Source organism: Heterodontus francisci, chromosome 30 (genome assembly GCF_036365525.1).
Source record: "Heterodontus francisci isolate sHetFra1 chromosome 30, sHetFra1.hap1, whole genome shotgun sequence".
Lineage (NCBI taxonomy): Eukaryota > Metazoa > Chordata > Chondrichthyes > Heterodontiformes > Heterodontidae > Heterodontus > Heterodontus francisci.
This window is the reverse complement of record NC_090400.1, coordinates 63116959-64212212: the sequence shown is the minus strand read 5'-3', so window position 1 is coordinate 64212212 and position 1095254 is coordinate 63116959. Positions and strand designations below refer to the sequence as shown.

Sequence of the window (1095254 nt, the reverse complement as noted above, 5' to 3'; positions counted from 1 at the left end):
TCTCCCCCTCCCTCTACCCCATGAAGCCAGGGCAATGCCCTGGAGCAGCCATGACTGGCTTCTGACCGTTTACCCACCTCTCTTCAGCTGATCTGTTTCTGAAGGCATGGGTAACCCATGTGCCCCTTTAAAAAATGTCAACATCCAATCATGACAAGTTCTTAACAAGCTTTTAACGACCGTTAATTGGCCTCAATTGGGAGGAGAGCTGCATTCCTGTCATGCCCTCCCTTCCTCCCACTCTGTGAACATTGCCAGCAACAACGTACTGCAACTGACTCTTCGTCCGGCACTGCTATTTTCGGGGCCCCCCACATCAATTCTTGCCTTTGGGGGGGCCCTGAAAAGTCAGCCCCATGTTTCAGCTTGTGTTGCATAGAGGATGTATGTGGAGTTTGAAAGAGGTAGAAGTATTTCATATTTAACAACATACCTCAGTGTGACTTTTCACCTTCTGAAATAAAGATTATGTGGTTAAGATAGGAAGAGATAATGGAGAGATGTAGTCACTACCAGTTGCATAATTCTGGCTGCATCTCACTTTGATGTCAGAGCTGATTTGAATAATCTCTGAGCACTAACCTTGAGTAACCTGGCCAGTAAGTTTTTTTCTATATTCTGGCTAGATTATAATTCTCTATGGAGACTGATAGAGTCACCGAATCGTACAACATGCAGGAGGCCATTCAGCCCATCATGCCTGTGCCAGATCTTTGAAACAATTATCAAATTAGTGCCACTTACCTCCTGCTGTTTCTCAAGTAGTCCTGCAAGTCCTAAGACGTAGTTAGGTTCAGTTTATTAAAGTTCAGGTGATGAGCTTGCAAATGGGAAATAAGCTTGAGATGCAGAGCCTGATTGCTCCACATATCACACTTCATTCTTCAGGACACAAGTTTTGGATTTGCCAGCCCTGAACCGGAGCGGTGTTGCTGCTGATCATCCTCTGTTACTGGGTGCACACACAGTGTGAAGTAACTATGGTGGGGCAGCATGCGGGCAAGAAAGGTCAGTCAGTTATTCCAAGGCCAGAGCTGGGCAGAGTGACACTGACCGTTTCCCCCACCCACAGATCTGAGCTGGGCATGATGACACACCATTCCCACCAGGTCTGAGCTGGGCAGTATGACACTGACCATTCCCCCCAGGTCCGGGCTGGGCAGGAAGACACTGACCATTCCCGTCAGGACCGAGCTGGGCAGAGAGACACTGACCATTCCCCCCAGGTCCGAGCTGGGCAGGAAGACACTAACCATTCCCATCAGGACCGAGCTGGGCAGAGAGACACTGACCGTTCCCCTCAGGTCCGAGCTGGGCAGGATAACACTGACCATTCCCCGAGGTCCGAGCTGGGCAGCAAGACACTAACTATTCCCATCAGGACCGAGCTGGGCAGAGAGACACTGACCGTTCCTCTCAGGTCCGAGCTGGGCAGAGTGACACTGACCATTCCCCCCATGTCCGAGCTGGGCAGGAAGACACTAACCATTCCCATTAGGACAGAGTTGGGCAGAGTGACACTGACTGTTCCCCTCAGGTCTGAGCTGGGCAAAGTGACACTGACCATTCCCCCCATGTCCGAGCTGGGCAGGAAGACACTAACCATTCCCATTAGGACAGAGTTGGGCAGAGTGACACTGACTGTTCCCCTCAGGTCTGAGCTGGGCAAAGTGACACTGACCATTCCCCCCATGTCCGAGCTGGGCAGGAAGACACTAACCATTCCCATTAGGACAGAGTTGGGCAGAGTGACACTGACTGTTCCACTCAGGTCTGAGCTGGGCAAAGTGACACTGACCGTTCCCCTCAGGTCCGAGGTGGGCAGAGTGACACTGACCATTCCTCCCAGTTCCGAGCTGGGCAGAGATGACACTGACCATTCCCCTCAGGTCCGAGGTGGGAGGAGTGACATTGACCATTCCCCTCAGGTCTGAGCTGGGCAGGAAGACACTGACCATTCCCGTCAGGACTGAGCAGGGCAGAGTGACACTGACCGTTCCCCTCAGCTCCGAGCTGCGCAGGATAACACTGACCATTCCCCCCAGGTCCGAGCTGGGCAGGAAGACACGAACCATTCCCATCAGGACCGAGCTGGACAGAGAGAAACTGACCGTTCCCCTCAGGTCCGAGCTGGGCAGGATAACACTGACCATTCCCATCAGGACCGAGCTGGGCAGAGAGACACTGACCATTCCTCCCAGGTCCGAGCTGCGCAGGATAACACTGACCATTCCCCCCAGGTCTGAGCTGGGCAGGAAGACACTAACCATTCCCATCAGGACCGAGCTGGGCAGAGAGACACTGACCATTCCCCCCAGGTCCGAGCTGGGCAGGAAGACACTAACCATTCCCATCAGGACCGAGCTGGGCAGAGAGACACTGACAGTTCCCCTCAGGTCCGAGCTGGGCAGGATAACACTGACCATTCCCCCTAGGTCCGAGCTGGGCAGCAAGACACTAACCATTCCCATCAGGACCGAGCTGGGCAGAGAGACACTGACCGTTCCCCTCAGGTCTGAGCTGGGCAGAGTGACACTAACCGTTCCCCTCAGGTCTGAGCTGGGCAAAGTGACACTGACCGTTCCCCTCATCTCCGAGCTGGGCAGAGTGACACTGACCATTCCCCCCATGTCCGAGCTGGGCAGGAAGACACCAACCATTCCCATTAGGACAGAGTTGGGCAGAGTGACACTGACTGTTCCCCTCAGGTCTGAGCTGGGCAGAGTGACACTGACTGTTCCCCTCAGGTCTGAGCTGGGCAAAGTGACACTGACCGTTCCCCTCAGGTCCGAGCTGGGCAGAGTGACATTGACCATTCCCCTCAGGTCTGAGCTGGGCAGAGTGACACTGACCATTCCCTTCACGTCCGAGCTGGGCAGAGTGACACTGAGCATTCCCCTCAGGTCTGAGCTGGGCAGAGTGACACTGACCATTCCCTTCAGGTCCGAGCTGGGCAGAGTGACACTGACTGTTCCCCTCAGGTCCGAGGCGGGCAGAGTGACACCGACGATTCCCTTCAGGTCCGAGCTGGGCAGAGTGACACTGAGCATTCCCCTCAGGTCTAAGCTGGGCAGAGTGACACTGACCATTCCCTTCAGGTCCGAGCTGGGCAGAGTGACACTGACTGTTCCCCTCAGGTCTGAGCTGGGCAGAGTGACACTGACCATTCCCTTCAGGTCTGAGCTGGGCAGAGTGACACTGACTGTTCCCCTCAGGTCCGAGGCTGGCAGAGTGACACTGACGATTCCCCTCAGGTCCGAGCTGGGCTGAGCGACACTGACCGTTCCACTCCAGTCCGAGTTGGGCAGAGTGTCACTGACCATTCCCCTCCGGTCCGAGCTGGGCAGGGTAACACTGACCATTTTCTTTTATTCGTACGTGGGATGTGGGCTTCGCTGGCCAGGCCAGCAGTTATTGCCCACACCTTAATTGCCCTTGGGAAGATGGTGGTGAGCTGCCTTCTTGAAACACTATTGACTTTGTAGTGGTTTGATACAACTGAGTGGCTTGGTAGGCCATTTCTGAGGGCATTTAAGAGTCAGCCACATTGCTATGGGTCTGGAGTCGCATGTAGGCCAGACCAGGTAAGGACAGCAGATTTCCTTCCCTAAATGGACATTAGTGAACCCTCAGGTCTGGGCTCGGCAAGGTGACACTGACCATTCCCGTCAGGTCCGAGCTGGGCAGGAAGACACTGACCATTCCCGTCAGGTCCGAGCTGGGCAGGGTGACACTGACCATTCCCCCCAGGTCCGAGCTGGGCAGGAAGACACTGACCATTCCCGTCAGGACTGAGCAGGGCACAGTGACACTGACCGTTCCCCTCAGGTCCGAGCTGGGCAGGATAACACTGACCATTCCCTCAGGACCGAGCTGGGCAGGGAGACACTGACCGTTCCCCTCAGGTCTGAGCTGGGCAGAGTGGCACTGACCGTTCCCCTCAGGACCAAGCTGGGCAGAGTGACACTGACCATTCCCCCAAGGTCCGAGCTGGGCTGGGTGACACTGACCATTTCACCCAGGTCCGAGCTGGGCAGGAAGACACTTACCGTTCACCTCAGGTCCGAGCTGGGCAGAGTGACACTGACCATTCCCCCCAGGTCTGAGCTGGGCAGTATGACACTGACCATTACCCCCAGGTCCGAGCTGGAATGGGTGACACTGACCATTCCCCCCAGGTCCGAGCTGGAATGGGTGACACTGACCATTCCCCCCAGGTCCGAGCTGGGCAGGAAGACACTAACCATTCCCATCAGCACCGAGCCGGGCCGAGAGGCACTGACCGTTCCCGTCAGGTCCGAGCTGGGCAGGAAGACACTGACCATTCCCGTCAGGACTGAGCTGGGCAGAGTGACACTGAGCATTCCCCTCAGGTCCGAGCTGGGCTGAGCGACACTGACCATTCCCCTCAGGTCCGAGCTGGGCAGAGTGACACTGACCATTCCCCTCAGGGCCGAGCTGGGCTGAGTTACACTGACCATTCCCTTCCGGTCCGAGCTGGGCAGAGTAACACTGACCATTTTTTTTTAATCGTTTGTGGGATGTGGGCTTCGCTGGCCAGGCCAGCAGTTATTGCCCACACCTTAATTGCCCTTGAGAAGATGGTGGTGAGCTGCCTTCTTGAAACGCTATTGACTTTGTAGTGGTTTGATCCAACTGAGTTTCTTGGTAGGCCATTTCTGAGGGCATTTAAGAGGCAGCCACATTGCTATGGGTCTGGAGTCGCATGTAGGCCAGACCAGGTAAGGACAGCAGATTTCCTTCCCTAAAAGGACATTAGTGAACCCTCACGTCTGGGCTGGGCAAGGTGACAATGACCATTCCCGTCAGGTCCGAGCTGGACAGGGTGACACTGACCATTCCCGTCAGGTCCGAGCTGGACAGGGTGACACTGACCATTCCCGTCAGGTCCGAGCTGGACAGGGTGACACTGACCATTCCCGTCAGGTCCGAGCTGGACAGGGTGACACTGACCATTCCCGTCAGGTCCGAGCTGGGCAGGAAGACACTGACCATTCCCGTCAGGACTGAGCAGCTCAGAGTGACACTGACCGTTCACCTCAGGTCCAAGCTGGGCAGAGTGACACTGACCATTCCCCCAAGGTCCGAGCTGGGCTGGGTGACACTGACCATTTCACCCAGGTCCGAGCTGGGCAGGAAGACACTGACCGTTCCCCTCAGGTCTGAGCTGGGCAGAGTGACACTGACCATTCCCATCGGGACCGAGCTGGGCAGAGTGACACTGACCATTCCCCCCAGGTCTGAGCTGGTCAGGAAGACACTAACCATTCTCATCAGGACCGAGCTGGGCAGAGTGTCACTGACCGTTCCAATCCAGTCCGAGCGGTGCAGAGTAACACTGACCATTTTTTTTTATTCGTTCGTGGGATGTGGGCTTCGCTGGCCAGGCCAGCATTTATTGCCCACACCTTAATTGCCCTTGAGAAGATGGTGGTGAGCTGCCTTCTTGAAACGCTGTTGACTTTGTAGTGGTTTGATACAACTGAGTGGCTTGGTAGGCCATTTCTGAGGGCATTTAAGAGTCAGCCACATTGCTATGGGTCTGGAGTCGCATGTAGGCCAGACCAGGTAAGGACAGCAGATTTCCTTCCCTGAAAGGACATGAGTGAACCCTCAGGTCCGGGCTGGGCAGGGTGACACTGACCATTCCCGTCACGTCCGAGCTGGGCAGGAAGACACTGACCATTCCCCCCAGGTCCGAGCTGGGCAGGAAGACACTAACCATTCCCATCAGGACCGAGCTGGGCAGAGAGACACTGACCGTTCCCCTCAGGTCTGAGCTGGGCAGATGACACTGACCGTTCCCCTCAGGTCCGAGCAGGGCAAAGTGACACTGACCGTTCACCTCAGGTCCAAGCTGGGCAGAGTGACACTGACCATTCCCCCCAGGTCTGAGCTGGGCAGTATGACACTGACCATTCCCCCCAGGTCCGAGCTGGAATGGGTGACACTGACCATTCCCCCCAGGTCCGAGCTGGAATGGGTGACACTGAGCATTCCCTCAGGTCCGAGCTGGGCAGAGTGACACTGAGCATTCCCTCAGGTCCGAGCTGGGCAGAGTGACACTGAGCATTCCCTCAGGTCCGAGCTGGGCTGAGCGACACTGACCATTCCCCTCCGGTCCGAGCTGGGCAGAGTAACACTGACCATTTTTTTTTATTCGTTCGTGGGATGTGGGCTTCGCTGGCCAGGCCAGCATTTATTGCCCACACCTTAATTGCCCTTGAGAAGATGGTGGTGAGCTCCCTTCTTGAAACGCTATTGACTTTGTAGTGGTTTGATCCAACTGAGTGACTTGGTAGGCCATTTCTGAGGGCATTTAAGAGTCAGCCACATTGCTATGGGTCTGGAGTCGCATGTAGGCCAGACCAGGTAAGGACAGCAGATTTCCTTCCCTGAAAGGACATGAGTGAACCCTCAGGTCTGGGCTGGGCAGGGTGACACTGACCATTCCCGTCAGGTCCGAGCTGGACAGGGTGACACTGACCATTCCCGTCAGATCCGAGCTGGACAGGGTGACACTGACCATTCCCGTCAGGTCCGAGCTGGGCAAGAAGACACTGACCGTTCCCCTCAGGTCTGAGCTGGGCAGAGTGACACTGACCGTTCCCCTCAGGTCTGAGCTGGGCAAAGTGACACTGACCGTTCACCTCAGGTCCAAGCTGGGCAGAGTGACACTGACCATTCCCCCCAGGTCTGAGCTGGGCAGTATGACACTGACCATTACCCCCAGGTCCGAGCTGGAATGGGTGACACTGACCATTCCCCCCAGGTCCGAGCTGGAATGGGCGACACTGACCATTCCCCCCAGGTCCGATTTGGGCTGGGTGACACTGACCATTCCCCCCAGGTCCGAGCTGGGCAGGAAGACACTAACCATTCCCATCAGGTCCAAGCTGGGCAGAGTGACACTGACCATTCCCCCCAGGTCTGAGCTGGGCAGTATGACACAGACCATTCCCTTCAGGTCCGAGCTGGGCAGGGTGACTCTGACCATTCCCGTCAGGTCCGAGCTGGGCAGGAAGACACTGACCATTCCCATCAGGACCGAGCTGTGAAGAGAGACACTGACCGTTTCCCTCAGGTCTGAGCTGGGCAGAGTGACACTCACTGTTCCCCTCAGGTCCAAGTTGGGCAGAGTGACACTGACCATTTCCCCCGGGTCCGAGCTGGGCAGAGTGACACTGACCATTCCCCTCAGGTCCGAGCTGGGCAGAGTGACACTGACAATTCCCCTCAGGTCTGAGCTGGGCAGAGCGACACTGACCATTCCCATCAGGACCGAGCTGGGCCGACTGACACTGACCATTCCCCCCAGGTCTGAGCTGGTCAGGAAGACACTAACCATTCTCATCAGGTCCGAGCTGGGCTGTGTGACACTGACCATTCCCCTCAGGTCCGAGCTGGGCAGAGTGACACTGACCATTCCCCTCAAGTCCGAGGTGGGCAGAGTGACACTGTCCATTACCGTCCGGTCCGAGGTGGGAAGGGTGACACTGACCATTCCCCTCAGGTTCGAGATGGGAAGAGTGACACTGACCATTCCCCTCAGGTCCGAGGTGGGCAGAGTGACACTGACCATTCCCCTCAAGACCGAGGTGGGAAGAGTGACACTGACCATTCCCCTCAGGTTCAAGGTGGGAAGAGTGACACTGACCATTCCCCTCAGGTCCGAGCTGGGCAGAGTGACACTGACCATTCCCCTCAAGTCCTAGCTGGGCAGAGTGACACTGACCATTACCCTCAGGTCCGAGGTGGGCAGGTGACACTGACCATTCCCCTCAGGTCTGAGCTGGGCAGAGTGACACTGACCATTCCCCTCAGGTCTGAGCTGGTCAGGAAGACACTGACCATTCCCCTCAAGTCTGAGCTGGGCAGGAAGACACTGAACATTCCCCTCAGGTCCGAGCTGGGCTGAGTGACACTGACCATTCCCCTCAGGTCTGAGCTGGTCAGGAAGACACTAACCATTCCCATCAGGAGCGAGCTGGGCAGAGTGACACTGACTGTTCCCCTCAGGTCCAAGCTGGGCTGGGTGACACTGACCATTTCCCCCAGGTCCGAGCTGGGCAGGAAGACACTGACCGTTCCCCTCTGGTCTGAGCTGGGCAAAGTGACACTGACCGTTCCCCTCTGGTCTGAGCTGGGCAAAGTGACACTGACTGTTCACCTCAGGTCCAAGCTGGGCAGAGTGACACTGACCATTCCCCCCAGGTCTGAGCTGGGCAGGAGGTCACTAACCATTCCCATCAGGACCGAGCTGGGCAGAGAGACACTGACCATTCCCCTCAGGTCTGAGCTGGGCAAAGTGACACTGACTGTTCCCCTCAGGTCTGAGCTGGGCAAAGTGACACTGACCATTCCTGTCAGGTCTGAGCTGGGCAGAGTGACACTGACCATTCCCCTCAGGTCTGAGCTGGGCAGAGTGACACTGACCGTTCCCCTCAGGTCCGAGCTGGGCAGAGTGACACTGACCATTCCTCCCAGTTCCGAGCTGGACAGAGATGACACTGACCATTCCCCTCAGGTCTGAGTTGGGCAGAGTGTCACTGACCGTTCCACTCCAGTCCGAGTTGGGCAGAGTGTCACTGACCATTCCCCTCAGGTCCGAGCTGGGCAGAGTAACACTGACCATTTTTTTTTATTCGTTCGTGGGATGTGGGCTTCGCTGGCCAGGCCAGCATTTATTGCCCACACCTTAATTGCCCTTGAGAAGATGGTGGTGAGCTCCCTTCTTGAAACGCTATTGACTTTGTAGTGGTTTGATACAACTGAGTGACTTGGTAGGCCATTTCTGAGAGCATTTAAGAGTCAGCCACATTGCTATGGGTCTGGAGTCGCATGTAGGCCAGACCAGGTAAGGACAGCAGATTTCCTTCCCTTAAAGGACATGAGTGAACCCTCAGGTCTGGGCTGGGCAGGGTGACACTGACCATTCCCGTCAGGTCCGAGCTGGACAGGAAGACACTGACCATTCCCATCAGATCCGAGTTGGGCAGGGTGACACTGACCATTCCCGTCAGGTCCGAGCTGGGCAGGAAGACACTGACCATTCCCCCCAGGTCCGACCTGGGCAGGAAGACACTAACCATTCCCATCAGGTCTGAGCTGGGCAGAGTGACACTGACCGTTCCCCTCAGGTCTGAGCTGGGCAAACTGACACTGACCGTTCACCTCAGGTCCAAGCTGAGCAGAGTGACACTGACCATTCCCCCCAGGTCTGAGCTGGGCAGTATGACACTGACCATTCCCCCCAGGTCCGAGCTGGAATGGGTGACACTGACCATTCCCCCCAGGTCCGAGCTGGAATGGGTGACACTGACCATTCCCCCCAGGTCCGATTTGGGCTTTGTGACACTAACCATTCCCATCAGGACCGTGCCGGGCCGAGAGGCACTGACCGTTCCCCTCAGGTCTGAGCTGGGCAGAGTGACACTGACCGTTCCCCTCAGGTCTGAGCTGAGCAACGTGACGCTGACCGTTCACCTCAGGTCTGAGCTGGGCAAAGTGACACTGACCGTTCACCTCAGGTCCAAGCTGGGCAGAGTGACACTGACCATTCCCCCCAGGTCTGAGCTGGGCAGTATGACACAGACCATTCCCGTCAGGTCCGAGCTGGGCAGGGTGACACTGACCATTCCCGTCAGGTCCGAGCTGGGCAGGAAGACACTGACCATTCCCGTCAGGGCTGAGCAGGGCAGAGTGACACTGACCGTTCCCCTCAGGTCTGAGCTGGGCAGAGTGACAGTCACTGTTCCCCTCAGGTCCAAGTTGGGCAGAGTGACACTGACCATTTCCCCCGGGTCCGAGCTGGGCAGAGTGACACTGACCATTCCCCTCAGGTCCGAGCTGGGCAGAGTGACACTGACCATTCCCCTCAAGTCCGAGGTGGGCAGAGTGACACTGACCATTACCCTCAGGTCCGAGGTGGGCAGAGTGACACTGACCATTCCCCCCAGGTCTGAGCTGGTCAGGAAGACACTAACCATTCTCATCAGGTCCGAGCTGGGCTGTGTGACACTGACCATTCCCCTCAGGTCCGAGCTGGGCAGAGTGACACTGACCATTCCCCTCAAGTCCGAGGTGGGCAGAGTGACACTGTCCATTACCCTCCGGTCTGAGCTGGGCAGAGTGACACTGACGATTCCCATCAGGACCGAGCTGGGCAGAGTGACACTGACCATTCCCCCCAGGTCTGAGCTGGTCAGGAAGACACTAACCATTCTCATCAGGTCCGAGCTGGGCTGAGTGACACTGACCATTCCCCTCCGGTCCGAGCTGGGCTGAGCGACACTGAGCATTCCCCCCCCGGTCCGAGCTGGGCAGAGTAACACTGACCATTTTTTTTTATTCGTTCGTGGGATGTGGGCTTCGCTGGCCAGGCCAGCAGTTATTGCCCACACCTTAATTGCCCTTGAGAAGATGGTGGTGAGCTCCCTTCTTGAAACGCTATTGACTTTGTAGTGGTTTGATACTACTGAGTGACTTGGTAGGCCATTTCTGAGGGCATTTAAGAGTCAGCCACATTGCTATGGGTCTGGAGTCGCATGTAGGCCAGACCAGGTAAGGACAGCAGATTCCCTTCCCTTAAAGGACATGAGTGAACCCTCAGGTCTGGGCTGGGCAGGGTGACACTGACCATTCCCGTCAGGTGTGAGGTGGACAGGAAGACACTGACCATTCCCGTCAGGTCCGAGTTGGGCAGGGTGACACTGACCATTCCCGTCAGGTCCGAGCTGGGCAGGAAGACACTGACTTCCCGTCAGGACTGAGCAGGGAAGAGTGACACAGACCATTCCCCTCAGGTCCGAACTGGGCAGGATAACACTGACCATTCCCCCCAGGTCCGAGCTGGGCAGGAAGACACTAACCATTCCCATCAGGACCGAGCTGGGCAGAGAGACACTGACCGTTCCCCTCAGGTCTGAGCTGGGCAGAGTGACACTGACCGTTCCCCTCAGGTCTGAGCTGGGCAAAGTGACACTGACCGTTCACCTCAGGTCCAAGCTGGGCACAGTGACACTGACCATTCCCCCCAGGTCTGAGCTGGGCAGTATGACACTGACCATTCCCCCCAGGTCCGAGCAGGAATGGGTGACACTGACCATTCCCCCCATGTCCGAGCTGGGCTGGGTGACACTGACCATTCCCCCCAGGTCCGAGCTGGGCAGGAAGACACTAACCATTCCCATCAGGACCGAGCTGGGCCGAGAGGCACTGACCGTTCCCCTCAGGTTTGAGCTGGGCAACGTGACACTGACCATTCCCCCCAGGTCTGAGCTGGGCAGTATGACACTGACCATTCCCGCCAGGTCTGAGCTGGGCATTATGACTGACCATTCCCGTCAGGTCCGAGCTGGGCAGGGTGACACTGACCATTCCCGTCAGGTCCGAGCTGGGCAGGAAGACACTGACCATTCCCGTCAGGACTGAGCAGGGCAGGAAGACACTGACCATTCCCGTCAAGACTGAGCAGGGCAGAGTGACACTGACTGTTCCCCTCAGGTCCGAGCTGGGCAGAGTGACACTGACCATTCCCCTCAAGTCCGAGGTGGGCAGAGTGACACTGACCATTACCCTCAGGTCCGAGGTGTGAAGAGTGACACTGACCAATCCCCTCAGGTTCGAGGTGGGAAGAGTGACACTGACCATTCCCCTCAGGTCCGAGCTGGGCAGAGTGACACTGACCATTCCCCTCAACTCCGAGGTGGGCAGAGTGACACTGACCATTACCCTCAGGTCCGAGGTTGGCAGAGTGACACTGACCATTCCCCTCAGGTCTGAGCTGGGCAGAGTGACACTGACCATTCCCATCAGGACCAAGCTGGGCAGAGTGACACTGACTATTCTCCCCAGGTCTGAGTTGATCAGGGAGACACTAACCTTTCTCATCAGGTGCGAGCTGGGCTGAGTGACACTGACCATTCCCCTCAGGTCTGAGCTGGGCAGAGTGACACTGACCATTCGCCCCAGGTCTGAGCTGGTCAGAAAGACACTAACCATTCTCATCAGGTCCGAGCTGGGCTGAGTGACACTGACCATTCCCCTCAGGTCCGAGGTGGGCAGAGTGACACTGACCATTCCCCTCAGGTCTGAGCTGGGCAGAGTGACACTGACCATCCCCCTCAGGTCTGAGCTGGGCAGAGTGACACTGACCAGTCCCATCAGGACCGCGCTAGGCAGAGTGACACAGACCATTCCCCCCAGGTCTGAGCTGGTCAGGAAGACACTGACCATTCCCCTCAGGTCTGAGCTGGGCAGGAAGACACTGACCATTCCCCTCAGGAGCGAGCTGGGCAGAGTGACACTGACCGTTCCCCTCAGGTCTGAGCTGGGCAGAGTGACACTGACTGTTCCCCTCAGGTCCGAGCTGGGCAGAGTGACACTGACCATTCCCCCCAGGTCCGAGCTGGGCAGAGTGACACTGACCATTCCCCTCAGGTTCGAGGTGGGACGAGTGACACTGACCATTCCCCTCAGGTTCGAGGTGGGAAGAGTGACACTGACCATTCCCCTCAAGTCCGAGGTGGGCAGAGTGACACTGGCCATTCCCCTCAGGTCCGAGCTGGGCAGGGTGACACTGACCATTCCCCATTTCTGATGCCTGAGTTGGGCAGGGTGATACTGACTATTCTCCTCAGGTCTGAGCTGGGCAGAGAGATACTGACTATTCCCCATTTCTGATGTCCGAGCTGGGCAGGTGACACTGACCATTCCCCATATCTGATGTCCGAGCTGGGCAGGTGACACTGACCATTCCCCATTTCCGATGTCTGAGTTGGGCAGAGCTGACCATTCCCCATTTCTGATGTCCGAGTTGGGCAGGTGACACTGACCATTCCCCATTTCTGATGTCCGAGTTGGGCAGGGTGATACTGACCGTTCCCCTCAGGTCTGAGCTGGGCAGACAGTTACTGACTATTCCCCATTTCTGATGTCCGAGCTGGGCAGGTGACACTGACCATTCCCCATTTCTGATGTCAGAGTTGGGCAGGTGACACTGACCATTCCCCATTTCTGATGTCCGAGTTGGGCAGGTGACACTGACCATTCCCCATTTCTGATGTCCGAGTTGGGCAGGGTGATACTGACCGTTCCCCTCAGGTCTGAGCTGGGCAGGTGACACTGACCATTCCCCATTTCTGATGTCCGAGCTGGGCAGGTGACACTGACCATTCCCCATTTCTGATGTCCGAGCTGGGCAGGTGACACTGAACATTCCCGTCAGGACTGAACAGGGCAGAGAGACACTGACCGTTCCCCTCAGGTCTGAGCTGGGCAGAGTGACACTGACCGTTCCCCTCAGGTCTGAGCTGGGCAAAGTGACACTGACCGTTCACCTCAGGTCCAATCTGGGCAGAGTGACACTGACCATTCCCCCCAGGTCTGAGCTGGGCAGTATGACACTGACCATTCCCCCCAGGTCCGAGCTGGAATGGGTGACACTGACCATTCCCCCAGGTGAGCTGGGCTGGGTGACACTGACCATTCCCCCCAGGTCCGAGCTGGGCAGGAAGACACTAACCATTCCCATCAGGACCGAGTGGGGCCGAGAGGCACTGACCGTTCCCCTCAGGTCTGAGCTGGGCAGAGTGACACTGACCATTCCCCCCAGGTCCGAGCTGGAATGGGTGACACTGACCATTCCCCCCATGTCCGAGCTGGGCCGAGTGACACTGACCATTCCCCCCAGGTCCGAGCTGGGCAGGAAGACGCTAACCATTCCCATCAGGACCGAGCTGGGCCGAGAGGCACTGACCGTTCCCCTCAGGTCTGAGCTGGGCAACGTGACACTGACCATTCCCCCCAGGTCTGAGCTGGGCAGTATGACACTGACCATTCCCGTCAGGTCCGAGCTGGGCAGGAAGACACTGACCATTCCCGTCAGGACTGAGCAGGGCAGAGTGACACAGACTGTTCCCCTCAGGTCCAAGCTGGGCAGAGTGACACTGACCATTACCCTCAGGTCCGAGGTGGGAAGAGTGACACTGACCAATCCCCTCAGGTTCGAGGTGGGAAGAGTGACACTGACCATTCCCCTCAGGTCCGAGCTGGGCAGAGTGACACTGACCATTCCCCTCAACTCCGAGGTGGGCAGAGTGACACTGACCATTACCCTCAGGTCCGAGGTGGGCAGAGTGACACTGACCATTCCCCTCAGGTCTGAGCTGGGCAGAGTGACACTGACCATTCCCATCAGGACCAAGCTGGGCAGAGTGACACTGACCATTCCCCCCAGGTCTGAGTTGGTCAGGGAGACACTAACCTTTCTCATCAGGTCCGAGCTGGGCTGAGTGACACTGACCATTCCCCTCAGGTCCGAGCTGGGCAGAGTGACACTGACCATTCCCCCCAGGTCTGAGCTGGTCAGGAAGACACTAACCATTCTCATCAGGTCCGAGCCTGGCTCAGTGACACTGACCATTCCCCTCAGGTCCGAGGTGGGCAGAGTGACACTGACCATTCCCCTCAGGTCTGAGCTGGGCAGAGTGATACTGACCATTCCCCTCAGGTCTGAGCTGGGCAGAGTGACACTGACCATTCCCCTCAGGTCTGAGCTGGGCAGAGTGACACTGACCATTCCCCCCAGGTCTGAGCTGGTCAGGAAGACACTGACCATTCCCCTCAGGTCTGAGCTGGGCAGGAAGACACTGACCATTCCCCTCAGGTCCGAGCTGGGCTGAGTGACACTGACCATTCCCCTCAGGTCTGAGCTGGTCAGGAAGACACTAACCATTGCCATCAGGAGCGAGCTGGGCAGAGTGACACTGACCGTTCCCCTCAGGTCTGAGCTGGGCAGAGTGACACTGACTGTTCCCCTCAGGTCCAAGCTGGGCAGAGTGACACTGACCATTCCCCCCAGGTCCGAGCTGGGCAGAGTGACACTGACCATTCCCCTCAGGTCGAGGTGGGAAGAGTGACACTGACCATTCCCCTCAGGTTCGAGGTGGGAAGAGTGACACTGACCATTCCCCTCAGGTTCGAGGTGGGAAGAGTGACACTGACCATTCCCCTCAAGTCCGAGGTGGGCAGAGTGACACTGGCCATTCCCCTCAGGTCCGAGCTGGGCAGGGTGACACTGACCATTCCCCATTTCTGATGTCTGAGTTGGGCAGGGTGATACTGACTATTCTCCTCAGGTCTGAGCTGGGCAGAGAGATACTGACTATTCCCCATTTCTGATGTCCGAGCTGGGCAGGTGACACTGACCATTCCCCATTTCTGATGTCCGAGCTGGGCAGGTGACACTGACCATTCCCCATTTCCGATGTCTGAGTTGGGCAGAGCTGACCATTCCCCATTTCTGATGTCCGAGTTGGGCAGGTGACACTGACCATTCCCCATTTCTGATGTCCGAGTTGGGCAGGGTGATACTGACCGTTCCCCTCAGGTCTGAGCTGGGCAGAGAGATACTGACTATTCCCCATTTCTGATGTCCGAGCTGGGCAGGTGACACTGACCATTCCCCATTTCTGATGTCCGAGTTGGGCAGGTGACACTGACCATTCCCTATTTCTGATGTCCGAGTTGGGCAGGGTGATACTGACTGTTCCCCTCAGGTCTGAGCTGGGCAGATGACACTGACCATTCCCCATTTCTGATGTCCGAGCTGGGCAGGTGACTGACCATTCCCCATTTCTGATGTCCGAGCTGGGCAGGTGACACTGACCATTCCCGTCAGGACTGAGCAGGGCAGAGAGACACTGACCGTTACCCTCAGGTCTGAGCTGGGCAGAGTGACACTGACCGTTCCCCTCAGGTCTGAGCTGGGCAAAGTGACACTGACCGTTCACCTCAGGTCCAATCTGGGCAGAGTGACACTGACCATTCCCCCCAGGTCTGAGCTGGGCAGTATGACACTGACCAGTCCCCCCAGGTCTGAGCTGGAATGGGTGACACTGACCATTCCCCCCAGGTCCGAGCTGGGCTGGGTGACACTGACCATTCCCCCCAGGTCCGAGCTGGGCAGGAAGACACTGACCATTCTCATCAGGTCCGAGCCTGGCTCAGTGACACTGACCATTCCCCTCAGGTCCGAGGTGGGCAGAGTGACACTGACCATTCCCCTCAGGTCTGAGCTGGGCAGGAAGACACTGACCATTCCCCTCAGGTCCGAGCTGGGCTGAGTGACACTGACCATTCCCCTCAGGTCTGAGCTGGTCAGGAAGACACTAACCATTGCCATCAGGAGCGAGCTGGGCAGAGTGACACTGACCGTTCCCCTCAGGTCTGAGCTGGGCAGAGTGACACTGACTGTTCCCCTCAGGTCCAAGCTGGGCAGAGTGACACTGACCATTCCCCCCAGGTCCGAGCTGGGCAGAGTGACACTGACCATTCCCCTCAGGTTCGAGGTGGGAAGAGTGACACTGACCATTCCCCTCAGGTTCGAGGTGGGCAGAGTGACACTGACCATTCCCCTCAAGTCCGAGGTGGGCAGAGTGACACTGGCCATTCCCCTCAGGTCCGAGCTGGGCAGGGTGACACTGACCATTCCCCATTTCTGAAGTTCGAGTTGGGCTGGGTGATACTGACTATTCTCCTCAGGTCTGAGCTGGGCAGAGAGATACTGACTATTCCCCATTTCTGATGTCCGAGCTGGGCAGGTGACACTGACCATTCCCCATTTCTGATGTCCGAGCTGGGCAGGTGACACTGACCATTCCCCATTTCCGATGTCTGAGTTGGGCAGAGCTGACCATTCCCCATTTCTGATGTCCGAGTTGGGCAGGTGACACTGACCATTCCCCATTTCTGATGTCCGAGTTGGGCAGGGTGATACTGACCGTTCCCCTCAGGTCTGAGCTGGGCAGAGAGATACTGACTATTCCCCATTTCTGATGTCCGAGCTGGGCAGGTGACACTGACCATTCCCCATTTCTGATGTCAGAGCTGGGCAGGTGACACTGACCATTCCCCATTTCTGATGTCAGAGCTGGGCAGGTGACACTGACCATTCCCCATTTCTGATGTCCGAGTTGGGCAGGGTGATACTGACCGTTCCCCTCAGGTCTGAGCTGGGCAGGTGACACTGACAATTCCCCATTTCTGATGTCCGAGCTGGGCAGGTGACACTGACCATTCCCCATTTCTGATGTCCGAGCTGGGAAGGTGACACTGACCATTCCCGTCAGGATTGAGCAGGGCAGAGAGACACTGACCGTTCCCCTCAGGTCTGAGCTGGGCAGAGTGACACTGACCGTTCACCTCAGGTCCAATCTGGGCAGAGTGACACTGACCATTCCCCCCAGGTCTGAGCTGGGCAGTTTGACACTGACCATTCCCCCCAGGTCCGAGCTGGAATGGGTGACACTCACCATTCCCATCAGGACCGAGCCGGGCCGAGAGGCACTGACCGTTCCCCTCAGGTCTGAGCTGGGCAACGTGACACTGACCGTTCACCTCAGGTCTGAGCTGGGCAAAGTGACACTGACCATTCACCTCAGGTCCAAGCTGGGCAGAGTGACACTGACCATTCCCCCCAGGTCTGAGCTGGGCAGTATGACACTGACCATTCCCGTCAGGTCCGAGCTGGGCGGGGTGACACTGACCACTCCCGTCAGGTCCGAGCTAGGCAGGAAGACACTGACCATTCCCGTCAGGACTGAGCAGGGCAGAGTGACACAGACTGTTCCCCTCAGGTCCAAGCTGGGCAGAGTGACACTGACCATTACCCTCAGGTCCGAGGTGGGAAGAGTGACACTGACCAATCCCCTCAGGTTCAAGGTGGGAAGAGTGACACTGACCATTCCCCTCAGGTCCGAGCTGGGCAGAGTGACACTGACCATTCCCCTCAGGTCCGAGGTGGGCAGAGTGACACTGACCATTCCCCTCAGGTCTGAGCTGGGCAGAGTGACACTGACCATTCCCATCAGGACCAAGCTGGGCAGAGTGACACTGACCATTCCCCCCAGGTCTGAGTTGGTCAGGGAGACACTAACCTTTCTCATCAGGTCCGAGCTGGGCTGAGTGACACTGACCATTCCCCTCAGCTCCGAGCTGGGCAGTGACACTGACCATCCCCCCCAGGTCTGAGCTGGTCAGTAAGACACTGACCATTCTCATCAGGTCCGAGCCTGGCTCGGTGACACTGACCATTCCCCTCAGGTCCGAGGTGGGCAGAGTGACACTGACCATTCCCCTCAGGTCTGAGCTGGGCAGGAAGACACTGACCATTCCCCTCAGGTCTGAGCTGGGCTGAGTGATACTGACCATTCCCCTCAGGTCTGAGCTGGTCAGGAAGACACTAACCATTGCCATCAGGAGCGAGCTGGGCAGAGTGACACTGACCGTTCCCCTCAGGTCTGAGCTGGGCAGAGTGACACTGACTGTTCCCCTCAGGTCCAAGCTGGGCAGAGTGACACTGACCATTCCCCCCCAGGTCCGAGCTGGGCAGAGTGACACTGACCATTCCCCTCAGGTTCGAGGTGGGAAGAGTGACACTGACCATTCCCCTCAGGTTCGAGGTGGGCAGAGTGACACTGACCATTCCCCTCAAGTCCGAGGTGGGCAGAGTGACACTGGCCATTCCCCTCAGGTCCGAGCTGGGCAGGGTGACACTGACCATTCCCCATTTCTGAAGTCCGAGTTGGGCAGGGTGATACTGACTATTCTCCTCAGGTCAGAGCTGGGCAGGTGACACTGACCATTCCCCATTTCCGATGTCTGAGTTGGGCAGAGCGATACTGACCATTCCCCATTTCTGATGTCCGAGTTGGGCAGGTGACACTGACCATTCCCCATTTCTGATGTCCGAGTTGGGCAGGTGACACTGACCATTCCCCATTTCTGATGTCAGAGCTGGGCAGGTGACACTGACCATTCCCCATTTCTGATGTCCGAGTTGGGCAGGGTGATACTGACCGTTCCCCTCAGGTCTGAGCTGGGCAGAGAGATACTGACTATTCCCCATTTCTGATGTCCGAGCTGGGCAGGTGACACTGACCATTCCCCATTTCTGATGTCCGAGCTGGGCAGGTGACACTGACCATTCCCCATTTCTGATTTCCGAGCTGGGTAGGTGACACTGACCATTCCCCATTTCTGATGTCCGTGTTGGGCAGGTGACACTGAACATTCCCCATTTCTGATGTCCGAGTTGGGCAGGGTGATACTGACCATTCCCCTCAGGTCTGAGCTGGGCAGAGAGATACTGACTATTCCCCATTTCTGATGTCCAAGCTGGGCAGGTGACACTGACCTATCCCCATTTCTGATGTCCGAGCTGGGCAGGTGACACTGACCATTCCCCATTTCTGATGTCAGAGCTGGGCAGGTGACACTGACCATTCCCCATTTCTGATGTCCGAGCTGGGCAGGTGACACTGACCATTCCCCATTTCTGATGTCCGAGTTGGGCAGGGTGATACTGACCGTTCCCCTCAGGTCTGAGCTGGGCATAGAGATACTGACTATTCTCCTCAGATCTGAGCTGGGCAGAGAGATACTGACCATTCCCCATTTCTGATGTCTGAGCTGGGCAAAGTGACACTGACCATTCCTCCCAGGTCCGAGCTGGGCAGAGTCACACTGACCATTCCCCATTTCTGATGTCCAAGTTGGACAGGTGACACTGACCATTCCCCATTTCTGATGTCCGAGCTGGGCAGGGTGTCACTGACCATTCCCCATTTCCGATGTCCAAGCTGGGCAGAGTGACACTGACCATTCCCCATTTCTGATGTCTGAGCTTGGCAGAGTCACACTGACCATTCCCCATCTCTGATGTCCGGGCTGGGCAGAATGACACTTAACCATTCCCCATTTCTGATGTCCGAGCTGGGCAGGAAGACACTGACCATTCCCCCCAGGTCCGAGCTGGGCAGAGTGACTCTGACCATTCCCCATTTCTGATGTCCGAGCTGGGCAGGTGACACTGACTATTTCCCATTTCCGATGTCCGAGCTGGGCAGGAAGTCACTGACCATTCCCATCAGGACCGAGCTGGGCAGAGTGACACTGACCGTTTTTCCCAGGTCCAAGCTGGGCCGGGTGACACTGACCGTTCTCCTCAGGTCTGAGCTGGGCCAGGTGACACTGACCGTTCTTCCCAGGTCCGAGCTGGGCAGAGTGACACTGACCATTCCCCTCAGGTTCGAGGTGGAAAGAGTGACACTGACCATTCCCCTCAGGTCCGAGCTGGGCAGAGTGACACTGACCATTCCCCTCAGGTTCGAGGTGGAAAGAGTGACACTGACCATTCCCCTCAGGTCCGAGCTGGGCAGAGTGACACTGACCATTCCCCTCAAGTCCGAGGTGGGCAGAGTGACACTGACCATTCCCCTCAGGTCCGAGGTGGGCAGAGTGACACTGACCATTCCCATCAGGACCGAGCTGGGCAGAGTGACACTCACCATTCCCCCCAGGTCTGAGCTGGCCAGAGTGACACTGACCATTCCCATCGGGACCGTGCTGGGCAGAGAGACACTGACCATTCCCCCGAGGTCTGAGCTGGTCAGGAAGACACTAACCATTCTCATCAGGTCCGAGCTAGGCTGAGTGACACTGACCATTCCCCTCAGGTCCGAGCTGGGCAGAGTGACACTGACCATTCCCCTCAAGTCCGAGGTGGGCAGAGTGACACTGACCATTCCCCTCAGGTCCGAGCTGGGCAGAGTGACACTGACCATTCCCCTCAGGTCTGAGCTGGGCAGAGTGACACTGACCATTCCCCTCAGGTCCGAGGTGGGCAGAGTGACACTGACCATTCCCCTCAGGTCCGAGGTGGGCAGAGTGACACTGACCATTCCCGTCAGGACCGAGCTGGGCAGAGTGACACTCACCATTCCCCCCAGGTCTGAGCTGGTCAGAGTGACACTGACCATTCCCATCGGGACCGTGCTGGGCAGTGTGACACTGACCATTCCCCCCAGGTCTGAGCCGGTCAGGAAGACACTAACCATTCTCATCAGGTCCGAGCTAGGCTGAGTGACACTGACCATTCCCCTCAGGTCCGAGCTGGGCAGAGTGACACTGACCATTCCCCATCTCTGATATCCGGGCTGGGCAGGGTGTCATTGACCATTCCCCATTTCCGATGTCCGAGCTGGGCAGGGTGACACTGACCATTCCCCCCAGGTCTGAGCTGGTCAGAGTGACACTGACCATTCCCCTCAGGTCTCAGCTGGGCTGAGTGACACTGACCATTCCCCTCAGGTCTGAGCTGGGCAGAGTGTCACTGACCGTTCCACTCCAGTCCGAGCTGGGCAGAGTGACACTGACCATTCCCCTCAGGTCCGAGCTGGGCTGAGTGACACTGACCATTCCCCTCAGGTCCGAGCAGGGCAGAGTGACACTGACCATTCCCCACAGGACCGAGCTGGGCAGAGTGACACTGACCGTTTTTCCCAGTTCCAAGCTGGGCCGGGTGACACTGACCGTTCCCCTCAGGTCCAAGCAGGGCTGGGTGACAGTGACCATTTCCCTGAGGTCTGAGCTGGGCAGAGAGATACTGACCATTCTCCATTTCTGATGTCCGAGCTGAGCAGACTCGGAGGGTGGAGTTCCGGTTGCGGTGAGTATACAGAGTAAGTTACCTCGGGTAGAAAAAAAACTGAAGTGACGTCACAGGAAAGCTGTGACCTGATTGGCTGGTAGGGAATCTGTACCGAATTTGAAAATAAAACTGATAAAAATTGATTAAAACACTAATTAACTAATTAATAAGTAGAGTAACTAAACCAGAGGGAGGGGATTACTGTATTTAGACAGCATTTAGTATTTATTGTCGAAATATAGCACGAGGGACCACATAGTGAAGTGTATCATACTTTAGTAAGGATTTAATAAGTATTTATTTATTTTATATCAATAATCTAATTAGTGCTAGAAATGTCAGTTAGAGGGGTGAAGTGCTTCACCTGTGAGATGTGGGAAGTCCGTGATGCTTCCAGCGTTCCGGGCGACTACATCTGCAGGAAGTGTACCCAGTTGCAGCTCCTCACAGACCGCATGGATCGGTTGGAGCGGCAACTGGATGCACTTAGGAGCACGCAGGTGGCGGAAAGCGTCACAGACAGGAGTTTTAGAGAAGTGGTTATACCCAAGGTGCAGGCAGATAGATGGGTGACCGCGAGAAGGGGCAGGCAGTCAGTGCAGGAATCCCCTGTGGCTATCCCCCTCTCTAACTAGTATACAGTTTTGGATACTGTTGGGGGGGATGGCCTATCGGGAAAACAGCAGCAGCCAGAGCAGTGGCACCACGGTTGGCACTGTTGTTTAGCAGGGAGGGACAAAGCGCAGAAGAGCAATAGTTACAGGGGACTCTATAGTCAGGGGCACAGATAGGCGCTTCTGTGGACGTGTAAGAGACTCCAGGAAGGTATGTTGCCTCCCTGGTGCCAGGGTCAAGGATGTCTCTGAACGGACAGAGGGCATTCTGAAGGGGGAGGGTGAACAGCCAGAGGTTGTGGTACACATTGGTACTAACGACATAGGCAGGAAGAGTGATGAGGTCCTGCAGCGGGAGTTTAGGGAGTTAGGGAGTAAGTTTAAAAAACCAGGACCTCTAGGGTTGTAATCTCTGGATTACTCCCTGTGCCACGTGCCAGTGAGGCTGGAAATAGGAAGATAGTGCAGCTAAACACGTGGCTGAGCAGCTGGTGTAGAAGGGAGGGTTTCAGATATCTGGACCATTGGGTTCTCTTCAGGGACAGATGGGACCTGTACAAGAAGGACGGGTTGCATCTAAACTGGAAGGGCACTAATATCCTGACCTCAAGGTTTGCTAGCGTCACTCGGGAGGGTTTAAACTAGTATGGCAGGGGGGTGGGAACCAGAGCAGTAGGACAGCTAGTGAAGTAAATGAGGAGGACAGAGTAAATAAGGCCAGTAGGACTAAGAGGAAGAGCAGGCAGGGAGATGTTGCTGAGCACAGCGGGACTGGTGGTCTGAAGTGCATTTGTTTCAATGCGAGAAGTATAACAGGTAAGGCAGATGAACTTAGAGCTTGGATTAGTACTTGGAAATATGATGTTGTTGCTATTACAGAGACTTGGTTGAGGGAAGGGCAGGATTGGCAGCTAAATGTTCCAGGCTTTAGACGCTTCAGGCGGGATAGTGGGGGATGTAAAAGGGGTGGGGGAGTTGCATTACTGGTTAAGGAGAATATCACAGCTGTACTGCGGGAGGACACCTCAGAGGGGTCATGCAGCGAGGCAATATGGGTGGAGCTCAGGAATAGGAAGGGTGCAGTCACGATGTTGGGGGTTTACTACAGGCCTCCCAACAGCCAGCGGGAGGTAGAGGAGCAGATATGTAGACAGATTTTGGAAAGATGTAAAGGTAACAGGGTTGTAGTGGTGGGTGATTTTAACTTCCTGAATATTGACTGGGACTCACTTAGTGCTAGGGGCTTGGATGGGGCAGAATTTGTGAGGAGCATCCTGGAGGGCTTCTTGAAACAGTATGCAGATAGTCCAACTAGGGATGGGGCCATTCTGGACCTGGTATTGGGGAATGAGCCCGGCCAGGTGGTCAAAGTTTCAGTGGGGGAGCATTTCGGGAACAGTGACCATAATTCCATAAGTTTTAAGGTACTTGTGGATAAGGATAAGAATAGTCCTCGGGTGAAGGTGCTAAATTGGGGAAAGGCTAATTATAACAATATTAGGCAGGAACTGAAGAATTTAGATTGGGGGTGGCTGTTTGAGGGTAAATCAACATCTGACATGGGGGAGTCTTTCAAACGTCAGCTGATTAGAATCCAGGACCAGCATGTTCCTGTCAGGAAGAACGACAAGTTTGGCAAGTTTCGGGAAGCTTGGATAACACGGGATATTGTGAGCCTAGTCAAAAAGAAAAAGGAAGCATTTGTAAGGGCTGGAAGGCTAGGAACAGATGAAGCACTTGAGGAATATAAAGACAGTAGGAAGGAACTTAAGCTAGGAGTTAGGAGGGCTAAAAGGGGTCATGAAAGGTCATTGGCAAACAGGATTAAGGAAAATCCCAAGGCTTTTTATACATATATAAAGAGCAAGAGGGTAACCAGGGAAAGGGTTGGCCCACTCAAGGACAGAGATGGGAATCTATGCGTGAAGCCAGAGGAAATGGGTGAGGTGCGAAATGAGTACTTTAGAACATAAAACAGTACAGCACAGTACAGGCCCTTCGGCCCACGATGTTGTGCCGAACCTTTAACCTACTCTAAGATCAAACTAACTACCTACCTATTCTACTATCATCCATGTACCTATCCAAGAGTCGCTTAAATGCCCCTGATGTATCTGCTTCTACTACCACCGCTGGCAGCGCATTCCACGCACCCACCACTCTCTGTGTGAAGAACCTACCTCTTACATCTCCCCGAAACCTTCCTCCAATCACCTTAAAATTATGCCCCCTGGTGATAGCCCTTTCCACCCTGGGAAAAAGTCTCTGACTATCCACTCTATCTATGCCTCTCATCATCTTGTACCCCTCTATCAAGTCACCTCTCATCCTTCTTCGCTCCAATGAGAAAAGCCCTAGCTCCCTCAATCTTTCTTCGTAGGACATGCCCTCCAGTCCAGGCAGCATCCTGGTAAATCTCCTCTCCACCCTCTCTAAAGCTTCCACATCCTTCCTATAATGAGGTGACCAGAACTGAACACAATATTCCAAGTGTGGTCGAACCAGGGCCTTATAGAGCTGCAGCATAACCTCGCGGCTCTTAAACTCAATCCCCCTGTTAATGAAAGCCAACACACCATACGCCTTCTTAACAACCCTATCAACTTGGGTGGCAACTTTGAGCGATCTATGGACATGGACCCCAAGATCCCTCTGTTCCTCCACACTACCAAGAATCCTGTCTTTAAGCCTGTTTTCCGCATTCAAATTCGACCTTCCAAAATGAATCACTTCACACTTTTCCAGGTTGAACTCCATCTGCCACTTCTCAGCCCAGCTCTGCATCCTGTCAATGTCCCGTTGCAACCTACAACAGCCTTCCACTCCATCCACAACTCCAGCAACCTTCGTGTCATCGGCAAACGTGTTAACCCAGCCTTCCACTTCCTCATCCAAGTCATTTATAAAAATCACAAAGAGCAGAGGTCCCAGAACAGATCCTTGTGGAACACCACTGGTCACCGAGCTCCATGCTGAATACTTTCCATCTCCTACCACCCTCTGACTTCTATGGGCCAACCAATTTTGTATCCAGACAGCCAACTTTCCCTGAATCCCATGCCTCCTTACTTTCTGAATGAGCCTACCATGGGGAACCTTATCAAACGCCTTGCTAAAATCCATATACACCACATCCACTGCTCTTCCTTCATCAATGTGTTTTGTCACATCTTCAAAGAATTCAATAAGGCTTGCATGATGAGCCTAGGGAAGGGAGTGCAGATAGTCTCAGTCATCTCATTCTCAAAAAGGAGGAGGTGTTGGGTGTCTTGCAAAGCATTAAGGTAGATAAGTCCCCAGGGCCTGATGGGATCTACCCTGGAATACTGGGGGAGGCAAGGGAAGAAATTGCTGGGGCCTTGACAGAAATCTTTGCATCCTCATTGGCTACAGGTGAGGTCCCAGAGGACTGGAGAACAGCCAATTTTGTTCCTTTGTTTAAGAAGGGTGGTAAGGATAATCCAGGAAATTATAGGCCGGTGAGCCTTAGGTCAGTGATAGGGAAACTATTGGAGAGGATTCTTCGGGACAGGATTTACTCCCATTTGGAAACAAACGAACTTATTAGCGAGAGACAGCATGGTTTTATGACGGGAAGGTCGTGTCTTACCAATTTGATTGAGTTTTTTGAGGAAGTGACGAAGATGATTGATGAGGGAAGGGCGGTGGATGTTGTCTATATGTACTTTCGTAAAGCCTTTGACAAGGTCCCGCATGGCAGACTGGTGCAAAAGGTGAAGTCACACAGGATCAGAGGTGAGCTGGCAAGATGGATACAGAACTGGCTCAGTCACAGAAGACAGAGGGTAACAGTGGATGGGTGTTTTTCTGAATGGAGGGATGTGACTAGTGGTGTTCCGCAGGGATCAGTGCTGGGACCTTTGCTGTCTATAGTATATATAAATGATTTGGAGGAAAATGTAGCTGGTCTGATTAGTAAGTTTGCAGACGACACAAAGGTTGGTGGAGTTGCGGATAATGATGAGGATTGTCAGAGGATACAGCAGGATATAGATCGGTTGGAGACTTGGGCGGAGAAATGGCAGATGGAGTTTAATCCGGACAAATGTGAGGTAATGCATTTTGGAAGGTCTAATGCAGGTGGGAGGTATACAGTCAATGGCAGAACCCTTAGGAGTATTGACAGGCAGAGAGATCTGGGCGTACAGGTCCACAGGTCACTGAAAGTGGCAACGCAAGTGGATAAGGTAGTCAAGAAGGCATATGGCATGCTTGCCTTCATCGGTCGGGGCATAGAGTATAAAAATTGGCAAGTCATGTTGCAGCTGTACAGAACCTTAGTTAGGCCACACTTAGAATATTGCGTGCAATTCTGGTCGCCACACTACCAGAAGGACGTGGAGGCTTTGGAGAGGGTGCAGAGGAGGTTTACCAGGATGTTGCCTGGTCTGGAGGGCATTAGCTATGAGGAGAGGTTGGAAAAACTCGGATTGTTTTCACTGGAACGACGGAGTTGGAGGGGCGACATGATAGAGGTTTACAAAGTTATGAGCGGCATGGACAGAGTGGATAGTCAGAAGCTTTTTCCCAGGGTGGAAGAGTCAGTTACTCGGGGACATAGGTTTAAGATGCGAGGGGCAAAGTTTAGAGGGGATGTGCGAGGCAAGTTTTTTACACAGAGGGTGGTGAGTGCCTGGAACTTGCTGCCAGGGGAGGTGGTGGAAACAGATACGATAGCGACGTTTAAGAGACATCTTGACAAATGTATGAAAAAAAAAGAGGGATATGGGCCCCGGAAGTGCAGAAGGTGTCCGAGCTGGGCAAAGTGACACTGACCATTCCCCATTTCCGATGTCCGAGCTGGACAGCTGACACTGACCATTCCCCGTTTCTGATGTCCGAGCTGGGTAGAATGACACTGACCGTTTCCCCAGCTCCTCCTGCATTTCTTTGCTGCCAGTTTGAATCCAAGTGCAGTGCTGCCACCATGCCGCACATGTGATGCTGCTTCTCAGCTCCTGTAAAATAAGCACCATGGACATTCCTGCTCTTACCCTCGATCATTAGGCAGAAGGTTGGTTATTTTTTGTATCACTGAGGAAATGACACTCTGAATCCCAGTTATTGTATGTTGCGTTTGTTACATGAGCCATTTCCCAGCCAGGAAAAGAGATTCGACTTGATGGAAGTTAAAAAGTTACTGGTCCTGCCTGTGCCAAAAACAATCAGGACACCTCTGGAATTCCCACTACTGAGTCAGGGGTCAATAAGTTGCAATTGCTCCCAGGCTCTGCACTTCTGCAAATAATGAAGCAGATTTCATCCTCCATCGCTTAAGGATTGTTAGCTGTGCTTTATTTATTGTGACTAATTTACATGTTCCACTTAAATAGATGGTACAAACTAGTTTTTTGGGTTGTTGCAATGATAATCCTGTGCTAATGTAAACTGAAGACATGGACACAATGTGGGGATTTGCCCGAGCAGACAAGTGAAATATTCAAGGAGTTGCATTCATCATGATGGGTTTATTAATGACTGCAGCCAGGATGGAGCACCATGAGCTGGTGCATTTCACAATATTCACCAAGTGAGTGTGAATTGCAGACTGGCACAGTCCAAGGTCCAGGACTACTTGCTGAGGGACGCACTAAAGCTTGGGGCAGGCGCTGCAAAGACTCAATGGGGAAAGACCATTGTGTAAGGTCCTCCCGCCATAGTGAACCGAGGGGCTGGAACCATGGGAAACTTCTTGGGCTGTATCACCAAAATGTGGTTTTGCTGTGTAATGCAAATGTACATTGCATGTTAAATGGAATAGAAAGGTTGTGAGGCAACTTATGTTATGTATTGAAGAAAACTGATTTCTTTTGCACTTTCTGGAATGTCAATTGTAACTGTTTTGAACTGCAATAAACTCAACAGCACTTAAAGAATATCAGAAACAGCTGAGCAGTCACATTGATCCCGAAACCTCCGGGTCACGAGAACCTTATTCTGCTCAGAACCTTGGCCCTAAACACTGTTCAGCAAAATGGAAATTCTTACTTGAGAGAGGACCCTTACCAAGGCAGAAAATCCTTCACTTTGGGGGGAGCAGTTTATGCAAAGTCTCCTTTGTGCCACTGGTGATAGGCTGGTGGCATGTTTAATCCTTCATTCTGCTCTTGCAGGTGTTGACATTTGATGAAGATGGAGTGAGTGGACATGCCAACCATATTGCTGTTTACTACGCCATCAGGTAAACACTGAGTCATTCATCTTCTCAACAGTTCCCCTAACCCAGCCAGGACCCACAAATATTCAGCTCATAAATATCCTCGAGTACCTGTAACCTTTGGAGATAGATAGTGTCAACTGACCATTGGTGACACTGACAGTATTGTGAATTTGAATTCGGAAAAGAGGGATTTCAATTTTTTAAAATATTTGTTTCATGGGATGTGGACGACGCTGGCCAGGCCAGCATTTATTGCCCACCCCTAATTGCCCTTGAGAAGGTGGTGGTGAGCTGCCTTCTTGAAACGCTGCAGTCCTTGGGATGTAGGTACACCCACAGTGCTGTTAGGAAGGGAGTTCCAGGATTTTGACCCAGCCACAGTGAATGAATGGCTATATAGTTCCAAGTCAGGATGGTGTGTGGCTTGGAGGGGAACTTGCAGGTGGTGGTGTTCCCATGAATCTGCTGTCCTTGTCCTTCTAGAAGGTCGAGGTGGTGGGTTTGGAAGATGTTGTTGAAGGAGCTTTGGTGAGTTGCTGCAGTGCATCTTGCAGATGGTACAGACTGCTGCCACTGTGCATCAGTGGTGAAGGGAGTGAATGTTGAAGGTGGTGAATGGGGCACCAGTCAAGTGGGATGCTTTGTCCTGGATGATGTCAAGCTTCTTTAGTGTTGGAACTGTACCCATCCAGGCAAGTAGAGAGTATTCCATAACACTTGTGCCTTGTAGATGGTGAATGGGCATTAGGGAGTCAGGAGGTGAGTTACTCGCCACAGAATACCCAGCCTCTGACCTGCACTTGTAGCCACAATACTTATGTGGCTGATCCAGTTCAGTTTCTGGTCAGTGGTAACACCCAGGATGTTGATAATGGGGGATTCAGCGATGGTAATTCCATTGAACATCAAGGGGAGATATTTGGATTCTCTCTTGTTTGACATAGTCATAGCCCCTGGCATTTGTGTGGCGCAAATGTTACTTGCCACTTATCAGCCCAAGCCTGGATGTTGCCCAGGTCTTGCCGCATCTGGATGCGGGTTGCTTCAGTATCTGAGGAGTCGCGAATGGTGCTGAACATTGTGCAATCATCAGTGGGCATCCCTGCTTCTGACCTTATGATGGAGGGAAGGTTATTATAGAGTCATAGAGTTATACAGCACAGAAACAGGCCCTTTGGCCTATCATGTCTGTGCTGGCCATCAAGCACCTAACTATTCTAGTCCCATTTTCCAGCACTTGGCCCATAGCCTTGTATGCTATGGTTTTTCAAGTGCTCATCTAAATACTTCCTAAATGTTGTGTGGGTTACTGCCTCTACCACCACTTCAGGCAGTGTGTTCCAGATTCCAACTACCCTCTGGGTGATAAAAGTTTTCCTCAAATCCCCTCTAAACCTCCTGCCCCTTACCTTAAATCTATGCCCCCTGGTTATTGACCCCTCCGCTAAGGGAAAAAGCCTCTTCCTATCTAACCGGGCGGCACAGTGGTTAGCACTGCAGCCTCACAGCTCCAGCGACCTGGGTTCAATTCTGGGTACTGCCTGTGTGTGGAGTTTGCAAGTTCTCCCTGTGTCTGCGTGGGTTTCCTCCGGGTGCTCCGGTTTCCTCCCACATGCCAAAATACTTGCAGGTTGATAGGTAAATTGGCCATTATAAATTACCCCTAGTATAGGTAGGTGGTAGGGAAATATATAGGGACAGGTGGGGATGTGGTAGGAATATGGAATTAGTGTAGGATTAGTATAAATGGGTGGTTGATGGTCAGCACAGACTTGGTGGGCCGAAGGGCCTGTTGCAGTGCTGTATCTCTAACTAACTAACCTATCCATGCCCCTCATAATTTTGTGCACCTCACTCATGTCCCCCCTCATCCTTCTCTGTTCTAAGGAAAACAACCCTAGCCTTTTCAGTCTCTCTTCATAGCTGAAATGCTCCAGCCAGGCAACATCCTGGTGTATCTCCTCTGCAACCTCTCCAGTGCAATCACATCCTTCCTATAGTGTGGTGCCCAGAACTGTACACAGTACTTGAAGATGGTGAAAAGGCATTATTAATGAAGCAGCTGAAGATGGTTGGGCCTAGGACAATTCTGGCCAGCGATTCCAAAAAAATATTAACAGGAAATGATATCAATTCAGAAAGAAACAGCAACGATAGTTGTGTAGCCACTCAGTTCTTGTATGTTTGTAGCACAATGAGACCAACAGTGTCAGTTTGTCAGACTTGGGCAAAGTCTGACTGACCAATCCTTCGATGGTCTGCTAGACTGTCCAATCTTCATTTCAAATGACAGCAGTTCCTTAATGGCTTAGCTAGACGGGGGGCTACAAATCAATTAGGATTCCTGCTCCTGATCACTATCCAGTGACACTTACTGACAAGTATAGGGTTTGCTCTGCAGGCACTAGGCACCATCCAATATCTCAGCCAAATAGCCATTCTCCATGTAAAAACCATGATTGTAGAGTCATTGCAGCACAGAAGGAGGCAATTTGGCCCATTGTCCATGCCAGCTCTCTGTAGGGCAATCTAGTCACTCCTGTTCACCCGCTCTATCCCCATTGCCCTGCAGGTTTATTTCCCTAAAGTGCCTATACAATTTCCTTTTGAAGTCATTACTCGTCTCCACTTCCACCACTTTGTAGACAGTGAGTTCCAGATCATTACTGCATAAAAATGTTCTTCCTCAATCCCCCTTCCTTCTCTTGCCCAAGACCTTGTGTGTCCTCTGGTCCTTGTACTAGCAGCTAATGGGAACAGCTTTTCTTTGTCTACCTTATCTAAACCTGTCATAATCTTGTACACCTCTTTCAAATCTCCCCACAATCTCCTTTGCTCCAAGGGGAACAACCCCAGTTTCTCCAACTTAACCGTGTGGCTAAAATCCTTCATCCCTGGAACCATTCTGGCAAATCTCCTCTGCACCTTCTCAAGGGCTATCACATCCTTCCTAAAGTGTGGTGACCAGAACTGGACACAATACTCTAATTGAGGTCGAACCAGAGCTTGATAAAGGTTCAGCATAACTTACCAGCTTTTGTACTCAATACCACTATTTATGAAATCCAAGATCCCATATGCTTTGCTAACCACTCTGCCAATAGCTGGAAAGTTGGGGGCGAGCCCGCCACCGCCAGCCCTGGAAGACACAACCACGTTTTGCGTGGCAGGTATTTAATTTCCTGCAGTCAAGGCTCTGCCCCCCCTGAGGCAGGATGCCCCGCCTTCAAGAGCTGCCAGCCAATCAGAGGGCCTGCAGCGCCATGGGGGGACCAGGGAATGTTCCAGTGGGGTGGCCTAAGGCCACCACCCATTCCCCCCCCCCCCCCCACCATCTGCAAGGAGGCAGCTTCCCCAGGTAGCAAGGTGCCGATCTGCACCATGGTAAAATACCAGTGACGATGGGAAGAGGCCTCTAAGTGGTCATTTAAGAATCTCAATTGGCCTTCGGGTGGGCAAGATGCCTGCCACCTCCTGCTGCTGGTAAGATACCAGCTCGGGCAGGTAGGCAACGGGCATGCACCCCATGCCATCCTAACTGATTTTACACCCCTCCCACCACCGCCTCCTAGACCACTCCTGCTGGGGGGAGAATGTAAAATTCCAGCCAATTTGTCCTGCCAATTTCAAAGATCTGTGCACATGAACCCGCAGGTTGCTCTGTTCCTGTACACTCTTTAGAACTGTGCCACTTAGTCTGTATTGCCTCTCCCTATCCCTTCTGCCAAAATGAATAATCTCACACTTTTCATCTGCCACTTGTCTGCCTATTCTACTAGTCTACCTATGTCTATTCCTAGCGTGTACCTGAAACATCTCCTCCTTAAAGAACACCCATTGTTCTGTTGCAGTTTTTCCTGTCAATCTTTGGTTCCATCTTATCCTGGCTAGATCTCCTCTCATCCCATTGAAGTTAGCCCTCTTGCAATTTAGAAGTACTGCTTTAGACTTTTCCTTGCTCATCTGCAATACTAGTCCAAACCTTTTGATACAATGATCACTCTTACTTAAGTATTGCCCCACAGACACTTGGTCCACGTCGTTCCCTAGCACCAGATCCAGCAATGCCTCCTTCCAAGTTGGACCAAGAATATACTGGTCAAGGAAGTTTTCCTGAACACATTCCAGAAATTCCTCCCCCTCTTTACCCTTTACTCTAACATTATCCTAATCGATATTTGGGTAATTAAAATCCCCCAATATCACCGCTCTGTAGCTCTTTCACATCTCTTATTTCTCTACAGATTTGCTCCTCTATCTCTTTCACTATTTGGAGGCCGATAGAATACCCCCCAGTAGCATGATCATACCCTTTTTGCTTCTCAACTCTAACCAAATTGACTCTGACTTTGCCCCTCAAAGGCATCCTCCCTTTCCCAACACTACAATGCCTTCCCTAATCAGTACTGCCATCCCACCTCCCTTTTTTCTTTCCCTGTCCTTTCTGAACATTTTGTATCCTTGAATAATAAGTGCCCAGTCTTCACCATTTTTAAGCCACATTTCCAATATTGCTGTGACACTATTGTAGTTATTGGAGGTTAATCACCTCAGTCCCAGGACACCACTGCAGGAGTTCCTCAGGGTAGTGTCCTAGGCCCAATCATCTTCATTTGATTCATCAATATCCTTCTCTCCATCATAAGGTCAGAAGTGGAATGTTTGCTGATGATTACATAATGTTCAGCACCATTCGCAACTCCTCAGATACTGAAGCAGCCCATGCCCATATGCAGCAAGACCTGGACAACGTCCGGGCTTGGACTGATAAGTGGCAAGTAACATTCATGCCATACAAGTGCCAGGCAATGACCATCTCAAACAAGAAAGAAACTAACCATCTTCCCTTGACATTCAGTGCGATTACCAACACCAAATGTCCTACTATCAACATCTTGGGGGTAACCATTGACCAGAAACTGAACTGGAGCAGCCACATAAATACTGTGGCTATAAGAGCAGGTCAGAGGCTGGGAATTCTGCAGTGAGTGACTCATCTCCTAACTCCCCAAAGTTTGTCCTCCGTCTACTAGGCACAAGTCAGGAGTGTGATGGAGTACTCTCCACTTGCCTGGATAGATGCAGCTCCAACAATACTCAAGAAGCTCGACAACATCCAGGACAAAGCAGCCCGCTTGATTGGCACCCCATCCACCACCTTCAACATTCACTCCTTCCACCACTGACACACAGTGGCAGCAGTGTGTACCATCTACAAGATGCATTGCAGCAACTCACCAAGGCTCCTTCGACAGCAACTTCCAAACCCATGGCCTTTATCACCTAGAAGGACAAAGGCAGCAGCTGCATGGGAACACCACCACCTGCAAGTTCCCCTCCAAGCCACACACCATCCTGACTTGGAACACACCATGCAGGACATATGACAGTTACAGAAATGCCTGCTTTTCCCCCCCTAACCGTGGAATCTTCTATAACAACTGCATTGCTACTCTTTGCTGTTCCCTCTTTTGCAGTCCTTTGCCCATTAGTGCCATGGTTTGGACTGCACTCCTTCAAGGTGTCATAATTCCCAGCAACTTCCAAATCCAGCATTTCTTGTTTTTGTTCCAAAACTAAGTACCATTTTGAGAGTGACACACACCCTGAAGACTCCTGCACCTCCTGCCTCTTCCTGCTCTTCCATATGGCCACCCATCTACTATACTGAACACTCACTGCCATTGGGGTGACCACCTCCTGGAACGAACAATCCAGGAAACTCTCATTATCCCCGACGCTCTGCAGTGACTCCAGATGCCCCTCAAGCTCAGAAATCCTGAGCTCAATCTTAAGCAATTGGAGACACCCGGCATACATGATTCCCCAAGACACGTGAAGTGTCTTGAAGTTCCCACATGGCGCAGGAATTGCAAGCAACATGTCTCAGCTGCCCATCCATGGTCAAAGAATAAAAATCTCCATTGCCTCTTTTAGAATCTAGTTAGTGCCTTGTATAACTATTAATTTTAATTAATGCCTGTAGACCTGACCTGTGCTAATACTCTTGATATTAATTCCCTTATGACATAAGCTAAGAAATAGGAGCAGAAGTAGACCATATGGCTCCTCAAGCCTGCTGCGCCATTCAATACGATCATGGCTGATCCTTGACCTCAACTCCACTTTCCCACCCACTCCCCATATCCCTTGATTCCCTGAGGGATCAAAATCTGTCTATTTCAGCCTTAAATATATTCAAAAATGGGGCATCCGCAACCTCTGGCATAGAAAATTCCAAAGATTCACAAGCCTATGAGTGAAGAAATTTCTCCTTATTTCAGTCCTATATGACCAGCCCCTAATCCTGAGACTGTGTCCCTGTGTTGTAGATTCACCAGCCAGGGGGAACAACCTCTCAGTGTCTACCCTGTCAAGCCCTTTCAGAATCTTGTATGTTTCAATGAAATCACCTCTCATTCTTCTAAACTCCAGAGATATACTTTCCCCAATTGAAATTTTATTTATTAGTTTAACTAGTTAAGTTATAAATTTAATACAGTACTTCATAGTTTCCCAGTCCTAGTTTAAACCGCTGCCCCAGTTATAAAAAAAAACTAATTTTCACCAACTAATCACCTATCTGCTGCACTGAGTGTGAAGAATGGAGTTTGGTAAGTGAGTGAATTTTAAGGGTTAATCTGTCAAGATTGGTTTTTGTTTTGTTTACATCTAGCAGTAAATTGAAATTCCTGTTTCAATTAAGAGGGAAGTTAGGTTTCTTGCATATACTAACACTCAGAGTAGCTGTAGCAACTGGTTTCTGAGCTCAAGCAGAGCTCCAGCAGACCTGCACAGCATTGTTTTCAGAGTATAAATTCAGCGGACTCTCAGTGCTCCTTGTCTGCATTGAGTGCTGCTGGAGGGCACAGAGTGTGAAGAAGGGAGTTTGGTAATTGAGGGAGTTCGGTAAGGAGGGGAACTATAAATTAAGAAGAAAATAAATTTGAGTGCACAGAGTTTGGTGCGTAAGGGAGGGGCTCCTTTCTTTCTTCTACCTTTTTTCAGCCTCCAGTAGGTACTGGGGAAGAAGTTGATTGAGTAACTGGTAAGTTATTTTACATCTCATTGTAATAAAAAGTTTTGAAAGTTACATTATGTCAGGTCAGCTCGGCCAAGTGGAATGTACGTCCTGCGGTATGTGGGAAGTCATGGACGCACCATGTGTCCTCGACGAGCACGTCTGCAGGAAGTGTCACCGGCCGCAGAAGCTTGAGCTCTGGGTTTCGGAACCTGAGCGGCGGCTGGAGTCACTGTTGTGCATCCACAAGGTAGAGGACTACATGGATAGCACGTTTAGGGAGGTGGTCACACCATAGGTTAGGAGCATGCAGGCAGGGAGGGAATGGGTGACCAGGCAAGCAGTTCAGGAGTCCCCTGCTAATTGGTTTTCCATTTTGGATATTGGTGAGAGTGATGGTTCCTCAGGGGAGTGCAGCCAGAGCAAAGTCCGTGGCACCACAGGTGGCTCGGCTGCGCAGGAGGGGAGGAAGACGAGTGGAAGAGCAATAGTGATAGGGGATTCGATAGTCAGGGTATCAGACAGGCATTTCTGTGGCGGTAAACATGACTCCAGGATGGTGTGTTGCCTCCCTGGTGCCAGGGTCAAGGATATCACGGAGCGGCTGCAGGACATCCTTCTGGGGGAGGGTCAACAGCCAGAGGTCGTGGTCCACATTGCTACCAATGACATAGGTAGGAAGAGGGATGAGGTCCTGAAAGCAGATTTTAGGGAGTTAGGAAGGAAATTAAAAAGCAGGACCTCCAAAGCAGTAATCTCAGGATTACTCCCAGTGCCATGTGCTAGTGAACATAGGAATAGGAGGATTGATTGATTGAACACGTGGCTGGAGAATTGGTGTAAGAGGGAGGGCATCAGATTTCTGAGGCATTGGGACCGGTTCTGGGGCAGGTAGGACCTGTACAAGATGGACGGGCTACGCCTTAACAGGGCCGGAACTAACATCCTCGCACGGAGATTTGCTAGTGCTATTGGGGAGGGTTTAAACTAGCTTGTCAGGGCAATGGGAACCTGATTGGTAGCTCAAATTGGAAGGAAGTAAAGCTGGTAATGATGTAAAAAATTAGCAAGTGCCATTAGAATGCAGGCGAATCAAAGGCGAGCATCAACTAGGCTTAGAATGCATAATGTCAAGAAGACAATGTTAAGGTCACTCAACCTGAATGCATGCAGCATTCGCAACAAGGTAGATGACTTAAAGGCTCAAATAGAGGTAAATGGATATGATTTAATTGCCACAATGAAAACGTGACTACAGGGTGACCAAGACTGGGAACTGAATATTCAAGGATATTCGACATTTAGGAAGGACAAGCAAAAAGGAAAAGGAGGTGGTATTGCATTGATAATAAGGGATGGGATCAGTACATTAGTAAGGGAGGATCTCAGATCAGAAATACAAAATGTGGAATCTGTTTGGGTGGAACTAAAACAGCAAGGGGCAGCAAACATTGGTAGGAGTTGTTTATAGGCCAGCAAACAGTAGTGGCGGTGTGGGGCACGGTATTAATCAGGTGATTAGAGAAGCATGTAGCATGGGTGATTTCAAACTGCATATAGACTGAATAAACCTAATGAGCACGAATGCTGTGGAGGACGAGTTTCTGGAGTGTGTTAGGGATGGTTTTCTAGAGCAGCATGTTGAGGAACTGACTAGAGAACAGTCTATTTTAGATCTAGTATTATGTAATGAGAAAGAGCTAATTAATAATCTTGTTGTAAAAGAACCTTTAGGGATAAGTGACCATAATATGATAGAATTTTACATTATGTTTGAAAGTGAGGTATTTCAATGTGAAGCCAGGGTGTTAAATTTGAACAAAGGAAATTATGAAGGTATGAGGGGCAAATTGGCTGAGGTGGATTGGGAAAATACAATAAAAGGTAAGACAGTACATAGGCAATGGATAGACTTTAGAGAAATATTACATAGTTTACAGCAACTATACATTCCTTCAAGGCACAAAAACCCCATAAGTAAAGGCAGTCAACCGTGGATCACAAAGGAAGTTAAGGATTGTATAAGATTCAAAGAAAAGACCTATAAAGTTGCCAGAAACCTAAGGATTGGGAGGATTTCAGAATACAGCAAAGGAGGACGAAGAAACTGATCATGAAAGGGAGAATAGAATATGAATGTAAGCTAGCAAAAAATATAGAAACGGACTGTAAAAGCTTCTATAGGATGTAAAAAGGAAATGTTTGACTAAGACAACTGTGGGTCCATTACAGGCAGGGTCAGGAGAATTTATAATGGGGAATAGAGAAATGGCAGAGAAGCTAAATGATTACTCTGTGTCTGTCTTCACTGAGGAAGATACAAGAAATCTCCTAGAATTAGAGATCCAAGGGATTAGGGAGAATGAGGAATTGAAGGAAATTAGTATTAGTAAGAAGGTTGTAGTGGAGTTTTTTGAGGATGTTACACGCAGAATTGATAAAAGGGGAGTCGGTGGATGTGGTATACTTGGACTTTGAGAAGGGTTTTGATAACGTCCCCCACCGGATGTTGGTTAGCAAAATTAAAGCACATGGGATAGGAGGTAATATACTGGCATGGATTAAGGATTGGTTAACAGGCAGAGAGTAGAAATAAATGTGTGGAGTTTGCAAGTTCTCCCTGTGTCTGCGTGGGTTTTCGCCGGGTACTCCGGTTTCCTCCCACCACCAAAAGACTTGCAGGTTGATAGGTAAATTGGCCATTATAAATTGCCCCTAGTATAGGTAGGTGGTAGGGGAATATAGGGACAGGTGGGGATGTGGTAGGAATATGGGATTAGTGTAGGATTAGTATAAATGGGTGGTTGATGGTCGGCACAGACTCGGGGGGCCAAAGGGCATGTTTCAGTGCTGTATCTCTAAATAAATTAATTAATTAATTAAATTAAATAAAAATGGGTCATTCTTGCGTTGGCAGGCTGTGACGAGTGGGGTACCGTAGGGATCAGTATGTGGGCCCCAGCTGTTCACAATATATATCAATGATTTGGATGTGGGGACCAAATGTAGTATTTCCAAGTTCGCAGATGACATGAAACTAGGTGGGAATGTATGTTGTGAGGAAGCAATGGGGTGCAGGTCTCTGGCACAGAGTCTGTCCCTGTTGCTCAGAAGGGAAAAGGGAAGAGGAGCAGAGCATTAGTCATTGGGGACTCCATAGTTAGGGGAACAGATAGGAGGTTCTGTGGGAACGAGAGAGACTCACGGTTGGTGTGTTGCCTCCCAGGTGCCAGGGTACGTGATGTCTCCGATCGTGTTTTTGGGATCCTTAAGGGGGAGGGGGAGCACCCCCAAGTCGTGGTCCACATAGGCACCAACGACATAGGTAGGAAGAGAGATGGGGATTTAAGGCAGAAATTCAGGGAGCTAGGGTGGAAGCTTAGAGCGAGAACAACCAGAGTTGTTATCTCTGGGTTGTTGCCTGTGCCACGTGCTAGCGAAGAGAGGAATAGGGAGAGAGAGGAGTTGAACACGTGGCTGCAGGGATGGTGTAGGAGGGAGGGTTTTGGTTTCCTGGATAATTGGGGCTCTTTCTGGGGTAGGTGGGACCTCTACAAACAGGATGGTCTTCACCTGAACCAGAGGGGTACCAATATCCTGGGGGGGAGATTTGTTAGTGCTCTTCGGGGGGGTTTAAACTAAATCAGCAGGGGAATGGGAACCTAAATTGCAGTGCCAGTGTACAGGCTGTTGAGAGTAGTGAGGTAGGGGATAAGGTTACAGGGACGCAAGAGGGCACTGGCAAGCAAGAACTTGGTTTAAAGTGTGTCTACTTCAACACCAGGAGCATCCGGAATAAGGTGGGTGAGCTTGCAGCATGGGTTGGTACCTGGGATCCTGATGTTGTGGCCATTTCGGAGACATGGGTAGAGCAGGGGCAGGAATGGATGTTGCAGGTTCCGGGATTTAGATGTTTCAGAAAGAACAGAGAAGAGGGTAAAAGAGGGGGGGGGGTGTGGCATTGTTAATCAAGGAAAGTATTACAGCGGCAGAAAGGACGTTTGAGGACTCGTCTACTGAGGTAGTATGGGCCGAGGTTAGAAACAGGAGAGGAGAGGTCACCCTGTTGGGAGTTTTCTATAGACCTCCGAATAGTTCCAGAGATGTAGAGGAAAGGATAGCGAAGATGATTCTCGACAGGAGCGAGAGTAACAGGGTAGTGGTTATGGGGGACTTTAACTTTCCAAATATTGACTGGAAATACTATAGTTCGAGTACTTTAGATGGGTCTGTTTTTGTCCAGTGTGTGCAGGAGGGTTTTCTGACACAGTATGTGGACAGGCCAACCAGGGGCGATGCCACATTGGATTTGGTACTGGGTAATGAACCCGGCCAGGTGTTCGATTTAGATGTAGGTGAGCACTTTGGCGATAGTGATCACAATTCGGTTACGTTTACCTTAGCGATGGGCAGGGACAGGTATATACCGCAGGGCAAGAATTATAGCTGGGGGAAAGGAAATTATGACGCGATTAGGCAAGATTTAGGATGTGTAGGATGGGGAAGGAAACTGCAGGGGATGGGCACAAACGAAATGTGGAGCTTATTCAAGGAGCAGCTAATGCGTGTCCTTGATAAGTATGTACCTGTCAGGCAGGGAGGAAGTTGTCGAGCAAGGGAGCCGTGGTTTACTCAAGAAGTTGAAGCGCTTGTCAAGAGGAAGAGGGCGGCTTATGTTAGGATGAGACGTGAAGGCTCAGTTAGGGCGCTTGAGAGTTACAAGCTAGCCAGGAAGGATCTAAAGGGAGGGCTAAGAAGAGCAAGGAGAGGACACGAGAAGTCATTGGCGGATAGGATCAAAGAAAACCCTAAGGCTTTCTATAGGTATATCAGGAATAAACGAATGATAAGAGTTAGAACAGGGCCAATCAAGGATAGTAGTGGGAAGTTGTGTGCGGAATCAGAGGAGATAGGGGAAGCGTTAAATGAATATTTTTCGTCAGTATTTACAGTAGAGAAAGAAAATGTTGCCGAGGAGAATACTGAGATTCAGGCTACTAGGCTAGATGGGATTGAGATTCACAAGGAGGAGGTGTTAGCAATTTTGGAAAGAGTGAAAATAGATAAGTCCCCTGGGCCAGATGGGATTTATCCTAGGATTCTCTGGGAAGCCAGGGAGGAGATTGCAGAGCCGTTGTTGTTGATCTTCAAGTCGTCATTGTCGACAGGAGTAGTGCCGGAGGACTGGAGGATAGCAAATGTTGTCCCCTTGTTCAAGAAGGGGAGTAGAGACAGCCCTGGTAATTATAGACCTGTGAGCCTTACTTCGGTTGTGGGTAAAATGTTGGAAAAGGTTATAAGAGACAGGATTTATAATCATCTTGAAAAGAATAAGTTCATTTGCGATAGTCAGCACAGTTTTGTGAAAGGTAGGTCGTGCCTCACAAACCTTATTGAGTTTTTCGAGAAGGTGACCAAACAGGTGGATGAGGGTAAAGCCGTGGATGTGGTGTATATGGATTTCAGTAAGGCGTTTGATAAGGTTCCCCACGGTAGGCTATTGCAGAAAATACGCAAGTATGGGGTTGAAGGTGATTTAGAGCTTTGGATCAGAAATTGGCTAGCTGAAAGAAGACAGAGGGTGGTGGTTGATGGCAAATGTTCATCCTGGAGTTTAATTACTAGTGGTGTACCGCAAGGTTCTGTTTTGGGGCCACTGCTGTTTGTCATTTTTATAAACGACCTGGATGAGGGTGTAGAAGGGTGGGTTAGTAAATTTGCGGATGACACGAAGGTCGGTGGAGTTGTGGATAGTGTCGAAGGGTGTTGTAGGGTACAGAGGGACATAGATAGGCTGCAGAGCTGGGCTGAGAGATGGCAAATGGAGTTTAATGCGGAGAAGTGTGAGGTGATTCACTTTGGAAGGAGTAACAGCAATGCAGAGTACTGGGCTAATGGGAAGATTCTTGGTAGTGTAGATGAGCAGAGAGATCTTGGTATCCAGGTACATAAATCCCTGAAAGTTGCTACCCAGGTTAATAGGGCTGTTAAGAAGGCATATGGTGTGTTAGCCTTTATTAGTAGGGGGATCGAGTTTCAGAGCCACGGGGTCATGATGCAGCTGTACAAAACTCTGGTGAGGCCGCACCTGGAGTATTGCGTGCAGTTCTGGTCACCGCATTATAGGAAGGATGTCGAAGCTTTGGAAAGGGTGCAGAGGAGATTTACTAGGATGTTGCCTGGTATGGAAGGAAGGTCTTACGAGGAAAGGCTGAGGGACTTGGGGTTGTTTTCGTTAGAGAGAAGGAGGAGGAGAGGTGACTTAATAGAGACATACAAGATAATCAGAGGGTTAGATAGGGTGGATAGTGAGAGTCTTTTTCCTCGGATGAGGATGGCAAACACGAGGGGACATAGCTTTAAGTTGAGGGGTGAAAGATATAGGACAGATGTCAGAGGTAGTTTCTTTACGCAGAGAGTAGTAGGGGCGTCGAACGCCCTGCCTGCAACAGTAGTAGACTCGCCAACTTTAAGGGCATTTAAGTGGTCATTGGATAGACATATGGATGAAATTGGAATAGTGTAGGTCAGATGATCGGCGCAACATCGAGGGCCGAAGGGCCTGTACTGCGCTGTAATATTCTAATTCTAATTCTAAAAAGATGCAAAGCACTTCAAGGGGATTTGGACAGACGTAGTGAGTGGGCAAGAATGTGGCAGATGGAATAAATCTCCAGGTCCGGACGATTTGTGTCCCAGGATGCTGTGGGCGGCGAGGGTAGAGATTGCAGGGGCTCTGACCCTAATTTTTAATTCCTCTCTGGCCACGGGGGAGGTGCCAGAGGACTGGAGAACAGCTAATGTGGTCCCACTATTTAAGAAAGGTTGTAGAGATAAGCCAGGGAACTACAGACCAGTAAGTCTCACGTCAGTGGTAGGGAAACTATTGGAGAAAATTCTGAAAGAGAGAATCCATCTCCACTTGGAGAGGCAAAATTTGATTAGGGATAGTCAGCATGGCTTTGTCAGAGGGAGGTCATGCCTAACAAATTTGATTGAATTTTTTGAGCATGTGACCAGGTGTGTAGATGAGGGTTTATGTAGTTGATGTAGTTTACATGGATTTCAGCAAAGCCTTTGACAAGGTCCCACATGGGAGACTTATCAAGAAAGCAAATGCACATGGGATCGAAGGTAACTTGATAAGGTGGATTCCACATTGGCTTAGCTGTAGGAGACAGAGAGTGATGACAGACGGCTGTTTTAGTGACTGGAAGCCAGTGTCCAGTGGCGTACCACAGGGATCTGTGCTGGGTCCCCTATTTGTCATTTATATAAACGACATAGATGACTATGTGGGGGGTAGGATCAGTAAGTTTGCGGATGACACAAAGATTGGCTAAGTGGTTAACAGTGAGGTGGAGTGTCTTAGGTTACAGGAAGATATAGACGGGATGGTCAAATGGGCAGAAAAGTGGCAGATGGAATTTAACGCTGAAAGGAGTAATGTGACACGGAAGTATTCAATGAATGGCCTGACACTGGGAAGTTCCGAGGAACAAAGGGACCTTGGCGTGTTTGTCCATAGATCTCTGAAAGCAGAAGGGCAGGTTAATAGGGTGGTGAAAAAGGCAGATGGGACACTTGCCTTTATCAATCGAGGCATAGATTACAAAAGCAGGGAGGTCATGTTGGAGTTGTACAGAAATTTGGTAAGGCAACAGCTGGAGTACTGTGTGCAGTTCTGGTCGCCACATTATAGGAAGGATGTGATTGCATTGGAGGGGGTGCAGAGGCGGTTCACCAGGATGTTGCCTGGGATGGAACATTTAAGCTATGAAGAGAGGTTGGATCGGCTTGGGTTGTTTTTGCTGGAGCAGAGAAGACTGAGGGGTGACCTGATCGAGGTGTACAAGATTATGAGGGGCATGGACAGGGTGGATAGGGAGCAGGTGTTCCCCTTAGTTGAAGAGTCAGTTACGAGGGGTCACAAGTTTAAGGTGAGGGGCGGGGGATTTGAGGAAGAACATTTTTACCCAGAGGGTGGTGACGGTCTGAAATGCCCTGCCTGGGAGGGTGGTAGAGGCGGGTTGCCTCACATCCTTTAAAAAGTACCTGGATGAGCACTTGGCACATCATAACATTCAAGGCTCTGGGCCAAGTGCTGGCAAATGGGATTAGGTAGACAGGTCAGGTGTCTTTAATGCATCGGTGCAGACTCGATGGGCCGAAGGGCCTCTTCTGCACTATTATTCTGTGATTCTGTGGAAAAATGTGAGGTTTTCCACTTTGGTAGGAGGAACAGATGTACGGAGTATTTCTTAACTGGTAGGAGATTAGAGAGTGTAGATGTACAAAGGGACCTGGGTGTCCTTGCAAATAAATCACTGAAAGCTAACATGCAGGTGCAGCAAGCAATTAAGAAGTCTAATGGTGTGTTAGTCTTTATTGCAAGAGGATTTGAGTACAGGAGTAGTGAAGTCTTGCTTCAATTGTATAGAACCTTGGTTAGACTGTTCTTGGAGTACTGTGTGCAGTTTTGGTCCCCTTACCTTGGGAAGGATATTATTGCCATAGAAGGAGTGCAATGTAGGTTCACCAGACTTGTTCCCGGGATGGCGGGACTGTCCTATGAGGAGAGATTGGGGAAACTGGGTCAGTATTCTCTAGTTTCAAACAATGAGAGGTGATCTCATTGAAACCTACAAAATACTTAAAGGGATGGACAGGGTAGATGCAGCTAAGATGTTTCCCCTACCATTTTGTGCCGGTGGTCGATGGGATGCCGATCAAGCGGGTTGCTTTGTCTTGGATGTTGTCAAGCTTCTTAAAGATCATAAGATCATAAGAAATAGGAGCAGGAGTAGACCATTCACCCCCTTGAGCCTGCTTCGCCATTCAATAAGATCATGGCTGATCTGATTGTGGCCTTAAGTCTGCTTTCCTGCCTGCCCCATAACCCTTGACTCACTTGTAGATCAAAAATCTGTCTAACACAGTCTTAAATATATTCAATGACCCAGCTTTCACTGCTCTCTGGGGAAAAAGAGTCCTCTGAGAGAAAAAATTCCTCTTCATCTCCATCTTAAATGGGAGACCTTTTATTTTTAAACTGTGCTGTCTAGTTCTGTATTCCCACCATGTGGAGAAACATCCTCTCAGCATCCACCCTGTCAAGCCCCCTCAGAATCTTATGTTTCAATAAGATCACCTCTCATTCTTCTAAACTCCAAACCTGCTCAACCTTTCCTCCTAAGACAACCCCTTTATCCCAGGAATCACCTGGTGAACCTCCTCTGAACTGCTTCCAATGCAAGTATATCCCTCCTTAAGTAAGGAGACCAAAACTGTACGCAGTACTCTAGGTGCAGTCTCACCAATGCCCTTTACAGTTGTAGCAAGACTTCCCTACTTTTATACTCCATCCCCCTTGCAATAAAGGCCAACATTCCATTTGCCTTCCTAATTACTTTCTGTACCTGCATACTAACTTTTTGTAATTTGTGTACAAGGACAGCCAGATCGCTCTGTACCACAGGATTCTGCAGTCTCTCTCCATTTAACTAATATTCTGCTTTTCTATTCTTCCCACCAAAGTGGACAATCTCACATTTTCGTACATTATACACCATCTGCCCCTTATTTTTGTCCACTCACTTAACCTATCTATGTCCCTTTGCAGACTCTTTGAGTCCTCCTCACAACTTGCTTTCCTACCTATCTTTGTATCACCAGCAAATGTAGCTACAATACACATGGTCCCTTCATTCAAGTCATTAATATAGATTGTAAATAGTTGAGGCCCCAGCATTGATCCCTGTGGCACTCCACTAGTTACAGTTTGCCAACTTGAAATGCCCCATTTATCCTGATTCTCTGTTTCTTGTTAGTTAGCTAATCCTCTATCCATGCTAATATATTACCTCCAACACCTTGAACTGTTGTCTTGTGTAGTAATCTTTTATGTGGCACCTTATTGAATGCCTTTTGGAAATCCAAATACACTACATCTACTGGTTCCCCTTTGTCCACCCTGCTGTTACATCCTCAAAGAACTCTAATAAATTTGTCAAACATGATTTCCCTTTTATAAAACCATGTTGACTCTGCCTGATTGTTTTATGATTTTCTAAATGTCCTGCTACTACTTTCTTAATAATGGATTCTAGCATTTTCCCAATGACAGATGTTAGACTAACGGGCCTATAGTTTCCTGCTTTGTCTCCCTCCTTTCTTGAAGAGAGGTGCTGCATTTCCAGTTTACTGATCCACTGGGACCTTTCCAGAATCTAGGGAATTTTGGAAGATTACAACCAATGCATCCACTATCTGCAGCCACTTCTTTTAAGACCCTAGAATGCAGGCCATCAGGTCCAGGGGACCTGTCAGCCTTTAGTTCCATTAGTTTTCCTAGTACTTTTTCCTTAATGGTAGTGATTAGGAACATACAGGCAAGTGGAGGTTATTCTATCACACTCCTGACTTGTGCCTTGTAGATAGTGGACAGGCTTTGGGGAGTCAGGAAGTGAGTTACTCACCACAGAATTCCCAGCCTCTGACCTGCTGTTGTAGCCACAGTATTTATATGGCTGGTCCGGTGAAGTTTCTGGTTCACAGTAACCCCCAGGATATTGATGGTGCGGAATTCAGCAATGGTAATGCCATTGAATGTCAAGGGGAGATGGTTAGATTCTTTCTTGTTGGAGATGGTCATTGCCTGGTACTTGCCACTTATCAGCCCAAGCCTGAATGTTGTCCAGGTCTTGCTACATGTGGGCACAGACTGCTTTAGTATCTGAGCTCTCACAAATGGTACCTGAACACTGTGTAATCATCAGCGGGCATCCCGACTTCTGACTTTATGATGATGGAGCTGAGATAATTGGCCTACAACAACCACAACCATCTTTATTATGCTAGGTATGACTCCAACCAACGGAGAGCTTTCCCACTTGTTTCCATCGACTTCAATCTTGCTAGTGCTGCTTGATGCCACACTTGATCAAATGCTACCATGATGTCAAGGGCAGTTAATCTCACTTCACCTCTAGAATTCAGCTCTTGTTTTTCCAAGTTTGGACCATGGCGGTAATGAGGTCTGGAGCTGAGTGGCCTTGGCAGAACCCAAACTGAGCATTGGTGAGCAGGTTGTTGCTGAGTGTCACTTGATAGCATTGTCGTCGACTCCTTCTATCACTTTGCTGATGATTGAGCGTAGACTGATGGGTTGGTAATTGGCTGGTTTGCATTTGTCCTGCTGTTTGTGGGCAGGACATAACTGGGCAATTTTCCACATTGTCGGGTAGATGCCAGTGTTGTAGCTGTAATCGAACAGCTTGGCTAAGGGCGCAACTAATTCTGGAGCACAAGTTTTCAGTGCTACAGCCGGGATGTTGTTAGGGCCCATTGCCTTTGTTATATCCAGTGTCTTCAGCCATTTCTTCATATCATGTGGAGTGAATCGAATTGTCTGAAGACTGGCATCTATGATGGTAGGGACCTCGGAGGAGGCTGAGATGGATGATCCACTCAGCATTTATGTTGAAGATGGTTGCAAATGCTTCAGCCTTGTCTTTTTCATTGACATGCTGGGCTGCCCCAGCTTGAGGATGGAGCTGTTTTTGGAGCCTCCTCCTCCAGTTAGTTGTTTAGTTGTCCACCACTGTTCACAATAGGATGTGGCAGTCATGTGTTGGTTGTGGGATCGCTTAGCTCTGTCTATAGCATTCATTTTCCATTTTTTTAGCATGCCTGTGGTCCTGATTTGTAGTTTCACCAGGTCATAGAGTCTTTTACGGTACAGGAGGCCGCCATTTGGCCCATCGCGTCCATGCTGGCCCTCCATGGAGCAATCCTCATTGGCGCCTCATTTTTAGATATGCCTGCTGCTGCTGCTCCTGGCATGCTGTCCTACACTGCCATTGAACCAGGGCTTGGTGGTAATGGTAGAGTGATGGATATGCCATGCCATGAAGTTACAGATTGTGGTTGAGTATAATTCTTTTGCTGTTGATGGCTCACAGCACTTCATGGATGCCCAGTTTTGAGCTGCTGGATCTGTTCTGAATCTATCCCATTTAGACACAATGGTTGTGCCATAGGACACAATGGAGGGTGTCCTCACTGTGAAGATGGGCCTTTGTCTCCAGAGGAATTGTGCGGTGATCACTCCTACCAGTACTGTCATGGGCAGATACAATTGCGATAGGTGGATTAGTGAGGATGAAATCAAATAGGTTTTTGCCATTTTCTGTGCCTCAGTCGATGCCGGGTGATCTGTCCAGTTTTATTCTTCTTCAACTTTTCTGTAACTATTTGATACAACTGCGTGGCTTGCTAGGCCATTTCAGAGGGCAGTTAAGAGTCAACCACATTGCTGTGGGTCACATGTAGGCCAGACCAGGTAAGGACGGCAGATTTCCTCCCCTGAAGGTTATTAGTGAACCAGATGGGTTTTTACAACAATCCAATAGTTTCATGATCATTATTAATGAGACTAACATTTTATTCCAGAATCATTACCGCCGTGGGATGTGAACTCATGAGCATTAGTCCGGGCCTCTGGATTACTAGCTCAGTAATGTTACCACTATGCTACCTTTACATGTTTTCTTTACATTTCCCATTCAGCCATAGGGCCTGGTTGTCACAGCTCCCTGAACCTTTAACCATGTGATATTTCTGTCAACAAATCTGTGGCAGTGTCTCTGCCAGAAAATCGTTATCAGATCGAGAATGTTCTGAATTGCTCACCCTATACATGCAAATTGTGGTTTCTGTCTTTGTGCACTGCAGCAAACATGAATTTTGATACATAGATCAAAGGTCACATGGTCCTTCATTTTACAGTCTTTAAGTTGACTCGGAGAGTTTTGTGTTTAGGAACAAATTATTTTGCAGGCCATAAATGTCAGTGATTTGTGTGTGATGATTATATTCAAGACTTTTTAAAAATTCGTTATTGGGATGCGCTGCCTGAAAGGGCGGTGGAAGCAGATTCAACAGTAACTTTCAAAAGGGAATTGGATAAATACTTGAAGGGGAAAAATTACGCTGTTGGGAAGAACAGGGGAAGTGGAACTAATTGGCTAGCTGAACCAAAGGACCGGCACAGTCACAATGGGCTGAACGGCCTCTTGTGCTGTAAGATTCTGTGGTTGCATCCAGTCCTTCAGCCCTCTTGCACTGTTGATGAGACACACACAGTCTGTGTTCTGTGTTCTATTATTACTGATGAAAGGTCATCAACCTGAAATGTTAACTCTGTTTCTCTCTCTAGAGATGCTGCCTGACCTGCTAAAGATTTCCAGCATTTTCTTTTTCTCTTGCCAATTATTTCAGATTGGCCTAACAGGCAATCTATTTATCCTCTAAAGATTTTGTATGCACTTGAAAACTGGAGTTACACTCCCTCAAAATCTCTTACTTTCAAAAGGAAATAACCCAATTTCTTTATTGTGAATTATCGCATGCTACAGGAGAAACAGAAAAGAGTAAAGGCTAGTTAATTGCCCACTTTTAGTTGTGACTAATCCTTAAGTGCAAAACAACAACAAATTGTATTTATATAGCGGCTTTAACATAGTAAAATGTCCCAAGGCGCTTCATGGGAGCATTATCAAACAAAATTTGATATCGAACCACATAAAGAGATACATGTGCAGATGACCAAAAGTTTGGTCAAAGAGTTAGGTTTTAAGGAGCGTCTTAAAGCAGGAGAGAGAGGTAGAGAAATGGAGGAGTTTAGGGCCCAGGTAGCTGAAGGCAGAGCTGCCACTGATGGATCGATTAAAATAGGGGTTGTGCAAGAGGTCAGTACAGATATCTTTAGAGGGTTGTAGGGCTGCAGGAGGTTACAAAGATAGGGAGGGGCAAGTCCATGGAGGCATTTGAAAACAAGGATGATGATTTTAAAATCAAGGCATTACTCAACCAGGAGCCAATGTAGGTCAGCAAGCAACAGGGGGATGATGGGTGAACGGGACATGTTGAGAATTAGGATACAGGGAGCAGAGTTTTGGATGAGCATAAGTTTATGGAGGGTGGAAGATGGGAGACTGGCCAGGAGAGCATTGGAATAGTCAAGTCCAGATGTAGAGGGCATAAATGAGGGTTTCAGGAACATCTGAACTGAGACGGGATGGAGTCGGGCATTATTATGGAGGTGGAATTAGGTGACCTTGGTGAGGGGAGATAGGAGAGAAATTAGAGAAAGATGCGATTTCAGGGATAGGACGGGGGGAACTTTAGAGGAAGTTTGACCTGGTGGGTTAGGGGAAGGAAGGGAAGCGGTAGAGGTAGATGATAGGATGGTCTTGATCTTAGTGACAAAGAAGTCCATGAGCTCCTTGCACATTTTGGAAGTGAGGGTGGTGAAGGCAGGAGGGAGAGGAGTTTAAGAAGATCGTTTACAGTAGAGAAAAGAAGCCGGAGGGCTTATCTTTGCATTCTAGGATGTTGGAATAGTGAACAGTTTTGGCAGAGGAAAGCAAGACCCAACAATGCGTCATGTGGTCCAGCCAGATCTGGCGATGAATGCTGGCCAGTTGTCCGCCATATACATTGAAGTATGCGTCTCTTGGACTTAAAGGAACAGTAATGAGGGCTGTACCGGGGCAATGGCTAGGTTGAGAGAGTAATGGTTTTAATGGGGACTATGGCATCAAAGGCGGAAGTGAGGGTGCAGTTGAACAGATCAGTAGCTGCAGAAATATTGGGGTGAATGGAGGGCCAAAGGATGGACAGTTTGGATTTTGAAAGTGCGGTTGTAATGAGTTGGGCGAGAGTTTAATCCAAGGGCAGACACAAGGAAGTACAGTTGAGATGGGGAAAGGGAATGTGGTGATACAACAATGTGATCAAAGATGACCTTATCTGTGATTGACAAGATCACAGATGGCATGGTCAAGGGTTGTCTGTGAATATGGGTAAGGGCATTTACATGGAGGGAGACGTAAAGGGAGGATAGGAGGGCAGTGGTCTCCAAGAGAGAGTATGATGAGTTTGAGGGTTGAGAGGTTTGCAATTACATCATAACAATTGACAGCAAAATTGCATGAACATAGGAATATGAGGAGGCTATTCAGCCTCTCGAGTCTGTTCCGCCTTTCAATCAAATCATGGCTGATCTGTACCTCAAGCCCATTTACCCGCCTTTTGCTCCATATTCCTTGATACTCTTATCCAACAGTCTTGAAAGTTTCAATTGAGCCCTGCATTCACAAGTTTTTGGGGAGCAAGTTCCAGATTTCCACTGCTCTTTCTGTCAGGCAAGTGTTGCTGTATCTAAAAGCGTATGGGGAACGGGACTAAATGGACACCTGTTTAAGAGCTAGCACAGGTGTGATGGATTGAATGGTCTCCTCCTGAACTGTAAAATTTTGATTTCAATGTCTCTGTTGTATGTTCACAGGAAGCTTTACTCAGAGAAGAAATTGCCCAACGGTGAGAGAAATATTTGTCTTGTACATCCATTGAAGTGGGACTTTAATGAAACACTGGCAGTCAACCTTATTCAGTCTGTCTCCTAATTATTGTACAGTTGCCATTGCCTCAGTGAGTAATCGGTGACCTACAATCTTCCCGAGAGCTCACTGCCAAATTATTTTTACTTCATTTTTAAAATGTTTGTGCAACATTAGAATATTCCCAGGCCAAAGCAGTAATTCCTGAGAGGGCAACCTCTGAAGCGATGGCAGGAATGTGGCCATTTATTCTGATACTAGCTACAAAACTCATACTATATCGGCACTGCTGGATTCTAGGTCAGTATGGTCACTCATAAATATAAACCGCAGGCGATTAGACTGGAGCAGTTCATTTGTGTATCGATTTGCTCCCTGCCCAAAAGGTTTCAAGTTTCAATATTTTACTGATTGTTGCATTGTTATCAGGCAATCAATCCTGTGGTCCTAACCCTAGACCCTGAACTATGCTGCTCCTAAACGCCATTCATAGGAACATAGGATCAGGAGTAGGCCATTCAGCCCATCACGCCTGCTCCGCCATTCAATATGATCATGGCTGATCATCCACTTCAATGCCTTTCCCACACTATCCCCATATCCCTTTATGTCACTGGTATTTAGAAATCTGTCAATCTCTGCTTTAAACATACTCAATGACTGAGCTTCCACACCCTCTGAGGTAGAGAATTCCAAAGATTCACAACCCTCTTAAGTAAAGAAATTTCTCCTCATCTCTGTCCTAAATGGCTTCCCCCTTATTTTGAAATTGTGACCCCTGGTTCTAGACTCCCCAACCAGGGGAAACATCTTAGCTGCATCTACTCTGTCTATCTCTTTAAGTATTTTGTAGGTTTCAATGACATCATCTCTCATTCTTCGAAACTCTACAGAATACAGGCCCAGTTTCCCCAATCTCTCTTCATAGGACAGTCCCGCAATCCCGGGAACAAGTCTGGTGAACCTTCGTCGCACTCCCTCTATGGCAATAATATCCTTCCAAAGGTAAGGGGACCAAAACTGCACACAGTACTCCAGGTGCAGGCTAACCAAGGTTCTACCTGCTATGCTTTTGGAGTTTTAAACTAAAGCTGAAGTCAGATGAGAATTGTCCTGGAAAGTTTTTGTTGTTAGGCTTTTCCAGTCTAATTTGTTGCTGATAACTACATAACCCATAATACCATATCAATCAGAATGAAACAAGGCTCTCTACCATACTGCCTTAGATATATCCAAAACTTTTGAATGTGATTTATTTACAGAGTTGTACTTTTGGTGGGAAGGAGCTTTTTTGCCTGCTTCCCCGAAGGCTCAGACTGGTTCAATATCGCACTGGAACTCAGGTGTGCTCCAAAACTGAGCAACATGGTGGGCATCAGCAGGGACTGAACAATGTGCAGACAGCTGTCCTAACTGGAAATGGAGCCCAGTATGTGGAAACTGTCACCATGGAGACAAGGGCCACAAATGTGAAGAGCAATCCCTCCGCCCAGCTGTACTCACCATTCATTTGAATTGTTTCTGCTCCTTTCCAGGGTGCCAAGCTCTTGTACTCCAATCCACCAACATTCTCCGGAGGTATATCTCCATCCTGGACCTGCCACTCAGTTGGCTGAGGCCCCACCACGTGATGTATATATTACACAGTTGGGAATATCAACAGGCCAAGGTAAATGCAAGCAACAACGTGCACCATTTTATGACCAGGTTCCTGATGGGTTTTGCCTGATTGCACCTTTCCAAAAAATAAACAAGTCCTAAATATTAGGTACCAGGTACAGGAACTGGGTTCAAACAATACCTGAACTCTGACAGCAGAACTGAATCTCTAACTGCCAGCGCTATTGACATACCAAGTGTCTGTCTCTCTCTCTTTCGAATTGCACCCCCACACGCAGTGGGAATTTCTATGAATGCTGGGTGTGCATGAACCCACAGGAAGCCTGAGAGATTCATATTCCCAGTTTTGCACTGATTAGGTTATAACCCCACAAAGGTTTTCTGGAGCCATTAAAAATGATGTGGTCTACACACAAACCGAATAGCAGAGTTTGGAAAAACAGTGTTACTTTACACACCACTGGTTTAAATCCAGTGTAGCCGATTAGACAGAAGTCCGTGGCAGTAAATTAGACTTGGCCTGGGAGTGTTTGATGAGATATTGCAGCCTGTAGAGGGAGCTTTATTCTGTATCTAACCGCACTTTTTTTTTTGAAGGAAGCCTTTATACTCCAGACCTCTTTTATATATTACTTGTCGAGGGGGCCCCTTTATATACATTTCAACCTCGCACACTCCATATATACATGGAACACGGACTCGTCCAGGCCGCAGAAATTACAGACGGCCTGGGAGTCCGTGAACCTGCTTAAAAGTCTATTGCACGAGACTGCCCCATGTAGCACCCTCCACCCCAGGTCCCCGATGTAAAGGGGGAGGACTCCCGCGCAGAGAGACCTCCACCGGGGTTTCCCCTCGCCGCCAGATGGCAACACGGACCGCCAGGGCGTGTCCGGCCGGCTGACGAGGGCGAGGAAGTGGAGAGTGTGCAGGAGCAGCCCATACAGGAAACCCCTCTGCACCGTGTGGGATGGCATGGGGGCATTTCTGAGAGGCAGCTCAGGTTGTGCGGGACCGGCTCCTGAGGAGAGTTTCGGGGCCTGGGACCCTGGGAGCGGGAGTCAGCTCGGCCAGAAATGTTCTGCATTCCCAAGCCATCTTGTCACCCGCAGTGAGGAGTGTCCCGGAGGCTTTGGCTACTTCTCTGCTCGTCGGTCCGTCCCCGGAGCCGGCCGCCCGGACAGGCGAGGCGCTCTCCTCCGTCGGTGGGGTAGCGCCCTGACTGGAGGTGACCATTTTCCAGACTCTGAATAGATCCCGGTAAAAGACAGGCAACTCCCTCAGAGAGGCGCGGCTAACGTTCTCCGCCGGGAGCTGCGTGTCGCCTTGAAGGCAGTGCCCCGGCGGATAAAATGCGTTGCCAGCACACACCATCTGGGAGGATGCTCGACGTACAGGTATCTCTGCAGGGTCTGAAGGTGGAGAGTCATAGCCTGGGTGCGGACGCACACCAGCGACTGGCCGACCTCTTCAATCGGGAGACTCAGGACCGCAACAGAGACCCAGTGTTTCCTCTTGCCCCAGAAAAAATCAACGAGCTTCTTCTGGATCATTGTGGCAAATGCAGGGGGTGGGGCCAAAGTGACCAACCAGTACCACAGCATCGAGGCACCAGCGCTCAGCTCCTGTAGGAAAGCACTCGGAGCAGTCCTGTCCAGCGCCCCAGCCGAATGGTGACTTTCGCCTCCAGCTCCTGCCAGTTTGCCGGCCAAGCTTCCTCAGCGGAGCTAAGGTGAACTCCCAGATAGGTGTCAACTCCTCTGGTAGGGAGTCCACCCGCCACTGACCCACCAGGAGTCTGGAACATTTCTCCTAATTGATCCTCGTGGAGGACGCGGCAGAAAAGGTCTGCTGGTAGTCGCGCATCCTCCGCAAGTCAACAGGATCTGTGACATTGAAACATAGGAAATAGCAGCAGGAGTAGGCCATTCAGCCCTTCGAGCCTGCTCTGTCATTCATTATAATCATGGCTGATCATCCAACTCAGTAGTCTGTTCCGGCTTTCGCCCCATACCCTTTGATCCCTTTACACCCAAGAGCTATATTTAACTCCTTGAAAACATACAATGTTTTGGCCTCAACTGCTTTCTGTGGTAGTGAATTCCACAGGCTCACCACTCTCTGGGTGAAGAAATTTCTCCTCATCTCAGTCTTGAAAGGTTCACCCCGTGTCCTTAGACTATGACCGCGAGGAGCACGTCATCAGCGTAAGCCAAGAGGATGACCCACATGGCTGGCCCGCGCAGAGCCAAACCTGTCAACCTCCTGCGAAGCAGGCACAGCAACGGCTCCACGCAGATGGTATACAATTGGCCGGACAGGGGACATCCCTGACGCACTCCTCTCCCAAAGCAAAGGGGCGCTGTCAAGGACCCGTTAACTTTGACCAGACTGTCTGTGACGGCGTATAAAAGTCGGACCCGGGCCACAAAATGTGGTCCGAGTCTGAAAGCACGCAGAGTCCCAAAAAGGTATTCGTGATCCACGCTGTCGAACGCCTTCTCCTGATCAAGGGAAAGGCGACTGACTGACCAGTCCTCTGGGAAAGATGGATCAGGTCCCGGACCAGGTAGATGTTGTCCTGGATGGACCGGCCCAGGCCTGTGCAGGACTGGTCAGGTTGGATCTTGTGGGCTAGCACGGAGCCCAGGCAGGTAGACATAGCCCGGGCAAAGATCTTGTAATCCGTGCTGAGGAAGGAGACTGGACGCCAGTTTTTAAGCAGGCAGAGATGGCCCCTCTTCGGCAGCAGGACGATGACTGCCCTGCGCCACGAGAGGTGCATCTCCCCGGTCGCCAGACTTTCCCCCAGGACCCGCGCGTAATCATCCCTCAGGACGTCCCAGAAAGCCCTGAGTAACTCCATGGTCAGCCCATCCTGCCCCGGGGATTAGCCCTCGAGCTGGTGGAGGGCGCCGGTCAACTCCACCAATGTGAGCGGAGCCTCCAATCTGTCGACGCACTCCCGGCTGACCTTCGGCAGGTCCTCCTACCAAACTCTGCGCACGTCCTCGCTGGACGGATCCGGAGAGAACGTCGCACTGTACTAAGTACGGACCAGGAGGCCCATTCCCTCTTGATCCATGATGGAGGATCCGTCGTCGGCCAGCAGCTCGATGAGCTGCTTACGGACCCCCCGCCATTTTTCCAGCGAGTAGAAGAAGGGTGAGGCACGGTTCAAATCTTCCAGGATCTGGATCCGCGACCTCACGTACGTGCCTCGGGACCCTATGAGCTGCAGGACCCTCATCACGCCCTTCTCTTTGTACACCTGCCACAGGGCCATGTCCGCGACGGCATGACCAAGGCAGGACTCCAAGTCGAGCACCTCTCTTTCTAGGCGCCAATCTCGGCTTCCCGTCTCTTGGTCGACCCCTTCGTGTACTCCTGACAGAAGACATGGATGTGAGTCTTGCCCACATCCCACCATAGCCTCAAGGAGGGGAAGCCCCCCTGCTTCCTTCTCCAGTCGGCCCAGAATCGACGGAACGAGTCCCAGAATTGCTCGTCTTCCAGCAGCCGGTTATTAAAGTGCCGGTACGCGGACCCCACCCGCGTGCGGAGCGGAGTGAACTCCGCCCACACCAGGTGATGGTCCGAGCACGGCACCAGCCGCATGGAAGCCGCTGAGAGGCGGGAGACGTACGCCTGTGAAAAGTAGAGGCGGTCGATTTGGGACCCTCCTGCGCCAGACCTCCACGTGAAGGCGCTGGAGTCGGGATGGAGATTCCGCCAGACGTCCACCAAGTTGAGGGAGCTGATCAGTTACCTCAACTTCTCCAACGACGCTTGGCCACGCTGGGGACCGGAGCGATCCCCCATCTCGATGGTACAGTTAAAATCCCCACTGAGGATGATGCACTCGCCACTATCGATGGAGCTCAAGAGAACGGACACTTCTTCAAAGAAGCGCGCTTGCAACGCACCGTGCTTGGGCGCGTACACGTTCACAAAGTGGAGCGGCACGCTCCAGGAAAATGGCCCGTCACGGAGCTCCTTGACCTCCAAGATCTCTGGCTGAAATGTCGGGGTTAACAAGATAGCCACCCCACTGGAAATAGGGGTGAGGTGACTCAGGTAGACCCCACCCTGCCACTACAGGAGCCAGGTGGCTTTGTCTCCCGGAACGGTGGGTTTCCTGCAGAAAGCTCACCGCATATCTCCCTTCCTTGAGGACTGAGAGATTGTGAAATCTGCAGCGAGACCCCCTGCTGCCGTTGATGTTGAGGCTGGCTATTGTTATCTTCGTGTTAAACAACTAACTGGAGGAGGTGGCTCCTCCACAAATATCCCCATCCTCAATGATGGGGGAGCCCAGCACATCAGTGCGAAAGATAAGGCTGAAGCATTTGCAACAATCTTCAGCCAGAAGTGCCGAGTTGATGATCCATCTCGGCCTCCTCCTGAAGTCCCCAGCATCACAGATGCCAGACTTCAGCCAATTCGATTCACTCCATGCGATATCAAGAAACGACTGAAGGCACTGGATACTGCAAAGGCTATGGGTCCTGACAATATTCCGGCCATAGTACTGAAGACCTGTGCTCCAGAACTTGCCGCGCCCCTAGCCAAGCTATTCCAGTACAGCTACAACACTGGCATCTACCCTGCAATGTGGAAAATTGCCCAGGTATGTCCTGTACACAAAAAGCAGGCCAAGTGGCAAATGTTCATCCTGGAGTTTAGTTACTAGTGGTGTACCGCAAGGATCTGTTTTGGGGCCACTGCTGTTTGTCATTTTTATAAATGACCTGGAAGAGGGTGTAGAAGGGTGGGTTAGTAAATTTGCGGATGACACGAAGGTCGGTGGAGTTGTGGATAGTGCCGAAGGATGTTGTAGGGTACAGAGGGACATAGATAGGCTGCAGAGCTGGGCTGAGAGATGGCAAATGGAGTTTAATGCGGAAAAGTGTGAGGTGATTCACTTTGGAAGGAGTAACAGGAATGCAGAGTCCTGGACTAATGGGAAGATTCTTGGTAGTGTAGATGAACAGAGAGATCTTGGTGTCCAGGTACATAAATCCCTGAAAGTTGCTACCCAGGTTAATAGGGCTGTTAAGAAGGCATATGGTGTGTTAGCTTTTATTAGTAGGGGAATCGAGTTTTGGAGCCACGAGGTCATGCTGCAGCTGTACAAAACTCTGGTGAGACCGCACCTGGAGTATTGCGTGCAGTTCTGGTCACCGCATTATAGGAAGGATGTGGAAGCTTTGGAAAGGGTGCAGAGGAGATTTACTAGGATGTTGCCTGGTATGGAGGGAAGGTCTTACGAGGAAAGGCTGAGGGACTTGAGGTTGTTTTCGTTGGAGAGAAGGAGGAGGAGAGGTGACTTAATAGAGACATATAAGATAATCAGAGGGTTAGATAGGGTGGATAGTGTGAGAGTCTTTTTCCTCGGATGGTGATGGCAAACACGAGGGGACATAGCTTTAAGTTGAGGGGTGATAGATTTAGGACAGATGTCAGAGGTAGTTTCTTTACTCGGAGAGTAGTAGGGGCGTGGAACGCCCTGCCTGCAACAGTAGTAGACTCGCCAACTTTAAGGGCATTTAAGTGGTCATTGGATAGACATATGGATGAAAATGGAATAGTGTAGGTCAGATGGTTTCACAGGTCGGCGCAACATCGAGGGCCGAAGGGCCTGTACTGCGCTGTAATGTTCTAATTCTAATTCTAAAAAAAAAGTCCAACCCGGCCAATTACCGCCCCATCAGCCTACTCTTAATCATCAGTGAAGTGATGGAAGATATCATCGACAGTGCTATCAAGCGGCACTTGCTTAGCAATAACCTGCTCAGTGACGCTCAGTTTGGGTTCCGTCAGGGCCACTCAGCTCCTGACCTCATGACAGCCTTGGTTCAAACATGGACAAAAGAGCTGACCTCAAGAGGTGAGGTGAGAGTGACTGCCCTTGACATCAAGGCAACATTTGACCGAGTATGGCATCAAGGAGCCCTAGCAAAACTGAGGTCAATGGGAATCAGGGACTCCGCTAGCTGAAGCCATACCTCGCGCAAAGGAAGATGGTTGTGATAGTTGGAGGTCAATCATCTGAGCTCCAGGACATCACTGCAGGAGTTCCTCAGGGTAGTGTCCTAGGTCCAACCATCTTCAGCTGCTTCATCAATGACCTTCCTTCAATCATAAGGTCAGAAGTGGGGATGTTCGCTGATGATTGCACAATGTTCAGCACCATTCTTGACTCCTCAGATACTGAAGCAGTCCGTGTAGAAATGCAGCAAGACCTGAACAATATCCAGGCTTGGGCTGATAAGTGGCAAGTAACATTCATGCCACACAAGTTCCAGGCAATGACCATCGCCAACAAGAGAGAATCTAACCATCTCCCCATGACATTCAACAGCATTACCATCGCTGAATCCCCCAATATCAACATTCTAGGGGCTACCATTGACCAGAAACTGAACTGGAGTAGCCATATAAAATCCGTGGCTACAAGAGCAGGTCAGAGGCTAGGAATCCTGCGGCGAGTAACTCACCTCCTGCCTCCCCAAAGCCTGTCCACCATCTACAAGGCACAAGTCAGGAGTGTGATGGAATACTCTCCACTTGCCTGATGGGTGCAGCTCCAACAACACTCAAGATGCTCGACACCATTCAGGACAAAGCAGCCCAATTGATTGGCACCCCATCTACAAACATTCACCCCCTCCACCACCGACGCACAGTGGCAGCAGTGTGTACCATCTACAAGATGCACTGCAGCAATGCACCAAGACTCCTTAGACAGCACCTTCCAAACCCGCAACCTCTACCACCTAGAAGGACAAGGGCAGCAAATGCATGGGAACATCATCACCTCCAATTTCCCCTCCAAGTCACACACCATCCTGACCTGGACCGATATCGTCGTTCCTTCACTGTCACTGGGTCAAAATCCTGGAACTCCCTTCCTAACAGCACTGTGGGTGTACCGACCCCAAAAATAGACTTCTGCGGTTCAAGAAGGCAGCTCACCACCACCTTCTCAAGGGCAATTAGGGATGGGCAATAAATGCTGGCCTGGCCATCGACGTCCACATCCCATGAATGAATAAAATAAAAGGTACTCAAAAACCGTCACCAACACCTCACTGTGAGGAGGGAGCAGAAGTGCACCTGGCCTTCCACTCCCCCAACAACCCATTGAGGAAGGCGTTAAACTTGTGCCTGTCAACCCGTTTCACGTCCCTGTCCTTCCCCGCTTTCTTGAGGGCGGCACGGACGGACTGGATGATCAGCGCCAGATTCAACCAACGGCTGTGGGCCAGCTGAAGTTTATTGCGACAACCCCTGCATGCCGCGAGGAAATCCCGGAGTTCCGCTGTGGGGATGAGAGGAGACTCGGTGGGAGGCATGAGGGACTCCACCACCTCACTGGCGATGGAATAAAGATCGTCCTCCGTGCCTCACACCGAGTCCCCATCCTCCTCCGGATCGTCACCACCAGTGGCCGACACACCCACCACACCCTGTGGGGCGGACGTCCCGGCCGTGCCAGCTGGTCCCGCCTCCGTCACGATCCCACCCTCAGGATCGATGGCGCAGGAGTCCTCTCTGAGTTCTAAAATGGAACTGGAGCCTGTGGGCACCAGCGGTTCAGGACCCCCCTCCACCTCCATCCCCAGGCCAATGAGCTGTCCAGGGGAGATGGAAGTGCCCAACTCTGGAAATCCAGCTGGAGCTGGGACCAGAGGCTGAGAGAGGAGGCCATCTCCTGCCCCGCCAGCGCCCACAGACCCAGCAGACGGGGCATCAGTTTCAACTAGGACCAGATCAGGTTTGTCCTGGTCAAGAGTGGATTTTGGCTGGGAGGGCCGACCCTTTGGGGGTCTCGCCCTCCCTTACACTCAGGGCATCCGACCCAGTGGCAGAAAGGCAGGCGTCCCCAGGCTCCTCCACCACAAGCATGGCTCCACTTGCTCCTTCAGGAGAGGCTGCATGTACAGGGGCCTCCCCTTCCCCTCCATTCTGAGAGCTAGGGAGCTCCTGCCCAGGCTTTGCAGCTTTGATGGTGGTGGTGGCAGGGGGAACCTGGGAACCCGAACCAGGAGACAGCTCTCCCCCAACAGATGGGCCCTGCACCTCAGGGCCCTTTGTTACCGCTGTGGAGGAGTGCCTTCTCCTCTTTTTCCCACTAAGGCACAGAGGATCAGAGGCCTCTGCCTCCACACCCACCTTTTTTTTTAGTTACCCAAGCCTGAGCCTAGCCCTGGGGCAGCTGCGTTCCCTGGAGCGGACCTTAGGCTGAGCTCAGGCTCGGGTTGTGCCATGGTATCCAGCGGACGTGCCTCTCGGTTTTTATTTTTCCTCCGTGCCTTCCTTCCACTCGGACAGGCACTCCCCTCCCTGCCTGAGACCATGAAAACCACAGCCTCCGGAACCAACTGATCGATGCCTGTGGGATGTGTGGGAGGAGGTGCAGTAGCGCCATCCTGTGCCGCCAAGGTGGAGTTGGCGGCCGGGAGGTTGGGGCAGTTTTTACGAACACGCCCCACCCCCTTGCAGACATAGCACCGCGCCCCATCCAAGGTCCAGAAGATGCGGTAGGCTGTCGCCTGGAATTCCACGCTGAAGTGGCCCTCCAAGACCTCCTCCCACGCCAGCTGCATGGCAGCGGAAGGAGTAGACATGTCGGAGGCTGTGCTCCCAAAGACCAAGCGGGACCGGGGTGATCCCCGACCTCACCTCCCCCAGTTGTTGCAGGTGGGGTGGGGGGGGGGAGGAGCTTATCAGGAATGAAGGGCGGGGCGTTTGACAACATTATCCACTGCGCAGTGGCCCCCAAAGGGTCCACTGGCAGGAAAGTCCCACTCACTGTGAGCCCCGTACTTAGGGCGAGGGACACCGCCCACTCGGTCTTCAGGAAGAACACAGCCTTCCCGTACATCTTTGAGGCAGCCACAGTGGCCGAGGGGCCGACAGCCTCGGCCATTGCCTTAACACAAGCCTCAATAGTCATGGTAGGGTGGGTGTAACGCTTCACCCCATGCTTTGATGTTAAGATTTTAAATGGTGACAGGGCCACAGGAGTGGCTGCTGCAGCTGCTGCAGCATAGGAGGGCCCCGCCACCGGAGAGGACTGAGAAGCCATGGGGTAGAAAAGTTTTACGCGCTGTGTGTTGAGAGCAAAGAAGTAAATACAATAATAAATCGAAAATGCAAATATTTAAGGGATTATAGCAAAGGGGAAGAGGCTGTGGGAGAGGAAGGCCAGAAGGAATCAGTCTTTGTTGGTATTTACAAAAAAGAAATCTTTGAGCTAGTCTTCCAATTGGGAATGTGGGGTGATGTCTTCACCTGGGTCAGCTGTAAGCTGCCCAGGCACACGCCTCTTTCGATCTTGAGATAAAAAGTCTCTTCACCTGGGCAGCTCCAGCTGTCCCAGGCTCGGTAGTTGGGGTGGGAAGGGAGCTCCCTATCCAAAGGTGTTAAACACGGGAGTTCCCTATTGAACAATGCAGCCCCACCCAAGGTCTTCAGGTCTCTTCTTCCCCAACTCCCAACAATCAATGAAAAAGACTTCAATGTGAAACAAACTCACAGAAGAGCTTCCAGTTCTTTACCTTCCTTTGTTGTGAATGTGGAAAAACCTTTGTTTCAATCTCAGTCTCTCCCTCTTGCAGCAGTCACACAGCTTCCAGCCTCTGCACACAGCAACAGTCAACTGAACCTTGTTAACCACTCAGCACCTCCAATTAGGCAACAGCCAACCCCGTGCTGTACCTGTCCTGGGAGTGTTTGATGTGACAGTGTAGCGAGAGCTTTACTCTGTTTCTAACCCCGTGCTGTACCTGAGAAGCGTTGGGAGCACCATCAATACAAGGACAAGGCTCACACACTATGATAGTGCTGGTTAGGGAATCCCAGCAGTGGTTGATGCTGACGTTGTGGCTATTCTGATTGCTGTGATCTCCTCTCAGTGTAGATTAATAGTTGTTTTTTTCTTTTTGCAGAAAGCCATGTACTGTCACCAGAGCCAGCTGCTATGGTTCCGTCACCTCTACCTCTACATTTCCCGTTACATGTTTATAAACACTTTCCATTTAATGTCACAGTGAACATGTGATGACAATTCCGTTTCTGTTGTGTACCATCAGGCTCCTGGAGATCAGTTTTATAGGATGCTGCTGCCTGGAAATCTTATTCAAGACTGGTTTAATGTATTAACAAACCTTTCATAGAATTACATTGAAATGTGATGGCAACTAAAATCATGGCAAGAGTTTCAGCTGTTGGGGTCCTACGATTATGTTCTCACTTTTTTTGGATAATTGATCTGATTTCTTTGTAGCTGAATAATTATCTGTCCTGTGGTGAACTGAATGGAAACTAAATTCAGCTAATAGCGGCCAGATGCTGCTAAAGACTTTTAATATGGGAGGTTTGATTCGGAGCCCTGATGGAACTAAATAAACTACATGGATTATATTGATTGATAGGCATCAATTTGTTTTTGAGATATGTCTTCTCAACTTTTTTAACATGACTAATCTGCTCCCTAAGTCTGGATAGGGTGAGTTACCTCTACCTGTAATTTACACAGCCATGACCCGTGGGGATGTGAAGGACTGATGCTGCCTGGAGTAGGTGGCAAAGCAACTTGCAATGTATGTGCAGCAACAAGCGACTTACACTGTACGGCCACCTATTGGTAGAGCACCAATAATCACTGTCTTTAATATGGTGCAAACACATGGGGGCAATTTTAACCTAGGCCACCCAGATTGGGTTAGGTTACCGTTATCCCTTTGGTGCCTGTAGTTTCATTGGATTTTTAAACATTTTAAAGATTTATGTGTAACACATCAAGTAATGCCACAAGGAAAAATCTTAACTATCGTGGCTTTGTGGAGCGTTGACTGATTTAATAATAACCTCAATTAAAATTGATCCTTTCATCATCATAGATTCAGGAAAATAGAAAAATATACTGGAACAAAACTAGGGCCAAGGTGCTTGGAAATGAAACTGCCAATGCCATCTCCCTGACTGATGTGCGCACCCTTTCATCAGTACAATGTGGCAGCCAAATGATCCACCCAGACATTATATGGGGCAGCTTCTTTCCTCGTACAATTTCATAGTAAGACCCATTAACTTCCTGGGGTCATGCATTCACACTTTCCATCAACAGAAAATCGGCTTTACCTCTATGAATTCATCAGTAATGGACCATCCTTGTTCTAATGCTGTTTCACCCAAAAGTAGAACCATGTGAATGAGATATGTCCTTTGTACATCAGCAGCAACACTCCTCCAGTTTACCAGGGATAACTAAAAAGCAGCACAACGACTCAGCTTTTCATATTTATTTAATTTTGGCAATTGTTACATGTCCAAGTTTGCAACATTTTAAAGTAGTTCGACTCTGTGTTTGTTAGACTGCTTGGCTTTTGTTATCCACTTTGGGAAGATGTATGTGTGCATAACCCCCTGTATCTGTGATTGTTTTTAATCTTGTTTTAATCTTGATAGCTGTAGTGACCTCACCAAATCTTCTGGGCTTCTGTCATCTTATCAGTAAGTTTGGAAGCCAAGCCCAGCAGGAGGATAGGAACATGAGTAACTGGAGTTTTATGATCAGGGTGAAGCTTGAACATTCACACCATTCAGTTCTCATTAATGAGGCTTATGTTAAGTAGCTTAAATTATTACTTAGACAAATTCCGTATGGTCTTGTGCTCCTTCATGCTCTTCTCCCAGTCCTTGCCATTGAACTGTTCCACTGTGACACTGTTCACAGTACCTTCATCCAGGCAATGAGCCATCACGCCTACAGATGGAAATTACAGCTGATTCAGCAACTGAAGTAACCAATAAATGTGAACAAGAAATGGCTGTCAGTTCAGGAGAGAGCTACATTACAAATGGCATCAACTATTAAAAAAGAGGCAAGAGGAATGCAAAAGATGCACTGTGGGTCATGCCAGGAATTGTTGCATAAATGCAGCACCAGTACCTGAGAACCAGCATAAACCTGGGCTCAAGCAAGAGTGAGACTTGATTCAAGGGATTTAGTGACAAGTCTTAACACCACCAGTGATGAAAATCTGAGAGTTTCAAAAGAAATCCATCAATGTCAATCTACAAGGTGTGACACATCAAGTTTCCACAAATACAAAGAAAGGCTTGAAAATGGGGCTTTTATCAGTAGAACATTGCAAGTTACGACCAATATAATAGAACTGTTTAAAATCTTGAAAAGATGGGGCAAGGTGGGTAGAAGCAGACTGTTTCTAATTTTTGAGAGTCTAGATCAAAGGGCTGTAGATTGAAGCTTTAGAGCGGAGGGCAGGAGAAACTTCGTCTCACAATTTTAAGGCTGTGGAATTCACTTCCACAGTTAGTGGTCAAAGTAGAAACTGTCAGCTTTAAAGGTTAGATTAGAGAGGTGGATGAAGGGAAAAAGGTACAGGGTGGGTAAACATGACTAGGACTATTTGCTCGTGTGGAAGGTAAATACTGACAAAGACTGGTTGGGCCAAATGGCCTGTTTCCATGTTGTCACTTTTATGTAGCAATGATAACCTCATGCACCTACAGGAATTCTTAATGGAAAAGTGCTATTCTATACATGGAATTTAATTGGAGTTTCAAAAGTATCTGATAACATTTTGTATGCAAGATTTTATTTATCAGTTCCTGTGGAATTGACACCCATGTACATAATATATTTTCCCTACCATATCCATCAGGGTTGGAGCGAGGGGTGTAGAAACTTTGTACTCCACATGTTTTGCAGAAGATATGCTTTGCTACCTTTGTGTTGAATGTGTAAACAGTTAAATTCTCAGCGCCCTGCAAAAAAAAAATCACCCTAAGTGTGGGTGAGACCTGACAAGGAACGACTGAATCTTAATCATTCTGTTTCACTTCTGTTATAAATTCTGGTTAAGGTTGAGGAAGCAAGGATCAGACAGGGCTCTAGAGGGTTACAAGGTAGCCAGGAAGGAACTGAAGAATGCACTTAGGAGAGCTAGAAGGGGGCATGAAAAAGTCTTGGCGGGTAGGATTAAGGAAAATCCCAAGGCGTTCTACACTTATGTGAGGAACAAGAGGATGGCCAGAGTGAGGGTAGGGCCGATCAGGGATAGTGGAGGGAACTTGTGCCTGGAGTCGGAGGAGCTAGGGGAGGTCCTAAATGAATACTTTGCTTCAGTATTCACTAGTGAGAGGAACCTGGTCGTTTGTGAGGACAGCGTGGAACAGGCTGATATGCTCAAACAGGTTGAGGTTAAGAGGGAGGATGTGCTGGAAATTTTGAATGATATGAGGACAGATAAGTCCCCAGGGCCAGACGGGATATACCCAAGGATATTATGGGAAGCAAGGGAAGAGATTGCTGCGCCTTTGGCGATGATCTTTGCGTCTTCACTGTCCACTGGAGTAGTACCAGATGATTGGAGGGTGGAAAATGTTGTTCCCTTGTTCAAGAAAGGGAATAGGGATAACCCTAGGAATTATAGACCAGTCAGTCTTACGTCGGTAGTGGGCAAATTATTGGAGAGGATTCTGAGAGACAGGATTTATGATTATTTGGAAAAGCATGGTTTGATTAGAGACAGTCAGCATGGCTTTGTGAGGGGCAGGTCATGCCTCACAAGCCTTATTGAATTCTTTGAAGATGTGACAAAACACATTGATGAAGGAAGAGCAGTGGATGTGGTGTATATGGATTTTAGCAAGGCGTTTGATAAGGTTCCCCATGGTAGGCTCATTCAGAAAGTAAGGAGGCATGGGATACAGGGAAAGTTGGCTGTCTGGATACAAAATTGGCTGGCCCATAGAAGACAGAGGGTGGTAGTAGATGGAAAGTATTCAGCATGGAGCTCGGTGACCAGTGGTGTTCCACAAGGATCTGTTCTGGGACCTCTGCTCTTTGTGATTTTTATAAATGACTTGGATGAGGAAGTGGAAGGCTAGGTTAGCAAGTTTGCCGATGACACGAAGGTTGCTGGAGTTGTGGACAGTGTGGAAGGCTGTTGTAGGTTGCAACGGGACATTGACAGGATGCAGAGCTGGGCTGAGAAGTGGCAGATGGAGTTCAACCTGGAAAAGTGTGAAGTGATTCATTTTGGAAGGTCGAATTTGAATGCAGAATACAGGCTTAAAGACAGGATTCTTGGCAGTGTGGAGGAACAGAGGGATCTTGGGGTCCATGTCCATAGATCGCTCAAAGTTGCCACCCAAGTTGATAGGGTTGTTAAGAAGGCGTATGGTGTGTTGGCTTTCATTAACAGGGGGATTGAGTTTAAGAGCCGCGAGGTTATGCTGCAGCTCTATAAGGCCCTGGTTCGACCACACTTGGAATATTGTGTTCAGTTCTGGTCGCCTCATTATAGGAAGGATGTGGAAGCTTTAGAGAGGGTGCAGAGGAGATTTACCAGGATGCTGCCTGGACTGGAGGTCATGTCCTACGAAGAAAGATTGAGGGAGCTAGGGCTTTTCTCATTGGAGCGAAGAATGATGAGAGGTGACTTGATAGAGGGGTACAAGATGATGAGAGGCATAGACAGAGTGGATGGCCAGAGACTTTTTCCCAGGGTGGAAAGGGCTATCACCAGGGGGTATAATTTTAAGGTGATTGGAGGAAGGTTTCGGGGAGATGTCAGAGGTAGGTTCTTTACACAGAGAGTGGTGGGTGCATGGAATGCGCTGCCAGCGGTGGTAGTAGAAGCAGATACATTAGGGGCATTTAAGCGACTCTTGGATAGGTACATGGATGATAGTAGAATGAAGGGTAGGTAGTTAGTTTGATCTTAGAGTAGGTTAAAGGTTCAGCACAACATCATGGGCCGAAGGGCCTGTACTGTGCTGTACTGTTCTATGTTCTATGAAACTGCAGGCAAGTGGAACACAATTAAGCCAACTGTCTGAGATACTTTGTCAGATACATAAACAAGCAATTCACACAATTCCATAGATCACAGAAGCCATGTAATAATGTTCAGTGTCTGACACTGAGACCAGCATGTGCCAATATCAATCATTACATTTCTGTTTTAAAATGTTCACAAATCCCTTAGTTTTTGATAAAACAGGGAGCAGCTGAACTATGTAGATCATAAGGTCCCACATTCACACCCTAGTCTTTGCTGAATCAGGTGAGCTCAGCCTGGGAAGTGATGATGGTTTGACAACTGGTCTCAGCACCCCTAAAATAGGGTGAAGAAATTCAGCCAGGGTTGCTGCTGTTTGGCTTCAATCCAACAGGATTAGACATCAAAAAGTAAACAACTAGGTGTGAAGAGCTTTGGGACACCCTGATAAGGTGTTATACACTTTCAGGGTCTTTTCCTAAGATCGACCCAGTTACCTCTTATGAGAAGTCTGCTTATGTGGACACTGGGCGAAGACAGGGGCAGGCAGATACAGCTGATTGATTATCCCTGCAGTTCCCTACCCTGCTGATGGTCCTTGCCAGGCTTTTGTGAATAATGGCCTGGTCAGCAATTTACCAGAGACCAGTACCCAGATATAGATGAGGAAAGACAGGAGGAGGCTCAAGTGGAGCATAAACGCTGACATGGACTGACTGGGCCGAGTGGCCTGTTTCTGTGCCATCCTGTGCAATCTACCATTTACAAGACTCAAGTTTAGAGTGTGATGGAATACTCACCAGTCATCTGGATGGTCCAGCCCAGTAGCACTAGAGAAGCTGATCACCATTGAGGACAAAGCAGCCCACTTAATCAGATTCCTTACCCCTGGAATCCATATGCAATGACTGCACCATGCCTGTAGTGTGTACAATTTATAGGAAGCACTTGGGAACACAATCCTGAACTGTACATATAAAGTTGTTCCTTCACCACTGAGAGTAATGGTTCACCTTCAGGGCAATTAGCAATGGGCAATAATTGTAGCTTTGCCAGCATCAGCCACAACCTGACAGCAAATAAGGGGGGGAAACTGAATTGGAAGTGAAAAGATCTGCTCTGAATCAAGGCCATATGATTCAGCCTCAACGAGATCCTCAGAGTCTGATTTATTAATTCATAGGTAACACTAGAATCTCATAGAATGGGTACAGCACAAAGTGAGATGATTTGGTCTGTCATTTCCGTGCCATTTCTCTGGGAGCAACTCACCTAGTCCCATGCCGCACCCCCATCTTTTTCCCATCGCCCTGCAAATTTTTTCCCTTCAGATAATTATGCAATTCTCTTTTGAAGGCCTAGATTGAATCTGCCTCCACCACACACACTCAAGCAGAGCATTCCGGAATCCAACCACTTGCTGTGAAAAACAGTTTTTTTTCATCACTGTTGCTTCTTTTGCCTTAAATCGGTGTCCTCTGGGTCTCAACCTGTCTGCCAATGGGAACAATTTCTCCCTATCTGCTCTGTCCAGACCCCTCATGTTCTTGAACACCTCTATCAAATCTCCTCTTAATCTTCTCGAAGGAGGACAGCCCCGGCTTCTCTAATTTAGCCACGTACCTGAAGTTCCTTATCTTTGGAACCATACTCGTGAATCTTTTCTGCACCTTCTCTAATGGCTTAGCATCCTTCCCAAAGTGTGGTGCCCAGATACTCCAATTGAGGCTGAACCAGTGTTTTATACAGGTTTATCATAACTTCCTTGCTTTTGTACTGTCTGCTCCTTTTTATAAAGCCAGGATTCCATATGCTTTATTCCTCACTTTTCTCAACTTGCCCTGCCACCCTCAATGATTTCGTGCACTTATACACTCAGGTGCCTCTGCTCCACCACCCCCTTCAGAATTGTACCCTTTATCTTATATTGCCTCTCCTCGTTCTTCCTACCAAAATAAATCACTTCACACTTCTCTGCATTAAATTTCATCTGCCACTTGACTGCCCATTCAACCAGCCTATGTCCTCTTTAAGTTTATCACTATGCTCCTCACAGTTCACAATACTTCTAAGTTTTGTGTCAGCTGTAAATTTAGAAATTTTGCCCTGTGCACCCAAGAATAGGTCACTAATATCGATCTAGAAAAGCAAGAGTCCTAACATTGACCCCATGGGGAACCCCACTATATAGCTTCCTCCAGTCCAAAAAATAACCGTTCACCACTACTCTCTGCTTCCTGTCAGTCAACCAATTTTATATCCATGCTGCCACTGTCCTTTTTTTACCATGGGCTCTAACTTTGCTGACAAGCCAGTTATGTGACACTTTATCAAATGCCTTTTGGAAGTCCTTAATTAATCCACATTTGTCCAAGTGATAGTTAATTTTGTCCCAAATTATTGTTTCTAAAACCTTTCCCACCGCTGAGGTTAGACTGACTGGCCTGTAGTTGGACTTATCCTTACATCCTTTTTTGAACAGGGTGTAACATTTGCAATTCTCCAGTCCTCTGACACCACCCATATATCTATATCTATATATACTACTTCCCTCAGTATCATTGGAAGCATCTCGTCCGATCCTGATGAATTATCAACTTTAAGTACAGCCGGCCTTTCTAATACTTCCTTTATATCAATTTTTGGCCCATCTAGTGTCACAACCACCTCCATTTTCACCATGACTTGGGCAGCATCTTCTTGCTTGTAAAGACAGATGCAAAGTACTCATTTAGTACCTCAGCCATGCCTCCTGGCTCCATGCGTAAATTCCCTTTTAGGTCCCTAATCAGCCCCACTCCTCCTTTTACCATCTTTTTACTATTTATGTGCCTATAGAAGACTCTCCCCTGCAGGACTGGTGTGAGACTAGAGTCTTTCACACTGAGGGATGAAGGACCTGAAACAATCATCTATCTTCCAATACCAACTGCTTTTGTCACAACTGTGGACACAGTGTTTGTACACAAAAACACATCTCGCAGCACAGCAGTAGCCCTGCACACCTTAGCACGTGTCTGTGCATGCAAGTTAAATGCTCAGAACCAGAGATTGGCTAATGCAGCAGGAAGGTGGTGATTTGTTGATATTCGCAAACAATTCATGGATGATCAGCCATGATCATAATGAATGGCGGAGCAGGCTCAAACGGCCGAATGGCCTACTCCTGCTCCTATTTTCTATGTTTCTATGTAACAATGTTCTTGAGGATAGACGGGAGTTACAGTTACAGCTTGTTGCACACAAGACCTACCTTGAAGAGTTGGAACTGGGAGGCTGGAACGATGAACGCTTTAATTTGTTTCTTTGTACAGATACTGCAGCTGAGACAGAAGAGCAATTGATCAGAATCATAGAATCTTGTGCATGAGCTAGCTATTCTTTTTTTGCGAATTATCTTAATCTATGTCCTCTGGATACCGACCCTTCTGCCACTGTTGTTATTTACTCTGGCCTAACCAGTATTTTATAAAGGGTACGACATAGGTTCCTTTTTTTTTTTTATTTCCAAAATATACTTTATTCATAAAAATCTGTAAAAATTACATTGCCAAACAGTTTCCAAACAGCACGAAAAAATACAAACATTGCAAAAGAGATCAGTTTCTTTCAATAATGTCATGAGTTTCTTCCCAACCCTTCCGTTTCACAATTGTCATGTCAATTACAGTTTTACATTTACAGCAATTGAGAATATTAACGATACAGTTCGAGGGGCTTCCCATGGTTCCAGCCCCTCAGTCCAGCTTGGTGGGGGAACCTTACACTGTGGTCTTTCCCCATTGAGCCTTTGCTGAGGCTGCCCCAAGCTTTAGTGCGTCCCTCAGCACGTAGTCCTGGACCTTGGAATGTGCCAGTCTGCAACATTCGGTGGTGGACAACTCTTTGCGCTGGAAGACCAGCAAGTTTCGGGCAGACCAAAGGGCGTCTTTCACCGAATTGATAGTCCTCCAGCAGCAGTTGATGTTTGTCTCGGTGTGCGTCCCTGGGAACAGCCCGTAGAGCACAGACTCCTGTGTTACAGAGCTGCTTGGGATGAACCTTGACAAAAACCACTGCATCTCTTTCCACACCTGCTTTGCAAAGGCACATTCCAGGAGGAGGTGGGCGACCGTCTCTTCCCCACCACAGCCAACGCGGGGGCACTGTGCGGAGGGGGCGAGACTTCGGGTGTGCATGAAGGACCTGACGGGGAGGGCCCTTCTCACCACCAGCCAAGCTACGTCTTGGTGCTTGTTTGAAAGTTCTGGTGATGAGGCATTCCGCCAAATGACTTTGACGGTCTGCTCGGGGAACCATCCGACAGGATCCACCGTTTCCTTTTCCCGTAGGGCCTTGAGGACATTCCGTGCAGACCACTGCCTGATGGACCGGTGGTCAAAGGTGTTTTTCCGCAGAAACTGCTCCACGAAGGATAGGTGGTACGGCGCCGCCCAACTGCATGGTGCGTTCCGCGGCAATGTGACCAGGCCCATCCTTCGCAACACCGGGGACAGATAGAACCTCAGCACGTAGTGACACTTGGAGTTTGCGTACTGGGGATCTACACATAGCTTGATGCAGCCGCACACGAAGGTGGTCATCAGGATGAGGGCCACGTTGGGTACATTTTTCCCGCCCATGTCCAGAGATTTGAACATCGTGTCCCTCCGGACCCGGTCCATTTTAGATCCCCAGACGAAGCGGAAAATGGCTCGGGTGACTGCCACGGCGCAGGAGTGGGGTATGGGCCAGACCTGCGCCACGTAGAGCAACAACGTGAGCGCCTCGCACCTGATGACCAGGTTCTTACCCACAATGGAGAGAGATCGCTGCCCCCACATGCCCAACTTTTGTCGTACCTTGGCTACTCGCTCCTCCCATGTTTTGGTGCACGCCCCGGCACTTCCGAACCATATCCCCAGCACCTTCAGGTAATCTGACCTGACGGTGAAGGGGACAAAGGATCGGTCAGCCCAGTTCCCAAAGAACATGGCCTCGCTCTTGCCGTGGTTAACTTTGGCTCCCGAGGCCAGTTCGAACTGGTCGCAGATGCTCATCAGTCTGCGCACGGACAGCGGATCCGAGCAGAAGACGGCGACGTCATCCATGTACAGGGAGGTTTTGACCTGAGTGCCTCCGCTGCCTGGGATTGTCACCCCTCTTATGCTCGCATCCTTCCTAATAGACTCAGCAAAGGGTTCAATACAGCAAACAAACAAGACCGGGGAAAGAGGACAGCCCTGTCTGACTCCAGATTTGATCGGGAAACTTTCAGATTCCCACCCGTTGATTGACACTGCGCTACTGATGTTTGTGTAGAGCAGTTGGATCCAATTGCAGATTCCCTCCCCAAACCCCATTTTGGAAAGCACGTCCATCATGTAGGTGTGCGATAGGTTCCTTGATTTTGTACTCTATGCCTCTATATAGCCAAGTATTGTGTATTGCTGGGGGGAAGGGGGTGATAGCTTGGTGACAGCACATCACAGTATTGCTTGGTGCAAAAGCTGTTTAATCTGCCCAGTATCAAATCTGATTCAGTTGGTAGCACTATTGCTTCTGTTTCAGATTGTGGGTATAACCGCCATTCTACATAATCTGGGCCAATACTCCTGTGTAGTGTCAAGGGAATGCAAATGCCCCTGCACTTCAGAGTAATTCACAGCACCTGAAGTGCTCTGAATGACGAGTGAGAGATAGATAAGCTAGACACAAAGACAAGTCTGGCACAACACAATAGGCATGATTCTGTGTGTCTTTCACAAACTGGCTGAACAGTGTGATACTGCCCCCTGCAGGACTGAATTCCAGAACAAACAGTAATGTGTTTTGGGTGGATGACAATTCACTCCATCTAATTACCCTTCTCTTCAGATTCCTTACCATCATTCTGTAAATAGGAGCCATATCTCCTCTTTTCCAAACATATTCACCCAATCCTTTTTTAAACCTAGTTTCTATTCTCCCGTCCCCACTCCAGCTAGTTATCTGTTCTACAATTCCATCACCTTCATATTAAAAATTGTTGCCTATGCTCCCTACTTTGTTTGGACACTCTGCAGCACTGCTACACATCAGCTGCAGCACCTACAGGATACACTGCAGCAAACAAATTCTCGGAATTCTGATAAAGCAGCATCAGCAGTGCCAACAGGAGAAGGAACCCGAGGATGAGTAAACAGTTAAGTAATTTGCTTAACAAAAGTTTTCTACCTCATTTTAATTCAGGCTATCAACAAGCAAATAAATAATTAAGAAAAGAGATGGCAAGACAGGCTATGTGTCAGGACTGTAGGATGTACTGTAGATATACACAATTATGAGGGGCATTGATAGGATAGATAGGAAGAAACTTTTTCCCTTAGCGGAGGTGTCAATAACCAGGGGGCATAGATTTAAGGTAAGGTGCAGGAGGTTTAGAAGGGATTTGAGGGAAAAAAAATCACCCAGAGGGTGGTTGGAATCTGGAACGCACATCCTGAAGGGGTGGTAGAGGCAGTAAACCTCACAACATTTAAGAAGTATTTAGATGAGCACTTGAAATGCCACAGCATACAAGGCCAAGTGCTGGAAAATGGGATTAGAATAGATAGGTGCTTGATTGCCAGCACAGACACGATGGGCTAGAAGGGCCTGTTTCTGTGCTGTGTAACGCTATATAACTCTATGACTGACCGATGTGGGAATTAGTGGACAGCGGGACTGTCCTGGACTCCCACATCTGCAGGAAATGTCCCTGCCTTCAGTCACTCCAGCTCAGTCATTGAGCTGGTGTGCGGGTGAGAGACACTCCGAAACATAAGGGAGGGGGATAATTTCTGGATAGTTTAGTTTAGAGATACAGCACTGAAACAGGCCCTTCGGCCCACCGAGTCGGTGCCGACCATCAACCACCCATTTATACTACACTAATCCCATATTCCTACCACATCCTCACCTGTCCCTATATTCCCCTACCACCTACCTATACTCGGGGCAATTTATAATGGCCAATTTACCTATCAACCTGCAAGTCTTTGGCATGTGGGAGGAAACCCACGCAGACAGAGGGAGAACTTGCAAACTCCACACAGGCAGTACCCAGAATTAAACCCGGGTCACTGGAGCTGTGAGGCTGCGGTGCTAACCACTGCGCCACTGTGCCGCCCTTAGTTTAAGAACACAATCACACCCCAGAGGAAAGCACTGGTTCAGGAAAAGGAGGATGTGATTGTCAGGGAGCTGGGTAGCAGGAGCTTAGGAAAGGTTGAGAAATAGGTCACATTATTCCTGTCCAACATAGAATCATAGAATGGTTACAGCATAGAAGGAGGCCATTCAGCTGTCGTGTCCATGACGACTCTCTGCAAGAGCAACCCACCTCACAGAATCACAGAATTGTTACAGTGCAGGAGGAGGCCATTCGGCCCATCGTATCTGCACTGACTCTTTGAAAGAGAAATTCACTCAGTTCCATTCCCCCACCTTCTCCCCATAACTCTGCACATTATTCCTTTTCATATAACTGTCTAATTCCCTTTTGAATGCTTCAATTGAACCTGCCTCCACCACATTCTCAGGCAGCACATTCCAGACCTTAACCACTCGCTGTGTGAAAAAGTTTTTTCGTTTCTCTTACCAAATACTTCAAATCTGTGCCGTCTCGTTCTCAATCCTTTCACGAGTGGGAACAGTTTCTCTCTATCTACTCTGTCCAGACCCCTCATGATTTTGAATACCTAGTCCCACTCCCCTGACTTTTCCCACAGCCCTGCAATTTTTTTTTCTTCAGATAATTATCCAATTCTCTTTTGAAGGCCTCGATTGAAACTGCCTCCACCAGACTCTCAGGCAGTGCATTCCGGATCCTAATCACACACTATGTAAAAAAAAAGTTCATGTTGCTGTTGCTTCTTTTGCCAATTACTTTATATCGGTGCCCTCTGGTTCTCGATCCTTCTGCTGATGGGAACAGTTTCTCCCTATCTACTCTGTGCAGAATCCTCATGATTTTGAACAATTCTATCAAATCTCCTCTTCGCTTCTCCAAGGAAAACAGCTCCAGCTTCTCCAACCTATCCAGGTAACTGAAGTTCTTCATCCCTGGTACCATTCGTGTGAATCTTTCCTACACCCTCTATAATGCCTTCACATCCTTCAAGTGTGATGCCGAGAACCGGACACAATACTCCAGTTGAAGCTGTAGCAGTGTTTTATACAGGTTTATCATAACTGAATGTCTGGCAGACAGTGACATTTCAGTCGCTGAGGCTGCAATTGCCATGTACTAGTACTGCACCACCTAGTGGTTGCATACAGCATATGAACACAAGATGAGAAAAGCTCACGGGTCGACATAGTCTATCCTCCTGCAGCTGTCACTGATGTGTTTTTCATCCTGAGATTTTGCCTTGAGCTCCTTCCCCCTACAATCTCCTTTGGTAACTGATTACAAATTCCAAACACCCTCTCAGTGAAGTAATGCTTCCTGTTATCTGATACTAAATCCAATAGCCCTGACTGATGCTCCATAAATACCATGGCTGCATTTGCTGACAACTCTACCACTAGGTGGCGCTGCTGTGATGCAGCATGTGCCACTAAAACGTCACAGTCTACGAGTTTAGGCAGCTGCCAGGACTAAAGATGGCACTGCTCAAATAATCACACGGAGGCAACCTAACAAACACATGGCAGCACACAATGGTCGGAGTGAGACAGCGAGCAAGCGGGCCGGGGAGGGGGGGTTGGAGCGGAGCGGCCGGGGTGTGGGCGAGCGAACAGGCCGAGGGGGGTGGTGGACTGGAGCGGCCGGGGAGCGAGCAGTGGGGGTGGGGGAGGAGGAGCGGAGCGGCCAGAGAGAGAGCAGCGAGGGGGCGGGGGGGGCGGGAGAGAGGTGCGGAGTGGCCGAAGAGAGCGGCTCTCAATGGCCTCTCGCTTCCGGCCCCCTCCATCCAGCCGTTCCCTCCAGCTGCAGATCCCCCATCCAGCTGCTTTCTCCCCTACTTCACAACTGTCCCGAAGATGCACACGTCACGCGATGACGTCATCGGCGCATGCGCTAACCAGCCAGCCGGAACGCAGTGCAGAAAGCAGGAGCCCTTCTGCACATGTGCGCACCGCGGCGCAGCCTGATAACATCAGTGGGGGGCCAGCGTTGTCAGAAATCACTTTGAAATACCATGCCTGTAGCCATAATTTATTACACCAATACCAACTGTGCCTGTACATATACTAATAACACCTGCACTTATTGCACCGCCCACACCAAATGCACCTGCACCTACCGCACCGGTATTTAATACACCTATTCCTACTGCACCTGTACATTATACCACATCGCACCTACTTCTGCTCCTGCTTGCTGCTTCTACATTTCGTAATTTCTGCTCTTCCTGTAGTGAACATAGAGTCATAGAGTTATACAGCACAGAAACAGGCCCTTTGGCCCACGCACCTATCTATTCTAATCCCATTTTCCAGCACATGGCCCGTTGCCTTGTAAGCTATGGCGTTTCAAGTGCTCATCTAAATACTTCTTAAATGTTATGAGGGTTCCTGCCTGGCAGTGTGTTCCAGATTCCAATCACCCTCTGGGTGAATCTCCTGCCCCTTACGTTAAATCTATGCCCCCTGGTTATTGTCACCTCCACTAAGGGGAAAATGTTTCTTCCTATCTACCCGATCTATGCCCCTCATAATTTTGTACACCTCAATCAGGTCCCCACTCAGCCTTCTCTGCTCTAAGGAAAACAACCCGAGCCTATCCAGTCTCTCTTCATAGCTGAAATGCTCCAGCCCAAGCAACATCCTGGTGAATCTCCTTTGCACCCTCTCCAGTGCAATCACATCCTTCCAAGAGTGTGGCACATTGCATGTGTTCTTCCGACTGCTGGGTTTGGTGCTCTGGCTGTGTTTACTAAATTTGTTAACACATCCACTGCACCAAACTAAATTTATTTCACACCTACTTTCAGTGAAGAACATGCAAATCTGCAGAGGCCCTCACTTCAAAGCGGACAGCCCCACAATGACATCCTCCTGTATGTTTCACAAGAACTTGATGTTCACTGCAAATACAGAAACAGAACATTACATTCTTTGATTATATCCTCACTAACAACACCAAGACCATCGATCACACTGTTTCGGAGCATAATACCTGAAATGTGGTTTGACTGTTAAGTTTGTTCATGCATCTCACGCTCAGAGGATCATGGTAGAGTCTGGGATATATTACTGGTACAGTGAGTAGAGTGAGGTATATCAGTGTGTTACAGTGAGGGGTGTGGGTCTGCACTGAGGGGTGCTGGAGGGCACAGTGTGAAGAAGGGAGTTTGGTAAGTGAGTGAATTTTAAGGGTTAATCCCTCTGAAGTCCAGTTTTTGTTCTGTTTACATATAACAATTAATTAAAATTACTGTTTATTTTAAGAGGAAAGTTAGGCTTCTTACAGTTTTAAACAGATATACAAGCTCTCTGAGAGTAGCTGTAGCTAGTTAATTAGGTAGCCAGCTTAAACTGGTTTCTGAGCTCTAGCAGAGCTGACACAGCAGTTTACAGGGAGCATAAATTCAGGGGACTTGCAGTGCTGCTTGTCTGCATTGAGTGCTGCTGGAGGGCACAGAGTGTGAAGAAGGGAGTTTGGTAAGTAAGGGAGTTCAGTAAGGAGGGGAACTATAAATTAAGAGAGAAAATAAATTTGTCTGGACTGAGAGCTACTTTGAGTGCACAGAGTGTAAAGTGGGAGTTTGGTGCGTGACGGAGTTCAGTGAGGGAGATGCTCCTTTCTTTTTCTACCTTTTTCCATTTGATGAGTAACTGGTAAGTTATTCTACTCCTAATTGTAATAAATAGTTTTTAAAGTTACGATATTGCAAGTCAGCTTGGTCAAGTGGAATGCACATCCTGTAGCATATGGGAAGTCATGGATGCACCAAGTGTGCTAGACAGACACATCTTCAGGAAGTGTCACCAGCTGCAGAAGCTTGAGCTCCGGGTTTCGGAACTCGGGCGGCTGCTGGAGTCACTGTTGTGCATCCGTGAGGCACCAGACTGCGTGGATAGCACGTTTATGGAGGTGGTCACACCGCAGGTTAGGAGCATGAAAGCAGAGAGGGAATGGGTGACCGCCAGGCAGTCTAAGAGAACCAAGCAGGTAGTGCTGGAGTCCCCTGAGTCTATCTTGCTTGTTAATCGGTTTTCCATTTTGTGGTGAGGGCAATGGTTCCTCAGGGGAGTGCAGCCACAGCAAAGTCCATGGTACACAGATACACAGGAGGGGAAGAAGAAGAGTGGAAGAGCAATAGTGATAGGGATTCGATAGTCAGGGGATCAGACAGGCGTTTCTGCGCCAGTAAATGTGACTCCAGGATGGTATGTTGCCTCCCTGGTCCCAAGGATGTCACGGAACGGCTACAGGACATCCTTCTGGGGGAGGGTGAGCAGCCAGAGATCGGGGTCCACATTGGTACCAATGACATTGGTAGGAAGAGAGATGTCCTGAAAGTAGATTTTAGGGAATTAGGAAGGAAATTAAAAAGCAGGACCTCAAGAGCAATAATCTCAGGATTACTCCCAGTGCCATGTGCGAGTGAGCATAGGAATAGAAGGATTGATCGATTGAACACGTGGCTGGAGAATTGGTGCAGGAGGGAGGGCATCAAATTTCTGAGGCATTGGGACCGGTTCTGGGGCAGGTGGGACCTGTACAAGATGGACGGGCTACACCTTAACAGGACCGGAACTAATTTCCTCGAAGGGAGAATTGCTAGTGCTGTTGGGGAGGGTTTAAATTAGTTTATCAAGGGGATGGGAACCTGAGGGGTGGCTCAAATTGGAAGGAAGTAAAGCTGGTAACAGGAGGTAGAAAATTAACAAGTAACATTAGAAGGCAGGTGAAACAAAGGCAAGCAACAATTAGTTTTAGAACACAGAATAATGTATAGAAGGCAAGGTTCAGGTCACTCTATCTGAATGCACGCAGCATTCATAACAAGGTAGATGATTTAAAGGCACAAATAGAGGTAAATGGGTATGATTTAATTGCCATTAAGAAACGTGGCTACAGTGTGATCAAGACTGGGAACTGAATATTCAAGGATATTCGATATTTAGGAAGGACAAGCAAAAAGGAAAAGGAGATGGTGTTGCACTGATAATAAGGGATGGCATCAGAACATTAATAAGGCAGGATCTCAGATCAGAAGAACAAGGTGTGGAATCTGTTTGGGTGCACTAAGAAACAGCAAGGGGCAACAAACATTGGTAAGAGTTGTTTATAGGCCAGCAAACAGTAGTGGTGGTGTGGAGAAACATGTAGCATGGGTAATACAGCAGTTATGGGTGACTTCTATCTGCACATAGACTGGGTAAACTGAATGAGCACTAATGCTATAGAGGATGAGTTTCTGGAGTGTGTTCGGGATGGTTTTCTAGAGCAGTATGTTGAAGAAACGACTAGAGAACAGGCTATTTTAGATCTAGTATTATGTAATGAGAAAGGGCTAATTAATAATCTTGTTGTAAAAGAACCTTTAGGGATGAGTGACCATAATATGATAGAATTTTACATTATGTTTGAAAGTGAGGTAGTTCAATCTGAAGCCAGGGTGTTAAATTTGAACAAAAGAAATTATGAAGGTAGGAGGGGCAAATTGGCTGAGGTGGATTGGGAAAATGCATTAAAAGATATGACAGTACATAGACAATAGATAGTCTTTAAATAATTATTACATAGTTTACAGCAACTGTACATTACTTCAAGGCACAAAAACCCCAAAAGTAAAGGCAGTCAACCGTGGATAACAAAGGAAGTTAAGGATTGTACAAGATTAAAAGAAATGGCCGATAAAGTTGCCAGAAATAGTAGTAAACCTGAGGATTGGGAGAATTTTAGAATACAGCAAAGGAGGAGGAAGAAACTGATAAAGAAAGGGAGAACAGAATATGAATGTAAGCTAGCAAAAAATATAAAAACAGATTGTAAAAGCTTCTATAGGTAGGTAAAAAGGAAACGTTTGGCTAAAACAAATGTGGGTCCATTACAGGCAGGGTCAGGAGAATTTATAATGGGGAATAGAGAAATGGCAGAGAAGCAAAATGATTACTTTGTCTTCACTGAGGAAGATACAAGAAATCTCCCAGAATTAGAGATCCAAGAGACAAGGGAGAATGAGGAATTGAAGGAAATTATTAGTAAGAAGGTTGCATTGGAGAAATTAATGGGGCTGAAGGTTGATAAGTCCCCATGACCTGATATTCTACATCCCAGTGTGTTGAAAGAGGTAGCTATGGAGATAGTGGATGCATTGGTGATCATCTTCCAAAATTCTATAGATTCTGGAACGGTTCCTTTAAGTTGGAAGGTAGCAAATGCCATCCCACTATTTAAGAAGGGAGGGAGAGAGAAAACAAGGAACTAAAGACCTGTTAGCCTTACATCGGTAGTAGACAAAATGTTAGAATCTATTCTAAAGGATGTGATAAATGTACACTTGAATAATATCTGATTGGGCTTAGTCAACATGGATTTATGAATGGGATATCATGTTTGACGAAGTTGTTGGAGTTTTTTTGAGGATGTTACTAACAGAAGTGATAAAGGGGAGTTGGTGGATGTAGTATACTTGGATTTTCAGAAGGCTTTTGATAAAGTCCCCCACAGGAGGTTGGTTAGCAAAATTAAAGCACATGGGATAGGAGGTAATATAGTGGCATGGATTCAGGATTGGTTAACAGGCAGAAAGCAGAGAGTCAGAATAAACGGGTCATTCTCGCGCTGGCAGGCTGTGATGATCGGTACTTGGTCCCCAGCTGTTCACAATATATCAATGATTTGGATGTGGGGACCAAATGTAATATTTCCAAGTTTGCAGATGTCACAAAACTAGGTGGGAATGTGTGTTATGAGGAAGATGCAAAGTGGCTTCAAGGGGATTTGGACATACTTAGTGAGTGGAATATAATGTGGTAAAATGTGAGGTTATCCACTTTGGTAGAAGGAATAGATGTGCAGAGTATTTCTTAAATGGTAAGAGGTTAGAAAGTGTAGATGTACAAAGGGACCTGGGTGCCCTTGTCAATAAGTCACTGAAAGCTAACATGCAGGTGCAGCAAGCAATTAGGAAGACTAATGGTATGTTAGCCTTTATCACAAGACGATTTGAGTCCAAGAGTAATGAAGTCTTGCTTTAATCGTATAGAATCTTGGTTAGCCTGCACCTGGAGTACTGTGTGCAGTTTTGGTCCCCTTACCTTAGGAAGGATATTATTGCCATAGAGGGAGTGCGACTAAGGTTCACCAGACTTGTTCCCGGGATGGCGGGACTGTCCTATGAAGAGAGATTGGGGAAACTGGGCCTGTATTCTGTAGAGTTTTGAAGATTGAGAGGTGATCTCATTGAAACCTACAAAATACTTAAAGGGATGGACAGGGTAGATGCAGGTAAGATGTTTCCCCTGGTTGGGGAGTCTAGAACCAGGGGTCACAATTTCAAAATAAGGGGGAAGCCATTTAGGACAAAGATGAGAAGAAATTTCTTTACTCAGGATTGTGAATCTTTGGAATTCTCGATCCCAGAGGGCTGTGGAAGCTCAGTCATTGAGTATGTTTAAAGTAGAGATTGACAGATTTCTAAATACCATGACATAACAAGATATGGGGATAGTCTGAGATGTTCGTATTGAATGGCGGAGCAGGCTCAATGGGCTGAATGGCCTCCTCCTGTTCCGATATTCCTATCTATCAGAGTGTTACAGTGACAGGTGTGGGAAAAATCAGAGTGTTACAATGAGGTGTGTGGGGGAGAAACATAGGGTTACATTGAGGGGTGTGGGTGATATCAGAAAATTAAAGTGAATGTGTGGGGTATATCAGAGTGTTACAGGGAGGGGTGTGGGTATATCAGTGTTAAGAGGAGGGGTGTGCGATATATCAGAGTGTTACAGTGAGGGGTGTGGGATTATAACAGAGTGTTACAGTGAGGGATGTGGGGTATATCAGAATGTTACAGTGAGGGGTGTGGGGTATATCAGAGTGTGACAGTGAGGGGTGTGGGGTATATCAGTGTTACAGTGAGGGATGTGGGGTACATCAGTGTGTTACAGTGAGGGGTGTGGGAGATATCAGAGTGTTACAGTGACAGTTATGGATATATCAGAGTGTTACAGTGAGTGGTGTGGGGTATATCAGAGTGTTGCAGTGAGGGGTGTGGGGTATATCAGAGTGTTACAGTGAGGGATGTGGGGTATATCAGTGTTACGAGGAGGGGTGTGGGATATATCAGAGTGTTACAGTGAGGGGTGTGCGGTGGATCAGAGTGTTACAGTGAGGGGTGTGGGATATATCAGAGTGTTACAGTGAGGGGTGTGGGGTATATCAGAGTGTGACAGTGAGGGGTGTGGGGTATATCAGAGTGTTACACTGAGGGGTGTGGGGTAGATCAGAGTGTTACAGTGAGTGGTGTGGGGTAGATCAGAGTGTTACAGTGACGGGGGTGGGGTATATCAGAGTGTTCCAGTGAGGGGTGTGGTATATATCAGAGTGTTACAGTGAGTGGTGTGGAGTATATCAGAGTGTTGCAGTGAGGGGTGTGGGGTATATCAGAGTGTTACAGTGAGGGATGTGGGGTATATCAGTGTTACGCTGAGGGGTGCGGGATATATCAGTGTTACGCTGAGTGGTGCGGGATATATCAGTGTTACGCTGAGGGGTGCGGGATATATCAGTGTTACGGTGAGGGGTGCGGGATATATCAGTGTTCCGGTGAGGGGTGCGGGATATATCAGTGTCACGGTGAGGGGTGCGGGATATATCAGTGTTACGGTGAGGGGTGCGGTATATAATCAGTGTCACGGTGAGGGGTGCGGGATATATCTGTTACGCTGAGGGGTGTGGGATATATCAGTGTTATGCTGAGGGGTGCGGGATATATCAGTGTTACGGTGAGGGGTGCGGGATATATCTGTTACGCTGAGGGGTGCGGGATATATCAGTGTTATGCTGAGGGGTGCGGGATATATCAGTGTTACGGTGAGCGGTGCGGGATATATCAGTGTTATGCTGAGGGGTGCGGGATATATCAGTGTTACGGTGAGGGGTGCGGGATATATCAGTGTGATGCTGAGGGGTGCGGGATATATCAGTGTTACGCTGAGGGGTGCGGGATATATCAGTGTTACGGTGAGGGGTGCGGGATATATCAGAGTTACGCTGAGGGGTGCGGGATATATCAGTGTTACGGTGAGGGGGTGCGGGATATATCAGTGTTCGGCTGAGGGATGCGGGATATATCAGTGTTACGGTGAGGGGTGCGGGATATATCAGTGTTAGGCTGAGTGGTGCGGGATATATCAGTGTTCCGCTGAGGGGTGCGGGATATATCAGTGTTACGCTGAGGGGTGCGGGATATATCTGTGTTACGCTGAGGGGTGCGGGATATATCAGTGTTACGGTGAGGGGTGCGGGATATATCAGTGTTACGCTGAGGGGTGCGGGATATATCAGTGTTATGCTGAGGGGTGCGGGATATAATCAGTGTTACGCTGAGGGGTGCGGGATATATCAGTGTTACGCTGAGGGGTGCGGGATATATCAGTGTTACGCTGAGGGGTGCGGGATATATCAGTGTTACGCTGAGTGGTGCGGGATATATCAGTGTTACGCTGAGGGGTGCGGGATATATCAGTGTTACGGTGAGGGGTGCCGGATATATCAGTGTCACGGTGAGGGGTGCGGGATATATCAGTGTTACGGTGAGGGGTGCGGGATATATCAGTGTTATGCTGAGGGGTGCGGGATATATCAGTGTTACGGTGAGGGGTGCGGGATATATCTGTTACGCTGAGGGGTGCGGGATATATCAGTGTTATGCTGAGGGGTGCGGGATATATCAGTGTTACGGTGAGCGGTGCGGGATATATCAGTGTTATGCTGAGGGGTGCGGGATATATCAGTGTTACGGTGAGGGGTGCGGGATATATCAGTGTTATGCTGAGGGGTGCGGGATATATCAGTGTTACGCTGAGGGGTGCGGGATATATCAGTGTTACGGTGAGGGGTGCGGGATATATCAGTGTTATGCTGAGGGGTGCGGGATATATCAGTGTTATGCTGAGGGGTGCGGGATATATCAGTGTTACGCTGAGGGGTGCGGGATATATCAGAGTGTTACAGTGAGGGGTGCGGGATATATTAGAGTGTTACGGTGAGGGGTGTGGGGTATATCAGGGTGTTACAGTGAGGGGTGTGGGGGATATCAGAGTGTGACAGTGAGGGGTGTGGTGTATTTCAGAGTGTTACAGTGAATGGTGTGGGGTATATCATAGTGTTACAGTGAGGGTGTGGCATAAAGCAGAGTGTTAGTGTGAGGCGTGCGGGGTATATCAGACTGTTACAGTGAGGGGTTCGGGATATATCAGTGTTACGCTGAGGCGTGCGGGGTATATCAGTGTTACGGTGAGGGGAGCGGGATATATCAGTGTTACGGTGAGGGGTGCGGGATATATCAGAGTTACTCTGAGGGGTGCGGGATATATCAGTTAAGGTGAGGGGTTCGGGGTATATCAGTGTTACGCTGAGGGGTGCGGGATATATCAGTGTTACGGTGAGGGGTTCGGGGTATATCAGTGTTACGCTGAGGCGTGCGGGGTATATCAGTGTTACGGTGAGGGGAGCGGGATATATCAGTGTTACGGTGAGGGGTGCGGGATATATCAGAGTTACGCTGAGGGGTGCGGGATATATCAGTTACGGTGAGGGGTGCGGGATATATCAGTGTTACGCTGAGGGGTGCGGGATATAATCAGTGTTACGGTGAGGGGTGCGGGATATATCAGTGTTACGCTGAGGGGTGCGGGAGAGATCAGTGTTACGCTGAGGGGTGCGGGATATATCAGTGTTACGCTGAGGGGTGCGGGATATATCAGTGTTATGCTGAGGGGTGCGGGATATATCAGTGTTACGGTGAGGGGTGCGGGATATATCAGTGTTACGCTGAGGGGTGCGGGATATATCAGTGTTACGCTGAGGGGTGCGGGATATATCAGTGTTACGCTGAGGGGTGCGGGATATATCAGTGTTACGCTGAGGGGTGCGGGATATATCTGTGTTACGCTGAGGGGTGCGGGATATATCAGTGTTACGGTGAGGGGTGCGGGATATATCAGTGTTACGCTGAGGGGTGCGGGATATATCAGTGTTACGCTGAGGGGTGCGGGATATATCAGTGTTACGCTGAGGGGTGCGGGATATATCAGTGTTACGCTGAGGGGTGCGGGATATATCAGTGTTACGCTGAGGGGTGCGGGATATATCAGTGTTACGCTGAGGGGTGCGGGATATATCAGTGTTACGGTGAGGGGTGCGGGATATATCAGTGTCACGGTGAGGGGTGCGGGATATATCTGTTACGCTGAGGGGTGCGGGATATATCAGTGTTATGCTGAGGGGTGCGGGATATATCAGTGTTACGGTGAGGGGTGCGGGATATATCTGTTACGCTGAGGGGTGCGGGATATATCAGTGTTATGCTGAGGGGTGCGGGATATATCAGTGTTACGGTGAGCGGTGCGGGATATATCAGTGTTATGCTGAGGGGTGCGGGATATATCAGTGTTACGGTGAGGGGTGCGGGATATATCAGTGTTATGCTGAGGGGTGCGGGATATATCAGTGTTACGCTGAGGGGTGCGGGATATATCAGTGTTACGGTGAAGGGTGCGGGATATATCTGTTACGCTGAGGGGTGCGGGATATATCAGTGTTATGCTGAGGGGTGCGGGATATATCAGTGTTCTGCTGAGGGGTGCGGGATATATCAGTGTTACGGTGAGGGGTGCGGGATATATCTGTTACGCTGAGGGGTGCGGGATATATCAGTGTTATGCTGAGGGGTGCGGGATATATCAGTGTTATGCTGAGGGGTGCGGGATATATCAGTGTTATGCTGAGGGGTGCGGGATATATCAGTGTTACGGTGAGGGGTGCGGGATATATCAGTGTTATGCTGAGGGGTGCGGGATATATCAGTGTTCTGCTGAGGGGTGCGGGATATATCAGTGTTATGCTGAGGGGTGCGGGATATATCAGTGTTACGCTGAGGGGTGCGGGATATATCAGTGTTACGCTGAGGGGTGCGGGATATATCAGTGTTACGCTGAGTGGTGCGGGATATATCAGTGTTACGCTGAGGGGTGCGGGATATATCAGTGTTACGGTGAGGGGTGCGGGATATATCTGTTACGCTGAGGGGTGCGGGATATATCAGTGTTATGCTGAGGGGTGCGGGATATATCAGTGTTATGCTGAGGGGTGCGGGATATATCAGTGTTATGCTGAGGGGTGCGGGATATATCAGTGTAATGGTGAGGGGTGCGGGATATATCAGTGTTATGCTGAGGGGTGCGGGATATATCAGTGTTATGCTGAGGGGTGCGGGATATACAGTGTTATGCTGAGGGGTGCGGGATATATCAGTGTTATGCTGAGGGGTGCAGGATATATCAGTGTTACGGTGAGGGGTGCGGGATATATCAGTGTTATGCTGAGGGGTGCGGGATATATCAGTGTTATGCTGAGGGGTGCGGGATATATCAGTGTTACGCTGAGGGGTGCGGGATATATCAGTGTTATGCTGAGGGGTGCGGGATATATCAGTGTTATGCTGAGGGGTGCGGGATATATCAGTGTTACGGTGAGGGGTGCGGGATATATCAGTGTTATGCTGAGGGGTGCGGGATATATCAGTGTTACGGTGAGGGGTGCGGGATATATCAGTGTTATGCTGAGGGGTGCGGGATATATCAGTGTTACGGTGAGGGGTGCGGGATATATCAGTTATGCTGAGGGGTGCGGGATATATCAGTGTTATGCTGAGGGGTGCGGGATATATCAGTGTTACGGTGAGGGGTGCGGGATATATCAGTGTTATGCTGAGGGGTGCGGGATATATCAGTGTTATGCTGAGGGGTGCGGGATATATCAGTGTTATGCTGAGGGGTGCGGGATATATCAGTGTTACGGTGAGGGGTGCGGGATATATCAGTGTTATGCTGAGGGGTGCGGGATATATCAGTGTTATGCTGAGGGGTGCGGGATATATCAGTGTTATGCTGAGGGGTGCGGGATATATCAGTGTTACGGTGAGGGGTGCGGGATATATCAGTGTTATGCTGAGGGGTGCGGGATATATCAGTGTTACGGTGAGGGGTGCGGGATATATCAGTGTTATGCTGAGGGGTGCGGGATATATCAGTGTTATGCTGAGGGGTGCGGGATATATCAGTGTTATGCTGAGGGGTGCGGGATAGTTCCCCTCCCCATCGTTGACGCTCTTTCCCTCCGGCACGGCTGCTCCTGTGTTCTCTGTCCCGGGCAGTTACCGGGGTTCCGGGCCACGAACCTTTCCCAGGCCCGGCGTTCGCCGCCGAAATCTGCCCCGGAAATATCCGCGGTTGCGGCGATTGGGGAGGGACAGGCGCCGCTCTTACTCATCTTGGAAGTGCGACCCCCGCTCGGTTAATTACCGCACAGATTCCCCAGCCCGGAACATCGTCCCTCACACAATCACTAGCCACACAATCCATCCACTCCGATTGCTGAAGTTAAGAGTTAGCACAGACCTGAAGGGCTGAATGGTCGCTTCTTGGGCTTTCAACTCCATCCTGGCTGAGATCAAATAACTGCACACACCAAATAGGAAAGACCGGCTTGAACTTCGACAGCGCTGTTCTCAACCTCAGGTCGTCTCAATGAAATTATTTTGCAGTGTGTCAGTGTAATGGAACCAAAGGTCACACATTCCTGGTGTGTATCGAATGTAGTCAATTCCCAGTGAACAACGTTCAGCAGGGCATAGAGCTTGGTGAAATGGGCACATGCCTGGTGGCATGAATCTAACAGAGAAGTGTGAAGTGAGTTTGGTTGGAAAAAAGAGAAGCATTATAAATGACATGGTACAAATTTAAAGAGGATGCACGAAGAGAGATCTGAGGTTGTGTGTACAGAACTCTGTCGGTGGCAGGACAAACCGATAAGCCGATTAATAAAGCTTTGGGGTTATTACTTACCTGGCAGGGGACAGACCTTAATGCAACAGGATGCTATTGTGTTTCTTTGGGTTTTGGTTTATTTTCGTGGGGTTGGAGGGTGGTTTCAGCACCAATATCAGCTCGTCACCCTGTTGGTGTTGGAGTTCCCCTATGGGTTATTGTTTTCAGGCTCGTTTGAGCCTTGGTGCTTGTCCAGGGAAGACGTTAAGCAAATGACTGCAAACAATAACAGAGCTCCATCCTTTAGGATGGCTGTAAAAAACAGCGAAGGAGGTGCACCCATGGACTGGGCCTTTTTCCTTGCGTGAGTCCTTTTCAAACTCTGTAGATTTGAAGCTGTTGACATTTTTGCTAGCAGGACTTGCCCAGTGGTGGCTGCTTTGACATCAGAGAGTTATACAGCACATAAACAGGCCCTTCGTGTCCATGTCAGCCATCAAGCATCTATCTATTCTAATCCCATTTTCCAGCACTTGGCCCGTAGCCTTGTATGCTATGGCGTTTCAAGTGCTCATCAAAATACTTCTTAAATGTTGTGAGAGTACCTGCCTCTACCACCCCTTCAGGCAGTGTGTTCCAGATTCCAACCACCCTCTGGGTGAAAAATATTTTTCTCAAATCCCCTCCAAACCTCCTGCCCCTTTACCTTAAATCTATGCCCCTTGGTTGTTGACACCTCCTCTAAGGGAAAAGGTATCTTCCTATCTAACCTATTTGTGCCCCTCATAATTTTGTATCCCTCAATCAGGTCCCCCTCAGCCTTCTCTGCTCTAAGGAAAACAACCCTAAACCTATCCTCATTCTCTCTTCAGAGCTGAAATGCTCCAGACCAGGCAACATCCTGGTGAATCTCCTCTGCACCCTCTTCAATGCAATCACATCCTTCCTATAGTGTGGCGACCAGAACGATACACAGTACTCCAGCTGTGGCCTAACTAGAGTTTTATACAGCTCCATCATAACCTCCCTGCTCTTATATGCTATGCCCCGGTTAATAAAGGCAAGTATCCCATATGCCTTCCTAACCACCTTATCTACCTGTGCTGCTGCCTTTAGTGATCTATGGACAAGTACACCAAGGTCACTCTGACCCTCTGTACTTCCTATGGTCCTGCCATCCATTGTATATTCCCTTCTGATGAAGGGTCACTGACCTGAAACATTAATTCTGCTTCTCTCTCCACAGGTGCTGCCAGACCTGCTGAGTATTTACAGTATTTCTTGTTTTTATTTCAGATTTCCCAGCATCTGCAATATTTGCTTTTATTACATTGTATATTCCCTTGCCTTGTTCGTCCTCCCAAAATGCAACACCTGACATTTCTCAGGATTAAATTCCATCTGCCACTGCTCTACCCATCTATATCGTCCTGTAATCTAAGGCTTTTTTCCTCTCTATTTACACCACCAATTTTCATGTCATCTCCAAACTTACTGATCATACCTCCTATATTCATGCCTAAATCATTAATTTTAGATTAGATTAGAGATACAGCACTGAAACAGGCCCTTCGGCCCACCGAGTCTGTGCCGAACATCAACCACCCATTTATACTAATCCTACACTAATCCCATATTCCTACCAAACATCCCCACCTGTTCCTATATTTCCCTACCACCTACCTATACTAGTGACAATTTATAATGGCCAATTTATCTATCAACCTGCAAGCACCCGGAGAAAACCCAGGCAGACACACTACACTGTACACTACAAACAGCAAGAGTCCGAGTGTATCAGGCCTGTGTCCTCAGTACCTTGCTCTATGGCAGCGAGGCCTGGACAACGTATGCCAGCCAAGAGCGACGTCTCAATTCATTCCATCTTCGCTGCCTCCGGAGAATACTTGGCATCAGGTAGCAGGACCGTATCTCCAACACAGAAGTCCTCGAGGCGGCCAACATCCCCAGCTTGTACACACTACTGAGTCAGCGGCGCTTGAGATGGCTTGGCCATGTGAGCCGCATGGAAGATGGCAGGATCCCCAAAGATACATTGTACAGCGAGCTCGCCACTGGTATCAGACCCACCGGCCGTCCACGTCACCGCTTTAAAGACGTCTGCAAACGCGACATGAAATCCTGTGACATTGATCACAAGTTGTGGGAGTCAGTTGCCAGCATTCGCCAGAGCTGGCGGGCAGCCATAAAGACGGGGCTAAAATGTAGCGAGTCGAAGAGACTTAGTAGTTGGCAGGAAAAAAGACAGAGGCGCAAGGGGAGAGCCAACTGTGCAACAGCCCCGACAAACAAATTTCTCTGCAGCACCTGTGGAAGAGCCGGTCACTCTAGAATTGGCCTTTATAGCCACTCCAGGCGCTGCTTCACAAACCACTGACCACCTCCAGGCGCGTATCCATTGTCTCTCGAGATAAGGAGGCCCAAAAGAAAGAAAGAAAGAACACTACAAACAGCAAGAGTCCCAGCACCAGTCCCTGCAGTCGCAGGCTTCCAATCGCAAAAATAACCCTCGACCATCACCCTCTGCCTCCTGCCACTAAGCCAATTTTGGATCCAATTTGCCAAATTGCCCTGGATCCCATGGGCTCTTACCTTCTTAACCAATCTCCCATGTGGGACCATATCAAAAGCCTTACTGAAGTCCATGTCGACTCCATCAATTGCTTTACCCTCATCTACACATCTAGTCACCTCCTCGAAAAATTCAATCAAATTTCTTAGACACAATCTCCCCCGACAAAGCCATGCTGACTATCCCTGCTAAATCACTAAAATAAAAGCAAAATACTGCAGATGCTGGAAATCTGAAATAAAAACAAGAAATGCTGGAAATACTCAGCAGGTCTGGCAGCATCTGTGGAGAGAGAAGCAGAGTTAATATTTCACGTCAGTGACCCTTCTTCAGAACTGGCAAATATTAGAAATGTCAAAGGTTATAAGCAAGTAAAGCAGGGGTGTGGCAAGAGATAACAAAGGAGTAAAGGGCAGCACAGTGGTTAGCACCGCAGCTTCACAGCTCCAGCGACCTGGGTTCAGTTCTGGGTACTGCCTGTGCGGAGTTTGCAAGTTCTCCCTGTGACTGCGTGGGTTTTCGCCGGGTGCTCCGGTTTCCTCCCATAGCCAAAGACTTGCAGGTTGATAGGTAAATTGGCCATTGTAAATTGCCCCTAGTGTAGTTAGGTGGTAGGAGAATTAAGGGAAGGTGGGGATGCGGTAGGGAATTTAGGATCAATGTAGGATTAGTATAAATGGGTGTTTGTTGGTCAGCACAGACTCAGTGGGCCAAAGGGTCTGTTTCAGTGCTGTATCTCTGAAAAAAAGTGTAGATAGGTCAAGGTCACAGAATAGCTGACCAGAAGGTCATGGAGCAAAGGCAAACAATATTGAACAGCAGCAAGTACAAACATGAAAAAAGTGGGTAAGCAAATTAAGATGAAATAAAATAAACACACAAAAAAATAGAAAAAATAACCAAAAATAAAAGTAAAATGGGGGGTCTGTCATGGTCTGAAATTATTGAACTCAATGTTCAGTCCAGCAGGCTTTAGTGTGCCTAATCGGTAAATGAGATGCTGTTCCTTGAGCTTGTGTTGATGTTCACTGGAACACTGCAGCAATCCCACTTCTGTGACCAGGAGTCTTCCCCCCCCGACCAGCAGACCCATTCACCCGCCTCAGTATTCCCCCTCTACCTGGACCCCTCCCCTGGCCTCTTACCCGCTCTTGATCTTTTAATTGAAAAGTGTCGGCGAGACATTGGTCATCTCAATTTCTCTGCCTCCCCCCCTCACTCATTCTAACCTGTCCCCCTCTGAACTTGAGGCACGCCCGTTCTCTCAGGTCTAACCCCGACATGGTCATCAAACCTGCAGACAAGGGTAGTGCTGTTGTTGTATGGAGTACCGACCTCTACTTTGCAGAGGCTCAGCGCCAACTCACAGACACTTCTTCCTACTTCCCCCTGGACCAGGATCCCACCACTGAACATCAAGCTACTGTCCACAGAACTGTCACTGACCTCATCTCTGGAGATCTTCCCTTCCAACCTCATAGTCCTCAACCTCAGACAGCCCGCTTCTACCTCCTTCCCAAAATCCACAAACAGGACTGTCCCAGCAGACCCATTGTGTCAGTCTGCTCCTGCCCCCTGAACTTATTTCTTCCTATCTTGACTCTATCTTTTCTTTGCTGGTCCAGTCTCTTCCCACCTACATCCGTGACTCTTCTGACACCCTACGTCATTTTGACAATTTCCAGTTTCCTGGCCCTAATCACCTTCTCTTCACTATGGACGGCCAATCGCTCTACACCTCCATCCCCCACCAGGACGGTTTGAGGGCTCTATGCTTCTTCCTTGAACAGAGGCCCAACTAGTCCCCATCCACCACCACCCTCCTCCGCTTGGCTGAACTTGTTCTCACATTGAACAACTTCCCCTTCAAATCTACTCACTTCCTTCAAGTAAAAGGTGTTGCTATGGGTACCCGCATAGGTCCTCGTCATGCCTGTCTTTTTTGTGGGATATATCGAACATTCCTCGTTCCAGTCCTACTCAGGCCCCCTCCCCCAACTCTTTTTCTGGTACATTGATGACTGTATCGGTGCCGTTTCCTGCTTCTAATTTCCACCCTTCTCTCACCTTTACATGGTCCATCACCGACACTTCCCTTCCCTTCCTCGACTTCTCTGTCTCCATCTCTGGGGATAGGCTGTCTACCATTATAAGCCCACCGACTCCCACAGCTACCTCGACTACACTTCTTCACACACTGCCTCCTGTAAGGACTCCATTCCATTCTCCAGTTTCTCTGTCTCTGACGATGCTACCTTCCATGACAGCGCTTCTGATATGTCTTCCTTTTCCCTCAACCGAGGATTCCCCCCCCACTGTGGTTGACAGGGCTCTCAACCGGATCCAGCCTATTTCCCATACCTCTACCCTCACCCCTTCCCCTCCCTACCAGAACCGTGACAGGGTTCCCCTTATCCTCACTTTCCACCCTATCAGCCTTCATATCCAAGGGATCATCCTCCGCCATTTCCGCCACCTCCAGTGTAATGCCACTAACAAACGTATCTTCCCCTCCCTTCCCGTCAGCATTCCGAAGGGATCATTCCCTCCGTGACACCCTGGTCCACTCCTCCATTACTGCCACCACCTCGTCCCCTTCCCATGGCACCTTCCCCTGCAATCGCAGGAGGTGTAATACCTGCCCTTTTACCTCCTCTCTCCTCACTATCCCAGGCCCCAAACACTCCTTTCAGGTGAAGCAGCAATTTACTTGTACTTCTTTCAATGTAGTATACTGTATTCGCTGCTCACAATGTGGTCTCCTCTACACTGGGGAGACCAAACGCAGATTGGGTGACCGCTTTGCGGAACACCTCCACTCAGTCCGCAAGCAGGACCCCGAGCTTCCGGTTGCTTGCCATTTCAACACTCGCCCCTGCTCACATCTCGATCCTGGGATTGCTGCAGTGTTCCAATGAACATCAACGAAAGCTCGAGGAACAGCATCTCATTTACTGATTAGGCACACTACAGCCTGCCGGACTGAACATTGAGTTCAATAATTTCAGAGCATGACGGGCCCCCCATTTTACTTTCATTTTTAGTTATTTTTACATTTTTTTTTTGTATGTTTATTTTATTTCATCTTAGTTTGTTCAGGTTGCTTACCTACTGTTTTTTTTTCATGTTTGTACTTGCTGCTGTTCAATTTTCAGTGTGTTAACACCCTATCTGTACTAATGCTTTGCCTTTCAGCACACCATTAACATATTGTTTGCCTTTGCTCCATGACCTTCTGGTCATCTATTCTGTGACCTTGTTCTAGCTACATCTTCTCCTTTGTTATCTCTTGCCCCACCCCCGCTTTACTTGCTTATAACCTTTGACGTTTCTAATATTTGCCAGTTCTGGAGAAGGGTCACTGACCTGAAACGTTAACTCTGCTTCTCTCTCCACAGATGCTGCCAGACCTGCTGAGTGTTTCCAGCATTTCTTGTTTTTATCCCTGATTAATCCCTGCTTCTCCAAGTGGAGATAAATCTTGTCCCTCAGAATTTTTTCCAATAGCTTCCCTACCACTGATGTTAGAGATTGGTTTATCTTTGCAACCCTTCTTGAATAATGGTACCACATTCGCTGTCCTCTCGTTCTCTGGAACCTCTCCTGTGACCAGAGATGATTTGAAAATTTGTGTCAGAGCCCCTGCAATCTCCTCCCTTGCCTCACATAGCAGCCTGGGATACATCTCATCTGGCCTGGGGATTTATCCACTTTTAAGCCTGCCAAAACTGCTAATACCGCCTCCCTTTCAATGCTAATTTGTTCAAGTATATCATAATCTCCCTCTCTGATCTCTACACTTAGATCGTCCTTTTCCATAGTGAACACAGATGAAAAGTAATCATTTAAAACCTCACCTATATCCTCCGGCTCCACACACAGATTGCCACTTTGGTCCCTAATGGGCCCTACTCTTTCTCTGGTATTCTCTTAAACGTGACGTTTAAGAACATGGCAGGACGCATGAAATTCCTGAAGATGTTTAAGGAGAGAGGAAACCAGGCAGCACTGTCGATCCTCACAGCAGAGCTGCTGTTTACGCTGCCATTGCAATGGAACCAGATGGTGAACGTCCATCTCTGCAACTCCCATATTCCTATTGTGGATTTGCTCACTTTCCTTGCCAGCTATAATCGAGGCTGGGAGAGCAACAAGGTCAATGACACTTTTGGGATTTGGACCAGGAAACGGCTCGTCAAGGTGACCTCGAAGGTGGACGCCAATGGAGCTATCCTCCACCTTCCATCCAGCTTCAGTATTGGGGGAAGTCAGGGCCTCTTGGCCTACGCAGGGCAGCTGAGAGTTTGTCGTATCTGTGGCAAATCTAATCACGTGCTGGCCACAGTGCTGTGCAAGAACTGCAAGTAGTAAGGCCACCAGACAAAGGACTGCAAGTCGAGTAAGTGCCAGTGCCATAACCTGTGAGGTGGGGCAGGCCACCTCTACAAGACCTGCCAAAACGCTGCCTCAGTTACACACAAGCGGCAAGAATCGAGGAGGTAACGCCGAACGTGGCTGTTGCTGCAAAAGAGACCAGCAACCCCACCCCGCCAAGCCTCCCAGTGGGAAAACATCTGACAGGGAAGGAGAACAAAGAAGACGGAGTCGCAGCAAGCGACCAAATACCAGCCCTGTACCCTGAGCCTCCTCCTCAGCAGATGGAATCAATGGAAGAAGAGCCAACAGAGGGACAACAGGTGAGTGGCAAGTGATTAAGAGAAAAACCCAAAAGAAGAAGGACCAAAAATGGGAGCAGGCCACCACCCAAACCAGTGACAAGAGGAGGCCCATGTCTGAAACAGACTATAGCAGGTGCTCCTCATTGGATGCGGAAGGGCAGGAAAGACATCACCAACAAAATCTGCAGAATGCAAAGGAGCTTGAAGAGAAGGCTCCCTAGCTCCGAAACACTGGCTGTAGTGAAGGGCCCAGCACACCCAGCTCTGAGAAGCCGGGAGCAGCAATGTCCTCATTGAGGAACAGAGGGGAAAGACAGCACCAGTAGAAGACAGTCCAAACCTCCCTGCTTACAAGAAGCCCCCTCCCCCGATGTCACCCCAGCGGAACAAACACCCCCCCCTCCCCCGTGAATGACCAAGACAGTTTTCTGAGCCCAACAACAATGCCGCAATTTGCAAACACTATGGGTATGCAGGAACAGACACCTGGACTGGTAAGCAACACACTATTTTAATGGGTTTAAAGATTGGCTCCAATAACATGTGTCGTGTTAAGTCCAATTTATGATATGTTTTGACCTTGGGGTACTTTGCCAAGGTCAAAGCCGACTGCTGTTTCTGCAGGAGTGTGGCATACCACACCTCAGCACCTACAGGCAATAGTCGCAATGGTGGTCCCACGGCCCATCAATCTGGTCATAGAGTCATACAGCACTGAAACAGGCCCTTCGGCCCACCGAGTCTGTGCCGACCATCAACCACCCATTTATACTAATCCTACATTAATCCCATATTTCCTACCACATCCCCACCTTCCCTCAATTCTCCTACCTACACTAGGGGCTATTTACAATGGCTAATTTACCTATCAACCTGCAAGTCTTTGGCTGTGGGAGGAAACCGGAGCACCCGGCGGAAACCCACACGGTCACAGGGAGAACTTGCAAACTGCGCACAGGCAGTACCCAGAACACGGGGTCGCTGGAGCTGTGAGGCTGCGGTGCTAACCACTATGCCACCATGCTGCCCCAGCGGGAAATGATTCCTATTCCTCTGTCCTGGGTATTCTGCTGCATGGGGGCAACTTCACCATCTCCAAAGTTAAGGAGGTGGTGGGTGGTCACCTACTCGTAATGTACAAAAATGCTCTACTCCGGTTAATCAACGTGTACGCCCCGGTTCAAAACAGTGAGTGGCTGCCTGTCCTCTAGCAACTACCGCTGCTGCTGGTGATGTCCAGGCTGGTCATTCTAGGCGGTGACTTTAACTGCATCATGGATGCGGCTAGATGATCCAGCAGGGCTGACAGCCAAATGGACGCCACGTCCAGACTCCTGTGGAAACTGTACAAGATGCCAAGCTGCACAACACCTTCATCAACTCCGCAGATGAAGCACTGCATAGATACACCCAGTTGAGACCAGATTCCAGAATTGACATCCTGTTTGTGTCCTGAGCGTTCATGGTCAGATCCACTGATGTCAAGCCAGTGTTCTTATCTGACCACTGCCTCCTACTGGCTAATTATCACTTACAGGACGACCAGAAGGGTTGGCAGGGGGACATGGAAGCTGAAAGTGAAACTGTTGACCCCAGAGAACAGTGAGGAATTCAAAAGGGATTACAAAGGTTGGAGAACCATGAAACCCTTCTTTGAGACCCAACACACTGGTGGGAAGCAATCAAGGCGAACATCAAGGAATTTGTAATCCTCATACATGTTCAGCAGGCAAGTGAGAGACAGAGGAAACATTCTGACTCCAGAAAAGCATGCAGAATCTGCTCCTGCTGCAGTTGATGAGGGTCGAGGTCAAGCAGGATCTCCGAGAGGTGAAGAGCCAGCAGGCCTCGCTCTTTGCCGCGGAGGCCTCCAAGATCATCTTCCGATCCAGAGACCGCTCTGTGGAGCGAGATGAGACATGCTTGCGCTTCTTTTTCCAAAAGGTACACAAAGAGAGTTCTGTGATCAGTAGCCTGAAGGAAGAGGACGGCTCAGTAACATCATCGTAGTCTGGCGTTCTACGGATCAGCAAATCCTTTTATGCCGGGCTGTACAACATGATGGACACAGATAGAGGATTGAAAGGCCATGCTATCATGGAGGCCTTAGATGACAGTATGCGGGAGAGTCAGGACAAACTACTAACTCAGGATGAGCTGCCAAAGGCCATCAGGTCCTTTGAGATGAGTAAGACTCCCAGAAGTGACAGCTTACCGGCCGAGTTGTATTCGACTCTGTAGGACTGGACCGGTCCAGACCTGCTGTAAGTGTGTGAGAGTATGCTTCTAGCAGGCAGTATGTCAGAATCCATGGGGAAAGGCACCATCACCCTCATCTACAAGCAGAAAGGGGAGAAGGGAGAAATTGGTGGCCAATTCACTGCTTAACATAGACTACAAAATTCTGTCCAAGGTCATCACCAATCGGGTCAAGTCTGATTTGGAGTTGGTGAGTTACCCCGATCAGACTTGCACTGTACCCAGCAGGAAGATCTCTGATAGCTTTGCGCTACACAGGGATACAATTGCCCATGTACGGGATAGGAGTGTGGACACCTGCCTCATCAGCTTGGAGCAGGAGAAGGCCTTTGACAGAATATCGCACACCTACATGATGGACGTAATGTCCAAAATGGTGAGTCACAGAGTCAGTTACGGCATTATCATATTGCTGTTTATGAGAGTTTGCTGTGCACATACTGACTGCCATGTTTCCTGCATTACAGCAGTGACTACACTCCAAAAAGTACTTCATTGGCTGTAAAGAGCTTTGAGACATCCAGTGGTTGTGAAAGGCACTATATAAATGCAATTTTTTTTTATATTAAAGCACTTGTTAGGCCTGAGCTGGAGTATGGTGTTCAATTCTGGACACTACACTTTAAGAAGGATGTCGAGGTCTTGGAGAGAGAGAGAGAGAACTGAAAGGTCATCAACCTGAAATGTTAACTCCGTTTCTCTCTCCATTGATGCTGCCAGACCTGCTGAGTATTTCCAGCACTTTTTTGTTTTTATTTCAGATTTCCAGCATCTGCAGCATTTTGCTTTTATGCTTGATCTGAACCCTCACTATCTCTTCCTTGAATGCCTCCCACTGATCAGGTACTGATTTACCTTCAAGTATCTGTTTCTAGTCCACTTTAGCTAAATCACATTTCAGCTTAGCAAAATTAGCTTTTCCCCAATTGAGAACTTTTATTCCAAGTCTATCTTTCTCCTTTTCCACAACTACTCTAAAGCTAACTGAATTATGATCCCTTCCACCAAAGTGCTCCCAATTGCTACCTCTTTCACCTGCTCAGCTTCGTTCCTATGTTCCTAAAATTCCCTAAAACTAAGTCCAGAATCACCCACTTGTCTTGTTGGGATTGCTACATACTGGCTAAAAAAGTTCTCCTGAATGCATTTTAAGAATTCTGCTCCCTCTGTGCCAGTCACACTAATTCTAACCCAGTTAATATTAAAGTAGTTGAAATCCCCCATTACTGCTCTATTGTTTTTGCACTTCTCAGAGACTTGCCTACATATTTGCTCTATCTCCCTCTGACTGTTTGGGGGTCTATAGTATGCTTCCAGTAGTATGATTACCCATTTTTTGTTCTTCAGTTCAACCCATAAGGTCTCATTTTGATGATCCTTCTACCATATCATCCCTCCTCACAGCTGTAATTGTTTCTTGAATCAATTCTTCAATCAACCCCTGCTCCCATTTTATCCTCCTATCTATATAACAGTTAACTTTCAAAAGGGAATTGGATAAATACTTGGCGAAAAATTTGCAGGGCAATGGGGAAAGAGAAGGAGAATGGGATTAATTGGATAGCTCTTACAAAGAGCCAGCCAGTCACAATGGGTTGAATGGCCTCCTTCTGTGCTGTATGATTCTGTGGTATGTCTCAGTAGCACACTATGTGAGCATATACTCTCCAACTATCAGAAAGTAACTTATTTTCATGTAACGATCAGACGTCTTCTTTGGAACAGAGAAGGCTGAGGGGGAAGTTAATTGAGGTGTACAAAAGGGCCTATTTCTGTTCGCAGGGAGGTCAATACCCAGAGGGCATAGATTTTAAGTAATTGATAGAAGGATTAGAGGGGAGTTGGAGTAATTTTTTTCCCCTGAGGGTGATGAGGATCTGGAACTTACTGCCTGAAAGGGTGGTAGAGCCAGAACTCTTCAATGCATTTAAAAAAAACACTTGCATGTGCACTTGAGGTGTCATAACTGACAGCTATAAGAACGTAAGAAATAGGAGCAGGAGTAGGCCATTCAGCCCCTCAAGCCTGCCCCACCATTCAATAAGATCGTGGCTGATCTGCCCCAGACCTCAACTCCTCTTTCGTGCCAGCTCCTCATAGCCCTCAACTCCCCGATATTTCAAAAATCTACCTCCTCTTTAAATACTTTCAGTGATCTAGCCTGCACAACTCTCTGGGATAGAGAATTCCAGACATTCACTATCCTCTGAGAGAAGAAATTCCTTCGCATCTCAGTTTTAAATGAGTGACCCTTATTCTGTAACTATATCCCCTAGTTCGAGATTCCCCCACTAGTGGAAACATCTTCTCAACATCTACCCTGTCAAGCCCCCTCAGAATCTTGCACGTTTCAATAAGATCACTCCTCATTCTTCTAAACTCTAATGAATAAAGGCCTAACCTGTTTAGCCGTTTATGATAAGTCAACCCCTTCATCCCAGGAATCAGCCTAGTGTTCTTTTGAACTGCCTCCAATGCTAGTATATCCTTTCTTAAATACAGGGACCAAAACTGTGCACAGTACTCCGGTGCGGCCTTACCAACACCCTGTACAGTTTAACAAGACTTCCCTATTTTTAAACTCCAGCCCCCTAGCAATAAAGGCCAAAATTCCATTTGCCTTCTTAATTATTTGCTGCACTTGCATGCTAACTTTTTGTGTTTCATGCACAAGAACACCCAGATCCCTCTAATTGCACTTTTTTGGAGTCTCTCGCCATTTAAATAATAGTCTGCCTTTTGATTCTTCCTGATGATGTCTGCCACTGCTCATCCACTGACCTTCCCCTTAGTCTATTTTCCCAGCCCATTTTAGACAACTCTTTCTTCATACCTCCGTAATTGCCCTTGTTTAGGTTGAGGACACTGGTTTGAGACCCGAGTTGCTCGCCCTCAAACTGAATTTGAAATTCTACCATGTTGTGATCGCTGCCCCCTAGAGGATCCTTAACTATGATATTTCTTATTAATCCTACCTCATTACACATTACTAGATCTAAAATAGCCTGTTCCCGGGTAGGTTCTGCAATGTATTGCTCGAAGTAACAATCCCTGATGCACGCTAAGAGCTGGACCAAGAGCTGGAAGGTGGGATTAGGCCATCATGGACACAATGGGCTGAATGGCCTCTATCTGTGCTGTAAATCTTTCTATGTTTTTATGTTAAGCTGTGTTAGTATATAAATAGCCTTGATCACGCTCATATCTATATACAGATGTCACAGTCAGGATAAGTCTGATCTATTTGGGTTATGAATGACTAATGGGAAGTCACTAAAAAAAATCCTAAAAAGTAGTTTTGCTGACCACAATATAGGACATCATGTACCAGAAGAACGTATGAGCCTGTGAGAGATTCGTGTACGCTGCATCTTATTCTGTGAACAGTACCAGTCTATGACAGGAATCAATACTGAATTCCGAAATCTCTACCAAGGAGTGATGAAATGGGCACACAAGAGTAAATCAGTGGGAATAAATCAAGTAAACATTGAATTAAGAAGGGAAATCTTGTTTTCAGATACAGAAAACTTGATGGGAGGTGTGAAACACAACACTGATCTGATGTAATAGTTAGAATGTGTTGATCAGAATACTTCAACTCACAGGGAATCATGTCACAAGATCACTGTTTTTCTGGCTTTCATGAAGGCAAACAGAATCTTTATCAGAATCTTTATTCTAAGACCATTTTGTAGCCTCTAAGCCAGCATCAAGTACCAAAAATACATTCAATGCTGACTGTCAGACACTGGGATTTTAACCATTTTGGGAAGATCTCAGAGTGATTTATATTGAAATGTTGCTGTTGTTTCGACCGACTGCTCCTGTCAAGGCCCCCAATCAAAATATACGATTCTGATTGTGGTGGGACCAACGCTCTGTTAATTCAATCCCGTTGTTCCACAGATCGGCTAACATATCATTTAAAAACTTTCCAAATTAAAGAAAGACCCAACCGAATTGTACCATCTATTAACCCCCAAATGAGGCTAACCAAACCAGGTGTCTGTAAATCAACAAATTAACTCTTTAATTAGAAGAAATAAATTCTTAAACACTATGAACATTTAAAAATAGAAAAATTAGAGTCTTGCAAATTTACAGTCCAATGTCGTTCGAAGTCCAGCGAATTTCAACAATTAACGACTTGCAAACGCTTTCAACAGAATCAATCTGACTTTAGAGTTTTTGAGGGATAAAAGATTGTCACAGTCTAACTTCCCTTTCTTCAATTTAAATTACCAGAGATCTCTGTCTTGGCTTGACTTTTTAGAATTTCAAGAGATAATAATTAAACAGACAAAAATCCTATTTCCTTCAGTTTAAATGGTTGAGAGCTCTTTTTCAGTGCTGACACCACAGCTGTCTGTGTCTTCAAACTGTCTTACTAACTGCCAGTTCAAACTGAATTGTAACAAATGTATCACATCAGGTTCACTCCCAGGGGCTGTTTCCACCGTATCAAGAATGCACCCTTTGAATCGCAGTCTCCAAATGGCTGTTTCTAAGGCAATGAAAATGCACCTTCCTATAACTCCCAAGGCTTGCCGGCTCTTAAAGCAATACTGATCCCTTGCAAGCCTTAAAGGCAAACTGCATATTCTGAAAAAAAAGTACAGGATCATGACACCTCCGCAGAATTCTGCCCCCAGCAGAATGAAACGCCATTCCTGAAATGCGTTTCATTACAATGGGTAAAAAAAAATACAAATTGAAAAAAATGCTAACTTTTTTTCCCACGCATTTACAGATATACACATTTCTAAAAAAAATGTTTAGACTATAGCAACAAATTCCACCAGAACATTTCAGCTTTAAATTTTCAAAAGGTTGTTCCAATTAACCCATTTTAAAATTTCCAAGCATAGTCTTCCAATTGTTTCATGTTTTCCTTCCAAGTGTTCCTATTGTCCATCACCTCAGCCAGGTGAACTGCACAGCGAGGAGCACTGACCACTACTGGGTTCGCTATTCTCTGAGAAGTTTCTCGAGTACCCCTTAACCTATGTGGCATCACTTGACACTGGAAAACCCTGTCCGGTGTAACAGAAACTGATTTTTTTCTTACCCTGGGATGTCAAAGGAATTTGACAGTATCCGTCCAACACATCTGTTTCTTTAAGACACATTGTGCTGCCCACTCTGTTCATACAGTCTTTTAAATGAGAATTTGGGTAGGAGTCTGCCTTCTTTACCACAGTGACATTTTTAAGAGTCTATGCAAGTTTGAGCCGATCCACCAGGTTTAGTCATCAAAACCATCTGCGAATTCCAGCTGTCCTGACTAGGCTCAGCTAAGCTGCCCTTCAGCATGCATTGTACCTCTGCTTCCACTTGGGCCTGTCTGTCTGGGCCTAAGTGACAAGGATGTCGTTTTAAAGGAATGGTTCCCCCTATACCCACATCATGTGTGGATAAAGTTGTACATCCTGGCTTATTCTTACAAATATCTTGAAACATTGTGAAAACCCTGGTTAGGACTTCACGCTTTTTGCCTCTAAGTGTAAAAGCCTATTGTTTAATATTCCTAGCCATTCTGCATTCACTGATTGGATAGTTGGAGGTTCAATCTGAGAATTTCCTAGGCCTAATTCTGCCTCATCCTCACTATCCTTTTCCTTCTCCACAGTCCCGATTACCTGACATTCCTGTACTGTCTTATCCTCCTCCCTGTGGTAATATGGTTTGAACAAATTAATGTGACACAACTGGTTCTTCATCCAGCGATCAGGGTGTCAATCAAGTAATCTACCTTAACCACTCTTTTGATCACTCTTTATGGGCCACTGAACCGTGCTTTCACTGGTTCTCCCTGTGATGGTAACAACACTAATACCTCATCCCCTGGTTTTATGGTAGGTTGTGGTTTTCCCACCGTTTGACAGGTGTGGTATGCCTAACAAAATTGTCTCACATCCTTTGTAAGACCTGGCCAGTAATAATGTTTACTTATGTGTAATTTGGTCTTCCGAATTCCCCTATGTCCTGCAAAAGGAATGTCATGTGCTAACCTTAATAATCCTTGGCGATATTTTGTTGGTACCACTATCTGTTCAACAACTGTCCAGTCTTCGTTTGCAGGTCTATGAGGTGGTCTCCATTTCCTCCTCAAAATCCTGTTTGCCATATAATAGCCTTCCGGAACTCCTTTCACCTCAGCTTCTGACAGAGCTGTCTGTGCTATTTGGTAGATCTCTGGATCAGCTTGCTGTGCTGCAATGATAGACGATCTGTTAAACATCTCATTTGGATTATCTAAATCCCCAAGTAAGGTTTCAGATGCCTGATTATCTATCTGTGGTGCCCCTTTTACCTCCGACAATGGATTCTGTTTAGCCATTGCTCTGGTAACTACACACGCAGGAAATATTCTCGGAACTTGCTCCTGTAATAGCTCTGTTTCATTAATTTTACATGGTTCCTCTGTAACCATATGAGGAACTGATATTTTTGATCCAGCCAAATCGTTTCCTAGGAGTAGATCAATTCCCTTTACTGGTAAACTGTGGACAACGCCTACAGTTACTACCCCAGTTATTAAGTCATTCTCTAGGCGTACTTTATACAAAGGTACGGGTATACACACCCCACCAATTCCATTCACTGAAACTTTAGCGTTCAAGGCACTCTCTGGTGGAAACCTCACCTCTTTCCCCAGCAAGAGTGTTTGGGTTGCTCCTGTGTCCCTGAGTATAATGATAGGTTTTCCTGCCTCACTTACAGGATACGGAGTTACTCTCCCCTTTGACAAAAAATCATTACAACTCTAAGGTATTTTATTCTTAACCTCTACACTCCTCTTAGTTTTAGTTTATGATTTCACATTCACAGCTGTTGTTAAAGCTATAGCCTGGACTTCTATACTCTCAGTCAGAGTCTTTTCCTCTGCACTAACTTTGCGTACCCCTACAAGTCCTATGGGTTTACCTCGCAATTTCCAGCACTCTGAACGAAGATGACCTATTTTGTTGCATTGATAACACGTTGGCTTGCAAATCTCATTTCTACCCTCAGCACCTTCCTTTCTGACCTGAGGAGGCGATCCTGGGGCATTCCCAGCTGTTCCTTCTTGTCCCTGGCTACTTGTCTTCCTTTCACTCTCCCACTTTCTATTTTTATTTAACTTTTTACTTTTTTATTCACAAGCTAAAAATCATCAGCAATCTCTGCTACTTGCCTAGCTTTCAAAACTTTCAGGTTATCTATATGAGTTCTCACTACTGAAGGAATGGAGTTCCTAAACTCTTCTAAGAGAATTAATTCTCGAAGGTTCTCATACATAGTTTCTATCTTTAATGCCCATATCCAACGGTCAAAATTCATTTGCTTCACCCTCTTAAATTCTAAATATGTCTGCCCAGTCAATCTCTGTAAGTTCCTAAACTTCTGACGGTAAGCTTCAGGGACTAACTCATACACAGCGAGAATAGCCTTTTTTGCCATCTCATAATCTGCAGAAGCCTCTTCGGAAAGCATGGCATAAACTTCATGAGCTCTGCCCACCAGCCTGCACTGCATGAGCAATGTCCTGCTTTCTTTCGGCCATTTCATCTGTTTGGCTATTTTTTTTTAAAGAAATGAAAAATGCCTCTACGTCCCTTTCCTCAAACTTAGGAAGAGCCTGTATAAATTTAAACAACTTCTCGCTGGGTCCTGATCTAAGTTCAGATTCTTCCTGACCCGAATTTTCCATTGATTTAAGACTACCCCTTTGTCTTACTTCCATCTCTTTTAGCCTAAATTCCCTCTCTTCTCTTTCATTGTCTCTCCGAAATGCTCTCTCTTTCTCCCTTTCCTCCAATTCAAGTTTTCTTAATTCTTTTTCTGCCTCAAGTTTTTTTGCTTCTTTTTCCTGCTGAAGCTCCAGTTTTTTCATTTCTAACTGAATCCTAGCCAATTCCACTGCATTACTTTCGGACCTACTACCCTCTTGTCTTTCGTATTCGCTTTCTTGTTCCTTGTATTGCCCTTCATCTGTATTACCATCATCATCTTCTTCCACCAATTCCATCTGTTCGGCTATTATGTCAATTATCTCTGCTTTTTTGGCACCTGATTTCAATTCCAATCCCAATTTCACTGCCAATTCTTTTAATTTGTTCTTAGTTAAAGTTATCAAGTCACTCAGGGAAACATTCTGCTTTCCCAAAATCTGCTACAACCACTAATGCCATAACAATGGTATAGATTGTACCTTATTATACAAGAGACCTGGTTCTTTTAATTTCTTTGTAATTGGTGTCAGATTTAGATCCCAACAATCAAGTTTCCAATTGATAAGATCCCAGACTCTACAGCAATTAATCTGACGCCAAACGCAAGACCCCAATTTAAATATGTTATCCCAGAGATGAGTAATTACTATGATTCCAAATGTGAGCCCCCCAGATTTGTCTGATTCTGATCCCAGACCCGAGCCACCGAATTAAATATGATTCAATTGCGAGCGAGCCCCTAATTAAGATATGATTCAAATCCAGAAACCCAATTAGTATGTGATTCAAATCTTGAGTGAGCCCCCAATTAATATGTTATTCAAATCCCAGGATGAGCCCCCAATAAATATACGATCAACCGCTCCTGTCAAAGCCCCCAATCAAAATATACGATTCTGATTGTGGTGGAACCAACGCACTGTTAATTCAATCCCGTTGTTCCACAGATCGGCTAACATATCATTTAAAAACTTTCCAAATTAAAGAAAGACCCAACTGAATTGTACCATCTATTAACCCCCGAATGAGGCTAACCAAAGCAGGTGTCTTTAAATCAACAAATTAACTCTTTAATTAGAAGAACTAAATTCTTAAACACTATGAACATTTAAAAATAGAAAAATTAGAGTCTTGCAAATTTACAGTCCAATGTTGTTCGAAGTCCTCGCAGAATGTTGTTCGAAGTCCAGCGAATTTCAACAATTAATGACTTGCAAACACTTTCAACAGAATCAATCTGACTTTAGAGTTTTTGAGGGATAAAAGATTGTCACAGTCTAACTTCCCTTTCTTCAATTTAAATTACCAGAGATCTGTGTCTTGGCTTGACTTTTTAGAATTTCAATAGATAATAATTAAACAGACAAAAATCCTATTTCCTTCAGTTTAAATGGTTGAGAGCTCTTTTTCAGTGCTGACACCACAGCTGTCTGTGTCTTCAAACTGTCTTACTAACTGCCAGTTCAAACTGAATTGTAACAAATGTATCACATCAGGTTCACTCCCAGTGGCTGTGTCCATGGTATCAAGAATGCACCCTTTGAATCGCAGTCTCCAAATGGCTGTTTCTAAGGCAACAAAAATGCACCTTTCTATAACTCCTAAGGCTTGCTGGCTCTTAAAGCAATACTGATCCCTTGCAAGCTTAAAGGCAAACTGCATATTCTGAAAAAAAAGTACAGGATCATGACACTGTTCTGTAAAGTGAGTTCACAAAGATTTAAATTCCAATTGCAGTTAAACCAGGCCAGGAAGGCTGATGCGAGGAAGGCTGCCCATCTTCAGTTCAGAGAATTGGAAGTCACCCAAGCTCATTGATAGGGGTATCAAACGCATATCTGGCCTGCGGACTCTGCCTTTAGATACAAGAGTGTAGAGGAAGCTACAGATACAAGGGTTTGAGTTAGCCAAAGACATGGGGGTGTAGAGCTATTTAAAGACTATCTATATGTGGGTTGTATGTCCAGGAACTTTTACGTTCTTACAGAACTGACAGTGCGTGCTTCAAGAATTGTTCCTGTAACAGGACTGACAGTACGAGCAGTTACTTTACTGTAGTGTTTAATATTAACCTTGCTCATTCTCTGGGGAAAGATTTCAGACACGGATTACACTAACCTTCTAATATGTTTCACTAAGAATGCAAAATGTCATTGTCTCAGCCCTGACTCACTATCAAGTAAGCAAAACTGGAGTTAATGGGAATCAGGGGGAAAATGCTCCACTGGTTGGAGTCATATCAAGTACAAAGGAAGATGACTGTGGTTGTTGAAGGCCAATCATCTCAGTCCCAGGGCATCACTCCAGGAATTCCACAGGGGTGTCCTAGCCCCAACCATCTTAGCTATTTCATCAATGACCTTCCCTCCATCATAAGGTCAGAAGGGGAATGTTCACGGATGATTGAAATGTTCAGTATCATTTGCAATCCTCAGATAATGAAGCAGTCCATGCCTGCATGCCACAAGACCTGGACAACATTCAGGCTTGGGCTGATAAGTGGCAAGTAACATTCGCGCCATGAGCATGCTGTCATGCTTGCGCATGTGCCAGATGATGGTGAGTGTTTTGACCCATTGCCAGTTACAAACAGAGTTAAGCAGGGTGTGTGCTAGCACCAGCATTTTGCAGCATGTTTTTCTCCACCATGCTCTTCGATGCCTTCCATGAGGTGATTCTGGCATTGAAATCAGATATCACATGGACGAGATGCTTAATTTGAGATGACTCTAGGCAAAATCCAAGGTCTCCAAGGACATACTCCACGATTTCCCGTTAGCCAATGACTGTGCACTAGTTGCCGGTTCAGAGCTGGACATGTTTTCCAATGCATGCAACATCGGCCTTACGAACAGCACATAGAACACTGAAGCCTGCTCCAGGAAAGCCCAAGGTTTCAGTCCATGACTAGAACCTGTCAGGAGCAGATAAGTTCATATCTCAGCAGCACACTCTCTCGAGCTGTCTATGTCGATGATGAGACACATGCAAGAATTGCCAAAGCAAACGTTGCCTTTGGCAGACTTCAAACATTAGTCTGGGAATGAAAAGTACGTCTGCCTACCAAACTGAAAGTCTATAGCGCAGTACTCCTACCCACTCTACTGTACTCATGCGAGACTTGGACTGTGTACCAACGTCATGCCAAGATGTTCAACCACTTTCAACTGAACTGCCTTTGGAAGCTTCTGAAGATCAGATGGCAGGACAAAATACCAGACACTGAGGTGCTCATCACACCATACTGTGACAGTCGAACTGAGTTGAGCTGGTCATATCACCAGAATGCCTGACACTCGTTTACCAAAGCCAATCTTTACACAGAGGGTGTGTGTGAATCCTTGGAATTCTCTACCCCAGAGGGCTGTGGAAATTCAATCATTGAACATGTTCAAGACAGAAATTGATAGATTTCTGGATACAAATGACATCAAGGAATATGGGGATAGTGGGGAAAATGGTGTAGAGGTAGATGGCAGAGCAGGCTCAACAGGCTGACTGGCCTACTCCTGCTCCTATTTCCTATGTTCCCATCTTCGATGGAGAGCTTGAGTCTGGGATGTGCTCTCATGGCAGTCAAAGGAAGCACTACAAAGACACCCTGAAGGTTTTGCTTCGGAGTTTTGATATCGACCCCAAGTCCTGGGAAAAGCTCTCACAGGATCGCTGCACCTGGTGCAACCAAATAAAAAAGGGTGTGGCCTCCTTCAAAAGCAAGCGCATATCAGAGGCAGAGAGAAAACACAAGGAGAGGAAATCCCCAGCCAGCAGCTTGTCCAAAACTCAATTGTCTGCAGTATTCTGGCCCTATTTGCAGCAGAACCGACCGGGCACAGACTGGCCTTAGCAGTCACCTATGTACCTACCGGAACTCGGACTGGGAGTAATCCATAGATTGCTACCTTCGAGATCCTACTTTTGTGAAAGAAAAATTTAGAACTGATATCCATAAGTTCTTAACATGAAGAACAATTAACACATGGAATAGAGGGTAGAGTAGTGAATAAATCCCTCCACTGCCTCTGTGCTGCTTGGCTGCTTTGTCCGATATCTAGACTTGGATGAGTGGCAGTTTACCTCTGATTAGACATTGAGAAGACCAATTTTAGTTTCTATTGAAGATAATGGAGCAAATCATGGGAGAGGTGTATAACGACTGCAGATCAGATATCATCTGACTTATTCTATTGTAAGTTAGAATTACTCCCAGTGAGTCTTAGAATGGTGCAAAAATAGATGCAAACAAAATATCATAAGATCTAATATACAGGTAATGCAAAAATCTAAAGTACAACCCATATAATCAGGAGCTGCATGCAACATTTAATTTCAGTAGCAAATCTCATTCCTAATAAGGATTCCTACAAAGTATATTGACACTTTAACTTTGATATTTTCTTTCTTTCTCCATTTTCTCATTACCAAAGGCATGCCAGAAGTGTAAAAAGGGCGTCAAAATGCTACAGGGGTTCTTGGGAGAATCCAGAACTAGAGGACGTAATCTTAAAATTAGAGCCAGACTATTAAGGACTGAAATCAGGAAGCATTTTCACACAAAGGGTAGTGGAAATCTGGAATGCTCTGCATCAAAAGGCTGTGGATGCAGAGGAGATTTGATAGAGATGTACAAGATTATGACAGGTTTAGATAAGGTAGACAAAGAAAAGCTGTTCCCATTAGCTGATCGCACAAGGATTATGGGACACAGATTTAAAGTTTTGGGTAAGAGATGCAGGGGGGATGTGAGGAAGAATGTTTTTCGCAGTGAGTGGTAATAACCTGGAACACTCTGCCTACGAGGATGGTGGAAGAGGAGACAATGATTTTAAAAGGATATTGGTTGGCACTTGAGGGAAATAAACTTGCAGGGCTATGAGGATAGAGCGGGGGACTGGGACTGACTGGATTACTCTACAGAGAACCGGCATGGCCTAGATGGGTCAAATGGACTCCTCCTGTGCCTTAATGATTCTATGGCAATTGGAATTTTGAGGACCAAGCTTGACAAGATATTTGCCAGGTCAGGGCATCAAATGATATGGATCAAAGGCAGGTAAATGGAGTTGAAGTACAGATCAACCATTGTATGGCGGAGCAGGCCCGAGGGGCTGAATGATCTCTTTTTCCCAATATCCTGTTAATACTACATGCATTAATTTTTGCAATGTCTCATGCTGTACCTTCTCAGATTCAACACATCTACGTGTGGTATAAAATCTATACGTAGGAGTGGAAATGCCTATGTACACATTCCTATGGTAATTATTTACCTGCAATAAGAGCACAGGTTGCCTTAATTATCCCTGTCATTCTACAGGTTTTTACACTGCACAACAAGATTAGTATTTGAGCTTATGTGCCATCTGAAGTTGCGCAGTTTCTGTACAGGTTTGTAATGCTGCATGGCTCAGAGAATTGAAATGAAGAGGATGCTGACTCAACCCTACCAATGTCATCGTTATCCCACCACAGGACCTCTGACTTTACCTCTGCGCTCCTTCTTATCTCCTATCTGTTTACTGTCAGGTTTTTATGTATCCTAATTTTTACATAACCAGGCCTTGAGCAGACTCTAAGTCCATTCATGTGCCGCTCCAGACCCAAGCCCAAGGAGGGAATTTTATGGACCCTGCAAGAGCAGCTTTCATGGTGGGTGGGGTAACTTAATTAGGCGTGAGCTGATATTTTGCATTAGCGACGGCAGTTTCTTTTAGTCAGCAGCATGTTTGCGTTGGGTCGGGGCTTACCCTGTCCTGTGGCGGGTTCCAGCTCATTCAAGATTGACATTTAATACTTGTCTTATTGCAATAGTTGCAAAGCTGCAAAGACATGGGTCTCATACATCTAATATTTCTGCTACCTCGGCAAGAAGAGCAGAGGATGCGATTCAGGAGGGCTCTTGTCACTCAGCCGCTGCTGCCACAACATCAGCAGCAGGCAGCACAAGATGGGGAGGCTGCTCAGAATGATGCCATCCAGGTAAGGCATTATAGAAGACAGGTGCTGGCGCATCAGCACATCCTCAGGACAAGGACAAACTGCCTCATTTGTAAGCATCAAAGTATGCCAGCCATAGGGCATCCATACTCACTATCCTTCTCACCTTGGCAAGTTAAGATGATAAACGAGAATGTGTCAAAGATTAAAACAATTAAATGTATTCATCCATAATCACATTTCGAGATAATATATTTTATGCACCTGTGCCACCTTTGTGCTCATAATTCTTTTAGTTTGCGTCTTTGTGCTACCCCGACATTAACAGCTGGAGGTGGAGGCAGTCTGCTTGTAGCACCGCCCTGTTGCCCTGGATGACCATGGCAGGCATCCTCTGGAAGTATGGAGCCTTCAGGGCTCCATCCTACTGGAGGTCTCCAGCACTGGTGCTTGAACATCCCCTTGGGCTCACCTGCTGAAGGTAGAGATTCGATGTCGGTGGGGAAGATGAGACGTTCCTTACCCTGGAAATGTCTTGAAAGGAAGGCCCCAGGGCACCTGGCATGCACTCCTCCACCATCTGGCTGCACGACGGCACTTATCTGTTGTTAAATTCTGTTGTGGAAGGATTATGCCGGAGTCTGTCTTTACTCAGTTTCACAAATATTGTACAGAGTTAAAGGAATACAAACATGTAGCTTCTCACTCAAAACCCTCCACCAGTCTCAGTAAGAGTCTCCATATAAGTGCTCAAGCAAAACCCCAGTTAACATCCTCCACCTGCATATAATTAAACAATTAATACACAATTAGAACCTGTCTCCATGAGGGGAAGGAGTATCCAGAAGAGGTCCAAGTTCCTTGTCCCTGTCTCACTTAAACACTGCAGCATAGAGCTAATGCCTATAGCAATGAAGTGCAGGTCAGAGCGCATTTGGTTCGAGTGCTCAACAAGACTCACCATGGAATTCACCAAACTCTCCACTGAGGAATGCTGATATGGCATGCGCAAAGCCATGCATGACCTCAGGCATCTCCAACGTATTTTCACCATGAGATCTCTGCACTTCCAGCAGACATCTTGTAACCTCAAACAGAGGAACATCATCACCGTGGGGCTAAGTAGGCGCCTGGTCCCAGCTGTCCTCTGAATGTCCTTCAGAGGACTCCTTCTGCTGCTGGGATGTGTCTGTGTCATGCCCACCAGATTGTGACCCTGACTCAATTGCAAACCCTCCGCAGACTGTGTGGATGTACCTGCGCTGGTGGAAGAGGAGGCAGGTGACGATACATCCTCTGGGGAATTGGCAGCTTCTTCCCCAGAGGCGGGTCCTGCAGTGAAAAATAAACAGAAGCATATTACGCATCATCACACCTTCACACTATCCTCCTCCTGTGTGCACAAACAGATGCAGCATTACAGTTGACACTTTATCCTTACGCCTTGACAATCATGTCTTGCCATCTGCTACAGCTCCTGCTCCCTCTTCGCCAGCTATTTGAGCTGCCACCTCCTCCGCTGGGGTCAGAATTCTAATGTCAGGGACTGTACCCCCTGTTCTGCTTGGCTCACATTGATTGTGGGTCTGCTTGTCCTGCCGGAGACATAGCAGATTTAATGACATGTCAAATGATGTCGATCAAGTCTACATGCACTGACATCACTCATTCTGACCTATCAGTTGAAGGGAGCATCCAAACGCAAGCAGATGCCAGACTTACACATTCTCCACCATAGTTGCTATATGGCACTAAGGCTGAACATGCATTCGAACAAAAGGCATGGCTGCCCACTGCCAGATATGAAGTTTAACGGAGCCCAGGGGATCAACATTTGAACAGACTCAGCCACATCACCTACCCTCGCTGATCTGAGCAAGTCATTGACCCTTTTCCGACACTGAACCCAGGTTCTTCTGGTGATCCCACATTCGATACCTCCTCCGCCACCTCCGTCCAGGCCGTCTTGATCAAGCGGGAGGGTCTTTTGACTCCATCTTCAGGAAAGAGGATCTCCCGCCTTTCCCTGATGGCCTGGAGGAGATCCTGCAGGGAAGCATCACCGAACCGTGGGGCTGACGTTACGGTGGTGGGGGTGGTGGTGGTGATCGAGCGATGAGTAAAAGAAAACTGGAATTTGGTGTTGGTGTGGGAGAGAAAAAAATAAAGGATGAGGTAGAATGATAAATAAAAATGATTCAAGTATATTACTCTTAAATCTGTGTAAAGGAAAAGAGAGCATGCAGTCTGGTCAGGATCCATGCTTGCGATGCGGAATGTTTTATAGCCCTGCTGCTAATGGTGCTTTGTAGAGTGATGGCGGGATCCACTAATGGAAAGCCGATCCCGCCGCATGATCCCACTTGTCTCCCGTTCCCACCGCTAGAACAGAAATTGGGCAGCACAGTGGCGCAGTGGTTAGCACCGCAGCCTCACAGCTCCAGAGACCCGGGTTCAGTTCTGGGTACTGCCTGTGCGGAGTTTGCAAGTTCTCCCTGTGACCGTGTGGCCGGGTGCTCCGGTTTCCTCCCACAGCCAAAGACTTGCAGGTTGATAGGTAAATTGGCCATTATAAATTGTCCCTAGTGTAGGTAAGTGGTAGGAGAATTGAGGGAAGGTGGGGATGTGGTAGGGAATATGGGAATAATGTAGGATTAGTATAAATGGGTGTTTGTTGGTCGGCACAGACTCGGTGGGCCGAAGGGCCTGTTTCAGTGCTGTATCTCTAAAAAAATAATAAATAAATATGTGATTGTGTGGGAACTGGCAAAAACGGCAGATGCGGAAGTGCTACCACCTTCTGGTTCCATCGGTGGAAACACCACGAGATCCATAAAATACCAGCCTGATGCTCTATTTCCCCTTCTGTTCTTTTTCACTTTTCTCTTTACCCCTCCTAGATCTCACCTCCCAACCACCACCCCCACCCCCCCCCAACCCCTTCTATCATATGCCTCAGGTACCAAGAACATAAGAAATAGGAGCAGGAGAAGACCATCTGGTCCGTCGAGCCTGCTCAGTCATTCAATACGATCATGGCTGATCTTTGGCTTCAACTCCACTTTCCCACCCACTCCCCATATCCCTCGAGTCCCTGAGAGCCCATCTCAGCCTGAAATATATTCAACGATGCAGCATCCACAACTCTCTGGGATAGAGAATGCCAAAGATTCACGACCCTCTGAGTGAAGAAATTCCTCCTCTTCTCAGTCCCAAATGAGCAGCCACTTATCCTGAGACTGTGCCCACTTGTTCTAGATTCCCCAGTCAGGGGAAACAATCTCTCAATCTCTACGCTGTGAAGCTCCTTCAAAATCGTCAATGTTTCAATAACATCACCTCTCATTCTTCTAAACTCCACAGAATATAGATCCATTTTACTCAGCCTCTTTTGATAGGACAAGCCTCCCATCCCAGGGACCAATTTAGCGAACCTTCGCTATACTGCCTCCAAAGCAACTATATCTTTCCTTAAATATGGACACCAAAACTGCGCACAGTACTCCAGGTGTAGTCTCACCAAAACCCTGTACAATTTTTTTATTCGTTCCTGTAATGTGGGCATCACTGGCTAGGACAGCATTTATTACCCATCCTTAATTGCCCTTGAGAAGGTGGTGGTGAGCCAACTTCTTGAACTACTGCAGTCCTTGTGGGGTAGGTACACTCACAGTGCTGTTAGGAAGGGAGTTCCAGAATTTTGACCGAGCGACAGTGAAGGAACAGCGATATAGTTCCAAGTCAGGATGGTGCGTGGCTTGGAGGGGACCTTGCAGGTGGTGGTGGTGTTCCCATGCATCTGCTTCCCTCGTCCTTCTATATGGTAGATGTCGAGGGTTTGGAAGGTGCTGTCTAAGGAACCTTGGTGCATTGCTGCAGTGCATCTTGCAGATGGTACACACTGCTGCTACTGTGCGTCGGTGGTGGAGGGAGTGAATGTTTGTGGATGGGGTGCCAATCAAGCAGGCTGCTTTGTCTTGGATGGTGTCAAGCTTCGTGAGTGTTGTTGGAGCTGCACCCATCCAGGCAAGTGGGGAGCATTCCATCACACTCCTGACTTGTGCCTTGTAGATGGTGGACAGGCTTTGTGGAGTCAGAAGGTGAGTTACTCGCTGTAGGATTCCTAGCCTCTGACCTGCTCTTGTAGCCACGGTATTTTTATGGCTGGTCTAGTGAAGTTTCTGATCAATGGTAACCCCCAGGATGTTTATTGTGGAGGATTCAGCGATCATAATGCCATTGAATGTCAAGGGGAGATGTTTAGATTCTCTCTGTCGCAAGACCTTTTTATTCTTGTACTCCTATCCCCTTAGGGCTAAAGGGATCAAGGGATACTGGGAGAAAGCGGGAACAGAGTACTGAGTTTGGATGATCAGCCATGATAGTATTGAATGGCGGTGCAGGCTTGAAGGGCCGAATGGCCTAATCCAGCTCCTATCTTTCTATGTTACAAAAAACACAAACATGCCATTTGCCTTCCTAATTGCTTGCTGTCCTTACATGCTAACTTTGAGGGCTGTGGCGGCTCAGTCATTGAGTATATTCAAGACAGAGATCGATAGATTTCTAGATATTAAAGATATCAAGGGTTATGAAGATAGTGTGGGACCATGGCTTTGAGGTAGAAGATTAGCCATGATTTAGTTGAATGGCAGAGCAGACTCAAGGGGCCGAATAACCTACTCCTGCTCCAACTTCCTATGTTCCTAAATTAACCTTTTGTGTGGCACCTTATTGAATGCCTTTTGGAAATCCAAGTATACTACATCTACTAGTTCCCCTTTATCTACCCTACTAGTTATATCCTCAATTCAATTCCACTTTCCCGCTCGCTCACCATATTCCTTGATTCCGAGACCCAAAAATCTGCCAATCCCAGCTTTAAATATATTTACTGTCAGGCAGTTTATGGTAACTAGCTATCTTAATAAGGTTACAGTTTTAAAGTTCTAAGTCTGACTGTTAATCTAAATTACAGCTCGAGAAATTCTTACCAGAGGTCCCACTTGCACCAAATTCCCGACTTAGCACTCAGTCCTCAAAGCATTGTGTTCCAAATTACTCTGCCCTGCCAAATGTCTACCTTCACCCTTCAGTACTCCTTGACCTTCCTGCTCTCTTGCTGTCATCCCAAGCTTGACTCCCTCTTAGATAAGCCTACAGGTTCCCTCTGTGCCTCTTTCGGTTATTTGCTCCTTAAAACCTACCTCTTTGACCAAGTTTTTGGCCATCTGACCTAATATCTCATTATCTGGCTTTGTGTCATATTTTGTTTTATAATGCTCTTATGAAGCACCTTTGGACATTTTATTACTTTAAAGTCACTATATAAATACAAGTTGTTGTTGTGATATCAGAGGTGATGTTCTAATAGAATTTTAATCTGATCACTGACCTATAATGCTTGACCGGCACTGTAGAAATCATTCTGTTTTCTACAAGCAGTTGTTTTCTGCTGGGTTATGCTTTATCATCTCACTCAGAATAATTTCTGCAAAATTTTTCATAGCTTTTTCTCATATTCAAAATAAAGAGTTTAAACAAAATAAAAATAAAATTGATATATTTCACCATAGCATTATTAAATCATCGATTGGTCTGTTGTGTTTTAACACCTTCTTTAAAGTTTCCACTTAAAAGCCTCAGCTTCTCCCAAAAGCTTAGCAATTTTTTTTTGCTGAGAGCTGTGATTCTATGAGTTTAACGCGGATTGTTCAAACATGCCTTATACCTAATCTTCCAGAATATCAGGTGGTCAGATGGATGGATGAAATGTTTTTGTTTAGCATCTCGGAGCTTCTGATTTGCAGTTCTTCAAAATTACTAGAAAATCCAGTAGACAAATGTCAAAAGCTTCATTTAGGTAATTACTCTTACTCAGTACATTTTTTTGAAAAAGAGAGGCTGCAAGTGAGAGATAAAATGAGGGTGATTGCACACCTGTTGTAATTTCTGTTTTGTGTTACATAAAATGTTGTGGTTCTATTCTAGTTCACTCATTTCTGCTGCAACAACTCACTCATTTGAACTCAGCAGCTGTCATTGCCAGGTTAATGGGGGTGGTCAGTTTGGCTAAAAACTGATACTGGAGTCAGGCTGAGGGAAGCAAAAACAGGAGACTTCAGGGAAAAAACGTTCTTCGGGCTAACAAACAGAATATATATGTTGCATCCTGTTGGGGAGATGGTGGCATAGTTGTAATGTCACTGGACTAGTAATCCAGAGACCCAGGCTAATACTCTGGGTACAAGGGTTCAAATCCTACCACGGCAGCTGGTAGAATTTAAAATGAAAATCTGGAATTGAAAGATAGTCTCAATAATAGTGACCATGAAACTACCTTTGAATGTCAGAAAAGCCCATCTGGTTCACTAATGTCCTTTAGGGAAGGAAATCTGCTGAATCAGTATTCCTCCATGATGAACACCACTTGGAAGAAGCACAGAGGGTGACAAGGGCACAGAATATATTCTGGGTGGGGGACTTCAATGTCCATTAACAAGAGTGGCTCGGTAGCACCACTGCTGACCAATCTGGCCGAGTACTGAAGGACATATCTGCCAGACTGGACCTGCGGCAGGTGATAAGTGAACCAACAAGAGGGAAAAACTACTAGTCCCAGTCTATACCAATCTACCTATTGCAGATGCATCTGTCCGTGACAGTATTGGCAGGAGTGACCACCGCATAATCCTTGTGAAAATGAAGTCCTGTCTTCACACTGAGGATACCCTCCATCGTGTTGTGTGGCATTACCACCGGGCTAAATGAAATAGATTCAGAACAGATCTGGCAGCTCAAAACTGGGCATCCATGAGGCGCTGTGGGCCATCAGCAGCAGCAAAATTGTATTCAAACACAATCTGTAACCTCATGCCTGGCATATCCTTCACTCTACCATTACCACCAAGCCAGGGGATCAACCCTGGCTCAACGGGGAGTGCAGGAGAGCATGCCAGGAGCAGCACCACGCATACCTAAAAACAAGGTGTCAACATGGTGAAGCTACAACACAGGACTACTTGCATGCCAAACAGTGGAAGCAGCATGCGATAGACAGAGCTAAGTAATCCCATAACCAACGGATGAGATCAAGGCTCTGCAGTCCTGCCACATCCAGTCGTGAATGGTGGTGGACAATTAACAGGAGGAGGAGGCTCCACAAATATCCCCTTCCTCAATGATAGTGCAGCCCAGCACATCAGCGCAAAAGAAAAGATTGAAGCATTCACAACCACCTTCAGTCAGATGTGACAAGCAGATTATCCATCTTGGCCTTCTCCTAAGGTCCCCAGCATCACAGATGCCAGTCTTCAGCTAACTGATTCACTCCACATAATATCAAGAAACGGCAAAGACACTGGATACTGCAAAGGCTATGGGTCCCGAGAACATTCCAGCTGTAGTACTGAAGACTTGTGCTGCAGGACTAGCCGTGCCCCTAGCCAAGCTGTTCCAGTACAGCTGCAACACTGGCATCTACCCGGCAATGTGGAAAATTGCCCAAGTCTGTCCAGTCCACAAAAAGGACAAATCCAAACCGGTCAATTACCGCCCAATCAGTCTACTCTCGGTCATCAGTAAAGTGATGGAAGGTGTCGTCGACAGTGCTATCTAGCATCACTTAAACAGCAATAATCTGTTCACCAATGCTCAGTTTGGGTTCTGCTAGGGCCACTCAGCTCCTGAGTGCATTATGGCCTTGGTATAAACCTGGACAAAAGAGCTGAACTCAAGAGGTGAGGTGAGAGTGATTGCCCTGGATATCAAGACAGCATCTGACCGAGTATGGCATCAAGGAGCCCTAGCCAAACTGAAGTCAATGGGATCAAGGGGAAAACTCTCCACTGGTTGGAGTTTAACCTAGCACAAAGGAAGATGGTTGTGGTTGTTGGAGGCCAATCATTTCAGCCCCAGGATATTGTTGCAGGAGTTCCTCGGGGTAGTGTCTGAGGCCCAACCATCTTCAGCTGCTTCATCAATGACCTTCCCTCCATCATAAGGTCAGAAGTGGGGATGCTTGCTCGTGATTGTACTATGTTCAGTACCATTTGCAACTCCTCAGTTACTGAAGTGGTCCGTTTCCATATGTAGCAAGACCTGGACAACATTCAGGCTTGAACTTATAAGTGGCAAGTAACATTTGTGCCACACAGGTGGTGGGCAATGACCATCTCCAATAAGAGAGAATCTAACCACCTCCCCTTGATATTCAATGGCATTACTATCGCTGAATCCCCCACTATCAACATCCTGGTGGTTACCATTGACCTGAAATTGAACTGGAACAGCCACATAAATACTATGGCTACTAGAGCAGGTCAGAGTCTGGCAATTCTGCGGCTATTAACCCACCTTCGGACTCCTCAAAGCCTAACCACCATCTGCAAGGCACAAGTCAGGTATGTGATGGAATACTCTCCACTTGCCTGGGTGAGTGTGGCTTCAACAACACTCAGGATCTCAACACCATCCAGGGCAAAGCAGCCTACGATCGGTACCCCATCCACCACCTTAAACATTCACTCCCTCCACCACCGACACACAGTGATAGCAGTGTGCATCATATATAGGATGCACTGCAGCAACTCACCACACCTCCTTCGACAGCACCTTCCAAACCTGTGACCTCTTCCACCTAGAAGAACAAGACAGCAGACACATGGGAACACCACCGCCTGCAAGTTCCCATCCAAGTCACACACCATCCTGACTTGGAAATATATTGTCATTCCTTCACTGTCACTGGATCAAAATCCTAGAACTCACTCCCTAACAGCACTGTGGATGTACCCACACCAGATGGACTGCAGCAGTTTAAGAAGGCAGCTCACCACCAACTTCTCAAGGGCAATTAGGGATGGGCAACAAATGCTGGCCTAGCCAGCAACGTCCACTTCCCATAAACAAATTTTAAAAAAAGTTGTGATCTGGAATGCACTGCCTGAAAGGGTGATAGAAGCAGATTCAATAGTATACTTTCAAAAGGAAATAGGACATATGCTTGAAAAGGAAAGCATTGCAGGGATATGGGGAAAGAGCAGAGAAGTTGGACAATTTGGATAGCTTTCAAAGAGCTAGCACAGAGATGGTGGGCCAAATGGCCTCACACTACATGAATCTAAGATGACTCACTGAGACGGTGAAATGTAACATGTTAATTACTTTGTACTATTATGCAAGGATAAGAGATATTCATTGAAATAAATGAATCTAATAAATTGCTCTGTATGTTTTGCTCTGTTCGCTCATCTGCTATGAAATAAACTAGCTAAATGATTCATATCAAGTCGCATTAATACTGTTCACAAAGTGCTCACTCAATCTGTCTTCTGAGGTTGAGGTAGTATACATGCGACAGACACGAACATCTTGCCCAAATCATGAGGGGAAGCTATTGTAAGAACTCTGGGTTACACTATCATAACTTTCATTAAAAGTAAGATGCTCAGACCATTTATTGACAGCCACTGAACCCAAGATTGCATCTGCAACAGACCAAAGTTTGTAACCCTGGGACCATTTCCACTGGAGCAGCGAAGGCTAAAAGATAGTTTAAATTGAAAGAGTTTTGATCGTGAACAGGTAAAGACTATTTCCTTGTAGGGGTTAAAAGCATTATATTATGAGAACAGGTGCACAAACTAGGCTGTATTCCTCAAATATAGATTAAGGACTGATCTAATTGAGGTGTTTAAGATGAGTAAAGGTGTTGATAGTGTGGACAGATACTATTTTCTCTGGTTAGGGGAGTCCAGAACAAGGGAGCATAACCTTAAAATTAGAACTAGGCTATTCAGGGGTGTTGTTAGAAAGCACTTCACACAAAAGATAGTGGAAATTTCTCTCCCAAAAAATTATTGAGGCTGCGAGTCAATTGAAAATTTCAAAACTGAGTGGTAGTTTTTTTTAGGGAAGACTTTTAAGGATGATGGAACCAAGGCAGGTCAATGAAGTTAAAATAAAGATCAGCCATGATCTAACTGAACTGGGGGAACAGATTCGAGGGGCTGAATGGCCTGCTCCTCTTCCTATTGGTGCCACCTATCCAAACAACTCACCCAGAATCACAGAATCGTTGCAGTGCAGAAGGTGGCCATTCAGTCTGCACTCGCCCTCTGAAAGAGCAACTCCCTCAGTTCCATTCCCCTGCCTTCTCCCTGTATCCCTGCACATTCTTCCTTTTCATATAACTGTCTAATTCCCTTTTGAATGCTTCAATTGAACCTGCCTCCACCACATTCTCAGGCAGTGCATTTCAGTCCTTAACCACTCGCTGCGTGAACAAGTTTTTCCTCATGTTGCTTTTGCTTCTCTTACCAAATACTTTAAATTTGTGCACTCACATTCTCGATCCTTGCACAAGTGGGAACAGTTTCTCTATCTACTCTGCCCAGACCCCTCATGATTTTGAATACCTCGATCAAATCACCTCTCAGCCTTCTCTTCTCCAAGGAAAACAGTCCTAACTTCTCCAATCTATCTTTGTAACTGAAATTCCTCATCCCTGGAACCATTCTTTTCTGTACTCTCTCCAATGCCCTCACGTCTTTCCTCAAGTGCGGTGCTCAGAATTGGACACAATATTCCAGCTGAGGCCGAACTAGTGTCTTATACAAGTTCAACATAACTTCTTTGCTCTTGTACTCTATGCCCCTATTAATAAAGCCCAGGATACTGAATGCTTTATTAACCACTCTCTCAACCTGTCCTGCCACCTTCAATGACTTGTGCACATATACACCCAGGTCCCTCTGCTCCTGCACCCCCTTTAGAATTGTACCCTTTATCCTATATTGTCTCTCCATGTTCTTCTTACCAAAATGAATCACTTCACATTTCTCGACATTGAACTTCATCTGCCACCTGTCTGCCCATTCCACCAACTTGTCTATGTCCTTTTGAAGTTCTACACCCTCCTCCTCACAGCTCACAATGCTTCCAAGTTTTGTATCATCTGCAAACTTTGCAACTGTGCCCTGTACACCAAGGTCTGGGTCATTAATATATATCAGGAAAAGCAAGGGTTCCACCTCACCCATCTGAAAGGAAAAGAAACAAAGAGGAGCAGGCACAGAAACAGAAACAAAAAGAGAACAAGACAGGCAGTCTTTAACTTACTGTGTACAAAGTTATGGGAGCTCCACCAATCACTGAGCACAAAAGTCGATTGTAGACTGAAACAACAATCAGGGACTCTGTAGTGGTTTGGGGAGGGGCTGAGGGACAGGGAATGGCTGGAACTTTCACCTCAAAAAGAGGTTTACTCAAAACATTATACTAATGACTTTTTTGGACAACAAAAGTGTTAACTATTGTAAGCAGCCCTTACAGATTAAATACTGCAGACGCAGCAGCTGCGTAGATACAACTCGAGAGGTTGGCCAGAACTGCTGGCAGCAATTCTCAGCTTCCTCACTCCACAAACAACCAGAGGATTGCAGTAAAATAATTTCAGTAACTTCCTGACAGAATTTTTTAGGATCAGAATGTTACCAAACAAGTCAGTGACAGACGGTAACCTTCAATCTGGGTGTGTCATTCAATCGAGCTCTTGCCATGGAGGTGGTGGACGAATTTCATAATGTTGTTGAGTGTTGTGGGGACAGGAGGATTTACATATTATACCTGCATTTGCTCCCACCAGAGGGAGAGACAACAACTTTACCACACAGTGTTCAGTGATTGGTGTTTGTGAAAGAGGATGGTGAGAGATTCCACTGGGTCACTTATGTGTGACACATCTACCAGCAGGCATTTCTCTCAAAACAAGGTCAATTTTCCAGCCATCAATCATTCATGTCTTTAATGGAGGGAAACATTTGTGCAAATTACCACTTACGGCAAGACTGGTTCTTCAGAGGAATACTGTGACACCCACTATTCTCCCAGGGGTCAGTGTTAAGACTCCTGCTTTTCTTGATCTTTATTCGTGACCTAGACTTGGGTGTACAGGGCACAAATTCAAAATTTGCAGATGACACAAAACATGCAAGTATTGTGAACTGTGAGGAAGATAGTGGTAGACTTCAAGAGGACATTGACAGGCTGGTGGAATGGGTGGACACATGGCAAATGAAATTTAATGCAGAGAAGTGTAAAGTGATACATTTTGGTAGGAAGAACAAGGAGAGGCAATACAAAATACAGGAGAGAATTCTAAAGGGGGTGCAGGAGCAGAGAGATCTGGGAGTACATGTGCACAAATCATGATGGTGGCGGGGCAGGTTGAGAAAATATTTAATAAGGCATCCAAAATCTTGGGCTTTATAAAGGCATAGAACACAAAAGAAGGAAGCTCTGATAAACGTTTATAAAATACTGGTTTGACCTCAAATGGAATACTGTGTCCATTTCTGGGCACCGCACTTGAGGAAGGGTGAAAAGGCATTGGTGAGGGTGCAGAAAAGATTTACGAGAATGGTTCTGGGGATGAGAAACTTCAGTTATGAGGATAGATTGGCAAAGCTGGGGCGATTCTCTTTCAAGATGAAAAGGTTGAGAAGAGATTTGATAGAGGTATTCAAAACCATGAGAGGTCTGTATAGAGTAGATAGAGAGAAACTGTTCCTGTTGTTGGGTCGAAAACCAGAGGACACTGATTTAAGGTGATTGGCAAATGAAGCAACGGAAACATGAGGAAAAGCTTTTTTACGCAGCAAGTGGTTTGGATCTGGAATGTACTGCCTGACAGGGTGGTGGAGGCAGATTCAATCATGGCTTTCAAAAGGGAATTGGATAATTATCTAAAGATAAAAAATTTGCAGTGACATGGGGAAAAAGCAGGGGAATGAGACTAACTGAGTTGCTCTTGCAGAGAGCTGGCACAGACATGTCGAGCCAAATGACTTCCTTCTGTGCTGTAACCATTCTATTCACAAGGTACAATTAGTCATGGTGATTATCACCAGAATGAGCAGAAATGAGTCTCATATCCTTATATTAACCAAACTGTACAGACTGATCGCATGCAAGTGCAAGAACCCATCCAAAAAAAGACCTCAAAGACTGAGGTTCTGTGGATAGAAAGAGGCAGAACAAAATTAAAAATTAAACAAGAGGCACATCAAAATGAAATCTATGAGAAATATCCAAAGCACAGAAGGGAGCGAAGAGGGAGATTAGGGAGGCTCAGAGGGAAACAGCAAGGCTTTTAAAGCACATTTTTTTCATTCATCCGTGGGATGTGAATGTTGCTGGCAAGGCCAGCATTTATTGCCCATCCATAATTGCCCTCGAGAAGGTGGTGGTGAGCTACCTTTTTGAACCACTGCAGTCCATGTGTGGTTTTGGTACATCCACAGTGCTGTTACGGAGGGATGCAAGGACATAAAAAGGATAGTTAAAGAAGCTTTGGGACCATTTTTACTTAAGCGACGTGCCACATTGAGATTTTTGACCTGGAGGGATTTTGGATAATATGTTAAAATGTTACTATTAAGCTGAATTCTGTGCATTAAGTGTTAAATCCTCAGAACACAACAGCTTTGGTGAGGCAGATTAGCTTCCGATGAACTGACTGGAGAAATGGTGCTTGCTGCATATCATGGGCAGGATTTTGCATTTTGTGTTGGCTCAAAATGGAGCCGCCCCTCAGCACTTTTAAAATATTCAAAATAAAATATGGCCACAGCTGCTGGACCACCATTGTGTAGGAGGAACCCCTTCACAGGGTGGCCTGTGGCCACAGCTAAAATCAGGAAGGTAGGTGACCTCAAAGTGAGCCTGGAGTGCTGGCTCTCCAATCTGCCATTGGGATGCGGCCGCCAGGCAGCTGCTATGCTCCCGATTCCATGGCTGCCGGCAGGCTGTCTGGAAAATTCCAGTCTGCCTCTGATCATTGGCATTAATTGGCCTCTTCATACCTTAGTGAGCTACCCACCACTTGTGGGCAGGTAGCCGTTCCACCCCCAATCTGGCCTCCAGGAAAATAGCCCAGGGACAGGCGAAATTATGCATCCGCCCACCTGGTTCCACTATATTGGGGTCAAAATCCTGCATCACACCATCTTGAGACAACAGAGTTTCATGAAGATATTCCAGTAGAAACATATGTTGGAATTAGTTCATTTTTGGGAGTCCAGTGGGGAGTATCTGCCAGGTAATCTTGTGTTGAGAAGTATTGTAGCCAGTATTGTTGGCAACTCAGCTTGCTAGTTGCTTGAACATGTGCAGTTGAGGAGTGTCAGATGTTAAACTAGTGTCTTCCTGTTCAGCTCAGAAAGGAGACAGTGTAGAGAAATCTGGAGAAAAGCGGCACAGATACAATGGGCAAAATGACCTCCTTCTGATTCTATGAAATTGCTGATTAGGCACAAATTGGCAAACTATTTCAGTGTGGTAAATAAATGTGGGGCTAACTGAGAATCCATATGTGACTGATTACTTTCGGATTATTCATGAGTAATAGATACCGTCAATATAAGATGGTCACTAAAAAATCCAATCAGGAATTCAGGAGAAACTTCTTTACCCAGAGAGTGGTGAGAATGTGGTACTCACTACCACAGGGAGTGGTTGAGGTGAATAGTATCGATACATTTAAGGGGAAGCTGGATAAACACAAGTGGGAGAAAGGAATAGAAGGATATACTGATGGAGTAAGATGAAGTAGGGTGGGAGGAGGCTCATGTGGAGTATAAACACCCACATGGACATGTTGGGCCAAATGGCCTGTTTCTGTGCTGAACATTGTAATAATCTATGAATAATAAAACACTCTGAAAGTGAAAGCTCCCTGCTTAAATTTAGTGCTGACTAGTTTTTAGAGGAATTACTACGCAGAAAAATATATTTAACCTGCTAATAGGTAGAGCGTATTTTGCTCTTTGAGCAAAAATTAATTGTAAAACACTTCTGTTTACTCAATTCCTGTAAAATAAATCATCAATTAACAATTTCCTCGCCTCATTTGTTATTCATTAATGAATCTGATTTTCCCGGCGGAGAAGCAGGAGAAGGTAGCGACTCTTCGGTGGGTAAGTGAAGGCAACAGGAGCTGTGTTTTAAAAGTTGTTTTAAAAGTTGTACTTACTGTTTTCCTTGTGTTCAAGTTACTTTTGGCGCGGGAGGAACCGGAAGCTGGACGGCAGCAAGGACTCCTGGGTAGGTATTTTCTTTAAAGGTGCGGAGCAGAGTTAACCCGAGACACTACACATGTAGTGTCTCCCACCCATCCTCTTCCTCTAACCTAATAATAAGACCCTTTTTACCCTCCTCCTCTAGCCAAAAAGGACTGAACAGGTAAGCTATTTCACTGTTTTTGTTAATATCTATATTTGTACTTAATTAAGGGGTAATTGAGTAAAAGAAATGGCAGCCAGGGGAGTGCAGTGCTCCTCCTGCAGTATGTTCGAGGTGAGGGGAACCTCCGGTGACCCTGCCGACTTCACCTGCTGGAAGTGCATCCGTCTCCAGCTCCTATCAGACCGTGTTAGGGAACTGGAGCTGGAGCTGGATGAACTGAGGATCATTCGGGAAGCTGAGGGGGTGATAGATAGAAGCTACAGGGATGTCGTTACTCCACAAAACAAAGGCAGCTGGGTAACAGTTAGAGGTGGGAAGAGGTCAGTGCAGGGATCTCCTGTGGTCGTTCCCCTCAGCAACAAGTATACAGTTTTAGATACTGTTGGGGGGGACGGCCTATCGGGGGCAGGCTGCAGTGAACGGGCCTCTGGCACGGGGTCCTGCACTGTGGCTCAGAAGGGAAGGAGGGAGAATGGGAGAGCACTAGTCATCGGGGACTCGATGGTGAGGAGTACCGACAGGCGGTTCTGTGGGCGCAAGCGAGACGCACGGATGGTTTGTTGCCTACCTGGTGCCAGGGTCCGTGATGTTTGTGATCGCGTCTTCAGGATCCTTAAAGGGGAGGGGGAGCAGCCAGAGGTCGTGGTGCACATTGGCACCAACGACGTAGGAAGGAAGGGTGGCACAGATGTTAGAAGTGAGTTTAGGGAGTTAGGCTGGAAGCTGAAAGCTCGGACGGACAGAGTTGTTATCTCTGGTTTGTTGCCGGCGCCACGTGATAGTGAGGCTAGGAATAGGGAGAGAGCACAGCTGAACACGTGGCTGCAGGAATGGTGTAGGAGAGAGGGCTTCCAGTTCTTGGATAATTGGACTGCATTCTGGGGAAGATGGGACCTGTTCAAACAGGACGGGCTGCATCTGAACCAGAGGGGCACCAATATCCTGGGAGGGAGGTTTGCTAGTACTGTTCGGGAGGGTTTAAACTAGTTTGGGAGGGGGATGGGAACCGGACTTGTAGTCCAGGGACCAGTGGGTCCACTCAGAAAGACAAAGAGTGTAGTGAGGTATTGGGGAAGGTAGCACTGTCGCAGAGGACAGATGGGCACGGAGAAGGGTTAAAGTGCGTATACTTCAACGCAAGAAGCATCAGGGATAAGGTGAGTGAATTGAAGGCGTGGATGGGCACTTGGGACTACGATGTTGTGGCCATCACTGAAACGTGGATAGGTGAGGGGGAGGAATGGTTCTTGGAGGTACCTGGTTATAGATGTTTTCATAAGATTAGGAATGGTGGTAAAAGAGGTGGGGGGGTGGCATTGTTAGTTAGAAATAGTGTAACAACTGCTGAAAGAATTTTCGAGGAGGATCTGCCGACTGAGGCACTGTGGGTTGAGGTCAGGAACAGGAAAGGAGCAGTCACCTTGATGGGAGTTTTCTATCGGCCCCCCAATAGCAGCAGGGAGGTGGAAGAGCAGATTGGGAAACAGATTTTGGAAAGGAGCAGAAGTCACAGGGTAGTAATTATGGGGGATTTCAACTTCCCAAATATTGATTGGCAACTCTTTAGATCGAATAGTTTGGATGGGGTAGTGTTTGTGCAGTATGTCCAGGAAGCTTTTCTGACTCAGTATGTAGACTGCCCGACCAGAGGGGAGGCAATATTGGATTTGGTACTAGGTAATGAACCAGGGCAAGTGATAGAGCTGTTGGTGGGCGAGCACTTTGGAGATAGTGATCACAATTCTGTAGCATTCACTGTGGTAATGGAGAGGGATAGGTATGTGCAACAGGGCAAGGTTTACAATTGGGGGAAGGGTAGATATGATGCTGTCAGGCAGGAACTGAGGAGCATAAGTTGGGAGCATATGCTGGCAGGGAAGGGCACGGTCGAAATGTGGAACTTTTTCAAGGAGCAGATAGTAGGGGCCATTGATAAGCATGTCCCTGTCAGACAGGGAAGGGATGGTCATGTGAGGGAACCGTGGTTGACAAGAGAGGTTGAGAGTCTTGTTAGGAAGAAGAAGGATGCGTATATAAGGTTGAGGAAAAAGGGCACAGGCATAGCTCTGGAGGGATACAAGATGGCCAGGAAGGATCTGAAGAAAGGGATTAGGAGAGCTAAGAGAGGGCATGAAAAATGCTTGGCGGGTAGGATAAAAGAAAACCCCAAGGCCTTTTACGCGTATGTCAGAAATATGAGGATGACTAGGGGGACCGTAGGTCCGGTCAAGGACAATAGCGGGAGACTGTGTGTTGAGCCGGAAGAGATAAGTGAGGTTTTGAATGAGTACTTCTCTTCGGTATTTACGAATGAGAAGGGGTGTATTACTGAAGAGGACGGTGTGAAACAGACTGGTAAGCTCGAGGAAGTGCTCGTTAGGAGGGAAGATGTGTTGGGGTTTTTGAATAACTTGAAGATAGACAAGTCTCCCGGGCCTGAAGGGGTATATCCAAGGATGTTATGGGAAGCAAGGGATGAAATTGCAGAGCCGCTGGCAATGATCTTTTCATCTTCTCTGTTGACGGGGGTGGTACCAGGTGATTGGAGGGTGGCAAATGTTGTGCCCCTGTTCAAGAAAGGGAATAGGAACAACCCTGGGAATTACAGGCCAGTTAGTCTTACTTCGGTGGTAGGCAAGTTGATGGAAAAGGTGCTGAGGGATAGGATTTCTGAGCATCTGGAAAGACACTGCTTGATTCGGGACAGTCAGCACGGTTTTGTGAGGGGTAGGTCTTGCCTCACAAGCCTGATTGAATTCTTTGAGCAGGTGACCAAGCAAGTGGATGAGGGTAAACCAGTGGATGTGGTGTACATGGATTTTAGTAAGGCATTTGATAAGGTCCCCCATGGTAGACTTATGGAGAAAGTCAGGAGGCATGGGATAGTGGGGAATGTGGCCAGTTGGATTAAGAATTGGCTAACTGATAGAAGGCAGAGAGTGGTCTTAGATGGTAAATACTCAGCCTGGAGCCCAGTTACCAGTGGCGTGCCACAGGGATCAGTTCTGGGTCCTCTCCTGTTTGTGATTTTTATTAACGACTTGGATGAGGAAGTCGAAGGGTGGGTCAGTAAATTTGCAGATGATACAAAGGTTGGTGGAGTTGTGGATACCGAGGAGGGCTATTGTCGTCTGCAAAGGGACTTGGATAGGTTGCAGTGCTGGGCTGAAAAGTGGCAGATGGAGTTTAACCCTGAAAAGTGTGAGGTCGTCCATTTTGGAAGGACAAACACGAATGCAAAATACTGGGTTAACGGTAGGGTTCTTGGGCATGTGGAGGAGCAGAGAGACCTTGGGGTCTATGTGCATAGATCGTTGAAAGTTGCAACTCAAGTGGATAGGGCTGTGAAGAAGGCATATGGGGTGTTAGCGTTCATTAGCAGAGGGATTGAATTTAAGAGCCGTGAGGTGATGATGCAGCTGTACAGGACCTTGGTAAGGCCTCATTTGGAGTACTGTGTGCAGTTCTGGTCGCCTCATTTTAGGAAGGATGTGGAAGCCTTGGAGAGGGTGCAGAGGAGATTTACCAGGATGTTGCCTGGAATGGAGAATAAGTCTTACGAGGAAAGGCTGAACATTCTAGGCCTCTTCTCATTAGAACGGAGAAGGATGAGGGGTGACATGATAGAGGTTTATAAGATGATCAGGGGAATAGATAGGGTAGACAGTCAGAAACTTTTTCCCCGGGTGGAGCAAAGCGTTACAAGGGGTCATAAATTTAAAGTGAAGGGTGGGAGATATAAGGGGGATGTCAGGGGAAGGTTCTTTACCCAGAGAGTGGTCGGGGCATGGAATGCCTTGCCAGGGGAAGTTGTTGAGTCAGAAACTTTAGGGACTTTCAAACGGCTTTTAGATAGGTATATGGATAAAGGAGAATGATGGGGTATAGATTAAATTGTCCTTGACAGAGGACAAAGGATCGGCACAACATCGTGGGCCGAAGGGCCTGTTCTGTGCTGTATTTTTCTATGTTCTATGTTCTAATCTTCCAGAAGAGAGAAGGTATGAATATGGGGCGCAATGCATATTATAATTTTTTTTTCATTCATTCAGGGGATGTGGCTGTTGCTGGCTGGTCATTGGTTAAGAGCAGTTAACAGCCAACCACATTGCTGTGGGTCTGGAGACACACATAGGCCAGACCAAGTGAGGATGGCAGATTTCCTTCCCTAAAGGATATCAGTGAATCAGATGGGTTTTTAACGACAATCTGGTATTTTCATGGTCACCATTACTGATACTAGCCTTATTATATTCCAGATTTATTTACTCAACTGAATTTAAATGCCCCAGCTGCCAGGGTGGGATTTGAATTCACGTCTCTGGATCACTAGTCCAGGTCTCTGGATTACTATACTAATCCAGTAAACATAACCACTATACTAGGGTAATCCACATCCATTTATATAATGTTAGATTTAATTTTTATGATCCGGGGTCATGCAAGTGTATGATTAGATATGGGCAGTCAGGTAAACCCCTAATCATAAACATCTTGGGATCTGCTTACGGGAGTGGCCAATGACACTGAATCTGAGAGAATCTCTTATTTCTGACATGAAGAATTGGTGGAGATTTTCAATATTTTTAGAGGAAAATGGACATAAAGAACATTTGAGGTTTCAACACCATTTAAAATGGAATTGGATAGATATTTGAAAAGGAACATAAAAGCATATGGAAAAGGACAGGAAATTGAATTAGAGCAGGTAGCTCCATGTGAAAAGCGAGCATCCCAGTTGATGGGCTGACTGGCATCCTGTGCTCAAATTTCCATGACTCAATTGGAGCTACACTTCAACACTGATTTTATAAATTTTATCAACTTAGAAAAATACAAAAGACAACAGCATCTCATGGCACTCAGAAAATATGGTTAATTACTGAGGGAGGAGATATCACATGACATGCTTTCAACAAAAGTGAAGCATTTTGGCATAAAAAGGGTCATAGAGTCATTACAGCTCAAAAGGAGGCCTTTCAGACCATCGAATCTATGCCTGCTCTCTGTAGTGCAATCCAATCAGTCCCATTCCCCCGTTCTATCCCTGTAACCTTGCAGGTTTACTTCCCTCACCCTTATAGGCAAGTTTTGTCTGTTCCATTATTTATAATTTTTTGCACTGGTCGCTGTGCATAGAATATTAGGTTACTGATAGCTATTTTAGCAAGCTGTAACCGTACACTTTGTACTTGTACAGATATGGTAAATTAATGGTTTAGGCACTGGACTGGCAACCAAGAGGTTGCGAGTTTACATTCTACCATGCAAGGTGTGAACTGAATTCAATAGATCTCATCACTTATGGGCTGGTGCCAAAAAAGAAAGTGACTAGAAGCATAACTCAGGAGGAACTGACCACGACATGTCCAGTCCCACACTGCGTGCCCTCCAGCATGGCCGAAAAAGTCAGTTATAAAACAACCACTAAACCAGAAGTCCCATCCTCCTCACCATTCAATGTACCCAAGGATTGGCAATAAAAACATGGTCTTGCCAGCCTCACCCAAATCCCACAAACTATTGATTTTAATTTACAGTCTGGGATGCAAAAAGGATAATTTTAGATGCATTCTGCCACTTTTTACACTTAGCTGTTGTACTTGATCAGTTTGGTCAGGTACACACAGCTGAAAGATGTATGTAAATAGCAGATGCAGTCGTGTTGGCAAAACATCAAAAGTAACTACCAACCTGAATGTATATTGCAACTCACTGTGGTAGTCATTATCATATAAGCAGTGAGGGTTCATGCCTCAGGGACCAATTTTATATTGAGTGAAAAGAAACATTTTTATCGTTTTGACATAGATAACACTTAGCTAATTATTGTAAATACCTTGATTTCACTGAATATTTGCACTTGCATGTCTTATCACTTTATAGCCTGTAACATGGTGGGACAGTAAATATTCTTCTGCTGAGGAATCCACATGGCAGTATTGAATATATTCCAAATAGCTGAAGTCCAGCAGCAACAGGGTTCTGTTTGTTGAATCTTGTTACATCTACCCTTATATTGGACATATAAAAGAATATTCTGACAAAAGAAACAAAATGTTTGTTTAAGGGGCTGGTATTGACATGGGTTGCAAGGACAGTTGGCATAACTCCCAAAAACTTAGCATCTATCAGTGCAATCTGAAAACAAGTTGCTTGTTCACAATGACAAGGCATTCAAGGCACTGCATGAGTTGCCGTTCTTCCTGTTGATTCATAACTACCTTAAACTTTAACCCACAAAACTGACTCCAAAACTAGTAGGAGGCCCTGAGGGTTTCTCAGTCAGTAGCTGTCCAATATTCATTTGTTGAACAGCAGTCAGTAGCACGGTTTACACTACATATTTTACGCAATCTAAAGCACGGTTTACACTATGTATTTTACACAATCTGAATGTACTCCAAATCACAGCAAACATTGCTTCAAATTGTCCTCTAATTTGCACTCTGGACTAGCATCCATGATTTGGTTCCTTGTCCCAGCTGTCTTGAGATCCACAAGAAAACTGCATCTGTGAGCTTGCCACAGATTTAAGAGAGCCAGATTTAGAAATATGAGTGCTGAGTGTTAGCCCTTTGAATGCAAATCCCTTAAATTAGGGCCATTGTAAAAGCAGCCTATGTTGTGATATATTACTGGCATTCACTCTGTTGTAAGATCAGTTTGCCTTTGAACTAAGGTCAGTTTTTAACTAGCCAGGAGAGTGAAAATTCAGCATATCGCAATCCTTGCTCAATAGCAACATGGCTTAAAAGCCCAAGGTCTATAGTAATGTAAACATGATGCATATTAATGACATAATTTCAAAGTTTGCAGATGGCAGAAATGCAGTGAAGTGAGGAGGATAGTTTGGAGATTTGACAGAAGCTCAAATTGTTCTCACAGCAGAGAAGGTCAAGAGAAGAGAAAAAAAAACACAAAATGCTGGAAACACTCAGAAGATCAGGCAGTATCTGTGCAGAAACAAAAGTAAATGATTGAGGTTGATGACCTTACATTGGTGTTCAAAGTTATGAGGGGTTTTGGTAGAATAAATAAGGAGAGACTGTTTAATGTGGCAGGAGGGTCACAACCACCACACCTAGATAATTGGCAAAAGAACCAGCAGTAAGATGAAATTTTTTTTAATGCGAGTTGTGATGATTCAGAATGCACTGTTTATAAAGACGATGGAAGCAAATTCAATAGTAACATTCAAAAAGGATCCCTACTTCTATATTCCATTCCCCTTGCAATAAACAAGTGCCTTTCTAATCACCTGCTGTATCTGATGATGGTCTGGCAGCTTCCTTTGGTCAAAGTTCCATCTAACTATGAAACAAAACATTTCTCAAATATACAAAGCTTCAATAACAAGGGCAGTATCACCATACATTCCAGAACGGAGACAACACGTTTCGATTCCAGTTTTTCTGGTTGCTGCACAACATGAGAAGTGACTGTGTTGTGCCTCATATCTGTGTTCAGACACAAACACCTCAATGTATTATGTATTTCTGGCAGATTATCAATGCAATCATAATAGATTATCCATGGCAACCATACCACATCCCAAACAATTTAAGGGAGTGTCCTTGGCGTTTTGTTTATGTCTTGATTGGAATGTCAGTGAGATTAAATCAGAATCTAGACTGATACCAACTTTTAAAATCCCTTTAAATCAAAAAGATCTAGTTTCTAGAAATTAACATTTATATAAACAAGATGACATCTCCCAGTTATCAATGGGAAGTATTTTATAGGATGCTTATAGATAGGCAATTTCTAGAAACTGATTTCTCCTGCTTAAACAGAAATGGGCATTCTTAACATTTGTTGAAGCAAACACCAGGACCTTAACAAAATGATGTTAGCTTCCAACCATGTACATGAGCCTGTGTGTGCAGTTCCCTCGTAGATCCACTTTAGTGAAATAACCAAATACTTCTGTCTCCCATGTCTCTCTCTATCCCTCGCCCTTTTCTCCTGTCTTTCTGCAGTGCGACCTCTCTGTTCACCACACGCCACACCCGCCAGGTTTGTGGCTCTCTCTCTGAACCCCACTCTCCCCGCGTTTCTCTGGCTCTCTGTCCCACAACCCTCGTCCCTCGTGTTTTTGTGGCTCTGTCTCCCACCGAGCCTCCCCCCATGTTTGTGGCGCTCTCTCTGTCTCCCGTCTCTCACACCGTGTTTCAGTGGCTCTCTTCTGACCCCCAACGCCAGCCACACCCCCCACCGTGTTACCTTGGCTCTCTGTCTCCCACCACCTCCCCACCCTCTATTTCTGTAGCTCTTTCTGTTCCCCCACCCCCCACGTTTTTGTGGCTGTCTGTCCTCCTCCCACATTTCTGTGGCTCTTTGTCTCCCCCCACCCTATATTTCTCTGGCTCTCTCTCTCGGTCTATCCCCCTCCCACCCACCCCAGTGTTTCTGTGGCTCGCTCTCTGCCTGTCCCCCACCCACACCCAAGTTTCTGTGGCTCTGTCTACACTCACCACCGTGTTTCTGTGGAGCTCCGTTCTCATGTGTGCATTTCTCTTGCTCCCTCTCCCCCATTCTGTCTGTACCGCTCTGTTTTCCTGAGTGTGCTTCTCACTGTTCCCATGTCTGTGGGTCTTTGTCAGTATATTATGCATCTTTTACATCTCTCTTCAGCCTTGTGTATCCATTGTTTTCTGTGCCCTTGTGGCTCTCACTGTGTCTCTATGACACCTGCACCATAAAAAGATCTCCCTCCCCCGCCCTACTCTTTCTCCAGTTTCTCCCATCTCACCAAGCTCATCTTGTCAAGAAGACCCACTTCCTACTTCCTGAACCCATTCCCAAGAAATAGCTGACCACCCACCTTCTCTCTCCAATCTTCATGCTAGCTGTCATATAAGTGGGCGGCGCAGTGGTTAGCACCGCAGCCTCACAGCTCCAGGGACCCGCGTTCTATTCTGGGTACTGCCTGTGCGGAGTTTGCAAGTTCTCCCTGTGACTGCGTGGGTTTCCGCCGGCTGCTCCGGTTTCCTCCCACAGCCAAAGACTTGCAGGTTGATAGGTAAATTGGTCATGGTAAATTGCCCCTAGTGTAGGTAGGTGGTAGGGAATATGGGATTACTGTAGGGTTAGTATAAATGGGTGGTTGTTAGTCGGCATAGACTCAGTGGGCCGAAGGGCCTGTTTCAGTGCTGTATCTCTAAATAAAAAATTTTTTTTAAATGGTTCCCTCTCAGCCATGGCTCAGTTGGTAGCATTCCACCACGAAGTCAGAGGTTATGGGTTCAAGTCCCACTCCAGGAATTGAGTGCACAAATCTAGGTTGACACTCCAGTGCAGTACTGACGGAGTGCTGCACTGTCAGGGATGGTGTCTTTTGGCCAAGACGTTAACTAGGTCCCCGTCTACCCTCTCAGGTGGAGGTAAGAAGATCCCATGGCAATAATTCGAAGAAGAGCAGGAGAGTTCCCAGTGACCTGGCCAATTTCTATCCCTCAATCAACACTAAAACTGATTATTTGCACATTATCTTATTGCAGTTTGTGGGATTTTGCTGTGTGCAAATTGGCTGCTGCAATTCCTATGTTACAACAGTGGCTACACTTCAAAAGTACTTAGTTAGCTGTAAACCACTTTGGGACATCTGGTGGTCGTGAAAAGTGCTCTATAAGTGCAAGTCTTTCTTTTTCTCAAGTACTGTCCCCTTCCCTTTAAAATCTACCATCATCAACCCCTTTTGAAAGAACACATCTGCAACACCTTACAAACAACCACCCTATCACCAACCTCTCGAGTCACTGAATGTGTTGCTCCCAAATCAGTCCCCATGTTTCCAGCAACACCACATTGCCATGTTTGAATCTCAGGCCTCCAACCCAGCGAATGTTTTCAGTTATATAATAAAAGAAAAATACTGCAGATGCTGGAAATCTGAAATAAAAACAAAAAATGCTGGAAATACTCAGCAGATCTGGCCACATCTGTGGAGAGAGAGAACCAGAGTTAACATTTCAGGTCACTGACCTTTCATCAGAACTGGCAAAGGTTAGAAAGGTAATAGGTTTTAAGCAAATAAAGTGGGAGTGGAGCAAAAGATAACAAAAGGGAAGGTGTTGATAGGACAGAGGGTCACAGAGAATAACTGACAGGAAGGTCATGGAGCAAAGGCAAAGGGGTGTTAATGGTGTGCTGAAAGACAATGTGTTAGTGCAGAGAGGGTGTTAAATGACAGAATAATGAACAGCCCTGGCCAAAAGCACTAACATGAAAAAAAAATGGGCAGGTACATGGTTAAAAAAATGATGAAACTAACTAAAATAAAATAAGAAAAAAGAAAAGTAAAAATAAAAAAGTGGGGGGGGGTGGCAGTCATGCTCTGAAATTATTGAACTCAATGTTCAGGCTGTAGTGCGCCTAATCGGTAAATGAGATGCTGTTCCTCGGTCTTGCGCTCATGTTCACTGGAACACTGCAGCAATCCCAGGACGGAGATGTGGGCATGAGAGCAGGGGGGTGTGTTGAAATGGCAAGCGACAGGAAGCTCGGGGTCATGCTTTCGGACTGAGCGGAGGCGTTCCGCAAAGCAGTCACCCAATCTGCGTTTGGTCTCCCCAATGTAGTGAAGACCACATTGTGAACAATATACCAAATTGAAAGTAGTACAAGTAAATCGCTGCTTCACCTGAAAGGAATGTTTAAGGCCTTGGATAGTGAGGAGAGAGGAGGTAAAAGGGCAGGTATTACACCCCCTGCGATTGCATGGGAAGGTGCAGAGATGTCAGGGGTAATGGAGGAGTGGACCAGGGTGTCACGGAGGGAACGATCCCTTCGGCATGCTGACAGGGGAGGGAAAGGGAAGATGTGTTTGGTAGTGGCATCACGCTGGGCGTGGCGGAAATGGAGGAGGATGATCCTTTGGATGTGGAGGTCAGACACAGTTGAGGGCCCTGTCAACCACAGTGGGGGAGGGGGGGGGAATCCTGGGTTGAGGAAAAAGGAAGACGCATCAGAAGCACTGTCGTGGAAGGTAGCATCATCAGAGCAGATGTGTCGGAGACAGAGAATCTGGGAGAATGGAATGGAGTCCTTATAGGAGGCAGGGTGTGAAGAAGTGTACTCAAGGTAGCTGTGGGAGTCGGTGGGCTTATAATGAATATTAGTAGACAGCCTATCCCTAGAGATGGAGACAGAGTCCCTAGAGATGGAGACAGAGAAGTCGAGGAAGAGAAGGGAAGTGTCGGGATGGACCATGTAAAGGTGAGAGAAGGGTGGAAATTGAAAGCAAAGTTGATAACGTTTTCCAGTTCGGGGCGGGAGCAGGAAATGGCACATCAATGTAGTTTAGTTTAGTTTTTAGTGATACAGCACTGAAACAGGCCCTTCGGCCCACCGAGTCTGTACTGGAAAAAGAGTTGGGGGAGGGGGCCTGAGTAGGACTGGAATAAGGAATGTTCGACATATCCCACAAAGAGACAGGCATAACTAGGACCCATGCGGGTACCTATAGCAACACTTTTTTAAAAATTTTATTTTAGAGATACAGCACTGAAACAGGCCCTTCGGCCCACTGTGTCTGTGCCGACCAACAACCACCCACTTATACTAACCCTACAGTAATCCCATATTCCCTACCACCTACCTACACTAGGGGCAATTTACAACGGCCAATTTACCTATCACCTCAAGTCTTTGGCTGTGGGAGGAAACCGGAGCACCCGGCGAAAACCCACGCAGTCACAGGGCGAACATGCAAACTCCACACAGGCAGTACCCAGAATCGAACCCAGGTCCCTGGAGCTGTGAGGCTGCGGTAGTAAACACTGCGCCGCCCTAATATTACAGATTACACACATTGTGGGGAATTTTATGCAGCCGACAGGGGTCTCAGCTGCTGGTTGCAGAGCTGGAGAGGGATGGCATCAAGAGCCAATCAGGCACAGAGGCCACCGGTGAGCCTTTCCTGAGATCAAGACCCTGGGAACGGAAAGTCCACCCACCAAGAGCTGCCAGCCAATTAGAGGCCAGCAGCTCTTTTGTTCAGCAGCGCCACGGGAGAGGCATTGGCTGCTTTGCTTGAAGGAAGTGAGTGGAGTTGAAGGAGAAGCTGTTCAATGTGAAAACTAGTTCAGCCAGGCGGAGGAAGGTGGTGGTGGATGTGTCTGGTTGGATCTCGGTTCAAGGAAAAAGTGGAGAGCCCTCAAACCATTCTGATGGGGGATGGAGATGTAGAGGCATTGGACGTCCAAATTGAAGAGGTGGCGGTTAGGGACAGGAAACTAGAAATTGTCAAAATGATGTAGGGCGTCAGAAGAGTCACGGATGTAGGTGGGAAGAGACCGGACCAGGGGAGAAAAGACAGAGTCAAGATAGGAAGAAATAAGCTCAGTGGGGCAGGAACAGGCTGAAACAATGGGTCTCTCAGGACAGTCCTTTTTGGAGATTTTAGGAAGGAGGTAGAAGTGGGCTGTCTGGGGTTGCGGGATTATGAGGTTGGAAACTGTAGAGCGAAGATCTCTGGAGGAGATGAGGTCAGTGACAGTCCTGTGGACAGTACCTTGATGTTCGGTGGTGGGGTCACGGTCCAGGAGGAGGGAGGAAGTAACTGAGAGTTGGCGCTCAGCTGCTGCAAGGTAGAGATGGGTACACCAGACAACAGCACCACCCATATCTGCAGGTTTGATCACAATGTCAGGGTTATACCTGAGAGAATGGAATGCAGCAAGTTCAGAAGGAGACAGGTTAGAGTGAGCAGGGGAGCAAAGAAATTGAGATGGCTGATGTCTCGCGACAGTTTTCAATGAAAAGATGAAGAGCGGGTAATAGGCCAGAGGGAGGGGTCCAGGTGGAGGGAGAATGCTGGAGGTGGGTAAATGGGTCTGCTGGTTGGCGGGGGGTGGGCGCGGAGAGAGGGGGGGGGGTGTGCGGAGAGAGGGAGGGGGGGGTGCGGAGAGAGGGAGGGGGGGGTGCGGAGAGAGGGGGGGGGTGTGCGGAGAGAGGGGGGGGGTGTGCGGAGAGGGGGGGGGGTGTGCGGAGAGAGGGGGGGGGTGTGCGGAGAGAGGGGGGGGGTGTGCGGAGAGAGGGGGGGGGGTGTGCGGAGAGAGGGGGGGGGTGTGCGGAGAGAGGGGGGGGGTGTGCGGAGAGAGGGGGGGGGTGTGCGGAGAGAGGGGGGGGGTGTGCGGAGAGAGGGGGGGGGGTGTGCGGAGAGAGGGGGGGGGGTGTGCGGAGAGAGGGGGGGGGTGTGCGGAGAGAGGGGGGGGTGTGCGGAGAGAGAGGGGGGGTGTGCGGAGAGAGAGGGGGGGTGTGCGGAGAGAGGGGGGGGGTGTGCGGAGAGAGGGGGGGGGTGTGCGGAGAGAGGGGGGGGGTGTGCGGAGAGAGGGGGGGGGTGTGCGGAGAGAGGGGGGGGGTGTGCGGAGAGAGGGGGGGGGTGTGCGGAGAGAGGGGGGGGGTGTGCGGAGAGAGGGGGGGGTGTGCGGAGAGAGGGGGGGGTGTGCGGAGAGAGGGGGGGGTGTGCGGAGAGAGGGGGGGGTGTGCGGAGAGAGGGGGGGGTGTGCGGAGAGAGGGGGGGGTGTGCGGAGAGAGGGGGGGGGGTGCGGAGAGAGAGGGGGGGGGGTGCGGAGAGAGAGGGGGGGGGTGCGGAGAGAGAGGGGGGGGTGCGGAGAGAGGGGGGGGTGTGCGGAGAGAGAGGGGGGGTGTGCGGAGAGAGAGGGGGGTGTGCGGAGAGAGAGGGGGGGTGTGCGGAGAGAGAGGAGGGGTGTGCGGAGAGAGAGGGGGGGTGTGCGGAGAGAGAGGGGGGGTGTGCGGAGAGAGAGGGGGGGTGTGCGGAGAGAGAGGGGGGGTGTGCGGAGAGAGAGGGGGGGTGTGCGGAGAGAGAGGGGGGGTGTGCGGAGAGATAGGGGGGGTGTGCGGAGAGAGAGGGGGGGTGTGCGGAGAGAGAGGGGGGGTGTGCGGAGAGAGAGGGGGGGTGTGCGGAGAGAGAGGGGGGGTGTGCGGAGAGAGAGGGGGGGGTGTGCGGAGAGAGAGGGGGGGGTGTGCGGAGAGAGAGGGGGGGTGTGCGGAGAGAGAGGGGGGGTGTGCGGAGAGAGAGGGGGGGTGTGCGGAGAGAGAGGGGGGGTGTGCGGAGAGAGAGGGGGGGTGTGCGGAGAGAGAGGGGGGGTGTGCGGAGAGAGAGGGGGGGTGTGCGGAGAGAGAGGGGGGGTGTGCGGAGAGAGAGGGGGGGTGTGCGGAGAGAGAGGGGGGGTGTGCGGAGAGAGAGGGGGGGTGTGCGGAGAGAGAGGGGGGGTGTGCGGAGAGAGAGGGGGGGTGTGCGGAGAGAGAGAGGGGGGGTGTGCGGAGAGAGAGAGAGGGGGGGTGTGCGGAGAGAGAGAGGGGGGGTGTGCGGAGAGAGAGAGGGGGGGTGTGCGGAGAGAGAGAGGGGGGGTGTGCGGAGAGAGAGAGGGGGGGTGTGCGGAGAGAGAGAGGGGGGGTGTGCGGAGAGAGAGGGGGGGTGTGCGGAGAGAGAGGGGGGGTGTGCGGAGAGAGAGGGGGGGTGTGCGGAGAGAGAGGGGGGGTGTGCGGAGAGAGAGGGGGGGTGTGCGGAGAGAGAGGGGGGGTGTGCGGAGAGAGAGGGGGGGTGTGCGGAGAGAGAGGGGGGGTGTGCGGAGAGAGAGGGGGGGTGTGCGGAGAGAGAGGGGGGGTGTGCGGAGAGAGAGGGGGGGTGTGCGGAGAGAGAGGGGGGGTGTGCGGAGAGAGAGGGGGGGTGTGCGGAGAGAGAGGGGGGGTGTGCGGAGAGAGAGGGGGGGTGTGCGGAGAGAGAGGGGGGGTGTGCGGAGAGAGAGGGGGGGTGTGCGGAGAGAGAGGGGGGGTGTGCGGAAATAGAGGGGGGGTGTGCGGAGAGAGAGGGGGGGTGTGCGGAGAGAGAGGGGGGGTGTGCGGAGAGAGAGGGGGGGTGTGCGGAGAGAGAGGGGGGGTGTGCGGAGAGAGAGGGGGGGTGTGCGGAGAGAGAGGGGGGGTGTGCGGAGAGAGAGGGGGGGTGTGCGGAGAGAGAGGGGGGGTGTGCGGAGAGAGGGGGGGTGTGCGGAGAGAGAGGGGGGGTGTGCGGAGAGAGAGGGGGGGTGTGCGGAGAGAGAGGGGGGGTGTGCGGAGAGAGAGGGGGGGTGTGCGGAGAGAGAGGGGGGGTGTGCGGAGAGAGAGGGGGGGTGTGCGGAGAGAGAGGGGGGGTGTGCGGAGAGAGAGGGGGGGTGTGCGGAGAGAGAGGGGGGGTGTGCGGAGAGAGAGGGGGGGTGTGCGGAGAGAGAGGGGGGGTGTGCGGAGAGAGAGGGGGGGTGTGCGGAGAGAGAGGGGGGGTGTGCGGAGAGAGAGGGGGGGTGTGCGGAGAGAGAGGGGGGGTGTGCGGAGAGAGAGGGGGGGTGTGCGGAGAGAGAGGGGGGGTGTGCGGAGAGAGAGGGGGGGTGTGCGGAGAGAGAGGGGGGGTGTGCGGAGAGAGAGAGGGGGGGTGTGCGGAGAGAGAGAGGGGGGGTGTGCGGAGAGAGAGGGGGGGTGTGCAGAGAGTGCAGAGAGGGGGACGGCGCAGAAAGAGAGGAGGGGGGCACAGGCGCAGAGAGAGTGACCAGAAAGTGAGTCAATAAATTAGTCATCTCCTTTATAGCTTCTGCACAAAAATGTATATTTGTTGTTTTAATTAATATTAAGATAAATTTTAACGCCTTTACCTTTCCAAAATGGTCTCAACGTCCCCCATATAAGATAAAAATTGTAATGTGTTTCCCCGCCCATGCGAAAAGGTTGGACAAGCCTGCTCTGGAGTTTCTAAGAATGAGAAGTGATCTCATTGAAACCTGCAAAATACTTAAAGGAATATACAGGGTCGGTGCAGTTAAGATCCTAGAGTCTGGAACAGAGGGACACAATTTCAAAATAAAGGGGAAGCCACTTCAGACTCAGATGAGGAGAAATTTCTTTACTCAGAGTTGTGAATCTTTGGAATTCTCTACCCCAGAGGGCTGTAGAGGCTCAGTCACTGAATATGTTTAAATAAGAGTCAGGTTTCTTAATATCAATAACATGAACGGATATGGGGATAGTGTGGATGATCAGCCATGATCGTATTGAATGGTGGAGCAGGTTCGATAGGCTGAATGGCCTACTCCTGCTGTTATGTTCCTAACCTCCATAAAGCTCTGGTTAGACCTCAACTGGAGTACAGCAACCAGTTCTGGTCACCACACTTCAGAAGGATGTGAGGGTGCTTGAGAGGGTGCAGAGATTACCAGAATGGTTCCAGGGATGGCAGATTTTAGTTACAAGGTTAGGCCGGAAAAGCTGGGTTTGTTCTCCTTAGAACAAGGGGAGATTTAATAGAAGTGTACAAGATTATGACAGGCTTAGATAAGTTTGACAAGGAAAAGTTGTTCCCCTTAGTAAATGGTACAAGGACTAGGAGACACAAATTGAAAACTCTGGGCAAAAGATGCAGGGAAAATATGAGGAAGCATTTTTTTAAAAAAAAACACAGTGGGCAGTAATGACCTGTTACTCACTGCCCATAAGGGTGGTGGAGGCAGAGACGATCAATGACTTCAAGACGTTATTGGATGGCCACATGACAGAAATAAACTTGCAGGGCTCCAGGGTTGAACTGGCAAGTCGGACTGACTACATAGCTCTGTAGAAAGCCAGCCTGGATTCAATGTTCTTTGTGCCAAATGGGCTCCTTCTGTGCCATAAATGTCTATGACTCCAGTCCTGAAACTGCTATTTCTACCAATCCAACAAATACATAATTCCATGAATTACCCCCCTCCCCACAGTGCCTCAACTGCTAAAATAGTAATTCATACAATCAATCAGAGTAATGGCACAGAAGACAGCCACATCCCCACTTAACTGAGCATAAATCCTTCATATAATCAGAAAACAGACTTATTCAAGGAGTGAAATTTAAATAAAAGCAAAATACTGCGGATGCTGGAAATCTGAAACAAAAACAAGAAATGCTGGATTCACTCAGCAGGTCTGGCAGCATCTGTGGAAAGAGAAGCAGAGTTAACGTTTCGGGTCAGTGACCCTTCTTCGGAACTGACAAATATTAGAAAAGTCACAGATTATAAACAAGTGAGGTGGGGGTGGGGCATTTAAATACCTTCTTCAAATTCTGATCTGCTATTTGACACCTGCCTCTAGCTTAAAAACTGACATAATATTAGGTTCACAGTGATCAAGTCTGATGTAGATTATGGGCCTTCAGGGTCACCCTGAATGTAAGATTCAAAACATCTTTTGTTAATGTCATTTCCCCTCCTCAAACCAGCACTAAGACTCGGAGTTTCATTTCCCCTCCCTAACCTGGGAACCGAAACCAACTACACCAACACAGACTGTACCATAAAAACAAAGCCTCCATTCTCTCTCCCCCTTCGCTAAAAGCCATGAACCGTGTCGTTCCCTTCCCCCCCCCCGGCTCACTCATCACCCCCCCTCCCCCACTGCTGACTCATTGCCTCAGGTGCCGGCTCACGCGGTGATCATGCGCTGCGGCGATGACGCAAGGAGGACGCGGCGCTTACTGATTGGCCAAAAACAGTTTTGATTGACAGCAATTATGCCGTATGACTAACCGTCAGCCAATCACAAAATTAGTAAACAGGAACATATCCAATCACTGATCAGGTGGGCGGGCACTTTACGGGAGGTCGCCTCACCGACCGCTAAGCATTTGCAAATCAATGCGCGTCTGAAGGTTCGTGATAAATATCGTATAATTTTGAAAGCTCAGTCTTGTATATAATCAAATATCTCAGTCCAATATACCACAACATCGGTGCGGTAGAGCTAAAATTCTCTACGCAAGAAAAAATAATACTATTTTTAGTGCGGAAGGAACAAACTGGGAGTGGATAACAGGGAGTGGTTTGCTCGCCTATAAAAAGCAGCGCGAGCGGCGGTTGTGTTATACCGATTGCGCTGGATTGGAGGTGGAGAGTTGTTGTGTAGGTCAGCCGGCAGTTAATACCCGAATTACAGGTACTGGGCCTTATCCGCGGCATCTCGACGATTTGCCTTTTATTATGGGCTGGCAGACGTCCTGTTACTCATATCTTAATAACTGCGAAGCTTCTAGTAATCGTGGGCTGGAAAACGAGTGCTTGTTATACAATAGGCTTTTGTTTAATTTAAATTCTTTGGCTGCTCATTAGGAAATGGTTAATGGCTAAAGTTACGTTTTCTTTCAGATCAGAATGCAGATCTTTGTGAAGACCCTGACTGGTAAGACCATTACCCTTGAAGTTGAGCCAAGTGACACAATAGAGAATGTCAAGGCCAAGATTCAGGACAAGGAAGGTATTCCTCCTGACCAGCAGCGTCTGATCTTTGCTGGGAAGCAGCTGGAAGATGGGCGAACCCTGTCTGACTACAACATCCAGAAAGAATCGACCTTGCACTTGGTCTTGCGCCTGCGTGGTGGGATGCAGATCTTTGTGAAGACCCTGACTGGTAAGACCATTACCCTTGAAGTTGAGCCAAGTGACACAATAGAGAATGTCAAGGCCAAGATTCAGGACAAGGAAGGTATTCCTCCTGACCAGCAGCGTCTGATCTTTGCTGGGAAGCAGCTGGAAGATGGGCGAACCCTGTCTGACTACAACATTCAGAAAGAATCGACCTTGCACTTGGTCTTGCGACTGCGTGGTGGGATGCAGATCTTTGTGAAGACCCTGACTGGTAAGACCATTACCCTTGAAGTTGAGCCAAGTGACACAATAGAGAATGTCAAGGCCAAGATTCAGGACAAGGAAGGTATTCCTCCTGACCAGCAGCGTCTGATCTTTGCTGGGAAGCAGCTGGAAGATGGGCGAACCCTGTCTGACTACAACATCCAGAAAGAATCGACCTTGCACTTGGTCTTGCGCCTGCGTGGTGGGATGCAGATCTTTGTGAAGACCCTGACTGGTAAGACCATTACCCTTGAAGTTGAGCCAAGTGACACAATAGAGAATGTCAAGGCCAAGATTCAGGACAAGGAAGGTATTCCTCCTGACCAGCAGCGTCTGATCTTTGCTGGGAAGCAGCTGGAAGATGGGCGAACCCTGTCTGACTACAACATTCAGAAAGAATCGACCTTGCACTTGGTCTTGCGACTGCGTGGTGGGATGCAGATCTTTGTGAAGACCCTGACTGGTAAGACCATTACCCTTGAAGTTGAGCCAAGTGACACAATAGAGAATGTCAAGGCCAAGATTCAGGACAAGGAAGGTATTCCTCCTGACCAGCAGCGTCTGATCTTTGCTGGGAAGCAGCTGGAAGATGGGCGAACCCTGTCTGACTACAACATCCAGAAAGAATCGACCTTGCACTTGGTCTTGCGCCTGCGTGGTGGGATGCAGATCTTTGTGAAGACCCTGACTGGTAAGACCATTACCCTTGAAGTTGAGCCAAGTGACACAATAGAGAATGTCAAGGCCAAGATTCAGGACAAGGAAGGTATTCCTCCTGACCAGCAGCGTCTGATCTTTGCTGGGAAGCAGCTGGAAGAAGGGCGAACCCTGTCTGACTACAACATTCAGAAAGAATCGACCTTGCACTTGGTCTTGCGCCTGCGTGGTGGGATGCAGATCTTTGTGAAGACCCTGACTGGTAAGACGATTACCCTTGAAGTTGAGCCAAGTGACACAATAGAGAATGTCAAGGCCAAGATTCAGGACAAGGAAGGTATTCCTCCTGACCAGCAGCGTCTGATCTTTGCTGGGAAGCAGCTGGAAGAAGGGCGAACCCTGTCTGACTACAACATTCAGAAAGAATCGACCTTGCACTTGGTCTTGCGCCTGCGTGGTGGGATGCAGATCTTTGTGAAGACCCTGACTGGTAAGACCATTACCCTTGAAGTTGAGCCAAGTGACACAATAGAGAATGTCAAGGCCAAGATTCAGGACAAGGAAGGTATTCCTCCTGACCAGCAGCGTCTGATCTTTGCTGGGAAGCAGCTGGAAGAAGGGCGAACCCTGTCTGACTACAACATCCAGAAAGAATCGACCTTGCACTTGGTCTTGCGACTGCGTGGTGGGCTATAAAAGTTGATTCTAAGCATTGATTTGCACTTTGTTATGGCAGTGTAATTTTATAATTCACTGATGTATGCATCTTGCTTTTGTAATGAATAAACTGGACTTAATACCTGAAGCATTGTAGATAATAAAGATTTTTGGCAAATAACCCATTTGTCCTGGCACATTCTGTAACATTTAAATAATTACCAGTTTTGCAATTTAAGACCTGAACAGTTAGTGTTGTAAGTAATTAAATGAAAATTACCCTTTTATTGGTATTCTAGTTACAAAGCAGCCTTGCTGTAAAGTGGAATCTGCAGCAGGCTGGTGGAGAATAACAACAATTTAGAATGGTGAGGGAAAGAAATGCAGAACTGCACTGGAGTCTGTTTCCTTGACCATTCAGCTCATGGTAGTATTTTCCAATGAAATGAACATTGTTTGATTATTGTTTTATCAAAAAACAATAATGTGGCTAAAGGGGAACCTGTGCATATGTACTTGGATTTCCTGAAGGCAGTTGGCAAGGTGCCACATCAAAGCTTACTAAGCAAGATAAGAGCATGTGGTGTAGTGGGTAATATATTAGCCAACCAATCCTTTATCCATGCTAACGAAGCAGAGAATTGTTTTTTTTTGTGGGGGGTTGGCAAATGAATTACTGGAGTACCATAGGGATCAGTGGTGGGGGCCTCAACTATTTACACATCAATGACTTGAATGGTTGCTAAATTTGCTGATGATACAAAAATATGTAGGAAAGTGAGTTGTGGAAAGGCCATGGGGCTACAAAAGGACATAGCTGGGTTGTGAGTGGGCAGAGATCTGGCAAATGGAGTATAATGTGGGAAAATGTGAAATCCATTTTGCCAGGATGAATAAACAGAAGCATATTACCTAAATGGAGATCGATTGCAGAACTCCAGTCCATTTACTGAATCTGCTTCCACTCGTGTTTCAGGGTGTGTATTCCAAATCACAACTTTTATTTGCTGACAACACAGCCACTAGGTTACATAGTACGTGTGCAAGTGCAGCCTCATCCACCCAAATGTCACTGTCAGTGATGTCTTGAGCTGCCAGTAATAAAGACGGTGCTACTCAATTTGTCATTAAAGTAAATGTAGCCTTAGCTCCAAATCTCCACTGTGGCTGCAATCACTGCTTCAATCCCACCCCAACAGTACCTGAACTAGTACAGAACCAAATAATCTCATTGAAAGGCATCTTTCAATTCGTTCTTTGGTGCTTATTCTTAACATTGGTTTTGGAAAAAAAATGTTTATTCATTCATAGGATGCAGGCATTGCTGGCTTTTCTTTTGGGCCTCCTTATCTCGAGAGACAATGGATACGCGCCTGGAGGTGGTCAGTGGTTTGTGAAGCAGTGCCTGGAGTGGCTGGCTAGGCCAGCATTTATTGCCTATCCCTAATTGTCCTTGAGAAGGTGGTGGTGAGCTGCTTTTTTGAACTGCTGTGGTCCATGTGGGGTAGATACACCTACAGTGGTAGGGGCTAGATACAACTGAGTGGCTTGCTAGGCCATTGCAGAGGGCATATAAGAGTCAACCACATTGCTGTGGGTCTGGAGTCACATGTAGGCCAGACCAGGTAAGGACAGCAGATTTCCTTCCCTAAAGGACATTAGTGAATCAGATTGGTTTTTACAACAATCAACAATGGTTTCACGGCCATCATTAGACTAGCTTTTTAATTCCAGACTTATTAATTGAATTCAAATTCCACCTTCTGCTGTAATGGGATTTGAACTCATGTCCCCAGAGCAATACCCTGTGTCTCTGGGTTACCACTACGGCACCGCCTCTCCATAAATGGATTTGTGTGGATTGTAGATACATTCTCTTGCACAATTGCAGCAGTGCAAATGGATTCTGGGCTACAATTCAGATAGAAGTTGAACATAACGTTGGTGAGGCCGCATTTGGAGTACTGTGTGCAGTTCTGGTCGCCGCACTACAGGAAAGATGTGATTAAGCTAGAGAGGGTGCAGAAAAGATTCACAAGGATGTTGCCTGGTTTGGAGGGCTTTAGTTAAAAAGAGAGATTGGATAGGCTGGGTCTGTTTTCTATGGAGTAAAGGAAGCTGAGAGGGAACATGATAGAGGTATATAAAATTATGAGAGACATAGATAATGTAGATAGCCAGAGTCTGTTTCCCATGGTAGGGGTGACTAAAACTAGAGAGCATAAATTTAAGGTGAGAGGGAGGAGGTCTAAAGGGAATCAAAGGGGTAAATTTTTCACAAAGAGTAATGGGTATCTGGAATGAGCTGCCTGCGGAGGTGGGGGAGGCAGGAACAGTAGTGACATTTAAGAGGCATCTGGAAAGGTACTTGAATGAGCAAGGCATAGAGGGATATGGAATTAATGCAGGCAGGTGGGATTAGTATAGATAGGCATTATGGTTGGCATAGACGCGGTGGGCCGAACGGCCTGTTTCGATGCTGTATGACTGAGAAGCCATTGCACTTCTTTTCGCCATTCCCTCTTGCGTGTTTGCTCATAGCTTCTTCACCCCCCCCAGCCATTCGCTTAGCACTTAGGTGCTGCATTCTCTCAGCTGCTCGCTTCCACCCTCGCTGCTTCCCCACCTTGGCCACTCGCTCTCTGATTCTCTCTTTCCATGCCCCCCACCCCCCAATGGCTGGTCACTCCAGGCTTCGCCACTTCCCACTCTTGGCCACTGGCTCCCGCGTTGCCCCATCATCCCCTCTGCTGCTTCGGCGGCATGTTTGTTGCCCCCCCTCGCACCGCTGCTTTGGGCGACGTGGCGGGGACTGATCGGGCGAAGCAACGAGGACAGATGCAAGTGCTGATGGGGGAAGCAGCAAGACCTGCAAAAAGCGACCGTGGGGGGAAGCGGCGAGGGTGGGAGCGAGTGGCCGAGGGGGAAGTGGCGAGGCACGCAATGAGCGTCTGGGTGGAGTTGCGAATGGCTCATGGAAGGTGGCGATGAGTGACCAGCCGAGGGGGGGGGAAAGCGACGAGAGCAATTGGCTGAGGGAAGGCAGCGGGGAGCAAGTGGCCCATTGTAGCATGCAATGACGTTTTAGAGCACATGAGCGAATTAGTCCTGGCAAGCCAGGTGCTGATGTTGGCTGCACGTGCACAGCATCACACTGGCAGGAAGAAATCGAACATGATTGCGGTGCTTGGCTGTGTTGTCAGGAGTCACTTTGTTTAAAAAAAATTCTCAACTCTAGCTGTTCTGCCAATTAGCTTAAAGCTTGCGTCCTCTGGGTCCTGACCTTTATCCCAGTTGAAATAGTTTCTTCTGTAAACTGTTAATGATTTTGAACACCTCCATCAAATCTCTTGGCCTTCTCTGCTCTAAGGAGAACAATTCCAGCTTCTCCACATAACTGAACTTCCTCAGCCCTGGTACCATTCAAAGGATCATAGGAAATAGGAGCAGGTGTAGGCCATTTTGCCCATTGAGCCTGCTCATCCAATCAGAAAGATCATGACTGATCACCTACTTCTGCGCCATTTTTCCCCACCATCCCATATCCTTTAATGTCATTAGTATCCAGAAATCTATTGATTTCTGTCTTGAACATGCTCAATGATTGAGCTTCCACAGCCCTCTGAAGTAGAGAATTCCACAGATTCTCCATCCTCTGAGTAAAATTCCTCCCCATCTCAGTTTTAGTTGGCCTGCCCCTTATTCTGAGAATTTTGTTTTAGACTCACCAGCCAGAAGAAACATTCTATTCACATCTACCCTGTCACGCTCTGTAAGAATTTTGTAAGTTTCAATGAGATCACCTTTCATTCTTTGTAACTCTAGAGAATACAGGCTCAGTTTCTACAATCTCTTCTCATAAGACAATACCGCCACCCCTGTTGCACTCCCTCTATGGCAAGTATATCCTTCCTTAGATAAGAAGACCAAAACTGTGCACAATACTCCAGGGTACTTCATGGATAGATGATTGCTTCCTGTCTGTTAACCAATGAGTGGGCATAAATGGGCATTTTCAAGTTGGCAGGCAGTAAATGGTGGAGTGCTGCAAAGATCTGGGGCCTCAGCTATTTACAATCTATATTGACTTAGATGAAGAGACAGAGTAATGCATCAAAGTTTGCTGGTTCAAGGGTAGGTAGAAAGGTTAGCTGTAAGGAGGACACAGAGAGGCTGCAAAGACACATGGACAGGTTAAGTGAGTGGGCAACAAGATGGCAGATGGAGTAAAATGTAGGGAAGTGTAAAGTTATGCACTTCAGTCACATGAATAGAAAAGCAGAATATTTTTTAAAAGGAGTTCAACTTGTAAGTGTCAATGTTCAAAGAGTCTTGGGTGTACTTGTTTTTTTTTATTCATTCATGGGATGTGGGCATCGCTGGCCAGGCCAGCATTTATTGCCCATCCCTAATTGCCCTTGAGAAGGTTGCAAGTTACAAGTTAACATGCAGGTACAACAAGCAATTAGGAAGGCAAATAGCATGTTGGCTTTTATTGCAAGAGGATTGGAGGACAGGAATAAGGAAGTCGTGCTACAATTGTACAGTGTTTTGATGAGACCACATTTGGAATACCATGTGCTGTTTTGGTCTCCACATTTAAGAAACAATATGCTTGCATTGGAGGCAGTGCAGCAAAAGTTCACTTGATTGGTCCCTGGGATGAGGGGGTTGTCCTATGATGAGAGACTCAGTAAATTGGGCCTGTATTCTCTTGAGTTTAGAAGAATGAGAGGTGATCTCATTGAAACATAGAAGATTCAAAAGGAGTTGTATAGGGTAAACACTGACACATTATTTCCACTGGCTGGGGAATCTAAAACATGGGGGCACAGTCTCAGGACAAGAGGCTGATTATTTAGGACTGAGATGAGGAGAAATTACTTGGAGCAAGGGGTTGTGAATCTTTGGAATACTCTACCCCAGAGGGTTGTGGATGAATACTTTTAAGGCTGGGATAGACAGATTTTTAGTCTCTCAGGGAATCAAGGGGTATGGCGAGCGGGCAGGAAAGTGGAGTTGAATCCTAAGGTCAGCCATGATTGTTTTGAATGACGGAGCAGGCTCGATGGACCATATGGTCTACTTCTGCTCCTATTTCTTGTTTTCTTGTAGATGCGGTCTCGCCAAGGCTTTATACAACTGCAGCAAGACATCTTTACTCCTGCAGTCAAATCCCCTTGCAATGAAGGCAAAAGCACCATTTGCTTTCTGCACCTGCATACTAGCTTTTAGCGACTCATGAACAAGGACACCCAGGTCCATTTGGACATCAACACTTCCCAACCTTCTGAAAATCCAAATACACCACATCCACTGGTTCTCCATTATCTATGCTCAAGCAACATCCTCAAAAAAATTGCAACAGGTTTGTCAAACATGATTTCCCTTTCATAAATCCATGTGCAATCATATTATTTTCCAAGTGTCCAGTTATCTCTTTATAATAGATTCGAACATTTTCCCTACTACTGAGGTCAAACTAAGTGGTCTATAGTTCTCCGTTTTCTCTCTCACTCCCTTCTTAAATAGTGGGGTCACATTTATTACTTTCCAGTCTACAGGAACCCTTCCAGAATATGTAGAATTTTGAAAGATAACCACGAATGCATCCACTATCCCTATAGCCACCTCCTTCTCTGGGATGTAGCTGATCTGGTCGAGGGATTTATCAACTCTCAATCCAATTAATTTTTCAACTACTACCTCTTTATTGATGATTTCTTTCAGTTCCTCATTTTTACAAGTCCCTTGTTTCCCTAGTATTTCTTTGAGATTTTTTATGTCTTCCTCCGTGAAGACAGATGCAAAGTAATTGTTTAGTCTCTTCGCCATTTCCTCATTCTCCACCACAAACTCTCCTGTCTTCACCTGCAGTGGATCCACATTCGCCCTTGCTAAGTTTTTCCTTTTCACATACCTAAAGAAGCTTTTACAGTCCGCCTTTATGTTTCTAGCTAGTTTGCTTTCATAATCTCTTTTCCCTTTGTTTATCAGTTTCTTGGTCCTCCTTTGTTGGATTCTAAATTGCTCCCAATCCTCGGGCTCACCACTTTTTCTGGTGACCTTATAAGCCACTTCCTTTAACCTAATGCAATCTTTAACTTCTTTTGTTAGCCACGGTTGGTTCACCTTTCTTGTTGGGCTTTTGTGTCTTAGAGGAATGCATATTTGTTGTAAACTGTGTACTACTATAAATATTTAAGCACTAGCCACTGCCTGTCTACCATCAAATCCTTTAGTGTATTTTCTCAATCCACCATAGCCAACTTGCCCCACATACCTTCATAGTTTTCTTTGTACAGATTTAAGACCCTAGTTTCAGAATGAACTTTATCTCTTTCAAAATTAATGTCAATTCTATCATATTGTGGTCACTATTTCCTAATGGCTCATTTACTGCAAGGTTATTAAATAGCTCTTTCTCATTACATAATATTAAATCTAAAATAGCCTGATCTCTAGTTGGTTCTTCAACATACTGCTCCAGAAACCCATCCCTTATTGTTATGACTGAGGTGGGAGGAGTGCACTGTTTATTCTAGTTCCACTTCTCCACAGGTTACAATGTAGATTTAAATTTTTTACCCTGTTACCAATACGATCAATCATGGACTCTATTATATCCCAGAATAAAATATATCAACCAGTTTTCTTTAACAAACAACAAAATTATCAGTTTTTAAAATAAAACAAGACATAACCAGTAATGAATCAAAGCATTAACACACAGATTGAAATATGAAAGTTCCCTTTTAACTTAGCCCCTCACACACAAACTGGCTAACTGAACAATAAAGAGATTTTCTCTGTCGGGCTCTGTTACAAAAAGAAAAATGAATACTTTGGTTAAATACTTGCTAAAGAAAAAAGACAAGATGTGGAAAGATGTCAGATGTCCCCTTTTTTGTCTGGCATCTGGGTATATGGTGACGGGTCACTGGGATCCTTTTCTGGAACAGTTCTTTTCAGGTGACATTGAAGATCAGTTTGGGAGGCCTTTCAGGAGGAATGCAGCATCAATTTCTCTATTGCTTACACTCGCTTCTAAGAGCTTCTCAAAGAGATGGAAAAGCTGGCAGGCTTTTCACAGAGATGGAACAGGCTGAGTTGGTTGTCCTGAGGGTTGTCCTTGGTAGGTTGATTTTTTAACTCCTCTTCAAAACACTGTGCATACCCCAACTGACTGTCCAAAGTGAAACCAAAACAATATGTCAAGAGTCAAGCCTCCTGACCCCCCATAAATCTTAACCTGTAACTTCTCTGTAAATATCTTTCCTTGGTCAAAAAGCCCCTGATGGGTACTTGTCTGAAGACAGGTGACTTCCAGTAAGGACTGTTGACAAACCAAGTCCAAAACACCTTCCGATGACCTCGTTTTCTAAAATAACACACAAGTACAGCATCTATGGAATCCTTTTTTCAGTTTTAAAACACAAGTCCTCAAAAGTTAACAAAAAATGGAAGTACTTTCTTAACAGTACACACTCCACGAATTCATCCTGCACAGCAGTAGTGCTGATTAGGTTTACCCAATCTATATGTATATTGAAGTCGCCCATTATTACTGTATTGCCCATGCTACCTGCAGCTCTAATTTCCTGATTTATACCATACCCAACATAACCACTACAGCTTGATGGCCGAGAAAAGGCTCCCACCAAAGTTTGCTGCTGTCACCTATTTCTACAAAATCTCTTGTATGGCGCCATGAATTGAACAGAGCACTCTAGCTGAGGCCTAATTTGTGTTTTGTAAAGGTCATAGATATAGAGTCATTACAGCACAGAAGGAGGTCATGTGGCTCATCAAGTGCATGCCAGCTCCATCCCCATAGCCCTGAAAGTTTATCTCCCTGAAGCCCCCATCAAATTTCCTTTTGAAATTATTCATCATCTCTGCTTCCGTAACCCTTGAAGACAGCAAGTTCCATTCGCTGGGTAAAAAAGTTGTTCCTCACATCCCCCCTGCATCTCTTGCAGATTTTTCTATCTACATATAGATTGGATGAATAAGATTGGCAAAGGTAGCCTGAACATGAGTTCATATATTATAGTTGGAACAATTTCTCAGAGCAGTGCGTTCTAGAGCCAGCCATCGAGAAGGCCATTCTAGACCTGGTAATGTGCAATGAAACAGGATTAATTAATGACCTCATGATAAAAGAGCCTCTAGGCAACAGTGATCATAACATGATAGAATTTCACATTCAGTATGAGGGTGAGAAATGCAGGTCTAAGACTAGTGTTTTTAACTTAAATAAAGGGAATTACAAGGGCATGAAGACAGAGTTGGCCAAAGTGAACTGGAAAATTAGATTAACAGATAGGATAGTAGAGAAGCAGTGGCAGACATTTAAGGAGATATTTCATATCAGCCAAGATATATTCCAGTGAGAAAGAAAGCCTCTAGGAGAAGGATACGCCATCTGTGGCTAACTAAGGAAGTTAAAGATAGTATTAAATTGAAAGAAAAAGCGTACAATTCTGTGAAGATTCATGGTAGATCAGAAGATTGGGCAGATTTCAAAAAACAGCAAGAATGACTAAAAAAAGATGTGAGAGAAAACTAGCTCAAAATATAAGAACAGTAAGAGTTTCTACAAGTATTTAAAAAGGAAAAGAGTAAGTCAAGTGAGTGTTGGACCTCTAGAGAGTGAGTGTGGGGAATTAATAATGGTTAACAAGGAAATGGCAGAAAAATTGAACAGGTATTTTGTGCCAGTCTTCACTGTAGAAGACACAAAAAAAATCCCAAAGATACTTGAAAAACAAGATAAAAGGGAGGGAAGAACTTAAAACAATCACAATCACCAAGGCAAAGGATCTGGGAAAACTATTAGAGCAAAAGGTTGGCAAGTCCTCGGGACTTGATGGCCTGCATCCTAGGGTCTTAAAAAAAGAGGCTCGATGCTGGCTAGGTCCCAGTGCATTGGAAAATAGTTAAGTAACACCTCTATTCAAGAAAGGAGGGAGACAGAAAGCAGAAAACTAGGCCTGTTAGTCTAATATCTGTCACAGGGAAAATGCTAGAATCCATTATTAAGAAGGTTATAGCAGGACATTTAGAAAATCGTAATGCGATCAGGTAAAATCAACATGGTTTTGTGAATGGGAAATCGTGTTTGACTAATTTTAGAGTTCTTTGAGGAAGTACAAGCAACGTGGATAAAGGGGAACCAGTAGATGTGATGTACATGCATTTCCAAAAGGCATTCGATAAGGTGCCACATGAAAGGTTATTGCAGAAATAAAAACTCATGGTGTAGGAGGTAACATATTAGCATGGATAGAGGATTGGTTAGCTAATAGGAACCAAAGAGTAGGGATAAATGGGTCATTTTCGGGTTGGCAAGATGTGACCAGTAGAGTGCCATAGGGATCAGCGCTGGGCCTTAACTATTTATAATCTACACAAATGACTTAGATGAAGGGACCAAATGCATGGTTTCTAAATTTGCAGATGACACAAAAATAGTTAGGAAGATAAGTTGTCAAGAGGACATAAAGAGTCTACAAAGGGATATAAATAGGTTACGTGAATGGGCAAAAAATTGGCATCTGGAGTATAATGTGGGAAAATGTGAACCTGTCCACTTTGGCAGGAAGAATAGAAAGCAGGAGAGAGACTGCAGAACTCTGTGGTTCAGATGGATCTGGGTGTATAACAGTGAGAAGAGAACTCGTGGTCTTTCTCTCACCTGGCAGGGGAAGAAGCCATGATCAGTGGCCTTTAATCCTGTTACAGGTAGGTTTTGAGTAAAATGGTGGTAACCAATTCTAGAGCTTAAGGCCAGGGAGTTCGGGTGGTAGTAAAGGAAAAGGAAGGAGGTGCACTAGTTGACTGTACCTTCCTCATTAAGAAAATCCTTCTTGATTGCTGTGGATTCCAAGCTGCGGACATCTTCTGCCTGCAGGACTTCCCCAGCAGTGAATATTTTGACTTGACTTTCAAGAATGTGGCGGGAAGCATCAGGTTCCTGAAGGTGTTCATGGAGAAGGGAAACCAGGCGCCGCTGTCCATCCTCACAGTGGAGCCACTCCACGCTGCCGTCGCAACGGGTGGTGACAATTCACCTCTATAACCCCCATGTTCCTGTTGTGGATGTACTCACCTCCCTCGCCAGGTACGTCGAGGGGGCTGGCAGCAGCACTGATGTCAAGGACCCATTTGGGATTTGGACCAGCAAGCGCCAGGTCAAGGTGACCTTGAAGGTCGATGCCAATGGAGCCATCATCCATCCTCCCTCCAGTTTCGCTATCGGGCGGAGTCGAGGCTTCTTGGTCTATGCGGGGCAGCCCAGAGTTTGACGCACCTGTGGCAAATCTGATCATGTGGCAGCCAACTGCAGCACAGTCGTCTGCAAGAACTGCAAGAGGAAGGCCATCAGACCAAGGACTGTAAGCAGAGTAGGTGCTGCAACCTGTGCAGTGAGGCAGGCCACCTCTACAAAACCTGCCCCAAACGCTGCCTCAGTTATGTTCAGGCCACAAGGTCCAAGGAAAGGCTGATTGAAGAACGGTGAATGCGTCTGGTGCTGGGAAGGAGACAAGCAACCCTCTCCGCAGCGAGGAAAGTCTACCTGAGAAGGAGAAGAAAGGGGAGGCAGCTGCAACCAGCGACCCAACACCTACCCCGTGCCTGGAAACCCCTCCTGTACAGACAGAATCAATGGAGGAGTAGGCAGCAGATGGACAAACTGGTCAGTGGCAAGTGGTAAAAAGGAAAACCACAAAGAAAAAACCTCCAAAAAAGGAACAGGCCACCACCCAAACCAGTGGCAAGAGGAGGCTACCGTCTGAGACAGACTACGGCAGCTCCTCCTCACTGGATGAGGAAGGGTTGGAATGATGGCACCTGCAAAAGAAGAGACAGAACTCAAAGGAGCCGGAAGATAAAGCCCCCAGCTCCAGGTCACTGGAAGCTGTGATGGGCCCAGCGTGCCCCAAACCCAAAGCGCCGAACCTAGCGACATGCCCAGTGCTTCCCAGCTCCGGGACACCGAGAGTAAAGAAGCGTCGGGCGCACTCCAGCTCCGGGAAGCCGGGAGCAGTGATGTCTTTGAGGAGGAATAGAGGGAAAAGACACCAACAGCAGAAGACAGCCCAAACCTTGCTGCCTACAAGAACCCCCCCCCCACCCCGAGGTCACCCCAGCGGAACAAACCCCCCCCCCATGAGAAACTAGGAGGGGTTTCTGAGCCCAACGAACGTGAAACAGCTTGCATACACTATGGGTATGCAGGAACATACCAAAGGACTGGGACTAGCAAGGACAACTGGTGTGGGAAGCAACACTAACTTAAAAATGGGTATAAAGATTGCTTCGATTAAAGTGCGTAGCATTAAATCCACTACGCGATGTGTTTCAACTTAGGACTACCTCACCAAGGTCAAAGCCGATCCGCTGCTTCTGCAGGAGTGTGGAATACCACACCTCAGCACCTACAGGCAATGGTTGCGATGGTGGTCCCACAGGCCATCGATCTGGTCAGGGGGTAATGATTCCCGTTTCTCCGGCCTGGGTATTCTGCTGCGGGGAGGTAACTTCATCATCTCTGAAGTTAAGAAGGTGGTGGCGGTCGCCTCCTCGTAGCAGATGTAATGTACAACAATGCTCCACTCCGGTTGATCAACGATCAGCTCCCACTGCTGCTGGTGACGACCAGGCCGGTCATTCTAGACAGTGACTTCAACTGCATCATCGATGCAGCTGGATGATCCAGCAGTGACGACAGCAAACTGGACGCTACATCCAGATTCCTAATGGAAACAGTTAAAAGATGCCAAGCTCCACGACATCTTCAGCAAACCTGCAGACGGAGCGCAGCATAGATACAACCTGGTCAAGACCGGATGGGTCTGCCTGTTCCAGAATTGATTTCCTGTTTGTATCCTATGCTGTCACGGTCAGATCCACCGATGTCAAGCCGGTGTTCTTCTCTGACCATTGCCTCTTACTGGTCAACTGTCACTTGCAGGATGGCCAGCGGGTTGACAGGAGGATATGGAAGCTCAATGCTACACTGCTAACCCCAGAGAACGTTGAGGAACTCAAAAGGGATTACAAAGGTTGGAGAACCGTGAAGCCCCTCTTTGAGTCTCCAGTTCACTGGTAGGAGGCAATCAAGGAGAACATCAAGAGGTTCTTTATCTTCAAAGGTGTTCAGAGGGCGAGAGAGAGACAGAGGAAAATGTCCTGACTCCAGAAAAGAATGCAAAATCTGCCCCGGCTGCAGTTGATGGGTGTCGAGGTCAAGGAGGATCTCCAAGAGGTGAAGAGCCAGCAGGCATCATTCTTTGCCACGGAGGCCTCCAAGATCATCTTCCAGTCCAGAGTCCGCTCCATTGAGCAGGATGAGACATGCTTGCGTTACTTCTTCCAAAAGGTACACAGAGAGAGCTCTGTGATCAGCAGCCTGAAGGAAGAGGATGGCTCAGTTACGTCTACGCAGTCCGACATACTAAGGATCAGCAAATTCTTTTATGCTAGGCTGTAGGACGTGAAGCCCATGGACAGCACAGCTTCTCAGTCCTTCCTGTCATCTATTATGGAGGTTTTAGATGACAGCATGAGGGAGAGAGTAGACAAACCGCTAACTCTGGACGAGCTGACAAACGCCGTCAGGTCCTTTGAGACGAGTAAAACTCCTGGAAGCAACAGCTTACCTGTTGAGTTGTATTCGGCTCTGTGGGCTGGGTCGGCCCAGACCTGCTAGAAGTATACAAGAATATGCTTTTGGCTGGCAACATGTTAGAATCCATGAGGAAAGGCATCATCACCCTCATCTACAAGCGGAAGGGGGAGAGGGCAGAAATCAGAAATTGGTGGCTCATCTCACTGCTTAATGTTGACTACAAGATTCTGTCCAAAGTCATCGCCGGTCGGGTCAAGTCTGCTCTGGAGTTGGTGATTCACCCTGACCAGACCTGCACTGTACCCGCTGGAAGATCTCTGATAGTCTTGCGCTACTCAGGGATACAATCGCCTATGTACGGGACAGGAGGGTGGACACGCCTCATCAGTTTGGACCAGGAGAAGGCTTTTGACAGGATATCGCACATGATGGACGTGCTCTCCAAAATGGGGTTTGGGGAGGGAATCTGCAATTGGATCAAACTGCTCTACACAAATATCAGTAGCACAGTCTCAATCAGTGGGTGGGAATCAGAAAGTTGCCTGATCCAATCTGGAGTCAGACAGGGCTGTCCTCTCTCCCCTGTCTTGTTTGTTTGCTGTATCAAACCCTTTGCTGAGTCCATTAGGAAGGATGCAGGCATAAGAGGGGTGACAATTCCAGGCAGTGGAGGCACTCAGGTCAAAGACTCCCTGTACATGGACGACGTCGCCGTCTTCTGCTCGGATCCGCTGTCCGTTTGCAGACTGATGAGCATCTGTGACCAGTTCGAACTGGCCTCAGGAGCCAAAGTCAACAACAGCAAGAGTGAGGCCATGTTCTTTGTGAACTGGGCCGACCGATCCTGTGTCCCCTTCACCGTCAGGTCAGACTACCTGAGAATATGGTTTGGAAGGGCTGGGGCGTGCGTCAAAACCTGGAAGGAGTGAGTAGTTATGGTACTGAGCATGTGGGAGCAGCGATCTCTCTCCATTGTGGGTAAAAGCCTGGTCATCAGGTGCGAGGCGCTCACGTTGTTGCTGTATGTGGCGTAAGTCTGGCCCATACCCCACTCCTGTGCCATGGCGGTCACCCAAGCCATTTTCCGCTTTATCTGGAGATCTGGGCGGCACAGTGGCGCAGTGGTTAGCACTGCAGCCTCACAGCTCCAGGGACCCGGGTTCGATTCTGGGTACTGCCTGTGTGGAGTTTGCAAGTTCTCCCTGTGTCTGCGTGGGTTTTCTCCGGGTCCTCCGGTCTCCTCCCACAAGCCAAAAGACTTGCAGGTTGATAGGTAAATTGGCCATTATAAATTGTCACTAGTATAGGTAGGTGGTAGGAAAATATAGGGACAGGTGGGGATGTTTGGTAGGAATATGAGATTAGTGTAGGATTAGTATAAATGGGTGGTTGATGTTCGGCACAGACTCGGTGGGCCGAAGGGCCTGTTTCAGTGCTGTATCTCTAATCTAATCTAATCTAATCTAAAATGGTCCGGAGGTACACGATGTTCAAACCTCTAGATAAGGGTGGGAAAATGTACCCAACGTCGCCCTCATCCTGATGACCACTTTCGTGTGCGGCTGCATCAAGCTGTGCGTAGAGCCCCAGTATGCAAACACCAAGTGTCACTACGTGCTGAGGTTCTATCTGTCCCTGGTGTTGTGAAGGATGGGTCTGGTCACATTGTGATGGAACAATCCATCCAGTTGGACCGTGCTGTACCACCTATCCTTCGTGGGAAAGTTTCTGCGGGAATACACCTTTGACCGCCAATCCATCAGGCAGTGGTCTGCACGGAATGTCCTCAAGGCCCTACAGGAAAAGGAGATGGTGGATCCTGTCGGATGGTTCCCCGAGCAGACTGCCAAAGTCATTTGGCAGAATACCTCATCACCAGAACTTTCAAACAAGCACCAAGACATAGCATGGCTGGTGGTGAGAAAGGTCCTCCTCGTCAGATCCTTCCTGCACGCCCGGAGTCTCGCTCCCTCCACATGCTGCCCTCGAGGTGGCTGCGGTGGGGAAGAGACAGTTGCCCACCTCTTTCTGGAATGTTCCTTTGCAAAGACAGTTGCCCACCTCTTTCTGGAATGTTCCTTTGCAAAGCAGGTGTGGAAAGAGATGCAGTGGTTTTTGTTGAGGTTCATCCCAAGCAGCTCTGTAACACAGGAGGCTGTGCTCTACGGGCTGTTCCCAGAGACGCACACTGAGATAAACATCAACTGCTGCTGGAGGACCATCTATTCGGTGAAAGACGCTCTTTGGTCTGCCCGAACCTTGCTGGTCTTCCAGCGAAAAGTGTTGTCCACGACCGAGTGTTGCAGACTGGCACATTCCAAGGTCCAGGACTAAGTGCTGAGGGATGCACTAAAGCTTGGGGCAGCCACTGCAAACGCTCAATGGGGAAAGACCACTGTGTAAGGTCCTCCCACCAAAATGAACTGAAGGGCTGGACCCATGGGAAACCCCTCGGGCTGTATACACCAAATATGGGTTTGCTGTAAAATGTGCATCGCATGTAAAATGGAATGGAAGGGTTGTGAGGCAGCTCATTCCTGTATCGAAGAAAACTAAATTCCTTTGCACTTTTTGGAATGTCAACTTTTGCTGTTTTGAACTGTTTTGTAATGCATGCTTACAGATTTTTATGAATAAAGTATATTTTTGGGGAAAAAAAAGATGGATCTGGGTATCCTGGAATCAGAAAACGTTAGTATGCAGATACAGCAAGTGATTAGGAAGGCAAATGGAATGTTGTCATTTATTGCAAGGGGAATAGAATATAAAAGTAGGGAAGTTTTGCTACAGCTGTACAGGGCCTTGGTGAGACCACATCTGGAGTACAGTGTACAGTTTTGGTCTTCTTACTTAAAAGATAAAATTGCATTAGAAGCAGTTCAGAGAAGGTTCACTTGACTGATTCCTGGGATTGAAGGGGTAATGTTATGAGGAAAGGTTGAACAGGTTGGGCTTATACCCATTGGAGTTTAGAAGAATGAGAAGTGATTTTATTGAAATATATAAGATCCTGAAGGGACTTGACAGGGTTGATGCTGGAAGGATGTTTCCACCTATGGTGAGACTAGAATTAGGGGACACAGTTTAAAAATAAGAGGACTCCCATTTATGACAGAGATGAAGAGAACTTCTTTCTCTCAGAAGATTGTCAGCCTGTGGAATTTGCTTCCTCAGAGAGCAGTACAGGCTGGGTCATTGAATATATTCAAGGCTGAGTTAGATAGATTCTTAGTGGACAAGGGAGTCAAGTGTTATGGGGCAGACAGGAAAGTGGAGTTGAGGCCATATTCAGATTAGCTATGATCTTATTAAATGGTGGAGCAGGCTTGAAGGGCTAATTGGCCTACTCCTGTTCCTACTTTGTATTTTGTCCAAAACCTTAAATCTGTGTCTCCTAATCCTTGTACCATCAACTGAGGGGAACAGCTTTTCTTTGACTACATTATCTAAACCTGTCATAATCTTGTGCACCTCTATAAAATCTTCTCTCAATTTCCTTTGCTCCAAGGGGAACAACCCCAGCTTGCCCAACTTAACCCTGTAGATAAAATCCCTCATCCCTGGAAAATCTGGTAAATCTCTGCACCCTCACATCCTTCCTAAATTGTGGTGACCAGAACTGGCTGCAATATTCTAGTTGTGACCTAACCAGAGCTTTATGCAGGTTCAGCATAACCTCCCTGCTTTTGTACTCAATACTCCTACTTCTGAAGCCCAAGATCACATATGTTTTGCTAATTACTCTCTCAATATGTCCTGCCACCTTAAAGATCTAAGCACGTGAACCCCCAGTCCCTCTGTCCCTGTACAAACTTTATAACTGTGCCATTTAGCCTATATTGTGTCTCCCTATCTCTTCTGCCAATATGCATCAGCTCACACCTCTCTATTAAATTCCATCTGCCACTTGTCTGCCTATTCTGCTAGCCTGTTTATGCCCTGTTGCAGTCGATTGGTATCATCCTCACTTTGCCACACCTCATTTAAATCAAAAGCAAACTACTGTGGATGTTGGAAATCTGAAATAAAAACAGAAAATGCTGGAAATATTCAGCAGGTCTGGCAGTATCTGTGGGGAGAGAAACAGAGTTAATGCGCAGGGTTTTCCCTCTGGACTTCTGTTCAAATCAGGCTCAAGGCGGGGACAGAATCCTGCATTGTATGGGAAACAGTCACTCAATGTGATTTTCCCCAAAGCAGCCAATTCATGGCCAGAGGGCACACCTCCAAGTTTGGTATCATCAGCAAATTTTGAAATTTTACTTTGTATTCCAATATCCAAATCATTTACATGTATCAAAAAAGCAGTGGTCCTCGCACTTAACCTTGGGGAGCACCACTGTCTACCATCCTCCAGTCTGAAAAACAACCATTTACCATTCTGTCATACAGACATAGGAACATATGAATTAGCAGCAGGAGTAGGTGACTCAGCTCCTCAAGCCTGCTCCGTCATTCAACAAAATCATGACTGATCTCATTGTAACCCTGACTCCACATTCCCGCCTACCCCCGATAACCTTTCACCCCCTTCTTATCAAGAATCTATCTACCTCTGTCTTAAAAATATTCAAAAACTCTGCTTCCCTGTCTTTTGAGGGAGAGAGTTCCAAAGTCTCTCAATCCTCTGAGAGAAAAAATTTCTCATCATCTGTCTTAAATGGGTGACCCCTTATTTTTAAACAATGACCCCTAGTTCTAGATTCTCCCACAAGAGGAAACATACTTTCCACATCCACCCTGTCAAGACCCCTCAGGATCTTATATGTTTCATTAAAGATGCCTCTTACTCTTCTAAACTCCAGCGGATACAAGCCTAGCCTGTCCAACCTTTCCGCATTCCAGGTATCAGTTTAGTAAACCTTCTCGGAACTGCTTTCAACACATTTAAATCCTTCCGTAAATAAGGAGACCAATACCGTACACATTACTCGAGATGTGGTCTCATCAATGTCCTGTATAACTGAGCATAACCTCCCTACTCGTTCAATTCCCCTTTCAATAAACAATAACATTCTATTAGCTTTCCTAATTATGTGCTGTACCTGCATACTAAACTTTTGCAATTCATGCACTAGGACACCCAGATCCCTCTGCATCTCAGAGCTCTGCAATCTCTCAACGTTTAGATAATATGCTTCTTTTTTATTCTTCCTGTGAAAATGGACAATTTTAATTTTTCGCACGTTAATCTATTTGCCTGATCTTTGCGCACTCACGTAACTTATCTATATCTCTTTGTAGCCTCCTTATGTCCTCTTCACAACTTACTTTCCTACCTATCTTTGTGTCATCAGCAAATTTAGCAATCATACCTTTGGTCCCTTCATCCAAGTCATTTATATAAATTATAAAAAGTTTAGGCTCCAGCACTGATCCCTGTGGCACACCACTCATTACATCTTGCCAACCAGAAAATGACCCATTTATGCCTACTCTCTGTTTCCTGTTAGCTAGCCAATTTTCTATCAATGCCAATATGTTACCCCCTACACCATGAGCTTTTATTTTCTGCAATAACCTTTGATATAACACCATATCAAATGCCTTCTGGAAATCTAAATAGAGTACATCCATCGGTTCCCCTTTATCCACAGCACGTTACTTCTTCAAAGAACTCTAATAAATTGGTTAAACATGATTTCCCTTTCACAAAACAATGTTGACTCTGCCTGATTACCTTGAATTTTTCTAAGTGTCCTGCTATAATGTCTTTAATAATAGCTTCTAACATTTTCCCTATGGCAGATGTTAAGCTAATTGGTCTGTAGTTTCCTGCTTTCTGTCTCCCTCCCTTTTTGAATAAAGGAGTTACATTGGCTATTTTCCAATCTAATGGAACCTACCCCGAATCTAGGGAATTTTGGAAAATTAAAACCATTTCTTTTAAGACCCCAGAATGAAGTCCATCAGGACACGGGGACTGTGAACCCACAGCTCCAAAACTTTGCTCAGTACCACTTCCCTGATGATTGTAATTTTCTTGAGTTCCTCCCTCCTTTCCATTTCCTGATTTACAGCTATTTCTGGGATGTTACTTGTATCCTCTATAGTGAAGATTGATGCAAAATACCTGTTCAATGCATCTGCCATCTTCTTATTTTCCCTTAATTCCCCAGACTCACTTTCTATAGGACCAATGCTCCCTTTGTTAACTCTTTTCTTTTTAAAATATCTATAGAAACACTTACTGTTTTTATATTTCTAGCTAGCTTTCTCTCGTACTCTAACCTTTCCCTCCTTTTTAATCATTCTTTGCCGCTTTTTATATTCTGTCCAATCATCTGACCTGCCACCCATCTTTGCGCACTTATATGCTTTTTCTTTAAGTTTGATACTATCTTTAACATTTTTAGTTAACCATGGATGGTGGGTCCTCCCTTTAGAATGTATCTATTCTGTGTATTCTGAAATATCCCCTTAAATGTCTGCCACTGCATCTCTAGTGACCTCTCCCTTTGCTAGTTCACTTTTGCTAGCTCTGCTTTCATGTCCTCAGAATTGCCCTTATTTAAGTTTAAAATACTAGTCTTGGACCCACTCTTCTCTCCCTCAAACTGAATGTAAAATTCAATCATATTATGATTGCTGCTGCCTCGGGGCACCTTCACTATGAAGTCATTAATTAATCCTATCTTATTTGCACAATACCAGGTCTCGTATAGCCTGCTCTCTGGTTGGCTCCAGAATGTGCTGTTCTAAGAAACTATCCCAAAACATTCTCTGAACTCATCCAGGCTACTTTTACCCATTTGATTTTGCCAGTCTATATGTAGATTAAAATCCCCCATGATTATCATCATACCTTTCTGAAAAGCTCCCATTATTTCTTCTTTTATAACATGTCCTACCATGTGGTTGCTGGTAGGGGGCCTGTACACTACTCCCATAAGTGACTTCTTGCCTTCATCATATCTCACCTCGACCCAAGCTGCTTCTACATCCTGGTTTCCTGAACTTAAGTCATCCCTCTTTATTGTGCTAATACCATCATTAATTAACCGAACCACCCCTCCACCTTTTCGTAGCTTCCTGTCATAGAGTCATAGAATTATACAGCACAGAAACAGGCCCTTCGTGCCTTCCTAAATATTCAGGTCCCAATCAATCTATGTCATCCTGCAGCCATGTCTTTGTAATGGCTATCAGATCGTACTTATTTATTTCTATTTGCACTATCAGTTCATCTGTTTTGTTTTGAATGCTACATGCACTCAGATACAGAGCCTTTAGTTTTGTCCTTTTTTATTTTTGTAACCTCAAGCCTTAACTGCTGATTTACTCTTAAATTTTTACTTTGTCCCTTCCTGTCACTGTCTGTTTATTTCTCTTGCCTTGTCTCTACTCTTTGATTTATCACATCTTCCCAAATTTGATCCCTTGCCCCCATTATTTAGTTTAAAACCCTTTCAACTTCCCTAGTTATGTGGCTCGCTAGAATACTGGTCCTAGCACAGTTCAGGTGAAGACCGTCCCAATGGTACAGCCCCCATTTTCCCTGGTGCCAGTGCTCGACAAACCTGAATCCACTTCTACTACACCAGTCTTTGAGCCACGCATTCATTTCTCTAATCTTATTTGACCTATGCCAATTTGTATGTGGCTCAGTCATTGTGGTCCATGTATGTACCAATGACATAAATAGGACAAAGAAAGAGGTTCTGTTTCTTAATTTGATGCCTAGCTTCTCATACTGACCATGCAGAACCTCTTTCGTTGTCCCGCTTATGTCATTGGTACATACATGGATCATGATGACTGGATCCTCCCCCTCCCACTTTAATTTCCTCTCCAGCCCTGAGCAGATCTCCCCAACCCTGGCACCGGGCAGGCTACAAAGCCTTCTGGACTCACGCTCTTTGCTGCAGAGAACAGTGTCCATCCCCCTCACTATACTGTCCCCTACTACCACTACTTTCTTTTTTACTCCCCCTGCTTGAAATTCTTCCTGTACCATGGTGCCATGGCCAGTCTGCTCATTCACCCAGAAGACCTCTCTTTCATCCACACAGGCTGCAAGCACATCAGACCTGTTTGACAATTGCAAAGGCAGAGTCTCCTCCACTACTGTCATCTCGGTCCCTTTACCTGCCTCACTCACGATCACACCCTCCTGTCCCTCACCGCTGGCCAAAAAAAAAGTCCCTATTCTAAGGGGTGTGACTGTCTTCTGGTACAAAGTGTCAGGGTATCTCTCCCCTCCCTATGTTGCGCTGTGTTTGCAATTTAGCTTCCAGATCAATAAACCTGATCCGGCATTCCTCTAGCTGCTTACACTTTCTGCAGACGTGTTTATCCTGGATTGCATTGGCATCCAGGAGATCCCACATTGCACAGCTACAACACAACACCTGTCCTGCCATTGTTACTTATGTTATTTAGTTAATTTACTTTAATTTCTTAATTAACTTAGAATAATTCCTATGTATTCTACAATTTAAACTAATTTTTATCCAGGCTGACAGTGACCCTCCTATTCCATGTGCCTCAATTTTGTTAATCAGCCTTTTATGAAGTACTTTGTCAAATTATTTCTTAAAATCTGTGTAGACAACATCCATTGTTTCCCCTTCCGCAACCTTCTCTGTTACATCATCAAAAAATCAATTAGTCAAGTATGATCTGCCTTTTACAAATCACTGCAGGCTCTCCTTAATTAACTCAAGCCTCTCCAAGTGCCTGTTGATTTTTTCCCCTTGATTATTGTTTCTAACACCTTACCCACCACTGATGTTAAAGCATTGCTCTCTTGCTTTTGTACTCTATTCCTCAATTAATAAAGGATCCCATAATAGCCTTCTCAACTTGTCTCTGTTCCTGCACCCCCTTTAGATTAAACCATTTAGTTTATATTGCTTCTCCTCATTCTTCCTACCAAAATGTATCACTTCACACTTCTTTGTAAAACTTCATCTACTATGTGTCTGTCCATTTCATTAGTCTATGTCCTCCTGAAGTCTGTTACTATCCTCATTGTTTATTACATTCCTGAGTTTGTGTCCTCCACAAACTTTGAACTTATGCCCTGTATATCCAGGTCCAGCCCATTAATAGATATCAAAAACAGCAGTGGTCCTAATGCTGATCCCTGGGAAACACTACTGAATGCAACTGTTCATCTCTGCTTTCTGTCCCTTTGCCTATTTCATACCGACCTTGCCGCTGTCCCTATAATCCCATGGGCTTTAATTTTGTTTACAAGTCTATTATGTGGTACTTAGTAAAATCCCTTTTGAAAGTCCATTATGCATCAACCATACTACCCTCATCCACCTTCTCTATTACTTCATCAAAGAATTCAATAGAACCATAGAAAAATTACGGCACAGAAGGAGGCCATTCAGCCCATCGTGTCTGCACCAGCCAAAACATCTAGCCACCCAATCTAATCCCACCTTCCAGCACCTGGTCGATAGCCTTGCAGATTACAGCACTTCAGGTCAGGTCAATCAAGTCAGTCAAGCACCATTTGTCTTTAACAAATCTGTGCTGACTTTCAGTTATTAGCTCATAATTTTTTAAATGACATAATTTTTTCCCAGATTATTTTCTCGAAAAATCTCTTCACTAGTGAGGTTAGGCTGACTGGTCAATAATTGCTTTGTAAAATGTACATTTTTTTTTGTGTTTACTTAATTTCATCTTAGTTTGTTCAGTTTGCTTACCCACTTTTTTCATGTTTGTACTTGCGGCTGTTCAATTTTCAGTCCATTAACACCCTATCTGTACTAATGCTTTGTCTTTCAACACACCATTAACATATTGTTTGCCTTTGCTCCATGACTTTCTGGTCAGCTATTCTGTGACCTGGTCCTATCTACACTTTCTCCTTTGTTATCTCTTGCCCCACCCCCGCTTTACTTGCTTATAACCTTTGACATTTCTAATATTTGCCAGTTCTGAAGGGTCACTGACCTGAAATGTTAACACTGCTTCTCTCTCCACAGATGTTGCCAGACCTGATGAGTATTTCCAGCATTTCTTGTTTTTATTTCAATGATTGTCAGGTTTACCCCTCTTCTTTTTAAATAGGGTGTAACATTTGTAATCCTCGTCCTTTAGCAACACCCCCACATCTCAGGAGGATTAGAAGATTGTAGCCAGAGCTAATAACAAAATGGCAGATGTGTTAAATGAGGACCATGTGTCCATTTTCACAGTGGAGAAGGAGTACAAAATACCAAAAGTACAAGGCAGCCTCAATCGAAGCTAAGGGGAGGAACTCAGTGGATTTAAAGAAAAATTGTAATGGAGAAAATGCAGAGCTGTGGGGAAAGAGCAGGGGAGTGAGACTAATAACTCTTTCAAAGAGCTGGCACAGGTATGATGAACTGAATGGCCTCCTTCTGCATTGTATTATTTCAGAATCATGGGACTGATTAATTAGTGCTTGGTTATATTAATTAAACACAGTGAGAATAAAAGATGCAAGTTTTAAATTGCACAGCACATACTCCACGATTGAAAATTTGGGTAATTGAACTTTTTAAATAATTTACTCCTGCAAATAGACAAATAGTTCAAACAAAAGATCAAGCAGGTGCCTAAAGTTTAAATTACATTCTTTATTTATTCAAGGCAGGATTAAATGCATTTTGCAGAAGAAAAGCAGGTATTTGAAGTTTCAGTGATAAAGTAGACAGGTTTGTAGCTTTTTCTGCATGTAATCTTTTATTATTTCACTCACTGACATCCAACCAGTTCTTTTGCTGGGCAGGATTGATCTCATCTGGATCATTTTTATTCACCTAGAATAGATTTGATTATCAGGAATTTCCACAAGATCGCTTATAAATGCAGCAGGAAATTGGCCAAAACCCCACAAACAACACGACTAGATATTTAGGCCGTTTCTTTTTTCATGCTAAAGTTAAAAGAGACCAGTAACCCCTGCAGATATTCCACTCTGATATTTCTTAATTCAAATAATTTCACGTAATGATCAAGGTTCTTGTTTTACTAATTTCCCCACTTGGACATCACATGTTTGCTTAGGTGAGGTAAAGACCTGCTCAGGTCAGGGAAAACCCCCCCTGACAGAACCACATCGGACCCAAGCCCGACCCGGCTCGAGTCCCTCCATTTTCTCCCGCGCCCGACCCGACCTGAGCATGACCCCGACCCGACCACCAGAATGGTCCCTTTACCAACCTTGAGACTCCGAATCTGCAGGAAGCTGCAGCATGAACGTGATGACGTCATAGAGACGCTCACTCGCTCAGTGCGCAGACTCAGAGTTTCCCTCCTTGACGTCCCAGACTCCTAGCTCAGGTAGGTTTTTTACTTTTAACACTTACCAGCAGAGCAAAATGCAATTCTTACTTTTGTGTCCGAACCGGTCCCGAAAGCCCGACCCGGACCCAGCCTGACCCGAACCTAAAAGCCCGACCCGGAAGAGCCACCCGACCCAACCCGAACCCGACACATGTCGCAGGTCCCGTCGGGTTCGGGTCGGGTAGCAGGACTTTAAGGTGAGGCACACAAGCAATATGCAAACAACATCTTCATGGCTCGGACCTACAATCACCCTTCTTCGTTGTTGCTGGGTGATTATCCTGGAACAAGAACAGGAGTAGGTCACTCAGTCCTTCAAGCTTGTTCTACCAATCAGTTAGGTCATGGCTGACCTGAACTTCAACATCATTTACACAGCCATTCCTTCATATCCCTTGCCTTGGCAGGTGCGGTAATTTTGAACCGGCAAATTACAATTAGCTATTTCAGAATGCACACACTGCAACCCACTATCTGAGTGGAATGTTTTAGAGAGCGCCAGTGTCTGATGAAAACACTCTTTTTTTGTGAGAGATGGGCTCTGTATCGTGCTTCCATCCCTCTTTGAATTGCATCAGTTAGTTTTCTGTACATTTCAGGTCTTCTTAGTTCAGGGATTCTACTCAGTTCATTGCTATCCAGGTAACGTCCAAATATCTGAAGCTGTCCATGGGAGAAAAATGAACAAATTCCATTGATTCCTGAAAGATGTGACAACATTTAAACACAATATTCACCACATACATATGTACACAGATTGTATGTCATAATTATCACCACTCATCCCTAGCTTGGATTCACACATCATCTATCTTATTACCTATTTCTGCCATGTTTACCTACATATCAAATGGGGCATGGTAATCTGCAAGAAAGATACAGACAGATTTGAGGAGTGACCAAATATGCAGCAAATGCTATTCAAGATAATTCAAAGTGAAATAGTACCTGTTGAAAAAAAGTAGGTGAGAATACATCCTAAGGCACACAGCATAACCATAGATCGCAATGTGAATGGAGTGCATTGTAAACAGTAGGGGAAGTTGAGAATTTGTGAGAATGACATTTTGGTGAGAGTGGGAAGGAGATGCTTTTTTCCTCTTAACACTTGTAGTGGTTTGTACTTAAAACTAGGAACCGATAACACTTTCAAAAATTAATAATTTAAACTAGTTTTTTTGTTTGTTTCATGGATTGTGGGCGTTGCTTGCAAGGCTAGCATTTGTTGCCCATCCCTAATCGCCTTTGAGAAGGTGGTAGTGAGCTGCCTTCTTGAACCGCTGCAGTGCATCTGGTGCGGGGAGAGAGATCCAGGATATTGATCCAGCGACAGTGAAGGAACAGTGATATATTTCCAAGTCAGAATGGTGTGTGGCTTGGAGGGGAACTTGCAGATGGTAATTTCAACTAGTTAAATTAATTAGATAAAAAAAAAACAAGTGATTTAATTACATGAAACTTTAACTATATAAATCAAGATTACATAGAGATAAATGCAGCAAGACCTGGACAATATCCAGGCTTGGGCTGATAACTGGCAAGTAACATTCACGCCATACAAGTGCCAGGCAATGACCATCTCCAACAAGAGAGAATCTAACCATCTCCCCTTGACATTCAATGGCATTACGATCATTGAATTCCCCACTATCAACATCCTAGGGGCTACCATTGACCAGAAACTGAACTGGAGTAGCCATATAAATACTGTGGCTACAAGAGCAGGTCAGAGTCAGGGAGTTCTGTGCCGAGTAACTCACCTCCTGACTCCCCAAAGCCTGTCCACCATCTACAAGGCATGAGTCAGGAATGTGATGGAATATTCTTCACTTGCCTGGATGGGTACAGCTCTAACAACACTCAAGAAGCTCGACACCATCCAGGACACAGCAGCATACTTGATTGGCACCCAATTCACAAACATTCACTCTCTCCACCACCGATGCACAGTGGCAGCAGTGTGTACCATCTACAAGATGCACTGCAGCAAAACACCAAGGCTCCTTAGCCAGCACCTTCTAAACCCACGACCTCTACCACCTAGAAGGACAAGGGCAGCAGATGCTGCCACCACTTGCAAGTTCCCCTGCAAGTCACACACCATCCTGACTTTTTATTTTATTCATACCTGGGATGTGGCCGTCGAATTTATTGCCCATCCCTAATTGCCCTTGAGAAGGTGGTGGTGAGCTGCCTTCTTGAACCACTGCAGTTCATGTGTGGGAGGTATACCTATAGTGCTGTTAGGAAGGGAGTTCCAGGATTTTGACCCAACAATAGTGAAGGAATGACGATATAGTTCCATCAGGACTCCCTGATTAAGGTCAATTAAGGGGGTTGAGGAGCTCATTAAGAGCTTGTTAATGGGGGTGTTACAATTTCCACAGGGGTGTAAGGGTTGCACATACTGTATGCGGCAGATCAGGTGAAGGGAGGCAGGTACACAGTCATTGCCACCCCAGGGAATGACCTCAGTTCCATAAAATGGTGAACGGCACAGAGGAGGACACTGCCCTTGGCAGTGGGTGGTGGGCAGAGTAGAAGGTGGTCACCCTCCTGGCATCACAGGGGTAATGCTACCAATGCCAATTGGGCAGCCACCTGACTACAAGGAAGGCTGCAGCTGGCAATGGGGGCATGACTCTCAGATTTTGGGCCCAGTGGCGATGAGGAGCAACATCATCTAGAGGAATGGTGCAGCCCCGGGCATCAGAACGGCAGGGGAGAGGGACGAGGGAGCAGGAAGGACATGGAAGCCATACCCTCAGCATAGGATCTACCTGGAGAACACAGAGAATCAGTGTCACGCAGACTGCAACTCTTCAGGCAGTTGGTCACAGACATCTGTGACCTTGTTGCTGAAGACATCACACTTCGCAGCACTGGTTGCCATGCCCTTCCAGTAGTTGTTAAAGTCACTGTGGCCTTGAATTTCTTCACTTCTGGCTCCTTCCAAGAATCAGCTGTGGACCTTGGTGGTATCTTACAAATGGCAGCACACCATTGAATCTCGCTGGTCAAGAATGCCCTATATGCCAGGGTTGGACAGTACATTCAGTTCACGACAGACACAGCCTTGTAGGCACAGAGGGCAGTGGGTTTTGCCGCCATTGCTGGATTCCCCTAGGTGCAGGGCATCATCGATTGCACCCATGTGGCCATCAAGGCACCCAATGACCACCCAGTGAGAGTTATCAACAGGAAGGGATTCCACTTCCTCAATGTTCAGCTGGTCTGTGGCACAACAAAACCTTCCTCCATTTGTGTGCTCACTTTCCTGGCAGCTGCCATGACTCCTTCATCCTCTGCCAGTCCAGGCTACTGCAGCTCTTCATTCCTCTCCCCAAAGCTGTGGATGGATCCTAGGGAACAAAGGATATCTCTTGAAGAGATGGCTACTCATCCCTCTACGAGAGCTCCAGACACAGTCACAGAAGCGCTAGAACCAAAGCCACTTGCTCACTAGGACAACCACTGAGCAGGCCATCGGGCTTCTCAAGATGTGTTTCCAGTGCCTGCACCGGTTGGGTGGCGTTCTGCAATGCCCTCCTGCAAGGGTCTTGCTCTTTGTGGTGGTCTGCTGCTTCCTCCATAACATAGCCCTCCAGAGAGGTGTGGACCTCGAGGATGGTGAGGCCCTGGAAGGAGATAGCTCATTGGAGGAAGAGGAGGAGCAGGAGGTGGGATAGGAGGAGGAAGAGGAGCTTGAGGCGGAGGACACAGAATACTGAAGTGCTCTGGCTGCACAGGGAGGTGGCCACGCATGGCACTAAGGTCACAGAATCAGAATCACTGAATAATACAGTGCAGATGAGGCCCTTCGGCCCATCGAGTCTGCACCAATGCATTAAAGACACCTGACCTGTCTACCTAATCCCATTTGCCAGCACTTGGCCCATAGCCTTGATTGTTATGACGTGCCAAGTGCTCATCCAGGTACTTTTTAAAGGATGTGAGGCAACCCGCCTCTACCACCCTCCCAGGCAGTGCATTCCAGACTGTCACCACCCTCTGGGTAAAAAAGTTCTTCCTCAAATCCCCCTTAAAACTCCTGCCCCTCACCTTAAACTTGTGTCTCCTAGTAACTGACCCTTCAACTAAGGGGAACAGCTGCTCCCTATCCACCCTGTCCATGCCCCTCATAATCTTGTACACCTTGATCAGGTCACCCCTCAGTCTTCTCTGCTCCAGCGAAAGCAACCCAAGCCTATCCAACCTCTCTTCATAGCTTAAATGTTCCATCCCAGGCACCATCCTGGTGAATCGTCTCTGCACCCCCTCCAATGCAATCACATCCTTCCTATAATGTGGCGACCAGAATTGCACACAGTACTCCAGCTGTGGCCTTGCCAAAGTTCTATACAACTCCAACATGACCTCCCTGCTTTTGTAATCTATGCCTTGATTGATAAAGGCAAGTGTCCCATATGCCTTTTCAACCACCCTATTAACCTGCCCTTCTGCCTTCAGAGATCTATGGACAAACAAGCCAAGGTCCCTTTGTTCCTTGGAACTTCCTAGTGTCAGGCCATTCATTGAATGTCACATTACTCCTTCCGAAGTGCATCACTCTCACACTTTTCAGGGTTAAATTCCATCTGCCAATTTTCTGCCCATTTGACCATCCCGTCTATATCTTCCTGTAACCCAAGACACTCAACCTCACTGTTAACCACTCGGTCAATCTTTGTATCATCCGCGAACTTACTGATCCTACCCCCCACATAGTCATCTATGTCGTTTATATAAATGGCAAACAATAGGGGACCCAGCACAGATCCCTGTGGTATGCCACTGGACACTGGCTTCCAGTCACTAAAACAACTGTCTGTCATCACTCTCTGTCTCCTACAGCTAAGCCAACTTTGAGTCCACCTTATCAAGTTACCCTGTTTCCCATGTGCATTTGCTTTCTTGATAAGTCTCCCATGTGGGACCTTGTCAAAGGCTTTGCTGAAATCCATGTAAACTACATCAACTGCACTACCCTCATCTACACACCTGGTCACATGCTCAAAAAATTCAATCAAATTTGTTAGGCATGACCTCCCTCTGACAAAGCTATGCTGACTATTCCTAATCAAATTTTGCCTCTCCAAGTGGAGATAGATTCTCTCCTTCAGAATTTTCTCCAATAGTTTCCCTACCACTGACGTGAGACTCACAGGTCTATAGTTCCCTGGCTTATCTCTACAACCTTTCTTAAATAGGTCTTGTCAGTTGCTCTGAATCTCAGGGATCATTTGATTCAGGAACATTTCAACTGACTACTCTGACCCAGGCTGAAAGGCATGGTATGGAACTCACTCTGAGGTGCCTGTGTAATACATCTATTGAAGATGCAGTCTGGAACATCTAAACTCCTACCACCAATGAAGGAAGCATCTGGCCAGAAGCTTTGTCATCACCGTTGAGGAACACTTGATCTCTTTTGCAACCTCATACCTCGTATCTTGACCCGCCATCAATAAACGGAGTCTCACATGTGCGCCTTCAAATGTTATTATATACATAATACTGAGAAAGGAAAACAGGGCACAGTTACAACAACAAGACACCCCAGTGACCCACTCAGTACTCCATGTGATGCAGTGGCCTCCATGCTCTGCCACGTCTATGTGGTGCTCCCCCTGTGACCTCGGAGGAGTTGTAGGCAGCCTGTTCACTTCTCTTGTGGCTGAGGTGCATGTGGTGGTCGGCCTCGTGGTGGAGGTGTCCATGGGGGCGTCTCCAGTGGCTGCTGGACCTGTACCATTACTGGGACAGTCTCCGTCACTTGACCCTGCTGCACAGATTCTCCCACTGTCAGAGGAACCAAGGAAGTCAAGGACAATGAAGACGCCCCGTGAAGAGTGGCATCCTCAGCCTTGGCAGGCAATGGATGGCTGGAGGGAAGCTCCAGCTGTGGAGCAAATGGCATCCCCTCCAAACATATCTGTGCTACCAGAGCCACTGACTGGTCCAGGCTACAGTGTGGCATGCATCCTGTGGATGTCAGTGCGCAGATCCTGCATGCACTCTAAGTGCTGCTGAATATGGCTGTCCTTGAGGTTAGCCACTCTTTCCATGCAGGAGATCATGTGTTCATAGTCCTGAGCTATGGTGGCGCACATGAGTTGATGGACTCCTCCATTCTCTGCCCATGACCCTACAGTACTTCAGGGATCTCTGACACCTGAGAGCACATCTGCATCTGTGCCCATTTGAGCAGGGCTGTGACTGTACTTCCTCCTCCAAGGGGAACTGCCCACAGCTGCCTCAGCCTCTGGTACCTCTTCTTGCACACTAGTGCCATGCTCCTCACTCAGTGCCACCCTATCTAAACATGTGCAAGGACCCACCGAGATGAGAGTATCTGCATTGGTGGACAGTGTGCTTAACGGTGGTTCTTCAGTTCCTTGATAGTCATCTTGGGCTGCTGAAGGAGAGGGAGAAAGTTTCATGGGGTGGAACTCTGCACCTGTGGGAGACATAAGAGATCATGAGAGCTAGCCTTGGAGAGCAGAAGTCTCTGTTGTGCTGAGGCTTCCCAATGCAACTCGGTGTTCAGCATGCTGTCCGACAGGGTGGAGTGCAATGCACCCACTTAATGAGCACATTGCCCTCTGTAATCACCATCTCCACCATGACTGCCCATTTTGCCAGGGCCGACTTCCTACTGGTCCACAATCTGGACCATTTCCATTGCCAGCTCCTCCATTGCCATGATGATCTGCAGGTAGGGTACTCCTTCACCTGTAAAGACCCTCTTTTGAGCATTACGTGCCCATTTCTCCTGCAAGGACAAAAAAGACGGTGATAAGGCACTGCTGCCAATGGCACCTGCTCCAATTCATTGGAGGGTGCATGTTTCAGTGCTGGTAGGTCCTCAGTAGCAAAGAAGCTTAGAGCCATTCTGAGGGATCAGTAAGTACCCTGGGCACACACCCTTCCATGGTCAGGGGCAGCAGACACCCTGAGGCTCCTCAGCTGATGTGTTTGCTGGAGGGTGAATACCCAGAGATCTGTCCTGAGGGTTGGGGGTAGCACTCACCTTGCCAGCACTGACAGTGGAAATGATTTCTACCCAGGCCTGTTTGGTCTGTGCGAGTGGCCTCCTCCTGCCACCCTCTGAGAAAAGGACCTCCCTCCTCTTCCTCATGCCTCCAGCATGACCTCCAGATCAGCGTCCAAAAAATGAGGGGCTTCCCTGCCCTGGGTTCCAAGCATCCAGTTCTCCTGAGACATTATTGAAATGAGAAATCCAGCCCAAAGTTCAGTGTGATTCCTCACTGGGCATTTTCACCACGCAAACAGCAGCCACTACTGGCTGCCGTGGTGAGTTTAACTTGGGCCCGCACTTGAGTTAGCCTGCCTCTTTTCCTGCCCCCACAGCCACCAATTGTCCACCAAACCTATCTCCATATTAATTAAGGGTCACCCCCCATGAAACATGGAACCCGAGGGCAGGTTTGAGACCCGGAAATGGTCCTGATTTTGGTTTCCTTCCCCTGATGCAAAAATCCAGACCAACATTTCAGATCGATGATCCCTCATCAGAAAGGTTGTTGACCTGAAGCGTTGGGCTCAATTTTCAGTCCCCACCGGGGGCAGGAGCGGACACAGGCGGGCACTAAAAATAGTGCCACAGGCTGGCGTGCTGGTTCTCGGCTCCATCCTGCCCCCAAGCCATTTTTCCGGAGGCTGGTGGGGGGGCGGCAGGGCTACCTGCCCCCACGTGGCGGGTAGCTGATTAGGCTCATTAAGAGCCACATAAGGCCAATTTCTTTTTCTGATCTGTGAGCTGTGGAAAAGATCTGGAAAAATCTAGATCTAGATCTTCTTTGAAGCTTGGCTTCAAATTTCTGGACTTACCTCAAGAAGATGCTTTTGCTCTGGGCGACACTGGTTGTAACATAAGACCCAACTTTGTCTCTGAATTGCTGCTCTGTTGTGATATTTCAAGTAACTTTGATTAGTGGACTGCCCTTTCCCTACCACTGCTGTGACTGAGAGACTTCAGTCTCCTGCTGAGCCTGTGACTGGCCACTGGTTATACTGTTTTTTCTGCTTCAGCCTGTTCCTGATCAGAAAATTACTTGCCTGCGCTGAGTTCATTCCTAAGCGACAGTCATCTCAGATTGACCACTTGAGGGTGGAGTAACAGCAGGGTTCGGAGGATGGAGTTGTCAATTTGGAGGTGGGAAACAGCGACCTGCAGCTGCTCCCTTTGCACACCTGGAGGACAAGATCACACCTATTCTTGTGCCTATCTGGGCCCTGTTGGTCGGTGCCTTCAACATTAACACCAACATCCAGGAGGCCTACTGGCGGCAGACCAGGGTGCCAGCACTCCAGGCATGCCTGACTGCAAAAGCCATTTTTTAATTTAAACTTTAAAAAATGTTGTCGAGAGGGGCCTCCATTTTACAGCTTCCTCTCCCTCGCTAATCTTCCATCGTTGTACCATGCTGCTTTCAAAATGGCAGGCCTCTGATTGGCCCTCCAGCTTCAAGAGCCACCGGCCATCCTTTAATTGGATGGCGAGCCTGCCCTCTGGTCATTAATTGGCTGCTTTGGGGAAAATCACATTGAGTGATTGTTCCCAGACAATGCAGGATTCTGTCCCCCATTTGAGCCTGATTTGAGCAGAAGCCCACAGGGAAAACCCGGCCCATTAACTCTGTTTCTCTCCCCACAGATGCTGCCAGACTTGCTGAATATTTCCAGCATTTTCTGTTTTTATTTCAGATTTCCAGCATTCAGTTTGCTTTTGACTTAGATGAGGTGTGGCAAACAGTGAGGATGATACCAATCGACTACAACAGGACATTGATAGGATAGCAGAATTAGCAGACAAGTGGCAGATGGAATTTAATACAGAGAAGTATGAGGAGACATGTTTTGGCAGAAGGGATAGGGAGAGGCAAGATAGACTTCATGGCACAATTCCAAAGAGTGTGCAGGGAGAGAGTAGTCAGCAAAGCATATGGAATCTTGGGCTTTGTAAATAGAGGTATTGAGTACAAAAGCAGGGAAGTTATACTGAACCTGCATAAAGCTCTAGTTAAACCACAACTAGAGTATTGCATCCAGTTCTGAGAGAGTATAAATTCAGCGGACTCTCAGTGCTGCTTGATGACACAGAGTGTGAAGAAGGGATAAAAACAAGAAATGCTGGAAATACTCAGCAGGTCTGGCAGCATCTGTGGAGAGAGAAGCAGAGTTAACGTTTCAGGTCAGTGACCCTTCATCAGAGCTGGCAAAGGCTAGAAATGTAATACGTTTTAGGCAAATAAAGTGGGGGTGGGGCAAGAGATCACCAAAGAGAAGGCATTGATAGGGACATGGTCACAGAGAATAACTGACCAGAAGGTCATGGAGCAAAGACAAATGGTATGTTATTGGTGTGTTGAAAGACAAAGCGTTAGTGTAGAGATGGTATTAATTGACAGAAAAATAGAACAGCCTGGCCCAAAGTACAAACGTGGCACATGGTAAAAAAATGAATGATGAAACATTCCATTTGCCACTTGTCTTGTGGGTCGATGGTCGCGCAGTGGCAATGTCAGTAATCAGTAATCCAGTGTGAAGAAGGGAGTTTGGTAAGTGAGGGAGTTCAGTAGGAGGGGAACTATAAATTAAGAGAGAAAAAAAATTAATTAAATTAACACAATAAGGATGGCAGGACATGTTATGTGTTGCAGCTGCAGTTTGTGGGCGCTCCCAGGTGCCATGGCAATCCATGGCAACCACGTCTGCAGCTTGAGAAGCTTTGGCTCAGAGTCATTGAGCTGGAAGCTGAGCTGCAGACACTGTGCTGCATCAGGGATGGGGAAAGTTACCTGGATACTTTGTTCCAGAAGGAAGTCACACCCCTTAGGATAGCATCATCTGTTATGGTCAGTGGTCAGGGACAGCAGGGTGTGACTGCAAGTCAGGCAGGTAAGGGGATCGAGAAGATGGGAGTGGAGGAGCCTCAGTCCTTGCAATTGAGCAACAAGTTCAAGTTTCTTGCAGCTTGCATGGACAAGAGTGACGGCTGTAGTGTGGTTGAACAGACTGACTATAGTACCATGGTCGAGGAAGCCATTCACACGGGAGGAGCAAAGAGGAAAGTAGTGGTAGTAGGGGACAGTATAGTGAGGGGGATTCACACTGTTCTCTGCAGCAAAGAGAGATAGTCCAAAGGCTGTGTTGCTTGCCCGTTGCGAGGGTTTGGAACATCTGCTCAGGGCTGGAGAGGGGCTCACAGTGGGAGGGGGAGGATCCAGTCGTCATGGTCCATGCAGGTACCAATGAAATAGGCAGAATAAAGAAAGAGCTTCTGCATAGTCAGTATGAGGAGCTAGGCACCAAATTAAGAAGCAGAACCTCAAAGGTAATAATCTCTGGATTATTACCTGAGCCACATGCAAATTGGAGTAGGGCAAATAAGATTAGAGAAATGAATGCGTGGCTCAAAGACTGGTGTGGTCGAAGTGGGTTCCAGTTTGTGGGGCACTATTACCAGTACTGGGGAAAGTGGGGGCTGTACTGTTGGGACAGTTCACACCTGAACCGTGCTGGGACCAGTGTTCTAATGAGGTGCATAACTAGGGAAGTAGAGAGAGTTTCAATCTAAATAGTCGGGGTAAGGGATCAAATTTGGGAAGATGTGGTAAATCAAAGAGTAGAGACAAGACAAGAGAGAAAAGTATTAGTATGGGAAACGATAAACAGACAGTGACAGGAAGAGACAGTGATTACAAATATAAGAGTAAATCAGCAGACAAGGCTGGAGGTTACAAAAATAAAAAAGGACAAAACTAAAGGCTCTGTTTCTGAATGCATGTAGCATTCGAAACAAAACAGATGATAGAGCAAATAGAAATAAATAAGTACGATTTGATAGACATTACAGAGCATGGCTGCAGGATGACAAGAGATGTGGAACAGCTAGTCAAGAGGAAGAAGGAAGCTTACTTAAGGTTGAGGAAGCAAGGATCAGACAGGGCTCTAGAGGGTTACAAGGTAGCCAGGAAGGAACTGAAGAATGGACTTAGGAGAGCTAGAAGGGGACATGAAAAAGTCTTGGCGGGTAGGATTAAGGAAAATCCCAAGGCGTTCTACACTTACGTGAGGAACAAGAGGATGGCCAGAGTGAGGGTAGGGCCGATCAGGGATAGTGGAGGAAACTTGTGCCTGGAGTCGGAGAAGGTAGGGGAGGTCCTAAATGAATACTTTGCTTCAGTATTCACTAGTGAGAGGGGCCTGGTCGCCGGTGAGGACAGCGTGAAACAGGCTGATATGCTCGAACAGGTTGCTGTTAAGAGGGAGGATGTGCTGGAAATTTTGAAAGACATGAGGACAGATAAGTCCCCGGGGCCAGACGGGATATACCCAAAGATATTACGGGAAGTGAGGGAAGAGATTGCCGCGCCTTTGGCGATGATCTTTGTGTCCTCACTGTTCACTGGAGTAGTACCAGATGATTGGAGGGTGGAAAATATTATTCCCTTGTTCAAGAAAGGGAATAGGGATAACCCTGGGAATTATAGACCAGTCAGTCTTACGTCGGTAGTGGGCAAATTATTGGCGAGGATTCTGAGAGACAGGATTTATGATTATTTGGAAAAGCATAGTTTGATTAGAGATAGTCAGCATGGCTTTGTGAGGGGCAGGTCATGCCTCATAAGCCTTATTGAATTCTTTGAAGATGTGACAAAACACATTGATGAAGGAAGAGCAGTGGATGTGGTGTATATGGATTTTAGCAAGGCGTTTGATAAGGTTCCCCATGGTAGGCTCATTCAGAAAGTAAGGAGGCATGGGATACAGGGAAAGTTGGCTGTCTGGATACAGAATTGGCTGGCCCAGAGAAGACAGAGGGTGGTAGTAGATGGAAAGTATTCAGCATGGAGCTCGGTGACCAGTGGTGTTCCACAAGAATCTGTTCTGGGACCTCTGCTCTTTGTAATTTTTATAAATGACTTGGATGAGGAAGTGGAAGGCTGGGTTAGCAAGTTTGCCGATGACACGAAGGTTGCTGGAGTTGTGGACAGTGTGGAAGGCTGTTGTAGGTTGCAACGGGACATTGACAGGATGCAGAGCTAAGCTGAGAAGTGGCAGATGGCGTTCAACCTGGAAAAGTGTGAAGTGATTCATTTTGGAAGGTCGAATTTGAATGCAGAATACTGGCTTAAAGACAGGATTCTTGGCAGTGTGGAGGAACAGAGGGATCTTGGTGTCCACGTCCATAGATCCCTCAAAGTTGCCAGCCAAGTTGATAGAGTTGTTAAGAAGGCGTATGGTCTGTTGGCTTTCATTAACAGGGGGATTGAGTTTAAGAGCCGCGAGGTTATGCTGCAGCTCTATAAAGCCCTGGTTAGACCACACTTGGAATATTGTGTTCAGTTCTGGTCGCCTTATTATAGGAAGGATGTGGAAGCTTTAGAGAGGGTGCAGAGGAGATTTACCAGTATGCTGCCTGGACTGGAGGGCATGTCTTACGAAGAAAGGTTGAGGGAGCTAGGGCTTTTCTCATTGGAGCTAAGAAGGATGAGAGGTGACTTGATAGAGGGGTACAAGATGATGAGAGGCATAGATAGAGTGGATAGTCAGAGACTTTTTCCCAGGGCAGAAAGGGCTATCACCAGGGGGCATAAATTTAAGGTGATTGGAGGAAGGTTTCGGGGAGATGTCAGAGGTAGGTTCTTTCCACAGAGAGTGGTGGGTGCGTGGAATGCACTGCCAGCGGTGGTAGTAGAAGCAGATACATTAGGGACATTTAAGCGACTCTTGGATAGGTACATGGATGATAGTAGTATGAAGGGTATGTAGGTAGTTTGATCCTAGAGTAGGTTAAAGGTTCGGCACAACATCGTGGGCCGAAGGGCCTGTACTGTGCTGTACTGTTCTATGACATAGATTGGGACCTGAATATTGAAGGGTACATGACATTTAGGAAGGACAGGAAGCTTGGAAAAGGTGGAGAGGTGGCTCTGTTAAATAATGATGGTATTAGCACAATAGAGAGGACTGACCTAAGCTTAGGAAACCAGGATGTGGAGGCACTTTGGGTCGAGATAAGAAATTAAAAAGGCAAGAAGTCACTTGTGGGAGTGGTGTACAGGCCCCGTAACAGTAACCAGACAATAGGACTGGGTATAAAAGAAGAAATAATGAGTGTTTGTCAGAAAGGTACAGCAACGATCATGGGGGATTTTAATCTACATACAGATTGGAAAAATCATCTGGGCAAAGGTAGCCCAGATGAGAAGTTCATAGAATGTTTTCGGAATAGTTTCTTAGAACAGCACATTCTGGAGTCAATCAGAGAGCAGGCAAACTGGACCTGGTATTGTGCAAACGAGATAGGATTGATTAATGACTTCATAGTGAAGGTGCCCTGAGGCAGCAGCAATCATAATATGATTGAATTTTACATTCAGTCTGAGGGAAAGAAGAGTGGGTCTAAGACTAGTATTTTAAACTTAAATAAGGGCAATTCGAAGGACATGAAAGCAGAGCTAGCAAAAGTGAACTGGCAAAGTAGGCTAAGGGATAGGACAATAGAGATGCAGTGGCAGATATTTAAGGGGATATTTCAGAATACACAGAATAGATACATTCCAACGAGAAAGAAAAATTCCAAGGGGAGGACGCACCAACCGTGGTTGACTAAAAATGTTAAAGATAGTATCAAACTTAAAGCATATAATTGCTCAAAGATTTTTTTTTTTAGAGAAGTGGTTACACCCAAGGTGCAGGCAGATAGATGGGTGACCGCTAGAAGGGGCAGGCAGTCAGTGCAGGAATCCCCTGTGGCTATCTCCCTCTCTAACAAGTATACCGTTTTGGATACTGTTGGGGGGGGATGGCCTATCAGAGGAAACCAGCAGCAGCCAGAGCAGTGGCACCACAGCTGGCACTGTTGTTCAGCAGGGAGGGACAAAGCGCAGAAGAGCAATAGTTATAAGGGACTATGTAGTCAGGGGCACAGATAGGCGCTTCTGTGGACGTGAAAGAGACTCCAGGAAGGTATGTTGCCTCCCTGGTGCCAGGGTTAAGGATGTCTCTGAACGGACAGAGGGCATTCTGAAGGCGGAGGGTGAACAGTCAGAGGTTGTGGGACACATCTGTACCAATGACATAGGCAGGAAGAGTGATGAGGTCCTGCAGGGGGAGTTTAGGGAGTTAGGTAGTAAGTTAAAAAACAGGACCTCTCGGGTTGTAATCTCTGGATTACTCCCTGTGCCACGTGCCAGTGAGACTAGAAATAGGAAGATAGTGCAGCTAAACACGTGGTTGAGCAGCTGGTGTAGAAGGGAGGGTTTCAGATATCTGGACCATTGGGCTCTCTTCAGGGACAGATGGGACCTGTACAAGGAGGACGGGTTGCATCTAAACTGGAAGGGCACTAATATCCTGGCTGCAAGGTTTGCTAGCATCACTTGGGAGAGTTTAAACTAGTGTGGCAGGGGGGTGGGAACCAGAGCAGTAGGACAGCTAGTGAAGTAAATGAGGAGGACATAGTAAATAAGGCCAGTAGGACTAAGAGGAAGAGCAGGCAGGGAGATGTTGCTGAGCACAGCGAGACTGGTGGTCTGAAGTGCATTTGTTTCAATGCGAGAGGTATAACAGGTAAGGCAGATGAACTTAGAGCTTGGATTAGTACTTGGAAATATGATGTTGTTGCTATTACAGAGACTTGGTTGAGGGAAGGGCAGGATTGGCAGCTAAATGTTCCAGGCTTTAGAAGCTTCAGGCGGGATAGAGGGGGATGTAAAAGAGGTGGGAGAGTTGCATTACTGGTTAAGGAGAATATCACAGCTGTACTGCGGGAGGACACTTCAGAGGGGTCATGCAGCGAGGCAATATGGGTGGAGCTCAGGAATAGGAAGGGTGCAGTCACGATGTTGGGGGTTTACTACAGGCCTCCCAACAGCCAGCGGGAGGTAGAGGAGCAGATATGTAGACAGATTTTGGAAAGATGTAAAGGTAACGGTTGTAGTGGTGGGTGATTTTAACTTCCCCAATATTGACTGGGACTCATTTAGTGCTAGGGGCTTGGATGGGGCAGAATATGTGAGGAGCATCCAGGAGGGCTTCTTGAAACAGTATGTAGATAGTCCAACTAGGGATGGGGCCGTACTGGACCTGGTATTGGGGAATGAGCCCGGCCAGGTGGTCGATGTTTCAGTGGGGGAGCATTTCGGGAGCAGTGACCATAATTCCATAAGTTTTAAGGTACTTGTGGATAAGGATAAGAGTAGTCCTCGGGTGAAGGTGCTAAATTGGGGGAAGGCTAATTATAACAATATTAGGCAGGAACTGAAGAATTTAGATTGGGGGCGGCTGTTTGAGGGTAAATCAACATCTGACATGTGGGAGTCTTTCAAACGTCAGCTGATTAGAATCCAGGACCAGCATGTTCCTGTGAGGAAGAAAGACAAGTTTGGCAAGTTTCGGGAAGCTTGGATAACACGGGATATTGTGAGCCCAGTCAAAAAGATAAAGGAAGCATTTGTAAGGGCTGGAAGGCTAGGAACAGATGAAGCACTTGAGGAATATAAAGACAGTAGGGAGGAACTTAAACAAGGAGTTAGGAGGGCTAAAATGGGTCATGAAAAGTCATTGGCAAACAGGATTAAGGAAAATCCCAAGGCTTTTTATACGTATATAAAGAGCAAGAGGGTAACCAGGGAAAGGGTTGGCCCACTCAAGGACAGAGATGGGAATCTATGCGTGGAGCCAGAGGAAATGGGTGAGGTGCTAAATGAGTACTTTGCATCAGTATTCACCAAGGAGAAGGACTTGGTGGATGATGAGCCTAGGGAAGGGAGTGCAGATAGTCTCAGTCATCTCATTATCAAAAAGGAGGAGGTGTTGGGTGTCTTGCAAAGCATTAAGGTAGATAAGTCCCCAGGGCCTGATGGGATCTACCCTAGAATACTGAGGGAGGCAAGGGAGGAAATTGCTGGGGCCTTGACAGAAATCGTTGCATCCTCATTGGCTACAGGTGAGGTCCCAGAGGACTGGAGAATAGCCAATGTTGTTCCTTTGTTTAAGAAGGGTGGTAAGGATAATCCAGGAAATTATAGGCCGGTGAGCCTTACGTCAGTGGTAGGGAAACTATTAGAGAGGATTATTCGGGACAGGATTTACTCCCATTTGGAAACAAACGAACTTATTAGCGAGAGACAACATGGTTTTGTGAAGGGGAGGTCGTGTCTCACTAATTTGATTGAGTTTTTTGAGGAAGTGACGAAGCTGATTGATGAGGGAAGGGCGGTGGACGTTGTCTATATGGACTTTAGTAAAGCCTTTGACAAGGTCCCGCATGGCAGACTGGTGCAAAAGGTGAAGTCACATGGGATCAGAGGTGAGCTGGCAAGATGGATACAGAACTGGCTCAGTCATAGAAGACAGAGGGCATCAGTGGATGGGTGTTTTTCTGAATGGAGAGATGTGACTAGTGGTGTTCCGCAGGGATCAGTGCTGGGACCTTTGCTCTTTGTAGTATATATAAATGATTTGGAGGAAAATGTAGCTGGTCTGATTAGTAAGTTTGCGGACGACACAAAGGTTGGTGGAGTTGCGGATAATGATGAGGATTGTCAGAGGATACAGCAGGATATAGATCGGTTGGAGACTTGGGCGGAGAAATGGCAGATGGAGTTTAATCCGGACAAATGTGAGGTAATGCATTTTGGAAGGTCTAATGCAGGTGGGAGGTATCCAGTAAATGGCAGAACCCTTAGGAGTATTGACAGGCAGAGAGATCTGGGTGTACAGGTCCGCAGGTCACTGAAAGTGGCAACGCAGGTGGATAAGGTAGTCAAGAAGGCATTTGGCATGCTTGCCTTCATCGGTCGGGGCATAGAGTATAAAAATTGGCAAGTCATGTTGCAGCTGTACAGAACCTTAGTTAGGCCACACTTAGAATATTGCGTGCAATTCTGGTCACCACACTACCAGAAGGATGTGGAGGCTTTGGAGAGGGTACAGAGGAGGTTTACCAGGATGTTGCCTGGTCTGGAGGGCATTAGCTGTGAGAAGAGATTGGAAAAACCCGGATTGTTTTCACTGGAACGACGGAGGTGGAGGGGCAACATGATAGATGTTTACAAAGTTATGAGTGGCATGGACAGAGTGGATAGTCAGAAGCTTTTTCCCAGGGTGGAAGAGTCAGTTACTAGGGGACATAGGTTTAAGGTGAGAGGGGCAAAGTTTAGAGGGGATGTGCGAGGCAAGTTTTTTACACAGAGGGTGGTGAGTGCCTGGAACTTGCTGCCAGGGGAGGTGGTGGAAGCAGATACGATAGTGACGTTTAAGAGACATCTTGACAAATATATGAATCGGAAGGGAATAGAGGGATATGGGCCCCGGAAGTACAGAAGGTGTTAGTTTAGGCAGGCATCAAGATCGGCGCAGGCTTGGAGGGCCGAATGGCCTGTTCCTGAGCTGTACTGTTGTTTGTTCTTTGATGGGTGGCAGGACAGAAGATTGGACAGAATATAAAAAGCAGCAAAGAACGACTAAACGATTAATAAGGAAGGAAAAATTAGAGTATGAGAAAAGGCTGGTTCGAAATATAAAAACAGATAGTAAGTGTTTCTATAGATATTTAAAAAACAAACGAGTTAACAAAGTGAGCATTGGTCCTATAGAAAGTGAGTCTGGGGAATTAATAAGGAAAAATAAGGAGATGGCAGATGAATTGAACTGGTATTTTGCATCGGCCTTCACCATAGGGGACACAAGTAACATCCCAGAAATAGTTGTAAATCAGGAAATGGAAGGGAGGGAGGAACTCAAGCAAATTACAATCATCAGGGAAGTAGTACTGAGCAAATTGTTGGAGCTGTGGGCTGACAAGTAGCCCGTGTAATGATGGACTTCATCCTCGGGTCTTAAAATAAATGGTTTTAATTTTCCAAAATTCCCCAGATTTGGGGTAGGATCCATTAGATTGGAAAATAGCCAATGTAACTCCTTTATTCAAAAAGGGAGGGAGACAGAAAGTAGGGAACTACAGGCCAGTTAGCCTAACATTGGTTATAGGGAAAATGTTAGAAGCTGGTATTAAAGATGTTATAGCAGGACACTTAGAAAAATTCAAGGTAATCAGGCAGAGTTTGCATGGTTTTGTGAAAGGGAAATCATGTTTAAGCAATTCATTGGAGTTCTTTGAAGAAGTAATATGTGCTGTGGATAAAGGCGACAGGTTTAGATAGAGGATTTGGATCGGCGTAGGCTTGGAGGGCCGAAGGGCCTGTTCCTGTGCTGTAATTTTCTTTGTTCTTTGTTCTTTGGGATCAGGTGGATGTACTGTATTTAGATTTCCAGAAGGCATTTGATAAGGTGCCACATCAAAGATTATTGTGGAAAATAAAAGCTCATGGTGTAGGGGGTAACATATTGGCATGGATAGACGATTGGCTAGCTAACAGGAAACAGAGAGTAGGCATAAATGGGTCATTTTCTGGTTGGCAAGATGTAATCTTTTACAATTTATATGAATGACTTGGATGAAGGGACCAAAGGTATGGTTGCTAAATTTGCTGATGACACAAAAATAGGTAGAAAATTAAGTTGTGAAGAGGACATAAGGAGGCTACAAAGGGATATAGATAAGCTAAGTAAGTGGGCAAATGGAGTATAATGTGGGAAAATGTGAAATTGTCCATTTTGACAGGAAGACCAAAAAAGCAAATTATCTAAATGTTGAGAGATTGCAGAGCTCTGAGATGCAGAGGGATCTGGGTGTCCCAGTGCATGAATCGCAAAAGGTTAGTATGCAAGTACAGCACATAATTAACAAAGCTAATAGAATGTTATCTTTATTGAAAGGGTAATTGAAAAAGTAGGGAGGTTATGCTCAGTTATACATGGCTTTGGTGAGACCACATCTGGAGTACTGTGTACAGTACTGGTCTCATTATTTAAGGAAGGGTGTAAATGCATTGGAAGCAGTTCAGAGAAGGTTTACTAGACTAATATCTGGAATGGGCGGGTTGTCTTATGAGGAAAGGTTGGACAAGCTAGGCTTGTAGCCACTGGAGTTTAGAAGAGTAAGAGGCGACTTGATTGAAACATATAAGATTCTGAGGGGTCTTGACAGGGTGGATGTGGAAAGTATGTTTCCTCTTGTGGGAGAATCTAGAACTAGGGGTCACTGTTTAAAAATAAGGGGTTGCCCAATTAGGACAGAGATGAGGAGAATTTTTTTTCTCTCAGAGCGTTATGAGTCTTTGGAACTCTCTTCCTCAAAAGGCGGTGGAAGCAGTGTCTTTGATAAGGCAGAGGTAGAGAGATTCTTGATAATCAAGGGGGTGGAAGGTTACTGTGGGTAGGCGGGAATGCAGAGTTGCAGTTACAGTCAGATTAGCCATGATCTTATCGAATGGTGGAGCAGGCTCGAGGGGGCCGAGTGGCCTACTCCTACTCCGTTGTATGTTTGTATGTTCTGGTCACCACAATTTACGATGTATGTAAAATTCCTATAGATGGTGCAGAGGGTATTTACCAGAATGGATCAAGGAATAAGGGATTTTATCTACAAGATTAGGATGGAGAGGCTGGGGTTGTTTTCCTTGGAGCAAAGAACATTGAGGGAGACTTGATGGAGGGGTACAAGGTTATGGCAGGTTTGGTTAATGTAGACAAAGAAAAGCTGTTCCCATTAGCTGATGGTACAAGGATTAGGGGACACAGATTTAAGGTTTGGGATAAGAGATGCAGGGGGAATATGAGGAAGAACTAATTTTATCAGTGAGTGAAAAATGACTTGAAACTCGCTACCTATGAGGGCGGTGGATGCATAGATTATGAATTATTTCAAAAGGAAATTGGATGGATACTTGAAGGAAATAAATTTCCAGGGCTATGAGGATAGAGCAGCATGGATTTGATGGGCCAAATGGCCTCCTTCTGTGCAATATTGATTCTATGACTATATGGGGGTACCAAGAGTAATGTATCTAAGTTGCTGGATCTGGTTCTGGGGAATGAGGTGGGTCAAGTGAATCAAGTGTCAGTAGGGGATTATTTAGGTGACAGCGACCACGGCATTACTAGGTTTCGGTTAGCGATAGAAAAGGACAGCAAGCAATCCAGAGTAAAGATAATTATTTGGGGGAGTGCCAACTTCAATGGAGTGAGAACGGATATGACCCAAGAAAATTGGAATTAAAGATTGGCAGGCAAAACTGTAACTGAACAATGGGCTGCCTTCAAAGAGGAGATTGTTCGTGTAGAGTCAAGGTACATTCCCACGAGGGGGAAAGGTAGAGCAAACAGATCCACAGCTCCCTGGAAAGCGAAATAGATAGGGAGTAAGATGAAGCAGGCTGAATATCAAAGGTTCAGAGGAAAAGTGAAAAAACAAAGACGCAAAGAGAGAGCGTGAGAAGAGACTCGCGGCTAACATAAAAGGGAATGCAAAAGTCTTCTATAGTCATACATAGGCAATTAAAGGCCCAAATAGAGGTAAATGGGTATGATCTAATTGCCAAAACAGAAACGTGACTACAGGGTGATCAAGACGGGGAACTGAATATACAAGGATATTCGATATTTAGGAAGGACAGGCAAAAAGGAAAAGGAGGTGTTGTTGCGCTGATAATAAGGGATGGGATCAGTACATTAGTAAGGGAGGATCTCAGATCGGAAGAACAAAATGTAGAATCTGTTTGGGTGCCGCTAAGAAACAGCTAGGGGCAGCAAACATTGGTAGGAGTTGTTTATAGGCCACCAAACAGTAGTGGTAGTGTGAGGCATGGTATTAATCAAGAGATTAGAGAAGCATGTGGCATGGGTAACACAGAAATCATGGGTGAATTCAATCTGCATATAGACTGGGTAAACGTAATGAGCACTAAAGCTGTGGAGTTTCTGGAGTGTGTTAGGGATGGTATTCTAGAGCAGTATGTTGAGGAACTAACTAGATAACAGGCTATTTTAGATATAGTTTTATGTAATGAGAAAGGGCTAATTAATAATCTTGTTGCAAAAGAACCTTTAGGGATAAGTGACCATAATATGATAGAATTTTACATTATGTTTGAAAGTGAGGTATTTCAATCTGAAGCTAGGGTGTTAAATTTGAACAAAGGAAATTATGAAGGTATGAAGGGCAAATTGGCTGAGGTGGATTAGGAAAATACATTAAAAGGTAAGACAGTACATAGGCAATGGATAGACTTTAAAGAAATATTACATAGCTTACAGCAACTATACATTCTTTCAAGGCACAAAAACCCCAAAAGTAAAGGCAGTCAACCGTGGATAACAAAGGAAGTTAAGGATTGTATAAGCTTCAAAGAAAAGGCCTATCAAGTTGCCAGAAATTGTCGTAAACCTGAGGATTGGGAGGATTTTAGAATCCAGCAAAGGAGGGCGAAGAAACTGATAAAGAAAGCGAGAACAGAATATGAATGTAAGCTAGCAAAAATATAAAAACAGAATATAAAAAAGCTTCCACAGGTACGTAAAAAGGAAACATTTGGCTAAGATAAATATGGGTCTATTACAGGCAGAGTCAGGAGAATTTATAATGGGGAGTACAGAAATGGCAGAGAAGCTAAATGATTACTTTGTGTCTGTCTTCACTGAGGGAGATACAAGAAATCTCCCAGAATTAGAAATCCAAGGGATTAGGGGAATGAGGAATTGAAGGAAATCAGTATTAGTAAGACGGTTGTATTGCAGAAATTAATGGGACTGAAGGTTGATAAGTCCCCAAGACCTGATATTCTACATCCAAGAATGTTGAAAGAGGTAGCTATGGAGATAGTGGATGCACTGGTGACCATCTTCCAAAATTCTATAGATTCTGGAGCGGTTCCTGCAGATTGGAAGGTTGCAAATGTCACCCCACTTTTTAAGAAGGGAGGGAGAGAGAAAACAGGAAATTACAGACCTGTGGAAGTGACGAAGTTGATTGATGAAGGAAGGGCTGTAGATGTCATATACATGGACTTCAGTAAGGCGTTTGATAAGGTTCCCCATGGTAGGCTGATGGAGAAAGTGAAGTCGCATGGGGTCCAGGGTGTACTAGCTAGATGGATAAAGAACTGGCTGGGCAACAGGAGACAGAGAGTAGCAGTGGAAGGGAGTTTCTCAAAATGGAGACGTGTGACCAGTGGTGTTCCACAGGGATCCGTGCTGGGACCACTGTTGTTTGTGATATACATAAATGATTTGGAGGAAAGTATAGGTGGTCTGATTAGTAAGTTTGCAGACGACACTAAGATTGGTGGAGTAGCAGATAGTGAAGGGGACTGTCAGAAAATACAGCAGGATATAGATAGATTGGAGAGTTGGGCAGAGAAATGGCAGATGGAGTTCAATCAGGGCAAATGCGAGGTGATGCATTTTGGAAGATCCAATTCAAGAGTGAACTATTCAGTAAATGGAAAAGTTCTGGGGAAAATTGATGTACAGAGAGATTTGGGTGTTCAGGTCCATTGTTCCCTGAAGGTGGCAACGCAGGTCAATAGAGTGGTCAAGAAGGCATACGGCATGCTTTCCTTCATCGGACGGGGTATTGAGTACAAGAGTTGGCAGGTATAGGACTTTGGTTCGGCCACATTTGGAATACTGCGTGAAGTTCTGGTCGCCACATTACCAAAAGGATGTGGATGCTTTGGAGAGGGTGCAGAGGAGGTTCACCAGGATGTTGCCTGGTATGGAGGGCGCTAGCTATGAAGAGAGATTGAGTAGATTAGGATTATTTTCATTAGAAAGACGAAGGTTGAGGGGGGACCTGATTGAGGTGTATAAAATCATGAGAGGTTTAGACAGGGTGGATAGCAAGAAGCTTTTTCCCAGAGTGGGGGATTCAATTACTAGGGGTCACGAGTTCAAAGTGAGAGGGGAAAAATTTAGGGGGGATGTGCGTGGAAAGTTCTTTACGCAGAGGGTGGTGGATGCCTGGAACGCGTTGCCAGCGGAGGTGGTAGATGCGAACACGACAGCGTCTTTTAAGATGTATCTAGACAGATACATGAATGGGCAGGAAGTAAAGAGATACAGACCCTTAGAAAATAGGCGACAGATTTAGATTTAGGATCTGGATCGGCGCAGGCTTGGAGGGCCGAAGGGCCTGTTCCTGTGCTGTAATTTTCTTTGTTCTTTGTTCTATTAGCCTTACATCAGTCATTGGGAAAATGCTAAAATCTATTCTAAAGGATGTGATAAATGGACATTTGGATAATAATGATCTGATTGGACTTAGTCAACATGGATTTATGAATGGGAAATCATGTTTTGCGAACCTGTTGGAGTTTTTTTGAGGATGTTACGAACAGAATTAATAAAGGGAAGTCAAAGGACATGTTATACTTGGATTTTCAGAAGGCTTTTGATAAAGTCCCCCACAGGAGGTTGGTCAGGGGAGGTGGTGGAAGCAGGTACGATAGTGACGTTTAAGAGGCAGCTTGACAAATACATGAATAGGATGGGAATAGAGGGATACGGTCCCCGGAACTGCAGAAGATTTTAGTTTAGGCAGGCATCAAGATCGGCGCAGGCTTGGAGGGCTGAATGGCCTGTTCCTGTGCTGTACTGTTCTTTGTTCTTTGTAAAGCACATGGGTTAGAAGGTAATGTACTGGCATGGATTATTATTTTTTTATTCATTCAGGGATGTGGGCGTCGCTGGCCAGGCCAGCATTTATTGCCCATCCCTAACTGCCCTTGAGAAGATGGTGGTGAGCTGCCTTCTTGAACCGCTGCAGACAATTTGGGATAGGTACACCCACAGTGCTGTTAGGAAGGGAGTTCCAGGATTTTGACCCAGCGCCAGTGAAGGAACGGCGATATAGTTCCAAGTCAGGATGGTGTGTGACTTGGAGGGGAACCTGCTGGTGGTGGTGTTCCCATGCATTTGCTGCCCTCGTCCTTCGAATTGGTAGAAGGCGCGAGTTTGGAAGGTGCTGTGTAAGGAGCCTTGGTGCATTGCTGCAGTGCATCTTGTATATGGTACAGACTGATGCCACTGTGCGTCGGTAGTGGAGGGAGTGAATGTTTGTAGATGGGGTGCCAATCAAGCGGGCTGCTTTGTCCTGGATGGTGTTGAGCTTCTTGAGTGTTGTTGGAGCTGCACCCATCCAGGCAAGTGGAGAGTATTCCATCACACTCCTGACTTGTGCCTTGTAGATGGTGGATAGGCTTTGGGGAGTCAGGAGGTGAGTTACTCGCCTCAGAATTCTCAGCCTCTGACCTGCTCTTGTAGCCACGGTATTTATATGGCTATTCCAGTTCAGTTTCTGGTCAATGGTGGCCCCTAGGATGTTGATAGTGGGGGATTCAGCGATGGTAATGCTGTTGAATGTCAAGGGGAGATGGTTAGATTCTCTCTTGTTGGAGATGGTCATTGCCTGGCACTTGTGTGGCGCGAATGTTACTTGCCACTTATCAGCCCAAGCCTGGATATTGTCCAGGTCTTGCTGCATTTCTACATGGACTGCTTCAATATCTGAGGAGTCACGAATGGTGCTGAACATTGTGCAATCATCAGCGAACATCCCCACTTCTGACCTTATGATTGAAGGTAGGTCATCGATGAAGCAGCTGAAGATGGTTGGGCCTAGGACACTACCCTGAGGAACTCCTGCAGTGATGTCCTGGAGCTCAGATGATTGACCTCCAACAACCACAACCATCTTCCTTTGCGCTAGGTCTGACCCCAGCCAGCGGAGGGTTTCCCCGCTGATTCCCATTGACCTCAGTTTTGCTGGGGCTCCTTGATGCCATACTCGGTCAAATGCTGCCTGGATGTCAAGGGCAGCCACTCTCACCTCACCTCTTGAGTTCAGCTCTTTTGTCCATGTTTGAACCAAGGCTGTAATGAGGTCAGGAGCTGAGTGGCCCTGGCGGAACCCAAACTGAACGTCACTGAGCAGGTTATTGCTAAGCAAGTGCCTCTTGAAGGCACTGTCGATAACACCTTCCATCACTTTACTGATGATTGAGAGTAGGCTGATGGGGCGGTAATTGGCCGGGTTGGACTTGTCCTGCTTTTTGTGTGCAGGACATCCCTGTGCAATTTTCCACATTGCAGGGTAGATGCCAGTGTTGTAGCTGTACTGGAATAGCTTGGCTAGGGGCGCGGCAAGTTCTGGAGCACAGGTCTTCAGTGCTATTGCCGGAATATTGTCAGGGCCCATAGCTTTTGCAGTATCCAGTGCCTTCAGTCGTTTCTTGATATCACGCGGAGTGAATCGAATTGGCTGAAGACTGGCATCTGTGATGCTGGGGACTTCAGGAGGAGGCCGAGATGGATCATCAACTCGGCACTTCTGGCTGAAGATTGTTGTAAATGCTTCAGCCTTATCTTTCGCACTGATGTGCTGGGCTCCCCCATCATGGAAGATGGGGATATTTGTGGAGCCATCTCCTTTAGTTAGTTGTTTAATTGTCCACCACCATTCACGGCTGGATGTGGCAGGACTGCAGAGCTTAGATCTGATCCGTTGGTGATGGGACCGCTTAGCTCTGTCTATCGCATGCTGCTTACGCAGTTTGGCACGCAGATAGTCCTGTGTTGTAGCTTCACCACGTTGACACCTCATTTTGAGGTATGCCTGGTGCTGCTCCTGGCATGCCCTCCTGCACTCTTCATTGAACCAGGGTTGGTCTCCTGGCTTGATGGTAATGGTAGAGTGGGGGATATGCCAGGCCATGAGGTTACAGATTGTGGTTGAGTACAATTCTGCTGCTGCTGATGGCCCACAGCGCCTCATGGATGCCCAGTTTTGCATTGCTAGATTTGTTTGAAATCTATCCCATTTAGCACGGTGGTAGTGCCACACAACACAATGGACGGTATCCTCAATGTGAAGGCGGGACTTCGTCTCCACAAGGACTGTGCGGTGGTCACTCCTACCAATACAGTCATGGACAGAAGCATCCGCGGCATGCAGATTGGTGAGGACGAGATCAAGTATGTTTTTCCCTCTTGCTCGTTCCCTCACCATCTGCCGCAGACCCAGTCTAGCAGCTATGTCCTTTAGGACTCGGCCAGCTCAGTCAGTAGTGATGCTACCGAGCCACTCTTGGTGATGAACATTGAAGTCCCCCACCCAGAGTACATTTTGTGCCCTTGCCACCCTCAGTGCTTCCTCCAAGTGGTGTTCAACATGGAGGAATACTGAGTCATCAGCTGAGGGAGGGTGGTTGGTGGTAATCAGTAGGAGGTTACCTTGCCCATGTTTGACCTGATGCCATGAGACTTCATGGGGTCTGGAGTCAATGTTGAAGACTCCCAGGGCAACTCCCTCCCTACTGTATACCACTTTGCCACCACCTCTGGCGGGTCTGTCCTGCCGGTGGGACAGGCCATACCCGGGGATGGTGATGGCAGTGTCTGGGACATTGTCTGTAAGGTATGATTCCGTGAGTATGACTTTGTCAGGCTGTTGCTTGACTAGTCTGTGGGACAACTCTCCCGACTTTGGCACAAGCCCCCAGATGTTAGTAAGGAGGACTTTGCAGGGTCGGCAGGGCTGGGTTTGCCGTTGTTGTTTCCGGTGCCTAGGTCAATGCCGGGTGGTCTGTCCGGTTTCATTCCTTTTTATTGACTTCGTAGCGGTTAGGTACAACTGAGTGGCTTGCTAGGCCATTTCAGAGGGCATGTAAGAGTCAACCACATTGCTGCGGGTCTGGAGTCACATGTAGGCCAGACCAGGTAAGGACAGCAGATTTCCTTCCCTAAAGGACGTTAGTGAACCAGACGGGTTTTTACAACAATTGACAATGATTTCATGGCCATCATTAGACTAGCTTTTAATTCCAGATTTATTAATTAAATTCAAATTCCACCTTCTGCTGTGGTGGGATTCGAACCCATGTCCCCAGAGAAATACCCTGGGTCTCTGGGTTACTAGTCCAGTGATAATACCACTACGCCACTGCCTACCCTCGATTAAAGATTGGTTAAGAGGCAGAAAGCAGAGAGTAGGAATAAATGGGTCATTCTCATGTTGGCAGGCTCTGACTAGTGGGATACAACAAGGATCAGTGCTTGGGTCTCAGCTGTTCACAATATATATCAATAATTCGGATGTGGGGACCAAATGTAGGATTTCCAAGTTCGCGGATGACACAAAACGAGGTGGGAATGTGTGTTGTGAAGAAGATGCAAAGCCGTTTCAAGGGGATTTGGACAGACTTAGTGAGTGGGCAAGAACATGGCAGATGGAATATAATGTGGAAAATTGTGAGGTTATGCACTTTGGTGGGAGGAATAGGTGTGCAGAGTATTTCTTAAATGGGAAGAGATTAGAAAGTTAAAATGTATGAGGGACCTGGGTGCCCTTGTCAATAAGTGACTAAAAGCTAACATGCAGGTGCAGCAAGCAATTAGGAAGGCTAATGGTATGTTAGCCTTTATCGCAAGAGGATTTGAGTACAGGAGTAGTGGAGTTTTGCTTCAATTGTATTGAACCTTGATTAGACCGCACCTGGAGTACTGTGTGCAGTTTTGGTCCCCTTTCCTTAGGAAGGATATCATTGCCACAGAGGGAGTGCAATGAAGGTTCACCAGACTTGTTCCTGGCAAGACTGCACTATGAAGAGAGATTGGGAAAACTGGGCCTGTATTCTCCAGAGTTTTGAAGAATGAGAGGTGATCTCATAATACAAAATACTTAAAGGGATGGACAGGGTAGATGCAGGTAAGATGTTTCCCCTGGTTGGGGAGTCTAGAACCAGTGGGCATAATTTCAAAACAAGGGGGAAGTCACTTAGGACAGAGATGAGGAGAAATTTCTTTACTCAGAGGGTTGTGAATCTTTGAAATTCTCTACCCTAGACAGCTGTGGCAGCTCAGTCATTGAGTATGTTTAAAGCAGAGATTGACAGATTTCTAAATACAAATGACATAAAGGGATATGAGGATAGTGTGGGGAAAAGGCTTTGAAGTGGATGATCAGCCGTGATCGTATTGAATGGCGGGGCAGGCGCGATGGGCTGAATGGCCTACTCCTGATCCTATGTTCCTAAATAGTAAAAGGGTAGTAAAAGGAAGAGTGGAGCCAATTAGGGACCTAAATGGGGATTTACACATGGAGGTGGGGGGCATGGCTGTGGTAAATGTACTTTGCATCTATCTTTCCCAAGGAAGAAGATGCTGTTCAAGTCATGGTGAAGGAGGAGGTAGTTGAGAGACTGGACCGGTTAAAAATTGATAAAGAGGAAATGTTAGATAGGCTGACTGTACTTAAATTTGATAAGTCACCAGGACCAGATGAGATGTATCCATAGATACTGATGAAAATAAGGGTGGAAATTGCGGAGGCATTGGCCATAATCTTCCAATCCTCCTTAGATACAGGGGTGGTGCCAGAAGATCATAAGATCATAAGAACTAGGAGCAGGAGTAGGCCGTCCGGCCCCTCGAGCCTGCTCCGCCATTCAATAAGATCATGGCTGATCTTTTCGTGGACTCAGATCCACTTACCCGCGCTCTCACCGTATCCCTTAATTCCTTTATTGTTCAAAAAGATATCTACCTTAGCTTTAAAAACGTTTACTGAAGAAGCATCAACTACTTCACTGGGCAAGGAATTCCATAGATTAACAACCCTCTGGGTGAAGAAGTTCCTTCTTAATTCAGTCCTAAATCTGCTCCCTCTAATCTTGAGGCTATGCCCTCTTGTCCTAGCTTCACCTGCCAGTGGAAACATCCTCTCGACTTGTATCTTATCTATTCCCTTCATAATTTTATTTGTTTCTAGAAGATCCCCCCTCATTCTTCTGAATTTCAATGAATATAATCCTAATCTACTCAGTCTCTCCTCATAAGCCAACCCCCTCAACTCCGGAATCAACTTAGTGAACCTCCTCTGCACCCTCTCCAGTGCCAGTACATCCTTTCTCAAGTAAGGAGACCAAAACTGCACACAGTACTCCAGGTGCGGCCTCACCAGTACCTTATACAGCTGCAACATAACCGCTCTGTTTTTAAACTCAATCCCTTTAGCAATGAAGGACAAAATTCCATTTGCCTTCCTAATTACTTGCTGTACCTGCAGACCAACTTCTGCGATTCATGCACAAGGACACCCAGGTCCCTCTGCATAGCACCATTCAAGTAATAATCCTTTTGACTGTTACTCGTACCGAAATGAATGACTTCACATTTATTAACGTTGTATTCCATCTGCCAGACCTTTGCCCACTCACTCAATGTATCTATGTTCCTCTGCAAAGTTTCACAGTCATCTGCACACTTTGCTCTGCCACTCATCTTAGTGTCATCTGCAAACTTTGACACCCTACACGTGGTCCCCAACTCCAAATCATCTATATAAATTGTAAATAATTGCGGTCCCAACACCGATCCCTGAGGCACACCACTAGTGACTGATTGCCAACCAGAATAGCACTCATTTATCCCCACTCTCTGCTTCCTGTTAGTCAACCAATCCTCTATCCATGCTAATACTTTACCCCTCACGCCATGCATCCTTATCTTATGCAGCAGCCTCTTGTGCGGTACCTTGTCGAAGGCCTTTTGGAAATCTAGGTACACCACATCCACTGGGTCCCCATTGTCCACCTTGCTCGTAATGTCATCATAGAATTCCAAAAGATTTGTCAAGCATGACCTGCCCTTCATGAACCCATGCTGCGTCTGCCCAACGGGACAATTTCTATCGAGATGCCCTGCTATTTCTTCCTTGATAATAGACTCAAGCATCTTCCCCACTACAGAGGTTAAGCTAACCGGTCTATAATTCCCCATCTTTTGTCTACCTCCCTTTTTAAACAGTGGCGTCACATCTGCTGTTTTCCAATCTGCTGGGACTACCCCAGAATTCAGCGAATTTTGAAAATTACCGCCAGTGCACCTGCTATTTCTCCCGCCATCTCTTTTAGTACCCTGGGATGCATTCCATCAGGGCCAGGAGACTTATCAATCCTTAGCTCCATTAGCTTGCCCAACACTACCTCTTCCGTAATAATTATTGTTTCCAGGTCCTCACCTACGTTCGTCTCTTTGTCAATTACTGGCATGTTATTAATGTCCTCCACTGTGAAGACCGATACAAAATACCTGTTCAATGCCTCGGCCATTTCATCATATCCCATAACTAAATTCCCCTTCTCATCCTCTAAAGGACCAACGTTTACTTTAGCCACTCTTTTTCGTTTTATATATTTATAGAAACTTTTGCTATCTGTCTTTATATTCTGTGCTAGTTTTTTCTCATGTTCTATCTTACTTTTCTTTATAGCCCTTTTTGTGGCTTTCTGTTGACCTTTAAAGTTTTCCCAATCTTCCAGTTTCATGCTGTTTTTGGCCACTTTGTATGCCTTCTCTTTCAATTTGATAGCCTCCCTTATTTCCTTAGACACCCATGGCAGATTACCCCTTTTCTTCCAGTCCTTCCTTTTCACTGGAATATACTTTGGCTGAGCACTTTGAAAAATTGCTTTGAAAGTCCTCCACTGCTCGTCAACTGTCCCACCATAAAATCTTTGTTTCCAGTCTACTTTAGCCAAGTCCTCCCTCATTCTATTGTAGTCCCCCTTGTTCAAGCGCAGGACCCTGGTATTGGATTTTATCTCCACACTCTCCATCTGTATTCTAAATTCAACCATACTGTGATCACTCCTTCCAAAAGGATCCCTAACTATGAGGTCATTAATTATTCCTGTCTCATTACACAGGACTAGATCTAGGATAGCTTGCTCCCTCGTCGGTTCCATCACATACTGTTCAAGAAAACTATCACGGATACACTCAATGAACTCCTCCTCAAGGCTACCCTGACTGAGCTGGTTCAACCAATCTACATGTAGATTAAAATCCCCCATGATAATTGCCGTACCATTTTTACAGGCATTAGTTATTTCTTTGTTTATTGCCCGCCCCAATGTGATGTTATTATTTGGTGGCCTATAGACTACGCCTATCAATGATTTTTTCTTCTTAGAGTTTCTAATTTCCACCCAAATGGATTCAACCTCATTCTCCATAGAACCTATATCATCTCTCAGCACTGCCCTGATGTCGTCCTTGAATATCAGAGCTACACCACCTCCCTTACCTTCCTGTCTGTCCTTCCGAATAGTCTGGTACCCCTGGATATTTAACTCCCAGTCGTGACCAACCTGTAACCATGTCTCCGTAATGGCTACCAAATCATATTCATTCGCGATGATTTGTGCCGTTAACTCATCAACCTTGTTACGAATGCTACGAGCATTCAGGTAAAGTGCCTTTATGCTAGCTTTCTTACCCTCATGATTTCCAACATCTCTAATAATAACTCCTGAGTTATCCTTCCTTTCTGCTTCTTTCATAGTCTGCCTTGAACTTAAACCCTCCTGCACACATGTTAACCTGCTGCTTACCTTTTTATTTACCATCATACTCCCTGTCGTTTTCCCTTTCCCTTCCCCCCGACTCACTAGTTTAAAGTCCTAGAGACCACCCTATTTATCCGTTTCGCTAGAACACTAGTTCCAGATCGGTTCAGGTGGAGAACGTCCCATCGGTACAGATCCCCCCGGTTCCAAATCTGATGCCAATCCCCCATGAAATGGAACCCCTCTTTCCCACACTACTCCCTGAGCCACGTGTTTACTTCCCTAATATTCTTATCCCTAAGCCAATTTGCACGTGGCTCGGGCAGTAATCTGGAGATTATGACCCTCGAGGACCTGTTCCTTAATTTCGTTCCTAGTGCTTTATAATCCCCAAACAGGTCCTCCATCCTAGCCTTGCCTATGTGGTTAGTCCCAACGTGGACCACAACAACTGGATCCTCCCCCTCCCGCTCCAATATCCTTTCAAGCCGGTCAGAGATGTCCTGCACCCTGGCACCGGGCAGACAACACACCATGCGGAACTCCCGATCCGGCTTGCAAAGGATACTATCTATCCCCCTAATTATAGAATCCCCTATAACTACCACTTGTCTTTTTGCTCCCCCCTCTTGAATGGTCTTCTGCACCATGGTGCCATGGTCAGTTGGCTCATCCTCCCCGCAGCCCTTTTCCTCATCCACACAGGGAGCAAGTATCTCGTACCTGTTGGATAAGGTCAAAGGCTGAGGCTCCTCCACTCCTGAACTCAGGATCCCCCTACCTGCCTCACTTGCAATCACACCCTGTTATCCCTGATCACTAACTGAATTCGAATTACTTAATCTACCAGGTGTGACTGCCTCCTGAAACAAAACGTCCAGGTAACTCTCCCCCTCCCGGATGTGCCGCAGTGTTTGAAGCTCAGATTCCAGATCATCAACTCTGAGCCGGAATTCTTCCAGCAACCAACACTTGCTGCAGATGTGGTCCCTGCCGTTCACAATAAGGTCAGCCAGCTCCCACATCATACAGCGACAGCACATCACCTGCCCAGCCATCTCTACTTAGTTAATTACTTTATTACTTTATATACATTTATGAGTTAAATACTTTCTGATACTTCTCTGCTATGGTCTTTATCAAATAACCAATTAATAGATAAATCAAAAAAAGTAAAAAAAGAAAGTAAATTTTTAACCAATCACACGATACAGAAGAAATAAAAAAGCTTACCTTATCAACACACCAGAGTCCTTTTTTTTGGTTAGAGGAGGAAGGCGGGTGGGAGACACTACACGTGTAGTGTCTCGGGTTCAGCCACTGCCCAAATATATAGGTTTTTACTTACCCAGCAGTCCCCTGGTCCGCCGAAACAAAAGGTAATTTACTTTAAGCTGAAACTGACCTTCCCAGCTGATAACTCGCTCGCACTATCTCTGCTTCCGAAAAAGCTGCTGCAAGACTGGATAATTGCAAATGTTACACCCTTGGTCAAAAAAAGGTGCAAGGGTAAGCCCAACAATGATAATTTATACAGTAAATGGCAGAACCCTGAGGAGTATTGACAGGCAGAGAGATCTGGGCGTACAGGTCCACAGGTCACTGAAAGTGGCAACGCAGGTGGATAAGGTCGTCAAGAAGGCATTCGGCATGCTTGCCTTCATCGGTCGGGGCATAGAGTATAAAAATTGGCAAGTCATGTTGCAGCTGTACAGAATCTTAGTTAGGCCACACTTAGAATATTGCGTGCAATTCTGGTCGCCACACTACCAGAAGGACGTGGAGGCTTTGGAGAGGGTACAGAGGATGTTGCCTGGTCTGGAGGGCATTACCTATGAGGAGAGGTTGGAAAAAGAACAAAGAACAAAGAAAATTACAGTACAGGAACAGGCCCTTCGGCCCTCCAAGCCTGCGCCGATCCAGATCCTCTATCTAAACATGTCGCCTATTTTCTAAGGGTCTGTATCTCTTTGCTTCCTGCCCATTCATGTATCTGTCTAGATACATCTTAAAAGACGCTATCGTGCCCGCGTCTACCACCTCCGTTGGCAACGCGTTCCAGGCACCCACCACCCTCTGCGTAAAGAACTTTCCACGCATATACCCCCTAAACTTTTCCCCTCTCACTTTGAACTCGTGACCCCTAGTAATTGAATCCCCCACTCTGGGAAAAAGCTTCTTGCTATCCACCCTGTCTATACCTCTCATGATTTTGTACACCTCAATCAGGTCCCCCCTCAACCTCTGTCTTTCTAATGAAAATAATCCTAATCTACTCAACCTCTCTTCATAGCTAGCGCCCTCCATACCAGGCAACATCCTGGTGAACCTCCTCTGCACCCTCTCCAAAGCATCCACATCCTTTTGGGAATGTGGCGACCAGAACTGCACGCAGTATTCCAAATGTGGCCGAACCAAAGTCTTATACAACTGTAACATGACCTGCCAACCCTTGTACTCAATACCCCGTCCGATGAAGGAAAGCATGCCGTATGCCTTCTTGACCACTCTATTGACCTGCGTTGCCACCTTCAGGGAACAATGGACCTGAACACCCAAATCTCTCTGTACATCAATTTTCCCCAGGACTTTTCCATTTACTGTATAATTCACTCTTGAATTGGATCTTCCAAAATGCATCACCTCGCATTTGCCCTGATTGAACTCCATCTGCCATTTTTCTGCCCAACTCTCCAATCTATTTATATTCTGCTGTATTCTCTGACAGTCCCCTTCACTATCTGCTACTCCACCAATCTTAGTGTCGTCTGCAAACTTGCTAATCAGGCCACCTATACTTTCCTCCAAATCATTTATGTATATCACAAACAACAGTGGTCCCAGCACGGATCCCTGTGGAACACCACTGGTCACACGTCTCCATTTTGAGAAAATCCCTTCCACTGCTACTCTCTGTCTCCTGTTGCCCAGCCAGTTCTTTATCCATCTAGCTAGTACACCCTGGACCCCATGCGACTTCACTTTCTCCATCAGCCTACCATGGGGAACCTTATCAAACGCCTTACTGAAGTCCATGTATATGACATCTACAGCCCTTCCCTCATCAATCAACTTTGTCACTTCCTCAAAGAATTCTATTAAGTTGGTAAGACATGACCTTCCCTGCACAAAACCATGTTGCCTATCACTGATAAGCCCATTTTCTTCCAAATGGGAATAGATCCTATCCCTCAGTATCTTCTCCAGCAGCTTCCCTACCACTGACGTCAGGCTCACCGGTCTATAATTACCTGGATTTTCCCTGCTACCCTTCTTAAACAAGGGGATAACATTAGCAATTCTCCAGTCCTCCGGGACCTCACCCGTGTTTAAGGATGCTGCAAAGATATCTGTTAAGGCCCCAGCTATTTCCTCTCTCGCTTCCCTCAGAAACCTGGGATAGATCCCATCCGGACCTGGGGACTTGTCCACCTTAATGCCTTTTAGAATACCCAACACTTCCTCCCTCCTTATGCCGACATTGGTTCCAGTCCGGCCCAGGTGTAGACCGTCCAATTTGTAATAGTCCCACCTCCCCCAGAACCGGTCCCAATGTCCCAAAAATCTGAACCCCTCCCTCCTGCACCATCTCTCAAGCCACACATTCATCCTGACTATTCTTTCATTTCTACTCTGACTATCACGTGGCACTGGTAGCAATCCTGAGATTACTACCTCTGAGGTCCTACTTTTTAACTTGGCTCCTAACTCCCTAAATTCTGCTTGTGGGACCTCATCCCGTTTTTTACCTATATCATTGGTGCCTATGTGCACAACGACAACTGGCTGTTCACCCTCCCCTTTCAGAATGTTCTGCAGCCGATCTGAGACATCCCTGACCCGTGCACCTGGGAGGCAACATACCATTCGGGAGTCTCGTTTTCGACCACAGAACCGCCTATCTACTCCCCTTACAATCGAATCCCCGATAACTATAGCCCTTCCACTCTTTTTCCCGCCCTTCCGAACAGCAGAGCCAGCCACGATGCCATGAACCTGGCTACTGCTGCCTTCCCCTGGTGAGCCATCTCCCTCAACAGTATCCAAAACGGTATACCTGTTTTGGAGGGAGATGACCGCAGGGGACACCTGCGCTGCCTTCCTGCTCTTTCTCTGCCTTTTGGTCACCCATTCCCTTTCACCCTCAGCAATCCTAATCTGCGGTGTGACCAATTCGCTAAACGTGCTATCCACGACCTCCTCAGCATCGTGGATGCTCCAAAGTGAGTCCATCCGCAGCTCCAGAGCCGTCATGCGGTCTAACAAGAGCTGCAGCTGGACAGACTTCCAGCACGTGAAGGAGTCAGGGACATCAGCCGTGTCCCTGAGCTCCCACATTGAGCAAGAGGAGCATAACACGGGTCTGAGATCTCCTGCCATTTTCAATCTTAAGCTTAAGTTAGTCTTAACTTAGATAAACGAAAAAGGAACGAAAAGTTTTCACCAATCACAGGAAAAAAAATAGAAAAAGCCTTACCTTATCTGCACACCACCGAGTCCTTTTTTTTTGGTTAGAGGAGGAGGGCGGGTGGGAGACACTACAGGTGTAGTGTCTCGGGTTCAGCCGCTGCCCAAATATATAGGACTTACTTACCCAGCTGCCACCTCGCTCTCCCTGTCGCCGCTGCAAAAAGAAACCGCCAAAACAACAAGGTAAGTTTATATAAGTTGTAAACTCACTTACCCAGCTGCCACCTCGCTCTCCCTGTCGCCGCTGCAAAAACTCGGATTGTTTTCACTGGAACGACGGAGGTGGAGGGGCAACATGATAGAGGTTTACAAAGTTATGAGCGGCATGGACAGAGTGGATAGTCAGAAGCTTTTTCCCAGGGTGCAAGAGTCAGTTACTAGGGGACATAGGTTTAAGGTGCGAGGGGCAAAGTTTAGAGGGGATGTGCGAGGCAAGTTTTTTTACACAGAGGGTGGTGAGTGCCTGGAACTTGCTGCCAGGGGAGGTGGTGGAAGCAGATACGAAGTGCGACGTTTAAGAGACATCTTGACAAATATATGAATAGGAAGGGAATAGAGGGATATGGGCCCCGGAGGTGTTTGTTTCGGCAGGCATCAAGATCGGCGCAGGCTTGGAGGGCCGAATGGCCTGTTCCTGTGCTGTACTGTTCTTTGTTCTACAATTACCACTGATCACCTCCACGCGCTTACCCATTGTCTCTCGAGACAAGGAGGCCAAAGAAGAAGGAGAAAAAAAGACAATTACCATCAAGTCAGGACACCAACCCCTGGTTCAATGAAGATTGCAGGAGGGCATGCCAGGAGCATGTTCCTGTGCTGTACTGTTCTAAAAAAAAAGCCAGTCAGTTTAACCTCAGTGATGGGAAAGTTTTAGGAAACAATAATTCAGGACAAATTTAATAGTCACTTGTGGATTAGTTAAGGAAAGCCAGCACGGATTTGTGAAGGGTAAATCGTGTTCAACTAACTTTCTTGAGTTTTTTGATGAGATAACAGGGAGGGTTGATGAGAGTAATGTGGTTGATGTGGTGTACAGGGACTTCCAAAAGGTATTTGATAAAGTGCCACATAACAGGCTTGTCAGTGAAGTTAGAGCCCATGGAATAAAAGGGACAGTGGCAGCATGGATACAAAATTGGCTGAGTGACAGGAAACAGAGTATTTGTGAATGGTTGTTTTTCAGAATGGAGGAAGGTATATAGCAGTCCAAATGGCCTCCTTCTGTGCTGTAACTATTCTATGATTCTACTTGGGTTCTCTAGGGGTCAATGTTAGGACCCATGTTCCCATTGACAGAAGGATCAAGAACCAGAGGACACCAATTTAAGGTGATTGGCAAAAGAAGCAATGGCAACATGAGGAAAACCTTTTTTACGCAGCGAGTGGATAGAATCTAGAATGCATTGCCTGAGAGTGTGGTGGAGGCCTTTATAAGAGAGTTGGAAAATTATCTGAACAGAAAAAATTTGCAGGGCTACAGGGAAAAGGAGGAGGGGTGGGACTAGGTGAGTTGCTCTTGCTGAGACACAATGGGCCATTCTATGATTCAATGATCCTATTTTTTGCATAGTATCAGATTTAACATAAAGTAATTGGAAGAAATAATACTAATTACCACTGTTAAACACATCCTTAGCTGGAGCAGTGCAAGACCACACAAAACAATTTCAAACAGGATTTACACTGGCAACACCACCATCTGCTGGCACAAACTCAGTGCTACAGGAACAATGGTGGGAATAATTTCCATGCCATTTGCAGTAGTATTGGCAAATCCCAAATGGTGGATCACAAGATTTCTCCCTCAAATTCCATCTGCAATCCACCTGCTGTGTCCCGAGTGACCATTTAGATAAATTATAATCAGGCCCGTTTGCACTGCTGCTCCACACTTGCTGCTTTCACAATTACACAACACTTTTAGCCTGAGGTGCAGCTTGCAGCATCAGGTTAGACAGCTGGAAATAAGGAGTGTGTGAGCTTGGAGAGTCAGCTCAGCAATAGCTTTTTGCAGTGATTGTTTTTTACCTTTCTGCCCACACACACCTGGACTCTTATCACTGGTCCTGGCAGCGTGAGACCACTGGGATAGTTTTACTTTCCTGATCCCCAATGAGGGCTTTTCTGGAGCAGATATGGCATTCTCTCTATGCATACCTTTGTGTGCCATTTTCATGGAGAAGGGGGAAAAGCAGCACTGATGGAGCAAAGAAGAGTCTGGTATATGAATGTTTGAATGGAGAGATGGTGCTGGAGATGGTGATTTAGATTCCTGGGACTTTGGAACCAGTCTCGGGGAGATGGGACCTGTACAAGCCAGACTGGTTGTACCTGAACAGAGCCGGGACCAATGTCCTTGCGGGGCGATTTGCTAGTGCTATTGGGGAGGGTTAAAACTAATTTGCTCGGGGTGTGGGAACCACGAGGTAATATTAGAGAGGAAAACCAGGTGCAAAATGAATTGGGAGAGACGGATAGCACTAGAGTAGCAACTGGTAAGGTATTAGGGAGGGTCAGAGTAAGAGGGAATGCAATAAGGTCTATATTAGATTTACTGTGCATGCATGTGAATGCGCAGAGTGTGGTAACTAAGGTTGGTGAGCTGCAGGTGCAGATAGCCATTTGTAAATATGATGTTGTGGCGATTACGGAGATCTTTTTTGGCCAGTATGTAGCAAGTCCAACAAGACAGGGTGCAGTTTTAAACTTAATGTTAGGAAATGAAGATGGGCAGGTGGAAGGAGTGGCAGTGGGAGAGCATTTTGGTGGTAGTGATCATAATTCAGTCAATTTTAACATAACTATGGAAAAGGACAAGGACAGGAGTTACAGTCCTGAATTGGGGCAAGGCCAATTTTACTAAGCTGAGGAGTGATTTAGCTAAAGTGGACTGGAAACAGCTACTTGAAGGTAAATCAGCATCAGAGCAGTGGGAGGCATTCAAAGGGGAGATTCAAGGGGTTCAGAGTAAACATGTTCCCACAAAGAAAAAGGGTGGCACTGCTAAATCTAGAGCCCCATGAATGTCAAGGAGCTTACAGGGTAAGAAAAGGAAAGCTTATGTCCAACATCAAGAGCTCAATACTACAGAAAGCTGAGAGGAGTATAGAAAGTGGAGAGGTGAAATCAAAAAGGAAATTAGGAAAGCAAAGAGAGGGCATGAAAGAATATTGGCAAGCAAAATCAAGATGAACCCAAACATGTTTTATCAATACATTAAGAACAAGAGGATAACGAAGGAAAGAGTAGGACCCATAAAAGACGAAAAAGGCAACCTATGTGTAGGGGCGGAAGATGTTGGTGCACTGCTAACGTTGCACCCTGTTTAAAAAGGGAACGATGGATAAACCAAATAATTACAGGCCAGTCAGTCTAACCTCAGTTGTGGGCAAATTATTGGAATCAATTCTGAGAGGCAGGATAAACTGTTTACTTAGAAAGGCACGGATTAATCAAGGATAGTCAGCATGGATTTGTTCAGGGAAGATCTTGACAGGTGTTTTTGGGACTGGAGAGCTGTTACCAGTGGCGTTCCGCAGGGCTCAGTACTGGGCCCCCTGCTTTTTGTGGTATATATTAACGATTTGGACGTAAATGTAGGGGACTTGATCAAGAAGTTTGCAGACAACACAAAGACTGGCCATGTGGTAGATAGCGAGGAGGATAGCTGTAGATGGGCAGAAAAGTGGCAAATGGAATTCAACCTGGAGAAGTGTGAGGTGATGCATTTGGGGAGGTCAAACAAAGCAAAGGAATACACGATTAATGGGAAAATACTGAGAAGTGCAGAGGAAGTGAGGGACCTTGGAGTGAATGACCACAGATCCCTGAAGGTAGTGGGACTAGCCAATAAGGTGGTTAAGAAGGCATATGGAATCCTTTCCTTTATTAGCTGAGGTATAGAAAATAAAAGAGCAGGGAGGTTATGCTGGAATTGTATAAATCATCGGTTAATACGCAACTTGAGGACTGTGTGCAGTTCTGGTCACCTCATTACAGAAAGGATGTAATTGTACTAGAGAGGGTACAGAGGAGGTTTACGAGGATGTTGCCAGGACTGGAAAAATGCAGTAATGAGGAAAGATTGGCTCAGCTGGGGTTGTTCTCCTTGGAACAGAGAAGGCTGAGGGGAGATCTGATTGAAATGTACAAAATTATGAGGGGCCTGGATAGAGTGGAGGTGAAGGTTCTATTCACCTTAGCAGAGAGGTCAGTGACTAGGGGCATAGATTTAAAATGATTGGTAGAAAGATTAGAGGGGAGATGAGGAAAAAGGTTTCGCCCAGAGGGTGGTGGGGGTCTGGAACTCATTACCTGAAAAGATAGTTGAGGCAAAAACCCTCAACTCATTCAAAAGGAGCCTGGATATGCACTTCAAGTCCCATAATCTGCAGGGCTACGGACCAAATGCTGTAAAGTGGGATTAGACTGGGTGGATTGTTTCTTGGTCAGCACAGACATGATGGGCCAAGTGGCCTCTTTCTGTGCCGTAAAAGCTCTATGATTCTAAGACCTGGCTCAAAAAGACTACAGGACTAAATATTCCTGGATACAAGGTGTTCAGGAAAGATAGGGAAGGAAAGAAAGTAGGAGGTTTAGGAGAGTGCTGGAGAGGAGAGGATCTCCTCAAGGGGTCAAGGACAGAATATATTTGGTTAGAGCTAAGAAACAACTGAGGTACCATTACATTCTATCAGCCACTATCTAGTAGGAAAGAAATAAAGGAACAAATTTGCAAGGAAATTACAGAGAGGTGCAAGAATTACAGAGTAGTTACAATGGGGGACTTTAATTAACCAAATAATAGACTGAGATAATAATAGTGTAAAGGGCAGAGAAAGGGATGAGTTTCTAGATTGTGTTCAGGAGAATTTTCTACATCAGTATGTTTCCAGTATGATGAGGAAGAAGGCATTGCTGGATCTGGTTCTGGGAAATGAGTTGGGTCAAATGGATCAAGTGTCAGTAAGGGAACATTTAGGGGACAATGATCATAGTATCATAAGGTTTGGGTTGGCTACGGAAAAGGACAGGGAGCCATCCAGACTAAAAATAATTAACTTAAATGGAGTGAGAATAGATCTGGTCCAGATAAATTGGAATCAAAGATTGGCAGGCAAAACTGTAACAGACCAATGGGCTGCCTTTAAAGAGGAGATTGTTTGGGTACAGTCAAGGTACATTCCCACAAGGGGAAAAGCTACGGTAAACAATTCCAAAGCTCCCTGGATAACAAAAGAGATAGAGAGTATGATGAAGCAGAAAAAGGAGTGTATGACAGATATCAGGTGCAGAATACAATTGAGAACCAGGCTGAATACAGAAGGTTCAGAGGGGAAGTGAAAAAACAAATAAGAGAAGCAAAGAGAGATTATGAGAAGAGACTGGCAGCCAACATAAAAGTAAATCGAAAAGTCTTTTTATAGGCATATTGTTATGACCGAGGCGGGAGGAATGCACTTTTATTCTAGTCCTACTTCTCCACAGGTCACAACATAGAGTCATAGAGTTATACAGCACAGAAACAGGCCCTTCGGTCCATCATGTCCATGCCGGCCATCAAGCACCTATCTATTCTAATCCCATTTTCCAGCACTTGGCCCGAGCCTTGTCTGCTATGGCGTTTCAAGTGCTCATCTAAATACGTCTTAAATGTTGTGAGGGTGACTGCATCTAAGACCCCTTCAGGCAGTGTGTTCCAAATTCCAATCATCCTCTGGGAGACAAGAGTTTTCCTCAAATCCCCTCTAAACCTCCTGCTCCTTACCTTAAATCTATGCCCCCTGGTTATTGACACCTGCGGTAAGGGAAAAAGTCTCTTCCAATTTACCCTATCTATGCCCCTCATAATTTTGTATACATCAATCAGGTCACCCCTCAGCCTTCTCTGCTCTAAGGAACACAACCCTAGCCTATCCTGTCTCTCATCATAGCTGAAATGCTCCATCCTTCCTATAGTGTGGCGACCAGAACTGTACACAGTGCTCCAGCTGTGGCCTTACTAGCATTTTATACAGCTCCATCATAACCTCCCTGCTCTTATATTCTATGCCTCGGCTAATAAAGGCAAGTATCCCATATGCCTTCCTAACCACCTTATCTACCTGTGCTGCTGCCTTCAGTGATCTATGGACAAGTACACCAAGGTCCCTCTGACCCTCTGTACTTCCTAGGGTCATACCACCCATTGTATATTCCCTTGCCTTGTTTGTCCTTCCAAAATGCATCACCTCACACTTCTCAGGATTAAATTACATTTGCCTCTGCTCTGCCCATTTTACCATATATTTAAATGTTTCCACTTGCCGATACGGTCAATCATAGACTCTATTTTTATCCCAGAATAAAACACACCAACCAGGTTTTTTTTAATAAACAACAAAATTATCAGTTCATTAAAAAACAAGTCTTAACCAGTAATGAAGTCAAGCACACACACACACATTTATATATATATATACACACATACACCAGTTAACCGGAAAAATAAAAGGGAATTTTGCTTTAGAGCTCTGTTACAAAAAACCCCAGAAAAAAAACACTTAGGCTGAAAACTTGCTCAGTCTTGAAGAAAAAAAAATTATGGAAAGATGTCTTTTGTTTTGGTTAGGCGCCCAAATGCGTATCATGGCTATCACTGGGATCTTCCCAGAACAGTTCTTTTCAGGCAATGCTGAAGATCAGTTTTGGTAGGCCTTTCCAGAAATGCAGCTACAGAGGCTTCAGATAGGCCTTACAGCAGAAATGCGGCAACAGAGGTTTCAGTTCCCACAGATTCGATATGCAGGGATTCTTCAAATACAGGAGGGGAGAGGAGACTGACACACTGGATATGCACGGTTTCTTTCCAAGAGAGAGAGTGATGAGCTGGGGTTTTCTTGACAGGCAAAAACCAACTGTCTTTTTTTTACAATTCAAAGTGAAACCAAAAACCATTCCAGAAGTCAAGTCTCCTGACCTCTGTAAATCTTGACCTGTCACTTCTATGTAAACATCTCCCCAAGTCAAAACAACAAGCTACCTGCTGGTATTTTATCTGAAAACAGGTGCCTTCCAGTAAGGGCTTTTTTACAAGCCAAGTTCAGGAACCTTCTGGTGACTTCCTAAAAAAAACACAAAGTTCAAGCTTCCAGATGAATCAATGTCCATAATTCAACTATAAGTCCTTAAAGCATATTTTACAAAATATAGAAGCACTCTGGTAACAATTGGGTGCTGGATGGCTGGCATAGGCACGATGGGCCGAAGGGCCTGTTTCTGTGCTATATAACTCTATGACTCTAATATAAATAGTAAAAATGTGATAAAAGGAGGAGTGGGGCTGATTAGGATATCAGATAGACTAGCTGTACATAAAGTTGATAAGTCAAAATAATCAGATGAGATGCATCCAAGGATACTGAGGGAAGTAAGGGTGGAATTTGTGGAGGCATGGCCATAGTCTTCCAATCCTCCAGAGTTACAGGGGTGGTACCAGAGGACTGGAGAATTGCAAATTTTACACCTTTGTTCAAAAAAGGGTGTAAAGATAAGCCCAGCAACTACAGGCCAATCAGTTTAACCTTGATGGTGAGAAAGGTTTCAGAAATGATACTTTGGGACAAAATTAATAATCACTTGGACAAAGTTGGATTAATTAATTAAGGAAAGCCACAAGTTGTGTTTAACTATCTTGCTTGAAGTAGGAGAGAGGGTTGATGAGGGTGATGTGGTTGATGTGATGTACATGAATTTCCAAAAAATATTTGATAAAGTGCCACATAACAGGTTAGAGCTCCTGGAATAAAAGGAACAGTAGCAGCATGGATACGAAATTGGCTGAGTGACAGGAAACAGATTAGCGGCAAGTGGTTGTTTATCGGACTGGAGGAAGGTATATAGTCTAGGGACAGGCACTGACATGTCACACCACGGACATCTGACAAAACTATTGATATGGGGGCAATTAATCTGTATATAAAGTGAACAGCCAATCTAATGCCATCAAACCGCAGTCCTATTTAAAACATATTTCTTGGTATAAAGTAGCTCAGCAATGGAGAGCAGCACAACCGTATTAGCTAGCTAGCAAGAAAAATAGGATGCAATGCCAAAGCGAATTACTTTTGTTGGCAGAATAGAGCTAGGTACACCATGTCACTAGGTGGTAGATGGACCTTATCGGAAAACCTCTGAGGATTCATCCAATAAACCATAAAGCTCAAAGAGAGAATTGTTATTGTGGTTATTGAGGTGGGGAAGTAGAAAAATCAACAATAGGAAGACGGACTATTTCTCACTTTATCAAACACCAGGAGGGAAATAGAAAGCAATGAAGGTGAACAAGGTAAAAGAGACAAACGAAAATCCAGTCGGAGGGAAGAGCAGAACTTCTTCAAGGTAGGCATTCCTGGAAGAGAAATGGCAGTGAATTAAACACTAAAATAAAAGCAAAATACTGTGGATGCTGGAAATCTGAAATAAAAACAAGAAATGCTGGAAATACTCAGCAGGTCTGGCAGCATCTGTGGAAAGAGAAGCAGAGTTAATGTTTCGGATCAGTGACCCTTCTTCGGAACTGACAAATATTAGAAATGTCAAAGGTTATAAGCAAGTGAGGCGGGGGTGTGGCAAGAGATAACAAAGGAGAAGGTGTAGATTGGACAAGGCCACATAGCTGACCAGAAGGTCATGGAGCAAAGACAAACAATATGTTAATGGTGTGTTGAAAGACAAAGCATTAGTACAGATAGGGTGTTAATGCACTGAGGATTGAACAGCAGGAAGTACAAACACGAAAAAAAAACAGTGGGTAAGCAAACGGAACAAACTAAGATGAAATGAAATAAACATACAAAAAAAATTGTAAAAAATATAAAAAAGAAAAAATAACTGAAAATAAAAGTAAAATGGGGGGCCCGTCATGCTCTGAAATTATTGAACTGAATGTTCAGTCTGACAGGCTGTAGTATGCCTAATCGGTAAATGAGATGCTGTTCCTCGAGCTTGCGTTGATGTTCACTGGAACACTGCAGCAAGCCCAGGATAGAGATGTGAGCATGAGAGCAGGGGGGAGTGTTGAAATGGCAAGCAACCATTTCATCTTAGTTTGTTCAGTTTACTTACCCACTGTTTTTTTTTCATATTTGTACTTGCTGCTGTTCAATCTTCAGTCTGTTAACACCCTATCTGTACTAATGCTTTGTCTTTTAACACACCATTAACATACTGTTTGCCTTTGCTCCATGACCTTTTGGTCAGCTATGTGGCCTTGTCCAATCTACACCTTCTCCTTTGTTATCTCTTGCCCCACCCCCGCCTCACTTGCTTATAACCTTTGACATTTCTAATATTTGTCAGCTCCGAAGAAGGGTCACTGACCCAAAACGTTAACTCTGCTTCTCTTTCCACAGATGCTGCCAGACCTGCTGAGTATTTCCAGCATTTCTTGTTTTTATTGCACTTTTAACATAATGTAATTATATGATACAACTTTCAAGTGACATTGGCCACTCAGGTTTTCTGCCCTCAAAATGGATAGTAAAGTGTGCACATTGCAGTTACTGATCTTTGACATACTTGTAAAACTTGTCCTTTAATCCAATTTGCAGCAAAAAAATCAGTTAATGACTGTTTCTAACATGGTAATTGAAACATAATAAATTTTTACTATGTCTTCCCCGACAGATTTTAAAACTGCAAATGCAGCATCAGTTTTGTTAAGAAATCGTAGACAGTTCATCATAGATTAAGGTTTATTAAAGCTACCCATTACATTGTATTTACTAACTATTATTTATGGGTCACCAGCATCCTGTTTCACCAATATCACTCAGCCCCAATACACCTTGCTCTTGTATTCATGAGGAACATACAGTGTTGATTTTTGGAGATTCCTTGGATCTTCTTGACTGCTTACCCCTTAATACAACTTCTGGAACACTGTGATTCCAAATGGATAGCAGCAGAATTGTGATATTGATATAGAAATAAAAGTCCAGTAATTTTGATCATGATACTGAATTTGTGTCTCAGGTGATAGTAATGCGTGCCAGAGCGTAGCAATCCAAACATTCCCTGAGTGATTTTTGCCATTTTAAAATGAGTTTACGTAACACAAGCCTTTAAACTCATGTTTTAAAAGAACCTAGCTACTAAGTTATTTTAAAACACAAGGTTAACGGCTTGGAGCAGGGGTGTCCAACCTTTTAGCGTGGGGGGCCACATTACAATTTTTGTCTAACATAGGGGGCTGGTGAGATAAAGGAACTAAAAATTTAACTTACTATTAATCAAAACACAGCAAGTGTGCATTTGAGAAGACTAATTTATTGACTTACTTTCTCGTCACTATGTTGGACACTGATTTAGTAAGATACATGGCCTTTTTCTGCTTGCACAAGTAGTCAATGTTTGCCCGCACACTTGTGTAGCTATGTGGAGTATTCTGGCTAGATGTCCATCTGTCAGCAGTGATCTTGTTTGCTTTCTCTCTCTCTCTGTCTCTCTCTCTCTCTCCCCCTCCCTCTGTGTGTTGTCCCCCCCTCTGTGCCGTCCCCTCTTGTGTCATCCCCGCCCTCTCAGTCCTCCTTTCTCTCTCAGTCCCACCTTTCTCTCTCTGTTCCCTCTCTCTCCCTCTGTTCCCCCCAATCTCTCTCTCTCTCAGCACCCGCCTCCCCCACTCTATCTCTCCCCTTCCCGCTTTCTCTCTGACCATTGCTGAAAGCAGGAACAGTGCTTTTGAACTCTGGACAGCTTCGTGGTATTCCAGAGGACTTTAAAAAAAAATTGGAACCTGCTGGAAAAGCCTGAATCTGTCCAAAGTTCAGAAAGCACTGTTCTGCTTCAGCACCTGTCAGCTGTGAAACTGAAACTTGCGATTTTTTAAAAAGCCGGTCTGAAGAAGCCAATGGGAAATTTCTCATCCTTGAAATTACCAGTCAAAATTGTTTACCACGGACGCTGATGTCCATGTACGTTGCCGACCCCTAATATAGTGGGGTTCCTCAGGGGTTGGTGTTAGGACACCTGCTTTTCTTGATACATGTTAGTGAGCTAGACTTGCATGCACAGGCCACAATTTCAAAATTTTCAGATGACACAAAACTTGGTAGTATTGTGAACTGTGAGGAGGATAGTGATAAACTTCAAGAGGACAGAGACAGGCTGGTGGAATGGGTGGACAAGTGGCAGATGAAATTTAATGCAGAGATTCATTTTGGTCAGAAAAATGAGGAGAGGCAATATAAAATAAAGGGTACAATTTTAAACCAAGTGCAGGAGCAGAGGTGCCTGGGGGTACATGTGCACAAATTGTCGAAGTTGACAAGGCAGCTGGAGAAGGCGGTTAATAAGACATCCGGGAACCTTGGCTTTATAAGTAGAGGCATTGAGTACAAAAGCAGGAAGTTATGATAAACCTGTATAAAAAACTGGTTTGGCCTCAACTGGAATATCGTGTCCAGTCTGCGCACCACACTTTAGAAAGGATGTGAAGGCCTTAGAGAGGGTGCAGGAAAGATTTATGAGAATGTTTCCAGGGATGAGGAACTTCAATTATGTAGAAAGATTGGAGAACCGGGGGATGTTTTCCTTATGGAAGACAAGATTAAGAGGAGATTTGAAAAAAAATCAAAATCGTGAGGGATCTGGACAGAGTAGATAGAGAGAACCTCTTTCCATTGATGGAAGGATCAAGAATCAGAGGACACCAATTTAAGGTGATTGGAAAAAGAAACAACAGTGACATGAGGAAAAGGTTTTTAAACGCAGTGACTGGCTAGGATCTGGAATGCACTGCCTGAGACTGTGGTGGAGGCAGATTCAATCGAGACCTTTAAAAGAGAATTGGATAATTATCTGAAGAGAAAAAAATTTGTAAGGCTACGGGGAAAAGGTGGGGTAGTGGGACTAAGTGAGTTGCTCTTGCAGAGAGCTGGCATGGACACAACGGGTCAAATGGCCGCCTTCTTTTCTGTAGCCAATCCATGAGTCTATAAACTTGATTTCTATTCCTTTAAGTTTAGAAGTGGTGATTTAATTGAGATATTTAAGGGTATTTATTATGTAACCGATGCTTATGATTTAATTTTTAAGCCTTCTGGTATCATCCTGGTGAATCTGCATTGCACCCCTTCTAAGACCAATATATTGAGAGTCATTAACAAAGCATATGGGATCTTTTATTTATTTTATTTAGAGATACAGCACTGAAACAGGCCCTTCGGCCCACCGAGTCTGTACTGACCATCAACCACCCATCATACTAATCCTACATTAATCCCATATTCCTACCACATCCCCACCTTCCCTCAATTCCCCTACCACCTACCTATACTAGGGGCAATTTATAATGGCCAATTTACCTATCAACGTGCAAGTCTTTGGCTGTGGGAGGAAACCAGAGCACCCGGCAAAAACCCATGCAGTCACAGGGAGAACTTGCAAACTCCGCATAGGCAGTACCCAGAATTGAACCCAGGTCACTGGAGCTGTGAGGCTGCGGTGTTAACCACTACACCACTGTCCCACCCATATCTTGGGCTTCATAAATAGAAGGATTGAGTACAAAAGCAGGGAAGTTGTGCTGAACCTTTATAAATCTCTGGTTAGGCCACAACTGGAGTATTTCGTCCAGTTCTGGTCACCACACTTTAGGAAGGATATGAGGGTCCTTGAGGGGGTGCAGAGGAGATTTAGCACAATGGTTCCAAGGATGAGGGATTTTAGCTATAAGGTTAGGTTGGAGAAGCTCGGGTTGTTCTCCTTGGAGCAAAGGTGATCGAGGGGAGATTCGATAGAGGTGTACAAGATTATGACAGGTTTTGATAAGGTAAACAAAGAAAAACTGTTCCCATTTGCTGATGCTACAAGGACTTGGGGACACAAATTGAAGGTTTTGGGCAAGAGATGCAGTGGGGATGTGAGGAAGAACTTTTTTATGCAGCAAGTAATAATGACATTGAACTTGCTGCCTATAAGGATGGTGGAAGTGGAGACGATGAATGATTTCAAAAGGAAATTGGATGGGCTCTTCAAGGAAATAAACCTGCAGGGCTACAGGGATAGAGTGGGGAATGGGACTGATTGGATTGCTCTACAGAGATTGGCTTCTTCCTTGAACAGAGGCCAAACCAGTCTCCATCCTCCACCACGCTCCTCCACCTGGCTGAACTTGTTCTCAGATTGAACAGCCTCTCCTTCAACTCCATTCACTTCCTCCAAATAAAAGATGTTGCGATAGGTACCCCCATGGGTCTTTCAGATATGACTGCTTTTTTGTGGAAATTGTGGATTCCTTCATCCAGTCCTACTGGTTCAATGAAGAATGCAGGAGGGCATGCCAGGAGCAGCACCAGGCATACCTAAAAATGAGGTGTCAACCTGGTGAAGCTACAACACAGGACTGTATGCATGCCAAACAGTGTAAGCAGCATGCGATAGACAGAGCTAAGCGATCCCATAACCAACGGATCAGATCTAAGCTGTGTAGTCTTCCACATCCAGCCGTGAATGGTGGTGGACAATTAAACAACTAATTGGAGGAGGTGGCTCCACAAATATCCCCATCCTCCATGATGGGGGAGCCCAGCACATCAGTGCGAAAGATAAGGCTGAAGCATTTGCAACAATCTTCAGCCAGAAGTGCCGAGTTGATGATCCATCTCGGCCTCCTCCTGAAGTCCTCAGCATCACAGATGCCAGACTTCAGCCAATTCGATTCACTCCACGTGATATCAAGAAACGACTGAAGGCACTGGATACTGCAAAGGCTATGGGCCCTGACAATATTCCGGCAATAGTACTGAAGACCTGTGCTCCAGAACTTGCCGCGCCCCTAGCCAAGCTGTTCCAGTACAGCTACAACACTGGCATCTACTCTGCAATGTGGAAAATTGCCCAGGTATGTCCTGTACACAAAAGGCAGGATAAGTACAACCTGGCCAATTATTGCCCCATCAGCCTACTCTCAATCATCAGTAAAGTGATGGAAGGTGTCATCAACAGTGCCATCAAGCAGCACTTGCTTAGCAATAACCTGCTCAGTGACGTTCAGTTTGGGTTCCGCCAGGGCCATTCAGCTCCTGATCGCATTACAGCCTTGGTTCAAACATGGACAAAAGAGCTGAACTCAAGAGGTGAGGTGAGAATGACTGGCCTTGACATCAAGGCAGCATTTGACCGAGTGTCACATCAAGGAGCCCCAGCAAAACTGAGGTCAATGGGAATCAGGGGGAAAAACTTCCGCTGGCTGGAGTCATACTGAGCACAAATGAAGATGGTTGTATTTGTTGGAGGTCAATCATCTGAGCTCCAGGACATCACTGCAGGAGTTCCTCAGGGTAGTGTCCTAGGCCCAACCATCTTCAGCTGCTTCATCAATGACCTTCCTTCAATCATAAAGTCAGAAGTGGGGACGTTCGCTGATGATTGCACAATGCTCAGCACCATTCGTGACTCCTCAGATACTGAAGCAGTCCATGTAGAAATGCAGCAAGACCTGGACAATATCCAGGCTCGGGCTGATAAGTGGCAAGTAACATTCGCGCCACACAAGTGCCAGGCAATGACCATCTTCAACAAGAGAGAATCTAAGCATCTCCCCTTGACTTGAGGAAGGAAGGGAATGGGTGACCACCAGGCAGTCCAGGAGAATCAGGCAGGTAGTTCAGGAGTCCCGCTTGCAAATCGGTATTCCATTTTGGCGGCTGATGAGGCTGGTTCCTCCAGAGAGTGCGGACAGAGCCAAGCTTCTGGTACCGCAAGCAGCCTGGCTGGACAGGAAGGGGAAAAAGAGAAAGAGCAATAGTAATAGGGGATTCTATAGTCAGGGGAACAGATTGGCGCTACTGTGGCCGTCAATGTGGCTCCAGGATGGTGTGTTGCCTCCCTGGTGCCAGGGTCCGGGATGTCACTGAACGGCTGCAGGGCATCCTGAAGGGGGAGGGTAACAAGGCAGAGGTCATGGTACATGTTGGTACCAATGACATAGGTAGAAAGAGGGATGAGGTCTTGCAGCAAGAATTCAGGGAGTTAGGCAGTAGACTAAAAATCAGGACCTCTCGGGTTGTAATCTCTGGATTACTCCCAGTGCCACGTGCTAGCGAGTATAGAAATAGGAGAATAGCACGGATGAATGCGTGGCTTAAGAGTTAGTGCAGGAGGGAGGGTTTTAGATTCCTGGACCACTGGGACCATTTCTGGGGAAGGTGGGACCTGTACAAGCGGGACGGTCTACATCTGAACCAGAGGGGGACTAACATCCTTGCTGGCGGGTTTGCTAGTGCTGTTGGGAGGAGTTTAAACTAATTTGGCAGGGGGAGGGGATGCAGACTCCAGCAGAATAGGGACACAGTTAAACACAGGAAAGTGAACAAGTCAGAGGGAATACAGCGGAAGTAAGTTTCAAGGGAGTATGACCAGGATGGAAGGCCTCTACTTTAATGCCAGGAGTATTGCAGGTAAAACGGATGAGCTAAGGGCAATGATTGACATGTGGAATTGTGATTATAGTAGCCATGACGGAGACGTGGTTGAGGGAGGGGCAGGATTGGCAGCTCAATATCCCGGGATATAGAATCTTCAGGCAAGACAGAGGAGGGGGTAAAAGAGGAGGGGGCATTGCAATATTAGTTAAGGAGTCAGTTACTGCAGTAAGGAGAGATGATATCTTGGAGGGGGCATCAAATGAAGCTTTATGGGTAGAGTTTAGGAATAAAAAAGGGACAGCCACATTGCTCGGTGTTTATTATAGACCCCCAGATAGACAGCGGGAAATTGAGGAGCAAATATGTGCGTTATTTGCAGAGGTGTGTAAAAATAATAGGGTAATTATATTAGGTGATTTCAACTTTTCCAACATTAACTGGGATAGTCATCGTGTTAAGGGCTTAGATGCAGTGGAGTTCTTAAAATGTATACAGGAGAACTTTTTAGCTCAATATGTAGCAGATCCAACAAGGGAGGGTGCAGTGCTGGACCTAATTCTGGGGAATGAAGCCGGACAGGTGGTTGATGTGTTGGTGGAGGAGCATTTTGGTGATAGCGACCACAATATGGTACAATTTAAGCTTGTTATGGAGAAAGAAATAGACAAGTTGCAAAAAAAGGTTTTGGATTGGGGGAGAGGGAATTTTAGTAAAATAAGGCAGGATCTGGCCAAGGTAGACTGGAAAGAGTTACTTGTCGCGAAATCTACAGAAGAGCAGTGGGGGGCATTCAAAAAGGAAATGGGGAGGGTACAGGCCCAACATGTTCCCTCCAGGGTAATAGGTAGGAGCAACAAGCCCAGAGAACCATGGATAACCAGAAACATTCAGGGTACGATAAGAAGGAATAGAGAGGCTTTTATCAAATACAAGGAGAGCAAATCAATGGAAGCATTAGTGGAGTACAGAAAGTGTAGGATGGAGCTTAAGAAAGCAATTAGGAGAGCAAAGAGGGGATATGAGAAAGCTCTGGCTGGTTAAAGTAGGGAAAATCCCAAGATCTTCTATAAGTATATCAATGGGAAGAGGATAACCAGGGAAATAGTAGGACCCATTAGGGACCAAGGGGGAAATTTGTGGGAGGAGCCAGAGGACATTGGTAGGACATGTGAATACTTCACATCTGTCTTCACACAAGAGAATGAGGATGTAGATATGGAAATTAGAGAGAGAGAGACTGTGAGGTTCTTGAGCAAATTGTCACAGGGAGTGACAAGGTATTGGAGGTTTTGGAAGGCTTAAAAGTGGACAAATCTCCAGGTCCGGACGATTTGTGTCCCAGGATGCTATGGGAGGCGAGGGTGGAGATTGCAGGGGCTCTGACCCAAATTTTTAATTCCTCTCTGGCTACGGGGGAGGTGCCAGAGGACTGGAGAAAAGCTAATATGGTCCTACTATTTAAGAAAGGTTGTGAAGATAAGCCAGGGAACTACAGGCCATTGAGTCTCACGTCAGTGGTACGGAAACTATTGGAGAAAATTCTGAAGGAGAGAATCTATCACCACTTGGAGAGGCAAAATTTGATTAGGAATAGTTAGTATGGCTTTGTCAGAGGAAGGTCATGCCTGACAAATTTGATTGAATTTTTTGAGCATGTGACCAGGTGTGTAGATGAGGGTAGTGCAGTTGATGTAGTTTACATGGATTTCAGCAAAGCCTTTGACAAGGTCCCACATGGGAGACAGATCAAGAAAGCAAATGCACATGGGATACAAGGTAACTTGATAAGGTGGATTCAAAATTGGCTTAGCTGTCGGAGACAGAGAGTGATGACAGATGACTGTTTTAGTGACCCGAAGCCAGTGTCCAGTGGCGTACCACAGGGATCTGTGCTGGGTTCCCTATTGTTTGCCATTTATATAAACGACATAGATGACTATGTGGGGGGTAGGATCAGTAAGTTCGCGGATGACATAAAGATTGGCCGAGTAGTTAACAGTGAGGTGGAGTGTCTTAGGTTACAGGAAGATATAGACGGGATGGTCAAATGGGCAGAAAAGTGGCAGATGGAATTTAACGCTGAAAAGTGTGAGGTGATACACTTTGGAAGGAGTAATGTGACATGGAGGTATTCAATGAATGGCCCCACACTGGGAAGCTCCGAGGAACAAAGGGACCTTGGCGTGTTTGTCCATTGATCTCTGAAGGCAGGAGGGCAGGTTAATAGGGTGGTGCAAAAGGCATAGATTACAAAAGCAGGGAGGTCATGTTGGAGTTGTACAGAACTTTGGTAAGGCTACAGCTGGAGTACTGTGTGCAATTCTGGTCGCCACATAAGAGGAAGGATGTGATTGCATTGGAGGGAGGTGCAGAGACGATTCACCAGGATGTTTTTTTTTAGAACATTACAGCGCAGTACAGGCCCTTCGGCCCTCGATGTTGCGCCGACCTGTGAAACCATCTGACCTACTCTATTCCATTTTCATCCATATGTCTATCCAATGACCACTTAAATGCCCTTAAAGTTGGCGAGTTTACTACTGTTGCAGGCAGGGCGTTCCACGCCCCTACTACTCTCTGAGTAAAGAAACTACCTCTAACATCTATCCTATATCTATCACCCCTCAACTTAAAACTATGTCCCCTCGTGTTTGCCATCACCATCCGAGGAAAAAGACTCTCACTATTCACCCTATCTAACCCTCTGATTATCTTATATGTCTCTATTAAGTCACCTCTCCTCCTCCTTCTCTCCAACGAAAACAACCTCAAGTCCCTCAGCCTTTCCTCGTAAGACCTTCCCTCCATACCAGGCAACATCCTAGTAAATCACCTCTGCACCCTTTCCATAGCTTCCACATCCTTCCTATAATGCGGTGACCAGAACTGCACGTAATACTCCAGGTGCAGTCTCACCAGAGTTTTGTACAGCTGCAGCATGACCTCGTGGCTCCGAAACTCGATCCCCCTACTCATAAAAGCTAACACACCATATGCCTTCTTAACAGCCCTATTAACCTGGGTAGCAACCTTCAGGGATTTATGCACCTGGACACCAAGATCTCTCTGTTCATCTACACTACCAAGAATCTTCCCATTAGCCCAGTACTCTGCATTCCTGTTACTCCTTCCAAAGTGAATCACCTCGCACTTTTCCGCATTAAACTCCATTTGCCATCTCTCAGCCCAGCTCTGCAGCCTATCTATGTCCCTCTGTACCCTACAACATCCTTCGGCACTATCCACAACTCCACCGACCTTAGTGTCATCCGCAAATTTACTAACCCACCCTTCTACACCCTCTTCCAGGTCATTTATAAAAATGACAAACAGCAGTGGCCCCAAAACAGATCCTTGCGGTACACCACTAGTAACTAAACTCCAGGATGAACATTTGCCATCAACCACCACCCTCTGTCTTCTTTCAGCTAGCCAATTTCTGATCCAAAGCTCTAAATCACCTTCAACCCCATACTTCCGTATTTTCTGCAATAGCCTACCATGGGGAACCTTATCAAACGCCTTACTGAAATCCATATACACCACATCCACTGCTTTACCCTCATCCACCTGTTTGGTCACCTTCTCGAAAAACTCAATAAGGTTTGTGAGGCACGACCTACCCGTCACAAAACCGTGCTGACTATCGCTAATGAACTTATTCTTTTCAAGATGATTATAAATCCTGTCTCTTGTAACCTTTTCCAACATTTTACCCACAACCGAAGTAAGGCTCACAGGTCTATAATTACCAGGGCTGTCTCTACTCCCCTTCTTGAACAAGGGGACAACATTTGCTATCCTCCAGTCTTCCGGCACTATTCCTGTCGACAATGATGACATAAAGATCAAGGACAAAGGCTCTGCAATCTCCTCCCTAGCTTCCCAGAGAATCCTAGGATAAATCCCATCTGGCCCAGGGGAGTTATCTATTTTCACACTTTCCAAAATTGATAACACCTCCTCCTTGTGAACCTCAATCCCATCTAGCCTAGTAGCCTGAATCTCAGTATTCTCCTCGACAACATTTTCTTTACTGTAAATACTGACGAAAAATATTCATTTAACACTTCCCCTACCTCCTCTGATTCCACACACAACTTCCCACTACTATCCTTGATTGGCCCTAACCTATCTCTAGTCATTCTTTTATTCCTGATATCCTATAGAAAGCCTTAGGGTTTTCCCTGATCCTATCCGCCAATGACTTCTCGTGTCCTCTCCTTGCTCTTCTTAGCTCTCCCTTTAGATCCTTCCTGGCTAGCTTGTAACTCTCAGGCGCCCTAACTGAGCCTTCAAGTCTCATCCTAACATAAGCCTTCTTCTTCCTCTTGACAAGCGCTTCAACTTCTGTTGCCTGGGATGGAACATTTAAGCTATGAAGAGAGGTTGGATAGGCTTGGGTTGTTTTCACTGGAGCAGAGAAGACTGAGGGGTGACCTGATCGAGGTGTACAAGATTATGAGGGGCATAGACAGGGTGGATAGGGAGCAACCCTTAGTTGAAGGATCAATTACGAGGGGTCACACGTTTAAGGCAAGGGGCGGCAGGTTTAAGGGGGATTTGAGGAAGAACTTTTTTACCCAGAGGGTGGTGATGGTGTGGAATGCCCTGCCTGCGAGGGTGGTAGAGGCAGGTTGCCTCACATCCTTTAAAATGTACCTGGATGAGCACTTGGCATGTCAAAACATTCAAGGCTATGGGCCAAGGGCTGGCAAATGGGATGAGGTAGACAGGTCAGGTGTTTCAATGCATCGGTGCAGACTCGATGGGCTGAAGGGCTTCTTCTGCACTGTATTATTCTGTGATTCAATGGCATTACCATCGCTGAATCCCCCACTATCAACATCCGAGGGGCTACTATTGACCAGAATCTGAACTGGAGTAGCCATATAAATACTGTGGCTGCAAGAGCAGGTCAGAGGCTAGGAATCCTGAGGCGAGTAACTCGCCTCTTGACTCCCCAAAGCCTGTCCACCATCTACAAGGCACAAGTCAGGAGTGTGATGGAATACTCTCCACTTGCCTGGATTGGTGCAGCTCCAACAACACTCAAGAAGCTCGACACCATCCAGGACAAAGCAGCCCGCTTGATTGGCACCCCATCTACAAACATTCACTTCCTACACCACCGACGCACAGTGGCAGCAGTGTGTACCATATACAAGATGCACTGCAGCAATGCACCAAGGCTCCTTCGACAGCACCTTCCAAACCCACGACCTCTGCCAACTAGAAGGACGAGGGCAGCAAATGCATGGGAACACCACCAGCTGCAAGTTTCCTCCAAGTCACACACCATCCTGACTTGCAACTATATCGCCGTTCCTTTACTGTCACTGGGTCAAAATCCGGAACTCCCTTCCTAACAGCACTGTGGGTGTACCTACCCCAAATGGACTGCAGCAGTTCAAGAAAGCAGCTCACCACCACCTTCTCAAGGGCAATTAGGGATGGGCAATAAATGCTGGCCTGGCCAGCGACGCCCAAATCCCATGAATGAATAAAAAAATACTCAGACCCCCTCCCTCACCTCTTTTTCTGGTACAGTGATGACTGCATCAATGCTGCTTCCTGCTCTCATCCTGAACTGAAAAATATCACCAAATTTGCTTCCAATTTCCACCCTTCTCTCACCTTCACATGGTCCATCTCCAATTCTTCCCTTCCCTTCTTCGAATTCTCTGTCTCCATTTCTGGAGATAGGCTTTCAACTAATATTCACTTTAAGCCTGATGACTCACAATGCTACCTCAACTACACATCCTCACATCCTGTAAGCACTCCATTCTATTCTCCCAGTTTCTCCTTCTCTGTCGCATCTGTTCTGATGATGGAACCGTTCATAGCAGCGCTTCTGCTCTGTTTTCCTTTTTCCTCAACTGTGGAATCCCCCCACCATGGTTGACAGGGCCCTTGAGTGTGTCTGTTCCATTTCCTGTCTGCTGTCACCTTATCCCCTCCCTGCCAGAACCACAATGGGGTTCATCTTGTCCTCACCTACCACCCCACCAGCCACCATATTCAACAGATCATCGTCCACCATTTCCGCCATCTCCGCGTGACGTCACCACCAAACATATCTTCCCCTCCCCTCCCTGTTCAGCATTTTGAAGGGATCGTTCCCTCCGTGACACTGTGATCCACTCCACAACCATCTCCAACACTCCCTCCCCTTCCCACGTCACCTTTCCATGCAATCGAAGAAGATGCAACACCTGCTCTTTAACCTCTTCTCTCCTCACTGTGCAAGGTCCCAAACACTCCTTCCAAGTGAAGCAGCGATTCATGTGTTTTTCTTTCAATTTAGTATACTGTATTTGCTGCTTAGAATGCGGTTGGTTCTATATTGGGAAGAGCAAACACAGACTGGGTGACCGCTTGTGAAATACCTCCGTTCAATCCGCAAGCATGACCCTGAGCTGCCGGTCGCCTGTCATTTTAATTCTCCACCTTGCTCTAACGCTGACATCTTTGTCCTCAGCCTACTGCAGTGTTCCAATGAAGCCAAACGCAAGCTCAAGGAACAGCACCTCATCTTTCAATTAGGCACTTTACAGCCTTTTGGAGTCAATGAGTTCAACAATTTCAGACCATAATCTCAGCCCCCATTTTGTTTCCTTTTGTTTGCATGTCTTGGTTTATCTCTTGTTTTTGCTTTCATACAGCAGTCAACTGCTCTAAGCACATCTTTTGTTTCTTTATTTCTTTTCTTGCCCCATTACCACTATATTTGGCCCTGCATGACTCACTCTTCGGTCATTTAATCTCTGTCTTCCACCCTATCACAGACCTTCCCTTTTGTTCTTTTCACACCATCCCCGTGCTCAAAACCTATTACATTTCTAAATTTTTCCAGTTCTGATGGTCATCAACCAGAATTTTTTAAAATTCATTTATGGGATGTGGGTGTAGCTGGCCAGGACAGCATTTATTGCCGATCCCTAATTGACCTCGAGAAGGTGGTGGTGTGCCACCTTCTTGAACCGCTGCAGTCCATGTGGGGTAGGTACACCGACAGTGCTGTTCTGAAGGGAGTTCCAGGATTTTGATCCAGCGACAGTGAAGGAACAGCGATATAGTTCAAAGGCAGGATGGTCATAGCTTGGAGGGGAACTTGCAAATGGTGGTGTTCCCATGCAACTGCTGCCCCGTCCTTCTAGGTGGTAGAGGTCGTGGGTTTAGAAGGTGCAGTCTAAGGAGCCTTGTTGCATTGCTGCAGTGCATCTTGCAGATGGTACACACTGCTGCCACGGTGCATCGGTGGTGGAGGGTGTGCCAATCAAGTGGGCTGCTTTGTCCTGGATGGTGTCAAGCTTCTTGAGTGTTGGAGCTGCACCCATCCAGGCAAGTGGAGAGTATTCCATCACACTCCTGATTTGTGTCTTGTAGATGGTGGACAGGCTTTGGGGAGTCAGGAGGTGAGTAACTCGCCGTAGGATTCCTAGCCTCTGACCTGCTCTTGTAGCCATGGTATTTATATGGCTACTCCAATTCAGTTTCTGGTCAACGGTAACCCCCAGGATGTTAATAGTGGGGGATTCAGCGATGGTAATGCCATTGAATGTCAAGAGGAGATGATTAGATTCTCTCTTGTTTGAGATAGTCATTGCCTGGCACTTGTGTAGCACGAATGTTACTTGCCACTTATCAGCCCGAGCCTGGATATTGTCCAGGTCTTATCGCATTTCAACACGGACTGCTTCAGTATCTGAGGAATAAAAACAAAAAGCGCTGGAAATACTCAGCAGGTCTGGCAGCATCTGTGGCGAGAGAAGCAGAGTTACCGTTACTCTGCTTCTCTCTCCAGAGTTGCTGCCAGACCCGCTGAGCATTTCCAGGACTTTTTGTTTTTATTTCAGATTTCCAGCACCTGCAGTATTTTGCTTTTATTTCAGTATCTGAAGAGTCGTGAATGGTGCAGAACATTGTGCAATCATCAGCGAAAATCCCCACTTCTGACCTTATTATTGAAGGAAGGTCATTGATGAAACAGCTGAAGATGGTTGGGCTGAGGACACTATCCTGAGGAACTCCTGCAGTGATGTCCTGGAGCTAAGATAATTGATCTCCAACAACCACAACCATCTTCCTTTGCGCTAGGTATGACACCAACAAGCGGAAAGTTTTCCCCCTATTCCCATTGACTCCAGTTTTGCTTGGGCTCCTTGATGCCCTACTCAGTCAAATCCTGCCTTAATGTCATTGGCAGTCACTCTCACCTCACCTCACCTCCTGAGTTCAGCTCTTTTGTCCATATTTGAACCAAGGCTTGAAAGAGGTCAGGAGTTGAGTGGCCCTGGTGGAACCCAAACTGAGCATCACTGAAATAAAAACAAGAAATGCTCGAAGTACTCAGCAGGTCTGGCAGCATCTGTGGAGAGAGTAGCAGAGTTAACATTTCAGGTCAGTGACCCTTCATCAGAACTGGCAAATATTAGATATATAAGTCTTAAGCAAGTAAAGCGGGGATTGGGCAAGAGATAACCAAAGAGGTGTAGATAGGACATGGTCACAGAGAATAACTCACCAGAAGGTCATGAAGCAAAGGCAAATGGTATGTTAATGGCTTGTTGAAAGACAAAGCGTTAGTGCAGAAAGGTGTTAATTGACAGAAAAATGAACAGCCTGGCCCCAAGCACAAACATGAAAAAAACAGTGGCTAGGCACAGTAGAAACAAACTAAACAAACTAAAATAAAATAAACAAATAAAAAAGGAAAAATAACTAAAAATAAAAATAAAAAGGGGGGCCCTAAAATGCTCTGAAATTATTGAACTCAATGTTCAGTCTGGCAAGCTGTAGCGTGCCTGTACCTCGAGCTTGCATTGATGTTCACTGGAACACTGCAGCAACCCCAGGACAGAGATGTGGGTATGAGAGCAGGGGTGTGTGTTGAAATGGCCAGCAACCGGAAGCTCAGGGTCATGCTTTCGGACTGAGCGAAGGTGTTCCGCAAAGCGGTCACCCAATCTGCGTTTGATCTCCCCAGTGTAGAGGAGACCATATTGTGAGCAGCGAATACAGTATACTAAATTGAAAGAAGAACTCGTAAATCACTTCTTCACCTGAAAGGAGTGTTTGGGGCCTTGGATAGTGAGGGGAGGAGGTAAATGGGCAGGTATTACACCTCCTGCAATGCAGGGGAAGGTGCCGTGGGAAGGGGACAAGGTGGGTGGGGGTAATGGAGGAGTGGACCAGGGTGTCACGGAGGGAACAATCACTTCGGAATGCTGACAGGGGAGCGGAGGGGAAGATGTGTTTGGTAGTGACATCATGCTGGACGTGGCGGAAATGACGGAGGATGATCCTTTGGATGTGGAGGCTGGTGGGGTGGAAAGTGAGGACCAGGGGATCCCTGTCGCGGTTCTGGGGGGGAAGGGAAGGGGTGAGGGTAGAGGTGCGGGAAATGGGCCAGACACGGTTGAGAGCCCTGTCAACCACAGTGGGGGGTGGGGGGGTGGAATCATTGGTTGAGGAAAAAGGAAGACATATCAGAAGCACTGTCGTGGAAGGTAGCATCATCAGAGCAGATGCGTCGGAGACGGAGAAACTGGGAGAATGGAATGGAGTCCTTACAGGAGGCAGGGTGTGAAGAAGTGTACTCGAGGTAGCTGTGGGAGTCGGTAGGCTTATAATGAATATTAGTAGACAGCCTATCCCCAGGGATGAAGACAGAGAAAATGAGGAAGGGAAGGGAAGTGATGGAGATGGACCATGTAAAGGTGAGAGAAGGGTGGAAATTATAAGCAAAGTTGATAAAGTTTTCTAGTTCTGGGCGGGAGCAGGAAATGGCACCGATACAGCATCACTGAGCAGGTTATTGCTAAGCAAGTGCCGCTTGATAGCACTGTCGACGACATCTTCCATTACTGTTGATTGAGAGTAGACTGATGGGGAAGTAATTGGGTTGGATTTGTCCGATTTTGTGTGTACAGGACATGCCTGGGCAATTTTCCACATTGCTGGGTAGATGCCAGTGTTGTAGCTGTATTGGAACATCTTGGCTAGGGGCACGGCAAGTTCTGGAGCACAGGTCATCAGTACGATTGCCGGAATGTTGTCAAGGCCATAGCCTTAATAGTATCCAGTGCCTTCAGTCATTTCTTGATATCACATGGAGTGAATCGAATTGGCTGAAGACTGGCATCTATGATGCTGGAGTCTTCAGGAGGAGGCTGAGATGCTTCAGCCTTATCTTTTGCACTGATGTGCTGGGCTTCCCCATTATTGAGAATGGGGATATTTGTGGAGCCACCTCCTCCTGTTAGTTGTTTAATTGTCCATCACCATTCACGACTGGATGTGGCAGGACTGCAGAGCTTAGATCTGCTCCGTTGGTTGTGGGATCGTTTAGCTCTCTCTATTGCATGTTGCTTACACTGATTAGATTAGATTAGATTAGAGATACAGCACTGAAACAGGCCCTTCGGCCCACCGAGTCTGTGCCGAACATCAACCACCCATTTATACTAATCCTACACTAATCCCATATTCCTACCAAACATCCCCACCTGTCCCTATATTTCCCTACCACCTACCTATACTAGTGACAACTTATAATGGCCAATTTACCTATCAACCTGCAAGTCTTTTGGCTTGTGGGAGGAAACCGGAGCACCCGGAGGAAACCCACGCAGACACAGGGAGAACTTGCAAACTCCACACAGGCAGTACCCGGAATCGAACCCGGGTCCCTGGAGCTGTGAGGCTGCGGTGCTAACCACTGCGCCACTGTGCCACCCATTGTTTGGCATTCAGGTAGTCCTGGGTTGTAGCTTCACCAGGTTGACACCTCATTTTGAGGTATGCCTGGTGCTGCTCCTAGCATGCCCTCCTGCACTCTTCATTGAGTTCTGTTTCTCTTTCAACAGATGCTGACAGACCTGCTGAGTATTTCCAGCATTTTCTGTCTTTATTGTGGAGTAGATTGTTGTCTACAGCATGGGAGTGAGTGCGGCAATATGACCAGGGCAGCGTAAATCAGCAGGGGGTAATCTGATAGAGGTGTGGAGTAATCTGGTGAGGGTGAGGTAATCTGGCAGTGGTGTCGGGCAAACTCGCGCGCCTGATAAGCTGCCCTCTATAGAACCCATCTGATTTTCATTTTGAAGATGAAAAGCTACTCTGTGGACCCGGATCACTGTTGTGACAGAGTGAGTGAATGAGATTTTTTTTAGGTATAAGGAGTTATTATCTCCTCTATAGCTCTGAAGCAGGTGATTAACCACACAACCCTGGACGTCAAGGGATATAGAGGATTGGATCAGGAAAAAAAAGGAGGTTTATGGCAGATTTGGAGGGCTGAAAACAGCAGAGGCACTAGAGGAGTATAGAAAGTGTAGAGGGGGTACTAAAAAAAGTAATTAGGAGAGTGAAGAGGGGATATGAAAAAACACTGGTGGGCAAGATAAAGGATAAAGTTTTATAAGTATATTAAGGGCAAAAAGATAACTAGGGAAAGAGTGGGGCCCATTAGGGACCAAAGTGGCAATCTGTGTGTGGAACCGGAGGACATAGATGAGGTTTTAAATGATTACTTTGCATCTGTGTTCAATATGGAGAAGGATGATGTAGTTGTAGAGATCAGGGAGGGGATTGTAATATACTTGAACATATTAGCATTGAAAGGGAGGAAGTATTAGCAGTTTTAGCAGGCTGAAAAGTGGATAAATCCCCAGGCCCAGATAAGATGTACCCCAGGCTGTTATGTGAGGCAAGGGAGGAGATTGTAAGAGCTCTGACACAAATGTTCAAATCCTCTCTGGCCACAGGAGAGGTACGAGAGGACTGGAGGACTGCGAATGTGGTGCCATTATTCAAAAAGGGTAGCAGGGATAAACCATGCAATTATAGGCTGGTGAGTCTAACATCAGTGGTTGGGAAAATATTGGAAAAAATTCTGAGGGGCAGGATTAATCTCCACTTGGAGAGGCAGGGATTAATCAGGGATAGTCAGCATGGCTTTGTCAGGGGGAGATCGTGTCTAACTAACTTGATTGAATTTTTCGAGGAGGTGACTAGGTGTGTAGATGGGGGTAAAGCAGTTGATGTAGTCTACATGGACTGCAGTAAGGCTTTTGATAAGGTACTGCATGGAAGATTGGTTAAGAAGGTAAGAGCCCATGGGATCCAGGGCAATTTGGCAAAGTGGATCCAAAATTGGCTTCGTGGCGGGAGGCAGAGGGTGATGGTCGAGGGTTGTTTCTGCGAGTGGAAGCCTGTGACCAGTGGTGTACCGCAGGGATCGGTGCTGGGACTCTTGATGTTTGCAGTGTCTTCTTCTTCTTTAGCCTCCTTGTCTCGAGAGACAATGGGTAAGCGCCTGGAGGTGGTCAGTGGTTTGTGGAGCAGCACCTGGAGTGACTATAAAGGCCAATATTAGAGTGACAGACTCTTTCACAGGTGCTGCAGAAGAAATTGTTTGTTGGGGCTGTTACACAGTTGGCTCTCCCCTTGCGCTTCTGTCTTTTTTCCTGCCAACTGCTAAGTCTCTTCGACTCGCCACACTTTAGCCCCGCCTTTATGGCTGCCTGCCAGCTCTGGCGATCGCTGGCAACTGAGTCCCACGACTTGTGATCAATGTCACAGGACTTCATGTCGCGTTTGCAGACGTCTTTAAAGCGGAGACATGGACGGCCGGTGGGTCTGATACCAGTGGCGAGCTCGCTGTACAATGTGTCTTCGAGGATCCTGCCATCTTCCATGCGGCTCACATGGCCAAGCCATCTCAAGCGTCGCTGACTCAGTAGTGTGGATAAGCTGGGGATGTTGGCCGCCTCGAGGACTTCTGTGTTGGAGATACGGTCCTGCCACCTGATGCCAAGGATTCTCCGGAGGCAGCGAAGATGGAATGAATTGAGACGTCGCTCTTGGCTGACATACGTTGTCCAGGCCTCGCTGCCATAGAGCAAGGTACTGAGGACACAGGCTTGATACACTCGGACTTTTGTATTCCGTGTCAGTGCGCCATTTTCCCACACTCTCTTGGCCAGTCTGGACATAGCAGTGGAAGCCTTTCCCATGCGCTTGTTGATTTCTGCATCTAGAGACAGGTTACTGATGATAGTTGAGCCTAGATAGGTGAACTCTTGAACCACTTCTAGAGCGTGGTCGCCGATATTGATGGATGGAGCATTTCTGACGTCCAGTCCCATGATGTTCATTTTCTTGAGGCTGATGGTTAGGCCAAATTCGTTGCAGACAGCCGCAAACCTGTCGATGAGACTCTGAAGACACTCTTCAGTGTGAGATGTTAAAGCAGCATTGTCAGCAAAGAGGAGTTCCCTGATGAGGACTTTCCGTACTTTGGTCTTCGCTCTTAGACGGGCAAGGTTGAACAACCTGCCCCCTGATCTTGTGTGGAGGAAAATTCCTTCTTCTGTAGACTTGAACATATGTGAGAGCAGCAGGGAGAAGAAAATCCCAAACAGTGTGGGTGTGAGAACAATGTCCTGTTTCACGCCACTCAGGATAGGAACGGGGTCTGATGAGGTGCCGCTATGCTGAATTGTGCCTTTCCTATTGTTATGGAATGAGGTGATGATACTTAGTAGCTTTGGTGGACATCCGCTCTTTTCTAGTAGTCTTAAGAGACCACGTCTGCTGACGAGGTCAAAGGCTTTGGTGAGATCAATGAAAGCAACGTAGAGGGGCATCTGTTGTTCGCAGCATTTCTCCTGTATCTGACGAAGGGAGAACAGCATGTCAATGGTCGATCTCTCTGCATGAATGCCACACTGTGCCTCAGGGTATACGCGCTCGGCCAGCTTCTGGAGCATGTTTAAAGCGACTCGAGCAAAGACTTTCCCCACTATGCCGAGCAGGGAGATTCCACGGTAGTTGCAGTCACCGCGGTCACCTTTGTTTTTATAGAGGGTGATGATATTGGCATTGCGCATGTCCTGAGGTACTGCTCCCTCGTCCCAGCGCAGGCAAAGCAGCACATGGAGTGCTGAGAGTATAGCAGGCTTGGCACTCTTGATTATTTCAGGGGTAATGCCGTCCTTCCCAGGGGCTTTTCCGCTGGCTAGAGAATCATTGGCATCACTGAGTTCCGATTTTGTTGGCTGTACGTCCAGCTCATCCATGACTGGTAGAGGCTGGGCTGCATTGAGGGCGGTCTCAGTGACAACATTCTCCCTGGAGTACAGTTCTAGGTAGTGCTCAACCCAGCAGTCCATTTGCTTGCGTTGGTCAGTGATTGTGTCCCCTGATTTAGATTTGAGGGGGGCGATCTTCTTGATGGTTGGCCCAAGAGCTCTCTTAATGCCATCATACATTCCTCTGATGTTTCTGGTGTCTGAGGCCAGCTGAATATTACAGCATAGGTGTTGGCAGCAGTCATTTGCGCAGCGCCTGGCTGTTCTTTGTGCAGTGCTTCTGGCTGCTTTAAGTGCTACGGATGTTAACTCGCTGTGGGCTTTCTTGTAGTTCAACAGTGCAATGCGCTTAGCGGCTATGACAGGTTCCAGCTCTTCAAAATGAGATTGAAACCAGTCTGCATTTCTCTTCACACATTTGCCATAGGTGGTCATTGCTGTTTGTAGTGTACATTAATGATTTAGACGTGAATATAGGAGGCATGATAAGTAAGTTCGCAGAAGACACAAAAATTGATGGTGTTGTAAATAGTGAGGAGGAAAGCCTTAGATTACAGGACGATATAGATGGGCTAGTAAGATGGGCAGAGCTGTGGCAAATGGAATTTAATCCTGAGAAGTGTGAGGTGATGCATTTGGGAGGACTAACAAGGCAAGGGAATATACAATGGATGGTAGGACCCTAGGAAGCACAGAAGGTCAGAGGGACCTTGGTGTACTTGTCCATAGATCACTAAAGGCAGCAGCACAGGTAGATAAGGTGGTTAGGAAGGCATATGGGATACTTGCCTTTATCAGTTGAGGCATCGAATATAAGAGCAGGGAGGTTATGATGGAGCTGTATAAAACACTAGTTAGGCCACAGCTAGAGTACTGTGTACAGTTCTGGTCACCACACTATAAGAAGGATGTGATTGCACTGGAGAGGGTGCAGAGGAGATTCACCAGGATGTTGCCTGGGCTGGAGCATTTCAGCTATGAAGAGAGACTGAAAAGGCTAGGGTTGCTTTCCTTAGAGCAGAGAATTCTGAGGGGGGAGCTGATTGAGGTATACAAAATTATGAGGTGCATTGATAGGTTAGATAGGAAGAAACTTTTTCCCTTAGTGGAGGGGTCAATAACCAGGGGGTATAGATTTAAGGTAAGGGGCAGGAGGTTTAGAGGGGATTTGAGGAAACATTTTTTCATCCAGAGGGGGTTGGAATCTGGAACGCACTGCCTGAAGAGGTGGTAGAGGCAGGAACCCTCACAACATTTAAGAAGTATTTAGATGAGCACTTGAAACGCCATAGCATACAAGGCTACGGGTCAAGTGCTGGAAAATGGGATAAGAATAGTTAGGTGCTTGATGGCTAGCACAGACACGATGGGCCAAAGGGCCTGTTTCTGTGCTGTATAACTCTATGACTCTAACAGATTGGAGTACTACCTCTGCATTTTTGATGTCCTGTTCGTAACTGTGAAGCTGTTCCTATGTTATCCTGTTCGCCAAATTCTGCTCTCCAATGCCTCGTCCATTCACAACTACAGAAAACATTGAAAATTATATTAGTCCTGCATTATATGAATAAAAAGCTTGCCAAAGTTCCAGGCTTGGAATGTGTCAAAAAGAAACTAAGCACTCTCATCCCACTCAAGACTAGAATATATACGGTGTTACAAGAGTAGATTAGATTAGATTAGAGATACAGCACTGAAACAGGCCCTTCGGCCCACCGAGTCTGTGCCGAACATCAACCACCCATTTATACTAATCCTATATTAATCCCATATTCCTACCAAACATCCCCACCTGTCCCTATATTTCCCTACCACCTACCTATACTAGTGACAATTTATAATGGCCAATTTACCTATCAACCTGCAAGTCTTTTGGCTTGTGGGAGGAAACCGGAGCACCCGGAGAAAACCCACGCAGACACAGGGAGAACTTGCAAACTCCACACAGGCAGTACCCAGAATCGAACCCGGGTCCCTGGAGCTGTGAGGCTGCAGTGCTAACCACTGCGCCACTGTGCCGCCCTACTTCTATTTTTTTTGTAAAGTATGTTTTAAGGACTTATAATGGAGTTATGGATATTGATTCATCTGGAATCTTAACGAGATGCTGAACTTTGTGTTTTTTTAAGAAGAAGTCTCCAGAAGGTTCTTGGATTTGGCTTGTAAACAAGTCTTACTCGAAGGCACCTATCTGTGGATAATCAACCAGCAGGGGTTGTTTTTGACTTGGGGAGATGTTTGTAAAGAAGTGACAGGTCAAGATTTATAGTGGTCAAGAGGCTTGACTTCTGGACTGTTTTAGTTTCATTTTGAACTGTTACAACAGACAATTGGTTTTTGCCTGCCAAAGAAGAAGAATCAGCTCTCGCTCTCTCTCGAAAAGAAATCCTGCATAAAGAGTGTCAGTTTCCTATTTCAAACAATATTTGAAGAAACCCTGCATATCAAATGTGTGGCAATGGAAATCCTTACTGCCACAGTTCTGCTGTAAGACCTATCGAAAGCCTCTGTAGCTGCATTTCTTGGAACACCTACCCAAACTGATCTTCAACATCGCCTGGAAAGAACTGTTCTCGGAAGATCCCAGTGACAGCCGTCTATATGCATTTGGGACGCCAAGCCAAAATCAAGGACAAGTATTCCACCTAAGTGTTTTTTTACCTTTGTAACAGCAGTATCAACAAAAATCCCTTTTATTTTTCCAGTTAGCCAGATGTGTGTGTGTGTGTGGAACTAAGATAAATAAGGGGCTTTACTATTTCAATTTGTGTGTGTATGTTTTACTGTATTATTGATTAAGATTTGTCTATAATAAACTGATAATTTCGCTGTTTATTGTGTTGGGGTGTTTTATTCTGAGAAAAATAGAGTATTGCTGAAAATAGAGACATTTTGTCAAAGCTTTTCATCTTGCACTCATCAGGACAACTCACAAGAATACCAATGTAAGGGAAACAACAAATTTATACTGTATGCGAAGACAGTGAAGATTGGTTGGCAAATGGACTCTCAATTACACTGACAACCAATTTAAGATGGTCAGTCGGGCTCGCAGTGTGGTGCATTTGCTACTGGAAGTGGCATATATTTATACACAGGGCTCTGTTCTTGGCAGACAGAAAGAACATGTACACACACTGCACCTCTTTCAGCTAAACAAAATAAGTGACAGCCATTCGCTGGTTCATTCCTCAGGGCAATGTCTTGACCAATCAGAGTCAAGCTGCCTGGTTTAAATATCAAACAGTTAACTGTCAGTCATTATAAACTGGTGCATTCTCCAATGCCTCTACCAATCAGAGTTCACTTGCTAACTAATCAGCATTCTCTTTTCATACAGTATAAAGCAGAACCCTTAGGAGTATTGACAGGCAGAGAGATCTGGGCGTACAGGTCCACAGGTCACTGAAATTGGCAACGCAGGTGGATAAGGTAGTCAAGAAGGCATACGGCATGCTTGCCTTCATCGGTCTGGGTATAGAGTATAAAAATTGGCAAGTCATGTTGAAGCTGTACAGAACCTTAGTTAGGCCACACTTAGAATATTGCGTGCAATTCTGGTCGCCACACTACCAGAAGGACGTGGAGGCTTTGGAGAGGGTACAGAAGAGGTTTACCAGGGTGTTGCCTGGTCTGGAGGGCATTAGCTATGAGGAGAGGTTGGATAAACTCAGATTGTTTTCACTGGAATGACGGAGGTGGAGGGGCAACATGATAGAGGTTTACAAAGTTATGAGTGGCATGGACAGAGTGGATAGTCAGAAGCTTTTTCCCAGGGTGCAAGAGTCAGTTACTAGGGGACATAGGTTTAAGGTGAGAGGGGCAAAGATTAGAGGGGATGTGCGAGGCAAGTTCTTTACACAGAGGGTGGTGAGTGCCTGGAACTTGCTACCGGGGGAGGTGGTGGAAGCAGGTACAATAGCGACATTTAAGAGGCATCTTGACAAATACATGAATAGGATGGGAATAGAGGGATACGGTCCCCGGAACTGCATAAGGTTTTAGTTTAGACAGGCATCAAGATCGACGCAGGCTTAGAGGGCCGAATGGCCTGTTCCTGTGCTGTACTGTTCTTTGAGTGCAAGACGAAAAGCTGTTACAAAAATATCTCTATTTTTAAAAATAGAGTATATGATTGACCGAATCGCTAAGTGGAAATATTTAAATATATGTTGTGACCTGGTGGAGAAGCGAGACTAGAATAAACAGTGCACTCCTCCCACCTCGGTTGTAACAAGGGATAGAGTTTCCGCTTTGGGTGCAATTGGGAAATTATGCCCAAAATGCTCCTGAAATTGAGCTGGTTAGGCTACAGTTTAAGTTTTTGATAAAATTCATCTGCACAATCACAAACATAAAATCTTCAATGTACCAGCTCTCTCGGGCAGCACCATAGAATGTAATTGTTTTCCCTTCCTTAAACGTTATCCTTTGATATACTTAAGAGTGGAAACCTGATGCAGAAAAGATATACAAGAATGGTTCCAGGGATGAAAGACTTCAGTTATGAGGATAGATTGGTGAAGCTGGGGCTGTTCTCTTTAGTGAAGAGAAGGTTGAGACGAGATTTGATAGAGGTGTTCAAAATCATGAAAGAAGTTGCAGAGGGGTGGTCAGATGGTACACAGAAGCTGGAATTTTGGGTAGAGATGGAAGTTGAAGGTCCAGTTTAAAGAGATGTGGCTGGGAAGCAGATGGCAGGGGTGAGGAGTGTTTGGGGGGTGAGGAGTGTTTGGGGGTGAGGAGTGTTTGGGGGGGGATGAGGCATGTTTGGGGGTGAGGAGTGTTGGGAGAGTGGATTGTTTGGGGGGGTTCGGGATCTTTGATTGGCATGATGCAGTGCTGGCAGTACTGGGGTGATAATGTGGGGGTGTCAGAAAGTGGTGAGTATGGGGGGCAGTCATGGAGGAGTGACTGAGGGGATGGTGACAGGGCAGACACAAGACTATGGAATGATCAGGTGCAATATGGAGACCTGAGGGGCAGGCTGTTGCATCTGACTAATGGTGAATAACAAACACCACAGGAGATCAACTACTACAATAAATAATACGCTCACGTGAATTAGCTGCATGCATCAGGTTCTGTAAGAGGTCAAGGGTCACACTTTCTGCTTTCCTTGTATTAAGGTGGTCATTCACAGGTAAGCTGCCTGGTGTGCTCATTGAATCTGGTGGAAAGAATATTTTGTTAATATCTGGGCATGTGAACAGCTCACTTCATTAAAATCTACTCTGATTTAGTACTGGATGAAAGTTTCCCCTGCGTTCAGTTTTGGGTGCACACCTCAGGAAGGATGTATTGGCCATGGAGGGGTGCAGTGCAGATTCACCAAAAAAAACTGGTCTTAAAGGATTAATTATGAGGAAAAATTACATAAACTTGGCTCGTATTCCAGTGTATTTAGAAGGTTGAGGGGTAATCTAAAGATGTCTTTAAGATATTAAAAGGATTTGATTGGGTACATAGAGCAAAACTATTTCCTCTGGTTGGAAAATTCAGAAAAAGGGGGCACATTCTTAAATTTAGAGTTAGGTCGTTCAGGGGTGAAATCAAGAAGCACTTCTTCACACAAGGGTAGTAGAAATCTTGAACTCTCTCCCTCCAAAGGCTATGGTTGCTAGGGCCCAATTGAAATTTCTAAAACTCAGATTCACAGATTTTTGTCAGATAAGGGTATTAAGAGATATGAAGTATTAAGAGATATGGAGTAAAGTGGGTAAATGGAGTTGAGGTGCAGATCAGCCATAACCTAATTGAATGGTGGAACAGCTCGAGGGGCTGAATGGCCTCCTGTTCCTATGTTTCCTTCCCCTACTGTACTCTTTTACGTTAACTGTAACGTCATTGCTCATTCCTGAGGCTGAAGTACAGGATTACTGCTGGACATATTACAACCATGACAGGTCTGTATTTTGGAATACGGCTGCCATCTGCACTCCTCAATTCTGGCCTCTTATGATTTCCGATTTCTGTCACTCCACAGTCGGTGTGCGTGCCTTCAGCTACGTAGGCCTTCAGCTCTGGAACTCCCCCACTAAACCGCTCTGCCTCTCTTTCCTCCTTAACTCTTTAAAATCTACCTCCCGGGTCAGTTTTCTGTAGTGGTGGACTTGAAAGGGAACAGGCTTGGAGACCTTAGACTTGCAGGGCTACAGGGATCGAGCTGGTGAGTGGGACTGACATCATAACTCTGTGGAGAGCCGGTATGGACTTGATGGTCTGAATGGACTCCTTCTGTGCAGTAAATGACTCTATGATCAAGCTTTTGGTCACCTGTCCCAATATCTCCTTATGTGACTCAGTGTTAATTTTTGTTTGATAATGGTCTTGTGAAGTGCCTTGGGAGATTTTATTACTTAAAAGGTGCTATATAATTGCAATGAGAACAGAAAGTACCGGAAATACTCAGCAGGTCTGGCAGCATCTATGCATAGAGAAACAAAGTTAATTTTTCAGGTCTGTGACCCTTGGAAGACTCAGGACTATGTGAGTAAGCAGCATGCAATAGACAGAGCTAAGCGTTCCCACAACCAATGGATCAGGTCTAAGCTCTGCAGTCCTGCCACATCCAGTTGTGAATGGTGGTGGACAATTAAACAACTAACAGGAGGAGGTGGCTCCATAAATATCCCCATCTTCAATGATGGGGGAGCCCAGCACATCAGTGCAAAATATAAGGCAGAAGCATTTGCAACAATTTTCAGCCAAAAGTGCTGAGTGGATGATCAATCTCGGCTTTTTCCGAAAGTCCCCAGCATCACAGATGCCAGTCTTCAGCCTATTCAATTCACTCCGCGTGATATCAACAAATGACTGAAGGCACTGGATACTGCAAAGGCTATGGGCCCTGACAACATTCCGGCAATAGTACTGAAGACCTGTGCTCCAGAACTGCTGCACCCCTAGCCAAGCTATTCCAGTACAGCTACAACACCGGCATTTACCCAGCAATGTGGAAAATTGCCCAGTTAAGTCCTGTACACAAAAAGCAGAACAAGTCCAACCCAGCCAATTACCCCCACTCATCAGTCCACTCTCAATCATCAGTAAAGTGATAGCACTGTCAATGACACCTTCTATCAAGTGGCATTTGCTTAGCAGTAACCTGCTCAGTGACACTCAGTTTGGGTTCTGCCAGGACCACTCAGCTCCTGACCTCACTACAGCCTTGGTTCAAACATGGACAAAAGAGCTGAACTCCAGAGGTGAGGTGAGAGTGACTGCCCTTGACATCAAGGCAGCATTTGACAGCGGGTATGGCATCAAGGAGCCCTAGCAAAACTGGAGTCAATGGGAATCAGGGGGAAAACTCTCCGCTGGTTGGAGTCATACCTAGCACAAAGGAAGATGGTTGTATTTGTTGGAGGTCAATCAGCTCAGCTCCAGGACATCACTGCAGAACTCCTCAGGGTAGTGTCCTTGGCCCAACCATCTTCAGCTGCTTCATCAATGACCTTCCGTCAATCATGAGGTCAGAAGTGGGGATGTTTGCTGATGATTGCACAATGTTAAGCACCATTCGCGACTCCTCAGATACTGAAGCCTTCCATGTAGAAATGTAGAATAATATCCAGGCTTGGGCTGATAAGTGGCAAGTAACATTTGCATCACACAAGTGCCAGGCAATGACCTTCTCCAGCAAGAGAGAATATAACCATCTCCCCTTGACATTCAATAGCACTACAATCGCTGAATCCCCCACTATCAACATCCTGGGGGTTACCATTGACCAGATACTGAACTGGAGTAGCCATATAAATACCGTGGCTACAGCAGCAGGTCAGAGGCTAGGAATTCTGCGTTAAGTAACTCACCTCCTGACTCTCCAAAGCCTGTCCAACATCTACAAGGCACAAGATGGAATACTCTCCACTTGCTTGGATGGGTGCAGCTCCAACAACACTCAAGAAGCTTGACACCATCCAGGATAAAGCAGCCCACTTGATTGGCACCCCATCTACAAACATTCAGTCCCTCCACAACTGATGCATAGTTGCAGCTGTGTGTACCATCTACAAGATGCACTGTAGCAACGCACCAAGGCTCCTTAGACAGCACCTTCCAGACCCACAACCTCTACCACCTAGAAGGACAAGGCAGATGCACGGGAACACCACCACCTGCAAGTTCCCCTCCAAACCACACACCATCCTGACTTGGAACTTTATTGCCGTTGCTTCTCTGTCACTGGGTCAAAATCCTAGAACTCCCTTCCTAACAGCACTGTGGGTGTACCTACCCCACATGGGTGTTCAAGAAGGCATCTCACCACTACCTTCTCATGGGCAATTAGTGATGGGCAATAAATGCTGGCCTGGCCAGTGCCTCCCACATCCCCATCATCGAATTTTAAAAAATGGGTCCAGTTGCTGGGAATACTGCAGCTGTTGCAGGTCTGTATCTAGTCTTGGTCTGTATTTTATTGGTATGTAACAAAGGGTTTTAGGGTAAAAGATTTCTGGAACTATTTGTTGATCTCTTAGTGAAGTACAGTGTATGTGGGAAGTAGCTGCTTGGAATGTTGCATACATTACCTTTTGGAGGCATAGCCTGTCCAGGCAAAGGAAATCCACTGCTACTACCAGATACTAACGATGTTGGGGGTGCTGTAAAGCTGCAAGAAAATGAAAATTGAATGAATCAGAATGCCGGATTAAAAACTTCACATAAATATGAAAAGGACTGTGCCTGATGACAATTATAGCGCAGTGTACCAACAGTTTTCTGCAACAAGTTTCAGGTCTGTCAGCTACTTGTCCTCAGTACAGATACTCAGCAAACAAGATACTTGTGGCAGAAAGACCATAATTAGAGAAACAAATATTTAGAAGGACATGGGCTTATCAGATAATCAATGCAGACTTGTGAGATCTAAGTCAACTTTCGCTAAACTGTTTGAAGTTTTTGAGAGAAGAAAGATTTGAGATGAGAATGCATAAATGTAATTTATATGGACCTCCAGAAATCGTTTGAAAAATTGCTACACAAGAAATTGAGGCCATGAAAGGGCAAGTGGTAGTGTGGACAGAGAAATGTTGGAAATGCAGAGAGTTGTGATAAATGCTTCCCAGACTGTAGGCCTCAGGCTTCGCATTCCCTCATTGCCTCATGCCTTGGACCCAGAAAAGTTTTCAGTTAGTAGTTTCTACTTTACTAATTAAAAATTAATAGTGAGGCCTTTTCAGTGTGAGACAGTGAGGTACAGACTTTGATTTTATTTAGAATTTGAAAACAAAAATATTTTATTGTGCAGTTATTCTAGATACTTAATTATCCAGCTGCATCAAGTAAGAGTAAACATCAAAAGGGATAATGAATTATGTTTCAAAGCAAAAATATTTCACATGAAAATTATCATCAAGTGCTACCAATGTACTGCCTAACACCAGGTGATTCTCTCTCTTCTTACTGGTTCAGCTAAATGCTAAGTGCCTACTTCTAACCTGCTTAACACCCGTATAGGAAAGATACTGGAATCTATACTAACAGAAGTGACAGAAGAGCATCTAGATACAGAAAATATAATAAAAAATAGCATGGATTCCATAGAATTCTTTGAAGAGGTAACAGAACAAGTAGACAAGAGTAATATAGTAGCTGTCATATACCTGGATTTTCAAAAGGCCATGGTAAGTTCATGACAAAGGTAGGGCATGTGGAGTCAGAGGACAAATAGCTAAATAAATAGCAAATTGATTAAAAGAATACGATTCAGACAGTAAGGGTAAAGACTAATTATTCAGAGTGCAGGAAGGAAGAAAGTGGTATTCCACAAGGATCAGTGCTGGGACGACTATTATTCAGAATTTACATTAATGATTTGCACTTAGGACATAATACAACAAGACAATTAGAAAACTTGCAGACTGGACAGTTGAGTGACAAATGAACTTTTACGTAGATAAATGTAAAGTGATGCACTTTGGCAGGAGAAAAAGAAACATCACCTAGGAAGTTGATGACTGAATGAGGTAGAAGAGCAAAGGGATCTTGGGATACAGTTGAACACATCATTAAAAACAGCACTGCAGGATAGCAAAGCAATTAAAAAAGCTAGCAAAGCACTGGGATTTGTTTCTAGCGTATAGAATTTTAAAATAGTGAAGTTATGTTAAACTTGTATAGGACCCTGGTCAGGCCATACTATAAAAAGGACATAGAAGCATTGGAGAAAGTGCAAAAAAGACTGATAAGCACGTTGGCAGAACTGAGAGATTACAGCTATTGGGAAAGATTGAACAGGTGGGGCTTTTTACTTTAGAAAAGAGAAGACTTAGAGAAGTCCTGATAGTGGTCATAGAGTCATACAGCACTGAAACAGGTCCTTTGGCCCACCGAGTCGGTGCCGAACATCAACCACCCATTTATACTAATCCTACATTAATCCCAGCTTCCCTACCACATCCCCATCTTCCCTCAATTCTCCTACCAGCTACCTACACTAGGGGCAATTTACAATGGCAAATTTACCTATCAACCTGCAAGTCTTTGGCTGTGGGAGGAAACCGGAGCACCCGGCAGAAACCCACGCAGTCACAGGGAGAACTTGCAAACTCTGCGCAGGCAGTACCCAGAACCGAACCCGGGTCGCTGGAGCTGTGAGGCTGCACCGCTAACCACTGCGCCGCCCCAAAATTAAAATTATGGTCCTTAAAATTATGAATGTATGAAGTGGAGAGAATGTTTCCACTTGTAGGAAAATTCAAAACATAGGGTAAGGAATATAAGAAGGTTACCAATAAATCCAAAAGGGAAATAAAGAGAAATTTCTTTACTCAGAGAATGGTTAGAATGTTTTTTTAATTCGTACATGGGACGTGGGCTTCACCGGGTCGGCCAGCATTTATTGCCCATCCCTAAGAAGGGTGGTGGCGAGCTGCCTTCTTGAACTGCTGCAGTCCTTGGGTGTAGCTACACCAATCGTGCTGTTAGGAAGGGAGTTCCAGTATTTGGACCCAGTGACAGTGAAGGAAGTCAGGATGGTGTGTGGCTTGGAGGTGATCTTGCAGGTGGTGGTGTTCCCATGCATTTGCTGCCCTGTCCTTCAAGGTGGTAGAGGTCGCTGGTTTGGAAGGTGCTGTTGAAGAAGCTTTGGTGAGTTGTTGCAGTGCATCTTGTAGATGGTGATGAAAGGAGTGAATATTGAAGGTGGTGGATAGGCTGCCAATTAAGCGGGCTGCTTTGTCCTGGATGGTGTCTAGCTTCTTGAGTGTTGTTGGTGTTGCACCCATCTAGGTAAGTGGAGAGTATTCCATCACACGACTTGACTTGACTTGTGCCTTGTGGACAGTAGACAGGCTTTGGGGAGTCAGGACGTGAGTTATTCACTGCAGAATTCCCAGCCTCTGACCTGCTCTTGTAGCCACAGTAGTTATGTGGCTGGTCCCATTCAGTTTCTGGTCAATGGTAACCCCCAAAATGTTAACAGTGGGGGATTCAGCGATGGTAATGCCATTGAACATCAAGGGGAGATAGTTAGATTCTCGCTTGCTTGAGTTGGTCAGATTCTCTCTTGTTTGAGATGGTCATTGCCGAGCACGTAAGTGAAAGTAACATTCATGCCACACATCAGCACAAGCCTGGATGTTGTCCAGGTCTTGCTAAATCTGGACATGGGCTGCTTCAGGATATGAAGAGTTACGAATGGTACTGAACATTGTGCAATCATCAGGGAGCATCCCACTTCTGACCTTATGATGGAGGGAAGGTCATTGATGAAGCAACTGAAAATGGTTGGGCCGAGGACACTACACTGAGGAACTCCTGCAGTGATGTCCTAGGACTGAGATGATTGACCTCCAACAACCACAACCACCTTCTTTTGTGCTAGGTATGACTCCAACCAGTGGAGTGTCTTCTCCCCGATTCCCATTGACTCTAGTGTTGCGAGGGCTCCTTGATGCCATTTTCGGTCAACTGCTGCCTTGATGTCAAGGGCAGTCACTCTCACCTCACCTCTTGAGTTCAGTTCTTTTGTCCATGTTTGAACCAAGGCTGTATTGAGGTCAGGAGGTGAGTGGCCCTGGCAAAACCCAAACTGAGCATCGGTGAACCGGTTATTGCTGTTTAAGTGGCGCTTGATAGCACTGTCGACGACCCCTTCCATCACTTTGTTGATGATTGAGAGTAGACTGATAGGGCGGTAATTGGCCAGTATGGATTTGTCCTGCTTTTCATGGACATGACATACCTGGGCAATTTTCCACATTGCTGGGTAGATGCCAATATTGTAGGTTAGAATGTGGAACTCGCTACCATTGGAAGCAGTTGAGGTAACTGGATTAGATGCTTTCAAAAGGAAACTAGACGAGTGCATGAGAGAAAAGGAAATAGAAAGATAGGCCAAAAGGCTGAGATGAGGCAGATGGAATAGGAGGAGATGCGTGCAGAGTATAAACACCAGTAGACTAGTTGGGCCAAATGGCCTGTCTCTGTGCTGTATAAATTTGAGGATATTTATTGCCATGTCCAAATTGACTGTCGTGTTTCCTTCATTATAACAGTGACTACACTTCAAAAAAAGACTTGATTGCCTGTAAAGCGCTTTGGGACATCCTGAAGTCGTGAAAGATGCTACATAAATGCAGTCTTTTTAAAGGAACATATAATAATCAAGGCCACTGACTTATAGCTTTCACACAAAGTTCAATCTTAAAAATCTCAAATATCTCAGAATACCATGTAACATCAACATAATTTATTCAGTCACAGTAGATCAGTAGTCCTGATAACTATACATTATTTTTATATGGCACAACATCTCTATTATTATAACCTTTGACTCCCTTTAAGCGATTCTATGGAACAGTCACCAGATAAGGTATTAAAAATGGTATGTCGAGCACATGCAGACATCACACTTCAGGTATCGCACTTTGTTATAGATGCAAAACAATCTTAAAATGCCAGGTGCCTTTGACCGGTAGCCGAAAACTGACAAGTATAATTCAATCTTCAAAGTTATCTGATCAAACAACAATTAAACCCTAACTGATCTGACCATGTTTATTTGACAATAATTAGGTTTCATAGCTTTAGAGCTATATAATTTGACCAGTGGAATAATACACTGTGATGGTATAACAGCATGTTTTATAATATACTGTCAACACATATCTCTATATTACAGTAATAGATATTGGATTATATTCTGTAAAACTTTCTAAGTTGATCCACATACCTTCTCTGAGAGTAAGCATCAATGGAATGCTAAAAAGCAAAATGAAAAACATTGCCTTTAGTGTTGGTGTGTTGTTAGTAGCTGGTGTGAATAAAAAATACTAATAAAAATAGTCTATATTAGAGGAAACAGAACAGACTGCTACCCAAATGTAAATCAGCACATACAGAGGTCACTTAGTACTTCACAGACAGTAAAGAAAGACAAAAGCAAAATGCTGCAGATGCTGGAAATCTGAAACAAAAACAGAAAGTGCCGGAAATACTCAGCAGGTCTGGTAGCATTGGTGGAAGAGAGAAACAAAGTTAACGTTTCAGGTCTGTGCCCTTTCATCAGAATTGAGAAGTTAGAAACGTAATAAGTTTTGAGCAAGTGAAAGGGGGGACAGTGGGAAGAACAACAAAGGGGTAGGTCCGTGATAGGGTGGAGGGCCAGTTCTGGTCACCACACTTCAGGAAGGATTTTTTAAAAACTTGTTCGTGGGATATGGGTGTTGCTGGGTAGGCCAGCATTTATTGCCCATCCCTAATTACCCTTGAGAAGGTGGTGGTGAGCTGCCATCTTGAACTGCTGCAGTCCTTGGATGTAGGTACACCAACAGTGCTGTTTGGAAGGGATTTCCAGCATTTTGACCCAGCGACAGAGAAGGAACAGCAATATAGTTCCGAGTCAGGATGCTGTGTGGCTTGGAGGGGAACTTGCTGGAACTTGAAGGATATAAGGGTCCTTGAGATGGTGCAGAAGAGCTTTACCAGAATGGTTCCAGGGATGGAGGATTTTAATTACAAGGTTAGGATGGAAAAGCTGAGTTTGTTCTCCTTAGAACAAAGGAGATTGAGGGGAGATTTAGTAGAACTATACAAGATTATGACAGGCTTAGATAAGTTAGACAAAACTCCAGTCGATTTGTTAAGCATGATTTCCCTTTCGTAAACCCATTATAATTTCTCCCGTTTCGGACTGTAAGAGACCTACATTTGTCTTCACTAATTTTTTTCTCTTCACATATTTATAGAAGCTTTTACAGTCATTTTTTATGCTCCCCGCAAGTTTACTCTCATACTCTATTTCCCCCTGCTTAATCATCCTCTTTGTCCTCCTTTGCTGAATTCTAAACTGCTCCCAATCCTCAGAATTGCTGCTTTTCTGGCAATTTTATGTGCCTGCTCTTTGGATCTAATACTATCCCTAATTTCTTTTGTAAGCCACGGTTGAGCCACCTTTCCAGTTTTATTTTTGCGCCAGACAGGAATGAATAATTGTTGTAACTCATGCACAAGTTAGATTAGATTTTTAGATTAGATTAGAGATACAGCACTGAAATAGGCCCTTCGGCCCACCGAGTCGGTGCCGACCATCAACCACCCATTTATACTAATCCTACACGAATCCCACATTCCTACCAAACATCCCCACCTGCCCCTGTATTTCCCTACCACCTACCTATTCTAGTGACAATTTATAATGGCCAATTTACCTACCAACCTGCAAGTCTTTTGGCTTGTGGGAGGAAACCGGAGCACCCGGAGAAAACCCACGCAGACACAGGGAGAACTTGCAAACTCCACACAGGCAGTACCCGGAATTGAACCCGGGTCCCTGGAGCTGTGAGGCTGCGGTGCTAACCACTGCGCCACTGTGCCGCCCTAAAGTTCTTTAAATATTATCCATTGTCAATCCACCGTCAATCCTTTTAGTAAAGTTCCCCCATCTACCATTGCCAACTCGCGCCTCTTACCTTCGTAGTTTCCTTTATTTAGATTCAGGTCCATAGTTTCAGATTCAACTACTTCACTTTCCAGCTTAATGAAGAATTCTATCATGTTATGGTCGCTCCTTCCCAAGCGGCCCCGCACAAGAAGATTGTTAATTAATCCTTTCTCATTGCACAATACCCAGTCTAGGATAACCTGTTCTCTAGTTGGTTCCTCAATGTATTGGTCTAAAAAATCATCACGTGCACACTCCAGGAAATCCTCCTCCACAGTATTATTGCTAATTTGGTTTGATCAATCTATATGTAGATTAAAGTCACCCATAATTACAGTTGTACCCTTATTGCATGCGTCTCTAATTTGCTGGTTAATGCTATCCCTTACATCTCCACTACCGTTTGGGGGCCTATAGACATCCCCCGCCAACTTTTTCTGCCCCTTGGTGTTTCTTAGCTCTACCCATACAGATTCCACATCATGATTTTCTGAGCCAATTTCCTTCCTCACTATTGCATTGATTTCCTCCTTTACCAACAACACTACCCCACCTCCTTTCCCTTTTTGCCTGTCCTTCCTAAATAGTGAATGCCCCTGGATGTTCAGTTCCCATCCTTGGTCACCCTGTAGCCATGTCTCCATAATCGCAACTATATCATAACTGAATTAGAATTTCAAAGAGAAAGAGAAGGAAGGGAATTCAAAGTTAAAAAGCTGGAACTAAGACAACTGTTTTTTAAAAATTCATTCATGGGATGTGGGCGTCGCTGGCTAGGTCAGCAATTATTGCCCATCCCTAATTGCCCTTGAGAAGGTGGTGGTGAGCTGCCTTCTTGAACCGCTGCAGTCCATGTAAGGTCGGTATACCCATAGTGCTGTTAGGATGGGAGTTCCAGGATTTTGACCCAGCGACAGTGAAGGAATGGGGATATAGTTCCAAGTCAGGATGGTGTGTGACTTGGAGGGGAACTTGCAGGTGGTGGTGTTCCCATGCATTTGCTGCCCTTGTCCTTCTAGTTGGTAGAGGTCGCAGGTTTAGAAGGTGCTGTCTAAGGAGCCTGGGTGCGTTGCTGCAGTGCATCTTGTAGATGGTACACACTGCTGCCACTGTGCGTCGGTGGTGGAGGAAGTGAATGTTTGTGAATGGGGCGCCAATCAAGCAGGCTGCTTTGTCCTGGATGGTGTCGAGCTTCTTGAGTGTTGTTGGAGCTGCACCCATCCAGGCAAGTGGAGAATATTTCATCACACTCCTGACTTGTGCCTTGTAGATGATGGACAGGCTTTGGGAAAGTCAGGATGTGAGTTACTCGCTGCAGGATTCCTAGCCTCTGACCTGCTCCTGTAGCCACGGTATTTATATGGCTACTCCAGTTCAGTTTCTGGTCAATGTTAACCCCTAGGATGTAGATAGTGGGGGAATTCAGTGATTGTAATACCATTTAATGTCAAGGGGAAATGGTTAGATTCTCTCTTGCTGGAGATGGTCATTGCCTGGTACTTGTGTGGCGCGAATGTTACTTGCCACTTATCAGCCCAAGCCTGGATATTGTCCAGGTCTTGCTGAATTTCTACATGGACAGCTTCAGTATCTGAAGAGTTGCAAATGGTGCTGAACATTGTGCAATCATCAGCGAACATCCCCACTTCTGACCTTATGATTGAAGGAAGGTCATTGATGAAGCAGCTGAAGATGGTTGGGCCGAGGACACTACCTTGAGGAACTCCTGCAGTGATGTCCTGGAGCTCAGATGATTGACTTCCAACAACCACAACCATCCGAAGAAGGGTCACTGACCCGAAACGTTAACTCTGCTTCTCTTTCCACAGATGCTGCCAGACCTGCTGAGTGATTCCAGCATTTCTTGTTTTTGAACCACAACCATCTTCCTTTGCGCTAGGTATGACACCAACCAGCAGAAATCTAGACACTGCTTATGCAAAGCACATTGATGGGCAGAGCTCATGAGGTTTATGCTATGCTTTCTGAGGAGGCTTCTGCAGATCATGAGATGGAAAAACCAGCTACTCTCACTGTGTTTGAGTTAGTCCCTGAAGATAACCGACAGAAATTTCGGAACCTCCGAAGATTGTCTGGGCAGACATATTTGAGAGGGGAAAGCAAATTAGTTTTGATCATTGGATATAAGCACTGAAGATGGAGGCCACGTATGAGAACCTTAGGGAACGAATTCTCTTGGAAGAATTTAAAAATTCACTCTCTCCGTTAGTAAGAACCCATATAGAGAACCAGAAGGTTTCAACTGCCAGACCGGTAGCAGAAATTGCTGATGATTATGAGCTTGTTTATAAGCCCAAACCTTTTGTCCATCATCCCCACAAACCCGAGAAGGATAGAAGGTGGGAGGGTGAACGGAAGGCAAGTAGCCGGAGACAAGGGACAGCTGGGAACACCCTGGGCTCTCCTCCTCAGACCAGAAAGGAAGACGCTGAGGGTGGAGGTGAAGTCCGCAAGCCTAAGTGTTATCATTGTCACATGGTGGGACAACTTCATGCAGAATGCTGGAAGTTGTGGGGTAAACCCATGGGATTTATTGGGGTACACATAGTCAATGTAAGAACATAGGAACATAGCAGCAGGAGTAGGCCATTCAGTCCATCGAGCCTGCCCCGCCATTCAATATGATAATGGCTGATCATCCATTTCAATGTCTTTTTCCCATACTATCCTTATATCCCCTTATGTCATTTGTATTTAGAAATCTGTCAATCTCTGCTTTAAACATACTCAATTACTGAGTTTCCACAGCCTTCTGGGGTAGAGAATTCCAAAGATTCACAACCCTCTGAGTAAAGAAATGTCTCCTCAGAAAGGGACCCTGATCAGGCTGTAGCTCTGACTGCAGCTGTAAGGCTAAGTACAAAAACCACCATGAGTGCAGGGGTTGTGAATAAGATACTTGAGAGTTGTAGGGAATTCGTATTGAAAGGAAAAGAACAAATATGTGGGCAAATTTCTGAGTGCAAAAACAATAGGGCAATAATAGTTGGGGATTTCAACTACCCCAATATCAACTGGGAAACAAACAGTGTGAAGGGCACAAAATTCTTGAACTGCATTCAAGAGAACTTTTTTAGCCAGCACATAACAAGCCCAATGAGGAGTAGCACAATTCTAGATTTAGTCTTTGGAAATGAACCTGGGCAAGTGGATGATGTAGCAGTGGGTGGCCATTTTGGAAATAGTGACCATAATACAGTTTGTTTTAGCATAATCATGGAAAAGGACAAAGACAGCACAGGAGTAAAGTTCTAAATTGGGGGAAGGCAAATTTTACGAAGCTGAGAGGTGATCTGGTGAAAATGTGCTGGATACAGCTGCTTGAAGGAAAATCAGTGGCAAAACCAATGGGAGGCATTCAAAAGCGAGGTTCCAGGGCACAGTGTAGACATGTCCCCACAAAGCAAAAGGGTGGTACTGCCAAATCTAGAGCCCCCTGGTTATCTAGAAGCATAAAGGGTAAGATAAAGCAGAAAAAGAAAGCTTATGATGCTCACAAAAAACTTCATACTTTAGAAAGCCTAGAGGAGTAAGAAAGTGCAGGGGTGAAGTGAAAAAGGAAAGTAGAAAAGCAAAGAGAGGACATGAACAATTATCGGCAGGTAATATCAAAGAAAAGCCAAAGAAATTTTATCAGTACATTAAGAGCAAGAGGAGAACTAAGGAAAGGGTAGGGCCTATCAGAGATGTACAAGGGAACTTAAGCGTGGATGCAGAATATGTGGGCACGGTTCTTAATGAATTTTTTGTCTCTGTCTTCACAAAGGAGAGGTATGATGCAGATATTGTAGTAAAAGAGGAGTGTGAAATATTAGATATGATCAGCGTAATGAGGTGACGTACCAGAGGATTGGAGGTCTGCGAACGTTGTACCATTGTTTAAAAAAGGTGCGAGGGACAGGCCAAATAATTACAGAACGATCAGTCTGACCTCAGTGGTGGGCACATTATTAGAATCAATTACGACAGATAGGATATACTGCGACTTAGAAAGGCATGGATTAATCAGGGATAGTCAGCATGGATTTGTTAAGGGAAGGTTGTGTCTTACTAATTTAATTGAATTTTTTGAGGAAGTAACAAGGAGGATTGATGAGGGTAGTGCAGTGGATGTGGACTACATGGATTTTCATAAGGCATTTGACAAGGTCCCACATGGCAGACTGGTCAGAAAAATAAAAGCCCATGGAATACAGGGGAATGTGGCAAGGTGGATCCAAACTGGCTCAGTGACAGGAAACAAAGGGTAATGGTAGACGGATGTTTTTGTGAATGGAAGGCAGTTTCCAATAGCGTTCCACAGGGCTCAGTGTTGGGTCCCTTGCTGTTTGTGGTATATATTAATGATTTGGACTTAAATGTGGGAGGCACGATTGGGAAATTTGCAGATGACACAAAAATTGGCAGTGTAGTTGATAGTGAAGAGGATAGCTGTAGACTCCAGAATGATATCAATGGTTTGGTTGAGTGGGCGGAAAAGTGGCAAATGGAATTCAATCCAGAGAAGTGTGAGGTAATGCTTTTGGGAGAGTAAACAAAGCAAAGGAATACATAATAAATGGGAGGATATTGAGAGGGGCAGAAGTGAGACACCTTGGAGTACATGTTCACAGGCCCCTGAAGATGACAGGACAGGTAGATGAAGTGGTGAAGAAGGCATATGGAATGCTTTCCTTTATTGGCCGAAGTATAGAATACAAAAGCAGGGATGTAATGCTGGAACTGTATATAATGATGGTTAGGCCACAGCTAGAGTATTGCGTACGGTTCTGGTCACCACATTACAGGAAGAACATAATTGGTCTGGAAGGAGTACAGAGGAGATTTACAAGAATGTTGCCAGGGCTTGAAAGCTGCAGCTAGGAGGAAAGATTGGATAGGCTAAGGTTGTTTTCCTTAGAACAGAGGAGGCTGAGGGGTGACTTAATTGAGGTGTACAAAATTATGAGGGGCCGAGATAGAGTAGACAGGAAGGACTTGTTTCCCCAGCAGAGAGGTCTATTACCAGGGGGCACAGATTTAAGGTGATTTGTGGAAGGATTAGAGGGGACATGAGGAAAAGCCTTTTCGCCCAGAGGGTGATGAGTGTCTGGAATTCACTGCCCAGATCAGCAGTGGAGGAAGAAACACTCAACTCATTTAAAAAGGTACCTGGACCTGCACCTGAAATGCTGTAACCTGCAAGGCTACAGACTAGGTGTTGGAGGGTGGGATTAGATTGGGTGGCTAGTTTTTTCAGCCAGCACAGACACGATGGGCTGAATGGCCTCTTTCTGTGCTGTAACTTTTCTATGGTCCTACTGTTTTAATTCCTTATCTCTCAAGAGAGGCAGGTAGCCTATAGTTATACTTAGGGATACAGGATCCACACAAACTCCTTTGCTGGGGAAAGGCATAACATTTCCACCAGAGAGCACACTGAATGCCAAGGTTTTAGTGAATGGTATTGGCGGGGAGTATTTTCCCGTACTTTGAATCGGGTGCACCTAGATTATAACCTAATGTCTGGAATGGTAACTATAGGAGTTGTCCATAGTTTGCTAGTAGATAGAGTGGATCTACACATGGGGAATGATTTGGCCGCAACGAAGGTGGTAACTTCTCCACTAGTCATGGAAAAACCAAGTCAAATTAAGGAGACAGAACAGTTGCAGGAAAAGGTTTCAGGAATTTTTCCTTCATGTGTAGTAACCCGAGCAATGGCTAAACAAGTTCCTTTGTCGGAGGTAAAATTGGCACCACTGTCAGAGAGTTGAATATCTGAAACTGTAGTGGTGATGTTGGGAATGGCATTAAACAGGAAATTAGAGACGCATGCGATAAAGGAACATCTGTAATTATGGGTGACATTAATCTGCATATATATTGGGCAAATCAAATTAGTCACAATACCATAGAGGAGGAATTCTTGGGAGTGTATATGGGATGGTTTTATGGACCAATACGTTGAGGAACCAAACAGAGAACAGGCCATCTTAGACTGGATATTGTGTAATGAGAGAGGAATAATTGACAATCTAGTGGTGCGAAACCCCTTGGGGATGAGCAACCATAATATGGTAGAATTCTTCGTCAAGATGAAGAGTGACGTTGTTGATTCTGAGACTAGGGTCCTGAATCTTAGTAAAGGAAACTACCAAGGTATGAGGTGCGAGTTGGCTATGACGGATTGGGAAACGTTACTTAAAGGGATAACGGTGGATAGGCAATGGCAAACATTTAAACAGCGCATGGATGAACTGCAACAATTGTTTATCCCTGTCTGGCGCAAAAGTAAAACAGGAAAGGTAGCCAAACCATGGCTTACAAGGGAAATTAGAGATAGCATTAGATCCAAGGAAGAGGCATATAAATTTGCCAGGAAAAACAACAGACCTGAGGATTGGGAGCAGTTTAGAATTCAGCAAAGGAGGACCAAGGGATTGATTAAGAAGGGGAAAATAGATTTAGATTTTAGATTTAGAGATACAGCACTGAAACAGGCCCTTCGGCCCACCGAGTCTGTGCCGACCATTAACCACCCATTTATACTATTCCTACACTAATCCCATATTCCTACCACATCCTCACCTGTCCCTATATTCCCCTACCACCTACCTATACTAGGGGCAATTTATAATGGCCAATTTACCTATCAACCTGCAAGTCTTTTGGATGTGGGAGGAAACCGGAGCACCCGGAGGAAATCCACGCAAACACAGGGAGAACTTGCAAACTCCACACAGGCAGCACCTAGAATTAAACCCGGGTCGCTGGAGCTGTGAGGCTGCGGTGCTAACCACTGCGCCACAGTGCCGCCCTAGAGTACAAGAGCAAGCTTGCGGGTAACATAAAAACTGACTGTAAAGGTTTCTATAGGTATGTGAAGAGAAAAAGATTGGTGAAGACAAATGTAGGTCCCTTACAGTCAGGAACAGGGGAATTTATTATGGAGAATAAAGAAATGGCTGACCAACTAAATGCATACTTTGGTTCCGTCTTCACAAAGGAGGACACAAATATCATACCAGAAATATTGGGGAACACAGGGCTTAGTGAAAAGAGGAACTGAAGGAAATCAGTATGAGTAGAGAAATGGTGTTGGGGAAATTGATGGGCCGATAAATCTCCAGGGCCTGATAATCTACATCCCAGAGTATTTAAGGAAGTGGCCCTAGAAATAGTGGATGCATTGGTGGTCATCTTCCAAGATTCAATAGTTTAGTTTGGAGATACAGCACTGAAACAGGCCCTTTGGCCCACCGAGTCTGTGCCGACCATCAACCACCCATTTATACTAATCGTACACCAATCCCATATTCCTACCACATCCCCACCTGTCCCTATATTACCCTACCACCTACCTATACTAGGGGCAATTTATAATGGCCAAATTACCTACCAAGCTGCAAGTCTTTTGGCTTGTGGGAGGAAACCAGAGCACCCGGAGAAAACCCACGCAGACACAGAGAGAACTTGCAAACTCCACACAGGCAGGACCCAGAATTGAACCCGGGTCGCTGGAGCTGTGAGGCTGCGGTGCTAACCACTGCGCCACTGTGCCGCCCTATAAACTTTGGAACAGTTCCTACAGATTGGAGGGTGTAAACCCACTATTTAAAAAGGGAGGTAGAGAGAATGTAGGGAATTATAGACCAGTCAGCCTGACGTCGGTAGTGGGGAAAATTCTAGAGTCCATTATCAAAGATTTTATGGCAGAGCACTTAGAGAACAGTGGTAGAATTGGGCAGTGTCAGCATGGATTTACGAAAGGGAAATCATGCTTGACAAATCTGCTAGAATTCTTCGAGGATGTAACTGGTATAGTTGAGAGGGGGAGCCAGTGGATGTGATGTATTTGGACTTTCAGAAGGCTTTCGACAAAGTCCCACATAAGAGATTAGCGTGTAAAATTAAAGCGTATGGATAGAAAATTGGTTGGCAGACAGGAAACAAAGAGTAGGGATAAATGTATCTTTTTCTGAATGGCAGGCAGTGACAAGTGGGGTACTGCAGGGATCGGTGCTAGGACCCCAGCTATTCACAATATATATTAATGATTTAGATGAGGGAACAAAATGTAATATCTCCAAATTTGCAGATGACACAAAACTGGGTGGGAGGGTGAGTTGTGAGGAGGATGCAGAGAGGCTTCAGGGTGATTTGGACAAGTTGAGTGAGTGGGCAAATGCATGGCAGATGCAGTATAATGTGGATAAATGTGAGGTTATCCACTTTGGTAGCAAAAACAGAAAGGCAGATTATTATCTGAACGACTATAAACTGAGAGAGGGGAATGTGCAGCGAGACCTGGGTGTTCTCGTACACCAGCCGCTGAAGGTAAGCATGCAGGTGCAACAGGCGGTAAAAAAGGCAAATGGTATGTTGGCTTTCATAGCGAGAGGATTGGAGTACAGGAGCAGGGATGTCTTGCTGCAATTATACAGGGCCTTGGTGAGGCCACACCTGGAATATTGTGTGCAGTTTTGGTCTCCTTATCTGAGGAAGGATGTTCTTGCTATAGAGGGAGCGCAGCGAAGGTTTACCAGACTGATTCCTGGGATGGTGGGACTGACGTATGAGGAGAGATTGAGTCGGTTGGGATTATATTTGCTGGGGTTCAGAAGAGTGAGGGGGGGGGGATCTCATAGAAACCTATAAAATTCTAACAGGACTTGACAAGGTAGATGCAGGAGGGATGTTCCCGATGGTGGGGGAGACCAGAACCAGGGGTCATAGTCTAAGGATACGGGGTAAACTTTTCAGGACTGAGATGAAGAGAAATTTCTCCGCCCAGAGAGTGGTGAGCCTGTGGAATTCGCTACCACAGAAAGCAGTTGAGGCCAAAACATTGTATGTTTTCAAGAAGGAGTTAGATATAGCTCTTGGGTCTAAAGGGATCAAAGGGTATGGGGCGAAAGCAGGAACAGGTTACTGAGTTGGATGATCAGCCATGATCATAATGAATGGTGGAGCAGGCCTACTCCTGCTCCTATTTTCTATGTTTCTTACCACCCACAGACAGATACAAGGAGCTTTAGAAAGATACCATCAGACCCTCAAAATGATGATCAGGGCATACTGTCATGAATATCCCCATGATTGGGATAAAGGGTTAGAATTTCTTCTGTTTGCCGCTAAGGATTCACGTAATGAATCTACCAGTTTTAGTCCTTTGGAATTAGTTTATGGACATGGGGTAAGAGGACCTCGAAAACTATTTAAAGAAAGGTTTTTAGAACAGAGGGACAAATTACCTGTGCTACATTATGTATCTGTGTTCCAGGAATGGCTCATTATAGCTTGCAAAGTGGCTTAGGAACACCTTAAAGCTTCGCAAACAACCACGAAGAAATGGGCAGACATAGGAACACAGGAACTGGTGTCGGCCATTCAGCCCATCAAGCCTGCTCCACCATTCAATACGATCATGGCTGATCATCCACTTCAACACCTTTTCCCCACACTATCCCCATATCCCTTTATGTCATTGGTATTTAGAAATCTGTCAGTCTCAGCTTTAAACATACTCAATGACTGAGCTTCCACAGCCCTCTGGGGTAGAGAATTCCAAAGATTCATAACCTCTGAGTAAAGAAATTTCTCTTCATCTCAGTTCTAAGTGGCTTCCCCCTTATTTTGAAATTGTGTCTCCTGGTTCTAGATGCCCCAACCTGCATCTACCCTGTCTATCCCTTTAAGTATTTTGTAGGTTTCAATGAGATCACCTCTAATTCTTCGAAACTCTAGGGACTACAGGCCCAGTTTCCCCAATCTCTCTTTATAGGACAGTCCCACCATCCCGGGAACAAGTCTGGTGAACCTTTGTTGCACTCCCTCGATGGCAATAATATCCTTCCTAATGTAAGGGGGCCAAACCTGCACACAGTACTCCAGGTGCAGTCTAACCAAGGTTCTGTACAATTAAAGCAAGACTTCACTATTCCTGTGTTCAAATCCTCTTGCAATAAAGGCTAACATACCATTAGCCTTCCTAATTGCTTGCTGCACCTGCGTGTTAGCTTTCAGTGACATATGACAAAGACACCCAGGTCCCTATGTACATCTACACTTTCTAATCTCTTACCACTTAATAAATACTCTCTTCCTCCTACCAAAATGGATAACCTCACACTTTTCTACATTATATTCCATCTGCCACGTTCTTTCCCATTCACTTAGGCTGTCCAAATCCCCTTGAAGCAGCTTTGCATCTTCCTCACAACACACATTCCCACCTAGCTTTGTGCCATCTGCAAACTTGGAAATATTACATTTGGTCCCCACATCCAAATCATTGATATGTATTGTGAACCGCTGGGGCCCCAAGTACTGACCCTTGCGGTACCCCACTCGTCACAGCCTGCCAATGCAAGAATGATCCGTTTATTCCTGCTCTCTGTTTCCTGCCTGTTAACCAATCCTTAATCCATGCCGGTATCTTACCTCCTATCCCATCAAAAGCCTTCTGAAAATCCAAGTATACCACATCCATCAACTCCCCTTTATCAATTCTGTTAGTAACATCCTCAAAAGACTCCAACAGGTTCGTCAAACATGATTTCCCATTCATAAATCCACGCTGACTAGGCCCAAAGATCATTACAGATTATGATCCAAGTGTCCATTTATCACATCCTTTAGAATAGATTCTAGCAATTTACTGATGTAAGGCTGACAGGTCTGTAGTTCCCTGTTTTCTCTCTCCTCCCTTCTTAAATAATTATTTATTTTTTATTTAGAGATACAGCACTGAAACAGGCCCTTCGGCCCACCGAGTCTGTGCCGACCATCAACCACCCATTTATACTAATCCTACACTAATCCCATATTCCTACCACATCCCCACCTGTCCCTATATTTCCCTACCACCTACCTATACTGGGGGCAATTTATAATGGCCAATAATAGGGTGACATTTTCTACCCAATCTGCAGGAACCATTCCAGAATCTATAGAATTTTGGAAGGGTCATCAACAATGCCTCCACTATCTTCATAGCTTTTTCAACACTCTGGTTCATTCCTCAGGGCAATGCCTTGACCAGAGTTAAGCTATCTGGTTTAAATTGAAAAGGTGGCTTGGCAGTTAACTGTCAGTCACCGTAAACTGGTACATTCTCCATGGTAATGCCTCTACCAATCAGAGTTCACTTGCCAACCAATCAGCACTCTCTTCTCATGCAGTATAAGTTGTTGTTTTCCCTTACATTGGTTATTCTTGCGATTGTCCTGATGAGTGCAAGACAAAAAGCTTTGACAACATGTCTCTATTTTCAGCAATACTCTGAGATATAGAATATCAGATCACGGGGACTTTTCAACCTTCAGCCCATTAATTTCTCCAATACAACCTTCTTACTTATACTAATTTCCTTCAGTCATAGAGAGAGATACATCACTGAAACAGGCCCTTCGGCCCACCGAGTCTGTGCCAACCAACAACCACCCATTTATACTAACCCTACATTAATCCCATATTCCCTACCGCATCCCCACCATTCTCTGACCACCTACCTACACTAGGGTCAATTTATAATGGTCAATTTACCCATCAACCTGCAAGTCTTTGGCTGTGGGAGGAAACCGGAGCACCTGGTGGAAACCCACGCGGTCACAGGGAGACCTTGCAAACTCCACACAGGCAGTACCCAGAAGCGATCCTGGGTCGCTGGAGCTGTGAGGCTGCGGTGCTAACCACTGCGCCACCCCACCACCCCAATTCCCTATTCTTTCTCATCCCTTGGATCTCTAACTCTGGGAGATTTCTTGCATCTTCTTCAGTGAAGACAGACACAAAACAATCATTTAGCTTCGTTGCCATTTCTCTATTCACCATTATAAACTCTGCTGACTCTGCCTGTAATGGACCCACATTTGTCTTAGCTAAGCGTTTCCTTTTGATGTAGCTACAGAAGCTTGTACAGTCCCTTTTTATGTTTTTTTGCTAGTTTACAATCATATTCTATTCTTCCTTTCTTAATCAGTTTCTTGGTCCTCCTTTGCTGTATTCTAAAATCCTCCCAGTCCTCAAGTTTACTAATATTTCTGCCAACTTTATAGGCCTTTTCTTTTAATCTTACAGTCCTTAACTTCCTTTGTTAGCCACGGTTGACTGCCTTTTCTTTTGGGGTTTCTGTGCCTTGAAGGAAAGTATAGTTTCTGTAAACTATGTAATAAATCTTTGAAGACTATCCACTGCCTATGTATTGTCATACCTTTTCATGTATTTTCCCAATCCACCTCAGCCAATACTTTTATAATTTCCTTTGTTCAAATTTAACACCCTGGCTTCAGATTGAACTACCTCACTTTCTATCGTATTATGGTCACTCATCCCTAAAGGTTCTTTTACAACAAGATTATTAATTAGCCCTTTCTCATTACATAATACTAGATCTAAAATAGCCTGTTCTCTAGTCAGTTCCTCAACATACTGATCTAGAAACCCATCCCTAACACACTTCAGAAACTCATTCTCCACAGCATTAGTGCTCATTAGGTTTACCCAGCCTATATGCAGATTGAAGTCACCCATGATTACGATATTACCCATGCTACATGCTTCTTTAATCTCCTGATTAAAGCCATGCCCCACACTACCACTACTGTTTGGTGGCCTATAAACAACTCCTACAAGAATGCCAAGCCTTGAACATTTAAACCAGGGGATGAAGTGTTACTATTACTGTCTTTACAGGGTGAGCCATTGGAAGCACAGTTCAGTGGTCCATAGAAAGTGGTCTGTAGAATTTGTAAAGTAAATGATTTAATTGACACCCCAGATCACTGGAAAAAGAATTGGCAGTGTCATATCAATATGCTGAAACAATATCATCGCTGGGAGGATAAGCAAGCACAAGGATGTCAGGTAGCAGGGATGGTGAAGGATGAAAAGGATAGTGAATATAAGGCAGAAGGAGGCTTCGACAATTCTAAAATTGAACCGCCTACTATCCAGTTAACGAATACTGAATTGTTGGAGTGATTGGACAGTATGCTTTCATATTTAGATGCAGAACAATGAGAAGACCTAACAAAGCTGCTCACAGCATTTAAAAGAGTCTGTAGGGATAAGACAGAATGTACAATCTTAGCCTCACATGATGTAGGTGTATAGGAAAGGATTCCCCTAAAACAGTATCCTTATCACTTAAGTCCAGAGAAACAGGCCCAGTAAAAGCAGAAATCCAATATATGTTGGAAAAACACCTAATTGAACCCATTCAAAGTGGCTGGAGCTCACCAGTGGTATTAGTGTCTAAACCTGATGGTTCAATGAGACTTTGCATAGATTACAGAAAGGTTAATGCAGTAACAAAGACAGATTCCTACCCAATACCTCACTTGGATGACTGTATTGACAGAGTGGGCAGTGCCACGTTTCTTACAAAAAGCGATTTGTTAAAGGGATACTGGCACATTCCTTTCACACCTCAAGCTAAAGAAATATCGGCTTTGTCACACAGTCTTTTCCTGTGCTGAGTGATGCCATTTAGGCTAGGAGATGCTCCAGTCACTTTTCAGAGACTAGTGAACCAGGCGGTAGCCAGTGTTGTTTATCTTGATGATGTGCTGGTCTATAGTGACACTTGGAAGGAACACTTAGAACAACTGGGGGGCTCAGTTTGGAAGGTTGCAGTTGGCTGACTTGATAAACTTTAATAAAATTTAAAACCAGAATGCCAAACTCCAATGGAGTTTACTATTACAACCTTATCACTTAAAGATTATCCACATTGCGGGCAAAAATAATGTAATTGCAGATGCTTTATCTAGAAGGTAACTTTGCTTTGAGTTATCTAAGTACAAAGATGGTACAATGCAGAACTGTATTAGCTACAGGAAAAGAGTGAATGAGTATGAATGTGAAAGTGTGTTTTAAAATTTTTCATCTGCTATTTTTTCCACACTTTTGTAATAAAACGCATTTAAAAATGGTGTTTGATTCCTCCAAAGGTGGAGGTGTTACAAAAGTACCTCTGTGTTTTGATAATATATTTTTTGAGGATTCATTTTTGAAAGATTGAAGAAATGTTAAACTTTGGAGTTTTCAAAGGCCACTTGACTTTGGAAAAACAGTCACTGGAAATGTTTTAAAATGGGGCACTGTGAGGACTTGTGAGGAAAACAAGCCTTTCTGGGAAACCACCTGACTTCCAGCTCAATAAACAACAGAGAACTTTGGACACCTGGAGAAGTTGTTTATGAAGAAGTGACAGGTCACGATTGACAGAGGTCAAAAGGTTGACCTCCTGTTGTCAGATTCACTTTTGAACTGTTTTGAGTTGGGGTTGAACTGCATAAAAAGGGAGAGAATTTCGAAGGAAGGAAGAGAACTTCCAAGGAGAGAATTCCCACGGAAGGAGAGAAGACCACAACCCCGCTCAGCTTTCCAGCACCTCTTGAAAAGACCCTGAGAAGTTTACTGTGTCAACTCATCTCCACTCCTGTCTTTGAAAAGCCGGTGGCACCAAAGCATCAGTCCTCGGAGCATGTGACGGTGGGTGCGGGCTGCAATGTGTGGCTTTAAACTCTGCAACTAAGAAAGGAGGTATCCCATGCCCTTCTTCCCTAAAAGGGGTCACTCTGCGCCTGCTAACATTTGATGGGGTTTGAAGGGGGCTGACCCTGCAATCGGCTGTTTGGGGGATGGGGGACAAGAGCACTCCATGACTCCTTTGTGCGGGGTAGGGGCCAAAAATGGTAGTAGGTTGAAGGTCATTTTGCCGATGGTCCCATCCACACAATGTCAGTAACATGACTGTGCTCATGCTGCCCCGCTTTTATGCAAAGCTAAGATGGGCAATGTCATGCCATGCCATATAGGTGATGACGGTACGCAGCTGATGCACCAATTTACGTCACTCTCTGCCCTGATAGGTGCCATTGACCTATTGAATGAACCGAGTTCACCTGCAGTGTATAGATGGGGCTGGTCTACCCTGTCTTTCTTGATCCAAGTGCTGTGAGGAGCCATATCTGCCGGAGGCGGAACCAAGAGGCAGGCACAACAAGCAGCAGCAGCCACTAAGGCGCATTCGACGCCTGAGAAGACAGCGAGTCTACAGGTCCCGCATAACATACCTGCAGATGTCGGTGCGCCAGTGTCAGAGGCGACTGTGGATGCCCAGAGAGGCGGTGATGCATCTCTGTGCACTGCTGTATGATGAACAGCAACCGATGGGGTTTGTTGGAACCCTATGCCTGTGTTCCTCAAAGTCACCGCGGCTCTTAACTTCTATGCCTCCGCATCATTCCAGGGAGCCACCGGCAACCTGTGTGACATTTCAGTCAGCAGTGCACCGCTGCATCAGAGAGGTCACCGGTGCCTTGTACAGGAGGGCAGGTGACTATGTGTGGTTCAGGACAGACCCCGAGAGTCAGAGCCAGAGAACCCTCGGATTTTGGGCCATTGAGGGATTCCCACAGGTGCAAGGGGTCATCGACTGCATGCATATGGCCATCAAGGCTCCAGTCGGACAACCAGCCGCATTCCTGAATAGAAAGGGCTTCTACTCACTCAACGCGCAGCTAGTCTGTGACCAGAGGAAACGATTCATGCAACTGAAGAGTGCAGGAGGGCATGCCAGGAGCAGCACCAGGCATACCTCAAAATGAGGTGTCAACTTGGTGAAGCTACAACACAGGACTATCTGCGTGCAAAACTGCGTAAGCTGCATGCGACAGACAGAGCTAAGCGATCCCATAACCAACGGATCAGATCTAAGCTCTGCAGTCCTGCCACATCCAGCCTTGAATGGTGGTGGACAATTAAACAACTAACTGGAGGAGGTGGCTCCACAAATATCCTCATCCTCCATGATGGGTGAGCCCAGCACATCAGTGCGAAAGATAAGGCTGAAGCATTTGCAACAATCTTCAGCCAGAAGTGCCGAGTTGATGATCCATCTCGGCCTCCTCCTGAAGTCCCCAGCATCACAGATGCCAGACTTCAGCCAATTCGATTCACTCCGCGTGATATCAAGAAACGACTGAAGGCACTGGATACTGCAAAAGCTATGGACCCTGACAATATTCCGGCAATAGTACTGAAGACCTGTGCTCCAGAACTTGCCGCGCCACTAGCCAAGCTGTTCCAGTACAGCTACAACACTGGCATCTACTCTGCAATGTGGAAAATTGCCCAGGTATGTCCTGTACACAAAAAGCAGGACAAGTCCAACCCGGCCAATTACCGCCCCATCAGCCTACTCTCAATCATCAGTAAAGTGATGGAAGATGTCATCAACAGTGCCATCAAGCGGCACTTGCTTAGCAATAACCTGCTCAGTGACGCTCAGTTTGGGTTCCACCAGGGCCACTCAGCTCCTGACCTCATCGCAGCCTTGGTTCAAACATGGACAAAAGAGCTGAACTCAAGAGGTGAGGTGAGAGTGACTGCCCTTGACATCTAGGCAGCATTTGACTGAGTATGGCATCAAGGAGCCCTAGCAAAACTGAGGTCAATGGGAATCAGGGGGAAAACCCTCCGCTGGCTGGAGCCATACTGAGCGCAAAGGAAGATGGTTGTGGTTGTTGGAGGTCAATCATCTGAGCTCCAGGATATCACTGCAGGAGTTTCTCAGGGTAGTGTCCTAGGCCTAACCATCTTCAGCTGCTTCATCAATGGCCTTCCTTCAATCATAAGGTCAGAAGTGGGGATGTTCGCTGATGATTGCACAATGCTCAGCACCATTCGTGACTCCTCAGATACTGAAGCAGTCCGTGTAGAAATTCAGCAAGACCTGGACAATATCCAGGCTTGCGCTGATAAGTGGCAAGTAACATTCGCGCCACACAAGTGCCAGGCAATGACCATCTCCAACAAGAGAGAATCTAACCATCTCCCCTTGACATTCAATGGCATTACCATCGCTGAATCCCCCACTATCAACATCCTAGGGGCTACCATTGACCAGAAACCGAACTGGAGTAGCCATATAAATACTGTGGCTACAAGAACAGGTCAGAGGCTCGGAATCTGAGGCGAGTAACTCACCTCCTGACTCCCCAAAGCCTGTCCACCATCTACAAGGCACAAGTCAGGAGTGTGATGGAATACTCTCCACTTGCCTGGATGGGTGCAGCTCCAACAACACTCAAGAAGCTCGACACCATCCAGGACAAAGCAGCCCGCTTGATTGGCACACTATCTACAAACATTCACTCCCTCCACCACCGACGTGCAGTGGCAGCAGTGTGTACCATATACAAGATGCACTGCAGCAATGCACCAAGGCTCCTTAGACAGCACCTTCCAAACCCGCGACCTCTACCAACTAGAAGGACAAAGGCAGCAAATACATGGGAACACCACCACCTGCAAGTTCCCCTCCAAGTCACACACCATCCTGACTTGGAACTGTATCGCCGTTCCTTCACTGTCACTGGGTCAAAATCCTGGAACTCCCTTCCGAACAGCACTGTGGGTATACCTACCCCAAATGGACTGCAGCGGTTCAAGAAGGCAGCTCACCACCACCTTCTCAAGGGCAATTAGGGATGGGCAATAAATGCTGGCCTGGCCAGTGACGCCCACATCCCATGAATGAATAAAAAAAAACTGTGTACCCGCTTTCCAAGCAGCTGCCATGACTCATTTATCCTGCGCCAGTTCCCGGTGCCAATGCCCTTCACTGCACTGGCTCAGATTCAGGGGTGTATTCTTGGGGACAAGGGCTACCCTTTGCAGACATGACTCCTGACGCTGGTGAGAAACCCCACCAACGATGCACAGGAGAGATACAACACCTGCCATACCTCGACACAAGCTGCCATCGAGCAGGCCATTGGCAAGCTGAAGATGCGCTTCCGCAGCCTGAATAGATCGGGTGGAGCCCGACAGTACTCACCAGAAAGGGTTGCGTGCATCGTTGCTGTATGCTGTGCTCTGCACAACTTTGCAATACAGAGGGGGGACGCCTTGTAGGATGACGAGAGATGGGAGCAGGAGACATCCTCAGATGATGAGGACACAGAGGAGGTGCAGCAGCATAGGCGCATGTGAGGGCGAAGATCATCGAGGCATCGCAGACAGAGCGAGCAGAGCAAGGGATGCTCGGCAATGCCTTCCACTATCCCCGAGGTGCAGAATATGCTCCCCATGTCACACATCATTTCATCTGGTAGGCAGTTTTCTGCATCTGTGACATCTGTGTCTCCACCATTACTCGCAGCAGATGACTGCGCCATTGCCCATGTGACTGCATCCGTGCAGTGCCACATCATGCATATTGGCATGTGATTATGTTTTTCCATACATTGGCATTTGTCTCAGGTCAATGATGTAATGAGAGGAGACATAGTCTGCACATGCTGGCATGCTTCATTCACACAGTAACAGGGAGACACCTGTTAGAAAATCACATTTATTGAGAAGGAATTAATACATATGGGTTATCACGGGTGACACGTATATGTGTCATGGTGTCATTTTTAACTGTTTGTGAGTGCTCCTTCGCAATGCAACCTCTGTGCTAGCATCTTGACTGGAGGCAGGCTGCTGATCAGGATGCCCTTTGGCTTTGGATGACTTGGGCAGTTGTCCTCTGGGTGCATGAGGTCTGGAGGGCTCTCCTCAGATGTTGTGGCTGCTGGAGCTGGACTCACCGGCGGAGAGGCTGAGGAGCCGATGTCCACATTGGAATCATCCTGAGGGGAGACCCCAGATATGGACCGCTGACTTGCCTCCTCCCTCTCAAGGCTCGTAGGAACCTCACTGCTCTCCTGAGAAGGACTCGGAGCAGAGACACTCTCCAGGCCCCTGGTCCCTCTCTCGCCGAGCCACTGCTGCATCCAACTCATGGCCGAGGCAAGGGTTTGCAGGTCAGTACGCATCTGTGGAATGTGGCTCACAATGAGGGTCACCATCCTCTCCATGAAGGAAGCTATGCGCTCATTTGCCTGGGACATGGCAGCTGTCATGGCCAGGATGGACTCCCCCATCATCCGCTCATGGCTGTGCAAGGCCTGTGGCATCACCGCCAGTTGTTGCCTTACCTCTCCCTGCAACTCCAGCATGTCTGTGCTGTCGACACCAGAGGGTCATCATCAACCTGGGGCTTAGCATGGGCCTGGCCACCTACAGTCCTCCGACTGTCAGAGGCCTTGGCTGTCTCAGCCTCAGCCAGCTGTCTGGGCACGCGTGTGGTCTCTCACCAGCTTGTGACCCAGACTCTAAAGCCGAGCGGATTGTTACTGAGCTGAGTGTCTCTGCGCTGGTGGAAGGTGTGGGAGTGTCATGGGATGCTGTGTCCTCTGAGATTGTCTCCTCCCCAGAGGTGCTGGCAGTCTCCGCGGCCTCTGATGCCACCTCGGAGTGTCGCCCTGCAAGATACAATGTGAAGAGCACAGTTTTAGATTCATTGCTGTACGTATCACAAATATGACAGCATTGTGTCCACAAATGAAATGTTTTGAATAATCATTGTGTTTGTCAAAGAGATGTATGTTCACCCGCAACCCAAGTTCCATGTCTGAAATGGAACGTCCTCACTGATCGCCACGCAGCTTGAGGGCCTGCTCCTCAGCCTGGGATAGTGGTTGGATGTCCGGCACCTCTCCGCCAGTCCTGGAGGACTCCCTCACATTGTGCACTCTCTTTGCCCGGAAGAGCAAGGATGCAGATGTATAACATTGCCATACAACAACATGACACTTTTCACAACAGGGGCGCTACAACTAAAGGTGGGGAACAATCAGTGTGTCATATGGACTCAGCCTGTCATGTAGGTTCCATGCTTTGGGGTGCAAATGAGGGTGGGTTCTTTCCCACATGCAGCCATCCATGTGGCAACAATCCTCCCCACCCGACCTCCCTGTCTGACATGGCAATGGCACCCATGTGCCACTCTGTGTGGGCAAACCCAGGTCAGATGGGGGCCGCTAAAAATAGTGCCACTTACTTTTGCCGTGCGCATGAGATTGTTCATCCTCTTGCTGCACTGGACCCAGTCTCGGTGGGTGACCCCACAGCAGCTTTCTCTTCTGCAATCTCCATCCAGGCTTGCTTGGTCCGGCCGGAGGGCTCCTTCTTACCATGGCTGGGGAAAAGGACCTCCCGCCTTGCCCGTGCAGCCTGGAGGAAAGTGAGCAAGGAGGCATCGCTGAACCGTGCGGCCACACTTCCTCGCTCCTCTGCCATCTCCTGTGCCTTGCTGGGGTCTTCGTTTCCACATGCGGATTAACAGCTCCTGTGCTGGCTTGTCAGCTCCAGCACCAAGGGTTTTAAATGGATTCTGACTGACTGCAGGGCTGGCTGCCATTTAAATATGGCACCAGCACCTGCTGACTCATCAGCTGACGCCGTATATGGCGTCAGCCAGCCTGCCCCCTCCATGTCATTGGGGTGGCGGCCTGACCCAGGCATGCTGATGAGCCACCGTGCTTAGGATCATGATGGCTCCGCGACGTGCAGCCCGATTTCGGAGTTGGGCCTATAGAATCCAGCCAAACATATCTCATCTGCTGTTTCTTCAAGAATGAGCAAATAGACAGCCCAAATTTTTTTTGTAATAGAACTCTAAAAACAAAAGTTCCTTTATATTTCTGGTTAACCAGTGTTATGGGTGTGAGAGTGTGAGGGGCTAAGGGAACTTTAATATTTCAATCTGTGTGTTTATGCCTTACTTCATGACATGTTAAGACTTGTTCTATAATAAACTGATACTTTTGTTTTTATTATAAGAAACCTGGTTGGTGTGTTTTATTCTGGGATAAAAATAGAGTCTATGATTGACTGCATCAGTAAGTGGGAAAAAATTTAAATATATGTTGTGACCTGTGGAGAAGTGAAACTAGAATAAACAGTGCACTCCTCCACCTTGGTCATAGCATACTCCATAGGGCTGGATTTTATTCTGGCAGTGGGGGACCCGGCAATGGGCCAGAAAGCGGTGATGGGGTGGGGGCTGGGGACCCTGCCTCGGCCATTTGTCAGAACCCTGGCCACATTCAATGGCGGACAGTTAATTGCCTGCCCGCTATTTGGGCTGCTGTCTCCTTGAAGGACGGCCACCTGTCTCCAACAGCTGCAGCCAATCATCAGTCTGGTAGTTCCTCAGTGCCAGCAGCACCACCAGGAGGGGTGGTCACTGCTGAAACTGCAGATGGCGATGATGGATGCCGACCACCATACAAGGGTGGTTGGGTTGGGGCTCACTTTGGCCAATCGGGCGGGCAGACCGTGACGATTGTGTGGGGTTGGTGAGGGCAAGGGGGTTGCATATGAGGCCAGCCATTGCCACCGAGGAGGCCTTCTGTGGGCCCCAGAGTGGCCGGGTAGGTGGGCCCCCCCAACCCGTGCCCGCCTGGAGTTTCATCTTGTGGTGTTCCACTTGGCGGCGGCCCCTCTGATGTTGGCTAAATGACAGCAGAGGCAGGAGGCGGCCCTTAATGGGCTACTTAAGTGGCACAATTGGCCTCCCAGCAGATTTCCTGTCTGCCATGCTACAAACAAAATGGCATGGGGGCAGGGCAACGTTGGGTACCTCGTTCAATGCCATTTTATCTACCCCCCACATCTCCCAGCCCGTCACCACAGGCCCCATAAAATGTTGCCCTATATCTGTAGGACTTGAGGGCAATTTTATGCTATGAATAGAAATTGAAGGCCATTTGTCTGAAAGCTGTATTGCTTCCCAGTTTCTCATTACCTTCCTTTGTTGCATCATCTGCCTCATTTCAACCTGTAACTGGCTGATCTGTTCCTCTGCCTTCCTTTGCATATCATAGCGAAGGTCCCGCTCCTGTATGAATATAAAGAAGATCAGAACCTGTTTGTAAATTTAATCCACTCATAGAACTAGCAAACACCAAACATCAGCTTGGGTATTTTTCTTATGATATCACACCATTAGTTTAGTAGTGTGTATATTGGTTGGATTAGTTGGACCTCAGTTTTTTACAATCCAGATCAATGATTTACAATCTATATCAATGTATTCTACTTTGCTGGTGATACAAAGCTAAGTGGGAAAGTAAGCTGTGAGGAACTGAGGAACATAGGAAGGAACATAAGAACATAGTAGGCCATTTATCCCCTTGATTCTGTTGAAGCATTCAATGAGATCATGGCTGATCTGTGAACTAACGTCAAATCCCTGCTTTGGCCCAATAGCCCTTTGGTTAACAAAAATATATCAAACTCAGATTTAAAATTAACAATTGACCTTGCATCAATTGTCATTTGAGGAACAGAGGTCTAAACCTCTGCCACGCCTTGAGTGTAAAAGTGTTTTGTTACGACCAGGTGAGCAATGTGTCTAGGGGTCTGTTACTATCTTTACCTGGTCTTATGGTAACAGGGTTTAATTTTAAACACACTGTTTTGTCCAAAGTCATAGCCAGTCGAGTCAAGTCTGCTCTGGAGTTGGTGATTCACCCCGATCAGACCTGTACTGTACCCGGCAGGAAGATCTCTGATAGTCTCGCGCTACTCAGGGATACGATCGCCTACGTACGGGACAGGAGGGTGGACACCTGCCTCATCAGCCTGGACCAGGAGAAGGCTTTTGACAGGATATCGCACACCTACATGATGGACGTGCTTTCCAAAATGGGGTTTGGGGAGGGAATCTGCAATTGGATCCAACTGCTCTACACAAACATCAGTAGCGCAGTCTCAATCAACGGGTGGGAATCGGAAAGTTTCCCGATCAAATCTGGAGTCAGACAGGGCTGCCCTCTGTCCCCGGTCTTGTTTGTTTGCTGTATTGAACCCTTTGCTGAGTCTATTAGGAAGGATGCGAGCATAAGAGGGGTGACAATCCCAGGCAGCGGAGGCACTCAGGTCAAAACCTCCCTGTACATGGATGACGTCGCCGTTTTCTGCTCGGATCCGCTGTCCGTGCGCAGACTGATGAGCATCTGCGACCAGTTCGAACTGGCCTCGGGAGCCAAAGTTAACCACGGCAAGAGCGAGGCCATGTTCTTTGGCAACTGGGCTGACCGATCCTTTGTCCCCTTCACCGTCAGGTCAGATTACCTGAAGGTGCTGGGGATATGGTTCGGAAGGGCCGGGGCGTGCACCAAAACATGGGAGGAGCGAGTAGCCAAGGTACGACAAAAGTTGGGCATGTGGGGGCAGCGATCTCTCTCCATTGTGGGTAAGAACCTGGTCATCAGGTGCGAGGCGCTCACGTTGTTGCTCTACGTGGCGCAGGTCTGGCCCATACCCCACTCCTGCGCCGTGGCAGTCACCCGAGCCATTTTCCGCTTCGTCTGGGGATCTAAAATGGACCGGGTCCGGAGGGACACGATGTTCAAATCTCTGGACAAGGGCGGGAAAAATGTACCCAACGCGGCCCTCATCCTGATGACCACCTTCGTGTGCGGCTGCATCAAGCTGTGTGTAGACCCCCAGTACGCAAACTCCAAGTGTCACTACGTGCTGAGGTTCTATCTGTCCCAGGTGTTGCGAAGGATGGGCCTGGTCACATTGCCGCGGAACGCTCCATGCAGTTGGACCGTGCCGTACCACCTATCCTTCGTGGAGCAGTTTCTGCGGGAAAACACCTTTGACCACCGGTCCATCAGGCAGTGGTCTGCACGGAATGTCCTCAAGGCCTTACGGGAAAAGGAAACGGTGGATCCTGTCGGATGGTTCCCCGAGCAGACCGTCAAAGTCATTTGGCGGAATGCCTCATCACCAGAACTTTCAAACAAGCACCAAGACGTAGCTTGGCTGGTGGTGAGAAGGGCCCTCCCCGTCAGATCCTTCATGCACACCCGAAGTCTCGCCCCCTCCGCACAGTGCCCCCGCGTTGGCTGTGGTGGGGAAGAGACGGCCGCCCACCTCCTCCTGGAATGTGCCTTTGCAAAGCAGGTGTGGAAAGAGATGCAGTGGTTTTTGTCAAGGTTCATCCCAAGCAGCTCTGTAACACAGGAGTCTGTGCTCTACGGGCTGTTCCCAGGGACGCACACCGAGACAAACATCAACTGCTGCTGGAGGACTATCAATTCGGTGAAAGACGCCCTTTGGTCTGCCCGAAACTTGCTGGTCTTCCAGCGCAAAGAGTTGTCCACCACCGAATGTTGCAGACTGGCACATTCCAAGGTCCAGGACTACGTGCTGAGGGACGCACTAAAGCTTGGGGCAGCCGCAGCAAAGGCTCAATGGGGAAAGACCACTGTGTAAGGTTCCCCCACCAAGCTGGACTGAGGGGCTGGATCCATGGGAAACCCCTCGAACTGTATCGTTAATATTCTCAATTGCTGTAAATGTAAAACTGTAATTGACATGACAATTGTGAAACGGAAGGGTTGGGAAGAAACTCATGACAGTATTGAAGGAAACTGATCTCCTTTGCAATGTTTGTATTTTTTGGTGCTGTTTGGAAACTGTTTGGCAATGTAATTTTTACAGATTTTTATGAATAAAGTATATTTTGGAAATAAAAAAAAAAATTTTTTTAAACACACTGTGTTTTGAGCTCCATTTTTTGTATATCCTTGTTCACAGTTTCCACATGATATCAAGAAATGGCTGAATACACAGGATACACTGGAACAGTGTTTCTCCTTGGGATGTGAGAGTCGCTGGCAAGGCCAGCGTTTATTGACCATCCTCGATTGCCCTTGGGCAGGAGGTGGTGAGCTGCTGTTATAGAAATAATAGAATCATAAAAAGTTGAAGACACAGAAAGAGGCCACTTGGCCTATTGTGTCTGTGCCAGCTGAAGACGATCCACCTATTCTAATCCCACCTCCCAGCATTTGGTCCGTAGCCCTGCAGATTATGGGATTTGAGGTGCATATCCAGACTCCTTTTGACTGAGTTAAGGGTTTCTGCCTCAACTACCCTTTCAGGCAGTGAGTTACAGACCCCCACCACCCTCTGGGTGAAAAAGTTTTTCCTCATCTCCCCTCTAATTTTTCTACCAATAACTTTAGCTCCATGCCCCCTCGTCACTGACCTCTCTGCTCAGGTGAATAGACCCTTCACCTTCATTCTATCCAGGCCCCTCAAAATTTTGTACATTTCAATCAGATCTCCCCTCAGCCTTCTCTGTTCCAAGGAGAACAACCCCAGCCTATCCAATCTTTCCTCATAGCTGCATTTTTCCAGTCCTGGCAACATCCTCGTAAATCTCCTCTGTATGCTCTCTAGTGCAATTACATCCTTTCTTTAATGAGGTGACCAGAACTGCACACAGTACTCAGGTTGTGGCCTAACCAATGAGTTATGCAGTTCGAGCATAACCTCCCTGCTCTTATATTCTATACCTCGGCTAATAAAGGAAAGGATTTCATATGTCTTCTTAACCATCTTATTGACCTGTCCTGCTACCTTAAGGGATCCGTGGACACTCACTCCAAGGTCCTTCACTTCCTTTACATTTTCCCATTATTTGTGTAATCCCTTTGCCTTGTTTGACCTCCCCAAATGCATCACCTCACACTTCTCCAGGCTGGATTCCATTTGCCACTTTTCCGTCCATCTGACCAGACCATCAATATCTTCCTGCAGCCTACAGCTATCCTCCTCGCTATCTACCACACGGTCAATCTTTGTGTTGTCTGCAGACTTCTTGATCATGCCCCCTACATTTACGTCCAAATTGTTAATATATACCACAAAAAGCAGGAGACCCAGTACTGAGCCCTGCGGAACGCCACTGGAAACAGCCTCCAGTTGCTAAAACACTCGTCAACAATTACCCTTTGTTTCCTGCCACTGAGACAATTTTATATCCACCTTGCTGCATTTCCCTGGATCCCATGAGATTTTATTTTTTTAACCAGTCTGCCATGTGGGACCTTGTCAAAAGCTTTGCTAAAATCCACGTAGACCACATCAACTGCACTACCCTCATCTATCTTCCCTGTTACTTCTTCAAAAAATTCAATCAAGTTGGTCAAACAAGATCTTTCCTTAACAAATCCATGCTGACTATACTTGATTAACCTGTGCCTTTCTAAGTGACAGTTTATCCTGTCTCCCAGAATAGATGCCAATAATTTTCCCACTACTCAGGTTAGACCGACTGGCTAGTAATTATTCGGGCAATCCGTCGCTCCCTTTTTAAACAGAGGTACAACATTAGCAATAAAAACAAGAAATGCTGGAAATACTCAGCAGGTCTGGCAGCATCTGTGGAGAGAGAAGCAGAGTTAACGTTTCAGGTCAGTGACACTTCTACTCTCTCACTCTTAATGTATTGATAAAACATCTTTGGGTTCATCTTGATTTTGCTTGCCAATATTCTTTTATGCCCTCTCTTTGCTTTCCTAATTTCCTTTTTGATTTCACCTCTGCACTTTCTATACTCCTCCCGGCTTTCTGTAGTATTGAGCTCTTGGTGTTGGACATAAGCTTTCCTTTGCTGCCTTATCTTACCCTGTAAGCTCCTTGACACCCATGGGGCTCTAGATTTGGCCATCTCACCCTTTTTCTTTGTGGCAGCATGTTTACTCTGAACCCCTTGAATCTCCCCTTTGAATGCCTCCCACTGCTCTGACACTGATTTACCTTCAAATAGCTGTTTCCAGTCCACTTTCACTAAATCACTCCTCAGTTTAGTAAAATTGGCCTTGCCCCAATTGAGAACTCTAACTCCTGTTCTATCTCTGTCCTTTTCCATAATTATGTTAAAACTGACTGAATTATGATCATTACCACCAAAATGCTCTCCCACTGCCACTCCTTTCACCTGCCCATCTTCATTTCCTAAAAGTCAGTCTAAAACTGCGCCCTGTCTTGTTGGACTTGCTACATAATGGGCAAAAAAGTTCTCCTGAATGCACCTCAAGAATTCTGCTCCCTCAATTCCTTTCACACTAAAACTATCCCAGTTAATATTGGAGTAGTTAAAATCCCCTACTGTTACTGCCCTATGTTCTTGCATTTCTCAGAGGTTTGCCTACAAATCTGCTCTTCTATCTCCTTCTGACTGTTTGGGGGTCTATAGTACACTCCCAGCAATGTGATTGCCCCTTTTTTGTTCCTTAGCTCAATCCATATAGCCTTTTTGATGAACCTTCCAACATATCCTCACAGCTGTAATAGTTTCCTTGACCAAAATTGCCACACCCCCTCTTTCTTATCCCCCTCCCTATCACTGCCATTCCTGTCCCTCCTTAAGAAGCCATGTTTCTGTAATAGCTATGATATCATACTGCCGCATGTCTATCTGTGCCCTCAGCTCATCTGCTTTATTTGTTATACTCCTTGCATTGAAATAGATACCCTTGAGCACTGCCAAACTCTTTTTAAAATATTCTAACCTTTGTTTCCTCTGTCTTTCAGACTCATCCATTAATTTTTGCCTTCCATTTTCATTTCTGATTTTGTCCCAACTGAGTCTACCCTCAGGTCCCCATCCCCCTGCCAAACTAGTTTAAACCTTCCCCAACAGCACAAGCAAAATGTCCTGTAAGGAACTCAGTCCCGGATCTGTTCAAATGCAACCCGTTCGGCCTGTACGGGTCCCATCTTCCCCAGAGCCGTCCCAATTCCCAGGAATCTAAAGCCCTCTCTCCTGCGCCATCTTTCCAGTCATGCATTTATCTGTCTTATCCTTCTATTTCTATACACACTTGCGCGTGGCACTGGGAGTAATCCGGAGATGACTACTTTTGAGGTCCTGCTTGCTAATTTCTTACCTAGCTCCCTAAATTCTGACTGCAGGACCACATCCCTTTTTCTACCTATGTCGTTGGTTCCGATGTGGACCACGACTGCTGGCTGTTCACCCTCCCGCTTCAGGATGCTCTGCAGCTGCTCAGTGACATCCTTGACCCACACCAGCGAGGCAACACACCATCCTGGATTCATGTCTGCGGCCACAGAAATGCCCATCTTTTCCCCTGACTATTGAATCACCTATCACTATGGCTCTTCCAGTCTTCCCTGTACCCACCTGTGCAGCTGAGCCACTTGTGGTGCCAAGGACTTGGCTCTGGCTGCACTCCCCAGGTGAAGCATCATTGTCCGCAGTATTCAGAACTGAATACCTGTTGGAGAGTGAGATGCACTCAGGGGTCTCCTGCACTACCTGCCTGATTCTTTTTGACCGCCTGGTGGTCACCCATTCCCTCTCTCCCTGCATACCCTTAAGCTGTGGGGTGACCACATCTATAAACGTGCTATCCATGTAGTTCTCATCCTCATGAATGCACTGCAGTGTCGCCAGCTGCCACTCAAGTTTCAAAACTTGGAGCTCAAGCTGCCGCAATTGACAATGCTTCCTGCACAAATGGATCTCTAGGATACGGGAAGCATCCTGGAGCTCCCACATAGCACAGGAGGTGTACTCTCGAGGTTGAAGCGCCCCTGCCATTCCTTTATTTATTATTTGACCCTTTGCTACTGCTAAAAAAAAACCTTACCAATACTACAACACCTTAGAATTATTCATAAAACCTTACTAGTACTGATAAATCTTACTAAAAATCAATACAGTTCACTAGTTAAAATAAACCTTACTCAAAAAAAAATACTCACCAGCTACTCAATTGTTCCTTATTATTAATATTTAATTTATACTCTTTTTTAGTCTCAGTTGGTGAGATGCTATAACCCAGCTATTTACACATGCACCCTAACAGTAGTGTACTCACCCAGCTATTTACTGATACTCCCTATCAGCAGTTACTCAGCAACCAATCACCTTACAGCTTTCCTGTGATGTCACTGTTCACTTTGTTTTGAAACTCTGGCGCGCCTGGACTCCTGTCTACTCCGCTCTCGCTGTATCCCGCTCTCTGAGTGAACGTTTGCTCTCTCTCTCCCCCGTTATAGAATTTAAAAGCAGGGATGTAATGCTGGAACTGTATAAAACGCTGGTTGGACCACAGTTGGTGTATTGCGTACAGTTCTGGTCACATTACAGAAAGGACATAATTGCTCTGGAGAGATTACAGAGGAGATTTATAAGAATTTTGTCAGGGCTTGAAAGTTGCAGCTATGAAGAAAAATTGGATAGGCTAGCATTGTTTTCGTTAGAACAGGAGGCTGAGGGGTGACTTAATTGAGGTGTACAAAATTATGAGGGGCCTAGATAGAGTAGACAGGAAGGACCTGTTTCCCCTAGCGGAGAGGTAAATTACCAGGGGACACAGATTTAAGGTGATTGGTAGAAGGATTAGAGGGGACACGAGGAAAAACCTTTTCACCCAGAGGGTGGTGGGTGTCTGGAATTCACTGCCAGGAATGGTGGTGGAGGCAGAAACCCTCAATTCAGGTGAAGTGCTGTAACCGGCAAGGCAATGGACCAGGTGCTGGAAGGTGAGATTAGATTGGGCGGCTTGTCTCTATTTTTTTTCTTCTCAGCCGGCACGGATACGAAGAGCTGAATGGCTTCCTTCTATGTCATAATTTTTCTATGGTTCTATGGTCTCTTTATGCTCTGCTCCGTTCTCACTGTTTCCCGCTCTCAGTGAACTCTCGCTCTCTCCCAGGCTCTTTACGTGCCGCTCCGCTCTCGCTGTTTCCCACTCTCTGAGTGAACTGTTAGGAAGGGAGTTCCAGAATTTTGACCAAGCGACAGTGAAGGAGCTGCAATATATTTCCAAGTCAGGATGGTGCATGATTTACAGGGGAACTTGCAGGCGATGGTGTTCCCATGCATCTGCTGCTCTTGTTCTTCTAGGTGGTAGAGGTCACAGGTTTGGAAGGTGCTGCTGAAGGAGCCATAGTAAGTTGCTGCAGTGCATTTTGTAGATGTTACATATGACTGCCATTGTGTGCCAGTGGTGGAGGTAATGAATATTTAAGGTGGCGGCGGATGCGGGGAGTGGGGGGGCGGCCAATCAAGCAGGCTACTTAGTCCTGGATGGTGTCAAGCTTATTGTGTGGTGTATAAGCTGCACTCATTCAGGCAAGGGGAAAGTATTTAATCTTACTCCTGACTTGTGCCTTGTGGATGGTGGACAGGTTTTGGGGAGTCGGGAGGTGAGATACTTGCTGCAGAATTCCCTGCCTCTGACCTGCCCTTGTAGCCACAGTATTTATATGGCTAGTCCAGTTCAGTTTCTGGTTAATGGTAACCCTCAGGATGTTGATCGGCCCGCCAACATCCCAGCTGTAGTGCTGTAAACTTCTGGCCAAGCTGTTCCAGTACAGCTACAATAGTTGCATCTGACCAACAAAGTGGAAAATTGCCCAGGTATGTTCTGTCCTCAAAAATCAGGACAAATTCCAATTTGGCCAACTACCGCCCCATCAATCTACTCTCAAACATCAGAAAAGCGATGGAAGGTGTCGTTGACTGCTATCAAACAACACTTACCAATAACCTGATGACTGATGCTCAGTTTAAGTTCTGCCAGGATCATTTGGATCCAGACCTCATTACAGTCTTGTTCTAGACATGGACAAAAGAGCTGGATTCCAGAGATGAGGTGAGCTGAGCGTCCCTGCCCTTGACATCAAGGCACCATTTGACTGAGTAGAGCATCAAGGAGCCATTGTACAATTCAAGTCCATGGGAATCAGGGGGAAAGCTCTCCATTGGCTGGAGTCATACCTAGCACAAAGGAATTAGGCTGTGGTTGTTTGGATGCTAATCATCTCAGCCCAGGAGTTCCTCAGGTCAGTGACCTAGGCCCAATCACTTTTGGCTGCTTCATCAATGACCTTCCCTCCATAAGGTCAGAATTGGCTGTTCCATTTGGTTCAGTTCCATTCACAACTCCTCAGATAATGTACCCGCTCACAGTTAAGACCTGAATAACATTCAGGCTTGGGCTGATAAGCGGATAGTAACATTCATGTCACAGAAGTGCCAAGCAAGGACCATCTATCTCCGACAGAGAACCTGACCAACTCCCCTTGACATTCAATGGGACTACCATTGCTGAATCCGCCACCATCAACATCCGTGGGGTTACCATTGAACATAAACTTAACTGGACCAGTTCGATACTGTGGCTTCAAAAGGAATTCAGAGGCAGGGTATTTTGCAGTGAGCAACTCAACTTCTGACTCCCTAAAGCCTTTCCACCATCTAAAAGGCACAAGTCAGGAGTGTGATGGAGTATCTCCACTTTCCTGGGTGAATGCAGTACCAACAACACTCAAGAAGCTCAACAGCATCCAGGACAAAGCAGCCTACTTGATCGGCACCCCATCCACCACTTTAAACATTCATTCCCTTCGCCACACGGTGGCAGGAATGTGTACCATCTAAGATGCAGTACAGCAACTTGCAAAAGCTTCTTCTACAACACCTTCCAAAACCACGACTTCCACTGCTTAGAAGAACAAGGGCAGCAAGTGCATGGAAACACTACCACTTGCAAGTTCCCCTCTGAGTCACACACCATCCTGATATGAAAATATATCGCTGTTCATTCACTGTCACTGGATCAAAATTCTGGAACTCCTTACCTAACAGCAATGTGGGTGTACCTACATCACATGACTGCAGTGGTTTAAGAAGATGGCTCACCACCACCTTCTCAAGAATAATTAGGGATGGGCAATAAATGTTGGCCTTGCCAGTGACACCCACATCCCAGTAACAAACAAAAAATACAGTTCGAGCATGATCTCCCTGCACCTATATCCTAGGCCTCCACTAATAAAGGAAATATCCGATATGCCTTCAAAACCACCTCATCTACATGTCCTGCTATCTTCAGGGATGTAAACATGCATTCAAAGATCCCTCTGTTCCTCTACACTTCTCAGTATCTTACCATTTATTGTGCATTCCCTTGCCTCTTTGCACATGTAATTCATTCAATCTGTTTCTTATACTCAGTGTGTTTGTACAAAGAATGCTTGTTTGTGGCCACCGTAACCTGTCCCTCTGTTTTAATGTTTCACTGACACATTTCTGATTTTTCTCTCCTGGAGAATGTAAACCAGCTACAAAGGGGAAAAGACTGGTTAAATGCTTGGGCAATAAGGGGCAGATGGAGTATAATGTGAGAAAGTGTAAAACTTTGGTAAGATAATGGAAAAGCAGAAAATTATTTAAAAGGTGAGAGACTAGTAAATGTTAGTATTCAGAGGAATTTGGGCATGAATCACAGAAAATTAACATGCAGGCACAATAAGCCATTGGGAAGGAAAATGATATGTTAGCCTGTAGCATACAACCATACAAATTAGGAGCAGAAGTAGGCCATTCGGCCCGTCAAGCCTGCTCCGACATTCAATAAGATCATGACTGATTTGCTTCTGTCTCGAATTCCACACTCCCATCTACACCTGATAATCTTTGATTCCCTTGCCTAACAAGAATCCATCTACGCCCGCCTTAAAAATATTCAATGATCCTGCCTCCATCACCTTCTGAGACAGAGAATTCCAAAGTCGCACAACCCTCTGAGAGAAAAAATTTCTCCTTGTCTCTGACCCAGTCTGACCAACCTTTTTTCATAAGACAACCCGCTCATTTCAGGTATCAATCTAGTAAACCTCCTCTGAATTGCTTCTAACGTATTCATATCCTTTCTTAAATAAGGAGACCAAAACTGCACACAGTATTCGAGATGTGGTCTCACCAATGCCCTGTATAACTGAAGCATAACATCCTTACTTTTATTTTCAATTCCACTCGTAATAAAGGATAGCATTTATTAGCCTTCTTTATTACTTGCTGTACCTGCATACTAACTTTTTGTGACTCATGCACTAGAATACCTAGGTCCATCTGCACCTCAGAATTCTGCAGTCATTCCCTGTGTAAGAAATACTCTGATTTTTTATTCTTCCTGCCAAAGTGAACAACTTCACATTTTTCCACATTGCACTCCATCTGCCAGATTTTTGCCCACTCGTTCAACCTGTCTATATCGGTCCACAACCTCCTTATGTCCTCTTCACAACATATTTTCCTACCTATCTTTGTGTCATCTGTAAATTCAGCTACCACGCGATCGCTCCCCTCATCTAAGTCAATGATATAAATTGTAAAAGGTTGAGGCCCCAGCACAGACCCCTGCGGGATTCCACTTGTCACATCCTGCTAATCAGAAAAGTACTGTATTGCAAGAGGGTTGGAGTAAAGAGTAAAGAAGTCTTGCTACAATTATATAGAGTGGATGTATTTTAATGGGCCACCTGGGATACTTGCCATTTTTTCTGGTTTCCAAATAACTCTTACATTGCTGTTAATACTGTTGCGACCAGGTGAGAAAGAGGTCGAGGGTTCCCTTTTAGACTTCACCTGGTCTTGCAGTAACCGGGTTATATTTTTTAAACACACTGTGTTTTTAGCTCCCCCTTAGTGAATCCTTGTTCACCGTTTTCCAATTATAAGGCAAAGAAACCAGCACAAACAGGCTTTCTTAAGTTTAAAGAAGAAAGGTGAAATTTTATTAAACTTAAACTATAATCTGGTCAATGCCTACGGATAAACAATGGTCCCATGCTAGCATGCATACGTGATGCACACATGCAGATAGGGACAGAAAATAGCAGCAGAAAAAATAAAGTGGAAAGGTGTAAGGCAATATCTGAAGAGTTGTTGTTATGGTTAAAGAGTCACAGAGTTATACAGCAAATAAAAAGGCCCTTCGGCCCATCGTATCTGTGCCAGCCATTAAGCACCTAACTATTCTAGTCCCATTTTCCAGCACTTGGCTCGTAGCCTTGTATTCTATGGCATTTCAAGTGCTCATCTAAATACTTCTTAAATGTTGTGAGGGTTCCTGCCTCTACCACCACTTCAGGCAGTGCGTTCCAGATTCCAACTACCCTCTGGGTGAAATTTTTTTCTCAAATCCCCTCTAAACCTCCTGCCCCTTACCTTAAATCTATGCCCCCGGTTATTGACCCCTCCGCTAAGGGAAAAAGTCCCTTCCTATCTGACCTATCAATGCCCCTCATAATTTTGTATACCTCAATCATGTCCCCCCTCATCCTTCTCTGTTCTGAGGAAAACAACCCGAGCCTTTTCAGTCTCTCTTCATAGCTGAAATGTTCCAGCCCAGGCAACATCCTGGTGAATCTCCTCTGCACCCTCTCCAGTGCAGTCCCATCCTTCCTATAGTGTGGTGACCAGAACTGTACACAGTACTCCAGCTGTGGCTTAACTAAAGTTTAATACAGCTCCATCATAACCTCCCTGCTCTTATATTCTATGCCTCGGCTAATAAAGGCAAGTATCCCATATGCCTTCCTAACCACCTTATCTACCTGTGCTGCTGCCTTCAGGGATCTATGGACAAGTACACCAAGGTCCCTCTGACCTTCTGTACTTCCGAGGGTCCTACTATCCATTGTATATTCCCTTGCCTTGTTAGTCCTCCTAAAATGCATCACCTCACACTTCTCAGGATTAAATTCCATTTGCCACAGCTCCACCCATCTTACCAGCCCAACTATATCGTCCTGTAATCTAAGGCTTTCCTCCTCACTATTTACAACACCACGTGTCATCTGCGAACTTACCTATCATATCTCCTATATTCATGTCTAAATCATTAATGTACACTACAAACAGCAAGGGTCCCAGCACCGATCCCTGTGGTACACCACTGGTCACAGGCTTCCAATCGCAGAAACAACCCTCGACCATTACCCTCTGTTTCCTGCCACCAAGCCAATTTTGGATCCAATTTGCCAAATTGCCCTGGATCCCATGGGCTCTTACCTTCTTAACCAATCTCCCATGCGGGACCTTATCAAAAGCCTTACTGAAGTCCATGTTGACTACATCAACTGCCTTACTCTCATCTACACATCTAGTCACCTCCTCAAAAAGTTCAATCAAGTTAGACACGATCTCCCCCTGACAAAGCCATGCTGACTATCCCTGATTATTCCCTGCCTCTCCAAGTGGAGATTAATCCTGTCCCTCAGAATGTTTTCCAATAGTTTCCCAACCACTGATGTTAGACTCACCAGCCTGTAATTACCTGGTCTATCCCTGCTACCCTTCTTGAATAATGGTACCACATTCGCTGTCCTCCAGTCCTCTGGCACCTCTCCTGTGGCCAGAGAGGATCTGAAAATTTGTGTCAGAGTCCCTGCTATCACCTCCCTTGCCTCACATAACAGCCTGGGATACATCTCATCTGGGCCCGGGGATTTATCCACTTTTAAGCCCACTAAAGCATCTAATACTTCCTCCCTTTCAATGTTAATATGTTCAAGTATATCGCAATCCCCCTCCCTGATCTCCACACCTACATCGTCGTTCTCCACAGTGAAAACAGATGAAAAGTAATCATTTAAAACCTCACCTATGTCCTCCGGTTCCACACACAGATTGCCACTTTGGTCCCTAATGGGCCCTACTCTTTCCCTGGTTATCCTCTTGCCCTTAATATACTTATAAAACTTAGGATTTTCCTTTATATTGACCGCCAATGTTTTTTCATGTCCCCTCTTCGCTCTCCTAATTACTTTTTTAAGTACCCCACTACACTTTCTATACTCCTCTAATGCCTCCGCTGTTTTCAGTGCTCTGAATCTGCTATAAGCCTTTTTTTTCCTGATCCAATACTCTATATCCCTTGATGTCCAGGGTTCCCTGGACTTGATGGTCCTACCCTTGACCTTAATGGGAACTTGTTGGCCCTGAACTCTCACTATTTCCTTTTTGAATGACTCCCACTGGTCTGATGTAGTCTTTCCTACAAGTAGCTGCTCCCAGTCCACTTTGGCCAGATCCTGTTTTATCAAATTGAAATCGGCCTTCCCCCAATTCAGTACCTTTATTTCTGGCCCGTCTTTGTGCTTTTCCATAACTACCTTAAATCTTAGAGTTATGGTCACTATCCCCGAAATGCACCCCCACTGATACTTCTACCACTTGTCCAGCTTCATTCCCTAGGATTAGGTCCAGTACTGCTTCTACGAGCTCACTGTAGAATCCTTGATAGTAGGTAGATCTTGCTTTTTGTTGGGGCCCAGTATTCTTCTTAAACCTTGTTCGCTGTAGGAGACTTTTCTCTCTTGGGGTTCATGTGTCTTCAGTGGGTTTTGGAGTTCCATGAGAAAGAGGTGGGAGCAGGCAGACAGGAGAGGAGGTCTGCGTCAGTCCAGGAGCATTCTGCTTTCTGCAGACTCTCAGTTCAAAACTGTAGAATTCAGAAAAAAAACCCAGACTGCCAAGCAGGTTAGTCATGTGACTAACTGGTTTGACCACGGCTGTTTGTGGATTGTATTGGAGCAGGGGATAGCTCCTTTGTTCCAAGCAGTTCATATGCAAAATGTCTTCCCAGCCAGGGGCCTGGCAACCCCTTGTCACAGTCCTTCTCTTCTTCCCAGCAACAATTTGAAATTTAATGTCCATGTGGTGAAATTAATGTGCCTCATTCTTGGCAGGTGGGGGCCTGTATGACAATATAATAACTGAAGCAGAACAGGAAGATGCAACCCCCGCATTCATAAAACCACATGTGTAATGCAAACCATTGGCAATAATGACATCTGAGTAATGAGAGGAAACGTAAATCTGCAAGAGAATACTTACATGAAATAAACTATCCACAGCAATGGTACATTCCAAGAGTTTCTACAACTGATCTTAATTTGTTAAAGTACCTGCTGAAGCTTTTCTTTAAATGAAAACTTCTGTTCCAAATTAATTCTCTTGGTTTCCGCCAGCAGTCTTTGAAGGTGCTCTTCTTCCCTCCTACAGTACAACACAGTTTGATTGGTTTTTTTTTAGGCCTCGCTACTAAGAATTTCCAGTTTTATCTTTCAGGCTTTTGTTACATATATTAAAAAAGTCACCACTGACGCAGTCTTAGCTAAAGGTGAAGATTTCAGGAAAGATAACATTTCAGGCTGGCATCGGATAAAACACACACAAGAATTCCCATAATTACTGCTGCCTTTCATTGGATCACATTAGTCATTTAGTAGTGCAGAATTTGAGAACTGCTGCAAATGGAGACATGTTGTCGAAGCTTTTCGTCGTGCACTCATCAGGACAATACACAAGAATAACTAATGTAAGGGAAAACAACAACTTACACTTCATGAGAAGAGAGTGCTGATTGGTTGGCAAGTGAACTCTGATTGGTAGTGGCGTTGCTATGGAGAATGCAGCAGTTTACGGTGACTGACAGTTAACTGCCAAGCTTTGTTTGAAATTTAAACCAAGCAACTTGACTCTGATTGGTCAAGGCATTGCCCTGAGGAATGAACCAGCAAATGGCTGTCACTTATTTTGTTCAGCTGAAACAGGCACAATGTGTGCACATGTTCTTTCTGTCTGCAAAGAACAGGGACCTGCGTATTAATAGATGTAGCTTCCAGTACGCACAAATGCGCCACGCTGTGAGCCCTACTGACAATCTTAAATTGGTTGTCAGCGTAATTCTTAGCACACTGAGGATTATTTAGCAAATGATGTCCAAAAATCGCGGAATCACATCTAATGTTGGTCACTGTGTTTTGAGTTTTGCAAGCACGAAAACCACACTGTGCCTCAGGGTAGACACCCGGCCAGCTTCTGGAGCCTGTTTAGAGCGACTCGAGCAAAGACTTTCCCCACGATGCTGATCAGGGAGATTCCACGGTAGTTGTTGCAGTCACCGCGGTCACCTTTGTTTTTATCGAGGGTGATGATATTTGCATCGCGCATGTCCTGAGGTACTGCTCCCTCATTCCAGCACAGGCATAGCAGTTCATGTAGTGCTGAGAGTATAGCAGGCTTGGCACTCTTGATTATTTCAGGGGTAATGCTGTCCTTCCCAGGGGCTTTTCCGCTGGCTAGAGAATCAATGGCATCACTGAGTTCCGATTTTGTTGGCTATATGTCCAGCTCATCCATGACTGGTCGAGGCTGGGCTGCATTGAGGGCGGTCTCCGTGACAACATTCTCCCTGGAGTACAGTTCTAGGTAGTGCTCAACCCAGCAGTCCATTTGTTTGCGTTGGTCAGAGATTATGTCCCCTGATTTAGATTTGAGGCGGGCGATCTTCTTGATGGCTGGCCCAAAAGCTCTCTTAATGCCATCATACATTCCTCTGATGTTTCCGGAGTCTGAGGCCAGCTGAATATGACTGCATAGGTGTTGCCAGTAGTCATTTGTGCAGTGCCTGGCTGTTCTTTGTGCAGTGCTTCTGGCTGCTTTAAGTGCTACGGATGTTAACTCGCAGGGGGCTTTCTTGTAGTTCAACAGTGCAATGCGCTTAGCGGCTATGACAGGTTCCAGCTCTTCAATATGAGATTGAAACCAGTCTGCATTTCTCTTCGCATGTTTGCCGCAGGTGGTCAAGCACGGGCTGGTTAAGTACAACCTGTATCTTGCCTGTTGTGAACAGTGGAAGGGACATGTTGTCTGATATGATTCCTCAGTCTTTGGGACGTACGGCCTATATACCTAGCATCATACTGGCATTGAAATTCATATATTACATTACTCATTTGTGTGATAGGCGTGGGATCGGAATTCCTCTCCCACAACTGGACTTTAAAACTGAACTTTGTGGAGTATGGGGAAGGCACCCCAACCCCCACGGACAATAGTACTGTGAATGAGAGCCAAAACTCAACACAAAGCACGCAGAGGCAGGCTGCATTCCAATGGGTCAATTTCAAACATTCCAACATCACAACAGAACTTGAGGAATATAAAGACAGTAGGAAGGAACTTAAGCAAGGAGGTAGGAGGATTAAAAGGAGTCATGAAAAGTCATTGGCAAACAGGATTAAGGAAAATCCCAAGGCTTTTTATACATATATAAAGAGCAGGAGGGTAACCAGGGAAAGGGTTGGCCCACTCAAGGACAGAGATGGGAATCTATGTGTGGAGCCAGAGGAAATGGGCGAGGTGCGAAATGAGTACTTTGCATCAGTATTCACCAAAGATAAGGATTTGGTGGATGATGAGCCTAGGGAAGGGAGTGTAGATAGTCTCAGTCATCTCATTATCAAAAAGGAGGAGGTGTTGGGTGTCTTGCAAAGCATTAAGTTTAGTTTAGTTTAGAGATACAGCACTGAAACAGGCCCTTCAGCCCACCGAGTCTGTGCCGACCATCAACCACCCATTTATACTAATCCTACACTAATTCCATATTCCTACCACATCCCTACCTGTCCCTATATTCCCCTACCACCTACCTATACTAGGGGCAATTTCTAATGGCCAATTTACCTATCAACCTGCAAGTCTTTGGCATGTGGGAGGAAACCGGAGCACCCGGAGGAAACGCACGCAGACACAGGGAGAACTTGCAAACTCCATACAGGCAGTACCCGGAATTGAACCCGGGTCACTGGAGCTGTGAGGCTGCGGTGCTAACCACTGCGCCACAGGTCGATAAGTCCCCAGGGCCTGATGGGATCTACCCTAGATTACTGAGGGAGGCAAGGGAAAAAATTGCTGGGGCCTTGACAGAAATCTTTGCATCCTCATTGGCTACAGGTGAGGTCCCAGAGGACTGGAGAATAGCCAATGTTGTGCCTTTGTTTAAGAAGGGTGGCAAGGATAATCCAGGAAATTATAGGCTGGTGAGCCTTACGTCAGTGGTAGGGAAACTATTAGAGAGGATTATTCGGGACAGGATTTACTCCCATTTGGAAACAAACGAACTTATTAGCGAGAGACAGCATGGTTTTGTGAAGGGGAGGTCGTGTCTCACTAATTTTATTGTGTTTTTGAAGGAAGTGACGAAGATGATTGATGAAGGAAGGGCAGTGGATGTTATCCATATGGACTTTAGTAAAGCCTTTGACAAGGTCCTGCATGGCAGACTGGTGCAAAAGGTGAAGTCACACGGGATCAGAGGTGAGCTGGCAAGATGGATAGAGAACTGGCTCGGTCATAGAAGACAGAGGGTATCAGTGGATGGGTGTTTTTCTGAATGGAGGAATGTGACTAGTGGTGTTCCGCAGGGATCAGTGCTGGGACCGTTGCTGTTTGTAGTATATATAAATGATTTGGAGGAAAATGTAGCTGGTCTGATTAGTAAGTTTGCGGACGACACAAAGGTTGATGGAGTTGCGGATAATGATGAGGATGGTCAGAGGATACAGCAGGATATAGATCGGTTGGAGACTTGGGCGGAGAAATGGCAGATGGAGTTTAATCCAGACAAATGTGAGGTAATGTATTTTGGAAGGTCTAATGCAGGTGGGAGGTATACAGTAAATGGCAGAACCCTTAGGAGTATTGACAGGCAGAGATATCTGGGCGTACAGGTCACTGAAAGTGGCAACGCAGGTGGATAAGGTAGTCAAGAAGGCATACGGCATGCTTGCCTTCATCGGTCGGGGCATAGAGTATAAAAATTGGCAAGTCATGTTGCAGCTGTACAGAACCTTAGTTAGGCCACACTTAGAATATTGCGTGCAATTCTGGTCGCCACACTACCAGAAGGACGTGGAGGCTTTGGAGAGGGTACAGAGGAGGTTTACCAGGATGTTGCCTGGTCTGGAGGGCAGTAGCTATGAGGAGAGGTTGTAAAAACTCGGATTGTTTTCACTGGAACGACGGAGGTGGAGGGGCGACATGATAGAGGTTTACAAAGTTATGAGCGGCATGGACAGAGTGGATAGTCAGAAGCTTTTTCCCAGGGTGGAAGAGTCAGTTACTAGGGGACATAGGTTTAAGGTGAGAGGGGCAAAGTTTAGAGGGGATGTGCGAGGCAAGTTTTTTACACAGAGGGTGGTGAGTGCCTGGAACCTGCTGCCAGGGGAGGTGGTGGAAGCAGATACGATAGCGACGTTTAAGAGGCATCTTGACAAATACATGAACAGGAAGGGAATAGAGGGATATGGACCCCGGAAGTGCAGAAGGTGTTAGTTTAGGCAGGCATCAAGATCGGCGCAGGCTTGGAGGGCCGAATGGCCTGTTCCTGTGCTGTACTGTTCCTTGTTCTTTGATACTGTTAAAGGACTGGAATTTGGGACATTATCATAACAGTGACACAGCATAACTGCCATCATGTAACCCAATTAAGTAACTGCGGAGGCCATTGTTACAACTAACCGGCCTCAGACCACAGCATTCACTCCTGTCAAGACAGGAGAGAAATCTTTTTCATGTATATCAGCTCTGAAGCTTTGAATACCTCACCTTGGTGGAGTTCAATGTTCTCGGTCATGGAAATTACCTCAGCACTATGTGGATCTGTCTGGGCCCCCAGGTAAGTAACAGACGAAAGAGATTAAAAGGTGTTAAGCACTGACTATCCAGCAGGATGACTTCAGAAGATGTATTTATGATATTTCGATAAGGATCATCATAAAAAGGACAAGATCGAAAGGTTTGGGACTGCATTCAAGAAGGAGGGTCAGGAAAGGTCAACCTGGCTTGTGGACCTACAAATTCTCAATGGAAGGACCAACTGCGTGGAGGATTGTAAGTTATCAGCCACATCCAAGGGGTTTTTGGGGCTGAGAGTTTAAAACAATTTTAATTGTAACAACCAAATCCTGGAAGGGTTTGGGTTTTGAATTGAGTGCGTTTGGGGCAGGAACGTGGGGTTTTGCCTGAGGTTTGTCGATAAAGGTTTATCTTATAAGTCATGGTGACTTGTGTGTTTGGGTGGAAACCGAGGTTAAATCGTGGAGGGATTTAAATTGGACTAATCAATCAATGTGTGGTGTCCTGTAAATTAGTTTAGAGGTCTTTGTATCAGGGTGTTAGGAGGGTTTTAATAAATAAGTTTGTGGTTCAGCCCAACCTTGTGTCTGTGCAATTTGTCCTTTATAAAATCCTAAAGTCGAGAACCATCAGTAAGGGGGGAAATGGGAGCGGGAACCTCTTACATAGACAGGACGTCTCTTTGGCTTGACGGCAGCACTGTGTTAGTGGCAAACACCACACATGTTGCTACTGCATAGTAGCAGCGTGAAACAGTTACCTGTTGCTCAAGTATTTGGGATACATTACCCTTCCAGGGTAATTTGAGGTCGACTGGACATTTTCAGGGCCGAAAATGACGGCCTTAGGCCCATTTTGAATGGGCTTAAGGCCGTCAATCTTGGCCCTGAAAAATGCCCAGTCTACCTCAAAATTATCCTGGAAGGGTAATGTGTCTCAAATATTTGAGCAAGTGGTGTTCGCCACTAACAGGATGCTGCCGTCAAGCCAAAGAGACATCCTGCCTATCACACAAATGAGTAACGTGATACATGAATTTCAATGCCAGTTGATGCCAGATATATAGGCCGTACGTCCCAAAGACTGGCGGATCGTATCAAACAACACGTCCCTTATGCTGATCGCAACAGGCAAGGTACAGACCGTACCCAACCAGTCCATGCTTGCAAAACTCAAAACACACTATCCAACATTAGATGTGATTCCGCGATTGGACAACATTTGCTAAATAATCCACAGTGTACTAAGAATTATGCTGACAACCAATTTATGATTGTCAGTCGGGCTCGCAGTGTGGCGCATTTGCGCGTACTGGAAGCTACATATATTAATACACAGGGCCCTGTTCTTTGCAGACAGAAAATACATGTACACACATTGTGCCTGTTTCAGCTGAACAAAATAAGTGACAGCCATTCGCTGGTTCATTCCTCAGGGCAATGCCTTGACCAATCAGGGTCAAGCTGCCTGGTTTAAATTTCAAACAAAGCTTGGCAGTTAACTGTCAGTCACCGTAAACTGGTGCATTCTCCATGGCAACGCCACTAACAATCAGAGTTCACTTGCCAACCAATCAGCACTCTCCTCTCATGCAGTATAACCTGTTGTTTTCCCTTACATCAGTTATTCTGCATATTGTCCTGATAAGTGCAAGACGAAAAGCTTCGACAAAATGTCTCTATTTTTAGCAAATGGATCACATTACTTATTACTGTTCTCCACGATCTTTAAACTAACTGTTGTCCTCCACAGATCCTTGAACTAACTGCTGTCCATGGATCCTTAGACTAACTTTTGCCTTTATGAGTGAAGCAGGAGACATAGTGCACACCCTGGTCTTCATTTTACCTTCGCTCTTCATCCTCCCTTAGTCGCAATAGCCTTTCCTCTTGCTTGACTATCTCCATGTCGTGCATGTGTTTAGCCTCTCGTTCCTCCCTATAAAATACACAGGTAGTTTAATGAAAATACACTGGCATTCTGTGCTTCATTAGATTTTGATTTAAAACTGTGTTGTAACTGGAACTGACAGATTTCACAAGATCATAATGCTGGTCTAAGGAAATATACAAATATGAAGAAAGACTCAAAAATGGGCTTTACTCATTAGAATAACACAGATATGATATAAATGTTTAAAATTATGGAAGGATGGGACAAGGCAGCTACAAGCAGACTGTTTCCAATTATTGAGGGTCCAGAACGAATGGCCAAAAAGACAAGATTAAGCCTTTGACATTCAGCTCTATAGCACCCATATTTTCAGCATTACAGGTGCAGTTTTGGATGCAAAATGGCGTCCGTGCCATGCGCATGCACACACTTCCAGTGCAGGGCGCACCAGACGTTATTTTGGTGAGTAATAGAGTAATTTACGGCACAGAAGGAGGCCATTTGGCTCATTGAGTGCATGCCGGTTCTCCACAAAGCTATGCTGTCAGTCCCACTCCTCAGCTTGTTCCCCGCAGCTGTTCAAGCCTATTTCTCTCAGGTGGACATCCAACTTCCTCTTGAAGTCAGTGACTGAGGGTGTTAGTGCAAGGGTTAGTGGCTGGAAGCATGCAGAATAGGCAGACTGTGACATCAGTTAGTATTATTCTATTCTGGAAAGCTAGTTGGTGAAAGATGATGCTGGTGCCAATCTTTACTCAGTCTTACATTTATTTACAGAGTGAAATATTACAAGCATACACCGCCTAACTTAATCACACCACAGTTTCTGTAATTGTCTCCTTTATATGTGCTCAACTGAAACCCCAATTAATGCTCTCTACCTGCATATAAATAAACACAATTGATACACAATTAACAGATTCCCTTCTTTCTCTTTAAAGAAAACTTAAGAGTTAATATGCACAAACATAATTTCAAAACAATTCAAAAAAACGTCCATATTTTATACAAAGCACTATATTGACACCCCTCCTCTAAAACAATCAAACAGTTGATGACTTGGATCCACCCATTTAATTTTAGAGATTTCCTTTCTCTCCAGCATTTGTTTCATGCCAGCAAGTTCAATCAGTAACCTTTTCTCACTCACACTTTTTGTAGAGTGTACATTACCTGATAAAGTACAATTATCTACATAACATTCAATGGGTATATATCTTCAGTATGTCTCTTATATAGAATCTTGCTTAAAATATTTGATAAATAGAATCTCATATCCACTGCCTCCACAAGAGCCAGTGTTTCAGCAGTTGAAGTACTTTTAACAAAACTTTTTATTTTCTTAGCTTCCCAAGCTAAAGGCCAACATTTCCCATTTTCACCCATCAGAAATATTAAGAAACAAGCTGCAATCGGATAGGAAGATTAGCATGTGAAGCATCACTAAAATGACGAGTTTCATTTTATATAATAAAACCAAAAAATTGCTGGGAATACTCAGCAGATCTTACAGCATGTGTGGAGAGAGAAGTAAAGTTAACATTTCAGGTCAGTGACCTTTCATCAGAACATTCATTTACTTTGGGTCACCTAAGGATGGGAACTTAAGTATGTATTTCTCCAGATTTAATTTTTTCAATGTTTTATTTTCCCCTAAAATATTCTCAACTTGAAGATGTTTCATCATAGTATTTAACTTCAACACATCAAAACTAGCATCTGGTCTAGTCTGAGCGCACAACCAGTTCAACTGACCAACCAAGCTTCACAATTATTCTGTCTCTTCTTTAGATATAACATCATCTTTCTATGATGATTAAGCACGATTAACTGGGATGGGAGTCATACTTTCTAAATGCAATTGTTGATTTAAAGTTATTTAGACCTACTATGCTTGATATCTAAACCAGTATATTTAAAAGCCCCAGAAGCCTTCTCAAAGTTGGGTGCGAAACATGGGTAATGGTCAGTCCACCTTTCCGAAGATTCACAGGTACCAACAACTCTCAGAACACCATTTGGGAGGTATTGCTTTCTACAGTTACCATTCGGTCTGTTGATGAGACAAGACATGTTTTAACTGCATATGGATTTCATTACTGAGAATGATCCTGACTTTGTTTGCATTTCGGATGATATAGTGGTCATGGGACGTACCAAGGAAGAGCATGACAAGAATCTTGATATCCTAATCGAGACAGCTAGGAGAGAAAATCTTGTGTTTAATAGAAAATATTGTGCTATCAATGTGAGCCATATTAATTTTTTTTGGTTCAATCTATACTGACACTGGAATATGACTAGATCCCAGTAAAGTTGAGGATGTACAATCAATGCCTACTCCTCAAGATAAGGAAGATTTACAGAGGTGTTTGGGTCTGTTTTATGTTTTAGCACTATATATCAAATTTCTCTGAGAAAGCATCATCACTGCGTGAACTTCTCGAGAAAGATTCGCCATTCTTGTGGCACAAAGATCATCAGCACGCATTTGATTCATTAAAACAATCACTTTCTGCTGAAGCATGTTTACAATATTACGACGCAAGGAAAGAAACTACAGTTGAAGCAGATGCTTCACAAAAGGGTCTCAAACGATGTCTGTTACGGGAAGGTAGATCAATTGCGTTTGGTTCTAAAAGTTTGTCACCCACTCAGGCGAACTATGCAAACATAGAATGAAAAACATTAGCATGAGTATTCGGTATCACCAGGTTCCATATGTACCTATTTGGGAAACACTTTTTTGTTGAGACTGATCACAAGCCATTGGCAATGATTTGGCAAAAACCACTCACCAATGCGCCACTTCAACTCCGAGGGCTACTAATTAAAGTGTAGGGGTATGATTGTGAGGTCCAATATAAACCTGGAAACCTCATAGTTGCATCTGACACATTGAGCAGACTACCCAACCCCAAGAAGTCAGAAGATGTACCTCTAGATGTCCAAGTGGACGAAGTAGATGTGGAACTAGTGTATGTGTACAACATTGACACAGTGCGATTTGGATAGAAAAAACGCTAGGAGCTCCAAGAAGAAACTTCCAGAGATCCTGTCCAATGGGCATTATGGCAGCTCATCATCAGTTGATGGACAGATACAATGCAAGAAGTTCCCACAGATCTCAGAACCTTTTGGCCAGATTGTGACATCATGTCATTTTCAAAGGCAGACAAGTATTGATACCAAAAACGCTTCATCAAGATATCCTTACACAATTACATCAAGGTCACATGGACAGTGAAAGATCAAGACGACTTGCACTTGAGACAGTTTATTTGCCAGGGATCAATAATGAGAGAATGAGCAGTGAGGATGTGCGATGCATGTCAAAAGCATCAACTGAACCTGCCCAAAGAGCCACTTCATCCTCATGATGTTCCATCACATCCATAGTCAAGAATAACTGCTGACTTATTTACTGTCAAAAGTGACCATTTCTTACTTATTACTGACTACTTCGCCAAATTTTCTATCAATCGCCAACTGAGGGATACATCAAAAGCATCGGTAGTAAACACAATGAGTGCAATTTTCAGTGTTTTTAGTTCTCTGGAGGAGATATTGTCAGATAATGGTCCATAATACACCGGTAAGCCATTTCAAGACAGGTGTGCAAAGTGGGCTATAAATTACATTATGTCATCACCACACTATCCAAGGTCAAAAGGACTAGTAGAAAGGATGGTACGGACGGTAAAGTCACTAATTTTGAAATGTAAGGAGACCAATCAAGACATCTAAATAGCAATGTTGCACCGAAGAGAAACACCACTAGATAGAGGATTACCATCCCCAGCAGCGATCATGTTTGGAAGGCAAGTCAGGACAACTCTTCCTCGTCATTATTAGATCAGATCGCCATCAGTCCAAGAAAAATTATTGGCAAGCCAAGAAAAAATGAAAATCACACATGACAAACATGCACATTACCTCCTCAGCAGATCGGTCAAAAGGTCAGACTGATCCACCTGCAAGAGAAGACATGGTTCCCTGCAGAAGTGTCATAGATCTGTAATGAGCCACGGTCATATGAGGCAACCACCCCAAATGGAGCGACGTTGAGAAGGAATAGATGTTAGCTGAGAGAGTTATCCAACAACACCATACCTAACACTCCTATAGAGTCAAGAACATGTTCACATTCAAGTTCTGAGAACGGAGTTAAGGAAGATGACATGTACAACACTCAAGTACAAGATAATTGTCAGTCTAAACCTATGAGTCAAGGGAAAAAAATTGACAAATCTAGATCTCAGCAAAGTTTAACTATTATCAGATCTGGTCGAGTCAGCAGACCACCTGTACATTTCCGAGATACTTGAATAATTAATGTGAGAGCCCACACATGTGTATGGTCGTATGTGTAAATACTGTTCACTATTATCCTATTTTATTATGTACATCGCTTATAACCTATGCAAATTTCCATTTAAGGAAAGGGGGATGTTGTGATACTGCTTTAACTTAGTTAACATACTACTAACATTTAAATAGTTTAGTACATAGCATCACAGGAAGTGATGCAAGCTAACTAGTTGGAGCAGTGTTAGTCAGCGGGTAGCACGTGTATTGAAGAGCTCTCCTGTAATAACAAAAATCCTGGAACTTACTCTCGCTGACCAACACCTTCTCAAGGGCAATTAGGGATGGTCAACAAATGCTGGCCCCCATAACCCATGAAATTAATAAAAAAACTTTATTGGCAGCCACCAAAACTTCACGGTTATGAGGACTTCTGCTTCTAGTTCTGTTCCGAGACTGCTCTGTAGTCTTCATTTCATTGTGTAATCTATTCAAACTATGGCCCCTACTTGCATTTTGATGTGCGTCGGGGCTACTACTGTGAGATGTCCCTCTAACTACTGGAGGCTCTTTCTCCAGAACGTGATCGTTTTTCTGACACAAGAGCCACTTCCTGACCCACTATCAGAACTTGCACTGCGCTTTCGTACTCTCCACTTTTTTTCCCCATTCTGCTAGTCCATTAACGTCACTTCTTGGACATCATCCTGAACATTAAATTAATATTTAAACTAGCCAGTAGAATTTCATGCAAGTCCCACAATTGCTGCATCCCTCCATTCCCCCACTCTGGGCAACTGGCATCCTGATCACTCACATTACAGCTATCCAGCCCTTGTCATACCATATTCTGTTCGTCAGGACCTTCATCCCAAAATACATGAGCATTTGAAGTACAAGATGCCTCATTTCCCTCTATCAGCTGCTCAGTTTGAGACTTAGCAAGGAATGAAGCTTAACAGTTTGATAACTACTGTCTTACCATCATGATCTATTACGTTACCAGGGCCTTTCCATTCCCTATGACTTTTTTTATAATATACCGAATCTCCTGAGTTAAATTCTGTCTCGGATGGTCGTTTATGACGCCTCAGAGCTCTGCGAATTTTCTTAGAGATCTCATCCTTGATGAAAGCCCACCTCCATGCACGTAAAGAATTCAAATGTGCAGAAAAATTGAACTAATTGTAGTACCTTCGAGAGCAGAAGTACTATCGCACAGCACAGAAGGCAATTTAGGAGTTCACCTATAGACCAATAGCTAGGGACTATATCCCCCAACTATCTGAAGCGAATTCTTTGCATCAGCCGCCCATGCCAGGCATTTGTCAACTTGCAGTCTGGTTGATCAGCTAAGATTTTATGCAGCATTTCATCGATCGCTGTGATTCATTTCACATAGTCCATTGTTGAAAGGACTTTCAGTTGTGGTATTCGTAATCACAATGTTCATGTTTTCACACATATCCCTGAACTCATCATTGGCAAATTCCCCTCCATTGTCAGTCAGAACTTAGCTGGTGCCCCAAATCAATCCCTATCCATTTCTCCATGATTTTGTCTATAATCATCCTTTTGTCCTTACTATGAGTTATTGTAGAAAGAATAAATCTGGTTGTCAGGTTTATAAAATGTCTTCTTCTTCTTCTTTGGCCTCCTTATCTCGAGAGACAATGGATAAGCGCCTGGAGGTGGTCAGTGGTTTGTGAAGCAGCGCCTGGAGTGGCTATAAAGGCCAATTCTAGAGTGACAGGTTCTTCCACAGGTGCTGCAGAGAAATTTGTTTGTCGGGGCTGTTACACAGTTGGCTCTCCCCTTGCGCCTCTGTCTTTTTTCCTGCCAACTACTAAGTCTCTTCGACTCGCCACACTTTAGCCCCGTCTTTACGGCTGCCCGCCAGCTCTGGCGAACACTGGCAACTGACTCCCACGACTTGTGATCAATGTCACAGGATTTCATGTCGCGTTTGCGGATGTCTTTAAAGCAGAGACATGGACAGCCGGTGGGTCTGATACCAGTGGCGAGCTCGCTGTACAATGTGTCTTTGGGGATCCTGTCATCTTCCATGCGGCTCACATAGCCAAGCCATCTCAAGTGCCGCTGACTCAGTAGTGTGTACAAGCTGGGGATGTTGGCCGCCTCGAGGACTTCTGTGTTGGAGATACGGTCCTGCCACCTGATGCCAAGTATTCTCCGGAGGCAGCGAAGATGGAATGAATTGAGACGTCGCTCTTGGCTGACATATGTTGTCCAGGCCTCGCTGCCGTAGAGCAAGGTACTGAGGACACAGGCTTGATACACTCGGACTTTTGTGTTCCGTGTCAGTGCGCCATTTTCCCACACTCTCTTGGCCAGTCTGGACATAGCAGTGGAAGCCTTTCCCATGCGCTTGTTGATTTCTGCATCTAGAGACAGGTTACTGGTGATAGTTGAGCCTAGGTAGGTGAATTCTTGAACCACTTCCAGAGCGTGGTCGCCAATATTGATGGATGGAGCATTTCTGACGTCCTGCCCCATGATGTTCGTTTTCGTGAGGCTGATGGTTAGGCCAAATTCATTGCAGGCAGACGCAAACCTGTCGATGAGACTCTGCAGGCACTCTTCAGTGTGAGATGTTAAAGCAGCATCGTCAGCAAAGAGGAGTTCTCTGATGAGGACTTTCCGTACTTTGGACTTCGCTCTTAGACGGGCAAGGTTGAACAACCTGCCCCCTGATCTTGTGTGGAGGAAAATTCCTTCTTCAGAGGACTTGAACGCATGTGAAAGCAGCAGGGAGAAGAAAATCCCATATTTCTTGTAAATTTAATCCAAGAACTCTAATAGAAGATCCAAACTTTCATCAGTATCCAACTGATGGGAATTCAGCTTTATTTCTGATTTTACTTCTTGTAGGAAGCACAATGCCAAGGCCATATCTGTTTCCTCTTTGGTAGGGACATAGCCTACATCCACATATGCATTTCATTCTTTCACTGGTCATATGGTTCAGACTCCAAGAACATTGGAGGGTAATCATACCCCAACAAATTACACTTGCTTTTTGTCATTTCTCACAATGTAGTCTTCTTTCTGAAAAATGTTTCTTTTAGCTTTGAACCTTCATCTTTAGGCAACCATTCTCTGCTACCATGTTCTATTCCAAAAAGCCAGTTCATGAGGAATGATACTGGAGCCAATCTTTACTCAGTCTTACAGTTATTTACAGTGTGAAACATTACAAGCATACACCTCCTAATTTAACCACACTACATTTTCAGCAAGTGTCTCCTTTCGATGTGCTCAAACGAAACCCCAATTAATGCCCTCCACCTGCAAATAATTGAACACAATTGATATATAATTAACATGCGTATTACGATGATTTGATGCCAGCTAACACCCTCTCATCAACACGCACAGCTAAACATGCGTTCAGCAGCAGGATGCACCCTCTACTAGGGCTATTTAACAACTACTTTTAGGTTAATTGTCACTGTTGAGTTTGTGGAAGTGCTGTGAGCTTTGTACTGCTACTTAAGGTTGAAGAAGTCTACAGCAAGTGGTGTTGCACGTAGCGAAGACCTATGTTCTGACTTTAAGGGGTCTAGTCAGACAATTTGCTCCCAGTAATGGATGCTAAAGTTACCATCCTCCCTTGGCCTGCAGCATGACATGGAGGTGGAGCAGAGGCAGCACAGAGGAGGACAAACTGCTCGAAGAAGGAGGAGGAGGGCTCTCAGTCGGAGGCCACAGCCATCCAGTGTCTTCAGGGAGAAATTCTTGTTTCTCAACCTCAATGAAGAGCAGTGTGTGCAATGTCACCATTTTACGAAGGAGGTGCTCACTGAAATCTGTCACCAACAGCCTCCAAGCAGGGCGAGGCCGTTGTTGCCAGTGCCTGTAAAGGAACCATGGCCATGATCTTTGTTGCATCGTGATCTTTTCAGGTTGGAGCAAGCAACGTCTCTAACATATCGCAATTCATACAAACATATGAATTAGGAGCAGAAGTAGGCCATTCGGCCCCTAAAGCCTGCTCTGCCATTCAATAAGATCATGGCTGATCAGTTTGTGTTTCGAATTCCACACTCCCATCTACCCCGATAACCCCTGATTCCTTGCCTAACAAGAATCTTTCTATCTCTGCCTTAAAAATATTCATTGACCCCACCTCCATCACCTTCTGAGGCAGAGAGTTCCAAAGTCGTACAATCCTCAGAGAAAAAATGTCTCCTCATCTCTGTCCTAAAAGGGCGACCACTAATTTTAAAACAGTGCCCCCCACTTGATTCGCAAGATCCTTCTAAGATAGCATCAATGATGTTGTTCGAGGGCCTTGATATGGCGTCTAGAAGTTGTCCAAGCTTCACAACTGTACCGAAGCATGGTGAGAACCACTGCCCAATAGACTTTGAGTTTAACGCAGGTCTGATATCACAATACTCAAAAACTCAAGTACGTAATTTACCATTGGCTGAGCTAGCACATTGGATTCAGTAGCTTTTCATCAATGTGAGCTTTTTGGGATAGATAGCTTCCAAGATATGGGAAGTAAGGGACATTTTCCAACACTTCACCATGAATCTCAATTGAAGGTGTTGGATTTAATACACTTGGTGTAGGTTGAGAGAGGATCTAGGTGTTCAGGGCAAGTCCCATGCTCTCGTAGGCTTCGGTAAATACGTCAACTATCTGTTCTTGTTCTTTTTCACAATGAGCACTAACCTGTGCTCAAGTTAGCGCTTTATCATCAGTATTTGAGCCATCATGCCAAAGCAGGGGGTGGCTACTGGATGACAAAGGCTATCCACTGACTACCTGGCTCATAACTCTGGTGTGCAACCCAAGTAAACATGGACAGCATGCATATAACAAGAACCATGCTGCCACATGAAGTGTCATGGAGCAGACAATTGGGGCGTTTACGCAATGCTTCTGTTGCCTTGACTGCTCTGCAGGAGCCCAGCATTACACTCCAGAACATGCATCACAATTCGTCATGTTCTGTTGCATTCCAAACAATTGCGCCACCATGAGGGCATAGTCCTTGCCACCAGCTATACAGGGAGGAGGTGGTGTAGTGGTATTGTCACTGGAATAATAACTCAGAGACCCAGGGTATTGCTCTGGGGATACTGTTTCTAATCCTAGCACGACAGAAGGTGGAATTTGAATTCAATTACTAAATCTGGAATTAAAAGCTAGTTTAATGATGGCCATGAAACCATTGTCAATTGTCGTAAAAACCCATCTGGTTCATATGTCCTTTAGGGAAGGAAATCTGCTGTCCTTACCTAGCCTACATGTGACACCAGACCCACAGCAATGTGGTTGACTCTTAAATGCCCTCTGAGATGGCCTAGCAAGCCACTCAGTTGTATCAAACCGCTACGAAGTCAATAAGGAAGGAAACCAATGGACCACCTGGCATCGAAATAGGCACCGGAAATGACAATGGCAAACCCAGCCCTGTCGACCCTGCAAAGTCCTCCATACAAACATGTGGGGACTTTGTGCCAAAGTTGGGAAAGCCGTCCCACAGACTAGTCAAGCAGCAGCCTGACATAGTCATACTCACTGAATCATATCTTACAAACAATATCCCAGACACCGCCATTACCATCTTTGGGTATGCCCTGTCCCACCGGAAGGACAAACCCAGCAGAGGTGGCGGTACAGTGGTATACAGTCCGGAGGGAGTTGCCCTGGGAGTACTCAACATCAACTCTGGACTCCATTATGCCTCATGGCATCAGGTCAAACATGGGCAAGAAAACCTCCTGCTGATTAACACCTACCGCCCTCCCTCAGCTGATGAATCAATACTCCTCCATGTTGAACACCACTTGGAGGAAGCACTGAGGGTGGCAAAGGCGCAGAATGTACTCTGGGTGGGGAACTTCAATATCCATCACCAAGACTGGCTCATTAACACCATTACTGACCGAGCCCTGCAGGACATAGCTGCTAGACTGGGTCTGCGGCAGCTGGTGAGGGAACCAACACAAGGGAAAAGCATACTTGACCTCGTCCTCACCAATTTGCCTGTCACAGATACATCTGTCCATGACAGTATTGGTAGCAGTAACCACTGCACAGTCCTTGTGGAGACAAAGTCCCATCTTCACATTGAGGATACTCTCCATTACGTTGTGTGGCACTACCACCATGCGAAATGGGATAGACTTTGAACAAATCTGGGCATCCATGAGGCACTGTGGGCCATCAACAGCAGAATTGTACTCAACCACAATCTGGCCCGGCATATCCTCACTCTACCATTACCATCAAGCCGGGGATCAACTCTGGTTCAATGAACAACGTAGGAGGGCATGCTAGGAGTGACACCAGGCATACCTCAAAATGTGGTGTCAACCTGGTGAAGCTACAACCCAAGACTACTTGCGTGCAAAACAGCGTAAGCAGCATGCAATAGACAGAGCTAAGCGATCCCACAACCAACGGATCAGATCTAAGCTCTGCAGTCCTGCCATATCCAGTCGTGAATGGTGGCGGACAATTAAACAACTAACAGGAGGAGATGGCTCCACAAATATCCCCATCCCCCATGATAGGGGAGCCCAACAATCTTCAGCCAGAAGTGCCGAGTGGATGATCCATCTTGGCCTCCTCCTGAAGTCCCCAGCATCACAGATGCCAGTCTTCAGCCAATCTGATTCACTCCACGTTATATCAAGAAATGACTGAAGGCACTAGATGCTGCAAAGGCGATGGGCCCTGACAACATTCCGACAATAGTACTGAAGACCTGTGCTCCAGAACTTGCCCCGCCCCTAGCCATGCTGTTCCAGTACAGCTACATCACTGTCAACTACCTGGCAATGTGGAAAATTGCCCAGATATGTCCTGTACACAAAAAGCAGGACAAATCCAACCCAGTCAATTAGCACCCTATCAGTCTACTCAGGATCATCAAAAAAGTGAGGGAAGATGTCCTAGGCAATGCTATCAAGCGGCACTTGATTAGCAATAACCTGTTTAGTGATGCTCAGTTTGGGTTCCTCCAGGGCCACTCAGCTCCTGACCTCATTACAGCCTTGGCTCAAACATGGACAAAAGAGCTGAACTCAAGAGGTGAGGTGAGAGTGATTGCCCTTGACATCAAGGCAGCATTTGACTGAGTATGGCATCAAGGAGCCCTATCAAAAATGGACACAATGGGAATCAAGGGGAAAACACTCTGCTGTCATACCTAGCGCAAAGGAAGATGGTTGTGATTGTTGGAGGTCAATTATCTCAGCTCCAGGACATCACTGCAAGGGTTCCTCAGGGTAACAGGATATAGATCAACTGGGAAAGTGGGCAAGGGATTGGCAAATGGAATTTAATGCAGACATGTGTAAAGTGATGCATTTTGGGAAGTTAAACCAGGGCAGGACGTATACAGTGAATGGCAGGGCCCTGGGGAGTGTTGTTGAGCAGAGACACCTTGGGGTGCAAGTACATAGTTCCCTGAAAGTGGCAGCACAGGTAGACAGGGTGGTGAAGGCGGCGTATGGCATGCTTGCCTTCACTGGCTGAGGCATTGAGTACAAGAGTTGGGACGTCATGGTAGTTGTACATGACGTTGGTTAGGCCGCGTTTGGAGTACTGTGTGCAGTTCTGGTCGCCGCACTACAGGAAAGATGTGATTAAGCTAGAAAGGGTGCAGAAAAGATTCACAAGGATGTTGCCTGGTTTGGAGGGCTTGAGTTATAAAGAGAGATTGGATAGGCTGGGTCTGTTTTCCCTGGAGCGAAGGAGGCTGCGAGGGGACATGATAGAGGTATATAAAATTATGAGAGGAATAGATAGGGTAGATAGCCAGAGTCTGTTCCCCATGGTAGGGGTGACTAAAACTAGAGGGCATAGATTTAAGGTGAGAGGGAGGAGGTTTAAAGGGGATCAAAGGCGTAAATCTTTCACACAAAGAATAGTGGGTATCTGGAATGAGCTGCCTGAGGAGGTGGTGGAGGCAGGAACAGTAGTGACATTTAAGAGGCATCTAGACAGGTACTTGAATGAGCAAGGAATAGAGGGATATGGAATTAATGCAGGCAGATGGGATTAGTATAGATAGGCATTATGGTTGGCATGGACGCGGTGGGCCGAAGGGCCTGTTTCTATGCTGTACGACTCTATGACTCTAGTGTCCTGGACCCATCCATCTTCAGCTGCTTCATCAATGACCTTCCTTCAATCATAAGGTCAGAAGTGGGGATGTTCACTGATGATTGCACAATGTTCAGCACGATTTGCGACTCCTCAGATGGTGAAGCAGCCCGTGTCCATATGCAGAAAGACCTGGACAACATCAAGGCTTAGGCTGACAAGTGGCAAGTAACGTTCATGCCAGGCAATGACCATCTCAAACAAGACAGAATCTAACCATCCCCCTTTGATGTTCAATAGCATTACCATCACAGAATCCCCCATTGTCAACCTCCTGGGGGGGGGGGGGGGCGGTCACCATTGACCAGAAACTGAACTGGACCAGCCACATAAATTCTGTGGCTACAAGAGCAGGTCAGAGGCTGGGAATCCTGTGGCGAGTAACTCACCTCCTGTCTCCCTAATGCCTGTCCACCATCTACAAGGCACAAGACAGGGTTGTGATGGAATACTCTCAACTTGCCTGGATGGTGCAGTTCCAACACTCATGAAGCTCAACACCATCCAGGACAATGCAGCTCGCCTGATTGACAGCCCATCCACCACCTTCAACATTCACTCCCTCCACCACCACTGACGCCCAGTAGCAGCAGTATGTACCATATACAAGATGCAAGCAGCATCGCACCGTGGCTGCTACTACAGCACCTTCCAAACCCGCAACCTCTACCACCTAGAAGGATTTGGGCAGCAGATGAATGGGAACACCATCTGCAAGTTCCCGTCCAAGCCATACACCATCCTGACTTGGAACTATATTGCCATTCCTTCACTATTGCTGGGTCAAAATCCTGGAACTCTCTTCCTAACAGCACTGTTGGTGTACCTACATCCCAACGACTGCAGCGGTTCAAGGCAGCTCACCACCACCTTCTCAAGGGACAAGTTGAGTGAGTGGACTAATGCATGGCAGATGCAGTATAATGTGGATAAATGTGAGAGTATCCACTTCGGTAGCAAAAACAGGAAGGCAGATTATTATCTGAACGGCTATAAACTGAGAGAGGGGAAAATGCAACAAGACCTGGGTGTTCTTGTACACCAGTCGCTGAAGGTAAGCAAGCAGGTGCAACAGGCGGTAAAAAAGGCAAATGGTATGTTGGCCTTCATAGTGAGAGGATTCGAGTACAGGAGCAGGGATGTCTTGCTGCAATTATACAGGGCCTTGGTGAGGCCACACTTGGAATATTGCGTGCAGTTTTGGTCTCCTTATCTGAGGAAGGATGTTCTTGCTATAGAGGGAGTGCAGCGAAGGTTTACCAGACTGATTCCTGGGATGGTGGGACTGACGTATGAGGAGAGATTGAGTTAGTTAGGATTATATTTGCTGGAGTTCAGAAGAGTGAGGGGGGATCTCATAGAAACCTAAAAATTCTAACAGGAGTTTACAGGGTAGATGCAGGAAGGATGTTCCCGATGGTGGGGGAAGTCCAGAACCAGGGGTCATAGTCTAAGGATACTGGGTAAACCTTTCAGGACTGAGATGAGGAGAAATTTCTTCACGTAGAGAGTGGTGAGCCTGTGGAATTTGCTACCACAGAAAGCAGTTGAGGACAAAACATTGTATGTTTTCAAGAAGGAGTTAGATATAGCTCTTGGGTCTAAAGGGATCAAAGGGTATGGGGCGAAAGCGGGAACATGTTACTGAGTTGGATAATCAGCCATGATTATCAGCCATGTTTCTATGAGTCTTTGGAATTCTCTTCCTCAAAAGGTGGTGGAAGCAGAGTCTTTGAATATTTTTAAGGCAGAGGTAAATAGATTCTTGATAAGCAAGGGGGTGGAAGGTTATTGGGGGTAGGTGGAAATGCGGAGTAATCAGTTCTGCCGTGAACTTATTGAATGACGGAGCAGGCTCGAAGGGCCAAATGGCCTACTCCTGCTCCTAATTTGTATGTTGGTATGGACAGGCAATAGCAAGGGCACTGAAGGAATGGAATTGGTGGGAGGATAAATGCTGTTGTCCTGAGAGAGGACAGCAGGTTCATGCTCCATGGAGCCACTGCCAGTTCCCCGGTGTGGCACCTCAGCAATCCTGGTACTCTGCTGGAGCACAGATAGCTGAACTGCTATGCAATCCTGCAAGCCCCTTTGAGCGCTGCTATCCGCGGCCATGATGGCTACTGTCTGAGTCTGCATGGCACAAAGCTAGGCTTGCATGGTAACAAACTGAGATTTCATGACTTCAGTCTGAGCTTCCATGCAGCACTCAGACGTTGGGTGGCTACTGCTTGTGCTGCAATGGAAGCAGAGACATTGGCCATCAGACATTATATCACGGCTGGGTCCACAAGTTGTCACCAGTTCTACGCTGGAAGGAATGGGCTCCAAGCTCTGTGCGAAACCCTGTGCGAAGTTGGTGCTGGACTCCTCCATGCTCCTTGGCAGTGGCAGAGGCTTCCTGGCAGGCTCGCCAATGTACAAAGCATTTCATTGTGCATGCCTATCAGCCTTTTACTGTACTCCTCCCCATCACAGTCCTCATCTGGTTCCTCTGCATCAGAACTCATCTGCGACCTCGCCTTCTGGAAAGCAGGCACCTGCACTACCCTTTCCCTCTTGGCTGCATGTCACTTGTGCCTGACTCATCACATGTAGATCTGGCTTCCATGCCATCCTTTAAAGTACTTGCGGTGCCAGTGCCTGATTTTGTATTTGTGAGTTTCAGCGCGACTGATGGTATTTCTTCATCATCAATCTCTTCTTTCTTTTGCACTTCATGATCCTGCACCACTGCCTGGCCAGGTGGTAGTTCTTGGGTATCTGAATGGAAGACACAGCGTAGGCTTGCAGTGTGTGAAGTTGCAGAAAGCAAGAGGTGCATGGTTACACCATCTGCAGCTTGGAAATCAGAAGAAATTGTATAATGAGAGGGAAGTGGGATGTAAGAAGGAGGATTAGACGGGAATATACTGTCATCTTTGATCCTTTCAGCCTCGCTGCTGGCCACAGCCTCATTCATGACTGCGCCAAGGATGGTGACCACCATCTGCTTCATCAGGTGAGGACATGCAGCTACACCTATCCTCCAATGGTTAGATGATACAGCCTTTGGTTGTGTGCCACCTTGTGCTAGAAGAGAGATGGAAGTGTGTGACCGAGGGTGCTGCAATGTGTTGGGTGGCGTGATTGTCATAGTTGAATAGCTCGCTGTAGCGTGTGCAAGGTATGAGATGTGGGTGTGAGGCTTGCGACACTGTTAAGTATGTGAGTGTGAGGTGAAGCTATGAATATGAGGTACGATTGTGATTGATGAGATTGTTGGTAGGTGAGTGTTGGGCTGTGGTGCATTGAGCACTGTGTGTGTGGTTAGGGGTGCAATTGATGGAGTGTGACATTTGAAGATGCATTTGCTTGTGTGAAGTCATTGAATTTCTTCCCACACTGCATCCGGCTCCTTGGGGCTACATACCTGGCAATGACTGCATGGCTACCTGCTCCCATTGCCTTCTCAGAGTTTTAACTAGCCCCTCGTAGATAGAGGACCTCTCTACTCTGTGCACCTCCTGCACCAAGGCCTCCAGTGCTGCTTTGGAGAACCATGGATCCCGCTCTCTGCCATATTGTGCAATTCCTACGTCTTTTCCAGGTATAAGTCATTTCTGCAATGAATTCCAGCACATGTTCCAGCCAAAATGTAACTCCTCCCTCCTTTAAGAGATGCAGGCTTGTCTCTTCCTTTATTCATTCAAGGGATGTAAGCATCGCCGCAAGGCCAGCAATTATTGCCCATCCCTACTTGCCCTTGATAAGTAGTTTTAAACAGTGCAGGCTAGCTTGAACTTATAATAGCTTCTCACAATTTGGCAACCCCTACTCATACGTGTAGTTACTCAACAGCATGCATATCATCAGCTGCATGCTGCAATTCATGTAAATGAGCAGCCAGCATGCAATTTTTGAGCTGCCTGCATTGGAACAAATGGGCACGGATTAATCGTGCATTGTGAACATAGTGCCCAATTCTGGGCCTTATCCAATTTTTCCACCTAAATGTAAGAGATTTAGAACAGAGGGCAGGGGAAACCACTTTACACAGAGAGTTGAGGGGCTGTGAAATTCACTTTCATGGTTAATGGTATACAGTTGGACGAAGGAAAATGGAAACAGGCAGGTAAACTGTGATTAAGACTATTTGCTTACATGGAAGGTAAGCACTGACATGGACTTTCTTCTTTGGCCTCCTTATCTCGAGAGACAATGGATACGCGCCTGGAGGTGGTCAGTGGTTTGTGAAGCAGCGCCTGGAGTGGCTATAAAGGCCAATTCTAGAGTGACAGGCTCTTCCACAGGTGCTGCAGAGAAATTTGTTTGTCGGGGCTGTTGCACAGTTGGCTCTCCCCTTGCGCCTCTGTCTTTTTTCCTGCCAACTACTAAGTCTCTTCGACTCGCCACATTTTAGCCCCGTCTTTATGGCTGCCCGCCAGCTCTGGCGAACGCTGGCAACTGACTCCCACGACTTGTGATCAATGTCACAGGATTTCATGTCGCGTTTGCAGACGTCTTTAAAGCGGAGACATGGACGGCCGGTGGGTCTGATACCAGTGGCGAGCTCGCTGTACAATGTGTCTTTGGGGATCCTGTCATCTTCCATGCGGCTCACATGGCCAAGCCATCTCAAGTGCCGCTGACTCAGTAGCGTGTACAAGCTGGGGATGTTGGCCGCCTCGAGGACTTCTGCGTTGGAGATACGGTCCTGCCACCTGATGCCAAGTATTCTCCGGAGGCAGCGAAGATGGAATGAATTGAGACGTCGCTCTTGGCTGACATACGTTGTCCAGGCCTCGCTGCCATAGAGCAAGTTACTGAGGACACAGGCTTGATACACTCGGACTTTTGTATTCCGTGTCAGTGCGCCATTTTCCCACACTCTCTTGGCCAGTCTGGACATAGCAGTGGAAGCCTTTCCCATGCGCTTGTTGATTTCTGCATCGAGAGACAGGTTACTGGTGATAGTTGAGCCTAGGTAGATAAACTCTTGAACCACTTCCAGAGTGTGGTCGCCAATATTGATGGATGGAGCATTTCTGACGTCCTGCCCCATGATGTTTGTTTTCATTGCAGGCAGCCGCAAACCTGTCGATGAGACTCTGCAGGCACTCTTCAGTGTGAGATGTTAAAGCAGCATCGTCAGCAAAGAGCAGTTCTCTGATGAGGACTTTCCGTACTTTGGACTTCGCTCTTAGACGGGCAAGGTTGAACAACCTGCCCCCTGATCTTGTGTGGAGGAAAATTCCTTCTTCCGAGGACTTGAACACATGTGAAAGCAGCAGGGAGAAGAAAATCCCAAAAAGAGTGGGTGCGAGAACACAGCCCTGTTTCACGCCACTCAGGATAGGAAAGGGCTCTGATGAGAAGCCACCATGTTGAATTGTGCCTTTCATGTTGTCATGGAATGAGGTGATGATACTTAGTAGCTTTGGTGGGCATCCAATCTTTTCTAGTAGTCTGAAGAGGCCACGTCTGCTGACGAGGTCAAAGGCTTTGGTGAGATCAATGAAAGCAATGTAGAGGGGCATCTGTTGTTCACGGCATTTCTCCTGTATCTGACGAAGGGAGAACAGCAGGTCAACGGTCGATCTCTCTGCACGAAAGCCACACTGGTTGGGTCAAATGGCCTGTTTCCATGTTGTAATCTCAGTGTACTTCTATGAATAATGGATACCTGAACAAAATACCACAAGACAACTGGCACCATGGAACTGTACCTCTGAATTACCATCCTTAAGAAAGGATGGGAATAGACAAAGGAGGAAGAAGAAAGAAAAACAGCAGCTGTGGTCTAGTGTGCTGCCTAGCTGGCACTGAATGAAGTCAGTGCCCTCCTTCAACTCGCTATATTATCTAGGAAAAGCACTGATACAATTGAAAATAATCTAAGATAATCATCATCCATACAGTACAAGGAGAAACTCAATGTTAAGTTATGCAAATTAATAGACTTTTAAGGTGGATCTCTATTTTACCATGCAGGTGCAGTTTCCTTTTGGTCTTCTGGTATGTGCATACACTGTTTCAGTATTGTTACCTGGCCTGTCGCCTCTCTTTTGGAAGGGTTCGTTTAGCAATTTGTTCTCTGAAGAGGTGAGACCATGGCTGTGGAAATCGTACTGAAAAAAAAACAAAGTTCAGTGTGCAAGACTTCCTGGACAAATTCAGGGCAGGTGTAAAATGTAGTCAGTATCTCTATTGGCCCCAAAACTGCCAATGTGCCTGCTTTATAATTCTATGCAGTTCCTTAATCTGATTATGGATAGCAAGTGCATTATTCTTTGAACTACCCACAGCAGCTGAAAAGTCTTGCTTCCAGTGACTTGAAGTATGTTTAAAAATAATGTATTTTTTCAAAGCTTTCTGTGGGATTAACAGCAACAACTCATTTATATAGCACCTTTGATGTAATAAAACACCCCATGGCGCTTCACAGGGCATTATAAAACAAGATATGACACTGAGCCACAAAAGGAGATTTTAGGTCAGATGACCAAAGCTTGGTCAAATAGGTAGGTTTGAAGGAGTGTCATAAAGGAAGGAAAAAAGGGTAGAGAAGCAGAGAGGTTTAGGGAGGGAATTATAGAGTTTAAGGCCTAGGTGGTTGGTGGCAGAGCCACGTACGTTGAGGTGATTAAAATCGGGGATACTTAAATGACCAGAATGAGATGAGTGCAGATATCATTGGATAGACATATGGATGAAAATGGAATAGTTTAGGTCAGATGGTTTCACAGGTCGGCGCAACATCGAGGGCCGAAGGGCCTGTACTGCGCTGTAATGTTCTATCTCAGAGGGTTGTGGGACTGGAGGAGATTACAGAGATAGGGAGGGTGAGGCCATGGAGAGATTGAAAACAAAGGTGAGAATTTATAAAATGAGGCTTTGCTTGATGGGGTGCCAATGTAGGTCAACGAGCACAAGGGCGATGAGTAAACGGACTTGCTGTGAATAAGGACAAGGGCAACAGAGATTTGGATGACGTCAGGTTGACAGAGGATAGAATATTAGAGGTGGGCCTGGATTGCTTGGAATAGTCAATTCTAGAGGAACAAATGCATTGATGAGGGTTTCTGCAGCTGATGAAATGAGACGGGGCGGATTCAGTTGATGTTACAAAGGTAGAAATAGGTGTGTGGATAATGGTATGTGGATATGTGGTTGGAAGCTCACTCGGGGTCAAATATGACACCAAGGTAGCGAACAGTCTGGCTCAGCCTCAGACAGTTGCCAGGGAAAGGGATTAAGTTAGTAGCTAGGGAATGGAGTTTGTAGCAGTGACCGAAGACAATGGCTTCGGTCTTCCCAATGATTAGTCGGAGAAAAGTTTTGCTCATCCAGTACTGGATGTCAGACAAGCAGTGTGATAATTTAGCACAGTGGAGGAGTCAAGAGAGGTGGTGGTACGGTAGAAAGGGTGGTGTCAGCGTGCAAGTGAAAACTAACACTGTTTTCGGATAATATTGCCAAGTGGCAGCATGTAGATGAGAAATAGGAGGGAGCCAAGGATATGTCCTTAGAGCACACCAGAGGTGATGGTGTAGGAGCAGGAAGAGAAGCAATTGCAAATGATTCTCCGGCAACGATTAGATAGATAAGAACGGAACCAGGTGAGTGCAGTCCCACCAAGCTAGGCAACAGTGGAGAGGCATTGGAGGAGGTTAGTGTGGTCAACAGTGTCAAATGCTGCACTCAGGTCAAGAAGGATGAGAAGGGATGGTTTACCTTTGTCACATTTACATAGGATGTCATTTGTGGCATTCATGGCAAAACAAACAAACCACTATGCTGATTGGTGATACCTGACGAACAAAACTAGACAAAGTCCATGAAAACTGACCTCGAGTTGGATCCAGTACTGTAAATACTTCACTGTCCTGCTTGTTTAATTTCTTGTAGAGGCTTGTGTAGAAATGTTGTTTGATCACTTTCTGAAACTGCTGAGTTGTCAGTGCAGGAGCTTGGGATCTTAGCATCATATCCACCTCACCTGGCTGGGAGAGAAATTGGTTATGATCCAAGGTAATTTGTTCCATTCAAGTGAGTAATACTTTGTATTCTCAATCAATTTTAACATATAACGGGTCGATTTTAATTAACCTTCACCGTTGGGGCCTTCCTCATGGGGGCAGCCCAGGCACCTGCCTGTTTCAAGCAGAAGCAATGTTGTAATCTGCGAATCAGGATCCTTTGGCGTACAAAGACACCTGATGCAATCTTAAGGAACCAATCAGAGAAGCTAGTGCTGTGCCCACTTTGTCCATTGGTACCAGCCATGATATACTTGAATGGCAGAACAGGCTCAGAGGAGCAGGAGTAGGCCATTTAGCCCATCAAGCCTGCTCCATCATTCAATACAATCATGGCTCATCATCCACTTCAATGCCTTTTTCCCCACACTATCCCCAGATCCCTTTATGTCATTGGTATTTAGAAATCTGTCAACTGCTTTAAACATACTCAATGATGGAGCTTCCACAGCCCTCTGTGGTAGAGAATTCCAAAGATTCACAACCCTCTGAGTAAAGAAATTTCTCCTCATCTCGGTCCTAAGTGGCTTCTCTCTTATTGTGAAATTGTGTCCCCTGGTTCTAGACTCAACCAGGGAAAATATCTTACCTGCATCTATCCTGTCTATCTCTTTCAGCTACCCTGTCTATCTCTTTAAGTATTTTGTAGGTTTCAATTCGATCACCTCTCATTCTTTGAAACTCTACAGAATACAGGCCCAGTTTCCCCAATCTCTCTTCATAGGACAGTCCCGCAATCCCGGGAACAAGTCTGGCAATAATATCCTTCCTAAGGTAAGGGGACCAAAACTGCACACAGTACTCCAGGTGCGGTCTAACCAAGGTTCTATGCAATTGAAACAAGATTTCACTACTCCTGTACTCAAATCCTCTTACGATAAAGGCTAACATACCATTAACCTTCTAAATTGCTTGCTGCACCTGCATGTTAGCTTTCAGTGACTTATTGATGAGGACACCCAGGTCCCTTTGTACATCTACACTTTCTTATCTCTTACCATTTAAGAAATACTCTGCACATCTATTCCTCCTACCAAAGTGGATAACCTTACATTTTTCCACATTATATTCCATCTGCCATCTTCTTGCCCATTCACTTCGCCTCTCCAAATCCCCTTGAAGCCCATTTGCATCTTCCTCACAACACACATTCCCACCTAGTTTTCTGTCATCTGCGCACTTGGAAATATTATATTTTGTCCCCACATCCAAATAATTGATATATATTGTGAACAGCTGGGGCCCCAAGTACTGATCCTTGTGTTACCCCAATAGTCACAGCTTGCCAATGCGAGAATGACCAGTTTGTTCCTATTCTGTTTTCTGCCCGTTAACCAATCCTTAATCCATGCCAGTATATTACCTCCAATCCCATGTACTTTAATTTTGCTAACCAACCTCTTTTGGGGGACTTTATCAAAAGCTTCTGAAAATCCAAGTATACTACATCCACCAACTTCCCTTTATGAATTCAAGTTAGTACCATCTTCAAAAAACTCCAACAGGTTCGTCAAACATGATTTCCCATTCCCAACGAGAAAGGATGCACTGCTAGACCTGGTTCTTGGGAATGAGGTGGACCAAGTGGATCAAGTATAAGTAGGACAGCATTTAGGGGATAGTGATCATTGTATCATAAGGTTTAGGCTGACTAGGGAAAAGGACAAAGAGAAATCCAGGGTAAGAATAATTAACTGGGGGAAGGCCAACTTCAATGGGGTAAGTATGGAGCTGGGGCAAATAAATTGGAGTCAAAAGCTGGCAGGAAAATCGACAGATGAACAATGGACTAACTTCAAAGAAGAGATAGTTCGGGCACAGTTGAAGTATGTTCCTTCGAAGGGGAAAAGTAGGGCAAACAAATCCAGAGCTCCCTGGATGACAAAAGAGATAGAGATTAAGATAAAGAAGAAAAAGTGTGCTTATGACAGATGCCAGATGGAAAATACTATTGAGAACCAGGCTGAATATAGAAGGTCCAGAGGGGAAGTGAAAAAGCAAATAAGGGAAGCAAAGAGAGAGCATGAAAAGAGCCTTGCAGCTAGCATTAAAGGAAATCCCAAAGTTTTCTAATGGCATATAAATAATAAAAGGGTGGTAAAAGGAGGAGTGGGACCGATTAGGGACCAGAAAGGGGATTTACACACGGAGGCAGAGGGCATAGCTGAGGTATTAAATGAATATTTTGCATCTGTCTTTACCAAGGAAGATGATGCAACCCAGGCAATGTTGGAAGAGGAGGTATGTCAGACACTAGAGGGGTTTAAAATTGATAAAGAGGAAGTATTAGATAGGCTGTCTGTACCTAAAGTGGACCAGATGAGATGCATCCAAGGATACTGAGGGAAGTGAGGGTGGAAATCGCAGAAGCACTGGTCATAATTTTTCAGTCTTCCTTAGACTCGGGCGTGGTGCCAGAGGACTGGAGAATTGCAAACACTACACCCTTGTTCAAAAAAGGGTGTAAAGATAAGCCCAGCAACTACAGGCCAGTCAGTTTAATTTCGGTGAAGGGAAAACTTCTAGAAAAAATAATTCAGGACAAAATCAATAGTCACATGAACAAATGCGAGTTAATGAAGGAAAGCCAGCATTTAAGGGACAATCATGTTTAACTAACTTGCTGGAGTTTTCTGAGGAGGTAACAGAGAGGGTTGATGAGAGCAATGCTGTCAATGTGGTGTACATGGACTTTCAAATGGCATAAGGGGATTAGATTAGAGATACAGCACTGAAACAGGCCCTTCGGCCCACCGAGTCTGTGCCGACCATCAGCCACCCATTTATACTAATCCCATATTCCTATCAAACATCCCCACCTGTCCCTATATTTCCCTACCACCTACCTATACTAGTGACAATTTATAATGGCCAATTTACCTACCAACCTGCAAGTCTTTTGGCTTGTGGGAGGAAACCGGAGCACCCGGAGAAAACCCACGCAGACACAGGGAGAACTTGCAAACTCCACACAGGCAGTACCCAGAATCGAACCCGGGTCCCTGGAGCTGTGAGGCTGTAGTGCTAACCACTGCGCCACTGCGGTAGCGAAGTGGTATTGTCACTGGACTAGTAACCCAGAGATCCAGGGTATTGCTCTCGGGATATGGGTTCAAATCCACCATAACAGAAGATAAAATTTGAATTCAATTAATAAATCTGGAATTAAAAGCTAGTCTAATGATGGCCATGAAATGATTGCTGTAAAAACCCATCTGGTTCACTATTGTCGGTTAGGGAAGAAATTCTGCTGTCCTTACCTGGTTTGGCCTACATGTGACTCCAGACCCACAGCAATGTGGTTGACTCTGAAATGCTCTCTGAAATGGCCGAGCTAGCCACTCAGTTGTATCTAACTGCTACGACGTTAATAAAAAGAATGAAACCAGATGGACCACCCGGCATTGACCTAGGCACTGGAAACAACAACAGCAAACCCAGCCCTGTCGACCCTGCTAAGTCCTCCATACTAACATGTGGAGGCTTGTGCCAAAGTTGGGAAAGCTGTCCCACAGACTAGTCAAGCAATAGCCTGACATAGTCATACTGACAGAATCTTACATTACAGACAATGTCCCAGACACCACCATCACCATCCCCAGGTATGTCCTGTCCCACCGGCAGGACAGACCCAGCAGAGGTGGTGGCACAGTGGCATACAGTCCGGAGGGAGTTGCCCTGGGAGTCCTCAACATCGACTCTGGGCCCCATGAAATCTCATGGCATCAGGTCAAACATGGGCAAGGAAATCTCCTGCAAATTACCACCTACTGCCCTCCCTCAGCTGATGAATCAGTACTCCTCCATGTTGGAGGAAGCACTGAGGGTGGCAAGGGCGCAGAATGTACTCTGGATGGGGGACTTCAATGTCCATCATCAAGAGTGGCTCGGTAGCACCACAACTGACTGAGCTGGCTGAGTCCTAAAGAACATAGCTGCTAGACTGGGTATGTGGCAGGTAGTGAGGGAAAAATATACTTGACCTTGCCCTCACCAATCTGCCTGCTGCAGATGCATCTGCCCATGACAGTATTGGTAGGAGTGACCACTGCACAGCAGAGACGAAGTCCTGCCTTCACATTGAAGATACCCTCCATCGTGTTGTGTGGCAGTAGCACTGTGCTAAATGGGATAGATTAAGAACAGATCGAGCAAAGCAAATCTGGGCATCCATGAGGTGTTGTGGGCCAACTTCAGAAGCAGAATTGTATTCAACCACAATCTGTAACCTCATGGCCTGGCATATTCCCCATTCTACTGTTACCACCAAGCCAGGAGACCAACCCTGGTTCAATGAAGAGTGCAGAAAAGCATGCGAGGAGCAGCACTAGGCCATGCATACCTCAAAAGGAGGTGTCAACCTGGTGAAGCTACAACACAGGACTTTTTTTTAATTCATTCATGGGATGTGGGCGTCACTGGCTATGCCAGCATTTATTGCCCATCCCTAATTGCCCTTGAGAAGGTGGTGGTGAGCTGCCTTCTTGAACCGCTGCAGTCCATGTGAGGTAGGTACACCCACAGTGCTGTTAGGGAGGGAGTTCAGGATTTTGTCCCAGCAAGTGAAGGAATGGCGATATAGTTCCAAGTCAGGATGGTGTGTGACTTGGAGGAGAACTTGCAGGTGGTGATGTTCCCATGCATCTGCTGCTCTTGTCCTTCGAGGTGGTAGAGGTCACGGGTTTGGAAAGTGCTGTCGAAGGAGCCTTGGTGCATTGCTGCAGTGCATCTATAGATGGTACACACTGCTGCTACTGTGCGTCGGTGGTGGAGGGAGTGAACGTTAGTGGATGGTGTGCCAATCAAGCGGGCTGCTTTGTTCTGGATGGTGTCAAGCTTCTTGAGTGTTGTTGGAGCTGCACCCATCCAGGTTAATGGAGAGTATTCCATCACAGTCCTGATTTGTGCCTTGTAGATGGTGGACAGGCTTTGGGGAGTCAGGAGGTGTTACTCGTCGCAGGATTCCTAGTCTCTGGCCTGCTCTTGTAGCCACGGTATTTATATGACTACTCCAGTTCAGTTTCTGGTCAATGGTAACCCCTACGATGTTGATAGTTGGGGATTTAGCGATGGTAATGCCATTGAATGTCAAGGGGAGATGGTTAGATTCTCTCTTGTTGGAGATGGTCATTGCCTGGCACTTGTGTGGCGCGAATGTAACTTGCCACTTATCAGCCCAAGCCTGCATATTGTCCAGGTTTTGCTGCATTTGTACACGGACTACTTCAGTATCTGAGGAGTCACGAATGGTGCTGAGCATTGTGCAATCATCAGCGAACATCCCCACTTCTGACTTTATGATTGAAGGAAGGTCATTGATGAAGCAGCTGAAGATGGTTGGGCCGAGGACACTACTCTGAGGAACACCTGCAGTGATGTCCTGGAGCTGAGATGATTGACCTCCAACAACAAAAACCATCTTCCTTTGCGTCAGGTCAGACTCCAACCAGCGGAGAGTTTCCCCCCGATTCCCATTGACTCCAGTTTTGCTCGGGCTCCTTGATGCCATCCTTGGTCAAATGCTGCCTTGACGTCAAGGGCAGTCACTCTCACCTCACCTCTTGAGTTCAGCTCTTTTGTCCATGTTTGAACCAAGGCTGTAATGAGGTCAGGAGCTGAGTGATCCTGGCGCAAGCCAAACTGAGTGTCACTAAGCAGGTTATTGCTAAGCAAGTGCTGCTTGATGGCACTGTTGATGACACCTTCCATCACTTTACTGATGATTGAGAGTAGACTAATGGGGCGGTAATTGGTCAGGTGGGACTTGTCCTGCTTTTTGTGTACAGGACATACCTGGACAATTTTCCACATTGCTGGGTAGATGCCAGTGTTGTAGCTGTACAGGAACAGCTTGGCTAGGGGCGCGGCAGGTTCTGGAGCACAGTACTATTGCTGGAAGATTGTCAGGGCCCATAGCCTTTGCAGTATCCAATGCCTGCAGTCGTTTCTTGATATCATATGGGGTAAATCGAATTGGCTGAAGTCTGGCATCTATGATGCTGGGGACTTCAGGAGGAGGCCGCGATGGATCATCAACTCGGCACTTCTGATGTCCTTTAGGGAAGGAAATCTGCTGTCCTTACCTGGTCTGGCCTACATGTGACTCCAGACCCACAGCAATGTTGTTAACTCTTACATGCCCTCTGAAATGACCTAGCAAGCCACTCTGTTGTACCTAACCACTACGAAGTCAATAAAAAGGAATGAAACCGGACGGACCACCCGGCATCGACCTTGGCACCGGAAACGACAACGGCAAACCCAGCCCTGTCGACCCTGCAAAGTCCTCCTTACTAACATCTGGGGGCTTGTGCCAAAGTTGGGAGAGCTGTCCCACAGACTAGTCAAGCAACAGCCTGACAAAGTCATACTCACGGAATCATACCTTCCAATGTCCCAGACACTGCCATCACCATCCCCGGGTATGTCCTGTCCCACCGGCAGGACAGACCTACCAGAGGTGGTGGCACAGTGGTATACAGTAGGGAGGGACTTGCCCTGGGAGTCCTCAACATCGATTCTGGACCCCATGATGTCTCATGGCATCAGGTCAAACATGGGCATGGTAACCTCCTACTGATTACCACCTACTGCCCTCCCTCAGCTGATGACTCAGTATTCCTCCATGTTGAACACCACTTGGAGGAAGCACTGAGGGTGGCAAGGGCACAAAATGTACTCTGGGTGGGGGACTTCAATGTCCATCACCAAGAGTGGCTCGGGAGCACCACTACTGACCGAGCTGGCCGAGTCCTAAAGGACATAGCTGCTAGACTGGGTCTGCGGCAGGTGTTGGGGAAACCAACACAAGGGAAAACATACTTGACCTCATCCTCACCAATCTGCCTGCCGCAGATGCTTCTGTCCATGACAGTATTGCGCACAGTCCTTGTGGAGACGAAGTCCCGCCTTCACATTGAGGATACCGTCCATCGTGTTGTGTGGCACTATCACCGTGCTAAATGGGATAGATTTCGAACAGATCTAGCAATGCAAATCTGGGCATCCATGAGGCACTGTGGGCCATCAGCAGCAGGAGAATTGTACTCAACCACAATCTGTAACCTCATGGCCCGGCATATCCCCCACTCTCGCATTACCAGCAAGCCAGGAGTCCAACCCTGGTTCAATGAAGAGTGCAGGAGGACATGCCAGGAGCAGCACCAGGCATACCTCAAAATGAGGTGTCAACCTGGTGAAGCTACAAACCAGGACTACTTGCATGCCAAACTGCGTAAGCAGCATGCGATAGACAGAGCTTAGCAACCACATAACCAACGGATCAGATATAAGCTCTGCAGTCCTGCCACATCCAGCCGTGAATGGTGGTGGACAATTGAACAACTAACTGGAGGAGGTGGGTCCACAACTAACCCCATCCTCAATGATGGGGCAGCCCAGCACATCAGTGCGAAAGATAAGGCTGAAGCATTTTCAACAATCTTCAGCCAGAAGTGCAGGGTTGATGATCCATCTCGGCCTCCTCCAGAAGTCCCCCACATCACAGATGCTGGACTTCAGCTAATTCGATTCACTCCGTGTGATATCAAGAAATGACTGAAGGCACTAGATACTGCGAAGGCTATGGGCTCTGACATATTCTGAAGACCTGCGCCCCAGAACTTGCCGGGCCCCTAGCCGAGCTGTTCCAGTACAGCTACAACACTGGCATGTACCCTGCAATGTGGAAAATTGCCCAGATATGTCCTGTGCACAAAAAGCAGGACAAGTCCAACCTGACCAATTCCTGCCCCATTAATCTACTCTCAATCATCAGTAAGGTAATGGAAAGTGTCATCGACAGTGCTATCAAGCGGCACTTGCTTAGCAATAACCTGCTCACTGATGCTCAGTTTGGGTTCCTCCAGGGCCACTCAGTTCCTGACCTCATTACAGCCTTGGATCAAACATGGACAAAAGAGCTGAACTCAAAAGGTGAGGTGAAAGTGACTGCCCTTGACGTCAAGGCAGAATTTGACTGAGTATGGCATCAAGGAGCCCTAGCAAAAATGGACACAATGGGAATCAGACGGAAAACACTCCGCTGGTTGGAATCATACCTAGCGCAAAGGAAGATGGTTGTGGTTGTTGGAGGTCAATCATCTCAGCTCCAGAAAATCACTGCAGGAGTTCCTCAGCGTAGTCTCCTAGGCCCAACCATCTTCAGCTGCTTCATCAATGACCTTCTTTCAATCATAAGGTCAGAAGTGGGGATGTTTGCTGATGATTGCACAATGTTCAGCACCATTCGCGACTCCTCAGATACTGAAGCAGTCCGTGTAGAAATGCAGCAAGACCTGGACAATATCCAGGCTTGGGCTGAGAAGTGGCAAATAACATTCGTGCCACACAAGTGCCAGGCAATGACCATCTCCAGCAAGAGTGAATCTAACCATCTCCCCTTGACATTCAACGGCATTACCATCGCGGAATCCCTCACTATCAACATCCTAGGGGTTACCATTGACCAGAAACTGAACTGGAGTAGCCATATAAATACTGCGGCTACAAGAGCAGGTCAGAGGCAAGGAATCCTGCGACGAGTAACTCACCTCCTGACTCCCCAAAGCCTGTCCACCATCTACAAGGCACAAGTCAGGAGTATGATGGGTGCAGCTCCAACAACACTCAAGAAGCTCGACACCATCTAGGACAAAGCAGCCCACTTGATTGGCACCCCATCCACAAACATTCACTCCCTCCACCACCGACGCACAGTGGCAACAGTGTGTACCATCTACAAGATGCGCTGCAGCAACGGACCAAGGCTCCTCAGACAGCACCTTCCAAACCCGCGAACTCTCCCAACTAGGACAAGAGCAGCAAACGCATGGGAAGACCACCACCTGCAAGTTCCCCTCCAAGTCACACACCATCCTGACTTGGAACTATATTGCTGTTCCTTCACTGTCGCTGGGTCTGAATCCTGGAACTCCCTTCCTAACAGCACTGCGGATGTACCTACCTCACATGGACTGTGGCGGTTCAGGAAGGCAGCTCACCACCACCTTCTCAAGGGCAATTAGGGATGGGCAATAAATGCTGGCCTAGCCAGTGACGCCCACTTCCCATGAATGAATTTAAAAAAAAAAAATTGATACAGTGGCACACAACGGACTTGTGAGAAAACCTGTAGCTTATGGAACAAACGGGACAGTAGCAACATGGATACGAAATCAGCTGAGTGATAGGAAACAAAGAGTTGTGGTTAATGGATGTTTCTCAGGCTGGAGGAAGGTTTGTAGTGGAGTTCCCCAGGGATCATTGTTGGGACCCTTGCTTTTCCTGATATATATTAATGACCTAGACCTTGGTGTACAGGGCACAATTTCAAAGTTTTCAGATGATACGAAACTTGGAAGCATTGTGAACTTCAAAACTTCAAAAGGACACAGACAAGTTGGTGGAATGGATGGACAAGTGGCAGATGGAGTTCAATGCAGAAAAATGTGAAGTGATTCATTTTGGTAGGAAGTACATGGAGAGACAATATAGAATAACGTGTACAATTCTAAAAGAGGTGTAGGAGCAATACATCCAGTATCTCCATAGCTACCTCTTTCAACACTCTTCCAATACAACCTTCTTACGAACAATAATTTCCTTCAATTCCTCATTCTCCCATGTCCCTTGGATCTCTAATTCTGGGAGCTTTCTTATATCTTCCTTAGTGAAGACAGACACAAAATAATCGTTTAGCTTCTCTGCCATTTCTCTATTCTCCACTATAAATTCTCCTGACTCTACCTGTAATGGATCCACATTTGTCTCAGCCAAACGTTTCCTTTTTACATATCTATAGAAGCTTTTATAGTCTATTTTTATGTTTTTTACTAGTTTATATTCATATTCTATTCTCCCTTTATGAGTTTCTTGGTCCTCCTTTGCTGTCTTCTAAAATCCTCCCAATCCTCAGGTTTACGACGATTTCTGGCAACTTTATAGGCCTTTTCTTTGAATCTTATACAATCCTTAACTTCCTTTGTTAGCCACAATTAACTGACTTTTCTTTTTGGGTTTATGTGCTTTGAAGGAATGTATAGTTGCTGTAAACTATGTAATAATTCTTTAAAGACTATCCATTGCCTATGTACTGTCATACCTTTTAATGTATTTTCCCAATCCACCTTAGCTAATTTGCCCCTCCTACCTTCATACCTTCCTTTGTTCAAACTTCACACCTTGGCTTCAGATTGAACTACCTCACTTTCAAACATAATGCAAAATTCTATCATATTATGGTCACTCATCCCTAAATGTTCTTCATATTATTAATTCACCTTTCCTCAATACATAATACTGGATCAAAAAAGCCTGTTCTCTAGTGGGTTCCTCAACATACTGCTCTTGAAAACCATTCCTAACATACTCCAGAAACTCGGCCTCCACAGCATTAGTGCTCATTAGGTTTACCCAGTGTAAATGCAGATTGAAGTCACCCATGATTACTGTGTTACCCATGCTTCATGCTTCTCTTCTTTGACCTCCTTGTCTCGAGAGACAATGGGTAAGTGCCTGGAGGTGGTCAGTGGTTTGTGAAGCAGCGCCTGGAGTGGATATAAAGGCCAATTCTAGAGTGACAGACTCTTCCACAGGTGCTGCAGATAAAATTGGTTATCGGGGCTGTTACACAGTTGGCTCTCCCCTTGCGCTTCTGTCTTTTTTCCTGCCAACTGCTAAGTCTCTTCGACTCGCCACACTTTAGCCCCGCCTTTATGGCTGCCCGCCAGCTCTGGCGATCACTGGCAACTGACTCCCACGACTTGTGATCAATGTCACAGGACTTCATGTCGCGTTTGCAGACGTCTTTAAAATGGAGACATGGACGGCCGTTGGGTCTGATACCAGTGACGAGCTCGCTGTACAATGTATCCTTGTGGATCCTGCCATCTTCCATGCGGCTCACATGGCCAAGCCATCTCAAGTGCCGCTGGCTCAGTAGGGTGTATATGCTGGGGCTGTTGGCCACCTCAAGGACTTCTAGGTAAGTGAACTCTTGAACTACTTCCAGAGTGTGGTTGCCAATATTGATGGATGGAGCATTTCTGACGTCCTGTCCCATGATGTTCGTTTCCTTGAGGCTGATGGTTAGGCCAAATTCGTTGCAGGCAGCCGCAATCCTGTCGATGAGTCTCTGCAGACACTCTTCAGTGTGAGATGTTAATGCAGCATCGTCAGCAAAGAGGAGTTCCCTGATGAGGACTTTCCGTACTTTGGTCTTCTCTCTTAGACGGGCAAGGTTGAACAACCTGCCACCTGATCTTGTGTGGAGGAAAATTCCTTCTTCTGAAGACTTGAACGCATGTGAGAGCAGCAGGGAGAAGATCCCAAACAGTGCAGGTGCGAGAACACAGTCCTGTTTCACACCACTCAGGAGAGGAAAGGGGTCTGATGAGGCGCCGCTGTGCTGAATTGCGCCTTTCATATAGTCATGGAATGAGGTGATGATACTTAGCAGCTTTGGTGGACATACGATCTTTGCTAGTAGTCTGAAGAGACCACATCTGTGACGAGGTCAAAGGCTTTGGTGAGATCAATGAAAGCAACGTAGAGGGGCATCTGTTATTCGCGGCATTTCTCCTGTATCTGACGAAGGAAGAACAGCATGTCAATGGTCGATCTCTCTGCACGAATGCCACATTGTGCCTCAGGGTAGACGCGCTCGGCCAGCGTCTGGAGCCTGTTTAAAGCGACTCGAGAAAAGACTTTCCCCTCTATGCTGAGCAGGGAGATTCTACGGTAGTTGTTGCAGTCACCGCGGTCACCTTTGTTTTTATAGAGGGTGATGATATTGGCATCGCGCATGTCCTGAGGTACTGCTCCCTTGTCCCAGCACAGGCAAAGCAGTTCATCCAGTGCTGAGAGTATAGCAGGCTTGGCACTCTTGATTATTTCAGGGGTAATGCCGTCCTTCCCAGGGGCTTTTCCGCTGTCTAGAGAATCAATGGCATCACTGAGTTCCGATTTTATTGGCTGTCCGTCAAGCTCATCCATGACTGGCAGAGACTGGGCTGCATTGAGGGCGGTCTCAGTGACAACATTTTCCCTGGAGTACAGTTCTGGGTAGTGCTCCAAGCAGTGGTCCATTTGCTTCCATTGGTCAGTGATTGTGTGCCCTGATTTAGGTTTGAGGGGGGTGCGATCTTCCTGATGGTTGGCCCAAAAGCTCTCAATGCCATCATACATTCCTCTGATGTTTCCAGTGTCGGAGGCCAGCTGAATATGACTGCATCGGTGTTGCCAGTAGTCATTAGCGCAGTGCCTGGCTGTTCTTTGTGCAGCGCTTCTGGCTGCTTTAAGTGCTACGGATGTTAACTCGCTGGGGGCTTTCTTGTAGTTCAGCAGTGCAATGAGCTTAGCGGCTCTGACAGGTTCCAGCTCTTCAAAGTGAGATTGAAACCAGTCTGCATTCTGCTTCACACGTTTACCAAAGGTGGTCATTGCTGAGTCATAGATGGCGTCTCTGATGTAGGCCCACTTGGTCTCTGCATCCCATGTAGGAGTGTTTTGAAGGGCTTTTTCAAGTGAATTTAGAAACTTATGTAACAGGTGTGGATAAGAAATTCTGCTAGTGTTGATGCGCGGGCGGCCCTTCTGCTTGGAGTGTTGCAGCTTCTTTGGTTTGAGTCTAACCTTGCTGCACACCAGGAAATGGTCGGTATCGCAGTCCACACTGTGGAAGCTGCATGTGATTTGAACGCTGTTTAAAGAGGCTCACCTTGTGACGATGAGATCCAGCTGGTGCCAACGACGTGATCTTGGGTGCCTCCAAGAAACCTGGTGACAGGGTTTAGTGTGAAAGAATGAGTTGGTGATGCAGAGGTTATGATAGGTACACAACTCAAGTAGTCTCTGACCATTCTCATTCATCCTACCAATGCCATCGCGCCCAGGACAGGAGGGCCATGAGTCATGGTCGGCCCCAACCCTGGCATTAAAGTCCCCCAGCAGGAACAGATGTTCGGTATTGGGGATGCTACGAATGATATTATGGAGTTCCTCGTAGAACTGGTCTTTAGCTTCAGGTGGGGAGCAGAGTGTTGGAGCATAGATGCTGAATAGGTGTACTGGATCAGAGGCAGTGAGCAGTCGGATGGACAGTATGCATTCCGAGCCATTTGAAGGTGGCTCTATCATGCTGAGCAAAGAGTTTCTGATGGCGAAGCCCACTCCATGCTGTCTTGGTTCTTCAGGATCCCTACCCTGCCAGAAGAAGGTGTAGTCTTGCTCTCTTAGAGATCCGCTCGCAGGGAGGCATGCGTCCTGAAGTGCTGCAATGTCCACATTGAATCTACTGAGCTTGTTGTTGATGATGGCGGTCTTCCGAGAATCGTTGATTTGTGTAAGGTCTTCCGCCAGGCCAGGGCACATAGTTCTGACGTTCCAGCTTGCAAAACGAAGGGCTGGTACTTTCTTTCCTTTTTTGGTCGTGCTGTTTGGTGCAGTGTTGCAGTCCACTTTTCGGGTAATGACCCTGAGCTCCAAGCACCCATTGAAGCAGGTGGACTGTGGCGGGACAGAACCTTACTGACCGGGGGCTGCCCGGTTTGAGGTGGGCGGTAGCTGTCCAGTGAGATGCGATGACCTCTCCCACTGACGAAGGCAACCCGTAGCGCCCAATCTCTACGCCAACTGAGCTGGAATTATAACCCATAACTGCTGCCTTCCGTGTTGATTTGGTCGTTGTGAGGCGACTATGGAGTGACCCCTCCATGGCGCATGCATGGAGGTTGTGAGTTGCCCAATCGTCAAAACCCCCCTCTCGGCTTTCCTGGTGGGGTCCAAAAAAGTGCAGAGCATGACGTTTGGCACCGGTATGACTGCAGGAACTGCCGTAAATATGCCAAAGGTGACACATGACCGCCTTCGGGGTTCTGTTCCGGATTTTCTGTTAGGGGTTTACTCCCTTAGCCTTGGTCTCTCCCGAGGCGCCCACAAGGCAGTGGGGTTGTTAGGGCCCTGACTCGGGGATACAGTCATAGAGTCATAGTCATAGAGAGATACAGCACTGAAACAGGCCCTTCGGCACACCGAGTGTGTGCTGACCAACAACCACCCATTTATACTAATCCTACATTAATCCAATATTCCTTACCACATCCCCACCATTCTCCTCCCACCTACCTACACTAGGGGCAATTTACAATGGCCAATTTACTTATCAACCTGCAAGTCTTTGGCTGTGGGAGGAAACCGGAGCACCCGGCGGAAACCCACGTGGTCACAGGGAGAACTTGCAAACTCCGCACAGGCAGTACCCAGAACCAAACCCGGATCGCAGGAGATGTGAGGCTGCGGTGCTAACCGCTACGCCACTGTGCCGCCCTTTTTTTTTTGAAAGGATACTCTTGAATTTTATTATATTTCCACAGGGCAGATTGCACAAACAGATTTACACCAGGCTCAGATTACAAGGCTCTTGAATTATGGTACAAATTAAACAATTTTAAGGGAATCAAAATTTTGTCCTCATTTACTCAATTTCCAGACAGAGCCCTGACAATCACAAACTAGAGACAACTAGAAAATTAAAATCACAATTTAGTATCATTAATTCAACATAGGGAATTGTACATTTTGGAGATTATACATTTATAGAAAAAAATTACGTTACAGGTCGTGATGGGCAACACGTCGCCATATCACATTAAGATGGATAGGTGGATGCCGGTGGGAGGAGGTGGGGGGGAAAGGGGTGCGGGGGGGAGTGGGTGCGGGGGGGGAGGGTTGCGGTGGGAAGGGGTGGAGGGAAGGGGGTGCGAGGCGGAGCTGGGAAGGGGGCTGCAGGGGGGTAGGGGAAGGGGGTGCGAGGGGAAGATGGTGCGAGGGGTGAGCTGGGAGGGGGGCACGAGGGGGGAGGGGGGGGAGGGCTGGAGGAAGGGGGTGCAGGTAATAAAACATTTTATCAGCTCCCGCCATTGTCCTCTAGTGATCTGAATGCTGGTGGGGTACCTTCATTAATTGGTTAGTAGTAAAGCACTTAAGAAAGGACCTCATCAGGGTAATCGGGCTCTCGGTGAACCTGTTTGCTTCCATCTGCATCGTCTTCGTCAACAAGTGGATCGCGACCCTGGCGAGCAGGCCAGCCCACAGCCTGCACGGCCTCCTCGATATCAGCGTCCCTCCAGCTATCCCTATTTGCCCTTTTAGATCCGCATCTGCTTTGCAGTGTGAAAAGGATACGAGGCGTCCCTTCCGTTCGACAGACCTCCTGATTAATCTCCTGATTAATACCATGCCCCACACTACCACTATTGTTCGGTGTCCTATAAACAACTCCCACCAATGCTTCAGTTCCGAAGAAGGGTCACTGAACCGAAACATTAACTCTGCTTCTCTTTCCACAGATGCTGCCAGACCTGCTGAGTATTTCCAGCATTTCTTGTTTTTATATCAGATTTCCAGCATCCGCAGTATTTTGCTTTTATTATCCCACCAATGCTTGCTGCTCCTTCCTGTTTCTTAGCTCCACCCAAACAGATTCCACATTTCGTTCTTCTGATCGGAGATCCTCCCTTACTAATGTAAAAGCAAAATACTGCAGGTGCTGGAAATCTGAAATAAAAATAAGAAACGTTAACTCTACTTCTCTCTCCACAGATGCTGCGAGACCTGCTGAGTATTTCCTGCATGTGTTTTTATTCCCTTACTAATGGACTGATCCAATCCCTTATTATCAGCGCAATACCACCTCCTTTTCCTTTTTGCCTGTTATTCCTAAATGTCCAAAATCCTTGAATATTCAGTTCCCAGTCTTGGTCACCCAAAAGCCACATTTCCATTATGGCAATTAGATCATAGCCATTTACTTCTATCTGTGCCTTTAAATCATCTACCTTGTTGTGAATGCTGTGTGCATTCAGGAGGAGTGCCCTTAACCTTGTCTTCTTGACATTATTTTGCAAAACATTATTCTGCAAAGCTGAAGTCAATGGTAATCAGGGGGAAAACTCTCCGCTGGTTGGAGTCATGCCTAGTGCAAAGGAAGATGGTTGTGGTTGTTAGAGGTCAATCAACTCAGCTCCAGGACATCACTGCAGGAGCTCCTCAGGGTAGTGTCGTAGGCCCAACCATCTTCAGCTGCTTTATCAATGACCTTTCTTCAATCAAAGTCAGAAGTGGGGATGTTCGCTGATGATTGCACAATGTTCAACACCATTTGCGACTCCTCAGATACTGAAGCAATCCGTGTAAAAATGCAGCAAGTCCTGGACAACATCCAGGCTTAGGCTGATAAGTGGCAAGTAACATTCGCGCCACACAAGTGCCAGGCAATGTATATCTCCAGCAAGAGAGAAAAGAACCATTTCCCCTTGACATTCAATGGCAATACCATCACTGAATCCACCACTAGCAACATCCTAGGGGCTACCATTGACCAGAAACTGAACCGGAGTAGCCATATAAATACCATGGCTACAAGAGCAGGTCAGAGGCTTGTATTCCTGTGGCGAATAACTCACCTCCTGACTCCCCAAAGCCTGTCCACCATCTACAAGGCACATGTCAGGAGAGTGATGGGTGCAGCTCCAACAACACTCAAGAAGTTCATACCATCCAAGACAAAGCAGCTGCTTGATTGTCACCCATTCACTAACATTCACTTCCTCCATCACGGACGCACAGTGGCAGCAGTCTGTACCATCTACAAGATACACTGCAGCAACTCACCAAGGCTCCTTCAACAGCACCTTTCAAACCCGCGACTTCTACCAGCTAAAAGGACAAGGGCAGCAAATGCATGGAACACCACCACCTGCAAGTTCCCCTCCAAGTCATACACCATCCTGACTTGGAACTATATCGCTGTTCCTTCATTGCCGCTGGATCAAAATCCTGGAACTCCCTTCCTAACAGCGCTGTGGGTATACCTACCCCATATGGACTGCAACGGTTCAAGAAGGCAGCTCACTACCACCTTCTCAAGGGCAATTAGGGATGGGCAATAAATGCTGGCCTAGCCAGGGACGCCCACATCCCATGAATGAATAAAAAAAAAAATTCTAAACCTAGCTGATGCTTGCCTTTGTTTCGCCTGCCTTCTAATGTCGCTTGCTACTTTTCTGCCTTCTGTTATCAGCTTTACTTCCTTCCAATTTGAGCTACCCACTCAGGTTCCCAGCCCCCTGACAAGCTAGTTTAAACCCTCCCCAACAGCACTAGCAAATTTCCCTGCGAGGATATTAGTTCCGGTCCTGTTAAGGTGCAGCCCGTCCATCTGTTACAGGTCCCACCTGCCCCAATGCCTCAGAAATTTGATGCCATCCGTCCTGCACCAATTCTCCAGCCACATGTTCAATTGATCAATCCTCCTATTCCTGTGCTCACCAGCATGTGGCACTGGGAGTACTCCTAAGATTACTGCTCTTAAGGTCCTGCTTTTTAATTTCTTTCTTAACTTCCTAAAATCTGCTTTCAGGACCTTATCCCGCTTCCTCCCTATGTCATTGGTACCAATGTGGACCACGACCTCTGGCTGTTCACACTCCCCCAGAAGGATGTCCTGTAGCCGCTCCGTGACATTCTTGACCCTGGCACCAGGAAGCCAATAGACCATCCTGGAGTTACATTCACTGCCGCAGAAACGCCTGTCTGATCCCCTGACTATCGAATTCTGTATCACTATTGCTCTTCCACTCTTCTTCCTTCCCTCCTATGCAGCTGAGCCACTTGTGGTGCCACGAATTTTGCTCTGGCTGCACTCCCCTGAGGAACCATCGCCCTCACCAGTATCCAAAATGGGAAACCAAGATAGATTCACAGGATTCCTGCACTGCCTGCCTGGTTCTCTTCGACTGCCTGGCGATCACCCATTCCCTCTCTGCCTTCATGTTTCTAACCTGTGGTGCGAACACCTCCCTAAACGTGCTATCCACGTAATCCTCCACCTCAGGGATGCACAGTAGTGGCTCCAGCTGCTGCTCGATTTCTGAAACCCTGAGCTCAAGCTTCTTCAGCTGGTGACACTTCCTGCAGATGTGTCTGGGACACGTGGTGTGTCCATGATTTCCCACATACCGCACAATATACATTTCACTTGGCCGAGCTGCCCTGCCATAACGTAACTTTAAAAGCTTTTTATTACAATTAGAATAAGTAGAATAACTTACCAGTTACTCACCAATCAGCTCCTTCCCCTGCACCGAAGAAAGAGGCACCTACTGGAGGCTGAAAAAAGGTCGAAAAAAAAAGCTGCACCTCCCTCACCGAACTCCCTCAACTCACCAAACTCCCACTTTACACTCTGTGCACTCGAAGAAGCATTCAATGCAGATGAAGCGGCACTGAGGAAGCCCTGCTTTTATACTTTCTGAAAAACAACTGATTCAAGCTTCTGAAAACCAGTTTAAGTCAGCTTCTGCGTAACTAGCTGCAGCTGCTCCCAGAGAGTTTGTATATCTCTGTTGTTAGGCTGGAATAAAACTTAACTTCTCTTTATTTAAGGAGTCATTTTAGTTAACTGCTAGATTGAAGGAAAAACTAGACTCTAGATAGAAATTAACCCTTAAAACCCCTTATCACCAGATTTCCCAGACTCAGCAGCTCTCAGTCAAGGGGGGCTCGAGGGGCTGCATGGCCTACTTCTGTGTTCCCATGCTCCAAGCATTGAGTGGTCTAACTAGGGGTCCTTAACTGGCCTACTGCAGGTGCTCCTGCTGCCTCACAAAAAACCTGACGCTCCCAATTGCAAGAGTATAGGTCCGATGGTGCTCAGTGGGGGGTGCAAACATATTGTGGTGGTGGGGGAGGGGGGTTCGTTTACAGTACTGCTCTTCCTGGACCATAAGCAGCGCAGTAAAGGCTCTCATCTTACGAATTCAGCCTTTTCTGCCTCCTTTTTTTGTATTCTTTCATTGGGCGTGGACGTCACTGGCAAGGCCAGCATTTGTTGCCCATCCCTAATTGCCCTTGACAACTGAGTGGCTTGCTTGGCCATTTCAGAGGGCAGTTAAGAGTCAACCACATTGGTTGTTGCTGTAATGTTTCCCAAGGACTGGAAACCAGGTCAAAATGAGTTAAAATAGAATGACTGTTAAAATAAAGGCAGGAAGCTTCATTGTTACAGAAAAGCAGAATATTATTTATATGGAGAGAGACTGCAGAATGTTGTGGAACAGAGGGAGCTGGGTGTCCTTGTACACGAATCACAAAAAGTTAACATGCTGGTACAGCAAGTAATTAGGAAGGCAAATGGAAAGTTGGCATTTATTGCAAGGGAGATTAAGTACAAAAGTCTTGCTACAACTGTACAGGACATTGGTGAGAGAGCACCTAGAGTACTGTGCACAGTTTTGGTGTCCTTACTTAAGCAGGGATAGACTTGCATTGGAAACAGTTCAGAGAAGGTTCACTCGGCTGATTCCTGGGATAAAGGAGTTGTCTTATGAAGAAAGGTTGAGCAGGTTTGGGCTCATTGGAGTTTAGAAGAATGAGAGGTGATCTTATTGAAACATAAGATTCTGAGGGAGCTTGACAGGGTAGATGCTGAGAGGATGTTTCTCCTCATGGGGGAATCTAGAACTAGGCAGTTTCAAAATAAGGGATCTCCTTTTAAAGACAGAGATGAGGAGGAATTTCTTCTTTCAGAGAGTCGTTAATCTTTGGAATTCTCTTCCCCAGAGAGCAGTGGAGGCTGGGTCATTGAATATATTCAAGGTTAGACAGATTTTTAATCTACAAGGGAGTCAGGGTTATGGGGCAGGCAGGAAAGTGGAGTTAAGGCCACAACCAGATCAGCCTTGATCTTATTGAATGACAGAGCAGACTCGCGGGGCCGAATGGCTTCCTCCTGCTGCTAATTCTTTTGTTCTTATGTAACTGCTTATCATGAACAGATTGCTTGCCCGCCCCTCAGTCCAATCTGCATTAAAACCGGAAGTGGGTGGCTTTGAGGTATGTTAGGATCTTGTTTCAGATTTTTTGCATTTTAACCTCCACCATAATCCCAACCCGCCCTTTTTTGAAAATTAAGATTTAGCCCAGTGTCTCTGAGTTAGGGAATAGATAAAAACACTTGCTATTCCTACCCCTGATCAATAATCTGAACGTACGGTCTGGATCTTGTTCTCCCCCAGGCGTCAGGTTCCGTGGCGGTGGGGGGGTTGCGGTGTGAGAGCCTGAAGATGGCTCCTGATGAGGCCCAACACTCCACTTTTTTCCATTCCCTAACTCAGTGGGTTGTGTCAGAGGTTAAAATACAAAAAATCTGAAATATGAACCCAATGTGTCGCAAATCCACCCATTTCCGGTTTTAACGAAGGTTAGATGAGGAGCGGACAAGCAATCTGCTCGCGCTAAGCAGTTACATAAGAACAAAAGAATTAAGAGCAGGAGTAGGCCACTTGGCCGGCGGCGGCGAGGTTCCGTGGCGGCCCCCCGAAGCTGGGCGATGGAGCCTCAATTAAAATATTCAACAAAATGAATACATTTAAATAGATCTATCTGCGATCTTGAGAGCCCGCCGCAATCTTTGGCACGGTGGCCAGCACTCCTGCGCCTTCAATTCCCTGTCTGGAGAAATGCGGCGTCACACTGGTGGGGAGAGGGGAGGAGGTACAATTTTCAGTGCGGGGGGTGAGGGGTAACAGGGTCAAATAAACGTAATGGGTGGTGAGGATGCTGGGAAGAGTTGAATTTTAAACTTTGTGCAGTTTTGCGGGGAGAAAGGTCAGATGTATAACGTAAGTATTTTGGGGGGCAAAGGGTAAATAGTTAATGTAATTGTTATTTTTTTTTAACAGTGATACAGCACTGAAACAGGCCCTTCGGCCCACCGAGTCTGTGCCGACCAACAACCACCCATTTATACTAATCCGACAGCAATCCCATATTCCCTACCACGTCCCCACCATTCTCCAACCACCTACCTACACTAGGGGCAATTTACAATGGCCAATTTACCTATCAACCTACAAGTCTTTGGCTATGGGAGGAAAGTGGAGCACGCGGCAGAAACCCACGTGGTCACAGGGAGAACTTGCAAACTCCACACAGGTAGTACCCAGAATCGAACCCGGGTCGCTGGAGCTGTGAGGCTGCAGTGCGAACCACTGTGCCGCCCAGTTAGAAAGGGGCGTTATAAATTTATTTATTTAATTTTGGTGGGGTTACTTCTTTCAAAATTTATATGTACCAGCAGGGCTGGCTGCCCTTTAAAAAGGGCGCCAGCACCTCCAAACAGGCATCTTACGCCATTGCCAGCAACGGACAGCCCACCCCCTCCATGTGATTGGTGGGGGTGGGGGGGGGGGAATGGGCTGCCCCAGCTATTTAAGTGAGTCGCCGCGCCAAATAGGCGGCTCTTTGGCGTGCAGCCCGCACAGGCGGGCCGCCATTATTTGAGCCTGCTGCCAAGATCATAGAATCGTAGAATGGTTACAGCACACAAGGAGACCATAAGACCCATTATATTCATGCCAGTTCTCTGTAAGAACGACTTAGCTAGTCCCACTCCCCGGCCTTTACCTTGAAGCCCTGCAAATCTTTTCTTTTCAGATAACTATCCAATTCCTTTTTGAAACCACAATTGGTGGAGGCAGATTCACACTCTCAGGCAGTGCACTCCAGATCCTCACCACTTGCTGACTAAAAAAGAATTTCTTCATGCTGCGCCTCTGGTTCTTTTGCCAATCCCTTTAAATAAGTGTTCTCATTCCCAGAACCATTCTCGTAAATCTTTTCTGCACCCTCTCCAATGTCTTCACATCCTTCCTAAAGTGTGGTACCCGGGATTGGACACAATCTTGACAAATATATGAATAGGAAGGGAATAGAGGGATATGGGCCCCGGAAGTGCAGAAGGTGTTAGTTTCGGCAGGCATCAAGATTGGCGCAGGCTTGGAGGGCCGAATGGCCTGTTCCTGTGCTGTACTGTTCTTTGTTCTTTTGCAGTTGAGGCCAAACCAGCATTTTATAAACGTTCACCATAACTTCCAGGCTTTTGTACTCTATGCCTCTATTTATAAAAGTACAGAATCCCGCATGCCTTATTAACTGCTTTCTCAACCTGCCTTGCCACCTTCAATGCTTTGTCCACATATACACCCTTTAGACATGTATCCTTTGTACTAGATTGCCTCTCCTTGTTATTTCTATCACATTTCCCTGCATTAAATTTCATCTGCCACGTGTCACCCATTCCACTAGTCTGTTTCTGTCCTCTTGAAGTCTATCACCATCCACCTCACAGTTCACCATACTTACAAGTTTTGTGACATCTGCAAATTTTGAAATTGTGCGAGCAAGTTTAGGTCATTAATATAGATCAGGAAAAACAGTGGTCCTAATACTGACCCTTGGTGAACCCCACCATATACCGTCCTCAAGCCAGAAAAGCAATCGTTGACCACTATTCTCTGTTTCCTATCACTCAGCCAACTTTGTATCTATGCTGTCACTGTCCCTTTTATTCTGTAGGCTACAGCTTTGCCGACAAGCCTGTTATGTGGCACTTTATTAAATGCCTTTTGGAAGTCCATGTACACCACAAATCAAACGAAGACAGGATCAGGCTAGCCTGCGGTATTCACTAACTCGGCTCACACATGAGGAATAGTCACTTAGGTAAGGTACCAAAAGGTGACTCAGAACCATCAGCATCTTTAGGAGAAGAGGAAGAAAATTGCTAAGAAACAATAATCAACAAAATAAAATTTATAGTGACTGCAGTAAACATCCCTGGAAGGCTGATCCAGACCTGAGGAAGTAAAGAGCAGGGCTTGAGGCCCTTACCCACCTTGGACCGGAGCAGCGGCAGTCGGCAGTGGACTTGGGAGGAGGCAGATCTGGACCTGAGGAAATAAAGAGCAGGGCTCGAGGCCCTTACCGACCTTGGAGTGGAGCAGCAGCAGTGGGCGGTGGCTCGCTCACTGTTTCGGCGCATGCTGAGTTTAAAAAGAGGGAAAAAAACTACAAGTGACATCACGGGAAATCTGTAAGCTGGTTGGTTGTTAAGTAACAGCTGTTATTACCTGTAAATAGTTTAAAAATCAGGGGGAAAAGTTCTTTTTTTAAACCCTCAAATAGCTACCTTGTAAGTGATAAGGCTAGTACTACTAAGGTTTTGTTTTAATTAGTGTAATTTATTCATAATTACTAATTAGAATAGTGCTGTTTGAACACAGTGAGGCTGTGAGTTGTATGTGAGGGATTTTACTGACTGGAGGAAGCAGGGTGCAGGGAAGCAACTGATTGGTAAGTAGGTTCAGGTGAGTTTTTCTACTTTCTCTACTATTTACACGACTGCAGTCCATTAGCTTCAAAAGTAAAGGTAAGGACTTTAGATTGTACTGGGTAGTGTTTGGAGCAGAACAAGGCCCCTCGTGTAATTAGTATTTTTAATGATAGGGAGTAACTAAGTAATCTAAAGGTAAGTCATGGCAGGAGAGCTCACACCCATGATATGCTCCTCCTGTGCTATGTGGGAAATCAGGGATGCATCCAGTGTCCTTGATGACCATGTGTAACCATCTGCAGCTACGGGCTACCCGCATTACGGAGCTGGAGCTGTGGGTGGATTCACTGTGGAGCATCCGCAATGATGAGATCATCGTGGATAGCACGTTTAGCGAGGTGGTCATACTGCAGGCAAATGCTGCAAAGGCAGAAAGGGAATGGGTGACCACCAGGCAGAGTAGAGGAAGGCATGTAGCGCAGGAGTCCACTGTGACCATCCCCCTCTCTAATAGATATATCGCTTTGGATATTGTTGGGGGAGATGGCTCAGGGGAAAGCAGCAAGAGCCAAGTTCAGGACACCACGTGTGGCTCTGCTGCACAGGAGGGAAGTAAGAAGAGAGGCAGGGCTATAGTGATAGGGATTCAAATGTAAGCGGAACAGACAGGCGTTTCTGCAGCCGCAAAAGAGACGCCAGGATGGTCTATTGCCTCCCTGGTGCTAGGGTCAAGGATGTTTCTGAGCGGCTACAGAGGAGAGGGAAACAAGGATAGAAATGAAAGACAGAAAGGTATAAAGCAAAAGTGGAAGGCAGAGAAAATAAGGGCGAGAAACAAATGGGGCCACAGTGCAAAATAAAGCTAAGCTGACTAACAATGTTAAAAAGACAAGTCTAAAGGCATTGTGTTTTAATACGTGGAGAATTTGCAATAAGGTAGATGAATTAACAACGCAAATAGATATAAACGGTTATGATATAGTTGTGTTTACGAAGACATGGCTGCAGGGTGACCAAGGATGGAAACTGAACATCCAGGGGCATTCAATATTTAGGAAGCACAGGCAAAAAGGGAAAGGAGGTGGGGTAGCATTGTTAGTAAAGGAGGAAATCAATGCAACAGTGACGAAGGATATTGGCTTGGAAAATCATGATGTGGAATCTGTATAGGTACAGCTAAGAAACACCAAGGGGCAGAAAATGTTGGCAGGGGTTGTCTATAGGTCCCCAAACAGTACTGGAGATGTAAGGGATGGCATTAAACGCGAAATTAGAGACGCATGCAATAAGGGTACAACTGTAATCATGGGTGAATTTAATCTACATATAGATTGGTCAAACCAAATTAGCAATCATAGTGTGGAGGAGGATTTCCTGGAGTGTGTACGTGATGGTTTTTTAGATCAATACGTTAAGGAACCAACGAGAGAACAGGCTCTCCGAGAATGGGTATTGTGCAATGAGAAAGGATTAATTAACAATCCTGTTGTGCGGGGTCGCTTGAGGAGGAGCGACTATAGATGATAGAATTCTTCATTAAGATGAAGAGTGTAGTTGAATCCGAAACTAGGGTCCTGAATCTAAATAAAAGAAACTACGAAGGTATGAGGTACGAGTTGGCTATGGTAGATTGGGGAACTTTACGAAAATGGTTGACGGTGGCTAGGCAATGGATAATATTTAAAGAACGTGTGCATAAATTACAACACAATTATTCATTCCCGTCTGGCGAAAAAATAAAACCGGAAAGGTGGCTCAACCGTGGCTTACAAAAGAAATTCGGGATAGTATTAGATCCAAAGAGGAGGCATATAAAATTGCCAGAAAAAGCAGCAAGTCTGAGGATTGGGAGCAGTTTAGAATTCAGCAAAGGAGGACAAAGAGGTTGATTAAGCAGGGGAAAATAGAGTACGAGAGTAAACTTGCAGGGAACATAAAAACTGACTGTAAAAGCTTTTAAAAATATATGAAGAGAAGATGATTAGTGAAGACAAATGTAGATCCCTTACCATCAGAAACAGGGGAAATTATAATGGGGAACAAAGAAATGGCAGAATAATGAAACACATACTTTGGTTCTGTCTTCACAGAGGAGGACACAAATAACCTCCCAGAAATGTTCAGGAACCAAGTGTCGAATGAGAGGGAGGAACTGAAGGAAATCAGTATAAGTAAAAAAATAGAGCTAAGGAAATTAATGGGGTTAAAGGCTCACAAATCCCCAGGGCCTGATAATCTACATCCCAGAGTACTAAAGGAAGTGGCCCTTGAAATAGTGGATGCATTGGTGGTCATCTTCCAAAATTTTATAGACTCTGGAGCAGTTCCTACAGATTGTAGGGTGACAAAAGTAACCCCACTATTTAAAAAAGGGAGAGAAAAAAACAGGGAATTACAGACCAGTTAGCCTTACATCAGTAGGGCATTGGTCGGCGCAACATTGAGGGCCGAAGGGCCTGCACTGCGCTGCAATGTTCTAATAGGGAAAATGCTAGAGTCCATTAGAAAGGATGTCAAAGTCCTCCTTACTAACATCTGGGGGCTTGTGACAAAGTTGGGTGAGCTGTCCCACAGACGAGTCAAGCAACAGCTTGACATAGTCATACGCACGGAATCACACCTTACAGACAATGTCCCAGACACCACCGTCACCAACCCCCGGTATGTCCTGTCCCACCGGCAGGACAGACCCACCAGAGGTGGCGGGACAGTGGTATACAGTAGGGAGGGAGTTGCCCTGGGAGTCCTCAACATTGACTCCAGACCCCATGAAGTCCATGGCATCAGGTCAAACATGGGCAAGTAAACCTCCTGCTGATTACCACCTACTGTCCTCCCTCAGCTGATGAGTCAGTACTCTTCCATGTTGAACACCACTTGGAGGAAGCATTGAGGGTGGCAAGGGCACAGAATGTACTCTGGGTGGGGGACTTCAATGTCCATCACCAAGAGTAGCTCGGTAGCACCACTCCTGACCGAGCTGGCAGAGTCCTCAAGGACACAGCTGCCAGACTGTGTCTGCGTCAGGTGGTGAGGGAAACAACAAGAGGGAAAAATATACTTGACCTCGTACTCACCAAAGATGCAACTGTCCATGACAGCATTGGTAAGAGTGACCACCGCACAGTCCTTGTGGAGACGAAGTCCCGCCTTCACATTGAGGATACCGTCCATCGTGTTGCATGGCACATCACCGTGTTAAATGGGATAGATTTTGAACAGATCGAGCAAAGCAAAACAGGACATCCATGAGGCGATGTGGGCCATCAGCAGCAGCAGAATTGTACTCAACCACAATCTGTAACCTCATGGCCCGGCATATCCCCCATTCTGGACCTGGTATTGGGGAATGAGCCCGGCCAGGTGGTCGAAGTTTCAGTGGGGGAGCATTTCGGGAACAGTGACCATAATTCCATAAGTTTTAAGGTACTTGTGGATAAGGATAAGAGTAGTCCTTGGGTGAAGGTGCTAAATTGGGGGAAGGCTAATTATAACAATATTAGGCAGGAACTGAAGAATTTAGATTGGGGGTGGCTGTTTGAGGGTAAATCAACATCTGACATGTGGGAGTCTTTCAAACGTCAGTTGATTAGAATCCAGGACCAGCATGTTCCTGTGAGGAAGACAGACAAGTTTGGCAAGTTTCGGGAAGCTTGGATAACACGGGATATTGTGAGCCTAGTCAAAAAGAAAAAGGAAGCACTTGTAACGGCTGGAAGGCTAGGAACAGATGAAGCACTTGAGGAATATAAAGACAGTAGGAAAGAACTTAAACAAGGAATTAGGAGGGCTAAAAGGGGTCATGAAAAGTCATTGGCAAACAGGATTAAGGAAAATCCCAAGGCTTTTTATACATATACAAAGAGCAAGAGGGTAACCAGGGAAAGGGTTGGCCTACTCAAGGACAGAGATGGGAATCTATGTGTGGAGCCAGAGGAAATGGGCGAGGTGCTAAATGAGTACTTTGCATCAGTATTCACCAAAGAGAAGGACTTTGTGGATAATGAGCCTCGGGAAGGGAGTGCAGATAGTCTCAGTCATCTCATTATCAAAAAGGAGGAGGTGTTGGGTGTCTTGCAAAGCATTAAGGTAGATAAGTCCCCAGGGGCTGATGGGATCTACCGTAGAATACTGAGGGAGGCAAGGGCAGAAATTGCTGGGGCCTTGACAGAAATCTTTGCATCCTCATTGGCTACAGGTGAGGTCCCAGAGGACTGGAGAATAGCCAATATTGTGCCTCTGTTTAAGAAGGGTGGCAAGGAAAATCCAGGAAATTATAGGCCGGTGAGCCTTACATCAGTGGTAGGGAAACTATTAGAGAGGATTATTCGGGACGGGATTTACTCCCATTTGGAAACAAACGAACTTATTAGCGAGAGACAGCATGGTTTTGTGAAGGGACGGTCATGTCTTACTAATTTGATTGAGTTTTTTGAGGAAGTGATGAAGATGATTGATGAAGGAAGGGCAGTGGATGTTATCTATATGGACGTTAGTAAAGCCTTTGACAAGGTCCCGCATGGCAGACTGGTACAAAAGGTGAAGTCACACAGGATCAGAGGTGAGCTGGCAAGATGGATACAGAACTGGCTCAGTCATAGAAGACAGAGGGTAGCAGTGGAAGGGTGCTTTTCTGAATGGAGGGATGTGACTAGTAGTGTTCCGCAGGGATCAGTGCTGGGACCTTTGCTGTTTGTAGTATATGTAAATGATTTGGAGGAAAATGTAGCTGGTCTGATTAGTAAGTTTGCGGACGACACAAAGGTTGGTGGAGTTGCGGATAATGATGAAGATTGTCAGAGGATACAGCAGGATATACATCGGTTGGAGACTTGTGCGGAGAAATGGCAGATGGAGTTTAATCTGGACAAATGTGAGGTAATGCATTTTGGAAGGTCGAATGCAGGTGGGAGGTATACAATAAATGGCAGAACCCTTAGGAGTATTGACAGGCAGAGAGATCTGGGCGTACAGGTCCACAGGTCACTGAAAGTGGCAACGCAGGTGGATAAGGTAGTCAAGAAGGCATTTGGCATGCTTGCCTTCATCGGTCGGGGCATAGAGTATAAAAATTGGCAAGTCATGTTGCAGTTGTACAGAACCTTAGTTAGGCCACACTTAGAATATTGCGTGCAATTCTGGTCGCCACACTACCAGAAGGACGTGGAGGCTTTGGAGAGGGTACAGAGGAGGTTTACCAGGGTGTTGCCTGCTCTGGAGGGCATTAGCTATGAGGAGAGGTTGGATAAACCCGGATTGTTTTCACTGGAACGACGGAGGTGGAGGGGTGACATAATAGAGGTTTACAAAGTTATGAGCGGCATGGACAGAGTGAATAGTCAGAAGCTTTTTCCCAGGGTGGAAGAGTCAATTACTAGGGGACATAGGTTTAAGGTGCGAGGGGCAAAGTTTAGAGGTGATGTGCGAGGCAAGTTTTTTACACAGAGGGTGGTGAGTGCCTGGAATGTGCTGCCAGGGGAGGTGGTGGAAGCAGATACGATAGCGACGTTCAAGAGACATCTTGACAAATATATGAATAGGAAGGGAATAGAGGGATATGGGCCGTGGAAGTGCAGAAGTTGTAAGTTTAGGCAGGCATCAAGATCGGCGCAGGCTTGGAGGGCCGAATGACCTGTTCCTGTGCTGTACTGTTCTTTGTTCCACAATTACCACTGATCACCTCCACGCGCTTACCCATTGTCTCTCGAGACAAGGAGGCCAAAGAAGAAGGAGAAAAAAAGACAATTACCATCAAGTCAGGACACCAACCCCTGGTTCAATGAAGATTGCAGGAGGGCATGCCAGGAGCAGCACCAGGCATACCTAAAAATGAGGTGTCAACTTGGTGAAGCTACAACACAGGACTACTTGTGTGCCAAACTGCGTCAGCAGCATGCAATAGACAGAGCTAAGCGATCCCATAACCAACGGATCAGATCTAAGCTCTGCAGTCCTGCCACATCCAGCCGTGAATGGTGGTGGACAATTAAACAACTAACTGGAGGAGGCCAGTTAGAAGACTCGGAGGGCGGAGTTCCGGACCGGTAAGTATAAAAAACCTACCTCGGGGATTCGCGGCCTACATTCATGGAGAAGACTTGGAGGGCGGAGTTCCAGACCTGGATGTATAAAAAACGTACCTCGGGGATTCGCGGCCTACATTCACGGAGAAGACTCGGAGGGCGGAGTTCCAGACCTGTAAGTATAAAAACCTTACCTCTGGTAAAATAAAAACTGAAAAGTGACGTCACAGGAAAGCTGTGACCTCATTGGAGGGAATTTGTACAGAATTTGAAAATAAAACATTGATAAAAATTGATTAAAACCCTAATTAACTAATTAATAAGTAGAGTAACAAACCAGAGGGAGGAGATTACTGTATTTAGTCAGCATTTAATATTTATAGTAGGAAGCTAGCACTAGGGACCATATCGTTAATTATAACAATTTAGTAAGGATTTAATAAGTATTTATTTTTATTTATTAAATAGTGCTAGAAATGTCAGTTAGAGGGGTGAAGTGCTTCACCTATGAGATGTGGGAGGTCCGTGACGCTTCCAGCATTCCAGAACACTACATCTGCAGGAAGTGTACCCAGTTGCAGCTCCTCACAGACCGCATGGATCGGTTGGAGCAGCAACAGGATGCACTTAGGAGCATGCAGGTGGCAGGAAGTGTCATACATAAGGAGTTTTAGAGAAGTGGTTACACCCAAGGTGCAGGCAGACAGATGGGTGACCACTCGAAGTGGCAGGCAGTCAGTGCAGGAATCCCCTGTGGCTATCCCCCTCTCTAACAAGTATACCGTTTTGCATACTGTTGGGGGGGATGGCCTATCAGGGGAAAACAGCAGCAGCCAGAGCAGTAGCACCACGGCTGGCACTGTTGCAGGGAGGGACAAAGCGCAGAAGAGAAATAATTATAGGGGACTCTATAGTCAGGGGCACAGATAGGCGCTTCTGTGGACGTGAAAGAGACTCCAGGATGGTATGTTGCCTCCCTGGTGCCAGGGTCAAGGATGTCTCTGAACGGACAGGGGGCATTCTGAAGGGGGAGGGTGAACAGCCAGAGGTTGTGGTACACATCGGCACCAACGACATAGGCAGGAAGAGTGACGAGGTCCTGCAGGGGGAGTTTAGGGTGTTAGGTAGTAAGTTAAAAGACAGGACCTCCAGGGTTGTAATCTTGGGATTACTCCCTGTGCCACGTGCCAGTGAGGCTAGAAATAGGAAGATAGTGCAGCTAAACACGTGGCTGAACAGCTGGTGTAGGAGGGAGGGTTTCAGATATCTGGACCATTGGGATCTCTTCAGGGACAGATGGGACCTGTACAAGAAGGACGGGTTGCATCTAAACTGGAGGGGCACAAATATCCTGGCTGCGAGGTTTGTTCGCGTCACTCGGGAGGGTTTAAACTAGTGTGGCAGGGGGGTGGGAACCAGAGCAGTAGGACAGCAAGTGAAATAAATGAGGGGGAACTCGTAAATAAGGCCAGTAAGACTAAGAGGAAGAGCAGGCAGGGAGATGTTGCGGAGCACAGCGGGACTGGTGGTCTGAAGTGCATTTGTTTCAATGCGAGAAGTATAACAGGTAAGGCAGATGAACTTGGAGCTTGGATTAGTACTTGGAACTATGATGTTGTTGCTATTACAGAGACTTGGTTGAGGGAAGGACAGTATTGGCAGCTAAATGTTCCAGGATTTAGAAGCTTCAGGCGGGATAGAGGGGGATGTAAAAGGGGTGGGGGAGTTGCATTACTGGTTAAGGAGAATATCACAGCTGTACTGCAGGAGGACACCTCGGAGGGGTCATGCAGCGAGGCAATATGGGTGGAGCTCAGGAACAGGAAGGGTGCAGTCACAATGTTGGGGGTTTTCTTTAGGCCTCCCAACAGCCAGCGGGAGGTAGAAGAGCAGATATGTGGACAGATTTTGGAAAGATGGAAAGGTAACAGGGTTGTCGTGGTGGGTGATTTTAACTTCTCCAATATTGACTGGGACTCACTGAGTACTCGGGGCTTCGATGGGGCAGAATTTGTAAGGTGCATCCAGGAGGTATTCTTGAAACAATACGAAGATAGTCCACCTGGGGATGGGGTCGTACTGGACCTGGTATTGGGGAATGAGCCCGGCCAGGTGGTCGAAGTTTCATTAGGGGATAATTTCGGGAACAGTGATCATAATTCCATAAGTTTTAAGGTACTTGTGGATAAGGATAAGAGTAGTCCTCGGGTGAAGGTGCTAAATTGGGGGAAGGCTAATTATAACAATATTCGGCAGGAGCTGAAGAATTTAGATTGGGGGCGGCTGTTTGAGGGTAAATCAACATCTGACATGTGGGAGTCTTTCAAACGTCAGTTGATTAGAATCCAGGACCAGCATGTTCCTGTGAGGAAGAAGGATAAGTTTGGGAAGTTTCTGGAACCTTAGATAACGTGGGATATTGTGAGCCTCGTCAAAAAGAAAAAGGAAGCATTCGTAAGGGCTGGAAGGCAAGGAACAGACAAATCCCTTGAGGAATATAAAGAAAGTAGGAAGGAACTTAAGCATGGACTCACGAGGGCTAAAAGGGGTAATGAGAAGTCATTGGCAAACAGGATTAAGGAAAATCCCAAGGCTTTTTATACGTGTATAAAGGGATAGAGTTGGCCCACTCAAGGACAGAGAAGGGAATCTATGTGTGGAGCCAGAGGAAATGGGCGAGGTACTAAATGAGTACTTTGCATCAGTATTCACCCAGGTGAAGGACTTGGTGGATGATGAGCCTAAGGAAGGGAGTGCAGATAGTCTCAGTCATCTCATTATCAAAAAGGAGGTGGTGTTGGGTGTCTTGCAAAGCATTAAGGTAGATAAGTCCCCAGGGCCTGATGGGATCTACCCCAGAATACTGAGGGAGGCAAGGGAAGAAATTGTTGGGGCCTTGACAGAAATCTTTTCATCCTCATTGGCTACAGGTGAGGTCCAGAGGACAGGAGAATAGCCAATGTTGTTCCTTTTTTAAGAAGGGTAGCAAGGACAATCCAGGAAATTATAGGCCGGTGAGCCTTATGTCAGTGGTAGGGAAATTATTAGAGAGGATTCTTCGGGACAGGATTTACTCCCATTTGGAAACAAATGGACTTATTAGCGAGAGGCAGCATGTCTTTGTGAAGGGGAGGTCGTGTCTCACTAATTTGATTCAGTTTTTTGAGGAAGTGACGAAGATGATTGATGAAGGAAGGGCAGTGGATGTTATCTATATGGACTTTAGTAAAGCCTTTGACAAGGTCCCTCATGGCAGACTGGTACAAAAGGTGAAGTCACACGGGATCACAGGGGAGCTGGCAAGATGGATACAGAACTGGCTCAGTCATAGAAGACAGAGGGTAGCAGTGGAAGGGTGCTTTTCTGAATGGAGGGATGTGACAAGTGGTGTTTCGCAGGGATCAGTGCTGGGACCTTTGCTGTTTGTAGTATATATAAATGATTTGGAAGAAAATGTAGCTGGTCTGATTAGTAAGTTTGCGGATGACACAAAGGTTGGTGGAGTTGCGGACAGTGATGAGGATTGTCAGAGGATACAGCAGGATATAGATCGGTTGGAGACTTGGGCGGAGAAATGGCAGATGGAGTTTAATCCGGACAAATGTGAGGTAATGCATTTTGGAAGGTCTAATGCAGGTGGGAAGTATCCAGTAAATGGCAGAACCATTTGACAGGCAGAGAGATCTGGGCGTACAGGTCGACAGGTCACTGAAAGTGGCAACGCAGGTGGATAAGGTAGTCAAGAAGGCATACGGCATGCTTGCCTTCATCGGTCGGGGCATAGAGTATAAAAATTGGCAAGTCATGCTGCAGCTTTACAGAACTTTAGTTAGGCCACACTTAGAATATTGCGTGCAATTCTGGTCACCACACTACCAGAAGGACGTGGAGGCTTTGGAGAGGGTACAGAAGAGGTTTACCAGGATGTTGCCTGGTCTGGAGGGCATTAGCTATGAGGAGAGGTTGGATAAACTTGGATTGTTTTCATTGGAACGACGGAGGTGGAGGGGCGATATGATGGAGGTTTACAAAGTAAAAGCGGCATGGACAGAGTGGATAGTCAGAAGCTTTTTCCCAGGGTGGAAGAGTCAGTTACCAGGGGACATAAGTTTAAAGTTAGAGGGGCAAAGTTCAGAGGGAATGTGCGAGGCAAGTTCTTTACACAGAGGGCGGTGAGTGCCTGGAACTTGTTGCCGGGGGAGGTGGTGGAAGCAGGTACCATAGCGACGTTTAAGAGGCATCTTGACAAATACATGAATAGGATGGGAATAGAGGGATACGTACCCCTGAAGTGCAGAAGGTTTTAGTTTAGGCAGGCATCAAGATCGGCGCAGGCTTGGAGGGGCAAATGGCCTGTTCCTGTGCTTTACTGTTCTTTGTTCTTGGTGGCTCCACAAATATCCCCATCCTCAATGATGAGGGAGCCCAGCACATCAGTGCGAAAGATAAGGCAGAAACATTTGCAACAATCTTCATTTTATTTTTATTAATTCATGGGATGCAGGCGTCACTGGCCAGGCCAGCATTTATTGCCCATCCCGAATTGCCCTCAAGGTGGTAGTGAGCTGCCTTCTTGAACCGCTGCAGTCCATGTGGGGTAGATACACCCACAGTGCTGTTCGGAAGGGAGTTCCAGGATTTTGACCCGGCGACAGTGAAGGAACGGAGATATAGTTCCAAGTCAGAATGGTGTGTGACTTGGAGGGGAACTTGCAGGTGGTGGTGTTCCCATGCATTTGCTGCCCTTGTCCTTCTAGTTGGTAAAGGTCGCGGGTTTGCAAGGTGCTGTCTAAGGAGCCTTGGTGCATTGCTGCAGTGCATCGTGTAAATGGTACACACTGCTGCCACTGCGCGTCGGTGGTGGAGGGAGTGAATGTTTGTAGATGGGGTGCCAATCAAGCGAGCTGCTTTGTCCTGGCTGGTGTCGAGCTTCTTGAGTATTGTTGAAGCTGTTCCCATCCAGGCAAGTGGAGAGTATTCCATCACACTCCTGACTTGTGCCTTGTAGATGGTGGACAGGCTTTGGGGAGTCAGGTGATGAGTTACTCGCCTCAGAATTCCTAGCCTCTGACCTGCTCTTGTAGGCACGGTATTTATATGGCTACTCCAGTTCAGCTTCTGGTCAATGGTAGCCCCTAAGATGTTGATAGTGGGGGATTCAGCGATGGTAATGCCATTGAATGTCAAGGGGAGATGGTTAGATTCTCTCTTGTTGGAGATGGTCATTGCCTGGCACTTGTGTGGCGCGAATGTAACTTGCCACTTATCAGCCCAGGCCTGGATATTGTCCAGGTCTTGCTGCATTTCTAAACGGACTACTTCAGTATCTGAGGAGTCGCGAATGGTGCTGAACATTATGCAATCATCAGCGAACATCCCCACTTCTGACCTTATGATTGAAGGAAGGTCGTTGATGAAGCAGCTGAAGATGGCTGGGCTGAGGACACTACCCTGAGGAACACCTGCAGTGGTGTCCTGGAGCTCAGATGATTGACCTCTAACAACCAAAACCATCTTCCTTTGCACTAGGTATGACTCTAGCCAGCAGAGGGTTTTCCCGATGCTTCCCATTGACTCCAGTTTTGCGAGGTCTCCTTGATGCCATACTCGGTCAAATGCTGCCTTGATGTCAAGGGCAGTCACTCTCACCTCACCTCTTGAGTTCAGCTCTTTTGTCCATGTTTGAACCAAGGCTGTAATGAGGTTAGGAGCTGAGTGGCCCTGGCGGAACCCAAACTGAGCGTCACTGAGCAGGTTATTGCTAAGCAAGTGCCGCTCGATGGCACTGTTGATGACACCTTCCATCACTTTACTGATGATTGAGAGTAGGCTGATGGGGCGGTAATTGGCCGGGTTGGACTTGTCCTGCTTTTTATGTACAGGACATTCCTGGGCAATTTTCCACATTGCCGGGTAGATGCCAGTGTTGTAGCTGTACTGGAACAGCTTGGCTCGTGGCGTGGCAAGTTCTGGAGCACAGGTCTTCAGTACTATTGCCAGAATATTGTCAAGGCCCACAGCTTTTGCAGTATCCAGTGCCTTCAGTCATTTCTTGATATCACGCGGAGTGAATCGAATTGGCTGAAGTCTGGCATCTGTGATGCTGGGGACTTCAGGAGGAGGCCGAGATGGATCATCAAGTCGCCACTTCTGACTGAATATTGTTGCAAATGCTTCAGCCTTATCTTTCGCACTGATGTGCTGGGCTCCCCCATCATTGAGGATGGGGATATTTGTGAAGCTACCTCCTCCAGTTAGTTGTTTAATTGTCCACCACCATTCACGGCTGGATGTGGCAGGACTGCAGAGCTTAGATCTGATCCGTTGGTTATGGGATTGCAAAGCTCTGTCTATCGCATGTTGCTTACGCAGTTTGGCATGCAAGTAGTCCTGGGTTGTAGCTTCACCAGGTTGACACCTCATTTTGAGGTCTGCCTGCTGCTGCTCCTGGCATGTCCTCCTGCACTCTTCATTGAACTAGGGTTGGTCTCCTGGCTTGATGGTAATGGTAGAGTGGGGGATATGCCGGGCCATGAGGTTACAGATTGTGGTTGAGTACAATTCTGCTGCTGCTGATGGTCCACAGCGCCTCATGGATGCCCAGTTTTGCATTGCGAGATCTGTTCGAAATCTATCCCATTTAGCATGATGATAGTGCCACACAACATGATGGACGGTATCCTTAATGTGAAGGCAGGACTTCGTCTCCACAAGGACTGTGCGGTGGTCACTCCTACCAACACTGTCATGGACAGAAGCATCTGCGGCAGGCAGATTGGTGAGGACGAGATCAAGTATGTTTTTCCCTCCTGTTGGTTCCCCCAACACCTGCCACAGACCCAGTCTAGCAGCTATGTCCTTTAGGACTCGGCCAGCTCGGTCAGTAGTGGTGCTCCCGAGCCACTCTTGGTGATGAACATTGAAGTCCCCCACCCAGAGTACATTTTGTGCCCTTGCCACCCTCAGTGCTTCCTCCAAGTGGTGTTCAACATGGAGGAATGCTGAGTCATCAGCTGAGGGAGGGTGGTAGGTGGTAATCAGTAGGAGGTCACCTTGCCCATGTTTGATCTGATGCCATGAGACTTCATGGGGTCCGGAGTCGATGTTGAGGACTCCCAGGGCAACTCCCTCCCCACTGTATACCACTGTGCCACCACCTCTGGTGGGTCTGTCCTGCCGGTGGGACAGGACATACCCGGGGATGGTGAAGGCAGTGTCTGGGACATTGTCTGTAAGGTATGATTTCGTGAGTATGACTATGTCAGGCTGTTGCTTGACTAGTCTGTGGGACAGCTCTCCCAACTTTGGCACAAGCCCCCAGATGTTAGTAAGGAGGACTTTGCAGGGTCGACAGGGCTGGGTTTGCCGTTGTCGTTTCCGGTGCCTAGGTCGATGCCGGGTGGTCCGTCCGGTTTCATTCCTTTTTATTGACTTCGTCGTGGTTAGGTACAACTGAGTGGTTTGCTAGGCCATTTCAGAGGGCATGTAAGAGTTAACCACATTGCTGTGGGTCTGGAGTCACATGTAGGCCAGACCAGGTAAGGACAGCAGATTTCCTTCCCGAAAGGACATCAGAAGTGGCGACTTGATGATCCATCGCGGCCTCATCCTGAAGTCCCCAGCATCACAGATGCCAGACTTCAGCCAATTCTTTTTACTCCGCGTGATAGAACAAAGAACAAAGAAAATTACAGAACAGGAACAGGCCCTTCGGCCCTCCAAGCCTGCGCCGATCCAGATCTTCTATCTAAACATGTCGCCTATTTTCTAAGGGTCTGTATCTCTTTGCTTCCTGCCCATTCATGTATCTGTCTAGATATATCTTAAAAGACGCTATCGTGCCCGCGTCTACCACCTCCGCTGGCAACGCGTTCCAGGCATCCACCCCCCTCTGCGTAAAGAACTTTCCACGCATATCCCCCCTAAACTTTTCCCCTCTCAATTTGAACTCGTGACCCCTAGTAATTGAATCCCCCACTCTGGGAAAAAGCTTCTTGCTATCCACACTGTCTAAACCTCTCATGATTTTGTACACCTCAATCAGGTCCCCCCTCAACCTCTGTATTTCTAATGAAAATAATCCTAATCTACTCAACCTCTCTTCATAGCTAGCGCCCTCCATACCAGGCAACATCCTGGTGAACCTCCTCTGCACCCGCTCCAAAGCATCTACATCCTTTTGGTAATGTGGCGACCAGAACTGCACGCAGTATTCCAAATGTGGCCGAACCAAAGTCTTATACAACTGTAACATGACTTGCCAACCCTTGTACTCAACATCCCGTCCGATGAAGGAAAGCATGCCGTATGCCTTCTTGACCACTCTATTGACCTGCGTTGCCACCTTCAGGGAACAATGGACCTGAACACCCAAATCCCTCTGTCCATCAATTTTCCCCAGGACTTTTCCATTTACTGTATAGTTCACTCTTGAATTGGATCTTCCAAAATGCATCACCTCGCATTTGCCCTGATTGAACTCCATCTGCCATTTCTCTGCCCAACTCTCCAATCTATCTATATTCTGCTGTATTCTCTGACAGTTCCCTTCACTATCTGCTACTCCACCAATCTTAGTGTCGTCTGCAAACTTGCTAATCAGACCACCTATACTTTCCTCCAAATCATTTATGTATATCACAAACAACAGTGGTCCCAGCACGGATCCCTGTGATATTAAGAAACGACTGAAGGCACTGGATACTGCAAAGGCTATGGGCTCTGACAATATTCCGGCAATAGTACTGAAGACCTGTGCTCCAGAACTTGCCGCGCCCCTAGCCAAGCTGTTCCAGTACAGCTACAACACTGGCATCTACCCGGCAATGTGGAAAATTGTCCAGGTATGTCCTATACACAGAAAGCAGGACAAGTCCAACCCGGCCAATTACCGCCCCATTAGTCTACTCTCAATCATCAGTAAAGTGATGGAAGGTGTCATCAACAGTGCCATCAAGCAGCACTTGCTTAGCAATAACCTGCTCAGTGACACTCAATTTGGGTTCCGTCAGGGCCACTCAGCTCCTGACCTCATTACAGCCTTGGTTCAAACATGGACAAAAGAGCTGAACTCAAGACGTGAGGTGAGAGTGACTGCCCTTGACATCAAGGCAGCATTTGACCGAGAGTGGCATCAAGGAGCCCGAGCAAAACTGGAGTCAATGGAAATCGGGGGAAAACTCTTCGCTGGTTGGAGTCAGACCTGACGCAAAGGAAGATGGTTTTGGTTGTTGGAGGTCAATCATCTCAGCTCGAGGACATCACTGCAGGAGTTCCTCAGCGTAGTGTCCTCGGCCCAGCCATCTTCAGCTCCTTCATCAATGACCTTCCTTCAATCATAAGGTCAGAAGTGGGGATGTTCGCTGATTATTGCACAACGTTCAGCACCATTCATGACCCCTCAGATACTGAAGCAGTCCGTTTAGAAATGCAGCAAGACCTGGACAATATGCAGGCTTGGGCTGATAAGTGGCAAGTTACATTCGCGCCACTCAAATGCCAGACAATGACCATCTCCAACAAGAGAGAATCTCCCCATCTCCCCTTGACATTCAATGGCATTACCATCACTGAATCCCCCACTATCAACATCCTAGGGGCTACCATTGACCAGAAACTGAACTGGAGTAGCCATATAAATACCATGGCTACAAGAGCAGGTCAGAGGCTAGGAATCCTGCGGCGAATCATCTCCTGACTCCCCAAAGCCTGTCCACCATCTCCAAGGCAGAAGTCAGGAGTGTGATGGAATACTCTCCACTTGCCTGGATAGGTGCAGCTCCAACAACACTTAAGAAGCTCGACACAATCCAGGACAAAGCAGCCCGCTTGATTGGCACCCCATCCTCAAACATTCACTCCCTCCACCACTGACGCAGTGGCAGCAGTGTGTACCATCTACAAGATCCACTGCAGGAACGCACCAAGGCTCCTTAGACAGCCCCTTCCAAACCCGCGACCTTTCCCAACTAGAAGGGCAGCAAATGCATGGGAACACCACCACCTGAAAGTTCCCCTCCAAGTCACACACCATCCTGACTTGGAACTACATCGCCATTCCTTCACTGTCGCTGGGTCAAAATCCTGGAATTCCCTTCCTAACAGCACTGTGGGTGTACCTACCCCAAATGGACTACAGTGGTTCAAGAAGGCAGCTCACCACCACCTTCTCAAGGGAAATTAGGGATGGGCAATAAATGCTGGCCCAGCCAGCGATGCCCACATTCCATGAATGGATAATAAAAAAAAATGTTAATACAGACCACCTGGAAAGCATAAACAGGATTAGACAAAGTCTGCGTGGGTTTACAGAAGGGAAATCATGCTTAACAAATCTACTGGAGTTTTTTGAGGATTTAACTAGTAGAATAGATCAGGGAGAACCAGTGGATGTGGTGCATTTGGATTTTCAGAAAGCTTTTGATAAGGTCCTACATAAGAGGTTAGTGTGCAAAATTAAAGCACATGGGATTGGGGGTAATATACTGGCGTGGATTGAGAATTGGTTGACAGAGAGGAAACAGAGAGTAGGAATAAACGGGTCTTATTCCAGGTGGCAGGCAGTGACTAGTGGGGTACTGTCAGGATCAGTGCTTGGGCCCCAGCTGTACACAATATATATTAATGACTTGGGTGAGGGAACTAAATGTAACATTTCCAAGTTTGCAGATGACACAAAGCTGGGGAGGAAAGTGAGCTGTGAGGAGGATGCAAAGAGGCTCCAATGTGATTTGGACAAGTTGGTTGAGTGGGCAAATGCATGGCAGATGCAGTATAACATGGATAAATGTGAGGTTTTCCACTTTGGTTGTAAAAACAGAAAGGCAGATTATCTGAATGCTGATACATTGGGAAAGGGGGAGGTGCAAAGAGACCTGGGTGTCCTTGTACACCAGTTGCTGAAAGCAAGCATTCAGGTGCAGCAAGCAGTTAGAAAGGCTAATGGTATGTTGGCCTTCATTGCAAGAGGATTTGAGTATAGGAGCAAGGATGTCTTACTGCAGTTATACAGGGCCTTGATGAGACCACATCTGGAGTATTGTGTGCAGTTTTGTTCTCCTTATCTGAGGAAGGATGTTCTTGCCATGGAGGAAGTGCAAAGAAGGTTTACTAGGCTGATTCCTGGGATGGCAGGATTGACGTATGAGGAGAGATTGGGTCGATTGGGCCTATATTCACTAGAGTTTAGAAGAATGAGAGGGGATCTCATACAAACCTATAAAATTCTAACAGGACTAGACAGGCTAGATGCAGGGAGGATGTTCCCAATGACTGGGGAGTCCAGAACCAGGGGTCACAGTCTCAGGATACGGGGTATGCCATTTAGAACGGAGATGAGGAGAAATGTCTTCACTCAGAGGGTGGTGAACCTGTGGAATTCTCTACTGCAGAAGGCAGTGGAGGCCGTCATTAAATATATTCAAGAAGGAGATAGATATATTTCTTAATGCCAAAGGGATCAAGGGATATGGGGAAAAAACGGGAACAGGGAACTGAATCAGATGATCAGCCATGATCTTTTTTGAATGGCAGAGCAGGCCCGAATGGCCTACTCCTGCTCCTATTTTCTATGTTTCATTGTAAACAGCATAGATGGCAGTTCATATATTTCTCCAGGGTTTCTGCTAATCCTCCTCCAAAACTACAGTAGGAGATCGGGAGTGACCCGCAGCAAGTTTAGCCCAAGCTGTTTATGAGACCGATATACTGCCCACTGTGTTAAGGTGACATTTTGCAACCAATGTAATTTAGACAGTAAAGTTCCAAAGATCACTGTGTAGCAACTGGGCAGAAAAAGAGTAACTCTTACATACCGTTTTACAAATTTGTAGGTGTTCTCGTAGCAAATGAATAAAAGCCAGGCAGAACGCTGGTATACAGTTGTAAGAAGGTTGACCCAGGCCGATGATGTACTGATCCCAGATGTACAACACAGTTTCCATGCTCAGGTGTCCTGTCAACACAACAGGGTCTCTCAAGTCCTTGATCTGTGAATATTTTATTCCTAAATTGGCTAAATAAGGGTCAGTTTGTGATTGATGAACATGATCAAGGCAAAACACAAAATTAGGGACTGTTTCTACTGGGCGAATATAGCTTGGTAATTGGTGATTAAAAAATTAATTTATTTTTAAACAAATATTTGGTGAACTTGTGCTTTAAGATAATGACAGTGCTTGGGGTGAAACAATTTTCAATGTGGGAATCCAGTATCACTCCCATAAATATAGTAAGGATCAGAAGTAAAATTCCTGTTACACTGCTACAACATGCCACAAAAATATTTGAGTGCCCTCAACTATATTTTCTTTTCACACAGCAGCCATTCTTGAGGTCTGAGTACGATAGATAATGATAATTTTTTGTTGGAGACTTGAGGCCAATAACTTGCTGCGTAAAAAAAAATTCTCCCCAGTTTCCCTATGTTTTTGTAAATTGTTTTAAATATGTCTTCTTTGGTTACCAACCTTCCTGCCAGCGGAAACAGTTTCTGCCCTTCTACTCTATACTGATAGAGGTGTTAATAATTTTGAACACTTCGATTCAATCTTCCCTGAAACTTCTCTGCTCTAAGGGTAACAATCCCAGCTTCTCTTGTCTCTCCACAAACTGAAATCACTCATCCCTGGTAATATTCTAACTCACCTCTGCACCCTCTCTAAGGCCTTGACATCTGTCCCAATGTGTGTTACCCATAAGTAGACACAATACGCCAGCTGAGGCCTAATCAGTTCAGCATAACTTGCTTGATTTTATACTTATGGCCGTGAAATTGGCCTCTGTAATGCCACTGATGCTGGCACTATGGAAGCCCCGAAGGCCTACAATGGTGCTGGCTGCACTTCAGGCACGGCCCACATGGCGCCTCTTGCTGGGAAGGATACTAGCGTAGGCATGCAATACATGCACCAAAAGCATCAGAAGAGGTGCTATCATGACAGCCAATCTGACTGATCTGATGCCCGCTCAAGAAACCGCATGTGCCCTGAATGCCTGTGCTAATAGCTCACAGCTGAACATGCGTTCAGCAGCACAACTGATGCCACACCAGCGTTATTTAAAGTGCGAGCCACCAACTTGCAGATGAATGCTTTTTACTTACATACTGTGGATTGTGTTTGAAGATGTTTTGGAGAGCTGCTGCATACATTCAGGGAGGCATCAGTATTTGGTGACTCAACTCTGCATGAGGTATGGAGGCTATCTTGTAGTGCCTCATGGGATGTGAGTGTCGCTGCAAGGCCAGCATTTGTTGCCCATCCCTAATTGCCCTTGAGAAGGTGTGGTGAGCCACCTTCTTGAAGTGCAGTAGTCCATCTGGTGTACACCCACAGAGCTGTTAGGAAGAAAGTTCCAGGTTTTTGACCAAGCAACAGTGAAGGAATGGCGATATAGGTCCAAGTCAGGATGGTGTGGGGCTTGGAGGGGAACTTGCAGGTGGTGGTGTTCCCATGCATCTGCTGCCCTTGTCCTTCTAGGTGGTAAAGTTTGCAGGTTTGGAAGGTGCTGTTGAAGGTGCCTTGGTGAGTTGCTGCAGTGCATCTTGTATATGGTACACACTGCTGCCATGATGCGTCGTGGAGGGAGTGAATGTTTAAAGTGGTGGATGGGGTGCCGATCAAGTGGACGGTGTTGCACTTCTTGAGTGTTATTGGAGCTGCACTTATGCAGGCAAGTGGAGAGTATTCCACTGCACTCCTGACTTGCGTCTTGTAAGTGGTAGATAGGCTTTGACGAATCAGGAGGTGAGTTACTTGCCGCAGAATTCCCAGCCTTTGACCTGCTGTTATAGCCACAGTATTTATATGCTGGTCCAGTTAAGTTTCTGGTCAATGGTGTTACGATCAGGTGAGGAGGGATTGAAAGGCACCCCTTTTGTCTCTCTCCTTGTTTGACCAGAACTGGGTTTATTCTTTTTTAAACAGTGGATGTGCTTACCAATTCAGTGAGTGTTTAACCCTTTATGTGCTATGATCATGAAGGAAGCAATCGGACAGGTTTTCTTGAGTTTAAACAAGGAAGAGGTTAGTTTATTGTACTTAAAATCAAAACCCAATCTAAGTGAACATAAACTATGCTCCAACTTTCTCACACACACAAATACATACATAAGAATCACACACACATAGTTTAGAGAGTGATGAAGAATAGTTTGGTTGGATCAGAGTCCAGAACAAATATAAATAATATACAGTCTGTTGGGTCTGATAATTTAGTTGCCTTCCGGCTACATTTGTGGTTCTGAAGTCTCTGGCTGGTAGAAATGCACTTGCAGGTGGTCTACCTGGTTCAGGGTTTTCTTGAAGACAGTGATGTAGATGGCTTTCTCTCCGGGGTCTCTGTCTGTAGCGATGAAAGATTTGGATGTAAAGCAGTCTTTTGAAACTTGGTTTTGAATCTTGCAATGTTACCTGGGGGGTCGGGGGGAGGGGGGAGAGAGAGAGAGAGAGAGAGAGATGCAGCCCCACCTGGGTCCTGCATTAGTTAGCTCTCAAAGCTTGTCTGCTGTGTGTAACAAAATCTCTTTAATGAGGTCCAAAGTCTAAGAATCTCAAATCTCTCTCAGGTCATATTGTTTCAATGTTGACGCCCCTGGAGGTAAGTCTCCACTGATGAATGCTCCAAGATGGCTTTGAATGTCTTGCTAATGAGGGTGATACGAGATAATTTACTCAACTGTTCAAGCCATTGTCCCGTATGGGAACTTTTTTAGATATGCGGCTCCACCTTGATGCATTAGCATGTGTGGCAGGTCATGAAAAACCCTATATGCCAAATGGGAAATATTAATTTCATTGGTTGGAACCTTACATTAGACTTTTAAAGGAAAATCCTACAAGTAACTATTAAAAAACTGGCAGCCAAGATGGCCACTGCAATTTCCATTTGAAAGACCAGGAGACTAATCTGGAAATGAAAAGTCTAACCGACCTCAGCTAGAACAATGGCTTGCTCTCAGTGACTGAATTACCTAGAATGGTTTTTTAACACGGTTGTCAAGGCCATCTGCACCCATTGACCTTGAAAGAGCCAACCCCCTCCAAGTGTGACTGGATCTCCTGAGGCATGTAGCAACTTGAATCTCAGAGAAGATTCCAGAAAAAAACCTAGTTAAAAACAATTAATTGAAATTCCTGTTTCAGTTAAGAGGTAAGTTAGGTTAATAAAAGCAAAATACTGCGGATGCTGGAAATCTGAAACAAAAACAAGAAATGCTGGATTCACTCAGCAGGTCTGGCAGCATCTGTGGAAAGAGAAGCAGAGTTAACGTTTCGGGTCAGTGACCCTTCTTCGGAACCGGTAATTCAGTCACTGAGAGCAACTTTCGGTTCCGAAGAAGGGTCACTGACCCGAAACGTTAACTCTGCTTCTCTTTCCACAGATGCTGCCAGACCTGCTGAGTGAATCCAGCATTTCTTGTTTTTGTTTCAGGTAAGTTAGGTTTCTTGCCGTTTTAAACAGACGTATATTAACACTCTGAGAATAGCTGTAATTAGTTAATTAGGCAGCTAGCTTAAACTGGTTTCCGAGCTTTAGCAGAGCTCCAGCAGAGCTGACACAGCATTGTTTTCAGAGTATAAATGTAGGGGACTTTCAGTGCTGCCTGTCTGCACAGAGTGCTGCTGAAGGGCACAGAGTATTAAGGTAGTTTGGTAATTGAGGGAGTTCGGAAAGGTGAAGAACATAAATTAAGAAGAAAATAAATTTGAGTGCACAGAGTGTGAAGTGGGAGTTTGGTGTGTGAGGGAGGAGCTCATTTCTTTCTTTCTTTTACCTTTTTTCAGCCTCAAGTAGCTGCCTCTCTCTTCTGTACAGGGGAAGAAGTTGATTGGTGAGTAACTGTTAATTTATTTTACTTCTAATTGTAATTAAAAGTTTTTAAAGTTATGTTATGGCAGGCCAAGTGGAATATACATCCTGCAGTATGTGGGAAGTCGTGGATACACCACATATCCTTGACGAACACATCTGCACGAAGTGTCACAGGCTGCAGAAGCTTGAGCTCCGGGTTTTGGACCTCGAGCAGCGGCTAGAGTCACTGTTGTGCATCCGCGAGGCAGAGGACTACGTGGATAGCACATTTAGAGAGGTGGTCACACCGCAGGTTAGAAGCATGCAGGTAGAGAGGGAATGGGAGACTGCGTGGCGGTCACCCATTCCCAAGAGAACCAGGCAGGCAGTGCAGGAGTCCCCTGAGTCTATCTTGCTTGTTAATCGGTTTTCCATTTTGGATTCCAGTGAGAGCGATGATTCCTCAGGGGAAGTGCAGCCACAGCAAAGTCCGTGGCACCATGGGTGGCTCAGCTGCACAGGAGGGGAGGAAGGGAGGGGAGGAAGAAGAGTGGAAGAGCAACAGTGATAGGGGATTCGATAGTCAGGGCATCAGTTAGGTGTTTCTGTGGCAGTAAATGTGACTCCAGGATGGTGTGTTACCTCTCTGTTGCCAGGGTCAAGCAAGTGACGGAGCGGCCTTCTGGGGGAGGGTGAATAGCCAGAGGTCGTGGTCCACATTGGTACCAATGACATAGGTAGAAAGAGGGATGAGGTCCTTAAAGCAGATTTTACAGAGTTAGGAAGGAAATTAATAAGCAGGACCTCCAAAGCAGTAATCTCAGAATTACTCCCAGTGCCATGTGCGAGTCAGCATAGGAATAGGAGGATTGATTGATTGAACACATGGCTGGAGAATTGGTGTAGGAGGGAGGGCATCAGATTTCTGAGGCATTGGGACCAGTTCTGGGTTAGGTGGGACCTGTACAAGATGGATGGGCTACACCTTAACAGGACCGGAACTAAAATCCTCACAGGGAGAATTGCTAGTGCTGTTGGGGCGGGTTTAGACGAACTTGTCAGGGGAATGGGAACCTTAGGGATAGCTCACACTGGAAGGAAGTAAAACTGGTAACAGGAGGTAGAAAAGTAGGAAGTGACATTAGAAGGCAGGTGAAACAAAGGCGAGCATCAACAAGGCTTAGAATGCAGAATGTCAAGAAGTCAAGATTAAGGGCACTCTACTTGAATGCACGCAGCATTCACAACAAGGTAGATGATATAAAGGCCCAAATAGAGGTAAATGGGTTTGATCCAATTGCCATTACGGAAACGTGGCTACAGAGTGACCAAGACTGCGAACTGAATATTCAAGGATTTTGAACGTTTAGGAAGGACAGGCAAAAAGGAAAAGGAGGTGGTATTGCGCTGATAGTAAGAGATGGGATCAATACATTCGTAAAGGGGGATCTCAGATCGGAAAAACAAAATGTGGAATCTGTTTGGGTGGAGCTAAGAAACAGCAAGGGGCAGCAAACATTGGTAGGAGTTGTTTATAGGCCACCAAACAGTAGTGGTGGTGTGGGGCATGGCATTCATGAGGAAATTAGAGAAGCATGTGGCATGGGTAATACAGTAATCATGGGTCACTTCAATCTGCATAGAGACCCGGTTAACCTAATGAGCAGTAATGCTGTGGAGGATGGGTTTCTGGAGCGTGTTAGGGATGGCTTTCTAGAGCAGTATGTTCAGGAACTGACTAGAGAACAGGCTATTTTAGATGTAGTATTATGTAGTGAGAAAGGGCTAATTAATAATCTCGTTGTAAAGGAACCTTTAGGGATGAGTGACCATAATATGATAGAATTTTACATCATGTTCGAAAGTGAGGTAGTTCAATCTGAAGCCAGGGTGTTAAATTTGAACAAAGGAAAATATGAAGGTATGAGGGACAAATTGGCTGAGGTGGATTAGGAAAATACATTAAAAGGTATGACAGTACATAGGCAATAGAACATAGAACAGTACAGCACAGTACAGGCCCTTCGGCCCACGATGTTGTGCCGAACCTTTAACCTACTCTAAGATCAAACTAACGACCTACCCTTCATTCTACTATCATCCATGTACCTATCCAAGAGTCGCTTAAATGCCCCTAACGTATCTGCTTCTACTTCCACCGCTGGCAGCGCATTCCACGCACCCACCACTCTCTGTGTAAAGAACCTACCTGACATCTCCCCGAAACCTTCCTCCAATCACCTTAAAATTGTGCCCCCTGGTGATAGCCCTTTCCGCCCTGGGAAAACGTCTCAGGCTATACACTCTATCTATGCCTCTCATCATCTTGTACCCCTCTATCAAGTCACCTCTCATCCTTCTTCGCTCCAATGAGAAAAGCCCTAGCTCCCTCAATCTTTCTTCGTAGGACATGCCCTCCAGTCCAGGCAGCATCCTGGTAAATCTCCTCTGCACCCTCTCTAAAGCTTCCACATCCTTCCTATAATGAGGCGACCAGAACTGAACACAATATTCCAAGTGTGGTCGAACCAGGGCCTTATAGAGCTGCAGCATAACCTCGCGGCTCTTAAACTCAATCCCCCTGTTAATGAAAGCCAACACACCATACGCCTTCTTAACAACCCTATCAACTTGGGTGGCAACTTTGAGCGATCTATGGACATGGACCCCAAGATCCCTCTGTTCCTCCACACTACCAAGAATCCTGTCTTTAAGCCTGTATTCCGCATTCAAATTCGACCTTCCAAAATGAATCACTTCACACTTTTCCAGATTGAACTCCATCTGCCACTTCTCAGACCAGCTCTGCATCCTGTCAATGTCCCGTTGCAACCGACAACAGCCTTCCACACTATCCACAACTCCAGCAACCTTCGTGTCATCGGCAAACTTGCCAACCCAGCCTTCCACTTCCTCATCCAAGTCATTTATAAAAATCACAAAGAGCAGAGGTCCCAGAACAGATCCTTGTGGAACACCACTGGTCACCGAGCTCCATGCTGAATACTTTCCATCTACTACCACCCTCTGACTTCTATGGGCTAGCCAATTTTGTATCCAGACAGCCAACTTTCCCTGAATCCCATGCCTCCTTACTTTCTGAATGAGCCTACCATGGGGAACCTTATCAAACGCCTTGCTAAAATTCATACACACCACATCCACTGCTCTTCCTTCATTAATGTGTTTTGTCACATCTTCAAAGAATTCAATAAGGGTTGTGAGGCATGACCTGCCCCTCACAAAGCCATGCTGACTGTTTCTAATCAAACCATGCTTTTCCAAATAATCATAAATCCTGTCTCTCAGAATCCTCTCCAATAATTTGTTCACTACCGACGTAAGACTGACTGGTCTATAATTCCCAGGGTTATCCCTATTCCCTTTCTTGAACAAGGGAACACACTTTTCCAGATTGAACTCCATCTGCCACTTCTCAGGCCAGCTCTGCATCCTGTCAATGTCCTGTTGCAACCGACAACAGCCTTCCACACTATCCACAACTTCAGCAACCTTCGTGTCATCGGCAAACTTGCCAACCCAGCCTTCCACTTCCTCATCCAAGTCATTTATAAAAATCACAAAGAGCAGAGGTCCCAGAACAGATCCTTGTGGAACACCACTGGTCACCGAGCTCCATGCTGAATACTTTCCATCTACTACCACCCTCTGACTTCTATGGGCTAGCCAATTTTGTATCCAGACAGCCAACTTTCCCTGAATCCCATGCCTCCTTACTTTCTGAATGAGCCTACCATGGGGAACCTTATCAAACGCCTTGCTAAAATTCATACACACCACATCCACTGCTCTTCCTTCATTAATGTGTTTTGTCACATCTTCAAAGAATTCAATAAGGGTTGTGAGGCATGACCTGCCCCTCACAAAGCCATGCTGACTGTTTCTAATCAAACCATGCTTTTCCAAATAATCATAAATCCTGTCTCTCAGAATCCTCTCCAATAATTTGTTCACTACCGACGTAAGACTGACTGGTCTATAATTCCCAGGGTTATCCCTATTCCCTTTCTTGAACAAGGGAACAACATTTGCCACCCTCCAATCATCTGGTAGTACTCCAGTGGACAGTGAAGATGCAAAGATCATCGCCAAAGGCGCAGCAATCTCTTCCCTCGCTTCCCGTAATATCCTTGGGTATATCCCGTCTGGCCCCGGGGACTTATCTGTCCTCATATCATTCAAAATTTCCAGCACATCCTCCCTCTTAACCTCAATCTGCTCAAGCATATCAGCCTGTTCCACGCTGTCCTCACAAACGACCAGGTCCCTCTCACTAGTGAATACTGAAGCAAAGTATTCATTTAGGACCTCCCCTACCTCCTCCGACTCCAGGCACAAGTTCCCTCCACTAGCCCTGATCGGCCCTACCCTCACTCTGGCCATCCTCTTGTTCCTCACATAAGTGTAGAACGCCTTGGGATTTTCCTTAATCGTACCCGCCAAGACTTTTTCATGTCCCCTTTTTCATGTCCCCTTCTATGGACAGTCTGTAATGGATAGTCTGTAAAGAAATATTACATAGTTTACAACATCTATACATTCCTTCAAGGCACAAAAACTCCAAAAGTAAAGGCAGTCAACCATGGATAACAAAGGAAGTTAAGGATTGTATAAAATTCAAAGAAAAGGCCTATAAAGTTGCCACAAATAGTAGTAAACCTGGGGATTGGGAGGATTTTAGAATACAGCAAAGGAGAACTAAGAAACTGATAAATAAAGGGAGAATAGAATATGAATGTAAGCTAGCAAAAAATATAAAAATGGACTGTAAGAGCTTCTATAGGTACGTAAAAAGGAAACGTTTGGCTAAGATAAATATGGGTCCATTACAGACAGAGTCAGGAGAATTTATAATGGGGATTAGAGAAATTGCAGAGATGCTAAATGATTACTTTGTGTCTGTCTTCACTGAGGAAGATACAAGAAATCTCCCAGAATTAGAGAACCAAGGGATTAGGGGGAATGACGAATTGAAGCAAATTAGTATAGTATGAAGGTTATATTGGAGAAATTAATGGGTCTGAAGGTTGATAAGTCTCCAGGACCTGATATTCTACATCCAACAGTGTTGAAAGAGGTAGCTATGGAGATAATGGATGCACTGGTGATCATCTTCCAAAATTCTATAGATTCTTGAGCGGTTCCTGCAGATCGGAAGGTCGCAAATGTCACCCCATTATTTAAGAAGGGATGGAAAGAGAAAATAGGGAATTACAGACCAGTTAGCCTTACATCAGTTGTTGGCAAAATGCTATAATCTATTCTAAAGGATGTGATAAATGGAAACTTGGAGAATAATGATCTGATTCGGCATAGTCAACATGGATTTATGAATGGGAAATCATGTTTGACGAACCTGTTGGAGTTTTTTGAGGATGTTACTAACAGAATTGATAAAGGGGAGTTGGTTGACGTGGTATATTTGGATTTTCAGAAGGCCTTTGATAAAGTCCCCCACAGGAAGTTGGTTAGCAAAATTAAAGCACATGGGATAGGATGTAATATACTGGCATGGATTGAGGATTGTGAACAGGCAGAAAGCAGAGAGTAGGAATAAACAGGTCATTCTCATGTTAGCAGTGGAGTACCACAGGGATCAGTACTTGGGCCCCAGCTGTTCACAATATATATCAATGATTTGGATGTGGGGATCAAATGTAGTATTTCCAAGTTTGCAGATGACACAAAACGAGGTGGGAATGTGTGTTGTGAGGAAGATGTAAAGCGGCATCAAGGGGATTTGGACAGACTTGGTGAGTGGGCAAGAATATGGCAGATGGAATATAATGTGAACAAATGTGAGGTTATCCACTTTGGTAGGAGGAACAGATGTGCAGAGTATTTCTTAAATGGTAAGAGATTAGAAAGTGTAGACGTACAAAGGGACCTGGGTATTCTTGTCAATAAGTCACTGAAAGCTAACATGCAGGTGCAGCAAGCAATTCGGAAGGCTAATGGCATGTTTGCATTTTCGCAACAGGATTTGAGTATAGGAGTAGTGAAATCTTGCTTCAATTGTACAGAACCTTGGTTAGACTGCACTTGGAGTGCGGTGTGCAGTTTTGGTCCCCTTACCTTAGGAAGGATATTATTGCCATAGAGGGAGTGCAACGAAGATTCACCAGAAATAAAAACAAGAAATGCTGGAAATACTCAGCAGGTCTGGCAGCATCTGTGGAGAGAGAAGCAGAGTTAACGTTTCAGGTCAGTGACCCTTCTTCAGAACTGGCAAATACTAGAAATGTGAAAGGTTATAAGCAAATAAAGCGGGGGTGGGGCAAGAGATAACAAAGGAGAAGGTGTAGATAGGACAAGGTCACAGAATAGCTGACCAGAAGGTCGTGGAGCAAAGGCAAACAATATGTTAATGAAGATTCATCAGATTTTTTCCCAGGATGGCGGGACTGTCCTATGGAGAGAGATTGGGGAAACTGGGCCTGTATTCTCTAGAGCTTCGAAGAATGAGAGGTGATCTCATTGAAACCTTCAAAATACTTAAAGGGATAGACAGGGTAGTTGCAGCTAAGATGTTTCCCCTGGTTTGGGAGTCTAGAACCAGGGGACACAATTTCAAAATAAGGGGGAAGCCACTGAGGACCAAGATGAGGAGCAATTTCTTTACTCAGAGGGTTGTGAATCTTTGGAATTCTCTACCCCAGAGGGCTGTGGAAGCTCAGTCACTGAGTATATTTAAAGCAGAGATTGACAGATTTCTAAACATAAATGACGTAAGGGGATATGTGGATAGTGTGGGAAAAAGGCATTCAAGTGGATGATCAGCCATGATCGTATTGAATGGCGGGGCAGGCTCGATGGGCTGAATGGTCTACTTCTGTTCCTATGTTCCCTAAAGGGGTTTGATAGAGCCATGTGACTGCCTGTGCAATCTGAAGAAAATATAAGCTTTGTCACACAGACAGCAGAGGCAGTAACTGAAGAGCCCGCAACGAAGCAGGCTCTCTCTCTCCAGAAAATATCAAGAGAAGATCCGGCTGCGACTGGGAACCCCCCCCCCCCCACCTCCCACCCCCCCTCCCCAAGCTTACAGACTGCTACAGCCAGCAACCAGAGGATGAGAATCAACTACTACCCTTCTGCTTTCAGGAGCCCTGAGAAAAGCAAGCTACCCACCATGCACGTGGCCCAGTGAAGACTTCAAGACTACAATTTCAGCGGAGGACTATTGTACTCACATATTGTATTTAAATTCCATTCATTCCGGACTTTAATCCAACCACTAAATCTGTTTCGCTCTGTAATCTGTTTGTGTGTGTGTATGACTCTCGTGTGATTGTATGTGTGAATGTGTTGCATTTTTTAGTATTTTAAACTGGGCTAGTGTGTTAAGTGGAATAAACTTAACTCTTTCTTGTTTAAACTCAAGTAAACCTGTCTGATTGGTTCTTTTGCAATCATATTAGAGGAACAGGAGCAAATGCTCACTGAGGTGGTAAGCTCAACAACTGCATTAAAAAAAGATAAACCCTGTTGCGGTCAAACAAGAGAAGCGGCAAAAGGGGAGTCTGAGACCCCCTCCTCACCTGGCCATAACAAGTATTTCAGTACAAATTGTGGTGGCCATATTGGCTGCCACTTTTTAAAAAGTTGCATGTAGGATTCCGGCTTTCCTTTTTAAAAGTTTAATTTAGGTTTCGAATCGATGAATAAAAATCCTCATTAAGCACAGCATGCTTTCCTGACAATAGTAATGCCCTGGATGTTGATGGTGGGGGATTCAGTGCTTGTAATGCCGTTGAATGTCAAGGTGATATTGTTCGATCCTCTCTTGTTGGAGATGGTCATTACCTGGCACTTGTGCGGTGCGCATGTTACTTGCCACTTATCAGCCCAAGCCTGGATATTGTCCAAGTCATGCTACACGTGGACGGATCATGACGGGTAAAGTAGCTGAAGATCGTCGGGTCTATGGTACTACCTTGAGGAACTCCTGCAGCAACATCTTGAGCTTAGATGTTCGGCCTCCAACAACTGCAACTAGCTTTCTTTGTGTTAGGTATGGACTCCAACCAGTGCAGAGTTTTCCGTCTGATTCCACTCGACTTCAAATTTTGCTAGGGTTCCTTGATGCCACACTCGATCAAATGCTGCCTTGATGTCAAAGGCAGTAACTCTAACCTTACCTCTTGAATTCAACTCTTTTGTCCATGTTTGGACCAAAGCTGTATTGAAGTGTGGAGATGAGCGGCCCTGGCGGAACTCAAACTGAGCATTGGTGAACAGGTCATTGCTATGTAAGTGCCACTTGATAGCACTGTCAACGACACATTCCATCACTTTGCTGATGATAGACAGTATACTGATGGGGCAGAAATTAGGATTGGATTTGTCCTGCTTTTAGTGGGCCGGACATACCTGGGGTAGATGCCAGTGCTGTAGCTGTTCTGGAACAGCTTGGCCAATGGTGTGGCTAGTTCTGGAGCACAAGACATGATGCTTCATGTACATAGATCTTTGAAGGTAGCAGGACATATTGAGAGAGTTATTCGCAAAGTATATGAGATCTTGGGCTTCATAAATAGAAGTATTGAGTACAAAAGCAGGAAAGTTATGCTGAACCTTTATAAAGCTCTGTTTAGGCCACAACTAGAGTACTGAGTCCAGCTCTGGTCTACAGCCAGGATGCTGTCAGGGCCCATAGCCTTTCCTGTATCCAGTGCCTTCAGCCATTTCTTGATATCGCATGGAGTAAATCGATGGATCATCCACTCAGCACTTCTGGCTGAAAATCATTGAAGATGTGGATGTTTGAGGAGCCTATTCCTCTGTTTAGTTGTTTAATTGTCCATCACCATTCTGTCCATTGCATGCTGCTTCTGCTGATAAGCATGCATGTAGTCTTGTGTTGTAGCATCACCAGGTTGGCAACTCATGTTTAGGTATGCCTGGTACTGATCTTGGCTTCTCTGCTTCCACCATCCTCGTAGGCAGTGAGTTCCAGGTCATTACTACTTGCTGTGTAAAAAAAGTTCTTCCTCACAATCCCCCTGCATTGCAGCCAAAATCCCTCAACCCTGGAACCATACTAGTAAATCTCCACTGTACCCTCTCGAGGACCCTCACATTCTTCCTAAAGTGTGGTGACCAGAGCTGAACTCAATACTCTAGTTGTGGCCTAAACAGAGCTTTATAAAGGTTCAGCATAACTTTCCTGCTTTTGTACTCAACATTTCTATTCATGAAGTCCAAGATCCCATACGCTTTGCGAATAACTCTCTCAATATGTCCTGCCACTTTCAAAGATCTATGTACATGAAGCACGAAGTTCATCTGTCCCTACACACTCTGTAGAACTGTGCCATTAAGTCTATATTGCCTCTCCCTTTCCCTTCTCTGTATAAAATTCCGTCTGCCACTTGTCTGCCCATTGTGCTAGCCTATCTATGTCCTATTGCAGTCGATTGGTACCATCCTCACTGTTTGCCACACCTCCAAGTTTGGCACCATTGGCAAATGTTGAAATTTTACCCTGTATTCCAATATCCAAGTCATTTATATATATCAAATAAGCATTGGGCCTAGCACGGAGCCTTGGGGGACACCACTGTTTACCATCCTCCAGTCTGAAAAACAACCATTTATCATGACTCACTGTTTTCTGTCCTTAAGCCAATTTTTTATCCAAGCTGACATGACTCTCCTATTCCATGAACCTTAATTTTGTTAACCAGCCTTTTATGTGGTTCTTTGTCAAATGCTTCCCTAAAATCCATATAGACAACATCCATTGCATTTCCTTCATCAAATTTCTCTGTTACTTCAGTCATGCCCAATAAAGGCATGTCCTATTCATAACTTTAAACATGGACTGTATTCAGCATAGAATCTTCTGGAGCTGAATTTTCTTTTTAAATGAACCACAATGGACATTAAAATACTGCAATAAGATGGCTGCCGAGGGTCAGGTGACTTTTGAAATTTCGGATCAGACTCAGAAGTATCTCAAAGCATCCGGAAAGATCCTAATTGAATGACCATTGTTGGAGTGTCTCCCTTGGACGGATATACCAAGGCAAAACCATTTGTGAAATCCAAACCTCCGATTGTGTGTGGTCTGATCCAAAATTCAATATCTATGACTCCTAGATTTGATGGCCGGAATTTTACGGTGGGCGCCACTGGCCAAAAAGTCAGGGGTGAGCCCGCCTCCGCCAGGCCTGGGGAGCCATGCCAGGATTTTATGCTCCCCATGCCCTTAATTGGCTTTAGGCGGGATTTCCGCCCCTTTGAGGCTGGAAGTGCTGCCTAATGGAGCTGCTGGCCATTCACTCGGCCGGCAGCTCTCAGTCCCAGCAGCGCCACTGGGAGCGGTGGTCACTGCTGGGATTGTACCCAGCCACAGCAGGATTGTGGCTGGCCCAGATAAAGGCAAGCCTCTGGGGCCTTGGCACGAACAATCAACTGGGCCCTGGCAAGGCAAGGGGGTTCATCTGGGAATTTGGGGGGAGTGGAGAGTGTTGTGTAGTGGGGGCAGTTGGGTTGCTGAAGAAGCCCTTCATGGGGCACAGGGTGCCCGATCAGGAGGGCTCCCTACCTCCCCAGCCCGCAAAGAGGCCGTCAGATTTTATTTGGCAGCCTCCAGGAAGGCCAGAGCTGCCTGCCTGCCACTGTTAAAATACCAGCATTGGCAGGAGGAGGCCCTTAAGTGGCAGTTAATTGGCCACTTAAGGGCATTGGCCTGGGGTGGGCGGGCCATTCTCACTGCCTCTGCCCTGCGTAAAATTGCAACAGGGGCGGGAAGGCATCGAAACGGCACTCCCCACCTCCCACTCCCCATCTTCCACTTACCTTCCAGGAGTGGAGAGCAGTCCAGGCACGCCGGAGTTTTGAAAAAAAAAGAAAAAAGTCAAGTGACATCACAGGAAAGCTGCAAGGTGATTGGTTGTTGAGTAACTGCTGTTAGAGAATAACTCCAAATAGCTGGGTAAGTAACTAAAAGTAAAGAGAAAGGTCGACAGTTTTTTTCTTATATAGTAGGTAGTTTATTTTTAGTGAATCAAAGTCCCAAGCGTAAATAATCTAACTTTTGGGTAATTTAAGGGGATAAATTAAGGGTAGGTCATGGCAGGGCAACTCGGCAGTGTGAAATGATCCTCCTGTGCAATGTGGGAAGTCAGGGACCACTTCCAGTGTCCAGGGCGAACACGTGTGCAGGAAGTGTCTCCAGCTGCAGCTACTCGTAATTCGCTTTTTGGATCTGGAGCAGCGGCTGGAGACACTGTGGGGCATCCACGATGCTGAGATCATCGTGAATAGCATGTATAGGGAGGTAGTCACACCGTAGGTAAAGACTGCTCAGGCAGAAAGGGAATGGGTGACCGCCAGGCAGAGTAGAAGAACTAGGCAGGTCGTGCAGGAGTTCCATGGGTCCATCTCCCTATCTAACAGATTTTCCACTTTGGATACTGTTGGGGGAGATAGCTTCTCAGGGGAATGCAGCAACAGCCAAGTCTGTGGCACCATGGATGGCTCAGCTGCTTAGGAGGGGAGGAAAAGGAGTGGGAGAGCTATAGTGACAGGGGATTCTATTGTAAGGGGTACAGATCGGCATTTCTGTGGCCACAAACGTGACTCCAGGATAGTATGTTGCCTCCCTGGTGCTAGGGTCAAAGGTGTCATGGAGCGGCTGCAGGACATTCTGAAGGAGGAAGGTGAACAGTCAGAGGTAGTGGTTCACATTGGTACCAATGACATAGGTAGAAAGAGGGATGAGGTCCTGCAACAAGAATTTAGGGAGCTAGGTAGCAGATTAAAAAGCAGGACCTCAAAGGTTGTAATCTCAGGATTACTTCCGGTGCCACTTGCTAATGAGTATAGGAATAGGAGGATAGAGCAGATGAATGCGTGGCTGAGATGGTGCAGGAGGGAGGGCTCTAGTTTCTTGGATCATTGGGTCTGTTTCTGGCAAAGGTGGGACCTGTACAAGTTGGACGGGTTGCACCTGAACCAGAACGGGACCAACATCCTTGCTGGGAGCTTAGCTAATGCTGTTGCGAAGGGTTTAAACTAATTTGGCAGGCGGATGGGATACAGAGTGGAGGTACAGTAGGGGGTGATGCACAGTCAAATACAGAAGAGAAACTGAGTCAGTCTGGAAGGCAGAGCAAATATAGACCTGTTAAAGCACAAGTGAATAATGCGAGGCTGGATTGCATCTATTTTAAAGCAAGGAGTCTTACTAGTAAGGCAGATGAATTCAGGGCGCTGGTTAACACATGGAAATCTGATATTATTGCTATCACAGAGACATGGTTGAAGGAGGGGCAGGACTGGCAGCTCAATATTCCAGGATATAGAATCTTCAGGCGTGACAAGGGAGGGGTAAAACAGGAGGTGGCATTGCACTGTTAATCAAGGAGTCAATTACTGCAGTAAGGAGGGATGATATCTTAGAAGGTTCCTCAAATGAGGCCATATGGGTAGAACTTAAAAACAAAAAGGGGACAATCACTTGGCTGGGAGTGTACTACAGGCCTCCAAACAGTCAGGGAGAGATACAGGAGCAGATATGTAGGCAAATCACAGATAAGTGTAAAAATAATAGGGTAATAATATCCAAGTACAGTATTCAAGATGGCTCCTGGGCGATAAGCTCCCCAGGAAGCTCCCCTGCTGTGGAACTCTATCCATGGCCATCTGCTCCCTTTCTTAGTGCTTTCTCCCCCAATCTACCCTCTTAAACTGTTTAAATTCCCCTGGCTCTTCATTCAGTACATTTTAGCCCTAACGACAAGTTAACAGCTAGTTTAATGTTACCTGGGCCCACTGCCCTCCCCCAGCCATACCTGCTCTTTGTTTTCCTCATTGAGCACTAAATGGAATTGAATGAAATCCGGATGAAATTGCAAAGTACAGCTGGTGATACTCTGATCTTCTATCCTGCTGTCTAAACTGTCCAGAGTGTCCGCGGCCACGCCGTGCGGTAAGTCCATTATAGAGAAGAAGGAGCAGCGGAACCCTAGGGTAATAAGACTATTACAGAGGGGAAGCCTTGAGAAAAGGTGCCCGAAACACGTAAAAAGCCACGAACGGCTCCTCGGCCACAACTTCAAAGCGCCCGCAGGAGATGGCTCGTAGCGCATCTGCAGCGCAATGTCGGCGAATTCCTGTTGGTACCGGCGCCCGCTCATCTCCTGGAGGACGCGGATGAGCTTTCCCGGCGTCGATGGTGGGAACTGATGAAATGGTTTATTACCTGCACCCCCTCCCCCCCCCTTCCCCTTCCCAGCTCCACTCTCCCAGCTCACCGCCCCCCGCACCCCCCTCCCCTCCACCCCCCCTACCCCCTTACAGCCCCCTTCCCAGCTCCCCCTCGCACCCCCTTCCCTCCACACCGCACCCCCTCCTCCCACCGGCATCCTCCTACCCTTGTGTAGGGGCCCTAACAACCCCACTGCCTTGTGGGCATGTCGGAAGAGACCAAGGCTAAGGGAGTAAACCTTAACAGAAAATCTGGAGCGGAACCCCGTAGGCGGTCATGTGTCATCTTTGGCATGTTTCCGGCAGTTCCTGCAGCCATACCGGTGCCAAATGTCGTGCTCTGCACTCCTTTGGACCCCACCAGAAAGTCCGAGAGGGGGGTTTTGACGCTTGGGCGACTCTCAACCTCCATATATTCGCCCAGGCATGCGCCATGGAGAGGTCACTCCATAGTCGCCTCACAGCGACCGAAACAACACGGAAGGCAGCAGTTACGGGTTATAAGTCCAGCTCAATTGGCGTAGAGATTGGGCGCCACGGGTTGCCTTTGTCAGTGGGAGAGGTCATCGCACCTCACTGGACAGCTACCGCCCGCCTCAAACCGGGCAGCCCCCGGTCAGTAAAGTTCTGTCCCACCACAGTCCACCTGCTTCAATGGGTGCTTGGAGCTCAGGGTCATTGCCTGAAAAGTGGACTGCAACACCGCACCAAACAGCACGAAAAAAAGAAAGAAGGTACCAGCCCTTCGTTTTGCAAGCTGGAACGTCAGAACTATATGTCCTGGCCTGTCGGAAGACCTTACACAAATCAACGATTCTCGGAAGACCGCCATCACTAACAACGAGTTCAGTAGACTCAATGTAGACATTGCAGCACTTCAGGAGCCACACCTCCCTGCGAGTGGATCTCTAACAGAGCAAGACTACACCTTCTTCTGGCAGGGTAGGGATCCTGAAGAACAAAGACAGCATGGAGTGGGCTTCGCCATCAGAAACTCTTTGCTCAGCATGATAGAGCCACCTTCAAATGGCTCGGAATGCATACTGTCCATCCGACTGCTCACTGCCTCTGATCCAGTACACCTATTCAGCATCTATGCACCAACACTCTGCTCCCCACATGAAGCTAAAGACCAGTTCTACGAGGAACTCCATAATATCATTAGTAGCATGCCCAACACCGAACACCTGTTCCTGCTGGGGGACTTTAATGCTAAGGTTGGGGCAGACCATGACTCATGTCCCTCCTGCCTTGGGTGCAATGGCGTTGGAAGGATGAATGAGAATTGTCAAAGACTGCTTGAGGTATGTACCTATCATAACCTCTTAATCACCAACTCGTTCTTTCACACTAAACCCTGTCACCAGGTTTCATGGAGGCACCCAAGATTGCGTCGTTGGCACCAGCTGGACCTCATCATCACAAGGTGAGCCTCCTTAAACAGTGTTCAAATCACACGCAGCTTCCACAGTGCAGACTGCGACACCGACCTCTCACTGGTGTGCAGCAAGGTTAGACTCAAACCAAAGAATCTGCATCAGTCCAAGCAGAAGGGCCACCCGCGCATCAACACGAGCAGAATTTCTCATCCACAGCTGTTACAAAAATTTCTAAATTCACTTGTAAAAGCCCTTCAAAACACTCCCACAGGGGATGCTGAGACCAAGTGGGCCCACATCAGAGATGCCATCTATGAGTCAGCTTTGACCACCTATGGCAAACGTGCAAAGAGGAATGCAAACTGGTTTCAATCTCATTTTGAAGAGCTGGAACCTGTCATAGCTGCTAAGCGCATTGCACTGCTGAACTACAAGAAATCCCCCAGCGAGTTAACATCCGTAGCACTTAAAGCAGCCAGAAGCACTGCACAAAGAACAGGAAGGCGCTGTTCAAATGACTACTGGCAACACCTATGCAGTCATATTCAGCTGGTCTCAGAAACCGGAAACATCAGAGGAATGTATGATGGCATTAAGAGTGCTTTTGGGCCAACCATCAAGAAGATTGCCCCCCTCAAATCTAAATCAGGGCACACAATCACTGACCAACGCAAGCAAATGGACTGCTGGGTAGAGCACTACCTAGAACTGTACTCCAGGGAAAATGATGTCACTGAGACCACCCTCAATGCAACCCAGTCTCTGCCAGTCATGGATGAGTTGGACGTACAGCCAACAAAATCGGAACTCAGTGATGCCATTGATTCTCTAGCTAGCGGAAAAGCCCCTGGGAAGGACGGCATTACCCCTGAAATAATCAAGAGTGCCAAGCCTGCTATACTCTCAGCAATCCATGAACTGCTTTGCCTGTGCTGGGACAAGGGAGCAGTACCTCAGGACATGCGCGATGCCAATATCATCACCCTCTATAAAAACAAAGGTGACCGCGGTGACTGCAACAACTACCGTAGAATCTCCCTGCTCAGCATAGAGGGGAAAGTCTTTTCTCGAGTCGCTTTAAACAGGCTCCAGACGCTGGCCGAGCGCGTCTACCCTGAGGCACAATGTGGCATTCGTGCAGAGAGATCGACCATTGACATGCTGTTCTTCCTTCGTCAGATACAGGAGAAATGCCGCGAATAACAGATGCCCCTCTACATTGCTTTCATTGATTTCACCAAAGCCTTTGACCTAGTCAGCAGACGTGGCCTCTACAGACTACTAGAAAAGATCGGATGTCCACCAAAGCTACTAAGTATCATCACCTCATTCCATGACAATATGAAAGGCACAATTCAGCATAGCGGCACCTCATCAGACCCCTTTCCTATCCTAAGTGGTGTAAATCAGGACTGTGTTCTCGCACCCACACTGTTTGGGATTTTCTTCTCCCTGCTGCTCTCACATGCGTTCAAGTCTTCAGAAGAAGGAATTTTCCTCCACACAATATCAGGGGGCAGGTTGTTCAACCTTGCCCGTCTTAAGAGCGAAGACCAAAGTACGGTAAGTCCTCATCATTGCTGACGATGCTGCTTTAACATCCCACACTGAAGAGTGTCTGCAGAGTCTCATCGACAAGTTTGCGGCTGCCTGCAACAAATTTGGCCCAACCATCAGCCTCAAGAAAACGAACGTCATAGGACAGGACGTCAGAAATGCTCCATCCATCAATATTGGCGACCACGCTCTGGAAGTGGTTCAAGAGTTCACCTACCTAGGCTCAACTATCACCAGTAACCTGTCTCTTGATGCACAAATCAACAAGCGCATGGGAAAGGCTTCCACTGCTATGTCCAGACTGGCCAAGAGAGTGTGGGAAAATGGCACACTGACACAGAGCACAAAAGTCCGAGTGTATCAAGCCTGTGTCCGCAGTACCTTGCTCGTTGGCAGCGAGGCCTGGACAACGTATGTCAGCCAAGAGCGACGTCTCAATTCATTCCATCTTCGCTGCCTCCGGAGAATCCTTGGCATCAGGTGGCAGGACCGTATCTCCAACGCAGAAGTCCTCAAGGCGGTCAACATCCCCAGCTTATACACACTACTGAGTCAGCGGCGCTTGAGATGGCTTGGCCACGTGAGCCACATGGGAGATGGCAGGATTCCCAAAGACACATTGTTCAGCGAGCTCGCCACTGGTATCAGACCCACCGGCCGTCCATGTCTCCGCTTTCAAGACGTCTGCAAACGCGACATGAAGACCTGTGACATTGATCACAAGTCGTGGGAGTCAGTTGCCAGGGAACGCCAGAGCTGGCGGGCAGCCATAAAGGCGGGGCTAAAGTGTGGCGAGTCGAAGAGACTTAGCAGTTGGCAGGAAAAAAGTCAGAAGCGCAAGGGGAGAGCCAACTGTGTAACTGCCCCGACAAACAATTTTATCTGCAACGCCTGTGGAAGAGTCTGTCACTCTAGAATTGGCCTTTATAGCCACTCAAGGCGCTGCTCCACAAACCACTGACCACTTCCAGGTGCTTACCCATTGTCTCTCGAGACAAGGTGGCCAAAGAGAATAGGAAGGGATTTCAACTTCCCCAATATCAATTGGGATAGTCTTAGTGCAAAGGGCTTAAAGGGGGCAGAATTCTTAAAATGCATACAGGAGAGCTTTTAAGGCCAGCACGATGAAAGTCCTACAAGAGAAGGGGCAGTACTGGACCTAATTCCAGGGAATGAAGCCCGACAAGTGGTAGAACTGTCAGTGGGGCAGCATTTCGGGAATAGTGACCATAACTCTAAGATTTAAGGTAGTTATGGAAAAGGACAAAGATGGACCAGAAATAAAAATACTGAATTGGGGAAAGGCAGATTTCAATATGATAAAACAGGATCTGGCCAAAACTGACTGGGAGCAGCTACTTGTAGGAAAGTCTACATCAGACCAATGGGAGTCATTCAAAGAGGAAATAGTGAGAGTTCAGAGCCAACATGTTCCCATTAAGGTGAAGGGTAGGACCAACAACTCCAGGGAACCCTGGATGTAATGGGATATAGAGGATTGGATAAGGAAAAAAAGGAGGCTTATGGCAGATTGAGAGAGCTGAAAACAGCAGAGACACTAGGAGTATAGAACGTGTAGTGGGGTACTTAAAAAAGTAATTAGGAGAGTGAAGAGGGGATATGAAAAAACACTGGCAGGCAAGATAAAGGAAATCCTAAGGCATTTTATAAGTATATTAAGGGCAAGAGGATAACCAGGGAAAGAGTAGGGCCCATTAGGGATCAAAGTGGCAATCTGTGTGTGGAGCTGGAGGACATAGGTGAGGTTTTAAATGATTACTTTTCATCTGTGTTCACTATGGAGGAGGACGATGTAGGTGCAGAGATCAGGGAGGGGAATTGTGATATACTTGAACATATTAACATTGAAAGGGAGGAAGTATTAGCTGTTTTAGCGGGCTTAAAAGTGGATAAATCCCCAGGCCCAGATGAGATGTATTCCAGGCTGTTACGTGAGGCAAGGGTGGAGATAGCAGGGGCTCTGACACAAATTTTCAAATCCTCTCTGGCCACCGGTGATGTACCAGAGGACTGGAGGACAGCGAATGTGGTGCCATTATTCAAGAAGGGTAACAGGGATAAACCAAGTAATTACAGCCTGTTAAGTCTAACATCAGTGGTTGGGAAACTATTGGAAAAATTTCTGAGGGACAGGATTAATCTCCACTTGGACAGGCGGGGATTAATCAAGGATTGGTTAAAAACTTGGGAATTTAGAATAGTGGGAATGGAGGTTAAGGCAGTTGAATGTTCCTCCTGCAGAATGTGGGAGGTAAGGGTCGCCAAGGGTGTCCCTGCTGACTGCATCTGCGGGAAGAGCACCCAGCTCCAGCTCCTCGAGGACCGCGTTAGGGAACTGGAGCTGGAGCTGGAGGAACTTCGGATCATTCGGGAGGCGGAGGGGATTATTGAGAGGAGTTATCGGGAGGCAGTCACACCTCAGGTAAAGGAAGAAGGTAGATGGGTTACCGTCAGGGGAAGGAGAGGGAACCAGCAGGCAGTGCAGGGATCCCCTGTGGCCGTTTCCCTCAACAACAGGTATACCGTTTTGGATACTGTTGGGGGAGACGACTTACCGGGGTAGGCAATGGGATACAGGTCTCTGGCGCAGAGTCTGTCCCTGTTGCTCAGAAGGGAAGGGGCAAGAGGAGCAGAGCATTAGTCATTGGGGACTCCATAGTTAGGGGAACAGATAGGAGGTTTTGTGGGAACGAGAGAGACTCACGGTTGGTGTGTTGCCTCCCAGGTGCCAGGGTACGTGATGTCTCGGATCGTGTTTTTGGGATCCTCAAGGGGGAGGGGGAGCAGCCCCAAGTTGTGGTACACATAGGCACCAACGACATAGGTAGGAAGACAGATGGGGATTTAAGGCAGAAATTCAGGGAGCTAGGGTGGAAGCTTAGAGCGAGAACAAACAGAGTTGTTATCTCTGGGTTGTTGCCCGTGCCACGTGCTAGCGAAGTGAGGAATAGGGAGAGAGAGGAGTTGAACACGTGGCTGCAGGGATGGTGTAGGAGGGAGGGTTTTGGTTTCCTGGATAACTGGGGCTCTTTCTGGGGTAGGTGGGACCTCTACAAACAGGATGGTCTTCACCTGAACCAGAGGGGTACCAATATCCTGGGGGGGAGATTTGCTAGTGCTCTTCGGGGGGGTTTAAACTAATTCAGCAGGGGGATGGGAACCTAAATTGTAGTTCCAGTGTGCAGGATGTTGAGAGTAGTGAGGTCAGGGATAAGGTTATAAGGACACAAGAGGGCACTGGCAAGCAAGAGCTTGGTTTAAAATGTGTCCACTTCAACGCCAGGAGCATCCGGAATAAGGTGGGTGAGCTTGCAGCATGGGTTGGTACCTGGGATCTCGATGTTGTGGCCATTTCAGAGACATGGGTAGAGCAGGGATAGGAATGGATGTTGCGGGTTCCGGGATTTAGATGTTTCACTAAGAACAGAGAAGATGGGAAAAGAGGGGGGGGGTGTGGCATTGTTAATCAAGGAAAGTATTACAGCGGCAGAAAGGACGTTTGAGGACTCGTCTACTGAGGTAGTCTGGGCCGAGGTTAGAAACAGAAGAGGAGAGGTCACCCTCTTGGGCGTTTTCTATAGACCTCCAAATAATTCCAGAGATGTAGAGGAAAGGATAGCAAAGATGATTCTTGACAGGAGCGAGAGTAACAGGGTAGTGGTTATGGGGGACTTTAACTTTCCAAATATTGACTGGAAATACTATAGTTCGAGTACTTTAGATGGGTCTGTTTTTGTCCAGTGTGTGCAGGAGGGTTTTCTGACACAGTATGTAGACAGGCCAACCAGGGGCGATGCCACATTGGATTTGGTACTGGGTAATGAACCCGGCCAGGTGTTAGATTTAGAAGTTGGTGAGCACTTTGGTGATAGTGATCACAATTCGGTTAGGTTTACCTTGGCGATGGGCAGGGACAGGCATATACAGCAGGGCAAGAATTATAGCTGGGGGAAAGGAAATTATGATGCGATTAGGCAAGATTTAGGATGCGTAGGATGGGGAAGGAAACTGCAGGGGATGGGCACAATCGAAATGTGGAGCTTATTCAAGGAGCAGCTACTGCGTGTCCTTGATAAGTATGTACCTGTCAGGCAGGTTTACTAAAGAAGTTGAAGAGCTTGTCAAGAGGAAGAAGAAGGCTTATGTTAGGATGAGACGTGAAGGCTCAGTTAGGGCGCTTGAGAGTTACAAGCTAGCCAGGAAGGATCTAAAGGGAGAGATAAGAAGAGCAAGGAGAGGACACGAGAAGTCATTGGCGGATAGGATCAGGGAAAACCCTAAGGCTTTCTATAGGTATATCAGGAATAAAAGAATGACTAGAGATAGGTTAGGGCCAATCAAGGATAGTAGTGGGAAGTTGTGTGTGGAATCGGAGGAGATAGGGGAAGTGTTAAATGAATATTTTTCGTCAGTATTTACAGTGGAGAAAGAAAATGTTGTCGAGGAGAATACTGAGATACAGACTACTAGGCTAGATGGGATTGAGGTTCACAAGGAGGAGGTGTTAGCAATTTTGGAAAGTGTGAAAATAGATAAGTCCCCTGGGCCAGATGGGATTTATCCTAGGATTCTCTGGGAAGCCAGGGAGGAGATTGCAGAGCCTTTGTCCTTGATTTTTATGTCGTCATTGTCGACAGGAATAGTGCCGGAAGACTGGAGGATAGCAAATGTTGTCCCCTTGTTCAAGAAGGGGAGTAGAGACAGCCCTGGTTATTATAGACCTGTGAGCCTTACTTCGGTTGTGGGTAAAATGTTGGAAAAGGTTATAAGAGATAGGATTTATAATCATCTTGAAAAGAATAAGTTCATTAGAGATAGTCAGCACGGTTTTGTGAAGGGTAGGTCGTGCCTCACAAACCTTATTGAGTTTTTTGACAAGGTGACCAAACAGGTGGATGAGGGTAAAGCCGTGGATGTGGTCTATATGGATTTCAGTAAGGCGTTTGATAAAGTTCCCCACGGTAGTCTATTGCAGAAAATACAGAAGTATGGGATTGAAGGTGAATTAGTGCTCTGGATCAGAAATTGGCTAGCTGAAAGAAGACAGAGAGTGGTGGTTGATGGTAAATGTTCATCCTGGAGTATAGTTTCTGGTGGTGTACCGCAAGGATCTGTTTTGGGGCCACTGCTGTTTGTCATTTTTATAAATGACCTGGATGACGGTGTAGAAGGGTGGGTTAGTAAATTTGCAGATGACACGAAGGTCGGTGGAGTTGTGGATAGTGCCGAAGGATGTTGTAGGTTACAGAGGGACATAGATAGGCTGCAGAGCTGGGCTGAGAGATGGCAAATGGAGTTTAATGCGGAAAAGTGTGAGGTGATTCACTTCGGAAGGAGTAACAGGATTGCAGAATACTGGGCTAATGGGAAGATTCTTGGTAGTGTCGATGAGCAGAGAGATCTTGGTGTCCAGGTACATAAATCCCTGAAAGTTGCCACCCAGGTTAATAGAGCTGTTAAGAAGGCATATGGTGTGTTAGCATTTATTGGTAGGGGGATCGAGTTTAGGAGCCACGAGGTCATGCTGCAGCTGGACAGAACTCTGGTGCGGCCGCACCTGGAGTATTGCGTGCAGTTCTGGTCACCGCATTATAGGAAAGATGTGGAAGCTTTGGAAAAGGTGCAGAGGAGATTTACTAGGATGTTGCCTGGTATGGAGGGAAGGTCTTACGAGGAAAGGCTGAGGGACTTGAGGTTGTTTTCGTTAGAGAGAAGGAGGAGAAGAGGTGACTTAATAGAGACATATAAGATAATCAGAGGGTTGGACAGGGTGGATAGTGAGAGCCTTTTTCCTCGGATGGTGATGGCAAACACGAGGGGACATAGCTTTAAGTTGAGGGGTGATAGATATAGGACAGATGTCAGAGGTAGTTTCTTTACTCAGAGAGTAGTAGGGGCGTGGAACGCCCTGCCTGCAACAGTAGTAGACTCGCCAACTTTAAGGGCATTTAAGTGGTCATTGGATAGACATATGGATGAAAATGGAATAGTGTAGGTCAGATGGTTTCACAGGTCGGCGCAACATCGAGGGCTGAAGGGCCTGTACTGCGCTGTAATGTTCTATGTTCTATGATAGTCAGCATGGCGTTGTCAGGGGGAGATCGTGTCCAACTAACTTGATTGAATTTTTTGACGCAGTGACTAGACGTGTAGATGAGGGTAAAGCAGTTGATGCAGTCTACATGGACTGCAGTCAGGCTTTTGATAAGGTCCCGCACGGGAGATTGGTTAAGAAGGTAAGAGCCCATGGGATCCAGGGCAATTTGGCAAATTGGATCCAAAATTGGCGTAGTGGCAGGAGGCAGAGGGTGATGGTTGAGGGTTGTTTTTGCGAGTGGAAGCCTGTGACCAGTGGTGTACCACAGAGATCGGTGCTGGGACCCTTGCTGTTTGTGGTGTACATTAATGATTTAGACGTGAATATAGGAGGTTTGATAAGTAAGTTCGCAGATGACACGCAAATTGGTGGTGTCGTAAATAGTGTGGAGGAAAGCCTTAGATTACAGGACAATGTAGATGGGCTGGTAAGATGGCCGGAGCAGTGGCAAATGGAATTTAATCCTGAGAAGTGTGAGGTGATGCATTTTGGGAGGGCTAACAAGGCTACAATGGATGGTAGGACCCTAGAAAGTACAGAGGGTCAGAGGGTCCTTGGTGTACTTGTCCATTATTCACTGAAGGCAGCAACACAGGTAGAAAAGGTGATTAGGAAAGCATATGGGACACTTGCCTTTATTAACCGAGGCATAGAATATAAGAGCAGGGAGGTTATGATGGAGCTGTATAAAACGCTAGTTAGGCCACAGCTGGAGTACTGTGTACAGTTCTGGGCACCACATTATGGGAAGGATGTGATTGCACTGGAGAGGGTGCAGAGGAGATTCACCAGGATGTTGCCTGGGCAGGAGCATTTTAGCTATGAAGAGAGACTGGAAAGGCGAGGGTTGTTTTCCTTAGAGCAGAGAAGGCTGAGGGGAGATATGATTGAGGTATACAAAATTATGAGGGGCATTGATAGGTTAGATAGGAAGAGACTTTTTCCCTTAGTGGAGGGGTCAACCAGGGGGCATACCTTTAAGGTAAGGGGCAGGAGGTTTAGAGGGGATTGAGAAAAAATTTTGCACCCAGAGAGTGGTTGGACTCTGGAACGCACTGCCTGAAAGGGTGGTAGAGGCAGGAACCCTCACAAAATTTAAGAAGTACTTAGATGAGCACTTGAAACGCCATAGCATGCAAGGCTATGGGCCAAGTGCTGGAAAATGGGATTAGGATAGTTAGGTGCTTAATGGCTGGCACAGACACGATGGGTCAAAGGGCCTGTTTCTGTGCTGTGTAACTCTATGGCTCTATGACCCTCAATGTTACGCCCCCCGCCCCCACGCACCCCCCCCTCCGCTACCAACAGGGGGCATTAAAATTCCGGCCACTGTCTCCGAGCTCTAAACTTAAAGAGAGCTGTAATAAAATGGTTAATTCATAAGTAGGTGCGAATGGCCACCATCCATACCCACTGTGTAGCAATGGCTTCGACTTCCAAATCATTCTTGGTGGACAATAGAAATATTGATAAGGTAGCCACCTCACCGAAACTCATCACAAATAATGAATCAGATTATTCCAAGCACTAGGGCGAAACTAGTCAGTCTTCAAACAACAGCTGGAGAGACAGCAATAAAGGTAGAATGCCTATGACTTCAAGGTAATCAGGCAGAGTCAACATGGTTTTGTGAAAGGGAAATCATGTTTAACCAATTTATTGGAGTTCTTTGAAGAAGTAACATGTGCTTTGGATAAAGGGGAACCAGTGTATGTACTGTACTTAGATTTCCAGAATGCATCTGAAAAGGTGCCACATCAAAGGTTATTGCAGAAAATAAAAGCTCATGGTGTTGGGGTAACATTTTGGCATGGACAGAAGATTGGCTAGCTAAAAGGAAACAAATAGTAAGCATAAATGGGTCATTTTCTGGTTGGCAAGATGTAACGAGTGGTGCACTGCAGGGATCAGTGCTGGGGCCTCAACTTTTTACAATTTATATAAATGACTTGGATAAAGGGACCGAAGGTATGATTGCTAAATTTCATGATAACACAAAGATAGGTAGGAAAGTAAGTTGTGAAGAGGACATAAGGAAGCTACAAAGGAATATAGATAGGTTAAATGAGTGGGCAAAGATCTGGCAAATGGAGTAAATTGTGAGAAAATGTGAAATGTTCATTTTGGCAGGAAGAATAAAAAAGAAGCATATTATCTAAATGGTGAGAGATTGCAGAGCTCTGAGATGCAGAGGGATCTGGGTGTACTAGTGCATGAATTGCAAAAAGTTAGTATACAGGTAAAGCAAGTAATTCAGAAAGTTAATATAATGTTATTGTTTATTGTGAGGGGAATTGAAATCAAAAGTAGGGAGGTTATGCTCCAGTTATACAGGGCATTGGTGAGACCACATCTGGGTACTGTTTACAGTATTGATCTCCTTATTTAAGGAAGGATGTAAATGCATTGGAAGCAGTTCAGAGAGGGCATACTAGACTAATACTTGGAATGGGTGGGTTGTCTTATGAGGAAAGGTTGGACAAGCTCAGCTTGTATCTGCTGGAGTTCAGAACAGTAAGAGGCGACTTGTTTGAAACATATAAGATTGTGTGGGGTAATAAAAGCAAAATACTGCAGATGCTGGAAATCTGAAATAAAAACAAGAAATGCTGGAAACACTCAGCAGGTCTGGCAGCATCTGTGGAGAGAAAGCAGAGCCAACGTTTCAGGTCAGTGACCCTTCATCAGAACTCAGATTCTGCAGGGTCTTGACAGGATAATGTGGAAAGGATGTTTCTTTCCTCTTGTGGGAAAATGTAGAACTAGGGGTCACTGTTTAAAAATAAGAGGCTGCCCATTTGAGACAGAGATGAGGAAAACTGTTTTCTCTGAGGGTCGTGAGTCTTTGGAACTCTATTCAAAACGCGGTGGAAGCAGAGTCTTTGAGTATTTTTAAGGCAGAGGTAGATAGATTCTTGATAAGCAAGGGGGTGAAAGGTTAGCGGGCTGCTGACATTCAGTGGAGGGACTGCAGATGGCCTTGCAGGACACCCTCGAGCAGCTCTCAAGCACTGAGACCTTCAGTCATGGTGGCAGCAGTCTAGGACTGCATGGCAGCAAGCATGGATCTCACAACCTCTGTCTGAGCTTCCACTGCAGCACTGGGATGTTGGGTAACTTTTGCTTGCGCTATCATGGAACTGGCCACCACTTCCACAGTGGAAAGGATGGGCTCCAAGCTCTGCACGATGCCCTTTCCACCTTGCAGCCAGACTCCTTTATGTTGCTTGACAATGACAGAAAGCTGACTGGCAGGCTTGCCAATATACCAAGCATCTTGGTGCATCGTCAATAGCGTTCTCCTGTAAGCGGTGCTGTTGAAATCCTCATCCAAGTCCCTGCAGCAGAACTCATCTGAAAACTCGCCCTCTGGTGAGCTGGCACAAGAGCGACCCTTTTCCCCCTCCTGGCTGCAGCTCACTCATGTCCAGTGACTCACCATGTGCTTATCCCGACACTATACTAACCTCTAAGGTAAGTGCAATGTCAGTATCTGAGCTGGTGACTGTAAACATCAGATCAAGTGACAATATTTCCTCATCACTGGTGTGAGATTGTTCTCTTTCTTCCTCCTGGGTATGCTGTGGCTAGTGAGGTGACATTCTTGGTTATCTGATGTTAAATTCCAGAAAGCTTGTTGAGGAAGGATGATGCTGGAGCCTATCTTTACAGGGTAAAGATTACAAACATGTACCTCTTCACTCAAAACCTCCACCAGACTCAGTAAGTGTCTCCTTATAAGTGCTCAAGTAAGACCCCAATTAACACCCTCCACCCGCATATAATTAAACAATTGATACACAATTAACACCTGAAACCATAAAATCAGACGAGGAAGGTTGGAATGAGGGTTGGGGCATTGGGGTGGAAGGTGAGACGTCCATGGTCACACCATATGCAGCTTGCACATCATGCCAGATAGCAGGATGAGGGTGAGGAGGGAGTTGAGAAGGGCTATAAAGCAGTAGCACACTGAATTATGAATAGTCTCAGCTAAACCGGATGCTACAGGCTCTGTTGCAGATGGCCACATGATGCAGAGCACCATATCCTCCATCGGGCTCAGTGGATGAAGGAGTGCCTGCTCCCTCCCATTATCTGCTGCTCCCTCCTGTTTTGGGCCACCTTGTCCTGCAAGAGAGGGGGAAGAATACCAGTGACTGTGTTGCACTATGTTTCGGTAATGTGCCTGCCAATGCTGTATAGCTGGAGGTATGTGGAGGGAGTGAGACGTGGTTGTGAGGCTGGGCTCTTTGGAAGGTGTGTGAGGGAGAGATGGCATATATGAATGTTAGGCTTGAGTCCTGAGCACCAGGGACTGCTGCTGGGTGAGTGATGGAGTTGTGGTGCATTGAGCAGTGTGAGAGGTTCGTACAAAGAACAAAGAACAAAGAACAGTACAGCACAGCGTAGTGTGGTGGGTAGGAGATATCATATTCAGATGCATTCACTGACCTTGGCCAGCCACGTGAGGCATTAAACTTCTTTCTGCACTGCTGCCAGCTCCTCGGAGCCAGATTCTGGGAATTGATCTCCCTGGCTATCCTTTGGAGCATGTTACTTTAGGGTACCCAGCCACCCACCCCCAAGCCACCACAGAAGAATGGTTTCTCTCCTCCTATCCACCTCCATGAATAAGGCCTCCAGCACCAAATCCATGAGCCACTGTGAATGGTAGCATAGTTACTGACGGTAGCATTGTTACTGAACTAGTAACCCAGAGGCTCAAACTAATGCTCCGGAGACGAGAGTTCAAATCCCACCATGGTAGTTGGGGAAATTTAAATACAATTAATTGATAAATCAGGAATTAAAAAGCTAGTTTCAGTAATGATCATGAAACTAGCAGATTGCTGGAAAAACCTATCCGGTTCAGTTAATGCCCTTTACGGAAGGAAATCTGCTGTCTACGTGTGACTCCAGAGCCACAGCAAAGTGGTTGATTCTGAACTGGCCTGGAAGACACTCAGTTGTATCAAACTGCTACAGAAAAGTCAAACAAGAATAAAGCCAGATGGACCAGTGGGCATCAACCTCGGCACCAAAAGACAAAGTCACGCACTGAACAGTCAAGCCTGCAAAGTCCTCCTCACCAACATCTGAGGACTTGTGCCAAAATTGGGACAGCTCTTCCACATACTAGTTGAGCAACAGCCTGCCATAATAATACACACTGAATCATACCTTATAGCTGATGTCCCAGACTTATCCATCACCACCCCTGTCCCACTGCAGGACAGACCCATCTGTGGTAGCACAGTGGTAGATACAGTATACAGCCAACAAAATTGGAACTCAGTAATGCCACTGATTCTCTAGCCTGTGGAAAAGCCCCTGGAAAGGACGACATTACCCCGGAAATAATCAAGAGTGCCAAGTTTGCTATATTCTCAGCACTACATGAACTGCTTTGCCTGTGCTGGGATGAGGGAGCAGGACCACAGGACATGTGCGATGCCAATATCATCACCCTCTATAAGAACAAAAGTGACTGCAACAACTACCGTGGAATCTCCCTGCTCAGCATAGTGGGGAAAGCCTTCGCTCGAACTGTTTTAAACAGACTCCAGAAGCTGGCTGAGTGTGTCTACCCTGAGGCACAGTGCAGCTTTTGAGCAGAGAGATCCACCATTGACATGCTGTTCTCCCTTTGCCAGCTACAGGAGAAATGCCGCGAACAACGGATGTCCCTCTACATTGCCTTCATCGATCTCACCAAAGCCTTTGATCTCGTCAGCAGACGTAGTCTTTTGAGACAAAGATTGGACGTCCACCAAAGCTACTAAGTATCATCACCTCATTCCATGACAATATGAAAGGCACAATTCAGCATTGCGGGACCTCATCAGACCCCTTTCCTATCCTGAGTGGCGTAAAACAGGGCTGTGTTCTCGCACCCACACTGTTTGGGATTTTCTTCTCCCTGCTGCTCTCACATGCGTTCAAGTCTTCAGAAGAAGTAATTTTCCTCCACACAAGATCAGGGGGCAGGTTGTTCAACCTTGCCCGTCTAAGAGCGAAGACCAAAGTACGGAAAGTCCTCATCAGGGAACTCCTCTTTGCTGACGATGCTGCTTTAACATCTCACACTGAAGAGTGCCTGCAGAGTCTCATCGACAGGTTTGCGGCTGCCTGCAACATATTTGGCCTAACCATCAGCCTCAAGAAAACGAACATCATGGGACAGGACGTCAGAAATGCTACATCCATCAATAGTGGCGACCACGCTCTGGAAGTGGTTCAAGAGTTCACCTACCTAGCTCAACTATCACCAGTAACCTGTCTCTCGATGCAGAAATCAACAAGCGCATGGGAAAGGCGTCTGCTGCTATGTCCAGACTGGCCAAGAGAGAGTGTGGGAAAATGGTGCACTGACACGGAACACAAAAGTCCGAGTGTTTCAAGCCTGTGTCCTCAGTATCTTGCTCTACAGCAGCGAGGCCTGGACAATGTATGTCAGCCAAGAGCGATGTCTCAACTCATTCCATCTTCGCTGTCTCCGGAGAATCCTTGGCATCAGGTGGCAGGACCGTATCTCCAACGCAGAAGTCCTCAAGGCCGCCAACATCCCCAGCATATATACCCTACTGAGCCAGCGGCACTTGAGATGGCTTGGCCATGTGAGCCGCATGGAAGATAGCAGGATCCCCAAGGACACATTGTACAGCAAGCTCGTCACTGGTATCAGACCCACCGGCCGCCCATGTCTCCGCTTTAAAGATGTCTGCAAACGTGACATAAAGTCCTGCGACATTGACCACAAGTCGTGGGAGTCAGTTGCCAGCGATCATCAGAACTGGCGGACAGTCATAAAGGCGGGGCTAAAGAGAGGCGAGTGGAAGAGACTTAGCAGTTGACAGGAATACAGACAGAATTGTAAGGAGAGAACCAACTGTGTAACAACCCCGACAACCAATTTTATCTGCAGCGCCTGTGGAAGAGTCTGTCACTCTAGAATTGGCCTATATAGCCACTCCAGGCCTGCTCCACAAACCATTGACCACCTCTAGGCACTTACCCATTGTCTCTCGAGACAAGGAGGCCAAAGAGATCAAAGAGAGTTGGGAGGGAGTGGCCCTGGGAGTGCTGAACATTGAAGTTTCATGGCATCAGGTCAAACATATGCAAGGAAACCTATTGCTGATTACCACCCACCGCCCGCACCCCCTCCCCCCCTCGACTGATGAATCAGTAAGTTGGAAGAAGCACCAAGGGTAGCAAGGGCACAGAATGTACTCTGGGTGGGGATTTCAATACCCATCACCATGAATAGCTTAGTAGCACCACGATTGACTAAGCTGGCCAAGTCCTGAAGGACATATCTGCCAGACTGGGCCTGCAGCAGATGGTGAGCGAACATTATTAGAGATGTTGGAAATCATGAGGGTAAGAAAGCTAGCATAAAGGCACTTTACCTGAATGCTCGTAGCATTCGTAATAAGGTTGATGAGTTAACGGCACAAATCATCGCGAATGAATATGATTTGGTAGCCATTACGGAGACATGGTTACAGGTTGGTCACGACTGGGAGTTAAATATCCAGGGGTACCAGACTATTCGGAAGGACAGACAGGAAGGTAAGGGAGGTGGTGTAGCTCTGATACTCAAGGACGACATCAGGGCGGTGCTGAGAGATGATATAGGTTCTATGGAGAATGAGGTTGAATCCATTTGGGTGGAAATTAGAAACTCTAAGAAGAAAAAGTAATTGATAGGCGTAGTCTATAGGCCACCAAATAATAACATCACATTGGGGCGGGCAATAAACAAAGAAATAACTAATGCCTGTAAAAATGGTACGGCAATTATCATGGGGGATTTTAATCTACATGTAGATTGGTCGAACCAGCTCAGTCAGGGTAGCCTTGAGGAGGAGTTCGTTGAGTATCCGTGATAGTTTTCTTGAACAGTATGTAAGGGAACTGACGAGGGAACGAGCTATCCTAGATCTAGTCCTGTGTAATGAGACAGGAATAATTAATGACCTCATAGTTAGGGATCCTCTTGGAAGGAGTGATCACAGTATGGTTGAATTTAGAATACAGATGGAGAGTGTGAAGATAAAATCCAATACCAGGGTCCTGCGCTTGAACAAGGGGGACTACAATAGAATGAGGGAGGACTTGGCTAGAGTAGACTGGAAACAAAGATTTTATGGTGGGATAGTTGACGAGCAGTGGAGGACTTTCAAAGCAATTTTTCAAAGTGCTCAGCCAAAGTATATTCCAGTGAAAAGGAAGGACTGGAAGAAAAGGGGTAATCTGCCATGGGTGTCTAAGGAAATAAGGGAGACTATCAAATTGAAAGAGAAGGCATACAAAGTGGCCAAAAACAGCATGAAACTAGAAGATTGGGAAAACTTTAAAGGTCAACAGAGAGCCACAAAAAGGGCTATAAAGAAAAGTAAGATAGAACATGAGAAAAAACTAGCACAGAATATAAAGACAGATAGCAAAAGTTTCTATAAATATATAAAACGAAAAAGAGTGGCTAAAGTAAACGTTGGTCCTTTAGAGGATGAGAAGGGGAATTTAGTAATGGGATATGATGAAATGGCCGAGGCATTGAACAGGTATTTTGTATCGGTCTTCATAGTGGAGGACATTAATAACATGCCAGTAATTGACAAAGAGACGAACGTAGGTGAGGACCTGGAAACAATCATTATTACGGAAGAGGTAGTGTTGGGCAAGCTAATGGAGCTAAGGATTGATAAGTCTCCTGGCCCTGATGGAATGCATCCCAGGGTACTAAAAGAGATGGCGGGAGAAATAGCAGGTGCACTGGCGATAATTTTCCAAAATTCACTGGACTCTGGGGTAGTCACAGCAGATTGGAAAACAGCAGATGTGATGCCACTGTTTAAAAAGGGAGGTAGATAAAGGATGGGGAATTATAGACCGGTTAGCTTAACCTCTGCAGTGGAGAAGATGCTTGAGTCTATTATCAAGGAAGAAATAGCAGGGCATCTCGATAGAAATTGTCCTGTTGGGCAGACGCAGCATGGGTTCATGAAGGGCAGGTCATGCTTGACAAATCTTTTGGAATTCTATGATGACATTACGAGCAAGATGGACAATGGGGACCCAGTGGATGTGGTGTACCTAGATTTCCAAAAAGCCTTCGACAAGGTGCCGCACAAGAGGCTGCTGTATAAAATAAGGATGCATGGCGTTAGGGGTAAAGTATTAGCATGGATAGAGGATTGGTTGACTGACAGGAAGCAGAGAGTGGGGATAAATGAGTGCTATTCTGGTTGGCAATCAGTCACTAGTGGTGTGCCTCAGGGATCGGTGTTGGGTCCGCAATTATTTACAATTTATATGGATGATTTGGAGTTGGGGACCACTTGTAGGGTGTCAAAGTTTGCAGATGACACTAAGATGAGTGGCAGAGCAAAGTGTGCAGATGACTGTGAAACTTTGCAGAGGAACATAGATACATTGAGTGAGTGGGCAAAGGACTGGCAGATGGAATACAATGTTAATAAATGTGAAGTCATTCATTTTGGTAGGAGTAACAGTAAAAAGGATTATTACTTGAATGGTAAAAAGTTGCAGCATGCTGCTATGCAGAGGGACCTGGGTGTCCTTGTGCATGAATCGCAGAAGGTTGGTCTGCAGGTGCAGCAAGTAATTAGGAAGGCAAATGGAATTTTGTCCTTCATTGCTAAAGGGATTGGGTTTAAAAGCAGAGAGGTTATGTTGCAGCTGTATAAGGTACTGGTGAGGCCGCACCTGGAGTACTGTGTGCAGTTTTGGTCTCCTTACTTGAGAAAGGATGTACTGGCACTGGAGAGGGTGCAGAGGAGGTTCACTAGGTTGATTCCGGAGTTGAGGGGGTTGGCTTATGAGGAGAGACTGAGTAGATTGGGATTATATTCATTGGAATTCAGAAGAATGAGGGGGGATCTTATAGAAACATAAAATCATGAAGGGAATAGATAAGATACAAGTGGAGAGTATGTTTCCACTGGCAGGTGAAGCTAGGACAAGAGGGCATAGCCTCAAGATTAGAGGGAGCAGATTTAGGACTGAATTAAGAAGGAACTTCTTCACCCAGAGGGTTGTTAATCTATGGAATTCCTTGCCCAGTGAAGTAGTTGACGCTTCTTCAGTAAACATTTTTAAAGCTAAGGTAGATATCTTTTTGAATAATAAAGGAATTAAGGGATACGGTGAGAACGCGGGTAAGTGGATCTGAGTCCACGAAAAGATCAGCCATGATCTTATTGAATGGCGGAGCAGGCTCGAGGGGCCGGACGGCCTACTCCTGCTCCTACTTCTTATGATCTTATGAGAACCAACAAGAGGGAAAAACATACCTGACCTCGTCCTCACCAATCTACCTGTTGCAGATGCATTTGTCCATGACAGTATTGGTAGGAGTGACTACTGCACAGTCCTTGTGGAGGCGAAGTCCCATCTCCACACTGAAGACACCCTCCATTGTGTTGTATGGCACTACCACCATGCCATCGATTCAGAATAGATCTCGAAGCTCAAAATTGGGCATTCATGAGGTGCTGTGGGCCATCAGCAGCAGCAGCAGAATTGTATTCCATCACAATCTGTAACCTCATGGCCCAGCATATCCTTCACTTCATCACTACTATCAAGCCCAGGGACCAACACTGGTTCAATGAGAAATGTAGGAGAGCATGCCAGGAGCAGCACCGGGCACACCTAAAAATGAGGTGTCAGCCTGGTGAAGCTACAACACTGGACTACTTGCATGCCAAACAGTGAAAGCAGCATGCTATAGACAGCGCTAAGCACTCCCACAACCAATGGATCACATCAAAGTTCTGCAGTCCTGCCACATGCAGTCATGAATGCTCATGAACAATTAAACAACTAACCGGAGGAGGAGGCTCCACAAACATTCCCATCCTCAATGATGGGGAAGCCCAGCACATTAGTGCAAAAGACAAGGCTGAAGCATTCACAACCATCTTCAGCCAGAGGTGCTGAGTGGATGATCCATTTCGGCCTCCTCTTGAGGTCCCCAGCATCGCAGATGCCAGTCTTCAGACAATTCAATTCACTCCATGTGATACCAAGAAACAACTGAAAGCACTGGATCCCAGCTGCAGTACTAAAGACTTGTGCTCCAGAACTAGCTGTGCCTGTAGCCAAGCTGTTCCAGTACAGCTGCACCACTGGCTTCTATGAGACAATGTGGAAAATTATACGAAAAATTCAATCCAGGCAATTATCGCCCCATCAGTTCACTCTCAATCATCAGCAAAATGATGGAAGGTATCATCGACAGTCAGATCAAGCAGTACTTCCTCAGCAATAACAAAGCTCAGTTTGGGTTCTGCAGGGCATCAACTCCTGACCTCATTACAGGCTTAGTCCAAACAGGGACAAAAGAGTTGAATTCCAGAGGTGAGGTGAGTGACTACCCTTGACAGCAAGGCAGCATCTGAATGTGTCATCAAGGAGTTTTAGTAAAATTGAAGTCAATGGGAATCAGAGGGAAAGCTCTCCACTGGTCATACCTAGCACAAAGGAAGATGGTTGTGGTTGTTGGAGGCCAATCATCTCAGCTCCTGGACATCGCTGCAGGAGTTCCTCAGGGTAGTGTCCTAGGCCCAACCATCTTCAGCTATTTCATCAATGACATTCCCTCCATCATTAGGTTAGAAGTGGGGATGTCCACTGGTGATTGCACAGAGTTCCATACTATTTGCAACTCCTCAGATACTGAAGCAGTCTATTTCCGCATGCAGCAAAACCTGGACAACATTCAGGCTTGGGCCAATAAGTAGCAAGTAACAATCACGCCACACAAGTACCAGGCAATAACCATCTCCAACAAGAGAGAATCTAACCATTCCCCTTGACTTTCAACAGCATCACCATCGCTGAATCCCCAACATCAAAATCCAGGTGGTGGTTACCATTAACCAGAAACTTAACTGGACCAGCCATATAAATACTGTAGCTACAAGAGTAGGTCAGAGGCTGGGAATTCTGCAACGGGTAACTCACCTTTTGACTCCCTAAAGCCTGTCCACAATCTACAAAGCACAAGGAAATAGGCTTGCAGGACTGCAGGGAATGAGCGGGAGAGTGGGACTGACAGAGTAGCTCTGTGGAAAGCCTGTATTCTATCCAGCACCAAGTTCCACTAACCCATCACCCCTATCCTTGCTGATCAACACTATCTCCTGATCTCCAACACCCCAATTTAAAAATTTCATACTTGTGTTTAAATCTCTTTGTAGCCTTACCCTTCCCTATCTGCATAACCTCCCCCAGCCCTACAATCTCCCCTAAACTGTTCAGTACTTGTACATCCAACCTCGTTTTACCCCACCATTGGCAGCTGTGTCCACACTCTGGAATACCCAGCTTAAACTGGTCTATCTCTCCAATTAAAGACAGAAAGTGCTGTAAATACTCAGCATCTGTGGAGAGAGAAACAGAATTAACATTTCAAGTCAATGACCTGATGTTCTGATGAAAGGTCATCGCCCTGAAACATTGGCTGGGATTTTGTCTTAGCAACGGGGGTTCTGACCACCGGCAACAGTGCTGGTTAGAGGCCGGCAGCCCTTTTACTGAGCAGCACCACCGCGGAGGCAGTGGCTACTGCCAGTAGAGCACTCAACCGAGGCCTTGGAACCAGGCCACAGGTCTCAACGGGAGGGGTTGTGGGGGAGGGGGTATAGAGGGGCCAGCAGCAAGGGCAGGGTCCCTCAGCGGCATCCCCGCCCTTACAGATGCCGGGTCCCTTGTTCAGGCACTGTGCCTTTTAATGAGGAAAACCTCCCCACCCCCAACCTGAGCCAGCAGGCAAACAGCACGGGTTTGCTTGGTGTCCTCCCCATGTGGCGACAGGCGCGCCTACCACTGGGCTAAATGCATCAGTGGCAGGATAAGGCCCTTAACTGGGCATTAATTACCCACTTAAGAGCCTTAATTGGCGGCAGGGTGGGAAGGCTGTTCACAGGCCTTCCCACCCCAGATTTAAGTTAGGGTGGAGATGGGAAGGTGGCGAGGTCCCCCTGCCACCATTCCACTCGATTATATGCTCTCCCCGACTCCAAACTGATGCAGGGGAGAGCATAAAATTCCCCCTGTTAACTCTGCTTCTCTCTCTACAAATGCTGCCAGAAATGCTGAGTATTTCCAGCACTTTCTGTTTTTATTTCAGATTTCCAGCATCCACAGTATTTTGTTTTTATTTCCATCTCTCCAATTACCTTTCTTCCTTTAACATCCTCTTTGACCAACTATTTGTCACTCCTAATGGCAGAGTCACTTTTTGCCTGATTACCCCTCTGTGAAGCACCTTGGGGTGCTTTCCTACTCAAATTAACTGAACGTTCCTGGACTCTATGTAGGTCAAAGTGCATGTTGGACAAGTGCTGAATTTCGGTTGCCAGATTTAGAGACTCCTCTCTGGCCCATAGTTGGGGGACAGGAGATAGCAGGTAGCAAACGTCAGTCGAACTCAAGTATTTTCAAGCATGAAATACTCAGCAGGTCTGCCAGCATGTGTGAAGAGAGAAACAGGGTTAGCTGTTGCATTTCATCAACGGTTACATCTCTAAATACTCACAGTTCTGATGAAGGATCATTGACCTGAACCATTAACTCTGTTTCCCTCTTCACAGATGCTGCCAGACCTGTTGGGTATTGCCAGCATTCTTTGTTTCGATTTCATATTCCAAGCATCTGCAATATTTTGCTCTTATGTTTCAAAGCATGGCTGCATGCTCTGATAGATCCAGTTTCCCTGTTATTTATTTTGGTTACTGAATGAGCAACAGTTGAAGTAAAGCAAGTTTGAAGAAAAAAGAAACACTTACTGTAAAAAATGACTGTAAAATACTCGAGATGAACAATGGTTCATAAATTGTGCCAAATCTATTTCATGTTCCAACTTGTTAGATAGTGTGGGACAGCTGCATATCAGACACGCTGCAATGCAGCTATAAATGGCATGGCTTAGAGACACAAAGTCCTGAAAGAAGGGCCAGAATTTAATTTAATCCAAAAATGTGAATGGAATTACTGTAGACAAATGGTGCTGTCATGGGGAAATTTTCAGAAGGAAGAACAAGGAGTACATCTGAAATGGGAGGGAATGGCATATTAGCTTTCACTTCTTTTTGTTAATTTTAATTAAGTGCTGCAGAGATAGAGGAAGTGGGAGTGTGAAACAGCTGAATTAATAAGGTTAATATTACATGGCTGCCACAGATTTGCATTGCTCAGTTGAGCAATGTCTTTTACAGCACAGTGCTACTCTGCTTCCATATATGGGCAAGCTGGAAGACACTCATGATTTCACCTCCAACCACTGTTTGTGTGGAACACACAACCAGAGAAAATCACATTCAGGACAAGAACAACTCAATTTTTCACTTTTTACGCTCTTGCCAATTCTCTTCAACTTTCACCCGCTCCTGAGAGTTCTGAATCCTTGTTGGGATATGATTCATAGATACCAGGTACCCATTTGTACTTACACAATCTCCAGAGTGACCCTTGACAGAGAGGTTCTGTAGGCTATTCGATTGAGGGACATTGCAGATGAGCCTATCTTGTCGTGACCCAATCCATACATCTTTTTACCTGGGAGCTAGTGAGCAGCAGTGGGAACATAAACTGTTTTTCCCTCTCTGGTTCTGAGGTTAACTGTAGAGCTCCCTAATGGTGTTCTGAATGAGATCAATTAACTCAGCACAGATCAAACCTATCATCTTCCTGCTCTGTGTAGCTCAATAGCTTCATGAATAAATTAATTGAGAAAATAGGGGTAGCTCCATGTGCCTCACTATATTCTCAGTTCAAGCATGAATCAATGGCTAGCAACCAGGAATGAGAATATACCCGGGTTTTCACTTCCCTACCACATGGTCCTTAAGCCTATTACACATTCCATCTTTGTCCTGGAGATCAGCCATCTCAGTGCACACAAGTGATTAAAGCACAAATGTTGCTTGTCTGTACTGTTGAATATCACTATCAGCAGTATATGCATCCAATGGGCAGTCAGAGGAAGCAGAACTGTTGCCTACTGCAAGTGCGTTCACTCAAAATGTAAAACATTAAAACTAATGAGACATCACTCAGCCCCCTAGGCTTACCTACAAAGAGAGTACTGATCACTGGATTGAGAATACTTTGCAGTCCTCTCAGTAAGTCTTCCCGGCATTGGTTACCTAAACAGAGACACAAAACAGTCAGAATTACTGAAAACGTGTTCGGTCTCTTTCCCCCTTAATTTGCCCCTCTCCTCTTTGCTAAAGGTCCTGATTCTTGCTGAAATAAAAACAGAAAGTGCTGGAAATACTCAGCAGGTCAGGCAGCATCGGTGGAGAAAGAAGCAGGGTTAAGATTTCAGGTCTGTGACCTTTCATCAGAACTGGCAAAAGTGAGAAAAGAATCAAGTTTTAAGTAATTGAAGGTTGGGGTGAGGGATTTGATGGGGAAGAGTACAAAATGGAAGGTCTGTGATAGGGCAGAGGGCAGGAGACATTAATGTGTCTTATCTGACACATTAATAAAAAAACTTTTTCTCTTCCTTCCAGCAAAAATTTATCCCGGTCAAAAAAAAGGACTCGATGAGAAGGATGAACCACCCGTGGTTGACAAAGGCGGTCAAGGAGAGTATCCAATCAAAAACTCAGGCATACAAAGTGGCAAAAACTAGTGGTAGGCCAGAGGATTGGGAATTTTTTAGGAACCAGCAGCGGATCATTAAAAAGCTAACAAAGAGGGAGAAAATTGATCATGAAAGTAAATTGGCAAGAAATATAAAAACAAACTGCAAGAGCTTCTACGCGTATATAAAAAGAGAGTAGCTAAAGTGAGCATGGGAGCCTTGGAGGAAGCAACTGGAGAACTGATAACGGGGAACAGGGAAATGGCATATAATTTAAACCAATATTTTTCATCGGTCTTCATGGTGGAGGACAAAATAAACATCCCACAGATATCAGATAAGCAAGGAGCGAATGGGAGGAAAGATCTTATAACAGTCTTTATCAGGAGGGACAAAGTATATTCGAGAAGGGAGGGAGACAAAAAGACAAATACTATAGGCCAGTCAGCTTAACATCGGTTGTTGGGAAAATGTGAGACTCCACTATTAAGGAAGAAATAGCAGGATATTTAGAAAAGCTTAACACATTTAAACATAGTTAACATGGTTTTGTGAAAGGGAAATCACGTTTGACAAATTTGCCAGAGTTCTTTGAGAATATAACAAGCTGAGTTAATAAAGGGGAACCGGTAGATGTAATGTATTTAGATTTCCAGAAGGCATTCGATAAGGTGCCACCAAAAAGATTATTGCACAAGATAGGAGCTCATGGTATTGGGGTAATGTATTAGCATAGATTGAGGATTGGTTAACTCACAGTAGACAAAGAGTCGGGATGAATGGGTCTTTTTCAGGTTGGAAAGCTGTAACTAGTGGGGTGCCACAAGGATCAGTCCTAGGGCCTCAATTATTTACAATCTAGATTAATGACTTGCAGGAGGGGGCAGAGTGTAATATGTCCAAATTTGCTGACAATACAAAAACAGATGGGAGGGCATATTGTGATGAGGACATAAGGAATCTACAAGGGGATACAGATAGGTTGAGTGGGTGGGCAAAAAAATGGCAGATGGAGTTTAATGTAGGAAAGTGTGAGGTCATATATTTTAGTAGGAAGAATCAAAAGGCAGACTATTATTTAAATGGAGAGAGACTTTAAAAAAGTTCAGCACAGAGGGATCTGGATGTTCTTGTGCATGAAACACAAAAAGTTAGCATGCAGGTGCAGCAAGTAATTAAGAAGTCAAATGGAATTTTGGCCTTTATTGCTAGGGGGTTGGAGTTTAAAAATAGGGAAGTCTTGTTACAACTGTACAGGGTTTTGGTAAGGCCGAACCTGGAGTACTGTGAACAGTTTTGGTCCCCGTATTGAAGAAAGGATATCTTCTTCTTCTTTGGACTCCTTGACACGAGAGACAATGGGTAAGCGCCTGGAGGTGGTCAGTGGTTTGTGAAGCAATGCCTGGAGTGGCTATAAAAGCCAATTCTAGAGTGGCAGACTCTTCCACAGGTGCTGCAGATAAAATTGGTTGACAGGGCTGTTACACAGTTGGCTCTCTCCTTGCGCTTCTGACTTTTTTCCTGCCAACTGCTAAGTCTCTTCGACTCGCCACGCTTTAGCCCCGCCTTTATGGTTGCCCGCCAGCTCTGGCGATCGCTGGCAACTGACTCCCACGACTTATGATCAATGTCACAGGACTTCATGTCGCGTTTGCAGACGTCTTTAAAGCGGAGACAAGGATGGCCGATGGGTCTGATAGCAGTGACAAGCTCGCTGTACAATGTGTCCTTGGGGATCCTGCCATCTTCCATGCGGCTCACATGGCCAAGCCATCTCAGGCGCCGCTGGCTTAGTAGCGTGTATATGCTGGGGATGTTGGCCGCCTCGAGGACTTCAGTATTGGAGATACGGTCCTGCCACCTGATGCCATGTATTCTCCGGAGGCAGCGCTGATGGAATGAATTGAGACGTCGCTCTTGGCTGACGTACGTTGTCCAGACCTCGCTGCCGTAGAGCAAGGTACTGAGGACACAGGCTTGATACACTCGGACTTTTGTGTTCCGTGTCAGTGCGCCATTTTCCCACACTCTCTTGGCCAGTCTGGAGATAGCAGTGGAAGCCTTTCCCATGCATCGAGAGACAGGTTACTGGTGATAGTTGAGCCTAGATAGGTGAACTCTTGAACCACTTCCAGAGTGTGGTCGCCGCTATTTATGGATGGGGCATTTGTGACGTCTTGTCCCATGATGTTCGTTTTCTTGAGGCTGATGGTTAGGCCAAATTCAGTGCAGGCAGCCGCAAACCTGTCGATGAGACTCTGCAGACACTCTTCAGTGTGAGATGTTAAAGCAGCATCATCAGCAAAGAGGAGTTCCCTGATGAGGACTTTCCGTACTTTGGTCTTCGCTCTTAGACGGGCAAGGTTGAACAACCTGCCACCTGATCTTGTGTACAGGAAAATTACTTCTTCTAAAGACTTGAACGCATGTGAGAGCAGCAGGGAGAAGAAAATCCCAAAAAAGTGTGGGTGCGAGAACACAGCCCTGTTTCACGCCACTCAGGATAGGAAAGAGGTCTGATGAGGTGCCGCCATGTTGAATTGTGCCTTTCATATTGCCATGGAATGAGGTGATGATACTTAGTAGCTTTGGTGGACATCCAATCTTTTCTAGTAGTCTGAAGAGACCACGTCTGCTGACGAGGTCAAAGGCTTTGGTGAGATCAATGAAAGCAATGTAGAGGGGCATCTGTTGTTCGCGGCATTTCTCCTGTATCTGACGAAGGGAGAACAGCATGTCAACAGTCGATCTCTCTGCTCGAAAGCCACACTGTGCCTCAGGGTATACATGCTCATCCAGCTTCTGGAGCCTGTTTAAAGCGACTCCAGTGAAGACTTTACCCACAATGCTGAGCAGGGCGATTCCACGTTAGTTGTTGCAGTTACCGCGGTCACCCTTGTTTTTATAGAGGGTGATGATATTGGCATCGCACATGTCCTGTGGTACTGCTCCCTCGTCCCAGCACAGGCAAAGCAGTTCATACAGTGCTGAAAGTATAGCAGGCTTGGCACTCTTGATTTCAGGGGTAATGCCGTCCTTCCCAGGGGCTTTTCCGCTGGCTACAGAATCAATGGCATCACTGAGTTCTGATTTTGTTGGCTGTCCGTCCAGCTCATCCATGACTGGCAGAGGCTGGGCTGCATTGAGGGCGGTCTCAGTAACAACATTTTCCCTGGAGTACAGTTCTCGGTAGTGCTCCAAGCAGCGGTCCATTTGCTTGCGTTGGTCAGTGATTGTGTCCCGATTTAGATTTGAGGAGGTCGATCTTCTTGATGGTTGGCCCAAAAGCTCTCTTAATGCCATCATACATTCCTCTGATATTTCTGGTGTCAGAGAACAAAGAACAGTACAGCACAGGAACAGGCAATTCGGCCCTCCAAGCCTGCGCTGATCTTGATGCCTGCCTAAACTAAAACCTTCTGCACTTCCGGGGACCGTATCCCTCTATTCCCATCCTATTCATGTATTTGTCAAGATGCCTCTTAAACGTCATTATCGTACCTGCTTCCACCGTCTCCCCCGGCAGCAAGTTCCAGGCACTCACCACCCTATGTGTAAAGAACTTGCCTCGCACATCCCCTCTAAACTTTGCCCCTCTCACCTTAAACCTATGTCCCCGAGTAACTGACTCTTCCACCTTGGGAAAAAGCTTCTGACTATCCACTCTGTCCATGCCGCTCATAACTTTGTAAACCTCTATCATGTCACCCCTCCACCTCCGTCGTTCCAGTGAAAACAATCCGAGTTTATCCAACCTCTCCTCATAGCTAATGCCCTCCAGACCAGGCAACATCCTGGTAACCCTCTTCTGTACCCTCTCCAAAGCCTGCATGTCCTTCTGGTAGTGTGGCGACCAGAATTGCACGCAATATTCTAAGTGTGGCCTAACTAAAGTTCTGTACAGCTGCAGCATGACTTGCCAATTTTTATACTCTATGCCCCGACCGATGAAGGCAAGCATGCCGTATGCCTTCTTGACTACCTTATCCACCTGCGTTGCCACTTTCAGTGACCTGTGGACCTGTCCGCCCAGATCTCTCTGCCTGTCAATACTCCGAAGGGTTCTGCCATTTACTGTATACTTCCCACCTGCATTAGATCTTCCAAAATGCATTACCTCACATTTGTCCGGATTAAACTCCATCTGCCATTTCCCCGCCCAAGTTTCCAACTGATCTATATCCTGCTGTATCCTCTGACAGTCCTCATCACTATCCGCAACTCCACCATCCTTTGTGTCGTCCGCAAACTTACTAATCAGGCCAGCTGAATATGACTGCAGAGGTGTTGCCAGTAGTCATTTGAGCAGCGCCTGGCTGTTCTTTGTGCAGTGCTTCTGGCTGCTTTAAGTGCTACGGATGTTAACTCGCTGGGGGCTTTCTTGTAGTTCAGCAGTGCAATGCACTTAGCGGCTATGACAGGTTCCAGCTCTTCAATGTGAGATTCAAACCAGTCTGCATTCCGCTTCACACGTTTGCCACAGGTGGTCATTGCTGAGTCAAAGATGGTGTCTCTGATGTGGGCCCACTTGGTCTCTGCATCCTCTGTGCGAGTCTTTTGAAGGGCTTTTTCGAGTGAATTTAGAAACTTACGTAACAGCTGTGGATGAGAAATTTTGCTCGTGTTGATGCGCGGGCAGCCCTTCTGCTTGGAGTGATGCAGCTTCTTTGGTTTGAGGCTAACATTGCTGCACACCAGGGAGTGGTCGGTGTCGCAGTCCGCACTGTGGAAGCTGCGTGTGATTTGAACGCTGTTTAGAGAGGCTCGCCTTGTGACAATGAGGTCCAGCTGGTGCTAACGGCGTGATCTTGGGTGCCTCCAAGAAACCTGGTGACAGGGTTTAGTGTGAAAGAATGAGTTGGTGATGCAGAGGTTATGATAGGTACATAACTCAAGCAGTCTCTGACCATTCTCATTCATCCTACCAGTGCCATAGCGCCCAAGGCAGGAGGGCCATGAGTCATGGTCGGCCCCAACCCTGGCATTAAAGTCCCCCAGCAGGAACAGGTGTTCGGTGTTGGGGATGCTACTAATGATATTATGGAGTTCCTCGTAGAACTGGTCTTTAGCTTCAGGTGGGGAGCAGAGTGTTGGAGCATAGTAGGTGTACTGGGCCAGAGGCGGTGAGCAGTCGGATGGACAGTATGCGTTCCGAGCCATTTGAGGGTGGCTCTATCATGCTGAGCAAAGAGTTTCTGATGGCGAAGCCCACTCCATGCTGTCTTGGTTCTTCAGGATCCTTACCCTGCCAGAAGAAGGTGTAGCCTTGCTCTGTTAGAGATCCACTCGCAGGGAGGTGAGTCTCCTGAAGTGCTGCAATGTCCACATTGAGTCTACTGAGCTTGTTGTTAATGATGGCGGTCTTCCGAGAATCGTTGATTTGTGTAAGGTCTTCCGACAGGCCAGGACACATAGTTCTGACGTTCCAGCTTGCAAAACGAAGGGCTGGTACCTTCTTTCCTTTTTTGGTCGTGCTGTTTGGTGCAGTGTTGCAGTCCACTTTTCGGGCAATGACCCTGAGCTCCAAGCACCCATTGAAGCAGGTGGACTGTGGCGGGACAGAACCTTACTGATCGGGGGCTGCCCGTTTTGAGGCGGGCGGTAGCTGTCCAGTGAGATGCGATGACCTCTCCCACCGACAAAGGCAACCCGTGGCGCCCAATCTCTACGCCAATTGAGCTGGACTTATAACCTGTAACTACTGCCCTCCATGTTGATGTGGCCGCTGTGAGGCGACTATGGAGTGACCTCTCCATGGCGCATGCCTGGGCGGATGTATGGAGGTTGTGAGTTGCACAATCGTCAAAACCCCCCTCTCAGCCTTCCTGGTGGGGTCCAAAGGAGTGCAGAGCATGACGTTTGGCACCGGTATGGCTGCAGGAACTGCCGGAAACATGCCAAAGGTGACACATGACCCCATTCGGGGTTCTGCTCCAGATTTTCTGTTAGGGTTTACTCCCTGAGCCTTGGTCTCTCCCGAGACGCCCACAAGTCATTGGGGTTGTTAGGGCCCCTACACAGGGGTAGGTGGATGCCGGTGGAAGGAGGTGGGGGGAAGGGGGTGCGGGGGTGAGGGGGCGCGAGGAGGATCCCCCGGAATTTCGAACTAGGGGACATAGTTACAGAATAAGGTGGCACTCATTTAAAACTGAGAGGCGAAGGAACTTCTTCTCTCAGAGGGTAGTGAATGTCTGGAACTCTCTACCCCAGAGAGTTGTGGAGGCTAGATCACTGAAAGTATTTGAAGAGGAGGTAGATCGATTTTTGAAATATCGGGGAGTTGAGGGCTATGAGGAGCTGGCACGAAAGAGGAGTTGAGGTCTGGGGCAGATCAGCCAGGAACTTATTGAATGGCGGGGCAGGCTTGAGCGGCTGAATGGCCTACTCCTGCTCCTAATTCTCATGGTTTTATGTTTCAGGTATTAAGGAACGCAAGCTCCAGCAGCTCATGCGTTCCCACGCCCCTCCAGATCCTTGTTCCCATTCACTTCTCTCTGACCCCATCCCTTCTCCAAATAGAAACATAGAATAAAAATAGGAGCAGGAGTAGGCCATTCAGCCCTTCGAGCCTGCTCCACCATTCAATACGATCACAACTGATCATCCAAACTCAGTACTTTGTTCCCGCTTTCCCCCAAACCCTGATCCCTTTAGCCCCAAGAACTATATCTAACTCTTTCTTGAACATATTTAATGGTTTGGCCTCAATTGCTTTCTGTGGTAGAGAATTCCACAGGTTCACCACTCTCTGGGTGAAGAAATCCCTACTCATCTCTGTCCTAAATGGCTTACCCCTTATCCTTAGACTGTGACCCCTGGTCCAGGACTCCCCCAACATCGGGAACATCCTTCCTGCATCTAGTCTGTCCAGTCCTGTTAGAATTTTGTAGGTTTCTATGAGATCCCCTCTCATTCAAGTCCAACCCGGCCAATTACCACCCCATCAGCCTACTCTCAATCATCGGTAAATTGATGGAAGGTATCATCAACAGTGCCATCAAGCGGCACTTGCTGAGCAATAACCTGCTCAGTGACGCTCAGTTTGGGTTCTGCCGGGGCCACTCAGCTCCTGACCTCATTACCGCCTTGGTTCAAACATGGACAAAATTGCTGAACTCAAGAGGTGAGGTGAGAGTGACTGCCCTTGACATCAAGGCAGCATTTGACCGAGTATGGCATCAAGGAGCCCGAGCAAAACTGAGGTCAATGGGAATCAGGGGGAAACCCTCTGCTGGTTGGAGTCATACCTAGCGCAAAGGAAGATGGTTGTGGTTGTTGGAGGTCAGTCATCTGAGCTCCAGGACATCACTGCAGGAGTTCCTCAGGGTAGTGTCCTCGGCCCAACCATCTTCAGCTGCTTCATTAATGACCTTCCTTCAAGCATAAGGTCAGAAGTGGGAATGTTCGCTGATTATTGCACAACGTTCAGCACCATTCATGACCCCTCAGATACTGAAGCAGTCCGTATACAATTGCAGCAAGACCTGGACAATATCCAGGCTTGGGCTGATAAGTGGCAAGTAACATTCGCGCCACACAAGTGCCAGGCAATGACCATCTCCAACAAGAGAGAATCTAACCATCTCCCCATGACATTCAATGGCATTGCCATCACTGAATCCCCACTATCAACGCCCTGGGGGCTGCCATTGACCAGAAACTGAACTGGAGTAACCATATAAATACTGTGGCTACAAGAGCAGGTCAGAGGCTAGGAATCCTGCGGCGAGTAACTCATCTCCTGACTCCCCAAAGCCTGTCCACCATCTACAAGGCACAAGTCAGGAGTGTGATGGAATACTCTCCACTTACCTGGATGGGTGCAGCTCCAACAACACTCAAGACACCATCCAGGACAAAGCAGCTCGCTTGATTGGCACCCCATCTACAAACATTCACTCCCTCCAACACCGACGCACAGTGGCAGCACTGTGTACCATCTACAAGATGCACTGCAGCAACCCACCAAGGCTCCTTAGACAGCACCTTCCAAACCCGCAACCTCTATCAACTAGAAGGACAAGGGCAGCAAATGCATGGGAACACTACCCCCTGCAAGTTCCCCTCCAAGTCACACACCATTCTGACTTGGAACTATATCGCCGTTCCTTCACTGTCGCTGGGTCAAAATCCTGGAACTCCCTTCCTAACAGCACTGTGGGTGTACCTACCCCACATGGTCTGCAGCGGTTCAAGAAGGCAGCTCACCACCACCTTCTCAAGAGCAATTAGGGATGGGCAATAAATGCTGGCCTGGGCCAGTGACGCCCACATCCAATGAATGAATAAAAAAAAAATTCTTCTAAACTCTCGCGAAAACAAGCCTAATCGACCCAATCTCTCTTCATACGTCAGTCCTGCCATCCCAGGAATCTGTCCGGTGAACCTTCGCTGCACTCTCTCCATAGCAAGAACATCGTTCCTCAGATAAGGAAGCCAAAACTGCGAACAATACTTCAGATGTGGTCTCACCAAGGCCTTGTATAATTGCAGCAAGACGGCACAGTGGCGCAGTGGTTAGCACCGCAGCCTCACAGCTCCAGGGACCCGGGTTCGATTCCTGGTACTGCCTGTGTGGAGTTTGCAAGTTCTCCCTGTGTCTGCGTGGGTTTTCTCCGGGTGCTCCGGTTTCCTCCCACAAGCCAAAAGACTTGCAGGTTGATAGGTAAATTGGCCATTATAAATTGTCACTAGTATAGATAGGTGGTAGGGAAATATAGGAACAGGTGGGGATGTTTGGTAGGAATATGGGATTAGTGTAGGATTAGTATAAATGGGTGGTTGATGTTCGGCACAGACTCGGTGGGCCGAAGGGCCTGTTTCAGTGCTGTATCTCTAATCCCTGCTGCTGTACTCGAATCCTCTCGCTATACCATACCATTTGCCTTCTTAACTATCTGTTACACCAGCATGCTTACTTTCAGCAACTGGTGCACAAGGGCACCCAGGTCCTGCTGCACCTCCCGCTTTCCCAAACTATCGCCGTTCAAATAATAATCTGCCTTTCTGTTTTTGCCACCAAAGTGGATAACCTCACATTGAGACACATTATACTGCATCTGCCATGTATTTGCCCACTCACTCAACCTGTCCAAATCACATTGGAGCTTCTATGCATCCTCCTCACAGCTCCCACTTCCACCCAGTTTTGTGTTGTCTGCAAACTTGGATCTATTACATTTAGTTCCCTCATCTATATCATTAATATATATTGTGAATAGCTGGGATCCTAGCACTGATCCCAGCGGTACCCCTCTAGTCACTGCCTGCCACTCAGAAAAAGACCCATTTATTCCTACTCTTTGTTTCCTGTCTGCCAACCAGTTCTCTATCCATGTCAGTACCTTACCCCCAATCTCATGTGCTTTAATTTTGCATGCTAATCTCTTATGTGGGACCTTATCGAAAGCCTTCTGAAAGTCCAAATACACCACATCCAGTGGTTCTCCCTTATCTAGTCTACTAGTTACATCCTCAAAAAATTCCAGTAGATTAGTCAAGCATGATTTCCCTTTCGTAAATCCATGTTGACTTTGTCCGATCCTGTCATTGTTTTCCTGGTGCTTTGCTATTACACCTTTTATAATGGACTCTAGCATTTTCCCCACTACTGATGTTAGGCTAACCGGTCTATAATTTCCTGTTTTCTCTCTACCTCCTTTTTTAAATAGTGGGGTTACATTAGCTACCCTCCAATCCATTGGAACTGTTCCATAGTCTATGGAGTTTTGAAAAATGACCAGCAATGCATCTACTATTGCTAGGGCCACTTCCTTAAGTACACTGGGATGTAGATTATCAGATCCTGGGGTTTTATCGACCTTCAATCCCATCAATTTCCCTGACACCATTTCCCTACTAATACTGATTTCATACAGTTCCTCCTTCTCACCAGACCCTATGTTCCCCAACATTTCTGGAAGGTAATTTGTGTCCTCCTTTGTGAAGACAGAACCAAAGTATTTAATTGGTCTGCCATTTCTTTGTTCCCCATTATAAATTGCCCCATTTCTGACTGGAAAGGACCCACATTTGGCTTCACTAATCTTTTTCTCTTCACATATCTCAAGAAGCTTTTAGAGTCAGTTTTTATGTTCTCTGCAAGCTTACTCTCATACTCTATTTTCCCGTACTTAATCAATCCCTTTGTCCTCCTTTGCTGAATTGTAAACTGCTCCCAATCCTCAGGTTTGCTGCTTGTTCTGGCCATTTTATATTTCTCCTCCTTGAATCTAATACTATCCCTAATTTCTTTTGCAAGCCATGGCTGAACCACCCTTCCTGTTTTATTTTTGCGCCAGACAGGAATGAACAATTGTAATTCATCCATGTGCTCTTTAAATGTTAGCCATTGCCTATCCACTATCAACCTTTTAAGTAACATTCCCCAATCTATCATAGTCAACTCGCGCCTCATACCTTCATAGTTTCCTTTATTTAGATTAGTTTCTATGGCTCAGAATCAACTCTCTCACTCTCCATCTTAATGAAGAATTCGATCATGTTATGGTCGCTCTTCCCCAAGGGACCCCGCACAGAATTGTTAACTAATCCTTTCTCATTACACAATACCCAGTCTAGGATGGTCTGTTCTCTAGTTGGTTCCTCAACGTATTGGTCCAAAATACCATCACGTACGCACTCCAGGAATTCCTCCTTTACAGTATTATTGCTAATTTGGTTTGCCCAGTCTATATGTAGATTAAACTCACCCATAATTACAGTTGCACCCTTATTGCATGCGTCTCTAATTTCCTCTTTAATGCCATCCTCTAGATCACCACTGCTGTTTGGGGGTCTATATACAACCCCCACCAACATTTTCTGCCCCTTGGTGTTGCTTTGCTCCACCCATATAGATTCCACATCAGGATTCTCTGTGCTAATATCCTTCCTCACTATTGTATTGATTTCATCCTTTACTAACAACGCTACCCCACCTCCTTTCCCTTTTTGCCTGTCCATCCTAAATATTGAATACCACTGGATGTTCGGTTCCCATCCTTGGTCACCCTGCAGCCGTGTCTCCGTAATCGCAACTATATCGTATCCATTTGCATCTATTTGCGTGGTTAATTCACCTACCTTATTGCGAATACTCCATGCATTGAGACACAATGCCTTTAGGCTTGTCTTTTTACATTTAGTCATCTTACCATTATTTCGCACTATGGCCCTATTTGTTTCTTGCCTTTGATTTCTATGCCTTCCACTTTTGCCTTTTTGTTTCTTGTCTTTCATTTCAATCCTTGTTTCCTCCTCCTCAGTCTCACCGCTCAGGTTCCCATCCCCCTGTCATTCTAGTTTAAATCCTCCCCAACAGCACTAGCAAATGCCCCTGCGAGGACATCTGTTCTGGTCCTGCCTGCGTGTAACCTGTCCCACTTGTACAGGTCCCACCTTCCCCAGAACCAGTCCCAATGTCCCAGGAATCTAAATCCCTCCCTCCTGCACCATTTTTCCAGCCACACATTCATCTGGTCTATTCTCCTGTTCCTGTACTCATTAACACACGGCAGGGGAAGTAATCCTGAGATTACTACCTTTGAAGTCCTGCTTTTTAATTTAGCTCCTAACTCCTTAAATTTATCTTGCAGGACCTCATCCCTTTTTCTACCGACGTCGTTGGTACCGACATGTACCACGACCACTGGCTGTTCACCCTCCCCCTTCAGAATGTCCAGCAGCCGCTCTGAGACATCCTTGACCCTAGCACCAGGGAGGCAACATACCATCCTGGAGTCTTGCTTGCGGCCACAGAAACACCTGTCTGTTCCCCTTACAATTGAATTTATCACTATGGCTCTCCCAGTCTTTTCACCCCTGCTGTGCAGCAGAGCCATCTGTGGTGCCACGAACTTGCCTGTTGCTGCTTTCCCCTGGGAGGTCATCCCCCCCAACAGTATTCAAAGTGATATATCTGTTTGAGAGGGAGATGGCCACAGGGGACTCCTGCACTACCTGCCTTCGCCTACTACTCTGCCTGGTGGTCACCCATCCCTTTTCTGCCTGTGCAGCCATTAGCTGCTGAGTGACCACCTCGCTAACCATGCTATCCACAACATCTTCAGCATCGCGGATGCTCCACAGTGAATCCACCCACAGCTAACCCTTGCCGTGTATTCACAATACCCTCTGACCTTCCCATCTCTGACGCTGAATGATCTGTACTTAACATAGGACTCAGTTTTATCTCCATGCGCCCCTACCTCAATGAACTCCGTGCTCAGCATGACGTTGAGCTCCTCTTCCATCGCCTTTGCCTCCGGACTCACTTCTTTGACCAGGAGTCCTCTCCCACCACCCCCGATCAGTGGACCCTTTCACTCACCTCCAGAATTCTCCCTCTACCTGGACCCCTCCCTTTGGCCCGTTACCCACTCTTTATCTTTTCATTGAGAACCGTCAGCGTGACATCGACCATCTCAATTTCTCTGCTCCCCTCGCTCACTCTAACCTGTCTCCCTCCATTCTCACAGGTCTAACCCCGACATTGTGATCAAACCTGCTGACAAGGTGGTGCTGTTGTTGTCTGGTGTACCGACCTCTACCTTGCAGAGGCTGAACGCCAACTCTCAGACACTTCTTCCTACCTCCACCTGGACCATGGACCCACCACCGAACATCAAGCCACTGTCTCAAGGACTGTCACTGACCTTAACACCTCTGGAGATCTTCCCTCTACTGCTTCCAACCTCATAGTCCCGCAAAGCCGGACAACCCGTTTCTACTTCCTTCCCAAAATTCACAAACAGGACTGTCTTGGTAGACCTTTTGTTTCAGCCTGTTCCTGCCCCACTGAACTTATTTTTTCCCATCTTGACTCTATCTTTTCTCCCCTGCTCCAGCCACCTCCCACCTACATCCGTGACTCTTCTGACACCCTATGTCATTTTGATAATTTCCAGTTTCCTGGCCCTAACCGCCTCCTCTTCACTAAAGACATAGAAACTCTCTACACTGCCAACCCCACCAGGACGGTCTGAGGGCTCGAAGCTTCTTCCCTGAACAAAGGTCCAACCAGTCCCCATCCACCACCACCCTCCTCCTCCACCTTCCTGAACTTGCTCTCACATTGAACAACTTCTCCTTCAACTCCACTCACTTCCTTCAAATAAGGATGTTGCTATGGGTGCGCGCATGGGTCCTAGTTATGTCTGTCTTTTTATGGGATATGTCAAACATTCCTTGTTCCAGTCCTACTCAGACCCCTTCCCCCAACTCTTTTTCCGGTACATTGATGACTGTATCGATGCCGTTTCTTGCTCTCACCCCAACTGGAAAACTTCATCAAATTTACTTCCAATTTCCACCCTTCTCTCACCTCACATGGTTCACCTCCGACACTTCCTTTCTCTTCCTCGACTTCTCTGTTTCCACTTCTGGGGATAGGCTGTCTACTAATAGTCATTAAAAACCCACCAACTCTCATGGCTACCCTGACTACATTTCCTCACACCCTGTTTCCTCTAAGGACTCCATTCCATTCTCCCAGTTTCTCTGTCTCCGATGCATCTGGTCTAATGATGCAACCTTCCACAACAGCGCTTCGGACATGTCTTCCTTTTTCCTCAACCGAGGATTTCCCCCCACTGTGGTTGACAGAGCCCTCAACTGTGTCCAACTATTTCCTGCACTTCACCCCTTCCCCTCCCTCTCAGAACCGCGCAGGGTTCCCCTTGTCCTCATTTTCCACCCCACCAGCCTCTACATCCAAAGGATCATCCTCTGCCATTTCCGCCACATCCAGCATGATGCCAGCACCAAACACATCTTCCCTTCCCCTGTCAGCATTCCGAAGGGATTGTTCCCTCCACGACACCCTGGTCCACTCCTCCATCACTCCTGACACCTCATCCCCTTCCCACGCAATCACAGGAGGTGTAATACCTGTCCTTTTACCTCCTCTCTTCTCACCATCCAAGACCGCAAACGTTCCTTCCAGGTGAGGAAGTGATTTACTTGTACTCCCTTCAATTTAGTATATTGCATTCGCTGCTCACAATGCAGTTGCCTCTACACTGGGGAGACCAAACGCAGATTGGGTGACTACTTTGCAGAACACCTCCGTTCAGTCCGAAAGCATGACCACGAGCTTCTGGTTGCTTGCCATTTCAACCCCCCTGCTCTCATGCCCACATTTCCGTTCTTGGCCTGCTCCAGTGAACTTCAATGCAAGCTCGAGGAGCAGCACCTGATCTTTCAATTAGGCACTCTACAGCCTTGCAGACTCAACCTTGGATTCAACAATTTCAGAGCATGCCTAGCTTTTTAAAATTTTTTTATTAGTTTATTTTTAATCATGTGCCTGTTTTCATGTGGACAGAACTGCTCATTATTCTGCCATTAACACTCTCTCTGGACTAATACTTTGTCTTTCACCACAAGCATCAACACACTCATTGCCTTTGTCCCATGATAGCTTTGTTATTTAATCTCTCCTGCCCTCTGCCCTATCACGCATGTCCCTTTTGTTCTCTTCCCCACCAAACTGCGCCCCCCCACCACCACCTTCACTTGCTTAAAACCTGATTCTTTTCTAACCTTTGCCAGTTCTGATGAAAGGTCACAGACCTGAAACTCTGTTAACGGTGCTTCTCTCTCCACAGATGCTGCTTGACTTGCTGAATATTGCCAGCACTTTCTGTCTTTATGAGATTTTAAGCATCTGCAGTATTTTGCTTTTATTTTACTGATTCTTGCTGAAGTAGTTAAATGGGTGGCACTTGCTCTTTATGGTAGCTTACCCAAATGTGTGACCATAGACAGTGCCAGGAGATATTCAACATATATGTGCTTGTTCTTTTCATGATTATGAGTCAGTCATCTGCCTGTTAGCTTGGTCTGGCCTTGTGTGCTTCCAGGAAACTCAGTCCTATTGAGTTATGGAATCAATTGGTATCATCACAGTCCTCTAACTCAGTGATTCTAAGATTTGGGGTACAAGGCCTGTACAGTGTAGGTGTGGCAGGAAACAGTAAACAGCACTGACACATTGGCTGGGGAAAAGAAAGAAACCAATACAGTCATAGAGTTAATAGGTAAAGATATCATGGAGAGAGAGAGATCAATAGGAATATAGGTGCATGCTCTATGCCAAGTACATTCTGGGGCAGTTGTCAAACCAGCTTGAAGTGTGGAACAGGGAGTGAGAATCCTGAAATGAGGATGTGGAAGCTGTGCTTAACTAAAGTGTCCTTCCATTTGGGAAGTCAATGTTACAGCTGGTGTTATTGTGGTTCCTAATCAGGGGATTTAGGATCCAGGTCTCTGCTACTGCTGCAAGTGGGACGATCGACATCTGAACCAGAGGGGGACGAACATCCTTGGTGGCAAGTTTGCTAGTGCTGTTGGGAGGAGTTTAAACTAATTTGGCAGGGGGAGGGGACGCAGACTCCTAGCAGAATAGGGACACAGCTAAACACAGGAAAGCAAACAAGTCAGAGGGAATACAGCGGAAGTAAGTTTCAAGGGAGTAAGACCAGGATGGAGGGCCTCTACTTTAATGCCAGGAGTATTACAGGTAAAACGGATGAGTTAAGGGCAAGGATTGACAAGTGGAATTGTGATATAGTAGCCATCACGGAGACATGGTTGAGGGAGGGGCAGGATTGGCAGCTCAATATCCTGGGATATAGAATCTTCAGGCGAGACAGAGGAGGGGGTAAAAGAGGAGGGGGCATTTCAATATTAGTTAAGGAGTCAGTTACTGCAGTAAGGAGAGATGATATCTTGGAGGGGGCATCAAATGAAGCTTTATGGGTAGAGTTTAGGAATAAAAAAGGGACAGCCACATTGCTAGGTGTTTATTATAGACCCCCAGATAGACAGCGGGAAATTGAGGAGCAAATATGTGTGCAATTCACAGAAGTGTGTAAAAAAAATAACAGGGTAATTAGATTAGGTGATTTCAACTTTCCCAACATTAATTGGGATAGTCATCGTGTTAAGGGCTTAGATGGAGTGGAGTTCTTAAAATGCATACAGGAGAACTTTTTAGCTCAATATGTAGAGGATCCAACAAGGGAGGATGCAATGCTGGACCTAATTCTGGGGAATGAAACCAGACAGGTGGTTGATGTGTTGGCGGGGGAACATTTTGGTGATAGCGACCACAATATGTGTGGGAGCAATTTTGCTGAGTTTTGCTTCTATACCTATCATTTTGTAGACAGATTAATATAATCCTAGTGAGAACGTGTACACATATTCTCTCTTATATGAGTTGAAAGTATAGCCACACATTGATACAAAATGGAGTTTTAGCCCAAGGCACTGTGGGACAGGGCTCACAGCTGGAGCCTGGTACAGCATAACACAGATAACGAGAGAGAGCCCCTCTTATCAGTGAATCTGCAGACTGCCCGGCACCTTCAGGAATGCAGGCCCATTTAAGGTGATAATTGGGAGACTTCAGGACAATGGATGGGACCTGAGCTCATCAACTGATGATCAGGGCCGGCATAAGCTGATTCAGGTTGCCCCATGATGACTAATCAGTGATTTAATTGGTACTTTCTTTTTTTTTCTTTTGGGCCTCCTTATCTCGAGAGACAATGGATACGCGCCTGGAGGTGGTCAGTGGTTTGTGAAGCAGCGCCTGGAGTGGCTATAAAGGCCAATTCTGGAGTGACAGGCTCTTCCACAGGTGCTGCAGAGAAATTTGTTTGTTGGGGCTGTTGCACAGTTGGCTCTCCCCTTGCGCCTCTGTCTTTTTTCCTGCCAACTACTAAGTCTCTTCGACTCGCCACAATTTAGCCCTGTCTTTATGGCTGCCCGCCAGCTCTGGCGAATGCTGGCAACTGACTCCCACGACTTGTGATCAATGTCACACGATTTCATGTCGCGTTTGCAGACGTCTTTATAACGGAGACATGGACGGCCGGTGGGTCTGATACCAGTGGCGAGCTCGCTGTACAATGTGTCTTTGGGGATCCTGCCATCTTCCATGCGGCTCACATGGCCAAGCCATCTCAAGCGCCGCTGACTCAGTAGTGTGTATAAGCTGGGGATGTTGGCCGCTTCAAGGACTTCTGTGTTGGAGATATAGTCCTGCCACCTGATGCCAAGTATTCTCCGAAGGCAGCGAAGATGGAATGAATTGAGACGTCGCTCTTGGCTGGCATACGTTGTCCAGGCCTCGCTGCCGTAGAGCAAGGTACTGAGGACACAGGCCTGATACACTCGGACTTTTGTGTTCCGTGTCAGTGCGCCATTTTCCCACACTCTCTTGGCCAGTCTGAACATAGCAGTGGAAGCCTTACCCATGCGCTTGTTGATTTCTGCATCTAGAGACAGGTTACTGGTGATAGTTGAGCCTAGGTAGGTGAACTCTTGAACCACTTCCAGAGCGTGGTCGCCAATATTGATGGATGGAGCATTTCTGACATCCTGCCCCATGATGTTCGTTTTCTTGAGGCTGATGGTTAGGCCAAATTCATTGCAGGCAGACGCAAACCTGTCGATGAGACTCTGCAGGCATTCTTCAGTGTGAGATGTTAAAGCAGCATCGTCAGCAAAGAGGAGTTCTCTGATGAGGACTTTCCGTACTTTGGACTTCGCTCTTAGACGGGCAAGGTTGAACAACCTGCCCCCTGATCTTGTGTGGAGGAAAATTCCTTCTTCAGAGGATTTGAACGCATGTGAAAGCAGCAGGGAGAAGAAAATCCCAAAAAGTGTGGGTGCGAGAACACAGCCCTGTTTCACACCACTCAGGATAGGAAAGGGCTCTGATGAGGAGCCACCATGTTGAATTGTGCCTTTCATATTGTCATGGAATGAGGTGATGATACTTAGTAGCTTTGGTGGACATCCGATCTTTTCTAGTAGTCTGAAGAGACCACGTCTGCTGACGAGGTCAAAGGCTTTGGTGAGATCAATGAAAGCAATGTAGAGGGGCATCTGTTGTTCACGGCATTTCTCCTGTATCTGACGAAGGGAGAACAGCATGTCAATAGTCGATCTCTCTGCACGAAAGCCACACTGTGCCTCAGGGTAGACGCGCTCGGCCAGCTTCTGGAGCCTGTTCAGAGCGACTCGAGCAAAGACTTTCCCCACTATGCTGAGCAGGGAGATTCCACGGTAGTTGCTGCAGTCACCGCGGTCACCTTTGTTTTTATAGAGGGTGATGATGTTGGCATCGCGCATGTCCTGGGGTACTGCTCCCTCGTCCCAGCACAGGCATAGCAGTTCATGTAGTGCTGAGAGTATAGCAGGCTTGGCACTCTTGATTATTTCAGGGGTAATGCTGTCCTTCCCAGGGGCTTTTCCGCTGGCTAGGGAATCAATGGCATCACTGAGTTCCGATTTGGTTGGCTGTATGTCCAGCTCATCCATGACTGGTAGAGGCTGGGCTGCATTGAGGGCAGTCTCAGTGACAGCATTCTCCCTGGAGTACAGTTCTAGGTAGTGCTCAACCCAGCGGTCCATCTGTTTGCGTTGGTCAGTGATTATGTCCCCCGATTTAGATTTGAGGGGGGTGATCTTCTTGATGGTTGGCCCAAGAGCTCTCTTCATGCCATCATACATTCCTCTGATGTTTCCGGTGTCTGAGGCCAGCTGAATATGACTGCATAGGTGTTGCCAGTAGTCGTTTGCGCAACGCCTAGCTGTTCTTTGTGCAGTACTTCTGGCTGCTTTAAGTGCTGCGGATGTTAAATCGCTGGGGGCTTTCTTGTAGTTCAAAAGTGCAATGCGCTTAGCGGCTATGACAGGTTCCAGCTCTTCATTATGAGATTGAAACCAGTCTGCATTTCTCTTCGCACTTTTGCCGTAGGTGGTCAAAGCTGACTCATAGATGGCGTCTCTGATGTGGGCCCACTTGGTCTCAGCATCCCCTGTGGGAGTGTTTTGAAGGGCTGTTACAAGTGAATTTAGAAATTTTTGTAACAGCTGTGGGTGAGAAATTCTGCTCGTGTTGATGCGCGGGTGGCCCTTCTGCTTGGAATGATGCAACTTCTTTGGTCTGAGTCTAACCTTGCTGCACACCAGGGAGTGGTCGGTGTCGCAGTCCGCACTGTGGAAGCTGCGTGTGATTTGAACACTGTTTAAGGCGGCTCGCCTTGTGACAATGAGGTCTAGCTGGTGCCAACGACGTGATCTTGGGTGCCTCCATGAAACCTGGTGACAGGGTTTAGTGTGAAAGAACGAGTTGGTGATGCAGAGGTTATGATAGGTACACAACTCAAGCAGTCTCTGCCCGTTCTCATTCATCCTTCCAACGCCATAGCGCCCAAGGCAGGAGGGCCATGAGTCATGGTCGGCCCCAACCCTGGCATTAAAGTCCCCCAGCAGGAATAGGTGTTCGGTGTTGGGGATGCTGCTAATGATGTTATGGAGTTGTTCATAGAACTGGTCTTTAGCTTCAGGTGCGGAACAGAGTGTTGGAGCATAGATGCTGAGTAGGTGTACTGGACCAGAGGTGGTGAGCAGTCGGATGGACAGTATGCGTTCCGAGCCATTTGAGGGAGGCTCTATCATGCTGAGCAAGGAGTTTCTGATGGCGAAGCCCACTCCATGCTGTCTTGGTTCTTCAGGATCCCTGCCCTGCCAGAAGAAGGTGTAGTCTTGCTCTGCTAGAGAGCCACTCGCGGGGAGGCGAGTCTCCTGAAGTGCTGCAATGTCCGCATTGAGTCTACTGAGCTCGTTGTTAATGATGGCGGTCTTCCGAGAATCGTTGATTTGTGTAAGGTCTTCCGACAGGCCAGGACACATAGTTCTGACGTTCCAGCTTGCAAAGCGAAGGGCTGGTACCTTCTTTCCTTTTTTCATGTTGTTTGGTGCGGTGTATCAGTCCACCTTTCGGGCAATGACCCTGAGCTCCAAGCACCCATTGAAGCAGGCAGACTGTGGCGGGACAGAACCTTATTGACCGGGGGCTGCCCGGTTTGAGGCGGGCGGTAGCTGTCCAGTGAGGTGCAATGACCTCTCCCACCGACAAAGGCAACCCGTGGCGCCCAGTTTCTACTAATTGGTACTATGTGTAATGTATGTAATCAATAACTATTCTGATTGGATTGTGTCCAGCCGGGATGGGCTGAGTAACTGTATATCCGTTGTGGATTTCCTTTGCTCTGGAGAGCAACACTGGACCGCTTTTAGGTAAGGTGTGCTCTCCATGATATCATGCATAAAGTCTGTCTATTCTCAAAGTCTGAGTCCGGAGAATTTGTTGAATCATTGGGTTAACTGGATTTTCTCCAACAATATGGTACAATTTAAGCTTGTTATGGAGAAAGAAATAGACAAGTTGCAAAAAAAGTTTTGGATTGGGGGAGAGCGAATTTTAGTAAAATGAGGCAGGATCTGGCCAAGGTAGACTGGAAAGAATTAATTGTCAGGAAATCTACAGAAGAGCAGTGGGGGGCATTCAAAAAGGAAATGGGGAGGGTACAGGCCCAACATGTTCCCTCTCGGGTAATAGGTAGGAGCAACAAGCCCAGAGAACCATGGATGACCAGAAACATTCAGGGTACGATGAAAATGAAAAGAGAGGCTTTTAGCAAATACAAAGAGAGCGAATCAATGGAAGCATTAGTGGAGGACAGAAAGTGCAAGATGGAACTTAAGAAAGCAATTAGGAGAGCAAAGAGGGGATATGAGAAAGCTCTGGCTGGTAAAAGTAGGGAAAATCCCAAGATATTCTCCACGTATATCAATGGGAAGAGGATAACCAGGGAAAGAGTAGGACCCATTAGGGACCAAGGGGGAAATCTGTGGGTGGAGCCAGAGGACATTGGTAGGATGTTGAACGAATACATCTGTCTTCACCCAGGAAAATGAGGATGTAGATATGGGACTCCGAGAAAGAGACTGTGAGGTTCTTGAGCAAATTGTCATAGGGAGTGACAAGGTATTGGAGGTTTTGGCAGGCTTAAAAGTGGACAAATCTCCAGGTCCGGACGATTTGTGTCCCAGGATGCTGTGGGCAGTGAGGGTGGAGATTGCAGGGACTCTGACCCAAATTTTTAATTCCTCTCTGGGCACGGGGGAAGTGCCAGAGGACTGGAGAACAGCTAATGTGGTCCCACTATTTAAGAAAGGTTGTAAAGATAAGCCAGGGAACTACAGACCAGTGAGTCTCACGTCAGTGGTTGGGAAACTATTGGAGAAAATTCTGAAGGAGAGAATCTATCACCACTTGGAGAGGCAAAATTTGATTAGGAATAGTCAGCATAGCTTTGTCAGAGGGAGGTCATGCCTAACAAATTTGATTGAATTTTTTGAGCATGTGACCAGGTGTGTAGATGAGGGTAGTGCAGTTGATGTAGTTTACATGGATTTCAGCAAAGCCTTTGACAAGGTCCCACATGGGAGACTTATCAAGAAAGCAAATGCACATGGGACACAGGGTAACTTGAAAAGGTGGATTCAAAATTGGCTCAGCTGTAGGAGACAGAGAGTGATGACAGACGGCTGTTTTAGTGACTGGAAGCCAGTGTCCAGTGACGTACCACAGGGATCTGTGCTGGGTCCCCTATTGTTTGTCATTTATATAAATGACATAGATGACTATGTGGGGTAGGATCAGTAAGTTCGTGGATGACACAAAGATTGGCTGAGTGGTTAACAGTGAGGTGGAGTGTCTTGGGTTACAGGAAGATATAGACGGGATGGTCAAATGGGCAGAAAAGTGGCAGATGGAATTTAACCCTGAAAAATGTGAGGTGATACACTTTGGAAGGAGTAATATGACACAGAAGTATTCAATGAATAGCCTGACACCGGGAAGTTCCGAGGAACAAAGGGACCTTGGCGTGTTTTTCCATAGATCTCTGAAGGTAGAAGGGCAGGTTAATAGGGTGGTGAAAAAGGCATATGGGACACTTGCCTTTATCAATCGAGGCATAGATTCCAAAAGCAGGGAGGTCATGTTGGAGTTGTATAGAACTTTGGTAAGGCCACAGCTGGAGTACTGTGTGCAATTCTGGTCGCCACATTATAGGAAGGATGTGATTGCACTGGAGGGGGTGCAGAGGTGATGCACTAGGATGTTGCCTGGGATGGAACATTTAAGCTAAGTAGAGAGGTTGGATAGGCTTGGGTTGTTTTCACTGGAGCAGAGAAGACTGAGGGGTGACCTGATCAAGGTGTACAAGATTATGAGGGGCATGGACAGGGTGGATAGGGAGCAGCTGTTCCCCTTAGTTGAAGGGTCAGTTACGAGGGGACACAAGTTTAAGGTGAGGGGCAGGAGGTTTAAGGGGGATTTGAGGAAGAACTTTTTTACCCAGAGGGTGGTGACAGTCTGGAATGCAGTGCCTGGGAGGGTGGTAGAGGCGGGTCGCCTCACATACTTTAAAAAGTACCTGGATGAGCACTTGGCACATCATAACATTCAAGGCTATGGGCCAAGTGCTGGTAAATGGGATTAGGTAGACAGGTCAGGTGTCTTTAATGCATCGGTACAGACTCGATAGGCCGAAGGGCCTCTTCTGCACTGTATTATTCTGTGATTCTGTGACCCTACTTAGGCAGACTGCAGTCCATGTCTGTGTTAACTTGGGAGTGTTTTGGCTGAGTAGATCTGCCTTAACAACCTTGGCAGAGAAAATCATCCAGGCTTCGTACTCCTGATCACACTCCTGTTACCCCTGCTGTAAACTGGGCATATGTGGACATCAGTTAATGACAATATGAGGCCCAGTTATAATGCTCTTTTCAGTCAAATAGTCTGCTGATATGTACTGTATAAACTTACAGATAAGGAATTGTAATCAGAAGCAGCACCTATGGAATATAACCCACAGCTTCAGGAGAGGAAAGAAGAAAAGTGGAAAGAAACCGGGTGCTCCGGTTTCCTCCCATATGCCAAAGACTTGCAGGTTGATAGGTAAATTGACCATTAGCAATTGTCCCTCGTATAGGTAGGTGGTAGGGAAATGTGGGGATGTGGTAGGAAAATGGAATTAGTGTAGGATTAGTATAAATGGGTGGTTGATGGTCGGTACAGACTCGGTGGGCCGAAGGGCCTGTTTCAGTGCTGTATCTCTAAACATAAACATAAACAACATAAACATAAACCAAACATAAACAGTGCCACAAAAGAGGTTATTATGCAAAATTAGGGCTCATTGGATTGGGATGATATATTAGCATGGATTGAGAAATGGTTAACTGACAGAAAACAGCAAGAATAAATGGGTTATTTTCAGGTTGGCAGGCTGCAACTGGTGGGGTACTGCAAGGATCAGACTTTGGACCTCAGCTATTTCCAATCTATGTCGATGACTTTGAGGGAATCGAGTATAATGTATCCAAGTTTGCTGACTGTACAGAGTTAAATGAAAAAGTAAGTTGAGGAAAATGCAAAGAGGCTGCAGAGGAAGATGGACAAGTTAAATGACTGGGCAAGAACATGGCAAATGGAACATAACATGGAGAAATGTGAAGTTATCCACTTTGGTAGGAAAAACAGAAGTAGCATTTTTTAAATGGTGAGAAACTGGGAAACGTTGCTATTCAAAGGGATCTTGATATTCTTGTACACGATTTTCAAAGCTAATGTGCAGATGCAGCTGGCAATTAGAAACGCAAATAGTATGTTCGCCTTTATTACAAAGGGATGGGTGTATAAGAGTAAAGAAGTATTGCTGCAATTATATAGGGCATTGGTGAGACTATATCTGGGGTACTGTGTACAGTTTTGGTCTCCTTTACCGAAGGAAGGATATATTTGCCTTTGAGGGATTGCAACCAAGGTTCACTAAACTGATTCTTGAGATGAGGGGATTGTCCTATGAGGAGAGATTGATTAGACTATATTCTCTGGAGTTTACAAAAATGAGGGGCGATCTCCATTGAGACATATAAAATTCTTTGAGGGCTTGAATGGGCAGATGCTGGGTGGATTTTTCCCGCATGCAAGTTCTCCCTGTGACTGCGTGGGTTTTTGCTGGGTGCTCCGGTTTCCTCCCACAGCCAAAGACTTGCAGGTTGATAGGTAAATTGGCCATTATAAATTACCCCTAGTATTGGTAGGTGGTAGGGGAGTTGAGGGAAGGTGGGGATGTGGTAGGAATATGGGATTAATGTAGGATTAGTATAAATGGGTGGTTGATGGTCGGCACAGACTCGGTGGGCCGAAGGGCCTGTTTCAGTGCTGTATCTAAATAAATAAAATAAAAAATAAAAATATCCATGTAGATGTGTTGCATAAATCATGCGTGTTTGTTAATACCTGCTTGCTGAGCATAGATGTTTTGGATTATATCTGATACTTCTTTATCCTTTTCATCAAGTAGATCTGCCACTTCTTCAAAACAATCTTCTACTGAACTGCTGGAGACCTGTGGAATATAGCAGAAGATTATACCAGGCAGCTCATGCACCTGTTTAGGGTCTGTCAGCCATGACTATAAATAAGATGTACATCAGGTTCTAATGCTTGTCAAACACAGCATGCATTAGATTCTGGCAGCACATCAAATATAGGGACGTACTGTGCATCATATCCTGGCAAAGTGTTCAGTAGAAGCTGACTAATTGACCCAGTAATGATTATATCACAAACCTCAGGACATCAAAATATGAAGAAGTGTAGCTGAATCTATCTCTCGCTAACAGTTTGCATGCTTGCAAGATCTGCTGAGTGCAGGGACATTGCTGGCCTATCTGTCCCCTTCAGTGGAATGTGTTTCAGTGTCTGATATGCAGTCCATATTTACAATATAAATAGATGGAACTGGGGCTTTAAGTAAATCACGTTTTTGAACTTGTGAAGAAATTCATAAAGCATGAGACTGGAATCCCCCACTGAGAATCTGAAGAAGTCTTTGTGGAAGAGTACAATTACTACAAATATACCTGATTAAAATCTGACAACACCTAGTTGCCGCCAATACTTTTAGGCTTTCCAGATTTTCTGAGCCTTTCAGAACCTGATTCTTGCACTTCATTTGCCCATCAAGACATTGTTGAGTACATACTTCGGCTAATTTGGCCGGTGTACTCAAGCGACCACAAAGACAACTGTTATGGAAATGGAAAAAAATGATTATTTTCAAGTAAGAGTGCAGCATGTTGTAAGTACAGGATGTAAAGTTAGAAGAAAGTTCATTTTCAAGACTGACAGTCTTCAATCAATGAGCACAAACACATAAGCAGCTCCTTCAAATAAGAAACATGTTCCATGCCTATTTAATACCTCACATAGGTATCTGAAAAATCACGCTGTTTTGAATAGCTGTGGAAGTAGCAATGAAATTCACTGAATTAACACTGAAGCCTGTCCCTTATCGAACAGCAAATCCCCAATTTTCTGTAAACTCAAAATACAGAGATTTTACACAAACATCTTACACACCACTCCCCTGAATAAACAAAGTCAGAAATAATTTTGCATTTTCTGTTTCTGCTGTCTGGAAAGTTCAGACAAGTATTTCCACCACTTCCTTCTTCACTTCCTGTTTGCTCAGTGAGAAAAATTTACTTTGCAATAATATAATGGCAAGTGTCAGACATGTTAGACAGTTGATACTGCAAATTAACATCTGAAGATAAATTCATGGAGAACAAGGTTAACCACCAAGGAGAAACTAGCAAGGGTTGAAAGGTGCCTTTGTGTTGCCTATTTGCATCCCTTTACTTTAACTTTTCAAACAGGCGCTAGTAGTGTTCAGCAGTGCTGAATAGAGTATAAATAGGGGACCAGCTCCGAGTGTTAAATGGAACTGATTCCTTAACATTTGTGGTTTATAATATCAGCTTCCCGAATACCAAGACATATGATGGCAGTTTCTTGTCAGCATAATTGCTATATTAAAGTAGTACTTAGAGAGGATTAAGCCTCTGCATTCCTTTCATAAAGCATGAGACTGGAAATCCCCCCCCGAGAATCTGAAGAAGTATTTGTGGCAGAGTACAATTACTACAAATATACCTGATTAAAATCTGATAACACCTAGTTGCCAACAATACTTTCAGGCTTTTCAGATTTTCTGAGTCTTTCAGAACCTGATTCTTAATTTTATCCATTTATTATTTACTTTCGGTTGTAGTTGATATAAACAATTGTTTATCAAATCTGCTCAAAGTGTCGTTCAACTTTTCTACCTAAAGCTGGTCCATGGCTTCCATCTACTCATGATTGTAATATGTCAGTCCAGCTCAAAATACTTGAGAGATACTCTAGCAAATATGTCTTCATCCTAGCTTAGGGAAACTTTGCAATCCAGTTCTGTGATACCCAATTCAAATGCGATTAGAGTAAAGATTTGAACCCTGGTCAGGGATGCTCAGCTGAGTGCCAGCCACACACCGCCCCCCCCAAAAGATGCACCAATTAAGCTTTGCTTCGGGATGACTTTCATGGCTGAGACACATCTTCCAGCATCAGTCACCTGGGTTTGAACAGAACTCTGGGATCAGCCATTGGATTGCTGCTGACCATTGTCAGCACGGTCACCAATGCACTTATCCTGTTTGGTTCAGACCGTCATCCGGACCAGTGTCTCTACAGGTTAACCTTTAAGGCAGGCTGCAACCTTGGGGTTTACTGGCATTGAGCCACCAGTTCCAATATACCTCCAAGAGGCAGAAAACAGAGGGCAATGCTTTGACTGACATTATTTATGTCAATCTATAAAAATAAATTAATTGTATATCCATTTTTATAATGTTGTATTGTGCACCTTGTGTGTTTATCTCAACTCCCTAGCTTCACTGAACTTTAGTTGCTTGATATGATATGCTAACCACAGGAAACCAGTTTAGGTGACATCTGATCAGTAGATGCGTTACATGGCAGCCATTAAATGTAAACACCAGCTAACAGCAGAAAGGTCAGGTGGTTGAAACATGAATCAATCCACATATAATCCCAGTTGATGCTGGTTTTCTCCTCAAAAAATATCTACCCTTAGCACTGTATCACCCTACTGTCAGACTGTACTCGGCTCGCTATGATGTAATTCACTCTAGGGACAACTGTAACTAACACATGGAAGAAGCGGTGGCAGTTCAGTTAAAATTGCATCATCCCAATTACCACCCCATTACTGCTTAATTTGCAGCTGCATAAACTTGGTTCATATTCCCTTGAGTTTAGAGGGTTAAGAGGTGATGTAATTGAGGTATTTAAGCTCATAAAAGGATTCATACAAACACACAAATTAGGTACAGAAGTAGACCATTCGGGCCCTCGAGCCTGCTCCGTCATTTGATAAGATCATGGCTGATCGGAATGGGGCCTCAACTCCACTTTCCTGTCTTCCCCCTCTAAAACTTGACTCCCTTGTATATTAAGAATCTATCTAACTCAGCCTTGAATATATTCAATGACCCAGCCTCTACTGCTCTCTGAGGAAGCAAAATCCAGACTAACGACCCTCTGAGTTCTAGTCTTGCCCATAAGTGGAAACATCCTTCCAGCATCCACCTTCTCAAGTCCCCTCAGGATCTTATATGTTTCAATAAGATCACCTCTCATTCTTCTAAATTCCAATGGGTATACGTCCAACCTGTTCAACCTTTCCTTATACAGTAGTCCCATACGATTCAGTCGAATAAATAAAGAAAAACTATTTTCTCTAGTGGGGAAATCTAGAACAAGGAGGAATGATCTTATGATTAAAGCTAGGCCCTTCAGGAGTGCAACTAGGAAGCACTTATTCACATAAATGGTAGTGGAATCTGGAACTCTCTTCCTTAAAGGTTGTGGATGCTCGGAGGGTCAACTGCAATTTTTAATACTGACATCAATATATCTTTGTTAGTTATGAGTATCAATGGACTTGGATCAAGTGGAATTGAGGTACAGATCAGCAATGATCTATAAAATGGCATTGTGGAGAAGCTCTTGCTATGATTGTATAGGTCAGAGTAGAATTGAGGGTAGACCAAACAAATGGAAAGCGAGGAGAGATGTTGGAGGAAGATGTTTTGGTTAATCATGTCAAAGGCTGCAGAAAGGTTGATGAGGGATAGTGCACTATGGGGATCTTATTTGTAGCTTTGATTAGGGCTGTTTCAGTTCTGTGGCAGGGGTGGAAACCTGATTATGGGAGAAATGTGCAAGGATTTGGGCGACAAATGTACATTCAAGGACCATGGAAAGGAAAGGGAGGTTGGAGATGGGCAGGATTTTGCAAGGGCAGAGGGTTTGATCATTGCTTTTGTTTGAGGAGGGTGTGATGATAACTGTTTTGAAAAGGAGGGCAACAGCATCTCAGGGGAGAGAAACCAGTTATCATTATCAGGCAGAATAGGGGCCAGGCAGGAAGTTGGGTGATCAACAGTTTGGTGTGGATGAACTCAAGGAAGCAGCAGCAGTGGGGTGGGGGTGGGGGGGGGGGGTGGTCTTATGGACAAGATGGACTTGTAAAGGCAAAGAGGGGAAATGGGGGAGAAACTAGAGAAAGATACAGAGTTAGAGCAAAAGGGGGTACTGGGAGGAAATTTGCTGTGATGGGCAAAAAGGAAATGGGCAAGCAGCTGAGTCAGCTGAACATCCAATCTTAGTGTCAAAGAAGTTCCTTGGACTTGTTGGAGGTGAGAGTGGACAGGATGGGAGAAAGCTATTGAAGGAAAGGGTAATGGGTTAGCAGATGGGGGTTATCTTTGTTTTCCAGGATGATCCTGGTTCAATGGGTGGTGTTGCCAGGGGTGAGTGAGGCCTGACAGTACTCGCTGTGATCCAGACCAAGCTCTGACCTACTCTAATGTCTCCTTCTTTGTCTGATAAAGCTCCTGTGAAGAACCTTGGGATGTTTTACTATATTAAAGGCACTATATAAATGCAAGTTGTTGTTGTACAGATTAGCCATGATCCAACTGAATAGAGGAACAGGCTCGAGGGACTGAATAGTTGAATCCTGTTCCTATGATCCTGTAAAAGGATGGCATTGTAGAAATTTCATGGCTGGCACTAAATCTTGGTTACAACATTATGAAGAACCTTGGATTTGAGTACAGAGTCAATGTTACAGAAAGATATGATTGCAGGAAGTGTGAAATAAGCACTTAAATCACTGTAGTACTGTGGTACCAAAAAAGGCTGCAATACAAGAGAGTGCTCTTATCCAAAAACTGGCATTACCTTGATCCTATTTTTTCTTATTAAATCACTGAACTCATGGTGACATCATGATCTTCTTAACCAAAGGTATCATTAATTGGTTTTACTTACTTTCAGCATGAAAGATAATCCTTTCCTTCAACATACCCGATTAGCCTGGAGCCTTGTATACCATGGCCACCACTCCATGAATGTTAAATATTCTTCAACCAATATGGTGTTAAGCAAACTGAGTGTTGTGCTCTGAGTGGCTGTTGTTATGGAGACCTGCACCAGTGGAACCAGCAGGAGATAGTTTGTGTCTGAAAGACAGTTGTTGGAGGGCTGAATCTTCTGGTAGTACGACAGGACATTGCTCATTGCCTTGGCTGCATCTGTAAGCACATATATGAGTTTGTAACAAATATGTGGGGATTTACAGGCAGCGACCAACCAAGAAGAAACTATGAGATGAGGGTGAATGACTGGCATACACCTAGCGTACTTCAAAAACGGAGCTGATGCAATTACAGAGGGCCTTTAACATAGCAAAATGTCAAAATGCACTTCACAGCAGTGTAATCAAACAAAATTTGGCAACGAGCCACATAAATAGAGTTCAAGTGATCAAAACCTTGGTCAAAGAGGTAGCCTTTAAGGATGAGAGAGATGTGGAGAAGTTTAGGGAGGGAATTTTAAAGCTTAGAGTCGAGGCAGTGGAGGCATGGGCATCAATGGTAGGGCGAACAAAATCAGGGATGCAGCAAAGTCCAGAATTGGAGGAGTGCAGACATCTCATAGAAACATAGAAAATAGGAGCAGGAGTAGGCCTTTCGGCCCTTCGAGCCTGCTCCGCCATTCATTATGATCATGGCTGATCATCCAACTCAATAACCTGTTCCCGCTTTCACCCCACATCCTTCAATCCCTTTTGCCCCAAGAGCTATATCTAACTCCTTCTTGAAAACCTACAATGTTTTGGCCTCAACTGCTTTCTGTGGTAGCGAATTCCACAGGCTCACCACTCTCTGGGTGAAGTAACATCTCCTCATCTGAGTCCTGAAAGGTTTACCCCGTATCCTTAGACTATGACTCCTGGTTCTGGACTCCCCCACCGTTGGGAACATCCTTCCTGCATCTACCCTGTCAAGTCCTGTTAGCATTTTATAGGTTTCTATGAGATCCCCCCTCACTCTTCTGAATTCCAGTGAATATAATCCTAACCAACTTAATCTCTCCTCAAACGTCAGTCCTGCCATCCCAGGAATTAGTCTGGTAAACCTTCGCCGCACTCGCTCCATAGCAAGAACATCCTTCCTCAGATAAGGAGACCAAACCTGCACACAATATTCCAGGTGTGGCCTCACCAAGGCCCTGTATAATTGTAGCAAGACATCCCTGCTCCTGTACTCGAATCCTCTCGCTATGAAGGCCAACATACCATTTGCCTTTTTCACCACCTGTTGCACCTGCATGCTTACCTTCAGCGACTGGTGTACGAGAACACCCAGGTCTCATTGCATATTCCCCTCTCTCGGTTTATAGCCGTTCAGATAATAATCTGCCTTCCAGTTTTTGCTACCAAAGTGGATAACCTCACATTTATCCACATTATACTGCATCTGCCATGCATTAGCCTACTCACTCAACTTATCCAAATCACCCTGAAGCCTCTATGCGTCCAACTCACCTTCCCATCCAGTTTTGTGTCATCTGCAAATTTGGAGATATTACATTTAGTTTCCTCATCTAAATCATTAATATATATATTGTGAATAGCTGCGGTCCTAGCACTGATCCCTGCGGTACCCCACTAGTCACTGCCTGCCATTCAGAAAAAAGACCCGTCATTCCTACTCTTTGTTTCCTGTCTGCCAACCAATTTTCTATTCATCTCAATACACTACCCCCGATCCCATGCGCTTTAATTTTACATGCTAATCTCTTATGTGGGACTTTGTCGAAAGCCTTCCGAAAGTCCAAATAAACCACATCCACTAGATGTCCCTCATCAACTCTACTAGTTATATCCTCGAAGAATTCTAGTAGATTTGTCAAGCATGATTTCCCTTTCGTAAATCCATGTTGACTTTGTCGGATTCAACCACCGTTCTCCAAGTGCTCTGCTATAAAATCTTTGATAATGGACTCTAGAACTTTCCTCACTACCGACGTCAGGTTGACTGGTCTATAATTCCCAACTTTCTTGCGACCTCCCTTTTTAAATAGTGGGGTTACATTAGCTATCCTCCAATCTGTAGGAACTGTTCTCGAGTCGATAGAATCTTGGAAGATGACCACCAATGCATCCACTATTTCTAGGGCCACTTCCTTAAGTACTCTAGGATATAGATTATCAGGCCCTGGGGATTTATCGGCCTTCAATCCCATCAATTTCCCCAACACCATTTCTCTATTTATACTGATTTCCTTCAGTTCCTCTCTCTCACTAAACCCTGTGTTCCCCAACATTTCTGGTATGATATTTGTGTCCTCCTTTGTGAAGACAGAACCAAAGTATGCATTTAGTTGGTCAGCCATTTCTTTGCTCCCCATAATTTCCCTGTTTCTGACTGTAAGGGACCTACATTTGTCTTCACCAATCTTTTTCTCTTCACATACCTACAGAAACCTTTACAGTCAGTTTTTATGTTCCCCGCAAGCTTACTCTCGTACTCTATTTTCCCCTTCTTAATCAATCCCTTGGTTCTCCTTTGCTGAATTCTAAACTGCTCCCAATCCTCAGGTCTGTTTTTTTTTCTGGCAAATTTGTATGCCTCTTCCTTGGATCTAATGCTATCTCTAATTTCCCTTGTAAGCCATGGTTTGGCTACCTTTCCCGTTTTACTTTTGCGCCAGACAGAAATAAACAATTGTTGCAGTACATCCATGCACTCTTTGAATGTTTGCAATTGCCTTTCCACCGTCATCCCTTGAAGTAACGTTTCCCAATCCATCACAGCCAACTCGCACCTCATACCTTCGTAGATTCCTTTATTAAGATTCAAGACACTAGTCCCAGAATCAACTACGTCACTCTCCATCTTGATGAAGAATTCTATCATATTATGGTCGCTCGTCCCCAAGGGGTCTCGCACAACTAGATTGTCAATTATTTCTCTCTCATTACACAATACCCAATCTAGGATGGCCTGTTCTCTAAAATAAAAGCAAAATACTGTGGATGCTGGAAATCTGAAACAAAAACAAGAAATGCTGGAATCACTCAGCAGGTCTGGCAGCATCTGTGGAAAGAGAAGCAGAGTTAACGTTTCGGGTCAGTGACCCTTCTTCGGAGTTCCTTCTTCGGAACTCCGAAGAAGGGTCACTGACCCGAAACGTTAACTCTGCTTCTCTTTCCACAGATGCTGCCAGACCTGCTGAGTGATTCCAGCATTTCTTGTTTTTGTTGGCCTGTTCTCTAGTTGGTTCCTCAACGTATTGGTCCAGAAAACCATCCCATATACACTCCATGAATTCCTCCTCTACGGTATTGTGACTAATTTGATTTGCTTAATCTATATGCAGATTAAAGTCACCCATAATTACAAATGTTCCTTTATCACATGCGTCTCTAATTTCCTGTTTAATGCCATTCCCAACATCACCACGACAGTTTGGGGGGCTATATACAATCCCCACTAACGTTTTTTGCCCCTTCGTGTTTCTCAGCTCTACCCATACAGATTCCACATCGTCAGAGCTAATATCTTTCCTCACTATGGCATTAATTTCCTCTTTAACCAGCAATGCAACTCCACCCCCTTTTACTTTTTGTCTGCCCTTCCAAAATACTGAATACCCCTGGATGTTCATTCCCCATCCCTGGTCACCCTGCAGCCATGTCTCCGTAATCCCGACTATATTATACCCGTTTACATCTATTCACGCAATTAATTCATCCAATTTATTGTGAATGCTCCGCGCATTAAGGGACAAAGCCTTAAGGCTTGTCTTTTTAACATTACTTGTCCCCTTCCCACTATTTTTCACTGTGGCCCTGTTTGATTCTGGCCCTTGATTTCTCTGCCTATCACTTTTCTTATTCCCCTAACTGTCTTTTGTTCTTGTCCTTGAACCCCACTCCTCTGACGCCTTGCAAAGGTTCCCATCCCCCTGCCATTTTAGTTTAAACCCTCCCCAACTACTCTTGCAAATACAGTCCTGGTCAAAGAGAACAAAGAACAGTACAGCACAGGAACAGGCCATTCGGCTCTCCAAGCCTGCGCCGATCTTGATGCCTGCCTAAACTAAAACCTTCTGCACTTCCGGGGACCGTATCCCTCTATTCCCATCCTATTCATGTATTTGTCAAGATGCCTCCTAAACGTCATTATCGTACCTGCTTCCACCACCTCCCCCGGCAGCAAGTTCCAGGCACTCACCACCCTCTGTGTAAAGAACTTGCCTCGCTAAACTCTAAACTTTGCCCCTCTCACCTTAAACCTATGTCCCCTAGTAACTGACTCTTCCACCCTGGAAAAAAGCTTCTGACTATCCACTCTGTCCATGCCGCTCATAACTTTGTAAACCTCTATCATGTCACCCCTCCACCTCCGTCGTTCCAGTGAAAACAATCCGAGTTTATCCAACCTCTCCTCATAGATAATGCCCTCCAGACCAGGCAACATCCTGGTAAACCTCTTCTGTACCCTCTCCAAAGCCTCCATGTCCTTCTGGTAGTGTGGCGACCAGAATTGCACGCAATATTCTAAGTGTGGCCTAACTAAAGTTCTGTACAACTGCAGCATGACTTGCCAATTGTTATACTCTATGCCCCGACCGATGAAGGCAAGCATGCGGTATGCCTTCTTGTCTACCTTATCCACCTGCGTTGCCACTTTCAGTGACCTGTGGACCTATACGCCCAGATCTCTCTGCCTGTCAATACTCCTAAGGGTTCTGCCATTTACTGTATACTTCCCACCTGCATTAGACCTTCCAAAATGCATTACCTCACATTTGTCCGGATTAAACTCCATCTGCCATTTCTCCGCCCAAGTCTCCAACCGATCTATATCGTGCCGTATCCTCTGACAATCCTCATCACTATCCGCAACTCCACCAACCTTTGTGTCGTCCGCAAACTTACTAATCAAACCAGCTACATTTTCCTCCAAATCATTTATATATACTACAAACAGCAAAGGTCCCAGCACTGATCCCTGCGGAACACTACTCGTCACATCCCTCCATTCAGAAAAGCACCCTTCCACTGCTACCCTCTGTCTTCTATGACTGAGCCAGTTCTGTATTCATCTTGCCAGTTCACCTCTGATCCCGTGTGACTTCACCTTTTGTACCAGTCTGCCATGAGGGACCTTGTCAAAGGCTTTATTGAAGTCCATATAGATAACATCCACTGCCCTTCCTTCAGCAATCATCTTTGTCACTTCCTCAAAGAAGTCAATCAAATTAGTGAGACACGACCTCCCCTTCACAAAACCATGCTGCCTCTCGCTGATAGGTTTGTTTGTTTCCAAATGGGAGTAAATCCTGTCCCGAAGAATCCTCTCTAATAATTTCCCAGCACTGACGCAAGGGTCACCGGCCTATAATTTCCTGGATTATCCTTGCTACCCTTCTTAAACAAAGGAACAACATTGGCTATTCTCCAGTCCTCTGGGACCTCACCTGTAGCCAATGAGGATGCAAAAATTTCTGTCAAGACCCCAGCAATTTCTTCCCTTGCCTCCCTTAGTATTCTGGGGTAGATCCCAGCAGTCCCTGGGGACTTATCGACGTTAATGCTTTGCAAGACACCCAACACCTCCTCCTTTTTGATAATGAGATGACTGAGACTATCTGCACACCCTTCCCGAGGCTCATCATCCACCAAGTCCTTCTCTTTGGTGAATATTGATGCAAAGTACTCATTTAGTACTTCGCCCATTTCCTCTGGCTCCACACATAGATTCCCTTCTCTGTCCTAGAGTGGGCCAACCCTTTCCCTAGTTACCCTCTTGCTCTTTTTATACGTCTAAAAAGCCTTGGGTTTATCCTTAATCCTGTTTGCCAATGACTTTTCATGACCCCTTTTAGCCCTCCTGACTCCTTGCTTAAGTTCCTTTCTACTGTCTTTATATTCCTCAAGGGATTCGTCTGTTCCTAGCCTTCCAGCCCTTACGAATGCTTCCTTTTTCTTTTTGACTAGGCTCACAATATCCCGTGTTATCCAAGGTTCCCGAAACTTATCCAAACTTATCCTTCTTCCTCACAGGAACATGCTGGTCCTGGATTCTAATCAACTGACATTTGAAAGACTCCCACATGTCAGATGTTGATTTACCCTCAAACAGCCACCCCCAATCTAAATTCTTCTGTTCCTGCCTAATATTGTTATAATTAGCCTTCCCCTAATTTAGCACCTTCACCTGAGGACTAATCTTATCCTTATCCACAAGTACCTTAAAACCTATGGAATTATGGTCGACCACCTGGCCGGGCTCATTCCCCAATACCAGGTCCAGTATGGCCCCATCCCTAGTTGGACTACCTATATATTGTTTCAAGAAGCCCTCCTGGATGCTCCTTACAAATTCTGCCCCATCTAAGCCCCTAGCACGAAGTGAGTCCCAGTCAATATCGGGGAAGTTAAAATCACCCACCACGACAACTCTGTTACCTTTACATCTTTCCAAAATCTGTCTACATATCTGCTCCTCTACCTCCCGCTGGCTGTTGGGAGGCCTGTAGTAAACCCCCAACATCGTGACTGCACCCTTCCTATTCCTGAGCTCCACCCATATTGCCTCACTGCACGACCCCTCCAAGGTGTCCTCCCGCAGTACAGCTGTGATATTCTCCTTAACAAGTAATGCAACTCCCCCACCCCTTTTACATCCCCCTCTATCCCGCCTGAAGCTTCTAAATCCTGGAACATTTAGCTGCCAATCCTGTCCTTCCCTCAACCAAGTCTCTGTAATAGCAACAACATCATAGTTCCAAGTACTAATCCAAGCTCTAAGTTCATCTGCCTTACCTGTTATACTTCTCGCATTGAAACAAATGCACTTCAGACCACCAGTCCCGCTGTGCTCCGCAACATCTCCCTGCCTGCTCTTCCTCTTAGTCTTACTGGCCTTATTTACTAGATCCCCCTCATTTATTTCACTTGCTGTCCTACTGCTCTGGTTGCCACCCCCCTGCCACACTAGTTTAAACCCTCCCGAGTGATGCTCGCAAACCTCGCAGCCAGGATATTTGTGCCCCTCCAGTTTAGATGCAACCCGTCCTTCTTGTACAGGTCCCATCTGTCCCTGAAGAGATCCCAATAGTCCAGATATCTGAAACCCTCCCTTCTACACCAGCTGTTCAGCCACGTGTTTAGCTGCACTATCTTCCTATTTCTAGCCTCACGTGGCACAGGGAGTAATCCCGAAATTACAACCCTAGAGGGCCTGTCTTTTAACCTTCTACCTAACTCCCTAAACTCCCCCTGCAGGACCTCGTCACTCTTCCTGCCTATGTCATTGGTACCGATGTGTACCACAACGTCTGGCTGTTCACCCTCCCCCTTCAGAATGCCCCCTGTCCGTTCAGAGACATCCTTGACCCTGGCACCAGGGAGGCAACATACCATCCTGGAGTCTCTTTCACGACTACAGAAGCGCCTATCTGTGCCCCTGACTATAGAGTCCCCTATAACTATTGCTCTTCTGCGCTTTGTCCCTCCCTGCTGAACAACAGTGCCAGCCATGGTGCCATTGCTCTGGCTGCTGCTGTTTTCCCCTGATAGGCCACCCCCCTCAACAGTATCCAAAACGGTATCCTTGTTAGAGAGGGGGATAGCCACAGGGGATTCCTGCACTGACTGCCTGCCCCTTCTAGCGGTCACCCATCTATCTGCCTGCACCTTGGGTGTAACCACTTCTCTAAAACTCCTGTCTATGATGCTCTCTGCCACCTGCATGCTCCTCAGTGCATCCAGTTGCCGCTCCAACCGATCCATGCGGTCTGTGAGGAGCTGCAACTGGGTATACTTCAAGCAGATGTAGTCGTGCGGAACGCTGGAAGCGTCACGGACCTCCCACATCTCACAGGTGAAGCACTTCACCCCTCTAACTGACATTTCTAGCACTAATTAATAAATTAATTTCAGATAAATAAATACTTATTAAATCCTTACTAAATTGTTCTAACTATATGGTCCCTCGTGCCAGATTCCTACTATAAATATTAAATGCTAACTAAATACAGTAATCTCCTCCCTCTGGTTTAGTTACTCTACTTATTAATTAGTTAATTTGGGTTTTAATCAATTTTTATCAATGTTTTATTTTCAAATTCAGTAAAAAAAATTCCCTACCAGCCAATCAGGTCACAGCTTTCCTGTGACGTCATTTTCAGTTTTTTTTTACCAGAGGTAAGTTTTTTTATACTTACCGGTCCGGAACTCTGCCCTCCGGGTCTTCTCCCAGTCAGCTGTGCTCTTTGGAAGCTCTGGGCTCCCCTCACTCTGAGGACAGGTAGGAAATGAAAGGAGCTCCTCGCTCCCTCCTTACCGAACTTCCTCACTTACCAAACCCACTATGGCACTCTAGTGCAAACAAAGTCAGCACTCCAGTGCAAACCTGGGTCCTGCCCAGGTTTAACCCGTCCAGTTTGTACTGGTCCCACCTCCCCCAGAACCGGTCCCAAAGTCCCAGGAATCTAAAACCCTCCCCTTCACACCATCTCTTCAGCCATGTATTCATCCAATATATCCTGCTATTTCTACTCTGACTAGCACGTGGCACTGGTAGTAATCCTGAGATCACTACCTTTGAGGTCCTACTTTTACTTCCTAACTCCCTATATTCTGCTTTTCGGACCTCATCCTTTTTTTCAACTATGTCGTTTGTACCAATGTGTACCATGACCACTGGCTGTTCACCCTCCCCCTTCAAAGTGTCCTGTACCAGGTCTAAGACACTTGACCCTAGCACCAGGGAGGCAATATACCATCCTGGAGTCTTGTTTGCGGCCACAGAAATGCCTATCTATTCTCCTTCCAATTGAATCGCCTATAACTACTGATTTCCCATACTTTTTACTCCTCCCCTGTGCAGCAGAGCCAACCGTGGTGCAACGAATTGTGCTGTGGCTGCTTTTCCCTGAGAGGCCATTCCCCCCAACAGTATCCAAAGAAATATATCTGTTTTGCAGGGGAATAGCCACAGGAGATTCCTGCACTGCCTGCCTAGTCCTCTTGCTCTGCCTGGTGGTCACCCATTCCCTTCCTGCCTGTGGAGTCTGAGCCTGCAGTGTGACCACCTCTCTAGTCTCTATACGTGCTATCCACGATACGCTCCAGCTCGTGGATGCTCCACAGTGTCCCCAACCGCCGCTCCAGCTCTGAAACCCGGGCTTCCAGGAGCTGCAGCTGGAGACACTTCCTGCACACATGCTGGTGCCGGGCACTGGAATTGTTCTCGGCTTCCCACATAGAGCACGAGGAGCACACCACGGCTTTGAGCTCTCCTGCCATGACTTAGCCCTTTAAATTAAACCTTTTGGAAGATGCTTAGTATCAAATAATATCAATTACTCTCAGGCCCTTCTTCCCTGGTCCTCATTACTACAGAACTCCCTAAAAAACACTACTTACTATATATGAAAATAAACTGTAGATCTTTCTTACCTTCGTTACTAAGCCAGCTATTTAGAGCTATTCCCTAACAGCAGCTACTCACCAACCAATCACCTTGCAGCTTTCCTGTGATATCACTGTTGACTTTTTTTCAAAACTCGGCGCACCTGGACTGCTCTCACACAGGACCGCTCCGCTCCCTGTGCTGGTCCCACTCAGTATTACTCCTTCCAATTGCTGCTCTTTTAACCTGATTGTAGGAGATTAGAGATAGGTAGAGATACAAACATTTGAACCTATGAATTAGGAGCAGGGGTAGGCCACTCGGCCCCTCAAGCCTGCTCCACCATTCAATAGGTTCATGGCTGAACTGATTACTCCACATTTCCATCTACCCCCAATAACCTTTCACCCCCTTGCTGATCAAGAAACTATCTACCTCTGCCTTAAAAATATTCAAAGAGTCTGCCTCCACCGCCTTTTGAGGAAGAGAATTACAAGGACTCGCCACCCTCATTGAAAAGATTTCTCCTCATCTCTGTCTTAAATAGGTGACCCCTTATTTTTAAACAGGGAACCCTAGTCCTAGATTCTCCCACATGGGGAAACATCCTTTCCACATAGTTATAGAGTTATACAGCACAGAAACAGGCCCTTCAGCCCAACGCGCCTGCGCCGACCATCAAGCAACTGTCCAAAACAAATCCCACTTCCCCGCACTTGGCCCTTGGCCTTGTATGCTATGGCGTTTCAAGTGCTCATCTAAATACTTCTTAAATGTCGTGACTGTTCCTGCCTCTCCCACCCTTTCAGGCAGTGTGTTCCAGATTCCAACCACCCTCTGGGTGAAAAAAAATGTCCTCAACTCCCCTCTAAACCTCCTGCCCCTTACCTTAAATCTATGCCCCCTAGTTATTGACCTCTCCACTAAGGGAAAAAGTTTCTTCCTATCTATCCCACTCATAATTTTGTATACCTCAATCAGGTCCCCCCTCAGCCTTCTCTGCTCCAAGGAAAACAACCCCAGCCTATCCAGTCTCTCTTCATAACTGAAATGCTTCAGCCCAGGCAACATCCTGGTGAATCTCCTCTGCACCCTCTCCAGTGCAATCACATCCTTCCTATAGTGTGACCAGAATTGTACACAGTACTCCAGCTGCGGCCTAATCAGCGTTTTATACATCTCCATCATAACCTCCCTGCTCTTATATTCTATGCCTCGGCTAATAAAGGCAAGTATCCCATATGCCTTCCTAACCACCTTATCTACCTGTGCTGCTGCCTTCAGTGATCAATGGACAAGCACCCCAAGGTCTCTCTGACCCTCTGTACTCCCTAGGTCCTACCATCCATTGTATATTCTCTTGCCTCGTTAGTCCTCCCAAAGTGCATCACTTCTCAGGATTAAACTCCATTTGCCACAGCTCTGCCCATCTTACCAGCCCACCTATATCGTCCTGTAATCTAGGGCCTTCCTCCTCACTATTTACGACACCACCAATTTTCCTGTCATCTGCGAACTTACTGATCATACCTCCCATATTCATGTCTAAATCATTAATGTACATGACAAACAGTAAGGGTCCCAGCACCGATCCCTGCGGTATCCCACTGGTCACAGGCCTCCATTCGCAAAAACAACCCTCTACCATCACCATCTGCCTCCTGCCACTAAGCCAATTTTGAATCCAATTTGCCAAATTACCCTGGATCCCATGGGCTCTTACTTTGATTTTTGATTTATTGATTTAGAGATACAGCACTGAAACAGGCCCTTCGGCCCACCGAGTCTGTGCCGACCATCAACCACCCATTTATACTAATCCTACACTAATTCCATATTCCTACCACATCCCCACCTGTCCCTATATTCCCCTACCACCTACCTATACTAGGGGCAATTTATAATGGCCAATTTACCTATCAACCTGCAAGTCTTTGGCATGTGGGAGGAAACCGGAGCACCCGGAGGAAACCCACGCAGACACAGGGAGAACTTGCAAACTCCACACAGGCAGTACCCAGAATTGAACCCGGGTAACTGGAGCTGTGAGGCTGCGGTGCTAACCACTGCGCCACTGTGCCGCCCAATCTCCCATGCGGGACCTTATCAAAAGCCTTACTGAAGTCCATGTAGACTACATCAACTGCTTTCCCCTCATCTACACATCCAGTCACCTCCTTGAAAAATTCAATCAAGTCAATTAGACACGATCTCCCCCTGACAAAGCCATGCTGACTATCCCTGATCAATCCCTGCCTCTCCAAATGGAGATTAATCCTGTCCCTCAGACATTTTTCCAATAATTTCCCTACCACTGACGTTAGACTCAGAGGCGTATAATTACCTGATATTTCCCCGCTACCCTTCTTGAGTAATGGTACCACATTCGCTGTCCTCTAGAAAGTTTCCTGTGGCCAGAGAGGATCTGAAAATTTGCGTCAGAGCCCCCGCTATCTCCTCCCTTGCCTCACATAGCAGCCTGGGACACATCTCATTTGGGCCTGGGGATTTATCCACCTTTAAGCCCGCTAAAACAGCTAATACTTCCTCCTTTTAAATGCTAATTTGATCGTATATCACAATCCCCCTCCCTGATCACTATACCTACATTGTCCCTCTCCATAGTGAACACAGATGAAAAGTAATTGTTCAAAACCTCACCTATGACCTCTGGCTCCACACAGATTGCCTTAGATCCCTAATGGGCCCCACTTTTTCCCTGGTTATCCTCTTGCCCCTAACATAGTTATAAAACGCCTTGGGATTTTCCTTTATCTTGTCTGCCAGTGATTTTTCATGCCCCCTCTTCGCTCTCCTAATTACTTTTTTTAAGTACTCCCCTACACTTTTTATACTCCTCTCGGGCCTGAGCTGTTTTCAGCACTCTGAATCTGCCATACGCCTCCTTTTTTTCCTGATCCAATCCTCTATATCCCTTGACATCCAGGGTTCCCTGGATTATTGGTCCTACTCTTCACCTTTCTGGGAACATGCTGGACCTGAACCCTCGCAATTTCCTTTCTAAATTACTCCCACTGGTCTGATGCAGACTTTCCTAGAAGAAGCTGTTCCCAGTTCACTTTGGCCAGATCCTGTTTTATCATATTGAAATCTGCCTTCCCCCAATTCAGTACCCTTATTTCCGGTCCCTCTATGTCCTTTTCCATAACCTTAAATCTTAGAGTTATGGTCACCACCCCCGAAATGCTCCCCCACTGACACTTCTACCACTTGTCCAGCTTCATTCACTAGGATTAAGCCCAGTACAGCTCCTCCTCTTGTAGGACTTTCTACATACTGGCTCAAAAAGCTTTCCTGAATGCACTTGAAGAATTCCACCCCCTTTAAGCTTTTTGCACTAAGACTATCCCCTCCAATATAGGGGAAGTTGAAATCCCCTACAATTATTACCCTATTATTTTTGCACCTCTGAGATTTGTCTGCATATCTGCTCCTCTATCATTGCCTGACTGTTTGGGGGCCTGTAGTACAATCCCAGCCAAGTGATAGCTCCCTTTTTGTTTTTCAGTTCTACCCATATGGCCTCATTAGTGGAACCTTCTAAGACATCATCCCTCCTTACTGCAGTAATTGACTCTTTAATCAACAGTGCAATGTCACCTCCTCTTTTACTCCCTCCCCTATCACATCTGAAGATTCTATACCCGGGGATATTAAGCTGCCAGTCCTGCCCTTCCCTCAACCATGTCTCAGTGATAGCAATAATATCATATTCCCATGTATTAATCGACACCCTCAATTCATCTGCCTTACTAGTAAAACGCCTTGCATTAAAATAGATACAATCCAGCCTTGCATTATTTGCTTGAGCCTTAACAGGTCTACATTTACTCTGCCCTCCAGACTGACTTAGCTTCTCATTTATATTTGATTGGACAACACCCCCTACTGTGCTTCCACTCTGTATCCCATCCCCCTGACAAATTAGTTTAACCACGCTCCCCAACCCCCCCCCCCCCCACCCACCCCAACAGCACTAGCAAACCTCCCAGCGAGGATGCTGGTCCCGTCGGAGTTCAGGTGCAACCCGTCCATCTTATACAGATCCCACCTTCGCCAGAAACAGGCCCAGTGATCCAGGAAACTAAAGTCCTCCCTCCTGCACCATCTCCTCAACCATGCATTCATCTGCTCTAACCTCCTATTATTATAATACTCACTAGCCCGTGGCACCGGAAGAAACCCAGAGATTACAACCCTTGAGGTCCTACTTTTTAATCTGCTACCTAGCTCCCTAAATTCTTTTTGCAGGACCTCATCCCTCTATCTACCTATGTCATTGGTACCAACGTGCACCACGACCTCCAGCTGTGCACCCTCACCCTCCAGAATACTTTGTAGCCGCTCGGTGGCATCCAAGACCCTTGCACCAGGGAGGCAGCATACCATCCTGGAATCACGTCTGCGACCACAGAAACGCCTATCTGTTCCTCTAACCATAGAATCCCCTACCACTATTGCCCTCTTGTCCCTTTTTCTCCATCCCAGCACAGCTGAGTCAGCCATGACATTCCGGTCATGACTCTCGGTGCATTCTCCAGAGGAACCCTCTCTCTCATCGGTACTCAGAACCGAATATCGGTTAGAAAGTGGGATGTCCTCTCGGGACTCCTGCACTACCTGCCCTGACTTCTTTGTCCATTTAGCAGCCACCCAGTCACCCCCAGACTGTGCTTGCCTAGTCACCAGCTTGACTACCTCCGGAAACGTGCCATCCACGTATTCCTCCACTTCGCAGATGCGCCACAGTGACTCCAGCCGCCCCTCGGTGGCCAAAACCCGAAGCTCAAGCTTCTGCAACCGGAGACACTTTCTGCAGACATGTTTGCCAAAGTCACATGGCACGTTCACGACTTCCCACATGGCACAGGAGGTACATTGCGCTTGGCCAAGCTGCCCTGCCATTACTTACTTTTACAATGAAAAAAAAACGTGCTAGTGTAATAACTTACCAGCTATTTTGAATCAACTTTTATCCCCTGTACCTTTGAGGCTGAGAAAGAAAAAGACCAAAGAACACCTTCCACTGCCCCCAGCCAACGAAAATACCCACACTTAACTTACAGCCTCACTCCATGCAAACAGCACTAGTATAGCCAGTAAATACTATAAATTTACAGGTAGCTATCCTAGGGCTTTAATTTAAAAGGAACCTTTTTTTAAAAACTCCAATCACTCAGTTATCCCCAGGCAATAACAGCTGCCGCCCACCGACCAATCAGTGCACAGAATTTCAGTGATGTCACTTCGTTTTTTTTAACACTAAATCCAAACTGAACACGCGCAGAAACAGTCAGAGAGGCTGCTGCTGTCCCGGACGTCAGGTTAGTGAAGGGCCTCGAGCCCCGCTCTTTCTTTAACAGGTCTGCTCAGGTCCTGACTACTTCCAGGTCCACACCCCTCCCTGTCAAAACCCCTCAGGATCTTATATGGATCAATCAAGTTGCCTCTTACTCTTCTACATTCCAGCGATACAAGCCTAGCCTGTCCAATCCTTCCTCGTAAGACAGCCCACCCATTCCAGATATTAGTCGAGGAAACCTTCTCTGTACTGCCGCCAACACATTTATAACCTTCCTTAAATAAGGAGACCAGTACTGTACACAGTACACCAGATGTGGTCTCACCAATGCCCTGTCTAGCTGAAGCATAACCTCCCTACTTTTGTATTCAATTCCCCTCGCGATAAACAATAACATTCTATTAACTTTCCTAATTACGTGCTGTACCTGTATACTAACCTTTTGCAATTCATGCACTAGGACACCCAGATCCCTCTGCATCCCAATGCTCTGCAATCTTTCACCATTTAGATAATATGCTTCTATTTTATTCTTCCTGCCAAAGTGGACAATTTCACACTTTCCCACATTATACTCCATTTGCCAGGTCTTTGCCCACTCATTTAACCTATCTATATCCCTTTGTAGCCCCCTTATGTCCTCTTCACAAGTTACTTTCCAACCTATCTTTGTGTCATCAGCAAATTTAGCAACCATACATTCGGTCCCTTCATCTAAGTCATTTATATAAATTGTAAAAAGTTGAGGCCCCAGCACAGATCCCTGAGGCAACCAAAAAATGACCCATTTATGCCTACTCTGTTTCCTGTTAGCCAGCCAAACTTCTATCCATGCCAATATATTACCCCCGACACCATGAGCCTTTATTTTTTGCAATAACCTTTGATGCGGCACCTTATCAAATGTCTTCTGAAAATCTAAGTACACTGCATCCACCGGTTCTCCTTTATCCACAGCACATGTAAAAGAACTCCAATAAATTGGTTAAACATGATTTCCCATTCACAAAACCATGTTGACCCTGCCTGATTACCATGAATTTTTCTAAATGCCCTGTTACAACGTCTTTAATAATAGTTTCTAACATTTTCCCGAAGACAGATGTTAAGCTAACTGGCCTGAAGTTTCCTGCTTTCTGTCTCACTCCTTTTTTGAATAAAGGAGTTACATTCCCTATTTTCCAATTTTTTTTATTCATTCATGGGATGCAGGCATCACTAGCTAGGCCGGCATTTATTGCCCATCCCTAATTGCCCTGGAGAAGGTGGTGGTGAGCTGCCTTCTTGAACCGCTGCAGTCCATGTGAGGTAGGTACATACACAGTGCTGTTCGGAAGGGAGTTCCAGGATTCTGACCCAGCGACAGTGAAGGAACGGCGATACAGTTCCAAGTCAGGATGGTGTGTGACGTGGAGGGGAACTTGCAGGTAGTGGTGTTCCCATGTATTTGCTACCCTTGTCCTTCTAGTTGGTAGAGGTTGCGGGTTTGGAAGGTGCTGTTTAAGGAGGCTTGGTGCGTCGCTGCAGTGCATCTTGCAGATGGTACACACTGCTGCCACTGTGCATCAGTGGTGGAGGAGGTTAATGTTTGTGGATGGGGTGCCAATCAAGCGGGCTGCTTTGTCCTGGATGGTGTCGAGATTCTTGTGTGTTGTTGGAGCTGCACCCATCCAGGCAAGTGGAGAGTATTCCATCACACTCCTGACTTGTGCCTTGTAGATGGTGGACAGGCTTTGGGGAGTCAGGAGTGAGTTACTCACCACAGGATTCCTAGCCTCTGACCTGCTCTTGTAGGCACGGTATTTGTACGGCTATTCCAGTTCAGTTTCTGGTCAACGGTAACCCCATAGTTAGTGGGGGATTCAGCGATGGTAATGCCATTCAATGTCAAGGGGAGATGGTGAGATTCTCTCTTGTTGGAGATCGTCATTGCCTGGCACTTGTGTGGCGCGAATGTTACTTGCCACTTATCAGCCCAAGCCTTGATATTTTCCAGGTCTTGCTGCATTTCCACACAGACTGCTTCAGTATCTGAGGAGTTGCGAATGATGCTGAACATTGTGCAATCATCAGCGAACATCCCCACTTCTGACCTTATGATTGAAGGAAGGTCATTGATGAAGCAGCTATAGATGGTTGGGCCTAGGACACTACCCTGAGGAACTCCTGCAGTGATGTCCTGGAACTGAGATGATTGACCTCCAACAACCACAACTATCTTCCTTTGCGCTGGGTCAAATGCTGCCCTGATGTCAAGGGCAGTCACTCTCACCTCACCTCTTTCATCCATGTTGTGCTGTAATGAGGTCTGGAGCTGAATGGTCCCGGCAAAACCCAAACTGAGCATCAGTGAGCAGGTTATTGCTAAGCAAGTGCCCCTTGATAGCACTATTGGCAACACCTTCCTACATTGAGAGTAGTCTGATGGGGCGGTAATTGGCTGGGTTGGACTTGTCCTTCTTTTTGTGTACAGGACGTACCTGGGCAATTTTCCACATTGCCGGTTAGATGCCAGTTTTGTAGCTGTACTGAAACAGCTTGGCGAGGGACATGTCAAGGTCTGGAACACAGGTCCTTTTCCAAAGCCAACCTTCAACTTATAATACTATGATCACTGTTCCCTAAATGTTCCCCGACTGACACTCTGTCCAGACCCCTCCTGGTCTTCAGTACAATTGCTGGAATATTGTCAGGGCCCACAGTATCCAGTGCCTTCAGTTATTTTGTGATATCACGTGGAGTGAATCGAATTGGCTGAAGACTGGCATCTGTGATGCTGGGGAGTTAGAACATAGAACAGTACAGCACAGTACAGGCCCTTCGGCCCACGATGTTGTACCGACCCTTTAACCTACTCTAAGATCAAACTAACTACCTACCCTTCATTCTATTATCATCCATGTACCTATCCAAGAGTCGCTTAAATGCCCCTAACGTATCTGCTTCTACTACCACCGCTGGCAGCGCATTCCACGCACCCACCACTCTCTGTGATCTCCCCGAAACCTTCCTCCAATCACCTTAAAATTGTGCCCCCTGGTGATGGCCCTTTCCGCCCTGGGAAAAAGTCTCTGACTATCCACTCTATCTATGCCTCTCATCATCTTGTACCCCTTTATCAAGTCACCTCTCATCCTTCTTCGCTCCAATGAGAAAAGCCCTAGCTCCCTCAACCTTTCTTCGTAAGAAGACTGCCCTCCAGTCCAGGCAGCATCCTGGTAAATCTCCTCTGCACCCTCTCTAAAGCTTCCACATCCTTCCTATAATGAGGCGACCAGAACTGAACACAATATTCCAAGTGTGGTCTAACCAGGGCCTTATAGAGCTGCAGCATAACCTCGCGGCTCTTCAACTCAATCCCCCTGTTAATGAAAGCCAACACACCATACGCCTTCTTAACAACCCTATCAACTTGGGTGGCACCTTTGAGCGATCTATGGACATGGACCCCAAGATCCCTCTGTTCCTCTACACTACCAAGAATCCTGTCTTTAAGCCTGTATTCCGCATTCAAATTCGACCTTCCAAAATGAATCACTTCACACTTTTCCAGGTTGAACTCCATCTGCCACTTCTCAGCCCAGCTCTGCATCCTGTCAATGTCCCGTTGCAACCTACAACAGCCTTCCACACTATCCACAACTCCAGCAACCTTTGTGTCATCGGCAAACTTGCTAACCTAGCCTTCCACTTCCTCATCCAAGTCATTTATAAAAATCACAAAGAGCAGAGGTCCCAGAACAGATCCTTGTGGAACACCACTGGTCACCGAGCTCCATGCTGAATACTTTCCATCTACTACCACCCTCTGACTTCTATGGGCTCGCCAATTTTGTATCCAGACAGCCAACTTTCCCTGAATCCCATGCCTCCTTACTTTCTGAATGAGCCTACCATGGGGAACCTTATCAAACGCCTTGCTAAAATCCATATTCCCCACATCCACTGCTCTTCCTTCATCAATGTGTTTTGTCACATCTTCAAAGAATTCAATAAGGCTTGTTCAGGAGGATTCCGAGATGGATCATCCACTCAGCACTTCTGAATGAAGATTGTTACAAATGCTTCAGCCTTATCTTTTGCACTGATGTGCTGGCCTCCCCCATCATTGAGGATGGGGATATTAGTGGAGCCACCTCCTCCTGTTGTTTAATTGTCCACCTCCATTCACAATTGGATGTGGCAGGACTGCAGAGCTTAGCCGGTGGTTATAGGATCGCTTAGCTCTGTCTATCATATGCTGCTTATGCTGTTTGGCATGCAAGTAGTCCTGGGTTGTAGCTTCACCAGGTTGACACCTCATCTTGAGGTATGCCTGGTGCTGCTCCTGGCATGCCCTTCTGCACTCTTCATTGAACCAGGGTTGGTCACCCGGCTTGATGGTAATGGCAGAGTGGGGGTATGCCGGGCCATGAGGTTACAGATTGTGGTTGAGTACGATTCTGCTGCTGCTGATGGCCCACAGCGCTTCATGGATGCCCAGTTTTGCATTGCTGGATCTATTCGAAATCTATCCCATTTAGCACGGTGGTAGTGCCACACAACCTGATGGAGGGTATCCTCAATATGAAGACGGGACTTTGTCTCCACAAGGACTGTGCAGTGGTCACTCCTACCAATACTGTCATGGACAGATGCATCTGCGGCTGGCAGATTGGTGAGGACGAGGTCAAGTATATTTTTCCCTCTTGTTGGTTCTCTCACAACCTGCCACAGACCCAGTCTAGCAACTATGTCCTTTAGGCTCTTACCTTCCGGGAGCGGAGCAGAGAGGACCTGTGGGGAGAATGCCGAGAGCGGAGCCTATAAATCCAACCCGAGGATCGAGGCCCAGTCTCTTACCTTCTGGGAGTGGAGCGGAGAGGAGCTCTTCCAGCGCACCGGAGTTTTGAAAAAAAAGCAAACATTGATGTCAGAGGAGAGTTGCAAGGTGATTGGTTGGTGAGTAGCAGCTGTTAGTGCATTTAAATATCTTTAAAAAAAAGGGGAAAGTTTTTTTTGTTGAAAAAAAAACCTCTGGTGATAAGGTGAGTACTGCTAAAGTGTTTTTGTTTAAGGACTTTAGATTGGAGTGGGTAGAACAAGGCCCCTAGTGTAATGAGTATTTTTTAATTCAGGGAGTAACTAATTAACCTAAGGGTAAGTCATGACAGGAGAGCTCAGCCCTGTGATATGCTCCTCCTGTGTGCAGGAAGTGTATCCATCTGCAGCTACTGGCTACAAGCATTAAGGAGCTGGAGCTGCAGGTGGATTCACTGTGGAGCATCTGCGATGCTAAGGACATCGTGCATAGCACGTTTAGTGAGGCGGTCACACTGCAGGTAATGGCTGCACAGGCAGAAAAGGGAAGGGTGACCACCAGACGGAGTAGTAGACGCAGGCAGGTAGGGCAGGAATCCCCTGTGGCCATCCCCCTCTCAAACAGATTTACCGCTTTGGATACAGTTGGGGGGGAGATGACCTCCCAGGGGAAAGCAGCAACAGCCAAGTTTGTGGCACCATGGAGGGCTCTGCTGCACAGCAGGGAAGGAAAAGGGGTGGAACAGCTGTCGTAATAGGGGATTCTATCGTAAGGGGTGCAAACAGATGTTTCTGTGGCCGCAAACGAGACTCCAGGATGGTATGTTACCTCCCTGGTGCTAGGGTCAAGGATGTCTCGGAGCCGCTGCAGGACATTCTGAAAGGGGACGGTGAGCAGCCAGAGGTCGTGGTCCTTATTGGTACTAATGACATAGGCAGGAAGAGAGATGAGGTCCTGCAAAGGGAATATAGGGAGTTAGGCAGAAGGTTAAAAAGCAGGACCTCTAGGGTTGTAATCTCAGGATTACTCCCTGTGCCACGTGCTAGTGAGGGTAGGAACAGGACAATAAGGCAAATGAATGCATGGCTGAAGAGCTGGTGTCGGCGGGAGGGCTTCAGCTACCTGGATCATTGGGATCTCTTCTGGTGCAGAGGCGACCTGTACAAGAAGGACGGGTTGCATCTGAACTGGAAGGGGACCAATATCCTTGCGGGGAGGTTTGCTAGCACTACTCGGGAGGGTTTAAACTAGTCTTGCAGGGGGGCTGGGACCCAAAGTAGTAGTCTCTCCGATGAGATAGTTGAGGCAAATGTAGAGGTTAAAGCAAGCAAGTCCAATAGGCAGGCCGGGCAGGGGCAGGACAGGAAGCGTGGAAGGTCTGGTAGGCTAAACTGCATTTACTTTAATGCAAGAAGCCTTACAGGTAAGGCAGATGAACTCAGAGCATGGATTGGTACATGGGATTGTGACGCGGCACAGTGGCGCAGTGGTTAGCACCGCAGCCTCACAGCTCCAGGGACCCGGGTTCGATTCTGGGTACTGCCTGTGTGGAGTTTGCAAGTTCTCCCTGTGTCTGCGTGGGTTTTCTCCGGGTGCTCCGGTTTCCTCCCACAAGCCAAAAGACTTGCAGGTTGGTAGGTAAATTGGCCATTATAAATTGTCACTAGTATAGGTAGGTGGTAGGGAAATATAGGGACAGGTGGGGATGTTTGGTAGGAATATGGGATTAGTGTAGGATTAGTATAAATGGGTGGTTGATGGTCGGCACAGACTCGGTGGGCCGAAGGGCCTGTTTCAGTGCTGTATCTCTAATCTAATCTAATTACAGAAACGTGGTTGAGGGATGGCCAGGACTGGCAGCTCAATGTTCCGGGGTACCGATCCTTCCGGCGTGACAGAGGTGGAGGTAAGAGAGGAGAGGGAGTTGCACTATTGATTAGGGAGGATATCACGGCAGTACTTAGAGAGGATATCCCGGGGGGAACGTCCAGCGAGGCCATATGGGTAGAACTTAGAAATAAGAAAGGGGTGATCACGTTGATGGGATTATACTATCGGCCGCCTAATAGTCAGAGGGAATTGGAGGAACATATATGTAGGGAAATCACAGATAGGTGTAGGAATTATAGGGTTGTAATAGCAGGTGATTTTAACTTCCCTAATATTGACTTATTGCTAAGGAAACAGATGGGGAAGAATTTGTTAAGTGTGTCCAGGATAGTTTTCTGAAGCAGTATGTGGATGGCCCTACTAGAGAAGGGGCTACACTCAACCTTCTCTTAGGAAATGAGGATGGGCAGGTGGGTGTCAGTGGGGGAGCACTTTGGGACCAGTGACCATAACTCTATTAGCTTCAAGATAGTTATGGAAAAGGACAGGACTGGTCCTCAGGTTGAAGTCCTAAATTGGGGGAAGGCTAATTTCGATGGTATCAGACAGGAACTCTCAAAAGTTGAATGGGAGAGGCTGTTTACAGGTAAAGGAACATCTGGGAAGTGGGAGGCTTTTAAAAGTGAGATAGGAATAACTTTCCTTTCAGTGCAGCAGCTTTTTCGGGAGCAGCGTGTGAGCGAGTGAGCAGCTGGGAAAGTCCGTTTGAAAGTAAATTTAATTTCCTTTTGTTTTTCGGCGGAGGCCAGGGGGCTGCTGGGTAAGTAAAACACTATATATTTGGGCGGTTTAAAATAACTTTCCTTTCAGTGCAGCAGCTTTTTCGGGAGCAGCGTGTGAGCGAGTGAGCAGCTGGGAAAGTCCGTTTGAAAGTAAATTTAATTTCCTTTTGTTTTTCGGCGGAGGCCAGGGGGCTGCTGGGTAAGTAAAAACACTATATATTTGGGCGGTTTAAAATAACTTTCCTTTCAGTGCAGCAGCTTTTTCGGGAGCAGCGTGTGAGCGAGTGAGCAGCTGGGAAAGTCCGTTTGAAAGTAAATTTAATTTCCTTTTGTTTTTCGGCGGAGGCCAGGGGGCTGCTGGGTAAGTAAAAACACTATATATTTGGGCGGTTTAAAATAACTTTCCTTTCAGTGCAGCAGCTTTTTCGGGAGCAGCGTGTGAGCGAGTGAGCAGCTGGGTAAGTAAAACACTATATATTTGGGCGGTTTAAAATAACTTTCCTTTCAGTGCAGCAGCTTTTTCGGGAGCAGCGTGTGAGCGAGTGAGCAGCTGGGAAAGTCCGTTTGAAAGTAAATTTAATTTCCTTTTGTTTTTCGGCGGAGGCCAGGGGGCTGCTGGGTAAGTAAAAACACTATATATTTGGGCGGTTTAAAATAACTTTCCTTTCAGTGCAGCAGCTTTTTCGGGAGCAGCGTGTGAGCGAGTGAGCAGCTGGGAAAGTCCGTTTGAAAGTAAATTTAATTTCCTTTTGTTTTTCGGCGGAGGCCAGGGGGCTGCTGGGTAAGTAAAACACTATATATTTGGGCGGTTTAAAATAACTTTCCTTTCAGTGCAGCAGCTTTTTCGGGAGCAGCGTGTGAGCGAGTGAGCAGCTGGGAAAGTCCGTTTGAAAGTAAATTTAATTTCCTTTTGTTTTTCGGCGGAGGCCAGGGGGCTGCTGGGTAAGTAAAAACACTATATATTTGGGCGGTTTAAAATAACTTTCCTTTCAGTGCAGCAGCTTTTTCGGGAGCAGCGTGTGAGCGAGTGAGCAGCTGGGAAAGTCCGTTTGAAAGTAAATTTAATTTCCTTTTGTTTTTCGGCGGAGGCCAGGGGGCTGCTGGGTAAGTAAAAACACTATATATTTGGGCGGTTTAAAATAACTTTCCTTTCAGTGCAGCAGCTTTTTCGGGAGCAGCGTGTGAGCGAGTGAGCAGCTGGGAAAGTCCGTTTGAAAGTAAATTTAATTTCCTTTTGTTTTTCGGCGGAGGCCAGGGGGCTGCTGGGTAAGTAAAAACACTATATATTTGGGCGGTTTAAAATAACTTTCCTTTCAGTGCAGCAGCTTTTTCGGGAGCAGCGTGTGAGCGAGTGAGCAGCTGGGAAAGTCCGTTTGAAAGTAAATTTAATTTCCTTTTGTTTTTCGGCGGAGGCCAGGGGGCTGCTGGGTAAGTAAAAACACTATATATTTGGGCGGTTTAAAATAACTTTCCTTTCAGTGCAGCAGCTTTTTCGGGAGCAGCGTGTGAGCGAGTGAGCAGCTGGGAAAGTCCGTTTGAAAGTAAATTTAATTTCCTTTTGTTTTTCGGCGGAGGCCAGGGGGCTGCTGGGTAAGTAAAAACACTATATATTTGGGCGGTTTAAAATAACTTTCCTTTCAGTGCAGCAGCTTTTTCGGGAGCAGCGTGTGAGCGAGTGAGCAGCTGGGAAAGTCCGTTTGAAAGTAAATTTAATTTCCTTTTGTTTTTCGGCGGAGGCCAGGGGGCTGCTGGGTAAGTAAAAACACTATATATTTGGGCGGTTTAAAATAACTTTCCTTTCAGTGCAGCAACTTTTTCGGGAGCAGCGTGTGAGCGAGTGAGCAGCTGGGAAAGTCCGTTGAAAGTAAATTTAATTTCCTTTTGTTTTTCGGCGGAGGCCAGGGGGCTGCTGGGTAAGTAAAACACTATATATTTGGGCGGTTTAAAATAACTTTCCTTTCAGTGCAGCAGCTTTTTCGGGAGCAGCGTGTGAGCGAGTGAGCAGCTGGGAAAGTCCGTTTGAAAGTAAATTTAATTTCCTTTTGTTTTTCGGCGGAGGCCAGGGGGCTGCTGGGTAAGTAAAAACACTATATATTTGGGCGGTTTAAAATAACTTTCCTTTCAGTGCAGCAGCTTTTTCGGGAGCAGCGTGTGAGCGAGTGAGCAGCTGGGAAAGTCCGTTTGAAAGTAAATTTAATTTCCTTTTGTTTTTCGGCGGAGGCCAGGGGGCTGCTGGGTAAGTAAAAACACTATATATTTGGGCGGTTTAAAATAACTTTCCTTTCAGTGCAGCAGCTTTTTCGGGAGCAGCGTGTGAGCGAGTGAGCAGCTGGGAAAGTCCGTTTGAAAGTAAATTTAATTTCCTTTTGTTTTTCGGCGGAGGCCAGGGGGCTGCTGGGTAAGTAAAAACACTATATATTTGGGCGGTTTCTGAACCCGAGACACCACACTTGTAGTGTCTCCCACCCGCCCTCCTCCTCTAACCAAAAAAAAGGACTCGGTGGGGTGTTTATAAGGTAAGGCTTTTTCGATTTCTCTGGTTTTATTGTGATTGGTAAAAACTTTTCGTTCCTTTTTCATTTAACTAAGTTTAAACTTAAGATTAAAAATGGCAGGAGATCTCAGACCCGTATCATGCTCCTCTTGCTCAATGTGGGAGCTCAGGGACATGGCTGATGACCCTGACTCCTTCACGTGCAGGAAGTGTGTCCAGCTGCAGCTCTTGTTAGACCGCATGACGGCTCTCGAGCTGCGGATGGACTCACTTCGGAGCATGCGCGATGCTGAGGAGGTCGTGGATAGCACGTTTAGTGAATTGGTCACACCGCAGATTAGGATTGCTGAGGGAGAAAGGGAATGGGTGACCAAAAGGCAGAGAAAGAGCAGGAAGGCAGCGCAGGAGTCCCCTGCGGTCATCTCCCTCCAAAACAAGTATACCGTTTTGGATACTGTTGAGGGAGATGGCTCACCAGGGGAAGGCAGCAGTAGCCAGGTCCATGGCACCGTGGCTGGCTCTGCTGTTCCGAAGGGCGGGAAAAAGAGTGGAAGGGCTATAGTCGTAGGGGATTCGATTGTAAGGGGAGTAGATAGGCGGTTCTGTGGTCGAAAACGAGGCTCCCGAATGGTATGTTGCCTCCCAGGTGCACGGGTCAGGGACGTCTCAGATCGGCTGCAGAACATTCTAAAGGGGGAGGGTGAACAGCCAGTTGTCATTGTGCACATAGGCACTAATGATATAGGTAAAAAACGGGATGAGGTCCTACATGCAGAGTTTAGGGAGTTAGGAGCCAAGTTAAAAAGTAGGATCTCAAAGGTAGTAATCTCAGGATTACTACCAGTGCCACGTGATAGTCAGAGTAAAAATGAAAGAATAGTCAGGATGAATGCGTGGCTTGAGAGATGGTGCAGGAAGGAGGGGTTCAGATTTTTGGGACATTGGGACTGGTTCTGGGGGAGGTGGGACTATTACAAATTGGACGGTCTACACCTGGGCCGGACTGGAACCAATGTCCTTGGAGGTGCTTTTGCTAACGCTGTTGGGGAGGGTTTAAACTAATGTGGCAGGGGGATGGGAACCAATTGAGGTCAGTTGACAGTAAGGAGGTAGTAACAAAAGCCTGTAAGGAACTAGATAATGAAGTCAGTGTGACTAAGGGGAAGAGCAGGCAAGGAGCAGATGATGAATATAAAGGGACTGGTGGTCTGAGGTGCATTTGTTTTAATGCAAGAAGTGTAGTAGGTAAGGCAGATGAACCTAGGGCTTGGATTAGTACCTGGGAGTATGATGTTATTGCTATTACTGAGACTTGGTTGAGGGAAGGGCATGATTGGCAACTAAATATCCCAGGATATCGATGCTTCAGGCGGGATAGAGAGGGAGGTAAAAGGGGTGGAGGAGTTGCATTACTGGTCAAAGAGGATATCACAGCTGTGCTGAAGGAGGGCACTATGGAGGACTCGAGCAGTGAGGCAATATGGACAGAACTCAGAAATAGGAAGGGTGCGGTAACAATGTTGGGGCTGCACTACAGGCCTCCCAACAGCGAGCGTGAGATAGAGGTACAAATATGTAAACAGATTATGGAAAGATGTAGGAGCAACAGGGTGGTGGTGATAGGAGATTTTAATTTTCCCAACATTGACTGGGATTCGCTTAGTGTTAGAGGTCCAGATGGAGCAGAATTTGTAAGGAGCATCCAGGAGGGTTTTCTAGAGCAGTATGTAAATAGTCCAACTCGGGAAGGGGCCATACTGGACCTGGTGTTGGGGAATGAGCCCGGCCAGGTTGTTGAAGTTTCAGTAGGGGACTACTTTGGGAATAGTGATCACAATTCCGTAAGCTTTAAAATACTCATGGACAAAGACGAGAGTGGTCCAAAAGGGAGAGTGCTAAATTGGGGGAAGGCCAACTACACCAAAATTCGGCAGGAGCTGGGAAATGTAGATTGGGAGCAGCTGTTTGAAGGTAAATCCACATGTGATATGTGGGAGGCTTTTAAAGAGAGGTTGATTAGCGTGCAGGAGAGACATGTTCCTGTGAAAATGAGGGATAGAAATGGCAAGATTAGGGAACCATGGATGACAGGTGAAATTGTGAGACTAGCTAAGAGGAAAAAGGAAGCATACATAAGGTCTAGGCGGCTGATGAAAGACGAAGCTTTGAAAGAATATCGGGAATGTAGGACCAATCTGAAACGAGGAATTAAGAGGGCTAAAAGGGGTCATGAAATATCTTTAGCAAACAGGGTTAAGGAAAATCCCAAAGCCTTTTATTCATATATAAGGAGAAAGAGGGTAACTAGAGAAAGGATTGGCCCACTAAAGGACAAAGGAGGAATGTTATGCTTGGACTCAGAGAAAATGGGTGAGATTCTAAACGAGTACTTTGCATCGGTATTCACCGAGGAGAGGGACATGACGGATGTTGAGGTTAGGAACAGATGTTTGATTACTCTAGGTCAAGTCGGCATAAGGAGGGAGGAAGTGTTGGGTATTCTAAAGGGCATTAAGGTGGACAAGTCCCCAGGTCCGGATGGGATCTATCCCAGGTTTCTGAGGGAAGCGAGAGAGGAAATAGCTGGGGCCTTAACAGATATCTTTGCAGCATCCTTAAACACGGGTGAGGTCCCGGAGGACTGGAGAATTGCTAATGTTGTCCCCTTGTTTAAGAAGGGTAGCAGGGATAATCCAGGTAATTATAGACCGGTGAGCCTGACGTCAGTGGTAGGGAAGCTGCTGGAGAAGATACTGAGGGATAGGATCTATTCCCATTTGGAAGAAAATGGGCTCATCAGTGATAGGCAACATGGTTTTGTGCAGGGAAGGTCATGTCTTACCAACTTAATAGAATTCTTTGAGGAAGTGACAAAGTTGATTGATGAGGGAAGGGCTGTCGATGTCATATACATGGACTTCAGTAAGGCGTTTGATAAGGTTCCCCATGGCAGGCTGATGGAGAAAGTGAAGGCGCTTGGGGTCCAAGGTGTACTAGCTAGATGGATAAAGAACTGGCTGGGCAACAGGAGACAGAGACTAGCAGTAGAAGGGAGTTTCTCAAAATGGAGACGTGTGACCAGTGGTGTTCCACAGGGATCCGTGCTGGGACCACTGTTGTTTGTGATATACATTAATGATTTGGAGGAAAGTATAGGTGGACTGATTAGCAAATTTGCAGACGACACTAAGATTGGTGGAGTAGCAGATAGTGAAGGGGACTGTCAGAGAATACAGCAGAATATAGATAGATTGGAGAGTTGGGCAGAGAAATGGCAGATGGAGTTCAATCAGGGCAAATGCGAGGTGATGCATTTTGGAAGATCCAATTCAAGAGTGAACTATACAGTAAATGGAAAAGTCCTGGGGAAAATTGATGTCCAGAGAGATTTGGGTGTTCAGGTCCACTGTTCCCTGAAGGTGGCAACGCAGGTAAATAGAGTGGTCAAGAAGGCATACGGCATGCTTTCCTTCATCGGACGGGGCATTGAGTACAAGAGTTGGCAGGTCATGTTACAGTTGTATAGGACTTTGGTTCGGCCACATTTGGAATACTGCGTACAGTTCTGGTCGCCACATTATCAAAAGGATGTGGATGCTTTGGAGAGGGTGCAGAGGAGGTTCACCAGGATGTTGCCTGGTATGGAGGGCGCTAGCTATGAAGAGAGGTTGAGCAGATTAGGATTATTTTCATTAGAAAGACGGAGGTTGAGGGGGGACCTGATTGAGGTGTACAAAATCATGAGAGGTATAGACAGGGTGGATAGCAAGAGGCTTTTTCCCAGAGTGGGGGTTTCAATTACTAGAGGACACGAGTTCAAAGTGAAAGGGGAAAAGTTTAGGGGGGATATGCGTGGAAAGTTCTTTACGCAGAGGGTGGTGGGCACCTGGAACGCATTGCCAGCGGAGGTGGTAGATGTGGGCACGATGGAGTCTTTTAAGATGTATCTAGACAGATACATGAATGGGCAGGAAGAAAAGAGATACAGAACCTTAGAAAATAGGCGACATGTTTAGAGAGAGGATCTGGATCGGCGCAGGCTTGGATGGCCGAAGGGCCTGTTCCTGTGCTGTAATTTTCTTTGTTCTTTGTTCTTTGTTTGTTCTTTTGTTCTAGGAAGAGTTCAGGGCCAGCATTTTCCTGTCAGATTGGAGGGCAAGGCTGGCAAGTTTAGGAAACCTTGGTTGACGAGGGATATTGAGGGTCTGGTCAGGACAAAGAAGGAGGCACATGTCAGGTATTGGCGGCTCAGATCAAGCGAGTCCCTCGAGGAGTATAGGGGATGTAGGACTACACTTAAGAAAGAAATTAGGAGGGTGAAAAGGGGCCATGAGACTTCCCTGGCAGATAAGATAAAGGAGAATCCTAAAAGATTCCATCGGTATATTAAGAGTAAAAGGGTAGCTAGGGAGAGAGTAAGTCCCTTTAAAGATCAGTGTGGTAATCTATGTTTTTTTTAGTTTTAGTGATACAGCACTGAAACAGGCCCTTCGGCCCACCGAGTCTGTGCTGACCATCAACCACCCATTTATACTTAATCCTACACTAATCCCATATTCCTACCACATCCCCACCTGTCCCTATATTTCCCTTCCACCTACCTATACTAGTGGCAATTTATAATGGCCAATTTACCTACCAACCTGCAAGTCTTTTGGCTTGTGGGAGGAAACCGGAGCACCCGGAGGAAACCCACGCAGACACAGGGAGAACTTGCAAACTCCACACAGGCAGTACCCAGAATTGAACCCGGGTCGCTGGAGCTTTGAGGCTGCGGTGCTAACCACTGCGTCACCGTGCCGCCCACGGGAGACACGGGGAAATGGGCAAGGTCTTAAATGAATACTTCTCGTCTGTAAGTACCGTGGAGGTGGTTATGGAAGCTAGTGAGTTCAAGGGAGGGAACAGAAATATCCTGGAGCTCATCAACATTACAAAGGAGGATGTTGGAGGTTTTGAAGTGCATTAAGGTGGATTAATCCCCAGGGCCTGACCAGTTGTATCCTAGGATGCTATGGGAAGCAAGGGAGGAGATTGCTGGGGCCCTGGCAGAGATTTTTGTATCATCGTTAGCCACGGGTGAGGTATCGGAAGACTGGAGGATAGCTAATGTTGTGCCTTTATTTAAGAAGGGCAGCAGGGATAAGCCAGGGAACTACAGGCCGGTGAGCCTTACATCAGTGCTGGGAAGGTTATTGTAAGGGATTCTGAGAGACAGGATTTATATGCATTTGGAAAGGCAAGGTCTGATTAGGGATAGTCAGCATGGCTTTGTGCATGGGAAATCATGTCTCACGAATTTAATTTGAGTTTTTCGAGGAGGTGACCAAGAGGATTGACGAGGGCAGGGCAAAGGACGTTGTCTACATGGACTTTAGCAAGGCCTTTGACAAGGTCCCGCATGGTAGGCTGGTCCAGAAGATTCGAACACATGGGATCCAGGGTGAGCTAGCCAATTGGATACAAAATTGGGTTGGTGATAAGAGGCAGAGGGTGGTAGTGGAGGGTTGTTTTTCAGATTGGAGGCCGGTGACCAGTGGTGTGCTGCAGGGATCGGTGCAAGGCCCTCTGTTGTTTGTCATATATATTAATGACTTGGATGTGAATATAGGGGGCATGATTAGTAAGTTTGCAGATGACACCAAAATTGGTGGTATAGTGGACAGTGAAGAAGGTTGTCGAAGGTTACAACAGGATATTGATCAAATGGGAAAGTGGGCAAGGGATTGGCAAATGGAATTTAACGCAGACAAGTGCGAAGTGATGCATTTTGGGAAGTTAAACCAGGGCAGGACATAGACAGTGAATGACAGGGACCTGGGGAATGTTGTTGAGCAGAGAGCCCTTGGGGTGCAAGTACATAGTTCCCTGAAAGTGGCAAAAAAGGTTGACAGGGTGGTGAAGAAGGCGTATGGCATGCTTACCTTCATCGGCCGAGGCATTGAGTACAAGAGTTGGGACGTCATGTTACAGTTGTACATAACGTTGGTTAGGCTGCATTTGGAGTACTGTGTGCAGTTCTGGTCGTCGCACTACAGGAAAGATGTGATTAAGCTAGAGAGGGTGCAGAAAAGATTCACAAGGATGTTGCCTGGTTTGGAGGGCTTGAGTTATAAAGAGAAATTGGATAGGCTTTTTTAAAAATTCATTCATGGAATGTGGGCGTCGCTGGCCGGGCCAGCATTTATTGCCCATCCCCAATTGCCCTTGAGAAGGTGGTGGTGAGCTGCCTTCTTGAACCGCTGCAGTCCATTTGGGGTAGGTGTACCCACAGGAAGGGAGTTCCAGGATTTTGACCCAGCGACAGTGAAGGAACGGCAATATAGTTCAAGTCAGGATGGTGTGTGACTTGGAGGGGAACTTGCAGGTGGTGGTGTTCCCATGCATTTGCTGCCCTTGTCCTTCTAGTTGGTAGAGGTCGCGGGTTTGGAAGGTGCTGTTTGAGGAGCCTTGGTGCATTGCTGCAGTGCATCTTGTAGATGGTACACCTGCTGCTACTGTGTCGGTGGTGGAGGGAGTGAATGTTTGTGAATGGGGTGCCAATCAAGCGGGCTGCTTTGTCCTGGATGGTGTCGAGCTTCTTGAGTGTTGTTGGAGCTGCACCCAACCAGGCAAGTGGAGAGTATTCCATCACACTCCTGACTTGTGCCTTGTCGATGGTGGACAGGCTTTGGGGAGTCAGGAGGTGAGTTACTCGCCTCAGGATTCCTAGCCTCTGACCTGCTCTTGTAGCCACGGTATTTATATGGCTACTCCAAAGAACAATACAGCACAGGAACAAGCTATTCGGCCCTCCAAGCCTGCGCTGATCTTGATGCCTGTCTAAACTAAAACCTTCTGCACTTCCGGGGACTGTATCCCTCTATTCCCATTCTATTCATGTAGTTGTCAAGATGCCTCTTAAACGTCGCTATCGTACCTGCTTCCACCACCTCCCCCGGCAGCAAGTTCCAGGCACTCACCACTCTCTGTGTAAAGAACTTGCCTCGCTCATCCCCTCTAAACTTTGCCCCTCGCACCTTAAACCTATGTCCCCTAGTAACTGACTCTTCCACCCTGGGAAAAAGCTTCTGACTATCCACTCTGTCCATGCCGGTCAGAACCAGAATGTCATGGAGCAAAGACAAACAATATGTTAATGATGTGCTGAAAGACAAAGCATTAGTACAGATAGGTATTAATGTACTGAAAATTGAACAGCAGCAAGTGCAAACATGAAAAAAAACAGTGGGTAAGCAAACTGAACAAACTACGATGAAATAAAATAAACATACAAAAAAAAATGTAAAAAAGAAAAAATAACTAAAAATGAAAGTAAAATGGCGGGGGGGGGCCCGTCCTGCTCTGAAATTATTGAACTCAATGTTCAGTCCTGCAGGCTGTAATGTGCCTAATTGGTAAATGAGATGCTGTTCCTCAAGCTTGCGTTGATGTTCACTGGAACACTGCAGCAATCCCAGGATAGAGATGTGAGCATGAGAGCAGGGGGGAGTGTTGAAATGGCAAGCAACCAGAAGCTCAGGGTCCTGCTTGCAGACTGAGCGGAGGTGTTTCGCAAAGCGGTCACCCAGTCTGCGTTTGGTCTCCCCAATGTAGAGACGACCACATTGTGAGCAGCGAATACAGTATACTACATTGAAAGAAGTACAAGTAAATCGCTGCTTCACCTGAAAGGAGTGTTTGGGACCTGGGATAGTGAGGAGAGAGGAGGTAAATCGGCAGGTATTACACCTCCTACGATTGCAGGGGAAGGTGCCATGGGAAGGGGACGAGGTGGTGGGGGTAATGGAGGAGTGGACCAGGGTGTCACGGAGGGAATTATCCCTTCGGAATGCTGACAGGGAAGGGAGGGGAAGATACTTTTGGTAGTGGCATCACGCTGGAGGTGGCGGAAATGGCGGAGGATGACTCTTTGGACATGGAGGCTGATGGGGTGGAAAGTGAGGACAAGGGGAACCCTCACAGTTCTGGGAGGGAGGGGAAGGGGTGAGGGGAGAGGTATGGGAAATGGGCCGGACACGGTTGAGGGCTCTGTCAACAACAGTGGGGGGGAATCCTCGGTTGAGGAAAAAGACATATCAGAAGCGCTATAATGGAAGGTAGCATCATCAGAGCAGATGCGTCGGAGATGGAGAAACTGGTAGGATGGAGTGTAGTCCTTACAGGAGGCAGGGTGTGAAGAAGTGTAGTCGATGTAGCTGTGGGAGTCAGTGGGCTTCCAATGGATATTAGTAGACAACCTATCCCCAGAGATGGAGACAGAAATGTCGAGGAAGGGAAGTCGAGAAGTTTGCACTGGAGTGCTGCCTTGGGTTGCATCACGGTGCTACAGTGGAAGTTTGTTAACTGAGGAAGTTCAGTAAGGAGGGAGCGAGGAGCTCCTTTCATTTCCTACCTGTCCTCAGAGTGAGGGGAGCCCAGAGCTTCCAAAGAGCACAGCTGACTGGGAGAAGACTCGGATGGCGGAGTTCCGGACCGGTAAGTATAAACAACTTACCTCTGGTAAAAAAGCTGAAAGTGACGTCACAGGAAAGCTGTGACCTGATTGGCTGGTAGGGAATTTTTTTTTTACTGAATTTGAAAATAAAACATTGATAAAACTTGATTAAAACCCTAATTAACTAATTAATAAGTAGAGTAACTAAACCAGAGGGAGGAGATTACTGTATTTAGTTAGCATTTAATATTTACACTAGGGACCATATAGTTAATTATAACAATTTAATAAGGATTTAATAAGTATTTATTTATTTTAAATTAATTTATTAATTAGTGCTAGAAATGTCAGTTAGAGGGGTGAAGTGCTTCACCTCTGAGATGTGGGAGGTCCGTGACGCTTCCAGCGTTCCGCACGACTACATCTGCAGGAGATGTACCCAGTTGCAGCTCCTCACAGACCGCATGAATCGGTTGGAGTGGCAACTAGATGCACTTAGGAGCATGCAGGTGGCAGAACGCGTCACAGACAGGAGTTTTAGAGAAGTGGTTACACCCAAGGTGCAGGCAGATAGATGGGTGACCGCTAGAAGGGGCAGGCAGTCAGTGCAGGAATCCCCTGTGGCTATCCCCCTCTCTAACAAGTATACCGTTTTGGATACTGTTGTGGGGGGGGGGGGGCCTATCAGGTGAAAACAGCAGCAGCCAGATCAGTGGCACCAGGGATGGCACTGTTGTTCAGCAGGGAGGGACAAAGCGCAGAAGAGCAATAGTTATAGGGGACTCTATAGTCAGGAGCACAGATAGGCGCTTCTGTGGACGTGAAAGAGACTCCAGGAAGGTATGTTGCCTCCCTGCTGCCAGGGTCAAGGATGTCTCTGAACGGACAGAGGGCATTCTGAAGGGGGAGGGTGAACAGCCAGAGGTTGTGGTACACATTGGTACCAATGACATAGGCAGGAAGAGTGACGATGTCCTGCGGGGGGTGGGGGGGGGTTTCGGGAGTTAGGTAGAAAGTTAAAAGACAAGACCTCCAGGGTTGTAATCTCGGGATTACTCCCTGTGGCACATGCCAGTGAGGCTAGAAATAGGAAGATAGTGCAGCTAAACACGTGGCTGAACAGCTGGTGTAGAAGGGAGGGTTTCAGATAGCTGTGAGATAGGACTATTGGGATCTCTTCAGGGACAGATGGGACCCGTACAAGAACAAGAACAAAGAACAGTACAGCACAGGAACAGGCCATTCGGCCCTCCAAGCCTGCGCGATCTTGATGCCTGCCTAAACTAACACCTTCTGCACTTCCGGGGCCCATATCCCTCTATTCCCCTCCTATTCATATATTTGTCAAGATGTCTCTTTAACATCGCTATCGTATCTGCTTCCACCACCTCCCCTGGCAGCAAGTTCCAGGCACTCACCACCCATACTGTTCTTTGGAACTGTCAGAGATGGACCATGTAAAGGTGAGAGAAGGGTGGAGATTGGAAGCAAAGTTGATAAAGTTTTCCAGTTCGGGGCGGGAGCAGGAAACGGCACTGTCGCATCTGCTCTCATGGTGCTACCTTCCATGACAGTGCTACTGATAGGTCTTCCTTTTTCCTCAACCGAGGATTGCCCCCCTCTGTTGTTGACAGAGCCCTCAACCGTGTCCGGCCCATTTCCCGCACCTCTACCCTCACCCTTCCACTCCCTCCCAGAACCATGACTGTGTTCCCTTTGTCCTCACTTTCCACACCATCAGCCTCCATATCCAAAGGATCATCCTCCGCTATTTCTGCCACCTCCAGCGTGATGCCACTACCAAACGCATCTTCCCCTCCAGTCACCATTCTGAAGGGATCGTTCCCTCCATGACACCCTGGTCCACTCCTCCATTACCCCCACCACCTTTCCCCTTCCCATGGCACCTTCCCCTGCAATCGCAGGAGGTGTAATAGCTGCCCATTTACCTCCTCCAGGCCCCAAACACTCCTTTCAGGTGAAGCAGCGATTTACTTGTACTTCTTTCAATGTAGTAGACTGTATTCGCTGCTCACAATGTGGTCTCCTCTACACTGGGGAGACCAAACGCAGACTGGGTGATCGCTTTGAGAAACACCTCCGCTCAGTCCGCAAGCAGGACCCCGAGCTTCCGGTTGCTTGCCATTTCAACACTCGCCCCTGCTCACATCTCTATCCTGGGATTGCTGCAGTGTTCCAGTGAACATCAACGCAAGCTCGAGGAACAGCATCTCATTTACCGATTAGGCACACTACAGCCTGCCGGAATGAACATTGAGTTCAATAATTTCAGAGCATGACAGCCCCCCCATTTTACTTTCATTTTTAGTTATTTTTACTTTTTTTTTGTGTTTATTTTATTTCACCTTAGTTTGTTCAGTTTGCTTATCCACTATTTTTTTTCATGTTTGTACTTGCTGCTGTTCAATTTTCAGTCTGTTAACACCCTATCTGTACTAATAGAACATAGAACATTACAGCGCAGTACAGGCCCTTCAGCCCTCGATGTTGCGTCGACCTGTGAAACCATCTGACCTACACTATTCCATTTTCATCTATATGTCTATCCAATGACCACTTAAATGCCCTTAAAGTTGGCGAGTCTACTACTGCTGCAGGCAGGGCGTTCCACGCCCCTCTGTGTAAAGAAACTACCTCTGACATCTGTCCTATATCTATCACCCCTCAACTTAAAGCTATGTCCCCTCGTGTTTGCCATCACCATCCAAGGAAAAAGGCTCTCACTATCCACCCTGTCCAACCCTCTGATTATCTTATATGTCTCTATTAAGTCACCTCTTCTCCTCCTTCTCTCGAATGAAAACAACCTCAAGTCTCTCAGCCTTTCCTTGTAAGACCTTCCCTCCATACCAGGCAACATCCTAGTAAATCTCCTCTGCACCCTTTCCAAAGCTTCCACATCTTTCCTATAATGCGGTGACCAGAACTGCACGCAATACTCCAGGTGCGGCCGCACCAGAGTTCTGTACAGCTGCAGCATGACCTCGTGGCTCCTAAACTCGATCCCCCTACTAATAAAAGCTAACACACCATATGCCTTCTTAACAGCTCTATTAACCTGGGTGGCAACTTTCAGGGATTTATGTACCTGGACACCAAGATCTCTCTGCTCATCTACACTACCAAGAATCTTCCCATTAGCCCAGTATTCTGCAATCCTGTTACTCCTTCCGAAGTGAATCACCTCACACTTTTCCGCATTAAACTCCATTTGCCATCTCTCAGCCCAGCTCTGCAGCCTATCTATGTCCCTCTGTAACCTACAACATCCTTCGGCACTATCCACAACTCCACCGACCTTCGTGTCATCTGCAAATTTACTAACCCACCCTTCTACACCCTCATCCAGGTCATTTATAAAAATGACAAACAGCAGTGGCCCCAAAACAGATCCTTGCGGTACACCACTAGTAACTAAACTCCAGGATGAACATTTACCATCAACCACCACCCTCTGTCTTCTTTCAGCTAGCCAATTTCTGATCCAAAGCTCTAAATCACCCTCAACCCCATACTTCCGTATTTTCTGCAATAGTCTACCGTGGGGAACTTTATCAAACGCTTTACTGAAATCCATATAGACCACATCCACTGCTTTACCCTCATCCACCTGTTTGGTCACCTTGTCAAAAAACTCAATAAGGTTTGTGAGGCACGACCTACCCTTCACAAAACCGTGCTGACTATCTCTAATGAACTTATTCTTTTCAAGATGATTATAAGTCCTATCTCTTATAACCTTTTCCAACATTTTACCTACAACCGAAGTAAGGCTCACAGGTCTATAATTACCAGGGCTGTCTCTACTCCCCTTCTTGAACAAGGGGACAACATTTGCTATCCTCCAGTCTTCCGGCACTATTCCTGTCGACAATGACGACATAAAAATCAAGGACAAAGGCTCTGCAATCTCCTCCCTGGCTTCCCAGAGAATCCTAGGATAAATCCCATCTGGCCCAGGGGACTTATCTATTTTCACACTTTCCAAAATTGCTAACACCTCCTCCTTGTGAACTTCAATCCCATCTAGCCTAGTAGTCTGTATCTCAGTATTCTCCTCGACAACATTTTCTTTTTCCACTGTAAATACTGACTTTCAACACACCATTAACATATTGTTTGTCTTTGCTCCATGACCTTCTGGTCAGCTATTCTGTAGCCTTGTCGAATTTGCACCTTCTGCTTTGTTATCTCTTGCTTCACCCCCGCTTTACTTGCTTATAACCTTTGACATTTCTAATATTTGCCAGTTCCAAAGAAGGGTCACTGACCCGAAATGTTAACTCTGCTTCTCTCTCCACAGATGCTGCCAGACCTGCTGAGTATTTCCAGCATTTCTTGTTTTTATTTATGGTTAGATTCTCTCTTGTTGGAGATGGTCATTGCCTGGCACTTGTGTGGCATGAATGTTACTTGCCACTTCTCAGCCCAAGCCTGGATATTGTCCAGGTCTTGCTGCATTTCTACATGGACTGCTTCAGTATCTGAGGAGTCACGAATGGTGCTGAACATTGTGCAATCATCAGCGAACATCCCCACTTCTGACCTTATGACAGAAGGAAGGTTATGGATGAAGCAGCTGAAGATGGTTGGGCCTAGGACACTACCCTGAGAAACTCCTGCAGTGATGTCCTGGAGCTCAGATGATTGACCTCCAACAACCACAACCATCTTCCTTTGCGCTAGGTATGACTCCAGCCAGTGGACGGTTTCCCCCCCGATTCCCATTGACCTCAGTTTTGCTAGGGCTCCTTGATGCCATACCCAGTCAAATGCTGCCTAAATGTCAAGGGCAGTCACTCTCACCTCACCTCTCGAGTTCAGCTCTGTTTTCCCTGGAGCGAAGGAGGCTGAGAGGGGACGTGATAGAGGTATATAAAATTATGAGAGGCATAGATAGGGTAGATAGCCAGAGTCTGTCTCCCATGGTAGGGCTGTCTAAAACTAGAGGGCATAGATTTAAGGTGAGAGGGAGGAGGTTTAAAGGGGATCAAAGGGGTAAATTTTTCACACAAAGAATAATGGGTATCTGGAATGAGCTGCCTGAGGAGGTGGTGGAGGCAGGAACAGTAGCAACATTTAAGAGGCATCTGGACAGGTACTTGAATGAGCAAGGCATAGAGGGATATGGAATTAATGCAGGATTAGTATAGATAGGCATTATGGTCGTCATGGACGCGGTGGGGTGAAGGGCCTGTTTCTATGCTGTACGACTCTGACTTTATCAATGGGTCAGTAGTGGTGCTACCAAGCCACTCTTGGTGATGAACATTGAAGTCCCCCATCCAGAGTACATTCTGCGCTCTTGCCACCCTCAGTACTTCCTCCAAGTGCTGTTCAACATGGAGGAGTATTGATACATCAGCTGAGGGGGGTGCGGTAGGTGGTAATCAGCAGGAAGCTTTCTTGCCCATGTTTGACCTGATGTCATGATACTTCATGACGTTTGGAGTCGATGTTGAGGACTCCCAGGGCAACTCCCTCGCAACTGTGTTGCCACCTCTGCTGGGTCTGTCCTGCCGGTGGGACAGGACATACCCGGGGATGGTGATGGCGGTGTCTGGGACATTGTCTGTCAGGTATGATTCGGTGAGTATGACTATGTCAAGCTATTGCTTGACTAGTCTGTGGGACAGCTCTCTCAACTTTTGCACAAGCCCACAGATGTTAATAAGGTGGACTTTGCCGGGTCGATCGGGCTGCGTTTGCCATTGTCGTTTCCTGTGCCTCGGTTCAAGCTTGGTGGTCTGTCCAGTTTCATTCCTTATTGACTTCGTAGTGGTTAGATACAACTGAGTAGCTTGCTAGGCCATTTCAGAGGGCATGCAAGAGTCAACCACATTGGAACTATTTTCACTGGAACAGGGAAGGCTCAAAGATCTAATCCAGAAATATGAACCCTTTTGATAGAATGAACAGGGAAAGACTATTTCCTCTGTTTGGGGGATAAGTGACTGAGAGGGGAAATGGTAGGAGAAATATACTTTGCTTGTTGTTGCAGTATGGAATGCTTTGCTACAGGGAACAGTTGACGCAGAGACTATTGCCACTTATAAGGGAATATTGGGAAAACATTTGAAGCAGGGCTTATACAGAGTTATGGGGATAAAGTGGAGCACTGGGATTAGTTTTGTGCTAGCAAAGAAATGGCACAGACATGTTGAGCCACATGGCCTTTTTCCTTGGGCAGTCCATTCCATACATTCACTACCTCCTGCATAAAAATAATTAAATGTGAACTGTCTTTTCACCACCCTTCCCATGCTTCTAAATTTGCCACTATAGGAAGATGCAAAAAAATTACGTCATGATGAAGGACAACTGGTGCAAGTCTTAAGTCTGGCAGCCTGCCTGCCTTTTGACAGTTGCTTAAGAATACAGGTGTTTGGGGGAGGGTGGGGGCTCATTTCACACAGAGAATACAGTGCAACATGGTGTGGATAGGTTATTTGAAGTCATATGGCTGGCTGAAACTCAGCCACAGAATGTAAAATCAATTGTTACGACCAGATGAGAAATGTGTCTAGAGGTCTTTTGCTATCTTTACCTGGTCTTAGTGTAACAGGGTTTAAACTTTAAACACACTGTTTTGAGCTCCGCTTTGTGCGTATTCTTGTTCACAGTTTTCCAATTATAAGACAAAGAAACCAATTCGCACAGGCTTTCTCAGGTTTAAAGAAGATGAAATTTATTAAACCTTGAACTTCAACTCTAATCCAGTTAACGCCTACGCATATGCAACACGCCCACGTGAGCATGCACACGCGATACACACATGCAAATAGGGACAGAAAAGAGAAGAAAAGATAGGTAGAACAGTTTGAGGCAATATCTTGTTGCTGTTTCTCGAGCTCACTGTAGTCTTTGATTGAAGATATGGTCTTGTTTCATTGGGGTCCAGTATTCTTTGTACACCTTGTTCACGTAGGATATTTTTTTCTCTGAGTTTGTGTGTCTTCACAAGATTTAGTTCCATGGGGAAGAGATGGAGGCAGGCAAACAGGAGAGGAGGTGATTCTTGCTTCAGTTCCAGGAGAGATCTTCACTCCATAAGAACACGGCTTTGTCTCAGTTCAAAATCCTTTGTTGGGAGTTCAAATTCTAAAAAAAACTCCCAGGTTGTCCAGCAGGTGACTAGCTCCTTATATGGAACAGTCTCTCCTGTGAGGTTTGTGGATTGCACCTTCGCTGTCTCAGTAATGCTAACTCCCCCCCATCTTAAATGTCTGGTAATCAAAAAAGTCAATTGTTGGTTGAATAAGTCAGGGCATGGCCCTTTGTCCCTTGTTCCAACACTGTCGGTTACCATCGAAATGTCTTTCCGGTCAGGGGCTTGCAATTTTAAATTTTAATGTTCATGTGGTGAAATCATGTGTGCCTCAATCTTGGCAGGTGGGGGGTTTGCCTGACACAACCATAACAAGGGATTAAAATTACTCTTACAAACTTACTGTTCTACACTCAGCAACACCTGGGACATTGTGGAGACATGCCCATCAGAAGGTATGTGAAGGGAAGTACAAGGCAACTCATACAGTTGTAGCTCTGTGCGAGCACTGAGTCCTGCATAAAAGACTGCACCCTTAACTGGAAAGCAGTGAGCCACTGATGCAGGTACATGAGAAGGAAGGAATGGAATCTTGTGAATCAGAGGACAAGAAAAATAAAGTAGTGGTTAATGGATTTTTAAAAAAAAATTCATTCATGGGATTTGGGCGTCGCTGGCTAAGCCAGCATTTATTGCCCATCCCTAATTGCCCTTGAGAAGGTAGGGGTGAGCTGCCTTGAACCGCTGCAGTCCATGTGAGGTAGGTACATCCACAGTGCTGTTAGGAAGGGAGTTCCAGGATTTTGACCCAGCGACAGTGAAGGAACGGCAATATAGTTCCAAGTCAGGATGGTGTGCGACTTGGAGGGGAACTTGCAGGTGGTGGTGTTCCCATGCATCTGCTGCTCTTGTCCTTCGAGTTGGTAGAGGTCGCGGGTTTGGAAGGTGCTGTCTAAGGAGCCTTGGTGCGTTGCTACACTGCATTTTGTATATGGTACACACTGCTGCCACTGTGCGTCGGAGGGAGTGAATGTTTGTGCATGGTGTACCAATCAAGCGGGCTGCTTTGTTCTGGATGGTGTCGAGCTTCTTGAGTGTTGTTGGAGCTGCACCCATCCGGGCAAGTGGACAGTATTCCATCACACTCCTGACTTGTGCCTTGTAGATGGTGGACAGGCTTTGGGGAGTCAGGAGGTGAGTTACTCGCCTCAGGATTCCTAGCCTCTGACCTGCTCTTGTAGCCACGGTATTTATATGGCTACTCCAGTTCAGTTTCTGGTCAATGGCAGCCCCTAAGATGTTGATAGTGGGGCATTCAGCGATGGTAATGCCATTGAACGTCAAGGGGAGATGGTTAGATTCTCTCTTGTTGGAGATGGTCATTGCCTGGCACTTGTGTGGCGCAAATGTTACTTGCCACTTATCAGCCCAAGCCTCGACATTGTCCAGGTCTTGCTGCATTTCTACACGGACTGCTTCAGTATTTGACGAGTCGCGAATGGTGAACATTGTGCAATCATCAGCGAACATCCCCACTTCTGACCTTATGATAGAAGGAAGGTCATTGATGAAGCAGCTGAAGATGGTTGGGCCTCGGACACTACCCTGAGGAACTCCTGCAATGATGTCCTGGAGCTCAGATGATTGACCTCCAACAACCACAGCCATCTTCCTTTGTGCTAGGTATCACTCCAACCAGCAGAGAGTTTTCCCCCTGATTCCCATTGACTCCAGTTTTGCTAGGGCTCCTTGATGCCATACCCGGTCAAATGCTGCCTAAATGTCAAGAAAAGTCACTCTCACCTGTTTTTCAGACTCAGGAAGGTTTGAAGTGAAGGTAGGTGAGACAAGGCAGGTAGTGCAGGAGACCCCGGAGGGCATCATACTTTTTAACCAGTTGTGTACCGATGAGGGAGAGGGTTCCTCTGGAGAATGCAGCGAGAGTCATGACCAAAGCACCATGGGTAGCTCAACTGTGCAGGAAGGGAGGAGAAAAGACAGGAGAACAATAGTGGTAGGAGATTCTACAGTTAGGGGAACAGACAGGCATTTCTGTGGTCGCAGACGTATTTCTAGGATGGTATGTCGCCTCCTTGGTTCAAGGGTCATGGATATTACCGAATGACTACAGAGCATTCTGGAGGGCGAGGGTGCACAGCCAGAGGTCGTGGTCCACATTGGTACCAACAAAAAATGGTAGGAAAAGGGTGGAGGTCCCACAGGCTGAATTTAGGGAGTTAGGAAAGGGATTAGTAAGCAGGAGCTCAAAGGTAGCCATCTCCGGATTACTCCCAAGGTCACGTGCTAGTGAGTATAGAAATAGGAGAATACACCAGATGAATGCGTGGCTTGAGAGATGGTGCAGGAGGGAGGGCTGCAAATTTCTGGGGCAATGGGACCGGTTCTGGGGAAGGTGGGACCTGTGGAAGCCGGACGGTCTGCACCTGAACAGGATCAGGACGGATATCCTTGCAGAAAAGTTTGCTCGTGAATCAGAGGACAAGAAAAAGAAAGTCGTGGTTAATGGAGGTTTTTCAGACTTAGGAAGGTTTGAAGTGGAGGTAGGTAGGACAAGGCAGGTAGTGCAGGAGACCCCGGAGGGCATCACACTTTCAAATCAGTATTCAGTTCAGTGTACCGATGGGAGAGAGGGTTCCTCTGGAGAGTGCAGCAAGAGTCATGACCAGAGCACCATGGGTAGCTCAGCTGTGTAGGGAGGGCGATGAGCTGAGAGCACAGGTAGACAGATGGCAGCATGATGTCATTGCTATAATGAAAACTTGGCTTAAAGAGGGGCAAAAATGGCAGCTCAACATCCCTGGATATAGAGTTTTAAACTAGATTGGCAGGGGGATGGGAACCTGAGGGCAGTTTCCGATAGGGCAAATTCAGGGCAGGGAGCATGAGGCAGAAAAGTAGCGAGTGACTATAAAACAGAAGCAAAGGTTAAAAAGTGTGCAGCACAGAAACTTGGCAGTGTTGAAAGGTATTTATTTAAATGCAAGGAGTATAGCAAATAAAGTCGATGAGCTAAGGGCACAGATAGACACATGATAGCATGATGTCATTGCTATAATGAAAACTTGGCTTAAAGAGGGGCCAAAACAGCAGCTCAACATCCCGGCATCTCGAGTTTTCTGGCACGATAGAGGACATACAAATTAGGAGCAGAGGGGGATAAAAAAAAAGAGTGTGTGTGGCATTATTGGTTAAAGAATCAATTACAGCTGTGAGGAGGGATGATATGCTAAATGAATCATCAAATGAGGCCATATGGGTTGAGCTCAAATAAAAAAAGGGGCAGCCACACTATGAGGAGTGTATTATAGAAACCAAATAGTGAGAGGGAAGAACAAATATGTAGGCAAATTTCTGAGTGCAAAAACAGGAATGTAGGAGCAGGAGTAGGCCATTCAGCCCATCGTGCCTGCTCCGCCATTCAATTCGATCACGGCTGATTATCCACTTCAACGCCTTTTTCCCACACTATCCCCATATCCCTTTATGTCATTTGCATTTAGAAATCAGTCAATCCCTACTTTAAACATACTCAATGACTGAGCTTCCACAGCCCTCTGGGGTAGAGAATTCCAAAGTTTCACAACACTTTGAGTAAAGAAATTTCTCCTCATCTCTGTCCTAAGTGGCTTCCCCCGTATCTTGAAATTGTGTACCCTGGTTCGAGACTTCCCAACCAGGAAAAACATCTTACCTGCATCTACCCTGTCTATCCCTTTAAGTATTTTGTAGATTTCAATTAAATCACCTCTCATTCTTCGAAACTCTAGAGAATACAGACCCAGTTTCCCTAATCTCTCTTCATCCCCATCGGGAACATCCTTCCTGCATCTACCCTGTCAAGTCCTGTTAGAATTTTATAGGTTTCTATGAGATTCCCCTCTCACTCTGCTGAACTCCAGCGAATATAATCCTAACCGACTCAATCTCTCCTCATATGTCAGTCCCACCATCCCAGGAATCAGTCTGGTAGACCTTCGCTGCACTCCCTCTATAGCAAGAACATCCTTCCTCAGATAAGGAGACCAAAACTGCACACAATATTCCAGGTGTGGCCTCACCAAGGCCCTGTATAATTGCAGTAAGCCATCCCTGCTCCTGTACTCTAATCCTCTCACTATGAAGGCCAATTTACCATTTGCCTTTTTTACTGCCTGTTGGACCTGCATGCTTACCTTCAGTGACTGGTGTACAAGAACACCCAGGCCTCTTTGCATATTCCCCTCTTTCAGTTTATAGCTGTTCAATTAATAATCTGCCTTCCAGTTTTTGCTACCAAAGTGGATAACCTCACATTTATCCACATTATACCGCATCTGCCATGCATTTGTCCACTCACTCAACTTGTCCAAATCACCCTGAAGCCCCTCTGCATCCTCCTCACAACTCACCCTCCAACCCAATTTTGTGTCATCTGCAAATTTGGAGATATTACGTTTAGTTTCCTCATCTAAATCATTAATATATATTGTGAATAGCTGGGGTCCTAGCACCGATCCCTGCGGTACCCCAAGAGTCACTGCCTGTCATTCGGAAAAAGACCCATTTATTTGGAAAACGAACACTGTACTTTCAGATGATGTCGCCGAAGGGCAGCATGTGGATGAGAAATAGGAGGGTCGCACGGATAGATCCTTGGGCGACACCAGAGATGACGGTGTGGGAGCAAGAAGGGAAGCCATTGCAAATGATGGTGGTGTTGTGATGTCACTGAACTAGTAATCCAGAGACCTAGGCTAATTCTGTGGACACAGGTCCAAATCTCAATGCCAGCTGGTGGAATTTAAATTCAATTAATTAATATACATTTCTGAAAATTAAAGCTAGCCTCAGTAATGATGCCATGAAACTATCAATTGTTGTAAAAACCCATCTGGTTCACTTATGCCCTTTAGGGAAGGAAATCTGCTGTTCTTATGTGGTCTGACCTACATGTGACTCCAGACCCATAGCAATCTGGTTGACTCTTAACAGTGCTCTGACATGGCCGAGCAAGCCACTCAGTTTTCAAGGGAAATTAGGGATGACCAACAAATGTTGGCCTTGCCAGCGATGCCCACATCCCATGAAAGAATAAAAAAAAGAATTAAACCATGAGAGGAGTTCCACCCAGCTAGATGACAATGCAGAGGCATTGGAGCAAGATGCTGCGGTCAAATGCTGCAAACAGGTTGAGAAGGACGAGGAGGGAAAGTTTACCTTTGTCACTGTCACACAGGGTGTCATTTGTGACTTTGATAAGTGCTGTTTTGGTACTGGGGCAAGGTCGGAAACCTGATTTTGGGGGGGGGTGCGATTAAAACGGAGTTCTGGGAAAGACAGGCACAGACTTGGGAGGTGACAACACGTTCAAGGACTTTGGAAAGGGAGGCTTGAGATGGGACAATAGTTTGCAAGGACGGTGGGGGGGGGGGGGTCAAAGGTTGGATTTTTGAGGAGAGAGGTGATGGCAGCACATTTAAAGGTGTGAGGGACAACACCTGAACAGAACTGTTAACAATACTGGCTAACATGGAAACCAGGAGGGGAAGTCAGATGGAAGCAGTTTAGTGGAAATAGAGTCAAAAGCGAAGGAGGTGGATCTCAAAAAAAAAAACTGGGTCAACGAAAAAAACTTTGACAAATGACATAACAGAATCATAATTCTGCCATAGTCAATTTTGTATTTTTTTTCCATAGTAAAATGAATCTTCTCTCAACTCTACTAGGGCTACTGTTTCAAATGGCCTTTCTGCCATTCTGCCTTTGTCATGTTTCATATTTGAGGAACTGCATACTTGGGGGTTTATTGTGTGGGTCTTATTTCGCAGGAAATAAAAATAATAGGAACACAGAATTACATTTAATTAATATACTCATCCAGGGTCACTAAAATGGACTCAGTATCACTGAATAATATAGCTTTGTGTGGTGCAGAATCTGGTCTTAGCACTTTTCTTAGTGTCAGCATACACTGCAAAACTAAAATCTCTGCCACATAGTAGTTCTAAGGCTGTAGTTCTATTGAAAACATGCAAAACTAAGCAGGCTCATCTCTGGTAAGTGGGGAAGTGGCCTTTATGCAGTATTTAATTTAGCTGTATCAGCATTTGAGGTTAATGAGGTGAATGACATTAACAGACTGAAACCCACCATTTCTGTTTTAGATTCTGTTTACACAATTCACTTCTCTCCGTAATTGCCATAATTGGAGATATTTTAAATGGAACAGAGTTTATCCTCTGGAGCTCTGGTTAACAGTAAAATATTATATACAATCTTCAAGAAAATAATTAAACTATGTTGACAGAATGTGAAAATGACTGAGTTGGAGCCCTTTAGCACGCGTATTGTTTTGTCTTTTTTAAATAGCAAGAGTAAGCCCTGCTCCTTTCAGCAGACCCAACAGTAACTTTTCAATGCTTACACTTAACCAAGACTGAAGAAAACCACAAAAAGAAATAAATAGAAATAAATGCATGAGATCCTTTAACCATTGCAAAGTTCTGTTACCGTTTTCAATCCCACGGTGAAATCAAAACTGTTAAACCCAAACCTGTGCAGGATGCCTACACACAATAACTAGCAAATCTGCAGTATGCTGAACATAGCCTCATATCCTCAAAGCAAGAAAGTCACACAAAAGAAATACATGCTACCAATAATGTACATGCAATTAAAAATGAACAAAGCCTCCAATATTGGTTATAATAATGACCATAGAGTTTCTAAAGGAGTTTTTCACTGATCATCTTCATACTAGTTTAGAGTCTGGTGCTCCTATTTGAATAATCCTGTTCTACCAATTGCTGTTTGGTTACACAGTAGTCACAAATATACATAAAGCTGAATAAACTATCTGTAACTTCTGTTGTACAATTGCATAAGTCACGAGAAATACATGTGCTTTCATGCAGATTGAAAAGTAGGTTCTGAATCCCTGAGAACATTATAACCTTCAGCCCAGATGCATAGGTTACCTCAGACTCAGAACCTATCACTGCTCTGTTTTAGGTGCTGCAGTGAGGTTAACATATAGTCACAAATGTTAACATGTTGATTAAAATTTATTGGTGGATTATTGGTACACCTTCTTTGTCAATTAGAACCTAGCACATTCCCTCATCAAAAAATCAATGCTGCAATAGAACTTGTGTGACTGGGAAGGCAAGAATTTACCTTTTCCCTTCTAATGGTTTGCCAGTAAGTTGCCCTAAATCAGAATACAGGAAGATTTCCTTCTTACACAAGGTGTAGCAGAATTGTGCACTTGCTCTTCATCAACATATGTATAATTTGCTACATCCAAAGCAGAGGGAAAGCCTTTACCCCTGTAGTCAGTTAAGGGTTTTATTTTTGTACTAAAATCTTAGAATTCTTTGGTGTTTTAAAAAAACTGGGAAAAAAAAGGATTTTCAGTGGACATGGGCACCTAAAAATAGCTAAAATTTCTGGATGTTGACTTTGTATACAAGAATAGGAAAAGCAAGCAGTTTCAAGGAAGCCAGACAGGGGTTTTGAACTCCTCAGAGCAACACTTTGAACGACAGGGGAGACTCTATGCCTGGTCATGTGATCGGCTCAGGAAAGTTTACTTTCACTTTGGACTCTTAAAAACCACTGAGTTGGACAAAGAGCAGGCATTTAAATCTTATAGCTGATCTGCCTGTAGGTTAGAGAAAAAAAGACCTCTCTCCATAAAGGAAACTTGCAACCCTGTATTTAAAAGATGGCAGATTCCTTTTGCCTCCTGTCTGAGCAATTCCTGTATCCAGTGTGGTTCCTGTTGCCTCCTGTGTTTTGGGAAATCCAGACAGCAGAGCCTCCCAGTCCTTCCTGTCATCCATCACAGAGGTCTTAGATGACATCATGAGGGAGAGACTGGACAAGCCGTTAACCCTAACGAGCTGACAAAGGCAGTCAAGTTCTTCGAGACGAATAAAACTCCACAAGCGATGGCTTACCGGTTGAGTTGTATTCGGCTCTGTGGGACTGGGTCAGCCCAGACCTGCTGGAAGTATACGAGTGTATGCTCCTGGTCGGCAGCATGTCAGGATCCATGAGCAAAGGCATCATCACCCTCATCTACAAGCGCAACGGGGAGAGGGCAGCCCATCTCACTGCTTAATGTTGACTACAAGATTCTGTCCAAAGTCATAGCCAGATGAGTCAAGTCTGCTCTGGATTTGGTGATTCACCCTGACCAGACCTGCACTGTACCAGTCAGGAAGATCTCCGATAGTCTTGCGCTACTCAGGGATACGATCACCTATGTATGGGACATAAGGGTGGACACCTGCCTCATCAGCCTGGACCAGGGAAAGGCTTTTGACAGGATATTGCACACCTACATGATGGACGTGCTTTCCAAAATGGGAGGGAATCTGCAATTGGATCAAACTGCTCGACACAAACATCAGTAGCACAGTTTCAATCAATGGGTGGGAATCAGAAAGTTTCCTGATCCAATCTGGAGTCAGACAGGGCTGTCCTCTCTCCCCTGTCTTGTTTGTTTGCTGTTTTGAACCCTTTGCTGAGTCTATTAGGAAGGATGCGAGCATAAGAGAGGTGACAAACCCAGGCAGTGGAGGCACTCAGGTTAAAATCTCCCTGTACATGGATGATGTCGCCGTCTTGGATCTGCTGTCCGTTCGCAGACTGCCGAGCATCGGCGACCAGTTCGAACTGGCCTCAGGAGCCAAAGTTAAACACAGCAAGAGCGAGGCCATGTTCTTTGGGAACTGGGCTGATCGATCCTTTGTCCCCTTTACCGTCAGGTCAGACTACCTGAAGGTGTTGGGCGTATGGTTCAGAAGAGCTGGTGCGTGCACCAAAACCTGGAAGGATCAAGTAGCCAGGGTACACCATAAGTTGAGCATGTGGGAGCAGCGATCTCTCTCCATTGTGGGCAAGAACCTGGTCATCAGATGCGAGGCGCTCACGTTGTTGCTATGCGTGGCACAGGTCTGGCCCATACCCCACTCCTGCGCTGTGGCGGTCACCCGAGCCATTTTCCGCTTCATATGGGGATCCAAAATGGACCGGGTCCGGAGGGACACTACGTTCAAACCTCTTGATAAGGGCAGGAAAAATGTACAAAACACCACCCTCATCCTGATGACCACCTTCGTGTGCAGCTGCATTAAGCTGTGCGTAGATCCCCAGGACGCAAACTCCTAGTGTCACTACGTACTGAGGTTCTTTCTGTCCCCAGTGTTGCGAAGGATGGGCCTGGTCACATTAGCACCTATTCTTCGTGGAAAAGTTTCTGCGGAAAAACACCTTTGACCACCAATCCAACAGGCAGTGGTCTGCATGGAATGTCCTCAAGGCCCTACGGGAAAAGGAGATGGTGGATCCGGTCGGATGGTTCCCCGAGCAGACTGCTAAAGTCATTTGGCGGAATGCCTCACCAGAACTTTCAAACAAGCACCAAGATGTAGCTTGGCTGGTGGTGAGAAGAGCCCTCCCCGTCAGATCCTTCCTGCACGCTCTGAGTCTCACCCCCTCCGCACAATGCCCTCGAGGTGCCCCCACCAAGGTGAACTGAGGGGCTGGTTCCATGGAAAACCCCTTGGGCTGTATCCAGAAAATATTTGTTTGCTGCAAAAAGTACATGGCAGGTAAAATGAAATGGAAGGGTGGTGAGGCAACTCACTCCTGGTATTGAAGGAAACTGATCTCCTTTGCACTTTTGTATTGTTGACTTGGTGCTGTTTTTGAATTGTTTTGTAATGTATCTTTTACAGTTTTTTTACGAATAAAGTATATTTTGGAAATAAAAAAAAATCCTGGAATCTGGTGGGGAAGAGACGGTTGCCCACCTCTTTCTGGAATGTGTCTTTGCAAAGCAGGTGTGGAAAGAGATGCAGTGGTTTTTGTCGAGGTTCATCCCAAGCAGCTCTGTAACACAGGAGTCTGTGCTCTACGGGCTGTTCCCAGGGACGCACACCGAGACAAACATCAACTGCTGCTGGAGGACTATCAATTCGGTGAAAGACACACTTTGGTCTGCCCGAAACTTGCTGGTCTTCCAGCGCAAAGAGTTACCCACGACCAAATGTTGTGGACTGGCACATTCCAAGGTCCAGGACTACATGCTGAGGGACGCGCTAAAGCTTGGGGCAGCTGCAGCAAAGGCTCAATGGGGAAAGACCACTGTGTAAGGTACCCCCACCAAGGTGTACTGGTTCCATGGAAAACCCCTCGGGCTGTATCCAGAAAATATTTGTTTGCTGCAAAATTTACATGGCAGGTAAAATGAAATGGAAAGGTTGTGAGGCAACTCACTCCTGTATTGAAGGAAACTGATCTCCTTTGCACTCTTTGTATTGTTGACTAGGTGCTGTTTTTGAACTGTTTTGTAATGTATCTTTTACAGTTTTTTAAACGAATCTGAAGAAAGCGTCTACTTCTAAACTGATGCTGTGAGTCCTAAGCAGACCTGTTGTTAAATCCCTGAAGGACCTATGTGACGCCTGCTGTAGTTGAATTGCCTTGAACATCTACCAATCACAGACTGTTCATCAACCTCGCCTGGACAGACATCAAGTGGCATCTGACTATTTGACTCTGGGACACCTCACCCAATCGAAGAATTTCCTACAAGAACGTGACAAACAGCTGTAAACCAAAATCCTTTTTCCCTGGTTAACCTTTTTTTAAAAATGTAAGTGTTTGTGCATGAGAGCTAGGGAAATAAGGGAACTTTTCATATATATAGATTTATCTCATTGGTGGTTAAGACTTAATTTTTTTTCTAATAAATAGTTAATGCTGTTTAAAGAAACCTAGTTGGTGTGCTTTATTCTGGAGGACAAATAGAGTATTTAATTAGCTATTCTTCGGTAGGTGGGAAAATTTATTGATATGCTGTGACCTGTGGAGAAGTGGGACTGAATTAACAGTGTATTTCTCCTGCCTTGATCATAACAGAGTGTATAGAAACTATTTTCTATATACTAATTTCTATTAACTAAATAAAAAAAAAAATTTCACTGTCTAGGGCTGCAAGTAAACAATTTCTAGAAAGTAAATTCAGCATTTTGGAATAAAAGTAAAGTGTTGAGATGTGTAGCTGTAGGTGCCAATGGAGGTGATGTTGCCACACTTGGAGTGCTCCATATTACAGGAAAGCTGTAGAATTTTCCAGAGGAAGTTACAAAGCTGATATGTGAACCTAAAGAGCTGAATTATGAGGAAAGACTATGAAGGAATTAATTTAGCCTGGGAATTTACTCTCTGGAGGAAGAGGAAGGAACTGACAGAGATTTAGGATATTTACAAGTATGGAGAATTTGAACACAGCAAAGTTCTTTTTTCTTTCAGGAGGGACATGAGTCTGTGGAACTCTCTTCCCCAGACAATGGTGGAGGCAGGGTCATTGAATGTTTTTAAGGCAGAGGTACACAGTTTCTTGACAAACAAGAGAGTCAAAGGGCATCAGGGGTAAGCAGGAAAGTGGAGTTGAGTCCACAAACAGATCAGCCATGATCTTATAGAATGGTGGAGCAGGCTCAAGGGGCCAAATGGCCTAACTCCTGCTCCTAGTTCATATGTTCTTCTGTCACACACAGGATTTGAAGACGAAAGGACACAATTTAAAAGGTGTGAAAAGACAATAGTAACTTAGGTTACATTTTTCAGTAAATGGTAGAATTGTGGAACCAATTATCAGCAGGATTTATGAGCAGAAAACCAAGGCAGATATTAAAAAAAAGAAATGGATGAATTCCTATTATGAAAAGGGATACAGAACTGTTAGTTCCAGAGTAACAGTAAGGAGATTGATGAGAGGTTCAGAAGTATATGCCAGATGGGCCAAAGGTATTTTGCTGCCCACAATGCGACTATGTATTTCTTACTTTATTTCCACTTTCTACTAGAACAAGTGGCTAAAAAGTTAAAAGGTTTAGGGGTAATTCTGTGGGGTGTTACTCGGTGCAGAACCTTCCTAGCATTGAACATGGATCTAATAATCAGTGCTAGATCTTGGTTTATCTCTGCTTACTATTTGGCCAATGATATTCTATAACCGTAAGTATCTTGTGATCAGCAAGGTTCGCACTGGGAGGGAGCCTCACAAAATTATCCACTTAAGACAGATCTTAAATATTTGGCAGCCAATATTAAAATGAGCAATCCTAAGATAGTCTGTTCATTTATTTTTTAAAAACAAGATAAAAATAAAGGGAAAAGGACAAGGGGCAATCCAGAATAAAAATAATTAATTGGGGGCAGGCCGACTTCAATGGGGTGAAAACGGATCGGGTCCAGGTAAATTGGAATCAAAGATTGACAAGCAAAACTGCAACGGAACAATGGGCTGTCTTTCAAGAGGAAATATTTTGGGTACAGTCAAGGTATATTCCCACGAGGGTGAAAGGTAAGGTAAACAAATACAGCGCTCCCTGGATGACAAAAGAGATAAAGAGTAAGATGAAGCAAAAAAAGAATGCATTAGACAGATGTCATGTGGATAGTACAATTGAGGACCAGGTGGAATATAGAAAGTTCAGAGGGGAAGTGAAAAAACAAATAGAGAAGCAAAGAGAGAGTATGAGAAGAGTCTAGCAGCTTACATAAAAAGGAATCCAAATGTCTTCTACAGGCATATAAATAATGAAAGGGTGGTAAACGGAGGAGTGGGCTGATTAGGGACCTAAAAGGGGATTTATGTATCGAGGCAGAGGGCATGGATGAAACGGAATTTTTCGAGGAGGTGACTAGATGTGTAGATGAGGGTAAAGCAGTTGATGTAGTCTAGATGGACTTCAATAAGGCTTTTGATAAGGTCCCGCAAGGGAGATTGGTGAAGAAGGTAAGAGCCCGTGGGATCCAGGGCAATTTGGCAAATTGGATCCAAAATTGGCTTAGTGGCAGGAGGCAGAGGGGGTTGGTCGAGGGTTGTTTTTGCGAGTGGAAGCCTGTGACCAGTGGTGTACCACAGGGATCGGTGCTGGGACCCTTGCTGTTTGTAGTGTACATTAATGATTTAGGAGGTATGATCAATAAGTTTGCACGTGACCGGAAAATTGGTGGTGTCGTAAATAGTGAGGAGGAAAGCCTTAGATTGCAGGATGATATAGATGGGCTGGTAAGATGGGCAGAGCAGTGGCAGATGGAAATTAATCCTGAGAAGTGTGAGGTGATGCATTTTGGGAGGACTAATAAGGCAAGGGAATATACAATGAATAGTAGGACCCGAGGAAGTACAGAGGGTCAGAGGGACCTTGGTGTACTTGTACATTGATCACTGAAGGCAGCAGCACAGGTAGTGGTTAGGAAGGCATATAGGATACTTATATTCTATGCCTCGGCTAATGAAGGCAAGAGCAGGGAGGTTATGATGGAGCTGTATAAAACGCTAGTTAGGCCACAGCTGGAGTACTGTGTACAGTTCTGGTCGCCACACTATAGGAAGGATGTGATTGCACTGGACAGGGTGCAGAGGAGATTCACCAGGATGTTGCTTGGGCTGAAGCATTTCAACTATGAAGAGAGACTGGATAGGCTGGGGTTGTTTTCCTTAGAGCAAAGAAGGCTGAGGGGGGGACCTGATTGAGGTATACAAAATTATGAGGGGCATTGATAGGAAGACAATTTTTCCCTTAGTAGAGGGGTCAATAACCAGGGGGCATAGTTTTAAGGTAAGGGGCAGGAGGTTTGGAGGGGATTTAAGAAAAAACATTTTCACCCAGAGAGTGGTTGGAATCTGCAACACACTGCCTGAAGGGGTGGTAGAGGCAGGAACCCTCACAAAATTTAAGAAGTATTTAGATGAGCACTTGAAACGCCATAGCATACAAGACTATGGGCCAAGTGCTGGAAAATGGGATTAGAATAAATATGTGCTTGATGGCCAGCATGAGAACGGAGCAGGAGTATAAAGAGACGGGGAGAGAGAGAGTTCGCTCAGCGAGCGGGAAACAGCGAGAGCAGAGCCGGAGTATAAAGAGACCGGCAGAGAGAGCGAGAGTTCACTCAGAGCGCCAGAGGTTTGAAAAATAGTCAACAACGACATCACAGGAAAGCTGCAGAGGTGATTGGCAGAGTAACTGCTGTTAGGGAATAACCCTAAATAGCTGGGTTCGTAACTAAAGTAAAGAGAAAGGTCTACAGTTCTTTTTTAATATAGTAGGTAGTTTTTGTTTGGGGGGGGGGCGGGGGGCGTGGAATCAAGGTTCCTGGTGTAAATAAACTAATTCTTGGGTAATTTAAAGGAGTAAAAACAGAGTGAAAAAAAAACAAAGAGTGACATCACAGGAAAGCCGTAAGTTCATTGGTTGGTAAGTAACTACTAATTTGAATTACCTATTCTAAATTGATTTCAGATTAAAAGGTGAATAGGAGAAATATTTTCATGATTAAAAACTAAAGACCAGTCGGAAATTTAAAAAACAAATTAAAATCTAATTAAATAAAATAGAGATGCAGGGCCAGGCGATGTGTTGTACCTGCATGATGTGGACGCTGGTGGACCAATTACTTTGCCTCAGTATTTACAGTAGAAAAGGAGGATAACTTGCCAGAAGTCCCGAAAAAATTAATAGCCGATAGGGGGCAGGGACTTCATACAATTAACGCAAGTAAAACATCAGTAACAAGGAAATTAATGGAACTAAAGAGTGAGAAATCCCCAGGACCTGACGGTTTCCATCTGAGGGTGTTAAAGGAAGTAGGGGAGCACATTGTAGATGCCCCAACTATAGTCTTTCGGAGTTCCCGAGATTCAGGAGTGCTCCCGCTGGATTGGAAAGTTGCACATGTCACTCCACTTTTTAAGAAGGGTGAAAGGGGGAACCAAGGAAATCACAGACCAGTTAGCCTGACATCTGTGGTGGGCAAGTTGCTAGAGTCTATAATCAAGGATAGGGTGACCGAACACCTCGAAAAATTTCAGTTAATCAGGATCAGCCAGCATGGATTCATGATGGGAAGGTCATGGTCTATGGATGTCATTTATATGTGGTAAATGGAATTTAATCCTGAGTAGTGTGAGGTGATGCATTTTGGGAGGACTAACAAGGCAAGGGAATATACAATGGATGGTAGGACCAAAGGAAGTACAGAGGGTCAGAGGGACCTTGGTGCACTTGTCGATAGATCACTGAAGGCAGCACCACAGGTAGATAAGGTGGTTAGGAAGGCATATGGGATACTTGCATTTATTAGCCGAGGCATAGAATATAACAGCAGGGAGATTATGATGGAACTGTACAAAATGCTAGTTAAGCCACAGCTGGAGTGCTGTGTACAGTTCTGGTCGTCACACTATAGGAAGGATGTGACTGCACTGGAGAGGGTACAGAGGCGATTCACCAGGATGTTGCCTGGGCTGGAGCATTTCAGCTATGTAACATAGAAACATAGAAAAAAGGAGCAGGAGTAGGCCATTTGGCCCTTCGAGGCTGCTCCACCATTTATTATGATCATGGCTGATCATCCAACTCAGTAACCTGTTCCCGCTTTCACCCCATATCCTTTGATCCCTTTAAACCCAAGAGCTATATCTAACTCCTTCTTGAAAACATACAATGTTTTGGCCTCAACTGCTTTCTGTGGTAGCGAATTCTACAGGTTCACCACTCTCTGGGTGAAGAAATTTCTCCTCATCTCAGTCCTGAATGGTTTACCCCGTAATGTTAGACTATGACCTCTGGTTCTGGACACCCCCACCATTGGGAACATCCTTCCTGCATCGACCCTGTCAAGTCCTGTTAGAATTTTATAGGTTTCTATGAGATTCCCCCCTCACTCTTCTCACCTGCATGCTTACTGTCAGCTACTGGTGTACGAGAACACCAAGGTCTCATTGCATATTCCCCTCTCTCAGTTTATAGTCGTTCAGATAATAATCTGCCTTTCTGTTTTTGCTACCAAAGTGGATAACCTCACATTTATCCACATTATACTGCATCTGCCATGCATTTGCCCACTCACTCAACTTGTCCAAATCACCCTGAAGCCTCTCTGCATCCTCCTCACAACTCACCCTCCCACCCAGTTTTGTGTCATCTGCAAATTTGGATATATTACATTTTGTTCCCTCATCTAAATCATTAATATGTATTGTGAATAACTGGGGTCCCAGCACTGATCCCTGTGGTACCCCACTAGTCACTGCCTGCCATTCGGAAAAAGACCCATTTATCCCTACTCCCTGTTTCCTGTCTGCCAACCAATTTTCTATCCGTCACAATATACTACCCCCAATCCCATGTGCTTTAATTTTACATGCTAATCTCTTATGTGGGACTTAGTCGAAAGCTTTCTTTAAGTCCAAATAAACCACATCCACTTGCTCCCCCTCATCAACTCTACGAGTTACATCCTCAAAGAATTCTAGTAGATTTGTCAAACATGATTTCCCTTTCGTAAATCCATGCTGACTCTGTCCAATTCTACCACTGTTCTCCAAATGCTCTGCCATAAAATCTTTGATAATGGACTCTAGAACTTTCCCCACTACCGACGTCAGGCTGACTGGTCTATAATTTCCCACTTTCTCTCTACCTCCCTTTTTAAATAGTGGGATTACATTAGCTACCCTCCAATCTGTAGGAACTGTTCCAGATTCTATAGAATCTTGGAAGATGACCACCAATGCATCCATTATTTCGAGGGCCACTTCCTTAAGTACTCTCGGATGCAGACCATCAGGCCCTGGGGATTTATCGGCCTTCAATTCCATCAATTTCCCCAACACCATTTCTGTACTCATACTGATTTCCTTCAGTTCCTCTCTCTCACTAAACCCTGTGTTCCCCAACATTTCTGGTATGATATTTGTGTCCTCCTTTGTGAAGACAGAACCAAAGTATGCATTTAGTTGGTCAGCCATTTCTTTGTTCACCATAATAAATTCCCCTGTTTCTGACTGTAAGGGACCTACATTTGCCTTCACATACCTAGAGAAGCGTTTACAGTCAGTTTTTATGTTCCCCGCAAGCTTACTCTCATACCCTATTTTCCCCCACTTAATCAATCCCTTCGTCCTCCTTTGCTGAATTCTAAACTGCTCCCAATCCTCAGGTCTGTTTCTTTTTCTGGCGAATTGATATGCCTCTTCCTTGGATCTCATGCTATCTCTAATTTCCCTGTAAGCCATGGTTTGGCTAGCTTTCCCGTTTTACTTTTGCACCAGACAAGAAAAAACAATTGTTGCAGTTCATCCATGAGCTCTTTAAATGTTTGCCAATGCCTTTCCACCGTCATCCCTTTAAGTAACGTTTCCCAATCCATCATCGCCAACTCGCGCCTCATACCTTTGTAGTTTCTCGTACTAAGATTCAGGACCCTAGTTTCAATCAACTAAATCACTCTCCATCTTGATGAAGAATTCTATCATATTATGGTCGTTCATCCCCAGGGGTCTCGCCCACTAGATTGTCAATTATTCCTCTCTCATTACACAATACCCAGTCCAGGATGGCCTGTTCTCTAGTGGGTTCCTCAACGTATTGGTCCAAAAAACCATCCCGTATACACTCCAAGAATTCCTTCTCTATGGTATTGTGACTAATTCGATTTGCCCAATCTATATGCAGATCAAACTCACCCATAATTACAGACGTTCCTTTATTGCATGCGTCTCTAATTTCTTGTTTAATGCCATTCCCAACACCACTACTACAGTTTGGGGGTCTATATACAACCCCCACTAACGTTTTTTGCCCCCAAGTGTTTCTCAGTTCTACCCATACAGATTCCACATCGTCAGAGCTAATATCTTTCCTCACTATTGCGTTAATTTCCTCTTTAACCAGCAATGCAACTCCACCGCCTTTTGCTTTTTTTTCTGTCCTTCCGAAATACTGAATACCCCTGGATGTTCATTTCCCATCCCTGGTCACCTTGCAGCCATGTCTCCGTAATCCCGACTATATCATACCCGTTTACATCTATTTGCACGATTAATTCATCCACTTTATTGTGAATGCTCCGCGCATTAAGGCACAAAGCCCGGATCGGCTAGGGTTAATTTCTTTACAGCAGAAATGGCTGTGGGGGGACCTGATTGAGGTATACAAAATTATGAGGGGCATAGATAGGAAGAAACTTTTCCCTTAGTGGAGGGGTCAATAACCAGGGGGCATAGATTTAAGGTAAGGGGAAGGAAGTTTAGAGGGGATTTGAGGAAAAACTTTGTCACCCAGAGGGTGGTTGGAATCTGGTACACACTGCCTGAAGGGGTGATAGAGGCAGGAACCCTCACAACATTTAAGAAGCATTTAGATGAGCACTTGAAACGCCATAAGGCTACAGGCCAAGTGCTGGAAAATGGGATTTTAATAGACAGGCTTGATGGCCAGCACGGACACGGTGGGCCGAAGGGCCTGTTTCTGTGCTGTATAACTCTATAAACCTAAGAAAGCCTGTTTGTATCTGCTTTATAATCGGAAAGCGGAGAACAAGGATTCACCAAGGGGGAAGCTAAAAACAGTGTGTTTAAAAATAAAACCCTGTTACAGTAAGACCAGGTGAAAGCTAGACCTCTTTCTCACTTGGTCATAACACTACAAATATGGCTGCCTTCAATCTCAGAGTTACTTACATTTTGACTCACTGAGAGTTTTGAAGGTTGGCTCTGAAGACAGCAGAGATTCACATTTCAGAGAGATCTCCATGTTATTGCTGGACTGGGCAGGGCTTCCTGAGAGGCTGGAAAGATACTCCATTCGTACTACAGGGATGGACAAAAGACAATGTTAAGCATAATGAAAGCAAAGCTGCTCAAATATGCAAATTTTATCCAAGATTATGACTGAATCTGACCACGTACAAAGCCTTCACTATCAGCACCCACACAATACAATCACATGTCCTGAGAACCTTCCATCAGGATTGTACGTGGGCATGTCTTAAAGCCTGGAAATTTGGGAAAGAAATTAACAAAAGAATAGTAACATTATCTGATGGGTTGTCTACTGTATGAGCTTTCTATCTTCATCAACCATTGGTTCATCCTATATGTAAAGTTTAAATTAATGTTCCCTTTAATTTGCACATATCTCAAGCAAAGGTTTATCCATAAAGGGATATCAATGCTAAGAACAACCTTTACCAAACCTCCAACTTCACGAAATTTAAACAGGTGAAATCAGCATGTAAGAAATATAAGAACTGAGTTTCCTAGCTTTGGGGGGCTTGTGTGCAGCTGGATACAGCTCATGGGCCACAAGTTAGATCTCTAAACTACCTCATTATTTTAACTGAATTTATCCTTCACCTACTTTAAAAATAGGCCCTCACCAACTGCAGAATATCACCAGGACAGTGGCACTCCAGCAGATTTACCAACTACAATGATGTCGTCTTCCCCAATCTTACACTACATAAAAACCCTATACACAGTCTTCTGGTATTTTCAATAGAGGCACCCTGCCAGCTCTAAGCACTGAGACTCTCTCACTTGTTTGACATTGGGTTAAAGTCTCTGTCCAGACCTGCTACCCACATGTTAGCTTTATAGTCTGTCTCCCTCCCAGTTCTCTCCCTGTGTGTGCACTTTTGCCTCCTCTCCCACCAGATTTTCTTGCTTCCCCCAAGCAGCTTCTATCTCCTTCAACACCTTAGTTTATCCCTCTCTTTCTCCTCTGAACAGGTTTCCTTTCTCTTCCCCTTACCCAAGTTTTTCTCTCTTCTGCTCAACAGCCTCTGAAATGGCCTAGTAAGCCACTCAGTTATATTCAAGGCGGTGGCTCACCACCACTTTCTCAAGGGCAATTATGGGCGGGCAATAAATGCTGGCATTGCCAGCAACACTCACATGGGGAATGAATAAAATAGGGACTGGATTTTATTCTCATCCTTGTTTTCAAATCCCTCCATGGTCTTGCCCCTCCCTAACTCTGTGATCTCCCTCAGCCCCACAACCCTCCAAGATATCTGCGTTCCTCAAATTCTGGCCTCTTGTGCATCCCTGATTTTAATTGCTTCACCATTGGTAGCCATGCCTTCAGTTGCCTAGGCCCCAAGCTCTGGAATACCCTCCCTACACCTCTCCGCCTCCCCAACTCCTCTTTGACCAAGCTTTTGGTCATCTGACCTAATATCTCCTTTTGTAGCTTGGTATCATACTTTGTTTTATAATGCTCCTGTAAAGCGCCTTGGTACGTTTTATTATATTAAAGATGCCATATACATATAAGTTTTGTTATTGTAGGTGGTAGGGGCACGGCTGCCGGGGCCAATGGTGTGGGGAGTGTGAGGGGGAGGAGGGGACAACCCTGCTTTGGTGGGCAGTGAGACCCGAGGCTGCCACCAGGTTTACCGCCTTTATTAAGGATGGTGGCCTGTCCCCTCAAGAGCTGTGGTCACTGCTGTGACTGCACCTGGAGGATGAGTGCACATCGATGGCCGTGTGCCCTCAAAATCATTTAAGTGGGGTCTGGAGCACCGGGGCCAGTCAGACAGGCCCTGGTGAGGGTGGGGTGGGGAACTTGCGGAGGGAAGGCAGCACCATTGCCGCTGGGGAGCTGCTCCATGGGCCAAAAGAATGCCCAAAAAGGAGATCCCCGACACCTTCCTGCTCCATTTTACCAACCTTCCCACCTCCCAGCCCATCCCCAAAGGGCTAGGAAAAATTCAGTCCTAGGTTTCTTTTTCTTGTTCCGAGGATTTTTTTTTTTTGTTTTAAAACTTAGGATTCTGTGTTTTTAAAAAACTGAAAAAGGATTTCAGTGGACATTGAGACACCTGCAAATAGTTGAACTTTCTGGACGTTTTGAAAGAAAATTCAACAAAAGCTGAACTGGTAAACAAGGACTGGAATGCAGGCAATTTCAAGGAAACCAGCAGGGGGGTTAACTTCAGAACTACCCTTTGAGTGACGAGAGAATTTATGACTGGGGATGTGACTTGTTTATAGAAGGTTTTGGTTTCAGTTTGGAACTTTAAAAAGCCAGTGAGTTTGGACAAAAAGCAGGCATTTGAAATTTGATTTTGACCTGCCTGGAGATCAGAAGAAGACCCAAAAAAGTATTGCATCTCTGTTAAGGACTCCTACATCTCTCGAGAAAAAACCCTGTATTTCAAATGTGGCAGATTCCTATTGCCTCCTGTCTCTAAAGAATCCCTGCATCAAGTGTGGTTCCTGTTGCCTCCTGGGTTTAAGAAATCCTGCATATTGGAAGAAACATTTGACTGCTATACTGTTGCTATCAGACCTAAGAAGATCCTTGTTGCTGCACACCTCATGGAGGACCTTCTGTGAAGCCTTCTACTGATGAAGTTCTTTGAACGCTTGCCCATCACAGACTGTTCATCAAACTTGCCTGGAATGACTTCGGCTTTGGGACACCTCACCAAACCGAAGGCAATGGATAGTCTTTAAAGAAATATTACATAGTTTACAGCAAGTATACATTCCTTTTCGGCACAAAACCCCCCAAAGTAAAGCCAGTCAACCATGGATAACAAAGGAAGTGAAGGATTGTATAAGATTAAAAGAAATGCCGGAAATAATAGTAAACCTGAGGATTGGGAGGATTTTAGAATACAGCAAAGGAGTACGAAGAAACTGATAAATAAAGGGATAAGAGCATATGAACATAAGAACATAGAACAGTACAGCACAGTACAGGCCCTTCGTCCCACGATGTTGTGCCGAACCTTTAACCTACTCTAGGATCAAACTACCTACATACCCTTCATACTACTATCATCCATGTACCTATCCAAGAGTCGCTTAAATGTCCCTAATGTATCTGCTTCTACTACCACCGCTGGCAGTGCATTCCACGCACCCACCACTCTGTGTAAAGAACCTACCTCTGACATCTCCCCGAAACCTTCCCCCAATCACCTTAAAATTGTGCCCCCTAGTGATAGCCCTTTCCGCCCTGGGAAAAAGTCTCTGGCTATCCACTATCTATGCCTCTCATCATCTTGTACCCCTCTATCAAGTCACCTCTCATCCTTCTTCGCTCCAATGAGAAAAGCCCTAGCTCCCTCAACCTTTCTTCGTAAGACATGCCCTCCAGTCCAGGCAGCATCCTGGTAAATCTCCTCTGCACCCTCTCTAAAGCTTCCACATCCTTCCTATAATGAGGCGACCAGAACTGAACACAATATTCCAAGTGTGGTCTAACCAGGGCTTTATAGAGCTGCAGCATAACCTCACGGCTCTTAAACTCAATCCCCCTGTTAATGAAAGCCAACACACCATACGCTTTCTTAACAACCCTATCAACTTGGATGGCAACTTTGAGCAATCTATGGACATGGACCCCAAGATCCCTCTGTTCCTCCACACTACCAAGAATCCTGTCTTTAAGCCTGTATTCTGCATTCAAATTTGACCTTCCAAAATGAATCACTTCACACTTTTCCAGTTTGAACTCCATTTGCCACTTCTCAGCCCAGCTCTGCATCCTGTTAATGTCCCGTTGCAAACTACAACAGCCTTCCACACTATCCACAACTCCAGCAACCTTCGTGTCATCGGCAAACTTGCTAACCCAGCCTTCCACTTCCTCATCCAAGTCATTGATAAAAATCACAAAGAGCAGAGGTCCCAGAACAGATCCCTGCGGAACACCACTGGTCACCGAGCTCCAGGCTGAATACTTTCCATCTACTACCACCCTCTGTCTTCTATGGGCCAGCCAATTCTGTATCCAGACAGCCAACGTTCCCTGAATCCCATGCCTCCTTACTTTCTGAATGAGCCTACCACCTTATCAAATGCCATGCTAAAATCCATATACACCACATCTACTGCTCTTCCTTCATCAATGTGTTTTGTCACATCCTCAAAGAATTCAATAAGGCTTGTGAGGCATGACCTGCCCCTCACAAAGCCATGCTGACTGTCTCTAATCAAACTATGCTTTTCCAAATAATCATAAATCCTGTCTCTCAGAATCCTCTCCAATAATTTGCCCACTACCGACGTAAGACTGACTGGTCTATGATTCCCAGGGTTATCCCTATTCCCTTTCTTGAACAAGGGAATAACATTTGCCACCCTCCAATCATCTGGTACTACTCCAGTGGACAGTGAGGACGCAAAGAGCATCGCCAAAGGCGAGGGAAGAGATTGCCGCGCTTCACGTAATATCCTTGGGTATATCCCGTCTGGCCCCGGGGACTTATCTGTCCTCATGTCTTTCAAAATTTCCAGCACATCCTCCCTCTTAACATCAACCTGTTCGAGCATATCAGCCTGTTTCACGCTGTCCTCACAAACGACCAGGTCCCTCTCACTAGTGAATACTGAAGCAAAGTATTCATTAAGGACCTCCCCTACCTCCTCCGACTCCAGGCACAAGTTCCCTCCACTATCCCTGATCGGCCCTACCCTCACTCTGGCCATCCTCTTGTTCCTCACATAAGTGTAGAACGCCTTGGGATTTTCCTTAATCCTACCCGCCAAGACTTTTTCATGTCCCCTTCTAGCTCTAAGTCCATTCTTCAGTTCCTTCCTGGCTACCTTGTAAACCTCTAAAGCCCTGTCTGATCCTTGCTTCCTCAACCTGAAGTAAGCTTCCTTCTTCCTCTTGACAAGCTGTTCCACATCTCTTGTTATCCAAGGTTCCTTCACCCTACCATCCCTTCCTTGCCTCATCGGGACAAACCTATCCAGCAGTAGCAGCAAGTGCTCCCTAAACAACCGCCACATTCCTGTCGTGCATTTCCCTGAGAACATCTGTTCCCATTTATGCTCCCCAGTTCCTGCCTAATAGCATTGTAATTTCCCCTCCCCCAATTAAATATTTTCCCATCCCGTCTGCTCCTGTCCCTCTCTATGACTAGAGTAAAGGTCAGGGAGTTGTGATCACTATCACCGAAATGCTCTCCCACCGAGAGATCTGCCACCTGACCTGGTTCGTTGCCAAGCACCAAATCCAACATAGCCTCCCCTCTAGTCGGCCTATCTACATATTGAGTCCAGAAACCTTCCTGGACACACCTGACAAAAACTGCTCCATCCAAACTATTTGCACTGAGGAGGGTCCAATCAATATTAGGAAAGTTGAAGTCACCCATGACAACCACCCTGTTACTTCTGCACCTTCCCAAAATCTGCCTCCCAATCTGTTCCTCTGTGTCTCTGTTGCTATTGGGGGGTCCATAGAAAACTCCCAATAAAGGTGACTGTTCCTTTCCTGTTTCTGACCCACCCATAATGACTCAGTGGACAAACCCTCCTCGACGACCTCCCTTTCTGCAGCTGTGATACTATCCCTGACTAGCAATGCCACTCCCCCACCTCTTTTACCTCCCTCCCTATTCCTTTTGAAACATCTAAACCCCGGAACATCCAACATCCATTCCTGCCCGTGATATCCAAGTCTCCGTAATGGCCACAACATCGTAGCTCCAAGTACTGATTCATGCTCTAAGTTCATCACCCTTATTCCTGACACTTCTTGCGTTAAAATAGACACACTTCAACCCATCATACTGGCTGCAACTTTGCCCTGTCAACTGTCTAACCTTCCTCACAGACTCTCTGCACTCTGTATCTGCCTGTTCAACAGCTACCCCATCCACTGATCCGTAGCTCCGGTTCCCATCCCCCTGCCAAACTAGTTTAAACCCTCCCGAAGAGCGCTAGCAAACCTCCCGCCCAGGATATTGGTGCCCCTCCAGTTCAGATGCAACCCGTCCTTCTTGTACAGGTCCCACCTTCCCCAGAAGGTATCCCAATGATCCACATATCTGAAGCCCTCCCTCCTACACCAGCTCTGTAGCCACGTGTTCAGCTGCACTCGCTCTCTGTTTCTAGCCTCACTAGCACGTGGCACCCGGTATCAATCCTGAGATTACTATCCTGCTTGTCCTGCCTTTTAGCTTCCAACCTAACTCCCTATATTCGCTTTTCAGGTCCTCATCCCTTTTCCGAGCTATGTCATTGGTACCGATGTGTACCACGACTTCTGGCTGCTCCCCCTCCCCGTTAAGAATCCTGTGGACTCGATCAGAGACATCCCTGACCCTGGCACCCGGGAGGCAACATACCATCCAGGAGTCTCATTCGCGACCACAGAATCTCCTGTCTGTTCCTCTAACAATTGAATCTCCTATCACTATTGCTCTCCTATTCTCCCCCCTTCCCTTCTGAGCCAGAGCCAGGCTCAGTGCCAGAGACCTGGCCGCTGTGGCTTTCACCTGGTAGGTCCCCCCGCCCAACCGTATCCAAAACGGTATACTTATTGAGGGGATCCCTGCACTGTGCGCCTATTCCCTTTAACATAGGTGTCACTACTTCCCTATAACTGCTCTCTATCACCCCCTCAGCCGCCTGAATGATCCGAAGCTCGCAAAAAATATAAAAACAGACTGTAAAAGCTTCTATAGGTACGTAAAAAGGAAATGTTTGGCTAAGACAAATATGGGTCCATTACAGGCAGAGTCAGGAGAATTTGTAATGGGGAATAGAGAACTGACGGAGAAGCTAAATGATTACTTTGTGTCTGTCTTCACTGAGGAAGATACAAGAAATCTCCCAGAATTAGAGATCCAAGGGATTAGGGAGAATGAGGAATTGAAGGAAATCAGTCTTAGTAAGAAGGTTGTATTGGAGAAATTAATGGGGTTGAAGGTTGATAAGTCCCCATGACTTGATTTCCATATCCTAGAGTGTTGAAAGAGGCAGCTATGGAGATAGTGGATGCATTGGTGATCATCTTCCAAAATTCTGCAGTTTGGAAGGTCACAAATGTCACCCCACTATTTAAGAAGGAAGGGAGAGAGAAAACCAGGGAATTACAGACCTGTTAGCCTTACATCAGTCATTGGGAAAATGCTAGAATCTATTCTAAAGGATGTGATAAATGGATACTTGGATAATAATGATCTGATTGGGCATAGTCAACATGGATTTATGAATGGAAAATCATGTTTGACGAACCTGTTGGAGTTTTTTTGAGGATGTTACTAACAGAATTGATAAAGGGGCATCGGTGGATGTGGTATGCTTGGATTTTTAAAAGGCCTTTGATAAAGTCCCCCACAGGAGGTTGGTTAGCACAATTAAAGCACATAGGATAGGAGGCCACTCCAGGCGCTGCTTCACAAACCACTGACCACCTCCAGGCGCGTATCCATTGTCTCTCGAGATAAGGAGGCCCAAAAGAAAGATAGGAGGTAATATAGTGGCATGGATTAAGGATTGGTTAGCATGCAGAAAACAGAGAGTAGGAATAAATGGGTCATTCTCATGTTGGCATGCTGTGACTAGTAGGGTACCGCAGGGATCAGTGCTTGGGCCCTAGCTGTTCACAATATATCAATGATTTGGATGTGGGGACCAAATGTAGTATTTCCAAGTTTGTGGTTGACACAAAACTAGGTGGGAATGTGTGTTGTGAGGAAGATGCAAAGCGGCTTCAAGGAGATTTGGACAGACTTAGTGAGTGGGCAAGAACGTGGCAGATAGAATATAAATGTAGAAAAATGTGAGGTTATCCACTTTGGTAGGAGGAACAGATGTGCAGAGTATTTCTTAAATGGTAAGAGATTAGAAAGTGTAGATATACAAAGGGACTCGGGTGTCCTCATCAATAAATCACTGAAAGCTAACATGCAGGCACAGCAAGCAATTAAGAAGGTTAATGGTATGTTAGCCTTTATCATCAGAGGATTTGAGTACAGGAGTAGTGAAGTCTTGCTTCAATTGTATAGAACCTTGGTTAGACTGCACCTGGAGTACTGTGCGCAGTTTTGGTCCCCTTACCTTAGGAAGGATATTGCCATATGGAGAGTGCAATGAAGCTTCACCAGACTTGTTCCCAGGATGGCGGGACTGTCCTATGGAGAGAGATTGGGGAAACCAGGCCTGTATTCTCGAGAGTTTCGAAGAATGAGAGGTGATCTCATTGAAATCTCCAAAATACTTAAAGGGATAGACAGGGTAGATGAAAGAGATAGACAGGGTAGATGCAGGTAAAATGTTTCCTCTGGTTGAAGAGTCTAAAACCAGGGGACACAAGTTCAAAATAAGGGGGAAGCCACTTAGGACAGAGATGAGGAGAAATTTCTTTACTCAGAGGGTGGTGAATCTTTGGAATTCTGTACCCCAAAGGCTGTGGAAGCTCCGTCATTGAGTATGTTTAAAGTAGAGATTGACAGATATCTAAATACAAATGACATAAGGGGATATGAGGATAGTGTGGTAAAAAGACACTGAAGTGGATGATCAGCCATGATTGTATTGAATGGCAGAGCAGGCTTGATGGGCTGAATGGCCTACTCCTGCTCCTATATTCCTTCCACATCATGACAGACTAAGTTTTTTTATTATTCCTTTTATTCCTATGAAACAGCTGTAAACCAAAATCCCTTTTGCCCCGGTTAACTGGCTTTTTTTGCATCTATGTGCATGTGCATGAGGGGTAGGGAAAATAAGGAGTTTTATTATCTCAGTTCATATCTACATTTACTTCATTATTTTATAATAGACAGTTAATTTTCCAGTTCACGGCAGGAGCAGGCACCAATATAGTCATCAATGTATCAGAAACAAAGTTAATGTTTGTTGTTGATTAACGAAACCTGGTTGGTGTGCTTTACGTTGGATCAAATGTCTCTCCCGTCAAGTTGATCCCTGTGCCAGCTTCGGCTCACTTGGTAGCACTCATGCCCTTAAATTATAAAAGATTCTGGGTTCAAATTCTACTCTAGGACTTAAGTGCAAAAATAAAGGGCAATACTCCAATGTAGTCCTGAGAGAATGGGGCACAGTTGGAGGTGTTGTCTTTCGATGAGATGTTATCCCAAGGCCCCATCTGCCCTCTTGTGTGGATGTAAGATAGCCTGGGGCATTATTTCAAAGAAAACCAGGGGAGTTATCTCTGGTACCCTGGCCAATGTTTATCCCTCAATCAACATCACAAAAAACAGATTACCTAGTCATTATCACATTGCTGTTTGTGGGAGCTTGCTGTGTGCAAACTGGCTCCTGCATTTCCTATATTACTACAGACTAAAGTACTTAGTTGGCTGTAAAGTGCTTTGAGATGTCCAGTAGTCATGAAAAGTGTTATATAAATGCAAGCTTTACTTTCTTTCAATTGTTACTCACTCAATAGTATTTCTCCCCGCTCTCTCCTCCCTCAGCAGTGTCTCTTTCCTTCAGTAGTTTCTCTCTGTTCATCTTCAGCAATTTTATTTTCTTGCCCAAACTTTTCTATCTCTTGTTCAATCAGTTTCTCCATCTTTCTTCTCAACAGTTTATCTGCTTCTGCCCTCGAGTTTTTTTTCTCTCTTCCCTATGTTTATCATTCTGTTATTCCCAACATATCTTTTTCTCTTCATAGTTTCTCTGTCCTAACAAAACTCTCTCTTACAAAGGTAAAATACTGAAGATGCTGGAAATCTGGAATATAAACTGAAAATGCTGGAATACTGTATATTACTTTTACCTAGCCCTTAAATCTCTTTCTTTCTCTCTCTCTCTCCTTCAAGTCTCGCTCTCACTTTTCCTTTCCCCCAACAGTCTCCCTCTCCCCCTCAGTTATCTGTCTCTCCTCAGTCTTTTTCCTCAGTTTTGGCCTATTTTTCCCTTCCGTCTCCTTCTCTCTCCCCTCATAAATCGCACAAATGTCTACCTCTCTCTCTCCCCTCATAAATCGCACAAATGTCTATCTCTGTCTCCCCTCATAAATCGCACAAATGTCTATCTCTCTCTCTCTCTCTCCCCTTATAAATCGCACAAATGTCTATCTCTCTATCTCTCTCTCTCCCCCCTCATAAATCGCACAAATGTCTATCTCTCTCTCCCCTCATAAATTGCACAAATGTCTATCTCTCTCTCTCTCTCTCCCCTCATAAATCGCACAAATGTCTATCTATCTCTCTCTCTCTCCCCTCATAAATCGCACAAATGTCTATCTCTCTCTCTCTCTCTCTCCCCTTATAAATCGCACAAATGTCTATCTCTCTATCTCTCTCTCTCCCCCCTCATAAATCGCACAAATGTCTATCTCTCTCTCCCCTCATAAATTGCACAAATGTCTATCTCTCTCTCTCCCCTCATAAATCGCACAAATGTCTATCTCTCTCTCTCTCTCTCCCCTCATAAATCGCACAAATGTCTCTCTCTCTCTCCCCTCATAAATCGCACAAATGTCTATCTCTCTCTCTCTCTCTCCCCTCATAAATCGCACAAATGTCTCTCTCTCTCTCCCCTCATAAATCGCACAAATGTCTATCTCTCTCTCTCCCCTCATAAATCGCACAAATGTCTCTCTCTCTCTCTCCCCCCTCATAAATCGCACAAATGTCTCTCTCTCTCTCTCTCCCCTCATAAATCGCACAAATGTCTCTCTGTCTCTCCCCTCATAAATCGCACAAATGTCTCTCTCTCTCTCTCTCCCCTCATAAATCGCACAAATGTCTCTCTCTCTCTCCCCTCATAAATCGCACATCTCTCTCTCTCTCTCTCCCCCCTCATAAATCGCACATCTCTCTCTCTCTCCCCTCATAAATCGCACATCTCTCTCTCTCTCTCCCCTCATAAATCGCACATCTCTCTCTCCCTCCCCTCATAAATCGCACATCTCTCTCTCTCTCCCCTCATAAATTGCACAAATGTCTATCTCTCTCTCTCTCTCTCTCTCCCCTCATAAATCGCACAAATGTCTATCTCTCTCTCTCTCTCTCCCCTCATAAATCGCACAAATGTCTCTCATTCTCTCTCTCCCCTCATAAATCGCACATCTCTCTCTCTCCCCTCATAAATCGCACATCTCTCTCTCTCTCCCCTCATAAATCGCACATCCCCCTCTCTCTCTCCCCTCATAAATCGCACATCTCTCTCTCTCTCTCTCTCCCCTCATAAATCGCACATCTCTCTCTCTCTCTCTCTCTCCCCTCTTAAATCGCACATCTCTCTCTCTCTCCCCTCATAAATCGCACATCTCTCTCTCCCCTCATAAATCGCACATCTCTCTCTCTCTCCTCATAAATCGCACATCTCTCTCTCTCTCCTCATAAATCACACATCTCTCTCTCTCTCTCCTCATAAATCGCACATCTCTCTCTCTCTCCCCCCACATAAATCGCACATCTCTCTCCCTCTGTCCCCTCATAAATCGCACATCTCTCTCTCCCCTCATAAATCGCACATCTCTCTCTCCCCTCATAAATCCTCTCCCTCTCTCTCTCCCCTCATAAATCCTCTCCCTCTCCCTCTCTCTCCTGCACCTACATCTCTCCTCTCCCACCTGCACAGTACATTTCTCTTCTCGAAATTATCTCTACCTTCTCTCAATATTCTCTTTTCCCCCTCAACAATCTGTTGCTCTCTTCTCAACCGTTATCAAAAGGAAACATGACTCCGTTTTCATAAATGGCAAGACTGGATAATGTAGGTGTAAGTACACTTTTTAATTGTTTTACAATTGATTTACAGGTACATTTTCCTTAGAAACTAACAATACTTTAATAAAGCAATTCTCCTTTAACTTTACACAGAGGTGATATAGTATAGGACATAATTCTTTGACTGCTTTCTCAAATACACAAGAATACAAGAAATAGGAGCAGGAGTAGACCATATAGCCCATTGAACCTGTTCCGCCATTCAATATGATCATGGCTGATCTAAGGCTTCAACTCCACTTTCCCGCCCGCTTGCCATATTCCTTGATTCCCTGGGAGGCCAAAAATCTGTCTCTCCCAGCCTTAAATGCATTCAATGATGGAGCATCTCCATACCCTCTGGGATAAAGAATTCCAAAGATTCACAACCCTTTGAATGAAGTAATTTCTCCTCATCTCAGTCCTAAATGACCGACCTCATCTTGAGATTGTGCCCTCACGTTTTAGATTCCTCGACCAGCGGAAACCATCTCTCAGTGTCTACCCTATCCAGCCCCTTCAAAATCTTTAATGTTTCAATGAGATCGCCTCTCATTCTTCTAAACTCCAGAGAGTTTACTCAGCCTCTCATCATAGGACAACCCGCTCATCCCAGGGACCAGTCTAGCCAACTTTTGCTGTAGCGCCGCAAATGCAAGTATATCCTTTCGTAAATGTGGAGACCAACCACAGTTCTCCAGATGTGTGAGGGGGGGGGGGGGGGGGGGGTGGGGGTTGTGCGGGGAAGGTCTCACCAAAACCTTGTACAATTGGAGCAAGACTTCTTCATTCCTGTACTCCAATCCCCTTGCAATAAAGGCCAACATGTCATTTGGGTTCCTAATTGCTTGCTATACCTGCATGTTAACTTTCTGCGTTCCTGTACAAGCACACCCAAATCTCTTCGAACATCAACACTTAAAAGTTTCACACCTTTTAAAAAAAATTCTGCTTTCCTATTCTTATGACCAAAGTGAATAACTTCACATTTCCCTACATTATACTCACTTAATGTGTCTATATCTCTTTGCAGCCCGAGTCCTCCCCACAGCTTACCTTTCCACCTACCTTTGTATCATCAGCAAACTTAGATACATTATTCTCTGCCTCTTCATCTAAGGCATTAATATAGATTGTAAATAGCTGAGGCCCCAGCACTGATCCATGCGGCACTCCCCTATGCACTGCCTGCCAACTTGAAAGTGGTCTGTTTATGCCCACTCTTTGCTTCCTGTGCGTTAACCAATCCTCTATCCATGCTATTACCCCCAACTCCATGATCGCTTATCTTGCCTATTAATCTTTTGTGTGGCACCTTATCCGAATACTGGAGTCTGAGAGGCAGAGTATAATAATAAATGGAATATGGACAACCACAGTGGTGGTGTTCAGTGTGGCTGCCATATTGGGGAGGAGGGGAAGGAGTGGGATAGGGGGTGATTAGTGTTTGTTGTTTTAAGAGCTGGTTATGTCAAGTAATGTCTTTCAATTGACTTGGATGCTGGCTGCTGCACATCATTTAGGGTTTAATGTCTGTAACTATAGATATGGTGTGGTTGTCTTTTGTTAATAGGTTAGAGATATATTTCATTTCTTGAAGAACTCATTCACTTGATATATGAATTTGTTTGTATGTAATTGTTTTCTATAGTACTTAAAAGAATGCAAACAGTTTAGTTAGTTTGGTCTTTGAGCACAGAAGTCAAAGATGTAAGTAGAAAATTAACATGCTTCAACCAAGAAATATTTCACACAATATTATACATTTTAGAATCATAGGAGGGTACAGGACAGGTGACCTCTTTCAGAGCTATCCAATTAATCCCACTCCCCTGCTCTTTCCCCATAGTCCTGTAAATTTCATCCCTTCACATATCTATCCAGTTCTCTTTTGAATATTGCTATTGAATCTGCTTCCACTACCTTTTCAGGCAATTCATACCATATCACAACTCACTGTGTAAAAAGAAAATTCCTCATGTTGCTTCTGGTGCATTTCCCAATTACCTTAAATCGGTGTCCTCTGGCTACCAACCTTTCTACCACTAGAAACAATTTCTCCTTATTTACTCTATCAAATGATTCATGATGTTGAACAGGTCTATAAAACCTCCTCTTAACCCCTGATCTGAAGAGAATAACCTGAGCTTCTCCAGTCTCTCCACAAAACTGCAGTTTCTCATCTTTGGGACAATTCTAGTAAATCTCATCTGCACCATCTACAATGCCCTGACATCCTCCTTAAAGCATGGTGCCCAGAATTTGAACACAATACTCCAGCTGAGTCCGAACCACTGATTTATAAAGGTTTAGCATAACTTGCTTCTGTACTCTATTCCTCTTTTAATAAAGCTAAGGATTCCATATGCTTTTCTAACAGCTTTCTCCAATTGTCCTGACACCTATGTGTAAAGTTCCAGTTAATGTATCTGATAACAGCTTCAAAAAAACAGATGGGGTAAATATCCAGATGGAAATGGTAGTGAAGAATGTAAGATATTACAAAATACTTTATGAGACATGATTTTTCCAGAAATACTAGGAAATGGAAATATTTCACCAAAGAAAACAACTGGTTGACACTTTAGGATATAAGATTAAATTTATTCTGGAATTTCACTCAATTTACCTTTGGCAGGGGTATCCAGAGGGAAACACTTCAGTATCGTTCAAACTCAGGATATGGGAGTTGCTGGCATTGCCAGCATTTATTGCCCATCCCTCATTGCTCTGATGGATTGTCTTCTTGAACTGCTGCAATTCCTATAGTAAAGGTCCTTGTAGGTGGCAGATATCACAGGTTTGGGAGGTGCTGTTGAAGAAGCCTTACTGAATTGCTGCAATGCATCCTGTAGATCATATACACAGCAGCCATGATGCCCAGTGGCTGCTTAAACTGGTGGAGTAGGTACCAATCAAGCAGCCTGTTTTATCCCAGATGGTGTTGAGCTTCTTGATTGTTATTGCAGTTGCAGCCATCCAGGCAAGTGGAAAGTATTTCATCACACTCTTGACATGAGATGTAGAGGAAAGGATAGCGAAGATGATTCTCGACAGGGGCGAGAGTAACAGGGTAGTTGTTATGGGGGACTTTAACTTTTCAAATATCGACTGGAAATACTATAGTTCGAGTACTTTAGATGGGTCAGTTTTTGTCCAGTGTGTGCAGGAGGGTTTTCTGACACAGTATGTAGACAGGCCAACCAGGGGCGATGCCACATTTGATTTGGTACTGGGTAATGAACCCAGCCAGGTGTTAGATTTAGATGTAGGTGAGCACTTTGGTGATAGTGATCATAATTCAGTTAGGTTTACCTTAGCGATGGGCAGGGACAGGTATATACCGCAGGGCAAGAATTATAGCTGGGGGAAAGGAAATTATGATGCGATTAGGCAAGATTTAGGATGCGTAGGATGGGGAAGGAAACTGCAGGGGATGGGAACAATCAAAATGTGGAGCTTATTCAAGGAGCAGCTACTGCGTGTCCTTGATAAGTATGTACCTGTGAGGCAGGGAGGAAGTTGTCAAGAGAGGGAGCCGTGGTTTACTAAAGAAGTTGAAGCGCTTGTCAAGAGGAAGAAGAAGGCTTATGTTAGGATGAGACGTGAAGGCTCAGTTAGGGCGCTTGAGAGTTACAAGCTAGCCAGGAAGGATCTAAAGGGAGAGCTAAGAAGAGCAAGGAGAGGACACAAGAAGTCATTGGCGGATAGGATCAGGGAAAACCCTAAGGCTTTCTATAGGTATATCAGGAATAAAAGAATGACTAGTGTTAGATTAGGGCCAATCAAGGATAGTAGTGGGAAGTTGTGTGTGGAATCAGAGGAGATAGGGGAAGTGTTAAATGAATATTTTGCGTCAGTATTTACAGTAGAGAAAGAAAATGTTGTCGAGGAGAATACTGAGATTCTGGCTACTAGGCTAGATGGGATTGAGGTTCACAAGGAGGAGGTATCAATTTTGGAAAGTGTGAAAATAGATAAGTCCCCTGGGCCAGATGGGATTTACCCTAGGATTCTCTGGGAAGCTAGGGAGGAGATTGCAGAGCCTTTGTCCTGGATCTTTATGTCGTCATTGTCGACAGGAATAGTGCCGGAAGACTGGAGGATAGCAAATGTTGTCCCCTTGTTCAAGAAGGGGAGTAGAGACAGCCCTGGTAATTATAGACCTGTGAGCCTTACTTCGGTTGTGGGTAAAATGTTGGAAAAGGTTATAAGAGACAGGATTTATAATCATCTTGAAAAGAATAAGTTCATTAGCGATAGTCAGCACAGTTTTGTGACGGGTAGGTCGTGCCTCACAAACCTTATTGAGTTTTTCGAGAAGGTGACCAAACAGGTGGATGAGGGTAAAGCAGTGGATGTGGTGTATATGGATTTCAGTAAGGCGTTTGATAAGGTTCCCCACGGTAGGCTATTGCAGAAAATACGGAAGTATGGGGTTGAGGGTGATTTCGAGCTTTGGATCAGAAATTGGCTAGCTGAAAGAAGACAGAGGGTGGTGGTTGATGGCAAATGTTCATCCTGGAGTTTAGTTACTAGTGGTGTACCGCAAGGATCTGTTTTGGGGCCACTGCTGTTTGTCATTTTTATAAATGACCTGGAAGAGGGTGTAGAAGGGTGGGTTAGTAAATTTGCGGATGACACTAAGGTCGGTGGAGTTGTGGATAGTGCCGAAGGATGTTGTAGGGTACAGAGGGACATAGATAGGCTGCAGATCTGGGCTGAGAGATGGCAAATGGAGTTTAATGCGGATAAGTGCGAGGTGATTCACTTTGGAAGGAGTAACAGGAATGCAGAGTACTGGGCTAATGGGAAGATTCTTGGTAGTGTGGATGAACAGAGAGATCTTGGTGTCCAGGTGCATAAATCCCTGAAGGTTGCTACCCAGGTTAATAGGGCTGTTAAGAAGGCATATGGTGTGTTAGCTTTTATTAGTAGGGGGATCAAGTTTTGGAGCCACGAGGTCATGCTGCAGCTGTACAAAACTCTGGTGAGACCGCACCTGGAGTATTGCATGCAGTTCTGGTCACCGCATTATAGGAAGGATGTGGAAGCTATGGAAAGGGTGCAGAGGAGATTTACTAGGATGTTGCCTGGTATGGAGGGAAGGTCTTACGAGGAAAGGCTGAGGGACTTGAGGTTGTTTTCGTTGGAGAGAAGGAGGAGGAGAGGTGACTTAATAGAGACATATAAGATAATCAGAGGGTTAGATAGGGTGGATAGTGAGAGTCTTTTTCCTCGGATGGTGATGGCAAACACGAGGGGACATAGCTTTAAGTTGAGGGGTGATAGATATAGGACAGATGTCAGAGGTAGTTTCTTTACTCAGAGAGTAGTAGGGGCGTGGAACGCCCTGCCTGCAGCAGTAGTAGACTCGCCAACTTTAAGGGCATTTAAGTGGTCATTGGATAGACATATGGATGAAAATGGAATAGCGTAGGTCAGATGGTTTCACAGGTCGGCGCAACATCGAGGGCCGAAGGGCCTGTACTGCGCTGTAATGTTCTAATGTGCTTTGTAAAAATGGAAAGGCTTTGGGGAGTTGGGAGGTGAGCCACTCACTGCAGAATATCCAGCCTCTGACCTGTTCTGGTAGACACAGCATTTATGTGGCTGAGCCATCTGAGTTTCTGGTCAATGATAATGACCTGGCTATTGATAGAAAGGAATTCAGTGATGGTTGTTCAGGTCTGAAGTTTTGTTATTTGACAATAAATACCTGGTAGTTCAAGATAATAGGGTGAACAGGTGTTGGGTGTTAATTAGTTAAGTGTATTCAAGTGTGTATATATAAAGAAGAGCCAGCCAGCACTGCCTAGCGGTGTTGTTTGGAGAGTCGAAGTAAGTTCTGTGGTAAGCAATCTCCACCAAAGCATCCTAGTCTCAGTGTCTTCTACACAAACAGACTTGGATTTTTCTCTAACAATAGTAATGTCACTGAAAGTCAAGGGGAGCTGCTTAGGCTTTCTCCTGTAACTGGTTATTGCCTGGCACTTACATGCTGCAAATGTTACTGCCACTTATCAGTTCAAATCTGAATGTTGTTCAGATCTTGCTGCATATGGGCAAGGACTGCTTCATTATCTGAGGAATTGCAAATGGAGCTGAACATTGTGAAATCATAAGTGAACATCCCCACTTCTGACCCTATGATGGAGGAAGGTCATTGATGAAATAGGTAGTTGGCCTTAGAAAGTTGCCAAGAGCAACTCCTGCATTGATGCCCTGAGAATGGGATGATTGATCTCCAACAACCACAACCATCTTCCTTTGTGCTAAGTTTGACTCCAGCCACTGGATTGGTGCAGGCTTGGAGGGCTGAAGGGCCTGTTCCTGTGCTGTAATTTTCTTTGTTCTTTATTCCCTGATCCCAATTACCTTCAGTTTTACTAGGGCTCCTTGGTACACACTTGGTCGAATGCTGCCTTGATGTTAAGTGGAGTCACTCCTACCTCAGTAGGAGAGTTTAAGTAGCCCATAGAAGGAGTGTGCTTGATAGGCATATTCTCTTTCCTTGCTTTCTTCTGTTGTAAGAACTGTGATATGTATCATAGATACTTTGTTAAAACATACCAACACCATAAATATTTACCATTGTCATATGAATGCCCTGAAGTCTTCAGCTGATAATCTCACTGAACTTCTATAATTAATAAGCTACTGCAAATCATTCTTTTAAATAGGACTACCTTCCCTCCACTGTTACCTTTTGTGTTGGACAGATAAAGACTCCAGGTGAACTTTCTCAAGTCTGGTGGAAAAGTGTGGTTGAACAAAAGGTGCAATTTGGATTTCATATCTGGCCACTTTTGTAATAGAGTCACCTAAAAAGGAAAAACAAACCCTTTCAGGTGAAAGAAATAGTTATCAAAAATTAAACCTATTAGCGTTTGCAAATGAAGCTACTGTTCTCGTCCCAGCAGCTATAATATGATCTCTTTGTGTCTAGTTTGAAAACAGCTCCCATGAATTCATAACCCCCAGCACCTCGCCCCTTCCCATAGCACCATCCCATGCAATCACACGAGATGTAGTATCTGCCCTTTTACATCCTCTCTCCTCATCATCCTTTCAGGTGAAGCAGTGATTTACTTGTACTTCTTTCAAGTTAGTATACTGTATTCGCTGCTCACAATGCGGTCAGCTCAACATTAGGGAGACCAAACGCAGATTGGGTGACCTCTTTGTGGAACACCTGAAGTGATTTATGACTTTAACTTCATATAGGGACTAAACCAAATCAAGCGTACATCCCTATGAGTCTTCCTTAATTAAGTTCAAACTAGACAGATTCCTACAGACACTTAAATAAAAGCAAAATACTGCGGATGCTGGAAATCTGAAATAAAAACAAGAAATGCTGGAATCACTCAGCAGGTCTGGCAGCATCTGTGGAAAGAGAAGCAGAGTTAACGTTTCGGGTCAGTGACCCTTCTTCGGAACTGACAAATATAAGAAAAGTCACAGATTATAAGCAAGTGAGGTGGGGGTGGGGTAAGAGATAACAAAGGAGAAGGTGTAGATTGGACCAGGCCACATAGCTGACCAAAAGGTCACGGAGCAAAGGCAAACAATATGTTAATAGTGTGTTGAAAGACAAAGCATTAGTACAGATTAGGTGTAAATACACTGAATATTGAACAGCAGCAAGTGCAAACCTGAAAAAAACAGTGGGTAAGCAAACTGAACAAACTAAGATGAAATTAAATAAATGCAAAAAAAGATTGTAAAAAATTTAAAAAAGAATGTAGAAAAAAGGAAGAAAAAATAACTAAAAATGAAAGTAAAATGGGGGGGCTGTTATGCTCTGAAATTATTGAACTCAATGTTCAGTCCGGCAGGCTGTAGTGTGCCTAATCGGTAGATGAGATGCTGTTCCTCGAGCTTGCGTTGATGTTCACTGGAACACTGCAGCAATCCCAGGACAGAGATGTGAGCATGAGAGCAGGGGGGAGTGTTGAAATGGCAAGCAACCGGAAGCTCAGGGTCCTGCTTGCGGACTGAGCGGAGATGTTCTGCAAAGCGGTCACCCAGTCTGCGCTTGGTCTCCCCAATGTAGAGGAGACCACACTGTGAGCAGCGAATACAGTATACTACATTGAAAGAAGTACAAGTAAATCGCTGCTTCACCTGAAAGGAGTGTTTGGGGCCTGGGATAGTGAGGAGAGAGGAGGTAAATGGGCAGGTATTACACCTCCTGCGATTGCAGGGGAAGGTGCCCTGGGACGGGGACGAGGTGGTGGGGGTAATGGAGGAGTGGACCAGGGTGTCGCGGAGGGAACGATCTCTTTGGCATGCTGACAGGGGAAGGGAGGGGAAGATGCGACTGGTAGTGGCATCACGCTGGAGGTGGCGAAAATGGCGGAGGATGATCCTTTGGATATGGAGGCTGGTGGGATGAAAAGTGAGGACAAGGGGAACCCTGTCACGGTTCTGGGAGGGAGGGGAAGGGGTGAGGGTAGAGGTGCGGGGAATGGGTCGGACACGGTTGAGGGCCCTGTCAACCACAGTGGGGGGAAATCCTCGGTTGAGGAAAAAGGAGGTCATATCAGAAGCACCGTCATGGAAGGTAGCATCATCAGAGCAGATGCGTCGGAGACGGAGAAACTGGGAGAATGGAATGGAGTCCTTACAGGAGGTAGGGTGTGAAGAAGTGTAGTCGAAGTAGCTGTGGGAGTCGGTGGGCTTATAATGGATATTGGTAGACAACCTATCCCCAGAGATGGAGACAGAGAAGTCGAGGAAGGGAAGGGAAGTGTCAGAGATGGACCATGTAAAGGTGAGAGAAGGGTGGAAATTGGAAGCAAAGTTGATAAAGTTTTCTAGTTCGGGGCGGGAGCAGGAAACGGCACCGATACAGCATTTATTTAATTTCATCTTAGTTAGTTCAGTTTGCTTACCCACTGTGTTTTTCAGGTTTGCACTTGCTGCTATTCAATATACAGTGTATTTACACCTAATCTGTACTAATGCTTTGTCTTTCAACACACCAATAACATATTGTTTGCCTTTGCTCCGTGACCTTTTGGTCAGCTATGTGGCCTGGTCCAATCTACACCTTCTCCTTTGTTATCTCTTGCCCCACCCCCACCTCACTTGCTTATAATCTGTGACTTTTCTTATATTTGTCAGTTCTGAAGAAGGGTCACTGACCCGAAACGTTAACTCTGCTTCTCTTTCCACAGATGCTGCCAGACCTGCTGAGTGATTCCAGCATTTCTTGTTTTTACTCCTACAGACACTTGTTTGGGACCAAAGAACTGAACTAGTCTTCCCTCAAAGAAAGAAAACTAACAGAGAATATTACTATCTTTCGGATAGCCTATTTAAAAAATAATTATAGCTAAGTCATAAATGTTCCAGATATTATAAGGGTCTGGGAAACTCTCTTCAATAAGTATCTCCCCACTTAAGGAAACACAGAGAGGGGGTTCTTGTAGTTGTATCCAGAACGCTACATGAGACGATTTATTAACTTTTATATATTAAAGAATTGAACATGCAATACACTCTAAGTAGCTAAGTATACTACAATATCAAAAATTACTAAAAGACGTAAAACATATCTTATTTCTAAAATATGATCAAAAACTTCAACCTTGATAATGTTGCAGCAAAATATCTTAGAATATCCATCAAAATTCAAAGTAAACTGTTACCTTAAAATTCCCCGAGTAAGCCTCCTGCTTAACAAGACAAAACATTCTCGGTTAAGAGCAGAATTCTCTTGTCATGCAGTCAGCCGTTCTTACCATAGATTGAGAAGCATTGATGAGGAATTCAATACTTCTGTTTTTTTGATTCAAAACTCTCATGTTGATGCTGTTTCTAATCTATCATCTCATCTCTTGAATGTAGGTGTTACCTTTCTGTGTGGGTTTTTCCTGCTTTTGTAATCCATATACTACCATTCCCACTTAATTTATTTGCTGAGAATTCCCTTCTCCTGAAGTTGTGAGCTTTTATCTGGTCAAAATGTTTGTAATTGGGTTTACTTGGCATCTGTTCTTGTAAGTACCATTCGATTTTGTGATTTATCATCTGTAATTGTCCTTTTATTTTATTTATTTAGAGATACAGCACTGAAACAGGCCCTTCGGCCCACTGAGTCTGTGCCGACCAACAACCACTCATCGATACTAACCCCACAGTAATCCCATATGCCCTACCACCTACGTACACTAGGGGCAATTTATAACAGCCAATTTACCTATCACCTGCAAGTCTTTGGCGGTGGGAGGAAACCGGAGCACCCGGAGAAAACCCACGTGGACACAGGGAGAACTTGCAAACTCCACACAGACAGTAACCAGAATTGAACCCGGGTCCCTGGAGCTGTGAGGCTGCGGTGCTAACCACTGCGCCACTGTGCCTTGTACCATCCTCTTAAATCAGTTTGTCTATATCACTAACACTATCAACTAATTAAGTTTACAGTTATCAGTATGGACCTCGTCTCGCATGTCTTGGTGTGTTTCATCTTCTAATTCCATTGTAACAGAGACCTTGGAACGGATTTTTTAACTTAAAAGGTGTTTCTGGTTCACATTCTATTGCAACAGGGATGTTTATGGATTTTTAACTCTGCCCTTAAAAGGGAATTTCAGTGAGTCTTGAAAACTGACCATTTATTCAATCTTTAATTCTACAGTGTGGCTTTCGAGCAGAGAGATCAACCATTGACATGCTGTTCTCCCTTGATCAGATACAGGAGAAATGCCGCGAACAACAGATGCCCCTCTACATTGCTTTCATTGATCTCACCAAAGCCTTTGACCTCGTCAGCAGACGTGGTCTCTTCAGACTACTAGAAAAGATTGGATGCCCACCAAAGCTACTAAGTATCATCACCTCATTCCATGACAATATGAAAGTCACAATTCAACATAGCGGCACCTCATCAGACCGCTTTCCTATCCTGAGTGGCGTGAAACAGGGCTGTGTTCTCGCACCCACACTTTTTTGGGATTTTCTTCTCCCTGCTGCTCTCACATGCGTTCAAGTCTTCAGAAGAAGGAATTTTCCTCCACACAAAATCAGGGGGCAGGTTGTTCAACCTTGCCCGTCTAAGAGCGAAGTCCAAAGTACGGGAAGTCCTCATCAGGGAACTCCTCTTTGCTGATGATGCTGCTTTAACATCTCACACTGAAGAGTGTCTGCAGAGTCTCATCGAAAGGTTTGCGGCTGCCTGCAACGAATTTGGCCGAACCATCAGCCTCAAGAAAACGAACATCATGGGACAAGACGTCAGAAACGCTCCATCCATCAATATTGGCGACCACGCTCTGGAAATGGTTCAAGAGTTCACCTACCTAGGCTCAACTATCACCAGTAACCTGTCCCTAGATGCGGAAATCAACAAGCGCATGGAAAAGGCTTCCACTGCTATGTCCAGACTGGCCAAGAGAGTGTGGGAAAATGGCACACTGGCACGGAACACAAAAGTCTGAGTGTATCAAGCCTGTGTCCTCAGTACCTTGCTCTATGGCAGCGAGGCCTGGACAACGTATGTCAGCCAAGAGCAACGTCTCAATTCATTCCATCTTCGCTGCCTCCGGAGAATACTTGGCATCAGGTGGCAGGACCGTATCTCCAACACAGAAGTCCTCGAGACAGCCAACATCCCCAGCTTATACACACTACTGAGTCAGCGGCGCTTGAGATGGCTTGGCCATGTGAGCTGCATGGAAGATGGCAGGGTCCCCAAAGACACATTGTACAGCGAACTCGCCACTGGTATCAGACCCACCGGCCGTCCATGTCTCCGCTTTAAAGATGTCTGCAAACGCGACATGAAGTCCTGTGACATTGATCACAAGTCGTGGGAGTCAGTTGCCAGCGTTCGTCAGAGCTGCGGGGCAGCCATAAAGGCGGGGCTAAAGTGTGGCGAGTCGAAGAGACTTAGCAGTTGGCAGGAAAAAAGACAGAAGCGCAAGGGGAGAGCCAACTGTGTAACAGCCCCGACAAGCAAATTTTTCTGCAGCACCTGTGGAAGAGCCTGTCACTCTAGAATTGGCCTTTAAAGCCACTCCAGGCGCTGCTCCACACACCACTGTCCACCTCCAGGTGCTTAGCCATTGTCTCTCGAGATAAGGAGGCCAAAGAAGAAGAAGAAGAATTCTAAAAGATATAATGTATTAATTATATCTAAATTCTTCCTAATTAAGCCTATTATACCTATGTTTCATCACACACCTCCGCTCAGTCCGAAAGCATGACCCCGAGCTTCCGGTTGCTTGCCTTTTCAACACAGCCCCCTGCTCTCATGCCACATTTCTGTCTTTGGCCTGCTGCAGTGCTCCAGTGACCATCAAACGCAAGCTTGAGGAACAGCACCTCATTTTCCGATTCGGCACTCTACAGCCTTTCAGACTGAACATTGAGTTCAAAAATTTCAGAGCATGACTGGCCCTTTTTCATTATTAGTTTATTTTGTTTTATCATTTTTTTACCATGTGCTGCCTTAAACTGGGTTTTTCATGTTTATCCTTTTGGCTAGGGCTGTTCATTATTCTGTCATTAACACTCTCTCTGTCCTAATGCTTTGTCTTTCATCACACCATTAGCACTCTCTCTTTGCCTTTAACCCGTGACCTCCTTGTCAGTTAATCTCTCCGGCCCTCTGTCCTATCACACACCTTCCCTTTTGTTTTCTTTCTCCCCACCCTCGCTTTACTTGCTTAAAATTTATTACATTTCTAACCTTTGCCAGTTCTGATGAAAGGTCAGACTTGAAACATTAATTCTGTTTCTCTCTTCAAAGATGCTGCCAGACCTGCTGAGTTTTTCTAGTACTTTCTGTTTTTATTTTAGTCCCATTTCCCCACTCTATTCCCATAATCCTGCAAGTTTATCTTCCCCAAATGCCTATCCAATTTCTTTTTGAAATCGTTCATCGTCTCCGCTTCAACCACCCTCAAAGGCAGTGAGTTCTACTGTGAAGATTGACACAAAATATCTGTTTAACATCTCTGCCATTTCCTTATCTTGCATTAGAATTTTTCCTGTCTCTGCCTCTCAGGGATCCACATTTACTTTTGCTAATCTCTTCCTTTTCAAATACTTGTAGAAGTTCTTACAATATATTTTTAAATTCTCTCCATCACTTTCTTGGTCATCCTTTGCTGATTTTTAAAACCCTCACAATCCTCAGGCTAACAACATTCCTCTCATTAAATTTGCTTGCGAGCCATAGCTGTACCACTTTACCAGTGGAGCTGTATTCCTCCAGGAAATGTAAATTTGTTGTGAATGATTGCTTTAAATGTTTGCCATTGCTTATCTACTGTCATAGAGTCGCACAGCGCAGAAACAGGCCCTTTGGCCCACAACGTCCATGCCGACCATATTGCCTATCTATACTAATCCCACCTTCCTGCATTAATTCCATATCCCTCTATGCCTTAAATAAAAACAAAATACTGCGGATGCTGGAAATCTGAAACAAAAACAAGAAATGCCGGATTCACTCAGCAGGTCTGGCAGCATCTGTGGAAAGAGAAGCAGAGTTAACGTTTCGGGTCAGTGACCCTTCTTCGGAACTGACAAATATTAGAAAAGTCACAGATTATAAACAAGTGAGGTGGGGGTTGGGCAAGAGATAACAAAGGAGAAGGTGCAGATTGGACCAGGCCACATAGCTGACCAAAAGGGCACGGAGCAAAGGCAAACAATATGTTAATGGTGTGTTGAAAGACAAAGCATTAGTACAGATTAGGTGTGAATATACTGAATATTGAACATCAGCAAGTGCAAACCTGAAGAAGAACAACCTGAAAAAAACAGTGGGTAAGCAAACTGAACAAACTAAGATGAAATGAAATAAATGCAAAAAAAGATTGTAAAAAATGTAAAAAGGAATGCAAAAAAAAGGAAGAAAAAATAACTAAAAATGACTAAAAATGAAAGTAAAGTGGGGGGCTGTCATGCTCTGAAATTATTGAACTCAATGTTCAGTCCGGCAGGCTGTAGTGTGCCTAATCGGTAGATGAGATGCTGTTCCTCGAGCTTGCGTTGATGTTCACTGGAACACTGCAGCAATCCCAGGACAGAGATGTGAGAATGAGAGCAGGGGGGAGTGTTGAAATGGCAAGCAACCGGAAGCTCAGGGTCCTGCTTGCGGACTGAGCGGAGATGTTCCGCAAAGCGGTCACCCAGTCTGCGCTTGGTCTCCCCAATGGCGAGGAGACCACACTGTGAGCAGCGAATACAGTATACTACATTGAAAGAAGTACAAGTAAATCGCTGCTTCACCTGAAAGGAGTGTTTGGGGCCTGGGATAGTGAGGAGAGAGGAGGTAAATGGGCAGGTATTACACCTCCTGCGATTGCAAGGGAAGGTGCCCATTACCCCCACCACCTCGTCCCCTTCCTCACCTGACTGTCATATCTGTTAATCTAATTTCTCAATTTACCTCAGCCAATGCTCCCACATACCTCTATAATTGACTTTTGTTTAAATTTAAGATGCAAGTTTCGGGCTTAACCACATCACTCTCAAATGACATTTTGGCATATTGTGATCACTCTTTCCTGGAGGAACATTTACGATAAGATTACTAATTAATCCTGTCTTATTACACCATACTCGATCTAAAATTAGCTGTTCTCAAGTTGGATCCTTGACTATTGCTGTCGAAAATAGTCTCAAATGAATTCTGTGAACTTGACCTCACACTACTTTTGCCAATTTGGTATGCCCAGTCTATGTGAAGATTACAGTCCTCCATGATTATTGTTATGTCAATGCTGGGCTAACAACATTAGAGAAAATCAATTAGTATATACAAACCAGAGGGGGAGAAAAAAATTTATTCGAAAGCTGAGTGGGATGAAGAAAAACAGGCAGGCAACATAAGGGAAAACAGTCAAGGGACCTCTAATCACATTAAAATATAAGAATACTTAAATAAAGGATAGAGTCCATTAAAGATGTAAAAGGTGAACAAAAGAATGACATAAACAACTAAAAAAGTGCTTGGCCTCAGTTTTTACAGAATGGAAGTGGGAAAGAAAGAACACAATAAGAAGTAGATCAATTCAAGAGAGGAGAAGTGAACGAACCAGAAAACTACTGAGCAGTCAGCTTAATGTCAATAACAGGTGAATGCAGGCAGACTTTGTGGTGGAGTGGATGTGGGGTGAACTTGTGCAGGCCATAATACCAGATAAAATTAATACTCATTGAAAAAGACATGGATTCATTAAGGACAGCCAGCATAGAGTTATAAAAGACAAGTTATGTCTGACAAATTAAGTGTTTTTTTTTAAGGGAATAAGAATACATCGATAAAAGAAATGAAGTGGATGTTCTGTATATGGATTTTCAAAAGTTGTTTGATAAATTGCAGGCTTGTTGATAATATTAAAGCATTTGGTAATAAAAAGGAGTATAATAGCGTGAATGGGAAACTGGCAAAGGGGAAGGGAACAAACAGTAGTGGTTAATGAATGTTTTTCAGACTGCGGAGATGTAATAAGTGATGATTACCCCTCAGGCCAATGTTAAGACCAATACATATAAATGATCTGATCTTGGCTTTCGGGGGCTCAATATCAAGTGACTGCTTGTGTGAACAAATGAGGTAAGGAAATGATCAGGTTTGGATGTGCGAGTTCCATGGAGAAACAAGCTGCTAACAGTCACCAACCTCACATGAGAAGATAGGTCGAGTTATGAGAGAAGGGAAAAGATCGGAAAATTAAAATTTTCATTCATCTCCATATGTAAGGTTACAGCACTGCATACCAAGATGTAACAGACACTCAGACATTTTATTTCAAGTTACTTGTAACAAATCTTTAAATGTGCTAATAATTTTTTCTGAACTAACGCAAAGAGGAAAATATTGGGGTTAATGTCATTAATTGAATGGGCAAATTGAGCCTGGTAATGAATAGATAACTTCAGTTAATATTTACAAAGTTCAGTGTAGCACTAGGAATGTTCTTACATGAAACTGTTAATAGCTGGGTGCTTGCATGGTGCACATCACCAAGATTGTTAAAGGAAACAAACTCACCACTCCATCTTTGATGTGACTCAGAACTGTCTCACTCTTAGTTTGCAGTGTTTTGCCAGAGAGGTGGTTGCCAATCTGTTCCTCCAAGGAAGAGTTTATCTGACTCATAAGTGCTCTGTGGGTGTTTCCTGTAGAGGGTAATGAAAACATTAGCTATGAATAATCATGTTTAACTCACAAGTTATTTCTTGAGTAAAATAAACTTCGTGCAAAACCCAAATAGATCAGTACTGTGCGACTTTCATTAGGGTAATGACAATGCTTGGAGTAAAATTGGCGCCTGCCTTTGATCTACATCCTTTTCCTTTCAGGGCGGTGCTCAGTTATGAAGGCACCCTCTTTTTCCCCTCCTCACTGGATTCCCTCAGCCTCCATCGATGGATCCCTGCCTTGGACATGCAGCTCTAATACATGACTGATAGACAACATGCCCTTAGACCACTACTAATGCTGCTGATGACTGACTGCCTGTTGTATGGATGTAACTTTTTCTCTTCCCTTCCTCACCTTGCCTGGAGTATGAGATCAAAGGCTTCAGACCTTATCTGATGGGGCGAGGGCAGCAAGTGGTTGGGAACAATGACTCTCTTGCCTCTCCTATTCATAATCCTAGATATCAAATATTGTTTAGAATTAGCAGCCCTGATAAAGTAGGAAGTGTAACCATAGTGAATAAAAACAAGAAAACAAGAAATAGGAGCAGGAGTAGACCAAATGGCCCATTGAGCCTGTTCCGCCATTCAATACCATCATGGCTGATCTTAGACTTCAACTCCACTTTCCCGCCCACTTGCCATATCCCTTGATTCCTTGACAGACTAAAAATCTGCTTATCCCAGCCTTAGATGTATTCAACGATGGAGCATCCACAACCCTCGGGGGTATGCTAGCATGTTACAAACGCCGCATCAGATTAATCTGTTTTCACTTTTATTTTAATTACAATTCTTGTTATTTTCACCTGTTACAATCAGGTGAGGAGGGACCGAAGGGCTCCCCTCTTTTCCCTCTCCTGTTGACCACAACAGGTTTATTTCTTTTTGAAAGGATCTACTTGCCAATTCAGTGAGTGTTTAACTGTTTACGTGCTGCGATCATAAAAAGAACCAATTGGACAGGTTTTCTTGAGTTTAACAAAGAAAGAGGTTAGCTTTATTGTAGTTAAACCAATCTAAGTAAAATAATAAAATACACTCTGAATATCACACACATAAATAGGTTAGAGTGGGGAAGGATAGATTGGTCAAATTAGAGTCCAGAGAAATAAAAGGGTTATACAGTCTGTGGAGGTTGGTGACTTAGTTGGCTTCAGGCTGAATTTGGTGTTTGTGCAACTTTCCTTTGGTGGTCCTGAGGCTTTCAATTTGAAGAAATGGATAGCTGATTTGGCTGTTCTCTTGGAGACAGCAGTGCAGTAGAATTCCTTCAAGGACTCTCCATCTGCAGCAGGGACATCCCTGGATGGTCACGATCAGCAAACAGGGTTTGAAGCTTGCAAGGTGGATTGGAGGCAGTGGAAGGAAGAAGGGACCCCATTCAGGTCATCTCTCATCAGTGTCAAGCTGCTTTGTCTCCTTACTGCAGAGAAAACACCAGCTTAAGCACACAAAGGGTGGGCCTTTCACATGACCGTCACCCAGTGATTTATGCATGGTCGTTACTACTAGTGTATTCCCTGTTGCAACTTAAATAGTCCATGTCTAGGAATCCCTTCTCACAGTTAGAGTCCCATTGTTCAAAGTGATTTGGTTTGAGTGATTTGTCTCTACCAGTTGAATACCTTGACGGATTGCTAATGGAACAGGATAGGTGGTTCATTCAGATTACCCAGGTCATTGTCCTTGATGGGTCTGTGCAGACATGCTGTCTCCATCTCAATGCTTTAGAATGTGGAAAGTACAGTGATGCACTGCCAGCATCGAGTCACCTTTTATCTGTTTTAAAAAAAAATTCAATTCAGGTTTCCAACTGGTGGATTAAAAATCGTCATTCGAAATAAAGCACGTTTCCACACCTTGCGAAATGAAATGCGATGACAGGTGCATTTCATTATAAGGTTGTAAGTAAAAAAAAACTATACACACATATTCATCCTGAAACACTCACTTATCAATCTTACACGACCATAGTTATGCGCTGGTTAAGTTTTCATCTGGGATGATTCTGTGTTGAGTTAATCTTTGGATAAAGCATCAGATATCACATTGTTTTTCCCTGCAATGTTGGTAATCTTTAGGTGGTAAGGTAGCAAAATAAGGCTCCATCGAAATAGCTTTGCATTCTGGGTTTTGAATTTCTCCACAAATGTCAAGGGATTGTGGTCGGTATAAGCTACAGTCTCTCTGAGCTGGATTTTACGGTGGGTGGGGCAGGAGCTGTCCAGCAGCAGAAAAGTCGGTGGCGATCTCGCCTCTGCTGGGCCTGGGGATCAAGACTGGATTTTACGGTCCCCAGGCCCTTAGTTGGTCTTGGCCACTTCATTGAGGCAGGAAGTCCTGCCTAATGGAGTTGCCGGCCAATTAACGGGCGGCAGCTCTTAGGCCCAGCAGCGCCACTGGGAGCAGTGACCACTGCTGGGACTGCAACCCAGCTTCAGGATGAAGATGATGGACAGCACCGGAAAAGAGGTAAGTTTTTGGGGCCTCGCCCAGGGGCAACGATCGGGACCTGGCGAGGCAAGGGGGGAGTTGGTTGGACATTGGGGGCAATTAGGGCTTCGGGGGTGGACCTCTTTGGGGCACAGCAGACCCGATCAGGAGGGCCCAGCCCCAGAAGGCCGCCTAGTTTTATCAGGTGACCTTTCTGAGCCCTCAGCCACTGTAAAATACCCCGTGGCGGCGGGCAGAGGCCCTTAAGTGGCTGTTAATTGGCCACTTAAGGGCCTTGATTGGCCCGGGGCGGGTGGGCTGTTTTTCATCACTGCTGCCTGTGTAAATTGGCAGCAGAGGCGGGAGCGGGTCGTGAAGGGCCCCTCCAGCCTCCCACTCCATTTTATGCATCTCCCACCAGCCCGCTCTTTTGTGGGGGGAGTAAAATTCTGGCCTCTATATCCATTTCGGATATGTACTTAAAAGTGCTTGACACTTTAAATGGTTTGTTCAAGTGTGGAACTGCCAGCACCTGTTTGTTGATTAAGATGGCTTTCAGCCCTTCGAAAGCTGTTTGGCACCTCCCTGACCACATTACCTTTGCTCTTTTCTGTAACAAGTCTGTCCGTGGGGCAACTAGAGTGCTGAGTTTTGGAATGACCTTGCAGTAGAATCCACACATCCCCAAAAATCGCATTATTTCCTGTTTAGTGGGGACAGGAAAATCCATCAGCGCCTGTACCTTCGCTGCTCTTGGCAGCACCCGCCCTTGACCAACAACATGCCTTATATAGGTTACTTAAGCTTTAATGAACGCGCTCTTTGCGAGATTTACCACTAGGTCAGCCGACTGTAACCTTTGGAAAAGGGCTTCTAAACCGGTCTGGGTGGTCCTCTCAGGTGTCACTGGATACTAACAGATCATCCTGGTACACTACACAGTTGGGTAGGCCAGCCAATACATGGTTCCTACGCCTTTGGAAGGTGGCTGGGGCATTTCTTAATCCGAATAGCATCACCCAGCACTGGAATAAGCCATCTGGGGTGACAAAAGCCAAGATCTCTTTAGCTCAGGGAGTTAAGGGAACCTGCCAGTATCCTTTTAATAAGTCTATTTTTGTTATGTAGGTGGAGTTTCCTACTCTATTGATACAGTCTTCCAGGTGATAAATCGGGTAGGAATCAGTTCTGGTCACAGCATTAACCTTTCTGTAATCAATGCAGAGCCTTGTTGAGCCATCGGGTTTGGGCATGAGCACAACTAGGGAACTCCAGCTGCTCAGACTGGGCTCAATCAGGTTATGCTCCAGCATGTATTGAATTTCCTCCTGAACCTGGGACAGTTTCCCAGGACCTAGGCAATAGGGATTTTGCTTTATGGGAGGAGTCTCTCCTACATCCACATTGTGTAGAGCTAGGGTTGTGCACCTTGGTTTGTCCCTGTAGATCTCTTTAAACGCTATGAGCAGCCTTGTTAGGTTTCCTCTGTTCTGCGTTTAAATAGGACAGTATAATCTCCCTAACATTTTGGTGTTTGCTAACCGGATGGTAGGGGGTTTGATTTGGGAATCCTCCAGGCCTCCTTATAACTTGTCCTCAATGTCCTTTCACCCTCCTCTTTCCTGACTGCCTCTGAGGTGCATTCACGAGGACGAGAGATATGTGGACAGCACGTTTCAGGAGGTGGTCACCCCGCAGCTTAAGACAGCGTAGGCAGAGAGGGACTGGGTGGCTGACAGACAGACAAAAAGGACAAGGCAGGTAGTGCAGGAATCCCCAGAGGGAATCCCACTTTCTAATTGGCATTCAGTTCTGAGTACCGATGAGATAGGGGGTTCCTCTGGAGAGTGCAGCGAGAGTCATGACCAGAGCACCATGGGTGGCTCAGCTGTGCAGGGAGGGAGAAAAAAAGACAGGAGAGCAATAGTGATAGGGGATTCTACAGTTAGGGGAACAAACAGATGTTTCTGTGGTGGCAGACGTGATTCCAGGATGGTATGTTGCCTCCCTGGTGCACTGGAGTGCTGACTTGGGGCTGCATTAGAGTGCTAAAGTGGGCGTTTTGTGCCTGAGGGAGTTCGGTAAGGAGGGAGCGAGGAGCTCCTTTCATTTCCTACCTGTCCTTAAAGAGCGTGAGGGGAGCCGAGAGTTTCCAAAGAGCACAAAATAAAAGCAAAATACTGCGGATGCTGGAAATCTGAAACAAATACAAGAAATGCTGGATTCACTCAGCAGGTCTGGCAGCATCTGTGGAAAGAGAAGCAGAGTTAAAGTTTCGGGTCCGAAACGTTAACTCTGCTTCTCTTTCCACAGATGCTGCCAGACCTGCTGAGTGAATCCAGCATTTCTTGTTTTTGTTCCAAAGAGCACAGTTGACTGGTGAGTAAGTCCTGGTGGGTATTTTTCAAACTGGATTGAATTGTAAGTCATTGTTTTAGCAAGACTTAGTTGATTTATTTTTTTATTATAATAGTCTTCTGAAGTTTTAAATTTAAAGGGTTTAGTCATGGCAGGAGAGCTTAAAGCCATGGTTTGCTCCTCTTGCTACATGTGGGAATCTGGGAACATTTCTAGTCCCCGGAATCAGCATGTGTGCAGGAAGTGTGTCCAGCTGCAGCTCCTGGAAGCTCGGGTTTCAGAGCTGGAATGGCGGCTGGAAACACTGTGGAGCATCCGCGAGTCTGAGAGCATCGCGGATAGCACATTTAGAGAGGTGGTCACACCGCAGCTGAAGGGACTTGAGGAAGGAAGGGAATGGGTGACCACCAGGCAATCCAAGAGAAACAGGCAGGTAGTTCAGGAGTCCCCTGGGGTCCAGCTTGCAAATCGGTATTCCATTTTGAAGGCTGATGAGGCTGGTTCCTCCAGCGAGTGCGGACAGAGCCAAGCTTCTGGCACCACAGCAGCCTGTCTGCACAGGAAGGGGGAAAGAGAGGAAGAGCAATAGTAATAGGGGATTCTATAGTCAGGGGAACAGATAGGCGCGACTGTGGCCGTCAACGTGACTCCAGGATGGTGTGTTGCCTCCCTGGTGCCAGGGTCCGGGATGTCAAAGAACGGCTGCAGGGCATCCTGAAGAGGGAGGGTGATAAGGCAGAGGTCATGGTACATGTTGGTACCAATGACAGGTAGAAAGAGGGATGAGGTCTTGCCACAAGAATTCAGGGAGTTAGGCAGTAGACTAAAAACCAGGACCTCTCGGGTTGTAATCTCTGGATTACTCCCAGTGCCACGTGCTCGCGAGTATAGAAATAGGAGAATAGCACAGATGAATGCGTGGCTTAAGAGTTGGTGCAGGAGGGAGGGTTTTAGATTCCTGGACCACTGGGACCGTTTCTAGGAAGGTGGGACCTGTACAACTGGGACGGTCTATATCTGAACCAGACAGGGACTAACATCCTTGCTGGTGGGTTTGCTAGTGTTGTTGGGAGGAGTTTAAACTAATTTGGCAGGGGGACGGGACGCAGACTCCTAGCAGAATAGGAACACAGCTAAACACAGGAAAGCAAACAAGTCAGAGGGAATACAGCGGAAGTAAGTTTCAAGGGAGTAAGGCTAGGATGGATGGCCTCTACTTTAATGCCAGGATTATTGCAGGTAAAACGGATGAGTTAAGGGCAAGGATTGACACGTGGAATTGTGATATAGTAGCCATCACGGAGACATGGTTGAGGGAGGGGCAGGATTGGCAGCTCAATATCCTGGGATATAGAATCTTCAGGCGAGACAGAGGAGGGGGTAAAAGAGGAGGGGGCATTGCAATATTAGTTAAGGAGTCAGTTACTGCAGCAAAGAGAGATGATAGCTTGGAGGGGGCATCAAATGAAGCTTTATGAGTAGAGTGTAGGAATAAAAAAGGGACAGCCACATTGCTAGGTGTTTATTATAGACCCCCAGATAGCCAGCGGGAAATTGAGGAGCAAATATGTGCGCAATTCACAGAGGTGTGTAAAAAAAATAACAGGGTAATTATATTAGGTGATTTCAACTTTCCCAACATTATTTATTTATTTAGAGATACAGCACTGAAACAGGCCCTTTGAATCTGTGCCGACCATCAACCACCCATTTATACTAATCCTACACTAATCCCATATTCCTACCACATCCCCACCTGTCCCTGTATTCCCCTACCACCTACCTACACGAGGAGCAATTTACAATGGCCAATTTATCTATCAACCTACAAGTTTTTGGCTTTGGGAGGAAACCGGAGCAGCCGGCGAAAACTCACACGGTCACAGGGAGAACTTGCAAACTCCGCACAGGCAGTATCCAGAATTGAACCCAGGTCGCTGGAGCTGTGAGGCTGTGGTGCTAACCACTGTGCCGCCTGTGGGATAGTCATCGTGTTAAAGGCTTAGATGGAGTGGAGTTCTTAAAATGTATACAGGAGAACTGTTTAGCTCAATATGTAGAGGATCCAACAAGGGAGGGTGCAGTGCTGGACCTAATTCGGAGGAATGAAGCCGGTGGTTGATGTGTTGGTGGGGGTGCATTTTGGTGATAGCAACCACAACATGGTACAATTTAAGCTTGTTATGGAGAAAGAAATAGACAAGTTGCAAAAAAAGGTTTTGGATTGGGGGAGAGCGAATTTTACTAAAATAAGGCAGGATCTGGCCAAGGTAGACTGGAAAGAGTTACTTGTCGGGAAATCTACACATGAGCAGTGGGGAGCATTCAAAAAGGAAATGGGGAGGGTATAGGCCCAACATGTTCCCTCTAGGGTAATAGGTAGGAGCAACAAGCCCAGAGAACCATGGATGATCAGAAACATTCAGGGTACGATGAGAAGGAAAAGAGAGGCTTTTAGCAAATACAAGGGGAGCAAATCAATGAAAGCATTAGTGGAGTACAGAAAGTGTAGGATGGAGCTTAAGAAAGCAATTAGGAGAGCAAAGAGGGGATATGAGAAAGCTCTGGCTGGTAAAAGTAGGGAAAATCCCAAGATATTCTATAAGTATGTCAATGGGAAGAGGATGACCAGGGAAAGAGTAGGACCCATGATGGACCAAGGGGGAAGCCAGAGGACATTTGTAGGGTGTTGAACGAAGACTTCACATCTGCCTCCACCCAAGAGAATGAGGATGTAGATACGGAACTCAGAGAGAGAGATTGTGAGGTTCTTGAGCAAATTGTCATAGGGAGTGACAAGGTATTGGAGGTTTTGGCAGGCTTAAAAGTGGACAAATCTCCAGGTCCGGACGATTTGTGTCGCAGGATGCTGTGGGAGGCGAGGGTGGAGATTGCAGGGACACTGACCCTAATTTTTAATTCCTCTCTGGCCACGGGGGCGGTGCCAGTGGACTGGAGAACAGCTAATGTGGTCCCACTATTTAAGAAAGGTTGCAGAGATAAGCCAGGGAACTACAGACCAGTGAGTCTCACGTCAGTGGTAGGGAAACTATTGGTGAAAGTTTTGAAGGAGAGAATCTATCTCCACTTGGAGAGGCAAAATTTGATTAGGAATAGTCAGCATGGCTTTGTCAGATGGAGGTCATGCCTAACAAATTTGATTGCATTTTTTGAGCATGTGACCAGGTGTGTAGATGAGGGTAGTGCAGTTGATGTCGTTTACATGGATTTCAGCAAAGCCTTTGACAAGGTCCCACATGGGAGACTTATCAAGAAAACAAATGCACATGGGATACAGGGTAACTTGATAAGGTGGATTCAAAATTGGCTTAGCTGTAGGAGACAGAGAGCGATGATAAATGGCTGTTTTAGTGACTGGAAGCCAGTGTGCAGTGGCGTACCACAGGGATCTGTGCTGGGTCCCCTATTGTTTGTCATTTATATAAATGACATAGATGACTATGTGGGGGGGTAGGATCAGTAAGTTCGCGGATGACACAAACATTGACCGAGTGGTTAACAGTGAGGTTGAGTTTCTTGGGTTACAGGAAGATATAGATGGGATGGTCAAGCGGCAGATGGAATTTAACCCTGAAAAGTGTGAGGTGATACACTTTGGAAGGAGTAATGTGACACGGAAGTATTCAAAGAATAGCCTTACAGTGGGAAGTTCCGAGCAACAAAGGGACCTTGGCGTGTTTGTCCATAGATCTCTGAAGGCAGAAGGGCAGGTTAATACGGTGGTGAAAAAGGCATATGAGACACTTGCCTTTATCAATCGAGGCATAGATTACAAAAGCAGGGAGGTGCCGAGGCGATTCACCAGGACAGACAATGGGTAAGCACCTGGAAGTGGTTAGTGGTTTGTGAAGCAGCGCCTGGAGTGGCTATAAAGGCCAATTCTCGAGTGACAGACTCTTCCACAGGTGCTGCAGATAAAATTCGTTGTCGGGGCTGTTACACAGTTGGCTCTCCCCTTGCGCTTTTGTCTTTTTTCCTGCCAACTGCTAAGTCTCTTCGACTCACCACACTTCATCCCCGCCTTTATGGCTGCCCGCCAGCTCTGGTGATCACTGGCAACTGACTCCCACGACTTGTGATCAATGTCACAGGACTTCATGTCGCGTTTGCAGACGTCTTTAAAGCGGAGACATGGACGGCCGGTGGGTCTGATACCAGTGACGAGCTCGCTGTACAATGTGTCTTTGGGGATCCTGCCATCTTCCATGCGGCTCACATGGCCAAGCCATCTCAAGCGCCGCTGGCTCAGTAGGGTGCATATGCTGGGGATGTTGGCCGCCTTGAGGACTTCTGTGTTGGAGATACGGTCCTGCCACCTGATGCCAAGGATTCTCTGGAAGCAGCGAAGATGGAATGAATTGAGATGTCGCTCTTGGCTGACATACGTTATCCAGGCCTCGCTGCCGTAGAGCAAGGTACTGAGGACACAGGCTTGATACACTCGGACTTTTGTGTTCTGTGTCAGTGCGCCATTTTCCCACACTCTCTTGGCCAGTCTGGACATAGCAGTGGAAGCCTTTCCCATGCGCTTGTTGATTTCTGCATCGAGAGACAGGTTACTGGTGATTATTGAGCCTAGGTAGGCGAACTCTTGAACCAGAATCACAGAATAATACAGTGCAGAAGAGGCCCTTCGGCCCATCGAGTCTGCACCGATGCATGAAAGCACCTGACCTGTCTACCTCATTCCATTTGCCAGCACTTGGCCCAAAGCCATCCAGGTACTTTTTAAAGGATGTGAGGCAACCTGCCTCTACCACCCTCGCAGGCAGGGCATTCCAGACCGTCAACACCCTCTGGGTAAAAAAGTTCTTCCTCAAATCCCCCTTCAACCTCCCACCCCTCACCTTAAACTTGTGACCCTTCGTAACTGACCCTTCAACTAAGGGGAACAGCTGCTCCCCATCCACCCTGTCCATGCCCCTCATAATCTTTTCCACTGGATCTGGTCACCCCTCAGTCTTCTCTGCTCCAGCAAAAACAACCCAAGCCTATCCAACCTCTCTTCAGAGCTTAAATATTCCATCCCAGGCAACATGCTGGTGAATCGCCTCTGCACCCACTCCAGTGCAATCACATCCTTCCTATAATGTGGCAACCAGAATTGCACACAGTACTCCAGCTGTGGCCTTACCAAAATTCTGTACAACTCCAACATGACCTCCCTGCTTTTGTAATCTATGCCTCGATTGATAAAGGCAAGTGTCCCGTATGCCTTTTCCACCACCCTATTAACCTGCCCTTCTGCCTTCAGAGATCTATGGAAAAACACGCCAAGTTCTCTTTGTTCCTTGGAACTTCCCAGTGTCAGGCCATTCATTGAATACTTCCGTGTCACATTACTCCTTCCAAAGTGTATCACCTCACACTTTTCAGGGTTAAATTCCATCTGCCACTTTTCTGCCCATTTGACCATCCCGTCTATATCTTCCTGTAACCTAAGACACTCCACCTCACTGTTAACCACTCGGCCAATCTTTGTGTCATCCGCGAACTTACTGATCCTACCCCCCACATAGTCATCTATGTCGTTTATATAAATGACAAACAATAGGGGACCCTGCACAGATCCCTGTGGTACGCCACTGGACACTGGCTTCTAGTCACTAAAACAGCCGTCTGTCATCACTCTCTGTCTCCTACAGCTGAGCCAATTTTGAATCCACCTTATCAAGTTACCTTGTATCCCATGTGCATTTGCTTTCTTGATAAGTCTCCCATGTGGGACCTTGTCAAAGGCTTTGCTGAAATCCATGTAAACGACATCAACTGCACTACCCTCATCTACACACCTGGTCACATGCTGAAAAAATTCAATCAAATTTGTTAGGCATGACCTCCATCTGACAAAGCCATGCTGACTATTCCTAATCAAAATTTGCCTCTCCAAGTGGAGATAGATTCTCTCCTTCAGAATTTTCTCCAATAGTTTCCCTACCACTGATGTGATACTCACTGGTCTGTAGTTCCCTGGCTTATCTCTGCAACCTTTCTTCAATAGTGGGATCACATTAGCTGTTCTCCAGTCCTCTGGCACCTCCCCCGTGGCCAGAGAGGAATTAAAAATTAGGGTCAGAGCCCCTGCAATCTCCACCCTCGCCTCGCACAGCATCCTGCGACACAAATCGTCCGGACCTGGAGATTTGTCCACTTTTAAGCCTGCCAAAACCTCCAATACCTTGTCACTCCCTATGACAATTTGCTCATGAACCTCACAATCTCTCTCTCTAATTTCCATATCTACATCCTCATTCTCTTGTGTGAAGACAGATGTGAAGTATTCACATGTCCTATCAATGTCCTCTGGCTCCACACACAAATTTCCCCCTTGGTCCCTAATGGGTCCTACTCTTTCCCTGGTTATCCTCTTCCCATTGATATACTTATAGAATATCTTGGGATTTTCCCTACTTTTACCAACCAGAGCTTTCTCATATCCCCTCTTTGCTCTCCTAATTGCTTTCTTAAGCTCCATCCTACACTTTCTGTACTCCACAAATGCTTCCGTTGATTTGCTCTCCTTGTATTTGCTAAAAGCCTCTCTTTTCGTTGTCATCATACCCTGAATGTTTCTGGTCATCCATGGTTCTCTGGGCTTGTTGCTCCTACCTATTACCCTAGAGGGAACATGTTGGGCCTGTACCCTCCCCATTTCCTTTTTGAATGCCCCCCACTGCTCTTCTGTAGATTTCCAGACAAGTAACTCTTTCCAGTCTACCTTGGCCAGATCCTGCTTATTTTATTAAAATTCGCTCTCTCCCAATCCAAAACCTTTTTTTGCAACTTGTCTATTTCTTTCTCCGTAACAAGCTTAAATTGTACCATGTTGTGGTTGCTATCACCAAAATGCTCCCCCACCAACACATCAACCACCTGTCCGGCTTCATTCCCCAGAATTAGGTCCAGCACTGCACCCTCCCTTGTTGGATCCTCTACATATTGAGCTAAAAAGTTCTCCTGTATACTTTCAGAGCGTGGTCGCTGATATTGACGGATGGAGCATTTCTGACGTCCTGTCCCATGATGTTCATTTTCTTGAGGCTTATGGTTAGGCCAGATTCCTTGCAGGCAGCCGCAATCCTGTCGATGAGTGTCTGCAGACACTCTTCAGTGTGAGATGTTCATGCAGCATCGTCAGCAAAGAGGAGTTCCCTGATGAGGACTTTCCGTACTTTGGTCTTCGCTCTTAGACGGGCAAGGTTGAACATCCTGCCACCTGATTTTGTGTGGAGGAAAATTCCTTCTTCTGAAGACTTGAACGCATGTGAGAGCAGAAGGGAGAAGAAAATCCCAAAAAGTGTAGGTGTGAGAACACAGCCCTGTTTCACGCCACTCAGGATGGGAAAGGGGTCTGATGAGGCGCCGCTATGCTGAATTGTGCCTTTCATGTTGTCATTGAATGAGGTGATGATACTTAGTAGCTTTGGTGGACATCCAATCTTTTCTAGTAGTCTGAAGAGACCACGTCTGCTGACGAGGTCAAAGGCTTTGGTGAGATCAATGAAAGCAACGTAGAGGGGCATCTGTTGTTCACGGTATTTCTCCTGTAGCTGACGAAGGGAGAACAGCATGCCAATGGTGGATCTCCCTGCTTGAAAGCCACACTGTGCCTCAGGGTAGACACGCTCAGCCAGCTTCTGGAGCCTGTTTAAAGCGACTCGAGCGAAGACTTTCCCCACTATGCTGAGCAGGTACAATAAACATAATAAAAGAGGCAGTACTAGAAGGTCTGACATCTTTGAAAGTGGATAAATCATCAGGGCCGGATGGATTGTATCCCAGCCTGTTAAAGGAAGCCAGGGAGCAAATAACAGTCGCTCTGAGGATCATTTTCAAATCCTCACTAGATGCAGGCGAGGTACCAGAGGATTGGAGGTCTGCAAACATTGTACCATGGTTTAACAATGGTCCGAGGGAGAGGCCAAATAATTATAGGTCGGTTAGTCTGATTATTAGTATCAATTCTGAGACATAGGATAAATTGTCACTTCGAAAGGCATGGATTAATCAGGGATAGTCAGCATGGATTTGTTCAGGGAAGGTCGTGCCTTACTCAATTGTTGAGGAAGTAACAAGGAGGATCGATGAGGGTAGTGCAGTGGATGTTGTCTATGTGGATTTTAGTAAGGCATTTGACAAGGTCCTACACGGCAGACTGGTCAGAAAAGTAAAAGTCCATGGTATACAGGTGAATGTAGCAAATTGGATCCAAAATTGGCTCAGTGACAGAGGAAACAAAGGATAATCGTCGACAGATGTGTTTGCAAATGGAAAGCAGTTTCCAGTGGCGTTCCACAGGGCTCAGTGTTGGGTCCTTGCTGTTTGTGGTATATATTAATGGTTTGGACTTAAATGTGGGAGGCATGATTGGGAAATTTGCAGAAGACACAAAAATTGGCCATGTAGTTGATAGTGAAGAGGACAGCTGTAGATTCCAGAATGATATCAATGGTTTGGTTGAGTGGGCGGAAAAGTGGCAAAAGGAATTGAATCTGGAGAAGTGTGAGGGAATGCATTTGGTGAGGGCAAACAAAGCAAGGGAATACACAATAAACGGGAGGATATTGAGAGGGTTGGAGGAAGTGAGAGACCTTGGAGTGCATGTGCACAGGTCCCTGAAGGTGGCAGGACAGGTAGATAAAGTGGTGAAGAAGGCATATGGAATGCTTCCCTTATTGTCCAAGGTATAGAATGGAAAAGCAGGGATGTAATGCTGGAACTGTATAAAATGCTGGTTTGGCCCCAGCTGGAGTACTGCGTACAGTTCTGGTCACCGCATTACAGGAAGAACTAATTGCTCTGGAGGGAGTACAGAGGAGATTTACAAGAATGTTGCCAGGGCTTGAAAATTGCAGCTATGAGGGAAGATTGGATTGGCTAGGGGGAGACTTAATAGAGGTGTACAAAATTATGAGGGGCCTAGATAGAGTAGACAAGAAGAACCTGTTTCCCCTAGTGAAGAGGTCAATTACCAGGGGGCACAGATTTAAGGTGATTGGTAGAAGGATTAGAGGGACATGAGGAAAAACAATTTCAGGGTGGTGGGTGTCTGGAATTTGCTGCCTGGAACAGTAGTGGAGGCAGAAACTGTCAACTCATTTAACAAAGAACAAAAGAACAAAGATAATTACAGCACAGGAACAGGCCCTTCGGCCCTCCAAGCCTGCGCCGATCCAGATCCTCTCTCTAAACATGTCGCCTATTTTAAAAGGCACCTGGACCTGCATCTGAAGTGCTGTAACCTGCAAGACTACGGACCAGGTGTTGGAAGGTGGGATTAGAATGGGCAGCTAGTTTTTTCAGCCGTCGCAGACATGATGGGCTGAATGGCCTCTTTCTGTGTCGTAACTTTTCTATGGTTCTATGGTTGGTAGTAGCACTAACACGGAGGGCTGAATTTTATCAGCTTGCCGCCGTTCTCGGCGGCGAGCTTGAAAAAGTGCGCGGTGCACGCACGCACAAGACGTGCACCGTGGAGCCACCGTGATATTACGCGTGGCAGTTCATTAGCATGGTGTGGACGGAAGGCGTAATGACGTGTAGGGTGCGGGTGCACCATCCCTGGCAACAGCGTCCACTGCCACTGCACAGGCGCAGCGTCATTTTTAAAGATCTTCAAGCCCTTACCGTAATTTTAATTTTTAAAGGTCCCACTGCAATAAACATGGAAATTCAATTTTAATTAGACTTTGAAACTCCACTCCCACCCCTTCACTGAGAGAACAATCCATAAAATGACCTGTGCCCCCCAAAATACACTTTTTGCCATGCTGAACTTTCACGCCCCAACTTCAGCTCCTTTGACCCTCAACCCCTTCTCACCATTCCCACGACCAATTGGAGCAGTTTTCACCCCTCCCCCCCACCCGCCGACCTGAAAATTCCACTCCTCCCCCCTCCCTACCAGTGTCATGCCTCAGATCCCCGAATGGAAATCCTGACACTGGCTGGAATATCGGCGTGGGATGGCCGTTGGGTCAAGGTAAGTTAATTTGCATTTATTTAAATTGATTTCAATATGTAAATGAAGGCCTTGCCACTGAGAAGCAGGGGGGCCACACCAAGGCCTCACTGGCGGTAAAAGGTGGCAGGGCCTTCCCCGCGTCGGGGCTCATGGCAGGCCTCTCCCAGAAAGATTTTCCATGTTTCCCCACCACGATCCCCGACATTGGAAGGCTGGTAAAATTAAGCCCATAGGCCGGAATTCTACCGTTGTCGACGGCTCAAAGTCCGATGAGGTGGAAGCGGGTGAAGAACTCACTCCCACTCCACGCCTCGCTGCCGCTGGTACCACGCGCAGGGCAGCCAATTAGCGGCCCCATGGTGTATTTCTGAATGAAAAGGGCGTGCACGGGCAGAAGGCTGAGTGGCGGTGGGGGCTGGGCGAGAGCCAGAAGAGTTTGCTAAAAGCCATTTAAAAAGGCTCTGAGAGGCTTACCTGAAGCAAGAAGGACGTTGAGAGGAGACACTGCACATCTGCGAGGGAAAAACAAGGGACTGAGGTTGAAAGGACTGTAGAAGGACTGAAAGTGCCACCAAGACAACCCTTTGAGAAAAATCAGAACCCCACCAGAACCTAATTGCAGGAATGGAAGGGAGAGGTAGCCGCATGTAATGGCTGTAAACAAAAATCCCTTTTATTTTTTCTCGGTTAACTGGTGTGTATGTATGTGAGGGCTAGGATAAATACGGGGCTTTAATATTGCAATTTGTATGTTTTACTTGATTCATAGTTAAGAATAACCAATGCAGTCATATTCAGCTGGCCTCAGACAGCGGAAACATCAGAGGAATGTATGATGGCATTAAGAGAGCTCGGGCCAACCATCAAGAAGATCTCCCCCCTCAAATCTAAATCAGGGGACATAATCATTGACCAACGCAAACAAATGGACCGCTGGGTTGAGCACTACCTAGAACTGTACTCCACGGAGAATGTTGTCACTGAGACCGCCCTCAATGCAGCCCAACCTCTACCAGTCATGGATGAGCTGGACATACAGCCAACAAAATCAGAACTCAGTGATGCCATTGATTCTCTAGTCAGCGGAAAAGCCCCTGGGAAGGACAGCATTACCCCTGAAATAATCAAGAGTGCCAAGCCTGCTATACTCTCAGCACTACATGAACTGCTATGCCTGTGCCGGGACGAGGGAGCAGTACCTCAGGACATGCGCGATGCCAATATCATCACCCTCTATAAAAACAAAGGTGACCACGGTGACTGCAACGACTACCGTGGAATCTCCCTGCTCAGCATAGTGGGGAAAGTCTTCGCTCGAGTCGCTCTAAACAGGCTCCAGAAGCTGGCCGAGCGCGTCTACCCTGAGGCACAGTGTGGCTTTCGTGCAGACAGATCGACTGTTGACATGCTGTTCTCCCTTCGTCAGATACAGGAGAAATGCCGCGAACAACAGATGCCCCTCTACATTGCTTTCATTGATCTCACCAAAGCCTTTGACCTCGTCAGCAGACGTGGTCTCTTCAGACTACTAGAAAAGATTGGATGTCCACCAAAGCTACTAAGTATCATCACCTCATTCCATGGCAATATGAAAGGCACAATTCAACATGGCGGCACCTCATCAGACCTCTTTCCTATCCTGAGTGGCGTGAAACAGGGCTGTGTTCTCGCACCCACACTTTTTGGGATTTTCTTCTCCCTGCTGCTTTCACATGCGTTCAAGTTTTCTGAAGAAGGAATTTTCCTCCACACAAGATCAGGGGGCAGGTTATTCAACCTTGCCCATCTAAGAGCGAAGTCCAAAGTATGGAAAGTCCTCATCAGGGAACTCCTCTTTGTTGACGATGCTGCTTTAACATCTCACACTGAAGAGTGCCTGCAGAGTCTCATCGACAGGTTTGCGGCTGCCTGCAATGAATTTGGCCTAACCATCAGCCTCAAAAAAACGAACATCATGGGGCAGGATGTCAGAAATGCTCCATTCATCAATATTGGCGACCACGCTCTGGAAGTGGTTCAAGAGTTCACCTACCTAGGCTCAACTATCACCAGTAACCTGTCTCTAGATGCAGAAATCAACAAGCGCATGGGAAAGGCTTCCACTGCTATGTCCAGACTGGCCAAGAGAGTGTGGGAAAATGGCGCACTGACATGGAACACAAAAGTCCGAGTCTATCAAGCCTGTGTCCTCAGTACCTTGCTCTATGGCAGCGAGGCCTGGACAACGTATGTCAGCCAACAGCGACGTCTCAATTCATTCCATCTTCGCTGTCTCAATTCATTCCATCCTCGCTGCCTCCGGAGAATACTTGGCATCAGGTGGCAGGACCGTATCTCCAACACAGAAGTCCTCGAAGCGGCCAACATCCCCAGCTTATACACACTACTGAGTCAGCGGCACTTGAGATGGCTTGGCCATGTGAGCCGCATGGAAGATGGCAGGATCCCCAAAGACACATTGTACAGCGAGCTCGCCACTGGTATCAGACCCACCGGCCGTCCATGTCTCCGCTTTAAAGACGTCTGCAAACGCGACATGAAGGCCTGTGACATTGATCACAAGTCGTGGGAGTCAGTTGCCAGCGATCGCCAGAGCTGGCGGGCAGCCATAAAGGCGGGGCTAAAGTGCGGCGAGTCGAAGAGACTTAGCAGTTGGCAGGAAAAAAGACAAAAGCGAAAGGGGAGAGCCAACTGTGTAACAGCCCCGACAAACAAATTTTTCTGCAGCACCTGTGGAAGTGCCTGTCATTCTAGAATTGGCCTTTATAGCCACTCCAGGCGCTGCTCCACACACCACTGACCACCTCCAGGCACTTTCCCATTGTCTCTCGAGATAAGGAGGCCAAAGAAGATGTTTTACTTGATTCTTGGTTAAGAATAAACCTGGTTGGTGTGTTTATTATCGGGAAAATAGAGTACATGATTGTATCGGTAAGTGGGAAATTTAAATATATGTTGTGACCTGTGAAGAAGTGGGACTAGAATAAACAGTGCACACCTCCCGCCTCGGTTGTAACAATCAGGAGAACCTTAAGAGCTCAATACTCGGTACTGAGCTAGGGTTAGTTCCCTCACTCGTGGTGCCTTCACTGGGTACTTTGGGTCTTCCCCTATTTGGTTTGAGCTGCCTTAACTCTTTCCTGCCTCTCCTTCTGGAAAGCTCTTTCTTTCCCTCTTTCCTGGAATGCCCTCTCTCTTTTCCCATTCCTGTCTCTCCCTTTCCTGGAATTCTTTCTCCTTCCGTTCCTATCTTCCCCTTTTTTCTCAGAATTCTAGCTCTCGTCTCCACTGCTCCAGCTGTATCTTGGCTAATCCTAGTCTGTCTGTTTCAGAGTCTATGTCTGTCTCCTGATATACAATTTCAATTTCAAAATGGTTTTAGGATTTTGAGTTTCCTAGCTTTTCACTGATATTTATCTCTAGGTATATTCCTTAACTCTTGAACGGATAGGGCCTTTAAACAGTCCCAAGTTATTTCACTCTGTTCTAGGAAGGTATTGGCCTCAAATGTGGACATTTTAGTGTTCTAGCACTGAAAACCACAAGAAAACTTGTATTGCAGTTTTTAAATTATGGCTAGGGATCAAAGTGGTTTCCCGTTTCCAATTTCTCATTAGTCTGTGGGTTCAATCCCAGACGAGCCCCCAAGGGGCTCCCGAGGGGTTGAAGGGCTCCCCTATTTTCCCTTTCCTTGTTTGACCTCAACAGGTTTATTTCTTTTTGAAGAGGATATACTTGCCAATTCAGTGGGTGTTTAACTGTTTATGCGCTGTGATCATAAAACAATCAATCAGACGGGCTTTCTTGAGTTTAACAAAGAAAGAGGTTAGCTTTATTGTACTTAAACCAATCTAAGTAAAATAATAAAATACGGTCTGACTTTCCCACACACACACACTCGAAGTTCACATACACACACACACAGAAATAGTTTACAGAGTGGGGAAGGATAGACTGGTCAAATTAGAGTCTAGAGAAATATAAGGGGTACACAGTCTGTGGAGGCTGGTGACTCGGCTGGCTTCAGGCTGAATTTGGTGGTCGTGAGACTTTCCTTTGGTGGTCCTGAGGCTTCCGATTTGAAGATATGGATGGCTGATTTGGCTATTCTCCTGGAGACAGTGGGCTGATTTCCTTCAAGGAGTCTCTGTCTGCAGCAGGGGCGTCCCTGTGTGGTCAAGGTCAGCAAACAGGGTTCAAAGCTTGCTAGGTGGGTTGGATGGAGAGGAAGGAAGGAGTGCCCCCACTCAGGCTTTCTCTCGTCAGTGTCAAGCTTCTTTATCTCCTTACTGCAGAGAAAACACCAGCTTAAGCACACAAAGGGTGGGCCTGTCACACGACCGTCACCCTGTGATTCAAGCATGGTCATTACTACTAGTGTATTCCCTCTTGCAACTTAAGTAATCCATGCCCAGGAATTCCCTTCTCACAGAAGGGTCCCATTGTTCAAGTGATTAGGTTTGAGTGGTTCGTCTTTACCAGTTGAATAACTTGTCACCTTGCTAATGGTGGTTCACTCAGATTCCCCAGGTCATTGTCCTTGATGGATCTGTGCAGACATGCTATCTCCAGCTCAATGAATTAGAATGTGGAAAGTACAGTCATGCAAATTGCATTGATCAACTTTAGCTGCCAGCATCGAGTCACCTTTTATTTCTTTTAAAAAAAAATTCAATTCAAGTTGTCAGTCAGTGGATTAAAAATCATCATTCGACGTAAAGCATGTTTTCCTAACACCATTTTCTCCTAACAGTTGGGCAGCAACCTCTTACCGAGTATCACACGGTACTATTACCAGCAGTTAACAAGGTGCAAAATTACAGAAGTGACTCAAGCACCTACTTCTCCTCTACTTAGTGCCTGTCTGACACTTTGGCTGTGACAAGAACTTACCATGGGCGGAATCAGGACTATCTTTTCTAGTTTGAAGGTACACCAGCACAGAATGCCTTTTTACTCAGATTTTCAGAATTTTATTCAAAGGCTACTGTCCCAAACACAGACTTCAAATGAAAAGAAAACGTTGTGCTTCCCAGACATCTTGGAAAAACTGATGGTCGTTTAGAGTGGAGCTGTTTTACTGAACAACTGTGAGTTATAGATCTTCTGTTTAGCATCAGTGAACATCCACTAATATTGTTGTAGATGTTATAGCTTTGAGTTCAACTCCAGGCAGGAGTTGGGTGAGTGGGGGCCAAGGCAGGAGGAAAATGTCCTGCCCTAATTGGGAAGCCCAGGCATCATCTAAATTTTTTTAATGATTCATTCGTGGGATGTGGGCGTCGCTGGCTAGGCCAGCATTTATTGCCCATCCCTAATTGCCCTTGAACTGAGTGGCTTGTTAGGCCATTTCAGTGGGTATTTAACAGTTCACCACATTGCTGTAGGTCTGGAGTCACATGTAGATCAGACCAGGTCAGGACGGCAGATTTCCTTCCTTAAAAGGGAATCCTATACAGCTCATCCTCCCATCAACTGTGGGTGTACTCGCACCAAATTTTTTTTTAATTCGTTTATGGGGATGTGGGTGTTGCTAGGCAGGCCAGCATTTATTGCCCACTTCTAACTGCCCATGAGAAGGTGGTGGTGAGATGCTTTCTTGAACCACTGCAGTCCATGTGGGGTAGGTACACCCATAATGCTGTTAGGAAGGGAGTTCCAGGATTTTGACCCAGCAACAGTGAAGAAACGGCAATATAGTTCCAAGTCAGGATGGTGTGCAACTTGGAGGGGAACTTGCAGGTGGTGGCGTTCCCATGCATCTGTTGCTCTTGTCCTTCTAGTTGGTAGCGGTCGCGGGTTTGGAAGGTGCTGTCTAAGGAGCCTTGTTGCATTGCTGCAGTGCATCTTGTATATGGTACACACTGCTGCCACTGTGCATTGGTGGTGGAGGGAGTAAATGTTTGTGGATCGATTGCCAGTCAAGCGGGCTGCTTTGTCCTGGATGGTGTCGAGCTTCTTGAGTGTTGTTGGAGCTGCACCCATCCAGACAAGCGGACAGTATTCCATCACACTGCTGACTTGTGCCTTGTAGATGGTGGACAGGCTTTGGGGAGTCAGGAGGTGAGTTACTCACCGCAGGAGTCGAACATATGAATTAGGAGCAGAAGTAGGCCATTCGGCTCCTCTAGCCTGTACCGCCATTCAATAGGATCATGGCTCATCTGTTTGTGTCTCGAATTGCACACTGCCATCTACCCTTTGATTTCCTTGCCAACAAGAATCTATGTACCTCCGCCTTAAAAATATTCAATGACCCCGCCTCCACCACCTTCTGAGGCAGAGTTCCAAAGTCGCACAACCCTCTGAGAGAAAAAATTTCTCCTCAGCTCTGTCCTAAAAGGATGACCCCTAATTTTAAAACAGTGCCCCCTAATTCTTGACTCCCCAGAAGAGGGAACATCCTTTCCACATCCACCTTGTCAAGACGGTTCAGGATCTTATATACTTCAATCAAGTCTCCCCTCACTCTTCTCCACTCCAGTGTAAACAAGCCCAGTCTGTCTAACTTTTCCTCATAAGACAACCTGCTCATTCCAGGTATCAATCTAGCAAATCTCCTCCAACGCATTCACATCCTTCCTTAATAAGGCAACCAAAACTGCACATGGTATTCGAGATGTGGTCTCACCAATGCCCTGTATAACTGAAGCATAATATCCTTACTTTTATTTTCAAATCCTCTTATAACAAAGGATAGCATTCCATTAGCCTTCTTTATTACTTGCTATACCTGTATACTAACGTTCTGTGACTCATGCACAAGAATACCTAGATCCCTCTTCACCTCAGAGTTCTGCAGACGTTCTCCGTTTAAGTAATACTCTGCTTTTTTATTCTTCCTACCAAAGTGAATAACTTCACATTTTCCCACATTATACTCCATTTGCCAGATTTTTGCCCACTCACTCAACCTATATCGGTCTGCAACCTCCCTATGTACTCTTCGCAACATACATTCCTACCTATCTTTATGTCATCTGCAAATTTAGCTACAAGGCTATCGCTCCCCTCATCTAAGTTGTATAAACTGTAAAAAGTTGAGGCCCCAGCACACCCCTGCAGGAATCCACTCGTCGCATCCTGCCAATCAGAAAAGGACCCATTTATGCATACTCTCTGCTTTCTGCCAGCCAGCTAATCTTCCATCCATGCTAATATGTTACCCATTACACCATGAGCTGCTACTTTGCGCAATAACCTTTTATGTGTCACCTTGTCAAATGCCTTCTGGAAATCCATGGAGAGTATGTCAACGGGATCCCCTTTATCCATGGCACATGTTACTCCTTCAAAGAACTCCAATAAATTGAATAAACATGATCTCCGTTTCACAAAGCCATGCTGACTATTCCCGATTACCTTGAGAGTTTCTAAGTGCCCAGCTATAGCCTCCTTAATGATCGATCCTAACACCTTCCCCACGACAGACGTCAAGCTAACTGGCCAACATTTACCAGTTTTCTGCCTCCCCACTTGAATACAGGGGTTATATTTGTTATTTTCCAGTCTGATGGAACCTTTCCAGAATCTAGCGAATTTTGAAAAATTAACACTCTTTTTCTTTTTTGGCCTCCTTGTCTCGGGAGACAATGGGTAAGCGTCTGGAGGTGGTCAGTGGTTTGTGAAGCAGCGCCTGGAGTGGCTATAAAGGCCAATTCTAGAGTGACAGACTCTTCCACAGGTGCTGCAGATAAATTGGTTGTTGGGGGTGTTACACAGTTGGCTCTCTCCTTGCGCTTCTGTCTTTTTTCCTGCCAACTGCTAAGTCTCTTCGACTCGCCATGCTTTAGCCCCGCCTTTATGGTTGCCCGCCAGCTCTGGCGATCACTGGCAACTGACTCCCACGACTTGTGATCAATGTCACAGGACTTCATGTCGCGTTTGCAGACGTCTTTAAAGCGGAGACATGGACGGCCGGTGGGTCTGGTACCAGTGACGAGCTCGCTGTACAATGTGTCCTTGGGGATCCTGCCATCTTCCATGCGGCTCACATGGCCAAGCCATCTCAGGCGCCGCTGGCTTAGGAGGGTGTATCTGCTGGGGATGTTGGCCGCCTCGTGGACTTCTGTGTTGGAGATACGGTCCTGCCACCTGATGCCAAGGATTCTCCGGAGGCAGCGAAAATGGAATGAATTGAGACGTCGCTCTTGGCTGACGTACGTTGTCCAGGCCTCGCTGCCGTAGAGCAAGGTACTGAGGACACAGGCTTGATACACTTGGACTTTTGTGTTCTGTGTCAGTGCGCCATTTTCCAACACTCTCTTGGTCAGTCTGGACATAGCAGAGGAAGCCTTTCCCATGCACTTGTTTAATTCTGCATCGAGAGACAGGTTATTGGTGATAGTTGAACCTAGGTAGGTGAACTCCTAACCACTTCCAGAGTGTGGTTGCCGATATTGATGGATGGGGCATTTCTGACGTCCTGTCCCATGATGTTTGTTTTCTTGAGGCTGATGGTTAGGTCAGATTCATTACAGGCAACCGCAATCCTGTCGATGAGTCTCTGCAGACACTCTTCAGTGCGAGCTGCTAAAGCAGCATCGTCAGCAAAGAGGAGTTCCCTGATGAGGACTTTCCGTACTTTGGTCTTCGCTCTTAGACGGGCAAGGTTGAACAACCTGCCCCTTGATCTTGTATGGAGGAAAATTCCTTCTTCTGAAGACTTGAAAGCATGTGAGAGCAGCAGGGAGAAGAAGATCCCGAACAATGTAGGTACGAGAACACAGCCCTGTTTCACGCCACTCAGGATTGGAAAGGGGTCTGATAAGGCGCCGCTATGCTGAATTGTGCCTTTCATATTGTCATGCAATGAGGTGATGATACTTAGTAGCTTTGGTGGGCATCCAATCTTTTCTAGTAGTCTGAAGAGACCACGTCTGCTGACGAGGTCAAAGGCCTTGGTGAGATCAATGAAAGCAACGTAGAGGGGCATCTGTTGTTCGCGGCATTTCTCCTGTAGCTGGCGATGGGAGAACAGCATGTCAATGGTGGATCTCTTTGCTCGAAAGCCACACTATGCCTCAGGATAGACACGCTCAGCCAGCTTCTGGAGCCTGTTTAAAGCGACACGAGCGAAGACTTTCCCCACTATGCTGAGCAGGGAGATTCCATGGTAGTTGTTGCAGTCACCGCGGTCACCCTTGTTCTTATAGAGGGTGATGATATTGGCATCGTGCATGTCCTGTGGTACTGCACCCTCGTCCCAGCACAGGCAAAGCAGTTCGTGCAGTGCTGAAAGTATAGCAGGCTTGGCACTCTTGATGATTTCAGGGGTAATGCCGTCCTTCCCAGGGGCTTTTCCGCTGGCTACAGAATCAATGGCATCACTGAGTTCCGATTTTGTTGGCTGTACATCCAGCTCATCCATGACTGGCAGAGACTGGGCTGCATTGTGGGCGGTCTCAGTGACAACATTCTCCCTGGAGTACAGTTCTAGGTAGTGTTCCACCCAGCGGTCCATTTGCTTGCGTTGGTCAGTGATTGTGTCCCCTGATTTAGATTTGAGGGGGGCAATCTTCTTGATGGTTGGCCCAAAAGCTCTCTTAATGTCATCATACATTCCTCTGATATTTCCTGTGTCATAGGCCAGCTGAATATGACTGCATAGGTGTTGCCAGTAGTCATTTGCGCAGCGCCTGGCTGTTCTTTGTGCAGCGCTTCTGGCAGCTTTAAGTGCTACGGATGTTAACACGCTGGGGGCTTTCTTGTAGTTCAGCAGTGCAATGTGCTTAGCGGCTATGACAGGTTCCAGCTCTTCAATGTGAGATTGAAACCAGTCTGCATTCTGCTTTGCACGATTGCCATAAGTGGTCATTGCTGAGTCATAGATGGCGTCTCTGATGTGGGCCCACTTGATCCCTGCATCCCCTGTGGGAGTGTTTTGGAGGGCTTTTTCAAGTGAATTTAGAAAATTACACAACAGCTGTGGATGAGAAATTCTGCTAGTGTTGATGCGCGGGCGGCCCTTCTGCTTGGAGTGATGCAGCTTCTTTGGTTTGAGGCGTAGCTTGCTGCACACCAGGGAGTGGTCGGTGTCGCAGTCCGCACTGTGGAAGCTGCGTGTGATTTGAACGCTGTTTAAAGAGGCTTGTGACGATGAGGTCCAGCTGGTGCCAACGACGTGATCTTAGGTGCCTCCAAGAAACCTGGTGACTGGGTTTAGTGTGAAAGAATGAGTTGGTGATGCAGAGGTTATGATAGGTACACAACTCAAGCAGTCTCTGTACATTCTCATTCATCCTTCCAATGCCATAGCGCCCAAGGCAGGAGGGCCATGAGTCATGGTCGGCCCCAACCCTGGCATTAAAGTCCCCCAGCAGGAATAGGTGTTCAGTGTTGGGGATGCTGCTAATGATATTATGGAGTTCCTCGTAGAACTGGTCTTTATCTTCAGGTGGGGAGCAGAGTGTTGGAGCATAGATGCTGAGTAAGTGTACTACACCAGAGGCGGTGAACTGTCGGATGGACAGTATGCGTTCCGAGCCATTTGAGGGTGGCTCTATCATGCTGAGCAAAGAGTTTCTGATGGTGAAGCCCACTCCGTGCTGTCTTGGTTCTTCAGGATCCTTACCCTGCCAGAAGAAGGTGTAGACTTGCTCTCTTAGAGATCCGCTCGCAGGGAGGCGTGTCTCCTGAAGTGCTGCAATGTCCACATTGAGTCTACTGAGCTCGTTGTTGATGATGGCGGTCTTCCGAGAATCGTTGATTTGTGTAAGGTCTTCCGACAGGCCAGGACACATAGTTCTGACGTTCCAGCTTGCAAAACGAGGGGCTGGTACCTTCTTTCCTTTTTTGGTCGTGCTGTTTGGTGCGGTGTTACAGTCCACTTGTCGGGCAATGACCCTGAGCTCCAAGCACCCATTGAAGCAGGTGGACTGTGGCGGGACAGAACCTTACTGACCGGGGGCTGCCCGGTTTGAGGCAGGCGGTAGTTATCCAGTGAGATGCGATGACCTCTCCCACCGACAAAGGCAACCCGTATGGAGGTTGTGAGTTGCCCAAGTGTCAAAACCCCCCTCTCGGCCTTCCTGGTGGGGTCCAAAGGAGTGCAGAGCATGACGTTTGGCACCAGTATGACTGCAGGAACTGCCGGAAACATGCCAAAGGTGACACATGACCGCCTTTAGGGTTCCGCTCCGGATTTTCTGTTCGGGATAACTCCCTTCGCCTTGGTCTCTCCCGAGACGCCCACAAGGCAGTGGAGTATTAACACTAAAATTAACACTAATGCATGTACTACCTCATTAGTCACCTCTTTTAAGACCCAAGGACGAAGCCCGCAGCTCCATCAGTTTGGTCAGTACCGCTTCTCTGGTGATTTAATTTCACCAAGTTCCTCTCTTCCTTCAACTTCCTGATTTACAGCTCTTACTGGAATGCTTTTTGTATCTTCTCCAGTGAAGACAGAAGCAAAATATTTGTTCATTTCATCTGCCATTTCCTTATTATCTACTATTAACTCCCCATTCTCACCCTCTAGAGGACCAACACTCACTTTACTTGCTCTTTTCCTTTTTAAATACCTGTAGAATCTCTTGCTACCCGTTTTTACATTTCTAGCTAGCTTCCTCTCATACTCTAACTTCTTTTCCCGATTAACCTTTTAGTCATTCTCTGCCGTTCTTTATATTCTGACCAATCATCGGACCTGCCACTCATCTTTGCGCAATTATATGCTTTTTCCTTAAGTCTGATGCTTTCCTTAACTTCTTCAGTTAACCATGGATAATGGGTCCTCCTCTTAGAATTATTCTTTATAGTAAGAATATACTTATCCTGTGTAGTCTGAAATATCCCCTTGAATGTCTGCCACTGCTTCTCGATTGATCTATCTCCTAGCCTAGTAACCCAGTTCACTTCAGCTAGCTCAGCTTTCATGCCCACATCGTTGCCCTTATTTAAGTTTAAAATACTAGTCTCAGACTCACTCTTCTTTCAAACTCAATCAAAATTCAATCATATTGTGGCCGCTGCTACCTAGACGTGCCTTTACTCTGAGGTCATTAATTAATCCTGTCACATTACACAATTCTGAGCCTTTGGCCTGCCCTTGTAGTCATCTTATTTATATGACTACTCCAGTTCAGTTTCTGGTCAATGGTAACCCCCAGGATGTTGATAGTGCAGGATTCAGCAATCGTAATGCCATTGAATGCTAAGCAGAGACAGTTAGATTCTATTTTGTTGGAGATGGTCATTGCCTGGCACTTGTGTGGCATGAATGTTACTTGCCACTTACCAGCCCAAGCCTGGATATTGTCCAGATCTTGCTGCATTTCTACACGGACTGCTTCAGTATCTGAGGAGTCTCGAATGGTGCTGAACATTGCACATTCATCAGTGAACATCCTCACTTCTGAACTTATGCTTGAAGGAAGGTCATTGATGAAGCAGCTGGAGATGGTTGGGCCTAGGTCACTACCCTGAGGAACTCCTGCAGTGATGTCCTGGAGCTCAGATGATTGACCTCCAACAACCACAACCATCCTCCTTTGCGCTAGGTACGATTCCAACCAGTGGAGAGTTTTCCCTGATTCCCATTGACTCCAGTTTTGCTAGGGCTCCTTGATGCCATACTTGGTCAAATGCTGCCTTGATGTCAAGGGCAATCACTCTCACCTCATCTCTTGAGTTCAGCTCTTTTGTCCATGTTTGAACCAAGGCTGTAATGAGGTCAGGAGCTGAATGGCCCTGACGGAGCCCAAACTGAGTGTCACTGAGCAGATTACTGCAAAGCAAGTGCTGCTTGATAGCACTGTCGACGACATCTTCCATCACTTTACTGATGATCGAGTGCAGACTGATGGGGCGGTAATTGGCCGGGTTGGACTTGTCTTGTTTTTTGTGTACAGGACATACCTGGGCAATTTTCCACATTGCCGGGTAGATGCCAATGTTGCAGCGCTACTGGAACAGCTTGGCTAAGGGCACAGCAAGCTTTGGAGCACAGGTCTTCAGTACTATTGCTGGAATTTTGTCAGGACCCATAGCCTTTGCAGTATCCAGTGTCTTCACTCATTTCTTGACATCATGTGGAGTGAATCAAATTGGCTGAAGACTGGCATCTGTGATGCTGGGAACTTCAGGAGGAGGCTGAGATGAATCATCCACTAGGCACTTCCGGCTGAAGATTATTGCAAATGCTTCAGCCTTATCTTTTGCACTGATGTGCTGGACTCCCCCATCATTGAGGATAGGGATATTTGTGGAGCCACCTCCTCCTGTTAGTTGTTTAATGTCCACCACCATTCACGACCAATGGGAGTCATTCAAAAAGGAAATAGAGAGAGTTCAGGGCCAACATGTTCCCGTAAAGGTGAAGGGTAGGACCAACAAATCCAGGGAACCCTGGATGTCAAGGAATATAGAGGATTGTATAAGGAGAAAAAAGGAGGCTGATGGCAGATTCAGAGGGCTGAAAACAGCGGAGGTCCGAGAGGAGTATAGAAAGTGTTGGGGGGAGGGTACTTAAAAAAGTAATTAGGAGAGCGAAGAGGGGGCATGAAAAAACACTGGCGGGCGAGATAAAGGAAAATCCCAAGGCATTTTATAAGTATAAGGGCAAGAGGATAACCAGGGAAAGAGCAGGGCCCATTAGGGACCAATGTGGCAATCTGTGTGTGGAGCCGGAAGACATAGGTAAGGTTTTAAATTATTACTTTCCATCTGTGTTCACTATGGAGAAGGACAATGTAGATGTAGAGATCAGGGAGAGGAATTGTGATATACTCGAACAAATTAGCATCGAATGGGAGGAGGTCTAAGCAGTTCTCGTGGGCTTAAAAATGGATAAATCCCCAGGCCCAGATGAGATGTATCCCAGGCTGTTGTGTGAGGCAAGGGAGGAGATTGCAGTGGCTCTGACACAAATTTTCAAATCCTCTCTGGCCACAGGAAAGGTACCAGAGGACTGGAGGACAGCGACTGTGGCACCATTATTCAAGAAGGGTAGCAGGGATAAACCAGGTAATTATAGGCCGGTGAGTCTAACATCAGTGGTTGGGAAACTACTGGAAAAAATTCTGAGGGACAGGATTACTCTCCACTTGGAGAGGCAGGGATTAATCAAGGATATTCAGCATGGCTTTGTCAGGGGGAGATCATGTCTAACAAACTTGACTGCATTTTTCAAGGAGGTGACTAGATGTGTAGATGAGGGTAAAGCAGGTGATGTAGTCTACATGGATTTCAGTAAGGCTTTTGATAAGGACTCGCATGGGAGATTGATTAAGAAGGTAAGAGCCCATGGGATCCAGGGCAATTTGGCAAATTGGATCCAAAATTGGCTTAGTGGCAGGAGGCAGAGGGTGATGGTCGAGGGTTGTTTTTGCGATTGGAAGCCCGTGACCAGTGGTGTACCGCAGGGATGATGCTGGGACCCTTGCTGTTTGTAGTGTACATTAATGACTTAGACATGAATATAGGAGGTATGGTCAGTAAGTCTGCAGATGACACAAAAACTGGTGGTGTTGGGTAAATAGTGAGGAGGAAAGCCTTAGATTACAGGACGATACAGATGGGCTGGTATGATTAGAGGCCTGCTCCCCAACCTGAACCCGACAAGACCCGACAACATGTGTCAAGTTTGGGTTGGGCCCATTTTCCGGGGCCGGCTTTCGGGCTCGGGTCAGGTCGGGCCAGACCAGGTAAGGAACAGCAGATTTCCTTCCCTAAAGGATATTAGTGAACCAGATGAGTTTTTATGACAATTGACAATGGCCATCATTAGACTTGCTTTTTTAATTCCAGATTTATTAATTCCAGATTTATTAATTGACTTCATGTTCCACCATCTGCCATGGTGGCATTCGAACCTATGTACCCAGAGCAATAGCCTGGGTGTCTGGGTTACTAGTCCAGTGACAATACCACTACGCCACTGCCTCCCCATAATCGCCAGATGGACTGCGGTGGTTCAAGAAGGCAGCTCACCACATTTTCAAGGGAAATTAGAGATGGGCAACAAATGATACCTTGCCACATCCCTGAAACAAATAAAAATAAAATCCTGGCCCTCCCTCTGTCAGAGGTAATGCATCATGCCACAGGGGTCAAAAAAGACAAGGTGTATGAAACCCATGCCATGTGATCAATAAGCCTCTGGAGCACTGCCCTTGCAGGGACGAACCTGCGCTGGCAGCTTTCCCTTTGCTACTTCTCTCAGCCGATTCACTAATGGCCCTCAATGCCCACCGTAACTGATAGCTGACCCTCTCACCCAGCAGTATGGGCACCCGGTACTGCCATGCAAAATCTAAGCCCCCCCTTGCAGACCACCTGAGACCTTGCCCTCACCCCCAGAAAAACACCCGATAACCAGCCCTGCTTTGCAGACCACCCGAGACCCAGCATTCCTTTGCAGAAACATCTGGGACAGAGCCCTGCCTTGCAGACAACCCGAGACCGAGCCCCCCTTGCAGACCACCCAATCCCAATCCCACCCCAGTACTGCCACCCGAGACCAAGCCCACCCATGTAGCGTGTACAACGCTGCAGTATGACAATTGCCTCCGCTTCCCCCTCTTCCCCTATGCAGTGCTGGTCATGGCTGCCTACCCGTTGTGGCACTGAGGCCTCACCTCGGTGCTGCCAGCTTTCAATGACTGAGGTTCCGAAGGTATGTGAGGGCTGCCCATCGTCCACTTAATTCCAAGCCCTCAATTGCTTTCAATTACATGCAAATGTACTAAAAGTAATTGTCGTACAATTTAAATTGCAGTCCCATTGCGTTGGGGCTGCCTTGGTGCTTTCCCGCCGCTGACTAAATCTGGAACTGAATTCATGACGTTGGATTGCCGGGTGGATTCACCCGATGCTATTCTCCATCCCCCACCCCCAACGCCTCCATTCCCATTCCAAATGGCCTCATTAAATTCAGCCCTATAGCTTGTACAGCACACATGTCCTGTCACCTTGGTTTGTGATTCACCGAATCCAGAATCTTACCTCCAACAATCGTTTTGGCAGCTCGCTCGACAAAGAGTGCTTTTTCGGATGCAGAAAGATCAATGAAGAGATCAACATGGCTTTCTGCCAACTGCAGGAGTATCACATCAAATAGCTCTCTGCTAAACTCTTGCCAATCCTAAATGAGAAACAGTGCACAGGTCATTCTCAGCAATAATCATTAAAGAGTGATTTCTCTTTGAAGCTGGACACGGTTGAAGGCCCTGTCCACCATATTGGGGCGGGAATCCTCAATTGAGGAAAAAGGAAGACATGTCAGAGGCACTGTTGTGGAAGGTTGCATCATCAGAGCAGATGCGCGGAGATGGAGAAACTGGGAGAATGGAATGGAGTCCTTACAAGAGGCAGGGTATGAAGAAGTGCAGTCAAGGTAGCTGTGGGAGTCGGTGGGCTTATAATGAATATTAATGGGGTTTACCTAACTTGGCAGGGGTATAGGAACCAGGAGGTAATATTCGAGAGGAAAACCAAGGTGTACAGAGAATTGGGAGAGACAGATAGCACTACGGCAGCAAATAGTAAGGTATTAGGAATGTATTGTGGTCTAAATTAGATTTACTGTGCATGTCCGTGACAGCGCAGAGTGTGGCTGCAGGCGCAGATAGTCAAGTGGAAATACGATATGGCAATAACGGAGACATGGCTCAAAAAACAGCAGGATAAAAGCAAAATACCGCAGATGCTGGAAATCTGAAACAAAACAAAAAGTGCTGGAAATACTCAGCAGGTCTGGCAGTATCTGTGGAGAGAGAAGCAAAGTTAACGTTTCAGGTCTGTGACCTTTCATCAATTATTTTTACTCTGGTTTATCCCTTGTCTTTTTCCAAAGCCAACCTAAAACTTATGATACTATGATCACTGTTCCCTAAATGACACTTGATTCACTTGACCCACCTCATTCCCCAGAACCAGTTCCAGCAAGGCTTTCTTCTGATTCCATTCTGATGCAAGATTACAGACCTGAAACGTTAACTTTGCTTCTCTCTCCACAGATGCTGCCTGACCAGCTGAGTATTTCCAGCACTTTTTGTTTTGTTTCAAAAACCAGCAGCACTGGGGAGTAAATATTTCTGGATACAAGGTATTCAGGTAAGATAGGGAAGGAAGAAAGGAAGAGCGGTAGCAGTATTGATTAAGAACATTACAGTGCTGGAGAGAGAGGATGTCTTAGAGGGGTCAAGGACAAAATCTATTTGGTTAGAAATAAGAAATGATAGAGGTAATTACTGAGTGTATTCTATCGGCCATCAACTAGTGGGAAAGATATACAGGAACAAATGTGCAAGGAAATTATAGAGAGGTGCAAGAATTATAGAGTAGTTATAATGGAGGACTTTAATTATCTTAATATAGACTGGGTTAGTAATAATGTAAAAGGCAGAGAGGGGCAAGAGTTTCTACAGTGTGTTCACGAAAATTTTCTACATCAGTATGCCTCCAGTCCAAAAAGAAAGGAAGCCTTGATGGAACTGGTTCTGGGGAATGAGGTGGGTCAAGTGAATCAAGTGTCAGTAGGGGAACAATTAGGGAATAGTGATCATAGTATCATAAATTTTAGGTTGGCTTTGGAAAAGGACAAGGGGCAATCCAGAATAAAAATAATTAATTGCGGGCAGGCCGACTTCAATGGGGTGAAAAGGGATCTGGTCCAGGTAAATTGAAATCAAAGATTGGCAGGCAAAACTATAACAGAGCAATGGGCTATCTTTATTTTTTATTTATTTAGAGATACAGCACTGAAACAGGACCTTCGGCCCACCAAGTCTGTGCCGACCAACAACCACCCATTTATACTAATCCTACATTAATCCCATATTCCCTACTACATCCCCACCATTCTCCTACCACCTTCCTACACGAGGGGCAATTTACAATGGCCAATCAAGCTGCAAGTCTTTGGCTGTGGGAAGAAACCGGAGCACCCAGCGGAAACCCATACGGTCACAGGGAGAACTTGCAAACTCCGCACAGGCAGTACCCAGAACAGAACCTGGGTCGCTGGAGCTGTGAGGCTGCGGTGCTAACCACTGCGCCACTGTGCCACCCTTTTAAAGAGGAAATATCCTGGGGTACAGTCAAGGTATATTCCCACGATGGGGAGAGGTAGGGTAAACAAATCCAGAGCTCCCTGGATGACAAAGGAGATAAAGAGTAAGATGAAGCAGAAAAAGAATGCATTAGACAGATGTCATGTAGATAATACAATTGAGGACCAGGTGGAATACAGAAAGTTCAGAGGGGAAGTGAAAAAACAAATAGTGAAGCAAAGAGAGAGTATGAGAAGAGTCTAGCAGCTTACATAAAAGGGAATCCAAAAGTCTTCTATAGGCATATAAATAATAAAAGGGTGGTAAAAGGAGGAGTGGGGCTGATTAGGGACCTAAAATGAGATTTACACATGGAGGCAGAGGGCATGGCTGAGATTGAAATTTTCGAGGAGGTGACTAGATGTGTTGATAAATGTAAAGCAGTTGATGTAGTCTACATGGACTGCAGTCAGGCTTTTGATAAGGTCCCACATGGGAGAGTGGTTAAGAAGGTAAGAGCGCATGGGATCCAGGGCAATTTGGCAAATTAGATTCAAAATTGGCTTAGTGGCAGGAGGCTGAGGGTGATGGTCGAGGGTTGTTTTTGCGATTGGAAGCCTCAGACCAGTGGTGTACTGCAGGGATTGGTGCTGGGACCCTTGCTGTTTGTAGTGTACATTAATGATCTTGACGTGAATATAGGAGGTATGATCAGTAAATTCGCAGATGACACGAAAATTGGTGGTGTCGTAAATAGTGAAGAGGAAAGCCTCAGATTACAGGACGGTATAGATGGGCTGGTAAGATGGACAGAGCAGTGGCAAATAGAATTTAATTCTGAGAAGTGTGAGGTGATGCATTTTGGGAGGACTAACAAGGCAAAGGAATATACAATAGTTGGTAGGACCCTAGGAAGTACAGAGGGTCAGAGGGACCGTGGTGTACTTGCCCATAGATCACTGAAGGCAGCAGCACAGGTAGATAAGGTGGTTCGGAAGGCATATGGGAAACTTGCCTTTATTAGCCGAAGCATAGAATATAAGAGCAGGGAGGTTATGATGGAGCTGCATAAAATGCTAGCTAGGCCACAGCTGGAGTACTGTGTACAGTTCTGGTCGCCACACTATAGGAAGGATGTGATTGCACTGGAGAGGGTACAGTGGAGATTCACCAGGATGTTGCCTGGGCTGGAGTATTTCAGCTCTGAAGAGAGACTGGATAGGCTAGGGTTGTTTTCCTTAGAGCAGAGAAGGCTGAGGAGGAACCTGATTGAGGTGTACAAAATTATGAGGGGCATAGATAGGGTAGATCGGAAGAAACTTTTTCCCTTAGTGGAGGGGTCAATAACGAGGGGGCATAGATTTAAGGTAAGGGGCAGGAGGTTTAGAGGGGATTTCAGGAAAAATATTTTCACCCTGAGGGTGGTTGGAATCTGGAACACACTGCCTGAAGGGGTGGCAGAGGCAGGAACACTCACAACATTTAAGAAGTATTTAGATGGGCACTTGAAACGCCATAGCATACAAGGCTATGGGCCAAGGGCTGGAAAATGGGATTAGAATAGATAGGCGCTTGATGGATGCCATGGACATGGTGGGCCGAAAGGCCTGTTTCTGTGCTGTATAATTCTACGACTCTATCAGTACTTTGCATCTGCCTTTATCAAGGAAGAAGATGCTGCCCAAGTCATGGTGATAGAGGAGGTAAAGGCCTGCTACCCAACCCGAACCCGACGACATGTGTTGGGTTGGGTTCGGATCGGGTCGCACTTCCGGGTCCGGCATTTGGGCTTGGGTCGGGTCGGGCCAGATCGGATATGCTCTATCACCACCTCAGGTAAGTGATTCTAATGCTAATTTACTTTTTGGACTTTAAAGGTGGTTTTGTTACAGTTATTTTAAGCTTGTGCAGATAAGGAACAAAGTGAAAAATGGAAGGTAGGTTAACTGATGGTCAGGTTGGGCGCAGGAAAAATGGAAGGACTTGGGCCGGGTAGGATGGGGTTCTGTTGGGCTCAGGTTGGGTCTCATTTGCAGAGGAAGGTAAATAGTGGGGTTCCCCAGGCGTTAGTGTTAGGATCCCTGCTTTTCTTGATATATAATAATGTCCTAGATTTGCGTGTACAGGGCAAAATTTCAAAATTTGCAGATGACATAACTTGGAAGTATTGTGAACTGTGAGGAGGATAGTGATAGACTTCAAGAGGACATAGATAGGTTGGTGGAATGGGTGGACTGGTAGGAAGTAGGAGGAGAGGCAATATAAAATAAAGGGAACAATTTTAAAGGGGGTGATGGAACAAAGGGACCTGGGGGTAAACGTGCACCAATCAATGAAGGTCACAGGACAGGTTAAGAAAGCAGTCAATAAAGCATACGGAATCCTGATTTTATAAATAGGGGCAAAGAGTACAAAAGCAAGGTAATTATGATAAACCTGTACTAAAAACTGGTTTAGCTTCAATTTGAGGATTTTGTCCAGTTCTGGGCTCCACACTTCAGGAAGGATGTGAAGGCATTAGAGAGGGTTCAGAAAAGACTTACGAAAATAGTTTCAGGGATGAGGAACATCAATTACATGGGTAGATTGGAGAAATTGCAGCTGTTCTCTTGGCGAAGAGAAGAATAAGAGCAGATTTGATAGAGGTGTTCAAAACAATCAGGGGATTGGATATAGTAGATAGCGAAAAACTGCTCCTGTTGGTGGAAGGATCAAGAACTAGAGGCCAGTGATTTAAGGTGATTGGTAAAAACAGCAACAATGACATAAGGAAAAGATTTTTTACACACCGTATGATTAGATCTGGAATGCTGTTGAGGCACATTCAATAGAGGCTTTCAAAAGAGAATTCGATAATTATATGAAGAGAAAAAAATTGCAGGGCTTCGGGGAAAAGGAGGGGGAATGGGACTAGGTGAATTATTCGTACAGAGAGCCGGCACTACACGAAGAGCCGGATGGCCTCCTTCTGTGCTGTAACCGTTCTCTGGTTCTACGGTTCTGCCTCGCAACCTCACTGACACCCAGTATCCTCTCATTCTCCCATTGACAACCAGTACCTTCTCACTGTCTCATTGATACCAGATTCCTGCCTCACGATTTCACCGAGATCCGATTCCCCCTCACTAGCTCATTGACACCAGATTCCCCCTCAAACTCTCTCAATAAAACGAGATTCCCTCACTTTCTCATTGACACCAGATTCCCCCTCACTCTCACTGACACCTGATTCCCTCTCACTCTCTGACAGATGACCGATTCCCCCTCACTCTCTCACTGACACCCAATTCCCTCTCACTTTCTCACTGACACCCGATTCCCCAACACTCTCCCACTGACACCCGATTCCCCCTCACTCTCTCACTGACAGCCGATACCCCACAGTGTCTCAATGACACCGGATTCCCCCACACTCTCTCAAACACCAGATTTCCGCCCACTCTCTCACTGACACAAGGTTCCCCCTCACTCTCACACTGACACCCGATTCCCCCTCCGTCTCCAACTGACACCCGATTCCCCTTCACTCTCTCACTGACACCCGATTTCCCCTCACTCTCCCACTGACACCCGATTTCCCCTCACTCTCTCACTGACACCCGATTTCCCCTCACTCTCTCACTGACACCCGATTCCCCTTCACTCTCTCACTGACACCCGATTTCCCCTCACTCTCTTACTGACACCCGATTTCCTCTCACTCTCTCACTGACACCCGATTTCCCCTCACTCTCTCACTGACACCCGATTTCCCCTCACTCTCTCACTGACACAGATTTCCCCTCACTCTCTCACTGACACCCAATTTCCCCTCACTCTCTCACTGACACCCAATTTCCCCTCACTCTCTCACTGACACCCGATTTCCCCTTCACTCTCTCACTGACACCGATTTCCTCTCTCTCTCTCACTGACACCCGATTTACTCTCACTCTCTCACTGACGCACGGTTCCCCCTCACTCTCTCACAGACACCCAATTCCCCCTCAGTCTCCCACTGACACCCGATTTCCCCTCAGTCTCTCACTGACGCCCGATTCCCCCTCACTCTCTCACTGACTCCCGAATTCCCCTCACTCTCTCACTGACACCCGACTTCCCCCCACTCTCTCACTGACACCCGATTCCCTCTCACTCTCTGACAAATGACCGATTCCCCCTCACTCTCTCACTGACACCCAATTCCCTCTCACTTTCTCACTGACACCCGATTCCCCAACACTCTCCCACTGACACCCGATTCCCCCTCACTCTCTCACTGACACCCGATTCCCCTTCACTCTCTCACTGACACCCGATTTCCCCTCACTCTCCCACTGACACCCGATTCCCCCTCACTCTCTCACTGACTCCCGATTTCCCCTCACTCTCTCACTGACACCCAATTTCCCCTCACTCTCTCACTGACTCCCGATTTCCCCTTCACTCTCTCACTGACACCGATTTCCTCTCACTCTCTCACTGACACCCGATTTACTCTCACTCTCTCACTGAAACACGGTTCCCCCTCACTCTCTCACAGACACCCAATTCCCCCTCAGTCACTGACACCCGATTCCCCCTCACTCTCACACTGACACCCGATTCCCCCTCACTCTCTCACTGACACTTGATTCCCTCTCACTGACACCCGATTCCCCCTCAGTCTCTAACTGACACCCGATTCCCCATCACTCTCTCACTGACACCCGATTCCCCTTCACTCTCTCACTGACACCGATTTCCCCTCACTCTCCCACTGACACCCGATTTCCCCTCAGTCTCTCACTGACGCCCGATTCCCCCTCACTCTCTCACTGACTCCCGATTTCCCCTCACTCTCTCACTGACACCCAATTTCCCCTCACTCTCTCACTGACACCCGATTACCTCTTCACTCTCTCACTGACACCGATTTCCTCTCACTCTCTCACTGACACCCGATTTACTCTCAGACTCACATTGACACCCGATTCCCCCTCAGTCTCTCAATGACACAGATTCCCCCTCACTCTCTCACTGACACCCGATTTCCCCTCACTCTCTCACTGACACCCGATTTCCTCTCACTCTCTCACTGACACCCGATTTCCCCTCACTCTCTCACTGACACCCGATTACCTCTTCACTCTCTCACTGACACCGATTTCCTCACTCTCTCACTGACACCCGATTTACTCTCAGACTCACATTGACACCCGATTTCCCCTCACTCTCTCACTGACACCCGATTTCCTCTCACTCTCTCACTGACACCCGATTTCCTCTCACTCTCTCACTGACACCCGATTTACCCTCAGTCTCTCACTGACACCCGATTCCCCCTCACTCTCTCACTGACACACAATTTCCCCTCTCTCACTGACACCCGATTTCCCCTCACTCTCTCACTGACACCCGATTTCACACCCGATTTACTCTCAGACTCACATTGACACCCGATTTCCCCTCACTCTCTCACTGACACCCGATTTCCTCTCACTCTCTCACTGACACCCGATTTCCTCTCACTCTCTCACTGACACCCGATTTACCCTCAGTCTCTCACTGACACCCGATTCCCCCTCACTCTCTCACTGACACACAATTTCCCCTCTCTCACTGACACCCGATTTCCCCTCACTCTCTCACTGACACCCGATTTCCTCTCACTCTCTCACTGACACCCGATTTCCCCTTCAATCTCTCACTGACACCCTATTCCCCCTCACTCTCTCACTGACACCCGATGCCCCTTCACTCTCTCACTGACACCCGACCCCCTCACTCTCCCACTGACACCCGATTTCCCCTCACTCTCTCACTGACACCCGATTTCCCCTCACTCTCTCACTGACACCCGATTCCCCCTCACTCTCGCACTGACACCCGATGCCCCTTCACTCTCTCACTGAAACCCGACTTCCCCCCACTCTCTCACTGACACCCGATTCCCTCTCTCTCTGACAGATGACCGATTCCCCCTCACTCTCTCACTGACACCCAATTCCCTCTCACTTTCTCACTGACACCCGATTCCCCAACACTCTCCCACTGACACCCGATTCCCCCTCACTCTCTCACTGACACCCGATTCCCCTTCACTCTCTCACTGACACCCGATTTCCCCTCACTCTCCCACTGACACCCGATTTCCCCTCAGTCTCTCACTGACGCCCGATTCCTCCTCACTCTCTCACTGACTCCCGATTTCCCCTCACTCTCTCACTGACACCCGATTTCCCCTCACTCTCTCACTGACACCCGATTTCCCCTCACTCTCTCACTGACACCCAATTTCCCCTCACTCTCTCACTGACACCCAATTTCCCCCTCACTCTCTCACTGACTCCCGATTTCCCCTCACTCTCTCACTGACACCCAATTTCCCCTCACTCTCTCACTGACACCCAATTTCCCCTTCACTCTCTCATTGACACCCGATTTACTCTCACTCTCTCACTGAAACACGGTTCCCCCTCACTCTCTCACAGACACCCTATTCCCCCTCAGTCTCTCACTGACACCCGATTCCCCCTCACTCTCACACTGACACTTGATTCCCTCTCACTGACACCCGATTCCCCCTCAGTCTCTAAATGACACCCGATTCCCCCTCACTCTCTCACTGACACCCGATTTCCCCCTCACTCTCCCACTGACACCCGATTTCCCCTCACTCTCTCACTGACATCCGATTTCCCCTCACTCTCTCACTGACACCCGATTTCCCCTCACTCTCTCACTGACACCCGATTACCCCTCACTCTCTCACTGACACCGATTTCCCCTCACTCTCTCACTGACACCGATTTCCCCTCACTCTCTGACTGACACCCGATTCCCACACACTCTCTCACTGACACCCGATTCCCCCTCACTCTCTCACTGACACAGATTTCCTCTCACTCTCTCACTGACACACAATTTCCCCTCTCTCACTGACACCGATTTCCCCTCACTCTCTCACTGACACCCGATTTCCCCTCACTCTCTCACAACCCGATTACCCCTCACTCTCTCACTGACACAGATTTCCCCTCACTCTCTCACTGACACCGATTTCCCCTCACTCTCTCACTGACACCCGATTCCCCCTCACTCTCTCACTGACACCCGATTCCCCCTCACTCTCTCACTGACACCCGATTTCCCCTCACTCTCTCACTGACACAGATTTCCTCTCACTCTCTCACTGACACACAATTTCCCCTCTCTCACTGACACCCGATTCCCCCTTAGTCTCTCACTGACACCCGATTCCCCCTCACTCTCTCACTGACACCCGATTCCCCCTTAGTCTCTCACTGACACCCGATTCCCCCTCACTCTCTCACTGACACCCGATTCCCCCTCACTCTCTCACTGACACCCGATTTCCCCTCACTCTCTCACTGACACCCGATTCCCCCTCACTCTCTCACTGACACCCGATTCCCCCTCACTCTCTCACTGACACCCGATTTCCTCTCACTCTCTCACTGACACCCGATTTCCCCTCACTCTCTCACTGACACCCGATTCCCCCTCTCTCTCACTGACACCCGATTCCCCCTCACTCTCTCACTGACACCCGATTTCCTCTCACTCTCTCACTGACACCCGATTTCCCCTCACTCTCTCACTGACACCCGATTTCCTCTCACTCTCTCACTGACACCCGATTTCCCCTCACTCTCTCACTGACACCCGATTCCCCCTCACTCTCTCACTGACACCCGATTTCCTCTCACTCTCTCACTGACACCCGATTTCCCCTCACTCTCTCACTGACACCCGATTTCCTCTCACTCTCTCACTGACACCCGATTTCCCCTCACTCTCTCACTGACACCCGATTTCCTCTCACTCTCTCACTGACACCCGATTTCCCCTCACTCTCTCACTGACACCCGATTTCCCCTCACTCTCTCACTGACACAGATTTCCTCTCACTCTCTCACTGACACACAATTTCCCCTCTCTCACTGACACCGATTTCCCCTCACTCTCTCACTGACACCCGATTTCCCCTCACTCTCTCACAACCCGATTACCCCTCACTCTCTCACTGACACAGATTTCCCCTCACTCTCTCACTGACACCGATTTCCCCTCACTCTCGCACTGACACCCGATTCCCCCTCACTCTCTCACTGACACCCGATTCCCCCTCACTCTCTCACTGACACCCGATTTCCCCTCACTCTCTCACTGACACAGATTTCCTCTCACTCTCTCACTGACACACAATTTCCCCTCTCTCACTGACACCCGATTCCCCCTTAGTCTCTCACTGACACCCGATTCCCCCTCACTCTCTCACTGACACCCGATTCCCCCTTAGTCTCTCACTGACACCCGATTCCCCCTCACTCTCTCACTGACACCCGATTCCCCCTCACTCTCTCACTGACACCCGATTTCCCCTCACTCTCTCACTGACACAGATATCCTCTCACTCTCACTGACACACAATTTCCCCTCTCTCACTGACACCGATTTCCCCTCACTCTCTCACTGACACCCGATTTCCCCTCACTCTCTCACAACCCGATTACCCCTCACTCTCTCGCTGTCACAGATTTCCCCTCACTCTCTCACTGACACCGATTTCCCCTCACTCTCTCACTGACACCCGATTCCCCCTCACTCTCTCACTGACACCCGATTTCCCCTCACTCTCTCACTGACACAGATTTCCTCTCACTCTCTCACTGACACACAATTTCCCCTCTCTCACTGACACCCGATTTCCCCTCACTCTCTCACTGACACCCGATTTCCTCTCACTCTCTCACTGACACCCGATTTCCTCTCACTCTCTCACTGACACCCGATTTACCCTCAGTCTCTCACTGACACCCGATTCCCCCTCACTCTCTCACTGACACACAATTTCCCCTCTCTCACTGACACCCGATTTCCCCTCACTCTCTCACTGACACCCGATTTCCTCTCACTCTCTCATTGACACCCGAGTTCCCCTTCAATCTCTCACTGACACCCTATTCCCCCTCACTCTCTCACTGACACCCGATGCCCCTTCACTCTCTCACTGACACCCGACCCCCTCACTCTCCCACTGACACCCGATTTCCCCTCACTCTCTCACTGACACCCGATTTCCCCTCACTCTCTCACTGACACCCGATTCCCCCTCACTCTCGCACTGACACCCGATGCCCCTTCACTCTCTCACTGAAACCCGACTTCCCCCCACTCTCTCACTGACACCCGATTCCCTCTCTCTCTGACAGATGACCGATTCCCCCTCACTCTCTCACTGACACCCAATTCCCTCTCACTTTCTCACTGACACCCGATTCCCCAACACTCTCCCACTGACACCCGATTCCCCCTCACTCTCTCACTGACACCCGATTCCCCTTCACTCGCTCACTGACACCCGATTTCCCCTCACTCTCCCACTGACACCCGATTTCCCCTCAGTCTCTCACTGACGCCCGATTCCTCCTCACTCTCTCACTGACTCCCGATTTCCCCTCACTCTCTCACTGACACCCGATTTCCCCTCACTCTCTCACTGACACCCGATTTCCCCTCACTCTCTCACTGACACCCAATTTCCCCTCACTCTCTCACTGACACCCAATTTCCCCTCACTCTCTCACTGACACCCAATTTCCCCCTCACTCTCTCACTGACTCCCGATTTCCCCTCACTCTCTCACTGACACCCAATTTCCCCTCACTCTCTCACTGACACCCAATTTCCCCTTCACTCTCTCACTGACACCCGATTTACTCTCACTCTCTCACTGAAACACGGTTCCCCCTCACTCTCTCACAGACACCCTATTCCCCCTCAGTCTCTCACTGACACCCGATTCCCCCTCACTCTCACACTGACACTTGATTCCCTCTCACTGACACCCGATTCCCCCTCAGTCTCTAAATGACACCCGATTCCCCCTCACTCTCTCACTGACACCCGATTTCCCCCTCACTCTCCCACTGACACCCGATTTCCCCTCACTCTCTCACTGACATCCGATTTCCCCTCACTCTCTCACTGACACCCGATTTCCCCTCACTCTCTCACTGACACCCGATTACCCCTCACTCTCTCACTGACACCGATTTCCCCTCACTCTCTCACTGACACCGATTTCCCCTCACTCTCTGACTGACACCCGATTCCCACACACTCTCTCACTGACACCCGATTCCCCCTCACTCTCTCACTGACACAGATTTCCTCTCACTCTCTCACTGACACACAATTTCCCCTCTCTCACTGACACCGATTTCCCCTCACTCTCTCACTGACACCCGATTTCCCCTCACTCTCTCACAACCCGATTACCCCTCACTCTCTCACTGACACAGATTTCCCCTCACTCTCTCACTGACACCGATTTCCCCTCACTCTCTCACTGACACCCGATTCCCCCTCACTCTCTCACTGACACCCGATTCCCCCTCACTCTCTCACTGACACCCGATTTCCCCTCACTCTCTCACTGACACAGATTTCCTCTCACTCTCTCACTGACACACAATTTCCCCTCTCTCACTGACACCCGATTCCCCCTTAGTCTCTCACTGACACCCGATTCCCCCTCACTCTCTCACTGACACCCGATTCCCCCTTAGTCTCTCACTGACACCCGATTCCCCCTCACTCTCTCACTGACACCCGATTCCCCCTCACTCTCTCACTGACACCCGATTTCCCCTCACTCTCTCACTGACACCCGATTCCCCCTCACTCTCTCACTGACACCCAATTTCCCCTCACTCTCTCACTGACACCCGATTCCCCCTCACTCTCTCACTGACACCCGATTCCCCCTCACTCTCTCACTGACACCCGATTCCCCCTCACTCTCTCACTGACACCCGATTTCCTCTCACTCTCTCACTGACACCCGATTCCCCCTCACTCTCTCACTGACACCCGATTCCCCCTCTCTCTCACTGACACCCGATTCCCCCTCACTCTCTCACTGACACCCGATTTCCTCTCACTCTCTCACTGACACCCGATTTCCCCTCACTCTCTCACTGACACCCGATTTCCTCTCACTCTCTCACTGACACCCGATTTCCCCTCACTCTCTCACTGACACCCGATTCCCCCTCACTCTCTCACTGACACCCGATTTCCTCTCACTCTCTCACTGACACCCGATTTCCCCTCACTCTCTCACTGACACCCGATTTCCTCTCACTCTCTCACTGACACCCGATTTCCCCTCACTCTCTCACTGACACCCGATTTCCTCTCACTCTCTCACTGACACCCGATTTCCCCTCACTCTCTCACTGACACCCGATTTCCCCTCACTCTCTCACTGACACAGATTTCCTCTCACTCTCTCACTGACACACAATTTCCCCTCTCTCACTGACACCGATTTCCCCTCACTCTCTCACTGACACCCGATTTCCCCTCACTCTCTCACAACCCGATTACCCCTCACTCTCTCACTGACACAGATTTCCCCTCACTCTCTCACTGACACCGATTTCCCCTCACTCTCGCACTGACACCCGATTCCCCCTCACTCTCTCACTGACACCCGATTCCCCCTCACTCTCTCACTGACACCCGATTTCCCCTCACTCTCTCACTGACACAGATTTCCTCTCACTCTCTCACTGACACACAATTTCCCCTCTCTCACTGACACCCGATTCCCCCTTAGTCTCTCACTGACACCCGATTCCCCCTCACTCTCTCACTGACACCCGATTTCCTCTCACTCTCTCACTGACACCCGATTCCCCCTCACTCTCTCACTGACACCCGATTCCCCCTCACTCTCTCACTGACACCCGATTTCCCCTCACTCTCTCACTGACACAGATATCCTCTCACTCTCACTGACACACAATTTCCCCTCTCTCACTGACACCGATTTCCCCTCACTCTCTCGCTGACACCCGATTTCCCCTCACTCTCTCACAACCCGATTACCCCTCACTCTCTCACTGACACAGATTTCCCCTCACTCTCTCACTGACACCGATTTCCCCTCACTCTCTCACTGACACCCGATTCCCCCTCACTCTCTCACTGACACCCGATTTCCCCTCACTCTCTCACTGACACAGATTTCCTCTCACTCTCTCACTGACACACAATTTCCCCTCTCTCACTGACACCCGATTTCCCCTCACTCTCTCACTGACACCCGATTCCCCCTCACTCTCTCACTGACACCCAATTTCCCCTCACTCTCTCACTGACACCCGATTCACCCTCACTCTCTCACTGACACCCGATTCCCCCTCACTCTCTCACTGACAACCGATTCCCCCTCACTCTCTCACTGACACCCGATTTCCTCTCACTCTCTCACTGACACCCGATTTCCCCTCACTCTCTCACTGACACCCGATTCCCCCTCACTCTCTCACTGACACCCGATTCCCCCTCACTCTCTCACTGACACCCGATTTCCTCTCACTCTCTCACTGACACCCGATTTCCTCTCACTCTCTCACTGACACCCGATTTCCCCTCTCTCACTGACACCCGATTCCCCCTCACTCTCTCACTGACACCCGATTTCCCCTCACTCTCTCACTGACACCCGATTCCCCCTCACTCTCTCACTGACACCCGATTTCCACTCACTCTCTCACTGACACCCGATTTCCCCTCACTCTCTCACTGACACCCGATTCCCCCTCACTCTCTCACTGACACCCGATTCCCCCTCACTCTCTCACTGACACCCGATTTCCTCTCACTCTCTCACTGACACCCGATTTCCTCTCACTCTCTCACTGACACCCGATTTCCCCTCTCTCACTGACACCCGATTTCCTCTCACTCTCTCACTGACACCCGATTTCCCCTCTCTCACTGACACCCGATTCCCCCTCACTCTCTCACTGACACCCGATTTCCCCTCACTCTCTCACTGACACCCGATTCCCCTTCACTCTCTCACTGACACCCGATTTCCCCTCACTGTCTCACTGACACCCGATTTCCTCTCACTCTCTCACTGACACCCGATTCCCCCTCACTCTCTCACTGACACCCGATTTCCCCTCACTCTCTCACTGACACCCGATTTCCCCTCACTCTCTCACTGACCCGATTTCCCCTCACTCTCTCACTGACACCCGATTTCCCCCTCACTCTCTCACTGACACCCGATTCCCCCTCACTCTCTCACTGACACCCGATTCCCCCTCACTCTCTCACTGACACCCGATTCCCCCTCACTCTCTCACTGACACCCGATTCCCCCTCACTCTCTCACTGACACCCGATTCCCCCTCACTCTCTCACTGACACCCGATTTCCCCTCACTCTCTCACTGACACCCGATTTCCCCTCACTCTCTCACTGACACCCGATTCCCCCTCACTCTCTCACTGACACCCGATTTCCCCTCACTCTCTCACTGACACCCGATTGCCCCTCACTCTCTCACTGACCCGATTTCCCCTCACTCTCTCACTGACACCCGATTTCCCCCTCACTCTCTCACTGACACCCGATTCCCCCTCACTCTCTCACTGACACCCAATTTCCCCTCACTCTCTCACTGACACCCGATTCCCCCTCACTCTCTCACTGACACCCGATTCCCCCTCACTCTCTCACTGACACCCGATTCCCCCTCACTCTCTCACTGACACCCGATTTCCTCTCACTCTCTCACTGACACCCGATTTCCCCTCACTCTCTCACTGACACCCGATTCCCCCTCTCTCTCACTGACACCCGATTCCCCCTCACTCTCTCACTGACACCCGATTTCCTCTCACTCTCTCACTGACACCCGATTTCCCCTCACTCTCTCACTGACACCCGATTTCCTCTCACTCTCTCACTGACACCCGATTTCCCCTCACTCTCTCACTGACACCCGATTCCCCCTCACTCTCTCACTGACACCCGATTCCCCCTCACTCTCTCACTGACACCCGATTTCCTCTCACTCTCTCACTGACACCCGATTTCCTCTCACTCTCTCACTGACACCCGATTTCCCCTCTCTCACTGACACCCGATTCCCCCTCACTCTCTCACTGACACCCGATTTCCCCTCACTCTCTCACTGACACCCGATTCCCCCTCACTCTCTCACTGACACCCGATTTCCCCTCACTCTCTCACTGACACAGATATCCTCTCACTCTCACTGACACACAATTTCCCCTCTCTCACTGACACCGATTTCCCCTCACTCTCTCACTGACACCCGATTTCCCCTCACTCTCTCACAACCCGATTACCCCTCACTCTCTCGCTGTCACAGATTTCCCCTCACTCTCTCACTGACACCGATTTCCCCTCACTCTCTCACTGACACCCGATTCCCCCTCACTCTCTCACTGACACCCGATTTCCCCTCACTCTCTCACTGACACAGATTTCCTCTCACTCTCTCACTGACACACAATTTCCCCTCTCTCACTGACACCCGATTTCCCCTCACTCTCTCACTGACACCCGATTTCCTCTCACTCTCTCACTGACACCCGATTTACCCTCAGTCTCTCACTGACACCCGATTCCCCCTCACTCTCTCACTGACACACAATTTCCCCTCTCTCACTGACACCCGATTTCCCCTCACTCTCTCACTGACACCCGATTTCCTCTCACTCTCTCATTGACACCCGAGTTCCCCTTCAATCTCTCACTGACACCCTATTCCCCCTCACTCTCTCACTGACACCCGATGCCCCTTCACTCTCTCACTGACACCCGACCCCCTCACTCTCCCACTGACACCCGATTTCCCCTCACTCTCTCACTGACACCCGATTTCCCCTCACTCTCTCACTGACACCCGATTCCCCCTCACTCTCGCACTGACACCCGATGCCCCTTCACTCTCTCACTGAAACCCGACTTCCCCCCACTCTCTCACTGACACCCGATTCCCTCTCTCTCTGACAGATGACCGATTCCCCCTCACTCTCTCACTGACACCCAATTCCCTCTCACTTTCTCACTGACACCCGATTCCCCAACACTCTCCCACTGACACCCGATTCCCCCTCACTCTCTCACTGACACCCGATTCCCCTTCACTCGCTCACTGACACCCGATTTCCCCTCACTCTCCCACTGACACCCGATTTCCCCTCAGTCTCTCACTGACGCCCGATTCCTCCTCACTCTCTCACTGACTCCCGATTTCCCCTCACTCTCTCACTGACACCCGATTTCCCCTCACTCTCTCACTGACACCCGATTTCCCCTCACTCTCTCACTGACACCCAATTTCCCCTCACTCTCTCACTGACACCCAATTTCCCCTCACTCTCTCACTGACACCCAATTTCCCCCTCACTCTCTCACTGACTCCCGATTTCCCCTCACTCTCTCACTGACACCCAATTTCCCCTCACTCTCTCACTGACACCCAATTTCCCCTTCACTCTCTCACTGACACCCGATTTACTCTCACTCTCTCACTGAAACACGGTTCCCCCTCACTCTCTCACAGACACCCTATTCCCCCTCAGTCTCTCACTGACACCCGATTCCCCCTCACTCTCACACTGACACTTGATTCCCTCTCACTGACACCCGATTCCCCCTCAGTCTCTAAATGACACCCGATTCCCCCTCACTCTCTCACTGACACCCGATTTCCCCCTCACTCTCCCACTGACACCCGATTTCCCCTCACTCTCTCACTGACATCCGATTTCCCCTCACTCTCTCACTGACACCCGATTTCCCCTCACTCTCTCACTGACACCCGATTACCCCTCACTCTCTCACTGACACCGATTTCCCCTCACTCTCTCACTGACACCGATTTCCCCTCACTCTCTGACTGACACCCGATTCCCACACACTCTCTCACTGACACCCGATTCCCCCTCACTCTCTCACTGACACAGATTTCCTCTCACTCTCTCACTGACACACAATTTCCCCTCTCTCACTGACACCGATTTCCCCTCACTCTCTCACTGACACCCGATTTCCCCTCACTCTCTCACAACCCGATTACCCCTCACTCTCTCACTGACACAGATTTCCCCTCACTCTCTCACTGACACCGATTTCCCCTCACTCTCTCACTGACACCCGATTCCCCCTCACTCTCTCACTGACACCCGATTCCCCCTCACTCTCTCACTGACACCCGATTTCCCCTCACTCTCTCACTGACACAGATTTCCTCTCACTCTCTCACTGACACACAATTTCCCCTCTCTCACTGACACCCGATTCCCCCTTAGTCTCTCACTGACACCCGATTCCCCCTCACTCTCTCACTGACACCCGATTCCCCCTTAGTCTCTCACTGACACCCGATTCCCCCTCACTCTCTCACTGACACCCGATTCCCCCTCACTCTCTCACTGACACCCGATTTCCCCTCACTCTCTCACTGACACCCGATTCCCCCTCACTCTCTCACTGACACCCAATTTCCCCTCACTCTCTCACTGACACCCGATTCCCCCTCACTCTCTCACTGACACCCGATTCCCCCTCACTCTCTCACTGACACCCGATTCCCCCTCACTCTCTCACTGACACCCGATTTCCTCTCACTCTCTCACTGACACCCGATTTCCCCTCACTCTCTCACTGACACCCGATTCCCCCTCTCTCTCACTGACACCCGATTCCCCCTCACTCTCTCACTGACACCCGATTTCCTCTCACTCTCTCACTGACACCCGATTTCCCCTCACTCTCTCACTGACACCCGATTTCCTCTCACTCTCTCACTGACACCCGATTTCCCCTCACTCTCTCACTGACACCCGATTCCCCCTCACTCTCTCACTGACACCCGATTTCCTCTCACTCTCTCACTGACACCCGATTTCCCCTCACTCTCTCACTGACACCCGATTTCCTCTCACTCTCTCACTGACACCCGATTTCCCCTCACTCTCTCACTGACACCCGATTTCCTCTCACTCTCTCACTGACACCCGATTTCCCCTCACTCTCTCACTGACACCCGATTTCCCCTCACTCTCTCACTGACACAGATTTCCTCTCACTCTCTCACTGACACACAATTTCCCCTCTCTCACTGACACCGATTTCCCCTCACTCTCTCACTGACACCCGATTTCCCCTCACTCTCTCACAACCCGATTACCCCTCACTCTCTCACTGACACAGATTTCCCCTCACTCTCTCACTGACACCGATTTCCCCTCACTCTCGCACTGACACCCGATTCCCCCTCACTCTCTCACTGACACCCGATTCCCCCTCACTCTCTCACTGACACCCGATTTCCCCTCACTCTCTCACTGACACAGATTTCCTCTCACTCTCTCACTGACACACAATTTCCCCTCTCTCACTGACACCCGATTCCCCCTTAGTCTCTCACTGACACCCGATTCCCCCTCACTCTCTCACTGACACCCGATTCCCCCTTAGTCTCTCACTGACACCCGATTCCCCCTCACTCTCTCATTGACACCCGATTCCCCCTCACTCTCTCACTGACACCCGATTTCCCCTCACTCTCTCACTGACACAGATATCCTCTCACTCTCACTGACACACAATTTCCCCTCTCTCACTGACACCGATTTCCCCTCACTCTCTCGCTGACACCCGATTTCCCCTCACTCTCTCACAACCCGATTACCCCTCACTCTCTCACTGACACAGATTTCCCCTCACTCTCTCACTGACACCGATTTCCCCTCACTCTCTCACTGACACCCGATTCCCCCTCACTCTCTCACTGACACCCGATTTCCCCTCACTCTCTCACTGACACAGATTTCCTCTCACTCTCTCACTGACACACAATTTCCCCTCTCTCACTGACACCCGATTTCCCCTCACTCTCTCACTGACACCCGATTCCCCCTCACTCTCTCACTGACACCCAATTTCCCCTCACTCTCTCACTGACACCCGATTCACCCTCACTCTCTCACTGACACCCGATTCCCCCTCACTCTCTCACTGACAACCGATTCCCCCTCACTCTCTCACTGACACCCGATTTCCTCTCACTCTCTCACTGACACCCGATTTCCCCTCACTCTCTCACTGACACCCGATTCCCCCTCACTCTCTCACTGACATCCGATTCCCCCTCACTCTCTCACTGACACCCGATTTCCTCTCACTCTCTCACTGACACCCGATTTCCTCTCACTCTCTCACTGACACCCGATTTCCCCTCTCTCACTGACACCCGATTCCCCCTCACTCTCTCACTGACACCCGATTTCCCCTCACTCTCTCACTGACACCCGATTCCCCCTCACTCTCTCACTGACACCCGATTTCCACTCACTCTCTCACTGACACCCGATTTCCCCTCACTCTCTCACTGACACCCGATTCCCCCTCACTCTCTCACTGACACCCGATTCCCCCTCACTCTCTCACTGACACCCGATTTCCTCTCACTCTCTCACTGACACCCGATTTCCTCTCACTCTCTCACTGACACCCGATTTCCCCTCTCTCACTGACACCCGATTTCCTCTCACTCTCTCACTGACACCCGATTTCCCCTCTCTCACTGACACCCGATTCCCCCTCACTCTCTCACTGACACCCGATTTCCCCTCACTCTCTCACTGACACCCGATTCCCCTTCACTCTCTCACTGACACCCGATTTCCCCTCACTGTCTCACTGACACCCGATTTCCTCTCACTCTCTCACTGACACCCGATTCCCCCTCACTCTCTCACTGACACCCGATTTCCCCTCACTCTCTCACTGACACCCGATTTCCCCTCACTCTCTCACTGACACGATTTCCCCTCACTCTCTCACTGACACCCGATTTCCCCCTCACTCTCTCACTGACACCCGATTCCCCCTCACTCTCTCACTGACACCCGATTCCCCCTCACTCTCTCACTGACACCCGATTCCCCCTCACTCTCTCACTGACACCCGATTCCCCCTCACTCTCTCACTGACACCCGATTCCCCCTCACTCTCTCACTGACACCCGATTTCCCCTCACTCTCTCACTGACACCCGATTTCCCCTCACTCTCTCACTGACACCCGATTCCCCCTCACTCTCTCACTGACACCCGATTTCCCCTCACTCTCTCACTGACACCCGATTGCCCCTCACTCTCTCACTGACCCGATTTCCCCTCACTCTCTCACTGACACCCGATTTCCCCCTCACTCTCTCACTGACACCCGATTCCCCCTCACTCTCTCACTGACACCCAATTTCCCCTCACTCTCTCACTGACACCCGATTCCCCCTCACTCTCTCACTGACACCCGATTCCCCCTCACTCTCTCACTGACACCCGATTCCCCCTCACTCTCTCACTGACACCCGATTTCCTCTCACTCTCTCACTGACACCCGATTTCCCCTCACTCTCTCACTGACACCCGATTCCCCCTCTCTCTCACTGACACCCGATTCCCCCTCACTCTCTCACTGACACCCGATTTCCTCTCACTCTCTCACTGACACCCGATTTCCCCTCACTCTCTCACTGACACCCGATTTCCTCTCACTCTCTCACTGACACCCGATTTCCCCTCACTCTCTCACTGACACCCGATTCCCCCTCACTCTCTCACTGACACCCGATTTCCTCTCACTCTCTCACTGACACCCGATTTCCCCTCACTCTCTCACTGACACCCGATTTCCTCTCACTCTCTCACTGACACCCGATTTCCCCTCACTCTCTCACTGACACCTGATTTCCTCTCACTCTCTCACTGACACCCGATTTCCCCTCACTCTCTCACTGACACCCGATTTCCCCTCACTCTCTCACTGACACAGATTTCCTCTCACTCTCTCACTGACACACAATTTCCCCTCTCTCACTGACACCGATTTCCCCTCACTCTCTCACTGACACCCGATTTCCCCTCACTCTCTCACAACCCGATTACCCCTCACTCTCTCACTGACACAGATTTCCCCTCACTCTCTCACTGACACCGATTTCCCCTCACTCTCGCACTGACACCCGATTCCCCCTCACTCTCTCACTGACACCCGATTCCCCCTCACTCTCTCACTGACACCCGATTTCCCCTCACTCTCTCACTGACACAGATTTCCTCTCACTCTCTCACTGACACACAATTTCCGCTCTCTCACTGACACCCGATTCCCCCTTAGTCTCTCACTGACACCCGATTCCCCCTCACTCTCTCACTGACACCCGATTCCCCCTTAGTCTCTCACTGACACCCGATTCCCCCTCACTCTCTCACTGACACCCGATTCCCCCTCACTCTCTCACTGACACCCGATTTCCCCTCACTCTCTCACTGACACAGATATCCTCTCACTCTCACTGACACACAATTTCCCCTCTCTCACTGACACCGATTTCCCCTCACTCTCTCACTGACACCCGATTTCCCCTCACTCTCTCACAACCCGATTACCCCTCACTCTCTCACTGACACAGATTTCCCCTCACTCTCTCACTGACACCGATTTCCCCTCACTCTCTCACTGACACCCGATTCCCCCTCACTCTCTCACTGACACCCGATTTCCCCTCACTCTCTCACTGACACAGATTTCCTCTCACTCTCTCACTGACACACAATTTCCCCTCTCTCACTGACACCCGATTTCCCCTCACTCTCTCACTGACACCCGATTCCCCCTCACTCTCTCACTGACACCCAATTTCCCCTCACTCTCTCACTGACACCCGATTCACCCTCACTCTCTCACTGACACCCGATTCCCCCTCACTCTCTCACTGACAACCGATTCCCCCTCACTCTCTCACTGACACCCGATTTCCTCTCACTCTCTCACTGACACCCGATTTCCCCTCACTCTCTCACTGACACCCGATTCCCCCTCACTCTCTCACTGACACCCGATTCCCCCTCACTCTCTCACTGACACCCGATTTCCTCTCACTCTCTCACTGACACCCGATTTCCTCTCACTCTCTCACTGACACCCGATTTCCCCTCTCTCACTGACACCCGATTCCCCCTCACTCTCTCACTGACACCCGATTTCCCCTCACTCTCTCACTGACACCCGATTCCCCCTCACTCTCTCACTGACACCCGATTTCCTCTCACTCTCTCACTGACACCCGATTTCCCCTCACTCTCTCACTGACACCCGATTCCCCCTCACTCTCTCACTGACACCCGATTCCCCCTCACTCTCTCACTGACACCCGATTTCCTCTCACTCTCTCACTGACACCCGATTTCCTCTCACTCTCTCACTGACACCCGATTTCCCCTCTCTCACTGACACCCGATTTCCTCTCACTCTCTCACTGACACCCGATTTCCCCTCTCTCACTGACACCCGATTCCCCCTCACTCTCTCACTGACACCCGATTTCCCCTCACTCTCTCACTGACACCCGATTCCCCTTCACTCTCTCACTGACACCCGATTTCCCCTCACTCTCTCACTGACACCCGATTTCCTCTCACTCTCTCACTGACACCCGATTCCCCCTCACTCTCTCACTGACACCCGATTTCCCCTCTCTCTCACTGACACCCGATTTCCCCTCACTCTCTCACTGACCCGATTTCCCCTCACTCTCTCACTGACACCCGATTTCCCCCTCACTCTCTCACTGACACCCGATTCCCCCTCACTCTCTCACTGACACCCGATTCCCCCTCACTCTCTCACTGACACCCGATTCCCCCTCACTCTCTCACTGACACCCGATTCCCCCTCACTCTCTCACTGACACCCGATTTCCCCTCACTCTCTCACTGACACCCGATTCCCCCTCACTCTCTCACTGACACCCGATTCCCCCTCACTCTCTCACTGACACCCGATTTCCCCTCACTCTCTCACTGACACCCGATTTCCCCTCACTCTCTCACTGACACCCGATTCCCCCTCACTCTCTCACTGACACCCGATTTCCCCTCACTCTCTCACTGACACCCGATTGCCCCTCACTCTCTCACTGACACCCGATTGCCCCTCACTCTCTCACTGACACCCGATTTCCCCTCACTCTCTCACTGACACCCGATTTCCCCTCACTCTCTCACTGACACCCGATTTCCCCTCACTCTCTCACTGACACCCGATTCCCCCTCACTCTCTCACTGACACCCGATTTCCCCTCACTCTCTCACTGACACCCGATTGCCCCTCACTCTCTCACTGACACCCGATTTCCCCCTCACTCTCTCACTGACACCCGATTTCCCCTCAATCTCTCACTGACACCCGATTTCCCCTCACTCTCTCACTGACACCCGATTTCCCCTCACTCTCTCACTGACACCCGATTTCCCCTCACTCTCTCACTGACACCCGATTCCCCCTCACTCTCTCACTGACACCCGATTTCCCCTCACTCTCTCACTGACACCCGATTGCCCCTCACTCTCTCACTGACACCCGATTTCCCCCTCACTCTCTCACTGACACCCGATTTCCCCTCAATCTCTCACTGACACCCGATTTCCCCTCACTCTCTCACTGACACCCGATTTCCCCTCACTCTCTCACTGACACCCGATTTCCCCTCAATCTCTCACTGACACCCGATTTCCCCTCACTCTCTCACTGACACCCGATTTCCCCTCACTCTCTCACTGACACCCGATTGCCCCTCACTCTCTCACTGACACCCGATTTCCCCTCACTCTCTCACTGACACCCGATTTCCCCTCACTCTCTCACTGACACCCGATTTCCCCTCACTCTCTCACTGACACCCGATTCCCCCTCACTCTCTCACTGACACCCGATTTCCCCTCACTCTCTCACTGACACCCGATTGCCCCTCACTCTCTCACTGACACCCGATTTCCCCCTCACTCTCTCACTGACACAGATTTCCCCTCACTCTCTCACTGACACCCGATTTCCCCTCACTCTCTCACTGACACCCGATTCCCCCTCACTCTCTCACTGACACCCGATTCCCCCTCACTCTCTCACTGACACCCGATTTCCCTCCTCCCCCACCCCCCGCTCCCCTCGCCGTTACCTGATTGAGCTTGAGTTGTTCTCGCGCTGCCGCCAACCACACGCGCGCCATCGCCACCCCGACGGAGAAATGTTTACCATGAGGTCCGCTCGGTGTTGGGATCGTCACTATGGCGACCGTTCGACGTTGGGATGGTTCCATGGTGATTACCCCCCCCCCCCCCCCCCCCTCCCCGGTATATTTGGCGGTTGCGGCCTCGCGCAGACGCTGTGGATGCGATGTATGTAAGTGTGTTCCTGAGGTGAGACAATTAACACCAACAATAATATAAAGATTTAGGGTTTTATTTATGTAATTAAACTGAGTTTTAACTATTACCTTACTGCCGCCTTCTTGCAGCAAGTAAAGAACACCAAGGCACTTCTGTTATAAAAGCAAAATATTGCAGCTGCTGGAAATCTGAAATGAAAACGGAAAGTGCTGGGAATACTCAGCAGATGAGGCAGTATCTGTGGAGGGAGGAACAGAGTTAATGTTTCTGGTCTGTGACCTTTCACCAGAACCAGGCATCCCTAAAAATGAGGTGTCAGCCTGGTGAAGCTGCAACACAGGACTGCTTGCATGCCAAACAGCAGAAGCAGCATGGAAAGGCTATGGCGAATCAAATTCACAACCAATGGATCAGATCTAAGTTCAGCAGTCCTGCCACATTCAATTGTGACTGCTGGTGGACAATTAAACAACTAACAGGAGGAGGTGGCTCCACAAGTATTCCCATCCTCAACGATTGGGGGAGCAATCAGTGCAAAAGATAAGGCAGAAGCATTTGCAACAATTGCCAGAAGTGCCGAGTTGATAATCTATCTCGGCCTCCTCCTAAGGTCCCCAGCACCACAGATGCCAGTCTTTAGCCAATTCAATTCACTCCAAGTGATAGCAAGAAGCGGCTGAAGGCACTGGATAATGCAGAGGCTGTGGGCCCTGACAGCATTCCGGCAATAGTACTGAAGACTTGTGCTCCGGAACTAGCCACGTATTTCGCCAAGCTGTTCCAGTACAGCTACAGCACTGGCATCTCCCCGGCAATGTGGAAAATTGCACAGGTATGTCCTGTCTATAAAAAATAGGACAAGTTCAACCCAGTCAATTACTGTCCCATCACTCTACTCTTGACCATCAGCAAAGTGATGGAAGGGGTCGTCGACAGTACTGTGAAGTGGCCCTTGCTCAGCAATAACTTGCACAAAGAGGCTCAGTTTGGGTTCCACCAGGGCCACTCAGCCCTTGACCTCATTACAGCCTTGGTCCAAATATGGACAAAAGAACTGAACTCCAAAGATTAGGTGAGAGTGACTGCACCTGACATCAAGGCAGCATTTGACTGAGTATGGGATCAAGGCACCCTAGCAAAACTGGAGTCAATGGCAATCAGGGAGTAAACTCTCTTCTGGTTGGAGTCATACCTAGCACAAAGGAAGATGGTTGTGGTTGCTGGAGGACAGTCGCTGACCTGAAATGTTAACTCTGCTTCTCTCTCCCTAGATGCTGTCAGACTTGCTGAGTATTTCCAGCATTTCTTGTTTTTATTTAAGCTAAATGATTACTTTGAGTTGTCTTCACTGAGGAAGATGCAAGAAATCTCCCAGAATTCGAGATCCCAGGGCTGAGGGAGAATGAGGAATTGTAGGAAATTAGTCTTAGTAAGAAGGTTTATTGGATAAATTAATGGGGCTGAAGGTTGATAAGTCCCCAGGACCTGATATTCCACATCCCAGAGTTTTGAAAGTGGTAGCTATCGAGATAGTGGATGCATTGGTGATCATCTTCCAAAATCTATAGAATTCTGGAACGGTTCCTGCAGATTGGAAGGTAGCTAATGTCGCCCCATTATTTAAGAAGGGAGGGAGAGAGAAAACGGGGAACTACAGACCTGTTAGCCTTGCATCAGTAGTAGGGAAAATGTTAGAATCTATTCTAAAGGATGTGATAAATGGACACTTGGATAATATTGATCTAATTGGGCATAGACAACATGGATTTATGAATAGGAAATCATGTTTGACGAACCTGTTGGAGTCTTTTGAGGATGTTAGCAACAGAATTGATAAAGGGGAGGCGGTGGATGTAGTATACTTGAATTTTAAGAAGGCTTTTGATAAAGTCCCCCAAAGGAGGTTGGTTAGCAAAATTAAAGCACTGGGGATAGGAGGTAATATAGTGGCATGGATTAAGGATTGGTTAACAGGCAGAAAGTAGGAATAAACGGGTCATTCTCGTGTTGGCAGGCTGTGACTCGTGGGGTACCGCAAAGATCAGTGCTTGGGCCCCAGCTGTTCACAATATATATCAATGATTTGGATGTGGGGACCAAATGTAATATTTCCAAGTTTGCAGATGACACAAAACTAGGTGGGAATGTGTGTTGTGAGGAAGATGCAAAGTGGTTTCAGGGGATTTGGACATACTTAGTGAGTGGGCAAGAACATGACCGATAGAATACAATGTAGAACAATGTGAGGTTATCCATTTTGGTAGGAGGAACAGATGTGCAGAGTATATATGAAATGGTAAGAGATTAGAAAGTGTAGATGTACAAAGGCACCTGGATGTCCTCATCAATAAGTCACTGAAAGCTAACATGCAAGTGCAACAAGCAATTAGGAAGGCTAATGGTATGTTAGCCTTTATCACAACAGGATTTGAGTACAGGAGTAGTGAAGTCTTGCTTCAATTATTTGGAACTTTGGCAAGACTGCATCTGGAGTACTATGTGCAGTTTTGGTCCCCTTACCTTAGGAAGGATATTATTGCCATGGAGGGAGTGCAATGAAGGTTCACCAGACTTGTTCTTGGGATGGCGGGTCTGTCCTATGAAGAGAGATTGGGGAAACTGGGTCAGTATTCTCTTCTGTTGCAGACTACTTTAGTAATGGAGGTTACGTGACTAACACCACATCCTTTAACATCAGCCTGATGCTATTGTGGTTTTCAAATAGTCCAACCTACATGGTGAAAAAATAGTGTGGGGAAAAAGGTATTGAAGTGGATGATCAGCCATGATCATATTGAATGGTGGGGCAGGCTCAATGGGCTGAATGGCCTACTACTGCTCCTATGTTCCTAACCTTCAATCACCATCTATCAATCTCCATCCAACAATCTCCATCCATCAATCCCCATGCACCAATCCTTTACCAGTGCAGTGGCCATGACCTTCTGAAGAGCACTAGGGATTGCCTTGCCAGTGACACCCACATGCTGCAATGAATATACAAGCAATCTGAACAGTTTGATGGTTTACTATCTCTTGTGAAGAAAAATGTATTGCCAACCATTTAGTTTGGTTCCTGTAGAAATAAAAGTAAAAGATGAAAATTTTAAAAAGTCAGATATAAAACAAAATACAAGAAATTTACAACAAATGCAGTTGTTTGAAAAGAGAAAAGACAGGTTCATGTTTTAAGTAGAGATCTTCTTTTCCCTGATGGGATGGGCCTGCTGTGATTTCCCACCATTTTCTTTTTTAGTTTTAAATGCCACAGTTACTAACTCATTTTTGCACATAAATAATAGGGAACGTTAAGCATTGGCATCTGTTTTCTAATAAGGGCTGAGAGGCTTTAAATTTAGCTGAGTTTTCCAGTTTGATTTTGCTCAGAACAGTACTTCATGCTGCAAACTGTCTTTCCTGTTACTTGATAATCGTGAGGCTCCATCTGTTGCAGACTACTTTAGTAATGGAGGTTACGTGACTAACACCACATCCTTTAACATCAGCCTGATGCTATTGTGGTTTTCAAATAGTCCAACCTACATGGTGAAAAAATATGTAAAACTATTGTTGGGGTAGAGTATTTACTCATCTGTAGTCTTGCCACCCACACTTGCATGTTTAACTTGAATTTGCACTCTCAGTTGCGATTGCTGCAGGGAATTACTATAGTCTGTCACTGTCACAAGCTTAATTGATACTAAAATGAAGAAAATGATTGCATCTCTATTTCTCTTGCTGTTGGGTAAGTACATTTACATTTCTTTGTAAAGGTGAACATTTAATTTAACCTGATGTTTGGTACCTTACAGATGACTGAGTGCTTCTGGAGGGCGCAGAGTGTTAAGGAAGTTTGGTAATTGAGAGAGTTCGGTAAGGAGGGGAACATAATTTAAGAAGGAAAAAAATTGAGTGCACAGAGTGTAAAGTTGGAGTTTTGTGCGTGAGGGAGGGGCTTCTTTCTTTCTTGCTTCCTTGCTTTCTTCCTTGTTTCTTTCTACCTTTGTATTCTCTAGAGTTTCGAAACCTACATTGAAACCTACAAAATACTTAAAGGGATAGACAGGGTAGATGCAGCTAAGATGTTTCCCCGGTTGGAGAGTCTAGAACCAGAGGACACAATTTCAAAATAAGGGGGAAGCCACTTAGAGCCGAGATGAGGAGAAATTTCTTTACTTAGAGGGTTGTGAATCTTTGAAATTCTCTACCCCAGAGGGCTGTTGAAGCTCAGTCATTGAGTATGTTTAAAGCAGTGATTGACAAATATCTAAATATCAATGACATAAAGGGATATGGGGATAGTGTGGGAAAAAGGCATTGAAGTGGATGATGAGCCATGATCATATTGAATGGTGGGGCAGGCTCAATGGGCTGAATGGCCTACTCCTGCTCCTATGTTCCTATGTTGCATTTTATGGCAGTTTACTGTAGTAACATTGATGCTGAACCAAACACACTGCTGCAGCAAGCCATTGTTATCGATGTGAGTTATTTATAAATGTGTATAAAAGCATAGCTTTATTTTTATCTTGATTTAAAAAAATAAATTAACAGACTACCTTAGGATTGCTCATTTTAATATTGGCTGCCAAATATTTAAGATCTGCCTTAAGTGGATACTTTTGTGAGGCTCCCTCCCAGTGCGAACCTTGCTGATCACAAGATACTTACGGTTATAGAATATCATTGGCCAAATAGTAAGCTCGGGAGCAGGGATAAACCAAGATCTAGCCCTGATTATTAGATCCATGTTCAATGCTAGGAAGGTTCTCCTCAGGACATGCGCGATGCCAAAATCATCATCCTCTATAAAAACAAAGGTGACCGAGGTGACTGCAACAACTACCGTGGAATCTCCCTGCTCAGCATAGTGGGGAAAGTATTTGCTCGAGTCGCTCTGAACAGGCTCCAGAAGCTGGCCGAGCGCGTCTACCCTGAGGCACAGTGTGGCTTTCGTGCAGAGAGATCGACTGTTGACATGCTGTTCTCCTTTCGTCAGATACAGGAGAAATGCCGTGAACAAGAGATGCCCCTCCACATTGCTTTCATTGATCTCACCAAAGCCTTTGACCTCGTCAGCAGACGTGGTCTCTTCAGACTACTAGAAAAGATTGGATGCCCACCAAAGCTACTAAGTATCATCACCTCATTCCATGACAATATGAAAGGCACAATTCAACATGGTGGCTCCTCATCAGACCCCTTTCCTATCCTGAGTGGCGTGAAACAGGGTTGTGTTCTCGCACCCACACTTTTTGGGATTTTCTTCTCCCTACTGCTTTCACATGCGTTCAAGTCCTCGGAAGAAGGAATTTTCCTCCACACAAGATCAGGGGGCAGGTTGTTCAACCTTGCCCATCTAAGAGCGAAGTCCAAAGTATGGAAAGTCCTCATCAGGGAACTTCTCTTTGCTGACGATGCTGCTTTAACATCTCACACTGAAGAGTGCCTGCAGAGTCTCATCGACAGGTTTGCGGCTACCTGCAATGAATTTGGCCTAACCATCAGCCTCAAGAAAACGAACATCATGGGGCAGGACGTCAGAAATGCTCCATCCATCAATATTGGCGACCACGCTCTGGAAGTGGTTCAAGAGTTCACCTACCTAGGCTCAACTATCACCAGTAACCTGTCTCTAGATGCAGAAATCAACAAGCGCATGGGAAAGGCTTCCACTGCTATGTCGAGACTGGCCAAGACAGTGTGGGAAAATGGCGCACTGACACGGAACACAAAAGTCCGAGTGTATCAAGCCTGTGTCCTCAGTACCTTGCTCTATGGCAGCGAGGCCTGGACAACGTATGTCAGCCAGGAGCGACGTCTCAATTCATTCCATCTTCACTGCCTCCGGAGAATACTTGGCATCAGGTGGCAGGACCATATCTCCAACACAGAAGTCCTCGAGGCGGCCAACATCCCCAGCTTATACACACTACTGAGTCAGCGGCGCTTGAGATGGCTTGGCCATGTGAGCCGCATGGAAGATGGCAGGATCTCCAAAGACACATTGTACAGCGAGCTCGCCACTGGTATCAGACCCATCGGCCGTCCATGACTCCGCTTTAAAGACGTCTGCAAACGCGACATGAAATCCTGTGACATTGATCACAAGTCGTGGGAGTCACATGCCAGTGTTCCCCAGAGTTGGCGGACAGCCATAAAGGCGGGGCTAAAGTGTGGCGAGACGAAGAGACTTAGCAGTTGGCAGGAAAAAAGACAGAAGCGCAAGGGAAGAGCCAACTGTGTAACAGCCCCGACAATCAAATTTTTCTGCAGCACCTGTGGAAGAGCCTGTCACTCTAGAATTGGCCTTTATAGCCGCTCCAGGCGCTGCTCCACACACCACTGACCACCTCCAGGCGCTTACCCATTGTCTCTCGAGATAAGGAGGCCAAAGAAGAAAGCCCTGATTATTAGATCCATGTTCAATGCTAGGAAGGTTCTGAACCGAGTAACGCCCCACAGAATTACCCCTAAACCTTTTAACTTTTTAGCCACTTGTTCTAGGAGAAAGTGGAAATAAAGTAAGAAATACATAGTCGCATTTTGGGCAGCAAAATACCTTTGGCCCATCTAGCATATACTTCTCAACCTCTCATGAATCTCCTCACTGTTACTCTGGAACTAACAGTTCTGTATCCCTTTTCATAATAGGAATTCGTCCATTCCTTTTTTTAATGTCTGCCTTGGTTTTCTGCTCCATAAATCCTGCTGATAATTGGTTCCACAATTCGCTTACTGAAAAATGTAACCTAAGTTACTATTGTCTTTTCACAACTTTAAACTGTGCCCTTTCGTTCTCAAATCCTGTGTGTGACAGAAGAACATATGAACTAGGAGCAGGAGTTAGGCCATTTGGCCCCTTGAGCCTGCTCCACCATTCTATAAGATCGTGGCTGATCTGTTTGTGGACTCAACTCCACTTTCCTGCTTACCCCCGATGCCCTTTGACTTTCTTGTTTGTCAAGAAACTGTGTACCTCTGCCTTAAAAACATTCAATGACCCTGCCTCCATCGCTGTCTGGGGAAGAGAGTTCCACAGACTCATGACCCTCCTGAAAGAAAAAAGAACTTTGCTGTGTTCAAATTCTCCATACTTGTAAATATCCTAAATCTCTGTCAGTTCCTTCCTCTTCCTCCAGAGAGTAAATTCCCAGGCTAGATTAGTTCCTTAAAATAAAAGCAAAATACTGCAGTTGCTGGAAATCTGAAATAAAAACAAGAAAAGCTGGAAATACTCAGCAGGTCTGGCAGCATTTGTGCAGAGTGAAGCAGAGGTAATGTTTCAGGTCAGAGACCCTTCAGAACTGACAAATATTAGAAATGTAAAAGAACCTTTTACATTTCTAATATTTGTCAGTTCTGAAGAAGGGTCTCTGACCTGAAACATTAACTCTGCTTCCCTCTGCATAGATTAGTTCCTTCATAGTCTTTCCTCATAATTCAGCTGTTTAGGTTCACAAATCAGCTTTGTAACTTCCTCTGGAAAATTCTACAGCTTTCCTGTAATATGGAGCACTCCAAGTGTGGCAACATCGCCTCCATTGGCACCTACAACTACACATCTCAACATTTTACTTTTATTCCAAAATGTTGAATTTACTTTCTAGCAATTGTTTACTTGCAGTCCTATACAGTAAAAATACTTTCTATATACTCTGTTACGACCAAGGCAGGAGAAATGCACGGTTAATTCAGTCCCACCTCTCCACAGGTCACAGCATATCAATACATTTTCCCACTTACCGAAGAATAGCCAATTAGATACTCTATTTGTCCCCCCAGAATAAAGCACACCAACTAGGTTTCTTTAAACAACAACAACATTAACTATTTATTAGAAAAAAAGTCTTAACCACCAATGAGATAAATCTATATATATGAAAAGCTCCTTATTTCCCTAGCTCTCATGCACACATACATACATTCAAAAAAAATGGTTAACTGGGGAAGAAGGATTTTGGTTTAAAGCTGTTTCATAGGAATAAAAGAAATAAAAAAAAAATTCAGTTTGTCACGTTCTAGTAGGAAATTCTTCGGTTGGGTGAGGTGTCCCAGAGTCAAATAGTCGGATGCCACTTGATATCTCTCCAGGCGAGGTTAATGAACAGTCTGTGATGGGTAGACATTCAAGGCAATTCGACGACAGCAGCTGTCACATAGGTCTTCCAGTAGGGGTGTAGCAACAGGTTTGCTTAGGACTCACAGCATCAGTTTAGCAGTAGAAGCTTTCTTCAGATTCCAGGATTTCCCAAAACGCAGGAGGCAACAGGAACCACACTGGATGCAGGAATTCCTCAGAGACACGAGGCAAAAGGAATCTACCACCTTTTAAATACAGGGTTGCAAGTTTCCTTTACAGAGAGAGGTCTTTTTTTCTCTAACCTCCAGGCAGGTCAGCTATAAGATTCAAATGCCTGCTCTTTGTCCAACTCAGTGGTTTTTAAGAGTCCAAAGTGAAAGTAAACTTTCCTGAGCTGATTACATGACCAGTCATAGCGTCTCCCCTGTCGTTCAAAGTGTTGCTCTGAGGAGTTCAAAACCCCTGTCTGGCTTCCTTGAAACTGCTTACTTTTCCTATTCTTGTATACAAAGTCAACATCCAGAAATTTTAGCTATTTTTAGGTGCCCATGTCCACTGAAAATCCTTTTTTCAGTTTATTTACAATACCACAGAATTCGAAAATTTTAGTACAAAAATAAAACCCTTGTAACAACTGACTACGGGGGTAAAGGCTTTCCTTCTGCTTTGGATGTAGCAAATTATACATATGTTGATGAAGAGCAAGTGCACAATTTTGCTACACCTTGTGTAAGAAGGAAATCTTCCTGTATTCTGATTTAGGGCAACTTACTGGCAAACCATTAGAAGGGAAAAGGTAAATTCTTGCCTTCCCAGTCACACAAGTTCTATTGCAGCATTGATTTTTTGATGAGGGAATGTGCTAGGTTCTAATTGACAAAGAAGGTGTACCAATAATCCACCAATAATTTTTAATCAACATGTTAACATTTGTGACTATATGTTAACCTCACTGCAGCACCTAAAACAGAGCAGTGATAGGTTCTGAGTCTGAGGTAACCTATGCATCTGGGCTGAAGGTTATAATGTTCTTGTAAGAATCGGTTCAGACCTGTATCGGTAAAGAAGTCTCGACACCATTTAAAATCAATTACTTTATTTGCGCACTAGCCGGCGGACTTAGTCTGGTACAGCGGTACTGACTCCAACAGAGTCTGTCGGGTCCACCAGAGTAACTGCCCTCGTGTTACAGATACTATCGTTTATACATTTAGGATTCATGCTATACCTCCTTGTTCAACCAATCAGTGCGATACAACTCAGCTTCGTGCTATATCTCTTTGTTAAACCATTTATTGAGGTTAACAGCACATTTAGCAGTACATTCTGTTCGTTTTACATACTAATTACTGAGGTTAACAGCCCATCGTGTTCTTAATATCATTGCACAATCTACCTATGTCTAGTCTATTCGAAAGTCTATTTCCAGTAAGGCCTGCAGCCTGCCGGCGTGACTACACAAATACAGATGCTGAATTCTGCTGATCTATTTCCTTGTCCTACAAAAACAAGCTTTTATTCCTAACTTGGCTAAATTTCCCAACAAGCATAGTGCCATGCCTTTCTGCTCACTTCCACATTCTCAGGGATTCAGAACCTACTTTTCAATCTGCATGAAAGCACACGTATTTCTCGTGACTTATGCAATTGTACAACAGAAGGTACAGATAGTTTATTCAGCTTTATGTATATTTGTGACTACTGTGTAACCAAACAGCAATTGGTAGAACAGGATTATTCAAATAGGAGCACCAGACTCTAAACTAGTATGAAGATGATCAGTGAAAAACTCCTTTAGAAACTCTATGGTCATTATTATAACCAATATTGGAGGCTTTGTTCATTTTTAATTGCATGTACATTATTGGTAGCATGTATTTCTTTTGTGTGACTTTCTTGCTTTGAGGATATGAGGCTATGTTCAGCATACTGCAGATTTGCTAGTTATTGTGTGTAGGCATCCTGCACAGGTTTGGGTTTAACAGTTTTGATTTCACCGTGGGATTGAAAACGGTAACAGAACTTTGCAATGGTTAAAGGATCTCATGCATTTATTTCTATTTATTTCTTTTTGTGGTTTTCTTCAGTCTTGGTTAAGTGTAAGCATTGAAAAGTTACTGTTGGGTCTGCTGAAAGGAGCAGGGCTTACTCTTGCTATTTAAAAAAGACAAAACAATACACGTGCTAAAGGGCTCCAATTCAGTCATTTTCACATTCTTTAGTTTAGTTTAGAGATACAGCACTGAAACAGGCCCTTCGGCCCACCGAGTCTGTGCCGACCATCAACCACCCACTTATACTAATCCTACACTAATCCCATATTCCTACCACATCCCCACCTGTCCCTATATTTTCCCTACCACCTACCTATACTAGGGGCAATTTCTAATGGCCAATTTACCTATCAACCTGCAAGTCTTTTGGCATGTGGGAGGAAACCGGAGCACCCGGAGGAAACCCACGCAGACACAGGGAGAACTTGCAAACTCCACACAGGCAGGACCCGGAATTGAACCCAGGTCGCCGGAGCTGTGAGGCTGCGGTGCTAACCACTGCGCCACTGTGCCGCCCCACATATTCTGTCAACATAGTTTAATTATTTTCTTGAAGATTGTATATAATATTTTACTGTTAACCAGAGCTCCAGAGGATAAACTCTGTTCCATTTAAAATATCTCCAATTATGGCAATTACGGAGAGAAGTGAATTGTGTAAACAGAATCTAAAACAGAAATGGTGGGTTTCAGTCTGTTAATGTCATTCACCTCATTAACCTCAAATGCTGATACAACTAAATTAAATACTGCATAAAGGCCACTTCCCCACTTACCAGAGATGAGCCTGCTTAGTTTTGCATGTTTTCAATAGAACTACAGCCTTAGAACTACTATGTGGCAGAGATTTTAGTTTTGCAGTGTATGCTGACACTAAGAAAAGTGCTAAGACCAGATTCTGCACCACACAAAGCTATATTATTCAGTGATACTGAGTCCATTTTAGTGACCCTGGATGAGTATATTAATTAAATGTAATTCTGTGTTCCTATTATTTTTATTTCCTGCGAAATAAGACCCACACAATAAACCCCCAAGTATGCAGTTCCTCAAATATGAAACATGACAAAGGCAGAATGGCAGAAAGGCCATTTGAAACAGTAGCCCTAGTAGAGTTGAGAGAAGATTCATTTTACTATGGAAAAAAAATACAAAATTGACTATGGCAGAATTATGATTCTGTTATGTCATTTGTCAAAGTTTTTTTCGTTGACCCAGTTTTTTTTTGAGATCCACCTCCTTCGCTCTTGACTCTATTTCCACTAAACTGCTTCCATCTGACTTCCCCTCCTGGTTTCCATGTTAGCCCCCAAGTATGCAGTTCCTCAAATATGAAACATGACAGAACGGCAGAAAGGCCATTTGAAACAGTAGCCCTAGTAGAGTTGAGAGAAGGTTCATTTTACTATAAAAAAAAATACAAAATTTTATTTATTTTTAATCTAGAGATACAGCACTGAAACAGGCCCTTCGGCCCACCGGGTCTGTGCCGACCAACAACCACCCATTGTACTAACCCTACATTAATCCCATATTCTCTACCACATCCCCACCATTCTCCTGCTACTTACCTACACTAGGGGCAATTTACAATGGCCAATTTACCTATCAACCTGCAAGTCTTTTGGAGGTGGGAGGAAACCGGAGCACCCGGAGGAAACCCACGCAGACAAAGGGAGAACTTGCAAACTCCACACAGGCAGTACCCAGAACTGAACCCGGGTCGCTGGAGCTGTGAGGCTGCGGTGCTAACCACTGCGCCACTGTGCCGCCCATTGACTATGGCAGAATTATGATTCTGTTATGTCATTTGTCAAAGTTTTTCTTTTCTTGACCCAGTTTTTTTTGAGACCCACCTCCTTCGCCCTTGACTCTATTTCCACTAAACTGCTGCTCGTCTGACTTCCCCTTCTGGTTTCCATGGTAGCCAATATTGTGAACAGATCTCTTCAGGTGTTATCCCTCTCCCCTTTAAATGTGCTGCCATCACCTCTCTCTTCAAAAATCCAACCTTGGACCACCCCCACCCCCCTCCACCCCACCGTCCTTGCAAACTACTGTCCCATCTCCAACCTCCCTTTCCTTTCCAAAGTCCTTGAACATGTTGTCGCCTCCCAAGTCTGTGCCTGTCTTTCCCAGAACTCCCTGTTGGAATCCCCCCAATCAGCTCTGGAATTCCCTCCCTTCACCTCTCTGCCTCCCTCCCTCATTTTCCTTCTTCAAGACACTCCTCAAAACCTATCACTTTGACCAAATCATTGGTCATCTGACCTCATATCTCCTTATGTGACTTAGTGTCATATTTTGTTTTAAAATGCTCCTGTGAAGTGCCTTGGGACGTTTTGTTACATTAGAGGTGCTATATAAATATAAGTTGTTGTTGACTGAAATGAAAGAACAAAGTGTCATGACTGGAAGTTGGTGAATTGAAACAAAAATAGAAAATGCTGGAAATACTCAGCAGGTCAGGCAGCATCTGTGGAGAGAAAAACAGTTAACATTTCAGGTCAGTTGCCTTTCATCGGAAGGTAAGCCCCCTTCTGGCTGTTAATTGACCAATCTGGGAAAATCACTGCCAGGTGACTTTCGCACACAGTGCGGGGTCCTGTCTCCCATTTGATCCAGATGTTGGGGTCCTGACCGAAAAACCCAAAATCCTGCCCAAAGAGTCAGTCATACTGATGTGGGACAGCCAGTTTACTTCCCTAAAGGACATTAGTGAACTAGTTAGGTCTTTGCTTCAAACTGATTACTTTGTGGTTACTTTTACTGATTACTAGTATTTTATTTCCAGACTTTTTAAAAACTGAATTTAAAATTCTCATTGCTATAATAGGATTTGAATTTTGTTCTCTGGATTATTAGCCTAGGCCTATCTAGTATTATCATTCCAGTAACATAACCACAACACTACCATTATCTTTGCCATGTGATCCAGGTAAGTGTTGTGTAAGCTGCTGAGGTAAACGAACATCAAATTCTGCTATAAAAGCAAAATATGGAGAATTCTGGAAATCTGAAATAAAAACAAAGAATTCTGGAAACACTCTGCAATTCAATTAACATCTGTGGAGAGAGGAACTGTTAACGGAAAAGTTAACTGTCTCTGCATGATCTGCTGAGTATTTCCAGCATTCCCTGTTTTCTTTCAAATTCTGGTAATTTTATTTTATTTCATTTTATTTAGAGAAACTGGATTATAATCATTTGATAGTACAGAACTTGAGTACTGCTGAAAATAGAGACATTTTGTTGAAGCTTTTCATCTTGCACTCATCAGGACAATTTGCAAGAATACCAATGTAAGGGAAGCAACAAATTTATACTGTATGAAAAGAGAGTGTTGATTGGTTGGCAAGTGAACTCTGATTGGTAGAGGCGTTGCCATGGAGAAATCACCAGTTTATGGTGACAGACAGTTAACTGCCAAAACCTACAAAATACTTAGAGATAGACAGGGTGGATGCAGGTAAGATGTTTTCCCTGGTTGGGGAGTCTAGAACCAGGGGACGCAATTTCAAAACAAGGAGGAAGTCACTTAGGACCGAGATGAGGAGAAATTTCTTTATTCAAAGTGTTGTGAATCTTTGGAATTCTCTACCCCCGCGGGCTGTGGAAGCTCAGTCATTGAGTATGTTTAGAGATTGACAGATTTCTAATTATCAATGACATAAAGGGATATGGGGATAGTGTGGGAAAAAGTCATTGAAGTGGATGATCAGCCATGATTGTATTGAATGGTGGAACAGGCTCGATGGGCTGAATGGTCTACTCCTGCTCCTATGTTCCTGTTGTTTTTGCACTCGGAAATATTTGTTCTTCTTTTTCCCTCACTATTTAGTGGTCTATAGTACATTCCTAGGAGTGTGGCTGCCCCATTTTTATTTCAGAGCTCAACCCATATGGCCTCATTTGATGATTCATTTAGCATATCATCTTTCCTCACAGCTGTAATTGATTCTTTAACCGATATTGCCACATGCACTCTTTTTCTATCCCCCTCTGCTCCTAATTTGTATACCCTCTATCCTGCCTGAAAACTCTATATCCAGGGATGTTGAGCTGCCATTTTTGCCCCTCTTTAAGCCAAGTGCGGCACAGTGGCGCAGTGGTTAGCACCGCAGCCTCACAGCTCCAGCGACCCGGGTTCAGTTCTGGGTACTGCCTGTGCGGAGTTTGCGAGTTCTCCCTGTGTGTGCGTGGGTTTCCGCCGGGTGCTCCAGTTTCCTCCCACCTCCAAAGACTTGCAGGTTGATAGGTAAATTGGCCATTGTAAATTGCCCCTAGTGTAGGTAGGTGGTAGGAGAATGGTGGGGATGTGGTAGAGAATGTGAGGTTAGTGTAGGATTAGTATTAATGGGTGGTTGTTGGTTGGCACAGACTCGGTGGGCCGAAGGGCCTGTTTCAGTGCTGTATCTTTAAAAAAAAAGTTTCCATTATAGCAATGACATCATGCTGCCGTATGTCTATCTGCCCTCAGCTCATTGTGTTTATTTGTTGAAGTCCTTGCATTTAAATAAATACCTTTCAACACTGCCAAATGTCTGTGCTGCTCACTTTTTAAGTTTTGCTTCTGTTTTACAGTCACTCGCTAATTTTCTGCCTCCTGTTCCCTGCCTGAATTTGTCCTAATGGAAACTGCCCTCAGGTCCCATCCCCCTGCCAATGTATTTTAAACCATCCTCAGCAGCACTAGCAAACCGTCCTGCAAGGATATCCGTCCTGGTCCTGTTCAGGTGTAGACTGTCCGGCTTCTACAGGTCACACCTTCCCTAAAACCGGTCCCAATGCCCCAGAAATCTGCAGCCCTCCATCCTGCACCATCTCTCAAGCCACGCATTCATCTGGTATATTCTCCTATTTCTATACTCACTAGCACGTGGCCTTGGGGGCAATCCGGAGATTACTACCTTTGAGCTCCTGTTTACTAATCCCTTTCCTAACTCCCTAAACTCAGCCTGTAGGACCTCAACCCTTTTTCTGCCTTTTTTTGTTGGTACCAATGTGGACCACGACCTCTGGCTTTGAGCCTCGCCCTCCAGAATGCTCTGTAGTCGCTCGGTGATATCCATGACCCTTGCACCAGTGAGGCAATATACCATCCTGGAATTACGTCTGCGACCACAGAAACACCTGTCTCTTCCCCTAACTGTAGAATCCCCTGCCACTATTGCTCTCCTGTCTTTTCTCCTCTCTCCCTGCACAGCTGAGTCACCTGCGGTGCTCTGGTCATGACTCTCGCTGCACTCTCTAGAGGAACCCTCTCTCCCATCGGTACACAGAACTGAATACCGGTTAGAAAGTGCGATGCCCTCTGGGGTCTCCTGCGATACCTGCCTTGTCCTACCTACCTCCAGTTAAAACCTTCCTGAGTCTGAAAAACATCCATTAACCAACACTGTCTTTTTCTTGTCCTCTGATTCACAAGATTCCATTCCTTCCTTCTCGTGTACCTGCATCAGTGGTTCTTTGCTGGAACCACTAGTGCTCACTGCTTTCCAGTTAAGGGTGCAGTCTTTTATGCAGGACTCGGTGCTAGCACAGAGCTGCAACTGGATGAGTTGCCTTGTACTTCCCTTCCCATACCTTCTGATGGGCATGTCTCCACAATGTCCCAGGTGTTGCTGAGTGTAGAACAATAAGTTTGTAAGAGTAATTTTAATCCCTTGTTATGATTGTGTCAGGCAAACCAACCACCTGCCAAGATTGAGGCACACATAATTTCACCACATGAACATTAAAATTTAAAATTACAAGCCCCTGATCGGAGAGACATTTCAATGGTAACCGCCAGTGTTGGAACAAGGGACAAAGGGCCATGCCCTGACTCATTCAACCAACATTGGACTTTTGATTACCAGACGCTTAAGATGGGGGGAGCTAGCTTTCCAGAGACTGCGAAGGTACAATCCACAAACCTCGCAGGAGAGACTGTTCCATATAAGGAACTAGTCACATGACTAACCTGCTGGACAACCTGGGAGTTTTTTTTAGAATTTGAACTCCCAACAAAGGATTTTGAACTGAGACAAAGCCGTGTTCTTATGGAGTGAAGATCTCTCCTGGAACTGAAGCAAGAATTACCTCCTCTCCTATCTGCCTGCCTCCATCTCTTCCCCATGGAACTGAATCTTGTGAAGACACGGAAACTCAGAGAGAGAAAAATCTCCTACGTGAACAAGGTTTATGGAGAATACTGGACCCCAATGAAACACAAGACCATATCTTCAATCAAGGACTACAGCGAGCTCAAGAAACAGTAACAAGATATTGTCTCAAACTGTTCAACTTATCTTTTCTTCTGCTCTTTTCTGTCCCTATTTGCATGTGTGTATCGCGTGGGCGTGTCATATATCCGTAGACATTAACCGGATTAGAGTTTAAGTTGAAGAGTTAATAAATTTCATCTTCTTTAAACTTGAGAAAGCCTGTGTGAATTGCCTTCTTTGTCTTATAATTGGAAAACTGTGAACAAGGATTCGCACAAAGCGGAGCTCAAAACACAGTGTGTTTAAAATTAAACCCTGTTACACTAAGACCAGGTAAAGATAGCAAAAGACCTCTAGACACATTTCTCATCTGGTCGTAACAATCAATTTTGCGTTCTGTGGCTGAGTTTCAGCCAGCCATATGACTTCAAACAACCTACCCACACCATGTTGCACTGTATTCTCTGTGTGAAATGAGACCCCCAAACACCTGCATTCTTAAGCAACTGTCAAAAGGCAGGCAGGCTGCCAGACTTAAGACTTGCACCAGTTGTCCTTCATAATGTAATTCTTTTGCATCTTCCTATAGTGGCAAATTTAGAAGCATGGGAAGGGTGGTGAAAAGACAGTTCACATTTAATTATTTTATGCAGGAGCTAGTGAATGTATGGAATGGACTGCCCAAGAAAGGTGGTCATGTGACTCAAAATGTCTGTGCCATTTCTTTGCTAGCACAAAACTAATCCCAGTGCCCCACTTTATCCCCATAACTCTGTATAAGCCCTGCTTCAAATGTTTTCCCAATATTCCCTTATAAGTGACAATAGTCTCTGCCTCAACCATTCCCCTGTAGCAAAGCATTCCATACTGCAACAACAAACAAAGTAAATTTCTCCGACCACTTCCCCTCTCAGTCACTTATCCCCCAAACAGAGGAAATAGTCTTTCCCTGTTCATTCTATCAAAAGGGTTCATATTTCTGCATTAGATCTTTTAGCCTTCTCTGTTCCAGTGAAAATAGTTCCAATGTGGTTGACTCTTTCATGCCCTCTGAAATGGCCTCGCAAGCCACTCAGTTGTATCTAACCACTACGAAGTCAATAAGGAATGAAACTGGACGGACCACCTGGCTTGAACCTAGGCACAGGAAATGACAACGGCAAACCCAGCCCTGTCGACACTGCAGAGTCCTCCTTGTTAACATCTGTGGGCTTGTGCCAAAGTTGTGAGAGCTGTCCCACAGACTAGTCAAGCAGCAGCCTGACATAGTCATACTCACCGAATCATAAGAACAAAGAACAAAGAAAATTACAGCACAGGAACAGGCCCTTCGGCCCTCCAAGCCTGCGCCGATCCAGATCCTCTATCTAAACATGTCGCCTATTTTCTAAGGGTCTGTATCTCTTTGCTTCCTGCCCATTCATGTATCTGTCCAGATACATCTTAAAAGACGCTATCGTGCCCGCGTCTACCACCTCCGCTGGCAACGCATTCCAGGCACCCACCACCCTCTGCGTAAAGAACTTTCCACGCATATCCCCCCTAAACTTTTCCCCTCTCACTTTGAACTCGTGACACCTAGTAATTGAATCCCCCACTCTGGGAAAAAGCTTCTTGCTATCCAACCTGTCTATACCTCTCATGATTTTGTACACCTCAATCAGGTCCCCCCTCAACCTCCGTCTTTCTAATGAAAATAATCCTAATCTACTCAACCTCTCTTCATAGCTAACGCCCTCCATACCAGGCAACATCCTGGTGAACCTCCTCTGCACCCTCTCCAAAAGCGTCCACATCCTTTTGGTAATGTGGCGACCAGAACTGCACGCAGTATTCCAAATGTGGCCGAACCAAAGTCCTATACAACTGTAACATGACCTGCCAACTCTTGTACTCAATACCCCGTCCGATGAAGGAAAGCATGCCGTATGCCTTCTTGACCACTCGATTGACCTGCGTTGCCACCTTCAGGGAACAATGGACCTGAACACCCAAATCTCTCTGTACATCAATTTTCCCCAGGACTTTTCCATTTACTGTATAGTTCACTCTTGAATTGGATCTTCCAAAATGCATCACCTCGCATTTGCCCTGATTGAACTCCATCTGCCATTTCTCTGCCCAACTCTCCAATCTATTTACATTCTGCTGTATTCTCTGACAGTCCCCTTCACTATCTGCTACTCCACCAATCTCAGTGTTGTCTGCAAACTTGCTAATCAGACTACCTATACTTTCCTCCAAATCATTTATGTATATCACAAACAACAGTGGTCCCAGCACGGATCCCTGTGGAACACCACTGGTCACACGTCTCCATTTTGAGAAACTCCCTTCCACTGCTACTCTCTGTCTCCTGTTGCCCAGTCAGTTCTTTATCCATCTAGCTAGTACACCCTGGACCCCATGCGACTTCACTTTCTCCATCAGCCTACCATGGGGAACCTTATCAAACGCCTTACTGAAGTCCATGTATATGACATCTACAGCCCTTCCCTCATCAATCAACTTTGTCACTTCCTCAAAGAATTCTATTAAGTTGGTAAGACATGACCTTCCCTGCACAAAACCATGTTGCCTATCACTGATAAGCCCATTTTCTTCCAAATGGGAATAGATCCTATCCCTCAGTATCTTCTCCAGCAGCTTCCCTACCACTGACATCAGGCTCACCAGTCTATAATTACCTGGATTTTCCCTGCTACCCTTCTTAAACAAGGGGACAACATTAGCAATTCTCCAGTCCTCTGGGACCTCACCCGTGTTTAAGGATGCTGCAAAGATATCTGTTAAGGCCCCAGCTATTTCCTCTCTCGCTTCCCTCAGTAACCTGGGATAGATCCCATCCGGACCTGGGGACTTGTCCACCTTAATGCCTTTTAGAATACCCAACACTTCCTCCCTCCTTATGCCGACTTGACCTAGAGTAATCAAACATCTGTCCCTAACCTCAACATCCGTCATGTCCCTTTCCTCGGTGAATACCGATGCAAAATACTCGTTTAGAATCTCACCCATTTTCTCTGACTCCACGCATAACTTTCCTCCTTTGTCCTTGAGTGGGCCAATCCTTTCTCTAGGTACCCTCTTGCTCCTTATATATGAATAAAAGGCTTTGGGATTTTCCTTAACCCTGTTTGCTGAAGATATTTCATGACCCCTTTTAGCCCTCTTAATTCCTCGTTTCAGATTGGTCCTACATTCCCGATATTCTTTCAAAGCTTCGTCTTTCTTCAGCCTCCTAGACCTTATGTATGCTTCCTTTTTCCTCTTAGCTAGTCTCACAATTTCACCTGTCATCCATGGTTCCCTAATCTTGCCATTTCTATCCCTCATTTTCACAGGAACATGTCTCTCCTGCACGCTAATCAACCTCTCTTTAAAAGCCTCCCACATATCAAATGTGGATTTACCTTCAAACAGCTGCTCCCAATCTACATTCCCCAGCTCCTGCCGAATTTTGATATAGTTGGCCTTCCCCCAATTTAGCACTCTTCCTTTGGGACCACTCTCGTCTTTGTCCATGAGTATTCTAAAACTTACGGAATTGTGATCACTATTCCCAAAGTAGTCCCCTACTGAAACTTCAACCACCTGGCCGGGCTCATTCCCCAACACCAGGTCCAGTATGGCCCCTTCCCGAGTTGGACTATTTACATACTGCTCTAGAAAACCCTCTTGGATGCTCCTTACAAATTCTGCTCCATCTGGACCTCCAACACTAAGTGAATCCCAGTCAATGTTGGGAAAATTAAAATCTCTTATCACCACTACCCTGTTGCTCCTACATCTTTCCATAATCTGTTTACTTATTTGTACCTCTATCTCACGCTCGCTGTTGGGAGGCCTGTAGTACAGCCCCAACATTGTTACCGCTCCCTTCCTATTTCTGAGTTCTGCCCATATTGCCTCACTGCTCGAGTCCTCCATAGTGCCCTCCTTCAGCACAGCTGTGATATCCTCTTTGACCATTACTGCAACTCCTCCACCCCTTTTACCTCCCTCTCTATCCCGCCGGAAGCATCGATATCCTGGGATATTTAGTTGCCAATCATGCCCTTCCCTCAACCAAGTCTCAGTAATAGCAATAACATACCTTACAGACAATGTCCCAGACACCGCCTTCACCATCCCCAGGTATGTCCTGTCCCACCAGCAAATGTGGCGGCACAGTGGTATGCAGTCCGGAGGGAGTTGCCCTGGGAATCCTCAACATCGACTCCAGACCCTATGAAGTCTCATGGCATCAGGTCAAACATGGGCAAGGAAACTTCTTGCTGATTACCACTTACCGCTGCCCCTCAGCTGATGAATCAGTACTCCTCCATGTTGAATAGCATTTGTAGGAAACACTGAGGGTGGCAAGAGTGCAGAATGTACTCCGGGTGGGGGACTTCAATGTTCATCACCAAGACTGGCTCGGTAACACCACTACTGACCCAGCTGGCCAAGTCTTAAAAGACATAGTTGCTGGACTGGGTCTGCGGCACGTGGTGGGGGAACCAACAAGAGGGAAAAATATACTTGACCTCGTCTTCACCAATCTGCCTGCCGCAGATGCCTCTGTCCATGACAGTATTGGTCGGAGTGACCACCGCACAATCCTTGTGGAGACAAAATCCCATCTTCACATTGAAGATACCCTCCATCATGTTGTGTGGCACTACCATCGTGCTAGTTGGGATAGATTTCGAACAGATCTAGCAGTGCAAAACTGGGCATCCATGAAGCGCTGTGGTCCATCAGCAGCAGCAGAATTGTATTCAACCATAATCTGTAACCTAATGGCCCGGCATACCCCCACTCTACCATTACCATCAAGCCGGGGGACCAACCCTGGTTCAATGAAGAGTGCAGAAGGGCATGCTAGGAGCAGCACCAGGCATTACTCAAGATGAGGTGTCAATCTGGTGAAGCTACAATCCAGGACTACGTGTGTGCCAAACAGAATAAGCAGCATGCGATAGACAGAGCTAAGCGATCCCACAACCAACAGATCAGATCTAAGCTCTGCAGTTCTGCCACATCCAGTTGTGAATGATGGTGGACATTGAATCAACTAACAGGAGGAGGTGGCTCCACTAATATCCCCATCCTCAATGATGGGGGAGCCCAGCACATCAGTGCAAAAGATAAGGCTGAAGCATTTGCAACAATCTTCAGCCAGAAGTGTCGAGTGGATGATCCATCTCGGAATCCTCCTGAAGTCCCCAGCATCACAGATGCCAGTCTTCAGCCAATTCAATTCACTCCACGTGATAGCAAGAAATGACTGAAGGCACTGGATACTACAAAGGCTGTGGGCCCTGACAACATTCCAGCAATAGTACTGAAGACCACGAGGGGTCTGGACAGAGTGTCAGTAGGGGAACATTTAGCGAACAGTGATCATTGCATCATAAATTTTAGGTTGGCTTTGGAAAAGGACCTGTGCTCCAGAACTTGACGTGCCCCTAGCCAAGCTGTTTCAGTACAGCTACAAAACTGGCATCTAACCGGCAATGTGGAAAATTGCCCAGGTATGTTCAGTACACAAAAAGCAGGACAAGTCCAACCCGACCAATTACCGCCCCATCAGACTACTCTCAATGTAGGAAGGTGTCGTCAGTAGTGCTATCAAGGGGCACTTGCACAGCAATAACCTGCTCATTGATGCTCAGTTTGGGTTTTGCCAGGGCCATTCAGCTTCAGACTTCATTACAGCACAACATGGGCAAAAGAGCTGAACTCAAGAGGTGAGGAGAGAATGACTGCCCTTGACATCAGGGCAGCATTTGACCGAGCGCAAAGGAAGATGTTTGTGGTTGTTGGAGGTCAATCATCTGAGCTCCAGGACATCACTGCAGGAGTTCCTCAGAGTAGTGTTCTAGGCCCAACCATCTTCAGCTGCTTCATCAGTGAACTTCCCTCCATCATAAGGTTGGCATTGGGGATGTTCGCTGATGATTACACAATGCTCAGCACCATTTGAGACCCCTCAGATACTGAAGCAGTCCGTGCAGAAATGCAGCAAGACCTGGATAATATCCAGGCATGGGCTGATAAGTGGCAAGTAATATTCGCGCCACACAAGTGCCAGGCAATGACCATCTACAACAAGAGAGAATCTAACCATCTCCCCTTGACATTCAACGGCATTACCATCACTGAATTCCCCCACTATCAACATCCTAGGGGGTTACCATTGACCAGAAACTGAACTGGAGTAGCCATATAAATACCGTGGCTACAAGAGCAGGTCAGAGACCAGGAATCCTGCAGCGGGTAACATGCCTCCTGACTCCCCAAAGCCTGTCCACTATCTACAAGGCACAAGTCAGGAGTGTGATGGAATACTGTCCACTTGCCTGGATGGATGCAGCTCCAACAACACACAAGAAGCTCGACACCATCCAGGACAAAGCAGCCCGCTTGATTGGCACCCCATCCACAAGCATTCACTCCCTCCACCACCGACGCACTGGCAATACTCCAGTACAGGGAAAGGGTTGTCGCTGACCTCATCTTCTCCGGAGATTTTCCCTCTACAGCTTGCAACCTCATAGTCCCGCAACAGCCCACTTCTACCTCCTTCCCAAAATCCACAAACAGGACTGTCCTGGGAAACCAATCGTTTCAGCCTGTTCATGCCCCACTGAACATATTTCTTCCCATCTTGACTCTATCTTTTCTCTCCGATCCAGTCTCTTCCCACCCTACATCATTTCAACAATTTCCAGTTTCCTGGCCATAACCGCCTCTTCTTCACTATGGACATCCAATCTCTCTACACCTCCATCCGCCACCAGGATGGTCTTAGGGCTCTCCACTTCTTCCTTGAACAGAGGCCCAACCAGCCCCCAACCGCCACCACCCTCTTCCACCTGGCTGAACTCGTTCTCACATTGAACAACTTCTCCTTCAACTCCACTCACTTCCTTCAAATAAAAGGTGTTGCTATGGGTACCCGCATGGGTCCTAGTTATGCCTGTCCTTTTGTGGGATATGTCGAACACTCCTTGTTCCAGTCCTACTCAGGGCCCCTCCCCCAACTCCTTTTCCAGTACATCGATGACTGTATCGGTGCTGCTTCCTGTTCTCGCCCCGAACTAGAAAACCTCCATCAACTTTGCTTCCAATTTCCACCCTTCTCTCACCTTTACATGGTCCATCTCCGACACTTCCCTTTTCTTCCTCGACTTCTCTGTCTCCATCTCTGGGGATAGGCTGTCTACGAATATTTATTATAAGCCCACCGACTCCCACAGCTACCTTGACGACACTTCTTCACACCCTGCTTCTTATAAGGACCCAATTCCATTCTCCCAGGTTTCTCCATCTCCAACGCATCTGTTCTGATGATGCAACCCTCCACAACAGCACTTTTGATATGTCTTCCTTTTCCCTCAACTAAGGAATCCCCCCATCCCCGGCTCCCCGCGACAGTGGTTGACAGGGCCCTCAACCGTGTCCGACCCATTTCCCGCGCTTCTGCCCTCATCCCTTCCCCTCTCTCCCAAAACCACGACAGGGTTCCCCTTGTTCTCACTTTCCACCCCACCAGCCTCCACCTCCAATGGATCATCCTCCGCCATTTCCGTCACCTCCAAAATGATGCCACCACCAAAGGCATCATCCCCTCCCGTCCCCTGTCAGTATTCCGAAGGGATTGTTCCCTCTGTGACACCCTGGTCCACTCCTCCATCACCCCGACATCTCATCCCTTTCCCACAGCACCTTTCCATGCACTCGCAGGAGGTGAAATACGTGCCCTTTTACCTCCTCTCTCCTCACCATCCAAGGCCCCAAACACTCCTTCCAGGTGAAGCAGCGATTTACTTGTACATCTTTCAATTTAGTATACTGTATTCACTGCTCTACATTGGGGAGAACAAACGCAGATTGGGTGACCGCTTTGCAGAACACCTCCCTTCAGTCCGCATGACCCCAAACTTCTGGTTGCTTGCCATTTCAATTCACCACCCTGCTCCCATGCCCACATTTCTGTCCTAGGCCTGGGTAGGATGGGAAGTTGTGTTTTGAGTTTCCTTCCCATTAACTGTTCTAATGGTGTTAATCCGCGTTAATTATTGTTATTAAAACAAATCAAAAAATTTGCTATATTTATTTTGAGTAATAAAGTCAGTCAATGATTCAGTTACTTTATTCTTTACTTCAGCATAAAAAAGCAAATTGCAAGCAGAATATTATTCTCAGAGTATAGTAAATGAGAGCATGCATTTGCTCACAGGGGTAGAAATCATGCTTCACCTTTCCAAAGCCCTGGTCAGACCACACCTGGAGTACTGTGAGCAGTTCTGGGCATCACACCTTAGGAAGGATATTTTGGCCTTAGAGAGAGTGCACCAGAGATTTACCAGAGTGCTATCTGGATGCCAAGGGTTAAATTAAGAGGAGAATTTACACAAACTAGGGTTGTATTCCTTGAAATTTAGAAGATTAAGGAGTGATATGAACAAAATTTTCAAATATTAAGGGGAACAGGTAAGTGTAGATTGAGAAGACTATTTCCAATTGTGGGGAGTATAGGTCTGGGGGCATAATCTACAAATTGGGGCCAGACCTTTCAGGAGTGAAATTAGGAAACATTTCCACACGCAAAAAGGGTGATAGCAGTTTGGAACTCTGTTCCACAAGTGGCAATTGATGCTAGATCAATTGTTAATTTTAAATTTGAGATTGATAGATTTTTGTTAACCAAAGTCATTTAGGGATTTGGAGCAAAGGAAGGGATATGGAGGAAGTCACAGAACAGCCATGACCTCATTAAATGACAGAACAGGCTCAAGGGGCTAAATAGCCTACTCTTGTTTCCATGTTCCTATGGTCGCTGTACTGCCGGAACAAAGGAAAATGCTTATACACTTTTTAAAATGTTTTCTCTTTTTTCTCCCCTGATTGGTTCTTCAACTGTATGTTGCCTGATATGGTAATCGCTAGGCTAATTCCACGTATCTTGTCTATTCAGCATATATCAGCGGCCTTTCTACTGTTGCTACAGTTAGGAACATTTTGTTGGCAGGACTTTTAAGTTTCAGCACCAAGGCCTTGCCTCATTCATGAACGTGCTGACTGTTGCTACACTAATTGTAACTCACACCCTTTCTGTCTCTCTGTGCTGAATTTTCAGAGCTGCCTCCTCCCAACCCTGCTGCCCGCCCCCCCCAAAGGAGGGAACGGAGGTGGGGTGGGGGGGGGGGGGCGGGTCCCGAAAATACTGCGCCAGCTGGCGTGTCAGTTGCAGGATGCCATTCCTGGTGCTGGCAATGTTTACTGGGGCAGGAAGAAGAGCGAGACAGGATTCCCGCTGTCCTCCCATTTGAGGCTAATTAAAGCTGTTTAAAAGCTGGTTAAGAGCTTCCCAAGATTGGACGTTGACATTTTTAAAGGGGCACATGGGCTAACCACGCCTTCGGAAACAGATCAGCTGAAGGGAGGCAGGTAAAGAGTGTAGAGCCGGGAATGGCTGCTCAGGACATCACCCCTGCCCCATAAGAGGAACAACAGGGCAAAAGGGGACTTGATACTTGGTAAGAGGATGCCCTTGACGCTGCGCAGGTGGCAGGGAGAATGGGCATTTAGTCCTCGGGCATTGAATGGGGTTGGCAGCCCTTGACCTCGTAGGGCCAGACGAGCAGGGGGCATGGCTGCCAAGGTCAATTGGGCAGCCGGAAGGAAGGCTCCAGCTGATAATGAGGGTACAACTCTCAGATTTTGGGCCCCAAGGCGTTGAGGGACAACAGGCTGTGCAGGAAGGGCAGAACCCCAGGCATTTGGAGGTCACAGGAGAGAAAAGAGAGGCAGGAAGGCAACGGAGGCCAAACCCTTAATACAGGATCTACTGCCGAAGATGGAGCTACCTGGAGATGACCGAGAACCAGTGCTGCAGGACACGATGGCTCTCCAGGCTGATGGTCACAGACATCTGCGTCCTCATCACCGAAGACCTTGCACCTCACAGCTCTGGTTGCCATGCCCTACCAGTGGCTGTCAAAGTCACTGTGGCCTTGAATTTCTTCGCTTCTGGCTCCTTCCGAGGATCAGCTGAGGACCCTAGTAGATCCTCAAAAACGGCTTCACAGTATTCCACTGGTCATTGATGCCCTTTTTGCCAGAGCCTGACAGCACATTCATTTAACGACAGACATGGCCTCGCAGGGAAAGAAGGCATTGGTTTTGCCTCCATCGTTAGATTCACCTAGGTATGGGACATTATCGATTGCACCATGTGGCCATCAAGGCACCCAACGACCAACCAGTGAGATTCATCAACAGGAAGGGCTTCCACCGCCTCAACATCCAACTGGCCTGTGATCGCAACAAGAACTTCCTCTGATGAGAGGTCATTGACCTGAAACGTTAACTCTGTTTCTCTCTCCACAGATGCTGCCAGACCTGCTGAGTATTTCCAGCACTTCCTGTTTTTATTTCAGATTTCCAGCATCCACAATATTTTGCTTTTATTTACGAGCTTCCTCCATGTGTGTGCTCACTATTCTGGCAGCTGCCATGACTCCTTCATCCTCTGCCAGTCCAGGCTGCCTCAAATCTTCACTTCAAAGTGTGTGAATGGATCCTAAGGGATATCCCTTGAAGAGATGGCTACTGACCCCTCTGCGGGAGCCCCAGACAGAGGCACAGAGGCGATACAAGCAATGCCACCTAGAACAACGATTGAGCAGGCCATTGGGCTTCTGAAAATGCGATTTCGGTGCCTGAATTGGTCGGGTTGTGCGCTCCAATACCCTTCTGCAATGGTCTCGCTCATTCTGGTAGTCTGCTGTGCTCTCCATACATGGCTCTCCAGACACGTGTGGATCTTGAGGATAGTGACGCCTTGGAAGGACAGCTCATCGGGGCAGGATCAGGACCAGGAGGTGAGAGAGGAGGAGGAGGAAGAGGAGGCGGAGAGAGATGACGCTGCATGATGAGGTGGCCTCCTCCTGCTACACTCCAGGAAGAGGACCTCCCTCACGACCTCCAGCATTAGATCCTGGTCGGCATCATTGAAACGAGGGGCTGCCTTGCCCCGGGTGCCAGGCCTCCGGCTCCCCTGTGACATCTTGCTTCCCTCTGGTGCAGTGGACGGTTTTGGTACAAACTGCAGATTTCTCCCTCAGGACCACCAGCAGCCTCAGTGATGGCTGTCATGGAAATTATGAGTCTCACTCGTCATATGATTTGCCTCCATTTACATCCCTGCTGGCATTAAGTGAACAGGGAACCCGGCTCCATACCAATTAAGGGCTTCCTCAAGCAAAAATCTTATCTTTAATCAGTTTTCCACCGGAGGCAGGTTTCTGACCCAAAAACAAACACAGCTCCTGTTTCCCACCACTGTGGTGAAAATTCATCTCTCTCTCTCTCTCTCTCTGTCTCTCGTATCAAAAAGCATGGAACAAAAACACCTAGGTTTGAACCCCTGCTAGTCCACCCACAGACCTTGGTTTTAAAAGTCCTGTTCGTCCATCACCCCTGTGCTCACTGACCTCAATTGGCTCCTGGCCCGGTGAAGCCTTGATTGTAAAATTTTTATCCTTGTTTTCAAATCCCTCCATGGCCATGACCCACCCCCCCCACCCCGCCTCCCACCGCCCCACCGCCCAGCTCTGTAACCTCCTCCAGCCCTACAACCAAAGAACAAAGAACAGTACAGCACAGGAACAGGCCATTCGGCCCTCCAAGCCTCCGCCGATCTTGATGCCTGCCTAAACTACCACCTTCTGCACTTCCAGGGCCCATATCCCTCTATTCATATATTTGTCAAGATGTCTCTTAAACGTCGCTATCGTATCTGCTTCCACCTCCTCCCCTGGCAGCAAGTTCCAGGCACTCACCACCCTCTGTGTAAAAAACTTGCCTCGCACATCCCCTCTAAACTTTGCCCCTCGCACCTTAAACCTATGTCCCCTAGTAACTGACCCTTCCACCCTGGGAAAAAGCTTCTGACTATCCACTCTGTCCATGCCGCTCATAACTTTGTAAACTTCTATCATGTCGCCCCTCCACCTCCGTCGTTCCACTGAAAACAATCCGAGTTATTCCAACCTCTCCTCATAGCTAATGCCCTCCAGACCAGGCAACATCCTGGTAAACCTCCTCTGTACCCTCTCCAAAGCCTCCACGTCCTTCTGGTAGTGTGGCGACCAGAATTGCACGCAATATTCGAAGTGTGGCCTAACTAAGGTTCTGTACAGCTGCAACATGACTTGCCAATTTTTATACTCTATGCCCCGACCGATGAAGGCAAGCATGCCGTATGCCTTCTTGACTACCTTATCCACCTGCGTTGCCACTTTCAGTGACCTGTGGATCTATTTTTTTTTTTTAGAATTAGAATATTACAGCGCAGTACAGGCCCTTCGGCCCTCGATGTTGCGCCGATCATCTGACCTACACTATTCCATTTACATCCATATGTCTATCCAATGACCACTTAAATGCCCTTAACGTTGGCGAGTCTACTACTGTTGCAGGCAGGGCGTTCCACGCCCCTACTACTCTCTGCGTAAAGAAACTACCTCTGACATCTGTCCTATATCTTTCACCCCTCAACTTAAAGCTATGTCCCCTCGTGTTTGCCATCCTCATCCGAGGAAAAAGACTCTCACTATCCACCCTATCTAACCCTCTGATTATCTTGTATGTCTCTATTAAGTCACCTCTCCTCCTCCTTCTCTCTAACGAAAACAACCCCAAGTCCCTCAGCCTTTCCTCGTAAGACCTTCCTTCCATACCAGGCAACATCCTAGTAAATCTCCTCTGCACCCTTTCCAAAGCTTCGACATCCTTCCTATAATGCGGTGACCAGAACTGCACGCAATACTCCAGGTGCGGCCTCACCAGAGTTTTGTACAGCTGCATCATGACCCCGTGGCTCTGAAACTCGATCCCCCTACTAATAAAGGCTAACACACCATATGCCTTCTTAACAGCCCTATTAACCTGGGTAGCAACTTTCAGGGATTTATGTACCTGGATACCAAGATCTCTCTGCTCATCTACACTACCAAGAATCTTCCCATTAGCCCAGTACTCTGCATTGCTGTTACTCCTTCCAAAGTGAATCACCTCACACTTCTCCGCATTAAACTCCATTTGCCATCTCTCAGCCCAGCTCTGCAGCCTATCTATGTCCCTCTGTACCCTACAACACCCTTCGACACTATCCACAACTCCACCGACCTTCGTGTCATCCGCAAATTTACTAACCCACCCTTCTACACCCTCATCCAGGTCGTTTATAAAAATGACAAACAGCAGTGGCCCCAAAACAGAACCTTGCGGTACACCACTAGTAACTAAACTCCAGGATGAACATTTGCCATCAACCACCACCCTCTGTCTTCTTTCAGCTAGCCAATTTCTGATCCAAAGCTCTAAATCACCTTCAACCCCATACTTGCGTATTTTCTGCAATAGCCTACCGTGGGGAACCTTATCAAACGCCTTACTGAAATCCATATACACCACATCCACGGCTTTACCCTCATCCACCTGTTTGGTCACCTTCTCGAAAAACTCAATAAGGTTTGTGAGGCACGACCTACCTTTCACAAAACCGTGCTGACTATTGCAAATGAACTTATTCTTTTCAAGATGATTATAAATCCTGTCTCTTATAACCTTTTCCAACATTTTACCCACAATCGAAGTAAGGCTCACAGGTCTATAATTACCAGGGCTGTCTCTACTCCCCTTCTTGAACAAGGGGACAACATTTGCTATCCTCCAGTCCTCCGGCACTACTCCTGTCGACAATGACGACTTAAAGATCAACAACAACGGCTCTGCAATCTCCTCCCTGGCTTCCCAGAGAATCCTAGGATAAATCCCATCTGGCCCAGGGGACTTATCTATTTTTACTCTTTCCAAAATTGCTAACACCTCCTCCTTGTGAATCTCAATCCCATCTAGCCTAGTAGGCTGTATCTCAGTAATCTCCTCGGCAACATTTTCTTTCTCTACTGTAAATACTGACGAAAAATATTCATTTAACGCTTCCCCTTTCTCCTCTGATTCCGCACACAACTTTCCACTACTATCCTTGATTGGCCCTGTTCTAACTCTTATCATTCGTTTATTCCTGATATACCTATAGAAAGCCTTAGGGTTTTCTTTGATCCTATCCGCCAATGACTTCTCGTGTCCTCTCCTTGCTCTTCTTAGCCCTCCCTTTAGATCCTTCCTGGCTAGCTTGTAACTCTCAAACGCCCTAACTGAGCCTTCACGTCTCATCCTAACATAAGCCGCCCTCTTCCTCTTGACAAGCGCTTCAACTTCTTGAGTAAACCACGGCTCCCTTGCTCGACAACTTCCTCCCTGCCTGACAGGTACATACTTATCAAGGACACGCATTAGCTGCTCCTTGAATAAGCTCCACATTTCGTTTGTGCCCATCCCCTGCAGTTTCCTTCCCCATCCGACACATCCTAAATCTTGCCTAATCGCGTCATAATTTCCTTTCCCCCAGCTATAATTCTTGCCCTGCGGTATATACCTGTCCCTGCCCATCGCTAAGGTAAACCTAACCGAATTGTGATCACTATCGCCAAAGTGCTCACCTACATCTAAATCGAACACCTGGCCGGGTTCATTACCCAGTACCAAATCCAATGTGGCATCGCCCCTGGTTGGCCTGTCCACATACTGTGTCAGAAAACCCTCCTGCACACACTGGACAAAAACAGACCCATCTAAAGTACTCGAACTATAGTATTTCCAGTCAATATTTGGAAAGTTAAAGTCCCCCATAACCACTACCCTGTTACTCTCGCTCCTGTCGAGAATCATCTTCGCTATCCTTTCCTCTACATCTCTGGAACTATTCGGAGGTCTATAGAAAACTCCCAACAGGGTGACCTCTCCTCTCCTGTTTCTAACCTCGGCCCATACTACCTCAGTAGACGAGTCCTCAAACGTCCTTTCTGCCGCTGTAATACTTTCCTTGATTAACAATGCCACACCCCCCCCTCTTTTACCCTCTTCTCTGTTCTTTCTGAAACATCTAAATCCCGGAACCTGCAACATCCATTCCTGCCCCTGCTCTACCCATGTCTCCGAAATGGCCACAACATCAGGATCCCAGGTACCAACCCATGCTGCAAGCTCACCCACCTTATTCCGGATGCTCCTGGCGTTGAAGTAGACACACTTTAAACCAAGTTCTTGCTTGCCAGTGCCCTCTTGCGTCCCTGTAACCTTATCCCCTACCTCACTACTCTCAACAGCCTGTACACTGGCACTGCAATTTAGGTTCCCATTCCCCTGCTGATTTAGTTTAAACCCCCCCGAAGAGCACTAACAAATCTCCCCCCCAGGATATTGGTACCCCTCTGGTTCAGGTGAAGACCATCCTGTTTGTAGAGGTCCCACCTACCCCAGAAAGAGCCCCAATTATCCAGGAAACCAAAACCCTCCCTCCTACACCATCCCTGCAGCCACGTGTTCAACTCCTCTCTCTCCCTATTCCTCTCTTCGCTAGCACGTGGCACAGGCAACAACCCAGAGATAACAACTCTGGTTGTTCTCGCTCTAAGCTTCCACCCTAGCTCCCTGAATTTCTGCCTTAAATCCCCATCTCTCTTCCTACCTATGTCGTTGGTGCCTATGTGGACCACGACTTGGGGGTGCTCCCCCTCCCCCTTAAGGATCCCAAAAACACGATCTATACGCCCAGATCTCTCTGCCTGTCAATACTCCTAAGGGTTCTGCCATTTACTGTATACCTCCCACCTGCATTAGACCTTCCAAAATGCATTACCTCACATTTGTCCGGATTAAACTCCATCTGCCATTTCTCCGCCCAAGTCTCCAACCGATCTATATCGTGCTGTATCCTCTGACAATCCTCATCATTATCCGCAACTCCACCAACCTTTGTGTTGTCCGCAAACTTACTCATCAAACCAGCTACATTTTCCTCCAAATCACTTATATATACTACAAACAGCAAAGGTCCCAGCACTGATCCCTGCGGAACACCACTAGTCACATTCCTCCATTCAGAAAAGCACCCTTCCACTGCTACCGTCTGTCTTCTGTGACTGAGCCAGTTCTGTATCCATCTTGCCAGCTCATCTCTGATCCCGTGTGACTTCACCTTTTGCACCAGTTTGCCATGCGGGACCTTGTCAAAGGATTTACTAAAGTCTCAGATCTCTGCACTTCTTCAATTCTGGTCTCTTGCACATCCTTGATTTTAATTGCCCTGCCATTGGTTGCTGTGCCTTCAGTTGCCTGGCCCCTAAGTTCTGGGATTTCCTCCCTAAACCTCTCCATCTCCCTACCTCGCTTTCCTCCTTTAAGATGTTCCTTAAAACCTACCACTTTCACCAAGCTTTTGGCCATCTGTCCTGGTATCTCCTTATGTGGCTCGGTGGCAAACTTTGTAACACTCCTGTGAATCGCTTTGGGACATTTTACTCCGTTAAAGGTGCTCTATAAATACAAGTTGTTATTTATCTCCGTACAGACTCCAAAGCATGTAATTTTTAAAAATAGGGATGATCTCCTGGGTTAATTACATATTGTGGGCTGAGTTTTGCATTGCAATGCTAGCCTGTATGCTAGCTACAGATCTGAGCATTTTGGAGCATTTTAAAATTGCTTCATCACATTGTCTGAACATAGCCTGTTCCTGTGTAATTCTAATTCTATGTAACATGCATGGTAAATATACAAAGAATGGAACAAAGGGGAACCGAGAATGGCAGTCATAGAAGCTTCCTTTACTGCTTGTCACGCAACTTATGTTGATTAGAATTTTGGCCAAAGGGAGTTAAAGAGCAGTTTTGTGAGCTTATTGTTCATGCTCATAACATGTATACCAGTGAGATAATTACAGTTCAACTACTATGGCCGTGCTGAAGCCAAGAACAGACTAGAAATAGCGTCGCTGGCTAGCCTGCCAGTTCGCTGGCTTCATCCTGCGCCTGGGCCATTTTCCTGGAGACAGGATGGCGGGTGTGGTGGGGCAGCAGGGCTACCCGCCCGCAAGTGAGGGTAGCCAATTAATCCAATTAAATGCCTATTATGGCCTGTTAACAGAGGCTAACTGGGATTTTCCAGTCAGCCTTCAGATTCCCAGAGGCAGTGGGGCAGTTTAACTGCCTGGAGGCGGCCTCCCAGCGGTAGACCAGGGGGTCAACGCTCCAGGCAGGCTTAAAGGCCTTCCCTGCCTGGGTGTGGCAGCAGCTGCAGGCTGCCCTGAAGAGGGGCTCCCCCCCACAGTGGTGGCCTGGCTGCCAGGGCCACTTTTTTAGGTTTAAGAAATTTGGAGAGAGGGCACCTCCATTTTGAAGTACACCGCCCCTTATTTACCTGCAACGGTATCCTGCTGCTGCTTTCAAGATGGAAAGCCTCCGTTTGGCCTTCCAGTTTTGAGAGCCAGCCCGCCATCCTTAATTAAGCGGCGAGCCCACCCTGTGACCATTAATTGGCTGCTCCTGGGAAAATCACATTGAATGACTCTTTCCCTCACCGTGTAGGCTTCTGACCCTTATTTGAGCCTAATAATGGCAGGGTTCAGAAGCCCACAGAGAATGTTTGTGTCTAATAAGTTCTGTTAATGGATGTTGAATACCTAGTGGTTGAAGGTAATAGGGCGAACAGGTGTTGGGTGTTGATTAATTAATTGTACTCCTGTGTATATAAAGATCCAGCCAACAGTAGGTGGGTGTTGTTAGAAGTGGAGTAGTAAGCTCTGTGGCAAGCAGTAAACAGTCTCTACCAAAGCATCCTAGTCTCAGTGTCTCCTTCACACACGGGCTTGGAGGTTTCTCTAACATTGGTAGCAGAGGATGGTTGCCTGAAAGTGAAGATTGGAGACTAAGATTTGTTTTCAGACAGGGCATTAAAATTGGAGTTTTTTGGAAAGGCTGTAATTGGAGATTTTTTTTTTTGAAGAAAGATGACTGAAACCAGGTGTAAGGTGTCGGGATTTGACTTTCCACTGCTGTTTTGTGAAGCTGAGCCTTACGATCAATGGAAGAATGAAGTTGACCTATGGACATGGGTTACGTCTTTACCAAAAAGGAAGCAAGGAATAGCCCTTGCACTTTCACTTGCTGCCAGAAGCAAGATTAGGGTCAAAGTGTTCTCCGAGCTAGAGGCTCATCATTTGGACAATGAGGAAGGTTTGGAAAATCTCATAAAATTTATATGAAAAATGACATTGAGTGCCGATGAGGCATGGTTGGCCTTTGATAAATTTAGAAAAATGGATGGTTCTTCCATAGAAGAATATATAATGGAGTTTAACTGACTGAATGCCATGCTGCAGTGATTCTACTTGAAAATTCCTAGATCAGTATTTGCCTGCAAATTTTTTTTAAATTTGTTTGAGAGATGTGGGTGTTGCTGGCTAGACTAGTATTTATTGCCCTTGAACTGAGTTCAAGGCTTGCTAGGCTATTTCAGAGGGCATTTTAAGAGTCAACTGCATTGTTGTGGGTTGGGAGTCATATATGTAAGCCAGACCAGAGAAGGATGGCAATTTCCTTCTCTGAAGGACATTAGTGAACCAGATGGGTTTTTACAACAATCAACAGTGGTTTCATGGTCATTATTAGATGAGCTTTTTTAATTCCAGATTTATTAATTGAATTCAAATTTCACCATCTGCAGAGAGAATCTATCTCCACTTGAAGAGGCAAAATTTGATTAGGAATAGTCAGCGTAGCTTTGTCAGAGGGAGGTCATGCCTAACAAATTTGATTGAATTTTTTCAGCATATGACCAGGTGTGTAGACGAGGGTAGTGCAGTTGATGTTTACATGGATTTCAGCAAAACCTTTGACAAGGTCCCACGTGGGAGACTTATCAAGAAAGCAAATGCACATGGGATACAGGGTAACTTGATAAGGTGGATTCAAAATTGGCTTAGCTGTTGGAGACAGAGTGATGACAGACGGCTGTTTTAGTGACTGGAAGCCAGTGTCCAGTGACGTACCACAGGGATCTGTGCTGGGTCCCCTATTGTTTGTCACTTATATAAATGACATAGATGTCATACGGCATGCTTTCCTTCATCGGACGGGGTATTGAGTACAAGAGTTGGCAGGTCATGTTACAGTTGTATAGGACTTTGTTTCGGCCACATTTGGAATACTGCGTGCAGTTCTGGTCGCCACTTTACCAAAAGGATGTGGATGCTTTGGAGAGGGTGCAGAGGAGGTTCACCAGGATGTTGCCTGGTATGGAGGGTGCTAGCTATGAAGAGAGGTTGAGCAGATTAGGATTATTTTCATTAGAAAGACGGAGGTTGAGGGGGGACCTGATTGAGGTATACAAAATCATGAGAGGTATAGACAGGGTGGATAGCAAGAGGCTTTTTCCCAGAGTGGGGGATTCAATTACTAGAGGACATGAGTTCAAAGTGAAAGGGGAAAAGTTTAGGGGGGATATGCGTGGAAAGTTCTTTACGCAGAGGGTGGTGGGTGCCTGGAACGCGTTGCCAGCGGAGGTGGTAGATGCGGGCACGATGGCGTCTTTTAAGATGTATCTAGACAGATACATGAATGGGCAGTAAGAAAAGAGATACAGACCCTTAGAAAATAGGCGACATGTTTAGATAGAGGATCTGGATCGGCGCAGGCTTGGAGGGCCGAAGGGCCTGTTCCTGTGCTGTAATTTTCTTTGTTCTTTGTTCTTTGCATGACTATGTGGGGGGTAGGATCAGTAAGTTCATGGATGACACAAGGATTGGCTGAGTGGTTAACAGTGAGTTGGAGTGTCTTCGGTTACAGGAAGATATAGACGGGATGGTCAAATGCGCAGAAAAGTGGCAGGTGGAATTTAACCCTGAAAAGTGTGAGGTGATATACTTTGGAAGGAGTAATGTGACACGCAAGTATTCAATGAATGGCCTGACACTGGGAAGTTCTGAGGAACAAAGGGACCTTGGCGTGTTTTTCCATAGATCTCTGAAGGCAGAAGGGCAGGTTAATAGGGTGGTGACACTTGCCTTCATCAATCGTGGCATAGATTACAAAAGCAGGGAGGTCATGTTGGAGTTGTATAGAACTTTGGTAAGGCCACAGCTGGAGTACTGTGCAGTTCTGGTTGCCACATTATAGGAAGGATGTGATTGCATTGGAGGGGGTGCAGAGGCAATTCACCAGGATGTTGCCTGAGATGGAACATTTAAGCTATGAAGAGAAGTTGGATAAGCTTGGGTTCTTTTCGCTGGAGCAGAGAAGACTGAAGGGCGACCTGATTGAGGGGCATGGACAGGGTGGATAGGGAGCAGCTGTTCCCCTTAGTTGAAGGGTCAGTTACGAGGGGACACAAGTTTAAGGTGAGGGGCAGGAGGTTTAAGGGGGATTTGAGGAAGAACCTTTTTACCCAGAGGGTGGTGACAGTCTGGAATGCACTGCCTGGGAGGGTGGTAGAGGCGGGTTGCTTCACATCCTTTAAAAAGTACCTGGATGAGCACTTGGCACGTCATAACATTCAAGGCTGTGGGCCAAGTGCTGGCAAATGGGATTAGGTAGACAGGTCAGGTGTCTTTAATGCATTGGTGCAGACTCGATGGGCCGAAGGGCCTCTTCTGCACTGTATTCTGTGATTCTGTGAACCCATGTCCCCAGGGCATTAGCCTGGGCTCTGGATTGCTAGTCCAGTGACATTACCACTACACCACTGCCATCCCCAAATTGTTGGATTGTGCTCGAATATTGAACATGGATAAGCTCTTGGTATTAACAGGAGTTAGATTAAAAGAAAGCGATACACTTTTTAATCAGATGCCTGATGCCCTGAAAATTTTTTTGGGAAAACATTCCTTTCTGGCTGCTTTCATGGTGCAAATGGGCTTTTCAGTGGTGACACCGAAGGTGGAGGATGCAATGCTAGCAGCATTTTGAGGCCGTTCAAATATGGGACCCAAATATCAGTACAAAAGAAGAATCACAAATAAAATGAATGAGGATAGAGACCTTTTTGGCAGCTATAACCGCCAGCAGGAATTGGGCAATTTTGGCAGAAGAGTGAATCCCAGGAATAACCAAGGGGTGGTCAGCAGGTGTGACTCAGTGCCTTTATGCATTGCATTGTCCAGAACTGGCGGGCAGTCATAAAGGCGGGGCTAAAGTGTGGCGAGTCGAAAAGACTTAGCAGTTGGCAGGAAAAAAGACAAAAGCGCAAGGGGAGAGCCAACTGTGTAACAGCCCTGGCAAACAAATTTTTCTGCAGCACCTGTGGAAGAGCCTGTCACTCTAGAATTGGCCTTTATAGCCACTCCAGGCGCTGCTCCACACACCACTGACCACCTCCAGGCGCTTAGTTATCTTAGAGATACAGCACTGAAACAGGCCCTTCGGCCCACCGAGTCTGTGCCGACCATCAACCACCCATTCACACTAATCCTACACTAATTCCGTATTCCTACCACATCCCCACCTGTCCCTATATTTCCCTACCACCTACCTAAACTAGGGGCAATTTATAATAGCCAATTTACCTAACAACCTGCAAGTCTGGCATGTGGGAGGAAACCGGAGCACCCGGAGGAAACCCACGCAGACACAGGGAGAACTTGCAAACTCCACATAGGCAGTACCCAGAATTGAACCCGGGTCGCTGGAGCTGTGAGACTGCGGTGCTAACCACTGTGCCGCCCTTGCGCTTACCCATTGTCTCTCGAGATAAGGAGGCCAAAGAGAATGTCCAAAAAGAAATAACAGCGTTTTTAAGATGACATGATGTGGAAGGTTCGGAAGGCGAGGATGACGCGACTGATCAGTCAGAAGGAATTGTACTGGTCACGAGAAGCTTCAGTCTGGTAATGAGTGGCCTAGTTGCAGATTCGTTCAATTGTGTAGTGGACAGTGGGTGTACGTCCACAGTATGTAAAGTGGACTGTTAAGGTGTTATACATGGATTCTTTAAGTAAGGAAGACTGAAGTAAGGTCAAAGAATATGACAGTTCTACATGTTTCAGGTTTGGGAACATGTTGAAATCCCTAAAAAAAAAAAAAGGAAATTCCATGTAAAGTAGCATAGGTAAACCATTTTATTAGTACGGATGTCTTATCCACTGAAATACCTTTGCTGTTAAGTAAACCGTCTTTGAAAAAAGACTCGGATGAAATTGGAAATGGAACATGATAAGGCTTTGGGAAATCTGGAGCTTTGTAGTTTACACAGTCGGGGCATTATTGTATTCCTTTAGCAAGACCTAACATCTCTAAGCAGTATGTTAGAGGTATTAATGGCATCCGGGGGCAGGGATTTAAAGGGAAAAGGCAAATTATTTCAAAACTACATCAACAGTTTGCACATCCATCTTGTCATAGGTTGAAGATTCTGTTAAAAGATGCAGGGGCAATAGATGATTAAACTTATCGAGGATATCAGTGAAAAATGTGATATCTTCAAAAAAAAAACAGGAGGATGCCATTGTGACCTGTAGTGAATCCCCCATTAGCAAGGGGCTTTAATGAAACCGTAGCGATGGTCTTGAAGGTATGGGATAAAGATAAAAACATTTTTCTTCTACACTTTATTGACATAGCGACTAGATTCAGTCTGTCAACGGTAATTTATAGTAAAACAAAAAAATAATAGCGGAAAAGATAATGGAAAGGTGGATAGGAACAGGACTGGGAATACCAGTTAGGTTTCTAACTGCAGTTAGAGGGGAATTTGCCAATGATGAGTTCAGGAGTGTGTGAAAATATGAATATTGTAGCAATGTACACGGCAGCAGAAAGTCCTTTTTTAATAATGGATTTCTGAGAGAAATCACACCGTGATTGACGAAATGCTCTGAAATTTTAGCTGACCAGCCAAATTGTAAATTGAAGACTGCTCTGGCAGTACATGCGAAAAACACGCTTCAAATGGTTGGGGGCTTCAGCCCCTTTCAATTATTTTATGGCAGGAATCCGAAAATACCTTCGGTAATGTGAGATTATCCCCCGGCTTTAGAGGGGACTACAATTAGTTCAATTTTTGCGGAACATTTGAATGCCGTGCATGCAAGGAGAAGAGCATTGATTAAGGCGAAGGTTTCAGAAAAAATCAGGATAGCTTTGAGGTATCTGATCATTCACCATTTCCTTTATTATCTATTATTTACTCCCCAATCTCTCTCTGGAGGACCAATACTCACTTTACTTACTCTTTTTAAAATATCTGTGGAAACTTGCTATCCGTTTTTACATTTCTCGCTAGTTTCCTCTCGTACTCTAATTTCTTTCTACTGATTAACCTTTTAGTCATTCCCTGCTGTTCTTTATATTCTGACCAATCATCTGACCTGCCACTCATCTTTGCGCAATTATGTTTTTTCCTTAAATTTGATGCTTTCTTTAACTTTTTTAGTGAACCATGGATGGTGGGTCCTCCTCTTAGAATTTTTGTTTATAGTAGGAATATACTTATCCTGAGTATTTTGAAAAATCCCCTATATGTCTACCACTGCTTCTCTATTGATCTATGTCCTAGCTTAGTAACCCAGTTCACTTCAGCTACAAGGGGCTAGTGAATAGAGGGAAGCCACCATTATAGGAAAGGCCACGGGGAAATACAAACAGGGACAGGATGTCAGACCTGTGGATTGGCAGAAGGAAGTAAAAATGTGCAAGGCCAGAAAATGTAAGTTCAGACAGTGGGCCTGACAATGATCATAGTCCAAGGAAAAGGTCATAAACTCTGAAGAGGATCGTGTAGAACTTCAAAAGGACATAGACAAGCTGGCGGAATGGGCACTGCTAGACCTGATTCTTGGGAATGAGGTGGGCCAAGTGGATCACATATCAATAGGAGAGCATTTAGGGGACAGTGATCATTGTACCATAAGGTTTAGGTTGACTATGGAAAAGGACAAAGAGCAATCCAGCGTAAGAATAATTAACTGGGGGAAAGTCAACTTCAATGGGGTAAGAATGGAGCTGGGGCGAATAAATTGGAGTCAAAAGCTGACAGGAGAACCTGCAGATGAACAATGGGCTACCTTCAAAGAAGAGATAGTTCGGGCACAGTCAAGGTATGTTCCCTCGAAGGGGAAAAGTAGGACAAACAAATTCAGAGCTCCTTGGATGACAAAAGAGGTAGAGATTAAGATAAAGAAGAAAGAGTATACTTATGACAGATGCCAGGTAGAAAATACTATTGAGAACCAGGCTGAATATCGAAGGTCCAGAGGGGAAGTGAAAAAGCAAATAAGAGAATCGGAGCATGAAAAGAGACTGGCATCTTGCGTTAAAGGAAATCCCAAAGTTTTCTATGGGCATATAAATAGTAAATGAATGGTAAAAGGAGGAGTGGTTGATGAGGGTAATGGTGTTGATGTTGTGTACATGGACCTTCAAAAGGCATTTGATACAATGCCACACAACAGACTTGTGCGCAAACCTGTAGCTCATGGAACAAAAGGGATGGTAGCAACATTGATATGAAATTGGCTGAGTGAAAGGAAACCGTAGGGGTTAATGAATGTTTTTCAGGCTGGAGGAAGGTTTGTAGTGGAGGTCCCCAGGGATCAGTGTTGAGACCCTTGCTTTTCCTGACATATTAATGACCTAGATCTTGGTGTACAGGGCACAATTTCAAAATTTGCAGATGATACGAAGCTTGGAAGCATTGTGAACTGTGAGGAGGATAGTATAGAACTTCAAAAGGACATGGGCAAGTTGGTAGAATGGGCAGACAGGTGGCAGATGAAGTTCAATGCAGAGAAATGTGAAGTGATTCATTTTGGAAGGAACAACATGGAGAGCCAATATCGAATAAAGGGCACAATTCTAAAGTGGATGCAGGAGCAGAGGGACCTAGGTGTATATGTGCATAAATCATTGAAGGTGGCAGGACAGGTTGAGAGCGGTTAACAACGCATACAGTATCCTGGGCTTTATTAATAGGTCATAGAATACAAGAGCAAAGAAGTTATGTTGAACTTGTATAAGACACTAGTTTGGCCTCAGCTGAAGTACTCCATAAATTTGCCCAGGCATGCGCCATGGAGAGGTCACTCCAAAATCACTGACCACCTCCAGGCGCGTATCCATTGTCTCTCGAGATAAGGAGGCCCAAAAGAAAAGAAGAACTTTAGCAAAGATGTGAGGGCATTGGAGAATGGTTCCAGGGAAGAGGAACTTTAGTTATGAAGATAGATTTGAGAAGTTAGGACTGTTTTCCTTGGAGAAGAGAAAGCTGAGAGGTGATTTGATAGAGGTATTCAAAATCATGAGGGGTCTGGACAAAGTAGATAGGGAGAAACTGTTCCCACTCATGAAAGGACCAAGAACAAGAGTACACAGAGTTAAAGTATTTGGTAAGAGAAGCAAAAGTGACATGAGAACTTGTTGACGCAGTGAATGGTTAAGGTCTAGAATGTGCTGTTTGAGAACATGGTGGAGGCAGGTTCAATTGAAGCATTCAAAAGGGAATTAGTTATATGAAATGGAAGAATGTGCAGGGTTACGGGGAGAAGGCAGGGGAATGGAACTGAGGGAATGCTCCTTCAGAGGCACTGCGGACACAATCAGCTGAATGGCCTCCTTCTGCACTGTAACGACTCAGTGAAACTTGAGAGGAAGTCTGGTCATAGGAGGGACAGGTCAAGTAGTAGCAGTCCAGAAAGGGATAAGAAATCCAGTAAGGGGTGTAGTTTAGCAAGAGCCAGGACCAAAGAGCTGTTGTGGAGTGCTACAAGAAGTAGGAGCCCTTATGATAGAGAAGCTTGAGGGGGTGCTAACAAATTAATGGCAAGTTGGCAAAAAAGTTTGACAGTTGGAGAGAGTTTGGCCTATACGCGGAGGTGCCCGATAGAGGACAACCAGCATTGTCCCATATTTGGATATGTACAGAGAAAGTACTTCCCACTGGTATGTTTAAAGCTAAGGCCAGACTTGTAGCTCAGGGATTTGAGGAATGACTAGGCGACCAAGAAGTTAGAGTAGACTCTCCAACAGCAGGAAAAGCAAGTTTGAGGATTTTTCTAGCCCTTTTAACGACACGCTGATGGGAATGTAAGTCCATTGACATCAAAGCAGCATTTTTGCAAGGGGAGAAATTTCAAAGGGAAGTATTTTTAAAGCCACCAAAAGAAGCTGGAGATATAGAAGGGAAATTATGGAAGCTAAACAAGTGTGTTTATGGGCAAAACGATGCATCCAGGTTTTGGTATTTTTCAGTGAGGTCTGTCCGAAGCAAAGCTGGATGTATTCAGCTAAAAGCGGATCCGGCAATGTTTTATTGGTACAATGAAGAAAAACTAGCAGGCATCTTCTTGATGCATGTAGACAATTTTCTGTGGGGAGGATCTGAGGCATTTGAGAAATTTGTGGTAGATAAAGTTTTACAGGAATTTAAAATTGAACAAGAACAAAGAACAGTACAGCACAGGAACAGGCCATTTGGCACTCCAAGCCTGCGCCGATCTTGATGCCTGCCTAAACTACCACCTTCTGCACTTCCGGGGCCCATATCCCTCTATTCCCATCTTATTCATGTATTTGTCAAGATGCCTCTTAAACGTCACTATCGTACCTGCTTCCACCACCTCCCCCGGCAGCAGGTTCCAGGCACTCACCGCCCTCTGTGTAAAGAACTTGCCTCGCACATCCCCTCTAAACTTTGCCCCTCGCACCTTAAACCTATGTCCTCTAGTAACTGACTCTTCCACCCTGGGAAAAAGCTTCTGACTATCCACTCTGTCCATGCCGCTCATAACTTTGTAAACCTCTATCATGTCGCCCCTCCACCTCTGTCATTCCAGTGAAAACAATCCGAGTTTATCCAACCTCTCCTCATAGCTAATACCCTCCAGACCGGGCAACATCCTGGTAAACCTCTTCTGTACCCTCTCCAAAGCCTCCACATCCTTCTGGTAGTGTGGCGACCAGAATTGCACACAATATTCTAAGTGTGGCCTAACTAAAGTTCTGTACAGCTGCAGCAGACCTGCCAATCTTTATCCACGAGTACCTTAAAACTTACGGAATTATGGTCACCGTTCTGGAAATGCTCCCCTACTGAGACTTCGACCACTTGGCCAGACTCATTCCCCAATACCAGGTCCAGTACGGCCCCTTCCCTAGTGGACTATCTATTTATTGTTTCAAGAAGCCCTCCTGGATGCTCCTTACAAATTCTGCCCCATCCAAGCCCCTAGTACTAAGTGAGTCCCAGTCAATATAGGGGAAGTTAAAATCACCCACCACTACAACCCTGTTACCTTTACATCTTTCCAAAATCTGTCCACAGATCTGCTCCTCTACCTCCTGCTGGCTGTTGGGAGGCCTGTAGTAAACCCCCAACATCGTGACTGCACCCTTCCAATTCCTGAGCTCCACCCATATTGCCTCGCTGCATGACCCCTCCGAGGTGTCCTCCCGCAGTACAGCTGTGATATTCTCCTTAACCAGTAATGCAACTCCCCCACCCCTTTTACATCCCCCTCTATCCCGCCTGAAGCTTCTAAAGCCTGGAACATTTAGCTGCCAATCCTGCCCTTCCCTCAACCAAGTCTCTGTAATAGCAACAACATCATATTTCCAAGTACTAATCCAAGCTCTAAGTTCATCTGCCTTACCTGTTATACTTCTAGCATTGAAACAAATGCACTTCAGACCGCCAGTCCTGCTGTGCTCAGCAACATCTCCCTGCCTGCTCTTCCTCTTAGGCTCACTGGCCTTATTTACTAGTTTCCCCCTCAGTTATTTCACCTGCTCACCTACTGCTCTGGTTCCCACCCCCCCTGCCACACTAGTTTAAACCCTCCTGAGTGACGCTAGCAAACCTCACAGCCAGGATGTTTGTGCCCCTCCAGTTTAGATGCAACCCGTCCTTCTTGTACAGGTCTCACCTGTCCCTGAAGAGATCCCAGTGATCCAGATATCTGAAACCCTCCCTTCTACACCAGCTGTTCAGCCACTTGTTTAGCTACACTATCTTCCTATTTCTAGCCTCACTGGCACAGGGAGTAATCCTGAGATTACAACCCTAGAGGTCCTGTCTTTTAACTTTCTACCTTACTCCCTAAACTCCCCCTGCAGGACCTTGTCACTCTTCCTGCCTATGTCGTTAGTACCAATGTGTACCACAACGTCTGGCTGTTCACCCTCCCCCTTCAGAATGCCCCCTGTCCGTTCAGAGACATCCTTGACCCTGGCACCAGGGAAGCAACATACCATCCTGGAGTCTCTTTCACGTCCACAGAAGCGCCTATCTGTGCCCCTGACTGTAGAGTCCCCTATAACTGTTGCTCTTCTGCACTTTGCCCCTCCCTGCTGAACAACAGAGCCAGCCGTGGTCCCACTGCTCTGGCTGCTGCTGTTGTTTTCCCCTGATCGGCCATCTCCCCCCCCCCCCCCCCCCCCCCCCCCCAACAGTATCTAAAACAGTATACTTGTTAGAGGGGAAAGCCACAGAAGATTCCTGCACTGACTGCCTGCCCCTTTCAGCGGTCACCCATCTATCTGCTTGCACCTTGGGTGTCGCCACGTCTCTAAAACTCCTGTCTGTGACGCGCTGTGCCACCTGCATGCTCCTAAGTGCATCAAATTGCTGCTCCAACCGATCCATGCGGTCTGTGAGGAGCTGCAACTGGGTACTTGCTGCAGATGTAGTCATCAGGAATGCTGGAAGCGTCACGGACCTCCCACATCTCTCAGATGAAGCACTTTACCCCTCTAACTGACATTACTAGCACTAATTAATAAATTAATTTAAAATAAATACTTAAATACTTTATAAATCCTTACTAAATTAAGTTACAATTAACTATATGGTCCCTCGTGCTAGATTTCTGCTATAAATATTAAATGCTAAATACAGTAATCTCCTCCCGGTTTAGTTACTCCTCTACTTATTAATTAATTAGTTAATTAGGGTTTTAGTCAATTTTAATCAATGTTTTATTTTCAAATTCAGTGCAGATTCCCTACCAGCCAATCAGGTCACAGCCTTTCAGTGACGTCACTTTCAGTTTTTTTTTTCCACCCGAGGTAACTTACTGGTCCGGAACACCACCCTCCGAGTCTTCTCCCTGGAGGTGGGCTTCTGGAACTTTTAAATTTAAAGGGTTGAATATTAGGCAGACTAAGTTGGGCGTAACCATAAATCAACAATCCTACCTAGAGAACGTTACTAGGATCCCAATAAATCAAGCCAGATCGTCTCAAAAGGAAGACTCTGCAACCAAGCAGACCAGTTAAGGAGCTTAATCAGGCAATTAAACTGGTTGGACGCACAAACTAGGCCTGATGCTTGCTATGATGTATTAGAATTGAGCACCATGCTGAAACATGCTACCGTTGAAGTGCTGAAAGCAATAAGACATTGAAGGAATTGCGCTCAGACAAATGTACACTCAGGTTTCCAGCATTGGGTCACCCAGAAGCAATTAAATTAGTTGTTTTTTGTGACGCCTCACACACTAATCTTCCCGATGGTTATTCGAGTGCAGCAGGGTTCATTATATTTTTGGTGAGAAGAAATGATAGATGAAAGGGAGGAGGTATTAACAATTTTAGTGGGCTTAAAAGTGGATAAATCCCCAGGCCCAGATGAGATGTATCCCAGGCTGTTATGTGAACCAAGAGAGTAGATTGCAGGGACTCTGACACACATTTTCAAATCCTCTCTGGCCACAGGAGCGGTGCCAGAGGACTGGAGGACAGCGAATGTGGTACTATTATTCAAGAAGGGTACTAGGGATAAACCAGGTAATTACAGGCCAGTGAGTCTAAAATCAGTGGTAGGGAAACTATTGGAAAAAATTCTGAGGGACAGGATTAATCTCCACTTGGAGAGGCAGGGATTAATCAGGGATAGTCAGCATGGCTTTGTCAGGGGAGATCGTGTCTAACAAATTTGATTGAATTTTTCGAGGAGGTGACTAGATGTGTAGATGAGGGTAAAGCAGTTGATGTAGTCTACGTGGACTTAGTAATGCTTTTGATAAGGTCCCGCATGGGAGATTGGTCAAGAAAGTCAGAGCCCATGGGATCCAGGGCAATTTTCAAATTGGATCCAAGATTGGCTTAGTGGCAGGAGGCAGAGGGTGATGGTTGAGGGTTGTTTTTGCAATTGGAAGCCTGTGACCAGTGGTGTACCGCAGGGATCGGTGCTGGCACCCTTTCTGTTTGCAGTGAACATTAATGATTTCGATGTGAATATAGGAGGTATAGTCAGTAAGTTTGCAGATGACACGAAAATTGGTAAATAGCGAGGAAAGCCTTAGATTACAGGACCAGATAGATGGGCTGGTACGATGGGCAGAGCAGTGGCAAATGGAATTTAATCCTGAGAAGTGTGAGGTGATGCATTTTGGGAGGACTAACAAGGCAAGGGAATATACAATGGATAGTAGGACCCTAGGAAGTACAGAGGGTCTGAGTGACCTTGGTGTACTTGTCCATGGATCACTGAAGGCAGCAGCACAGGTAGATAAGGTGGTTAGGAAGGCATATGGGATACTTGCCTTTATTAGCTGAGACATAGAATATAAGAGCAGGGAGGTTATAATGGAGCTGTGTAAAGCACTAGGCCACAGCTGGAGTACTGTGTACAGTTCTGGCTGCCACACTATAGGAAGGATGTGATTGCATTGGACAGGGTGCAGAGGAGATTCACCAGGGTGTTGCCTGGGCTGGAGCATTTCAACTCTGAAGAGAGACTGGATAGGCTAGGGTTATTTTCCTTAGAGCAGAGAAGGCTGAGGGGGTACCTGATTGAGGTACACAAAATTGAGGGGCAAGATAGGGTAGCTAGGAAGAAATATTTTCCCTTAGCGGAGGGGTCAATAACCAGGGGGCATACCTTTAAGGTAAGGGGCAGGAGGTTTAGTGGGGATTTGAGGAAAAAAATTTTCACCCAGAGGGTGGTTAGACTCTGGAACACACTGCCTGAAGGGGTGGTAGAGGCAGGAACCCTCAACATTTAAGAAGTATTTAGATGAGCACTTGAAATGCCATAGCATTCAAGGCTACGGGCCAAGTGCTGAAAAATGGGATTAGGATAGATCGGCTTGATGGCCAGTGCGGACATGGTGGGCCGAAGGGCCTGTTTCGGTGCTGTATAGCTCTATGACTCTATGACCTTATCGAATGCCTTCTGGAAATCCAAATATACTACATCTACCGATTCCCCTTTATCAACGCTGCTTGTTATATCCTCAGAGAGCTCTCGCAAATTTTTCAAACATGATTTCCCTTTCACAAAACTATGTTGACTGTTTGATTGCATTAAGCTTTTCTAAATGTCCTGCTATTTCTTCCTTAATGATGGACTCTAGCACTTTCTCAATGACCAATGTTAGGCTGACTGGCTTACAGTTTCCTGCTTTTTGTCTCCCTCCCTTCTTGAACAAGGGCGTCACATTAGCGTTTTCCAATGTGCTGGGACCCTCCCAGAATCCAGTGTGTTCTGGACTATTTCGACCAATGCCTCCACTATCTGTGCAGCCACTTCCTTTAAAACCCTTGGATGCAGGCCATCAGGTCCTGGCGACTTGTCTGCCTTTAGTCCCATTAGTTTGTCAAATACTCTGTCCTTCATGATAGAGATTGTTACAAGCTCTTTCCTCCAATTAGCTTTATTTATTTTTATTTATTTAGAGATACAGCACTGAAACAGGCCCTTCGGCCCACCAAGTCTGTGCCGACCATCAACCACCCATTTATTCTAATCCTACACTAATCCCCTATTCCTACCATATCCCCACCTGTCCCTATATTTCCCTACCACCTACCTATACTAGTGGCAATTTATAATGGCCAATTTACCTACCAACCTGCAAGTCTTTTGGCTGTGGGAGGAAACCGGAGCACCCGGAGAAAACCCACGCAGACACAGGGAGAACTTGCAAACTCCACACAGGTCTTTTTTAATGCCAACAGAAAAAAAAAATTGAAACATTCAACTGCACAATGATGGAAATGTTAGATATGGGTTACTGGCCACAAAGCAGTTTTGTTTAAACCTATATGAAAAGGCAAAGGCGGCAAATTTAGCAATCTGAAAATGTGAATGACTCATAGCAACTCATCACCGACAGAATCGAAATGAAGAAGCTAGAGATCGGTTGCCTTGTCAAAAACTTAATGCAGTTTGTGAGCTGATGGCTCAATACACAAAATCACCCAAGGTGGGAAAGGACAGGGTTTGAAATTGTACTCCATGGTCAGGTTTCCTGTTGGGACTCACTGCCTATGCAGGAGGGGTGAGGTTCTGAGGACAGTCAGGGCAGATACAACAATTTCCTGGCAACTAAGAAGGGGTGAAGTTTGGAAGGAACAGGTGGGGGAAGTACCAACTAATTCTGCACTACAGCTGGTAACAGCACTCAATGCAGAATGGGTTTAATCTGCTCAGGCAGAGCTACAATTTTATTGACAGCACCAGCACAAAAACAAAACCAAATGATCTGTTTTATGAGCATTCTACTCTAACTTTTAATCACTGATCTCAGTGAGGAACTGTAGTTGCAGAACTCTGCTACACTGCAAATGCAAAGCAAGGGGCAAAGGATCTCAACCATTTCCTTTCCACCAGGGGCTGCAACACAGGAAGTAGAAGTAAACACTTCCTGTTTTATAAAAAGTCGAGGGGAAGCTGATTTAAAAAGAGAGAGCGAAGTTATGAAACACCATTCTGATGGGAACTGGAAAAACCTGATAGATGAGTTTAAATATTCTCTAAATTCATGATTTTTTGAATGAGCCAAGACTGGACACAATACCTGGAATGGGCGGGTTGTCTTATGAAGAAAAGTTGGACAGGCTAGGCTTGTACCCGCTGGAGTTTATAAGAGTAAGAGGTGACTTGATTGAAACATTTAAGATCCTGAGGGGTCTTGACAGGATGGATATGGAAAGGATGTTTCCGCTTGTGGGAGAATCTACAACTAGGAGTCACTGTTTAAAAATAAAAGATCACCCATTTAAGACAGAGATGAGGAGAAATTTTTTCTGTCACAAGGTCGAGTGTCTTTGGAACACTCTTCCTCAAAAGGCAGTGGAAGCAGAGTCTTTAAAAATTTTTAAGGCAGAAGGAGATAGATTCTTGATAACCAAGGGGTGACAGGTTATCCGAGGTAGGCGGGAATGTGGAGTTGAGATTACAATCTGATCAGCCATGATCTTGTTGAATTGCAGACCCGCTCCACAGGCTGAGTGGCCTACTGCTGCTCCTAATTCATATGTTCATATCCATGTACTGTCCCACACAGACTTCTCACTGAAACACACCTCAGTGGGGCATAAAATGACAATCACAATCACCATATTCCTCACATAATGCTGTGATGGAGAAACATACACTGAGCACCCACTGACAAGACTCAAACTCCTGTACCCAATGAAACAACATACAAAGCAACTATCCTCAGCTTCAAAAAACTGCTCAACATGTTCTCAGTTTCAACTGCCCCAATGTCCTCTTCTGAAGGTGCCAATTCTTGGTTGCACCAGTTGCCTTCAATTACACAGTCAAATGGCGAGTGTTGACAGGCTACTGCATCTTGGAGGGAAGCCTTTTTTTTAAACCCAACATTCACACAGACAATGGGACACCCAGATTCTGATATCTGTAGGATGTTTATAGTGTCCTCCACCGTGAAGACTGATGTAAAACATTGGTTTAAATTATCTGCCATTTCCCTGTTACCCATTATCAATTCTCCAGTGGCATCCTCCAAGGATTCCACGCTCACTTTAGCTACACTCTCTTTTTATCTACCTGTAGAAGCTCCTGCTGTTTGTTTTTATATTTCTTGCCAATTTACTTTCATAATCAACTTTCTCTCTCTTTATTAGCTTTTTAGCCATCCGCTGCTGGTTCCTAAAAAAAAAAAAAAATCCCATTCTTCTGGCCTTCCGCTAGTTTTCGCCGCTTTGTATGCCTTAGTTTTTGGTTTTTGTTCATCCTTCTCTTCGAATGGGGTACATTTCATCCAGCCCTGGTGATTTATCCACTTTCAAGAATGCTGATTCCATTAATACTTCCCCTCCCCCCCCCCCCACTGTGTTTATCACATCCAATACTTCACACCCCTCTTCCTTGAGACAATATCTGTATTGTCCCCCTCTTTTTGTGAAGATAGATGCAAAGTATTCATTAAGAACCATGCCAACATCTTCCGCCCCTACACATATATTACCTTTTTGGTCTTTTATGGACTTTACTCTTTCCTTAGTTATTCTCTTACTCCTCATGTTTTGATAAAACATCTTTGGGTTCACCTTGATTTTGGTCACCCATATTCTTTCATGCCCTCTCTTCGCTTTCCTAATTTCCTTTTTTGATTTCACCCCTCCACTTTCTAGACTCCCCTCGGCTTTCAATTATTAAACAACGTCACAAGAACATGGAGACTTCTACCACAGTCAAAATGGAGTAGCAGTCATGTGACCCCTCCTATACTGGAAATCAACAAATCTGTCTGCAAAGACGAAACTCATTAACCTCATCTGAAATAGCTGTGGGGAGAATCCCTTTGAAATTGAAAGGAGCATTATTGCATATTGATGACCCCTATTGATATGAATGAACTAACAAAGGGTTCTAGAGACAGACTGACTCACAGCCAAAATGAATAGGTGTGAAGTTGCACCGTGTTAACAGAAGTGTCCTCATTCAGATGTCAATCGCTAGCCATGGTTTCCACATCCTGGTCCATTGTGTGGTCACACCAGGGGAGAGGGCCATGTGTCTCCAAACAGAAACTCTAATGTGATGGATAGTTACCTTTTAAAATGTAGCCCTTTGGAGAGAGAGCGAGCGAGAGAGAGGAAATCAAGCCAAAACCTCAAAGCCAGCCCAGCCAGAGGCTGTGCAAGAGATCCGGCCAAGCAAGGAGAACCCTGCTGAACAATTACTGGAACAGCCATTACAGCAGAGAGATCACAAAGTGACTTTGTTACTCTCCATCTGTGAAGGTAGCAAAATCCACACTGGCCAGCTTTGTGCTGAGTTGTAACAACTAGAACACAACATCTCAACAAGTTCAAGACTATAAACACCCAAGCCTGGATCTTTAAAATGATTTTCCTCCTCAAAAGATTCAAAAGGTTGACTGCCAAAAACACTTACCTCACTTTGGACTTTAACCTGCATCCTACCCTTTCTTTTCGTGTGTGTGGGTGAGGTTGCGACCATTTCGGGAATTGTTTAAAAATGAATAATTGTTTTTGTTACCTACGAGAAAACCCAGCAGTTTTCCATTTATTGGACTTGAAAAGGGGGAGGTGGTGGCGTAGTGGTATTGTCACTGAACTAGTAGCCCAGAGCGACAGGGTATTGCTCTGGGGTGTTGGGTTTGAATCCCACCACAGCAAAAGGTGGAATTTGAAATCAGTTAATAAATCTGAAATTTAAAGCTAGTCTAATGATGGCCATGAAACCATTGTCGATTGTTGTAAAAAAAACCATCTGGTTCACTAATGTCCTTTAGGGAAGGAAATCTGCTGTCCTTACTTGGTCTGGCCGACATGTGACTCCAGGCCCACAACAATGTGGTTGACTCTTACATGCCCTCTGAAATGGCCTAGCAAGCCACTCAGTTGTATCTAACCACTACGCAGTCAATAAAAAAGAATGAAACCAGATGGACCACCCGGCACCCACCTAGGCACCAGAAATGATAACGGCAAACCCAGCACTGTCGACTTTGCAAAGTCCTCCTTACAAACATCTGGGGACTTGTGCCAAAGTTGGGAGAGCTGTCCCACAGACTAGTCAAGCAACAGCCTGACATAGTCAAACTGACAGAATCATACCTGACAGACAATGTCCCAGACAGTCCCATTACCATCCTCAGGTGTGTCCTGTCCCACCGGCAGGACAGATCCAGCAGAGGTGGTGGCACAGTGGTATATAGTCCGGAGGGAGTTGCCCTCGGAGTCCTCAACTTTGACTCCAGACCCCATGAAGTCTCATGGCATCAGGTCAAACATGGGCAAGGAAACCTCCTGCTGATTACCACCTACTGCCCTCCCTCAGTTAATGAGTCAGTACTGCATGTTGATCACCACTTGGAGGAAGCACTGAGGGTGGCAAGGGCACAAAATGTACTCTGGGTGGGAGACTTCAATGTGTATCACCAAGAGTGGCTCGGTAGTACCACTACTAACCGAGCTGGCCGAGTTCTAAAGGACTTGCTGCTAGACTGGGTATGCGACAGGTGGTGAGGGAACCAACAAGAGGGAAAAACATACTTGACCTCATCCAGGATACCTTCCATCGTGTCGTGTGGCACAACCACCGTGCTAAATCGGATGGATTTCAAACCGATCTAGCAATGCAAAACTGAGTATAAATGAGGTGCTGTGGGCCAGCAGCAGCAGCAGAATTATACTCAACCACAGTCTGTAACCTCATGGCCCGGCATATCCCCCACTCTACCATTACCATCAAGCCAGGAGACCAGCACTGGTTCAATGAAGAGTGCAGGAGGGCATGCCAGGAACAGCACCAGGCATACCTTAAAATGAGGTGTCAACCTGGTGAAGCTACAACCCAGGACTACTTGCGTGCCAAGCTGCGTAAGCAGCATGCGATAGACAGAGCTAAACAATCCCATAGCTAATGGATTAGACTCTGCAGTTTAACCAACTAACTGGAAGAGGTGGCTCTACAAATATCACCATCCTGAATGATGGGGGAGCCCAGCACATCAGTGCAAAAGATAAGGCAGAAGCACTTGCAACAATCTTCAGCCAGAAGTGCCGAGTTGATGATCCATCTTGGCCTCTTACTGAAGTCCCCGGCATCACGGATGACAGACTTCAGCCAATTTGATTCACTCCACGTGACATCAAAAAAAGACTGAAGGCACTGGATACTGCAAAGGCTGTGGGCCCTGACAATATTCCTGCAATAGTACTGAAGACCTGTGCTCCAGAACCTGCTGCGCCCCTAGCCAGGCTGTTCCAGTACAGCTACAACACTGGCATCTATCCAGCAATGTGGAAAATTGCCCAGGTATGTCCTGTACACAAAAAGCAGGACAAGTCTAACCCGGCCAATTACCGCCCCATCAGGCTTCTCTCAATCATCAGTAAAGTGATGGAAGGTGTCATTGACCGTGCCATAAAGCAGCAATTGCTTAACGATAATCTGCTCAGTGATGTTCAGTATGGGTTCCGCCAGGGCTACTCGGCTCCTGACCTCATTACAGCCTTGGTTCAAACATGGACAAAAGAGCTGAACTCAAGAGGTGAGGTGAGAGTGACTGCCTTTGACATCAAGGCAGCATTTAACCATGTATGGCATCAAGGAGCCCTAGCAAAACTGGAATCGGGGAAAACTCTTCGCTGGTTGGAATCATACCTCGTGCAAAGGAGCATGATTGTGGTTATTGGAGGTCAATCGTCTCCGCTTCAGGACATCACTGCAGGAGTACCTCAGGGTAGTGTCCTGGGCCCAACCATCTTCAGCTGCTTCATCAATGACCTTCCTTCAATCATAAGGTCAGAAGTGGGGATGTTTGCTGATGATTGCACAATGTTCCGCACCATTCGCAACTCCTCAAATACTGAAGCAGTCTGTGCAGAAATGCAGCAAGACCTGGACAATATCCAGGCTTGGGCTGATAAGTGGCAAGTAACATTCGCGCCACACAAGTGCCAGGCAATGACCATCTTCAACAAGAGAGTATCTAACCATCCCCCCCTTGGCATTCAATGGTATTACCATCATTGAATCCCCCACTATCAACATCCTAGGGGCTGCCATTGACCAGAAGCTGAACTGGAGTAGTCATATAAATACTGTGGCTACAAGAGCAGATCAGAGGCTAGGAATCCTGTGGCAAGTAACTCGCCTCCTGACTCCCCAAAGCCTGTCCATCATCTACAAGGCACAAGTCAGGGGTGTGATGGAATACTGTCCGCTTGCCTGGATGGGTGCAGCTCCAACAATACTCGAGACATCGTCCAGGACAAAGCACCCCGCTTGATGGGCACCCCATCCACAAACATTCACTCCCTCCACCACCGACGCACAGTGTCAGCAATGTGTACCATCTACAAGATGCACTGCAGCAATGCACCAAGGCTCCTTAGACAGCATCTTCCAAACCCACGACCTCTACCAACCCGAAGGACAAGGGCAGCAGATGCATGGGAACACCACCACCTGCAAGTCACACACCATCCTGACTTGGAACTATATTGCCGTTCCTTCACTGTCGCTGGGTCAAAATCCTGGAACTCCCTTCCTAACAGCACTGTGGGTGTACCTACCTCACATGGATTGCAGCGGTTCAAGAAGGCAGCTCACCACCACCTTCTCAAGGGCAATTCGGGATGGGCAATAAATGCTGGCCTAGCCAACTAAGTTCACATCCCATGAATGAATTGAAAAAAAAAACACTTGGACAAACGCACCATTTTAACCAAACAAGATTGTGGTCAGTTGGAACCACCCACACCCCTTTCCACTTCGCTGTAGCAAGTTAAAGGTTTGTAATCTGTCTTTTTCCTTGTTATCACATATCTTAATCCTGACATTTCCTTGATGTTCACAACTTTGGTTATGCAATTTCTCTGAAACATACAATGGCCTAAATCTTGATATTTCTCAGTTAAACATATTTTTAAACACTTAATTCAGCAGTGGCATTTATTGTCCAATCGAAACAGACTGATCTCCACTAATGCTTGTCCATGCCTGAACTGTGAGGCAGATAGTGTAGTGTAGAACTTCAGAAGGATATTGGCAGGTGGGTGGAATGGGCGGACACGTGGCAGATGGAATTTAATACAGAGAAGTATGAAGTGATTCATTTTGGTAGGAAGAATGTGGAAAGACAATATAAAATAAAGGGTACAATTCTAAAGTGGGTGCAGCAGTAGAGGAACCTGGGTGTATATGTGCATAAATCATTGAAGGTGGCAGGTTGAGAGCGTGGTGAATAAAATATATAGCATCCTCGGCTTTATTAATAGGGGCATAGAGTACAAAAGCAAGGAAGTTAGTTTAAACCTGTATAACACACTGGTTCGGCCTCAACTGGAGTATTGCGTCCAGTTCTGGATGCCACACCTTAGAAAAGATGTGAAGACATTAGTGAGAGTGTAGAGAAGATTCACGAGAATGGTTCCAGGGATGAGGAATTTCAGTTATGTATATAGATTGGAGAAGTTGGGACTGTTTTCTTTGAAGAGAAGGTTGAGAGGAGATTTGATAGAGGTATTCAAAATCGTGAAGGGTCTGGTCAGAGTAGCTGGGGAAAAACTGTTCCCATTGGTAGAAGGATCGAGAACAAGAGGGCACAAATTTAAGGTAATTATCAAAAAAAGTGATGGCAACATGAGGAAAAAGCTTTTCATACAGCAAGTGGTTAGGATCTGGAAGCATTCCCTGAGAATGTTGTGGAGGCATTTTCAATCGAGGCATTCAAGAGGGAATTGGATTGTTATCTGAAAAGGAAGAATGTGCAGGGCTAGAGGGAGAAGGCAAGTGAGTGGCACTAAGTAATTGCTACTTTGGAGAGCCAGCACAGACACAATGGTCCATAAGGCCTCCTCCTATGCTCTAACAATTCTTTGATGCACCGTCCTTGTAAATGTCACCCATGTTATATGGCAGATCCATGATTATTATTCCTGTTATAGCACTGAGGTATTTTACAGTGTTACCAGGCTCACTATTCCTTCCTTTAATTTATTCTGTCTCTCCTTTATTGCAGCCCTGAATGCATCAGACGCCTTCAACATTGATACCAAAATAAAGATGCGCTTCCAAAACAACAGTAGCATCCTGTTTGGCCAGAATGTTGTTCAGTACAGTCATGGGTAAGAGTATTTATTCAGATCCTATTGGTTAAATTTTGTACAGATTTTGAAATATTGTAGTTAAGTGTTTAAACTGGTGGCATTTTAACCTAAATCTTATTCTGTACTTTGCAGTGATTTTTGTTTTGCCTTATGTTTTAGAGTCATAGCGCCATTATGGCACAGAAGGAGGCCATTCGGGCCCATCGAGTCCATCCCGGCTCTCTGTGTAGCAATCCAATAAGTCCCATTCCCCTGCTCTATCCCCGTAGCCTTGCAAATTTATTTAGAATCATAGAAGGTTTACAGCTCAGAAAGAGGCCACTTGACCCATTGTGACTGCGCTGGCCAATAAACGAGCCGCCCAGCCTAAGCCTATTTTCCAGCATTTGGTCCGTAGCCCTGTGGGTTGAGGTGCATATCCAGGCACCTTTTATAGTTGAGGGTTTCTGTCTCTACTGCCCTTACAGGCAGTGAGTTCCAGACCCCTACCACCCTCTGGGTGAAAAACATTTCCTCATCTCCCCTCTAATCTTTCTACCTGTCATTTTAAATCTATGTCCCTGAGTCACTGATCTCTCTGCGAAGGTAAATAGGCCCTTCACCTCCACTCTATCCAGGCCCCTCACAATTTTGTACATCTCTATCAAATTGGCTTCCTCTGTTCCAAGGAGAACAAACACAGCGTATCCTCATAGCTGCAGTTTCCCAGTCCTGGAAACATCCTTGTAAATCTCCACTGTACCATCTCCAGTGCAATTACATCCTTTTTGTAATGAGGTGACCAGAACTGCACACACTACTCAGGCTGTGGCCTTACTAATGATTTATCCAGTTCCAGCATAACCTCCCTGCTCTTATATTCTATACCTCGGCTAATAAGGGAAAGGATTCCATCTGCCTTCTTAACCACCTTATCGACTTGTCCTGTTACCTTCAGGGATCTGTGGACATTCACTCCAAGGCCCCTCACTTCCTCTACACCTCTCAGTATTCTCCCATTAATAATTGTCAGAGTTATACAGCACAGAAACAGGCCCTTTGGCCCATCTTGTCTGTGCTGGCCATCAAGCACCGAACTATTTTAATCCCATTTTCCAGCACTTGGCCCGTCGCCTTTGCCTTGTTTGACCTCCCCAAATGCATCACCTCGCACTTCAAGTTGAATTCCATTTGCCACTTTTCTGTCCACCTGACCAGTCCATTGATATCATCCTGCAGTCTAGAGCTATCCTCTTTGCTATCAACCACATGGCCAATTTTCATGTCATCGGCAAATGTCTTGATTATGCCCCCTACATTTAGGTCCAAATCGTTAACATATACCACAACAAGCAGGGGACCTAGTACTGAGCCCTGTGGAACGCCACTGGAAACAGCCTTCTAGTTGCAAAAACACCCGTCAACAGTTACCTTTTGTTACCTGCCACTGAGCCAATTTTGTATCCAGCTTGCTACATTCCCCTGGATCCCATGCCCTTTTAGTTTCCTAATTAGTCTGCCATATGGGACCTTTTCAAAAGCCTTGCTAAAATCCATGTATGTCACATCAACTGCACTACCCTCATCTATCCTCTTTTGTTACTTCTTCAAAAAATTCAATCAAGTAGTTGAGGGATGGGCAGGACTGGCAGCTCAATGTTCCGGGGTACCGATCCTTCCGGCGTGACGGAGGTGGAGGTAAGAGAGGAGGGGGAGTTGCACTATTGATTTGGGAGGACATCACGGCAGTACTTAGAGAGGATATCCCGGGGGGAATGTCCAGCGAGGCCACATGGGTAGAACTTAGAAATAAGAAGAGGGTGATCACTTTGATGGGATTATACTATAGGCCCACCAATAGTCAGAGGGAAGTGGAGGAGCATATATGTATGGAAATCACAGATAGGTGTAGGAATTATAGGGTTGTAATAGTAGGTGATTTTAACTTCCCTAATATTGACTGGGACTGTCTTAGCACTAAGGGATCTGATGGGGAAGAATTTAAGTGTGTCCAGGATAGTTTTCTGAAGCAGTATGTGGATGGCCCTACTAGAGAAGGGGCTACACTCAACCTTCTCTTAGGAAATGAGGATGGGCAGGTGGGTGTCAGTGGGGGAGCACTTTGGGACCAGTGACCATAACTCTATTAGCTTCAAGATAGTTATGGAAAAGGATAGGACTGGTCCTCCGGTTGAAGTCCTAAATTGGGGGAAGGCTAATTTCGATGGCATCAGACAGGAACTCTCAAAAGTTGAATGGGAGAGGCTGTTTACAGGTAAAGGGACGTCTGGCAAGTGGGAGGCTTTTAAAAGTGAGATAGGAAGAGTTCAGGGCCGGCATGTTCCTGTTAGATGGAAGGGCAAGGCTGGCAAGTTTAGGGAACCTTGGTTGACAAGGGATATTGAGGGTCTGGTCAGGACAAAGAGGAAGCATTTGTCAGGTATAGGCAGCTAGGATCGAGTGAGTCCCTCAAGGAGTATAGGGAATGTAGGACTACACTTAAGAAGGAAATTAGGAGCGCGAAAAGGGGCCATGAGATTTCCCTGTCAGATAAGATAAAGGAGAATCCTAAAAGATTCTATAAGTATATTAAGAGTAAAAGGGTAGCTAGGGAGAGAGTAGGTCCCCTTAAGGATCAGTGTGGCAATCTGTGTGGAGCCACGGGAAATGGGCGAGGTCTTAAATGAATATTTCTCATCCGTATTTACCTGGAGAAGGTCATGGAAGCTAGTGAGTTCAAGGGAGGGAACACTGATATCCTGGAGAATATCAACATTACAAAGGAGGAGGTGTTGGAGGTATTGAAGCGCATTAAGGTGGCTAAATCCCCAGGGCCTGACCAGGTGTATCCTAGGATGCTATGGAAAGCAAGGGAGAGATTGCTGGGGTCCTGGCAGAGATTATTGTATCATTGTTAGCCACGGGTGAGGTACCGGAAGACTGGAGGATAGTTAATGTTCTGCCTTTATTTAAGAAGGGCAGCAGGGATAAGCCAGGGAACTACAGGCCGGTGAGCCTTACATCAGTGGTGGGAAAGTTATCGGAAGGGATTCTGAGAGACAGGATTCATATGCATCTGGAAAGGCATGGTCTGATTAGGGATAGTCAGCATGGCTTTGTGTGTGGGAAATCATGTCTCACGAATTTAATTGAGTTTTCCGAGGAGGTGACCAAGAGGATTGACGAGGGCAGGGCGATGGATGTTGTCTACATGGACTTTAGCAAGGCCTTTGACAAGGTCCCGCATGGTAGGCTGGTCCAGAAGGTTCGAACACATGGGATCCAGGGTGAGCTTGCAAATTGGATACAAAATTGGCTTGGTGGTAGGAGGCAGAGGGTGGTAATGGAGGGTTGTTTTTCAGATTGGAGGCCGGTGACCAGTGGTGTGCCGCAGGGATTGGTGCTGGGCCCTCTGTTTGTCATACATTCACATCCAAGTCATTAATATATAAGGGGCATGATTAGTAAGTTTGCAGATGACACCAAAACTGGTGGTATAGTGGACAGTGAAGAAGGTTGTCTAAGGTTACAACAGGAGATAGATCAACTGGGAAAGTGGGCAAGGGAGTGGCAAATGGAATTTAATGCAGACAAGTGTGCAGTGATGCATTTTGGGAAGTTAAACCAGAGCAGGACATATACAGTGAATGGCAGGGCCCTGGGGTGTGTTGTTGAGCAGAGAGACCTTGTGGAGAAAGTACATAGTTCCCTGAAAGTGGCAACACAAGTAAACAGGTACTTGAATGAACAAGGCATAGAGGGATATGGAATTAATGCAGGCAGGTGGGATTAGTATAGATGGGCATTATGGTCGGCATGGACACGGTGGGCCGAAGGGCCTGTTTCTATCCTGTACGACTCTGACTCTAAGTTAGTCAGACACGATTTCCCTTAACAAATCCATACTGACTATCCTTGATTAATCCGTGCCCTTCTAAGTGACAGTTTATCCTGTCTCTCAGAATTGATTCCAATAATTTGCCCACTTCTGAAGTTAGACTGACTGGCCTGTAATTATTCAGTCTATCCTTCGCACCCTTTTTAAACAAAGGTACAATGTTCGCAGTCCTCCAATCATTCAGCCATCACACCTGAATCCACTGAGGATTGAAAAATGATGGTCAGACCTTCTGCTACATGCATTTGACAAGGTCTCACATGGCAGACTGGTCAGAAAAATGAAAGCTCATGGGATACAGGGGAAAGTGGATCCAAAATTGGCTCAGTGACAGGAAACAAAGGGTCGTGGTCGACAGATGTTTTTGTGAATGGAAAGTGGTTTCCATTGGCGTTCCACAGGGCTCAGTGTTGGGTCCCTTGCTGTTTGTGGTATATATTAATGATTTGGACTTAAATGTGGAAGGCATGATTGGGAAATTTGCAGATGAGACAGAAATTGGCCATGTAGTTGATAGTGAAGAGGATGGCTGTCGACCCCAGAATGATATCAATGGTTTGGTTGAGTGGGCAGAAAAGTGGCAAGTGGAATTCGATCTGGAGAAGTGTAAGGTAATGCATTTGGGGAGGGCAAACAAAGCTAGAGAATATACAATAAAGGGAGGATATTGAGAGCATTAGAAGAAGTGACAGACCTTGGAGTGTATGTCCACTGGACCCTGGAGGTGGCAGGAGAGGTAGGTAGAGTGGTTAAGAAGGCATATGGCGTGTTTTCTTTTATTGGCCGAGGTATAGAATACAAAAGCAGGGATGTAATGCTGGAACTGTATAAAACGCTGGTTAGGCCACAGCTGGAGTATTGCATACAGTTCTGGTCACTGCATTACCGGAAGGATATAATTGCTATGGAGTACAGATGAGATTTATAAAAATATTGCCAGGGCTTGAAAGTTGCAGCTATGAGGAAAGATTGGATCAGCTAGGATTGTTTTCCTTAGAATAGAGGAGGCTGAGGGGTGACTTAATTGAGGTGTATAAAATTGAGGGGCCTAAATAGAGTAGACAGGAAGGAGCTGTTTCCCCTAGCAGAGAAGTCAATTACCAGGGGCACAGATTTAGTTTAGTTTAGAGATACAGCACTGAAACAGGCCCTTCGGCCCACCGAGTCTGTGCCGACCATCAACCACCCATTTATACTAATCCTACACTAATTCCATATTCCTACCACATCCCCACCTGTCCCGATATTCCCCTACCACCTACCTATACTAGGGGCAATTTCTAATGGCCAATTTACCTATCAACCTGCAAGTCTTTGGCATGTGGGAGGAAACTGGAGCACCTGGAGGAAACCCACGCAGACACAGGGAGAACTTGCAAACTCCACACAGTACCCGGAATTGAACCCGGGTCGTTGGAGCTGTGAGGCTGCGGTGCTAAACACTGCACCATTGTGCCGCCCCAATTTAAGGTGATTGGTAGAAGGATTAGAGGTAAGGATGAGGAAAAACTTTCACCCAGAGCGTGGTGGGTGTCTGGAATGCACTGCCTGGATCAGTGGTGGAGGCACAAACCCTCAACTCTTTTAAAAGGTACCTGGACCTGCACCTGAAGTCTTCATTATTGAGGATACAAGTAACATCCTAGTATTAGCTGTAACTCAGGAAATGGAAGGGAGGGAGGAACTCCAGAAAATTACAATCACCAGGGAAGTGGTAGTGAACAAATTGTTGGCGCTGCAAGCTGACAAGTCCCTGGGTCCTGATGGTTTTCATCCTAGTGTGTTAAAAGAAGTGGCGAGTGAGATAGTTGATGCGTTAGTTTTAATTTTCCAAAGTTCCCTAGATTTGGGGAAGGTTCTGTTAGATTGGAAAATAAACGAATGTACCCCCTTTTATTCAAAAAGGGAGGCAGACAGAAAGTAGGAAACTACAGGCCAGTTAGCTTAACATCTATGTTAGGGAAAATGTTAGAAGCTATTATTAAAGACGTTATAGCAGGGCATTTTGAAAAATTCAAGGTAATCAGGCAGAGTCAACATGGTTTTGTGAAAGGGAAATCATGTTTACCCAATTTATTGGAGTTCTTTGAGGGAGTTACATATGCTGTGGATAAAGGGGAACCGGTGGATGTATTGTACTTAGAGTTCCAGCAGGGATTTGATAAGGTGCCACATCAAAGGTTATTGCAAAAAATAAAAGCTCATGGTGTAGGGGATAACATATTGGCATGGACAAAAGATTGGCCAACTAACAGGAAACAGAGAATAGGCATAAATGGGTCATTTTCTGGTTGGCAAGATGTAATGGGTGGTATGCTACAGGGATCAGTGCTGGGGCCTCAACTTTTTATAATTTATATAAATGATTTGGATGAAGGGACCGAAGGTATGACTGCTAAATTTGCTGATGACACAAAGATAGGTAGGGACGTAAGTTGTGAAGAGGACATGAGGAGGCTACGAAGGGATATAGATAGGTTATGTGAGTGGGCGAAGACCTAGCAAATGGCGTATAATGTAGGAAAGTGTGAAATTGTCCACTTTGGCAGGAAGAGTAAAAAAGAAGCATATTATCTAAATGGGGAGAGATTGCAGAGCTCTGAGATGCAGAGGGATTTGGGTGTCCTAGTGCATGATTTGCAAAAGGTTAGTATGCAGGTACAGAAATTAATTAGGAAAGCTAATAGAATGTTATCATTTATCATGAGGGGAATTGAATACAAAAGTAGGGAGGTTATGCTTCAGCTATCCAGGGCATTGGTGAGACCACATCTGGAGTACTGTATACAGTACTGTTCTCCTTATTTAAGGAAGGATGTAAATGATTGGAGGCAGCACAGAGAAGGTTTACTAGACTAATATCTGGAATGGGTGGTCTGTCTTACGATGAAAGATTGGACAGGCTAGGCTTGTACCTTCTGGAATTTAGAAGAGTAAGAGGCGACTTGATTTAAACATAAGATCTTGAGGGGTTTTGACAGGGTGGATGTGGAAAGGATGTTTCCCCTTGTGGGAGAATCAAGAACCAGGGGTCACTGTTTGAAAATAAGTGGTCGCCCATTTAAGACAGATGAGGAGAAATCTTTTTCTGTTGAGGGTCGTGAGTCTTTGGAATTATCTTCCTCAAAAAGCAGTGGAAGCAGAGTCTTTGAATATTTTTAAGGCAGAGGTCGATAGATTCTTGATAAGCAAGGGGGGTGAAAGGTTATCGGGGGTAGGTGGAAATGTGGAGTAATCAGTTCAGCCATGAAATTATTGAATAGCGGAGCAGGCTCGAGGGGCCGAGTGGCCTACTTCTGCTCCTGGTTCGTATGTTGATATGAAGTAACCTGCAAGGCTATGGACCAGGTGCTGGAAAGTGGGATTAGATTGGGCGGCTAGTTTCTCAGCCGGCGCAGACATGATGGGCTTAATTGCCTCCTTCTGTGCCGTAACTTTTCTATGATTCTATCACCACTCTTTAGTTCTTGCACATCTCTGTGATTTCAATGTCGATTTGGTCCTCTACTTCTCTTTCGCTATTTGGAGGTCTGCAGAATACTCCCAGTAGTGTGATCATCCCTTTTTTGCTTCTCAACTCTAACCAAATGTATTCTGTCTTTGCCTCCTGAAGAACGTCTTTTCCAACACTTTAATGTCTTCCCTAATCAGTACTGGCACCCCATCTCCCTTTCTTCCCTATCTTTTCTGAACATTTTGTATTCTTTAATATTAAGCGCCCTGTCCTCACCATTTTTGAGCCATGTTTCCATTATTGCCACTGCATCATATTCCCATACAGGTATTTGTGCTTGTAGCCCACCAACCTTATTCATCACACTTTGTGCGTTTGCACAAATGCATTGTAAACTGTCGTGTATTCTTTGTAGTCTTTCTTAGTCTGTTCCAATCTAATATGGTACTACTTGCTTCTCTAGTACTATGCAACACGCTCTCTCTCACTCACACAGTTAGATTTTCAGGAGCTAGGGAGTAAGTTCAAGAATAGGACCTCAGTGGTAGTAATCACTAGCGAGAGTAGAAATAGGAAGGTAGGGAGGATCAATGTGTGGCTTGAAACATGGTGCAGGAGGGAGAGCTTCAGGTTCCTGGGGGCACTGGGACCAGTTCTGGGGCAGAAGGCACCGATTCAAATGGGAAGGATTGCACATTAACAGGATTAGGACCAATGTACCTGCGTGGAGGTTCACTAGTGTGATTGGGGAGGGTTTAAACTAAATTGGCAGGGGGATGGGCACCAGCATATAAAAGTAAAAAAGAGGAATAAGATACATAATGTGTGAGCGTTGGACAGTATTAGACGGGAGTGGTTCCATATTAGATCGGAGCGAACTGAGAAGGACTCTAAGGAATGCAAAGATAGGATTACAATGCATGTATATAAACGCACAAAGTGTGGTGAATAAGGTTGGTGAGTTACAAGCACAAATAGCAGCATGGGAATATGATGTGTCGATAACAAACGTGGCTTAAAAATGGTGAGGACTGGCCACTTAATTTACAAGACTATAAGGTGTTCAGAAAAGATGGAGAAGGACGAAAGGGAGGTGGGATAGCAGTACTGATTAGGGAAAATATTGTAGTGTTGGAAAGAGGGATATCCTTGCAGGGGCAAGGACAGAATCCATTTGGTTAGAGTTGAGAAGCAAAAAAGATATGATCACGCTACTGAGGGTGTTCTATAGGCCTCCAAATAGTGCGAGAGAGAGATAGAGGAACAAATCTGCAGGGAAATCACAGAGATATGCAAGAACTATTGAGTGATGATATTGGGGCACTGGAACTACCTAAATATCGATTGGGATAGTATTCGAGTAAAGGGAAAGGAGGGGGAGGAATTTCTGAAATATGTTTAGGAGGACTTCCTTGATCAGTATGTTCTTGGCCCAACTAGGAAGGAAGCATTGCTGGATCTGGTGCTGGGAAATGAGGTAGGCCAAGTGGACCATGGGGCAGCACTTGGGTAAGAGTGATCATCATATCATAAGGTTTAGACAAGTAATGTGGAAAAGGAAGGAACGATGTAAGGTAGGTTGTCTACATTGGAAGAGGGCTAATTTTCAATGTGATGAGAAGGGATCTAACCAGGGTAAAATAGAACCAAAGACTGACAGTCAAAACTGTAAGAGAACAATAGGTTATCTGTAAGGAAGAGATGCTTCAGGTACAGGCTAGGTACATTCCAACAAGGGTGAAAGTGAGGGAAACCAAACACAGGACTCCTTGGCTGATGAGGGAAATAGACGTTATGATGAAACAAAGAAAAAGGGGTGTATGATGCATGTCAGGTGAATAATTCAAGTGTGAACCAGGCCAAATACAATAACTTGAGAGGGGAGGTAAAGGGGAAGATAAGACTGGCAAAGCGAGAGTCGGAGAATAGAATGGCAGTCAACATAAAAGGGAACCCAAAAATCTTCTACCAGCATGTCAATAATAAAGTGGGTAGCAAGAGGTGGAGTTGAGCTTATTAGGGACAAAGAGTAATATATGCTTAGAGGCTCAGGGCAAGGCTAGAATGCTTAATGTGTATTTTGTATCAGTGTTTACAAAGGAAGAGGAATACCGACAAAATATCGGTAGATGTAGAAAGAGTAGAGGCAATGGATAGGGTAAAAATTGAGAGGGAGAAGGTACTGGAAAGCCTGGCTAAGCTTAGGGCAGATAAGTCACCTGGTCCGGGTGGCTTGCGTCTCAGGTTGCTAAAGGAAGTTGGGTTGGAGATAGCAGAAGGGCTTACCATAATCTTAAATCTTTCCTAGATATAGGGGAGATGCCAGAGGATTAGAGACTGGCAAATGTGACACCCTTATTCAAGAAAGGGTGTCAGTACAGTCCTAGCAACTACAGGCCAGTTAGTTTAACATCAGTGATGGGTAAGGTTTTAGAAACAATAATTAAGGAAAAAATAAACAGGCACTTGGAGAGAAGTTTGAGTTAATTAAGGATAGCTAACACGAATCTGTAAAAGGGAGACCATGCTTGACTAATCTAATTGAATTTTTTGATGAAGTAACAGAGAAGGTTGATGAAGACAATGCAGTGGATGTTGTCTATATGGATTTTAAGAAAGCGTTTTTCAAAGTACCACATAAAAGGCTGGTTAAAATTGAGGCTCATGGAACAGGAGGGTCAGTGTCCAATTGGATAAAAAATTGGCTTAAGGGCAGAAAATAGCAAGTTGTGGTAAATGGTTGCTTTTCATACTGGAGAATAGTAGATAGTGGTGCTCCCCAAGGGTCTGTGCTAGGACCACTGCTTTCTTTTCTACATATAAATGACTTGGATCTTGGAATACAGCGTCAAATTTGACGATGATACCAAAATTAGAGGAGTGGCAAACGGTGAGGATGATATGAGCCGCCTGCAACAGGACATAGATAGGCTAGCGGAATGGGCAGACAAATGGCAGGTGGAATTTAATACAGACAAGTGTAAAGTGATGCATTTTGGTAGCAGGGATAGGGTGAGGCAATATAGACATAATGGCGCAGTTCTGAAGAGTGTGCAGGAACAGAGGGACATGGGGCACATGTACATCGATCTTTGAAGGTGGCAGAACAGATTGAGGGAGTGGGTAGTAAAGCATATGGGATCTTGGGCTTCATATATCGAGTACAAAAGTGGAGGAGCAGTGGGACCTAGGTATATATGTGCATAAGTCATTGAAGGTGGCAGGACAGGTTGAGAGAGTGGTTAATAAAGCATACAGTATCCTGGGCTTTATTAATAGCGGTATAGAGTACAAGAGCAAGGAAGTTATGGTGAACTTGTATAAGACACTAGTTCAGCCTCAGCTGGAGTACTGCGTCCAGTTCTGTGCGCCGCACTTAAGGAAAGACGTGAGAGCATTGGAGAGAGTACAGAAAAGATTCAGGAGAATGGTTCCAGGGATGAGGATTTTCAGTTATGAGGATAGATTGGAGAAGTTAGGACTGTTTTCCTTGGAGAAGAACAGGCTGAGAGGTGATTTGATAGAAGTATTCAAAATCATGAGGGATCTGGACAGAGTAGATAGAGAGAAACTGTTCCCACTCGTGAACGAATCGAGAACGAGAGTGCACAGATTTAAAGTGTTTGGTAAGAGAAGCAAAAGCGATATGAGGAAAAACTTTTTCACGCAGCGAGTGGTTAAGGACTGGAATGCGCTGCCTGAGAACGTGGTGGAGGCAGGTTCAATTGAAGCATTCAACAGGGAATTAGACAGTTATATGAAAAGGAAGAATATGCAGGGTTACGGGGAGAAGCCAGGGGAATGGAACTGAGGGAATTGCTCTTCCAGAGATAGGCCGAATGGCCTCCTTCTGCACTGTGATTCTGCGAAAAGCAGGGAAGTAATGCTGTACCTTTATAAAACTCTGGTTAGGCCCCAACTGGAGTATTGCATCCAGTTCTGGTCACCACACCTTAGCAAGGATGTGAGGGTCCTTGTGAAGGTGCAGAGGAGATTTACCAGAATGGTTCCAGGGATGGGGGCTTTTAGTTACAAGGTTAGCTTGGAAAAGCTAGGGTTGTTCTCCTTAGGAGCAAAGGAGATTGAGGGGAGATTTGATAGAGGTATATAAGATTATGACGGGCTTCGATAAGTTAGACAAGGAAAACTCTTCCCATTAACTGGTACAAGGACGAGTGGACACAGATTTAAGGTTTGGGCAAGAGATGAAGGAGGAATGTGAAGAAGAACTTCTTTATGGAGCAAGTGGTAATGACCTGCTGCCCACAAGGGTGGTGGAAATGGAGGCAATCAATGATTTCAAAGGGAACTTGGATGGAAACTTGAAGGAAATAAACTTGCAGGGCGACTGGGATTGAGCAGGGGAATGGGACCGACTGGATTACTCCACGGAGAGCCAGTATGGACATGATCAGCTGAATGGCCTCCTTCTGTGCCGTAAGTGACTCTAGGGGCTGGATTTTAAAGCCTCTCCGCCGCCGGGAATGGTGGTTGGGGAGGTGTGGGGAAGGCGGGTGGCAATGAAGATTGCAACAGAGGAGGCCTGCCACAACCCCGACGGCTGCAGGACCCGTACTGATCTCGGTGGCTGTGCCGAGGCCTTGTGGTGGCTGCCTCGCCGCTCGGCGACGGGACCCGCATTAAAATATGTAAATGCCTACTTAACATGCAGGCCGCAGCAATTCTGTCAGCAGGTTGTTATCTTCATTGTGGCAGCCAGCAATGCTGCGCCTTCGAATCCCCATTCAGGGAAATGATGCGTAACACCTGTGGGGAGAGGGGAGGAGGTGTTTTTCTCTGTGCGGGAGGAGGGGAGGAGTGTCACAATGCCTCGGATTGGTCGGGAGGTGATGGGAAGGGGTAAAGGACAAAGGTTCAGAGCTTTTTGTGAGGTGGGGGGGGGGTGATGTTTTCAAGGTAGGTATTCTGGAGGGGAAAAAGGGCAGGAATGTTGTGTTATGCCACTTAAATGCTCAGTTAGGGCTTTAAGCCCTTTAAAAATGGCCCCGGTGCCTGCGCATAGGCACTGGACGCCATTGCCAGTGACAGATTGCCTGCTCCCACCACTTCATTGGGCTGAGGGAGGGGGGTGTGGCCGCCCCGGACATGGTAATGAGCCGCCGCATTTGGAATCGCGGCGGCTCTGCGACGTGGAACCCATACGTGCGGGCCACAAATTTGTAATCCCACCGCCTACTTCGGCGGCAGCCTCTTAAAATGCAGCCCTATGACTCCTTATGCACCCTTTTTATTCTCATCTTTTAAAGTTCTGGCAACGATGTTGAAATAAAAGCCAGCACAAAAAAAAAACATTGAAACCAACTTTATTAAACTATCCATTATTCCATACAAAAGTCAGCTAATCACCTTGTGCATTCCCTTGGTGCCTGTCTTCTGTATACTTTTGCCTGACCTTGTACTGCTATGCAGTGCTACCCATGTGCCTGCAGCATGACTGAACATAGGAATAGGAGTAGACCATTTAGCCCCTTGAGCATGCTCTACCATTCAATGAGATCTCCATATACTTCGCTTCGCACAAAATCCCTTAATACTTCGGTGAACTTAAGTCTATCCATCTCCGATTTAAAAATTGATCTCGCACCAGTTCCCACTTCCGAAAGTGTGTTCCAAACCTCTATTAATCTTTGTGTGTAGAATTGTTTTCTAATTTCACTCCTGACTGATCTGGTTCTAATTTTTAGAATCTGCTTCCTAGTCCTAGACTCCCCAACCAGTGGAAATAGTTTCTATCTGTTCCCCTTAATATCTTGAAAACTTTGTTCAAATCACCATTAACCTTCTAAATTTCAGGGAATATATCCCTAGTTTGTGTAATCTCTCCTCGTAATTTAACCCATTGGAGTCCAGGTATCATTCTGGCAAATCTATGCTGCACTCCCTCCAAGGCCAATATATCCCTTCCCAAGGTGTGGTTCCTGGAGCTGCTCACAGTACCCCCAGTGTGGTCTGACTAGGTCTTTGTATAGCTGAAGCATAACTTCTACACCCTCCCCCATCCTTGCATTTTAGTCCTCTAGATATAAAAGCCAGAAGATGTGGGAGTGGATGATTACCTTTCAGGGTCAGTGAGTATTAATGGTGATTCCCTCAAAAGCCTCAATAGAAGGAATAGAGATCAGAATAAAATATACTTTGCCCTACTTTTCAGGTCAGAACAGACATGTGATTTATTCCAAGGATTCTCCTAGTTCAGCATTGAGTGGCCACTGGGAGGAGTGGAAGTGGGGTTTGGGTTGCTTGACGTATGAGAACAAAGACAAGAAAGGCCATTTGACCCATGAAGCACCATCCACATATCCTGTTAGTCTATCTTATTCTGACCTCTACTCCATCTATTGAGGTTTCTAAGGGAAGGATTGCCTTTACTACTCACTGACCCTGAATAGTCATAGTCATAATGGCACAGAAGGAGGACATTCGGCCCATCGAGTCCATGCCAGCTCTCTGTAGAGCAATCCAGTCAGTCCCATTCCCCTGCTCTATTCCCGTAGCCTTGCAAGTTTATTTTCCTCAAGTGCCCACCCAATTTCCTTTTGACATCATTGATTGTCTGCGCTTCGACCATCCTCATAGGCAGCATGTTCCAGATCATTGCCACTGTAAAAAGGTTCTCCCTGACAACCCCCTGCATCTCTTGCCCAAAACCTTAAACCTGTGTTCCCTAGTACCTGTACGATGAACAAAGGTAATCATCCATTCCCACACCTTCACTATTTAATCCCAGCCAGTTTCCTCCATTGTCCCAGCAGGATCGGAGTCATCATGTCACATAATCTTCTTCTCTGATTTCGCCAACCCCTTTAATCCCATTCCTGTACAGATACCTATCCACTTGTTGTTTTGAAAATAATAATTGCCAAAGTATCAGCTGTTTTCATTGAGAATCTATTCCATATATTTGCCACTCTGTGTGGAAACAATATTCCTTCTAACCTCTCATCTTGTTTGAGGCTTGCTATACTTAGAACCATGCCCTTTATTTCTGCACTGACAGTCCAAGTTAAATAACTTGTCAACCTCGATATCTGCATAGCTAAACAAATTCAAGGCTACATCATATCCCCTCTCAATCCTTCTCTCTCCAGTTAAAGTCCTTGAGCTACATTTGGATTTGTTACTCTTCTCTAAAACATCTCCAGTGCATCAATGTACTTTTGAAGGTGATGTGACTAAGTTTACACACAGTACCCCAAATATGGCCTAATCAGTAATCTGTGTACAGATGTAATAATTTATTTCAACTTGCAAGAAGGTTTCTTAAAGATCTATCTTTATTTTTTTTTCACTTTTTAGAAAATGCCATTACATTGACTGGAAATATTCGGTAGCTAATTTGTGTGATCCCATTTTTTGCATATTTTCTACTGCACTGCCTTTCCTGTTATAATATGATCTATTGTACGTGTCTTTCTACACTAAATGAATCTGTATAGAATACATTGTGGATGCAACATAGAAATAGGCCATTTGGCCCAACCAATCCGTGTCCTTGTCTATCCTTCACACGAGCATGTTGTCTAATCACATTGACCCATCCTGTTCCCATAGCCCTTCATCTGCTTTTCCTTCATCATAGAATCATCGAGTGACACAGCACAGAAGGATGACCTGATGTTCTGATGAAAAGTCATTGACCTGAAATGTTAACTATGGTTCTGTCTCCACAGTTGCTACCTGACCTGCTGAGTGTTTCCAGCATTTTCTGTTTTCATTTTGGCATAACTTCCTTGCTTTTGTACTCTATGCCTCTATTATTAAAGCCAAAAGTTTGTATATGTTTAGTTTAGTTTAGTTTAGTTTAGAGATACAGCACTGAAACAGGCCCTTTGGCCCACCGAGTCTGTGCCGACCATCAACCACCCATTTCTACTAATCCTACACTAATCCCATATTCCTACCACATCCCCACCTGTCCCTATATTTCCCTACCACCTACCTATACTAGGGGCAATTTATAATGGCCAATTAACCTATCAACCTGCAAGTCTTTGGCATGTGGGAGGAAACTGGAGCACCCGGAGGAAACCCACGCAGACACAGGGAGAACTTGCAAACTCCACACAGGCAGCACCCAGAATTGAACCCGGGTCCCTGGAGCTGTGAGGCTGCGGTGCTAACCACTGCGCCACTGTGCCGCCCCAGATATGCAACCCCAGATCTGTCTGTACCTGCATCCACTTTAAAATTGCACCACTTAGTTTGTATTGACTCTCCTCATTCTTTTTATCAAAATGTATCACTTCACACTTCTGTGCAATAAATTTCATCTGCCACGTATCTGCCCATTTTACCAGTCTATGTCCATGGAACCAAAGAAAAGTTATGGCACAGAAAGAGGCCACTCAGCCCATCGTGTCCTCCTGAAGTCTGTTACTATCCTCACTTAGTACTACGTTTCAGCGTTTCATATCATCTGCAACCTTAGAAATTATTCCCTGTATACTCATGGCAAGGTGATTAATATTTATCAAAAGGAGCAGTTGTCTTAATACAGACACCTGGGAACACCACTGTATACTTCCTTCCAGTCTGAAAAACAACCATTCATAGGAACAAAATACTGTGGATGCTGGAAATCTGAAATGCCAAGCTGAAAATGTAGGAACTACTCAGTAGGTCTGGCAGCATCTATGGAGAGAGAAACCGAGTCAACGTTTTTTCCTGGTTTTTATTTTATATTCATTATTGCACTCTGCTTTCTGTCCTATAGTTAATTTTGTATCCACACTGCCACTGTCCCTTTAATCCCATGGGCTTTAATTTTGCCAACAAATCCATTATGTGGTTCTTTGTCAAATGCCTTTTGAAAGTTTAAATAAATTTTTTTACAGCAATTTTCTTTCTTTGTTAGTAGATGTATATGTGAACTTTCATCCACCTATCCAAGAAAGTTGGCATAACGTCCTCCTCCACACTTTAACTTGGGAAGTGAGTTTCCACAGCCTCAGAAGTCTGTGTGAAGAAGTTTCTCCTGCCCTCTAGGGTATATCAGCATAGTATAACAGACATCAGTAACAGAGTTTTTTTTAAATTTTCAAAATATACTTTATTCATAAAAATCTGTAAAAATTACATTCCCAAACAGTTTAAAACAGCATCAAGTCAAAAAATACAAACAGTGCAAAGGTGATCACTTTCCTTCGATACAATTATGAGTTGCCTCACAACCCTTCCATTTCATTGTCATGCCATATACATTTTTACATTTACAGCACACAAAATTTTCCCGATACAGTTCGAGGGGTTTCCCATGAATCCAGCCCCTCAGTTCAGCTTGGTGGGGGGGACCTTACACTGTGGTCTTTCCCCATTGAGCCTTTGCTGTGGCTGCCCCAAGCTTTAGTGCGTCCCTCAGCATGTAGTCCTGGACTTTGGAATGTGCCAGTCTGCAACATTCGGTCGTGGACAACTGTTTGCGCTGGAAGACCAGCAAGTTTCGGGCAGACCAAAGGGCGTCTTTCACCGAATTGATAGTCCTCCAGCAGCAGTTGATGTTTGTCTCGGTGTGCATCCCTGGGAACAGCCCGTAGAGCACAGACTCCTGTGTTACAGAGCTGCTTGGGATGAACCTTGACAAAAACCACTGCATCTCTTTCCACAACTGCTTTGCAAAGACACATTCCAGGAGGAGGTGGGCAACCGTCTCTTCCCCACCACAGCCACCGCGGGGGCATTGTGCAGAGGGGGCGAGACTTCGGGCGTGCATGAAGGATCTGACGGGGAGGGCCCTTCTCACCACCAGCCAAGCTACATCTTGGTGCTTGTTTGAAAGTTCTGGTGATGAGGCATTCCGCCAAATGACTTTGGCGGTCTGCTCGGGGAACCATCCGACAGGATCCCCCATCTCATTTTCCCGTAGGGCCTTGAGGACATTCCGTGCAGACCACTGCCTGATGGACCGGTGGTCAAAGGTGTTTTCCCGCAGAAACTGCTCCACGAAGGATAGGTGGTACGGCACGGTCCAACTGCATGGAGCGTTCCGCGGCAATGTGACCCGGCCCATCCTTCGCAACACCGGGGACAGATAGAACCTCAGCACGTAGTGACACTTGGAGTTTGCGTACTGGGGGTCTACACACAGCTTGATGCAGCCGCACACGAAGGTGGTCATCAGGATGAGGGCCACGTTGGGTACATTTTTCCCGCCCTTGTCCAGAGATTTGAACATCGTGTCCCTCCGGACCCGGTCCATTTTAGATCCCCAGATGAAGCGGAAAATGGCTTGGGTGACTGCCACAGCGCAGCAGTGGGGTATGGGCCAGACCTGCGCCACGTAGAGCAACAACGTGAGCGCCTCGCACCTGATGACCAGGTTCTTACCCACAATGGAGAGAGATCGCTGCCCCCACATGCCCAAATTTTGTCGTACCTTGGCTACTCACTCCTCCTAGGTTTTGGTGCACGCCCCGGCCCTTCCGAACCATATCCCCAGCACCTTCAGGTAATCTGACCTGACGGTGAAGGGGACAAAGGATCAGTCAGCCCAGTTCCACACAGTTGCTCCTCACAGACACCAGTGTCTCGCAGCCCCTCCATGTAGTGTCGTGTAGCTTCTCCTAATGGATATTTGCATTTTGGAGTCTCCCCTCACAGACAATAGAGCTGATCTTTGAAGAAGGCAATTCGTGCAATCATTTCTTATGTAGAGTGGAACACTATGGGCTGAATTTTGTTCTCTTGCAGCCAGGAGCGGCGACGGGTGAAAATAACAGTGGGCCGCATGTTCCCACGTCGCTGCGATCTCGAGCATGGTGGCTCATTAAAATATGCAAGGTGGCCAATACACCCCCTCCCCCCAATCAGGTGGCGAGGGTGGCCTCGGCAAGGCCGTTAACGGTGTCATCTCTCTCTGCGCAGGTGCAGCCGCCATTTTTAAAGTGCTGTCAGCCATGTTTGAAGACTGCAGAGTTGAGTCCCTTCCCCCGCTGACCACACCGAAAATAAATATTTGCCCGGTTTCTCCCCCGCCACCACCCCCCCCCCCCCCCCCCCAATCCCCCGCAATGCACCGAAATTGCAGAGTTGATCCCTTCTTTCCCCACCTCCACTACATTAAAAGTCCTGAGTTCCCCACTTCCCCACCTCGGTGGCGCCAGCTTTTCCTGGACGGGAAAGTGAAGGCACATGAGTGCCATCCATTCATGGAAGATCTGGATCTGACACGGGGAATTGTATTTAAATGGATGCATGAGGTATATTTAAATATTAAAAGCAGGGTCCAGTCGCCACAGGGGCTGCCATAGAGCCTTGTCGCCACCGGGAAACTGGGTCTGGCAATCCCGGCGTCCGGCTCCGTGTTGGGCCACTGCCGCTCCGATCTTCCGGCCTCTCCTGCCAAGGAACCCGATGTCGGGAGCTGAACAAAATGAATGCAGAATATGAAGATTGTCACTGCTAAGCTCCAATCTGTAAAATAATTACTTTTTTTTAATTCGTTCATGGGATGTGGGTGTCACTGGCTAGGCCAGCCTTTATCGCCCAACCTAATTTTCCTTGAGAAAGTGGTGGTGAGCTGCCTTCTTGAACCGCTGCAGTCCTTTGGGTGTAGGTACACACACAGTGCTGTTAGGAAGGAAGTTCCAGGATTTTGACCCAGCCACAGTGAAAGAACGGCGATATAGTTCCAAGTCAGGATGGTGTGTGGCTTGGAGGGGAACTTGCAGGTGGTGGTGTTTCCATGCATTTGCTGCCCTTATCCTTCTGGGTGGTAGAGGTCGCAGGTCTGTAAGGTGCTGTGAAAGGAGCCTTGGTGCGCTGCTGCAGTGCATCTTGTAGATGGTACACACTGCTGCCACTGTGCGTCGATGGTGAAGGGAGTGAATATTAAAGGTGGTGAATGGGGTGACAATCAAGCAGGTTGCTTTGTCCTGGATGGTGTCGAGCTTCTTCAGTGTTGTTGGAGCTGCACCCATTCACACAAGTGGAGAGTATTCCATCAGGAGAGAAGCTAAATGATTACTTTGTGTCTGTCTTCACTGAGGAAGATATAAGAAATCTCCCAGAATTAGAGATCCAAGGGACTAGGGAGAATGAGGAATTGAAGGAAATTAGTATTCGTAAGAAGGTTGTATTGGAGAAATTAATGGAGCTAAAGGTTGATAAGTCCCCATGACCTGATATTCTACATCCCAGAGTGTTGAAAGAGGTAGCTATGGAGATAGTGCATGCATTGGTGGTCATCTTCCAAAATTCTATGGATTATGGGAAGGTTCCTGCAGATTGGAAGGTTGCAAATGTCATCCCACTATTATAGAATCATTATAGTGCGGAAGGAGGACATTTGGCCCATCGTGTCTGCACTCGCTCTCTGAAAGAGCAATTCCCTCAGTTCCATTCCCCTGCCGCCTTCTGTAACTCTGCACATTCTTCCTTTTCATATAACTGTCTAACTCCCTTCTGAAAGCTTCAATTGAACCTGCCTCCACCGCGTTCCCAGGTAGCACATTCCAGACCTTAACCACTCCATGAAATAGTTTTTTCCTCATGTCACTTTTGCTTCTCTTACCAAATACTTTAAATCTGTGCCCTCTCGTTAGTTAGTTACAGATACAGCACTGAAACAGGCCCTTCGGCCCACCGAATCTGTGCCGACCATCAACCACCCATTTATACTAATCCTACACTCCTACCACATCCCCACCTGTCCCTATATTTCCCGACCACCTACCTATACTAGGGGCAATTTCTAATGGCCAATTTACCTATCAACCTGCAAGTCTTTTGGCATGTGGGAGGAAACCGGAGCACCCGGAGGAAACCCACGCAGACACAGGGAGAACTTGCAAACTCCACACAGGCAGTACCCAGAATTGAACCCGGGTCGCTGGAGCTGTGAGGCTGCAGTGCTAACCACTGAGCCGCCCAAATGGTTTGTTCTCGAACCTTTCATGAGTGGGAACAGTTTCTCTTTATCTACTCTGTCCAGACCCCTCATAATTTTGAATACCTCTATCAAATCACCTCTCAGCCTTCTCTTCCCCAAGGATTAAAACAGTCTTAACTTCTCCAATCTATCTTCATAACTGAAATTCCTCATCCCTGGAACCATTCTTGTGAATCTTTTCTGTACTTTCTCCAATGCTCTCACATCTTTCCTAAAGTGTGGCGCCCAGAACTGGGGCCAGTACTCCAGCTGAGGCTGAACTAGTGTCTTGTACAAGTTCAACATAACCTCCTTACTCTTGTACTCTTTGCTCCTATTAATAAAGCCCAGGATACTGTATGCTTTATTAACCGCTCACTCAACCTGTCCTGCCACCTTCAATGACTTGTGCATATATACACCTAGGTCCCTCTGCTCCTGTACCCCTTTTAGAATTGTACCCTTTATTCTATATTGTTTCTCCATGTTCTTCCTACCAAAGTGAATCACTTCACATTTCCCTGCATTGAACTTCATCTGCCATCTATCTGCCCATTCCACCAACTTGTTCATGCCCTTTTGAAGTTCTACACTGTCCTCCTCACAGTTCACAATGGTTCCAAGTTTCATATCATCTGCAAACGTTGAAATTGTGCCCTGCACACCAAGGTCTAGGTCATTAATATATATCAGGAAAAGGAAGGTTCCCAACAATGATCCCTGGGGACCTCCACTACAAACCTTCCTCCAGCCTGAAAAACATTCATTAACAACTACTCTCTGTTTCCTGTCACTTAGCCAATTTCGTATCCATGTTGCTGCCGTCTCTTTTATTCCATGAGCTGCAAGTTTGCTCACAAGTCTGTGTGACACTGTATCAAAAGCCTTTTGAAGGTCCATGTGCTCCACATCAACAGCATTACCCTCATCAACCCTCAAAAAACTCTAAGTTAGTTAGACATGATTTTCCCTTAGGAAATCCATTCTAGCTTTCCTTAATTAACTTACATTTGTCCATGTGACTTGATTTTGTGCCGAAAATTTTTTTTAGAAGTTTTCCCACCACCGAAGTTAAACTGACTGACCTGTAGTTGCTGGGCTTATCTTTACACCCTTTTTTGAACAAGGGTGTAGCGTTTGCAATTCTCCAGTCCTCTGGCATCACCCCCGAGTCTAAGGAAGACTGAAAAATTATGGCCAGTGTCTCTGCAATTTCCACCCTCGCTTCCCTCAGTATCCTTGGATACATCTCATCTGGCCCAGGTGCTTTCTCCACTTTAAGTACAGACAGCCTTTTTAATACTTCCTCTTTATCAATTTTAAACCCCTCTAGTATCTGACTTACCTCCTCTTACAACATTGCCTGGGTTGCATCATCTTCCTTGGTAAAGACTGGTGTCAAGTATTCATTTAATACCTCAGCTATGCCCTCTGCCTCCATGTGTAAATCCTCCTTCTGGTCTCGAATGGGCCCCACTCCTCCTTTTACCACCTTTTTACTATTTATATGCCAAGAGAAAACTTTAGGATTTCCTTTAATGCTAGCTGCCAGTCTCTTTTCATGCTCTCTCTCTGATTCTCTTATTTGAATTAGAACATTACAGCGCAGTACAGGCCCTTCGGCCCTCGAAGTTGCGCCGACCTGTGAAACCATCTGACCTACACTATTCCATTTTCATCCATATGTCTATCCAATGACCACTTAAATGCCCTTAAAGTTGGCGAGTCTACTACTGCTGCAGGCAGGGCGTTCCACGCCCCTACTACTCTCTGAGTAAAGAAACTACCTCTGACATCTGTCCTATATCTATCACCCCTTAACTTAAAGCTATGTCCCCTCGTGTTTGCCATCACCATCCGAGGAAAAAGACTCTCACTATCCACCCTATCTAACCCTCTGATTATCTTATATGTCTCTATTAAGTCACCTCTCCTCCTCCTTCTCTCCAACGAAAACAACCTCAAGTCCCTCAGCCTTTCCTCGTAAGACCTTCCCTCCATACCAGGCAACATCCTAGTAAATCTCCTCTGCACCCTTTCCAAAGCTTCCACATCCTTCCAAGAATTCGGTGACCAGAACTGCACGCAATACTCCAGGTGCGGTCTCACCAGAGTTTTGTACAGCTGCAGCATGACCTCGTGGCTCCGAAACTTGATCCCCCTACTAATAAAAGCTAACACACCATATGCCTTCTTAACAGCCCTATTAACCTGGGTAGCAACCTTCAGGGATTTAAGCACCTGGACACCAAGATCTCTCTGCTCATCTACACTACCAAGAATCTTCCCATTAGCCCAATACTCTGCATTCCTGTTACTCCTTCCAAAGTGAATCACCTCGCACTTTTCCGCATTAAACTCCATTTGCCATCTCTCAGCCCAGCTCTGCAGCCTATCTATGTCCCTCTGTACCCTACAACATCCTTCGGCACTATCCACAACTCCACCGACCTTAGTGTCATCCGCAAATTTACTAACCCACCCTTCTACACCCTCTTCCAGGTCATTTATAAAGATGACAAACAGCAGTGGCCCCAAAACAGATCCTTGCGGTACACCACTAGTAACTAAACTCCAGGATGAACATTTGCCATCAACCACCACCCTCTGTCTTCTTTCAGCTAGCCAATTTCTGATCCAAAGCTCTAAATCACCTTCAACCCCATACTTCCGTATTTTCTGCAATAGCCTACCGTGGGGAACCTTATTAAACGCCTTACTGAAATCCATATACACCACATCCACTGCTTTACCCTCATCCACCTGTTTGGTCACCTTCTCGAAAAACTCAATAAGGTTTGTGAGGCACGACCTGCCCGTCACAAAACCGTGCTGACTATCGCTAATGAACTTATTCTTTTCAAGATGATTATAAATCCTGTCTCTTATAACCTTTTCCAACATTTTACCCACAACCGAAGTAAGGCTCACAGGTCTATAATTACCAGGGCTGTCTCTACTCCCCTTCTTGAACAAGGGGACAACATTTGCTATCCTCCAGTCTTCCGGCACTATTCCTGTCGATAATGACTACATAAAGATCGAGGACAAAGGCTCTGCAATCTCCTCCCTAGCTTCCCAGAGAATCCTAGGATAAATCCCATCTGGCCCAGGGGACTTATCTATTTTCACACTTTCCAAAATTGATAACACCTCCTCCTTGCGAACCTCAATCCCATCTAGCCTAGTAGCCTGAATCTCAGTATTCTCCTCGACAACATTTTCTTTCTCCACTGTAAATACTGACGAAAAATATTCATTTAACACTTCCCCTATCTCCTCTGATTCCACACACAACTTCCCACTACTATCCTTGATTGGCCCTAATCTAACTCTAGTCATTCTTTTATTCCTGATATACCTATAGAAAGCCTTAGGGTTTTCCCTGATCCTATCCGCCAATGACTTCTCGTGTCCTCTCCTTGCTCTTAGCTCTCCCTTTAGATCCTTCCTGGCTAGCTTGTAACTCTCAAGCGCCCTAACTGAGCCTTCACGTCTCATCCTAACATAAGCCTTCTTCTTCCTCTTGACAAGCGCTTCAACTTCTTTAGTAAACCACGGCTCTCTCGCTCGACAACTTCCTCCCTGCCTCACAGGTACATACTTATCAAGGACACGCAGTAGCTGCTCCTTGAATAAGCTCCACATTTCGATTGTTCCCATCCCCTGCAGTTTCCTTCCCCATCCTACGCATCCTAAATCTTGCCTAATCGCATCATAATTTCCTTTCCCCCAGCTATAATTTTTGCCCTGCGGTATATACCTGTCCCTGCCCATTGCTAAGGTAAACCTAACCGAATTGTGATCACTATCACCAAAGTGCTCACCTACATCTAAATCTGACACCTGGCCGGGTTCATTACCCAGTACCAAATCCAATGTGGCATCGCCCCTGGTTGGCCTGTCTACATACTGTGTCAGAAAACCCTTCTGCACACACTGGACAAAAACTGACCCATCTAAAGTACTCGAACTACAGTATTTCCAGTCGATATTTGGAAAGTTAAAGTCCCCCATAACAACTACCCTGTTACTCTCGCCCCTGTCGAGAATCATCTTCGCTATCCTTTCCTCTACATCTCTGGAACTATTTGGAGGTCTATAAAAGACTCCCAACAGGGTGACCTCACCTCTCCTGTTTCTAACCTCGGCCCATACTACCTCAGTAGACGAGTCCTCAAACGTCCTTTCTGTCGCTGTAATACTTTCCTTGATTAACAATGCCACACCCCCCCCCTCTTTTACCATCTTCACTGTTCTTACTGAAACATCTAAATCCCGGAACCTGCAACATCCATTCCTGCCCCTGCTCTACCCATGTCTCCGAAATGACCACTACATCGAGATCCCAGGTACCAACCCATGCTGCAAGCTCACCCACCTTATTCCGGATGCTCCTGCCGTTGAAGTAGACACACTTTAAACCAGGTTCTTGCTTGCCAGTGCCCTCTTGCGTCCTTGTAACCTTATCCCTGCCCTCACTACTGTCAACATCCTGTACACTGGCACTACAATTTAGGTTCCCATTCCCCTGCTGAATTAGTTTAAACCCCCCCGAAGAGCACTAGCAAATCTCCCCCCCAGGATATTGGTACCCCTCTGGTTCAGGTGAAGACCATCCTGTTTGTAGAGGTCCCACCTACCCCAGAAAGAGCCCCAATTATCCAGGAAACCAAAACCCTCCCTCCTGCACCATCCCTGCAGCCACGTGTTCAACTCCTCTCTCTCCCTATTCCTCGCTTCGCTATCACGTGGCACGGGCAACAACCCAGAGATAACAACTCTGTTTGTTCTCGCTCTAAGCTTCCACCCTAGCTCCCTGAATTTCTGCCTTAAATCCCCATCTCTCTTCCTACCTATGTCGTTGGTGCCTATGTGGACCACGACTTGGGTCTGCTCCCCCTCCCCCTTAAGGATCCCAAAAACACGATCCGAGACATCACGAACCCTGGCACCTGGGAGGCAACATACCAACCGTGAGTCTCTCTCGTTCCCACAGAACCTCCTATCTGTTCCCCTAACAATGGAGTCCCCAATGACTAATGCTCTGCTCCTTTTCCCCCTTCCCTTCTGAGCATCAGGGACAGACTCTGTGCCAGATACCTGTACCCCATTGCTTACCCCTGGTAAGTCGTCCCCCGCAACAGTATCCAAAACGGTATACCTGTTGTTGAGGGAAACGGCCACAGGGGATCCCTGCACTGCCTGCTGGTTCCCTCTCCTTCCCCTGACGGTAACCCATCTACCTACTTCTTGTACCTGAGGTGTGACTACCTCCCCATAACTCCTCTCAATAACCCCCTCCGCCTCCCGAATGATCCGAAGTTCATCCAGCTCCAGCTCCAGTTCCCTAACGCGGTTCTCGAGGAGCTGGAGTTGGGTGCACTTCCCGCAGATGCAGTCAGCAGGGACACTCTTGGTGACCCTTACCTCCCACATTCTGCAGGAGGAGCATACAACTGCCTTAACTTCCATTCCCTCTATTCTAAATTCCCAACAAATCTACTGAAAAACCAAAAAAAAAGTCAAAACTTGTTAGGTTAGCAATCCAACAGACAGAACTTCTTAAATAAAAAGCTTACCTTATCAACACAACAGAGTCCTTTTTTTTGGTTAAAGGAGGAGGGTGGGTGGGAGACACTACACGTGTAGTGTCTCGGGTACAGCCACCACCCAAATATATAGTTTTTACTTACCCAGCAGTCCCCTGGTCCTCCGAAAACAAAAGGGAATTAACTTTTAAACTTACACTGAAATTGACTTCCCAGCTGTAAGCTCGCTCCCGCACCTCCGCTACTGTCAAGCTGCAGTCACCAAAACTAAAAGAAAAAGAGATTTTAAACCACCCAAATATATAGTTTTTACTTACCCAGCAGTCCCCTGGTCCTCCGAAAACAAAAGGGAATTAACTTTTAAACTTACACTGAAATTGACTTCCCGGCTGTAAGCTCGCTCCCGCACCTCCACTACTGTCAAGCTGCAGTCACCAAACTAAAAGAAAGAGATTTTAAACCACTTCCCCTCTGGACCCTCTATATTCAGCCTGGTTCTCAATAGTATTTTCTACCTGGCATCTGTCATAAGTACATTTTTTCTTCTTTATCTTAATCGCTACCTCTTTTGTCAGCCAGGGAGCTCTGGATTTGTTTATCCTACTTTTCCCCTTCGAGGGAACATACCTTGACTGTGCCTGAACTATCTCTTCTTTGAAGGTAGCCCATTGTTCATCGACCGGTTTTCCTGCCAGCTTTTGACTCCAATTTATTCACTCCAGCTCCATTCTTACCCCATTGAAATTGGCCTTCCCCCAGTTAATTATTCTTACCCTGGACTGCTCTTTGTCCTTTTCCATAGTCAGCTTAAACCTTATGATGCAATGATCACTATCCCCTAAATGCTCTCCTACTGTCACTTGATCCACTTGGCCCACCTCATTCCCAAGAACCCTCACGACATTTAAGAAGTATTTAGATGAGCACTTGAAACGCCATAGCATACAAGGCTACGGGCCAAGTGCAGGAATATGGGATTATAATAATTGGGTGGTGGATGGCTGGCACAGACACGATGGGCCGAAGGACCTGTTTCTGTGCTGTATAACTCTATGACCCTATGACTCTAACCAGGTCTAACAGTACCTCCTTTCTTGTTGGATGAGCAACATACTGCTGTCGAAAATTTTCCTGAACACACACTAGGAACTCTTGCCCCTCACTTCCCTTTACACTACTATTATCCCAGTCTATGTTTGGATAATTAAAGTCCCCCATTGTAACCACCCTATAATTTTTGCACCTTTCTGTAATTTCCTTGCAAATTTGTTCCTTCACGTCCTTCCCACTAGCTGGTAGCCTATAGACAACATCGAGCAATGTAAGTACATCTTTTTTGTTCCTTAGCTCTAGCCAAATTGATTCTGTCCTTGACCCCTGTGTGGCATCCTTTTTCTCCAGCACTGTGATGCTCTTCTTAATCAATACTGCCATCTCTCCCCCTTTTTTCCCTTTCCTATTTTTCCTGAACACCTTATATCCAGGAACATTTAACACCCAATCCTGCCCTTCTTTGAGCCAGGTCTCTGTTGTAACCACAACATCATATTTCCACATGGCAATCTGCACCTGTACCTCACCAGTCTTATTAACCACACATACATGCACATTAATCCTGATTCAGACTTTATCACTTTCTCCCTTACTCTGATCCCACCTAATAACTTACTATTCCCTACTCTCGTGCTATCAATCTCCCCCAGAATTCTGTGCACCTTGGTATTCCCCTCTGATACTTGCTCCTGGTTCCCACACCCCTGACAAGTTACCAGTTTTGCTTCACTCCAATCTGAGTTCCCTCTCAGGTTCCCATCCCCCTGACAATTTAGTTTAAACCCTCCCCAATAGCACTATCCAATCTCCCTGCGAGGCTTTTCGTCCCAGTCCTGCTAAGATGCAACCCGTCCACCTTGTACAGGTCCCACTGCCCCAGAACCGGTGCCAATATCTCAGAAATCTGATGCCCTCCCTCCTACACCAGTTCTCCAGCCACGTGTTCAATCGCTCAATTCTCCTATTCTTATGCTCACTTGCAAGTGGGACTGGCAGTAATCCTGAGATTACTGCTTTTGAGGTCCTGCTTTTCAATCACCTTCCTAGCTCCCTAAAATCTGCTTTCAGGACCTCAACCTCCTTCTTCTCTATGTCATTGGTACCAATGTGGACCATGACCTCTGGCTGTTTACCATCCCCCAGAAGAATGTCCTGCAACCGCTCCGTGACATCCTTAACCCTGGCACCAGGAAGGCAACACACCATCCTAGAGTCACATTTACTGTTGCAGAAACGCCTGTCTGTTTCCCTAACTAACGAATCCCCATTATCACTGCAGCTGTTCCACTCTTCTTCCTACCCTCCTGTGCAGCTGAGACACCTGTGGTGCCACAAACCTGGCTCTGACTGCACTCCTCTGAGGAACCATCACCCTCACCGGTACCCAAAGTGGAAAAGCGATTAGCACGTGAGATCATATCAGGAGATTCCTGCACAACCTGCCTGGTTCTCTTAGACTGGCTGGCAGTCACCCATTCCCTTGCTGCCTGCATGCTCCTAACCTGTGGTGTGACCACCTCCCTAAACATGCTATTCACGTAGTCCTCCACCTCGCAGATGCACAACAGAGACTCCAGCTGACGCTCGAGTTCCGAAACCTGGAGCTCAAGTTTATGCAGCCAGTGACACTTCCTGCAGATGTGTTTCTCTAGGACACATGGTACGTCCATGACTTTCCACATGCCACAGGATGCACATTCCATTCAGCCGAGCTGCCCTACCATACCTTCACTTTACAGACTGTTTATTCTAAGTAGAATAGCTTAACAGGTACTCACCAGCCAGCTCTTTCCACTGCACCGAAGCAAGAACCAAATACTGGAGGGTTAAAAAAGTAGAAAAATGGAGTACCTCCTCTCCCCTTCACTGAACTTGCCACTCACCAAACCCGAATCTCCACACTCAGCTTGCAATCTGCACACCATTTTTAAGAAGGGAGGGAGAGGGAAAACAGGGTGCTCCAAACAGACCTGTTAGTCTTGCTTCAATCAAATGGAACCTTGGTTCGACTGCACCCTGGAGTACTGTGTGCAGCTTTGGTCCCCCTACCTTTGGAAGGATATTATTGCCATAGAGGGAGTGCAACGAAGGTTCACCAGACTTGTTCTTGGGATGGCGGGTCTGTCCTATGAAGAGAGATTGGGGAAACTGGGCCTGTATTCTGTAGAGTTTTGAAGAATGAGAGGTGATCTCATTGAAGCCTACAAAATACTTAAAGGGATAGACAGGGTAGATGCAGCTAAGATGTTTCCCCTGGTTGGGGAGTCTAGAACCAGGGGACTCAATTTCAAATTAAGGGTGAAGCCAGTTAGGACTGAGATGAGGAGAAATTTCTTTACTCAGTGGGTTGTGAATCTTTGGAATTCTCTATCCCAGAGCTGTGGACGCTCAGTCATCAAGTATGTTTGAAGCAGAGATTGACCGATTTCTGAACACCAATGCCATAAAGGGAGATGGGGATAGTGTGGGAAAAAGACATTGAAGTGGATGATCAGCCATGACTGTATTGAATGGCGGAGCAGGCTCGATGGGCTGAATGGCCTGCTCCTGTGTTCCTGTGTTCCACACTCCTGACCTGTTTCTTATAGATGGTGGACAGGGATTGGGGAGTCAGGAGGTGAGTTACTTGTCGCAGAATTCCCAATCTCTGACCTGTTCTTGTAGCCATAGTATTTAAGTAGCTGGGCTATGAGGTTAGAGATTGTGATTGAATACGGTGCTGCTGCTACTGATGGCCCACAGCGCCTCATGGGTGCCCAGCTTTGAGTTGCTAGATCTGTTCAAAATCTAACCCATTTAGCACGATGGTAATGCCACACAACACGATGGTGGGTATCCTCAATGTGAAGGCAGGACTCCGGTTCCACAAGGACTGCGTGGTCGTCATTCCTACCAACACTGTCGTGGACAGATGCATCTGCGGCAGGTAGAATGGTGAGTACGAGGTCAAGTATATTTTTCCCTCTTGTTTGTTCCCTCACCACCTGCCGCAGATCCAGTCTAGCAGCGATGTCCTTCAGGACTCGGCCATCTCGGTCAGTGGTGGTGCTACCGAGGCACTCTTGGTGATGGACATTGAAGGCCCCCACTCAGAGTACATTCTATCCCCTTGCCACCCTCAGTGCTTCTTCTAGTTGGTGTTCAACATGGAGAAGCACTGATTCATCAGCCGAGGAGGGCGGTAGGTGGTAATCAGCAGGAGGTTTCCTTGCCCATGTTTGACCTCATGCCATGAGACTTCATACTGGCACAATATGAGGGAGTAATTGTGGTTTGTTTTACCTAAGGTGTCCTGAAACCTATTTTATTTACATATTTGTGTTTTTATTATTAGGATATTGGTCAGCTCTCCCCTGTATACCAACGACAACAGACACTATGGGAGATTAGAGAAATGTGATCTAAAAAGAAAACTATGTGAACCTATCCATCTCGCAGGTAATCCCTATCTGGACAAGTTTACGGTTTATTTGTTATTAAATTATATGCTTAGGAATTTTGGAATGGTTTCAAAAGCTTTTTAGTGTTGCAAGGCCTTTGTGAGTATCAAGTAAAAGTAGAACAACAACCTCAATTAATACAGGGCTCCTCATGGACTGGAAGATTTCTCAGAGTGATTGCAATAAGGAAGGAAATGGCCGATTCTAAGAATGGGGACCGGGAAGAAAAATGTAGAGGCTAGAATGGAAGACTGGAAGCACAAGTAATAGAAGGATTTTGATAGCAGGGAGAAAAGGTGCTAGGCAGGGGAAACTGGGCAAGGAATTCCAGAGGGCAGGAATGTCCCGGATGAATGAGCCGCTACCAGTGTTGTATTACAGGTTGAATAGAATTCCTGTTTTAGAGGATCTGAATGTTTCCTGCAGGGATATAGGGCAGGAAAACACCATGAAGCTGGAGAGGGCAATGTGTGGAGGGATTTGAAAATGAGGCATAATTTTGAAATCAACACAAAGGGCATTTGGGGAGCCCAATGGAATAACATTGAGGTCCCGAAAGAAGAGCTCTGGGGGGCCTGATGGTAGGGCACTGGGGACGCGATGGAATATTGGTGGGCTTGATAGTTGGCATTCGTGGACCTGATGGAAGGGCACTCATGGGCCCAGTGGAAGCGCATTTGTGGACCCGATGGAAGGGCATTGGGGTGGCCTGAAAGAAAGGCATTGAGGCCTGTTGGAAGGCCACTGGAAAGTCAAGCTTGAAAATGATGAAGCCACCAACATAGTTTTGTCAGCAGAAACTGAAAGCCAGGACAGAGATAGCAATAATGCAAAGATGGAAGAAGCAACTTCGGTAATAAAGTGGATGTGGTGGAAGAAGTTGAGCTCATTGTTAAGCAGGACACCAAGGTTACACATTTCTGGACTCAGTTTGAAGTGTTTGCCAGAGTGATTGATGGGTTTGAGGCTAGAAGCATGAAAGTGCTGATGGAAGCCAAAGAGAAAAGCAATACTCTTGCCAACATTTGCCAACATTCTAATGGAGGATGCTTAGGGATCACGTTAAGAGGCTGTAAATGAAGAGTCACCTGAGGAAGTGATGTTGCGTCACACATGACCAGGGAGTTGTGGTTGTAGCTCAACAGAGTGAGATGTGTGTAGATGTGCTCTTGTAGCAGCTGTGTGTATATATGTTCTAGTTTTAGTTATAATAAAAACCCACATATTCTTTTGATATTATTTATAGTCCTGTGAATCTTACAATACTTCACATACCAAAAGAAAGAATAATATTACAGGGGAAAGTTTGGTCATCAAGATCAGACAGGCAATTTGTGAATGTCTTGTGCTCCACCTCAGATGTGGTCATTCTGCAGGCAGAGTTAGTGAAGAAGGAATCTGGGTGACCATCAGGATAGGGAGGAGGTGTCAGGAGGCAGCGCTTGTATTCTTGAGGCTTGAATTAACAACAACAACAATTTGGAGAAGGGCAGCCATGAGCAATACCACTGCACCATTAAGCAGGTGGTTGCTTGCAAGGGGTGAGTTAAGCACAGTAAAGCAGTAGTTTTTTCTATTCACAAGTGCCAGGCAATGAGCATCTCCAACAAGAGAGAGTCTAACCATCTCGCCTTGATGTTCAATGGCATTACCATCCCTGAATCCCCTACCATCAACATCCTGAGCATTACCATTGACCAGAAACTTAACTGGACCAGCATGTAAATACTGTGGCTAGAAGAGCAGGTCAGAGGCTGGGAATTCTGCGGTGAGTAACTCACTTCCTGACTTCCCAAAGCCTGTCCACCTTCTACGAGGCACAAGTCAAGGAGTGTGATGGAATACTCTCCACTTGCCTGGATGGGTGCAGCTCCAACAACACTCAAGAAGCTCGACACCATCCAGGATAAAGCAGCCCACTTGATCGGCACCCCATCCATAACCTTAACCATTCATTCCCTCCACCACTGTCACACAGTGGCAGCAGTGTATATCATCTACACGATGTACTGCAGCAACTCACCAAGCCTCCTTCGTCCGCATCTTCCAAACCCGTGACCTTTACCACCCAGAAGGACAAGTGCAGTGGCCACATGGGAACACCACCACCTGCAAGTTCCCCTCCAAGTCGCACACCACCCTGACTTGGAACAATATTGCAATTCTTTCACTGTCACTGGATCAAAAACCTGGAACTCCCTCTCTAACAGCACTGCGGGTGTACCAACACCACAAGGACTGCAGCAGTTCAAGGGTGGCTCACCACCACCTTCTCAAAGGCAATTAGGGATGGGCTACAAATGCTTGCCTTGCCAGTGATGCTCACATCCCTTGAACGAAAAAAAAAATCCTATCTTTCCTTGGTAGTACTGTGGCCTGGAGGGTAGCAAGTAAATAATGCAAGGAGGATGCCACAAATGAACCCTTGGGATGCACTAGAAGTGTCATGTAAGAACAGAGAAGGAGAAACCATTTGCAGCAATATAGTCCTGTAAATGCTCAGGTAGCAACAGAATTATGAGAGCTCACTGCTCCGGAGATGGGTTAAGAACATGTAACTCCCTTCCTGATAGCACTGTGGGTGTACTTACAGCAGATGGATTGCAGTGGTTCAAGAAAGCGCCTCACTGCCACCTTTTCTAGGGCAATTAGGAATGGCAACAAATGCTGGCTTGCCAGCGACGTCCACATCCCATGAAAGAACAAAAAAAAGCGCAGACACGCTACAGTAGGGTGACATTGTCAACAATGTCAGAGGTAGGAGAGCAGTAGAGGGTGAGAAGAGATGGGAAGCCATGTCATGTGTGCACAGAATGTCCTTTGTGACTGTGCCCAATATAGTTTCAGTCCTATGGGCTGATGACATTTGTCTGCACCTTCTCACTAAAGGGGCGGCACAGTGGCGCAGTGGTTAGCACCGCAGCCTCACAGCTCCAGCGACCTGGGTTCGGTTCTGGGTACTGCCTGTGCGGACTTTGCAAGTTCTCCCTGTGCCCGTGTGGGTTTCCGCCAGGTGCTCCGGTTTCTTCCCACAGCCAAAGACTTGCATGTTGATAGGTAAATTGGCCTTTGTAAATTGCCCCTAGTGTAGGTAGGTGGTAGGAGAATGGTGGGGATGTGGTAAGGAATATGGGATTAATGTAGGATTAGTATAAATGGGTGGTTGTTGGTCGGCACAGACTTGGTGGGCCGAAGGGCCTGTTTCAGTGTTGTATCTCTCTATGACGATCAGTTCTTGCTGTCTGTTATATATTATACTATCTGTAAAGTGTTAGGAACTAATTTTCTAGGAACTAGTTGTTATGTGTAAGTGTTCCAGTGGGGGGGCCACATTCATGGCTGCACTGGGGAGTCATGTTATATGTAACAGAAGAACCAGTTTAACCAGATTTCTACAGCAGACAGCATGGTGCTGTAATAAACAAACTACTGCAGCCTTTTCCAAGTTTAAAGTGTGATTCTTCCCAACATCTGGGAATCAGAAACAACATAAAGACGTAACATGGTGGTAGCAAGTGTCCATGAGTAAACCTAGAACATTTAAAAAAGAAATCAGATTGAGAAAATTGACCCAGAAAGACAGAAAGATGTGAAGGAGCTGTGGAAGTCCACATGAATTGACAGACAGGAGGAAATGTCCCGCATATGGATTAATTTGCAGAGCTTGCGGAAAGACCAATCACTGGGAAAAGATGTGCGGAACAAGGCAAGAAGGTGGTAGACGAGTCATCAGAGCCAGAGTAACAGGGCGAAGAAATGGTGAAAGAAACCAAAACATCCATACCCTGGGAGGTAGCGATGGGTTTGAGAACATGAAAGACATAGGAACCATAGAATTGCACTAAATGTCTGGATGTGACAGTTCCCAGAGAAAAGAAATTCATACAACCATTCAGATTAGGAAGAGGCTGAGAAATAAGCCCACAATGATAAATTTGAAGGTCGAGATTGATACTGGAGCGCAGAGTAACATCATCCCACTCAGGTTATACCAGAAGATCTTTCCTGAAAATTTGGAGAGAAATGGTTATCCACGAAAGGTGCTCTGAAACCAAACAACGTCCTGCTAACAGCATACGGGGGAACTGTGATTCAACAGCTAGGATACCTAAAGGAAAAGATATTAACTGTATGTTCTACGTCACAGAAACAGATGGTCCAGCTGAGCAGTTGTGAAGAGCTGCAGATTATCTCAGTAAACCATGAGGTGAAGGAGGTGACATTGAGGGTTGAAGATAGTACACCCATTGAAAAGCACCGTCCGATCAGAAACAAAGAAGATCTGTTACAAGTGTACCCAGAGTGTTTTGATGAGACGGTTGGATGCTTCGAAGATTTTGAGTATTACATCACTATTGACCCAGCGATGAAACCAGTGATTCATCTCCCACATAAAGTACCAGTAGAACTAAAAGGAAAGCTTGAAAGAGAGCTCCAAGGAATGGAAGAAAAGAAGGTGATCGCCAGAGTCACAGAGCCTACAGATTGGGTAAATTCCATCGTGGTGAGAGAGAAGCCAAATGGACGGCTAAGAATTTGCCTAGATCCCAAAGACCTTAACAAAGTAATAAAGAGGGATCACTACCCTATTCCAACATTGGAAGAAATCACACCAGCACTGGCAGGGGCAAAAGTTTTCAGCAAGCTTGATGCCAGAAATGGCTACTGGAACGTGAAGCTAGATGCAGAATCTTCACTGTTGACAGCATTGAACACACCCTTTGGACAGTACAAATTCCTGCGTCTACCCTTTGGCCTCAAAGTGAGCCAGGATGTGTTCCATCAGAAAGTAGACAAGCCAGACAAGGGATGCAAAGGAGCAGTCGGCATTGCTGATGATATCCAAATATATGGTATAGATGGAAAAGATCACGACAACCATCTACATGAAGCCATGGAGAGAACCAGGAAAGTTGGGACTAAGCTAAACACAGACAAATGCATTGTGAAAATGACAATGCCAGTTCTTCGGAATGGTGTACACACCTGATGCAGTCAAGCCGAGTCCTGAAAGAATCTCAGCCATCTCAGGGATGGAAGCCCCAAGAGATAAGAGAGTTGAAAAGTTTCCTTGGTTTGATACAATACATGAGCTTCTTTATTCCGCACATGTCGGAACACATAGCAAACCTGTGGGAGCTGATGAAAGAAAATGTTGAGTAGTAGTGGTCAGAGTCACATGACAGGAGCGTGCTGACATTAACACTGCGGCCAGGCAGGCGGTGAGTACGGCGCTGAGTCGCAGTTTGTGGTTGATTGGTTCTCTCAGTGAGCAGTGAAGAGATGGAGGTCGGACTGTGTAGCCGAGTCCGGAATTAGCTGGGGGAAAAGCCAGAGAAGGCAGGCTATGGCTGCAGTGTGTCATGGAGAGCACTGCTGGAGCTGGAAGGGCTGCAGATGATTTTGTGAGGTTGAAGAGAAGCTCTCAACCACTAGAGGAAGATGATTGTGTTCCAGAATTGTTGCTGATTCTCCCTCCTTGTGATTGTCTCTTCCCAATCGAGACGATCAGTGCTATGGCGAAGAGCGCTGACCTTCCTGATCTCCCCGGAGAACTCCCGCTCCGCCCGTGTGGGAGCACCGCCAGCATGAAAGTCAAAGACGTCAATAAGCTGTCATTCGCTAAAGGTCACTTTCCCACGCTGGCTGAAATTGCCTATTTCCACGATGAGAATGTTGACAGCATACACAGCCAGCAATACGGCAGTACTGATCCAGAATAATCATTTCCAAAACAATGCAGGAAGAACCTCTCCAAAAGATACATGAAGGCCATATGGGAATGCAGAAGTGTAAGCTCAGAGCCAAATCAGCTTTCTACTGGATAGGTGTATCCCAAGATATCAAAAATATGGTGTCTACATGCAATGTATGCCAGAAGTACAGAAACTCACAACAGAAAGAGGAGATGTTAGCTACCGAAGTACCACCCAGACCATGGCATCCTGTGGGAGTCGATTTATCCACACATAATCAAGAATGGTATCTCATAATTGCAGACTACCACTCAAAATTCCCTTTTATCTGGACGATGAAAGACTTGAGAGCCACAGCAATCATCTCAGCAGTACGAGTTCTGTTCGCTGAGCAAGGGATTCCTGAAAGGTTAATGTGACAATGGCACCCAATTTACATCCAGAGAATTTAAGGAATTCGCTGACCAGTGTGGGTTCAACACCATCACCTCACCACCACATTACCCACGGGATACGGATTTATAGAAAGACACGTCCAGAAGGTCAAAAGAACGCTTGTGAAATGCCAAGAGATGAAGGAAGACCCAAACCTGGCCGCCTTGTCACTCCGATCCACACCTCTCAAGGCTGACATGACATCACTTGCAGAGCTGTTAAATGGAAGAAAATATAAGACAACTCTGCCAAGCAAAATACATCCTTCAAGTGACCAGGAGGAAGTGAGACAACAACTCACTGAAGCACAGGTAAGAGGAGAGCAACACTCCAACAAGTATGCTAAATCCCTACCTGAGCTGTTGAAAGGACAAACTGTACATGTATAGGATCCAATCATGAAAACCTGGAGCCCAGCAAAAGTTGTTAGTGAAGCTGAGACTCCAAGGTCATATATCATTGAGACCCAAACTGGTACCAAATGAGAAGGAACAGAATCCATATTCGACCTATACCTGAGCTGGAACAACAGAAAAGACCATCAACAACACCGGAAACATCACTATCTAGCGAGACAACATCAACGACATCACCAGCAAGTGACACAACATTGCCTGTACAGCGTGCCAACTCACCACTGAGGAACAAATGCCAAATCTACAAGATGGAGGCACAGCATATTACCACCCAAGCGATACTGTGAATAATTTTTTTTTTAAATACACTCTATAAAAGACTCTAAAAAGGGGTTCAGATTATTTCCACAAGTCGGATGATAATCTTTATTCATATTGACAGTTATATTGATATAGGGGCATTATGTTTTAAAGAAAGAGGATTGTTATATATTGTTATACTATCTGTATAGTATTAGGAACTAATTTGCTAGGAACTAGTTGTTACGTGTAAGTGTTCCAATGTGGGGGGGGGGGCCACATTCACGGCTGCACTGGGGAGTCATGTTATATGTAACACAAGAACCAGTTCAACCAGGTTTCTACAGCAGACAGCATGGTGCTGTAATAAACAGACTGATTCCAGCCTTTTCCAAGTTTAAAGTGTGATTCTTTCCAACATAAAGACGTAACACTATCTGATCCATTAACAAGCAAGGCATCTAGCATCATTCAGCTCCTGATGTCTTATTCAATACTTGTAAGAAACTTTGATCTGTGACTTTGGCCTGTCACAGATCTGATTTGATTTGTTAGATGATTGGACTTGATGTTTGAGGGCTGCCTTTTACTCAAGATATGTTTTGTGAACCTCAGCAAGAAAACTCCAACTTTAAAAAGTGCCTATCTTGGACTATAAAACTCAGGGCAGGATGAGTCTGTGCCATGCCCACTCGTCTTCTGGCTTTAGCAGCAAGTGACAGACTTCAAGATAAGCAACAATCAAGAAACCATGAGCAGTAGTAGGAAAGAATAGAATAATGGCCATTTCTTTTGTGCATGATTATTGTGTGAAATGACAGTCTCTTGTTTTGTGTTTTTCAGAAGCTGAGAAATCACGTATCAGGCCTGGCTTCACCATGGCTGTCAGCTTGTCACACTCACAATTCTTGGTAATGACTTTTGTTCTTTTTAAATTAAACTCACAACTCTGCGTTAAGATCAAATTCCAGCATTGACCAATTAAGTGCTCATTACACTTAAGAGACAAGATTGTATGATTTCTTTTTGTGAGAGAATTTTACTCTTTAGCTCTGTTCCCCACCATCCCCCTCCACCCTGGATATTGTCCAAGTCTTGCTGCATTTCTATACGGACTGCTTCAGTATGTGAGGCGTTGCGAATGGTACTGAACATTGTGCAATCATCAGCGAATATCCCCACTTCTGACCTTATGATTGAACGAAGGTCATTGATGAAACAGCTGAAGATGGTTGAGCCTAGGACACTACCCTGAGGAACTTGGGAAAATAAAAAGGACAATAATATTGGCAGACAATGTAGATGTAGAACAGCAATGAGAAACATTTAACTGTTGAACAGTGCAGGAAAAATATATTCTGTGAAAAAACAAGAACAAATTAAATACTAATGAGACACCATGGATGAATAAAGACATAAGGGAAAAATTGAGGGTAAGGACAGACATGTGCACTAACACATGGACGACAGGGGAGTGCATGACACAGGAGAATACAAAGAGAATAGGAGAGAAGTCAAAAAACAATTCGGAAGGCAAAGAGGATCTCTGAAATTAAGTTCTCAAGGATGTAAAACAAAACAGTAAAATATTCTATAGGCACATAAAAAAGGGAAAGGGCCACTAAGAGACGGACAGGATAATATCACAGGCAGTGATAACGAAATGGCAGAAGTATTAAATCACTCTTTTGCTTTAGTATTTACCAGTGAGACAGATCAGGTGAACATGACATCAGAAGATGAGATTAGAAATGATATAACTGCATTTAGAATAAAGAGAGAAATATTAAATAAAGTCATCAAACTTAAAAATGATTAGACTCCTGGTCTGGATAGATTGGCTGGACATTTTCCATTGGCGACGAGCTTCTTAAACAGCGGGGCGCCGCGCGGGATTTGCCCTGCGGAGCCGCTGCGATATTTAGCGCGATGCCTCATTTATATGTCTGGGTCGGACCACCCGCCCCTAATGACATGGGGGGGTGGGCGCTCCATCCCTGGCAACGGCGTCTGGCGCCACTGCGCAGGCTGGCACCATTTTCCAAAGGCTTCCAGCCCTTCATTTAAATATTTAAAGTTACCTGACCTGAAAAATCGAAAGGAAAAGTTTATTAAAAGTTTCAATCCCCTCTCCCATCCACCCCCAATGACTACACACTTTATTAATTGCCCTCTCCCCTCAAAAAAGTAAACTCGTGATCCCAACCTTTCTCCCCCCGAGCTTTCTTCAGTTTAACCTTCAAGCCCTTCCCGCCATCAATCGCAATGGTTTTCCCTGCTCCCCGCCCCCACTCCCACCCACCCTGAAAACTTACCTGCTCCCCCCTCTCAACCAGTGTCCCGAACGGAGAAGCGGCCGGAATATCACAGCGGGACGGCCGTCGCGACAAGGTAAATATTAATTCAGTAATTTAAATAGATTTAAATATTTCAATGAAGGTCCTGTCGCTGAGCAGCGGGGGACCACCAAGAGGCCTCGCTGCTGCCTGTAAAATAGGGCAGGGCCTTCCCAGTGTCAAGGCCTGTGGTGGGCATATGCCGGAGGTATCTTCCGGGCACTCTGCCCGGTAAAATCCAGCCCATTATATCTGCGCATTTTAAAAGAATCTAGAAAGGAGGTAGCGGAGGCACTATTATGCATATTTAATAATTTGTTAGAAAAAGGTGTAGTGCCAGAGGATTGTCAGATAACTGAAGTTATACCTATACTTAAGGGAGATGGAACATCTCCACAGAACTGCAGACCAGTCAACTTAACATTGGTGGCAGGAAATATAATAGAATCCCTACCAAAGGAAAAAATAGGAAAACATCTGTAAACCCCAAAAAAAGTCAACAGGGATTTCAAAAAGAAAACTCTTGCTTCACCAAACTCATTGAATTCTTTGAAGAAGTAACAGAGAGAATAGACCACGCTAATGTAGTAGATGTAATATATTAAATGGTATGTTGGTCTTTATTGCAAGAGGATTTGAGTACAGGAGTAAAGAAGTCTTGTATACAACCTTGGTGAGACTGCACCTGGAGTATTTGATTGGATTTGGTTCACAGTCCTACATCTGGTTCCGTGGCGGGGGGTGGGGATGTGCGGAGAATTGGAGCAGCAGCAGCCACCACGGAACCTGATGCCAGAATTGCTGGGCCCACACTTCCCGGTGGTGGGGAAGCTCCATGGTGGCCACTCTGCAATGGGACCCAAGTTAGCATATTTAAATTACATATTTGCATGAATTAAAATGCAAACAACTTACAAAATGGGATATAATTAGCAAATGAATTTCAACACAGATAAGTGTGAAGTATTACATTTTGGTAAGAAAAATAGGTCACATATTACTTTGGAAAGTAAGAATATAAATGGGTTAGAGGAGGAGCAAAGGGATCGAAGAGTACAAATGCACAAATCACCAGAAGTAGCACTGCAGGCAAATAAGACCAGTAAAAAACGAAGCAATCACTGGCGTTAATTTCTAGAGGGATAGAACTGTAAAGTAGAGATGATGTGCTAAAACTTGTATTGAACCTTGGTTAGACTGCACTTGGAGTATTGAGTCATACTATGAAAAGTGACAGCGGCACTGGAGAGGATGCAAGAAGAATTTACAAGGATGACACCAGAAGTACAAGGTTATACTGTTGAGGAAAAGATGAACAGACTGCGTTTCGTTTCTCCTGAAAATTTAAGGCTGAGGGTGATCTAGTAGAGGTCTTTAACATTATGAAAGGTTTGAATAGAGTAGATACAGAGATAGTGGGCTGGATTTTGTGCTACAACAGGGGCTTCCAGTGCTGGGCTGGAAAGGCGGTGGTTCCCCGTCTCGGCTTTCTCGTGCCCCCGCAGAGCTATTTTCTGGTCTTTTTAACTTCTAAGTTTCAGGAGATAGGATCTCCGTCCCTTCAATGATGGGGATCCCACCTCCAAGAGCTGCCGGCAAATCACAGGGATGGCAGCTTAGCAGTATCAGCAGCGCCACAGGGAATGGTGGCCACTGCCAGTACTGCAGAGGCCTGAGACCCAGACCAGAGGTAGGTAAGGCAGGGTCACCGGGGCCAGTCTGGAAGACCCCAGCAAGGGGGGATGGGGAGTGGTCTTGCAGTCCGGGGGAAGGAGGTCCCCAGGGGGTAAATTGCTTCCTGGCAGGGGTCCTGCGTAGGCCAGAGATTGCCCCTGGAGGAGGGACATCTCACACCCAAACCCGCAGGGAGGTAAGATCCCAGCAGTGGCAGGAAGAGACCCTTAATTGGCTGTTAATAGGCCACTTAAGGGCTTCAGTTGGCCTCTGGGCAGAAAGGTCATCATCGGCCTATCCGGCCCCCAGAAGCTCGCTTGGCGACAGGTGGCAACGAACTCTCTGCCCCGCTCTCCCCCACCGCTCCCGCCACCCGTTGCGATACTCCATGCCCCTCCGGCATCCAACCCAGCAATCATAATATGATTGAATTTTACATTCAGTTTTAGGGAGAGAAGAGTGTTTCCAAGACTAATATTTTAAACTTAAATAAGGGCAATTATGAGGCATGAAAGCGGAGCTAGCTAAAGTGGCAGATCAGGTTAAGGGATAGGTCAATAGAGATGCAGTGGCAGACATTTAGGGGGATATGTCAGAATACACAGAATAGATACATTTCAACGAGAAAGAAAAATTCCAAGGGTGGGACACGTCATCCGTGGTTAACGAAAACAGTTAAAGATACCATCAAACGTAAAGTAAAAGCCTATAATTGCGTAAAGAGGGAGGCAGTTCAGAAGCTTGGACAGAATATAAAATACAGCAAAGAATGACTAAAAGATTGATACGGTAAAATTAGAGTACAAGAGAAAGCTAGCGAGAAATATAAAGACAGATAGTAAGAGTTTCTATAGATATTTTAAAAAGAAGAGTTAACACAGTGAGCGTTGGTCCTATAAAAAGTGAGTCTGGGGAATTAATAATGAATAATAAGGAGATGGCAGATGAACAGATATTTTGCATCGGTCTTCACTATTGAGGGTACAAGTAACATCCCAGTATTAGCTGTAAGCCAGAAAATAGAAGGGAGGGAGGAACTCAAGAAAATTACAATCATCAGGGAAGTGGTACTGAACAAATTGTTGGAGCTGTGAGCTGGCAAGTCCCCGCATCTTGATGGACTTCATCTGAGGGTGTTAAAAGAAGTGGCTAGTGAGATAGTTGATGCGTTAGTTTTAATTTTCCAAAATTGCCTAGATTCGGGGAAGGTTCCTTTAGATTGGAAAATAGCGAAGAAAAGAACAAAGAACAAAGAACAGTACAGCACAGGAACAGGCCATTCGGCCCTCCAAGCCTGCGCCGATCTTGATGCCTGCCGAAACTAACACCTTCTGCACTTCCGGGGCCCATATCCCTCTATTCCCTTCCTATTCATATATTTGTCAAGATGTCTCTTAAACGTCGCTATTGTATCTGCTTCCACCACCTCCCCTGGCAGCAAGTTCCAGGCACTCACAACACTCCGTGTAAAAAAACTTGCCTCGCACATCCCCTCTAAACTTTGCCCCTCTCACCTTAAACCTATGTCCCTTAGTAACTGACTCTTCCACCCTGGGAAAAAGCTTCTGACTATCCACTCTGTCCATGCAGCTCATAACTTTGTAAACCTCTATCATGTCGCCCCTCCACCTCCGTCGTTCCAGTGAAAACAATCCGAGTTTTTCCAACCTCTCCTCATAGCTAATGCCCTCCAGACCAGGCAACATCCTGGTGAACCTCCTCTGTACCCTCTCCAAAGCCTCCACGTCCTTCTGGTAGTGTGGCGACCAGAATTGCAGGCAATATTCTAAGTGTGGCCTAACTAAGGTTCTGTACAGCTGCAACATGACTTGCCAATTTTTATACTCTATGCCCCGACCAATGAAGGCAAGCATGCCAAATGCCTTCTTGACGACCTTATCCACCTGCGTTGCCACTTTCAGTGACCTGTGGACCTGTACGCCCAGATCTCTCTGCCTGTCAATACTCCTAAGGGTTCTGCCATTTACTGTATACCTCCCACCTGCATTCGACCTTCCAAAATGCATTACCTCACATTTGTCCGGATTAAACTCCATCTGCCATTTCTCCGCCCAAGTCTCCAACCGATGTATATCCTGCTGTATCCTCTGACAATCCTCATCATTATCCGCAACTCCACTAACCTTTGTGTCGTCCGCAAACTTACTAATCAGACCAGCTACATTTTCCTCCAAATAATTTATAAATACTACAAACAGCAAAGGTCCCAGCACTGATCCCTGCTGAACACCATTAGACACATCCCTCCATTCAGAAAAACACCCATGCACTGTTACCCTCTGTCTTCTATGACCGAGCCAGTTCTGTATCCATCTTGCCAGCTCACCTCTGACCCCGTGTGACTTCACCTTTTGCACTAGTCTGCCATGCGGGACCTTGTCAAAGGCTTTACTAAAGTCCATATAGACAACATCCACCGCCCTTCCCTCATCAATCATCTTCGTCACTTCCTCAAAAAACTCAATCAAATTAGTAAAACACGACCTCCCCTTCACAAAACCATGCTGTCTCTCGCTAGTAAGTTCATTTGTTTCCAAATGGGAGTAAATCCTGTCCCGAAGAATCCTCTCCAATAGTTTCCCTACCACTGACGTAAGGCTCACCGGCCTATAATTTCCTGGATTATCCTTGCTACCCTTCTTAAACAAAGGAACAACATTGGCTATTCTCCAGTCCTCTGGGACCTCACCTGTAGCCAATGAGGATGCAAAGATTTCTGTCAAGGCCCCAGCAATTTCTTCCCTTGCCTCCCTCAGTATTCTAGGGTAGATCCCATCAGGCCCTGGGGACTTATCTACCTTAATGCTTTGCAAGACACCCAAGACCTCCTCCTTTTTGATAATGAGATGACTGAGACTATCTGCACTCCCTTCCTTAGGCTCATCATCCAACAAGTCCTTCTCCTTGGTGAATACTGATGTAAAGTACTCATTTAGCACATTGCCCATTTCCTCTGGCTCCACGCATAGATTCCGATCTCTGTCCTTGAGTGGGCCAACCCTTTCCCTGGTTACCCTCTTGCTCTTTATATATGTATAAAAAGCCTTGGGACTTTCCTTAATCCTGTTTGCCAATGACTTTTCATGACCCCTTTTAGCCCTCCTAACTCCTTGCTTAAGTTCCTTCCTACTGTCTTTATATTCCTCAAGTGCTTCATCTGTTTCTAGCCTTCCAGCCCTTACAAATGCTTCCTTTTTCTTTTTGACTAGGCTCACAATATCCCGTGTTATCCAAGCTTCCCGAAACTTGCCAAACTTGTCTTTCTTCCTCACGGGAACATGCTGGTCCTGGATTCTAATCAGCTGACGTTTGAAAGACTCCCACATGTCAGATGTTGATTTACCCTCAAACAGCCGCCCCCAATCTAAATTCTTCAGTTCCTGCCTAATCTTGTTATAATTAGCCTTCCCCCAATTTAGCACCTTCACCCGAGGACTACTCTTATCCTTATCCACAAGTACCTTAAAACTTATGGAATTATGGTCACTGCTCCCGAAATGCTCCCCCTACTGAAACTTCGACCACCTGGCCGGGCTCATTCCCCAATACCAGGTCCAGTACGGCCCCATCCCTAGTTGGACTATCTACATATTGTTTCAAGAAGCCCTTTTGGATGCTGCTTACAAATTCTGCCCCATCTAAGCCCCTAGCACTAAGTGAGTCCCAGTCAATGTAGGAGAAGTTAAAATCACCCACCACTACAACCCTGTTACCTTTACATCTTTCCAAAATCTGTCTACATATCTGCTCCTCTACCTCCCGCTGGCTGTTGGGAGGCCTGTAGAAAACCCCCAACATCGTGACTGCACCCTTCCTATTCCTGAGCTCCACCCATATTGCCTCGCTGCACGACCCCTCCGAGGTGTCCTCCCGCAGTACAGCTGTGATATTCTCCTTAACAAGTAATGCAACTCCCCCACCCCTTTTACATCCCCCTCTATCCCGCCTGAAGCTTCTAATTCCTGTGAGGATGTAAATGCGTTGGAGGCAGTACAGAGAATGTTTACTAGACTAATACCAGGAATGGGCGGGCTGTCTTCTGAGGAAAGATTGGACAAGCTAGGCTTGCATCCGCTGGAATTTAGAAGAGTAAGAGGCGACTTGATTGAAACATGCAAGATCCTGAGGGGTTTTGACAGGGTGGATGTGGAAAGGATGTTTCTCCTTGTGGGAGTATCTTGAACTAGGGGGTCACTGATTAAAAATAAGGAGTCGCCCATTTAAGACTGATGAGGATAAATCTTTTCTCTTCCTCAAAAGTGCTGTATCTCTAAATAAAATAAAATAAATAATAAAATAAAAGGCAGTGGAAGCAGAGTCTTTGAATATTTTTAAGGCAGAGGTAGATAGATTCTTGATAAGCAAGGGGGTGAAAGGTTATTGCGGGTAGGTGGAAATGTGGAGTAATCAGTTCAGTCATGAACTTATTGAATGGCGGAGCAGACTCGAGGGGTTGAGTGGCCTACTCCTGCTCCTGGTTCGCGTGTTCGTATGTAGCCCCACCTCAGGGGCCACATAAAATATTGGGCAGTGTTTCCACTTGTTGAAGAGTAAAACTAGAATCCATCAATATATGATTTTGAATTTATATGTTCTGTTACTCTTCCCCAGCTGACAGACTCATCCCGTTATGGAACAGTAATGTTCCCACTTACTGGAGAACATTATAAAATTGACTTTAATATGACTTTGGAACAAATGACCATGAGAGCTAACAATTATAATAATGTTACAGCTGTGTCGGCAACACCGGAAACGACCTGATAAGAATAGCGAAAATTTGAATGGAATCTGCACCGTCCTATCATCCGAATTACAAGAAACATATTCTTTTGAACCTGCCCCATTGGGTATGTACAAATCAGTTAATTTCCTATCTCTCTTGTATATTGATTAATGATTATATTCAAGAGGTTCTGGACTGTCTTGATTATTAGCTGATTTCTGAAAAACCTTGAATGTGAATGGATGGATAATCTGACATTTTGCTTGATCACTTTGGGGGGGCGGGTGGTCAGAGTGGTTAGATGGAATCTTCCCTTGGGAGATTAATGAGTGAATTGGAGACCACATTTAGAGAATTCTGCACAATTTCTGGATGAATTGGATTCTTGGGCTCAACAAACTTCTCATTCTAGGTCAATCACTAAGTGGTCGGGAATGAGTGGGCTATGACAGGCACTACGAAAGGGAGAGTGTCACTGAAATGTTCCAATGACAGGAAAAGTGTTATTGGGCTTTGTGTTGGAGAGACAGCATTCTTGACCTTGCCATTCTTACCCACTTACCCACTCCCTGGATCAACAGCTCAGATACTGAACCCCTAATAAAAAAACCCTGGATCAGGAGCTTAGATGAAAAGTTAATCTGTTTCTCCCTCTTTCATAGAATCATACAATGATGCAGCACAAAAGGGGGCCATTCAACCTATTGTGCCTGTGCTGACTCTTTGAAAGATCTGTACAATTAGTCCCACTCTCCCCTGCTCTTTCCCCACAGCCCTGCAAGTTTTTCTTTTTCAAGGATTTATTCAGTTCCCTTTTGAAAGTTACTATTGAATTTCCTTCACCAGTCTTTCAGGCAACACATTTCAGATCACAACAACCCTCTGCATTAATTGTTTTTCTATCAAATTACCTTTAGTTCTTTTGCGAATTACATTTCAGATAAAGGTTGCCTTGGTAAATTTCCATCAAATTTGGTTTTATCAGATTTACCAGATGCTGAGCTTATCTCTCTCTATCAGGTACCAAGGTAATGGACATAATGGAATAGGGGATAACTATGACTTTATGACTCTATAATTCTGGAAAGGGAGATTCAATGGCCCGAAGTGTTCTTCATGTTAGAAATAATGATATGGTAGAGAGCAAAATGGGGGTTCTACAAAGGGACTTTGAGCAGTCTGAGGTAGGAAGCTCTAGCAGGACTAATATACAGATAGGGCTTAGGGCAAGTCGGAGAGTAGTTAAAGGAAAATATAGTGGAAGAAGAAATTGAATGGAAAAGAGTGCTGAGGAGTATAAAAGAGGCAGGACCCAGTGTTTATTTGTGAATCTGGAATGTAGTAAAATTAGTAGGAGAGCTAGAATGGAAGGACTGATGTAATCATGAAAGAAAACACATCAGCTAAATTACAGAATTATAGAAATTTTCAGCACAGGAGGCCATTTGGCCCTTTGCATCTATGTCTTTCTGAAAGAACTTTGTCATATTCCTCTGCCCTTTCCGCATAATGATTTACATTTTTCTTGAAAATATTTATCCACTTCCCTTTTAAAAACGCTTCTGGGGTTTGCTTCCATTCCTGTTTCTGTTTCCAGTAGAGTATTCCATCTCCTAAACTGTGCCTTTATTTTTGGTGATGACTAAATTTATGCTCTCTAATTAGTGACCTAATAATGAATGGAAATACATTTGCTCTATTTAACTCATGAATATTCCTTAAAGTTTTGAGCATCCCTTTTCCAATCTCCTCTTATCCTTTGCCTGTTCCGATGAAAGGTCACAGACCTGAAACGAAAACTCTGCTTCTCTCTCCACAGATGCTCCCTGAACTGCTGAGTATTTCCAGCACTTTCTGTTTTTATTTCAATTTCCAGCATCTACAGTATTTTGCTTTTATGCCTCCTACCCTTAGGAAATAGGATTACAGCAGGTAGCCGCAGTTGAAGAGGTGGTGCCTATGTAGGCTCAATTGTCAAATGGCTTCCTACTCTGCTATCACTTTACGGGCTCAATCTTGTTGCCCTGCCGCTGGGTGCAGAAAACAGTGGCTGCCCCACACGGGACTTGCGTCGCTTCACCGCCATGATTCTGCAGCGGGCAGCCACCTAACATACTGACGGTGACTGCTCCCCGCCACCCCCCCCATCCCGAATCACGTGGGAGAGGCAGCATTGGCAACACCCTGAACAGCATCACCTGATGTGGGAGCAGTTGCTGGCCCCATTTTTAAAAGGCTGCCAGCCCAGCAAACAAAATGCAGAGTTGTCCCCATCACTTCCATCCATAAAATAATGCAGAGTTGCCCCCGTCCCTCCATCTATAAAATAACGCAGAGTTAACCTCATCTATACACAAAATGCAGAGTTGGCCGCTTCCCCTCCTCGGTGGTGCCAGCTTCTTGTGGACAAGAAAGTGAAGGCACGTGAGTGCAGTACATTGAGTTCAAGATTGGGAATGGATGGGGAGATCACGGTGGATGACATTGGAATTTACACAGAGAGGTATTTTAAATATTTAAACTAGAGTCCCGTTGCAGAGCGGCAGAGATGCCGCCCCCAGGAAGATCGGGCCAGGCAATCCCAGCGTCAGGTTCTGTGGCGGCCGCTGCCACTCCAATTCTCTGGCACCCCCCCGCCATGGAACAAGCTGTCGAGAGGACAACAAGATCCAGCCCTACATTTCTGCTGTGATATTAGTTGTATTATTTAACTGTGTTAAGTTATGATTAATATTATAGAAAATAAATTGTAAAAGAACTTTTCTGTTTTAGTTGTAGCGAAATTCAGTGTTGGGAATAACAGCAACAACAACAAGTTGGAAAGACACAAAGAGTTTGCAAGTAAATTCATCAGTTTTTTTCTTAGATCTCAGTAAATCTGCAATGATTTTTGCAGTAGGCAGCTTTGTTATTATGAAATGTTGAAACAGGGATGAAGATTAAGATAAAAAACAGAAAATGCTGGAAATAATCTGCTGGTCAGGCAGCATCTGTGGAGAGAGAAACAGAATTAATGTTTCAGGACCTTTCATCACAACATTAGGTCATTGATTTGAAACGCTAACTCTGTTTCTGTCTCCACAGATGATGCCTGACCAACAGATTATTTCCAGTATTTTCTGTTGTTATTTCAGATTTCTAGCATCTGTGGTATTTTGCTTTTGTGTGAAGAATGGGATGTTATGGCAAATTAAGGTGTGAGCCTGCTCCTGAAATCCATGGTGTCCCAAAGCATCTGCAATCATTGTATCTTCAAACATTACAGCATCAAAACCAGGAGCAAGGTCCAGGTCCTAATGTCTTCTCTTCATGAGCACAACTGGGCCAGACACTGACAATAAAAAATATGCTCAGGTTTTTCTCATTTTTCAAATTCTCACCTACTCCTGTGTCCCATTGCTGGAAACATGCATCAAAACAAAGTCGAGTATGAGAATCAGCCATTCGGCCCAAGTGTGCTCCATTCAGAGTTCATGATTATTCTATCATACACTGTTTTCTGTCTCTGGCTTGTCCATTCCCACTTCCACCCCTGTGACCTGCTGACCCCTATCCTTTCCTTTCAAAATCCTCTGCACCCTTTCAGCTAAACTTTAGAATCATCATTAAGAGTCAACCATGTTTTAAAGATGCTTGTATAGAAATCCTCTAGAGAAGTAAATGCTGGCAATACCAACATTATGTTTAATACTTCTAGATGTTATACACGAACACTTTTGGTAAGTCTCACAGGGTTTCCTTTCAGAAATGCCCTTGTAATAAGTTTTAATATTGACGGCAGCTGCATTTTGGGCTTCAGTCCTACAGAACACAGAATAAGCAATAAAAGCAAAATACTGCAGATGCTAAAAATCTGAAATAAAAACAGAAAGTGCTGGAAATACTCATCAGGTCAGGCAGCATCTGTGGAGAGAAAAGCATAGTTAACGTTTTCAGGTCTGTGACCTTTCATCAGAACAGAATAAGCAATATTAGCCACGTCTCAATAAAACATATCCTGGTTGTGCTTTCTACATTCAGGGACAACCTTTCAGCCTTGAACCAGTTTAGATGAATCCCATCTCCTGAAAAGCTTGCAATTTCCACCAAATATCCTCCGGTTGTCAATAAACACCTTTTTCACTCAGAACTTCCAGTCAGTGAAGCCAATGATTCTGCTCATTCTTTCTGACAAATCACAGATCACCACAGTAATGTTTATGCCCTCCTCCTCCCCACAAGGGAGGAAGTCAGGTGGTGGGTGGGGAGCACAACTCTGGGATCTTTATTCTTAAATTTACTGATCATTCTGTGCTAATTAGGACAGACTACCTATGTATCATTTGTGCATATATATGTAAAACAAGTGACATTTCAAAAGTACTTAATGGCTGTGAAGCATTTTGTGATGTCCTGAAGACATGGATGGCTTTGCAAAAATGGAAGTTCTTTTTATCTGACTATGGAGTCACGAACTAACTAGGCTTAACTGTTGCCTAACCTTGTTACAAAAACATTCCAAGATACTTGACAAAAGGTGTCAGCCGTGGTTCAGTTAGCAGCACTATCGCCTCTGAGTCAGAAGGCTGTGAGGTCAAGCCCCATTCTAGAGAATTGAGCACAAAACTAGGCTGACGCTCTAAGCAGTACTGTGGGAGTGCTGCACGATCAGAGGTACCATCTTTTGAATGAGACATGAAACAGAGGCCCATCTGCTCTCTCAGGTGGATGTAAAAGATCCCGCAGGCAATATTTGAAAAGAGCATGGGGGTTCTCTCTGATGTCCTGGCTCCTCAACATGCACTGTAAACAGATTATCACATTGTTGTTTGTGTAACCTTACTGTGTGCAAATTGGCAACTGTATTTCCTACACTCCCAAAGCCAACCTAGATCACTGGAGTGGGGCTGAAACCCAAAAGCTTCTGACTCAGAGGTGACAGTGCAACCATTGATCCAATGCTGACATACACAGCAAACCTAATGTATTACAGATGGATTTGGTTTGAGCTGAAGGCTCTAGTGGTGATAACAATTTATTGTAATTTCAGGAAAAGATGAGCTAATGGCTAACAACAACAACAACAACAACAACAATGAGGAAGAGGATGAATTCCCAGGTAATTGACCATTACGTTATGCATAGGCTGTCTGCAGATCAAAAGAAATTCTAAACCCACTGGGCCAGCTACTATTTGTTGCATGGTGATGCTCAAACTATTACTAGTATTAAAGTAATAAGGTCACTCATTAGCTTTTATCATGCTAGGCCCCCACCTGCCAAGAATGAGGCACATTGATTTTGTCATGAACATTGATTTTAAACTGTTACTGGAGTGAGAGGAGGACTTGTTGAACAGATCAGCCGTGTCTGGAAAAGACATTTGCATATTAACAGACAGTGTTTGGAAGGACAAAGCAGCCATTCCCTGACACATTCAACCCACAATGGACTTTTGATCACCAGTGGTGGGGGAGCTCACATTTCAGGTTGACTGCTAAGATGGCTGAATACACAAACGGACATGGTCAAAACAACTGGTCACATGACTAACCTGCTGGACAACCTGAGTTTTTTGAATTTGTACAAACAGTTTGAGCAGAAAGCTGTTTGCTCCTGGACTGAGAAGATCTCTCTCCTGTCTGCTCCCATCTCTTTCTCACAAGCCTCTAAATCCACAGAAGGCACATGAACCCCAAGAGAGATAAGTCTCCTATAGCGAACAAGATTTAAGAAGAATACTGGGCCCCAACGAAAAGCAAGATCTACTGACAATCGAGGGAGCGGCACAGTGGCGCAGTGGTTAGCGCCGCAGCCTCACAGCTCCAGGGACCCGGGTTCGATTCTGGGTACTGCCTGTGCGGAGTTTGCAAGTTCTCCCTGTGTCTGCGTGGGTTTCCTCCGGGTGCTCCGGTTTCCTCCCACACGCCAAAGACTTGCAGGTTGATAGGTTAATTGGCCATTACAAATTGCCCCTAGTATAGGTAGGTGGTAGGGAAATATATAGGGACAGGTGGGGATGTGGTAGGAATATGGGATTAGTGTAGGATTAGTATAAATGGGTGGTTGATGGTCGGCACAGACTCGGTGGGCCGAAGGGCCTGTTTCAGTGCTGTATCTCTAAACATAAACAAAAAAGACTCGACAGTGAGCTTGTAGAACCGTAACAACAACTCTTCAGATATTACCTCAAACCTTTCCACTTGCTCTTTTCTGTCTCTATTTGCATGTGTGTATCGCCTATGCATGCCAGTGGTGTGTATCCATAGGCGTTAACCGAATTAGAGTTTAAGTTTAATAAATTTCAACTTTTCTTCTTTAAACCTAAGAAAGCCTGTTTGTGCTTATAAAAGCGGTGACCAAGGAGCTACAAAAAGTGTGCTTAAAAATAAAACCCTGTTTCAGTAAGACGAGGGGAAGGTTGAAAGGGAATCCTCGACCTCTTTCTTACCTGGTCGTAACACTTTATTGTTACAATAATAATCATATAGAATTACAATAAACAGGAAAAAGACATAAACATTGTTATGCAGGTATTTCTTTCAAATAAACAGTAGACATATCACTTCCCAGACTTGGCATGGAGGCTGATCCTGAGGTACTGCCATCATACATGACAAAGTATTACAGTTAAAAAGTATTTAGGAACATAGGAAATAGGAGCAGGAGTAGGCCATTCAGCCCCTCAAGCTTGTTCCACCATTCAACTAGATCATGGCTGATCTTCTGTCTCAATGCCATATTCCCCTTGAACCTCCTGCCCCTCACCTTAAACTTGTGTCCCCTCGTAACTGACCCTTCAACTAAGGGGAACAGCTGCTCCCTATCCACCCTGTCCGTGCCCCTCATAATCTTGTACACCTCGATCAGGTCACCCCTCAGTCTTCTCTGCTCCAGCGAAAACAACCCAAGTCTATCCAACCTCTCTTCATAGCTTAAATGTTCCATCCCAGGCAACATCCTGGTGAATCGCCTCTGCACCCCCTCCAGTGCAATCACATCCTTCCTATAATGTGGCAACCAGAATTGCACACCGTACTCCAGCTGTGGCCTTACTAAAGTGCTATACAACTCCAACATGACCTCCCTGCTTTTGTAATCTATGCCTCGATTGATAAAGGCAAGTGTCCCATATGCCTTTTTCACCACCCTATTAACCTGCCCTTCTGCCTTCAGAGATCTGTGGACAAACACACCAAGGTCCCTTTGTTCCTCGGAACTTCCCAGTGTCAGGCCATTCATTGAATACTTTTGTGTCACATTACTCCTTCCAAAGTGTATCACCTCACACTTTGGATGCCCACCAAAGCTACTAAGTATCATCACCTCATTCCATGACAATATGAAAGGCACAATTCAACATGGTGGCTCCTCATCAGACCCCTTTCCTATCCTGAGTGGCGTGAAACAGGGCTGTGTTCTCGCACCCACACTCTTTGGGATTTTCTTCTCCCTCCTGCTTTCACATACGTTCAAGTCCTCGGAAGAGGGAATTTTCCTCCACACAAGATCAGGGGGCAGGTTGTTCAACCTTGCCCATCTAAGAGCGAAGTCCAAAGTACGGAAAGTCCTCATCAGGGAACTCCTCTTTGCTGACGATGCTGCTTTAACATCTCACACTGAAGAGTGCCTTCAGAATCTCATCGACAGGTTTGCGGCTGCCTGCAATGAATTTGGCCGAACCATCAGCCTCAAGAAAACGAACATCATGGGGCAGGACGTCAGAAATGCTCCATCCATCAATATTGGCGACCACACTCTGGAAGCGGTTCAAGAGTTCACCTACCTAGGTTCAACTATCACCAGTAACCTGTCTCTAGATGCAGAAATCAACAAGCGCATGGGAAAGGCTTCCACTGCTATGTCGAGACTGGCCAAGAGAGTGTGGGAAAATGGCGCACTGACACGGAACACAAAAGTCCGAGTGTATCAAGCCTGTGTCCTCAGTACCTTGCTCTATGGCAGCGAGGCCTGGACAACGTATGTCAGCCAAGAGCGACGTCTCAATTCATTCTATCTTCGCTGCCTCCGGAGAATACTTGGCATCAGGTGGCAGGACCGTATCTCCAACACAGAAGTCCTCGAGGCGGCCAACATCCCCAGCTTATACACACTACTGAGTCAGCGGCGCTTGAGATGGCTTGGCCATGTGAGCCACATGGAAGATGGCAGGATCCCCAAAGACACATTGTACAGCGAGCTCGCCACTGGTATCAGACCCATCGGCCGTCCATGTCTCCGCTTTAAAGACGTCTGCAAACGCGACATGAAATCCTGTGACATTGATCACAAGTTGTGGGAGTCAGTTGCCAGCGTTCGCCAGAGCTGGCGGACAGCCATAAAGGCGGGGCTAAAGTGTGGCGAGTCGAAGAGACTTAGCAGTTGGCAGGAAAAAAGACAGAGGCGGAAGGGAAGAGCCAACTGTGTAACAGCCCCGACAATCAAATTTTTCTGCAGCACCTGTGGAAGAGCCTGTCACTCTAGAATTGGCCTTTATAGCCACTCCAGGCGCTGCTCCACACACCACTGCCCACCTCCAGGCGCTTACCCATTGTCTCTCGAGATAAGGAGGCCAAAGAACACTCCTTCCAAAGTGTATCACCTCACACTTTTCAGCGTTAAATTCCATCTGCCACTTTTCTGCCCATTTGACCATCCCGTCTATATCTTAGTGTAACCCAAGACACTCAACCTCACTGTTCACCACTCAGCCAATCTTTGTGTCATCCGCGAACTTACTGATCCTACCCCCCCACACAGTCATCTATGTCGTTTATATAAATGACACAGTAGGGGACCCAGCACAGATCCCTGTGGTACGCCACTGGACACTGGCTTCCAGTCACTAAAACAGCCATCTGTCATCACTCTGTTTCCTATAGCTAAGCCAATTTTGAATCCACCTTATCAAGTTACCCTGTATCCCATGTGCATTTGCTTTCTTGATAAGTCTCCCATGTGGGACCTTGTCAAAGGCTTTGCTGAAATCCATATAAACTACATTAAATGCACTACCCTCATCTACACACCTGGTCACATGCTCAAAAAATTCAATCAAATTTGTTAGGCATGACCTCCCTCTGACAAAGCACTCTGGGTGAAAGCGTTTTTCCTCAAATCCCCTCTAAACCTCCTACCCCTTACCTTAAATCTATGCCCTGTGGTTATTGACACCTCTGCTAAGGGAAAAAGTTTCTTCCTATCTACCCTATCTATGCCCCTCATAATTTTGTATGCCTCAATCAGGTTCCCCCCTCAGCCTTCACTGCTCTAAGGAAAACAACCCGAGCCTATCCAGTCTCTCTTCATTGCTGAAGTGCTCCAGCCCAGGCAACATCCTGGTGAATCTCCTCTGCAGCCTCTCCAATGCAATCACATCCTTCCTATAGTGTGGCGACCAGAACTGTACGCAGTACTCCAGCTGTGGCCTAACTAGTGTTTTATACAACTCCATCATAACCTCCCTACTCTTATATTCTATGCTTCGGCTAATAAAGGCAAGTTTCCCATATGCCTTCCTAACCACCTTATCTACCTGTGCTGCTGCCTTTAGTGATCTTTGGACAAGTGCACCAAGGTCCCTCTGACCCTGTGTACTTCCTGGGGACTGACCATCCATTGTATATTCGTTTGCCTTGTTAGTCCTCCCAAAATGCATCACCTCACACTTCTCGGGATTAAATTCCATTTGCCACAGCTTCACCCATTTTACCAGGCCATCTATATCTCCCGGTAATCTAAGGCTTTCCTCCTCACTATTTACGACACCACCAATTTTCATGTCATCTGCAAACTTACTGATCTTACCTCCTATGTTCATGTCTAAATCATTAATGTACACTACAAACAGCAAAGGTCCCAGCACCGATCCCTGCGGTACACCACTGATCACAGGCTTCCAATCGCAAAAACAACCCTCGACCATCACCCTCTGCCTCCTGCCAGTAAGCCTATTTTGGATCCACTTTGCCAAATTGCCCTGGATCCCATGGGCTCTATACCTTCTTAGCCAGTCTCCCGTATGGGACCTTATCAAAATCCTTACTGAAGTCCACGTAGACTACATCAACTGCTTTGCCCTCATCTACACCTCTAGTCACCTTCTCGAAAAATTCAATCACGTTTGTTCGACATGATCTCCCCCTGACAAAGTGATGCTGACTATCCTTGATTAATCCCTGCCTCTCCAAATGGAGATTAATCCTGACCCTCAGAATTTTTTCCAGTAGTTTCTGTACCACTGATGTTAGACTCACTGGCCTGTAATTACCTGGTTTATCCTTACTACCCTTCTTGAATAATGGTGCCACATTCACTGTCCTCCAGTCTTCTGGTACATCTCCCGTGGCCAGAGAGGATTTGAAAATTTGTGTCAGAGCTGCTGCAATCTCCTCCCTTGCCTCACATAGCAGCCTGGGATACATCTCATCTGGGCCTGGGGATTTATCCACTTTTAAGCCTGCCAAAACCGCAAATACCTCCTCCCTTTCAATGCTAATTTGTTCAAGTATGTCAAAATCTTCCTCCCTGATCTCTACACCAACATCATCCTTCTCCATAGTGAACACAGATGAAAATTTTTGTGATACATTACCCTTTCAGGATAATCTGAGGTAGACAGGGCACTTGTGGGGGAGTTGCATTACTAGTTAAGGAGAATATCACAGCTGTACTGCGGGAGGACACCTCAGAGGGGTCATGCAGCGAGGCAATATGGGTGGAGCTCAGGAATAGGAAGGGTGCAGTCACGATGTTGGGGGTTTACTACAGGCCTCCCAACAGCCAGCAGGAGGAAGAGGAGCAGATATGTAGACAGATTTTGGAAAGATGTAAAGGTAACAGGGTTGTCGTGGTGGGTGATTTTAACTTCCCCAATATTGACTGGGACTCACTTAGTGCTAGGGGCTTAGATGGGGCAGAATTTGTGAAGAGCATCCAGGAGGGCTTCTTGAAACAATATGTAGATAGTCCAACTAGGGATGGGGCCATTCTGGACCTGGTATTGGGGAAAGAGCCCGGCCTGGTGGTCAAAGTTTCAGTGGGGGAGCATTTCGGGAGCAGTGACCATAATTCCATAAGTTTTAAGGTACTTGTGGATAAGGATAAGAGTAGTCCTTGGGTGAAGGTGCTAAATTGGGGGAAGGCTAATTATAACAAGATTAGGCAGGAACTGAAGAATTTAGATTGGGGGCAGCTGTTTGAGGGTAAATCAACATCTGACATGTGGGAGTCTTTCAAACGTCAGCTGATTAGAATCCAGGACCAGCATGTTCCTGTGAGGAAGAAAGACAAGTTTGGCAAGTTTCGGGAAGCTTGGATAACACGGGATATTGTGAGCCTAGTCAAAAAGAAAAAGGAAGCATTTGTAAGGGCTGGAAGGCTAGGAACAGATGAAGCACTTGAGGAATATAAAGACAGTAGGAAGGAACTTAAGCAAGGAGTTAGGAGGGCTAAAAGGGGTCATGAAAAGTCATTGGCAAACAGGATTAAGGAAAATCCCAAGGCTTTTTATACATATATAAAGAGCAAGAGGGTAACCAGGGAAAGGGTTGGCCCACTCAAGGACAGAGAAGGGAATCTATGCGTGGAGCCAGAGGAAATGGGTGAGGTGCTAAATGAGTACTTTGCATCCGTATTCACCAAGGAGAAGGACTTGGTGGATGATGAGCCTAAGGAAGGGAGTGCAGATAGTCTCAGTCATCTCATTATCAAAAAGGAGGAGGTGTTGGGTGTCTTGCAAAGCATTAAGGTAGATAAGTCCCCAGGGCCTGATGGGATCTACCATAGAATACTGAGGGAGGCAAGGGAAGAAATTGCTGGGCCTTGACAGAAATCTTTGCATCCTCATTGGCTACAGGTGAGGTCCCAGAGGACTGAAGAATAGCCAATGTTGTTCCTTTGTTTAAGAAGGGTGGTAAGGATACGATAGCGACATTTAAGAGACATCTTGACAAATATATGAATAGGAAGGGAATAGAGGGATATGGGCCCCAGAAGTGCAGAAGGTGTTAGTTTCGGCAGTCATCAAGATCGGCGCAGGCTTGGAGGGCCGAATGGCCTGTTCCTGTTCTGTACTGTTCTTTGTTCTTGTTCTTTGCTCTTTTCAGGGCCGAAAATGACAGCCTTAGGCCTGTTCATAAGTTTGCACGATATCCAGCAAGAAATGAACTGATCAGGGTAGCCATTGTCACACAGGATGTCTTTGATTTGACCTATTTCAGCATCAAGCTTGCATGGTGAGCAAATGGCTTGGGCCCTATTTACAAGGTTGCCGATAAGGCCAATCTTATAGAGTGTGGAACTGTAAGAATCCTAATGCGTGTATTGACCAGTGAAGGTAGGTTTGTGCTGGAGAACCCCTTAGCAGATTTCTTACCTAGTACATCAAGGAAAGGGAGGTCATTTGACTGCTCCATTTCAAAGGTGAATTTGACTGCTGGATGGAGCCCATTAAGACGTGTAAGGAAATTATTGCATGCAGCTGCGTATTCAAATATAGCAAACGTACAGCATATAAAGTTGTTTTCCCTTACATTGGTATTCTTGCGGATTGTCCTGATGACTGTAAGACGACAAGGTTCAACAACCTGTCTCCATTACACATTTAAAATTACCAGTCACGGTCCTCAAAATTGTTACCACGTACACTGCTGTCCGTGTGCAGACATGCTGCTCCTTTGCTGAATTCTAAAATGCTCCCAATCCTCAGGCTTGCTACTTTTACTTGGCAACTTTATAAGCCTCTTCCTTTGATCTGATACAATCTTTAACTTCTCTTGTTAGCCGTGGTTGGATCGCTTTTCCTGTTGGGTTTTTGTGCCGCAAAGGAATGTATATTTGTTGTAAACCACGTATCAGTTCTTTAAATATTGGCCATTGCCTGTCTACCGCCATATCTTTTCCTGTAGTTTTCCAATCGACCACAGTCAAATTTCCCCTCATACATTTGTAGTTTCCTTTGTTTAGATTTAAGACCCTAGTTTCGGATTGAACGACATCACTTTCAAACTTAATGTAAAATTCTATCATATTATGGTCATTGCTCCCTAAAGGCTACTTTGCAATGAGATTATTAATTAACCCTTTCTCATTGCACAATACTAGATCTAAAATAGCCATTCTAAAATTGGTTTCTCAACATACTGTCCTAGAAAACCATCATGTACATATTCCAGGAATTCGTCCTCCACAGCATTAACACTGTCCTGTTTCCACAAGCACTAACCCAGAGAGAGAGTCACTGTCCTGTACCCATCAATACTGACCCAGGGAGAGAGTAACTGTCCTGTTCCCACCCTCCCCGCTTCACTTGCTCAAAACCTATTTCATTTTTAACTTTTCTCAGTTCTGATGAAAGGTCACAGACCTGAAACAATAACTCTGTTTGTTTCTCTGTTTCTCTTTCCACAGATGCTACCAGACCTGCTGAGTATTTCCAACATTTTCTGTTTTCCTTTTAAGCATCATAAAATCCTGTCTAAAGCATTTTCACACCTGGAAGTCTGAAATTGGCATATGATGCTTCTCAGAACTAAGCTAAGGTGATTTATGGTTGTTTTCCTTATTAGTGACTTAATGTTTGTGTTTTGCAGGCATAGAGATTGCAATCGTTCTGGATGGATCAGGGAGCATTAATGAAACTGATTTCCAAAAGGGAAAAGACTTTATAATAAACATAATAAAAAACATTTGGAAAAGATGCCTTGAGGTAAATGATGGAAGCTATCAGAAGCATTGGAATCTTTAGGAATCTGGGCCAGTAGATGGCAAATACAATTCAAAACAACAGATTATATAATGCTTACTATAAAGGAACCCAAATAGGTACCAGGTATTAAATGAAACAGTGACAGACAAAAATCAGGACAAATTCAATCCGGCCATGTACTGCCCCAGTAGTCTAGAATTAGAATTTTTAGAACATTACAGCGCAGTACAGGCCCTTCGGCCCTCGATGTTGTGCCGACCTGTGAAACCACCTGACCTACACTATTCCATTTTCATCCATATGTCTATCCAATGACCATTTAAATGCCCTTAAAGTTGGCGAGTCTACTACTGTTGCAGGCAGGGCATTCCACGTCCCTACTACTCTCTGAGTAAAGAAACTACCTCTAACATCTGTCCTATATCTATCACCCCTCAACTTAAAGCTATGTCCCCTCGTGTTTGCCATCACCATCCGAGGAAAAAGACTCAAACTATCCACCCTATCTAACCCTCTGATTATCTTATATGTGTCTATTAAGTCACCTCTCCTCCTCCTTCTCTCCAACGAAAACAACCTCAAGTCCCTCAGCCTTTCCTCGTAAGACCTTCCCTCCATACCAGGCAACATCCTAGTAAATCTCCTCTGCACCCTTTCCAAAGCTTCCACATCCTTCCTATAATGCGGTGACCAGAACTGCACGCAATACTCCAGGTGCGGTCTCACCAGAGTTTTGTACAGCTGCAGCATGACCTCGTGGCTCCGAAACTCGATCCCCCTACTAATAAAAGCTAACACACCATATGCCTTCTTAACAGCCCTATTAACCTGGGTAGCAACCTTCAGGGATTTATGTACATGGACACCAAGATCTCTCTGTTCATCTACACTACCAAGAATCTTCCCATTAGCCCAGTACTCTGCATTCCTGTTACTCCTTCCAAAGTGAATCACATCACACTTTTCCGCATTAAACTCCATTTGCCATCTCTCAGCCCAGCTCTGCAGCCTATCTATGTCTCTCTGTACCCTACAACATCCTTCGGCACTATCTACAACTCCACCGACCTTAGTGTCATCCGCAAATTTACTAACCCACCCTTCTACACCCTCTTCCAGGTCATTTATAAAAATGACAAACAGCAGTGGCCTCAAAACAGATCCTTGCGGTACACCACTAGTAACTAAACTCCAGGATGAACATTTGCCATCAACCACCACCCTCTGTCTTCTTTCAGCTAGCCAATTTCTGATCCAAAGCTCTAAATCACCTTCAACCCCATACTTCCGTATTTGCTGCAATACCCTACCGTGGGGAACCTTATCAAACGCCTTACTGAAATCCATATACACCACATCCACTGCTTTACCCTCATCCACCTGTTTGGTCACCTTCTTGAAAAACTCAGTAAAGTTTGTGAGGCACGGCCTACCCTTCACAAAACCGTGCTGACTATCGCTAATGAACTTATTCTTTTCAAGATGATTGTAAATCCTATCTCTTATAAGCTTTGCCAACATTTTTCCCACAACCGAAGTAAGGCTCACAGGTCTATAATTACCAGAGCTGTCTCTACTCCCCTTCTTGAACAAGGGGACAACATTTGCTATCCTCCAGTCTTCTGGCACTATTCCTGTCGACAATGACGACATAAAGATCAAGGACAAAGGCTCTGCAATCTCCTCCCTGGCTTCCCAGAGAATCCTAGGATAAATCCCATCTGGCCCAGGGGACTTATCTATTTTCACACTTTCCAAAATTGCTAACACCTCCTCCTTGTGAACTTGAGTCTCCTTGAGTCTGCTCTCAACCATCAGCAAAGAGATGGAAGGTGTCATTGGCATTGCTGTTACTGATATTAGACACAAATAACCTGCTCACCGATGCTCAGTTTGGGTTCTGCCAGGACCAATTGGCCCATTATAGCCTTAGTACAAATGTCAAGAAAGGAGCTGAATTCCAGAGGTGAGGTGAGAGTGACTGCCCTTCACATCAAGGAGCCCAAAGAAATTTGAAGTCAATGGAAATTGAGAGAAAACTCTCCACTGGCTGGAGTTATAACTAGCACAAAGGAAGATGGTTGTGGTTATTGGAGGCCAATTATTCAGGACATTGCTGCAGGAGTTCGTCAGGGTAGTGTCTTAGGCCCAACCATCTTCAGCTGCTCCATCAATGACTTTCCCTCCATCATAAGGTCAGAAGTGGGGATGTTTGCTGATCATTGCATTGTGTTCAGTTCCATTTGTAACTCCTTAGATGATGAAGCAGTCTATGCTTGCATGCAGCAAGACCTGGACAGCAAACAGGCTTGGGCTGATAACTGGCAAATAACATTCACACCACACAAGTGCCAGGCAATGACCATTTCGAATAAGAGAATGGCAGGGCCCTGGGGAGTGTTGTTGAGCAGAGAGACCTTGGGGTGCAAATACATAGTTCCCTAAAAGTGGTGACACAGGTAGACAGGATGGTGAAGAAGGCATATGGCATGCTTGCCTTCATCGGCTGAGGCATCGAGTACAAGAGTTGGGACGTCATGTTACAGTTGTACATAACGTTGGTTAGGCCACATTTGGAGTACTGTGCAGTTCTTGTCGCCGCACTACAGGAAAGATGTGATTAAGCTAGAGAGGATGCACAAAAGATTCACAAGTATGTTGCCAGGTTTGGAGGGCTTGAGTTATAAAGACAGATTGGATAGGCTGGGTCTGCTTTCCCTGGAGCGAAGGAGACTGAGAGGGGACATGATAGAGGTATATAAAATTATGAGAGGCATAGATAGGATAGATAGCCAGAGTCTGTTTCCCATGGTAGGGTTGACTAAAACTAGAGGGCATAGATTTAAGGTGAGAGGGAGGAGGTTTAAAGGGGATCAAAGGGGTAAATTTTTCACAGAAAGAATAGTGAGTTTCTGGAATGAGCTGCCTGAGGAGGTGGTGGAGGCAGGAACAGTAGCAACATTTAAGAGGCATCTGGACAGGTGCTTGAATGAGCAAGGCATAGAGGGATATGGAATTAATGCAGGCAGGTGGGATTAGTATAGATAGGCATGGTCGGCATAGACAAAGTGGGCCAAAGGGCCTGTTTCTGTGCTGTGCGACTCTGACTAAGAGAGAATCTTGACATTCAATGGCATTACCATCACTGAATCCCAACCATCAATATCCTGGGGGTTACCATAGACTAGAAACTTAACTGGACCAGCCACATAAATACTGTAGCTACAACAGCAGGTCAGAATCTGAGAATTCTGTGGTCATTAACTCACATCCTGACTCCACAAAACTTGTCCACTATCTACAAGGCACATATCAGGAGTCTGATGGAATACTCCCCACTTGCACAAATCAGGAGTGTGATGGAATACTCCCCACTTGCCTGGGTGAGTGCAGCTCCAATAACACTCAAGAGGCTCAACACCATCCAGGACAAAGCAGCCTGCTTGATTGGCACCCAAGCCATCACCTTAAGCGTTCACTCCCTCCGCCACCAGCACACTGTGGCTACAGGATGTATCTTGACAATATGCACTGCAACAACCTGCCAAGACTCCTTCAATGGCATCTTCCAAACCTGCAACCTTTATCATCTAGAAGAATGTGGGCTGCAGACACCTGCAAGTTCCCCTTCAAGTCACACACCAACTTGACTTATTCAGACGAAAGGTCATTGACCTGAAACGTTAACTGTTTCTGTCTCCACAGATGCTGCTGAGTATTTCCAGCATTTTCTATCTTTATCCCTGTTTGACAAAATTGTTTATAAATTATGTTTATAAATGATTCATCACTTCTACTCTCACTGCTTCCACCACCCCCCCCACCCCCCCGCACAATCACAATAGGGTTCCCCTTGTCCTTACCATCCACCCCACCAGCCTCCTCATTCAACTCATTATCCTCTGACATTTACACCACCTCCAACGTGATCCCACCACCAAACACATCTTATCCTCCTCTTCCTTTTCAGCATTCTGAAGAGACAGCTCACTCCATGTTACCCTGGCCCACGCCTCTATTACCCCCAACACCCTCTCCCCTTCCCACAGCACCTTCCCATACAAACACAGGGGATTCTACATGTGTTATTTTCCAGGTGAAAGAACGATTTACTTGTGCTTCTTTCATTTTAGTTTTCTCTATCTGCTGCTCACGATGCAGTCTCCTCTACATTGGAAAGACTAAATGTAGATTGGGTGACTGCTTTGCAGAACCCCTTCGTTCAGTCCATAAGCGTAACCCTGAAACTGCGGTCCCCTGTTATTTAAGTTCTCTGCCTCACTCCAACTCTGACCTCTCTGTCCTCAGCCTCCTACACTGTTGCAGTGAAGCTCAGCATAAGCTCGAGAAACAGCACCTTTCCTTTCAGTTAGGCACTTAACAGCCTTCCGGACTCAATATTGAGTTCAACAATTTCATTACTGTCCCCATTTTTTCAGATAGCAGCTGTTGGTAATAATTTTGCATTTTCTCATTAACATCTCCTCTAGACTCATCTTTTGTTTCTTTATTTATCCCATTCCCCTTTTGCCTTGCACCATCACCTCTTTTGACATTTAATCTCTCCTGTCTCCCATCTATCACATTCTCCTTTGCTCTTTCCTCCCCTGAATCCTTTCCCTGTCTCTGTAATTGCTAAAAACCTGTTACATCTCTTTTTCCAGTTCTGGTGAAAGTTCATCAATCTGAAACATTGGCCTGGATTTTGCTGCAGGCTTCGGGGCCCTGCTTTCGGGACCAGATGGCAGTTCCGAGCCTGCACTAGCCGGCAGCGGGACCGGCTTAGCAATTTTACCAGAGGCAGTCACCTAATTGGCTGCCTGCAAGCTAGCTATCAATTAAGATCTGCAGGATGTAGATGCTGACGGCCCAATCAGAGGGCCGGCAGCTTTGAAGCCTCGGCAGCCCCACTGGGAGAGGTGAGTGCTGTTGAGGAAGCTCAGGGATCAAAAGGCCATCTCAGCATGGTAAGAGGTAAGTAAAACATTTAAAATCAGAGGGGCCCAGCAGGCAGGTCCCTCCGAATGGCCTATTGAGGCCACGGGTGGGGGGCAATCTTCCCTCTCCACGGCCCCCTCTTCGGAGCATGGAGACTCCAGCCTCCATGAAGGGCCTTTAATTATTTAAATTGGCTGCCCGCCTCTGTTCAGCAGGCAGCCGATCTACATCTGTACCGTCGCTGGGAAACTTCCCCAGTGGTGGGACTGCATTGGGGAGCCATCCCAATGCGGCTCCCCGCTATTTTTCCGGCGTCCATGCCTCATCTCCCAGCCCACCACCCTGGGCCAGGAAAATCCTACCCATTAACTTTGTTTCTCTCTGCACAGATGCCGCTTGACCTGCCAAGTCTCTTCAGAATTTGCTGCTTTTTATTTCAGATTTCCAGCATTTGCAATATTTTTAAACCAGATGAGGAATAATAATTTCCAAAATAATAGGCGCCAATTTTGGGTACCAAATTGATGTTTGATTTCCATTGACAGTGTGAATTTGCCCTGGTGCAGTACGGTGAGGAAATTAAGACCATTTTTGATCTGAAGGACAGCAAGGAAATAAGTTCTGGAATTTTCTCAATTGTAAGAAATATGCCTCAATTGGGTAAGGTCACAAAAACGGCTTCAGCGATACAACATGTTCTGTGAGTATTAAATATTCTGACATTGTCTCTTTATTGCTTTATCTCGGTATGTCAATTAGTAGTTTAGGAATCAATTGGTTGAGTAATTTTTCTGTTCCTCTTCTTCCTGCTGATGTCATTTTTATCCTGCAGCTTATGCAGTGTGTGAAACATCTTTCTGTACGTATGAAGCACTGCAAGATTGTAAATGAGAATCATCAAATCATACAGCACAGAAGAAGGCTGGGTTCCTTGAAACAGCTGTCCAACTCCCCTTCTCTTTTCGCCATAGCCTCGCAAATTCCCTTTTCAAGTATATATCTAACTGCCTTTTAAAAGGTTTTCACACACTTTCAGGCAGTGCATTCCGGATCGTAACAACTCGCAGAGTAAAAACAATTGTTTCTGTTGCCAGTACATACCTATTTTATTAAAATAAAACCCTGCCATTTAGAATGTTACATTTCAACTGACATTTTGTGGAAGCTTTGGGGGGAATTTTAACATTCAGACATGCTGGAAGCTGCAGCAGGGGTTTGGGGGGATGGGTGGAAAAGTGCGGGAAACCCATAAAACCCATTCATCATTGATGGGGTCTGATGGTGGGGGAACTTGAGGGCCGGGAGAAAGCACTCCTGCTCCTCCTGGCCCACAAGGAATGCTCCCTGAGGTTGTCCTCGCCTTGTTAGAACATAAGAAATAAGAGCAGGCGTAGGCCATTCAGTTCTTCGAGCCTGCTGTGCCATTCAGTGAGATCATGGCTGATCTTCTACTTCAACACCATTTTCTTACACTATCCCCGTATCCCTTGGTGTTCTTAATACCTAGAAATCTATCAATCTCAGTCTTGAACATACTCAACTGAGCCTCCACAGCCCTCTGGGGCAGGGAATACCAAAGATTCACCATCCTCCACGTGAAGAAATTCCTCTTCATCTCAGTGCTAAATGGCCTACTCCTTATTCTGAGACTGTGTGCCCTGGTTCTAGACTCCCCAGCCAGGGGAAGCATTCTTCCTGCATCTATCCTCTCGAGCTCTATAAGAATTTTGTATGTTTCCATGAGATCACCTTTCATTCTTCTGAACTTCAGAAAATAAAGGCCCAGTCTTTCCTCTCAGGACAATCCCTCCATCCCAGGAATTAGTTTGGTGAACCTTTGTTGCAATGCCTCTATAGCAAGTATATCTTTCCTTAGGTAAGGAGATCAAAACTGCACACAATACTCCAGTTGTGGTCTCACCAAGGCTCTGTATAATTGCGGCAAGACTTCATTACTCCTATATTCAAATTCCCTTGTAATAAAGGCCAACATACCATTTGCCTTCTTAACTTCTTGCTATACCTGCATGTTAGTTTTCAGACTCATGAACAAGGACACCCACTTCCCTTTGCAATTCAACACTTCCCAGTCTCTCACCATTTAAGAAATACTCTGTATTTCTGTTTTTCCTACCAAAGTGGATAACCTCACATTTCTCCACATTGTATTCCATCTGCCAAACATTTGCTCACTTGCTTAGCCTCTCCAAATCCCCTTGAAGCGTCTTGCATTCTTCTCACAACTCACACTTCTACCTAGTTTTGTGTAATTTGCAAACTTGGAAATTTTACATTTAATCCCCGCACCAAATCTGTGATACAGATTGTGAATAGTTGGGGCTCAAGCACTGATCCTTGTGGTACCCCACTAGTCACAGCCTGCCAACCTGAAAATGACCCATTTAGTACTGTCTGTTGTCTATTTGTTAACCAGTTCTCAGTCCATGCCAGTATATTCCCTCCAATCCCATGTGCTCTAGTTTTGTTTATTAACCTCTTATGTGAAACCTTATCAAAAGCTTTCTGAACATCTAAATATACCACATCCACCAGTTTCCCCATATCTATTCTGCTATTTACATCCTCAAAAAACTGCAACAGGCTTGTTAAACATGATTTCCCTTATTTTGAAATTGTGTCCCCTGGTTCCAGACTCCCCAACCAGGGGAAACATCTTACCCTGTCTATCCATTTCAGTATTTTGTAGGTTTCAATGATATCACCTCTCATTCTTCAAAACTCGAAAGAATACAAGCCCAGTGTCCCCAATCTCTCTTCATAGGACAGTCCCGCCATCCCGGGAACAAGTCTGGCGAACCTTTGTTGACTCCTTCTTTGGCAATAATATCCTTCCTAACGTAAGGGGACCAAACCAACCAGCAGTCGTGGTCCACATCGGAACCAACGATATAAGTAGAAAGAATGATGTGGTCCTGCAGTCAGAATTTAGGGAGCTAGGTAAGAAATTAGCAAGCAGGACCTCAAAAGTAGTAATCTCTGGATTACTCCCAGTGCCACACGCAAGTGAGTATACAAATAAAGGATAAGACAGATGAATGCGTGGTTGGAAAGATAGTGCAGAAGGGAGGGCTTCAGTTTCCTGGGACATTGGGACCAGCTCTGGGGGAGATGGGGCCTCTACAGGCCAGACGGGTTGCACCTGAACAGAGCCGGGACTGAGTTCCTTGCGGGACATTTTGCTCATGCTGTTGGGGAAGGTTTAAACTAGTTTGGCAGGGGGATGGGGATCTGAGGGTCGACTCAGTTGGGGCAAAATCAGAAATGAAAATGGAAGGCAGAAAATTAATGGATGATTCTGGAAGACAAGAGGAAACAAAGGTTAGAAAATTTAAAAAAAATTTTGGCAGTGCTCAAGGGTACCTATTTCAATGCAAGGAGTATAGCAGGTAAAGCAGATGAGCTGAGGACACAGGTAGACATGTGGCAGTATGATATCATAGCTATTACAGAAACATGGCTTAAGGAGGAACAGGACTGGCAGCTCAATGTTCCTGGTTACAGGATTTTCAGACATGATAGAGAGGTGGATAAGAAAGGAGGGGGAGTGGCAATTTTGGTCAAGGGAACTATTACAGCTGTAAGGAGGGATGACATGTTGGAAGGTTCATCAAATGGGCCATATGGATTGAGCTAAGGAACAAAAAAGGGGCAATCACACTGCTGGGAGTGTACTTATAGACCCCCAAACAGTCAGAGGGAGATAGAAGAGCAGATATGTAGACAAATCTCTGTGAAATGCAAGAACAATAGGGCAATAACAGTAGGGGATTTTAATTACCCCAATATTAACTGGGATAGTTTCAGTGTGAAAGGAATTGAGGGAACAGAATTCTTGAAGTGCGTTTAGGAGAACCTTTTTGGTCAGTACGTAGTAAGTCCAACAAGAGAGGGTGCAGTTTTATACTTAGTTTCAGGAAATGAAGATGGGCAGGTAGAAGGCGTGGCAGTGGGAGAGCAATTTGGTGGTAGTGATCATAATTCAGTCAGTTTTACCATAATTATAGAAAAGGATACAGATAGAACAGGAGTTAGAGTTCTCAATTGGGGCAAGGCCAATTTTACTAAACTGAGGAGTGATTTCGTGAAAGTGGACTGGAAAAAGCTACTTGAAGGTAAATCAATGTCATAACAGTGGGAGGCATTCAAAGGGGAGATTCAAGAGGTTCAGAGTAAACATGTTCCCACAAAGAAAAAGGGTGAGACAGCCAAATCTAGAGCCCCATGGATGGCAAGGATCCTGCAGGGTAAGATAAGACAGAAAAGGAAAGCTTATGTCCAACACCGAGAACTCTATTACAGAAAGCCAAGAGGAGTATAGAAAGTGGAGGGGTGAAATCAAAAAGGAAATTAGGAAAGCAAAGAGAGGGCATGAAAGAATATTGGCAAGAAAAATCAAGGTGAACCCAAAGATGTTTTATCAGTACATTAAGAGTAAGAGGATAACTAAGGAGAGAGGAGGGCCCATAAAAGACCAAAAAGGTAACCTATGTGTAGGGTCGGGAGATGTTGGTATGGTTCTTAATGAATACTTTGCTTGTCTTCACAAAAGAGAGGGCCGATACCGATATTGTAGTTAAGGAGGAGGAGTGTGAAGTATTGGATGTGATAGACATATTAATGGGATTAGCATCCTTGGAAGTTGATAAATCACCAAGGCCAGATGAAGTGTACGCTAGGCTGTTAAAAGAAGCAAGAGAAGAATTAGCAGAAGGTCTGACCATCATTTTCCAGTCCTCACTGGATACAGGTGTGGTGCCAGAGGATTGGAGAACTGCTAATGTTGTACTTCTGTTTAAAAAGGAAGCAAAGGATAGACCGAATAGTTACAGGCAAGTCAGTCTAACCTCAGTAGTAACCTCAGAGCATATTATTGGAATCTATTCTGAGAGACAGAATAAACTATCACGTACAAAGGTACAGGTTAATCAAGGATAGTCAGCATGGATTTGTTAAGGGAAGATCTTGTTTGACTCACTTGATCAAATTTTTTGAAGAAGTAACAAGGAAGATCGTTGAGGGTAGTGCAGTTGATGTGGTCTTCATGACTTTAGCAAGGCTTTTGACAAGGTCCCACATGGCAGACTGGTTAAAAAAATAAAATGTCATGGGATCCAGGGAAATGCAGCAAGGTGGATACAAAATTGGCTCAGTGGCAGGAAACACGGGTGTTTAGCGATTGGAGGGCTGTTTCCAGTGGCGTTTCGCAGGGCTCAGTACTGGGTCCTGCTCAGTATTCATTACTGCTTTTTGTGGTACATATTAACGATTTGGACGTAAATGCAGGGGCATGATCAAGAAGTTTGCAGACGACACAAAGACTGGCCGTGTGGGAGATAGCGAGGAGGATAGCTGTAGGCTGCAGGAAGATATTGATGGTCTGGTCAGGTGGGCAGAAAAGTGGCAAATGGAATTCAACCAGGAGAAGTGTGAGGTGATGCATTTAGGGAGGTCAAACAAGGCAAAGGAATACACGATTAATGGGAAAATACTGAGAAGTGTAGAGAAAGTGAGGCACCTTGGAGTGAATGTCCACAGATCCCTGAAGGTACTAGGACAGGTCGATAAGGTGGTTAAGAAGGCATATGGAATCCTTTCCTTTATTAGCCGAGGTATAGAATATAAGAGCAGGGAGGTTATACTGGAACTGTATAACTCATTGGTTAGGCCACAACTTGAGTACTGTGTGCAGTTCTGGTCACCTCATTACAGAAAGGATGTAATTGCACTAGAGAAGGTACAGAGGAGATTTACGAGGATGTTGCCAGGACTGGAAAAATGCAGCAATGAGGAAAGATTGGCTAGGCTGGGATTGTCCTCCTTGGAACAGAGAAGGCTGAGGGGAGATTTGATTGAAATGTACAAAATTTTGAGGGGCCTGGATAGAGTGGAGGTGAAGGGTCAATTCACCATAGCAGAGAGGTCAGTGACAAGGGGGCATAGATTTAAAGTGATTGGTAGAACCATTAGAGGGGAGATGAGGAAAATCTTTTTCACCCAGAAGGTCGTGGGGGTCTGGAACTCACTGCCTGAAAGTGTAGTTGAGGCAGAAACCCTCAACTCATTCAAAAGGAGTCTGGATATGCACCCCGTGTGCCGTAATCTGCAGGGCTACGGACCAAATTCTAGAAGGTGGGATTAGAATAGGTGGATGGTATTTCAGCCGACACAGACACGATGGGCCAAGTGGCTTCTTTCTGTGCCTTCAACTTTCTATGATTTTATGAAAACTGCACACAGTACTCCAGGTGCAGTCTCACCAAGGTTCTATACAATTGAAGCAAGACTTCACTACTCCTTTACTCAAATCCTCTTGCGATAAAGGCTAACATACCATTAGCCTTCCTAATTGCTTGCTGCAGCTGCATGTTAGCTTTCAGTGACTTATTGACAAGGACACCCAGGTCCCTTTGTACATCTACACTTTCTAATCTCTTACCATTTAAGAAATACTCTGCACATCTATTCCTCCTACCAAAATGGATAACCTCACATTTTTCCACATTATATTCTATCTGCCACTTTCTTGCCCACTCACTGTCTGTCCAAATCCCCTTGAAGCTGCTTTGCATCTTCTTCACAACACACATTCCCTCCTAGTTTGTGTCATCTGCGAACTTGGAAAGATTACAGTTGGTCCCCACATCCAAATCATTGATATAGATTGTGAACAGCTGGGGCCCAAGCACTGATCCTTGTGGCACCCCACTAGTCACAGCCTGCCAACATGAGAATGATATTTTATTTATCCCTACTCTCTGTTTTCTGCCTGTTAACCAATCCTTAATTCAGTATTTTACCTCCTATCCCATGTGCTTTAATTTGGCTAACTAACCTCCTATGGGGGACTTTCTCAAAAGCCTTCTTCAAATCCAAGTATACTATGTTCACTGACTCTTCTTTATTAATTCTGTTCGTAACATCCTCAAAAAACTTCCAACAGATTTGTCAAACATGATTTCCCATTCATAAATCCATGTTGACTATGCCCAGTCAGATCATTATTATCCAAGTATCCATTTATCACATCCTTCAGAATAGATTCTGACATTTTCCTTATAACTGATGTAAGGCTAATAGGTCTGTAGTTCCGTTTTCTCTCTCCCTCCCTTCTTAAATAGTGGGGTGACATTTGCTACCTTCCAATCTGTAAGAACCGTTCCAGAATCTATAGAATTTTGGAAGATGATCACCAATGCATCCACTATCTCCATAGCTACCTCTTTCAACACTCTGGGATGTAGAATATCAGGTCCTGGGGACTTAACAAGCTTCAGCCCCATTAATTTCTCCAATGCAACCTTCATACTAATACTAATTTCCTTCAATTCCCCTTTCTCCCTAGTCCCTTAGATCTTTTAATTCTGGGAGATTTCTTGTATCTTCCTCAGTGAAGATAAACACAAAGCAATCATTTAGCTTCTCTGCCATTTCCCCATTCCCCATTATAAATTCTGCTGACTCTGCCTGTAATAGACACACATTTGTCTTAGCCAAATGTTTCCATTTTACGTACCTATAGAAGCTTTTTACAGTCCGTTTTTATGTCTTTTGCTAGTTTATATTCATCTTCTATTCTCACTTTCTTTAAGAGTTTCTTGGTCCTCTTTTGCTATGTTCTAAAATCCTCCCAATCCTCAGGTTTACTACTATTTCTGGCAACTTTATAGGCCTTTTCTTTTAATCTTATACAATCCTTAACTTCCTTTGTTAGCCACGGTTGACTGCCTTTACTTTTGGAGTTTTTGTGTCTTGGAGGAATGTATAGTTGCTGTAAACTGTGTAATAATTCTTTGAAGACTATGCATTATCTATGCACTGTCTTACCTTATAATGTATTTCCTCAATCCACCTCAGCGAAATTGCCCCTCATACCTTCATAATTTCCTTTGTTCAAATTTAACACACTGGCTTCAGATTGAACTACCTCACTTTCAAACATCATGTAAAATTCTATCATATTATGGTCACTTATCCCAAAAGGTTCTTTTACAACAAGATTATTAATTATCCCTTTCTCCTTACATAATACAAGATCTAAAATAGCCTGTTCTCTAGTTAGTTCGTCAACATACTACTCTAGAAAACCATCCCTAACACACTCCAGAAACTCGTCCTCCACAGCATTAGTGCTCATTAGGCTTACCAAGTCTATGTGCAGATTGAAGTCACCCATAATTACTGTATTACCCATGCTACATGCTTCTCTAATCTGATTAATACCTGCCCCACACTACCACTACTGTTTGGTGGCCGAGAAACAACTCCTACCGATGTTTGCTGCCCCTTGCTGTTTCTTAGCTCCACCCAAACAGATTCCACACCTTGTTCTTCTGATCTGAGATCCTGCCTTATTAATGTTCTGATCCCATCCCTTGTTATCAGTGCACCACCACCTCCTTTTCCTTTTTGCCTGCCCTTCCTAAATGTCAAATATCCTTGAATATTCAGTTCCCAGTCTTGGTCACCCTGTAGCCACATTTCCGTAATGGCAATTAAATCATACCCATTTACCTCTATTTGGGTCTTTAAATCATCTACCTTGCTGCGAATGCTGCATGCATTCAGGTAGAGTGACCTTAACATTGTCTTCTTGACATTATGCTGCATTCTAAACCTAGTTGATGCTTGCCTTTGTTTCGCCTGCCTTCTAATGTCGCTTGCTACTTTTCTACCACCTGTTCCCAGCAACTACTTCCTTCCAATTTGAGCTATCCCTCAGGTTCCCATACCCCTAACAAGCTAGTTTAAACCCTCCCCAACAGCACTAGCAAATTCCCTGTGAGGATATTAGTTCTGGTCCTGTTAAACTGTAGCCTGTCCATCTTGTACAGGTCCCACCTGCCCCAGAACCGGTCCCAATGCCTCAGAATTCTGATGGCCTCCCTCTTACACCAATTGTCCAGCCACATATTCAATTGATCAGTTCTCCTATTCCTATGCTCACTCGCACTTGACACTGGGAGTAATCCTGGGATTACAGCACTTCAGGTCCTGCTTTTTAATTTCCTGCCTAACTTCCTAAAATCTGCTTTCAGGATCTCATCCCTCTTCCTACCTATGTCATTGGTACCAATATGGACCACGACCTCTGGCTGTTCACCCTCCCCCAGAAGGATGTCATGTAGCCACACTGTGACATTGAATCATAGAAAGTTTAAGGCACAGAAGGAGGCCACTTGGCCCATCGTGTCTGTGCTGGCTGAAAAACGATCCACCTATTCTAATCCCACCTTCCAGCATTTTGTCCGTAGCCCTGCAGCTTATGGCGCTTGAGGTGCATATCCAGACTCCTTTTGAATGAGTTGAGGGTCTCTGCCTCAACTACCCTTTCAGGCAGTGAGTTCCAGACCATCACCACCCTCTGGGTGAAAAAGTTTTTCCTCTAATATTTTTACCAGTCACTGTGGGTGGCACAGTGGCGCAGTGGTTAGCACCGCAGCCTCACAGCTCCAGCGACTTGGGTTCAATTCTGGGTACTGCCTGTGCAGAGTTTGCAAGTTCTCTCTGTGAACCGCGTGGGTTTTCTCCGGGTGCTCCGGTTTCCTCCCACAGCCAAGAACTTGCAGGTTGATAGGTAAATTGGCCATTATAAATTGCCCCTAGTATAGGTAGGTGGTCGGTGGTAGGGGAATTGAGGGAAGGTGGGGATGTGGTAGGAATATGGGATTAGTGTAGGGATTAGTATAAATGGGTGGTTGATGGTCGGCACAGACTCGGTGGGCCGAAGGTCCTGTTTCAGTGCTGTATCTATAAGTAAATAAATCTATGCCCCCTAGTCACTGACCACTCTGCTAAGGTGAATAGACCCTTCACCTCCACTCTATCCAGGCCTCTCAAAATTTTGTACATTTCAATCAGATCTCCCCTCAGCCTTCTCTGTTCCAAGGAGGACAACCCCAGCCTAACCAATCTTTCTTCATTGCTGCATTTTTCCAGTCCTTGACCCTGGCACCAGGGAGGCAACATACCATCCTGGAGTCATGTTTACTGCCACAGAAATGCCTGTCTGATCCGCTGACTATCGAATCCCCTGTCATTATTGCTCTTCCACTCTTTTTCCACCCCTCCTGTGCAGCTGAGCCACCTGTGGTGCCATAGACTTTGCTCTGGCTGTACACCCCTGAGGAACCATCGCCGTCACCAGTATCCAAAATGGAAAACCAATTAGCAAGCAAAATGGACTCAGGGGACTCCTGCACTGTCTGCCTGGTTCTCTTAGACTGCCTGGTGGTCACCTATTCACTCTCTGCATGCATGCTCCTAACCTGTGCCGTGACCTAAACATCCTATCCAAATAGTTCTCTGCCTCGCGGATACACGACAGTGAGTCCAGCCGCCGCTCGAGCTCTAAAACCCGGAGCTCAAGCTTCTGCAGCCGGTGACACTTCCTGCAGATGTGTTCGTCTAGGGCGCATGTTGTGTCCATGACTTCCCACATACCGCAGGATGTACATTCCTCTTGGCCGAACTGCCCTGCCATACAGTAACTTTAAAAACTATTTATTACAATTAGAAGTAGAATAACTTATCAGTTACTCACCAGTCAGCTTCATCCCCTGTACTGAAGAGAGAGGCAGCTACTGGAGGCTGAAAAAAGGTAGAAAAAGGAAGAAAGAAAGAAGCCCCTCCCTCACTGAACTCCCTCATGCACCATCCTTACTTTTATTTTCAATTCCTCTCATAATAAAGGATAGCATTCCATTAGCCTTCTTTATTACTTGCTGTACCTGCATACTAACCTTTTGTGACTCATGCACTAGAACACTTAGATCCCTCTCCACCTCGGAATTCTGCAGTCGTTCCTATTTAAGAAGTATTCTACTTTTTTATTCTTCCTGCCCAAGTGAACAACTTCACATTTTCCCACATTATACTCCATCTGCCAGATTTTTGCCCGCTCACTCAACCTATTTATATCAGTCTGCAACCTCCTTTGTCCTCTTCACATGTACTTTCCTACCTATCTTTGTGTCATCTGCAAATCTAGCTATCATGCCATTGTTCCCCTCATCTAAGTCATTGACTTAAATTGTAAAAAGTTGAGGCACCAGCACAGACCCCTGCGGGACTCCACTCGTCACATCCTGCCAATCAGAAAAGGACCCATTTATGCATACTCCCTGTTTTCTGCCAGCCATCCAATCTTCTATTCATGCTAATATGTTACCCCCTACACCATGAGCTCCTACTTTGTGCAATTATCTTTTATGTGGCACCTTGTCAAATGCCTTTTGGAAATCCAAGTACAGTATGCCAGCAGGCGCGATGCCAACATCATCACCCTCTATAAAAACAAAGGTGACCGCGGTGACTGCAACAACTACCGTGGAATCTCCCTGCTCAGCATAGTGGGGAAAGTCTTTGCTCGAGTCGCTCTGAACAGGCTCCAGAAGCTGGCCGAGCGCGTCTACCCTGAGGCACAGTGTGGCTTTCGTGCAGAGAGATCGACTATTGACATGCTGTTCTCCCTTCGTCAGATACAGGAGAAATGCCGTGAACAACAGATGCCCCTCTACATTGCTTTCATTGATCTCACCAAAGCCTTTGACCTCGTCAGCAGACGTGGTCTCTTCAGACTACTAGAAAAGATCGGATGTCCACCAAAGCTACTAAGTATCATCACCTCATTCCATGACAATATGAAAGGCACAATTCAACATGGTGGCTCCTCATCAGAGCCCTTTCCTATCCTGAGTGGTGTGAAACAGGGCTGTGTTCTCGCACCCACACTTTTTGGGATTTTCTTCTCCCTGCTGCTTTCACATGCTTCGAGTCGAAGAGACTTTGTAGTTGGCAGGAAAAAAGACAGAGGCGCAAGGGGAGAGCCAACTGTGCAACAGCCCCAACAAACAAATTTCTCTGCAGCACCTGTGGAAGAGCCTGTCACTCCAGAATTGGCCTTTATAGCCACTCCAGGCGCTGCTTCACAAACCACTGACCACCTCCAGGCGCGTATCCATTGTCTCTCGAGATAAGGAGGCCCAAAAGAATACACCATGAGCTCCTACTTTGTGCAATTATCTTTTATGTGGCACCTTGTCAAATGCCTTTTGGAAATCCAAGTACAGTATGCCAGCAGGCTTCCCTTTATCCACAGTACATGTTACTCCTTCAAAGAACTCCAGTAAATCGGTTAAACATGATTTCCCTTTCCCCAAACCATGCTGACTATTTCCGATTACCTTGAGATTTTCTAAATGCCCAGCTATAGCCTCTTTAATGATTGATTCTAATGCCTTCCCCACGACAGACGTCAAGCTAACCGGCCTCTCGTTATCCGTTTTCTGCCTCCCCCCCCGCCCTCCTTGAATAGAGGGATTATATCTGATGGAACCTTTCCAAAATCTAGCGAATTTTGAAAAATTAACACCAATGCATCTACTACCTCATTAGCCATCTCTTTTAAGACCCGAGGGTGAAGTCCATCAGGACCCGGGGACTTCTCAGCCCGCAGCTCCATTAGTTTGGTCAGTACCACTTCCCTGGTGATTGTAATTTCACAAAGTTCCTCTCTTCCTTCCACCTGCTGATTTACAGCTGTTACTGGAATGTTTTCTGTATCCTCTATAATGAAGACAGAAGCAAAGTATTTGTTCATTTCATCCTCCATTTCCTTATTATCTACTATTAACTTCCCATTCTCACGCTCTAGAGGACCAACACTCACTTTACTTACACTTATCCTTTTGAAATACCTGTAGGAACTCTTGCTATCCATTTTTACATTTCTAGCTAGCTTCCTCTCATACGCTAATTTATTTCTTCTGATTAACCTTTTAGTCATTCTCTGCCGTTCTTGATATTCTGACTAATCATCTGACCCGCCTCTCATCTTTGCACAATGATCTGTTTTTTCCTTAAGTTTGATACTTTCATTAACTTCTTTAGTTAACCATGGATGGTGGGTCCTCCCCTTAGAATTTTCCTTTATAGTAGGAATATACTTATTCTGTGTATTCTGAACTATCCCCTTAAGTGTCTGCCACTGTTTCTCTGTTGATCTATCTCCTAGCCTAGTAACCCAGTTCACTTCATCTAGTTCAGCTTTCATGCCCACATAGTTGCTCTTATTTAAGTTTAAAGTACTAGTCTTAGACCCACTCCTCTCTCTTTCAAACTGGATGTAAAATTCAATCATATTGTGGTCGCTGCTACCTCGAAGTGCCTTTACTCTGAGGTCATTAATTAATCCTGTCACATTATACAATACCAATTCTAATATAACCTGCTCTCTGTTTGGTTCCAGAATGTGCTGCTCTAAGAAACTATCTCAAAAGCATTCTATGAACTCCTCAACCAGGCTACTGTTGCCAATCTGATTTTTCCAGTTTATATGTAGATGAAAATCATCCATGATTATTGCCGTCCCTTTATCACAAGCAGCCAATATTTCTTCTTGTATACTTCGTCCTACATTGTGATTACTGTTAGGGGGCCTGTAGACCACTCCCACTAGTGACTTCTTTCCCCTACTATTCCTCATCTCCACCCGAATCAATTCTACATCCTGATCTCCTGAACCAAGGTCATCTCTAACTATTGCATCAATGCCATCCTTGATTAACAATGCTACACCTCCACCTTTACCTAGCTTCCTATTCTTCGTGAATGTTATATACCCCTCAGTATTGAGGACCCAATCCTTGTCATCCTGAAGCCATGTCTCCGTAATGGCTATCAGATCGTATTTATTTACTTCAATGTGCGCTATCAGTTCATCTACTTTGTTATAAATGCTACGTGCATTCAGATACAGAGCCTTTAGTTTTGTCTTTTTGTCATCTTTGTAACATCTAGTCTTGACTGTTGGTGTATTCTTAGGTTTTTTCTCTCTGTCTCTTCCTGCCATTCTCTGACCTTCATTTCCCATATTACTATTCTGCTCTCCTCCCTTGACTCTACTCCTTGATTTGCTACATCTACCCGAGCTTGATCCCTCTTCCCCCTTGTTTAGTTTGTATATCCCTGTTTAAAACTGGAAGAAACCTAACTTACCTCTTAACTTAAACAATAATTTCAATTAATTGCTAAATGTAAACAAAACAAAAACTAGACTTCAGAGAGATTAACCCTGAAAATGCACTCACTTACCAAACTCCCTTCTTCACACTCTATGCCCTCCAGCAGCATTCAGTGCAGACCCATTCCCCATTATAAATTCTCCTGACTCTGCCTGTAATGGACCGATATATGTTTTTGCTAATCTCTTCCTTTTTACATACCTATAGAATCTTTTACAGTCTGTTTTTATGTTTCTGGCTAGATTACTCTCATATTCTATTTTCCATTTCATAATCTTTTTTCTTGGTCCTCCTTTGCAGAATTCTAAAATGCGCCTAATCCTCAGGCTTACCATTTTTTGGGCAACTTTATAAGCCTCTTCCTTTGCTCTATTTCCATCCTTGATTTCTTTTGTTAACCATGGTTGGAATACTTCCCTTGCTGGGTTTTTGTGCATTAAAGGAGTGTATTTTTGTTGTAAAGTATATATTAGTTCTTTCAATGTTAGCCATTGCCTGTCTACCATCATACCTTTTGGCATAGTTTCCCAATCTACTACAGCCAATTTACCCCTCATACCTTCATATTTTCCTTTGATTAGATTTAGGACCCTAGTTTCTGATTGAACTACATCACTTTCAAACTTAATGTAAAATTTTATCATATTATGATCATTCTTTCCGAAAGGCTGCTTTACAACAAGATTATTAATTAGCCGTTTTTCATTGCACAATAATAGATCTAAAATAGCCCATTCCCTAGTTGGTTCCTCAAGGAACTGCTCTAGAAAACCATCTTGCATACATTCCAAGAATTCGTCCTCCACAACATTAGTACTAATGAAGTTTACCCAGTCTATATGTAGATTGAAACCCCCCATGATTACTATATTACCCTTGTTCCACACACCCCTAATTTCTTGTTTTATTCTGTGATTTACATTACCACTGCTGTTTGGTGGCCTATAAGCAACTCCCACCGATGTTTTCTGCACCTTGCTGTGTCTTAGTTCCACCCAAATTGATTCTACGTCTTGATCTTTAGAACTTAGGTCTTCGCTCACGACAGTACTAATGCCCTCTTTAATTAAGAGAGTTCATTGATCTCACCAAAGTCTTTGACCTCGTCAGCAGAAGTGGTCTCTTCAGACTACTAGAAAAGATTGGATGCCCACCAAAGCTACTAAGTATCATCATCTCATTCCATGACAATATGAAAGGCACAATTCAGCATAGCGGCACCTCATCAGACCCCTTTCCAATCCTGAGTGGCGTGAAACGGGGCTGTGTTCTCGCACCTACACTGTTTGGGATCTTCTTCTCCCTGCTGCTCTCACATTCATTCAAGTCCTCAGAAGAAGAATTTTCCTCCACACAAGATCAGGTGGCAGGTTGTTCAACCTTGCCCGTCTAAAAGTGAAGACCAAAGTACGAGAAGTCCTGATCAGGAAACTCCTCTTTGCTGACGATGCTGCTTTAACATCTCACACTGAAGAGTGTCTGCAGATACTCATCAACAGGTCTGCGGCTGCCTGCAATGAATTTGGCCTAACTATCAGCCTCAAGAAAACGAACATCATGGGACACGACGTCACAAATGCCCCATCTATCAATATCGGCGATCACACTCTGGAAGTGGTTCAAGAGTTCACCTACCTAGGCTCAACTATCACCAGTAACCTGTCTCTCGATGCAGAATTAAACAAGCGCATGGATAAGGCTTCTTCTGCTATGTCCAGACTGGCCAAGAGAGTGTGGGAAAATGGCGCACTGACACAGAACACAAAAGTCCAAGTGTATCAAGCCTGTGTCCTCAGTACCTTGCTCTATGGCAGCGAGGCCTGGACAACGTACGTCAGCCAGGAGCGACGTCTCAATTCATTCCATCTTCGCTGCCTCCGGAGAATCCTTGGCATCAGGTGGCAGGACCGTATCTCCAACACAGAAGTCCTTGAGGCGACCAACATCCCCAGCATATACACCCTACTAAGCCAGCGGCACCTGAGATGTCTTGGCCATGTGAGCCACATGGAAGATGGCAGGATCCCCAAGGACACATTGTACAGCGAACTCGTCACTGGTACCAGACCCACCGGCCGTCCATGGCTCCGCTTTAAAGACGTCTGCAAATGCGACATGAAGTCCTGTGACATTGATCACAAGTCGTGGGAGTCAGTGGCCAGTGATCGCCAGAGCTGGCGGGCAACCATAAAGGCGGGGCTAAAGCATGGTGAGTCGAAGAGACTCAGCAGTTGGCAGGAAAAAAGACAGAAGCGCAAGGAGAGAGCCAACTGTGTAACACCCCCAACAACCAATTTTATCTGCAGCACCTGTGGAAGAGTCTCTCACTCTACAATTGGCCTTTATAGCCACTCCAGGTGCTGCTTCACAAACCACTGACCACCTCCAGGCGCTTACCCATTGTCTCTCGAGACAAGGAGGCCAAAGAGAAAGAGAATTAAGAGAGCTACCCCACCACCCTTTCCCAGCTTCCTGTCCTTCCTGAATGCCACGTACCCTTGGATATTCAGGTCCCAGCTTTCGTTTTCTTGCAGCCACGTCTCTGTAATGGCTATCAGGTTATACATATGAATTTCTATTTGAGCTGACCATTCATCTGTTTTATTGCAAATGCTGTGGGTATTCAGATACAGAGTCCTTAGTTCAGTTTTTTTCACTATTTTTGTAAACTCTGGCCCTATCTGCTGGCACACTCTTAAGTTTGCAATTGCTGTCTCTTCCTGCCATACTCTGATCATCATTACCTTTATTGCTACCTTGATCTATTGCCTTGTCATTTCCCTTTAGTTTACTCAATCTTCCCCTACACAATCCCTTCCCCCTTCTATTTAGTTGTAGCTGCCAGGTTTACCAAGGCCTGGGAAACCTGACCAACCAGATTTAAACCTGCAAAGCAGGTTAAATCCAAGCCTTCCATCCTCATTAACATATTTACAATGTCAACTACCTACTGGGAGCATGTTGGTTGTCTGCCCTTTGTTCCGTCTCAATAAAACATGGAAGTCAGTAGGTTGAGGCTGGCTTCCTGATGTGCTCGAAAATTTTGCTGGCAGCTTAAGGGAGGTGAGACTGCTTTGGGGAAAAGGTAACTGTAGTGTTTTGAAATTGCAGTTGCATTATGCATTGTGTACTCTAGAGGCTGCTGTAGAACATACATGCTAGCAAAGTGAAACTAGAACCGACAGAATAAAAGGAGAAGCCTTTGTTCAGCTGCTGCAGTCTTTGTCTCTCAGTCTTTGCCTCATACCTTAGACTAAACTCGGCTAAACCTCTCAAGTCCCAGGTGCTCCTTCCTGGCCCAAATTAACTGCTTCCCTGGGATTGAACACCCCACCCCAAACCATCTCATCCATAGTCTCCCTGATCGGGTTGAGACTCCCCTCCCCTAAGAATTAGACACCTCCACGGGCTTGAACCCCTCTGGGTGGGAGATCAAATCTCTCCTGTCAATGCTCCAGGTAGCAGCTGCAGGCTCCCAACCTCTCCTAATAACTGAAACCCCTCATCCCCAGTAACATTCTGGTTAAACCTCCTCTATATCCTTTCTAAGGCCTTCCTGAAACAGGGTGCCCAGAATTGTCCTCAGTACTCCAGCAGAGCCCTAACTGGAGATTTAGGAAGTTCTAACATGATCTCTTTGTTTTTATGTTTTATTCCTCTCTGTATAAACCCAGGTAACCCATGTGCTTTTTTTAACCACCATATCAATCTGCCCTGCAACTTTAAGGATTTGCATTTATGGACATCAAGGTCTCTCTGCTCATTTGCACTTTTCAAAATCATGCCATTTATGGTATACTGTCTTTCCATGTTAGTCCTCCCAAAGTGCATCACTTCACACTTCTCTGCATTGAATTCCATCTGCCATGCTTCTAACCATTTCACCATCCTGTATATCATTCTGGAGCCTACAACTATCCTCATCACTGTCTACTACTTCACCAAATTTCGTAACATCTGCAAACTTTATTATGCTGCTCCTTATACCTGTGTCTAGATCGTTTATAAAAATTGAAGAGTAATGGCCCCAAAGCTCACCCTTTGGGAAACCAACGCCCAGTCTAAAAACATCTATCCACCATCATCCTTTGCTTCCTGTCAGTGAGTCAGTTTTGTATTACTATTGCTACCTTCCCCTTAACCTCCAGGGGCTTCCATCTTCTTAGTAGGCTTCCTGTGTGGCACTTTATCAAATGCCTTCTGAAAGTCCATATGTACGACATACACTGTATTACATTCTTCACCTTTCTCTGTTACCTCATCAAAGAATTAAATCAAATGTAGTCAGACACGATTTGGCTTTAACAAATCCATGCTGGATTTCCATGATTAATTCGTGCCTTTCCAAATTAAACTTTATTTTGTCCCTGATAAGAGTTTCCAGTCACTTCCCCACCACCGATGTTACGCTGACTGGTTTTAGTTTCCTGGTTTATCCCTGTCCTCCTTCTTGAACAATGTTATAACGTGAGCAGCCCTCCAGCACTGCTGCTGCATCCAATGATGATTGAAAGATTGTAATCAATGCCTCTGCTATTTCTACCGTTGCTTCTTTCAGCAACCTAGGATGCATTCCATTCAGAGCAGGTGACTTACCAACTTTCAGTAATGCTAATAATTTTAGTGCATCTTTTCTATTACTATCTTGTCCATAACTTTACTCTCCTTTTAGTGTAATCTTCACATTATCTGCTTCCTTTGTGAAGACAGATGCAAAGTACTCATTTAATATTTCAGCCACGTCTTCTGTCTCTACACAAAGATTTCCCTTTGGGTCCTTGATGGGTCCAACTTTTTCCCTCGCTAACTGCTTACACTTCATATGTTTATAAAATGTTTTATGGTTCAATTTAATGCTACCTGCTAATCTTTTCTTGTAACCCCTCTTTCCTCCCATATTAACGTTTTCAATTCCCTCTTGTCCTTTCCATAATCTTCCTAGTTAATAACTTAATCTTGCTCCTGACGTTTGTCATAAGGCTCCTTTTTCTGTTTTATTTCAAATTTTATTTCATTTTTCATCCACACTGCATTAGCTTTGGATGCTCTACCTTTTCCCTGCAAAGGAATATAACAAGTTAGTACCTGAATTTTTTCTTCCCTGAATACCTTCCATTGCTCTGTTACTACTTTCCTCCACAATCGACTTTTCTGATCTACCTGTTAGGCCCCTTCTTAAATCAAGTGAAATTAGCACTTCCCCAGATGAGTATTTTTACCTTCGATCTTTTCTGGTCTCTTTCCATAATTACTTTAAACCGAATTATGTTGTGATCTCTGTTCGCTAGGTGATCTCCTATGGCAGGACACTCATACTGCCCCCCTTCATTTCTCTGAACCCAGATCCAGCACTGCTTTCTTCCTTATTTGACTGGAGACGATATTGATATTGATCGAGAAAGTTCTTCTTTATGCATGTCAGAAAGTCATAAGAAATAGGAGCAGGAGTAGGTCATTCGACCCCTCGAGCCTGCTTCGACATTCAATCATGGCTTTTCGTTATTCGTTCCTGGGATGTGGACGTTGCTGGCCAGACCAGCATTTATTACCTGTCCCTAATTGCCCTTGAGAAGGTGGTGGTGAGCTGCCTTCTTGAACCACGGCAGTCCATGTCGGGTAGGTACACCTACACTGTCATTAGGAAGGGAGTTTCAGGACTTTGACCCAGTGACAGTGAAGGAACGGTGATATAGTTCCAAATCAGGATGGTGTGTGGCTTGGAGGGGAACTTGCAGCTGATGGTGGTCCCATGCATCTGCTGCCCTTGTCCTTCTAGATAGTAGAGGTTGCGGGTTTGGAAGGTGCTGTCTAATGAACCTTGCTGCATTGCTGCAGTGCATGTTGTAGATGGTACACACTGCTGCCACTGTGTCGGTGGTGGAGGGAGTGAATATTTGTGAATGGGGTGCCAATCAAGCGGGCTGCCTTGTCCTGGATGGTGTTGAGCTTCTCAAGTGTTGTTGGAGCTGTACCCCTGCAGGTAAGTGGACAGTGTTCCATCACACTCCTGATTTGTGCCTTGTAGATGGCGGACAGGCTTTGGGGAGTCAGGAGGTGAAATACTCGCTGCAGGATTCCTAGCCTCTGACCTGCTGTTGTAGCCACAGTATTTATGTGGCTACTTCAGTTCAGTTTCTGATCAATGGTAACCCCCAGGATGTTGATAGTGGGGGATTCAGCAATCATAATGCCATTGAATGTCAAGGGGAGATGGTTAGATTCTCTCTTATTGGAGATTGTCATTGCCTGGCACTTGTGTGGCACAAATGTTACTTGCCACTTATCAGCCCAAGCCTGGATATTGTCCAGGTCATATTGCATTTCTGCATGGACTGCTTCACGATCTGAGGAGTTGCGAATGGTGCTGAACATGGTGCAATCATCAGCGAACATCCCCACTTCTGACCTTATGCTTGAAGGAAGGTCATTGATGAAGCAGCTGAAGATGGTTGAGCCGAGGACAGTACCCTGAGGAACTCCTGCAGTGATGTCCTGGAGCTCAGATGACTGACCTCTAACAACCACAACCATCTTCCTTTGTGCTAGGTATGACTCCAACCAGCGGAGAGTTTTCCCCCCGATTGCCATTGACTCCAGTTTTGCGAGGGCTCCTTGATGCCATACGCGGTCAAGTGCTGCATTGATGTCGGGGCAGTCACTCTCACCTCACCTCTTGATTTCAGCTCTTTTGTCCATGTTTGAACCAAGGCTGTAATGAAATCTGGAGCTGAGTGGCCCTGATGGAACCAAACTGAGTGTCACTGAGCGGGTTATTGCTAAGCAAGTGCCGCTTAATAGCACTGTCGATGACACCTTCCATCACTTCACTGATGATTGAGAGTAGACTGATGGGGCGATAATTGGCCGGGTTGGACTTGTCCTGCTTTTTGTGTACAGGACATACCTGGGCAATTTTCCACATTGCCGGGTAGATGCCAGTGTTGTAGCTGTACTGGAACAGCTTGGCTAGGGGCGCGGCAAGTGCTGGAGCACAGGTCTTCAGTACTATTGCAGGAACGTTGTCAGGGCCCATAGTCTTTGCAGTGTCCAGTGCCTTCAGTCATTTCTTGATATCAGGTGGAGTGAATTGAATTGGCTGAAGACTGGCATCTGTGATGCTGGGGACTTCAGGAGGAGGCCGAGATGGATCATTAACTCGGCATTTCTGGCTGAAGATTGTTGCAAGCTTCAGCTTTATCTTTTGCACTGATGTGCTGGCATCCCCCATCATTGAGGATGGGGATATTTGTGGAGCCACCTCCTCCAGTTAGTTGTTTAATTGTCCACCACCATTCACGACTGGATGTGGCAGGACTGCAGAGCTTAGATCTAATCCATTGATTATAGGAGAGTGTAGCTCTGTCTATCGCATGCTGCTTATGCTGTTTGGCATGCAAGTAGTCCTGGGTTGTAGCTTCACCAGGTTGACACTCATTTTGAGGTATGCCTGGTGCTGCTCCTGGCATGCCCTCCTGCACTCTTCATTGAACCAGGGTTGGTCTCCCAGATTGATGGTGATGGTAGAGTGGGGGATATGCCAGGCCATGAGGTTACAGATTGTGGCTGAGTACAATTCTGCTGCTGCAAGATGGCCCACAGCACCTCATTTAGACTCGGTTTTGCATTGCTAGATCTGTTCAAAATCTATCCTATTTAGCACGGTGGTAGTGCCACACAACACGATGGAGCGTATCCTCAAAATGAAAACGGGACTTTGTCTCCACAAGGACTGTACGGTGGTCACTCCTACCAATATGATGCATCTGCAGCAGGCAGATTGGAGAGGACGAGGTCAAGTATATTTTTCCCTCTTGTTGGTTCCCTCACCACCTGCCGCAGACTCATTCTAGCAGCTCTGTCCTTTAGGACATGGCCAGCTTGGTCAGTCGTGGTGCTACCGAGCCACTCTTGGTGATGGACATTGAAGTCCCCCACCCGGAGTACATTCTGCACCCTTGCCATCCTCAGTGCTTCCTCCAAGTGGTGTTCAACATGGAGGAGTACTGATTCATCAGCTGAGTGGGAGCAGTAGGTGGTAATCAGCAGGAGGTTTCCTTGCTCATATTTGACCTGATGCCATGAGACTTTATGGGGTCCAGAGTCGATGTTGAGGACTCCCAGGGCAACTCCCTCCCAACTATATGCCAATGTGCCACCACCTCTGCTGGGTCTGTCCTGCCAGTGTCTGAGACATTGCCTGTAAGGTGTGGCTGATCTGATTGTGGCCTTAACTCCACTTTCCTGCTGAACCCCCATAACCCTTGACTCCATTGTAGATCAAAAATCTGTCTAACTCAGCCTTGAATATATTCAATGAACCAGCCACCACTGTTCTCTGGGAAGAGAATTCCAAAGATTAATAACTGTGAGAACAAATTCCTCCTCATATCCATCTTAAACGGGAACCCCTTATTTTGAAACTGTGCCTCCTAGTTCTAGATTCCTCCACAAGGGGAAACATACTCTTCGCATCTATTCTGTCAAGACCCCTCAAAATCTTGTGTTTCATAAGATCACCTCTCATTCTTCAAACGCCAATGAGTATAGGCCAAACCTGCTCAACCTTTCCTCATAAGATAACCCCTGCAACCCAGGAATCAGCCGAGTGAACCTTCTCTGCAAGTATTCCATTGCAAGTATATCCCTCCTTAAGTAAGGAGTTAAAAACTGTACACATTACTCTAGGTGCAGTCTCACCATCACCCTGTACAGTTGTAGCAAGACTTCCCTACTTTTATACTCCATCCCCTTTGCAATAAAGGCCAACATTCCAGTTGCCTTCCTAATTGCTTGCTGTACCTGCATGCTAACTTTTTGTGATTCATGTACAAGGACACCCAGCTCCCTCTGTGCTGCAGGATTCTTCAGTCTCTCTCCAGGTAAATAATATTCTGCCTTTCTATTCTTCTTGCCAAAGTGGACAACCTCACATTTTCCCACATAATCCTCCACCTGCCAAATTTTTGCCTACTCACTTAACCCATCTATATCGCTTTGCAGACACTTTGTGTCATCCTCACAACTTGCCTTCCTGCTTATCTTTGTATCGTCAGCAGATTTGGCTACAATACACATGGTCCCTTCATCCAAGTCATTAATATAGATTGTAAATAGTTGAGGCCACAACACCTATCCCTGTGACACTTTAGTTTAGAGATATAGCACTGAAACAGGCCCTTCGGCCCGAGTCTGTGCCGACCATCAACCACCCATTTTATACTAATCCTACACTAATTCCACATTACTATCACCTGTCTCTATATTTCCCTACCACCTACCTATACTAGGGGCAATTTATAAAGGCCAATTAACCTATCAACCAGCAAGTCTTTGGCATGTGGGAGGAAACCGGAGCACCCGGAGGAAACCCACGCAGACACAGGGAGAACTTGCAAACTCCACACAGGCAGTCCCCAGAATTGAACCCGGTTCGCTGCAGCTGTGAGGCTGCGGTGCTAACCACTGCGCCACTGTGCCACCCACAACTTGGCTAGTTGCATTTTGCTAACCTGAAAATGCCCCATTTATCCTGACTCTCTGTTTCCTGTTAGTTAGCCAATCCATGCTAATATATTACCCCTACACTTATCTTGTGTAGTAATCTTTTATGTGGCACCTTATTGAATGCCTTTTGGAAATCCAAATATACTACATCTACTGGTTCCCCTTTATCCACCCTGCTTGTCACAGACTCAAAGAACTCTAATAATTTTGTCAAACACGATTTCCCTTTCATAAAACATGTTGACTCTGCCTAATTGCATTATGATTTTCTAAATATCCTGCTACTGCTGCTGATGCTTGTAACTGCTCCTACCAGGAGATCTACTGCCTTGGTATGTCACGCTCATCTATCTTGCGCCATGCTCACACATCCACTGTAGCTTGTCTGCAACCGCTCTGTGACGTCCGTCTTCCAACTGCGTCTAGGTCGTCCCCTCTTTCTGCTACTACTTCCTTAATAATGGATTCTAGCATTTTCCCAATGACAGATGTTAGGCTAACTGGCTTTCTGTCGCACCCCTTTTTTGAATAGATTTGTTACATTTATGGTTTTCAAATCCGCTGGAACCTTTCCAGAATCTCAGGAATTTTGGAAGATTAAAACCGGTGCATCTCTCCTTTACTACTCTTAGCACTATGCCTTCTCAGTCTACATAACAGTAATTAAAATCTCTATTTTTGTGACGCGTCTTTGAAATTTACTGACAAATGTTCTCATCCATTTACTTCTCAATGTTTAGAGCTCTATAAAAAACTCTCAACAGTGTTGTAGCTCTCCCTGTATGCATGATTTTCTGATACACGTTTGTGGTGTTGAGCCACCTCACCTCCTGCAGACTTGGAAAATCTACACTATAGCTTTTCCTTTATTTATTAAAGCATAATGCCTTAAAAAATTAATCTTATTACAATATTAAATCTTTCAAAAAGTGAAGAGCTAAAGCTGTGCAATAGCCTGCGAGCTGCTGCCTTAACATTTCTTGTACATTCACAGAGACAACATCTTCAACGAAACACAAGGCTCCAACAAAAATGCCAAACGGTTTATCATTGTGGTGACAGATGGAGAAATATTCAGGGATGAGATAAAGCTATCGGATGTAATCAACTCGAATAAAATGGTGAATGTGACACGGATAGCTGTTGGGGTAAGTTTATTAATGCTAGGTACTTGGTGTTGACTCAGTAATTGTCAGATATTTGTTTTTCCAATGCTATTTCCTGTGCTGTTAAAACCTCTATCATCTGTGGGAATAGTCATAGAGTCAATACTGTGGGTCATTGTCAGTAAATTGTGCTGCATTTAAGAAAGATAGACTTTCATTTATATAACAGCAACTTATATTTATGGAACAACAACTTACATTTATATAGGAACATAGGAAATAGCAGCAGGAGTAGTCCATTCGGCCCCTCAAGCCTGCTCCGCCGTTCAACTAGATCATGGCTGATCTTCTATTTCAAAGCCATTTTCCCTGCACTACCCCCATATAGAAACATAGGAGCAGGAGTAGGCCATTCAGCCCATTGAGCCTGCCCCGCCATTCAGTACAATCATGGCTGAGCTTCCACTTTAATGCCTTTTTCCCACACTATCCTCATATCCTCTTACGTCATTTGTATTTAGCAATCTGCCAGTCTCTGCTTTAAATATACTCAATGACTGAGCTTCCACAGCCCTTTGGGGTAGAGAATATAGCACCTTTAATGTAATTCGACATCCCAAGGCAATTCACAGGAGCATTATAAAACAAAATATGACACCGAGCCACATATAGAGATAATAAGTCAGATCATAGAATCAAATTATGGCTGGGATTTTACAACCCCACCCCCCCTACCCCCGGGAGCAGGCTTGGTGACGAAGGGGGCTGTAAAATCGAGTGACCTGTCGCCTACCCGTCCCCGCTGCTATTTCACCAGCGGCTAGGGAGGTGACAAGTGGCCTGCCTGTCCTTAGCCGAATTGAGGCTCTTAAGTAGCCAGTTAATGGCCACTTAAGGGCCTCTTCCCAATACAGCGGCGTACAGCCACTTTGCCACCTTGTGGGCTGCAGGGGGACCCTCCTGATTGCACACCCTGATTGCCCACAGAGGGCCCCCACTGCACCACAGACCACCACCACTAAAACTAACCCCCCTGTCTGCTCTCCATCCACCCCACCCTTGCCAGGACCTAGCCAGTTGTCCCTAGCAAGGCCCAACCCCACAGCCCACTCTTTGAAGGGCAATGTCCATCTTTCCTCTTCAACTTTTCAGCTGGTGGATGGGGCTACTGCCTCCCCGTAAAGACCCAGCCATAGAATGGTGACAGCACACAAGGAGGCCATTCCGTCCATCATGTTCCCGCCAGCTCTCTGCAAAAACAACTCATCTAGTCCCATGCCCCTGCCTTTTCTTGCCCTGCAAATCTTTTCTGTTCATTTAATTATCAAGTTCTCTTTTGAAGGCCTTGATTGAATCTGCCTTCACCATACTGTCAGGCAGTGTATTCCAGATCCTAAACACCCGCTGCATAAAATTAAGATTTCCTCATGTCGCTATTGCTTCTTTTGCCAGTCACCTTAAATCTGTGTCCTCAGGTTTTGGATCCTTTGGCCAATGGGAACAGTTTCTCCCCATCTACTCTCTCCAGACCCCTCATGAATTTGAACAACTCCATCAAATCTGCTTTCAATCTTCTCTTCTCCAAAGAGAACAGACCCAGCTTCTCCAACCTGTCATGCAACTGAAGTTCCTCATCTATGGAACCATTCTCGTGAACCTTTTCTGCACCATCTCCAATGCCTTAACATCCTTCCAAAAGTTGGTGCCCAGAACTGGACACAATACTCCAGTTGAGGCTGAACCAATTTTTTATACAGAGTTTGGTCGAAGAGGTAGCTTTTAAGGAGTATCTTAAAGGAGGAAAGCCAAAGTAGAGAAGCGTCGGGAGGGTGTTCCAGAACTGAGGGCCTAGCAACTGAAGGTGTGGCTACCAAAGGTGGAGCGATTAACATCAGGGATGCTCAAGAGGCCAGCATTAAAGGAGTGCAGATGTCTCAGAGGGTTGCAGGGATGGAAGAGATTACAGTGTTAGGGAGGGACAAGACATTTGAAAAAAAGATGAGAATTTTAAAATCAAGACATTGCTTGACCGGGAGCCAATGTAGTTCAGCGAGCACACGGGTGATAGGTGAACGGGACATCGTGCAAATTAAGACACGGGCAGCAGCGTTTTGGATGACCAAGTTTATGGAAGGCAGAATGTGGGAGACCAACTAGGAGTGTGTAGAAATAGTCAAGTTTAGAGGTAACGAAAACATGGTTGAGGGTTTCAGCAGCAGATGAGCTGAGATGGGGGCAAAGTCGGACAATGTTACAGAGGTGGGAATAGGTGGTATAAGTGATGGGGCGAATATGAGGTCAGAAGCTTATCGAGGGTTAATATGAGACACCGAGATTGCGAACAGACTGGCTTAATCTCAGACTGTTGCCAGGGAGAGGGATGGAGAGCTAGGGAATGGAGTTTAGAGCAGGGACCGAAAACAATATCTTAAGTTTTCCCAGTATTTAATTGAAGGAAATTTCTGTTCATCCAGTTCTGGATGTTCGATAGGCAGTCTGATAGTTGAACACTGCTTTTCACAACCACAGGATGTCTCAAAGTGCTTTACAGCCAATGAAGTGCTATTTTGAAGTGTAGTCACTGTCGTAATAGAGGAAATGCAGCAACCAATTTTCACACAGCAAGATCCCACAAACAGCAATGTGATAATGACCAGAATCTGTTTTTGTAATGTTGATTGAGGAACAAATATTGGCAGGACAGGAGGGTTAACTCCTTTGCTTTTCTTAAAAACAGTGCATTGGGATCTTTTATATCCACCTGAGAGGGCAGACGGGGTCTTGATTTAACATCTCATCTGAAAGTCGGCCCCTCTAACATTGTAATGCCCCCAGTACTGCACTGGAGTGTTGGCTTTGATTTTTGTGCACAAGTCCTGGAGTGAGACTTTAATCCATAACCTTCTGACTCATTTAGGTATGGTATAACTATCGCAAAGTGTTTACGATCAAAAGAAAACCAATTTACACAATGCACCTCTTGTAGAGTTGTACAAGGGTTAGAACACAGAAATATTTATGTAACATTTTGAGATTTTTACCAATTTGACCTGGAAGGAAATTTGGTTTGATTTTATTATGCTTTTTAGGTTCAACTGGCAAAGGGTTAATTCCTAGCACTATATAAGGCATTTAGAATATCAGTTTTTTTAATTAAGATGATTTGATGGACTATAGCCTTTGGAGGTATGATTAAATTGTTTATTTTTGCGTATTGCACCAACATTGAGATAATGGGAAGTTGTTGAGCACATCCCAGAGCAGTGCATTCCCTGATGTTAGAATGAGTCTGGCAGAGAAACTTTGCTCAACACAGCAGATGCCATGAGCTGGGAACGTGTGTTATTCATAGTGGTAGCTTTGATTAATGGTTTGGTGCATCAATCATCAGAACATAGGACATAAGAAATAGGAACAGGATTGGGCCATTCTTTATATCTTGGAGATTTAAAGGAAAGTTTACAAGGGGAATTTTAATGCCCAAAAATGGTTGGGTTTGGGTTGGGTGGGATGTTAAAATGTTAGAAATCGCAAACCCAACCCCAAGCCTCCCCAAACCTGCCCAGTTCTGGTTTTAATAGAGGCAGGATATGGAGTAGGTGACCAATCTGCTCCCAGGAAACAGATCGGGCATATGTTGTAATGGGACTGTAAGCCTCAGATTTAATCTCCAATTTAAATTTAAACCTGGCTGGCTAGGTTTTCTGGGCTTCAGGAATTCTGGCCGCTAAAGCGAGGCAAGGTTTGTTGGATCGTGCAGATAAGAGTCTTTCCCAACCCTTCCCCAAGATCAGATACCTCTTGCTGAGACACGATCCTCCACCTCCCCCTTTCCCCCCCCCACCCTGCTCTTTCTCATCTCTCCCTCCCTCCTGCCCAGCTACACCCTCCAATCTCCCTCCACTGACCCTTCCAATCTCTCCATCCTGACCATTAGGATCTCACTTCCTGTCCCTTACAATCTCCACCACCCCCCCCCCAACCCCCTTATAATCTCGACCATCATTTCCACCCCTCCCCCCACCTGATGCCTCTGATCTCCCCTATGGCCTTCAATCTGTCCTCCACTCCCCAAGCTTTTCCAGTCCCTCCTTTCCTTCTCTCCACTCCCCTGCTGCAGCCTGGCGCCTCTCAGTCTGGCTGGCTGCTGCTGGGAAATGGACGTAAAAAAGTGTTAATCAGGTCCTGCCATTAAATTCTGCAAGACCTGAGAGAAATCGGCTTTTCTGGATTTTCCAATCGCAAAACACCCTCCCCACTCCCTCCTTGCCTCCCAATTAATATTGGGGCGTGCATTTCTCTTCCATCATAAAGTTAGGCCCATGTGTGTGATCTTTTTATGTAACTATTCAGCAAGATTGTCTAGAGCAGTGATACCAGTTGTTTGGGTGACTTGCTAAAGCCTGCATTGCGATACAGCCAGTTCTGTCTCACAGTTACACAGCAACTTTGCAAAAATTTATCTTTTTTTTATTTGTTCATGGGGATGTGGGCATCATTGGCTTGGCCCACATTTATTGCCCATCCCTAATTGCCCTTGAGAAGGTGATTGTGAGCTGCCTTCTCTAACCACTGTAGTCCTTGGTGTTCAATTGGCAGATATCATTTCAGCATAATCAGGAAGCAGGAGACAGACTATGATCCACAAATATTTCATTCTCAATCCACAGTTCAGTACAAATACCAATTTCTGCTCTTCCCTTTTGAACTAACTCCCTGTCTAGAAGTAACTCCCCTGACTGGGGAAAAACCTCGCCCTTAAATACAAGCTGCAATGAGCATCACCTGCTGTCTAATAGATCTGAAGTAAGTCCTGGTTAATTAAAGGGACCAGCATTTCCAACATTGTCACTTGGGGTGTAGGTACCAACAGTGCTGTTAGGGAGGGAGTTCCAGGATTTTGACCCATTGACAGTGAAGGAACGGCGATATAGTTTCAAGTCAGGATAGTGTGTGGCTTGGAGGAGAACTTGCAGGTGGTGGTGTTTCCATGCATCTGCTGCCCTTGTCCTTCTAAGTAGTAGAGGTCGTGGGTTGGGAAGGTGCTGTCAAAGGAGCCTTGGTAAGTTGCTGCAGTGCATCTTGTAGATGGTACACACTGCTACCACTGTGTGTCAGTGGTGGAAGGAGTGAATGTTGAAGGTGGTAGGGTTCTTTATTCTACTTTGCAGTTGAAGAAAATGTCAAACCATTGGTATATTTGCAGTGCTAAGATGTGTGATGATTAGAATTATTGCAGAATGACTTGTCATTTTATCTCCACTAAGGTTGGATCACTGTTTAAGAGGGACAGTCCAATGAATGAGTTGAAATTAATTGCTTCCGATCCAGATGAGAAACATGTGTTCCAGGTGGATAACTACGCTGCTTTAGATGGTCTCTTGGCAAATCTAGAGAGAAATATTGTTGGAATTGAAGGTATATTTATCTATTGCAGTTCTTTATCCTGAGCACAATCTTTGTACTGATCAAAGTGTGGCAGTTGACAACAATATTCATGTATGAAACATCAATTAAGGCTGAGTATTTTAAAAGCCATTCTCCCATATTGTTTCAACTGCAGAATGAGCACTCCATCAGAAAAGCTGCCTTCCCACTTTGCACCAATTCTCCCATTTTGCAGTATTGGGATTTTTTCTGTTAGAACGTCACAAATTACAAGGAGATATGATACAAGTGTTTAAAATCATTGGACGTGACATGATAGAAGCAGACTGCTTCCAGCAGTTGAGAGACTGTTTCACCTGTCTTTGTTCTGACCACTTAGGGTTGTTTTAATTGGCCCTTCTGCCTGGGGACCTGAGCATTCTGCATTCTCCAGGTCCAGGAAAAAGGACTGGAGACCCGGATTGCCTCTTTAAAGTAGTTCCAGGATTCCCAGGATTTGCAGTGGGAGTGGAACCTGGTCTGCTTCTGCAGAGACTGTAAGCCACATGGAGTGATGCAGATGAAACTGGGGGAGGCGATCCCAGCCTCCTGCTTCTGTTTATGTTTGAGATGCTAGCTAGACACCCAACAGAAGGAGTTTCCAGAAAAAGCTTGTGTTGTGTCCTGTTACCTAACCCTTTCTGAATGGAGAGCCTTTAGAGTCCTGGGAGAAGGCTAAAGCAAATCTCCTCTAAGCTCCAAATGAACCTTAAAGACACTCTTCACTTCGCTCTAATAAATGCTAATCAAAATGTTTGCATTTACAAAGCCCCATAATTATCACACTGGAATGTTGCAAAGTTTTTCATACAATTTGTTAATTTTGAAGCGCAGAAGCTGTTGTTACATTCACTATAATCTGTAACCATGAATGATCTAGCATCAATTGCCGTTTGCAGAAGAGATTTCCAAACTTCTATCACCTTTTGCGTGAAGGAGTGTTTCCTAATTTCACTACTGAAAGATCTAGCTCTAATTTTTAGGCTATTTCCCTGTGTCTCGACTCCCCAATCTGTGGAAATAGTTTCTCTCAATCTACCCTATAAGTTCCTTATAATATCTTGCAAACTTCAATCAAATCCCTCCTTAACCCTCTAAATTCCAGGGAATACAATCCTAGTTTGCGTACTCTCTCCTGGTAATGTAACATTTGGAGTTCAGCTTTCATTCTGGTAAATATACACTGCACTGCCTCCAAATCCAATATATCCTTCCTAAGGGGTCCGAAGGTGTGATGTCCAGAACTGAACACAGTACTGCAGGAGTGGTCTGACCAGGACTTTGTATAGCTGTAGCATAGCTTCTGCTCCCTTGTAATCTAGTTCTCCAGAGGTGAGAGGACCAAAGGTCAGCATTCCGTTGGACATTATGATTATTTTCTGTACCCGTTCATAGCATTTTAATGATCTTGGACCCCTAAGTTCAAGGAGAGAGATTGCAGAACTCTGCGGTACAGAGGGATCTGGATGTCCTGGTACATGAATCACAAAAGGTTAGTATGCAGGTACAACAAGTGATTAGGAAAGCAAATGGAATGTTGCCGTTTATTGCAGGGAGAATCGAGTATAAAAGTATGGAAGTTTTACTCCAGCTCTACAGGACCTTGGTGAGACCACATTTGGAGTACTGTGTATAGTTTTGGCCTCCCTATTTGAAAAAGGATATAATTGTGTTAGAAGCAGTTCAGAAGAGGTTCACTCGACTAATTCCAGGGATGAAGGGCTTACCTTATGAAGAAAGGTTGAACAGGTTGGGCCTATACCCATTGGAGTCTAGAATGAGAAGTGATCTTATTGAAACATATAAGATCCTGAGGAGACTTGATGGAGTGGATACCAGGAGAATGTTGCCTCTTGATGGGGAGATGAATTTAAGGATAAGAGGTCTCTCTTTTAAGATGGAGATTAGGATTTTTTTTTTCCTCAAAGGGTTGTTAGTCTGTGGAATTCTCTTCCCCAGAAAGCAGTGGAGGCTGGGTCATTGAATTTATTGAAGGCTGAGTTAGGTAGATTTTTGATAGACAGCAGACTCAAGGGTTATGGGGGGTGTGGGGAGCAGACAGGAAAGTGGAGTTGAGACCACAACCAGATCAGCCATGATCTTATCGAATGGCAGAGCAGGCTCGAAGGGCTGAATGGCCTAGTCCTGCTTCTAAGTTCTATGTTCCCATGTCTCTTTGGACCTCCACTGTTTATAGCTCTTCACAATTTGGAAAATATCCTGTTCTATCCTTTTTAGGTCCAAAGCGGATGAGCTCACGTTTGCCTACATTGAAATCTATTTGCCACATTCTGCCCATTCACTTAATCTATTAGTATCACAGAATCACAGAATTGTTACAGTGCAGAAGGAGGCTTTTCGGCCCATCATGTCTGCACCGGCTTTCTGAATGAGCAATTCACCTAATCCCATTTCCCCCACCTTCTCCACGTAACGCTGCACATTCTTCCTTTTCAGATAACAGGCTAATTCCCTTTTGAATGCCTCAATTGAACCTGCCACCACCACACTTTCAGGCAGTGCATTCCAGACCTTAACCACTCACGGCATGAAGAAGTTTTCCCTCATATCGCTTTTGCTTCTTTTGCCAAGCACTTTAAATCTGTGCCCTCTTGTTCTCGATCCTTTCGTGAGTGGGAAGTTTTTCCCTATCTACTCTGTCCAGACCCCTCATGATTTTGAATACCTCTATCAAATCACCTCTCAGCCTTCTCTTCTCCAAGGAAAACAGTCCTAACTTCTTCAATCTATCTTCATACCTGAATTTCTTCATCCCTGGAACCATTCTCTTGAATCTTTTCTGTACTCACTCCAATGCCTTTGCATTTTTGCTAAAGTGCTTACATTGTCACTTACCTTTGTGTCATCGGCAAATTTGGATATGTGGCTTTCTTTCCCATCATCTAAATCGTTAATAAATAGGGTGAATAGTTGAGAGCCGGACACAGATCCCTGTGAGACCCCAATAGTGACATCCTGCCAATTAGAGTATCTGCACATTATTCCTACTCGCTGTCTCCTGCTGCTCAGTTAGTTTCCTAACCAGGTCAATAATTTGCCTTCAATTCCATGAGCTTCAACAATGCTGTGCTTCAAACTATCAGGAGTGCACAGTGGAGAAGTTCAGCAATCCTGAAACGAGAACAGAAAGTGCCAGAAATACTCAGCAAATCTGGCAGCATCTGTGTAGAGAGAAACAGAGTTAATGGCCTGAATTTTATTCAGGTGCTGCGCTCCACGGCAACGCCCTTTGAACTCGGTGGTGTGCCCACATTCAGCGGAAGCCGCCAAGCCCCCGCGATATTATGCGCAGGGCTCATTTGCATCACTGCAACGCGCCGACCCTCCCCCCATATTACGTGGTGAGAGGCGGGACATCTGGCACAGTGAGGAACCTTTTGACAGCTGTGCAGCAGGTGCTGGGTTAGGTGGAATGACTCAAATAATCACTCGACACCTCAGGTCTGTAGTTCAATCGCCAAGCAGTCTTTATGTTTACACCGGTGGGGAGACAGTCTCTGCTAGTCAAGCCATGAGGCTTCTCCACCGAGACAAAGAGTCATGCGATATTTATATTTCGCATTACATCATGATGCATCATTTCAAACTTATCCAGTCACATTTAAAAACACATACACAGTGGTTTTCAATTTCTCCAATCGTAGCCAAGGCTCTGCCCATACTACTGATTGTTATCAATCCTACTGCTAACCTCTTTGTTTAAACAGCTCGAAACTTACGATGTTTAAATGTCCCCCTTCAGTCCCCCCTTTTGGTACTTGGCATAAGCCCAAGTTAACCAATTATTAACACTCGGCTCTACATTTTCCCCCTGACCTACTCCTGCTCGCCCCATGTCCCCTGCCCCACTGTGGTGATCAGTCACTTGGTTTGGGGGACTCGGCACTGTCCTTCACATTATCACTAAGTTCCCGGATAGTAACCTTTGCTGCTCTTGTAACATAATCCTTGCCTTTCGCTTGTTTGCTCGGCTTTTATACGTTCTACATGTGGTAGGTGCCTATGCTAACGCTAGAACACGCTGTATCACGACTAATACATGGGATATTATCCGAATCCATGGGTGGATGTTAACATTCATTCCCCAGTTCTATAGTTGCTCATACCATGTTTGTGCTTGCAAATCAGTTTCTATATTGGATCCTATATCGGTGACCTCTTGCCTTATTACGTGATATTATTTTATTACCCTTTGTTTGTCCTGCCTGAGGTTCTGCATGCTTTTGGGTAAGTGAGGAATTGGTGCTCCTATGGGTTCCTCATATTGGCTTAGGACTTCCCCAAGCTGGTCTGTGACATTGATGGTAACCTGATCTCTTAGTTTTACATATACCATTGGGGCACGGCCGATGGTGACAGGGACCTGTGGCTTAAAGCAAAAGTTTGGCATGGTGATGTTCCAGGTGAGACCTGCGTATTGGTACTACTTCAGTGGTGTTAATGCAGTACTCTCCTTGACCCTATATACCGAACGAGTATAGTGGTGGTCTACGTGTGATATTTCTAGCATGCAGCCTTCAGTTTTGTTGTAGTCACATTCGTCCTTTGTACTCGTAACCCAAGGGATATGGACTTATGGTAAGACTCCTCTTTTGGCGGCACCCACTCAACGATGCTCCCTTTACCGTTCCATTCTTCCGGAGAGCATACGCATCTATGGGATAATATCTGAAGTACTTGTCGCCTCGGATCAGGCCAATGTTTTCGACCCAATACTGGGGATATGGCTGTGCATTTTGTGTGACTACTGGGATCATTAGTACCATCCCCACCATCTGCGTGTCCTCCACCATGCACTCTTGGGCCATCGGGTAGACCCAGGTCATTCCTTTGAGGGTACAGGCATCTACTAAAACCGGACTTTGGGCTAGATTGTGGAGGTATGAGCTGTTAATCCAGTCCGGTACCTCTGTCTGTTGTATTTGTGCCAAACTGTGCCGTACTTGACCCGTCACCCATTGACCATAAGGTATATCATTAACTATACCTCTCATGTCCTCTGAAACGCGTGGCACAGTTGCATCAGCTGCTTATTTTATCATAACATTCATCAGGTTACTGTACAACCGTACTAACTGCATATAATTCTTACAATATTCAGGCAACCGTAACATGGTGAGGTTAACTATGACTGCTACAATTTCATGTCTTACATTATCATACAATAGTTCACCTTCCGTAAATAATACTAGTTCATTTTCTGGTCCTGCAGTTAAGGCAGGGCAAGGGAGACCAGTTACTTGTGACTGCTGAGTTGGTAGTTCAGATGTGGGGGTGACCGTGGGGGTTGGTGCTTCTTGCCCAATTACTCTCATGGACTGTATTAGACGCTGTCCCTCCTTATCTTTTCCATGGCAATAGAGCCAAAAGCGCAATTCATCATTGTGTGGTTTCACACATGTTGATCGGTTTCTACAGTCTTTATCATCACACTGCCATCCAGGGAACTTGACTCAGGGCTTTGGCCAGACACCAAAGATTGAATATCTAGGCCATCCACCTTTCTCAAGCCTCAGGTATTGGCCATGTATCTCTAACGGTGGGATGATGTCATCCTCCTTCAACGCTTTGACGGCCACAGCCGGAGCAGTCGTCACAAGCAATAGATGCCAAAGTTTCATTCCATTACCTATATGATCAGGATAAAAACATTGCTGGTCGTCACCAGCAGTTAGTTTAGTTCAATGTTCTCCTGTTACCGATTCCTTTGCGAGCTCCCAGGAGTCGGGGTAAGACTTTGTTAGGGTTAGTTCATAGGTTAGTGTTATTTCTGAACCATATTATTTGGGATAGGCTTGAGGCCTATTATCCTAAAATTAGGAATTGTCAATATATTTCTTTAACTGAGATCAGTGTTTCCACCTGCCTTTACCCTTCATGTCTACGCATGCGCACGTATCACTTGTCATGATCACCTCGTAAGGTCCGATCCATTGTGGGGCAAAACCTGTCCGCCCTGGCACCACCTGGACGAACACATGCTCCCCAACCTTTGGTATCAGCTCTACTGAACCCTTATTCTGAGCTTCCTGATCGCTTATGGTTTGCTGTTCCTTTACCTCTTGTCGTAGCTCCCGTAACTGATTGTCTAACAGTCGCACATAGTTCTGAATACGGTCTCATATTGGCCCTACTTCTTGTTGATATTCCCTCTGGCAGGTGCATGCCACGCACAGTCATAAGTTCAGTTGCTCTACAGGTAACAAATCACACCTGCACACTTACACTGGTATCGCAATATCATGCCACACATTCTCAATTCTCTGGTGATCTTATCAAAAGATCAAAACGTCGGGGGGAGCTGGTGGTGTCTGTCTGAGATGTTTCAGTTGCCTCCCCCTGCAGGGTCCTGATGTCTTGGGTCATGGCCAGACTTTCAAATGTAGCTCTCTTAAAAACTCATATCTCCAAGAGAAAACTATCAATTGCCAGTCTTATCTACACTTTCCTGACTTTCACTGGAAAGTTCTAGGCTTCTTGGAAATTCCACACTATATTAATTTTACTGTTTGAATTCTAATTTCACCATTGTTTATCCCCAGAATTCCTTTATTAGCTCTTTCATCAGCCCGATCTAATTGCCTATTTCTATTAATTATAATTGTATTTCATTCACGAGCCCTGGAGAAACTGTACAGTCATAATTCTTGAAAACAGAAATCCAACCATCCCATTTGATTCCAGGCATTACCGTATTTTATTTGTTTTTTTCCCCTCTATCTTAGAAGACATTTTAATTTCTTAAAAGTAACTTGCTAAATTACACTGGATTTTCAACATCTCAAATTATTCCAAATTCAAATAACAGTGTTGCTGGAGTGACTGGTTTTATTAATGTTCCATTTAATATCTCCCCAAAACAAATTTTGTTTTTTATACTTAGGAACCACCGATACTGTTTTTTTTCAGTTTCCTAAAAATTTGATTGTCCCCTTAAGTGTCAAATAAATTCCCCATTGAGTGCTTTAAATAACCACTCATATCAATTTAATTTTGTTTATTGATTCCAATTTCTTGTGCCCAGACTTGGTGGTGTTGCATGTTTTTTTTTCACATTAAAGACAGAAGTGCATGCAACTGTAATCTAAGGCTTTCCTCCTCACTATTTACGACACCACCAATTTTCCTGTCATCTGCGAACTTACTGATCATACCTCCTATATTCACGTCTAAATCACTACAAACAGCAAGGGTCCCAGCACCGATCCCTGTGGTACACCACTGGTCACAGGCTTCCACTCGCAAAAACAAACCTCGACCATCACCCTCTGCCTCCTGCCACTAAGCCAATTTTGGGTCCAATTTGCCAAATTGCCCTGGATCCAATGGGCTCTTTCCTTCTTAACCAATCTCCCATGTGGGACATTATCAAAAGCCTTACTGAAGTCCATGTAGACTACATCAACTGCTTTACCCTCATCTACACATCTAGTCACCTCCTCAAAAAATTCAGCCAAGTTAATTAGACACGATCTCCCCCTGACAAAGCCATGCTGACTATCCCTGATTAATCCCTGCCTCTCCAAGTGGAGATTAATTCTGTCCCTCAGAATTTTTTCCAATAGTTTCCCTACCACTGATGTTAGACTCACCAGCCTGTAATTACCTGGTTTATCCTGCAACCCTTCTTGAATAATGGTACCACATTCGCTGTCCTCCAGTCCTCTGGCACCTCTCCTTTAGCCAGAGAGAATTTGAAAATTTGTGTCAGAGCCCCTGCTATCTCCTCCCTTGCCTCACATTACAGCCTGGGATACATCTCATCTGGGCCTGGGGATTTATCCACTTTTAAGCCCGCTAAAACAGCTAATACTTCCTCCTTTTCAACGCTAATATGTTCAAGTATATCACAATCCCCCTTCCCTGATCGCGACACCTACATCGTCCTTCTCCATAGTGAACACAGATGAAAAGTAATCATTTAAACCCTCACCAATGTCCTCCGGCTCCAAAGATTGCCACTTTGGTCCCTAACGGGCCCTACTCTTTCCCTGGTTATCCTCTTGCTCTTAATATACTGATAAAATGTCTTAAGATTTTCCTTTATCTTGCCCTTCATCTTGTTCTTAAATTCTTAAAGCTGCTGAATCTCTTGCTGTGGCATCAGAATCCATTGTGGCTCTGCCCCAAAGCCCAATGGGTTAATTTCACTCGCAGCAATGCAAAAATGTTGTGGTGGATTAAATGGAAAATAATTGCAGCAGGTTTAATTTCTTTGCTTGTCTCCAGGGGGGATGGAGCAAAACATTCTCAGCTGTGTCACTTTACGTAACTTTTTTTTAACCGATTGAAAAGAACTAAGCTCCATGTTTAAATTTTTTTTATTCTTTTGGTATCCTTAGGGTTTTAAAACAACAAAATCAAAAAGATCAAAGAACAGTACAGCACCGGAACAGGCCATTCGGCCCTCCAAGCCTGCTCCGATCTTGATGCCTGCCTAAACTAAAACCTTCTGCACTTCCGGGGCCCAGATCCCTCTATTTCCATCCTATTCATGTATTTGTCAAGATGCCTCTTAAACGTCGCTATCGTACCTGCTTCCACAACCTCCCCCGGCAGCAAGTTCCAGGCACTCACCACCCTCTGTGTAAAGAACTTGCCTCGCACATCCCCTCTAAACTTTGCCCCTCTCACCTTAAACCTATGTCCCCTAGTAACTGACTCTTCCATCCTGGGAAAAAGCTTCTGACTATCCACTTTGTCCATGCCGCTCATAACTTTGTAAACCTCTATCATGTCGCCTCTCCACCTCCGTCGTTCCAGTGAAAACAATCCGAGTTTATCCAACCTCTCCTCATAGCTAATGCCCTCCAGAACAGGCAACATCCTGGTAAACCTCCTCTGTACCCTCTCCAAAGCCTCCACGTCCTTCTGGCAGTGTGGCGACCAGAATTGCACGCAATATTCTAAGTGTGGCCTAACTAAGGTTCTGTACAGCTGCAACATGACTTGCCAATTTTTATACTCTATACCCAGACCGATGAAGGCAAGCATGCCGTATGCCTTCTTGACTACCTTATCCACCTGCGTTGCCACGTTTCGGATCAGTGACCCTTCTTCAGAACTAGTTCCGAAACGTTAACTCTGCTTCTCTTTCCACAGATGCTGCCAGACCTGCTGAGTGGTTCCAGCATTTCTTGTTTTTATTTCAGATTTCCAGCATCCGCAGAATTTTGCTCTTATTTTAAACTGCAAATTGGATTTCTGCCAGACATCTTCAGACCTTCAAGGCTGAAGCTTATCTCTTAGAAAATTGTTCATTGCCTGATCAGTTACAAAACCAACTTTTAAAATAAAAATAAAAAACTTTAATTTAAAATATAATTCAGTTGTTTATATCCCATTCCTGAGTGGTCAATCTTAAATTGAAATGAACACACTCAACAATCACTTCCCCACTCGTTCAATTTTAAATAACTTAGAAAAATGTATTTATTTATTTATTTAGAGATACAGCAATTGATTTCAAAGTACCAAAAATCTGTTAAATTCCCTGTCTCTATGCCAAGGAACACACACAGGTTCAACTAGTTCACAACCAAAACATGACTCAAGGTTCCTGCAAAATGCTTTCAACATTAAAGCCAGACAACAAAGAGTTAACGACTGTTAGTTCCACAGAACAGAAGTTGCACATCCCAAGGACATTCATTTCATTCGTGGAAGCTTCCAACATTCACACATTCGAATCAAAAGACACAGTAACTTGTTTTTACTCACTTGAAATTTTTATGTTGCTCTGCCATAAACTTAGTCATGGAGCCCTCTGGCCCCCATCTCAGATGCATGTATTATCTATATGAATGCTTTTCTTCTTTTTGTTTCTTTCCTGTGTTCCACCACGCCTTTTGCTCTGCTGGTGGATCACTTGATTTCCAACCTTCTCTAATCATTTTTGCAATTACTTTCTGCTTTTTATCACCTAGGTACCTTACTAGGGACCCCTCCGGTCCCCAATCGAGCTCCATGTCTTCCTTCTTACCTGCAGCCATCCTTAAACCTATTGGGTTAGTCGTTGTTAGTGGTACGTCCCTTTTACGCTCCCTCCCGGGGTGGGACCGTTACTTGCAACTAATACCAGAAACGTGTTCTATACTATTACTCTATACAACCGTAAATGTTTCGCCCAATACCTTTAACTGGTTGGCGCTTGACCAGACCTGCAGATTTGGATTCTCGGGTGGCGGACACAGAACGGTTTCTACCTCGTCCTAATTTAGTGTGGTAGTTTAATGAACTCCCACGGTGACTCAGCTTTCTCCAATCTGTGTCCCCCGTCCGCATGTGTCCTGCCGACTACGCCAATTGTTAGGTGGAATGACTCAAATAATCACTCGACACCTCAGGTCTGTAGTTCAATCGGCAAGCAGTCTTTATTTTTACACCGGTGGGGAGACAACCTCTGCTCGTCAAGCCATGAGGCCTCTCCACCGAGACAAAGAGTCAGGCGATATTTCTTTCTTTGGCCTCCTTATCTCGAGAGACAATGGGTAAGCGCCTGGAGGTGGGCAGTGGTGTGTGGAGCAGTGCCTGGAGTGGCTATAAAGGCCAATTCTAGAGTGACAGGCTCTTCCACAGGTCCTGCAGAAAAATTTGTTTGCCGGGGCTGTTACACAGTTGGCTCTCCCCTTGCGCTTCTGTCTTTCTTCCTGCCAACTGCTAAGTCTCTTCGACTCGCCACACTTTAGCCCCGCCTTTATGGCTGCCCGCCAGTTCTGGCGATTGCTGGCAACTGACTCCCACGACTTGTGATCAATGTCACAGGACTTCATGTCGCGTTTGCAGACGTCTTTAAAATGGAGACATGGACGGCCGGTGGGTCTGATACCAGTGGCGAGCTCGCTGGACAATGTATCTTTGGGGATCCAGCCATCTTCCATGCGGCTCACATGGCCAAGCCATCTCAAGCGCCGCTGACTCAGTAGTGTGTATAAGCTGTGGATGTTGGCCGCCTCGAGGACTTCTGTGTTGGAGATACGGTCCTGCCACCTGATGCCAAGTATTCTCTGGAGGCAGCGAAGATGGAATGAATTGAGACGTCGCTCTTGGCTGACATACGTTGTCCAGGCCTCGCTGCCATAGAGCAAGGTACTGAGGACACAGGCTTGATACACTCGGACTTTTGTGTTCCATGTCAGTGCACCATTTTCCCACACTCTCTTGGCCAGTCTGGACATAGCAGCGGACGCCTTTCCCATGCGCTTGTTGATTTCTGCATCGAGAGACAGGTTACTGGTGATAGTTGAACCTAGGTAGGTGAACTCTTGAACCACTTCCAGAGCGTGGTCGCCGATATTGATGGATGGAGCATTTCTGACGTCCTGTCCCATGATGTTCGTTTTCTTGAGGCTGATGGTTAGGCCAAATTTGTTGCAGGCAGCCGCAAACCTGTCGATGAGACTCTGCAGACACTCTTCAGTGTGAGATGTTAAAGCAGCATCGTCAGCAAAGAGGAGTTCCCTGATGAGGACTTTCCGTACTTTGGTCTTCGCTCTTAGACAGGCAAGGTTGAACAACCTGCCCCCTGATCTTGTGTGAAGGAAAATTCCTTCTTTTGAAGACTTGAACGCATGTGAGAGCAGCAGGGAGAAGAAAATCCCAAAAAGTGTGGGTGCGAGAACACAGCCCTGTTTCACGCCACTCAGGATAGGAAAGCGGTCTGATGAGGTGCCGTTATGCTGAGTTGTGCCTTTCATATTGTCATGGAATGAGGTGATGATACTTGAGGCCTCTCCACCGAGCCAAAGAGTCAGGCGATATTTATACTTTGCATTACATCATGATGCATCATTTCAAACTTACCCAATCACATTTAAAAACACATCCACAGTGGTTTTCAACTTCTCCAATCGTAGCCAAGGCACTTACACTTGGGCTCCGCCCATACTACTGATTGTTATCAATCCGACTGCTAACTTCTTTGTTCAAACAGCTCAAAACTTACGATGTTTAGATGTCCCCCTCAGGCCCTATTTAAAGCGCCCCAGCACCTGCTTCCTGACAGCTGTCAAAGAAATACTTACCTTACTGTTGAAAAGTGGGGCTGCTGTCAATCTGGCAGCAAAGCAGAAAGTGCTGGAGAAACTCATCGGGTCAGGCAGCATCTGTGGAGAGAGAAGCACATGATGTGTGCCAAGATGTGGCGCCAATGTCACATCCCTTTGCATCGTTGGCCCTTCAGGAGAGCCAATGTATTCTGAAGGGGGAGGGTGAACAGCCAGTTGTCGTTGTGCACATAGGCACCAATGATATAGGTAAAAAACGGGATGAGGTCCTACAAGCAGAATTTAGGGAGTTAGGAGCCAAGTTAAAAAGTAGGACCTCAGAGGTAGTCATCTCAGGATTGCTACCAGTGCCACGTGATAGTCAGAGTAGAAATGAAAGAATAGTCAGGATGAATGTGTGGCTTGAGAGATGGTGCAGGAGGGAGGGGTTCAGATTTTTGGGACATTGGGACCGGTTCTGGGGGAGGTGGGACTATTACAAATTGGACGGTCTACACCTGGGCCGGACTGGAACCAGTGTCCTTGGGGGTGCTTTTGCTAACGCTGTTGGGGAGGGTTTAAACTAATGTGGCAGGGGGATGGGAACCAAATGAGGTCAGTGGAGAGTAAGGAGGTAGTAACTAAAGCCTGTAAGGAACTAGATAATGAAGTCAGCGTGACTAAGGGAAAGAGTAGGCAGGGAGCAGATGATGAAAGCAAAGGGACTGGTGGTCTGAGGTGTATTTGTTTTAATGCAAGAAGTGTAATAGGTAAGGCAGATGAACGTAGGGTTTGGATTAGTACCTGGGAGTATGATGTTATTGCTATTACTGAGACTTGGTTAAGGGAAGGGCATGATTGGCAACTAAATATCCCAGGATACCGATGCTTCAGGCGGGAAAGAGAGGGAGATAAAAGGGGTGGAGGAGTTGCATTACTGGTCAAAGAGGATATCACAGCTGTGCTGAAGGAAGGCACTATGGAGGACTCGGGCTGTGAGGCAATATGGGCAGAACTCAGAAATAGGAAGGGTGCGGTAACAATGTTGGGGCTGTACTACAGGCCTCCCAACAGTGAGCGTGAGATAGAGGTACAAATATGTAAACAGATTATGGAAAGATGTAGGAGCAACAGGGTGGTGGTGATAGGAGATTTTAATTTTCCCAACATTGACTGGGATTCACTTAGTGTTCGAGGTCTAGATGGAGCAGAATTTGTAAGGAGCATCCAGGAGGGTTTTCTAGAGCAGTATGTAAATAGTCCAACTCGGGAAGGGGCCATACTAGACCTGATGTTGGGGAATGAGCCGGGCCAGGTGGTTGACGTTTCAGTAGGTGACTACTTTGGGAATAGTGATCACAATTCCGTAAGTTTTAGAATACTCATGGACAAAAACGAGAGTGGTCCTAAAGGAAGAGTGCTAAATTGGGGGAAGGCCAACTATACCAAAATTCGGCAGGAGCTGGGGAATGTAGATTGGGAGCAGCTGTTTGAAGGTAAATCCACATTTGATATGTGGGAGGCTTTTAAAGAGAGGTTGATTAGCGTGCAGGAGAGACATGTTCCTGTGAAAATGAGGGGTAGAAATGGCAAGATTAGGGAACCATGGATGACAGGTGAAATTGTGAGACCAGCTAAGAGGAAAAAGGAAGCATACATAAGGTCTATGCGGCTGAAGAAAGACGAAGCTTTGAAAGAATATCGGGATTGTAGGCGCAATCTGAAACGAGGAATTAAGAGGGCTAAAAGGGGTCATGAAATATCTTTAGCAAACAGGGTTAAGGAAAATCCCAAAGCCTTTTAATCATATATAAGGAGCAAGAGGGAGGAAGTGTTGGGTATTCTAAAAGGCATTAAGGTGGACAAGTCCCCAGGTCCGGATGGGATCTATCCCAGGTTACTGAGGGAAGCGAGAGAGTCCTTAAACACGGGTGAGCTGCCAGAGGACTGGAGAATTGCTAATGTTGTCCCCTTGTTTAAGAAGGGTAGCAGGAATAATCCAGGTAATTATAGACCGGTGAGCCTGACGTCAGTGGTAGGGAAGCTGCTGGAGAAGATACTGAGGGATAGGATCTATTCCCATTTGGAAGAAAATGGGCTTATCAGTGATAGACAACATGGTTTTGTGCAGGGAAGGTCATGTCTTACCAACTTAATAGAATTCTTTGAGGAAGTGACAAAGTTGATTGATGAGGGTAGGGCTGTAGATGTCGTATACATGGACTTCAGTAAGGCGTTTGATAAGGTTCCCCGTGGGAGGCTGATGGAGAATGTGAAGGCGCATGGGGTCCAAGGTGTACTAGCTAGATGGATAAAGAACTGGCTGGGCAACAGGAGACAGAGAGTAGCAGTGGAAGGGAGTTTCTCAAAATGGAGACGTGTGACCAGTGGTGTTCCACAGGGATCCGTGCTGGGACCACTGTTGTTTGTGATATACATAAATGATTTGGAGGAAAGTATAGGTGGTCTGATTAGCAAATTTGCAGACGACACTAAGATTGGTGGAGTAGCAGATAGTGAAGGAGACTGTCAGAGAATACAGCAGAATATAGATAGACTGGAGAGTTGGGCAGAGAAATGGCAGATGGAGTTCAATCAGGGTAAATGTGAGGTGATGCATTTTGGAAGATCCAATTCAAGAGTGAATTATACAGTAAATGGAAAAGTCCTGGGGAAAATTGATGTACAGAGAGATTTGGGTGTTCAGGTCCATTGTTCCCTGAAGGTGGCAACGCAGGTCAATAGAGTGGTCAAGAAGGCATACGGCATGCTTTCCTTCATCGGACGGGGTATTGAGTACAAGAGTTGGCAGGTATAGGACTTTGGTTCGGCCACATATGGAATACTGCGTGCAGTTCTGGTCGCCACATTACCAAAAGGATGTGGATGCTTTGGAGAGGGTGCAGAGGAGGTTCACCAGGATGTTGCCTGGTATGGAGGGCGCTAGCTATGAAGAGAGGTTGAGTAGATTAGGATTATTTTCATTAGAAAGATGGAGGTTGAGGGGGGACCTGATTGAGGTGTACAAAATCATGAGAGGTATAGACAGGGTGGATAGCAAGAAGCTTTTTCCCAGACTGGGGGATTCAATTACAAGGGGACACGAGTTCATTGTGAAAGGGGAAAAGTTTCGGGGGGTTATGCGTGGAAAGTTCTTTACGCAGAGGGTGGTGGGTGCCTGGAACGCATTCCAGTGGAGGTGGTAGACGCGGGCACGATAGCGTCTTTTAAGATGTATCTAGACAGATACATGAATGGGCAGGAAGAAAAGAGATACAGACCCTTAGAAAATAGGCGACAGGTTTAGATAGAGGATCTGGATCGGCGTAGGCTTGTAGGGCCGAGGGCCTGTTCCTGTGCTGTAATTTTCTTTGTTCTTTGTATGCAATAAGATTAGAATAGATTAGAGATACAGCACTGAAACAGGCCCTTCGGCCCACCGAGTCTGTGCCGAACATCAACCACCCATTTATACTAATCCTACACTAATCCCATATTCCTACCAAACATCCCCACCTGTCCCTATATTTCCCTACCACCTACCTATACTAGTGACAATTTTTATAATGGCCAATTTACCTATCAACCTGCAAGTCTTTTGGCTTGTGGGAGGAAACCGGAGCACCCGGAGAAAACCCACGCAGACACAGGGAGAACTTGCCAACTCCACACAGGCAGTACCCAGAATCGAACCCGGGTCCCTGGAGCTGTGAGGCTGCAGTGCTAACCACTGCGCCGCCCTATTGTGACCAAGTTCACAAACCTGAAAGTTAACCCTGCTTCTGTCTCCACAGATGCTGCCTGACCTGCTGAGTTTCCTTAGCACTTTCTGCTTTGCTGCCACATACTTACCCAGCAGTGTCCCAGTGTCCTATGAGGTTGTGATCCTTTTCTTCCGCTCAATTGTTACATTGCGTGCCGCACCTGGGTGAATAATCTTAATTTTGCACATTCCAAGATGTGAGACTTAAATGTACCATAAAAGGCAAATACACAACAGAAATAAAAGCTGCAGTCTAAAATGCTTTTGGAATCTGTACGCATTTCTCTGCTAACTTATGTGAAAATACATGTAACGACAATTAAACGATCTTTTTTAGAAAACAGGAAAATATGTTCATTTTCTTGCTGCACTGCCAGCTAGAAATATCATACCAATAACTATGATCAGCTGCTGCAGAATCAAAGTGTTCGTGAACATGTGTCGATGTGTAATAGTTGAAAAACCATGACAACAGCACAGATTTCCTCATTAGTCCTGCATTAGTTTTCAAACATGTGCAAGACAAACCTTGCAGCCAGAAGTTAGAACAGTAACATGGTGGAGTCACCTTTGCATTTAAAGGACTACACCAAAAGCCGAGGATGGCAGAGGGGTGGCCCCATTGTGCAGCGAAGCCTCCCTGGTCACTTTCCTCCAGGCTGTGCGGGGAAGGAGGGAGGTCCTTTTCACCAGCGACGGTAAGAAGAGGCTCTCCTGCCTGAACAAGACAGCCTGGCTGGAGATGGCAGAGGAGTTGAGTAGCCGTCGGGCCATTGGTCATCAAAGGGTCCAATGCTGGAAGGGGATGAACGATCACCCAGCCAGCCAGGGCCCTCTAGGTCTCGTGCACAAAGGGTACGAGCGCCAAAGTCATCCACGGCCAAAGGGTAATCAGATCAGCAGCCTTGCTCCAGTCAGGCTGCTAGCACAGAGGTTGCACCTAGAAGGGGCACTCGCAAGCGTTTACAGAGAATACAAATGGGAATGCATAGGTGTCGCAGCAATATAAATACGTCTTTCAGTAAATGTTCCTCACCAACATGCGTGTCCTTTTCTCTGTGTGAATGATGTGTGCCAACATGTAGCACCAATGTCACATCCCTTCACATCGTTGGCCCTTCAGGAGAGCCAACGTATGCAATAACATCATTGCCATGCCACCAAAACTCATGAGCGTCCCCCTGGATGCAGTGACATGGACATTGGCTCAGTCAGCTGCTACCTCTAATGGTTTACACAGGGAGCTGCACGTGTGGACTGGTGCACAGCAGGTGAGCGAGAGTGGTGTGTGGCTTGCAGAGCTCATGTCGGTTCCGATGGAGCAGAGAGCCTTAGTCTGATAAGCTGCTGCCATACATCTCTAGCTCACTGCTACCCGTGATGCAGAGCCTGAGTGCCATCTGCCCTCCCATATACCTTTCCTGTTGTAGATCCTCAGCATCCTCATAGTCCAAGGAGGAATCCTGTTGATGTTTCTCCTCATCATGCCAGGCCTGGCCCCTATTGTGGGCGAAGTTGTGCAGAGCACAGCGAGCACCAAAGAAAGGAGCTGGCCTTTTTGGCCCTTAGGACAGGACAGCACCCTATCTATCCAGGCATTGGAAGCACTTTTTCAGCGTGCCGATCACTTGCTCAATGGTGGCTGTTGTAGCTCGGTGGCTGGCGTTGTATATCTCCTCTGCAGCAGTGGTGGGGTCTCTCACTGGTGTCGGGAGCCATGTCTGCAAGGGATAGCACAGTGGCGCAGTGGTTAGCACCGCAGCCTCACAGCTCCAGGGACCCGGGTTCGATTCCGGGTACTGCCTGTGTGGAGTTTGCAAGTTCTCCCTGTGTCTGCGTGGGTTTTCTCCGGGTGCTCCGGTTTCCTCCCACAAGCCAAAAGACTTGCAGGTTGATAGGTAAATAGGCCATTATAAATTGTCACTAGTATAGGTAGGTGGTAGGGAAATATAGGGACAGGTGGGGATGTTTGGTAGGAATATGGGATTAGTGTAGGATTAGTATAAATGGGTGGTTGATGTTCGGCACAGACTCGGTGGGCCGAAGGGCCTGTTTCAGTGCTGTATCTCTAATCTAATCATAGCCCTTGTCTCCAAGAAGCCACCCCTCCATCTGAGCCAGTTCAGTGAACAGCGGTGGCAGCTGGGACTGGCGCAGGGCCCAGGTGTCATGGCAGCTGCCTGAGAAGCAGGCACAATTTGCATGAGGCATCTCCAGTGATCACATACCAGCTGCACCTAGATTGAGAGGATTCCTTTAATGGTGACGTCTGCAGGTGGTAGCCTGGCGAGAGGCCTGATGGCCACATGGGTGCAGTCTATGAACATTAAAACCTATGGTTCTCCGGCAATGGTGCTGAAACTGATGGCCCTCTGGGCCTGGCTGTGAGAGTCCGTCCTGAAGTGGACTTACTCACTGGTCCTCTCATGCAGGGCATTAGTGACCTGCCTGATGCAGCAGTGCACTGCTGACTGTGTGACCCCCACAAAGGTCTCCGATGGGCCCCTGAAAAGCTGCATAGGCGTCAAGCTTGAGAATCATTGCCACTATGAGGACTGCAGGCATAGCATGTCGACCGAAGTCCATGGGCTGCAGGTCATCTTTGAGCAGGCCACAGAGATGTGTCACCACCTTCTCTGTGTGCACAATCGTCTCTGACACTGGCGCTCTGACATCTGATGGCATATCATGTAGGGCCTGTAGATGCAAGGCGACTGTAATGGTGAGCTCCCCTTGGGGGCTGCTGCTCATGACTAGGGACGTTTACGTGGACCGCACCTGCCTATTGATTTTGTCTCTGGCACATACGAATCCTCAGGAGAAGCAGATCACACAATGTAGGATGAGCCACACCCATTTCTATGTAATAAGTAAAGTTGAACCCTTCGTTTATTCGAAGGTTCCTCACAGGGCAGGGATTGGTATTGACGGCTATATCAGGTGCTTTCATGGATTAACTATGTGGCGTTGCATGGCATTGCCCATCTTGGCCAAAACTCAGAGTGGCACAGCATAATCACATAAAGATCCTACCAGCTGCATCGATTGCCTCCACCATCCATATAACCTTAATGCTCCTTTCATTTCTGGCACCCACCCCACACACAAGGTGACTAGAGTGCCATTGCTCCTTCACAAACACTAACAAATGCAGAGCATGCACTATTTATGGAGGGAGGGTACACAGTACCTCCCTTCATGCCGACAGAGCTTTCCCTCCAGTAATTGCAGACCCCCTCCCTTCTCCCTTTAAGAATGAGGAACTGAGAGCCATGTGATCCCCCCCTTCCAGTATGCAGAGTGAGACCCTGAATATCAGAACTTACCTTTCGTAGCGAAACCTACTGCCTCTGATGACCCGTCGACTTTTTTGTTCGGGAACGGGACGGCACGTGATGGCTGCCCATTCAACGTAAAATGCGGAATTGTGCATTGAGAGGTGGCAGGCTGCATATTCTGCAGTGGTAAGTACCGTATTGAATATGGTAATTGGGGTGCCGCTGCTGAACGGCGGGTTGGGGGGGTGCGCACTGAGGTCCTCCCTCCACCCCCCCGCGGCGTTGAGGGGCAGGTAAGATTCGGCCCAACGTTTTAGGCCTGTGACCCTTCAACAGAACTGGCAAAAGTTAGAAATATTAGCAGTCTTTGAGCAAGTGAAAGGGGGGAAGGGGTAAAGGCCTGCTCGGGTGTGCAATTTAAACCCAACCTGGGCCCGACCCAACCACATCTAACCTGAACCCAACTTGGGCCTGAGTCCTTTGGTTTTTTCCCGTGGCCGACCCGACCTGACTCGACTACTGGAAATTAATGATGCTTACTCTTACTTCCCTTTCCCTCCCTGACCAAAAGGCAACAATGCCACTCTGTCCGATCTGGCCCCACCCGAGCCGAGCCCAAATGCCGGACCCAGAAGAGCGACCCGACCCGAACCCGACACATGTCGTTGGGTCCCGTCGGGTTCGGGTAGCTATGCTCTAAGAGGGGGTAAGAAGAACAGCGGGTTGGATGGTGGCGTGGGGGTGGCGTAAAATTGAGTGGGAGGCTCCAGGAGGCCTACCTGCCCCGCTTCCGCCTCTGGCCATGTTTACGGCGTCGGGCGCGGGGGTGGGAAACAGCCCGCCTGCCCGAGGCCAATCAAGGTCTTTAAGTGGCCCTTAAGCAATAGCTGCCGGCCTTTCTGCGCACCAGGGGGTGCCATGGCAATCAGGCGCAGGGTGCCTGATTGAGGGCCGCCCCCACCTCCCAACCCAACACCGGGACCCAAGACGCCCCCCCACCCCCAAACGACCACTCCAGCCTCACCAGGGAAGGACTGAGCCTCCTGGTGAGGCAACCTTAACTGAGCTTCCCTCCAGGCTCCTTGGCATCGGCTGGGCCGCAGTCCCAGCAGTGGCCACCACTCCTGGTAATGCTGCTGGGACTAAGAGCTGCCGGCCCGCTGATTGGTCGGCAGCTCACAGAGGCGGGACCTCCTCCCTCAAGTGGGTGGAAATCCTGCCTCGGGACAATTAAAGCCCAGGGATCCGTAAAATACAGGACGGATCCCCGGGCGAGGCAGAAGCGGGTTCACCACAGACTTTCACGTCTAAGGTAAAATTCAGCCCGTCAACTCTGTTTCTCTCTCCACAGATGCTGCCAGATCTGCTGAGTATTTCTGGCACTTTCTGTTCTCATTTCAGAGTTCTGGCATCTGCAGTATTTTGCTCTTATTTAAGTGCAGCAATCCTGTTTACTGATGTTTTAAAAGACTAAGAAGCAATCTGTGCAGAAATGCAGCAAGACCGGGACAATATCAAGACTTGGGCTGAAAAATGGCAAGTAACATTCGCTCCACACAAGTGCTAGGCAATAACTAACTCAAACAAGAATCTAACTATCTCCCCTTGACATTCAATGGCATTACGATCGCTGAATCCCCCACTATAAACATCCTGGGGATTACCATTGATCAGAAGCTGAACTGGAGTAATCATATAAATACAGTGGTTGCAAGAGCAGGTCAGAGTCTGGGAACTCCGCAGTGAGTAAATCACCCCCTGACTCCCCAAAGCTTGTCCGCCATCTACAAGGCACACGTCAGGAGTGTGATGGAATACTCTCCGCTTGCCTGGATGGGTGCAGCTCCAACAACACTCAAGAAGCTCGACACCATCCAGGACAAAGCAGCCTGCTTGATTGGCACCCCATCCACGAGCATTCACTCCCTCCACCACCGAAGCACAGTGGCAGCAGTGTGCCCCATCTACAAGATGCACTGCAGCAACGCACCAAGGCTCCTTAGCACCTTCCAAACCCATGACCTCTACCATCTAGAAGGACAAAGGCAGCAGTTGCTTGGGAACACCACCACCTGCAAGTTCTCCTCCAAGTCACACACCATCCTGACTTGGAACTATATCGCCGTTCCTTCACTGTCGCTGGGTCAAAATCCTGGAACTCCCTAACAGCACTGTGGGTGTACCTACCCCACATGGACTGCAGCAGTTCAAGAAGGCAGCTCACCATCACCTTCTCAAGGGTAATTAGGGATGGGCAATAAATGTTGGCCTGGCCAGCGATGACCACATCCCATGAATGAATAAAAAAAAAACTTCTCCCATTCAGCGTCTATGGCTATAGCATTGTCAGAAAAGGATTAGCATTGGCGTTTTCAATTTCCAAGTTTCAGACACATTTAAAAAGCATCGAGCTGCATTTAGTTTAAGATTGGATGTAGACAATAGGTCATATTTAGAACGGAATGATGCTGAAATTCCCCAGGTTTCTCCCAGTCTACCATCATAACTCTGGGGGAGACAGTTCCAGCCCCCAAAAATGCTAGAGTCCAGTATAATAGGGCTGTTAAGAAGGCATATGGTGTGTTAGCCTTTATTAGTAGGGGGATCGAGTTTCAGAGCCACGGGGTCATGATGCAGCTGTACAAAACTCTGGTGAGGCCGCACCTGGAGTATTGCGTGCAGTTCTGGTCACCGCATTATAGGAAGGATGTCGAAGCTTTGGAAAGGGTGCAGAGGAGATTTACTAGGATGTTGCCTGGTATGGAAGGAAGGTCTTACGAGGAAAGGCTGAGGGACTTGGGGTTGTTTTCGTTAGAGAGAAGGAGGAGGAGAGGTGACTTAATAGAGACATATAAGATAATCAGAGGGTTAGATAGGGTGGATAGTGAGAGTCTTTTTCCTCGGATGAGGATGGCAAACACGAGGGGACATAGCTTTAAGTTGAGGGGTGAAAGATATAGGACAGATGTCAGAGGTAGTTTCTTTACGCAGAGAGTAGTAGGGGCGTGGAACGCCCTGCCTGCAACAGTAGTAGACTCGCCAACTTTAAGGGCATTTAAGTGGTCATTGGATAGACATATGGATGTAAATGGAATAGTGTAGGTCAGATGATCGGCGCAACATCGAGGGCCGAAGGGCCTGTACTGCGCTGTAATATTCTAAAAAAAATAATCCAGCAAGCTGATTTTTGGGAGGGTTCCACCAGTGTTCTGCTGGAGTTGTGATGGGAGACTGGGAAAATCCTAGCAGAAATTCAGGGCCTGTATTGCTCCTAATGAATGATACCTGCTGGGTCTGCTGTGGTTTGATAAATCATTATTTACCGCTCATCTTCACTGTCATTGTTTTATTTTGTCTATTTATTATTTCACTAGGTACCCAGGGTGCAAACATTAGTGCGTTTCAGATGGAGCTGGCCCAAGCTGGATTTAGTGCGCATTACTCTGACGATGTGAGATTTTGTTACACTTTTATTAAATCTGTGATTAATAATTTATTTTAGAAAGGTGTAAAATCACATCTCTATATTATATTTTATTCATTAACATGGGACAGTACAAGAATAAAAAGGACTCTGAGAGCCACAAGTGGACCAATCACCCACTGCCTCAAATATCTGTGCAATTTTTCCCAAACTTTCTCTTTCACTCTCTGCCCCAAAGCAATCTGTTCCACCCTCTGTGCAAATTCATGAAAACAAAACTCCTTCCCTCTGCCGGGTGCCCCCTCCACAATTAATATGTTATAACCGAGGTGGGATCAATGCACCGTCAATCCAGTCCCATCACTCCACGAGTTGCAGCATATTATTAAAGTTTTCCCACCCAACTGGAAAACAGCCAAATTAAACACTCTAGTAACCCCCAGAATAAAACAGACCAAACCAGCTATCTTTACAACAAATTAACAATTTATTTAAAAAACTAAATCTTAAACACTATTAAGATAAACCTATATCTAAAGACCTTAAAACTTCTTATTTTAACCTAACTCCCCCAGTCACGCACATACATTCAAAAATCACAGTTACTCGGTTTCTTTTTTAAAAAATTATGTTTTTAAAAATTAGCTTAATAATAAATAAATAAGATTTTGTGGGTTACGTTCCCAATGGGTGAGGTATCCTAGTGTGAAAATAATCAAATGCCTCTCGAAGTCTTCACACGGATTTGATGAAACGGTCCTTCAGTAGACAGGCATTCAAAACATTTCGGCTGCAGCAGGCCTCAAGACTACCGGCGTATCCCAGAAAATACAAGCAGTCAAGAGAGATTCAATCTTGAAGCAAATATTTCCTGGCTTGGAAGTAAAGAAAAGTTTTGCTACTTTCAGCAATACAAATGGTTTCTTCAAAAAAGGGCTTTTTTTTCTCCTTAGGCAATTAACTTGGCCTGTAGTTCCTTGTAGAGCTTCTGCTGAGAGAGAATAGACAGCTCTTTTCTTCAGTAGCACGCCTCACTGAAGAGTCTCTCAAAAACTGGTTCGGATCGTTTTTTGCACAGTTAAGTGGAAACATTATACCATGTGACCTCTCTCCTGCTGTCGTCTAGGTAACAAAATGCAGCTGTGGCACAATGTGCCTCAGAAATCCAAAACTTCCCTCCGTCATCAAGGCACACTGTTTCAAACAGAGTCTTATAGGCACACTGTTTTAGTCCAAGCAGAAAATAAATACTATTCTGTGACATTGCGTTCCCTGGTTCTAGAGTTTATGACCATCTCAAATTATTGGTCTTGTGTGACATAATCAACAGATGTTTGGATTCTTGCATCTAGACAGAACTGTACAAAAGTTGAAATGTGTTCTGGAACAGCTGATGTGTGTGTTGGTGATCTGCAAAATAACTGGTGAAACAACATAATTTACACACTCAGCATACCAACAAATAACTTCAGGCCACACAGTCACAAACAATATCTTCTGGCATGACCACACTAACTATTTTTGGTATATGAAGTTCTTTATGGCCTCATGCTGTGTCCCCAATGAGATGAAGTTTCCAGCCAGTTTTAGTCTACTCAAGTATCCATCACACCTTCCTCTTGTGGTAGTCCTCACCACTCCATCTGGATTCCTTTTAGGGTTATCTTTATTGACCAGTTTAACCCCTTCATTTACATGGCAAATCACTAGATTACGCAGGTAAATTTACAGATTAGAGCAGTGCTGTACCAGTGATCTGGTGCACAGCAGGAACTGGATGCATGTTTTCCGCCCATTATTATAGGTGCTCATACTACACATTCCCCTCATCGCCAACACATGGGCTACAGTGTGATCATAGGAACATAGGAAGACAGGAACAAAAGTAGGCCATTCAGCCCCTCGAGCCTGTCCTGCCATTCAATGAGATCATGGCTGATCCGAGGCCTAACTCCATATACCTGCCTTTGGCCCATATCCCTTAATATCTTTGCTTAACAAAAATCTATTTCCGATTTAAAATTAACAACTGTTCCAGCTTCAACTGCTGTTTGTGGGAGAGAGTTCCAAACCTCTACCACCCTTTGCGTGAAGAAGTGCTTCCTAACATCTGTCCTGAATGGTCTGCTCCTAATTTTTAGACTATGCCCCCTAGTTTTAGAATCTACAACCAGTGGAAATAGTTTATCTTTATCTATCCTGTCTTTTCCTGTTAATATCTTGAAGACTTCGATCAGATCGCCCCTTAACCTTCTAAATTCTAGCTAAAACAGGCCTAATTTGTGTAATCGCTCCTCGTAACTTAACCCCTGTAGTCCAGGTATCATTCTTGTAAACCTACGTTGCACTCCCTCCAAGGCCAATATATCCTTCCTAAGGTGTGGTGCCCAGAACTGCTCACAGTACTGCAAGTGGGGTCTAACCAGGGTTTTGTACAGCTGCAGCATGACCTCTGTGTCTTTATACTCCATCCTCTAGATATAAAGGCTAGCATTCCATTAGCCTTTTTGATTATTTTCTGCACTTGCTCGTGGCATTTTAAAGATCTATGCACCTGAACCCCCAAGTCTCTTTGGACATCCACTGTACTTAACCTCTTCCCATTTAGAAAGTACCCTGCTCTATCCTTTTTTGGTCCAAAATGGATAACCTCACACTTGCCCGCATTGAAATCCATCTACCACAGTTTTGCCCATTCACCTAGTCTGTCAATATCTCCTTGCAATTTTATGGTATTATCCAGACTGTCTACAATGCTGCCTAACTTTGTATCATCAGCAAGTTTGGATATATGACTTACTATGCCATCATCCAAGTCGTTAATGAATAATGTGAATAATTGAAACCCCAACACAGATCCCTGCGGGACACCACTAGTCACATCCTGCCAATCGGAGTACTTACCCATTATCCCCACTCTCTGTCGCCTACCACGCAACCAACTTCCTAACCATGTCAATAATTTGCCCTCAACTCCATGGGCTTCTACCTCAGTTAACAGTCTCTTATGTGGGACTTTATCAAATGCCTTCTGGAAGTCCATATAAATAACATCCATAGACATTCCCCTGTCCACTACCTTAGTCACCTCTTCAAAAATTTCAGTGAGATTTGTGAGGCATGGCCTTCCCGTCATGAATCCATGCTGGCTGTCCCTGATTATCTGAAATGTTTCTAGGCGTTCAGTCCTTGATTATAGACTTCAGTAACTTGCCCACCACAGATGTCAGGCTAACTGGTCTGTAATTTCCTTGGTTCTCCCTTTCACCCTTCTTAAAAAGTGGAGTGACATATGCAACTTTCCAATCCAGAGGGACCACTCCTGAATCTAAGGAACTCTGAAAGACTATAGTTAGGGCATCTACAATGTGCTCCCCTACTTCCTTTAACACCCTCGGATGGAAACAGTCAGGTCCTGGGGATTTCTCACTCTTTAGTTCCATTAATTTCCTTTTTTTTTTCTCAGGCCCCTTTTATATTTTTCATGTCGAGGGGGCCTTTATTCCTCAGGCCCCCTTTATATACATATTTACATTTTTTAAATAACTTTATTAAAAACAGATAAATAAACCAAAAACTCAAATTAAAATGCCATTCCCGGCATCGACAATGCACTCCAGTCCCTGCGGTGCCCACCAGTCGCCATTAATTTCCTTGTTACTGATGTTTTACTTACGTTAATTGTATTAAGTCCCTGTCCCCTATCGGCTATTAATTTTTTTGGGACTTCCAGCAAGTTATCCTCCATTTCAACTCTAAATGCTGAGGCAAAGTAATTTTTCAACATGTCTGCCATTTCCCCATTATCAATTACAATATCTCCATTTTCAGCTTTTAGTGGGCCTACATTGCTCTTGACCACCCACTTTCCCTTTATGTAACTATAAAATTTCTTCTTATTGATTTTGATGTCCCTTGCAAGTTTCTTTTCATAATCCCTTTTAGTAGCTCTTATAAGCTGCTTTGTGACTCTTTGCTGGTCTCTGTATCTATCCCATTCGGCCGGATCTGTGCTGCGTTTTGCATTTTTGTGAGCCCTTTTTATTTTATGCTATCCCTAATCTCTTTAGTTGTCCATGGCTGTTTTTGCTGTGAAGTGAAGCTTTTTCCTCTCAGGGGTATATACTCGCTCTGTATTTCATTAAATGTTTCTTTAAATATTCTCCACTGTTCTTCAGTCATTTGACCCATTAACAGATCTACCCAGTTTACCATGGACAGTCTCTGCCTCATCCCAGTAAAGTCAGCCTTACCCAAGTCTAAAATTCTAGTAGCTGATTCGTGCTTTTCACTTTCAAACGCTACCTTGAATTCGATCATGTTATGATCACTATTTGATAAATGTTCACGCACAGTTAAGCTACTAATTAAATTTGGCTCATTACTCATAACTAAATCAAATATTGCCTGTCCCCTTGTTACATCTAGGACATATTGCTGTAGGAAACTATCCCGGACACATTCCAGAAATTCACTACCTTTCTGACAGGTGCTAGTCTGCCTTTCCCAATCTATGTGTAAGTTAAAATCCTCCATTAATACTACTCTGCATTTGTTACACACTTGCCTAATTTGTGCATTTATACAATCTAACACCTCAGAACTGCTACCAGGGGGTCTATACACAACACCCATTACAGTTTTAGATCCTTTTCTGTTCCTCAATTCCACCCATAAGGTCTCCACTGGATGCTTTCCCCTCATTATATCCTCCCTCACCAATGAGGTGATATTATTTCTAATCAGTAAGGCTACTCCACCCCTCTGCCATTTTCTCTGTCCCTCCTGTAAACTTTATAACCAGGTATATTTAGTTCTCAGTCCCCAGATCATCCTGCAGCCACGTCTCCGCAATGGCCACCACATCATAATCTTCCATTTGAATTAATGCCTGTAGCTCATCTAGTTTATTCCTTACACCCCGTGCATTTGTATATAGAACTCTTATTTGGGCTATACCCCCTAACCTGTCCTTCAGCACTGATGCTTTATTCGCCTGTTTATTATTTCTCTCTTCTGGTTTAACCAGTATACTTCTTGCAGTTTTGCCATTCCCTGCAGTTTCTGAAGTAGTATTCCTGACTGTTTCTTTACTCTCTGCCCTGTGTTACTTGTTTTTGAAACCGTATTGACTTTCCCTGCGGCACAGTGGCGCAGTGGTTAGCACCGCAGCCTCACAGCTCTAGCGACCTGGGTTCAATTCTGGGTACTGCCTGTGTGGAGTTTGCAAGTTCTCCCTGTGTCTGTGTGGGTTTCCTCCGGGTGCTCCGGTTTCCTCCCACATGCCAAAAGACTTGCAGGTTGATAGGTTAATTGGCCTTTATAAATTGCCCCTAGTATAGGTAGGTGGTAGGGAAATATAGGGACAGCTGGTGATGTGGTAGGAATTAGATTAGATTAGAGATACAGCACTGAAACAGGCCCTTCGGCCCACCAAGTCTGTGCCGAACATCAACCACCCATTTATACTAATCCTACACTAATCCCATATTCCTCCCAAACATCCCCACCTGGGAGAATATGGAATTAGTGTAGGATTAGTATAAATGGGTGGTTGATGGTCGGCACAGACTCGGTGGGCCGAAGGGCCTGTTTCAGTGCTGTATCTCTTAACTAAACTAAACTTCCCCCTTACGTTAATTATATTAAGTCCCTGTCCCCTATTGCCTATTAATTTTTTCGGGACTTCCGGCAAGTTATCCTCCTTTTCAACTGTAAATACTGAGGCAAAGAAATTGTTCAACATGTCTGCCAGAGGTGACATTTTTCTCTTTGTACAGTTATTGTACCATTTCATGGGAACACAATTTCTTGTATTAAATTGCATTTTTTTTTTAGAATAACCTAATGATTATCACTACTAATTGCTCTGGTGTAAACATCTGTTATGATCCTTACAGGGCAACATTTTACTTGGTGCTGTAGGAGCATATGACTGGAGTGGAGGAATAATAATGTACAATCAAGCGACAGGAGCACAGTTCCTAAATGAGTCCAAAGGAACACTTGAAGCATCTTATGGTTACCTTGGTATGTTTCAACCTAACATGTGAAGTTTCTTTAGGAAATCCATAGAACCTTTACTTATGTCAATACCCTGTAAACTGGAGCTGAACTAAACTATAAACTTATATCAAATGTACATATATCTTCATACCAAATAATTTCAGACGTGGGGCAGGGTTCTAACGTTGCCTGTGCTACTCCTATCCTTTTGCCTCTTTCCTTGCTTCTTCAATTATCAAGGGCTCCATCAGCACACAAATAACTGTGTGATTACCAAATGAGAACTGGACCTTTGTAACACTGGTTTGTTCTGTAAAACTGATACAGAGAAATCATGATTAAAAAAGTGACTAGTGTGTTCTTTCTTTTTCTTTTCTTTTGGGCCTCCTTATCTCGAGAGACAATGGATACGCGCCTGGAGGTGGTCAGTGGTTTGTGAAGCAGCGCCTGGAGTGGCTATAAAGGCCAATTCTGGAGTGACAGGCTCTTCCACAGGTGCTGCAGAGAAATTTGTTTGTTGGGGCTGTTGCACAGTTGGCTCTCCCCTTGCGCCTCTGTCTTTTTTCCTGCCAACTACTAAGTCTCTTCGACTCGCCACAATTTAGCCCTGTCTTTATGGCTGCCCGCCAGCTCTGGCGAATGCTGGCAACTGACTCCCACGACTTGTGATCAATGTCACACGATTTCATGTCGCGTTTGCAGACGTCTTTATAACGGAGACATGGACGGCCGGTGGGTCTGATACCAGTGGCGGGCTCGCTGTACAATGTGTCTTTGGGGATCCTGCCATCTTCCATGCGGCTCACATGGCCAAGCCATCTCAAGCGCCGCTGACTCAGTAGTGTGTATAAGCTGGGGGTGTTGGCCGCTTCAAGGACTTCTGTGTTGGAGATATAGTCCTGCCACCTGATGCCAAGTATTCTCCGAAGGCAGCGAAGATGGAATGAATTGAGACGTCGCTCTTGGCTGGCATACGTTGTCCAGGCCTCGCTGCCGTAGAGCAAGGTACTGAGGACACAGGCCTGATACACTCGGACTTTTGTGTTCCGTGTCAGTGCGCCATTTTCCCACACTCTCTTGGCCAGTCTGGACATAGCAGTGGAAGCCTTACCCATGCGCTTGTTGATTTCTGCATCTAGAGACAGGTTACTGGTGATAGTTGAGCCTAGGTAGGTGAACTCTTGAACCACTTCCAGAGCGTGGTCGCCAATATTGATGGATGGAGCATTTCTGACATCCTGCCCCATGATGTTCGTTTTCTTGAGGCTGATGGTTAGGCCAAATTCATTGCAGGCAGACGCAAACCTGTCGATGAGACTCTGCAGGCATTCTTCAGTGTGAGATGTTAAAGCAGCATCGTCAGCAAAGAGGAGTTCTCTGATGAGGACTTTCCGTACTTTGGACTTCGCTCTTAGACGGGCAAGGTTGAACAACCTGCCCCCTGATCTTGTGTGGAGGAAAATTCCTTCTTCAGAGGATTTGAACGCATGTGAAAGCAGCAGGGAGAAGAAAATCCCAAAAAGTGTGGGTGCGAGAACACAGCCCTGTTTCACACCACTCAGGATAGGAAAGGGCTCTGATGAGGAGCCACCATGTTGAATTGTGCCTTTCATATTGTCATGGAATGAGGTGATGATACTTAGTAGCTTTGGTGGACATCCGATCTTTTCTAGTAGTCTGAAGAGACCACGTCTGCTGACGAGGTCAAAGGCTTTGGTGAGATCAATGAAAGCAATGTAGAGGGGCATCTGTTGTTCACGGCATTTCTCCTGTATCTGACGAAGGGAGAACAGCATGTCAATAGTCGATCTCTCTGCACGAAAGCCACACTGTGCCTCAGGGTAGACGCGCTCGGCCAGCTTCTGGAGCCTGTTCAGAGCGACTCGAGCAAAGACTTTCCCCACTATGCTGAGCAGGGAGTGTGACTAGTGTGAGACTAGTGTGTATGGAAGCATAATCAAATATTCAGTCTTTTCTGCTTAGCTCTAATTGTGTATTGCCTATTTATGGGCTAACTCTAAATGCATATGGTCTATTTATAGGTTAACAAGCATTATTATTGTGTGTACCTCTACAAAACTCATAACTGTAATTCTACAAATCTGCAAGATGACACCATATAAAAAAATCAGAAGCTATTTGTGTTCTGCCTACTAAATACCTATAATTTTAAATACAGTGTGCACATAATGCATTCACACATAATTACTCGGACACTGTATGCTACTGGACTAGTGATTCAGGGAACTTGAGTTCCACCAGGGCAGTTTGAAAATTTGAATTCAGTAAAGTGACCATGAAGATGTTGGATCGTTGCAAAATTCCAAGTGGGAAGAAAACCTGCCATCCTTACCTGGTATGCTCAGTACCAGCTTAAACTGGTTTCTGATCTCTAACAGAGCTGATTTATCAATATTTTCAGAGAGTATAAATTCAGGGGTCTCTGACTGCTGCTTGTCTGCACAGAGTGTGAAGAAGGAAGTTTGTAAAGTGAGGGAGTTCGGTAAGGAGGGGAACAATAATGTAATTAAGAAAATTTCATTTAATTTAATTGAGAGAGAGAGCAGGAGAGTTCACTGGGAAACAGTGAGAGAGGAGAAGAGCTAGCTGCTGCTGCTGCTGCCACCAGTCTGCCGGCGTTCAGAAAGAAAAAATGGAGGTGTGACATTACAGGGAAGCAGGTAGGTGATTGGCTGGGTGAGATTGACTTTGGAGCTACAAACAGCGCGAGAGGGGAGAGAGAGCGGCAAGGCACAGAGAGCTAGTCGGTGAGTATCTGGTGGGTATTTTCTTACATTCTTATTTTCTTTTTTTGCTGATTTTTATTTTTTCTCCAACATTTAAGTCTATCTACTAAGTGGAAGCTAAAATACCAGTAGTCGGTAGGTGGTTATTCATTTGTTCGTTCTGTTTATAACCATTTTATTCTGTTTATTTAACTTGCAATTTTAGTGCAGTAAATAAATAATTCAAGGCATGGCAGGGCTGTGCCATGTGGGGACTCCAGGACCCTATCCATGTCCTGGACAACTACACGTGCAGAAAGTGCCACCAAATGCAAACTAGGGGTCACTGTTTAAAAATAAGGGGTTTCCCATTTAAAACAAAGATGAGGAGAAATTTTTCTCTGAAGGTCATGAGTCTTTGGAACTCTGTTCCTCAAAAAGCAGTGGAAGCAGAGTCTTTGAATATTTTTAAGGCAGAAGTAGATAGATTCTTGATAAGCAAGGGGGTGAAAGGTTATTGCGGGTAGGCGGTAATGTGGAGTTGTGGTCACAATCAGATCAGTCATGATCTTATTGAATGGCGGAGCAAGCTCGAGGGGCCAAGTGGCCTACTTCTGCTCCTAATTCGTATGTTCATATGTAAATTATTAGAATCAATTCTGACAAATAGGATGAACTGTCACTTGGAAAGGCATGCATTAATTAGGGATAGTCAGCATGGGTTTGTTAAGGGAAGGTCATGTCTTCCTAACTTAATTGAATTTTTTGAGGAAGTAACAGGAGGATTAATGAGGGTAGTGCAGTAAATGTTGTCTACATGGAGTTTAGAAAGGCATTTTACAAGGTCCCACATGGCAGACTGGCCAGGAAAGTAAAAGCCCACGAGGTTCAGGGAAACGTGGCGAGGTTAGATCCAAAATTGGCTCAGTGACAGGAAACAATGGGTAATGGTCGCCAGATGTTTTTGTGAATGGAAAGCGCTTTCCAGTGGTGTTCCACAGGGCTCAGTGTTGGGTCCCTTGCAGTTTGTGGTATATGTTAATGATTTGAACTTAAATGTGAGAGACATAATTGGGAAATTGCAGATGAGACAAAAATTGGCAGTGTAGTTGATAGTGAAGAGGATAGCTGTAGTCTCAGAATTATATCTATGGTTCAGTTGAGTGGGCGGGAAAGTGGCAAGTGGAATTCGATCTGGAGAAGTGTGAGGTAGTGCATTTGGGGAGGGAAAACAAAGCAAGGAAATACACAATAAATGGGAGGCTATTGAGAGGGGTTGAGGAAGTGAGAAAACTTGGAGTAAATGTCCACAGGCCCCTGATGGTGGCAGGACATGTCGATAAAGTGATAAAGAAGGTAGATGGAATGCTTTCCTTCATTGGCCAAAGTATAGAATACAAAGGCAGGGATGTAATGCTGGAACTGTATAAAATGCTGATTACACCATAGTTGGAGGTTTGCGTACAGTTCTGGTCACCACATCACAGGAAGGACATAATTGTTCTGGAGAGAGTACAGAGGAGATTTACAAGAATGTTGGCAGGGCTTGAAAATTGCAGCTGTGAGGAAAGATTGGATTGGCTAGGATTGTTTTCCTTAGAACAGAGGAGGCTGAGGGGTGACTTAATAGAGGTGTACAAAATTATGAGGGGCCTAGATAGAGTAGACAGGAAGGACCAGTTTCCCCTAGCAGAGAAGTCAATTACCAGGGGCACAGATTTAAGGTGACTGGTAGAAGGATTAGAGGGGACATGAGGAAACATCTTTTCATCCAGAGGATGGTGGACATCTGGAATTCTCTGCCTGGATCGGTGGTGCAGGCAGAAACCGTCAACTCATTTAAAAGGTTAAAAAACAGGACCTCTAGGGTTGTAATCTCTGGATTACTCCCTGTGCCACGTGCCAGTGAGGCTAGAAATAGGAAGATAGTGCAGCTAAACACGTGGCTGAGCAGCTGGTGTAGAAGGGAGGGTTTCAGATATCTGGACCACTGGGCTCTCTTCAGGGACAGATGGGACCTGTACAAGAAGGACGGGTTGCATCTAAACTGGAAGGGCACTAATATCCTGGCTGCAAGATTTGCTAGCGTCACTCGGGAGGGTTTAAACTAGTGTGGCAGGGGGGTAGGAACCAGAGCAGTAGGACAGCTAGTGAAGTAAATGAGGAGGACAAAGTAAATAAGGCCAGTAAGACTAAGAGGAAGAGCAGGCAGGGAGATGTTGCTGAGCACAGCGGGACTGGTGGTCTGAAGTGCATTTGTTTCAATGCGAGAAGTATAACAGGTAAGGCGGATGAACTTAGAGCTTGGATTAGTACTTGGAAATATGATGTTGTTGCTATTACAGAGGCTTGGTTGAGGGAAGGGCAGGATTGGCAGCTAAATGTTCCAGGCTTTAGAAGCTTCAGGCGGGATAGAGGGGGATGTAAAAAGGGTGGGGGGAGTTGCATTACTAGTTAAGGAGAGTATCACAGCTGTACTGCGGGAGGACACCTCAGAGAGGTCATGCAGCGAGGCAATATGGGTGGAGCTCAGGAATAGGAAGGGTGCAGTCACAATGTTGGGGGTTTTCTTTAGGCCTCCCAACAGCCAGTGGGAGGTAGAAGAGCAGATATGTAGACAGATTTTGGAAAGATGTAAAGGTAACAGGGTTGTAGTGGTGGGTGATTTTAACTTCGCCAATATTGACTGGGACTCACTTAATGCTAGGGGCTTGGATGGGGCAGAATTTGTGAGGAGCATCCAGGAGTGCTTCTTGAAACAGTATGTAGATAGTCCAACTAGGGATGGGGCCGTACTGGACCTGGTATTGGGGAATGAGCCCGGCCAGTTGGTCGAAATTTCAGTGGGGGAGCATTTCGGGAGCAGTGACCATAATTCCATAAGTTTTAAGGTACTTGTGGATAAGGATAAGAGTAGTCCTCGGGTGAAGGTGCTAAATTGGGGGAAGGCTAATTATAACAATATTAGGCAGGAACTGAAGAATTTAGATTGGGGGCGGCTGTTTGAGGCTAAATCAACATCTGACATGTGGGAATCTTTCAAACGTCGGCTGATTAGAATCCAGGGCCAGCATGTTCCTGTGAGGAAGAAAGACAAGTTTGGCAAGTTTCGGGAAGCTTGGATAACACGGGATATTGTGAGCCTAGTCAAAAAGAAAAAGGAAGCATTTGTAAGGGCTGGAAGGCTAGGAACAGATGAAGCACTTGAGGAATATAAAGACAGTAGGAAGGAACTTAAGCAAGGAGTTAGAGGGCTAAAAGGGGTCATGAAAAGTCATTGGCAAACAGGATTAAGGAAAATCCCAAGGCTTTTTATACATATATAAAGAGCAAGAGGGTAACCAGGGAAAGGGTTGGCCCACTCAAGGACAGAGAAGGGAATCTATGCGTGGAGCCAGAGGAAATGGGTGAGGTGCTAAATGAGTACTTTGCATCCGTATTCACCAAGGAGAAGGACTTGGTGGATGATGAGCCTAGAGAAGGGGGTGCAGATAGTCTCAGTCATCTCATTATCAAAAAGGAGGAGGTGTTGGGCGTCTTGCAAAGCATTAAGGTAGATAAGTCCCCAGGGCCTGATGGGATCTACCCTAGAATACTGAGGGAGGCAAGGGAAGAAATTGCTGGAGCCTTGACTGAAATCTTTGCATCCTCATTGGCTACAGGTGAGGTCCCAGAGGACTGGAGAATAGCCAATGTTGTTCCTTTGTTTAAGAAGGGTGGTAAGGATAATCCAGGAAATTATAGGCCGGTGAGCCTTACGTCAGTGGTAGGGAAACTATTAGAGAGGATTCTACGGGACAGGATTTACTCCCATTTGGAAACAAACGAACGTATTAGCGAGAGACAGCATGGTTTTGTGAAGGGGAGGTCGTGTCTCACTAATTTGATTGAGTTTTTTGAGGAAGTGACGAAGATGATTGATGAGGGAAGAGCGGTGGATGTTGTCTATGTGGACTTTAGTAAAGCCTTTGACAAGGTCCCGCATGGCAGACTGGTACAAAAGGTGAAGTCACACGGGATCAGAGGTGAGCTGGCAAGATGGATACAGAACTGGCTCAGTCACAGAAGACAGAGGGTAACAGTGGATGGATGTTTTTCTGAATGGAGGGATGTGACTAGTGGTGTTACGCAGGGATCAGTGCTGGGACCTCTGCTGTTTGTAGTATATATAAATGATTTGGAGGAAAATGTAGCTGGTCTGATTAGTAAGTTTGCGGACGACACAAAGGTTGGTGGAGTTGCGGATAATGATGAGGATTGTCAGAGGATACAGCAGGATATAGATCGGTTGGAGACTTGGGTGGAGAAATGGCAGATGGAGTTTAATCCGGACAAATGTGAGATAATGCATTTTGGAAGGTCTAATGCAGGTGGGAGGTATACAGTAAATGGCAGAGCCCTTAGGAATATTGACAGGCAGAGAGATTTGGGCGTACAGGTCCACAGGTCACTGAAAGTGGCAACGCAGGTAGATAAGGTAGTCAAGAAGGCATACGGCATGCTTGCCTTCATCGGTCGGGGCATAGAGTATAAAAATTGGCAAGTGATGGTGCAGCTGTACAGAACCTTAGGCCACACTTAGAATATTGCGTGCAATTCTGGTCGCCACACTACCAGAAGGACGTGGAGGCTTTGGAGAGGGTATAGAAGAGGTTTACCAAGATGTTGACTGGTCTGGAGGGCATTAGCTATGAGGAGAGATTGGATAAACTCGGATTATTTTCACTGGAACGACGGAGGTGGAGGGGCGACATGATAGAGGTTTACAAAGTTATGAGCGGCATGGACAGAGTGGATAGTCAGAAGCTTTTTCCCAGGGTGGAAGAATCCGTTACTAGGGGACATCGGTTTAAGGTGCGAGGGGCATAGTTTAGAGGGGATGTGCGAGGCAAGTTCTTTACACAGAGGATGGTGAGTGCCTGGAACTTGCTGCCAGGGGAGGTGGTGGAAGCAGATACGATAGCGACGTTTAAGAGACATCTTGACAAATATATGAATAGGAAGGGAATAGAGGGATACGGTGCCCCGGAAGTGCAGAAGGTGTTAGTTGAGGCAGGCATCAAGATCGGTGCAGGCTTGGAGGGCCGAATGGCCTGTTCCTGTGCTGTACTGTTCTTTGTTCTTTGTACCTGGACCTGCATCTGAAGTGCTGTAACCTGCAAGGCTACAGACCAGGTGCTGAAAGGTGGGATTAGAATGGGTGGCTAGTTTTTTCAAGCTGGTGCAGACAGGATGGGCTGAATGTCCTCTTTCTGTGCTGTAACTTTTCTATGGTTCTGTATGTGGCTGCAGTTCCACACTTAACTGCCCTTTAAAGAGGCATAGCAAGTCACTCAATCTTACCAAACCACGACCTTAGTATAACCAGGGATAACCAATAAATGCCAGCCTTGGCAACGCCCACACCCTGAGAATGAATAATAATTTTTTCAAATTCACATTTGGTTGTATAGAAGCGAATAATTGGAGCAGGCATATCTGCTTCGTGATGAATCTAATTTCCCAAAGAAAAAATTAATTTAATTGGTCGTAATATATTTACGCTAGCTTTTCCTCATTAGTTAGCCTTTCCAGCCACAATGTCCAAAGGTTGAGTATGGGATAGTTCAGATGCAAATATCCGTCTTGTACATGGCATGAGTAAAGGTGCAAGTTTCAATTCACTGGAAACAGATCGCCTTATGGAACCTGCCTTTTTGTTGTGACCACAAGTTAGAATTGTTGGATTGAACTTGAATTATAACTGGAACTACTTTCTATTCAAACACGTACACCTACTTACAAAATGAAATGGTAGGCTTACCAGAAAAATTTACATTTTTAAAAATGTCACTTTTCATGCTGATCTGGGAAGCCTCAAGTAAGGTCTCCTTCCTTGCAGGATGTTGGGTGATGGCCAGTTATGAGGGACGACTTGCTGTGTGTCCCAGAATGACTTACTTGTAACAGCTGGTGTAAAGTTTCTAAACCGTTTTTGGACAAGACAAAACAATTTCAGACAATAGTTTTAGTGCAACAGATTAAGAGGATTTAATAAGTAACAAGCTTTTACTTAACAGCCAGGCGATAGTTCACAAGTCACACACGGTCTTTACTCCCCTCAGCGCTTGAACACAGGTGACACTAGTTCTGGCCTCTTCTTCTTTGTTCTTCTGTCTTTCTTTTCTTTTTCCAGTAAAGCTGTGTCCCAAGGCGACAGTGCATTGCGTTTTAACCCTTTCTTGGAGGTTTACACCCCAAACTGAACAACTCTCCCCAATTCTTTTGATTGGTCTCAGGTGCATGTGATCACTCTCTTATTAATTTCTTAAAGTGACAGACACCTAGGGCAAAACTATCCATTACACAGTCCCTTTGTTCGCCTGAGATAAGGGATAACATGTTTTACAGGAATTAGTTTTTCTAGGATTTCTGTGATTTCCAGGAATCCTTCCTTATCAATGAATCTTAAGGAGACCCACATGATTTCCAAGAATTCTGCTGACCTTGTTTGCACTGGAGTGCTGACTTGGGTTGCAATAGAGTGCTGCAGTGGAAGTTTGGTAACTGAGGATAATTAAGGGTTAATTTTAGCTTAAATCTAATCTGTATTTTATTTAGCAGATTAACTTAACAGTTGCTGTTAGGGTTGGGGAAGGTGAGTTTTAGACCAGCTTTAAACAGGGTTCACTCAGGCTCTGCTTGCAGCTGCACCTTGTTAATTAGAGAATTGGTTTAAACCAGTTTTCAGGGGGCTTGAGTGAGTCAGTATAAAAGTGAACCATCTGACAGTGCTGACCTTGTTTGCACTGGAGTGCTACAGTGGAAGTTTGGTAACTGAGGAAGTTCAGTAAGGAGGGAGCGAGGAGCTCCTTTCATTTCCTACCTGTCCTCAGAGTGAGGGGAGCCCAGAGCTTCCAAAGAGCACAGCTGACTGGGAGAAGACTCGGATGGCGGAGTTCCGGACCGGTAAGTATAAACAACTTACCTCTGGTAAAAAAACTGAAAGTGATGTCACAGGAAAGCTGTGACCTGATTGGCTGGGAGGGAATTTTTTTGACTGAATTTGAAAATAAAACATTGATAAAAATTGATTAAAACCCTAATTAACTAATTAATAAGTAGAGTAACTAAACCAGAGGGAGGAGATTACTGTATTTAGTTAGCATTTAATATTTATAGCAGGAATCTAGCACGAGGGACCATATAGTGAGAACAATTTAGTTAGGATTTAATAAGTATTTATCTTAAATTAATTTATTAATTAGTGCTAGAAATGTCAGTTAGTGCTTCACCTGTGAGATGTGGGAGGTCCGTGACGCTTCCAGCGTTCCGGACAACTACATCTGCAGGAAGTGTACCCAGTTGTAGCTCCTCACAGACCGCATGGATCTGTTGGAGCGGCAACTGGATGCACTTAGGAGCATGCAGGTGGCAGAGAGCATCATAGACAGGAGTTTTAGAGAAGTGGTTACATCCAAGGTGCAGGCAGATAGATGGGTGACCGCTAGAAGGGGCAGGCAGTCAGTGCAGGAATCCCCTGTGGCTATCCCCCTCTCTAACAAGTATACCATTTTGGATACTGTTGGGGGGGATGGCCGATCAGGGGCAAACAGCAGCAACCAGAGCAGTGGCACCATGGCTGTCACTGTTGTTCAGCAGGGAGGGACAAAGCGCAGAAGAACAATAGTTACAGGGGACTCTATAGCCAGGGGCATAGATAGGCGCTTCTGTGGACGTCAAAGAGACTCCAGGATGGTATGTTGCCTCCCTGGTGCCAGGGTCAAGGATGTCTCTGAACGGACAGGGGGCATTCTGAAGGGGGAGGGTGAACAGCCAGACGTTGTGGTACACATCGGTACCAATGACATAGGCAGGAAGAGTGACGAGGTCCTGCAGGGGGAGTTCAGGGAGTTAAGTAGAAAGTTAAAAGACAGGACCTCAAGGGTTGTAATCTTGGGATTACTCCCTGTGCCACATGCCAGTGAGGCTAGAAATAGGAAGATAGTGCAGCTAAACACGTGGCTGAGCAGCTGGTGTAGAAGGGAGGGTTTCAGATATCTGGACCATTGGGCTCTCTTCAGGGACAGATGGGACCTGTACAAGAAGGACGGGTTGCATCTAAACTGGAGGGGCACAAATATCCTGGCTGCAAGGTTTGCTAGTGTCACTCGGGAGGGTTTAAACTAGTGTGGCAGGGGGGTAGGAACCAGAGCAGTAGGACAGCAAGTGAAATAAATGAGGGGGAACTAGTAAATAAGGCCAGTAAGACTAAGAGGAAGAGCAGGCAGGGAGATGTTGCGGAGCACAGCGGGACTGGTGGTCTGAAGTGCATTTGTTTCAATGCGAGAAGTATAACAGGTAAGGCAGATGAACTTAGAGCTTGGATTAGTACTTGGAACTATGATGTTGTTGCTATTACAGAGACTTGGTTGAGGGAAGGACAGGATTGGCAGCTAAATGTTCCAGGATTTAGAAGCTTCAGGCGGGATAGAGGGGGATGTAAAAGGGGTGGGGGAGTTGCATTACTTGTTAAGGAGAATATCACAGCTGTACTGCGGGAGGACACCTCTGAGGGCCGTGCAGCGAGGCAATATGGGTGGAGCTCAGGAATAGGAAGGGTGCAGTCACGATGTTGGGGGTTTTCTACAGGCCTCCCAACAGCCAACGGGAGGTAGAGGAGCAGATATGTAGACAGATTTTGGAAAGATGTAAAGGTAACGGTTGTAGTGGTGGGTAATTTTAACTTCCCCTATATTGACTGGGACTCACTTAGTGCTCGGGGCTTAGATGGGGCAGAATTTGTAAGGAGCATCCGGGAGGGCTTCTTGAAACAATATGTAGATAGTCCAACTAGGGATGGGGCCGTACTGGACCTGGTATTGGGGAATGAGCCCAGCCAGGTGGTCGAAGTTTCAGTGGGGGAGCATTTCTGGAGCAGTGACCATAATTCCATAAGTTTTAAGATACTTGTGGATAAGGATAAGAGTAGTCCTCGGGTGAAGGTGCTAAATTGGGGGAAGGATAATTATAACAATATTAGGCAGGAGCTGAAGAATTTAGATTGGGGGCGGCTGTTTGAGGCTAAATCAACATCTGACATGTGGGAGTCTTTCACATGTCAGTTGATTAGAATCCAGGACCAGCATGTTCCTGTGAGGAAGAAAGATAAGTTTGGCAAGTTCCGGGAACCTTGGATAACGCAGGATATTGTGAGCCTCGTCAAAAAGAAAAAGGAAGCATTCGTAAGGGCTGGAAGGCTAGGAACAGACGAATCCCTTGAGGAATATAAAGACAGTAGGAAGGAACTTAAGCAAGGAGTCAGGAGGGCGAAAAGGGGTTATGAGAAGTCATTGGCAAACAGGATTAAGGATAATCCCAAGGCTTTTTATACATATATAAAGAGCAAGAGGGTAACTAGGGAAAGGGTTGGCCCGCTCAACATCAGAGAAGGGAATCTATGTGTGGAGCCAGAGGAAATGGGCGAGGTACTAAATGAGTACTTTGCATCAATATTCACCAAAGAGAAGGACTTGGTGGATGATGAGCCTAGGGAAGGGAGTGCAGATAGTCTCAGTCATCTCATTATCAAAAAGGAGGAGGTGTTGGGTGTCTTGCAAAGCATTAAGGTAGATAGGTCGCCAGGGCCTGATGGGGTTTCCCCCAGAATACTAAGGGAGGCAAGGGAAGAAATTGCTGGGGCTTTGGCAGAAATCTTTGCATCCTCATTGGCTGCAGGTGAGGTCCCAGAAGACTGGAGAATAGCCAATGTTGTTCCTTTGTTTAAGAAGGGTAGCAAGGATAATCCAGGAAATTATAGGCCGGTGAGCCATACATCAGTGGTCGGGAAATTATTAGAGAGGATTATTCGGGACAGGATTTACTCCCATTTGGAAACAAATGGACTTATTAGCGAGAGGCAGCATGTTTTTGTGAAGGGGAGGTCGTGTCTCACTAATTTGATTGAGTTTTTTGAGGAAGTGACAAGGATGATTGATGAAGGAAGGGCAATGGATGTTATCTATATGGACTTCAGTAAAGCCTTTGACAAGGCCCCTCATGGCAGACTGGTACAAAAGGTGAAGTCACACGGGATCAGAGGTGAGCTGGCAAGATGGATACAGAACTGGCTCTGTCATAGAAGACAGAGGGTTGCAGTGGAAGGGTGCTTTTCTGAATGGAGGGATGTGACTAGTGGTGTTCCGCAAGGATCAGTGCTGGGACCTTTGCTGTTTCTTAGTATATATAAATGATTTGGAGGAAAATGTAGCTGGTCTGATTAGTAAGTTTGCAGATGACACAAAGGTTGGTGGAGTTGCGGATAATGATGAGGATTGTCAGAGGATACAGCAGGATATAGATCGGTTGGAGACTTGGGCAGAGAAATGGCAGGTGGAGTTTAATCTGGACAAATGTGAGGTTATGCATTTTGAAAGGTCTAATGCAGGTGGGAAGTATACAGTAAATGGCAGAACCCTTAGGAGTATTGACAGGCAGAGAGATCTGGGTGTACAGGTCCACAGGTCACTGAAAGTGGAAACGCAGGTGGATAAGGTAGTCAAGAAGGCATACAGCATGCTTGCCTTCATCAGTCGGGGCATAGAGTATAAAAATTGGCAAGTCATGCTGCAGCTGTACAGAACTTTAGTTAGGCCACACTTAGAATATTGCGTGCAATTCTGGTCGCCACACTACCAGAAGGACGTGGAGGCTTTGGAGAGGGTACAGAAGAGGTTTACCAGGATGTTGCCTGGTCTGGAGGGCATTAGCTATGAGGAGAGGTTGGATAAACTCGGATTGTTTTCACTGGAACGACAGAGGTGGAGGGGCGACATGATAGAGGTTTACAAAGTTATAAGCGGCATGGACAGAGTGGATAGTCAGAAGCTTTTTCCCAGGGTGGAAGAGTGAGTTACTCGGGGACATAGGTTTAAGGTGAGAGGGGCACAGTTTAGAGGGGATGTGCGAGGCAAGTTCTTTACACAGAGGGTGGTGAGTGCCTGGAACTTGTTGCTGGGGGAGGTGGTGGAAGCAGGTACCATAGAGACGTTTAAGAGGCATCTTGACAAATACATGAATCGGATGGGAATAGAGGGATACGGACCCCGGATGTGCAGAAGGTTTTAGTTTAGGCAGGCATCAAGATCGGCGCAGGCTTGGAGGACCGAATGGCCTGTTCCTGTGCTGTTCTGTTCTTTGTTCTTTGTCTAAAATATGGCAGCAAGATTTCAAAATACACTTGATAGATACACGTGCATGGATAAATGAATCGGAATATCGTTCATGTTCTTGCACAGGTTCTACAAGTTCACACAAACCTAGGAGGTGTTCAGGAATACCCCCACTGGGAATGTATGTTGCAAGCTGCATGCAGTGCGCTTTCCCAGGTACAATCAGCTCTCGGTAACATTGCCTGACTCCACACCTGCCTCAGCTAATCTGCTGCTGAAACACACATCCATGATTTTGTTACCTCTGGACTCGACTATTCCAATGCACGCCTGGCCAGCTTCCCACATTGTACCCTCCGTAAACATGAGCTCATCCAAAACTCTGCTGCCTGTATCCTAGCTCACACCAAGTCGGGTGCACCCATCACCCCTGTGTTTGCTGACCTACATTGGCTCTTGGTTGAGCAATGCCTCGATTTTAAAATTCTCAGCCTTGTTTTCAAATCTCTGCATGGCCTTGTCCCTCTCTATTTCAGTAATCTCCTCTAACCCTACAACTCTACGAGATATCTGTACTCCTCTAATTCTGACCTCTTGCGCATCCTCCATTTTAATCACTCTACCGTTGGTAGTTGTGCCTTTAGCTGCCAAGGTCCTAAACTCTGATATTCCCAGCCTAAACCTCTCCCCCTCTCTTTCCTCCTTTAAGACGCTCCTTAAAACCTACCTCTTTGACCAAGCTTTTGGTCATAAGCCTTAATAGCTCCTTATGTGGCTTGGTGGCAAAATTTGTTTGCTAATGCACCTGTGGAGCGCCTTGGGACATTTTACTACATTAAAGGTGTTGCTGTTGTAGCACTCTCTCAGTACTGCCCAGAAATTCAGTGCGTGACGCCGGTACTGGATTTTGTCAGTGGTGGGAAACCAAAATGTTGGCATTGCTGCCTGGTGGACGATGGGGGTTGGGAGGCTATTGTGGGACTGTTGCTGCATGCTCTACAAGGGGTCTGGGGTGCCAGGAGCGCTGCAAGGGGGTCTGGGGTACTGGGGCTCTGCAAAGGGGCTAAGTGAGGGTTTGGGGGTGTGTTAGGGGGGCATGCCAGTATAAGGTTGGCAAACTGCAGTGTGATGGGTCTGTTTGCTCACACTGCTGGAACAGAGGGCGGGCCATCATTAAGGTTGGGCTCTGAGGTCCATCAGTGACTACGCTGACAGAATTGGAACATCCTCAGGTGCCAAGGCAGGAGGCTAGATGGATTGAGCAATGTGCGAAGGAGGCAAGAGACAATCACATAACGACTCGTTTACAGCCATCCTGGTGTCAATTCACAGAGAGTGAAATACAGGCTCACTTTAGTGCCTGAACTCTGTTGCTTCCTTTCCATTTGTGGTCCCTGTCTTGCGAGCGGATGCAATGCTCGCTACTGATGATGGGAGACCATATGTTAATGAGGGCACTCATCACATTGGCATGTTAATGAGGGCTGTTTTCACATTGGCAGAGCCCGAAGGGGGAAGGCGGAGCTCAAGATATCACAATTAAGGCATAATGGCACATGACTTTCAGACAATGAAGCCCAATGATTTGAACAAAGGATCTTTTAATAATTTAACACAAAACGTATATGGTACACCTGTGAAACCCAAAGTGTGGCTATGTGCTCTTCTTAATATGCTTGCGGGTGCTCCTACATGGTGTAATCCCAGCAGCAGCAGCTGGGCTGGAGTCAGTATGCTGATCAGACTGCCGCTTGGCCTGTGATGACTTTGGCAGATGTTCTCTGGCTGCTTGAGGCCTGGACGGCCCCGGCTGCCTGGGGGTGTCCCGGACTGGTGCAGGACTCTCTTTAGCCTGTCCCACCGGCAGGACAGACCCATGATAGGTGGCGGGACAGTGGTATACAATAGGGAGGGAGTTGCCCTGGGAGCCCTCAACATCGACTCCGGACCCCATGAAGTCTCATGGCATCAGGTCAAACGTGGGTATGGTAACCTCCTACTGATTACCACCTACCACCCTCCCTGAACACCACTTGGAGGAAGCACTGAGGGTGGCAAGGGCACAAAATGTACTCTGGGTGGGGGACTTCAATGTCCATCACCAAGAGTGGCTCGGTAGCACCACTACTGACGGAGCTGGCCAAGTCCTAAAGGACATAGCTGCTCGACTGGGTCTGCGGCAGGTGGTGGGAGAACCAACACAAGGGACAGGTGGGGATGTGGTAGGAATATGGAATTAGTGTAGGATTAGTATAAATGGGTGGTTGATGGTCGGCACATACTCGGTGGGCCGAAGGGCCTGTTTCAGTGCTGTATCTCTAAACTAAAGGGAAAAACATACTTGACCTCATTCTCGCCAATCTATGGGCGGCACAGTGGTGCAGTGGTTAGCACCGCAGCCTCACAGCTCCAGGGACCCGGGTTCGATTCTGGGTACAGCCTGTGTGGAGTTTGCAAGTTCTCCCTGTGTCTGTGTGGGTTTCCTCCGGGTGCTCCGGTTTCCTCCCACATGCCAAAGACTTGCAGGTTGATAGGTTAATTGGCCATTATAAATTGCCCCTAGTATAGGTAGGTGGTAGGAAAATATATAGGGACAGGTGGGGATGTGGTAGGAATATGGGATTAGTGTAGGATTAGTATAAATGGGTGGTTGATGGTCGGCACAGACTCGGTGGGCCGAAGGGTCTGTTTCAGTGCTGTATCTCTAAAACTAAATAAAACTAAAAATCTGGCTGCTGCAGATGCTTCTGTCCATGACTGTATTGGTAGAAGTGACCACTGCACAGTCCTTGTGGAGACGAGGTCCCGCCTTCACATTGAGGATACCGTCCATCGTGTTGTGTGGCACTGTCACCGTGCTAAATGGGATAGATTTAGAACAGATCTAGCAATGCAAAACTGGGCATCCATGAGGCGCTGTGGGCCATCAGCAGCAGCAGAATTGTACTCAACCACAATCTGTAACCTCATGCCCCGGCATATCCCCCACTCTACCATTACCATCCAGCCAGGGGACCAACCCTGGTTCAATGAAGAGTGCAGGAGGGCATGCCAGGAGCAGCACCAGGCATACCTCAAAATGAGGTGTCAACCTGGGGAAGCTACAACACAGGACTATCTGCGTGCCAAACTGCATAAGCAACATGCGATAGGCAGAGCGAAGCGATCCCATAACCAACGGATCTGATCTAAGCTCTGCAGTCCTGCCACATCCAGCCGTGAATGGTGGTGGACAATTAAACAACTAACTGGAGGAGGTGGCTCCACAAATATCCCCATCCTCAATGATGGGGGAGCCCAGCACATCAGTGCGAAAGATAAGGCTGAAGCATTTGCAACAATCTTCAGCCAGAAGTGCCGAGTTGATGATCCATCTCGGCCTCCTCCTGAAGTCCCCAGCATCACAGATGCCAGACTTCAGCCAATTCGATTCACTCCGCGTGATATCAAGAAACGACTGAAGGCACAGGGTACTGCAAAAGCTATGGGCCCTGACAATATTCCGGCAATAGTACTGAACACCTGTGCTCCAGAACTTGCCGCGCCCCTAGCCAGGCTGTTCCAGTACAGCTACAACACTGGCATCGACCCTGCAATGTGGAAAATTGCCCTGTGACATTGATCACAAGTCGTGGGAGTCAGTTGCCAGCGATCGCCAGAGCTGGCGGGCAGCCATAAAGGCGGGGCTATAGTGTGGCGAGTCGAAGGGACTTAGCAGTTGGTAGGAAAAAAGACAGAAGCGCAAGGGGAGAGCCAACTGTGTAACAGCCCCAACAAACAATTTCTTCTGCAGCACCTGTGGAAGAGTCTGTCACTCTAATATTGGCCTTTATAGCCACTCCAGGCGCTGCTCCACAAACCACTGACCACCTCCAGGCGCTTACCCATTGTCTCTCGAGACAAGGAGGCCAAAGAAGACGATGATGTCCTGTGCACAAAAAGCAGGACATGTCCAACCCAGCCAATTACCGCCCCACCAGCCTACTCTCAATCATCAGTGAAGTGATGGAAGGTGTCATCAACAGTGCCATCAAGCGGCACTTGATTAGCAATAACCTGCTCAGTGACGCTCAGTTTGGGTTCCGTCAGGGCCACTCAGCTCCTGACCTCATTACAGCCTTGGTTCAAACATGGACAAAAGAGCTGAACTCAAGACGTGAGCTGAGAGTGACTGCCCTTGATATCAAGGCAGCATTTGGCCGAGTATTGCATCAAGGAGCCCTAGCAAAACTGAGGTCAATGAGAATCAGGGGGAAAACCCTCTGCTGGCTGGAGTCATACCTAGCGCAAAGGAAGATGGTTGTGGTTTTTGGAGGTCAATCATCTGAGCTCCAGGACATCCCTGCAGGAGTTCCTCAGGGTAGTGTCCTGGGCCCAACCATCTTCAGCTGCTTCATCAATGACCTTCCTTCAATCATAAGGGGCGGCACAGTGGCACAGTGGTTAGGGGGTGGCACAGTGGTTAGCACCACAGCCTCACCGCTCCAGCGACCCGGGTTCAATTCTGGGTACTGCCTGTGTGGCGTTTGCAAGTTCTCCGTGTGTCTGCCTGGGATTCCTCTGGGTGCTCCAGTTTCCTCCCACAGCCAAAAGACTTGCAGGTTGATAGGTAAATTGGCCATTATAAATTGCCCCTCGTATAGGTAGGTGGTAGGGGAATATAGGGACAGGTGAGGATGTGGTAGGAATGTAGGATTCGTGTAGGATTAGTATAAATGGGTGGTTAATGGTCGGCACAGACTCGGTGGGCCGAAGGGCCTGTTTCAGTGCTGTATCTCTAAATCAAAAAAAAAAATCAAAAGGTCAGAAATGAGGATGTTCGTTGATGATTGCACAATGTTCAGCACCATTCGTGACTCCTCAGATACTGAAGCAGTCTGTGTAGAAATTCAGCAAGACCTGGACAATATCCATGCTTGGGTTGATAAGTGGCAAGTAACATTCGCGCCACACAAGTGCCAGGCAATGACCATCTCCAACAAGAGAGTATCTAGCCATCTCCCCTTGACATTCAATGGCATTACCATCGCTGAATCCCCCACTATCAACATCCTAGGGGCTACCATTGACCAGAAACTGAACTGGAGTAGCCATATAAATACCGTGGCTACAAGAGCAGGTCAGAGGCTAGGAATCCTGCGGTGAGTAACTCACCTCCTGACTCCCCAAAGCCTGTCCATCTACAAGGCACAAGTCAGGAGTGTGATGGAATGCTCTCCACTTGCCTGGATGGGTGCAGCTCCAACAACACTCAAGAAGCTTGACACCATCCAGGACAAAGCAGCCCGCTTGATTGGCACCCCATCTACAAGCATTCACTCCCTTCACCACCGACGCACAGTGGCAGCAGTGTGTACCACCTACAAGATGCACTGCAGCAATGCACCAAGGCTCCTTAGACAGCACCTTCCAAACCTGCAACCTCTACCACCTCGAAGGACAAGGGCAGCAAATACATGGGAACACCACCACCTGCAAGTTCCTCTCCAAGTCACACACCATCCTGACTTGGAACTATATTGCCGTTCATTCAATGTCACTGGGTCAAAATCCTGGAACTCCCTTCCTAACAGCACCGTGGGTGTACCTACCCCACATGGACTGCAGCGGTTCTAGAAGGCAGTTCACCACCTTCTCAAGGGCAATTAGGGATGGGCAATAAATGCTGGCCTGGCAAGCGTCGCCCACATCCCATGAATGAATAAAAAAAGTCTGCTGGAGCTGGGCTTATTGGCAGAGGAGCTGAGGAGTCGGTGGCCCTGAGGGGAGCCCCAAGATATGGATGGCAGCCTCTCCTCCCTTTGAAGACTCTCTTGAGCCTCGCTGCTCACCAGAGAAGGACCAGGAGCTGCCGAAGCCTCCAGGCTCCTGTTCCTTCTCTCTCCTTGCCACTGCTGCATTGTGCTCATGGCTAAGGCGATGGTGTGCAGGTGTGTAAGCATCTGTGAGATCTGGTCTCCATGAGGGTCGCCAACCTCTCAATGGAGGAAGTCATGCACTCATAAGCCTGAGACATGGCAGCAGTCATGGCAGGGATGGACTCCTCCATCATCTGCTCATGGCTGCACATTACCTCTGGCATCTCCACCAGTTGTTACCTTATCTCTCTATGCAACTCCAGCATACCCTGTGCTGTCGACACCAGAGGCTCATCACCTGGGGCTCAGCATGGGCCTGGCCACCAAAAGTCCCCCGCCGTTCAGAAGCTTGGCTGTCTCAGTTTCAGCCAACTGCTTGAATGCGTGTGTGGTGCACTTACCAGCTTGTGACCCTGATTCTAATGCGGAGCGGGTATCCACCGACGTGAAAGTATCTGCGCTGGTGGAGGGTACAAGAGAGTCACGGGTGGGTGCATCGTCTAAGTTGTCATCCGTCTCAGAGGTGGACGCCTGTCCCCCAGTTCCTGCGGACCCCTGCGAATGGCTACCTGCATGGGAGAACAGAAACATGTGGGTTTGGCCGTCTAGATCTCCTGATGCCAACCAAGCATTGTGTGGGTCTCCAGCATTGATGCGTAAATCGACAGGAGTTAATCCTCACTCTCTTGCGCAGGGATGCCAAGCTCCCCGTCCAATATTGCACGGCCACCCTTGGTTCCCCTCCAGCTCCATGGCCTCTTCCTTGGCAGAGGTGAGTGGACATAGATCTGGGAGTCCTCTGCCTGTCCGGGCCACCTCCCTCTTATTATGGGCCCTCTTGTCCTGCAAGAGGAAGGATGGAGATGGTCGAGAAGGGCAGAGAGATCAACGTGACAGTTCTGCTTATTTCAGTCCCTTGTCCCCCACTGGGGAATCTGATGTCTCACATACTGACACTCGCTGTCAGGGAAGTTAAAAGGGGTGAGCTATGAGGCCGAGAGACAGCCACACATCTGTCAAGGACAGACAAAACCCTAGCCACTCAGCCAACACCGCAGCTCTGCTACCCTCCCCATGTCAGACAACCTCCCGTGTTGTCACATGCAAGGCTCAGAAAGGTAATTAGTCTGGAGCACTCACCTTGGCAGAACGCAGGAAGTCATTGGCCCTCTTCCTCCACTGGACCCAGTTGCGCTGGGTGACCCCATGGATGCTGACCTCCTCTGCGATCTCCACCCAGGCTTGCTTGGTCAGGCAGGAGGACATCATCTTGCCATCATGGGGGAAGAGAACCTCCCGCCTTTGCCTTGCAGCCTGGAGGAGAATCTGCAGGGAGGCATCACTGAACCCAGTGTCTTTCCTCGGCTATTGTCTTTTGCCCACCTTGGGGGGTGGGGGTGGTTGCTGTGTACAGGAACCAATCAGACCAAATTGTAGGCAGCATCAAGCTGACAATAAATCCAAGGCAGGAGTGAATGCAGGGTTGGCAGGCATTTAAATATGGCACCAGAACTTGCTCTGGAGTCATCAGAGACCGTATTCAGTGACTCGCCTCCCGCCCCCGCAATGCGATTGCAGGGGGGACCTGTGCCTTCCCTCTCCAAAATGGCCTCCCACTGCATAATCGCACTGGGGCAGGCACCCTCATGACAGACAGGAACGACACCCTTTTCCAGGCTGGCTCATTAAATTCAACCTGGAGTATCCTGGAGAAATTGAAATTTCAAGCCTATATAGTATTTTCCTCTATAAAATATTCAATATGTGTTGTATATTAAAATAGTTCTTTGGGTCCAAACCTCCATTTCAAATGGCATTAAAAACTTCTATGTTAAACTTCCTTTTTAAATTGTAAACTTATCAAAGTTTAACTGTTTTTGGAAGTGTTTTAATCAGTCTTTGTCTTTCTAATTCCCATTTATGGTTTGGATGTGTTCACCTTTGCATGTGATCCAGCACATCTTTTTCTGACTTCTGGCATATATCCACTTATTGGCTGTCAGATCTGTAAACTGCCCTTTGTGGTATTGATGACCTTTTTCTTCCCTTTTTGTGTTGGTTAGTCCCATAAAGGAGTTTCTGGTGTTCCTGTATTATTTCTGATGAAGAGCCCCCACCTGAAATATTAACTTCCCTTTTCTCTTTCCAGATGCTGATGGATCTGCCAACACTTCCTGTTTTTAGTTTAGATTTCTAGTTTCTCATACTATCTCTGTAGTTCTGTTAATGTCTGTTTCTACAATGCAGGATACAGTGTAGCTACAGTAAAGGGAGTGAGTGGGCAACACCTGTACATTGCTGGAGCACCTCGGCATAGCCAGACTGGACGAGTCCTAGTATTTCAAGCAGAAGCTCCTGTCAAAATAAAACAACATCTTGCAGGGAAACAGGTGAGTTCATCTTTGGAACTAGAGTTCAACACTGACAAAACATTGCTTGGTACAAAATTAAAGGCTTGGTTAATGATTAAAATTTCCACACTAATGACTTTAGGATGTTGTAGAAAAAATAATCGGAAGATGATAAAATTCAATAATTGAATTTATTTCTTTCAGCTGGGATCATACTTTGGCTCAGAGCTGTGTTCTATGGACATAAACAATGACAATGTAACAGATTATCTTCTTGTCGGTGCTCCGTTCTTTCATATACAAGGGGAAGAGGGCATGGTATATGTCTACAGTCTCAATGAGAAGGTATGAAACGGGGGCTGTCCTCCTTGGCATCCAAATTCTGACCAGTGTAATCAGGCAGAGTCAACAAGGTTTTGTGAAATGGAAATCATGTTTAACCATTTTATTGGAGTTCTTTGAAGAAGTAACAAGTGCTGTGGATAAAAGGGAACCGGTGGATGTACTGTACTTGTATTTCCAGAAGGCATTTGACAAGGTGCCACATTCTCAAGGGTAATTAGAGATGGGCAATAAATGCTAGCCTAGCCAGCGACACCCACATCCCATGAATGAATTTTAAAAAATCAAAGATTATTGCAGAAAATAAAAGCTCATGGTGTAGGAGGAAACATTTTGGCATGGATAGAAGATTGGCTAGCTAACAGGAAACCGAAAGTAGGCATAAATGGGTCATTTTCTGCTTGGCAAGATGTAACGTGTGGTGTGCTGCAGGGATCAGTGCTGGGGCCTCAACCTTTTACAATTTATATAAATGACTTGGATGAAGGGACCCCGTATGATTGCTAAATTTGCTGATGACACAAAGATAGGTAGGAATGTAAGTTGTGAAGAGGACATAAGGAGGCTACAAAGGAATATCGATAGGTTAAGTAAGTGGGCAAAGATCTGGCAAATAGAGTATAATGTGGGAAATTTTCCATTTTGGCAGAAAGAAGTAGCATATTATCTAAATGGTGAGAGATTGCAAAGCTCTGAGATGCAGAGGGATCTGGGTGTACTAGTGCATGAATCACAAAAGGTTAGTATGCAGGTACAGCACGTAATTAGGGAAGCTAATAGAATGTTATCGTTTAGTGCAAGGGGAATTCAATACAAAAGTAGGGAGGTTATGCTTCAGTTGTACAGGGCATTGGTGAGACCACATCTGGAGTGCTGTGTATGGTATTGGTCTCCTTATTTCACAATCACAGAATGATTACAGTACAAAAGGAGACCATTTGGCCCATCATGGCTGCACCGTCTCTCAAAGAGCAACTCCCTCAGTTCCATTCCCCTACCTTCTCCCGTAACCCTGCACATTCTTTCTTTTCATATAACTGTCTAATTCCTTGTTGAATGCTTCAATTGAACCTGCCTCCACCATACTCTCCAGATCTTAACCATTCGCTATGTGCAAACGTTTTTCCTCATGTCACTTTTGCTTCTCTTACCAAATACTTTAAATCTGTGCACTCTCATTCTCGATCCTTTCATGAGTGGAAACAGTTTCTCAGTATTTGCTCTGTCCAGGCCCCTCGTGATTTTGAATACCTCTATCAGATCATCTCTGAGCCTTCCCTCCTCCAAGGAAAACAGCCCTAACTTCTCCAGTTTATTTTCATAAGTGAAATTCCTCATCCCTGGAATCATTCTCGTGAATCTTTTCTGTACTCTCTCCAATGTCCTCACGTCTTTCCTCAAGTGTGGCGCCCAGAATTGGATGCAATACTCCAGCTGAGGCTGAACTAGTGTCTTGTACAAGTTGAACATAACTTCCTTGCTCTTGTACTCTCTGCCCCTATTAACAAAGCCCAGGATGCAGTATGCTTTATTAACCGCTCTCTCAATCTGTCCTGTCACCTTCAATGACATGTACATATACACCTAGGTCCCTCTGCTCCTGCACCCCCTTTAGAATTGTACCCTTTATTCTATATTGTCTCTCCATGTTCTTTCTACCAAAATGAATCACTTCACATTTCTCTGCATTGAACTTCATCTGCCACTTGTCTGCCCGTTCCACCAACTTGTCTATGTCCTTTCAAAGTTCTACACTATCCTCCTCATAGTTCACAATGCTTCCAAGTTTAAGGAAGGATGTAAATACATTGGAAGCAGTTCAGAGAAGGTTTCTAGACTAATACCTGGAATGGGCGGGTTGTCTTATGAAGAAAGGTTGGACAGGCTAGGCTTGTATCCGCTGGAGTTTAGAAAAGTAAAAGGTGACTTGATTGAAACATATGATTCTGAGGGTTCTTGACAGGGTTGATGTGGAAAGGATATTTCCCCTTGTGGGAGAATCTAGAATTTGGGGTCACTATTTTAAAATAGGGGGTTTCCCATGTAAGACAGAGATGAGGAGAAATTCTTTCTCTCAGAGGGTCGTGAGTCTTTGAAACTCTCTTCTTCAAAAGGCGTTGGAAGCAGAATCTTTGAATATTTTTAAGGCAGAGGTAGATTCTTGATAAGCAAGGGGGTGGAAGGTTATCGGGGTAGACGGGAATGAGGAGTTGAGGTTACAGTCAGATCAGCCATGATCTTCTTGATTGGCGGAGTAGGCTCGAGGGGCCTACTCCTGCTCTTAATTCATATGTCCGTATGTAGGGACAGCCAGGCCGCTGACTCTTGTGTTGCTTTCAGGAGGATAGGTTCCATTCCTCTGAAAAAGTGATACAGAAAGAATTTCGTTCCTACACTGAGCTCTGAATGAAAGGAAAACAAAAGTTGGGTTCAGGTGTTAATTGGATACATTTCTGTCGAGGAGAGATTGAGGAATATAGAGAGAAAGCAGAGGGTGAGGTGATTTTTGGAATTGTTTAGGATCAGTGATCTTTCCTGCTTCCTAATTTTTTAATGTTCTAATAGTAGCCGTCCATGTCTCTGCTTTAAAGACGTCTGCAAACGCGACATGAAGTCCTGTGACATTGATCACAAGTCATGGGAGTCAGTTGCCAGTGATCGCCAGAGCTGGCGGACAGCCATAAAGGCGGGGCTAAAGAGTGGCGAGTCAAAGAGACTTAGCTGTTGGCAGGAAAAAAGACAGAAGTGCAAGGGGAGAGCCAACTGTGTAACAGCCCTGACAACCAATTTTATCTGCAGCGCCTGTGGAAAAGTCTGTCACTCTAGAATTGGCCTTTATAGCCACTCCAGATGCTGCTTCACAAACCACTGCCCACCTCTAGGTGCTTATCCATTGTCTCTCAAGACAAGGAGGCCAAAGAAGACTAGTAGGACAACACAACCAAGCGACAATGATTCATAGGGCTGTATTTTACTTGGCCCCCAACGTCGGGCTCCATGGGTGGTGGGGTGGGGGGGTGCGGGGTGGCGCCAGAAGATGGTTCTGGCAGAGGCCCACCATGGAGCCCGATGCTGGGAGGGCCTGGCCCGATCCTCCTGGCGGCGGTGAGGCTCCATGGCGACCCCCCGGCCACTGGGCGACAGGAACTGTATTTCATTATTTAAATCAGTGAAATGAATAAATTTAAATAAACTTAGCATCAGTCTTCTGGGCCCACCATGATCTTCAGTGCGGTGGCCCGCACTCCCATGCCTTCAATTCCCCATCTGGGAAAGCAGGCGTGACAGGGGAACAGGGAGGAGTTAAGATTTTTACTGCGAGGGTGGGGGGAAGCAGGGTCAAATAATCATCAGTGTAGGAGATGGTGGGAAGGGGTGAACTTTAAACTTTGTACTGTTTTGGTGGGGGTAGATCAGATTTCAAAGCTAAGTGTTTTGGAGGGGAAGGGCAAATACTTCATGTAATTTTTATTGGGGGGGGGTTTGGAAAGGGGCATTAGGATTTTACTTGATATGTTTTGGGGGGGGGGGGGTTGTCTCTTGAAAAATTTTAATTTGCCAGTTAAAATTGGCACCAGTGCCTGTGCATAAGCAGCTGACATCATTGCCGGCGTCGGACAGCCCGCCTCCTCTCCAACAGAGCATTCCAGATCCTAACCACTCGCTGCGTAAAAAAGATTTTCCTCATGTCACCTCTGGTTCTTTTGCGAAATCACCATAAATTGATGCCCTCTGGTTCTCAACCCTTCCACCAATGGGAACAATGTCTCCCCTTCTACTCTATCCAAACCCCTCAAGATTTTGAACATCTCTATCAAATCTCCTCTCAACCTTCCCTTCTCCAACGAGAATAGCCCCAGCATCTCCAATCTATCCACATAACTGAAGTTCCTCATCCCTGGAACCATTCTTGTAAATCTTTTCTGCATCCTCTCCAATGCCTTAACATCCTTCCTAAAGTGTGGTGCCCAGGATTGGACACAATAATCCAGTTGAGGCTGAACCAATGTTTTATAAAGGTATACCATAATTTTCTTGCTTTTGTACTATGTGCCTCTATTTATAAGCCCAGCATCCCGTATGCCTTTTTAACTGCTTTCTCAACCTGCCCTGCCACCTTCAATGTTATGTGCACAGAAACCCTCAGGCCCCTCTGCTCTTGCACCCCTTTAGAATTGTGTCCTTTATTTTATATTGCCTACCTTCTTCCTACCAAAATGTATCACTTCACACTTTTCTGCATTAACTTCCACCTGCCACGTGCCCACCCATTCCACCAGCCTGTCTGTGTACTCTAAAAGTCAATCACTACCTTCCTCACAGTTCACAATACTTCCAAGTTTTGCATTGTCTGCAAATTTTGAAATTGAGCTCTGAAAACCCAGGTCTAGGGCTGGGATTTATGAGTCCCGCGGCAGGACCGGAAGTTGGTATAACTTCCGCTTCTGCCATTTTTCCCTAATCCCACGCAATTCTATATGTAAATGAACAGTGCAGCAACCAACACGGGAGACACATGTGATCATGCAATGGGGATGGCCTTTCATTGGTGGAACCAACAGTTACTTGGCCACACACACGAGCACCATGGCTCTGTATTTCAAGCCTCAAGGAGCAGTAGCCTTCGTCTTATGTAAGTGTCTTCAGAGTTACAAAAATTAAATCTTTTACTTATTGTAACTGCTTTTTCCTTCCTTAATTTTGCAAACCCAGCACCAATGCCCGGGCTGAATTTTATGAGCTCCTCGTCGTGGAGTGGGGGCATGTAAGATTCTGTGGGGAGAGGCCCACCTCGACCCCCGACGTCGAGAAGGGCCTGCCGCATATTACTGGCGGCGGGGGGACCTCGGTGCAGCCGGCGGGGCCTTCATCTACATATTCAACTTAGCCTAAATTAGATGCAAATTCACTCACCAGTTGGTGGTGGCTATCCCACGCCGATTTTATGGCCGCCGTTGGTCCTACGCGCGCCTTCAGAACTCCGTATGGAGATCTGCGGCGAGAACCTGGTGGGGAGGAGGGAGGAGTAAGATTTTCAGGGTGGGAGGGTGGGGGAGGGTGGAAAACACTTTTGATTGGATGTGGGGATGGTGGGAAGGGGTTGAAGGGCAAAAGTTAGAAGGTTGGGAGGTAAAGTTCAATTAGGGAAAACTGCATGTTTTGGTTATCTCGGGCGGGAGTGGGGGGGGGGGCGGGTGGGGAGTGGTTGGGGAAGGACCTCCATATCATTATTATTTGCAATCAGAAAATAAATGCTTACTTTACCTTTAAAAAGTAACATTACTTCTAGGGGCTGAAAGCCCTTTAAAAATCTGTGTGCTAGCGCGGACGCCATTGCCGGGGACTAAGCGGCCACCCCTTCTGTCTTCGGGGCTGGCCACTCTGCCCCCTCTATTTAAATCAGCCACCACGTGTAATATCGCGGGCCCTGTGCGGCAAGAGCAAAATGGCAGCCAGCAGACAGTGTCCCGCCCCACGGTTCAGTGATGCCTCCCTGCAGGTTCTCCTCCAGGCCATCAGGAAAAGGCGTGAGGTCTTCTTCACTGCAGATGGAGTCAGAAAACCCTTCCGCCTGATGGAGGCAGCCTGGATGGAGATAGCAGAGGAGGTCTCGCACCGTGCGTTAACGCACAGAACCTGGGTTCAGTGTTGCAAACATATCAATGACTTGCTTAGATCGGCAAGGGTAAATGGCCTTGGTGAAGCTGTTCCATTGCTTTTCTCCCTAGCTCCATGTCTTTAAGACAGATGGTAGGCAAGGCATGCAGTGGAATGTGTGAGCAGCCTTGGTGCCATGCACTTACTGATTGTGTGCAAAGATGATGATTGGAATTGTTTGTGTACTTCGATGTGTTGTGCGAACGCCATTCCGGAATGAGTGATGTTGATGCATGTATACAGTGGGTGTGATGCAGTTTTTGATATGCCATTGAATCTGCACTGTCTCCTGCAGGATAAATGCACCCACAACCAGTGGGAGTAGGCAAAGACAGGTGGACGTGTCCCAGACATCAGGGTGCAGACACTGGCTGAGGAGGAGGCGTCAGAAATAGTGAGAAAGGAGGGAGGCAGGGCAATCACAGATGGCAAGGCAGGATCCTCAAGGCATAAGGATGAAGTGTCATCTTCAGTCATGCAGTCAAATGTGCAAACAAAGGGAAAGTGTGTGAACTCATGTGCAGCTGATGCTTAATGCGCCTCATGTGTCTGCACTGCAGGTGCATGCACTCGAGTCACAGAACACTGTGAGGCCCAAGACTCCTCCCCGGGGGAGGAAAAAGAAGCCAGTGCCCCAGAGGGTGCATCGTCACCTGCCTCTTCTTCCACCTCCGCCAACGCAGATACATCCACATGGTCTGCAAGGGGTTTAAGATTAGAATCTGGGTCACAAGCTTGTGGGCACAAAGCACACACAAGCCAGCAGCTGAGGGAACATGTGCAAGCTGGGTCACCTGACTATCAAAGGATAGCTGGGGACCAGGCCCCTACTCAGCCCCATGCTCATGATGATCCTCTTTGTTGCGACAAGAAGTTTGCTAGATGTGCAGCAAAGCCATGTGGAAAATATGTCGGAGATCCCTGAGGTCATGTGTGGCTTTGCACGTGTCATGGAGGAGTCCATGCAAGCCATGATACCTGCCCATGTCTCAGGTATATGAGTGTATGACTTCCTCAGTTGAGAGTTTGGTGAGCTCTGTGGCGAGTCTGGTTGAGCACTCGAGCCATCTGACCTGCACTATCTTGCTGTTGCCGTGGGCTCCATGCAGCAGAGTCTAAGTGAGAGGGGGATGAGGAACCTGGACCTTCCTACGGGTGCTCTTTCCCCTCAGGAAGACAGCAGGTGCCATCATGCACCCAGATGGAGGAGGAGCACGTGCCAGCTGCCCTGGGTCCTTCCTGTCAGGACACCCCCAGGGTAAGTGGCGTCTCATCCTCCCCCCCGACTTTGATCCCTTACTTCTAGGAGGCGAACACATGGGGGATACTCAATCACCAGTGCTGCAGACCCCCAGTAGAATGGAGCCATCAAGACCCCGTTCCTCCAGAGGACACCCGCCACGGTCATCCACAGCAACATTTTCGACCACCATGTCTAGGTGCAACCCCAGCATTAGCAGCTGAGGTGGAGGCAGTCTGCTCAATACAGCAATGATTAAGACCTCGGGCATATGTGAACATATTTGGAGAATGTTTGCTTTCTCTTCCCAACGTTCCTTTTTGAAGTGGCTTATTGTTGGCAGAAACGTGCAAATATGAGGTTTACCCTGATGTCCCTTGCAAGTCTCTCCATGGCCCTTATATCTATCATGGCATAATTTGCATTGTTGTCCTCCTCCTCACTCTCTTAATAGTCATCCTCATCTGAGAAGGACTGGTGTTCCTCCTCTTCCTCCACCTGCAGAAAGTTACTGCGTCTAATTGCCAGATTGTGCAACGTGCAGCAGACAGCGATTATTCATGAGACCCTCTGTGGTGCTTACTGAGGAACCCCTCCAGACCAGTCAAGGGCAGTGGAAACGTGTTTTCAACATGCCAATGGTGTGTTTGATGATGGCTCAGGTAGATGCATGAACAGCATTGTATCTCTCTTCAGCTGCGCTTTGGGGATGCATCAACCAGTACCCAGGATTCAGCCATCTACTTCGGCTGGTTCATCAAAAACCGCCTGGCAGCTGTGAGTTCCTCAAAATGTATGAGTCATGACAGCTCCCTTGGAAACATGCGCAAACTTGCATTATTCTTCTTCTGAGGTCGCAAGCCAGTTGTACGTTCAAAGAGTGGAGGCCTTTGTCATTCACAAATGCAGCAGGCTGGTCCCAGGGAACGCTAATGGCCCATGAGTGGAGTCGATCATCCCTTGCACTCCAGGGAACCCTACGATGGCATCCAAGGCCGCAGACCTTGCTGCCTGGCTGTCTTCATCTACAAGTAAGTAGATGAAATCATTGGCACGACAAAATAGGGCAATGGTCACCTCTTTGATACACCTATGGTTCACAGACTGTGATATGTCACATATGTCGCCCATTGATCCCTGGAAGGCACAGCTAGCAAAAAAATTGAATGCAGCAGTCACCTTGAGGGCCACTGGCATGGGATGTAGGCGTTGTTGGCCAGGCCAGCATTTATTGCCCATCCTATTTGTCCTTGAGAAGGTGGTGGTGAGCTTTGGTCGACAGGCTTTGGGGAGTCAGGAGGTGAGTTACTCACCGCAGGATTCCTAGCCTCTGACCTGCTCTTGTCGCCACGGTATTTATATGGCTACTCCAGTTCAGTTTCTGGTCAATGGTAGCCCCTAGGGTGTTGATAGTGGGGGATTCAGCGATGGTAATGCCATTGAATGTCAAGGGGAGATGGTTAGATTTTCTCTTGTTGTAAATAGTCATTGCCTGGCACTTGTGTGGCACGAATGTTACTTGCCACTTATCAGCCCAGGCCTGGATATTGTCCAAGTCTTGCTGCATTTCTACACTGACTGCTTCAGTATCTGAGGAGTCACGAATGGTGCTGAACATTGTGCAATCATCAGCGAACATCCCCACATCTGACCTTATGATTGAAGGAAGGTCATTGATGAAGCAGCTGAAGATGGTTGGGCCTAGGACACTACCCTGAAGAACTCCTGCAGTGATGTCCTGAGATCAGATGATTGACCTCCAACCACAACCATGATGACCATGAAACCATTGTTGATTGTTCTAAAAACCCATCTTGTTCACTAAATCCTTTAGGGAAGGAAATCTGCTGTCCTTACCTCGTCTGGCCTACATGTGACTCCAGACCCTCAGCAATGTGGCTCTTAAATGCCCTCTGAAATGGCCTAGCAAGCCACTCATTCGTATCAAAATCGTTAACCGGTTCAAGAAGACAGGTCACCACGACTTTCTCAAGGGCAATTATGTATGGGCAATAAAGACTGGTTATCCAGCAATGACCACATCCCCTGAACGAATATAAAAACAGTTTCAAAGTTTGCAAATGATACGAAACTTGGAAGCATTGTGAACTATGAGAAGGATAGTGTAGAACTTCAAAAGGTCATCGGCAAGTTGGTGGAATGGGCAGACAGGTGGCAGATAAAGTTCAATGCAAAGGGACATGAAGTGATTCATTTTGGTAGGAAGAATATGGAGTGACAATATAAAATAAAGGGTACAATTCTAAAGAGGGTGCAGGAGCAGAAGGAGCTGGGTGTTTTTGTGCTTAAGTCATTGAAGGTAGCATTACAGGTTGAGGGAGCAGTTAATAAAGCATACATGATCCTTGGTTTTATTAATAGGGGCATAGAGCACAAGAGCAAGGAGGTTACATTGAACTTGTGTAAGACACAAGTTCGGCCTCAGCTGGATTATTGTGTCCAGTTCTGGGCGCCACACTTTAGGAAAGACATGAAGGCATTGGCGAGAGTACAGAAAAGATTCACGCGAATGGTTCCAGGGATGAGGAATTTCAGTTATGAAGATAAATTGGAGAAAAGAAGGCTGAGAGGTGATTTGATAGAGGTATTCAAAATCATGAGGGGTCTGGACAGAGTAGATAGAGAGAAACTGTTCCCACTCGTGAAAGGATCGAGAACGAGCGGCACAGTTTTAAAGTAATGGGTAAAAGAAGCAAAAGCGACATGAGGAAAAACATTTTCACAGTGAGTGGTTAAGATTTGGAATACGCTGCTTGAGAGCGTGGTGGAGGCAGGTCCAATTGAAGCATTCAGAAGGGAATTTGACTGTTATTTGAAAAGGAAGAATGTGCAAGGTTACGGGGAGAAGACGGGAATGGCACTAAGTGAATTGTTCATTCGGAAATCCGGTGCGTACACGATGATCCAAATGGTCCCTTCAGTGTTGTAACAATTCTGCGATCCTGTGCAATTTCTGTGACCAATTCACATGATATTCTTAAGCATCTCTGGCATTGCCTCTCTGACACTTGAAGGTAATTTGTCCTGGTCCTGAGGATGCAATGGTGTGCACTGCCTTTCTTCAATAATGCCATTCCTGGATGCTATCATTCAGAGCATCCTCACCTCCTTCTTCTGCCTGTTGCTGGCGTTCAGGCATCATGCGTTGAGGGAAAAGAGCCCTCCTTAGTTGCTCCCTCTGCTCTTCGTCACGTGGTAATAGACAAATTGGGTGTATGCGACCCATGTTGCTGCAGTTTTTCAAATAATGAGAACGACAGAGGTGGAGGGGCGACATGATAGAGGTTTACAAAGTTATGAGCGGCATGGACAGAGTGGATAGTCAGAAGCTTTTTCCCAGGGTGGAAGAGTCAGTTACTCGGGGACATAGGTTTAAGGTGCGAGGGGCAAAGTTTAGAGGGGATGTGCGAGGCAAGTTCTTTACACAGACGGTGGTGAGTGCATGGAACTTGTTGCTGGGGGAGGTGGTGGAAGCAGATACCATAGAGACGTTTAAGAGGCATCTTGACAAATACATGAATAGGATGGAATAGAGGGATATGAACCCCGGAAGTGCAGAAGGTTCTAGTTTAGGCAGGCCTGGAGGGCCGAATGGCCTGTTCCTGTGCTGTACTGTTCTTTGTACACACCCTGTCCTCCCCTCCTCCCTCCCCTGCTCTTCCATGAACCCAGTCACCCCACCCTTTGTCCTCCCTGAGTACCCTTCCCTGCTCCTCCATGCATCTGGTAACTACACCCTGTCCTTCCTGAGTACCCTCCCTTTCTCCTCCATGTACAACCCCCAGACCTTCACTGCCATTACCTGAGAAGAATCACCCTTGCTGGTGCTGAGCCTGGAGACAACCATTCCAGTGTTGGTGTTCCTTGTGCTGTTGAATTCAAGAAAGTAAACCACGTACCTCAGACACAATTGTGCAAAGCTGACTGGTGTACGCCATGTTTAAACGAATGTGAACTGGGTGGCACAGGAATACCACTCGCAACTAATTTAATCTGGCAGGTAGGACTTAATTTGAGCTAAGTGTAGGTAATGAGTATTCATGGTATGGAAATTAATGCAAAGCTGCAATCCGCCACCATGCCAGGAGAACCCTGGACTGCTGCAAATATGCCGCTGACTTAATTTCGCTAAAAAATCCCACCTTCGGAAATCAAAAAAAACTCACACCTGATTACGACATACGAATTAGGAGCAGGAGTAGGCCACTTGACCCCTCGAGCCTGCTCCGCCATTCAATAAGTTTGTTGCTGAACTGTTCTGCCTACCCCCGATAACCTTCCACCCCCTTGCTTATCATGAATCTATCTATCCCTGTCTTAAAGATTTTCAAAGACTTTGCTTCCACCGCCTTTTGAGGAAGAGAATTCCAAAGACTCACGACACTCTGAGAGAAAACATTTCTCCTCATCTCTGTCTTAAATGGGCGACCACTTATTTTCAAACTGTGATGCCTAGTTCAAGATGCTCCCACAGGGGAAACATCCTTTCCACATCCAACCTGTCAAGACCCCTCAGGATCTTATGTTTCAATCAAGTCACCTTTTACTCTTCTAAATTCCAGCGGATATGTACCTAGCCTGTCCAATCTTTCCTCATAAGACAGCCCACCCATTCCAGGTACTAGTCTAGTAAACCTTCTCTGTACTGCCTCCAATGCATTTACATCCTTCCTTAAATAAGGAGACCAGTACTGTACACAGTACTCCAGATGTGGTCTCACCAGTGCCCTGTATAGCTGACGCATAACCTCCCTACTTTTGTATTCAGTTCCCCTCACGATAAACTATAACATTCTATTAGCTTTCCTAATTGCATGCTGTACCTGCATACTAACCTTTTGCAATTCATGCACTGGGACACCCAGATCTCTCTGCATCTCAAAGTTCTGCAATCTCTCACCATTTAGATAATATGCTTCTTTTTTATTCTTCCTGCCAAAGTGGACAATTTCACACTTTCCCACATTATACTCCATTTGCCAGATCTTTGCCCACTCAATTAACCTATCTATATCCCTTTGTAGCCTCCTTATGTCCTCTTCACAAGTTACTTTCCTACCTATCTTCGTCATCAGCAAATTTAGCAACCATACCTTTGGTCCCTTCATCCAAGTCATTTATATAAATCATAAAAAGTTGAGGCTCCAGCACTGATCCCTGTGGCACACCACTCGTTACATCTTGCCAACCAGAAAATGACCCATTTATGCTTACTCTCTGTTTCCTGTTAGCTAACCGATCTTCTATCCATGCCAATATGTAGTACCCTAGACCATGAGCTTTTATTTTCTGCAATAACCTTTGATGTGGCAACTTATCAAATGGCTTCTGGAAATCCAAGTACAATAACTCATGCCTGATTAAATCACCCTGCACTCCACCAAAGCCATTGTTGCTGGTCCCATGAAATTTCCCCCTAGGTTATTAATATAGACCAAGAAAAGTAGTGGTACTAATACTGACCCTTTAGGAACCCCACTATATACCTTCCTTCAGCTCGAAAAACAACCTTTCACTGCTACTCTCTGTTTCCTGTCCCTTTATCCCATGGGCTTCGACTTTGCTGACAAGCTGGTTAACTTGGCACTTCAGTTACGAGGATAGATTGGAGAAGCTGGATCTGTTTTCTTTAGAGAGGGAAGGTTGAGAGGAAATTTGATAGAGGTGTTCAAAATCATGAGGTCTGGATCGAGTAAATAAAAAGAAACTGTTCCCATTGGTGGAAAAGTTGAGAACTAGAGGCCACCGATTTAAGGTGATTTTGCAAAAGAACCACTTTGGAAGTCCATGTATGCCACATCAATGGCATTACCCTCATCAACCCTCTCTGTTACCTCATCAAAACAGCAAGTTAGTTAAATGTGATTTGCCCTTAATAAATTTCATTAATTAATCCACATTTATCCAAGTGACTGTTTGTTTTGTCTTGAATTATCATTTCTAAGACCTTTTCCACCACTGAGGTTAACCTGACTGTCCTGTAGTTGCTGAGATTATCCGACAGCAACCATGTTTATAACAAGTATTTTACCTATCTCAGAGACAGGGGCATAATGGCGAAATTTCCTAACTCCTCCCTGCCCCAGTCACACAGGGAACAGTGTAATTTATGATGCTTAGCATTTATATAGCTCAGGGCCCACCCAAGCATAGGCCTTCTACCTGGGCCTAGAGCTAGTGGGAAGGAAAGGAAAGTGAAGTGCAGTAGCAGATTTCTCAGGCCTTGGAGATTGGGACCTCATGGCTTCTGTTGGAGATTGGCAGTTTAAATGTCCTCATTAAGCCACAATATCATTGGGAGGGAGGGTTTCCTTCTACAGAAAAAAACCTACCTGAAAATCTTAGGCCTGCCCCTGGGATCCTTGGAGGCTTATACTGATAACAGAGCCCCGTGCTCTGGGCCGCCCCAGCACTGGGGCTCCCAAACAATGAGCTGGAATGTTGACACTGTCCCCTTTCACTCTTTTGAAAAGCTCCATCTGTCCTGTGCCAATGGACTACGGCAAGTTGCCCCAGGAAAGCCCAGAAATGTCAGGGCAATGAAACTTCCCCCATTTCCTGTCCTTTGTCCCGGGGAGCTAGTCATTCCCGGGGTTACTGGGTATTCTCTGGGGAGGTGGATATTCCCTGGAGTACTGGGTATTCTCTGGGGAAGTGAGCATTCCCTGGGGAATTAGGCATTCACTGGGGTACTGGGTATTCTCTGGGGAGAGGTGCATTCCTGGGAGCAGGACATTCCCTGGGGATATGGGGATTCCCTTGGGTACTGAGCATTGCCTGGGGACGTGGGAATTCCATGGGGCGCTGGGCATTTCCTGGCTTACTGGGCATTCCCTGGCTTACTGGGTAAAGGTCAGGAAATTCAGTCCTGTGCAATTTTCAAGTGTGATTCTGAGGACCTCATGAAAATGTATAAAATACCACAAGCTGTATGTTGATGAACTTGGCCTAATATCTGAAAGGCTGTCACTAAACATTTGAATTATAAGCTGCTGATAGCGGTGATTTCTAGTTTTCGTGCTACATCTGCGCCTAATTTGTTTTTGTTAAACAGGATATCTTTGAAGATAAGGGGAGTTTGACAGGAATATCAAGTTTTACCAATGCCAGATTTGGAGTTGCCATAGCAAACATGGGTGACATCAACATGGATGGATACAACGATGTAGCTATTGGAGCTCCTCTGGAGGAAGACCATGGAGGCAGCATCTATATCTTTAATGGACAAAGGGATGGTGTCCACAAGACTCATTCCCAGGTAAGGTTAGCTATAAGAGCCTTTTTGTGTATGCTACAATCCAGGCTCACCTAATCCTTTTGATTTGTGTTCACATTGAAGAGTAGTCCCCTCCTGAGACCTGTGTTAAGACCACTCAGGACAAAGCCCCCAATCAAAATATATGATTCTGATTGCGATGGGTGCAACACACTGTCAATTCAGTCCCGTCGCTTCACAGGTGGTATTATATGTATTTAAGCTTTCCAAATTGAAGAAAGCAACAGCTGAATTGAAACAATCTAGAAACCCCCGAGTGAGGCGAACCAAACCAGATATATTTAGATATCAACAAATTAACTGTTTATTAAAAAGAACTAAAATCTTAAACACTGCTAAGAAGAACCAATATCTAAAGACTGTATAACTTCTTATTTAAAAATCTAACTCCCGCATTCGCATACATATACTCAAACTAACAGTAGTTTGGTTTTTTAATTAGCTGCCTGCAAAAATAGAAAAAAACAATAAAGTCTTTGCAGATTACGCTTCTGACGAATGGTCTTCTGAAACAACACAGTCAAAATTCACTTGCAGTCTTCCAAGGTCCGATGAATCTGAAGATCCTTCCAGAGATAGGAATTCAGCAGTTCAGTTCAGCAGTTCTAGTATTAAACTCTGTTTCCAGCGATGAACACAGTAGATCATTAATTTGTTATTTCTTTAAGAAATAAATCTGGCTTGAAGCTTTTATAATTTTAAGAGAAAAACTGCCCAGGGTCTAAATTGACTTAGAAAGAGAGCTCGTATTTCCTTCACGTGCTGGATCTGTCTATTAACTGTGTGTCTCTGCTAGCCAGTTTCAAAGTCTAAATTGATACATTTAAATTTGGTTCTCTGTCTGTGTGGCTATGGCTTAGCAACCAGAATGCTCTTTGGCTTACAGTCTCTGCAGCCTTAAAGAAGTACTGATCTTTTACAGCCTTAAAGGTGCACTGCAGTATTTCCTGCGGAGAAGTAAAACAGGATCGTGACACCTCCGCCCCTGGAGAAATGAAACACCATTCCCGAAATGCGTTCCATTACAATGTTAAAAATAGAAATTGAAAAAACACTAACATTTTTTCCCCCACATTTACGCACCATTCACTGTACTAATACTTTACAGCATTCTCTTTATACCATCACCATCTACTTAAGTTAACATGGTTAAATCCGTGACAAAGTGTCGGCGATAACATTTTTCCCTGAGGTATGTACAACTCTTAGATGATAAGGCTGTAACAACAGACTCCATCTAAAGCTTCTAGCATTTCGGTTTTTAAACTTTTCCACAAACGTGAATGGGTTATGGTCAGTGTATATTAATATTCTTTATAGTGCTGGCTGACATATAACTCAATGTTTGAGAGCCAGTAAAAGTCCCAATGTTTCTTTTTCCACAGTGGAATATTTTTTCTGATGACGTTAGTTTTCTGGAAAAATACCCTACTGGCTTCTCTATGCCCAATTTGTCACTGCAGTAGGACTGCACCAAAAGAACAAAGAAGAACAAAGATAATTACAGCACAGGGACAGGCCCTTCGGCCCTCCAAGCCTGCGCCGATCCAGATCCTCTCTCTAAACATGTCGCCTATTTTCTAAGCTTCTCTATCTCTTTTCTTCCTGCCCATTCATGTATCTGTCTAGATACATCTTAAAAGACTCCATCGTGCCCGCATCTACCACCTCCGCTGGCAATGCGTTCCAGGTGCCCACCACCCTCTGCGTAAAGAACTTTCCACGCATATCCCCCCTAAACTTTTCCCCTTTCACTTTGAACTCGTGTCCTCTAGGAATTGAAACCCCCACTCTGGGAAAAAGCTTCTTGCTATCCACCCTGTCTATACCTCTCATGATTTTGTACACCTCAATCAGGTCCCCCCTCAACCTCCGTCTTTCTAATGAAAATAATCCTAATCTACTCAACCTCTCTTCATAGCTAGCGCCCTCCATACCAGGCAACATCCTGGTGAACCTCCTCTGCACCCTTTCCAAAGCATCCACATCCTTTTGATAATGTGGCGACCAGAACTGTACGCAGTATTCCAAATGTGGCCGAACCAAAGTCCTATACAACTGTAACATGACCTGCCAACTCTTGTACTCAATGCCCCGTCCGATGAAGGAAAGCATGCCGTATGCCTTCTTGACCACTCTATTTACCTGCGTTGCCACCTTCAGGGAACAGTGGACTTGAACACTCAAATCTCTCTGGACATCAATTTTCCCCAGGACTTTTCCATTTACTGTATAGTTCACTCTTGAATTGGATCTTCCAAAATGCATCACCTCGCATTTGCCCTGATTGAACTCCATCTGCCATTTCTCTGCCCAACTCTCCAATCTATCTATATTCTGCTGTATTCTCTGACAGTCCCCTTCACTATCTGCTACTCCACCAATCTTAGTGTCGTCTGCAAATTTGCTAATCAGTCCACCTATACTTTCCTCCAAATCATTAATGTATATCACAAACAACAGTGGTCCCAGCACGGATCCCTGTGGAACACCACTGGTCACACGTCTCCATTTTGAGAAACTCCCTTCTACTGCTACTCTCTGTCTCCTGTTGCCCAGCCAGTTCTTTATCCATCTAGCTAGTACACCTTGGACCCCAAGCGCCTTCACTTTCTCCATCAGCCTGCCATGGGGAACCTTATCAAACGCCTTACTGAAGTCCATGTATATGACATTGACAGCCCTTCCGTCATCAATCAACTTTGTCACTTCCTCAAAGAATTCTATTAAGTTGGTTAGACATGACCTTCCCTGCACAAAACCATGTTGCCTATCACTGATGAGCCCATTTTCTTCCAAATGGGAATAGATCCTATCCCTCAGTATCTTCTCCAGCAGCTTCCCTACCACTGACGTCAGACTCACCGGTCTATAATTTCCTGGATTATCCCTGCTACCCTTCTTAAACAAGGGGACAACATTAGCAATTCTCCAGTCCTCCGGGACCTCACCCGTGTTTAAGGATGCTGCAAAGATATCTGTTAAGGCCCCAGCTATTTCCTCTCTCGCTTCCCTCAGTAACCTGGGATAGATCCCATCCGGACCTGGGGACTTGTCCACCTTAATGCCCTTTAGAATACCCAACACTTCCTCCCTCCTTATGCCGACTTGACCTAGAGTAATCAAACATCTGTCCCTAACCTCAACATCCGTCATGTCCCTCTCCTCGGTGAATACCGATGCAAAGTACTCGTTTAGAATCTCACCCATTTTCTCTGAGTCCAAGCATAACATTCCTCCTTTGTCCTTTAGTGGGCCAATCCTTTCTCTAGTTACCCTCTTTCTCCTTATATATGAATAAAAGGCTTTGGGATTTTCCTTAACCCTGTTTGCTAAAGATATTTCATGACCCCTTTTAGCCCTCTTAATTCCTCGTTTCAGATTGGTCCTACATTCCCGATATTCTTTCAAAGCTTCGTCTTTCATCAGCCGCCTAGACCTTATGTATGCTTCCTTTTTCCTCTTAGCTAGTCTCACAATTTCACCTGTCATCCATGGTTCCCTAATCTTGCCATTTCTATCCCTCATTTTCACAGGAACATGTCTCTCCTGCACTCTAATCAACCTCTCTTTAAAAGCCTCCCACATATCACATGTGGATTTACCTTCAAACAGCTGCTCCCAATCTACATTTCCCAGCTCCTGCCGAATTTTGGTATAGTTGGCCTTCCCCCAATTTAGCACTCTTCCTTTAGGACCACTCTCGTCTTTGTCCATGAGTATTTTAAAGCTTACGGAATTGTGATCACTATTCCCAAAGTAGTCCCCTACTGAAACTTCAACAACCTGGCCGGGCTCATTCCCCAACACCAGGTCCAGTATGGCCCCTTCCCGAGTTGGACTATTTACATACTGCTCTAGAAAACCCTCCTGGATGCTCCTTACAAATTCTGCTCCATCTGGACCTCTAACATTAAGCGAATCCCAGTCAATGTTGGGAAAATTAAAATCTCCTATCACCACCACCCTGTTGCTCCTACATCTTTCCATAATCTGTTTACATATTTGTACCTCTATCTCACGCTCGCTGTTGGGAGGCCTGTAGTACAGCCCCAACATTGTTACCGCACCCTTCCTATTTCTGAGTTCTGTCCATATTGCCTCACTGCTCGAGTCCTCCATAGTGCCCTCCTTCAGCACAGCTGTGATATCCTCTTTGACCAGTAATGCAACTCCTCCACCCCTTTTACCTCCCTCTCTATCCCGCCTGAAGCATCGATATCCTGGGATATTTAGTTGCCAATCATGCCCTTCCCTCAACCAAGTCTCAGTAATAGCAATAACATCATACTCCCAGGTACTAATCCAAGCCCTAAGTTCATCTGCCTTACCAACTACACTTCTTGCATTAAAACAAATGCACCTCAGACCACCAGTCCCTTTATATTCATCATCTACTCCCTGCCTGCTCTTCCCCTTAGTCACACTGACTTCATGATCTAGTTTCTTACAGGCTTTTGTTACTACCTCCTCACTGTCAACTGACCTCAATTGGTTCCCATCCCCCTGCCACATTAGTTTAAACCCTCCCCAACAGCGTTAGCAAAAGCACCTCCAAGGATATTGGTTCCAGTCCGGCCCAGGTGTAGACCGTCCAATTTGTAATAGTCCCACCTCCCCCAGAACCGGTCCCAATGTCCCAAAAATCTGAACCCCTCCTTCCTGCACCATCTCTCAAGCCACGCATTCATCCTGACTATTCTTTCATTTTTACTCTGACTATCACGTGGCACTGGTAGTAATCCTGAGATTACTACCTCTGAGGTCCTACTTTTTAACTTGGCTCCTAACTCCCTAAACTCTGCTTGTAGGACCTCATCCCGTTTTTTACCTATATCATTAGTGCCTATGTGCACAATGACAACTGGCTGTTCACCCTCCCCCTTTAGAATGTTCTGCAGCCGATCTGAGACATCCCTGACCCGTGCACCTGGGAGGCAACATACCATTCGGGAGCCTCGTTTTCGACCACAGAACCGCCTGTCTACTCCCCTTACAATCGAATCCCCTACGACTATAGCCCTTCCACTCTTTTTCCCGCCCTTCTGAGCAGCAGAGCCAGCCACGGTGCCATGGACCTGGCTACTGCTGCCTTCCCCTGGTGAGCCATCTCCCTCAACAGTATCCAAAACGGTATACTTGTTTTGGAGGGAGATGACCGCAGGGGACTCCTGCGCTGCCTTCCTGCTCTTTCTCTGCCTTTTGGTCACCCATTCCCTTTCTCCCTCAGCAATCCTAATCTGCGGTGTGACCAATTCACTAAACGTGCTATCCACGACCTCCTCAGCATCGCGCATGCTCCAAAGTGAGTCCATCCGCAGCTCGAGAGCCGTCATGCGGTCTAACAAGAGCTGCAGCTGGACACACTTCCTGCACGTGAAGGAGACAGGGTCATCAGCCATGTCCCTGAGCTCCCACATTGAGCAAGAGGAGCATGATACGGGTCTGAGATCTCCTGCCATTTTTAATCTTAAGTTTAAACTTAGTTAAATGAAAAAGGAACGAAAAGTTTTTACCAATCACAATAAAACCAACCCCCAGGTAGCTAGCATCGATCGCTAATTTAAAGGGTTTCGTGAAATTTGGAGCAGCCAACACTGGTTCATTAGTTAAGATTGCCTTTAGCTTTTTAAAAGCTGCCTGGCATTCATCTGACCATACTACTTTGTTTTTTTTTGTAGCTAGTCGGTTAACGGAGCAGCCACAGTACTAAAATTTCACACAAACATCCGGTAAAAACCGCACATCCCTAAAAACCTCATTATTTCCCGTTTAGATTTAGGGATAGGGAACTCCATTAAGGCTTGTACCTTTGCCGCTTTTGGCAATACCTGATCTTGCCCCACTATGTGTCCGAGGTAAGCTACTCTAGCCTTTCCGAATTCACTTTTTCCCAAATTTATCACTAAGTCCATGGCTTATAACTTTTCAAACAAAAGTTTTGATTGGTTTAAGTGTTCTTGTCAAGTGCTGCTGTACATTAGTACATCATAGAGATATACTACACAGTTGGGAACACCGGCTACCACCTGATACATTAATCTTTAAAAAGTGACTGGGGCATTTTTTGCCTCAATGGCATCACCCAGCACTGATAAAGACTGTCAGGTGTTACAAAAACTGATATCTCTTTGGCTCGAGGAGTCAAAGGTACTTGCCAGTATCCCTTTAACCAGCTGATCTTGGTAAGAAATTTAGTGTTGCGCACTCTGTCGATACAGTCTTCCAAACGTGGAATTGGGTTGGAGTCTGCCTTCATTACCGCATTGACTTTTCTATAATCAATACAAAATCAGGTTGACCTGTTAGGTTTAGGTACTAGAACTCCTGGTGAACTCCAGCTACTTGCGATCAAATTATTTTCCAGTATGTACTGGATCTCTGCTTTCACTTGGGCCTGTTTGACTAGATTCAAGCGGTAAGGATGTTGTTTGAAAGGAACGGTTCCCTCATATCCACATCATGTGTGGCTAAGGATGTACATCCGGTTTATCTCTACAAACTCTGTTAAACATTGTGAAAAGCCTGGTTAGGTCTTCACGTTGCTTTCCCTCTAAGTACAAAAGCATATAGAACATAGAACATTACAGCGCAGTACAGGCCCTTCGGCCCTCGATGTTGCGCCGACCTGTGAAACCATCTGACCTAAACTATTCCATTTTCTTCCATATGTCTATCCAATGACCACTTAAATGCCCTTAAAGTTGGCGGGTCTACTACTGTTGCAGGCAGGGCGTTCCACGCCCCTACTACTCTCTGAGTAAAGAAACTACCTCTGACATCTGTCCTATATCTATCACCCCTCAACTTAAAGCTATGTCCCCTCGTGTTTGCCATCACCATCCGAGGAAAAAGACTCTCACTATCCACCCTATCTAACCCTCTGATTATCTTATATGTCTCTATTAAGTCACTTCTCCTCCTCCTTCTCTCCAACGAAAACAACCTCAAGTCCCTCAGCCTTTCCTCGTAAGACCTTCCCTCCATACCAGGCAACATCCTAGTAAATCTCCTCTGCACCCTTTCCAAAGCTTCCACATCCTTCCAATAATGCGGTGACCAGAACTGCACGCAATACTCCAGGTGCGGTCTCACCAGAGTTTTGTACAGCTGCAGCATGACCTCGTGGCTCCGAAGCTCGATCCCCCTACTAATAAAAGCTAACACACCATATGCCTTCTTAACAGCCCTATTAACCTGGGTGGCAACTTTCAGGGATTTATGTACCTGGACACCAAGATCTCTCTGCTCATCTACACTACCAAGAATCTTCCCATTAGCCCAGTACTTTGCATTCCTGTTACTCCTTCCAAAGTGAATCACCTCACACTTTTCCGCATTAAACTCCATTTGCCATCTCTCAGCCCAGCTCTGCAGCCTATCTATGTCCCTCTGTAACCTACAACATCCTTCGGCACTATCCACAACTCCACCGACCTTCGTGTCATCCGCAAATTTACTAACCCACCCTTCTACACCCTCATCCAGGTCATTTATAAAAATGACAAACAGCAGTGGCCCCAAAACAGATCCTTGCGGTACACCACTAGTAACTAAACTCCAGGATGAACATTTGCCATCAACCACCACCCTCTGTCTTCTTTCAGCTAGCCAATTTCTGATCCAAAGCACTAAATCACCTTCAATCCCATACTTCCATATTTTCTGCAATAGCCTACCGTGGGGAACCTTATCAAACGCCTTACTGAAATCCATACACACCACATCCACGGCTTTACCCTCATCCACCTGTTTGGTCACCTTCTCGAAAAACTCAATAAGGTTTGTGAGGCACGACCTACCCTTCACAAAACCGTGCTGACTATCGCTAATGAACTTATTCTTTTCAAGATGATTATAAATCCTATCTCTTATAACCTTTTCCAACATTTTACCCACAACCGAAGTAAGGCTCACAGGTCTATAATTACCAGGGCTGTCTCTACTCCCCTTCTTGAACAAGGGGACAACATTTGCTATCCTCCAGTCTACTGGCACTATTCCTGTCGACAATGACGACATAAAGATCCAGGACAAAGGCTCTGCAATCTCCTCCCTGGCTTCCCAGAGAATCCGAGGATAAATCCCATCTGGCCCAGGGGACTTACCTATTTTCACACTTTCCAAAATTGCTAACACCTCCTCCATGTGAACCTCAATCCCATCTAGCCTAGTAGTCTGTATCTCAGTATTCTCCTCGACAACATTTTCTTTCTCTACTGTAAATACTGACGAAAAATATTCATTTAACGCTTCCCCTATCTCCTCTGGTTCCACACACAACTTCCCACTACTATCCTTGATTGGCCCTAATCTAACTCTAGTCATTCTTTTATTCCTGATATACCTATAGAAAGCCTTAGGGTTTTCCTTGATCCTATCCGCCAATGACTTCTCGTGTCCTCTCCTCGCTCTTCTAAGCTCTCCCTTTAGATCCTTCCTGGCTAGCTTGTAACTCTCAAGCGCCCTAACTGAGCCTTCACGTCTCATCCTAACATAAGCCTTCTTCCTCTTGACAAGCGCTTCAACAACGTTAGTAAACCATGGCTCTCTCGCTTGACAACTTCCTCCCTGCCTGACAGGTACATACTTATCAAGGACACACAGTAGCCGCTCCTTGAATAAGCTCCACATTTCGATTGTGCCCATCCCCTGCAGTTTCCTTCCCCATCCTACGCATCCTAAATCTTGCCTAATCGCATCATAATTTCCTTTCCCCCAGCTATAATTCTTGCCCTGCGGTATATACCTGTCCCTGCCCATCGCTAAGGTAAACCTAACCGAATTGTGATCACTATCACCAAAGTGCTCACCTACATCTAAATCTAACACCTGGCCGGGTTCATTACCCAGTACCAAATCCAATGTGGCATCGCCCCTGGTTGGCCTGTCTACATACTGTCAGAAAACCCTCCTGCACACACTGGACAAAAACTGACCCATCTAAAGTACTCGAAGTATAGTATTTCCAGTCAATATTTGGAAAGTTAAAGTCCGCCATAAGCACTACCCTGTTACTCTCACTCCTGTCAAGAATCATCTTCGCTATCCTTTCCTCTACATCTCTGGAACTATTCGGAGGTCTATAGAAAACTCCCAACAGGGTGACCTAACCTCGGCCCACACTACCTCAGTAGACGAGTCCTCAAACGTCCTTTCTGCCGCCGTAATACTCTCCTTGATTAATAATGCCACACCCCCCCCCTCTTTTACCATCTTCTCTGTTCTTACTGAAACATCTAAATCCCGGAACCTGCAACATCCATTCCTGCCCCTGCTCCACCCATGTCTCCGAAATGGCCACAACATCGAGATCCCAGGTACCAACCCATGCTGCAAGCTCACCCACCTTATTCCGGATGCTCCTGGCATTGAAGTAGACACACTTTAAACCAAGTTCTTGCTTGCCAGTGCCCTCTTGCGTCCCTGTAACCTTATCCCTGACCTCACTACTCTCAACATCCTGTACACTGAAACTACAATTTAGGTTCCCATTCCCCTGCTGAATTAATTTAAACCCCCCCGAAGAGCACTAGCAAATCTTCCCCCCCAGGATATTGGTGCCCCTCTGGTTCAGGTGAAGACCATCCTGTTTGTAGAGGTCCCACCTACCCCAGAAAGAGCCCCTATTATCCAGGAAACCAAAACCCTCCCTCCTACACCATCCCTGCAGCCACGTGTTCAACTCCTCTCTCTCCCTATTCCTCGCTTCGCTATCACGTGGCACGGGCAACAACCCAGAGATAACAACTCTGTTTGTTCTCGCATATACCTCGATCAGGTCCCCGCTCAGCCTTCTCTGCTTTAACGAAAACAACCCTAGCCTATCCAGTCTCTTCTTAGCTGAAATGCTCCAGCCCAGGCAACATCCTGGTGAATCTCACTCTCTCCAGTGCAATCACATCCTTCCTATAGTGTGGCGACCAGAACTTGTACAGAGTACTCCAGCTGTGGCCTAACTAGCATTGTATACAACTCCATCATAATCTCCCTGCTCTTATATTCTATCCTTGGGCTAATAAAGGCAAGTGCCCCATATGCCTTCCTAACCACCTTATCTACCTGTGCTGCTGCCTTCAGTGATCTATGGACAAGTACAGCAAGGTCCCTCTGACCCTCTGTACTTCCTATGACCCTACCATCCATTGTATATTCCCTTGCCTTGTTAGTCCTCCCAAAATGCATCACCTCACACTTCTCAGGATTAAATTCCATTTGCCACTGCTCTGCTCATCCTACCAGCCCATCTGTATCGTCCTAAGGCTTTCCTCCTCACTATCTACGACATCACCAATTTCCATGTCATCTGCGAACGTACTGATCATACCTCCTATATTCACATCGAAATCATTAATGTACACTGCAGAATGGTTCCTCAATCACTGGTATGGGAACTACTGGTGCTGGTTTTATAGTAGGTTGTGGTTTTTCCACCATTTGACAGATATGGCATGTCCTACAAAATTGTCTCATATCATTTATAAGACCTGGCCATGTTTAACGTTGGCTTATGCGTGATTTGGTCATCCGAATTCCCCGATGTCCTACAAAAGGAATGTTGTGTGCTGACCTTAATAATCCTTGGCGATATTTAGTTGGTACCACAATCTGTTCAACAACTGTCTAGCCTTCGTTTGCAGGTCTGTGAAGTGGTCTCCATTTCCTCCTCAAAACCCCATTTGCCATATAATAGCCTTCCGGAACTCCTTTCACCTCAGTTTCTGTCAGAGCCGTCTGTGCCATTCGGTATATCTCTGGATCAGCTTGCTGTGCTGCAATGATTGACGATCTGTTAAACATCTCATTTGGAATATCTAAATTCCCAAATAAGGTTTCAGATACTTGGCTATCTATTTGTGGTGCCCCTTTTACTTCCGATAATGGATCCTGTTTCGCCATTGCTCAGGTGACTACACACGCAGGAAATATTCCCGGAACTTGTTCCTGTAATTGCTCCGTTTCCTTAATTTCAGTTGGTTCTTCTGTAATTATAGGAGAAACTGATACTTTTGATCCAGCCAAATCATTTCCTCGGAGTAGATCAATTCTCTCCACTGTCAAACTGTGGACAACTCCTCCAATTACTATCCCAGATATTAAGTCACTCTCTAGGCGTGCTTTATATAAAGGTATGGGTGTATACTCCACGCCAATTCCATTCATTAAAACTTTAGCATTCAAGACGCTCTCTGGTGAAAACCTTATATCTTTCCCCAGCAAGAGTGTTTGGGATGCTCCTGTATCCCTGAGTTTAATGATGGGTTTTCCTGCCTCACTTACAGGATATGGAGTGACTTTCCCCTTTGACAAAAATTCATTATAACTTGCGGGTATTTTATTCTTAACCTCTGCACTCACTTTAGTTTTAGTATCTGGTTTTACAACTGTCGTTAAAGCTATAGCCAGGTTTGCTATACTCTCAGTCAGAGTTTTTTCCTCTGCACTAACTTTGCGTACTCCAACAAATCCTATGGGTTTACCTCTCAATTTCCCAGCACTCTGAATAACGATGAATTGTTTTGTGGCAATGATAACACTTTGGCTTGCAAACCTCACTTCTATCCTCAGCATCTTCCTTTCTGACCTCAGGAGGTGATCCTGGGGCATTCCCAGCTGTTCCTCCTTGTCCCTGGCTACTTGCCTATCTTTTACTCTCCCACTTTCTATCCTTCTTGGGTTTATGGGGGTAACGGACAAAAGAGGTTGGGTTATTCACAAGTTCAAAATCATCAGCAATCTCCGCTGCTTGCCTAGCTTTCAAAACTTTCTACATGAGTTCTCACTACTGAAGGAGTGGAGTTTTTAAACCCTTCGAAGAGAATCAATTCTTGAAGCTTCTCATATGTGGTTTCCATCTTTAATGCCTGTATCCAACGGCCAAAATTAATTTGCTTCACCCTCTCAAATTCTACATCTGTCTGCCTAGCCAAACTCCGTAAGTTCCGAAACTTCTGACTGTAAGCTTCAGGGACTAATTCAGGGACAGAAAGAACAGCCTTTTTTGCCATCGCATAATCTGCAGAAGCCTCTTCAGGAAGCATGGCATAAACTTCATGAGCTCTGCCTGCCAACCTGCTTTGCATAAGCAGTGTCCAACTTTCCTTCGGCCATTTCATCTGTTTGGCTATTTTATCAAAAGATGTGAAAAATGCCTCTACATCCCTTTCCTCGAACTTAGGAAGAGCTTGAATAAATTTAAACAACTTTTCGCTGGGTCCTGAGCTAAATTCAGATTCTTCCTGACTGAATTTTTCCTGGATTCAAGACTACCCTTTGTCTTACTTCCATTTCTTTTTGCCTAAATTCCCTCTCTTCTCTTTCACTTTCTCTCTGAAGTTCAAGTTTTCTTATTGCTATTGCTTTTTCTGTTTCCTGTTGAAGCTCCAGTTTTTTTCATTTCTAACTGAATCCTAGCCAATTACACTGCATTACTCTCTGACTTACGACCTTCTTGTCTCTCGCATTCCCTTTCTTCTTCTAATTCTATTCAGCTATTATTTCAATTATCTCTGTTTTTTTGGCACCTAATTTCAATTCTAACCCCAATTTTGCTGCCAATTCTTTTAATTTATTCTTTGTTAAAGTTATCAAGTCACTGAGGGAAACTGCTTTCCCAAAAACTCTGCTGTAACCGCTAATGCTATTACTATGGTATAAACTGTACCTTATACAAGAGACCTGGTTCCTTTTATTTCGTAATTGGTGTTAGATTTAGATCCCAACTGTTGAGTTTCCAATTGATCTGATCCCAGACGCGAGAGCAATTAATATGATTCCAAACGCGAGCCCTCCAAATTAGTCCGATTCTGAGCCCAAATGTGAGCTGCCTAATTAAAGTATGATTCAAACGTGGACGAGCCCCCAATTAATATACATATTACGACAGCTCAGGACAAAACCCCCAATCAAAATATATGATTCTGATTGCAGTGGGAGCAACGCACTGTCAACTCAGTCCCGTCGCTCCACAGGTTGCATTATATATCTTTAAGCTTTCCAAATCGAAGAAAGCAACAGCTGAATTGAAATAATCTAGTAACCCCTGAATGAAGCGAACCAAACCAGGTATCTTTAGATATCAATAACTTAACTGTTTATTAAAAAAACTAAAATCATAAACACTACTAAGATAAAACAATATCTAAAGGCCTTATAACTTCTTCTTTAGAAATCTAACTCCCGCATTCGCATGCATATACTCAAACTAACAGTAGTTTGGTTTTTTAATTAGCTGCTTGAATATAGAAGAAAACCTTAAAGTCTTTGCAGATTACGCTTCTGACGAATGGTCTTCTGGTACAACACAGTCAAAGTTCACTTGCAGTCTTCCAAGGTTCGATGAATCCGAAGATCCTTCCAGAGCGGCGCAGTGGTCAGCACCGCAGCCTCTCAGCTCCAGTGACCCGGGTTCAATTCTGGGTACTGCCTGTGTGGAGTTTGCAAGTTCTCCCTGTGTCTGCGTGGGTTTCCTTCGGGTTCTCCGGTTTCCTCCCACATGCCAAAGACTTGCAGGTTGATAGGTAAATTGGCCATTAGCAATTACCCCTAGTATAGGTAGGTGGTAGGGAAATATAGGGACAGGTGTGGATGTGGTAGGAATATGGAATTAGAGTAGGATTAGTATAAATGGGTGGTTGATGGTCGGCACAGACTTGGTGGGCCGAAGGGCCTGTTTCAGTGCTGTATCTCTAAACTAAACATAAACAGAGATAGAAATTCAGCAGTTCAGTTCAGCAGTTCTAGTATTAAAGTCTTCATTATTAGCGATGAACACAGTAAATCAATAGTTTGTTATTTCTTTAAGAAATAAATCTGGCTTGAAGCTTTTATAATTTTAAGAGAAAAACTACCCAGGGTCTAAATTGACTTGGAAAGAGAGCTCCTATTTCCTTCACATGCTGGATCCGTCTGTTAACTGTGTGTCTCTGCTAGCCAGTTTCAAAGTCTAAATTGATACATTGAATGTCTGTTCTCTGTCTGTGTGGCTGTAGCTTAGCAACCAGAATGCACTTTGGCTTACAGTCTCTGGAGCTTGCTGCCTTAAAGTAGTACTGATCTTTTATAGCCTTAAAGGCGCACCGCACTATTTCCCGAGGAGAAAAAAACAGGATCGTGACACCTGGAACTTATGATCTTTGTAATGTGGTGAACAGGGGTGTTCCTCAGGGCTAACAATGACCCCAAACTGGGATTTCACAATAGAAAAACACCTCGCTGTACAAACTAAAACTATAAGTTGCTTATTGACAGAGAAGCAAAAGAACTATAGCAGAATAACAGCAATGTAATGTTAAATCCTGCACTGCTTTATCTCGGCTCTTCCTAACGGTGTGGCAATCAGAGAGCACAATCTGTGTTTCCTTTCACGGAGTTATGAGGTAGAAGCCTTAATCTGATTCAGTCCTTTCAGGTAACACCACACTATAGGAAGGGTGTGATAGCACTGGAGAAGGTGCAGAGGAGATTCACCAGGATGTTGCCTGGGCTGGAGCATTTCAGCAATAAAGAGAGACTGAAAAGGCTGGGGTTGTTTTCCTTGGAGCAGAGAAGGCCGAGAGGAGATATGATTGAGGTATACAAAATTATGAGGGGCATTAATAGGTTAGATAGGAAGAAACTTTTTCCCTTAGCATAGGGGTCAATAATGCTTTGTCTTTCACCACACCATTAGCATGCTCTCTTTAGTTCTGATGAAAGGTCACTGACCTGAAACGTTAACTCTGCTTCTCACAAACATGAAAAAACCAGTAGGCAGGCACCTGGTTTAAAAAAAAGAGATGGAACTAAATGAAATAAAATTAAAATAAAAAAGGGCCAGTCATGCTGTCAAACTATTGAACTCAATGTTCAGTCCACAAGGGTGTAGAGTGCCTAATTGGAAAATGAGGTGCTGTTCCTTGAACTTGTGATCATATTCACTGCAGCAGGCCCAGGACAGAGATGTGGGCATGAGAGCAGGGGGTGTGTTGAAATGGCAAGCGACCGGAAGCTTGGGGTCATGTTTTTGGACTGAGTGGAGGTATTTCGCAAAGCGGTCACCCAATCTGCGTTTGGTCGCCCCTATGTAGAGGAGACCACATTGTGAGCAGTGAATACAGTATACTAAATTGAGAGGTACAAGTAAATTGCTGTTTCACCTGAAAGGAGTTTGGGGCCTTGAATAGTGAGGAGGTAAAAGGGCAGGTATTACACCTCCTGCGATTGCGTGGAAAGGGAACGAGGTGTCGGTGATGGAAGAATGGACCAGGGTGTCGCAGAGGGAATGGTCATTTTGGAATGCTGACAGGGAAGGGAAGATGCATTCGTTGGTGACATCATGCTAAAGGTGTTGGAAATGGCGGAGGTAGATCCTTTGGATGTGTAGGCTGGTGGGGTGGAAAGTGAGGACAAGGGGAACCCTGTCGCGGCTCTGGGAGGGAGAGGAAGGGGTGAAGGCAGAAGTGCGGAAAATGGGTCGGACACGGTTGAGGGCCCTGTCAACCACAGTATGGGATATCCTCGGTTGAGGAAAAATGAAGACATATCAGAAGCGCTGTTGTGAAAGGTTGCACCATCAGAACAGATGTGTCAGAGCAATTGGGAGAATGGAATGGAGTCCTTACAGGAAGCAGGGTGTGAGTAAGTGTATTCGAGGTAGCTGTGAAAGTCGGTGAGCTTATAATGGATATTAGTGGACAGTCTATCCCCAGAGATGGAGACAGAGAAGTCGAGGAAGGGAAGGGAAGTGTTGGAGATGGACCATGTAAAGGTGAGAGAAGGGTGGAAATTGGAAGCAAAGTTGAAGAAATTTTCAAGTTCGGGACGGGAGCAGGAAACTGCACCGATACAGTCATCAATGTGCCAGAAAAAGAGTTGGGGGAGGGGGCCTGAGTAGGGCTGGAACAAGGAATGTTCGACATCACAAAAAGACAGGCATAACTGGGACCCATACGGGAACCCATAGCAACACGTTTTATTTGAAGGAAGTGAGTGGAGTTGAAGGAGAAGTTGTTCAATGTGAGAACAGGTTCAGCCAAGCAGAGGAGGGTGGTAGTGGATGGGGACTGGTTAGGCTTCTGTTCAAGGAAGAGGCGAAGAGCCCTCAGACCATCCTGGTGGCGGATGGAGGTGTAGAGAGATTGGACATCCATGATGAAGAGGAGGAGGTTAGGGCCAGGAAACTGGAAATTATCAAAATTATCAGAAGAGTCACGGATGTAGGTGGGTAGAGACTGGACCAGGGAGAAAAGGTAGAGTCAAGATAGGAAGAAATGGAGTGGGGCAGAAACAGGCTGAAACGATGGGTCTCCCAGGACAATCCTGTTTGTGGGTTTTAGGAAGGAGGCAGAAGTGGGCTGTATGGGGTTGTGGGACTGAGGTTGGAAGCTGTAGAGGGATGATCTCTGGAGGAGATGAGGTCAGTGACAGTCCTGTGGACAGTAGCTTGATGTTTGGGGGTTGGGTGGTGGGAATGATTTAGTATGTTCTGTATTCCTAATGCAAACAGAGTTCTAAAGTCTACAATAAGTAGTCTCTGGAAATGATAATGTAAAAACAAGACAAGCAAGTGTTAAGAAAATAACTCAATTCATTATCTCTTCTGATGCACTTTTTAATCTTTACATTGTTTAGCGAATAAGGGGAAAGGATGTTATGCATGGGCTGCAATACTTTGGACAATCAATAGCTGGCGCATCAGACGTGGATGCAGATGGGCTCTTTGATATAACAGTTGGTGCACGGGACAATGTTGTTGTCCTCGGGTATGTAGCTGTATTTAATACATCTCTTTTTAACACTGTTTGGTTATCTTACTGATGTATTTTGTTTTGTGTTGTTAAAGATGCTCAGAACTTGGCACTGTTGAGAGGGAAATCAGATTGATAGATTTCGGAAAATGCGTGCTGATAGTAACAAAGTAATATCCTAGTAATAAACATTAGGAACAGGAGGAAGCCATTCACTGAATTATGCCTGCTCCACCATTCAATTGGATCATGGCTGGTCTGTAGTTCAAATCCACATTCTGACTTTGCTCGTACCCAACAAAAATCAGACAGAAAATTCAGTAAAAAGTCATCTTTCTCAGTCTTCAAAATTCAAATTGACCCGCAGCATCCACAACCTTTTGGGAGAGAGAATTACAGATTACCTCTAACCTTTGCCTGTTAAAGTAAAGCTTTGGCAAGTTATGGTAAACCTTTATAAAATCAATTGGAGTATTGTCCAACTCTGGGCATCACCCTTTAGGAAGGATGCCAAGGCCTTAGAGAGGGTGTAGAGGAGGTTTACTAAAATGGTATCCGAGACAAGGGATTTGATTATGTAGAGAGACTAGAGAAGCTAGGATTGTTCTCCTTAAAGCAAAGATTAAAGGGAGATTTAATAGAGGCGTTCAAAATTATATGTGGTTTTGTTACAATAGGTCGGGTGAAACTGTTGCCATTGGCAGAGGATCAGTTACCATAGGTCACAGATATAAGATAATTGGCCAAAGAACCAGGGCAGATGAGAAGAATTTATTTTTTACTCAGCAGGTTGTTGTGATCTGAAATGCATGTTAATTAACATATTGTTTGTCTTTGCTCCATGACCTTTTGGTCAGCTATGTGGCCTTGTCCAATCTACACCTTCTCCTTTGTTATCTCTTGCCCCACCCCCGCCTCACTTGCTTATAACCTTTGACATTTCTAATATTTGTCAGTTCCGAAGAAGGGTCACTGACCCGAAACGTTAACTCTGCTTCTCTTTCCACAGATGCTGCCAGACCTGCTCAGTATTTCCAGCATTTCTTGTTTTTATTTCAGATTTCCAGCATCCGCAGTATTTTGCTTTTATATTAGTTCGAGAAGAGTCAAGGTATGTTCCCTTGAAGGGGAACAGTTGGGTAAACAAATCCAGAGCTCCCTGGATTACAACAACGGTAGAGATTAAGATAAAGAAGAAAAAGTGTGCTTATGACATATGCCAGGTAGATAATACTATTGAGAACCAGGCTGAATATAGAAGGTCCAGAGGGGAAGTGAAAAAGCAAATAAGAGAAGCAAAGAGAGAGCATGAAAAGAGACTGGCAGCTAACATTAAAGGGAATCCCAAAGTTTTCTATAGACATATAAATATTAAAAGTGTGGTCAAAGGAGGAGTTGGGCCAATTAGGGACTATAAGGGGCATTTACGCATGGAGGCAGAGGGCATTGCTGAGATAGTAAATGAATACTTTGCCTGGGTTGCATCCTCTTCCTTGGTAAAGACAGATGCAACGGTGAAAGAGGAAGTAATTCGGACACTAGAAGGGTTTAAAATTGATAAGGAGGACGTATTGGATAGGCTGTCTGTACTTAAGTGGATAAAGCACCAGGACCGAATGATCCAAGTATACTGAGGGAAGTGATGGTGGAAATCGCGGAGGCAATAGCCATAATTTTTCATTCTTCCTTAGACTCGGGGGTGGTGTCAGAGGACTGGAGAATTGCAAACGTTACACCCCTTTTCAAAAAAGGGTGTAAAGATAAGCCCAGCAACTATAGGCTAGTCAATTTAACTTTGGTGGTGGGGAAACTTACAGTCAGTCATTTACAGCACAAAACTTCCAGAAACAATAATTCGGGACAAAATTGTCACATGAACAAATGCGAGTTTGATTAAAGAAAGCCAGCATGGATTTCTCAAGGGAAAATCAAGTTTAACTAATTTGCTGGAGTTTTTCAAGGAGGTAACAGAGGGTTGATGAGGGCAATGCAGTTGATGTAGTGTACATGGACTTTCAAAAGTTATTTGATACAGTGTCACACAACAGACTTGTGAGCAAAGTTATAGCTCATGGAATAAAAGGGATGGTAGCAACAATGCTACGGAAGTGGCTGAGTGACAGGAAACAAAGAGTAGTGATTAATGGATGTTTTTCAGTCTGGAGGAATGTTTGTAGTGGAGGTTCCCAGGGATCGGTGTTGGGACCCTTGCTTTTCCTGATATATATTAATGACTTAGACCTTGGTGTACAGGGCACAATTTCAAAATTTGTGGATTGTACGAAACTTGGAAGCATGGTGAACTGTGAGGATAGTGTAGAACTGCAAAAGGACATTGGCAAGTTGGTGGAATGAGCAAATAGGTGGCAGAGATGTGAAGTGGTTCATTTTATTTATTTAGAGATACAGCACTGAAACAGACCCTTCGGCCCACCAAGTCTGTGCCGACCAACAACCACCCATTTATACTAACCCTGCAGTAATCCCATATTCCCGACCACCTACCTACACCCGGGGCAATTTACAATGGCCAATTTACCTATCAACCTGCAAGTCTTTGGCTGTGGGAGGAAAGCAGAGCACCCGATGAAAACCCACGCGGTCACGGGGAGAACTTGCAAACTCCGCACAGGCAGTACCCAGAATCGAACCCGGGTCCCTGGAGCTGTGAGGCTGCGGTGCTAACCACTGTGCCACATGGAGAGACAATATAAAATAAGGGGTACAAACTAAAGGGAGTGCAGGAACAGAGGGACCAAGGTGTATATGTGCATAAGTCATTGAAGGTGGCAGGACAGGCTTTATTAATAGGGGCATAGAGTACAAGAGCAAGGAGGTGATGTTGAACATATAAGACACTAGTTCGGCCTCAGCTGGAGTATTGCGTCCAATTCTGGGCGCCACACTTTAGGAAAGATATGAGAGCATTGGAGAGAGTACAGAAAAGATTCATGGGAATGGTTCCAGGATTGAGGAATTTCTGTTATGAAGACAGATTGGAGAAGTTAGGACCGTTTTCCTTGGAGAAGAGATGGCTGAGAGGAGATTTGATAGAGGTATTCAAAATCATGAGGGGGCTGGACAGCGTAGATAGAGAGAAACTATTCCCATTCATGAAAGGACCAAGAACGAGAGGGCACAGATTTAAGAGAAGCAAAAGCGACATGAGGAAAAACTTTTTCATGCAGCGAGTGGTTACTGTCTAGAATGCGCTGCCTGAGAGTGTGGTGGAGGCTGTTTCAATTGAAGCATTCGGAAGGGAATTAGACTGTTATCTGAAAAGGAAGAATGTGCAGGGTTACGGGGAGAAGGCGGAATGGAACTAAGCGAATTGCTGTTTCGGAGAGCCGGTGCAGACACGATGGGCTGAATGGCCTCTTTCTGCACTGTAAAGCATCTGTGATTCTGTACATTCCCTTGCCTTCTTAGCCTTCCCAAAGTACATTACCTCACACTTCTCCGAATTGAGCTGCCTTTGCCACTGTTCCGCCCAGCTGACTAGTCCATTGATATCTTCCTGCAGTCTACAGCTTTTTTCTTCATTATCAACCACATGCCCAATTTTTGTACCATTTGCAACTTCTTAATCATACCCCTTACATTCAAGGCCAAATCATTGATATATACCACAAAAAAGCAAGGAACCTACGATTGAGCCCTGTGGAACCCCACTGGAAACAGCCTTCCAGTCACAAAAACACCCATCAACCATGACCAGTTCTGGGCACCACACCTTAGGAAAGATATGTTGGCCTTGGAAGGAGTGCAATGTAGGTTTACAAGAATGATACCTAGACTACAGGGGTTAAGTTACGAGGAGAGATTACACAAATTAGGCCTGTTCTCGCTATAATTTAGAAGGTAAAGGGGTGATCTGATTGATGTCTTCTAGATATTAACAGGAAAAGACAGGATAGATAAAGATAAACTATTTCCACTGGTTGGAGAGTCTAAAACTAGGGGACATAGTCTAAAAATTAGGATCGGACCGTTCAGAAGAGATGTTAGGAAGCAGTTCATGCAAAGGGCGGTAGAGGTTTGGAACTCTCTCCCACAAACAGCAGTTGAAGCGAGAACACTTGTTAACTTTAAATCTGAGATAGTTAGATTTTTTAAGCAGAGATATTAAGGGATAAGGGCCAAAGGCTAAGTTAGGCTGTGGATCAGCCATGATCTCATTGAATGGCGGGACAGGCTCAAGGGGCTGAATGGCCTACTCCTGTTCCTATCTTCCTATGTTCCTATGACCCTTTGCTTCCTGCCTCTGAGCCAATTTTGGATCCAACTTGTCACTTTGCCTTCGATCCCACAAGCTTTTACTTTCTTGACTAGTCTGCCATGTGGTACCTTATCAATAGGCTTGCGAAAGTTATAGAATCATAGAATGGTTACAGCACAGAAGGAGGCCATTTAGCCTGCCAGCTCTCTGCAACAGCAACTCATCTAGTCCCACTCCCCTGCCTTTAACCTGTAGCCCTGCAAACATTTTCTCTTCAGATAATTGTCTCTTTTGAGAGCCACAACTGAATCTGCCTCCACCACACTGTCAGGCAGTGCATTTCAAATCCTAACCACACGTTGTGTAAAAAAGTTTTTCCTCATGTCGCCATTGCTAATCGCCTTAAATTGGTGCCTTCTGGTTCTCAATCCTTCTGCCAAAGGGAACAGTTTCCTTCTATTTACTCTGTCCAAAACGCCCTTGATTTTGAACACCCCTATCAAATCTTTTGATCTATTCTCCATGGAAGATAGCCTCCGCTTCTCCAATCTATCCACATAACTCCCTCCACCACTGATGCAGTATGTACCATATACAAGATGCACTGCAGCAACTCACCACGGTCTCCTTCAACACCATCTTCCAAACCCACGATCTCTTCCACTTAGAAGGATAAGGGCAGCAGACACAGGGGAACACCACCACTGCAAGTTCCCCTCCAAGCTACACACCATCCTGACTTGGAAATATATCGTCATTCCCTCACTGTCACTGGATCAAAATCTTGCAAGTCCCTCCCTGGCAGCATTTTGGGTGTACCTACACTAGATGGACTGCAGCGGTTCAAAAAGGCAGCTCACCACCACCTTCTCAAGGGAAATCAAGAAGGGGCAATAAATGCTGGCTTTGCCAGCGACACCCACATCCCATTAAACAAATTTTTAAAAAAAATTAAGTTCCTCATCCCTGGAACCATTCTTTGGAGTAGTTCTGTATGATATGGGAACAGACTGAGAAGGACTATGAGGAATGCAAAGACAGGATTACATGAATGTGTGTAAATGCACAAAGTGTGGTGAATAAGGTTGGTGAGCTACAAGCACAAATAGCAGTATGGAGATATGATGTCGTGGCAATAATGGAAATGTGGCTTAAAAATGGCAAGGACTGGGCACTTAATATACAGGATAGAAAGTGTTCAGAAAAGATAGAGAAGGAAAAAAGGGAGGTGGGGTGCCAGTACTGATTATGCGAAGACATAGTAGTGTTGCAAAGGGAGGATCACCTTGAGGGGACAAGGACAGAACTCATTTGGTTGGAGTTGAGGAGCAAAAAGGGTGTGCTCATGCAACTGGGGGTATTCCCAAATAGTGTGAGAGAGATGGAGGAGCACATCTGTAGGAATATCAGAGGTGCGCAAGAACCAAAGAATGGTGATATTAGGCGACTTCAATTACCCGAATATTGATTGGGGTAATTTTAGAGTAAAAGGGTAGGGAGGGGGAGGAATTTCTGAAATGTTTCAGGACAACATCCTTGATCAGTATGTTCTCAGCCTAACTAAAAAGGAAGCATTGCTGGATCTGGTGCTGAGAAATGAGGTGGACCAAGTGTCTGGGGTGCACGTGGGTAAGAGTGATCATAACATTTAGACAAGTAATGCAGAAAAGCAAGGAATGAAATAAGAACGTCTAGATTGGAAGATGGCTAATTTCAACGTGATGAGAAGTGATCTAGCCAGGGTAAAATGGAGCCAAAGACTGACTAGAGGAGCTGTATCAGAACAATGGGTCATCTTTAAGTAAGAGATGCTTCAGGTACAAGCTAGGTACATTCCAACAAGGGCAAAAGATAAGGGAACCAAAAACAGGGCTTCTTGGATGATAGAGATTATGATGAAACAAAAAAAAGGGTGTATGATGCATTTTTCAAGTGGAAACCAGGCCATATACAATAAGATGAGAGGGGAGGTGGAGGAAAATACGACTGGCAAAGAAAGAACATGAGAATAGAATGGCAGTCAACATAAAAAGGAACCCAAAAATATTCTACTGGCATGTCAATAGTAAGCGGGTAGAAAAGGAAGTGAAATTTGACAGAATATCAGTAGAAGCGGAGAGGGTAGAGGCAATGGATCGGGTAAAAATTGAGGGGGAAGGTCCAAAAAAGGCTGACTATACTTAGGGTAGATAAGTCACCTAGTCTGGATGGCTTGCATCCCAGGTTGCTAAAGGAAGTGGGGGTGGAGATTGCCATAATCTTCCCTGGATATGGGGGAGGTGCCAGAGGATTGGAGAGTGGCAAATGTGACACCCTTATTCAAGAAAGGGAGTAAGGACAGGCCTAGCAACTACAGGCCAGTTAATTTAACATCAGTGGTGGGTAAGGTTATAGAAACAATAATCAGGGAAAGCATCAACAGACACTCAGAGGTTCGAGTTAATTAAGGATAGCCAGCATGATCTTGTAAAAGGGAGATCATGCTTGACTAATCTAATTGGATTTTTTGATGAAGTAACAGAGAAGGTTGATGAAGGGAATGCAGTAGATGTTGTTTATAGGGATTTTAAGAAAGCGTTTGATAAGGTACCACATAAAAGGCTGGTGAACAAAATTGCGGCTCATGGAATAGGCGGGTCAGTGTCCAATTGGATAAAAAAATTGCCTTAAGGACAGGAAACAGCGAGTCGTAGTAAATGGTTGTTTTTTAGACTGGAGGATGGTAGACAGTGGTGTTCCCCCAGGGTCAGTGCTGGAACCACTGCTTTTTTTTTTGCTATATGTAAATGACTTGGATCTTGGAATACAGAGTAGACTCTCAAAATTTGCTGATGACACCAAACTTGGAGGTGAGGCAAACAGTGAGGATGATATGAACTGCCTGTAACAGAACATCAATAGGCTAGCAGAATGGGTAGAGAGGTGGCAAATTGAATTTAATACTGACAGTGTGAGGTGATGCATTTTGGCAGAAGGAATAGGGAGAGGCAATATATACTTAATGGCACAGTTCTAAAGAGTGTGCAGGAACAGAGAGGCCTGGGCGTTCATGTGCATTGATCTTTGAAGGTGGCAGGACATATTGAGAGTGGTTAGTAAAGCATATGGAGGCATTGAGTACAAAAGCATAAATAGAGGCATTGAGCACAAAAGCAGGGAAGTTACACAGAATCTTTATAAAGCTGTGGTTAGGTCCCAACTGTAGTATTGTGTCCCAATTTAATCATTACACTTTAGGAGGGATGTGAGGTTCCTTGAGAAGGTGCAGAGGACATTTACCAGAATGATTCCAGGGATGAGAGATTTTAGTTACAAGGTTAGGTTGGAAAAGCTGGGGTTGTTGTCCTTGGAGCAAAGGAGATTGAGGGGAGATTTTATAGAGGTGTACAAGATTAAGTTAGTCAGGGAAAAATTATTCCCATTAATTAATGGTACAAGGACTCGGGGACACAGATTGAACGTGTTGGGCAAGAGATGCAGGGGACATATGAGGAAGAACTGCAATGACCTGGAACTTGCTGCCCACAGGTGTGGTGGAAGCAGAGACAATCAGTGATTTCAAAAGGAAATTGGATGGCACTTGAAGGAAATAAAATTGCAGGGTTAAGGTGATCGGGCAGGGGAGTGGGACTGACTGGATAGCTCCGTGGAGAGCCGGCATGGACCCAGTGGGCCAAATGGCCTCCTTAAATGACTCCATAAATCTTTTCTGCACCCTCTCTAATGCCTCACTAAAGTGTGAAGCTCAGAACTGGACATAGTACTCCAGTTGAGGCCAAACCAGTGTTTTATACTGATTTATCATATCTTCCTTGCTTTTGTACTCTGTGCCCCTACTTCTAAAGCCCAGGATCCCATATGCCTTATTAACTGCTTTCTCAGCCTGCCCTGCCACCTTTAGTGATTTGTGCACATAAATCCCCAGACCCCTCTGCTTCTAAACACCCTTTAGAATTGTACGTTTTATTTTCTATTGCCTCTCCTCGTTCATCCTAATAAAAATGAACCACTTCACATTTCTCTGCATTAAATTTCATCTGCCACTTGTCCGTCCGTTCCACCAGCCTGTCTAAGACCCTTTGAGGTTTATCACTATCCTCCTCATAGTTTACAATATTTCCAAGATTTATCTTATTAACAAATTTTGAAATGTTGTCGTTTACGCTCAATTCTTGGTCATTAATATATGTCAGGAAAAGCAGGGGACCTAACACTGACCCCTGGGGAACCCAAATGTATACCTTTCTCCAAACCGAAAAAGCAACAGTTCACCACGACTCTGTTTCCTGTTACTCAGCCAATTTCATATACATGCGGCCACTGTCCCTTTTGTTCCATGGGTGCTAACTTTGCCGATAAACCTGTAATGTTGCACTTCATCAAGTTTAGTTTAGTTTAGTTTAGAGATACAGCACTGAAACAGGCCCTTCGGCCCACCGAGTCTGTGCCGACCATCAACCATCCATTAATACTAATGCTACACTAATCCCATATTCCTACCACATCCCCAGCTGTCCCTATATTTCCCTACCACCTACCTATACTAGGGGCAATTTATAATGGCCAATTTACCTACCAACCTGCAAATCTTTCGGCTTGTGGGAGGAAACCGGAGCACCCGGAGAAAACCCACACAGACACAGGGAGAACTTGCAAACTCCACACAGGCAGTGCCCAGAATTGAACCCGGGTCGCTGGAGCTGTGAGGCTGCGGTGCTAACCACTGCGCCACTGTGCCTTGTCATGCTGGACCCCCACCTGCCAAGAATGAGGCATATTAATTTTGCCATATGGACATTAAATTTCAAATTGTTGCTGGGAAGAAGAGAAGGTCTATCACAAGGGCTGCCAGACACTTGGCTGGAAGACATTTACATGCCAATAGGGACAAGAGAGGTTACTTCCCTTATCCAATTTAACCCACAATGGACTTTGAGCACCAGACATTGAAGGTGAGGGAGCTCAAATTTCAGCAAGACTGCTGGGATAGCCGAATCCACAAACTGACGTGGTCAGAGTAGCTGGTCACGTAACTAGCCTGCTTGGCAACCTGGGTTTTTTCTGAATTGTACAAAGAGTTTGAACCGGGAAAGACTGTTTGCTCCTGGAGTGAGGAGACCTCTCCTGTCTGCTCCCATCTCTTTCTCACAAGCCTCTGGGACCCACTGAAGAGACGTGAACCTCGAAGAGAGCAAAGTATCCTATACTGAACAAGGTTTAAGAAAAATACTGGGCCCCAACAAAAAGCAAGACCTACCTACAATCAGGGACTCTACAGTGAGCTCGAACAGTAACCAAAACCATCTTCAGATATTGCCTCAAACTTTTCCACTGTATTTCTTCTGCTCTTTTCTGTCTCTATCTGCATGTGTGTATCACGTATGCATGCTAGCTTGGGTGCGTCGTGTATCCGTAGGCGTTAAACGAGTTAGAGTTTAAGTTTAATAAAGTTCATAAAGTATCACAGAGACATGGTTAAGGGAAGGGCAGGACTGGCAGCTCAATATTCCAGGATATAGAATCTTCAGGCTTGATGGGGGTGGGGGGATGTAAAAGAGGAGATGGCACTGCACGATTGATCAAGGAGTCAATTACTGCAGTAAGGAGGGATGATATCTTAGATGTTTCCTCAAATAAGGCCATATGGGTAGAACTTAACAACAAAAAGGGGGTAATCACTTGGCTGGGACTTTACTACTGGCCTCCAAATAGGCAGGGAGAGATAGAGGACCAGATATGTAGGCAAATCTCAGAGCTGTAAAAATAATATGATAATAGGCGATTTCAACTTCCCCAATAATAACTGGGATATTCTTAGTGAAAAAGGTTCAAAGGGAGAGGAATTCTTAAAATGCATACAGGAGAGCTTTTTGAGCCAGCACACAGAATGTCCTGAAAGAGAAAGGGCGGTACTGGACCTAATCCTAGGCAATGAAGCCGGACAACTGTCAGTGGGGGAGCATTTCGGGGATAATGACCATAACTCTGTAAGATTTAAGGTAGTTATGGAAAAGGACCAAGATGGATCGGAAGTAAAGGTACTGAATTCGGGGAAGGCCGATTTCAATATGATAAAACAGGATCTGGCCAAAGTGGACTGGGAACAGCTACTTGTAGGAAAGTCTACATCAGACCAGTGGGTGTCATTCAAAAAGGAAATAGTGAGAGTTCAGAGCCAACATGTTCCCATTAAGGTGAAGGGTAGGACCAACAAGTCCAGGGAACCCTGGATGTCAAGGGATATAGAGGATTGGATAAGGGAAAAAAAGGAGGCTTATGGCAGATTCAGGGGCTGAAAACAACAGAGGCCCGAGAGGAATATAGAAAATGTAGGGGGGTACTTAAAAAGGTAACCAGGAGAGCGAAGAGGGAGCATGAAAAAACACTGGCGGGCAAGATAAAGGAAAATCCCAAGGCATTTTATAAGTATATGAAGTGCAAGAGGATTAACCAGGGAAAGAGTAGGGCCCATTAGGGACCAAAATGGCAATCTGTGTGTGGAGCCGGAGGGCATAGGTGAGGTTTTAAATGATTACTTTTCATCTGTGTTCACTATGGAAAAGGACGATGTAGGTGTAGAGATCAGGGAGAGGGATTGTGATATACTCGAACAAATTAGCATTGAAAGGGAAGAGGTATTAAAAGTTTTAGCGGGCTTAAAAGTGGATAAATCTGCAGGCCCAGATGAGATGTATCCCAAGCTGTTAAATGAGGCAAGGGAGGAGATAGCAGGGGCTCTGACACAAATTTTCAAATCCTCTCTGGCCACAGGAGAGGTGCCAGAGGACTGGAGGACAGCGAATGTGGTGCCATTAATCAAGAAGGGTAGCTGGAATAAACTAGGTAATTACAGGCCGGTGAGTCTAAAATCAGTAGAAGGGAAACTATTGGAAAAAATTCTGAGGGACAGGATTAATCTCCACTTGGAGAGGCAGAGATGAATCAAGGATAGTCAGCATGGCTTTGTCAGGGGGAGATCATGTCTAACAAACATGATTGAAATTTTCAAGGAGGTGACTAGATGTGTAGATGAGGGTAAAGCAGTTGATGTAGTCTACATGGAATTCAGTAAGGCTTTTGATTTGTCCCGCATGGGAGATTGGTTAAGAAGGTAAGAGCCAATGGGATCCAGTGCAATTTGGCAAATTGGATCCAAAATTGGCTTAGTGGCAGGAAGCAGAGCGTGATGGTCGAGGGTTGTTTTTGCAATAGGAAGCCTGTGACCAGTGCTGTACCGCAGGTATTGGTGCTGGGACCCTTGCTGTTTGTAGTGTACATTAATGATTTAGACGTGAATATAGGAGGTATGATCAGTAAGACACATACATTGATGGTGTCGTAAATAGTGAGGATGAAAACCTTAGATTACAGGACGATATTGATGGGCTGGTAAGATGGGCAGAGCAGTGGCAAATGGAATTTAATCCTGAGAAGTGTGAGGTAATGCATTTTAGGAGGACTAACAAGGCAAGGGAATATTCAATGGGTGGTAGGACCCTAGGAAGTACAGAGGGTCAGTGGGACCTTGGTGTACTTGTCCATAGATCACTGAAGGCAGCAGCACAGGTAGATAAGGTGGTTCGGAAGGTGTATGGGATACTTGCCTTTATTAGCCAAGGCATAGAATATAAGAGCAGGGAGGTTATGATGGAGCTGTATAAAATGCCAGTTAGACCACAGCTGGAGTACTGTGTACAGTTCTGGTCGCCACACTATAGGAAGGATGTGATTGCACTGGAGAGGGTGCAGAGGAGATTCATGAGGATGTTGCCTGGGCTGGAGCATTTCAGCTATGAAGAGAGACTGGATAGGCTAGGGTTGTTTTCCTTAGAGAAGGCTGAGGGGTGACTTGATAGAGGTGCACAAAATTATGAGGGGCATAGATAGGGTCGATAGAAAGAAACTTTTTCCCTTAGCGGAGGTATCAATAACCAGGAGACATAGATTTAAGATAAGAGGCAGGAGGTTTAGAAGGGATTCGAGGAGGAATTATTTCACCCAGAGGGTGGTTGGAATCTGGAACACACTGTCTGAAGGGATGGTAGAGGCAGGAACCCTCACAACATTTAAGAAGCATTTAGATGAACATTTGAAACGCCATAGCATACAAGGCTATGAGCCAAGTGCTGGAAAATGGGATTAGAATAGACAAGTGCTTGATGGCCGGCACAGGCACGATGGGCTGAAGGGCCTGTTTCTGTGCTGTATAACTGACTCTATGACTAAGTTCAACTATTTTTCTTTAAACCTAAGAAAACCTGTTTGGCTAGTTTATTTGTCTTATAATTGGAAGTTAGCGAACAAGGAATCACTAAGGGAGAGCTGAAAAACAGTGTGTTTACAATTAAACCCTTTTATGGTAAGACCAGGTGAAGGCTGAGAGGGAACCCTCGACACTTTTCTCACCTGGTCGTAACAGACATTTGGGGGCTCGTCCGGGATTTGACCCATAGGCAAATGAGAGAAATTGGAAGTGGGAAGTCAAATTAATCCTAAACAAAACAGAAAAGATTTCAATACAGGTTTTCTTGTGGTTGTGTGTGCTAGAATACTAACATGTCTGCGACTGAAGCGAGCAGCTCCCCAAGCCAAGGTGAAATAACCTGGGATAAGTTAAAAGCACTGTCTATGGAGGAGTTGAGCAAAATAGCTAAACAGTGTGGGATCACTGTACATGCCAAGGCTAGAAAGCCTAAACTCCTAAGACTAGTGGCTAACCATCTTTCCCTTGAATCTGAAGAAGCAGAAACAGGGTGAGAAGTAGACCCCGACAGGGATCTTGAGGAAGCTTGAATTGGAGGAGAAAGAAAGAGAGAGAGAGGCAGGAGAGGGAGAAAGAAAGAATGTTCTGGAAGAAACATGAATTAGAATTAGAACATTACAGCGCAGTACAGGCCCTTCGGCCCTCGATGTTGCGCCAACCTGTGAAACCATCTGACCTACACTATTCCATTTTCTTCCATATGTCTATCCAATGACCACTTAAATGCCCTTAAAGTTGGCGAGTCTACTACTGTTGCAGGCAGGGCGTTCCACGCCCCTACTACTCTCTGAGTAAAGAAACTACCTCTGACATCTGTCCTATATCTATCACCCCTCAACTTAAAGCTATGTCCCCTCGTGTTTGCCATCACCATCCGAGGAAAAAGACTCTCACTATCCACCCTATCTAACCCTCTGATTATCTTATATGTCTCTAAGTCACCTCTCCTCCTCCTTCTCTCCAACGAAAACAACCTCAAGTCCCTCAGCCTTTCCTTGTAAGACCTTCCCTCCATACCAGGCAACATCCTAGTAAATCTCCTCTGCACCCTTTCCAAAGCTTCCACATCCTTCCTATAATGTGCTGACCAGAACTGCACGCAATACTCCAGGTGCGGCCTCACCAGAGTTTTGTACAGCTGCCGCATGACCTCGTGACTCCGAAACTCGATCCCCCTACTAATAAAAGCTAACACACCATATGCCTTCTTAACAGCCCTATTAACCTGGGTGGCAACTTTCAGGGATTTATGTACCTGGACACCAAGATCTCTCTGCTCATCTACACTACCAAGAATCTTCCCATTAGCCCAGTACTCTGCATTCCTGTTACTCCTTCCAAAGTGAATCACCTCACCCTTCTCCGCATTAAACTCCATTTGCCATCTCTCAGCCCAGCTCTGCAGCCTATCTATGTCCCTCTGTAACCTACAACATCCTTCGGCACTATCCACAACTCCACCGACCTTCGTGTCATCCGCAAATTTACTAACCCACCCTTCTACACCCTCTTCCAGGTCATTTATAAAAATGACAAACAGCAGTGGCCCCAAAACAGATCCTTGCGGTACACCACTAGTAACTAAACTCCAGGATGAACATTTTCCATCAACCACCACCCTCTGTCTTCTTTCAGCTAGCCAATTTCTGATCCAAAGCTCTAAATCACCTTCAACCAGAAAATGATATTCTGGAAGGAATGTGAAGAGAGAGAGCTGAAGCGGCTTCAGTTAACTAGGGGGTGACAGAGCAACCCCAGTGAAAGCATGGCCAATATGGAGGAGCGTAATTCAGGGCTGGGTACAGAATTGTTAAAACTTTCCTAACTGATCCCAAAATTCAATGAGGGAGACTTGGAGGCGTTTTTTGTGCCTTTTGAAAAACTGGCAAGGCAGTTAAAATGCCCAGCTGAGGCTTCACTCTGCTGTTACAGAGTAAATTAGTAGGAAAAGCCCATGAGGTTTATTCCATGTTGCCAGCTGAGAGTTCATCAAATTATGAACTGACAAAAAATACCATCCTCTGGGCATATGAGTTAATACCTGAAGCCTATCGCCAAAAGTTTAAAACCCTCCTGAAGCAAGCTGATCAAACTTACCTGGAATTTGAGAGATAAAAGTAGCTGGCTTTTGACTAGTGGCTGATGGCTCTTAAAGTACAACTCAGCTATGAAAATCTCAGAAGTAATTTTGCTAGAGGAATTTAAAAACTTTCTCCCACTCTCCATAAAGGCACATGTAGACCAGAAGGCTAATGGAGCCTGGCAGGCAGCAGTCTTGGCTGATGAGTTTACTCTCATTTATAAGTCAGTTTCCCCGAGAAAACCTTTTCTAATCACCCCCACAAATCCGTAAAGGACAAAGGGTGGGAAGGTGATAGAAGCCCAAGAGAGAAAGAAAAGCAGGATACACAGGGGGCCCTCCTCTAGCCAAACAGGAAGGTGCTGGGAGCAGGAATGAGACCCGGAGACCTGTGTGCTTCCATTGTAATAAAGCAGGGCATTTAAGAGCTGACTGCTGGAAACTGAAGGGAAAACCAGTCGGGTTAATCAGGGCACACCTGCTCAGTGAAGAAGAGACCCTGATGGAAAGCACAGCAGAACAAGCTGTGGCTTTAACTGCAGTAAGGGTGCAACCCAGGAAGCTTACTACGGCAAGTGCAGAAAAAGCTAATAGGATTCTTGAAGGATATCCGGGTTTTATGTCTGAAGGGAAAGTAACCCCATACCCCTCGAGTGGGGCAAGCAAGCCCATATTAATTCTCAGGAACACAGGGACCATTAGCTCCCTTTTACTGGGAAAATGCCTGATCTTTCCCCCAGAGAGTGCAGTGAACACCAGAATGGTGGTGAATGGTATTGGAGGGCAGTGTTTGCCTGTACCTGTACATAGGGTGCACCTGGAGTGTGACCTAGTTTCAGGACCAGTGACTGTAGGCATTGTCCCTAGTCTGCCTGTGGATGCGGTTGACCTGCTCCTAGGTAATGATCTGGCAGGGGTGAAGGTGGTAGCCCCCCCCCCCCACAGTAGTGAAAGAAAGACCGCAGGAGGTCAGAGAGACAGGGCCGTGGCAGGAGATGGACTCCTGCAGTTTCCCTGCATGTGTAGTGGATCAGGCCATGATCAAACCAGCTCCCCAAGAGGAGACTGGATTAGCACTGCAAGCAGATGACCAGGTCTGTCAATCTGAGACTTTCTTTGGAAAGTTAGGAGACCCAGGGAATGAATTAAATGGATTTTTCCTTGATGAGGCTCAGCGAGCCGACCCAGTTTTGCGAGAGTTAGCACAGGCTGCCCAGTTTGAAAGTGAAACAGAGGGAGTCCCTGATTGCTACTATTTAAAGAATGAGGTACTGATGAAGAAATGGAGTTCTCCTCACAGATCTGAGAGCAAGGAGTGGACAGTAGTTCACCAGTTAGTGCTTTCGCAGAGGTACCAGAAAGAAATGTTCAGAAGGGCCCACGAGACTTGAGTGGCTGTACATGTCAGTATACGAAAGACCAAAGCCCGCATACGACAGCAGTTTGACCGGCCAAAACTCCACAAAGATGTGATGGACTACTGCAGAAGTTGCCACATGTGCCATGTTGAGGGGAAACTCCAACCTACAGTGAAACCTGCACCCCTAAGTCCTGTACCAGTGTTAGGCGGACTCTCAAGCAGAGGACTGGTGAACTGTAAGGGACCCCCGCCGAGAACAAAAGGGGACAGGCAGGCACAAGGCTGGCAAAAGGTTAGAAAGGGAAGGGGGGAAAGCGACCAAGAGGGCAAGTCAAAGGAAGTCCGGAAGGAATTCCGGATGAAAACCCCTACTGTCCGGTCAGCCAACCCGAAAAATGTGAAAAGTTAAACCCTACGTTCTCCTACATAAATGCAGACACTAGAGGCATCCCACCAGAGTTGCTAACAGCATTTACAGGAACCTGCAGAAACAAAGAAAGACCTCTAGGGGGCACAGAAACAGTGAGGATGATGCCTCACCTAGTCGAAGTGCCACAGGGGAATGCAGTAGAGCGTGTACAAATACCTGCAGGCAGGAGTGTCCCAGAGGACAAAGGGGAGATTATCAAAGAATTCTCCCCCCGCAGTCAGAAAAAAGAAAACCAACCCATCCCCTTCGAGTCAAAAACCTTTGCATGACTCAGCAAAGCACTGAAAGAGAGTTTAGGATAGACCCGCCCGCTACTGACTCTCCTAAGGAAAAAAGTTCCAGCTTGGGGCTAATTAAATTCAACCCTCCTCCACCCCACTTTTCAGACCTTAATAGGAAGAAAAACCCCAGGCAGCCATGGAAATGGGCAAACTGAAGAAAAACTTCCCCAAAAACAACACGTTTATTGGGATGCTAAAAAGGGGCAATTAAAGCAACACTGCCATTAAGAAAAAACAGGCTGTAATAAGTTTTAGGATTTATGAATAAATAGGAATGAATGAGAGAAATGCATGTTTTTTTCTGTATCTTATATTCTCTCTCGACCCTTTTAATGAAATGAGCCTTTTCTCAAATCGCATTTCATTCCGCTGGGTGTGGAGGTGTCATGCTGGACCTCCACCTGCCAAGAATGAGGCATATTAATTTTTCCATTTGGACGTTAAATTTCAAATTGTTGCTGGGAAGAAGAGAAGGCCTGTTATAAGGACTACCAGACCCTTGGCTGGAAGACATTTACATACCAATAGGGACAAGAGAGGTTACTACCCTTATCCAATTTAATCCACAATGGACTTTGAGCACCAGACATTGAAGGTGAGGGAGCTCAAATTTCAGCAAGACTGCTGGAATCCACTAACAGACGTGGTCAGACCAGTTGGTCATGTAACTAGCCTGCTTGGCAACCTGGTTTTTTTCTGAATTGTACAAAGAGTTTGAACCGGGAAAGACTGCTCCTGGAGTGAGAAGACCTCTCCTGTCTGCTCCCATCTCTTTCTCACAAGCCTCTGGGACCCACTGAAGAGATGTGAACCTCGAAGAGAGCAAAGTCTGCTATACTGAACAAGGTTTATGAAGAATACTGGGCTCCAATGAAAAGCAAGACCTACCTACAATCAAGGACTCTACAGTGAGCTCAAAAAGTAACCAAAACCATCTTCAGATATTGCCTCAAACTTTTCCACTGTATTTCTTCTGCTCTTTTCTGTCTCTGTCTGCATGTGTGTATCGCGTGTGCATGCTAGCGTGGGTGCATCGTGTATCCGTAGGCGTTAACCAAATTAGCGTTTAAGTTTAATAAAGTTCAACCATTTTTCTTTAAACCTAAGAAAACTGGTTTGGCTAGTTTCTTTGTCTTATAATTGGAAGTTACTGAACAAGGATTCACGAAGGGGGAGCTTAAAAAAACGGTGTGTTTAAAATTAAACCCTGTTACTGTACGGCCAGGTGAAGGCTGAGAGGAAACTCTCGACCCCTTTCTCACCTGGTTGGAACAGCCTTTTGGAAGTCCCTGTACACCACATGAACTGCCTAACTCTCATCAACCCTCTCTGTTACCTCATCAAAAAACTCAAGCAAGTTAGTTAAACATGATTCTGCCGTGAATCTATCTAGATGACATCAAATGCACTACCCTCATCGACCCTCCATGTTAGCTCCTTAAAAAATTCAATCAAGTTAGTAGGACACAATCTTCCCTTAACAAATCTGTGCTGACTGTGGTTGATTAATCTCTATTTTTCCAAATGAAGAGTTACCCTCTCCCTCAGAATTTTTTCCATAATTTTCCACACTGTGGTTTGGCTGACTCGCCTGTAATTACTCGGTCTATCCCTTTATCCCTTTTTAAACAACAGTACAATGTTAGCTGTCGCCCAGTCCTCTGGCACTACACCTCTGGACAGAGATGATTGGTTAATGATGGTCAGAGCCTCCGTTGCTACTTCTCTTGCTTCCCTCAACAGCCTAGGATATATTTCATCCAGGCCTGGAGATTTATCTATTTTCAATAATGTTAAATCCCTTAATGACCAGGATTTTACTCAGCTCCTGACGTCGGGCTCTGTGGCAGGTGTGGCTGGAAGATTGTTCCAGCAGCAGCCTGCCACGGAGCCCAACGCCAGTCATGCCAGGCTCGACTTTCCCGCCGGCGGCGAGGCTCTGTGGCGGCCCCCCTGCCGCTGGGCAACAGGACCCAGCTTAAATACAATCCACACTTATCTTTGGGCCGCGATCTTCTGAGCGGCGGCCAGCAATCACGCACATTCATTTTCCCAATCAGGGAAAGCAGGCGCCACCGTCGTGGGGAAGAGGGGAATTTATGAGTTTTAGCGCTGTGGCGGGGGGAGAACGGAGTCAAATTTACATTACTCATGTAGGGGATGGTGGGAACGGGTGAGCTCTGCACTTTCATCAGTTTGGTGGGGGGTGGGACAGGTCAAGTGTTGAAGGTGAGTGTTTTGTGGGGAAGGGGGAGAGGGCAAATATTGAATTTAATTGTTATTGGGGAGGGAAGGGGGCGAATGGTTATATTGCGGTAAATTGTTGGGGGGGGGGTGATATTCCTTTAAAAATGTAAATAAACCGGCCAGAGCCTGCGCACAGGCAGCTGACGCCATTGCCGGCATCGGAGATTGTGTGGTGGGGGAGGGGAGGGTGGCCTGACTGGCTCATTTCGCACCGCGGTGGGCGAGAAAAATCCAGCCCAATATTTCCTCCTTCATGATGTTAATTTCATCTAATATTTCACACTGCTCTTCCCTGATTGCAATGTCCGCATCATCCTTTCCATTTGTGAAAACAGATGCAAAGTATTCATTAAGAAGATATGTTCCCTCGAAGGGGAAAAGTAGAGCAAACAAATCCAGAGCTCCCTGGATGACAAAAGAGGTAGAGATTAAGATAAAGAAGAAAAGTGTGCTTATGACAGATGCCAGGCAGAATTTACTATTGAGAACCAGTCTGAATATAGAGGGCCCAGAGGGGAAGTGAAAAAGCAAATAAGAGATGCAAAGAAAGAGCATGAAAAGAGACTGGCAACGAGCATTAAAGGAAATCCCAAAGTTTTCTCCAACGAGAAAGGAGGCACTGTTAGACCTGGTTCCTGGGGATGAGGTGGCCGAAGTGGATCAAGTATCAGTAGGAGAGCATTTAGGGGATAGTGATCATTGTATCCTGAGGTTTAGGCTGACTATGGAAAAGGACAAAGAGCAATCGGGGTCAGACCAATTTCAATGGGGTAAGAATGGAGCTGGGGCGAATAAATTGGAGTCAAAAGCTGGCAGGAAAACTGGTAGATGAACAATGGGCTACCTTCAAAGAAGAGATAGTTCGGGCATAGTCAAGGTATGTTCCCTCAAAGGTGGGGCAAACAAATCCAGAGCTCCCTTGGGTGACAAAAGAGGTAGAGATTAAGATAAAGAAGAAAAAGTGTGCTTATGAAAGATGCCAGGCAGAAAATACTATTGAGAACCAGCCTGAATATAGAAAAGTCCAGAGGGGAAGTGAAAAAGCAAATAAGAGATGCAAAGAAAGAGCATGAAAAGAGACTGGCAACTAGCATTAAAGGAAATCCCGAAGTTTTCCATAGGCAAATAAATAGTAAAAGGGTGGTAAAAGGAAGAGTGGGGCCAATTAGGCACCAGAAAAGGGATTTACACATGGAGGCAGAGAGCATAGCTGAAGTATTAGATGAATGCTTTACATCTGTCTTTACCAAGGAAGAAGTGCAACCCAGACAAGGAGGAAGAGGAGGTAAATCAGATACTAGAGGGGTTTAAAATTGCTAAAGAGGAAGTATTAAATAGGCTGTCTGTACTTAAAGTGTTAAATGAATATTTTGCGTCAGTATTTACAGTAGAGAAAGAAAATGTTGTTGAGAATACTGAGATTCAGGCTACGAGGCTAGATGGGATTGAGGTTCACAAGGAGGAGGTGTTAGCAATTTTGGAAAGTGTGAAAATAGATAAGTCCCCTGGGCCAGATGGGATTTATCCTCGGATTCTCTGGGAAGCTAGGGAGGAGATTGCAGAGCCTTTGTCCTTGATTTTTATGTCGTCATTGTCGACAGGAATAGTGCCGGAAGACTGGAGGATAGCAAATGTGGTCCCCTTGTTCAAGAAGGGGAGTAGAGACAGCCCTGGTAATTATAGACCTGTGAGCCTTACTTCGGTTGTGGGTAAAATGTTGGAAAAGGTTATAAGAGACAGGATTTATAATCATCTTGAAAAGAATAAGTTCATTAGCGATAGTCAGCACGGTTTTGTGACGGGTAGGTCGTGCCTCACAAACCTTATTGAGTTTTTCGAGAAGGTGACCAAACAGGTGGATGAGGGTAAAGCAGTGGATGTGGTGTATATGGATTTCAGTAAGGCGTTTGATAAGGTTCCCCACGGTAGGCTATTGCAGAAAATACGGAAGTATGGGGTTGAAGGTGATTTAGAGCTTTGGATCAGAAATTGGCTAGCTGAAAGAAGACAGAGGGTGGTGGTTGATGGCAAATGTCCATCCTGGAGTTTAGTTACTAGTGGTGTACCGCAAGGATCTGTTTTGGGGCCACTGCTGTTTGTCATTTTTATAAATGACCTGGAAGAGGGTGTAGAAGGGTGGGTTAGTAAATTTGCGGATGACACGAAGGTCGGTGGAGTTGTGGATAGTGCCGAAGGATGTTGTAGGGTACAGAGGGACATAGATAGGCTGCAGAGCTGGGCTGAGAGATGGCAAATGGAGTTTAATGCGGAAAAGTGTGAGGTGATTCACTTTGGAAGGAGCAACAGGAATGCAGAGTACTGGGCTAATGGGAAGATTCTTGGTAGTGTAGATGAACAGAGAGATCTTGGTGTCCAGGTGCATAAATCCCTGAAGGTTGCTAACCAGGTTAATAGGCCTGTTAAGAAGGCATATGGTGTGTTAGCTTTTATTAGTAGGGGGGTCGAGTTTCGGAGCCACGAGGTCATGCTGCAGCTGTACAAAACTCTGGTGAGACCGCACGTGGAGTATTGCGTGCAGTTCTGGTCACCGCATTATAGGAAGGACGTGGAAGCTATGGAAAGGGTGCAGAGGAGATTTACTAGGATGTTGCCTGGTATGGAGGGAAGGTCTTACGAGGAAAGGCTGAGGGACTTGAGGTTGTTTTCGTTGGAGAGAAGGAGGAGGAGAGGTGACTTAATAGAGACATATAAGATAATCAGAGGGTTAGATAGGGTGGATAGTGAGCGTCTTTTTCCTCGGATGGTGATGGCAAACACGAGGGGCCATAGCTTCAAGTTGAGGGGTGATAGATATAGGACAGATGTGAGAGGTAGTTTCTTTACTCAGAGAGTAGTAAGGGCGTGGAACGCCCTGCCTGCAGCAGTAGTAGACTCGCCAACTTTAAGGGCATTTAAGTGGTCATTGGATAGACATATGGATGAAAATGGAATAGTGTAGGTCAGATGGTTTCACAGGTCGGCGCAACATCGAGGGCCGAAGGGCCTGTACTGCGCTGTAATGTTCTAATTCTAATTCTAAAAGCACCTGGGCCAGATGAGATGTATCCAAGGATACTGAGGGAAGTGAGGGTGGAAATTGCAGAGGCACTGGCTGTAATTTTTCAGTCTTCCTTAGACTCGGGGGTGATGCTAGAGAGCTAGAGAATTGCAAACTTTACGCCCTTGTTCAAAAAAGGGTGTAAAGATAAGCCCAGCAACTACAGGTCAGTCAGTTTAACTTCGGTGGTGGGGAAACATCTAGAAAAAATGGTTCAGGACAAAATCAATAATCACATGAACAAATGTGAGTTAATTAAGGAAAGCCAGCATAGGTTTTATTTATTTATTTATTTAGAGATACAGCACTGAAACAGGCCCTTTGGCCCACCGAGTCTGTGCCGACCATCAACGACCCATTTATACTAATCCTACATTAATCCCATTACCCTCTCACATCCCCACAATTCCCCTACCACCTACCTATACTAGGGGCAATTTATATGGCCAATTTACCTATCAACCTGCAAGTCTTTGGCTGTGGGAGGAAACCCACGCAGTCACAGGGAGAATTTGCAAACTCCGCACAGGCAGTACCCAGAATTGAACCCGGGTCACTGGAGCTGTGAGGCTGTGATGCTCACCACTGTGCTGAGGGAAAATCATGTTTAAATAACTTGCTGGAGTTTTATGAGGAGGTAATAGAGAGGGTTGATGAGGGCAATGCTGTTGTTCTGGTGTACATGGACTTTCAAAAGGCATTTGATACAGTGGCACGCAACAGACTTGTGAGCAAATCTGTAGCTCATGGAATAAAAGAGACGGTAACAACATGGATATGAAATTGGCTGAGTGACAGGACACAGAGTTGTGGTTAATGGATGTTTTTCGGGCTGAAGGAAGGTTTGTAGTGGAGTTCCCCGGGGATCAGTGTTGGGACCCTTGCTTTTTCTGATATATATTAATGACCTAGACCTTGATGTACAGGGCACAATTTCAAAGTTTGCAGATGATACGAAACTTGGAAGCATTGTGAACTGTGAGGAGGACAGTGTAGAACTTCAAAAAAACATAGGCAAGTTGGTGGAATGGGAAAACAGGTGGCAGATGAAGTTCAATGCAGAGAAATGTGAAGTGATTCATTTTGATAAGAGAGCATGGAGACACAATATAGAATAAAGGGTACAATTCTAAAGGGGGTGCTGGAGCAGAGGGACCTAGATGTATATGTGCATAAGTCATTGAAGGTGGCATGACAGGTTGAGAGAGCAGTTAATAAAGCATACAGTATCCTAGGTACAAGAGCAAGAAAGTTATGTTGAACTTGTATAAGATACTAGTTCGACCTCAGCTGGAGTATTGCGTCCAATTCTGGGCACTGCACTTGAGGAAAGACATGAGGGCATGGGAGAGAGTACAGAAAACATTTACAAGAATGGTTCCAGGGATGAGGAATTTCAGTTATGACGATAGATTGGAAAAGTTAGGACTGTTTTCCTTGGAGAAAAGAAGGCTGAGAGGTGATTTGATAGAGGTATTCAAAATCATGAGGGGTTTGGACAGAGTAGATAGAGAGAAACTGTTCCCACTCATGAAAGGATCAAGAACGAGAAGGCACAGATTTAAAGTATTTTGCAAGAGAAGCAAAAGTGACATGAAGAAAAAAATTTTCACACAGCGAGTGGTTAAGGTCTGGAATGTGCTACCTGAGAACGTGGTGGAGGCAGATTCAATTGAAGCATTCAAAAGGGAATTAGACAGTTATATGAAAAGGAAGAATGTGCAGGATTATGGGGAAAAGGCAGTGGAATGGAGCTGAGGGAGTTGCTCTTTCAGAGAGTCGATGCGGATATGATGGCCGAATGGCAGTCTTCTGCATTGTAACTATTCTGTGATTCTGCGAAGGACCATACCAATGTCCTCCACCTCCACACACAGGTTATCCTTATAGTCCTCGTAGGCCTTACTCCTCCTTTAGTTAGCCTCATCTCTTCTTGTATTTATAAAAAATATTTGGGTTTTCCTTGAGTTGACTTGCCAATATTTTTTCATGCCCTCTCTTTGCTTTCCTAGTTTCCTTTTTAATTTCACCCTTACACTTTAATGATATGCCTCTAGGCTTTCTGCAGTATTGAGCCTTAGTATCTGTCATAAGCTTCTCTTTTTCTCTTTATCCTCTTCTTTAAGCCCCTTGACATCCAAGGAGCTCTGGATTTGTTTGTCCCACCCTTTTTCTTTTAGGGAACATACTTGCTCTGAACCTTCACCATCTCTTCCTTCAATGCCTCTCACTGCTCTGGCACTGATTTACCTGCAAGTAGCTGTTTCCAGTCCACTTTAGCTAAATCACATCTCAGCTTAGTAAAATTAGCTTTTCCCCAATTGAGAACTTTTATTCCTGGCTTATCTTTCTCCTTTTCCATAACTACCTAAATCTAACTGAATTATGATCACTTCCACCAAAGGGCTCCCCAGCTGATGCCCCTTTCACTGACAAGCTTCAATCCCCATATAGAATCAAAGTTTGGCAGACAAAACTGTAAAGGAACAAATGGGCTGCCTTTAAAGAGGAGATAATTCGGGCTCATTCATTATACATTCCCAGAAGAAAAGGTAGGACAAACAAAGCCAGAGCTCCCTGAATGGCAAAAAGAAGAGTAAGATAAAACAGAAAAAGGGTGTGTATGTAACATTGATACTACAAATGAGAACCAGGGTGAATACAGAAAGTTCAGAGGGGATGTGAAACAAGAAATGAGAAGCAAATAGAGAGTGTGAGAAGAGGCTGGCAGCGAATATGAAAGGGAAGCCAAATAGCTGCTATAGGCATATAAATAGTAAAAGGACGAGTGGAGCCAATTAGGGACCGAAAAGAGGAGGTGGAGGGCATGTCTGAGGTACTAAATGAATTCTTTGCATCTGTCTTTAACAGGGAAGAAGATGCTGCCCAAGTTATATTGAAAGAGGAGGTAATTGAGACACTTGATGGACTAAAAATTGATTAAGAGGAGGCATTGGAAAGGCTGGCTATACTTAAAGTTGATAAGTCACCAGGACCAAATCAGACGCATCCAAGGATGCTGAGGGAAGTAAGGGTGAAAATTACGGAGGCACTGGCCACTCCTCCTTAGATATGGGAGGGTGGTGCCAGAGGACTGGAGAATAGTAAATGTTACTTCCTTGTTCGTAAAAGGGCGCACGGATAATCTCAGCAGCTACAGGACAGTCAGTTTAACCTTGGTGATGGGAAAGTTTTTAGAAATGATAATCCGGGACAAAACAGTCACTTGGACAATAATAAATCAAAACAGAAAGTGCTGGAAATACTCAGCAGGTCAGGCAGCATCTGTGGAGAGAGAAGCAGAATTAACGTTTCAGGTCGGTGACCTTTCATCAGAACTGGCAAAGATTAGAAAAGAATTAGGTTTTAAGCAAGTGAAGGGGACGGGGGGTGGGAGGGGGGGAGCAGTGGTGGGGAAGAGAACAAAAGGAAAGGTGTGTGATAGGGCAGAGGGCAGGAGAGATTAAAATACAAAATTGTCCTGGGACAAAGGCAAAGTGTGTGTTAATGCTTGTGGTGAAAGAAAGCATTAGTCCAGAGACAATGTTGATAGCGGAATAATGAGGAGCTCCGCCTACATTCCCCACCAGGATGGTCTGAGGGCTCTCTGCTTCTTCCTTGAACAGAGGCCCAACCAGTCCCCATCCACCACCATCCTCCACCTGGCTGAACTTGTTCTTACAATGAACAACATCTCCTTCAACTCCACTCACTTCCTTTGAATAAAAGGTGTTGCTATAGGTACCCGCCTGGGTCGTGGCTATGCCTGTCTTTTTGTAGGATATGTCGAACATTCCTTGTTCCAGCCCTACTCAGGCCCCCTCCCTCACCTCTTTTTCCGGTACATTGATGACTGTATCGGTGCCGCTTCCTGCTCCCGCCCCGAACTGGGAAACTTCATCAACTTTGCTTCCAATTTCCACTCTTCTCTCACCTTTACATGATCTATTTCCGATACTTCCCTTCCCTTCCTCGACTTCTCTGTCTCCATCTCTGGGGATAGGCTGTCTACTAATATTCATTATAAGCCCACTTACTCCCACAGCTACCTTGACTACACTTCCTCACACCCTGTTTCCTGCAAGGACTCCATTCTATTCTCCCAGTTTCTCAGTCTCTGACGCATCTGTTCTGATGATGCAACCTTCCACAACAACACCTCTGACATGTCTTCCTTTTTCGTCAACCGAGGTTTTCCCCCCGACACCATTGTGGTTGACAGGGCCCTCAACCGTGTCCGACCCATTTCCCATACTTCTGCCGTCACCCCTTCCCCTCCCTCCAAGAACTGCGACAGGGTTCCCCTTGTCCTCACTTTCCACCCCACCAGCCTCCACATCCAAAGAATCATCCTCCGCCATTTCATCACCTCCAGCGTGATGCCACTACCAAACACATCTTCCCTTCCCCACTCCTGTCAGCAATCCGAAGGGATCATTCCCTCCGCGACACCCTGGTCCACTCCTCCATTACCCCCTACACCTCACCCCCTTCTCACAGCACCTTCCCATGCAATTGCAGGAGTAATACCTGCCCTTTTACCTCCTCTCTCCTCACCATCCAAGGCCCCAAACAATCCTTCCAGGTGAAGCAGCAATTTACTTGTACTTCCTTCAATTTAGTATACTGTATTCGCTGCTCACAATATGGTTGCCTCTATATTGGGGAGACCAAACGCAGATCGGGTGACCGCTTTGCGGAACACCTCCGCTCAGTCCGAAAGCATGACCCCGAGCTTCTGGTCACTTGCCATTTCAACAACCCCCCCGCCCCCCGCTGTCAGGCCAACATTTCTGTCTTTGGCCTGCTCCAGTGCTCCAGTGAAGAGGAACGCAAGCTCGAGGAGCAGCACCTGATCATTCGATTAGGCACTCTACAGCCTTGCAGACTGAGCGTTGAGTTCAATAACTTCAGAGCATGTCTGGCCTTGTTAAAATATTTTTATATTTTTCATTTTATTTTATTTTAATTTTTTACCTATGTGTCTGTTTTTCATGTAGACAGAGCTGCTCATTATTTCACTATTAACACTCTCTCTGGACTAATGCTTTGTCTTTCGCCACAAGCATCAACACACTCTTTGCTTTTGTCCCAGGACAGCTTTGTTATTTAATCTCTCCTGCCCTCTGCCCTATAACAGACCTCCCCTTTTGTTCTCTTCCCCATCCCCCCACCCCCCACCTCCTTCACTTGCTTAAAACCTAATTCTTTTCTAACCTTTGCCAGTTCTGATGAAAGGTCACAGACCTGAAATGTTAACTCTGCTTTTCTGTTCACAGATGCTGCCTGACCTGCAGAGTATTTCCAGCACTTTGTTTTTATTTCAGATTTCCAGCATCTGCAATATTTTGCTTTTATTTTAGTCTCTTGGACAAATGTGGATTAACAGAGAGTAGTACCTCTCCTCGTTCTTCCTACCAAAATGAATGACTTTGCACTTCTCTGCATTAAATTTCATCTACCACTTGTCTGCCCATTGCCCAGCCTGTCCATGTCCTCTTGAAGTTTATCACTGTCCTCACAGTTCACAATACTTCCAAGTTTTGTGTCATTTGCAAATTTTGAAATTGTGCCCTGTATACCCAAGCCTCGGTCATTTATATATATCAGGAAAAGCAGGGGACATAGCACAGACCCCTAGGGAACCCCACTGTATACCTTCCTCCAGTCTGAAAAACCATTTACCGCTACTCTCTGTTTCCTGTCACTCAGCCAATGTCGTATCCATGTAGCCACTGTCCCTTTTATTCCATGGGCTTTAACGTTGCTGACAAACCTGTTTTGTGGCACTTTATCAAATTTACAAGTGACTGTTAATTTTGTCCAATTTATCATTTCTAAAAGCTTTCTCACCACTGAGGTTAAACTGACTGAGCTTATCTTACACTTTCTTTTGCACAAGCATGTAACATTTGCAATTCGCCAGTCCTTTGGCACAACCCCTCTATCTAAAGAGGTTTGGAAGATTATGACCCGTGCCTCTGCAATTTCCACCCTCACTTCCCTTAGTATCCTGGGATGCATCTCATCTGGTCCTAGTGACTTATCAACTTTAAGTACAGCTAGCCTTTCTAATACCTCCTCCTTTATCAATTTTTAGCCCACCCAGTGTCTCAACTACCTCCTCTTTCACTATGACTTGAGCAACATCTTATTCCTTGGTAAAGACAGATGCAAAATACTATGATCACTGTCCCCTAAATGTTCCTCTACTGACACTTGATTAATTTGATCCACCTCAGTCCCCAGAAACAGATCCAGCAATGCCTCCTTTCTTGTTGGACTTGAAACATACTGATGTAGAAAATTCTCCTGAACACACTCTAGAAACTCTTGCCCCTCTCTGCCCTTTACACTATTACTATCCCAGTCTATATTAGGATAATTAACATCATAACATTAGGGGCTCAGCATTGCAACCTTAGAGACAAAGCATCATAACATTACAGACACAGGATTGTAACATTCGGTGACGTTATGGTGCTCTATGGCTAATGTTATAGTGCATAACATCGTAACGTTAGAGACACAGCCTTGTAACTTTAGAGACAAAGTATCATAACATTCAAGACAAAGCACCATAACATTAGAGACACAGGATTGTAAGATTGGAGGCACAGCATTGTAACGTTAGAGACAAAGCATTGTATGATTAGAGACACAGCACCATAACATTAGCCATAGAGCACCATAACGTCACCTAATTTTGTTTGCCTTACTTCTTACCTTATTCATTGTTTTTTGCCAGTATGTATACTTTTTCTCCTTTCTGTCTGTCATTTTCTCTGATTGGTCTGGTCTTAATCTTCCTAAGATATGTGAATAATAGATGCAGTATAGAGTTTGGGACAAGTAGGAGAGAACATACAATGCACAGATAATTGATGTCATGGAGGAAATTATCAAGCACTAATGCAGTCCAGGCCTGTACTGATACAAGCCATGAATAGGTGCAGTTAGACATGTCGTGTACATCTGTCACAGTGTGTGGTTCTTTCTTCAAGGAAACTTGATTGTATTCATGCTTAATTTTAGTGTTTTAACAAGTTATGACCATTCTTTACAGCTCAAGACCAGTTATCAACATTGGGGTGAATGTCACATTTTTTCCAAAGATGGTGCCTCTGTCTTTCACAACTTCCTATGGCCAGGAGAAAATTATTCAAGCTTCCGTGTGTTTTACTGCTCAATCAAAGTTTGCACCATTAGGTAATGCCTCAATGAAACAAGGGAATGTCAACATCACCTTTGTTCTTGTTTTGATGGAGACAAAAAATGGTGGGAGGGGGTTGTGCTCACATAGGAGAGATATAACTTACAGAGTACAAAGCAATGGATATTGTGGGGTAATTCAGTCAAAGGCTTTTGATGATACAACCATAAGAGCTTATCACAAAATAATAGAAGACTAGAAATGAACAGATTTTACCCTCTTGTTCATAGTAACCTCTCCCTTCCATCTCAGGTGTTAGCCTTGGCTCAGTCAGTAGCACTCCTCCATAGTCTGAAGATTGTGCATTCAAATCCCACTCTAGACACCTGAGCTCATAATCCAGGCCGGTACTCACAGTGCAGTACTGAGGGAGTGCTTTGTTGGAGGTGTGGTCTTTCATGTGAGGCATTAAACCGAGGCCATATCTGCCCTCGCAGGTGGACATAAAGGATCCCACGGCAATTATTTGAAGAGAATGGGAGTTCTCCCAAGTGTACTGACCAGAACTGCACACAGTACTCCAAATGCGGCCTAACCAACATTATGTACAACTGTAACATGACGTCCCAACTCTTATACTCAATGCCTCGGCCGATGAAGGCAAGCGTGCCGTATGCCTTCTTCACCACCCTGTCTACCTGTGTTGCCACTTTCAGGAAACTATGTACTTGCATCCCAAGGTCTCTCTGCTGAACAACACTCCCCAGGGCCCTGCCATTCACTGTATATGTCCTGCCCTGGTTTAACTTCCCAAAATGCATGACTTCGCACTTGTCTGCATTAAATTCTATTTGACAATCCCTTGCCTACTTTCCCAGTTTATCGGTATCCTGTTGTAACCTTAGACAACAACCTTCACTGTCCACTATACCACCAATTTTGGTGTCATCTGCAAACTTACTAATCATGCCGTCGACATTCACATCCAAATCATTAATATATATGACAAACAACAGAGGGCCCAGCACTGATCCCTGTGGCACACCACTGGTCACCGGCCTCCAATCTGAAAAACAACCCTCCACTACCACCCTCTGCCTCGCATCACCAAGCCAATTTTGTATCCAATTTGCTAGCTCACCCTGGATCATAGTTCCCTGAAAGTGGCAACACAGATAGACAGGGTGGTGAAGAAGGCGTATGGCATGCTTGCCTTCATCAGCCGAGGCATTGAGTACAAGAGTTGGGACGTCATGTTACAGTTGTACATAATGTTGGTTAGGCCGCATTTGGAGTACTGTGTGCAGTTCTGGTCGCCGCACTACAGGAAAGATGTGATTAAGCTAGAGAGGGTGCAGAAAAGATTCACAAGGATGTTGCCTGGTTTGGAGGGCTTGAGTTATAAAGAGAGATTGGACAGGCTGGGTCTGTTTTCCCTGGAGCGAAGGAGGCTGAGAGGGGACATGATAGAGGTATATAAAATTGAGAGGCATAGATAGGATAGATAGCCAGAGTCTGTTTCCCATGGTAGGGGTGACTAAAACTAGAGGGCATAGATTTAAGGTGAGAGGGAGGTGGTTTAAAGGGGATCAAAGGGGTAAATTTTTCACACAAAGAATAGTGGGTATCTGGAATGAGCTGCCTGAGGAGGTGGTGGAGGCAGGAACAGTAGCGACATTTAAGAGGCATCTGGACAGGTACTTGAATGAGCAAGGCATAGAGGGATATGGAATTAATGCAGGCAGGTAGGATTAGTATAGATAGTCATTCTGGGTGGCATGGACGCGGTGGGCCGAAGGGCCTGTTGCTATGCTGTACAACTCTACGACTCTAATCATTTGTATTTGGCTGGCAGTTCTTTTTTGAGTTTGAGAGGTCAAACATTCATAATCTAAGATATCCCAGCAACTCTTTTCCAGGATGTGACAGGGAAGAAGCAGTTGGGAAATCCAATGAGAAAAGCAGTTTTTGAAATCTCAGAGAAGCAAATTGTGCCAGGAACTGAGGACACTGACCGTTTAAAAGAGACTGACCTTTTTTTATTTGTTTATGGGATGTGGGCGTCACTGAGCTAGGCCAGCATTTATTGCCCCTCCCTAATTGCCCTTGAACTGAGTGACTTGCTAGGCCATTTCAGAGGACATTTTAAGAGTCAACCACATTCCTGTGGGTCTGGAGTCACATGTAGGCCAGACCAGGTAAGGACAGCAGATTTCCTTCCCTAAAGGACATTAGTGAACCAGTTGGGTTTTTACAACAATCGACAATGGTTTTATGGACACCATTAGACGAGCTTTTAATTCCAGATTTATTAATTGAATTCAAATTTCACCCTCTGCCGTGGTGGGATTCAATCCATGTCCCCAGAGCATTAGCCTGGCCATTTGAAAGGAACAGAGGATACTAGCTGTTTGAAATGGATGGAGGATACTGACCGTTTTGTATTCCTGTTATACTATTCACTTGTTCATATTTTTCGTCAGTATTTACAGTAGAGAAAGAAAATGTTGTCGAGGAGAATACTGAGATGCAGACTACTAGGCTAGATGGGATTGAGGTTCACAAGGAGGAGGTGTTTGCAATTTTGGAAAGTGTGAAAATAGATAAGTCCCCTAGGCCAGATGGGATTTATCCTAGGATTCTCTGAGAAGCCAGGGAGGAGATTGCAGAGCCTTTGTCCTTGATCTTTATGTCGTCATTGTCGACAGGAATAGTGCCGGAAGACTGGAGGATAGCAAATGTTGTCCCCTTGTTCAAGAAGGGGAGTAGTGACAGCCCTGGTAATTATAGACCTGTGAGCCTTACTTCGGTTGTGGGTAAAATGTTGGAAAAGGTTATAAGAGACAGGATTTATAATCATCTTGAAAAGAATAAGTTCATTAGCGATAGTCAGCACGGTTTTGTGAAGGGTAGGTCGTGCCTCACAAACCTTATTGAGTTTTTCGAGAAGGTGACCAAACAGGTGGATGAGGGTAAAGCAGTGGATGTGGTGTATATGGATTTCAGTAAGGCGTTTGATAAGGTTCCCCACGGTAGGCTATTGCAGAAAATACGGAAGTATGGGGTTGAAGGTGATTTAGAGCTTTGGATCAGAAATTGGCTAGCTGAAAGAAGACAGAGGGTGGTGGTTGATGGCAAATGTTCATCCTGGAGTTTAGTTACTAGTGGTGTACCACAAGGATCTGTTTTGGGGCCATTGCTGTTTGTCATTTTTATAAATGACCTGGAAGAGGGTGTAGAAGGGTGGATTAGTAAATTTGCGGATGACACGAAGGTCGGTGGAGTTGTGGATAGTGCCGAAGGATGTTGTAGGGTACAGAGGGACATAGATAGGCTGCAGAGCTGGGCTGAGAGATGGCAAATGGAGTTTAATGCGGAAAAGCGTGAGGTGATTCACTTTGGAAGGAGTAACAGGAATGCAGAGTACTGGGCTAATGGGAAGATTCTTGGTAGTGTAGATGAACAGAGAGATCTTGGTATCCAGGTACATAAATCCCTGAAAGTTGCTACCCAGGTTAATAGGGCTGTTAAGAAGGCATATGGTGTGTTAGCTTTTATTAGTAGGGGGGTCGAGTTTCGGAGCCACGAGGTCATGCTGCAGCTGTACAAAACTCTGGTGAGACCGCACCTGGAGTATTGCGTGCAGTTCTGGTCACCGCATTATAGGAAGGATGTGGAAGCTTTGGAAAGGGTGCAGAGGAGATTTACTAGGATGTTGCCTGGTATGGAGGGAAGGTCTTACGAGGAAAGGCTGAGGGACTTGAGGTTGTTTTCGTTGGAGAGAAGGAGGAGGAGAGGTGACTTAATAGAGACATATAAGATAATCAGAGGGTTAGATAGGGTGGATAGTGAGAGTCTTTTTCCTCGGATGGTGATGGCAAATTCGAGGGGACATAGCTTTAAGTTGAGGGGTGATAGATATAGGACAGATGTCAGAGGTAGTTTCTTTACTCAGAGAGTAGTAGGGGCGTGGAACGCCCTGCCTGCAACAGTAGTAGACTCGCCAACTTTAAGGGCATTTAAGTGGTCATTGGATAGACATATGGATGAAAATGGAATAGTGTAGGTCAGATGGTTTCACAGGTCGGCGCAACATCGAGGGCCGAAGGGCCTGTACTGCGCTGTAATGTTCTAATAAAATAAAAACCAATTTGTTTGGTATTTTTAAGTCAAACTAAGCTCTGAGGTAACCCTGCCACTTTCAAGGGTTGAAGTAAGAATTTATGGAGCCTTAAGATAATCTAGCACCTAAAACAATGACCAAGCGGGACTTGCTGTTCATTTATCCAAGCAAGTTATTGGAAACTTACCTAGAACTAAAGGAAAAGCCGGACACTCTGAAAGCATTTGTTCAGAGAGTTACATTCATCCCAAAGAGTGACCCAAGATACAAGAGTTAAAATAATGTAGGAGAACAAGATTTAAAAGATGCCACAGCAGAGCATTGATGGCTTAATTACAATTGAATACCAGAAGAAGGTATAAATTAACAATAGAATCATGTTGCAGTGGGAAGGTAACTGGAAAAATTAGACATTCATTATTAATGTGCTTTAATGATGTTATTCTACATACTTTGTAGATTTGAAGAATTCCTTTGCTAATTATACAATCAAGCTGGATAAAAAGCAGAAGAGTAAAAGAGTGATGTTTGCAAAGTATGATGAAACTCCTGACTCTGTATCTGATTCTGTGAGGATCTCATCTGATGTCTGTAAAAACTATTCACTCGTTGTGCAGGTAAGTTGGGAGCAGTCCTGCAAAGCAGACACTGCTATTTTTGTTGTATTCTTTCATTTAGCATCTTTCAGTATTCATCTACACCTTCTCCAGGACTTGAATACACAATCTGAGCTAACACGTCAGTGCAGTACAGAGGGAATGCTGTGTTATTCAGAAGGAATGTGAAACTGAGGTCCCATCTGTCTGTTCAGATGAATATTAAAGTTCCCATGACATCATTTGCCAATGTTCTGGCAACAGTCATCCCTTAACCAACAGCAAACACACATTAACTGGTGTCATAAGAGTTTTTTTTTAAACTAAGAAGTCAATGTACCTTTAAGACTGAGGAAAGAAAAGGACTTTCTGTGAACTGAATGTTGACTTGATATTTGAAGTGCAGGCTGCAAGGCAATTTGTGTCCAAGCAACCTGGTGAAGCTACAACCCAGGACTACTTGCATACCAAACAGCATAAGCAACATGCGATAGATAGAGCTAAGTGATCCCATAACCTACGGATCAGATCTAAGCTCTGCAATCATGCCACATCCAGTCGTGAATGGTGGTGGGCAATTAAAAAACTAACTGTAGGAGGTGACTCCACAAATATCCCCGTCCCCAATGATGGAGGAGCCCAGCGCAAGAGTGCAGAAGACCAGGCTGAAGCATTTGCAACAATCTTCAGCCAGAAGATCCGAGCGAATGATCCATCTCGGAATCCTCCTGAAGTCCCCAGCATCACAGATGCCAGTCATCAGCCAATTTGACTCACTCCACATGATATCAAGAAACGACTGAAGGCACTGGATACTGCAGAGGCTATGGGCCCTGACAACATTCCGGCAATCGTACTGAAGACCTGTGCTCCAGAACTTGTCGCGCCCCTAGCCGAGCAGTTCCAGTACAGCTACAACACTGGCATCTACCTCGCAATGTGGAAAATTGCCCAGGTATGTCCTGTACACAAAAAGCAGGAAAAGTCCAACCCGGCCAATTACCGCCCCATCAGTCTACACTCAATCATCCCCATTTCCAGCATTTCTTGTTTTTATGATAGTCTAGTCTCAATCATTAGTAAAGTGATGGAAGATGTCGTCAACGGTGCTATTAAGCAGCACTGAGCAATAACATGCTCAGTGATGCTCAGTTTGGGTTCCGCCTGGCCCCTTAGCACCTGACCTCATTACAGCCTTGGTTCAGACATGGACAAAAGAGCGAACTCGAGGTGAGGTGAGAGTGACTGCCCTTGACATCAAGGCAGCATTTGACTGAATATGGCATCAAGGAGCCCTAGCAAAACTGGAGTCAGTGGGAATCGGGGGAAAAACTCTCCGCTGGTTGGAGTCATACCTAGCACAAAGGAAGATGGTTGTATTTGTTGGAGGTCAATTATCTGAGCTCCAGGACATCACTGCAGGAGTTCCTCAGGGTAGTGTTCTAAGCCCAACCATCTTCAGCTGCTTTACAAGGCACAAGTCAGGAGTGTGATGGAATACTCTCCACTTGCCTGGATGGGTGCAGCTCCAACAACACTCAAGGAGCTTGACACCATCCAGCACAAAGCAACCTGCTTGATTGGCATTCCATCCACAAACATTCACTCCCTCCACCACCAACGCACAGTGACAGCAGTGTGTACCATCAACAAGATGCACTGCAGCAACGCACCAAGGCTCCTTAGACAGCACCTTCCAAACCTGCGGCCTCTACCACCCAGAAGGACACGGGCAGCAGTTGCATGGGAACACCACCACCTGCAAGTTCCCCTCCTGACTTGGAAATATATCGCCGTTCCTTCACTGTCGCTGGGTCAAAATCCTGGAACTGCCTAACAGCACTGTGTGTGTACCAACCCCACATGGACTGCAGTGGTTCAAGAAGACAGCTCACCACCACCTTCTCAACAGCAATTAGGGATGGGCAATAAATGCTGGCATGGCCAGCGCCACCCACATCCCATGAACGAATCAAAAAGAAGATTTACAATTACCTTGTGACTAGATTGTTGTTGAAAAGTTAGTTTCACTTTTGGGGTTGTTCAGTTACTGCTGGAGACTGGCCAGGAATACAGCCCAGAAAGCTCTTTCTCTTGAAAAATAATTTCTGTATCAAGTAAAATTCTAATTTCTTCATGAAGTTAAAAGAACTTTGAAGGAGTTGCAAATCTAATGTATGAGAGGTAAAACCCTTGTTGTTGTTTATGCCTGAAGAGAGGAAAAGACCCAGAAAAAGGGAAGTTGCTACATTCTGTGGAGAAACACTGCTTTACTGAGAGGAAGCCTGTATTGTTGAAGGTTGCAAAAGTCCTATTGTCTCTAGTCTCTCTGCCTCAAGCGTGATTTCTATTTTTTTATTTTTGGAAGTTCCTGAAATCTCAAGAAAGCTTCTACTATAGGACTTCTACTTTAAAAATTGAAGTAGACCTGTTGCTACAACTGTTGCTGAAAGATCTGTGTGATGCCTGCCGCAGATGAATTGCCTTGAACGCCTGGCCATCACACACTGTTTAGCAAACTTGCCTCGAGAGACTTTGAGTGGCCTCTGACTATTCGACTCTGGGACACCTCATCCATCCAGAAATATCCTACCAGAAGTTACAACACAGTTATTTTATTATTCTAAAGAAACGGTTGTAAAATCAATATATCCGTTTTCCCTGGTTAACTGTTGGTAATTGAATGTATGTGTGTGCATGAGGGTTAGGAATATTAAGGAGTTATAAAATCTTTTTCATACATATACAATTATCTCATTATTGTTTAAAACTTGGTTTATTAATAAATAGCTAATTTTGTTGTTGTTTAACAAAACCTGGTTTTGTGTGCTTTATTCTGGGGGATAATTAAAGTGTTTAATTTGGCTATTTTCTGATAGGCGGGAAACTTTACTAATATGCTGTGACCCGTGGAGTTGTGGGACTGAATTAACAGTGCATTACTCCTGCCTTGGTTGTAACACTGGTCAATTATTTCATTTTGTGAGATCTTATTTTGCATAAATTGGCTGCTGTATTTGGCTTCATAATATCAGTGATTGTTCTTAAAGAAAGTAATTCTTTGGCTGTGAAGAACTTTTGGGATGCCTGAGGACATGAAAAGTATAATGTACATGGAAATTATTTTTCTGCAGTTCAAGGAGGTTAAAATGCCTAATGAAGATTATACTATATTAATAAGAGATACTACTATATTAATATCAGGAGATGAATGTAAATTAGTTTTTTTTTATTCGTTTATGGGACGTGATCTTTGCTGGCTATGGCAGCATTTATTGCCCATCCCTGATTGCCCTTGAGAAGGTGCTGGTGAGCTGCCTTCTTGAACTGCTGCAGTCCTTGGGGTTTAGGTACACCAAGGCCAGAATTTTATGCCACCCCAGCGAGCTGGATGATGGCAGGTGGGTTGGCGTAAAATTGAGTGGGAGGCTCCGGGAGGACTTCCCAACCTACTCCCGCCTCCGCCCCACTTTACGTGAACTGTGGGGGTGGTGAGAAACAGGCTGCCCGCCCAGGCCAATCAAGGCACTTAATGGCCACTTAAGAGCTGTTGCCCGCCTCTACAGGGATTTTACCCGTGGCAAGCGGGCATCCGGGAGACGTAAAAGGCCACCCATTGAAATGTGGCAGCCTCTCAGGCACAGGGTTCCCGATTGAGGGCTGCTCCCGCTTCCCCAACCATGCCCAGGACCCGAGACGACCCCCCCCTTCCCCCCAAACGACCATCCGTGCCTCACGACCGATTAGCCCGGTGAGGCAACCCTAACTTACCTGGACTCCTGGCTCCAGTCCTTGGCTGGGCTCCAGTCCCACTAGTGGCCACGCTCCCGGTGGCGCTGCTGGGACGAAGAGCTGTCGGCCCGATAATTGACCGGCAGCTCAATGAGGCGGGTCTTCCTCCCTCAAGTGGGTGGAACTCCCACATCGGAACATTTAAAGCCCGGGGACACGTAAAATGCGGGTCGGATCCCCGGGCCAGGCGGAAGCGGGTTCACCACTGACTTTTCCCATCCACCCGGCATAAAATCCAGCCTCAACAGTGCTGTTTGGACAGGAGTTCCAGGACTTTGACTCAGCGACAGTGAAAGTAGAATATATTAATGTCAGGAAATTGATTTCAGGGAGAATATAATATATTAATTATGTTCAAATCCCTGCATGGCCCCACCCCACCCTATCTCTCCAGTCCTACAACTCTTTGAGGACTCTACATTTGTCCAACTCTGGCCTCTTCTTCATCCCACCGTTGGCGGCTATGCCTTCATCCTTCTAGGCCCTAAATTCTGGAATTTTCCCCCCCAAGCCACTTTGCCTTTCACCTCTCTCTCTTCTTCAACACCTTACTTAAAACCTACCTCTTTACCAAGATTTTGGTTATTACTCCTAATATCTCCTTTTCTGGCTCGGTGTCAGTTTTTGTCTGATTACTTTTCTGTGTAGAGCCTTGGAACATTTTTCTGTTAAAGATGCTATTGTTTTAATTTCATAGGAAAATAGTTTATTTTTATTATTTGACTTTTGTTGTAAGAATTGGACAGTCCTAAAACAGATTAAAATTCTGATTAACAAATATCATTCTTTAATTTCAGCATTGTACGATTGATTGTGTCTCTGCAATTATTGTAGAGGTGAACTATAATCTGCACAACATTGAAGAGAAGGCTGGACTACCCTCACCAATTCTTGATAAATTTACCAACCCTTCAACACATATTGAGGTAAAAATGACAAACTAGAAAAGCTGAATTATAGTGTTTTAAAGTATATTCTTGGATGCAGTTGGTTAGAGATTATGAATGACTCAGCATTTTATCAGATTGTGTTTGGTTATTTTTGTAATCATAAACTCTTACAGCACAGAAGAAGGCCATTTGGCCTATCACTCCTCTGCCAGCTATCCAATTAGTCCCACTCCCCTTACTCTTTCCCCAAAGCCCTGCAGATTTTTCCTTTTCAAATATTTATCTAATTCCCTTTTGAAAGTTACTGAATCAGCTTTCACCATCATTTCAGGCAGCGTGTTCCAGATCACAATAACTCACTCCAGAAAAAGATTTGTCCTTATCTCCCCTCTGGTTATTTTGTCAATTACCTTAAATCTGTGTTTTCTGTTTACTGACCCTCCTGCCACCAGAAACAGATTCTCCCTATTTATACCGTAAATATCTTTCATAACTTAAAACACCTCATTTAAATCTCCTCTTAACCATCTCTGCTCTAAGGAGAACAATCCCAGCTTCTCCAGTCTCTCCACATGAATGAAGTCCCCCATCCCCGGTACCATTCAAATAAATCGCCTCTTTACCAAGCAATGTCTCCCTTTGTGGCTCAGCATCCATTTTATTTATGCCTATCTGAAAATAGTGCATTGAGTACTGCTGAAAATAGAGACATTTGTTGAAGCTTTTCATCTTGCACTCATCAGGGCAATCGCAAGAATACCAATGCAAGGGAAACAACAAATTTACACTATATGAGAAGAGAGTGCTGATTGGTTGAAAAGTGGACTCTGATTGGTAGAGGCGTTGCCATGGAGAATGCACCAGTTTATGGTGACTGACAGTTAACTGTCAAGCTTTGTTTGAAATTTAAAAGAGGTAGCTTGACTCTGGTCAAGGTATTGCCCTGAAGAATGAACCATCGAATAGCTGTCACTTATTTTGTTTCGCTGAAACAGGCACAATGTATGTACATGTTTCTGTTTGCAAAGGACAGGGCCCTATGTATTAATATATGTAGCTTCCAGTAGGTGCAAATGTGCCTCCGAGCCCGACTGACAATCTTAAATTGGTTGTCAGCGTAATTCTTAGCACACTGAGGATTATTTAGCAAATGTTGTCCAACTGTAGAATTACATCCAATGTTGGACACTGTGTTTTGAGTTTTGCAAGCACAGGCTGGTTGGATACGGCCTGTACCTTACCCATTGCAAACAGCGGAAGGGACATATTGTTTGATGTAATCCACCAGTCTTTTGGACGTACGGCCTATATACCTAGCATCACACTGGCATTAAAATTCATATATCACATTATTCATTTGTGTGATAGGCTGAACAGCTTTTTGGCTTGATGGCAGCATCCTGTTAGTGGCGAACACCACACGTGTTGCTGCTGCATAATAGCAGCATGAAACAGCGAGCTTCACCTGTTGCTCAAATTTTTGGGTTACATTACCCTTCCAGGGTAATCTGAGGCAAACTGGGCACTTTTCAGGGCCAAAAATAACAGCCTTAGGCCCGTTCATAAGTTTGCATGATGTACAGGAAGAAATTTTTTTTTTTTTTATTTCCAAAATATACTTTATTCATAAACATCTGTAAAAATTACATTGCCAAACAGTTTCCAAACAGCACCAAAAAATACAAACATTGCAAGGGAGATCAGTTTCCTTCAATACTATCATGAGTTTCTTCCCAACCCTTCTGTTTCACAATTGTCATGTCAATTACAGTTTTACATTTACAGCAATTGAGAATATTAACGATACAGTTCGAGGGGTTTCCCATGGATCCAGCCCCTCAGTCAAGCTTGGTGGGGGAACCTTACACTGTGCTCTTTCCCCATTGAGCCTTTGCTGCGGCTGCCCCAAGCTTTAGTGCGTCCCTCAGCACGTAGTCCTGGACCTTGGAATGTGCCAGTCTGCAACATTCGGTGGTGGACAACTCTTTGCGCTGGAAGACCAGCAAGTTTCGGGCAGACCAAAGGGCGTCTTTCACCGAATTGATAGTCCTCCAGCAGCAGTTGATGTTTGTCTCGGTGTGTGTCCCTGGGAACAGCCCGTAGAGCACAGACTCCTGTGTTACAGAGCTGCTTGGGATGAACCTTGACAAAAACCACTGCATCTCTTTCCACACCTGCTTTGCAAAGGCACATTCCAGGAGGAGGTGGCGACCCACCACAGCCAACGCGGGGGCACTGTGCGGAGGGGGCGAGACTTCGGGTGTGCATGAAGGATCTGACGGGGAGGGCCCTTCTCACCACCAGCCAAGCTACGTCTTGGTGCTTGTTTGAAAGTTCTGGTGATGAGGCATTCCGCCAAATGACTTTGACGGTCTGCTCGGGGAACCATCCGACAGGATCCACCGTTTCCTTTTCCCGTAGGGCCTTGAGGACATTCCGTGCAGACCACTGCCTGATGGACTGGTGGTCAAAGGTGTTTTCCCGCAGAAACTGCTCCACGAAGGATAGGTGGTACGGCACTGCCCAACTGCATGGAGCGTTCCGCAGCAATGTGACCAGGCCCATCCTTCGCAACACCGGGGACAGATAGAACCTCAGCACGTAGTGACACTTGGAGTTTGCGTACTGGGGATCTACACACAGCTTGATGCAGCCGCACACGAAGGTGGTCATCAGGATGAGGGCCGCGTTGGGTACATTTTTCCCGCCCTTGTCCAGAGATTTGAACATCGTGTCCCTCCGGACCCGGTCCATTTTAGATCCCCAGACGAAGCGGAAAATGGCTCGGGTGACTGCCACGGCGCAGGAGTGGGGTATGGGCCAGACCTGCGCCACGTAGAGCAACAACGTGAGCGCCTCGCACCTGATGACCAGGTTCTTACCCACAATGGAGAGAGATCGCTGCCCCCACATGCCCAACTTTTGTCGTACCTTGGCTACTCGCTCCTCCCATGTTTTGGTGCATGCCCCGGCCCTTCCGAACCATATCCCCAGCACCTTCAGGTAATCTGACCTGACGGTGAAGGGGACAAAGGATCGGTCAGCCCAGTTCCCAAAGAACATGGCCTCGCTCTTGCCGTGGTTAACTTTGGCTCCCGAGGCCAGTTCGAACTGGTCGCAGATGCTCATCAGTCTGCGCACGGACAGAAGACGGCGACGTCATCCATGTACAGAGAGGTTTTGACCTGAGTGCCTCCGCTGCCTGGGATTGTCACCCCTCTTATGCTCGCATCCTTCCTAATAGACTCAGCAAAGGGTTCAATACAGCAAACAAACAAGACCGGGGACAGAGGACAGCCCTGTCTGACTCCAGATTTGATCGGGAAACTTTCAGATTCCCACCCGTTGATTGACACTGCGCTACTGATGTTTGTGTAGAGCAGTTGGATCCAATTGCAGATTCCCTCCCCAAACCCCATTTTGGAAAGCACGTCCATCATGTAGGTGTGCGATATCCTGTCAAAAGCCTTCTCCTGGTCCAGGCTGATGAGGCAGGTGTCCAACCTCCTGTCCCGTACGTAGGCGATCGTATCCCTGAGTAGCGCGAGACTATCAGAGATCTTCCTGCCGGGTACAGTACAGGTCTGATCGGGGTGAATCACCAACTCCAGAGCAGACTTGACTCGACTGGCTATGACTTTGGACAGAATCTTGTAATCAACATTAAGCAGTGAGATGGGCCGCCAATTTCTGATTTCTGCCCTCTCCCCCTTCTGCTTGTAAATGAGGGTGATGATGCCTTTTCTCATGGTCTCTGACATGCTGCCGGCCAGGAGCATACTCTCGTATACTTCCAGCAGGTCCGGGCCGACCCAGTCCCACAGGGCCGAGTACAACTCGACCGGTAAGCCGTCGCTCCCGGGGGTTTTACTCGTCTCGAAAGACTCGACGGCCTTTGTCAGCTCGTCCAGAGTTAGCGGCTTGTCCAGTCTCTCCCTCCTGCTGTCATCTAGGACCTCTGTGATAGATGACAGGAAGGACTGGGAGGCTCTGCTGTCTGTGGGCTTCGCGTCATACAGCCCAGCATAAAAGGAAGAAATGATCTGATCAGGGTAGCCATTGTCACAAAATAAGTGACAGCCATTCACTGGTCCATTCCTCAGGGCAATGCCTTGACCACTCAGAGTCAAGCTGCCCGGTTTACATTTCAAACAAAGCTTGGCAGTTAACTGTCAGTCACCATAAACTGATGCATTCTCCTTGGCAACACCTCTACCAATCAGAGTCCATTTGCAGCCAATCAGCACTCTCTTCTCATACAGTATAAATTTGTTGTTTCCCTTACATTGGTATTCTTATGATTTGTCCAGATGAGTGCAAGACGAAAAGCTTCAACAAAATGTCTCTATTTTCAGCAATACTCAAATTCTGTATTACCAAACAACTACTTATGCCATTCTGTGAAATACTTTACATTGAAAGTGCTACATAAAACCAAGCTATTCCTGTTCTTAATGTGGGAGTTTCGAGACTATACAGGACAATCACAGGTATGAAAAATTGTTTCCAGATTAACCCATTTGAAGTAGGGTTATAGTATTGGAGGTCTCACATTGTCTGAGAAAGATATACTGCTGGGTGTCACCAATGGCTTGTTCAAGCGCAGTTGTTGCTACCAAGATGACTGATTTGTGAGGTTAGCTGAGCTGATGATGTGCAACTCACTTCTTTCCTCCTTTTCTATATAGTCTTCTTCTTTGGCCTCCTTGTCTCGAGAGACAATGGGTAAGCACCTAGAGGTGGTCAGTGGTTTGTGGAGCAGCGCCTGGAGTGGCTATAAAGGCCAATTCTAGAGTGACAGACTCTTCCGCAGGCGCTGCAGATAAAATTGGTTGTCGGGGCTGTTACACAATTGGCTCTCTCCTTGCACTTCTGTCTTTTTTCCTGCCAACTGCTAAGTCTCTTCGACTCGCCACTCTTTAGCCCCGCCTTTATGGCTGTCTGCCAGCTCTGGCGATCACTGGCAACTGACTCCCATGACTTGTAGTCAATGTCACAGGACTTCATGTTGTGTTTGCAGACGTCTTTAAAGCAGAGACATGGACAGCCGGTGGGTCTGATGCCAGTGATGGGCTCGCTGTACAATGCGTCCTTGGGGATCCTGCCATCTTCCATGCAGCTCACATGGCCAAGCCATCTCAAGTGCCGTTGGCTCAGTAGGGTGTATATGCTGGGGATGTTGGCCGCCTCGAGGACTTCTGTGTTGGAGATACGGTCCTGCCACCTGATGCCAAAGATTCTCCGGAGACAGCGAAGATGGAATGAGTTGAGACGTCACTCTTGGCTGACATACGTTGTCCAGGCCTCGCTACCGTAGAGCAAGTCACTGAGGTCACAGGCTTGAAACACTCGGACTTTTGTGTTCCGTGTCAGTGCGCCATTTTCCCACACCCTCATTGCCGGTCTGGACATGGCAGCAGACGCCTTTCCCATGCGCTCATTGATTTCTTCATCGAGAGACAGGCTACTGGTGATAGTTGAGCCTATGTAGGTGAACTCTTGAACCACTTCCAGAGCGTGGTCGCCGATATTGATGGATGGAGCATTTCTGATGTTCTGTCCCATGCTGTTCGTTTTCTTGAGGCTGATGGTTAGGCCAAATCCGTTGCAGGCAGCCACAATCCTGTCGATGAGTCTCTGCAGACACTCTTCTGTGCAGGATGTTAATGCAGCATCGTCAGCAAAGAGGAGTTCCCTGATGAGGACTTTCCATACTTTGGTCTTCGCTCTTAGACGGGCAAGGTTGAACAACCTGCCCCCTGATCTTGTGTGGAGGAAAATTCCTTCTTCTGAAGACTTGAACACATGTGAGAGCAGCAGTGAGAAGAAGATCCCAAACAGTGTAGGTGCGAGAACACAGTCCTGTTTCACGCCACTCAGGATAGGAAAGGGGTCTGATGAGGCGCCGCTATACTGAATTGTGCCTTTCATATTGTCATGGAACGAGGTGATGATACTTAGTAGTTTTGGTGGACATCCGATCTTTGCTGGTAGTCTGAAGAGACCACATCTGCTGACAAGGTCAAAGGCTTTGGTGAGATCTATGAAAGCAACATAGAGGGGCATCTGTTGTTCGTGGCATTTCTCCTGTAGCTGGCGAAGGGAGAACAGCATGTCAATGGTGGATCTCTCTGCTCGAATACCGCACTGTGCCTCAGGGTAGACATGCTCAGTCAGCTTCTAGAGTCTGTTTAAAACGACTCAAGCGAAGACTTTCCCCACTATGCTGAGCAGGGAGATTCCACAGTAGTTGTTTCAGTCACCGCGGTCACCCTTGTTCTTATAGAGGGTGATGATATTGACATTGTGCATGTCCCGGTCTACTGCTCCCTCATCCCAGCACAGGCAAAGCAGTTCATGGAGTGCTGAGAATCTAACCATCTCACCATGACATTCAATGGCATTAGGATCGCTGAATCCCCCACTATCAACATCCTAGGGGCTACCATTGACCAGAAACTGAACTGGAGTATCTATATAAATACTGTGGCTACAATAGCAGGTCAGAGGCTAGGAATCCTGTGACGAGCAACTCACTACCTGACTCCCTTAAGCCTGTCCACCATCTACAAGGCACAAGTCAGGAGTGTGATGGAATACTCTCCAGTTGCCGGGATGGGTGCAGCTCCAACAACACTCAAGAAGCTCAACACCGTCCAGGACAAAGCAGCCTGCTTGATTGGCACCCCATCCACAAACATTCACTCCCTCCACCACCGACGCAAAGTGGCAGCAGTGTGTACCATCTGCAAGATGCACTGCAGCAACACACCAAGGCTTCTTCGACAGCACCTTCCAAACTCACGACCTGTTCCACCTAGAAGGACAAGGGCTGCAAATGCATGGGAACACCACCTCCTGCAAGTTCCCCTCCAAGCCACACACCATCCAGACTTGGGACTATATTGCCGTTCCTTCACTGTCGCTGGGTCAAAATCCTGGAACTCCCTTCCTAATAGCACTGTGGATGTACCTGAAGGTCTGCAAAGGAAACCCGACCTGAGCCCGAATGCCAGACCCGGAGGTCCGACCTTACCCGACACATGTCGTCAGGTCCCGTCGGGGTCGGGTCAGGTAGCAGGCCTTTACGCATGTACTGATGTAAAGGCCTGCCACCCGACCCGACCCCGACGGGTCTCGACGACGTGTCGGGTTCGGGTCGGGTCGGACTTCCAGGTCAGGCATTCGGGCTCGGGTCAGGTTTTCTTTGCAGTCCTTTAGATGTACCTACTTCACATGGACTGCAGTGGTTCAAAAAGGCAGCTCACCACCACCTTCTCGAGGACAATTAGGGATGGGCAATAAATGCTGGCCTGGCCAGTGATGCCCACATCCCATGACTGGATAAAAATAATCGCACTTCTCTGTATTCAATTCCATCTGCTTCTTGTCTGCCCTTTCTGCTAGCCGATTTATGTTCTGTTGCAGTCGATTAGTATCATCCTCACTGTCTGCCACACCTCCAAGTATGGTATCATTGGCAAATTTTGAAATTTTGCTCTGTATTCCAATATCCATCCATTTATATCTATCAAAAAAAAATTGGTTCACCACTGGGGAACACCACTATCTACCATCCTCCAGTCTGAAGAACAGCTATTTACCATGACTCACTGTTTTCAGCCCTTAAGCTGATTTTTTATCCAAGCTGACACTGACCCTCCTGTTCCATGAGCAGCCTTTCATGTGGTACTTTGTCAAATGCTTTCTTAAAATCCATATAGGCAGCATCCATTGATTTCCCTTCATCAACCTTCTCTGTCACTTCATCAGAAAACTCAATTAGATTAGTAATGTATGATCTGCCTTTTACAAATCCGTGCTCCTTAATTAACTCAAACCTTTCCAAGTGCCTGTTGATTTTTTTCCCTTGATTATTGTTTCTAAAACCTTACCCACCGCTGATGTTAAACTGACTGGCCTGTAGATACTAGGAATGTCCTTTAAGTGTGTCACATTTGCTACTCTACAATCATCTGAAACCTCCCCATATCTAGGGAAGATGGGAAGATTATGGCAAGCCCTTCTGCTATCTCCACTCCCACTTCATTGAGCAACCTGGGATTCAAGCCACTCGGACCAGATGACTTGTCCACTCTAAGCATAGCCAACCTTTCTAGTATTTCCTTCCTGTCAATTTTCACCTCATCCATTACCTCTATCATCTCAACTTCTATCAATATTCTGTCAGCATCCTCTTCCTTCGTAAACACTGATACAAACTACTCGTTAAATATTCTAGCCTTGCACTGTGCCTTTAATCATATTTCACCCTCTTTGTCCCTTATAGGCCCTATCTAACCCTTTACTATCTGCTTACTATTTACATGCTGGTATAAGATTTTTGGGTTCCCTTTTATGTTAACTGCCATTCCATTCTCATATTCTCTCTTTGCCAGTTGTATTTTCCTCTTCACATTTCCTCGCTACTTATTGTGTTTAGCTTGGTTCTCACTTGAAGAATTCATCCAACATACATCTTTCCCCTTTTTGTTTAATCATTTTCTTTATCTCCCTCGTCATCCAAGGAGCCCTCACTTTGGTTACCTTACCTATCACCCTTGTTGGAATGTTCCTAATAACTAAAACATTTCCTCCTTAAAGATCACCTGTTGTTCCGTTACAGTTTTTCCTGTCAATCTTTGGTTCCATTTTACCCTAGCTAGATCCCTTCTTATCCCATTGAAGTTAGCCCACTTCCAATTTAGAAATTCTACTTTAGATTTTTCCTTGGTCATCTCCAGAGCTAAACTAAACCTTATGATAAATAATCTCTCTTACCCAAGTGTTTCCCCACAGACAATGTGTCCACTTGGTCCACCTCATTCCCCAGCATCAGATCTAGCAATGCTGCCTTTCTAGTTGGACCGAGAACATACTGGTCAAGGAAGTTCTCCTGAACACATTTCAGAAATTCCTTCCCCTCCTTAACCTTTACTCTAACATTATCCCAGTTGATATTTGGATAATTAAGGTCCCCCAATATCACTACTCTAAAGTTCGTGCACATCTCTGTGATTTCCCTGAAGATTTGCTCCTCTATTTCCTTCTCACTATTTGGAGGCCTGTAGAATACCCCCAGTACAGTGATCATCCCCTTTTTGCATCTCAACCCTAACCAAATGGATTCTGTCATTGCCCCCTCAAGGACATCCTCTCTTTCCAACACTACAGTGTCTTCCCTAATCAGTACTGCCACCCACCTCCCTTTTTTCCTTCCAGGTTGATGACCTTTCATCACTAGTTCTGATGAAAGGTCATCGACCTGAAATGTTAACTCTGTTTCTCTCTCTGCCAGCCCTGCTGAATATTTCCCAGCACTTTCTGTTTTAATTTCAGATTTCCAGAAGATGCAGTATTTTGCTTTTATGACCTTTTTTCCTTCCCTATCTTTCTTGAACACTTTGTACCCTGGAGTATTAAGCGCCTAGTCCTCACCATTTTTAGGCCACATTTCTGTTATTGACAATGCATCATACTCCCACAAGGCTATTTGTGCTTATAGCTCACCAGTCTTATTCACCACATACATGCATTATAAACCTGTCTTTATATTCCTCGTAGTCCTTCTTAATCTGTTCGTATCTAATATGTGTCAGTGTGTGTGCCTGTTAAGACTTTGTTAAAAACAGTGCATCTTTAAGGGAGAGTTCTGGAGAGACAGTATGCCACAGTTGCAATTTTTGTTACCCTGGGCAACAGCAGGAGAGAGAGAGGTCACATGGTAATGTTTCCACTTGGCTGTGTGTGGAACTGGCAGAAACTGGCTGAAACCAGTTAGTTCTGAGAGACTTTTCAGTGAGGCATACTGAAGAAAAGGAGCTGTTTTATTCTCTCTCAGAAAAATTCTACAAGGAGCTACAAGCCAAGTTAGTTCCCTGAGTATAGAAAAAAAGCCTTATTTGTCAAGAAACCGTTTGAATTGCTGTGCTCATCACGGTCAGCACGGTTTTGTGAAGGGTAGGCCGTGCCTCACAAACCTTATTGAGTTTTTCGAGAAGGTGACCAAACAGGTGGATGAGGGTAAAGCAGTGGATGTGGTGTATGTGGATTTCAGTAAGGCGTTTGATAAGGTTCCCCACGGTAGGCTATTGCAGAAAATACGGAAGTATGGGGTTGAAGGTGATTTAGAGCTTTGGATCAGAAATTGGCTAGCTGAAAGAAGACAGAGGGTGGTGGTTGATGGCAAATGTTCATCCTGGAGTTTAGTTACTAGTGGTGTACCGCAAGGATCTGTTTTGGGGCCACTGCTGTTTGTCATTTTTATAAATGACCTGGAAGAGGGTGTAGAAGGGTGGGTTAGTACATTTGCGGATGACACGAAGGTCGGTGGAGTTGTGGATAGTGCCGAAGGATGTTGTAGGGTACAGAGGGACATAGATAGGCTGCAGAGCTGGGCTGAGAGATGGCAAATGGAGTTTAATGCGGAAAAGTGTGAGGTGATTCACTTTGAAAGGAGTAACAGGAATGCAGAGTATTGGGCTAATGGGAAGATACTTGGTAGTGCAGATGAACAGAGAGATCTTGGTGTCCAGGTACATAAATCCCTGAAGGTTGCTACCCAGGTTAATAGGGCTGTTAAGAAGGCATATGGTGTGTTAGCTTTTATTAGTAGGGGGATCGAGTTTTGGAGCCACGAGGTCATGCTGCAGCTGTACAAAACTCTGGTGAGACCGCACCTGGAGTATTGCATGCAATTCTGGTCACCGCATTACAGGAAGGATGTGGAAGCTTGGAAAGGGTGCTGAGGAGATTTACTGGGATGTTGCCTGGTATGGAGGGAAGGTCTTACGAGGAAAGGCTGAGGGACTTGAGGTTGTTTTCGTTGGAGAGAAGGAGGAGGAGAGGTGACTTAATAGAGACATATAAGATAATCAGAGGGTTAGATAGGGTGGATAGTGAGAGTCTTTTTCCTCGGATGGTGATGGCAAACACGAGTGGACATAGCTTTAAGTTGAGGGGTGATAGATATAGGACAGATGTCAGAGGTAGTTTCTTTACTCAGAGAGTAGTAGGGGCGTGGAACGCCCTGCCTGCAACAGTAGTAGACTCGCCAACTTTAAGGGCATTTAAATGGTCATTGGATAGACATATGGATGAAAATGGAATAGTGTAGGTCAGATGGTTTCACAGGTCGGCGCAACATCGAGGGCCGAAGGGCCTGTACTGCGCTGTAATGTTCTAATTCTAATTCTAATAATTCTAATCATTTAAAGAACTGTTCAATGCTTGGTGCAGCTGAAGAGTTGAATGCCTATCTTTCTGAAGGACTATTTTCATCAAATCCACATTAGAAGACCTCATCCATTAGGAACATAAATGACAAAGACCTACTTATTTATTGTTAAGAGACAGCTATTTTTAAAAGCTCTACTTTTTTAAAAAAACGATTAACTACTGTTACTTTTGAATGTATGTGTGTGAATGAGGAGTGAGATTAAAATAAGTTATAAGATCTTTAAGACATAGGTTTATCTTAATAATGTTTAATATTTAGTTTTTTAATAAATAGTTAATTTGTTGTTGTCTAAAGGTATCTGGTTTGGTCTGTTTCATTCTGGGGTTACTTGAGTGTTTAATGTGGTTGCTTTTCCAAGTGGGTGTGAAAGCTTAATGATATGTTGCGACCTATGGAGTGACCTGACTGAATTGACAGTGTGTTGCTCCCGGCGTGGTCGTATCATATGGTACTACTCCTTTCTCTAGTACTATCCAACACACTCACTCCTTTATGAAACTTTTTCCTCTTTTCTGCTTCTATATGCTAGTGCCCATTTCCCTGCCAATTTAATTTGAACCCTCCCCAATCACACTAATGAACCACCCCACAAGGACAGTCGTCCATTGGTCCCAGTGCTATTGAGGTGCAACCTGTCCCTTTTGAATAGGTGCCTTGTGCCCCAGAATTGATCACAATGTCCCAAGATTCTGAAGCCCTCCCTCCTGCTCCATGCCTCAAGCCACGTATTGATCTTCCCTATCTTCCTACTTCTACTCTCATTAGCACATGGCACTGGCAGTAATCCAGAGATTACTACCTTTGAGATACTACTCTTTAATTTCTTCCCTAGCTCCTGAAAATCTGATTGTAGGACTTCAATACCTTCCCTTTCTATCGTTGGTACTGACATGTACCACAACTTCTGGCTCATTCCCTTCCCCCTGCAAAATATTCTGCACCCGCTCCATGATGTCCTTTGCCCTGGCACTAGGGAGGCAACACACCATGCGCCAGACTCATGATGACAGTTACAGAGAATGCCTGTCTGTCCTCCTAACCTTGGAAGCTCCTATAGTTACTGCATTTCTACTCTTTGCTGTTCCAGCCTGTGCAGTCACTTGTCCATTGGTGCCATGGTTCAGACTGCACTCCTTCAAGGTGTCGTCACTCCCAGCAGTCTCCAAAGCTGAGTACTGGTTTGAGAGTGGCATACACCCTGAAGACTGCTGTACCTCCTGCCTCTACCTCCTCTTCTAGATGGCCATCCATCTAGTATCCTGAACTGTCACTGCCTGTGGGATGACCACCTCCTTCAACATACGATCCAGAAAACTCTCATCCTCACTGATGCACTACATGGACTCCAGCTGTCCCTCAAGCTCGGAAATCCTGAGCTCGAACTCAAGCAGCTGGAGATATTTCTTACACACGTGGTCCGTCAAGCCAGACAAAGCATTTCGAAATTCCCACATGGTGCAGGAATTACGAACATATGAACATACAAGTTAGGAGCAGGAGTAGGCCACTCGACCCCTCGAGCCTGCTCCGCCATTCAATAAGTTCATGGCTGAACTGATTACTCCACATTTCCACCCACCCCTCATAACCTTCCACCCCCTTGCTTATCCAGAATCTATCTACCTCTGCTTTAAAAAGCAACAGGTCTCAGCTGCCCAATAATGATCCAAGAAAAAAATCTCTATTCCCTCTTTTAAAATCTTACCCCTTTGTATAAACTATTAATTTAATTAATACTTCTAGATCTGCTCTGTGCGAATGTTCTTAATCCACTTTCTGTTATATTCACCCCAATTGAAATTTTATTAATTAAGCTTAGCTGTAAATTTAATGTGATGGGCGAGTTTAGAGAGAGAGAAAAATTAGAACATTACAGCGCAGTACAGGCCCTTCGGCCCTCGATGTTGCGCCGACCTGTGAAACCATCTGACCTACGCTATTCCATTTTCATCCATATGTCTATCCAATGACCACTTAAATGCCCTTAAAGTTGGCGAGTCTACTACTGTTGCAGGCAGGGCGTTCCACGCCCCTACTACTCTCTGAGTAAAGAAACTACCTCTGACATCTGTCCTATATCTATCACCCCTCAACTTAAAGCTATGTCCACTCGTGTTTGCCATCACCATCCGAGGAAAAAGACTCTCACTATCCACCCTATCTAACCCTCTGATTATCTTATATGTCTCTATTAAGTCACCTCTCCTCCTCCTTCTCTCCAACGAAAACAACCTCAAGTCCCTCAGCCTTTCCTCGTAAGACCTTCCCTCCATACCAGGCAACATCCTAGTAAATCTCCTCTGCACCCTTTCCAAAGCTTCCACATCCTTCCTATAATGCGGTGACCAGAACTGCACGCAATACTCCAGGTGCGGTCTCACCAGAGTTTTGTACAGCTGCAGCATGACCTCGTGGCTCCGAAACTCGATCCCCCTACTAATAAAAGCTAACACACCATATGCCTTCTTAACAGCCCTATTAACCTGGGTAGCAACTTTCAGGGATTTATGTACCTGGACACCAAGATCTCTCTGTTCATCTGCACTACCAAGAATCTTCCCATTAGCCCAGTACTCTGCATTCCTGTTACTCCTTTCAAAGTGAATCACCTCACACTTTTCCGCATTAAACTCCATTTGCCATCTCTCAGCCCAGCTCTGCAGCCTATCTATGTCCCACTGGACCCTACAATATCCTTCGGCTCTATCCACAACTCCACCGACCTTCGTGTCATCCGCAAATTTACTAACCCACCATTCTACACCCTCTTCCAGGTCATTTATAAAAATGACAAATAGCAGTGGCCCCAAAACAGATCCTTGCGGTACACCACTAGTAACTAAACTCCAGGATGAACATTTGCCATCAACCACCACCCTCTGTCTTCTTTCAGCTAGCCAATTTCTGATCCAAAGCTCTAAATCACCTTCAACCCCATACTTCCGTATTTTCTGCAACAGCCTACCGTGGGGAACCTTATCAAATGCCTTACTGAAATCCATATACACCACATCCACTGCTTTACCCTCATCCACCTGTTTGGTCACCTTCTCAAAAAACTCAATAAGGTTTGTGAGGCACGACCTACCCTTCACAAAACCGTGCTGACTATCGCTAATGAACTTATTCTTTTCAAGATGATTATAAATCCTGTCTCTTATAACCTTTTCCAACATTTTACCCACAACCGAAGTAAGGCTCACAGGTCTATAATTACCAGGGCTGTCTCTACTCCCCTTCTTGAACAAGGGGACAACATTTGCTATCCTCCAGTCTCCCGGCATTATTCCTGTCGACAATGACGACATAAAGATCAAGGACAAAGGCTCTGCAATCTCCTCCCTGGCTTCCCAGAGAATCCTAGGATAAATCCCATCTGGCCCAGGGGACTTATCTATTTTCACACTTTCCAAAATTGCTAACATCTCCTCCTTGTGAACCTCAATCCCATCTAGCCTAGTAGTCTGAATCTCAGTATTCTCCTCGACAACATTTTCTTTCTCTACTGTAAATACTGACGAAAAATATTCATTTAACGCTTCCCCTATCTCCTCCGATTCCACACACAACTTCCCACTACTATCCTTGATTGGCCCTAATCTAACTCTAGTCATTCTTTTATTCCTGATATACCTATAGAAAGCCTTAGGGTTTTCCTTGATCCTATCCGCCAATGACTTCTCGTGTCCTCTCCTTGCTCTTCTTAGCTCTCCCTTTAGATCCTTCCTGGCTAGCTTGTAACTCCCAAGCGCCCTAACTGAGCCTTCACGTCTCATCCTAACATAAGCCGCCTTCTTCCTCTTGACAAGCGCTTCAACTTCTTTAGTAAACCACGGCTCCCTCGCTCGACAACTTCCTCCCTGCTTGACAGGTACATACTTATCAAGGACACGCAGTAGCTGCTCCTTGAATAAGCTCCACATTTCGATTGTGCCCATCCCCTGCAGTTTCCTTCCCCATCCTACGCATCCCAAATCTTGCCTAATCGCATCATAATTTACTTTCCCCCAGCTTTAATTCTTGCCCTGCGGTATATCCCTGTCCCTGCCCATCGCTAAGGTAAACCTAACCGAATTGTGATCACTATCACCAAAGTGCTCACCTACATCTAAATCTAACACCTGGCCGGGTTCATTACCCAGTACCAAAACCAATGTGGCATCGCCCCTGGTTGGCCTGTCTACATACTGTGTCAGAAAACCCTCCTGCACACACTGGACAAAAACTGACCCATCTAAAGTACTCGAACTATAGTATTTCTAGTCAATATTTGGAAAGTTAAAGTCCCCCATAACAACTACCCTGTTACTCTCGCCCCTGTCGAGAATCATCTTCGCTATCCTTTCCTCTACATCTCTGGAACTATTCGGAGGTCTATAGAAGACTCCCAACAGGGTGACCTCTCCTCTCCTGTTTCTAACCTCGGCCCATAATACCTCAGTGGACGAGTCCTCAAACATCCTTTCTGCTGCTGTGATACTCTCCTTGATTAATAATGCCACACCCCCTCCTCTTTTACCATCTTCTCTGTTCTTACTGAAACATCTAAATCCCGGAACCTGCAACATCCATTCCTGCCCCTGCTCTACCCATGTCTCCGAAATGGCCACTGCATCGAGATCCCAGGTACCAACCCATGCTGCAAGCTCACCCACCTTATTCCGGATGCTCCTGGCATTGAAGTAGACACACTTTAAACCAGGTTCTTGCTTGCCAGTGCCCTCTTGCGTCCTTGTAACCTTATCCCTGACCTCACTACTCTCAACATCCTGTACACTGGAACTACAATTTAGGTTCCCATCCCCCTGCTGAATTAGTTTAAACCCCCCCGAAGAGCACTAGCAAATCTCCCTCCCAGGATATTGGTACCCCTCTGGTTCAGGCGAAGACCATCCTGTTTGTAGAGGTCCCACCTACCCCAGAAAGAGCCCCAATTATCCAGGAAACCAAAACCCTCCCTCCTGCACCATCCCTGCAGCCACGTGTTCAACTCCTCTCTCTCTCCCTATTCCTCGCTTCGCTATCACGTGGCACGGGCAACAACCCAGAGATAACAACTCTGTTTGTTCTCGCTCTAAGCTTCCACCCTAGCTCCCTGAATTTCTGCCTTAAATCCCCATCTCTCTTCCTACCTATGTCGTTGGTGCCTATGTGGACCACGACTTGGGGTTGCTCCCCCTCCCCCTTAAGGATCCCAAAAACATGATCCGAGACATCACAAACCCTGGTACCTGGGAGGCAACACACCAACCGTGAGTCTCTCTCGTTCCCACAGAACCTCCTATCTGTTCCCCTAACTATGGAGTCCCCAATGACTAATGCTCTGCTCCTCTTCCCCCTTCCCTTCTGAGCAACAGGGACAGACTCTGTGCCAGAGACCTGTACCCCATTGCTTACCCCTGGTAAGTCGTCCCCCGCAACAGTATCCAAAACGGTATACCTGTTGTTGAGGGAAACGGCCACAGGGGACCCCTGCACTGCCTGCTGGTTCCCTCTCCTTCCCCTGACAGTAACCCATCTACCTACTTCTTTTACCTGAGGTGTGACTACCTCCCCATAACTCCTCTCAATAACCCCCTCCGCCTCCCGAATGATCCGAAGTTGCTCCAGCTCCAGTTCCCTAACGCGGTCCTCGAGGAGCTGGAATTGGGTGCACTTCCCGCAGATGCAGTCAGCTGGGACACTCTTGGCGACCCTTACCTCCCACATTCTGCAGGAGGAACATACAACTGCCTTAACCTCCATTCCCACTATTCTAAATTCCCAACAAATCTAACTGAAATTGACCTCTCAGCTGCAAGTTCGCTCCGTACCTCCGCTTCTGTCCAAGCTGCTGCAACCAAAAAGAAACCTTATAATTTCACTAACCAATCACCTATATGCTACCACTCTGTTGTCACTCCTTGGTTTTTTGGAAAACACAGTAGAAGGTCTGCTCTTCGCCCCACTCTGATCTATCAACCGCCACTGTTGCTGCCAAGTCTCGCTGTCTCCCGCTCCCTCACTCAGACTGCTCCTTGTTTTATAAAAGACCAGATCAGCACCTCTCCCTCACTGCGCCGAATTCCCTCACTCGTCAAATTCCCCGAGTTGATTACTGTGTTGAAGCAGTACTCTATAGAACTGGACTTTATGCTCTTTTATGTTATGCACTAATTTCCTCTTTTCTTTTGCCATTTCCGGCACTTCCTCATCTACCTTTCTGTCTGTGGAATATGTGGAACATCCTCCTATACGTCCACACTCGAATGCATTCAGCTTCTCAATATTCTGTTTGTTTTCCATGTCTCTGAAGCTTATAACATAGATGACAAAATGTAGCACCTTAGCATTCTTTTCCGAAGATTCAGGTTCAGTTTCTTTAATGTTCACACATCTTTCACTCTGACAAACCTGGTCTTGCCTACCTCAATTCTCCTTCGGATCTCACAATCACATCTCCCATCCTCTGTGATAAGCTGCCCAAGGTATGTGAACCTTTTCACTTTCTCCAGGACTTGTCTATTTAATATATGCAGCTGTTAAAATTCTATTGCCTTACTTTCTGCTGCTCAGGTAATTCTGTGATTAATATTTATCATATAAGGTGGGGGAAACGTTTACATCTTAGACCTTGCTTTTTCTTTTAGCTCCAATTTCAGAAGGACTGTGGCTCTGATAATATCTGCAATGCAAATCTAAAATTGGTATCCAATCTGCCACAGTAAGTTGATACCTCTTTATATAATGGTGTCTGTGTGAATAAGCTAATATGACCAATACTTTTTATGTGAAAATGGCACAGGATCACTATTTATGCTTGTACAATCTGAGCCTGCAAAGGCACTGCTCTTTAGATGAGTCAAAGAATCTGAGCCAATGTTTGTAGACCCTCTCACACGGGCAGTGCATCCTGCAACCGAGGCCTTTCCTCTCTCCAATTGCTTTCCTCTCTGCTGTTCTCCACTCAGGTTGAACGTTTATACTCAAAAAGTCATGTAGTTGTGATAGAGAATGTCACACATAACAGTCACAAAGAAAATTTACAGTTAGTCTTGTTTTAACACATTGGCTGCAGGTTCATGGTGAAGGGTTCAAATATCAAGGGACATAAATTAAAATATGGGGCGTTAGCAACAAGAAGGTAATTCAGGTCTAATATTTATACTCAAAAGGTAATGGAGTTGTGATAGAGAGAGTCACACATAACAGTTACAAAGAATATTTACACTTGGTCTTGTTTTACTGATGCAAACTCTCTTTTCAGAAACTTTATGTGGATTGTTGGTAAGACGAAAGAAGTGAGTTTGAAGATTCTTCTGTCCAATACTGGAGAGGATTCCTATCTCACCACCATGGATCTGTCGTACCCAAACAGCCTTTACTTCAAGGGGATCTCAAAACCACTGGTAAGATGACATTCTGACAAAGGGATTACAGCTGAAACATTGGGGTAGTTCTAATCCCCAAGATTGGGAGGGTTGGAGTCGGATGGTAAGTAAAAATAGTAAAAAATGTGAAATAAAAACAAGAAATGCTGGAAATACTCAGCAGATCTGGCAGCATCTGTGGAGAGAGAAGCGGAGTTAACGTTTCAGGTCAGTGACCCTTCATCAGAAAAAATAGTAAAAAATGTGGCCTGGCTCCGAACTCCCACTTCCGGTTTTAACCGAGGTGCATTTGGCTGCTTGCAAATAATCTGCTTGCTGGAGTCAGTACGATTAGAGCACAAGCGGGTCAATTATTACACAGGTGCTGCAATCATTAACACTCGGTGATGAGGCTATTTTCAATTGAATTAAACAGGTATTTGAACTGAATACCTCCAACATAGGTTTCCCAGAGGTATGGAAAGAGAGGCGAGTTTCAGGTGCATTTCATGGGGTCTTTAAAGTCTGATCTCAGTTAAGGCTGAGTGCTTTGTCAGTTCCCTTTGATAAATGTTTCACAGAGAGCTCTTAAAACTATCGAGGTTTCTGAGAAGTTGTCTGTAGTCTTTCAAATGAACACCAGCAGGGTGGGTGTTGGGGGTGGAGGTGCTGTGGATGTTTTTGACAGTGCATCAGATGGGGAATACAATCATCATGAGTAGGCCTTTCTTTGCAGAGTCTTTGATACCATCGAGATTGATATTCCTGGGACAGTGCTTCTGCTGCCGCTGCCGTTTTTGGACTGGGTTTATGGAGATACTAGCTCGGATTAGGCAATGGTAGGTGCAGCAGTCATCGGCTCCTATCATGGCAGGGGTGATGCGAACATCCTTGTGGTCCTTCGCTCGGATGATGATGTAGTCAAACAATGCCAATGCCTGGAGCGAGTGTGCTGCCATGAGGTCTTGTATTTGTCTCTCTGACGAAATAGGGTGTTCGTTATGTCAGGCCGTGTTCAAGACATTTTGTCAGAAGAAGGACACAGTTGGTGTGAGCCCTTCCAACACCTTCCTTGCCAATCACAACTTTCTAAAGGTTTGTGTCACTCCCACATCTGGCATTGAAGTCTCCAAGGAGGAGACGTCTTACAAGCAACTTGGCGATGCTCAACAAACAGAAACCACAGAATGTTCACAATGCCTGGCCTGCCCTCAAAGCTACCATAATCAGCACATGCAAAGATACACTTGATTTCTCGACCAAGAAACATCAAGACTGGTTTGACGAGAACAACCAGGAGATCCAGGAGCTACTAACTCACAAGCGTAAGGCATTCCTGAACTGGAAGCATCACCAAAATTCGAGGGGAAAAAAAGCAAGTATACAGACAATTGAAGGCTGAGGTTCAACAAAAAACCTGTGACCTAAAGAACAGCTAGTGGGCTGAAAGAGTGCAGGAAGTACAGCAACTCACTGAGAGCCACGACATGCGTGGATTCTTCAGTGCAGTCAAGACCATTTAGGACCCAAGTACCGAAGGACCTCCAACACTGAGATCAAAGAATGGAGTGGCACTGATTAAGGTCAGAGAGGCAGTCAGCTCTCGCTGGAAGGAACACTTCGAAGATCTCCTCAATTGTGACTCAGTCCTTGATGCGAGTGCCCTCGATTGCACTCCACAGCATGCTACCCATCACAACCTCAGCACAACCCCAGCCCGACATGAGATTGAAAAGGCCATCCGACAGCTAAAAAAAAAAGTAAAGCCACTGGTGTAGACGGAATTCTTGCCGAAATTCTAAAATACAGCAGAGAGGCACTCTTGGCACAAATACATGGTCTCATCTCCCTCATCTGCAAGGAGGACAGCATACCAGGGGATCTCTGAGACGCCGTAATTGTGACCATCTTCAAAAAAGGTGACAAGGCCGACTGTGGTAACTACAGAGGGGTATCCCTGCTGACCGACACAGGGAAGATCATTGCAAGAGTCCCTCTCCACTACCTCCTCCTTGTGGCAGAAGAGCTCCTACAGGAATCACAATGTGGATTCCAATATCAAGGATTCCGTCCATCAAGAGGCACAGTGGACATGATCTTCACAGCAAGACAACTCCAAGAGAAATGTAGGGAGCAGCAACAACCTTTATTCATGGCCTTCTTTGACCTCACAAAGGCCTTCGACTCTATCAACCGGGAGGGATTATGGAACATGCTCCTCAGATTTGGCTGCCCGGAAAAATTCATTATCATCCTCCGCCTGCTGCATGACAACATGCAAGCTGTAATCCTCATCAATGGATCTGCCACTGACCCAATCCAAGTGCAAACCGGGGTCAGGCAAGGCTGTGTCATAGCACCAACCCTCTTTTCCATCTTCCTCGCCGCAACACCACCTCATTTTCATGAAGTTCCCTGCCGGAGTAGACCTACTCTATAGGACAAGTGGGAAACTGTTTAACCTACGTCACCTCCAGTCCAGAACCAAGATCACCCCAACCTCTATTATCAAGCTGCAGTACGCTAACGATGCTTGCGTATGCGCACACTCAAAGGCTGAGCTTCAAACCCTCATCGATGCATTCACATGTATGAAAGAATAGGGCTTAAGCTAAACATCCGGGAAAAAAGGTCTTCTACCGCCCTGCTCCTGCAGTGCAACACTCTTCTTTGGCCTCCTTATCTCGAGAGACAATGGGTAAGCGTCTGGAGGTGGTCAGTGGTTTGTGGAGCAGCACCTGGAGTGGCTATAAAGGCCAATTCTAGAGTGACAGGCTCTTCCACAGGTGCTGCAGAAAAATTTGTTTGCCAGGGCTGTTACACAGTTGGCTCTCCTCTTAGCTTTTGTCTTTTTTCCTGCCAACTGCTAAGTCTCTTCGACTCGCCGCACTTTAGCCCCGCCTTTATGACTGCCCGCCAGCTCTGGCGAACGCTGGCAACTGACTCCCGCGACTTGTGATCAATGTCACAGAATTTCATGTCGCGTTTGCAGATGTCTTTAAAGCGGAGACATGGACGGCCGGTGGGTCTGATACCAGTGGCGAGCTCGCTGTACAATGTGTCTTTGGGGATCCTGCCATCTTCCATGCAGCTCACATGGCCAAGCCATCTCAAGCGCCGCTGACTCAGTAGTGTGTATAAGCTGGGGATGTTGGCCGCCTCGAGGACTTCTATGTTGGAGATACGGTCCTGCCACCTGATGCCAAGTATTCTCCGGAGGCAGCGAAGATGGAATGAATTGAGACATCGCTCTTGGCTGGCATACATTGTCCAGGCCTCGCTGCCATAGAGCAAGGTACTGAGGACACGGGCTTGATACACTCGGACTTTTGTGTTCCGTGTCAGTGCGCCATTTTCCCACACTCTCTTGGCCAGTCTGGACATAGCAGTGGAAGCCTTTCCCATGCGCTTGTTGATTTCTGCATCTAGAGACAGGTTACTGGTGATAGTTGAGCCCAGGTAGGTGAACTCTTGAACCACTTCCAGAGCGTGGTCGCCAATATTGATGGATGGAGCATTTCTGACATCCTGCCCCATGACGTTCGTTTTCTTGAGGCTGATGGTTAGGCCAAATTCATTGCAGGCAGCCGCAAACCTGTCGAGACTCTGCAGGCACTCTTCAGAACAAAGAACAAAGAAAATTACAGCACAGGAACAGGCCCTTTGGCCCTCCAAGCCTGCGCCGATCCAGATCCTCTCGCTAAACATGTCGCCTATTTTCTAAGTGTGAGATGTTAAAGCAGCATCGTCAGCAAAGAGGAGTTCCCTGATGAGGACTTTCCGTACTTTGGTCTTCGCTCTAAGACGGGCAAGGTTGAACAACCTGCCCCCTGATCTTGTGTGGAGGAAAATTCCATCTTCTACCAGTCTGCTCCTGCAGTGCAACACTGCCCCCTGACTATCAAGATCCACGGAGAACCACTGGACAATGTGGATCACTTCTCATACCTTGGGAGCCTCCTCTCAGCAAAGGCAGAGATCGACGATGAAACTCAGCATCGCCTCCAGGGTGCCAGTGCAGCCTTCGGTCGTCTGAGGAAAAGAGTGTTTGATGACAAAGACCTCAAACCTGGCACCAAGCTCATGGTCTACAGGGCGCAGTGTTATCTGCCCTCCTGTATGTGTTGGAATCATGGACACTATACAGCAGACATCTCAAACCCCTGGAGAGATATCACCAGCGGTGCCTCCGTAAGATCCTGAAAATTCAGTGACAGGACAGGCGCTCCAGTATCAGTGCCCTCTCTCAGGCTGACATCCCCAGTATCGACACACTGGTCATGGCTAGTCAGTTACACTGGGTGGGCCACATCGTCCACATGCCTGACACAAGACTCCCAAAACAAGCTTTCTACTCCGAGCTCCGTCACGGCAAGAGGCTACAAGGAGGGCAGAGGACACGCTACAAGGATGTCCTTAAAGCTTCCCTAAAAAAAGGTGACATCTCCACTGATTTGTGGAAATCTCTCGCCTGAGACCGGCCAAAATGAAGAAACATCCGCGGAAGTGCCAGCCAGTTCAAACAGTTTCGACATGCCCAGTGTAAACAGTGGAAGGAGCTTTCAGAAATTTGAGCACCCCATTCACTCGCCTCACCAAACACCCACCTGCCCTACCTGTGACAGAGTGTGCAGATTCAGAATTGGACTATTCAGTCACCTAAGGACCCAGTGGAAGAAAGTCTTCCTCGTTCCCAAGGGACTGCCTAAGAAGAGAACACAATCACCATCCCCAGCAGTGACGATGTGCTGTAGTGGGATCAGCCTATGCACATGAGGCAGGGGTGCAGGAGGGCGGGGCAGAGGAAAGCAATTGGAGAAAGGAAAGGCCTCGGCCGCAGGAGGCACTACCCATCTGAAAGGGTCTACAGACATTGGCTCAGCTTCTTTGACCTTTCTAAAGAGCAGTGCTTTTGCAGGTTCAGATTGACAAAGCAGGTAGTTGCAGACATCTGCAGCCTCTTTCAGGAAGAATTCTTTCTGTTGGATCTGGTAGCCATGCATTAACCATTGGTATCAAATCGTACCCTCAGTTTTTTTTTACCTCTGGCTCCTTCCAGTGAGCCACTGGAGACATATATCCAGGGTCTCTCAGCTGGCTGCACATAAATGTATACAATAGGTGATGGATGGATTGTTTGCCAGGGCATTATGTTAACTTGCTCTTTGGCAACAAAAGCTTGAATGAGAGGCCACTCGGAGTCATCTCTCTGACTGGCTTCCCACAGGTGCAGGATGCCATTGAGTGTACACACATGGCATCAGAACAGCCAGGAATTTTTATCAATTGCAACTGATACCATTGCATCAATGTACAGCTGGGATAGGATTTAGTGGAGGCGTCAGGGCTCCCAGCACCAGGCACACAAGGCGGTGAGAACCGTGCCTTGGCCATTCGGAGCCCTCCCCCACTCTATTTAACAGGGCCTGGGCAGTTAACAGCCCGGCGCCAGGGTCGCCATCCCTTTAAAGATGGGGATCCTGCCAGTACTGCAGGAGGCTTTGGAATCAGGCCCAGCGCTGAGATAAGTGAGGTGGGGTCGCCAGGGCCAGTCTGGCAGGCCCCGGTGATGGGGGATGGAGGATGGGTGTTGAGTGCATGGGGAGGCATGATTTCCACCAGGGGCCTTCCGTGGGCCACAGATTGTCCATGGAGGAGGCTCCCCACCCCGCCTGGCCCCCCACCAAGCCCTCACGGAGGTTGCCTCGTTTTACTGGGTGACCTCCCCATGTGGTGGGGGGAAAGAGGCCCATAAGTAGCTGATAGTAGGCCTCTTAAGGGCCTCAGTTGGCCTCTGGGTGGGAAGGCTGTCTTTGGCCTATCCCACCCCCAACTAAATTGCAGTGTGATGGGAAGGGGACAGGCCCTCCTCCCCCCACCACCTCATGTCGCAATTCTGTAGCCCCCCCACCTCCTAACCCATCTCCAGAGAGCTCATTAAATCCAGCCTCTGGTATGCAATTACAAGAAGTTCATGCATGTGTGCACCAGATTCCCTGCGAGCTGGCACAATGCTTTTATACTGCAGCTGTCCAACTTTCCAGGAAACAGATGAAAGGTCACTGACCTGAAATGTTAACTTTGCTTTTCTCTCCACAGATGCTGCCAGACCTGCTGAGTATTTCCAGCACTTTTTGGTTTTATAACAGATTTAAGGGATGGCTTGTGGGAGACAGGGAGTAGCCCTTTAAACTTGGCTCATAACACCTGTGAAGAATGAGACGCAGGAACACTACAATGAGAGCCGTATGAACACCAGGTGTGGCATCAAGCTAGCTATTGGCATGTTGAAAATTAACTTCAGATGCCTAGATAGGTTTGGAGATGCCCTTCAGTACTCACCAGCGAGGGCCTCCAGAATCATTGTGGTGTGCTGTGTCCTGCACAGCAGAGAGGGATACAGTAGAGGATGACCAAGGCATTCACCAGGCATCTCCTGATGCGAACATTGAAGAAGAAGAGGAGGAGGGATATGAAGGTGGGGCACCCATCACCGGACCAGCGGTATCCATTGCTGCCCAGGATGTGCTGATGGCTCAAAAGTTCAATTAGTTATTCCGACTGGAACAAGCTTTCCTAATCAAACCCACTCCCCACATGAAACAGTGCTTCGACCACACATCCATTGCACATGCAGCCAATGGGTCTCATCAAAGATTGATATTCATCATGAAACAAGTGAAAGGGCGAAAGTTGGCACTCGGGATGCAATAATGGGCAATATATGGTAGTGGTGTGAAGCAATAAATTTTATGTTGGATTATAAATTGCTTTAACTTATGCTTCCTACCGCTTCTACAAGGTGCATCCTGTGTGGTTTCGGCAGAGGTAGAGACAGGCTGCACAGATCCCTGCCCTGACTGCTCAGCTGCTTTTGGCTGATGTCCTCTGGGTTTTGGAGCCTCTGAAGGCCCTGTCAAAGACCGAACCATCTATACCTGTGCAGGGGCAGACTCGGCCATCGGGGCATGGGTACTGGTTGAGGGGAGGGGCAACAGGTGAGAAGTGGGAGCTCTTTGAGTGGAGCTCCCACTTCCATATCCCCTTTCAACATTATCCCTCTCCTGGGCCAGCGCCACATCAGTCCTACTGCTCTGCTGCAAACCAGCTTGGTGAAGATCAGCAATCCCATGGTAGGGGTGACTAAAACTAGAGGGCATAGATTTAAAGTGAGAGGGAGGAGGTTTAAAGGGGATCAAAGGGGTAAATATTTCACACAAAGAATAGTGGGTATCTGGAATGAGCTGCCTGAGGAGGTGGTGGAGGCAGGAACAGTAGCAACATTTAAGAGGCATCTGGACAGGTACTTGAATGAGCAAGACATAGAGGGATATGGAATTAATGCAAGCAGGTGGGATTAGTATAGATAAGCATTATGGTCGGCATGGACGTGGTGGGCCGTAGGGCCTGTTTCTATGCTGTACGACTCTATGACATTGTAAGGTTATAGATAAGGTACCTGTCATCCTATTTAAGGCAGCAGACATGTTGGCATTCAAAGTCTGCATAACGGTGCAAATGGACTGCATGGACTTGCTTGAGAGCCAAGTGTGAAGCCAGTCTCTTACAAATACCTGTGCTACCAATCCACTACTGTTCAAGTTGGACTCCTCCATCCGCTCTGCTTTTGTGAGTGCCCTATCTCTCCATTTTTAATTGAGAGTGATACAGACGTGCCACTTATCTCCAGGCATCCTCCACTGCATCAATGAGCTGGATTTTTTTTTATTTGGTCATGGGATGTGGGCATTGCTAGGAAGGCCAACATTTATTGCCCATCCGTAATTTCCCATGAGAAAGTGGTGGTGAGCTGCCTTCTTGAACTACGGCAGTCCTTGTGGTGTAGGTGCTGTCAGAATTGCAAGGGAATTGAACTTGATACCAATTGGTAACAGCAAATCTTTTTATTAACACACATCAGAGATCAACACATTACAGTGTCTAGGCAGTAATTTACAGTTCCAAATAGATTGTATACCACCCGTTAAGTTACTGGACATAGTAGCATGGGTTGTCTACTTCTTCTTGTTCAGCTTCTTTAGGTAGGTAGGCTTTAGGCTCCTGCCACCATTTATGTCCACCCACACAAGCTAGATGCTGTTTTCTTGTCTTCTAACTCTGTGTCTGGTCGCTCACAATCCCTTTCTTTGATAGCCTTTTTTTCTTGGCCCTATGACCCAATAGATCCAATCACTCTTTTCCACATAGGATACTTTGCTCTGCAAGGCCCTCTGCACGTACACTTATCCCACCTCCCTTTCTCTTACTCAGCCTCCTGCAGAGGCAACCTGTTTTTCTGCTCCCTATGACCCTGTTCTGTCCCGTTCAAAAGTCACCCATCTCAATGCCCAATTCAGTAATTTGTCACACAATAGCAGTTGCTGCTGCAGCTTGCGAGTTTAAATATCACAAGCATTTCTGTAATCTTATTGAACATCTTGAAGAGGCATAATTCTTTTCCCATGGCATGACATTTATTTCGCAACAATTCCTTCCTAACAGGATACATTTGTCCTCAGTTCTACATTTTGCAGGCATTCACAATTTAGCTTATACGTAATACACCCTCTTGCACATCACATGACAATTCGCAAACTACAGCTTATTCTTATACATATATTATTGCTAAGTACTTGTTATTGCAAATGATAGCTTAAAAAAGAGAAAGCTTATTCAACCCACAGTGCTGTTTAGAAGGGAGTTCCAGAATTTGGACCCAGCAACAGCGAAGGAACAGCAATATATTTCCAAGTCAGGATGATGTGTGACTTGGAGGAGAACTTGCAGGTGGTGGTGCTCCCATGTGCCTGCTGCTTTGTTCTTTTAGATGATAGAGGTAGTGGGTTGGGAAGGTGCTATTGAAGGAGGCTTGGTGAGTTCATGCAGTGCATTTTGTAGATGGCACACACTGCTGCTATTGTGTGGTGGTGGAGAGAGTGAATGTTGAAGGTGGTAAACGGGGTGCCATTCAAGCGGGCTACTTTGTCCTGGATGATGTTGAGCTTCTTGAGAGTTGTTGGAGCTGCACTCCTCCAGACAAGTGGGGAGTTTTTCATTACATTCCTGACTTGTGCCTTGCAGATGGTGGACAGGCACTGGGGAGACAGGAGGTGAGTTACTCACTGCAGAATTCACAGTCTTTTATCTGCTCTTGTAACCACAGTATTTATGTGGCTGGTCTGGTTACGTTTCTGATCAATGGTGACCACCAGGCCATTTGTGACACTTTCCCTCCAGCCCTCTTCCTCTCCCATCCATTTGCGCTGTCTCCTTCTACGAGGGGCAAAGAAACAGATTTGTGAGTGAATGAAAGTCAATCACTTATCCATTGGATGCGGTATATTCAGCAGGAGTGACTATCAGGCAGATGCATCACATTAGATAAGGGTGGAGTGAGTGGCAGTGATGGAGAGATGAATGGGAAAGTGAGAAAATGCATAGGAAGAGAAAGCTGGGTCCAGCTGAAACTTAATCCGAGATACCTCCTGGTTCCTCTAAATTCCATTTCTGCTTTGGCCCTTTAAATATTGGCCTTTAGATCGTGTTGTTTGGGTGCGCATCATGCCTGCTGCACAGCTCGGCGACACAAAACCCGAATGAATCACTAAATGTTTCCTATCAAGTCAAAATCAGAGAATCCAATCGGCATTTCTGAACACTGATTGAGTTTTATCACTTGATCTTGCCACATTTTTGTGCCTAATCTGACTGTTTGTTACCCGTGTTACAGCTTTCACTGCTTGCAGATGTCAAGTGTACCAATCAAGGAACAACATCTTCCTTCTCATTCTTAAGCTGTGAGATTTCCCACCCAGTGTTCAAGAGGACTTCACAAGTAAGTAGTGAATTCGTTGCGTGTACTTTCACATTTTAAATAAACACCAGACATTTGTTTCTGTCCACTTAAAACAAGAACATGCAGACACACATGTACGAGACAGTCCGGTCATCACGTACATACACATGTTTGTGTCAGTCCAACAATCACATATGTACACATGTACATAGAAAGCCCTCCTCTCCAAATATACACATACACCCTTTCCGACATGCACGCATGCAGATGTGCACACACAGATGTATACACAGATATGTACAAACAACAACCATAACTTGCATTTATATAACGACTTTAAGGATGAAAAAAGTCCCGTGGTGCTTCACACTGGCATAATCAGAAATAGATAGCTGAAAAATAGCTTGGATGAATGGGTGGGTTTTAAGAAGGGTTTTAAAGAAAGTTAGAGAGAGATGGAGAGTCAGAGGAGTTCAGGAAGGGAATTATGGATTTTAGGGCTTTGACAGTGCAAGACAGGCCATCAATGATGGGGTGAAGAGAAGGGAGAGGCAGAAGGGGACAGAGTCGGAGGAACAGAGAATTGAGAGAAAAAGGAGAGAGTCGCTAAAGTAAATGTGGGTTCCTTAGAGGATGAGACCTGGGAATTAATGGGAAACAAGGAAATGGCACACACTTTGAACAAATATTTTGTATCTGTCTTCATGTTAGAAGACACTAAAAGCTACCCAGTAATAGTAGAAAATCAGTGGGCAAAAGGGAGGAGGAACTTAAAATAATCAGTATTAATAGAGAAAAAGTATGAACCAAACTAATGGGACTAAGGCTGACAAGTCCCCTGGCCCTGATTGCCTGCACCCTAGGCTCTTAAAAGAAGTGACTGCAAAGATAGTGGATGTATTGGTTGTAATCTTTGAAAATTCCCTAGGTTCTCGAAATGTCCCATCAGATTGGAAAACTGCAACTGTAACGGTCCTATTCAAGAAAGGAAGGAGACAGAAAGTAGGAAACTATAGGCCAGTTGGCCTAACATTTATCATTGGGAAAATGCAGGAATCCATTAATAAGGAAGTACCAGCAGGATATTTGGAAAATTGTAATATAATCAAGCAGGTTTGATGTGGTAGGGAATATGGGATTAATGTAGATTAGTATAAATGGGTGGTTGATGGTCAGCACAGACTTGGTGGGCCAAAGGGCCTGTTCAGTGCTGTATCACTCTATGACTCTATGAAAGGGAAATCACGTTTAACAAACTTATTAGAGTTCTTTGCGGATGTAATGAGCAGGGTGAATAAAGGGGAATCAGTAGATGTAGTGTATTTGGATTTCCAAAAGGCATTCAATAAGTGCCAACTAAAAGGTAACTGCAGAAGATAAAAGCTCATAGTGTTGGGGGTAATATATTAGAGGATTGGCTAACTAACAGAATACAGCGAATCAGAATAAATGGGTCATTTTCAGGTTGGCAAACTGTAATCAGTAGGGTTCCAAAGCGATCAATGCTCTGGCCTCAACTATTTACAATCTATATTAATGACTTGGATGAAGATTTTCTGATGATACAAAGATAAGTGGGAAAGCAAGTTGTGAAGAGGGACATAAAGAGCGTGATTTTCAATCCAGGGTTGGGAACCTGACAACTGGATCATTTCCAGGTCCCAACCCTGCACCATGTCTGTGTTGCTGAGGCGATGCTAGTTTGAAATGGAAAGCCACTAATTTGGCTGGAGGTGAGCTCAGTGCCCAATTAGTGATGCCAGTTACTGCATGGAGACGGGAACCAGCTCCAGACTGCAGCCATGACAGGGCTTGCCGTTGTCTTGCAAAATTGGGCAGGCAGGAGATCAGAGGGTCAGCAGTGTCACTGTGCAAACAAGTGGCCAAACAGTTGATCGGAAAGTACTTGATCTGCTCAGTTTGAATCACACTATTTTTCCATTGCTTTGATTCATCGGCCACATCACACAATGGCTCCCTGCATTGCTCCCTACAGCTGCGCACCAGACCGTTTGCTTTTCCCAGTCTCCACTTTGAACATCTCCTTCTGGTCCTCCCCAACCTGTTAAAAAGCTCTTCAAGGAGCTTCAAGGCCATTAATTGCAGGCAGGTGGATTGAGGGTTCCCATCCCATTACCCTAGCTTTGTAAATAGCAGAGTGTTCTGGAGGCTTCGGAAGACTGACATGCCATCGGGAGCGCTATTTTCAAAGCACGCCTGCACCTGACCTCGTCTCCACGGACGTTTGAAAATCAAGCCCAAAGTGTCTGTAAAGGGATATAGACAGGTTAAGTGAGTGAGTAAAAATTTGGCAGATGGAGTATAATGTGGGAAAATGTGAGGTTATTCACTTTGGTAGAAAGAACAGAAAAGCAAAATATTATTTAAATGGAGAGAGACTACCGAATTCAGCGGTACAGAGGGATCTAGTTGTCCCTGTACATGAAATGCAAAAAGTTAATATGCAGGTAAGCAAGTAATTAGGAAGAGACATTACAGAGACATGGCTGCAGATGACAAAGACTGGGACCTGAATATTCAAGGGTATGTGACATTTCGGAAGGACAGGAAACAAGAAAAGGGTAGAAACTGGAGAGGTAGCTGTTTTAATGAAGGATGACATTAGTACAATAGAGAGAGGTGACCTTAGTTCTAAAAATCAAGATGTAGAATCAGTTTGGGTAGAGATAAGAAATAGTAAAGATAGGAATTCACTTGTGGGAGTAGTTTATAGGCCCCCAAACAGTAACTACACTGCAGGATGGGCTATACAGGAAGAAATAATGGGGGCTTGTGCGAAAGGTATCACGATAATCATGGGTGATTTTAATCTACATATAGATTGGACGAATCATATTGGCAAAGGTAGCCTGGAAGATGAATTTATGGACTGTTTTCGGGACAGTTTCTTCGAGCAGCACGTTCTAGAGCCAACCGGAGAGCAGGCTACCCTAGGTCTGATGATGTGTAACACGATATGATTAATTAATGACCTCATGGTAAAGGTGCCCCTAGGTAGCAGTGATCACGACATGATTGAATTTCACATTTAGTTTGAGGGTGAGAAGAGTGGATCTAAGACTAGTGTTTTATACTTAAGTAAGGGTAATTACGAGGGTTTAAGGACACAGGTGGCTAAACTGGGAAATTAGATTAAGCGATTTTGCTTTTATTAAATTAGACTAAGCGATAGGTCATTAGAAATGCAGTGGCAGATATTCAAGGAGATATTCCATAACACTCAGCAAAGATACATTCCAGTGAGAAAGAATGACTAGGGGAAGGACGCACCATCCATGGCTAACGAAGGAAGTTAAAGATAGTATCAAATCGAAAGAAAAAGCGTACAATTCAGCGAAGAGTAGTGGCAGGTCAGAAAATTGGACAGAATATTAAAAAACAGCAAAGAATGACTAAAAGAATAATGAGAGAGAAATTAGAGTGAGAGAAAGCTAGCTAGAAATGTAAAAACGGATAGTAAGAGTTTCTATTTAAAAAGGAAAAGAGTAAGTAAAGTGAGTGTTGGTTCTCTGGAAAGTGAGATAGGGAATTAGTAATGGAAAATAAGGAAATGGCAGAGGAATTGAACAGATTTTTTTGTATCTGTCTTCACTGTAGAGGATACAAATAACATCCCAGAAATAATTGTGAATCAAGAGTTGAAAGGGAGGGAGGAACTTAAAACAATTGGAAAAATATGGAATTGAAAGCTAGTCTCAGTAATGGTGCCAGGAAGCTATCGTCAATTGTCGTAAATACCGATCAGGTTCACTAATGTCCTTTAGGAAGGAAATCTGCCATCCTTACCTGGTCTAGCCTACATGTGCCTCTGGATCCACCGCATGCCATCCCCATGAAAGAATTTTTAAAAATTAAAATCACCAGGGAAAAGGTACCGAGAAAATTATTAGAACTAAAATCTGACAAGTCCCCAGGTCCTGATGGACTTCATCCTGGGGTCTTAAAAGAAGTGGCTACTGAAATAGTGGATGCATTGGTTTTAATTTTCCAAAATTCCCTAGATTCTGGAAAGGCCCCTTCAGATTGGAAGATAGCAAATGTAACTCCGCTATTCAAGAAAGGAAGAAGACAGAAAGCAGGGAACTACAGGCCAATTAGCTTAACATCTGTCATAGTGAAAATGCTTGAATCTATTATTAAGGAGGTTACAGCAGGTCATTGAGTTGGATGATCAGCCATGATCATAATGAATGTTGGAGCAGGCTTGATGGGCCAAATGGCCTACTCCTGCTCCTATTTTCTAATTGGAAAGTATCAATGCAATCAGGCAGAGTCAACATGGTCTTGTGAAAGGGAAATCATGTTTAACTAATTTATTAGAGTTCTTTGAGGAAGTGACAAGCAACGTGGATAAAGGGGAACCTGTAGATGTGGTGCACTTGGATTTCCAGAAGGTATTTGATAAAGTGCCACATCAATTGTTACTAAATGAAATAAGAGCTCATGGTATAGGGGGTAACATATTAGCATGGATAGCGGATTGGTTAGCTAATAGGAAACAGCGAGTAGGCATAAATGGGTTGTTTTCAGGTTGGCAAGCTGTAACTAGTGGAGTGCCACAGGGATCAGTGCTGGGGCCTCAACTATTTACAATCTATACCAATGACTTGGATGGGACAGAATGTATGGTTGCTAAATTTGCTGATGACACAAAGACAGGTAGGAGACTAAAAGCAAAATACTGCGGATGCTGGAAATCTGAAATAAAAACAAGAAATGCTGGAACCACTCAGCAGGTCTGGCAGCATCTGTGAAAAGAGAAGCAGAGTTAACGTTTCGGGTCAGTGACCCTTCTTCCGAAACGTTAACTCTGCTTCTCTTTTCACAGATGCTGCCAGACCTGCTGAGTGGTTCCAGCATTTCTTGTTTTTATTTCAGGTAGGAAAGTAAGTTGTGAAGAGGACATAAGAAGTCTACAAAGGGATATAGATAGGTTAAGTGAGTGGCCAAAGATTTGGCAGATGGAGTATAATGAGGGAAAGTGTGAACTTGTCCATTTTGGCCGGGAGAATTTAAAAAAAGCATATTATCTAAATGGTGAGAGATTGCAGAGCTCAGAGATGCAGAGGGATCTAGTACACAAAACACAAAAAGTTAGTATGCAGGTACATCAAGTGATTGACAAGGCAAATGCAAGGGGTATGGAATATAAAAATAGAAATGTTCTACTGCAGTTGTACAGGGCATTGGTAAGACCACATCTAGAGTATTGTGTACAGTTTTGGTCTCCTTACTTAAGAAAGGATATAATTGCTTTGGAAGCAGTTCAGAGAAGGTTCACTCGACTGATTCCTGCGATGAAAGGGTTATCTTATGAGGAAAGGTTGGGTCTGTATACATTGGAGTTTAGAAGGATGAGAGGTGGTCTTATTGAAACATATAAGATCCTGTGGGGACTTGACAAGGATGGATGTTGAAAGCAGTTTCCCCTTTTGGGAGAGACTAAAACTAGGAAGCACAGTTTAAAAATAAGGGGTCTCGGGAGGCTATGGAACTCTCTTCCTCCCGGAGAGCGGTGGAGGCAGGGTCATTTAATATTTTTAAGGCAGAGGTAGACAGATTTTTGACAAACAACGGAGTCAGAGGGTTTTGGGGGGTAGGCAGGAAAGTGGAGTTGTGTCATCAAACAGATCAGCCATGGTCTTATATAATGGCAGAGCAGGCTCGAGGGACAAGTGGCCTACTCCTGCTCCTAGTTCATATGTTCATATGAAGGCAAATGGAAAGGAAAAAGGGGGGAATGTAGTATAAAAGTAGGGAAGTCTTGCTACAACTGTACAGGGCATTGGTGAGATCACACCAAGGGCCAGATTGTGTGAAGGAGGCAGGGCTTCTGACGCCAGGCCGAAAAGTCAGGGGAACCCCGCCTCTGCATTTTTTCAGACCCCTGGAGCAATACACCAGTCTTTCGGGGTCAACGTTTAAGGAGGCGGGATCCTTGGCCTTTTAAAGACTTTATAGTGATGGGGATCCCGCCCCCAAGAACTGCCAGCCAATCACAGGGCCAGCAGCTCTGCAGTATCGGCATTGCCACCAGTAGCGGTGGCCACTGCCGGTACTGCAGAGGGCTCAGGCCCACGCCCAGCAGTGGAACCCAGGAGAAGAGGTAGGTGAGGCAGGGTCACCAGGGCTGGCCCAGAAGACCCCGGCGAGAGGAGGTGGTGGGTGGGCGTTCAGTCCAGGGGGAGGGGGGTCCCAGGGGGTACAGTGGTTCCTGGAGGGGAGGTCCTCTGTGGGCACAAATTGCCCATGAAGGAGGGACCCCCTCCCTTCAAGCCTGCAGAGAGGGCACCTCATTTTATAAGGCATTCTCGCCACACAGCGGATGCCCCCAGCCACTGGTAAGATTCCAGTGGCGGCAGGAAGAGGCCGTTAATTGGCTGTCATAGGACATATAAGGGCCTCAATTGGCCTCTGGGTGGGAAGGTCGTCATCGACCTATCCCGCCCCTGGGAGAATTGGAACTGCGAATCCTGGCATCGGGTTCGGTGATGGGTTATTCAGGCCCAATTCTCCACATCCCCACCCCACAGCGAAACCCACCGTCGGGATGAAAACAAGATCCGGCCCCTAGAGTACTGCACAGTTTTGACCTCCTTATTTTAGGGGGGATATACTTGCATTGGAGGCAGTTCAGTGAAGGTTCACTAGGTTGGTTCCTGGGATGCAGGGCCCCGGCGACCCCAACCCCAATTATCTTTCCGGGGTCTTCATCACATTTCTCCTCTCTTTTTGGTACTGGCAGTGGCCAGTGCTCCCAGTGGCGCTGCCAGTACTGCAGGGCTGCCCGCCCTCCAATTGGCCAGCAGCTCTGGAGGTGGGAGCTCGTCCCTTAAAGAACCAATTAATTGGTTGCCTGCCATGAGTTTGCAATTAGGGTCCTTTGGAGGGCTGAGGCAGGTTCTCCCCCACCCCACCACTGCCGCCCGCCTTCCAGCCTGCTGTCTGGATCCCCATCACCAGAATAAAATGGGGCCTACAATATCAGTCAGCAATTTGGATCCTTTTTAACATTTACTGCAGAAACTGGTCAAAAGCCAGTACCAAATTCCTTCCCTCCTCAATCTCACTCTTAGCCCTGAACTGATATCTCTGTCATTGCACAGAGACTGAGAACAAATGAGTAAATTTTTTTTGAAAAAGCTGTAAGAATATTTATGCACGAAGTCAAGAAGATCAAACTCAGTGGCTGGGTTTTTCTGGGCCCTTTGAGGACATCTTTATGTCAGATCCATAGGAGAGTGATGATGCAGACATTGTAGTTAAAGAGGAGTGTGAAATATTAGATTTGATAAGCATATTGTGAGAGGAAGTACTGGAGGGTCTGACATCCTTGAAAGCTGATAAGTAACTAGGGCCGGATGGATTGCATCCCAGGTTGTTAAAGGTAGCCAGGGAGGAAATAGCAGATGCTCTGCAGATCATCTTCAAATCCTCACGAGACACAGGCGAGGTAGAGGATTGGAGGTCTGTGAACGTTGTACCATTGTTTAAAAAGGGTGCGAGGGATATAAATAAATACAGGCCGGTCAGTCTGACCTCAGTGGTGGGAAAATTATTGAATCAAATCTGAGAGATAGGATAAACTGGCACTTTGAAAGGCACATATTAATGAGGGATAGTCAGCTTGAATTTGTTAAGGGAAGGTCGTGTCTTAGTAACTTAATTGAATTTTTTGAGGATGTAACAAGGAGGATTGATGAGGGTAGTGCAGTGGATGTGGACTACATGGATTTTGGTAAGGCATTTGACAAGGTCCCACATGGCAGACTGGTCAGAAAAATAAAAGCCCATGGGATACATGGGAATGTGGCGAGTTGGATCCAAAATTGGGTCAGTGACAGGAAACAAAGGGTAATGGTTGACAGATGTTTTTGCAAATGGAAAGCTGTTTCCAGTGGCATTCCACAGAGCTCAGTGTTGGGTCCCTTGCTGTTTGTGGCATATATTAATGGTTTGGACTTAAATGTGGGAGGCATGATTGGGAAATTTGCAGAAGAGACAGAAATTCACCATGTAGTTGATGGTGAAGAGGATAACTGTAGACTCCAGAATTATATCTATGGTTTGGTTGAGTGGGCAGAAAAGTGGCATATGGAATTCAATCTGGAGAAGTGTGAGGTAATGCATTTGGAGAGGGCATACAAAGCAAGGGAATACACAATAAACAGGAGGAAATTGAGAGGGGTAGAAGAAGTGAGAGACCTTGGAGTGCATGTCCACAGGTCCTTGAAGATGGCAGGACAGGTAGATAAAATGGTGAAGAAGGCATATGGAATGCTTTCCTTTATTGGCCGAGGTGTAGAATACAAAAGCAGGGAATGTAATGCTGGAACTGTATAAAACGCTGGTTAAGCCACAGTTGGAGTATTGCGTACAGTTCTGGTCACCACATTACAGAAAGGACATAATTGCTCTGGAAAGAGTACAGAGGAGATTTACAAAAATGTTGCCCGGGCTTGAAAATTGCAGCTATGAGGAAAGATTGGATTGGCTAGGGTTGTTTTCCTTAGAACAGAGGAGACAGACGGGTGATCCCCTGTGCAGGGATCCCGTGTGGCCGTTTCCCTCAACAACAGGTATACCGTTTTGGATACTGTTGCGGGGGACGACTTACCAGGGGTAAGCAATGGGGTGCAGGTCTCTGGCACAGAGTCTGTCCCTGTTGCTCAGAAGGGAAAGGGGAAGAGGAGCAGAGCATTAGTCATTGGGGACTCCATAGTTAGGGGAACAGATAGGAGGTTCTGTGGGAACGAGAGAGACTCACGGTTGGTCTGTTGCCTCCCAGGTGCCAGGGTACGTGATGTCTCTGATCGTGTTTTTGGGATCCTTAAGGGGGAGGGGGAGCACCCCCAAGTCGTGGTCCACATAGGCACCAACGACATAGGTAGGAAGAGAGATAGGGATTTAAGGCAGAAATTCAGGGAGCTAGGGTGGAAGCTTAGAGCGAGAACAACCAGAGTTGTTATCTCTGGGTTGTTGCCCGTGCCACGTGCTAGCGAAGAGAGGAATAGGGAGAGAGAGGAGTTGAACACGTGGCTGCAGGGATGGTGTAGGAGGGAGGGTTTTGGTTTCCTGGATAATTGGGGCTCTTTCTGGGGTAGGTGGGACCTCTACAAACAGGATGGTCTTCACCTGAACCAGAGGGGTACCAATATCCTGGGGGGGAGATTTGTTAGTGCTCTTCGGGGGGGTTTAAACTAAATCAGCAGGGGAATGGGAACCTAAATTGTAGTTCCAGTGTACAGGCAGTTGAGAGTAGTGAGGTAGGGGATAAGGTTACAGGGACGCAAGAGGGCACTGGCAAGCAAGAACTTGGTTTAAAGTGTGTCTACTTCAACGCCAGGAGCATCCGGAATAAGGTGGGTGAGCTTGCAGCATGGGTTGGTACCTGGGATCCTGATGTTGTGACCATTTCGGAGACATGGGTAGAGCAGGGGCAGGAATGGATGTTGCAGGTTCCGGGATTTAGATGTTTCAGTAAGAACAGAGAAGAGGGTAAAAGAGGGGGGGGTGTGGCATTGTTAATCAAGGAAAGTATTACAGCGGCAGAAAGGACGTTTGAGGACTCATCTACTGAGGTAGTATGGGCCGAGGTGAGAAACAGGAGAGGAGAGGTCACCCTGTTGGGAGTTTTCTATAGACCTCCGAATAGTTCCAGAGATGTAGAGGAAAGGATAGCGAAGATGATTCTCGACAGGAGCGAGAGTAACAGGGTAGTGGTTATGGGGGACTTTAACTTTCCAAATATTGACTGGAAATACTATAGTTCGAGTACTTTAGATGGGTCTGTTTTTGTCCAGTGTGTGCAGGAGGGTTTTCTGACACAGTATGTGGACAGGCCAACCAGGGGCGATGCCACATTGGATTTGGTACTGGGTAATGAACCCGGCCAGGTGTTAGATTTAGATGTAGGTGAGCACTTTGGCGATAGTGATCACAATTCGGTTAGGTTTACCTTAGCGATGGGCAGGGACAGGTATATACCGCAGGGCAAGAATTATAGCTGGGGGAAAGGAAATTATGACGCGATTAGGCAAGATTTAGGATGTGTAGGATGGGGAAGGAAACTGCAGGGGATGGGCACAAACGAAATGTGGAGCTTATTCAAGGAGCAGCTAATGCGTGTCCTTGATAAGTATGTACCTGTCAGGCAGGGAGGAAGTTGTCGAGCGAGGGAGCCGTGGTTTACTAAAGAAGTTGAAGCGCTTGTCAAGAGGAAGAAGGCGGCTTATGTTAGGATGAGACGTGAAGACTCAGTTAGGGCGCTTGAGAGTTACAAGCTAGCCAGGAAGGATCTAAAGGGAGAGCTAAGAAGAGCAAGGAGAGGACACGAGAAGTCATTGGCGGATAGGATCAAAGAAAACCCTAAGGCTTTCTATTGGTATATCAGGAATAAAAGAATGACTAGAGTTAGAACAGGGCCAATCAAGGATAGTAGTGGGAAGTTGTGTGTGGAATCAGAGGAGATAGGGGAAGCGTTAAATGAATATTTTTCGTCAGTATTTACAGTAGAGAAAGAAAATGTTGTCGAGGAGATTACTGAGATACAGCCTACTAGGCTAGATGGGATTGAGATTCACAAGGAGGAGGTGTTAGCAATTTTGGAAAGTGTGAAAATAGATAAGTCCCCTGGGCCAGATGGGATTTATCCTCGGATTCTCTGGGAAGCCAGGGAGGAGATTGCAGAGCCGTTGTTGTTGATCTTTATGTCGTCATTGTCGACAGGAATAGTGCCGGAAGACTGGAGGATAGCAAATGTTGTCCCCTTGTTCAAGAAGGGGAGTAGAGACAGCCCTGGTAATTATAGACCTGTGAGCCTTACTTCGGTTGTGGGTAAAATGTTGGAAAAGGTTATAAGAGATAGGATTTATAATCATCTTGAAAAGAATAAGTTCATTAGCGATAGTCAGCACAGTTTTGTGAAAGGTAGGTCGTGCCTCACAAACCTTATTGAGTTTTTCGAGAAGGTGACCAAACAGGTGGATGAGGGTAAAGCAGTGGATGTGGTGTATATGGATTTCAGTAAGGCATTTGATAAGGTTCCCCACGGTAGGCTATTGCAGAAAATACGGAAGTATGGGGTTGAAGGTGATTTGGAGCTTTGGATCAGAAATTGGCTAGCTGAAAGAAGACAGAGGGTGGTGGTTGATGGCAAATGTTCATCCTGGAGTTTAGTTACTAGTGGTGTACCGCAAGGTTCTGTTTTGGGGCCACTGCTGTTTGTCATTTTTATAAATGACCTGGATGAGGGTGTAGAAGGGTGGATTAGTAAATTTGCGGATGACACGAAGGTCGGTGGAGTTGTGGATAGTGTCGAAGGGTGTTGTAGGGTACAGAGGGACATAGATAGGCTGCAGAGCTGGGCTGAGAGATGGCAAATGGAGTTTAATGCGGAGAAGTGTGAGGTGATTCGCTTTGGAAGGAGTAACAGCAATGCAGAGTACTGGGCTAATGGGAAGATTCTTGGTAGTGTAGATGAACAGAGAGATCTTGGTGTCCAGGTACATAAATCCCTGAAAGTTGCTACCCAGGTTAATAGGGCTGTTAAGAAGGCATATGGTGTGTTAGCTTTTATTAGTAGGGGGATCGAGTTTCGGAGCCACGAGGTCATGATGCAGCTGTACAAAACTCTGGTGAGGCCGCACCTTGAGTATTGCGTGCAGTTCTGGTCACCGCATTATAGGAAGGATGTGGAAGCTTTGGAAAGGGTGCAGAGGAGATTTACTTGGATGTTGCCTGGTATGGAGGGAAGGTCTTACCAGGAAAGGCTGAGGGACTTGGGGTTGTTTTCGTTGGAGAGAAGGAGGAGGAGAGGTGACTTAATAGAGACATACAAGATAATCAGAGGGTTAGATAGGGTGGATAGTGAGAGTCTTTTTCCTCGGATGATGATGGCAAACACGAGGGGACATAGCTTTAAGTTGAGGGGTGAAAGATATGGGACAGATGTCAGAGGTAGTTTCTTTACGCAGAGAGTAGTAGGGGCGTGGAACGCCCTGCCTGCAACAGTAGTAGACTCGCCAACTTTAAGGGCATTTAAGTGGTCATTGGATGGACATATGAATGAAAATGGAATAGTGTAGGTCAGATGGTTTCACAGGTCGGCGCAACATCGAGGGCCGAAGGGCCTGTACTGCGCTGTAATGTTCTAATGTTCTAATTCTAATGTGACTTAATTGAGGTGTACAAAATTATGAGGGGCCTAGATAGAGTAGACAGGAAGGACCTGTTTCCCCTGACGGAGAGGTCAATTACCAGGGGACACAGATTTAAGGTGATTGGTAGAAGGATTAGAGGGGACATGAGGAAAAACATTCACCCAAAGGGTGGCGGGTGTCTGGAATTCACTGCCCAGATCGGTGATGGAGACAGAAACCCTCAACTCATTTAAAAGGTACCTGGGCCTGCACCTGAAGTGCTGTAACCTGCAAGGCTACGGACCACGTGCTGAAAGGTGGGATTATATTGGGTGGCAAGTTTTTTCAGCTGGCGCAGACACGATGGGCTGAATGTCCTCTTTCTGTGCTGCAACTTTTCTGTGGTTCTATATTTTTATATTTTCCAAGAGGCGGACAACTTGGTGGAAGGGCAGCGTGCCTCAATGCTACAAACAGGTAATAGAGGCAATTCATTTGCCAATTGACAGCAACTTTAAGCAGTTTTTTGAATTTTGCTGAAAGTGCACGGGATCCACAGGGCATCGGAGCCCTGGCAGGCATATAAGGTGGCAACCAGCGGGAGGTGAAGGCTGGCTTCACTCTGTGGCCATCGAGTGAGCTAGCATTCCTTGGAAGGAAGGGGAGAGCAGCGCGGGCATCGAATATTGCTGCTGGGGGGGGGGCGCTGCCTAAGGTGTCACTACAGTGGGTGGGAGCCACCAGAGTGCCATCTGGGATCTGGCACTTATGTGCTTCAAACAGAGAAAAAGAGGGTGTGGTGTGGGGTGAATGGAGGAGGTGCCTGGGTAATAGACCCTGTCAACTCAGAGTGCCCACCTGCCATCGGCATCATGAACTCACGAGGAGGAACCTCTAATGAGGAGGAGCAGAAGAGATTGAGAGAGCTGCAGCCACAGGTAGCAGGACAGCAGCAACCTCGAGGTGGTGAGGAAGGAGAAAGGCAAAGAGGGACCACAAGCAGCCTCATGTGCACAGAAAAAGGTACCCTGCAGGGAGGGTCTACGGTCAGAGGATGAGATACCTACAGGTGTAAGAGCAGCAGTGTTGCCGAAAACAGCACCTCTCCAGGGAGGCCATCACAGATCTGTGTGCCAGTATGGCAAATGAGTCAAGCTTCAATGGAGGTGGTGGCCACCCAATGCCAGTGATGCCTGTGGCGCTAAACCTCTGTGCCTTTGGTTCATTCCAGGGACCTACTAGAAACATCTGTGGGGTCTTGTGTTTAATTAAGTTGCTGAAGTTTTGTGATGAGGTAACAGAGAAGGTTAATCAGGGTAATGCCATTGATGTGTATATGGACTTCCAAAAGGCTTTTGATACAGTGCCACACAACAGATTTGTAAGCAAAGTTATAGCTTATGGAATAAAAGGAACAGCAGCAACATGGATATGAAATTGGCTGAGTGACATGAAGGTATCAATGGACTGGTCAGGTGGGCAGAGAAGTGGCAAGTGGAATTCAACCTGGAGAAGTGTGAAGTGATGGATTTGGGGAGATCAAACAAGGCAGATCAATACACAATAAATGGGATGATAGGAGAGGTGTAGAGGAAGTGAGGGACCTTGGAGTGCATGTCCACAGATCCCTGAAGGTAGCAGGACAGGTTGATGAAGTGGTCAAGAAAGCATATGCAATACTTTATTAGCCGAGGCATAGAATATAAGAGCAGGAAGGTTATGCTGGAGCTATATAAAACACTAGTTATGCCACAACTTGAGTACCATATGCAGTTCTGGTCACATTAAAGAAAGGATGTAATTGCATTAGAGAGAATATGAGGAGATTTACAAGGATCTTGCCAGGACTGGAAAATTGCCATCACCCCATCCGATTTTATGCCGTCCCTGCCTCCAAACCCGCCGTGGGGGAGAGCATAAAATTCCACCCAGTGTTTCTAATCTGCTACTTTCACTAAATTTATTGCAGAATTTTTCTTACTCTGATAATCTATTTTAATGACAGGTAGAATTTTCTATTTCTTGGGATCTTGGGACAGCCCCATTTATGGAGGAATTTGCGAGTGTTAACATCAATGTCAGCAAGTAAGTAGAGAAACAAATAGTCTTAATATTTTAATCGAACTTTTTAAACTTTGTAAATGTTATCTTGAATATTTTACTCTTCAACATTACAATAACTCTAATCAGATTTAGAAAACAAATGTCGGGTTTAGGAGTGAGGGAGGTCGGGGAGGGGATCGCCGAAGTCACGGAGGGATTTCGGGATCGGGGGTGAAGGAATCGGGGGAGGGGACCTTAGGGTTGGGTGTGAGGGTGGTCAGGGAAGAATCTTGGGGTTGGGTTGAAGGAAGTTGGGGAGAGACCTTGGGGGTCAGGAGTGAGGGAGGTCAGGGGTAAGGATCCTGGGGAATAGCAGGTTTGGGAGGTTGAGGGTGGGATCTCAGGGTCGGAGGTGGGGGAAGAGGATCTTGGGATCGGGGTGAGGGAGATCGGGGAAGGGGACCTCGGGGTCAGGGAGTGTCAGAGGTTGAGGGAGGGATCTTGAAGTCGGGGGTGAGGGAGGTCAGGAGAGAGGATCTTGGGGAGTTGGCGAGTGAGAGTGGTCAGGAAAGGGATCTCAGGAGGGCTCAGGGGTGAGGGAAGTCGGGGGAGGAATCTTAGGGGGGTGAGGGGGTCAGCATAGGGATATCGGGGAGTGGGAGGGGGTAAGGAGGTCAGGGAGAGATCTCGGGGAGTCAGCAGGTGAAGGTCTGGGAGACCAGGAGCAGCAGTAATTGGGTTGGTGCTGTAAGTCCTTAAGGGGAGGAAATGTGCCATCCTTACCCAGTCTGGTCTACATGTGACTACAAACGCATAGCAATGTGGTTGACTTTTAACTGCCCTCTGAAATGGCCTAGCAAGCCACTCAGTTGTAGGCAGCTCATCACTACCTGCTCAAGGACAATTAGGGATGGATAATAAATGCTGGCCTTGTCAGCAGTGCTCACATCCCAAGGACGGATTTTTTAAAAAGTACCTTACCTCTGTTTGCAGGTGATCTTCAGGGCTCCTTCCCCTGAATGTAGCTGGCGGTGGTGTCAACATCACAGCCCTAGTGCAAAGCAAATTTGTATCAGGGACCTGAAATAGGCATTAGGCCTTCTCATTTATCTTAACCCACTATATAAAGTGGTACGTTTGTTATATCTATGCTGTAAGATTGTATTTATCTCTGTATTGGCAATTCAGTGTTGATTAGTCTTTGCTGAAGAGCTATGTTAGGGTTGGTGCCAGACTGGAGAGGCTGGAGTGATAAACACAGAAGGAGGCGATGGTGGGATTTCAGGAGAGGATGCTTGATGGATAGAACAGGGAGAGGTGATCAGAGCATGTTCCAAACTTGTGCAGAACTGGAGAATTCTCATAACATTGTGTGCCACAGGTCACTGTATGTAGAATCATCATATTTAAGTGCAAGAAACCCTTGTATTGTGCCTATGCTGGTTCCAGTTTTTCTACTCCAATCCTTCCTGCCCTTTCCAATATACTTGCATAGTCCTCCGTTTCAAATACTTATCCAGTTCCCTTTTAAATGATGTTCTAATCTCTGCCTCAATAACTACTTGTGGTCAAAGATTGTAATGAATTTCATGTGTATAACTTCCCCTTCAATTTTCTAGCAATAATACTCAGTCCATTCCCTCTTGTTACCACTTCACCAACCACTGGGAGCAATCTTTCATCATTTTGAGAACCTCTAATAAATCCTCTAATCATCTAGTGTTCAATTGGCAATAAAAACATTTCTTGAGCCTTTTCTCACAAGTGTCTAACTTCTTATTCTTGGTATCAATCTAGTGAATCTTTGCTGCCCTCTTTCCATGGCTCAAATATTCATCCTATAATTGGATGTGCAAAACTACATAGAATTTACAGCACACAAACAGGCCATTTGGCCTATCAGGTCTATGCCACCATTTATGGTCCACAAGAGCCTCCTCCCACCCTTCTTCATTTCACGCTATCAGCATATCTTACTATTCCTTTCAAGCTTATGTGGTTGTCCAGCTTCCCCTTAAATGTGTCTATAATCTTCTTCTCAACTGCTCCATGTAGTGAGTTTCACATTTCTAACCACTCTCTGGGGAAGGAAGTTTCTTTAAAAAGGCACATAAACTGCAGCTGAGGCCTAAACATTTTTTTTTACAAATTTAATATAGTTTCCTTGCTTTTATAGTCAAAGCCTCATGACTAAAACTCCGATTCCATTTTTTGTTAGCTTTTTCTACCTCCGTATCCACCTTCAAAGATCTCTTTGTTCCTCCACTCTGCTCAGAATCTTATCATTTAGGGAATACTCCTTTTCTTTGTTCCATTTCCCAAAATATTTTTTTAAATTCTTTCGTGGGATGTTGGCATCATTGGCTAGGCCAGTATTTTTGCCCATCCCTAATTGCTCTTGAACTGAGTGGCTTGCTAAGCCATTTCAGAGGGTAGTTAAGAGTCAACCACAATCCTGTGGGTTTGGAGTCACATGTAGATCAGACCAGGTAAGGATAGCAGATTTCCTTTCCTGAAGGACATTAGTGACCAGATGGGTTTTTACAACAATCAATAGTTTCATGGCACCATTACTGAGACTAGCTTTCAATTCCAGATTTTTATTTAATTATTTGAATTTAAATTCCACCAGCTGCCGTGGGAGGATTTGAACCCGTGTTCCCAGGGCATTAGCCTGGGCCTCTGGAGTACTAGTCCAGTGACATGGCCACTATGCCACCATCACCTCTTTCATATTTTTCTCCTACCACTCTACTAATCATTCAATGTCCTCTTGCAATCTCTACCATTTTCCTCAGTTTGTCTTGGCCCCTAATTTAGTAACATATGCAAAATTTAATATAATTCTTATTATATCTATGTCCAAATTATTTATATAAATGGGAAACAAAGATCTAGATCCTGCCAATCTGCGAAACATCCAAGTACCCCAACTGATTTGTTTCAACTCCCTAACCATCCATCTATCCATGCATCTCCACTCACTTTTGTTCCACGTGCCTTTAATTCATAACAAGTCTCTTGTGTGACACCTTATGAAAAGTCTTCTGAAAATCCTTACATCAAATATCCATTGCATTCTCTTTATTTATACACAACTATTTCCTCAATAAAATTCAGTTAAATTAGTCAAGAATCCGCCCTTGAGGGATCTTGTTGACTGTTTCTGACTAGCCTGAGCTCTTTTAAGTTTTCACTAATTTACAAACTCTAAATTTACCCACAATCCCGAGATGAGAGTAATTAACTTATAATATAACTCTGGATATCATTTATCGCTCTCCAGTACATGGGTGCAATTCCTATTTCCAAGTGTTCCAGGATTCTGCACATGCCTTTGTGTTTTCCTTTTCCTAGCCTCCTTCAGTATTCTGGAATGAAAACCATCTGGACTTGTGACTTCCATTTTTAATCCATTAAATTTTTTTAGTACAATATCTCAGCTGTAAATCTATTCTTCCTTTACAGTAAGAATGGAATTGGAGACCCTGTTCATGCCACCCAAAATATTTCTGTGAGGCATGGCTTGAATGTGTTCCTGAAATCAGAGTAAGTGGCATTTCAAGAATTAATCTTTAGCTTTCTGCTTTCGCAAAGTTATTGCATTGTGTTTTATTGATCGTGATATCTCCACGAGTTCCTTTTGTGTTTTCCTTCTATATTCAGTGAGCTGCATGAATCCCTGTAGCTGAAAGTGACCTTTACAGTTCTTATCTCTACTTTTCTCCACATATTTACTCTTTTTTGATTCTCGTCTCTTGAAAGCTACGTGCAGTCCAGGTGCTGGTTGCATCCAGTGTTTTGTTCTCCAGATTATTATTTATGTAGAACCTAGACACTAAGTGATTGTAGTTTTGCCCGAGGGCAGGGAGGGGCACAGCTGATCCCAGTCCTGACCACACATGCACACTTTTTCTCAGGAGACAATAGATAATGATTAAGACTGGGAACCCAGCCCACTTTCCCCACTTAGCAGAGTCACAGAAATCAATCAAGAGTGGTGCAGTGGTTAGCATCACAGCCTCACAGCTCCAGCGACCCGGGTTCAGTTCTGGGTGCTGCCTGTGTGGAGTTTGCAAGTTCTCCCTGTGACTGCGTGGGTTTCTGCCGGGTGCTCCGGTTTCCTCCCACAGCCAAAGACTTGCAGGTTGATAGGATAATTGGCCATTGTAAATTTCTCCCAGTGTAGGTAGGTGGTAGGAGAATGGTGGGGATGTGGTAGGGAATATGGGGTTAATGTAGGATTAGTATAAATGGATGGTTGTTGGTCAGCACAGACTTGGTGGGCTGAAGGGCCTGTTTCAGTGCTGTATCTCTAAATAAAATAAAATAAAATCCAATTTTGCTGGTCAGCTCAGGTAGCTGGGAATTTTGATTCCAGGCAGCCTCCCACCATTCACCATGTCACAGGTTATTACCCCTTTTAGAACATAGAACAGTACACCACAGAACAGGCCCTTCGGCCCATGATGTTGTGCTGAACCTTTAACCTACTCTAAGATCAAACTACCTACCTACCCTTCATTCTACTATCATCCATGTACCTATCCAAGAGTCGCTTAAATGTCCCTTATGTATCTGCTTCTACTACCACCGCTGGCAGCGCATTCCACGCACCCACCACTCTCTGTGTGAAGAACCTACCTCTGACATCTCCCCGAAACCTTCCTCCAATCACCTTATAATTATGCCCCCTGGTGATAGCCCTTTCCGCCCTGGGAAAACGTCTCTGGCTATCCACTCTATCTATATCTCTCATCATCTTGTACTCCTCTATCAAGTCACTTCTCATCCTTCTTCGCTCCAATGAGAAAAGCCCTCGCTCCCTCAATCTTACTTCATAAGACATGCCCTCAAGTCCAGGCAGCATCCTGGTAAATCTCCTCGGCAGCCTTTCTAAAGCTTCCACATCCTTCCTATAATGAGGCGACCAGAACTGAACACAATATTCCAAGTGTGGTCGAACCAGGGCCTTATAGAGCTGCAGCATAACCTCGCGGCTCTTAAACTCAATCCCCCTGTTAATGAAAGCCAACACACCATACGCCTTCTGAACAATCCTATCAACTTGGGTGGCAACTTTGAGCGATCTATGGACATGGACCCCAAGATCCCTCTGTTCCTCCACACTACCAAGAATCCTGTCTTTAAGCCTGTATTCTGCATTCAAATTCGACCTTCCAAAATGAATCACTTCACACTTTTCCAGGTTGAACTCCATCTGCCACTTCTCAGCCCAGCTCTGCATCCTGTCAATGTCCCGTTGCAACCTACAACAGCCTTCCACACTATCCACAACTCCAGCAATCTTCGTGTCATCAGCAAACTTGCTAACCCAGCCTTCCACTTCCTCATCCAAGTCATTGATAAAAATCACAAAGAGCAGAGGTCCCAGAACAGATCCCTGCGGAACACCACTGGTCACCGAGCTCCATGCTGAATACTTTCCATCTACTACCACCCTCTGTCTTCTATGGGCCAGCCAATTTTGTATCCAGACAGCCAACTTCCCCTGTATCCCATGCCTCCTCACTTTCTGAATGAGCCTACCATGGGGGAACCTTATCAAACGCCTTGCTAAAATCCATGTACACCAATCCACTGCTCTTCCTTCATCCATGTGTTTTGTCACATCTTCAAAGAATTCAATAAGGCTTGTGAGGCATGACCTGCCCCTCACAAAGCCATGCTGACTGTCTCTAAACAAACCATGCCTTTCCAAATAATCATAAATCCTGTCTCTCAGAAACCTCTCCAATAATTTGCCCACTACTGACGTAAGACTGACTGGTCTATAATTCCCAGGGTTATCCCTATTCCCTTTCTTGAACAAGAGAATAACATTTGCCACCCTCCAATCATCCGGTACTACTCCAGTGGACAGTGAGGACACAAAGATCATCGCCAAAGGCGCGGCAATCTCTTCCCTCGCTTCCCGTAATATCCTTGGGTATATCCCATCTGGCCCCGGGGACTTATCTGTCCTCATATCATTCAAAATTTCCAGCACATCCTCCCTCTTAACCTCAACCTGTTCGAGCATATCAGCCTGTTTCACGCTGTCCTCACAAACGACCAGGTCCCTCTCACTAGTGAATACTGAAGCAAAGTATTCATTTAGGACCTCCCCTACCTCCTCCGACTCCAGGCACAAGTTCCCTCCACTATCCCTGATCGGCCCTACCCTCACTCTGGCCATCCTCTTGTTCCTCACATAAGTGTAGAACGCCTTGGGATTTTCCTTAATCCTACCCGCCAAGACTTTTTCATGTCCCCTTCTAGCTCTCCTAAGTCCATTCTTCAGTTTCTTCCTGGCTACCTTGTAACCCTCTAGAGCCCTGTCTGATCCTTGCTTCCTCAACCTTAAGTAAGCTTCCTTCTTCCTCTTGACTAGCTGTTCCACATCTCTTGTCATCCAAGGTTCCTTCACCCTACCATCCCTTCCTTGCCTCATCGGGACAAACCTATCCAGCAGTCGCAGCAAGTGCTCCCTAAACAACCTCCACATTCCTGTCGTGCATTTCCCTGAGAACATCTGTTCCCAATTTATGCTCCCCAGTTCCTGCCTAATAGCATTTTAATTCCCCCTCCCCCAATTAAATATTTTCCCATCCTGTCTGCTCCTGTCCCTCTCCATGACTATAGTAAAGGTCAGGGAGTTGTGATCACTATCATCGAAATGCTCTCCCACTGAGAGATCTGCCAACTGGCCTGGTTCGTTGCCAAGCACCAAGTCCAACATAGCTTCCCCTCTAGTCGGCCTATCTACATATTGAGTCAGGAAACCTTCCTGGACACACCTGATAAAATCTGCTCCATCCAAACTATTTGCACTAAGGAGGTTCCAATCAATATTAGGGAAGTTGAAATCACCCATGACAACAACCCTGTTACTTCTGCACCTTTCCAAAATCTGCCTCCCAATCTTTTATTGGCTTCATTTGTAGTCCTTATCGCACAAGAAGGTGGTAAAGTGTTCGGCAAGCCACGATGATGTCTGGCGCTCTGGTGGGGCTCTGTTGGAGGAATCAGGAAAAAAAAGGAGGCTTACGGCAGATCCCAAGTGCTGAAAACAGCAGAGGCACGAGAGGAGTATAGAAAGTGTAGGGTGGCTCTTAAAAGAGTAATTAGGAGAGCGAAGAGGGGGCATGAAAAAACACTGGCAGGCAAGCTAAAGGAAAATCCCAAGACGTTTTATAAGTATATTAAGGGCAAGAGGATAACCAGGGAAAGAGTAGGGTTCATTAGGGACCAACGTGGCAATCTTTGTGTGGAGCCGGAGGACATACGTGAGGTTTTAAATGATTACTTTTCATCTGTGTTCACTATGGAGAAGGACGATGTAGGTGTAGAGATCAGGGAGGGGGATTGTGATATACTTGAACATATTAGCATTGAAAGGGAGGAAATATTAGCTGTTTTAGTGGACTTAAAAGTGGATAAATCCCCAGGCCCAGATGAGATGTATCCCAGGCTGTTATGTGAGGCAGGGGAAGAGATAGCAGGGGCTTTGACACAAATTTTCAAATCCTCTCTGGCCACAGGAGAGGTACCAGAGGATTGGAAGACAGCGAATGTGGTACCATTATTCAAGAAGGGTAGTAGGGATAAACCAGGTAATTACAGGCCTGTGAGTCTAACATCAGTGGTGTGGAAAGTATTGGAAAAAATTCTGAGGGACAGGATTAAACTCCACTTGGAGAGGCAGGGATTAATAAGGGATAGTCAGCATGGCTTTATCGGGGGAGATCATGTCTAACTAACTTGATTGAATTTTTCGAGGCGGTGACTAGATGTGTCGATGAGGGTAAAGCAGTAGATATAGTACACATGGATTTCAGTAAGGCTTTTGATAGGTCCCGCATGGGTGATTGGTTAAGAGCCCATGGGATGCAGGGCAATCTGGCAAATTGGATCCAAAATTGGCTTCGTGGCAGGAGGCAGAGGATAATGGTTGAGGGCTGTTTTTGCGATTGGAAGCCTGTGACCAGTGGTGTACCACAGGGATCGGTGCTGGGACCCTTGCTGTTTGTAGTGTACATTAATGATTTAGACGTGAATATAGGAGGTATGATCAGTAAGTTCGTACATGAAAGGAAAATTGGTGGTGTTGTAAATAGTGAGGAGGAAATCCTTAGATTACAGGACAATATAGATGGGCTGGTAAAATGGGCGGAGCTGAGGCAAATGGAATTTAATCCTGAAAAGTGTAAGGTAATGCATTTTGGGAGGACTGAGAAGGCAAGGGAATATACAATGGATGGTAGGACCCTAGGAAGTACAGAGGGTCAGAGGGACCTTGGTGTACTTGTCCATAGATCACTGAAGGCAGCAGCACAGGTAGATAAGGTGGTTATGAAGGCATATGGGATATTTGCCTTTATTAGCAAGGCATAGAATATAAGAGCAGGGAGGTTATGATGGAGCTGTTTAAAACGCTAGTTAGGCCACAGCTGGAGTACTGTGTACAGTTCTGGTCACCACACTATAGGAAGGATGTGATTGCACTGGGGAGGGTGCAGAGGAGATTCACCAGGATGTTGACTGGGCTGGAGAGTTTCAGCTATGAAGAGAGACTGGATAGGCTAGGGTTGTTTTCCTTGGAGCAGAGAAGGCTGAGGAGGGACCTGATTGAGGTGTACAAGATGATAGATAGGGTTGATAGGAAGAACCTTTTTCCCTTCGCGGAGGGGTCAAGAGCCGGGGGCCATAGATTTAAGGTAAGGAGCAGGAGGTTTAGGGGAGATTTGAGGAAACATTTTTTCACCCAGAGGGTGGTTGGAATCTGGAACGCACTGCCTGAAGAGGTGGTGGAGGCAGGAACCCTCACAACATTTAAGAAGTATTCAGATGACCACTTGAAATGCCATAGCATGCAGGGCTACGGGCCAAGTGCTGGAAAATGGGATTAGAATAGTTGGGTGCTGTACGGCCGGCACAGACACGATGGGCCGAAGGGCCTGTTTCTGTGCTGTATAACTCTATGCCTCTAACTCTCATAGTTTCAAGATTCCATTGTCTGCTTGCATTTCAAAAACCTGAATCTTTTTGTTACCTGTGTTAAGCAGGTGTATGTGGATATCACCAGATGTCATATGCCAGGTTTACAGTGCCTAGCTTTGGCCACAAAAGAACCAATATGTACTTATCCAGAGTCAAACAATAGGGAATGGATGACACTTCTAAAGCTCAACAAGTCACTTGCTACTGCCAAAAGAAGCACATTTAGACAGCAACAGCTATCAGTTGCTGAGCCTTTTTGCTGTCAAAACAAGTTTAAACAAGAATAAGCTGCTTAAACAAATGTCTGACTTCAGTGACTGTTCTGGATTTCTGGACAGGAACAGATGCAGGTCTGAAGAACATGGAATCACTGGCTGCTTAATGTACATTTATCAAACTCCTGCCTGTTTCAATTGTGAACTTCCACTGCTGACCACAGACCTCACCAGACTCTGCCCTATTTCACAATTTATTATGCCATGTCTGCATTGGAATTTTAGGGGAGTGGTGCAGTAACAGGCTTGAAAATTCATGAAAAGCAACATTTGAACCACACAAGTGCCAGGCAATGACCATCCCAACAAGAGAGAATCTACTCAGCAGGTCTGGCAGCATCTGTGGAAAGAGAAGCAGCATTAACGTTTCGGGTCAGTGACCCGAAACGTTAACTCTGCTTCTCTTTCCACAGATGCTGCCAGACCTGCTGAGTGGTTCCAGCATTTCTTGTTTTTATTTCAGATTTCCAGCATCCGCAGTATTTTGCTTTCATTATATAAGAGAGAATCTACCATCTCCCCTTGACATTCAATGGCATTACCATTACTAAATCCCCCACCATCAACATCTTGGGGGTTACCATTAACCAGAAACTTAAATGGACCAACCATATTAATACTGTGGCTACAAGAGCCGGTCAGAGGCTGGGAATTCTGCGGCAGGTAACTCATCTCTTGACTCCCCAGAGTCTTTCTACCAACTACAAGGCACAAATCGGGAGTGTGATGGAATGCTCTTCACTTACATGGATGAGTGTGGCTCCAACAACACTCCAGAAGCTCGTCACCACCCAGGACAAAGCAGCCCGCTTGATTGGCAGCTCATCCACCATCTTAAACATATAAACATCGAAAATAGGAGCAGGAGTAGGCCATTCAGCCCTTTGGGCCTGCTCCGCCATTCACAAAAGATCATGGCTGATAGTCTAATTCAGTTCCCTGTTCCTGCTTTCTCCCCATGTCCCTTGATCTCTTTGGTATTAAGAAATATATCTATCTCCTTCTTGAATATATTTAATGGTTTGGCCTCCACAGCCTTCTGTGGTAGAGAGTTCCACAGGTTCACCACCCTCTGAGTGGAGAAATTTCTCCTCAGCTCGGTTCTAAATGGCATATCCCAAATCCTGAGACTGTGACCCCTGGTTCTGGACTCCCCAGCCATCAGGAACATCCTTCCTGCATCTAGCCTGTCTAGTCCTGTTAGAATTTTATAGGTTTCTATGAGATACCCTTTCATTCTTCTAAACTCTAGTGAATATTGGCCTAGTCGACCCAATCTCTCCTCATACGTCAATCCTGTCATCCCAGGAATCAGCCTAGTAAGTCTTCTTTGCACTGCCTCCATGGCAAGAACATCCTTCCTCAGATAAGGAGACCAAAACTGCACACAATACTCCAGATGTGGTCTCACCAAGGCCCTGTATAACTGCAGCAAGACATCCTTGCTCTTGTACTCAAATCCTCTTGCAATGAAGGCCAATATACCATTCACCTTCCTAACTGTTTGCTGCACCTGAATGCTTGCTTTCAGCGACTGGTGTACAAGGACACCCAGGTCTCGTTGCACCTCCCCCTTTCCCAATCTATCACCATTCAGATAATAATCTGCCTTTCTGTTTGTGCAACCAAAGTGGATAACCTCACATTTATCCACGTTATACTGCATCTGCCATGCATTTGCCCACTCACCCAACTTGTCCAAATCACATTGGAGCCTCTTTGCATCCTCCTCACAGCTCACTTTACACCCCAACTTTGTGGCGTCTGCAAACTTGGAAATGTTACATTTAGTTCCCTCACCCAAGTCATTAATATATATTGTGAATAGCTGGGGCCCAAGCACTGAAACCTGCGGTACCTAGCCACTGCCTGCCACCGGAAAAAGACCGTTTATTCCTACTCTCTGTTTAAGCATTAGCTCCCTCCACCACCGATGCACAGTGGCAGCAGTATGTACCATCTACAAAGATGCACTGCAGCAACTCACCATGCCTCCTTCGACTGCACCTTCCAAACACGTGACCTTTACTGCTTAGAAGAACAAGGGCATTGGAACACCCTACCTGCAAGTTGACTATCGTGACTTGGAACTATATCGCCGTTCCTTCACTGTCGCTAGGTCAAAATCCTGGAACTCCCTCCCTAACAACACTGTGGGTGCATCTACACCCCAAGGACTGTCGCAGTTCAAGAAGGCGGTTCACCACAACCTACTCAAGGGCAATTAGGGATGGGCAATGAATGCTGACCTTGCCAGCGACACCCACATCCCAAGAATGAATAAAAGAAATCATCAGTGTTGTGTATTTTTCTGTCGCGTCAGTCTGCTATCTGTAAAGAAAAGTAATGTGAGAAATATTCCTAATTAATCAAGGTGTTCAATTTTATTGCAGAAATCAAATAACAAAAGTTGACACTCGCAGTGATGATGTGGATGAGACTGTAAAGTTTAAATTCCAGGTATGTTAGAGAAACTTCCAAGCCTGTATGTGAAGAAGACACCAAGACTAAAATGCTTTGGTGGAAGCTGTTTACTGCTTGCCACAGAGCTTACTTCTCCACTTCTAACAACACCCAGCCAGTGTTGGCTGGCTCTTCTTTATATACACTTCTGAGTACAATTAACTAATCAACACCCAACACCCATTCACCCTATTAACTTCAACTACTCGGTATTTAACAGAACCTCTTAGACACTAACATGGTATACTATGTTTACCTGTGATTTACTGTTGAGGAACAATCACAGCTTTGTTAGAATAATACAAATTCACTGTAGAGTGACAGTGTTGCTATTGTCACATCCGAACAAGTAAAACATGTGAATCCTTTTCCTCAAAGTAATTTCTCAATTAAATTCATTCTGCTCAACTAACGTTGGCACCCTTTAACAATTTAAAGTGTTAAAGGGTGTGCTGATGTTCTAAATCTGGCACTAGTATGGATTAGGGCACACCTAGTGGTTCTTGTTCTGAACTGTGTTAGGGTTAGTTAGGGTTGTAGTTGGTGTTAAGGTAACATAGTTACGAAGCTACTAAGTATCATCACCTCATTCCATGACAATATGAAAGGCACAATTCAACATGGTGGCTCCTCATCAGAGCCCTTTCCTATCCTGAGTGGTGTGAAACAGGGCTGTGTTCTCGCACCCACACTTTTTGGGATTTTCTTCTCCCTGCTGCTTTCACATGCGTTCAAATCCTCTGAAGAAGGAATTTTCCTCCACACAAGATCAGGGGGCAGGTTGTTCAACCTTGCCCGTCTAAGAGCGAAGTCCAAAGTACGGAAAGTCCTCATCAGAGAACTCCTCTTTGCTGACGATGCTGCTTTAACATCTCACACTGAAGAGTGCCTGCAGAGTCTCATCGACAGGTTTGCGTCTGCCTGCAATGAATTTGGCCTAACCATCAGCCTCAAGAAAACGAACATCATGGGGCAGGACGTCAGAAATGCTCCATCCATCAATATTGGTGACCACGCTCTGGAAGTGGTTCAAGAGTTCACCTACCTAGGCTCAACTATCACCAGTAACCTGTCTCTGGATGCAGAAATCAACAAGCGCATGGGTAAGGCTTCCACTGCTATGTCCAGACTGGCCAAGAGAGTGTGGGAAAATGGCGCACTGACACGGAACACAAAAGTCCGAGTGTATCAGGCCTGTGTCCTCAGTACCTTGCTCTACGGCAGCGAGGCCTGGACAACGTATGCCAGCCAAGAGCGACGTCTCAATTCATTCCATCTTCGCTGCCTTCGGAGAATACTTGGCATCAGGTGGCAGGACTATATCTCCAACACAGAAGTCCTTGAAGCGGCCAACACCCCCAGCTTATACACACTACTGAGTCAGCGGCGCTTGAGATGGCTTGGCCATGTGAGCCGCATGGAAGATGGCAGGATCCCCAAAGACACATTGTACAGCGAGCTCGCCACTGGTATCAGACCCACGGGCCGTCCATGTCTCCGCTATAAAGACGTCTGCAAACGCGACATGAAATCGTGTGACATTGATCACAAGTCGTGGGAGTCAGTTGCCAGCATTCGCCAGAGCTGGCGGGCAGCCATAAAGACAGGGCTAAATTGTGGCGAGTCGAAGAGACTTAGTAGTCGGCAGGAAAAAAGACAGAGGCGCAAGGGGAGAGCCAACTGTGCAACAGCCCCGACAAACAAATTTCTCTGCAGCACCTGTGGAAGAGCCTGTCACTCCAGAATTGGCCTTTATAGCCACTCCAGGCGCTGCTTCACAAACCACTGACCACCTCCAGGCACGTATCCATTGTCTCTCGAGATAAGGAGGCCCAAAGAACATAGTTGTTATAATTCTGGACAAAGAATCCAGAAGGAAGTTGTGAAATTGAACTAAAAACATTTGGGACCAGATTTTCAAAAGCCGCAGGATCGAGACTCGGTGCAGACGCGATTTAAAAATCAGGCTCCTGGAGGTTGTCTGCAGAACCCGATGCCTCCGGAACAGTCTGCAATTTTTAATGTGAGGTTTGGGGGTGGGGAGGGAACAGTGAAACCGCTCGTCTCCAATTTAAGCTCTTTTAGGAGCTGGTTAAAGAGGCGGGGTGCCCGCACGACAGTTTTCAAAGAGCAATCTGGCAAGCCCAACCAATCTGGTGCACAATAGTGCACAACTGTCGGGCTCGTAGTGGACAGAAGAATAACTTGGTTGTTTGAGGAAGCAATCTTTTTGGCCTTTGAGTTTCTTGCACTGGGCCCAGCGCAGGACATTTTTTTCCGTTATGGAACCGCTGCGTCACCTCCTGCTGCGTGCTTTCATGGACGAGGCAGCAGCAGGCCACATCGTGGCTGCTACTTGCCTTTGCCTTTGGTGCCAGGCAGCTGGCTCCCACCTCCTGTGGAATAAACATTGAATTCCCAGCATTGCCCACATCTTAACACAATTTTTAAAAAGTTCTCTACACCAGGAACCCAGGTGCGTGTCAGTATTTCTAAAACTGAGCTTTACTGCCAGAACTAATTAATTTCATTACCTTTTGTAGAAATGCCAAGAAAAATACAGGAACACAGCAGCTCAGACATGCAGGTCTGGACAAAGATTTTAGTGTTGGCTTGTTAAATAGAAAGGGTCACTGGTTTAACACATTAGCAACTGGAAATGTAGTAAACAATGGGGAGGATGGTAATAGACTTCGGAAGGGGTCAGAGTCACATACGGCACAGAAGGAGGTCATTGAGTCCGTGCAGGTTCTCCACGGAGCTCTGCAGTTAGTCCCACTCCCTGGCTTGATCGCCAGGTCATTGCGAGTTCCAGGTTATTACGACCCCCTGCCTAAAAAAGTGCTACCTCATATTCTCCCTGCATTTTTTGCTCAAAATTTTCAATCTGTGTTCCCGAGTCCTTGTCCGTGTACCATTTGTTAATGGGAACAGTTTTCCATGTCTAACTTATCTAAGCCTGTCATAATCTTGTACAGTTCTATTAAATCTCCCCTCAATCTCCTTTATTCTAAACTAACCTTTTAACTAAAATCCTTCGTCCCTGGAACTATTTTGGTAAATCTCCCCTGCACCCTCTTAAGGACCCTCAGATCCTTCCTGGAGTGTGGTGTGACTTGAATTGGACATAGCACTCCAGTTGGGGCCTAACCAGAGCTTTATAAAGGTTCAGCATAACTTGCTTTTGTACTGACTGCCTCTGTTTATGAAGCCCAAGATCCCATATGCTTTACTAACAAGTATAGGCACCTACCAAGCCAGCGGCGCCTGTAAGCCGCATGGAAGATGGCAGGATCCCCAAGGACACATTGTATAGCGAGCTCGTCACTGGTATCAGACCCACCGGCCGTCCATGGCTCTGCTTTAAAGACGTCTGCAAACGCGACATGAAGTCCTGTGACATTGATCATAAGTCGTGGGAGGCAGTTGCCAGCGATCACCAGAGCTGGCGGGCAACCATAAAGGTGGGGCTAAAGCGTGGCGAGTCAAAGAGACTTAGCAGTTGGCAGGAAAAAAGTCAGAAGCGCAAGGAGAGAACCGACTGTGTAACAGCCCCGACAACCAATTTCATCTGCAGCACCTGTGGAAGAGTCTGTCACTCTAGAATTGGCCTTGAAAGCCACTCCAGGCGCTGCTTCACAAACCACTGACCACCTCCAGGTGCTTACCCATTGTCTCTCGAGACAAGGAGGCCAAAGAAGATGGGTACCGACATGTTGCACCACAGACATGACAAAATTATTGACTCAGCCACATGCATGGCGACAATTAAGCTGTATATAAAGTGTTTATCCAATCTAATGCCATCAAAACACTGTCCGAGTTAAAACACATTTCTCCCTATAAATAAAGTATTTAAGCATACAGACATCAGTGGAGAGCAGCACAACTGTTATTAGCTAGCTAACAAGCAAAATAGTATGAAATGCCAATCCTACATCATGTCAGGGGTGGTAGATGGGCCTTATTGGATGACCTCTGTGGGATTCACACTGTGTCAGGAGTGCAAATTCATTCAATAAACCATGTAACTCAAGGAGAGGATCGTTGTTGTGGTTATTGAAATGGGGCAGTAGAAAAATCGGTAATAGGAAGACGGACCATTTCTCTCACTGCTGTTGTCACAAGTTAATTTCTGATGGTCTCTGCTTGTGCAAATTCTCCACCTGCTTGTAATATGTATCTGAAGACAGGACAGCCAACAAAAGGGCAGTGATCTCTGAATCAGGAGAATTTTATAGGGTGAAACAGATAGTACTTCAGAAGAGTCAGGTAAAATAGAAAAGTAGAGAGGGACAAGAAGGGACAGAGAGATTAGTGGTTGGGAGTGAAGACTAGTTTATTCATCTTGACAGGCTGTTAAATCGAGTCCTGGATTCTAAAATACAGGAACAACAGCATCTCTCGTGGACAAAATGTCATTTGCTCACCAAAGCTAGTGACAAAAATTAGCGAAACAGAATTATGAATAAAGAACGCCCTTCAGTTCCTGCAATAAAGCGATTCTCTTAAGTTTACTTATGTCTGTCAATGTCGATTCCGATTCAGCTCTGACAAGTTAATTATTAACAAAAACCTTTTCTGCAAAAAGTTGAACAGTTGTTACTGCATGTATTATCCTGTTACAAAATGTTTAGTCACTATCTGTAAGATTGTACTGCAGACTAACCAATTTATGTTCAAGCCAAATCTATTGCCTGTTAGCAAAGGTACACTTTGAACATAGTGTAATTATATGATACAGACAACTTTCAAATGACATTGGCCACTCAGGTTATCTGCCCTCAAACTGGATAGTAAATGATGCACATTGCAGTTACTGATCTTTAACATACTTAGCTGCTAGGTAGCTGCTACATAACTGCTAGGTTATTTTAAAACACAAGGTTAAAAGCTTGAAGTATTGATGTCCAACCTTTTTGCATGGGGGCCACTTTACGATTTTTGTCTTAAATAGGGGGCCGGTGAGACAATTTTAGAATAATAAAGGCATTAAAAAATTATCTTACATTGAATCAAAACAGCAGCAAATGTGCATTTTTTTCAAGAAGCTTTAAATGAAAAGATTAATTTATTGACTGACTTTCTCTTCACTATGTTGGACGCTGATTTGGTGAGATACCTGGCATTGTTTTGCTTGCACAAGTAGTCAGTGTTTGCCACACACTTGGTGTAGCGATGTGGAGTATTCTGGATAGATGTCCCTCTGTCAGGAGTGATCTTGATCGCTGTCTCTCCCTCCCCTCTCTCTGTGTCTGTGTGTGTCTCTCTGTCTGCCTCTGTCTTTCTCTCTCTCTCTCCCTGTGCCCCACTCTCTCTCTCTCTCTCTCTCTCCCCCCCCCCCCTCTCTGTTCCCCCACTCACTCTTTCTTTCCCCCACACTCTCTCTCCTGCCCTGTCCCCCACTCTCTCTCCCCCTGGCTCCTCTCTCTCTCTCTCTCTCTCTCTCTCTCTCTCTCTCTCTCTCTCTCTCTCTCTCTCTCTCTCCCCCTCCCCCCCCCATCGCCCACACTCTCTCTCTATCTCTCTCTCCCTGTCCCCCACTCTCTCTCTCTCCCCCCCCCCATCCCCACTCTCTCTCTCCCTGTCCCCCACTCTCTCCCTGTCTCCCACTCTCTCTCTCCCTGTCCCCCACTCTCTCTCTCTCTCTCCCTGTCCCCCACTCTCTCTCTCTCTCTCCCTGTCCCCCACTCTCTCTCTCTCTCCCTGTCCCCCACTCTCTCTCTCTCTCTCTCCCTGTCCCCCACTCTCTCTCTCTCTCTCCCTGTCCCCCACTCTCTCTCTCTCTCTCTCTGTCCCCCACTCTCTCTCTCTGTCCCCCACTCACTATCTCCCTGTCCCCCACTCTGTCTCTGTCTCTGTCCTCTCTCTCTCTGTCCCTCCCTCTCTCTCTGTCCTTCCCCCTCTCTCTGTTCCTCTCTCTCTCTCCCTCTCCCTCTCTATTCCCCCCTGCTCTCTGTTCCCCCCCTTCTCTATGTTCCCCCTCTCTGCAGATGACACAAAAATTGGTGTCGTAAATAGTGAGGAGGAAAGCCTTAGATTACAGGACAACATAGATGGGCGGAGCAGTGGCAAATGGAATTTAATCCCGAGAAGTGTAAGGTGATGCATTTTGGGAGGACTAACAAGGCAAGGGAATATACAATGGATGGTAGGACCCTAGGAAGTGCAGAGGGTCAGAGGGACCTTGGTGTACTTGTCCATAGATCACTGAAGGCAGCAGCACAGGCAGATAAGGTGGTTAGGAAGGCATATGGGATACTTGCCTTTATTAGCTGAGTCATAGAGTATAAGAGCAGTGAGGTTGTATATGATGGAGCTGTATAAAATGCTAGCTAGGCCACAGCTGGAGTGCTCTGTACAGTTCTGGTCACCACACTATAGGAAGAATGTAATTGCACTGGAGAGGGTGCAGAGAAGATTCACCAGGATGTTGCCTGGGCTGGAGCTATGAAAAGAGACTGGATAGGCTAGGGTTATTTTCCTTAGAGCAGAGAAGGCTGAGGGGGGACCTGATCGAGGTATACAAAATTATGAGGGGCATAGATAGGATAGATAGGAAGGAACTTTTTCCCTTAGCGGAGGAGTCAATAACCAGGGGGCATAGATTTAAGGTAATGGGCAGGAGGCTTAGAGGGGATTTGAGGAAATTTTTTTTCACCCAGAGAGTGGTTGGAATCTGGATCACACTGCCTGAAGGGGTGGTAAAGGCAGGAACCCTCACAACATTTAAGAAGTATTTAGATGAGCACTTGAAACACCATAGCATACAAGGCTACGGGCCAAGTGCTGGAAAATGGGATTAGAATAGATAGGTGCCTGATGGCCGGCACAGACACAATGGGCCGAAGGACCTGTTTTTGTGCTGTATAACTCTATGACTCTGTTCCCCCCTCTCTCTCTGTTCCCCCCTCTCTCTCTGTTCCCCCCTCTCTCTCTGTTTCCCCCCTCTCTCTCTGTTTCCCCCCTCTCTGTTTCCCCCCTCTCTCTCTGTTTCCCCCCTCTCTCTCTGTTTCCCCCCTCTCTCCCTGTTTCCCCAATCTCTCTGTTTCCCAATCTCTCTGTTTCCCAATCTCTCTGTTTCCCAATCTCTCTGTTTCCCAATCTCTCTGTTTCCCCCATCTCTGTCTGTTTCCCCCATCTCTGTCTGTTTCCCCCATCTCTGTCTGTTTACCCCATCTCTCTCTGTTTACCCCATCTCTCTCTGTTTACCCCATCTCTCTCTGTTTCCTCCTCTCTCTCTTTCCCCCATCTCTCTCTCTTTCCCCCATCTCTCTCTCTTTCCCCCATCTCTCTCTCTTTCCCCCATCTCTCTCTGTTATCCCCTCTTTCTCCTGTTTCCCCCTCTTTCTCTGTTTCCCCCTCTCTGTTTCCCTCTCTCTCTCTCTCTCTCTTTCCCCCCTATCTCTCTCTTTCCCCCCTCTCTCTCTCTTCCCCCTCTCTCTCTTCCCCCTCTCTCTCTTCCCCCTCTCTCTCTTCCCCCTCTCTCTCTTCCCCCTCTCTCTCTTCCCCCTCTCTCTCTTCCCCCTCTCTCTCTTCCCCCTCTCTCTCTTCCCCCTCTCTCTCTTCCCCCTCTCTCTCTTCCCCCTCTCTCTCTTCTCCCTCTCTCTCTGTTTCTCTCTCTTCTCCCTCTCTCTCTGTTTCCCCCTCTCTCTCTCTCTCTCTGTTTCCCCCTCTCTCTCTCTCTCTGTTTCCCCCTCTCTCTCTCTCTGTTTCCCCCTCTCTCTCTCTCTGTTTCCCCCTCTCTCTCTCTGTTTCCCCCTCTCTCTCTCTCTGTTCCCCCTCTCTCTCTCTCTCTTTCTCCCCTCTCTCTCTCTCTTTCCCCGCTCTTTCTCTGTTCCCCCCTCTCTGTTACCCCCCCTCTCTCTGTTTCTCCTCTCTCTCTCTCTCTCTGTTCCCACCTCTTTCTCTTTTACCCTCCCTCTTTGTTCCCCCCCCCCACTCTGTTTCTCTCCTCTCTCTCTGTTTCCCCCTGCTCTCTGTTTCCCCCCTCTCTCGTTTCCCCCTCTCTCTCTGTTTCCCCCCTCTCTCTCCCTCTTCTCTCTCTCTCTCTTTCCATCCACTCTCTCTTTTTCCCCATCCCTCTCTCTGTTTCCCCCTCTCTCTCCCTGGCTCCAGTATTTCTCTCTCCCCCACTCTTTCTCTCTCACCTCCCCCCACCCCGTTCCCATACCCCCTCTCTCTGTTTCCCCTTCTCTCTCTGTTTCCCCCTCTCTCTCCCCCTCTCCCTCTCTCCCTGGCCCCACTATTTCTCTCTCCCTGTCCCCCATGCTTTCTCTGTCTCTTTGTCCCCCCCCCCCCCCAACTGTTCCCGTACTCTTTCTCTCTCTGTTCCTTCTTTCTCTTTCTTATCCCTCTCTCTTCCCCTCTCTGACAGTTGCAGAAAACGGGAACTTTCTGATGAGCAGCTTTGTGATTGGTCAGCTTTTCAAAAAAACTCGCAACCATCAGTTTCACAGCTGAAAGATGGGAACAGTGGTTTCCAACTTCGGTCTTTGGAACACTCTTCCTGAGGTGAGAGTGGCTGCTTTTGACATCAAGGCAGCATTTCATCGCGTATGGCATCAAGGAGCCCCAGCAAAACTGGTGTCAATGGGGATCAGAGGAAAATCTCTCTGCTGATCGGAGTCGTACCTAGCGCAAAGGAAGATGTTTGTGGTTGTTGGAGGTCAATTATCTCAACTGCATGACAGCACTGCTGGAGTTCCTCAGGGTAGTGTCCCAGGCCCAACCATCTTCAGCTGCTTCATCAATGACCTTCCCTCCATCATAAGGTCAGAAGTGGTGATTGCAGTGTTTAGTTCCATTGGCAACTCCTCAGATACTGAAGCAGTCCGTGCCCACATACAGCAAGACCTGAACAATATCCAGGCTTGGGCTGATAAGTGGCAAATAACGTTCATGCCACACAAGTGCCAGGCAATGACCATCTCCAACAAGAGATAATCTAACCATCTCCCCTTAACATTCAATGGCATTACCATCGCTGAATCCCCCACTATCAACATCCTAGGGGCTACCATTGACCAGAAACTGAACTGGAGTAGCCATATCAACACCGAGGCTACATGAGCAGGTCAGAGGCTAGGAATCCTGAGGCGAGTAACTCACCTCCTGACTCCCTAAAGCCTGCCCACCATCTACAAGGCACAAGTCAGGAGTGTGATGGAATACTGTCCACTTGCCTGGATGGGTGCAGCTCCAACAACACTCAAGAAGCTCAACACCATCCAGGACAAAGCAGCCTGCTTCATTGTCATCCCATCCACAAACATTCACTCCCTCCACTGCCAACGCACAGTGGCAGTAGTGTGTACCATCTACAAGAGGCACTGCAGCAATGCACCAAGGCTCCTTAGACAGCAGTTTCCAAATCCAAATCTCTACCACCGAGAAGGACAAGAGCTGCAGATGGATGGGAACACCACCATCTGCAAGTTCCCCTCCAATCCACACACAATCCTGACTTGGAACTATATCTCCATTCCTTCACTGTTGCTGGGTCAAAATCCTGGAACTCTCTTCCTCACAGCATTGTGGACGTACCTACCCCACATGGACTGCAGCGGTTCAAGAAGGCAGCTCACCACCACCTTCTTAAGGGCAATTAGGGATGGGCAATAAATGCTGGCCTGGCCAGCAATGCCCACACCCCTTGAACGAATAAAAAAAAGGTAGCTGGAGCAGAGTCTTTGAATAGTTTTAAGGCAGAGGTAGATAGATTCTCAATAAGCAAGGGGGTGAAAGGATATTGGAGGTAGGCAAAAATGTGGAGTTGAGGTTACAATCAGATCAGCCACGATCTTAGTGAATGGTGGAGCAGGCTCGAGGGGCCGAGTGGCCTTTTCAGCGACTTTTAAAAAGAAATCAGCACCTGCCAGAAAACCATGAACTTGTCTGAAGTTGGGAAGCACTGTTTCTGCTCTAAGCTGTGAAACTGATGGCTGTGAGTTTTTTTTTAAAGTCTGACTGGTCTGGAAAGAAACAGCCAATAGGAAATTTCTGGTCCCTGAAATTACCAGTCACAGACCCCAAAATCTTTTACCACCGACACTGGTGTCCGTGTATGGACACGTTGCCGACCCCTGTTGACTAACCACTCTCTCAATATGTCCTGCCACCTTCAAAGATCAATGCACATGCACCCCCAGGTCCCTCTCCTCCTACACACTCTTTAAAACTCTGCCATTAAGTATGTATTGCCTCTCCCTATTCTGCTAGCCTATCTACGTCCTTTTGCAGGCAGTTCATATCATCCTCACTGTTTGCTGCACCTCCAAGTTTGGTGTCATCAGCAAATTTTGAGATTCTGCTTTGTATTGCAAGATCCAAGTCATTTATGTATAGCAAAAAAAGCAGTGGTCCCAGCACTGACCCTTAGGGAACACCATCCTCCAGACTGAAAAGCAACCATTTACTATGACTCTGTTTTCTGTCCTTAAGCCAATTTTTCATCCAATTGGACACTGAACCTCCTATTCCATGAGCCTCAATATTGTTAACCAGCCTTTTATGTCGTACCTTATAAAATGCTTTCTTAAAATTCAAATAGACAACATCCACCACATTCCCTTCATGAACCTCTCTGTTACTTCATCAAAAAATTCAATTGGATTTGTCAAGCATCATCTGTCTTTTAGAAATCCATGCTGACTATCCTTAATTAACTCGAACCTCTCTAAGTGTCCATTGATATTTTCCCTGTTTGTTGTTTCTAAACAGGACGGTGGAAGGCAAATAGATGGACCTTGGTCTTTTTTGTCCAGTTTTTCCCATCTAAACAGACCCTTTCTTGAATAGGGCTGTCTCATTTGCCACTGTCAAATCCTCTGGCACCTCCCCTGTATCCAGGAAAGATTGGAAGATTATGGCAAGCCCTTCAGCTATCTCCATCCCATTTCCTTTAGCAACCTGGGATGCAAGCCATCCAGACCAGGTGACTTATCTCCTCTACGCATAGCCAGACTTTTTAGTATCTTCCCACCCCCTCAATTTTTATCCTACCCATCACCTGTACGTTCTCCTCTTCTACAGATATTTTGTCAGATTCTACTGCCTTAGTGAACACTGATACAAAGTACTAATTAAGTATATTAGCCTTGCCCTGCCCTTCTAAGCATATATTACCATCTTTGACTCTAATAGGCCCCACTCCACCTCTTATTACTCGCTTACTGTTTACCTGCCAGGTGGAAGATTTTTGGGTTTCTTTTTATGTTGACTGCCATTCTAATCGCCTGTTCTCATTTTGCCGGTCCCATTTTCCTCTTCGCCTTCGCACTCAACTTATTGTATTTGGCCTGGTTCTCACTTAATGAGTTCACCTGACATACATCATACATCCTCTTATTTGTTTCATCATCATCTCTATCTCCCTCATCATCCAATGAGCCCTGTTCTTGGTTCCCCTACCTTTCACCCTTGTTGGAATGTTCCCAGCCTGTACCTGAAGGATCTCGTCCTTTAAGATAATGCATTGTTCCTATACAGCTCTTCCTGTCATCAGTCTTTGGTTCCATTCTACCCGACTAGATCCCTTCTCATTGCGTTGAAATTAGTCCTCTTCCAATCTAGATATTTTGCCTAATTTTGTTCATTGCTTTTCTGCATTACTAGTCTGAAGCTTATGATACGATGATCACTCTTACCCAAGTGCTCCCCCAAACACTTGCCACTTGGCCCACCTCACTTCCCAGCACCAGATCCAGTAATGCCTCTTTTCTAGTTGAGCTGAGAACATACTGATCAAGGACGTTCTGAGCACATTTCAAAAATTCTTCCCCCTCTTTACCCTTTACTCTAAAATTAACCCAATCAATATTTGGATAATTAAAGTCCCCCAATATCACCACTCTATAGTTGTTGCACATCACTGTGATTTCCCTGCAGATTTGCAGATCTGTTTCTCTATCTCTCTATAGACAGACTGATGAGAGGATCAGACAATTAGCAGATGAAATTTAATGCAGAGATGTGGGAAGTGATAGATTTTGGTAGGAAGATTGAGGAGAGGCAATATGAACTAAATGTTGCAATTTTAAATGGAGTACAGGAAAGAGAGTGTGTACCATCTACAAGATGCATTGCTCCTTCAACTGCACCTTCCAAACCCGTGATCTCTACTACTTAGAAGGATAAGGGTAGTTGGGGTGTAGGAGCACCACCACCTGCAAGTTCTCCTCCAAGTCACACACCATCCTGACTTGGAATTATATTACCACTCCTTCACTGTCGCTGGGTCAAAATCCTGGAACTCCTTCCCTAACAGCACATGGACTGCAGCGTTTCAAGAAGGCAGCTCACCACCATCTGCTCAAGGGAAATTAAGAAAGGTCAATAAATGCTGGCCTTTCCAGCAATGCCCACATCTCAAGAATGAATAAAAATAGAGACCTATGGGCATACATGCAAAAGTCTTTGAAGGTGTCAGGACAAATTCAGAAGGATGTTTTTTTTAAAAAATGGGATCCTTAGCTTTATAAATAGAGGCATAGAGTACAAAATCAAGGAAGTTGTGCTCAATCTTTATAAATCACTGGTTAGGCCTCAGTTGGAGTATTGTGTCCAATTCTGGGCACTACACTTTAGGAAGGATGGCAAGGCATTGGAAAGGGTACAAATTGATTTACCAGAATGGTACTAGGGATGAGGGACTTCAGTTAGTTGGAGAGACTGAACAAGCTGTGATTTGTTTGCAATACAAGGAGGTGGTTAAAGGGAAATTTAATAGAGCTGTTAAACATTATAAGGATTTTGATTGAGTAGATAGGGAAAAGCTGTTCTACTGGCAGAAGGGTTGGTAACTCAGTATTCAGGTTCAGACAAATTAGAAAAGAAACAGACGGGAGACGAGGAGAAATCCTTTTACACAGCAAGTTGTCGCGATCTGGAATGCACATCCTGAAAGGGTCGTAGAAACAGATTCAATAATAACTTTCAAAAGGGAATTCGATAAATATTTAAAAAGGAAAAATGCAGGGCTATGGGAAAAGAGTAAGGGAGTGGGATTAAGTCCGATTTTCAAAGAGCTGACACAGGCACAATGGGCCAAATGGCCGCCTTTGGTGCTGTATGATTCTATCATTTTAACTGTCTATGACAAAGAGCAGTTCTAATTTTCCATATTACCAGGATATTAACTATTTATTTAATAGAATGTAAACTCTGTGTGCTCCTATCACAGGTCACCATGGACAACCCTTACAATGCTTCAGTAAATCTAACAATATCAATTCCAGTGAAAGTACAGGATCGGCAAATTCTCAACCTGCATCAGGTAATACTGAATTTAATGTGATTCAATTCATTTATCACTTTCAGCAATATCAAAATGGCCCACTTACAGACACTGATGACAAGAATCAATTTGAAACTATATTGCTATCAATTAGGGTGGCACAGTGGCGCAGTGGTTAGCACCGCAGCCTCACAGCTCCAGCAACCCGGGTTCAGTTCTGGGTACTGCCTGTGTGGAGTTTGCAAGTTCTCCCTGTGGCCGCGTGGGTTTCCTCCGGGTGTTCGAGTTTCCTCCCACAGCCAAAGACTTGCAGGTTGATAGGTAAATTGGCCATTGTAAATTGCCCCTCATGTAGGTAGGTGGTAGGAGAATGGTGGGGATGTGGTAGGGAATATGGGGTTAATGTAGGATTAGTATAAATGGGTGGTTGTTGGTCGGCACAGATTTGGTGGGCCGAAGGGCCTGTTTCAGTGCTGTATCACCCTGTGACTAATACCATTAATATTTAGCAGTACTAGACCTGCACAAGCTTCAGTATGAGGTTATGAATACTACATCTGTACAAGCTCCAGTATCAAAGTATCAGTACGAGATCTGCACTGACTTCAGTATTAGGGGTATGAATACTAGACCTGGACTGTACGGCTATGGTAACAGTGGTTATGTTACTGAACTAGTAATTCAGAGGTAAATAAAAACAAGAAATGCTGGAAATACACAGCAGGTCTGGCAGCATCTGTGGAGAGAGAAGCAGAGTTAACGTTTCAGGTCAGTGATCCTTCGTCAGAACTGACAAATATTAGAAATGTAAAAGGTTTTAAGCAAGTAAAGTGGAGGTGGGGCAAGAGATAACAAAAGAGAAGGTGTTGAGTGGACAAAGTAACTGACCAGAAGGTCAAGACAAAGCGTTAGTACAGAGAGGGTGTGAATTGACTGCAAAGCACAAAGCACTACAAGCACAAACATTAAAAAAAACAGAAACAGTGGGTAGGCACAGTGGAAACAAACTAAAATAAAGTAACCAAATAAAAAAGAAAAAAATAACGAAACATAAAAAGGGGGGCCCGTCATGCTTTGAAATTATTGAACTTAATGTTCAGTCCGGCAGGCTGTAGCGTGCCCAATTGGTAAATGAGGTGCTGTTCCTCAAGCTTGCGTTGATGTTCGCTGGAACACTGCAGCAATCCCAGGACCAGAGATGGGAGCCTGAGAGCAGGGGCGAGTGTTGAAATGGCCAGCAACCGGAAGCTTGGGGTCATGCTTACGGACAGAGTGGAGGTGTTCCGCAAAGCGGTCACCCAATTTGCATTTGGTCTCCCCAATGTAGAGGAGACTACATTGTGAGCAGCGAATACAGTATACTAAATTGAAAGAAGTACAAATAAATTGCGGCTTCGCCTGAAAGGAGTGTTTGGGGCCTTGGATAGTGAGGGGAGAGGAGATAAATGGGCAGGTATTACACCTCCTGTGATTGCAGGGGAGGTTCTGTGAGAAGGGGACGAGGTGGTGGAGGGTGGTGGTGGATGGCGACTGGTTGGGCCTCTGTTCAAGGAAGAAGCGGAGAGCCCTCAAACTGTCCTGTTGGGGGATGCAGGTGTAGAGAGATTGGATGTCCATCGTGAAGAGGAGGCAGTTAGGACCAGGAAACTGGAAATTGTCAAAATGACACAGGGCGTCAGAAGAGTCACACATGTAGGTAGGAAGAGACTGGACCAGGGGAGAAAAGATAGTCAAGATAGGAAGAAATATGTTCAGTGGGGCAGGAACAGGTGGAAACAATGGGTCTGCCGGGACAGTCCTGTTTGTGGATTTTGGGAAGGAGGTAGAAGTGGGCTGTCCGGGGTTGCAGAACTATGAGGTTAGAAGCTGTACAGGGAAGATCTTCAGAGGAGATGAGGTCAGTGACAGTTCTGTGGACAGTAGCTTGATGTTCAGTGGTGGGGTCACGGTCCAGGGGGAAGTAGGAAGAAGTGTCTGAGAGTTGGCGCTGAGCCTCTGCAAGGTGGAGGTCAGTACGCCAGACAACAACAGGTTTGATGACAATGTCGGGGTTAGACCTGAGAGAACAGAGTGCAGCAAGTTCAGAGGGGGGCAGGTTAGAGTGAGTGAGGGGGGCAGAGAAATTGAGATGGCCAATGTCTCGCCGACAGTTTTCAATGAAAAGATCAAGAGCGGGTAAGAGGCCAGGGGGAGGGGTCCAGGTAGAGGGGGAATGCTGGAGGCGGGTAAATGGGTCTGCTGGTCGGGGGGAGGACTCTTCGTCAAAGAAGTGAGCACGGAGACGAAGGCGACAGAAGAAGAGCTCAATGTCATGCCGAGCACGAAATTCATTGAGGTGGGGGCATAAGGGGATAAAACTGTGTCCTTTGCTGAGTATAGAACGTTCAGCGTCAGATAGGGGAGGGTCAGAGGGTATAGTGAATACGCGGCAAGGGGTCAGATTAGAAGGGTTGAGGTCAGAGTGAAGTGAAGGGGAAGAAGGATCTGGAGGGGCATTAGTCCCCATCAGCTGCTGGAGCTTGCATTCCTTAACATCTGAAAGGAAGAAAAGAAGTTTTTCGTGAATGTGTCGGATAAGACGAAGGATGAAATGAAACTGCGGAGTAGAACAGCTTTGAGATAAGGTGAGGCGTTGCTTCTGGAGAGAGAGGTCCAGTGTGTACATGGCGTCCCACCAGGACGGTCTGAGGGCTCTCCGCTTCTTCCTTGAACAGAGGCCCAACCAGTCCCCATCCACCACCACCCTCCTCTGCCTGGCTGAACTTGTTCTCACATTGAACAACTTCTCCTTCAACTCAGCTCACTTCCTTCAAGTAAAAGGTGTTGCTATGGGTACCCACATGGGTCCTAGTTATGCCTTTCTTTTTGTGGGATATATCGAACATTCCTTGTTCCAGTCCTACTCAGGCCCCCTCCCCCAACCCTTTTTCTGGTACATTGATGACTGTATTGGTGCCGTTTCCTGCTCCCACCCAGAACTAGAAAACTTTATCAACTTTGCTTCTAATTTCCACCCTTCTCTCACCTTCACATGGTTCATCTCCGACACTTCCCTTCCCTTCCTCGACTTCCTTGTCTCCATCTCTGGGGATAGGCTGTCTACTAATATTCATTATAAGTCCACCGACTCCCACAGCTACCTTGATGACACATCTTCACACCCTGCCTCCTGTAAGGACTCCATTTCATTCTCCCAGGTTTCTCTGTCGCATCTACTTTGATGATGCTACCTTCCACGACAGTGCTTCTGATATGTCTTCCTTTTTCCTCAACCGAGGATTCCCCCTACCCCCCCCCCCCCCCCCCCCCCCCCGCCACTGTGGTTGACAGGGCCCTCAACCATGTCCGGCCCATTTCCCGTACCTCTACCCTCACTCTTTCCCCTTCCTCCCAGAACCGTGCCAGGGTTCCCGTTGTCCTCACTTTCCACCCCATCAGCCTCCACATCCAAAGGATCATCCTCTGCCACATCCAGCGTGATGCTACTACCAGATGCATCTTCCCCTCCCTTCCCCTGTCAGCATTCTGAAGGGATCGTTTCCTCCACGACACCCTCGTCCACTTCTCCATTACCCCCACCACATCATCCCCTTCCCACAGCATCTTTCCCTGCATTGCAGGATGTGCAATACCTGCCCATTTACCTCCTCTCTCCTCACTATCCCAGGTTCCAAACACTCCTTTCAGGTGAAGCAGCGATTTACTTGTACTTCTTTCAATTTAGTATACTGTATTCGCTGCTCACAGTGTGGTCTCCTCTACATTGGGGAGACCAAACACAGATTGGGTGACCGCTTTGCGGAACACCTCTCCTCAGTCCGTAAGCATGACCCCAAGCTTCCGGTTGCTGGCCATTTCAATACTCCCCGCTGCTCTCATGCTCCCATCTCTGGTCCTGGGATTGCTGCAGTGTTCCAGTGAACATTAACGCAAGCTTGAGGAACAGCATCTCATTTACCAATTGGGCATGCTACAGCCTGCCGGACTGAACATTGAGTTCAATAATTTCAGAGTGTGACCAGGCCCCCCTTTTTATGTTTAGTTATTTTTTCTTTTTTATTTGGTTATTTTATTTTAGTTTGTTTCTACTGTGCCTACCCACTGTTTCTGTTTTTTTTTAATGTTTGTGCTTGTAGTGCTTTGTGCTTTGCAGTCAATTCACACCCTCTCTGTACTAACAGCCTTTCAGCAATACTTTAACATACCGTTTGCCTTTGTTCCATGACCTTCTGGTCAGTTACCTTGTCCTGTCAACACCTCTTTTGTTATCTCTTGCCCCACCCCCGCTTTACTTGCTTAAAACCTTTTACATTTCGAATATTTGTCAGCTCTGATGAAGGGTCACTGACCTGAAACTCTGCCTCTCTCTCCACAGATGTTGCCAGACCTGCTGAGTATTTCTAGCATTTCTTGTTTTTATTTCAGATTTCCAGCATCTGCAGTATTTTGCTTTTATAGTAATTCAGAGGCATGGGTGAATAATCTAGTGACATGAGTTTAAATGCCTGACAGGGAATTTAAATTTGGTTAATTAAATATATAGAGTCATTTATGACAGAGAAGGAGGCCATTTGGCCCATCAAGTCCATGCTGGCTCTCCGCAGAGCAATCCAGTCAGTCCCACTCCCCTGCGAGATCCCCATAGCCCTGCAAGTTTCTTTCCTTTAAGTGCCCTTCCAGTTTCCTTTTGGAATCGATGATTGTCTCCTCTTACATCACCCTCATGGGCAGCGAGTTCCAGGTCATTTCTTCCTCACATTCCCCCTACATCTCTTTCCCAAAACCTTAAAACTGTGTCCCCTATCCTTGTACCATCAGTTAATGGGAACAGTTTTTACTTGTCTTAACTTATCTAAGCCTGTCATAATCGTGTACACCTCTAATAAATCTCCCCCAATCTCCTTTGCTCTAAGGAGCACAACGCCAGCTTTTTCAACCGAACCTTGCAAATAGAAATCCCCCATCTCTGGAACCATTCTGGTATATCTCCTCAGAACTGGATGCATTGTTCTAGTTGGGGCCGAACCAGAGCATTATAAAGGTCCAGCATAACTTCTGTGTTTTTGTTCTCAATGCCTCTATTTATGAAGCCCAAGGTCCCATATGCTTTTCTAACCACTCTTGCAATATGTTCTGCCACCTTCAAAGTTCGATGCACATAGGGGAGGCGGTGGCGTAGTGGTATTGTCACTGGGCTAGTAACCCAGAGACCCAGGGTATTGCTCTGGGGACATGGCTTCGAATCCCACCACAGCAGAAGGTGGAATTTGAATTCAATTAATTAATCTTGAATTAAAAAGCTAGGCTAATGATGGCCATGAAACCATTGCCGATTGTTGTAAAAACCCATCTGGTTCATTAATGTCCTTTAGGGAAGGAAATCTGCTGTCCTTACCTGGTCTGGCCTACATGTGAGTCCAGACCCACAGCAATGTGGTTGACTCTTACATGCCCTCTGAAATGGCCTAGCAAGCCACTCAGTTATACTAACCGCTACAAAGTCAATAAAAAGGAATGAAACCGGACGGACCACCCGGCATTGACCTAGGCACCGGAAACGACAACGGCAAACCCAGCCCTGTCAACCCTGCAAAACCCTCCTTACGAACATCTGGGGGCTTGTGCCAAAGTTGGGAGAGCTGTCCCACAGACGAGTCAAGCAACAGCCTGACATAGTCATACTCACGAAATCATACCTGACAATGTCCCAGACTCTTCCCACCGGCAGGACAGACCCAGCAGAGGTGGCAGCACATTGGTATACAGTAGGGAGAGAATTGCCCTGGGAGTCCTCAACATCGACTCTGATCCCCATGAAGTCTCATGGCATCAGGGCAAATGTGGACAAGGAAACCATTTGCTGATTACCACCTACCGCCCTCCCTTAGCTGATGAGTCAGTACTCCTCCATATTGAACAGCACTTGGAAGAAGCATTGAGGGTGGCAAGGGCACAGAATGTACTCTGGGTGGGGGACTTCAATGTCCATCACCAAGAGAGGCTTGGTAGCACCACTGCTGACCGGGCTGGCCGAGTCCTCAAGGACATATCTGCTAGACTGGGTATGCGGCAGGTGGTGAGGGAACCAACAAGAGGGGAAAGCATACTTGACCTCGACCTCACCAATCTGCCTGCCGCAGATGCATCTGTCCATAACAGTATTGGTAGGAGTGACCACCGCACAGTCGTTGTGGAGACGATGTCGAGCCTTCACATTGAGGATACCCTCCTTTGTGTTGTATGGCACTACCACTGTGCTAAATGGGATAGATTTCGAACAGATCTAGCAATGCAAAACTGGGCATCTATGAGGCGCTGTGGGCCATCAGCAGCAGCAGAATTGTACTCAACCACAATCTGTAACCTCATGGCCCAGCATATCCCCCACTCTACCATTACCATCAAGCCAGGAGACCAACCCTGGTTCAATGAAGAGTGCAGGGGAGCATGCCAGGAGCAGCACCAGGCAGACCTCAAAATGAGGTGTCAACCTGATGAAGCTACAACACAGGACTATCTGCGTGCCAGACTGCGTAAGCAGCATGCAATAGACAGAGCGAAACGATCCCATAACAAATGGATCAGATCTAAGGTCTGCAGTCCTGCCACATCCAGTCGTGAATGGTGGTGGACAATTGAACAACTAACTGGAGGAGGTGGCTCCACAAATATCCCCATCCTCAATGTTGGGGGAGCCCAGCCCATCAGTGCGAAAGATAAGGCTGAAGCATTTGCAACAATCTTCAGCCAGAAGTGCCGAGTTGATGATCCATCTCGGTCTCTTCCTAAAGTCCCCAGCATCACAGATACCAGACTTCAGCCAATTCGATTCACTCCGCATGACATCAAGAAACAACTGAAGGCACTGGATACTGCAAAGGCTATGGGCCCTGACAAAATTCCGGCAATAGTACTGAAGACCTGTGCTCCAGAACTTGCTGCACCCCTAGGCAAGCTGTTCCAGTACAGCTACAATACTGGCATCTACCCTGCAATGTGGAAAATTGCCCAGGTATGTCCTGTACACAAAAAGCAGGATAAGTCCAACCCGGCCAATTGCCGCCCCATCAGCCTACTCTCAATCATCAGTCAAGTGATGGAAGGTGTCATCAACAGTGCCATCAAGCGGCACTTGCTTAGCAATAACCTGCTCAGTGACACTCAGTTTGGGTTCCGCCAGGGCCACTCAGCTCCTGACCTCATTACAGCCTTGGTTCAAACATGGACAAAAGAGCTGAACTCAAGAGGTGAGGTGAGAGTGACTGCCCTTGACATCAAGGCAGCATTTGACCGAGTATGGCATCAAGGAGCCCCAGCAAAACTGAGGTCAATGGGAATCAGGGGGAAAACCCTCCGCTGGTTGCAGTCATACCTGACACAAAGGAAGATGGTTGTGGTTGTTGGAGGTCAATCGTCTGAGCTTCAGTACATCACTGCTGGAGTTCCTCAGGGTAGTGTCCTAGGCCCAACCATCTCCAGCTGCTTCATCAATGACCTTCCTTCGATCATAAGGTCAGAAGTGGGGATGTTCGCTGATGATTGCAAAATGTTCAGCACCATTCGTGACTCCTCAGATACTGAAGCAGTCCGTGTAGAAATGCAGCAAGACCTGGACAATATCCAGGCATGGGCTGATAAGTGGCAAGGAAGAAGGACGTGGAGGCTTTGGAGAGGGTACAGAAGAGGTTTACCAGGATGTTGCCTGGTCTGGAGGGCATTAGCTAGGAGGAGAGGTTGGATAAACCCGGATTGTTTTCACTGGAACGACGGAGGTGGAGAGGCGACATGATAGAGGTTTACAAAGTTATAAGCGGCATGGACAGAGTGGATAGTCAGAAGCTTTTTCCCAGGGTGGAAGAGTCAGTTACTAGGGGACATAGGTTTAAGGTGAGAGGGGCAAAGTTTAGAGGGGATGTGCGAGGCAAGTTCTTTACACAGAGGGTGGTGAGTGCCTGGAACTTGTTGCCGGGGGAGGTGGTGGGAGCAGGTACCATCGGGACGTTTAAAAGGCATCTTGACAAATACATGAATAGGATGGGAATAGAGGGATACGGACCCCTGAAGTGCAGAAGGTTTTAGTTTAGGCAGGCATCAAGATCTTGGAGGGCCGAATGGCCTGTTCCTGTGCTGTACTGTTCTTTGTTCACACAAGTGCCAGGCAATGACCATCTCCAACAAAAGAGAATCTAACCATCTCCCCTTGATGTTCAATGGCATTACCATCGCTGAATCCCCCATTATCAACATCCTAGGGGATACCATTGACCAGAAACTGAACTGGAGTAGCCATATAAATAACCATATACACCCCATCTGCAAACATTCACTCCACCACCGACGCACAGTGGCAGCAGTGTGTACCATCTACAAGATGCACTGCAGCAGCGCACCAAGGCTCCTCAGACAGCACCTTCCAAACCCGCGACCTCTACCAACTAGAAGGACAAGGGCAGCATATGCATGGGAACACCACCACCTGCAAGTTCCCCTCCAAGTCACACACCATCCTGCCTTGGAACGATATTGCTGTTCCTTCACTGTTGCTGGGTCAAAATCCTGGAACTCCCTTCCTAACAGCACAGTGGGTGTACCTACCCCACATGAACTACCGTGGTTCAAGAAGGCAGCTCACCACCACCTTCTCAAGGGCAATTAGGGATGGGCAAAAAATGCTTGCCTGGCCAGCGACGCTCACATCCCATAAATGAACAAAAGAAAATTCCCCCCCCCACCGTCCCTGTCTTTCTGCACACTCCTTAAAACTGCACCATTAAGTCAATATTGCCTCACCCTATCCCTTCTGATAAAATACACTTGCCGGTATTAAATTCCTTCTGCCATTTGTCTGCCTATTCTGCTAGCATATCTATGTCTTGTTGCAAGTGGTTTGTATCATCCTCACTGTTTGCTACTCCTCCAAGTTTGGTATCATGTGCAAATTTTGAGATTCTACTCTATTCCAAGATCGAAGCCATTTATTTATAGCAAAAAAAGCTGTGGTCCTAGCACGGATCATTGGGGAGCACCACTGTCTACAATCCTCCAGTCTGATAAACAACCATTTTCCACGACTTGCTGTTTTCTATCTTTGAGCTTATTTTTTATCCAGTAGGAAACTGACCCTCCTATTCCATGAGTCTCAATTTTGTTAACCAGCCTTTTATGTGGTACTTTGTCGAACATTTTCTTAAAATCCATATAGACAACATCCACCACATTCCCTTCATCAACCTTCTCTGTTACTTCATCAGAACATTTAATTAGATTAGTCAAGCATAATCTACCTTTTACAAATCCATGCTGGCTATCCTTAGTTAACTCAAATCTCTCCAAGTGCCTGTTGATTTTCTTTCCCTGATTTTTGTTTCTAAAACCTTAACCGCCACTGATATTAAACTGACTGGCCTGTAGTTGCTAGGACTGTCCTTACACCCTTTCTTGAATAAGGGTATCACATTTGCCACTCTCCAATCCTCCGGCACCTCGCCTGTATCTAGGGAAGATTGGAAGATTATAGCACGCCCTTCCACCATCGCCACTATTACAAACAGGTAGTTAAATCTTTTTTCTCTAAACAAATTTCTCTGTTTTTCCAACCACCTGTCTGTAAACAGATTAGTGATTGAATTTTTCCCTCCCTTAAGCCCTGATAACATAGAAACATAGAAAATAGGAGCAGGAGTAGGCCATACGGCCCTTTGGGCCTGCTATGCCATTCAAAAAAGATCATGGCTGATAGCCTAATTCAGTTCCCTGTTCCTGCTTTTTCCCCATATCCCTTGATCCCTTTGTCATTCAGAAATATATCTATCTCCTTCTTGAATATATTTAATGGTTTGGCCTCCACTGCCTTCTGCGGTAGAGAATTCCACAGGTTCACCACCCTCTGAGTGGAGAAATTTCTCCTCATCTCAGTTCTAAATGGCATACCCCATATCCTGAGACTGTGACCCCTGGTTCTGGACTCCCCAGCCACCGGGAACATTCTCCTTGCATCTAACCTGTCTAGTCCTGTTAGAAGTTTATCGGTTTCTATGAGATCCCCTCTCATTCTTCTAAACTCTAGTGAATATAGGCCTAGTCGACCCAATCTCTCCTCATACATCAATCCTGCCATCCCAGGAATCAGCCTAGTAAATCTTCTTTGCACTCCCCCCACGGCAAGAACATCCTTCCTCAGATAAGGAGACCAAAACTGCACACAATACTCCAGATGTGGTCTCACCAAGGCCCTGTATAACTGCAGTAAGACATCCTTGCTCCTGTACTTTAACCCTCTTGCAATGAAGGCCAACATACCATTTGCCTTCCTAACTGCTTGCTGCACCTGAATACTTGCTTTCAGCGACTGATGTACAAGGACACCCAGGTCTCGTTGCACCTCCCCCTTTCACAATCTGTCACCATTCAGATAATAATCTGCCTTTCTGTTTTTACAACCAAAATGGATAACCTCACATTTATCCACGTTATACTGCATCTGCCATGCATTTGCCCACTCACCCAACTTGTCCAAATCACATTGGAGCCTCTTTGCATCCTCCTCACAGCTCACTTTACGCCCCAACTTTGTGTCATTCGCAAACTTGGAAATGTTACATTCAGTTCCCTCACCCAAGTCATTTATATATATATTGTGAATTTCTGGGGTCCTAGCACTGATGCCTGCGATACCCCACTCGTCACTGCCTGCCACTCGGAAAAAGACCCGTTTATTCCTACTCTCTGTTTCCTATCCGTCAACTAATTCTCAATCCATGCCAGTTTATTACCCCCAATCCCATGAGCTTTAACTTTGCTCACTAACCTCTTATGTGGGACCTTATCGAAAGCTTTCTGAAAATCCAAATGCACCACATCCACTGGTTCTCCCTTATCTATTCTACTAGTTACATCCTCAGAAAACTCCAGTAGATTTGTTAAGCATGATTTACCTTTCGTAAACCCATGCTGATTTTGCCCAATCGTGTTTATGCTTTCCAGGTGTTCTGCTATCACATCCTTTATAATAGACTCTAGCATTTTCCCCACTACTGATGTAAGTCTCAGTGGTCTGTAATTCCCTTTTTTTTCTCTCCCTCCTTTTTTAAATAGTGGAGTTACATTTGCCACCCTCCAATCTGTAAGATGTGCTCCAGAGAATTTGGAAGAATAATAAATGACCGCAACAACAACACGGTTGTTAGAGTTAAATCAAAGAATTAGGGTTTGTTTACACACTCTTAAACTCGGGAATGGGTTTAACTTCGCCACGCACGCTTACAAACATACAGGGTAAGGTTAAAGGCATAAAAAGGCAAGGACTTTTACTAAATAGAACTATAACCTAACATGAATTTCAGTTAAAACTAGTGTCCATTTAAATTATCAAAAAAAGTCAAAAAATTGGAGGTCACCAACTGGAAATGCCGAACTGGGGAGGAACTGTTGGAAATATCTCTTCCCTTACAAATTTCTTCTTCTTTGTTTTCTCAAAGGTAAATGGAGATAGCTTAATTTGGCTGAAGCCACCTTTTTCTTAAATGGAGAGGAAGCGAGCAGAAAGCAGGCGCAGACTATGGGCTGAATTTTATGAGTATGGCGCAGTGATATTACACACGGGGCTGATTTAAATAGAGGGGGCGGAGCAGCCGCCCCCGATGTCACAGAAGGGACGGCCGTCACGTCCCCGGCAACGGCATCCAGCACCACCACACAGGAGCCGGCGCCATTTTAAAAGGGTTTTAAGCCCTTAGAAGAAGTTTTAATTTTTAAAGGTACAGAATTCTTTATTTCTTATTAGCAAATAAAAATGATATGGAGGACCTTCCCCAACTCCCCCAGTGGTCATTTCATTGCCCTATATTGAATAAAATTGTCTTTTTCCCTACCCGAACTTTACCCCCCCCAACCTTCTAACTTTTGCCCTTCAACCCCTTCCCACCATCACGACATCCAATCAAAAGTTAATTTAAATATTTAGATGAAGGGCTCGCTGCCAGGTGGCAGTGGGGGGTGCCGCACTGAGGTCCCCCCGCCGCCAGTGATTTGCGGCAAGCCCTTCTGGATGTTGCGGGTTGAGGCAGGCCTCTCCCTGCAGAATTTTACCGGTACCCTCCCCCCCCCACCCCGCCACGACCCGCAGTGTCAAGGAGCTAGTAAAATTCAGCCCTGAGTCTTTAATTTTCTATGCTGTTTGCAGCCTGTATCTTCTTTAATTTTCTGCCCTTCTTTCGGCAGCTGGGCCATTCTGAACCATAGGCAGCTGTGGAATGAAGACAGGCTCAAACTGTTACAGTTTCAAGTCCAGGCAGGTTGGATCGGGGTTTCCTAGGTCCTAAACCTGGACCCTTTCAAGTTGCTGTCCCATGATCTCTGTCTCCTCCATTTTAACAAGTGAAACCCAGCTAAAACTTAACATGTATACAAATGGCGGTAGACAGTAATAATCAAATGTACAAAACACAATTTACATTGGATGCTCCTCGATGTGTGACACCACCCTCACTTACAGTCACCCAGACCTGGTGACTTACCTATCCTAAACATCGCCAGCCTTTCCAATACCTCCTCCCTCTCAATTTTTACCCTATACATTGCCTCTACTCTCTCCACTTCTATTGATACTTTATCTGGAATAAAAAGCTAGTATTAGTAATGGTGATCATGAAACTACCAGCTTGTTGTAAAAAATTGTTCAGTAAGGTCCTTTTGGGAAGGAAACCTGCCGTCCTTACGTAGTCTGGCCTGTATGTGACTCCAAACCCACACCAACGTGGTTGACTCTTAACTGCCCTCTGGAATAGCATAGCAAACCCTATCAAACAGCTACAGAGAAAATAAAACCAGATGGATCAGCCGACTTCAACCTAGGGATCGTATTCATGTACTTAAAAGGCACACACTGCCCAGTTAGCCCTGCAAAGTCCTCTTCACTAACACCTGGGACTTGTGCCAAAATTGGAAGAGCTGTCCCATAGACTAAAGCAACAGCCTGACGTAGTCAAACTCTCAGAATCATACCTTTCAGCCAACATCTCAGACTCCTCAATTGCCATCCCTGGGTATGTCCTGTCCCACTGGCAGGATAGACGAACCAGAGGTGGCGGCACAGTGGTATACAGTTGGGAGAGAGTTGCCTTGGGAGTCCTCAACATTGACTGGGACCCCAAGAAATCTCAGGACATCAGGTCAAACGTGGGCAAGGATTACCACCTACCCCCCCACCCCCCCCCCCCTCAGCTAATGATTTATTACTCCTCCATATTGAACCCCATTTAGAAGAATCACTGAAGGTATCAAGGACATAGAACGTACTCTGGCTGGGGGACTTCAATTTCCATCACTAAGTGTGGCTCAGTAGTACCACTACTGGCAGAGTCCTGAAGGAAATAACTGACAGACTGAGCTTGCAGCAGGTGTTGAGAGGACCAACATGAGTAAAAACCTACTGGACCTTGTCCCCACCAATCCATCATTGCAGATCCATAACAAGATTGGTAGAAGTGACTATCGCACAGCCCCTGTGGAGACGAACACCTTCCATCATATTGTGTGAAAACTAGAGTGATACTTAGCACAAAGGAAGGTGGTTGTGGTTGTTGGGGGCCAATCCTTTCAGCTCCAGGACATCGCTGCAGAAGTTTTTCAGGGCAGTGTCTTAGGCACAACCATCTTCAGCTGTTTCATCAATGACCTTCCCTCCACCATAAGGTCAGAAGTTGGGGTATTCGTTGATGATTGCACAGTGTTCAGTTCCATTCGCAATTAGTTAGATGCCTGCATGCAGCAGAACCTGGACAATATTCAGGCTTGGGCGAAGTGGCAGTTAACATTCGTGCCTCACAAGCGCCACACAATGACCATCTCCAACAGAAGAGGGTCTAACCATCTCCCCTTGACATTTATTGGCATTATCATCGCTGAATCCCCTACTATAAACATCCTGGGGATCGCCATTGAACAGAAACTCAACTGAACCAGCCATGTAAATAATGTGGCTGCAAGAGCAGGTCAGAGGCTTGTTATTCTGTGGCGAGTGACTCACCTTCTGATTCTCCATAGCCTGTCCACCATCAATTAGGCTCAAGTCAGGAGTGTGTTGGAATACTCCCACATGTCTGGATGAGAACAACTCCAACAGTACTCGAGCAGATCAACACCATCCAGGACAAATCAGTCCGCTTGATCAGCACCCCATTCACCACATTAAACAATCATTCCCTCCACCACCGCTACACAGTGGGAGCAGTGTGTACCATCGACAAGCTGCACTGCCCAACTCACCAAGCCTCTTTCAACAGCACCTTCCAAACCCGTGACCTCTACCACCTAGAAGGACTAGGAACATCACCATCTGCCTTTTATTTTGGCCTTTATTGCAAAAGGATTGGACGACAGGACTAAGGAAGTATTTCTACAGTTGTATAGGGTTTTGGTGAGACCACATCTGGAGTACTCTGTGCAGTTTTGGTCTCCACATTTAACAAAAGATATACTTGCATTGGAGGTGGTACAGCGAAGGTTCACTAGATTGGTTTCTGGGATGAGGGGGTTGCCCTATGATGAGAGAATAAGTAAATTGGGCCTGTATTCTCTGGCGTTTAGAAGAATGATAGGTGATCGCAATGAAACATATAAGATTCTAAAGGGGATGGATAGAGTACACACTGAGAGATTATTTCCGCTGGTCGGGGAATCTAAAACACGGGAGCACAGTCTGAGGATAAGGGGCCACTCATTTAGGTCTGAGAGATATGGAGAAATTACTTTACTCAAAGGGCTGTGACAGTTGTGGATGCTCCATCGCTGAATACATTTAAGGCTGGGGTAGACAGATTTTTGGTCTCACAGGGAATCAACAGATATGGCAAGCAGGCAGGAAAGTGGAGGTGAATCCGAAGATCAGCCATGATTGTTTTGAATGGCAGAGCAGGCTCGATGGGCCATATTGTTTACTGTTGCTCCTCTTTCATGTGTTCTTGTGCAAGTTCCCCTCCAAGTCACTCACATCCTGATTAGAAAATATATCACCATTCCTTCAAAGTCACTGGGTCAAAATCCTGGAACTCCCTGTCTACGGTTCTAACAGTACTATGGGTGTATCTACACCACATTGACTGTAGTGGTTCAAGAAGGCAGCTCACACCACCTTCTCAAGGCCAATTAGGGATACCCAATGAATGCTAGCCTCGCCAGTGATGCCCACATCTCAAAATCTGGAGTACCATACAAGAAATGGACTTTCATTTCTGCACAGCCTGTAAGTTGCAATCTGCATTCAGCCATGTATGACCAGTATTTCTTTCTAGCTACATTACTGGTAACATGGTAACTGCTTTGCACCCTGAACTAACACATGTATATTGTGTGTTGCCATCACCATGCACTATTTAAGCTGTGATATGTTGGCTCCATCCGTGATTGTACCTGAAGCTGGAAAAAAGATAGAAGACTGCTTGAATGTAATTTTAGGAGGAGCGCATGGAGTTGTGTGTGCTGCAAGGATTGTGGCTGGTCAAAACAAAGCCAGCTTTCCATGTGACAATAGTGATTCTTTTGGTTGCACTATGCTGAGTTGAGACTCAGTATGACCCAGAATATCAAAAATTGAAGTTTCTGAAAATAAGCAATGGCATTTTGGAGGGTGAGATGGTGGCATAGTGGTAATGTCACTGAACTAGTAATCCAGAGGCCCCGGCTAATGCCCTGAGGACAAGGGTTCAAATCCCGCCACAGCAGCTGGTGGAATTCAAATTCAATTAATTAATAAAAATCTGGAATTGAAAACTAGTCTCAGAAATGGTGCCTTGAAACTGTCATCGATTTTCATAAAAACCCACCTCGTTCACTGATGGCCTTTAGGGAAGGAAATCTGCTGTCCTTACCTGGTCTGACCTGCACGTGACTCCAGACTCACAGCAATATGGTTGACTCTTAACTGCCCTCTGAAATGGCCTAGTAAGCCAATCAGTTCTCAAGGACAGTTAGGAGTGTACAACAAATGCTGGCCTTGCCAGCGACGCCCACGTCCCATGAAAGAATAAAAAAAGCTTTGAGAACTTTGATTCACCTCTGTCTTAGATTAGATTTGGATCTGAATTTTTCTGTAGGCCCGTCTTTGGTCAGTCCATGAACAACAACATTGGTAAATGGATTGGGTGGTTTACCACCATAAACCTGCCCTAAGAAACTGCTGATTGGTTCTGAGACAGTCCCCATGCACATTTGATGCTTATGCAAGTCCCCTTTTAAAGGTGGGTTCTGATGATCTTCAGATAAATGGCGCCATCTCTAGGTCCTCTGGTAGACAATTCTTTTCTTCTCACCTTCCAGTCCTTGCCCTTCTTTCCCATTCATACTCTGTACAATACCCTGTGCACTCACCTGTGTCTAATGCTCCTTGAATGGATACCACTGGGCTGGTACTTTGCAGGAGAGGATGATTAATGTCATGTGCAATGAAGTGTTGGCAGGGTGGAAGCATATGGACCTGATGCATCATCATCTGCCTCTATTTCTTGCATAATTTCTGGAAGAGTAGTTAGATTGGAGTTCTGAGAAATAAAATTCACTTGTGACTTTCTGTAGAAGAAGTGATGTGAGAGTTACATGGCCCAGTGTGCTGACTAATAATGTAGGACGCAATAAGGTGAGAAGGAGGAGAAGCCAACTGATGAGATGAACCTGCTGATGGTGCCTGAACTCCGACTCCTCTATTGTTGAATCCTATGTGAAAACCCACCTGATTCAGGGAGATGATGGCGTAGTGGTAATGTCACTGAACCAGTAATCTAGAGGCTCAGGCTAATGCCCTGGGGACATGGGTTCAGTTGCCACCATGGCATATATAACATAATTTAAATATAATTAATTAATAACAATCTGGAATTGAAAGATAGTTTCACAGCACCATTACTGAGACTCTCATGGATTGTCATAAAACCCATCTGGTTCCCTAATGTCCTTCAGTGAATGAAATCTACCGTCCTTACCCGTCTGGCCTACAGGTGTCTCCAGATCCACAGCAATGTGGTTGACTCTTAACTGCATTCTGAAATGACCTAGCAAGCCATTTAGTTGTCTAGGGCAATTAGAGTTGGGCAACAAAAGCACATCCCATGAAAGAATAAAAGAAACTACCTCCCAGGACCCCCAAAGCTTCCTTCTCATGTACTGTGAAAGGGAACATGTTGTAACCAATATCTTTATTGTGTTATGGGAGCCTTCTACTTTAAGGAAAGTATAAAAAGTGAGGATGTGCTCTGCTTGACATGCGATGCAGACAGACTTGGTGTCAACAGGCAGACTATAATGCAGGTGATGATAGTTACATACTGTGTGAGGCCTTGAGTGGGTAACATGCATATAACAACAACAATACATTTATATAGCATCTTCATTAGCCGAGGCATAGAATATAAGAGCAGGGAGATTATGATGGAGCTGTATAAAATGCTAGTTAGGCCACAGCTGGAGTACTGTGTACAGTTCTGGTCACCACACCATAGGAAGGATGTGATTGCATTGGAGAGGGTGCAGAGGAGATTCACCAGGATGTTGCCTGGGCTGGAGCATTTCAGCTATGAAGAGAGACTAGATAGGCTGGGGTTGTTTTCCTTAGAGCAGAGAAGGCTGAGGGGAGTTATGATTGAGGTGTACAAAATTATGAGGGGCATTGATAGGTTAGATAGGAAGAAACTTTTTCCCTTAGCGGAGGGGTCAATAACCTGAGGGCATAGATTTAAGTAAGGATGCAAGAGATTTAGAAGGGATTTGAGGAAAAATGTGTTCACCCGGGGTGGTTGGAATCTGGAACGCACTGCCTGAAGAGGTGTTAGAGGCAGGAACTCTCAACATTTAAGAAGTATTTAGATGAGCACTTGAAATGCCATAGCATACAAGGCAACGGGCCAAGTGCTGGAAAATGGGATTAGAATAGATAGGTGCTTGATGGCTGGCACAAACACGATGGGCTGAAGGGCCTGTTTCTGTGCTGTATAACTCTATGACTCTATTTAACATAGTAAACAGATCCAAGGCACTTCAGACGAGTGTTATCCATCGCTGAGCCGCAGAAGGAGATGTGAGGACAGGTGACCAAAAATTTGATCCAAGCAGTTGGTTTTGAGGAGTGTCCATGGAAGACAGAGAGGCAGAAAGGCTTCCAAAGCGAATTTTGGAGCTTAGGGTCCAGGCAGCTGAAGTAATGAAACAGTGCCAATGGTTGAGTGATTAAAAGCGGGGATGCGCCAGAGTGTGAGGACGTAAATGAAGTAACACACAAGTGAAGACTGCAGGTGTTAAGGACCCTCCAAGGCCTTAATGGTACACTCTCAAACAATGTTAGTACAGTGAGGGGAGATGGGTGTAAATAGCTGAGAGGTGTTAGTGCAGTGTGCTCTTAGAAGGTATGGCTGGCTGCTGTTACCTTACCTGACTTGCTGAAGTCATTAAATTTCTTGTGCTGAGTTGGACTTTGTGGCACTGACTGCCCCAGCCACCTCCTTTCACTGGCCTTGTGCACTTTCTTTTGAGGGCCTTTGACACATGGTTCCAAACAGGGCCTCCCTCCTCTGCCTTGCTTGGTCCAGCCTCTGATGCACTGCTGCCTTAGAAGATCTGTGTGATGTATCTAATCAAACTTTACATCTGCTTTCTACCAAAGCTTGGTTTCATAATGCCCATACCAGTCAGCTACTGCAGGTATTTAATGGCCATTTACTGTCCTCACATGAGTGAGCTCCCAACTAGAGCCACTGACAATGTTGGGAGATCGCCAGTATTCAAATCAGGCTTTCCCAGAAATTTCACTGCCGATGCAATTGGGCAGCAGATATCCCAACCTACCACTGCTGTTTACTCTCGAAAACATATGAAGAAATGCCAGTTGAGTGAGGTCAGCACCCTAAAACCCACAACAAGCAACTTCAGGAGAGGGGGACAGAGGGATGGGGGGGGGGGGGGGGGGGGTGGAATGAGGAAGGAAAATAAAAATTGCACCAAATGGCTTAATTTATTTCTAATTTACATTTTTTGTTTTATAATTCATTTGAGGGATGTGAGCAATGCTGACAAGGCCAGCATTTATTGCCCATCCCTAATTGCCCTTGAGAAGGGGTTCCAATTAAGCGGGCTGCTTTGGCTTGGATGGTGTCAAGATTCTTGAGTGTTGTTGGAGCTGCACTCATGCAGGCAATTGTAGAAGATTCCATCACACACCTGACTTGATTGACCTTGTAGATGGTGGACAGGCTTTAGGGAGTCAGGAGGCAAGTTACTTGCCGCAGGATTCCTAGCCTCTGAGCTGCTCATGTAGCCATAGTATTTATATGGCTAGTCTAGTTAAGCTTCTGGTCAGTGGTGACCCCAGGATGTTGATGGTGGGGGATTCAGCGATAGTAATGCCGTAGAACATAAAAAGAAGATGGTTAGATTTTCTTTTGTTGGAGAAGATCATTGCTTGGCATTTGAGTGGTGTGAATATTTCTTGTCACTTATCAGCCCAAGCCTGAATGTTGTCCAGGTATTGCTGCACACAGGCGTGGATTAGATTAGATTAGATTAGAGATACAGCACTGAAACAGGCCCTTCGGCCCACCGAGTCTGTGCCGAACATCAACCACCCATTTATACTAATCCTACACTAATCCCATATTCCTACCAAACATCCCCACCTGTCCCTATATTTCCCTACCACCTACCTATACTAGTGACAATTTATAATGGCCAATTTACTTATCAACCTGCAAGTCTTTTGGCTTGTGGGAGGAAACCGGAGCACCCGGAGAAAACCCACGCAGACACAGGGAGAACTTGCAAACTCCACACAGGCAGTACCCGGAATCGAACCCGGGTCCCTGGAGCTGTGAGGCTGCGGTGCTAACCACTGCGCCACTGGACTGCTTCAGTATCTGAGGATTTGTGAATGGTAGTGAACTCTGAAATCATCAGTAAACATCCCCACTTCTGATCATGGTCGGAAGATCATTGATGAAGCAGCTGAAGATGGTTGGGCCTAGGAAACTACCCTGAGGAACTCCTGCAACAATATTCTGGGGCTGAGAAATTTGGTCTCCATCAACCACAACCATCCTCCTTTGTGATAGGTCTGATTCTAACCAGTGGAGAGTTTTCCCCCGATTCTCATTGACTTCAATTTTATTGAGGTTCCTTGATGCCACACTCAGTCAAATGCAGCCTTAATGTCAGGGGCTGTCACTCTCATCTCACCTCTTGAATTCAGCTCTTTTGTCCATGTTTGGACCAAGGCTGTAATGAGGTCTGGTGCTGAGTGGCCCTGGTGGAACCCACATTGAGCATCAGTGAACAGGTTATTAGTGAGTTAGTACTGCTTGCTAGCACTGTCAATGACACCCTCCGTCACTTTGCTGATGATGGAGAGTTGACTGATAGAGTGGTGATTGACCGGGTTGGCTTTGTCCTACTTTTTGTGGACAGGACATACCTGGGCAATTTTCCACATTGTCGGGTAGATGCCAGTGTTGTAGGTGTACTGGAACAGCTTGGCTAAAGGCATGGCTAGTTTTTGAGTACTACAGCTGGGATGTTGTCAGAGCCCATAGCTATATCCACTGCCGTCAGCCATTTTGTGATCTCATGTGGAGTGAATCGAATTGGCTGAGGACTTGCATCTGTGATGCTGGGGACCTTGGGGAGGACAAGATGGATCATATACTCAGCACTTTTGGCTGAAGGTGGTTGCAAAGTCTTTTGCACTGACGTGCTGGGCTCCTCCATCATTGAGCATGGGGATATTTTTGGAGCCTCCTCCTCCTGTTGGCTGTTTAATTGACCACCACCAATCATGACTGGATATTGCAGAGCTTTGATCTGATCCATTGGTTGTGGGATCACTTAGTTCTGTCTGTAGCATGCTGCTTCCGCCATTTACCATGCATGTAATCCTGTGTTGTAGCTTCACCAGGTTGGCACCTCATTTTTAGGTATGCCTGGTGCTGTTCATGGCATGCTCTCCTGCACTCCTCATTGAAGCAGGGTTGCTCCCCTGGCTTGATGGTAATGGTAGAGTGAGGGATATCCCTGGATAAGAAACTCCACTTTTAATTTTTATTGACTGCTGTCGGACATGGTTGGGTACCTGAAACTAAATGGGTTGTTCTTTTCACAGGAATCTTTGGAACACTGTCGGAAAACACGGAAGATCTTTAAACAACAGCCAGCAGTGAAAGGAAAGGATCAATGGGTACCTTTTAAATTGTTTTCTAACTCTTTATATGTTATATCCTCTATTAAACCAAACAGACTAATGTTGACAGAATTAGCATCACAGCAAGATACAGCACCAAATGCCAAGCTGTGCCCAGCAGCCATGCCCGAGACACAGGAACTCCTGTCCCCTGAGCAGAGGAAGAATAAATCTCGGAGTAAAGTGTCTTTCTGTGACCAGGCAATGTGGTGAAGCCTAATGAAAAGCTGATATTGGAAGCTGTTCTAATCTAACCCACCTTTTGGGAACAGAGCAGCTTTGGATTCCATCCCCATTTTACACCCCACCCGATTTTCTGATCATTGATTTCAATGGATTTAAAATCAGGCTGGATGTAAAATTGGTATTCGACCCAAACCTGCCCTTTTCTGCCATATTGTGAGAAGGGTATAGGGTAAAAATTCTACTGTGCAGTCCCAGCAAAGTTTCAGACCTTCAGCCAATGATTTCCGTTGTTTAAAATAAATGAGTGGGAGATCACTACGGGAGGTGGGTTGGGGGAGGCATCAATTTCCTGATACATGCTAGGATCACAGGTTCAGTAAGTTACCTGGATAAGTCAATAGAGGTTGTGCGAAGGCTTTACTGAGAATTGAGTTCAGATTTGGCCATCAAGCCACAGAAACGATATCTCTGTGTTGGAGAACATACAGAGAAAGGCAACAAGATCGATGAGAAGATTAAAGGGTTGAGATTCAAAGTCAAGCTTTACAGTCATAAACATTTTGATGGGTACCACATCAAAGTTTATAAAGTATTAACTAATCAATGTACAATATTCAGGACAAGCAGGGTTGGGGGGGGAAGTAACGACCCAGATTGGGGAGGAGGCAGATGGGGAAGGGAGATGGTTTGGCGTGGGAGGGGGGAATTGGTGATGGTATGAGAAGGGGAGGGAAAGGGGAGGAGGAGAGGAGAGATGATACGGGGAGAGGAGAGGGAGGAGCGGGAAGGGGAGGGTTTAGGTTACCAGCAGAGGCCGTTGAAGCGGAAAGAATAAGGGTGCAAGAGAAATGAGAGGTTTTGCTGGGAGGAACGGAGGGGTTTGGTGAAAGGATGATGGTATAGGGAGGAGAAGGGCGGCCTTTGGGCTGGGGAAGGGAGGAGAGGAGATTGGAGGGGAGATCCCATAAATCCAAACCAGTTGTAACTGGTCCGTTTGAACCAGTTGTCCATGGAAATTTGGACAACTGGACCAGTTGTACTGGTTCCAATTGACTATTTGTACTTGTTCCAGTTGAAAATTATATTGTTTACAGTTGTGACCAGTTAGACTGGTTTCTGGCTCAACTCGTTCCATTTGAGACCAGAGTATAAACTTGCGAAAAGTGTTAAGCGCCACTAACAAATGAAAATTACCTGTGTGGTGTGTGCTGTGGTCATGCAGTGAAGCTAAAAACACTCTTGACTGCGCTGTTTGTTTCAAATTTTGTGACCCAGAAAAACAAAAAACTCAATTAAATAGCAAATCCAAATTAAACACAGTGCAGAAATCAAGAAATAAACAAACATAGCAGTTAAAGAGCAAAAATGTTAAATTACAGCTGTAATCAAAATACAAAACTTAAACATTAATTACATTCAGACAATGGTTTTGATGCAACAAATTAGCAGAATAAATGCTTAAACAAAATACTTAACAATAGGCAATAGTAGTTAAGCCACTTTTGATCCTTGCTCCTCGAAGCTGCCTAGAGACACGTGATAAAAGCAAAATAGTGCAGATGCTGGAAATCTGAAACACAAACAAGAAATGCTGGAAATACTCAGCATGTCTGGCAGCATCTGTGGAAAGAGAAGCAGAGTTAACGTTTCAGGTCAGTGACCCTTCTTCAGAACTGAGTTCTGATGAAGGGTCACTGACCTGAAACGTTAACTCTGCTTCTCTCTCCACAGATGCTGCCAGACCTGCTGAGTTTTCCAGCATTTCTTGTTTGTGTTAGAAACAGGTGATGTTGGCTTCGGTCCTTCACTGATTTCTTCTTCTACTCTGGCTGCTTCTTCTGTGTGAATCTTCTTCTGTGGTTCTTGCTGTGTCTCTGTCTCTGCCTGTTCTGTGGATCTTAGGACCCTGCTGTTGTATCCTTTTTTTCAGAGCTGCCTGTGTGCCAGAATGCTGTTAGATAAGCCAGATGACAGATTAATACAACTGAGTGTTTTGTCGGGCTTGCAAGGGCAGTTAGGAGTCAACTACATCAGTATGGAATTGAAGTCAAGTATAGACCAGAATGGATAAGAACAGCAGGTTTCCCTCCATAAGGGACATAAATGAACTAGTTGGATTTTTGTAATAATCTGACAGCTTCATGATCACTTTTACTGATCCACACATGTTAAATGAAGTTAGGGAAGAGATAAATACGGCACTATTACATATATATAAAAAATCATTAGAAAGTCGAATAGTGTGAGAGGACTAGCGGACAGCTAATGCAATTCCCATATATAAAAACAGAGGTATAAAAAGTCCAGGAGAGAATAGACCAATTAGCTTACTATCAGTTGTAGGAGAGTTAATGGAATCCTTACTCAAAGATGTAATAGAAAAACATCTAGAAACTGAAAATATAATGAAGAGCAGTCAGTAGAGATTCCAAAAGTGTAGGCAAACTTGTTGAGTTCTTTGAAGAAATAACATAGAAGATAGTGTTACAACCAGGTGAGAAAGGGGTCTAGGGGTTCCCTGTCAGCCGTTGACTAGTTTGACGTAACAAGATTTAATTTTTTAAACACCGTGTTTTTAACCTCCCCTCAGAGAATCCTTGTTCACTGCTGTCCAATTGTAAGACAAAGAAATCAACCAGACAGGTTTTCTTAGATTTAAACAAGAAAGGTGTTAGTTTATTAACCTTAAAACTCTAAGTCGGTTAAAACTACTACGAATATGCGACGCGACCACGCTAGCATGCATACACAATAAACACAGATAATACACGCAATAGAGACAGAAAAGGAGAAAGAATAAAGGGGAAAAGTTTGAAGCAGTAGCTGGAGTTCATTTACTGTTTTGAGTTCAATGTAGAGTCTTTGATTGCAGTTAAATCTTGCTGCTTTGTTGGGGCCCAGTGCACACTTTCAAACTTGTTTTGATGTAAGAGTCTTTTCTCTTGAGGTTTAAGTGGCTTCAGTAGATCTAGAAATTCTTGAGAGGGAGAGAGACCTTCCTTCTCTTTTGTTTTCAAAGCAGTCTCTAACTTCAAACTGTCCTGTGAGCACAATTCAAACCTTCAAGTTGGCTGCCAGGATAGTCATGTAACTAAGTTTTTTTTCAACAAACTCCTGCGTTGTTTGTGGATTCTCCATCTTAGCAGACACCCTCAGTGGGGGTCGGGCATGGGGGGAGGTGGGGGAGGGGTGGATGGAATGCTGGCTTGTTCCACATTCAGTGTCTGGTGATCAAAATCCCTTTGGGTTAATTGGATCGGCAGCAGTTCTGTTGTCTCTCCAGGAAACTGTCCCTTAGTATGCAAATGTTCCCAGCCACTGCTGTGATTTCTTTAAACAAGTCATCTTTTCAGTCCAGCAACAGTTTAAAATTATTGTTCATATGACGAAATTAATATGCCTCATTCTTGGCAGGTTGGGTCTTCATGACAGTAGATAAGGGTAGTGGATGTAATATATTTGGATTTCCTCAGAAAATAGGTATCTAAAGGGCCACAGGTCCAAAGGGATCTGGAGGAACAGATACATAAATTATTAAATTAGCAGCACAGGTTAATAAGCACCCTAACTACATGGACTACAGCATTTCAAGAAGGACCCCCAATACCTCACAGTAACTAGGGATGGGCAATAAATACTGGCTTTCCCAACAATGCCCACATTCCAAAAATGAACAAAAAAGCTCCAGTTGCCGATCTGGCAATAGCAAAATTTCTATGATTCTATGCGTTTCTCCTTTCTGAATTACATATTTATATGTTGCTCTTTCATAGGACTGTGGCATGGAGGGATGTGAATGTTCGTATTTGGAGTGTGCACTCACAGCAGCAAAACAAGATATCACTCTAACAGCAAAGTTGTCAATAAACAATTTAAAACAGGTAAAATTTGAATTAGTTTCTGATATGAAACACCAGAATTTCTCTAATTTGCAAATACCTAATTCCTGTTTCCTCACCTCGCTATCATCATGGACCTTAGCATCCAGTACTGAGTGTTCTGAGTACTATGGTACAGGTATCCGGTACAGGGGACTGTGGTACGGGTATGCAGTGCTGGACACTATGGTATAGGCATCCTGTACTGAGTATGATGGGTACTAGAATCATAAAATCATAGAATGGTTGCAGCACAGAAGGAGGCCAATTGGCCCATACTGTCCATATCAGCTCTCTGTACGAGCTACTCAGCTAGTTTCATTCCCCTACCTTTTTCCCATAGTCCTGCAATTTTTGTCTCTTCAGATAATTATCCACTTCCCTTTGAAGCTTTTCCTCATGTCACCAGTGCTTCTTTTGCCAATCACCTTAAATTGGTGCCAGCAGGAGCAGTTTCTCCCTATCTGCTCTGTCCAGATCCCTCAAGATTTTGAACACCTCTATCAAATCTCTTAATCGTCTTCTCTAAAGAGAACAGCCACAGTTTCGCTAATCTATCCTCCTAACTGAAGTCTCTCATCCCCGGAATCATTCTCGTAAATCTTTGCTGCACCCTCTCCAGTACCTTCACATCCTTCCTTAAGTGTGGTGCTCAGACTTGGACACAATTCTTCAGTTGAGGCCGGGCCAGTGTTTTATAAAAGGTTCACATTAATCTCCTTGCTTTTGCACTCTCCACCTCTATTTATAAAGCCCACAATCCCATATGCCTTATTAACTGCTTTCTCAACCTATCCTGCTGCCTTCAATGATTTGTGTATATGTACCCCCAGGTTTTTTTTTTCCTTTTTTCTTTTTCCTTTTTTATTTGCTTATTTTATTTTAGGTTTTTCAATTTGTTTAGTATGTTTCCACTGTGCTTACCCACTGTTTTGGTTTTTTTAATGTGTTTTTTTATGTATGTACTTGGAGTGCTTTGTGCTTTACAGCCATTCACACCCTCTCTTTACTAACGTTTGGCTTTCAGCACACCATTGACATACCGTTCGCCTTTGTTCCATGATCTTCTGGTCAGTTATTCTCTGTGACCCTGTCCTATCAACACTTTCAACTTTGTTATTTCTTGCCCCACCCCTGCTTTACTTGCTGAAAACCTTTTACATTTCTATTATTTGTCAGTTCTGAAGAAGGGTCTCTGACTTGAAACGTTAACTCTGCTTCTCTCTTAAGAATAACAGGTAAAGCAGATGAACTTAGAGCTTGGATTAGTACTTGGAACGATGATGTTGTTGCTATTACAGAGACTTGGTTGAGGGAAGGGCAGGATTGGCAGCTAAATATTCCAGGATTTAGAAGCTTCAGGCGGGATAGAGGGGGATGTAAAAGGGGTGGGGGAGTTGCATTACTTGTAAAGAATATCACAGCTGTACTGTGGGAGGACACCTCGGAGGGGTCGTGCAGCGAGGCAATATGGGTGGAGCTCAGGAATTGGAAGGGTGCAGTCACGATGTTGGGGGTTTTCTACAGGCCTCCCGACAGCCAGCAGGAGGTAGAGGAGCAGATATGTAGACAGATTTTGGAAAGATGTAAAGGTAACAGGGTTGTAGTGGTGGGTGATTTTAACTTCCCCTATATTGACTGGGACTCACTTAGTGCTCGGGGCTTGGATGGGGCAGAATTTGTAAGGAGCATCCAGGAGGGATCCTTGAAACAATATGTAGATAGTCCAACTAGGGATGGGGCCATTCTGGACCTGGTATTGGGAAATGAGCCCGGCCAGGTGGTCGAAGTTTCAGTCGGGGAGCATTTCGGGAACAGTGACCATAATTCCATAAGTTTTAAGGTACTTGTGGATAAGGATAAGAGTAGTCCTCGGGTGAAGGTGCTAAATTGGGGGAAGGCTAATTATAACAATATTAGGCAGGAACTGAAGAATTTAGATTGGGGGCAGCTGTTTGAGGGTAAATCAACATCTGACATGTGGGAGTCTTTCAAATGTCAGTTGATTAGAATCCATGACCGGCATGTTCCTGTGAGGAAGAAGTTTGGCAAGTTTCGGGAACCTTGGATAACGCGGGATATTGTGAGCCTAGTCAAAAAGAAAAAGGAAGCATTTGTAAAGGCTGGAAGGCTAGGAACAGACGAATCCCTTGAGGAATATAAAGACAGTAGGAAGGAACTTAAGCAAGGAGTCAGGAGGGCTAAAAGGGGTCATGAAAAGTCATTGGCAAACAGGATTAAGGATAACCCCAAGGATTTTTATACATATATAAAGAGCAAGAGGGTAACTAGGGAAAGGGTTGGCCCACTCAAGGACAGAAAAGGGAATCTATGTGTGGAGCCAGAGGAAATGGGCAAGGTACTAAATGAGTACTTTGCATCAGTATTCACCAAAGAGAAGGACTTGGTGGATGATGAGCCGAGGGAAGGGAGTGTCTCAGTCATCTCATTATCAAAAAGGAGGAGGTGTTGGGTGTCTTGCAAAGCATTAAGGTCGATAAGTCCCCACGGCCTGATGGGATCTACCCCAGAATACTGAGGGAGGCAAGGGAAGAAATTGCTGGGGCCTTGACAGAAATCTTTTCATCCTCATTGGCTACAGGTGAGGTCCCAGAGGACTGGAGAATAGCCAATGTTGTTCCTTTGTTTAAGAAGGGTAGCAAGGACAATCCAGGAAATTATAGGCCGGTGAGCCTTACGTCAGTGGTAGGGAAATTATTAGAGAGAATTCTTCGGGACAGGATTTACTCCCATTTGGAAACAAACAAACTTATTAGCAAGAGGCAGCATGGTTTTGTGAAGGGGAGGTCGTGTCTCACTAATTTGATTGAGTTTTTTGAGGAAGTGACAAAGATGATTGATGAAGGAAGGGCAGTGGATGTTATCTATATGGACTTCAGTAAAGCCTTTGACAAGGTCCCTCATGGCAGACTGGTACAAAAGGTGAAGTCACACGGGATCAGAGGTGAGCTGGCAAGATGGATACAGAACTGGCTCGGTCACAGAAGACAGAATGGTAGCAGTGGAAGGGTGCTTTTCTGAACGGAGGGATGTGACTAGTGGTGTTCCGCAGGGATCAGTGCTGGGACCATTGCTGTCTGTAGTAAAAATAAATGATTTGGAGGAAAATGTAGCTGGTCTGATTAGTAAGTTTGCGGACGACACAAAGGTTGGTGGAGTTGCAGATGGTGATGAGGATTGTCAGAGGATACAGCAGGATATAGATTGGTTGGAGACTTGGGCGGAGAAATGGCAGATGGAGTTTAATCCGGACAAATGTGAGGTAATGCATTTTGGAAGGTCTAATGCAGGTGGGAAGTATACAGTAAATGGTAGAACCCTGAGGAGTATTGACAGGCAGAGAGATCTGGGCGTACAGGTCCACAGGTCACTGAAAGTGGCAACGCAGGTGGATAAGGTAGTCAAGAAGGCATACGGCATGCTTGCCTTCATCGGTCGGGGCATAGAGTATAAAAATTGGCAAGTCATGCTGCAGTTGCACAGAACTTTAGTTAGGCCACACTTAGAATATTGCGTGCAATTCTGGTCGCCACACTACCAGAAGGACGTGGAGGTTTTGGAGAGGGTACAGAAGAGGTTTACCAGGATGTTGCCTGGTCTGGAGGGCATTAGCTATGAGGAGAGGTTGGATAAACTCGGATTGTTTTCACTGGAACGACGGAGGTGGAGGGGCGACATGATAGAGGTTTCCAAAGTTATGAGCGGCATGGACAGAGTGGATAGTCAGAAGCTTTTTCCCAGGGTGGAAGAGTCAGTTACTAAGGGACATAGGTTTAAGGTGAGAGGGGCAAAGTTTAGAGGGGATGTGCGAGGCAAGTTCTTTACACAGAGGGTGGTGAGTGCCTGGAACTTGCTGCCAGGGGAGGTGGTGGAAGCAGGTACCATAGCGACGTTTAAGAGGCATCTTGACAAATACATGAATAGGATGGGAATAGAGGGATACGGTGCCCCGGAAGTGCAGAAGGTGTTAGTTTAGGCAGGCATCAAGATCGGCGCAGGCTTGGAGGGCCGAATGGCCTGTTCCTGTGCTGTACTGTTCTTTGTTCTTTGTTGTTCTGCACAGATGCTGCCTGACCTGCTGAGTATTTCCAGCATTTCTTGTTTTGATACCCCCCCGGTTCCCCTGTTCCTGCACCCCCTTTAGAATTGTTTCCTTTATTTTATCTTGCCTTTCCTAGATTCTTATGACCAAAATGTATCACTTCACACTTCTCTGCATTAGAGTCATAGAGTTATATAGCACAGAAACAGGCCCTTCGGCCCACCATGTCTGTGCCAGCTATCAAACCTATCTATTCTAATCCCATTTTCCAGCACTTGGCCCGTAGCCTTGTATGCTATGGTGTTTCAAGTGCTCATCTAAATACTTCTTAAATGTTGTGAGGGTTCCTGCCTTGACCACCCCTTCAGGCAGTGTGTTCCGGATTCCAACCACCCTCTGGGTGACAACATTTTTCCTCAAATCCCCTCTAAACGTCCTGCCCCTTACCTTAAATCTATGCCCCCTGGTTATTGACCCCTCCGCTAAGGGAAAAAGTTTCTTCCTATATACCCTATCTGTGCCCCTCATAATTTTGTATACCTCGATCAGGTCCCCCCTCAGCCTGCTCTGCTTTAACGAAAACAACCCTAGCCTATCCAGTCTCTTCTTAGCTGAAATGCTCCAGCCCAGGCAACATCCTGGTGAATCTCACTCTCTCCAGTGCAATCACATCCTTCCTATAGTGTGGCGACCAGAACTTGTACAGAGTACTCCAGCTGTGGCCTAACTAGCATTGTATACAACTCCATCATAACCTCCCTGCTCTTATATTCTATGCCGCAGCTAATAAAGGCAAGTATCCCATATGCCTTCCTAACCACCTTATCTACCTGTGCTGCTGTCTTCAGTGATCTTTGGACAAGTACATCAAGGTCCCTCTGATCCTCTGTACTTCCCAGGGTCCTACCATCCATTGTATATTCCCTTGCCTTGTTAGTCCTCCCAAAATGCATCACCTCACACTTCTCAGGATTAAATTCCATTTGCCACTGCTCCGCCCATCTTACCAGCCCATCTATATCGTCCAGTAATCTAAGGCTTTCCTCCTCACTATTTACGACACCACCAATTTTCATGTCATCTGCAAACTTACTGATCATACCTCCTATATTCACGTCTAAATCATTAATGTACACTACAAACAGCAAGGACCCCAGCACCGATCCCTGCAGTACACCATTGGTCACAGGTTTCCAATCGCAAAAACAACCCTTGACCATCACCCTCTGTCTCCTGGCACTAAGCCAATTTTGAATCTATTTTGCCAATTTGTCCTGGATCCTTCTTGACCAATTTCCCATGTGGGACCTTATCAAAAGCCTTACTGAAGTCCATGTAAACTACATCAACTGCTTTACCCTCATCTACATACCTAGTCAGCTCCTCGAAAAATACAATCAAATTTGTTAGACCTGATCTCCCCCTGACAAAGCCGTGCTGACTATCCTTGATTAATCCCTGCCTCTCCAAGTGGAAATTAATCCTGTCCCTCAGCATTTTTTCCAATAGTTTCCCAACTGCTGCTGTTAGACTCACTGGCCTGTAATTACCTGGTTTATCCCTCCTACCCTTCTTGAATAATGGTACCACATTTGTTGTCCTCCAGTCCTCTGGCCAAAGAGGATTTGAAAATTTCATTTGCCCTGTCTCCGCCCATTCCACCAGCCTGTCTATGTCCTCTTGAAGTCTTTCAATATTCCCCTCACAGTTCACAATACTTACAAGTTTTGTGTCATCTGCAAATTTTGAAATTGAGCAATGCACACCCAAGTCCAGGTCATTAATATAGATCAAGAAAAGAAGTGGTTCTAATACTGATCCCTGGGGAACCCCACTATATATCTACTGATCTGAAAAGCAACTGTACAGCACTGCTCTGTTTCCTGTCACTCAGCCAACCTTGTATCCATGCTGCCACTGTCCCTTTTATTCAATGGGTTTCAACTTTGCTGACAAACCTGTTATATGGTCCATTATCAAATGCCTTTTCACTTCACCACTTCATCCGCATTACCCTCATCAACCCTCGCTGTTACTTCATCAAATTTCTCATTCAAATTAGTTAAACACAACTTGCCTTTAACAAATCTGTGCTGGATTTCCTTAATTAATCCACATTTGTCCAAGTGGCTGTTAATTTTGTGCCGGATAATCAGACTGACATTGATGTTGCCGCTGCCCCATTTAAGTGGCCGGGTCAGACTGCTCCCCCACCACCCACCCCGGCCCCCAGTGACGTGGAGGGAGCAGGCGGTCCGTTCCCGGCAATGGCAATAGCTGCCTTTGTACAGGTGCTGATGCCATTTTTAAAGGGCTTCAAGCCCTAACTTGCAATTTAAATATTAAAGGAATACTGATTGTAAAAAATGAAATAAAGTGATCCTGACCCTCTCCCAACCCCCCCCCCCCCCACAATAAGCATAGAATTAATTACCTGTCCTCTTCTCACCCCCACAAAAAACTTACCTTGTGCTCCCGACCTCTCCCCCCACCCAAGTTCATCAACTTTAAACTTCACCCCTTCCCGCCACCCGCTAGACCAATTAAATTACTCTGACGCGGCTCCTCCCCTCCGCTCTGAAAAACTTACCTGCTCCCCCCTCCCCATCAGTATTCCTCCTCGGATTCCCAGATGGGGATCCGAAGGCTCGGAGTGCCGGCCACCAGCACCAATGTTGCTCCGGGATGGATGGCGGGAGCGGGTAAGTAATTCATTTATTTAAATAAATTTATGCATGTAAATTTTTCTCCAATCGCCAAGCGGCGGGGGTGGGGGGCACCACAAGGCATACTTTCCGTTTTCTGCGAGCCAGCCAATCTTCTATCCATTCTAATGTGTTACCCCCTACACCATGAGCTCCTACTTTGTGCAATAACCTTTTTGTGGCACCTTGTCAAATGCCTTCTGGAAATCCAGGTACAGTACGTCAACGGCTCCCCTTTAACCACAGTGCATGTTACTCCTTCGAAGAACTCCAATAAATTGGTTTAACATGATTTCCCTTTCACAAAATCATGCTGACTATTCCCGATTAAAGGGCCCAGCTTAGCCTCCCTAATGATCAATTCTAACACCTTCCCCACGACAGATGTCAGGCTAACTGGCCTACAGTTACCCGTTTTCTGCCTCCCCCAATTCTTGAATACAGGGGTTACATTTGCTACTTTCCAGTCTGATGGAACGTTCCCAAAATCTGCCAAATTTTGAGAAATTAACACCAATGCATCCACTCCCTCATTAGCCACCTCTTTTAAGACCCTAGGATGAAACCCATCAGGACCTGGGGACTTGTCAGCCCACAGCTCCGTCAGTTTGTTCAGTAGCGCTTGCCCGGTGATTGTAATTTCACCAAGTTCCTCTCTTCCTTCCACCTCCTGATTTACAGCTATTACTGGAATGTTTTTTATATCCTCTATAGTCAAGACAGAAGCAAAATATTTGTTTATTTCATCTGCCATTTCCTTATTATCTACTATTTACTTCCCATTCTCACCTTCTAGAGGACCAACACTCTCTTTACTTACTCTTTTCCTTTTAAACGTCTGTAGAAACTCTTGCTATCTGTTTATACATTTCTAGCTAGCTTCCTCTCATACTCTAATTACTTTGTCCTGATTAACCTTTTAGTCATTCTCTGCTGTTCTTTGTATTCTGACCAACCATCTGACCTGCCATTCATCTTTGCGCAATTATACGCTTTTTCCTTAAGTTTGATGCTTTCATTAACTTCTTTAGTTAACCACAGATGGTGGGTCCTCCCCTTAGAATATAGTAGGAATATACTTATTCTGAGTATTCTGAAATATCCCCTTAAATGTCTGCCACTGCTTCTCTATTGATCTATCGCCTGGCCTAGTAACCCAGTTCACTTCAGCTAGCTCAGCTTTCATGCCCACATAGTTGCCTGATTTAAGTTTAAAATACTAGTCTTAGACCCATGCTTCTCTCTTTCAAACTGGATATAAAATTCAATCATATTGTGGTCGCTGCTACCTAGAGGTGCCTTTACTCTGAGGTCACTAATTAATCCTGTCACATTACACAATACCAAGTCTAATATAACCTGCTCTCTGGTTGGTTTCAGAACATGCTGCTCTAAGATACTATCTCAAAAGCATTCTGTGAACTCCTCATCCAGGCTTCTATTGCCAATTTGATTTTTCCAGTTAATATGTCGATTAAAATCACCCATGCTTATTGCCGTCCCTTTATCACAAGCACCCAATATTTTTTCTTGTCCACTTCATCCTACATTGTGGTTACTGTTAGGGGGCCTGTAGACCACTCCCACTTGTGATTTCTTTCCCCGACTATTCCTCATCTCCACCCAAACTGATTCTACATCCTGGTCTCCTGAACCAAGGTCATCTCTAGCTATTGCACCAATGCCATCCTTGATTAACAATGCTACCCCTCTGCCTTTACCTAGCTTCCTATTCTTCTTGAATATCATGTACCCCTCAATATTCAGGACCCAATCCTTATCATCCTGCAGCCACATCTCCATAATGGCTATCAGATCATATTTATTTCCTTCAATGTGTGCTATCAGTTCGTCTACTTTGTTATGAATTCTAAGTGCATTCAGATACAGAGCCTTTAGTTTTGTATTTTTGTTATCTTTGTAACAGCTAGTCTTGACTGTTGGTGTGCTCATTGTTTTTTTCTCTCTGTCCCTTCCTGCCATTCTCTGACCTCCATTTCCCATATTCCTATTCTGCTCTCCTGCCTTGACTCTACCCCTTGATTTGCTACATCTAACCAAGCTTGATCCCTCTCCCCCCTTGTTTAGTTTAAAGCACCCTCTACTTCCCTAGTTATATGGTTTGCTGGAACACTGGTCCCAGCACAGTTCAGGTGCAGACCGTCCCAACAGTACATCCCTCACTTTTTCCAGTACAGATGCCAGTGCCCGACAATTTGTAACCCACTTCTCCCACACCTCTCTTTGAGCCACGTATTAATTTCACTAATCTTATGTGCCCTCTGCCAATTGGCACGTAGCTCAAGTAATAATCCAAAGATTATTGCCCTTGAGGTTCTGCTCTTCAATTTGGTGCCTAGCTCCTCATACTGTCTAAGCAGAACCTCTTTCCTGGTCCTTCCTATCTTGTTGTTACCTACATGGACCATGACAACTGGATCCTCCCTCTCCCACTCCAAGTTCCTATCCAGCCCTGAGCAGATGTCCCGAACCCTGGCATCGGGTGGGGAACACAGCCATCTGGACTTACTCTCTTGACTGCACAGAACAGTATCAATCCCCCTCACTATACTATCCCCTACTACCACTACATTCCTTTTTACTCCCTCCAGTTGAATGGCTTCCAGTACCACAGTGCTATGACCAGTCTGCTCATCCACCTTGCAGACCTCAATTTCGTCCACACAGGTTGAGAGCACCTTAAACTTGGTGACAATTGCAAAATCTGAGGCTCTTCCACTACTGTCTGCTCAGTCCCTTTACCTGCCTCACTCACGGTCACATCCTCCTGTCCTTCACTGCTGACCAAAACAGATGACCCTGTTCATAGAGGTGTGACCGTTGTCCGGAACAAAATGTCCAGGTATTCCTCCCCTCCCTTATGTTGAGCAGTGTTTGCAGTCAGCTTCCAGGTCAATAATCCTGATCCGGACTTCCTCTAGCTGTTTACACTTCCTGCAGACGTATTTGTCCTGGATCGCCATGGCATCCAGGAGCTCCCACATACCACAGCTGCAACATGACACCTGTCCTGCCATTGTTACTTATGCTATTAGTTAAACTACTTTAATTACTTTCTTAATTAACTTAGAATATTTCCTGTGTATAGTAGAATTTACTGTGCTTTTTAAATGCTAGTACCACCTTCAACCTTCAAGCATTTGGCTTTCCAAGAGGTTGCTCAATGTCTCAGTGGAGGAGCTCATGTGATCAAAGCCCTGGGACATAAGGAGCACAAGCACTGCATGGACTCCTCCTCAAGGCCTCAGTAACAAAATCCAGCCCCATTGTACAGGTATCTAGCACTGAGTGTTGGGGACACTAGGGTATAGGTGTAGTGTACTGAGTATGTTGGGCACTATGGTACAGGAATCCACTGCTGGACTCCATGGCACAGTTATCCAGTAGCGAATGTGCTGAACACTATATGGCAAGGTTTCCAGTACTGAGCATGGTGAACACTGGGCACTATGGCTTTGTACATCTGTTGCAGCTTTGATAAGCAAGGGGGTGAAAGGTTATCAGGGATAGGCAGGAATGTGGAGTGGAGGTTACAATCAGATCAGCCATGATCTTGTTGAATGGCAGAGCAGGCTGGAGGGGCCGTGTGGCCTACTCCTGCTCCTAATTCATTTGTTCGTATGTTGCCCTGTTGGTTTATCCGTAATGAAGGAACCACATAAATGAATGAGAAGATTTGTGAAAATTTAACTTAAACATAGTTGGAATTCCCTGAAAACTGATGTTTTGAATTTGTGAAGATTGTCGTTGGCTTTTAAGTTGTACTAAATCTCATTTTAATTCTAATAGGTTTGGTTCTTCCATTAATTTATCTTTCCTTCCTCAGCTTGTGAAGGAGAGTGCTGATATTGTGATCTCAGGAGTTATTGTCTTCAATGAAAAGCTATATCAGGAAACATCTGATGCTAAAGATGTACGTCACAGTGTTAAGGTAAAGCACAGAATCCACTCACTCCACAGTCTGCACTTCAAAATTAAGTTGGTGTGAAATATTCAACGTTCCTGACAAAGACAGGGAAAGTGGTGATGCCTCCCCGTCTAACCTTTTTTCGAGTGAGCAGACCATTTGTTTAGTGCATGACCCCTTTAAATTTTTTTGCGTGGCTGTGCATGCACGGTAGGTTATAAGGGCCGACTTGTGCGCGGCCTGGTAGGGACTTCCGGGTTGCTGTGCGGCCACGCAGCTTGGAGGGAACATTACCTCCCTCGCACGACCCAGTACACCCCATTCCCTCTCTCCAACCCATTGCAACCTCTGCCCAAACCATCACTCTCCTCCCCTCTTCCCAGTCCCCCTCTCCACTCTCCAACCTCCCCCACCCTCTCTCTCCTCCCCTCTCACTCCCCCTCCCTGCTCCCCCAACCCCTGCTCAACCCAGTACTCCTCACTCCCCATCCCTCCTCCCCAATCCCCCTCCCCAGTCCTCCACTGATTCCCCTACACAGCACTCCTCACACCCCCACTCCTCCCCCTCCCCTCCCCGCTACCCCTCCGCTACCATGCTCCCCTCACCCCTTCCCCAACCTAGTACTCCCCACTCCCCCTCCCAGCTCCCCCCATCCCACTCCCCCTCACCCTCCCTGTTTCACTCCCCCTCCTCCTCATCTCTATCCCCACTTCAGTCCGGAGAAGTGTGATGTAATGCATTTGGGGAGGGAAAATAAAGCAAGGGAATACACAATAAACAGGAGGATGTTGAGAGGAGTAGAAGAAGTGGGAGACCTAGGTGTGCTTGTCCACAGGTACCTGAAGGACAGGTAGTTAGAGTGATGAAGAAGGTATATGAAATTATTTCCTTTATTGGCCAATACAAAACAGGGATGTAATGCTGGTTAGGCCACAGCTGGAGTTGAGGACTGCGTGCAGTTCTGGTCAGACCCATTTCCAGCACCGTGTCCAGATCTAGAGTGACCATACCTCGAGCAGTGTGTCCAGATCTGATCTGACCCACCTCAAGCACTGTGTCCAGTCCTGGTCAGACCCACTTCGAGCACTGTGTCCAGTTCTAGTTAGACTCATCTTGAACACTGTGTTTAGATCTAGTCAGACTGAACCTTGAGCATTGTGTCCAGTTCTGGTGACTGAGTCACAAAGAAGATTTTCAGTTGCTGGAGGCAGTGTAGTGAGGAGCCATGAAGCTGACCCCCAGGGTCACGGTCTGAATTATGGAGAGAGACCAGAGAGATTGGAGGTCTGAGAGGTGATGTTATAGAGCAGGGTTGTCCAACATACGGCCCACAGGCCAGGATCCGGCCTGCCAAAGGTTTCCATCCGGCCCGCAGATGTAAACAGTTCCCGGACCATTCCTCATTCTCACCATGACTGGAGATGAGAAATTTCCCTTTGTCAGACCGGCTTTTAAATACCAAAGTGATTCCTGACAATGCAGTAGCCCGCTAATATCATCAGAGTGTGCCAAGCTGCGCACATGCACAGCTACATCTTGCCAGGACTTAGTGGCGCATGCGCGGGATGACATCATCCCGCAGCGTTAACATCATTGCATATCCGTGCCAGGTCCATGTTCGCACATGCGCAATAAAGCGTCATCGGGTATCCAGCCCCTCACTCGGCTGGAGGAAGCGGCTGACTGGGAGACTTTGATGCCTGAGCTCGATCCCCTCGCTCCAGGCCTCCCCTCAGCTGCTCGCTGCAGACCTCGCTGCTCCCCTGACCGATTGTTCCTTGCTTCACGCCACCCCGCATTTGCAGCCACTTGCTCTCTGCCCACTCCTCCAGCCACTAGCTCTAGGCCACGCCATTACCCTCCTCTCGGCCACTCGCTCCTACATCAACCCGTCACCCCTTGCTTCTTCGGGCAGCACCTGGAAGCTGATGAAACATGGGAGCGAGTGGCTGAGAAGAGGGAAGCTGCGCGGCCCAGAGCTCTTGGCTCGTGGGAGGGGGTGCGTGGGAGCAAGCGGCCAGAGGGTAGGGTGGTGTGAGCAGGGATCAATCAGCCAGGGAAGTGGGGGGGAGCAGCGAGGTCTGGAGCGAGTGGCTGGCGGGGTGGGTGGGGAGGGGGGGGGCGGAAGCGGCCAGTGGGGAGGAGGGGGAGAAAGCGAGTTGCCGAGTGGGGAGAGCAGCCAGTGGGGCGGGAGCTAGTAGCTGCATTTGGGTGAAATCAGTCCTGGTCAGTCATATAAACGAATCAGAATAACAAATTGGCAGCACATTTTATACTCTGCCCGATTTTCTTTTCCATCGATTGGGATGCCAATTCACTATCCTCCAATGGAAATTCAATCATAAAATTCCTTTTGTATTTAATAGGATTACTGGAATATTAAATGCATCTGAGGATTACAGTTAGTATCCTATAACTACATAGTAGCATATTACTGGGCTTCCACCCAACTTAATGTAAGATTAGTTTGCTGGAACAATCTAGCCATGAGCATTTCCTGTGATAAATTGAGCAGTGCCATCTTTAATCCTGGCAGCTGCCTGAATGTTGCAGACACTGACGTTCAGTTGAAGAGCCTGCATTTGCACATGTGCAAGCAATGCGCCAAATAGTGATTGCATTGTCAGCAAATGCAGCCTTTAAATATTGTACTGTCAGTTTCACAACTGACAGCTGCTGACATCGGGAACAGCCGTTTCCCAACAGACTCAGGGTTTTCTGTCGGGTTCTGGCATTATTTTTTAAAAGGCTTGCTGGAAAACCCCGAGTCTGTTGGGAAACGACTGTTCCCGATGTCAGCAGATGTCAATTGTGAAACTAACAGCGATTTTAAAAAGAACTGACTAACCATCTTCTGAGCGTTCCACTCTCAGCAACTGTGTGAGGGAGTGAGAGAGAGAGAGAGAGGGGGAGAGACAGAAAGAAAGGGGGCCATGGAGAGAGGGTGAACAGAGACAGGGGGGAGAGACAGGGAAAGGGGGATAGGGAGAGGGGGGAACAGAGAGACAGCGAGGGGGGGGGACAGGGAGAGAGAAAGGGGGAGAGAGGGGGAACACTGAGCGGGGAGGCAAAGAACACTGGAGACATGGGGGATGGAGAGGGGGGTTGGAGAAGGACAGAGAGGGGGAGAGGATGACAGAGAGGGGGAGAGAAAGAGGGGTGACAGAGAGTCACTTACAGCACAGCAGGTGGCCATTCTGTCCATCAAGCCCATGCCAGCTCTCCACGGAGCTATGCAGTCAGTGCCACTCCCTGGCTCGATCCCTGTAGCCCTGCAAGTCTATTTCTTTCAGGTGACCGTCCAACGCCCTCTTGAAGTTATTGATTGTCTCCACTTCCACCACCCTTGTGGACAGCGAGTTCCCCTCCACCCGCTGCGTAAAAAAGTACTTCCTCATATTCCCCCTGCATCTTTTGCACAAAACTTTCAATCTGTGTCCCCTAGTCTTAGAGTGGAGGGGGGAGGGAAGAGAGAAAACGAGACACACACACAGAGTGCAGGGAAAGGGGAGAAAGAGATCAAGGTCTCTCCTGAAAGATGAACCTCTATCCAGAATACTCTGCATCGCTACATCAAGTGTGCGAGCAGAGATTGACAACTTATGCAGGCAAAAACAATGCCAGGTATGTCACTAAATCAGTTTTCAATATAATGACAAGACAGTAAGTCAATAAATTAGTCTTCTCATTTAAAGCTTCTTCACTAAAATGCACATTTGTTGTTGTTTTTATCAGTAAAATAAATTTTTAATGCCTTTATCTTTCAAAATTTGCTCACCGGCCCCCTTGGCCGAGCAAAAATCATAATGTGACCCTCTGCTCGAAAAGGTTGGGCAACCCTGCTTCAAAGTAAAGTCTGGGAATAGTTCAAACTCGGTTCAAACTAGTAAAAGGTAATTTTAAAACAAATATTGGAAAATTCATCACATGCAGAGTGATCAACACCTTGAATAAACGTTATGGTAAAGCAATGGAGACAAAAAGAAATACTTGAATCGTGTAAGAAACAGCTGCTACAATGAGAGGTGTTAAGGATCTGTCTGAATGCAGGAATTAAGATGGACTGAATGGCCTTTCGTATGTTTACTTGTGCATAAGCTCCTAGCCAAGCCGTGATATCATTGGGGGCATTGCAAGCCACAAACAATATTATTTAAATTGCACATCAGCTCCCTTGCTGCTTTGTGGATAAATGGAGTATGTGGATAGATCAGGTAATTTGCACTGACTGCCTTTACAATGCAGGCAGAAAGACTCACATTAACTGTCACCACTGGCTTGCTGAACCAAATTAATACATAGTTCATCCATTGTCATCAGTCGGAGTGCAGTTCCTGCAAGTGGCCTGTCAGAGATCTGTCTGCTGTGCACGTACGGTCCACAGGGACACTGGTGCCAACCCCTAAGCCTGGAAGAAAACTGGGACTTTCCTTGCATCCTGTTATCTTTGCTGCCTTCAGTTGGAGTGGGGTTCGTTAAAGGCCACCACTTCTGAGCAGCCCTCCATTGTTGGAATGAAGAATGAGATAGAAGGGATTGGAATATTTCCTGCATCCTCATTACCATGGCAGCCCTTAACCAGTACCTATTGTGAGCCAGCCATTTGGCTCACCTAGGCAGGAACCCCATAAATCCTGGTCATTGTTGATCTTTGTCCCATTTGCTTGCAAAATCAGTCCCTTTAAAACTTATTTTTGTGATAAAAATTTACTAGCTGCTGCTAATTTGTGTTGGTTACTTCCTATTTAGATGCATATGAACATTGTAAATACTCCAGTCTTTAATGCTATTGCAGTCGTGACTGGGAGCTCAGTTGGCGGAATCCTGCTTCTACTTCTGATGATTTTAATTCTGTACAAAGTAAGTACAACTGTACAGGGTCAAACAATTCTGTAATCTCTGAGTCTCACGGCACAATTTTAAGATGGATATTTTGTCCTGTGTGTAAAGTTTAAAGAAAAATTGTAGTCAAAGAACTTTTTTAAACAAATAATCCACAAAATGCAGTTTGCTCATACTAGGGAAGACAGAGGGGAAGTTCATAAGGGAGCAACATGAGAACGAAACAAAGGAGTCATGGAATGGACAGATCAGATAAAACTACTGTACACAGAGGGAGGGAATGGTGTTGGACATGTTGGAAAGTTGCAAGTTAATAATCAAACTGAATTGTAGTAACCATAACTAGTTGATGGACCAGCAGGTTGCCGGGAAACACAAAGAGATGGGATGAATTCTGTTCTGCTCCAGATGTCTTCTTATCAACTGCAAAGCACGAGCGTGAGTGGCTAGAACGGACTTTGACCACAGATGAACAATGTATAAATCCAGTAAGAGATAGTGTTGGAAATTGTGTTTGGAAACTTAGGAGATACAGGGTGCTCCAATCAAGAATAGAAAATGCCATTAATCATTCATGGTGGGAGTTGTCATTAGGGTGGTCGCCACCAGCAACTTTAGTTTTGAATATTGTATCGCACCCAGGTGTTTGCATCGTGGCTTACAGATCCTGTTAATGAGCATCATGTTAACCCTTTGCTGCTGGGTGACAAAGAAAATAATGGCATTGAACCAACTGCTAGTTGAAGAGTGGCTGTAACTCATACTGTATACACAGTCCATCTCACTATACGAGAATCCTACACAATCTGTCTTCATGTACAAGAATCCTGTGCAGTCTGCCTCATTATACATGAAGTCTATGCAGTCCACATCACCATACGATATTCCTATGCAGTCCACCTCATTATACAAGAATCGTATGCAGCCTGCGTCACTATTTGAGAATCCTACACAATCCACCTCGTTATTTGTGAATCGCACCTAGTCTATCCCACTACACGTGAATCCTACGCAGTCTCTCTCAATATATGAGAACTCTACATACTCGGTCTCACTATACGAAAATCCTACACAGGTAACCTCACTATATGAGAATCCTACAAAATCCGCCTCACTATACAAGAATCTTACGCAGTCTATCCCACGATATGTGAATCCTACGCAGTCTGTTCACTATAGGAGAATCCGACACAATTCACCTCACTATATGTGAATCCTACATAGTCTGTCACACTACAGGTGAATCCTACACAGTTTGGGCTGGAGTTTACCACCCCAAGCGGCAGGCGGCGGGGGGCCCATAAAATGGTGAGAGAATGTGGAGGGTGGCGTGCCTGTCGCCTTCCTGCTGCCATGGCATTTAACAACAGTGGAGAAGGATGATGCCTCTCTTGCCCAGAGGCCAGTTGTGCCACTTAAGTAGCCAATTAAGGGCCTCTTCCTGTCACCACTGGCATTTTACAAGCCGCGGGTGTGCCCACTGCCGCATGGGAAGACCGCCTGGTAAACCCTGTTGGGGCCCCCCAGAGATAATGGCCAGCCCTGCGGCAACACCCTCCCCCCCCGCCCACCCTCAATAGCACCCCCTCGCTGGGGCCTGCTTGACTGCCCCAGCGACCCCTGACCGCACTCACCAGGCTAGATCTTGTGCGGGAGGTGGGGCTCCCGGTGCCAGGTCAAAAAGTCAGGGGAACCCCGCCTCTACACTCTTTCAGTGACCCTCCACCCCAACCTTGGAGCGATCCTCAGGTCTTTGGCTGTCAGAGTTAAAGGAGGCAGGATCCCCAATCCTTTAAACACTTTATAGGGTCAGGGATACCGCCCCCAAGAGCTGCTGTCGAATCACAGGGCTGGCAACTCAGCAGTATCAGCAGCACCACCAGAATGGTGGCCACAGCTGGTACTGCAGAAGCCTCGGACCCAAGCCCAACAGTGGAATCCCAGAGAATAGGTAGGTGAAGTGGGGTCGCTGGGGCTGGTCTGCAAGGCTTCGGTAAGGGTGGGTGGGGGGATAGGTGTTCGGTCTGGGGGAGGGGAATCCCGGGGGGGAGGTCTTCCTTGGGCCACAAATTGCCTACAAGGAGGGACATCCTCCCTCCCAAGCCCGCAGGGAGGGCACCTTGTTTTCCAAGTCGTCCTCCCTGCATGGCAGAGACCCCCCACCTCCCCCCTCCTCCACCACCACAGCTGGTAAGATTCCAGTGGCAGATCAAAGAGGCCCTTAAGTGGCCATTAATAGGCCACGTAAGGGCCTCAATTGTTTCCTGGGTGGAAAGGCCAACATCAGCCTGTCCCGCCCCCGGGAAGATTGGGTCCGGCAATCCCAGCTTCAGGTTCCATGGCAGCCGCTGCTGCTCCAATTCTCCAGCCCTACCGCCACCACAAAACCTTACATCAGGAGCAGAACAAAATCCGGCCCACCTTGTTGTGAGGACAGCATCCACTGCTGCGTACTCTCAGTTGGGTGCAGTCCCAACAGTGGCTGCTGCTCCTGGTGGTTCTGTTCAGATTGAAGAGCCTCTGGGCCTTTGATTGGCCGGCAGCTCTTGGAGGGGGTCTCTCCTCCTTCAAAGGGATAGGAGCCCGATGGCAACAATTAATTGCTGGATGGGCCCATAATGTGGCCGGGGGTCCCGCAAACGGCCAAGATGGGGTTGCCTTTGGCTTTTGGGACTGTCATCGGAGCCCCCACCACTCTGACTAAATTCAGCCCTCTGTCTCACTATACAAAAATTCGACATAGGCTGTGTCATTATGTGAGAATGCATAAGAAGAAATAAAATCTGGTGGATATGATGGACAGTTGAGAGTTAATAATGTGCCTTTTCCAGCCTTAAAGGCACACTGCATTCTTCCCCTGGCGGAATGAAACACCATTCCTGAAATGCATTTCATTACAATGTGTAAAATATACAATTTGAAAAAAAACATTTTCGGCTTTAAATTTTCAAAAGGTTGTCCCAATTAACCTATTTTAAATTTCCAAGGATTGTCTTCTAGTTGTTTCATATTTTCCTTTCAATTGTCCCCATTGTCCATCACCTCGGCCAGGTGAACTGCACAGCTAGGAGCACTGACCACTACTGGTTTCGCTATTCTCTGAGAAATTTCTCGAGTACCCCTTAACCTATGTGGCATCACTTGACACTGGAAAACCCTGTCCGGTGTAACAGAAGCTGATTTTTTTCTTACCCTGGGGTGTCAAAGGAATTTGACAGTATCCGTCCAACACATCTGTTTCTTTAAGACACATTGTGCTGCCCACTCTGTTCATACAGTCTTTTAAATGAGAATTTGGGTAGGAGTCTGCCTTCTTTACCACACTTTTCTAGAGTCTATGCAAGTTTGAGCTGACCCACCGGGTTTAGTCATCAAGCCCATCTGCGAATTCCAGCTGTCCTGACTAGGTTCAACTGACTTGCCCTTCAGCATGCATTGTACCTCTGCTTCCACTTGGGCCTCTCTGTCTGGACCTAAGTGACAAGGATTTTGTTTCAAAGGAATGGTTCCCCCTATACCCACATCATGTGTGGCTAAGGTGTATGTCCTGGCTTATCCCTACACAGTGGCGCAGTGGTTAGCACTGCAGCCTCACAGCTCCAGCGACCTGGGTTTAATTCTGGGTACTGCCTGTGTGGAGTTTGCAAGTTCTCCCTGTGTCTGCGTGGGTTTCCTCCGGGTACTCCGGTTTCCTCCCACAGCCAAAAGACTTGCAGGTTGAGAGGTAAATTGGCCATTATAAATTGCCACTAGTATAGGTAGGTGGTAGGGGAATATAGGGACAGGTGAGGATGTGGTAGGAATATGGGATTAGTGTAGCATTAGTATAAATGGGTGGTTAATGGTCGGCACAGACTCGGTGTGCCGAAGGGCCTGTTTCAGTGCTGTATCTCTAAATCAAAAAAATCAAAATCAAACTTTTTGAAACGTTGGGAAAACCCTGGTTAGGACTTCATGCTTTTTTGCCTGTAATTGTAAAAGCATATTGTTTAATTTTTCTAGCCATTCTGTATTCGCTAATCGGATTGTTGGAAGTTCAATCTGATAATTTCCTAGGCCTGCTTCTGCCTCCTCCTCACTATCCTTTTCCTTCTCAACAGTCCTGATTACCTCACATACCTGTATTGTTTGAGCATATTAATGTGACACAACCAGTTCTTCCGCTGATCAGGGGTATCAATCAAGTAATCTACCTTATCCACTCTTTTTATCACACTATATGGACCACTGAACTGTGCTTTTAATGGTTCTCCCTGTGATGGTAACAACACTAATATTTCATCCCCTGGTTTTAAGGTAGGTTGTGGTTTTCCCACCGTTTGACAGATATGGCATGTCCTACAAAATTGTCTCACATCCTTTGTAAGATCTGGCCAGTAAAATGTTTGCTTATGTGTGATTTAGTCATCCGAATTCCCCTATGTCCTGCAAAAGGAATGTTGTGTGCTAACCTTAATAATCCTTGTGGATATTTAGGTGGTACCACTATCTGTTCAACAACTGTCCAGTCTTCATAATAAAAACAAAATACTGCGGATGCTGGAAATCTGAAATAAAAACAAGAAATGCTGGAACCACTCAGCAGGTCTGGCAGCATCTGTGGAAAGAGAAGCAGAGTTAACGTTTCAGGTCAGTGACCCTTCATCAGAACTCAGTTCTGAAGAAGGGTCACTGACCTGAAACGTTAACTCTGCTTCTCTTTCCACAGATGCTGCCAGACCTGCTGAGTGGTTCCAGAATTTCTTGTTTTTAGTCCTGTCTTCATAGGCAGGTCTATGAGGCATTCTCCATTTCCTTCTCAAAACCCCATTTGCCATGTAATAGCCTTCCGGAGCTCCTTTCGCCTCAGCTTCTGACAGAGCTGTCTATGCTATTCGGTATATCTCTGGATCAGCTTGCTGTGCTGCAATGATAGACGATCTGTTAAACAACTCATTTGGATTATCTAAATCCCCAAATAAGATACTTGGCTATCTATTTGTGGTGCCCCTTTTACCTCCGACAGAGGATCCTGTTTAGCCATTGCTCAGGTGACTACACACACAGGAAATATTCCCGGAACCTGTTCATGTAATTGCTCCGTTTCCTTTACCTCACTTGGTTCCTCTGTAATTATAGCAGAAACTGATATTTTGATCCAATTAAATCATTTCCTAGAAGTAGATCAATTCCCTTTACTGGTAAACTATGGACAACACCTACAGTAACTATCCCAGATATTAAGTCACTCTCTCGGCGTACTTTATACAAAGGTACAGGTATATACTCCCTGCCATTTCCATTAACTAAAAGTTTAGTGTTCAAGGCACTGTCTGGTGGAAACCTTATTATCTGTCCCCAGCAAGAGTGTTTGGGTTGCTCCTGTGTCCCTGAGTATAATGATAGGTTTTCCTGCCTCACTTACAGGATACGGAGTTACTGATCCCTTTGAAAAAATTCATAATAACTCTCAGGTGTTTTATTCTTAACCTCTACACTCCTTTCAGTTTTAGTATCTGGTTTCACAGTCACAGCTGTCTTTAAAGCTATAGCCTGGTCTGCTATACTCTCAGTCAGAGTCTTTGGGTTTACCTCGCAATTTCCAGCACTCTGAACGAAGAGGACCCGTTTTGTTGCAATGATAACACGTTGGCTTGCGAACCTCGCTTCTACCCTTAGCACCTTCCTTTCTGACCTGAGCAGGTGATCCTGGGACATTACCAGCTGTTCCTTCTTGTACCCAGCTACTTGCCTTCCTTTCATTCTCTCACTTTCTATCCTTCTCGGGTTTATGGAGGTGACGGACAAAATAGGTTGGCTTACTTACAAGCTCAAAATCATCTGCAATTTCTGCTGCTTGCCTAACTTTCAAAACTTTCAGGTTATCTATATGAGTTCTCACTACTGAAGGAATGGAGCTTTTAAACTCTTCTAAGAGAATCAATTCTTGAAGGTTTTCATATGTGGTTTCTATCTGTAATGCCCGTATCCAACGGTCAAAGTTAATTTGCTTCACTCTCTCAAATTCTAAATATGTCTGCCCAGCCAATCTCCGTAAGTTTCTAAACTTCTGACGGTAAGCTTCAGGGACTGACTCATACGTAGTGAGAATAGCCTTTTTTTCCATCTCATAATCTGCAGAAGGTTCTTCAAGAAGCATGGCATAAGCTTCATGAGCTCTGCCTACCAGCCTGCCGTGCATGAGCAAAGTACAGCTTTCTTTCGGCTATTTCATCTGTTTGGCTATTTTTTCAAAAGATATGAAAAATGCCTCTACATTCCTTTCCTCGAACTTAGGAAGAACCTGTATAAATTTAAACAACTTTAAGCTGGGTTCTGATCTAAATTCAGATTCTTCCTGACCCGAATTTTCCCTGGATTCAAGACTACCCTTTTGTTTTTGTTCCATCTCGTTTAACTTAAATTCCCTCTTTCTCCCTATCCTCTTTCTGGAATTCAAGCTTAAGTATTTCCAATGCTATTGCTGTTTCTTTCTCTTGTTCAAGTTTTCTTATTACTATTGCTTTTTCTTTTTCCCTTTCCTCTTTTTCCAGTTGAAGTTTTCTTAATTCTTTTTCTGCCTCAAGTTTTTTCGTTTCTAACTGAATCCTAGCCAATAGCACTGCACCACTCTCATACCAACTACCTTCTTGTCTCTCTTATTCCCTTTCTTGTTCCTTGTATTCCTCTTCAGCTTCATCATAATCATCATCTTCTTCTAATTCCAGATGTTCGGTTATTATCTCAATTATCTCTGATTTTTTTGGCACCTGATTTTAATTCCAACCCCAATTTCGCTGCCAATTCTTTTAATTTGTACTTAGTTAAAGTTATCAAATCACTCAGGGAAACATTCTGCTTTCCCAAAAACTCTGTTACAACCACTAATGCCATTACAATGGCATAGACTGTACCTTATACAATTTTTCTTTGTAATTGGCGTTAGATTTAGATCCCAACAATTGAGTTTCCAATTGATATAATCTCAGACGTGAGAGCAATTAAGTATGATACCAAACACAAGACCCCAATTTAAATATGTCATCTCAGAAATGAGTAATTAATATGATCCCAAATGTGAGCCCTCCAAATTCGTCTGATTCTGATCCTAGACGCGAGCCACCAAATTTAGTATCATTCAATCTCAAGCGAGCCCCCAATTAATATGTTACGACCGACCACTCAAGACAAATCCCCCAATCAAAATATACAATTCTGATTGTGGTGGGAGAAACGCACTGTTGATTCAGTCCCATCCCTCCACAGATCGCCTAACATATCATTTTTAACATTCCAAATTAAAGATAGACCCAGCCAAATTGTACCATCTATTAACCCCCAAATGAGGCTAACCAAACCAGGTGTCTTTAGATCAACGAATTAACTGTTTAATTAGAAAAACTAAACTCTTAAACACTACTAAGATATAAACAACATTTAAAATAGAAAGAATTAGTGTCCTTGCATATTTACGCTCCTGCCGAAGTGAAATCTTCCAATGTGAAGTAGTCCAAGGTTGCTTGAAGTCCTCACAGCCATCCGATGGGGACAAAAAAAGGTTCTTTAACAGTGGAACAGTCCGTAGTCTAGTTCAACAGTTGAACTAATACTCTTCTTTTCCAGCAATGAATTTCAACAATTACAGTGTAGTAATTAAAGGAATTGGTTATTTTCTTTTAAGAAATTAATCTGGCTTGACATCAGAATTCTGAGAGTATAATAAATAGAGTTTAAATAAACTGAGAGAGAGCTCTCATTTCCTTCAGTGTATGCTGGTCCAGCTGTCTGTCTGTGTCTCTGTCAAAAGCCAGTTTTTCAGCTAGTTTCAAACGTCATTCGGCAACAATGTGTCTCGTGTCTTTGGTCCTGAGTGGCTGTATCCTAAGGCAACGTGAATGCATTCTTGGACTCAGTCTCTGGAGCTTGTTGCCTTAAAGCAGTACTGCTCCTTTTCCAGCCTTAAAGGCACACTGCATTCTTCCCGGAAAAAAAACTACAGGATCATAACAATAATTAAACTGAACTACAGTGACCATAACTGGTCGATGGACCAGTTGGCTGCTGGGAAACACAAGGAGTGTTAGAGTCATAGAGTCGTATAGCATAGAAACAGGCCCTTCAGCCCACCGTGTCCATGCATCCCATAATGCCTATCTATACTAATCCCACCTGCCTGCATTAATTCCATATCCCTCTATGCTTTGCTCATTCAAGTACCTGTCCAGATGCCTCTTAAATGTTGCTACTGTTCCTGCCTCCACCACCACCTCAGGCAGCTCATTCCAGATACCCACTATTCTTTGTGTGAAACATTTACCCCTTTGATCCCCTTTAAACCTCCTCCCTCTCACCTTAAATCTATGCCCTCTAGTTTTAGTCACCCCTACCATGGCTATCTACCCTATCTATGCCTCTCATAATTTTATATACCTCTATCATGCCCCCTCTCAGCCTCCTTCGCTCCAGGGAAAACAGACCCAGCCGATCCAATCTCTCTTCATAACTCAAGCCCTCCAAACCAGGCAACATCCTTGTGAATCTTTTCTGCACCCTCTCTAGCTTAATCACATCTTTCCTGTAGTGCGGCGACCAGAACTGCACACAATACTCCAAATGCGGCCTAACCAACATTATGTACAACTGTAACATGACGTCCCAACTCTTACACTCAATGCCTCGGCCGATGAAGGCAAGCGTGCCGTATGCCTTCTTCACCACCCTGTCTACCTGTGTTGTCATTTTCAGGAAACTATGTACTTGCACCCCAAGGTCTCTCTGCTGAACAACAGGTTGGTAGGTAAATTGGCCATTATAAATTGTCACTAGTATAGGTAGGTGGTAGGGAAATATATAGGGACAGGTGGGGATGTCTGGTAGGAATATGGGATTAGTGTAGGATTAGTATAAATGGGTGGTTGATGTTCGGCACAGACTCGGTGGGCCGAAGGGCCTGTTTCAGTGCTGTATCTCTAATCTAATCTAAAAAAAAAAACACTCCCCAGGGCCCTGCCATTCACTGTATATGTCCTGCCCTGGTTTAACTTCCCAAAATGCATGCCTTCGCACTTGTCTGCATTAAATTCCATTTGACAATCCCTTGCCCACTTTCCCGGTTTATCTATATCCTGTTGTAACCTTAGACAACCTTCTTCACTGTCCACTATACCACCAATTTTGGTGTCATCTGCAAACTTACTAATCATGCCCCCTACATTCACATCCAAGTCATTAATATATATGACAAACAACAGAGGGCCCAGCACTGGTCACCAGCCTCCAATCTGAAAAACAACCCTCCACTACCACCCTCTGCCTCCTATCACCAAGCCAATTTTGCATCCATTTGGCTAGCTCACCCTGGATCCCATGTGTTCGAACCTTCTGGACCAGCCTATCATGCGGGACCTTGTCAAAGGCCTTGCTAAAGTCCATGTAGATAATGTCCATCATCCTGCCCTCGTCAATCCTCTTGGTCACCTCCTCGAAAAACTCAATCAGATTCGTGAGATATGATTTCCCACACACAAAGCCATGCTGACTATCCCTAATCAGACCATGCCTTTCCAAATGCATATAAATCCTGTCTCTCAGAATCCCTTCCAATAACTTTCCCACCACTGATGTAAGGCTCTGTGGTTCCCTGGCTTATCCCTGCTGCCCTTCTTAAATAAAGGCACAACATTAGCTATCTTCCAGTCTTCTGGTACCTCACCCATGGCTAACCATGATACAAAATCAATCCACCAATGTTTTTATCAGCTTCAAAGCAAAAGCCTACGTGTCTGTAACAAATATTGACCATGAGTTAATAATGAATAACAATAGTACTTAATAATTAGTCATAGTACATGAAGAATACTATGCTATGGGGGGAAAAGTCAGAAGTTGTGGTCCATGTTGGAACCAACGACCCATAGAAAGGAAAGAGTTGAGGTCCTGCAGTCAAGAGTTTAAGGAGCTGGGGGTGGTGGGGGGGGGGGGGGGGTGCGGAGTAAAAAAAAACAGGATCGCAAAGGTAGTAATCTCTGGATTACATCCAGTGCCATGTGCATAGAAATGGGAGGATATGCCATGTTAATGAGTGACTAGAGGCATGATGCAGGAGGGGGTGCTTCAGATTCCTGGGACATTTGAATCACTTCTATGCTTGAGGGACTTATTCAAGATTGACAGGTTGCACTGGAACAGAGCTAGGAGCAATATCCTTGCAGGAAGTTTAAATACTGCTATGGAGGGTGAGGGAGAATGGTTTAAACAAATTCAGCAGGGGTTTGAGCACCAAAATGCAGTATTGAAAACTATTATCAAGGTGCATAGAGGACTGCGCGAGTCAGTTAGAGATAGAAATAATATAGAATTAGGTAGTATCATAGAAAATACTCAGCAGGTCAGGCAACATCTGTGAAGAGAGAAACTGGGTTAATGTTTCAGGTCAATGACCTTTCAGCAGACACTGCCTGACCTGATGTATATTTCCAACATTTTCTGTTTTATTGCACATTTCCAGCATCTGCAGGTTTTTGCTTTTGTATAAGGTCCGAGATAGGTTTGGAGTGCACGTGTGTAAGTGCACAAAGTGTCATTTATAATGTTGGTGAGTTGTAAGCCCAAATAGCCATGAATGAACATGATGTACTGATGATAATGCAGACCCTGCTCTAAAATGTGGAAGATTGGATGCTTAATATTCAGGGTATAAGGTATTCAGGGAAGTTAGTAAAAGAAACAAAGAGGCAGAGTAGCAGTTTTAATTAAGGAAAATATTACTGTCTTTGAAAGAGAGAATGTCCTTGAGGGATCAAAGACAAAATCTATTTGGTTGGAATTAAGAAGCAATAAAGGAACTATTACACTATCTAGTGTAATTTATAGGCCAGCAAAGAAGTGGTAAGGAGTTAGATATTCATGCTGGCAACGCTTAATTAATCCATGCCTTTCTGAATGACAATACGAATATATGAATTAGGAGCAGGCCACCCTGCCCCTCGAGCCTGCTCCGCCATTCAACAAGATCATGGCTGATCTGATTGTAACCCTCGACTCCACATTCCCACCTACCCCCGATAACCTTTCACCCCCTTGCTTATCAAGAATCTATCTACCTCTGTCTTAAAAATATTCAAAGACTCTAGTTTCACTGCCTTTTGAGGAAGAGAGTTTCAAAGACTCACGACCCTCTGAAGGAAAAGATTTCTCCTCATCTGTGTCTTAAATGGGCGACCCTTTATTTTAAAATATTGAACCCTAGTTCTAGATTCTCCCACAATTTTTATTTATTTTTTATTTTGAGATACAGCACTGAAACAGGCCCTTCGGCCCACCGAGTCTGTGCCGACCAACAACCACCCATTTTATACAAATCCAACATTAACCCCATATTCCCCAACACATCCCCACCATTCTCCTACCACCTACCTACACTGGGGCAATTTACAATGGCCAATTTACTTATCAATCTGCCAGTCTTTGGCTGTGGGAGGAAACCAGAGCACCCGGCGGAAACCCACGCAGTCACAGGGAGAACTTGCAAACTCCGCACAGGCAGTACCCAGAACTGAACCCGGGTTGCTGGAGCTGTGAGGCTGCGGTGCTAACCACTGTGCCGCCCCACAAGGGGAAACATCCTTTCCACATCCACCCTGTCAAGATCCCTCAGGATCTTATATGTTTCAATCATGTCACCTCTTACTCTCCCAAACTCCAGCAGATACAAGCCTAGCCTGTCCAACCATTTTTCATAAGACAACTCGCCCATTCCAGTTATTAGTCGAGGAAACCTTCTCTGAATTGCTTCCAATGCATTTACATCCTTCTTTAAATAAGGAGACCAATACTGTACACAGTACTCCAGATGTGGTCTCACCAATGCCCTACATAACTGAAGCATAACCCTCCTACATTTATATTCAATTGCCCTCGCAATAAACAATAACATTCTATTAGCTTTCCTAATTACTTGCTGAACCTGCATACTAACCTTTTGCAATTCATGCACTCGGACACCAGATGCCTCTCAGAGCTCTGCAATCTCTCACCATTTAAATACTATGCTTTTTATTCTTCCTGCCAAAATGGACAATTTCACATTTTCCCACATTATACCCCATTTGCCAGATCTTTGCGCACTCAATTAACCTATCTGTATCCCTTTGTAGCCTCCTTATGTCCTCTTCACAAGTTACTTTCCTACCTTTCTTTGCGTCATCAGCAAATTTAACAACCATACCTTCGGTCCCTTCATCCAAGTCATTTATATAAATTGTAAAAGGTTGAGGCCCCAGCACAGATCCCTGTGGCACACCACTCGTTACATCTTGCCAACCAGAAAATGACCCATTTATGCCTACTCTGTTTCCTGTTAGCTAGCCAATCTTCTATCCATGCCAATATGTTACCCCGATACCATAGCTTTTGTTTTCTGCAATAACCTTTGATGTGGCACCTTAACAAATGCCTTCTGGAAATCTAAGTACAATACATCCACCATTTCCCCTTTATCCACAGCACATGTAACTCCCTCAAAGAACTCCCAGAAATTGGTTGAACATGATTTCCCTTTCACAAAACCATGTTGACGCTGCCTGATTACCTTGAATTTTTCTAAATGCCCTGCTATAACAAATTTAATAATAGCTTCTAACATTTTCCCTAAGACAGATGTTAAACTAACTGGCTTGTAGTTTCCTGCTTTCTGTCTCCCTCGCTTTTTGAATAAAGGAGTTACATTTGCTATTTTCCAATCTACTGGAACTTACCCTGAATCTAGGCAATTTTGGAAAATTAAAATTAACGCATCAACTATCTGACTAGCCACTTCTTTTAAGACCCTCGGATGAAGTCCGTCAGGAGCCAGGGACTTGTCAGCCCGCAGCTCCAACAATTTGGTCAGTACCACTTCCCGGGTGATTGTAATTTTCTTGAGTTTCTCCCTCCCTTCCATTTCCTGATTTACAGCAATACTGGACTGTTGATTGTATCCTCAATAGTGAAAACCGATGCAAAATATCTGTTCAATTCATTTGCCATCTCCTTATTATTCATTATTAATTCCCCAGACTCACTTTTCATAGGACCAACGCTCACTTTATTAACTCTTTTCTTTTTTAAATATCTATAGAAACTCTTACTATCTGTCTTTATATTTCTAGCCAGCTTTCTCTCATACAGTAATTTTACCTTCCTATCAATCTTTTAATCATTCTTTGCTGTTTTTTATATTCTGTCCAATCTTCTGACCTGCCACGAAAGGCCTCCTACCCAACCCGAACCCTACAATGTGTCGGGTTCGGGCCGGGTTGGGTCGCTCTTTCGGGTCCAGGTCGGGCCGGATCCGGGTCGGACCCACAAAGTAAGAATTGCAGTTTGCTCCACTGGTAAGTGTGAAAAGTGAAAAAACATACCTGAGCTGGGAGTCCGGGACGTCAAGGAGGGAAACTTTTGAGTCTGCGCAGTGAGCGAGCGCACATCTCTTTGATGTCATCACGCTAATGCTGCAGCTTCCTGCAGATTCGGAGTTGCAAGGTAGGTAAAGGGAACATTCCGGTGATCAGGTCGGGTCGGGCTTGGGTAGGGTCGGGTGCGGGAAAAAATGGAGGGACTTGGGCCGGGTAGGGCTCGGGTTCAATATGGTTCTGTCGGGTTCGGGTCGGATTTTTTTCCCTGACCTGAGCAGGTTTTGTGCAGGGAAGGTCATGTCTTACCAACTTAATAGAATTCTTTGAGGAAGTGACAAAGTTGATTGATGAAGGAAGGGCTGTAGATGTCATATACATGGACTTCAGTAAGGCGTTTGATAAGGTTCCCCATGGTAGGCTGATGGAGAAAGTGAAGTCGCATGGGGTCCAGGGTGTACTAGCTAGATGGATAAAGAACTGGCTGGGCAACAGGAGACAGAGAGTAGCAGTGGAAGGGAGTTTCTCAAAATGGAGACGTGTGACCAGTGGTGTTCCAAAGGGATCCGTGCTGGGACCACTGTTGTTTGTGATATACATAAATGATTTGGAGAAAAGTATAGGTGGTCTGATTAGTAAGTTTGCAGACGACACTAAGATTGGTGGAGTAGCAGATAGTGAAGGGGACTGTCAGAAAATACAGCAGAATATAGATAGATTGGAGTGTTGGGCAGAGAAATGGCAGATGGAGTTCGATCAGGGCAAATGCGAGGTGATGCATTTTGGAAGATCCAATTCAAGAGTGAACTATACAGTAAATGGAAAAGTCCTGGGGAAAATTGATGTACAGAGAGATTTGGGTGTTCAGGTCCATTGTTCCCTGAAGGTGGCAACGCAGGTCAATAGAGTGGTCAAGAAGGCATGCGGCATGCTTTCCTTCATCGGACGGGGTATTGAGTACAAGGGTTGGCAGGTCATGTTACAGTTGTATAAGACTTTGGTTCGGCCACATTTGGAATACTGCGTGCAGTTCTGGTCGCCACATTACCAAAAGGATGTGGATGTTTTGGAGAGGGTGCAGAGGAGGTTCACCAGGATGTTGCCTGGTATGGAGGGCGCTAGCTATGAAGAGAGGTTGAGTAAATTAGGATTATTTTCATTAGAAAGACGGAGGTTGAGGGGGGACCTGATTGAGGTGTACAAAATCATGAGAGGTATAGACAGGGTGGATAGCAAGAAGCTTTTTCCCAGAGTGGGGGATTCAATTACTAGGGGTCACGAGTTCAAAGTGAGAGGGGAAAAGTTTAGGGGGAATATACGTGGAAAGTTCTTTACGCAGAGGGTGGTGGGTGCCTGGAACGCGTTGCCAGCGGAGGTGGTAGACGCGGGCACGATAGCGTCTTTTAAGATGTATCTAGACAGATACATGAATGGGCAGGAAGCAAAGAGATACAGACCCTTAGAAAATAGGCGACAGGTTTAGATGAGGATCTGGATCGGCGCAGGCTTGGAGGGCCGAAGGGCCTGTTACTGTGCTGTAATTTTCTTTGTTCTTTGTTCTTCAGACCTTTACCTGCCACCCATCTTTGCACAATTATAGGCTTTTTCTTTAAGTTTGATACTGTCTTTAACTGTTTTAGTTAACCACGGATGGCGGGTCCCACCCTTGGAATTTTTCTTTCTCGTTGAAATGTATCTATTCTGTGTATTCTGAAATATCCCCTTAAATGTCTGTCACTGCATCTCTATTGACCTATCCCTTAACCTGATTTGCCAGTTCACTTTAGCTAGCTCTGCTTTCATTCCATCATAATTGCCCTTATGGACAGATCAGATAAAACTACTGTACACAGAGAGGCGATCTCATTGAAAATTACAAAATTATTACAGGGTGGATGTAGATAGGATATTTCCCTGGCTGATGCGTCTAGAACCAGGGGACATTGTCTCACAATAAGGGGTGGGCCATTTAAGACTAAGATGAGGAATTTCTTCACTCAGAGGACAGTGAATCTTTGGAATTCTCTACTCCAGAGGGCTGTGGAAGTGCAATCATTGAGCATGTTCAAGACAGAAATGGATGGATATTTGGATTCTAATAACGTCAAGGGATATGGGGATAGTGGTGTTGAGGTAGATGATCAGCCATGATCGAATTGAATGGCAGAGCAGGCTTGACGGGCTGAATGGCCTACTCCTGCTCCTATTTTCCAACGTTCCTATGTATGTACAGATCAGATGGAACTGTGCACAGAGGGAATGGACAGATCAGATGGAACTACTGGAAAGTGAGCACTTGGAATGAGCAGCCTAAGATGATGATCTGTGTTGTTTTATGGTATTTATTGTGCAAATACAACAAGTTCTTAAAAATAATGGACTGGCTACAGGCAAGATATTTTCTGTGGAAGCCAACTGTGGAGAGATGTAAATTGACCGGCATTCTCTGCAGATTTGCGCCTCATGGCGTATTTCGTAATCCTCTAAAATTTTTGGCCGATTTGTACATTAATAAGTGTACAAGACTAGACTCACTGCGATGAGCAGACGGGTTTCCAGGTGTAATTGGCCTATTTAAAAATATGTAAAACTGGACCATTAATATTTGATTTTAATTAGTCAAAATTCCCAGAAGTTCTGAAACAGGATTAGAACAAAGAACAAAGAAAATTACAGCACAGGAACAGGCCCTTCGGCCCTCCAAGCCTGCGCAGATCCAGATCCTCTATCTAAACATGTCGCCTATTTTCTAAGGGTCTGTATCTCTTTACTTCCTGCCCATTCATGTATCTGTCTAGATACATCTTAAAAGACGCTATCGTGCCCGCGTCTACCACCTCCGCTGGCAACGCGTTCCAGGCACCCACCACCCTCTGTGTAAAGAACTTTCCACGCATATCCCCCCTAAACTTTTCCCCTCTCACTTTGAACTCGTGACCCCTAGTAATTGAATCCCCCACTCTGGGAAAAAGCTTCTTGCTATCCACCCTGTCTATACCTCTCATGATTTTGTACACCTCAATCAGGTCCCCCCTCAACCTCCGTCTTTCTAATGAAAATAATCCTAATTTACTCAACCTCTCTTCATAGCTAGCGCCCTCCATACCAGGCAACATCCTGGTGAACCTCCTCTGCACCCTCTCCAAAGCATCCACATCCTTTTGGTAACGTGGCGACCAGAACTGCACGCAGTATTCCAAATGTGGCCGAACCAAAGTCCTATACAACTGTAACATGACCTGCCAACTCTTGTACTCAATACCCCGTCCGATGAAGGAAAGCATGCCGTATGCCTTCTTGACCACTCTATTGACCTGCGTTGCCACCTTCAGGGAACAATGGACCTGAACACCCAAATCTTCACGATCTGCTACTCCACCAATCTTAGTGTCGTCTGCAAATTTGCTAATCAGACCACCTATACTTTCCTCCAAATCATTTATGTATATCACAAACAACAGTGGTCCCAGCACGGATCCCTGTGGAACACCACTGGTCACATGTCTCCATTTTGAGAAACTCCCTTCCACTGCTACTCTCTGTCTCCTGTTGCCTAGCCAATTCTTTATCCATCTAGCTAGTACACCTTGGACCCCATGCGCCTTCACTTTCTCCATCAGCCTACCATGGGGAACCTTATCAAACGCCTTACTGAAGTCCATGTATTTGACATGAGATGTATGTTCAACTTAACATGAGATGTATGCTCAGCTTTGGTTCAGTATGACACTCTTTGCCATTATTTATTTGTAAATGTTCTTTCCCACCAAGTGTTGATTTGGGTTAAATTCCTGATTCTTTTCGCAAAAGATCAATTTTAAGGTTTACAAAGGAGCAGCAACATGTTGATCTGTATTTAGAAGTACCATTATCTGTACGTCACACTTACTGCATAAGGTAGATTGTAAGGATTTGCACTCCTAGCAGGCAAATTAAAATTCATGATTGAAAACCCTGCGGAGGCTGACTGATCTCATTGCCCAAAGTTCCACGAGGTGTTCCCCACGGGAAAATGATGCATGCCAGGAGTGCAATCTCATACCATCTACTCACAAAGGTAAACCCATGGAGGTGTCACATGGCCAAAAATGGACCACCAATGACACTGATACAGTTCTGAAGTCACTTTTCCTTAACCTCTGAAGTGCTGTTTCTCAATCATGCTCATGTAATCTAATTTCTTGCTTTCATTTTCTTTCACCTTACTTCACAGTGTGGCTTTTTCAAACGGAATTACAAGGATATGATTGAATTTGAAGAAGAGACTGAACAGTGAACATTGAAACCAAGGAAATAACATGCTGTAGTTGGTGATTTATTCAGTAGATTAAATGATTTATGCTGCATTTGATTAAACCTTTCAGCAGCAACATTACCCACATATGAACGGAATAAAAATGCTCCAGACATGGTTATATTTATAAAACTATCTTTAGTTTTTCAGTCTTTCTGGGATTTTGAGAAAGGAGTGAATCACATGCCAGGTAAAATACATGTATACATGACTCCAGTCAATGTGGTTGACAAGGCAACAGGTTGAGACTGGGTAAATTCAGAAATAATTCCAAAAAAAATCTACACTCTCAGAGCAGAGCATAATCTCCAGGAACATGTGAGTTTGTACCTTAGAATTCTACTCTTGAATCTGGCTGTTGTCCAGCACTGTGCTGACCCATAGCTAGTAGTATTGGTTAAAGGTTAGCTGTAGAGCCAGTGCAGGCTTAGCAGTGCTGGTCTTGAGCTATTTGTGCAGGTACAAAGCATGCACTATTAATGCAGTCGTGCAATCAGCAGCAATAGTACGAGCCAGCATCATTAGTGCAGTTGTGTGAGTGTCTGGCCACCGTTAATGTACAAGAACAAAGAATAGTACAGCACAGGAACAGACCATTCCGCCCTCCAAGCCTGCGCCGATCTTGATGCCTGCCTAAACTAACACCTTCTGCACTTCCGGGGACCATATCCCTGTATTCCCATCCTATTCATGTATTTGTCAAGATACCTCTTAAACGTCGCTATCGTACCTGCTTCCACCACCTCCCCCGGCAGCAAGTTCCAGGCACTCACCACCCTCTGTGTAAAAAACTTGCCTCGCACATCCCCTCTAAACTTTGCCCCTCGCACCTTAAACCTATGTCCCCGAGTAACTGACTCTTCCACCCTGGGAAAAAGCTTCTGACTATCCGCTCTGTCCATGCCGCTTATAACTTTGTAAACCTCTATCATGTCGCCCCTCCACCTCCGTCGTTCCAGTGAGAACAGTCCAAGTTTATCCAACCTCTCCTCATAGCTAATGCCCTCCAGACCAGGCAACATCCTGGTAAACCTCTTCTGTACCCTCTCCAAAGCCTCCACGTCCTTCTGGTAGTGTGGCGACCAGAATTGCACGCAATATTCTAAGTGTGGCCTAACTAAGGTTCTGTACAGCTGCAGCATGACTTGCCTATTTTTATACTCTATGCCCCGACCGATGAAGGCAAGCATGCCGTATGCCTTCTTGACTACCTTATCCACCTGCGTTGCCACTTTCAGTGACCTGTGGACCTGTACGCCCAGATCTCTCTGCCTGTCAATATTCCTAAGGGCTCTGCCATTTACTGTATACTTCCCACCTGCATTAGACCTTCCAAAATGCATTACCTCACATTTGTCCGAATTAAACTCCATCTGCCATTTCTCCGCCCAAGTCTCCAACCGATCTATATCCTGCTGTATCCTCTGACAATCCTCATCATTATCCGCAACTCCACCAACCTTTGTGTCGTCCGCAAACTTACTAATCAGACCAGCTACATTTTCCTCCAAATCATTTATATATACTACAAACAGCAAAGGTCCCAGCACTGATCCCTGCGGAACACCACTAGTCACATCCCTCCATTCAGAAAAGCACCCTTCCACTGCTACCCTCTGTCTTCTATGACCGAGCCAGTTCTGTATCCATCTTGCCAGCTCACCTCTGATCCTGTGTGACTTCACCTTTTGTACCAGTCTTCCATGCGGGACCTTGTCAAACGCTTTACTGAAGTCCATATAGATAACATCCACTGCCCTTCCTTCATCAATCATCTTTGTCACTTCCTCAAAAAACTCAATCAAATTAGTAAGACACGACCTCCCCTTCACAAAACCATGCTGCCTCTCGCTAATAAGTCCATTTGTTTACAAATGGGAGTAAATCCTGTCCCGAAGAATCCTCTCTAATAATTTCCCTACCACTGACCTAAGGCTCACCGGCCTATAATTTCCTGGATTATCCTTGCTACCCTTCTTAAACAAAGGAACAACATTGGCTATTCTCCAGTCCTCTGGGACCTCACCTGTAGCCAATGAGGATGCAAAGGTTTCTGTCAAGGCCCCAGCAATTTCTTCCCTTGCCTCCCACAATATTCTGGGGTAGATCCCATCAGGCCGTGGGGACTTATCTACCTTAATGCTTTGCAAGACACCCAACACCTCCTTTTTGATAATGAGATGACTATCTACACTCCCTTCCCTATGCTCCTCATCCACCAAGTCCTTCTCCTTGGTGAATACTGATGCAAAGTACTCATTTAGTACCTCGCCCATTTCCTCTGGCTCCACACATAGATTCCCTTCTCTGTCCTTGAGTGGGCCAACCTTTTCCCTGGTTACCCTCTTGCTCTTTTTATACGTATAAAAAGCCTTGGGATTTTCCTTAATCCTGTTTGCCAATGACTTCTCATAACCCCTTTTAGCCCTCCTGACTCCTTGCTTAAGTTCCTTCCTGCTGTCTTTATATTCTTGTAGTAATGTGAGATGGCACCATTAGTGTAGTACTATGAGCTGGCGCCATTAATGTAGTGGTGTGAGCCAGCACTATTAGTGTAGTAATGCGAGCTGGCACCATTAGTGTAGTGGTGTGAGCTGGCACCATTAGTGTAGTGGTGTGAGCTGGCACCATTAGTGCAGTAGTGTGAGCCGGCACCATTAGCGTATTAGTGTGAGCCGGCACCATTAGTGCAGTCATGTGAGCCGGCACCATTAATGTAGTAGTGTGAGCCAGCAGCATTAGTGTAGTAGTGCAAGCTGGCACCATTAATGTAGTGGTGTGAGCCGGCACCATTAGTGTAGTAGTGCAAGCCGGTGCCATAAGTGCAGTAGTGTGAGCTGCCGTCATTAATATAGTAGTATGAACTGGCACCATTAATGAAGAAGTGTAAGCTAGCACTATCAGTGCAGTAGTGTGAGCTGCCACCATTAGTGCAGTAGAGTGAGCCAGCATCATTAGTGTAGTAGTGTGAGCCGGCACCATTTGTGCAGTAGTGCAAGCTGGCACCATTAATGTAGTAGTGTGAGCTGCCGGCACCATTAGTGCAGTAGTGCGAGCTGGCACCATTAGTGCAGTAGTGCGAGCTGGCGGCATTAGTGTAGTAGTGCAAGCTGGCGCCATTAGTGCGGTAGTGTAAGCTGCCATCATTAATGTCGTAGTATGAACTGGCACCATTAATGTAGTAGTGTGAGTCAGCACCATCAGTGCAGTAGTGTGAGCTGCCATCATTAGTACAGTGGTGTGAGCTGGCACCATTAGTGCAGTAGTATGAGCCAGCACCATTACTGCAGTAGTGAAGATATATCATATTTCTAACTTTTAAGCTATGAACTTTATTCAATGTGGACTCCTTGAAATTGGCTTTTCCTTTTTTAAAAAGTGGACAATGTGCTAGAAAGGTGGTTGCTGAAGATCAGATGACCTTTCCTCTGTATTTAAAAACTGCCTCACTGTCTTGGAACGGCAAAAGGATACATTCCAGACTAAGAGGTGTTAACTACACCCATCCTGGAACCATCAAGAGAAGTTTCTGAATTGAATGGATTTCTTCTGAGACAAAGAAGGTATGAAGTAGCCACATCATAACAGAATGGTACCCATCCAGACATCAATAGATAGCCATGGATGCCACATCCTGGTCCATTTTGTGGTTACAGCAGGGGAGAAGGCCATGTGTCAACAAACAGAAATGCTAATGTGGTGGATTTTGACCTTAAAAGGTAGCCATCTGGAGAGAGAGGCGAGATCACAGAAAGCAGTCCAGCCAGAAACTGTGGAAGGATCCAGCCAGGCAAGGAAGGAACCCTGCTACTAATTCTACGCTTCAACTTGCTGCAGCAGAGAACTTAAAGTAACCACCAGCTCCTCTGAAGTCTTAACCACCAGAAATCTACAACACCTCAACAAGTTCAAGACTACAAACACCTGTGCCTGCACCTTTAAAAGAGTCTGTCCTTCCAAGAATATTCAACAGGTTTACTGTAAACCATGAACATCTACATCACTTTAAACCATTTACCAATTCCTCTCTATCTTGTGTATACGTATGAGTGAATGTGTGCATAAATGAGGTTGTGACCATTTTGAGAATTATGTAAAAATAATTATCTTCTTTAACCTATAAGAAAACCTATCATTTCTCTGTTTATTTGACGCTTAAAACACTCAAGGGCAGCCTCATCATTTTTAACAAAACACGATTGCAGTCAGTTGGGAGGTGAACAGTGGGAACCACCCGCACCCCTTACCACCTTTCCATATCAGTGAGCTGGCACCATTAATGTAGCAGTCTGAGCCAGTACCATTAGTGCAGTAGTGCAGGCCGTACCTTAGTGCAGTAGTGTTAGCTGGCACCAATAGTGCAGTAGTGTTAGTCGGCACCATTAATTCAGTAGTGTGAGCCCGCACATTAATGTGGTAGTGCAAGCCGCACCTTAGTGCAGTATTGCGAGCCGGCACCATTAGTGTAGTATTGTGAACCACACCATTAGTGCAGTAGTGTGAGTTGGAACCATTAATGTAGTGCGGGCTGGCATCATTAAGGTAGTAGTGTGAGCTGGCACTATTAGTGCACTAGTGCTAGCTGCCACCATAAATGTGGTATTGAGAGCCAGCAACATTAGTGCAGTAGCATGAGCTGGCGCCATCAGTGCAGTCATGTGAGAGGGCATCATGGGCCAGATTTTGTGCAGGAGGCAGGGCTCCGGCACTGGGCCAAAAAGGTGAGGAGAAACCAGACTCTCCATCTTTTCAGACCCCCGGAGCAATCCTCCACTATTTTGGGGTCAATGTTTAAGGAAGCAGGATACCCGTCCCTTTAAATACTTTTTAAGGACGGGGATCACACCCCCAAGAGCTGTCGGCCAATTGCAGGGCCAGCAGCTCAGCAGTATCAGCAGCAACATCCAGGAGCAGTGGCCACTGCCACTACTGCAGAGACCTCGGACCTGGACCCAGGCCCAGCGGTGAAACCCCAGAGAAGAGGTAGATGAGGCGGGGTCGCCCTAGCCAGTCTGGAAGGCCCTGGCAAGAGGGGTGGGGGGTGGTCCCGGGCATACAGTTGTTCCTGGTGGGGGTCCTCCATGGGCCACAAATTACCCACAAAGGAGGGACCCACCCCCAAGCTTGCAGGAAGGGTGCCTCATTTTACAAGGTGGCCCCCCCCTCCCCTTCCCACCCCCCGCCAGTGGTGAGATTCCAGAGGCGACAGGAAGAGGTCCTTAATTGGCCATTAATAGGCCACTTAAAAGCCTCAATTGGTCTCTAGGATGGTCGTCATTGGTCTGTCCCACCCCCGGGTAGATCAGAAATGGCAATCCTGGCATCAGGTTCCATGGCGGGTAATTCTGCCCCGATTCTCCGGTACCTCTTCCCTCTGGCCGCAAAATCCGACTGTCAGGATGAGCACAAGATCCGGCACCATTAGTGAACTAGTGTGTGCCAACACCATCAGTGCAGTGGTACAAGTGGCAGCATAAAATTAAACTGCCTATTACTGCACTAATCAGCAAGGAGGAGGGAGGGTGCTCGAACATTTGCTACCTCCTGTATAGCTGTTGAATTTTTGATTGTGAAGCACAAGAAAACATTTGAAGTTTCTGTGGACTGTCTGTTCAATTGTTTGAAGCTGACTCCATATTAGTAGCAGTTATGGTTTTATTTAGGCATTAGTGAGACTTAATTCAATACTGTAGTCGAGCAGCAGTTTACAAAAAAAAATTGAGAGTTTTATTACCAGTGGTTACTCTTGGGGTAGGAGGCACAGCCCATTCCTCATTCCTTCCACTCACCTGTGCGCCTATACCTGTCTGGATCGTTGTGCTTTCTGTCCCTAATACACTGAGAATGACCCAAACCCCTTAGGGTATACCCCAAAAATCAGAACAACAGAAAGATCCATCCAATCATGTATCTTCCATAGCCTTCATTCTATCCAACCAGAGCCTAGCAAGTTCTGTATCCAGGCACAGGCTGCTATTTAGTCTTCTGGCTGAAGATTGTTGCAAATGCTTCTGCCTTATCTTTTGCACTGATATGCTGGGCTCCCCATCATTCAGGATCGGGATATTTGTGGAGCCACCTCCTCTAGTTAGTTGTTTCATTGTCCAGCACCATTCATGACTGGATGTGGCAGGACTGCAGAGCTTAGATCTGATCCGTTGGTTGTGGGATCACTTAGCTCTGTCTATCGCATGCAATTTACACTGTTTTGCACACAAGTAGTCCTGGGTTGTGACTTCACCAAGTTGACACCTCATTTTGAGGTATGCCTGGTGCTGCTCCTGGCATGCCTTCCTGCACTCTTCATTGGACCAGGGTTGATCACCTGGCTTGATGGTGATGGTAGAGTGGGGGATATGCCAGGCCATGAGGTTACAGATTGTGGTTGAGTACAATTCTGCTGCTGCTGATGGCCCACAGCACCTCATGGCTGCCCAGTTTTGAGTTGCTAGATCTGTTCAAAATTTATCCCATTTAGCACAGTGGTAGTGTCACACAACAAGATAGAGGGTGTCCTCAATGTGAAGGTGGGACTTCGTCTCCACAAGGACTGTGCGGTGGTCAATCCTGCCAAGACTGTCATGGACAGATGCATCTGCGACAGGCAGATTGGTGAGGATGAGGTCAAGTATGTTTTTCACTCTTGTTGGTTGCCTCACCACCTGCCGCAGACCCAGTCGAGCAGCTATGTCCTTTAGGGGTAATGAAGTAAATATATACACAAATTGAAATATTAAAGCCCCATAGTATTATCCTAGCCCTCATGTACACTCACATACTTCCAAAAATGGGTTAACTGGAAAAAAAAAACAGATTTTTGTTTACAGCTGTTACAGAGGAATAGAAGGAATAAAAAAAAGCTTAGACTGCAAAGATCTGGAAGGAAGTCCTTTGTTTTGGCGAGCTGTCCCAAAATCTAATAGTTGGCTGGCATTAGGAATCTTTCCAGGCGAGGTTGATGAGCAGACTGTTTGGGTAGTCATTCAAAGAAATTCAACTGCAGAAGGCTTCACACACGTCTTACAGCAGGTGTGCAGCAACAAAGGTTTCAGTACTCAGATATTCGATGCAAAGTTCATTTGAAGATGCAAGGCTTCTGCAAATATTCAGGGCTTCTTCAAAATGCAGGAGGCAACAGTACAACTTGATACAGGCTTTTGCTTTTCAAGAGCAGGGATTCTTCATAGACTTATACGGCACAGAAACAGGTCCTTCCGCCCACCGTGTCTGTGCCAGCCATCAAGCACATAACTATTCTAATCCAATTTTCCAGCACTTGGCTCTTAGCCTTGTATGCTATGGCATTTCAAGTGCTCATCTAAATACTTCTTAAATGTTATGAGGGTTCCTGCCTCTACCACCTCTTCAGGCAGTGTGTTCCAGATTCCGACCAACCTCTGGGTGAAATTTTTTTTCTTCAAATTCCCTCTAAACCTCCTGCCCCTTACCATAAATCTATGCCCCCAGTTATTGATCCCTCCACGAAGGAAAAAGTTTCTTCCTATCTAACCTATCAGTGCCCCTCATAATTTTGTATACCTCAATCACGTCCCCCCCTCAGCCTTCTCTGTTCTAAGGAAAACAACCCTAGCCTTTTTTGTCTCTCTTCAGAGTTGAAATGCTCCAGCCCAGGCAACATCCTGGTGAATCTCCTCTGCACCCTCTCCAGTGCAATCACATCCTTCCTATAGTGTGGCGACCAGAATTGTACACAGTACTCCAGCTGTGGCCTAATTAGCATTTTATACAGCTCCATCATAACCTACCTGCTCTTATGTTCTGTGCCTTGGCTAATAAAAGCAAGTATCCCATATGCCTTCCGAACTATCTTATCTACCTGTGCTGCTGTCTTCTGTGATCTATGGACAAATACACCAAGGTCCCTCTGAACCTTTGTACTTTCTAGGGTCCCAAAAAGCATCACCTCACACTTTTCAGGATTAAATTCCATTTGCGACTGCTCTGCCCATCGAAATCATCCTGTAATCTAAGGCTTTTCTCCTCACTATTTACAACACCACCAATTTTCCTGTCATCTGCGAACTTACTGATCATACCTCCTATATTCACGTCCAAATCATTAATGTACACTACAAACAGCAAGGGTCCCAGCACAGATCCCTGTGGTACACCACTGGTCACAGGCTTCCACTTGCAAAAATAGCCCTCGACCATCACTCTCTGCCACCTGCCACTAAGCCAATTTTGGATCCAATTTGCCAAATTGCCCTGGATCCCATGGGCTCTTACCTTCTTAACCAATCTCTCATGCGGGACCTTATCAAAAGCCTTACTGAAGTCCATGTAGACGACATCAACTGCTTTGCCCTCATCTACACATCTAGTCACCGCCTCAAAAAATTCAATCAAGTTAGTTAGACATGATCTCCCCCTCACAAAGCCATGCTGACTATCCCTGATTAATCCCTGCCTCTCCAAGTGGAGATTAATCCTGTCCCTCAGAATTTTTTCCAATAGTTTCCCAACCACTGATGTTAGACTCACAGGCCTGTAATTACCTGGTCTATCCCTGCTACCCTTCTTGAATAATAGTACCTCACTCGCTGTCCTCCAGTCCTCTGGTACCTTTCCTGTGGCCAGAGAGGATTTGAAAATTTGTGTCAGAGCCCCTGCAATCTCCTCCCTTGCCTCACATAACAGCCTGGGATGCATCTCATCTGGGCCTGGGAATTTATCCACTTTTAAGGTGGCTAAAACCGCAAATACTTCCTCCCATTCAATGTTAATATGTTCAAGTATATCACAATCCCTCTCCCTGATCTCTACACCTACATTGTCCTTCTCCATAGTGAACACAGATGAAAAATAATCATTTAAAGCCTCACCAATGTCCTCCGGCTCCATATAGAGGTTGCCACTTTGGTCCCTAATGGGCCCTACTCTTCGCCTGGTTATCCTCTTATCCTTAATATACTTATAAAACATCTTAGGATTTTCCTTTATCTTGCCCGCCAGTGTTTTTTCATATCCCCTTTTCGGTCTCCTAATTATTTTTTAAGTACCCCACCCCCCAACACATTCTATACTCCTGTAGTGCCTCCGCTGTTTTCAGCGCTCTGAATCTGCCATAAGCCTCCTGTTTTTTCCTTATCCAATTCCTCTATATCCCTTGACGTCCAGGGTTCCCTGGACTTGTTGGTCCTACCCTTCACATTAACGGGTACATGTTGGCTCTGAACTCTCTATTTCCTCTTTGAATGACTCACACAGGTCTGATGTAGACTGTTCTACAAGTAGCTGCTCCCAGTCCACTTTGGCCAGATCCTGTTTTATCGTATTGAAATAGGCCTTTTCCCAATTCAGTACCTTTATTTCTGGTCCATCTTTGTCCTTTTCCATACCTACCTTAAATCTTACAGAGTTATGGTCACTATCCCCAAAATGCTCCCCCACTGAAACTTCTACCACTTGTCCGGCTTCAATCCCAAGGATTAGGTCCAGTACTGCCCTTTCTCTTGTAGGACTTTCTACGTACTGGCTCAAAAATCTCTCCTGGATGCATTTTAAGAATTCTGCCCCCTTTAAGCTTTTTGCACTAAGACTATCCCCTCTGATATAGGGGAAGTTGAAATCCCCTATTATTATCCTATTATTTTTACATCTCTCTGAGATTTGCCTACATATCTGGTCCTCTATCTCTCCCTGACTGTTTGGAGGCCTGTAGTACACTCCCAGCCAAGTGATTGCCCCCTTTTTGTTTTTAAGTTCGACCCATATGGCCTCATTTGAGGAACCTTCTAAGATATCATCCCTCCTTACTGCAGTAATCGACTCCTTGATCAACAGTGCAATGTCACCTCCTCTTTTACTCCCTCCCCTGTCATGCCTGAAGGTTCTATACCCTGGAATATTGAGCTGCTAGTCCTGCCCCTCCTTCAACCATGTCTCTGTGATAGCAATAATAGCTGACATCAGTAGTGGGGAAAATGCTAGAATCCATTATAAAAGATGTAATAGCAGAGCACTTAGAAAACAATGACAGGATCAGACAAAGTCAACATGGATTTACGAAAGGGAAATCATCCTTGACAAATCTACTGGAATTTTTTGAGGGTGTAACTAGTAGAATAGATAAGGGAGAACTACTGGATGTGGTGTATTTGGACTTTCAGAAGGCTTTTGATAAGGTCCCACATAAGAGATTAGCATGCAAAATTAAAGCACATGGAATTAGGGGTAGGTACTGACATGGATAGAGAACTGGTTGGCAGATAGGAAACAAAGAGTAGGAATAAACGGGTCTTTTTCCGAGCGGCAGTCAATGACTAGTGGGGTACCGCAGGGATCAGTACGAGGACCCCAGCTATTCACAATATATATTAATGATATAGATGAGGGAATTAAATGTAATATATCCAAATTTGCAGACGACACAAAGCTGGGTGGGAGTGTGAGGAAGATGCAGAGAAGCTCCAGTGTGATTTGGACAGGTTGAGTGATTGGGCAAATACATGGCAGTTGCAGTATAATGTGGATAAATGTGAGATTATCCACTTTGGTGGCAAAAACAGAAAGGCAGATTATCTGAACAGCAATAGATTGGGAAAGGGGGAGATGCAGCGAGACCTGGGTGTCCTTGTGCACCAGTAGCTGAAAGTAAGCATGCAGGTGCAGCAGGCAGTTAAGAAGGCAAATGGTATGTTGGTCTTCATAGCGAGAGGATTCGAGTACAGGAGCAAGGATGTCTTGCTGCAATTATACAAGGCCTTGATGAGACTACATCTGGAGTATTGTGTGCAGTTTTAGTCTCCTTATCTGAGGAAGGATGTTCTGGCTATGGAGGGAGTGCAGCGAAGGTTCACCAGACTGATTCCTGGGATGGCAGGACTGACATATGAAGAGAGATTGAGGCTTGTATTTGCTGGAGTTTAGAAGAATGAGAAGGGATCTCATAGAAACCTACAAAATTCTAACAGGACTGGGCAGACTGATGCAGGAAGGATGTTCCCGATGGCGGGGGAGTCCAGGACCAGGGGTCACAGTCTAAGGATAAGGGGTAAGCCATTTAGGACTGATTTCTTCACCCAGAGAGTGGTGAACCTGTGGAATTCTCTACCACAGAAAGCAGTTGAGGCCAAATCGTTAAATATATTCAAGAAAGAGTTAGATATAGTTCTTAGGGCTAAAGGGATCAAGGGATATGGGGAGAAAGCGGGAACAGGGTACTGAGTTTGGATGATCAGCCATGATCATACTGAATGGCGGTGCAGGCTCGAAGGGCCGAATGGCCTACTCCTGCTCCTATGTCTATGTTTCTATATTCCCATGTGCTAATCAATGTCCTCAATTCATCTGCCTTACTAGTACGACTCCTTGCATTAAAATAGATGCAATCCAGCCTTGCATTTTTCACTTGTGCCTTAACAGGTCTATATTTGCTCTGCCTTCCAGACTGACTAAGTTTCTCTTCTATATTTGACTGTGCATCATCCCCCACTGTACCTCCACTCTGTATCCCATTCCCTCTGCCAAATTAGTTTAACCCCACCCCAACAGCACTAGCAAACCTCCCGGAAAGGATGTTGGTCCCGTTCCAGTTCAGGTGCAACCCGTCCAACTTGTACAGGAGAGGTGACAATTATCTGGTTTTTCTTCTGAACTCCTGACAGGTCAATAATCAAATTACAACTACCTCTTTTAGTCCAAAAACCAGCATCTTTTAAAAGTTCAAAGTGAAACCAAAAACAGTTCAACAACAATCTTGTGACAGCCATATAATCGTGGTCTGTCATTTCCTTGTAAACATTTGTCCCTTCATGTTAGAACCCCTGTGGTGTTTACTTGAAATGGCTGCTTTCCAGCAAAAACTTGTTTACTGGCCAACCTTTTGTTGAACTTACTTTTAAAAAAACACTCAAAAGTCAGCCTCTTCAGTTTTAAAATATAGTTTCCAAGTTTTAACAAAAATGTATCAAAACTCTCGTAACACTATCCCTTGCTGTTCTCGTCCATGTGGTTCCGAGGAGATGATATTATGTCATCTCTCCATTTTCTTCTCAGTCTTCCCTTTTTCCTGTTCTTGGCTGCCACTCCATTAACTTTTTTGTCCTCTCGTTATCATTTCTTCGAGGAACATAACCAGCCCATCTCCATTTGGCTTCTTTTATCTTCTGAATGATGTCCTTAATGCCACTTTTTCGGTGTATTTCATTACATCTAATTTTATCACGAATGGAGATCACAGAATAATACCGTGCAGAAGAGGCCCTTCGGCCCATCGAGTCTGCACCGATGCATTAAAGACACCTGACCTGTCTACCTAATCCCATTTGCCAGCACTTGGCCCACAGCCTTGAATGTTATGACGTGCCAAGTGCTCATCCAGGTACTTTTTAAAGGATGTGAGGCAACCTGCCTCTACCACCCTCCCAGGCAGGGCATTCCAGACCGTCACCACCCTCTGGGTAAAAAAGTTCTTCCTCAAATCCCCCTTAAACCTCCCGCCTGTCACCTTAAACTTGTGTCCCCTTGTAATTGACCCTTCAACTAAGGGGAACAGTTGCTCCCCATCCACCCTGTCCATGCCCCTCATAATCTTGTACACCTCGATCAGGTCACCCCTCAGTCTTCACTGTTCCAACGAAAACAACCCAAGCCTATCCAACCTCTCTTCATAGCTTAAATATTCCCAGCCCAGGCAACATCCTGGTGAATCGCCTCTGCACCCCCTCCAGTGCAATCACATCCTTCCTATAATGTGGCGACCAGAATTGCACACAGTACTCCAGCTGTGGCCTTACCAAAGTTCTATGCAACTCCAACATGACCTCCCTGCTTTTGTAATCGATGCCTCGATTTATTTATTTAGAGATACAGCACTGAAACAGGCCCTTCGACCCACCAAGTCTGTGCCGACCATCAACCACCCATTTCTACTAATCCTACACTAATCCCAGATTCCTACCACATCCCCACCTTCCCAATATTCCCCTACCTCCTACCTATACTAGGGGCAATTTATAATGGCCAATTTACCTATCAACCTGCAAGTCTTTGGCTGTGGGAGGAAACCGGAGCACTCGGCAAAAAACCCACGCGGTCACAGGGAGAACTTGCAAACTCTGCACAGGCAGTACCCAGAATTGAACCCGGGTCGCTGGAGCTGTGAGGCTGCAGTGCTAACCACTGTGCCACCGATTGATAAAGGCAAGTGTTCCATATGCCTTTTTCACCACCCTATTAACCTGCCCTTCTGCCTTCAGAGATCTATGGACAAACACGCCAAGGTCTCTTTGTTCCTTGGAACTTCCCGGTGTCAGGCCATTCATTGAATACTTCCGTGTCACATTACTCCTTCCAAAGTGTATCACCTCACACTTTTCAGGGTTAAATTTCATCTGCCACCTTTCTGCCCATTTGACCATCCCGTCTATATCTTCATGTAACCCAAGACACTCAACCTCCCTGTTAACCACGCGGCCAATCTTTGTGTCATCCGCGAACTTACTGATCCTACCACCCCCACATAGTCATCTATGTCGTTTATATAAATGACAAACAATAGGGGACCCAGCACAGATCCCTGTGGTATGCCACTGGACACTGGCTTCCAGTCACTAAAACAACCGTCTGTCATCACTCTCTGTCTCCTACAACTAAGCCAATTATGAATCCACCTTATCAACTTACCCTGTATCCTATGTGCTTTTGCTTTCTTGATAAGTCTCCCATGTGGGACCTTGTCAAAGGCTTTGCTGAAATCCATGTAAACTACATCAACTGCACTCCCCTCATCTACACACCTGGTCACATGCTCAAAAAATTCAATCAAATTTGTTAGGCATGACCTCCCTCTGACAAAGCCATGTTGACTATTCCTAATCAAATTTTGCCTCTCCAAGTGGAGATAGATTCTCTCCTTCAGAATTTTCTCCAATAGTTTCCTTACCACTGATGTGAAACTCACTGGTCTGTAGTTCCCTGGCTTATCTCTGCAACCTTTCTTAAATAGTGGGACCACATTAGCTGTTCTCCAGTCCTATGGCACCTCCCCCGTGGCCAGAGAGGAATTAAAAATTTGGGTCAGAGTCCCTGCAATCTCCACTCTCACCTCCCACAGCATCCTGGGCCACAAATCGTCCGGACCTGGAGATTTGTCCACTTTTAAGCCTGCCAGAACCTCCAATACCTTGTCACTCCCTATGACAATTTGCTCAAGAACCTCACAATCTCTCTCTCTAATTTCCATATCTACATCCTCATTCTCTTGGGTGAAGACAGATGTGAAGTATTCGTTCAACACCCTACCAACGTCCTCTGGCTCCACCCACAGATTTCCCCCTTGGCCCCTAATGGATCCTACTCTTTCCCTGGTTATCCTCTTCCCATTGATATACTTTTAGATTAGATTAGAGATACAGCACTGAAACAGGCCCTTCGACCCACCGAGTCTGTGCCGAACATCAACCACCCATTTATACTAATCCTACACTAATCCCATATTCCTACCAAACATCCCCACCTGTCCCTATATTTCCCTACCACCTACCTATACTAGTGACAATTTATAATGGCCAATTTACCTATCAACCTGCAAGTCTTTGGCTTGTGGGAGGAAACCGGAGCACCCGGAGAAAACCCACGCAGACACAGGGAGAACTTGCAAACTCCACACAGGCAGTACCCGGAATCGAACCCGGGTCCCTGGAGCTGTGAGGCTGCGGTGCTAACCACTGCGCCACTGTGCCGCCCTAAAATATCTTGGGATTTTCCCTACTTTTACCAGTCAGAGCTTTCTCATATCCCCTTTTTGCTCTCCTAATTGCTTTCTTAAGCTCCATCCTACACTTTCTGTACTCCACAAATGCTTCCGTTGATTTGCTCTCCTTGTATTTGATAAAAGCCTCTCTTTTCGTTCTCATCGTACCCTGAATGTTTCTGGTCATCCATGGTTCTCTGGGCTTGTTGCTCCTACCTATTACCCTAGAGGGAACATGTTGGGCCTGTACCCTCCCCATTTCCTTTTTGAATGCCCCCCACTGCTCTTCTGTAGATTTCCCGACAAGTAACTCTTTCCTGTCTACCTTGGCCAGATCCTGCCTTATTTTACTAAAATTCGCTCTCCCCCAGTCCAAAACCTTTTTTTGCAACTTGTCTATTTCTTTCTCCACAACAAGCTTAAATTGTACCATGTTGTGGTCGCTATCACCAAAATGCTCCCCCACCAACACATCAACCATCTGTCCGGCTTCATTCCCCAGAATTAGGTCCAGCACTACACCCTCCCTTGTTGGATCTGCTACATATTGAGCTAAAAAGTTCTCCTGTATACATTTTCAGAACTCCACTGCATCTAAGCCCTTAACACGATGACTATCCCAATTAATGTTGGGAAAGTTGAAATCACCTAATATAATTACCCTATTATTATTTTTACACACCTCTGCAAATAACGCACATATTTGCTCCTCAATTTCCCGCTGTCTATCTGGGGGTCTATAATAAACACCGAGCAATGTGGCTGTCCCTTTCTTATTCCTAAACTCTACCCATAAAGCTTCATTTGATGCCCTCTCCAAGATATCATCTCTCCTTACTGCAGTAACTGACTCCTTAACTAATATTGCTATGCCCCCTCCTCTTTTACCCCCTCCTCTGTCTCGCCTGAAGATTCTATATCCCAGGATATTGAGCTGCCAATCCTGCCCCTCCCTCAACCATGTCCTCGTGATCGCTACTATATCATAATTCCACGTGTCAATCCTTGCCCTTAACTCATCCGTTTTACCTGCAATACTCCTGGCATTAAAGTAGAGGCCATCCATCCTGGTCTTACTCCCTTGAAACTTACTTCTGCTGTATTCCCTCTGACCTGTTCGCTTTCCAGTGTTTAGCTGTGTCCCTATTCTGCTAGGAGTCTGCATCTCCTCCCCCTGCCAAATTAGTTTAAACTCCTCCCAACAGCACTAGCAAACCCGCCAGCAAGGATGTTAGTCCCCCTCTGGTTCAGATGCAGACCGTCCTGCTTGTACAGGTCCCACCTCCCCCAGAAACGGTCCCAGTAGTCCAAGGATCTAAAACCCTCTCTCCTGCACCAACTCTTAAGCCACGCATTCATCTGTGCTATTCTCCTATTTCTATACTCGCTAGCACGTGGCACTGGGAGTAATCCAGAGATTACAACCCGAGAGGTCCTGGTTTTTAGTCTACTGCCTAACTCCCTGAATTCTTGATGCAAGACCTCATCCCTCTTTCTACCTATGTCATTGATACCAACATGTACCATGACCTCTGCCTTATCACCCTCCCCCTTCAGGATGCCCTGCAGCCATTCAGTGACATCCCGGACCCTGGCACCAGGGAGGCAACACACCATCCTGGAGTCAAGTTGACGGCCACAGTAACGCCTATCTGTTCCCCTGACTATAAAATCCCCTATTACTATTGCTCTTCTTCTCTTTCCCCCTTCCTGTGCAGACAGGCTGCTTGTGGTGCCAGAAACTTGGCTCTGTCCGCACTCCCTGGAGGAACCAGCCTCATCAGCCTCCAAAATGGAATACCGATTTGCAAGCGGGACCCCAGGGGACTCCTGAACTACCTGCCTGTTTCTCTTGGACTGCCTGGTGGTCACCCATTCTCTTCATTCCTCAAGTCCCTTCAGCTGCGGTGTGACCACCTCTCTAAACATGCTATCCACGATGCTCTCAGACTCGCAGATGCTCCACAGTGTTTCCAGCCGAGATGCGTAAAATTTGTCTTTCCATTAGATAGACACATGGATGAAAATGGAATAGTGTAGGTCAGATGGTTTCACAGGTCGGCACAACATCGAGGGCCGAAGGGCCTGTACTGCGCTGTAATGTTCTAATTCTAATTCTAATTCTAATTGCTCTCTGAGCTGTGCACAGTTTTTGTTCTGTATTGTAGTTGTCCATGATTCCACCCCATATGTCATGGTCGATAACACACATTGATCAAACACCCTCCTCCTTAATCCCAGACTGTCTCTATCTCCTGAAACAACTCCATCCTGCCCTAACCCTACTCATTATCTCTTCATTTGCACAATCCTCCATCTTTAATGTTTAATGTCCCAAATACTTGTATTCAGTCACTTTTTCAATTTCTTGGTCTTCAATTTGACATCTTCTGTCTTAAAGTTCATCATATACTTTGTTTTTCCTTTGTGTATTTGCAGTCCAATATTTTTACTCTCTTTGTTTAAGTTATTTAGTTATTTAGCCGTCCATGTCTCCGCTTTAAAGACGTTTGCTAACACGACATGAAGTCCTGTGACATTGACCACAAGTCATGGGAGTCAGTTGCCAGTGATCCCCAGAGCTGGCGGACAGCCATAAAGGCGGGGCTAAAGAGTGGCGAGTCGAAGAGACTTAGCAGTTGGCAGGAAAAAAGATAGAAGCGCAAGGAGAGAGCCAACTGTGTAACAGCCCCGGCAACCAATTTTATCTGCAGCGCCTGTGTCAGAGTCTGTCACTCTACAATTGGCCTTTCTAGCCACTCCAGGCACTGCTTCACAAACCACTGACCACCTCTAGGCGCTTACCCATTGTCTGTCGAGACAAGGAGACCAAAGAAAGTTGTACTTCCAATTCTTTAACACTTTCTTATTACTTTAAATTATGACCATCCTTGGTAAAACTACTGAGAAAATAAAGTTGAACAGAGCTCATGGCACAGTCAGGTTTTTCAATTCGTAAGAAATTGAAGGATTGCCTCCAAAATCAGGGAACTCCTTTCTCAGGTGGACGTAAAAGATCCAATAGCACAATTTCTAAGGACAGGGTGTTGGTCAATAGTTACCCCCCAACCAACATCACTGAAGGACAATGATGGAGTAAAGGGAATGGTCGTCTAAATTGCACTTTATAATACAGCCAGACTTGAGCCAGACCTGACAGTTGAATGACTTAAAAAATAGAAAATGCTGGAAATAATCTGCAGGTGAGGCAGCATTTGTGAAGAGAGAAAGAGAGTTAACATTTCAGGACGATCATCTTTCATCAGAACTTGAACATGTTATAAATGAACATCTTTTAAGCAAGTACAGAGCCAGTGGAAAGGAGGCAGGTGGAGAACAAAGAGGAGAGGTCTGATAGGGTGAAGGGCAGGAGAGATTAAATGGCAAAAATGATGATGGTGTAAGGCAAAAAAGTGGTGATGATGAAATGTAGAAACAAACAATGGGTGCAAAGGAGATGTAAATGTTTATAGCAGATTATCACAGAGGAAGGAAAGCATGGATAATCTTTCAAAGAGAAGGTTCCTGTGGCCTGGGAATTAGTCAGCAGAGCTCCTTGATAGAATCGACAGGAGCAGGTCAGTCGTTGGGCCTGGAATTCTTCCAGACAAATCTGAAAACTAAGCTCTGATGGGTATGCTGTACCAGTCAAGAGCAGTGAGGTAATGGTCTGTGCCAAACTAAAGTTCTTTGCATAAGAGTGCCATTTTCACTGCAGCAGCTTTTTCGGGAGCAGAGAGTGCGAGCGAGTGAGCAGCTGGGAAGGTCAGTTTAAAGTAAACTTAATTTCCTTTTGTTTTCGGCGGAGACCAGGGGGCTGCTGGGTAAGTAAAACCCTATATATTTGGGCCGTTTCTGAACCCGAGACACTACACTTGTAGTGTCTCCCACCCGCCCTCCTCCTCTAACCAAAAAAAAAGGACTCGGTGGTGTGTAGATAAGGTAAGGCTTTTTCTATTTCTCTTTTTGATTTATCGTGTGATTAGTTAAAAACTTTTCGTTCCTTTTTCATTTAACTAAGTTTAAGTTTAAGATTAAAAATGGCAGGAGATCTCAGACCCGTGACATGCTCCTCTTGCTCAATGTGGGAGCTCAGGGACATGGCTGATGTCCCTGACTCCTTCACGTGCAGGAGGTGTGTCCAGCTGCAGCTCTTGTTAGACCGCATGACGGCTCTGGAGCTGCGGATGGACTCACTTTGGAGCATCCGCGATGCTGAGGAGGTCGTGGATAGCACGTTTAGCGAATTGGTCACACCGCAGATTAGGATTGCTGAGGGAGAAAGGGAATGGGTGACCAAAAGGCAGAGAAAGAGCAGGAAGGCAGCGCAGGTGTCCCCTGCGGTCATCTCCCTCCACAACAGGTATACCATTTTGGATACTGTTGAGGGAGATGGCTCACCAGGGGAAGGCAGCAGTAGCCAGGTTCATGGCACCGTGGCTGGCTCTGCTGTTCAGAAGGGCGGGAAAAAGAGTGGAAGGGCTATAGTCATAGGGGATTCGATTGTAAGGGGAGTAGATAGGCGGTTCTGTGGTCGAAAACGAGACTCCCAAATGGTATGTTGCCTTCCAGGTGCACGGGTCAGGGATGTCTCAGATCGGCTGCAGAACATTCTGAAGGGGGAGGGTGAACAGCCAGTTGTCGTTGTGCACATAGGCACCAATGATATAGGTAAAAAACGGGATGAGGGCCGACAAGCAGAATTTAGGGAATTAGGAGCCAAGTTAAAAAGTAGGACCTCAGAGGTAGTAATCTCCGGATTGCTACCAGTGCCACGTGATAGTCAGAGTAGAAATGAAAGAATAGTCAGGATGAATGCGTGGCTTGAGAGATGGTGCAGGAGGGAGGGGTTCAGATTTTTGGGACATTGGGACCGGTTTTGGGGGAGGTGGGACTATTACAAATTGGACGGTCTACACATGGGCCGGACTGGAACCAATGTCCTTGGGGGTGCTTTTGCGAACGCTGTTGGGGAGGGTTTAAACTAATGTGGCAGGGGGATGGGAACCAAAAGAGGTCAGTAGAGAGTAAGGATGTAGTAACTAAAGCCTGTAAGGAACTAGATAATGAAGTCAGCGTGACTAAGGGAAAGAGTAGGCAGAGAGCAGATGACGAAAGCAAAGGGACTGGTGGTCTGAGGTGTATTTGTTTTAATGCAAGAAGTGTAGTAGGTAAGTCAGATGAACTTAGGGCTTGGATTAGTACCTGGGAGTATGATGTTATTGCTATTACTGAGACTTGGTTAAGGGAAGGGCATGATTGGCAACTAAATATCCCAGGATACCGATGCTTCAGGCGGGATAGAGAGGGAGGTAAAAGGGGTGGAGGAGTTGCATTACTGGTCAAAGAGGATATCACAGCTGTGCTGAAGGAAGGCACTATGGAGGACTCGAGCTGTGAGGCAATATGGGCAGAACTCAGAAATAGGAAGGGTGCGGTAACAATGTTGGGGCTGTACTACAGGCCTCCCAACAGCGAGCGTGAGATAGAGGTACAAATATGTAAACAAATTATGGAAAGATGTAGGAGCAACAGGGTGGTGGTGATAGGAGATTTTAATTTTCCCAACATTGACTGGAATTCACTTAGTGTTAGAGGTCTAGATGGAGCAGAATTTGTAAGGAGCATCCAGGAGGGTTTTCGAGAGCAGTATGTAAATAGTCCAACTCGGGTAGGGGCCATACTGGACCTGGTGTTGGGAAATGAGCCGGGCCAGGTGGTTGACGTTTCAGTAGGGGACTACTTTGGGAATAGTGATCACAATTCCGTAAGTTTTAGAATACTCATGTACAAAGGCGAGAGTGGTCCTAAAGGAAGAGTGCTAAATTGGGGGAAGGCCAACTATACCAAAATTCGGCAGGAGCTGGGGAATGTAGATTGGGAGCAGCTGTTTGAAGGTAAATCCACATTTGATATGTGGAAGGCTTTTAAAGAGAGGTTGATCAGCGTGCAGGAGAAACATGTTCCTGTGAAAATGAGGGGTAGAAATGGCAAGATTAGGGAACCATGGATGACCGGTGAAATTGTGAGATTGGCTAAGAGGAAAAAGGAAGCATACATAAGGTCTAGGAGGCTGAAGAAAGACGAAGCTTTGAAAGAATATCGGGATTGTAGGCACAATCTGAAACGAGGAATTAAGAGGGCTAGAACATAGAACATTGCAGCGCAGTACAGGCCCTTCGGCCCTCGATGTTGCGCCGACCTGTGAAACCACCTGACCTACACTATTCCATTTTCTTCCATATGTCTATCCAATGACCACTTAAACGCCCTTAAAGTTGGCGAGTCTACTACTGTTGCAGGCAGGGCGTTCCACGCCCCTACTACTCTCTGAGTAAAGAAACTACCTCTGACATCTGTCCTATATCTATCACCCCTCAACTTAAAGCTAAAAGGGGTCATGAAATATCTTTAGCAAACAGGGTTAAGGAAAATCCCAAAGCCTTTTATTCATATATAAGGAGCAAGAGGGTAACCAGAGAAAGGATTGGCCCACTCAAGGACAAAGGAGGAAAGTTATGCGTGGAGTCAGAGAAAATGGGTGAGATTCTAAACGAGTACTTTGCATCGGTATTCACCGAGGAGAGGGACATGACGGATGTTGAGGTTAGGGACAGATGTTTGATTACTCTAGGTCAAGTCGGCATAAGGAGGGAGAAAGTGTTGGGTATTCTAAAAGGCATTAAGGTGGACAAGTCCCCAGGTCCGGATGGAATCTATCCCAGGTTACTGAGGGAAGCGAGAGAGGAAATAGTTGGGGCCTTAACAGATATCTTTGCAACATCCTTAAACACGGGTGAGGTCCCGGAGGTCTGGAGAATTGCTAATGTTGTCCCCTTGTTTAAGAAGGTTAGCAGGGATAATCCAGGTAATTATAGACCGGTGAGCCTGACGTCAGTGGTAGGGAAGCTGCTGGAGAAGATACTGAGGGATAGGATCTATTCCCATCTGGAAGAAAATGGGCTTATCAGTGATAGGCAACATGGTTTTGTGCAGGGAAGGTCATGTCTTACCAACTTAATAGAATTCTTTGAGGAAGTGACAAAGTTGATTGATGAGGGAAGGGCTGTAGATGTCATATACATGGACTTCAGTAAGGTGTTTGATAAGGTTCCCCATGGTAGGCTGATGGAGAAAGTGAAGGCGCATGGGGTCCAAGGTGTACTAGCTAGATGGATAAAGAATTGGCTGGGCAACAGGAGACAGAGAGTAGCAGTGGAAGGGAGTTTCTCAAAATGGAGACGTGTGACCAGTGGTGTTCCACAGGGATCCGTGCTGGGACCACTGTTGTTTGTGATATACATAAATGATTTGGAGGAAAGTATAGGTGGTCTGATTAGCAAGTTTGCAGACGACACTAAGATTGGTGGAGTAGCAGATACTGAAGGGGACTGTCAGAGAATACAGCAGAATATAGATAGACTGGAGAGTTGGGCAGAAAAATTGCAGATGGAGTTCAATCAGGGCAAATGCGAGGTGATGCATTTTGGAAGATCCAATTCAAGAGTGAACTATACAGTAAATGGAAAAGTCCTGGGGAAAATTGATGTACAGAGAGATTTGGGTGTTCAGGTCCATTGTTCCCTGAAGGTGGCAACGCAGGTCAATAGAGTGGTCAAGAAGGCATACGGCATGCTTTCCTTCATCGGACGGGGTATTGAGTACAAGAGTTGGCAGGTCATGTTACAGTTGTATAGGACTTTGGTTCGGCCACATTTGGAATACTGCGTGCAGTTCTGGTCGCCACATTACCAAAAGGATGTGGATGCTTTGGAGAGGGTGCAGAGGAGATTCACCAGGATGTTGCCTGGTATGGAGGGCGCTAGCTATGAAGAGAGGTTGAGTAAATTAGGATTATTTTCATTAGAAAGTCGGAGGTTGAGGGGGGACCTGATTGAGGTGTACAAAATCATGAGAGGTATAGACAGAGTGGATAGCAAGAAGCTTTTTCCCAGAGTGGGGGATTCAATTACAAGGGGACACGAGTTCAAAGTGAAAGGGGAAAAGTTTAGGGGGTTATGCGTGGAAATTTCTTTACGCAGAGGGTGGTGGGTGCATGGAACGCTTTGCCAGCGGAGGTGGTAGACGCGGGCACGATAGCGTCTTTTAAGATGTATCTGGACAGATACATGAATGGGCAGGAAGTAAAGAGATACAGACCCTTAGAAAATAGGCGACAGGTTTAGATAGAGGATTTGGATCGGTGTAGGCTTGGAGGGCCGAAGGGCCTGTTCCTGTGCTGTAATTTTCTTTGTTCTTTGTTATTGGCAATTTAAGGATGTTCTCTCCCTTGGCTAAGGACAGCCTGATCTCATTGTACAAAATAAAGAAGTCTGCCTTGTTGGAAGTTTTGCCCTCCACATAGGCATTGTTATGAAGTTCAGATAGAATATATTCAAGGCTGAGTTCGGCAAAAGTTTTGATGTTTCAGGGAGTCAAGAGTTCTGGAGGCGGACAAGAAAGTGAATGTTGAGACCACGATCAGATCAGCCAAGATCTTATTTAATGGCAGAGCAGGTTCAAGTGGCCGAATGGCTTACTTCTGCTCTTATTTCTAATGTTCTTATGTTCTAGAAGACTTCAGATCATTGAAACATGGGGCTGGAGTTTCCAATGTGGTGTATTTACCATTGAATGTGCTATTGTGACCCCACACTGACCTCATCACTTTTTTCTATACAACTTTGAGAGTCATAGAGTCATAACAGTGCAGAAGGAGGCCATTTGGCCCATCAAGTCTATGTCGGCTCTCTGAGAGTAATCCAATCAGTCCCTTTCCTCTGCTGTATCTCCATAGCCCTGCTATTTATTTCCCCCAAGTGCTCATCCAAATCCTTTTGAAATCATTCATCATCTCTGCTTCCACCAGCCTCGTAGGCAGTGAGTTCCAGGTCATTACCACTCGCTGTGTAAAAAAGTTCTTCCTCATATCCCCACTGCATCTCTTGCCCAAAACCTCAAATCTGTGTCCCCTAGACCTTATACCATAAGCTAGTGGGAACGGCTTTTCTTTGTTTACCTTATCTGATCTATTGTACACCTCCATCAAATCTCCCCTCAATCTCCTTTGCTCCAGGAGAACAACCTCAGCTTCTCTCCAACCTAACCTTGTAGCTAAGATCCTTCATCCCTGGAACCATTTTGGTAATTCTCCTCTGCACCCTCTCAAGGAACATGAACCCCCAGGTCCCTCTGTCCCTGTACACTCTTCAGAACTGTGCCATTTAGTCTACGTTGCCTCTCCCTATTCCTTCTGCCAAAATGTGTCACCTCACACTTCTCTTCATTAAATGTTATCTCCAATCTGGGCAGTGAATTCCAGACACCCACCACCATCTGGGTGAAAAGGTTTTTCCTCATGTCCCCTCTAATCCTTCTACCAATCACCTTAAATCTGTGCCCACTGGTAATTGACCTCTCTGCTCGGGAAACAGGTACTCCCTGTCTACTCTATCTAGGCCCCTCATAATTTTGTACACCTCAATCAAATCACCCCTCAGCCTCCTCTGTTCAATGGAAAACAACCCTAGCCAATCCAATCTTTCCTCATAGCTGCAATTTTCCAGCCCTGGCAACATTCTTGTAAATCTCCTTTGTACTCTCTCCAGAGCAATTATGTCTTTCCTGTAATGTGGTGACCACTTGTCTGCCCATTCTGCTGGCCAATCTATGTTCTGTTGCAGTCAATTGGTATGATCCTCACTTTGCCACACCCCCAAGTTTGGTATCATTGGTAAATTTTGAAATTTTACTCTGTATTCCAATATCTAAGTAATTTATAATATAATAATGTAATGTGGTGACCAGAACTGTGTGCAATACTCCAGCTGTTGCCTAACCAGTATTTTATACAGTTCCAGCATTACATTCCTGCTTTTATATTCTAGACCTCAGCCAATAAAGGAAAGTATTCCATATCTATGCTGTACGACTCTATATGCCTTCTTCATCACTTTATCTACCTGTCCTGCCACCTTCAGAGACCTGTGGATTTGCACTCCAAGGTCTCTCACTTCCTCTACTCCTCTCAATATCCTCCCGTTTATTGTGTATTTCCTTGCTTTGTTTGCCTTCACCAAATGCATTACCTCACACTTCTCCAGATTGAATTCCATTTGCCACTTTTCCGCCCACTCAACCAAACCATTGATATCATTCTGGAGTCTACAGCTGTCCTCTTCACTATCAACTACATGGCAAATTTAGTTTAGAGATACAGCACTGAAACAGGCCCTTCGGCCCACCGAGTCTGTGCCGACCATCAACCAACCATTTATACTAATCCTACACGAATCCCACATTCCAATAACATCCCCACCGGTCCCTTTATATTTCCCTACCACCTACCTATACTAGGGGCAATTTATGATGGCCAATTAACCTATCAACCTGCAAGTCTTTGGCATGTGGGAGGAAACCGGAGCACCCGGAGGAAACCCACGCAGACACAGGGAGAACTTGCAAACTCCGCACAGGCAGTACCCAGAATCGAACCCGGGTCGCTGGAGCTGTGAGGCTGCAGTGCTAACCACTGCGCCACTGTGCCGACTGTGTCATCTGCAAATTTCCCAATCATGCCTCCCACATTTAAGTCCAACTCATTAATATACACCACAAACAGCAAGGGTCCCAACACTGAGCCCTGTGGAATGCCACTGGAAACCACTTTCCATTCACAAAAACATCTGTTGACCATTACCCTTTGTTTCCTGTCACTGAGCCAATTTAGGATCCAACTCACCACATTCCCCTGAATCCCACGACGTTTTACTTTTCTGACCAGTCTGCCATGTGGGACCTTGTCAAATGCCCTTGTAATATCCATGTAGACAACATCCACTGCACTGCCCTCATCAATCCTCTTTGCTACTTCCTCAAAAAATTCAATTAAGTTAGTAAGACACGACCTTCCCTTAACAAATACATGCTGACTATCCCTAAGTGGACAGTTTATCCTATCTCTCAGAATTGATTCTAATAATGTGCCCACCACCGAGGTCAGACTGACTGGCCTATAATTATTTGACCTATCCCTCGCACCCTTTTTAAACAATGGTGCAATGCTCGCAGACCTCCAATCATAGAGTCATAGAGTCGTACAGCATAGAAGCAGGCCCTTCGGCCCACCGCGTCCATGCTGATCATAATGCCTATCTATACTAATCCTACCTGCCTGCATTAATTCCATATCCCTCTATGCCTTGCTCATTCAAGTACCTGTCCAGATGCCTCTTAAATGTTGCTACTGTTCCTGCCTCCACCACCTCCTCAGGCAGCTCTTTCCAGATACCCAGTATTTGGGTGAAAAATTTACCCCTTTGATCCCCTTTAAACCTCCTCCCTCTCACCTTAAATCTATGCCCTCTAGTTTTAGTCACCCCTACCATGGGAAACAGACTCTGGCTATCTACCCTATCTATGCTTCTCATAATTTTATATACCTCTATCAGCCTCTCAGCCTCCTTCGCTCCAGGGAAAAAAGACCCAGCCTATCCAATCTCTCTTTATAACTCAAGCCCTCCAAACCAGGCAACATCCTTGTGAATCTTTTCTGCACCCTCTCTAGCTTACTCTTTCCTGTAGTGCAGCGACCAGAACTGCACACAGTACTCCCCAGGCGGCCTAACCAACGTTATGTACAACTGTAACATGATGTCCCAACTCTTGTACTCAATGCCTCGGCCAATGAAGGCAAGCATGCCATACACCTTCTTCACCACCCTGTCTACCTGTGTTGCCACTTTCAGGGAACTATGTACTTGCACCCCAAGGTCACTCTGCTCAACAACACTCCCTAGGGCCCTGCCATTCACTGTATATGTCCTGCTCTGGTTTAACTTCCCAAAATGCATCACTGCACACTTGTCTGCATTAAATTCCATTTGCCACTCCCTTGCCCACTTTCCCAGTTGATCTATATCCTGTTGTAACCTTAGACAACCTTCTTCACTGTCCACTATACCACCAATTTTGGTGTCATCTGCAAACTTACTGATCATGCCCCCTATATTCACATCCAAGTCATTAATATATATGACAAACAACAGGGGGCCCAGCACCGATCCCTGCGGCACACCACTGGTCACCTCTACTGTATCGAGTGAGGATTTGAAAATGATGCTCAGAGCATCTGCTATTTCCTCCCTGGCTTCCTAAACAGGCTGGGATAAAATCCATCTGGTCCTGGTGATTTATCCACTTTCAAGGATGTCAGACCCTCCAGTAATTCCTTTGGGTGGCCAGGGGTGGGGGGGGGGTGTGGTTGGGTGCTGGGGGTGGTGGGGTTTTGGTGCCGGGGGCTGGGGTTGGTTGGCGGGTGGGGGGGGGGGTTGGGTGCCCAGCGTTTGGGTGCTGGGGGGTCACTCTGTTAGGGTACCTGCTCTGTCGGACCCACTGAGACCTTGGGAACAGCTCGGCCTCAACCTACCTTTCTTCTGCAGTTTCTCGATGGCTTCCCTCCACTCACTGCGCTCGTAATCCGAGGACAGAAGGAACAGAAAACTTGGATGGGGAAAGGCAACAATCAGCATTGTGCAAACCCATAAAGCCCTGTCCTTGACCTCAACCCCTGAACCCATCCTGCCCCCGACATTATGCTTAACGTATCTAATATTTCTCACTCCTCCTCTTTGACTACAATATCTGCATCATCCCTCTCCTTTGTCAAGACAGAGACAAAGTACTCATTAAGAACCCTGCCCACATCTTCTGCATCCATGCGTCAGCTACCTTGTACATCTGCTGGGCCGTACCCTTTCCTTAGTTACCCTCTTGCTCTTAATTTACTGATAAAACATCTTTGGGTTTTCCTTGATTTTACCTGTCAATATTTTTTTCATGTCCTCTCTTTGCTTTCCCAATTTCCTTTTTTACTTCACCCCTTCACTTTCTATACTCCTCTAGGCTTTCTAAAGTATTAAGGTTTTTGTGACTGTCATAAGCTTTCTTTTTCTGCTTTACCTTGCCCTGTATGCTTCTAGATAACCAGTGGGCTCTAGATTTTTCAGCACCACTCCCAGTCCACTTTCGCCAGATCACCTCTCAGCTTCATAAAATTTGCCTTCCCCCAATTTCGAACTTTTACTCCTGTTCTATCTTTGGCCTTTTCCAGAATAATGCTAAAACTTACTGCATTATGGTCGCTATCTCCAAAATGTTCACCCACTGCTATTTCATCTGCTTGCCCAGCTTCATTACCGAAGACTAAATCTAGAATTGGGCCCCCTCTCTTTGGACTTGTTATGTGCTGGCTAAAAAAGTTCTTTTGAATGCAGTTCAAGAATTTTGCGCCTTTTGTGCCTTTCACACTGTTTGTATCCCAGTTGATATTAGGGTAGTTGAAATCCCCAACTATTATTGCCCTATTGTTTTTGCACTCAGAAATTTGCCTACATATTTGTTCTCCTATCTCCCTCTCACTATTTGGGGTTCTATAGTACACAACTGTTAGTGTGGCTGCCCCTTTTTTATTTCTAAGCTCAACCCATATGTCCTCATTTGATGATTCATTTTGCATATCATTCCTCCTCACAGCTGTAATTGATTCTTTGACCAATAATGCTACACCCCCCCCCTCTTTTTTATTCCCCTCTCTATCCTACCCAAAAAATCTATGTCCACGAATATTGAGATGCCATTTTTGCCCCTTTTTAAGCCAAGTATCGATGAGAGCAATGATATCATGCTGCCATGTGTCTATCTGTACCTTCAACTCATCGGCTTTATTTGCTATACTCCTTGCATTTAAATAAATACCTTTTAACACTGCCCAATTCCTGTGCTGCACACTTTTTAATCTTTGCTTCTTCTGTCTTTCAGAGTCACTCGCTAATTTTCTGCCTCCTGTTCCCTGCTCTGAATTGTCTTATCTGAAACTGCCCTCAGGTTCCCATTCCCCTGCCAATCTATTTTAAACCATCCCCAACAGCACTACTAAACCCAGTCCTGTTCAGGTATAGACCGTCCGGCTTGTACAGGCCCCATCTTCCCCAGAACCGGTCCCATGGCCCCAGAAATCTGAAGCCCTCACTCCTGCGCCATCCCTCCAGCCACACATTCACTTGGTGGATTACAAAGAACAAAGAACAAAGAAAATTACAGCACAGGAACGGGCCCTTCGGCCCTCCAAGCCTGCGCCGATCCAGATCCTCTAAATAAACCTGTCGCCTATTTTCTAAGGGTCTGTATCTCTTTGCTTCCTGCCCATTCATGTATCTGTCTAGATACATCTTAAAAGAGGCTATCGTGCCCGCGTCTACCACCTCCGCTGGCAACACGTTCCAGGCACCCACCACCCTCTGCGTAAAGAACTTTCCACGCATATCCCCCCTAAACTTTTCCCCTCTCATTCTCCTATTCTCCTATTTCTATACTCACTAGCACGTGGCGTTGGGAGTAATCCAGAGAATACTACCCTTGAAGTCCTGCTTGCTAATCTCTTTCCTAACTCCCTGAACTCAGCCTGCAGAACCTCATCCCTTTTTCTACCTATATTGTTGGTACCAATGTGGACCAAGACATCTGGCTGTGCACCCATTCCCCCCAGAGTGCTCTGTAGCCATTTGGTGTTATCTATGTCCCTTGTATCAGGGAGGCAACATACCATCCTGGAATTACGTCTGCGACCACAGAAACGCCTGCCTATTCCCCTAACTATAGAATCCCCTACTACTATTGCTCTCTTGTCTTTTCCCCTCCCTCCCTGCACAGCTGAGCTACCCATGGTGCTCTGGTTATGACTCTTGCTGCCTCTCCAGAGGAGCCCTCTCTCCCATCGGTATTCAGAACTGAATACCAGTTAGAAAGTGTGATTTCCTCCAGGCAGTCCTGCACAACCCGCCTTGTCCTTCTTGTCTATCTGGCAGTCACCCAGTCCCTCTCTGCCTGCACTCTCTTAAGCTGTGGGGTGACCACCTCCTGAAAAATGCTATCCACATATCTCTCATCCTCGTGAATGCACCTCAGTGAGATCAGCTGTTCAAGTTCCAAGATTCAGCATTCGAGTTTTTGCATTTGGTGGAACGTTTTGCACATATAGTTGTTGTTATGACCAAGTTGGGAGTAATGCACTGTCAATTCAGTTCCACTACGCTACAGGTCACAGCATATTGTTGAAGTTTCCCACCTACTGGAAAACTAGCCAAATTAATCACTTTATTAACCCCCAGAATAAAAGGCACCAAACCAGGTATCTTTAAACATCAACAAATTAACTATTTATTAATAAACTAAATCTTAAACAATACTGAGATAAATCTATGTCTGAAAAGACTTTATAACTTCTTATTCCTCCTAACTCTCATGCACACACACATACATTCAAAAACCAAAAGTTAACCAGTTCTAAAATGAAGTTTTAAAATTAGAGCTGTTTCTTAGGAATAATAAAACAATTGGGGTGTAAGACCTGGTTGGTTACTTTTCCAGATCAGTGAGGTGTCCCAGAGTCAAACAGTCAGATGCCACTCAAAGTCTCCAGGTGAGTTGATGAATAGTCTGCAATGGATAGGCATTCAAGGCACTTCAGCTGCAGTAGGCATCACACAGATCTTTTAACAAGGAGTATAACAACAGGTCTATTTAGATTTTGAATTAGCAGTCTATCAGTAGAAACTTTACTGAGTTTCCAGAACTCCCAGAAACACAAAAGACAACAGAAAGTCACTCCTGAGGCAGAGACTTCTGAGAGACGGGAGTAAAAAGGCATTTGCTATCTCCAATAATGCAAAGATTCCTTTCCAGGGGTCGTTTCCTCTTTCGGAGAAAAACGACCTGTAGGCCAATGTAGATTTTCTGCTGAGAGAGACAAATCCTTCCTTCAAGGAGAGCACACTTCGCTGATCTGCCAGATCAAACTGGTTCTAGCCAGTCTTTACACACAGACAAACTGATACAATACACCAGGTGAACGCATCTCTCTTGCTGTTGCTTAGGAATAGGCTTGTGGCTCACACACATTGTTCCCAGAGAATATAAAAACTGCTCTCAGTCTTAAAGGCACACAAACTCTCTTTGTTTAAAATAGAACAGAGAAAAAAACACACTTCCATGACATTGTCCAGGACCTGGTTGGGCTCTGGAGTCCCCACATGGCACAGGTATGAGCAGCCCTGCCATGCCTCAAATTATTTATTTACTGCACTAAAATTGGAAGTTAAATAAACACAATAAAATGGTCATAAATAGAATGAACAAACGAGTAACCACCGACCGACTACTGATATTTTAGTTTCTACTTAGTAGATAGACTTAAATGTTAGAGAAAAAATAAAAATCAGCAAAAAAAAAGAAAGTAAGAAAATATCCACCAGATACTCACCGACTAGCTCCCTGTGCCTCGCCGCTCTCTCCCTTCTTGAGCTGTTTGCAGCTCCAAAGTTTCACCTAGCCAATCACCTACCTGCTTCCCTGTGATGTCACACCTCGATTTTTTTTCTTTCCAAGACACCATCCATTGCACTCCCTTCATCAACCTTCTCTGTTACATCATCAAATAGTTCAATTAGATTAATCAAGCATGATCTGCTTTTTACAAATTTGTGCTGGCTCTCCTTAATTAACTCAAACCTCTCCAAGTGCCTGCTGATTTTTTTTCTATGATTATTGCTTCTAAAACCTTACATACCACTGATGTTAAACCAACCGGTCTGTAGTTACCAGAATGTCCTTACACCCTTTCTTGAGTAAGGGTGCCACATTTGCCATTCTCCAATCCTCTGGCACCTCATTTGTATCTAGGGAAGATTGAAAGATTATGGCAAGCCCTTCCACTATCTCCACTCCCACTTCCTTTTGCAACCTGGGATGCAAGCCATCCAGACCAGGTGACTTATCCAATCTTAAGCACTTCCATCTTTTCCAATCCATCCTGCCTCTTGATTTTCACCCCATCCATTACCTATGGCTCCTGGAGCCGAGGGCTACTGCACCATTGGAAATCCTGCTACCCTGGCAAAACCATGTGCCCACTTTTCCTGCTTCTCTCTGCTTAGAGAATAGAAGATGAAGACCCTCTCCTTCCGTACAGCAACTTGGTGACCTCCCCGATGCAGTGATGCATGGCGAACTGAAATAAATTAGCAATGTTGCTGGCTGTAGCCTGGAAGGATCCTGAGGCATAGAAATTGAGGGTGATGGTGACCTTGATGGCCACTGGCAACATGTCCTTGTCCAGTTCTTTAGCTACAGGTCCAGTTGGAGGAGGTGACACAGTTCAGTGACCACCTCCTTGATGATGTGCAGCCTCAGACACAGCTCCTGGCTGAGGTGGAGGTAGGAGTAGTGCTCCCTGAGTGCCTTAGGTGAGTATGGCCTTCTTTTGAGAGCCCTCATTCTGCTCCCTCTGCGCATAGCTTCTCCGCTCTGTTGCCAGTGCCCCATTTTCCTGTCATGCTGCACGCCAAGAGCGACTGCATCTATAACTCCCCTGACTGGAAACAGGTTTTCTGCTCAGAGGCCTTCAAAATCCACTCAACGCATTGCAAAAATCCAGCACCACTCCCTTCTGACTCAGAGAACATAAAATCATAGAAAGTTGAAGGCACAGAAAGAAGCCACTTAGCCTATCGTGTCTGTGCCGGCTGAAAAACTATCCACCTATTCTAATCCCACCTTCTAGCATTTGGTCCGTAGCCCTGCAGATTACAGCACTTGAGGTGCATATCCAGACTCCTTTTGAATGAATTGAGGGTCTCTGCCTCAACTACCCTTTCAGGCAGTGAGTTCCAGACCCCCACCACCCTCTGGGCGAAACCTTTTTCCTCATCTCCCCTCTAATTTTTTGACCAATCAATTTAAAACAATGCCCCCTTGTCACTGACCTCTCTGCTAAGGTGAATAGGCCCTTCACCTCCACTCTATCCAGGCCCCTCAAAATTTTGAACATTTCAATCAGATCTCCCCTCAGCCTTCTCTGTTCCAAGGAGGACAATCCCAGCATAGCCAATCTTTCCTCATTGCTGCATTTTCCAGTCCTGGCAACATCCTCGTAAATCTCCTCTGTACCCTCTCTAGTGCAATTACATCCTTTCTGTAATGAGGTGACCAGAACTGCACACAGTACTCAAGTTGTGGCCTAACCAATGAGTTATACAGTTCTAGTATAACCTCCCTGCTCTTATATTCTATACTTCAGCTAATAAAGGAAAAGACTCCATATGCCTTCTTTACCACCTTATCGACCTGTCCTGCTAACTTGTGAGAACTCCTCCACCAACACAGTATACTGTACTTCCACTAACTCTGCAACAGCAAAAGAAAGTCAAAAGTATCACAGCTGAAACTCGTGCAGGAACCCCTTGTGTAGTTGAATGCATGTTCAGCTGCATGTCTTTCAGCGAGGGCATAAACTAGACATGCGAGTTCTTGAAACGGGGTACACATTGCAAGCTGAGTGTGGAGATACGAGTTTCGTGAGTGGGGAGTTTGGTGAAGTGGGGGAAGTGCTCCTTTTTTCCTGCTTTTTTAACCCTCCAGCAGTTACATAGAACATAGAACAATACAGCACAGTACAGGCCCTTCGGCCCACGATGTTGTGCCGACCCTTTAACCTACTCTAAGATCAAATTACCTACATACCCTTCATTCTACTATCATCCATGTACCTATCCAAGAGTCGCTTAAATGTCCCTAATGTATCTGCTTCTACTACCACCGCTGGCAGCGCATTCCACGCACCCACCACTCTCTGTGTAAAGAACCTACCTCTGACATCTCCCCGAAACCTTCCTCCAATCACCTTAAAATTATGCCCCCTGGTGATAGCCCTTTCCACCCTGGGAAAAAGTCTCTGGCTATCCACTCTATCTATGCCTCTCATCATCTTGTACCCCTCTATCAAGTCACCTCTCATCCTTCTTCGCTCCAATGAGAAAAGCCCTAGCTCCCTCAACCTTTCTTCATAAGACATGCCCTCCAGTCCAGGCAGCATCCTGGTAAATCTCCTCTGCACCCTCTCTAAAGCTTCCACATCCTTCCTATAATAAGGCGACCATAACTGAACACAATATTCCAAGTGTGGTCTAACCAGGGCTTTATAGAGCTGAAGCATAACCTCGCGGCTCTTAAACTCAATCCCCCTGTTAATGAAAGCCAACACACCATACGCCTTCTTAACAACCCTATCAACTTGGGTGGCAACTTTGAGGGATCTATGGACGTGGACCCCAAGATCCCTCTGTTCCTCCACACTACCAAGAATCCTGTCTTTAAGCCTGTATTCTGCATTCATATTCGACCTTCCAAAATGAATCACTTCACACTTTTCCAGGTTGAACTCCATCTGCCACTTCTCAGCCCAGCTCTGCATCCTGTTAATGTCCCGTTGCAACCTACAACAGCCCTCCACACTATCCAGAACTCCAGCAACCTTTGTGTCATCGGCAAACTTACTAACCCAGCCTTCCACTTCCTCATCCAAGTCATTTATAAAAATCACAAAGAGCAGAGGTCCCAGAACAGATCCCTGCGGAACACCACTGGTCACCAAGCTCCAGGCTGAATACTTTCCATCTACTACCACCCTCTGTCTTCTATGGGCCAGCCAATTCTGTATCCAGACAGCCAAATTTCCCTGTATCCCATGCTTCCTTACTTTCTGAATGAGCCTACCATGGGGAACCTTATCAAACGCCTTGCTAAAATCCATATACACCACATCCACTGCTCTTCTTTCATCAATGTGTTTTGTCACATCCTCAAAGAATTTGGTTGGTTCTTACTTCGGTGCAGTGGAAGGAGCTGGTTGGTCAGTAACTGGTAAGCTACTCTATTTATAATAAATAGTTTGCAAAGTTAAGGTCTGGCAGGGCAGCTCGGCCGAATGGAATGTGCAGCCTGTGGCATGTTGGAAGTCATGAACGCACCATGTGTCCAAGACAAACACATCTGCAGCAAGTGTCACCAGCTGCACAAGCTTGGGCTCCGGATTTTGGAACTCGAGCAGCGACTGGAGTCACTGTGGTGCATCCGCGGGGCAGAGAACTACGTGACTAGCATGTTTAGGGGAGGTGGCCACACCGCAGGTTAGGAGCATGCAGGCAGATAAGGAATGGGTGACCATCAGGCAGTCTAAGAGAACCAGGAAGGTAGTGCAGGAGTCCCCTGAGATGACCTCACTTGCTATTCGCTTTTCCATTTTGGATACTGGTGAGGGTGATGATTTCTCAGGGGACTGCAGCCAGAACCAGGTTTGTGGCACCACAGATGGCTCAGCTGCACAGGAGGGGAGGAAGAAGAGTGGAAAAGCAGTAGTGATAGGAGATTCGTTGGTTAGGGGAACAGACAGATGTTCCTGTGCCATAGATGTGATTCCAGGATGGTCTATTGCCTCCCTGGTGCCAGGATCAAGGATGTCACGGAGCGGCTACAGGACATTCTTCTGGGGGAGGGTGAACAGTCAGAGGTCGTGGTCCATGTTGGCACCAATGACATAGATAAGAAGTGGGTTGAGGTCCTGAAAGCAGATTTTAGGGAGCTAGGAAGGTGATTGAAAAGCAGGACCTCAAAAGCAGTAATCTCAGGATTACACCCAGTCCCACGTGCGAGTGAGCATAGAAATAGGAGAATTGAGTGATTGAACACGTGGCTGGAGAACTGGTGTAGGAGGGAAGGCATCAGATTTCTGAGGCATTGGAACTAGCTCTGGGGCAGGTGGGACCTGTACAAGGTGGACGGTTTGCATTAGCAGGACTGGAACTAATATCCTCAAGGGGAAGTTTGCTAGTGCTGTTGGGCAGGGTCTAAAATAGATTGGGAGGGGGATGGGAACCTGAGAGGGAACTCAGATTGGTTGGAAGCAAAACTGGTAACTTGTCAGGGGTGTGGGAATCAGCAGCAAGTATTAGAGAGGAATACCAAGGTGCACAGAATACTGGGTGAGATAGATAGCATGAGAGTAGGGAATAGTAAGTTGAAAGGTTGGGTCAGAGTAAGGGAGAAAGTAGTATACTCTAAATCAATTTGAATGTGCATGTATGTGAATGCATAGATTGTCTTAAGTAGGATTGATGAGGTACGGGTGCAGATTGCCATCTGGAAATATGATGTGGCTATAACAGAGACCTGGCTCAAAGAAGGGTATCAAAATATTTCTGGATACAAGGTGTTCAGGAACGATAAGAAAGGGGAAAAAAGAGGGAGGGATTGAGGTATTGATTGAGGAGAGTGTTGCAGTGCTGGAGAAAAGGATGTCCCAGAAGGGTCAAGGACAGAATCAATTTGTCTAGAGCTAAGGAACAAAAAAGGTGCAGTTACATTGCTCGGCATTGTCTACAGGCCACCAGCCTGTGGGAGGGACATGGAGGAACAAAATTGCAAGGAAATTACAGATAGGTGCAAAAAGTATAGGGTAGTTATAATGGAGGACTTTAATTATCCAAACATAGACTGGGATAATAGTAGTGTAAAGGGCAGGGAGGGGCAAGGGTTCCTGGTGTGCGTTCAGGAAAATTTTCTACAGCAGTATGTTGCTAGTCCAATGAGAAAGGAGACACTACTAGACCTGGTTCTTGGGAATGAGGTGGGCCAAGTGGATCAGGTAATCAGTAGGAGATCATTTAGGGAACAGTGATCATTGTGTCATAAGGTTTAGGCTGGCTATGGAAAAGGACAAAGAACAATCCAAAGTAAGAATAATTAACTAGGGGAAAACCAACTTCAATGGGGTAAAAACAGAGCTGGGCTGAATGAATTGGAGTCAAAAGCTGACAGGAAAAACAGTAGCTGAACAATGGGCTGCCTCAACGAAGAGATAGTTTGGGCACAGTCAAGGTATGATTCCTTGAAGGGGAAAGTAGGGCAAATGTACGAACTTATGAATTAGGAGCAGTAGGCCACTCGGTCCCTTGGGCCTGATCTGATTGTAAGCTCAACGCCACAGTCCCGCCTACCCCTGATAATCTTTCACCCTCTTGGTTTTCAAGAATCTATCTGCATCTACTTTAACAATATTCAAAGACTCTGCTTCCAGTGCCTTTTGAGGAAGAGAGTTCCAAAGATTCATGACCCTCTGAGAGAAAAGATTTCTCCTAATCTCTGTCTTAAATGGGCAACCCCTTATTTTTAAACAGTGACCCATAATTCCATATTCTCCCACAAGAGGTAACATCCTTTTCACATCCACCCTGTCAAGACCCCTCAGGATCTTATATGTTTTAATCAAGTTGCCTCTTATTCTTCTAAACTCCAGCAGATACAAGCCTAGCCTGTGCAACCTTTCCTCATAAGACAACCCGCCCATTCCAGTTATTAGTCGAGTAAACCTTTTCTGAACTTTTCGGACGGAGATGAGGAGAGATTTTTTCTCTCAGAGGATGTGCGACTTTGGAACACTCTGCCTCAGAAGATGGTGGGGGGGGGGGGGGTGGTCATTGAATATTTTTAAGGCAGAGATAGATAGCTAGGTTCTTGTTAGGCAAGGGAATCAAAGGTTATCAGGGGTAGATGGGAGTGTGGAATTTGAAGCACAAACAGATCAGCCATGATCTTATTGGATGGTGGAGCAGTCTCGAGGGGCCGAATGGCCTACTTCTTCTCCTAATTCGTATGTTCATAACTGTTTCCAATGCATTTACATCCTTCCTTAAATAAGGTGACCCATACTGTACACAGTACTCCAGATGTGGTCTCACCAATGCCCTGTATAGCTGAAGCATAACCTCCCTACTTTTGTATTCAATTCCCCTCACAATAAATGATAACATTCTATTAGCTTTCCCAATTACTTGTTCTACCTGCATACTAATCTTTTGTGATTCATACATTAGGACACCCAGATCCCTTTGCAACTCAGAGCTCTGCAATCTCTCACCATTTAGATAATATGCTTCTTTTCTTATTCTTCCTGCCAAAATGGATAATTCCATATTTTCCCACATTATTCTTCATTTTCCAGATCTTTGTCCACTCACTTAACCTATCTCTAATCCTTTGTAGCCTCCTTATGTCCTCTTCACAATTTACTTTCTTACCTATCTTTGTGTCATCAGCAAATTTAGCAACCATACCTTCGGTCCCTTCATCCAAGTCATTTATACAAATTGTAAAAAGTTGAGACCCCAGCACTGATCCCTGCAGCACATCACTCGTTATGTCTTGCCAACCAGAAAATACCCATTTATGCCTACTCTCTGTTGCCTGTTAGCTAACCAATCTTCTATCCATGCCAAAATGTTACCCCCTACACCATGAGCTTTTATTTTCCACAGTAACCTTTGATGTGACACCTTATCAAATGCCTTCTGGAAATCTAAGTACAGTACATCCACTGGTTCCCCTTTATCCACAGCACATGTTACTTCTTCAAAGAACTCCAATGAATTGGTTAAACATGATTTCCCTTTCACAATACCATGTTGACTCTCCCTGATTACCCTGAATATTTCCAAGTGCCTTGCTATAATGTCTTTAATAATCACTTCTAACATTTTAACATGGGGGGAGGCGGTGGTGCAGTGGATCTAGTAACCCAGTGAACCAGGGTATTGTTCTAGGGACATAGTTCGAATCCCATCAAGGCAGAAGGTGGATTCAATTAATAAAAATCTGGAATTTAAAAAAATGCTCGTCTGATGTTGGCCATGAAACCATTGTCAATTGTTGTAAAAACCGATCACGTTCATTAATATCCTTTAGGGGAAGGAAATCTGCCGTCCTTACCTGGTCTGGCCTACATGTGACTCCGGACCCACAGCAATGTGGTTGACTCTTAAATGCCCTCTCAAATGGCCTCGCAAGCCACTCAGTTGATTCTAACCGCTATGAAGTCAATAAGAAATGAAACTGGACGGACAACCCGGCATCGACCTATGCACCGGAAATGACAATGGCATTCCCATTGCAAAGTCCTCCTTACTAACATCTGGGGGCTTGTGCCAAAGTTGGGAGAACTGTCCCACAAATTAGTCAAGCAACAGATACTGACAGAATCATACCTTACAGAAAATGTCCCAGACACCACCATCACCATCCCCGGGTATGTCCTGTCCCACCGGCAGGACAGACCCAGCAGAGGTGCTGGCACAGTAGTATACAGTCGGGTGGGAGTTGCCCTGGGAGTCCTCAACATCGACTCCAGACCCCATGAAGTCTCTTGGCATCAGTCAAAACATGGGAAAAGGAATCTCCTACTGATTACCACCTACCGCACCCCCACCCCCCCTCATCTGATGAATCAGTACTCCTGCATGTTGAACACCACTTGGAGGAAGCACTGAGGGTGGCAAGCGCGCAGAACGTGCTCTGAGTGGGGGACTTCAATGTCCATCACCAAGATTGGCTCGGTAGCACCACTACTGACTGAGCTGGCCAAGCCCTAAAGAACATAACTGTGTCTGCGCCAGGTGGTGAGGGAACCAACAAGAGGGAAAAATATACTTGACCTCGTCATCACCAATCTGCCTGCCACAGATGCAACTGTCCATGACAGTATTGGTAAGAGTGACCACCGCACAGTCCTTGTGGGGACAAAGTCCCGTTTTTAATTTGAGGATACCCTCTATCATGTTGTGTGGCACCACCAGCATGTTAATTGGGATAGATTTCGAACAATGCAAAACTGGGCATCTATGAGGCGCTGTGGGCCATCAGCAGTAGCAGAATTGTACTCAACCTCAATCTGTGACCTCATGGCCCAGCATATCCCCCACTCTACCATTACCATCAAGCCGGGAGACCAACCCTGGTTCAATGAAGAGTGCAGGAGGGCATGCCAGGAGCAGCACCAGGCATACCTCAAAATGAGGTGTCAACCTGATGAAGCTACAACCCAGGACTACTTTTCTGCCAAATAGCATAGGCAGCATGCGATAGACAGAGCTAAGTGATCCCATAACCAAAGGATCAGATCTAAGCTCTGCAGTCCTGCCACATTCTATTGTGAATGGTGGTGGACAATGAAACAATTAACTAGAGGAGGTGGCTCCACAAATATCGCCATCGTCAATGATGGGGGAACCCAGCAGATCAGTGCAAAAGATAAGGCAGAAGCAGTTGTCACAATCTTCAGCAAAAAGTACCAAGTTGATGATCCATCTCAGCTTCCTCCTCAAGTCCCCAGCATCACAGATGCCAGTCTTCAGCCAATTTGATTCACTCCGCAAAGGCTATGGGCCCTGACAACATTCCAGCAATAGTACTGAAGACCTGCGCTACAGAACTCGCTGTGCCCCTATCCAAGCTGTTCCAGTACAACTACAACACTGGCATCCACCCAGCAATATGGAAAATAGCCCAGGTATGTCCTGTACACAAAAAGCAGGACAAATCCAACCAGGCCAATTATGGCCCACCAGTCTACTCTCAATCATCAGTAAAGAGATGGAAGGTATCATCGACAGTGCTATCAAGTGGCACTTGCTTCGCAATAACCTGCTCACTGATGCTCAGTTTGGGGTCCGCCAGGGCCACTCAGCTCCAGATCTCATTACAACCTTGATTCAAACATGGACAAAAGAGCTGAACTCGAAAGGTGAGGTGAGAGTGACAGCCCTTGACATCAATGCAGCATTTGACCAAGTGTGGCATCAAGGAGCCCGAGCAAAACTGGATCAATGGGAATCGGGGAAAACTCTCCGCTGGTTGGCGTCGTACCATGCGCAAAGGAAGATGGCTGTGGTTGTTGGAGGTCAATCATCTCAGCTCCAGCACATCACTGTAGGAGTTCCTCAGGGTAGTGTCCTGGGCCAACCACCTTCAGCTGCTTCATCAATGATGTTCCTTCAATCATAAGGTCAGAAGTGGGGATGTTCGCTGATGAATGCACAATGATCAGCACCATTCGTGACTCCTCAGCTGTTGAAGGAGTCCGTGTAGAAATGCAGCACGACGTGAACAATATCCAGGCTTGGGTGGATAAGTGGCAAGTAACATTCGCGCCACACAAATGACCTTCTCCAACAACAGAGAATCTAACCATCTCCCCTTGACATTCAATGGCACTACCATTGTTGAATCCCCCACTATCAACATACTGGGGGGGTTACCATTGACCAGAAACTGAACTGGAGTAGCCATATAAATACCGTGGCTACAAGAGCAGGTCAGATGCTAGGAATCCTATGGCGAGTAACTCAACTCCTGACTCCCCAAAGCCTGTCCAAGATCTACAAGGCACAAGTCAGTAGTGTGATGGAATACTCTCCACTTGCCTGGATGGGCGCAGCTCCAACAACACTCAAGAATCTCGACACCATCCAGGACAAAGCAGCCCGCTTGATTGGCACCCCATCTACAAACATTCACTCCCTCCACCACTGAAGCACAGTGGCAGCAGTGTGTACCATCTACAAGATGCACTGCAGCAACGCACCATCCTCCTTAGACAGCACCTTCCAAACCTGCGACCTCTACCACTTAGAAGGACGAGGGCAGCAGATGCATGGGAACACAATCACCTGAAAGTTCCTCTCCAAGTCACACACCATCCTGACTTGGAACTATATCACCGTGCCTTCACTATCGCTGGGTCAAAATCCTAGAACTCCCTTCCTAACAGCACTGTGGGTGTACCTACCACACGGACTGCAGCGGTTCAAGAAGGCAGCTCACCACTATCGTCTTCAGCTATGAAGAGAGACTGAAAAGGATGGGGTTGTTTTCCTTAGAGCAGAGAAGGCTGAGGGGAGATATGATTGAGGTATACAAAATTAAGAGGGGCATTGATAGGTTAAATAGGAAGAAACGTTTTCCCTTAGCGGAGGGGTCAATAACCAGGGGGCATAGATTTAAGGTAAGTTGTAGGAGGTTTAAAGGGGATTTGAGGGAAAAAACTTTCACCCAGAGGGTGGTCGGAATCTGAAACGCACTGCCTGAAGAGGTGGTAGAGGCAGGAACCCCCACAACATTTAAGAAGTATTTAGATGAGCACTTGAAATGCCATAGCATACAAGGCTACGGGCCAAGTGCTGGAAAATGGGATTAGAATAGTTAGGTGCTTGATGGCTGGCACAGACACGATGGGCCGAAGGGTCTGTTTCTGTGCTGTATAACTCTATGACTCTATGCCCATCACCTTCTCAAGGGCAGTTAGGCGTGGGCAATAAATGCTGGTCTTACCAGCGACGCCCACATCCCAGGACCGAATAAAACAAATTCCCTATGACAGATGTTAAGCTAACTGGCCTGCAGTTTCCTGCTTTCTGTCTCCCTCCTTTTTTGAATAAAGGAGTTACATTGGCTATTTTCCAATCTAATTGAGCCTTCCTCAAATCTAGGGAATTTTGGAAAATTAAAACTAATGCATCAACTATCTCACTAGCCACTTCTTTTAAGACCCTAGGATGAAGTCCATCAGAACCAGGGGACTTGTCAGCCCGCAGCTCCAACAATTTGCCCGGTACCACTTCTCTGGTGATTGTAATTTTCCTGAGTTCTCCCTTCCTTCCATTTCCTGATTTACAGCTATATCTGGGATGTTACTTATATCCTCTATGGTGAAGACCGATGCAAAATACCTGTTCAATTCATCTGCCATCTCCTTATTTTCCTTTATTAATTCCCCAGACTCACTTTCTATAGGACTAATGCTCACTCACTTTGTTAACTTTCCTGTTTAAAGTATCTATCGAAACTCTTACTATCTATCTTTATATTTCTCGCCATCTTTCTCTCGTACTCTAATTTTTCCCTCCTTATTAACCTTTTAGTTATTCTTTGATGCTTTTTATATTCTGTCCAATTTTCTGACTTCTGATTTTCTGACGCCACCCACCTTTGCACAATGATATGCTTTTTCTTTAAGTTTGATACTATCTTTAACTTTTTTAGTTAACCATGGATAGTGGGTCCTCCCCTTGGAATTTTTCTTTCTCGTTGGAATGTATCTATCCTGTGTATTCTGAAATATCTTCTTAAATGTTTGCCACTGCATCTCTATGGACATATCCCTTAAACTACTTTGCCAGTTCACTTTTGCGAGCTCTGCTTTCATGCCCTCATAATTGCCCTTATTTAAGTTTAAAATACTAGTCTTGGACCCACTCTTCTCTCAGAATCACAGAATCACAGAATGTAAAATTCAATCATATTATGATTGCTGCTGCCTCGGGGAACTTTCACTATGATGTCATTAATAAATCCTAAGTCGCTGCACAATATCGGGTCTAGTATAACCTGCTCTCTGGTTGGCTCCAGAACCTGCTGTTTCAAGAAACTATCCTGAAAACATTCTATGAGCTCCTAATCGAGGCTTCCTTTGCCCATCTGATTTTTCCAATCTATATGTAGATTAAAATCCCCTATGATTATTGCCGTATCTTTCTGACAATCACTCATTATTTCTTCCTTTATACCCAGTCCTATTGTGTGGTTACTGTTAAGGTTCCTGTACACCACTCCCACTAGTGACTTCTCACCTTTATCATTTCTCATCTCGACCCAAACTGCTTCTACATCCTGGTTTCCTGAACTTAGGTCATCCCTCTCTATTGTGCTAATACCATCATTAATTAATAGAGCTACCCCTCCACCTTTTCCTAGCTTCCTGTCCTTCCTAAATGTCATGTACCCTTCAATATTCAGGTCCCAATCTCTGTCATCCTGCAGCCATGTCTCTGTAATGGCTATCAGATCGTTCTTATTTATTTCTATTTGCACTATCAGTTCATCTGTTTTGTTTTGAATGCTACATGCATTCAGATACAGAGCCATTAGTTTTGTCCTTTTATTATTTTTGTAACCTCTAGCTTTGTCTGCTGATTTACTCTTAGATTTGTAACACTGTCCCTACCTGTCACAGTCTGTTTATCTTTTCCCATATAAATACCCTTCTCTCTTGCCCTGTCTCTATTCTTTGATTTACCACATCTTCCAAAATTTGACCCCTTGCCCCCTAGTATTTAGTTTAAAACCCTCTCTACTTCCCTAGTTATGTGACTTGCGAGAACACTGGTCCCAGCACAGTTCAGGTGTAGACTGTCCCAGTGATACAGCCCTCACTTTTCCCAGTACTGGTGCCAGTACCCCACAAACCAGCACCACTTCTACCACACCAGTCCTTGAGCCACGCATTAATTTCTCTAAACTTATTTGCCCTACTCCAATTTGCACGTGGCTCAGGTAATAATCCAGAGATTATTACCTTTGAGGTTTTGCTTTTAAATTTTGTGCCTAGCTCCTCATACTGACTATGCAGAACCTCTTTCTTGTGCTGTCTATGTCATTGGTATCTACATGGACCATGACAACTGGATCCTCCATCTCCCACTGTAAATTCCTCTCCAGCCCTCAGCAGATGTCCCCAACCCTCGCACCGTGCAGGCAACACAGCCCTCTGGACTCTCTCTCTTTGCTGCAGAGAACAGCGTCAATCCCTCTCACTATATTGTCACCTACGACCGCTACTTTTCTTTTTGCTCTCCCCACTTGAATGGCTTCCAGTGCCATGGTGCCATGGACAGTCTGCTCATTCACACAACAGCCCTTGCTCTTGTCCATTCAAGCTGCAACAACCTTGAACTTGTTACTCAATTGCAAGGGCTGAGGCTCCTCCACTCCCACCTTCTCAATCCCCTTACCTGCCTGAGTCACAGTCACACCATCCTGTCTCTGACTACTGAAAAAACAGATGACCCTATCCTAAGGGGTGTGACTGCCTTCTGGAACAAAGTGTCCAGGTAACTTACCCCCTCCCTGATGCATCACAGTGTCTGCAGCTCGTCTTTTTTTTTAGAACATTACAGCGCAGTACAGGCCCTTCGGCCCTCGATGTTGCGCCGACCTGTGAAACCATCTGACCTACACTATTCCATTTTCATCCATATGTCTATCCAATGTCCACTTAAATGCCCTTAAAGTTGGCGAATCTACTACTGCTGCAGGCAGGGCGTTCCACGCCCTTACTACTCTCTGAGTAAAGAAACTACCTCTCACATCTGTCCTATATCTATCACCCCTCAACTTGAAGCTATGTCCCCTCGTGTTTGCCATCACCATCCGAGGAAAAAGACGCTACTATCCACCCTATCTAACCCTCTGATTATCTTATATGTCTCTATTAAGTCACCTCTCCTCCTCCTTCTCTCCAACGAAAACAACCTCAAGTCCCTCAGCCTATCCTCGTAAGACCTTCCCTCCATACCAGGCAACATCCTAGTAAATCTCCTCTGCACCCTTTCCATAGCTTCCACATCCTTCCTATAATGCGGTGACCAGAACTGCACGCAATACTCCAGGTGCGGTCTCACCAGAGTTTTGTACAGCTGCAGCATGACCTCGTGGCTCCGAAACTCGACCCCCCTACTAATAAAAGCTAACACACCATATGCCTTCTTAACAGCCCTATTAACCTGGTTAGCAACCTTCAGGGATTTATGCACCTGGACACCAAGATCTCTCTGTTCATCTACAGTACCAAGAATCCTCCCATTAGCCCAGTACTCTGCATTCCTGTTGCTCCTTCCAAAGTGAATCACCTCACACTTTTCCGCATTAAACTCCATTTGCCATCTCTCAGCCCAGCTCTGCAGCCTATCTATGTCTCTCTGTACCCGACAACATCCTTCGGCACTATCCACAACTCCACCGACCTTAGTGTCATCCGCAAATTTACTAACCCACCCTTCTACACCCTCTTCCAGGTCATTTATAAAAATGACAAACAGCAGTGGCCCCAAAACAGATCCTTGCGGTACACCACTAGTAACTAAACTCCAGGATGAACATTTGCCATCAACCACCACCCTCTGTCTTCTTTCAGCTAGCCAATTTCTGATCCAAAGCTCTAAATCACCTTCAACCCCATACTTCCGTATTTTCTGCAATAGCCTACCGTGGGGAACCTTATCAAACGCCTTACTGAAATCCATATACACCACATCCACTGCTTTACCCTCATCCACCTGTTTGGTCACCTTCTCGAAAAACTCAATAAGGTTTGTGAGGCACGACCTACCCGTCACAAAACCGTGCTGACTATCTCTAATGTACTTATTCTTTTCAAGATGATTATAAATCCTGTCTCTTATAACCTTTTCCAACATTTTACCCACAACCGAAGTAAGGCTCACAGGTCTATAATTACCAGGGCTGTCTCTACTCCCCTTCTTGAACAAGGGGACAACATTTGCAATCCTCCAGTCTTCCGGCACTATTCCTGTCGACAATGACGACATAAAGATCAAGGACAAAGGCTCTGCAATCTCCTCCCTAGCTTCCCAGAGAATCCTAGGATAAATCCCATCTGGCCCAGGGGACTTATCTATTTTCACACTTTCCAAAATTGCTAACACCTCCTCCTTGTGAACCTCAATCCCATCTAGCCTCGTAGCCTGAATCTCAGTATTCTCAACAACATTTTCTTTCTCTACTGTAAATACTGACGCAAAATATTCATTTAACACTTCCCCTATCTCCTCTGATTCCACACACAACTTCCCACTACTATCCTTGATTGGCCCTAATCTAACTCTAGTCATTCTTTTATTCCTGATATACCTATAGAAAGCCTTAGGGTTTTCCCTGATCCGATCCACCAATGACTTCTCGTGTCCTCTCCTTGCTCTTCTTAGCTCTCCCTTTAGATCCTTCCTGGCTAGCTTGTAGCTCTCAAGCGCCCGAACTGAGCCTTCACGTCTCATCCTAACATAAGCCGCCTTCTTCCTCTTGACAAGCGCTTCAACTTCTTTAGTAAACCACGGCTCCCTCGCTCGACAACTTCCTCCCTGCCTGACAGGTACATACTTATCAAGGACACGCAGTAGCTGCTCCTTGAATAAGCTCCACATTTCGATTGTTCCCATCCCCTGCAGTTTCCTTCCCCATCCTACGCATCCTAAATCTTGCCTAATCGCATCAAAGTTTCCTTTCCCCCAGTTATAATTCTTGCCCTGCGGTATATACCTGTCCCTGCCCATCGCTAAGGTAAACCTAACCGAATTGTGATCACTATCACCAAAGTGCTCACCTACATCTAAATCTAACACCTGGCCGGGTTCATTTCCCAGTACCAAATCCAATGTGGCATCGCCCCTGGTTGGCCTGTCTACATACTGTGTCAGAAAACCCTCCTGCACACACTGGACAAAAACTGACCCATCTAAAGTACTCGAACTATAGTATTTCCAGTCGATATTTGGAAAGTTAAAGTCCCCCATAACAACTACCCTGTTACTCTCACCCCTGTCGAGAATCATCTTCGCTATCCTTTCCTCTACATCTCTGGAACTATTCGGAGGTCTATAAAAGACTCCCAACAGGGTAACCTCACCTCTCCTGTTTCTAACCTCAGCCCATACTACCTCAGTAGCCGAGTCCTCAAACGTCCTTTCTGTCGCTGTAATACTCTCCTTGATTAACAATGCCACACCCCCCCCTCTTTTACCATCTTCTCTGTCCAGCTCAATGACTCTGAGCCGAAGCTCCTCATGCTGCAGATATTTACTACAGTTGTGGTTGCCATGCATTGCTGTGGCATTCAGGACCTCCCACCTGCTTCAGCTGTGACATATTACCTGACCTGCCATCTTTATTGTGTTAATTTAATTAAATTTATTTTCCCAATTAATTTATAGTGACCCTCCTCACAGAACTCACTCACTTACCAAACTCCCTTTTTCATACTCTGTGCCCTCCAGCAGCACTCAGTGCAGCCCAAAAAATCCAAACAAATCCAGTGCTCCCTGGATGGCAAAAGAGGTAGAGATTAAGATAAAGAAGAAAAAGTGTGATTATGACAGATGCCAGGTAGAACATACTTTTGAGAACCAGGCTGAATATAAAAAGTCCAGAGGGGAAGCGAAAAAGCAAATCAGAGAAGCAAAGAGAGAGCATGAAAAGAGACTGGCAGCTAGCATTAAAGGAAATCCCAAAGTTTTCTATAGACACATAAATAGTAAAAGGGTGGTAAAAGGAGCAGTGGGGCCGATTAGGGATCATAAAGGGGGTTTACACATGGACGTAGAGGGCATAGCTGAGGTATTAAATGAATACTTTGCATCTGTCTTTAGCAAGGAAGAAGATGCAACCCAGGCAATGTTGAAAGAGGAGGTAAGTCAGACACTAGAAGGGTTTAAAATTGATAAAGAGAATGTACTAGATAGGCTGTCTGTACTTAAAGTGGATAAAGCACCAGGACCGGTTGAGATGCATCATCTAAGGATACTGATGAAAGTGAGGGTGAAGATCGCGGAGGCATTGGCCATAATTTTTCAGTCTTCCTTAGACTCGGGCGTGGTGCCAGAGGACTGGAGAATTGCAAACGCTACACCCTTGTTCAAAAAAGAGTGTGAAGATAAGCCTGGCAACTACAGACCAGTCAGTTTAACTTTGGTGGTGTGGAAACTTAGAGAAAAAATAATTCAGGACAAAATTAATAGTCACATGGACAAATGTGGGTTAATTAAAGAAAGCCAGCATGGATTTCTTAAGTGAAAATAATTTTTAACTAACTTGCTGGAGTTTTTTGAGGAGGTAACAGAGAGGGTTGATGAGGACAATGTTGTTGATTTGGTGTCCATGGGCTTTCAAAAGGCATTTGAGTTTTTCCAACCTCTCCTCATAGCTAATGCCCTCCAGACCAGGCAACATCCTGGTAAACCTCCTCTGTACCCTCTCCAAAGCCTCAACGTCCTTCTGGTAGTGTGGCAACCAGAATTGCACGCAATATTCTAAATGTGGCCTAACTAAGGTTCTGTACAGCTGCAACATGACTTGCCAATTTTTATACTCTATGCCCTGACCGATGAAGGCAAGCATGCCGTATGCCTTCTTGACTACCTTATCCACCTGCGTTGCCACTTTCAGTGACCTGTGGACCTGTACACCCAGATCTCTCTGCCTGTCAATACTCCGAAGGGTTCTGCCATTTACTGTATACCTCCCACCTGCATTAGACCTTCCAAAATGCATTACCTCACATTTGTCCGGATTAAACTCCATCTGCCATTTCTCCGCCCAAGTCTCCAACTGATCTGTATCCTGCTGTATCCTCTGACAATCCTCATCATTATCCGCAACTCCACCAACCTTTGTGTCGTCCGCAAACTTACTAATCAGGCCAGCTACATTTTCCTCCAAATCATTTATATATACAACAAGGAGCAAAGGTCCCAGCACTGATCCCTGTGGAACACCACTAGTCACATCCCTCCATTCAGAAAAACACCCATCCACTGCTACCCTCTGTCTTCTATGACTGAGCCAGTTCTGTATCCATCTTGCCAGCTCACCTCTGATCCCGTGTGACTTCACCTTTTTGCACCAGTCTGCCATGCGGGACCTTGTCAAAGGCTTTACTAAAGTCCATATAGACAACATCCACCGCCCTTCCCTCATCAATCATCTTCGTCACTTCCTCAAAAAACTCAATCAAATTAGTAAGACACGACCTCCCATTCACAAAACCATGCTGTCTCTCGCTAATACGTTCGTTTATTTCCAAATGGGAGTAAATCCTGTCCCGAAGAATCCTCTCTAATAATTTCCCTACCACTGACGTAAGGCTCACCGGCCTATAATTTCCTGGATTATCCTTACCACCCTTCTTAAACAAAGGAACAACATTGGCTATTCTCCAGTCCTCTGGGACCTCACCTGTAGCCAATGAGGATGCAAAGATTTCAGTCAAGGCCCCAGCAATTTCTTCCCTTGCCTCCCTCAGTATTCTAGGGTAGATCCCATCAGGCCCTGGGGACTTATCTACCTTAATGCTTTGCAAGACACCCAACACCTCCTCCTTTTTGATAATGAGATGACTGAGACTATCTGCACTCCCTTCCCTAGGCTCATCATCCACCAAGTCCTTCTCCTGGGTGAATACTGATGCAAAGTACTCATTTAGCACCTCACCCATTTCCTCTGGCTCCATGCATAGATTCCCATCTCTGTCCTTGAGTGGGCCAACCCTTTCCCTGGTTACCCTCTTGCTCTTTATATATGTATAAAAAGCCTTGGGATTTTCCTTAATCCTGTTTTCCAATGACTTTTCATGACCCCTTTTAGCCCGCCGAACTCCTTGCTTAAGTTCCTTCCTACTGTCTTTATATTCCTCAAGTGCTTCATCTGTTCCTAGCCTTCCAGCCCTTACAAATGCTTCCTTTTTCTTTTTGACTAGGCTCACAATATCCCGCGTTATCCAAGGTTCCCGAAACTTGCCAAACTTGTCTTTCTTCCTCACAGGAACATGCTGGTCCTGGATTCTAATCAGCTGACGTTTGAAAGACTCCCACATGTCAGATGTTGATTTACCCTCAAACAGCCGCCCCCAATCTAAATTCTTCAGTTCCTGCCTAATATTGTTATAATTAGCCTTCCCCCAATTTAGCACCTTCACCCGAGCACTACTCTTATCCTTATCCACAAGTACCTTAAAACTTATGGAATTATGGTCACTGTTCCCGAAATGCTCCCCTACTGAAACTTCGACCACCTGGCCGGGCTCATTCCCCAATACCAGGTCCAGTACGGCCCCATCCCTAGTTGGACTATCTACATACTGTTTCAAGAAGCCCTCCTGGATGCTCCTCACAAATTCTGCCCCATCCAAGCCCCTAGCACTAAGTGAGTCCCAGTCAATATTGGGGAAGTTAAAATCACCCACCACTACAACCGTTACCTTTACATCTTTCCAAAATCTGTCGACATATCTGCTCCTCTACCTCCCGCTGGCTGTTGGGAGGCCTGTAGTAAACCCCCAACATCGTGACTGCACCCTTCCTATTTCTGAGCTCCACCCATATTGCCTCGCTGCATAACCTCTCTGAGGTGTCCACCTGCAGTACAGCTGTGATATTCTCCTTAACCAGTAATGCAACTCCCCCACCTCTTTTACATCCCCCTCTATCCCGCCTGAAGCTTCTAAAGCCTGGAACATTTAGCTGCCAATCCTGCCCTTCCCTCAACCAAGTCTCTGCAATAGCAACAACATCATATTTCCAAGTACTAATCCAAGCTCGAAGTTCAACTGCCTTACCTGTTATACTTCTCGCATTGAAACAAATGCACTTCAGACCACCAGTCCCGCTGTGCTCAGCAACATCTCCCTGCCTGCTCTTCCTCTTAGTCCTACTGGCCTTATTTTCTATGTCCTCCTCATTTACTTCACTAGCTGTCCTACTGCTCTGGTTGCCACCCCCCTGCCACATTAGTTTAAACCCTCCCGAGTGACACTAGCAAACCTTGCAGCCAGGATATTTGTGCCCCTCCAGTTGAGATGCAACCCGTCCTTCTTGTACAGGTCCCATCTGTCCCTGAAGAGAACCCAATGGTCCAGATATCTGAAACCCTCCCTTCTACACCAGCTGCTCAGCCACGTGTTTAGCTGAGCTAAAGGTGTCTGGTAAATCTAGTTCTTAAAGTGTTCCCTGTTTCCCCGATATATAAGATGTGGCACTGTTTACATCGAATTGCATAGACTACATTTTGTTGCTCTCATGTAATTCTTTGCTTTATTAGAGCGGTTTTTCCTGTGTTCTCGTTTTGTAACATTTTTAAGACCTTTAGGTGTTTACATGTTCCACATTGTGTCACCGCAATTTGGTACGGTTTGTGCCTTTACGTTGCGAGTGACCAATAGGTCTTTTAGGTTTTTACCTCTTTTGAAAGCTGATGTTATGCTATATTGGCTCAGTGAGTTAACATCCCCTTTTAACTTTTCAAAATGGTTTCTCACTACCCTATTTATCTGTTGAGTTGTTGCACAGTATGTTGTAACAAGTGGTAGTCTTGTAGTTGGCCTATCCCGTGGATGTGGGTTCTCCATTTCCCTCAGAAAATTGGACTTGATATGTCTGAGGAATCTCTTTGTGTACCCCCTCCGTCTCAGTGCGGTGAAAAGGGTGGTGACCGCTTTGTAGAATTCTTCTAGTTTTGTGGATATGCGGTGGAACCGCATGAGTTGTGACTTTACCAGTCCTCTAAAGGTGTGCCTGGGATGATGGCTTTTAGTGTGCAGGAGTGTATGTGTGTCAGTTACTTTGAAGAATACCTTTGTTGCTAATTTGTGACTGTTGTTCTCTAGTGGCAACTTAAAAACTGTAGTGTCGAGAAAGTCAATGCTTTCCTTGTGTGTTGTGGCTTTAATTTTAATGGAGGGGTGATGATTATTGAGAGTGTTGATGAAATCTTCTAATTCTGATTCTGTGTGGGTCCAAACACCCCATATATCATCCAAGTACCTATAACAGCACATTGGGCGCTTGGGACACTTTTTGAAGACACTCTCCTCCCAGTCTGCCATGTAAATATTTGCATAGGCCGGGGCGAACTTTTTGCCCATAGCTGTGCCCTTAATTTGGAGGTACGATTCCCCATCGAATTCAAAGTCATTTTTTGTTAAACCCAGATGTAGTAGCTGAATTATAGCTTTATCTGGTCTTTTAGGGTGGGGAAATTTAGCGAGGGCATTTTTAACCGCCTGTATACCTCTGTTTGTTTCTATATTTGTATATAGGCTTTCGATGTCCATGGTAAAAAGAAGGGCATTAGGGGGTATGGTCAACGAGTTAACTATTTCTGTGAAGTGATATGTGTCCTTGATATAACTGGGATGTTTCTGGGCCAAGGGGTTGAGGAATGAATCAATGTATTCAGCTACCCTGTAGGATTCACTACCACAGTCTGACACAATGGGTCTTCCCGGTGGTATCTCCCCTGGAATTGTCCATGTATCTGGATATTTATGTATTTTGGGAGTGATTAGCTGAAATTTATTTCGTGCACCCAAATCTGTGCATTAGGGAATTTAGTTTTAGCCACTTTTAGGAGAATTTGTAGTTGCTTAATTGCAGTCAGTGGTCTTTGCGTGCGGTGGTTAATGCCAATTGCCAGCACCACTTTTTTAATTTCTGGGGAAGGTTGTAACTTGTTTAGGACAGCCGTGGCATGAATGAATTTAGCTCCTGGAAAGCTGTCAATTTGTGTGGTTGGGTTTGGGCAGCTTTTTATTTGGGAGAGATTAGAGTCCCCCATGATCAAGATTGGTTTAACAGGTTTGATTTGCCAATGTCTGTTTTTCTGGCAAGTATTAGGATGCCTTGTCACTGGCTGTGGATTGTCCCTATCAGTGTCAGATTCAGAATGGTCGTCACTCTGTCCTTGTAGCGGGGGTGAGCGTGTCGTCACCGTCTCGGGGTCCACCCTGACAGGCGCAGGGCCTGCGGATGCAGTCACAGAATTTGTCGGTGAGGTCGAGGATGTCGCCTGAGCTCGGCTCCTGCTTTGCCTCTGTGGTGGGCTTTCCCTGTAGCCCTAGGGTTTAAACTCGTGGGCGAGGGATTCATCTGTCCAGTGGAGGGGGCCGTTGTGGAAGTCGAGGCCGTCGGCTCATTCTGGCCTTCTCTCCGTCTCTGCGGGAGGGGTTCACGTACCACTGTAATGTCAGGGTACCAATTAACTAAGGGGGTTGTCAGTGGAGTTGCAGAGGTTGGCCTGGTTTGGTCCTGTCTCTGTGGCACGGGCTGTTCTTCTACCACGGTCTGAGGGAAGCAATGTGTGGGGGAGCGACTCGTCCATGGTCTGGGGAGGTGGGGAGGGGGATGGCTCGGTCTGGTGGAGGTTGGGACTTGGTGTGTTCGATTCGTCATAGTCCGGTTTGGTATAGCCTGCTGTCAGTCGTTCCCCTCGCTCTACCGAGGCCTTTGGTCAGTCGTTCCCCTCGCTCTGCCGAGGCCTTTGAGGCTCGGACTCTTGGGAAGCAGGCATGATGTCGAGGTTCATGGTGGTGGCCACATTGGAGGTCAGAGTACCCGGTCTATGGGGCGAGGCAGTCCTGGTCTGTGGGCTGACCTGCTGTCCTGTGTTTTTCCGTGTGGCCAGATGCCGGATGTGTTTTCTTACCACATCCATTGTTTGAGCTTTAAATCTGTTCTTAAGGTTCTTTTTATTCCAATTTATTGCTTTGGCAATGGCTTCCTGGAGCCGGTCAGTAATTTCTGTTGTTTGCCAGTCATCATCCAATTTCTTGAGGTTAATTTGGTAATGCTCAATTAGAATTTGTCTTGTTTGTTTTGCCCAGTTTTCTGAATTTAAAGCCAATTTTCTCAGCGTTTCCCGTGATGGGTTTGCTGGTTTTATAGAAAATGTTAATTTATCTGATTGTCTTATAATGCCTTTAGGAGGCTCCCTTTGGCTCTCTAGTAACACTAAATGGTGAATCGTCTGGGCTATTTTATAAATTAATCTAACCGTTGTAGCAAAACTATCTCTAATTAAATTACCTCTACCTACTGGAACCGTGTGTGCGTAATTCCTACGTGGTGGGAAAGGCCCACGTTTTCTTTGTGTATTGCGTTGCAGTGTCTGGGTGTAAAATGTGCAAGAAAAGTTACTGTGGGATGTCCCCTCGTAACAATACTCTACCTCACTAAGGTTCTCCGGCATCCCGAAGTCCCTCTACCTGGTCGCTCCCTCTCTCGCTCCTTCTCCGGGAAGGTTCTCCGGTTTCCCAAAGTCCCTCTATCCGGTCACTCCCTCTCTCTCCCTCTCTCTCCTTCTCCGGGAAGGTTCTCCGGTTTCCCGAAGTCCCTCTACCCAGTCGCACCTTCTCTCTCCCTTTCTCTCTCTCTCTCTCTCTCCAACCTGCGGAAAAAAATTCTCTTTGACTCAATGAGTATTCCGGCTAGGAATAGTATTTCCCGACGTTTCGCTGTTCACTCCAGCTTCATCAGGGTAAAATGGACGATTCATTGCAAAATCTGTTGGATAAATGTGAGTGAGCTGGCTGACACCTCCCATGTTGAATGTGATTGGTTGGAAAAGTCTCCTTGTCCTGAAACAATTGGGCTGTTTTTAAAAAATTAAATTGACCCAATGGGAAGTGTGGTCTGTGCATTGAGCCCCTGCAAAAAAACATCCTGGTTACCATGGTAGCAGAGCCCCACCACGTTGGGTTTACCTTGTGCTCCACAACCTCTGCAAAAAAAACCTAGTCCTGAAACAAAGGGGAACAATTAGGCTGCTTTTAAATTTAATTTTAATTGACCCACTGGGTTTGAAACAATTGCACCTTTTTAAAGTTTTTAAAGTTTAAATTTAAATGGTCCCATGGGAAGCCCGATCTGTGCATCTGTGGCCCTGCAAAATAACCTGTTTGCCGTGGTAACAGAGCCCTGCCCCATGCTGGGTCACCCCAAGTCCATCAAAAACAAACAAACAGTAAAATCACCCAGTCCTGGGACATTAATGGAAGCAAAATACTGCGGATGCTGGAAATCTGAAACAAAAACAAGAAATGCTGGATTCACTCAGCAGGTCTGGCAGCATCTGTGGAAAGAGAAGCAGAGTTAACGTTTCGGGTCAGTGACCCTTCTTCGGAACTGACAAATATTAGAAAAGTCACAGATTATAAACAAGTGAGGTGGGGGTTGGGCAAGAGATAACAAAGGAGAAGGAGAAGATTGGACCAGGCCACATAGCTGACCAAAAGGTCACGGAGCAAAGGCAAACAATATGTTAATGGTGTTTTGAAAGACAAAGCATTAGTACAGATTAGGTGTGAATATACTGAATATAGAACATCAGCAAGTGCAAACCTGAAGAAAAACAACCTGAAAAAAACAGTGGGTAAGCAAACTGAACAAACTAAGATGAAATGAAATAAATGCAAAAAATTTAAAAAGGAATGCAAAAAAAAAGGAAGAAAAAATAACTAAAAATGACTAAAAATGAAAGTAAAGTGGGGGGCTGTCATGCTCTGAAATTATTGAACTCAATGTTCAGTCCGGCAGGCTGTAGTGTGCCTAATCGGTAGATGAGATGCTGTTCCTCGAGCTTGCGTTGATGTTCACTGGAACACTGCAGCAATCCCAGGACAGAGATGTGAGCATGAGAGCAGGGGGGAGTGTTGAAATGGCAAGCAACCGGAAGCTCAGGGTCCTGCTTGCGGACTGAGCGGAGATGTTCCGCAAAGCGGTCACCCAGTCTGCGCTTGGTCTCCCCAATGTAGAGGAGACCACACTGTGAGCAGCGAATACAGTATACTACATTGAAAGAAGTACAAGTAAATCGCTGCTTCACCTGAAAGGAGTGTTTGGGGCCTGGGATAGTGAGGAGAGGGGAGGTAAATGGGCAGGTATTACACCTCCTGCGATTGCAAGGGAAGGTGCCCTGGGACGGGGACAAGGTGGTGGGGGTAATGGAGGAGTGGACCAGGGTGTCGCGGAGGGAACGATCCCTTCGGAATGCTGACAGGGGAAGGGAGGGGAAGATGCGACTGGTAGTGGCATCACGCTGGAGGTGGCGAAAATGGCGGAGGATGATCCTTTGGATATGGAGGCTGGTGGGATGAAAAGTGAGGACAAGGGGAACCCTGTCACGGTTCTGGGAGGGAGGGGAAGGGGTGAGGGTAGAGGTGCGGGGAATGGGTCGGACACGGTTGAGGGCCCTGTCAACCACAGTGGGGGGAAATCCTCGGTTGAGGAAAAAGGAGGTCATATCAGAAGCACCGTCATGGAAGGTAGCATCATCAGAGCAGATGCGTCGGAGACGGAGAAACTGGGAGAATGGAATGGAGTCCTTACAGGAGGTAGGGTGTGAAGAAGTGTAGTCGAGGTAGCTGTGGGAGTCAGTGGGCTTATAATGGATATTGGTAGACAACCTATCCCCAGAGATGGAGACAGAGAAGTCGAGGAAGGGAAGGGAAGTGTCAGAGATGGACCATGTAAAGGTGAGAGAAGGGTGGAAATTGGAAGCAAAGTTGATAAAGTTTTCATGTTCGGGGCGGGAGCAGGAAACGGCACCGATACAGTTATCAATGTACCGGAAAAAGAGTTGGGGGAGGGGGCCTAATATTTGTCAGTTCCGAAGAAGGGTCACTGACCCGAAACGTTAACTCTGCTTCTCTTTCCACAGATGCTGCCAGACCTGCTGAGTGAATCCAGCATTTCTTGTTTTTGTTTCAGATTTCCAGCATCCGCAGTATTTTGCTTTTATTTTAGTGTTTAATTCACTGCCACTTCTCTTCCAGGAATGCCTACCTTGAAGAAGTTCTGCTCTTCTCTCCGACGGGATTTTCGTTTGTCTCTTTTACCTTGTTCACCTTCATTGCTTTCTATTTCCCTCCTGGTGTTTGATAAGGTATCTACCAAAACTCGTTTTCACAGCCACATCTCCTTCCTCAGTGACTGTCTCCGGCTCCGACTGATTCCACGTGGATTCCAACTGCAGTTTCACCCATCATGCTTTGAAACCACCCAGGATCACAGGTATCTCCGAGAAATACAACGTTCCTCGGACTGCTACTCTCGCTGCATCCTGAGATCTACACTCAGTGCTATGCGCCGCCATATGCACACACTGGACCTCTCTCTCCAGCAGCACCGTCTCACCTTATCTCAAAGCTGTTCTACTCCGCAGTTTCATCTCATCTTACGTCTCATCCGACGCATTAACAAAAAACTTTTTTTCTTCCTTTCAGGTGTTAAGGAACGCAAGCTCCAGCAGCTGATGGGGACTAATGCCCCTCCAGATCCTCCTTCCGCTTCACTTCCCTCTGACCCCACCCCTTCTGATCTGACCCCTTGCCGTGTATTCACTATACCCTCTGACCTCTCCCTCTCTGATGCTGAGCGTTCTGTACTCAGCAAAGGACTCAGTTTTATCCCCTTACGCCCCCACCTCAATGAATTTCGCGCTCGGCATGACGTTGAGCTCTTCTTCCGTCGCCTCCGCCTCCGGGCTCACTTCTTCGACCAGGAGTCCTCCCCCCGACCAGCAGACCCATTCACCCGCCTCCAGCATTCTCCCTCTACCTGGACCCCTCACCCTGGCCTCTTACCCGCTCTTGATCTCTTCATTGAAAACTGTCGGCGAGACATTGGTCGTCTCAATTTGTCTGCCCCCCTCACTCACTCTAACCTGTCCCCCTCTGAACTTGAGGCACTCCGTTCTCTCAGGTCTAACCCCGACATGGTCATCAAACCTGCAGACAAGGGTGGTGCTGTTGTTGTATGGCGTACCGACCTCTACCTTGCAGAAGCTCAACGCCAACTCACAGACACCTCTTCCTACCTCCCTCTGGACCATGACCCCACCACCGAACATCAAGCCACCGTCTAAAGGACTGTCACTGACCTCATCTCCTCTGGAGATCTTCCCTCTACAGCTTCCAACCTCATAGTCCCGCAACCCCGGACAGCCCGCTTCTATCTCCTTCCCAAAATCCACAAACGGGACTGTCCCGGCAGACCCATTGTGTCAGCCTGCTCCTGCCCAACTGAACTTATTTCTTCCTATCTAGACTCTATCTTTTCTCCGCTGGTCCAGTCTCTTCCCACCTACATCCGTGACTCTTCTGACGCCCTACGTCATTTTGACAATTTCCAGTTTCCTGGTCCCAACCGCCTCCTCTTCACTATGGACGTCCAATCGCTCTACACCTCCATCCCCCACCAGGATGGTTTGAGGGCTCTCCGCTTCTTCCTGGAACAGAGGCCCAACCAGTCCCCATCCACCACCACCCTCCTCCGCCTGGCTGAACTTGTTCTCACATTGAACAACTTCTCCTTCAACTCCACGCACTTCCTTCAAGTAAAAGGTGTCGCTATGGGTACCCGCATGGGTCCTAGTTATGCCTGTCTTTTTGTGGGATATGTCGAGCATTCTTTGTTCCAGTCCTACTCAGGCCCCCTCCCCCAACTCTTTTTCCGGTACATTGATGACTGTATTGGTGCCGTTTCCTGCTCCCGCCCCGAACTCGAAAACTTTATCAACTTTGCTTCCAATTTCCACCCTTCTCTCACCTTTACATGGTCCATCTCTGACACTTCCCTTCCCTTCCTCGACTTCTCTGTCTCCATCTCTGGGGATAGGTTGTCTACCAATATCCATTATAAGCCCACTGACTCCCACAGCTACCTCGACTACACTTCTTCACACCCTACCTCCTGTAAGGACTCCATTCCATTCTCCCAGTTTCTCCGTCTCCGACGCATCTGCTCTGATGATGCTACCTTCCATGACGGTGCTTCTGATATGACCTCCTTTTTCCTCAACCGAGGATTTCCCCCCACTGTGGTTGACAGGGCCCTCAACCGTGTCCGACCCATTCCCCGCACCTCTACCCTCACCCCTTCCCCTCCCTCCCAGAACCGTGACAGGGTTCCCCTTGTCCTCACTTTTCATCCCACCAGCCTCCATATCCAAAGGATCATCCTCCGCCATTTTCGCCACCTCCAGCGTGATGCCACTACCAGTCGCATCTTCCCCTCCCTTCCCCTGTCAGCATTCCGAAGGGATCGTTCCCTCCGCGACACCCTGGTCCACTCCTCCATTACCCCCACCACCTCGTCCCCGTCCCCGTCCCAGGGCACCTTCCCTTGCAATCGCAGGAGGTGTAATACCTGCCCATTTACCTCCTCTCTCCTCACTATCCCAGGCCCCAAACACTCCTTTCAGGTGAAGCAGCGATTTACTTGTACTTCTTTCAATGTAGTATACTGTATTCGCTGCTCACAGTGTGGTCTCCTCTACATTGGGGAGACCAAGCGCAGACTGGGTGACCGCTTTGCGGAACATCTCCGCTCAGTCCGCAAGCAGGACCCTGAGCTTCCGGTTGCTTGCCATTTCAACACTCCCCCCTGCTCTCATGCTCACATCTCTGTCCTGGGATTGCTGCAGTGTTCCAGTGAACATCAACGCAAGCTCGAGGAACAGCATCTCATCTACCGATTAGGCACACTACAGCCTGCTGGACTGAACATTGAGTTCAATAATTTCAGAGCATGACAGCCCCCCACTTTACTTTCATTTTTAGTTATTTTTTCTTCCTTTTTTTTTGCATTCCTTTTTAAATTTTTTGCATTTATTTCATTTCATCTTAGTTTGTTCAGTTTGCTTACCCACTGTTTTTTTCAGGTTGTTTTTCTTCAGGTTTGCACTTGCTGATGTTCTATATTCAGTATATTCACACCTAATCTGTACTAATGCTTTGTCTTTCAAAACACCATTAACATATTGTTTGCCTTTGCTCCGTGACCTTTTGGTCAGCTATGTGGCCTGGTCCAATCTGCACCTTCTCCTTTGTTATCTCTTGCCCAACCCCCACCTCACTTGTTTATAATCTGTGACTTTTCTAATATTTGTCAGTTCCGAAGAAGGGTCACTGACCCGAAACGTTAACTCTGCTTCTCTTTCCACAGATGCTGCCAGACCTGCTGAGTGAATCCAGCATTTCTTGTTTTTGTCTGGGACATTAATGGGTTGCTTTAGCTCCCCAGCGCCACTGTGTGGTAGGTCTTTGTAACAGCAATACATTTATATTCTAAATTTAAAATGCAGAAGCAAGGAGGGATTTAATGATAATTAATATTAACCTGCCTATCTAAGAGGGGGGATTTAATTATAATTAAAACTGACCTGCCTATCTAAGAGGTCTGTAACCCTACACCCATTACACTCAGGTGTTAATTTAAAACTTTGGTTTATTTGTTACATAATTATTTATAATGGAATGGGAATTGGATGTATTCCTGGGGGTGAAGGGCCCACAAGTTTGGTATTGGGGTGTGAGCTTAGGCACGACTGTTCCCCAGTAGAGACCCTGGCAGCACAGGCCAGATGGCCTTGAAAGTGCAGAATTTAATTTTCTTATGTCTTGTTTAATGGCACGCGCCATTTCTGTGTATCGACCAGCTGAACTTGGATTCTGTTGCCTGTAAGGCATTTATTTTTGGCACTGCTTGGACAGTCACAACGGACGGCGTGTCACTTTAAAGTTAGGGTAGGGTGAATGGGCAGTAGGGGTGAGAAAGCCTCCCCTCTTGTGTTTATATACTCATTTCTTGAGTTTAATTTCACTAGCAGCTGCCACTTTTATTCGGCTCACGCCTTAAGTTAGTGTCCATCCATGTCCGCTTGCCTTTCCAGCTCGGATTATCAGTGGGATTGCAATGAATAGCATGTGCTATTAATTTTGCAATGAGTATATCTAATTGAAGGATAGTCGTGTCTAAGGGCTGGACAAAGTTTGGATTTTAGGGCGGGGGACATCAAGAAGATTCAGAGGTTCGGTCAGGGTCCGCATCTGGGTTGGGGGTGGGGGTGTTTTGGGTAGGTTAGGAATAGGTGGCGGGGACGGGGAAGTTTGGTCGATTAGGACTAGGCTTAGCTTGGGTTTAGGGTTCGGTCTGGGGGGGGTTTTAGGCTTAGGATTGGGGGTGTTAGGGTAGGGTTTAGGCGTTAGGGTTAGGCGTTAGAATTAGGCGTTAGGGTTAGGGTAGGTGTTAGGGTTAGGTGTTAGACGTTAGGGTTAGGCGTTAGGGTTAGGGTCAGGGTCAGGGTTAGGGTTAGGGTAATCGGGCAGTTTTGTGTTTATGTACTCATTTCTTGAGTTTAATTTCACGAGCAGCTGCCACTTTTATTTGACCCACGCCTTGAGTTGGTGTCTGTCCGCTTGCCTTGCCAACTGGGTCTACGGATGCTTCCCAACGTTTCGCTATCAACTATAGCCTCATCAGGGGAACTGCGTTGTGGCAGCACTTGGACCAGGCACAACAGAAGGCGTGTCACTTTAAAGTTTCTTTCTTTTGGGCCTCCTTATCTCGAGAGACAATGGATACGCACCTGGAGGTGGTCAGTGGTTTGTGAAGCAGCGCCTGGAGTGGCTATAAAGGCCAATTCTGGAGTGACAGGCTCTTCCACAGGTGCTGCAGAGAAATTTGTTTGTTGGGGCTGTTGCACAGTTGGCTCTCCCCTTGCGCCTCTGTCTTTTTTCCTGCCAACTACTAAGTCTCTTCGACTCGCCACAATTTAGCCCTGTCTTTATGGCTGCCCGCCAGCTCTGGCGAATGCTGGCAACTGACTCCCACGACTTGTGATCAATGTCACACGATTTCATGTCGCGTTTGCAGACGTCTTTATAACGGAGACATGGACGGCCGGTGGGTCTGATACCAGTGGCGAGCTCGCTGTACAATGTGTCTTTGGGGATCCTGCCATCTTCCATGCGGCTCACATGGCCAAGCCATCTCAAGCGCCGCTGACTCAGTAGTGTGTGTAAGCTGGGGGTGTTGGCCGCTTCAAGGACTTCTGTGTTGGAGATATAGTCCTGCCACCTGATGCCAAGTATTCTCCGAAGGCAGCGAAGATGGAATGAATTGAGACGTCGCTCTTGGCTGGCATACGTTGTCCAGGCCTCGCTGCCGTAGAGCAAGGTACTGAGGACACAGGCCTGATACACTCGGACTTTTGTGTTCCGTGTCAGTGCGCCATTTTCCCACACTCTCTTGGCCAGTCTGAACATAGCAGTGGAAGCCTTACCCATGCGCTTGTTGATTTCTGCATCTAGAGACAGGTTACTGGTGATAGTTGAGCCTAGGTAGGTGAACTCTTGAACCACTTCCAGAGCGTGGTCGCCAATATTGATGGATGGAGCATTTCTGACATCCTGCCCCATGATGTTCGTTTTCTTGAGGCTGATGGTTAGGCCAAATTCATTGCAGGCAGACGCAAACCTGTCGATGAGACTCTGCAGGCATTCTTCAGTGTGAGATGTTAAAGTTAGGGTTAGGGTAATAGGGCAGTTTTGTGTTTATGTACTCATTTCTAGAGTTTAATTTCATGAGCAGCTGCCACTTTTGTTTGGCCCACGCCTTGAGTTGGTGTCTGTCCACTTGCCTTGCCAACCGGGACTACGGATGCTTCCCAACGTTTCGCTGTCAACTATAGCTTCATCAGGGGAACTGCGTTATGGCAGCACATGGACCAGGCACAACAGAAGGCGTGTCACTTTAAATTTAGGGTTACGGTAATCGGGCAGTTTTGTGTTTATGTACTCATTTCTCGAGTTTAATTTCACGAGCAGCTGCCACTTTTATTTGGCCCACGCCTTGAGTTGGTGTTAGGGTTAGGGTTAGGGTGTTCGGGTTAGGGGGTTAGGGTTAGGGTTAGGGTAGGGTGAACGGGCAGTAGGGGTGGGAAAGCCTCCCCTCTTGTGTTTATATACTCATTTCTTGAGTTTAATTTCACTAGCAGCTGCCACTTTTATTCGGCTCACGCCTTAAGTTAGTGTCCATCCATGTCCGCTTGCCTTTCCAGCTCGGATTATCAGTGGGATTGCAATGAATAGCATGTGCTATTAATTTTGCAATGAGTATATCGAATTGAAGGATCAGTCGTGTCTAAGGGCTGGACAAAGTTTGGATTTTAGGGCGGGGGCCATCAAGAAGATTCAGAGGTTCGGTCAGGGTCCGCATCCGGGTTGGGGGTGGGGGTGTTTTGGGTAGGTTAGGAATAGGTTGGGGGGGGGGATGTTTGGTCGATTTGGACTAGGCTTAGCTTGGGTTTAGGGTTCAGTCTGGGGGGGGTTTTAGGCTTAGGATTGGGGGGGTTAGAGTAGGGTTTAGGCTTTAGGGTTAGGGTTGGGGTTGGGGTTAGGGGTTAGGGTTAGGGGTTAGCGTTAGGGTTAGGCATTAGCGTTAGGGTAGGCATTAGGGTTCGGTGTTAGGCGTTAGGGTTAGGCATTAGGGTTAGGGTAGGCGTTAGGGTTAGGCGTTAGGGTTAGGGTAGGCATTAGGGTTAGGTGTTAGGCGTTAAGGTTAGGCGTTAGGGTTAGGGTAGGCGTTAGGGTTAGGCGTTAGGGTTAGGGTAGGCATTAGGGTTAGGGTAGGCGTTAGGGTTAGGCGTTAGGGTTAGGGTAGGCGTTAGGGTTAGGCGTTAGGGTTAGGGTAGGCATTAGGGTTAGGTGTTAGGTGTTAGGATAGGCATTAGGGTTAGGCGTTAGGGTTAGGGTAGGCATTAGGGTTAGGTGTTAGGATTTGGTGTTAGGGTTATGGTAGGTGTTAGGGTTAGGTGTTAGGGTTAGGTTTAGGGTTAGGGTTAGGGTGTTAGGGTCAGGGTAGGGTTAGGGTTTGGTTTAGGGTTATCGGGCAGTTTTGTGTTTATGTACTCATTTCTTGAGTTCGATTTCACGAGCAGCTGCCACTTTTATTTGAACCACGCCTTGAGTTGGTGTCTGTCCGCTTGCCTTGCCAACTGGGTTAGGGTTAGGGTTTAGGGGTTAGGGGTTAGGGGTTTAGGGTTAGGGTTCGGGTTCGGGTTAGGGTTAGGGTTAGGAAAAATACGTTAGGGTTAGGGTTCGGGTGAACGGGCAGCAGGGGTGGGAAAGCCTCCCCTCTTGTGTTTATATACTCATTTCTTGAGTTTAATTTCACGAGCAGCTGCCACTTTTATTCGGCTCACGCCTTAAGTTAGTGTCCATCCATGTCCGCTTGCCTTTCCAGCTCGGATTATCAGTGGGATTGCAATGAATAGCATGTGCTATTAATTTTGCAATGAGTATATCTAATTGAAGGATCAGTCGTGTCTAAGGGCTGGACAAAGTTTGGATTTTAGGGTGGGGGCCATCAAGAAGATTCAGAGGTTCGGTCAGGGTCCACATCCGGGTCGGGGGTGGGGGTGTTTTGGGTAGGTTAGGAATAGGTAGGGGGGTGGGATGTTTGGTCGATTAGGACTAGGCTTAGCTTGGGTTTAGGGTTCGGTCTGGGGGGGGTTTTAGGCTTAGGATTGGGGGCGTTAGGGTTTAGGCGTTAGGGTTTAGGCGTTAGGGTTTAGGCGTTAGGGTTTGGCGTTAGGGTTAGGGTAGATGTTAGGATTAGGCGTTAGGGTTAGGGTAGGCGTTAGGGTTAGGTGATAGGGTTAGGCGTTAGGGTTAGGGACAGTGTTAGGCACGTTAGGGTTAGGGTTCGGGTTAGGGCTAGGGCTAGGGGTTAGGGGTTCGGGTTAGGGTTATCGGGCAGTTTTGTGTTTATGTACTCATTTCTAGAGTTTAATTTCATGAGCAGCTGCCAATTTTATTTGGCCCACGCCTTGAGTTGGTGTCTGTCCTCTTGCCTTGCCAACTAACTAGGACTACGGATGCTTCCCAACGTTTCGCCGTCAACTACGGCTTCATCAGGGGAACTGCGTTATGGCAGCACTTGGACCAGGCACAACGGAAGGCGTGTTACTTTCAAGTTAGGTTTAGGGTTAGCGGGCAGTTTTGTGCTTAGGTACTCATTTCTAGAGTTTAGTTTCACGAGAAGCTGCCACTTTTATTTGGCCCACGCCTTGAGTTGGTGTCTGTCCTCTTGCCTTGCCAACTAACTAGGACTACGGATGCTTCCCAACGTTTCGCCGTCAACTACGGCTTCATCAGGGGAACTGCGTTATGGCAGCACTTGGACCAGGCACAACGGAAGGCGTGTCACTTTAAAGTTAGGGTTAGGGTTAGGGTTAGGGGGTTGGGGGGTCTGGGTTCGGGTGAACGGGCAGTAGGGGTGGGAAAGTGTTGGAGAAATTTTCTGAGCTTTGCTAATTATTACATAACTTTGTAGAAGCAGTAAAGCAGGACACAGCTTGTAGCTAATCTAACCACAACCAACGGTCATAAATTGTAGACAGAGCAACTAACCACAATCAGACATTACGGCCAGATATGGTGTCTGGAGTGGGCATTGAATTAAGGAACGAGCTTGTTATTGTTGAAACTGATGTTTCGCTGACCTCAGACCCTGCATGGTGCACCGTTACGTAGGCAGTCTTGTGGGTGCTTATCTAATTGTGAAACTGTTAGCTCTGCCTTTTTTATAATATATAAGTCCACGGCGATCTGTAGCTCTTTGGGAGTAGCGCTGGACCGCATTTAGGTAAGGTGTGCTCTCCCATGATATCATGCAATAAAGGGTTTGATTCTCAACGTCTGAGTCCGGAGAATTTGTTCAACAATTGGGCACAATCTGGATTTTCTCCAACAGAAAGCCTCCCCTCTTGTGTTTATATACTCATTTCTTGAGTTTAATTTCACTAGCAGCTGCCACTTTTATTCGGCTCACGCCTTAAGTTAGTGTCCATCCATGTCCGCTTGCCTTTCCAGCTCGGATTATCAGTGGGATTGCAATGAATAGCATGTGCTATTAATTTTGCAATGAGTATATCTAATTGAAGGATCAGTCGTGTCTAAGGGCTGGACAAAGTTTGGATTTTAGGGCGGGGGCCATCAAGAAGATTCAGAGGTTCGGTCAGGGTCCGCATCCGGGTCAGGGGTGGGGGTGTTTTGGGTAGGTTAGGAATAGGTGGCGGGGGGGGGGGAAGTTTGGTCGATTAGGACTAGGCTTAGCTTGGGTTTAGGGTTCGGTCTGGGGGGGGTTTTAGGCTTAGGATTGGGGGGGGTTAGGGTAGGGTTTAGGCGTTAGGGTTAGGGTAGGTGTTGGCGTTAGGGTTAGGGTTAGGTGTTAGGCGTTAGGGTTAGGTGTTAGGGTTAGGCTTTAGGGTCAGGGTAGGTGTTAGGGTTAGGTGTTAGGGTTAGGGGTTAGGCATTAGGGTTAGGCGTTAGGGTTAGGGTAGGGTTAGGGTTAGGGTTAGGCGTTCGGGTTAGGTGTTAGGGTTAGGGTAGGCGTTAGGGTAGGCATTAGGGTTAGGTGCTAGGCGTTAGGGTTAGGTGTTAGGGTTAGGCGTTAGGGTTAGGGGTTAGGGTTAGGGTTAGGGTAGGTGTTCGGGTTAGGAGTTAGGGTTGGGGTGGGAGTTAGGGTTAGGGTAGGTGTTAGGGTTAGGTTGGGAGTTAGGTGTTAGGGTTAGGCGTTAGGGTTAGGCATTAGGGTTATGTCATGGGGTTGGCGTTAGGGTTACGCATTAGATTTAGGGGGTTAGGGTTAGTGTTAGGCGTTAGGGCTGGGGTTCCGTGTTGGAGTTAGGCTTAGGGTTACGTGTTGGAGTTAGGCTTAGGGTTACGTGTTGGAGTTGGAGTTGGGGCTGTGGTCGGGCGTTCGGCTTTGGAATTAAGCCTTAGGGTTGGGTCTGGATCCAGGGGTAAGAGTTACATCGATGTTATGGGGGGTTGGGCTACGGTCGGGCCATTGGTTTTGGGGTTAGATTTTAGGGTCCTGGATGGGTCTGGGGCGGGGGTTACATGAGTGTTGTGGGGATTGGGGTTAGGGCTAGGGTTAGGGCACCAATTTTCTTTGGGTAGATGGGCTACTTCTAAGGCTGGTGTTATTGTCCGAGATGGTTGTGGATGGTGTGCTGTGTTCCCATGGATTCGGGATATGTGGAGTTCAGGATTGTTTTGGATGTGTTACGTTTTAAGTATGGGTGAAGAAATATTTGCTGTCCGACATTTGGTTCAGACCCTTTGGTAACTGGGTTTGTAATATTAAGATCCACCATCTCTCTTTCCTTTTCCTTTGTATTGGTGTCCAATTCAAGTTAGTTTCAAGCCCCATGATTTCCAGGGACTGAATTCCATGTTGCATAAAATGTCTGGTTATCGCCTTGTCTTCCTTCCCTGTCCGGATGGAACTAAGGTGTCCCGTAAATCTAGTTCTTAAAGTGTTCCCTGTTTCCCCGATATATAAAATGTGGCACTGTTTACATCGAATTGCATAGACTACATTTTGTTGCTCGCATGTAATTCTTTGCTTTATTAAAGAGGTTTTTCCTGTGTTCTCGTTTTGCAAGATTTTTAAGACCTTTAGGTGTTTACATGTTCCACATTGTCTGTCACCGCAATTTGGTACGGTTTGTGCCTTTACGCTACTAGTGACCAATAGGTCTTTTAGGTTTTTGCCTCTTTTGAAAGCTGATGTTATACTATATTGGCTCAGTGAGTTAACATCCTCTTTTAACTTTTCAAAATGGTTTCTCACTACCCTATTTATCTGTTGAGTTGTTGCACAGTATGTTGTAACAAGTGGTAGTCTTGTAGTTGGCCTGTCCCGTGGCTGTGGGTTCTCCATCTCCCTCAGGAAATTGGACTTGATATGTCTGAGGAATCTCTTTGTGTACCCCCTCCGTCTCAGTGCAGTGAAAAGGGTGGTGACCGCTTTGTTGAAATCTTCTAGTTTTGTGGATATGCGGTGGAACCGCATGAGTTGTGACTTTACCAGTCCCCTAAAGGTGTGCCTGGGATGATGGCTTTTAGTGTGCAGGAGTGTATGTGTGTCAGTTACTTTGAAGAATACCTTTGTTGCTAATTTGTGACTGTTGTTCTCCAGTGGCAACTTAAAAACTGTAGTGTCGAGAAAGTCAATGCTTTCCTTGTGTGTTGTGGCTTTAATTTTAATGGAGGGGTGATGATTATTGAGAGTGTTGATGAAATCTTCTAATTCTGATTCTGTGTGGGTCCAAACACCCCATATATCATCCAAGTACCTATAACAGCACATTGGGCGCTTGGGACACTTTTTGAAGACACTCTCCTTCCAGTCTGCCATGTAAATGTTTGCATAGGCCGGGGCAAACTTTTTGCCCATAGCTGTGCCCTTAATTTGGAGGTAAGATGCCCCATCGAATTCAAAGTCATTTTTTGTTGAACCCCGATGTAGTAGCTGAATTATAGCTTTATCTGGTCTTTTAGGGTGGGGAAATTTAGCGAGGGCATTTTTAACCGCCTGTATACCTCTGTTTGTTTCTATATTTGTATATAGGCTTTCGATGTCCATGGTAAAAAGAAGGGCATTAGGGGGTACGGTCAACGAGTTAACTATTTCTGTGAAGTGATATGTGTCCTTGATATAACTGGGATGTTTCTGGGCCAAGGGGTTCAGGAATGAATCAATGTATTCAGCTACCCTGTAGGATTCACTACCACAGTCTGACACAATGGGTCTTCCTGGTGGTATCTCCCCTGGAATTGTCCATGTATCTGGATGTTTATGTATTTTGGGCAGTATGTAAAACTTTCTGGGCCGCGGTTGTTCCCCTCTCAGGTATTCAACCTGTTTCCGTTTAATAAATTTAGACTTATGGAGTCGTTCCAATATATTGTCAATCTCTTTTTGTGTTTCCTGAAAGATGGGTTTTGTTAATTTAATGTAGTGGTCCGTATTATTTAATTGTCTGTGTGCTTCAAACAGGTACTGTTGTTTGTCCATGAGAACTATACTACTGCCCTTATCTGCTGGTTTTATAACGATGTTCGGGTTAGTTTTTAATTCCCTAATCGCCTGCCTTTCTCTTCTGGTGAGATTCTGTTTATCTTTTAATATGGGGATTTTTTCTATTTCCGTTTGAGTTACTCTCATAAAATTTACTATCTCTGGGTGTATTTCAGTGTCTTCTGGGGTCCAGTCCGATGACGGCATGAAGGGTTGTTTGTCTGTAATTGATTCACTGAAGTAATCTGTGAGTTTAATTCTTCTGTAAAAGCTTTCTAAGTCATTCTGAATCTGCTTTTTACATGGCTTTGTGACCGGCACAAATGTAAGACCCTTGTTTCGGACCCCTTTCTGTGTTTCTGCAGGGGTAAAGAGTTTGGAAATATTGACAATAGTTTCTCCTAAGTTAAGGCACCGCTTTTCCAGGGTTGCAGTACTATTTAGTTTAAATGTTTCATCCATTTATTGATCATGATCAGTGCCGTGTTCTCCGTCCAGTGAATGTGATCCCTGCTTACCCTGAAGGACCTGGCAGCTATGGCTGGTATGCAAGATTGGGTTTTAATGAATTGATTTAACTGACGGATTGTATCCTTTTCCCCTTCTGGGAGTGATTGGCTGAAATTTATTTCGGGCACCCAAATCTGTGCATTAGGGAATTTAGTTTTAGCCACTTTTAGGAGAATTTGTAGTTGCTTAATTGCAGTCAGTGGCCTTTGCGTGCGGTGGTTAATGCCAATTGCCAGCACCACTTTCTTAATTTCTGGGGAAGGTTGTAACTTGTTTAGGACAGCCGTGGCATGAATGAATTTAGCTCCTGGAAAGCTGTCAATTTGTGTGATTGGGTTTGGGCAGCTTTTTATTTGGGAGAGATTAGAGTCCCCCATGATCAAGATTGGTTTAACAGGTTTGAGTTGCCAATTTCTGTTTTTCTGGCAAGTATTAGGATGCCTTGTCACTGGCTGTGGATTGTCCCTATCAGTGTCAGATTCAGAATGGTCGTCACTCTGTCCTTGTAGCGGGGGTGAGCGTGTCGTCACCGTCTCGGGGTCCACCCTGACAGGCGCAGGGCCTGCGGATGCAGTCACAGAATTTGTCGGTGAGGTCGAGGATGTCGCCTGAGTTCGGCTCCTGCTTTGCCTCTGTGGTGGGGGTGTCCCTGTAGCCCTAGGGTGTACACTCGTAGGGGAGGGGTTCATCCGTCCAGTGGAGGGGGCCGTTGTGGAAGACGAGGCTGTCGGCTCATTCCGGCCTTCTCTCCGTCTCTGCGGGAGGGGTTCACGTACCACTGTAATGTCGGGGTACCAATTAACTAAGGGGGTTGGCAGTGGAGTTGCAGAGGTTGGCCTGGTTTGGTCCTGTCTCTGTGGCACGGGCTGTTCTTCTACCATGGTCTGAGGGAAGCAATATGTGGGGGAGCGACTCGTCCATGGTCTGGGGAGGTGGGGAGGGGGATGGCTCGGTCTGGTGGAGGTTGGGACTCGGTGTGTTCGATTAGTCATAGTCCGGTTTGGTATAGCCTGCTGTCGGTCGTTCCCCTCGCTCTGCCGAGGCCTTTGAGGCTCGGACTCTTGGGAAGCAGGCATGATGTCGAGGTTCAAGGTGGTGGCCACATTGGAGGTCCGGGTACCCGGTCTATGGGGCAAGGCAGTCCTGGTCTGTGGGCTGACCTGCTGTCTTGTGTTTTACCGTGTGGCCAGATGCCGGATGTGTTTTCTTACCACATCCATTGTTTGAGCTTTAAATCTGTTCTTAAGATTCTTTTTATTCCAATTTATTGCTTTGGCAATGGCTTCCTGGAGCCGGTCAGTAATTTCTGTTGTTTGCCAGTCATCATCCAATTTCTTGAGGTTAATTTGGTAATGCTCAATTAGAATTTGTCTTGTTTGTTTTGCCCAGTTTTCCGAATTTAAAGCCAATTTTCTCAGCGTTTCCCGTGATGGGTTTGCTGGTTTTATAAAAAATGTTAATTTATCTGATTGTCTTATAATGCCTTTGGGAGGCTCCCTTTGGCTCTCTAGTAACACTAAATGGTGAATCATCTGGGCTATTTTATAAATTAATCTAACCGTTGTAGCAAAACTATCTGTAATTAAGGTACCTCTACCTACTGGAACCGTGTGTGCGTAATTCCTGCGTGGTGGGAAAGGCCCACGTTTTCTTTGTGTATTACGTTGCATTGTCTGGGTGTAAAATGTGCAAGAAAAGTTACTGTGGGATGTCCCCTCGTAACAATACTCTACCGCACTAAGGTTCTCCGGTGTCCCGAAGTCCCTCTGCCCGGTCGCTCCTTCTCTCTCTCCTTCTCTCTCTCCTTCTCCAGGGAGGTTCTCCGGCGTCCCGAAGTCCCTCTACCTGGTCGCTCCCTCTCTCTCTCCTTCTCCGGGAAGGTTCTCCGGTTTCCCGAAGTCCCTCTACCCAGTCGCTCCTTCTCTCTCCCTTTCTCTCTCTCTTCAACCTGCGGAAAAAAATTCTCTTTGACTCAATGAGTATTCCGGCTAGGAATAGTATTTCCCGACGTTTCGCTGTTACTCCAGCTTCCTCGGGGAAAATGGACGATTCATTGCAAAATCTGTTGGATAAATGTGAGTGAGCTGGCTGACACCTCCCATGTTGAATGTGATTGGTTGGAAAAGTCTCCTTGTCCTGAAACAATTGGGCTGTTTTTAAAAAATTTAATTGACCCAATGGGAAGTGTGGTCTGTGCATTGAGCCCCTGCAAAAAAACATCCTGGTTACCATGGTAGCAGAGCCCCACCACGTTGGGTTTACCTTGTGCTCCACAACCTCTGCAAAAAAAACCTAGTCCTGAAACAAAGGGGAACAATTAGGCTGCTTTTAAATTTAATTTTAATTGACCCACTGGGTTTGAAACAATTGCACCTTTTTTAAGTTTTTTTAAGTTTTTAAAGTTTAAATTTAAATGGTCCCATGGGAAGCCCGATCTGTGCATTTGTGGCCCTGCAAAATAACCTGTTTGCCGTGGTAACAGAGCCCTACCCCATGCTGGGTCACCCCAAGTCCATCAAAAGCAAACAAACAGTAAAATCACCCAGTCCTGGGACATTAATGGGTTGCTTTAGCTCCCCAGCGCCACTGTGTGGTAGGTCTTTGTAACAGCAATACATTTATATTCTAAATTTAAAATGCAGAAGTAAGGAGGGATTTAATGATAATTAATGTTAACCTGCCTATCTAAGAGGGGGGATTTAATTATAATTAAAACTGACCTGTCTATCTAAGAGGTCCGTAACCCTACCCCCATTACACTCAGGTGTTAATTTAAAACTTTGGTTTATTTGTTACATAATTATTTGGGAATGGAATGGGAATTGGATGTATTCCTGGGGGTGAAGGGCCCGCAAGTTTGGTATTGGGGTGTGAGCTTAGGCACGACTGTTCCCCAGTAGAGACCCTGGCAGCACAGGCCAGATGGCCTTGAAAGTGCAGAATTTAATTTTCTTATGTCTTGTTTAATGGCACGTGCCATTTCTGTGTATCGACCAGCTGAACTTGGATTCTGTTGCCTGTAAGGCATTTATTTTTGGCACTGCTTGGACAGTCACAACGGACGGCGTGTCACTTTAAAGTTAGGGTAGGGTGAACGGGCAGTAGGGGTGGGAAAGCCTCCCCTCTTGTGTTTATGTACTCATTTCTTGAGTTTAATTTCACTAGCAGCTGCCACTTTTATTCGGCTCACGCCTTAAGTTAGTGTCCATCCATGTCCGCTTGCCTTTCCAGCTCGGATTATCAGTGGGATTGCAATGAATAGCATGTGCTATTAATTTTGCAATGAGTATATCTAATTGAAGGATCAGTCGTGTCTAAGGGCTGGACAAAGTTTGGATTTTAGGGCGGGGGCCATCAAGAAGATTCAGAGGTTCGGTCAGGGTCCGCATCTGGGTTGGGGGTGGGGGTGTTTTGGGTAGGTTAGGAATAGGTGGTGGGGGGGGGAAGTTTGGTCGATTAGGACTAGGCTTAGCTTGGGTTTAGGGTTAGGTCTGGGGGGGGTTTTAGGCTTCGGATTGGGGGGGGTGAGGGTAGGGTTTAGGCGTTAGGGTTTAGGCGTTAGGGTTTAGGCGTTATGGTAGGCGTTAGGGTTAGGCGTTAGGGTAGGCGTTACGATTAGGTGTTAGGGTTAGGGTCGGTGTTAGGGTTAGGTGTTAGGGTTAGGCGTTAGGGTTAGGGTAGGCGTTAGGGTTAGGCGTTAGGGTTAGGCGTTAGGGTAAGCGTTAGGGTTAGGCGTTAGGGGTGGGATTAGGCGTTAGGGTTCGGTGTTAGGATTAGGTGTTAGGGTTAGGGGTTAGGGTTAGGGTTTGGGGTTAGGGTTAGGGGGCAGTTTTGTGTTCATGTACTCATTTCTAGAGTTTAATTTCACGAGAAGCTGCCACTTTTATTTGGCCCACGCCTTGAGTTGGTGTGTGTCCGCTTGCCTTGCCAACCGGGACTACGGATGCTTCCCAACGTTTCGCTGTCAACTATAGCTTCATCAGGGGAACTGCGTTATGGCAGCACATGGACCAGGCACAACGGAAGGCGTGTCACTTTAAAGTTAGGGTTAGGGTAATCGGGCTGTTTTGTGTTTATGTACTCATTTCTTGAGTTTAATTTCACTAGCAGCTGCCACTTTTATTTGGCCCACGCCTTGAGTTCGGGTTAGAGTTAGGGTTCGGGTTCGGGTTGGGATTGGGGTTGGGGATGGGGATGGGGTTGGGGTCGGTGTTGGGGTTAGGGTTAGGGTTAGGGCTTGGGCTAGGGCTCGGGCTAGGGCTCGGGCTCGGGTTAAGGCTACACGTTAGGGTTAGCGTTAGGGTTAGGGTTAGGGTAATCGGGCAGGTTTGTGTTTATATACGTTAGGGTTAGGGTTAGAGTGAGGGTACACGTTAGGGTTAGGGTTAGGTTAATGGTTAGGTTAACGTAGGGATAGGGTTAGGGTCAGGGTCAGGGTAATCGGGCAGGTTTGTGTTTATATACTAATTTCTTGAGTTTAAGTTCACGAGCAGCTGCCACTTTTATTTGGCCCACGCCTTGAGTTGATGTTTGTCCGCTTGCCTTGCCAACTGCGACTACGGATGCTTCCCAACGTTTCGCTATCAACTATAGCTTCCTCAGGGGAACTGGGTTAGGGCAGCACTTGGACCAGGCACAACGGAAGGGTTAGGGTTAGCGTTAGGGTTAGGGTGCATGAGGGTGAGGGTTTGGGTTAGGGTGCGTGAGGGTGAGGGTGAAGGTGAGGGTGAGGGTTAGGGTGAGGGTTTGGGTTAGGGTGAGGGTTAGGGTGAACGGGCAGTAGGGGTGGGAAAGCCTCCCCTCTTGTGTTTACATGCTCATTTCTTGAGTTTAATTTCACGAGCAGCTGCCACTTTTATTCGGCTCACGCCTTCAGTTAGTGTCCATCCATGTCCGCTTGCCTTTCCAGCTCGGATTATCAGTGGGATTGCAATGAATAGCATGTGCTATTAATTTTGCAATGAGTATATCGAATTGAAGGATAGTCGTGTCTAAGGGCTGGACAAAGTTTGGATTTTAGGGCGGGAGCCATCCAGAAGATTCAGAGGTTCGGTCAGGGTCTGCATCTGGGTCGGGGTGGGGGTGTTTTGGGTAGGGTAGGAATCGGTGGGCGGGGGGAGGTTTGGCCGATTTGGACTAGGCTTAGCTTGGGTATAGGGTTCGGATTGGGGGGGGGTGGTTCAGGGTAGGGTTTAGACATTGGTGTTCGGCGTTAGGATTAGGCGTTAAGGCCAGGCGTTAGGGTTAGGGTAGGTGTTAGGGTTAGGCGTTAGGGTTAGGCGTTAGGGTTAGGGTAGGCGTTAAGGTTAGGCGTTAGGGTTAGGCGTTAGGGTTAGGGTAGGCATTAGGGTTAGGGTTAAGCGTTAGGGTTAGGCCTTAGGGTTAGGCGTTAGGGTTAGGTTGAACGGGCAGTAGAGGTGGGAAAGCCTCCCCTCTTGTGTTTATATACTCATTTCTTGAGTTTAATTTCACCAGCAGCTGCCACTTTTATTCAGCTCACGCCTTAAGTTAGTGTCCATCCATGTCCGCTTGCCTTTCCAGCTCAGATTATCAGTGGGATTGCAATGAATAGCATGTGCTATTAATTTTGCAATGAGTATTGGACAACGTATGCCAGCCAAGAGCGACGTCTCAATTCATTCCATCTTCGCTGCCTTCGGAGAATACTTGGCATCAGGTGGCAGGACTACATCTCCAACACAGAAGTCCTTGAAGCGGCCAACACCCCCAGTTTATACACACTACTGAGTCAGCGGCGCTTGAGATGGCTTGGCCATGTGAGCCGCATGGAAGATGGCAGGATCCCCAAAGACACATTGTACAGCGAGCTCGCCACTGGTATCAGACCCACCGGCCGTCCATGTCTCCGCTATAAAGACGTCTGCAAACGCGACATGAAATCGTGTGACATTGATCACAAGTCGTGGGAGTCAGTTGCCAGCATTCGCCAGAGCTGGCGGGCAGCCATAAAGACAGGGCTAAATTGTGGCGAGTCGAAGAGACTTAGTAGTTGGCAGGAAAAAAGACAGAGGCGCAAGGGGAGAGCCAACTGTGCAACAGCCCCGACAAACAAATTTCTCTGCAGCAGCTGTGGAAGAGCCTGTCACTCCAGAATTGGCCTTTATAGCCACTCCAGGCGCTGCTTCACAAACCACTGACCACCTCCAGGCGCGTATCCATTGTCTCTCGAGATAAGGAGGCCCAAAAGAATATCTAATTGAAGGATCAGTCATGTCTAAGGGCTGGACAAAGTTTGGATTTTAGGGCGGGGGCCATCAAGAAGATCCCGCAAGTTTGGTATTGGGGTGTGAGCTTCGGTACGACTGTTCCCCAGTAGGGACCCTGGCAGCACAGGCCAGATGGCCTTGAAAGTGCAGAATTTAATTTTCTTATGTCTTGTTTAATGGCACGCGCCATTTCTGTGTATCTGAACAAAGAACAAAGAACAAAGAAAATTACAGCACAGGAACAGGCCCTTCGGCCCTCCAAGCCTACGCTGATCCAAATCCTCTATCTAAACCTGTCGCCTATTTTCTAAGGGTCTGTATCTCTTTACTTCCTGCCCAGTCATGTATCTGTCTAGATACATCTTAAAAGACACTATCGTGCCCGCGTCTACCACCTCCACTGGCAATGCGTTCCAGGCACCCACCACCGTCTGCGTAAAGAACTTTCCATGCATATCTCCTCTAAACTTTTCCCCTTTCACTTTGAACTCATGTCCCCTTGTAATTGAATCCCCCACTCTGGGAAAAAGCTTCTTGCTATCCAACCTGTCTATACCTCTCATGATTTTGTACACCTCAATCAGGTCCCCCCTCAACCTCCGTCTTTCTAATGAAAATAATCCTAATCTACTCAACCTCTCTTCATCGCTAGCGCCCTCCATACCAGGCAACATCCTGGTGAACCTCCTCTGCACCCTCTCCAAAGCATCCACATCCTTTTGGTAATGTGGCGACCAGAACTGCACGCAGTATTCCAAATGTGGCCGAACCAAAGTCCTATACAACTGTAACATGACCTGCCAACTCTTGTACTCAATACCCCGTCCGATGAAGGAAAGCATGCCGTATGCCTTCTTGACCACTCTATTGACCTGTGTTGCCACCTTCAGGGAACAATGGACCTGAACACCCAAATCTCTGTACATCAATTTTCCCCAGGACTTTTCCATTTATTGTATAGTTCACTCTTGAATTGGATCTTTCAAAATGCATCACCTCGCATTTACCCTGATTGAACTCCATCTGCCATTTCTCTGCCCAACTCTCCAATCTATCTATATTCTGCTGTATTCTCTGACAGTCCCCTTCACTATCTGCTACTCCACCAATCTTAGTGTCGTCTGCAAACTTGCTAATCAGACCACCTATACTTTCCTCCAAATCATTTATGTATATCACAAACAACAGTGGTCCCAACACGGATCCCTGTGGAACACCACTGGTCACACGTCTCCATTTTGAGAAACTCCCTTCCGCTGCTACTCTCTGTCTCCTGTTGCCCAGCCAGTTCTTTATCCATCTAGCTAGTACACCCTGGATCCCATGCGCCTTCACTTTCTCCATCAGCCTACCATGGGGCACCTGATCAAATGCCTTACTGAAGTCCATGTATATGACATCTACAGCCCTTCCCTCATCAATCAACTTTGTCACTTCCTCAAAGAATTCTATTAAGTTGGTAAGACATGACCTTCCCTGCACAAAACCATGTTGCCTATCACTGATAAGCCCATTTTCTTCCAGATGGGAATAGATCCTATCCCTCAGTATCTTCTCCAGCAGCTTCCCTACCACTGACGTCAGGCTCACCGGTCTATAATTACCTGAATTATCCCTGCTACCCTTCTTAAACAAGGGGACAACATTAGCAATTCGTTAAACAAGGGGACAACATTAGCTGAACTTGGATTCTGTTGCCTGTAAGGCATTCATTTTTTGGCACTGCTTGGACACGTTAGGGTTAGGGTTAGGGCTAGGGCTCGGGCTCGGGTTCGGGTTCAGGCTCGGGTTCAGGTTCGGGTTAGGGTTAGGGTAATCGGGCAGTTTTGTGTTTATGTACTCATTTCTAGAGTTTAATTTCACGAGCAACTGACACTTTTATTTGGCCCACGCCTTGAGTTGGTGTCTGTCCGCTTGCCTTGCCAACTGCGACTACGGATGCTTCCCAACGTTTCGCTATCAACTATAGCTTCATCAGGGGAACTGGGTTAGGGCAGCACTTGGATCAGGCACAACGGAAGGCGTGTCACTTTAAAGTTAGGGTTCGGGTAATCGGTCAGTTTTCTGTTTATGTACTCATTTCTTGAGTTTAATTTCACGAGCAGCTGCCACTTTTATTTGGCCCACGCCTTGAGTTGGTGTCTGTCTGCTTGCCTTGCCAACTGGGACTACGGATGCTTCCCAACGTTTCGCTATCAACTGTAGCTTCATCAGGGGAACTGGGATAGGGCAGCACTTGGACCAGGCACAACGGAAGGGTTCGGGTTAGCGTTAGGGTTAGGGTGCATGAGGGTGATGGTTAGGGTGCGTGAGGGTGAGGGGGAAGGTGAGGGTGAGTTTTGGGATGAGGGTTCGGGTTAGTGTGAGGGTTAGGGTTAGGGTGAGGGTTAGGGTTTGGGTTAGGGTCAGGTACAGGGTAGGGTGAACGGGCAGTTGGGGTGGGAAAGCCTCCCCTCTTGCGTTTATATACTCATTTCTTGAGTTTAATTTCACTAGCAGCTGCCACTTTTATTCGGCTCACGCCTTAAGTTAGTGTCCATCCATGTCCGCTTGCCTTTCCAGCACGGATTATCAGTGGGATTGCAATGAATAGCATATGCTATTAATTTTGCAATGAATATATCTAATTGAAGGATCAGTTGTGTCTAAGGGCTGGACAAAGTTTGGATTTTAGGGCGGGGGCCATCAAGAAGATTCAGAGGTTAGGTCAGGGTCCGCATCCGGGTCGAGGGTGGGGGTGTTTTGGGTAGGTTAGGAATAGGTGGGGGGGGTTTGGTCGGTTCCGAATAGATGGGGTGGGGGAGGAGTTTGGTCGATGAGGGCTAGGCTTCGGCTTGGGTTTAGGGATCGCGCTGGGGGGGGGTTTAAGCCTAGGATTGGGTGTGGTTAGGGTTAGGCGTTAGCCTTAGGCGTTAGGGGTTACGGTTAGGGTTAGGGGTTAGGGATTAGGGTTAGGTTGGGGGTTAGGCATTAGGGTTAGGGTTAGGGGTTAGGGTTCGGGTTAGGGTTAGGTTTAGGCATTAGGGTTAGGCTTAGAGTTAGGGTTAGGGGTTATGGTTAGGTTTAGGATTAGGGTTAGTGTTAGGGTTAGGTTTAGGGTTAGGGGTTGGGGTTAGGCGTTAGGGTTAGGGGTTAGGGTTAGGGTTAGGGGTTCGGCGTTAGTGTTGGCGCTAGGGTTAGGGTTGGCGTTAGCGTTAGGGTTAGGCATTAGGTTAGGGTTTGTGGTTAGCAATTGGGCGTTGGGGTTCGGCATTAGGGGTTAGGGTGAGGGGTTTAGGTTTAGGCGGGGGGTTTGGCTTAGGCTGTTAGGGTTAGGGTGGGTTAGGGTTAGGGTGGGGGGATTTTGGGTTTGGGTTCAGGTTGGGGTGGGTTAGGGTTGGGGGGTTTAGGGTTAAGTTTAGGGTTGGGGGCAGGTTAGGGTTAGAGCTAGGGTTACGTGTTGGAGTTAGTCTTAGAGTTACGTGTTGGAGTTGGGGCTGTGGTCGGGGCGTTGGGCTTTGGAGTTAAGCCTTAGGGTTGGGTCTGGATCCAGGGGCAAGAGTTACATTGATGTTACGGGGGTTTGGGCTAGGGTCGGGGCTGGGGTCGGGCCATTGGTTTTGGGGTTAGATTTTAGGGTCCTGGATGGGTCTGGGGCAGGGCTACATGAGTGTTGTGGGGATTTGGGTTAGGGCTAGGGCTGGGGCTGGGGTCGGGGCCTTGGGCCGAGGGGCAGGGCCTTATGTTTAGGACTTTGGGTTCAGGGTTAGGGGGTGTCAGGGTTGGGGCTGGGTCTGGGGAGCGAGGGCCACAGCGGGTCAGTCACGGTCGCAGGTGCGGATGAGGCATCCAGGCCAGCCTCAGGGTTTGGTTACATTAAGTTCTAGGTTAGCATTAGGGTATTTGGGCAACAGGGGTTTGTCTAGGGTTCTGCCATAGTATGCGCAAATCTAGTTCTTAAAGTGTTCCCTGTTTCCCCGATATATAAAATGTGGCACTGTTTACATCGAATTGCATAGACTACATTTTGTTGCTCACATGTAATTCTTTGCTTTATTAAAGCGGTTTTTCCTGTGTTCTCGTTTTGCAAGATTTTTGAGACCTTTAGGTGTTTACATGTTCCACATTGTCTGTCACCGCAATTTGGTACGGTTTGTGCCTTTACGCTGCTAGTGACCAATAGGTCTTTTAGGTTTTTGCCTCTTTTGAAAGCTGATGTTATGCTATATTGGCTCAGTGAGTTAACATCCCCTTTTAACTTTTCAGAATGGTTTCTCACTACCCTATTTATCTGTTGAGTTGTTGCGCAGTATGTTGTAACAAGTGGTAGTCTTGTAGTTGGCCTATCCCGTGGCTGTGGGTTCTCCATTTCCCTCAGGAAATTGGACTTGATATGTCTGAGGAATCTTTTTGTGTCGGGTTTAACTTCACCACAACCTCCAGCTGTGACAGCGCGATCAACTGAGCCACAGCTGACATTAAAATAAAGTGCAAAAATATTGGATGATTTGCTGAAAATTGTGCTCCACATGACACTAACAGCAGGTTAATGTAAATCATGCACAAACCACTCATTGGGGGAAACCAGGACTTGGGGCTATCACTATAAGATAGTAACCAATAAATCCAATAAGGAATTCAAGAGAAACTCCTTTACCTGGGGAATGGTGAAAATGTAGAACTCATTATCATATTAGCAGTGGAAAAGAATGGAAAGCTATGCTGACAGGATTGGCTGAAGAAGGGTGATTGGATGAAGAAGGGTGGGAGGAGGCTCATGTGGAGCATAAATACTGGCATGGATTGTTTTTTTAAAATATCATTCATTGAGCATCACTGGCAAGGCCAGTATTTATTACCCATCCCGAAGTGCCCTCGAGAAGCTGGTGGCGAGCCAACTTCCTGAATACAGCTGAGAGGTTTGTGAGGCTAATTCAGAAGACATTGAAGAGTCAACCACATAACTTTGGTTCTGGAGTCACAGAGAGACCAGACTGAGTAAGAAGGGCAGATTTTCTTGTCGAAAGGGCATGAGTGAACCAGATGGTTTTTTTTGTGACAATCATAGTCACTATTGCTGATAATTCAAAATGTATTTAATTAACAGAATTTTGAACTCCCCAGTGGTCACGGTGGGATTTGAACTGACAATTTCCAATCATTAGTCCAGGCATTCTGGGTTACTTTCAGCAGTAGGCTACCATACCCATATTCTGACCAAATGGCCTGTTTACGTGCAGCAAATTCTATGGAAAAATCACAATCAGAATTCAAACTGTGTTAAAATACTGCTACGTAGAATGTTTGGATTGAGATACAATGATGAACAGTCACTTATGCAGTTTCTATATATCGTGTAGGTATGTCGTAAAACTACGGATACATGCCGGAGCCTTGCTGAATGTATCATTTATCTGGGAGGTGGTTTCCATCGTATAATGTTCCAGAATAAACTATTCCGTGCTGAGGGGATAATCATGTTTCTTAGTATCTCACAGACTGGCTAAAGAGGGCAGTGAAGCTCCTCGCAGGTTTTGCAGAACACCAGAGCTTTGCGTATCGTTCATGGTCGAGGATGGAGAATGTAGCCTCACACCCACAGCACATGTAAGATCAGGCTGGTTGGGTAAAACCTGCAGAGTTCAGTTGCGAGTAACTGTACTACTTTCTTCCGTTCCTTTCCGCCCAGCTGTCCTGTGGCTCTGCGAAAATGTACTGAGGTCGCAAAACCCGTGCGAAATGCCTCAGCTGTAGAAACCCACAGGCAACGCCAGCTAACTGGATGATACATGGATGATAGTGGAATGAAGGGGATGGAGGTAGTTTGATCTTAGAGTAGGTTTAAGGGTCGGCACAACATCGTGGGCCGAAGGGCCTGTACTGTGCTGTACTGTTCTATGTTCTAACTGTTAGCATGTCACAAGAGGATAACACTGAGGACTGTTGGGGATTCAGCATCTGGTGGCTAAATTGGTCTCCACTTTAACAGATGGGGCTTTGAAAGGAAAAAGCAATTTTGAGATTGTTTTCAATGAATGCCGTAAAGAGCACAGTAAGGCTCCTTTCTGTTGTTATTTCCCTGCATTTTATTTGTGACCGTTGTCGGGGATGTGCCCAGATGTAACGGCAGTTTTCCCACCACTGAGGAAATGGCACCTGATTAGTCAGATATCTTACTTGATTTTGGAGCTGAAGTCACTTGTCAAACACACTCACGAGAATACAGGACATGACCAATTCTTCCTGATGGTACCGAGCCTCTCACATTGACTGCCCATATTGCGGTGGGATCATTGTCCACTTTAGCGAATGGAGACAGATATGAAAGCTTTGTGGTTCAAGTGCTACCTCTGTAATCTCGTCCAGCCCCACAACTCTCCAAGATAATCTTGATCCTCCAATTTTTGCTATTACATCTTAAATAATAGCTTCCAACATTTTCCCTAAGACAGATGTTAAGCTAACTGGCCTGTAGTTTCCTGCTTTGTCTCCCTCCTTGCAACCCAGGCAATGGTGAAAGAGGAGGTATTCAGACACTGGAGGGGTTTAAAATAGATAAAGAAGATATATTATATAGGCTGTCTGTACTGAAAGTGGATAAAACACCAGGACCGGATGAGATGCATCCATGGATACTGAGGGATGTGAGGGTGGAAATTGCAGAGGCACTGGCCATAATGTTTCACTTTTCCTTCGATTTGGGGGTGGTGCCAGAGGACTGGAGAATTGTTCAAAAAAGGGTGTAAAGATAAGCCCAGAAACTACAGGCCAGTCAGGTGGGGAAATTGCTAAAAAGAATAATTACTAGTCACTTGGACAAATGTGGGTTAATTAAGGAAAGCCAGCATGGACCGGGAAAATCATGTTTAACTAACTTGCTGGAGTTTTTTGAGGAGGTAACAGAGAGGGTTGATGAGGGCAATGCTGTTGATGTGGTGTACATGGATTACAAAAGGCGTTTGATACAGTGCCACACATCAGACTTGTGAGCAAACCTACAGTTCATTGAATAAAAGGGACGGTAGCAACATGGATACGAAATCGGCTGAGTGACAGGAAACAGAGAGTTGTGGTTGATGGATGATTTTAGGCTGGAGGAAGGTTTGTGACGGAGTTTCCCAGGGGTCAGTGTTGGGAGCCTTGCTTTTCCTGATATATATTAATGACCGAGACCCTGGTGTACAGGGCACAATTTCAAAGTCTGCAGATGATACGAAACTTGGAAGCATTGTGAACTGTGAGGAGGATAGTGTAGAACTTCGAAAGGACATGGGCAGGTTGGTGGAATGGGAAGATGAAGTTCAATGCAGACAAATGTGAAGTGATTAATTTTGGGAGGAAAGACATGGAGAGACAACATAAAACAAAGGGTACAATTCTAAAGAGGCTGCAGGAGCAGAGGGACCTGCATGCATATGCGCATAAGTCATTGAAGGTCGCGGGACAGGTTGAGAGTGCGATTAATAAAGCACACAGTATCCTGGGCTTTATTAATAGGGGCATAGAGTACAAGAGCAAGGAGGTTATGTTGAACTTGTATAAGACACTCGTTAGGCCTCAGCTGGAGTGCTGCGTCCAGTTCTGGGCACCGCACTTTCGGAATTATGTGAGGGCATTGTAGAGAGTACAGTGAGTGGTTCAGGTCTGGAACGCACTGCCTGAGAACGTGGTGGAGACAGGTTCAACTGACGCATACAAAACGGAATCAGACAGTTATATGAAAAGGAAGAATGTGCAGGGTTACCAGGAGAAGGCGGGGAATGGAACTGAGCGAATTGCTCTTTTGGAGAGACCGTGCAGACACGATGGGCTGTGTGACCTCCTTCTGCACTGTAACAATTCTGTGGGTTTTCAAAGATCTGGGATATGATACCACGTAATAGACTCATGAATCAGGTCAGAGAATGAGGAGTCAGGGGACAAGTAGCAGAATAATTAGTTAGCCATTTGCAAGACAGACTGTCGGGGTAAAGGGTTGTAATTTGGAACGGCAGAAGGTGGGAAGTGATGTTCCACAAGAATCAGTGCTGTTCATAACGTATATGAATGCAGTTTACACCAAACAGGGAGGGAGGGAGGGGTGTCAACATCGTGCAAGACTGCGACACGGTGCAAGAAGCTATGAACAAACCTTCAGAATGGGCATATAATAGGCAAAAGAATTTCAACATGGTTTATATTTTGGCAACAGCATCATATGAATGTGTTAAGCATCGGCAATCTGGCTTATCAAAGAGTTTAGTTTAGTTTAGTTTAGTTTAGAGATACAGCACTGAAACAGGCCCTTCGGCCCACCGAGTCAGTGCCGACCATCAACCACCCATTTATACTAATCCTACATCCCTACCACATCCCCACCTGTCCCTATATTCCCCTACCACCTAACCTATACTAGGGGCAATTTATAATGGCCAATTCACCTATCAACCTGCAAGTCTTTGGCATGGGAGGAAACCGGAGCACCCGGAGGAAACCCACGCAGACACAGGGAGAACTTGCAAACTCCACACAGGCAGTACCCAGAATTGAACCCGGGTCGCTGGAGCTGTGAGGCTGCGGTGCTAACCACTGTGTTTCCCATGATAATTCCCATTCTCTAATGAAATATTTCACAAACAAAAAAATGATTCATGAGCAACTCAGACTGCAGTTCCAAAGAATAAAATTGAAGTTGTCAGCTTTGAACACACCCCAAACTTAACTGGCATTGGAAAACTAACGGATCCCAGAGACAGTTCAAAATCAGTGGATTACAGAAACTGGGAAAGTGTTAGTGCATTCTGAAATATCAAGTTATTGTAATCCAAGGAAACTCACAGGGTTTCGTAACACTCTGTCTGATCAAGGTGAGACTTGTTTAACTGGACGGGTCAAACCGTGACATCACAGAGCAAGTCTGACCCTCACACTGTCCATCACAGTGAGATCAGACATCACAATCGGTTTGCATACTGAGTTAATTTGAGGCAGGAGGCTGTACGAGCAGTTTGAGTGAAGGAAAGGGAGCTGCACTGACTGCAACTAACTGGCTGATCTGTCTCGGAGTGAATGTGGTCAGGGAGAAGATCTGAGCAGTTTTGTGATGGAGAAGACAGCGAGCTGAGAGAGGGAGGGAGGAAGAAAACCTTCACAAGATGGTGCGACTGACAGAGCTAGCTATTGGAGCAAATAGGTACGTTATCAATCCCTTCCATTCTTTGGAGCTGTAGGTAACATGGTCTGTAGGTAGTCATGTCTTCCAGGGGGTGAGGGAAGGGAGTGTGTGTGTTAAACAGATCATGGAAATATTGCTCGAGTTCCGTTCCGAAAAAGTTTAGATCTTATTTAAAACTGTAAAAAATCTGGAGCTCAGTCTGGGCCTCAGTCAATGATACTGAAGGAATCGGTTAGAAACACTTGTCCCAAGCATTTCTGATGTCCTCTGACCTCATCAATCCCTCGCTCCATGCCAAGGCCCTCCTCCCAGGTCAGATGCCTCAGGTACTGCCCTCTAAAAGCCTCTCATTGTGTCAGACAAGCTCCTGGTGCCAGTGACCCTGGATCACCTAACGGCATTGCAGCCATTCTGGAGCTTCACTGTGATTCTGGAGAAGGAATCAACTGATTGACTCCAGAATCTTTAATACTCAGCTAACATCAGAATCTGTGGCCAGGAACATCACCAAAAAAGAGACACATCCATAAGTAATGGTGCACTCTGAATCTGCATTCAGCATTTCCAGGTTAAATGGTTTAACTAGCAGTGGAATTAGAAAATGCCTGGAGATGTCTCGTTACAATCCAGTGATTCTGATCTGTTTTTTGCTTCTTCTTCCAGACATACATGGTTGGTGTCAGGATGAGCAAGAGGAAATTTCCATCAAATTACCCACAGACTAAAGGATGAAAATTACTCACAGAACAAAAGCACAAAGAACAAGTGCACCACGCCACACAACAAGCAGCACATCCTGCCCCAAACCAACTCAAAATACTACAAAGGAGGGAGCCGTGTCCCTGAAATTCTCCTCACCCCATCCCTCTGTGTCCCATCCATTTCTCAGTGCCAACTCCACATCTGTTCATTTGTTGGTTTAATTTGACGGCCAACAACAACCCAGCCACTGGTCCATCTAGACACTCCTCCGATGGCTGGAGATGGTGTGAAACCGACTCTCTCTCCCTTCTGGTTTATTTCCCATCCCCACCAGGTCTATCATTCCCACCAGCTCCTCCTAGATTTACTTCGACATCTATTTTTATTGTTGTTTATGTTTATGTTTAAAGATCCAGCACTGAAACAGGCCCTTCGGCCCACCGAGTCTGTGCCGACCATCAACCACCCATTTATACTAATCCTACTCTAATCCCATATTCCTACCACATCCCCACCTGTCCCTATATTTCCCTACTACCTACCTATACTAGGGACAATTTATAATGACCAATTTACCTACCAACCTGCAAGTCTTTTGGCTTGTGGGAGGAAACCGGAGCACCCGGAGGAAACCCACGCAGACACAGGGAGAACTTGCAAACTCCACACAGGCAGTACCCAGAAGTGAACCCGGGTCGCTGGAGCTGTGAGGCTGCGGTGCTAACCACTGCGCCACTGTGCCGCCCAAATTGGGAAATTTGCCCCACACCCTTTTCCCCATCTTAGCCCCCAGGCTGGACCTTCACGTCCGGCCCTCATGTCCCCGCATCGGCATCAAGCAGTAAGCCTGCTCCAACTCCAGGCTCAGTTTGATATTGCTCAGGACTAACTGCACTGGCATTGGCTAGGACCCAGTCCGTACAGTCAGCTCTGACCAATATCGGCTGGAGCTCCACCTTGGGACTGAAGTTGAAGGTCTCGAGGGGGGAACACTCTGGTTGTTGCCTCGATTGTGTCGAGTGGGACCGGCTGGTTCAGGCCACTCGCCTGCCAGTTGCTGCCATCCCCTCCGCACAATCGATTGAGGCCCCGGAACCAACTTGTACCGAGACCTCCCAGAATATGAGGAAGAGTCCTCCCCTGGCGCCAGCCAGCTCTGAGGAGTCCGTGCCGACTGGTGCCAGTATAAGGCTGGCTCCCCCAAGCGCCACCAGCTAGTGTTGGTGGTCCTTCACCAGAGCCATCCTCTGGTGACACCAACCCAGCCCTGGGACATTGGTCTCCAGTTGGCGGCAGCTTATCTGGGGGACACCACCCTTGGGGGACTCGACCCCACTCAGGGTCACCTATGTTGGGGGTGATTGCCACTTTGGTGAGAGCAGTCGCAGGTCTCCGTTCACATTTTATAGATCTGTGTCTGCCTCCTCACCTCTGTGGACTCACCTTCAGCCACTCCCTGCAATTCTTAAGGGGTATCTAGGTTCCAAGGGCTCTCTCACGCAGGGAGGGTACGTGTGCCTCACTGGCACCTCCCCCGAGTGGCAGGGGAACATGTCTCGAGGGTTTATCTCCATCGGCCCTCGTGTTCATGAGCTCGTAGCTAATCCAGCCGCCCTCGACTCTGTTCCCCGAGATTTACTATTATCAACCTTCCCTGTCGGTTGAGCCCTTGGAAGCTTCCTGGAGGCATCCTGCCTCGGAAGCCCAGTTGGGAGCCTGAGTCGGACCACGACCTCCAGTCGTTTAGGCTTTCATGTATTTAACACGAGGGTGACCTTGAGTCTGAAACTGTGGCTTCTGGAAGTCTCTTAACTTGGGGGTTTGAGTCCATGCTTGGGGTTTTGCAAAAGGCCACAAGCATCGACCTTTGCTGGATTCTTTTTCCCTTGATAAGCGTCCTCCGGTTAAGGCCAAGTTAGACAGTATCCATAGGACCTCCAGCACCCTGCTTCACACCTTGCAGTTTACTGGTATCTGGTCAACTGTAGTCGTGAAGGTATCATAAGGAAAGTTATCGCCTGGTTCCACCCACAAGTGGGATCTGGCGCAGCTTCCTGCAGGTTTTGGCACATCTCCCCCAATTTCCTACCACCATATCCACTGGGGGGGGGGGGGCGGCCTCACCGGCAGGTGAGTGGGTACGGAGCGCGGACCACCTACAGAGAACATCGACTGCAGCAGCTGGCTGTGTGGGTGCCCTCAATGTAGGAGCAGAGTCTATCGCCCAGTGGATCTTGCATCACCGATTAGTATGGCCAAGCACCTTGGGCTTTCTTCAGGTACTGCAGATGCCCCTTGGTGCCGAGGCCTTCTTTGGTGAGCAAGTGGAGGAGCTGCTGCGGCAGAACCTTCAGGCATTCCCCAATTGGCATTTAAGATGTGGACACTGCTCACTCTAGAACTTAGTCTGTAAGCCCCTTCCATCAACCCACCAATACACTCACAGTCACCAATCCACTCACCTCCAACAGCCTTTCTCAGGCTGTATCCGGAACGGAATGTCCTTTGTACCATGCTAGCTCCCTGCATTGCAGATTAGGACCTGGAATTCAGGCAGCTAGCAACACTTCATCTTTGATACCCTGTCCGGCTGCACCCCCCCAAGCAGTGATCCTGCCTTTGCCAGTTGGAAGGGGGGGATCACTCTTGGGTTAAAGAGACCAGAAGTAGTGAGTATCCTCTGGATTGGCAGCTTGAGCCTCCATGTTTCTCACAACGTGGTTTGCTTTGATGCTCAGAGGAACCATCTACCAGTGGCCATTCTGGCAGGTGACACCATGGTCTTTTAGTATTGGGACTGAGAGTCAGGGATAATTCTCCAGAAGAGAACTGTTGGGGATATTTCTCCAGGTGAAACTTCTGGATAACTATCCCCACTGCCAGTAATGTTTCCACAGCTCGCCTTTGTCACAGCATCTGAACTCGAGCTGATGCTCTTGGGGAACACTGTCTTCCCCAGGTTTTTTCAGCTAATGCTTTGACAAATGGGTGATGTTGGGGGAGGTCACATTCAGGATGAATGGGCTTCCAGGCCAGTGGGCGTGCTTGAGCTCACTTGGGATTTCAACAGGCTCGGTCAGGGTGTGAACGGTATATTAGGACAGTGTGCACTTTCAGACTCGGGCCGGCGGGGTAAGTCAGTGTGTCTGCAGACAGACAATATGACAGTAGTCTGGTATGTCAACAGGGTGGGACTCCCTCCTGGGTCCCTCTGTCAAGGAGATACGTTGCTTCCCATTGGTGCTTGTAGGACGGGGTGACACTTTTGCTGCCACATTTGGCCGGGGTGAACAACACAACAGTCGACACACTCAGCTGCTGTGTAGATCACCTTCCGAGTGGATGATCCACACAGAGGTGGTCCAGAATATCTTCAGGACCTGGCGGGGGGGCGGTTTACCAGATCGATCGACTTGCTCGTATCACCGGACAATCCCCAATCTGCTGGGGGACCTCAGGCAGTCATGGTGGAGGCTGGACTGTCTGTGGTTCTTTGGTTTCGGGATTCTGTTGCTCAGGGTAGCCTGATCTCCAGGATGCTCGGGAAATTTACAGCAGATGGTGGTTCTGGTTAACCCTTCATTGACCTCACAAACCGTCCTCCTTCTACATCCTGGTGTTGAATACTGCCGGTCTGATTTCAGGAGCCCACGGAGAAAGCCAAGTTATTTGGAGATTAAAGACGACCCTACTTTTAGTAAGGGAAACATCAGTTTTCATTCCAGCGTCCTCCACACACGGCTGGACACTGTCCAACTGGTGCTCAGGGTTAGAAGGGTGGAACCTGCATGGGAACAGACTCCGGCTCCCAGGACAAGTTGATGAAAGTGAGTGTTATTCGTGGGAGCCAGCGCCAGAACCAAACAGTAAGCTGAAGGAGATTTGGGTCTCTCCAGCTTCTGATTGACGGTCTGGCTGTTCAGATGGAATGCCCATCAGATTAGGGTATAGCAGCAATGTGACACTCATGGTTGTGATGCTCACTTTTATCATGTCTGTCCTTGGTCTCTTTAGCCCCTGTTCACAGACAGGCCCCTCCACCCTCCTCGCCCTCAGCACTACTTGGTTCGTCGGCAGCAATGCGTCTAGAATGTCTGAATGATGATCAGCGCCCTTGGAAGCTGATCCTTTGCAAGCTGCTCCCTTGTAAGGTTCTCTTCATTTTCCGAGTGACGAGGCTTTTTCCACCCACCTGGGTGCCCCCTTGGGAATTGGAGGGGGTGTTTGGTATGTAGTTTCCTCGTTCTGGGTTGTCTTTGGGTGTCAACAAGCTGAGTTCTGGGGTGTGCTAAAATTGAACACAGCACGGGAGCTGGGGAGGGACGGAGGGAGGGGAAAAGCATGTGGGCGTGCCCTCGATGGATAAGGCATTGAAAAACTGGCTTAAAAATGAGGTCACGCCTTACCAAGTTTTCCCCAGGGAAATTGTGCTGATGCATCCCGATAATTAGATCCATATTCCCCCCATTTGGCCGTCAATATTTCAGAGCTGATGTTCCATCCAAACATTGCTGGCTCTGTAACTCAGTTCCAATCCACTGAGAGCCCAGCACAGACTAAAGGAATGGCATCAGTTCCCAACAAGTTAAAAGATGCCACAGTTAGCAGGGAAGTGGGAACCCTGGACATGCTAGTACAGAGCTAGAGTGCAGATGGTTGGAGACTAAGCTCTGAGGCAGTGTGTTCAGATGGTGTCTGGAAAAGCTATTGTCTTGGAAAGCAGTGGCTGAAGAGGGCGAGAGTGATCTCCTGGACTCGTTTCGATCGCCTAAGGGGCTCGGAGAGGAATTTCCCAGATCTTTTTCCCAAATTGGCCTGGGTTTTTATGTCTGGTTTTGAGCCTCTCTCAGGAGATCACATGGTCGAGGGTGGGGTGGGGAGTCAATCTGTGTTGTGATGAGAAGGCATCGCAGTTGTGTGGGACGTGCTGGACGGAGCAGACAGGAACCTATCCATCTGTCAATTCTCTATCAAGTCACGTTAATTCAACGACTTCAATGTGAAATCTGGAAATAAACGTGGATTCAAATTGGACAAACTTTCTGTGTTTTTTTCTGATTTGTGCGCGGGCTAGAATAAGGACCAGAAAAGCGAAGGGAAGAGTTCTCTTCATCTTCAGTTTGTTTTATTCATTCACGGGATGTGGGCGTTGCTGGCGAGGCCAGCACTTATTGCCCATCCCTTCTTGAAGAAAGCTGTGTGGTTTGTGAGGCTATTTCAGAGGGCTGCTTCGAGTCAACCAGGATGGCAGATTTCCCTCCCTGAAGGACATTAGTGAGCCAGATGGGTTGCGACAACAATACCCTACTTTCATGAACACCATCACTGATACAAGGTTTTTAATTCCAAATTCTGATTTGATTAACTGAATTTAAATTCCCCAGCTGTCTTGGTGGGATTTGAACTCGTGTCTCTGAATTACTAGTCCAGTAATATGACCACGATGCCAGTCTATTGCCCTTAGACAGAGCTGCTGATTAGGTGAACTCTCTGAGCCACTTACCAGGTACGACCTGAACTGAATCCCCAGTCAGCCACACAAACGTACATAAAGACTATCAGATCCATCGAGCTTGCCCCATCCAGTAGACAGTAGAACCTCACGCTCTCCCATCCCTCCTTACATATTAATGTAATCTCTTGGAATGGAAAGGACCCTCGCCAATTCAGGAAAATCCTCTGGGCAGCTGCTCTGTCAACACCCTGAGGCTCCAGGAGGACACATCATAATCTAACCTGGCCACTAACTCCATGTAACTCACAATGTCCTCTCAGAACCTTAGCCAGTTCCTCTTTTAAAGGTCTCTCTGTTACACGTGTTTGTTCCAGAGGGTGACGAGCCTGTGACAAGTGATGGAGCGGTACAGCACAGAAGACCATTCGGCCCATCGTTCCTGTGACAGATCTTGACTGGAGCCGCACACCCAGTCAGTCCCACCTGACCCAAAACTTGCCCAAATACAAACTGGTGGGAAGGAAAGAGACATACACTAAATACATGGAGAGCAGGGGACAGCAAGACAAGGGCAAATACAAAGATTAGAAGGAAGGTTAAAAAAAAAACAATGAGGGCGAAGAGGAAGTGTGAAATTAAATTATCAAGGAATATAAAACAAAAGAGTAAAATATTTTACAGACACATAAATAAAACAACTGGAAGTCTCGATGGGAATTGATGTTACGGGAGGTTGGGGCTGGGGTCGGGCCGTTGGTTTTGGGGTTAGATTTTAGGGTCCTGGATGGGTCTGGGGCGGGGGTTACATGAGTGTTGTGGGGATTTGGGTTAGGGCTAAGGCTGGGGCTGGGGTCGGGGCCTTAAGTTTCGGTCTTTGGGTTTAGGGTTAGGGGGCGTTAAGGTTAGGGCTGGGTCTAGGGAGCGAGGGCCATAGCGGGCCAGTCACGGTCGCAGGTGCGGGTCAGGAATCCGGGCCAGCCTCAGGGTTTGGTTACATTAAGTTCTAGGTTAGCATTAGGGTATTTGGGCAGCAGGGGTTTGTCTAGGGTTCTGCCATAGTATGTGTAACCGATTACAAAGTAATTCATGACAACGCTACGTCATCGCCGATGTCATCAGTATGCGCCGCGGTACACACATGCGCAGACGGTCTCATGCCCTCTGCGCATGCGCAGCGGTCCGGCTTGCCAGGACCGTTTTGCGCATGCGCAGATGACATCATCGCGTTACGTCGTCTTCCTCGGGCAATGCGCCAGGTTGACCTCTGCGCATGCGTCAAAGCTTCGGCGCGAGTTTTTGAAAGTGGAAGGAGGAGAGGTTTAGTCGGGCATTTTCTCGCATTTTATCTGAATTATTTGTTTGTTTTGGAGACTTGCTTCATTTTTATTTGACACAGGAGATTGTTCCAAGGTAAGTTGCTCTGCCTTTGTAAGTTGCTTTGAAAACATTTCCATTGTCTGGGCTACCGCATGTTCTCCAGTCCCTGTTGTGAGTTGCTGTGTGCAGGCAGTACATGTGCTGCAACCTACCGTCTTAACGGTCACTTTCGTTTTTGTAACGTTTTAATGGAGCGCATTCTGTATTTCTTATCTCATCTCATGTTTCCCGTGAGGAGACTGGACTGGCTGCGGCAACAGACTCTCCGCTGGCAGCAAGGACTGACTGATCAGATGGAGCCATTTACTATGCCCAACAATTGCCCGGAAGCACCTTCGGATGGAGGTGGCCACGCGCTGGGCATCAGTCACGTGTCACAAACCCTGGATCCTGAGCGTCTCACCCCCTGGCCTAATGATCTGATGGACCATACATATGCCTGCCTGTTCAAAGCTCCACTTCCCCTACCTGCGGTACCCTCTCCTTGCTGCTCAGTTACACAGTCACCTGCTCCTACACCCATCAGAGCAGTGCACATGGGCACACAGTTACCTGCTCCTACACCCATCAGAGCAGTGCACATGGACACACAGTTACCTGCTCCTACACCCATCAGAGCAGTGCACATGGACACAGTTACCTGCTCCTACACCCATCAGAGCAGTGCACATGGACACACAGTTACCTGCTCCTACACCCATCAGAGCAGTGCACATGGACACACAGTTACCTGCTCCTACACCCATCAGAGCAGTGCACATGGACACACAGTTACCTGCTCCTACACCCATCAGAGCAGTGCACATGGACACACAGTTACCTGCTCCTACACCCATCAGAGCAGTGCACATGGACACACAGTTAGTTACCTGCTCCTACACCCATCAGAGCAGTGCACATGGACACACAGTTACCTGCTCCTACACCCATCAGAGCAGTGCACATGGACACACAGTTACCTGCTCCTACACCCATCAGAGCAGTGCACATGGACACACAGTTACCTGCTCCTACACCCATCAGAGCAGTGCACATGGACACACAGTTACCTGCTCCTACACCCATCAGAGCAGTGCACATGGGCACACAGCCACCTGTTTCCCCATCCGCCTTTGAAACAACCATGCAGAGCCTTGTGAGACTCCGCAATTGCCAGCTGCTGCCTGTCAAGCAGAGAGGGCGTCAAAAGGGGTCAAGCACTTGGGGAACATTCAGCAAGAAGAGACTGAGCACTAAAAGAAACAAGCATGCCGTGTCCAGTGGTAGCAGAAATGTGAATGCTCTTGCTGTGAACACAACTGGTGATAGTAGTAGGCAGGATTAAATGGGAATGGATGGGAAGACGCACGAGTAACATAACCTCTAGCAGGGAACTGCTGGGCTAAATGGCCAGCTTTATGTTCATAGCCCAAAAGAAATGTGCTTCTTTTCCAGCACCCTCACATCATTCATGTTTTCCCTGAGAGCAGCATTGAACCATCACGAGATAGGGGCAGTTACATCATCCTGCCTCCTACAGCTGAGGTGGGTACTAAGTGATTCATTGGCTGTGTTATCAGTACATGCCTTTACCGCAGAACACAAAGCATGCTCAACAGTAATTTCATTGGAGGGAGGGAAGCTCTGACACTGATGTTCTTTCCTTATTTCCTTTCATGTAAAACGTGCCCTTGAGAAAACAATCCTTGATACTTAAGGATGGCATTCAAGCAAAGGAGGCAGTGCAGGAGAGGACGCAAGGATGTGCTGATTCCTGCATCTGAGGTGGGTAATAAGTGCTTCATTGGCGACGTTATCAATTGGTGCCTTCACTGCAGAACTTAAAAAGGTGTGCACAACAGTAATTTCAGTGGATGGACGGAGGCAAACACTGACTCTGATTTGCTTTATTTCTTTTCATGTAAAACATGCCGTCGAGAAAACAATCCTTGAGACTTAAGGTCAGCATTCAAGCAACGAAGGCAACTGGATCATGCTGCGGAGCTGGTCACGATGTGGAAAGGAACATTGCATTTATGGATGAATTGGGAATGCACATTGGGATGTGCTTGGGGAACATTCAACAAGAATAGACTGAGCTCAGACTCTTGTGACTTTGCCTTCTTCACATGGACAATACAGTAGTGGAATAGAGAGCCAAGCGTTTATTCACCACAAGGCTCTTCAGGAACAATCTCTTTAGCTGTGCATAGCAGAGACTCGGCCTGTCTGTCTAACGGGAATGCTGGAAACACAACACTCATGTATCCATGCACAGCAGTTCCTCGGATGCTTAATGAACTTAATAAAACTTTTCAATAATTAACCCCAGAATTGTTGAGGCTTTGTTTTGCATGCTATTTCCCCGACTTTGCAACTGCACTTCAGATATTCAACTGTGGTGGAGGGGTGGAGGTAGGGGGGTAGAGGGAGGGGTGGAGGTAGGGGGGTAGATGGAGAGGGGGGAGGGGTGGGGAGAGCAGGGAGGGGTGGGGAGAGGAAGCATGCAAAATGCAGGGACCAGACAGTTGCAATGCCTGAAGTACTGTGGAGAAGTAGGGGAGAAGCAACTGGATTGGGAATCCGCAGCTGGAGGGAACGGCTGAATGGAGAGGGCCGGATGCGAGATGCCGTAGAGAGCTGCGGGGAGCGAGTGTGCGAAGACCTCGGTGTCGCCGGGTCCAGGGACTGGCCAGTAAGTCTTTTGCTGTTGTGTTTCTGGCGAATGCACAGAAAAAGGCACTCCTCTTCCGCTCTGCTGCTCCCCCCCCCAATCTCCCCCACCCCCCCCACTCCTGCCCTTCACCCCCAACCCTTCCTCTCTTCCCCCCCACTCCCTCCTCTCTTTCCCCCCCTCCCTCCTCTCTTTCCCCCCCCCTCCTCTCTTTCCCGCCCCCCCCCCGACACCCTCAACGCTGCTCTCCCCGGCCCCCGCGCTGCTCTCTCACTCCGGGCCATTGTATACTGCCACGTGTTCGTTAGGTTGCCTCTGTGTGATTCTTTGAGCAGCGCCATCTTTAGTCCTGGCAGCTGCTGCAGTCGCAATCTGTGACGTTTTCGTGGCACATGCTGTATTTGCGCATGTGCCAAAACAGCGCCACCTACCGTTCGCGTTGTCAACAAATGCGGTCAACCGATTATGACTTTTGTCATTTTCGGCCTAGTCCATTTGGGCTTTTGGGTTTTAGATTATTAATATTGTTTAATTGCGTTCCCCAGTGCACCAATTTTCTTTGGGTAGATGGGCTACTTCTAAGGCTGGTGTTATTGTCCGAGATGGTTGTGGATGGTGTGCTGTGTTCCCATGGATTACGGGTATGTGGAGTTTAGGATTGTTTTGGATGTGTTATGTTTTAAGTATGGGTGAAGAAATATTTGCTGTCCTACATTTGGTTCAGACCCTTTGGTAACTGGGTTTGTAATGTTAAGATCCACCATCTCTCTTTCCTTTTCCTTTGTATTGGTGTCCAATTCAAGTTAGTTTCAAGCCCCATGATTTCCAGGGACTGAATTCCATGTTGCATAAAATGTCTGGTTATCGCCTTGTCTTCCTTCCCTGTCCGGATGGAACTAAGGTGTCCCGTAAATCTAGTTCTTAAAGTGTTCCCTGTTTCCCCGATATATAAAATGTGGCACTGTTTACATCGAATTTATTAAAGCGGTTTTTCCTGTGTTCTCGTTTTGTAAGATATTTAAGACCTTTAGGTGTTTACATGTTCCACATTGTCTGTCACCGCAATTTGGTACGGCTTGTGCCTTTACGCTACTTGTGACCAATAGGTCTTTTAGGTTTTTGCCTCTTTTGAAAGCTGATGTTATGCTATATTGGCTCAGTCAGTTAACATCCCCTTTTAACTTTTCAGAATGGTTTCTCACTACCCTATTTATCTGTTGAGTTGTTGCGCCGTATGTTGTAACAAGTGGTAGTCTTGTAGTTGGCCTGTCCCGTGGCTGTGGGTTCTCCATCTCCCTCAGGAAATTGGACTTGATATGTCTGAGGAATCTCTTTGTGTACCCCCTCCGTCTCAGTGCGGTGAAAAGGGTGGTGACCGCTTTGTTGAAATCCTCCAGTTTTGTGAATATGCGGTGGAACCGCATGAGTTGTGACTTTACCAGTCCTCTAAAGGTGTGCCTGGGATGATGGCTTTTAGTGTGCAGGAGTGTATGTGTGTCAGTTACTTTGAAGAATACCTTTGTTGCTAATTTGTGACTGTTGTTCTCCAGTGGCAACTTAAAAACTGTAGTGTCGAGAAAGTCAATGCTTTCCTTGTGTGTTGTGGCTTTAATTTTAATGGAGGGGTGATGATTATTGAGAGTGTTGATGAAATCTTCTAATTCTGATTCTGTGTGGGTCCAAACCCCCCATATATCATCCAAGTACCTATAATAGCACATTGGGCGCTTGGGACACTTTTTGAAGACACTCTCCTCCCAGTCTGCCATGTAAATGTTTGCATAGGCCGGGGCAAACTTTTTGCCCATAGCTGTGCCCTTAATTTGGAGGTAAGATGCCCCATCGAATTCAAAGTCATTTTTTGTTAAACCCAGATGTAGTAGCTGAATTATAGCTTCATCTGGTCTTTTAGGGTGGGGAAATTTAGCGAGGGCATTTTTAACCGCCTGTATACCTCTGTTTGTTTCTATATTTGTATATAGGCTTTCGATATCCATGGTAAAAAGGGCATTAGGGGGTACGGTCAATGAGTTAACTATTTCTGTGAAGTGATATGTGTCCTTGATATAACTGGGATGTTTCTGGGCCAAGGGGTTGAGGAATGAATCAATGTATTCAGCTACCCTGTAGGATTCACTACCACAGTCTGACACAATGGGTCTTCCTGGTGGTATCTCCCCTGGAATTGTCCATGTATCTGGATGTTTATGTATTTTGGGCAGTATCTAAAACTTTCTAGGCCGCGGTTGTTCCCCTCTCAGGTATTCAACCTGTTTCCGTTTAATAAATTTAGTCTTATGGAGTCGTTCTAATATATTGTCAATCTCTTTTTGTGTTTCGTGAAAGATGGGTTTTGTTAATTTAATGTAGTGGTCTGTATTATTTAATTGTCTGTGTGCTTCAAACAGGTACTGTTGTTTGTCCATGAGAACTATACTACTGCCCTTATCTGCTGGTTTTATAATGATGTTCGGGTTAGTTTTTAATTCCCTAATCACCTGCCTTTGTCTTCTGGTGAGACTTTGTCTTTTGATGCAGGGATTTTTTTTTCTGTTTCTGATTGACTTTCTTTAGTAGAAATTAAAACCTCGGTCTGCCCATTTGTGTGAAAGATTGTCTGAAACTGAGTCACTGAAGTAATCTGTCAGTTTAATCTTAACCTTCTCCTGTGGTCCTGTAGGGTGGGAAATGCCTTTGATAGATTTCCCCTCGGCCAAGGCTCTGCTTCCCTCGGGTTAAACTCTTTTGCTGTTTAAGGATTTCATCCATTTATTAATTATAATACTTGCTGCATTCTCTCTCCAGTGAATGTGTTCAGAGACTAATCCTGGAAAGATTTGGCCGCTGGTGCTGGAATGTAGCTCCTGGTTTTTATCACTGATTTAACTCCTGGATTGAGTCAGTGATTAATGACAATTGAAAGCAAGATTTTTCACATTTCTGTGATTCCAATTTGTCCAGGATTGCAGTGACAATGTGAGTGTTCTGTTAATCTGAGGGAATGGGGTCAAGCGTCATCCAATACGGCTGGTGTTAGGATTGGATTATTTGTAATCCGGTTTCCCGTGGTTTGTTGTGACTCCCTTTAACCTCAACCATTGTTTGTATTTTAAGTTTGCCTTGAAAGGTTTTTTTTTAGGGTTCCAACTTTTTGCTTTGGCAATAGCTTCTTGCAGGCGGTCAGCCCGATATCAACCGCAGCCTCACAGCTCCAGTGACCCGAGTTCAATTCTGGGTACTGCCTGTGTGGAGTTTGCACGTTCACCCTGTGTCTGCGTGGGTTTTCACCGGGTACTCTGGTTTCCTCCCACCACCAAAGACTTGCAGGTTGATAGGTAAATTGGCCATTATAAATTGCCCCTAGTGTAGGTAGATGGTAGGGGAATATCGGGACAGGTAGGGATGTGGTAGGACCATGGGATTAGTGTAGGGTTAGTAGAAATGGGTGGTTGATGGTCGGCACAGACTCGGTGGGCCAAAGGGCCTGTTTCAGTGCTGTATCTGTAAATAAAAATAAAATAAAATCATCCAATTTTTTTTTAAGGTTATTTTTGTAATGGTCAATTAAAATTTGTTTTGTCTGCTTCGCCCAGTTTTGGGAATTTGAAGCCATTTTTTTTTCTCAGTGTTTTCCATGATGGGGTTTTCTGGTTTTAGGAAAATTGTTAATGTATCTGCCTGTCTTACAATGCCTTTATGAGGCTGGCTTTGACTCTGCCAATAATAGATGGTGAATTGTCTGGGCCATTTTATAAATTGGTCCAACTGTGATAGGAAAACTGTGTCTAGCTAACGGAAATGTGTGTGTACCAAAGTTGGAACACCTTCACGCCTGCATGACGTCCATTATATTGTCCACTCTCTGTGTCGAAAGTGCAAAAAGAGGTTGAAAAGCTGTTACCATGGGATTCCGGCCAGCCTACCACTGATGTGTCGAATATACGAATTAGGAGCAGGAGTAGGCCACTCAACCCCTTGATCCTGCTCCGCATTCAATAAGTTCAAGGCTGAACTGATTGCTCCATGTTTCCACCTACCCCCGATAACTTCCACCCCCTTGCTTATCAAAAATCTATCTACCTCTGCCTTTAAAATATTCAAAGACTCTGCTTCCACTGCCTATTGAGGAAGAGAATTCCAAAGTCTCACGACCCTCGGAGAGAAAAAAATTTCTCCTCATCTCTGTCTTAAATGGGTGACCCCTTATTTTTAAACAGTGACCCCTAGTTTGAGATTCTCCCACAAGGGGAAACATCCTTTCCACATCCACCCTGTCAAAACCCCTCAGGATCTTATATGTTTCAATCCAGTCGCCTCTTACTCTTCTAAATTCCAGTTGATACAAGCCCAGCCTGTCCAATCTTTTCTCATAAGACAACCCACCCATTCCAGGTATCAATCTAGTTAACCTTCTCTGAATTGCTTCCAATGCATTCACATCCTTCCTTAAATAAGGAGACCAATACTGTACACAGTACTCCAGATGTGGTCTCACCAGTGCCCTGTATAGCTGAAGCATAACCTCCCTACTTTTGTATTCAATTCCCCTTGTGATAAACAATAACATTCTATAAGCAAAAGCCCCCCCAAGGACATTGGTTCCAGTCCGGCCCAGGTGTAGACCGTCCAATTTGTAATCGTCCCACCTCCCCCAGAACCGGTCCCAATGTCCCAAAAATCTGAACCCCTCCCTCCTGCACCATCTCTCAAGCCACGCATTCATCCTGACTATTTTTTCATTTCTACTCTGACTATTACGTGGCACTGGTAGCAATCCTGAGATGACTACCTCTGAGGTCCTACTTTTTAACTTGGCTCCTAACTCCCTAAATTCTGCTTGTAGGACCTCATCCCGTTTTTTACCTGTATCATTGGTGCCTATGTGCACAACGACAACTGGCTGTTCACCCTCCTCCTTCAGAATGTTCTGCAGCCGATCCGACACATCCCTGACCCGTGCACCTGGGAGGCAACATCCCATTTGGGAGTCTCGTTTTCGACCACAGAACCGCCTATCTACTCCCATTACAATCGAATCCCCTATGACTATAGCCGTTCCACTCTTTTTCCCGCCCTTCTGAACAGCAGAGCCAGCCACGTTGCCATGAACCTGGCTACTGCTGCCTTCCCCTGGTGAGCCATCTCCCCCAACAATATCCAAAACAGTATACCTGTTTTGGAGGGAGATGACCGCAGGGGACACCTGCTCTGCCTTCCTGCTCTTTCTCTGCCTTTTGGTCACCCATTTCCTTTCTCCCTCAGCAATCCTAATCTGCGGTGTGACCAATTCGCTAAACGTGCTATCCATGACCTCCTCAGCATCGCGGATGCTCCAAAGTGAGTCCATCCGCAGCTCCAGAGCTGTCATGCGGTCTAACAAGAGCTGCAGCTGGACACACTTCCAGCACGTGAAGGGGTCAGGGACATCAGCCGTGTCCCTGAGCTCCCACATTGAGCAAGAGGAGCATAACACGGGTCTGAGATCTCCTGCCATTTTTAATCTTAAGCTTAAACTTAGTTAAATGAAAAAGGAACGAAAAGTTTTTAACTAATCACACGATAAAAGAAAAAGAGAAATAGAAAAAGCCTTACCTTATCTGCACACCACCGAGTCCTTTTTTTTTTGGTTAGAGGAGGAGGGCGGGTGGGAGACACTGCAGGTGTCGTGTCTCGGGTTCAGCCGCTGCCCAAATATATAGGACTTACTTACCCAGCTGCCACCTCGCTCTCCCTGTCGCCGCTGCAAAAAGAAACTGCCGAAACAAAAAGGTAAGTTTATATAAGTTGAAACTCACTTAAAAGTGCAATACACGTTTTGTGGTTGAAAGAGGCAAAAGAAGTTTGTTAATCTGTTCCGGGAATCCCTCCTCCATGTCACTCTTGAATATTTGTGCACCAGAATTGGACACAATACCGTAATAACGGCTGAAGCAATAATTTATTCAAAGGTTCATTGTAACTTACTATACTTTGGACTCAAGTAACAGGGTAGTTGTTATGGGGGACTTTAACTTTCCAAATATCGACTGGAAATACTGTAGTTCGAGTACTTTAGATGGGTCAGTTTTTGTCCAGTGTGTGCAGGAGGGTTTTCTGACACAGTATGTAGACAGGCCAACCAGGGGCGATGCCACATTGGATTTGGTACTGGGTAATGAACCCGGCCAGGTGTTAGATTTAGAAGTTGGTGAGCACTTTGGTGATAGTGATCACAATTCGGTTAGGTTTACCTTAGCGATGGGCAGGGACAGGTATATACCGCAGGGCAAAACTTATAGCTGGGGGAAAGGAAATTATGATGCGATTAGGCAAGATTTAGGATGCGTAGGATGGGGAAGGAAACTGCAGGGGATGGGAACAATTGAAATGTGGAGCTTATTCAAGCAGCAGCTACTGCGTGTCCTTGATAAGTATGTACCTGTGAGGCAGGGAGGAAGTTGTCGAGCGAGGGAGCCGTGGTTTACTAAAGAAGTTGAAGTGCTTGTCAAGAGGAAGAAGAAGGCTTATGTTAGGATGAGACGTGAAGGCTCAGTTAGGGCGCTTGAGAGTTACAAGCTAGCCAGGAAGGATCTAAAGGGAGAGCTAAGAAGAGCAAGGAGAGGACACGAGAAGTCATTGGCGGATAGGATCAAAGAAAACCCTAAGGCTTTCTATAGGTATATCAGGAATAAAAGAATGACTAGAGTTAGATTAGGGCCAATCAAGGATAGTAGTGGGAAGTTGTGTGTGGAATCAGAGGAGATAGGGGAAGCGTTAAATGAATATTTTGCGTCAGTATTTACAGTAGAGAAAGAAAATGTTGTTGAGGAGAATTCTGAGATTCTGGCTACTAGGCTAGATGGGATTGAGGTTCACAAGGAGGAGGTGTTATCAATTTTGGAAAGTGTGAAAATAGATAAGTCCCCTGGGCCAGATGGGATTTATCCTAGGATTCTCTGGGAAGCTAGGGAGGAGATTGCAGAGCCTTTGTCCCTGATCTTTATGTCGTCATTGTCGACAGGAATAGTGCCGGAAGACTGGAGGATAGCAAATGTTGTCCCCTTGTTCAAGAAGGGGAGTAGAGACAGCCCTGGTAATTATAGACCTGTGAGCCTTACTTCGGTTGTGGGTAAAATGTTGAAAAAGGTTATAAGAGACAGGATTTATAATCATCTTGAAAAGAATAAGTTCATTAGCGATAGTCAGCACGGTTTTGTGACGGGTAGGTCGTGCCTCACAAACCTTATTGAGTTTTTCGAGAAGGTGACCAAACAGGTGGATGAGGGTAAAGCAGTGGATGTGGTGTATATGGATTTCAGTAAGGTGTTTAATAAGGTTCCCCACGGTAGGCTATTGCAGAAAATACGGAAGTATGGGGTTGAAGGTGATTTAGAGCTTTGGATCAGAAATTGGCTAGCTGAAAGAAGACAGAGGGTGGTGGTTGATGGCAAATGTTCATCCTGGAGTTTAGTTACTAGTGGTGTACCGCAAGGATCTGTTTTGGGGCCACTGCTGTTTGTCATTTTTATAAATGACCTGGAAGAGGGTGTAGAAGGGTGGGTTAGTAAATTTGCGGATGACACTAAGGTCGGTGGAGTTGTGGATAGTGCCGAAGGATGTTGTAGGGTACAGAGGGACATAGATAGGCTGCAGAGCTGGGCTGAGAGATGGCAAATGGAGTTTAATGCGGAAAAGTGCGAGGTGATTCACTTTGGAAGGAGTAACATGAATGCAGAGTATTGGGCTAATGGGAAGATTCTTGGTAGTGTAGATGAACAGAGAGATCTTGGTGTCCAGGTACATAAATCCCTGAAGGTTGCTACCCAAGTTAATAGGGCTGTTAAGAAGGCATATGGTGTGTTAGCTTTTATTAGTAGGGGGATCGAGTTTCGGAGCCACGAGGTCATGCTGCAGCTGTACAAAACTCTGGTGAGACCGCACCTGGAGTATTACATGCAGTTCTGGTCACTGCATTATAGGAAGGATGTGGAAGCTTTGGAAAGGGTGCAGAGGAGATTTACTAGGATGTTGCCTGGTATGGAGGGAAGGTCTTACGAGGATAGGCTGAGGGACTTGAGGTTGTTTTCGTTGGAGAGAAGGAGGAGGAGAGGTGACTTAATAGAGACATATAAGATAATCAGAGGGTTAGATAGGGTGGATAGTGAGAGTCTTTTTCCTCGGATGGTGATGGCAAATTCGAGGGGACATAGCTTTAAGTTGAGGGGTGATAGATATAGGACAGATGTCAGAGGTAGTTTCTTTATTCAGAGAGTAGTAGGGGCGTGGAACGCCCTGCCTGCAGCAGTAGTAGACTCGCCAACTTTAATGGCATTTAAGTGGTCATTGGATAGACATATGGATGAAAATGGAATAGTGTAGGTAAGATGGTTTCACAGGTCGCGCAACATCGAGGGCCGAAGGGCCTGTACTGCGCTGTAATGTTCTAATTCTAATTCTAATTCTAAAGTAAAATTACTTATACAATTCATAAATAATATTCCATCAAGTCAATATAATGTAATCGTCAATTAACAAATAACTTTAACTCAACATTAATCAAATTACTTCATTAAACTAAATAAATGACCTTTTTTCTTTGTAATTATTATCGGGAAATGTGGGCGTCGCCGGCTATTCCAGTATTTATTGTCCTATCCCGAACATTCGTCATACCATGAATATAATTAGATCAGCTGGAATTAAAGTTTAGAAAAGAAATTAGTGAAGGTACATCACATTAAAAGAAGAAATAAGATTAAGCACATTAAATTGATCAAATGATTTCATTTCACTCAAAATGTAATAACTCAATTATTCAAATTATACACAATACAAGTAACTATCTTTAATTGATAAGTTTAATTGCTCAACTTAAATAAAATGACCACTTTACTCAATCTTCGCATTACACTAAGATTAACCTCGTGAGCTAAGAATTTGACATAACATTCAATTAGTAACAGTTCACAGTTCTTACATCTCACTCCAAATAATAAGCCATATAACATCACTTTACATCAAGAAATTCACTGGAGATCAAATTCAAAGTAAAAAATGCCAAATTTACATGAAATTCGGAAACGATTGACATTTACTGATTATAAAATGACGTCACCTTAAATTAATTTAGAGATTTTAAGAAGAAGAATTAAATGCGAATATCATCGTCTAAAATGTAGAAAGGAATGTCACAAGGTTCGGAGTGATCATTGCGGGAGGGGGATGGGGATGGGGAGGGGCAGTAACCGGGGTTGAAAGGGGGCGGGGCCTGCACTACCCCATTGTCGAGAAGGGCGGGACAGGGGCAGATGCGAGAAACCCGTAGGGGGCGGGGCTGGTGCTTATGTGTCTTTCTGCCAATCAGACCTTCGATCTGTGAAATATTATTCAGATATTCTGTCAATATTCTCTAGCTATTATAAAGAGATTTTGTTGATGTTATTTTGATCTTAGATAAATAGCAGTTCAACCTTGCCCGTCTAAGAGCGAAGTCCAAAGAACGGAAAGTCCTCATCAGGGAACTCCTCTTTGCTGACGATGCTGTTTTAACATCTCACACTGAAGAGTGTCTGCAGAGTCTCATCGACAGGTTTGCGGCTGTCTGCAACGAATTTGGCCTAACCATCAGCCTCAAGAAAACGAACATCATGGGACAGGATGTCAGAAATGCTCCATCCATCAATATCGGCGACCACGCTCTGGAAGTGGTTCAAGAGTTCACCTACCTAGGCTCAACTATCACCAATAACCTGTCTCTAGATGCAGAAATCAACAAGCGCATGGGAAAGGCTTCCACTGCTATGTCCAGACTGGCCAAGAGAGTGTGGGAAAATGGCGCACTGACACGGAACACAAAAGTCCGAGTGTATCAAGCCTGTATCCTCAGTACCTTGCTCTATGGCAGCGAGGCCTGGACAACGTATGTCAGCCAAGAGCGACGTCTCAATTCATTCCATCTTCGCTGCCTCCGGAGAATACTTGGCATCAGGTGGCAGGACCGTATCTCCAACACAGAAGTCCTCAAGGCGGCCAATATCCCCAGCTTTGCACACTACTGAGTCAGCGGCGCTCGAGATGGCTTGGCCATGTGAGCCGCATGGAAGATGGCAGGATCCCCAAAGACACATTGTACAGCGAGCTCGCCACTGGTATCAGACCCACCGGCCATCCATGTCTCCGCTTTAAAGTCGTCTGCAAATGCGACATGAAATCCTGTGACATTGATCACAAGTCTTGGGAGTCAGTTGCCAGCGTTCGCCAGAGCTGGCGGGCAGCCATAAAGGCGGGGCTAAAGTGTGGCGAGTCGAAGAGACTTAGTAGTTGGCATGAAAAAAGACAGAGGCGCAAGGAGAGAACCAACTGTGTAACAGCCCCGACAAACAAATTTCTCTGCAGCACCTGTGGAAGAGTCTGTCACTCTAGAATTGGCCTTTATAGCCACTCCAAGCGCTGCTCCACACACCACTGACCACCTCCAGGCACTTACCCATTGTCTCTCGAGGTAAGGAGGGCAAAGAAGAAGATAAATAAGATATAAAAAGACAAATGTTTTGTTGCGTTTGTGCCGGCGGGGCGGGACCGGGGATGATTGACAGGGCGCGGGAGATTTAAATGGACTCCGGGAGACTGGAGAGAGGAGTCAGAACTGGTGAAAGAAGACTTTAGACAGACCTTCATTGAAAGTTAAGGTTTTTGTTTTTTTTTGTGGGGGGAGGGAAAGATTGAGTGACTGAGAAAGTGAGGACTGAGTGTTGTAACAGCAACGTTTTGATTGTTTCTGAAATATTTGTTATTGACGTCTTTTTTTTCTGAAAGGTCCAAAAGTGGTTTTGAAATTGAGTAAAGCAGGTGTCCGGGTTATAGTTTTTTTAAGTCTTGGGGACTGAAGAGTTTTTAACCGAGAAATATCTAGGATTGTTATTTTTACTGCGTTTTGTTGACATGTTTGTTTAAGATTGATAATGTTCCATGTTTGAGTTCGAGTGATTTAATGGTTTGCAGCTTTTTCAGGTGTTTTTAATGAAGTTATTTTATTGAGTACTTGCGCAGCTTCTTGGAATTAAGAATAACGTTGCTCTGTTTTTCCGTGGCTTCGGCTTGTTTTATTCAAATAATTGATGCTGGTCTGTTTTTTTTTTCTCTGCGCTGTGTATTGCTATTAATAATAGTGATACTACTGTTGGTGGAGATCTAATAGTGGTACGTTTGACTATTCAAGTTTAAGTAGTTGGGATGGTGTCTTTCACTTGGCATTTGTTTTCACAAATTAATGAGAATTATCTCTGGACCGCACTGCATATGTTTTAAGTCTAATGCCTCAGACTTGGTTTAAGAAATCCTGATCCTAATATTTGCAGTTTCAAACAGAAACGGTTATTATGTTTGCTTATAGATACGTTTTTAATGGTAAAGTACGTCACTTTGAAGTTAGAAACCAAACTTGATTCTTGGAATAAATGTAGTCACTAAATATTTTTTGCCTAGGAGTAGGTGAGAAAAATCTGAACTTGCTGTTTATGAAGTGACGTTGTGTAAATACAATGCAAGTCAATGATTACAGACACTCATTCGTGTGCAAAATGGGTTTGTGATCAAATTTGTGCTTCTGTGTATTCGTGGCGAGTAATTTTAAAGGTTGAAGCGATCTCACCAGCCAGAGTCCCAATTGTATGCGTCTCTGTCACGGCATTTTTCGGTGTTAACTCTCCTGTTTTATGCCAATTACGTAACTCGTCCAGTTTTATTCAACTCTAATTACAAATGTTAAAGGTTGAAATAGAATTCTCCAAAGCCTTCATAATGGCTTCTTGTTAATAATAATTGGTTTGGTACTTGGACTTCTCTCGGGTCCCGCAGCTCCTTCTTCACCTCAATGGACTTACCGCATGCGGTGGCTGCAGACACTCTGGACTGTGAAGACAGCAGGATCGGAGATTAAAGTATCGGCAGCTGTTCTCGTCAGTTTCATCCGGATCAATTTCATTGAGAAAACAAAGAGCAGGTGTGGCTGGGGGAGGGCAGTGGGCCCAGGTAACATACACTAACCTAACTGTTAACTTTTAGATAGGGCTAAAATGAACTGATTTAAAGAGCCAGGGGAATTTAAACAGTTTTAAGAGGGCAGATTGGGGGAGAAAACGTTAGGGATGGGAGCAGATGGCCATGGATAGAGTTGAACAGCAAGGGAGCTTCCTAGGGAGCTTCCAGCCCAGGAGCCATCTTGAAAGCATTTATCAAGATAAATGCTTTACCCCCCTTCCACCCCCCCCACCCCCGTCCCCTTCCCTGCTCCACCCTCTCAGCTCACCCCCTCACAACCCCGTCCCAGCCCGCCCCCCCCTCGCACCATCTTCACCCCGCACCCCCTTCCCCTGCACCCCCCCCACCCCCTCCCTCTACCCCTCCCCCTTGCATCCCCTCCTCCCACCGGCACCATCCTACACCTGTGTAGGGGCCCCAACAACCCCACTGCCTTGTGGGCGTCTCGGGAGAGACCAAGGCTAAGGGAGTAAACCCTAACAGAAAATCCGGAGCGGAACCCCGTAGGCGGTCATGTGTCACCTTTGGCATGTTTCCGGCAGTTCCTGCAGCCATACTGGTGCCAAACGTCGTGTCCTGCACTCCTTTGGACCCCACCAGAAAGGCCGAGAGGGGGGTTTTGACGACTGGGCAACTCTCAACCTCCATAAATTTGCCCAGGCATGCGCCATGGAGAGGTCACTCCATAGTTGCCTCACAGCAACTGAAACAACACGGAAGGCAGCAGTTACGGGTTATAAGTCCAGATAAATTGGCGTAGAAACTGGGCGCCACGGGTTGCCTTTGTCGGTGGGAGAGGTCATTGCACCTCACTGGACAGCTACCGCCCGCCTCAAACCGGGCAGCCCCCGGTCAATAAGGTTCTGTCCCGCCACAGTCTGCCTGCTTCAATGGGTGCTTGGAGCTCAGGGTCATTGCCCGAAAGGTGGACTGATACACCGCACCAAACAACATGAAAAAAGGAAAGAAGGTACCAGCCCTTCGCTTTGCAAGCTGGAACGTCAGAACTATGTGTCCTGGCCTGTCGGAAGACCTTACACAAATCAACGATTCTCGGAAGACCGCCATCATTAACAACGAGCTCAGTAGACTCAATGTGGACATTGCAGCACTTCAGGAGACTCGCCTCCCCGCGTGTGGCTCTCTAGCAGAGCAAGACTACACCTTCTTCTGGCAGGGCAGGGATCCTGAAGAACCAAGACAGCATGGAGTGGGCTTCGCCATCAGAAACTCCTTGCTCAGCATGATAGAGCCTCCCTCAAATGGCTCGGAACGCATACTGTCCATCCGACTGCTCACCACCTCTGGTCCAGTACACCTACTCAGCATCTATGCTCCAACACTCTGTTCCGCACCTGAAGCTAAAGACCAGTTCTATGAACAACTCCATAACATCATTAGCAGCATCCCCAACACCGAACACCTATTCCTGCTGGGGGACTTTAATGCCAGGGTTGGGGCCGACCATGACTCATGGCCCTCCTGCCTTGGGCGCTATGGCGTTGGAAGGATGAATGAGAACGGGCAGAGACTGCTTGAGTTGTGTACCTATCATAACCTCTGCATCACCAACTCGTTCTTTCACACTAAACCCTGTCACCAGGTTTCATGGAGGCACCCAAGATCACGTCGTTGGCACCAGCTAGACCTCATTGTCACAAGGCGAGCCGCCTTAAACAGTGTTCAAATCACACGCAGCTTCCACAGTGCGGACTGCGCCACCGACCACTCCCTGGTGTGCAGCAAGGTTAGACTCAGACCAAAGAAGTTGCATCATTCCAAGCAGAAGGGCCACCCGCGCATCAACACGAGCAGAATTTCTCACCCACAGCTGTTACAAAAATTTCTAAATTCACTTGTAACAGCCCTTCAAAACACTCCCACAGGGGATGCTGAGACCAAGTGGGTCCACATCAGAGACGCCATCTATGAGTCAGCTTTGACCACCTACGGCAAAAGTGCGAAGAGAAATGCAGACTGGTTTCAATCTCATAATGAAGAGCTGGAACCTGTCATAGCCGCTAAGCGCATTGCACTTTTGAACTACAAGAAAGCCCCCAGCGATTTAACATCCGCAGCACTTAAAGCAGCCAGAAGTACTGCACAAAGAACAGCTAGGCGTTGCGCAAACGACTACTGGCAACACCTATGCAGTCATATTCAGCTGGCCTCAGACACCGGAAACATCAGAGGAATGTATGATGGCATGAAGAGAGCTCTTGGGCCAACCATCAAGAAGATCACCCCCCTCAAATCTAAATCGGGGGACATAATCACTGACCAACGCAAACAGATGGACCGCTGGGTTGAGCACTACCTAGAACTGTACTCCAGGGAGAATGCTGTCACTGAGACTGCCCTCAATGCAGCCCAGCCTCTACCAGTCATGGATGAGCTGGACATACAGCCAACCAAATCGGAACTCAGTGATGCCATTGATTCCCTAGCCAGCGGAAAAGCCCCTGGGAAGGACAGTATTACCCCTGAAATAATCAAGAGTGCCAAGCCTGCTATACTCTCAGCACTACATGAACTGCTATGCCTGTGCTGGGACGAGGGAGCAGTACCCCAGGACATGCGCGATGCCAACATCATCACCCTCTATAAAAACAAAGGTGACCGCGGTGACTGTAACAACTACCGTGGAATCTCCCTGCTCAGCATAGTGGGGAAAGTCTTTGCTCGAGTCGCTCTGAACAGGCTCCAGAAGCTGGCCGAGCGCGTCTACCCTGAGGCACAGTGTGGCTTTCGTGCAGAGAGATCGACTATTGACATGCTGTTCTCCCTTCGTCAGATACAGGAGAAATGCCGTGAACAACAGATGCCCCTCTACATTGCTTTCATTGATCTCACCAAAGCCTTTGACCTCGTCAGCAGACGTGGTCTCTTCAGACTACTAGAAAAGATCGGATGTCCACCAAAGCTACTAAGTATCATCACCTCATTCCATGACAATATGAAAGGCACAATTCAACATGGTGGCTCCTCATCAGAGCCCTTTCCTATCCTGAGTGGTGTGAAACAGGGCTGTGTTCTCGCACCCACACTTTTTGGGATTTTCTTCTCCCTGCTGCTTTCACATGCGTTCAAATCCTCTGAAGAAGGAATTTTCCTCCACACAAGATCAGGGGGCAGGTTGTTCAACCTTGCCCGTCTAAGAGCGAAGTCCAAAGTACGGAAAGTCCTCATCAGAGAACTCCTCTTTGCTGACGATGCTGCTTTAACATCTCACACTGAAGAGTGCCTGCAGAGTCTCATCGACAGGTTTGCGTCTGCCTGCAATGAATTTGGCCTAACCATCAGCCTCAAGAAAACGAACATCATGGGGCAGGATGTCAGAAATGCTCCATCCATCAATATTGGCGACCACGCTCTGGAAGTGGTTCAAGAGTTCACCTACCTAGGCTCAACTATCACCAGTAACCTGTCTCTAGATGCAGAAATCAACAAGCGCATGGGTAAGGCTTCCACTGCTATGTTCAGACTGGCCAAGAGAGTGTGGGAAAATGGCGCACTGACACGGAACACAAAAGTCCAAGTGTATCAGGCCTGTGTCCTCAGTACCTTGCTCTACGGCAGCGAGGCCTGGACAACGTATGCCAGCCAAGAGCGACGTCTCAATTCATTCCATCTTCGCTGCCTTCGGAGAATACTTGGCATCAGGTGGCAGGACTATATCTCCAACACAGAAGTCCTTGAAGCGGCCAACATCCCCAGCTTATACACACTACTGAGTCAGCGGCGCTTGAGATGGCTTGGCCATGTGAGCCGCATGGAAGATGGCAGGATCCCCAAAGACACATTGTACAGCGAGCTCGCCACTGGTATCAGACCCACCGGTCGTCCATGTCTCCGTTATAAAGACGTCTGCAAACGCGACATGAAATCGTGTGACATTGATCACAAGTCGTGGGAGTCAGTTGCCAGCATTCGCCAGAGCTGGCGGGCAGCCATAAAGACAGGGCTAAATTGTGGCGAGTCGAAGAGACTTAGTAGTTGGCAGGAAAAAAGACAGAGGCGCAAGGGGAGAGCCAACTGTGCAACAGCCCCAACAAACAAATTTCTCTGCAGCACCTGTGGAAGAGCCTGTTACTCCAGAATTGGCCTTTATAGCCACTCCAGGCGCTGCTTCACAAACCACTGACCACCTCCAGGCGCGTATCCATTGTCTCTCGAGATAAGGAGGCCCAAAAGAAGGTACTTGGTGCTTCATGTCGATGACAGAGTCAAGGTAAAGAACCTTGAGTGGAGAGCGTGGCAACCGACCCTTAGTAATATCTTTTAGTTTGAAGAATACACGGAAACGTCCAAAAATACAATACTAAATGTTTGTTTTCACCACGCTGTCAAGTATTGTGTAGTCATTAGAAACGCATCTGGAAAGAAAAGGTTTCATTTCCTTATCTATACGGTTTGTGGGGAGAAAGAGGCGAGAACTGAAGCCTGTAATTGTTAAAAACAGTTAACTTCTGTTGATCCGACTTGCTTCATGACCGTGGAATTGCGATTCAAGCTCGGTCTTCATTTCTACAGCTGGAACTCTCTCTCATCGTCGGTCGTTCCAGCTAACTCATTCATTCAATAGTGTTTTGAAGGGGTGGAACAAGCACATGAAATTTGTAACGCTGAATTAAAATGCTATTAGGGTTTTCAAAATGTATTCTACTAAAGGTGACTATTAGTTCTGCAGTAACACCCTCAAAAAATAGTTGAAGTCGCCGCCTCTTGGTCTGAGGGTTCGTACTCTAGATTTGGAGATTGTTTCCGGATAACTACAAATACGAGGTCGGGCTGAAATTGAGCCTGAGCGTCAATGTTTCAGTTCGGTTCAGTTAAATTGAATCGCCTAACGCAGGATTAAACTTTTATCTAATTTGACCGCCTGAAACGGTTGGCAGGCCAAGTGGTTACTTAAATACTACAGAAAAAAACTTTGTTGTGATGCTCTTCGTTCCTCAAACGGTTCAGTCAGAAATGATGCATTTATTGTGTTCTTGAGTGAAATGGTACGCTCAATTTCCAGTATGTTTTAAGGAAACCTAAGGGTTGGTACATTGCAAATACTTGGTAAAGACGGTATTAACAGCAACTCCTATTAGGCGCAGTGGTGCGAATTCAGAATTGGTTGGACAAAAATAAGACAAAGCAGAATTCAAATCGAGCAGTCAGCAGATTAGAACGGGAGAACTGCAGTGTGCACGTTTTTAGTTCTAACTTGGATATTTATTCTTTGTTAACTCAGTCACGAGAGTTCAAAGTAATAATCAACTCCTCAATGCCGCAAACGAGGGAAAAGGAGCAAAATTCATGACTCGTTCAAAGGTCTTAATGACGAAGACTAAGATATTGCAATCTTGGTAATGTGGAAAGATGCACACCGGGAGGTAGTGGATATGTGAGGGGCTTTGGTGGCTATCCTAAACTCGACAATGTCGAATTGAGATTGAAGTCATGTGAATGTTTTTATAAACTCAAATAATGCAGCTCGCATGTGCAAATCATCTGTATAAATCCTGCCGGCATAGAAGTTGTTTTAGTTTGTACGTTCAGTCTGGAAGTTAATCCGACAAGAGTGCAGCAAAGGCCTTTCCAATTAACTAAGGTCCTTTTTTGTAGCAGCAAAATGTCGCATTTTTTAATGGTAAGTGTGTTTTTAGTGTCATCTCATTTAAATTAGAGACCAAGGTCATTAAAGGTGTGAGCAGAGAAGGGACTTGCGATGTTGAAACACATTAAACTGCACTGGCTGAGTACTGTTCTATTGGCGCTATCAAGCTTGATCCAAATAGGGATGATTTTAAATGTAACTGCATGATCATGGTAAACTACAGAGCATGAAGCGCAGATTGGGAGATGAGTATGTCAGTAATCGAGCTCACGGTAGCGTTCTGCCCAACGGGACACCGTTTCAATGTTTCGGAGCATTTAATTGACTTTATTTGGGTGTGTCAAGAACTTTTTTTTTGGTATCATCACTATTCGATCATAAACTAGCTTCGACACATGCAGTTTAAATGTGCTTCCAGTGTTTTTAAGTATTTGCACAGCATCTCGTCATTCATACAAATGTTCTGGATTATAGAGGTTATGCAGTGTGAAATGTTGCGTTTATCTTGCCTGTAAATGTGCTTTTCAATGTAAAACACAACGTACTTAATGAGTTGGCACCAAGTAAGTGTTCGTTTGTCAACAAATTCGAAGAGAACATGAGCTTAACAATAAAATTCTTAACATTAAGATGCTGACCATGCTAAATGTGGAGTTGGGTTAAACTACGTGTTGTATGGAGAAGATTTAATCAAGATCAAGGAGAAAAAATGCACATTAATGGGAGCTTAAATAAAAGGCACTCTACAGTCAGAAGTGCAAATGTTTCAAAGCATAATAAAATTTGGTAGCAAACCTCCAGAGCATGCCTCAGTTGAGCGTATGGAGCTCCTCCCTTTAAAATGAGAATTGTGTCTCCAGTATATTGAGGTAAATAAGTATGTACATCTGTTGTCATTATATAGTGGATGGAGAATCACTTGGTCTGCATCATGACTCCAAAAGCAGCAATGGTCAAAATTTATCTAGAACTCTGGTCATGAAAGTCAACATTGGCATGTAAATGTTTCTACCAAAAATGGCAAGAGCATTTTGTTTGGAATTTGTCAGCCAGAAGATGAGGGTTTCAACTTCAATTTTTTAAAGTTGCCAGAATCAGTTTTGGTCTGAGAACTTGCAGTGATCAACTCTTGTCTGTATTACTGTGGGATGAACTGGAATCTGAAGCTTGGCATGTTAACTTGTAAAAAAAAAAGCTGGTGTGTAACTTCACTGAAGCTGATGTGAACCCTTAGTCTGTTAAAGCTGTACCTGTCAAACATGGTGTGCAATGGCTTTACAAAGCTTGCTTGCTTAAACTTGGTGTGAAATATTGGTGGTAATTTTGAAAGTAAGCCAGGTTTCACTTTAGCCTGCAACCTTGTTCTAATCTGCCAGCTTCTACCTCTGCATTCAACCTTGTGTCTGACCAAAGCTACCAGGCTCAAATGTGGTCTGTTGATGGATTGTGGACAAAATGTCAGGCTCTGACTTTTTTATATTTTAAAAAAAAAACATGCTGGACTTTCACTTTGATTCTCAAGTCAGAACTGCCCTCATATTTTTATCAACCTTGGTCAGATTGATACCCAAGAGGCGTGGAGAAAAAAAAAACTGCAGTTAAAATAGCTGGGCCTGGAACTTTGCTGTGAAAAGCAGTTGGGGTTTCAACCTTTTGTGTAACATGAGTTTTGGCAACAAGCTGGGCATGCAACCTTTGTCTGTAAATTGCAGGGCTCAACCTTGCTATGTTTTATTAAAAAGCAGGGGCATCTCACCTGATTATTTGGAGCAGTAAAAATTTGCTGTGGTCAAATTGAGTCTTCAGCTGTCCTTTCACAAATCCAAGGTTAAAAATCTGGGGGGCCTTAACATGGGTCACCAGTTTGACGTGGCTGTGAAAAAGCTCCAGCTATTGAATTTTGGATTGAACGTTGGTCTTCAGAGGTGCGAACAAAAGCAAGATGCAACTTTAGTCAGTAAAAAGCTGGGTGACTTGAGCTTCATATGTGACCTTTTGGCTTGGAAGCTTGTGCCTGTGTGTTTTAGCTAATTGTATCTGCATGGTTGGTTACAAAGTTGCATAGCTCCACCTGGGACAAGCTGCTGGTTTTAAAAACCCTAGTCTATCCTTGGTATGTAGAAAGCCAGTGGGTTGCAAATGTCTAAATATGAAATTAGTAATAAACCACAAAGCTGGGAGCTGAACCATTTTGTAACTGAATTTTAAGTCCGGTTTAAACTTCAGTCTTATGGTCTACAACACTTGCGTAGAGGAAGCAGTTTGTGTTGCGGCTTGAAGAAAAACACTGCTTAGCTTTAACAATTTTGACTGAAAAATTGGAGTGTTCATGTATTCAAATGTGGGCCTCCGATCTAGTATCAAACATTGGTCTGCAACATTAGTCTGTGTAAACCTGCAGGCTACAAACTTGGTCTCAAGCACTCTGTGTAAATAGCACTCAAGAAAAGGCTGTGAAATTGGTCACTTACAACTGAGTGCCCCAAAAGTACAGGGTAGCAAACTCCTCGTTAAAAGGAACAATCGTAGGTTTGAAAATTCTCTACTGCACAGTAAAGGGCTGGGTGGTAACCATTTTTGTATGCAACTGGTAATTAACATTGTAAGTTTCTTTAACACAAAAGTAAAACAATTTTATTATGTTAGTCATGAAAAAGCTGCTGGCCTCAAACTGCAGTTGCAATAAAAGCTGGGTGTCATGAACTCATAATTTCAGGTCACTAAAAATATGACAGCCTGCAGGCTCAAGTTTGGCTTGTAACTTTAGTCTAGAAAAGCTGCTTGGCTCCAGCCTGGTGTCAGAAGTCTAATTTTTAAACCTGTTGGCAAAGCTGCTGCATTTAACTTGAGCTTTGCAACACTTTGGCAAATAAAAGCAGATAGCAATGTCTAGTCTGGTTCAAATGTCAAATGATCCAGGTATGTGGAAAGCTGGCAATACTGCATGAAAGCAGAGATCTCATGGAAGCACCATCAGTCTGCATCAGGACTTCACATTTGCACCCCCAGCTCAATTTAAAGGTATCTGAATAGCTGCCGTTTAAAGCTTGGTTGGAGAAAATCCAGCTTGTTCTGTGTTAATGTTTTGAAAAGCTGTAGTGTGAAACTTTGGTAAATCTGTTAAAGCTGTATTAGAGGGGAGCTCAAACTTAGTCATTTACCTTGCTTTGTAAAAAGCTGCTGCATTTAAATCTGCACTATTAATTATGGAGAAAAAAAAATTAGTGTAATCTGCAATACTCAGTAAAAAGCAGCTTGGGTCCAGAATTTTATATGGGTCAGAAAATAGCTTTGTAAAATCTGGCAGCTCAGCATGAGATGCAATAAGTGCAGAAGAGGCAGTGTTTTTGAAGACTCTTGAAAAAGATGTGCTCAAGCATCCTTATTTAACAATCTAACTTTTTAAACTCAGTTCAAATTTGCTCTTAAGATTGAGGAAAAACTAGCAGTTCACAAATTGAAAAACTGGGGGTACCACTATTTAAAAAAAAAAAAATTGGTGCTATGATTTTTAAGACTAGATAGGGTGCAACCTTGTTCAGTTAGCTGGTATAAAATGTGGTCTGTAACATGGGTCAGACTAAATCTGAACCTCCCTTTTCAGCTGTTAATCAATCTGAGTCAAATGCTGCAGAGCTCAAAATTGGTACAAAATGGAGATGAAGAAAAATTAGGCAAAAACCTTACATCCTTTGGTAAAAGTAACAGGTTTGTATAAGAAAGTGGACCTGAAAAAACATTGTCAACATTATTAAAGAAACTGTTGTGCTTTGACTACCCTTAGAGCTTAAGGTTTAAAAAAAAAAAATTGAAAGTTGGAGCAAGAAAGTAGCCATTTTAAGAGGCCCAAACTTGAACATTTCTGTTAAATTCAAGCTGCCAGATTAAAAGTGGGTCTTGGTGTTGCAAAGACATGTTTTTCTAAAGGGAAATATTGCAGTCCTCCAGATTAGTATGCAGCCTTTTGAAGCTGGATTAACTTTGATTTGTCAACTTGCAAATGGCCTGTTCCTGTTTTGTACTTTTTCTTTAGAGATACAGCACTGGAACAGGCCCTTCAGCCCAGAGTCTGTGCCAACCAACCACCCATTTATACAAAGCCTACATTCCTACCACATCCCCACCTGTGCCTATATTCTCCTACCACCTACCTATACGAAGGGCAATTTATAATGGACAATTCACCTATCAACCTGCAAGTCTTTTGGGGGTGTGAGGAAACCGGAGTACCCAGCGAAAACCCACGGAGAACTTGCAAACTCCACACAGGTGTGGAACTTGAGGTGAGCCATCCTTGGACTAGAGGTGTGAGTTTGCTTGGTCAGAATGTTTCTCACACAAACTGCTCCTTAGGAATGTACCATGTCTGGCTGATATAAGTGTTGTTGAAGCCTGATGTCTCTTTCTGTTGCGCTGTGCCAGCTGCAAGGCCAATGGTGAGATAGATATGTAAACGAAGGATTGAAAATGACTTTTATTCGTTTAGAGCAAGAATTAAATTGTAATATTGGTGCTTTAGAATGCAAATTAACGATTAAAATGTGATTAAGATTATTGGTTGCAGAATAGTATAATTGCCACTGTTTGACTAATTCTTTAGAACATCGCACTGAGTCTCAATGTGAGCTCTACTGTGTTTGTTCTCGTGCACAAGTTAATAAAGTAGTTTGCGAGTACTCATGTGAGGAAGTTTGATTTTATTCTGCTCTATTTTCTTCCACGCAGGCAGTACCCAGAATTGAACCTGGGTCACCGGAGCTGTGAGGCTGCGGTGCTAGCCACTGTGCCGCCCATTTTTTATTATTTTTTTTTTCTGGCCTCTTTGTCCCCAAAGGTATGCTCAAACATAAAACCTTCAGTCAGTGAAAAGCTACTGGGCTGAAGCTTGGTAAAACCAAGTGAAGGTGAGAGATTAAATCCTGCTGATACTTGTCATAGCATTTGCAACATTGTAATTAATCGAACTATGACATCAGAAACTTGCTATTTCTTAGTGCAGTTAATCTCGGTAACTTGTATTGTCAAAGATTGGTGCTTGGGTGTGTAGTGCAATTGGGTTCAACACATTCCAGGTAGGTAAAACCATTTAATTTTTTTTGCTAATGGACCTGAGGATTAAGTACACTTTGGTAAACTATACTTCAATCAAATTGAACTTTATGTATCTAATGACTAAATGGAGTAGATGCTACTATAGAATGTGACCAATTCCACACAGACTGCAAATGTGAAGTAATGATGCATGGAGCTTAACTTGACCATATTACCATAGATATAAATCTTCAAGTCTAATGTATGGTCAAATAACAGATTAGATCCAAAAACAATGTTTTTGTACTTGACACCTATTGCAGTAAACAGTATAGAATTTAGGTTATTACAGGTTGCATTTATGCTTTTGTTCAGGGGTTGGGCATAGTTATCTATTGCATACCATGCAGGATTGAATATGAAGAAAAGTGGTACCAGACGCTGCTCATCACAAAGCCTTAAAACACTAAGGCAATGATGCTGTAAAGAGTCCTGTAATAATTATGTAGAAGCACAAGTATGGTTGGACATAAAATATTACAACTGAGCTATAAAAAAAAAAAGCAACCAAGTTGTGTGAAAGTGTATTTAGTTTAATGTTATCTATTGTGGAATAATTTGTATCTTGTCATAGCTGTAGTATAAAATTAAAATAGTCTGAGCATTGAAGTCAGCAGGCAAAGCCACCTGGCATGTTTCAATAACTAGGTAAGATAGTCTGCTTGAACTTTGTAATGTTTGTCACAATTAGCCTCTAGGCTCACTTTTAATTTTTTGACTTGGCGTCCTCTCCCTGACCAGCAGACTCATTCCGCCACCTCCAGCATTCTCTCAAGCTGTGCCTCCTTAGCTGCTCTCTATCTTGTCATTGAAGAGTGTCTCTGTCTAAGATCAGCTGTCTAAATTCCTGTACACCCTTGCTCACTCAAACTGTTTTCACTTTGTCTCTAGTCTAACCCTGACCTTGTCAACAAACTTGCAGACAAGAGTACTGTTCTCCTCTGTCCTGACTTACAACTTGCAGAAGCTCAGTGCCAGCTCACAAACTGTCTCCAACTGCTGCCCCTCCCCCCACCCCCCAACCCCCCCCCCCTTCTGGACATCTGCCCTCTGCAGCTTCCAAACTCAGAATCCTGCAACCCCAGACAGCCCACTTACACCTCTTGCATAAAATCCACTAACATGACCATCATGATAGATGCATTGTTTTCTGCATGTTCCTGTCCCACTGAATTATTTTTTTGCTATCTTGACACTATATAGATTGTTCCGTGGTCCAGTCTCCAACATGTACAGCGGTGACTCTTCAGATGCCATATTTCATCAGGATAATTTCTAATTTGCTGCTCTTTCTCCCCCCCCAAAAAACTGCCTCTAAACTATGGACATCCAATGCCTTTGCACCTCTGTGCCCCACCAAGACAGTGTGAGGGCTCTCTGCTTCCTTTTTAAAGAGGCATGATTAGTCCCCATCTGCCATGACCACCCCCCCTACCCCTGTCTGAACCTGCTTTCAAATTGAACAACTTCAACAACTACACTCTTTACTTTCAAATAAATGATAAGGGTACCTGCATGGGTACTAGTAATGCTTGTCTTTTTTGTGGGATATGTCAAACATGTTCTAGGCTTACTCTGTTCCCTTACCAACTTTTTTCCAGTACATTGACTAACAGTGCAGTTTCCTGCTCTTGCCTGGAACTAGAAAACTTGATTAAACTTTACTTCCAATTTTCCCCCCGCCTTAAATCACTTTATTAAAACACAGTTCATCTGACCTATCCCTTTCTCAACTTCTCCCTCCATCTAAAAGGGATTGGCTGTCTACAAATATTAAAGGCCACATGCTCCAACAGCTGTCAACTAGACGTCCCACCTTGGCTCCTGGAAGAATTCTGTTCTTAGTTTGTTGCCAATGTCATCTGCTCTGAATGTCATGGGGGGAACTGTGCAAACTATTGGGATTGAAAGCCAAAAAGTCCCCGAGGCCTGATGGCTTACATCTTGGTCTTGAAGTATGTGGCAGGGGCAGTAGTTAACAAACTGTAAATTCCCTGGATGTGGGAAAGGTTCCAGTGCATTGGAAAAATGCTCATATTAAACTCTTATTCAAAAGTGAGGGAGGCACAAATTCAGAAACTAAAAATTAGTTTAACAGGTCAGTGAAGTTGTTGGGATCCATTATTAAGGAAGCAATAGGACACTTAAAGTCAAAACACAATCCATCAGTCAGCATGGTTTTATGAAGGGTAAATTGTGTTTAACTCATTTGCTACACTTCACAGATGTAACAAGTGAAGAGAATAATGGGGATCCTGTACATATAGTATATCTGGACTTCCAGAAGGCATTTGATAAGGTGCTGCATAACTTAAGATCAAATGTGGGTAGGGACAATTTATCCCCTTGGATAGAGGATAGGATAGATGGGACCTTTTATGGTTGGCAAGATGTAACCAGTAGGGTGCCACAAGGTTAGTTCCTTGAGGCCCCAACTGTTTACAATCTATAACTGGATGCAGGGATAGAATGTACTTTTGCCAAATTTGCAGATTAACAAAAGCAAAGAACAGTACAGCACAAGAACAGGCCATTTGACCCACCAAGCCTGCACTGATATTGATGTCTGTCTAAACTAAAACCTTCTGCACTTCTGGGGACTGTATCCCTATATTCCCATTGTATTTGTCAAGATGCCTCTTAAATGTTGCTATTGTAAGCTAACATTAAAATGGTGAAACTAAATTGCAATAAATGTACAAATGGCTATGGATAGGTACATGGGGTCCAAGATGTACTAGCTAGATGGATAAAGAACTGGCTGGGCAACAGGAGACAGTAGCAGTGGAAGGGAGTTTCTCAAAATGGAGATGCGTGACCAGTGGTGTTCCACAGGGATCAGTGCTGGGACCACTGTTTGTGATATACATAAATGATTTGGAGGGAAGTATAGGTGGTCTGATGAGCAAGTTTGCAGACGACACTGAGATTGGTGGAGTTGCAGATAGTGAAGGGGACTGTCAGAATACAGCAGAATATAGATAGATTGGAGAGTTGGGCAGAGAAATGGCAGATGGAGTTCAATCAGGGCAAATGCGAGGTGATGCATTTTGGAAGATCCAATTCAAGAGTGAACTAGACAGTAAATGGAAAAGTCCTGGGGAAAATTGATTGTACAGAGATTTGGGTGTTCAGGTCCATTGTTCCCTGAAGGTGGCAACGCAGGTCAATAGTGGTCAAGAAGGCATGCGGCATGCTTTCCTTCATCGGACGGGGTATTGAGTACAAGAGTTAGCAGGTCACGTTACAGTTGTACAGGACTTTGGTTCGGCCACATTTGGAATACTGCGTGCAGTTCTGGTCGCCACATTACCAAAAGGATGTGGATGCTTTGGAGAGGGTGCAGAGGAGGTTCACCAGGATGTTGCCTGGTATGGAGGGCGCTGGCTATGAAGAGAGGTTGAGTAGATTAGGATTATTTTCATTAGAAAGACGGAGGTTGAGGGGGGACCTGATTGAGGTGTACAAAATCATGAGGTATAGACAGGGTGGATAGCAAGAAGCTTTTTCCCAGAGTGGGAGATTCAATTACAAGGACACGCGTTCAAAGGGAAAGGTTCAGGGGGGAATATGCGTGGAAAGTTCATTACGCAGAGGGTGGTGGGTGCATGGAACGCTTTGCCAGCGTAGGTGGTAGATGCAGGCACGATAGCATCTTTTAAGATGTAACTAGACAGATACATGAATGGGCAGTAAGAAGAGATACAGACCCTTAGAAAATGGGCGACAGGTTTAGATAAAGGATTTGGATCGGCGTAGGCTTGAAGGGCCTGTTCCTGTGCTGTCATTTTCTTTGTTCTTCAGTGAATGTGCCTAAATTTTGCAGATGGATTTCGATGTGGATATGTGAGGTTATCCATTTTTGTTGGAGGGTTAGAAAGGTAAATTAGCTACAAGAGAAAACTCAGCTTTGATGCCGAGGGATTGGAGTGTGCTGATGAGTTGTCAATGTAGTATGCAGGTGCAGCAAGTAAAAAGGAAGGCCAATGAAATGTTGGCATTTATTGCTAAAGGAATAGAGTATAAAAGTAGGGAAGTGTGGCTGCAACTATACAAAGCAGTCATGAGACTGCATCTGGAGTATTGTGTACAGTTTTGGTCCCCTGAGTTGAAAAGGGAAGTAGTTGGATTTGGAGGCAGTTCAGATGAGGTTCACTAGATTGGTTCCAGAGAACAAAGAAAATTACAGCACAGGAACAGGCCCTTCGGCCCTCCAAGCCTGCGCTGATCCAAATCCTCTATCTAAACATGTTGCCCATTTTCTAAGGGTCTCTATCTCTTTGCTTCCTGCCCATTCATGTATTTGTCCAGATACATCTTAAAAGACACTATCGTGCCCGCATCTACCACCTCTGCTGGAAACACGTTCCAGGCACCCACCACCCTCTGCGTACAGAACTTTCCACTCGTATCCCCCCCTAAACTTTTGCCCTCTCTTTGAACTTGTGACCCCGAGTAATTGAATCCCCCACTCTGGGGGGGGGGGGGGGGTGGGGAAAGCTTCTTGCTATCCACCCTGTCTATACCTCATGATTTTGTACACCTCAATCAGGACCCCCCTCAACCTCCGTCTTTCTAATGAAAATAATCCTAATCTACTCAACCTCTCTTCATAGCTAGCGCCCTCCATACCAGGCAACATCCTGGTGAACCTCCTCTGCACCCTCTCCAAAGCATCTACATCCTTTTGGTAATGTGGCCGAAGGGCCTGTTTCAGTGCTGTATCTCTAAACTGCACGCAGTATTCCAAATGTGGCCCAGCCAAAGGCTTATACAACTGTAACATGACCTGCCAACCCTTGTACTCAATACCCCGTCCGATGAAGGAAAGCATGCCGCATCCTGCGTTGCCACCTTCAGGGAACAATGGACCTGAACACCCAAATCTCTCTATCAATTTTCCCCAGGACCTTTCCATTTACTGTCTAGTTCACTCTTGAATTGGATCTTCCAAAATGCATCACCTCGCATTATCCCTGATTGAACTCCATCTGCCATTTCTCTGCCCAACTCTCCAATCTATCTATATTCTGCTGTATTCTGACAGTCCCCTTCACTATCTGCTACTCCACCAATCTTAGTGTTGTCTGCAAACTTGCTAATCAAACCACCTATACTTCCCTCCAAATCATTTGTATATATCACAAACAGTGGTCCCAGCACGGATCCCTGTGGAACACCACTGGTCACACATCTCCATTTTGAGAAACTCCCTTCCACTGCTACTGTCTCCTGTTGCCCAGCCAGTTCTTTATCCATCTAGATAGTACACCCTGGACCCCATGCGACTTCACTTTCTCCATCAGCCTACCATGGGGAACCTTATCAAACGCCTTACTGAAGTCCATGTATACGACATCTACAGCCCTTCCCTCATCAATCAACTTTGTCACTTCCTCAAAGAATTCTATTAAGTTGGTAAGACATGACCTTCCCTGCACAAAACCATGTTGTCTATCACTGATAAGCCCATTTTCTTCCAAATGGGAATAGATTCTATCCCTCAGTATCTTCTCCAGCTTCCCTACCACTGACGTCAGGCTCACCGGTCTATAATTACCTGGATTATCCCTGCTACCCTTCTTAAACAAGGGGGCAACATTAGCCATTCTCCAGTCCTCCGGGACCTCACCCGTGTTTAAGGATGCTGCAAAGATATCTGTTAAGGCCCCAGCTATTTCCCCTCTCGCTTCCCTCAGTAACCTGGGATAGATCCCATCCGGACCTGGGGACTTGTCCACCTTAATGCCTTTTAGAATACCCAACACTTCCTCCCTCCTTATGCCGACTTGACCTGGAGTAATCAAACATCTATCCCTAACCTCAACATCCGTCATGTCCCTCTCCTCAGTGAATACCGATGCAAAGTACTCGTTTAGAATCTCTCCCATTTTCACTGACTCCATGCATAACTTTCCTCCTTTTTGTCCTTGAGTGGGCCAATCCTTTCTCTAGTTATCCTCTTGCTCCTTTTATATATGAATAAAAGGCTTTGGGATTTTCCTTAACCCTGGAGAGATAAGGGGTTTGTTTAAGAGGTTGAGCAGTTTAGGCCTTGACTCCAGAGTTTACAAGAATGAGAGGAGATCTAATTGAGGTACATAAATGATTAAGGGAATTGACAAAGTAGATGTAGAGGATGTTTGCTCTGGTGGGGCAAACTAGAATGAGAAGTCATAGTTTAGGATAAGGGGTTTCAGATTTAAACCAGAGATGAGAAATTACTTCTCAAAGGATCTCTGGAATTCACTACTCCACAGTGTGGTGGATGCCAGGGCATTGAGTAAATGTGACAGATTTTTACTAAAGGCTTGAAGGGTTATGAAGAATGGGCAGGAAAGTAGAGTTGATGCTGAGGTGAGATCAGTCATGGTTTTGAATGGCAGAGCATGTTCAAGGGGCTGAATTGCCTACTGCTATTAGAACATTGCACAGTGCAGGCCCTTTGGCCCACAGTGTGCCAAACCTTTAACCTACTCTAAGATCAAACTAACTACCTACCCTTCATTCTACTATCATCCATGTACCTATCCAAGAGTTGCTTAAATGCCCCTAATGTATCTGCTTCTACTACCACCGCTGGCAGTGCATTCCACGCACCCACCACTCTGTAAAGAACCTACCTCCTGACATCTCCCCAAAACCTTCCTCCAATCACTTTTCAAATTATACCCCCTGGTGATGGCCCTTTCCACCCTGGGGAAAACGTCTCTGGCTATCCACTCTCAATGCCTCTCATCATCTTGTACCCCTCCATCAAGTTGCGCCTCATCCTTCTTCGCTCCAATGAGAAACCCTAGCTCCCTCAATATTTCTTCGTAAGACATGCCCTCCAGTCCGGCAGCATCCTGGTAAATCTCCTCTGCACCCTCTCAAGCTTCCACATCCTTCCTATAATGAGGCGACCAGAACTGAACACAATATTCCAAGTGTGGTCGAACCAGGGCCTTATAGAGCTGCAGCATAACCTCGTGGCTCTTAAATTCAATCCCCCTGTTAATGAAAGCCAACACACCATACGCCTTCTGAACAACCCTATCAACTTGGGTGGCAACTTTGACCGATCTATGGACATGGACCCCAAGATCCCTCTGTTCCTCCACACTACCAAGAATCCTGTCTTTAAGCCTGTATTCTGCATTCAAGTTCGACCTTCCAAAATTAATCACTTCACACTTTTCCAGGTTGAACTCCATTTGCCACTTCTCAGCCCAGCTCTGCATCCTGTCAATGTCCCGTTGCAACCTACAACAGCCTTCCACACTATCCACAACTCCAGCAACCTTTGTCATCGGCAAACTTGCTAATCCAGCCTTCCACTTCCTCATCCAAGTCATTTATAAAAATCAGAGCAGAGGTCCCAGAACAGATCCTTGTGGAACACTGCTGGTCACTGAGCTCCATGCTGAATACTTTCCATCTACTACGACCCTCTGACTTCTATGGGCCAGCCAATTCTGTATCCAGACAGCCAAATTCCCTGAATCCCATGCCTCATTTTCTGAATGAGCCTACCATGGGGAACCTTCATCAAACACCTTGCTAAAATCCATATACTCCACATCCACTGCTCTTCCTTCATCATGTTTTGTCACATCTTCAAAGATTTCAACAAGGCTTGTGAGGCATGACCTGCCCCTCACAAAGCCATGCTGACTGTCTCTAATCAAACCATGCTTTTCCAAATAATCATAAATCCTGTCTTAGAATCCTCTCCAATAATTTGCCCATTACTGACTTAAGACTGGTCTATAATTCCCAGGATTATCTGTATTCCCTTTCTTGAACAAGGGAACAACATTTGCCACCTTCCAATCATCCGGTACTACTCCAGTGGACAATGAAGATGCAAAGATCATCGCCAAAGGCGCAGCAATATCTTCCCTCGCTTCCCGTAATATCCTTGGGTAAATCTCGTCTGGCCCTGGGGACTTATCTGTCCTCATCATTCAAAATTTCCAGCACATCCTCCCTCTTAACCTCAGCCTGTTCCATGCTGTCCTCACAAATGACCAGGTCCCTCTCACTAATGAATACTGAAGCAAAGTATTCATTTTAGGACCTCCCCTACCTCCTCCAACTCCAGGCACAAGTTCCCTCCACTATCACTGGCCCTAACCTCACTCTGGCCACCCTCTTGTTCCTCAAGTGTAGAACGCCTTGGATTTTCCTTAATCCTACCCGCCAAGACTTTTTTTTCATGTCCCCTTCTAGCTCTCCTAAGTCCATTCTTCAGTTCCTTCCTGGCTACCTTGTAACCCTCTGGGGCCCTGTCTGATCCTTGCTTCCTCCTTCCTCTTGACTAGCTGTTCCACATCCCTTGTCATCCAAGGTTCCTTCACCCTACCATCCCTTCCCTGCCTCATCTGGATAGGTTTGTTCCGCAGTCGCAGCAAGTGCTCCCTAAACAACCTCCACATTTGTAGTGCATTTCCCTGAACATCTGTTCTCAATTTATGCTACCCAGTTCCTGCCTAATAGCACTGTAATTCCCCCTCCCCCAATTAAATATTATCCCACCCTGTCTGCTCCTGTCCCCCTCCATGACTATAATAAAGGTCAGAGTTATGGTCACCATCACTGAAATGCTCTCCCACTGAGATCTGCCACCTGGCCTGATTCATTGCCAAGCACCAAGTCCAACCTAGGCTGACTAGAAGGGAGACTATCTACATCGAGTCAAGAAACCTATTTAATTCCGTTATGTTCTGAGGATGATTCAACCCTCCACAACTATGCTTCTGGTACATCTCAGTCCATCCATCCTCCCTCCCTCAACAAATTCCCCTCGCTCAGCACCACTGTGCTCAACAGGGTCCTTGACCAGTGTCAAGCATGTTAGTGGCACTTCTACCCTGCCCCCTTTGCCTCCTTCCTACTAACATACAAAGGTTACTTTTTGTCCTCCTTTCCACCTCATAAGCCTCTGCATCCAAAGCATTTGGCCTTGCCATTACTGCCACATCCAGTGTGATGCCACTACCAAAAGCATATTCCCCCTCCCCTGTCAGCATTCCTAAGGATCATTCCCTCTGACACCCTGGTCCACTCCTCCATTATCCCAACACTTCTTCCTGTTTTGCACAGCAGCTTCTCATGCAATTGCAGAATGTGACACCTGCGTTTTTTTTTTAAATTCCCCTCTCTTCACTATCCAATGGCCCAAACACTCCTTTTCAAGTTTAGCAGCAATTTACAGACTTGGACATGAAAAGATACAGCCCTGAAACAGGCCCAATGAGTCTGTGCTGACCAACCACCTATTTATACTAATCTTGCATTAATCCCATATTCCTTAACACATCCCCACCATTCTCCTACCACCTACCTACACTAGGGGAAAATTAGACTTGACCTATCAACCTGTAAGTCTTTGGCTGTGGGAGGAAACCAGAGCACCTGGCAGAAATCCACATGGTCACCAGGAGAACTTACAAACCCCACACAGGCGCTACCCAGAACTGGACCTGGGTGGCTGGTGCTGTGAGGCGAAGGTGCTAACAACTGTGCCGGCCCAATTTACCTGCACTTTCAAAGAGTATACCGTATCGGCTGGTTGTCATGTGCTCACTGGAGACCAAGCGCTGATGCGGTGACTGCTTTGAACAACATCTTGGCTTTGTGCAAAAGCCTAACAGTTTCCAGTTGCTTTCGATTGCAACAGCACCCCCCTCATAATCTCATAGCCATACCTGTCCTGGACTTGCTGTAGTGTTCCAGTGAATATCAACACAAGCTTGAACAGCATCATTGATTTTAGTCACACTACAGCCTGCCAGACTGAACATTAATTTCAATGTCGGAGCATCACTGTCACCCTTTGTTGGTTTGTTACTTGGAAAAAAATAAGGTGCCTGCTCCCTGTTAATGTTTTGTGCTTTAGGTCAGGGCTCTTCATTTGCATCAATTTATATATTAAAAAAAAAAACTTCTGCAGTAAGGCTTTGTCTTTTCAGCACACCATTAAGATACTGTTTGGCTTTGCTGCATGACCTAGTCATGTATTCTGTGGCCCTGTATCCAATCACCTTGCCTTAATCTTTTTTTCTCTTTCCCCACCCCACTTGACTTGATTCACCTGTTACATTATAAACAATTGCGAGTTCAAATGAAGGGTCACTAATGTGGCGTTATTTCTGCTTCTCTCCACAGATGCTTCCGGAGTGCAGCATTTCTTTGTTTTTACTTACAGATGGAATTCTGCAGAAAAGTAGCTGTCCATAACAAATGTGTGCTTTTGAAGAATTGGATTGCTTCAAGAACAGATTGATGCATCCTCACTCTTAATTCTGGTACCTGAGATTGCATCTTTGGGCAAGTGTGACTTCAAGGATGTCCTGCACATGAGATGTGCCCAGTCTGCACTGTGCACATCAGACCACTGGCTTTGTCATTCTAAGCTGCTTTGTCTTCAAGCCTAAACCCAAAAAACAGGCTTCGAGCTCGAAATTAAATGATCTTCAAGCCTAAACTGGAACATCCTGACTTCATTGATTCTGTTGTAGAAGAATTCTGGGAACACAGGAAAGCTGCAGTACTAGATACATCAAACTTAAAAAAAGAAAAAATCGGGGACTGGTTTGATTTAAAAATGACAAGGAAATTTAAGTTGTGCTAATAAAACTGTTGGCTCATGCTCATTGGGTTCACAAGCCAAGGGGCAAAGACTGTCTCTCAAGCCTGCAGCACCTTTCAATCGAAGTTGAATATCTGAAAGGACTGGTGGTTTGCAGTTGCAGGTGGAAAAAAAACTGAAATTTACACCAAGACTGGCAACAACTTTTCCTGAAGCACTAAAATCTGATGTTTGACCAGCACACCAAAGGCAAAAGATCTGCACACTGACAAGGAATCAGCAGTGGAAAGCTGGTCTGAGTAGTTTGAAATTCTTTGGTCCTAAGTGCGCAGTGCATGATACTGCCATCAATCACAAAACAGCCTTTCAAATAAGTGGATGAGAGCCCAACTCTGCAGTAAACTGCCATCAAGCAGATTGAAAAAGAACAAAGCCCCTGGAGCCAAAATAACAAAAAAAATCTGGACTGTTAAATCCACAATGGGTTCACCCTTGTGTTTTTATTGCTGGGAAGATTGTGGCGAGAGAAATTCTGAATGAATTGGCTTCTGCCTACAATTTTGTCTAAGACCATTTTAGAGCCAGTATAGCTTCAGAGCAAACAGGTACCAAAAACATTCAATTGACAATAGTAATAGGAGAGCAAAACAAAGGCCTGTACGTTTTTAATTTGCTGTGCCTGAGAAAGGCATTTGACAGTCAGCAGATGGACTTCAAACATTTCATATACTTTTCCCCACCCAGATTCCTAGCTTCTGTGAAGCAGTTGCATGAAAGTAAACTTCAAGTCCAGCAAAAGTGACCTTCCATCCCTTGTGTATCTCTAATGGTATGGGCTGACTCCAACCATGTTGAACATCTTTTTGAGCATAATTCTGCAGCAGGCAATGCCAGAGTTTACGGAGGGTTTTTATGTAAGCAGCTGGACTGAAGCCCTTTTCAAACTTGTCTTCAGGCTCCAATACAAAGACTGTTCTGTGCAATTTTCAGTCATTTCGCTGTACTTTGTTTGCCCACAGTCAAATACAATGCTTTTTTTTTTTTTTGGAGCCAGCACAACTGTCGGGTTGAAGGAGCAATCTAAGCAGAATACAGATAGCCAAACATTGTCAGAGTTAACAAAGCTGAATGCTTTAAAGGAATTTACTGATTTGGGGACCACCCTCTAGTTTGATGCCAGCATTGTCTATTTCCTAGTCTAGCATATTTAATCATAAAGAAATAATTTGGCAGGCTTAACCTGTGGACAGAAGGGGACAAATCCATTGTCGTTGCTGCTCATGTGGCTGGTAGTAATGTGTCCTGTAATGCTGTTTGTGTACACCTTGAAGAGCACTCCCATCACTGCCTTGGCAGTTTCAAGATCTGCTGGCAGGACTGCATCACAAAATTTTCATGGAAACAACCAACAGGAGCATCAAGCCCATCCTCCTGCTAAGCTTAGTGTTGGACATGTAATGTTGCCCACATAGGCTCTAGTCATCTGCCCAAGCTGCTCTTGTATGGAGATGACCAGAAGTAAAGAGGGGCCTCATGCAAATGTTGCAGGGACTCCTTGGAAGTTCCTCTACCACATCAACCATTGCCAGTGGAAAATGCAGGCCATAAATTGTGTTGCCAGGAGATAGTACTGTTTGAGCAGTACTGGCAACTTGGAGTGGGAAAACAAGGATGAATTGATGTATCCAATTGCCCCCAGCAGCAACACTAATTAGTACGTTCTGTGGGAGAATTGGCTGGTGACTGGCCTGACTAGCCATCAAAAGGTCTGGAACTAATAACTTCAAAGTTCCCAAAACACTTCTCTGCCAAGAGTAGTACTTGCATTGGAGTTGTAACAAATTTTAGCTCTTGGAACTTTTGTCCTTGAAAGTATTGAAGTTTGACACATGCCCGGAATACCACCATGCCCACCATAAGATGTCAAACTACTGAAGCAACAACTCGAGACCATTTGTATGCCGTAGAGCAGAAGCAGCATCTGATGGAGCGAAGCATCCTG

The 1095254-nt window shown here is 46.1% G+C and overlaps 5 protein-coding genes across 19 annotated transcripts in view; 3 read left to right on the top strand and 2 right to left on the bottom strand.

Moving 5' to 3' along the window:
* Positions 1-62785, top strand: part of pigl (phosphatidylinositol glycan anchor biosynthesis, class L) — a 181448-nt gene extending 118663 nt beyond the window's left edge. For 2 of the 4 annotated variants that reach the window (XM_068010867.1, XM_068010865.1), the window contains exons 4-7: positions 28263-28330; positions 50683-50714; positions 52270-52403; positions 62311-62785. In XM_068010867.1, the coding sequence (XP_067866968.1) occupies positions 28263-28330; positions 50683-50714; positions 52270-52403; positions 62311-62415 (339 nt within the window). In that variant the 3' untranslated portion in view covers positions 62416-62785. The remainder of the gene's footprint in view (positions 1-28262; positions 28331-50682; positions 50715-52269; positions 52404-62310) is intronic. The other 2 variants (XM_068010868.1, XM_068010866.1) reach the window with 2 other exon arrangements.
* Positions 62786-63657: 872 nt separating this feature from the next.
* Positions 63658-87926, bottom strand: cenpv (centromere protein V). The gene is given in 5 exon segments (XM_068010869.1): positions 63658-64130; positions 65041-65155; positions 70430-70499; positions 77109-77207; positions 87760-87926. Coding segments are annotated over 5 exon segments (447 nt in total). The 5' UTR covers positions 87801-87926; the 3' UTR covers positions 63658-64008.
* Positions 87927-144413: 56487 nt separating this feature from the next.
* ubb (ubiquitin B) lies at positions 144414-146708 on the top strand. Its single transcript, XM_068010845.1, has 2 exons — positions 144414-144521; positions 144731-146708. Exon 2 carries the CDS (start codon positions 144737-144739, stop codon positions 146564-146566), a length of 1830 nt encoding a protein of 609 aa, XP_067866946.1. The 5' UTR covers positions 144414-144521; positions 144731-144736; the 3' UTR covers positions 146567-146708.
* A 23029-nt stretch (positions 146709-169737) lies between these two features.
* Positions 169738-568384, bottom strand: LOC137346878 (uncharacterized). 9 transcript variants are annotated; one of them, XM_068010837.1, is made up of 19 exons: positions 568254-568384; positions 543355-543493; positions 512476-512603; positions 503161-503278; positions 484699-484827; positions 426003-426229; positions 421020-421128; positions 396324-396398; positions 354942-355081; positions 313743-313896; positions 311940-312021; positions 293408-293497; positions 287044-287134; positions 272252-272344; positions 248887-248915; positions 244241-244320; positions 240763-240873; positions 237133-237227; positions 169738-171139 (listed from the first exon to the last, which is right to left on the bottom strand). In XM_068010837.1, exons 1-18 carry the CDS (start codon positions 568302-568304, stop codon positions 237175-237177), a joined length of 1899 nt encoding a protein of 632 aa, XP_067866938.1. In that variant the 5' UTR covers positions 568305-568384; the 3' UTR covers positions 169738-171139; positions 237133-237174. The 9 variants fall into 9 exon arrangements, with proteins under 9 accessions (XP_067866938.1, XP_067866937.1, XP_067866944.1 ...); XM_068010836.1 differs by having other exon boundaries at positions 169738-171101; XM_068010843.1 differs by lacking the exon at positions 568254-568384 and adding an exon at positions 514256-514409 and having other exon boundaries at positions 169738-171101; positions 543355-543442.
* Positions 568385-568453: 69 nt separating this feature from the next.
* On the top strand, positions 568454-965544 carry LOC137346877 (integrin alpha-E-like). 4 transcript variants are annotated; one of them, XM_068010834.1, is made up of 32 exons: positions 568454-568494; positions 624454-624559; positions 654698-654801; positions 662434-662501; positions 670357-670471; positions 673120-673188; positions 675377-675445; positions 683919-684034; positions 689518-689672; positions 713513-713666; positions 718892-719042; positions 741472-741548; positions 747422-747551; positions 769509-769651; positions 769817-769957; positions 783928-784131; positions 800761-800891; positions 829881-830023; positions 834550-834707; positions 839276-839404; positions 857237-857310; positions 857854-857995; positions 867687-867791; positions 881919-881998; positions 885425-885505; positions 893628-893694; positions 906881-906973; positions 928065-928139; positions 932102-932209; positions 942822-942926; positions 947653-947763; positions 965329-965544. In XM_068010834.1, exons 2-32 carry the CDS (start codon positions 624498-624500, stop codon positions 965389-965391), a joined length of 3423 nt encoding a protein of 1140 aa, XP_067866935.1. In that variant the 5' UTR covers positions 568454-568494; positions 624454-624497; the 3' UTR covers positions 965392-965544. The 4 variants fall into 4 exon arrangements, with proteins under 4 accessions (XP_067866935.1, XP_067866936.1, XP_067866933.1 ...); XM_068010832.1 differs by lacking the exon at positions 568454-568494 and adding an exon at positions 571932-572209; XM_068010835.1 differs by lacking the exons at positions 568454-568494; positions 906881-906973 and adding an exon at positions 571931-572209.
* Positions 965545-1095254: the final 129710 nt, after the last annotated feature.

Bases quoted from the DNA above. Each gene is read 5' to 3' on its own strand.
- LOC137346878 (XM_068010837.1), bottom strand. From the start codon at position 568,304: ATGGCGCGCGTGTGGTTGGCGGCAGCGCGAGAACAACTCAAGCTCAAT. The intron at 543,494-568,253 runs GTAACGGCGAGG...TTTCTCATTTAG, and splicing joins AACAACTCAAGCTCAATCAG to GATTGGCAAGAGTTTAGCAG. The intron at 287,135-293,407 runs GTAAAATGAAGA...GTTGTACTGTAG, and splicing joins AGGGAGGATGAAGAGCGAAG to GAGGGAAGAAGAGCACCTTC.
- ubb (XM_068010845.1), top strand. From the start codon at position 144,737: ATGCAGATCTTTGTGAAGACCCTGACTGGTAAGACCATTACCCTTGAA.
- LOC137346877 (XM_068010832.1), top strand. From the start codon at position 572,170: ATGAAGAAAATGATTGCATCTCTATTTCTCTTGCTGTTGG. The intron at 673,189-675,376 runs GTAAATTCATCA...TTGTAATTTCAG, and splicing joins AAGACACAAAGAGTTTGCAA to GAAAAGATGAGCTAATGGCT. The intron at 769,958-783,927 runs GTATGAAACGGG...TTTGTTAAACAG, and splicing joins TCTACAGTCTCAATGAGAAG to GATATCTTTGAAGATAAGGG.